Here is a 1,124,697-nt window from a genome sequence, read left to right on the forward strand (position 1 = left end):
AGCTCAATTCTTGACTCTTTCTAGCTGTCTGACCTCTCTAAGCCCCTATTTACTCATCTGTAAAATGGGAGTAACGTTTTCCTCACAAAGGTTGCTGTGAGCTGTCAATGTGTGACCTAAGTAAAGCCCCTAGCATAGGTTAGGGCATACAGTAGGTGATCAATAAATGCTTGTTCCCTCTTCCCACCTTCCCTTAGCAAATATGGGGCTCATACTGCAATAGCTTCCAACCCAAAGGTGCACATCTGTACATGCAAGGCTTCCTGATGCCCCGGCCTGACCATGAGCATCCTGGTGCAAAGGGACCTGAGAGAAGCCTTTCTCCAAGGTGAAACCCCAGCTGGAGGCCTGGTGCCAAAGTGAGCTCTACACGGTCACCCAAGGAGGGTGGTTGGGCCAGAGCCTCGGACCAGCTCTGCCCCGGTTTTGCATCGTTTTAAGCAGAAGAGTTCCATGATTTGATCTGGCATTTAACGTTATGGCTTCTGGGGGGGTTGGGGGGGGGGTAGGGGGACCAATTGTAGGGGAGACAGAACCAGCCACTCTCACCCCCTTTCCCTGTCTTCGATGTTCATATATCGGACCGCCGCATCTGGTTAAGCGCCTGTCATAGCTGCTCCCTCCTCTCCTTGGCCCCGTCCACTGCAGGACTAATAGGTGGGGACAAACAGGCCCACTCATCCCCCAGAGCCCAAGGCCAGCACTGGGCACGCGAGTTCCCTGGCTCCGCCCCTCGTGCCGAGGCCCTGCCCCTTGAACCGTAGAAGGTGCACCGCACAGCCCCGCCTCTGTCCTGGAAACCACGCCCCTGCGCTCTAGGCCACGCCCACACACTTGGCCTGCAAGTGGCGCTGGCGTCCTGCTCAACCCACCACCGGCTCCGCCCTTCCCCTTGAGGCCCCGCCCCCTCGAGGTCTCGGCCCGTCCATTGGTGGCTTGCGGGAGGAGCCAGCCTTGGTCTTTGCTGGCACCGCCCTCTGAGGCCCCGCCCCCCGAGGCCCCGCCCCGTCCGTTGAGCGGCCGGCAGGAGGCGCCGCTCGGGCTCGGGCTGCCGCGGGTACAGCGGGTGTTGGAGCCACGCGGAGGCGGCGGGCTGGGCTGGAGGTGAGTGCGGGGAGCGCGAGGAGAGGCGGAGGGTGCTGGGCGCTCCGCTGGGGCGGGAGCTCCGCGGTGGCGCAGAGGCCGAGCTGGGAGGCCGCGGGACGCGCGCTCGGGCAGCAGGGCCCTCACGGGACATCTCCCGGGCCTCTTAAGCGGGGCTTGTCCTGTTGCCATGGCAACCGGCGGCTCTTGGCGCCCCTTGCTGCCTTGGGGGTCGGCTCCTGAAGGCTGGCCACTGGGGTGAGGGCGGCCCTGCTTCGGGGTCCCAGGGGGTCGGCTCTGGCCACAGCCCCCTGCAACTCCTGGACCTTGGCCCTCCAACCCGGAGGACACCCCCCTCCCCGGCTTAGGGGAGTTTGGCGCCGCGGGGAGCAGGGCAGGGATCCACAGCCTCGCTCCAGGGTCTGCGTGACATCCCCCCAACCCGCCCGTCCTGGCTTTCCTGTTCGCCCAGCGGCCCTTCCCCGTGATGGGCCGGCTGATAGCCCTGCCTCCGGCTACTTCTGGGCCATTTCCAGCCCCTCGACCAACACCGCACCTAACAAAACCCCTGCCGGGCTGGACCGCGGGGGGCCGCGGCGGGGCGGCTTATTTCCCAGCAGGGAGCTGCCGACCCGCCGGCTCACGCCCCAGCACCCTGTCAAGTGTCTGGCTAATCTGAATTGCCGAAAAGAATTTTCCAAGTCGCTGGTGATTACAGGTGTCTCCGGCCAGCACGGCCACCTCTTGTGCATTCCTGAGAGGAGCCAGCCCTTAGTCCCACTGGCGGAAACGGCCAGTCCCCTGGCAAGCGGCTAGCTAGCCTGCCACAATTAAATCTGATTAAATGATTCTGTATTGGAAAGCGTCGCTCCGGCTGGCGCTGCCGGGCTCGGGTTTGTGGATGGCGGGGATGAAGCAGAGCCTGCACGTCTGCCTCTTCCTGTCCCGTCCGGGGAAGCGCTAATGGATTCCACATTGCGGGCCGGGCCAGCGTGTCCTCCACCCATGTCGTCAGCCTCGCACTGACCTCGCTCGCGGCACCCGCTGGGGTGACTGGAGCTTGTTTTCATCAGAACTTGGACTCTTCCCTGCGGACAGACAAAAACCTTCTCTCGGAGAAGCGGCGTCCGAGTATCACTGTGACAGACCCGAGGCCGAGGCCGGAGCAGAAAAGGGAACGGCAGGTCGAGCCTCCCAGCCCGACCCGGGGCCTCTGTGGGGTGTTCCTGCCTCTCGTCCTCGGGAAGAGTCCATCCATCTTGACCAACAGGCTGCGCTCGGCCTGCGGGGGTTGGGGAGGAAGGTGGCAAGGGAACAAGTGACCGTCCGTGGCTGCTCTGCAAACGGCCACAGAGCGAGCAGAGCTTCCTGATAAAACAGACCAGCGCCCGTGTGTCCTGGGCCCTGCCTGGGCCTCAGAGGAGCCGGCGGAGAGGCGCGAGCCACAGTCTCCGTCACTCGCCTGGAAGCTGCTGGAAGGAGGAGGGCGCTGGCTCGCCAGGCCCTGGGAGCGGACGAGCAGGCGTGTGTCTATAATTTTTTATTTCTTTTTTATGAAGACAGAATTGCATTAGCTTTAGATGTTACAGAACCTAGACCGCCCCAGCGCAAAATAGCATCTCATGTCCTCGCTGGTGTTCTCAGTGGTTGGAGCGTTGGCCCTCGGACTGAAGGGTCTCAGGTTCGGTTCCCGGCCCCCGTTGGGGTGTGTGGGAGGTGGCCGATCGGTGTGTCTCTCTCACATGGATTTTCTCCCCCCCCCCCCACCCCCCTCATCTACCCCTGCCTTCTGCTCTCTCTGGAAATCGATGGAGAAAATGTCAAAACAAAAAGATGGCAGTCCACTCCCCCGCTGTACCTGGGCCTCTTAGGCTCCTGGTTTACTTCACGGCTCGGCTGCTGCTGCTTTAGCCGCGGTTTCTGCGTTTTCGGCGTCGCATTCACAACCACACACACCTCGAGGCCGAGGCTTCTGGCCACAGGCCACCACGGGGTGTGGTTGGACCCTGGGGCTCTGCCTGGAGGAGGCGGCCGGGGAGGGGAGTGTTTGTGGAGGGTCAGGCCCTCTGAGGGGGTGTCCGGGCGCGGCTGGCAGTGTGGGAAGCAGGCTCGTGCCTGTGATGCGGGGGCAAAGCCGGGCTCGTGCCCTGTGTGCGCTCTGCGATGCTCTGCTGTACATTCACGCCAAGCCTTTGGCAGGCGCCTGGGCGCTGAGGGGAGCCGTGGCCAGCGCGGGCTCCCTGGGGTCTGACGGGTCTGTCACACAATCCTCGCTCCTCGGGGGAGAAGGGAAGCCTCAGGCATCCTCACTCCCATGCAGCCTCCGCACTGGAGGCCAGAGAGCCCTGTGCGCGTCCGCGAGACACCTGGGCGCGCGCTGCCGTGTGAGTGTGAGCAGCAGGCTGCAGCGCAGGGGGTGCCCCCCCCAGCCTCTCCCACCACCCGTGGAGCCGGGAGGGAGCGGGGACTGAGGGTGTTGGCTTCCACTGAGTCTAGTGCTTGACATTTGTCACAGGTGCCCAATGCCGCCAGGTCCTTACTGGGACCTGGACACTGTTTCTAGAAGCTTCTAGAAAATGAGCTTTTCTTCTCTGGCCTGCCTGCTCTCGTCTCTGGTGAGGGCACGGGCACTGAAGTGGGCGCCGTCCTCGCTGATGTGGTGTCGAGCTTCGTGTTTGTGCTGTGGAGATGCCCGCTCTGCCACGCCTTCTGCTCCGCCAGGGCCCCAGGCGAGCCCCGTGCACTCTTAGAACCAGCCTGGGAACACTGGGTGCACTGGGATGACGGCTGGGAGCACAGGGTGCACTGGGATGACGGCTGGGAGCACTGGGTGCACTGGAATGACAGCTGGGAGCACTGGGTGCACTGGGATGACGGCTGGGAGCACTGGGTGCATTGGAATGACGGCTGGGAGCACTGGGTGCACTGGGATGACGGCTGGGAGCACTGGGTGCACTGGGATGACGGCTGAGTGCACTGGGATGACGGCTGGCTGACACATCAGAGCTCCCAGGAGTGTGCACCGACCCCTCCAAGAGCAGCGGTGGCCTGACCGCAGCCCGAGGCCAGGCGGGACGCAGGGGGAGGATGGCATACGCTCCCGTCGAGCCTCCGGGTCTGGGAGGGCCCCTTTGGGTTGCTGCGGTCACATGGACATCCAGTGCGGCTGTCCAGGGCCGCAGCTCCTCCCATCCCGCCCCGCCCCGGCTGTGGTGTGGGAGAGGGAGGCCAGGCGTTTCCCACTCCTGCGCCTTACACCTTCGCTGTGGGGCCATGTGGTGGGCGGGCCCGCCTCGGGAGACAGGCCACGGCCGCTGTGTCCCGGCTGCGCCGCGTGCGGGGCCCAGCACTTGCCGGGCGTGCGGGGCCCAGCACTTGCCGGGCGTGCGGGAGCCAGCACTTGCCGGTCGTGCGGGGAGCAGCACTTGCCGGGCGTGCGGGAGCCAGCACTTGCCGGGCGTGCGGGAGCCAGCACTTGCCCGGCGTGCGGGAGCCAGCACTTGCCGGGCGTGCGGGGGCCCAGCACTTGCCGGGTGTGCAGGGGCCCAGCACTTGCCAGGTGTGGGGCCCGCGCAGCAGGGCGTGGCCTCCTTTCCGTGCGGGTGGCGCCTCCTAGCGGGCCTTCCCTGCGGGCTCCTCAGCGCTCCCCCGCCTGCTCCTCCAGGTCGCTGCTGCGGGCACTGGACCCCCGGGCGTGTCTGCGGCTGTGCTGGGTGCGGGCCCAGGGGGCTGTCATGTCTGTTCAGTTCACGGGGCCTCGCGTGCCTTTGCTGCCCCGACGGTCGATGCTGACCCACCCTGTCTCCTCCAGGACGCGGCCGCCTCCCCAGCTGTGAGCCGCAGCCTCGCCCGTGAAGACGGGCCCACCATGTTCTATGGGACCCACTTCATCATGTCTCCGCCCGCCAAGAGCAAGCTGAAGCGGCAGGGCCAGCTGCTGTCCAGCGTGCTGTCCCGCACGCTGAGCTACAAGTACCGCGACCTGGACGCCACCTTCGCCGACCTGGGTGCCAGCGACGACCCGGCGGAGCTCTCCACTCAGCTCTCAGCGCCCGGGGTCCTCAAGGTGTTCGGGGACAGCGTGTGCTCGGGCGCCCACTACAAGAGCGTGCTGGCCACCGGCCGGTCCAGCGCCCAGGAGCTGGTGCGGGAGGCCCTGGAGCGCTACTCCCTGAGCCCCGACGGCGCCGGCCAGTACGTGCTGTGCGACGTGGTGGGCCAGGCCGGCGACGCGGAGCGGCCGTGGCAGGCGGAGTGCGTCCGGGTGTTCGGGGACCACGAGAAGCCGCTCCTGATCCAGGAGCTGTGGAAGCCCCGAGAAGGCTTGTCCCGGAGGTTTGAGCTGAGGAGGAGGGCAGACGTGGAAGAGCTGGCGGCCAAGGACGTTGACACTGTGACGGCAGGTGAGCGGCTCCGGGAGGAGACTCGCCGGCGGGCTGGGCAGGGCAGGTGGAGGCCGAGGGGCGGCGGACCTCGGCGAGCGGCCTGGTAGGCAGGCCCTCCTGGGTGAGGCGAGGTGTCCCCTCTGGCTGTCCCATCATTGCTGCAGACACCGTGTCCAGAGCCACTGGTGTGGTGACAGGAAGTCCTGTGCCCAGGCCTGGTGACTCTGAGGGGCACCCAATGCGACGATGAGGGGCTGCGGTGTGTCTGGGTGTGGGGGGTCTGTGGGTGCAGGCAGGGGCCCGTGCTGGAGGAGGCCCCGCCCAGAGGCAGTGGGCCCCTGTCCCCCTGAGGTGCGCAGACAGCGGCAGCTCTGAGCCCGGCCCCGCGGCGGGAGGGCTCGGTGGCCCGTGGCCGCTGCTCCGCGTCTGGCTGCTGTTCAGTTGGTGGCGAGAACTGATTATCTTAATAGGCATGTGAAACAAAAAGTAACTTTTCAAATATCAAGACTCTTAAATGTGTCTCAGGTCACGGTTGGCTTTTTCTTAGTGTCCCGTGGAAACGGTGGCTTTGCATGAGCACGTGGACTTGGCTTGTGTGGCCGTCAAGTGGCCTCAGACCTTCTCGATCTTGTCTTCTCCGGGTGGAGGGGCCTTAGAGCCGCTGCTGCGCTCGCCCTGAGCCGTGCGTCTGCGAGGCGTTGGGAACGCTCCTTCCTCTGGCTTCGCCCGGGGCGAACATGGAGCCACTTGCACTTTGGTGTGTGCAGCGGGCGTGTGGGGGCTCCCAGGGGCTGGTGTCCCTCGGGCCTGGCTGGGACTGCTGTGTCACACAGCGACAGTGGTGCCCGGTGGGGCGGCCCTCTGTCACCTTAGGCAAATTGCTTCGCCTCTTTGGGCCTCAGTTTTCTGATCTGGGGAATGGGGTTCTGAAGTGATGTGCTTAGCACAGCCTCGGGAAGTCCCTGTTGTGCGGTGTCGTCGCTATATTAACACTTCCTGCACGTGTGAGCAGGGTGCTCTGTGCTCACGGGCCGGGGTCCCCAGACGGGGTGGGGTGGGGCCTCGGACAGGGCGCAGGCTTTTACCACTGATGTGCAGGCTTCTGCACATGGGGTCGAAAAAAGCAGGTCACGTGGAGGATGTTATAGTTGCTTTAAGTTGTAAGTATCAGACCAGCCCCCGATGGCCACACCCCATGGGTCCCGGCCTGGGTTTGCTGTTTTGCCCTGACCCTCCTCCTTTAGAAGATGTCCCAGGAGGCCAGGCTGGGGGGTGGGGGCGGGGCCGGGGTTCAGCTCGAGGCCACGGTCCCGCCCGGTATTTTCTCCACTGCGGCCAGCCCTGCCTGTCCTGAAGGTCACGGCCCCAGGTCCCGGGATCGGCGTGGGAAAGCCTGCTCAGTGTCGCACAGCTGGTTCCTGGCGGGGCCCTGGGGACGGACAGCACCTAAGGGTGGGCCTTGGTCTTCGTGCACTGCCCCTCAGACCCGTACCTTTCACAGCAGCTGAGGCAAGACAAGGCCGCTGCTCACAGCCTATTCAATTTGGTGGTGGTTTTGCAAAACCTTTCAGATAAAGAGTCCATTGAGCCGGCCGGTCTCGCTGACACACTTCTCTGGCGGAAGCGGGCTGTGTTACCTGCCCGTGCGGCCTCCCAGACCCCAGGGCGGTGGCCCTCCTTCCTGGCCTTCCCTCAGGCTGTGGTCTGGCAGCCAGTGCCTCCTGACCTTGCCACCCCCCTTGCCGGTGACAGCAGAGAGCGTGGCAATGGGGACGGCGTCCCAGGGCAGGCACGCTCGCCTCTGTCCTTAGAGAGATGGGAGGGCCAGTCAGGGGCGGCGGCCAGGGACAGACTCGCGTGGTCGGAGCCCTGCTCCAAAGCTTGACCAGGGTCCAGACCTTTGAGTGAGCGCCTTCGTGTGGCTATTCCCATGATGCATGGATGCGTGGACACAGGACTGTGCACTCACACGTGTGCACCGTGGCATGTACACTCTGAACGGCTCCCTGTGCAGCGGACGTGCTGCAGCTTCTGCGGCCTCGCAGGTGCCGCCAGAGCCCTTCACCGCCCTGCGGGGTCTGCTCACCATCCTCCGGCCCCCCTGCCATCCTCACCAGCCGTGGGAACCACAGGGAGACTCAAAGTCACTGTGAAGTGGGCCCTGGCGGGCAGCTCAGCTGGTTAGAGCATTGCCCCCACACCAAGGTTATGGGTTCGATCCCCGGTCAGGGAACATACAGGAATCGATCAGTGAATGCACAGATAAGTGGGACAACAAGTCAATGTGTGTCTGCCTGTCTCTGTCCCTCTTCCCCCTTCCTCTCTAAAATCAACACAACAAAAAACTCCAAGTCCCTGTGAAGCGGAGGTGAGGCATGAAAGGGGGTCGGCCCAGGGCCGGTCACTGGGTTAAGTTTGATGAGAAAGGATCTGGCTCATCCGTCTGCCCTGGGAGGGGCCCTTGCCCAGCTTCTACCACCTGCGGTCGTGTTCCCCGTGAGCAGTGGTGCAAAGGGGACTGCCTCTGTGTGTGTGTATGTGTGTGTGTGTGTGTCTGTGTGTTCCCCCGTGATCGGTGGAGAAGGGAAGGGACCGCCTGTGTGTGTGTGCACGCGTGTGCCTGCGTGTTTGGGTGTGTGTGAGTTCACCGGTCTTCCCAGGCGTCAGGTCCCTGTCACAGTGGTTCCTGATTCCAGCTGGTGCCCCACATGAGGACCACAGTGGGGCTCACGGGTTGCACTGGTCTCAGCGTCGGCCTTTAGCCAAAGCCCAGGGCGCACCTGGCGCAGCAGCTGTGTGTATGGGGGGGGGGGGGGGTGGAGGGGCCGGGGGAGCCCCCTGCGTCCCGTCTCCTGCGCATGGACTGGTTCCCCGGAAGTCCCGTGGGAAAGCGGGGGTGCGGGTCGGAGGAGCGGGGAGCAGAGTCCACCCCCCCCCCCCCTGCCGCATTCAGGCAGGCCGGTGGTGCTTGCTTCCCTTCAACTGCCTTTCACAGCTGCGCCCCCGGTCTCCAGAGCATCCCCGTGTGTGTCAGTCTGGGGGCGCCGGCGGCGTGTGTGTGTGTGTGTGGGGGGGGGTAGGGGGGTGGGGGGGTTGGTTGCGAGTCCCTGCGATAAGCCGTCAGCCGCGGGGGTGCCGCCATGGGGCCATGTGGTTTCCGCCGCGGCCGGGTGGGTGAGGCTGTTTGTTTCCAGGGCGGGGAGCGGATTTCCACGCTTCCAGCCGCGGCCCCACGGGCAGTTTGGCGATAGCTCTTGGCTGCGGGGGCCGCGCCAGGCCACGGGACGGTAGTAGCACCCCCGCCTCTCCCCTTCGCCGGCTGCACCCCTACCCGCTGGGCATCCCCAGTGGCTGTGGGCAGTGCCCGGGGGCGCCCGGCCCTGGACTGGGAGCCGTGGGTTGGGGTGAGCTCAGGGTCACCCTCCCCCGCGGCGCTCCCGGGGCCGTGCTCCCCTCCCAGGCGCTCCCGGGGCGCCGCGAACGCGTGTCCGAAGGGGGACAGGGACGGTGCATGCGGCTTCCTTGGCCTCAGAGGCGGAGGAACTGGGTCTGAGGTGTAAGAAATGGCGAGAAGGCAACGGATGGTAGGGCAGAGCAAACGTACAAAACAGTAAAAAAGCCAAAAACCGAGGCTCATCCCTTCCCCCCGCCCTCCCCCCGACCCCCCCAGCCTGAAGCCCGGGTTCCACGGCAGCCCCCTGGAAACTACAACTCCCGTGAGGCCCTGCGCGGCACGCGTGCGCCCTGCATCCGCGGGCGTGTGGCCGTTCTAGAACGGCGCGGCGGGTGGAGGGCCCGGGCGCCATGTTGGGGCCCAGGGGACAGCGGAGAGACGCTTGAAGCGGCGGGAGCGGAGCGGGAGCGGGTCAGACCCGGGCTGGTAGGAGCCCCGCCCCTCCCGCCTCAGCGGATCATGACCCGGGCAGCGGCCACGGAGGTCGCGGTGGCGGGGAACGTGGCGTGGCCGGGCCAGCGCTAGAGAGGATGCCGTTTCCGGCGACAACCCCGGGATCACAGCCGACCCCGCCGCCACCCAGGCTCTATGGCATCTCCTCCCCCATCAGCTTAGCCGCCCCCAAGGAGACAGACTGCGAACTGACCCAGAAATTAATTGAAACCCTGAAGCCCTTTGGGGTTTTGGAAGAGGAAGAGGAACTGCAGCGCAGGATTTTAATTTTGGAAAAATTAAATAATCTGGTAAAGGAATGGATACGAGAGATCAGTGAAAGCAAAAGTCTCCCACCCGCTGTGATTGAGAACGTCGGCGGCAAAATCTTCACGTTCGGCTCCTACCGGCTAGGGGTGCACACCAAGGGCGCCGACATCGACGCGCTGTGCGTGGCGCCGCGGCACGTGGACCGCAGCGACTTCTTCACTTCCTTCTACGACAAGTTGAAACTCCACGAGGAAGTCAAGGACTTACGGGCGGTGGAGGAGGCGTTTGTCCCCGTTATCCGACTGTGTTTTGATGGGATAGAGATTGATATTTTGTTTGCAAGATTAGCACTGCAGACTATTCCAGAAGACTTGGACCTAAGAGATGACAGTCTGCTTAAAAATTTAGATATTAGATGCATAAGAAGCCTTAATGGTTGCCGGGTCACCGATGAAATCTTACATCTAGTACCGAACATTGACAACTTCCGGTTAACCCTCAGAGCTATCAAGCTGTGGGCCAAATGCCACAACATCTACTCCAACATTCTAGGGTTCCTGGGAGGCGTCTCCTGGGCCATGCTTGTAGCAAGAACCTGCCAGCTGTATCCAAACGCAGTGGCATCCACGCTTGTACGTAAATTTTTCTTAGTGTTTTCTGAATGGGAGTGGCCAAACCCAGTGCTACTGAAAGAGCCTGAAGAGCAAAACCTTAATCTGCCTGTATGGGACCCAAGAGTAAACCCCAGCGACAGGTACCACCTGATGCCTATAATCACACCGGCGTACCCACAGCAGAACTCCACCTACAACGTGTCTGTGTCCACAAGGATGGTCATGATCGAGGAGTTTAAACAAGGTCTTGCTATCACACATGAGATCTTGCTGAGTAAGGCAGAGTGGTCCAAACTGTTTGAAGCTCCAAGCTTCTTTCAAAAGTATAAGCATTATATTGTACTTCTAGCAAGTGCACCAACAGAAAAGCAGCGTCTAGAATGGGTGGGCTTGGTGGAATCAAAGATCCGAATCCTGGTGGGCAGCTTGGAGAAGAATGAATTTATTACACTGGCTCATGTGAATCCTCAGTCATTTCCAGCACCCAAAGGAAATCCTGACAAGGAAGAATTTTGCACAATGTGGGTGATTGGGTTAGTATTAAAAAAGCCAGAAAATTCTGAAGTTCTCAGTATCGATCTCACCTATGATATCCAGTCTTTCACAGACACAGTTTATAGGCAAGCAATAAATAGTAAGATGTTTGAGATGGATATGAAAATCGATGCAATGCATTTAAGAAGAAAGGAGCTCCACCAGCTACTACCTAATCACGTGCTTCAGAAAAATAAAACACAGTCAGTGGAAGATGTCAGATTGACAGCTTTGAATGACAGCAGTCTTGACTCGTCTGCTGACAGTGAAAACAGCGTGTCTGTGCCTTCACCTGCAAGCACTGTGAAGACTGGCCCAGTGACTGGCTCCTCTCAGGGCAGAAACAGTCCTGCTCTGGCTGTAATGGCAGCATCTGCGACCAGCGTACAGGTTACTGAAGTCACCTTGCAGCAAGGGAACCCCAGTGAGAGCCCGGGGGGTGCAAGCGAAAGCGTTCCTCAGACTGCCTCACAAGCAGCCATTTCTCCACCTCCAAAGCCCACGATCACTAGACTTGTTTCTTCAACACTTCTGGTAAACCATGCCCCCAGGCCTGCAGGGGCCGCAGCCACAAACATAGCTAACCCTATAGTAGGCGTCTAGAGGACTGTCTCACCTCACACAGACGGGGGACCGAGGAAGCTACGGTAGAAGAGGAGCGATCTTGTGAAGAGACAGCACAACTCCATGAGGAGTATGCAAACAGTAGCTTCTCTGTTGGCCGCAGGAAACGTCCATAGAAACCTTTCCAATGTCCCCGCTCTCCCTGCAAATCCTATTCCTGTTAACAAGACTTCAATAAAACAGATTGAACTGATAAACACACCATCAAGCTTCCATAAATAATATCTGCCAACTCGATCTGTTGTCTTCAAATGCTAAAGGAGGAGAATGAAGGGTGCCAAACTAGATCAGACTCCAAAGAGATTTAGGCTGACTTGGTAACTCCCTTTGCTGGGCTAATCTTGGTCAGAAGTCCAGGTTAGTACATGAAGCTAGAAGTGCTGCTATTATTGTGTAGATTATTAATGTCTCAGCAACAGTTATGTTAACTATGTCAAAGGACTACTTCCCTTAAAGAGAAAATGGGAGAAAAAACCTCCAGCTATCTTTGTACCCGTGACTGACATCTGGACTGCATTTATGTTTGATGCATTGTTGAGGGGAATTTGCCATACAAATTGGTATCAGATATCCTTATATTGATGATGCACTTTATGTGTATGATTAGAAATGAGCACTAATTTCAGAGGTTTCAGCTTGATGAATTTTAGTTTTTTCCTGAAGCATTTTCATTGTTAAGCTCCAAACTGGATATCGCTGTGCAGTGCACTGTACTTCAGACAAAGCAGGAAAGTTAATCTAGCGAAGTTCCTGGGAGGTAGCTGTAGCCCTTGACAGTGAAATGGTAGCTCTCACGGTATATATTTGACATCAAAACAGTAGTTAGTAATTCTTTGGTTTTGATGGGACATGGTCAAGAAGTGACTGTTTTTTTCTGTAGGATTGTTTTATAACGCACACAATCAGCGATCAAACAGCAAACAAAGTCTTGGAGCTGACAGCTCCATGTTCTGTTGTCCTTAATCATCTTTCTTACAACAAGATAGCCTTGTGTCTCCCCACTGCTTTGCTTGTATGCACACGGTATGCTTGTATGTTGTTTAACAAAAAACCCAGAATGCTAGTATTTTCTTAACCATGATATGAAATCAAGTCTTGTGGCCACATGGCACAAAACATGAAATTTTGGTTCCAGGGCTAATATTTTAGTAAAACTTGACTGAAAGTAATGCCCGTGAAACATTAGTCTCAGATGGCCACTTGATCTCTACACATGAGAAATTTTGTGAACTTCACAGGATACCTATTTATGGGGCATTCATGTCCAATTTAAACAGGTAAGCAGAAAGATCTTTTCTCTAAGAATTTTATGCCAATTTTTGTTTACTAAAATCCATCAGTAAATTTTACATCTAAAAAATAATAATTTCTAGCAAGGACTTGACATATAGTTGGCTTTCCACTCTTTTGTTTTATCCTACAAACTATTAGGAACACTTTTCTTTTAAAGAAAACACCACTCATGATTATGCAGAACATCCATGTTCAGGAAACGTGAATGACAACAGATATAGATGAATGACAGCTGTCGTAACCTGGACACAGCACCCTGCCAGGTTCTCCATTCGTCCAGTTCTGTCTCCTCCCCTCTCATCTGCGTGCCTCTACCACCTGTGCAGTTTCCACATTAAACTGCAGTTCCTTAAACCCTTTCTCTATCCTTCTGGGTTAATTTTTCCACAGTTGAACTACAATTTCCTTCCTTTTGTCTGTGCAGTAATTGAGCCCTTCTTTTCAGCACACAGTGGGCCATTTCACGGCTTAGCCTGTGCAGTCACCAGCGTCCTGCTGCCGTCATGAGTCACGCGTGCCCCGTGCCCAGTGTTTGCAGTAGCTGTGGCATTGGGTGGAAATCGCCAGACACGCATTTAGTCCTGTCTTTGTGTTTACACATTGTTTTACTAAGCCGGGGACTTTTAAATTCTAGTTTCATTACCTGAATATCAGACTATTTTTCTCATATGTATGTAGTGTCTCATGACTGGAGTTTGCTTTGTCCTATCGCACCTGTACTTGTATTGTTTCAAGTGCTATTTTGAAAACAGATGATGTATTTCTCCACTGAAAACACAATAAAAATAAACAGCAAAGAAGTTAGTAAAGGGGTCTAAACCTGGCATTACCAGTGCGGATGTTCTTACATTGCTCGGAGCAGGGTGAAGCCGCTGAGGAGCGTTCTGACTATGAACTCTAGAATTCATGTGATACTATTAGGGGAATTATGAAAAGGCCAAAACTTCAAATCCGTAAAGGTAAAAATTGGAGTTTAAAAGTCTTAATCCAAAAGAAGGCAGGAAAGAAAGGGGGGGGCACATAAAAAATAATATAAAAAGAATACAATCTTAGGTGGTGGAAATGAAACCAAATATCTGTCACTGTGTATAATAAATGGAGCAAACTTCCTGACTAAAAGAGATGGTCAGATTCCATGGAAAAACAAAGCCAGCTGCGTGCTGTTTTTCTTTCTTTTTATTTTATTTTATTATTTTTTTCTTTTTTTATATATGAGAGACACACACCCAAAATGTAAGACATAAGAGAATGGAAAGAAGAAATACTGATGAAAAGAAGCTGTTATGTAACAATATCATCCAAACAGATTTCAAAGCAAAAAAAATGACTAGGGACAAAAGGACCAGTGCATGAATGACAGAAGAAAACACGCCGGGAAATGAGTGAGTGAACACCGGCCTGCACTCGTCAGCCTCAACATAAGGTAACAAAGATAAACAAACTGTCAGCGCCACAGAGGGTTTCTAAACAACGCTTTCATTAATGGCATCAAGACGACAAGAAGGGAACCGGTTTGGAGCCGACTGGCAAACCTTTTCTGTAGCGCTCGGCCGGAGCGTGAGTACTTTGTGCTTTGTGCAGCCCCTCGGTCTCTGTCCCAACCACTCGCCTGCCTCTGGGGTGAAGGCGGCCCTGGACAGTGTGCAGACAGGCGGCCAGGCTGGGTTTCTCCCTGCTCCTGGCTGGGGTTTGTCACCCCTTACCTAGTGGACATTTATGGTAGCGCCCGCCACCCAGCATTTGGAGTGCGTATTATTCTCAAACTAGGGGTCCAGTGCATGAATTCATGCACCTTGGAACTGTGGGCTGTGAGGCTGCGGTGGGCATAGGGGCAGGCCTCAGCCCATCCTCTGTGCCCCTGTCTGGCCCCTCCGGCTGCGGTCCCCAGTCCCCTTTCTGCTGGCAGCCCCGCTCCCACCGCTGCTGCCACTCCCATGCACGGATGGTGCTGGCGCTGCTTGCACCCACTGGCGGCGTGGAGCAACTGGGGCTGCCGTCAGCAGTGGGTGCGAGTGGGGCCGGTGCCGAGCCATCAGGACTGGCGCCGGGCGCCAGCAGCAGGTGTGAGCGCCGGCTGGGACTGCGGTGCGTGGGAGCAAAGAATTTTCAGTAACCACCGGAGGCTTGCCCGCTGATAGTGACCCGTGCTCCGCCCTGGTCTGGTGCCCCCGCTCACCTCCACCATCCCGCCACGGCCGACACCTGCCATGTTCCGCGCGCACCCCCGATGGTCAGCGCATGTCATAGTGACCGGTTGTTCGGTTGTTCCGCCGTTGGTCTATTTGCATATTAGGGTTTTATACATATAGATAAGCATTGGGCATGTGCAAAAATTAACCCTGTGCTAGATCAGAAAGTAGGACAACATCTTTCAAAGCATCAGCTTCACAAAACATGTTCTGTGATTCCAGGAGACACAGCAAACTCCCACCATGAAGAAAGGCTGAGGGACAGAGTCCCTTCACTGTGTCAAATAATGAACAAAAAGACGCTCAGCCACATTAGTAGTAAGGAAACTACAAACTAAGATGCAGAGATATTTCTTAAAGTTCAGTGATCAGCGTGGCGAGGCTGAGGAGCGGTGGGGACGCCGACACAGCGATGACGAGGGTGCGAGTCGCTTTGATCCCTTTGGGAGATGGTTGGGTCTTGTCTGGTGCCATTGACGTGCCCACTCCCTGTGTTCCATCTATTCTGTGAGCAGGTCTCTGCCCCCAGGCTGTGGGCACTGATGGGCTTCATCTAACTGGTCCCTTTCTCCCTCGAGGTGGCCTGAGTGTGTGGGTCACCTCGGTAGCCCTGTCCGAACTCTGCACACCCTCCAGTGTGCCATGTGAATATCCCAGTTCTCCCTCTATGTCATGGGTCAGAATAGTTGGGGAGACCGCTGCCCGAGTCACCAGGAGAGTCTGTAGCGTGTTCTGTAATAGTTAAAGCTGAAGTACCCCACAGATGCATACATGGGGCTGACACAGGGTGTGGCGTGCAGTAGACAATGGAAAGCAGAGAGATTCAATGGACCGTAGTTACATGATCGACGTGGAGTCAGCTCATAATGTGGAGGGAAACAGGAAATTGCAGAAAAGAGTGTGGGTATAATGGACACACGGTTTAATTTAGGGTTACAGGATGCATGGCGTAGCTGTAGCTGCAAAGCAAGGGGATGCGAAGCACGGACTCCAGCCGGGTTCTCTCGGTGGGGGAGAGGCGGGAGAGGCAGGGGTGCAGCTGTGAGCACGCAGCCAGACTGCAGTGCCCACTCTCTCGGGGCGGGGGGCGTGAAGTGGTGTTCATTTTGTCCTTAGTCTGAGTTACAAATGTGTTCATGTGTGCGAACTATTTTATCTATAATAATAGAAGCATAATGTGCTAAATAGACTGGACGGCCGAACAACCTTCCGGATGACCTTCTGGACGAAGCTGGGGCTGCGAGGGCCAAGGCAGACAGCAGCGACGGGCCGAGCCCCTTGCACAAATTTCGTGCATCAGGCCTCTAGTGATTTATAAACCCAAGTGATATCTTAAAAGTGCTATCAGGCCCTGGCCGGTTTGGCTCAGTGGATAGAGCGTTGGTCTGTGGACTGAAGAGTCCCGGGTTCTATTCCAGTCAAGGGCACATGCCTGGGTTGTGGGTTCGATCCCCAGTAGGGGGCGTGCAGGAGGCAGCCGATCAATGATTCTCTCTCATCATTGATGTTTCTATCTCTCCCTCTCCCTTCCTCTGACATCAATAAAAATGTATTTGTAAAAAAGTGATATCAGCTAGGATCGCATCTGGCCGGAAACAGTAGCTGCACACACTCGGCGACCTTCCTTCTGTACAGAGGATGTGGGGTCAGTGCTGACAGATGCCCCTCCTGGCCCCCACGGGCCAGCCCCGCCGTTCAGCCCCACCGCTCTAGCTCCCGCCTTCCACCCTCAAGGTCACCCGAGGTCACCTCAAGATGCAGGATGATTGCAGGGCCACCATCACACTGTCACTCACGGTAGGAGACGGAAGAAGGGCCCGGGCACAGGTGTCCCGCACACTGTCTTCCTCCCATGGAGCGTCCCCAGAAGTCCCTACAGGGGCCTTCCCTCCTCCTCCATGACGGGGACAGTCCCAGAGCTGTGTCTACCTGCTGGGGACCTCGCTCATCATCGCTCACCCTCGTGCTGTGGGAAGAGGGCAGGGGGACTGCAAGGCCAGGAGAGCAGTGGCGGACACGGCGCAAACTCTTCCAAACCACGCGGCGGTAACGAAAAGCACCGTGAGGGGGCGCTAGCGTGGCAGGAGGGCCGCAGCTTTAAATGCGCAGACACGAAAATGGGGGCCACCTGCCTACATCACTAGGCACGGGGACATCATAGCCGGGAGGAGACAGGAGGACGACATCAGGAGTAAAGCAGCAGCAGGTCAGCAGGCAGCGAGGGGCCGGGCAGCGAGGGGCCGGGCAGCGAGGGGCCGGGCAGCGAGGGGCCGGGCAGCGAGGGGCCGGGCAGCGAGGGGCCGGGCAGCAGCAGGTCAGCAGGCAGCGAGGGGCCGGGCAGCGAGGGGCCGGGCAGCGAGGGGCCGGGCAGCGAGGGGCCGGGCAGCGAGGGGCCGGCTCTGCAGAGACTGACGACAGTCGAAGCTGGCAGGGCCGGTGGAGAGAGTGACGACGGGACACAGACAACCCAGGAGCCGGCGGGGCAGAGCTGCGGACACGGGGCAGGCCTGTAGGAACTGCCGCCGGCGAGTCAGGAAGCCCCGGCGCACGGACTCTCCTAGAACCACCTGCCAGAACGCGCTCGCCCCTGGAGAGCCGGAGCCGCCTGCAGCCTGCCAGGGACCGCGGGAGGAGTGAACACAACCGACCAAACCAGCGTGAAACCACGGAAACAGACCCAGAAGCTGTGCAGACCAGCTCTCTCTATTCAAGGACAAGGCTGGGCCAGAGAACAGAAAGGAAGAAACCTTTTACCAAACACACACTGTAACCTTCGTGTCCAGACCAGAGGAGGGAAGGCTGGTAAAGAAAAGTTATCAGCCACGTTCACTTTCGAATGTGGATGTGAAAACCAAACACACTGGCGCCAGGGCGGATGTCTCTGGAAGGCGAGGATGACTTAACCCCTGAAATGCTGGCTGGTGAGGTGATGCTGGCCGTGGCGGCGGCCTCAGCGCCTCTGCTCAGGGCGGACTGAGTGTCCTCACCACGCGGCGAGGACCTAAGCCAGTGCACGTGACCTGAGAGTCCCAGTGTGGTTCGTGACCAAACTATGGAAGTCACACGCTGCCACGCCACACATTTCCCCATATCACAGTGGACTGCCTCCGCAACGGGCAGGAATGAGCACCAACAGGATGCTGATTAAAAGGGCAAGCTGGAGCCCTGGCTGGTGCGGCTCAGTGGATAGAGCATTGGCCTGCAGACTTGAAGGGTCCCGGGTTCAATTTCGGTTAAGGGCACATGCCCTGGTTTTGGGCTCGATCCCCAGTAGGGGGCGGGCAGGAGGCAGATGATTAATGATTCTCTCTCATCATTGATGTTTCTCTCTTCTTCTCCCTTCCTCTCCGCAATCAATAAAAATATAAAAAGCAAAACAAAACAAAAACAAGCTGGAGAAGGATACACACCCCGTGGGACCATTTCATCAAAGTTTAAAAAATTTACAAAATGAAACAATACTTTCCGGAGGTGTTTCATGTGTGCACCTGTCTCAGTCCTAGCCACGGGGGAGGAAACACACATGCACGTGTGGGGACCGTGCCCCAGGCACCACCTCTGTGCCTCCTGGTGGGCGCGAGAGTGCCCCCCACAGCTGTCACGTCCTCCCTCTCCCCCGGCCTGAGTCACGTCCTGTGTGACTCCTGCCCAGGGGTCCTCAAACTACGGCCCGCAGGCCACATGCAAATACAAATATTGTATTTGTTCCCGTTTTGTTTTTTTACTTCAAAATAAGATATGTGCCGTGTGCACAGGAATTTGTTCATAGTTTTTTTTAAACTATAGTCCAGCCCTCCAACGGTCTGAGGGACAGTGAACTGGCCCGTTTAAAAAGTTTGAGGACCCCTGCTCCTGCCTGTGGGCCTGGGACCTATACCGAGGGGAGGGGTGTCAGACGCACGTGGCAGACCGCGGTCTCAGGGTTCTGGCTGACAGGAGAGGGGAGCTGGGGGGGGCTGGGCACACTGAGCGCTGGTGCCATCAGAAGGAGCCCGCCTGGCGTGGGGGAGCGGGGAGAGGCCTGCCCACGCGGTGAGAACATGTGGTCCCCTCTCCTGGTTACATTAGCGTTTGTTCATCTTAAAGGATGTGAAACACACACACACACACACACACACACACACGCGCGCGCGGAGAGAAAGGCCGGCGCCCGCGCACCGTTCCCCTTTCACAGGGAGGACGGGCGACCTAGATGAGCAGCTGGACAAACAGGAAAGCAACCGTGAGGGCTGCCCCGGGCCCAGGACGCGGGCCTGACCGTGGGAGCCGCGCCTCGCCGTCTGCACAAGGACCGCATCCTAGCAGCTGCCCCTCCGTCTGGCCTCTCCACGAGGGAGGGTCTCCCACCCGGGGGCCCAGGGCTTTGGTTTCTGTCAACACCCCTGGGTCCCCCTGAAACTGGCGAATGCTTTCAGGACGAAAGTGCTCGAAATCCCCTACCTTTAGGCGCGGGAGGAATCCGGTCCGAGCTCGCTCCTAGGAGGCGCGGAAGAATCAGGTCCGAGTTCGCTCCGACGGCTGGCAGGGGCTGCCGGCTGTGTCTCGGGGCGTCCCTGGCCCCTGCCCCGCGCCCCGCGCCCCGCGCCCTGGTGCTGGAAGCGCCCTTCCTCTGCTTTTCAAGGCGCATGTTGGTCAGGCCCACCTGGCCACGGCGAGCCCAGCGCGATGAGCAAAACTGGTCACACCTGCAGCACCTGCTCGCAGCGAGCGCGCCCGGGGGCTCACGTGTCGCACTCGGGCAGGCCCTCTCCAGGGGCAAGGCCACGGTCATCGTTCTGGCCAGCACACATGCCGTCTGGCCCCAGGGGCTCACGTCTGCCCCCATATCCCCACCCCCAGCCTCCCCGAGTCTCCTCCCAAACCCTGGCGTGGAAGGAATGTGAGTCAGGTGCGGCCGGGCTGCGGTCAGCGAGCTCCACAGGTGGCCGTGGGCCGGGAGCGACCGCCTGGCTCCGGCATAGGTGGGCAGGCGTCGGGAGCGTGGCGTTCTGTGTCACAGCCACACGTCTAGTGGCTGGAATCAGCACGCTGCCTGCTCCGGTCCCAGGGCTCAGGAGGCTGCGTGGTCGGCGCCCGGCAGGGCTGCGGCCTTTCTGCAGCGCGAGGGCCGCTCGCCAGTCCACGGCTCGGCTGGCCTCTCCTTCCCGGCTGCTGCGTGGGACTCCCCAGGCTCGTGCAGAACTCACAGCCGTCCTTCCGACGGCCCCGAGGAGGCTGAAAGCCCCCCCCCCAATACCCACCCAGTCCTCACAGCTCAGCCGCGGCCTGGCCAGCAGTCCCACGAGTCCAGGCTGCTGGCCATCCCAGGATGGGAAGGTGTGAAACGTGCGAATGGACACACAAGGCTGCGTGTGTTCGTCCGCTGAGGAGGTGGGAGAGTGTGTACATTTAAAACGTTTACTTACTTTCACCAAAGGGATGTGTGTGCACAGCTACAGCCTCTTTCCTCACGGCTCATTACAACCCCGAACGGCAGGCGGCCGCACGCAGCCCAGCGCCGCCCCCTTCCAACGTCGCCCTCCCCGGGACTCGCCTGCAGTGTGAGCTGTTTCTCTTGGGCATGTAATTCCACCCCTTGGCATGACCCTCTGGCCTCTCTACTCGTTTCCCATGTCAGGCTGCCGGGAGACGGGGTTGCCGCTCTCCTCGCCCCCTCCCGCTCCAGTGCCCGCCCCGCCCGGTCCTAGGCGCTTCGTTCAGGTCGGAGCGGGTCAGGGTTCACGCGAATGACCAGGGCGGCCTCGCACAGCACAGGTTGGGACACACAAGGTTACCTTCCTTCTCGCCCAACTTTTCGTTTCTTTGGTATCAGTTACTGCCATTATCGTTTACTTGTTCGCTCTTTTTCTTGGCACTTTCTGCCAATCCCACATTCTCCCCTCGGCCAGTGACCTTCCTGTTTTCAGGGTTTTAGCTGCTGGCTGCTCCCAGAGCCACCGGCGTGGCGTTTGAGAATGAAAATACTTTTCTTTCCTAGAATTCTGAAGGTTGAGTCCATTCTCCCAGCTTCCAGCCCCACAGAAGCGGCAATACATTCTGAGCCCCCCCTCGCCCGCTGCCCCCCTCCCCCTCCCAGAAGCACGTGCGCTCTCTCCTCTGGCCTCGGCCTCGGCCTGAAATGCGGTGTGTGTCGGGGTGTCTTCCCCCTGGTGCTGGACTTCCACTTTATTAAAACAATCACGGTGGTAGCCATGGCCACGTTTCTGTTGTATCTCCCATAGCATCTGGCTGAGATCACTGGCCGCGCCCACTTGCCTGCTTCCGCCGTCTCTGCCTTTGAAACCTCGGGTTGGGTCGGGGCGGCAGAGCTGACTTGGCCGTTCAGCCTGAGCCTCCTTCCTCCAGGCCCAGAAGCTGGTCCTCCCTGCCTCCTGCCGCCTGAGGAGCGCTTTTCCGACTTTTTCTCTCCAAGTTTCTCTTCTTTGTCTTTTTGCTCAACTTTCAGGGCTCACTCCTCAGCTCTCTCTTCCAACCTGAAGTGCGCGGGAGCTCATCCCAGAACCGCGGGCCTGGCCAGCGGGGGTGGGGGGGGTTGGGGGGTGGCAGGGAGTGAAGACAGTGAGCAGGTGGCCGCGGGTGGCTCTGGACCGGGCCGGCTCCAGGTCCAGCTCCCGGCTCCCGGCTCCCAGCTGGGCCCAGGAGCGCTGGGCAGGGCGGAGGGCGCCTGCCGCGAGCTTGCTGGCATTCGGAGGAGGAGCGCCGGGCCTCCCGGGTCCCCTGTGAGAAGGGCTCAGCGTCCCGGGAGCCGACTGGCCTGCGGTGTGAGCCGAGACCATCCCTGCTCGCACCCCATCCCTGCTCGCACCGCACCCCCCTTCCCACCCGGCCTGCGAGCTCCTCGTCCCCCGACTGACTCATGGCGTCGGCATGTTAGCTGCTCGGGTACCGTTCTCCTCGTTAGGTTCCGGGCTCCTCCCCGGCGGGAGGCTGCTCCCTGGACAGTGCCCGTCCGTCCTTCCCAGGCGACTCCCCGGGTCAGTGCTCACCCGCGGCCGCCGTGGCGAATCTGGAAAGAAAGCAGGACTGAGAGGGAGTCTCCTGGAGAGGACGCTTCCAGCGTTCCGGTGCCCGGGCCGGGGCCTCTTCTCCGGGGTGCACCCCGGACACCCGCCTGTGCCAGCCCCTGGCCCCGCTCACCGCGTGGCCTTCCTCTCACTGACCGGGCCGGCGTGCGCCCCCGGAAAAGCTGCTTCTCCTCCCAGCACTGTCCCCACGGCGGTGGGAGCCCAGCGGAGCCGAGGGCAGCGGCTGCTTCAGAAAGAGTTCTGTCGCCGTCGCCCAGCGGAGGCCTCTCCTCCAGTGGCCAGGGGCGCCTGCGCGACTTCGTGTGTGTGCGTGTGTGCGTGTGTGTGCGTGTGTGCGCGTGCGCGTGTGTGTGCGTGTGTGTGTGTGTGTGTGGAGATGGGGGGCAGGGGGCCGCAGAGAGCCCCGTGGCTCGGGAGCCACCCACTGCTTCGCTGAAGAGAACTGCGGGGTCCCGCCCGGAGCGCGCAGGCCATGGGGCGGCGCTCAGGCCCTGGCCCCTCGCGGCCCGCTGCTGCGCCTTCGGCAGCTCCGGCCTCCCCGGCCCCGTTAGCACCAGCTCAGGGGCGTCCGGCCTGTGTCCCCCTTTGTTCCTGAAATAAAGTAGAGAAGAATGCAGCTGACACCCGACTCCCTGCCAGAGGCGACATAAAAGCTTCTCATCGTATTAGAGTTTTTAAAATAAAACGAGCGAAACCGCGTATCAGGAGTTGCTTACATCTGAAACCCCCTAGCATGGCTCCCGCCCGCCCTGCAGTGCTGGGGGCCCAGGACCACCAAGGAGACCTGGGCTGGACCAGTGGCGGCCTCTGAAACTCCCCGGTGGTTCCGAGGTGGGCCGGGCCGTCCGCCATGGGGTGCGGGACCCCAGCAGGCCCTGGGGATCGAGGAGGAAAGGGGACCTTCCCAGCCGTGTGGCCAAGGCCCCTGCGACCCGTCCACATGGGGAAAGGCTTGGCGCTGGAACATCGCATCGGGCTGGTTTCCAAATGTGCAGCCCAGTGTCTGCAGTGGCCAGAGCCCTGGGGGCTGCCATCCAGAGAGAGTGGTCGGGGGACAGGCCTGCCCCTCTGTGCTCCCTGCTCCCCTGCCCCCACCTCCCCCTGCTCCTCCTGCTCCCCTGCCCCCACCTGCTCCCCCTGCCCCCACCTGCTCCCCCTGCTCCTCCTGCTCCCCCTGCCCCCACCTGCTCCCCCTGCCCCCACCTGCTCCCCCTGCTCCTCCTGCTCCCCTGCCCCCACCTGCTCCCCCCGCCCCCACCTGCTCCCCCTGCCCCCACCTGCTCCCCCTGCTCCTCCTGCTCCCCTGCCCCCACCTCCCCCTGCTCCTCCTGCTCCCCTGCCCCCACCTTCTCCCCCTGATCCTCCTGCTCCCCTGTCCCCACCTGCTCCCCCTGCCCCCACCTGCTCCCCCTGCCCCCACCTGCTCCCCTGCCCCCACCTGCTCCCTCTGCCCCCACCTGCTCCCCCTCCCCCACCTGCTCCCCCTGCCCCCACCTGCTCCCCCTGCCCCCACCTGCTCTCCACCCCCTCCCGCAGGCCCCTCCTGCCCGGCTGCCCCTCCTGCGGCTGCTGGCCGGCTCTGCGGCAGACGGGGAGCAGCAGCTGCGCCACTGACAGGCATGCACTGCGCGGCCTGCCTCCGGGGCTGCTTGTCGCAGCTTCCTCTGGAAGGCAGGTCGCTCTTTACGCCTGCTGGGCTCCCGCTCCCGGTAAGCGGCGCCCTGGGCCCGGCTGTCTGCCCGCACACCCTCTGCCTTCGGCTTCATCTGGTTGTAGGCCGATGCCGCGCGGGGACGGGGATGGGAGGGGGACGGGAGGGGCTGAGGATGAGCGGGTCAGCAGGGGCAAGTGGGAGCGGGGTTCAGGGGCTGCTCAGCAACCCGGCAGCAGTGGTGCAAAAGGGCGCTTCCTGATGGATAAGACTGTCTTGTGGGGGGTGTGCGTGCACATGTATGTGCATGTGCGTGTGCATGCATGTACGTGTGTTCTCTGACCGGGCAGTGCGGGGGCAGCCTCGGGAAGGAGCAGCCAAGCTGTCCTAGGAGACCAGCTGGCTCCCCGCTTCCTCCTTGTAAAGCAGGGGAATGAAGGGCCCTCTCATCAGTCGCAGCGCACGCCCTGGACGCCTGCGTGTGACCGCGGCCGATGCTGCCGTGGGCTTGCGCCCGAGGGGAGGGCGCCGGGCTCGGCAGTGCCAGCGACAGGACAGCTGGGCTGCCTGGCTTGGGGCGGGGGGGCGGGGGGGGGAGGGTGCTGGAGGTGCCCGGCCTGATGAGGATGAGCAAATAGGCGGAGTCCTGCGGTGCCCCCCCCGCCCCCCGCCTCCCCCAGGCTGGCAGCGCCGGCCGTGCTGTGCGGTGTTAGGAGAGGCGGTTCCTGCCAGGGGAGGCGGCCGGGTTGGGGCCAGGCCTCCACGGGCTCTGGCTGTTCACCCGCGTGGCTTCTGTTTCAGGGATAAACGCCCAAGCCCGGAGGCTGCAGCGGAGCCGCGCCAAGGGCACCCCAGCCCTGGCCTCGGGGGGCACCCGGAGCCCCCCGGCACCCCTGCTACGCCGCTCAGCCAGTGAGAGCAGCCTGAGCCCCGCCGCCGCCCAGGAGCCCGGCCAGGACGCCATGCGCTACTCCCTCTACGAGTCGCCCCACCTGCTCCTCCTGCAGGGCTACAGCCAGCAGCATGTGAGCACCCCACCTGCCCTGGGCTGCCCGCAGAGGCCGCTGCCCCCCGCCCACCCCCACCCGCCCCTGCCGCCCTCCCTGTTCCACCTGTGCCGGCTGAGCAGCTCCCGCCCCGGCTGCTGGCTGCCGAGCGCTCGGTGACACGGGCTGGCAAAGCTGGACCAGCTGGGGGCTCGGCCCTCGTCTGGCCTCTCTCCTCTCCTGCTCGGGCCCTCGCTGGGTTCCGGGGGCCACCACGGCTGCTCTGGGAAGCTCCTCCCCGGACAGGGTGGGCGCCCCTGTGGGCCGCCGGGGCAGCAGGCAGTTGGGAAGGGGTGTCCCAGGACGGGAGCCGGCGGGCGGACAGGGACTCCGCGCTTGCCTTCCAGGACAGCCTGGTGTACGTGCTGAACCGGGAGCGCCACACCGTGGGCCAGAGGACGCCCTCCAGCAAGCCCAGCATCAGCCTCTCGGCCCCCGACATCCTGCCCCTGCACTGCACCCTCCGCCGCCACCACCCCTCGGGCCGGGAGCAGGCCGGGAGCCTGCTGGTCCTGGAGCCCCTTCCCGGGGCGCCCGTCGCCGTCAACTTCTCGGAGGTGGGGGGCCGGCCCGTGGTTCTGCGCCACGGAGACCTGCTGTCCCTGGGCCTCTACTACCTGCTGCTGTTCAAGGAGCCGGCACAGGCCCAGCCGCTGCCCGCCCCGGCCCTGGCCCGCCTCCAGGCCCTGCCCCACAGCTGCCGGATGTGTGGCGCCCAGCTCCGCGCCCCGGGGGACACGCGGCCGCGGCAGCTGCGCCTGGAGTTCGAGCCCGACGTGGAGGACGCACTGCTGCAGCGCATCATGACGCTGGTCGAGCCGGGCGGCGAGGACCACAAGCTGACCCCCGCGTTCCTGCTCTGCCTGTGCGTCCAGCACTCCGCCACCCGCCTCCAGCCCGGCTCCTTCGGACAGCTCCTGCTCAAGATCGCCAAGGCGATCCGCGAGACCGTCTGGGTCAGTCTCAGGCTGGGCAGCGAGGGGTCCCTGGGGGCTGTGGCCACAGGGGCACGTCCCGAGTCCTGCCTCTGGCCTGTCCACACCTCCAGCCTGGGGCACCGCTGTGGCCCTGCACCCTCGTGGGGTCAGCCGTGGCTTCCTGAGCTTTGGGCCCGTGTCCTCCCCTGGCCCCGCCCGGCCCCGCCATGGGCCTGGGAACAAGGTGCTAGGAGCCCCGAGCCTCCATGTGGCCTGGATGCCCCGTGCTTCCTGCCGGGAGCAGGGTGAGCCCTGCCGACCCACTGCAGCGCCTTTGGGATGCGGTGGTGGCGGCCCAGGACCAGCCGGCCGCCTTCTGTACATGGAAACCTCCCTCCAGGGCGGTCCCTGGGCTGCGGCCCCTGAGCCTCCCAGGAAATGCTGGCCGGGCCCCAGCCCGGGATGTGAAAACACCGGTGCGGGCCCGCGGACTCCTGTCCGCTGCCGCATGGCACGGGGCTGACGTTACCGTCCGGGCAGCAGGCCTCCTCCTGGCACGTGTGGAGCGTTTGCTGCTCCTGAAACGGCCGGAGGCTGTGGAAGCTGGCGGCCGGGGGGCTCTCCTGGGGCAGAAGTGCGCAGGTCACACTCTGACGGCTGGGCAGGTGTGGAATCCCGTGGGAAACGCCTGCCCGCGGCCGCAGGGCCTCGGCGCAGAGCCGCCGTCTGAGCGCCGGCCGTGCCGCGGCTCTGGCTCCTCACGCTCGCTTTCCTGTCCTTTGTGATCGCAGGAGAAAACCAAGGAGCTGGCGGAGAAGCAGGCGCCCCTGTAAGTACCTCCCTCGCTGCCCCGCCCGCCCCAGGCCGCCGGCTCCCAGGTGGACCAGTGCGTCCACCCAGCCAGCCCCAGGGCCCTACCGTGCGCTGTCACGCTGTCCCTGCCCGAGTGGCATTTCTGGCCCTTAAAGCTGGCCAGACTTTATCGCAGTGAGGACCTTGACAGGTGTGCAGGGTCACGCTGGCCACGGGCAGTGACGCACAGCAGGCGCCCTGCCTGCGGGTGGTGATGGGACGTCGTGCGCACGGATGAGCCACTCCCCACCCCCGCCCCCACCCCCTTTCTGCTCCGAGTCAGGAGTGTGGCTGTTAGACCAGCGGTCGCCAACCTTTCGGACCGCATGGACCACCAGTTGGCTTCCGCTGGTTTAGGCCTCACGCGTGGAATTGGGCAGAGCTTGTCCTGCTGTGATTGGCTCATTCCGCTGGTGCCAAGCCCTGCGGGAGGCCCTCCTCTCGTGAAGGCGGAGTGACATCCTGTCGCACGCACACCAGGCGCTCCTCCTGACCCCACACCTGACCCCACACCGTGGTTGCTGTGGGCCGAGCCACGGGGAACCCCACTCAGGTCTGGATTTAGTGCTTTTGGATAGATAGCCAGCGGCTCAATTTTAATTTGTGAGGAAGTTTTCCAAAGTGGCCCCCCAGCGTATGCCCCCCAGCAGTGCACAGGGCTCCCGCCCGCCCTCGCCCGCACCATCCCTCCTGTCTCCATGGCAGCCACCCTGACAGGCGCTGGCCCGGTGCCACCTTCCGTGCCTGCCGGCATCTGGGCCCTCCGGGAGACGTGTGCTGAGATCCTCTGCCGCCTCTGAACTATGATTGGTTTCTCTGCCGTGAGCGGTAGCGGTTCCTTCAGTTGGAGATGAACCGTACCTGACTGGTTTGCAAACACTTCCTCCCACTCGCCGGCCTCTCAGCGCCTCCCTCGGAGCGCCTGCTGGTCTGTTTCTGCTTTGGTTGCCCACACCTTGGGGGTCATATCCATGAAACCCGTCCCCGCTGCGAGCTGCCCCGGTCTGTGCCTCCGCGTGTGGCCGGGCTGGCGGTGGTGCCCTCGATGCTGACCTCGCTGGGATCGGCCCGAAGCTCCGCTGGCCACCCCTGGAGGCCTGGGTCTCAGGAGGGCTGTCTGTGCCTTCGAGTTCCGGTGAAATGGAGAAGGGCAGTGACCGAAACGAGACTGAAGAGTCTGAAGAGCCAGTTTAATCCTTTTCTAACGACAACTCCATGCCCTGCGTACACGCGTGCGCTCAGCCCAGCGTGAGGAGCGCCAGGGGAGCAGGACCCGGCCCCTGGGGCGTGCACGCTGCCGGCTCCGCAGTGAGGACACGGAGACACGCTGGCCGGTCCTTCCTCCCCGAGCGGGGCAGAGGTTCCTTCGTGGACAGAGGACAGAGTGGAGCGACGTCAGGAGGACGAGACCTGCCACACAGGAGAGGGGGGCGCGGGGGGACAGAGAGCCTGAGGTCCCCGTGGCCCCCGCTGCTCAGCAGGGACGCCACAGAGCGGCCAGCCCAGCCTCCGGGCCCGTCCCAGGGCCTCGCTCCCCAGGACCCGTCTCTGCGGGCGGATCAAAGATCCTCCCTCTCGTGCACGCACACATCGCACACACGCCAACCTGCAGGGATAGGAAACGGCTTACTTACCAGGCTCCTTGCCCAGCGGCGGGGCCACCGGCGCTCCCTCCGCCGAGGCTGGTAGGCGCCCTGGCCGTCGCTGTCAGACGGGCGTGCCTCTTCCTCTCCTTTCCCAGCCTCCCTCGCTGGCTCGCTGACAGATCGCAGTTCTTGCTCGTGTCCCTGAAGGCGCGTCCCTGGGAGGGTGGTGCCCGCTAACTGCGTCTCTCCGCAGCCAGGAGCCCGTGACGGCGGCCGGCTCCTGCCTGGCCGGCCTGCTGCCCGAGCTGCGGCACGTGCTGCTGTGGATGGCCAACGCCGTGGAGCTCCTGTACTTCGTGCAGCAGCAGGGCCCCGTGTACATGCAGGGCCTGGAGCAGGGGCCCGACGCCACAGGTAGGCTGCGCGGGCGGTGGCCCCGCCGTCTTGGGACAGACATCTGTCGGGCTTCCTGAGTGCAAGTGGCGCGGGCGGTTGGGCTCCCCTGTGCCCGTCGCCCGGCGCACTGGCACCGTCTGCCGTTCACGGCCGCCCCACTGTTCTCGGGGAGGCCTGGGGGACACAGGCCCTCAGCAGCTTCAGAGAGAAGGCGGGAGCGCGCAGAGCTGTGCGGGGCACGCCGAGCTCAGAGCCTAACGCGGGACGAGGTGCGTCGGGTTTGTGTAAAGTGCCGAGAACACTGCGAGGGTGACGGGGAGGGCTCAGGGGAAGGTGGCCGTGGGCTGCGCCCCAAGGCCTCGTGGGATTTCACTCGTGTGTCTGACGAGGACTGTGCGGGGCCTGGGCCGGAGCCGAGCAGGAGTGGCAGGACCGTCTGCGGTGGGACAGGGGTGACAGCCGGGCCCCCAGGGCTGGGGCCGCAGCCAGTGTGGACGGGCTGGTCTGCCCACACAGCCTCTCCTCGGCCTCGGCAAAAACAAGGCTCATGCCTTCTCTGGCGTCAGGGGGACCTCGGCCTGTCCCGGCTGCACCACAACTGGAGGGGCCCCTGCAGGGGTGGCCTGGTGGCCCTGCATGTGGGGGCCCGGGCTGCAGCCATGAGGTGCACTCGGGGCTGGGAGGGGACCAGGGAGGAGGACGGGGTTGGCCAGGGCTCCCCGTGAACTGGGCCAGCCGGACACGGCACAGCGTCTGCGTGTGCTCGGCTGTGTCTCCCGAGAGGAAAGAACCTGAAAAACAGTCCGCTGACTGGCCTGCTGCCTCCGCCCGTCTGCAGTGGGTGGGGGCTGTGGGGGCGTCGGCGCTGCCCCGGGTCCACAGGCTACTTCCTGGCCCCCCTCGTGTGACGGGCACCTGCCCTGCCCACGCCTGCCCCGCCAGGCCCTCCCCTTGCAGCGGGACCTCCCCGGTGCCCGCCTGGCCTCCCGCAAGGCCTCCGGCCACCTCCCTCAAACCCCGCCGGTCCCCTCGAGGCCCCCGGCACCCGGGCGCTGCAGCGGACCCGGCAGGGAGGCTCCTGGACTCAGCCTCGGCCCGCGAGCGCCTGGACCCCTGCCTGCTCCGTGTGGCCTACGTGATGGCAGGCCGGGCCGTGCTCGGAGCCCGTGGTTCCGCTGCCGCAGGGAGTCAGCTGGGCCCGTGACTCAGGCTCAGCGTCCGTGGGACAGTCGCCCCGTGGGAGCCGCAGCTCTGGGCCCCGGGGCCGGCCTCATGGCTGCGCGCTGTGTGGGCCGCGTCCGGCTTTCTCCGGGGAAGCTGGGGCGACGGCACGGCTGCGCGCTGCCCCTGCCGCCTCAGAGGAAGCTGTTCTGGTGGGGAGCCCGGCGGCGAGGAGCCGGTGGATGCGGGGAGAGGGTCGCCTCTGTGCACCCGCGGACCAGGTGGCCGCGGGAAGCAGACAGTGTCCCGAGCGGTGGAGGCTCTGGAGAGCTCAGAGGAAAACCAGCGTCAGAGGGCGCAGGCAAGGTCAGGCGGCCTCGGCCTCCGGCCCCAGCGGAAGCGCCTGTGGGGAGAACTCTGAGCAGAGACGTCCTGTCCTGGAAGCTGGGGAGTCGCTGTCGTTCCCACAGTCTGTGTGCGAGGCTCTTCCCCGGGAGCCCTCAGCCCCTCAGGCCGGGAGCAGCCGCCGGGGGTGTTTGTGTCACCCACTCAAATCCTCTGGAAGTCTTTGCGGCTTTGCCCAGCGCCTGTAATTCTGGGGGCTCCTCACGTGCTCAGAGGGGGGCCTCCGTCCTGGGCCTTGGGAGCCAGCACAGGATGGAGGGACGGGGCCCTTGATGCTCAGAACAGCTCACAGCGGCTCAGGGGTGCAGCCCCAGCAGAGCCGCCGCACAGGCGCGGGTGCAGGTTTTCAGTGACGCAGGGGCCCGGGGGCGTCTGCTGGGAGCTGTCGTGTTGTGCTCAGTGGGAGCCGCAGGTGCACGGAGGGTGGCTGGCAGCGAGGCGGCCTGGGCTGGGCCCCGCCCTCCGAGGGGGCCTGCGGCTGGCTTCTCGGCGCCCGCTGGCTCGAGTGGCTGTGAAACACGTCTGTTCTGCGCGCTCCGGGCAGCAGCGGCCGCTGCGAGTCTGAGGCCTGAGCCTCTGGAGGACGAACACGGCAGCCGGCAGCCTCTTAGAGCCTCTTGCTGCCCCCGATCTGGGCCCCTCGCGCTGCCTGGGGAGGCTGAGGAGCACCCGGACCCCGCCAGGTCCCCGAGACCGGAAGGCCCGGCTCTGGGGAGACCCCTGGGGGCAGGAGGTCTAGCCCTCGAAGGGGAAGGGCCGCGTGTCCAGGCATGTCCAGGGCGTGGCCTGTGCTCCTGGGAGGCCTGGCTGCGAGGGGAGCCCCCGTGGTAACTGAGCTGCGTGTCCGCAGGCTCCACGGAGTCCGTGTTCTCCTGCGCGCTCTCGGCCAGCGAGGAGGCCATGGCGGAGCTGGAGGAGGTGATCCTGTACGCCTTCCAGCAGTGCGTGTACTACGTCTCCAAGGTGCGCCTCCGCTCCCTCCCTCCCTCCTCAGGGCCTGGGCCTGGGGAGCCGCCCGCGTGTCCCACCTCCCTGGCACCCCCCTCCGCCCCCCCCCCCCCCATGCTCAGGGCGTGTGGGCCCTTCGCTGGATCCTTTGTGCCCCGGGTCGATGTCACCTGCACCTCTCACAGGAGCTTGTACTGAGCCCCCAGAGGCCCCGGCAGCTCTGTGGGAGCCCCAGGGAACACCCCCCGCACCGCCACCGAGGCCTGTGCCCTGGCCCTGCCAACGCTGCTGGTGTCTTCTCCCCCAGTCCCTGTACGTCTGCCTCCCGGCCCTGCTGGAGTGCCCCCCCTTCCAGACGGAGCCCCGGGAGAGCTGGTGCCAGGCCCCCCAGCTGCCCGAGGAGCTGCGCCGCGTCGTGTCCATCTACCAGGCCGCGCTGGACCTCTTGCGGCAGGCCCAGGTGCACCCCGAGATTGTGTCCCAGGTGCTGGCCTACCTCTTCTTCTTCTCCAGCACCCTGCTCTTCAACCAGCTCCTGGACAAGGGTGAGGCTGGGTGGGGCTGCGCTCCTGTGAGAAACGCGTGTCCTCCCGGAGCGGCAGGCCGAGCCCTCGGGCGTCCTGACCCGGGGTCTGTGCCGATGCGATGCGCAGGGTTCCGCAGGGAGAGGCCCGGGGAGCAGGGAGTCCGCACAGGGTGTCTCGTAGGGGCAGGCGCTCTGTCAGTGTCGGCGTGGGGCCCTCAGGCCTTTCCTGGTTCCCTGTGTCCCCAGCAGCCTCCAGCCCCTGGGAAACAGGAGGGAACAGGCTGAGAGAAGTGAAGTAATCTTGACGCCACCTCCCTGCCCCCCAAAGTCCTCACTGCAGACATTCCTCTGTTGCCCTGCCCGGAGGCTCAGGGCGCTGTGGGCACAGGGACATGAACGCAGGGACAAGCCCCAGCACCTGGGGTCACTGTCGTGGGCTTCCCAGGCTCAGGGGGTCTGGGCAGGGCCTGGGTGGGCACAGGGCTCACTGTAGACTTGGACCAGGTCCCTTCAATGACTGTCATAGCCCCTCCCTCCGTCTCCACCCCCCACCTCCCATGCTCACCCCACCCCTCCAGAGGGCCCACCGCAGGCTAGTGCCTTAGAACCCATGTGGGGCTCACATCTGTCCTCTGAGGCCCGGAGGGGGGCGGCCAGGCACAGGGGACCAGCTGGGGCCTGGCTCCCCCTGGGGCGGGGCGGGCAGCCTGGGCCTCACCTCCCGCTCTCCCTCCCCAGGCCCCTCTCTGAGTTGCTTCCACTGGCCCCGAGGCGTGCAGGCCTGCGCCCGCCTGCAGCAGCTCCTGGACTGGACCAGGGGCGCGGGCTTCGGGGAGGCCGGGGAGCACTTCTTCCGGAAGCTGTCCTGCACCCTCAACCTCCTGGCCACTCCCCGTGCCCAGCTCATCCAGGTAGGAGAGCGGAGAGAGCGAGGGCAGGGTCAGCGGGCGGGCGGGCCGTGTGTTGTCACTGAGTCACCAGCCCGCAGACCAGGCGGGGGTCGGGGGGTCGGGGGTGGGGAACCTGGCTTCTGGGCCTCAGAGAACTTGCAGTTGTTTCCGTCCCACAGCCGTTCCCACCCGTGAGCAGGAAAACGGCCCCAAAATGTCTGTATGCGGGGTCTGCAGGGTCTGGACCCTGACCTGCCACAGACAACGTGACCCCACGTGGCGGGGTGGGGGCTCTGCAGAGGGGGCTGGCCAAGGACCCTGAGGTGGGAGAGGCCCTGGGTTAGCCACGGGCTCCTTTAATCGCACGAGCCCTTCCGGTGTCAGCGACGAGAGGCAGGACCGAGGAAAACAAGGGACTTGACTCGCGCTGCTGGTTCTGGAGATGGAGGCGGGGCCGCGGGCCGCAGTGCCTCCTAGAGCTGGGGAGGGCCGTGCCCCCACAGGCACTGCATTCTGACCACCCTGCCCTGGACCCTCCGGAAGGAATGCAGTCCTGCCGGCCTGGATTTGAGCCCAGAGTGACCCCCAAAAGTGTAAGAGTGTACCTTCCTGTTGCTTTAACTGCTACCTAGTGGTCATCTGTTACAGCAGCAACCGGAAACTAATACACCACCTCACCCTCCTCCCCACCAGCTGCCTGACAAATTGTCACAGATCATCCATGAAGCCAGACCCGTGGTGCTCCCTGCCTGCCTGGCCTCACCCTTAACGCGTCTCCGGAGTGGCCGTGAGCGTGTGCAGGGCCGCCGGGGAGGGCATGTCCAAACCAAGGTGGTAATGTGGCTGTTGGCCATCTCCAGGCCAAGCCCCGAGCTGCCGCCAGCACAGCCACACAGCACGATGTCTGTGTGGGGATGGCGGGCATTTCAGTTTGGTATGAAAGTGGGACAATCCACGTGTACCCGAAGATCAAGACCTAGAAGCCTCAAGAGGCACCCACCTGCTGCCGTGAGGAAGGGCACAGCTGCGCCTGTGGAGCTCCTGCGAGCGGCGGCTGGCACACCTCAGCCATCGGTTTAAAGGCCCAGAAAGCCCCGGAGCCGCGGGGACCGAGGGAACCACAAAGCTGTTCTGCTGTGGCTTTTCCTCTGGGGCGTTTGCCTCATCGGGGACCAGGGTCTGTGAGAGAGAAATCTAGGCTTCGTCCAGATGGGCCAGAGCTGGGGGCGTTCAGAGCAGCCTGGCCGTCTACAGCGAGGGAGACAAATGTGCGACCCTTGAGGAGCCTGAGAGGAGCGGTGCTTCTCCCTCATGACATCTGACAAAATCGTGAAGCTCCAGGGTGTGGGATAGGAAGGGCTTTAAACTGAGCAAACACTCTGAAAAGCCGAGTGGAACTGGTGGTAGTTTGACCTCCACTGGGTCAGGGTGATCAGTGACGATGAAGATGCATATACTAAACTGGTGGGTGCAGTTAAAGCAGTGCCAACAGGCAAAACAATAGCCTTAAGGACACATGTTAGAAAGCAGGGAAGGCTGGGCGATCACCACGAAGCAAGAAAAAGAAAAGTCAAACCCAGAGCAAGTAGAAGGAACTCTTAGCCAAAATCAGTGAAATAGCAGACAAACCTATAAGAGCAGCATGAGGGGAGAGCGGTGTGCCGGCCACGGGAGGCACCTGCTGCACAGCCCCCCGCAGGTGCGTCACTGCTCCAGGCAGCCTGACAACTGCAGAGCGCGCCGTAGGTGGGGGGAGCAGCCCCCGAGGAGCACTGCTGTGGTTCCCACGGTGCAGGAGGGGCGGAGGCAGAGGTGGGGCGTGAGGTCGGAGAGACAGGTTGGCTGGCAGACTTGCCCGTGCAGGGCCAGGTGACATGTTTTAGGCTCTGCGGGCCACAGGCATCGAAGTCCCAAGTTTAGAAACGGGGAGCCGCGCTCAGCTGGAGGGCCGTGCACCCGCGGCCGCAGGCCCCCATTGGCCAGACTGTCCAGGGAGAAGAAACCCTTCGAAAAGCCACGCATGTCCTCACAAAGATAAACGCAGCACCACCACGAACACTAGCAGGCTCTGTAAGAAAGAGAATAGAAAGGATCCGTGGACATTACAGTATAGCAGCAGAGCTGGAAGATGAAGTTGAGGAAATCACCCGGAAAGTAGCGCAGGGAGCTAACGCGGGGCACTCGGTGCCCGTAGCTGGAGAAACACAGCTCAGGGCGGCTGGGATTCTAGGAGCTGGGAAATCAGCAAGAACCACCCCCTGGCCAACTGCTGTCCTGAGCTGGTGTGTGGCCTGGGGTGTTAGCAAGAGGACAGCGTGGACACTGGATGACCACAGCCTGGGCCTCTTGCTGTTGGCAGTAAAATCGAGCGAGAGCGCAGGCAAGGAAGAAAGGCAAAGGAAAGGACCAACGCTCCAACAGTAGGAGTCCAGGAAGAGTTGAGAAAACAGTGGCCCAGGAGCAAACACAAGCGAGGACAGCCCAGCCTGCAGCCTCGCACCGGCCCACATGTGGTCCCAGCACGTGGCCCCGCGCGTGGAGCCAGACAGTGGACAGAGAAACCCGCCAGCTTCGGAGAGGAACACGACTTACCAGCGGCACCGCCTGCGACCCCGAGCTGACCTCCCGCTGCACATGGGCCCGGAGGCCTGCGTGCTGGTGGGGACATGCCTTTTGCCTGTGCTCCCGAGGTCGCAGAGGCAGACCACCCCTAGGGGTGGGTCCTGCTGGTGCCTGCTGGGCCCTGACCTCGAACGCCTGCCTCCTGTCCCTTAGATGAGCTGGGCAAGCCTGCAGGCCGCATTCCCTGCCCTGAGCCCCGCGCAACTGCACCGGCTCCTCACTCAGTACCAGCTGGCCTCGGCCATGGGCCCCATGAGCGTCTGGGAGCCGGGCGCCCAGGACCGCCCCGAGGCCTTCGACTCAGGTGAGCCCCTCCTTGTGGGGACCGCTGGGGGCCGTCTTCCTCCTCGGTGCCCTGCCCCGTCCCCCACGGGGGACCCCCACAGCGGGGGGGGGGGGTCAAGGAGCCCACTGTCCATGGCTCAGGCCAGAGGTGCCCCCTGCCCCTCTTGGAGCCTGAGGATGGGCCTCACCCAGTGCCCAGCCCAGGAAGAGAGCAGCCCACATGCTGGGCACCGCCGCACCGCCCATGGAGCGTCCCGATCACGTATGCTCACACGGTGCACAGGACGCACTATGTGTGGTTTTATAGATTAGACCTTAGAGATGGACGTGCGCTTCACCAGCTTTATCTATGTGGTAACGAGGACGGAGGGAAGGACGGCGGAGGACACGAGACAGTGGGCGCGCGCCCTGCTTACCTTAAGTGGGCGTGGAGGCAGCGACCACCTCCGGGCAGGGCTGCCGGCTCCATGGGACGCGTTTGCCCCATTTTCTGGTTCACGGCCGAGGCCCGCGTTGGAGCAGAGCCTTCCTGCTGGGAGGGGCTCATGTTCAAGTCCAGAGCAGCGTGCACAGGGGCCTCTCGATCCCGGTGCCGCGGGGGCTGCGGGCAGCATGGCCCGGAGGCCGGTGGGAGCAGGTGCCGGATGCTCAGCTCCCGGAGGCAGCTGGTGGGGTGCAGGCTGGGGTGCGGCCCAGCTCCAGGGGGCGGGGCCTTGTTCATGCTGGGCGGTCGCTGGGATCCAGGAGGAACCCAGCGCGGTTTGGGTGGTCACCCTGCCCGGCCCCTCCCCGCTGTCCCGGCAGGTCAGTCTGCGGGCCCCCTGGGGAGGCGGGCGGCCCGCGGGTGAGGCATCGGTGCTGTCCCCGCAGAGGACGTGCTCGAGTCCTACGAGAACCCCCCGCCCATCGTCCTGCCCAGCGAGGGCTTCCAGGTGGACCTGGAGGCGGACTGCCCGGACGACAGCGTCTACCAGCACCTGCTCTACCTGCGCCACTTCCTGTGGGGCCTGCGGAGCAAGCCCGGCGCCCGCGCGGGGGCGCCCCAGGCCCCCGAGGTACCGCCGGTTGCCGGTCTGGGTCCGAGGCTCCGCGGGAGGGAAAGCCGGGCCCCTGGTTTTCCCTCCAGGACAGGAGCCCGGTGCCTGAGCTGTCTCTCTCCTCCAGGACCTGCACCCCCCCTCCCCCGAGGGGCACCCCGAGGGCCAGAGCTGCCCCGTGGCTGCCAGGGGCCCTGGCCGGGAGGCCCGTGAAGCCGGCCCAGCGCACCCCCCTCCCTCGGCCGGGGCTCCCCGCACTCAGGGGCCCCCAGGAAGGCCGCGGGGCGGGAGCCACCCACACCCCCAGGCTGGGCCCGCGCACACTGACTCCTCCTGCCTGCTCACGCCTCCCGGCACCCCGCTCGAGCCCCTGGGCCCCGGGCCCCACCCTGGCGGCCCCCGGGGGAAGGCGCGCCCGGAAGGGAGGAGGCCCGGACCAGGCGGCCCCCGGGGGGCGACGCCGGAAGGTGAGACCATCCGTTCGCACCTGCCCTCGGCCGCAGGGCTCCGGGTCCCCCCGCCCGCCCCGGGGCCGCGGCCAGCGCGTCCTGGCGGCTCCGTTCCTGCCCGCGGCCTGGACTCGGGCGGCCGCAGGCCTCACCCGCCCTTGGCTTGTCCCCCAGGGGACGTGGCCCCCGAGGACGAGCCCCCGCCCCCCGGCAGCCGCAGCTCCAGCGCCGAGGACTTCGGCCGCGTCTTCCTGGTGGAGCTGGAGCGAGGCCCCTCGGGGCTGGGCATGGGCCTGATGGACGGGATGGTGAGTGGCCGGCGGCTCCGTGGGACGCGGGAAGGGGCAGGGCCTGCGGGAGCCGCCTCCGGCCGGCGCTGAGGCCTCTGCCCCGCAGCACACGGCCCTGGGCGCGCCCGGCCTCTACATCCAGACGCTGCTCCCGGGCAGCCCCGCGGCCGCGGACGGGCGGCTGTCGCTGGGGGACCGCATCCTGGAGGTGAACGGCAGCAGCCTGGCGGGCGTCAGCTACCTGAGGTACCCACGCCCCGGCCCCGGCCATCACCCGCTCCGGCCGCCACAGGCCAGCAGGGCGCGTCTCCGGGCGGGTGGGCGGCGAGGTGGGGCGCCCCCCGCACCCAGGAGGCTCCGCGCCCTCCTGAGCGGCCGTCACCCCCCGCCTTCAGGGCCGTGGACCTGATCCGCCACGGCGGCAAGAAGATGCGGTTCCTGGTGGCCAAGTCCGACGCGGACACCGCCCAGAAGATCCGCTTCCGCTCGCCGCCCCCCTAGGCCGCTTCGGGCCGAGTGTGCACTTTATTTATATGGCGGCGCCCCGCGTGGGCGCTGCAGGGCTTTCATGTTTGACGACTTTAATGGAGACAGAGATTCAATAAACTATCTTTCATACTGGAGAGCGGCGGTGCATGAGGTCAGCATGGTGCGTGGGGTCAGCGCGGTGCGTGAGGTCAGGGCGGTGCGTGGGGTCAGCGCGGTGCGTGAGGTCAAGGCGGTACGTGGGGTCAGGGGCTGCGGGGAGAGCCCACAGGAACCACCCAATCCCCGGCCCGTCCGCTCAGGAGGCCCCGGGAGGACGGGCGGGCGATGCAGGACGGTTGACGGACGGCCACCTCCGCGCTGCCCAGGAACCAGGAGCCGCAGGGACACGCGGGACGCCGCCCCGGAAAGGGCTGCAGCCCGTCCGCGTGCACGTCGCTCCTGGGAATCATGCCCCGCACAGTCCCGAGAAGGGCCCACCCTGGCGCCCGGGCTCCTGGCCGGCCCGGGCCTGGGTTCCTCTGTGACCCCCAAAGCCGCGGCTCGGCCCAGGCTCTAACCCGCGGCCCAGGCGCGGCCACCTGCCCCTGCCCGGCCATCTCCCCACCTGCCCTTACCCGACCGCCTGCCCCTGCCCGGCCGCCTGCCCCTGCCCGGCCATCTCCCCACCTGCCCTTACCCGACCGCCTGCCCCTGCCCGGCCGCCTGCCCCTGCCCGGCCATCTCCCCACCTGCCCTTACCCGACCGCCTGCCCCTGCCCGGCCGCCTGCCCCTGCCCGGCCATCTCCCCACCTGCCCTTACCCGACCGCCTGCCCCTGCCCGGCCGCCTGCCCCTGCCCGGCCATCTCCCCACCTGCCCTTACCCGACCGCCTGCCCCTGCCCGGCCGCCTGCCCCTGCCCGGCCATCTCCCCACCTGCCCTTACCCGACCGCCTGCCCCTGCCCGGCCGCCTGCCCCTGCCCGGCCATCTCCCCACCTGCCCTTACCCGACCGCCTGCCCCTGCCCGGCCACCTACCCCTGCCCGGCCGCCTGCCCCTGCCTGACCGCGGCGGGCGGGGCGGCGACAGTGGCTCCTGCGCTCCATGCGCGGGGCGGGCGCCTTGAGCGGGTCCAGCAGCGGGTGGCCGCGTCCTCTTCGCAGCGCAGGGAGCCGGGACGGGGAGACCCTGGGGACGGCGGGTCCGGACAGTCACCTGCAGACGCAGCCCTCGCCCGGCGAGGGGTTTGGTGGAGGCCCCCCGCGCCCCCCACCGGGAACGGAGCCGTGGGGGAGCCCCAAGCCCCACGCCGCCCCCTGGCGGGCGCAGGAGAGGCCCCAGGACCCCTGCCTGCGGGCGGCCTCCCGCCAAATGCTGGGTCGGTGTATTTTAAAGTGATTTTAATACATAACGGAACGCGGTAACAGAAATGCTGCAGCTCCAGACGGAGCTGAGGCGGGCGGGGTCCGCCCTTCCTGGGGGAGTCTGTGTCCTGGGCGCGCCCACCTGCGCATCCCGAAAGCGTCCTGAGGCCGGACACCCCTGCCAGGCCGGCCTGCCCCCGTTTGCCTGGGTTCGAGGGACCACCCGGCCGGGGCAGGGCCTGGGGCGGAGCCTGGCGCGAGGGGCGGGGCGCGGCCCAGGCTCGCGGCGCAGCAGCGCCACCTCGTGGCCGGGGAGCTGACCTACAAGCCAGGCCTCCGACCCGAATGGAGCAGTGGGGGGCTCGCTGGGGCCACCCCCTAACCCCCTTGTCCAGCGAGATCCCCCTCGGGGCAAGCCTGGGTTTGCTGAGCCCGGGTCCGGGCAGGTGCCGGTCACTGGGAGCCGGGCGCGGGCGCCCTGCCTGGTGGGCCTGCCCCCGCTCTCGGTGGCAGGAGATGCGCCCGCCCCAGGCCCACGCTTCTCTGCTGTCAGAGCATAAGGCGCCCTGAAGACACGCGCCTCCCGGCGGCAGCCAACACTGTGGGTCCCAGCGCCCTTCCAGGCTGCGGGTCCGAGAGCTTTGCTCCTGGGCCGTCCACCCCACGGCCGACTGGGAGGAGGGAGCGGCCCCAGGTGTCCCACCGGCCAGGCCAGCGCCCTGTGTCCAGGCCGGGCTGGCTGCGGAAGGGGGCGGGGTGGGTGCGTGTACCTGGCCCTCTCCCAGGGCAGGGGCAGCGAAGGGAACAGTCTGTCTTGTCCACAGTGACTTCCCAGCGGGTTTATTGGGGCTGAATGTCCTGCAGCTCCCGCCCGCCCAGGGCCTAGCGTCAGGCCAGGACGTTCCCGCAGAGCTCAGCATGGTCCCGAGGGAGAGGGCCGAGACCGTGGCAGCCCACCCCACCGCGGGGCCCCTGGTTCCCTCCTGACCATGAGGCCCTGGCTCAGCCGGAGCACCAGGCTCCGAATCTGCAGCCCCGCTGGCTTCAGCCTGGTCGCTGCCCCTCAGCCCGGCAGGAGGCCCGCCTCCTTCTCCACCAGCCGGCTGACCGTGCGCAGGGCCAGCGGCAGCGCCGTGTTGGTGTCGCGGTGGTAGCGGGGCGCGGCCGCCTCCACGCTGGGCGTGAGCACAAACTGGGCCACGCTGGGCATCTTGAGCAGGTTCAGCAGCTCGGTGGCCCGTGTGCCGATGGCTCTCTCGTCCTCCCGACAGCGCAGGGAGCCCGCGGCCGGGCTCCGGGCCAGGGTCCTCATCTTGGACAGGAACAGAGAGACCCTGGGGACAAGGGGCTGGCCAGTCAGCTGCAGGGGCCCGGTCAGCTGAGGCACCCGCTGGAGAGGGGAGGTGGCAGTGCACACAGCCCACGCCACCTGGACGCAGAGCGGCCGGTCCCTCTCCCTACCCACCCCGCCTCCCCGTACCTGGGGATCAGGTCTTGGCTGCGGGAGGCCAGCTTGGTCAGCGTGGTCATAAGCGCGGTGACGAGCTGCGGGGGACACTGGGGGAGGGTGGCCGAGGGGCGGGACGGGGTGACCTCGAACAGCAGGGCCTCCAGGGCTTCGAAGAACTTGTTAATCTGGTCCACGGTGCAGCGCCGGTCCCAGCTCACCGCCAGGTACTCGCCAACGGCCCACACCTGCGGGGAGAGCACCTCAGCCCCTGCCAGGCCCGCCACGCCAGGAGGGGGCAGCCGGTGGCCTTACCACGGAGGTGAGCATGCTCCCACCGCCGCGCAGGCCGCCCCCGCTGCCCACGAACTCCAGCAGCTCCTTCGCCAGCTCCACCACCAGGCAGGGCCTCCGCTGGCACAGGCCCAGGAACTGGGCGCTCAGCACCCTGCAGGGCACAGGACTCCGTGGCTGCAGACGCCGTGCGCGGGCCCAGCCACGGCCCACCCAGGACAGCCGGGAGGCGGGCGGGACAGCCTGGACATAAAGGCAGTTCCGGCCCCTAAAAGAACCGCTCGCCCCCTGGGGAGGAGCCGGGGACAGCTCTGTCCTCAGTCCTCAGAGAGTGAAAGGGGGACGGGCGGTGTGGGAGGCTCTGTGGGGGAGGGAGGGCCTGGGAGCACAGATGTGAGACGGAGGGGTGTGGGGCGCTGAGGCTGGGCCGGGGGTGGCAGTGCTGCCGCAGCCGGAGGGGGACGGGACGCGTCGAGCCAGTGGGACCAGGACGGGAGCCCGTGTGGCTGCAGGAAGACTCACTGGTGCACGCGGGCCTCGTAGCCTGGCACCTGGTAAAGCGAGTCACTTCTCTCCAGGAGCAGCCGTGCCAGCTGGTTGGTCAGGGCCCCATCAGCGAACTGAGAGCGAGAGCGAGAGGCAGACTCAGCCCCCCTTGCGAACACCTGCTGCTGCTCTCGGTTCCGTCCAGGCGGGGCCGGGGGGCCGGGGCGGGGCTGGAGGGGCCTCTGGCTGATGCACCGGGCGAGTGAGGCCGGGGCCTGGGCAGGGCCTCACCTGGGTCACCGCCGAGAAGAAGGCCTGCAGCAGGGTGGGCACCGCCTCGGCGCACTGCAGCACCCGGGCGCAGCCGGCCATGGGCTGCAGCAGCAGGTGGAGTGGCGCCAGCCTGGGGACAGGGCACAGCCCGCTGAGTGCCGCCCAGGCCCCACCCCTGGTGCCCAGGGACACGCTCTGCACACGGGAGCCCGTGCGACCCCCCCGCCCCCAGGCCGGTCTGCGGGAAGGCAGGTGGGTGCGGGTGCGTGGACCAAGTTCTGAAACCACTCGCACGGCTCATCAGGGGGTCGCCTGTCACGCCTGCCTCGTGCTCCCAAGCTCCGCCCTGGCACCTGCACTCCTCAGGACGGCCCTGCCCCTGGGACCCGGGGAGTTGGTGCCTGGGGCGAGGCCTTGCTCCAGCCCTAGGGCTCCTCGCCTGGGGGCGCGAAGCCTGTTTCTCCGTCTGTATAATGGAGCCACCAGAGTGTCCACCCGCAGGGTCGCAAGAACGGGTGACGTGTGCGTAAATGAGAGCCCAGCCGGGGCCTCGCGGCTGCTGCCTGCTGGGAGGGCGACGGCAGCTCTCTCTCCAGGCCCCCCCAGCCCAGGGACCCTACCTCTCGGGGGCCCCGCTGGCCTCGGCGCGCAGCAGGTGCTGGAGGAGGCCCTGGAGCTGCGGGTCCTGGGAGGCATCCGGGCAGCTGGTGGTCCTGAGGGAGGCGTCCCAGAGCGGCCTCTCGGACGCAGCGGGTGACAACCTGGTGGACAGACGCCCGAGGCAGGCTCAGGTGTGGCTCTGGGCACAGGCCCACGAGGCTGGACTTGGCCCCCACCCTCACGGGCACCCAGTGGCCAGGGAGAGACGCGCAGATGTCACTGTGACATCACAGCGCCCGACCCAGTGAGGAGCCTTGGGGTGACGAGAAAGGACTGGGGGACCCAGGCCCTGTGAGGAGGGCAGGGCTCGTGCTGAGGGAGGACAGGCTGAGGCTCCGGCCTGGGGCAGCGGGCAGCGGCTGCCAGGAGCACAGAGGCTTTCTGCGTGGGAGGCGAACCAGGGCAGAGCACAGAGCAGCCGGGCAGCAGGAGGGGCTGTGCTGGAGGGACGGGGGGTGGGGGTGGGGGCAGGGGAGGGGACGGGCCAGGCAGCGGAGCAGGCTCACCGGAGCTGCAGGTCCAGGGCCGCGGTCAGACACGGCAGGTCCAGCAGCGCGTGCAGCATCTCCGCGGCCGTGCTGGCGTCCACCAGCGAGGGCAGGAGTGCCACGAATTCGGAGGTGAGGGGCGGGCTGTTCCAGGCCAGGAGCTGAGGGGCGGGCAGGGCAGCTCAGCAGGGGCCAGGGGCCGGCAGCTGTGCCCTCGTCGCTGCAGCCACAGGGGCTGACGTAGGGCAGGGGTGCCTGCACCGCCCCCCCCACCCCCCCCACCCCCCCCCCCGTTCACACTTCACTGGGATCCGGCATCTGAAAATACTCCCACTTTTTTTCACTATTCCCTTTGCTCTGCATTCACTTTTGTAAAACAACCAAATATCCATGTGTCACACACCAAAAGCCAACGGCGCCAGAGGGCTGGGCCCCGGGCAGGGCTGCGGGGTGCCAGGCTCCGGGCAGATTCTATGGGAACTAAACCCGTGGGGCCTCCCCTTCCCGAGAGGAGCCCACAGGCTCCGCCGGATGGAGACCGTTCACCTGGGAGGCACTGACACCGGCACCCACGCCCGCCCTCCGCCCTGCATTCCAGGCCGCCCGCCCCGAGCCCCCCAGGACAGGGAGCCTGGGACACTGCGTCCCCGCCCCCGCCCCGGTGCCCCCGCCCCGCGCGTGCCTTGAGGAGGCTGGGGAAGCTCCCTCGGAGGGCGCTGAGGTTGCGGCCAAGCAGGGGCAGGCTGTCCCTGCAGAACTGGACGAGCTCGAAGGCCAGCATCGGGCTGTGGAAGTGCTCGGCCGGGACCCTGCTGAACACGTGCTGGCACATGGCCTCCGAGTCCACGGCGGCGGCCTCCCCTGAAAGCACAGGGTCAGGGCGGCCGGGACACAGAGCCCCTGCGCCCCCTCCGCTCCTCCTCCCAGAAACGCCCGCTGAGCTGCCTGAGGGCTGGGCCGACCCCCTTGGAAGCTGAGGACTGGGCGGCGGTAACAGTTAACTCCTACATAAGCCCCTTTAAACCCGCCCCATCGGTGCCAACCGCCCATCACAGCGATGCCACCCACAGGGGCGAGGGGAGCGCGGGGAGCCCGCCGCCATGACCTGACCCGCACCTTCTTGTTTAAAATCCTCACTCGCAGACGTTTCCCATTGGTTTTTGGTGCGAGTGGGAGAAAGAGGGACAGACAGAAACATCGATGCGTGGCCTCCTGCACGAGCCCCGACCACGGCCCTGGGCCAGGGAGGAGCCCACAACCGAGGTACGTGCCCTTGACCCGAATCAAACCTGGGACCCTTGGTCCACAGGCCGACGGCCAGGGCCTGACCTGCACTTTCTCCTGCGAGCCGGGCAGCCGACCCCCAGCTCACCGTGGCTGAGGAAGAACTGGGCGAGGGGCAGCAGCGCCCGCACGCAGGTGGGGTCCCCGCACAGCCGCGCCTGCAGCGCCTTCAGGCAGGAGAGGGTGCGGTACAGGAAGGAGGGGTCCTGCCTGCAGAGCACGTCCAGCACCAGCACGGCCTCCACCAGGCACTGCGGGCACCAGGCCACCGTCAGAGGGAGGGGGGAGCCCCGAGGAGGGGCGCCCCTCCCGCCCCCCGCCGTGGGCACTCACGGCTTTCTGCAGGTCCGAGTCTGCCCTCCGCAGGGCTCCTGGGGAGAGAGAGAGGCGGCTGGCCTCTGCACCAGCATCGAGCGGCCCAACAGGAGGCGCACGTGTCCCGGAAGCTCAGGGAGCAGGCGGGGGACCCCACTGCGAGCGGAGGGACAGGCAGAGCTCGGCAGAGAGGCGTCCCGGGGGAGGTGTGGTGGGTGCTGGGGACGCAGCCCAAGCCTGGGCCCAGGTCTGTCCAGGGCTGAGCTGCGGGGTTCATGCCCCCCGAGAACACAGCTGCCGGGCCCGGCCTCCTGTGAGCCCATGGTAGGGCCTGGCGGGGGGGGGGGAACACCCCGACTCACGCCGGTTGCTCTGCTCGATGAGGCGCTGGCAGTACTCGAAGGCCTTCTCCCGCAGGCGCTCGGGCGGCGGCAGGCGGCCGGTGGAGGCGGCCGACAGCACGGACAGGGTGGAGCCCTCCTGCTCCGACTTGTCATCTGGAGAGAGGACCGTGGTGCTCAGGGGGCCGAGGCCCAGAGGACACCGGAGCTCCCAGTGCCCGGGGTCAGCCACGCCGCCTGGCCCTCCCTGGACACCCTCCCTGCAGAGGCTCCTGCCCCAGGAAGCCCGGGTGAGCTGCTCGTTTGCGGAGGAGAAAGGGCCCCGTGCGGAGCCTGCAGGACCTGCCCGACCTCTACTGCTCTGGCACCAACGAGGCTTGGCCCCAGTGGCCTGTCCCCCGGGGCGTGCCAGGTCCCACCTGTGTCCGGGGCGCCCGGGCCCCCGGGGCCGCTGAGCTGCAGCCAGGCCCGCAGCATGGAGAAGGCCTGCACGTTCAGCCACTGGTCCTCGGTGAAGCGCTGGGCCGTGGACAGCACCGTGAAGAAATCCGTGGCCACAGCCCCATCGACCTCGGTGACAGGTCCCGGCTGCGGGCACAAGGGAGGGCGGGGCACCCTTGTCTCCGAGCACCAGGCGCGCCCCCTCAGCGCGGTGCGTACCCGCCGGCTTGGAGCCAGGGACACGGCCTCCGTCAGGCATGTGACCTTCACCAGCAGGTCCAGGCCTCCATGACCCTCAGAGCGCTGTGGCCGGGGCACGGCCCACTGTAACCCACCGCTCTCCCCGCCCCCGCCACGTGGCGCCACGGCAGGTGGAGGAGAGGAAGGCAGGGGACCCGAGGGCTGGAGGCTGAGACCCTCCACTCACCTGCCGGGCCCGGGGCGTGAAGAAGCCCCCAGAGGAGTGGGGGAGCCCCTGTGGGACGCTGGCGTAGCGCAGCCAGTCCACCAGCCTCTTGTTGAGCAGGTTGGCCTGGTCTGCAGGGGCGGGGACAGGGCCGAGGGGAGCAGGTGAACCCCACACTCGGGCTGCACGGGCACTGCTCGTGTCGCTGGAAGGCAAGCCGCCCCGATGGCCACTCGGACACAGCGCCCCGTCCCACCCCCTCCCCGCCTGGGCTCATCTCTATTCTGGGACGGGCCAGAAGCTGCTTTTGCAGGAAGGGGTACCTTCACGGAAGGTGCCGGGGGCCAGGCTGGCGACCTTGGACACGACTGGGAGCAGGGGCCGCAGACTCGGCCCCTCGGGCTGCCGGCTCTCAAGGACTCTGAAGACGCGCTGGCCCACGCTTCTGACCTGCTTTCTGTCGCCCTGCCAATCAAACCGGGTGGGCGTGAGCGCCCAGCAACATCTGGGAAGGGGACCGTCCTCTCTGTCAGCATCGCTCTGGGCCGCCTCTTACGGACTATTCATGTTGCCACGGCAGCCCCGGGCCTGAGTTACCTCCACCGTGTCCCGGGCACTCCGCGTCTAGGAACCTGGGAGGGGTCACGGGGACGGGGAGCCGGGGGAGGCAGGGGCAGGCGTTTCTGCCAGTCGAGCATCCATGCGCTGGCCCCCAAGGCCCCCATCAGGACCAGTGAATGGAGGGGAACCCCAGCTGAGCCCAGACGCATGGGGACCGCTCACCGGCCTGCTGCTTCTCCCCGGACCCAGGGCCACCAAGAGCCGGCGGTCGGCCTGGGCGGTGGGCCACGTACCTGGGCCAGGAGCACAGAGGCCACCAGGCTCAGCTGCCGCGGGCTCTGGACGTGGTCGCAGGACAGGCTCAGGCCGAGGCAGGGCGACATCTCCCTCAGGATGGCGGCGCAGAGCAGCTGCAGCGGCTCGGGGCGCGCGGGCGGGCACAGGGCGGTCTGCAGCAGGTCCACGCACGCCTTCTCCAGCCTGCGGCGGCCGGACGCAGGCAGCGGGTCACGCCGCGGCCAGAGCACAGCTCCCGGGCCCCCCTCCCCCTGCCCCAAGGGGCCGGGGGAGAGGACTTTATATGTGAGGCCCTTAAGCGCTGGTGTAAGGGCACAGACTCAAGTGCCAAGGTTTGCGCCCCCCGCCGGGCATGCCCCAGGTGACCACTCACTTCCTGTCATACTTGGTGGCCGAGACGATGAGGAAGAGCCTGCGCAGGGCGTCCAGGGCCTCGGGCCCCGGCTCCTCCTTCCGCAGCAGCGCGCTGACCCGCGAGCAGAACTGCCGCAGCTCCTCCTCCCGGAGCGCCCTGCGCCAAGTGGGCGCGTCAGCCCCTGCACGGCCTCGCCCAGGGCCCAGAGCTGCCGCCCTGAGTGACACACGGCCCCGGGGCGCAGGCCCGGGGTCACGGGGAGAGGGGGTCCACCATCCACACGCCGCTCCTGACGAACCGCTGGCTGGATCCCCACCCGGTTCCTCTCTCCCCGGACTCAGCGGTCCAAGGGCCACTCCCGCCCCCGCTGGATGGGGCTGTCCCGGGCACCTGCACCCCTGGTTCCCATGACAACAACCCACATTCCCGTGCTGTTCTCCCAGGAGCAGGGGAACGAAGACAGACTGAGTTTAGGCGTCAAACGTAAGAGAGATTTAATCTGAAATAAGTTGCTTTCGAAAGGTTCCTTCAATGAGATTTGAACTGCGGGGACCAAGAGTGAAGTGTAATATGATAAAGGCCACGTGCTGCGAGGCGTTGTAAGGCAGCCTGTTCATTCCTTGCTCTGATATGTAACTTGCTTATTAACCAAAAAGGAAACACGCGTGAGCATTGCCAACAGGCAAGGCACCTGGGAGCTCCCTCTCCGTCCACAGAGCGAGGAGGAGCGTCACCCGCCCCTGTGCCCGCCCCGGGCTCTCCGTCCACTTGGACCAACCAGATTGGAGCCCAGGAACCTGGAGCCGAGAGAGACAGGGTGTCCCAGCCGCAGGCTACAAGGTTTGGCGAACATCCGAAGGCGGGTCCTGGCTCCGCCGCCCGGGGTCCCCTCCGCCGCCCCCCGGCGTCCCCTCCGCCCCCCGGGGGTCCCCTCCGCCGCCCGGGGTCCTCTCTACCGCCCGGGGTCCCCTCGCCGAGCCTCCGGCCGAGCCACCGGCGGGGACAGCCCCGCGGCGTTTCCCCTCATCCTCCCGCCCGGCTCAGGGCACCTCCTCCGCGACCCGCCGCCCCGCCCGGGCCCGACCTCCCGTCCCCGAGGGAGAGGCGGGCACCTGGCCTGGCGGAGCAGGCTCTCCGTCCCCGCCGTGGACATCGCGCCGCCCGGGCGCCCCAAGCGCTCGCCTCTCCACCTGCCCCGGCCGCAGTCCCGCCGGCTTCCGGGTGGAGTCACGTGACACGTCACGCGAAAGAGGCGGACCGGCCGCTGGCCAATGGGCTTTGGCGGAGCTCCGCGGGGCGGGGCCTGTGCGCCTGGTCGCGGGTCCTGGTTGGCTCGTGGGCGCCTTCGATTTGGAGTCCCCGGCACCCCGGCACCGGGCGCTCGGAACCTCGGCACTGCGGGACCCCGGCACCCCGGCGCCCCCGGAACCCGCGCCCCGCACCTCGCACCCCGCCCCGGGCGGCTCCCGATGGCCCGGGCGCCCGGCCGATGCTGGGTCGCTTCGGGAACACAGTGCCGTGTTGCGGGCGTTGCGGGCCGAATGCCCGGCAGGACCTGGAAACATGACAATCGCTGCGGCGTGTGCGCTGCGGGCGGAGGCGCGCCCCGCAGTTGGCGAGGCCGCGGGGCGCTCAGCGGGCCCCCTAACCCCGCTACGCCTCCCGCGCCGCCTCCGGCGCCGCTCGCTGCCGGCGGGAGCCCCGTTGCAGACGCCGACGGCTCGGGAAGGGGTCCTGTGGCTGCAGGAGCCGTGCTGGCCACAGCGCTGCCACCTGCAGGCGCGGGCGGACACGGGGCGGCGACTGGGGCGGTCCGGGGCGACACGGGCCGTGACAGCCGCGACCGGCCGGTCCTACCGGCGGAAGCCCGGGGGGCGGGGGGCGGCGAAGGCCCTGGAGGCTTCGTGGGTAAACGCAGGAGGACGCGACGGGCGCAGGACTGGGGACAAGGCTGCGGGTGGGAGGAGGCGCGGGGGAGTCGGGCCGAGGGGACCCACGTGTGTGGCGTCTCGTTCACCGTTCACGGAACAGGCGGGGGCCGGTCTCCTGGGTTTGGGTGAGGAAGCGTGAAGGGGAGGCCTCTCCTGTCCTCAGGGAACTACAGCCACGGAGACGAAGGGCAGATCTGCAGCCCTCCTGGCGGCCCGGCCCCGGGGAAATGCTAGATCCGCAGCGCAGCCGGCAGTGAGCGCGGTCCCGGGGGTGGGGGTCGGGGGGGCGAGGCGCTCACTGCGATTCTGGACTCCGGTTCTGAGACGCCCTCCGGGAGCCCAAGTGCAGACGAGGAGGCGGGGCCCGAGGTGGTGAGGAAGGGGGTGCGGGCTCACCCAGCGTCACTGGAAGGATGGGAAGCTGGCGGAGGGGCTGAGCGGAGAGGTGACGGCCTGAGCGGGGGGCGGGTCTGTGCTGAGCTGCGTTTGTGACACTTTCCTTGAACCCCGCGGCGGCCGCCTGCAGGAGAAACCCTCCTGCCCAGGTTAATGGTGGACGTGGCGGCTGGCGCAGCTCGTTCTGAGGCGGGGTGTCCATCTGCAGGGAGGACGGGCAGCTTCTGCAGGCTCCAGGCCCCCGCTGGACGGCACCCCAGCCGGTGTGACCGCAGAACAAGCAGGCCTGGGGCGGGAGGTCGCCGCTCGGGCCTCGGGGGGCGCAGGGCCCACGGAGCCGCTGTGGGCACCTGTGGGTCTGGGAGCGGGGAGGCGGCCGGTTCATCCACGTCCCTGAAGCTGCAGAGATGGCCCCTCAGGGACTCACGGGGCTGGGGCACCGCCCAGACCGTGTCCCTGGCAGTTTCCTTCTTCCCAGGAGCAGCCGCCGAGGGCAAAGGAGGCAGCCGGTCTCCCGTAAGGGCCGCCTGCCCACCCAGCTCTGGCCCTCAGTGGCCGCTCACGCAAGGACCACACTGGGGCCCAGTGTCGTTTCTTTAATATATAACTTTATTTCTGGTTATAGAAACAAATGCTAAGAGGAGACACAGGACTTGCCCATCCACATACAATTTAATAGATAAAAGAACCGTTACAATAAATGAAAAACGAAATGTAGAAATTTTAAACTTTGTTATAGCTTTAAAACATTAATGTCTGAGACAATTAGAAATCACATTCATTTCTCAAACTTTAAAAAAAAGTATGGCTCCTTTTAAAAAAGTACTGTATCCCAGCGAAAAGCCCGGCCGCAGGATCCCCCAGGCGCCCGGCTCCCGCCGCCCAGGCCCCCAGACCAGAACTCACGCCCAGGCTTAGACCTTAGTTTCCACTTTGTAGGAAACCACTGCTTTTAAAGCACTGATTATTAAACATGTTGTAAAAATACTTTAGACAGCCACCGTAAAAACACGCTCACACACACACCCAGCCCTAACAGCGCCCGCCCCGCCCCCCAATTACCTTTACAGAATCATCGGTCAGATAAAAAAATCTCAGTATTGGGTTCGACGCTCCCGCACGTGCCCAGCTGCTGGGTCAGAACTCGGCGGATCTGAGTGGGGCCCTGTCCCCATCCCCCCACCCCGTCCTGTTAGAACGTGAGCCCACTCAATTCAGGGGGACCAGGAGAAGGGAGGGCCACGCTTAACATGTTAGATTTTAAAACTCATTCTTACTGATTAAAAAAAAATCTGGACCAGGTAACCCGACAAGTAGAGGCTCAGAGCTTAGGCGGCCGCGGGCTGTTTGACACCCTTCAGGCCACGAGGGAAAAGCCACTTCCATCAGAGTCAGACCCGTTCCAGCTCCGGGCAGGGCAGGGCGCGCTCCTGGGGACCCAGCTCAGTGAGAAAACTTAGGTCAAAGTGCCCTAATCCGTGGACCCACAGGCAGCCAGGACGCCCCATGTCTCCCCTGCGGGGTCCCTCGGCCCCGCCTCCGACTTCCCTTTTTGTCTCTGCCGCAAAGTGAGCTGCCAGTACCTGTCTGGATGGATCAAACCAGCAAACTGCAGAGGAGGCCGGAGACAGGACGAGCCAGAGGCCTCGCGTCCTCCTCTCGGCTGCGCCCGCCCGTGGCCGGGGCGGAGGGGACAGTGGCTTCCCACCGCCCTGGAGGCGCGGGGGCAGGAACCGAGTGAAGAACCGCGCGTGCGGCTCCCACTGGCCAGATGGCTCTTCCCGTTTCGGCTGCTACAGCTGAGCAGCAGGGCAGGGAGCCTCCGGTCCCTGGAGCGGGTGTCCCCGGGGAGCCAGGTGCCTGGCACAAAGCACATGCTCCCTCAGCCCTCTTCTAAAATAACGAGCAGCCACTGGGCGCCCCTGGCTCGCGAAGAGATTTCACTTCCGTCCTGCGTGGCATGCAGACTGCCACTGCCCCGAGGTGGGCAGAGCGTGAGCCGGGCCTCCTGTCACTCAGCCGTGGGCGAGGCTCCAGGCCAGGCCCTGCGGGCAGAGGCGGGCACCCCCGCAGCGGCCGCCGCCCTCACAGGTGAGGCGTGTCACCCAGAGCAGTGGGCCCTGCTGACCTCTCCCATCGGCTGACCTCAGACCCCAGGACCTCCTCGCCACCCCGGGGACCCGCTCAGCTGGCTCCTGGCCCCCACGCAGACTCCTGGCTGACATGGCCCTCAGGCTGTGGGCCCCCAGCAGCGGGCCGAGCTGCGGCCCCGCCGGAGAGGGGGGCTGAGGCCAGGCCAGAAAGGACCCTCAGCCAGGACGCGCCCCCCAGGGTGAGAGCTGGCGGGTGGACAGCTCAGCAGGTGAGCTCTTCCCTTTTTAACTTCAGAGTCGAAACATTTCCCCTCGTCGGTCACATGGGCCCATTTCTCATTTCAGTTCCGAGGAAGTGCTCGGGGCGACCCCAGATTCTTCGAAGCAGCTGTGACAAGTTGGGCGATGGGGACGGGGAGCAGCGGTGCTGGAGGGGGCGGTGGTGCCCGGCCTGACGCCCCAGCGCCCGCACAGCCGGCAGCCTGGACAGACACGGGCCGAGGGGACGCACTGCTGCCACCCGCAGGGGCCGCCGCAGACCCTCCCTCGGGCCCCAGGGAGCAGCTTTGGTGAGAGGACAGGCAGGCGGCGAAGTCTCGCCGAAACCCGGGGCTGAGCATGGGCGAGCTGCGCTGAGAACCGAGGCCCAGCGTGGAAGCCAGGCCTGGAGCACGAAACCGTCACGACAGGAATTTGCAAAACACAGGAACCGACCTGGAGAGAAGGACAGAGACGCAGCCAGAGGCCTGGCGGCCGTGTCCTCCCGCCCAAGCCCCCGCCGGGCAGGTCTGCAGGCCGCCCCGTAGCAGCACGTTTGCGTGAGTATTGTCCTTAGTGGGAGCGTTACTTCCGGGCAGAGGTATCGGGAAGGGGCTGCCAGGATTCGCGTGGGCCCGGCCCCGCCCTGCGCAGCCACGAGGACGGGCTGCGGTGGCACCGGCTCTCCTCCGTCGTTGTGGGAACTTTCCTGAACGAGTAGGGCGCTGTGGTCTGGCATCGGGATGGAGGCAGCGGGCGTGCACCGCACCCTGAAGCCGTCTCGGGGCAGCTGTGTTCTCAGAGGGGTTGGGGTGTAGAGGCCGGATGAGGGTGTGAACCCCGAGGTGGTGACTCCCTCAAGGGGAAAGCAGAGCTGAGGCTGGGGAGACGGGGCAGCTGGCTGCCTCCTGCACTGACAGCTCCGGGGGCCCCTCCTCCGCCGTCATGTCCTCCCACCCAACAGCGTCCTGTCCTGCGTGAGGCCTGCGCTCCGTCCCTGTCAAGTGAGAGGCTACCCCCAACCCAGGAGCCTTCCCCTCCTCTCCGCCTGGGTGACCAGCAAGGGGCATCTGTCCACAGAGGCAGCGCCCTCTGCAGGTGGAGACCTTCTCAGAGGAAGCAGCAGCATCCTGAGCGATGCCAGGACCTCAGGACCTCACACCCTCCCCGGGGCCAGGGGTGGGGGTACCGGCAAACCCGTCTCCCGGCTCAGAGTCGCTGGGCCCTCCTCTTGGCGACTCGGGGACCCACTCTCACCGTTTCCATTGGGCTCGGTTCTTAAACAGGAAAAAGAAGACACCCGGAGCCAGCAAACCCCACACACGAGCCGAGAAGCCCCGGCAGGGACACTGTGAGCGGGGAGGTGGGTGCGGGGTGGCCTGGCCGAGCGCCCAGGCCCTGCAGACTGTGCCCTCCATGGCAGGCATTCCCGGGAGAGCTCAGTGGGGACGGGCCGGCAGGCGCCCTCTTGGGACACCGTCACTCCCAACACCACCCTGAACGCCTCGGGGGATGCGCACCACGTGCCCAGCTACTCCTGTGCCTCCTCCCCGTGCAGGGCTCTCTGGTTGGCGCTGGAACGTGCAGCACAGCAGCAGGGGCCCGCGTGCCCAAAGCCAGTGCCCTGGCCGCTTGCCTTTGCTGCAGACGCGAGCCCCCAGGTGACCACAGCGAAGGGTCTGGGACCGAGGCTGTAGGGACACGGGGATCGCGCCAGCGGACTTCTCACTTTCCCAACCTCGGCTGGTGTCGGCCCGCCCTCCACGGACCACAGGTCACAGGCCACCAGACTCAGGGCGCTCTCTCTTGGCCAGCTCTGAGGGCACCGGGCAACCTTCCGGGCAGAGGCCGTGCCGGGCCTGCCGCAGAGCCAGGCGCGCTCTGTGGTCAGACGACAGGACGCAGGTCTGTGCCCGATACACAGCCCCTCGGGGCCGCGGCCTCTGCTCCCTGCGCAGCGCTGGCCGTCTGGCCCCTCCTCGCTCCGGCAGGGGCACATGGCACCGTCGGGACCTTGTCCCTCCCCCTCGTCCCCTCGCCCCCCTCCCTCCATTCTCCCTGCACCTCTGGCTGCCGAGTGGGGTCCTCACTGAAAATGGACAGAGAAACCAAAACATCTCAAAAGCCATAAAAAAGGGTCGGAGCCAGACCCAGGGGATCAGGCGAAGACCCGACAGTGTCCATGGCCAGCGGCCCTGCTCCGTGGTGCCGCGCCCAGAGGCAGCCCGTGGGTCCCGCCGTCAGGAGCAGACGCATCTGGGTGACACGTCCGCAAGGGAGGGAAGCAGCCGCAGGGACCCTGCTCAGACCCGCGGCCAGGCCTCCGCCAGCCCACCCTTCACGCCCGCCACCACGTGCACAGCAGGCACGGGAGGGAGCTGACGGACAGGAACCGGCGCTGTGGGCTGGGGGACCGAGGGCGGCGCCAGCTCACTCCATCGCCCGCTTCTCTGGCGTCCCGGAGGCGGCAGGTGGACTTCCCAAGAGCGTTTCCCACGTGAGGTTCGTGCCACAGAACGACAGGAGTCCTCCCGTCCATGCGGAGGGCACAGGCCCTGCACCGTCCTTGGCACCTGGGGTGGGGACACCGCGCAGCGATGGCGCGGGCCACTCCAACGAGCTGGCTGTCGTGGTTGGGTCCCCTTCCTTCTGAGGTGGCTCCCGCTCCCGCCCCGGGCACAGCCTGCAGCCTGAGCCGCTTTCCCGGTGGTGGTTTGGGGGGGCGGCCGCGCGGCCGGAGCTCTGGGCTGCTGCCTCCAGCTGTCCACGCGCAGGGCCAGCCTCCTGAGCACGCGCCCAGTGCTGCCGCCAGGGCAGGCCGTCAGGACGCAGGGCAGGCTCTGGTGTCGTCCACTCGGCGCTCGCCTCGGATGCCCTCCTTGAAGGGGGCAGAGGGCGGGGGTTCACTCCCAGGGGACGCGGCAGCAAGAACCGGCCACGGCGGCTGCAGGCGGAAACCTCAGAACCAGACGATCCCTCTGGGCTCAGACGTGTGGTGAAGCCCGGATTCCAGGCGGCACCCGGACAAGAACTCCTCGGTCCATAGCCCCCCGCCCCCCCAGTTAATGCCAATGGATGCTCCTGGGCCACGGTTTTAGGGGGAAGACGTCACGGACAGCTGGAAATCGACCGCCCGCCTGTCTCGCCGGTTCCGATGCATGCGCAGGAGCGGAGTGCGCGTCCGTCCCTCGGAGGCCTGCCTGGCGGCTCTGCTCACGGCCGGGGCCTGGGGTCCGGTCCTCGGGGTGCGTAGCCTCCCCACGCCCCCGCCGGGTCTGGGGACAAGCCGTGCCCGGGGAGAGGAAAACAGAGAATCCCAGAGCCATACAATCAGCTGTCTGAACGCGTTTATGTTTAGTCTCGGCCGCGGCCGGGGCAGGAGGTGCCGGCAGGAGGACGAGTGTCAGTCAGGAGCAGGTGGCGGGCGGCCTGTCCGTGTGGCGCGTGCTCGGTCCCAGGCGGCGGTGTGGGCGTCGTGGTCCAGCCCACGGTTCCCTTTGGCGTGCGTCCCACTCCACCTCCCGGGGGACGTCACTCCCCGGTCCCGGGCCCCTGCGGGCCGGCAGCGGTGATGACCCCGGCCTGCGCGCTCACAGTCCCACTGGGCTCCTCCAGCCGGGACCTCTTCACCTCGGGCTCCCCGGTGGCGGCGGCAGAGGTGACGGTGGTGGCTGGCGTGGTGGTGGCGGTGGTGGTGGCGGCTGCCGGCTCCTCGGGCCCCACCTCGCACACCCGGGCGACCACCACGGGAGTGGACGAGCTGGCCTGGGCGGCCAGGAGCTGTAGGGGGCTCGTGAGGGCTGCGGGGAGGGAGAGAGGTTGCTGATGGGACCAGCGCTCCCAGCAGCCCCAGACCAGCCGCCCACCTGCTCCCACCTCAGCTGGACTTTCCTTCCCGTGAGCCACCCCACCTTAACGCCGGTCCCCTCCCCACCTGAGGGGTGCACGGTCCCTGTCTACTCCAGCACCTGCCCACTCCCCTTCCTCTGCCTTCCTGAGCACCTGGCTGAGAACCGAAGCCCTCAGCCCCGGTCCCCACGACGTGTGTCCGTCCGATGCCCCTGCCCTCTCAGCCAGCTGGTGTGAGCTCTGTGATGGGGACTTTGCTTAGTGTTACAGTGCCCGGTGCTTAGCAGCTGCTCAGCTGGTGGATGCCGACCGGCTGCCGGGATGGCCTGGGAGAGGGCCCAGGGCACTGACTGTGCCTGAACCCCGGGCTACAATGTGGCACAGAGGGCGGGGCCTCACCGTAAGCGCTGCCGGCTACACTACTGGTGGGGACTGCGTGCCTTCCGTTTTGCGTGACGGCCCGGACCGGGAGAGGGTGCTGCCCGATGCTCACGGGCGTGGCCGGCTGCAGGATGGTGACCGTGTGCCCGGGGACGCCAGGGGCCATCTGGCCAGCCACCGTCTGGATGACGCGGCTGGTGGCGGGGATGGTGGCGAAGGCGATGGTGGGCTTCTCCTCCAGGCCTAGGGAAGAGCACGTGTCAGGGACCGCCACGCCGGCGGCCGTGGCCGTGAGCTGCGGGTTCCAGGCCCTGACACTGGGAAAAGCCATCGCTTCTCAAAAGGAAGATCGCTCCGAGGAGGTCAGTTTTAAAACAGCAGGAAAGCGACTCACAGCATTTTACACACACGTGTAACGGTCACACCGTACAGCCAGGGTGAGCGAGGGACAGGACTGTGACACACACGTGTAACCGTCACACTGTACAGCCAGGGCGAGCGAGGGACAGGACTGTGACACACACGTGTAACGGTTACACCATACAGCCAGGGTGAGCGAGGGACAGGACTGTGACACACACGTGTAACGGTCACACCGTACAGCCAGGGTGAGCGAGGGACAGGACTGGGACACACATGTGTAACCGTCACACCGTACAGCCAGGGCGAGCGAGGGACAGGACTGTGACACACGTGTAACGGTCACACCGTACAGCCAGGGTGAGCGAGGGACAGGACTGTGACACACATGTGTAACGGTCACACCGTACAGCCAGGGTGAGCGAGGGACAGGACTGTGACACACACGTGTAACGGTCACACCGTACAGCCAGGGTGAGCGAGGGACAGGACTGTGACACACACGTGTAACGGTCACACCGTACAGCCAGGGTGAGCGAGGGACAGGACTGTGACACACACGTGTAACGGTCACACCGTACAGCCAGGGTGAGCGAGGGACAGGACTGTGACACACATGTGTAACGGTCACACCGTACAGCCAGGGTGAGCGAGGGACAGGACTGTGACACACACGTGTAATGGTCACACCGTACAGCCAGGGTGAGCGAGGGACAGGGCTGTGACACACACGTGTAACGGTCACACCGTACAGCCAGGGTGAGCGAGGGACAGGACTGTGACACACACGTGTAACGGTCACACCGTACAGCCAGGGTGAGCGAGGGACAGGGCTGTGACACACATGTGTAACGGTCACACCGTACAGCCAGGGTGAGCGAGGGACAGGGCTGCTCCTGGGAATGACTGACCTGCACGCAGACCCGCTGCGGCGAGGCTCCCCGTGGCCCCCACGCTGGGATTTACCCGTTCGTTACCGGGGCCCGGTTCCAGCTCAGGGCCCTGTAACTGCTTTTACTTTAAATGACTCTAAGGGCTCCTCGCCGGTGGCTCGAGAGGCCTCGTCCTCGGGTCCCAGGCCCCAACCTCACAGCGCGCCTGGGGCTGCGCGCACCTGGCTGCTCACCAGGAGGGCGTGCTCTGGGGGGGGCGCCCTGCTGACTGCACGGGACGGACTCCCCAAAACACAAGGAGCGGGGAGTGCGGGCAGCAGGCTGAGAGCCGTCAGCCCCAGAGACTGCCCGTGCCCCGACCTCTGGGCTCTGTACCCCGAGGCCCAGGCTGGCAGCTCTCCCTCCCGGAGCCCCAGAGGGACCACATGGCTCTCACCTCTTGCCTCACTGCCCAGGTCCAGCACCGCGGTGCCTGCGGCTTCATGGGCGGCCCCTGCCGAGGCCTGGTTGGTGGTGAGGATGTACCCGTTGGCGGAGCTGGCGGAGGACGTGACCACCCTGAGCATGGTGACGGGGGGCGCCTGCTGCACCACGTGGATGGCGTGACCTGGGGGCTGCTGTGCCGTCACGATGGACGCAGGCATGTAGGCCACGGGCTTGGCCACTAAACTAGGAGGTCGGGGGGGCACAGCCATGATCACGGGCTGGGCGCTGACGGGAGAGCCTGCAGAGAAGGAGCGCAGGGTCAGCGGGCCCCCACAGCCCCGGCCCGGGTCTGGGTCTGCCTGCCGCCGGGGCCCCTCTTACCGGGCGCGCTCTGGGAGTAGCGGTACTCTGGAACAGAGGCGAGCTTCGACCCAAAGTCAGAGTCGTGTGGAATGGGGGAGCCCTCCCGAGACAGGCACTCTGGAGTCTGCAGGCCGCTGGAGCGAGGGGACATCAGCCCGGGGTGGGTGGGCGAAGCCGGGGCGCTCCTGAGAACGGGGAGGGACCACGAGAGGGACCACGCGGTGAGTGTGCGGGAAGCAGGCTACTCAACAAAGTGGAGGCGCCCGAGGACGCCCTGTCCCCACAAGGGGTCCCCATGCCGGCAGCGACGACGAGCTGCCCGGCCACCGTCACAGCCCAGCCCTGGGTGGACGCGGTGGGGCTTGTGGCCACAGACGAAGCCACGTCCCGAGCACCTGCTCCCCAAGGGACCAGTGTTCCCCGGGAAAGGGCTCTGTCCTGTTCCCCACACAAGCTCTGTGGGCCGGGCACCGACTTCCCGCCAGGAGAGCCTGCACGGGGCAGAGCCCACACCCCCGAGTGACCCGTGACCCCCGAGTGACCCGTGACCCCGAGTGACCCGAGTGACTCGTGCCCCCCGAAGGACCCGTGCCCCCAAGTGACCCACCCGGGCCTGGAACAGCCCCTCCTCCAGCCCTGTCCGCTGGCTGTGAGCATCGGCCTCTCCCCTGGGGGACTGTCAGTGACACACCCCCCGTGCCCCTGAACACGCTGGGCAAACCGTCCCGAGGGCAGGACGCTGGGTCAGGTGCAGCAGGGAGCAGTCTGCATTCTGCGTCTGTGACCCACGGCAGATGCCCCTCTCCCTCCCCGACGGGTGCTGTCCCCGCGGCAGAGACCCTCCCTCTGGCCGGCCTCCTGCCTCCCGACCCTGCTGGCCAGTCCTCGCCGGGAGACCCACGCGGTCACCCCGCTGGTGAAGGCGCTCGGACGTGCAACTTCCTGTCTGGGCTTCGAGGACCTGGCTTTACTCTACAAAACCAAACCCGTTTCCACCCACCTCTGCCCCCCACACAGGCCGAGACCCAGCCCACAGCAAAGCTCTGCTGCCCTGTCCTCCCGGTCTGGGGGTTCCCTCCCCCCAGTTCCTGTGCAAATCCTACGTGCAGCACAAGATCGGGGGCCCAGCTTCCAATGTGGCCCCAAGGACAGCCACCCTCACAGACTCCCGCACACAGGTTCCCGGGCAGCGCGGGCACCGACGGCCCGGAACGTCCCCGAGCCGCCCATGGCCGAGCAGCCCCCACAGCTCGGGGGCCTCACCTCCAGGGTCTCGGGGCGCCTGCTCTGCAGGTGGGTTCCCAGGCTTTAGGGAGGCGGGCCGGTCCCGGGACGCTGTCCTCACAGGAAGGGGAAGCGCGGACAGAGCGCCACGCGCCGCCAGCCTCCGCCAGACGCCTTCCCACCGGTGCCGCCCCTCAGAGCCACGTGCAGGGGCAGCCACGGTGCCGCCCCTCAGAGCCACGTGCAGGGGCAGCCACGGTGCCGCCCCTCAGAGCCACGTGCACGGGCAGCCACGGGTGCCGACTGCAGGGCTGTGGCCCACGGACCTGGCCAGTCCCTCCCTCGGGACGAGGGGAAGGGCGGTGGTGCCCAGGGCTGGTGTGGAGTGGCCGCGGCGGCCGGCTCACCTGGAGGACAGCGGTCCGAAGGGCGTGCGGAAGCAGGAGACGCCCCTCTGCCTGCGCTTCCGGAAGGCCTGCTCCACCAGCTTGGCTTCGGAGGCCGGGTCGATGCGCCAGAAGGACCCCTTCCCGGGCTCCTCCTGGGAGCGGGGCACTTTGATGAAGTAGCGGTTCAAGGAGAGGTTGTGGCGAATAGAGTTCTGCAGGCAACAGAGATGGCAGCGCTCGCTAGCGCATCAGGAAGCCACGCCCAGCCGCCCCCACCAGGACGCGGGGATGCGGGACGAAGGTGACAGGGCCGGGGTTCAGGGGTCACACCGGCGACGGCTCCCGCGGGCTGGCCAGGTCCCTCTTATGGGGCAGTGCAAAGGCACAGGTAGTTTTTCCTGTCAAAGTCCAGGTCAGCATCGCTCCCGTTCTTTAGAACAAACGCGAGACAGGAAACGCAATCCCTGGTGGAGGGGGTGTCCAGGTTGAAGCCGGCACCAAGCCTGGCTGGGTGGTTCAGTGGGTAGAGCGTCGGCCCTTGGACTAAAGGGTCCCGGGTTCAATTCCGGTCAAGCGCACACACCTCAGCTGCAGGCTCAATTCCTGGGCCTGGTCGGGGTACATGCAGGAGGCAACCAATTGATGTGTCTCTCACATCGCTGTTTCTCTGTCTCTTGCCCCCTTCCATTCTCTAAAAATCAATGAAAAAATGTCCTCGGGGGAGGATCAACAAGAATAGCAAACAAAGCCCTGCACCGAGTCCACTGGCAAAGGCAAGAAACTAAGAGGCACGTGATGAGTGGGACACGCTGGTTACGCCCAATGCAGACACGGTCTCACGGTCCCACGGTCCCACGCAAAGGAACGCGCCCGCGATGGGCACGTGGCTGTGAGCACAGAGCCTAGCAACGTGACGAGCGGGTGTAGCCATTCCCACGCCCCTGGCCCTCCGAGGGCGGGGCCGGACGCCCCGGGACGCAGCCCATTTTGGACGCTCTGGGGGCCATGTGCCGTGCCGGGCGCGAGCCTCACCTGCCAGCCCTTGTCGGCCGTCCGGTAGTAGGGGTAATGCTTGGTGATGTGGGCGTAGATGCCGCTTAGTGTCAGCTGCCGGTCCTGCGCGGAGGAGATGGCCTGCACGATCAGCTGCGCGTACGAGTAGGGCGGCTTCGACTCGTCCTGGGGAGCAGAGCAGGCAGCGTGAGCGAGGCGGCCCCCAGCCCATCCCACCCACGGCCTCCCAGCGCAGAGGCGCCAGCGGGACAGGTCAGCAGTGTGTCTCCTTCACCCAGCCCCGGCCCCCTGCACGCCCGCCACGGGCTCCTCCCAACAGGAAGCGCCCTCGGCCTCCCGCAGGGAGGAGGGTCTCGTCACGATTTGCTGACACCTCACTCCTCGCCTCACCCTGATTTTAAAAGTCCTGGGCGGGGGGGGGGGGGGGGGGGGAAGAACCGAGACAGAGTTGTAAGGCAAAACCTCTCCTCCTCTCAGACACTAAGTGAAACTCTGAAACTGGTCCTCAGCAGACGGGAGGCGGGAATGCGGTGAGGAGGAGCACGCGCAGGAGGCGGGCGAGACCTTGGGGCTGTCTCCTCCGGACGCGTCTGCCTGCTGCTCCGAGGCGGCCTTGGCGGCGAACTCCGCGGCCAGCTGCAGGTCCGAGGTCACGTTCTGGACGAATCGGTAGCTGGAGGAGCCGGCCCCACGTGGACTGGCCGGGCAGGAGTTGGGAACACTGTGGAGAGAGGATGCGCTCTGGTCACGGTCCTGGGGGGACTCTGTGCAGGAAGCGGGCCGGGGACACAGAAAGCGCCCGCACTTCCCTGCTCTGTGATTGGATGACACCGCACCCACCAGAGGAAGGAGGGACCAGTTATGTCCTCAGCACAGACGCTGGCCAGGGAGGCCGAGCCTGAAGGGCAGGCGGCGTGGCTGCAGGGCCGCCGCTGTCCACACGGTGGCACCCTCAGCGCAGGTGGGAGCCGGGTGCTGCTGCAGGAATGTTGGGGGGGGGGGGCGACCAGCCCTGCCGGCCACAGGGCCACAGCCCCCTGGCTCCCTCTCCTCGGCTGAAACGGCAGCCCCGGCATCTCTGGCTCCTCCACAGCCGCCCCCGCTGGCGGCCCAGGCTCCGGCTGGTGGGTCCCAGGCCGGTGCCACCCAGCGTCCCACCTGCCGGGGCGGCGGCCCAGCCACAGGCTTCAGCCCATTCCTCTCAGTAACAAACCACGTAGAACACTGGCCCTCACCTTAAGTCCATTGCAGACATTCGGAGAACGCCCACGACAGCACGGCGCCCCCACAGCACTGGAGGAGCCTGTGTCCCGCCTGATGCCCTCCCCTCATGTCCCTACACCCGCAGCTGAGCCAGGCCCTCCCCCAGAGCTCCCTGTCCCGGCCGGGAGGGCCCCGGTTACACACGCTGCCCTGCGACACCTGGGGGCGGGGGGAGAGGGCGTCGTGAGAAGTTGCTACAAGGAGGAAGGTGAGGAAAGAATGAAACCCGACCACGAGCAGCTGGTGGGGGACAGCAGCCCTCAGCCCCCGGGCGGGCAGAGTGCCTTCCAGAAAGGCCCGTGTGGGAGCGGAGACTCTAAGGACCCTCCCTGGGAATCCCCGCTCCTCCCCCGGGTCCCCGCACACGCCGAGCGGAGCTGAACATACACGTCACGGCACCCAAACGGGACGCCGGCGGGAAGCGGCACCGCACCTTCCCGGGCGCGGCCCCGACACACCTGCTGGCGAGGTCGGCGGCGGGGAGGGTCGTCCCAGTGCCCCTGCCACGCACGCAGCCGGGCTTTCCCGTGCGTCCTGGGAGCCACGGCCACGCGTGAAGCCGGGGCGGGGGACACGCAGCCCGTGGCTTCTCCTGAGGTCCCGTGAGGCCCTGCGGCTGCTCCACACCGTCCACGCCCTCCTGGACCCGACCCCCCAGTGGAGAGAGGACGCGGGGGCTCCTGGCCACGCAGCCCTTCCCCCGCCATTTTGTGGGAGATCAGAGAAAACTGCTGTCGCGCCCTCAGAAGGCCGACCGCAGGGGGAGGCTGCCTCCCACAGGCCGACCTCCAGCAGAAGCAGGGGTGCGGGCTGGCCCGGGCCAGGCCCCAGACGTGCCTGTGCGCACGCGGCTTCCGGCCTCCGAGCCGCGAGCTTCTCAATGAGCCCTTCAGCCCGCGGCCGCCTGGGACCCACACCCCGCGCCTCCAGGTCAGGGCAGAGGCCGCCTGGGACCCCCACCCCGCGCCTCCAGGTCAGGGCGGAGGCCGCTGAACGCCATGCCTAGCGCCTGGGGCCGCTGCAGGACGGCCAGCGTCCGGAGAGCTTCAGGCTGCTCCGCCAAAACTGCCAGGCAACAAGCAGGGCCGGAGAGAAGGCCTGAAGGAGAAGCAGAGTGTCTTGGGAGACGCGCTGGCCTCCGGGATGGAGCCGAAGCAAAGAGCCGCTCGCTTAGGGCAACACGACCGCCCAGGCGTGCGGGGCCTGGACCCGGGCGGAGAGCAGCACCGGGCACATGACTCAGGTGCCCGCCCCCGGCTGCGGTGAAAGGTGGACACAAAGCGAGATGCACGCGAGCAGCCGCCGCGCCTTTTATGGAAAATGACCGGAAGTCACTTTCCGTTTTAGGCCATGAGTGGCGCCTCCTCCAGGCCTGGCACGCGGCCTCGGAGACCATCCAAGACACGCCTGCCATGTCTGCGCCCGCGCTCAGGCACTGGGCGAGCAGGCAGCCGCGTGTGTGGGGTGCCCGGCGTGCCCGCACGGCGGACACGCTACCGGCCGGGCACAGGAGCCAGCTCGGCCAGGACATTGTGGAGGAAGGACCAGGAGTCAGGAGAGTGTAAGAGCAACACTCGAAACTAGAAAACGATGTGAGTTACGAGGGACACTCCCCACCGAGGGTCTCCGCAGGTAACCGCCTGCCTGTGCGAAGGGAGAGCAGTGACCGGCAGGGAGGGATGGAAGCATTCACCGCTGGTCCCGCCCCCCAAATCATTCCCCCATAAACAAAGGGCAGAGGGACAGGCAGACTCCGGGTCAGGGGAGGGGGCTCCCAGGGACCCCGGCACGGGGGTGTTTGGGGGTGGGAGGGTGGGGCCTGGACGCCAGAGGAAAGCCTTTTAGTGAAGGGTCGAGAGACAGGCATCCTTCTGGGCAGGGGGTGGGTGTGCCAGGCCTCGGGCACAGAGACCTGACCCCGCATGGCACCGAGAGGCTCACGCTGCGGGATGGGGGATGGGGGGTGGGGGGGTGGGGAGAAGAGCACCGCCAGGGGCGGGGCTGATATGGACCTGGTTGGTGCCGGGGCTACCCAGGAGGGCGCACGCAGCCACCGCAACGGCTGCACCGAGAGCACAGCAGTGCTCCGTGCCCTGGAGGCAACACAGGAAAATGCAACTCAGTGGACAGCTCTGGGGGAGCTTTCCTGGAAAGCGGGGGGAGGAGAAAGGGAATGAGCCTCACGGTGGAAGTCAGTCTGTCACATGCAAACCTGAGAACTGGGGGTGCGTGTGCCGCGAGGGGAGCGCTGGAGGGCCGTGCCGCCTGCGACCCGGGGCGTGGCCAGGGGAGGCCACCGCCCTGTGCAGCATGGCTTTCGTGAACATCATAAAAACAAACACTAAGACAGGAGGAGAGAAGGGCATGAGGACTGCAGTGTCCACGGGCACCGCTGCCCCTGCCCTCAGGGTGCCAGTCTGTAAGGAGCGTCGCTGTGCCCGCCTCAGCACAGGCCTGGCCTCACGCCAGCCACCGTTTCCATTTATCACTGAAATGAGTGTCTTGTGGCTCCTGATCCTAAAGAGCAGGTTTTTAATGAGAACCAGGGCTGAGCACTGTCGCCGAGGTAAGGTGCTCAGACGTTTCTGAGGACTTGCATGAGGAGGGCCACAGGGGGGCCGGGCCACAGAGGAGATGGGCCACAGGGGAGATGGGACACAGGGGAGACAGGCCACAGAGGGGCCGGGCCACAGGGGAGACGGGACACAGGGGAGACGGGACACAGCGGGGCCGGGCCACAGGGGAGACGGGCCACAGGGGACCGGGCCACAGGGGAGCCGGGCCATAGCGGGGCCGGGCCAGAGAGGGGCCGGACCACAGGGGAGATGGGCCACAGGGGAGCCGGGCCACAGGGGAGCCGGACCACAGGGGAGCCGGGACACAGCGGGGCCGGGCCACAGGGGAGCCGGGCCACAGGGGAGCCGGGCCACAGGGGAGACGGGCCACAGAGGGGCCGGGCCACAGGGGAGACGGACCACAGGGGAGCCGGGCCACAGGGGAGACGGGCCACAGGGGAGCCGGGACACAGTGGGGCCGGGCCACAGGGGAGCCGGGACACAGGGGAGACGGGACACAGCGGGGCCACAGGGGAGACGGGCCACAGAGGGGCCAGGCCACAGGGGAGAAGGGCCACAGAGGGGCCAGGCCACAGGGGAGACGGGCCACAGAGGGGCCGGGCCACAGGGGAGCCGGGCCACAGGGGAGACGGGCAGAGAGCGGGTCTGTGCGCAGAGGGCGCTGTGAGGGCTTTAGACTTTGGTGCCAGTTGCTTTTTGTTTTACTTCATGTTCTGCTAACCTTTGCCAAGTTTCAGTAAACAGATTACTTCTGTTTTTGACGTCTACAATAGAATAGTCAAGAGGAGCTTTCATGAAGAAACAGCTTGTGAAAGCCCGGCTCTGAGTGACGCGGAGGTGCCGCTCTGTGTGCTTCTCGGGGTCAGTGCGGCAGTTTCTAAAACTCGCTCCCAGGAGCATTTCCCAGACGGCGTGCTTCTGCGACACCCAGCAAACGATGCCCCGTTTCTTCTTTTCTATAAATACCGCTGCTTTCAAACGGAAAAACGTCCACGCTGCCTCGAGAGCAACATTCACTTGAGAGAGCGTTCATTCATTTTCTGGGTGGAGTGCCTCAGGGTGAAGAAAACCACCCGACCACACAGCACACACCCTGCCTGGCAGCCGGGAAGCAAAACACTTGAAACAGGCGGAAGACGCAGGGCCCGAGGGCAGGGCCAGGGCCAGGAGGGCAGGGCTGGAGGGCAGGGCCAGGGGGCAGGGCCGGGCTGTTTACTAGGGAGAGCGTCCCCACAGGTACAGCCACTCCCCAAATCTTGGAGCAGCAGGGGCTGGGGACAAGGTGCAGAGAAAACCAACCCAAACTGAACAACGGGTCTCCAAACTGCAGGGACCCAGCAGCCAATGGGGCGAGCGGGTGGCAGCCTCACCAAATTAGGAGACAAACAGAGGAGGAGAGGGGGCCCTGGGCCAGGCTGCCTTCTTAGAAAGGGCTGGGCTGGGCTGCCAGGCGCTCCCCCAGGGCACTTCCTCCGGAGAGAGGCGGAGCCGCCTGGTTTCCAGGGGAGGACCCCCCCCCCCCCCCCCCCCCGCCAGGGGAGGGCGGGCCAGGCTGTTGGCAAACACTGGGCGCCTCCCTGCAGAGAGGCTCTTGGGAGCTAAGCCTGGCAAGGCCTCTGGGGTCTCTGAAGGCTCAGCTGAATTCCAGAGCCAGAGAAACGGTGTCAACACAAACCCTGTTCCAGTTACTGCTCTCCCTGCTCACGTTTTACCAAATGAAAACAGGAAGCCAGGCCCTGTGGGCGGCCGCAGATAGGACAGAGTGGGACCAGCAGGACGGAGACAGACGAGGCAGCCCCTAAAACAAGTTAAATATAAACAGGGCGCCGCCGGGACTCTCAGAGCAGCAGTTCCAGGGACACTGCTCAGTGAAAGGGCCTCCTACCCCCTGGACGCCGTCAGCCTCCTCTCAACAACTCCTCCTACCAGCTCCCCAAGTCTCCTCACCAGGCGGCCCACTTTTATTTGGAACATGACGCGGAGATACATTTACTTTACGAAGCTCTCCAGGTACGAACCCAAACACTTGGCCGGTTATAAACTCACCCATATATATAAAAGCCTAATGTGCAAACTGTCCCCGCGGGAGTTCGACTGGGAGACCGATCACTCGCTATGATGTGCACTGACCACCAGGGGCCGGCGCGGAATGAAGGAGGTCCCAGCCGGCAGCCAGCAGCCGGGGAAGGGACGCCCCAGCCGGCAGCCAGAAGGAAGGCCCCTATTGGCCCTGATCGCTGGCCAGGCCTAGGGACCTTATAGTGCACAAATTTCATGCACTGGGCCTCTAGTTGTTAATGCGGTCCAGGGTGAGGCTGGGGGTGAGGGAGAGGCTGGGGGTGAGGGTGAGGCTGGGGGTGAGGGAGAGGCTCGGGGTGAGGGAGAAGCTGGGGGTGAGGGAGAGGGGCTCGGGGTGAGGGAGAGGCTCGGGGTGAGGGAGAGGCTGGGGGTGAGGGAGAGGCTGAGGGTGAGGGAGAGGCTGAGGGTGAGGGAGAGGCTGGGGGTGAGGGAGAGGCTGGGGGTGAGGGAGAGGCTGGGGGTGAGGGAGAGGCTGGAGGTGAGGGAGAGGCTGGGGGTGAGGGTGAGGCTGGGGGTGAGGGAGAGGCTGGGGGTGAGGGTGAGGCTGGAGGTGAGGGAGAGGCTGGGGGTGAGGGAGAGGCTGGAGGTGAGGGAGAGGCTGGGGGTGAGGGAGAGGCTGGGGGTGAGGGTGAGGCTGGGGGTGAGGGTGAGGCTGGGGGTGAGGGAGAGGCTGGAGGTGAGGGAGAGGCTGGGGGTGAGGGAGAGGCTGGGGGTGAGGGAGAGGCTGGGGGTGAGGGAGAGGCTGGGGGTGAGGGTGAGGCTGGGGGTGAGGGTGAGGCTGGGGGTGAGGGTGAGGCTGGGGGTGAGGGAGAGGCTGGGGGTGAGGGAGAGGCTGAGGGTGAGGGAGAGGCTGGGGGTGAGGGTGAGGCTGGGGGTGAGGGTGAGGCTGGGGGTGAGGGTGAGGCTGGGGGTGAGGGAGAGTTTGGGGGTGAGGGTGAGGCTGGGGGTGAGGGTGAGGCTGGGACTCAGGGAGAGGCTGAGGTTTGGGGTGGGGCTGCCCGCTGAGGTCTCCCTGGCCGCGTGGAGCACACCACGCCATCATGGGCCCTCGCAGCTCTGGTGCTGCTGGATTAAGGGTCAGCCTCAGGGCGACACACAGCCTCACACATTCCGAGTGCACAGGCCATGTCCGTGCATCTGCGAGTTGTGTAACCACCACAGCGTCTCATTCCAGACATTTCCTCGCGCCGGGAAGAAAGGCCCTGCCACCACCCAGCCGCGGCCGCTCCCCGACTTCCTGTCCCTGCACTTCCTGTCCCTGCACATCTGCCTGCTCTGCTGGCTTCTCACCAGCTGGCCCTGCACATGGCACACTGCTGTCGAGGCACCACACTGAACATGCCTTCAGCCCGAACCGCGTCCACGGAAGGGCAGCCACCTCCCATGTGTCCACTCATCGGCTGGTGGACCTGAGCTGTCTGCTTTGGGGCTGGACGGACCTCATTGCTGAGCCTGGCGTGCGCGCCCACGGACCTCCCTGCCGAGCCCGGCGTGCGCGCTTCTATGCGACCTTGGGCCCAGTGCACGGCTGGGTCAGATGGAACACTGTTGAACTGTGAAGAACTGCAGACTGTTTTCCAGAGGCTGCTCGCTGTGCTGCACTACGTTCTACCCGTGTGCTCATCACATGCGTGGAAAGGCAGGAGCACTTCACAGCACAATCTAAGCCTGGGCTCAGGTGGGGCCTCCCTCGAAACTCGGGTTCGAAGTGTGGACACACAAGGACGCAGCTAAGTCTGGGCCTCAGAGCAGAGCCACGCGGGACGAGTAAAACGAGCAAAACGAGCTCGAGCAGAGACTTTGGTGAGTGCTGGCCACGCGGAGCAGCACAGCGCGGACGGCACTGAGGACAGACACAAGGCCCGGGGGCCGAGGAGCCTGCCCCACCCCCCGGCCGCCTGCCCCGGGCCAGGCCCCGGACTTGAGCGGGGCCCATTTGCAGCTGCCCCCGAACTCTCTCTGCAGGAGCAGGACACACCTATCACGGGCCCTGGGGGAACCGACTCCCGCAGCTCAATGCCAGCGACTCCCAACGTGTGACCAACACGTCTCGGTGGAAAACAAAGGCGCCAGCGACACGGGATCATCACAGAGATGAACCCGCGTGTGGTTCCCAAGAGGAGCCGGGCCCAGGGAGGAAACAGCCACTGGGTTCGCGGTGAGCCTGGTGCACAGGGAGGCAGACCAGCCGCTAGCACAGCCCTGCGCTCACAGCGGCGCCTGTGGTCCGAGGCCCTGGCAGAGCCCGTGTGCCTCCCGGGGCTGACACTGCGCCCGGACGCACAGCCCTGCGGAGACGCCGGGGGCCGGGGAGGCGAATCGCCAAGTGCGCGCGATGGGGCTTCAGGGCCACACACACACACACACACACACACACACACACACTGAAGGCAGGAAAGCCATGTCGTTTTAAAACGTCCTCAGCGAAGCAGGAGACGATCTGAAAATGCATTAAGCCTGACCCACAAACACTTCATGCCACAGGGAGATGGCGCGGGCGGCCGCGGTGACGGGAGACCAGGGTGGGCAGGTGCCGGTGCCTGACCGCAGACAGCTCGGCCGCCGGCCTGCACGCCGACCTCTGGTGGCAGGCTTCCCTCTGGAGCTGCCCTGAGGCTGTCACATCGAGACCGACGGGGACTCACACACACGGTTAACATGCTCTCACGTCTTAGAGAGCCTGTGCTTGCTGTCAAAGGCCCTCACATTTCAGACCGGCAGCGTGACGAGCGGGGCGGGACCTGCGCTTTGTGAGAGAATTCTCCGGGGACCTGTGCCAGGAGCCAGGTCCCCAGATGCTCCTCCAGCTTCAAAATGCCACCCAGGGCGTCTCCAGCTGCGCAGCGCCCACGCAGGCCCCACTCGTCCACCCAATCTCCTCCTCAGCACCCCTGGCGCCCAGGCCCCGGCCCGCAGAGGAGCCGGGAGCTCCGGGGGCTGAGCTGCTCACCTGATGGTGCCGGTCGGGGAGGGGATGGGGCTGACCAGGCTCCGGAGGTCCGGCTCCGGAATGTGGATCCTCAGAGGGGAGATCTGGGGGTAGAGCGGCCGCAGCGGCGAGGCAGGGGCCTCCTCCTGGTGGTAGAGCGCCGTGAACTGGATCTTGATGACCGTGCTGGGGAAGCGGAAGGTGCACCTGCAGAGAGAGGGAGAGCCGCGTCAGCTCAGAGCAGAGGAGAAAGCGCAGTCAGGAGGGACCTGCCCACGGGCCCTGAGCCTGCACAGCCTCGCGGGCCCGGCCCGTGCTCCATCGGGCGCTTTCTAGCGCTGACACCGCTCTCCTTCGTGCCGGGAACAGGAGACAGGAACCGCCAGGACCTCTGACGTCATCTCCAGCGGAGGCCCAGCAGGCAGAGCGCTCCGTCCACTGTCTGTCGGCGGCTCGCCGCCCCGAGCGCACTGGCTGGGAGGCTGGGCTGCGTGGGCGCGGTGGTTTTAACGACGGAGCCGACCTGAAGCACAGGCGCCCGTGAACCTGCCGCCGGCGTCGGGAGCAGCGGGACACACACAGGCTGGCGGGGCTTCAGCTTGCTCTGGGCGGGAGGAGCTGGTGTTCTCCGCTGGCAGAGACCACGCGCTAACACGCCAATGCCGCCGGGGCCAGGGGCCGCCCCATCACGTGTGTCCATGACCCCAGGGCGCCACTGTGAGGAGTCTGGGCGGTCCTGACCCCGCAGCCCTTCTCACGTCCAGGCCGACGCGTTCCCCACGAACTGCTGGCGGCACGCGTGGTGACACGGGAACCGGGCAAAGCGGCCGCCCAGACAGTGACAGCCGAGCAGCGGCTCCCGTGACAAGCGGGCGAGGAAGCACCAGCGCCACCTCCAGCACCCGCATCGCTCGGAAGGCGCCCCTCGTGCCGCGCAGCTCCTGGCAGGGCCGCGGGCTCTCGGGACGGCTGGGGCCTCCCAGCAGCTGCTCCGCCACGCCCGCCGCTTCCTAATTCAGCGCCATGTCTGAGCAGATGCCCAGCCCCGCCCGCGGACCCGGCAGGCAGCCCTCACGCCAGTCCCCGCTGCTCTCATAAACAGCCGTTGTTATGAAACGAGACAGAAGATGTCGCCCGGGTTCCAGGTCACCCCCCTCCGGGTGACCCCCTCCCACGCTGTCACTCGCGGGACGTGCACCTGCTCTGAACGCCGCCTGCACGGATCGCAGAGAAAGCTGGGGTCCCACAGGCTCGCCGGCCGGTGCCGATCCTCCCGGAGACTGAGCGACGGGCTGCACGTGGTCCCCAAGGGGGCGCCGGCCGGCAGGGAGCCCCAGGACGCCGCTGACCCACAGGCCCTGCGTCTCTATTTCCAAACTAAGACGGGACAAAGGCTTTGACGCTCCCGCGCTGCTTCCGTGTGGGGCTGCTGACCCTGAACGCCAGGTCAGGGCTGGGGGTCCGTCACGGTCTGCACCACCCATGGTTCTGCCTAGAGCCGCCAGGGCTCTGGAAACATCCTGCCTGCTTCTCCTTTAAGCCACAGTTAAAGCCACACTGCCGTCCCCCACCTTCTACACACACACACACACACGCACACACATGCACACACACGCACACACACGTGCGCACACACCTGTCCCACAGCATTAGACATGAAGGCAACGATAATGACAAGCAGTTTCCGTGGCCTTTCCCTGTCTCTTCCTTTAGCTGCTACAAAGGAACAAACAAGCCCGGTGCCTGCCCGCCCAGGGCACGCCGTGGCCTCGCCGTGCACTGTGGAGGTCTGTGCGGGGTGACCGGGGCCACCACGGTCACCCAGAGAGAGGACGCGCTTCAGCCGAGAGCCACAGGCAGACGGGAGTCGTTGCAGACGGTGTAGGTGAAGGCGAGAGATGGCCCACGGTCCCGAGGGAAGCTCTCGCCTGGGGCCTGGACGGGCCTCGGAGACTGTCCCTGCCCCCACCGAACGGCTTGCTAACCAAAGGAGACGCTCCGGGCAGAGGAGAGCGCCTCGGAGGCCTCCCAGGCCCCAGCTAAGGCGGAGGACATGAGCGCGCCGACGGCTGCCGTCCGGCGGCACCCACAGGCCGGGCATGCGCTGCCCCCGAGCCTGGCACCACCAGTGACTGTTCGCAGACAGCTTCCTGCCGTGATGGAAGTTTCCAGCGAAGGCTTAACGATAAACACTGTCACACTATTTACTGCAACAGCGACCTCAAGGCATCTCCGGACCCACTCCCCCAAACACCGCAGCAGGGCCTCCCTCGGAGGAGGACAAAGAGCCCAGGAAGCGACTGAACTTTAAGCTGGCGTGTCCCGGGGGCTGGCGCCCGCCCAGTGCGCTCCCTGAACATCGGCAGCCTGGTCCCGGCCCGCGCTGGGTTTAGGGAGCGAGCTTCGCAGTTAACGCTGCCCCCGAGGGAGCGCCACGCTCTCCCTGGACCCGGCCACATCGCGCCCGCCTGCAGCAGGGAGGCTCCGGGCCGCCAGCTGCCCCGCAGGGCCATCCCCTTCATGGCACAGAGGTCTGGCCCTGAGTAGAGACAGGCAGTGGGCGGCTGCAGAGGCTGGGGCGGGGCTGGGGTGGACAGTGACCGCCGCTGGGTGTGGGTTTCTTTCAGCGCTGACACACGTGCTCAGATCAGTGTGGCGATGGCTGCAACATGCTAAAGCCCATGCCTGAACAGTTTAAATGAGACGCTGTGGGACTGACACAGGACAGTGCCGACTCGTGTGCACACAGTATGTCCAGTTCTCTTTCGTTTTCTCCCTTGACACTGATTTAAAGAAACTGCTTTAAGCCCTGGCTGGTTTGGCTCAGTGGATAGAGCGTCGGCCTACAGACTGAGGGTCCCAGGTTCAATTCCGGTCAAGGGCACATGCCTGGGTTGTGGGCTCCATCCCCAGTAGGCTGCTAATCAATGATTCTCTCTCATCATTGATGTTTCTGTTCTCTCTCCCTCTGCCTTCCTCTCTGAAATCAATAAAAATATCCTATCTAATAAAAGAGAAACACGGTAATTAGCCGTACCTCTGCTACCCTTCCCATTGGCTAATCAGGGCGATATGCAAATTAACTGCCGGCCAAGATGGCAGCCATCAGCCAGGCAGCTTGAAGCGAACATGAGGCTTGCTTGCCTCAGTGACAGAGGAAGCCAACCTTCCCTGCCTGCCGCTGCTGGCCTCTGAGCTTGCAGTTTGAAACATTGTTACAAATATAGAATCTAAACAAAACCTCAGAAACCTGCTTTCAGTCAGCCGGGATCTCAGAGCTGGAGTTGAAACAGTGTTTCGATTATAGAACCCAAACAAACCAGATACCTGCTTTCAGCAGCTGAGGCCTCAGAGCTGGAGCCAAGCCTCAGAGCTAAAGCTGGCCCAGAATAAAAAAGAAAAAGAAAAGAAAAAAAGGAGCAGTTGGGAGCTTCAGTCACCCCCCAGCCTGAAAACATCCCTCAGCCCCTCACCCAGACTGGCCAGGCACCCCAGTGGGGACCCCCACCCTGAAGGGGTTGTGACCAGCTTCAAACAGCCATCAGCCCCTCACCCAGGCTGGCCAGGCACCCAAGCAGGATCCCCACCCTGATCCAGGACACCCTTCAGGGCAAACCAGCCAGCCCCCACCCGTGCACCAGGCCTCTATCCTATATAGTAAAAGGGTAATATGCCTCCCAGCACCGGGATCAGCGGAGCCACGAGGCCTCCTGGCACCAGGATCAGCGTGACAGGGGGCAGTGCCCAAACCCGCTGATCGCCCTGCGGCTCTGTGTGTGACAGGGGGCGGGGCCACAACCTCCCTATCCGCCCTGCTCTGTTCATGACAGGGGAAGGCGCCCCAACCCCCTGATCAGCCCTGTTCTGTGCCTGATAGGGGGGAGCTCCCCAACCCCCTGATCACCCTGCGGCTCTGTGTGTGACAGGGTGTGGCGCCCCAAACCCCTCATCAGCCCTGCTGTGTGTATGACAGGGTGTGGCGCCCCAAACGCCCCCCCCCCCCACGGGCCCTGCTCTGTGCGTGACAGGGTACGGAGCCCCAACCCCCCTGATGGGCCCTGCTCTGTGAGTGACAGGGGCAGCACCCCAACCCCGATTGGCCGTGCTCTGTGCGTGACAGGGGGTGGCGCCGCAACCTCCCCATCGACCCTGCCTTGAGTGTGACAGGGGGCGGTGCCCCAACTCCCCAATCGGCCCTGCTCTGAGCCCGACCAGGGGCTGCACCTAGGGATTGGGCCTGCCCTCTGCCACCCAGGAGCAGGCCCAAGCTAGCAGGTCATTATCTCCCGAGGGGTCCCAGACTGCAAGAGGGCACAGGCTGAGCTGAGGGACACCCCCTCCCTCCGAGTGCACAAATTTTTGTGCACCGGGCCTCTAGTCTATAATAATAAAAGAGAATGATGCAAACTGACCATCCCTCGCGATGCCCACAAGCCACGCCTACCAGCCAATCAGGAGTGGGTATGCAAATAAACCTGACAAAAATGGCAGGTTAATTTGCATATGCAGGTGTCAAGCGCCCTGGGAGGTAAAGGTGGCCGTGGGCTCCCGGGACCATCGCCAGCCCCGGGAGGTGAGCCTGGCTGTGCCAAGCTACACCCACGGGCTCCCGGGACCTTCACGGGCAGAGAGCAGAGCGGGAGAGCAGGTGGAGAGCAGGAGGTTTGGAGCACTTGGCAGAGCAGGAGACCACTGTAAATAGAGCAGAGCGAGAGGGAGGGCGGCTTGGAGGGCGCAGCTCCCTCTGTCACCCCAGCTTCCTCATCACAGCTGTGGAAACTGACAGCAGGGAGGAGGAAGCCCCACCCCCACAGAATCAGCCAGAATCAGCCATTGGTCAGACAGCTCTCAGCAGCCTGACAGCCAGGACTCTCATTCACCTGCATCTCAGACTGTGACAGTAGAGAGGTGGGACTATGTCTAAAGAACAACTGTTGATACAACGTAGCTCTGCAGCCGAAAGATGCCGGCGTTATCGGCAGAAAATGTCTGCAGAGCAGCGTGCGTCTGATCTTGAAAAAAGGCAGCGCCTGCGACAGGGTGTATCTGAAGACCAGCTACTGGAAAAACGTCACTCTGATGCCGAAAAACACCGGCGTTATCGACCGAAAATGTCTAAAGACCAACGTGCCTTTGAAGTTGAAAGAAGGCGGTGGCGATTACAGAGTATGTCTAGAGAACAGTCATCAAGAAGTACTACCAATATCGGTAGGAACTGCCTTCTCAGCGAAAATGGAGTACATGAGGATGCAATCCTCGAACATAGTTGTGGTGGAATGACTGTTCGATGTGAATTTTGCCTATCTCTAAATTTCTCTGATGAAAAACCATCCAATGGGAAATTTACTCGATGTTGTAGCAAAGGGAAAGTCTGTCCAAATGCTATACATTTTCCAGATTACCAGGCATATTTAAAAAGATTAATGACAAACGAAGATTCTGACCGTAAAAATTTCATGGAAAATATTCGTTCCATAAATAGTTCTTTTGCTTTTGCTTCCATGGGTGCAAATATTGCATCGCCATCAGGATATGGGCCATACTGTTTTAGAATACATGGACAAGTTTATCACCATACCGGAACTTTACACCCTTCGGATGGTGTTTCTCGGAAGTTTGCCCAACTCTATATTTTGGATACAGCCGAACCTACAAATAAAAGATTAGCAATGCTAGAAAACCAGGGCTGCTCAGAAAGACTAATGATCAACACCAACAACCTCGTGCATGAAATAAGTGAATTAACAAAATCGTACAAGATGCTCCATGAGGTAGAAAAGGAAGCCCAATCTGAAGCAGCAGTGAAAGGTGTTGCTCCCACAGAAGTAACAATGGCAATTAAGTACGATCATAACAGGGACCCAAGTAGATACAATTCTCCCCGTGTAACCCAGGTTGCTGTCATATTCAGAAACGGAGATGGAGAACCTCCTTTTGAAAGGGACTTGCTCATTCATTGTAAACCAGATCCCAATAATGCAAATGCCACTAAAATAAAACAAATCAGTATCAATATCCTGTTTCCTACATTAGATGCAATGACATATCCTATTCTTTTTCCACATGATGAACAAGGCTGGGGGACAGATATTGCATTAAGACTCAGAGACAACAGTGTAATCGACTATAATACTAGACAAAATGTAAGGACACGAGTCACACAAATGCAGTATTATGGATTTCATCTCTCTGTGCGGGACACTTTCAATCCTATTTTAAATGCAGGAAAATTAACTCAACAGTTTATCGTGGATTCGTATTCAAAAATGGAGGCCAACTGGATAAATTTCATCAAAGCAAACCAATCTAAGTTGAGAGTTGAAAAATATAGTGGTTTGATGGATTATCTCAAATCTAGATCTGAAAATGACAATGTGCCTATTGGTAAAATGATAATACTTCCATCATCTTCTGAGGGTTGTCCCAGAAACATGCAGCAGCGATATCAGGATGCTATGGCAATTGTAACGAAGTATGGCAAGCCCGATTTATTCATAACCATGACATTCAACTCCAAACAATTTACAACGCTGGCAAAAAGTTGAAAACAGACCTGACTTGGTAGCCAGAATTTTTAATATTAAGCTGAATGCTCTTATAAATGATATCTATAAATTCCATTTATTTGGCAAAGTAATAGCTAAAATTCATGTCATTGAATTTCACAAACACGGACTGCCTCACGCTCACATCCTCTAATTAATTCCCTTTCAATGTGCATGAATTTCGTGCACTGGGCCATACACACACACACACACACACACACACACACACACACACACACACAACTTTAAAAAGCCTGGGTGGCCTAACCCAGACCTCACAATGTGGCCCAGCCACAACGTCACCACTGCTCATTGGGCTTGACGGACACCAAGCACAAGACACGGCCTTGTCCCACAGGCCGGACATTCTTCAAGATTTGGCTCCCAAGGCCCCCTCCTCCTCCAGGGAGCCCTCCCTGATAGCCCGGCTCATCCCGTGCAGGGGGTTAGGTCACTCTATTCCCTGCACATACAGCACACACGTGCACGTGTATCTTCCATGTACCAGGAAGAGTACATGCACATGGACTGATGCGTGGGTACAAGGCAGAATGAGAGAATTCTCCACGCAGTGTAACACGCCACAGCAACGTGGAGTGAGGCTCTGTGCAGTCTCCAAACAGAGACGTTCTCAGGCTTTTCCCATCAAGCCTCATTGGCAAGGGTGTGAGAACACGTCTTCGCTGCTGAGCAGAATCAAGCTGGGGAGAGATCGGAGGGCTTTCGGGGCAAGGAGAGCGCCGTCACCATCCCACAGAGCGGGAGCCATGCTCTGCCTGCTCAAGTCCCCACAGCGCTTAGAGAAGTCACGTGAAAAGGAGCCGTCTGGGCCAGCCCCACCCTGCAGGGCCAGCAGGGTGCGGTGTCCCTGGCCAGGCTGCGTGGGCCTGGGTGTCGCGAGGGGACTGGAGTGGTCTGCAGGGCTGGGTGTCTGCCTGTCCTGACCCTGGTCTGAGGGGGAGTCAGGGCAGACCGCCCCGCTGCGCAGACAGCTCCCTCCCCCAGCTGTGGCTCTCCTCACCCCCCCCCTCCCCACGCCGGACCTGAGCGCGCTTGGCGCCCGGCCCGCCTCCTGGAAGGACTGGCATCTCCTGCGAGAGGCCCAGGCAAGGAGCTTGGGCCACCAGCTCGCGGCCAGTTGCGACCACGCCCGTTCCCAGCGCACCGCACGCCCCACAGCGGGCAGGTCAGAGCTCGCCGCACCGCCCAGAGCGAGAGAGAAAGCGAAGCTGTGACTGAGCCGCTCCACGTGGGCAGCAGCGCAAACATCCTCTGGCCGAGACTCCAGGTAAAACCCACTCGCAGGTCCCTCTGCTGAGGAACACGCCTCGGACCAGAGCTGAAAGGAGGGTCCGGCACATCCCCTGGGAGTTTCTAGAACAACCGATGCTGGTGGCCACGGGCAGGGAGCGGGAGGAGGGACAGGAAGCTCAGCCGTCTCCTTGGTGTCGGGCTTCAGGCAGCAACAGAAGTGACGTCAGTCACCCAGGCACCCCTCACCCTGCACCGGCTCAGCCACGGCCTCTGGGGGCTCAGTTGACCCCTCTGCTCACCGCCAGCTCACCGCCCCCCATCACCCCCGGAGGCGCTACGCGGTCCTGCTCCTGCAGGTAAAGTGCTGCATTTACACTGAATTCAGCCCGATTCTGAAATGGAAACTGCCCTTCACTGAACACCAGGAGCCTGACCGTCTCTCCCGCTCCGTCCAGGGCGCGGCGGGCACCACCGCCACAGGCCCAGCCACAGGGGCCGCGGGAGACGCCGGGGTGCCCACCGCTCGAGTGCTGCCTTCCGCCCAGGGCCCGGGCGCCTGCTGTGACCACCAGGACCAGATGGAGGCCGGTCCTCACGCCATGGAATTCCAGCCATGCCCCCGGGAGCGCCGGGCACGCACAGCACAGGGGTTCTCTGAACGGGGAACGCTAATAGCGATGGAGATGGCAACGAGGCAAAAACAAAAGATGAACAAACAAAAACACAAAAAACATCCCAGAGACATTCACAGCCTCCCAGGAGAAAAATGCTGACGTTTCATCAGAGAAGTCGCCGTGTAAGACCGTCTGACAGCCCGTCCGCCTGCGGCTCAGGAAGCACATTCAGACAAGCGGGGGTGAGACGGCTCGGACCGGAGGCCGGAGGTCCCAGGCCTCACCCTCGGGCGCAGACCAGCCCTGCGCACAGTGTGCCCCAGGCCTTGCCCACGGGCGCTCGGGCCAGCACGTCGGAGGCCGGCCTGGGGTCAGAATGCCTCTGCGCCCGCACCCTCAGCGCCTGGGGCCACCGGGAAGCACTGGGTGTGCCCTCCCCGCCCACCAGGGCCGTGCCAGGGGAGAGCTAATGAGACCAAGATTTAAATCAGACCCAAAATCTTCAACCATCGCACCCGCATGTCCTGGGAACAACATCAAACTGCCCGTTCTACAGGATGAGGAAGATCTCAAACAGAATGGGAGCAGCGCCAGACACCCGCAGAACGCGGCCAGAACCCCGGCCGGGCTGTGCAGCGCCCGCCACACACCGAGGAGCAAGGAGAGATCCGGCGGGCAGGGTGCAGGCTCCCCGAGGCCCGCCCTGAGGCCTGTGGCTCAGTGGCCCCAGGAGCCGGAGTGAGGGGGGTGAGAACGGCTCAGGAAGGCTCGCTGCCATGTCCCAGGTCTGGCAACAAAGGCAACCCTACAGGAAGGCGAGGCAGGACCAGAGGATGAGCCCCCCCGCCCCCCGAAACTGAAGACGAAGACGTCCCTGGGGCCAGAGAGGTGAGAACAGCCCAGTTCAGGGGCTGGGAGCAGAGCTGGGGGAGTCCTCAGGGCCCGGGGCAGGGCCCCAGGAAAGCCAGCAAAGGGGTTCATCGGAGTCTCACCAGGAGGCCGCGAGGACGCTACAGGGGGAGTCACGTCAAGCCACACGTAGGAACTTGGAAAGAACTCAAAACTCCACCATCAAGAGAACTCAGGTTAGTCAGCAAGGACACGCAGAGGCTGGTCACCGAGGAGGGCCCAGGCGCACACGCACACGCACACGCGAGGACACCCATGTCGCCCAGCACCAGGGAAGCCACCGTGGCTCCGCGTCAGATGGCCAGGTGCCGGGGGGCTGGGGAGCGGATCCTTGTGCGCTGGGGCGGGAATGGAAAACGGCAGTTTCTTAAACGGAACGTAGGCCCTGATACAGCTAGCAACTGTCCTCCAGGCACGTGGCCCAGAGAAGGACAACACGTGTCCACGCAGGACCCGGACACGACTGCGCAGCAGCTTTATGTGCAACAGCCCCCAAGGAGCCAACCACACGTCCCTCCGTGGGGGGCTGGGCCGGGGTGGGAGCCCCACCGTGGAGCAGCGATGACGGCAGTAAAGGGGGGTTACTCAGCAGTAAAAGGGATGAGCTGCAACAGCTGGATGAAGGCGGGATGCGGAGTCCGAAAGAGCCAAACTCGAGAGGAATGTCCGTCCGTGCGCAGCGCTCTCAGGACGACAATCTGAGCTGCGGGGCGGGCTGGTGTGACGCCGGGTGATGGGCAGGGGTGTGGCGGTGGCGGGGACGGTGATGCAGACCTGCACGTGTGGTCACGGACAGCCACACACACGCTGCTTCCTGGTTGGGACGTTGCCCCCCAGTCACTGAGATGTCCCCAGTGAGGGAGCAGGTGATGGGTCCGGGGCCTCTCTGGGAGCCTGCAGGCCGGCCAGGGAGCCGTAGCAGGGACAGCCTCGCGTGCCTCCTGCGCCCGGACTGCGGTGGGAGGACACGGAAGCTCATGGCCGGGCCCCCATGTCGACCGGGTCTGCAGACATTCGTCAGGGCCAGGAGGCGAGGCGAAGGCGCGGGCAGTCACTGCGCCCACATAGAAGACAGGCTGTCCGGCTCGACCAGAACACGAGCTCACGGCTCAGACGCCCCGAGCACGGTCCCCAGGCCCGGAGGAATCCCAGCCCTGCCCCCAGGAGCAGCCCACTTGCTGAGCTAAAAACACCCTGGCACAGGGGCCTCAGAAGGAAGCGCTCCCTTTTATAGACGAAGACGCAGATTCCCGGAGAGGAAGAGGCTGCTAGCCTGGGGGCGCTGGGCCAGGACCCGGCGCTCGAGCCAGGGGCCCCCATCACAGCCTCACCCGCCCTTCGCCTGACAGGCGCTTCACTGCAAACACCCACACAGACAACAGCCAGCATTAACTTTTATTTTTAAAAATCAAGCCATGCCCTAGCTGGCTGGCTCAGTGGCTAGAGCGTCGGCCTGCGGACTGAAGGGTCCCAGGTTCACTTCTGGTCAAGGGCACAGGCCTGGGGTTGCGGGCTCGATCCCCAGCAGGGGGCGTGCAGGAGGCAGCTGGTCAATGATTCCCTCTCATCATTGATGTTTTATCTCCCTCTCCCTTCCTCTCTGATATCAACAAAAATATATTTAAAAATAAATAAAATAAAAAATCAAGCCATGAGCTCGGAATGGCTCATAAATTCACAGGCGAATCCCAGGTGAGTGATGTGCCTGGTCTGGAAGCAGCCCCGAGCCTGCCAGCGGCAGGGGACCCTCGAGGACCAGCCCCACGCAAGGAGGGTGCTCACTGCACCGCCGGACCTGGGACCTGGGACGGGGAGGAACACATGGGCCCCCCTTGTCCCCGCCCTGGGTCCAGGCCAACTGGGCTGCGCTGTGCTCAGCTCTGAGTCTCACTTGGTGGACGCCACTGCCGTCTGTCCCTCTGGGAATGAGGACCATGGTTCCCACAAACTCTGCCGAGAGGCACCAAGCCCTTTGTCCCAGATCCCAGGGGACAGGCCGGGGGGCACCCTGAGCCCCTTTCTGTGTGCGCTGCTCCCACTCTATCATCCGAGAAGCCGCTGGGGGCCCGCTGCAGAGGAAGCTGCGGGGCCTGCAGAGCCGGCGTTAGCAGCCAGGGCTGCGCCTGGTCTCGGGCCTGCCCAGCCACCAGCAAGACCCCGCGCCGCCCTCAGCCCCGCAGTGAGTCTCCCAGCAGCTGAGTCACCCAGCACCCTCCTCGCCCGCTCGGCTGGGCTCTGCTCAGAGGACGGTGGCTCTGCAGGCTCCGTGGGGGGGAGGGGGGGAGCGGGGGCAGCTCCCGCCCTTGTGCCCGTGGAGGCCTCGCAGCTGCCAGGGCACCCACAGCCGCCCCCCGCCCCCCTGCGAGGTTCCTGCCCAGAGGAAGCTGGGAGTGCGGCCTACGCCGGCCTCCACCCACGGGAGCCACTGCTTCTTGCGGTTCCCTCTGCCCCGGGAGCGGGAGGGCAGGCGGTGACGCGTGTGCACGCCCCACGCACGGCGTCCTGGAGGGACACGCACACAGGCTGAGGCTGAGAGGGAGCAGGCAGTTATCTCATTCACGGCTTCCTGTATGAGACCCGGGTGGGTGCTGGGAGGCGTGGGTGCTGGGAGCGTGGATGCTGGGAGCGTGGGTGCTGGGAGCGTGGATGCTGGGAGCGTGGGTGCTGGGAGCGTGGGTGCTGGGAGGCGTGGGTGCTGGGAGCGTGGGTGCTGGGAGCGTGGGTGCTGGGAGCGTGGATGCTGGGAGGCGTGGTTGCTGGGAGCGTGGGTGCTGGGAGCGTGGGTGCTGGGAGCGTGGATGCTGGGAGGCGTGGGTGCTGGGAGCGTGGATGCTGGGAGGCGTGGGTGCTGGGAGCGTGGATGCTGGGAGCGTGGGTGCTGGGAGCGTGGATGCTGGGAGCGTGGATGCTGGGAGCGTGCATGCTGGGAGCGTGGATGCTGGGAGCGTGGGTGCTGGGAGGCGTGGGTGCTGGGAGCGTGGGTGCTGGGAGGCGTGGGTGCTGGGAGCGTGGATGCTGGGAGCGTGGATGCTGGGAGCGTGGATGCTGGGAGGCGTGGGTGCTGGGAGCGTGGGTGCTGGGAGGCGTGGGTGCTGGGAGCGTGGATGCTGGGAGCGTGGATGCTGGGAGCGTGGGTGCTGGGAGCGTGGGTGCTGGGAGCGTGGGTGCTGGGAGCGTGGGTGCTGGGAGCGTGGGTGCTGGGAGCGTGGATGCTGGGAGCGTGGGTGCTGGGAGCGTGGATGCTGGGAGGCGTGGGTGCTGGGAGCGTGGATGCTGGGAGCGTGGGTGCTGGGAGCGTGGGTGCTGGGAGCGTGGGTGCTGGGAGCGTGGGTGCTGGGAGCGTGGATGCTGGGAGCGTGGGTGCTGGGAGGCGTGGGTGCTGGGAGCGTGGATGCTGGGAGGCGTGGGTGCTGGGAGCGTGGATGCTGGGAGCGTGGATGCTGGGAGCGTGCATGCTGGGAGCGTGGATGCTGGGAGCGTGGGTGCTGGGAGCGTGGGTGCTGGGAGCGTGGGTGCTGGGAGCGTGGGTGCTGGGAGGCGTGGGTGCTGGGAGCGTGGATGCTGGGAGCGTGGATGCTGGGAGCGTGCATGCTGGGAGCGTGGATGCTGGGAGCGTGGATGCTGGGAGGCGTGGGTGCTGGGAGGCGTGGGTGCTGGGAGCGTGGGTGCTGGGAGCGTGGATGCTGGGAGCGTGGATGCTGGGAGGCGTGGGTGCTGGGAGCGTGGGTGCTGGGAGGCGTGGGTGCTGGGAGCGTGGATGCTGGGAGCGTGGATGCTGGGAGCGTGGATGCTGGGAGCGTGGGTGCTGAGAGCGTGGATGCTGGGAGCGTGGATGCTGGGAGCGTGGGTGCTGGGAGCGTGCGTGCTGGGAGCGTGCGTGCTGGGAGCGTGGGTGCTGGGAGCGTGGATGCTGGGAGCCGTGCATGCTGGGAGCCGATCGCCCTCACGCCCTCTGAGCTTTGAGATGTGAGAAGACACTGCTTCTCCAGGAAACATGAAGTCAGAACCTGAAGCTGCGCCTCAGAAAGAAACCGACAGGATGAGCCCCCCGACCTTAGAGGCCCGGTCCCAGCCGCACAGGCACCCACCACCCAGGAGGGAAGGACGGAGTCTCCCCTCGAGCCCCCGCCGCGGAAGTGACAGGACGGGCCGGGTCAGCGCTCACACGCAGGAGACTTGCCAGCGTCCTCGAGGGGAGTGAGAGGTCCAAGGGCAGGCCACCAGCCCGGCGCGGGAAGCTGGCCCTGTGGCCGCGCCCTGCCCGCCTGCCGGGGTCCTGTCCCTGCCCCCGCCCGCAGGGCCTCGCTCAGGGCGCACGAGGAGCGCAGTGACCACAGACGGGCCATCTCCACTCGCAGGCTCACACGCGGGCGGCCCACAGGCTGAGCTTCCTCCACGACGATTTCAAACCTCAGTGACCAGCAAGCTCCCCGGCAGGAAGGGGCACAAGCCAGCTGACTTGGATGAGTTACCTGAACAGGTGGTGCTGCCGAGCCAAGGGGCTCGGGGTTGGGCTTGCCCACAGACGTATTCCCCCCTTTAACCATAATCCTATCTAATAAAGACGGGATATGCTAATTGACCCTCCTGCTGTTGCAAAGACGGGAGTGCCCACAGCCAGTAAGGAGGGAATATGCTAATTGACTGCCCACCCTCAAAGATGGCGGCGCCCAGTCCCTTCAGCCCCCCAGCCGCCCAGGGCCGGCCGAGGCTTGTGCTGCCGGCAGTGGCAGCAGCAGAGGTGTGATGGGGCGTCGCCTTCCCCTGATCGCCGGGTCACCTCCCCCGGAGGGCTCCAGGACTGTGAGAGGGCAGGCTGGGCTGAGGGACCTCCCTTCAGTGTATGAATTTTCATGCACCAGGCCTCTAGTTTTAAAATAAATCCTGCTCGAAGTTCTGTAGAAGTCACAGCTCTGAGCACAATTTAAAAATAAACGCCCCTCCTGTCAAGTGGAACCAAGAGCGCGGAGATGAGCCAGCGGCAGCCTCAGCCCGTCACAGCCCTGCGCACTGGTCAGCACAGACAGGGCGCACGCGGAGCGCACAGCGCGGCAGACGGGCGGCCATTTCCATGTGGCAGGAGGGGCGGTGCCGGGCGTGGGCTTTGTCTACCCGAGTGCTCGCGCCAGGGAAGGTGGAGGCAGCCGGGTCCGGCCGCCACTTGGAGGTGCTGGTTCCCGGATGGTAGGTCATGGCGTCTCCTTTAGGCAGCGACCCCCGCTGCTCAGGGAGTGGGCCCGCCTCCCGGTCAGCACCTCCCAGACCGACCAACCGACCGACCGAGTGCTTCCACTTAGAGGAGCCCCGTTTCTGAGGCAGGAAGCGAGTGGCACAGTGAGCCTGACGCAGCTGGCCACCGGGCGGCACTGGCCCTCATGCCCTCGGGTTTGTAAAGGGCAGATAAACCGGAGACGATGACAGGCACTGGTGCCGCCTGGTTTCAGATGTCTCCGCACCCTTCCTCTCACGCCCTCGGGCACTGGCCTCCCCCCAGACCCCTGGCACCTGGGTCAGCGGCTGCCCTGGCGCTCTGCCCATTCCTGACCTCAGTTCCTGTGACACTCGGGCACCTCCTGTTCAAGCCAAGCTCGCGTGTCCTCCTCCCTGCACCCCTCTGTGCCTGCACACCTGAGCGCTGCTTCCTGGGCCCTGAGGGAGGCCACCTGGCCGGCCGGCACCAGCCCTGTGACCCGGGAAGGTCCCCGACTGACCCCCCGACACATTGCACGAGCCCGGCCTGGACGTCTGCGTGGCTGGAGCCACCCCGTCCGTGCCGCCTCCCGGGCAGGAGCTGCGGCCAGTGTCCTGGGCCCCTCAGGACCACCTGTCTCAGGCGTGGCCCCGTGAGGAGACCCTGTGTCAGCGGACACAGCAGATGTTCCCACTGACCGGGGAGCCCGCCCTCCGAGCTCGAAGCCCCTGTGGTTAATGGGCAGTGACCGGCTCCCCAACACCAAGGGCCCTGACCTCGCTCCTCAGATGAGAACATGAAGAAACAGAATTTTAAAAGTTTGCACAATAAAAACCGCTGTGAGTCCACTTACCAGCACATACTGCGACCCAAGAGTCATTCCTCTGCCTGCTCTGTCCTCGGCTCAGATGCTGACACCACCTGCGGCCTCGCTGTCAGGTGAGCCCGTGCTCCTGGCGCTCCGGGCGCTCGCGCTGCCGCTGAGGCGGGAGTGTCACCACCCCAGGTGACACGGGAACCTCACTGCCCTGATGTCCACACCAGAGGCACAATATGCAATTTGAATGCTTTTATCATGGGAATTAAACTTTATTGTGGAAAATTGGTTCACAATTTCACCGGAGTTGAATTCTGAAACGGGTCCCTTCGCTGCCTAGCACGCCACGCGGTGCCTGGCCACCATCACCGGTCCCGTGCCCGGGTCGGCCGGAGGCCCCGTGTCTGAGGCGGAGCAGAGCTTAGGGAAGGCCGCAGTGGCGCGTGGGGTCCAGCTGGTCAGGCTTCGCTGGCTGGGCTGGCCTTGACGCCACCACCACGCAGACACTAGGCTCTGGTGGTGCCGGGCCCTATCGGCCAAGAATGAAACCAGCAAACGGCCCGGGGCAGGGAAGGAGTCCCTCCGTGCCGCTCTGAGTCCCCCCCCCCCCCCGCCCCCCCCGTGCACGTCCCAGGCCGGAACACATTTCAGAGCGAGCAGAAGCGTCCACTGGGGAGACTGGGTCATAAAGCGGATTAGCAGCCAGAGCTGGGCGGAGAGGGCGCTAGGGCGGGACACTGACTGGTTTAACTGTTATGCCAATTACACTGTCAGTGGGGGGGGGGGGGGGGGGACACGACCTCTCCCAGAGGCCAGTTCATCAGGACAGTTTTCTCTGAAACACAAACAAGCCAGACGCTGCCCACGGATGCCCACCTGCCCACCTTCCCCGCCAGCCCTGCTCCTGACATTCCCACGGCGCCTCCCTGGGACTTGTGCAGCCGGCCCACAGCACCCGCGTGTCTGACACAAACACGACAAGACAAGCACACGGCACACGCACAGCAGTCGCTCCTTCCGAGGCTGGCTGTGCCCCCACCCACGGGAGTCTGTCCTGGCTCAAGGGCGTCGATTCTCCATCGCAGACCCAGGCAGCGAGCCCTGAGGCTCAGTCCCATCTCCACGGAAGAAACTGCGAGAGCTCACGGTGTAAGGTAGCTGAGCTATTCCCTCGTGAGGCTGTCGCGAGCTGCTGTACTGTTTGTTCAGTTTCTATACAATTATTGGTAGAGCCCGTAAAACACAAGTGCTAAGAGGACCTGCAATGGAGGTGTGGGGGGCCCAGGCCAGCCTGACCCACCTGGACCGCGCTCCGCCCGGAGCCACCTCCAGCCAGGAGCGTGGGGACCTCTGACGCTGCTCCACCTGACAACTCCCGGCGAGAAGCCCCACCTGGGGGCATGGCAGTGTCTGACCCAGCCCCCGGGTGCGGGCCCACGTGATCGGGGGGGGAGTCCCTTCCCAAGGAGAGGGCATCGCAGACACTGGCCAGGCCAGCGTGGGGAGCCGGGGCGGCGCCAGGAGGGGAGCCAGGAGCCCCGCTGTGGCGTGCCCCTGCCTCCCCCTGACCTCGGTGTGGGAGCTGGGGGAGCTGGCTGCTAACTCAGGAGGCCGGTGACCCCACCCTAACCGACGGCCAGCAGCTGAGATCCCAACACGCAGTTGCAGCGAAGTGCCTGCTCTGTGTTCCTTTTCTACGGAAACAGAGGAAAACACGGAGGGCAACCGTGGCCACTCTGTGACAGGCTCTCCTTGCCACACGTCTGTATTGTCCGAATTTCCTGTGCACGCGGATCGGCATGTGTGACACCAAAAAGCGTGAAATGACAACGGCTGCATAGAAATACACCAAAGAGCGAAAGTAGTTGTTTTGTGCTTTCTCTTAAGAACTGGCTCCTCCAGAAACAAATGACGCGGAAAATTTTTTATTTTTTTAAAATTAGACACTGCGAGCTCCTAAAACAAGCGCCCAGCCCGGGTTAGAACGCAAGACGCCGGCTGGCGGTGAGCACACGCCAGTAACCTGGCTCCTCCCACGAGATGACCCTCCGCTCCTTCAAACAGCCCGACCTCGCCCGGCCGGCGTGGCCCAGGGGCTGCAAGTCAACCTACGAACCAGGAGGTCACGGTTCGATCCCCAGTGTTGGGGTGTGGCGGAGGCAGCCAATCGATCCTCTCTCATCACTGATGTTTCTCTCTCTCTCCCTTACCCTTCCTCTCTGAAATCAACAAAAAAAACCTATTTTTTAAAAGTTACTGACTTAAAATTTTACCCATTTTAAAATTTATCTTGTTAAAAACACATCATACCTCCATGGCTTCTCAGAAGACAGTAGACAAAATCAAATTACTATCCTGAAAATTGTTAAAAGACAAAGGCTACAAGAAGGTATAATAAAATTTGATAAATTTATTGATTAGAAAAAATAAAAACAGCCCTGACCAGACTGCTCCGTGGTTAGAGCGTCAGCCCACACCACAGGGTCATGGAGACGATTCCCGGCCAAGGGCGTGTACCTGGGTGCAGGTTCCCACCCTGGGAGGAGCATGTGCCAGAGGGAACCAATTGATGTGTCTCTCACTTCAATGTTTCTCTCTCTCCCTCTAGTAATCAATGGAAAAATGTCCGCGGGTGAGGATTAAAACACACACACAAACACAACAGAAGAAAAAGTAAAAACAAACACAAGCATCAAATCCCAGCGTGGGGCTCACAGTCCGGTCCCTCTGAGGCCAGGACACCGGCAGGTAGAAGCTCGAACGAATCGCCCTCCCGCCTGGCTGCAGGCGTGGTCAGGGCCCAGGCAGGCAGGTGTGCACGCAGAAGGGGGTGCTGGACCCAGACAGAGCCGAGATGGGGCCACGCACGCTGGGAGGGCGCCCGGCACTGCGGGGAGAGCTGCCGGCTGCTCCTCAGAGAGGCTGGGTCTGGTCCCGGGTCGGAGAACCGCCCGCCCACTCCACCTCCAGGTCCAAGGCCGCAGCCCCTTTCTCCGGTCGGGTTGCTTTCGCAGTCAGATCTGTCCTATCTGTTTGTTGATTCATTTTGCCAGCAATTCACAGGGTGCCCACGGCGGGCACAGCATGCCCACAGCGTGCCAAGTGTAGCAGGTCCCAGGGCTACAGGAGCACAGTCCCGCCCCAGATCACACAGGGCGCGCCAAGTAAACACTACGGCTCCCATGGCAACCACCAGCCGCGGGAGGGGAGCCGCGGCTTTTCCCCGTCTCCGCTCTGAAGGCCGTGCAGCCTCCCGTCAGGCTGGGAGGAGAAGGGAGCCCTGTGGTGTCGCCTGGTGTCACTGGGCGGAGTGACACCCGGCAGAGCAGACAACACAAAGAACGCGGCGACAGCGGAAGCAAGAGACCCCCACCTCTGCAGCAGGGAGCGCGGCCTAGAACACACAGCCGTCTGTCCGTGCAGAAGCCCCTGGCAGCAGAGACGAGTCCCCGCGAGGCCCAGGGACACCCCTCCCCCGAATGCGACCAGGATGCCGTCAAATGAGACGCGTCTACACTGAGACGCCGGAACGACACCTGCCTCTGGAAAGTGCCGGGCCATCCAGACAGCGGGCGCGGAGGAGCCACGCGGGGTAGGAGCCGGGCAGGAGCGGGCCTGGGGGGCGGCCGGGCCCAGGGTGCTGTCGGGATGACGGGCAGACCTGGGCGCGGGTCAGGCGGGAGCACAGAGTGGCAGGCGCCGTCCTGGTGTCCTGACGGGACTGCGGGCGCGGACCTGTCCTCTCTCAGGGAGCTGCTGCAGGAGGAGCGGGCGCGGGAGGCTGACCCGCCCTCGATCACACACAGACAGCACAGAGCCAGGGCGCACAGCGAGGCCGGGGGCCTGGCCGCCCAGAGGAAGCATAGGGGCTATCTGCACTCATCTTGGAACTCTTTTAGGAGCTTAACAGTTTTCAAAATGGAAAGTTTAAAAAAATAATTAGAATTACAAAGCCCAGACCGCCCCCCCAACAAAAAAAAAAGAACGAAACAGACATGAGCCCACACAGCCCATCCCTCCTGCATGTGAGCACTGAGCCTTCAGACACGGAGGACACCCCCTCAGATAGCCACCCCCCAAATCGACATGGAGACCACCGAGGGCAAACAGAACTCACTGTAGAACACAGGGCTCTCTAGGCCAGTGGTTCTCAACCTCCCTAACGCCGCGACCCTCTAATGCAGTTCCTCATGCTGTGGTGACCCCAACCATACAATTATTTTCGTTGCTGCTTCATAACTGTGATGTTGCTACTGTTATGAACCGTCATGTAAATATCTGATATGCAGGATGTATTTTCATTGTTACAAATTGAACATCATTAAAGCATAGTGATTAATCACAAAAACAATATGTAATTATATGTGTGTTTTCCAATGGTCTTAGGCGGCCCCTGTGAAAGGGTCATTCGACCCCCAAAGGGGTGGAGACCCACAGGTTGAGAACCGCTGCTCTACACAAAAGAGCAACATGAAGGCCTTGGTCACTCCCAGTCAACGTGCCGACATAAAACAAGGGGGTACAGCCCTGACCGGTTTGGCTCAGCGGATGGATCGTCGGCCTGCGGACTGAAGGGTCCCGGGTTCGATTCCGGTCGGGGGCATGTACCTTGGTTGTGGGCACATCCCCAGTAGGGGGTGTGCAGGCAGCAGCTGATCGATGTTTCTTTCTCATCGATGTTTCTAACTCTCTACCCGTCTCCTGTCCTCTCTGTAAAAAAAAAAATCAATAAAATATATAAAAAAAGAAGAAGAAGTGGGTGCAGACCGTGCGTGTGCACAGCGTTTCTGTAAATATTTTGGGTTTTCGTGCCACATGGTGTGTCTCAATTAAGCAGCCACGCAGCATGTAAACATGGCGGTGTTCCAATAAAACTTTATTTATAAAAACAAGAAGCTGGCACCATTTGGCTCACAGACTGTAGTTTGCTGACTGGATCTAAACATGGCCGAGATGGGCAAGCTGTTCACCAGACGCTCCCCCTTCTCCTTGGGCACGTGGCCCCTCTGGAGTGGCCGGGACCCAGCTCTGGCCGCTGGCACGTGAGCGGAGTGAGAGCTGCCACTCCGGGATCTGCCCACCAGCACTGCCCCTCTGGGCCCTGCCACAGGCCCGGTGCAGGCAGACACCACTGCAGCCTGGGTGTGTGTGTGTGTGTGTGTGTGTGTGTGTGTCACCAGCCGGTGCCTGCGGGTCCTGATGCCCATGTGAAAGGTGCCCTGGACACGGACAGAAACGCTCTCCTGGACTCCCCGTGAGCGAGATGCTGGTGCTGGCACTTCTCCACCAGAACAGCTGCCGCCAGAGGTTGGACACGCACACAAACACTCCGCCACGCGGTCTTCTGAGCGCCAGGCACTGCGCTGGCTCCAGAGCCGACAGTGTCCTTGCGGGAGTCAGCTTCCCGAGGGGCAGACACCACTCCACAGTCACAGACACGACAGCCACACTAGCAAGGGCCACCGGTGCGAACAGTGCCCCTGCAGACGGCGGGTGGGACGGCAGGCACACCAGCACGCACACACGCTTAAAAAGGCCTTTATAAATGTCCAAGGACAGAAGCACCGCACTGAGAGGGAGGGCTGGCTCTCACACAGCCACCCGCACCCACGCACACCGTCACCCGGCTGCCCAGGGTCCCACGCCAGCTAGGGCCTCCTCTCGCCTGCCATCCCAGGGCCGTCTCTCAGAGCTCTGTGGTGGGGCGACAACGGGTGTGCAGTCCACCTGACTTGCGTTCAGAGCGACAGAAACAAGGGACTGATCAGTCCAGCCAGCAACAAGCCTTCCAGGAAGAGCGGGGCGCAGGTGCCTCCCGCACACCGGTACCCGCAGGCAGCTCCATCTAGTGGGTCAGCCAGGACCAGGCCCGACCAGCCCCGCTCAGTCTCTCACCGGGAAGGGAACTGCAGAAACAGTGCCTGTGCCCGGGGTAGCGGGGCCAACCAAGGTGGTGGCCACATGCGTGCCCGGGGACCCAGATGCGTGCCCAGACACCCACACGTGTGCCCAGACACCCACACGCGTGCCCAGACACCCACACGCGTGCCCTTCTTCACAGGCACCACAGGCAGCAGCACACGTGGCTATTTAAACCCAGATTAACTGAAAAACTAAACAAAATTAGGTTCTTCAGTCCATCTACACACGCCCAGGCTAACTGAGACCGGGCCGCGCAGAGAGCGCACCACCACCGCGCAGGGAGTTCTCGACTCTCCACGGGACCTGCTGGCTAACGCAGGTGGGCAGGCCCGGGAATCTGCTCCCCCCACGATCTGCAGAGAAAGTGCCACAGCTGAGGCAGCGCGTGTCCCCGCCGTGGCCTGGTCTGCGTGCAGCCGACAGAGGGCGGCGGGCGCCTGGCCGGAGCAGCGATGCTTTCCTTGGCCTCGGCCTGGTGAGTCACTGTTCCCGGCTGCGGGGAGCTACCTGCCAAGCTGCCGGACGCTGAAGTCCCCGGGGTGGAGGGAGGAGCAGCTCTGGGCAGCTTTCCTGTCCACAGGCTCCGGCCGCTGCTCTGTCATGAGCTCCATCAGGTTTCACTTGAATGTTCTTTCCAGATTGGTTTGGAATTAGTTTTCACCGACTCTCTTCCCAGCCGTTGCTCCTGGTAGCATCTAGGAGGCTCCGTGATGGCATCAGTCACCTGGAGCCCAAGCATTTCTGGGGGGCCTCACGACCGCCACCCTGCGCGCAGCCTGAGCCTGAACCATGCACGGCTCACAGGGCCTCCTCCCGCAGCTCCCCGCGTGGTCGCTCTGCTCCCACAGCACGCCCACCAGCCAGCGGACAAAACGGGCTCGGACTCCCAGCAGGAAGCTGTACAGTTACTTTTTGAGCCCGATATGCTGCCCCCAGACCCAGAACATCTGTGAGCCGGAGCAGGCGAGCCTGGGAGGGCCGGGGCAGCTGGAGCACGCCGGCGCCTCCCCGTCCGCTCGGGAAGAGAGAGGCACAGAAAGCAGAGCCTTTTCCGAGGACAGAGGTCAGCTCCGCCCGCCGTGCAGCCCCGATCCACGGGGAGGAGGCAGGCGAGAGCGTCCAGGAGAGCCAGGCAGCCAGGAGGAGGCGACGGCCTGCGCTCACCCGGCAGCGCCGTGCGCAGAGGTTTCCCGAAGATCCCGCCGAGGCACCTTCCCAGCAAACCCCCGTCACTGGCCTCCGAGCACTGGCATGGCTCCATGCCCCACCCCCGTGGCCCCCACCTGTGGCTGGAGGGAAAGCAGGGTGTCCTCCGGGAACCAGCTGGGAGAGGACGAGGCCACCGCCCCCGACCTGGCTACGGGGAATAGCAAGTGATCGGCAGGTGGGCAGTCCCCATGAACCAGCCAGGACGGACATACAGACGACCAAGCCTCAGCCAGACGCGAAGCCATTGTGTGACTTCTCACTTCCATGTACGGTGCCACTCAGCTTTTAAAGCAAGTTTAAAACTTAAACTACATCGAAAAGCCTGGCCCTTCAGGTAAAAGATGTATTCAGAACGCAAGACCGAGCGGCAGCCTGTAGGGGGCGTCCAGGGTCACTCCCTGGTGCCGTTTAGGTCCAACCTGCGGCGGCCCGCAAGGACCAGCTGTCCAGCGGGGGAGGCATCAAAGGAGACGTCGTGGCCCAAAAGGCACGCATGCTCCTCGCTGGGCACTCCATCTCCTCACGAGGCGGACTCCCCCCTCCCCGCACACGCTTACCGGGCGGGACTCCCCCTCCCCGCACACGCTTACCGGGCGGGACACCCCCCTCCCCGCACACGCTTACCGGGCGGGGCTCCCCCCTCCCCGCACACGCTTACTGGGCGGGACTCCCCCTCCCGGCACACGCTTACCGGGCGGGACTCCCCCTCCCCGCACACGCTTACCGGGCGGGACTCCCCCCTCCCCGCACACGCTTACCGGGCGGGACTCCCCCTCCCCGCACACGCTTACCGGGCGGGACTCCCCCCTCCCCGCACACGCTTACCGGGCGGGACTCCCCCTCCCCGCACACGCTTACCGGGCAGGACTCCCCCCTCCCCGCACATGCTTACCGGGCGGGACTCCCCCCTCCCCGCACACGCTTACCGGGCAGGACCCCCCCCTCCCCGCACACACACACGCTTACTGGGCAGGACTCCCCCCATCTCTCCGCGCGCGCGCACACGTGCACACACGCACACACACACACACACACACACACACACACACACGCTTACCCAGGACAGCGCAGTGACGAGGTGCCAGCCGTACAGACTGTCAGGAAGCGAACACTTTCTAAACACTTTGGTTTGGGGAACAGCTCCTTTTCCTAAGAAGTCATTTCTGAAATCGGGGTGCACAGTCATTGCTGTTCTTGAACAGGATGGCGAGTACACGTTCTAGTCTCTCAGTTCTACTTTCTAACAGAGCAGCAGACAAACCCTCCAGCCCAGGTCTTCGGGGACAACCGGGTCCGGCCGAACACCTTGCGAGCTGCGGGAATAAACACAGGTGGGCGCCAGGGACCGCGCCCCCGGCAGCGGGGGGACCTCACAACGCGGGGCCCGAGGGGACACGGAGCCGGCGTGGCCTGCCAGTTCCAGGTGACGGCGGGCAGACGGGCCCTAGTCAGAGCCGGGAAACACCCGCCCCCTGCGCGGCGCTGGGCACGCCGCCTCGAGGGGGGCCACCGGGAGCAGCGTGAGTGGGAGGAGAAGTGTCTGCGACCGACCCCCCCAGCTCATCCCACCACGTCCAAGGACAGCCACGTGGTCCACGGGCCGGAGTGGGCACGGGAGGCCCGAGGGCGCGACCAAGGGGCCGCCCCAGCGAACCAGGGACACACTGCTCTCCCAGCCTCGGTCGGACTCGTGGCGACAGCCGCATGCCTTCCCGCTCCCCTCTATGCACCGCGAGGTCGCTCCCACTGTCCCACTGTCCCCCCTCCATCCCCGAGCAGCTGCCCAGGCGGCCAGGAGCTCCTGGAGAAGGAGCCGCAGCACCGCCCGCTTCCAGGAGGCTCCCCCCCTGCCCCGAGGCGCTGGGAATGGAGGTGGTCATGGAAATGGGCTGCTGTCAGTGGAGCTGTCATTAGCTTAGCAGGTCCTTCCCGACACCCACGAGACTGCGAACAGCAGAGTACATGCTGCCCGTCCACATCCGGTGCCTCCTGGTCTCCCGCACACACTGCCACGCGCCGTGTCTCTCTCAGAAGTGCGAACGGGGACACGGCAGAGACCCTCGCGCCTCTCTGCGCCGCCCGCCCTGCCAGAGGGTGCCATGAACCCACTGCACCCAGCTCCACACACACCCCGACAGACAGCACCCTGCGACTTCTGAAACGCGACATAAATGTCCTTGTGGGGTGACAGGCCCCCATCTCCAGGGGAACTGCGCGCTGGAGAGGGTGGCACCGTCTTCAAACCCCCGAGGCGATGGGCTGGCCCCAGCTGCACGGCCGGAAGCTTCCGAAGTAAGTGTGCACAAGAGGACAGCCTGACTGTGAGCAAATGTTTATGATACAGGAACTGCTAACCGGCAAGAAAACCAGAAAAAAGCAGTTATTTAGAGAGAGTGCCACATTTCATATGTTTTTAAAAAATTGCCCTAGCCCATCTGGTTCAGAGGACAGAGCACAGGCCTGCGGACTGAAGGGTTCCGGGCTCGATTCTGGTCATGGGCACGTACCTTGGTTGCAGGCTCCTCCCGGGTCCGGGACCTGGTTGGGGTGCCTGCTGGAGGCAACCAGTTGGTGTGTTTCTCTCACATTGATATTTCTCTCTGTCTTTCCTTCTGTCTTCCACTCTCTCTAAAAATCACTGGAAAAATATCCTCGGGTGAGGATTAAAAGAAAAAATCCTCATCCAAGAATACATTTTTATTGATGAGAGAGAGAGAGAGAGAGAGAGAGAGAGAGAGAGAGAGAGAGAAACATCAACCGGTTGCCTCCCATACAGGCCCCAACGGGGGATCAAACCAGGACGATGCTCTAACCCACGGAGCCACTGGCCAGGGCCATTTCATGTCTTGACCCAGCTGTCCGGGCACAGCACCAGCCTCTCCGTTCTGCAGCCTCAAACCATCTCCTCTACCCAACAGCCACCTGTCTGAACATGCCACCCCCCCGAACACCCCCCCCCGAACATGCTGCCCCCCCCGAACACCCCCCCCGAACATGCTGCCCCCCCGAACATGTCTTCCTTCAGAGAAGGCTCTTCTGGCTCAACCTCTTCCTCTCTGGTCATAACGGGCCCCACCTGAGAGCCCGTCTCCCTTGTGGCTTCTGTGGCCCTACCTGCTCCACACGTCTGCACACGTCACAACACGTCATGGCAGACCAGCCTCCCTCATCACAGCTCTTTTCTCCACACGGAAACAGCCAGATCTGACACCCTCTCTTGTCAAAGTGCAGACCCAACTGGGCACACAAGCCCAGTCCTGGACCAGCCACCGCCCAGGGCCGTGACATGGGTCTGCACTAGACTCTACAGCGTCAGGAAGGATTGGGAGGGAGGGAGGGAGGGAGGGACACACTTGCTGTCCCTGGGATGCTGGGCACTGGGCTAACCCGCCGTCCTCAGGAAGTCCAGGGCACTTTCCAATTAATTTCGCTCTAACAACTCCTTGTCCAACGGTCAGTGACTAATTTGATCTTCTTCCAACGACCCGTTGGAATAGCAACGAGAAACTATGTTCTGTAGGTTTCATTTACGTAGTAACGTTTATGTAGCAACAGGCTTTGGTGGTTACCGTGACTGTTCATCACGGTCCACGTGCAGAGGCCGTGATCCATAGCATGTCAGTCACCGCGTGCTGCCAGGGGGCAGGGCCGGCACAGCAGAGCGGAGCCACGAGGGGCCACACCGCGCTGGCGACCAGACGTGGCCGACCTCGGCAATGGCTTCCTCACAGACACACCACCCACTCCTAGGAGGCAGTTCTGGCCCCAAACGTCAAATGCCAGTCTGATCAAGCCTCCAGGGCCAACAACCAATGCACAGGAAGGCCGGGGAAGGACATGCGAACGGGCACCGGGAGCCGATCCGTAACGCGGGAAACTTACCGGACGCGGCCTCGCTCCTCAGCGAAAGAGAAAGCGGGAGATGGAGCGAACGGACCCCGGACCCCAACCGGTCGGAGTGCGCACCCGACCAAACACCTAGAAAAATCCCGCAGCAGGAAGGGGAACCCAAACGCTGCCTGGGTGTCTGACGACAGGAAGAAATCATTATTAGCTTTTTAGGTGTGATAGCGACACTGTGGTTAGGTTTTAAGAAAAGAATCTTTATCTTTCATTGAAGTCTTTACAGGCAGGGCAATCCGACATTTGTGATTTGCTTCCAAATAACTGAGGGCGGAACAAAGATGAGGGGGGCAGAGATAAACCGAGTTTGGCCTGAACAGGGCAGTTGCTGCAGCCGGGGCAGGGTGTGTGTGTGTGTGTGTGTGGCTTTGTGTGTGTGTGTGTGTGTGTGTGTGTCTCTGTGTGTATGTATGTCTGTGTGTATGTCTGTGTGTGGAGGGTGTGTGTGTGTGTGTGTGTGTGTGTGTAGGGGGTGCCTGTGCATGTGGCCCCGCAATGCAAACAAAAGAGCCCAAGTCTCATGTGACCGCAGCCCACTGGGCCCAAGAGCAGTGAACGCAGTTCCCAGAGAGTCAGGACTCCACCCCACGGTGAAGACGTTCATGACATCAGACATTCACGGCAAAGCTATGCGCCAGGCCGGAGGGGCCACGCGTGGACAGTCCTGAACCTCCCGTTCCAGGGAGAAAATGTCCACCTCAGCTGCCCTGCGTTCACGTCGCGAACACTCCCTGATGGCCCTCCACGCACAGGCCTGGCCTCAACTCGGAAGACAAGTCTCCGACCCACAGCACAAGCGCCACTGGGGTAGGTTTCCTGGGAGAGGAGTGGAGGCTCAGACGCGGGCGCACGTGCCAACAGGCGCTGACACTTAGAAGCAACAGCCCTTCCCAGGAGGCAGCACAGGCACCCCCTTCATGGCCCTCCTTCTCCAGGCTCCTGCTCTGGTCCATTTCCCACCCTGCCTACAGGATGGCCGGCAAGCAGCCCGCCACAGGCCGGAGGGGTGTGGGCCCAGCGACCCCCGCCCAAGGGCCCTGTGATGCACCCCCTGAGAAGCCAGGCTCCTGGGGTGCAGCCTGCAGAGTACGGTGAACACCTAGCCCACCTCACAGACACAGACGGTGTTGTGCCTGCCTCCCCTGGCTACAATTGTCCTCCCCTGAGTTAGAGGAAACCCGGTGCCTTTCAGACGCGGCGAGGCCCCGGCGAGGTGTGCGCCTACCCCACCGCCAGGCAGGGAACCTGGAAACAGGACCGCTGGGTACCGGCCCTCACGGAGCCTGAGTCACAGCAAGTGCCGGAGCAGCAACAGGCCTCCAGGAGCCGCAGGGGAGGGCGGAGCACGGCTTACCTGGCCTTCCCACAGGCGTGGCTGCCCCCGAAATGCATTTAATGGCTCGGGATGGGGCAGGCCTGCCGGTTCCGGAGAGATAGGCCCGGAGTGATTACCAGCAGGGGCGGAACAAGGCCAACCATTCACCCGGCCCTGGCTTTCCCAAACGCATGCCTTTCGTGTTTGCAAAATGCAGTGAGTCACTGTTGATGTTGCCACCTGCAGATTATTCAACAGCATATTTACAAGCAAACATGCCCAGCCCCTGGGAAGGAGAGGTTTACCGCGCGGGTCTGGCCCTGGAAATTACCAGCAAAAAGTCCCCCAACCAACGAACCGGGGCTGGTAAAGGAGCGATCGCAGCCAGACCCTGGGAATGAAGCAACAGGAGGAAGACACGCCGCGGAGTGAAAGGCAGTGACTCCGCCCGAAAAAGAAAGTGCCGAAGAGGAAATGAGTAGCCAGTTAAATGGCTTTCCCCGATCTCGGGAGGGCAGGCTCCCGGGGGCAGAAACGCGCGCGTGGGAACCGGAAGCGGGGGAAGCGCGCGAGGAGCGGGAGGAACACCGGGATGTGGCCAAAGCTCGCGCCCCAGGCCCCGCGGGTTCACTTCCCGCCGGCCCCTCGCTGGGCGCCGGGTACCCCTGGCCCGTCCGGGGGAGCGTCCAGACCCGCATCTCCACGAACCCGAACCCGGAGTGGCACCCCGGGTCCTGTCCCTCCGCCCTTCCTCGGATGGGGGCGGCCCCTCCCGCCCAAGTCGCTGCGGATGCCGACCTGGTCCCTCCTGCGGGGGGCTCGGGCCTGGGGTGCGGGGAGGACCCGCACCTCCCCCAGCGACACCACCCGACGCGAGCGGGGGCGACCCCGGCGTCCCGATCGGGGTGGGAACAGGGGCGACGGCCGGGATCCACGGCAGGCGGAGTGACCCTCGGGGCCAGAGGCCAGGCCGGGTGGGGTCAGGAGTGACCCGTGTCCAGACTGGGCAGGGACCGGGCCGCGACCGGGGGTGACCCCTGGGCCCGGACGGGGCGGGGTGCGGGCGTTGCCAGGCGGGGCCGCCGGGGTCGGGCCGGGCCGGGGTCGCGCACTCACTGCTTGGGCAGCTGCAGGGCGGGCGCGCCGCGCCGCTGGAAGGCCCCGTCCACGAAGACGCCGTTCTTGCCGAGGCAGCGCAGGTAGAAGTGGGGCTCCTGGAAGGTGAGCTGCAGGTGGCGCCGCGAGATGAAGCTCGACAGGCCCATGCTCACGTCCACCGAGCCCTGCGACGAGTTGCGGCCGATGGTGACGCTGGGCTGCCGCATGAGGAACTCGAACTCGCGGCCCTCGAGGCGCGCCAGCACCGGCCCCGGGCTCCGGCGCACCGAGTCGGCCGCCGCGGCCAGCAGGGCCTCGCCCGGCGCGCCCGCGCCCCCCGCGCCCCCCGCGATCGCGCCCGGCGGCGGCGGCGGCGGCGGGGGCTGGGCGGGTGGCGGCGGCGACGGGGCGGCCGGCCCGGGGGCGGCGGCGGCGGCGGGGGCCGCGGCGGCCGGGAAGGCGGCGGCGGCGGCGGCGCACAGCACGGGGCTGCAGGGCGCCGAGCGCAGCGCCAGCAGGGCGCGGGCCCCGCTGTCCTCGCCGACTTCGGCCATGTTCGCGCAGCTCCGAGCGGCCTCCGGCGGCGGCGCGGCGGCGGGGGGCGGGGCTCCGCGGGGCGGCGGCGGGCGGGGAATCCCGGGCTGGATCGCGCCGCCGCGGAACGGAGCGACCGGCCGCGCGCCCCGCGCGTCCCGTCCGCCAGGGCTCGCGGGGGCTCGTGGGGGCTCGCGGGGACCGGGAGGGGCGCTGTCTGCGCGCGGCCACTGCGCCTGCCCCAGGGCTACCCCCTCGCCCACTGCCCCAGGCTGTAGGCGGCCCGTTCCGCCATCCTGGGGTCGGGGGAGGGGAACCCGCCCGCCCCCTAAATGTCTAACTGGAAAGTTTGGGTCCTGGAACCAGTGGCCTCAGCCGTTTCCTGGGCCGGAACCACCCCGTCCTGCGCCTTAAAGGGGGGACGGGCAGCAGCCCCCACATGAGGGTGTCCAGCTGTAGATGGAGGTGGCCTAACGGTGCCTGCGATCCCCGGGGCCCCGTGTTCCTTTCTGGAGCCACCCCTTTACCAACCACCAGCTCCATGGAGTATCCCGGGGGCACGGGGCATGCAGGACGCCGGGTCCGCGAGGCAAACCCCTGACAGTGCAGACGCCCGAGAGACGGGAGCTGCCAACACGGAACTGGCCAGTGTGGGCATCGCCCGGGTACCTCGGGCCTAACTCAGTAGAAGTGGAGAGATTTCTGCCCAAAATACCGGCCTCCATGGTTCTTTTCCCCAGGAGCACCCAGGCGCTCACAGGGCTGACACCCACGGAACCCTTCGCCAGTCCTTTCTCCCAAGCAGCCATGGGGACAGTGACAGCTCCAACAGAGAGGGCAGGGAGTGGGCAGCAACAGGCGGCAAAGAGCGAGGCCCGAGGAGCGGAGTCCTCCCATGTGCAGGCCGCCCGGGCGTGCTGGCGCTGCTTCCCAGGCTCCGAACAGGAGCGGAAAAGCGGAAAAGCGGGCAAGGGGAGCCTCCACTCCGGGCTCCTGCCCCGACGGGGCCTGTGAGGCTGCCGCAGAAGCGAGAGGGACAACATTAACCCCAAGGCGCCCCGCGACGGGCTGTCCTGGGAGATGCCGTGAAGGCCCGTGCAAAAGGGGCGAGGAGCCGCCTGGAAGAACCGTCCATGAAAAAAGCCAGACTGTGCGCAGATCCTTCACCAGAGACACACACGACAGACAAGCGCGCGGAAAGCACCCCAGCGTCACTAATGGTCAGGGGGCGGGTTGGAGGCTCCGAGTGGCCCTCGGGTGCTGGAAGGGGGTCCCAGCGTCTTGGAAACATCTGAGCAACTTCTTACGAAGTTCAGCTGACTTACCATGTGACCTGCAGTCCTATCACTAAATGTGTTCCCAGCTGAACTGAAAAGTGTGTCAACACAAAGCCCTGTCCACAGATGCTTGCAGCGGGTTTATTTATGTATCACCCCAAACTGGAGACAGCCTGACCATCCACATGTGCCTCGGCTGAGGAATGGAGAGCAGACTCCGGCACAGCCACGGGGTGGAATACTACGCAGCCAGGAAAAGGGGCGGGATACCCACACAGCATTGTGCACGGGTGACCCCAAATGCTTTCACTTGTGGGACATCCTAGAAAAAGCCAAACGACAGAGGCAGAGACAGATGAGTGGTTTGCCAGGGCTGGGGGGCTGGGGAGAGAGGGGCTGGCCACATGACACGTGGGAATGTTTTTGGAGGGTGACCGTGGTGGTGCCTATGGGAGTCCCCGTACTTGTCAAGAGCAGCAGAAGTGTTCGCGAACAGCAGTGAATTTTGCTCTGTAAATCAACCTTCATTTAAAAGTTTTTAAAAAATCTCTAGCTTGTGCTAGACCCAAAACAAGTATTAAGAACCCTGCGGCAGGACTCAGAGGCCACCGGCTACATTTCTACTCTAGTTAAATGGGGACAAAGTTAGACCCCTGTTCCCCAGCGGCGTGAGCCACCTTTTGGTGCTGGGTCTGCAGCCCGTGTGGCCACCTCTGCCTCTCCTCCCTCATCTGCCCGAGTCAGGGAGTCACGCCGGCAGCCAGGGCCACCAAGAAGCGCTGCCCGGGTCACCCCTGCGGGGAGCCCGAGGGCCGCGCCTGGACGCTCATTCCCGGTGGGGATGTGCAAGGCGGCGGGGAGAGCCCAGCGGACAGGATCCTCCTGGAAACCCGCAGCCCCGGCCCTGGCTGAGTGTGGGGGGCCAGGAGGGGATCCCCATAGCTGAGAGCCTCTGGTCCACGCACACGGGCGTCCACGCACACAGCGCCACGAGGGCCTAGAGCTCAGAAATTCAGGGTGTCCCCAAGAATGCACGCACACACGCTGGGTAACTGTACTGGCGGTGTCCATGAAAATCGACCTCGTTTTCAAAACTGAGCCCCCAGCTGTCACAGTGTGCGCACATTTTGGGGGACGCCCTGTATTTGACCAACGAGCTTCCTTTTCCTGTCACAGCGTCACTTCCTGCTGCTGCTGCTGCCTCCTCGGGTCCTTCCTGTGTCCCCTCCCCGCTGGGTCCCCAGGGCTCCACACGGCACAGGGACGGGACCTGGGCCATTCCCGAGAGGCCTGCATGTCGCCGCTGCGAAGGACAGGCAGGCGGGCAGGCAGGATGATCCTGCAGAAGCACTTCCCGACCCTTCGAGACCCGGGCACCTGGGAGGGGTGGACCCTGGGCCTGGGCCCGGGACAGGCGGCTTGTTCGTCCTTCCCAGCCTCCGCCTCTGCCATCAGAGCTCCACGCGTGCTCAGGGCCACGCCAGGGAAGTCTTCGCCGCCACGGAAACCTGTCGCCGCCGAGCGTGGAGCGGGTGGGGGCTGGCCCGGGCAGAGTGATCCACCAACAAAGCGTGGCTCAGTGGTTGAGCGTGGACCCATGAACCAGGAGGTCGCGGTTCGATTCCCGGTCAGGGCACAGGCCCAGGTTGCGGGCTCCATCCCCAGTGGGGGGCGTGCAGGAGGCAGCCGATCCATGATTCTCTCCCATCATTGATGTTTCTCTCTCTCCCTCTCCCTCTTTGAAATCAATTAAAACATTTTAAAAATTACTATTTTTTAAAAGACGGCCCGTGTGTTACTCCTCTGTTGCTGGTGACAAATGGCTCCATGACGGAGCGGCTTCGGGCAGCCGGCGTGCAGCGTGAGACGGCGCCTCAGGATGACAGCTGGTGCTTCTGGCTCCGGGTCTCTTGTGAGGTCACGCCAAGATGTTGGCGGGGCTGTGTCTTCTGGAAGGTTCTCTGAGCCCGGAGGGTCCGTCGAAACAGAATGCGGTGCAGTGGGAGGGGCCCAGCCAGCTGCACGGTTCCCAGCGGTGCGGCCGGGACGGGCGATGTGGCCTCGCTGGGCCCGTTTCCTCGGCTGCAAACCGGGTGAGGGCTGATGGGGCTCAGAAGAGACGATGGGGCCTTGGACACAGCTCGCTCACGTCCCCTCTAGAGGCGGAGTTTTGTGAGAACAGCCATGGGGTAAGGAACGCAGGACCGTGGCCCGAGGCCCCCCACGGAACTCACAGGCTGCTCAGCCGGCGGGCGGCTGGCACAGGGCAGGCGCTGGACGCGTTGCAGGAAGCTGCTCCCTCCCTGGCGGAGGCCAGGGGACTATTTCTCTGGTCTTTACCCTGAAAACCTGGGGGGACACCTGGGGGTGAAACACAGATGTGTCGGCCCTCCCCCCCACCCATTTGTCCTCGCGGCCTCCAGACCCCGCCCCCTGAGTGTCTGAGGCGAGGGGACTGTCCTGGCCCAGCAGCTGTTCCTGTCGTCAGGGTGGCACTTCGTGTGCATGGCACAGCCTCGGCCTCCTGTGCGCCCTGCCCCTTCCAGCCGGCACTTGGCCTGTGGGGGTGTCACGGCCGAGGTCGCCGGGCCTGTAGCTGCACCAGCCCGAGGGGGAGGCGCACACCACCCCGAGCTGCGCTACCTCCGCCACGGGGACCGACACTGGCCCCCTACGCAGGGATGTGCGGGCATGAGGCTCAGGTTGCAGAATGCTGCCCACAGATCCAGCCGAAAACCCCAGGGCGGTGGCGTGGTGCCCCCCACCCCGCATCATCAGCCCCAGCGTTCCCCTCGTGCCCTCTCTCCACGAGGCTGGGGTCCCCGGGAGAGAGCAGCGGTGGGCTTCGTGGGGGCTCTGCCCAGGCCACGGCCCAGGTTTGCGGCCAGGAAGCCGCTGCAGAGGCCTGGCGTGGCGGCTGCCGTCGCGGTGGGAGGGAGCCGGGCAGGCAGAACAGGAGAGGCTGCGGCCTTGGTCCAGCCGGATCCCCGCGGGCACCAGCGAGGACCCCAGTTCAGCCTTTTCATGCTTCACATCACGGAGAGCGTGGAAACGTACACAAGAGGAGACAGACTGAAAAGCAGCCTCCTGTTCCCACCAGCCCGCTGGAGCGATGGCCGTGTGGTCAGGGTCATGCATCTTGGAGCCGCCCGGGTCCCCGTGGAGCGCATCTCAGGCCCGCTCTCCTCTCCTACCACTCAGGGTGCATCCCCGGAGAAAAGCCCTTTGACAAGAACACAGCCGCGGTGTCATCCCCTGTGAGAGAACCCCAACCAGGCCTGATAGCATCAGGTTTCTGGCCAGTGTTTAGATATTTCTTTTTAACAACTTTACTGAGGGACAGCTTACATACGGTAACATTCACACGATGCTAGTGTACGTCCTCGTAGGTCTATACAGCTGCCCAGTGATCACCACCATCCAGCTTTAGAGTAATTACTAATAAGGAATAATTACCGATTTAGAATACCCCATCACCCCCAATTCCCTTGTGTCCATCTAGTCAGTCCTCGCTGGGGAAAACAGTCTAGGAATTTCTTCAAGAGTTCGACTTCCCGAGTGTGTGATCCAGCAATCGCACCCCTAGGAGTCTGCTCGGGACATGAAAACACACGTCCAAGACACGCCCGTGTGTGTGGACAGCAGACTCATTCATAAAACCCAGACGGGGAGCAACCCACATGTCTATCGGTTAGTTGGACTGATTTTAAAAAGCTGAGTTACAGTCACACAGTCAGGCACTCTCTTATTTTTTTTAAATATATGTATTTTATTTTGTTTATATTTTTATTGATTTCAGAGAGGAAGGGAGGGGAGAGATAGAAACAGCAATGATGAGAGAGAATCACGGATCGGCTGCCTCCTACATGCCTACGGGGGATTGGGCCCGAAACTGGGGCCTGTGTCCTGACGGGGAATTGAACCGTGACCTCCTGGTTCATAGGCTGACGCTCAGTGACTGAGCCACGCCGGCCGGGCCAGCACTCTCAGCAGCACCAGGGGATGGACTGCTGACAGACACAGGACGGGTGAGCCCAGTGCTGCCTCGTTCTGTGCATGAGAAAGTGGTGGAAAAGGGAAAACCACGGAGAAGGCAGATGGGGGCTGCCTGGGCCACCCCTTTCCCTCTCGGGGGCCTGGGGCAGCCCCCTCACGGAAAACGTACGCTTTCAGGCCTGCAGCCCCGGCTCCCCCGAAAGCAGGGCGCACGAGGCCGGCCACTTCCAGAAACACGGACAGGGAGGGCGGAGCACAAACCCCCGTGCAGGAAGCATGCTGCCGCGTAGGGTCAGGGAGCGTGTCTTGGTGGTTCACAGTCCCAAGGCCTGGCTTTGGTGACTTTGATTTCCGAAGGTGGTTAGAGACTTGCTCTCCTGGTTCGGCAGCTGCGATGGACGTTTGGCTGCTCAGTGTCTGGTCTGAGCTCACGGAAGCTGCGGGTGAAACATTAGCCAGACCCGCCCAGGGGCAGGTCCCTGCCCAGGCCCAGCGCCTCTCTGCAGTTTGCTGTGTCATCACCTGTGTGAGTCCACGTCTACCGAGCATTACCGTGTGGTGTGAGTGAAGGGCCTGGTGTGAGCAAGACCTCACCGCCCACTGCCACTCACAGACGGTCAAACGTGGTCAAAGGTCACGGAGGTCGGAAGGTTCAACCTAAACTTATAACCAAAACCTAAGTTAGAAAATACCTCCAGCCCGACCCATGTGGCTCAGGGGCTGAGCGTTGACCTATGAACCAGGAGGTCACGGTTGGATTCCCGGGTTGGGGCACATGCCCTGGTTGTGGGCTTGATCCCGTGTGGGGCGTGCAGGAGGCAGCCGATCCATGGTTCTCTCTCATCATTGATGCTTCTGTCTCTCTCCCTCTCCCTTCCTCTCTGAAATCAATAAAAACATATTTAAAAAAAACACGCTGGAGGCTCTTGTCTCCGTGCTTGCTCATGGGCACCTCTCACACTGAGCCCACAGCCCGACAGCCAGAGGGGCAGCGAAGGGAAATGCCGCTGGCCAGCCGCGTATGCCCTGTCCGGGGGCCCTCTCCCAGCGTGGCCAGGCGTCCCAGTTTGTTGGGGACTAAGGAGTGTCCCGGGACGCAGGACGTCCATGGCTCAGCCCCAGGAAGTCCAGGCGAACGGGAAGGGCCGGTCCCCCTAAGCCAGTGATGGCGAACCTTTTGAGCTCGGCGTGTCAGCGTTTTGAAAAACCCTAACTTAACTCTGGCGCCGTGTCACATATAGAAATCTTTTGATATTTGCAACCATAGTAAAACAAAGACTTATATTTTTGATATTTTATATATTTAAATGCCATTTAACAAAGAAAAATCAACCAAAAAAATGAGTTCGCGTGTCACCTCTGACACGTGTGTCACAGGTTCACCATCACTGCCCTAAGCCTTGCAACCTCCGCTCACACCCGGTGACCAGTTATGGCGCGGCCACCCCTGGCCTCAGGGAAGGCGGAGAAATATGTTAGCAACGTCCTCTGTCGGCTCGGCGCCTCCGGGCACAGTGGGGGCTGAGTGAATAGGGGAGCAGCGCGGACACGGGAGGCTGCCGGGGGTCCTGCCCTTCACTCCAGACCGACCACCCACCGTCCTGCGGCATCGCCCGAGGCCCCACGGCTGCCACCAGCCTGCTGACCACCGCCAGGCTTCCGAGGTCGCCTCCGTGTCCACCGGCCCACGGCCCTCACCGGAACAAGGATGGTGCCTGGCACCCTAGAGAGAACCATCTGCCCTCGATGGTGTCGATCTCGGTGGCTAAGGAAGCTGCAAGTGTGTGTGTGTGGGGGGGTGCTGAGTGACAGGCGGCCACAGGTGGGGCGGGCCCAGGCTCCTGCCCCGTCAAGCCTGGCTCCTTCCGAATGGGGCCGGCCAGTCCCGGCCCTGGGAGGGTCGGGGATCCGGGTCTTGTGCTTGTTTATCTGTATGTGTGGGTGCTCTTCTCAGGGTCAGTTACCATCGCCCAGGTTCATCCTCAAGAGCCTTTGGGCTGCACTGCCTGCCACTGGCTTGCTCGGCGAACGCTTGCTGGCAGGATTTCACATCCAGGAAGCTGGTATGCGACTCACTGCATCTCACCGGCTAGCTGCTTGCCCTTTATGGAAATAAGAAGCATGAAAAGAGGGAGGTGCCCCGGCCACCCTGGCTCAGCGGTGCAAGTGTCAGCCTGCGCACCAGAGGGCCTCAGGTTTGATTCTCGGTCAAGGACTCGCACCTGGGTCGCAGGCTCGATCCCTGCCCCTACTCTAGATGCATGTGGGAGACAACCCATCGGTGTGCCTCTCTCACATCGATGTTTCTCCCTCCCTCTCTCTCTCGCTCTCATTCTCCCTCCATCCCCCTGTAAAAACCAAGGGAGCCCTGCCGGCTTGGCTCAGGGGCTGCGCGTCGACCTATGAACCAGGAGGTCAGGGTTCAATTCCAGGTCAGGGCACAGGCCCGGGTTGCAGGCTCCATCCCTAGTTTGGGGCGCGCAGGAGGCAGCCGGTCCATGACCCCAGCCCCGTGTGCGCAGGAAACCACACCCTCACGCGGCGCGAGGCGGGCTGCAAGCCTTTCTCAAACCCCCTTTCCTCCCAAGGACAGATTCCGGACGCTTCCCCCTTTCTCCTCTTTGAGACAGGACTGCGCGGACACACACGAGAGCAGGAGAGAGAGGCGCCCCCTCACCCCCGCCCACTCCCCGCAGTTCTGAGGTCCAAGGGCATTCATTGTCTCCCGCTGTCTTCAGTGGATGCCATCGCCTCCCGTTTGGAGCGCTGACCATTTCCAGGGGAACTCCTGCTCAGGTCTACTTTTATTTTTTAAAATATATTTTTACTGATTTCAGAGAGGGAGGGAGAGAGAGGAGCATCAATGATGAGAGAGAATCGTCAATCGGCTGCCTCTGCCCGCCCCACACGGGGGATGGAGCCAGCAACCAGGGCTGTGCCCTGACCGGGAACCCAACCGTGACCTCCTGGTTCATAGGCTGACGCTCAACCAGAGCCCGGCCGGCCGGACGCGCCAGCGTCTTTAACAGAAAGAACTGAGAGCGAGCTGTTAGCTGGTAACTGTAGGGGCAGCAGGTAAATGAAGTGGACACGCACCCCGGGGCTGGGGTGGGGACGGAGTGGGGCCATAGCAACAGGAACGCCAGCGGACAGGACGGGCTGGCTGGGCGGGGGTGGAGGGTCCGTGAGCTGTTTCTGTCAGGAAAGCAGCTGTCAGATGCAGGCGGAGACGTGGACTGGAAGAGCTCACAGGAACGTGAAGCAGGGGGAGCTGCGGGGGGCTGAAGGGGAGAAGCCTGGAGAGCCCCCCCCCTCCCCCCGCAGGGTTGGTCTAGCGCCACCTACTGGCACCTCGGAAGTCCCAGCCGACACCATAGCGCTGGATTGTAGGGTGGGTTTGGCGCCCAGAGGCCCAGGGGCCACACCTCCCTGCTCACATCCCCCCCTTCCCCCTGCAGGAAACGACGGCGCCAGCTTTGTGCTGCTTTCCTTCTGTTGTTGTTCATCCTCACCCGAGCACCGATCTCCCTTGATCCTTAGAGTGGAAAGGAGGGGGAGAGGCAGAGAGAAAATCCAATGTGAGAGAGACATCCATTGGTTGCCTCCCGCAGGTGCCCAACTGGACTGGGGGTCAAGGCTGCAACCCAGGTCCGTGCCCTTGACCCAAAGTGAACCTGGGACCCTTCAGTCCGAGGGTTGACACTCTACTCTACCCACTGAGACACACCGGCCAGGGCTTGTGCTGTTTTCTTGCTTTTCCTTAGAGTTTATGTTTGATTTCACCCGCTTCCCAAGGCGCTATGGTTGGGATTATGCTGTAAATGGCGTCTGTCCGGCTTCTGACGCTGAGTGTTTGGGGGGGGCATTGCATTCGTTTCCAGGGCTTTACAGTGTGAGCGTTCTATAGGGTGAATGAGCCGCACTCCATTCATCCCAAGGCTGATGGACTCTAAGACACACCCGTGTGCAGGCATCCTGCAGCGCCCTCTCCAGGTGGCCCCAGGTCATCGCATAACCTGGGGACTTGTTAGAAGTGCAGGTTTTGGGGGGCCACCCAGGCCTCACTCAGACCCTGGGGGTGCCCCGAGCCTCCAGGAGCGTCTGACGCAGGCTGAAGCGAGAGCCGCTGCTTTGGGGTATTCATCCAGGAGTTTATGACTCAGAGGACATGCCGGCTCAGCGCCGGCTCAGTGAGAGGCCTTGATGGCAGAGAGCAGGAAACCCAGCGCCACGTGTCTCCGCACCGACAGATTTACGGCTGTGCCTGCGGAACCGGGGGAGGGCAGCCCGGGACTCAGTGGCACCGCCCGGCCTCAGTTTCCTCCAGCATCTGGCTTCCTGTCCTTGGACGGACGCTCAGATTTCGAGGTAGCCCTCCCCCCACCCCGTGCTCATGAACCAGGTTCCGAGACCACTTTGCTTCATGCATCTTTTTTTTCAAAAAATATATTTTCACTGATTCCAGAGAAGGAGCGGGAGAGAAACATCAATGATGAGAGTCATGGATGGGCTGCCTCCTGCACGCCCCACACTGAGGATGGAGCCCACAACCCAGGTCTGTGCCCTGACCAGGCATAGGTCAACACTCAACCACTGAGCCACGCCGGCCGGGGCCACTATGCTTTTTTGTTCTTTAATCTGTTTTTATTGATTTTAGAGAGGAAGGGAGAGGGAGAGAAACATAGATCGGTTGCCTCCGGATGTGCCCTGACTGGGGACTGAACCCACAACCTGGGCATGTGCCCTGTCCGGGACTCAGCCTGGTGACCGTTCGGTGCACGGGATAACACTCCACCAGCAGCCGCACCGCCGGCAGACCGCCATGCGTCCCAGCCCAATCCTGGCTCTCAGGAGCTGGCCCTCCTGTCCCGGAGCTGCTGGGGCCCGGGTACCTAGACAACGCCCGGCTCTCCCGGCGCCCACACACCCCTGCCACAGCTGGCAAAGGGTTCTGGGCAAGGCACAAGCAGGAAGATGCTCGCTGCTGGGCGCGGGAGCAAACACGAGGAGCCGCAATCCTTAAGGGGCGACTCTCTAGCACGTTTACCACACGCGTGTGCTGGCCGTTGGCAGTAATAGTCCCACCTCATGAGGTGGGAGGGGTGGTACCTGAGGTCAGGGAGTTTCGTCGCTTGCCCTGGTAGAGATCATTTTGCACCAACGAGAAAAAGGCCATCGTTACACACGGCGTGACCCCATCCTCCCTGTGGTCTGTACCTTCGGCCTCAGCCTCACCCGCCCAGCAGGCAGGTCTACACTGGGCACCGCACACCTGAATGCAAGGGGTCTCCCAGGACGCGGGACCTCGTCAGGCAGACGGGAAGCGCGGATCCCCCTGAGCCTTGCGACCTCCGCTCACACAGGCGACCAGTTATGGCGGCCACCCCGGCCTCAAGGCAGGCGGAGAAATACCACCTGTTAGCGAAGTCCTCGGCGCCTCCGGGCACAGTGGGGGCTGAGTGAATAGGGGAGCAGCGCGGACACGGGAGGCTGCCGGGGGTCCTGCCCTTCACTCCAGACCGACCACCCACCGTCCTGCGGCATCGCCCGAGGGCCCACGGCTGCCACCCGCCTGCTGACCACCGCCAGGCTTCCAAGGTCGCCTCCGTGCCCACCGGCCCACGGCCCTCACCGGAACAGGGGTTCGGAGAAAATCACAAAATCACACAAAAATGGTGGCACGGGAGAGGATCAGAGGGTGGTTCCAATTTCTGTTAAATTTCATTTTGAAAACGACACTTCTGGTTAGAAATGCAACATACATTCATTGCAGGAAACCAGGAAGGAAATATAGAAGAACCTCATCACACACAGAACCGCCCGCTGCTTCCGCTAGTCGGGCGTTTTCCGCAGATGGCGCGCCGTCTCAGGTCTTGCTGCTTCCCCTTCCCGGGATGCGTGTGGCCCGTATCAGCAACACGCCCGGCGGACATCGCCGTCAGCACCGCGGCGCCGTCAGCTGCTCTGGGCAAAACACTGTGCCTCGCGCTTCGGAAGGCTCTTTGGGGCGAGGGGGTGAGTCGAGTGCCTGAGCCGACCTTCCTCGAGCCCCACTGGCTGAACCCTGCAGTGGGCTCGGGGTGAGCACCCTCGGGAAAAGGGGAGTCCGCGGGGACGGGGCAGGAGGAACGTCTCTGAACTGGGGGGGGGGGGGGGCCTGCGCACTGATCGGTGTTGCAAAACGTAAAGCAAAGGGCACAGCGTTGCAGTTCCCCGGGCGATGGGGCCTCAGGAAGCACAGTCCAGCCGGGATTAGCGTCACCTCTCGTGTTAGTGTCGCTTTATTTACTTAAAAACACACCTCGCACTGCCAACGCTCCAGCGGGCTGGAGTACCTGCCCCTGAAGCCAGGAGGTCAGGCACTCAGTTCCGTTAACCTGCCAGGGCCGGTGGGCACCCCCGACCACAAGTCAGGTCCTGAAACTTGTTTCTCTGTGAGAAGGGCGTCTGCCCTCTGGGGCTGGAGCACCGCGCTGGCCCCTGGAGGGGACGCTACTGGCCCCCCGTCCTCCCTGTGGTCTGTACCCTTTGTCTCAGACCCCCCAGACCAGCAGGCAGGTCGACCCTTGAACACAGGCCCTCCCCCCACCCTCCAGCTGGGCCAGGACGATGGCTTCCCGACGAGTCGCTGGATCTGTACCCGCCTGCCCTGTGAGCTAAGGCCTTGCCCCGGTTTCAGATGGACTTCTGCTCTCGAGGGGGAACAGATGGCCCGCGAATGCTCTCAAGCCAGCCTCTCCCTTTCCCTTCGTGTTAAAAATCAAACGTTCCGGGAAAAGGACGCGCTTCCACGCTGAGCCGTCACGACCTAGACCGAGCCTGGTGCCTGCAGGAACCACAGCAGCTGGCCCCGCGGGCCCTCGCTCTCCGTAAGCGGACGAGCCGAGCAGGCCTGCCCGCAGCAGCTGGCCCCGCGGGCCCTCGCTCTCCGTAAGCGGACGAGCCGAGCAGGCCTGCCCGCAGCAGCTGGCCCCGCGGGCCCTCGCTCTCCGTAAGCGGACGAGCCGAGCAGGCCTGCCCGCAGCAGCTGGGCCCTGGGGAACGGGTGTGCCGGGGAGGTGCTGGCTTGCTCTTCTGTTTAAAAGGAGAAGCCAGGCTTCACAGCTGAAGGTGAGTGAATAACGCGGCATCACTTACAGGGTAACGTTAACCCATAGCAGCGCCATCGCCATCGGGGAAAAAGAGACAGAGTTGAGGATCAAGGACCTGTCTGAGGAGGAAGGGAAATGGGCTTTTTGCTTTCTCTCCCAGCCTCCTAGTGAGCACCTACTTAAAACACCATTTAGTTGGGTCTTTGGTTTCTAACATAAACCCGTTAGGGCTGCGGGCAGGGAGCCCCCGGCCACTGGCCACCTCCCAGCTCGCCCTCTGGGCGCCAGCAGCTACTCGTGCTTGTGAGTCTGGGAGGCCCAGCGTCTTGTTAGTGTCACGCTGGCCAGGGGTTGGGGGCCTCTCCGCTCAGGCCCCTCGGGAACCCTCTTCCTGCTTAGAAAGGTTTGGTTTGCCTCCCTCTGGCCTCTGAGTCAGCAAAGGGAGTGACGAACAGGCACCCACCTGAGATTTTAATAGAGCAGCAGTGTGAGGTGAGGGGGGGGGGGGGCAGGCCTTTGTTCAGCACAAAACAGCTCTAACGGGTGGGGCGCTAGGCCACTGGCTGGGAATCCAGCCCGCTGCCTGCGAGGTCCCTGTTGGCCCAGCCAGCCTCCGGCCCTGAGGGGGCCTGGGAAGATCCCTCCAGCGGCTGCTGAGCCCACAGGGCGCTCCGGGCTGGGCCTGGGGCCCGGAGACCCTGGTCTTCCTTTGTGGGGTCACAGACAAGCCCAAAGGCGCCAGCGACAGGGCTTCCCAGGGAGGGCTCCTCCCAGCAGGCACCACGGCGGCCGGGCCTCGGTGACCGGAAGGAGAATGCTGGCCTGTGGACGGGACAGGGCTCGGGCTGTCACCCTGGCTAACTGCGGGCAGGCGGCCAGGCCTCGGTGACTGGAAGGAGAATGCTGGCCTGTGGACGGGGACGGGGCTCGGGGCTCGGGCTGTCACCCTGGCTAACTGTGGGCAGGCCGAGCCGGCTCCTGTGAGCACAGCAGGAGCGAGGGGGCTTGGGAAGTGAGAAGGCGACAGGCACAGGGGAGCTGAAACGGGAAGGAGACCTCCCCCTGCACGGGTCCCACGTGGGCGCAGGCCACCAAGGAGTGAAGGTTTCTTTCTGGTTCCACCTCTTGCTCATTGAGACAGTTCCACCAAGGCTCAGGTCGCAGGCTACAGCTAATGACAACACCCTGGAGACCTGGGTGGGAGGCCCCTCCACCTGACAGCCCTTGGTCACCCGTCACCCACAGGTGCGATGGCCGGGATGCCCCATGTTGATCGCTTCTGCCGCGAGGGGCCTCTCCGTGAAGTTTACAATAAACGTGAGGGGCCCTAACCGGTGTGGCTCAGTGGATAGAGCGTCGGCCTGAAGGCTGAAGGGTCCCAGGTTCGATTCTGGCCAAGGGCATGTACCTTGGTGCGGGCACATCCCCAGTAGAGAGCGTGCAGGAGGCAGCTGATCGATGTTTCTCTCTCATCGATGTTTCTAACTCTCTATCCCTCTCCCTTCCTCTCTGTAAAAAATCAATAAAATATGTATTTGGAAAAAAACACAAAAAACCCCCAAAACGTGTGGGTGTCCGTGTGCGCCCCGTCCCCGCCGGCTGTGAAACAGAAACCTCAGCCTGGAGTCTAGGTCGGTGCTTCCGGGATTTCCTGGACGATTTACCCCCCTTCGGGGTCCCTGTGTGGGGCCCGGCGCGGCAGGCGCTGAGACAGTGTTGCTGGGGCGCGAGGGCACCGCCTGCGGCCGGAGAGGACACAGCGGCGCCGGCGCGAAGTGTGCTGGTTCCGGGCCATGCCAGCCCCGCGGGCCCTTTCAGGAACGGATGGAGCGAAGGGGCGGACGCAGCAGCCGTCATGGCCGCCCTACAGCCTCCGCGCTCGCACGGGCGGTGCTTTCCGCGCAGAGCCTCATAAACTAACCCGAGAGCAGGCGGCGGCCAAGGCCGGAAGCGGCATTCCGGGCCATTTCAATCGCCCTCCGCTCGCTCGGAAATGGGCGCTGAGCACTGTTCCCCGCGGACCAGGAGCCGGAACCGGGCCTCAAGTCGGGAGGCTCCCGGCCCCTCCCCTCCTCCTCCCGCCCGACCGGGAGCGCAGATTCATTCAGCCGGCATCACCACCCCGCCCGCCGCGGGCACGCCCGGCCCGGCCCGGCCCACGTGGACCGCGGAGGCCCCTCCCGGGGTCCTCCAGCCTCGCCAGCCGGCTCGCGCAACCCTGGCCGGTTGCCCCGCCCGCCGGGACTCCGGCTCCCCCTTCCCCGCCCGGCCGAGGCGCAGCTGTCACGAGGACACCGCCGACCCCACGCCCCGCGCCCGCTCAGACCGGAACCCCGGTGGACGCGTGGTGCGCAGGCGCGCTGGCCGGCGTGGCGCCCGGTAGCCGCCAGGGGGCGCGGGGGACGCGGCGCCGTGGGGGAAGGGAGGCCGCCGCGCCGGGGCCGGACCACGTGCGTACCACGTGGCGCCCGGCAGCCCGGGGCCGCGGCAGCACCGCTAGGCCGGCCACGCCACGCAGTCAGCAGCCCGCGGAAGGGCAGGGCGAGGTCTCCCCGCCGGCGTCCCCGATGACCCCTGACCTCCGACCCCCTACCTTAAGGTTTACCCCAGGCCGCGGCGACCTCGCTGTGTGTTTATAAACAGAACCCCCGGCGGAGCCGAAAACCCGGATCGCGGACTCACACCCGGCGGGAGCGGAGCCTTCCGCACCAGGCGCCCACCGCGCACGCGCCCTGCACCGCGCGGCTCTGGCGCGTGCGCACTGGCGGCCAGGGCGGGGTCGCCGGCCGGGAAGGGCCGGGAAGGGCGGCGGCCGAGGAGGGCCGCGTGCGGTGGGCCCGGCCGCCCGGTCCGACCGCGGCCTCACCTTTCCCGGCTTGTGGCCTGGGCAGGCCGCCTGGCTGCTCGGAGCCCGGGACCTCCCTCGCCAGTGAAGCGAGGCCCAGACCCGCCCAGCTCCCGCCCCGGCCCTCCCACCGGCCCTTTAAGCACGAGCCGCTGTGCCAGTGAGCGGGTGACCCGGGTGACCGGGATGTGGCGCTGACGGGGGCACCGTCACCCTGAAACTGCAGCGGAGCCCGCTGTGTCCCTCATCCCAACCCAGTGGGGCGCCGTGCGCGGCCTGGGAGACGGGGAGCAAGAGAAATGCCCCGACAGAGGGGGACGCTGCCACCCCACGGGCACGAGGCCCCGCATGGCCCTAGAAGGCCCGCTCTCACCCCTGAACCCTCCACCCGACCTTCCGACCTTCCGACCGGAGCGCAGCAGCCCGGGCCCCTCGCCGTCCCCTCTGCCGAGACACTTTCCGGTTCTTGTGCGTGTCCTGAGCACGTGCCCACGCTGACGTCATGCAGGCTTACGCGTGTCATAGGCACGTGCCCACGCTGACGCCATGCAGGCTTACGCGTGTCATAGGCACGTGCCCACGCTGACGCCATGCAGGCTTACGCGTGTCATAGGCACGTGCCCACGCTGACGCCATGCAGGCTTACGCGTGTCATAGGCACGTGCCCACGCTGACGCCATGCAGGCTTACGTGGGGCGGGGGTACCGCGGTCAGACGGGCGAAGGGCCCTCTGTCCCGGCGCAGGGCAGCCAGTACCAACCACAGGGCCTGGGACGGGGTCTAACCAACCCGGTGACCCCCAAGGACCGGCTGAGGGGCCACGGAGCCAGCGGGCATGGGAGACGGGGGAGGGCGGGGAGGGGTGCCCGGGGCAGAGGTCAGGGCCGGTGGAGTGTGAGGGACAGAGCAAGGCGGGGGGGAGCTCAGGAGGGTCAGGATGCGGGCGGCCCGGCCCTCCCAGGACCGAGCAGCCAGGCGTCCTCCAGCTCCTAACATCATGGCCGCGGGTCCAGGGCCAGGAGTCCGCTTAGGGCTCGGGGGCACCGTCCGAACGGCGGGGCTGTGGGCACCTGGAGGCCGGGCGGGCTGGGCGTCCGGATGGGCTCACGCGCCGGGCTGGCAGGCGAGGCCGCCGTCAGCGGGGAGCGCCCACGGGTGGCCCCCTCGGCCTGCGGGGCGCACCTCCTGGCCGGCAAGGCTCCAGGAGCAGCAGGCGGACACTGCGCGGTCCCTGGGACGCACCCTCACGGCCGCGTCGTCCCCCTTCCCCGTTGGTGGGCGGGCGCCGTGGACGCAGCCAGGTGTGAGGTCGTGGGACACAGACCCCGCTCGGGGGAAGCGTGCAAGACCTGGAGCCGTGTGTTCGAATCCCCACGCAGGCGACCTGGCTCTCGGCGCAGAGGGAGACGGTGGGGCCGGGGGCGAGGTGATGGCCTCGGGTCGGGCAGCGCAGGGACCGAGTGGCCCAGAGCCCGCCCCACGGCCTTCCCCCTCCCCTGCCCCGCACGCGGAGGGGCTGCAGCGCCCGGGCTCCCACCACCTGGCTGTGGCCTGGAGCCCCTCGGGGAGGCGGGGAGCACAGCTCTCCCAGAGCAGCCGCCAGCCTCCATTCAGGGCGCCCCCGGCCGGTCGCCTGGGGCTATGGTCTGTTGCTTGTCTCGCCCACACGCAAGCCTTGCTCCTCGGTCAAAGCTGTGTTGGCGGCATCCAGCCCGGGCTGAGCCCACAGTGGGGGGCGAGGCTGTGGACCTGCTCAGCGCTCACTGGCAGGGTGACCTCCGTCTCCCCACCTGCCGCTCGCTGAGCCCACGACGCGCCCGACACTCACGGACGTGAACACGGTCCTCAGGGTGCCCAGGCCCCTGTTATAGTCGGGACGGAGCTGTCCACCGCCCGTGTCCCTCCCCCGCCACCTCCCCATCTCATCGTGGGCCAGAGTGAGAGGTGCCAGGCTCTGGTCGTCCTCGGTGCCCCCCACAGCGGTGAGGGGTCCTTAGGAAACTGTGCTGGTTCCCACACCGTGTCTGGAGGAGTGACGGCTCAGGCGTTGACAGAGCACCAGGAGATCGGCACTCACGGGGTGAGGAGGGGATGGAGCTGAAGGAAAAGACGGCCCAGGAGGAGGCGGGCTTAGGAGGAGCAGTCTGGGAGGCAGGGTTCCAGGGGACGTGGCCTGGGACCAGCTGGCCCGCCCTTTGGTGGCACCCGCTGACCCCCGGCCCCGACGCCGACTTTAGGAGGAAGCCCCTTGGGGTGTGTAAGGGTGGGGTGTCCATCCCAGCCGGGACGTGGGTGCTGAGGACCCGACAGGAAAAGTCCCTGGTCCCCGCACTTCGTGGGACTTGTCCCCTGCGTGGAGCCTGGGAAATGGCAGCGTCCCAGACCTGGTGAGGGGCGGGCGGTGGTGAGGACGGTGGGCCTCAGGGTTTCTCTCTGCAGCACCGCGGGCGGCGGCCTTGGCTGCGTTCCCTGCCCGTGTGAGTTTCCGTTTCTAAAATTGTCCTGTCCGTGGGGGGGGGGGGGCTCCCCGCAGTCGGATCTGCGTTTCCCTAATGAGGAATGATGTTGAGGGTCTGCTCATGGGCTCCTTGGCTGTTTGTATATCTTCCCTGGAGAAAGTAATTCCAATGAATATTAATAAAAAGATGAGTAAAACGTAATAGAATATTGATGAGCATTCCAACATAGAGCAAACTCTCCAACTGTTCCATTGGGCTCGCTGGGGAGTCAGACACCCGGTCTGCAGGCCGCACCCAGTGCAGGGACATCGGGGTCCCCAGGGACCCCCAGGGCAGCGATTTTCAAAAGCCCCGCAGGTGGGTGGACGTGGTCCTGGGCCATGCGTCACCCGGGAAACGGGTTCAAGCGCAGATCCCAGGCCAGGAGGTCCGGTGGGGCCGAGACTGTACCTCTCACAAGGCCGGGGCGATGCCGGGGTTGCCACCTGAGGGTCGTGGGCACAGACTCCTCCGGAGCTGCAGTCGAGGCTGCGGTCCTGGGGCCACACTCAGAATGTCAGCATCCACCCTGCGCAGCACCGGCCCAGCAGCACGGACACCTGGGGCCGGCTAGACGCGCAGACCCCCAGGCCCGGCCCAGCCTGCGGGGGGCCTGCCGGCCACCTCACCCCTGGCAGGCGTTGGCCTGGGGCGCTCCCTGGTCCTGCCAGCTCCCATCTGCACGAGCAGCGGGTGGCGCCCCCCGCACGGCTGAGGGATCAGTGGTGAGTGAGCTGCTCAGGGCGCTGGCCTTTTTGGGGTTAGAAACCCCCGCAAGAGGGCAACGGTGGTCTCCCAGCCACGTCTGCGCAGCTCCTTGGCGCCCTGGAGGTGGCAGTGCAGGCCGGGAAGTGAACAGCCTGGATGTGCTGCGGCTCCTCCCTGCCCCAGTGTCCAGGGCGGGCCTGGGGGTCTCCCGGCTCCAGGTTCCGGGGAAATGAGGAGTGTGAGTCCGCCCAGCAGCTCTCCCTGAGCGATCTCCCCCAGGAGATCGGGTGGGCAGGGGAGTGGGGGGGAGGGAGAGGGGAGGTTCCTGTTTTGGGGAGAGCGTTCATGCAGTCATTTGGTCACGTGTTTGTATTTTTAAAAAAATATTTTTATTGATGTCAGAGAGGAAGGGAGAGGGAGAGATAGAAACATCAGCGAGAGAGAATCATGGATCGGCTGCCTCCTGCACACGCTACACTGGGGATGGAGCCCGCAACCCGGGCCTGTGCCCTGAGCAGGAATCGAACCGTGACCTCCTGGTTCATAGGTGGACATGCAACCACGGAGCCAGGGCTGCAGCCTGGTCATATTTAATTGCCTGCACCCAACACAGGCAGCTGCCAGGCGCTGGGGCCGCAGCCCCCGTGCACATCGGCCGAGTGAGTGTCCCTGGCTTCCCGGCCTCAGAGCAGATCTGCGAGGGTCAGACCTCGGGTGGGAGGCGGGAGCTGAGGGGCGTGAGTAGCTGGGCAGACGGAGGGGCGGGGCGGGGGGCGTGCTTGGCGACTTTGACATGACAACTTCGTGCCTGTCGCTTCACAGCTTCCCTTCTGCCGGTGACAAACCAGACTTGGCCAATCAGCGCTGAGTCTGTGGGACACCGTGTCACTCAGAACGGGAGCTGAGCTTCTGTGCAGGGATGGCCACACGGTGGGGACGCTGGCTGTCAGGGCCACGGTTCTGTTGGCCGCGGTCGCCCTGAGCTTGTGGGGGGGGGGCGCGGGGGAAGCGTGGGGATACCCTGCTGATCAGAACCGACCCGACCCCAGCACTGCGTCTCCACCCTGGGTCTGCTGTGTCCATGTCCCCCTGACTTCCTGGACCCCACCTGCCTCCCGCAGTCTCTCTTCTTAAAACACAGCATGTTCTTATTCTGGCCAGTGTTGCTCAGTGGTCAGAAAGTCCACCCGCACACCGAAGGGTCCCAGGTTCAATGCCCAGTCAAGGGCACATGCCTGGGTTGCAGGTTCGATCCCTGGCCCCAGTCGGGGCGTGTGCGAGAGGCAACCAATCTATGTGTGTCTTTCTCACATCGATGTTTCTCTCTCTCCCTCCCTCCCTCCTCCCCTCCCTCCTGTCTACTCTTTAAAAACCAATGGGAAAATATCCTCGGGCGAGGACCAACAACAAAAGCCTATTCTTTCTGTAACTATGACAGTAACACGTGCCCAACCAGGGCCCTCAAAACAACCGAGCAAAACCCCACAGCGCCGTGCTCAGAGGGGACGCCACCGACACTCCTTCCCAGGCTTTCACTCATTTTCCAATCCCTGCAGGGCATTCCGCGGGGGCCGGCCAACACCTCCCGCCCACCCCGTCAGCCTCACCGCCTTCACCCGCAGCCGGGGCCCCTGGGTTGGCGGACAGCACCGCCGTCGCCGGATCACCAGACAGGAATACCGTGTCACCTTCCCATGGGTCACCTCCCGGACGCTCTGTCCCGTGGCCCTCACTCCCCAGGACCCCCGGCAGCCCCCCAGCATTGCTTATCTGAGTCTCGGCAGCAGCATCCTGTCTCCTGCCTCGACCTCTCCGTTCGGGCGATCCGACCTCCGTTTGCTGCTGAGATGACGCCTCCCGGCCCTGGGCTCGGGGGGCCTTCGGGGACACTCCCTGGTCCAGGGAGAATCCAGCATGCCACTCAGCGTGCCGCTCAGCGACCCCTCCTTCGGCCCAAACCTCCCCCGCACCCTCGTCTTCCGCGCCCATGCCGCCTCCCCGGGGGCCTCTGAGCTGGTCCTCGGCGCCCCTGCCGCAGGTGGCCGGGCCTTTAGCAGGTCGCACCAGTCCCTTCGGGTTTGTCACACGTATGTCTTGCTCCTCTGGGGCCGGGCGCTCACGGAGCCGGGATTGCCTCATTCATCTCTGTGTGACAGGCTGGTCCCCGGGCTCCCCGCTGACTGGCCAGTGCTCAGGTGGTGCCGGCGTTCGGTGTGTTTGTAAAGACACAATCGATTGCAAACACACGTTTCACCCCGAACGCATCCGATTCACAATAAGTTTCCAAAAATATACACAGGGAGGCCCCCTCTTATACCCCACAGCCAGCGTTGGCAGGGGGAACACGGCGTAATCATAGACTAATGTCGTCACCAGGGAGTTGACATGTGTGCAAGCCGTGGACCGTATTCATGTCTTACCACTTACACAGTGTGTGTATATGTGTGTGTGTGTGTGTGTGTGTAGTTTTTTTTTAAAAAATAAGAGTTTTTAAAATATATTTTTATTGCTTTCAGAGAGAAAGGGGGAGGGAGAGAGAGATAGAAACATCCATGATGAGAGGGAATCATGGATCGGCTGCCTCCTGCACGCCCACCCCCCCGGGGATGGAGACCACAACCGGGGCCTGTGCCCTGACCAGGATCAACTCGGGACCCTTCAGTCCGCAGGCCGACGCCCTATCCACTGAGCCACGCCGGCGAGGGCGTGTGTGTAGTTTCATGTAATTTACTGCATGTGTCGATCTGTGTCGCCATCACCACGGTCGAGCCACAGGACTGATCCGCCCCCTCGAGGTCCAGAGATCCCCCTCACACTGCCCCTGTATAGCCCACCCACCCAACTCCTCATCCCTGGAAACCGTCCTAGCCTCCATCCTGTACCCCGCCACTTAAAGAACATTCTAGACATAGAACCATAGAGCATGGACCCTCTGAGACTGGCTCCCCGACAGCCCAGTTCCCTGGCGGCTCCTCTGCTCCGCTCCCTCTGACTGCTGAGCAGCGTCCGTGCTGTGGGCGGGACCGTGTCCTCGAAGGCCGAGGCACGGGGCTGTTCCCATGGACGGCCACTCTGAAGAAAGCTGCTGCCACCCTGGCTGGTGTGGCTCAGTGGATAGAGCGTCAGCCTGGGGACTGAAGGGTCCCAGGTTCAATTCCCAGGCAGGGCACAGGCCCGGGTTGCAGGCTCAATTCCCAGTAGGGGGTGTGCCGGAGGCAGCCGATCCATGATTCCCTCTCATCGTTGATGTTTCTCTCTCCCTCTCCCTCTCCCTTCCTCTCCGACATCAACAAAAATACTTAAAAAAAGAAGAAAGAAAGCTGTCGCCAGCAGCCCGGCACAGGTGTTTGTGCGCCACGAGTTTTGGGCTCCGCGTGAACGCCGGCGAGGGGCCTCTCTGGCGTATGATAGATGCGTGTCAGTCCCGTAAGGAACGTCACCCTCTCTTCCCAAGTGGCTGTCCCATGTCGCGTCCCGCCAGCCAGCCGTGCGGGCGATCAGGCCCCCCGCCCTCTCGGCCGGGCGTGGCCACCGTTCGTCCGTCACAGCCGCGCGGGTGCGGAGCTGCCTCCTGTGGCTGTGCCTTCACGTCTCCGCGGCTGACGGCGCGAGCTCTCTCCCCCGGTCAGTCTGCAGCTCTGCTTCTCCAGGGAACGTCTCTTCGTGTTCTGGTTGGATTGCTGCTCACTGTTGGTTTTGAAGATTCTTCTTAAACAATATATTCTGAATCCGAGTCTGTGGGTAAATGAGGGCTTGCGTTCCTCCCGGCCGGTGGCTTGTTTTCCATCCTTTGAACAGGGTCTCTTTCCCTGTTAAGGTAGAATGGACAGGCCACCAGTTCACCCTTTTAAGGCCCACGGTTCCGTGGCATATAGCGCAGTCACCTGCTGTTCACCTCCTACCACTGTCGAACCCCTGACCATCTCACTGCTCCAGAGATAAACGCATTCCCGGGAGCCCCCTCCTCAGCCCTCCCCCCTCCAGCCCCTGAGCCGGCTTCCCGCCCCCACGGATGTGCCTGTTCCGGGGGCTCCACAGGGACCCCCTCAGCGTGACCTCGGCCTTCGGCTTCTCTCACTTAGCGCCACGCTTTCAGGTTTCACACGTCGCAACACGTGTTGGCATCGTTCCCGCTCATCGCTGTGGAACAGCCCGTCCGTCCGTCCACTGTCCCGAGTTGAGCTGAGTCCTCCCAACAAGGTACGTGGGCGCGGAGCCCAAACAGGGACCGTGACCTCGTTCGGAAACCGAGGTCTCGCGGGTGCAATGGGCTCGAACAGGCCCCTGTGGTCAGGGGACACCAGAGGGAAGACAGTCACGGGAGGCAGGTGGAGGCAGGAGCCACAAGCCCGGAAACGCCCGGCCAGCTCACCCCCGCCAGCAGCTGGAAGAGGGGGTTTCAGAGAGAGAGAGGGGGAGTAGGTGGGGGGGAGAAAGGGAGGATGTGGTCCTTCCAGCGGCTGCATTTCAGACTCTGGCTGCAGGACACACATGTCAGCTGATTTAAGCTTTTCTCCGTGTGGCAAAATCCGCGCTGGCGCCGCGCTGGCCTCAGCCATCGCCGCTGCTGTTACGGGATGCGCGCGCTCCGGGCCAGGCCGGGCAGAGGGAGGGCCCGCGGGGCAGGCTGTGCGCCCAGAGCGGCCGCTCCGCCTGGTCACGCCGATCCGGGAATGCAGGCGGCGCTGCAGGCTGGCGGGAACCTGGCACGCAGGCCTGTGTTGGGCGGCGCGAGGCCCGTGTGTGCGGCAGCCGGAAGCGAGCTGGCCTGTGGGCACGGCCAGTCTGGGGCTGGTTTTCCTCGGGGGCCACACACCGTCCATGAGCCCGTGGCTCTGGAGGGCATCACGCCGGGAGGTGGCGGTGCGGGGGCCTGGCGGGGTCCTCTCCCTCCTCCGTGAGGCCCGGCCCTGCCCAGCGCACACGGATGCTCCCCGTGACCTTGCTGATCAGCGCAGAGTGGCGTGTGGCAGTGCACGGCCTACGCTGAACCCGCCCACGGGACCGCCACCGGGTTGACCACACGGCCCAGGACCCTGGCCCCCACCCGCGCCCCCAGGGCAACGGCCATGCCTCTGACACACCTAGAGCTTCGCTGCTCTTTGCGTTTCATACAAACAAAACCCCAGAGGAAGGGAGAGGGAGAGAGAGAAACATCAGTGATGAGAGAGAATCATGGACCAGCTGCCTCCTGCACGCCCCTCACTGGGGATCAAGCCCACAACCCGGGCACGTGCCCTGACTGGGAATCGAACCGTGACCTCCTGGTTCATAGATCGACGCTCAGCCCCTGAGCCCCACCGGCCAGGTCTCTTACTGTTGCTTTCTCGAGGGCCCTCAGGTTGAGGGCATAGAGCAGCCTGTCGGTTTGGCCGGGGTCTGGGCTCACCGAGCGGACACACCTCCCCGCTGTCCCTCGGTGGCCGGTGGCACGTGCTCCCCGTGTGGCTGTCGCCCTCCTGCCTGTGGGCGCCTGGAACTCGTTCTGCACGTCCGTGTCCACGCTGTCGGGGTGCACCTCAGGGGGTGGCCGGGTCATGGGTATTTGTGGGTTCAGTAGATGACGAGCTGCCAAACAGTTTCCAAAGTGGGGGTGCTCGATGTCCACCCCTCCCAGCAGAGAGCTCTTCCGGGGCCCCTGTTCCTTCACCGACACTGGGTGGTGGGGACCTTCATTGGCAGTGGTGGGGTGTCCCCTTCAGTGTCCCCCCTCAGGGCGGCTCACGGCGCCTGCCTTCCTGGGGACAGGAAAGGGCGTCCCTCCCTCAGGACACTGCCCTGCCCCTGGGGGGGCCTGTGACACCCGGCTTGGGGGGCGTGTGACACGCAACTGCCCTCTGCTGGGCAATCATGGAAATGCATGGTGCAGTCCTGGGTGCTCACCACGGAAAGGGAGCTGAGGCTGGTGCCCCTGGGGCGGGCCCACCCCGGACAACCCAGCCTGGCACCCACACTCAGGGACTCTCCACTCGTCCCCACGCACAGGAGGTGACGGGAGGGCTGGGTCCAGGGGCCCGAGGAAGCTCAGAGTTCCCAAACCAGCAGCACCAGAGCAGGCGCCCTCAGAGGGCCGAGCCCCCCCGCATCCCCCCCACTCCCCCCCCCCCGCTCCCCAGACGCCTGTCTCAGGTTGCCGGGTCGGCAGCCCTTACCCACGCGTGGTTTTCCCGCGTGTCCTGCTGCTCGGGGACCCTGTGCATCTCCTACTCCAGCCACAGCATGGGGGCAGCCCCCCCCCACACTCTCGCCCTGGACGGGCCCAGGGGGTACCGGGGGCCACTCCTCCATGTCCCCGAGGGCCTGGTAAGGATCAGGGGAGACGGTGTGAAAGGGCTGGGAAAGAGCCAAGCTGGGCAAACAGGGCCGGTCTGCGGGCGGAGGGAGGGCGAGGTGGGCGGGTGCTGCTCTGCTCGGCCGCCCGCTCCTCCTGCTGACGCTGCGGCTCCCGACCGCCCGCACCCCGACTGCCAGCGCCCTGGCCGCGGCTCTGTGCTGGGTCTGCACTGGAGCCCCCACCGGAGCCCCCACTGCTCAGTGAACCAGCTCCTCCCAGGCCACGAGGTGAGGATTTGCATGAGGTGGGAGCAGCCGCCCTGAGAACCAGGCGGTTCCCTCTCCCGAGACAACAGGCTGCCCGGGCCTGCCGCCCTCTGGGAGCCCGCTGAGCCCTGGGCCCCCCATGACACTCCGCACCTGCCCCCGCGTCCCCTCCTGCGCCGCGGCCACGCCTTTCTCAGGGGGGTACCGCCCGGTCACCGCCGCGGAGAGGGCTCACCCGTGCGCGGGGGCCGGGCCGGTCCACGACCCCAGGTCAGGGCAGAGCCGGCCCTCAGGGCTCCCCCCACCAGGTCCGGCCAAACCGAGCCCGGGAGCCACACCGCCGCCTGCTGCGCCCGGCTCTCTGCTCTGGCCTCTGGCGGCTGATGTCGCCGCTGTCCCAGCAGCGCGGTCCCCCGGACGCGCTCCTGGTAGGGCTCAAAGCAGATGCTCCGTGTCTGCACCGTTCACGGCGCGGGCCTAGGAAGCAGTTCACACTCCACGGTGCCCGACAGAGACAGGTGCCCACCCAGATCCCGGCCCGGGGCGTCCCCTCCTCACCACCAGCTCACGCCCCACATACAGGAAAACAGAAAACCGCCCACGGAGAGCACACGGGAAGATTAACTGCCCCTCCCGCTGCCGGCTCCCCAGGATAAACAACTGCTGCTAATTTCTTGATAACCATCTTGCGGTTTTAAAAAAATATGTCCACACCCACACCCCCATAAATTACACACACTTATAGGCTGTCACTGATTTATGGGCCGCCCCAAAATTACATCGTTGTATGAAATTACAAAACGCACGAATTTACAGAATTAGTGGCAGGCTCATCAGCATAATTCGGCCTCCCTTTCCCTCTGCAATATATTAGGAATCTTCTCGCATAATAAATATCTTCCTCAACATCAGCTTTTATAGCCGCGTCCACTGTGCGGATTATCCATTTTTTCTGGTTTCTGGTGCATTCCTCCCGCCCTGGGCCTGTTCCCAAGTCCTCTTGCATTTAGTTCTCACGGCAGCTGGTAATTTAAAAAAACACATTATTTTTATTTTCAGAGAGGAAAGGAGAGGGAAAGAGAGACATCAATGATGAGAGAGAGTCATCGATCAGCTGCCCCCTGCACGCCCCCCACTGAGGATGGAGCCCGTAACCCGGGCCTGTGCCCTGACCGGGAATCGAACTATGACCTCCTGGATCCTAGGTCGACACACAACCACGGAGCCCCGCCGGCCGGCTGAGCTGGTCCGTCTGTGGGAAAGGTGGCTGATGGAGCTGGGGGGGCCCTGCACCTGGAGCTGGAGTTCCCACCCACCAGGTCCCCGACCGGGACACCCTCCCCCATCCCAGCGGCCTCTCACTCGCTGAGGGATGAGAACCTCCCCAGTCCTCCGAGGGCTGCGTTCACGTCTCAAATGATCTTTTAATCAGTTTGCAGGGCCCACGCGAGCTCGTCAGCCTGCAGGGGACCTTCCACGTGCGGCTGGAATTCACAAGGAGGCGCCTTCCTCAGGGCCCCGCGGGCACGGCCGCCGCCCCGACGTGGACGGGACTGGGTGGGCAGAGCCGCCGCCGCCGGCCCCTGCCTAGGGCGCCACTTCCTCTTCCTCTCACGCCCCGCTCTGTGAGCTCTGCTTCCCAGACCAATCTCCTTACGGGCGTGCGAGGGCCCAAGGGGCCCTGGGGAGGGAGACAGTGAAGGCGCGACCTAATGCGACTGCCTTCCCGGCAGCCGTGGCCATGGCCGTGGCCGGCCCCCTCCACAGAGGGCAGCGAGCGGAGGGGAGGCCGCCTGGGGGGCCAGGGACCGCCGTGCACCCCGACGTGGAATGTCAGAGACCCGGGATCGAGGCCGGGGCAGGGGTTTCTGTGGGGTCTTTTACAAAACACCAATCAGCCCGGCTCGCGCGGCCCAGGGGCTGAGCGTCCACCTAGGAACCAGGAGCTCACGGTTCCATTCCCGGTCAGGGCACATGCCCCGGTTTCGGGCTCGATCCCCAGGAGGGGGTGTGCAGGAGGAAGGGATTTCAGAGGGGAAGGGAGAGGGAGAGAGAGACAGAAACATCAGTGACGAAAGAGAATCATCCATCGGCTGCCCCCTGCACGCCCCACACGGGGATGGAGCCACAACCTGGGCCTGTGCCCTGACCGGGAATCGAACCGCGACCTCCTGGTTCATCGGTCGACGCTCAGCCCCTGAGCCAGCTGGCGGCCCAACGGGATTTGCCAGTGACGCTGCCAGCAATGTGTCTGCCCCACCTCGATGGCCTGTATGTAAACATGCACACACCTGTCCACAGAACGTGTGAAGGTTGAGGTGTGGGCTCTGGGGGGAGCCGGGTGGCGGAGTCCCGGACACGGAGCCGCTGGCTGACCTGGATGGCGTGTCGGCACCTGGAGGCGCTGGGGGCTCCGGGTCGGCCGCACCAGCTCTTACAGGTGACGGCGACAGTGACATTGACAGCAGGCCTGGCCAGGAGATCGGGGTTCTGTCGCCCTTGCCCTGGAAACGCCCTGGGGGGATAATGACGTGGAGGACAGGCACCCAGGCCGGGCGTCGCCGGGCGGCAGCGGCAGGAGAGCTATTGCCACAGAAGCCAAAGGGGCAGGAAGCCAGAGGCGCCCTCCTGGCCTCCCCAGGCCCAGGGATGCCCTCGCTCATTTCTCAGCCGCAGGTTGCACGCCGAACGCCACCTCCTCCGTCAAGGAAGGGTGGGGAGGTGGCTGCTGCGAGGGCATCCACCGCATTCCCTTGGGCATTTGGAAACGCGAATGGGCCCTCAGCTCCCGGTTCTGCCTTTTGGGCCTTGAATTTGCCGTCAGGTGCAGAGCAGACCCCTTGGGCTGCAGATGCCCGCTCAGCCCAGGCTCTGCACAAACGCTCTCCAACCCTCATCGAAAGTCGCACTGAGGCGCCTCCCGTGTCCAGGGCCGGCCCGGCAGGCGGCCTTCGCTGTCTGCAGGGCTCCACCTCGCCCTCGGCTCGGGGGGCGTTCAGGCTGTGAACCCAACCACGTGCTCAGGATGGAAATGCCACCTCTGCATCAAAACAGCAGGCAGCCCCGGCGGTGGCCGTGTCCCCAGAGCCCAGTCGCTTCTCAGGGTCCACGGACGGCCTCGCGCCCACTCTCCTCCTTCCTCCCCGCTTTCCTCACGGGACGGCTCTTGGTCGTGCTGGTTCCACTCCTGAGTCTTTGGGGCCCACAGGGCTTCCTCTCGGCTTCTAGCCGCGCTGCCTGTCCCCCCCCCCCCCACTTTGGGTCAGGTCCCCAGAGCTTTTTCTACACACGACTCGACTACTCGCTCTTTTTGGGTTGTGAAGGAAAACCCTTATTCTGTAAAACTACTGTTTGGAATTCCCTGCTCTTCTTTGGACGGCCTCTTATTCTGAAAAAGCAACTTTGCTTTCTAGCCTGCTTGAATAGTGGGGGAGATAAACTTAGCTCTCTGTGACCTTGTAGGCCAGAGACTAGATACACCCAATGCCATGCCAGGTGCATTTTTTAATTGGACAGAACTGTATAGTTTTCAAGGCCGCCGCCAGCAAGCACACAAAGGGCTGGCTCTTCTATAAAAAGGGAAGTTCTGCTTGTAGCTTGGCTTAGATTTGGATTCATTTCCCTGAGCCCGCCGCGGTGGATAAAGTGTAACTCCAAACTCTCAGAGCGCTGTTTGGTTCTGGTCCGGTTTTTTCTGTAACAGGGTGACTTTCACGAAGTCCTCCGACGGCCACTGGCGCGAAGGCACTCACACCGCGGCCCACGACCTTCACGCAATGCCCAGGACCGGCGCCGATGCCGGTTACAGCGTCTGCCTGTGTGTCGGCCGTGCCCGCTGCGGTAACAGAACGCACAGCCGGGTCAGCAGCACAGGAGGTCACAGGAGGTCACGGCTCACAGTTCTGGAAGCTGCCAAGTCACGGCCACGGCCCCAGCAGGTTCGGTCCGGCGAGGGCTCGGCTCCCTGGCTCATGACCGCCTTCCCGCTGGAACCTCACGCGGCCGGAGGAGCAGGGGGCTCGCGGGCCTCCTTGGCGAGGGCCCTGGTCCCTGTGACCCTCCCAGGGTCCCACCTCCGGACACCGTCACATGGGGGCGGGTTGCAGCGTAGGAATTTGGGGGACACACACATTTAGCCCTCGGCACCCTCTGACTACAGGTAGGAGGTGGCCGAGCAGATGAAGCTGGGGGGTCCCCTCGGTCATGGGTTCGTCAGACACGGTCACGCCCCCTGCGCGCTCGGATCCCGGGAATGACTAAGCCGCGGCTCCTGCCAATCGGATCTCGCCGTCCGAGGGGAGAGGCGGAAGGGACTATCGCAGTCACCTGACACACGTCGCCACGGCACCGCCATGAGAAGCCAGCGGGAAAGAGGGGGAAGCAGGAGGCGCCTGGCCAAGGAGAGGGCGTCCAGCTGTCCCCTCCGGTCCCACGGCGCTGGCGTGGACGGCGCCCACGTGCCCTGGTCTAGCCGTGGGTCTCCGCCTGGGCGCCGGGTGGGACGTGCCTGAGCCAGCGATAGAGTGAATGCCATTCTGTCACCAAAGACTGTGCCTTGGTGCCTCCCAGCCGTGTTTGAAATACCGAGAACCAAAAACGGTAACCAGCACCCATGTGACGCAGAACCCAGTGTTGAAACTGCCACGATGCTGTCATTTTTATTTCAGATCCATGTTGCTTAATATTTAAGGGAGCTGGAATAATGTAGCAGAGATGAAATACCTTTGCATCCCTCCTCGGTTTCAGGCTCCTTTCTTTCTCCCAGGAGCACCATCATCATCAATTTGGTTTGTGTTTGTCTACTCCGTTTGAAATGATCCCATCACGTCGCAATGAATACATATCTCGGTACCAGGTTGCAGACTATGGGTTTATGCGTTTAGACCTTTACGGAAGCCCTGCGTTATGCACAGCATAGCAGCCCACAGCCTGGTCTCTCATGCAACACGATGCTTTCCGAGATCCCGCCGTCTCGCTCCGCGTATGAGCTGATTTATTTTAAACTAGAGGCCCGGTGCCCGACATTCATGCACTGGGGGGTGGGGCGGGTCCCTCGGCCCGGCCTGCGCCCTCTCACAGTCCGGGACCCCTCGGGGGATGTCCGCCTACCACGGAGGCTGCGCTCACCAGCCGTGAGCCCGGCTTTTGGCTGAGCGGCGCTCTCCTGGTGGGAGCGCATTGACCACCAGGGGGCAGCTCCTGCGTTGAGCGTCTGCCCCCTGATGGTCAGTGTGCGTCATAGCGACCGGTCGTTCCGCCGTTCAGTCGATTTGCATATTAGGCTTTTATTATGTGGGATTTTGTCATGGGAATGCAGGGTACCCGTCATCACACCGAGGAGGTTCTAGTCCTGCTTTGCCAGGAGTTTTTAAAGTCACTAATAACTGGTGAGTTCTGTGACCCCCCTGCATCCCTGGAGCCGATACCATGACGTCCCTCACGGATTTCTGAATGTCAAGTCCGCCTGCGCCCCGCAAGGAGCCGGCCCGCCCGGGTGCTCGCCCTCGGCTGCCGGGCCCTCGACGTGATCGGCTTCGTCAGGACTTGGCAGAGGGACCCTCAGAACGGGCCTGGGGCGCCCCGCTTCGTTCTCTCCTCGGCGGGAGGCGCTTGGAATTCGCATCCTTCGGCGATGAATAGCCCACGGATTCCCCGCGAGGACAGTCTGGGCCCGGCGCCCGCTTTGGAGGAGTCTTTAAATGACAGGTCCGGCTTATGTACCGATGACGTCACTCCGGCTGCCACGCTTGGTGAGTTGTTTTCCCAGGCATTTGTCAACTTCGCCGGAACCCTCCGATGTTTCCGCGTCAGCACGCTCACTGTGGCCCCTCGTTTCCGCGTTAATGTCTAAATAAACGCCTCAGAGAGGTTACCTGCTTCCTTCCGGAGAGTTACGCACTTGTTTCTTCCTTCTCCTTTTCTCGTCAGGGAGTCATTCATGTCATTAGTCTTTTCAGAGACGCAGTTTTGGGCCCTTTTTCTTTATTGTTATGGTCGAGGCGGTTACAGACGGCCCCCCGCCCCCCCAGTCCCTCCCCCCTCCCTCTGGCCTTCGCCTCACAGTTGTCTGTGTTTCGGCCAAAGAACACATGCAGACCCAGAGGTCATGCTGGCCCTTCGGCGCTGCCCACTGTACATCTGTTTTGGGTTTCCACGTCTGCTCTCTACGTTGTTGTTAATTTGCAGTTTTCCCTTCGTTCTCGCAGCGAGGCCGAGCTCACCGGTCCTCGCCCCCTTCTGTTCTTTCTGCACGAACTCCGCGGGCTTCAGAGCGGAGTGATGCTGAATTCAGCTGTGAACGGCCACTTCCTCTCGCTGCACGTCTTCTCCAGCAGCGTCGTCATGACGCCTTCTCCCCAAGGTGAACCAGAGGCCATCTCCCCGCCGCCTCCCTGTTTTCAAACGTCCTCCCATTTTGTTCCAGAGAATTAGCTGTGAGTGTGTGGCGTTGGATTCTGCAATTTCCCCCTCTTCTGAGGCCCATTTAACCAGCTCTTATTTATGCGGTTACCAATGTTTCAATACACGGCCTCCTCTCGTTTATATGTCACTTCCTCCCGCTTGAGGACTGATCATTTTATAGTTTTGTGACTTTTTCCTCCGGTAGTTTGCGAGTAAGAAGTTATCCCTCTATTTGTATTTTTCTAGTAATTACCCTGGATTTTTTTGCAATGTCGAGAATTAGTCATTATTTTTTCCTGGGTACGACAAGGCCGCGTATGTTAACGTTATTCACGCTCAGAAAGCACATTCCGACCAGCCGAGGAGCGGGAGATGTTAATCGCCGTGTTATTTACGCAGCGGAAGCTGGTCACAGCCCACACGGCCCAAGAGAAGGCGAGAGGAAGACCAAGCAGGGTCTGTGCGCTGGCAGTGCGGGGGGCAGGCGAGAGCAGTGACGCGGGGCGGGCCCGACGCAGGACGGGAGGCCCAGAGGTGAGGGCGAGCGCAGTCAGGACCAGCTGTGCCTCTGCTGCTATTGCTGCGCAGGCGCACCATGTGCTTGGAAATAGGAACGTGGGAAAATGTGAAAGAAATGCTATCGGTGGCCATGAATTGGGGTACGCTTTTATGGGAGGATTTTTTGTTTGCTTTAAAAATTTAAAAAATATTTTAATTATTATTTATTATTATTAGTAGTAGTAGTATTATTTTAAGAGAGAGAGGAAGGGAGAAGGAGAGAGAAACATCGACGATGAGAGAGAGCCATTGATCGGTTGGCTGCCTCCTGCACGCCCCCTACTGGGATTGAGCTGGCAACCTGGGCGTGTGCCCTGACTGGGACTCGAACTGGCAACCTGTTGGTGCTGGGGATGATGCCCAGCTAACGGGCCACACAGCACGGGGTGTTGCTGTGCCAAGCCAACATGCTGTGATGCTGGGTTACTCAGGGCAGTGCCCAGCCGTCAGGTCACGGCTCAGCCCTGGGCTGGACGCGTCCTGGAACTTCTTTTGTTGTTTTAGTTGCCTTTTCTCCCTCAGAGATCACACCCGCACCTTTTATATTCAAAACGCCGTCGACATTTCTAGTCTAGGAAGATGATGGATTTATCCTCTTTAGAACTGGAACTGCTGCTGTTTTATGGGCTTTGCACATCGCTTCGTTATATCTCCGCTGTTTGTTTTTTGTTAACTAATCGACAATTATAAGCCCTGGCCGGTTTGGCTCAGTGGGTAGAGTGTCGGCCTGCAGACTGAAGGATCCCGGGTTCGATTCTGGTCTAGGGCCCGTGCCCGGGTTGTGGGCTCGATCCCCAGTGGGGGGTGTGCAGGAGGCAGCCGATCAAGGATTCTCTCTCATCATTGATGTTTCTAGCTCTCTCTCCCTTCCTCTCTGAAATCCATAAAAATATATTAAAAAGTAAAAGCATGTGTATTCACATCTTTGTTCTCCTAATGTTATTTCTCCCATAAATCTTTGTTTTTTAAAAATTTAATTTAGCCCTAACCAGTTTGGCTCAGTGGATAGAGCGTCAGCCTTTGGACCAAAGGGTCCCGGGTTCGATTCCAGTCAAGGGCATGTACCTTGGTTGCGGGCACATCCCCAGTAGAGGGTGTGCAGGCGGCAGCTGATCGATGTTTCTCTCTCATCGATGTTTCTAACTCTCTATCCCTCTCCCTTCCTCTCTGTAAAAAATCAATAAAATATATTTTTAAAAAAATTTAACTTATTGTGGAGTGACATTGGTTAATAACATTCTACAGGCCTCAGGGGAGCCACCCTACAGTCCAGGGTCTGCATATTGCACCGTGTGCCCGGCACCCAGAGCCAAGTCTTCTTCCATCACGTCTGCCCCCCTTTATCCACTATCCCCTCCTCCTCTGGCGACCACCACCTGGTTGTCTGTGTCCACGAGTGTTTTGTTTGCCGCTGGACCGGAGGCTCCGAGATCCACCGAGCTTCTAGATGCTACGGACGCCCCCAGGCCAGGCACGGAGCTCACCCCTGCGCCTTCCACACGGGGCTTAAAGCCGCCTCAGGGACGGGCAGCCGCACACGCGTCACCAGCGCGGCTTCAGCGCCGGCTTCTCCAGCAGCGCGGCCTGCTCCTCTTCCTTCCCCGCGAGCGTGTGGGGGAGACATCGGTTCGCAAAGCCACGCGGGTTCCCAGGGTCGGCTCAGCGAGACGTCACCTGGCACCGTCGCGCCCAGCGCCCCTCGCAAAGTCTCTTTCGCCCACATTCCCCGCCCCGTCGCCCACTCCCCCTGGTCCCGCCTTCCCCCGGCTACCCCCCCCCCCCCCCGTCTGTGCCTGTGTGGCTTGTCTGTATGCTGTTAATCCCTTCCCCTTCTTTCACCCAGTGACCCACCCACAGCCAACATCACACTCCGCGGGGGAAAGGCCTTCACCCCAGAACCAGGAACAAGACGGGGTGTCTGCGGCCACCTCTCCGCTCCCACACCGCGCCCAGCACCCACAGCAACCAGGCGAGAAGGGAAAAAAGACACCCACCCGATGGGAGGGAGGAAGAAAACCGTCCCTCTTCGCAGAGGAACCCCCTGGAGACCCCACAGGAAACAACCACATCTAATAAGCGAACGAGGAAGAGCAGGACCCACCGCGAACACCCAGGGCCGGAGGCATTTGACACCCAGCGATGAGCTGGGGGCGCCTCTCCCCAGGGACAGTCAGCAGGAACTGGGCGCCGGGCGCTGTCCCAGGTGCTGAACACGCCGCCGCCAAAGCAAGGACCTGCCGGGAGCTTCAGGGAGGAGCACGGAGACCAAACAGCACACGGGGGCGGCGACAGGCGCGGCGTGGGCGGGGGTGCGGGGCGGGGGGGGGGGGATCGGGCCTCAGTACAACGGGAACGGCCTCTGGATGCAAGGACCCCGCGCGAAGTCAGCAGGAAGGGCTAACGCAGGGCTCGGCGTCCCGAGGTGAACGTGCACCGTGCAGAGCGCTGCCCCTCCTCACAGCACAGCTGCAGGGACCACACACCTGGCTCTTGGGTCCCACACACCTGGCCCAGCCCCTGCCCCCGATGGTCTGACCCTGACCCCGACTGGGGTCCCACACACCTGGCCCAGCCCCTGCCCCCGATGGTCTGACCCTGACCCCGACTGGGGTCCCACACACCTGGCCCAGCCCCTGCCCCCGATGGTCTGACCCTGACCCCGACTGGGATGTAAACAGCAGGCCTTGTTCTAACCATCGTGCACCCACCGATGGGCTCACCTGCTCTGCCCACAACAGGGGCTGCCACCCTCGGCACGACCCCGGGGTCCCCCGTCCAGACGGAAACCCCGCCGTCCGCTCGCCACACGGGCTCTGTGGCCTGCGTTCGAATGGACTTGGCTTCGCATTGTGTTTAGCGCTGGTCGTCCCGTTTTGTTCTCTGGGGCATCTATTCTGACGCAAGTAAAATAGAGACATGAAGACATGATGGACCAAAGATGGGAAAAGAGCCCGGCCGGGGTGGGTCGGGGGTGGAGCGTCGACCTGTGAACCAGGAGGTCAGGGTTCGATTCCCGGTCAGGGCACAGGCCCGGGTTGTGGGCTCCATGCCCAGTGTGGGGCGTGCAGGAGGCAGCCGATCAATGTTTCTCTCTCATCACTGATGTTTCTCTCTCTCCCTCTCCCTTCCTCTCTGAAATCAATTTACAAAGAACGTATCCAAAGAGGGAAGATAATTCTCATTCGCCTGTGCAGCCTGTACATGCGCAGACGTTTAATTTGGGTTTGTCTCCCTTCCTGTTGCTGATCTCGCTGGCCAGTGGCCCCGGCACCTTCGCACCCTGGTGGCTGTGGCCTGAGGCTGAGCTGTGGCCCGAGGCTGAGCCCCAGGGGAACTGGACTCCCAAAGGCTTTCGGTAGCTCTTTGGAGTCTTATTTTTTTATTTGATTTGATTTTTAATGTGTTTTTATTGTCAGAACTTGCATTTCTGACAAGTGCCCGAGGCCGCCGCCGCCTGAGGGCCAAGCCCCGCCCGCAGCCCCGGCGGGAGCCCCTCCTGTGCTGTTTCTCCCAGGCCCTGCGCTTCCCGCCCGAATCGCGGCTCCGATCTCTGCTCGCAGCCGCATTTAAGCCCCCTCCGCGTTCAGGCCTAAATCGACACAAAAATGGCCAAATTGGTGTCTAGATTGGGAAGAGAAAGCTGAAAGCTTCCCTGTGGTGAGCCCGGCACAGAGGCGGCGGGTCTTACCCACACTGCTCTCCTCCAGCAGCGCAGCACGGCCCCGTGTGCGCCCCGTGTGTGTAGTGTGGCCCATGTGTGCGCACCCCTCGTGCCTCCCCCCCCCCCGCCCAGGGACAGCGCCTGATGGACGACGTTAGGAAATAGAATCGCCTGTGTTTCCCAGAGACGCCCAGGGAGGCTCTTCGAGTGGAGGTGCTGCTCCTCCTCATGGGAGGGACGCGCTTGCTCCTCAGTCGGCGCCTTTGCAGTGCCCGGCCCACGTGGCCTCTGGCGCAGCCGCAGTGACCCCTGGCCTGGCCGCAGTGACCCCTGGCCCCGCCGCGGTGACCCCTGGCGCGGCTGCGGTGACGGTCCAGGGAGGCTCCTCAATTGCGGTAAAATGGGCTGCGCTGTCCCCTCGGCCGCAGGCGCTCTCCCTGCCCACGTGGCCGCAGTCCTTTGGCGCCAGCACCGCTCTGGCTGCTGGGACGGAGATGGAAGCTACGCTGACCAGCCGGGGACACCCCCTCCTCCCCCAGGAACCCGCAAAAGCACACGAGCTTGGTCCACAGAACAGCAAACCAGTGTTTATTTACTCCGAAAGGACGCCGGCGGCCATCAGCAGGCTGGCTTTCCTGTGAGGCAGGAGAGACAACTGTGCCGGCGGCGGGAAAGCGTGAGGTGACGCAGGGCGGGAGCCGGCCCGATGGGGGGCGGGGGTGAACTCGCCCGTCGGCTCCTCAGTCCCCACCATGCACCTCGCTGTGGCCTCCCCGCCCGCGGGGGTGGGCACCCCCAGCCAGGGTGGTTGGCAGACACAGCACAGGAGCCATTTGAAGTGCGTGCCGGGCGCGCCCTCTTGACCTTGACCTTTTACCGACGACAGGAGAGGAGCTTCCTCTGAAGGCTCTGCCCTTCGACACACACGGGTGCAGACCCGAGTCTGAATCCAGAGGTGGAAGGGGGAGGGCCCCACCCCATCAACAAGCCACTGGCGTTTTTCCTCGCCGCTGGCACGGTGTGGCTATTCGTTACGCAGCAATAGCTGACTGATACGAGGCAGGGGCACAGGTGAGGAAGTTGGGAATGCAGAATATCATGTCACCACCTTCTTCAATTGGCTTGGGCTGGCCCTGGCCCTGGCCCCCTCTCAGAAACCACAGGTCCTGGCATGGCTGCCTCAAACACCGGATTCACGTGTGCCTCCCCGGCTATGATTTGCAGGATAATGATGTCATTAAGCAGCTTTTAAATCTCTCACATCGGCCAAGCTATGGGATCGTAACCCACACGCTGGCAGGATTTCAACGCGGAGGGGGAGCAGCGAGGCGGGTTCATCTATAATAAAAGGAAATGACTCTATGGTTTTAGTCTTCAATTACGAAAGTTCCAGTGCAATTTAGCTCCTTGCTATTTTCACTAACATCCTCTCGGTACCTGACATCTAAACGCCCACTCAGTCCACAGCCACAGCGGAGCTCGCGGCCCCGCTGGGCTGCGCACGGAGCTGCGGGGAGAAAGAAGGAGCGGAGAAAGCGCCCTCCGCTGGGAACTCACCATTCAGAGCAAACACGAACCGCTGAGGGGCTCGCCCACACGCAGAAGGGGCCGCACCAAGGGCCTCCTCAGTGTCTTTACGTTTATAAGTTATTGTGATAACTTTGCTTCTTTCAAGTCACTTACAAAATAGTATAAAGCGCGCAGCCAAGAAACGGATTGCCCGTAACCCTCCCACTGAAATAACCTCGCTAACCTTTTAATGGCTAAGTCCCAGCCATCTTTCCACGGCGCACGTGTTTTTGTACACGCATTCCTTCTTTCAAGAAAGACGGTGTCAGAGTGCGCGCTCCCCAGTAGCACACGGCCACGGCGCCCGAGCCACGGTCGCCGGTTTGTAGCATAATTTTAATGGCTGCAAGGCGTCCCCTGACTGGCTCCCCCCGCGTTCCGTCAGCAGTGTCTGGCTGGTGCCGGTTTTCTCTGTTGCGGAGAGCAACGCGGTGACGACTCCCCCGGACCCTTCTCTGCCCAGTGGTCCCCTGGTGACCTCCAGACAAGCTCCTCTGAGGAGAAAGGAGCTTCGGGTCAAGTTCTGCAGAAGCATTTGCTGCACTTGGGCCAATGGCGTCACGGGCTCCGTTTCAAGTGTCTTCTCTGAAGGCCTGAGTGTTTCCCTGGATGGTCAGCTCACGACTGAAACACGGGCTGCGTCTCCCTCAAGGTCACGGGCGACGCGGGGTTTCACCAGCGGCTTGGGACTCGGCCAGCAGCTCGGAATTCTGGTCCTTTGGACTCACGTTCAGACGGCCCTTCCCTCCCTGCCTGCGGCTCCAGCCCACCAGGGGGCAGCTGCACAGGCGCAGAAAAAAACAAAAACAAAAGGAGAAACGGGGTGTCTGTCCTCTGGACGCCCCGCGCTCCGCATGCCTCATGCCTCTGCTCCCTGCGCACCCCGTGATCCGGGGGTCGCACTCGGCAGGCAGGGCGGCCTCCAACCGCCAGGCAGCGCCGCGTGCTGGGAAGTCCCAGGGACTGAGCACTGGCCCCGATGGGACCGGCCTCCACCCGCAGTCCCGCCGGCCCCGCCCGCCTCCCCGCCTGTTGCTGTGGGTGAGCTCCGTCCTCAGTGTCCTCCATCCGGTTGGAAGGAGAGGGTATGACACGCACAGGAGGGCCGCGGGGAGTGACTGACAGGTGAGCCCCTCTCACAGGGTGGGGGGGGGCAGTCCCTGGCTGGGGCCCCGCTGGCCTCTCGGGTCCCCTGCAGCCTCGGCCCAGTTCTGTGTCTGACGTCTCGGGAAACGAAGGGTGCAAACAGGACCAAATGCAGGGAGAGGGTCGGGACGGGCACTGGGGTGGCGGCCGCCTCTGCTGCTGGTGACTGTGGGCTCCCCGCCCCCGCCCCCCCAGCTGCTCTGTGATTCCCTCCGGGAGCTGCAGGGCCGGTGGGGGGAGTGGAACCCCTTCCTGAAACCCAGGGTGTGTCTGCAGGCGACGCCCGGCCTGCCCTGTGACCCCAGCCCCCTCCCACCGTCTGTGGTTTCTCAGGGGCAGGGCTAAGGCCTGGGCACACCAGGTGGCAGATGAAAGGACGGAGAGAGACCAGGCCCACGTACACGACGTCTGCTTTGCTGAGATAAACGGAGCCGGCCTCTGGGGGTACCAGGCGCCGTTCAGCAGGGAGACACGGCCGCTCAGAACCGGGTGGGAACTGAGGAGCCCCAAGAGGCTGGGCGGGTGGAATCCCCGGGGACACGGATGACTCCACGGTCAGCGACTGGGAAGCTCATCGGGGAAACAAGCGAGGCTGTGGGCATTTGCACATCACGGGGGCCAGGGCCCGCGACCCCCCCCAGGCGGAGCACAGGGCAGCCGAGCACCCGCACACGGAGCCAGGGCGCTGCCGGGCCACGCGCGGCCTCGGTAACCCCCCGCGGCTCCACGCGGCCCACGTGCGGTCATGTTCCTCCCACGTGAGAAGCTGGTGCAAAAGGAGAACTGGAAACACGCTCCCTACGTGGGAGTTTAAAAACGCCGTCACCGTGGCCAGAGAGAAGCCTCGTGGACGTCTCCGAAGAGCCAGCGCCACAGGGAACTTGCAGGCAGACGGACCGAGAAAACAGAGACGGCCAGGCCCAGCGTGGCCCATGGAGGAAGGACGCGTCACGGACGGGGTCGCGGGTGAAGCGATCAGGGGCCGCCACCGGCAAATCCCGTCGCGCGGTCGCTCCTGGCGCCCCCGTCACGGAGTCGCCAAGGACTCGCGTTGGCCACGGCCGGCGCTCGGTCCCCCGGGAAGCTCAGGGCCCGCCGCTGCCTCTGCTCACATCTCACCAGCCGATCGATGAGCAGCCTTGTTTCTGAGCGTTTCTGTTTAAGGACCTCATTCAACACGCGCTGCGGATCCATTAACCCCGAACCCAGCCGACAGCCCTACCGCTCCCGACGGTGCCGTGACGGCCTCCGGGCTCGCCAGGGCCAGACAGCACCCGAGCGCCACGCACAGAGAGCGGCGGCATGAACACTGTCCTGTGGGTGGCATTTCTGTGGGAGCTGCTGGGACAGACCCTCCTGGTGCAGGTCAGGCAGACGGCACAGGTGAGGGGCGCAGGCGAGGGGCGCAGGCGAGGGGAGCAGGCGAGGGGCGCAGGCGAGGGGCGCAGCTAGGGGGACCTGGTGGCATGATGAAGTCGCAGGTGGCGTCCAGTCTCGGCCCGTTTGCCGGCTCCTGCGGGAAGAGCTTCCCCGTGGGACCCAGCGTCTGGGCCGCTGCGAAGCCGGGAAGCCGGGAGCACAGCTGCCGTCATGAACAGACCAGCGAGAAGGGCCCGCCCAGGCGTGAAGGTGAATCGGCTGCCGGGCGACGGGCGGGCGGCCATCTGTCCCATCGGAGGCGGAGAGCGACCTGAACGACCTCGCGGCTCCGGGCGGCTCGGAACCGTGAGCACAGCCCCACCTGCCACTGTGTCTGCTTCACGGTCGGGTCCGGTTCTGGGTGAAGGACGCTGGCCTGGGGCGTCCTTCCACCGCCCGCAGGAGCGCCTGCTGGTGGACGGAGGCGCGGAGCCCTCGGAGGGGCAGGGCGGCGGGAGGAGAGGAAGCCACCGGTCTCCCGGGTCCCGCTGCTGTCCCGCAGCGCTGCGGGCCGCCTGCCTGTCTTCCCTCCCGGTGGCCTGTGCGGCGTCTGCGTGGAAGCTTTGGTTACCTCTGCCCGTGGGGAGCTGCGAGGCTCGGCCTCAGGGTCTCACGCCGACACCCCAGAGTCCACGTTGTTCGCAGGGAGACGACCGGGAGCGGGCCCTGGGCGTCAGCTGACCACGTTCCATCGAGGGGACCCCACCCCCTTCATGTCAGCCCCCTCCCCTCCCGCCGGCTGACCTCACGGCAGGAAGTGGAAGGGACTTCTTTAGGAGCTTGAGGTCATCCTTTCCTCACCGAGCTCCCCGTGTCCATGAGGTCTAGCACGGGCCGCAGGGCGCCACGGACACGTGTGCGTGTCTGCTGTGTGCGACCCCGTCCACACGGCCAGGGCACGTCCCTCCTCCCAGAGGGAACCGCGGAGCTGACCTGTCACCGCAGGCGGCTGGGACGACGTGCGTTTCGCATGAAGGGACCACGCGCTATGGACTAGCTTGTGTCTGGCTGCTTTTGGTCAACTAAATGCCTATTCGTTCCAGCAGATTAGTATTTTCAGCAAATATGTTTTTATTGATTCAGAGAGGAAGGGAGAGGGAGAGAGAAACATCAGTGATGAGAGAGAATCATGGATCGGCTGCCCCCTGCACGCCCCACACTGGGGATCGAGCCCATAACCCGGGCCTGTGCCCTGACCGGGAATCGCACCCGGGACCCCTCAGTCCGCAGGCGGATGCTCTCCCCACGGAGCCGCACCGGCCGGGGCCCTGCTCCCTGTATTTGCCGCGGCTCCTTCGCTGAGATGCTCGGTGGCTCCCATCCCCCGAGGTGTTTCCGACGAGACGAGCTTCTAGTTTAATGAGGCCCCCGGTCGAGGCTTCCCTTCGCGGCCCGTCCTTCCTGCGTCCTCCGCGCCTGCCCCGCGTCCGCGTGCTGTGTCCGCCTGGGAGCGCGCGTCTGACCTGCCATTTAGACAGTGACCTTCTTCAAACGGAATGAGTCAGTGTGAGCGAGGCTGGGTGTGTGTGTGTGTGTGAGTGTGTATGAGTGTGTGTGTGTGTGTGTGTGGTGTGTGTGTGTGGTGTGTGTGTGTGTGTGTATGAGTGTGTGTGTGTGGTGTGTGTGTGTGTGTGTATGAGTGTGTGTGTGTGTGTGAGTGTGTATGAGTGTGTGTGTGTGTGTGTGGTGTGTGTGTGTGTGGTGTGTGTGTGTGTGTGTATGAGTGTGTGTGTGGTGTGTGTGTGTGTGTGTATGAGTGTGTGTGTGTGGTGTGTGTGTGAGTGTGTATGAGTGTGTGTGTGTGTGTGGTGTGTGTGTGTGTGGTGTGTGTGTGTGTGTATGAGTGTGTGTGTGTGGTGTGTGTGTGTGTATGAGTGTGTGTGTGTGTATGAGTGTGTGTGTGTGTGTGGTGTGTGTGGTGTGTGTGTATGAGTGTGTGTGTGTGGTGTGTGGTGTGTGTGTGTGTGTGTGTGGTGTGTGTGTGTGGTGTGTGTGTGTGTGGTGTGTGTGTGTGTGGTGTGTGTGTATGAGTGTGTGTGTGCCTTCTGTGTGCACGGCCGTAGGCGCCGGCACTGCCATCCTTCCCCTGCAGCCACGCCACACCATCAGCCGTGTGACCGCCACGCGGGGTCTGCGGCTCCGCCCACTCCTCTGCCTCCTGCCCGCGCCCCACGCTCCGCGCTCCAGCTCCGCGGACCATCAGCCAACCCGCCTGCCTGGGACGCAGTCTCTCCTGACCCAGCCAACTCCCCCCTTTTTGCCTCTTCGTTTTCGTCTTTAGAAACCGAAACAAAGGTCATGTGACCGTCCCCGTGGGCCGGCGTGAGGACGGGGTGAAGCGCCCGCCCAGAGGGGGAGCTACCTACACAGGAGCCACAAGTGAACCGTGGCTGCAGGCTGGGACCAGCGTTACCATGGAGACTGGATGCGCAGCTACAGACAACGGCCGGACGCTGTTCCGAGCGGAGAGGAAGCGACGGCAAAGGCCGCGGGGCGGGCAGCACCCTGCACCCTCGGCACCGCGGGCAGCAGCCGCCTCCGGCCACCGCTCAGTGATCCTCACGGAGGCTGACGGAGGCCGGGCTGTCACCCCCGGGACAGGCCTGTGCCCGTAACTTCGTTGTCTTCCCAGAAAACTCGCCGCAGCACGGAGAGCACCGAGTGGAGACAAACAGCCACGCAGACCAGCTGGGGCTGCGCCAGGCGCCCGGGACAGGCCAGGAGGCGGCTGCTGCCTGGATTACGCGTTGGAAGAGGAAGCGAGTGAACCACCGCGAGGGCTGCCCGGCCTCGGTCTTTAAGACCCCCCCCCCCCCCCGCACCCCGCGTCGGCCGCCCTCGTCCCTCGAGGAGCTGGTGCCCGTCGTCACCTAAACCCGCAGAAACGCCGCGGAACGGGGGCGACGGGGAGCAGTCGCAGCGCTCACGCCTCCGGAACCCGCGCCCGCGCAGCACCGGCCGCCGGGCTCTTGCCCCCCTGACCGCCACCCACGGCCCGTTCGCTACCAGGTCGATTCGGGGAGCTGCGGCCTCGGCGGTGAGACGCAGCCCTGGCCTCGAAGGGAGCGGCCGGAACCGAGGACATCGCGGACACAGGCGGCGAAGCGACCCAGACACACGCTCCCGCCACAGGAGCCGACCCGCCAGCACCGCGGGCGCTGCAGGGGCCGCGGCTGTTCGACCGGAGAAAGTCGCCAATGGCCCGGCCGGCGGGGCTCCGTGGCTGAGCGTCGACCTGTGAACCAGGAGGTCAGGGTTCGATTCCCGGGCAGGGCACAGGCCCGGGTTGCGGGCTCCATCCCCAGTGTGGGCCTGTAGGAGGCAGCCGGTCCATGGTTCTCTCTCATCACTGATGCTTCTCTCTCCCTCTCCCTTCCTCCCTGACACATATTTGAAAAAGAGAACAGAACGGGGCTTGGCAAGTGGGGCAGAGGGAGTGGGTGCCTCGCTGGCCGCGTGGAGGCCCCTCTGGGGACACATCTCTCGCACGGGCTCTTCCGGAAGCTGGCGCTTAAGTCAAGTCAAAAACTCGTCTTCCTAGTTCAAGAGTCACATGGCTTCCGGGCTCCACGCGAGGACTGAGGGCTTATCTGCCGGCCCTGGCCCCGAGGCATCGCGCTCGGTCCTGCGTCTGCGATCTGGGGCTCGGCTCGCACCCCTGCCCGGGCCTCCTGCCCATGAAACTCCGTGCTCAGCAGGGATGACGCTCAGCGGCTCAGGGACAGCAGGGGGGCGGGGGGGGGGGGGTCCCCGCGGCCGCCCTCACCCGGCCTACCCGGCCTCCAGCGGCCGATGGGCGGGTCTGGCGCGCGGTTTGCCTGATGCCTGAGAACCGCTCGGCGCTCTGTTCCGGCGGCGGCGGCCGCGTCTGTCTTCAATGCTGAACTCCCCCCCCCCTGCCCCCCCCCCCGCCCCCCCCCCCCCCCCGCTGTGGACGTTCAGCCGCCGGTTCCGGTCCGGAAAAGCCCGGTTTCTCCTAAGAATATCACAGCTCAGTTTCTTAAACACATTTATGGTCCGAGGAGCTTACAGGACTCCAGACCCAACCCACGGAGGGAAAGGTAAGAATTAAGTGGGTCCTTGACTATTTGGTGAGCAGAGCTCACCCCACAAATGACCAGAAAGCCCTGTCCTGTGCCGGCTTGACCCCCGACGCCAGACGCAGCAGGACCCAGAGACGTTACAGGCCTGGCCGACCCCCTCGTGCTGACCTGGGCTCCCGGCCTCCCCGGGTGCAGGGCCCGCAGGGAACAAAGGCAGGTGCTCAAAGCCACCCTCCCCCCGCCCCTCCCCCACCTCCCGGCCGGTCCAGGGCCAGGCCTTTCGGTGCTGGTGTGGACGACACAGACCTGCGAGGGAACCTCTACCGCACGGCCCATCCCCGCGGTTGCCTATTCGCCTAAACCAGTGACGGCGAACCTTTTGAGCTCGGCGTGCCAGCATTTTGAAAAACCCTAACTTAACTCTGGTGCCGTGTCACAGATAGACATTTTTTTATCTTTGCAACCAGAGTAAAACAAAGACATATTTTTGATATTTATTTTATATATTTAAATGCCATTTAACAAAGAAAAATCAACCAAAAAAATGAGTTCGCGTGCCACCTCTGACACGCGTGTCATAGGTTCGCCGTCACTGGCCTAAATTGTGCCCTAAACGCCTGCAGGAAGCCCGACCTGGGGCTGGGACGACAGAGGAAGAGCCTGGACAGACGGGTCCCCTGCGTCTCCGCTCCTGAGTCTCACGGAGTCTGGAAAGGGTGCCATGGCGCTGGGGGCTGCCTGGGGTGCGACCCTCAAGAGCCACGGGTGGAGCGGCGCCGGCGAGACACAGGAACCAGGCACAGGGTCGCGTGCAGAGTCCCCGGCACCGCGGCTGCGCGCTCCAGGGCTCGCATGGGTCCGTGAACACAGCGTGGGCTGACGCCTGGGAAAGACGGGTCCGTGCTATGGAACCGCGGCGGGGGGTGGGGGCAGGACTGCGCCCCCTTCAGCAGGAAGTCACGGTGGTCCTGTCGCCGTCCGGTCATCACTGGGCCCCACAAGAGCACGGTTTAGTGACGTCACAGGATCCCCCCAAGGAGCTGGAAGGACTTTCCTCACCAGAAAATCCTCAAAGGGAACCAAGACCACAGCCAACCCAAACGTACGCCCGCGCCCATGGATGGCCCTCAGTTCACGTTTGTGATTTGCTTCTCGGTCGCAAGGAGTCGGATACACGATTACGTTGGAAATAAAATAAAAACGACGGAGTAACCCCACTTTTATTCACGGGAAAAGCTAACGAACCTACAGCTCCTCTGGCCTGAACCCGGTCCGTCAGCTCAAAGCAGCGAAACCCTGGACAAGACCTTCGGCTGCCAGGCCTGCCCCGTGAGGCCGGGTGGCCACTCCCCGTCCCCCGGCCGCCGGAAGTCGCTTCGGGAGCAGGAGGGGCGGGAGGACGGGAGCCGTGTCATTTTCCTTTTCTCCAAACTGGGAAAAATTTTGAAATTGAACAATAATGGTAACGTATAGTTTTTACAATATTTACTTCTTGGCTGACAAGTTGGTTTCATTATATTGGTGGATTCAAAAAGTAAATATTATCCGCCCCCAAATCTATGTGCAGTCAAGGACACACGATTCCCAGTTCCTCCTGTCAGGGACCTGAGCTGTGGGGGGGGGGGGGGGGGGTATGGCTCTTGGCGGCTCCTATATATTTCTGAGTTTGGAGCTATGTCTGCGCTGAATCCCAGGCCACTGGCGTACTTCTGAAACACAGGCTTTCCCAATATTTGTTCCGTTTTATTTTTCAGAAACAGGCCTGCCACCTTCCTCCAAGCGCTTTTCACGGTGAATGAACTTGAGATCGTTGACACCTTAGATCGACTGATCTCGCTCAACCGTAAGATTTCCAACCGCAAAGGCAGGCCTCCCCCCGGCCGGGCGTCCGGCAGCTCAGAGCAGCCGCGATAAATGGAGGTGACGATGGAGCCTATTATTTCTGCGTTAAAAGGTGTGAACGCCTCAGCCCACATCTTTACAGACCCCCCTCCTCGCGCCCACTCAGCACACCGTCTGTGGGCAGATGCTTTATGGCTCGAAATCGGTGACACCCGTTCCTCTCTACGACGCTGTCGAGCCGGGCTCATCAGAGATGCTGGACGTTGTAAATACTGACCATCGATTTACAAAATTAGAAACAGGAGCTCCTGGGGGCCCAGGGGTTCCCACGCGGCCTCGGGGCCCTAAGGTGCCGTCTCCTGTCCGGTGGGGGCGCCGTCGCGGAAATTGTTGACTCTGCGCTCGCGTTTTGGGGACGAACTGCAGTCCTTCCCCGAGTGCAGATTCGTTTGCAATAACTTGCATTTTGCTACAAGAGGCCACTTGCACGCCACCCTCAGCTCCATGCTCCGGTCACACTTCCTTGTTGTTTTTAAGTAAAATTTACGTGAGCGAACCGCTCGCCTGCTCAGTGTTGACAAGTGGACACACGTTGGCTAGAAGGTGTGCAGGCCCTTCTGCTCACACCCCGTGGGCCCCCAGGAGTCCCATGGGCACCATGAGCTGAAAGGGAGTCTGGGAGACGTAGTCTCCGCCTGGGCGGCCATGTGCCCCGCTGACACTGGGGTGGGGGTGAGGGGGGGGGTGGAGGAGGACAGAATTTGGGCAGAACCCCCAGCTGTCTTTGAGGGGCCGCTTAGCAGGACGTGCTGGACGATGGCAGGACGAGGTGCGTTACCGGACGAGTTTCCTCCCTCGGCCCCGCCCTCTGCTCCTGGGAAACGCGCTAACTAGACCTCACCCCACCTTTGCTCAGAGGAGCTTGGATCTCAGGCGGCAATGCACCCGCCGGGGGATGGCTCATGTTTATCTAAACGATCAGGCGGAGCTGTGTCCCGGTCCCCCTTCCCTCCTGCAGCTGGGGACGCGGGGACCCAGTTCTGACCCATGAAACCTACGAAAAGACGGCCACCCGGAGCTGAGGGAAAACGTCTGTGGTTTTTTTTTGTAAGAAAAGAAAAACAGAAAACGATGAGGTGACTTCTGCTGCCCCCACCCCACTGCCTTGCTAGCGGAAGCGATGTCTGGTGCCGCTGCAGCCCCTTGTGACCGCGAGGCAACAGTGAACCGATGTGTCTCGGGCTCACAGGCCGGCCGACGACATTATAACGCAGCTAAGGCCACGCCAGCAACGCCCACCTCCAGCCGCTCTGAGGATAAGCCCCTTACAGTCCCACGTTATTCAGGTTTTCTCTTAACTGCAGCCAAGCGCACGCCTGCCGGAGGGAGATGCTTTCCGGGCTGTCGGACCCCGCGCCCCTGGGGCTCGCACTCTGGGGGGCAGCCCTTTTCCAGAGACATAGAAGCGGTCCCCCCACCAATGGAGTCTGGCAACAGCGTCACACACCGAGGTCAGGCCTGAGGAGGGCGACAGGCATGGCGCCGCCTCGCCTGCTGGTGACGGGACCCGTGTCCGTTCCGGCCAAGGCCCCGCGCGGTCCCAGGCCTTCGCCGCGGCCCGAGTGCCCCCGGGGGCATTTCGGCTCAGCCATGGCCTTCGCTTTACAGTGACCGTCAGGGAGAGAGCAGCTCGAGCCGGAGAGCCAGCCGGCCTCCCCTTCCGTGTGGCCGTGAGCCAGCCCGCGTGGCAGGGCAAGTGGAGGCATCAGACGGCTATTCGCACTCGAGACCAGGCCCAGAATCGGGCTCTCCCGGAGAAAGGGTGTCTGTTGGGAAACCGTTTGCGCTTTGCTTTGCTTTAGGTCACCTGGAGGCAGGGGTGTCTGACCAGAGACGAACATGTGCGTTCACAGAAGATGGAAGCGGGAAGTGAAGCAGACTTTGGGGGCGCGGGGGGGGGGCAGCTGTAAAACAGGTGAGGGTGAATTTCACAGGAAGGGGGCGGCCACCCCCCTACCCTTATGTTGCCCTGGACGCTGAGCCGGAAAAGCAAGAGCCGCCAGTCTCCCCGCCTCCCCCGGGACGGCTGGTGGCAGACCCTGGAGCTGGGAGGGGTGGGAGTCCAAGTGAAGGACCATCGGCCCGGCCGGCGAGGCTCAGGGGGTGGGCGTCGACCTATGAACCCGCAGGTCATGGTTCGATTCCTGGTCAGGACACAGGCCCGGGATGCAGGCCAGGGGGTGCCAGGACTACAGTGCAGAACAGGTGGGCCCGGCGCCCGCGTGCCCTCCAGGTGCTCACCTAGGGCCGTCTGGTTCCCTACAGATGCTCTCCCCCCCACGCCCCCCCTTCGCCCCTCCCCTCCCTGCAGGCCCCTCCCTCGGGGCCCGGAGCGCGGCCACTGCTGCCTGGACGCAGACGGTGCGGTGACTTCAAAACAGCAACGCGGTTGCTACGGAAGCTGCACGCCCCTCCATGACCCAGCGACCCCCTGCCCCCCCAGACCAAGAAGGTGGCGCCCCCACATCGGGCCCCTGTCGTCCGAGTGAAGACGCATCCAGGGATGTTCACGCAGGTCCCGCCTCAGAGGCCTGACCGACACTCCCAGCAGCCTCCGCGGCCAGCGGGGTGGGGGTAAGTTCTGCTGCAGCCTCAGGTGAGATGTGGGGACAACCATGAACCAGCCGCCCAGGCGGCCAGGGGTCTCAGGACGGGCACGGAGCGAGGGACCCGGGCGGCAGTGGAAGGCGCTCCTGCCGCGTTCGGGCCCGGCTGGGCTCGTCCAGAAGGTCAAGGTGGCCCCTGGAGGCCTGGCGGGAGCTGGCGGAGCCGGAGGGAGGAGCACAGGGACCTCTGGAGGCTGGGAACAGCCTGGGACAGGAACACGTGTAAAAGCCACGGAACCGCACACATATCCGTGTGGCTGCTGCACGGAGCTCCGCCTCAGCCACCAGAGGCTTTAAACACGCCAGACACAGTCACCGCACTACACACCACGAAGGCCCGTCGCGGGCTGAGGACCGTGTTCCAGTCGTCCCCGGAACCGCCCTCCAGCTTTTTGGGGAAACTGAGGTTTTATCCTTTGATATTATTCTCCTCCCAGAAGTTTCCAGAAGCAAAGACGTACACCTTCACCAAACGTTTGTCCAAGTGCCTGCCCCCCACCGGTCCCCCCGCTGGTCCCCTGCCCACCTGTCCCCCCGCTGGTCCCCTGCCCACCTGCCCCCCACCTGTCCCCCCTGCCCCCCGCCCACCTGCCCCCCGCCCGCCACCTGCCCCCCGCCCACCTATTAAAAACCAAGTCCACTGTGAAGTTGGTTGCTATCATCTGCCTCCTTTGGACTCCCAGGCGAGCGCGAACACAGCGCGGAGGCTGGAGTCCACGGGCCGCCCACTCGGCGGGCGCAGGTGTCAGGGGCTCTGGCTGGTGAACACGGGGGACGCCCGCCTCCGTGCTCCCTCAGACGCCGTCGTGGGACAGGAGGGGCCAACGACAAGGGTAGGATGTGTTCCTCGTGGCCGGGGACGCAGCGGCTCTGGGCGGGGCTGGCCGCCACCTCTCTGACCCCCGTGCGGGAGGCCGGTTCCTGCCGGGGCCGGGGAGGGCCAGTGGGGCCACGTCAAGCTCAGCCAGAGGGTAACGGCGCTGCCATGGAGGCCGCCGCCGGGCACAGCCGTTTACACCGTGACTCGCCTTCCTTTTCCAAAAACCACCTCGTAGGCGCCAGCGGGAAGCAAGGAGCCAGGCCACGGGCACGGAGCGGACACAGCCACAGCCACGCGGAAGGCTGCGGGCGGCTCATCCCCATCGCGGGTCTGGCGGCCCCACTCGTGACAGAACCAACCTGACCGAGCACGGCCGTCCAGAAGCTGGTTTCCTGGCTCGGGACCCCGCTCCCGGCCCTCCCTGGTGCCGGAGGCCTCACTCGGGCACCAGACCTTGGCCGTCACCCCCGAACCGCGTGCTAATCTCGGGGGTCGCGGCCACCGCCCCGTTCCCTGCGAACCCTGCTGCTCAAGGTGCAGCCGTCGGCGCTGACCAGAGAGTGAGGCTGGGGACGCGGGGCAACTGCTCCGAGTCAGTCACCCCGGCCGCCCCCGATATTCCGGCTGGGGCACAGGCACGCCGACCTGCAGACACAGGCCCGGGCGCCACGGCTCGGAGGGTCAGAGCAGGTGCAGGGGAGCGGTGCCCGGGGCCTCCCTGCCTCTCTTCTCCTCCCTGGGGAGGGGCAGGGGGGTTACCCAACGACGCCAGGGAGACAAGGCGGCCTCTTTTCGGGATAAATGGCCGCAGCGCGAAGGGCTCCTTGTTAACGTCCCACCAGCCGTGGCTCTAGCAATGGAGGCCTCGCGCACCCCGGGCCAGTGAACGGGCACCTTCTCCTGTGGACGCAGAGACAGGCGGGCGAGCAGGTCCCGGAGCTCCAGGGCCAGAGCCCCCACTTCTCCGGCGCCGGAGGCAGCTCGGGGGCAGGCGCCCGGGAGGCCGTGGTGCGGTGGTTCAGGACCCAGTGCAGCCCCCCACTCCCTGGGTTTGGACCCGGGGCTGCCCCTGGCCAGCCGTCCCCCCGGCACCTGCTCACTTGGTCCCCGAGGGCCCTGCACGGGCGGCACCGGCACTCAGCACCGGGCACAGGCAGGTGGGGGGCGGGGGGCAGACGGACATTTCCGTTCGTACGGGAGACAGACAGGCTTCTTACCTCGGCCGGCAGCTGCGCCATGGCGTCCGGAGCAGGGGAGCCGCCCCCCAGGCCCCTCTCCCCCACCTCCCCCCTGACGGCGCTGCCCGGAGCCTCCTGGGCTGCACACGGCCCGGGGGAGCCTGGGCACGAGGCTCTGATGGGTGCGGCCTGGGCGCAGCTGAAACGCTGCCCGTGATGCTAGACGCAGCTCAGCTGAGAGCCCGAGGCGGCGGGGCCGAGGCCTGAGGCCTGGGACGGCCAGGTTGCCCTCCCCGAGGTCCTGGCCCTCGTCGGTCACGTCCCTGTGCCCGGGCCCTGCCCTCTCGTTCCCCTTCGCTCCGAGGCCCCGCAGGGAAGGGGGCGTCTTAGGAGGGAAGGGCCCGCCCCAGCCCTGCACCCTCGGGGCTGTCAGGGGAGGGCACCTGGGCGGCTGCGGGGGGCCCGGAGGGGCAGTGCTGAGAATGGTGCTGTCCACTCGGCTCCACGCTGCCCGCTCACCCGCCGGGCTGCCTGTCCCGACGAGCTCAGCCCCCACACCCAGGAGTGGACCTGGGGCAGCTGGGGGTCGGGGGCAGCTGGGGGCCGACAGCCTCGCCCCTGGGAGGGTGGGGCCTGGGCAGGAAGGCACACGCTCTGCGGGCAGGGAGGCCTGGGCCCAGCCTCCTTCCCGACGGCACCTCCACCCCTGTGCCCGTGTCCACAGAGCAGCCCGTGTCCGTCAGGGGCCACACTCCTCCTGGTGGGGGCAGCGGGCCCTCCGGGGCCTCCAGCCTGGCTCTGCCCGGGGGACGGGACACCTGGGCCCGGGGGACGGGACACCTGGGCCCGGGGGACGGGACACCTGGGCCCGGGGGGGGGCGGGGCGCGCACCGGGGCTGCTGCCTCAGTAGTGGGACGGGCTGGAGGCCCTGCCATGGCTGACTCTCAGTCTCCAGCCCAGTCCATGCTGCTCCCGTGCAGCTAGCCCAGTGATGGCGATCCTATGACACGCGTGTCAGAGGTGACACGTGAACTCATTTTTTTGGTTGATTTTTCTTTGTTAAATGGCATTTAAATATATAAAATAAATATCAAAAATATAAGTCTTTGTTTTACTACGGTTGCAAAGATCAAAAAATGTCTCTGTGTGACACGGCACCAGAGGTAAGTTAGGGTTTTTCACAATGCTGGCACGCCGAGCTCAGAGGTTCGCCGTCACCGGTCTAGAGGCTGAAACCGAACAGTGAGCAACGGGAACCCGTGTCTCCAGGAGACCGTGAAGCCTAAAGGCCGGCCTGCGGTCAGAGAGGGGCAGCAGCCGCACCCGCGGGCAAGAAGCAGCGGCAGGGGTGCCGCCCGGAGGCTCGGAGGGGCCAGGCCTCGAGCACGGAGGGGCCAGGTGTGAAGGAGCAACCTGGTGGGGGCTGGTGTGCACGGTGGGGGGCTGGTGTGCACGGTGGGGGGCTGGTGTGCACGGTGGGGGGCTGGGGTGCATGTGGGGGGCTGGGGTGCATGTGGGGGGCTGGGGTGCACGGTGGGGGGCTGGTGTGCACGGTGGGGGGCTGGGGTGCACGGTGGGGGGCTGGGGTGCATGTGGGGGGCTGGTGTGCACGGTGGGGGGCTGGGGTGCATGTGGGGGGCTGGTGTGCACGGTGGGGGGCTGGGGTGCACGGTGGGGCTGGGGTGCATGTGGGGGGCTGGTGTGCACGGTGGGGGGCTGGGGTGCACGGTGGGGGGCTGGGGTGCATGTGGGGGGCTGGGGTGCATGTGGGGGGCTGGTGTGCACGGTGGGGGGCTGGGGTGCATGTGGGGGGCTGGTGTGCACGGTGGGGGGCTGGGGTGCACGGTGGGGGGCTGGGGTGCATGTGGGGGGCTGGTGTGCACGGTGGGGGGCTGGGGTGCACGGTGGGGGGCTGGGGTGCATGTGGGGGGCTGGGGTGCATGTGGGGGGCTGGTGTGCACGGTGGGGGGCTGGGGTGCATGTGGGGGGCTGGTGTGCACGGTGGGGGGCTGGTGTGCACGGTGGGGGGCTGGGGTGCATGTGGGGGGCTGGGGTGCATGTGGGGGGCTGGGGTGCACGGTGGGGGGCTGGGGTGCATGTGGGGGGCTGGGGTGCATGTGGGGGGCTGGGGTGCATGTGGGGGGCTGGTGTGCACGGTGGGGGGCTGGGGTGCACGGTGGGGGGCTGGGGTGCATGTGGGGGGCTGGGGTGCATGTGGGGGGCTGGGGTGCATGTGGGGGGCTGGTGTGCACGGTGGGGGGCTGGGGTGCATGTGGGGGGCTGGTGTGCACGGTGGGGGGCTGGTGTGCACGGTGGGGGGCTGGGGTGCATGTGGGGGGCTGGTGTGCACGGTGGGGGGCTGGTGTGCACGGTGGGGGGCTGGGGTGCACGGTGGGGGGCTGGGGTGCATGTGGGGGGCTGGGGTGCATGTGGGGGGCTGGTGTGCACGGTGGGGGGCTGGGGTGCACGGTGGGGGGCTGGGGTGCATGTGGGGGGCTGGGGTGCATGTGGGGGGCTGGTGTGCATGTGGGGGGCTGGTGTGCACGGTGGGGGGCTGGGGTGCATGTGGGGGGCTGGGGTGCATGTGGGGGGCTGGGGTGCATGTGGGGGGCTGGTGTGCACGGTGGGGGGCTGGGGTGCACGGTGGGGGGCTGGGGTGCATGTGGGGGGCTGGGGTGCATGTGGGGGGCTGGGGTGCATGTGGGGGGCTGGTGTGCACGGTGGGGGGCTGGGGTGCATGTGGGGGGCTGGTGTGCACGGTGGGGGGCTGGTGTGCACGGTGGGGGGCTGGGGTGCACGGTGGGGGGCTGGGGTGCATGTGGGGGGCTGGGGTGCATGTGGGGGGCTGGTGTGCATGTGGGGGGCTGGTGTGCACGGTGGGGGGCTGGGGTGCACGGTGGGGGGCTGGGGTGCATGTGGGGGGCTGGGGTGCATGTGGGGGGCTGGTGTGCATGTGGGGGGCTGGTGTGCACGGTGGGGGGCTGGGGTGCATGTGGGGGGCTGGGGTGCATGTGGGGGGCTGGGGTGCATGTGGGGGGCTGGTGTGCACGGTGGGGGGCTGGGGTGCATGTGGGGGGCTGGTGTGCACGGTGGGGGGCTGGTGTGCACGGTGGGGGGCTGGGGTGCATGTGGGGGGCTGGGGTGCACGGTGGGGGGCTGGGGTGCATGTGGGGGGCTGGGGTGCATGTGGGGGGCTGGGGTGCACGGTGGGGGGCTGGGGTGCATGTGGGGGGCTGGTGTGCACGGTGGGGGGCTGGGGTGCACGGTGGGGGGCTGGGGTGCATGTGGGGGGCTGGGGTGCATGTGGGGGGCTGGGGTGCATGTGGGGGGCTGGTGTGCACGGTGGGGGGCTGGGGTGCACGGTGGGGGGCTGGGGTGCATGTGGGGGGCTGGGGTGCATGTGGGGGGCTGGGGTGCATGTGGGGGGCTGGTGTGCACGGTGGGGGGCTGGGGTGCATGTGGGGGGCTGGTGTGCACGGTGGGGGGCTGGGGTGCACGGTGGGGGGCTGGGGTGCATGTGGGGGGCTGGTGTGCACGGTGGGGGGCTGGTGTGCATGTGGGGGGCTGGTGTGCACGGTGGGGGGCTGGTGTGCATGTGGGGGGCTGGTGTGCACGGTGGGGGGCTGGGGTGCATGTGGGGGGCTGGGGTGCATGTGGGGGGCTGGGGTGCATGTGGGGGGCTGGTGTGCACGGTGGGGGGCTGGGGTGCATGTGGGGGGCTGGTGTGCACGGTGGGGGGCTGCGGTGCACGGTGGGGGGCTGGGGTGCATGTGGGGGGCTGGGGTGCACGGTGGGGGGCTGGGGTGCATGTGGGGGGCTGGGGTGCATGTGGGGGGCTGGGGTGCATGTGGGGGGCTGGGGTGCACGGTGGGGGGCTGGGGTGCATGTGGGGGGCTGGTGTGCACGGTGGGGGGCTGGGGTGCACGGTGGGGGGCTGGGGTGCATGTGGGGGGCTGGGGTGCATGTGGGGGGCTGGGGTGCATGTGGGGGGCTGGTGTGCACGGTGGGGGGCTGGGGTGCACGGTGGGGGGCTGGGGTGCATGTGGGGGGCTGGGGTGCATGTGGGGGGCTGGGGTGCATGTGGGGGGCTGGTGTGCACGGTGGGGGGCTGGGGTGCATGTGGGGGGCTGGTGTGCACGGTGGGGGGCTGGGGTGCACGGTGGGGGGCTGGGGTGCATGTGGGGGGCTGGTGTGCACGGTGGGGGGCTGGGGTGCACGGTGGGGGGCTGGGGTGCATGTGGGGGGCTGGGGTGCACGGTTGGGGGCTGGGGTGCACGGTGGGGGGCTGGGGTGCATGTGGGGGGCTGGGGTGCACGGTGGGGGGCTGGGGTGCATGTGGGGGGCTGGGGTGCATGTGGGGGGCTGGGGTGCACGGTGGGGGGCTGGGGTGCATGTGGGGGGCTGGGGTGCACGGTGGGGGGCTGGGGTGCATGTGGGGGGCTGGTGTGCACGGTGGGGGGCTGGGGTGCATGTGGGGGGCTGGTGTGCACGGTGGGGGGCTGGGGTGCATGTGGGGGGCTGGGGTGCACGGTGGGGGGCTGGGGTGCATGTGGGGGGCTGGTGTGCACGGTGGGGGGCTGGGGTGCATGTGGGGGGCTGGTGTGCACGGTGGGGGGCTGGGGTGCATGTGGGGGGCTGGTGTGCACGGTGGGGGGCTGGGGTGCATGTGGGGGGCTGGTGTGCACGGTGGGGGGCTGGGGTGCATGTGGGGGGCTGGTGTGCACGGTGGGGGGCTGGGGTGCATGTGGGGGGCTGGGGTGCACGGTGGGGCCTGGGGTGCATGCTCAGGGGCTGGGGTGCACGGTGGGGGGTGGTGTGGGGAGCTGAGGTCCAGGAGGCCATTCAGGACCCCTTTTCTCAGAGCCACTGGCTTTATTCGGAGACGCGAGCTGGTGGGCTTCCCCGTGTACACAGCTAAACAGTTAATAAAAGGCACCTGGAGACAGCGGAGACTCATTCATTTCATGTGACATATTTTAAAAAAAGATAAAAAGATTTAAAAAATACTCTGGCTGACAATGCACACCTCACACACAAGGGACCCCGCGGCCTCGGTGAGCGGGCTGGGCCTGCCGGGCGCTGTCCGTCAAGGGAGGAAGGAGGGGCCCGCGCTCGCCCGGTAACAGGGTGACCGTCGCAGCGGGAGGGCAGCACCCCGCCTCCTGCCCGTCCAGCTGGTTCCTCCACCAGAAACTGCCGACGAGCCGGCGGCGGGGTGAGGGCGCCGAGCCCGGGGTGGAGGCCGGGGAGGCAGGGGGGCCGAGGCGGAGGCGGCCGGTGTCCCTTGGCCTCCTCCCCCGCCTCCCGTTTGGGCGCCCGATGGAGCCGCCCAGCCAGGTTCTGCGGTCCCGGGCCCTGGCCGTCGCACCGGGGACACACGTCCTCGCGAAAAGAAAAGAGAAACGGAGCCCCCTCCTGACCCCGCCGGGAGCCCGCGCTCAGGGCCGAGCTCCCCGCCCGCCGGCCCGGGAGCAGGAGGGGAGCTGTCACCGGGGCTGATGTCCGAACACAGCAGCCTCCGAGGTCCCGCGGCGGCGGCGTCACACGAAGGAGGAGAAGCCGGTGAGCGGAGTCCGGGCGCCGGGGGCCGCGGGCGCGAACACGGCGCTCTGGGTGGTGACCACGGTGTGCAGCAGCGGGCCCTCGCCCCCCGCCACCGCCTCGTACCTGTGCGGGGCCGCCCGCCCGCCCGGGGCCTGCCGCTTCCAGGAGTGGTAGTAGGTGGGGTCGCTCAGGTAGTGGTTGACGAAGGAGTGCTGGGGGGGCGCGTCCTCCGACTCCGAGTCGGTGCCCTGGGGAGGGTGGGGGAGAGCAGGTGTGGGCACGGGGAGGGGAGGACGTGGGGGAGGGCGTGGAGGTGGTCATGGCGGGGGAGGGAGTGGTCAGAGAGGGGGAGGGGGTGGTCATGGGGGCACAGGGCAGCCTGGCCAAGCCGGAGCCACGAGTGGCAAGCAGGCAGGACCAGCATCAGTCACCCAACAGGGACAGTGCCTGTCAGCCAGCTGTTCCCCCCTCCCCTCCGTCCCCCTGCCTTCCACGTGCCACCCCACCCACCCAAGGGTACAAACCTTCGCAGGCCCCCGCCCGCTCCCCGGCTGAGCCCAGTGGGTGCTCTGGGCCCCGGGGACCTGGCAGAGGCCGCTCTGACATGTCAGGAGGGCACAGGGGGTGGTGGCTCTGCCCCCTACACTCCCTTGGGCTCCAGTCCCCACTGGCAAGGGGCCGGCCACCTGCTCTTTTTAGGGACAAGGAGGGCGTCAGGAGCCGGGGGTGGAGGAGTGAGCAGCCCCTGATGCTGCAGGTCATCGGGGGTGGGGAGTGGGGGCTCCCAGCTCCAGCCCCAGGGGCCTGGGTGGTATCTAGGGGCTGTGGCTGGGCTCACACAGCAGCTGTGCGGGGAGGAGGCCCGGGCCCGCGTGACTCACGGAGAGGAAAACAGAACGGTCCCCAGGCCCCGCAGCGAGGCACCTGCGTGCCCCTCCCCCATTCGGGGGTCAGAGAGCGAGCGACCCTCATGCCTGCCTCCCCAGGGGGCCCCTGGGCTGCCCCGGCCCTGGCTGCCAGCGCTGCGTCCGGGAGCCTCCAGGCCGAAGGGAATCCCTGTGCTCAGAGGGTGGGGAGATCCCGGGATCCCTGGGACACGGCGAGGAACCTGGACTGTTTTAAGGAAGTAACGTGCCAGCCGGCGTGGCTCATGGGTGAGCGGCGACCTATGACCCAGGAGGTCAGGGCTCGATTCCCGGTCAGGGCACAGGCCCGGGTTGCGGGCTCCATCCCAGTGGGGGGCGTGCAGGAGGCGGCCGATCAAAGATTCTCTCAGCATTGACGTCTCTCTCTCTCCCTCCCCTCCCTCCCTCTCTGACGTCAATAAAACACCCACATATATTTTTCTTTTAAAAAGGAAGTCAGTCCCCGCCTGGGGCTGCTCAGGCTGTAGGACGGGGACTGTTTGTTTCGCGGCGGCAGCGCTGCACACGCTGGTCCCTCCGCTCGGCACGATCAGGTGGGCGCGGGCCCAGGAGCCCCTCCCGCACACCCGGCCGCAGAGGGCAGAGGGCAGAGGGCAGAGGGCAGCGGCTCAGGAATCGATGCTGATGGCGATGGCGGCACAGGAGGCACCGCGGCTGCTCCCAGGTGGGCCGTGTGTGTGGGTGCCCCGGGGCCCCACAGGCTGGTGTATCCTGGAGCCCCACCTGCGCCCGCACTCGCTCCTGTCTCAGCACACGGACCGTCCCCAGCTCCAGGCCCCCTTCTGGCCGGCACTCAGGGCCGCCCCCCCCTGCCCCCCCGCCCCCCCACCCCGCCGCCCTCCAAACCCCTGTGTAGCCGTGGCCGCTGCGGGAAGCCTGGCGCCTGTCTCCCACCCGATTGCCGCTGACCCGCTGGCGGCCACGTGCTTTAGAAAGGGTTAGAGCGGCAGCGGTGGGTCTCCCTGGGGCAGGCGCATCAGCACACGTGTGTCCTGTGCTGGGACCCTCTGCCCCCTGCCTGCCCCCTGGGCCCTCGCCCACCCCCCTGCAGCTGTAGAGAAGCCAGGCTCTCGGGTGGAGGCCAGGTGGGCTGAGGGGCCGTCTGGGGGCCTGTGCGTCTCGCCTCGCAGGCCAGCGTTCTGAGAGCAGGGCAGCCCAGCCTGGAGAGCGCACCCATGTCCCAGCCGCACGCGCTGACGGCTGACGCACCCGCTGACGGCTGACGTGGTGAATGAATCACTCCTCTTGAAACTGCCCAGTGGCTCTTCATCATTGCAAAGCTCCTCACCCCGGATCTAAACGCCCCACGCGCAGAGCCGGGGCTGCGGCGATGTGGGTGCTGAGGAGGTCCGGCCGGAGACCCTGTGGGGGGTTGTCTGGCCTCCGTGTTCCTGTCTGGGCTTTGACCTTCCTGCGTGACCTTCAGGAAGTGGTCCTTCTCTGCCTTTCCCGAGGGCTGAATGCACGGCTTGTCCCTCAGAAAGTGTGATTGGCTGGTGGGGGGGCATGTGACAGGAGCTGAGCCAACGGGAACCCGCCCTGGACTTTTCTCAGTGGGAGAGCAGTGCCTCCCTGGGGACAGGGCTGGCGGCGTGACCTTGAGTGGCAGGGCCCGTAGTGCACAGATGTTGCTGAGTGGTTCCCATGGTTCCAGAGCGTGTGGGGACCCCCGCGCCACCAGGGCGCACGCCCAGCAGCCTCCGCTCCTGCTGGACGCTGCTGTGCCCGCCTAGGAAGCCACCTGCCCCTGCCCTGCTCTGTGTAGGTGTACGTGGCACCGCTACGTCTTAGTGCCTTAGAATTACTGACGGGGAAATGCGTGGGGGCTTCATTTTCCCAGCTTTCCTGTGTGACAGGAAGTCGCCACGGGTGCTGGTTTCCTGGGAAACCATACCGGCCAGCGTGCGGCCTGCGAGGGGGCCCCCGGACGGCGGCGGGAGCTTCTGACGGAGGTCATCGCGGCTCCGGGCTCCTGGTGCTGCCTGAGATGAAGGGCCCGGCTGCTGTGGCGGAACTAATTGGGTGCGAGGGTTTCGGCTGAGTCGCTTGGAGCAGGAGAGATGGTGAAAACCGTTTCTTTGGGCTTCAAAACAGTCTTTACAATGTGATTTGCACAGCAGTCCTGACAGAGGTCGTGAGCAGCATGGGCTACACGGCGACAGCCTCTGATTTCCAACCGGAGACTCGGCCTGTCCCGTGGCGCCAGCCAGAGCCGCACCCCAGGCAGGTCTGCTCCCAGCGGCGCTGGAACTTCCCTGGGCAGGACTTCCGGACGCAGGAAAGGAACCCGGGCGGGGGCGGCCGCTGTGTCCTGGTGGGATGTCAGCTCCTGGGGAGCCCCGCTGCAGGGGCCCCGGGATCCTGCCCCCCCTGGCCGGCCGGGGGCATGAGACCCGCCCCCACAGTGTCACCCTGCATCCCCGCCCTGCCCGCCTGGGGGAGGGGGCATGAGACCCGCCCCCACAGGACCCCCTGCGTCCCCGCCCTGCGGCCACCCTGGGCCACACCCTGACCGACCGGGCAGAAGTCACTCTTCACCCCGAGCCTCTGGGGGCAGTGGATGGACGGGAAGTGAGGGTGCTCTCGGCAGGACAAGCACGTGGCTATGAGTCCCGCCCGTCTGGCCGGTCTGTGGGAGGCTCCGGGGAGCCCGCTGCCTGCCCTCGGCCCCTCAGGCCCTGCCCCGCTCCCGGGCCCGTGGACAGCTCCAGGATGTCACCGCCTCTGAACATGAGTGTGAAGGCCCGGCCCGAAGTCAGGGCCCTCCAGGAACGTGGTGCCAGGCCCCGCCCCTCCCTCCCGGTCCCGGCTGTCCCATCAGCTGTGGGTGCAGAAGGTGCTTCCGAGTGGGGGTGGGGTGGGGGGGTGGGGGGGTGGGGGGGTGGGGGGGACCCAGCAGGCCCCTCCCTGGGTCCAGGATTTAGGTGGAAATTATTTTATGAGCAACCATTTACAGTCTCTGGAAACAGTGCCCAGGGCACAGAGCACAGGGACACAGGGACGAGGTTTTACGGAGAATGGCAGGGTCTGAGGCTGACCTGTGACCCGCGCCCCGGGCCCCCTCCTGCTGCAGCTCAGGGGGACCGAGGCAGCCCCGGCAGAGGGGCCCAGAGCGGGAGGCCTCTCCCCGGGCCCCTGACCCGGGGCGGGGCTGGCAGTCTCGCCCACCTGCTGGCCTCCATTCTGGGCAGGGGTCCCCGACAGCCCCGGTTGGGACAGAGGGACCTTGCAGGACACCTGGGCGCTGGGCTGCCTCCCCGAGCCCTGGGCTGGGTGCAGCCGGACCCGCGGATTTGCAAGTAGAACCGGAGCAGGGCAGGGGAGACGCGGCCGCCTCCCGTCCCCTCGCCTGGGAGTTCACACCAAGCCAGCACTTAGGGGCCATTTCACAAAGCCTCGGGCCCAATAGGCCTGAATTCAGGTCAAAATGCGGGTGAGACTCCCTTTAGGTTAAATGCTGATCTAGAGCAGGAAGGCCAAGAGGGGGTGGGCCGCCACGCCCTGGTGCCCCCTGAGGCCTGGCGGAGCTGATGGGGGGGGGGGTGGTGGAGGGGGGGGCGCCCAGGCGCTGGGTCAGCTGCTTTGCTGGTGAAGTGAGACCGCAGGCGGGAGTCGGTGGGGGGGGCGCCCGCTGAGCCTGCAGGGCCGCTCAGCTCCAGGATGAACGCCCCACACGCAGGAGGCTGGGTCCTGGGGCCTCGGGGCGAGACCCGGTCGCTCAGGGAGGACAGGGCCATCTGAGTGGGAGCTCAGGACCCTGCTGACGGAGCCGGGCGGCCCTGGGAGTCCCTGCTCAGCACAGGGGCAGGAATGGGGCGGGGGGAGTGGGGGGGTCCTGGGGGTGTGAGCCTGGCGCCCGCGTCGCAGGCCCAGGCCCAGAGGCCACCAGCCCTGTGTCACCCAGGACACTCGGGTCTGCTCTGAGGGCAGCGGTGACAGCCGTGTGCAGACCTGAGGCCGCTTTGGGCACGTGACCCGTCTGGGTGCCGCCTGGGGCCGCGACCCCTGAGGTCCCACGGGCGCGTGGCCACACCTGGGTGGACGCAGGTCTCCTGAGAGGGACCCCCTGCCCAGCCCTGCGAGGGCTGGGGCGCCCGGGGACTGGGCCTGGCCCTGTGCTCCTTCCCCTCCGCCGGCTGCAACGGGGCCCTTTGTCCCTGAGATTAGGAGACGACCAGAGCGAGGCCGGAGGAGGCCGCGCTCAGCACTGACCTCGCATTCCGACGCGCCCTCCGCGCTCTCCGCCAGGTGCACGCTCTCGCTCAGCACCGCCCCGTTGTACTTGTTGCTCAGGTCCTCGTCCGAGTAGTGCAGGCCGCCGGGGCTGGGCCGGGGCGGGGACCTGCGCGGACCGCCTGTGAGGGCGCTGGCGGATCTCGGGGCCTCCTGCCCCCCCTCGGCCCCCCACTCCCCCTCGGCCCCCCACCCCGCCTGTCAGGCTGAGTGGTGGCAAGTCCACGCCACGGACACTACGTCCACGTCTGCGTGGCTTCAGGCGACCCCGTGAAGCGGGGGTTCTCTCACCCAGGGCTCCGCTGACAGAGGGCCCGGGGCTGGGGTTCTCCCTGGGCCCCCCACACCCGGGACCTGCCTTCTTCACACTCAGGCCTCTCACCGCCCCGCCCCTCCTGCGCTCAGTGCTGCCTGCTGGCCCGGACCGTGGGCGGCGCGGGGACGAGCGGGCCCTACCTGGACCCGTTCTTCTTGGAGAAGGTGTTCTTCACGCCGAGGTGGCGGCTGTTGAGCTCCAAGGCGGCGAAGGCCCCGTTGTCCAGGGTCACAGACTCCTCCATGTGGGCGACGCTCTTCCCTGCGGGTCCCCCACTTCCCCGTGAGTGGGTCTCCGTGCAGGGCCCCCAGCCCCCCAGACCCCAGCCCCCCGAGTGAGGGCTCCGTGCAGGGCCCCTAGCCCCCCAGCCCGGTGAGTGAGGTCTCCCTGCAGAGCACCCCATCTCCTGGCTTACTGGCCCCTTCCTTCAGATCACGGCTCACGGGTCAGGAGACCAGAGAGAATTTTCCAGACCCTGAAAGAGCAGCCCCTTTCCCAGAGGAGCCCCCCAGCGCCCGCCACCACGGCTGCGTTTTTCACACACGCGTGTGCCTGCTTCTCCGTGTCCGCCTCTGTTCCCCTGGCCAGACCGTAAGTTCCGGGCAAGACAGACGGCAAACCGCTCGCTGACCCCGTGTTGGGTTCCCGCCACGCCAGCCGTGCGGACAGTGCTGAGCATGCGCCAGGGCCTCCATGGGCCGGTGCAGCTCACCCCCATTTCCAACCTCAGGGTCCCCTCTGGGGGACCTCACACCCCTCAACATGCCCAATGCTCTGTCTGTGGGAGTGAGCGCCAGCAGAACAGAGGCACATGGGAGCCTCCTGGCTGGAGAGAGGGGGTGGGGCTGGAGGGAGGGGGTGGGGCTGGAGGGGGTGGGGCTGGAGGGAGGGGGTGGGGCTGGAGGGAGGGGGTGGGGCTGGAGGGAGGGGGTGGGGCTGGAGGGAGGGGATGGGGCTGGAGGGAGGGGGTGGGGCTGGAGGGAGGGGTGGGGCTAGAGGGAGGGGTGGGGAGGGAGGGATGGAGGGATGGGGTGGGGATGGAGGGATGGGGTGGGGATGGAGGGATGGGGTGGGGATGGAGGGGATGGGGCTGGAGAGAGGGGATGGGGCTGGCGAGTGGAGGAGGTGCAGGCAGTGCTGTGCCCAGAGGCCAGGCCCTGCGTGTCTCCCGCACGGAGGGGACACTCTGGTGGCCGTGGACTCTTCCCGAAGCTTCAATTATGAGGTTAATGAACACCCGGGGTGAGCTGGGGGCAGAGGCTGCGGGCAGCGCTTTCAGTCCCGCTCTGGGCGGGAGGAGAGAAAGAAGCAGAGCCAGCCCCTGCCCAGGGCTGTGAATGCCTTCCTACAGCACCTCCCACCGAGAGCCTGACCCAGGAGCCCTCCTTAGAGATGAAATGCACAGGAAACACAGCCCTTTCTCGGAGGGACGCATGTGAACGTCACTGGAGCAGTCTGGTGACGCTCGCCACCGCCATCGCCGTGGTCACGGGCTGTGGCGAGCGTGCCAGAGCCTCCTCCTGCCTCCCTGCCGGGGCCACACCTTCCGGTCTGCGGCACCTGCTGTGCCCTCGGTCCATGGAGTCACATGGAGGGTGCACCTCAGTGGCTGTCTCGCCCAGGCCCGGGGTCCCTTTCTCTAACGACACAGCGACTCATCTAGCAGCAAACCCTGCCGGGCACCTACTATGCGCCAGGCACCTACTATGCGCCAGGCACAGAGCCTGTGCGGGAACGCGCGAGCGGCCCCCAGAGGCTCCAGCTGGGCTGTGGGGTGGAGGGAGGCGGCTGCCACCGGGTTTGTGATGCCAAAGACGCTGCCGGGTGGGAGCCCGCCTGTCCTCTGGCCCTGGGTGCAGCGTCCCCTCAGTGTAACATGCTCCTCTGCTCAGACTCACACCTGCTGCTGCGTGTGAGCTGCGGGCAGATGGGCACACGGAGACTCAGAGGCACAAGTTCCTGATGGTGCATCTGAGCCCCACGGCTATTCTGGGCAGAGCATGGCTCCTCCAGGACAGGCCTCTGGTCTGCCACCCTCGGTGGGCACGGCGGGCAGGGGACACAGCACAAACTCAAGCCAGCTCTCTTGGGGGCCGGGGTGGGGGCGGGGGGAGCAGGGTGGGGCGCCCACCTGTGCCGCAGCTCCGGTGCCCCCGGCTCTGCCCGCGCAGCACCAGGGCGAGGGCCACCAGCAGCAGGATGAGCAGGCTGGACAGCGCCATCACCAGCAGGAACCACCACTCCTCGTAGAATGGGGTGTCCGCTTGCGCTGCGGGCAGACAGGCACGTGGTGAGCTCGACAGAAGCCTCGCCCTCTGCCCAGGCCCCGGGGGTCAGGATGTGGCCGGGCCCGGGGGGACGGGCTCCGGCTGCCCCCACCTGAGCCGCTCTCCCCCAGACCTGTCCTGACGCCTTTCCCTCACCACCTGCCCCTGTCATCGGGGTTCGGGGAAAAAGGAGCCACGTGCCCGGGGGCCCGTCTCCAAGTGCCGGTCCCTCCGATTCCCGCCTCCCTGGCGCCCGCCACCGCCCGGGCCCCGTAGCTCCTGCCGGCCCGGCCAACGCAACTCAAGTCCAAGCTTCACGTGGCCGCCAGAGAGAGCTTCTCAGGGGGAGTCAGGGGGTCCCCCAAAGTCTGTGGGGACAGACTGAGCCCAGTGGGCCGAGCTGACCCGCTCACAGCTGCACGGGGGCGCCCACCCCTGTCTGGAAGGGCTGGGTGCAGGCACCACGGACAGAGGGCGCTCTCTGGGTACCTGTTGCCCCCCCCCCCCCCGCGCCCTCCCCACAGAGCTGTTTTATTTAGTTCATGTCTCTGCAAAGCTGAACGGAGCAGCCCCAGTTCCAGAAGTTTTCCCAGAAACGACTGGAGGAGGTTCATGGACACGTGGCTTGGGAGGAAGGTGCCATCTCCCGTTCATCCTGCTACTAAACCCTGAGGAACGGAAGCGGCTTCTGGGAAGGTGCCGGGTGGCCCTGGGGCTGTCCGTGTGCCCTGCAGGGCGCTGGTCCCAGGCCTTGGGCTGCCGCACGGGTGGGGGTGGGGGGGCCTGGGCGGGGTAGGTCGGCTCCTGGGGCAGGACAGCTCTCTGAACCCGTGTGGGTGCTCAGCCGCCACCCCCGGGGGCCCTGTGCTCTGACCTCACCCGGAGGGCCCCCTGCTCCCGGGGGCACAGGCCACGCTGGGGCCGTGAGGACACGGGACCCACACCGTCCGCTGTTGGGGCGCCTGCATGTCCATGCGGCCTCCCTCCCCCGACAAGCGAGCTGTCCCGGGGACCTACCTGACACGGCCGCGGACGGGCTGCTGGGCTCCCCGTAGCCCACCGGGTTCACGGCCACCACCCGGAACTCGTAGGTCACGCCGGGCCGGAGCCTGCCCAGGCCCACACGGTAGGACGTGGCGCTCTGCGGGAGGCCCTTCACGAACGTGTCCCACAGGCCTTCGTCTGCAAGAGCCACGCCCGGTGCAGCCCCGTGGGCAGCCCCGCGGGCGGGAGAGCGGGTCAGCCTGTGCCAGCGAGGCCCCACGCTCCGCGGCCGCGGTCAGCTCCCAGGCCCCTCCCCGGGCACGTGCTCTGCGGTCCGAGGCGGGTGAGGGCCCAGGGCTGGCGTCTAAGTCCTTCCCGCAGGGAGACCCGCTCAGGCTGGAGTGGGAGGCGGCGCTTCCCCAGCATCCCCGCCTCCGCTCCGCCTGGATCTCATCTCCGGTTCAGGATCGCGGCTCAGCGCCCCTGTGTGCCCGCGGCCGCTCACCCTGCGCCGCCTCCTGACCCACACAGGGCGCCCAGCCCGGCCTCCCTGCTCCCTGCAGCGCCCGGTGGCCCAGCTGCATCCTAACGGGAAATGGTGACCGAGGCACAGCTTCAAACGCCAGCCCCACACGGACAGCTGCTGGCTGGCGCTATGGGGCAGCCCCGGCGGGGGGCAGGGGGCAGGGGGCAGGGCAGCCCCGCAGGGCCTGGACTTGGCCTGAGCTGCAGCTTGTCACTCTCACGGCAGTGCAGCCGGGACTGTGGGGTCTGCCCGTGCTGGGGACAGCCCCGCCGGCCCCCACTCCCAGGATGCTGCCTGCACACCCACACCCAACTCGCTAACTGCGCCCCACCCCCACCCCCCGCCGCGTGAGCACCCGCAGTGGCTGCGGCATCCCCCGTCCCAGGCCCGGGAATGTCTGCCCGAGCCCCGGTGCTACCAGGTCCAAGTGCAAGTCACACACACTGAGGCGCACAGCTGCCTGCACGGCCTCACAGCCACGCTGCCCCGCGCTGGCGGGCGGGGAGGAACAGGGGCGCAGGCCACCACGGGTCCTGCTCAGCCTTCACAACAGGGGAGCTCTGCCCCCCACTACGCTGGACCCCGAGGCCACTGTGCTCAGTGGGCCAGCCGGTCACAGAGGGACCAACACTGTGGGACTCCGCTCCGACGAGGTCCCTCCAGGAGCCAGAGTCACAGACAGGACGGAGGGTGGGCCGGGCCTGGGGAGGGGAGGGAGGGAGCGTTTCATGGGGCAGAGTCTGGGTTGGGAGGAGAACGTTCCGGAGAGGTGGTGAGGCCGCACAGCAGCGTGACTGTGCTCAGGGGCCTGAACTGCCACTGACCATCACTGAACGGCGACTCTGAGGCTCTGTATCTCTCACCACACAAAACTACGCACCGAACGCACCGACACCGACCTCAGGACAACGTTAACACCGACGGGAAAGCCAGAGAGTGGGGTGCGGAGAGCGGAGGAGGCGGGCGCGGGGTCCTGAGCCTGGGCAGCAGGACCGAGGAGTGTGACCTGTGACCCCTGCCCTGGGACCGGCAGGGGCGGCCCAGCCTGGAGGCCGAGGGGAGCCTGGCCCGAGAGCTGTGTGAGCGGGCGGCGTGCGGGGCCTCTCGGAGCCTCATGGGCAGGTGGCCAGGGCGCGATGCCTGGGCCGCGGCGAGGACCACACGGCCGGCGCGGCAACGGGCTGGTCCGATGCCCCCGCAGCGCCCGCCGCCCTCGGAGCGCCCGCGTCACACACAGCCCCGCTCAGGAGGCCGTGGTGGAACGTGGCCAAAGGCACCTGGGACGTCCGTGCGAAGCAGCCACCCTCTGCGGTCCTTCGAAGGGAGCTGGGGGGCGGGTGCTGGAGCCTGAGCTCCCGTCCGGGGCCCCGGGAGCCGCGGGATCGGGCCCAGCCGCCCTGAACACGGAGGTTTGCACACGGACCGGTGCTGTGTGTGACTTACACGCGGGGTTTCCTATGAGAGCGACCGTGGAATGAGGGCGCTGGCCCCTCTGTCCGCCCCCGTCCGCCCGTGGGAGCCACTGGCCCTCCCTCCTTTCTCCCTCCTCCCTCCTCCCTCCCCTCTCCGCCCCTCCCTCCCAGGCGCCTCTGTGCCCGAGGCCCAGCACATTCACCAGCACTGGCTACGGCCAATCTCTGTTCCAGGCTGTCAGTATAGAAAGCCCTGCAACGTTGCCTCTAAAGCAGCGGTTCTCACCCTGTGGGTCGAGACCCCTTTGGCGGTTGAACGACCCTTTCACAGGGGTCGCCTAAGACCATCCTGCATATCAGACATTTACATGACGATTTATAACAGTAGTAACATTACAGTGATGAAGTAGCAACGAAAATAACGTTATGGTTGGGTCACAACATGAGGAACTGTACTTAAAGGGCCAGAAGGTTGAGAACCACTGGTCTAAAGAGAGAGACTTAATGCTGTTAAAGAAACTAAAGAAAACCCCGACTCTACACTGGCTGCTGCCGGCAGCGGGTGCGAGGGCCATGGAGGGTGCGAGGGCCGCGGAGGGTGCGGTGCTGAGCCACTTGCCTGCCTGTCCCCTCCTGGGCCGCCACCTGGAGCCACGTTTTAGTTTCGGCTCCGTCAGAGCTCTCGGGATTGTGTGCATTTTTCATGAAAACATTTTAAAATATTGATACAGCATCTCAACCCGGAGCGAGGTAGTTAGCAATCCACTTAGGGTGAAAAATGTTGGGGGCGGGAGTCATTCCAAGAGATTTCCTTAAATTAACTGAAGAAAACGCTCACACTTTATTCTGCTTAATTCTTCCTTTCCGAAATGAGCCTCTTCAGCACTTTGGGCCTCATTTATAACTCACTGGGGCACCCGGCCACACGGACCGTCCGTCGCCGTCACGCGTGGGGGAGGCTGGGTGTGGGGGAGCCTGGGGGGGGCCCTTCTGACCTGCGCCTGCTGCAGCCGAACCAGCCAGTGTCAGGAGTGGCTGCACGCCAGGGCCACGCGCGGAGCTGCCAGCTGTCACGGGGTCGGGGCCCCATCACCCTGTGCCGGCCGCCACTGTGTCAACGCGGGACCCCACCCCCGCCCCCCAGGGGAGCAGCGCCGGCTCCCAGACAACCTCCTGACCCACAGGTCCAGGCTCCTGCGTGAGACGGGCTGGCCCAGCACAACCTTCCTGATGCCGCGACCCTTTAATGCAGTTCCTCATGTTGTGGTGACCCCCAACCATAAAATTATTTTCGTTGCTACTTCATAACTGTAATGTTGCTACTGTTATGAATCGTCATGTAAATACCTGATATGCAGGATGTATTTTCATTGTTACAAATTGAACATCATTAAAGCATAGTGATGAATCACAAAAACAATATGTAATCATATGTGTGTTTTCCGATGGTCTTAGGCGACCCCTGTGAAAGGGTCGTTTGACCCCCAAAGGGGTCGCGACCCACAGGTTGAGAACCGCTGGCATAAACCGTCAGCGCAGGTCAGACACGCCACTGAGGCCCGGGCTGCCACAGCCCAGTCATCCCCCAGCACCACCTCCCCCGCGACCGGCTATGGCAGGAGACCACGCGGAGGCGGACAGTGCAGAGGCTGTCTGCGACGGAGACCACCCCCCCAAGAGTCATGCGGGGCTCTGGCTGTCAACGCACGTGGTTCTGAGGGGCCGGAGTGGGCGGGGGCCGGAGTGGGCGGGGCCGGGGTGGGCGGGGCCGGAGTGGGGGAGGACAGAGTGGGCGGGGCCGGGGCCGGAGTGGGGGAGGACAGAGTGGGCGGGGCCGGAGTGGGGGAGGACGGAGTGGGCGGGGCCGGAGTGGGGGAGGACGGAGTGGGCGGGGCCGGGGCCGGAGTGGGCGGGGCCGGAGTGGGCGAGGCCGGGTGGGGGAGGACGGAGTGGGCGGGGCCGGAGCCGGAGTGAGGCAGAGCGCCCTCTTGCGGAACCTGCTGACCCAGGAACTCCTGTGGATTTTATATCTTCGGAAAAAATACTGATTTTCTTCTTTGTTCAGTTGAACAGTCCCAAAATGAAGGAAAGGAGCGGGAGGGGTGCGAGGGGCTCCCAGGAGGGTCCCCGTGGGTGAGGCCTGTCCCCGCCTCTCACCTCCGCTGGCACCGCGTTGTGAGGCGGGCGCCTGCCTGCGCTGGGCCGTCCCGGGACCCAGGGCTGCTCCGGGAGGAAGCCGTTGACGGTGCCGTCAGGGCCGCGGGGCTGTTGTGTGAACGTGTAGGCGGCTTCCTGAGGCCACGGCAGGCGCCTGGGGGTGACTCACGTAAACAGTCGAGCTGTGCCGGCTGTGTGGCTTCCGGCACCTTCCGGGGAGGGGGCCGCGCACAGCCCGAGGGGGGAGTCTGGCGAAGCGACCTGGGTGCCCGCACCGGCCCCCCTGGCACTGATGTCATGCGCTGTGTTCACCTCTGTGTCTGCCTCTGGCAGCAGCGGGCTGCGCCGAGAACGTGCAGGGGTCACAGTGAGGCTGCGCGCCATCGCCCGCTGCCAGGCCGGCCGCCCGCTCTGCCCGCCGCCACGCTGATGAGCTTCTGCCGCAAGACAGAGATTTACGGGGGGTGGGATGCGGGGGAGACGTTAGGCGAGCAGCCGGGGCCCCCGGAGCCACCTGGCACAGTGTCTTGGTCTCCTGGCACCCAGTGGTGAGGGTGCGGGGACCCAAGCATGGCTGGTGGCCCCCATAGAAATGCCTCTCCTGATGAAACACAGCCACACCCCAAAACAAGCTCCCTCCGAAAGCCACTGCCCGCCTGGGCACCGCCTGTGGGGTCGGAGGGATGGTGACAGGCGGCTAATGCTCCATGGAACCAGCCGGAATAGGGACAGCTGCGACCCCAAGCCCGGGCACCGCGAGCTGTTCAAACATTGACAATCCATCAGGCGTTTCACCTGCGGCTGCCGCTGGCCATTCCCACAGGGCGGCGCCTTCTTGCCTTCCTTCTCGCCTTCCTTCTCTCTCTTCTTCCTTCTCTCCTTCCTTCTCGCCTTCCGTGGCCGGCGCAGTGGCTGCTGGTGCTCTGGGAGGGAAGCCGCTCCCACCTGCTGGAGAGCATCGAGCCCTCCACGCCCGCTGACAGGCGGCGTCTCCAGGCAGCTCCCGTTCCTGTCTCAGCCCCTGGGTCAGTGTCCACGCTCCGACACCGGCTCCCCCCACCACCTCAAAGGCTCCAGCCTGCCCGGCCTCCAGGCGGGGGCTCGGGGCTGGGTGTGAAGCTGGGCGCGCCCCATAGCTCCGTGCGCACACATGCTGGCCCATCGGCACCCGCTCCCTCCTGAGGTGGCGGGGGAGCGTGTGGACCGAGGAGCAATGCAATGGCTCTTAGGCAGGCCCGGGAGTCGCTGCCCCCGCTTCTCGGAAGGTGCCGGATGTGCTCCCAGGGTCAGCGTGCCCAGCCCACATCGTGTGGCCTGGGGACCGGCGCGGTCCCTGCCGGAGGGTCCCGGTGGGAAAGTGCTTGTGTCCAGGATAGTCTGTGCCCCAGCGGGACCCTCCAGGGGAGGTGTGTGTGTGTGTGTGTGTGTGTGTGTTACTTTTAGGCTCAGCTTTTTATTTTGAGGTCATTGTGGACTCCGTGCAGGTTGTCGGGATAAAAGAGATCCATGTGCCCTTTCTCCAGGGTCCCCCGAAGGTGAGTGTGCAAACTACAGGATGTTGCAACCGACATGGGTGGCAGCACAGCCGGCTCTCACACAGCCAGACCTGACACAGCCGGACCTGACACAGCTGGACCCGACACAGCCGGACCTGACACAGCCAGCTCACACACAGCCGACCTGACACAGCCGCCCCTCACACAGCTGGACCTGACAAAGTCGGACCTGACACAGCCGCCCCTCACACAGCCGCCCCTCACACAGCCGGACCTGACACAGCCAGCTCACACACAGCCGACCTGACACAGCCAGCTCACACACAGCCGACCTGACACAGCCACCCCTCACACAGCCGGACCTGACACAGCCGCCCCTCACACAGCCGACCTGACACAGCCGCCCCTCACACAGCCGGACCTGACATAGCCGCCCCTCACACAGCCGACCTGACACAGCCGGGCCTGACAAAGTTGGACCTGACCCAGCCGGACCTGACACAGCCGGCTCTCACACAGCCGACCTGACACAGTCGGGCCTGACAAAGTTGGACCTGACCCAGCCGGACCTGACACAGCCGGACCTGACACCCGGCAGGTGCAAGGTGGGGAAGACACAGGGACACTTCCCGTGAGGCTCACGGCACAGGACAGCGTGGCCATCCTGTCAACGCCGGCGCCCTCTCCTTCCGGCTCCTGGGGGCACCACTGAGCGGAGGCCGGAGCTGAGACCGACCCTGAGACCCTTGGTGAGGACACCTGGCTGGTGCCCGGGGCCCGCCTGCCCCCTTACCTGAGGGCCTAGCCTCGATGACGTAGCCCGTGGTAGGCGCCCCGCCGGCATGGCCCTCCGTCCACCACAGGGTCAGCTCGGAGGTGGACTTGGTGACCAAGACGTCTCTCGGGGGCCCCGGGGAGCCTGTGGATAGAGCAGATCAGGGGAGATGAGGGCCCCGGCGTTCCCAGCGCCGGGGGTGGGAGTGGGGGTGGGGAGGGGCGGTGCTGGGTCTCCGCCCCCAGGCAGGCCTGGCCCTGGTCAGGGACCCGCCTCAGGGCCGAGGAAGGGATGGCCCGCGCCCAGCGCCGTGCCACGCTCAGTGCGACCCTGCCAAGGCCCCTCGTTTCTGCGGGAAGCTGCACGGCTGCCTCCGATGCGTGGAAACTAACATTTTCTTAAGCGTCTTATTCAAAAGTCAACGCCACTCATTTTCTCTCAATTTTTCCAGAAAACAATTCAAGGCTTTAACGGTACCTGAGACGCTGTCTGTGTGCACTGACGAGCCGCCGCGAGGGCAGCACCCGCCTCGGAGACACCCACGTGCCCGCGGGTCCCCAGCTCGCGCCGCACTGCTGGGTGACCAGTCTGTCCCGAGACGCAGGCGCCCACTCACCCGCGGCCGGCCCGGCCGTGACGTTGGCTTGCAGCTCGGGCCCGTAGGCGATGGTCCGCGCCTGGACGCGGAAGAAGTAGGTCACGCCCTTGGTGAGGTCCCGCACCTTCAGCCAGCGCTGCCCGTTGCCCTGGACGTCCACGGTCACCACCTTGCTCACCCCTGGAGCGCGAGGCACAGGCAGAGCGGGTTAGAGAGGTGCGGGCGCCATCTGTGCGGGCGCTGTCCCTAAGGAGGCTGTCCTGCAGGGGGCGGCGGAGTGCTCACAGCCCATGGCAGCCCGATCAGTGTCCTCAGAGCTCGTGCTGGCTGCGTGGGTGCGGGCAGAGGGAGACCCAGACCCGGGGGACGGGGAGGCCTCGCCGTTCACACCGGCCAGCGGGCTTGCAGGCAGCCGCGCCGGCCCCAGGTCAGGCTCCTGGGACGCTGTGGCGGCTCCCTCCCCACGGGGCGCTGACTGTGTCACCCGAGCTTCCTGAGTCACGGGGGAGGGGAGCGTGGGTCTCCGGCCTCAGGCGACTCATGACACCCTCCCCCGTGGGCCTGGAAGCAAGATGAAGAGGCGTGGTCCCTCCAATATCGACGCCTCGGCTCAGAGAACGTGGCCACAGGGACACAGTTTGCCTCCTAAACGTGGAGACGGAGCAAAAGTGCTGCTGCTTCTACTGAGAATAGAGAGTGGGGTAGCGTTCTGAGAGGAGGAACCTGCTGGAGGTCATACACACACGCATTTGCCAGAGAAAAAGGAGGTTCTCTGGGTTGAAAACGATGCATTTGACAAACAGTTACACGGGCTCTTGGCTGTAGGTTTCTCTGAGCTCTGGGCATATGTCTACCCGCGTCTCCGTGGGGAGGAAGCGAGGACATGTGTTCTGAGACGCGGGAGTCATGGACTTGCGCAGAAGAGCTATCCCTGCTTGTCCTGGTCCGGCCGTCCCCCCCCCCCCAGCCCCCCCCCCCCGCACCTGTGGCAGGGCCACGGCCTCTAACCCCACGGCCTGAGCGCAGGCGGGCTCCCCGCGGAGGGACCACCCTCCCGCCGCCAGCCGCGCAGGCGTGCGAACCACCCCGCGTTCACCGTCACCCCCTCCGCGCTGCCCCCGGCCGCACCTTGCACGGGCGCCAAGGGCGCGTAGACGACACGGTAGCCCCGCAGGATGCCGTTGGCGGCCGCCGGCTCGCCCCAGGACACGTTCAGCGACGTGGAGCTGACGTCCGAGAAGGCCAAGAAGCTGGGGCTGCCGGGCGCTGGGACGGAACGGGGCGCCACGGGTCAGACGTGCGATGGGGAGCCATGTCCGCCCCAGTGGGTCCGCCCGGCTGCGGAGCCCCGGGGGACGCAGCCAGGCCGAGGGGAGGGGGGGCGCCACGGGTCAGACGTGCGGTGGGAAGCCCAGCCCGCCCCAGCGGGTCCGACTGGCCGCGGAGCCCCGGGGGGACCGACTGTCCGCGGAGCTCCTGGGGGGACCGACTGTCCGCGGAGCCCCGGGGGACGCAGCCAGGCCGAGGGGAGGGAGGGACGCCGGGGCCTCAGGGCAGGTGCCCAGCGTGGCCCCTCCCTGCTGGCCGGGCACCGACTCCCTTGCGCTCCCCTCGGGGCTCGGAGCCTTCGTGCCTGGGAGGCCCCCAGTGCCCGGTGAGGCCCCCCCCCAGGTCTGCTCCACACGTGGCCTGTCTCAGCTGCTGTCCACGCGGCCGGCCACGTCCCGGGAAGCACGAGGCTCAGGAGGTGCCAGACCCCCTGGATGGCAGGGAGCCCGGAGGGAGTGGGTCTGCACCCCACAGCCCCCTAATCTCACTCCCCCCCTGGACTCCAGGATCCTACCAAGAGCCTCTTAGAGCTCCCGGGCCCTGGGCCAGGCTGCCGACCCCTCGGTTCCCTGACCCGCGTCAGGTCCAGGCGCCAGGAGACTAGAAGCACCGGGCGAGCGGGCGGCACTCAGAGCCCACCCTGTGCCCGGCGTGTGACGGGAGGCTCAGCCCGTCCCGCTCCTGGACCCAGCGGGGCGTGCGCCTGAGACGCTGGCGAGCTGCTGGGGGGGGGGGTGGTCTGTGGCACCTGACACACTGGCCTGGGCGCCGCCCTCAGGAGCGCACTCCCAGTGACGAGAGCATGCCAGCGGGGGGGGGGGGGTTCCCAAAGGGCCTGGCCGTGCCCAGGTGACCCTGGAGGGGCACATGGCGGGCACATCTGGCTAATGGCTATGGGGCCCCACTGCTGAGCAGCCGACCGGGCCCTGGGGCAGCCATGGAGCCAGCCCTACGTGCTGCCTCCTGCCCCGCGGCCTTGTTTGGCCTCGGGCAGAGCTGGGGGACAGACAGGGGCTGCTCTCACGAGGGCGCCCAGCAGAGGCCGGAAGGAAACGCACGACCGCCTCTCCTACCCGCCTGGTGGGTGCGCCCCGGCCGGGGCTCGCTCCTGGGCCCATCTCCGGCGGCGTTGAAGGCGGAAATGCTGACCAGGTAGCGGGAGTGGCTGGTCAGGTTCTTCAGCTTCACCATGGTCTCGGGCAGGAACAGCACCTTCACCTTCTCCGTGTCGTTCTGGCCGCCCGCCTCCCAGTAGTAGATCTGCAGAGAGAGCAGGGGTCGCAGCCGGCCTGGGCGGGGCCCCCCTTTCCAGCCGGGGGAGGGGAGCCGTGAGGGGGCCCGTGCACCCCTGCGTGCAGCTGTGCTGACTGGGAGGGCGGAGGGGACCTTCTCCTGAAGAATCGGGGGCAAGAAGACAGAACGCGGACAACAACCGGGGGGCGCAGCCCTGTGGGGACAGCCCACACTGCTCCTGGGCGCCACCCCCCTCGCCGAGTGCCCGTGGGCGAACGCGATGCCCAGGATGGAGGTTGGCGGAGGTCACCACGGCTGCTGCCCTAGACGGCTGGCCAGACACCACTGCCGCAGTGCCAGCAGGCGGGCAGCGCCAACTGCCCCCCGACAGCCCGGCATCTGTGCTCTGACCTGCGGGGAGACCCCCGGCTGGGACAGGCTCCCTAAGGAGATCAGATCCAAGCCCCGTGTCTTCAAGTTGAGGAAACTAGAAACCTTGTTTGGGAGACACACATGGCGCCTTGGCTCCCAGCTCCCGGGACCGCCCATTCGCTCATGAATCACCGGACCGGCCTGCCATGGAGGATGGGGGACAGGGAGGGGCACCCTGGCTCCAGGGGGCTTCAGGGGCCTCCCGGCCTCAGCTCTCTACGCAGAGCCGGACCGAGCGAGGAGCTTCCTGCCCCGGGGAACCCAGCTCTACCCCTTCGTCACCCAGCTCTCCTTGGCCCCGCCTGCTGCCTTTCTGTTATCCCGTCTCTGAATCTTTAGCTAATGTGGAGCCATAACACTGTGGTGCAGTGGTTCTCAGAGTGGGGTGCCTAGGAACCACACCCCAGGGGGAACTTGTGAGGATGCAAATTCTCGGCCCCAGCCTGGACCTATGAAGTCAGGAGGCTCATGCACCATCCACTGCGGGCCCGCGGCAGAGCTGGGATGGGAACCTGTTCTCTCAGGGTTCTGTCTGATTGCCGGCAAAGCCCCTGGTGACTCCCCGTGTGTGTGTGTGTGTGTGTGTGTGTGTGTGTGTTGGGGGTGGGGGCAGGTCCCTGACCAGGCCTGGTCACAAACCAGCCAGAGGCAAGGCTGGGCCGCCCTGCCCCTGGCGCTCAGGACGGCCACGGCTCTGCGGGCCGATGGCGGCTGCGTCCGCCACAGGAGCCAGGGGACAGCGAGCCGAGAGCGGCAGCGTGCGTGGGGCCAGGGCTCCATCTGGGGATCGGCCGCTCGGGCCCACAGCGACCTGTGGGGCGGCCACGCGGCGGGGAGCTTGCCTTGTAGCCCTGCACGTTCCCGTTCTGGCTCTCCGGAGGCGGCGGGTCCCACGTGACCTCCAGCTGGCTGGCCGTGAGCGGGGTCACCCGGACGTTCTGCGGGGCCATGGCCGGTGCTGGGGGGGGGAGACAGGACAGGGGGGCCTGAGACACACAGCCCGGCCTCCGTGTCCGCGCCGCGAGCACTGCCAGCCCTGCCGGTCGCGCTTCCAAACGCGTTAAATAAAACGGGAGAGCTGCCCCGGCCCCGCGAGGCTGAGGCACGGAGGGTCTGATGGAGACCCGGTCCGGTGACGGCTGTGCCGTGGAGGGGGACGCGCGGGACCTGAGGGACAGGGGGGCCCCGGGTGGAGCGGGGAGAACGAAGCGCCTGCTCCCACCACGGGGCCAGGGCCCAGGCTCTGGGCGGCGTCTCCAGACCAGGGCTGCCTCCGGGAGGGACAGGCCCCAGGCTCCCTCTCCACGCGTGCCGGGAGCCGGTCCATCCTTGCTGTTTCAAGGGACCTGGCATATATGGCATACTGTTCTTAATATGTTTGCTCACCTTCTTGGCACTATGTGTTTTAACCAAGGTCTCCTCTCTGAGAAAGGTTGTTTCCCCAGGTAGGGATTTTCCCCTGAAGTTAGGGAGGGAATAAAATCCCTTAACTAAGTGCCAGGCGGGTAATTAATCCCTTTAACTACAAACAATCATGCTTAAGCTACATTATCTTTACTCCCTGGAATGGAGATAAGAAACGCCCTAACCTTTGGAATAGAGATTGATAGGATTGAATCAATTGGTACAAATACAGATGTAACAAAACAACAGGACACAGAACCTACACACAGAACCTAGACACAGAACCTACACACAGAACCTAGACACAGAACCTACACAGAACCTAGACACAGAAGAACTTCGCTGGAGAGAACATGGCAAAAGATCCGGGACAGAAACTGGCCACAGAACCTAGAGACAGAACCTAGCAAGAGAACCTGGCTGGAGAACCTGGACAGAACCTAGCGAGGGAACATGGCTACAGAACCTGGCTGGAGAACCTGGAGAACCTGGCTGGAGAACCAAGCAAGAGAACATGGACACAGAACCTGGCTGGAGATCCTAACCAGAACTTCGCTGGGGATCCTGGACAGAACTTGGCTGGAGATCCTGGCTAGGCTGCTGATCAACTGAACGCTGTCTCCGTGTCATTCCTTCTTCGCCGACTCCATCCACACCTTTGGGGACCCCTGGACCTGCTGGGGTTGGAGGTCCTGTGACCTCCAGTTCTGAGGACCCGGCCTCGCTCCTCCCCTCCGTCCTCCAGGGGAGACCGGGCTGCCCTGCTGGGGTCAGCAGGGCTGCGCTGTGAGCTAGGGGACATCACAGCTAGCACCTCCACCCCAAGCGGCTGTCGGGAAGCTGGGGTGCCATCTCCCCACACCAGGCACTTGGCAGGACACCTGCCTCTGGGGCCCCCTTGCTCTCCTGTCCTGGCACCCACAGTGACACCTGCCGGAACCCACATGTCCCGGGGGTGCTAGGACCTCTCACCGCCTGCAGCTCGGCCTGGGGCCCAGGAGCGCGGCCTGCGGACTCGAGTCTGGTTTCAGGCCGTACATGGACACCGGAGGCAGTGGCTCTGGGGGCAGGCAGCCCAGCACCCGGGCGCCCGAGCCTTCTCGGGAGAGAACGACCTTCACGGCCGCCCCTCCCCCGAGCCCCCTCCACGTGGAACAAAATAGTAATTAACGCCCGCGCGGCCTGACACCCACATTTGTTTTGCTCTAACTGCGGCGCGGTGGCCCCGCCTCGTGGAAATGTTAATAACCGCGCCAGGTTGTTGTGGCAGATGCTCGGCCTCATTATCAGAACTTCTTATTTACCGCTCCATTAGACAGAGAACCGCACAAAACAATTCAATCAAAACTAACTGGGGAGTTCAGCAGCCACATTAATAACCCAAAACATAAATAAACTTAATGTCTTCTGCATGTTTGCCATCGGCAACTCTATCGCAGAATTACTGTCGCGCAATTAAAATGTGGGTGGCATTGAGCGCGGCCGTCACCTGCTGTGGGCGAGCCCCCACCCCGAGGTTTCCTTCCAGAGGCACCTGAAGGCGCAGCGGGGAGAGGCCCACCGTGGCGGGGTCCACAGGGAGCTGCAGGCCCGCGCGTCCCTCACCGCGGTCGGTGGACACGTGCTGGACAGAGGCCCTTGGTCCCTCCCCGGCGGCGGGGCCCCAGGCACCATGTCCCCAAGCTGAGGTCCCCGATGTGCCCACCAGCTGCCTGTAGCCCCGGCTTCTGTGCCAGGAAACAGGGCAGGTGACAGACCTGAGTTGACAGCAGGGAGGAGGGAATGGTGTGAGCTCCGAGCAAGGCCTGGGGTCTGGGACTTCCTGTCTGGCTCCTGAGGGGGCGGGTCTCCAGGCCCACGGGAGATGGGCTGCCAGGAAGGCGCTGCCCAATGGCGAGGCTGAGTCATCTGCCCAGCCTGGAATTTGGTGTCAGAACATGAGGGGAGGGGCCCGGAGAAGGGGTGTGGGTTCCCCCCGTTTTACAGATGAGAAAACAGAGGCCCAAGGACACCTTGGCCCACTCCCCCACGGAGCACGCCCTCCTCCCACTTGTCCCGCAGGCCGGAGGGGCTGCCCCTGCCCTGGCAGGGAGGTGACCGTGCTCCTGGGCCCGACAGAGAAACACCTGTCCGAGGCCAGCGACACCTGCCCGCTGGGAGCCTCTGCAGGAGGGCCACACACCTCAGCCCAGGGGCTCTGGCTGCCTGGGAGCCGCCCTGCGCAGACGTGGTGCCGCACCCCCGGGGGCTCAGTCCCACCTGGGAATCTCAGGGGTGACGATGGGGTGATGGTGACGACGGTCCATTGAGAAAGCTAAGGGATGAGCCAGAGGGACCTTGTGTTTCTCCTGGAGCAAGACGCTTCCCCGTGAGGCCACGCCCACCCCATGCAGCCTGCCTCCCTGGTGCCCAGGAGCTGGCCCCTCCCCTCTACCTGTATCTCCAGTAACTCCTGGGGGCCCAGCAAAGCCACCCAAGGCACACCTGGGCCCCAGAGTCCACGGCCGATGTGTCATCTCAAAGCCAGACCCCGGGAGATCGCTGGTCTCACACGAGCCCGGCTGTGGGCTCAGGGCGGGCCCAGCGCTGGGCTGACTCCGCCACTGCATGGGCTGGACCAGCGCCGGTCGGGCCAGACCTGCCGGGGGTGTCTGGGCTCCCCTGCCCGGCCAGGTCCCTCTCGGCCCCACGGATGGAGCGATTTGGGTTTGGACGGAGTCCCCCGCCCCTGAGCCTTGCTGAGGCTCAGAGGAGCAGCCGAGGCGGCGCTGTGAGGCGCTCAGTTGGGGGGACGGACCTGTCACCAACTGGCCAGCACCCGGGCCCGGAGTCTTCACCAGGACCCAGCGGCAGAGACGCCCTGCGCCTGAGCTCTGCCTAATTCACAGGCCCGAGCAGCACCCCTGCCAGACAGGAGGACTCGGTCGGAGCCCTCAGTCCCACCTGCTGTGAGAGAGGGGTGCCCCGCCTGTCCCGGCCCCGCCTGACCCAGCCCCACCTGCAGCCCCCAGGTGCCTGGAGCCCCCCCTCTGTGCCCTGCCTGTCCTCATGGGGCTCTGACAGCAAAGGCATTGGCCCCGTGGCCCCGCCCAGGACAAGGAGCATTTGGAGGCGAGCGCCATGGACCCAGAGGGGACAGACACACGGACAGAACCTCTTAATGGGATTGGGTATCGGGGGAAGGAGCCTGGAGCTCTGCCCCAGGGAGGGTCAGATGAGATTCCAGAAGAGGAGCCGTGGGCTGTGTCCTGGGTGCGAGGCCCGGCAGGGAGGAGAGGCCAGCGCAGCTCCGCTCCGGGCTCCGGTGAAGGCTGGGCCCTCAGGTGCTGTCTGCCAGGTGGCCTCGCTGTCCTGACCCCTCCCCCCAGCCTGGCCTCCTTCCCAGAAGGAATTCCAGGCATTCCTCTGGAAGTGTCACTGCTGACCCTGCACCCGCAGACTGAGCGGAAATCCAGGCCGCTGTCAGCGGGGAGGGAGCCGTGCAGGCCCTCCGGCCAGAGGGTGGGCCCTCGTTACCGAGGCCACACTGGGCGCAACCGGGTGCCCACACGGCAAGACATCTCATGGCGCGTTAGCCCCGCAGGAGAGGTGGCCCTTGGGGTGCACTCAGGGCCACGTCTCAGCTAAAAGGGGCAGAAACTGACCCCCTGGCTGTCTGAGCCCCGAGAAGGGCTGTCACCAGGGGTCAGGCTGAGCCGGGCATCGGTGTCCCTGCTGAGCCCGTGACCTGCACGCCTCCCGCCCCTCCAGCAACGTGATCTCCTCCCCAACAACGGGGACACTGCTTGGCCCCCCGAGAGCCTGGGCTGTGGGGGACGCGGGCTTACCGGCCTCGCCGACGAAGACCTCCACGGGTGCGGTGGCCGGGCTCTCCCCGATGACGTTGTAGGCCGTCAGGATCACCTCGTAGCGCCGGTACTTCTTCAGCTCTGCAGGGGCGGGCGGGTCAGCTCCAGGGACCTCCTCCCTGTCGGATGGCCCACCCGCACCACCCTGAGGGGGCAGGGAGGCCTCTGGCCCAGCTGTCCTTAAAGCCTGGGGACAGGGAGACAGCGGGGGGGGCGGGGGGCAGGGAGACGGCCGGGGCCGGGGGCCTCTGGCCCAGCTCTCCTCAAAGCAGGCGCAGGGGAGTCGGACCCTGGCATCTACATGTACAAGCAGGAGAACAGTCCCGTGTCCTCAATGACTGTGACTTCAGGACCAAGGTCTGTGAAGCCACGTGCACAGAACTGCACAGGGCGGTGGCCAGCACAGTGACGGGGCAGATCTGCTGACCTGGGCCCAGCCACCCAAGGTTCTCCCAGGGCGTCGTTGCCCTCGGAGCTGGCCTCCTGAGGTCCCGGGGGAGGTGTGGATGGGGACGCGCCAGGCCTGCGCATCGCCTCCCTGTGAGCTACAGGCTCAGCAGAGGTTCAGTGAATGCGACACCGCGTCCCCGTGTCGCCCCGTGGCTGAGCCGGCCCGGCCTCGCCATCCTCAGCGTGGCTGGAGTACCTGGCCCTGCAGAGCCCACGAGTGGCTCCTGGGACCACACGGCCTGGCCTGTTAGTCCCAACCCCGGGCTCACGTGGCCCCACGTCCACAGAAGGAGGGACGGTCAGGAGTCCGTGAGACACACCCGAGTGGCTGTCGACAAGTGGCGTGGGCCCCCCCGCCCCGCCCCCCCCCCCCCCCCCGTGTCATAACCGCCGCTGAAAAGCTGGAGTGAGAGCCCGGGAGGAGCCCCCCCTGGAGCCCCGCCTGCACCGACTCTGGCTGCTGGGAGGTCCCGGGGTCGTGGCAGAGGCGGATGCGGGCGGGCGAGCGAGGGGGTGAAGGAGTGGACAGCTGGGTAAAGCGATGTGTAAAGAAAACGGCGAATGGTCCCAGCTGGTCCGTAGTCCCCTCCCTCCCCAGCCCGTTTCTAGCAGGTTCCGTGCTGCCTGCGGGCGGTGTGGCCTGTTGGGGGGGCGCCGTAATGACAGCCACTGCTCCCGCTGCCCCCTCGGCCCCGGCCCGGTCGCAGCGGCCTCCGGAGGCGCAGGCACTCACGCGTCAGCTCGTACGTGGTCAGCGTGGAGCTGCTGTTCACGGTCTGGAAGCTGCTGGCGGCTGTGAGGGGGCAAAGCAGAGGCAGAGTGTGTGGGCGAGCTCGGGACCCCCGAGGCCCCTGCCCCCCAAGGCCCGCAGCTGGGGGCGCCCGCTGTTCTCCGGAGCCCCAGGCTCCCGGGGGGACGTGGGCCCCGCGCTCCCCTCCAGTGCGCGGTCAGACTGGCAGAGGCCGCAGCGTGACCTGGACCGGGCGCGGCCCCTCCTCCGGGCAGTGCCGGCCCGATGCCCCGAGGCAGGCGCGGCCGCAGCTCCCAGCGCTCAGTCAGAGCCGTGGGAAGGGCCGGAGCAAACCAGCGCGAAGGGCGCGGGGACGGGTTTGCTGACCCCACACCCCAGGCTCTTTAGCTCACTGTGTGGGCCCTGCTATGGGGCTCGGGGAGGGCACGGGGGCAGGGGCGTAAGCGGAGGGAGGGGGACAGTGAGCCTCTCCTTCCGCCAGCACCCCCAGTGCAGGCTGAGACCCAGAAATGGGGGCGGCACCTGGGAGCCTCAGGAAAGGGCAGCATAGGCCCGGGCAGCCCTGCAATGTGAAGGACGTGACCATGGGATGACCTGAGGCCACTCGCTGTTCTCAGCACACGAGTCAGGGGCCGCCAGGGGAGGAGGTCCCCCACCTCCTGAGGGAGGGGTGAGGCGCCCTGGAAGTTCCCGCCAGGGACCTTGGTGGGGGCCCTGCATGGTGACTGAAGTGGGGCCACTCCATTGGGGGGGGCACTGCCGTCTGGGGCCTGGCTGCTCCTCCCTCGAGGCAGTCTTGTCGCTCAGGTCTGTGGCCTCCGCACCCGCTCTGCTCCTGTACGGCTTCCCCGTCCCTGAGCCCCTCCTCTCCCCCCACCCCTCCCCTCCCCCCCTCCCCCCTCCCCCTCCCCTCCCCTCCCCCCCCTGCTGCCAGCGGCGTCAGTCCCCTTTCCCTTCACATCCCCGGTGAGGTCCTTCCACCCCGACAGCCTGCCGCCAAGGCTCCTCCTCCATGAGCCCCCCAATCCCCTGGGCAGAGGCCCCAAAGCTCGGGGTTTATTGCTCCTACCACCTGGTTGCGCACCCTGGGCTGTGGCAGACACCCGCCCTTCCCCAGCGCCCACGGCCCACCCACCACGCCCCACGGACCTCCCACCACGCCCCTATGGGCCTCCCCCCACGCCCCCACGGACCTCCCACCACACCCCTATGGGCCTCCCACCACGCCCCACGGACCTCCCACCACACCCCCACGGACCTCCCACCACGCCCCTATGGGCTGCCCCCCACACCCCCACGGACCTCCCCCCACGCCCCACGGACCTCCCCCCACACCCCTATGGGCCTCCCACCACGCCCCACGGACCTCCCCCCACACCCCTATGGGCCTCCCACCACGCCCCACGGACCTCCCCCCACACCCCTATGGGCCTCCCACCACGCCCCACGGACCTCCCCCCACACCCCTATGGGCCTCCCACCACACCCCTATGGGCCTCCCCCCACGCCCCTATGGGCCTCCCCCCACACCCCCAGGGCCTCCCACCACACCCCTATGGGCCTCCCACCACGCCCCTATGGGCCGCCCCCCACGCCCCTATGGGCCTCCCCCCACGCCCCTATGGGCCTCCCCCCACGCCCCTATGGGCCTCCCCCCACGCCCCCATGGCCTGCCCACGGTTACCGGGCAGCTCCCACCCGGCGGCTGGCCTGGGCCCTGTGCCGGGAGGGGCAGGGCGGGCTCACCTGTGAGCTCGCTCCGGAAGGCCAAGGGGGTTTTGAGCGCGGCGGACTCGGGCCCCGGGGCCGCCTCGGGCTCCAGCTCCCGGTAGTAGATGCGGTAGCCCTGCAGGAGGCCGTTCAGGCTCTCGTCACTCGGGGGCTGCAAGGACAGGGCCGGTCAGCCTCGGGAGGTGGCCTCGCGCCGAGGCCCACCAGCGCCTGCCAGGAGGACGCCCCTCAGTGTTTACACGGGAAAGGGCGGGTGTCACGTGATGGGGAACACGGTGCTCCCGGTCCGGAGCCAGGCTGTGGGCGCTCCCCGAGCCCAGGCTTCCCGGGGCGGGGGGGACGCAGCCTCTCGTCCATGCCCGCTGCCCCGGGGCTAGCCTGCGGGACTGCAGCCCAGGCCACAGACGGGCAAGGAGCTGCCCGCACCCGGCGGACCCAGCACCCTTAAGGGGACTGCATGGTCCACGAGCTGGCCCTGCCCTGTCCTTGGCCCCTGGCCACCGGGCTGCGGCAGCCTCACTCCAAATGCACGGTGAAGAGCCCTTTGTGGACGGGAGATGCCGGCAACTCGGCACCTGGGCTTAGGGGCAGCCGGACACCCAGGCCACAGCCCCGGCACCATCGCAGCCTCCCAGGCCCGACTGTCCTGCGGCCGCTGTGGCCCGGGACCTGAGCAGGAAGCTGGCACGGGCCAGGCTGACTGGGCACCACAGCCTTAGACAGGAGCGAGGGCAGGACTCTTGGGGAGGGAGGGGGAGGCGGCGCTGGGGGAGAAGGACCAATTCACTGAAAATAGCAAATAAGCAGGAATTGGGAGTTTGGAGAAAATAAAAATGTCCTCACTCGGGACCCAAGGTGGTTCTGCAAGCACAGAGGACACCCCGCCCCACCCCGTGTCCCCACCTCCTGGGCCTGAGGATGGGGTGGGGGGTGGCGGAGGCTGCCAGTGCTGGGCTCACAGATGCCCGCAGCCCAGGAGCCAGCACGCGGGAGGGGTGGGCGTGGAGAGGCACAGCGGGCCGGCCAGGCAGCACCCACTGGCAACAAGCTCACTGTGGACTAAACCGGGGACCCCGCTCCCGCAGCAGGAGATCCAGGCCTGGAGCAGGGGCGGGTCTCGCCACCCAGAGGGCCTGGTCCCGGGAGGAGAAGCGCAGGCCCTCCTCGCCCCTCCTCACCCCGCGGAGATCGGGGCCTGCACCTGCGCGGACTCCGAACTGCCTTTAACGCACTGACTACTCTGGAGTTGGAATGACCTGCCTGCCATTCGGGAAAGCTGCCAGACCTGGGCGTCCTGGGAAGTGTCACCTGGCCGCTCCATGGCGCGCACGGAGAGTTCTAGAAGGGATGGGCTGAGCTCAGGCTCTGGACGCAGTGCTGGCTGCTGGCCCTCCCTGCCCGACCCGCATCTGCAATAGCCTGTCCAGGACTCTGAACAGAAGGTCCCTTTCGCAGGAGCAGACCTGACCTCCAGCCCTGACCCGGCCTCGCCTGGCGCTTCTGCTCCGCTCTGAGGCCAGGCGGGTGGGGTGGTGCCCTCGGTGCCGTGGGAGTGAGCTGGCTTGCCGAAGTCCGAGATGACCCAGCCTCGGTAATTCCGCCCTGGCCTGGCCATCTGGACGGGCAGCTGCTCAGGGGGAACTGGGAGGCCTTCCCGAGCACGCCTGCCCTCTGGCTACGGCACGCGGGAAATTCTGCGGGCGACCCTCTGGGCGCCGGAGGGTTCTGTCCATCTCCCAGGCCTCTGTGGGAACACAGGGGACCTGGGGCAGTGTGCCCGGCTGACCACTCCGCACAGCAGCAGGGAGGAGGGAGCTGCGTGGGGGCCCAGGAGGACCAGGGGGGCGTCCTGGAGGCAGCAGGCTGGGGGCACGGCAGGGCCGGGCTGGGGCCTGGCTAGGGAGGTTGGCACCACGCCTGGGCCTCCTGGGCCGTTGAGGCAGAGCTGGGACTCAAGTCTGCATTTTCCCACGGCTTCCGCTCCCCGGAGCACAGAACAGCGACCCCTTGATGCCCATGCGATCGAGTCCTGCTGGTTCAGGGGACACAGGGCTGTCACGCCCGACCCTGCTGCCCCCCTCCCTGCCTCTCAGGTCCCTGCATCCTGCAGTGGGCACCCCCACCCCTCAGCCCAGGGTCACCGCCCCTTCCGCTGCCCACCCACCCACGCATGCCCTGCCCTGCCCAGCAGAGCTCCACTCCAGGGGTCAGTCTCACTCTGTCCAGCTGCTCAGCGCCTACACGGAGCTGGCCTCTGCCCACGGCCGAGCAAGTGGCGAGAAAGGGAGTAACCTCGAGGCACGTCCTCCCGCTGCCCCGTCCCCGTGGGCGGCCGCCCGCTCAGAGGCGCCATCCTGCACGAGGCGGTGTCTGCTCAGGGTGCCTTCTTTCTAGAAAAGCCTCCAAGTCCAGGTGGGGAAGTGGGGGGGGGGGGGGGGGAGTCGGGGCGGGAGGGGGAGGGACTACACTTGAGTGACAGGCTGCCCGCCCACTGGGCGTTTCGGGACAGCCGGCTGCAGCGCTGTGATAGGCGTCCAGGCCAGGCGAGGGCACCCAGTGCGCACACGCCTCCTCGGGGGGGACCTGCGTGCAGGTCCCAGATTTCAGACCCCGCGGGACGCCAGGAAGGCGGGCTCGCCTGTCCCCCTGCAAGACCCCAACCTGACTGTGCGACGGAGCCGCCGCTTAAATGGGTGTGACGCCCGGAAACCATAGGCGGCGGCTGCGATTTTAAACCGGTGACTATAAGCGACAGGCTTGCAGGTGGCACATTCCACGGGAACGCGGGGCTATAGTTAAACGCGCGCTCTGTCCTGCTTGCCCGGGTTCTGTAAATTGCTCCTAATTTCCGTGGTGTGCCAGCTGCCTGGCGGTTGACAGGCATGCATTTCCCGTCGCACTGGCCACCTCCTGCGGGAGCTTCCTGTGACGAGTCCGTCCTGCTGGGCTCGGAGGGGACAGCTGCTGGGCTCTGTCGCCAAGTTCTGCACTTCACAGGGCTGTCCAAGCTCAACAGGGCGGGTGGAGCCCCGTGTGGGGAGCAGCACGCTGAGGGCCCCCTGCCTTCCCCCGTGTGGAGGCGATGCCTGCACAGCCGGGAGCGCCGCCGGTACAGAAAGGAGCTCACCTCGCTCCTCACGCCTGCAGCCCGCTCCTGGCCGCGGGAGCGACCCTGGCTGCCAGTCCTTGCTGTGCGCACCACTGGCCCCACCCGCGCAGCCTTGCTTCGACGGAGACCCCACGGCGCCCTCGCTGGGCTGGCCCCCGGCTGGTGGCCTGGCCCGGAAGATCTGTCCCTCTGTGCTCCTGTCCTCAGTGCGCCTCATCGCTAGCAAATAGACGCCCCTGGAGAGCAGGCAAGGAGAGGGCAGCGAGGCCCCCACCCCCACCCCCACAGGATCCCTCTGGTCCTAGGACTGAGGACTCGCGGGAGTGAGGGGTCCCCGCAGAGCCCCTCAGAGTGACTTCCGGAGGGGGAGCGGGTCACGGTCCACTCCCTGCAGGACCCAGGCCAGGCGGGCACGTCCACAGCCCTGCCTGCCGCCTTCACGTGGCCTGGGACACGGAGCCTCGGTGCTCTGGCACCCGGGTGCCCTCGTGCGTGGGTTCGAGTCCACTGTGCTGACAGCCAGGCTCTCTGTGTGGGGACCACACCTGGATGCTCCCTCCCAGCGAGCCGCCCCTGTCCTGCTCTCAAGCACCTCAGTCACGACGCTGGGTGCACGGAGGGTGAGCGCGTGCAGGGTGAGCGCGTGGAGGGTGAGCGCGTGGAGGGAGAGTGCGTGGAGGGAGAGTGCGTGGAGGGTGAGCGTCATGTTTTACGAGACCCCGTGAGACCCGGTGCTCACCTGCCACTGGACCAGGACGGAGGAGGTGGTGTGGGGCGTCACTGAGACGGAATTTGGAGGCTCCCCCGGAACTGAAATCCAAGATCAAAGAGACAGGATTAGAGGGCTCTTGGGTACCTGGCACCCCCTCTTCCCTGTGGGTGCCCTGCACCCCCTGCACAGCCTGTGCCCGGAGAGGAGGGACCTAGTGCTCCAGTGTGACCACCTCCCTGAGACAGACCGGCACTGAGACACCGAGGGAGTTCCCACCTCTCCACAGGCCCCTCACGCCAGCCAGCGGGGTGCCAGGCGCCCCACCTGAGAGCCTGCTCAGGGCCCCCCGCCCCGCCCCAAGGAGGGCAGCATGCTCTTTTTGAGGTGTGCAGGCCAGAGCACTTCTTAGCTGGACAGATGACCCAGTCAGGGCACAGTGCTCCTGGTCCCGGCCACGGAGTGACCGTCACGAAGGAGGTGACTTCTGGCGGCTGAAGGGGGGCCTGGTCCACCTCTGTGTGCGCTGCTCTGCCCGCTGCGGGCACAGGCTGGTCTGGCCTCTGCCTGGCCGTGCCCTGCACCTGGAACTAACGCCCACCCGCCGTCTGTCGGGTCCCACGCACCCACGTCCCAGGATTCGGAAGTGACCTTCCCTGGCTCCGCGCTGAGGCCCCAGAGCCCCGCCTTCTCCTGGGCCCAGAGCAGCAGGGAGCCCTCACTGGCCGGCCTGTCCGCAGGCCCCATGTCCGGGGCCCGTACGTACGAACACGAACATAATACACGTGGACCTTTTCTCCTGTGCATCTGCCTCCTGTCAGTTTGCTTTAAAGACCAGACGAAGAACTCAGGAGGGTAGAGGGGGCGTCACTTTTCCTCCCCCACAAACCATCCACACACTCAAAGGGCTGCTCCCTCCCCGCCCCCCAGCACAGGGCTCCCCGGGGCCTGGAGTCGCCTGCTGCCTGTCCATCTCAGTGAGCAACCTGCTGCCTGTCCATCTCAGTGAGCGCTGGGCTGGAGACAGTGCAGCTCCAGTCAGTGCAAACTGCCTGCCAGGAGCAGTCCTGGAGGAGATGACAAGATAGGCACCACGGGGCGATTGGAATATCAAAGGAGGAAGCAGGCCTTTGGGCCTGAGGAGGCCCTGCGGGGTTCCAAGAGGCTTTCCGACTGAGCTGCGAGGCCAGGGCCTGGGTGTCTGCCAGGGGGGCTGGGTATCTGCACAGGCAGCTGGTGGCATCTGCTCCTTCCTCCTGAGGGTCAGCGCCTCAGGCAAATGTCGCAAATACCACCGAGGTGGTGTGAAGGCAACATAAAAACGGGAGCCACAAATACAACCGCTGTCTCCAGGGGTCAGTCCGCCTGCGGCTCCCTGAGGGCAGTGCCAGGGCACCGTCCTGGGGCAGGAACACGCTGGAGGTCTGCTCTATGCAGAACACTGTCTGCACGTGGCCCAGAAGCTCAGCCCCCACCTTCCCGGCTGGTCCTTAAGGCCCCGGAGGCCCGCCGGGAAGCTCAGCTCCCAGGTTATGGAAAGAGCGGAATGAAGAGGTGAGGTTACCAATGGCTCCCTGGTGCCCTCGGGAGGAGAGTGCTGGGGGAGGCTGGGGGAGGCTGGGGGACTAGCCCAGCGCGCGGAGGGCGAGCTCAGTGTTCGGTCAGGTGGGCCGCCGTGGGGTGATGCGGGCTCCCCGCGCTCGGCCAGGCAGCATCCTATCTCCCTCCCCGGACGCAGGCCCCCCGGGGGAGGAGCGGGTGAACGCCGCCCTCACTTAGCTGTGCTCCTGGCCGGCGGCCACGCTGGGAAGGCCGCTGAATGAGAAAATGGGCAACCTCGCCAAACGCAGCTACCGGTGGCGGCATTTATTTTTAATGAGCCCATCAATTATGCATTCCTGGGATGCTAATGGTCGGAGGGTTTGGAAGCGAATCAAAGAGACTCCTTCCGTGCAAAGCCCTTCATGTCCTGCGCAGCGCCGGGCCCAGGAGCCTCTGCGCTGTCGCGCAGTGACTCCCAGGCTCCCTCGTCCCTCGAGTCCCCCGGCTCAGGACGAAAGTGGGGGCTCTCTCCAGGAGCCAGCAGCTGGGTGTGGCCCCGTCTGTCCGCCGCCGGGGCCCACGCACTCACCATCCTGCAGCGTGGTCACCGCCTCCGTCTCGGCGCTGAAGTCACTGTCCCCGATGTCGTTGGTGGCCTTCAGGCGCAGCTTGTAGGAGGTGAAGGGCCTCAGCCTGAGCAGAACCGAGACCCGTGACCCTGTGACCGTCCCGCCCAGCAGCCTGGAGCTCTGACCCGTGACCCTGTGACCTTCCCGCCCAGCGCCCTGGAGCTCTGACCCGTGACCCTGTGACCTTCTCTCCCAGCGCCCTGGAGCTCTGACCCGTGACCCTGGTGACCTTCCAGCCCCAGCGGCCCAGAGCTCCTGGGGGTGCCCTCCTGCCAGAGGACCCTGCCTTAGGAGGGGGTGCTCCCTCCCTCACCCCCAAGGGCTCTTTGGGGTCTGCGCCCACCAGCACCGGTAGCGCCCACGTGGCCCCGAGCCTGAGCAAGCCTTGTCCCATGTGACCCAGCAGCTCCTCCTTCCGTGTCAGGGACGAGGACCGCAGGCCCACAGGCCCGGAACCCCCCAGGACGGTGCGTGGCTCGGCCGGGGCTGGGATGCCACGTTTGTCTGGAAGCCACGTTTGTCTGCCCCCTTGTGTGAGACCCACACAACGCCAGCTGCCCATGTGAAGATGCCCCCACATGGCGGGGGCCGCAGGACAGGGCTTCCCCGAGGCCCTGCGTACGGCAGCCGCCACCTCGGCCTCCCTCTGTCCCTCAGTCCTCTCTCCCTCCCTCCCTCCCCGAGACAGACTGCGGACAAGCTCCTCTGAGCAGACAACCCTCACTCCATCCAGCGCCTGCACTGCGCCTCCAGACACGCCCGATCAGGCCTGGCTGCCAGCTCTCCTGGCCGCCCCCCACTTTCCCCACAAGAGCAGAGAGGGGGACCCCCCTCCTCAATGCCAGCAGCAGCAGCAGCAGCAGCCCTGTCTCATCCTCTGGCCCCCAGACCAGAGGAGCTGAGTGACTCCCGATCCCAGAGCCGCCCTCGCTCCCGCGCCCACTGTCTCCCAGCGTCCTCACCACGTGGCCTCAGGGCCTGTCCGCTCTCCTCTCTCCCAACCCACCGCAAACTCGTGGTTTTCAAACTGAGCTGGTGGAACCCCGAGGCTGAGGAACCCTCTGGGGTGCAGGCCCTCCACCCCAACCAGCAGCTCCTCGTCCATCCGGCGTGGGCGAGGCTCTGGGCGTCGCTTTGTTGAGAGAGCTCTGCTTTCAGAGCTGATCACCACCTACGGGCCTGCGGTCGGGAGAAGCTTCTGTTTTCATTCGCCCCGGCTCTCCAGCAGCTCACACCTGGGTCGCGCTGCCTCCAAAGCCCCAGAACCCGCCGGCCCCGCCAGGCCTGGCCTGGCCTGAGTGTACGTGCTCCGAGTCGCTCCTCCGCAGCGGCGTCCGCGGCAGCTTCTGGAGAAATCCTTTAAGTTAAAACAAACAGCTCCCACCTGTCCGAGCTTCCCAGAGTCACTTAATTCTGGAGACGGCCACGTGTCCTTCCCGTGGCCCTGCCTCCCCCGCTGGCCCCCGCATCCAGGCGGGAAGGCACGCAGCGCGTGGGGCTCGCCTCGCAGCCTCACTCCGGCCAGAGGCGGTTCCGGAGAAGCACGGAGAGGGCCTGGCGCCGAGCGAGGCTCCTAGGTCTTTGCTGCTGGTGTCACTCTCCGCTCGGACCCGCTCGGAGGGACGAAGTGCGTGGCCGGCCGCGGTCCTGTGCACACCGCTCACGCCCTCAGTGTGTCACTGTTTCCTCGACGACTGTCTTCCTGACAAGACTCCGGGCCCCATGCGCACAGGCCTCAGTGGCCTCAGCCGCTGCTGCGCCCAGTTCGGGGGATGGGCCCGCGCCTGGAGTGGGGAGGACCTGAGGGCTGGACGGCGGGGGGCGCGCTGTCCCCGAGGTTCCTTGGGAGGGCGGAGGAGAAGTCACATGGGCATCAGCACAGTGTGGCACGTGCCCCAGAAATGATCTGTCCTCACTGTTAGCACCTGCATTTATGTCATTACGTAGGACATGGGTTTGAAGTACAGAACTTCTGCTCTCTCAGGCCCAACACTGAGCTCTTTCTGTCCGTCCACAGCAGGTGCAGGGGGCTGGGAGGGCCGGGCGGGGTGCAGGGGGCTGGGAGGGCCGGGCGGGGTGCAGGGGGGCTGGGAGGGACAGGTGGGGTGCAGGGAGGGCTGAGGGAGGCTGGGAGGGACGGGCGGGGTGCAGCAGAACTGAGAGTGGAGGCCGAGCCGGCCTGGGTCTGCCAGGCTCACTCGTTCACAGGGCTGATGAGCCTCTCGGAGCCTCGGGCTTGCCAAGGTGCCTGGGCATGGAGCTGAGCGTCGGGTAGAAAGAGAACGTGGAGAGCGACACCCCGGCCTGGGCCGGTGCCCGACAGGCCGGCGCTCTGCATGGCGCTGACCGGTGTCTCAGAAGCAGAGGCAGCTGCGCGCGCAGGAGCGGCCGGCTGCCCTCGCCTGTTGCTGATCCGAGAGGCTCGGAGCATGTTTCTAAGAGCCCATTATCCACGTCAGGAAGAGCCCTGAGCCCACGCGTGACCTTCTGCCCGTGCTCACCGGGTTTCCGTACACGCGATTTCTGAAGCTCGCACGAAGGAGCTAGAGAGACAGCGCGAGGGGCCGGGCGGCTGGTGAGTCCCATTCTCTTGCGCGGCCTCCCTGCGGTCTGGGGGGCCCATGCACCGGCCACAGTGGGCGTTCGGAGGATGGGCAGAGCCCATGACTGAATTACCCCCCCGCCCCCCCCCCCCCGATCACAGAGGCCCTCCTGTTGCCTCCCAGCCTCGCAGCCCAGACCCCCACGGGTGGGCGGTGGCAGGAGGCACCTGAGCCCGGGCCTCTACGTCAGATCCCCACCTCCCCGTGCCCCCTGCTCAGCTGCGTGCACTGCGCTGCCGCCTCAGGCCAGGGAGGGGGCACCTTCTCTCTAAAGCCCCAGGTGTGGGTCCAGGCCAGCGACAGAGACGCACTCCGCACTCCGAGCCCACAGCCTGCTGTGTGCTGGGGGCTCAGGATGGAGCTGCCCCCAGGACCCTCTGACCTGCTTCCTCCCCCACCCGCTGCCAACAGAGCGGGCGCCTGCAGCCGTGCCAAGCGGGTGCCTGGTTTCTCGTTGGCACAATGAGGACGGCGACCTCCCACCGCCACTGGGCCCTCCCTCACAGGGATCAACGCGCTGACACGGTGCGGGACGTTTCCCAGCTCAGCGGGGGCTGCAGGACGCGGCGGAGTCTGGGAGCAGACACTCCTCCAGCCCAGCTCGGTGGGGGCCAGGGCCCTAGAACCCAGGGTGGGAGTGACGGCACAGCAGCCCTGCCCACAGCCTGGAGCCTGAGCCGAACAGGAAAGGGGTTGGAATCGGGGCCAGAGGAGTTCCGTGAGGCGGCCCTGAAGTCCCCCAGGGGCTGCGTGTGAGTCGCCCCAGCCCCCTCCCTCCCGGGTCTCTGAGGAATGAGTGAGTGGTGGGTCATCCTGCTCAGGGGGACGCCCGCCGGTTCCCGCCCAGCGTCACTGGCCAGCGAGGCCCTGAGTGAGACCTGTGTGCCTGCTGACCTGGGGGGAGCAGGCGGGGGGCGTCTCTCCGGGGACATCTGCCGCCGGGCCCCGCTCCCAATGCCGCGCTCCTCCCCTCTTAGGAGCCCACGCTCCAGGCTCACTGTCCCTATTACTGGCCTGTCCTGTCCCGGGGCCTCTAGGGGGGACAGCCTGGAGGTGGTGGAGAGGCCTGGGGCCTGGAGCAGTGGGTCCGAGACACAGAAATCCCTGGTCCCAGGAGTGGACGAGGAGACATGGCCCCCCCTCCCCTGTGGGGAGCTGCTGGGGGGGACAGGGCGGGGCTGCAGGTCCGGGGAGGGGCCTCCGGGCCCGCGTACCTTTCCACCACGCAGGCTGTGGCCTCGTGGCTGATGGACGAGGAGTAGGTCTGCCAGGGCCCGCTGGGCAGCTCGTGCACCTGCGCGGTGAAGTAGCGGATGGGGGAGGCCCCGTCGCTGCCCGGGACCCACTGGAGCTGGAGGCTGCGGGCCGTCACCTCGGCCTGGGGCACCCGCAGCTGCCTGGGGGGCGCCGGCCGCTCTGCAAGCCAATGAGGACAGACCAGGGCGTGAGAGGGACCCCAAAACCGCCTGTGGGCACTGCCGACGCCCACAGTGCCGCACGGAGCGGACTCTGCAGGTGACTCCTGTGCCACGGAGAGACCTCCTCTTACAGCCACTTAGGGCGACGGGCCCAGCGGGACCTGCTCCACCCTCAGCGCAGGACAGACCAACAGGCCGTGTGAACCCACCTACAGGCATCCCCCGACTCCATGCCACCTGGGAGCGCGTCTCGGAGTGACACCCGGGCTCCCCGAGCACCACAGGGGACTCGGGGCTCCTCCCTGCGTCCCCACCCCCGGGCGTCCCCACCCCCGGGCGTCCCCTGAGCCCGGGTGTCCCGAGCTGGGTCCTCACGCAGCAGCTCAGCTCCTTGCTGGGGGCCCGTGGTCGGCCCTGCAGGGAGGGGCGGGGGCATGGGCGAGGCGAGCACGTGGACTGGCCACCTGCCCTTCTCCTCACCCCTCGGTCCCAACAGGGACGCGTGGGGCACGAATCGCTGTCTAACTGCTGGTCATGGAGGCTGTGGATTCTGCTCAGGACACGCGGGGGGGACAGTGCCGCATGATGCCGCGGCCGGCGCCTCCCTCCCCGACACATCCAGCCCCAGCTTCCTCTCTCCTAAGGCTCGGGCTCACCCCGCCCCCCGGGCTGTGGATAAAGCAGGGTGATGGCCCCCAGCATCAGAGGGTCCACCAAGACGCCTTTCGATGGCTGCTGAGTGTGCCGAGCTGCTCCCTGGGGGCGCTGACCGCAGGGGCCTGTGCTGCCTCGGGGTGGCCCGCTGACCCCTCCACGCGCCGGCCACGCAGGCCCGACCGAGAGGTCACGTGTCGCCAAGGTTCCAGCGGACCCCCCTCCCGCCGCCGTGACTGGCCTGGGCCCCAGGTCTCACCTCTCTTCTCGGTGGTGATGACGGTGGCCTCCAGGGGCTCCCCCCAGCCCTGCCTGGTCTTGGCCGACAGCCGGAAGGTATATGCCGACTCGGGGGCCAGCTCGGTGGCCGTGAACTGCCGGACTGTGGCGCCGACCTCCACCGTGGTGAAGGTGTGGGGGCTGCTGCGGGCCAGGCGGTAGGCGATCTGGTACCCTGTGGGCGGGGCCCGGAGCGTGGTCAGTCCCTCCTCAGCACGGGCAGCCCATCCCGCCTCCCACAGCCACGTGGCGGGAACCAGAGCCACGTCCTCACGACACCCTCCTTCCCAGCCGGCACCAGGCAGACCAACACCACCGAGAGGGAAGCCCAGCCCCATGATGAGCGGGGCTCTGGGCCCCAGTCCCCCTGCTCTTCCTCACCCCTCACGGGACAAGGTGTGAGGACAGGCCCTCCCGTGGCCGCTGCATGCTGAGCAGTGCCTGGGAGCGGTGAGCGAGTGTCTCTGATGTGCAGGTCCTGCACTCACTGCCTCTTCCTCCCCCCCACCCCCCTGCACCTGCCCTGCTAAGGGCAGCGCCTCCTGTTAGTTCTCTAAACAGCGTCCTTGCCCTCTCTGCAGTGAGACCTTGGCAGCGGCCGGCCAGCCGACACCAGCTGCCCTGGCATCTGCCAGCCTCCCTCTCACCTCCTCTGCTGCCGACCCAGCTCCCCGCCGGCCACTCCCGCCCTCCACCCCACTCTCCCCCTGCCCAGTCCTCCCTGACTGGGCCGGCCTCCGCCTTCCACAGCCCCACAAGCGAGGGAGCTGGGCCGTCGGGCCTGGGTTGGCCAGGGTCACTCCCGATCAAGCCCTCGCCCAGCCCGCCGAGGCCCTGCCCGCATCTGAGGCCGTGCCAACCGGCAGACCCAGCCCTCGGTCCAGCTGCCGCCCCTGCTGCTCCAGAGCGGAGCGGAGGGCGCTGGCATCCGCAGCATAACGATGGCCAAGCCGTCACGTGGACGGAGCTCTGGGGACACCGGCCGGCAGAGCTGACCGTCCTTACACTGCTGCACTCGGGCCATGGTCATTCCGCCCGGCCGCCCGCCCCACCCTCTCTGCTCCCGTCTTCCCGCTGGCGCGGCCTCCGGCTCCGGGTGACCCCGCTCACTGGCCCCCTCCCAGCTCTGCTTTGTCGTCTGTCCAACCATACGGAGGCCCTGACCCGCGTGCGGGAGGCCAGGCCAGGCGCAGGCCCAGGGCTCAGAGGCGGCGTGCCCTCCTCGCATTTGGCCCAACCACTGCTGGTGACTGCTGGCCACACAGACGGACAGCACGATGATCGTCACTGCTCACAGGTGTCCGTAGGGCCCTGGGCCCCGGCCCTGAGTGACCCCTGCGGCGGCTGCTCTGCCTCTGATGGCGGTCTGTCCTCTGGGCCGTGGTGACCCGCTGGCCCTGGTCTGGGTGTGGCCCCGCTGGCCTCGGCCTGAGGCCTGGGTGTCCGGCTAGATGTCACGCTTCCCCACGCACTGACCCAGCGGCTCTCCTCCGGACCTTCCCTCCTGCCTCTCCGTCCTGCCTGGTTGTGGCGGGAGCCTGGAGTTCCAGTGCCGCGGGAACCAGCCCAGTCTGATGCCCAGATGCCCAGCGTCCCGAACTCCAGGACAGCGTGGCCACCGCAGCCACGGGGGCAGCTCTTCCCGCGAGACGCCTGACAGTCCTCGTCCCCAGACCTCGCAGAGGTCTCAGCAGGCAGCGTGCTCATCCTCAGCCGCCCGGGGGCAGGAGAGCTCAGAGAGGGTGGAGGTCTGCCCGAGGTCGCACAGCATGCCCCCCGCAGAGCCGGGCTGGGCTCTGGGTCTGCCTGGCTGCACAGCTTTCACTTTCCACAGCCACGAGCTCTGTGAGGAGGATCCCACCTCAGTCTTCCAGCAAAGGGGGCCCCTTGCTAGACCTGGTTCCGCTAGGCCGCCAGCCCAACGCCACCTCAGAGCGCTTTTCCCAGCAGGCCAGGCGGGACGCCCGCGCTGAGGCCACATCCCGGCTGCCTCCCGGCTCTGCAGGTGCTTCGCTGGGCACCGCGCTCTCGGAGCCTTGGCTTGTCAGACTGCGACGGGGCGGCGGGAAATGCCTCTGGGGCTGCTATGGGTCCGGGGTGTTGGGGGTCCTGGCTGGTCAGCGGGGCGTTGGGGGTCCTGGTCGGTCAGCGCCTGGGCTGTGATGTTGCTGTACAACAAGCAGCTGCCACCCTCCTCCCGTCAGCTGCTGCGCCCCCAGCGGCCTGCGCCTGCTGCTCGGTGGCCTGTGTCGCACCGGCAGCACCATCTTCACGCAGCCTCCACTGCTCCCATTCCGGCCACTGCTCCTCCTGGCACCGGCCGGCAGCCTGGAGCGCCCCAGAGAGGTCCAGAACCATCCACGGTGAGGCAAACAGGAAGAGAGGCCGAGATGGGATGTGGCGGGGGGTGGGGGGGGGGGGCTCAGCTGCCTGGTCGGGGTGACTTAGGCAGACACCTCATCCTGTGGCGAGTCCTGTGCTGCAGGCCTTTTTTTGGGCTGTTTCCTGGGCAACCCACCGGCATCGCTCCGAGCGTCGTCTGCTCTGTGATGCATCCCTGGGCCTGGACGCTCCGGTTCGGGGGCCTGGGGCGGCCTGACCCCGTCCGTCGCCACTGTTGGGATGTGAGTGGTGACGGCCCCCCAACACCTGTTCGTTGCTCAGGGAACCCAGAGCAGCTGAGTCGCCCCGCGAGGCCCGCGCCAGCCCGGCCCAGGCGCCGTGTGTCCTGTTGGTTTCACAGCTTGTCCATCGGGGGCTGGGAGCAGGCAGTGCGACCGGGTTCTGACTGTGTTGGCAGACGCTCACACGCACTGCTCCTGATCCCCAGCGGGGCCCTGGCACGCCCTTCCCGATGAGCCAGAGGCAAATGCCAGGCGCTCGCAGGCGGTGGGGGTCGGGGGTGGGAGATTCTGGCGCGTGAGGTGGGGCAGCCGCGCGCGTGGGCCTGAGGGGCACACGCCTCACTGCGGCTCAGGAGCATTAAGGGCGTCGGCAAGGGAGGCAGGGAGGCCAGGAGGCCGGAGCAGCCGCGCCCCCAGAGGAAGGCGCTAAACGCTGGAAGCGCCCAGTAAATGTTCATGCAAATACGCGATGTCTTCCCTGCAGGCGCTGCGGGCTGGCGGTTAATCTCCGTGGGAAATGCAGGAACACGTTTGATCTAGATCACAGCCCGGGCGGCCGTGTTTACACTCTCCCAGGGCCAGAGCGGAGCGGCCTCGCGTCTCGGGGGTCAGGGCCTCGCAGAGACGGCTGCTTCTCCTCCGCGAACCCCGACCCGAGCCTCCGGAACGGCCTCCGCGCCTGCAGCTGGCGTGTGAGGGTGACCCGCGGCTGCATCTCAACAAAAGCGGCGGGCGGGCGGGCCGCTCTCCGTGACGGGGACACGGCGTGTCTCACCCAGCGCTGTTCGCCGCGGCTGCTCGGCTCGGACCACAGACCAAGCAGCTTCTCAGCGCACCGAGGCCCTCTCAGCGGCCCAGGCGCCGGCTCAGGCTTTGCTTGTCTCTCCAGCATGAACTCTGTCCCGGAGCCAGAGCTGGGGACCATGGGGACGGTCCAGGCAGCCCCCCACCCCCGTGACTAGCGGTGGAGGCTGCGCTGTCGGCCGGCCGCCATCCAGCAGCGTCTCTGTCCGGAGAAGTGAGGGGACACCGACGCTGTGGGAACGTCACTGGGCACGTGGGTGAGGCAGGCGCTGCCCGAGTTCTTCCTGCTCAGCCCACTAGCCTGGGAGGGACATGTCCCTTCTGAGGGAGGGGAAACTGAGGCACGAGAGGCCGATCCCTGCGCGAAGGCCGGGCCCGGGTGGTGTGGCCTCTGCGTCCCCAGCCTCCCCTGCCCGCCACTGGCCTGTCCGGGACGCAGGGTTCAAAGCACACGGGACACAGAGCAGCCCCGGGACAAGGCCCCTTGTCGCTGAGTGCCCCCACCCTCCCTGCTCCCCAGGCTCCGAGGGTCCAGCCAAACAGCCTTCCCTCCACGGAGAGCCCTTGCCCGGGGGCCCCGTGACCGCCCCCGTCACCCTGTGACCGCCCCTGCCACCCTGTGACCGCCCCCGTCACCCTGTGACCGCCCCTGCCACCTGTCCCCGGGTGAGGCTGTCTTTCTGCCGCTCCGTGAGCGTCTCTATGATGGTGCGTCCTCCTCCCCGCTTACTCCTCACGGCGCAGGTGACACCGGCAAGTAGAGGCCGTAATCTGTCCCGGTGAAGGGACTAGATAAAGGGACTGGTGGTTTTTTAAAGTGAAACTCGCCGCCTTCAGGGAAGCAGGAGACACCGTGGCCTGTGTCACTGCGAGCAGAGCGCTGACACAGATGAAAGCAAGCTCTCCCGGGGCATGGCGTCCGGCGCTCTCCCCTTCTTCCAGGGATGGTGCGGCCGCGGCGGGGGGGCTAGGGGGGGGCGGCCGTGAACTGGGTCCCGGGGGAACGAGCGGTTTCCAAGCACCCATCCTCGGGAGAGCCGGCCACCTCGGGGAGGACGGCACAGTCACGGGGGCTCTGCTGCGAACCCCACGCCCGGCAGGAGTTCTGGGAGCACCCCCCGTGAACTTCGACCTGTCGAGTAACCTCAGCTCTCAGCTCAGACGCAGGGTCACCCTCTCAGTCCAGGACATGCCAGGTGCTGGAGATGGGAGCCTCCCCACGCGATGGAACTAGATGACAGCACCCACCTGCTGCTTCTCTGAGCTGTGCCTGCCCGCCCCCGCACTCCCTGCCCCCTCCTCGCTACCCCGTCCCCCGTCCCCTGCCCCCATGCCCCCCCGCCCATGCCCCCCCCACACTCCCCCCGCCCCCCCCCCCGCGCCCCCCCCCGCCCCCGCCCTTACCCAGGATGATGCCGTTGGGCTCCTCCGGCGGCTGCCACACGATCCGCACCGACGTGAGCCTCACTTCCGGGAACACCAGCCTCACCGGGGGGCCTGGGGCTGGAGGCGAAGGAAGTCTCGTGAGCCGGGCGCCCGACGATGCTGTCTGGGCCCCTGACACGGTCCGTGCAGGTCTGGGAACTGGACACACAGTCACTGCACCGTGACGCTGTTGGGGGACACGCCACGTTCGGGCGAATGGCTTTGGGACCTGAGGTCTCTGCGTGACTCCCCAGTGGTTCTGAGAAACCCGCTTCCATCAGCCGCCTGCTTTGCGGTGCTCAGCCAGGCTGGGAGCCGCGGGGCCAGACCAGCCACTGGGGGCCTGGCGTGGATGTCAAGGTGAGGGCTAGGGAGGAGGGGAGGGGGGCAGTGGGTGTTGGGGGTCATGGACATGGCAGTGAAGGGAACTAGCGTTTGGGTGTTGAACTACAAGCCTATACACCTAAAAACTACATGCTGTCATTGACCAACGCTGCCCCCACACATTCAATAACATTTCACCAATCGGAGCCGAGTTCTTTTCTGGGCTTGACAGCTGCAAGGCAGGTGCCAGAGAAGCAAGAAGGCTGAAAGCCACTCCCAACTCATACGGAGGTGACAAACATGGACAAAATGCCATGTGTACAGTCATGCCCAGTCCCAGAGGGTGGCCATGCACGGTGCACGCAGTAGGTCCTGCTGTGGCCTGCTGCACGGTGCACGCAGTAGGTCCTGCTGTGGCCTGCTGCACGGTGCACGCAGTAGGTCCTGCTGTGGCCATGCACGATGCACGCAGTAGGTCCTGCTGTGGCCTGCTGCACGGTGCACGCAGTAGGTCCTGCTGTGGCCATGCACGATGCACGCAGTAGGTCCTGCTGTGGCCTGCTGCACGGTGCACACAGTAGGTCCTGCTGTGGCCTGCTGCACAGTGCACGCAGTAGGTCCTGCTGTGGCCATGCACGATGCACGCAGTAGGTCCTGCTGTGGCCTGCTGCACGGTGCATGCAGTAGGTCCTGCTGTGGCCATGCATGGTGCACGCAGTAGGTCCTGCTGTGGCCTGCTGCACGGTGCACGCAGTAGGTCCTGCTGTGGCCTGCTGCAGGGTGCACACAGTAGGTCCTACTGTGGCCATGCACGGTGCACGCAGTAGGTCCTGCTGTGGCCTGCTGCACAGTGCACACAGTAGGTCCTGCTGTGGCCTGCTGCAGGGTGCACACAGTAGGTCCTGCTGTGGCCTGCTGCACGGTGCACGCAGTAGGTCCTGCTGTGGCCATGCATGGTGCACACAGTAGGTCCTGCTGTGGCCTGCTGCACGGTGCACGCAGTAGGTCCTGCTGTGGCGACGCACGGTGCACGCATTAGGTCCTGCTGTGGCCTGCTACACGGTGCGCCAGCGATGGGGACAGCAGGATGCGGCGGGGCCCCCAGAGTCAGGGTTATGGAATTGGCTGCTCTCAGGGCGTCCTGCTGTTCCGGCGGGTTCCGGAAGGGGAGGTGGGCACGTGTGATCAATACTAACTAAGTGCCGTGTGCCAGGAGTCCCGGGCGCGGCGTCTGCCTGAGCCACTCAGCTGAGGACAGTATTTGATATTTTCAGCGTGTGATGACCCGTGGGTGTGGGTAAAACAAGTGTGGGGAGGCGGCTATGGCTCACACGCTGGGAAGAGCCACACACGCCCCAGCCCGACGCGTCTCGTGTGGCCTCGGCCCCTGTGCCGTCCCAGGGGAGAGCATCACTGGGCACAGGCCGGCCTTCGCTCTAGGGAGAGACCGTTCCGACCGACCGAGCTTTTGGGCCATTTCTAAGGCCCCCCCCCTCCCCCCCACGTCTCACTGTGCAGCCTGGGACGCACGGGCTGCGTACAGTGCAGAGAAACAGCCCCGGGACACATGTCCCCTCCCGTCCACAGCTGCCGGGACGCTGCGCTACGGGAGGACGGACAGACGGACAGACAGGCTGACGGCAGCCTGTCCCTGCCAGGTGAGGCCACAGTGCCCCTCCCAGGGCAGCGCAGGACAGGACATCTGGGGACTGACTTCATTTCGTTGGTGAAGATGTTTAAGGAGATCTACCCCTGCCCGGCCGCGAGCAGTGGGACGGCCCACTCGGCCAGGACCCGGCCAGTGTAGCTCAGTGGCTGAGCGTCGACCTATGAACCAGGAGGTCACGGTTCAATTCCCGGTCAGGGCACAGGCCCGGGTTGCGGGCTCCATCCCCAGTGTGGGGCGTGCAGGAGGCAGCTGATCCATGATTCTCTCTCATCATTGATGTTTCTCTCTCCCTCCTTCTTCTCTGAAATAAAAAATATATATATTAAAAAAGGAAATCTACGTTGTTTTTCCTCCGCAGCTGCTGCGGGCGGGAGGGCTGGCAGACCACGGCCTCCCTCGGACAGGCATCAGGCATGTGCGTGAGGGTGGGAAGCAGCCGCCTGCAGGCGCAGGGCCCTGCAGAGAGGGCGACTGCTCACTGCCGAGCGAGACGCCCATGAACACAAGCCGCCCGATCCTGGGTGCAGGTCTGGAAAGGTGCGCCGGGTGCCGGGACCCCGAGCGGCCGCTCCACGTGCAGGTCAATGACCTCAGATTATGCAAAGGAGGGTCGTGGGCACCAGGACCCCGGGCGCCTGGGCAGCAGTGACTGGACGGTGCAGACCCTACTGGGGCGGCCTTTCCTGCCCGCCTGCTGCAGTGACCACGGAAACCCCGCGCAGGCTCATAGCTGGCCGTAACAACCCACTCCCGCTGCAACTGGCCCTCCAGTGCTCCGCGCCTGACAGGCAATTCTGTGTCGTCTTCCTCCACTGGAAAGAGCAGTGGTCGGGAACCGAGCTGGAAATGACACCGGCCCACATGGTCTGCTGGGCCGCCACTGTCCCCGCGCTTCCTGGGGGGGTGGGGGGCTGTGGTCACACCTGGCCGAGGATGGGCTGCCGTCGGCCTGGCTGTCTGTCCGTCCATCCTCCCGGGGAGGAGCGGCTGTGGGAGGGGACACGGTCAGGGGCTGCTTCTCTGGGGGCGGGGGGGGGCGCACCGACACGTACCGTCATCCTTGGTCCGCTCCAGGACCAGCGGCGCGCTGGCCGCCCCGTTGCCGATGCGCGTGAACGCCAGCACCTGCAGCTCGTACAGCACGAACTTGCGCAGGCCGGTCAGGAGCGCCGACTGCGTGTGGTTGCCGCGCACCACGTGGCTGCTGGGCTCGGGGTCCAGGTCTCTGGCCCGGAACAGGATCTGAAGCGGCGACACAGGGGTGGGCGTGAGGACGCGGGTGCCGGGCCGGGGCCTGGCCGCGCGGCCGACCGCAGTGCTAGGACCCGCCAGGGCGTTTGGTGCCCTGGCAGCCGGCTGAAGGCTTATGGGTCCGGCTGCTACTGGCTGGCGCCGGGGAGGATGGCGATGAAGCGCTCGTACCCGAGTGGAAGGGCACTGGAGCTGGGACCCGGCCCAGGCTGCTGGCTGGCTGCCTCGCCGTAATTTGCAAGGTCTGAGGCCACCAAAGGCGGCCACGCTGACCACAGCCGCTGACCGAGGACTCCATGGTGGACACAGGGGCAACCCCTGCCCAGGCACCGCTGACTGGAGGCTGGGCTGCGGTCTCAGGAGTGGCCCCTCTGCCCCGGAACCCGGGCTCACACAGTGACCGAGGCTTACCAGGCAGGCCCGGGGGAGGGAGCAAGGGCCCGGCAGAAGCATCTCCTTCAGGACTGGGGGGCGGGGGGGGTGTGGGGAAGTGGGGGAGACATTGATTGCTGACCCCACTCTGTGTGATCACCGGGCCTAACGGAGTCACCCTGTCTCATGGGGCCGGGCGAGCAGCCAGCGGCAATGCCTGGGGAGGCTGGGGGAGGGAGGTGCAGGGTCAGGCAGGAGTGCGTTTTGAGGGCCCGGGTGAACGTGTGTCACGCGGACTCCAGGGAAGCGGAGGTGTCAGGTGGAGGATGGCCCGGACGCTGGCATTTATCTAACCCTCACGAGCGCGGCTCCTGTGGGAACAGGCTCTGCGCCCGGCCTGGCTTTGTTAAGGGCGACGCCAGCACTGAGTCCCGGGCCGTGACGATCTCACATGAGACAAGCGAGGTGGAGAGCAGGGAGCTGGGAGCAGCTGAGCTGTGGTCCCTCAGAGACCAGAACCGCGCTGGTCAGGGAGGGGCAGGGGTCGCCTCACACATACCTTGTAGCCCAGGATCAGGCCGTTCTGGTCCTGTTCGGGCACCGAGGCCCATGTCAGCAGGATCTGGGTCGAGCTGACCGCCACGGCGGACACGTTCCCAGGGGCGGCCGAGGGGACTGTGAAGAGAGTGGAACAGATTAGAAGCAGAACCTAAAGGCCTCGACAAGTAAAGGGCCCGTTTCTACCCAAATATCGGTTGCCTGTGGAAGCACAATGCATTCTGGGCATCGTGAGTGAGCAGATGAAACCGCAGGGGCGGACGGAAATGCAAATGTCTTTCGTGTGAGCAGCGGACGCTGTAAGCCCTGGTGTTTAGGAGCTCAGCCCCATCCGAGCCCGCGCCCCCCCACCCCCCCGCAAGGAAGTGAGGGGTCTGCTTTCCTCTTGACAGGCGGGCTGCGGGCTGCGAGCTGCGGGCTTCCATCTCTCATGGGAAATCCTCGCTTCCAGCCCCCGTGCACTGACCGCTATAAACATGGCGTTTTGTGAGGGGACAGTGGGGTTCCAGGGAGGAGACACATGACCCGCACCTCACGGCTAATCCCCACAACAGCCCAGGTGGGCCGTGCTCCACGTGGCTCCGCAGGGGGAAGCCTAAGCCAGAGAAACCGGCCTACTCTCCACGGGAATGAGAGGCTTTTTCACAGCGCAATGGGCAGATGGGGCGCAGCTGCACCGTCTGTCCCTGACGCGTGTACATGGGAGGTTCTGCTGGGACACCAAGAGGTTCTGCTAGACCAGGCCGTGGTTCTGCCAGAGCAGGCTCTGGTTCTGCTAGAGCAGGCTGTGGTTCTGCTAGGACACTGAGAGGTTCTGCTAGACCAGGCCGTGGTTCTGCCAGAGCAGGCTCTGGTTCTGCTAGAGCAGGCTGTGGTTCTGCTAGGACACTGAGAGGTTCTGCTAGAGAAGGTTCTGGTTCTGTTAGAGTAGGCTCTGGTTCTGCTAGACCAGGCTGTGGTGCTGCTAGACCAGGCTGTGGTTCTGCCAGAGCAGGTTCTGCAGGGGCGCCGCGAGGGTGCCAAGAGGTCCGGCCGGGGTGTCAGGAGGTTCTGGGCAGGTCTGACCAGGCCACTCCGCGCCGGCGGGTCCTGCAGAGGCTGTGGGAGACAGGCAGGCGGGCCCACAGCCTAAGAGGACCGGCTGCGGGGACACTGAGCCTGGGGCGGGGCGTCTGCAGCAGAGGGCAAGTCCTAGAGGGCGTCCTGGTGGCAGCGGCTTCTCCCTGCCTCTCCCTTCTCTACCGACGAGTTGACGGTCCTCGGAGCGCAGGCTCGGCTGGCGCGGTGAAGGTCACCGTGTGGCCACAGGACGGAAGGCACGGCGCCTGCCAGTGTCCGGAGCTCGGGCCCCTCTGAGCTGGAGAGAGACCACGAGGTCGCCGGCACCGGTGGGCACACCGGTCCCGGACGTCACCGGAGCCGCCCACTGTCCCTGGGCCGTGCGACCACATGATCGGTGGGAGCTCCTCAGGGCCTCGGGGTGTTTACCGCCTCAGTTCACTCAGCCCCTAGGGGAGGCGGCCGCCGCGCCCGCCGCCCGCCCAGCGCCGTCCCCGGGGCGCCGTGCCCCGTGCTGCTCCCCGTGCCGCCCTCAGGTCCACCGCGGCAGCGCCCGCGACACGGCTCACACAGGCGGCTGCGCGAGCGGCGGGGTAACTGGCATCTCGAGTCGGCCGAGGCTGAAGGCGTCACTGGCGGTGAAAGGAGAGGCGAGCGACGCTCTGTTCGAGTCAATTTCCGACTTGATCAGGACGAGAGAGAGCCAGCCCCGCTGTGTGCCCCGATGTCAGCCCTAGCCCTGACTGCCCTGCCTAGGAAAGGGGGGCATTGCCATAGCAACGCACCAGCCACCTCTCAGACCCCTAGCTGGGCCCCGCAGGTCCGGCTTTGAACTGAGGCCTGCAGGTGGTGGCGGGCCCTCCGTGACGTGGTGATGCGGGCACCGGCCTCCTGTGGGCACCCGTCTCCTGCGGACGCCCTTCTCCTGCGGGCACCCGTCTCCTGCGGGCACCTGTCTCCTGCTGGCACCGTCTCCTGTGGGCACCCGTCTCCTGTGGGCACCCGTCTTCTGCGGGCACCGGCCTCCTGTGGGCACCCGTCTCCTGTGGGCGCTCTTCTCCTGCGGGCACCCGTCTCCTACGGGCACCCACGCCTGGCACGATGGCAGGGGTGACCCAGCGGTCCAGACGGCGCCTGGAGCACAGCGGGGCTCCCCCCTGGGGCGCAGAGGACACGCGGCAGAAGGAATGTTTCAGCCGATTCTGGTTCTTCCAGCACAAACCCTGCCAAGCAGTCAGTGTTCCCGTTTGAGATGTGGGAGGACTCACACCCGTTACCGACCGGCGGCGGACTCAGCTCCTCTGGCCCTGACAGCGTCAGTTGGGAGCCTTAGAACCCGCTTTGCAGAAACACCACGCAGCGCAAGGTCCTCCTGTTCGTGCTCGTCGCCATGGAAGGGTCCCGGCGCCGGGCGGCCGCCACTCCTGGCGCAGCCTCTTCTGAGTTTTCAGGCCTCATTTATCCCGTCACGCGTCCTGAGGGGCCGTGAGAGCAGCCGGGCGCATGCAGAGCTGTCGGCTCCAGCTCAGGGGCTCCTTGTGCTGCTCCAGGTCCCGCCCGGTCCCAGCCCGGCCTCGGGCTCGGGTCATGCATCCGCCGTCGCTATCTTCCCGAGGTGGCCTCCCCCCCTTAGCTCCCCCCTCCCCATCGGCTCCCTCCACCCTTCACCCCTGCCTGCTGCACCCGCTCCTCAAACATGGGGAGGGCCTGCGGGACCAGCTCTGCAGGGCGGGCTGTGCTGGGGACGGTCAGCGTGGACACCAGCAGGACAGGGAGGGCAGGACATCAGACCTGCTGTGCTGGGAGGACTGCGGCTCAGAGGGCAGCTCCTGCGGCAGAAGGTTCTGGAAGCTCCATTCAGAAGAGGAGAATCTGAGGCCCCACAGGCCCAGCATTGCAGGGGGTGGGATGGCTCTGATGGCACTGACAGCTGGGCACCAGGGCCCTGGGGGGTCAGCCCAGGAGGGCCCCGAGGACCCCTTCCCAGCATGAAGCAACTGGCAGCAGAATCGCCAGGCCGGGAAGCGGGGATCGACGACCCTGTCACCTGACCTGCGCCCGGACACCCCCGAACCTAACCTGCGCCCGGACACCCCCGAACCCAGCCTCCCCCGGAGCCGAGCACGGGCCGTTATCCACCTGCCCGTTCCTGTGCCCAGAACTGCCCGCAGGACTGGCAGGGTCTCTCCCGTGTCGCAGAGTCCGGTTCGGAGGGTCGCAGAGCGTCTGCATCCTGTGGTGGCGCAGGCACAGCCGCCTCCGCGCCTCCCTCTCCTTCTGACCAAGGAAGTCCGCCGCCCGGAAGGACGCGGCCCTGGCCGCTCCGGGTCCCCTCGCCGCACGCGGTCCTCCCGGCAGCTGATGCGGTCACCTCGGCCTGTGCCCCGCTATCCGCGTGTCGCGCAGTCCCAGGACCCTGCTCACTCACCGCTCCTGCCTGACACTCGCTGGTTCTCCAGCGGCTGTTCCCGCCCCCCAGATGGGACCAGGAGGACATGGAGCCCCCGCCAGCCCAGCCCACGGCTGAGCTCCTGCGGGAACGCCAGCGTGGAGCACATGACTGAGTGGACAGGTCCAGGTCGAGCTGTCCCACAGCCTGCAGGTGCCTCCTGACACGGCCAGGCCAGGCCGCACCTGCTTGTGCCCGGGTGCGAACAGGATGAGACGGGAGTGGGGAGGAGGTTGGTGGGCGGCGGGAGGCCTGTCCCCCGAGCCCCTGCCCGGTCGCATCCTGCCTCGCTAGCGCGGTGAGACGGGCTGACCACCTGACACCTGCCTCGTCCGAAAGCTGGTGCCCTGCACCACGAGGGTCCCTTAGACTCCCCACTCGTGCTTTTCCCCCCTGACGGTGAAGTGACCCCTAACTGAGAGTGACCACGGAGGCCAGCCCCCGTGGAATTCACCGTGGCTCGTGAATGCCGTGGGCTCTAGGGAAGGTCACCCTGGAGGCGGACGGCCCTGGTAGGGTCTTGGCAACACATTGAGACGAGGCACCAAAGGGCTAGTGAGGGTGGGGGTCAGCTCCACCCTGGGGGGGGCAGTGAGGGTGGCGGTCAGCTCTACTCTGGGGGGGCAGTGAGAGTGGGGGTCAGCTCTACTCTGGGGGGACAGTGAGAGTGGGGGTCAGCTCTACTCTGGGGGGGGCAGTGAGGGTGGCGGTCAGCTCTACTCTGGGGGGGCAGTGAGGGTGGGGGTCAGCTCTACTCTGGGGGGGCAGTGAGCGTGGGCTCAGCTCCACCTGGGAGGCCGCGTGGCCCGGGCCTGGCCTCCCCTCACCTGACTCCCGCGTGCGGCCGCGCACCACCTCGCTCCAGGGCCCGGCCCCGATGGCGTTGAAGGCCTGCACCTGCACCTCGTACTCCGTCCACTCCTCCAGCTCCTCGATGGTCAGCTCCCTCTCCAGCCGGTCGCTGACGACGTGCGCCCGCGCGGGGGCCCGCAGGTCCGGGCGCCAGTACTTGACCCTGTAGCCCACCGACTCGGGGTTCCCATTGTACTGGGAATCGGGCAGGGGCTGGGGGACAGTCCGTGTGAGCTGGCGTCTCAGCCCCCTCCCTGCCCTGGCCCCGGGTGGGCCTGTCTTATGGGCCAAGTCCCTGGACAGCCTTTTCTGGGGGGATGTGCTCAAAACACGGGTCCCTGGAACTTCCCTCTGTGAACCTGGCCGGACCTGGTTTCTCTGACCACATCCTGGCTTCGTTTTGGGGGGATGTTCCGATGGAATGTCAAGCTGGCGCCCTTACGAACGGTTCCGTGTGGCCCAGACCCAGGGCGCACAGCCCGCCCCGCGTGGGCTCCCCCCCAGGCCGCCGCTCGGCTCCAGGCGCCGTGAGGAGCGCCCCGATTAACCGAGCCAGGCGGGCGGCACCTTGCGGCTTCACCAGGAGATAGGTCTGGACCGGGACAAAGGCAGGGCGGAGAGACCAAGCCCTGGGTGCATGTGTGCCCTTGGGGACCCCAGACCCCCGCCTGCAGCCTCTCGCCACCCAACTCACCACCCAGCGCAGCCGCAGGCTGGTCTCGCTGGCGGTCCGGACGGTGACGCTGGACGGAGCCACGTCCGGGGGGGCCTGCAGCGTCTGGATGACCCGGGAGGACTGGCTGAAGGGGCTGGCCCCCACCACGTTCTCCTGCCTCATCCGGAACCTGGGGGCACAACAGTGAGAGCAGAGGGCAGCGTGGGGGACAGAGGAACCAGGAGGAACCCCAGGCTGCTTGGGGGGGCTCAGGCATGTGTCTAACTGTATCCTAGGCCCATGCTCAAGGGCGCCCTCTCTCTACCTGGTTTCATTAAAAATGCAAATTATAGCCTTAGCCGGTTTGGCTCAGTGGGTAGAGCATCGGCCCTCAGACTGAAGGGTCCCGGGTTCGATTCTGGTCAAGGGCATATACCTCGGTTGTAGGCTCCGTCCCCAGCCCCGTGAGGGTATGTGCAGGAGGCAATCAAATCGGTGTGTCTCTCTCCCATCGATGTTTCTCTCTCTCTCTCCCCCTCCCTTCCACTCTCTCTAAAAATCAATGGAAAAATATCCTCGGGGGGGGATTAACAACAAAAAATTGATTGTTGACCCTAATGACTATGCAGTTATTCTATAATAAAAATATTTTAAAGATGCAAATTACATATCTGGTCTTTTCCCCTGAAAGACCTCAAAGCGTGGTAATCTGAAAATCAGCGGTTTCAAGATCCCCCAGAAGCGTGACTGGGTGGGTTCCGTGGCCAGGGACGTGTGCCGCCGGCTGCCAGTGGCTGGTGCAGGGGCTCGGAGTTCAAGCAGCTGTTGAACAGATGGAGCGTCAGACTGTCACACCCAGCGCCAGCTCTGAACGTCCAATGTCTCTTCGATGACCCAGGGCCCCGCGCCCCATTCCCGCCAGTTTGGGTGGGAACGCCGGGTTCGACCGGTCGTCCCCGGTCTGCAGGGTGAGGGTGGAGTCAGATGTTCTCTCAGCCCGTGTGCATGTCCTCCGCCCTGTCTCTCCTGCATTTACATCCACCCCTTTTTGGACCGAACTTACACACAAGGAAAACATCTGAGACAGGGACACGGGTCTCTAATGGCAGCTTCTTTTTTAAAAATGTTTTTCTGGGTTTTAGAGAGAGAGGAAGGGAGAGGCAGAGAGAGACGGAAACATCGATGAGAGAGAAACATCGATCGCTGCCTCCTGCACCATCCCAAATGGGGACCAAGCCTGCAACCCGGGCAAGTCCTCACCAGGAACTGAACCAGTGACCTCTCGGGGCGTGGGACAATGCTCAACCCACTGCGCCACACCGGCCGGGCTCTAACTGCAGCTTCTGATCTTAGAATGAACCACGTGGCCGACACCGATTTCACGAGGGAAGTCGTGAATCCCGATGGCTGGTCTCACGCTCAATGCTGTCTCTAAAAACGAGTGTGTGGCATCCTGAATCGTCTGCTCCCCTCTCAGGGAAAGTTACAGGGAACAGGCGCTGAGCAGTCGCTCCTGCTGGGTTTTGTTTGGAGCCTGACTCTGCTGCTGGACCGAGAAGTGTTCTTTGCAAGGACGCCGTCCCTGCTCCCTCCCCAGCTGCGGAGATGCTCGTCCTGGCAGGACAATGGCACCATCCAGCTGCCCCCGCGGCGATAACGGGAAATTGCATCGCCCTCGATCATCTTACGGGAAGTTATAACCTCGCTAACGGCTCATCATCACGCTGCCCTTCGCGAAGGCCAAGGATTTACGCCCGCACTGTTTCAGGGTCGAGAAGCAGAAGGTGAAATGGCACGTTAAGTGCTGATCAGTGAGACCGGCAGCCCCTGGCCGAGGGGGAGCAGCGGGACGTCCCACATGACCAGGAGTTTTGTAAAGAAAAGCAGCACATGCCTGGCCGGTGTGGCTCAGGGGTTGAGCATCGACCTATGAACCAGGAGGTCACAGTTTGATCCCCAGTCAGGGCACACGCCCGGGGTGCAGGCTCCATCCCCAGTGGGGGGCGTGCAGGAGGCAGCCGATCCATGATTCTCTCTCATCATTGATGCTTCTCTCTCTCTCTCCCACTTCCTTCCTCTCTGAAATTAATAAAAAAAATTAAAACAATTTTAAATGAAAAGTAGCTCGTGTCTGACTGCACACAGTGAGCCGTCTCGACAGGGCGCCCTGCCAGCTGGGTGGACGGAAGGGTCCTTGTCAGTCTGGCATCGGGGACAGACCTCCCTGGGAAAGACTCAACTGTGCACCTTGCTCCCGCAGCTTCCGTTTTCCATTCTTGCCCCTTAGAGGCGTCTCACATGCACCGACGCGCAGACAGCGCCCCCTGCTGGAGGGCCGCACGTCTCACCTGTAATGAGTGTAGGGCGTGAGGTTTGGGATCTCCAGTGTCTGGGCATCAGGCTCATTCTCCTCCTCGTACAGGCTGACCCACTCCTCCTCGTCACCAATGGCTCCCACCTGTGGAGAGGGACCTCCTGGGACTGCTGGACAGCCGCAGGGCAGAGGCCACGGTGGGTGGGGCTGGACGAGCCCCCCGGGGCTCCACACGCCCTGCACACACACCTCCCACTCGAGCCGTGGCGACGTGGGCTCCTGCTGTCCCCGCCTTGGTCAGGACCTGAAGCCTCTGGGGATGACGGGGCGGAGAGGACTCACGCCATCTGTCCGTCCTCCCAACTGACAGTGGGAGAGGACGTGGCCAGGACCCCACGTGACCCCGGTGGCCGAGCATCCTCACGGAGGGTCCAGACCATTCCCAGCACATCTGACCAGGGCTCTGTCTGTCCTGCTCTCACCCAGCCCTTTCTGCCCAACACACGGGAGACACCAGCGAGGCTGGGCCATGGGAGGGCCTCCCAGAGAAGGGCTCGCCGCTGCCCGGAGCCAGACCGGCAGGCGGCCCTTCCGGGCAGAAAGCCGCCTCCGGCAGAGCTGACTCCCGCACACACAGCCCACCGACCAGCTCCTGGTGCCCCGCGGGCCTCCTGCTTCGGCCTCGTCCGGCCTCTGGGAGCGGCTTCACGCCTCCGACCTGCGTGGGGCCCCGAGCCACCCGCTCATGACTTCCTGTGCTGCCCGAGTGGCTGCTAGTCCTGCCCACAGCGTCTGACACAGGACTCGCCCGGCCGTGCAGGAGCCGGGGCCGACCCAGCCGGAGAGGCCAGGGCCCACCCGCGACCTCAGGCCGCCAGGAGACCCTCGGGGTTCCACCCTGCAGGTGTCCGCCTCCCGTCCCAGGCCCTCGCTGGCAGCTGGGCAGGCGTGAGGCTCTGGGACCCAGAGGACAGGTGCAGAGCGGGGCTGAGCACGGAGTCAGGCCCCACGGGCTGCGTCGAGGCCGGCAGTAGGGGCCTGGGCCTCCACACTCCATCCCAGACCTACACGACCGCACGGGAGCCTGCTCATCACGTCTGCGAGGGAGCAGGCTGGAGGGGGGCCGGGGCCAGAGGGTGGCACAGGAATGCGAGATGACCTGGGGACATGGAGAAGGGCGCGAGGACGAGGAGGAGACAGCAAACACGCGTGCTGGCAGGCGCCTTCCTAAAGGAACTAACGCAGACACAACCCGACCCGCTCTCAGCTGAGACACGAAAGCAGCTCCGCAAAAGCTACAGGCTTCCCAGGCCCACACCCCAGAGGAAACCAGTCCTCGAACAGCACAGCGCGGCCCAGCAGCCGGGGGGCGCAGGCGGCGCCCAGCGAGGGCGGAGGGACGAGCACCGTGGTCACCCCGCAGCCACAGGCCGGGAGAGGAGTGGGTGCGGGTAACGTGACCTCGGGAACACGGAGGAGCCGGGCCTGTTCCTCAGCCGGGGCGGCCCCTGGGGGAGTGCACTTGGGAGACGCACAGCGTCACCCTGCAGCCCTGGCCTCTCGGAGGAGCGTGTCACCACGAAGGACCTCGCGGGCATGGCCGGGCGGGGCCCCCGTGCGCCTTCCCTGCGGGCCCGGCCGGCTCCCCCCGCTGCTCTAGCTGCCAGCCCAGCCCTCGGCAGAGGGGGCCGGGCCAGTGGAGCCCACCACCCTCCGAACATCCTTCCGAGCCAAGGGCTGCTCTGACGCACAAATGAGCACTGAGTGGGCTTTCTCCCTCCATTTCTCCCTTTCAGAGCAGTTTCCTCTGCTCCCGGAGTGCCAGCGCCCGCTGAGCAGCCTGGAGAGGCCGGGCGCAGGGCGGGCCATTAGAACCTCGAATGGCGGGTCTGCGGGGACTGCCAGGCAGCGGGAGCCAGATGAACACGGACATTAACACTCTCCCCGTTATGGGTGTCGAGAGAGTGCGGGGAGGGGTGTTTTGCTCACTGCAGGGTCAAAGGTGACTAATTAAGCAAAGCATTACTGAGCCAGAAACACCTATAAAAGCCGCTCTCCACAATGTGCACCCCATCAGCGCACTGCAGGCCCCTCGATGGCTCCCCGCGGGTGAGACCTGCGAGTTCTGCAGAGGGGCCGAGCTGAAGGGACCTCGTGTACAGAAGAGCTGACTGAGGGGGTCCCGGAGCGGAAGTCAACACTGAGGCCCGAGCACCTGGTGGGGGCTGCGAGGCGCCCGGTGGCCCTGCCAGGTCACGGCCGTGGAACCTGGCGATGGGCCTCTGCGGCCACTGGAGCTCCCTCCCTCCTGGCGTCCCGCCAGCACCTGAGCAAACCACGATCACATCATCGCCCTGCTCCTCAGGTGACTGACGGGTGAATGGCGCCACCCATGGACGCTCTGCATCCAGTCCGTGGCTGGCACAGGGCAGGGCACAGCCGCTTCCCGGGTGGGAGGTGGGGCGAGGGAACGCGGGGTCTCACTGCAGCAGAGGAGGCCTGGGTTGCCTGGCAGCCAATCAAAGGGAATTAGGTGCGGAATGTTCCAGAAGTCTTCATCTATACCAGTTACAGACTCAAGGGCCCCACTGTTCTGAGTTTAGGAAAGGGGAGCTGCCCGCATCAGGGAGGCCATGGAGACATTCTTGGAGAAGTAGCTGCAGAGACCTCAGTGAGGCTTCCTGGAGGACAGCACATGGGAGCATGTGTGCACATGCATGTGTGTGCATAAGTGCCTGTGTGCACACCTGTGTGCACAAGTGTGTGTGCTTGCACATGCATGAGTATGTGCATGTGTGTGAGTGTGTGCATGTGTGTGAGTGTGTGCATGTGTGTGTGTGTGCAAGTGTGTGAGTGCAGGCATGCATGTACCTGCATGTGCATGGTTGTGTGCACATGATGTTTGCATGATTGCGAGTGTGTGCATGATTATACGCACATCAGCATACCTGTGTGCATATGTGTGTGTGCACGTGTGTTGGTGGGGGTTGGGGAGACCTTTCAGAGATCACAGCACAGGGTAAAGCCTCTACTACTAGACAATGTGGAACCGGCGCACGAATAGCCAGACTAAGAGCAGAATGGAAAGCGCAGACACAGACCCACGTGCACACGGAAACGCAACCTCCTCAGACCAGGAGGAGGCAGGACACGGACTTCTCAGCACCTGGTGGTGGGACAGTCACGTAGCTATTTGCAAAGCGATGCAAGAGGCTCACAGCTCACTCCACGCACGAGGACGATCCCCCTGGAGGGGGAGCTGAACGCAGAGGCGAAGCCACGGGGTGGCGCGGGGCGGACTCCTTAACAGCCGAGCGTGGGAGGGACCCTCCCTCTGGGGCTCAGCACCCAGGGCCGCGAGGAGACTGGTCAATTGACCTCTGCTGCGTTGGCACAGCCGTCAGTTACGTGCTGCTGGCGAGAAGGCGAAATGCCAACCAGCAGCGGGCCGGGTGCAGTCTGGACCCGCGGTCGCCCACCGTGGCCCGCGGATCAAAGGTTGGCGACCGCGGGTCCAGACCATTTACATCTGATTCATGATCCGGCAAGCCCACTCCTAGGAATGCATCCCAACGACTCAGCGGAAAAGCACACAATGATGATGATGATGCGAAAGGCGGAGGCCACCTCTGGGCGGAATAGCGCCCACCCTGGGGGCATGCTGCCTTCCAAAGGGCCCTGCGGGGTGGCGAAAGTTACCAGCATTGAGACAGGGTGACCCTGCCTTACCTGGGGGTGCCACCTGATTACAGGAACCCTAAAAGGAAGAGGCGAAGGGCGGGTCAGGGAGATGAGGGAGGAGGAGGGGCGGAGAAGCTGGGAGAGACGTCTGGCCCCTGCTGGCTCAGAGGTGCAGGGAGGGGCCGGGAGCTGAGGAAAGCTGTTGGCGAAGTCGGGAGGGTGACAGCCGGCTGGGTCCCACCAGCACAGGACGTGGCTCTGACCACAGCCAGCGTGAGCAGGGAGAGGGACGCCTCTGGAGCCTCCAGGCAGGGGCGCAGCGCTGCCACCCCTGGATCTCAGCCTGTGAAACCCAGTCGGACGTCCCCTGGGAAGAGCCATCAGCTGGCCCTCGGGTGCTGTATAAGCCACGGGCTTGGCATCTGTCCTGGCAGCGATGGGAAAGGCGTGCCCATCCGATGTCCACAGGCAGAGGCGGCCCCACACACGGCTCTGCCGCAGCCACACCGGGGAGGCCACGCGGCTGTGAAGGGAGGAGGGGCTCGGGGGGTGGGGGTGGGGGTAGGGTACGCGCCCTGAGCTCAGGCTGTGTGTCGCCGGGAGCGAGGCCGGCCAGCCAGGTCAGAGGGTACAGGTTCCTGCAGCTGCTTATGTGACAAAAGGAAAGAGGACAGACCCAGCCCCGACGGGGCCGGGAGAGGCGGCGGGCACGGGACACGCCTGTGCACACGCCCTCCCATGGGTGTGACGCTGGGATCCTGCAGCGAGTTACAGGCTCAGGAAGAAAGGAGGCTTAGAGGGTTTGAACGTGTGCTAAAGAGTGAGGTGCTTTTCACAGAAAGCGCTCCCTACAGACTGAAGCCAGAGAACAAGACCACCCCCCACAGGGCACAGACCTCTGGGAGCTGCTGGGTCAGCCGCCCAGGAAGGACCAGGCTGCCAGGCAGCGTTTGGGGGGCCCCTCGCATGTAACGTGGGCTGAGGGCAAACCCTTAAACCGCACGCGGCGGTCTCATTGTTAGCGGTACCGCTGAAATTACAATTTTGAAACTCTGTAATAGTCGGATAAATAAGTAATTATGCTAATATTTCTAAAAAAACCCACATTTTTAGTGAAGAGAAACGGTATTTAAAATATAAACTCCACGTAAAATATCCTTAAATTTGAATTGGAAATATCAGTATGAATTCATGATGTTTCAAAGTGCGTATTTCTCCTCTCCGTCCCCCGGAAAGGCCTGGAAGCAGCCGCCAGCCAGCAGCAGCGAGCACCCCTTCCCTGCCCATTCACTGGGGCAGCCACGGCCCTGGTGGGAGGGCCGGGGTGAGCCCGGGCAGGGAGGGGGGGCGGTCCTAGGCCGTCCGTCCGCGGTGCCCGGGAGCAAGGAGCTCACCGAAGGTTAGGACGCTCGGCTCAGAGGCCTAGACCCCGAGGGATGCCCCTGACCAAGAGGGGCCAGTTTGAGGTTTACAGTGAACAACGGCCGTGGTGGAAACTCACTGAACATAGTAAGCATCGGTGTTCCGGTAAACAGCAACACTCAGGGGGAGATCAGCCAGAAGCCACAAAGCCCTTTCACCGGGAGCACAGGGCCGCTCCTGATGCGGAAACGGGACGCAAGGGAAGAGCCCAGGCCAGTCCTGCTCCCAGGAGTGAACTGCCGCCCAGCAGCTCCAGGAGGATTCACTGCCCACAAGCACCACAGGAAACTCCCACTTGTCACAGCCCGGCTCTTTCTCCTGCGCGCCCCGCAGCTCGGAGCCGCGCCCAGGGCCTCGGCAAGCCCATCTCCTCTCCTCCTCCAGCCTCGCCTCCTGCTGGCCCGCGGGGGGCCGTGTGCACCTCCTCCCGAGAGAAATCTCCCCTTAACCCGCAGAAACGGGTCAGCTTCGCTTACGGCTCTATCCCTCCCGCCTAGAGAAGCGCCTGCAAGGAAGCGTGCTCCAAGACCTTGAATGGATTGCACTCATTCATTCATTCATTCATTCATGTGCTAAGATATGTTGCACCCACGATCCATCCTATTGGTGTGATGGCAGCTGACTGGGACCAGAGTTAAACAGTCAGTGATGCTCTCAGACTCGGGGTACCCCTCACAGCCTGAATTGTAATTCTCATCACTTCCTCCATGTCCAGTGAGACCCCCCTGTCAGCTGGTCCCCCTCAGCTCCCCACCCCGTCCCCAGCACCCGCCCTGCCATGGGTCTCTGGTCCTGCCAGCATGGGCTCCCCACACACGCCCCACGTCCGCTCCGTCCAGCCGTGGACAGCTCGCAGGGAAGGACCCATCAAACCCTGGAGCCGGCGCCGCTCTCTGGCGGCTCCTGCACCGGCCGTCACGGGAGGCGCACCTGCCCCTCCACGAGCCACCTGGAGATGGCCGTCTTCCCGTCGTAGCCGGGCCGGAACTGCAGGGTGGCTGAGCGCGGGCTGATGTTGGAGATGACCAGGTTGGACGGGGCGCCGGGAAGCTCTGGAGAGAAACGGGAGAGGGCCGCACAGACTGAGCTTCTGCCACAGTTTAGGGGGCGGAGCCACACGCCGGCGAGTAGCTCCTTCCACACCCCTTCCTGCCACAGAGGGCGTGTTTTCAAACCACGAGAGGCCTGGCTGCGTGGCTCAGTGGGTGAGCGTCGACCTATGAACCAGGAGGTCACAGTTCGATTCCCGGTCAGGGCACAGGCCCAGGTTGGAGGCTCCATCCTCAGTGGGGGGCGTGCAGGAGGCAGCCGACCCATGATTCTCTCTCATCATTGATCTCTCTCTCTCTCTCCCTCTCTCTCTCTCCCTTCCTCTTTGAAATCAATACAAATATTTAAAAACCAACAAACAACAGGGAGGAGCACAGCTTCCCTGGGAACATGCCCAGCGTGGCCCCGCTCTATGGGGCCGCCCATTCGCGCTGGCGCTGGGGCAGGCGCAGGAGACCTCGCGGCCTCGGGGACGCAGGCTCAGTGGGGACCTCTGTGCAGCCGTCTTGTTCAGTGGACACCGCTGAGTGAGGAAGGAGGGAGGACGGGGCCTCAGAGAACATACAGCAGCACACGTCCCCCTCCTGGATCCCGACTGTGGTCATGACCGTGAGGCCATGGGGAGCAGGTGGGGGAGGCGGGCAGAGGGGTGCACGCCCGGTTCCCAGGCTGCTGACCCGGGCGCTGGGCAGGCCCTGAGCCTGGGCTTCCTGGGCTGGTTTCCGAGATGACGGGTTCAGGGGCGAGTGCCGAGCTCTCCCCACTGCCCGCGTGCAGGTGCTCTGGCAACTAGATGAAGGGCAGGCGTGACCTGAGGCCCCCCGCCGTGACGAGGGCCTACCCCTCGGCAGTCCCTGGGGTGGGCTCCCCCCAAGCGTCCACGCCACGCAGCAGCTGCGGTGCAGACGGCGGCCCCGAGGCTGGAGCACAGGCAACGCGCTAGAGCCGAAGGCTGGGCGGCAGGAAGGAGGGAGCCGGGGGCGGAGAGAGAAGGCGTTCTGAGGACGCGTCCTACTGCCCTGGCCAGGGCCCGTGGGCCAGTGTGACCGGGACCAGAGGCCAGAGCCGCCGGTGGCCGGCCAGGGCTGGCCCAGGAGGGCAGGGACCTCGGTGCCTTCCATGTCTAGTTTAATGAACCCCGAGCAGATGTTCACATCGAAGGCAAGTGCCTCTTCTTTACGTTTCTGGGCTCCTGGGCTCGGCACAGGGTCCCTCAGCCATTAAGGATGTGAGCTTCAGAGACAGCCACAGATCCGTGACCGCCGCCTGGGCTCTCCTTCCGGCCAACGCCAGGGATGCTGGGGGGGGGGGGGGCGGGGAGGGGGCACCATGCCCAGCGCCCAGTACACCACCCCCAGCGCCGGCCTGCACCCACCTTCTCTCTCCCTGCCCTGCCCCTTCCTCCCCACCTTCTCCCACTGCGCTTCCTGTCCCGAACCCGTCTCCATTGTTTCCCCGAGTGAACGAAGCTGGATGCTCCCCACTGTGCCCGCAAAAGGGGCTTCTGGGAGACAGCCTCCCAGGAGATCTGACCATCAGCTCCGGCCGCAGGCTGAGGAGGGGGCCACGCCCGCCGTAACTTCCTGGTGAGGGCCTGCCAGCGCCCCCCGTGGTTTCTGTGCCTCCAGGTCAGCACCTTCGCCATGGCAGCGGGAGCCTCCTTCCGGCCCCTCCGAGGTGTGGCCCCCGCACGTGTCTGGCTCACTCGCCTGCCCCTGGACCTCTGCCCGCTTTCTCCGCTTCCCTGGAATCTCCCCCGTGCCCTCCCTTAATTCCAAAGGCACAGCAGTGACTGCAAAACCGTGCTCCTCGGGCGCCTGCACTCTTGCTTCCTGGCAATTGGCATTCGTTTGGCTAAACTCAAATTCTCATAATATTTTTCTACTGGCTGGGCCTCCTTCTTTGACACTATTTCTCAAAAATATGTTTTTGTTGATTTCAAAGAGAGGAAGGGAGAGAGAGAGAGAAAAGCATCAATGATGAGAGAGAATGATAGGTCAGCTGCTTCCCGCACACCCACACTGGGGATGGAGCCTGCAACCCGGGCCTGTGCCCTGACCGGGAATCGAACCGTGACCTCCTGGTTCATAGGTCGATGCTCCACCGCTGAGCCACATTGGCTGGTGACACTATTCTTAATTTTAACATCGCACTTCCTCTCTCTCTCACAAGGCCTGCAATTCCTTCTGTGGGGTTCCCTTTCCCGGGAGGGCGGGGCCCCAGTCCAGCTCCCTGAGAGGATTCACCCCCCAACCCCCACAGAAGAGAGGGGGGTCATGGTCAGAAGACGCTGGGAAACAGGCCGCAGCGGGTCACCCGCCACTTACCCCACCGTCCAGCAGGACACTGGCCCCCTCAAAGGCGGGTGCCCGCCGAGCGTCAGGACTCCAGGGGGAAGGAGGGCCGGAGCCCTGCTCTCACTGACCTGGGGGCACGCCCGAGGAAATGGTGGACGAGGTGGCCAGGCCGGCGCCCACGGCGGTGAGGGCCGCCACGTCGATGGTGTAGGTGGTGAGCGAAGACAGGCCCTGGATCTTGTACTCGTGCGTCGTGCTGTTGAGCATGTCTGTGAGCCGAGAGTCGTTCCTTCCGTAAACCTCCCAGGAGATCCGGTAGCCTGGGGTGGGGGGGGGGGGGGGACAGCAGAGTTGGGGGGGGGGCTCCCGGGGCCGAGGGCAGGAGTGGAGGCCGCCCCCTTATCTCCGAGATTTGCAGAGTCTGGGGAGAGGCTGCTGCCCTGGCAAAGTGCACCCCGGAGTCAGGGCTCCGTCCCAGGTGCCCCAGAAACCTCCCACGCCTGCCCCCCAACCCAGGCAGCACCGCCCGCATCCTGTCCATGGTGATCAGTGACCTGCAGGACAGGTTGCCCAGCACGTGGGCACCCTCAGTGCCTGAAGCGTGACGACTGATGGCTGCCAGCCGCTGTGCACGCCTCCCTTTCTCTCCTCAAATTATGGCTGCATCTCGGCCACATGTCCATTTTTATAAGCTTGTATTGGCAGGAGGCGGCACCTTGCTCAGTGTGGTCCTGGGCGGCACCTAAGTTGTGGGCCCGCTGCTCGCGCTCCGCGGGGATGGCGGATGCGGCTTCACTGGGCCAGCGCGTGGCCTTAAAAAGTGGCTCTTTCCGGAGCCCCTGCTGCCCCGCCTCCCCCTCAAGCCTGAGCCCCCCTCCTACTGAGCCGCGACTTCCCTCTGCTCCACCCAGCAGGGCCTCACAGCCGCCATTATCCACCTGACTCCAGCGTGTGTGGGGCTCAGAGAGAAAGGTCCAGCCGGCCCCTGAGTCCGCCCCCGGGGGGCTGATGAGGTTGGGGGCGCCGGAGGCCCTGCAGAGGGACCGTGATGGAGAGCCCGGCCATGGGCAGCGCGAAGCCGCTGACAACGCGGCTCTCCCCTCCCAGGCGGTAAACTGGGCCCTGCCGCTCCTCGGATGAAAGCGGTCACACAGTAGGAAGCAGGACTTCCGGTGAACAGAACTCAGAGAGCAGTGTCTCGGGACTTTAATTTTTTAAAAAATTAATATCAGAAGCCACTGCCTGTCTGCTGACCCCCAGCCCCCTGAGCCCCACGGCTTCCGAGCGCTGGCAGGGCTCCAGGTGGGGACACCAGGGACACAGGCAGAGGGGTGGCCCTATCATGGTGCCCCTGTGCTCACCAGAGCTCCCCAAAGCACAGCACAGCTGACGCTTGAAGCCTGCTCCCGGCTTCTGGGTCCCTACCCCAGCCCCCACCCCAGGCCCCTGCCCCAGCCCCCACCCCAGCCCCTGCCCAGCCCCCACCCCAGGCCCCTGCCCCAGCCCCCACCCCAGGCCCCTGCCCCAGCCCCCACCCCAGGCCCCTGCCCAGCACCCACCCCAGGCACCTGCTCCAGGCCCCTGCCCAGCCCCCACCCCAGGCCCCTGCCCAGCCCCCACCCCAGGCCCCTGCCCAGCCCCCACCCCAGGCCCCTGCCCCAGCCCCCACCCCAGACCCTGCCCAGCCCCCACCCCAGGCCCCTGCCCAGCCCCCACTCCAGGCCCCTGCCCCAGGCCCCACCCTAGGCCCCTGCCCAGCTCCCACTCCAGGCCCCTGCCCAGCCCCCACTCCAGGCCCCTGCCCAGCCCCCACTCCAGGCCATGGGGCTGTGTCCTGACAACAGAGGAGACTAGTCTCTGACTCAGAGGCTGGAGCTGAGCAGGGAACACCCTAAGCGGCTGGGCTGGTGGTGGCAGGGCCTGGGGTGGGGACGGGCCCTGGCTGTGGCACACGCAGCCACACACGTGCTCTGCGGCCTTCTGTCTGAAGGTGACCCAGGCCTGCGGGCGGCAAACCCGTGGCTCCTCCCCGGGGACAGGCGCTCACCTGTGATGACGCCGTTCTTGTCCAGCGGCTCCTGCCAGCTGACCTTGAGGGACGTGTCCAGGATCTCCGTGAAGCTCAGGTGCCCCACAGCTCCTGGCCCTGGCGGGGGGGGGACACAGTCCCTGTCACTCTAAGCCCATCCTCTCGGGCAGGCTGTGCGGAGAGCTCTAACTATGAAAGGGAAGCGGCCGGCCCGGCAGCAGCTCCCGGGGGCCCCGCCAGCAGCTCTGGTTGCTGCTGAGACCGCGGCGCAGGCGCACTCACTGTCCTCGTGGGTGCGGACGAGCCGGGGCGCGCTGGGGGGCCCGTCGCCGGGCGTGGTGAAGCACAGGGCCGCCGTGAAGTAGGCCGTGAACTTCCGCAGGTGGCTGACGTAGCCGTGGTGCGCTCCGTGGAAGTCCGGCGCGATGGTGACCACGGTGACGGACTCCGGGGCGTCGGCGGGCCATGCGAGGAGCTGGGGGGAGCGGGTTGGGAAGAGATTCCTGTTAGCCGCACGGCTTCGAGTCTGCACCAGAATTTCATGTGAAATTTACCTTCGACGTCATGATTAAGAGACGTTATAAATCCAACCTTTGCCATCTCACTGAGAAGCACTGAGTTTAAAAGGGACCTCAGCCTGGCCGGTGTGGCTCAATGGTTGAGTGTTGACCTATGAACCAGGAGGTCACGGTCAGGTTCATAGGTCGATTCCCGGTCAGGGCACACGGCCGGGCTGCAGGCTCGATCCCCAGTGTGGGGCGTGCAGAGGCAGCCAATCAATGATTCTCTCTCATCACTGATGCTTCTCTCTCCCTCCTTTCCTCTGTGAAATTAAAAAAATAATAATACAGAAGGAGATCTCGTAGGTCGCTGAGTGCAAACACGGGGATTTATATGTGCACACGCGACACAACGTCTTCTTTATCTCCTGGCACAGACGCGCCGACCGTCCCTCCTCCCACACACACCGCCGAGCGGGTGGCTGGGCAGCAAGGAACACGGCCTCCAGCTGTCACTCCCGACCCCGGACGAGCCACACGCACAGGTGTTTCCCGACAGGCCCGCCCCAGATGCGGCCTGAGCCCGATGCACTGGGACAGCCGTCGCTGTTTCTAGTTTCTGTCCAGCAGCTGCCTGGGCAGGCGGGCAGGACGCTGATCACAACGTAAAGGCACACAGTCCGCTGACACGTGGCAGGGGGGCGGCCCAAGGTCTGGCCACTGTGTCTGAGGGACCGGGTGCCTGTGGCACCAAACACTGGGGGCCCTGGGGCTGGAGGGCGACGGCTGCAGGACAGGAGCATAGCCGTGCGGATCAGAGCGAGCGCAGGCACCGAGCGAGCGCCAGCCTCGCCAGTCAGCCTGGACGGAGCGGCACAGCCTCCTGCTGATCCACATGGTTTCCTCTTGGGAAGCCGACGGCGGGCCCTGGAGGCGAGGGCGGGCAAGCTGCTGGCCGGCGGCCGGGCTGGCGCAGACACGTGTTTGTGTAAATTGAATCCAAACGGAGAAAGAATGGACTGTGTCGAGGCAGAAACCCCCTCTAAGCGTCTGCCCGTGCCCACCTCCGGGCGGACGGTCATGACTGCGCTGAGGCCACGGCTCCAGGCCCAGCCGGGGCGGGGATACGGGGACAGAGACGACGCTTTCGGGACCTGGGCCCCAGCACATGGATGAAGGTGCCATGCTCTGGCGACGAAGGACGGAGGGAAGGTGGAGGGTGGGCAGGGTCCGTGCCTCGGATTCCGGGCGGAGAGGTGACCTGGGTCACCAGGTCTCAGGCCCAGGAGCCGAGGGAGGGAACGCCGCTCCTCACCTGATACAAATGTCCCTCAGTGTCCCCCAGGCAGGGTCCCTCCCGGGCGGAAGCGGTTCCTGCAAGCCCGATCCCAACCCGCGAGGTGGGGCTCCCTCCCGCGGGGATGTTCACGGGGGAGGCCTTTCTCAGGAGACAGTGCTGTGCACCCCCTCCCCGCGCCCCCACCGCGGAAAGCCAGCCAGGAGTTCCCGAGCAGCACAGCTGGTGCCAGGACCGGGGTGACTCCCGTGACCCCAGGACGGGCAGCGGCCTCCGTGCTGACCCCCAGGCCGGGACCTTCCGAGACGCCCCGGGGCGAGGCGTACCTTGTATCCCTGGTTGATGCCGTTGATGAACTGCTGGGGCGGGGGGTTCCACAGGAAGCGGATGGTCGTGGAATTCACCGCTTCCGCCTGCACGTTCTGGGGGGGCGCGGTGGGCACTGAGCCAGGCATCGCCATCAGAGACACACACCAACAGGAGGCAGGAGGGGGAGAGATGGAAACACTCTTGGCCGCTGCCCGCCGCACGGGCACTCAGCCCCGAGGACGGGCGTGTGACGGTGTCTGGGGAGCTGCTGGCATCACACAGAAAGGGGCTGGGCCGTTTCTCCTTCTCTGCGGCCGAATTCCTTAAGGCATTGGCGGGAAAGGGGACCGGACCACCCGTCCCCGGGGAGCCGTTCCGGGGCCCGAGGGGAGAGCAAACCCAGCTTTCTCCAGCTTCTCTCTCCCCGACCTCTGAGACCAGACCCGGTTCCTGTGGGCGCCCCTCCTGCAGGCGCCCACGCTCCCCCACTGACCTTCACATGAAGCCATCGCCCTCCCGCGGGCACCGCTGCCTACGCTCTGGGGGGCCAGGCGTCTGCCTGTCACAGGGGCCCCATTACAATTTCCACTCTCTCTTCCTTTCTGTTATTGAACCCAACCTGCACCTGCCAGGGGGCCCGCCCCCAGGGAGTCACAGTCCAGGGGACACCCTCATGCAGCCGAAAGGGCGTCTCTGCAGGATACACACGCTGGGAGGCTTCCGGCCGCAGCCGGGCCGGCCCTGGGGAAGAGGCCTGAGAAAGGCGCGCTCCCTGGGAGAGTGCAGCGAGCAAAGGCATGGGATTATGGGAAAGCTGGTGACTGGGAAGCACGGTGCGCGTGGCTATGGGGCGTGAGGGGGCGACCAGCGGAGGAAGCAGACGGCCACGCCGGGTTGCCTCCCACACCAAACATCAGGGTCGACGATGTGTATGGGGCAGCGGGGGTGAGAGCATTTGGGAAAGGCAGCCCACACATGCCAGCAGAAGGCAGGGTATCGGCTGGATGAAACCAAGGCCCGACTATGCGGCATCTAAGAGAATCCCACTTGAAATACAAAGCCACAGTAGCTCACAAGGAGAAGGATGGAGAAACACACACACGCACACACACACACACACACACACACACTGACTCCATCTGGAGAGGTTATGCTACCACGAGGAGCGCTCGGCTTCCTGCCAGGCGGGGAGCCGAGGAGGAGGAGGGAGGTCACATAGGATGGCGCGACCTATTCACCGAGAACAGGCAACCTCCGCATGTGCTCTGCAGCAGAGCGCAAAGTACCAGGGGCGAAACCGAGAGACGGAAAGGCAAAACGGGAACATCCACTGCTACAGCTGGGAATTGCAGTGCTCTTAGAAAAAACAGACAAAGCAAACGAGTAGGAGACACAAGACCTGAACACCCAACCCCGGGGAGCAGCTTGACCCACGCGATATCAATGTTTCAATCCACCCGCCGACGGCAGAACACACCTTCTCCTCGGTGCACATGGAACTTAACCAAGGCAGAAACAGGTTAAGCCCCAAACAAACCAAAACAAGTTAAAGATGATGCAAATCACAAAATGCATGTTTCACGGCCCCCAAAGAACCAAACTTGAAATTAATAACAGGAAGATGGTGGAAATTCCCTAAATATTTGGAAATGAAGCAATGCACTTCAAAATAACCATGAGTCCAAGAGGAAGTCACATGGAAAATTAAAAAGCACTTCCAATTTAATGAAAATGAAAACTCAACATATCAAAATTTATGGGGTGCAGAGGTGTTAGAGGGAAATTTATAGCATTTAAATGTTTACCTTATAATCTAAGATTCTACCTTAAGAATGTGTAATAGTTAATTAAACCCAAAACAAGCTGATTCAAGGCAATGGTAAAGAGAAAGAGCATAAATAAATGAAATGAAATTAGAAAAATAATAGAGAAAATCAACAAAATCAAAAGCTGATTTTTTAAAAACATAAATAAACCTTGAGCCAGACTAATCAGAAATAAGTGAGAAACCGCAAATTGCCAATATCACCAATGTCAGGGAACACCTCTCCAAATCCCGTGACGTTAAGAGAGGAGAGTACATTTCGTACGTCTGTATGCTCATAAATTCAACAATTTAGATGAGGTGGACAAATTCCTGTAAAGAAACTCACTTACAGAATCTACTCAAGAAGAAATAGACAACCTAAGTTGTCCTACAGCTATTAAATAGCTGAATATGCAATTAAAACCTTCCAATAAAAAAACTCTAAGCTCATAAGCTTTACTGGTGAGTCTACCAAACGTTTGAAGGAAAAATAAAAGCAATTCAGAAAAAGACATTAAAAGGCAAGAAAACTACAGACCCGTATGTCTCCCTCATGAACACAGGTGCAAACATGCTCAATAAAAATATCGGGAAATCGAATTCTACAATATATAAAAATCATACTTTATCCCGATCAAGTGGGGGTTATCTTACAAATGCTAAGCTGGTTCAACAGTCAAATATTCATCAGGGTAATGCTCCATGTCAACAGAATGAAGGAAAAAAATGTGATCATCATAATAGATTTAGGAAAAGCACTGGATGAAATTTAACATCCAATACTGACTTTTACAAACTCTCCCAGGGAAGTAGAAAACGACTAACCCTGATAAAGGAACCTGTAAGCCTCGACAACACGTAGTTAAGATACAAGGACGGGGTGCTTTCCCGTAAGATCAGGGACAAAGCCAAGACATTGTTCTGAATGCCTTGTCTGGAAGTGCAAGCCAGTGCAAGAAAAGAGATAACAGGCACAAGGAAAAAAACAAACCCCTCTCTCTAGAGTCTAGACACACAATGTAACTGTCCTTGAAGAACAGGGAGTCAAAAGTCAATTGTAGCCCAGCCCGGCCGGTGTTGCAGTGGTTGGGCGGTGACCTATCGACCAGGAGGTCACGGTTCGATTCCCGGTCAGGGCACAGGCCTGGGTTGCAGGCTTGATCCCCAGTAGGGGTCGTGCAGGAGGCAGTCAATCAATGAGTCTCTCTTATCACGGATGTTTCTCTCTCTCTCCCTTTCCCTTCCTCTCCGAAATCAATGAAAACTATTTTTTAAAAGGTCAATTGTATTTCTAAACATGAGCAACAGAGAACTGGAAATTAAAATGACAAAGTCAATACCATTTAAAATACCAACGTAAACAGGAAGCAGACATAAATTTAACCAACTGCATGCAAGCGCTGGATGCTAAAAAGTCAGAACAGTGATCACAGAAGCAAGACCTAAGCCAGCGGAGAGCCACAGCCCGTTAATGGGTTGGGAGGCGACCTAACCAAGCATCAGTTCTCCCCAAACCCGTCTCCGGTTTGAATGCCACCCTAGCAACGCCGTTGCTAGGAGCTTTTAGAGATTGGGAAGTTGACTTTAAAATGTATGGGGAAAAGTAAGGGAATTAAATAGACAAAACCATTCTGAAAAAGAACGAAACTGCACAATACGAACTGTAAACCTACAGGAATTAAACAGTCACTGCAGACGAGAGGACACGCGGGCCCACGGAGCCGCCAGAAAGCACCGCGTGTGCACCAGCGGAGCTTTACTGGCGCGCAGGCGGTGCTCTGGGCAAGGATGCTTTGTAACAACGGTGCCAGGAAGAATGGGTGTCCATCTGGGTCCACTCCCATGCCTTATCAGAGACCAGCCCTCCTCGCTACCCGGGAGATTCCAGAATCCTCTGTCCTCTCTGTCCCCATCAGAGCTCACGGAGGCCCCGCCCCAGTCAGAGGACACAGGCTCAGGCCTCCAACGCCACCCCCCCGCCCCCGCTTTATTAAAAAACCTCCAACTCTTCCCAGCCCTCTTCCCTTTTTCCTAATTAGTGTCATCAGAGTGACTCGCAAATTTGTGGGCAATGGAATTAAACATTTATTTCCTCGAGTGAGAAAAAGCCCTGCGGCCAGCGCACCCGCCCTGCAATGCACCCCACACCGGAGCCCTCGAGGCTGGAAGGGGTTACGGGACCCGACAGACCCCTCTGAGCAAGGACAGGGCCCAGCGGGGGGACCAGTGTTCCCAGAGGGCTTGTCCCCCAGGCCTGAGTAGGAAGCCGACCGCCTGCAGCTTGGAATCAGGAATCAGGCCTCAGGGACATTTTCTGTGATAATTAGCATTTTAAAAAAATTTATTGATTTCAGAGAGAGGAAGGGAGAGGGCGAGAGAAACATCCATGATGAGAGAGAATCATGGATCGGCTGCCTCCTGCACGCCCCCCACGGGGATGAACCCACAACCGGGCCTGTGCCCGGACCAGGAAAGGCACGGTGACCTCCTGGTTTGTAGGTCAGCGCTCAGCCCCCGTGATGATTAGCACTGAAAGCACACCTGTCCACACCACGGTAAGATGACCGTGAGCTCTGGGGTTCTCCTTGCCCAGAAAGCCCCATTCCCACCGATAATGGGTGCCCCGCGCAGATCCCAGCGTGTTCCAGTTGTGAATCCCACGCGGCCCACGCCCCTGGACACGGCTCATTCTCACCGCCAGGGCCGGGCGCTCTGGCGGGAGCTCCCAGCGCTCACGGCCCCGCGAGGACATGACAGGAACCACAGGCGGGTGTGGACGCGGGAGGCAGCCGTGCCCTTTCTCGGGCCCTGAGATGGGAGTTCGGGGCGTGGCGAGTAGGAGGCACCGCAGGGCAGAGGGCACCTCCGACGGGTTACACGTGGGCCACAGAGACGGACGTCACCGTGGAGACAAACCTTCATGCGAAGGCATTTTTGGCCCCTTGAGGGTGTCCCGCGAGGGCGAGACGGGAGCGCGAAGACCGAGGGTCTGCTGTCTGCAACCCTCACTTCAGACGCCTTGCGGAGCCCGAGGGAACGCCAGCGGCGGCACTGATGTTCCGGAAAGTGGATAATCAAACGTTCCCTCCGTTTCCTTAGGACGGGAAACGCTCCCCTCCCATTAGAAGGTAATGCTCTGAACCAGAACGAACCCTCGCAGCACAGAAGGCCTGCTGCAGGAAGAGAGACGGTGAGGAATCAAACCGGGAAGAAATGAGCCCGGGCGCGCGCACACTGGCCATTTACAGCGTGCTCTGTCCTGGCCCCTCGGGGGAAGCCGGTCTCCTGTCTCCGTGGACGTGAGAGGGGGAGGAGCCCGCAGTCCATGCGGCCTGCGGCGTGGGCGGCTGCCACGGCGATGCCCACGTGCTCCCCGCGAGGGCTCTTCACCGGCCCCCTCCACGGCCACGCATTCCTTCCTGTGGCTTCGGCATGAGCCAAACAACCGGCAACACAAAGGGGCCCAGACACGCCCCTCCCGAACTGAGCTCACGGGAGCGCGTGTCCATGGCGGGAGCGCGTGTCCATGGCGGGAAGCGGCCGAGCTGGGGGCAGGAAGAAAGGCCCAGTGATCGGGCGATCGGCAGGCGGAAGGACGCCCCAGGGCCTCCTCCCGGGACCCAGAGCACCCCGCTTCCCGGGCTCCCGGAGTGATCGGGACAGAACTCTCTAGAACACCGAGGACACCCTCTGTCTCAGCTGCGGAATCACAAGGGGAATTGGACAGGCGGGTCCCGATCCACTGGGGCGTCAGGCGACAGAAGGGACCTTCCCTCGCGCCCCAGACAGCGCTCCGGCGGGAAGTGCGCTTGCGTCTCGCTGCTCGATTTGTAGGTCGATGTGTCACATTTCAGAATTCGGGGCAGAAAGGCCATGGGGCCCTGCTGATAAGATGCAGTCACGGGGATCCGTGGCCGCGGTAACAGATGGAGGGCGGGGGGCGTGCCAGGTCCGGGGTGCCGTGTACATCACACAGTCCCTGCGTCCAGGGTCCAGGCCGAGCACGTGAGGAACCCGCGGGAGACCCGCACTTCCCTCTCGTGGGAGATGGGCTGAGAGGCAGGGGCTGTGACAGGCGGAGTGGTGTCAGGCTGCTCCGGGCTCCGTGGCCCACGTGCTGCCCTGAGGCAGGAAAACGGGCTCAGCTTCCGTGGAGAAAGCCCCTCTGAGCCCAAACCGCCCAGGAGCGCGAGGCTGTGGCGCCACGTGCCCTCTGCTGTCCTTGCGGCTGGCCCTGCGGGCACCACCGAGTGACACCCACCGAATGGGAGTGAGTGGGCGTCGCAGGCTCTCCCGGCGTCCAGCACCTTTGGAGGGAGCTACGTCCCAAGAGCCCATTAGAGTCCAGATAAAGGCGCTCCCCCCCCCACGGCTGGAGCGTGCGCGGGGCGGAGGGTGGGGACAGCGAGGCCACTGCATGGGCTCCTCCTCTGAGGCCGTGGTCCCCGATGGACCCCGAGTTGTGCTCACACGCGTCCAATCAGCTCCGCACCGGGCTGCACGCCGGACTGCACGCCGGGCTGTACACCGGGCTGCACGCCGGACTGCACGCCGGACTGGACGCCGGGCTGCACGCCGGACTGCACGCCGGGCTGCACACCGGACTGGACGCCGGGCAGCACACCGGACTGTATGCCGGGCTGCACACCGGACTGGACGCCGGACTGCATGCCGGGCTGCACGCCGGACTGGACGCCGGACTGGACGCCGGGCTGCACGCCGGACTGGACGCCGGGCTGCACGCCGGACTGGACGCCGGGCTGCACGCCGGGCTGCACGCGGGACTGCACGCCGGACTGCACGCCGGGCTGCACGCCGGACTTCACACCGGACTGGACGCCGGGCTGCACCTGCTCAGCTCAGGAGGCTCTCCCTCCCTCTGACCCGCAGGGGTTTGATGACTCCCTCCAGCCCCCAGGGCGGCTCGGCCTCAGGCGTCCTCAGCATCAGCGCTAATGGCCGTGGACACGCGGCCGCACAGGGCTTCCCGTCCGCAACAGCATGGTCGGCTCTTGTCCCGACAGACCCCGGAGTTGCTGTGGGTTCCCGTTTCTGCTTCTCCCAACAGGGGGATGGTGAAGGCTCGGGCAGGCTGCAGGCGCCGCACGGGGCAGCCTCGCACCATTTCATACCTCGGAACTGCTTGTCCTCGGGGTAGACAGGGAGGCGGGAGCGGGAACCACCATCCGGCCGCTGGCCCGGGAGCTCTGCCCTGGCCCCCAGGCGGGGCGTCCAGACGTCACCCACGTGGCCGAAACCTGCTCTGAAGTCACACTGACACCAGAGGCCGCCGACCAGGAGTCCAGTTCTGTCACTTGTCAGCCACGCGGTCTCAGCCCAGTGACATTTGAGTCAGGCCCTTATGTGTACATGATTACAAAGGAAACTGCCCTGCTCTCTCCTAGACACTGCAGCCATCAGAGGGGGGGAGGGAGGGAGGAAGGGCTGGGCCCACCCGTTTCCATGCCCAGGCCACTGTCCGGGCACGTCCATGCGGCTCGTGGGGCTCACCTGCTCTCACCTGACAGGTTGTCGCCAGGTACACACTGGGAGCAGGTGTGAGGCTGTTTGAAAACTGCACGGCACCACCCAGACCCACGGGCGCCACCCAGACCCATGGGCGCCACCCAGACCCACGGGCGCCACCCAGATCCACGGGTGCCACCCAGACCCACGTGCCCTCACCCTCCTCATGGCAGCATCAGAGTGGGGGACTTGTCACCTCACAGCCAAACTGCCCCTCTTTTCTCCCTGGAGCCGCCGCCACTGTCGGCTCCCCTCCCGCTGCCTGCCCCCTGACGGGTTCATTTTCTGACACCGCAGTGACCATGCCACACGTGGCTCTGAATCTCCAATGGTCCCCGATGCCAACTGAGTAAAGGCCACTCTGCAGCCTGGACGCCGTCTGTCGGGTGCCGCCTGCTCCGTCCTGTGCGACACCCCCCGCGCAGGACGATGCGCAGTCCCGGTCGCAGCCGCGGGCCATTCACAGCATCTCCGTCAGCTGGGGGTTTGCAGGTTTCCCGCTCTCCCTGGAACAGGCCGCCTGAAGCGGACACGCGGAGCTGGCTCCGGCCTCCTCACTCCCCAGTGGTGAGAGGCCGCTCACGGTGGACGGCCCCTGCCTGCCTCGCGTGGGGGATATTCCCGCTCGGCACTGGGAATGCAGAGCGACGGCTCCTGGCTTAGGGAGGACTGAGGCCTGGTCTCCGGGAGACAGCGGCAGCCGGTCAATAAGGGAAGGGGACAGCAGCGGGTGACTTCAGGGGCCACTAGGTCTCGGCCGTGACTCGGGGAGAGCAGTGGGCAGTGAGAAACCTTGTCATGTGAAAAAGGCCGAGGCCCGGGAGCAGTGAACACGCCCAGGCCGGTGGGGTCCCACCTGCGCGGGGGGAGAGGGTTTGGCCGCGGGCACGCGCAGCTGCGTGGACAGAGGGTCTGTTTAGAGCCGCGGGCACCGGCAGAGAGCGCCGTGTTGGCCCCCGCCCAGCGCCTCCCGGGCCGAGCCGGGTCCTCCCGGGCGGTGGGGCTGGACGTAAAGGGTGGAAGGTGCCGGGCGGGGCCGAGCGCGTGGGGAGAGGGAGGCTCAGCTTCTCGACAGCCGCCGGCTTTTGGGGGAGAAGTTTGACTGACTAGTAAGCTGTTTGCTTGAGTAACTGAAAGCAACAACAACAAGCACCAACTGCCAGTTCATTCCCCCTCCTCCTCCGAGCGCATCACTGAAAACAGACTTCACGGACCCATTCCTTCAGGCACGCACAGGCTCACCCGGGACTCCAGCCACGCAGAGACCCTGCTCCGCGCGGAGCAAGTGCCGACCTCGGGGGCCAGCCGGTGTGTGCAGCCACGCCTGTCGTGGCGGCCGAGAGGGCAGTGAGCACTCGCCTGCCCCTCCCGGTTGCCGTCCTCTCGGGTTAGAGGGAGAGGTTACGTTAAGTGGGGGAGCGAACCCTCCATTTCGTTTCCAGCTGCTCCGACCCAGCCTCGCGAACCCTGCTCCCCACAGGGCCCGGCGCTGGCGGCACGGCTTACCTCCCTGGAGCGTGTACTCGGCCACGGCCCGGCTGAAGACGCCCAGGCCGGCGCCGTTGTAGGCGGCCACCTGGATCTCGTACTGCGTCCACACGATGAGCTCGGTCACCAGGCAGTAGTTGACCTCGGGGCTGGAGATGTTGCGCTGCTGGTGCTCCCCCGGCAGCCCCGCCAGGCGGTACCTGCGCAGACCAAGAGGGGACTCGCAGGGACACCCTCACCCAGCTCCTCGCGGGGGGAGGGGGCGCGAGTGAGGGAACAGCAGCAAGGCCGGGTGAGCCAGACACGCCACCCCCGAATTCACCGGTTAAAAAGGTGGAGTCTCGCCTCACCGTGACCAGAGCCCTGGGCGAGACACAGCCGACCTATGAGCTGAGTTAGCGGTAAAGGAGTCCGGCTTTTCAGGTGTGACTGTCCGGGGAGTGTAGGGACTTAGCGCCCAGAGCTCCCGACATGACTTCTGGGGGGGGGGGGGGTGCTGTCAGCCACCTGAGCGGTGCTTCCTGCGGCTGGAATGTCGGGGAGAGAAGCCGCACTCTGGCCCCAGTCAGGAGGTCAGATCCGTTCACGCAGGCCCAGAACCAGAGCCGGGGGCTTTCAAAGGTGCTCCCACCCCTAGCGCACTGGCCACTGCGGGGTGGCCGATCGGCCTGCGGGGGCCCTGAGCGTGCAGTAGGCTCTGCCGGGTGCCCAGGGCCCAGGTTTATAGTGAGTTCACTTTGTTACTATTATGTTAAAATATATTTTTATTGCTTTCGGAGAGGAGGGGGGAGAGAGAGAGAAACATCAGTGATGGGAGAGAATCACGGACCGGCTGCCTCCTGCACGCCCCGCACTGGGGATGGAGCCCGCACCCCGGGCCTGCGCCCCGCCCGGGATTGAGCCGTGGCCTCCGGGCTCGCAGGCGGACGCTCAGCCACTGGGCCTTGTGACCGGGCTACAGCTGCATTCGCTCATTTTAAGGAGGGACAGGCCTCCCCTGGGCGTAGGCGGGTGCACGAGGAGACCCTGTCCCGCCTGGAGGGCGCGGTGCCCTCAGCCCTCCTCCGGGCGGCCAGCATTTCCGGGGCTCCATTTCGAGAAGGTGATCGGCGCCCTGGGGAGGCGAGGGGCGTGGACGGGGTCCCCAGTCCCCAGTCCCGGTGCAGCTTCCAGGCATCAGAGTTCCACCTGAGAGCGGCTCTGGGGGAGGTGCCTGGCGGGGTGAGGAAGGGGAGCGGGAAGGGAGCCGCCGAGGGAGGAGGCGCAGCTGCAGTGAAGCGGGAGCCGTGGAGTCTCGGGCAGGTCGGGGTCCCCAGGCTCCTCCCTGACAGAGGCTCTGAGGCTGCGCAGTCCCGGCCAGTGACCTGCGCTGTCCCTGGGGCCGGCCAGCGGGCCAGCAAGGCGGCTGCCGTCAGAGCGACGGAGGAACCCCGAAATCCAGGCCCTGACGGAGAACAGCCCTCCCAGAGAGGAGGCTGCCAACACACTGAGGACGGGCTCTTCGTGGAAACCCCCTCACTACGGACCACCTGGGGCCACCCGTGCTGGGGGGGGGGCCTGCCTGGCGCAGTGGCATGGAGGCCCCAGGCTCTGGGCACCCGCCCGGGGGCGGCGCTGGGACACAGGGTCCTTCTGTGACTAATGCGTCAACCCCATTTTTGCTTCATGCCCCACTGACCTCTGACCCGCCCGAGTCGTGTCCCTTGACCGCGGGCCCCGCCGGCGCCAGCACGTGAAGGGGCTCTCTGCGGTGGAGCTGGGTGATGGGGCGGGGCCCCCCCCGAGGGAAACAACAGGGAGAGGACCGGCCTGGGAGAAGCCCTCGGTCAGATACTGACCTCAAAGCTCCCCACGTACCAGACATGAACTGGCATTCGCGGCACTGGCAATGCTGGGTGGCCGTCTGGGGAGAGGGAAAAGGGCTCACACCCACCCGCACTCGAGGGTCCTGCTGTGTGAGGGGCCCAGGACCACGCACACCCCGTGGCACAGCCGGGCGACGGAAGAGGAAGCTCGCTTGTGGGGACCTCACGCGGACGCCACAATGCGCGTCCAGGGGCAGGCAGAGCTGAGCTCCCGGGACTCGGTGGGAAGAAGACGCAGGAGCTGGGTGGCCTCAGCTCCCCTCACTCTCTGCGCCCGGTTCTGCTCCCTCACGTGACAGCCATGGCCCTGCACAGGGCGTTGCAAGGCGAGGTGACTGGAGCACCCATAACCCTTTCTCTCCGATGGCGCCCCTACTCCTTCCTCTCCGATGGCGCCCCTACTCCTTCCTCTCCAATGGTGCCCCTACTCCTTCCTCTCCGAAGGCGCCCCTACTCCTTTCTCTCCGAAGGCGCCCCTACTCGTTTCTCTCCGAAGGCGCCTCTCTTGGGACGCGGGTGGGAGCCAGTTCTGAGAAACGCGGCCGCATCCATCGGCACCGTCTCCAGGCCTCTCCCCGCGTCCGTGCAGGATGAGCGGCAGAGCCCGTGTCCCGGCCCCGGCCGTGTCCTCTCTGCGGTGCAGGCCGGGCCATCCTGCCCGTGGCTCGGGGTGCTTTTGCCGCAGCCACAGGGTGCCTCGGAAGGCAAGGTCCACGGCAGGAGGGCGGGGCATCCTCTGACGGTGGGAGGGCGTTTTCTGACGGAACAGGATGACTTTTATGTGGAAATAACAGGAGAGCGTTTACAAAGGACACGGCCCTGATGCTCCTCATAAAGGAACTCGTGCCCGTCACGATAAACACACGTGCTGGCTGCGCACGCGTCCTGACGGTTTCTCCCGCAGAGCCCTGACGGGGTTTATTTCCTCTGTGGTTCCGCAGGCGCACGGGCCCGGGGGCGCGCTGCGCACACAGCTGGCTTGCAAGCCGGGGGACGATTCGGGAATGTTTCCGAGAAAATCCACTTCGGCCGGGTCTGTAATTCCTGGAAACGCTGACGTCGAGGGCCCTGGGAGCCCGTCCTCACCTCGGGGCTGTCTGATTTAAGCCCCGACACGCACACAGCCCTCTTCCCAGCCCCGGCCGCTGGCTCCAGCGCGGAAAAGCCTTTCAACAGCAGTAATCCCGCCAAGAGAGGGACGCGGGCCTCCGCATCAGAGAGATTTCATTATTAACTGCTCGCCCGGAGCGGCCTGTGGCCGACTGCTCACGTCCTCCCGGGGCGGCCAGGGCCTCAGGAGTGCTCCTCCGTGTGCTCCACCCAGGCAGCCGCTGGAGGCGCGCGTGGCTGGGCCCAGGGCGTGAGGCCGCTCGTTTCCATGAGTGGGTGAGCCCGGGACAAGCGTGACGGCCGCACAGGGGCGGGCAGGGCGAGCAGACAGGAACCGAGCCACGGCGCCTCTCCTGCAGCGGGCAGAGGGCGGTCTCCTTCCCTCCTCTGGAGCGGGAAGGGCAGCTGGGGCATGGCAGGGGGGCAGGCCCAGCCGACCCCGCCCTGCGAACCCCGTGCACCCTCCAGGCGGCTGCGTTTAAGCCCCTGCAGGCAGAGGGCGGTCTGGCCGGTGTTGAGGGTGATTCACACGCTGGGGGAGGAACTTGAGCGTCACAGGGACACGGTTGTGACAGGCAAGCAGCCCCGCACACAGATCGACATGTATGAAATGACAACGCGCGATGCGGACACACACACGGGTGCGCTGTCCTCCACATGCGGAGACATTGGAGCCGAGGAGGCAGCACTCCCTGCATTTCCTCCATTTGCCTGGGAAACGGCTTTACCCTCAGCCCCTCCGTCAGGCCCGGACCTTCTGGTTCCGCTCAGCAGGGCCGGGCGGGCGGGGGAAGGTGGGGACGGCGCCTGCCCCTTGCCCCACAGGCTGTGAGGGGGCAGAGTTCACGCCCGATTAACACACACGCCCCGCTGGGCAGCCCACTGGAAGGGATGCAGTAATTACCCTTTAATCCGGCTGTTTTCTTCTCTTCACTCGTGTCAACAAACGACTGTAATTAGCACAGTCGGGCAGCTTTCGAGGTAGCGGTTCCGGCGAAGGAGGCGTCCCCCCTCCCACGCAGCCCCGTCCGCAGGTCCTCCCGCGTCCCTCCGGCCTGCCCACCCCCCGGGGCCGGGGCCTCGCTGCCTGCAGGAGTGCGAGTGTGGCCTGCCCTGTGTTTCAAAGTATCTTGATTTCACGCCCAACACTGGAAAGCTGTGAGACTGCATGGAGAAAGCTCGGCGTTACGATTCCTTTGAAACACAAGGAAACCTGGCAACACTGAGCAACATGCCGGCGTGGTAACATCTGGTTAATAACTCACTCAATAGCATTGTTATTCGTTAAAAATCATGGCGGATAGTAATTCCTGCCCCTGGTAAAAGCTCAGAATGAGAGCATCTACGAGGAAGAGGGCACCTTGCTCCACGCTTTTCCCAAAATGCAGCCACCGACACCGTGTCCTGTGTGTAACCCTACAGACGGACACCAGCTCTGCCGGCTACCGCGCACCCGGGCTCTGCACTTTGCCGCACTCCCCGCCACTCCCTGGAGCTCACCACTGGGCTTACCGCTTGCTTACACTGGGCTCCTATACACATTCGCGTTCGCAACCTCAGCAAAACAGACGCCCGCCTCCACAGTGACAGCCCAGCCCCGGCCAGCCCGGGCCACTTGCCTGAGGATGTAGCCGCGCAGCACCCCGTTGTGCTCCGTCTCGGGGGGCGGCTGCCACTGCACCATGATGGACTGGTTGGTGCGCCCACTGGCCACTATGTTTTTCGGGGGCGCACTGGGTGGCTCTTCCGGCAACATCAGCCTGAAAACGAAGACGGAGGAAGGAGAGGTCAGCGCCGGCTCGGAGGACGCGCATTTGCACTCGCCGTCTGGCTGGATCCCGAGCCCAGCTGTTCGCCAAAACCGAGCGACGAAGACAGTGAGACACACAGCCCATCCATGGGAGGGCTGAGCCTGAAGTAGCTGAGCAGATCCACACAGGAGGGCACGAGCTAGCAGGCACCAGCAGGCACAGGGGCCCTGTTCTGTCTGAACAACCCCACATAGGAGGGCACCAGCTAGCAGGCACCAGCAGGCACAGGGGCCTGCTCTGTCTGAACAACCCCCTGGGCTCTCTCAAAGCCTTGCAGCCGAGGAGATGGCCTGCAGGCCCGCGCCCGCCCCTTCCAAATGGTTTTCTTCGCTCTGTCCAACTGCGCACAGCCAACTCCCACGTTTTAGAAAAGGCATTTTCGTTCCCCTCATTCCACTAGTTTCCGACGCCCGCCCAGGGAGAGCGCAGGCTGGTGGGGAGGCTCACAGACACGGCACGATGGCACTTCCTGCCCTGCACCCCGGGGACAGGCGAGCGGAGAGACCCCTGCGGGAGGTGACACCCCCGGAGACCCTGCGGCTCCTTGAGTCCCCTTTAAGGCGGTGGCCCCTGTGCCCACCTGGCGGCATTGGGATGGGCAAAGGCACTGAACGCTGTAAACTCCTTTTCGGTTTCATTAATCCTCACCTGAGGGTGTTTTCTCATTGATTTTTTGAGAAAGTGGAAATGGGGGGGGGGAGGGGAGAGAAACACTGATGTGAGAGAGACACATGGATCGGTTGCCTCCCTGCGGGTATCAAATCTGCAATGGAGGTACGTGCCCTTGGCTGGAATCGAACCCAGGGAACCCTTTAGTCTGTGGGCGACACTCTAACTGCTGAGCCAAACTGGCCGGGGCTTAACGCTTCAACTCCTAACGGCACGTGCCCCACGGCCGCGCACAGGGACGCCGTGGCTCCGACACTGCTCAGCGCCATGGCAGCCCCGCCGGCCCCCTGCGCAGCCCGTCTGTCAGTTTTTCCCCACGCCGTGTTTGCGGGGGGCCCCGGCCGGCCGGGGCTGGTGGCTTGGCCGTCCCCCTGTTCCGCAGTGCTCCCCTTGCTGTCAGGCCCCCGCCACCCCGTCACCCCGGGGGCGGGCACTCACCTGCTCGTCTCCGCGCTGTACTGGCCCTTGCCCACTTGGTTCACGGCGCACACGCGGAACTGGTAGGTGCGAGCGGGAGTCAGGCCATGCACGGCCACGCCTGTCATCTCGGGGCTGACGTCCGCCAGGTGCACTTTCCACGGAGAGTCTGCAGGAAGCAGAGCAGGTGCACACCCGTGAGGGCGCGTCCGAGGGAGAGCAAGCGAACCGCCCGTGTCCCCGTGAACCGGCCCACACGCCAGGGGACGGGGGGACATCTCTCCATCATCTGCCGGCTGGGATCGAGGGGAGAGAACCCCAAACCCGGCCCTTAGCCCCGATCTGGGCGGACAACACAGCCAAGAGCAGTAGGTAGCTGTGACATGCACCCCCTGCCCCCCCCGCGCGGGTTTTAAGTGGGAGCAGACGCCACTCATGTGAGATCCCGCGTGAAAGCCCAGAGGGGAATGAGCTAGACCTCAGTGCCTGAAACGCGCGCTGCTAGGAACACGGCTGCACGGACCTCAGGTTGCAGCCGTGCCCGAGGCACCCGGCACCAGACCCTGCCACTCTGTCCAGCAAACAGCCCGGAGCCTTTCGGGGGCCACAGCACGAGGGGGGTGCCCTGTGTCCACGGGAACCTTCCCGGCACGGCTTGCGCTCTGTCAGGTGCATCCAGTCTCAGGGACAGGAGTGGCCTGTCCCCATCCCCCTCCGTCTCCCCACACGCCTGGCCCGCAGCCTCCAGCCCAGCGGTGGTCCCATGGCCTGTCCTCTCCCCGGCTGGCCCATCGCCACTGAGTCGGGGGCGGTGAGCCTGCAGGCGGTCAGAGGGGCGCTCCCGCATAAACAGGAGGCCATTGCTAAACAAAGTGTTCAGTTTGCTTAAGAATAATTTGCGGTTTGATCCCCGGCCCTGGTGGGGCAATCGTGTGGGAGGAAACCAGTTGATGTCTCTCTCACATCGATGTTTCTCTCTCCCTCCCTCCCACTCAGCACCATACATAACAGTAAGATCCTAGTAGACCTTCCACTGTGACAGAGAATGAACAATAGGAGACGCAATTATACTGATTATTTTAAAATTATTCTGACCAGCCAGCAAGATATAAAAACAAAAAGAAAACAGCACTTTTTATCGTTTGGAGAAGATGGGATTGTCTCCCTGGAAAACTAAGGGGATCGATCGAACCCTCGTTAGAATAACGCGCGCTCAGGGAGCGGCCGAACGGAAGATGTGCTCCCCACGCTCCCACGAGAACGCCTGGCCAGCAGGGGCGGGAGGAAATCCCGGTCACGCGCCAGGACTCATCGGAGGGCACCATTCCCGGGAGGGTGGGAGCCTCGGTCCACGGAGGAGAAGACAGGACTGCCAGGAAGTCAGTGCTCAAAACCTCACCACAGCCTTAACGAGGTTACACCGGCAAGGAGGCTAGTTTTGAAACTTTGCAAAATAATTCCAATTCTTTCCTGAAAGAAGCAACAGGTGACAAGAAGTAACAACATTCTGAACGGTGAGGGGACTCACTTTTTATCAGCGATGACAAGTGTTGGAACCAAACCAAGGAAAACGCTCTAAAACTGGTGAAAACCAGAAGATGAATCAATGCATGCAAATGAACCCCAAACGGCCTGCTGCATAAACAGGGCCTCTTAGCAAGTAAAAACGGAGCCAGCCCCAGGAAATAGACTGTTCCGGAACACCGCGGGGGAGGGGAGGCCACTGGGAAAAGAGAACTCCCGTGTCGAAACGCGCAGCACACCTGAGTTCCAGGTGAACTAGAGTCAAATGCATCACAACTTACAGCTTTAAAAGCCAGAATGCCAGCCCGGCCGGCGGGGCTCAGTGGGTGAATGTTGACCTATGAACCTGGAGGTCATGGCTCGATTCCCGGTCAGGGCACAGGCCTGGGTTGCAGGCTCCATCCCCAGTGTGGGGTGTGCAGGAGGCAGCTGATCAATGAATCGTTCTCATCATTGATGTTTCTCTCTCTCTCCCTCTCTCCCTTCCTCTCTGAAATCAATAAAAATATATTAAAAAAGGTAAAGGCAGGAAGACCACACCTGAAACCTATAGATCATGTTGACGACCAATGTCACCCCAGTACATTTAATACAAAAGATGTTAAAAAAAAATAATAAAGAACAACAGCGAGAAGAAACGTGTAGGAAGACATATCCTATACTCAGTGCTGAAACAGCCCAACAGGAAAGCAATAAAGGAAATCATAAAGGAAAATGCCGGTGGGTGTAAGTACATAAAAACCAAACACTCCGGGCTGCCGGAAAGTTACACACAGAACGAGGGAGCAGAGCAGGCGGGAAGCATGCCCGTCACAGAGGACAGGACCCCGGGCCTTGGGAAAGCAGGGAGGGGCACTGACAGACGCGCGGAGGAAGGCGGCGCCGGGAAAGCGCCCGGCAGCCCGGGAATAGGGCGACGGCTCCGAGACCGGAGCGGGTGAGGATCTCATTCATCCGTCCTCCGGTCGACGGCGCGGAATGTCCCGCAAACTCGAGCAGCAGACGTTACTGTTTCCTTCCGGATGTTTCCACCAGGGCTGGGGCCCTGCCTGTGTTTGGTGCCCCCAGGGCCCCCTTGGGTATCGGTGCCAGGAAGGCCCAGCAGGACGTGAGACAGCGCCCCAGAGGGGGAGAGGGATGGGCGCTGACACAGGCGGGGGCGGGGGGGGGATGGCAGGTGCAGCAGGGCGCAGGCTGGGCACTGGGGGCCTGTGAGCGCAGGGGGCGCAGGGTGGAGCAACGCCTTGTTGCCGAGCGCAAAGCCAAGCCTGAGCGGCTGGAGGCGCATCCGGAGAGGCCGGCGGCGGAGCCTGGACCACGCTCCGAAGCCCAGCGTCTAATCTTACAGCGGGGACTTCTGCGCGGCCACCACAAAGGGATGGAGGGCGCCGGGGGCGGCAGGAGGGCCAGGAGTGAGCGTGGGGAGGGCAGTGTCGCTGCTGCGAGAGGTCGGGGCGCGAGGAGAGGAAGGCGCACTGGACGCCGGGAGGCGGGGCACACGCTGCCCCCGAGGACACGTGCAGAGACGGTCCCCATCACGGTGCGGTCGACGTGCAAATCAGCCCCAGGGGGAGGCATGAGGAGCTCATTTCAGGGTTCGTCCCGGGGACAACACCGAACCCAGGACCCGCTCAGGGCAGCCTGTGTGCATGGCCCTCCTCCGCCCCCCATGGGGCTGCAGCCCAGACCCAGGCTCACAGGAGGCCCCGCCATTCCTCTGCCCCCACGGGCTCCCACTCGCCGCTGGCCTTGCCTAACCCAGAGCCGGGTTCGGCGGCGGCTCCGTGAAGCACCGTGGGGGCCTGAGCAGGACCGGGGGTGAAGGACATGAGGCCCAGAGGGAGCCCGGGGCCCGCCGCCCGCCCGCAGCGACTCACTGTTCTCCGACAGCTCCACCACGTAGCGCAGGACCGGGCTGTTCCCGTCGAAGGGGCGCACCCAGCTCAGCAGCACCGCGTGGCTGTGTGCGGCGTCCAGGCGGGCCAGCAGGTTCTGCGGGGGGTGCGGCAGCTCACTGGGAGGTGAGGGTCAGAGGAGAGAACACAGGTCAGACGGAGGGAGCCGGCCCGCGCCCGCCATCCCGTGTGCAATGCTGAGAGGGAGCACGTACCATCCGCCCAACACAAGCAGCACGCCTCCCGCCTCGGAAACCCGCCCGCACACTCGTGCGCGGCTCACTCGCTCTCCGAGCCCGACTGGCCCAGGCCCCTGGTGGGCCTGAAGGGCCGGTGACTGCAGCTTGGACCGGGCGGGAGGCGCCATTTCCGCACGGAGCGTCATTAAACAAGTGGCCACGCACCGGTTTCACAACCCGAGGCTGTTCGCGAGAGGCAGTCAGCCCACCTGCAGGAAAGGCCCGGAAATGGGACCGAACCCGGGTCCGACACTGGGAGTTTCCAGCCCAAACGCGCCCGCACATTCTCTGAGGACGGGGATGCGGGGGGGGGGGGGGTGTCCTGCGCCCTCTCCCCTGCTGCACTCGGGAGGCCCGGAGAAGCGCCCAGAGGGACACGCGGAGGGGACAGGCCCGCACCGCGGGGGAGGAACAGCACGCGGCGAGGCGGTAGGGGAAGCAGTGGGTTCTGCTGACGCTGGGGCCGGTGTTCGTGGGACTCGCGGTCACAGAGCTTCCATGGAGGGCGCGGGCTCTCCCACGGCGCTCTGCCGCCTTCCATCGGCAGCTACGTGCCCCCTCTGCCCCCCGAGCCCTCACGGCTCCCAAGGCTGGGAGAGGACCCGCCTCGTGGCCCAGGGAGGCCGGGGAGAGCGGACGCCCAGTGCCCCTGTGCCACCCACTCACCAGGCCTGGTCTCCCCAGGCGTCAGTTACTGCTGGGCCCACGGGCAGCACGGAAAGCGGTGGTAACACCTGATGCTGTAATTCGGGAAGTGCACGCATCACTCTGAGGCTTCCTAGGCCGCCGTGCTCGCGGCGCCCCGGGAAGCAGCGCTCTGCCCATCGCACGCTCACGGGCAAGCGTTTCTGACGTGGACGCGGCGCTGAGCGAGCGCAATGGAGAAGCAACTGGGCCTGGACTCCAGCTTCTTTTCTTTGTTGTGAATGAGCGTGAAGTTAAAAAAGAGCTACTGGCTGGCCGGGTTGGCTCAGTGGTTGAGCATCGGCCTATGAACCCGCAGGTCAGGGTTCGATGCCGGTCAGGCCACAGGCCCTGGTTGCGGGTTCGATCCCCAGTGTGAGGCGTGCAGGAGGCAGCTGATCAATGATTCTCTCTCATCATGGATGTTTCTATCTCCCTCTCCCTTCCTCTCTGAAGTCAGTAAAAATATACATATTTTAAGAAGGAGCTGTTATTTCCGTTTGAGTTCTCCAATAGCCACACCCGCTCCGGCTTCCCCCAAGGACCCCGACGGAGGCGTCCGGGGGACGATGCCGCTCTACCCTCCACGTCCACCCGAGCTGCTTCGCTCAGAAACGGAACCAACGCTGTGGAGTCGGTCCCTCCCGAAGACACGCTCAGCGTGAGCGCGGCTCAGGGCCGCCACGGCTGTAACGCGGAGCCTGGCTGGTCTCCGTCCGGTTCCAGGAGGGAACTTCCAACCCTGGGCTTTCCTGAGTGAGGGGACTGTCACTGCTACTCCTGGCCCCGGGCCAGCTGGGGTTAGGCCAGTGATGGCGAACCTATGACACGCGTGTCAGAGGTGACACGCGAACTCATTTTTTTGGTTGATTTTTCTTTGTTAAATGGCATTTAAATATATAAAATAAATATCAAAAAGATAAGTCTTTGTTTTACTGTGGTTGCAAAGATAAAAAAATTTCTATATGTGACACGGCACCAGAGTTAAGTTAGGGTTCACTGGGTTATGCTAACGAGGTCGCTGGGGTCAACCCTAGCTAGTTCCAGGGGTGGTGAGGACATGGCGTCTGTGATGCAGCAGAAGCCACGAGCCCTCGTCCTCCGTTGCCCAGCACATCCCGCTGCCCCAGCTCGGCCACGCCCAGGGCGGCGCCCGATGCAGAATGTGACTTTCACACGCGCACGAGACTCAGGGCCGGAGGAATCTACCTTCCCCAGGTCCAGCCTCCACACGGGAGCCCCTCTGGCACCTCCCGTGTCCCACCTCCCCCGGCTCGGTGCCGCGGGCTCGCTAACGCCTTGGAGACCGACGGGTTCTGCAAGTGACATGTTTTGCTTATCTGGGGATTAAGCTCCGTGAGAGTCTCCATCAGCGCATCAATAACCGATGATGGCGGTTTCATATATTCGAGTCCGATCCAGAGCATCCACCGATGGAAGCAGATCGCATCTCGGCTTTCCGCTGCAGCTTCGAACGGAGACAGACGGAGAGCACGGTGACTCGCAGCCGGGGACACGCAGAGAGCGTGACAAATGCCAGGGCGGAGGGGACCGTGGGGCGGAGCGCAGGGCGGAGTCACTGCGCAGTGGAGAGGAGGGGGGCCGCCATCAAGCCCACTGCCCACAGTGACAGCCGGAACGAGCAACAACAGACAGCCGTGGGAGGGAGAGCACCTCACCGCTTCGAGAGAAACGGGAAAGCAACCGGCAGGACTGTGGCTGCAGGGGCTGCGGGCAGCGGAGGCCGGAGACGCGCTTTTCTGTAAAAGCACCAGCGTCACGCGGCCGAGCCCATCTCCCTCAGCTTCCCTCCGAGGAGGAAGACGGGGGGGGGAGGGGGGACCCTGATGATTCTCGGGACCCGGCCGGGACTGCGCCCCTGACTACGGTTTGTCACCGGGGTTTATTATAGAACCTGCCCCCACTCCAGTCTTCATGGGGCCCCATAATGGGGTTTCCCTGTAGCCCGTTCACAGGAATGGGTCTCTGATCTACTAGCAACTGCGTCTTAAATGATGAGCAAGGAGCTGATCCACGGAGCCTCGGAGCTGGTCTCTCGGGTGCTGGGCACGGCTCTGCGGGTCCGGAGTCACCCAGACGTCCCCTCCCTCGGGCACCAGCCGCTCCGAGGAGAGACACACCCAGGTGGGGCCAGCGTGTCACCTTGACCCTTGACCCTGTGACCTGGATTTACCGGACGCGTCTCAGGACCATCCGGGGTGCAGAGCCTGTGCTCGTGGTGGAGGAGGAGGCGGCCCTCCTGTGAGTCCTCCTCGTGGCCCCCCCTCCGCAGACCCCCCAACCCATCGGTGGGGGTGCTGCCCAGCCCCGGCCTGTCCTGGCACCGGGCTCAGCAGCAGACTGCTGGTCACAGGGCCACGGACACAGCAAACCCAACCCGGCCGGGGTGGAGGGGGGCTGCTGAGGACAGCGGGTGACGTGTGCATGGGGCGGGACGGGAGGGATGACGGGTGGACTGCTGCTGGGTCCCCCCTGAGCCAGGCTCCAGGCGGCTTCTACAAACACTGGGTCATTCACACCTCACAGCAGCGCCCTGAGGAGCGGGATAGCGCGCCCAGTTTCCAGCTCAGGAAGCCGAGGCTGAGAAGTGGGGAACTTGCCCACAGTCCCGCCCTGAGCGAGGGGTGGGGAGGCCCCAGGGACCCGCCCAGGCTCTCACATGGAGGGCGGCGTGAGCGGCTGCCCACAGGCAAGCAAACGGGAGCCAGCCTTCCCCCCCAAAATCCCACTTCTAACCTCCGATCCCTATGTTAACAAGCAGCTTGAACTCAAGTGGCGGGGCGCCGGTGGGCGGCGAGGGCGCTGCTTGGCGGTAAGTGCCTCTCGGTGGCTTCTGCAATTGAGGTTTTCCCTTTTCTTTTTCTGTTGCCATCGGAGTAAATCACGGGAATGTGGCTGCGCTCGATTGGGAAGCTCTGAGCACGACGCCCGCAATCATGAGCCATGATTATTGTCATCACCGCTGGCATCTCGGGCGCGCGAGTCAGGGCCTGTGCGGGTCGCAGACGCCGCCGTCACCGCGGCTCCCCATCCATCCCGATCAGGAGCAGCCCGTGATGCTAACGACAGTTCCCGCGGCGCCTTCAGGCACCCCGTGCCGTGCCGCGTGGGTCGCATCACGGATCGGCAAATGCTGCCACAGCTCCCGTCACGGGAGACTATTATCTCAGAGATACGGCAACACCGGCTGAAAAACGCGTTTTACTTCAAGGAAATCAAAGGAGCGAACGGCTGGGGAGACACGTAAATCACAGAACACACACCGCGGGGCGGGAAGGAAGGAGGCGCGTGTCCGAGGCGGGCAGGGCGGCGCCGGGGACAGAGGCCGTGGGAAACGCTCGAGTGACTCGCTCGGCACCAGGGACGCGTGATGTGCGGGCCCTCAAAGGCAGTTTCCTATGTGGCCTGGACTCCCACGTGTCCACATTTAAACATCCTCCCCACGGGCTGCGGACGGGAGGGAGACGCAGGGCCGGAGTGGACCGGGCGGCGCCGGGTGCCCAGGCTCAGGGCCGCGTGGGCGAGCCTGCGTTCGTTCTCAGGGAGAAGCCCAGGGTGTGGCACTGAAGGCGACGAAGGGCGTGAGTGACATCGGGAGGCGGGTCACCAATGGCCAGTGACACACATTCATTCATTCATTCATGCACTCAACCAACCACTCACATCTACTGAGTGTCTGCAGGGCACAGACACCGCCAGGCATCCCCTGACACCGCCAGGCACAGCCAGACACCGCCAGGCATCCCCAGACACCGCCAGGCACAGCCAGACACCGCCAGGCATCCCCAGACACCGCCAGGCATCCCCAGACACCGCCAGGCACAGCCAGACACCGCCAGGCATCCCCAGACACCGCCAGGCACAGCCAGACACCGCCAGGCATCCCCAGACACCGCCAGGCACAGCCAGACACCGCCAGGCATCCCCAGACACCGCCAGGCATCCCCAGACACCGCCAGGCACAGCCAGACACCGCCAGGCATCCCCAGACACAGCCAGGCATCCCCAGACACCGCCAGGCACTGCCAGACACCGCCAGGCATCCCCAGACACAGCCAGGCATCCCCAGACACCGCCAGGCACTGCCAGACACCGCCAGGCATCCCCAGACACCGCCAGGCACTGCCAGACACCGCCAGGCATCCCCAGACACAGCCAGGCACTGCCAGACACCACCAGGCATCCCCAGACACAGCCAGGCATCCCCAGACACCGCCAGGCACTGCCAGACACCGCCAGGCATCCCCAGACACCGCCAGGCACTGCCAGACACCGCCAGGCATCCTCAGACACAGCCAGGCACAGCCAGACACCGCCAGGCATCCCCAGACACCGCCAGGCACCACCAGGCACAGCCAGATACCACCAGGCAACCCCAGGCACCGCCAGGCAACCCCAGGCACCGCCAGCCACCGGAGCGCAGAGCTGTGCACCCAGTGCTCCCACTTCAGCTGGGAGTGAGCGCGGTGCTTCCTCCGGGTGATCCCAGGAGCCCATGAAGACACCTGGCGGCCCAGGGTGCATCCGGGAGACTGAGGGGCAGCTCCTCCAGGTGGAGATGGCGGAGGACAGGCCGTAGGGGCAGAGACCGCGGAGGCATCTGGGGGGGGGGGCAGGGGCACAGGAGGATGGAGCGCTGGGGTCCGCGGGTCCAATGGCGAGAGGGGGGAGCCCCCCATTTCCCCGCTCACGCACAGAGCTCGGGGTCACCTGCATATGCCATGGCCGCAGCACCAAGACCCCGCACACCCTCTGGGCTGAGGCTCCTGCTGTCTCCCTACTGACTGGGGTGACCTTTGCCCCCAAAGAGGAGCCTCTACAGAGAACATGGCGTGGTTGTCCTGGACGAGACCCTGCAGGCAGCAGGCGGGCGGGGCCGGTTCAGGTCCTGGAGGCACCGGGGCCGCTCCACAGCCTTACCCTCTCACCCCCTCACCCCCTCACCCTGGGCCCTGCACAGCCTCACCCAGGCCTTACACAGCCTCACCCAGTCCCACAGCCTCACCTCCTCACCCTGGGCCTTACACAGCCTTACCCAGCTCTGCATAGCCTCACCCCCTCACCCTGGGCCCCGCACAGCCTCACCCAGTCCCACAGCCTCACCCGGTCCCACAGCCTCACCCCCTCACCCTGGGCCTTACACAGCCTCACCTGGCCCCGCACGGCCTCACCCGGCCCCACACGGCCTCACCCGCCCCCCTGCAGCAGGGCCAGCAGGGCTGTGGTCGCTCACTCCTCCCAGTGTCTGTGCTCCAGCCCATCTGTCACTAACAATCCCCCCCGCCTGGTCCATGGATTCAGACAATGAGGCTGGCCTGTGCCCCGCTCAGGCTCTGCGTCCAGGAGTGAGTTTGTCTAGAGGACCCCGGCTGGTCGGGGTGAGTCAGCAGCAAGCCTCTCACACGGCCTTTCCTCGGGGCGCCTGCCCGCTCCCCGGGATGCGGCGGGCCGAGCTGGCTGCTGCGCCCCGGCCCCTCCCCTCCCCGCCCCCACCTGCCTCTTCACCGGCAGGTTTACCCTTACATGGATGAGCTCGGGGAACGTCTGCGAGGACAGCATTTCTAAAAATGAGCTGAACAGAGTGTCAGCTTCCTGCTGTGAACAGAGGGAGTCACGCGGGAGAGAGGCTGGACCCCCGGGGCCAGGCCAGAGGACTGGCCGCCACCGCAGTCCCGGATCCCCGAGGAGCTTAGGGAAGTGCTGTTGCCCTGGAGGCAGGTGCTGGCTGACACGCCCTGCTGGCTGCAGGTCCGCCTCCTGGCGGGAGGCCCCGCCGTCTCGCCTACCGGAAGCTCTGATGGGCGCTCGGTGGAAAGTGGCCTGTTACCTGCCTGTTACACGGCAGACAGGACCTCGCACCGCAGAGACGCTGGGGGACAGGACGCAGGGGTCAGTGAGCGCCAGCGAACCCCCTGGAACGAGGTGGAACCTCCTAAGGACGCACCCGTGAGGCCTAAGGCACCGGCCACCGGCCACTGGCTGAGAGCCACGGTGGGCGGCACCCGTGAAGGGCAGCCCGGGGCGGGCACGTGGCCTCTGCGATGCCGCCCACAGAGCCGGGTGGGAGGGGACACGGTACTCACATCACCTCCAGCCGGGCCGTCCGGGAGTCGCTGCCGCCCTCAGAGACGATCTCGCAGGTGTAGTCTCCGATGTCGCCCGACCACGTCTGGCTGATGAGCAGGGACCCGTCCGGCTCCACCACGATCCGGGAGCTGCTGGGCGGGGCGAGGACCACGTCGTCCTTCCTCCACACGTAGCTGCAGCCAAGCACAGAGCCTGGGTCAGAGCGGGCAGGGAGGGTCGGCCTGGCCCCTCCGTCTGTGAGAAGCCGCGCTGGGGCCTGTAGGTGCACTGACCACCTCACTGTTCTTCGAAAGGGTGAGTTCTATCCCATGTGGGCTATACGATAACAGCGGAACAAAAAGAGCCCTGGCCAGTTTGGCTCAGTGGGTAGAGCATCAACTGCAGACTGAGGGGTCCCAAGTTTGATTCCAGTCAAGGGCACATGCCCAGGTTTGCGGGCTCAAACCCCAGTGGGGCGTGCAGTAGGCAGCTGATCAATGATTCCCTCTCATCATTGATGTTTCTCTCTCTCCCATTCCCTTCCTCTCTGAAATCGATCCTATATAATAAAAGGCTAATATGCAAATTGACCGAATGCGGAACAAACCAGTTGCTATAATGTGCACTGACCACAGGGGGAGCACTGCTCAGCCAGAAGCCGGGCTCACGGCTGGTGAGCACAGCGGTGGAGGCGGGAGTCTCTCCCGCCTCTGTGGCTGTGATAAGGATGTCACACACTTGTCACACCTGTCGCTATGAGCACTGTGACATACACCTGTCACACCTGTCGCTGCGATAACTGACATACACCTGTCGCTAGAGCACTGTGACATACACCTGTCACACCTGTCGCTGCGAGCACTGCTCCTCTCATTCCCAGGAAAGTCCCGAAGGACAAGTGCTGCCTGCACAGGGGCAACGACTGTCTAAAACCCAGAGCAGAAGCCCCCAGTTCCTGAACAAAGAGCAGGTCACACGCAAACACATGTTCACCGTTTGCCAAACACCCGCCAGAGACGAGGGAGACGTCAGCTGCCTCCGAAGCCAGTTAAACCACGTGTGTGCATGTGCCCGCCCCCTCTGCTGGGTGAGCGCTTCCGAAAGCCCCATCGCTGGCTGCACGCCTCTGGCTCGGGCCGAGTGCAAATGCCAGGAGGGTGTGTGTGCGCATTTAGGCTTCAGGCTCCAGCCGGCGTCTGACAGCGAAACGCATTCTGCAGCCGCGAGTGCGGGAAGCGGCCTGTGCCGGCGCCACGGCGGCCTGTGCTGGGTCCCACGGCGGCCTGTGCTGGCACCACGGCGGCCTGTGCTGGCACCATGGCGGCCTGTGCTGGGTCCCACGGCGGCCTGTGCTGGGTCCCACGGCGGCCTGTGCCGGCGCCACGGCGGCCTGTGCTGGCGCCACGGCGGCCTGTGCTGGCACCACGGGGTCATTACCTTCGCAGTCTGAGCTCCATCAGGACGGCGCTGCAACCCCTCCAGACCCGCCAGGCCCGGCCCTCTCTCCCCCCGCCCCTCACCCCGATACTGTGGTGCTCTCTCCCCCGCCCCCCTCTGCACCCACAAAGGAGCGCTGCACGAGGCCGGGAGAGGACCCTGTCCCCGGAAGTGATACACAGGCGGGCGGGAGCGGGGACGTGTGCGATTAATGACGGAGCCCAGACCGCGTGGCGCCGCGACCTGCGGCTGAAATCCAGTCCCTGGCATTCTCCCTCTGGCCTCAGCACCCCTTCCCGAGCCCACGGAGTATGAACGCCCCCACGGGGGGACGGAGCTACCGGAGGGAGACGCGGGGGTCGTGCGTGGCCCCGCAGCGCAGCGTGGCCGTGGTCCCCTTGATCACCACGCGGTCCTCAGGGGGCGTGACGATGGACGTTCGATCTGAAAACACAAGTCACAGCTCAGACAGAGCCACAGGCTGAGCGCTCCCGCCCTCCGGGCACCGCGCTGGGCCCCTGACAGCAAAGCCGAGTGTCCCTTCTCCCGGCAGGACGTGCGCGTCGCGGCACCAGAGCCGCCCGGGGACCGAAACGCCCTCCCACGCAGCCGGGAGCCAGGCCTCCGCCCTCCCAGGCCACCGAGGGCCCAGGCCCCGAGGAAGCGAGAGTGGAAGGCCGGCTGCGATGGTCATCGGGTCCCCGCTGCCACTCCCAGGGAAGCATCCGTCTCCCCGAGACAGTCGGCATCGGGGACGTCTGCCGGCCGCACGGCACCCGGGGCTGGCGAGGCGCCTTCATTATCGCGGGGCATGACTTAGTCCTCGCAGCAGCCGGTGGGCACGGCGGTGTCACACCCCAGCTCCCGGGAGGACAGAGGCTCAGCCATGCCGGGCTGCTGGTGCCACGGAGCTGGAGTGGCCTGGGGCGAAGGGGTAGGGCTGGACTCCGCCCAGACCAGCGGCCGCCACAGCGGGCCCGGTGACAGCCATGGCATGTCTCCCGTGCGCACCTCTGTGAGCGCAGCCGAACTTGGGGTCACCACATGGGTTCAGGGCAGCCTGACCCCCTGCAGCGGGCGTGCAGGCCTCTCTGAGCGTGCGTTTCCCGGGGGCGGGGGGGGCGGGGGCGCTGCCGGTGCTGCGGCTGCACAGCCCCGTGGGCGCGTGGGGACAGCACCCGCAGCCACCGTGGCTCCCGCATCCACCGCTGTTCGGACCCTGGATCTGAGCAGAGCCACACAACCGCCTGGCGAGCGGCCCAGTGACATGCAGACGTCAGTTTGTCACCAGTTTGTAAAGATGAGGCTCATTTTAGGGACATCCCCCTCTTCAGCACCTGACCATCGGGGGTGACTGGAAGGCAGTGTCCTTAGAGCCCCTCACGTTAGGAGGCCGTCTATCAGAGTGGACGCCACGGAAACCAGAAACACCTCCGTGGACATGAGGCGGAGCCCAGGGGGCTTTTCCCGAAGGATGGGGTGCGGCAGGCGCCCCCTCACGCACGTTAGCGTTTCCCTCCTCACAGACGGCCGGGGACTCTCTCAGCGAGCACAGGTGACTCTGCTAGTCCTGCGTCTGTGAGCGGCGCTGTTTTAGTGATGCACGGCCGCGGGGAGACGGGGAGCTCACTGGTGAGCGAGGCTACGGAGTGGGGTAGGCATGCTTGGTAAGCCAATCCCTATGCTCCGGAAAACAACTTACCTGCATTTCAGAAACCCGTGTTAGAGACAAAATAAGAAGAATCAAACGTTGGAGAAACAAATCTCTCTCTCTCTCTTTCTCTCTCTCTTTCTCTCTCTCTCTCTCTCTCTCTCTCTCTCTCTCTCTCTCTCGGCTCATGCCTCATATCTAGGGAGCATTCATAGTTCATAAGCTAGGACTGTTCTAGTTGGTTACAATGATAACAGAAAAAAATATCTTCTCTGTAGGATTTTAGTTCTTGACTTGGTTTTCTCGCATAATCTGCCCGTTTGCTATGGGAGCCACTTGGGGGCACCAACCCAACTCACTGACTTGAAAAGTCAGTCTCTCCTCTCCCGAAATGCCCCCTTTAAATCTGGAAACACACTCGCTGACTGTTCTTCGGAAACGGAAACGTCAGTTAAGAGCAGGTTCCTGGAAATTAGCGGTGACAATCCTCCCCTCTGGGCGCCCCGGAGTCGGGACATCAGAAGGTCCCCGAGCAGAGGACACGACGGTGAGGCCAGGGCGGGGGCGGAGCCCGCAGGGGCGGGGTCCTTACTCCACACGGTGAGCGTGGCCGATGCGTTCAGGGACCCCTCCGTGTTGGCTGCGTAGCAGGTGTAGGTGCCGGCATCTTGGATGAAGACGGGGCTGATCTGCAGGCCCCCCGATTCCAGCAGCATGAACCTGGGAATCCGCACGGAGCCGCTGGCCAGCACGTGGCTTCCTGGAGACCAGAGAGAGGACAGGCGCGTCCGAGCCCAGGGCCGAGGGAGGGCCACGCTCAGGCCACCACCGAGGAGCAAGTCAAGGAGAGGCCAGAACGAAGGGGGCCCTTTACACACGGACACCCCCGCAGCGGGTCCTCCAGCGCGATTCACAGGAGCGCACACGGACACCCTCCCTCCACCGGGACGCGGACACGTCTGCCACGTCCCTCTGGGGCGGTCCTGAGCCGTCTCTACGCTTGTGCGCATTGGAAATGCTCTCGTTCGCTATGATCCCACCTCAATCGAGGGAGAGAAAGCATATGACAGACAGAGGGCCTGCCCCCTTCACCTCTGGCCTCCCAGGTCCCCCGCCGCCAGCTGGGCCTGTGCACAGGCTGAACCTCGGAGCTGAGGAGCTCCCTCCGGTTTTGCGTCCCCCAGCGTGGCGGGTCCGTGTGCATCGCCGAGGCTCAGCGCTGCGCTGGCCCGGCCCCTGCGACAGGGCCGCTGCCTACCTCTCCTCCAGGTGATGGCGGGTCTGGGCGCCCCGGACACCTCGCACCTCAGCGTGGCCGTCATCCCATCTGTGACCGTGGTGTCGGCCGGAAGCTGAGTGAAGGCTGGTGCGACATCTGAGTGAGGAGGTGACAGGGACAGGCTCAGCGTGGGCCCCTCGGAGGGACTGTTCAGGTGGCTTTCCATAGGACGGAGCGCGAGGCAACCAGTGAGGGTGCCTGCACCTGCCCGGGCTCCCTCTCGGAGCTGCGATCCTGCCGCCTGCCCGCCCGCAGAGGACCGCCTCCTCACGGCTGTCCCCAGGCCTGAGGGACCCGGAGGCCTGGACACGCATGCTCAACAGTGTTTGTTAAATGAACATGTCAATATTGATTGTGCTACATTGTATTTTCATCCCATTAAAGGTTTTAATTTGAAAAAAGCCCCTTTTGCTACACCCTACACTTACAAATCATAATCATTTATCTGTTCTCCCTCCAGTTGTCATGGTAACCAGCGTATGTAGCACGTTCATTTAAATTTCCAATCTGATCTTTGCAAGAACCTTGTGAATTGGGCTGGGTTGGCTCCATTTTGATGACAACACTGAGGCAGAGAAATTAAGTAGAGCTTCCCAGGTCTCTCAACAGAGAAAAGGTTGGCCCCCAACCCGGGGGCCGAATGCAGCCCCAGGCCTGCTTTTGTCAATAAAGCTTTATTGGAACACAGCCCACCCGCTCTGTGCTGCCTGTGCTGCTGTCCTTCTCCAGCAGAGCTGAGTCGCTGTGACGGAGGCCACGCCCCTCAAAGCTGGACCAATGTACCGTCTGCCCTTTTAGGAAGAGGGCCAGTGCCCGCCCGCCCCACCCTGGCCCGCTGCTGCCAGGTCTGCTTTAAATAATTCTAATGCATCCAACTCGGGTTCCGGCTAAGTGCCCAGACGGGGTGACAGGAAACATAATTTCTGTTTGAAGGGATTTTAACAGAATCCCTGTGCCCCCAGTGTTATTTCTATTGTTTGAAGGGATTTTAGTTTCCGACGCTCCGAACTGGACGATAAACTTGACCCCGGGGCACAGTCCCGGAAGTGGGCCCAGGTCACTGAAGCGTACGCATCGGCCTTAGGCTCTGTCCGCCCCTGTGGGCTCCCCCGGCCAGCACACGCCGGCCCCGACCCGCTTCCTCCAAAGGCTCTGCCCCCCGAGAAGGCCAGCATTTTTCCTCCGAAAGGACAGATGGGCCCGGTACCGCTGCCTACTCCGTCTGAAAGGGGGAAGACGGACAGGCACGGAAAAGAAGCCAGGAAACCCTCCTTCGGGAGAACAGTACCCCAGCTGTGGGAGGTTACGGAGCGAGGCCGGAGACAAGGGAAACCTCCCGCATCCCAGCTGTCAGAGGCCCAACATGTCCGTCGATGGGGCAATAGAAGCAGCTCACAAAAGAGCTGTAATCGTCCAATAAAACCACAACAGAGAATGAATATTTAAAGTGGAAACGCTATCTCAGGGAAAAGAGCAGGAACGAGCTGTTCACTAAATGTCCAGAGAACCGGCTTTCCTGCTTCTTGGTGCTGGGTCCCCGCGACCTGCTGAGAGCAGGGCGGTCCCCTGGGGCAGCCATGCGTGCGCGCCCCAGGCGTCTGCAGAGGTGACGAGGGGGTTGGGTGCTGCAGTCACCTGGGCCCCACGCCCGCCCAGGTCCCCGAGGGGACCCCTCTCTGAGTGTGCCACGCGGGCCACGGTCAGAAGCTCCGGCCTCTGGTGGCCGGTACTCACTGGTGACGTCCAGGTAGGTGGAGGTCTGCACCTCGCCCCCTTCGTTGCTGGCAAAGCACTGGAAGATGCCGGAGTCGCGGGGACGCAGCCGCTCGATGCGCAGGCCGCCTGGGAGCAGCCGGTAGCGCGGGTCCTGGAGCTGGCTGAGCGGCAGGGCGTCCTTGTACCACTGCAGCCTGGGCGGCGGCGCCCCTGCGTGGAGGCAAGAACCAGGCGTCACAGATTTAAACCTCGGGAATTTCTTACGGGAGGGAGCAACGGCAGTATTTTTTTAAAAAATATGTGTTTACTGATTTCAGAGAGGAAGGGAGAGGGAGAGAGAGAGAGAAACATCAATGATGAGAGAGAATCATCGATTGGCCGCCTCCTGCACACACCCTACTGGGGATCGAGACCGCAACCCGGGCCTGTGCCCTGACTTGGAATCGAACTGTGACCTCCTGGTTCATAGGTCGACGCTCAACCACTGAGCCACGCCGGCTGGGCAGGGACAGCAGTGTGTTAACAGGCACTTCAGGTGTTCCTCCTCCCACGTGGCAGGAAGCAATGGACCCGGCACGGCTTCGGGGGGCGGTGGGGAACACGCAGCCCCAACATGACCCTTCCAACGCCCTGCGCCGGCCCCAGAGAGCTGACCTGAGACCCAAGACCACAGTCCTGAACTGTGGCGGTGGGCACAGCGCTGGCGGCGGGCACAGCGCCTGTCGAGGCCCCAGGAAAAGCGCAGGAGCAGCTGGGCTATTTCTGCACCCGTGGCTTGTGCCTCGGTTTCCCTCGCTGTAAGCGTAGCCAGGAGAAAACACGCCCACGCGGTGCACGGGAGGGAGCACACTCCGGCCCCCACTTCAGACGCTGGAAGAAAAGATGCCTCCTTCTCATAAATAAAGTTAATGTCGTGGAATATTTCAAGATAATGCATTCGCGGATCCTGTTCTTTGCCTTAATTATGTTTCCTGTCAGTTTTTATTAAACCAGGAAATTAAAAAAAATCCATTTCGAGGTAAAAGCATAACGACTCGTGTAAAACCTCATAGCGGCGGTTCCGAGAGGAACCGCGCCGCCGCCTGCGCCTTCGCCGTCGGAGTTAAAAGAAAGCGGTAAATCCCACGCCGGCCACGCCACGCGAGAACCTGCTCCCACGTGTGTGCCTGCCCTTCCCACGCTGTCACCACAGCGGCCGTGTCAAGAGCGTGCTCCTCAGGGGCAGAGCTTCCGATCGTCGCCGTGGAGGGGCGAGGAGGGCTTCCCTTTTGGGGCAATTCCAGGTCAAAAGCAGGGTCTCACCCCCACGCACTGCAGACGCTAACTGCACAGCTTCCCTTTCAGTCATCGGCCTGACAAAGCTGGGCTTACTCAAGCGGGGACAGTGCGACCACCGCCGGGGACGTAATTCCTTGTAAGATCCGTGTTCCTCTTCGCCCTCCCCCCGCCCCGGGCTCAGGGAGCGGGACAGAGGGACAGGAGCGGAGCAGGGCCTGCACCCGGCCTCCGGCCTCCCTGACGGACCCGGGCTCAGACCGGGTGGGTCACCTGCCCGGTACGTAATGACGACCCCTTCATGCCAAACGTTGGCGAAGGTTTAACGGGAGGCACCCACCGCACGCGTCGCCCTGGCCCCGAGCGTGTGGCTGGGCCTTGCCTTCAGGCTCCGTCCATGTGAACAGGGAGATGACACGCTCCCCCGTGGCCCTTGTGAAGGCTCGCGAAGGGCTGGGAGGTCTCAGGAGGAAAGACCGCTCTTAAGGGGGCCGGACAGTCACGGGAGAAGGCCCCTCTCATTTCCTGACCGCCCCAGCACTGACGCAGCCTTTGTTAATGCAGCGCCCAGAGAGCCCGTCTGAGGCCGAGTGTGGCGCCCTGCGCTGCGGGGTGGGAATGGTGGCAGCGACGGCTAGTAGTCACGCGGCCTGAATAACAAGAAAAGGCAGCCCAGTGCTGAAACGGCAGAAACACAAATCCTGCTCAGAGAATTCACAGCATCTCCCTGTCTACAGAGCGGCGCGGTCGTGGGTCCCCATCACCCGTGGGTGAGGACTAGCTTCCTGCCCTCAGGCCTGGGGCCGTGGCTGGTGGAAGCGGAGCGTCCAAGGGAGTGAGAGGACGGCCTACACCAGGCCTCCTGCGCTTCCTTGTATAAATAGTACCTTCCCCGGAGCAAGGTCAAACACCTTCCCAGGTCAAACACCTTCCCAAGGTCAAACACCCTCCCAAGGTCAAACACCTTCCCAAGGTCAAACACCTCCCCAGGGTCAACACCTTTCCAAGGTCAAACACCTTTCCAAGGTCAAACACCTTCCCAAGGTCAAACACCTCCCCAGGGTCAACACCTTTCCAAGGTCAAACACCTTTCCAAGGTCAAATATCTCCCCAGGGTCAAACACCTTCCCAGATTAAACACCCTCCCAAGGTCAAACACCTCCCCAAGGTCAAATATCTCCCAAAGGTCAAACACCTCCCCAGGGTCAATCCTTCCCAGATCAAACACCTTCCCAGGTCAAACACCTCCCCAAGGTCAAATACCTCCCAAAGGTCAAACACCTTCCCAGGGTCACATGCACGGCCACTGGGCTCTGCACAGTCCCGGTTTCTGGCCTTGCCCTCAATGTGTCCCTCCAATGATGAGGACTCTGCCCTGGAGAATGCCCTGGGTCCCCCCACATCACGGCCCCCCAGCGGCCCCCACACTCACCCATCGCTTCACACGCCATGTCCACGGTCTCCTCCACTTCCACCACAATCCGACTCGCGGGCTCAGCGGTGAAGTACGGTGGCTCTTTAAACAAGAAAACAGGAGCTGCTAAGCAAGGAGCATATTTCAGAAGACGCTGCAGCCTCGAGCCGGGACTCTTTTTAAAAACTGTTTTTGGCCGGACCAGTGTGGCTCAGTGACTGAGCACCGCCTTACAAACCAGAAGGTCAGGCTTTGATTCCCCGTCAGGGCACCTGCCCGGGGTGCAGGCTCGCTCCCCAGTGGGGGGTGTGCAGGAGGCGGCCGGTCCATGATTCTCTCTCATCACTGATGTTTCTCTCTCTCTCTCCTTTCTCCCTTCCTCTCCGAAATCAATAAAATTATATTTTAAAATGCATTGAAGAAACTCTTTTTGAAAACTTCATCCGTTACCAATGTGCGCACCAAGCCTGAGCACGGAGAGCAGAGGCCAGAGACGATTTATATTCTCAGGTCTCGGGCAGCAAATTACAACCCAGAGCCGCGGCCACTTTTCAGCGTGTGGGCTTGCATCACGAACCATCTCAATTCAGGCTTTAGAGGCGCTGTCCCGAGGGCTCATGGAGGTGGATATCTACAGCCAGAATCTCATAGGCCAGTTTGCTTCCGTATCGAAACTAAGCATGACTCCCGAGGCGTGCTGGGGGCCGCACCAGGCTCTGGCCTGTGCCGGGGGACAGTGCAGTCCTAGTAACATCCTCTCTAAAGTCTTAGCAGTTCTCCTCCAAAACACAGATCTAACGCTCCAATGCAACAGCAAGTAACAGCTGAGGGCGAGAAGAGGAAGGGCCTGGCATGCCCCTGCAGCAGCGAGCGCGTCGCCACTCGCCTCTCTCTGGATACTGCACGGACCTATTCCACCAAAAAAACACACCAAAAACATCGTGGTTGCACTAAGCAATGAATTTCCTTGGAGCGGAAATGGCAGTATTTTTCTCTCTCAGTTTATTCAGCAGAAATTCAACAGTGGCCTGGCCCAGTGCGTGGCGTGCTTAGGGGGCAGCGATCTCATTATCACGGTGACGAAGGCGGCCGGGCTTTCTGAGTGATAATTAATGCCGGGCCGGCCGGCCAGAGGCCAGGCGCGGTGTGACTTTGTAACGGTGCCGAACGCGGACACGACAGCCTGGCGAGCCTCCGACAGCAGCTGTCGCCCCGGAGCAGGCAGAGCCTAGAGGAGAAAGAGGCTCGCAAACAGCCCTTTCAAGGGACGATGGCGGTGACGGAGAAAAGGCAAGGTTCCCGGGGTGGCAGTTAGGTGTCAATTTTGCGTCCCCGGCTCATTGAACGGAAAGCCTGTGCCTGGCGGGAGACGGGTCGGAACCTCTGCTCCATGTGGACCCAGTGGACCTAGTGAACCCGGCCCGAAGGACCACGGCGGAGCTGCCGCCCGCCTCCTCAGGCTGCTCTTCCCTCGTAGGTGACCCTCGGCCTCTCCTTCAGCGGCCGCGGCGGTGGCAGCATCCCTGTCCCCCGCTGCCGGCTCAGCCCGCCACTGCCGCACGCAGGTCATGCCGCGCCGCTGCGGGCTGCCGTCCGACTGTAGGGGTGAGTGTGTGGGGGACCAGCACTGGCCTGGTTAACTGGTTTTCCTTTTCTAAGGGCACGCTGTAGCTGAGTGGGTTGCACGGTCCCTGCAGGTATAGGAGACGGTGGGGAAGGACACTCTGTCCCTTACTCAGTCTCCCTCCATGGCAGCACCGCACAGAACTGCGGCCATCAGAGCCGGCAAGGCGGCGGCCGAAGCAGGCAGCGCCCCGCGCTCGTCTCCGCTGGCTGGTCCCCGTGGGCGCGGGCACAGGTGCTTAGGGTCATGCGGTGTCATCGCCCGCGTAGGTGTGGGTGTCACCACAGGCCCGGCACCGCTCTTCTGTCACCGCCCCTCCCGGCGTCTCTGGCACCGTGCCTGGCCCAGCTCTGCCATCCCGTCTGCCTGATGCTATGGGCGCGGATCAGAGGGCAGGGCCTGGGAGCCTCCCTCACTCAGCAGCGCCCTTGCGGTTCATTCCGGAGCAGTCGCTCTGCGAAGACGAAAATCCACCCATGGACGGTCGCGCCCACAGACCACACAGCTCCCGCGGCAGCGACTGCGATGCCTGCGGGCAGGTCGGCTCTTTCTTGGTTGGCAGTGCCCGCGGGTCCCTGGTGCAGGGAGGGGCCTGGCACGGGTCTCGCTGCACACACTGACGCCGCCGTGTGGAAGCCGGCCCTGCACAGGGAAGTCACGCTCCGCTGTGCGGTGGGTGGGCGCCTGGCCCCCCTCGGTGATGGGGCGGGAGGCTCTTCTGGCAGCGCAGGAGGAGAGCCTGGGGTCTGTGCTCCTTTCCTTGTGGCCGAGGACACATCCCAGGGCTGGTGGGGAGGAAGCTCCCAGCACCACTGGGTTAGGGTCACGTGAGGGGTGAGCTGGGTTAGGGTCACGTGAGGGGTGAGCTGGGTTAGGGTCACGTGAGGGGTCAGCTGGGTTAGGGTCATGAGGGGTGAGCTGGGTTAGGGTCACGTGAGGGGTGAGCTGGGTTAGGGTCACGTGAGGGGTCAGCTGGGTTAGGTTCTGAGGGTCGGGAGGGACCAGGAGGCAGAGCCGGTGCTGGTGCTGCTGGCAGCGGGTGCAGGCCTCTGGGCGGTGGCGGTGCCCGCACTCAGCCGGGTGCCCCTGTTCGGCCGCAGGAGGGGGCGGCAGCAGGGAAGCCCACGGCGGGTGAACAGCTGTGCGTCTGTCTGGTCTCATCCGCGAGGGAGGCAGCCACCGAAGCCCCCGTGCTCGCTTCCTTCCCTCTCACGTTCCGACGAGAGCCTCCCCGCCCGAGACGCCCGGGGCGGCGGGCGAGGTGGTCATCGCCCCAAACGGACGGGCTTCCCAGGGGGCTCAGCAAGTCCCACTGTCCCAGCAAACGCTGACGAGCGGAGGGGCCTGACACCGACCCCGGAAGCCGGGGTGCCCTGGCGCCTGCCAAGGCCGGACGGGGGCTCTGGGTGAGCGTCTGCCGTGGAGGCACAAGCAGAGCCCAGCTCGCTCAGAGGCCGGGTGTTCGGGAAGCGGCGCTGCTGGGCCGACGCTCTAGTTCCGGGAGATGATCCCCGCCGCTCAGGACGCAGGCTGTGCTGTCTGAGGAGCCGGACTCCAGTCTGTGCAGCCCCCACCGTGGCTCCCGCAGCCGCAGGCCGCCTGGTGGGCGCCCCTCCGGGAGAGGGTGCGTTCACGTCGGGGCTGAACAGGGTGAGACGGACCCGGCCTGTCCTCCGGGTGCTGCGCAATCTTCCCCGTGTCCAGGGGCCACAGGTCTGTGTGGCAGGCGTGTGGCAGTCACGTGGAGGCCGGAGACACGTCTGAGCTCCAGGCACACATCCAGGCAGCGGTTGCTCCTCCTGCGAACTTGTGTGAAACGCAGCCTTCACTCTGACTTCCTTTGCAAAGGGGCCAACGGCGCGTATGTCACCGAGGGGCCACGGCTCTCGGGAGGGCTCCGGCACATCCACTCTCCTGGGGCCTGCCCTTCGTCCTGCGGAGGAGGGAAGGGGCGGGGGTCCCCTCCCTGGAGCCGGCGGCACGGCCACCTCTCTGCTGGGCAGGCCACGATGACAGGGCCGGCCGCGCAGGAGGACAAGGGCTGCGGGCTGGGCCGGTGGGAGGAGAGCAGCCCTCGCCCCGTGTCGGGCCATCACATCACAGTCTGAACGTCACCGAGTTCCCCTCGCCGCGTGCGAGGCCGCGTCCCGACCCGCCACCCTCCAGCGCTCAGAGCAGTGGTGCCGGTTCCCCTCCGCTCCGGCCGGGACGGCACTGGGCTCCGATCTCTCTGACACGGAGGGAAGGTACATCGGGCACCTTCTCACTGCCTTCTGGCCCAGAAATGACAGCAACAGCATTATCTCTGGGCCCTGATCATGGCGGTCAGACACGAGCCACGGAGAGCCTGGGCCGGGGCCAGGGAGGGGCCCTCCCCGCGACCGGCCACCTGCGGCCCAGGCGGGGTCAGGCGGCTCAGACCAGCCCTCGGCTTCAGTGATTTTCTTGGGAGAGAAAAGCAGGATGCGTTTGGGAGATGGAATCAGGCCACCTCCCTGCGCCGGGTTCAAGATGAAGCTGGGGTGAGTGTGACTGAGCTTCCCAGGGAAGGCGGGGCAGCACCAGGCCCAGCACCCCCAGGGGGAGCGTTACCTGTGATGGGACAGGGGTCACTGTGATGGAGGAGGGTCACTGTGAGGGAGGAGGGTCACTGTGGGGGAGGAGGGTCACTGTGAGGGAGGAGGGTCACTGTGAGGGGAGGAGGGTCACTGTGAGGGGGGAGGGTCACTGTGAGGGGGGAGGGTCACTGTGGGGGAGGAGGGTCACTGTGAGGGAGGAGGGTCACTGTGAGGGGAGGAGGGTCACTGTGAGGGGGGAGGGTCACTGTGGGGGAGGAGGGTCACTGTGAGGGAGGAGGGTCACTGTGAGGGGGGAGGGTCACTGTGAGGGGAGGAGGGTCACTGTGAGGGGAGGAGGGTCACTGTGAGGGAGGAGGGTCACTGTGAGGGAGGAGGGTCACTGTGATGGAGGAGGGTCACTGTGAGGGGGGAGGGTCACTGTGAGGGGGGAGGGTCACTGTGAGGGGAGGAGGGTCACTGTGAGGGGGGAGGGTCACTGTGAGGGGGGAGGGTCACTGTGAGGGGGGAGGGTCACTGTGAGGGGGGAGGGTCACTGTGATGGAGGAGGGTCACTGTGAGGGGGGAGGGTCACTGTGAGGGGGGAGGGTCACTGTGAGGGAGGAGGGTCACTGTGAGGGAGGAGGGTCACTGTGAGGGAGGAGGGTCACTGTGATGGAGGAGGGTCACTGTGAGGGAGGAGGGTCACTGTGATGGAGGAGGGTCACTGTGAGGGGGGAGGGTCACTGTGAGGGGGGAGGGTCACTGTGAGGGGAGGAGGGTCACTGTGAGGGGGGAGGGTCACTGTGAGGGGGGAGGGTCACTGTGAGGGGGGAGGGTCACTGTGAGGGGGGAGGGTCACTGTGATGGAGGAGGGTCACTGTGAGGGGGGAGGGTCACTGTGAGGGGGGAGGGTCACTGTGAGGGAGGAGGGTCACTGTGAGGGAGGAGGGTCACTGTGAGGGAGGAGGGTCACTGTGATGGAGGAGGGTCACTGTGAGGGAGGAGGGTCACTGTGAGGGAGGAGGGTCACTGTGAGGGAGGAGGGTCACTGTGAGGGGAGGAGGGTCACTGTGAGGGAGGAGGGTCACTGTGAGGGGGGAGGGTCACTGTGAGGGGGGAGGGTCACTGTGAGGGGAGGAGGGTCACTGTGAGGGGAGGAGGGTCACTGTGAGGGGGGAGGGTCACTGTGAGGGGGGAGGGTCACTGTGATGGAGGAGGGTCACTGTGAGGGGGGAGGGTCACTGTGAGGGAGGAGGGTCACTGTGATGGAGGAGGGTCACTGTGAGGGAGGAGGGTCACTGTGAGGGAGGAGGGTCACTGTGAGGGGGGAGGGTCACTGTGAGGGGGGAGGGTCACTGTGAGGGGAGGAGGGTCACTGTGAGGGGAGGAGGGTCACTGTGAGGGGGGAGGGTCACTGTGAGGGGGGAGGGTCACTGTGATGGAGGAGGGTCACTGTGAGGGGGGAGGGTCACTGTGAGGGAGGAGGGTCACTGTGAGGGAGGAGGGTCACTGTGAGGGAGGAGGGTCACTGTGAGGGAGGAGGGTCACTGTGAGGGGAGGAGGGTCACTGTGAGGGAGGAGGGTCACTGTGAGGGGGGAGGGTCACTGTGAGGGGGGAGGGTCACTGTGAGGGGAGGAGGGTCACTGTGAGGGGAGGAGGGTCACTGTGAGGGGGGAGGGTCACTGTGAGGGGGGAGGGTCACTGTGAGGGGGGAGGGTCACTGTGAGGGGGGAGGGTCACTGTGAGGGGGGAGGGTCACTGTGATGGAGGAGGGTCACTGTGAGGGGGGAGGGTCACTGTGAGGGAGGAGGGTCACTGTGAGGGGGGAGGGTCACTGTGAGGGGGGAGGGTCACTGTGAAGGAGGAGGGTCACTGTGATGGAGGAGGGTCACTGTGAGGGGGGAGGGTCACTGTGAGGGGGGAGGGTCACTGTGAGGGGGGAGGGTCACTGTGAGGGGGGAGGGTGACTGTGAGGGGGGAGGGTGACTGTGAGGGGGGAGGGTCACTGTGATGGAGGAGGGTCACTGTGAGGGGGGAGGGTCACTGTGAGGGGAGGAGGGTGACTGTGAGGGGGGAGGGTCACTGTGAGGGGGGAGGGTCACTGTGAGGGAGGAGGGTCACTGTGAGGGGGGAGGGTCACTGTGAGGGGGGAGGGTCACTGTGAGGGAGGAGGGTCACTGTGAGGGGGGAGGGTCACTGTGAGGGTGGAGGGTCACTGTGATGGAGGAGGGTCACTGTGAGGGGGGAGGGTCACTGTGAGGGGGGAGGGTCACTGTGAGGGGGGAGGGTCACTGTGAGGGGGGAGGGTCACTGTGAGGGAGGAGGGTCACTGTGAGGGGGGAGGGTCACTGTGAGGGGGGAGGGTCACTGTGAAGGAGGAGGGTCACTGTGATGGAGGAGGGTCACTGTGAGGGAGGAGGGTCACTGTGAGGGGGGAGGGTCACTGTGAGGGGGGAGGGTCACTGTGAGGGGGGAGGGTCACTGTGAGGGAGGAGGGTCACTGTGAGGGGGGAGGGTCACTGTGAGGGGGGAGGGTCACTGTGAGGGGGGAGGGTCACTGTGAGGGGGGAGGGTCACTGTGAGGGGGGAGGGTCACTGTGAGGGGGGAGGGTCACTGTGAGGGGAGGAGGGTCACTGTGAAGGAGGAGGGTCACTGTGAAGGGGGAGGGTCACTGTGAGGGGGGAGGGTCACTGTGAGGGGGGAGGGTCACTGTGAGGGGGGAGGGTCACTGTGAGGGGGGAGGGTCACTGTGAGGGAGGAGGGTCACTGTGAGGGGAGGAGGGTCACTGTGAAGGAGGAGGGTCACTGTGAAGGAGGAGGGTCACTGTGATGGAGGAGGGTCACTGTGAGGGGGGAGGGTCACTGTGAGGGGGGAGGGTCACTGTGAGGGGGGAGGGTCACTGTGAGGGGGGAGGGTCACTGTGAGGGGGGAGGGTCACTGTGAGGGGGGAGGGTCACTGTGAGGGAGGAGGGTCACTGTGATGGAGGAGGGTCACTGTGAGGGAGGAGGGTCACTGTGAGGGAGGAGGGTCACTGTGAGGGAGGAGGGTCACTGTGAGGGGAGGAGGGTCACTGTGAGGGAGGAGGGTCACTGTGAGGGGGGAGGGTCACTGTGAGGGGGGAGGGTCACTGTGAGGGGGGAGGGTCACTGTGAGGGGGGAGGGTCACTGTGATGGAGGAGGGTCACTGTGAGCGGAGGAGGGTCACTGTGAGGGGGGAGGGTCACTGTGATGGAGGAGGGTCACTGTGAGCGGAGGAGGGTCACTGTGAGGGAGGAGGGTCACTGTGAGGGAGGAGGGTCACTGTGAGGGAGGAGGGTCACTGTGAGGGGGGAGGGTCACTGTGAGGGGGGAGGGTCACTGTGAGTGGAGGAGGGTCACTGTGAGGGGGGAGGGTCACTGTGAGGGAGGAGGGTCACTGTGAGGGGGGAGGGTCACTGTGAGGGAGGAGGGTCACTGTGAGGGGGGAGGGTCACTGTGAGGGAGGAGGGTCACTGTGAGGGGGGAGGGTCACTGTGAGGGGGGAGGGTCACTGTGAGGGGGGAGGGTCACTGTGAGGGGGGAGGGTCACTGTGAGGGAGGAGGGTCACTGTGAGGGGGGAGGGTCACTGTGAGTGGAGGAGGGTCACTGTGAGGGGGGAGGGTCACTGTGAGTGGAGGAGGGTCACTGTGAGGGGGGAGGGTCACTGTGAGGGAGGAGGGTCACTGTGAGGGGGGAGGGTCACTGTGAGGGAGGAGGGTCACTGTGAGGGGGGAGGGTCACTGTGAGGGAGGAGGGTCACTGTGAGGGGGGAGGGTCACTGTGAGGGGGGAGGGTCACTGTGAGGGGGGAGGGTCACTGTGAGGGAGGAGGGTCACTGTGAGGGGGGAGGGTCACTGTGAGGGGGGAGGGTCACTGTGGGGGAGGAGGGTCACTGTGAGGGAGGAGGGTCACTGTGAGGGAGGAGGGTCACTGTGAGGGAGGAGGGTCACTGTGAGGGGGGAGGGTCACTGTGAGGGGGGAGGGTCACTGTGAGGGGGGAGGGTCACTGTGATGGAGGAGGGTCACTGTGAGGGAGGAGGGTCACTGTGAGGGAGGAGGGTCACTGTGAGGGAGGAGGGTCACTGTGAGGGGGGAGGGTCACTGTGAGGGGGGAGGGTCACTGTGAGGGGGGAGGGTCACTGTGATGGAGGAGGGTCACTGTGAGGGAGGAGGGTCACTGTGAGCGGAGGAGGGTCACTGTGAGGGAGGAGGGTCACTGTGAGGGAGGAGGGTCACTGTGAGGGGGGAGGGTCACTGTGAGGGAGGAGGGTCACTGTGAGGGAGGAGGGTCACTGTGAGGGGGGAGGGTCACTGTGAGGGGGGAGGGTCACTGTGAGGGGGGAGGGTCACTGTGAGGGGAGGAGGGTTACCTGTGATGGACAGGAAGGCCTTTGCTCGAGCTGGTTCGGCCGTGCTCCCGGGCAGCGCTGCCTCGCAGAGGTACTCGCCGGTGTCGGCGGAGGTCGGGGTGCTGATGGTGAGGCGCCTCCCAAAGCTGTGGAGCCCGCGGGTGAGGGTCGCCCCGTTCCTCTTCCAGCTCACACGCAGCTCCTCCAGGGGCCTGGGGGGGCGAGGGCACCCGCGAGGGACCGTGAGTCCAGGGAGGGGGCGACAGCCGCCTCGGGCCCGGGCAGGAGCTGCTCGGGCCTGTCCTGCGGGGCTGCTGGGGTCAGCGGACACCTGCACCAGTCCCCCCGCCCCTCTCCCTCCCGCTTCGCTCAGCGATGCTCCGCTCGGGCTACTGAGCGAGGACAGTCATCGCGGCAGCAGCGCCCGTGAGCGCTAACGGCTCCATTTGCTCAGGGGAGAAGGCGGAGAATAAATGCTGCTGGGGGCCCGGCCGCGGGGGAGCTGTGGCTGTGGGGGAGCCGTGGCCGCGGGGTAGCCGTGGCCGCGGGGGGGGGGGGGGAGCCGTGGCCGCGGGGGGTGGGGAGCCGTGGCCGCGGGGGGGGGGGGAGCGGAGGCCACGGGGTAGCTGTGGCTGTGGGGGAGCTGTGGCCGCAGGGGGTGGGGGGAGCCGTGGCCGCAGGAACACCGTCCTGGAGCGAGGACACGTGGGACGAGAGAGGGGCGGCCTCTCCCTCCTCAGCTGGACTCCGAGGAGGCCCCCCAGGCCCCCCAGCTCCCGTGAAGTGTGTTCTGGGACCACGGAGGCCTGGGGTCCTGGGCTGCCCCCCACGGCTGCGCTCACAGCCCAGCTGCGCCAACAGGACGCCGTGGCGGGGAGCGCGCACCCCCGGCGAGGGTCTCGGTGCGGTCACGTACCTGGCGTTCGCTATGCACTCCAGGGTGACCTCGCTGGACCCGGCCAGCACGCTGCGGTTGCCCGGGGCGATCACGATGAGGGGGGCCGTGGCTTCGGGCGCAGCGCCGTCCCCTGTGGCGACAAAGCAGAAGCTACAGAGCGCTCCCGGGTACCGGGCGAGGACTGGGAAAGACCTTCGAGAGGCACTGGCTGCCTCTGCTGGGACGCCTGGGTCTCATGCCCCACCGTGACCCCCCATGAAGAGGCCTGGGGGCCCTGTCCCTGGCAGGTGCTGGGAGCCTGGGGTGGGGGGGTCCCCAGCCCATAACCTGACACACCCGTCCTGACGGATCGGGGCTGGGAGCCTGCGCTGTGGCCGGCGGAGCCTCCCCACGAGGCCGCTTCTTTACGCGCCTTTAATTGGCTTACGACGTTGCACATGGAGTCACCTAGTCCACCCGCTGTTTTACAACCTGTGCAGTTCCACACACGCGTCCGCGCCAGGCCCCCCGCGAGGCACCGTGTCAGGCAGCGCGCCCCACGCAGCTCAGCCCTGCGGCCCAGCCCCGCTCCCGAGAGCCACCGGCCCGTCCCTGCCCCTGCGAGCGGCAGACGACAGTTCAGCTCCGCCTTCTCCTGACAAGGGAGGAGAGAATGACACATTTTTGCCACTTTTCTCCGAAATCCATGTAACATCCACATTAAGCTGCTCACGGCACGCTCCGCTGCTGTGTACTTAGGGAAAATGAAGACGATCAGACATTTCCGGAGCCGGATCTCAGTTTAAGGGCAGAGACGGAGAGCCTGGAATCACTTTCAGGGAAATGACGGCAGAGGAAGCGTTTCGTCCAGTGCTTCAGAGGGAGGCGCCCGCCGCCGTGCGGGGCAGCGACGGGCCCGCGAGGACACGGGGGCGCTGGCCGCTGGGCTGGCAGAGCCGGCAGATGCGCTTCGTGAAGGTCTCTGCACTGAACATAGGGCGTGACGCCGAGTCTCCGTGTCCTTGGGGTCCTGGAAAGCTGCCTCCCCCCCACCCCGCGGCTCCCTGGGGCGTGGCTTCCGGGGAGACAGGGCAGGGACGTGGCGGCTGGCAGGCTTCCAGGAGATGCCATCCGGGAGATGCCAGCGGCAGTCGCGATGGGACGAAGGACAGAGCTGAGGCCAGCAGGTTAGCCGCCGCCGCCACCTGTGACAGTCCCGACGAGGAGCAGTGACCGAGGAGCTCCTGTCGGCAATGGCTCTGACGTGCGGGCGGGAGAGAGCGGGTGCGGAGGTCGCCGGGGCGGGGGCTCATTCACGGCTCAGCCGCCGCCCGGAGGAAGCCGTGCTCAGCACTGGTCGCTGCCCTGGGGGACGGTCCCCCGGCCGCCCAGCCCCTACTGCACGTTGACCCTGAGGAACGGGCACAGGGCCAGTGCCAGTCCTGCAGGGACATGTGGGACACACGGGGGGGTCGTCACGGAGTCGCCACGGCGATGCAAAGACAGGCCCCATGTGACTCCTCTGGAGCTGGGACTGCTCCGTGCCCCACCTTCTGCAGCACAAATGCCGCTTCAGTGCCCGCGCCCTGTGGGGTCCGCAGGGCAGGTCACGCGGCCGCCTGGCTCAGGGCTGGTAAATGTCAGTGTGTTCGCAAACCCCCGACCTCCCGCCCCGCCGCCTGCGCTCGCGGTGAGGCGAGACCCGCACAGGACACGCGCCGAGGCAGGTGAGGAGGGGCCGTGGAAATGTCGCCGTTCTCAAGGCGGGCGTTTGGGACACACACACGGGGCCGCTAGGAAGGTGACCTTGACTCCGGGCCAGTCTGTGGGCACGAGCAGAGCCAGGGCTGCCAAGCCAGCGCTGCGCGTGGTCTGGGCCTGTGGCCGCACCCAGCACCCCCACTGCACGGACTCACCACAGAGCTCGCTGCGGGGCCTCCCGAGTCAACAGCGGGTTCCAAGCGCCACCAGACTGGGGGTGCACGTGGACTACAGAGCAGCGCGGCGAGGCTCGGGGAGCGCGCCCACCCCGTGCGAACCGGCAGCTTCACTGCGGCCGTGGGCAGCTCCCTGCCTCCTGCAGGGACCGGCGTCCAGAGGGCACAGCCCTGTCCTGGCCACGCGCGCTCAGTGGAGGGCGTCCTGCCTGCCGGCCTGTCTGTCCCCGGCAGGCGCTGACACGCTGCCTCCAGCAGACAGGCGGGAGCAGGCCGTCCAGGCCACGCTGTGAATCACCCCCATTTGCGGCTCTAGCCCCCCAAGTCGGCGCTGGGCGTCCCCACGCGGAGACCTCCTCCCCGCCCTCAGGCCTCCATCCAGGGCTGCCTTCCAGACCCGGCTTCCCTCGGCGCCCTGTCGCCTCCTTCCTTTGTGGCGAGGAACTGAGTCTCTGCCTCCTTTACTGCTTGTCGGTGGTTTCACTCTGTTCCCGGCGAGACGAGATAACGGGGTGCATTCCTCACCCGCACCCGTTTCGGGAGGGAAGCTGCGGAGACAGATACCGAGGCGCCCTTAAAGGAATAAGCCGGCTCTTTATTCCTGCCGCTCCCGAGAATTTACGGCGCGATGAGCACTCAACAAATCTCAACGATGGCTTAATTCTTCATGCATATTCCGCAATAACGAGTCACTACGGCCGCCGCCAGAAATATTACCCTCTCCTCAATGCTCTACACAAAAACAGTTCCAAATCCCAATGTCAGTGCGCCGGGAACGACCTCCCAGAGGAAGGAAAGCAGTGGGAAGAGGGAGGGGGCTGTGCTGACCACGCCCCACCCGGCCCGGACGTGGTGCTGAGCGGGCCCATTTACAGGTGTCAGCCATGGCATCGAACCCCAGCGGATACGGTGTCTATTATCTGCTCAGAAAACGGAGGCCCAGTCACATGACTCAGTGGTGAGGGGCGTTTGGATAGAGAGCGTCGGCGCCGGGGTTCAGAACCCTGCTCTCCACGGGGCTCCTCCTCCTCCTCCGAGCTCTGCTGTGGTCAGTTCCCCGGAAACCACGGGACCCGGAGCTCCCCTCCCCCCAGCGGCTCCGGGTCGAGCTTTCCCAGCGGATCATTTCCAGGGCGGGCGGGTGGCAGGAGGTGAAGAAATCCAATCGGAAGAGATTTGGGCGGAGGGAGCAGCGCACGCCAGGGGGCTCCCGGGGCGGCAGGGGCCTGGGGCGGCCTCGCTGCAGCTCTGGGAACAAACAACCCCGCAGAGGCAGGGCCCGTCCACACCCAGCCCCCCCCGCCCAGCCCTGGTGCCGGGGCTCAGAGGCAGCAGGTGTCCAGGCTGCCCGTGATTAGAAAGTCCCTGTGAAGACAGGAGTCTCTCCAGCAGGAGGCAAGGCTCCCGGTCCCTGAGCTGCTGGGCCGGGGGTCCGGGGGTCAGTGGACAACGAGACACCGTTCGCCGAGGTGAGAGCATCATGACGACTGGAGTGGCAGCAGGGACACGGGGGGGGGGGGGGGGAGGGAGGCGGTGGGCGACCTTAAGGAGCGAGGAAGGAAACCAGCCTAGTGGCTCTCGGGGCGCAGGCGTTCCAGGCCCAGGAGAGCGGGGCGCGGGCTCCCTGCGCGGCCCCAGGTTCCTCTCCTGCCTGACGGTGTCGGCTAGTGTGGATGCTCCTCTCAGGACACGTGGCCATGAACGCGGGACCCTGAGGAGGCCTGCAGCCCATTCACAGCTTAGGGCCCACACGTGGGGGGGCCCTGATCCCATACACCCCCCAAACTCTCTTGTTACAAACACTCAGTGCACCGCGGAGGGCCCCACGTGTGTACCCCCCAGTGTACCCTGCGGAGGGCCCCCCAGTACACCCTATGAGGGCCCCCAGTGCACCCCATGTGTGTACCCCCCGTGCACCGCGAGGCCCTGGTGGAGCGTCGCAGGACCGGGTCACCTTTTGCTCAGCGCTGCAGCCGCCTCCGCACGCAGCTGGCCGCCCCTCGCGCCTGCTCCCGACAATGGAAGGGCCGCATAGCTGGCCGCCTCTGTGACCCCCGCCCTTCCCCGGCAGGAGGTGCTGCTGCGCTGAGGGACGGAGCGGAGCTTGCGGCCTTTCCCTGCACATCAGAGCCGGGCAGGGCCGTCTCCCAGGGGTGCTGGCCCCGTGCAGCCCGGGGGCCAGCGTCTACAGGCCGAGTCCGTAACGCTGAGCCTGGGTGCACAGCGTTGCAGAGGCTGAGGTGCACCCCAACCAGCACATCTCCAGCCCCCACAGCCACGACCGCCTCCTCACGGAAGACTGCCCCCGCGAAGGCGTGAAGGCAGCGGGCAGCCGGGTCCCCCAGGCTCCACAGGTGCTTTCTCCAGGCAGAACCGGGCCCTTCGAACGGCGCCTCATCGTGAAAACCGACATGAACAGCGCAATTCTCTACATCTTGTTCGCTACACAGAAAGCTCCTCCAGCCGTTTAAAACATATTCTTCCTGATTTCAGAGAGGAAGGGAGAGGGAGAGAGAGAGAAACATCAGTGACGAGAGGGAATCATGGACCAGCTGCCTCCCACACGCTCCTCACTGGGGATCGAGCCCGCAGCCCGGGCCTGTGCCCTGACCGGGACGGAACCACGACCTCCCAGTTCATAGGCCGGCGCTCAGCCACCGAGCCACGCCGGCGGCTCTCAGTGCTTCTCGTTTGCTGCCCGGAGCAGGCGGGAGGGAACGCGCCGTGTCTCCCTTTCCGTTTATCTCTACACGCGCCTCCATTTCTTATCTCAATCCACTTCTGGACTTTTCTATTGACAGGAGACGATAAACAAAATAATGTGACAGTTTGACAAACAGTCCGGCAGTTTCTTTTCTTCTCATTTATAACATATTTGGAAACGAGTGGAACGTAACAGAACGTATTTCCACCGGCCGTTTACCGGGCAGAGGAGTGAGTGATAAACCGCAGCCCGCAGTGGCGGGTTTATGCATTTGGGGGCGCACTGCGCGCACACGGTAACCATGGAGCAGGCGTGCGGATCGGGGACCGCGGGACGGGTGATGGAGCGATGATCCACGTCCCTGACTCGGGGGACAGCAGAAGGCCACCTGCTTCACATTCACACACGTGAGCGCGCGGTCTGCCCGTGATGGAGGAGAGCGCAGCCGGCGGGGAGCTGGCCTGGTGCAGTCTGGGGGGGCTGGGCGCGAGAGGGACTTGTCTCAGGTCAGGGCGTTCTCAGCGCCCTGTGCCCCGGCGCTGGGGCGGTGGGGGGTGGGGAGGCAGGAATGAAAGCACCAGCTTGGGGAGAGCAGGAGCGGGAGGAGAGGCCGTAAGAGGCACAATCGCGTCACTTTATTAAGTGTCGATAACAAATGCCCTTGAGTGATGTGTCCAGCACGCCCACCTGGGCGTGGAGCCCAGCACGCCAGGCAAGTGTGCCCCACCCCCGGCCCGAGGCCGTCGGCAAGGACAGTGGGACCGGGGCTCCACCCGAGCTGAGGGCTCCATGGCCGATGGACGCACAAAATACCCAGAGCCTGGCAGCCATGTGGGAAGAACAGCATTGCATCCAGCAAACTGGGAGGGGCCAAAACCCGGGGTCCCTTTTAATGACCATATGGCCGTCGCTTGAGGACGCAGGCTCACTGGCCAGCAGCGTGTCCTCAAAGGCAGGACAAGAGCCCGTTCTCCTCCGGACAAGGCGCTGAGCACCCCACACCGGCCCGCCCACTGCCAGCTTTTGGAGGATGTGACTTACAAACCCGGGAGCCTGGGCACCGTCGGCGCCTAAGAGCTGCCTGGCAAACGGAGTGAATCTCAGTGTAACTCCCAGGTGGGTGTCGCCACTTCTTCCCCACAGACTCGCACAGAGAGGGCAGCGCGCTGCTCCTGGGACACGAACAGGACTGTTCTCCAGGCGCAAACCCGGCCCCCAATCAGATTTTCTTTACGGAGCATGCGACTCACTAACAGAATCTGTGACTACAAAAGTACCTTTAATACATGAAACACATAAAACCGCGAGAGAAACCCGATCCCGAGTCCCCGAGCAAACAGAGAATCACCTCAGCCCCTGCTGGGAGCACAGGAGACAGAACGAGACGCCAGGAGACGCGGGAGAGGGCACAGCGCGGGCAGAGGCGTCTCATCCCCCCCCCCCCCCCCCCCCCCCGTGCCGCCCTGCGTCAGCGCCGTGCGGGTCTCCGAGAACCAGACCGCACGGAAGCCGCTTCTCTTGCCACAGAGGCGGCCGTTCAACGCAGAGACAAGCAATCCTGGCACCGAAGCTCAAGGGAAGGTCCCAGTCTGGTTCTGATGAAGCCGGGGGTGGGGTTGGGGGGGGCACACTGCTGGGGGCACAGGGCGTGCTTTGTGCAGACCGCCTGGCTGGAACCACATACAGTCGAGAGCTCTGTATGACATGCCTGCCCCGCCGTGTGCAGACGCAAAGCGCTGAGGGGCCAGTGTTCTGAGACCCAGGTTTCTCGAGGCTCCGCGTCCTTCCCAGAAGGGACCGAGGCCAATAGATGCCCTCTTCCCATCTATATAATAATCTATATAATAATAGAGGAACGTGCAAATTAGCTGGGACACTGCAACGTCACGACCGAACAGCAGGGACCTGAGGCTGCAAGGCGCCTGGCCAGGGCGAGGGACCTCAGGCCACGCCCCCTGCCCCACGGGGCTTGACGGGGACCTCAGGCCATGCCACCCCCCCGCCCCAGTGCTAGGCTGGGGGACCTCAGGCCACACCCCCCACCCGGCACCAGGCCGGGGGGACATGAGGCTGTGCTCCCTGCCCCACCTGGCGGGGTTTGATGGGGGTGGGGCCGGCCAGGTCTGGGTCTCAACCAATGGGGGTGGGGCTGGCCAGGTCTGGGTCTCACCCAATGGGCGTAGGGCCGGCCAGGTCTGGGTCTCCTGCACTTTTGAAGTGCATGAGGGTGGTGGGCGAGGACTTGACTCTGGGTCCCATGCTGTGCCCCAGACTCTGACAGGAGGGAGATTTTCATATGCATTTTACTAATTTTCGTTCATCTCTGACACTTCTATTATAGAGAAAGGGCAAATAGCATTATTAAAATATTTCCTCTAATTAATCCCCTTTTAATATGCATGAATTTCGTGCACTGGGCCACTAGTTATTTCATACAAGCCTCACATCTAAGTAACACCAGAGCTTCTCAAGTGAGAACTCCGACACCAAACTCTCTCATTTACACATTCAGTGTTTCATAGACCAACACGCTGAGCGGCGGTTATACCCAGAGAAGAAAGTGCTCATCAATCACATGGCACTTCTCACGAATTCCCACCTGAAACCCAGATGTTCCTACAAATGCACCGATACGACAAGCCCTTCCTCTGTCGTCCCCCAGGTGCCGGTTTCTTGGTAACTTCCCCTCAGAGGGGAAGCGCGGGGACAGGGGTCTGAGAGGGTTTCTCTCCCCCCTTCCTGAGGCACCTGAGATCCCCAAACAATGAGCAGCCGGTAGACAACTCCACAGACGACCAGGTGCTTCACCCACATTCCCTTCAAAGTCATCCCAGGAACGGGGCAGCATTCCGTCTGCAGACACCGGCAGCAAGGAGCCTTCCCCTCCGGAGGGCGGGTGGGCCCTTAGCCACCTCCCCCTGTGCCCTCAACTAGACACCTGCAGGCCTCAGCCTGAGTGGAGAGCCTGGCCCTGGGGCTCAGCACACCAGGCTGCAGAGCAGTGTCACACCCCATCTGAGCACACAGGCCACGCCCCTCTGAGCACACAGGCCACGCCCCTCTGAGCACACAGGCCACGCCCCTCTGATCACACAGGCCACGCCCCTCTGATCACAGGCCACGCCCCTCTGAGCACCCAGGCCACACTCTGGGTATTTGGATAGAGGGGGTGAGGAGCACTCAACAAATCTCAACAAGGCTCGGTGCAGAGTGTCAGCGCCTGCCGTGGACAGACAGGCCGGCAGGCAGGACGCCCTCCACTGAGCACGCGTGGCCCAGGAGAGGGCTCTGCCCTCTGGGACGCAGGTCCCTGTAGGAGGCAGTGAGCTGCCCACGGTTCGCATGGCCACACCCCTCTGAGCACACAGGCCAGCCTCCATCTGAATGCACAGGCCACACTGCAGTGGGGGTGTGGCTTTCCCTTGGTCTCGCTCTCCCACCCACTCGGGCGCCTGCTTTCTCCCAGTCCATCCCTGGGGACTCGGTGGGTCACTGTCCTTGGTGAGGAGCACAGCAAACAAGACCATGGACGAGCCAGGGCACAGGCCTCTGTGCAAGTGAAGAGTGAGAAGCCGTCGCTCTCTCTGCTTTCCGTTAGAAGTTGCTTTATGAGCATTACCCTGGGGGTCACAGCAGAGACACAAACAAATCAGGAAATCTGAAGAGAAGAAATCTCTCTCCTGTCTGCCCGCGCCCCCTTAAATGAATACCGTCGGTCCCGCAGGCGGGAACGAGTCCTCAGCTGGAACAAGACATTTTCCGATATGACCCAAGGTTATCTGTTTAAGCCAACGGATTCTCTACTCCGCCTGCTGCGGAGCCGGCCTCTTAAAGAAATGCCAACTCAATCTCATTTCTATTTTGCTCTAAAATCAGCACCAGCAATAAATCTCAGGCCGACGACAGCGAGAGGAAGAGCACATCAGGCAGAAGCTGTGACTAGAAATGAGCTCAAACGCAGCCGAGAGCCTCCTAGGACACACACGGCCGTCACCACGGCGTACGGGAGGGAGGGCGCTGCTGGCAGGAGGACAGGGCGTTGCTCACAGACGGGAAGGCAGGTGGATAAGAACACGGTCCTCATCCCGCCTGTGGGCGCTCACGGTCCTCATCCCGCCTGTGGGCGCTCACGGTCCTCATCCCGCCTGTGGGCGCTCACACGCGTGATGAAGGAAGCTGGGCAGGGTGGGCCTACACACAATGTGACGTCGACGCGGACTCAGCAAACCGGGGCTGTGCACAGAGCGACTCCCCGGTGGGTGCTGAGCGCACATCTCACACACTCGGCAGCTTGCGGTCATTTATTTATTTATTTGTTTATTAAATGTTTTTATTGATTTTTGAGAGAGAGGAAGGGAGAGGGAAAGAGCTAGAAACATCGATGAGAAACATGAACGCTGATCGGCTGCCTCCTGCACGACTCCTGCCGGGGATCGAGCCGCAACCCAGGCTTGGGCCCTGACGGGGAACTGAACCGCGACCTCCTGTCCCTGGGTCGATGCTCAACCCCTGAGCCCCGCCGCGGGTGACAGCTGCGGTTTTGAAGCAGCGTGGGCGTGGCTCCCTGTGCGGCAGCAGGAAAGGACTGTAGAGAACCGATAGGAAGCCTGAGAGTAGTCGGGCCGGTCGTGGCACTAGGCCCTCCACCGCCCTCTCCCAAAGCCTCCGTAGGGGGTGCCCTCCAGTTGCCGAGAGCGTGACTCCGTCTCTGCTGAGTCCTGGACCAGCTCCTCTGCAGGCCGTGAAACGCCCGCGAAGCTCGCGCCGAGGGAGCGAGGGCAGGGGCGGAAGCCGGACGGCGCTCTCCTGGTGGCCGGCATCGGACCACCCGCTCGGGGCCGCCTGGGAGCTCACCGAGGGGCGCAGAGGGGCGTTCAAGGAGCCAAACTAGACCCCGTGTGCCCGACAGAAGTCAAGGGTTTCCCCCCAAACCACTCCTCCCAAAAGAGGGGCCACCTCCGGCCAAGCCCCGTCAAAGCCTCTCAGGTTACCAGGGCGCTATCTTCCCTGTGACAAGGAAACCCGGTCCAGGGGGCACTGGCTCCCGCGTGAGTGCTGGCGTTGCTGTGGGAAAGCAGCAGAGGACAGGACAGCATTCCCTTAGAGGACAGCTTCCCTTAGAGGACAGCTTCCCTTAGAGGACAGCTTCCCTTAGAGGACAGCATTCCCTTAGAGGACAGCATTCCCTTAGAGGACAGCATTCCCTTAGAGGACAGCTTCCCTTAGAGGACAGCTTCCCTTAGAGGACAGCTTCCCTTAGAGGACAGCTTCCCTTAGAGGACAGCATTCCCTTAGAGGACAGCATTCCCTTAGAGGACAGCATTCCCTTAGAGGACAGCTTCCCTTAGAGGACAGCTTCCCTTAGAGGACAGCTTCCCTTAGAGGACAGCTTCCCTTAGAGGACAGCTTCCCTTAGAGGACAGCTTCCCTTAGAGGACAGCTTCCCTTAGAGGACAGCATTCCCTTAGAGGACAGCATTCCCTTAGAGGACAGCTTCCCTTAGAGGACAGCTTCCCTTAGAGGACAGCTTCCCTTAGAGGACAGCTTCCCTTAGAGGACAGCTTCCCTTAGAGGACAGCATTCCCTTAGAGGACAGCATTCCCTTAGAGGACAGCATTCCCTTAGAGGACAGCTTCCCTTAGAGGACAGCTTCCCTTAGAGGACAGCTTCCCTTAGAGGACAGCTTCCCTTAGAGGACAGCTTCCCTTAGAGGACAGCTTCCCTTAGAGGACAGCTTCCCTTAGAGGACAGCTTCCCTTAGAGGACAGCTTTCCCTTAGAGGACAGCTTTCCCTTAGAGGACAGCTTCCCTTAGAGGACAGCTTCCCTTAGAGGACAGCTTCCCTTAGAGGACAGCATTCCCTTAGAGGACAGCTTTCCCTTAGAGGACAGCTTCCCTTAGAGGACAGCATTCCCTTAGAGGACAGCTTCCCTTAGAGGACAGCATTCCCTTAGAGGACAGCTTTCCCTTAGAGGACAGCTTTCCCTTAGAGGACAGCTTCCCTTAGAGGACAGCTTTCCCTTAGAGGACAGCTTCCCTTAGAGGACAGCTTCCCTTAGAGGACAGCATTCCCTTAGAGGACAGCATTCCCTTAGAGGACAGCTTTCCCTTAGAGGACAGCATTCCCGGCCGCTGGGCGCCCGCAGCTGCGAAGAGGACGGAGCCGCTCTTTGCAGACGGGCGCGGGAGGAGCTGGGCGAAGGGAGCAGCGCTGATCAGCATGCAGGACTGGTACTCTTGGGACAGGAAAGGGGGCAGAGATAAGACGAAAGTCCGCCTGCACATTTGCTGTTATTTACATAAGTGAAAACAAAATAGGAATAATTCTGCAAGACAGACGGTTCTTTTATAACCGGGCTTTCCCATGAAATGGCCATCAATTCAATGTTCTACATGATAAACATGCAAGTATTAAATGCGTTCATTAATGGACTTGGCATCTTCTGAACCCGGCACAGGATTTATTTTCCTCAGAGTCTTTTCTGGTTAATGGATTTCGCCCACTCAGTCCTTAGCCTAGTTTGACATCAGGGTTTTCCGTTTCCTTCCCGAGCACCGGCGAACCACGTACGGGTTTACAGATGTTCTCCAGACCTTTCTATCTGCATCTGCCAAGTCGGCGCCTCCCACACCTTGTGCGCACCCCGGGACCACCTGGTAGCTGCTCAGATGCAGACCCTAAACCAGCAGGTCCGGTGGAGCCACGACTTCGCCTCTGACCGGCGACAGGCGGGGCCGCAGAGCCCTCCCGTGTCCTCTCGGCACACGGCCAGCGTTCGCCACGTCCGCTCCTCTGCTCCTCAGCGTGGCGCGGGCCGCCTCCTGGGCCTGGGGAGCGGGCAGAGCCTGGGCTGAACCCAGACCTCCTGGGGCGGACACTGCGTGTCTGTAACACGCTTGCTGGTGATGTGTGTGCTCACTCCATTTGAGATGTTCTGTTTTTCAATTACGATTACATTCACCTGCTTCTCAATTCGGTAAAAGAAAACACCAAAAACGCTGTATCCGCATGAACATGGCTCAGCAGGAAGCAGTGCTCCCGGGGGCGGGAGGAGGGAAGGGCCTGGACAGTCACCAGGAGGAGGAGGAGGGGGAGGAGGGGGAGGAGGGGGAGGAGGAGGAGGAACTCAGGAAGACTCAGAGGGTTTCCTTGCAGCACGACGCCCCGGAGACTGTAGAAGACCGTCGGGGGGCACCTCACTGGCGGAGGATGCCAGTGGGCAGGCTGAGTGCTGCAGGCCAGGGGGGGCGGACGCACAGGGAAGTAACAGACTGTGGGTCAGAAGGGGAGGGGCCAGGGGGTGGGCGACCACAGACGGGGTCCTGAGGAGGCAGCGAGGAGGGCAAAGGGCAGGAAAGAGGCGGGAAGGATGACTGAGCGGAACTGGAGAGCCCGAGGTGGCCCGTGCAGACTCTGAGGTGGAGCGGATGGTTCCTCGCCTTAGCGCGGGCCAGCGCCGGCAGCACCGTGCCCTCCGCGCTGGGAAACCTCTTGTCCCCTTTTCCACAGCAAACCGACTCTCAGGTGGGGGCAGAGCGGGAGGCAGACCCAGGGCTTCGTGACTGGAGTCTGTGCTCCAGCGACCACCCTTCCCGACGCCAGAGAGAGGTCCCCGGCCACGCATGGCCGCCGCGCCAGAAGCCACAGAGGAGGGCGGAGAGCGTGCGGCCGCTTATCAGGCTGAGCTCAGGCTCATCACACCCAGACCGGACAACCGCTCCCGCCCGCCGTCATCTCAACCACGCCCGTCGTCCTCTCCTCCTGGCACAGAGGGAGGGCGCCCGCCTTCCCTGTCCCCTCCCGTCCATGCCGTGTGAGTGGGAGAGACCCGTGCCCTTCCACGCAGACACGGTCACGCCCGTGCGAGACCCCTGTAGCCTAGAGACTCCCGGGGCCGTGGCCTCATCACACAACAGCGGCCCAGCGACACCGGGTCTGAGGACTTCGGGGGCAGACCCCGTACCCCTGCCTCTGAGCCTCCCACATGCACGCAGCCCCCCGGAGCACATCACAAAGGTAAAGTTGACAGCCGGTCTGCAGAAAGGGGTTAGAACAGCTCTGCTGCCCTAAGAACGCCAACACCATCCCCAGGGTAACTGTGGAGCGGCCGCAGCGTTTGCACAGGGTCAAGCCTCGGACTAATGAGGGCACGGTCCTCTCGTGGCAAAGCCACGTGCAGGTCCCAGCACAATTACAGCCGAAGGCGCAGTTGTAAGCTGTGGTCCCAGGAGGCTGAGTGATGTGGGCTTGACAGAGTTCAGGCGCATGTAATTGAGTGGATTCCAAACCCGCGAGAACACTGTAAACATCTTGACCCACGCCCTTACTTTGCCTCGTGGGATCTGCTATAAAGTAAAGACCCGGGTGGCAGGCCGTGGCGCTGTCTCTCTAATCAGAGGGCAGCGTCCCACCCGGCCCCAGCTTCCTTGTCTGTCTTTTCTAATCCTGCACCACCAGCCCGCCCCCCCCACCCCCCCCACCCCGCCCTCCCACCCCCCCCACCCCGCCCCAGGTTCACCCCTGGCCGTGCTGGCGGCACAAGAACCTTCACAGTGTTCTTGGAAAAAGGCCCTATTTATGTCCTCACAGGCTGAGGAGCAAACCTGGAATGTGCTTCTGAGCGCTGGACTCGGGAGAGAAAACCGCTACAAAGGTTTGGGAAAGACGCAGAGAACCATCACGCGGCGAGAGGCCGGCCGTGGAGGGCGCTCCTGCTCACGCTGGCAGGCTGGGGCTGGGCAGACTGACTGAGGCCCAGGCGTCAGATCAGCAGGGACATGTCCCCACAGAAGCGCCGGAACTCGGTGGAGTCCTGACCCGGAGGACAGCCACAAGGACGCACCTCACCACCGGTGCCCAGATCGGCCCGGCCAGGAGCGGTGCCCCAGCCCGCCGCAGTCTGAGGCCGCCGGGGCGTCAGGGAGGGCGCCTGTGTGTTGGTGTCACGAAGGACGGCAACTACCGTGTCTCCTGACGACGCTGGGAAAGTGTCAGGCGGGGCGGGGGGCTGGGCCCAGTGAGGCGAAACTTATCCGTCCCCCGAGTGACTGCGAGGCACCGCGGAGCGACCCTCCGTGTCCAACCCCCGCTCTCCCGCTGGTCACTGCGGGACTCGGACGGGTTCCTGGCCCCCCGTCGGGGTCCTGGTTGGTGGAGGGGGGTACCTCCCGGCTCCAAGGTCAGGGCGAAGGCCGCTGAGGTGGCCATGCAGTGTAGCTCAGCCCCCGGTGCGGTGCTCAGTGTGAGTCCTGTTACTTCCGCCACCGTCGCGGCTGCTGCTCTCGCCGTGTCCGGTGTCTGCGAGGAGGGCGCGTCCTCTCCGCTGCCGGCAGAGCCAGAGCTCCACAGACTCAGGCTCGGTTCACAGCTCTTGACCCGAACTGCCTGCGGCCTCACGGCAGCAGCTCCTTTGATTAAAAAAGCTCCATCATCAGGATCAAATAATATTTGCACGTGTAGATAAAATGTGCAAATATAAAATTAACTTGTAAAAGGTTTTTAATTAAGTTGTAGAACTGAGGCATTTTAAACAAATTAATATTATTAGCTCACTCCAGGGAGTTTTCTACTGAAGAAATAAAAGACTTGCTCAATTATCTAGAGAATTCAGACCAAAAAATCCACCTGCCTTTCCACCAACCGTGTGGCAGCCCGATGGTTCTGGAGACGGTAGATAATGGCTGTCATTCATGTTCGCCCAGAGTTCTATTAATTTTCCTCTTTCTTTTTGAAATTATGTCATTAATTGCTGTTAGTGCTTCCTAATCAAGACAGAGCCAGTCGCCGCAACAATTACCCTGTTTCCGAAGGTGATTGCTCGGCCGCGGCCTAGCGGGCTCTGCCCCAGCGCGCTCCTCCTGGGCGGCCGCCAGCAGTGGGGGACGCGAGGCCCGGCCCACGGCTAAGGGTCACACTGCAGCCGTGGGGCGGGCCGGCCTCTTGTTAACGTGTAGAGCCTCAGGCGGGACCACAGCTTCCCCGTCAAAGCCGTGGACTGAGCCAGATTCCGGCAAACAGGCCGCACAACCCAGTCTCTGCGAGGCGAGAGGATGTCGTGTTCACGGCCGAGCTGGCTGCTCTCACGAGGTGGGTCCGGACAAACAAGTGGACGCCGTGGGGCTGGCCTTTAGCGTGGACATCGCACGCCCTTAAGTGAGGGTCACGGAGAACGCGCGAGCGTGGGCCGAGGGCCGGACGTGCGGTCCTGGCGGCGGCTCACCAGCCTCCCGGCCCTGGCAGCTCGTTCACCCAGCCTCTCCCTCTGGGGCAGAGATGGGGTCACGCTGTCACCAAAACGAAATGAAATAACGCACGTACGGGGCTTGGCACACAGCATCTGGCGCACAGTAGGTGCTCCGTAAACCAAAATCCCCCAAATCCTAAATAAAAACAGGATAGAAACGCCCTGGCCGGTTTGGCTCCGTGGATAGAGCGCAGGCCTGCGGACTGAAGGGTCCCAGGTTTGATTCCGGTCAGGGCACAGGCCTGGGTTGCGGGCCGATCCCCAGTAGGGGGCGTGCAGGAGGCAGCTGATCAATGATTCTCTCTCATCATGGATGTTTCCATCTCTCTCCCTTTCCCGTCCTCTCTGACATCAATTGTAAAAAAACGAACAGAAACTAAAAAGCCCAGCATTTACTCAATGAAATAAAATCCTGTCTCCATCAGTCATGTGATGCCTTTGGAACATCACATATTTTTAGAAGGATCTCCAATACCAACATCCCGATACCCGTTCACATGCGACGTGAAGGCGGCCCTGGCTCAATAAGACCTCCTTCATCCCAGCGATGAAATCTGAGAAAGTCAGCCCATCTGGCTACCACGCAACACGGGACCAATGGGAACCGCTGGAGGGTGGGTTAGGAATTCTTCGGCCCGCAGGATGGGTCCCGAGGGCCCAGGCTGAGCCCTAAGGGTGAGGCCACGGAGGCAGACCTGTCTCCGCTCAGGTCCCCTCTGCCTGCTCTCGAGCCAGCGAAGAAGGAGGCTGTTGTCTTGCTCACAGAGGGACCTGACACGCGGAGGCCGAGGCCGCCTGGTTGCGAAGGGGCTGGGACCCACGTGAACCTGACCGCCAGGCGTCCTGCCTCTGAGGAAGCCGGGCCTGTGTGATCCCTGCGCTCTCAGGGCGGACCTGCAATCCAAACATGGAGGACAGTTCCCTGTGACCAGCCCAGAGGAAGGTGGGCGAGACGAGGAACACCCGCCTTTACTGAGCACCTACTGCGCGCCAGGCACACGCTCGGGTCCGTACACGCTGTCGCTCCACTGCTCACAGCGCCCCCGACCCATCGTCCCTGCTCGGAGGCCCCACGGGCCGAGGGCGACCTCGTGGGGAGGAGAACCACCCACCGGTGTGCTGGGCACCAAAGCCGCTGCTGCGCCCCACAGGCCTGTCTAACCGGACGCCGTCGGGCTGGGAGGGAGGAGAGGGCGGCCGGGGCTCGGCACAGGGGCAGCCGGTCCCCGCCCCCCGAAGTGGCTCAAATACCCACAGGCGCTGGTCTCAGACCACAACCCCCCCATCCCTTCACTTTCGACACAGTGTGTGTGGGGGGAACTCTACAACTTATTCTTGTAAAAACGGCTCATGGAAACACCATGGCTGTGACAACACTTCCGCAAGGGCTGTGCGCATCCATCATGGGAGAGAGGTGGGGCGCCAGCCCCAGGGAACAGCAGGTCCCCTCCTGCGGGCCTGGGGCACGGAGACTCCAGCTGCTGTCCCCCACCCGGAGCGGGGCGACCATCCCTGCGCCCCCGTCGCCCACACGCTCGGGAACAGAGAAAACAAACAGTGTGAGGTGGAAGAATTGGACCCGTAGGAGGGGGGTGACGGGTGAGGAAATTCATTATCGCCTTCCGCGCAGCCGCAACGTGAGGATGAGCCCCTGTGCGCTCGGAGGGGCGGGCCGTGGGGCGTGCGCAGAGGAGCAGGCTGCCCCTGGGCCTCAGGCCTGGAGAAACGTCCTGAACCCGCCGTCCTAGGCCTCGAGCCGCAGCCTGAGACCCGGAGGAGCCTGGCGCCTGTCTGACCCGAGCGCGTGGCCGGGCCGGCACGATGCCACGCAGCAGTGACGGGCACCTTGTCACCACCGGGAGCTCCTGCTCTGCCTGGTGTCCCCGTCCAGAGCCGGCATCCTGCCCCACCAAGACACCCGAATCCCCCAGACACCCCCAGGAGCCCCGCTAGAGCGTCGCCATCCTTACATCCATGCCTCCCGCACCCCTCAACCCCGCTGGTCATCACGCTGAGCCACTGGCCCCGGAGCGCCTGGGAGCCCCACCTCTCCCATCCCCTCACCACGTAGGCAGGCCCTCACCTCCCACCTGAGGCCCCCCGCCCCCCCACCCCCATACACACACAGGCTCTGTGGTCATTCACCTGAGATGCTGCCATTTTTAAAGAAATCCAACTTCTGTGTCCAGGTGGTTTAAACTACCCACTTGCCACTCTTACCTCCCCGTAGGCATCTCCAAAGTGGACAAAACAAGAGGACTTCTGCGTCGGAATGACGAATGGGCCCAGGCGGCAAAGGCTTCCGGCCTGAAATTCCCGCTGGCAGCAGAAAAGGCCAAGGGAAGCCGGGGACCGCACAGCTGCAGCCAAGGCCAGGGCAGGGCCAGGGGCCAGAGCAGGCGGGGGCCAGGGCAGGGCTGGGGACAGGGAAGGGCCCGGTGCTAGAGCAATAGGGGTGGGGGCGGGGGAGGGGGCTAGGACAGAGGGGGGTGCAGGACAGGGCCAGGGCAGGGGACCAGGGCAGGGCTGGGGGCCGGGGCAGACGGGGGGGGCTGGCTGCAGGGCTGGCAGCCTGTGGACGCCTCGGGCCAGGGCACAGACATGGCACCAGGGGCTGTACGTGGACTCACAGCTCTCGGCTGAAGCTGCTGGGACAGAGCCGTCGGTGCAGGCCGACAGGCAGGTCTCACTCTGATGGGCATCAGACCATAGGGGGGGAGGGGGTGGGGGCACAGCCAGCTGGGGTTCCTGACTCAGCACATCTGCATTTCCACCAGGTCCCGGGTGATGCCGGCCCTGCTGCCGGGGCACCCCACTTTGAGAACGTCACGGGCGCAATGAGTGCTGGTGGGAGCAGAGCAGAGCAGAGCTCCGCCGTTTCAGGCTGAAACCAAAGAGGAAGGGAATTCCCGGGCCCGGAGTGCAGCACTCTCGCCCAGGGCGGCTGCCCGCAGTCCCTCACAGCGTCTGCACGTGCATCCAGGGGGAGTGAGTGCCCAGGGGCCCCAATAATAAAGCCCACAACCAGGCCCACAGAGCGACCCGTCTAAGGGCGACAGAGGACCCCCTTCTGGGGCAGAGCACTCCGGGGACACGCGTCCAAAAAACTCACTGAGCGGCGTCAGTGAACAGGAAGGGGGTCGTGGGTGGTCAGGAAAGGCGGCGCCAGATGCGAACACAGACGGCGGAGTGAGGAACGCAGCGGAAGCCCCGCGGGCCGGGCCGCGTGGACAGAGAGCCCCGGAGCCCGGCTGGGCGAGAGGCCCTGGAGTCGGGGGAGCGCCTAAGGAGCTGGGGTGAGAAAGGAAGCCGCGTGCCGGGCTGATCCGAGCGCCAGGCTGAGCGCGGTGAGGACTCCGCGAGATGGAAACAGCGTGGATGGAAAACATTAATCAAATTAACAACGTGGAAAGCTCCCCTGACAGGAACAGAGAACATTTGCATTTTCTGGAAAAAAAAACAAACCCACAAAACAAAAGCACAGAACGGCCTCCCACAGACGGAGCGAGCCGCAGAGCCACAGCCCAGGAGCCTGTCTGAGCGCCACGGACAAGAACACAAGACTTCCGCGTCCGGGAAGGCGCGGCCGGCGGCACCAAAGGACAACGCGACAGCCAACGGTCTGCAGGCCCTTCCCTGGGGCGCGCACGCCTGCGGAGTCTTACAGGCACTGCTGTACCCTCTACACCAGCCGCGGGCCGGATCCGGCCCGTTTGAAATGAATGAAACTAAAAAAAAAAAAAAGACCGTACCCTTTTATGTAATGATGTTTACATTGAATTTATATTAGTTCACACACACACTCCATCCATGCTTTTGTTCCGGCCTCCGGTCCAGTTTAAGAACCCATTGTGGCCCTCGAGTCAAAAAGTTTGCCCACCCCTGGGCTACACAGACACTCGATGACACCACGGCCACGCCTCCTCCCCGGGGACGCTGACAGCGGGTCCCTGGGACACCGGTGGTTTCTGACCAACACAGCCGCCCCCCGACCCGCAGTGTTTGCCAATTTCCTTGGGGCACGTACTCCCACCATGGCGGATGCCAAGCTACAAATGTGGCTGAATAAAGGTTGCCCAGCCTGGCAGCTGAAGTGCCAATTTGCCTTCTGGAAGTTCCCATCTTGGCATCTACAACTCAGTGTATCTATCGAACAGAATTCACTGTCCTGTCTTTTTCCTGCCCTTCCCATCTACGTCTGCTCCTGTGTCACCCCGACCAGCACCGTCACCCCTCTGGTCACTCAGACCGGAAACACGAAGCCGGAGAAGGCCTGCGAGTTGAATCTGCAATCCCCCCAAACTCACAGGCACCCGCCCGTCTCTCTACCCGCGGCACCCTCTCTCGCAGCTCAGGTCCCCGACACACTGCAGAGCCGTCCTCCAGTCGGTCCACACGCCGCAGCCAGCGCACCTTCCTAAACCGCGCCCCGGTCTGCACCCGAGTGAGTGACCGCGGCCCGAGAATACAGCCCTCACCGGCCACACCACAGCGGGTCACCGTGTCCCTGGACGCGTTCCCTGCTCTGCCCGGCTCCCCTGCCCGCTCTGCCCTTTCACCGTCCTCTTAACCCATCCTTCCCCCCCCCCCCCAGGTCCTTGGGGACCTTTGGGACCAGGCCCTAGCTTGCTGTGGTCAGCCCAGGCCATCAGGGTCAGACCCAGGCCCGAGCTTGCTGTGGTCAGCCTGGGCCATTAGGGCCTCTGGGACCAGGCCCTAGCTTGCTGTGGTCAGCCCGGGCCATCAAGGTCAGACCCAGGCCCGAGCTTGCTGTGGTCAACTCGGGCCATTAGGGCCTCTGGGACCAGGCCCTAGCTTGCTGTGGTCAGCCCGGGCCATCAAGGTCAGACCCAGGCCCTAGCTTGCTGTGGTCAGCCCGGGCCATCAGGGTCAGACCCAGGCCCTAGCTTGCTGTGGTCAGCAGCACCGCTCGTGTCTCTGGGTGTATTTTGCTTGTCTGTCCCGGGAAGGCCTGCGACCGCCCTGAGGTCGAGTCTGTGAGATGCGAGGCGTGGGTGCGGCTGGTGTCTCGTGCCGCCTCTGACAGGCAGCAGGCCCTAATAAAGGGCACGGCGGGTCCCCGACGAGGCTGCCGGTCCTTCAGGCTGCCAGCTGTCTGTGCTCCGGGCACACGCACGGCCGCAGCAGGCGGGTGAGAAGCTGGCGCCCTGCGAGCTGGTGCTCGGGGAAGCAGGTCTGAAGCGCAGGGAGCGCCGGGCGTCGGGTCAACGCTCCGGTACACAGACCTTCCCACGAACCTCCCCCAGGTCCCCAGGAGGAGTGAGACCCTCCTCCCTCCCCCACCGCCTTCTGCTGTCCCTGGGTGGGCGGGGAGGGCAGGCCTGTGACCCGCCCCTGATCCTTGGCCTGTGACATTCAGGGGGCCCAGTGGCGTCAGCAAAGGCAGAACGCGCCATCCTGGTGCCCCCGCGCGAGCCGCCCGCCAGCCAGGCTCGCTCCTGTCCCTCCTCTGCAGACGGACGGGCTGCTCAGGTCGCTGACACCAGCCAGCACTGTGTCCGGGACGCAGGCCTGGCTCCCGGGTCTGTGAGGCCCACCAGCTGCTCGATGGGCAGCACAGGCAGGGGAAGGGGAGAGGAGAGACAGGCAGAGGAGGGACACAGTAACGATGATTATATTAGTGGTAGCAGGGATCATTCATATTTAGTTAATAGTCATTACAGCGGCAATGAGAGGAATAGTGGCGCGTTAATGGGCTAATGATGAGCGCACGGCTGTGGTAATCATAACGGATGGAAGACGGCCCTGCCCACCGTCGCCGGGGAAGGAGGAAGAACGGTCCGGCGCGGGTGTGCCCCTGGGAAGGGGAGAACCCACCGCGTGGGGACCAGCGGAGGACGAATGGGCCGCTTCTCTCGGTAGAGGCGGATCCTGTGTCATTTCCTACAGAGACTCGGTGGCACGCGGACGCTTCCCGGGGGGTCCGCGGCACCGCGGGGGGAGGGAGGGGGAGGACGCAGGGGCCCCCGCCGCCCGCTGAGCTGGGGGTGGGCTGGCGTGAGACCTGTCGGAGGAGTGCTGCCCTGTGCTCTCAGGTCGCAGAGGCGTCAGGAACCAGATGCAGCCGTTACAAAGTAAAGCAGATAAAGCTGCACCATCTAAACACCACACATGGGTACGACCCCACGCACCCGGCCAGGCGAGGTCTGGGCGGAGCCCGGGGTGGACGGCGCTCTCGAGTGTCACGGGGCGGGCTCAATACCAAGACCCTGGGGTGCTTCCTCAATTTCCACCCCCACACGGGCCATGGGGTGCCTGGCTGAACGCCCGGTCCCCACGCACCCGGTGCCAGCCTTCCCCCTTTGCCTGGTCCTCTCCCCTCCGCACCCCCCGCCCGGCTTTGCCAAAGAGACAGCGAGAATCGGGGAGAAATGGCTCATCCCACCCACCACCCGACTGTCCATGTATCAGTTCTGTCGTCTGAGAAATGCACTCGGACCCAGGCCTCCGGCCCCCACACGGCCCCCGGCACAGGCCCCCTCAGAGCAGGTGCCCGCTCGCCTCCAGCGCCCAGGACGGGGCCCGCCGCCCGCCCCGCGCCACGGCTCCCTCTCCCCGTCACTCAGACACGCAACAGCACTCGCCGGGGGAGGCCTAGGGAACGATTTCTTTTAAAAAGTTTAAATGACTGCAAAGGTCTCACTTAAATTCTCAAAAAGCAAGTAAATGAGCCAATAAATTGCCGGACGTGTCCTCCGCATTCCATTTAGCCCCTAATCGGCCGGGGCTGGAATGGCTCCTCGGCCTGCGCCCCTGGTCACAGACGCCGGCGCTGTCCTCGCAGGAGCGGGCTCTGCGGGAGAGCTGGCGGGGGCTGCACGTGTGGGAGCTGCATGCGCGGGGGCCGCCCTGGGCCGCCTGTCACCCGTGTCCTCTGCCACAGCCGCGGCCGCACACACGCCTCTGCCTCCCAGGAGTGGAACCCTGTTCGTGGAACTGCGGCCACGGTGCTCCGGGCCGGACAGTGTGTGGGCAGTCCCTGCGGGGCCCTGTCCTCTCAGACCTCCGGGACGAGATCGGGCAGGAGCAGAGGCTGGGGGAAGGCTTCACTGCCTCTGGCCCAGGGAACCATGTAGAAGCGGGGCTCCTGCTCCTGCCCCCAAACCAGCCACCCGCCCAGACACGCTGCCTCGCTGAGCCCCAGAACAGCTCCCGGCCCCGCCCGCTGTGCGTCGCCTGTCACCTGGTTTGTCTCCCACACTCCTTTGTGCCCCTCGTCCCGGGAAATGGGCCCTTCCTGCTCGCCCACCGCACCCCGGCTACCCTGATTCCGGGAGTGCTCCCCCAGCTCCTGTAAGCTAGACGCCTCCCGGGCCTCCCAGACCCCTCCCGGGCCTCCCAGACCTCTCCCGGCCCTCCCAGACCCCCCCCCCCCCCCGCCCTCCCAGACCTCCCCCGGCCCTCCCAGACCCCTCCCGGGCCTCCCAGACCCCTCCCGGCCTTCCCAGACCCCTCCCAGCCCTCCCAGGCCCCTCTAGGCCCTCCCAGACCTCTCCCAGCCCTCCCAGGCCCCTCCCAGCCCTCCCAGACCCCTCTAGGCCCTCCCAGACCTCTCCCGGCCCTCCCAGACCGCTCCCAACCCGGTGCACCTCCGCCCAGCTCTCCCAGGCACCGGTGAGGACCCTCAGTGAATGACCAGTGTAGCATGCCCCCCAGGGGACCTCACGGTTTTCCCCGAGCTCCTCAGGCAGTGCTGCTCCTGAGTCATCCTCTCCCATGTGCCCCCACCCCCCACCCCCCCGCCACCTAGCGTAGAGCAAAGACACAACAGGGCCGCTGGGAGACGTGGGCAGGTGGCCTGTCTGGATGACGGGCCTGGGCGTGGCTGCGGGACCACGGGCAGAAACCCTGCCTCCCGGGCAGAGGAGTCGCCCAGCGGGGCTGCGGGGGGCGCACATTCGAGCGGGTCCGTTCTGTGTTTGTGCCATTTCAGCTTTGTCCCGGTTAGCAAAGAGAAGTTCCACGGAAACTCCCACAGAGAGGCCCCACAAAACAGAGCAGCGTGGGGGCAGGGCACCGTCTCGCGGAGGCCCGCGTGTGAGGCGGGCAGGAGCCGCGCCCGCGTGTGAACTTGGGGGCAGGGAGGCGAGGGCCCGGGGAGCCGCTCGCCCACAGCAGGTGTCGGGCTCGGGTTCAGGGAACAGGACGGGACGTCAGTTACCCCGGCCACGCGGGTCTAACGGCTGAACAACCACTTGTTTCTGGGCAAGCGAGCAGGACGGTGTCTCGGGGAGGGGCATCAGCGTCTCTGGGAGAAGGCCCACGCGGCCTTCCCGCGACTCACGTCCCACGTCAGCACCCAGGACCGAGTGCAGGCAGACCGCAGGGCTGGGCCACTGAGATGCCCATCCGACAGCTCCACCCGGTGTGCCCATGGCCACGGAGATGCCCATCCGACAGCTCCACCCGGTGTGCCCATGGCCACGGAGATGCCCATCCGACAGCTCCACCCGGTGTGCCCATGGCCACGGAGATGCCCATCCGACACCTCCACCCGGTGTGCCCGTGGCCACGGAGATGCCCATCCGACAGCTCCACCCGGTGTGCCCGTGGCCACGGAGATGCCCATCCGACACCTCCACCCGGTGTGCCCATGGCCACGGAGATGCCCATCCGACACCTCCACCCGGTGTGCCCATGGCCACAGAGATGCCCATCCTCCACCTCCACCCGGTGTGCCCATGGCCACAGAGATGCCCATCCTCCACCACCACCCGGTGTGCCCATGGCCACGGAGATGCCCATCCGACACCTCCATCCGGTGTGCCCATGGCCACGGAGATGCCCATCCGACACCTCCACCCGGTGTGCCCATGGCCACGGAGATGCCCATCCTCCACCACCACCCGGTGTGCCCATGGCCACGGAGATGCCCATCCAACATCTCCACCACGGTTCTCACAGAAAGCGTGGCTTCCCGGGGCATGTGGGGGGGACTTGGGGAGGTGTAGATGCACAGCGACCCTGACCCTCGGTTCTGGGGTGCGGCTCCTCCCCGCTCACACTTAACTTCCATTCCACGGACCGGCTCGTGTGTTAAGAGGCCCCTTCCTGTGAGCCAGGGGTGCAGCCACGGAGCGGGTCCCATCACCGAGCTGCTCTGGAGCACATGTCAAGCTCCTGCTGCCAGAGCACTATCTGTTTCCTTCTGAAGCATCACAACCTCCTCCTGGGCGCACCCCGTCCACACACACTCGACGTTTGGAAGACGCCGCCCAGGCACCGTGGGCACCACACAGACGGCCCCTCTGAGGCCCCCTGACCTGAGCCCTCTGGGAGAGCCAAGGGCGCGGGAGCATAAAGGTCCCTTAGTGCTGCTGGGGCCACTCAGCCCTGGCAGAGGCCACAGCAGGAGGAGGGAGGGGCTCCCTGGGCCATGCACACCGCATCCCCGCCACACACACACACACACACACACACACACACATGCACACACACACACTCACACACACACATGCACGCACACACACTCACTCACACACACATGCACACACACTCATACACGCACATGCACACACATACACACACTCACTCATGCACACACACACTCACTCACACACACACACACACTCACCCACTCACACACATGCACACACACTCATACACACACGCGTGCACACACACACGCATAGGAAGAGCCAGGATATTCAAAACCAAGCTTTATGCCCCAGAACTTGAGACAGTGAAGTAACTGAGAGAGACTATGAAATAAAGTTTAAAATGATTAAACAGAAAAGAAGTGGAAATTCTAACAAAATAACAGAATAACATGAAAAAGAGAAGGTAGATTTAAAAAGTAGCAAATAGAACTTCCACAGATGAAGAATAGTCATTGGAATGTAACACTCAAAGGTGAGGCTAGACATCAGATAAGAGAGCAAAAGTGAAAATAATTAAATGGAAGGGAAACGCCTCAAACTGAGGCGAAGACAAAGTAAAGTGTGTGAGAAAGTCAAAATAAGGTTAAACAGTTCTAGAAAGAGCGGCTACCAGAGAAAGGAAAGCAATATTCAGGGAAAAAGAGATGAGAATTTTGAGCTGATAAAAGACATGACTCCTTGGAGTTAAGAAACATGGCGATTTGTAAGCGGGAGGAAATAAACCACCTCGTGAAAGCAGGCGGCGAAGGCGAGGGGGGCCTTAACGACAGCAACGCAGAGAAAGATCACCCACCGAAGGGCACTTGAGCTGGCAGCAGATTTCTTATCCGAGAAATAAAGGAACTGCAAGGAAATGGAATAACGGCATCCAGGGGGCGGGAGACGGTAAACCATCAGTCTAGGCCAGCCGTGGGCAAACCACGGCCCGCGGGCCGGATCCGCCCGTTTGAAATGAATGAAACTAAAAAAAAAAAAAGACCGTACCCTTTTATGTAATGATGTTTACTTTGAATTTATATTAGTTCACACAAACACTCCATCCATGCCTTTGTTCCGGCCCTCCGGTCCAGTTTAAGAACCCATTGTGGCCCTCGAGTCAGAAAGTTTGCCCACCCCTGGGCTAGGCCCTCTCACATCAGACTGTCACTCACACCCAGACCCTGACACACACCAGACTGTCCCTCAAACCCAGAACTTGACGCAGTCAGACTGTCACTCAAACGCAGTCTGATGTGTGCGAGGGTCTGGGTTTGATGTTCGAGGGAGGCAGCGGTCTGGGAAAGAGAAGAGTGACTCCATTTCAAAGTGTCGCCACGCAGATTTGTAACTAATCACCAAGGAAAAGGCACCTTTCCGTTTAGAGAAAGCTGCGGCCTCCATTTAAACAATGATCGCTTACGCAGAAATCCTCCGTAACGAGACAGACCGACCTCCAGCGGCCTCTGCCGTGGGCGAGTGTTTAACCTGAACCTCATGAGGAGGGACAATCAGAGAGAGCCGAGGCTGACACGCACGCCACAGACGGCTGGCCGGGACTTTTCAAAATGCCAGCGTCGAGGCAAACACAGGCCGGGCCTCCGGTCCGGGGGGCAGGAGGCCAAGGCGGTGAACACCCTTCCTGGGGGCCGGCTGGAGGAAGTCTGTGCAGCCCTCGATTAGGGGCACTGGGCGAGGGACTCTATTAGAAATAGTGCAAATCCACGCCAACCTTTACATTGATAAGTCTATGGAGACGCTCTTGTTCACACTGGATAGAGGCTGCGTGTTTTGGCTGCGTGTCTGCAATAAACGGCAAATGCTTCAGTCTATAGAAGTGTGTGTGTGTGTGTGTGTGTGTGTGAGAGAGAGAGAGAGAGAGAGAGAGAGAGAGAGAGAGAGAGAGAGAACACGCAGAAGTGGCCACATGGTAACCATCGGTGAGCCTAGGTGAAGGGCATAAGATACGCGTTTACTCCCCTTACATTTCCGCAGGGTGAAATGTTCTCAAATAAAAGTGGAGGACAGGAGAGTGAGACAAAATTATTTTCGGACGGAAATGGCCTCTGAAGGAGGCCTTGGCCGGAGGAGGCACCGGAGGGAGGGGCCATGGGGAGCGAGGCCCGTTGGCCAGTTGCAACGCGCTGTGGAAGGTAATTCTGTCACTGATGGCACTAACTGGTGGGTTAAAGACTTGGCACAACTAATACAGTGCACCATGCAGGTGTGACACACAGGTATGCCATGCAGGTGTGACACGCAGGTATGACACACAGGTATGACACACATGTATGCCATGCAGGTGTAATACTCAGGTGTGACACACAGGTATGACACTCAGGTATGCCATGCAGGTGTGATACACAGGTGTGACACGCAGGTATGACATGCAGGTGTGACACGCAGGTGTGACACGCAGGTATGACACTCAGGTATGACACACATGTATGCCATGCAGGTGTAGTATGCAGGTGTGACACGCAGGTATGACATGCAGGTATGACCCGCAGGTGTGACATGCAGGCCAAGAAGGTGACTGGCCTTGAAGGCGGCGCGGCCTGTTTCTGTTCAGAAAGCGCTGCCTCGCTTCAGGCTCCAGTAAGTGGACTCCCCTGTGACACAGCTGCGGGCGGGCGGCCGCTGTGAAATGGGAGTCTATGCTCGCTGAGACACACAGACAGTGCTCCATAGCACGACGGGGCCACACGGAATACAGTGAGACACATGCAGAGAAGGAGCGCGCCACTGCGGGCTGATGGTTTCTTTAGCAAAGAGCGGAGGAAGGGGAGGGTGGGGGCTTGGGTCTTCTGTAAAGTTGTATTTCCTTGAGATGTTCGCATCTGTCACGTGTTGGTAGGTAGCTGGTCTCAGTTACCTCTGTCCCTTGTCCGAAGCATTTTGTCGTGAATAATGGAGAAGAGAAGCCATCAGAACGCTCTTCAGTTCCTGTGGTGAGGCAGGACCTGAGCAAGCGCTGAGCCCCGGGAATGTCTGCTCTCAAGCAGCCCCCCGGCCCCCCGCAGGCGGAGGGGAGGCACGAAGGAGCCTCAGCAGAGGGGTGCACGGAGGGGCCCTGGAAACAGGCTACCTCTCCCTCGGTCAGGGCTACCCCTCCCTCGCATGACCGACCGGGCGCGGAGGGGGGGTGCGGGAAAGGGAGGAGTGGGCAGCGCAGGCCCAAGAGCCCGCCGAGGCCGGGGGGTCTGTGCCCCCCACGCGGGCACGGCCGGCCTCCTCACCGTGGCACCCACAGGGGCGGTGAGCGGCGCTGCAGCAGGAAGGCGCGGCGGCGGCGGAGGGCGGGTGCCCGGGATGAAGGGCGCCCACGTGGACCTGGCGAGAGGCGGGGACCGTGTCTCATCTGAGAGATCGCTTCAAGGAAAGCTGGAATCGGCTCAGCGACGCACTGGAGTAATGTCACAATCAACGCGCCCTGATGGATATTTATAGCCCCCCCCCCCCCCCGCCCGGAAGCCCGCAGCCCGTGTAAGCGCACACAGAGCCTTTGCCAAGATGTCCTGGGCCATCAAACAACCCAGTCCATTTAAAAGGATTGAAATCCCGCAGAGCCTGTTCTCCGACCACCACGGAGTTACGTCAGACCAGGAACAAAGAGACGCATGGAAACCCCGGGAGCCGGGACTGACCGGCCGCCCCCCGGGCCCGCGGAGAAGGTGCTAAGTTGTCGGAAGAGACGCCGTCATGGGTGAGACCGGAAACCCAGCGTCAAGAACGTGGGCCGGGCCCACACCAGGCTTCCAGGGCATTTACCGCATCAAGCGTGTGTGCTGGCAAAGGAGCACGCCAGTGACCTGAGACTCACTTTGCCCGACTTCGAACCCCAAGCCCAGGCCGCGTCACACGGGAGAGCGTGGGGTGCGTGGTCTGGTCCCAGGGCTGGCCCGGTCCTCATGGCGCTGCCTCACGGCGCAGGCCCCGCACCACCCCCAGCTCTACATCCGTGTCCCAGCGAGGAGAGGGAGCCTGGCAGAGAGGTGCTCGCCCCGTCTTCCTCTTTCCATCCTCAGCCGCTCACCCTCCTGGAGGTCTGCCCAGCGGTCTCCCCTGAACCCTCAGGGCCAGCCCCGTGACACGGACACGCCCTGGGTCCGCCTCCAGTGCTGGCCGCGTGGGCCAAAGCACCAATAAGCTTAAGTCACACGCAGAAGGGCGGGCTCAACATCACTGTGCTCCCATCCGTGAGCACAGGGTCACCTCTGTGGTGGCCACGCGCTGCATCGCTGGGTACCGAGCCCTGCCTGCCTTTCTCATCGTCTGTCTGGGGCGACGATTCCCCCATCGGGGGGCCTTTGAGCCATTCTTCCCCATCACGGAGACTCTGACCACATGCCAAGGAGGAGCGACAGGTCTCAGGGGACTGGATGGGGTCATCAGTGGGTGCGACGGAGGTCCCTAGCCCCCTTGCTCAGTGAGCCGCCTGCCCCTGGTGGCCCGGAGGCCTGGCCATGTGGCTGCGCAGTTACACGCTCGGAGGGCGGCGCGGAACAGCGTGGGATGCTCGCCGAGGCTCACAGTGCTGTGACCGGGCACTAGGCTGGCAGTAAGGCCAGGGGGTGTCAGGACAGACGTGGGACGCGCGGCCTCCCCGAGTCCCCAGGCTTCCGGGCGCAGGGTGCCGCCCAGGCCCCGGAGGCTGCAGGGGAAGCCTGCATTAGCGGGAGCCGCACGTCTTTAAGCGGCTGCTGATCTCAGTCGCAGGAGAAGTAAATTACATTCCGCGAGCGCTCTGACTTTTAATGCTGCCGGCAGTATATTAAAGCGCCCGGGGGTTATTTATGATGCGTATTTTCTAGAACTGGTCCAAGTCCCAGGACGGAAGCGTGAGAGCTCCGCGAAAGGACGGAGGACACTGCTGGCCGCGTGCAGACGGGGAGCCCGGCAGGCGCTGCGGCGGAAGCCGCTGTCTTTCCGTGGATTTGTCTCGTGTCTTCGGGGAGACCAGCGGGTGCGGGGCAGCGGGGAAAGGAGGGCGCAGGGCACGCGTTCAGGCTCGCGTCCTCGGCTGCGCGACCCAGCGTCCCTGCGGATGGCAGCTCGCGTTCCCGAGGAAACGGCCCCTAAGGCAGCCGGTTTTAAGGTTCCGAATGCCGGCGTGCTTGGCTTGGCACCAACGGCTTCGTCTCTTTCAAAAACGTCTCAGCTGAAATATGCGCATTCGGTGGCATGCCTTGCGCAAGATTAACTACTTATTTTTATGGCTAAATAAAAGGTCAATTGGAAACAAGCCTTTGTCGATCTGGTGCAGGGATGCGATGCTGAGCGGATCAGTCCTGCTTTAAACAGGAGTAAAGACGTGAGTGACCGTTTCATAAGGGGCAGGAGAGACCTCCAGGCCGGCGCCCGCGACAGTGAACTCTGACTCCCAATTCCCTCGCTGCTGCTCCTCCGCCTCTTCGCCAGTCGCTGAGGCCAATTCCACCAGGAGGACAGAGAGCTGAGCTGAGCACAGAAAACCTGGGATCCACAGGATGCTAGGGCCGGGGGGAGGGGGCGTTACGGGGGGGCGGGGGTTAGCCTAATGGGAGCCCCGAGAACCAGGGGCTATCCTGTTCCTTTCCCGGTCAGCACACAGGCCGGGGTGCGCCGGGGTGCGGGCTCCATCCCCAGTGGGGGGCGAGCAGGAGGCAGCCGGCCCATGGTTCTCTCTCATCATTGATGTTCCTCCCTCTCCCTTCCTCTCTGAAATCAGTAAAATTATATTAAAACCCCACAAAACTCAAATCAGCCTGATTCCAAAACCACTCTCGTCCTGCCATGGCGCTGGCTCCTAAGAAGGCGGCGGGTTCCTATCTCAGGAAGTGGTTGGTCCTCGAAATCAACCCAAGATGCCATCTAACCCGACCCTTCGTGACATTCAGAGGGACCTGAGGCCACAGGGTGAGCTGCTGGCCCACGGGACCGGGAGGTGGTGGCGACTGGGACAGGACTCGGGCTGCAACACTCCCCAAGAGGCTCCCTCCACTTCGCTGAGTCAGAGGCACCACTGGATGGCCCCACAGCTGGATGGCCCCACGGCTGGATGGCCCCACAGCTGGATGGCCCCACGGCTGGATGGCCCCACTGGATGGCCGCACAGCGGGATGGCCCCACTGGATGGCCGCACAGCGGGATGGCCCCACTGGTGACCCCAGAGCTGGATGGCCCCACTGGATGGCCCCACAGCTGGGTGACCGCACAGCTGGAAGGCCCCACAGCTGGAAGGCCCCACAGCTGGATGACCCCACATCTGGATGGCCCCACAGCTGGATGGCACCACTAGATGGCCCCATAGCTGGGTGACCACACAGCTGGATGGCCCCATTGCTGAATGACCCCTGGGGGCCTCCAGGTTGCGGCCATGTCACACCTCTGTTCCTGCCTGTGAAAATGCAGCCCAGCCCTTCTCGATGGCTCACTACCGGCTTCTCCGTGGGGACTACTCCTGTGGGAGGCTGCGCTACTTGCTCAACATTGTTTGCCTGCACCCCATCCTTATCTTGACTCCCCAGAGGTGCAGGGCCCAGCGTGACAGCCGGGCAGAGGCTTTAGGAAGGGTGTGGGGTCCCGCCTGCCCTGGAGCTGCCCTGCACCTGGGAGAGCAGCCCTGATGGCGGCCGCTCCTCCAGCCCCACTGGGCACGGGAAGCAGCGAGCAGCAGGCTCAGCAGGGCCGCAGCCCCTCGCAGGGCTCCTCAGTGAGGAGTGAATGTGGCTGCTGGAGGCACGGAGACGGGCCGTCAGTCACGCAGGAAGCGCTGACGATGCAGAGACCGGCACCTAGAAGCAGGAGCCGAGAAAGAGAGAGAGAGAGAGAGAGAGAGAGAGAGAGAGAGAGAGAGAGAGAGAGAGGAGGCGGTGCACGCTCGGGGCCCCACTGAGGCGGCGCGACCTGCTGCGCCCAGAGCAGTGGCTCCCCACAGGGGGGTAGTTTGATGTTTAAGGGGAGCAATTCAAGGATGAGTTATTTACAATGAATTTTTTGCATTTCTCATGGTTCTGGGGGCCTCATATACAGGATATAAATACATATTGTGACACAGTTATGCATTTCCGTTCTCTAGTAAATGTTTTGAAACTTTATTTGCTATTTTTTCATATCACTTCATATTATTACTTTTTTAACAATTTCTTAGTGATTCTTCCTCAGGACTTCCCCTGTCCTTTTGTTCTTTTATTTTTCTCTTTCGTGGATGCCGTGGTCTTTGGAAGCTTGTGTAGACCACGTTCATGGCCTTTTCGGCTTCCTCCAAGTGAACAGGAGTTTGCTTTTTGAATAATAAGGATTCTGTGTCCCGGGGGCGGGGCGGGGGGAGATCAGGGGTTTGGAGAAGCTCTGGGGGGCGTGGCCAGAAACGGCTGGGACCACCGGCCTGAAGGGCCCTAGGCTCCCGCCTGCTGCGGCGGTGGAAACGGCTGAGCGTGTGCAGCCCCACGAGGGCACGGCTGCCGGCTGGACCTCCGAGGCGCTGAGGACACATCACCTTCTTAGTCCGATTCTTCCCGGCGCGGAGAGCGGCTGGCGAGGGTCCGAATGCGAGCCCCGAGGACGACAGGGATGCTGGGGACGTGCCGGGACCCGCGGGAGCAGCCACGCCTCTCCCCATGGGTAACAAGTGCACGTTATCAACCATCTCCGCTGGAAAGCAAGCCTGGTTTCTTCTTAAAGTTCTTGCAACTTTCAGAAGTGCTCACTCGCTTTTAGGTAAAATGAAACAGTAAAGTAAAGGTCGTGTGTCCCACAGAACAGGGAGCGCTGAGTCCAGAGACGTGGGAACCTCGCCAATTCCGCTCCCGAAACTCACGCCGTCAACCACCGCCCTCGCCACGGCGTTCTCCCCCCACGCCCGCGCCTCATGCACTGCAAGGCGACCCCGCTCTCCCACGTGCTGACCAGCCAGTGGACCTGCACCCCCCCCCCCCCGGCCCCATCTGCTTAGGATGCATCACCGTCACCTTCGCTGGGTGACAGCACCGCGGTCCCCTCTGCTCAGAAAGCCGTTACCCAGGAGCCGCCCTGTGAGCCACGAACAGGAGCGCCGTTAGCGCATCCCCTCTGCCTTATCGGATACGCTTTCTCTCAGTCCTCAAAAGCCTCCACAAATCCCAGAAGCCTTTGCCAACTGTCCCTGAGGCCAGAGCCAGAGCCAGGTGGGCAAGGTTCTGAAAACAGCCATGGCCCTCGCTGGTGTGGCTCAGTGGATAGAGAGCGTCAGCCTGTGGACTGAAGGGTCCCGGGTTTGATTCCAGTCAAGGGCACAGGCCCGGGTTGTGGGCTCGAGCCCCAGTAGGGGGTGTGCAGGAGGCAGCCGGTCCATGATTCTCTCTCCTCATTGATGTTTCTATCTCTTTCGCCCTCTCCCTTCCTCTCTGACATCTATAAAGATATATTAAAAAGAAAAAAGGCAGCCCTGGATCAGATGACGAGTTGTTCTCGCGCAGAACGAGGAATTATCGCCACAGGTGCCACCAGATGGCCGAGTGGAGGCAGCCTGGGGACAGCTGGGCAGGAATGACTCGCCCGTTCACCGAGGACTCCGCAGCCAGGCAGCGGGCTCGGCGTCCAGTCCGGCGGGGAGAAGAGTGCCGGACGCCGGCCATGCCTTGGCTGGAGCCGTCCTGCCTCGCCGCTCAGCAAGCTCGCTGCGTCCTGAGCGTTAAGGTGGCGAGAACCCCCAACTGTCACGTTCGCCTGTAAGACAATCAGACGGAGAAAACATGGACGCACCAAGCGTCGGGGAATGTGCAGAATGCGGGACCTGCGGGCCTCACCTCCGCCGCTGGGGGGGGGAGGGTTAATACATCAGAGCATACGTGCAAAAAGATGAAGCTAGACCACCAACTCACACCACACACAAAAATAAACCCAAATGGATAAAAGACTTAAACGTAAGACGGGAAACCATAAAAATACTAGAGGAACCCACAGGCAGCGAAATCGCAAACATATGCGGAAGGGATTTCTTCTCTGATAATGCTCCTAGGGCAATGGAAACTAAAGAGAAAATAAACAAATGGGACTACATCAAAATAAAAAGCTTCTGCACAGCAAAGGAAACCATCAACAAAACAACAAGAAGACCCACTGCGTGGGAGAACATATTTGCCAATGATACCACCGATAAGGGTTTGATCTCCAACATTTACAGGGATCTCATGAAACTGAACAAAAGGAAGATAAACAATCCAATCAAATAATGGGCAACGGACCTAGGTAGACACTTTTCGAAAGAGGACATACAGAAGGCCGAAAGACATACGAAAACATGCTCGAAGTCACTAATTATATGAGAGATGCAAAACGACAATGCGGTACCATCTCACACCTGTCAGAATGGCTATCATCAACAAATCAACAAACAACAAGTGCTGGAGAGGATGTGGAGAAAAAGGAACCCTTCTGCACTGCTGGTGGGAATGCAGACTGGTGCAGCCACTGTGGAGAACAGTATAGAGTTTCCTCAAAAAAACTAAAAATGGAACTCCCATTTGACCCAGTGATCCCACTTCTACGAATATATCCCAAGAAGCCAGAAACACCAATCAGAAAGGATATATGCACCCCTATGTTCATAGCAGCACAGTTCACCATAGCTAAGATTTGGAAACAGCCTAAGTGCCCATTAGCAGATGAGTGGATTAGAAAACTGTGGTACATCTATACAATGGAATACTACGCTGTGGTAAAAAAGAAGGAACTCTTGCCATTTGCAACAGCATGGATGGAACTGGAGAGCATTATGCTAAGGGAAATAAGCCAGTCAGAGAAAGATGAATACCACATGATCTCACTCATTTGTGGAATATAGAGAACAACATGGACTGATGAACAGGGACAGATCCAAAGACAGAGAAACAGCGATCAGACTATCAATCCCCAGAGGGAAAGTGGGGGAGGGAGGGGGTAAGGGGAAGAGATCAACCAAAGGACTTGTATGCATGCATATAAGCCAAACCAATGGACATGGACAACAGGGGGATGAGAGCATGAGTGCGGGGGGAGGTTGGGGGTTAATGGGGGGGGGGATGAGGACATATTTGTAATACCTTAACTAATAAAGAATTTAAAAAAAAATAAAATAAATCAGAGCACACCTTTCAGTGTCTCGGCTTTGAAGCAGCGATGAGGACGACGCTGCCTGTCACCCTGAGCTGCTGCTCCACCGCGGGTCACCCCCACCGCCACGTGGAGGAGGGAAGAGGTGCTGCGCCCACTGCCGCATAAAATGGAGAGCGCGCCTGCTCACGGGTCGGCAAGACGCGGGGAATGACAGCGGCTTCTCTTATTTGTTAAATAACCAAGCAAGTATGTCTTTTTAGCAATAACAACCTTGCTCTGGGCATTTCTGAGGAATTGAGTTAATGAGCCACTGACATCACAGCCTCTCGGAGTCCAGGAACGCGGGGGTGGGGGGGGGTGCCGGGGGGAGGGGGGCTCCATGTGACTGTTTCATTAGCTCCCTCCTCCACCAGGGCCCGTCTCAGCCACTTGTAATTAACGGGGCCGTGGGACGGACTGGGCGAACCCTATGGAACTAGAAGTGGCATCGTCATTTTGGAAACGCCCAGTGAAAAGCCCAGCAGGTCTAGTCGCTCTGTGACCTGCCACGGCGACTGGCCAGCTGACATGGAGAAGCCACCAGGCCACAGCCACCGGGACCGAGTCACCACGTGGACCCAGGGGCTGCGTGGCTGAGAACGAGACTCATGCGGTGCTGAAACGCCGCGACTGAGGCTGTCGTAACAGCAGCACCCAGCTCCCTTCTGCCGACAGTCGGAATCAACAACACATCACTCCATGGCCGGCCGGCGGGGCTCAGTTGCTGAGCGCCGACCTATGAACCAGGAGGTCCCGCTTCTATTCCCGGTCAGGGCACCTGCCTGAGTTGTGGGCTCGATCCCCAGGGTGGGGCGTGCAGGCGGCGGCCGGTCCATGATTCCCTCTCATCCCTGATGATTCTCTCTCTCTCCCTCTCCCTTCTTCTCTGACATCAATAAAAACATATTTAAAAAGCCCCCCGTCACTCCCACAGAGACCTGCCCTGGCCTCTTGGCTTCCTCAGCGGGGCTGACAGCCTCCTTCCGGCAGCAGTAGGCTCGGCACCTCAAGAGCCCACTTTTGGGGGGAGGGGGAGGTCGGGCGGAAAAGACACCCAACTCACGGAGCAGCCCCGAGCGCAACTCAAGTTCACCATCGGGGCCCAGGCAGGAAGGGGCTTCCCGGAGGGAAGGACACAAATGACCCACAGGTGTCACCTGGAGCACATGGCCCTGCACCGGCCACGCAACAACCCCGGCTTCACTCTGTGCCCAGTGAGCGCGGCACCGCGGGCTCCTGCGCAGACGCCGTGGGCGCTGCCCCCCCTCCAGCCTCACCACTTGGCCACCCTCCACGGCCAGTGTCCGGGTCGAGTCACCTGACAGCTCTCCCTGGGGGCTCCACCTGCTCTGCCTTCACCCAGAGGGGCCAGACGCCCAGGGGGGCTGGCTTTGCTGTGCCCAGCTGTCCAACAGCAACACCCTGCTACCCTCCCCCAGGAGACCCCACTGGCACCGGCTACAGTCCCCGGAGGTCCCGGCTTGCACCGGCTACAGTCCCCGGAGGTCCAGGCTTGCACCGGCTACAGTCCCCGGAGGTCCCGGCTTGCACCGGCTACAGTCCCCGGAGGTCCCGGCTTGCACCGGCTACAGTCCCCGGAGGTCCCGGCTTGCACCGGCTACAGTCCCCGGAGGTCCCGGCTTGCACCGGCTACAGTCCCCGGAGGTCCCGGCTTACACCGGCTACAGTCCCCGGAGGTCCCGGCTTGCACCGGCTACAGTCCCCGGAGGTCCCGGCTTGCACCGGCTACAGTCCCCGGAGGTCCCGGCTTGCACCGGCTACAGTCCCCGGAGGTCCCGGCTTGCACCGGCTACAGTCCCCGGAGGTCCTGGCTTGCACCGGCTACAGTCCCCGGAGGTCCTGGCTTGCACCGGCTACAGTCCCCGGAGGTCCAGGCTTGCACCGGCTACAGTCCCCGGTAGGATCAAGCTCTGGACATATGGCACTGGCCTGATTATAAACCTCTGACCAGCTGCCTCCCCTTCTCTGGGTCACATGTCACACCTGTCCTACCACCACCTCCTAAATAAACCACCTGCACTGACTGTTTTATGAGACACGAGGTGGAAGTGGGAGGACCCCTAATGCAATGGACGCACATCGCACAGTCCTGGCCTGGGCTCCGGAGGGCGCTGGTCGATGTTGGCATCTGTCACGCTCAGCACTGACTGTGAACCCTGGGGGGACGCGGAGAGGAACGCTCAGTGTGACTGCGCTAGTGAAGGCTGGCACTGTGAGACAGGGGGGATGAAGCGGGCCAGGTTAACCAGATAACTCAGCAGCTCAGACAGCAGACGCCAGGGAGTCACGGCCCAGGAGAGGGGCTGAGTTCCCAGCACCCAGGGGCTGGCACGTCACAGGTGCTCACCGGTGGCTTGCTGGGAGGACGGGAAATGACAACGAGAAGGTCAGGAAGGCGCTGAGTCTGAGACTGGGTTCCCTCCTGCGGGGTGCGGAGCTGACCTCTCCCACTGCCGGGGTCCCGTGAGGAGTCAGCAGGCCCGTGCCCAAGGCCGCTGCCCCGGGGGCTGTGAGGAGGGTGCAGGCCTGTGCCCAAGGCCGCTGCCCGGCACGGTGACCTCAATAAACACACCACACAGGGAAGATGCCCGGCGGGTTCGGTTCACACGCACCCGACACCTTTCCACCCGGACACGGGGATGGTGCCCCTGGCGAGCGCATTCGGCGGGACGGAAACGGCACGCTGTCCCTGGCGGGCGGGCGAGGCGCTCCCTGTGGAGGCCGCCTGCGCTGCCGGGGAGCGGCTGGGAGGACTGGTCAGCGTGGTGACGATCGTGTCTGTGCCCACGGCCACGCGGAGTCTCCCCTTCTGAGCCGCTCCGCGCCCGTGTGCCGAAGCTGCGCCCACAGCCTCCTCCCGCCGTTCCACCGGGAAAAGGCCCGGGTGCGGGAGACTCTCACAGGCCGGCGAGCGGGTCAGACCTCCTGCTGTGCCTTTCCCTCAAGGCCACCTCGGTCGGTCACCTCCCCTGGGCCCTGTTTGGGGGAAAACCAAGCCAGAGCAGCAGCAGGCGGAGGGCGGTCCCGCGGGAAGGGCTGCTTTCTCCCGCCTGCGTCTGCGTGTCCCAGGAGCCAGGCCTGCTTGGACGTGGCCGCGCATCTGGGCACAGCTGCACTCGGCTGTGATGGGGCAGCCCTCCAGGGCGGCGTGGGAGCGAGGGCGGGGCCTGTTCCCGCTGCTCGGCCTCCTGCAGCGGCCGGTGGCCCCGCTGCCAGTCCCGGGTCCCGGCCTCTGCGCCACAGGCCTGACCCGCTGCCGCGCCCTTCTGCGCTCTCCTTCGCCGAGCGCTCCGTGGAGCTGGCCGGCAGCCCCAGCCAGCTGTGGGGCATTCATTTCTTAGACAATTAATATTTAAATATATATATTTTATTGATTTTTTACAGAGAGGAAGGGAGAGGGATAGAGAGTCAGAAACATCAATCAGCTGCCTCCTGCACACCCCCTACTGGGGATGTGCCCGCAACCAAGGTACATGCCCTTGACCAGAATCAAACCTGGGACCCTTCAGTCCGCAGGCCGATGCTCTATCCACTGAGCCAAACCAGTCAGGACAAGAATTAATATTTAAAAATCCTCCCCCCCCCCCACCCCAGAAACAGAGGCCTGCCCGCCCACCCTGGAGTCCGGGATCTTGCTGTTCTGGCATGAAGTGCAGCGAGCTCACCTCATCAAGCATCATCCCCTCCCCCTCCCCCCCGACACCCTCCCCATCAAGGGCGCGGGGATGACCTGCCCTGGCAGCTGGGGCCGAGCGGCATTCTTTCTCTTGATTACGGGCACTGGAATGGAAGGGAAATTATAAAGCCATCGAGAGGATTAATACGGCCCCGATCTCTCTCTCCTGGCTCTTTATCTCAAGTGATTAAAATGCCGCAGGAAAAAAGCGGGCGTGTAGCATACGCCGGCTGCCAGGACAGACACATATCAGCGCCGGCATCAGCCGGGGGCGGCGGGCAGAGGTTAATGGCGCTGCACAGGGTTTTAATCACTTCACCGGGCGCTGCTCCGTGCAGCCCCGGCCATAACTTTCCCACAAGCAGGGGAGGCACCTCGGGCAGGGCGGTGTTTGCGCAGCCAGAAAAGAGAGGAAAAATGGTACATTAACCACAGAAAAGGAAGATCACGCGACAGCTATCGGCTGAACAGTGAGATTAAACCCGGCGCCCACCCTGCACCTGCAGAGCGTGGCTGAGCGAGGCCGACTGGGCATCTCTCCTGCCCGAACTCTGAGGCACAGCTGGCACCTGGCGAAGGGCATGGCGCCCTGGGCAGGTGGGCTATGGCCTCGGCACCAGGGACTCTGTGTCCTGGCAGCTCGGCCCTGGGCCATGGCACCACGTCGCCTGCCAGGCACTCCTGAGTCCTCGTAACCTGCCCCGGGCAGCCGGCCCTGACCTGAGTCCCCACCTGCCGCTAGTGGTCACAGGTCTGTGCCAGCAGCGCCCGCGCTCACACTCCCTCTGGTGCTGCCCCACGCACAGTGGGGTCTCTCAGCCACACCCTCGGCCCTTGCCATTCCTGGGTTGGGTTTCACTGTCAGAGCAAGAACGTTAGGAGGGTTTCCAGAGCGTGGACACCCTGAGGACTGGGAGGCCACCGCTCACAGTGCTGAGGAGAAACTGCCCGAGGGGACAGGGCGGAGAGCGCTGGGGACAGTCTCCCAGAGGAAGTCCGGCTCTGCTAGGAGCTGCAGGCCCGGGGACGGCCGAGAGGATTTCTCTCTCTTTTTTTCTGATGATCATCTGCATCAGAAACTGTCAACAGAGGTTTTTGGCTCCTGACCTGGTGTCCGTGACACAGGTGTGTTTACTTTGTGATCATTCATTTCCCGGAGGTTTCTGCATTTTCATTAAAAAATTAAATGTCACAGCGCAGCCCTGGCGTGGGGAGAGAGACGCTTCCCCCGGGAGTAACAGTGGTGACTGTTTCCACGCCGGAGGCAGTTGCGGGAGACGGGCCCCAGGTGCCGGCGGCTCCCTCCCCCGCCTCTGCCTCGCCCTCCCTGCTCATCCGCATCGCAGACCCCGCTGTGACGCTGACACAGCTTTAATAGTTGCCGTGACAAAAGGACTTGGTTGCGGGCTCGATCCCCAGCGTGGGGCGTGCAGGAGGCAGCCGATCGATGGTTCTCTCTCATCATTAATGCTTCTATCTCTCTCCCTCTCCCTTCCTCTCTGAAATTAAAAACCAAAGATATTATTTGATTTTAGGGAGAAAATGCTCTTGCCTATCAAAGAATACTGAAATCTTTTATTTTATTCTAAAACTCCTAAGCGTGGAGCTACGGACTGTACCCGGCTTTAATGGGGGAATAGCTTCGCTGGCTTTCCCGAGCGCGCTGGGCCATGGGTTTCATTTTCCAAACTGTGCGTTCGCTCCTTCCAGCAAATCCGCTCCCGGACTGTTTTCTTGGAAAATACCGACGTGCCCGTCTCAGGCCGCTCCGGGAAGGGATCTGAGTGTCCGCTGACGGGCATGATTCCAAATGCATTTGATTTGGAAAATCACAGAGTGGCACCCATGATGGCTGCTTCCTGACGCGGAGACATGCTTGTGAGGAGCAGCTAGGTGACAAGGGGGGCGTAAAGGGTCACAGTCAGTGTGACATCTGCATGTTCTCACAGAACAAGGTGTGCGAGGGGGTATATCTTGAAAGTTGACGGCGCCTAACTCTGTATGACAGGAGTGCAGGTGACTTTACATGCCTTTTCCATGCTTTTTCCTGTATTCCCTTATTTCATGCTTTTATAAACAACATTTCAAAGGGAGAAACCACCTAAGGATTTTCGGCTGGAAAAGAGGGAAATGTCTCCATTACACCCACCGGCCCGGCCACGTGAGCTCCTGGGGGCCCGCTGACCGCAGGCGCGCAGGCAGGCTCCTCCGCCCTGAGGCCTGGCGTCTACCCACGTGGTACTAGCAGCCGCCATCCGCTGAGGCCCTACTGTGCGCAAGGCCCACTGCACCCGGGGAGTCCTCACTATAACTCGGGCAGACAGAGACTGTTTCCCCACCGGGAGCACGGAGGGCAGCAGGAGCAGCCTGGGATGCGGGGCTCTCCGGCGGGGGTGGAGGGGGGAGGTCACGGGGCCGTGCTGATCAGTCAGCACTCATTCTGGTCGATGGCGGAGCTCCTCAGCGACGAGGCGTGCGTTCCTGGCGAGAATTTAAATCCAGGTCTCTGATTGCGAGGCTGGATCGTCACTGCCCTTTCAGCCGGAGCACAGGGCCTCCGAGCCTAGGCGTGCGGATCTGTATGTAAGATCGATGGGCGAGGGCAGGGGGCAGGGGCCACTTACCTCGTCAAGTCAGTCTGTTTTACAAATGCCGGGAGCCGGTCCATCCTTGCTGTTTCGGGGGACCTGGCATATATGGCATACGGTTCTTAATATGTTTGCTCACCTTCTTGGCGCTGTGTTTTAACCAAGGTCACCTCTCCGAGAAAGGTTGAATCCCCAAGTAGGGATTTTCCCCTGAAGTTAGGGAGGGAATAAAACCCCTCAACTAAGTGCCAGGCGGGTAATTAATCACTTTAACTACGAACAATCATGCTTAAGCTACATAATCTTTACTCCCTGGAATGGAGATAAGAAACGCCCTAACCTTTGTAATAGAGATTGACAGGATTAAAATGAACTGGTATAAATACAGATGTAACTAGATAGCAAGACACAGAACTCAGGAGACAGAATTCAGAAGACAGAACCTACGCGGAACCTGGAGATGGAGGAGCTTCGCTGGAGAGAACATGGCAAGGGATCCTGGACTGAACCTGACTACAGAACATGGCAAGAGAACCTGACTAGAACCTGGTGACCGAACCTGGCTGGAGAACCTGGACAGAACCTGGCTGGAGAACCTAGCGAGGGAACATGGCTACAGAACCTGGCTGGAGATCCTAAGCAGAACCTCTCTGGAGATCCAGACCAGAACTTGGCTAGAGATCCTGGCTAGGCTGCTGATCAACTGAACACTGTCTCCGTGTCCTTCCTTCTTCACCGGCTCCGTCCACACCTTTGGGGAACCCTGGACCCGCTGGGGTTGGACCCCGGCATACAAAGAGAACAATGCAGCGCACCTTTAAAAAGAAGGCCCGTCAACAGGAAAAGACGTGTCAACCCACAGAAACGACCCCAGGAGCGCTGAGCAGGGCGGAGAGCTGCTCACACTCAGGTTTGCTGAGCCCGGCTCCTCCTCTCCCACCTTAGCCAGAAGGACTTCACCGGAAAGCGTGGTCGCTCACCGTGACCAAAGTGCCATATGCAGAAACATCACAGCGAGTGTCCATGGCCCTCCCCCAGAACCTTCCCTTTGCCACGTCAGACCCACTGCAGCATGTGTTCTGGCTTCCCACCCGGAAACGTCATCTTCAACGTCTTAGCGTCGCAGTCTGCTGGGCTGTTCTGAGCTCTCCATGGCCGTCCGGCTCTTCACGTTTTAAAGTTACACACTAGCTCCAGGGAAACGGTGCCACCCTGCCGCCGGTTACTGAAAGCATCTACTCTCTCCAACAGGAAAGGTGCTGGTGAGAGGAGGCGCGCATGGGTTCTTTCTGTTGTTGTTCCCACTGAGATCCCAAGACATGTAAGGGACAATCTCTCCCACGTTCCACCAGCAAGAGCCTCAAACAGGGCTTGCAAAACACTGGATGTCAAAACTGGTTTTGCAACTTTCCGCCGATCACAGATCCCAAGAAGAGAGACGGAGAGGGAGACACATGTGGGAGACGTGTCAGGAGGGGCGTGCCCCAGCTCACCGAGGCCAAGGGGATGGGCTCAGGAGGAGCTTGCAGTTTGGGTCCGTGTCCCCGGCAGTTCGGGAGGAGACTGTGTCCAACTCCTCCGGGGTAATCCGGGGCCGAGACCGGCTGACGTGCCGGCAGGGGTGACCTGCGCCGGGAGCGGCCCTGTCCTCCCCGCTCTGGCCACAGTGCTGTGAAGGGGGACGAGTCCAGGGGGTCGTGGAAGAGCCCACGTGGCCCTTAGTCCTGCCCGAGGGGGCGGCCTGGAAAGTGAGGGAGGAAAGAGGCCAGAAGCACAAGCCCTGGCGCCCAGGGGCTCAGGACGGTTCGCGGGGCCTGTGGGCTGGAGGAGACGCGTGGTTCTTCCACACCAAGGCACCTGGGGGCGGGGGGGCGCCCCCGCAGGAACGCGTCCCGGCTCTCACAAGAGCACGTCTCCTTTAAACCCCCGGGCCAGTTCAGGAAGGGCCAGCCAGGCAGGACATCCTTCCTTTACACCCACACGCCTCCAGTCAGCCTTCCCTTCCCGGCCCCTGACCTGCAGGCCACGAGGGTCCAGGAGACCCACGGCCGGGAGAGCGCAGAGGCGGCCGCGGGAAGCGGGGGGCCAGCGCAGACCCTCCCACCGCCGGCGCCGCTCAGCTGGGCCTGGCGGGGGGACAACTGGCCCTGGGAGCCTCTCCGCTGTTTACCGAACAGTTTAATTTCTGAACCGGAACGATCGGGGGTGGAAGGCCGGGAAGGGCTGTTTATTTTCCCGAGATTGACTTGGAAGGTAAATAGCAGAAATTAATTACAGGGACGTCTGCTTTCAGCTCCGACGTGTGGCGCTGCCGGAGCATCCCCCCGCTGCGACAACGCGCCGATCAGCGGACACGGTGCACGCCCTGACCTTTCTGGAACCTGCCGGAGAACGGAGGCTGCGGCCCAACAATTAGCCCAAAGCGGAGAGGAGACAGGCACGTCAGGGAAAACCGGGCCAGGCCCCGGCTCACCTGGAGCGGACACCCCCTGGGTTCAAGGCCACGGAAGAGCCAGCGGCCGGTCGTCATAGCCGCCCGAGGCCCGGTGTGTGCTGCCGGAGGGCGTGGGCATTGAGGGGCCACAGGCAGTTTCTCCCCAGGAAACCTACCAGGTGCTCGGAGGGAAGGCTGGGGCCCTGGGAAAGCCGCCGCCGCCGGCGTCCTGGCTGCGCTGGGCCAACAGCAGCCAGGGCCGAAACTGCCCAGACCATCTCTTTTAACCCCCAAGGAACAAAACCCTGAAGCTGTAGAGACAAGGACAGCAACACCACAGCCCGAAGGCACTGGGGAGACCCCTGCCGGGGGGAGAGGGAGCAGCAGACGCCCCCGAGGTCCTGCCCTGACCCTGCTCCCCTAAGTCTGAGGAGCAGAAGCCGCAATGTGCAGGCGAAAGAGCAACAAAAGGGAGGCAGGAAGGCCCGGTGGAATCCGACGAGGTATTCCTGGTACGGTAGGTGGGGGAGCAGGGAGGGAGGGAGGCCGGCGGGACATGCAGGGGAGGAGCGGGAACAGCTGAGCCTCAGGTCAGGGTGTGCCTGAGTGGGGCTCAATCAGAACATCAGAGAACTCCTCTGTGCCCGCACTCCATCCCACACCGAGCGGCAGTGAGGAAGAAGAACCGAGGGTTACAGCGTGGGGAGCTGCAAGAGACGGACTCCGTCTGGGGAGCAGGGCAAAGAGAAGAGCCAGAGACAAGCTGGGGGGCTCTAAGACACGCAGAAGTAGACAAGGGGGAGCAGAAGAACCCTCTGGAAAACCCCCCCACCTCATAAGCACAAGGTATCACTGCCGGGATTTGAAGCTAAACACAGCAACAGCGGACTTGGAGCCCAGCCCGACCCCTGACTGAATGAACACAAACCTTCACACTAAAGCCCAGCAGAGAGGCATGCTTATCTCCAAGCACCAAAACATTTACCTCCGTATCTACCATCTATGCCATATCCTGCTTGCAGCAAAAATTATGAGGCATACAATCAGGCAAAAGAAAACAAACCAACAAACACACATAAACCTCATGAAGAGATAAGACAATCATCAGAAGCAGACTCAGAAATGATATGGATGTTGGAACTCTCAGATAAGGAATTTAAATTAATTATGGTTAATAATTAAACACTAACGGAAAAGGTAGCTAATATACAGGATCAGATAGGTAATTTCACACAGATAGGAAACTGTAGGGAAGAACTGAAGGGAAATGATAGAAATTAAAAACAACACAAGAGTATTGAGATGAAGATTACCTCTGATTGGGATCATAAGTACAATTCAAAGAAAACACTATTGAATTTGAAGAGAGATAAACAGAAATCGCTCAAACCAAAATGCAAAAAGAGTAAATAAAACAGAATAGAGCATTCAAGAACTGTGTGAGAATGTCAAACGGTTTAACATACTCAGACATGAAATTCTACAAGCAGAAGGAAAGGAGAATAGACAGAAGGAATGGTGGAAGAAATAATGGCCAAAATTTCCCCCAACTTAGTGACAGATGCCAAACCACAGATCTAAGAAACTCAGAGAACATAAAGCAGAATTTTTTAAATCCACAAAATCTCACATCTAAACATATTCAAACGACTGAACACTGAAGACAAAGAAGAAATCTTAAAGGAAACCAGACGGTGCCGGGGGGGGGGGGGGTACATTACCTATAAAAGAGCAAGGTATGAAATGTAACAGTTCTCGTCAGAAACCATGTGAGCAAGACGACGATGGAAAGACATCAGTTGTTGAAAGAAAAATATGTCAACGCAGAATTCAGTACCAAGGAAAGATTTAAAGAGTGAAAGAAAAATAAAGACTCTCTCTCTCTCTCTCTCTCTCTCTCTCTCTCTCTCTCTCTCACACACACACACACACACATGTGTGTGTGTGTGTGTGTGTGTGTATTGACCTTTCATATGTTAACCTTGTATCTTGCCATCTTGCTAAACTCACTTATTATTTCTAGGAGCTTTTAAATAGATTTGAGGGTTTCTACATAAAGAGTCCTTTCATCTGTCAATATTTCTTCATTTAATATATATATATCCCACGTTCAAAGGCTGTTAAATCGCGTTGTTTGCCCATATCTTCAGAAAAAAATCACTTCTACTGTTGTGGTAAACAACCTGCTTCCCTATTTATAATGGTCTGGCCCTCTAGCAACTTCAGCGCGAAATTATAGCTAATTTGCCTACAAACATCAGGTGGTCATAATGATCTGGCCACTCAGTGTATATGACCTCTTTTTCTCGCCTTATGGTACGAGTTCGAACCGAACAGGATGTGGACCAGGAGTGGCGAGGGAACGCATTCTTCCTTGTTTATGATCTTAGGGGGGAAGTCCTCAGTTTCTCATTGTTAAGGATGATACTAGCTGTAGGCTTTTTGTGGATGTTTTACGTTTGGTGAAGAAAGTTACCTTCAGTTCCTCACTTGCTGAGTTTTCACCATCATGGTCAGGTATCTGTAGAGGTTATTTGGTTGGTATTGAATCTGTAGGTCAGGTTGGAGAGAATTTGACATCTTTATAGCATTGATCTTCCAATCCATGAATATGGTGTACCTTTCCATGTATATAAAGGTCTGTGATTTCTTTCATTAGTCCAGGGTAGATTTTAGCAAAACAAAACAAAAACACATGAAATATACATGTATTAATCTAACAAAACATGCAGAATCTGTATGTTAAAGTCTACCCTGTATTAATGAAAGAAATCACGGCACCCTTCTAAAGTGTCAAGATCGAGAGGACGGAAAAGGAGCAAGACACTATCACAGGTCGGAGAAGACGAAGGCGGCATGGCCGCTAAACGCAGCCGGCCGCGGGGTGCACGGCGACAGAAGGGGCGCTGGTGGAGAAGCAGGTCCGGTCTGAAGACGCTGTGTCAGTTCGCGGGGGCACCCGGGTGATAAACACGCGGCGGCTGTGTTAACGTTACGGGAACCGGATCTCTCCGTGCTGCTTGTGCAGACCTTCTGAACACCTACATCTATGTGAAATGAAGCATACTGCTTTTTTTAAGAACGGTAACGGGCACCCGCTGGAGAGGTTGGGGGAGGGCGAGTCTGAGAGAAGTGTGTTGAAATGACCGTGAGAGACAAGAATAAAGGCTATTGGTCATTACACTCCTCTGAGTCCTCCTCACTCAATACAGCAGTTACAAGCTATTGAGCACTGACTCCATCGCCTTCCCCGGAAACGGGCGCGTAAGGGAGGCTGCCTCTGTTCAAAGGGCAAAGACGGCACGACCAAGAAGCAGTGGCCATTACGTGACAGCAGAACGGACCTGTAGCACGAGGAAGCCAAGCTCAACGGAGCCAAGACTCCCGGACCCTCTGGCCCCTAACGGCAACATCCTTGCTGAGCCTGCAAGCAACGCCCTGGACCGCGTCACGCGGACTTCCCCGAGGCTGGCCACGGCTCTGTGGGGAGACGCACGCATGTAAAGGCCTGTCGCTCTGCTCATGGACACATGACGGCGCTCCACTTACACGGACCTCTGACATCACACCTGAGGGATGCGCCGGATCAGCCCACAGGTGTCTGCGGTGGCACTGGGGGAATGCTAAGTGCCAATGGCACTTCTTTTTAATAACACGATTTAACCCGCGTTTTCTTTCCTATCCTGTGGGAACAAAGGCGCCATAGCCTCAAATTTCAGAGTTAAAAATGGTGGGCGTACATTTCCTCATTTGCAAGGAAAACGGGGCTGCCCCGCGGGCACTGGGCGCTGAGCGTGGCTGGGGGCGTTACGGGTGCGAACGGGCAGGGCATCGGGGCCACAGGCCAGGGCATGGGGAAGCGGAGCGACCGACGTCCAGCCACCCCCTCCCTCTGGGCTCGGCTCCCGGATGGAAACCTCAGGGAAAGGAAAGCACAGCCGGGCCCCGAGGCCCCCTGCCCGTCGCCACTCCTGTGAGGAGAAGGCCCCCGGACAATGCCCCGTAGCCAAGCAGAACCCCCACCGGACTCTCCGGAACTAGCTCTGCTCCTCCGAGCGCAGTGTCACCAGCTTCCCGTTTCCCTTCAGCGGCGCTGCCTCCCGGCACGACAGGAACTCAGGTTTTCTCATACAGAAACGTGGTACTGAGCACATCCGTTACTCAGCTCAGAATCTTGAGGGGAAAAACACAGAAAAAGGAAAAAACAAGATGTAGATGTTCCTTGCGCTGCGGTGGAAAGTGGTGCAGAAGGAAACGCCTTTCTACAAACAGCAGCTCCCGGCCACACGCCTGTGTGTGCAGGACACACGCCTGTGCGCAGGATACACGCCTGTGTGTGCAGGACACATGCCTGTGCGCAGGATACATGCCTGTGTGTGTAGGCTACCAGAATGCTCACAGCTGGCTTTTCGTTGTTGTTAATCCTCACCTGAGGATATCTGTCCATTGATTCTTAGAGAGAATGGGAGGGAGGGGGAGAGACAGAGAGAGAGAGACATTGATGCCGGAGAGACACATCGACTGGTTGCCACCCACATGAACCCCGACCAGGGCCTGGGACTGAGCCTGCAACCAAGGTGACCTTGACCGGACCTTTCAGTCCACAGGGCAATGCTCTATCCACTGAGCCACACCGGCCAGGGCTGCATGGACTTTTGTTTGGGAGAAGAAGACACAGGCTGTGGCGCACGGGACTTGTGTGCCCCTCGTTTCCGAAGAAACATGACCCAGGAGAGCGTAGCTGACGCCGGAAATGAGGCTGCGAGTCTGGACTGTTTATCAGGACCGAGCGCAGCGCGAGCCACGGGTGGACGCGTCCAGATGGAAGATCAGGGTCTGGCCAGGGCGGCCTCACACGCCCGCCGGGGAGACTTCCCTGGCTGCACTCTGTGTAACAGTCACGCACAGTATGTTTCCAGCAGAAACAGCGCGTTATTAACAGCTGTCTCCCGCCCGTGCGCCCGCGCCCAGAGGCGGCGGTCTCCCCGTCTTCCTCTGAAAGGCCAGCTCCCCACACGCCGATCTCATCACATCCGGGGGCTGCCGGCGGCACAGCGCTGCCCGCGGCACACCCTCCGCTCGGATCGCCAGCCACCGGAATCCACTGAGCAGCGCATTTTTCAGAATCAATGATTGGTGACAGGTTTGTTTATTGCTCATTAATAAGCAGTAAATGATAACGTTGCTGGTGGGTAATGTCAGGTTACTTGATTACATTTCCTTTCAATTTATAAGGCGGACTCATCAATTTTGGGCAATCCGTCCTCATGGCAACAACATGCGCCAGGATTAACATTCTGCTAAATATTCAAACCCGAACCGCTCCCCGGCCACGCACCCGGGGCTGCGAGAGGGTCTGTCATCTGTGAGCTCTGACCGCCCCTGCGAAGATGTGAGGGTGAGCGATGTCCCCCAGAGCATCTCCCCCGGAAAGGACAGGCGCGCGCCCCCGGCGGAGCCCCACGCAGAGGCCCCGGGCGGGAGCTCTGAGCTGGACACGCTGTTCTTCTAAAGAAAAGTCGGCCTCAAAACCCCCACCCTCTCCAAGCTGGAAAACAACCAGAGATCAAAGAGCATCGTTTTAAAAAATGTTTTAGTCAAAAAGGAGCTGCATTTTTAGACTTCCTGACAGCAAATAAGCAAATTCTAATTCCTTAACGGGGAAGTCTGCTTGCAATTAAGAGTCCATTTTTTTGTGCCTGCGTTGAAGGAGCACAGCTAGTCCGAGCGCGTCCCTCAGGCCGACCGAGCGCGTCCCTCAGGCCGACCGAGGGCGTCCCTCAGGCCGACCGAGCGCGTCCCTCAGGCCGACCGAGGGCGTCCCTCAGGCCGACCGAGGGCGTCCCTCAGGCCGACCGAGCGCGTCCCTCAGGCCGACCGAGCGCGTCCCTCCGGCCGACCGAGGGCGTCCCTCAGGCCGACCGAGCGCGTCCCTCCGGCCGACCGAGCGCGTCCCTCCGGCCGACCGAGCGCGTCCCTCCGGCCGACCAAGCGCGTCCCTCAGGCCGACCGAGCGCGTCCCTCCGGCTGACCGAGGGCGTCCCTCAGGCTGACCGAGGGCAAGGAGGCAGCCGGAGCTCGGCACGATAAAGTCACTGACATGGTTTCCCAGGCCCGTGGTCATTTGCAGGACAGGAAGGAGGCCAGGCCCCTCTCCCCCGAGTCACCCCGGAGACCCACGGCCACGTCACGACGCTGGGCCTGAGCCGAGAGCTGTGGGCCTGCGGTCACTGGATTCTTGGCAACCAGCTCCCACGCCCAGTGGGGCCACACTCCAGCGCCTCCGCTGGGCACGAGGTCCTCCCGCCAAGTCCCCACCCTCCGCTCAGCGTGGTCCCCACAGCAGAGCTCAGCCTCTGTCCTGGGTCCGTCTGTGGCCCACGGATTCTGGGTGGGTGTGTGGGACCCGTAGTCCCCGGGGCACGGTCTGGAACGCGATGAGTGTGTGTGTGTCGCCCCGGAGGTGGGTCCCCCACAGCGTCTCCCACCACAACCCCGCAGCCGCCCGAGCCTCTCTCCATTCCTCTCTGAAATCAATAAAAATAATTAAAAAATCGCTGTATTCCAAAAAGATACATACGGTCACCACGTCACAACACAGGCTGAGGCTGGGCACTGGCGGGACCTGGAGAAGCGCCCACCGGGCCCCCCCTCTCCCCCCGCTGTGGCCGCCCGGGGGCTCTGTGCACCCCCCCCCCCGCCCCCGTGCTTCTCCTCGGCGGCCAGGCCGGGAGCTGGCCCACGGGCCCGTTTCTGAGCGCTGTCAGAGCGCAGGGGCTGTGGGTGGAGAGATTCCAACGAGACGTGTGCGCAGGGACCCCCGGCCCTCAGCCAGGAGCTCAGACTCGCTCTCCAACTGCCGACTCGGAACAGCCAGGAGCCGCGGCTGGGGCTGCCGCTCAGGCCGGGCGCTGGTCTCCGGACGCGGTCAGCCCTCCCGTCGGCCTTCGCCAGGGAGCCCTGTGGCCGGCGAGGGCCCTGCCGGCCGCCACGGACTGCGTTCCCCAGAGGACAGCCCCGCACGGGCACGGGGACGGGCACACAGGCTCCCTGCCCTAGTAATCAGGGCGGATCACGACGGCCCGTAATTGTTTTTTCTCCAGCTGAGGTTCGCGTTGATGGGAGGCGGTAAAATTAGTCCACGGCCGGGAAGTTTGCTGCCGCGCTGATTAAAGCCCTAATCGGTTCGGAGTGTCTCCCGAATCAATCTCCGTGAATCACCAGGCCGCACAGCGTCTTCTGAAGAAGCGCCAGCCCCGCGTCCCCGGGCGCGATTCGAACGAGCACGAGTTAGCAGGCGCCGGCCTCCGGGGGGGCGAGGAGTCTCGCGCTCCCTCATTTGTGTTCCAATTAAGGAATCCATTTCTTCTCCGCGGCACCGAGCAGCAGGGGTTCAACTAAAACTCCTCGGCGCGAAGCACAGAAGCACCCCGAGCCCCGCACGCCTGGTGACACCCCCTCCCGCCAGCGCACGCGGGAGACGCTCTCACGGACAAGGACAGCGGCGGAGACGAGTGGACCGTGTCTACACAGCAAAGACGTGACTCGGGAGCCAGCGGGAAGGGCGCTGGTCCTGCACAGGGCCACGTGCCGGACACACAGGGGGGCCGGCCACCCGCTCAGCAAGGACAGGGCGTTGCCAGCGGCCCCAGCACCAACTTCTCCTCTGGGCGGGCCGACCCGGGCAGCTACCTGTCAGAACCCTGGCGCAGGGTGAGAGCGCGGGATGGATCATCCTCACAGACGTCACCTGGCTGCGCCCCAAACGCCTGCACTCATTTCCACGTAAATTAGCAGCTCTCTGAACAGCCCATTATCCTACAGGTGCCCTGCCAGCACTGGATGTTACCAAACTTTCCAGACGCTCAGCACTTTGGCGGGCGAAAACGTGCATTTCGTGTTAACTTGGATGCCCTAGATCAGCGGTTCTCAACCTGTGGGTCGCGACCCCTTTGGGGTCGAATGACCCTTTCACAGGGGTCGCCTAAGACCATTGGAAAACACACATATAATTACATATTGTTTTTGTGATTCATCACTATGCTTTAATGATGTTCAATGTGTAACAATGAAAATACATCCTGCATATCAGGTATTTACATGACGATTCATAACAGTAGCAACATGACAGTGATGAAGTAGCAACGAAAATAATGTTATGGTTGGGGGTCACCACAACATGAGGAGCTGTATTAAAGGGCCAGAAGGTTGAGAACCACAGCCCTAGCTGGAGAGTGAGCGTGCCCAGGTTTCCCGTTACCGTTACCGGCAACACGCATGCAGCTCCATCCCCTGCCCTGCCTTGCGCTTGGCCTGTATTTCTCCCGAGGCGTCTGTTTCTCATATCAATGATCTCCTCTAGGGGCTCTGTATGTTAACTGAGCTGCAGTTACTCTCCTCCAGGCTGTCTCTCACCTTGGTTTATAGCAGTGGTCGGCAGGCTCATTAGTCAACAGAGCCAAATATCAACAGTACAACGACTGAAATTTCTTTTGAGAGCCACATTTTTTAAACTTCAACTATATAGGTAGGTACATTGTTATTAACTTAATCAGGGTGCTCCTAAGCTGGCCTTTGCTAAAAATGTCCTCAATCTGATGGAGGTACGTTCGCTGAGGTCGACCCCTTCCAACTCTCCCACCCACACTCGTCTTGTTTACTTGTTTCAGATAGACGAGCGTGGATGGGAGAGTTGGAAGGGGTCGACCTCAGCGAACGTACCTCAAAATAATGTACCTCCCCGCGCCGTATCCCGTGGCCCGCCTGCGCCGCGGCTCTTGTTGCCTGACCGACCGACACCCCCCACTTCTTCTAACGCCACTTCTTCAAAATAGACTCGCCCAGGCCGAAAACCGACTTCTGCGCATGGGCCACGAAGTCTCAATCGCACTGTACGTGCGCGCCTGCACGTGGTGTTTTGTGAAAGAGCCACACTCAAGGGGCCAAAGAGCCGCACGTGGCTCGCGAGCCGCGGTTTGCCGACCACTGGTTTATAGGGTCCTTGGTTCAGAGGTTTTCTATTTTGTTGAAGGCTTTGTAGTTTACATGTATGTGTCAGGTCGGTGAGGGGCTGACGATGAGTGTGGTGTGCGTGAGTGCGTCCTGGCTGTGTGGCTGACCGATGCTGGCCCACCCCCAAGGGTCAGCCGGAGCCAGGGCTCACGCACAGGCCCCGGCGCTGGACCGGCCGCTGACCGGCTAAGACGCAGGAGGGAGCGCTCCCGGGGGACTCACTCTCCTGACAGTGCCGCCGGGAGCAGGGAGACGCCCAACGCCTCCAGCGGTCGCCTTCCAGCCGGGGAAACGGGTGTGGGTGAAGCCGTGGGGACGCTGCAGGACCCGTCAGCGCACCCACAGTCGGCAGTCGGCCCCCAGGGCTGGTTCTCACAGACTCTGGGCGGCGACCGCCACGACCACGTCCACGGCCTTTAAAGACTAGAGAAACTTGTTTTTCTTCCTTCTATGGTGTACTTTAAACGTCAATTTCAAGTAAGAAATTTGTTCAACAAACGGCACCTCTCCCACCTTTTTCCGGGCGGACAACACGCTGTGGGTCCTGCAGTGACGGAGGGTGACAGCAGCAGCCACAGCCCGGGACCGCGTCTCCGTGGCGCGCTGCCCTCAGACCCCACCCCACCCTCCAGGCGGCACATCGGTCAGAGCCTCTGGAATCAAACGTCACGCTGACCTACATCCTCCCAAGAAAAAACGGGGCAGAGCCACCCCGCACACCGCTCATGGCCGCGAGGGACCGGGCACCGCCGTGGGGACGTCCTCCGTCTGGCTGTCCACAGAGTGCTCTGCGGAGAGCAGCCCCGGGCCCAGCTGGCCCCTCCCGCCGCCCGCCAGGCCGACTCCGCGCAGCCACACGCCTCTCAGCGCAGCGGCAGCGGGAAAGGGTGGCCAACGCACGCCAAACACAGGGTTCCTCCGAGGAACCCATTTCCTCTTGTTTGTCCAGCGATGCCAGGCCCCTTTCCTTGTAGATCCTGCTCCTTCACACGCGGAGGCCTCCTCTCTCCCTCCGGGGCGTCTGGAGCGATCGGCCCTTTTGCGTCAACAACCTGTCCTTCTCCAGAGGCCGTTTCTCGCTCACAGTGGCTGCCTAGGAGGAGCCGGGCTGGCGGACGGTGTGAGCTCGGCCCCCGTAACCCACGCACCACGCTGCCCGCCGGCCGTGAAGCTCACCTCTTTTGAAAAGCCCACATCCTTGCCCGGCCGGTGTGGCTCAGGGGTTGAGCATCGACCTATGAGCCAGGAGGTCAGGGTTCGATTCCCAGTCAGCGCACAGGCCCGGGTTGCGGGCTCCATCCCCAGTGGGGGGCGGGCAGGAGGCGGCCGATCCATGGTTCTCTCTCATCATGGATGTTTCTCTCTCTCTCTCCCTCTCCCTTCCTCCCTGACATCAATAAAATATATTTTTAAAAAGTACACACCCTCACACCGCTGCATGCTCGCAGTTCTCACGGCCCAGACGCGACTTATCTAAATCACGGTTCCCTGGGGCTCAGGGTTTTAGAAATGTGGCTCCGTTAAAGGGAGCCCCGGTGACACAGGGCACACAGGCTCACGCTGCGCTGCCAGGTTCTGGAAATGTGAGCCCAAGTTAGTTTTAATTGAGATTTAAAATATGTTAAGCACTTATAACATTATGAACATGAAGTAGAAATTAAATATCAGTTTCTTAATAAATATTAAAGTAGAATAATTCCTTCATTAAAATGGTAATATCACCAAATTATTCAATTAATAAAAAAGACGATCTCATATCTTCAAGAGAGACATTGTCTCCCCAAAGCTCATTATTCCTGGTAGATAGCGCGGCCGCCTGCCTTTAACAAGCTTTAAACGCATTTTAATAAAATGATAATTTTCGCTCTAACAAGTGAAGTTTCCAGCATGCACTGTATAATCCTGAATTACTGATAATACCCACACGCGGTGTTTTTTTTTTCTCCAGTTGGTTCATCAGGTTTGATCAAGAACTGAATTTTTAGAAATTTTATAAAAAGTATTATATTTCTCTTTCTTTTTAAAATATGTTTTTTTTAACTGATTTCAGAGAGGAAGGAGGAGGGAGAGAGAGAGATAGAAACATCAGTGAAGAGAGAGAGTCATGGATGGGCTGCCTCCTGCACGCCCCGCACCGGGGATCTGGCCCATAACCCGGGCCTGTGCCCTGACCAGAATCCAACCGTGACCTCCTGGTTCATAGGTTGATGCTCAACCACTGACCCACTCCGGCCAGGCAAAAGTGTCTTATTTTTACTACTAATAAAACAACAGCATAACTAATTGGTTAAGACAGTAAGTGTCACTGTACTCAATACCTAATGATGAAACACGACAACAGTAATTAAAGCAAACATCCCTGCTGCGTCCGGCGCGGGGGCGCACACTGCCTGGTGTTGATCTGAGGGTGGACAGGCTCCCGTGAGGCAGGGGCGACGAGGCCCGGGGACCGAGGGGAAGCGGCAGCTCCCACGGCCACGCGCCTCGCCAGCGGTGCGGCCAGACCTGAAGGCGGTGGCCCGTCCCCGGGGTGGCGCAGCTCCCGCCGTGCGGGCCGCCTGTCCCCCTGGCTTCTGTCGTGGCCGGCCGGCGGTGCGGGACCCGCCCTCCGAATTTTCACCTGCTACACAGCCTCCAGGAACCCCCCTCCGCCGCAGCCCCAGCCCCCGGGGCAAGGACAGCTCCCTCCAGCTCCGACTCTCCTCAGAGCCGCCGTGTCCTGGGGCCAAGCGCGGGCTCCGTGATAAGGGTGTGTCGGCTCTGCTGTGGCGCATCCCCGCGTGGGCTCTGGGACAGCGTTTGGCGAGGTCATGTATGATCCGTGAAGGTCACGGAGATAGGTACAACAGGAGAAGGAGCGGGTGGCCCCGGGCCGGCGTGGGCTGTAATTTAGGTAATGGCCGCCATCAGCACCTTCCCATCCATTACCAGACGCTCCGCTGTCAGAAGCATCAGCAGAGAGGCGTCCGCATCCGGCTCCAAATGGAAATTCACTCGTCAGTGTCAGGTTCACAAGATCTTCCAAATTCCTAATGTCCTCTGGCGGTGTTCTCTCAAGTCCAAAATCACCCTTTTAATCAAGGCATAGAACATCACACTGTTCAAATAAATTTTCCTCAACATGGCCTTTCATGGGCTAATGAGCCAATTTCCCTACAAATACCCAGGAAGTTTAATTTCTTGGCCTCTGAGACGACCAGTTCCATTCCCAGCTCCGCGCTGGGCCCGTGCCTGACCTACGGAGTCCAGGTCAGAGGGAGGGGCTGTGTGGGAGGAGCTCAGACCTGGGCAGGCGGGTGCGCAGGGACCGCTGTGAGGAGCCAGACATGATGTCGGAACGGGGGCATCGGGGCCAAGACGTGCAGGCAGGAGCCGGCGGGGAGGGCGATCCAGGCCGGAGGGTTTATTCTCACGGAGTGGGGGAGGGGGGTGCATCAGGGAAAGGCTGATGGGGACGCGGGAGGAGGAACTGACCCCGAGCGGCCTGGGCGGGTGTGGGAAGGCCTGACAGCCGCAGGTGAAGGTGCTGAGTTCTGGGAAGGCAGTGTCCCGCCTCCGAGGGAGAACTCGCGTCATCATGGACAGTCGGGGTGGAGGTGGGGGGTGGGTGACCCGCGAGGGACGGAGGAGGCCCCTGCAGCAGACCCGGTGGCCCCGACCTCCAGGTTCCCCCGCGTCCGTCCCTCCCTCCAACGCCCTCTCCTCCTCCCGAAATGAGGGGCAGGCCTCCCCAGCCGAATCCCGAGGGCCGGCCAGTGACCACAAGCCTTCAGCACCCGGTCATCAGGCCCAGACATACATGGTCCCAAACTGTCTCACTCAGGGATGCGTCTCCAATGAAGCGTTCACATGTGTAACAATTGTTTATGAAACGTGTAACATCCTTATGGTAGGCCGATCGACCGTGTCCTGAAAGTCGTCACGGCAATAAGATAGAATTATTTTCTTAACAGAGTTTATGTTTACTGGAAATAACACATTTCAAATGCCATTTATAAATGTGCATGTGTGTGCACGTGTGTGCACACATATGTGCATATGCATGGATGGCTACATGTAGGATGCTGCAGCAAAGTATGTCAGGGTGATTAGTGAAAACTGAGGATATACAGTCCTGTGTGTGTTGGGGTCCTGCACCCCAGCTGTCCAGGACATGATTTCCATGTACTTTTAACCACATGATGAGGTCAAACCCCTCGGGTATGTAGACACCCCGGTGGCCCTTTCAAATGAATGTGCAACGTTTTATTCTAAATGTCAATATTTACAGTAACTGACCTGCACACCGTTCACACGGAGGGGGTCTCACTCTGTTTCTATGTGCGGGAGGTGGCAGCCTCTCAGAAGCGTTTCCAGCAGGAGGAGGAGTGATGCCTCGCAGGAGGCCTGGCCAGGGGAGGCGGCGCAGCCTGCGGGGCGGGCAGGGGCCTTGCGGAGGGGGGCGCCTGTGGGGTGGGGAGGGGCCTTGCGGAGGGGGGGGGGCCTGCAGGGGCACAAGGCTGGTGGTGGCCGCACACACCAGGTTGCCAGGTTCAAGTCCACTCTACCACAGACTCGGTCTCTGCCTGCCTAGGATTCGGCCTGCACGTCACAGGCCCCAGTGAATTTAGATAAAATCACCACAGAACAGACAGAGCCTGGGGCAGCCGTGGGCAAACTACGGTCCGCTTGAAATGAATAAAACTAAAAAAAAAAAAAAAAAAAAAAAAAAAAAAAAAAGACCGTGCCCTTTTATGTAATGATGTTTACTTTGAATTTATATTAGTTCACACACACACTCCATCCATGCTTTTGTTCCGGCCCTCCGGTCCAGTTTAAGAACCCATTGTGGCCCTCGAGTCAAAAAGTTTGCCCACCCCTGGCCTGGGGCCTTGCAGACCTGGGGGGCTGATTTCCATGGTCGTCTGATGTCTAGTCTGAGGGCGACACAGCCTGGAAGAAGTGAGACCTAGCGGCATAGGTGTTGGGAGCGAGGACCCCGGGACATCGGGACCCCGGCGTGTGGGACGGGGAGCAGCGCTCAGAGGCCCATGTGCCGACCTGGAGGCTCCAGGCCGCGAGCCAGAGACCGGAGACGCGGTGCCCACGAGGACGGCGCCGCCTCTGCACGTGTGCGCGCCCTCCCGGCACCTCCCGCCCGTGCAGGCTCACCTGCCCCGTCCTCGCTGTGCCCGTCCTGAGCGCTTTCTGGGAATCGCTCCGGCCCACCAGCTCCGGGGCAGCCCTCTCTGGCGCTGCACGGAGAGTGGCCCGCGTCTCCACGCCAGGGCCAGGCCGCGAGCCCGGTGGCGCTCCCTGCGCCCCTGCGCCCAGACGCTCTGCCAAAGGCTCCGGCCCAGGCGGTGCTGGCGAAGAGCGCTTTTCTCAACATGAACTTCTCTGCTGAGTGAGGAGCGGATCAGCGCAGCAGGTTCCGCTGGGATGGATTTCCATACGGGATCGTACATTTCATCAAAGGGAGCCTCTTGTTTAATCAGCAGATCGGGGCCGTGGCAGCATGCAGGTCTGCGGGCCTGGCCGGGCGGCTGCTGTCGGTTGAGCCAACGGGTTCTAACAAAGTCAAAAGTGTGTTCCTCTCGCTACATTCTTCATGGCTGACATGATAACTTAAGGAAGTGGGTTTCCTTTAGTAAATTCTCTGCTGCAAAAGGGATTAAACTGCAGGAAGCGAAAACCTGGGGGGAAGATCAACGAAGGTGTGACGCCAGCGTGAGTGTTCTGGGAGCCAGGCTGGCAGGCCCCGGGCCCCTCCAGGCCGGCAGACCCCAGGGCCTCTCCAGGCTGGCAGACCCGAGGCCTCTCCAGGCCGGCAGACCCCAGGCTCCTCCAGGCCGGCAGACCCCAGGCCTCCCCAGGCTGGCAGACCCCAGGCTCCTCCAGGCCGGCAGACCCCAGGCCCCTCCAGGCCGGCAGACCCCAGGCCTCTCCAGGCCGGCAGACCCCAGGCTCCTCCAGGCCGGCAGACCCCAGGGCCCTCCAGGCCGGCAGACCCCAGGCCCCTCCAGGCCGGCAGACCCCAGGGCCCTCCAGGCCGGCAGACCCCAGGCCCCTCCAGGCCGGCAGACCCCAGGGCCCTCCAGGCCGGCAGACCCCAGGCCCCTCCAGGCCGGCAGACCCCAGGGCCCTCCAGGCCGGCAGACCCCAGGCCCCTCCAGGCCGGCAGACCCCAGGGCTCTCCAGGCCGGCAGACCCCAGGGCCCCTCCAGGCCGGCAGACCCCAGGGTCCCTCCAGGCTAGCACATCCTAGGGTGCCCTGGGTCTCAGGCATGAGTCTGGGGTGGACCTGGGGGCTGAGTCCACTCCCCCTCCCCCTCCCCCCATCCCTGTGAGCCGGCCCCTTTGCCTCGGCCTTTAGTTAGAATTTGATTGGCGCTCGCTACCGGGCTAAGAAAATGTTTCATCAGCACAATGTGCATGTGAACCTTGTCTACGTCCTTCATGTCTCTATTCTCTGTGAGTCTGTTTAGTTTTGTTGGGCTCATAAGACCTGGTTCAAGCCCCTCACTTCACAGAGGGGAGACTGAGGCCAGCTCCCCGCGGGCTTCATGCCGGGCGGGTGGGGTCTCTACGAGGCGCCAGGCTGGGGGCGCGCCAGCCCTGAGGAGGCCTTTGTGGAGCAACGTCTGAGTGCCAGCGATAACACGGGCTCAGCGCGAAAAGAAACTAATTAATTTTCATCAAAAGCACCAAGAATAAAAAACCAGTCGCGCCGAACAGTGAATTAAAACTAATGAGGGGAGATCGCCCACTGAAAACAGATTGACTTTAGTTAATTCGGAGAAGAAAGAGCCCAGGCCTATTTTGCAGGTGATAGGGTTTCAACCATTTCTTCTCCACAATAAAAGCTCTTTTTTGAAAACAGCTAGAGACAAAGTTAATAAATCATGTCCCGTCTGCGGTCAGAGGAGACGGTCGGAGCGGGGCGCTCACGTGGTCGGAACACAGGGCGACAGGAGCGGGGCAGAGCCCTGCGACAAAGTGGAGGACAGGCTGCCGGCTCCACGCCTGCCAGCTGCCGCGACAGACCCTGCCCCCGCCCCGAGGCTGTGGCCCTGAGGTGGGTGCGCGGCGGCCACTACCTGTCATGTGACTGACTCCTGTCTGTCTGTCTGGCGTGGCCTCCGTGTGCCGTCGCCACCCGACCATCCTCGGGGCCTGGACAGTCACGCGGGAGGGCCTGGGGCCGGGGCACTCGGAGCTCAGGGCCGACGCGGGCCCTGGAACCCGGGAGAGCGAGACGTGTCCTTCTCCAGCGATGGCCGCTCCCGCGCAGAGGGCCCGGTCTGGCTGCAGGGCCCCGACCTCCCACGGGCGGCACCGACCTGGTCTCCTCTGCCAGGTCCGCGGGCACCACCAGGTCTGCTGGCCCCAAGATGGAGCCGCTGGGAAGGGCGCCCCTGGGTCTATGGACACGCTCTCTTGACCTGACCCCTCCCCCAAACCGACAGCCTCTGGACCGCCCGGGAGGAAGTGAGGCGTTGCCCGCAGGCCCGCGGAACCCGGGTGGGCACGAGGGCCACGCAGAAGGGGTGCCCGGGCCTGGAGGCAGGAGGCTGTGAGGGAAGTTTCGGCGGCAGCTCCCGCGCACCTGGCGGCAGGTGTTCAACCCCTCGCGGGTCCTTGGAGCCCAGGAGCCCAGGGGCCCGGGAGCCCAGGAGCCTGGGAGCCCAGGGGCCCGGGAGCCCGGGAGCCCAGGAGCCCAGGAGCCCAGGAGCCCAGGAGCCCGGGAGCCCGGGAGCCCAGGGGCCCGGGAGCCCAGGAGCCCAGGGGCCCAGGAGCCCAGGGGCCCGGGAGCCCGGGAGCCCGGGAGCCCAGGGGCCCGGGAGCCCGGGAGCCCGGGAAACCAGGGGCCCGGGAGCCCAGGGGCCCGGGAGCCCAGGGGCCCAGGAGCCATGGAGCCCGGGAGCCCAGGAGCCATGGAGCCCGGGAGCCCAGGAGCCATGGAGCCCAGGGGCCCAGGAGCCCAGGGCTGGCCAGCCCCTCGGAGTCTCGGTGGAGCACCCTCCCTGTCAGTGTGATGAGCACCCGCCACCCAGGGAGTCACTGCAGCGGATCCCCGGTCCCCACGCCCAGAGTCTGTGGCCGGTCCAGGTGACGCTGTCGCTGTGGTCCCACCGAGAGCCAGTCACCCGGGAGCCCGAGACCCGCTTCCCTCCCTGCCCTGGACTGAGAACCACCTGCCGAGGCTGAGAGGAGCCCTGAGCGGCGCCCTGACGCGCTCCCGCGGTGACGCGTCGCAGGAGCCGGGACCACCCTCTACACTGAGCCGCGTCTGCACGTCACAGTCACCTGGTGCCTTTGACACGTGCTGCGGCGGCGGGTGACTTTCATGGCGTCCGGTAAAGAAACAGCGTCCCACACTCACTTTATTCTACTCTGCCACTTCTCCTAAGATTCTTGTGACGTATGCTGGCCCAGCACGTTTTCAAACTGTGCGGGATTTGCCCTTGGTGGGCCCGGCCTCCCTGTGCCCCGTCCCCTCACCCGGCAGGCGGGTGAGGGGTCTCGCCTCCCCCCAACCTCCCTATGCCCTGTCCCAGCGCCCGGCAGGCGGGTGAGGGGTCTGGTCTCCCCCCGGCCTCCCTCCCTGTCCTGCTGCATTTCCGTCCTCAGCGTACACCCTCACCACCACTTTCATGCACATGGTCTTTATGTATTTTTGTCTCTGGTCACCCATAAAACAATTCTGAAAACTATATATCCCTCATATATTTCAAGCCTGCGTTTCAATATTTACTTTTAATTTCTAGTGTATTTTAAATAAAACTTTAGATCGCTCTTTTAAATGTATCCAAAGGGACTTAGGTACCATTTGCTACCCACTGTCATTCCCATAAAAAATCTCCTTTTGAATACCTGGATATTTCACTTTATTCCTTTTCCTCCTTCAACCCGTGTGCAGAATTTTATTTACTGCAACATATATTATCCTCGAAAGCCTTTCATCACTGTTACTACTTCTCTCTACAAGGAAGGACAGATATTTCATTAAATTTTTTTCAAGTCCCTATGATCCTAAAACTCTAAATGTTAAAAAAAAATTCTGGGTTGGGTCTACATTATTATTATTATAGTTAATAATCAAACCAACATACGTTGCTGCAAATGTTCAACATAAAAGTAAACTTTCCTCGGAAGTGCATCGCTTAATGAGATCACTGGTCACCGCGGGGAAAAGTGAGACAGACAGACTCTAAGGCCACAGGAAACCCCACTGTTTCCGGACAGACTGCGTGCGGGGGTGTGTGCACAGGGGTGTGTGGGGGGCAGACGGCAGGGGCGGGCAGTTGACTCAGCGTTCTCCCAGGCTGGGGCGATAGTCAAAGTCGTCTGCGGCCAACACGGCAGGGCACCAGCCAATGCGAGCAGAACCGGCGGGACAGTGGCCGGTACCGGCCCCTCGGTGCAGGGTAGGGGGGAACACGGCCGCTGACCTGCATGCAGGCACAGGGGGTAGGAAACTAGAGCCGCGCCCCATGGCCATCGAGAACACGCCTGCTGTCACTTCTTAGTGCTGCGACTAAAGTGAAGGAGACACGAAGGCTCAGACCCTGCCCGTGCAGCGGATACGTCTTCCGACGGTGACGTTCTGCCCGATTTTTTGAGACCGTTTTAATTCCGGAGGCGCTCTCTTGCAGGTGCTCAGGACGGAGGAAGCGCTTCAGTGCTGAGCGGCCCGGCGCGCAGGGCGGCCTCCGCTGTGGTCTCCCCGGTGAGCCCCTGGCTAGTCAGGGCCTAAGGGAAGCCTGCGGGGGGCGGGGGGCGGAGCGCCGGAGCGCGAGGCGGAAACCTCCCCCACGAGGCAGACCTTTGGGCTCAGCACTGTCCAACCCACAGAACTGTCGCTGGAGGACGATGGGTGTGAGCAGCGCTCAGTGTCGGTGAAGGCGCCGCCCAGCGGGGGGCTTTATCCGATGGACCACCCGCAGCAAATCCATTACCGGCCAAACCAGCACACACGTGACAGGCGCCCGTGGGCCAGCGCGATGGGTCGCCGGCACCGCCTCGCTCTCCCCCAGTTCCAGCTCCTACTCCAACGCCCACAGGGGGACCCTGGGACACTGTTGTTCCTGCCAGAGTGCCCTCGAGCCCTGGCCGGTGTGGCTCAGTGGATAGAGCGTCTGCCCACGGACTGAAGGGTCCTGGGCTCAATTCTGGTCAAGGGCACATATCCTGGTTGCAGGCTCCATCCCTGGCCCTGGTCGGGGTGCATGCAGGAGGCAACCAGTCGAGGTGTCTCTCTCACATAGAGGTTTCTCTCTCTCTGTGTCTCTCCCCTCCCTCCACTCTCTCTAAAACTCAATGGGAAAATATCCTCGGGTGAGGATCAACAACAAGAACACAGAGCTTCCCGCGTTCCTGCACGCCTGGGGTGCTGTGTGTCCTGCTCCCAGGACGGCCCTCAGACTCCACACACGGTCACGCAGGCGACAGCCACGGGCCCAGAGTCCCAGCCCCAGCCCCAGGCTACTGTAAGCCCGGAAGAGCAGGCTCTTTGGGACCTGCCTGGGAAAGCTGCGGCAGCTGCCCGGCAAGAGGCAAGCAGTGACCGCGGCAGCGGCTCCTCACGCCCGCGATGACCTGTGCTGCTGATTCAGAGCCGCACGGGGCTCAGGGTCGCAGCTGACTCCGCCAGGAGGGTGTCCCGAAGCGGACGCGGGTGTGAGGTGCCGGCGGAGTCACCGCCCAGATGACAGCACCCACGGCAGAGAGGGCGCGGGGCCGCTGGCCAGGACGTGCAGGAGCGGCCCTCGGAAGCGCCATGGGGCTCCCGCTCTTTCTGACATGGATCCCATCCCACATCCCGGCCCCACCTGCTCCCGACAAAATGGGGGAGAGGGCGCCTCGCTCTGGATCCGGCCGAGGCCTCAGAGGAGCTGGTGGCCTTTCGCGTAACGGACACGTTCGGGACTGACCTCCCCACGGCTGCCCGGGCCCCGGGCGTGGCTGCTCACTGTTCACAGCCTGCGGCAGGTCAATGGCAGCGCCTGGGAGGCGGGGAGGTGACTGCAGGTCAGTCTGGTGAACCCGCTGGGCTGACGGCCTCCCACGGAATGGCCTGCACGTGTCGAATCGTTAGCGACGACAACACACGACTGGTGGTCACACGCCGCACTGAGTGCGGACGCCCGTCTCCACGGCGCCACACGCAGCCTGCGCTCAGGGGCGGGTCTCCTCCCACCGCCCCTCCCCCTGCACAGGGTGGGAGCCGGCTCGCGCCTCTGCACGGACAGCACTGTCCACCCGGCCGGGCCCTGGCATCAGGCAGAAGCGCTCCCTGTTCAACAGCTGAGGTCTGAGGTCTGAGGTCCGGGTGTGGGGGATCCCAGAGCCTCTGTCCAAAGGGGGGGGGGCGGTGACGCACTCCCCCCAGGCCACTCCCTTGGCTCCCCTCACGCGGACACACGCTGACCGGCTGCAGGACAGACGCTGCTCCCTTTTCACAGGAGAAACCAGGGCCAGGGGTCCCACCAGCCTGGGCTTGAACCCCCAATCCCGCCTCCCAGGCCTGTGGTCTTCTCCAATGTTAACGTGCTAAGGCCTCTGCTCTCGGCTTTGAGGAACGAGTCGCTAGAGGGGCATTTTCACTTAGGTTTTGAACGAAAGCCCCAAGAAGAACTCTAATCTTCGCCGTTGCTATGGAGATCGGGGGTCAGGAGGTGGCCACGCCAGCACCGGTGCACACGGCCGCCCTCCAAGCTCTCCTTTCAGAGCGGGGTGGGGGCACAGGGCGCCTTCGTGCGTCTTTGCTCTCAGAGCTCCCCACGGGCCGGGCGCCCTCTGCCTGGAAGGTGCGTGCGTGCACCTGTGCCCTCAGCGCTGAGCGGAGCAGGTGGCTGGCTACGGCGCACGCCCGGGGGCACCGCAGACGCAGGCGGTCGGCAGCCGCGGCCCCGGCCTGTGCTCATCTCAGCCGTGTGACCGGGACACACGAGCCTCTGTGAACAGGGCCTTAGGATGAGCCCCGAACGAAACCTCCTTAGCAGCCCGAGTGAAACACCGGTTTCCACTCCCTAACGTACCCTGTGCCCTGAGCCGGGAACTGAACAAAGGGGGATAAACAGCCCTGAGCGCGAGATGGGTGAGATGCTGGGATGTCGCCTCCTCGTGGCGCGGGGACCACACGCTGCAGGGTGCACAGAACCGAGCGCGGAGGGTGGGCTGATGCGCGAGGCTCAGTTCTGCCCGGAACCCGCCCGGGGGGCCGGGCCAGAGGGCCCCGCAGCCGGTCAGCTGGGTGGTTAAACTGGTTGCCCCACGGCAGCTACACTTCCTGTTACGTTTCCGCCCGTCTTGGGAGGCGAGGCCCACACAGCCCACGAAGCCAGAGCTGGATTCTCCACCCGTTGCTGGTGATACAGACGCCGTCCCCAGACGGGTCTTCAGTGATATTCCCAAAGCGGGCGCCGGCTCTGGGAACCCGCCACGCGGGCGCAGTGGTGAGGCCGAGGCCCCTCCCTGAACGAGAGGCACAGGGTGAGCAAGACTTCCACGGGCGCACAGGTGCTCAGACTCGCCCGACATCGCCCTCCGGATCCACTTCCACTCCGCGCACCCGCAGGCTGCGGCACAGGAGCGTCACGGAGGACAGCGCTGCCAAGTGTCTCCGGAAGGAGGGGCCCGGTGGGAATGAGAGCGCGTCGCGGGGCTGTTTGAAGAGGAGACATTAAATGAAGGGAGATAACAGGAGGCGAGAGGCGGCGTTTCCGTTTCAATCAGCGTCGTCCTGGGAGAGACGCTCATTCCCGGGACATTTGGGATATGGGGTCCGAGCCCGCGAGCGCCTGGGGACGCGGCCTTTGAACAATAGCCGATGAACCGTGCGCAGGGCTCTCCCGGGCGCCTCGCTCTGCCCTCGACCTTTCTCGGGAGGAAGCTCGCTCACTCTGCATCCAGCTGGGATGACCCGACCCACCAGGTCTCCGCGAGAAGCCGTCCCAGCGGAGCCGAGGACGGGGGTGGGGGGGGTGAACGGAGCTCCCTGGGCGCCCCCTCAGCACGGAAGCGCCCGCGCAGCCGAGTCCGGCCCAGTGTCCTCCTCCTCCTGGTGCATCTGAGCGGGGAGCCAGCACGAAAAATTCCTGCGACGTTCCCAGTCCCTCCTCTCTGTGTCCCCAACACCGGGGCTCCCGGCACAGGCACAGTCCCTCCCCTCGGTGTCCCTAACACCGGGGCTCCCGGCACAGGCACAGTCCCTCCCTCGGTGTCCCTAATACCGGGGCTCCCGGCACAGGCACGGGACACTTCAAAGCGAACACAGCTTTCCCGGGGGCAGGAGAAGGGCATGTCCCCAAGGCGCCTGCTTCCCGCGCAGACCCTGCCGGCCTCATCTTCTCAGCGCACAGAGGGGAAGCTCAGGGCAGGGCGGTCCATGCCACACCCACAGAGCAGCGGGCGGTCCTCTCAATGACAACTGGCTGGAATATCTTTGGATTCTTCAGAAATTCTGGCTGGCGGGTTTTAAATAGTCAGCATCTCATGTCTAATAGTCACGTGTTTAAAAACTTGCCCGGCTGGCGTGGCTCGGTGGTTGAGCATCAACCCATGAACCGGCAGGTCACGGTTCCATTCCCGGTCAGGGCACATGCCTGGGTTGGGGGCTCAATCCCCAGGAGGCGGCGTGCAGGAGGCAGCCGATCAATGATTCTCTTTCATCAGTGATATTCTTATCTCTGTCCCCCTCTTCCTTTCTCTATGAAATCAATCAATCAATCAATCAATCAATCAATGAAAACTTTATTTATTTTAATCTAAATCCTCTTTTTCTTTTGCTTCCTTCCCACCAGCTTCAAGTGTAGCCAGAATACTTAGCAGCTGAGCAGGGGTGAGGCTGTGAACTGTCCCGTTCACAGGTGCTTGGCCTCGTGCAGGGTTTCCTCCCGTAGCCGGGGGACAGCCCATCACTCACGAGGTGCCCGATACCACGCAGGGCCGTGGGAGCTGCTCCACGTCCACATGGGCCGTCCCTGTAGGGGACGGTGTGTCACTGTGACAGGAAACGAGAAGGGGCCACGGCAGGCCGCGTTTAAATTCATTACAGACAATCCCCCAGAAATGTCATCGCCAGTACTTTACAGCCCGATCGTAGTCACCACAGCAAGGTTCCCTACTTTAATGTCCGGGTGCCGAGGCCAAATTTATCTTTGTTAAGTGAGAACTGGCTGTGATGTCTTTGGGTTCTTCAGAAATGCTGGCTGGCTAGTTTTAAAGTCATCGATCTTGTTCGGTGGTTCTTTTCTGTCGCCCTGAGTCTGCAGCACACCCTGCGCCTGGACCAGCGTGAGCAGCCGGAGGAGACGGCGCTCGCGGCAACCACCCCCCCCCCCCCCCCCCCCCCCCCCCCGTCTCCGGCCCCGGGGACCCTGGTGGCCAGGGCCGGCCCGCAGCCACGCTGGCAGAGCCCTTGCCTTGCGCGAGCCTGGAAGGGAGCAAGACACACACATGGTTTGGGGTTTTCTGCAAACTTATCGAGACTTCTGAACTTCAGAGGTTTTCAAAACAGAACTCCAGTGAGCAATGCATAATCGGTGCCACTTCCCTTTGAGCTGAATCCAGTGTGCCCAGAGGAAGCTCTCCTAAGAAGGAAAACAAGGCTGTGTCCGCACTCCCCACTCCTCACAGGCTGCCCAGCCGGCAAAAGAGCAGAGACTACACGAGGGACCGAAATGTAGGCTTTCTCCTAAGATGTGAAATAAGTTCGTCCATACCTTCAACCTCCTTTTATGTCTCTTTCTACACATTTTACCTGGTGCCCGTGAAAAGATAAAAATATACAAGGGAATGAAATGCAAAGGAATTAATTATAATATTCATGAGCTGCTTCCAATATACTTCTTGGAGTAGAAACTAAAATTATTGAAAAAATTTGCATATTCCAATTATCTACCGCACGGCACTACGCTAGCATGGCAACCTGCCGGGTCCGGCCTCGATCGAGCCGGCACGTAGGGACGGCCGAGGCGCGGCTGCCTCCGAACTCCGCGCTGTTCGCACCGCGTCACCAGAGTGTCGGTGCGTCCTCACGGGCCGAGGCCAACGCCCTTGGCTCCGACTCAAACCCCCCAATCGGATCTATTACTACCCTGTATGCATATGACCATTTAGCCCCGAGTCCGATTTGCTGGGCAGGATAACGGTAAAGCTTGAAAATCATTACGGTAATTACAACCTATGTGATAACGCACTTTCCACCCTTTCTGACCAATGCTGGAAAAGCCTCGATAAACCACACCCATCGCTACTACGGTTCTGACTCAGGTCCTTTACACGGCAGCGCAGGGCGCACGGCCTGGCCTGGGACCCGCGCTGACCCGGGCAGAGCTCTTGCGCACCGACAAGGCCGAGCTCAGTCCACAGCCTGGAGGTCGGGCTCAGTCCCCCCCGAGGGATCCGTCCACCCCGACGGCCGGCTGACGGCCACCAGGAGCCCTGCCGGGGACGCACGGGCACGGGAGGCGCTCAGATGGTTCCCAGGCACTGCCCCCGGGTCTGCCACCCACGTCCCCTCAGGAAACCCCCCTGGAAGCCACGTGACCCTCAAGGACCACAGGCAGCAAACGCTGGATCCTGCTCCACGTGCGAAACAGCCCTCTCCAAGTCCCCGCCGGGGAGAGCCAGCCTTCACGGTGCTTTTGAGAAAGACGAGACCCGTGCGCGCAGACAGGCCCTCTGCCTCCGCTCCTCTCCGATGTGACCGGGATCGTTTGCAATTCTCCACGGCCCTTTCCTGACTGCGTGTGCTCAACAGCACCGTCCTGCACGTCACCCCGTGCAGCCTCGCGCTGCACACACCTGGCAATGCCCCCCTCCTCCCCCCGCACACTCCTATCTCCTTGGTTCAGGGTTCTCGCTGGTGGTCACTCCCCTCCTCCAGCAACACACTCTTGTAGCAGAATTTCTGGAGCCTTTCAAAGGCCAAACATCTGAACTAAGGTTCCTCAAACTACCATGTGCTCCAGTAAGCTGAACACGTAACTGTGATTTGCATGGATTCTCTACCCGATTCAGTTAAATCAGGTACAAAAAGTGATCAGCGGATGATGCTTAAGAAATGCTGCTAATTTGAACGTGATTATATTTGGTAAATATTTTCTCAAGGGTTTTATTATTGAATGAAAAGAACATAGCCTGCGCTTAGTCTAGTCTCCAACACGATTCACCGGTTCAGTTCCTATAGGTCAAAGGAGTTTTGCTGTTAGACCGTCCACGTGAGCAGGGTCCGGAAGCCAAAATACTTTCACACGCTCCAAACGAACAAGCCCTTGCGTTTAGATGATGAGGTGTGCCCTCAGTGTCAGTCCATCCCGCCAAAGGCAGCATGGACCTCGGTCAGTGTCAGTCCATCCCACCGGCACCGGCAGGAGACCTCCCGCAGAGCGAGTGGCCCACGGCCGGCGGCTCACGAAACCCCACCTTCCCGCTCCGGAAGGACCACGGGGGTCGGCACTCACGGGTCACGCTCAGGTGGACGGGCGGGCTGGTCCTGTTCTCGCCGCTCCTCTCGTTGACGGCCTGCACGTAGTACGCCCCCGCGTCGCCGGCGCTCGCCGCCAGGATCACCAGCTGACTCTCCCGCGTGATGGCTCTGTGTCAGAGAAGGGACAGCGTCAGGGCCCTGACCGCTTACCCGTGACACACCTCGACTCACGAGGCCGCTGCACACGGACGTCCCGAGGTGCCTGAAGGTCAAAGGCTCCGGAAGGGCAGGCGGGCATCGCAGCCTGGCTTCAGGGGCACGGGCCAGGCCTCTCGGTCCGGCTGGCCCGCTGCTGCGGAGGGTCCGAGCCCCAGGCACTCACTGCACATCTGTCCTGCCCGCAGCTGGGAAGAAGACAATATCTGGAACATACGCATCCAGGGTGTGTTAGAACTCAAAGGTTCCTCCGGGAGTTTGTAACAAAACAAGCTAGCCCGGCCCGCATGGCTCAGGGGCTGAGCATCGACCTATGAACCAGGAGGTCACGGTTTGATTCCCAGTCAGGGCACATGCCCGGGTTGTGGGCTTGATCCCCAGTAGGGGGCGTGCAGGAGGCAGCCCATCAATGATTCTCTCTCATCATGGATGTTTCTCTCTCTATCTCCCTCTCTCTTCCTCTCTGAAATCAATAAAAATATATTTTAAAAAAAACACCCAAAAAACACCAAGCTAGAAGAATTCCGGAAAAGTTGGCCTTTCTCCCGTGGGGGCTGTTTGACCAAACCCTTCACATGGGGCCTGGACCACCGGGGCCTGGACCCCGCACGTGAACTGACGGTGATTCTCCACCACCCAGGAGGCCTCGCGGGGCCTCTGGGCACCCAGTCTAGACGGGTGGATAGAGGAAAGCTGCAGTGGGCACGGCTCTCCCAGAACCACAACTCCAGCACCCCTGCCCTTCACCTGTACCCACACCCTAGAGGGCGAGCGGTCTGCCATCACCCAGAAGCCTTCTCCTCTATCCCAACTGCGCAAAGGAGTCCGAGACGCATTTGACCCACTCACCCTCTCTCTTTAGAAATGAGAAAACTGAAGCTCAGAGAGGTTAAGGTGTTTGTCCAAGGTGGCACAGCAAGGGAGCAATAGGGGAGGGAGGACTAGGCCCTCCCACATGTACACAGCGCTCTGCCACCCGCACCACACACAGACGCTCACCAGGTCACCTATTAAAAGAAGAGAAAACCTGGCCGGCGTGGCTCAGTGGTTGAGCATCAACCTATAGAACCAGGAGGTCACAGTTCGATTCTTGGTCAGGGCACGTGCCCGGGTTGTGGGCTCAATCCCTAGTAGGGGGTGTGCAGGAGGCAGCCGATCAATCATTCTCTCTCATCATTGATGTTTCTCTCTCTCTCTTCTCCTCTCCTCTCTGAAATCAGTTAAAATATATTATAAATAAATAAATACATGCCTCTCGGGAGCAATTTTAGTAAAACCCTCTTTTCCTTCCTGCTGCCTTTTGGAAAGCTTTTTCAAAAACCCTTGATTTTTGTTCATCATATAAAATTATCTTACAGGTACTGCTTATTCAGGGTTTCTGCAGGATATATTACAGTTTGAGGTCTCTATGATTAACTTACCTCATTTCTCATTTAAGAAAATTTCTCTATTAGGAAGTTTTCAATTTTTAGTCCCATAAAAACATTTTTTTAAAGTTTTACTGTAATATTTATGACTCCTTTATAGATTCCTTTAGAGAACCATAAAAATTATTCCATTTCGCATTAGTATATGTTACACTGGCACCTAAAATTAAAAATGAATATTTATTACACATGAAGTTACCCATTAAATAGTACAATTTAAAAACAGTAACTTTTTGCTTTAACATCTGATTTGTGCCAGCGTGATTTCAAGTATGCCTATTACTTCTCAGAATTATTCTCCAAAAATGCTCATCGCTTCTCTCTATTACATGGCATTGCTTCAAGGGTACTGAAGAATAAAAAAGTACATTAAGAATAAAAATACTAAAATTTTCACTTATTATCATTTACATCTTTAAGCTCTTTTTTTTCTTTTAGTTTTTCATTTCTGTACCAGTTTAAGTAAAAACTCACGAAGAAAACTTACCTATTGCCAACAACATACAACAAAAATGCCCAAACTTTGGAGAACATTAGCTTAATCAGAAAACTTACTCTCTCTGAACACAGTGTTCCTATTTAAAAACCCGATTTTCAAATGAAAATGAAGAGATCTAACCGCAGGCAGCTGAATTTCCGACTCTGACCATCGCCGTGCCGTCCCCACAGGAACACTAAGGGCAGCGCGGTGGCCACGCACCCTGCTCCGAGCCCTCTCCCCGCAGCCCTGCGCTGGCTGGGCAGCACCTTCCCGGGGGCCGTGGTGAGGACACCGCCATCCCCAGCCCCAGGTCCTGACCTTGATCCCCCGAGGACAGTGGAGGTCCCTGGCCACGCTCAAAACACTGGGGCAGCGGCACGGGACCCCAGGGAAGAGCCAGGCTTGGGGATCAGGGCTTCCCACTTCTGCTGGACGCCAGCCAGGAAAGGTGCTGTCCCAGGGGCTGCTGGGAGCCACCCTCCCCCGGGAACGCCGAGGGGAGGCAGAGCTGAGACCGAGGCAGGAGGAGGGACCAAATGAGAGCCGAGCCGCGAGCCAGCGATGAGGAACAAGCTAGAGACCCCGCACACACCCTTCCGTCCGCTCAGGGTTCAGTGAGACCAGGAGGCTCCCGAGGCTGACGCTGATGCCCAACGCCTTCCCGAGTCTCCCCGTGTCAGAGCCACAATGCAGTGTGGGGAACCGGCCCCGAGTCTCCGCTCATCGTGGTGGTCTCCTGCCTCTTGCCAGGGACTCACAGAGGGAGCCCGTGCCAGCCTGTGGCCTGTGGCAGGTCCCCGGGGCCCCCTGGGTTCTGGGGCGGCCACACCTGAGTGAGGCTCACCTGACCAAGGGCAGGCCCTCCGGCCCCTGGTGGGACCAGGGTTCCTCTCCCTCCTCCACCTGCAGACAAGGAAGCGGGCTGTCCCGCGGGGACCATGGCATGTCCGCGAGGGGAGCGGCCTTGGCAGGGAGCTGATGGTGTCAGTGGCAGGACAGTGAGAACAGGGAGTGCCTGGGTCCTTGACCTTGACCCCTGATGGCGTCGTGGGCCACCCTGCTCCCCTTCCTGTCCCTGACTTCCCGTGCCATGCGCTAGCGTCCTTCCTTCCGGGTGGAACTTGTGTACGGTAGGGTTTCTGTTACTAGAAGTGAGAGCGATTCAAAGCAACATATGCAGTGCCGTCCACTGCTGGGGTCCAGCCCCAGCAGGTCCAGGGGTCCCCAAAGGTGTGGACGGAGTCGGTGAAGAAGGAATGACACAGAGGCAGTGTTCAGGTGATCATCATAGCCGGGTTCTCTTGTCAGGATCTCCAGCCAGGTTCTGTAGCCAGTTCTCCAGCCAAGTTCTGTCTAGGATCTCTAGCCAGGTTCGGTCACCAGGTTCTAGTCAGGTTCTCTTGCCAATTTCTGTAGTCAGGTTCAGTCCAGGATCTTTTGCCATGTTCTCTCCAGCAAAGTCCTTCTGTCTCTAGAGAACGTTCTGTGTAGGTTCTGTGCCTAGGCTCTGTCTCTCTTGGTCCTGTCTTCCAAGCCCTGTGTTCTAAGTTCTGTGTCTGAAGTTCTGTCTCTCTGTCTGGTTCTGTGTTCTGAGTTCTGTGTTCTAAATTCTGTCTGTTGTTGTCTTGTTGCATCTGTATTTATACCAGTTGATTCTAATCCTGTCAATTTCTATTACAAAGGTTAGGGCGTTTCTTATCTCCATTCCAGGGAGTAAAGATTATGTAGCTTAAGCATGATTGTTTGTAGTTAAATTGATTAACTACCCGCCTGGCACTTAGTTAAGGAGTTTCATCCCCTCCCTAACTTCAGGGGAAAATCCCTACCTGGGGATTCAACCTTTCTCGGAGAGGTGACCTTGGTTAAAACACAGCACCAAGAAGGTGAGCAAACATATTAAGAACCATATGCTATATATGCCAGGTCCCTTGAAACAGCAAGGATGGACCGGCTCCCGGCAGTCCACCGGGAGTGAAAGTAATAAAGACGCCGGCACCCTCTGTGCACAGGGAACAACATTACACACGTGTTTCGGCCTGTGTGTGTAACATGCCATGTGAACAGTGGTGAGTGCTCAGTGGGAAGGTGAGACGTTTTTGCTTTTGACTTCTGTGCTGTAAAATATTCTCCCACAATAAACAAGTATCGCTTCGTCATCAGAATAACAATTCCCACAATGAGCGCCAGGGCGCGCCACGCGATGAGGGCAGCCACGCTTCCTGCTCTCCCAGGGGTGCGCACGCGGCTTTATTAGCACATGGTTTCACGATACTAATTCAAACCTACATCGGCTTCCCAGAAAATCATAACACGAAAGCCGGGGAGATTTCCCTTTCTTTGACTTTATTAAAATAAATGTGTGCATGGTTTTCTGTAAAATTTTCTTAGTCTTCCCCATCTTAATTCTAATTTTCAAAATGAAGTCTTACCACTCTAACCTCTAACTCCGTGGGATGATGATAAAGAAGATAGGAAAAAATAAATACAAGACTTAGTCCAGCGTGGACAGAATGTCGCTCAGCTCAGGAGCGGGGGGCTGGATGTGGCAGGAACCAGTCGCGGGACCGTCCGCTGCCTGTAGGCGCGGGCTCCACAGGGGCAGCTGTCAGCTTCCCCACAGCAGGGGGCCTCCGCGTGCCCAGGGAAGGAGGACTGGTTCCGAGGGGCGCTCTCTGGGCTCTTGGTTTCTCACCTGATTCTCTCAACGCTTTCCTGAAGCAGCGAGCAAAGTGAGATTCTCCATTTCAGAGCAGATGGACCTCAGAGGAGGCGCTGGGGCCTCCAACTGTGGGCACTGAGGGAAGAGACCCATGGAAGGGGGCTGTGCATGTGGCCTAGGGGGTGGGGGGCATCCAGCTGGGGGATCCACGGTGAGCTCCCTGCCACATTGGAGGGGGCCATGCCCCAGCTGGGAGATCCACAGTGAGCTCCCGTGCCCACACAGAACACCTGCTTTCAGAGATATGACACCGACATCAATCCCACAAGCACCAGGTTTACGGTGGATGGAAACAGCCCAGTGTGCACTCAGACCAGGAAGGAAGTCAGGGTATGTGTTCACCTGGATGCCATGGAAACAGAATCAAGTAACTGTACTCACTGCTGACTCATCAACCACCTGAGTCCCAGGCCTGGCTCAGGGTGGAGGGACACACACCTGGGCCAGGTGCACACGGCCATGGCCCCTGGGGCCTAGATCTGGAGAATTTATAAACCACAAGAAGTAACAGGAAATGCTTGAATGACATTCCCTTAAGAGGGGCGGTGGGCCCCCAGGGAGGATTTGGGGGACACCCCCAGGTCTCCGTGGTGAGCCTCGAGCCCCCCGTGCTGCCCAGACCTGGCTCTCGGAAGAGGCACATTCTCTGGTTATCAGTAAGTATTTCGATCTTTGACACGTTTAACACAAACTAGGACAGTAGCCGGTAACCTACACACTGATGTGCAGACGACGATGAGAATTCAGTGAAAGGTTCAGTAACAGAAGGACGTGGCTCGTCCAATAGGAAAGTACAATTGCGTCTGTGGTTTTCCTACGGCAAATATTACAGCACCTTTTGATTAGTTTCCATGGATGTTCAAGTACATTTAAGAAAACCAGTGCAGAAAATGCAGAACATTCGTTTTTGAGCCCGTAAGAAAGAAAACCCACTGAAAACATGGTCCACTCCAATCAATGCTTGAATGGCCAGTTCCAGGCCTGGGGTTTCCGCCTCATCGGATCGCAGGCCTCTCAGTTCACAGCGGGTTCCAGGCAGACGGCCCGGAAACGTGCGCCCCCGCGGGCGCCATTGCAGGGGGAGCTGCTCCTGAGGAGCCGGGCAGCGAGTCCGAATGCCAGTTCCCGGCGCCCGAGGAAGCACCGGGCTGAGCGAGGGCGCTGGGTGCGGGGACGGCGTCAGAGCCGCGAGGGAGAGTCGGGGAGCCAAGTTCTCAAAGTCCCCGACCAGCAGGAAGGATGCTGAGCTGAGCTGATGGATGGGGCGCAGGCGCCGCGTGCCTCCACCTGTCTGTCCAGCTCCCGGGGCCGAGGCAGAGCGTGTTCGTCTCACACCTCCGCTGTGGGCCGCGCTGAGCACGGGCGGCAGGAAGTGACTGCCTGGCTTCCATTTCCCCTCAGAGCTAACCCCTGTGAACAAGTCATCATGGCGTCCATGTGGGTCCGGACAAGTGCCAGCTGGGGGTCCGGGTGGAACCAGAGCAGCTTCCCTCCCTCCCTCCCTCAGGCCAGCTCTGGTGTCCTCCCCGTGAGCCAGGGCGACAGCACTGCCACCAAAAGGTCCTTCTTAAAATGGGAGGGAGAGGGAGAGAGAGGGAAACATCAATGATGAGAGAATCATTGATCGCTGCCTCCTGCACGCCCCACACTGGGGTCCAAGCCCACAACCCGGGCCTGTGCCCTGACCGGGAATCAACCGTGACCCCCTGCTTCATAGGCCGATGCTCAGCCATGGAGCCACGCCGGCCGGGCGGTAAAGGGCCTTTGTGGGGGCGCATCAGGGCACGGCGAGAGGAGGTGTCCGCTGAACCCGAGCCTGGCTCCTCACCGGGGATGGCGTCACTGTCCTCTTCTGGGGGCTAAACGTCAAGTCCTCTCTGGAGTTTGGTGCATAGATTTCCACGCGGACAAACACCGCCAGGCCACCGAGCTGTCGGACGGAAGTCGTGAGTGGATGTTGCTGCCGCCGCTGCCTGAGACAAGGCCGCCCTCAGGAGCGGAGCGCAATGACGGAGCAGAGGCCGGGACATGACAGGCGCACCCACCTCACACACAGACGCAAACCCGCCCCGAGGCCTCGCTGCGGGAAACCCCGCCTCCTCTCAGCTCGGCCACGCGTCCTGCGTGGAACCAACCCTCTCCCTCCAGGAAAGCTCTGCCAGGAGGCGCGGAAATGAAATGAACCCCTGCGGCAGCTCGCTATGCCTCGTCCAGGATTCAGCTCTCCGGGGATTGGCCCGGAGGAAATACGTTTACGGAGAGCGGGGCTTCCTACGGCCTCCAGCTGGTTTTAAAAGCGTCTGAGTCTATTTACACGTGTCCAGGGGCTCTCTGCGCGGTTAATGGGCTGCCCCAGAGCCGGGCAGGAGCGGACGGTCACCTGCCACCGGACGCAGTGAAACTGAGCCCCGGTTTGGGCGAACAAGCAGCAAGCCAAGCTTTTTTCCTGCTAAAACCATTTTTTTTAAAGAAAAGGAAACAGGACTTTAAAAAACGTGTGGGGTACATGTGTTTCGTTAGGTCTTTGTGTCCTGGAAGAGTGGAACTACCCGGAGTGTGAAACCGCTCAGGCTAGAAACTGCTGCGCAAGGACAGGAAGGGACTACAAGACAGACGGGCCCGTGGAGGCCACGCACGGGTGGGGACGCGGGGGTCCCCCCCCCGTCTCTGAGGTCCTTGAGAGCAGCGACGAGTCTGACGTAAGTTTAGTTGTGTATAATAAAAACAAAACACAATTCAGCCCGACACTCAGCGCTGCCATGGCCAAGGACTATCGTTTCCCCAATTTTTATTTTGGTTAATCCTCACCCGAGGATATTTTTCCATTGATTTTTATGGAGGGTGGAAGAGAGAGGGAAAGACAGAGGAAAATATCGACGTGAGAGAAACACACCAATTGGTTGCCTCCTGCATGTGCCCCAACCAGGGCCCAGGCTGGGGAGGAGCCTGCCAACAGAGTTACGTGCCCTGGAGTGGAACTGAACCTGGGACCCTTCAGTCTGCAGGCCGACGTTCTATCCACTGAACCACACTGGCCAGGGCCCCGCTCGGTGGCCACGTGCCCGTCCTGGTCCTGAGTCCTCTCCGCCTGATCACGGGCCTCCTAGGGCTGCCTCGGGCAGGGGTACCAGCAACCCAGGCCCAAAGGACCACAAGGAGCCAGAGCCAGGCGGTTGCGCTGAACAGAATCACACCCACTGCCAGAGCCACGCCCACCCACTGCCAGAGCCACGCCCACCCACTGCCAGAGCCACGCCCAAGGAGAGACTGGGCGGTGCCTGAGAAGCCGCACCTTCTGGGTAGGGAGGCCACACAAGGTGAATGCCTGGGGTCCTTGAGGCCCAGCTCTTAGCCACGGGGTCAGCGTGTGAACCTTCAGGCCGGCAGCATAGTGGCCCCCGATGACGGCCACAGCCTCGCCCTGGAGCCTGTAGGTAAACATGCTGCTCACGTGGCGGAGGGACCTGGCAGAGGTGATGGAGTTGGGCATCTGGAGATGGGGCGGATCTCGGACGTCCAGGGAGCCCAGGAGGCGAGAGCAGGCACGGCCAGGGGGGTGAGTGAAGACAAGCTGGGAGCAGCCAGCCCCCGGGACCGTCCAGGCCAGGCCTTGCTCAGGGGGGGGGGGGGCGGGGGGGCGCGGGGGGAGAAGGGAAAGGGAGGGAGGGGGCCTGCAGGGATGGCTCCCAGCCCCCTCTCCACTTTGGTGGGGCTGGGTGACCAGACCTCAGGGCTGAGGCGGGGATGAAAGAGACGGGGGCGCTGACAGACACTGACACACTACAATGGAAATAAATAAATTATGTGGAAGGAGCTATTAGAACTCAAAATGAACGGCTGAGGTCAGTCAGTGCGCTTCAAAAAAAAAAAGATTCAACAATTCAGCAGACTCTAAGGGTCATGGAAGAGGAATCCATGCTTTTAATTATAACCTTGGAGTGATATTGAAAGAGAATAAATTATATGCACTATGCTCCAAAAGAAAAGTAGAGACATATTAGAAAAGTTTTCATTAAAGCCACCACAAAGGGAAAAAAGGTTACGGTGATAAAAGATTACTCTCGGCTATTAAACAAAGGCCTGTAATATGAAGTAGCTAATTATACAATAACCTCATAACTGAAAAGCAACGTGTCTTATTTTATCATCACGTCCGTCTCCTGGGGCCACGGCTGGTTTGCCTGAGCTTTGGGGCACCCCACGGACGTTGCTCAGCTTGCGATGGGGAGACCTCCCCACATACCCACAGCAAGGGAAATGTGGCGGGTTGAAATGCCTTTACCACTGTGCTGTGGAGTGTGGGCTGCTGACCCTTGGGGCCACGGGGCTGCCGGGGGCCGTGGGTCACTGACACTGTCCTGCATCGCGTGTCACAGCCCAGGAAAAGGTCAAAACTCTAAGTTCGAGTAGGGCTCCTACCCGATGTGAATCACGTTCACACCATCAGGAAGTCGAAAAACATCGTAAATAAACCATCACATGGCAGGGACCATCTATCTATATATATAAAAGCCTAAGCGACCGTTCGACCGGTAGATATGATGCGCACTGACCACCAGGGTGCAGGCACTCTGACCAGTGGGTTAGCTTGCTGCTGGGGTCTGGCTGATCGGGACTGGGTGAGACGGGGCGGACAGCCCCTGGAGCCCTCCCGCGGTCCCTCCGCGGTCCCTCCCCGGTCCCGATTGTGCACCGGTGGGGTCCCTCGGCCTGGCCTGTGCCCTCTCGCAATCCAGGACCACTTGAGGGTTGTTTTCAAGCCAAGCCGAGGGACCCCACGGGCGCACACATCTGTGCACTGGGCCTCTAGCAGTAAAATAAAAGGCATTTGCTAAAACCCACATTTCATTGTGCAAATATCTGGGTTTGGAATATTTCATTAGGGTAAGAGGAACAGATGGGTCGATAAGAAAGCTTAAGGGAGTTAGCTCAGCCTGGCCAGCAGGGCTCAGGGGTTGAGCATCGACCCATGAACCAGGAGGTCACGGTTCGATTCCCGGTCAGGGCACCTGCCCTGGTTGTGGGCTCGATCCCCAGTGTGGGGCCTGCAGGAGGTGGCCGATCGATGTTTCTCTCGCCTCATTGATGTTTCTGTCTCTCTTTCCCTCTCCCTTCCTCTCTGACATCAATAAAAATATATTTACAAAATCCTAAAGGGAGTTAGCTCAGCCAGAGCCAAGAATTGTGGGGCAGGTCCGCTGACCCGAGAGCACACCCCGCCGGCCTGCTGGTCCACCTGGCTCCCAGCAGGCGCTGCCGGTCGGGAGGACCTCAGAGGGTGCAGGGGACCTGCTGCTTCGATGCGGGGTGAGGCGTGTATGCGGGAGAGGTACCGATGGGACCTCGGCGCACTGCGGCTCCGAGTCACCTGGTGTGTGAGCTCAGAGTCGGCAGCGCTGTGCGTGAAGACAGAAAGGATGCCGGCTCGTGCGTGAAGAGCCCATCAACGCAGCCAGGAACGTCCACCTGAGATACAGGGATGAAGGTGCAGGCACGGCACGGCAGACACCACGCTGGCTCAGAGTAAACAGGAGAGACTTTGTAAAAAAACAACAAGAAAACGGAATCGCTACGCTCCCATTGAGATCAGACTCGCAGGCCGGAAGCTGCCTAACACAGTTCCCGAGAACAGAGCACAGGACGCGCGCGCACGGAGGCCTCTCACCTACAGGTCTGGGGCCCCCGGGGTGCTGGCCCCGGGCCCGCCGTCTCTAACCAAGAACACCGCATTTACTGCAGACCCGTGAAGGCCCGAAACGGTTACATAGTTTTGGGAGAGAGATTTGTCCCACCTCATAGAGGCCAGAAACCAAGACTCCCCCAGAAAGAAGGAAAAGTACAGACACTCACGGCCCAGGCACCACGCTGCCGGGGCTGAGCACGTTCCAAAGCGGATCCCAACGCAGATCCTCCCAGCGCCGCCCTTTGGAAGAACAGGCGCTCGGGTTGGGGGGGGGGGGGTGAAAGCTCTCGGCCCCATCTGCAAGCTCAGAAAAAGGTCTAAGGAGTTCCGGTGCCTTCCGCAGAGAGGCTGGGGGCGGGGGCGGGGGGGGGGGTCTCGCAGGAGTGACTGGGGAAGCGGGAGGAGAGACTTCCTGGGCCGTGAAGATAGCATTTCCTGCGAGATTTAGTTGCAACATTTAACAAAATGCTGAAGAGCATTCCAATTACACTTCCTGAGAATGGAAACATTTTTCAAGTTTGTAAGAAGAATAAAAAAGTAATAAACCCCCTAAAATTGTTTTTAAACAAGCGAATAAAAATGAAGGACTCATCCTAATAGTTATCAAGTGGGGCTAAGTCCATTCCATTATAAATAATTACCGAATAATAGATAACGGAGGGAGAAAAGATTAGTTTTCTTACAGAAGAATTCAAATGAATACACGTAGAAGCCACGAGCGAAACAGAAAGATCACCCTCGGAAGTCCACAGGAGTCGTGGCTGCAGGCACGGTCGCCGGTGCAGGAGAAAACACGCATGTGCGTGACCTCAAGTACCGCTCCGCACGGTTCCAGGAGCTTGTGGGGCTGTAATCACGGGACCCGTGGGTGGCGCTCACCCTCCCCTGCGTGAGGGCGGGGCTGGGACTGAGGGAAGGCCAGGCCAGGGAAGAGGAGGGCAGAGCTTTCTGTGACCAGGGCCCCTGTCTGCGAGGGAAGCTTACCGCTCCGGGGTTCTTCCCCCAAATCTGCAACCTCAGCCTCCTCATGAGAAAACCTCCGACAAGACTACTGCGGGCGCTTTACAGAACCACTGGCGGGTGCCCGTCAGGAGCGAAAGGCCACGGAGGCCACGGACAGACCGGGAAATGCCGCAGACGTGACCACTAAAGGCCATGTGGGGCCTCGGGCCAGATTCTGGGGCAGAAAAAAGGCGTTCGGACAAGAAACTCAGGTTTAGTTAACAGCCCACAGCAATGCTGACTTCCTAGATCTGATGGACGCGCTAGTCATGTGAACGTTACCGTTAGTGGGGACCGGGCGAAGGGAGATGAGCACTCTCATGGCTCTTTCATAACTAAGTTATTCCAAATAAAACGTGCCTTCGAATGAAACTGAACAAAAACAATGAAACGCTGACATTTATACAGGACAGGGAGCCCCAAGGCAGGCGCTGGCATATATAAATGATTAATATGAAGTAGAGGAAGAGCCGCATGCCAACAGGGCGGAACAGAGAGTCCCACCAGACACCCTGGCCAGCCACTCAGGAAACCACATGCAGGGCCTTCCCACAGCCACGCCAAAGTCCAATGAGACCTTCCAGTGGGAAAGAGAAGACTTGATAAATTATGGTAGACACATCCTGGGATAGGACACAAGCGGGTGAAAGAATGAACTGGAGCTGTCCAGGGGAGCCCAGCGATTTTTTGTAGGTATTGTTGAGTATGAAGAACAAGCTATAGAAAGGCATGTAAAATGTGATCCAATTAAAAAACAACGGCAATAAAAACCACCTGTGTGTGTGTGTGCGTCTCTGCATCTGTGTGTGTGTGTGTGTGTGTGTGTATGCGCGTGCACATGTCTACATGGGACCACATGACTGTACAAATACGTAAGAAAAGAAACACCTCAGGCTGTTAACGGGCTGGGCGAGGAGAGAAAAAAGGGAAGAGCAGGGAAGAAAGCAAAAAAAAAAAAGATGAACTTTTTAAAAACAGGTATATGATCACATTTACGCATATGTACAATTCTGTGTGGTAAGGTATGATTAACGAAATTCAATTGTCAGAAGTAAACATTATAAAACAAAAATAAAATGTAGGCGAGTACGTGCGGATGGAAATGAGCTCCCGGATGCAACACCTCGGAATAGGTAACCGAGGCAGAGATTAATACACTTGACTGCACAGCATTTATAACGTTAGTTTACGCAGAAAACGGGGAGGCCCACTGGCAGCGACGGGTAAAACAAACACAAGCTCATTAAAGATTAAAGGCGAGTCACGCGCCCCGCGAAGGGCTCAGCGTCCCTCACAGCCAAAGGGAAGCAAACAAGCCGCGCGCACGGCTCCGGCAGTCGGGGCGCTCCGGGCGCCGGGCCGGTCCCGGGGGACAGGAGGAGTGGGGCGCTGGGCCGGTGTCGGTGTGGGGGAGAGGATCGGCGGGACCCGCACCCTGCTGGCTCCCTTTCAGGAGCTCCATTTCCTGCGAAGGCACCAGCGCGCAGGCAGGAGCGTGGCTCCGGGCGAGTTGAGACCCACCTCCGCGTTCCATGACCGTCTGGGTTCGGGAACCTTGGTCACGGCCAGAGCCTCCTCTCAGAGCTGGCCATCGGCGGGCGTGGGTCAACTTCCAGCACCCTCACTGCCCGAGCGGCCTCCCGTCCTCCCTGTCCTCTCCTCCTCCCCGTGTCACCTCTCCAGCTCCAGCCCCTTCGCTCGCAGCCATGTGCTATCTGCTGACTCGTCCTTCTTCCTCTCCAGCCACCAAAAGAGCCAGAGCTGCTCCCCCAGCAGAACCGGGAGGCGGAGGCGGAGGCAGAGAAAGGGCACGGCATCTCGGAATCCATCCCCGCTGCCGAGCTCCCAGGCCAGCCCAGGCCTTCAGAGCCCAGGCTGTGGGTTCTGTTTCTCGCACCTCGTGGAGTCCGCGTGTGCCTCTGTCCCGAACCGCTGCCCGCCCAGAACACCTGTGAGCTACAGGGCGCGGCACTGTCCTCCTGCGCCCGCGTCCCATCAGCCAGCTCACCGTGTTACTACTGGACGCGAGGGAGCGCTCCCAGGGTCCGTCCCTCCTGTCCTCACCCCCTGCGAAGGGGGGACACCCACTCCTGCCCAGAGGGTGCCCCGGAAGGGCACAGGGAGGGAAGCTCCGCTCTCCGCCCTACCTCTGGGCCCAGCGGCAGCACCACGGGGGGTGCAGTGTAGTTAGCCCTCCCAGGGAGGAGGGCATGGCCGCCCAACAGCCGGATGTGGGCGGCAGGAAGGAACGCGGCTCCTTCCCGACACCAGCCCTCCTCCCGGCCCCGTGTCTGGGGGAGTTCTGGGCACTTCCTGTGTGACCCTGGGCCCTCGAATGCCCTGGGTCACACACTCACAGGATGACCTGCAGCCCTGATGGGCCTCAGTGGCCAAGGAGGCGGGTGGAGGGCCGGGGCTGCTGGGCCCCCGGCTTCAGTCCACAGACACCGCACCTGACACCCCTGCACGGAAAACACACTCTCAGCCCCACGCAGAGCCGACCGCCGGCTGCGAACCCAGGGGCGCGTGCCCACCAACAGCTCCACTGGTGCCCACGCTCGGGGTGTGCACAGAGCCTGCAGGCCACCAGCGGTGCCACTGTCCTGGGTCACGGCCTGAGCTGGCGGGGATCACCCCCTTCAGGACAGAGTTCACACTCACAGCACCGGCAATGCCGATCGCCTCCGCCATGGTTATAACCAGAGAGTTCACACTCACAGCACTGGCAATGCCAATCGCCTCCGCCATGGTTATAACCAGAGAGTTCACACTCACAGCACCGGCAATGCCGATCGCCTCCGCCATGGTTATAACCAGCCCCTCCATCTTGACCTGAAAACACGTGTGGGGCCCCAAGCTCCCGCAGGGCGAGGGGACCGGGGGCCGCTGTGTCCAGGCCCGTCACCCGGAAGAGGGAGATGTCCAGCCCTGCCCAGCGCATGGGGCGCCCCAACCCCAGGCCCGGGCTGCGTGGGACTCCCCTGCCTCCTTATTTTCTTTCTTTGTCGGTAAAAACAATTCCCAGCCCATCTGAGGACAATTGGTAAATTAAAATTTCTTTTCGTTAAAAATCATCTTAAAATGAAAAAGAAACTAAAATGGGACGTTCACGATGAAATGCAGACCGTGCCCGACGTCAGGGACGCGGGGCAGGCAGTGCCGTCCCCCACGGGCGGCGGCCTGTGCCCCCAGCGGCCAGCTGCGTGGTTTTAAACGTTGCGCGCATCTGAAATAACTGTAACACGTTTCTTTAAAGGAGGCGAGGCTGTAAAATGTAACCTGAACTCAGGCACCTATTGGAGGGCTTATAAAGACAGCCTGTGTGTGAAAAAGAAGGTAAGTCTGACTTGTGCTAAGTCTAGGGACCCCAGGCCCACACACAGGGGTGGGGGCCCCTCGGGGTAGAGGGCTCCGCTGCGGAGGCATTTCGAGCTCCCCAGGGAGCAGGGCAAGGAGGACCTGCTCCCAGACCTGCCTGTATGACACAGGGCGGGCCGACCCTGGCCTGGCAGGCCAGCCGGCTTTCCAAGGTGACCTAGCTGTGCGGGACCTGCCTGCTCCTCCCCCCGCCGGCTCGCCAATCCCTTCCGAGACCCGAGTAACCGCCCTGCATGGCATCGAAGAGTCGGCATTTATACTTCAATGCTCACTTCCAGCGGCTCAGTGAGGGCGGAGGAGTGAAGGTTAAGAAAAATGCAGCTTACAGCTTCCCCACGCCAAAGAGAAAGCAGGACTGCTGGGCTGCTGACAACAGCTACAGAATCGCCGGGACAAGGATGCAAAAGCTGCGAAGGGCAGAGGCTCAAGGGCCTACTTAGCAGGCGCAGGCAGGAGGACGCCCGGCTGCCCGAGCACAGGGAGGCCTTTCATGAGCTAAAGCGACCACCATTGTGCGTGGAATGCTCGGCGCCGGCCGTGCCAATCGCCCGGCAGGCCTTTCCGCGTGGAGCCCGAAGATCTTCAAACAGCGAGTCTGTCCAGTGGAAAATGCATCTTCTGTGTAGCCCACTCCTCTGTCGATAACGGCCCTGTCTTTCCAGGGGAACGCAAGAAGACAAGATTTAAAGCTAAGAACGGAGTCAGCCACAGGCTCTTAAACAGTGGAGGACTGCCTTCAGATTTAGAAATGTGTTATCTGTCTTTTATAGACACAGACCAACATCTGGAACTTATTTGTGAATCTCTGTCATGTTTAAGGGACGTTCAGGCAGGTATTTCTCATACCAGAGCGTCGCTCTTCATGGCGCTATTTCACCACTGCCCACTTGTCGGATCTGGAATCCTATGACCTCGTCCACGATCTCCCACACGACGCCACACATCACTGAGAACCAACTCTTTTTCCTTCCCGTGTACGTAAGGCCTGAGTTACTACAAAGTTAACATGTCATTGTTTCAAAGCTACAACTGAGCGCATTCGTTGAGCTTTCTACGTTGAAGGCAAGGATAGAATGTGTGATGGACGAGGTGACAGTGACTCTAAGAGGAGCCAGCAGTGGCCCCGATGGTCAGGAAACAGCTCAGAGAGAGATGTATGGAGAACCAAGCAGGTGGATGGGTGGGTGAATGGATGGATGGGTGGATGGATGGATTGATGGTGGATGGGTGAGTGAATGGGTGGGTGGGTGAGTGGATGGATGGATGAATGGATGGATGGAGGGGTGGATGGATGGATGGGTGGTTGGATGGATGGTGGATGGATGAATGGATGGATGGAGGGGTGGATGGATGGATGGGTGGGTGGATGGATTGATGGTGGATGGGTGAGTGAATGGGTGGGTGGGTGAGTGGATGGATGGATGAATGGATGGATGGAGGGGTGGATGGATGGATGGGTGGTTGGATGGATGGTGGATGGATGAATGGATGGATGGAGGGGTGGATGGATGGATGGGTGGGTGGATGGATTGATGGTGGATGGGTGAGTGAATGGGTGGGTGGGTGAGTGGATGGATGGATGAATGGATGGATGGAGGGGTGGATGGATGGATGGGTGGGTGGATGGATGGTGGATGGATCAATGAGTAAATGATAAATGCATGGACACATGGATGGATGGATGGATAAACGGATGAGAGAGAGAGAAGAAGGAGATGAATTCAAGTTCCTGCTGAGGGACATTCAGCGAGGCAGTGGGAAAGGAAGTGAGAACGTAAAAACCCGGTTTGTACAGGTCACTGGAGTGAATGGGTGGGGGGATGAGGCTGGGCGGGCTCGGCAGGGGGCAGCGAGTTAGAGATCTACCCCGCACACTCACGCCTTCAAGGGCACACACCCTAGTGAGGAAACTAGAGCTGAGTTCTTCCGCGTTCACTGGAGAAAACGGGAGAAAGGGAAGAGGACAGCAAGAGGGGAGGTGGGTGGCTCTGCGGGGAGTGCTGGGCTCTGTGCTGAGGGTGCGGGGCGCCCCAGGGCCCTCACTGCCAGCTGCAGGTGGGTCTGGCCAGGAGAGCATGGACGTGGGGGGTCCAGGAGGGCCTGGAGCCACGCAGGCCAAGGGGCTTCGTTTGGGGCCCATGCAGGTGGCAAGGCGATGCCAGACACCCTTGTGCCATGTGTGTCCAAAGGACCCAGAGCTGCTGTGTCCCGGGGCGCACCCTGAAGTCGCCCCTTAATTAGGTAATTTCCACACGGACTGCCCTTCTAGCGACAGGACAGGGACGGGGAGGGTTCCTGCAGCCGAGAGGGCGGGCGCTTGGTGTAGCCCTCCTTCTCCTTCTCCCCCCACTGGGGAGCTGCCGGCCTCGGCCCGCACAGCCTCGGCCTGGGTCCTGAGGCAACGCAGACCAGGGGGCTCCCATCAGCGGGGAGGAGGGGCTGGACCCCTGTGCGCTCCGGGTTCCCGACCCACGGCCTGCAGGAGCCGGCGTGTTGGCGGTGCCGGCGGAGGGACACGGGCCGTGGCGGTGCCGGGCTGGCTGCCTGTGGGGCTGCTCTTCCTTTTCTGATCTAAACAGCTTTCTCCAAGGAAGAGCCTGGAAGGTGCGCGGAACAGGGACGCTGACCCCGTCCCCACCCCAGGCCCACGCACACGCTTCTGCATCAGAGGGAGACCAGACGCAGCACTGACTGTGAGAAGCTCGCGGCTGTCAGCGGCCGATGGGCATGGCGTGAGCTCATCACTGGGACAGGGATGGAACTGTCACCCAGAAGCCATCAGCGGGACCTCTGCACCCCACCCGCACTCACTGGAGTCTCCGAGGGCAGGGACTAGCCCCTCTCCGTCTGCGTGTCGCACATGTGACGGTCACTCGGCCAGAATCTACGATCCCGAACCCAAGGCCTCGTGTAGAGGGTGCGCCTCAGAGCTCTGCTTCCCCCGCGACCACAGGGCAACGGCCCCACTGACCGTGCGGGAAGGCGGCCACGGAGGGGGCTGGTGGGGCAGCGGGACATGCTGCTGTCCAGCAGGGAAGGCAGGAGGGCCAGAGAGGAACCGGCAGACAGACAGAACCCAAAAGGAAGAAAAACCAAGTGGAACCAGGAGCCTGAAGGCGAACCAGTGCCTGCTCCGCTCGTGGCAATGCCAGCTCGCCCGCCTGGAAGAGAACACGGAGCGTCACACACGCGACCACAGCGGACGCCTGCGACAGGGCCCAGGAGAGTTGGCAGCTCTCCACGCGTGTCTGTCCGAAACGAGCACCTCGCGCTCTTGGGGGTCGGGGGTGCACCCTGCGATCTGCACGGGAAATGGGGCGAGCGCAGCGAGGGGCTGAGAGGCACGGGGTCTGCGTCTTGGTGCTGTGGGAACCTCTCAGAGGGGCCGCCCCTCTCCTGGCGGAGCTGGGAAGGTGGCGACCTCAAGGGCCAGCGCATTTTCCAAGCCAAAGGGCTGTGATCACAGTCAGTCTCCGGCCTCCAGCAGGCGCTCGCTTCCCGCGGCACGGGCGCCGGGTCCGCTAATACAGCCGCTGCTTACTGTGCCCTGCTGCTCTACAGCTTCTTCTCTGTTTTCACATTTCCTGGGTAGACTGGTCTCAGTGCCTCAGTTATATAATCCCCCCTCCCCCCCGATCTTCGCTCAGACCATTTTATTTTAAGGGGCATTAAAGGTAAAGAGATGCAATATGAAGACCATACACACCCAAATAAGAAAACTGGTCTTCGTTCCCCGGCCAACGCTGGCTTCCTTGTGAACAAGTACGTGGGACACGCGTTTCTTCCACACGAGAGCACGCACCCACGGACTGGAACCACGCACCCACGGACTGGAACCGTGTCTCCCGTGGTCTTTAGGCCCATGTGTGACTGGGAGCCCATCTGCCTGGCTGACCACCCAGGAGGGGCTGACCGCAGCCCGTATCCCAGGCCGCAGCCCCCGTGGGGGGAAGGGCTTTCTAAGTGTGGAGAGACACCTCAGCCAACGCCAACCCTTCGCTCCCTCTTCACAAGTTCTTGAACCAGATGGCACATCTCGTCTTAAAGACAGTGTGCTTATTATTTATGCTTATTATCCATTTGAAATAACGTAATTAGAACAGAAACGCTGCAGAATTCGTAGCCGCGTGATAGAAAAGGAACACCCGTCACCGAGTACTGCCCTGGTTAACTTCCCTTCCCTCTAAGGCACTCAGTTAAAGTGTCGCACAATCAAAGCTGCTGCCACACGGAACCCCAATCCCATTCAGGGTCAAGGATGTTAAACCCACAAACCCAACAGCCTTTAGTCTGACACCATCGAGGTGCCCAGGGCGCTGCCGGGCAGCTCCACGGACCAGCGGGCTCCTGGGCAGGCCCTCCTGTGTGGTCACCGAGGCGCCTTATGGTGATGGGCCCACGGCCCTTCGGCCTCTGTCGGTGCATTAAATTGTTAGGACTCAGCGTGATGGTGGCGCGTCAGCGAGAAGCCAGCCATCCTGCCGCGGCTGCTCTGTTGAGATGAAATACATTCTTGGCTGTGTATGGATCATGGAGATGCGTGTTTGATCTAAAGAGACTTCACCTACTGGAAACGTATGTGCTACGCCTGACTACGATGCAGGACAAACACGCTCACGGTGCCAGGGCGTAGAACAGATGCAGGCATGCTGTCGGCGCAGACGCGTGGAGCAGCCGTAGATGAAGGAGACAGTCCACCTGGATTGTCACCGCGAAAAGATACCCAGCCAGTATCCCACCCAGCCAGGGGGAGAACCCGGCCGGGAATGGAGTTCGTCCAGGAGGCTTGGTTTGAGGCCCCAGACCCAAATGCGGTATTTAAGCCCTAAGCCACGGGCATGTCGTACAACACTGCGGGCTTCTCCTGCCGACAGGCTTTCTGGAGGGGGTGCTGCTGAAATACGGACCCACGCTGGCCCAAGCATGCTGGCCTCAGGTGACCCTGTTCCTAACGGGGAAACACACTGGCATCGTGCCCACCACCGCCTGTCACCGAGGTGGCAGTCACGGCGGATGGAAACACAAGGCACCAGCTTGCCGCAGGGCACCGGGGGGTCACGGTTCGATCCCCGGTCAGGGCACGTGCCCGGGTTGCGGACTCGATCCCCAGTGTGGGGCGTGCGGAGGCAGCCGATTCATGATTCTCTCTCCTTGTTGATGTTTCTCTCTCTCTCCCTCCCCTTTCCTCTCTGAAATCAATAAAAATACATCAAAAAACAGCAAGGCACCATCCAATGCCTTGGACCATAGGTTAAACAGCCTTTTCCTGTGAGGAAGATGAGAGAATGATCAAGAACGAGTTCAAGCTACTTATGTAAATGGCGTCATGAGAGGAAAGGCCGGCTCCCGCACAACAACGTGCCCCCCCCCCCCACTCCTGGGCAGGAGGTGGTGCGGTGGTGGCTCAGAATCAGGGAGGGAGGGGGGCACATCTCCTGCCACAACCGCCACGCCGTTAGCAGCACGGCTCGAGCAGCCCCTGCAAGGCCCCTGTGCTTCGGGTAATCGCTGCAAATGATACACGCACGCGTCTTGTAAGATGGCACGAGAAGCTGCGAGCTGGTCCGTCCAAACTCAGGATGCCCACTCCGGCCTCAGGCCAAAGGTCCCAGCGGGAGCCATGGCGGACCCAGGAGGCAGAGCGGCCTGGGCTGCAGGTCCGTGGTGGCGGTGTGAGCACAGGACGCGCCTCGCTTCCTCCTGCTGCGCCATCGCCTTGCTAATTCCCACAGGAGGCCCGTGAAATGACAGCCACGCCACCTGCCCTGCCTGCTCACAGGTGAGGACCAGGTAGGACCAGGCGGGACCGTGTGAGTCACACCGACAGCCATGGAGCTGGAGGCAAACATTTGCTATTGGGAAAAGGCTTGGCCCACCTATGAGGCAGCGTACGGATCAGGCAAATGCGCGCACAGCCGCCCGGATAGAAAGGGAGGGGCGGGAGCCTCCGGGAGGTTAAACCTGGCTTCGCCCTGGCTGCAGGGAAAGCTTTACTGTGCGTCCAGGCGTCTTGCGCGTCATACGAAGTCGGCGGCCCTGTAGGGATTCCTCATCTCACCCTGGGTCAGTGCCCGGGCGGGGAGCATACCCAGGAGCGGCCACCAGGAAGCAGGTGTGGGGGGGGAGGTGGGATGGGAAGGAGCAGGCATGTGGGGGGGGGGGGTCCTCCTGCCGGGGCCGGCTCACACAGGTGCACACTGCCCGCGATAGATGCTCTGCCTGTCTCCATGGAGATGCCGGCAGTCCCACTGCGAGGTGGGTTATGCAGGACTCCGTCTGACACGCTCGGGCCGCGGTAACAAAGCCAAGGTCAGTTTCCGTTCCATGTTCCTTCCCGGTTCGTCCAGGCCGGCGACCAGCTGGCTGGCACAGGCTTTGGGGCGCAGCTTTAATTCTCCCAGAAAAAGAAATGTTAGCGGAACGCTCCCTTTTCCCTCTCAGCGGCGGCGTCTCGGGGGAGTCACAGCGGCTGCCGATCTGTCCGCCCGTCCATAACACCGCGCGCCTCACACCCGCGCCGTCGCGTGCAGCCCCACCCCAGCCCCTGCTCACCCCGCACCCTGGGAGGCGGGGAGGGGCCGAGCGTGGACAGCAGTGGACCTGACCCGGCTCATTAGACGGAGCGAGAAATGGCGGCTGAGACTGAGGCACCGCAGTTTGTTCAGGTGACAGTGACAGGGGCCTGAGTGACGCAATCATTCGTCCTCCAGGGTGTCTCCACGCGGGAACTGGGGAGGGGGCGTGGGAGGGGTGCGATGATCAAGCGACCCCTGTGCGCCGCCCTCACACACCACCAGGCCCTGTCTGGCCCGGCCACACGCTTCCCACCCCAGGACAGACGGCGCCCGCGAAGCAAACAGCGACCCCTCGCGCTCTCTCCCGTGGATCCATCCCACAGACTCGCACACGGTGTGGGCTTTCTCTCCCGCTCCCGCCGGGGGCCTGCACGCGGCCTGCTCACCGCGCCTGGAGAGCAGGGCCTGTGGGTGACATGGGGGAGGGGAGAGGTCACCCTGGGCTGGGAAGCAAAGGGCACCTGCCTGGAGTCAGTGCAAATGCCGCTCACAGCCATGGAGTGCAGGAGAGGGCGTGGCAAAGACATGAGTCTGACGGTCATTTCATCTGAGAGGTGATAACCACTGAGCTCACAGCTCAGCAGGAAACGATGAAAACTACTGAAATGTATGGGAGGCTGGAAATGGCATCGAAGTCAGCCTGGGACAGGCGTGCGTGCGTGTGCGTGTGCGTGTGTGTGCGTGTGGGGTCAGGGGGACGGAGGAGGCTGATCTGCCAAGAACGAGAGCGGCTTCCTCCCGGGGCAGCGGGGCGGCCGGGCACAGCCACGGGCCCCGGTGAACACGGGTACCGGCTCACCGCACGCACTGCCACCCTCAGCTGCTCTGCCCACGCACAGCCCCTGCCCACGGTGCCACCTAATGGGCTCCAGAGGCGGAGGAGGAGCAACCCAGACTAGCAGGAGGGAGTGAGAGTCCACACCCTCATGTGCAACCTCTCGCTGGCCTGTGCTCACCTGGAACCAGCCTGCGGGCAGCACGGCCTGGCGACTCCCAAGTCCCGGGAGCACGCCCGTGGGGGTGGCTTCCTCGGGGACGGGGATGGGGACGGGGCTGGGCTCCCGCACTGAGCCCGCTGCCACCAGCGCCCGGCACCGCCAGCTCCGCGGTCCTCCCCAGGGGCCTGCGGAGGCCTCACCGCCGGCAGAGGTGGCTTAGCGACCTCGCTTACCCGTCCCATCCTGGCCGGCCAGGCTCCGGGGTCAGAGCTATTCAAACACTCACCACAGTTACCCCTCGGAGGCCAGACCACAGGCAGGATTCAGAAGAAGCTCGCAGGTCCTAGAAAAATGCCTCCGAGCTCTGAAAGGAGCGTTTTAATCATAAAAGCAATACCCACGTCCCTCAGAAAGCTTGGAGAGTGCAGGCACATGTCAAGAAGCTCTGGCAAAGACGTGGGTTTCTGAGAAGATAAGGCACAGGCCTCCCATGGAGACGGCTTGAACTGGATCCGTTCAAAAACCCAGCCCATCCTTAGAAATAACGGCAGAGCCACAGGCATCGGTCTCCGAACCCACCCCCGGACAGGTCACCGGGACTCAGCCCCCTGAGCCGACGGGAGCAAACGTGTGGGTGAAGGAGGTCGGGCGGACTGAAGTGCGGTGCCCGTGCTCACCCTCCCGGGGGCCGGGGCTGCGAAGCGCCTCCCCCAGGAGCTGGCACCCGCTCCCCCGGGACCTGGGCTGGTCCTGTGACTCGCTTGGGCTGAAGGGACGGGATCCCGGTTCCACGCCAAGGCCCGGGCAGCACTGCACTGCCCGGCAGACAGGCCCGGCGGCCTGCGGAAGGTCAGTGGGTGAGAGGGTCAGAGGCCGCCCGGAGAAGAGCACAGCTGTCCACTCTGAGCCACTGCTGGTCAGCCCACGCCTGCCGCCCCCCAGGCGGGAGAGCCAGTCTGGATCAGCAGAGCCACGCACCTGACCTGCACTGACCTCACACACAAGGCGGGCCCATCCAAGACCAAAGAAAGCCCAGCAGCCCCAGCCCCTAACGTAGCACCAGAAGCCGTCGAGGCAGCTCGCCCCTCTCAGCACTGAGCGGATGCCCGTCAGCCCCAGAGGGTGAGCGGGCAGCACGGGCGAGGCGTCCATCAACCTGGAGCCACAGAGAAGCAGCCGCCAGCGGCCTTCCTTCCCCACCAGCCCTCAGACGTGGGCGAGGCACAGCGTCTTATCCTTCAGGCGTGTCCTTAGGAGGCACCACTCCTGCACCAGAAGCTCTAACCACCGTGGGAGACCAAGGAACAGAAGCAAGACGTAAAACTGTCCCTATTTGCAGATGACACGATCGTCTCCATGGAAAACCTCAAGGCGTCTACAAAGCAAAACCTCTGGGAGCTAATCAATGAGTTGAGCAAAGTCACAGAATGTAAGATAGACACACACACAAATAAATTGATTACCTTCTCATCCACTACTAACAAACATATGGAAATGACAATCAAAGGCACACGACCACTCCTACTGGCTCCACCCAGCATGGCGCGCTATGAACGGGCCCAGTGCAGACTCCTGGTGCGGGAAGTACAGACTGAGGAGCAGCGTCGAAGACGGACTCGCAGACGGAGAGACGCGTGTCCACGCACTGAGACGCCGCGTGGGGACGAGCCGCTCTCTCCAAGCAGGTTGGGGTGTCGTCTGCTCGCCTATCAAAAGCCCAGCAAGGCTCTCAGATGAAGCCAGCACTACCCTAAAGTGTACATGGGGAGGCGAAGGCGCCGGAATAGCTAAGTCGCTCTTGAAGAAGAACATTAAAGAAAGAGGAGCCACCCTCCCCGCCGCTGACTCCCCACAGAGCCACAGGACAGCGTGGGCCGGGCGCAGGCACCAACACGGAGATCAATGGGAGAGAAAAGGGAGCCAGGAATATGGAAATACGAACAATTGATCCTTGACAAAGGCACAGAGGTAATTGGACAGAAGAACGGTGGTGTTTTTAACAATCGGACATGCATAGAGAAAAAGGAAATTAACCTTGATCTAACCCTCACATCGATATGAAATTAATTCAAATGGGTCGTGGACTTAAATGTCAAATGTAAAACCACACAGACGTTAGGAGAAAAATGGAAATTTCCCTGGGACCCAGGGCTTGGCGACCGTTCTTAGACTTGGCTCCGAGCGCGTGATCCGCGCGTGGAGACAGATACACGAGGCCCCACCCAAATGTGAAACCTCTGCTCTCCCACGAGCCCGGCAGGAGGGTGAGAAGACCAGACACACGCCGGCAGGACGTATCTGCACCCACATCGCCACCAATGCGAGTACCTAGAATATATAATGAGCCCCAATCTCCGCACAGCAAAAGTGATTAGGAAACAAACACGGGTACAAAGAGGCGTGTGGAGGGAATTTGTCGGCGGCAAATGAGCCCGTGTAAAGATGTTCGACATCACTCCTCATCGGGGAAATGAGAACAAAGCCACTGCGACAGCGCCGCACACCTCGCGGAACGGCGGCCAGGAAGCCAGAGGCCCCGAGCGCCGGTGTGGGCCTGAGAAGCGGTGCCCGACATGGGGGGGGGGGGGGGGAGCAGCGGGCGCAGGCGCCCTGGGGAGCGGGCGGCACGGTCTGAGGAAAGTGAACACGGCTCCCGTGGCGCAGCCACCACGCTGCTGGGGGCTCCCCTCTGAGAAGCGGGAGCTGACGTTCACACAAACCCGGCACGCATGTGGGAGAGACACATTAATTGGTTGCCTCCCACAGGCACCCCGACTTGGGCTGAGGATCGAGCCTGCAACCGAGGTACGTACCCTTGACCGAAATCAAACCCGGGACACTGCCCACGGGCAGACGCTCTATCCACTGAGCCAACGCGGCCAGGGCAAGACTTGCCGTCCGACGTCTGTGCTCACTGATTGTTTAGCTCCTCAAATGCAAGGTTCGGGATGACAGGGGACGTTTCAGCAGCATGTGGCCCTGCTGCCTGGGCCAGGGCACGGTTCTCCCGGACTCCGGGCCTTTCCCTCTGCCCCGCCGATGCTGAGCCCACCACGCTGCCCCATGAGGGCGGACCCACGCTGCCCCATATCCTCAGAGCACGTTTCTCAGCTTAAATGTGGGGTTCTGGGCTCTGCTACACCCACCGAGAACAGGCAGAGCTCCCCTGGGGTTTCCTCTAAGATGACTACCAGGCTCCGAATTCCCCAAACAGGTAGCCGGGCCTGGGACCCAGTGCTCCCCCGGAGTGACTTCCCTCGGGGTCGTTCAGGCACAACCACGTGTGGGTGCTTCCGCAGAGGCAGCCACGTGAGCCGGCTCAGGGGGTCATCACACTCACTCACACCTGCCGCCCCCAAGCGCCACCACACGGCAGGTCATGTGCTGTTACTGAGAAAACCAGTTCCAGAAACTCCACCCGAGGAACACGATTCCTAATCTCACCCCGATTGGTATTTCCAACAAAAACTGACAGGAGCCCAGAGCGATTCTTTACTGCCCACTCACTAAAAGTCGGGCGCATTCTATTCCTCCGTGGAATCATGGTGACAGCCACCCCACCCTAAGTAGGTGCAATTGCTACTATCCAGTAGGTGCGGTTCCCCCAGTTTGATGGAGAAGAGCACGAGGCGGGCAGATGAGTGACTGACCCAGCAGAGTCAAAACGGGAATCCGTCTCACTGACCCCACAGACTCACGGGCAGCTCCCACCCTGCTCATGTCCCATCACAGACAATGGGGACAACCCCTTGTAAATCAGTATAGAATTCCGCACGCACTTCAAGGTGCCAGCCCTCGAACACGGCCATTCTAGCCACCACCACAACCCTTGGCCAACCGGCCAGAACTGGCGCATCTGGGGAAACGCCACTGTAAAGCCAATGACACGCGTGTGGAAACCTGCTCTCCTGACGAATGGTGACTTCTCTGCACTGCACTGTTACCGCCACTAGGCTCAGCGAGGACGACGGGCGACGAAGAAAAGAAACACTAAAACACGACCCAAGAAGTGTTCTCAGTCCTGGAGAACCCATCCCCCTTTTTTACAAAAAATACTGGATCATGTCCCCTTTGCTCACCGAGGGAATGACCGGCCTCCACAGGTCATCTCCAAACGCGCTGTCACACCTCACCGGCCTGTGATGCAGGAGTGACAGAGACAGCTCATAAGGACCTGCACCCCAAGGCGGATGTGCGTGAGCCTGGCCACACTGGAGGCACCGGAAGGCGTCAGCCGCTTCACCTTCTCATCATGAGTGTGTGTGGGCGCAGCCCTGTGGCGGGTTAGAGCCCCGCCGCAGGGAAGGGCAGGAGCGTGGGGAGTGGACGTGTGCAGTGGGCACTAGGGACGCGGTGAGAGGCGGCAGGGAGGCCGACCAGCGCACACAGCCCGCCACAGCCTCGGGCGGTGTCTGTGCCAGAAGCCAGGCCTCAGGGAGACGCCCTCGGCTCCGGGCCAGGAGCTTCTGGACGTCGGAACCACAGCTCCCTCTGCAGGGAGGTAACGATGGCCACACGCCCTGTCCTGATCTGGGTGGTGTTTCTCTGTGTGTGTGTGTGTGTGCATGTGTGTGTGTTTCCATGTGTGTGTTTCTGAACGCGTGTGTTTCCGTGTGTGTTTCTGTGTATTTCCATGCATGTGTGCATGCACACGTGTGTATTTCTCTGTGTGTGTGTGTCCTTACGGACTCACTGACAGGGTCTGTCAAACTATGAAATATTATTTATCAACAAAGTGAACAAACTACCGACGGCCCAGACAACATGGAGCGTCTCAGAATCGGAGCATCGGTCACAGAAGCCTTAACAAAAGCAGGCACAGGCTGGACGGCTGACGGGTTACGTGCAGCTCTGCGAGGGGCTACCCAGGGCCCCCCATCGTTTTGGCCTCAGTGCCCTCCCAGTCTTAGAATGTAGTTACTGGGAACCCCCAAAGCTGTGATTGGTGCCGGTTCTCTCTATTTCCATTATTATATTAGTTTTTAAACTGATAAACTTAACATATTCACTGAATTCATTAAAAAGAGATGATAAGCCTTAAAGATGAACACACATAAAATATTTTATAGAAAATGATATTTTCCAAAACAAAAAATAGTTGAAAGAATGATACTGGTTTACGTTTTTGAAAATGTCCTTAATGTTTGGCTTAAAAGAAGACAGCTGGATTCTCATAGCTGCTTCTGCATCCAATTTACATATGAAATACACACTCATTAAGAGTTACTTTCTTTTATTTCCCTTTTACACTGAGCGGGTGAGCGTTGCTGCTGCCTGGAGTCTGGGCGCAGCGGCTGTTTTATCCAGGAGCTGCCTGCAGGCGCGCACAGGGGCCCGAGGAGGCAGCTGAGGCAGGAGGAGGGCGTTTTGTCCGGCGGATGGAGCACCTGCCTGGCATCGTGTGTAAGGCGTCCACTCTCTCGGCTCACCGCCCTCACTGAACTAGGAACCTGGTAACACTGCGAGCACAGCCGCCGCGGACCCGGGAGCCCTGGACACGCACGAGAGTGACGTGGAAAGGGGCCGCCATGTAAGTGGTATAAAAGGGGTTCTGACCCCGTGACCCCCCTTCGAGGGTTCTGGGTCACCCAGAACCCCAGGGCTCGGCTGGTGAAAACATCCCGGACCCAGAACAGCAGTTTCCCTGGGGTCAGGGTCAGGGTCAGGGCAGGCGTGAGCGGGAAGAGGGGGCCGTTCTGGTGACGGTGATTTTCCATGGCGATGGGCCAGCTGTGTACGGAGGATGTGCGCCTTGTGAAAAGCGAATCCAACGGCACATTTACTGTCCAGGCATTGCCCTGTCCGCCAATTTCACCGTGAAAGAGCAAGAACTAAGCTGGTTAGCAACATGCGAGGTGAAGAGTTGAGGCGTGCAGTGCACCGACGTCTGCAGCGTACTTTGAAGTAAACCAGAGAACGAGTGGCTGGCGGGAATACAGGCCGGGGCCGATGCACAGGCACAGGGAGAAGCAAACGTTCGCTATAGAATCCAGGTGGTGGGTATACACGTGTTCACTTCACAATTCTTTCTACGTTTGAAAATGTTCATAATAAAATGTTGAAAAACCCACTGAGTTGTACACTTAAGATTTGTATACTTCACTATAGGTAAGTAATACCTCAATAAAAAATTTTAAAGCTTTAAACATTTAAAATGTTAAGGCTAGGATAAATAACAGACTAGGCTTATCTATACTAATAAAAGGGTAATACGCTAATTAAACCAGACATCTTCCGGATGTCCTTCCGACAAAGCCACGGTGGCAGGGGCCAAGGCAGAATCGGTTAGGGGCGATCAGGCCTGCAGTGGGGAGCAGTTAGGGGGCGATCAGGCCTGCAGAGGGGAGCAGTTAGGGGGTGATCAATACAGCAGGGGAGGGCAGTTAGGGGGGTGATCAGGCCGGCAGGCAGAGGTGCTTAGAGGCGGTCAGGCAGGCAGGCAGGCAGGGAGTGGTTAGGAGCCAGCAGCCCTAGATTGCGAGAGGGATGAGGGATGTCTGACTGCTGGCAGTTGGACATCCCCAGAGGGGTCCTGGATTAGAGAGGGTGCAGGCTGGGCTGAGGGACCCTCCCCCACTGTGCACAAATTTTGTGCACCGGGCCTCTAGTTTGTCAATAAGAGAATGGAGAAGTAATATATTTACTAAAGTAAAGTCCAAGACAAATCACACATTATTAAAGTACATAAAAATAAACATGTGATATTCTCAGAAATAAAGAGACTTAATTTGAGGCAATGTCAAAATCCTGTGCGAGGTGACATGGGACAGAGCACTGAGAGTGCACCCAGGGACACCCTCAGATCTCGAATGTCCATCACGCCAGGTGACGGGTCCGGTCTCCAGTGCTCGGGAGGGAAGGACCGAGACGCTGCCGCCCAGTCCTGGGGTGGACCCCGGGCACGGGTCAGGGCGAGGCTGTGACTGGCTCTCCCCACATCAGGTAAGTCTGTACCTCTACAACCACGCTCATCGGATCACATCACAGACACAAAGGAGAATGGTAACAAATAACATTAACCTTATAAACAAAGGCTTTTTAACCTTTATATTAAAAAAAAAACCCCTTAGAGCAGCGGTTCTCAACCTGTGGGTCTCGACCCCTTCGGCGGTCGAACGACCCTTTCACAGGGGTCGCCTAAGACCATCCTGCATGTCAGATATTTACATGACGATTCCTAACAGTAGCAACCTGACAGTTATGAAGTAGCCACGAAAATAATGTTATGGTTGGGTCACACCATGAGGAACTGTATTTAAAGGGCCAGAAGGTTGAGAACCGCTGCCTTAGAGTGTGGTATATCTTTACACTTCAGGCTCCTCTGCTAATTAAAAGCATCTGGTTCCGCGTCTGTTCCGACGACCTCGGCTCCCCTGTCCCGGGACCCCACGCCGCAGCCACAGGTGAAGGCGGACGCAGGCGAGCTGCACCCGCAGCTCAGACACCACGCGGCTTCGCCAAAATGCTGAACAGCGCTTGGCAAAGTTCCCAACAAAACAAAGTCCCATTTTCCCTCATTCACTCAGTAATTGCATTTGTGGATATTTTCAGTGTGTGTTAAAACTGCAGAAAGACTCTGTGTTTATTTAAAAACGGCATAGCAGGCCGGGGTCCTGGTGAAGGGCTGTTTCTGTTTCTCTCAGCCCGTGTACGCCTCCCGGGACACGTGGGAGAGACACATGGGGGCTCAGACCAGCCTTCACCTGCAGGACCTGGCTGAGCCCTGCAGGGGGCCAGCCCGGCACCCGCCCTCCCCGTGCCTCACAGCTGGGACCCCCAGAAATGCCCCCCTAAACTTCCCACACAGCCCCCCGGGGCAGGGTTACCTGCACCAGAAACCACCGATCAGGGCGAGGGAAGGACTGTCGGGGACATTTAGATCTTACTGACAGAAATACCTTCTCCAGCAGACAATCAGCAGCCATGGTGTTCACCCCTAAATAATTCAACGTAAGAATTCCATCTTCAGTCGCTTTCAGTGACTGTGGCTAAGTCGCGGTGAAAGGAGCCGGGCCCAGGAAGACATGTCAGGTAGCTGTCACCTGCCGGCACTCTGTGACTGTGGCTCCCGTAAGGAAACATCTCAGACAGCAGCTGACGGCCGTCCCTAGAACAATGTTTGCTGACTCCGCCTCTGGACAGAGCGCCAGCGCAAAGCCCACATTCGGCTCGCCCAAAGCCGAAGCAAACGCACATTTCACGGTCGTTCTTAAATATTGCTCTCGTGATTTTCCTTATCAAGTTCCAGACGTTTGAGCCTCCGTGCTCCAGGCCGTGTGATTTAGTAACGTTCATGTTTCCTGTGTTACTTAGCCCCGGCAGCCCTGGCGTTTCTGCGCCCTCAGCCAGCTTGGCACCAAACTCCCCAGTCCTCCCACACCTCCCCTCACCTCCCGACATCCAGGGGTTTTCTGACCTTGCTTCTCCTGCTCTCTCTCTCTCTCTCTCTCTCTCTCTCTCCCTCTCTCTCTCCCCCCTCCCTCCCATTTTTCATCACCCTGTACAATGATTAGGCCTATATTTCTAAAGCAAGGCGAAATGAAATGGGACATGAATTCATTTGCTCAGATGACTTGCCAACAAATAACTACATCAATCGCTAAGTATGGATCAAAAGAAAAATGTGCTTGATCGAGAAAATAACGACTGGGTTTTTCAAAGAAATTAAGGGGGAAATCAGTCAACTTTATGACTGCGGGTGGTGGTGGAGGGGGTGGAGGTGGAAGACATAGAGGGAATAAATAGTGATGAAAAAAATAAAATTAAATAAATAAGAGGGAATACAGTGAAAAAGAAAAAGAAAAAGCTGTATGTAATTTGATAAAAATGTTTACTAGGGAAAGGTGCTGTTTATTCTATGTTCTAGATAAGCAAACATTTTGCAAACCTTACACAGAACTAACCACAGGGCACCTGACCCACTCCCAGGTCTCCTCCCACACAAACTGGAAACGTAGGTTCACAAACGACTGTGTAGGAAATGTTCGCTATAGTCACCCCGACCCTGAGCGCCCTTCACCGGAGGCGCGGGGACAGACGTGTGCCTCAGAGCGGACGGGGACTCCGCATCAAAGGGGCGAAGCGTAGTGCGCCCGACGGCGTGAGCACCTCTGTAAGTGCGTCTCCCGAGAGAGCCGAGATCCGTGTACAGACACATGCACAGGAGCATGCATGGCCAGAAGAGACAGTGAGTGGGAGGCAGGGCTGGAGGGAAGGACTGCCTACAAGGGACACGAGTGGGTGATGCAGCCGCGCTGCATGGGAACACGGGTGGGTGATACAGCCGCTCCGCATGGGAACACGGTGGGTGACGCAGGTGCTCCTCATGGGAACACGGGTGGGTGACGCAGCCGCTCCGCATGGGAACACGGGTGGGTGACTCAGGTGCTCCTCATGGGAACACGGTGGGTGATACAGCCGCTCCACATGGGAACTCAGGTGGGTGCACAGGTGAACTGTGCGATGCACACACTCCGCTTCTGTGGGTCCCACAGGAAGGTACACGGAGGAGGGAGCGCTGCTGTTTGCAAACTAAACCACGATGACCCGGATGCTAGGAGCCCAGGCTGGGGTGCACTGTGACATGTGAGCGCCGAATGAAGGGGAAATCATGTGATGGATGGAGGACAAGGAGCGCCCTTCCCAGCCTCGGAGAACAGCGTGTGACAGGCTGTCGTGGGCAAGAGAGAACAGATGTGCGTGGTTACAGGGAGACACTGTGTGAGCTCACGGGTGTTCTTAAAGATACACAGGTGGACGGACGCAGAAGGAAACGGCCTGTGTGTGCACACGGGTTAGCGTACGTGTCCACACGGGTTAGCGTACGTGTCCACACGGGTTAGCGTACGTGTCCACACGCGTTAGCGTACGTGTGCACACGGGTTCGCGTACGTGTCCACACGGGTTAGCGTACGTGCCCACCAAGAAGCCTAGAAGCAGGGCCAGTCCAGTGAGAAGCACGCTCAGCCCAGACCCCAGGCTCCACTCGCCTTGCCAACGGCAGAGACCGGACCCGCACAGACATGAGGGCCCGGGAGGCAGGCAGCCTCAGGACAGCTTGGAGCAGGGCTGGTGGAGAGTAAGGGCCGCTGAGAAGCCCACAGGGACCAGCGCGACCCCAGAGGCTCCCGAGGCCTCGGCTGTGACGATGTAAACACAGGGAGCCACCAAGTCCACAGGTCACCGCCCTGGGAGTAACGCAGACCCCATGAGTCCACAGTGGGAACATGCGCGGCTGAATGCATACATAAATAAATGGGAGCAGGGGGAAACGGCATCACAGGAGAATTCCAAGTAATAACGGCAGAGGAATAGGTCCCAGACATCGCTATCTTCCCGCTGGGAGCAAGGCCCACTGACAGACCCCAAAGCGGGAGGGAGTGGGGAGGGGGGGGAGGGGGGGGGAGAGAGAGAGAGAGAGAGAGAGAGAGAGAGAGAGAGATCAATTTGTTGTTCCACGTAGCTATACATTCACTGGCTGTGCCTGACCGGGATGGAACCCACAGCCTTGGCATAGCGGGCTAATGCTCTAACCATCTGACCACCCAGCGGAGGCCCACACATTACTCAGCACTCTCCCCACAGCAGTGCCTGCAGTGCAATTCCGCTGCCCGATGCATTTCCTGTTCACAGTGACAGACGCACCAGGCCTCCCGTGACAACAGAACTCCGAACCCCGTGGGAAGCCGGGAAGGCGAGCCACGCCATGTCCCTGGCCTGTGGGCCCAGAGGGTGGGACTTGGCCCATGGCTGCGACGTCTCTATTTTCGCCCCCAAGCCCTTTGCAGCTCAGGACCCAATGGAGCAGCTGTGCACCCCTAACCAGTCCCGTGGGAGGTGCTCTCCTAGTTCCCGCCCCAGCTCCCCAGGCCAGGCCCCACCAGGGCCCCAGCAGGGGTCCCCTCCCCCTCCCCCTCCCCCTCCCCGTGACTGTCTGCCTTCCCATCTCTAAAGGCAAGGCTCCTGCCGGAGCAGCTGCTCTCTCCTGGGTCCTTCATTCCCACAGGAGCAAACCCGCTTTGCAAAACAAACCTCCTGTCGGAAACGGATCAGGCGCAGCCCAGGTGCTGAGCAACCAGCGTGAGAAGCGCAGGGGAGAGGGCATGAGGAGGGAATGGGGGGCGGGGGCGAGGGCGCGAGGAGGGAATGGGGGCGTCAAGGGCACCCGGCACAGCAATCCCTCTCCAAGCCCCCAGCCCACGGACCGGCGTGTCCTGACAATGCCTCCTGCGTGCCGCTAGCGGTTCCGGGGGACAGGCCCAGCTGTGGGACCAGGCTGCTTTCATCGAGTCTGGATTACTCAGGCCCATTGTTACCACCGCAAGGAGTGCTGTTGTCGCTAAGCAACAGGTGTACTGCTGTTTCTACAGTCAGCTTCCAGGAGCTTCCCTGCGGGAGGGGAGGGGATGGAGGGGCCTCAGGAGAGGGTAAAGGAAGGGCGGCTTTCGGAGGAGGGGACCTTTCTGGAAGGAGCCATGGAATCAGGGGCAGATCGCCCCCAAGGCGGAAGCCGCCTTCATCCTTTCACACTGTGGGCTGCCTGTCGGAGCGCGCTCTCTCTCACCACCTGCGCCAGCCTGCCAAGCTCTCCAAATTCCAGGGGAAATATTAATGCGGGCTAAATTAGCTGATGTGAAATTAAATTATTCTGACAGAACAACACTGAGCGAAATTTGCTGAAGGAAGCAATAAATTAAGGAACCTTCTTAAAAATGCAATATTCAATTATAACTTAAATAAATCCCTGGGGTATGAACCAAGACAAGTGTATTAAAAAGTAATATGAATTTCTCAGAAAAAGGTTTCCGTTTGGTCGAATAAAGCCTCTCCAAGGGCCGGCTTCATTAGCCGGCCGCACCTCCCAGGCTCTTGGCGAGACCAGCTAATTTGAAATACCTTTTACAGCCAATCTCCGTATGGCCTAGTCATTCATGGTTATATTTGGGCAGAAGTCTTGAATGGAAAGCCAAGAGGAACGAATGCCTAGAATAGCAAGTTTCTTCTAGAAAGACTTTCCCCATATGTTTTTGCCTTTTACTGTCCTTCAGAATGTCATTTTCAAGGTGATGCTGGATCCTCACCAGCTTATTGCATTAACTATAGTACAAAGAAGAAGTGCAGGCGTGGCCCAGGGGTTGAGTGTCAACCTATGAACCAGGAGGTCACGGTTCAATTCCCAGTCCGGGCACATGCCCAGGCTGCAGGCTTGATCTCCAGTGGGGGGGCGTGCAGGAGGCAGCCGATCCATGACTCTCTCTCATCATGGATGTCTCTATCTCTCTCCCTCTCCCCTCCTCTCCGGAATCAATAAAAACATATGCGGGGAAAAAAACAGAAGAAGCATAAAGGGGCAACAGTTACAGAAGGGCCCAGTTCCAGCTATTTCTAAACACACCCTATAGACGGGCTGCCAATCACAGCCACACGTGGCCCACGAAAGCCACCTCGCGTGCCCAGCGGTGGCGTCAGGTGCACAGCCGCCCCGGCGAGCAGGCCCACAGGATGCGCTCCTCCAGCGCCCGGCTTCCGGGGTGGCAGGAGCCCCCGCAGCCGCCTGCAGGCTCCCTGCCGCGGCCGCACCTCGGCTCCTTCCGTCTCCCGCTGGCCGGGCACCGCCTGCACTTCTCCTGCCTCAGAGCTCCCCCAGGGGCTCTCCCTTTCGCTAGGAAACGTGCACGTGCTGTTTCCGCTACCGGCAGTGAAGCTTTCTGCTTCCTACGGGCGATGTTTGCTCTGGTGAAACGGGTGGGACACCTACCGTGTCCAGGGGGGTCACACATCAAGTTCACAACGTGACGGGAGGCAGACTCTCCATGACTGCAGGCTGTTCGCAGAGCAAAGGAATGACCACGACATTACCATGAAATGGTCCTGCTTCCAGCTGATACCTCAGAGCAGGTGCGACCGCCGCCGCCGCAGGCCTACATCTGGGAAGGTGGCCCCGCCCCGGCACTGCCTTGGGCTTGGTCATCACCAGGCGTCCCATGGACCGCACAGCGTCCGAGGGCTCGCTCCGCGGAGCGGGGTCTGCCTTCCACTGATGGGGGAGCTGGGAGCATCCTGGTCTCCACCTCTACCTTCTGGGGCGGGGAGACTGCCTTTGGGCAAAGTTGGGGTTTAAGGCTGAGCTAAGAACAAACAGTAGATAGAAGAAATTCAACCCGCTTGTTAGAGGTTTGCTGCAAATACCGTCGGGAGTTCTGAGGCAGAGTGAGGTCACAGACAGCAGGTAAGCAGGCCCGCGACCTCTTTACGGTAACAAATCGGAATTTTTCACAGTGTTTCCTGAACAGAAGGTTCTTGCCTTGGAGGGTGGGTCTCCTGAATCCTCAGAATAACAATGCCAAGAGAGACAGGGACTCCTAGAGCTTTAGGACCCGGGGGCGGGAGAAGGGGGAAGGACTCTACGCGGTAGTTCACGCGGTAGTTCCTGAGGACGGGACTCCTTGCTAGAATTCTATCTTCAAACTCTGGAAAAAACGGTTCCTATAAAAGGCTTCTGAAGGTATCTCCTGGCACGTTTTTAATGAATTAAACACAGAATCATACCTTGACCAAGAGTTTAAAACTTCTCCTCAGCTCAGGAAGGAAGTTTCCCCACCGCCCTTGTGTTCTCGTCCTGTTTGCATTTAATTTTATTAACATCCTGAGTCAGATGACATGAAAAATGCCGGGCGCTTTTGCAGAATCGTAACTACGTGTCAGGGAAGGCACCAGACTGTGACTTCCAGGAAATGATTTAAATGAAAGGAAATCAAAAGGAAGGGGGCTTTGAAGTCCCAATCCTGCACTAAGATAAAAATAATTGATGTAATAAATTCATTACAGACCAGTAGATTGCAGACCTTAGTAGCAAATAACAAGTTAACCGAGTCCATCGCAGGCTCAGCTCCCGGGCTGGGCGAGATGAAACACAAATGGAGACGCACCAATCCTACAGGCCGACGTAGAAAGTGCTCATTAGTCAGCTCGCTCCCGCGAGGTCGTTTGAAAGGCACATCGCACAAGGCGGAGGGATGCTCCTTCCGGGGTGGGGATCCACCCCTCCTCTCCTGGAACAGCCCGGCACGAAGCCCTCCCTCAGCCCCTGGTCCGCCAGCCGGTGTTCCCGCAATTAGAAATAGCCGCCCTAATCGCACAGCTGCGCCAGGGAGAGAAGTGGGGGTAGGAAACCATTTCCCAGGCTCTCGGCAGGGAGCGTCCCCAGGGGGAACTTCCCAGGGGCGACTGGAGCCCCAGGACTCGGGGCGGGGGCTCCAGGGGCCCAGGGGTGAGCATCCTGTCTCAGACCCCTCCCAGGGCCTGTCAGTGGCAACCGATCACAGAGCTCAACGCTACTGTCCATCAAACGTGAAATCATTTCTTCGGAGAAACAGGGCCTTTGAGAGCAGGTCTGTGGCTGTCGGAGAATCACTGACCGAGACTCAGTGCTGGGAACACAGTCCACAGGCAGTGACCAAGCCTAGCCGCACCCAGGCCTGCAGCACCCGCCGCACTCCCCACTCCCCGCCCTCCCTTAGCTCCCAGGTCCCTGTGGCCAGCGGCCCTGGCCCAACATCACGGCCCTGGCCCAACCTCACGGCCATGGCCCAACCTCACAGCCCGGGCCCAACCTCAGGTCCCAGGCCCAACATCAGGTCCCAGGTCCAACCCCACGGCCCGGGCCCAACCTCGGGTCCCAGGCCCAACATCAGGTCCCAGGCCCAACCTCACGGCCATGGCCCAACCTCACGGCCCGGGCCCAACCTCACGGCCATGGCCCAACCTCACGGCCCGGGCCCAACATCACGGCCATGGCCCAACCTCAGGGCCCTGGCTCAACATCAGGTCCCTGGTCCAACCTCACGGCCCGGGCCCAACATCAGGTCCCAGGCCCAAGCTCACAGCCCGGGCCCAAGCTCACGCTCATTCGCTGTTCGCAGCGCCAAGCGGGGAGCAGCCCACGGCCGTGCCGCAGCGATGAATTGTGAGCAGCTGTGAGCAGCGAGGCGCCGACTTCAAGGTTTAAGGGACAGGAAGTGAGGAGGGACAGCCTCCTAGTTTATAGCCTCTTGTTGGAGGCCTTGAGGAGGCTGCAGTGCCCGGGAAGCCACTGGCTGAGCTAACGGTCCCATCAGTGAGCCCCCAGGCTGGTGGGCTCCTGGGGACCCGGGGGAGCCGTGGCCCCTGACAGCAGCCACAGGGGCTCGGGGGTGGGCGGCAGGCCCCCTGGAAGGCAGGGTCCGCAGGGCAGGCACATGAGGTGACTTATTTCATAGAGACGGCGCCTCCACCGCCTCAGCTCTGCGTGGCTGGATGGCGGAGAGCTCATGGCACCCGCTGCCGCTGAGTGCCTCCTGCTTGGCAGCGTCACCCACAGGAGGCACTGCCCCTCGGTCACCCGTCTGCACCCCCTGGCGCAGGTGCGTGGTGCCTCCCTCCCGCGCTCCGCACCGCCAGGTCCCGGTCGCCTTGCTGCTGGCGGCTCACTGGGCGCCGGAGGCCTGGGACCGCAGGCATGTGATCTGTGCGCGCTCCCATGACCGCTGTTTCCATCCCTGCGGGCATGGCTCCTTTGCTCCCGGCTCGACTGCAATGAACCCTCGACCGGAGTTTCGTGGATGATGGATTCTGGTGGACAGGGAGCAGGGTCGCCAGGAGGGGCAGGCACATGGGGGCAGCGGCGCCGCGAAGGCCGGGCCTCGGAGCACTGGAGACCCCGAGGAGGTGGGGGAACCACAGGCGGCACTAGGCACCTCGGCGATGGCAGACTTCTTTGTGCTGCTCGGCAGATGAAAGAGATGACTTTTAACGACCCTGTGATTTTCCGACGGTAACAGAACCAGAATCCTCGCCGTCACTATACGACACACGAAGGAACGCAACGCGCGCTGGAATTTCTACAGCAACGGCCCGAGGCGGGCGGCGTGAGTGCTTCAGATCCATGCGACTGAGTAACCGATTGCAATGAAGACGCTGGAGCCACAGGTCCTAATGGGAAGGGGTGCAGGGAGGGGGCCCTTAACGGGGCAAAGCCGCGGAGCCAGGCGCCCGGCGTCCCGCGGGCCTCAGCGTTTCCGCAGCCCACCTGCTGGTAGACTGTGCGTGTGAACGTCCCCATTTAAATGGAAACCATTTCTTTCTAAATACATAGACCTTCTCATTCTGCAGCACGTGGAGAACATGGGAGAACACAGAGGCACCGTTCACCACATGGAAAACCGCTGGCCTAACCACATGGAGTTTCCCTCAGTCTCTGCACCTGACTTTTACTTTTCATGCAATTTTTCCTTTATAAAGTTCAGATTACACTGCACATGCTGTTTTGTGTCCTGCTTTCATCATTTCCTATCATGTAAGTATTGCATCACTGCGTCATCCTCTATAATAAAAGCGTAGTATGCAAACTGTCCCCTCGACCGGCAGTTCGTCTGGGAGTTCGACCAGGGGGCGGGGCCGGCTGGGGAAAGGAAGGGAGTACTTGCCAGCAGCCGGCAGCCGCTAGGGACACTACCAGTGCATGAATTTCGTGCACCGGGCCTCTAGTTATATATAACGGTATTCAATATGGTCAGATGTAGTCATTATGTTATACAACATAGAATAATGCCACATACTGGTATTCCATCATTCGAATGCCATAATTTATTATATCCCCGTCTTCTTTGGAAACACGATCTTCCGTATCAGTTTCCTGGTTCAAACCGTGAACTGCCTGAACAGTGGATGTGGCACGGTCTCCGGCCTCACCAGTCGCCGTGAGTTTGTCTGCTGTGCTGCTCCCCCTCCTGCTCCTCCACCTGCGCTCCCGCTGCTCAAACGCCGCCTCGTCCTCCGCTGCTGACTCTGCTCCTGCCGGGTCAGGGGCACTCCTCCCTCGCCTCCCCACCACGCAGGTCCCCACCCCGGGCTGGGCGCAACCCCAGCGCCAGGCACTGGTCCCCCTGGTCCTCTGGGCTCAGTCATTATCTTCCTTTTCTCCCTTACGTTTGTCATGTTTGTCTGCCTGTTATCAAAACAGTGCACTCCCGCGCCCAGCATACGCCTGTGTCCGGACGGCCCACATGGGACTCGCTAAATAAGAGACAGACTGTCAGTGAAGTCCCGGCAAACAGCATCCACGGTGCGTCTGGTCACTTCTCAGACCACATTCCTGGGAATGTAACTGTCAACAGGTACGTGTGTTTAAATGCCTCCAGCGACCATGGCCACGCCTCCTTCCAGAACACACGTTCTCCACCCTTGACACACGCACGAACTCTAGTTGTGACTGTGTTTTCTAAAGGCTGCCTATTGGAGAGTGAGTACTGTGCCTGCTGTTGATATTTAAAATGCATTTGCAGTTACCGACTGGAATGGTTTTCCCCATACTCTCACCTGCTGATGGTGCTTCTGTGACACCCTGTCTGCGTGCCTGGGTCTCCACATTCATATGTCACGTCATTTCCCAGTCAGTCATCTGGCTCCAGATTTACTGAGTCAGACCTGGAATCTCTACTTTTGTTGCTTTTAAGGCCAGAGTATTTGGTTTTCATTTTTTTTAATTATTATTTCCCCTTTCTTTAGCATCTTTAGAACTTGTGTATTATTTCGTCAGAGCTCCGCACGCATCTTCCAGGAATTTGACGGAAATTGCATTAGCCGATCTATGAACTGAGAGACACACTAACCGCACGATGCGGAGTTTCCCGTCTGGGAAGAGGGTTTGACGGAGCACACACACGAGGTGTTACTGCTGTTCCCGGGCAAAGGGATAATTTGCGTACAGAGGGCGATACACTTCTTGTAATATTTGGTCCAAATATTGTATTGTTTTGAGAATTTCTTTCCATGACGTTTTCTATACAGATACTGCTAATTACATAGGATAAGCCAACTGAAAATATATATATATATATATATTTAAATATATTTTATTGATTTTTTACAGAGAGGAAGGGAAAGAGATAGTCAGAAACATCGATGAGAGAGAAACATCGATCAGCTGCCTCCTGCACATCTCCCACTGGGGATGTGCCCACAACCCAGGTACATGCCCTTGACCGGAATCGAACCTGGGACCCTTCAGTCCGCAAGCCGATGCTCTATCCACTGAGCCAAACTGGTTTTGGCGAAAATATTTTTTAAGTTGTAAAATAACACACATATAAACGAGTAAACAAAGCAAAAATAAATACTCACAAAACTATTCCTCAGATCAAAATACAGGACCTTACCCCTCTTCAGAGCAAAATGAACTACTCACAACACGCTGATCTATTCCCTAACACAGGTACCCCCCAAGTGGTCACCTCTACACATCCTCTTTAGACAGGCAGTCTTGGTGTAATACATACAGTCTGCTGGCTTTTTTGTTTGTTTGCAACAACTTTTTCCTAGAATATTCCTCTAGGAATCGCTTCCCGTTAAATACCCCTGTGAACTCTGACCAAAAAGGCACTGATGTTTTGTCATGAACTTTGATGGATACAGAAGAGACTGAGGAGCAAAGAGGAGAGGAATAGTGTTGGTACTCTGTCTACATGCGACATGTGCGCACGCGCACACACACACGCACTCACACACACGCACACATGCACACACACACACATCTGGGTAGCCACCGACTATGTGCTCTTTGGTCCATTCAACAGTGAAATTAGAATAATCGAGCACGTCCCTCCCAACAGTGCCTCCCTCGCTTTAATGAGTGACTGACACAGGGATAAATGGGACAAATGGGATTATAAATGTAAATGTTAGGGCTCCTACTTTAAAAGCTCTATATAATTTGCATAAATCTGCATACTGAGTTCAAAAGGCCCAAATCTGTAATATTAAAGTTAATTAGGGCAAGCCACTTATTTAATATAAATCCAATCCTCGAGAATCACACCGATGACATCCAGAGCAGTTTCATCACTCCCTGGCGAGGGTCCCGGCCATGAGCCTCGCACACACGTGGCACTGCCAGGGACGCCCCCGCCCACGGACCACTGCGGAGAGCAGAGGAGAGACCGCGCGTCTGAGAGCCGGGGTGACACGGGCTGCCATGACGGCGCCACGCTCCAGCCACGCAGGGGGCTGACAGGCTCTCCTCAAAGTCCTGGGCTCCAATCACGCCGCCTGGAGAAACGTAAAACCCCAAAGCCAGTCCCCTGCTGGGTGGCGGGCGGACTGTCCCAGAAGCCCCTTCACGTCTCCCAGCACTTCAGAGAGCACCACGCACATCCCTCTCGCGTGGACCAGGTGGCCAGATGGGTATTCAGCGAGAAGTCGCCAGGGGAGCCACGTGTCCTGTCACCCACAGCCACGCTCTTCCCCGAGGCTCCAGAGCAGCAGAAGGCACACTGAGCCCAGGTCAGGCCCCGACAGCTTTTCTGCACAAAGAGACCCTTTCTCTACGAAGTGTCCCTGCCCGATGGGACCACAGCAGTCACCTGAGAGAGAAGCAGAATGGCAACATAGGGCCCTGAAAATCAGCTCCCCCATAAAAGCCACGAGAACATCGGCAAACCAAAGGCCTCCTTCAGAGCTCTGGGCATTCACCAGAGGCCTGCCACAACCCAAGGGGTTTCTATTAGAGAAAAACCAACAGCCTTGCAACCACAGCGCCCATGAAAACCAGGCCCCCAAAGCCACCACGCAGCTCGAAGAGACCACTGTTACTACTCGCTCTGTCAGGAAGCTCCTGTGAAAAGCTCCTCTCTTAGCCTTTGCCTTCATTTGATCCGACTCAAAGCTCACTCTGTGTGAAAAGCACTCTCCCTGGGGATTTGTTGAAAACAATCAGTGACAACAGTTCAATACTGCAGCAGCCGGAGGCGGCAATGCTGGCTGGGTCTAAGAGACGGGTCAAAGGACTTGGAAGGAAAAAGTGGGGAATGAGATGTCCACAGGGAGTTTTTTAAGGCCCGAGCATATGCCAAGAAGTTTGGGAGGACACACACGTGTGCAGGGCTTTGCACATGTCACATATCCTGGGCAGATCCGAAAAGGCCCTCAAAGCTCACCTCTGCGTGGACTTTGCAACATATGAACATCAATCATTACAGAATGAAGGAGAAAACCACACGATCCTCCCAATTGATAAAAAAAAGGCATTTGACAGAAGTTAACACCTTTATGGTAAAAGCACTCAACAAGGTAGGAAGGGAAGGAAACGGTGGCAACATGCTCAAGGCCATGTGTGTGACACGCCCACGGGGACACCCTGCCTAATGGTGAAGGGCTGGGGGCTCTTCCTCGAGGATCAAGGACAGGACAAGGATGCCACTTAGTCACTTCTCTTCACACAGCCTTGGCGTCCTCACTGGAGCGATCAGCAAGACAAACAAACAACAAACACCTCACAACACAACATCCAAATAGAAAAAACATGTAAAACTATGCGAATACAGACATGGTCTTCTGTGTAGATGCTCCTAAGATATCACACCCCCTCACACACACACTCTGTGAGAATAAATTCAGCAATGCTGCAGGGAACAAAGTTAACACATGAAAACCAATTGCATTTCTATGTACTAACAATGAACGATCTGAAAAGGAAATTAAGAAAACGACTGCATAAAAAAGCATCCAAAAATGCTTAGGAATAAACTTGGCCAAAGAAGCGAAAGACGTGTACCCTGAACACTGCACAACACTGCTGACAGGAATGAAAGACATGAATACATTTCTGTGAAGACACTCTGAGTCTTACACTGGAACCCCACCCACAGTGCTCTGTGGGTTTAATGCAATCACTATCAAATTCCCAATTCCGTTCTTGCAGGAAAAGGAAAATCCATCCTAAACTTCATGTGGAAACTCAAGGGCCCCTGACAGCTACAACCATCTTGCAAAGGGAGAAATAGGGTTGGAGGACCCACACTTCCTGATTTCAAACCTTATCACACAGCACTGACCACAGCAGCAAGGTCCTCGCCCCGACGGGCAGAGCGACGGGTGGAGTAGGGAGCCAGAGTAAACCCGGAGCACGGGGACCCGCAGCTGCTGACAGCGCTGGCAGGACCACTCCCTCGGCAGGACAGTCTCTGTGACAAGTGGTGCCGGGAACACGGTCATCCACATGCATAGAATCCAGGGGGACCCTTACTCAATGCCACGTGCAAAAATGAACTCAAAATGATTAAAGACTTAAATGTAAGGCCCCAAATATAAGACTCTCAGAAGAAAGAAAAGCCTCAATTGGGTTTATTGGCACCAGGAGAGCAGGAAACCACTGTGAGAGCAGGGAAGCTGGCCTCCATCACCGGTGCAAGCCCAGCCCCGGAGGGAGGACACCATCGACGGGGAGGAGGCAGCCAGCAGGTGGGGGTACCGTTTGCACATCTGTGTTGGGTGAGGGGCTGATACTCGGCGTATACAGGGAACTCCCACAACTCTCAACAACAGAAAGTCAAACAGCCCCACTTTAAAACGGGCCAAGGACTGGAAGGCACACAGAGATGGCCGACGGCACCTGAAAGACGCGCAGGATCGCTAATCGTAAGGAAATGCAAACCAAGACCACCGTGAGAGCACTCATCACCCATCACCCTGGCTGCGATCACAAAGGGGAAACAGCACGTTGGGGAGAGGGGGATGGGAGCCGCGGGCACTATTCATGGGGCGGTAAAGCGAGTGGCCGCCGTGGAAAGAGTGTGGCGGGTCCTCACACATTAGAAGTCGAACCACCGCGGGACTCAGCGCTCCGCTCCGGGCACACGCGCATGAGCTGAGAGCGGGCTCTCGGAGAAACACCGGCACAGCCACGCTCACGGCAGCATCACTCACAACAGCCAGAGGTGAGCACGCGTGTCCCTCGGCGCACGGCCGCATAAACAAGATGCAGTGTCTACACGCGAGGGGGTATAGCTCATCCTTAAAGGGAGGCAGTCCTGCCACCTGCCACCACACGGGTGGACCCTCAGCCTATGACGGTAAGAGGAATGAGCCGTCACAAGAGGACAAACACTGTGTGAGCCACGGTTAGGAGGGACCCACAGGTGTCGGACGCAGAGAAACAGGAAGCAGAAGGTGGCTCCGGGGGGTGAGGGAGCGGGAGAGGTGGTTGTTTAAAGGCACTGAATTTCCGTGTCGCAAGATGAAAAGTTCTGGAGATGGGTCACACACCAATGTGAGCGCACGCAACACTACTGAGCTGTACACTTACAGACGGTCAATTTCACGTTATGGGTATTTTACCACAATTAAACATTTAAAACATGAGGCCCAGCCAGAGGGGCTCAGTGGTTGAGTGTCCACCCACGAACCAGGAGGTCACGGTTTCATTTCTGGTCAGGGCACATACCGGTTGCAGGCTCCATCCCCAGTGTGGGGACATGTAGGAAGCAGCCGATCAATGATTCTCTCTCATCACTGATTTTCCTCTCTCTCTCTCCCTCTCACTTCCTCTCTGAAATCAACAAACTTATTAGAAAATTTTTTTTAAATGAGGAAGAAGTGGAAGCTGATATGCAGGGAAAGAAATGAATGAAGCAAAATTACAGAGATACAAAGAGGGGAGAAATGGAGGGTCTTCCCGCTCCTGCCCCCCGGACTCCTGCCCCTGATTCTGAAGACACCGCCACAGTCTGAGCACAAATCCTCCATGGGCGTCCCCAGCCCCGGGGGTTTCATGCCACCACAGGGGTCTGGACAGCCACGCACACGTGGAGGACAGCGAGGGACACGTGACCCAGCAGCACATCGCTTACTCCCTTACGTGGCCAAGAGCTTGCTCTGCTCTGAACTTGGAGAACACAGACCACCAGGAATGGAGGCTGCTGGCCCCAGAGAAGCTGATCCTGTCGATAATATAATTTGTTTGGAAGAGGGAGGCTGTTCAACTCAAAGCCATGCAGTAGAAGACTCAGTGGCTTAGGGACACGTCAGCCACGCTGCAGCAGATGTCCATACATCTCGCCGCGACCAGCCTCCGGCCTGGAAATTTATGCTCTCCACCTCCAACTGGAAAAGAACTGGTGTTTAATTAATGGTCTTGCACCTGATCAATATTGCGAGGGATCATTATTTAAGCTGCAAACGGTAACTGGTCTCAGGGAATGTTTTCCACTGAATGCTTACCCTCTAACTGAATTACTGACTTAAAACTTACGGAGCAACTCCATTACAGACAAATGCTAAAAATGCTCTCTATGGGAGTCTCATTTTTAACAAAAATCTATAAGTGAGTCAAACGCTGAATACAGATTTCACGGCCCTTTATCCTGCGGGTGGACGGAGTCCTGCGCCGACTGCGAGAAGCCGGAGTTCCATCCTGTTTGACCCCCGGGCCCATGTGACGCGGTTCCTAAGCCGGTCACAGCACCCAGGCCCTCCCACCATTCCCCTCGGAGCTCCCGCCACAGCAGGCCTCTGCTCGGAGCAGGGGTGCCTAACAAGACAAATAAAGTTAAAACAAGGACAGTCAACATCCGCAGGACTCCCTGGGGGCCTGGGCCGGCGGTTCCATCCAAAACATCTCGGGGCCTCTGAAAACTCAGCTCTTGGCCCCTCCCTCGGACCCGGAACTCCAAACAGGGGTCTCCGGGGGTCCTGGTGGCATTCCCAGTAGCCAGCCGGCTGTCCCACAGCAGCTGTGAGAGTGGAGGGAACTGCCGTCAGACCTCGGGCGTGGAAGGCCCGTGAGCCCACAGGCCGCGCTGACCCCACGCCGTGGCCCCCGCTGGCGCGTTCCTCCGTCCCCGCTTTTCCTACGTGAGCACTGACGGCCTTGCTGCTCGTCACCACACGAGGCTCAAGGCGGAGAGACGGAGCTTGTGGAGCCAGGAGCTGGAGGGGACACCGAGGTGCCACACGACTAACGGGGAGGGGCTGCGGGGGCCCCGGACTCCTCACGGCCACTCGTGGCTCAAGGACACTGGGCCCCCAGCTCTGGAGACACGCGGACCTGTTTAAAGCCCAGAGGGTGCGTCTCCGACTGGTCGTCCCGACACATCAGTCATGGAAACACCTCGTAAGGCAATCTCTACCGAAGGCCGCACCGCGGAGAATTTACACGCGCTGTCGCGCACACGGAGGCGGCTTCCCACGCGGGAGCTGTTTCCATGTCATCCTGCTAATGTTCCTCAAAGTATCGACTTGGCAACTGAAGCTGACACACGCAGCCTATTTAGACGCGGCGATACATTGAAAGGCGGTTAACGACCCACCACGTTACCTGAGCAGCGATTCACAGTCATACAACACCTGCTCCAGGAACTTGTCAAACTCTCTTACGCTCGGCAAGGACCTGCCTAGCGCCTGTTCCACTTAATTAGGGAGGAAGTGCGGAGCTCCGGGCGGTCACCAGCAGGGGGCAGGCCACAACGGGGGACGCGAGCCTCTGCGCCCAGGGCCGCTCTTCTGGAGCGTGGCTGGCTCCCGCGACCCCCGCGTGACGCCCAGCGAGGACGAGCCCTCTCCACGCCAGCAGGAGGCCCTGAGCCAGGCTGACCCGCACACACTCCATCACCTCCCCACGCCCAGCGGGGACGACCTGACCGCACCAGGGCTGCCCTGAACCTCTGCCTGCAGCGGCTCGGGGACCCGGAGGGAGGTTCCCGTCCTCGCCGCCTCCTCGTCCGCTTCCTGAGGACATTCCGGGACGGTCAGCGCCCGTGACACACACACAGACGCACGGCAGGGACCGAGGCTTTGCCCCGAGTCTCTGAACACATCACACGGAGGAAGCAGAGAAATGACTTGCTCATAAGAAAAGTGTAATTATTAGCACTGAGCAAAAATGAACTTCATGACTAGAAACAGCCGACACTGAGAGGACGTGGGGAAATGCTTTAGATACGAACAGTGTGAAGTACGAACTCACAGCGTAAAGCTTTAGAAAAATCTTTCCTATCTTTCCCTGACATTCTACACAGTTCCATTTTATTGTATCTACGTAAGCTCCAAATAAAACGGCAGCCCCCTCCCGACCAAGTGCAAACGTTGTCCTTATAATTCACAGATGTTTACATGCTCCTGTGTGCACGCACCCACAATCTGACAGCTGCTGCCCCGCCCTGCCGGCAAAGGTACACACTCACCGCCCCGCACCCACAGCCGGCACCCACCGCCCCGCACCCACAATCTGACAGCTGCTGCCCCGCCCTGCCGGCAAAGGTACACACTCACCACCCCGCACCGGCAACCGGCGCCCACCGCCCCGCACCCACAGCCGGCGCCCACCGCCCCGCACCCACAACCAGCGCCCACTGTCCCGCACCCACAACCGGCACCCACTGGAGCTTCACACCTACAAGTGTCCACTGTCCCGCACCTACAGTGGCACCCACTGGAGCTCCGTGTCCTCACTGCTGACATGCGCTCTCTCCCGCGTCGTCCATCTCAAACATAAACCTGCAGGGGCTTCTCCGGGGATGCGGTCCGTCTTCTCAGTCTACTCGCTGCTTGTACTCAGCTCCCCTAACGCGCCTGAGCGATGGTGTTTGTATTCCCGGCGTCTATGCCATCATGTGGGTGACGGTGACGACGAGACAGAAAATCCACCCGGAAAGCGCCAGCCCGGAGCCTGGGGGAGGGTCTCCGCACGAAGCGCCCGGAGGGCGTCCGGGTTTAGCTGCAAAGCGACAGCCGCGCAGGAAGGAACCCGCGGGGAGAGGCGTCCGCTGGCGCTTCGCTCAGTGACCCCGTGCTGGCTCCGCGCCCTGCCCCGCCCGTGCTGCTCCGCACCGCTCCCGGCCCACGCCCCACGGCCCACGGCCCACGCCCACGGCCCACGGCCCACGCCCCACGGCCCACGCCCTGGGCCCGCAGCAGCCGAGCCAGCCGCCGCTGTGGGAGCTCCTGTGCGTCTGCGGCCTCTCCCGGGCCCACTGCGGGGACAGCATGCCCGCGGGAGCCTGGTGACGCACGTGGGCCCCACTGAGGCCCTCCTGGGTCAGCCTGCGGTCGCGGGCACGGGTGCCCACGTGAGTCCACATCAGCAGAACCACCTGCCGAACCACAGGCCCCTGAGAAATAACAAACGTTATTGTTTGAAGCCACTGACTTTGGAGGAGGTTCGTTCCGCAGCAGTAGATGCAAAAGTACAGAGTATGGAGCGAGAACGGGTGCTCCAAGTGAGAGCCATTCTGAGTTCTCTGGGACCTGAGCCTGAGGGCGGACCCCGTGCCTGAGGGCGGACCCCAGCCTGAGGGTGGACCCCATGCCTGAGGGTGGACCCCATGCCCGAGGGTGGACCCCAGCCTGAGGGTGGACCCCATGCCCGAGGGTGGACCCCAGCCTGAGGGTGGACCCCATGCCTGAGGGCGGACCCCAGCCTGAGGATGGACCCCATGCCTGAGGGCGGACCCCAGCCTGAGGGTGGGATGCACAGACTAACAGCAGCCATGAAAGGCCTCGAGCTTGGGAGCCGAAGCCCGGGCTCCAGGCACAGAGTACGGGAGGCTCAGCTGCCCCACAGCTGACTGTACCCGGCTCGTCCCCTCCACCCGCCACCTGCGTCCGAGGCTCTGCCCATCGGCCGCCTCTTGATCTGGTTGCTCGGCTGGTTTCCTGGAGGGAATGTGTCCCGCCCCTTCGTCAGCAGGAAAGAAGGACTAAGATCTGGAGCCCAGGCCACATGGCTCCCAGGAAAAGGCCGTCTGTCCCCACATCCCCTCAGACCCGCTGCCAGGACACCGAGTCCTCTGACGGCTCCTCACCGGCACGTCCTCCGCCCTCCCCGACGCTCCTCCTGCACGTCCCCGCCGCCCTCCACGTCCCCCCGCCCTCCACGTCCCCTGCCCTCCGCGTCCCCCGCCGCCCTCCGCGTCCCCCCGCCTGTCCTCCCACAATCTGCTCTTTGAAAATGTGGACAAACGCTCCCAGGAGACTCAGAGCCGCGGCCGCAGCCGGTCTGCCCGCTGGCTGTGGGCCAGAGCCCCGCTCTCCTGAGGCTGGGAGAGGCCCGCCGCCTCGCGCAGGGTCCTCGGCCAGGCACGGAGACAAGGCTGAGCCACCAGCAGCTCGCAGTGCTCACTGAGCAGTCGGTGTGTGTGTGTGTGTGTGTGTGTGTGTGTGTGTAGGGGGGGAGGGGGGCTGGGATATCCCTTCCTCTTGCTTACACGGACCTTGGTTAGCTCCAGGGGTCAGCAGTCTCCAGGTCACCTCAGTCCCAAGGAATCCCCATTGGCCATGGTTCCCAAATTGTGGGCGCCTGCCCGTGTGAGGCCAGAGATCTCCTTCCAGGGGCTGTCACCCCCAGTGCACCCAAGCGTTCTCTGTGGACTGAACAGAAAGGGCCTCACACAGACACGTCTGCACTATTGCTTTTCAGATGCTGTGACTAAGCAAACAGAGACTGCACACCTTACTGGACCCACATCCACGTGAACGGGTCTGCGTGTGCCCGCACTGCCAGCCTTACTATGCAGATTCTCCTTCACTGAATAGAAAGAGGTCAAATTCCATGAATCTCCTCGAAAGTTTTGTTCACCAAGGAAGGTCTTCATGCTCAAACTGGCTGCGTGGAAACCACTGCCCTAGTAGTCCTTCTAGAACATTCTTGAAGGTTCATTTTTAGGTTGACCTAGGGCCACAGAACTTCTCTGGGGTTATCTAACATCTTTCAGACCAAAACAAACATACAACGACGTGTCTGGCTGGGGAAAGGTGCCCCAGGCGCGCTTCTCGGCTCGGGCACTGTGGACTTGGGTCAGAGAGCTCTGGCTATGGCAGGTGGCGTGTGCACTGTAGGATGCTAAGCAGCATCCCTGGCCTTCACCCACAACATGCCAGTTGCACCCCTCCACCCAGCTGTGGCAACTGAACATGCCCCCAGGCCCTGGCTGGGGTGGCTCAGTTGGCTGGGGCACTGCCCTGTGCACCGAAAGGTTGCTGGTTCAATTCCTGGTCAGGGCACATACCTGGGGCCGCATATGGGAAGGCAACCTACTGATGTTCTCTCCCCGCCCCCCCCCCCCTTAAAACAGTAAGCATGCTCATGAGAAAAATGCCAGGAAGCCCACTGCCCACTGTGAAGGGCATTCTGCAGAGCACCTGACCACGCCCTGCCCCTCCAGCCCCCCGAGCTGACAAGGTCACGGAGAGCAGGAGAGTGTGAGGACTGGGCGGATGGGAGGAGCACGCAGACACGGGGGCTGCATGCGGTGCGGGGCCTGGCGGAGCTCCTGAGCAGGAGAGGGACACTGAGGCAGCACCAGGGGCTGTGCATGAAGAGGCACCGGCCTCGTGTTTTCTTGGCGAGGCTCCTGTGCAAGTGCTGTCCCTGCAAACAGAAGGACGGAGGGGCAGCCCCGCCCCGAGAGCCCAGTGGGGGTGCAGAGGGCGCCGGGCCCGGCGGTGACAGCTGACGGCAGCGCTAATGACAAGCCCGGCGTCCGTTTCCTCCGCAGAATGCAGAGCAGCGGCTGAGACCACTTCCTGTTCAGGGACTCTGATTACACTTAGATCACAGACGCAGACACACGGGCCCTGATGGAATCCACACGGCAGCAAGGCGGCGTTCCCACGCCAAGTGGCTGCCCCCTCTCGGCCCGCAGACCGCGGGCGCGTGCCTTTCCCGGGGCCTGTCTGCGATGCCGGCGAAATTCCCGAGATCAATTCCCTTCCGCGGAGGGAAACATGGTCGCCTCCCTCCCGGCCGCTCGCCTCCTTGTCACGGCACGTCACCCCGGTAAAGGCTGAAAGGCACTTTCCCTGGAGTGTCACTCAGACCCACCTTCCCCGCCATCTATTTATCACAGAGACAGGCAATTACAGTTTGATTAGCGAGTAATAAATGGTGTCTCTTCCCAGTGCATCTAGCAGAGGCGGCGAGCAAGAACCTTTTCGTGGGATTTACACCCTCACGGACTCCACAGTGGAGAGGCGCTTCGCTGGAGGGCACTGGGTGCAGGGCCAGACGGTAGAACATGGACTGGAAACGTGGAACCCGGAGGTCGGGGCTGAAACCTGCGGCATCGAGTGGTGGCTTCCCCACAACCGGCTGCACCAGAGAACCAGTCTGGTGTTCCCCACTGTGCACATCCTCACCCAGGGATATGTTGATTTTTAGAGAGAGGAAGGGAGAGAGAGACAGAGAGAGGGAGAGAGAGAGAGAGAGAGAGAAGAAAAAAGAGACGAGAGAAACATGGATCATTTGCCTCCCGCACGCACCCCAACTGGGGGTGAAGCCTGCAATCTCGAACTGTGCCCTGACTGGGACTCGAACCTGCAACCTGTTGGTGCTCGGGGATGACACTCCCACTGACAAGCCACCCGCCAGGGCGTCCGAGTTTGTTAACGTGTTTGAAGCACTGCAGGTTTAGATGTTCAGAAACCTGAATGGCAATCTTGGAAATGATTTAATGACAAAGAATAAAATCAGATGCAACCGCATTGCACTGAATAAAGCAGATAGCGATAAATATCCTAGAATGCTCTTCCTACCAGAGAGCCCAGCTATTCCCTTAGAAGCAGGGAGGGGGCGACAGCTGGGCTTCCGAACTTGCCGCAAGGTTACGAAACATTAATTTCCTACCCGCGAGAGATGCCAATAGTTGAGTCACTGCTCCTCATCGCATTGTTTGCATATACCATCGATCTTAATATCCAAACGCATTAGCTTCGTTCTTCGTGCTGATCAGAGTTAATGAATTTTCATAAGCACATCTCACAATCCCGTCACCAGGACCGGAAGCTGCTGCCAAGCGGGCAGTGTGGCGCTGGCGAGGGGCGGTGGAAGGCTCTCCGGCTGGTCCGCACCAGGCTGGCAGGGTCTCCAGCTGCAACACGTGGGGTCCGGAGACTCCTCTTCGCAGGCATCCCGCCCCAGCCGCCCGCGGGCCCACGGGGGCGACGTGCCCGCAGCACTAAGCCAGCTCTCCGTTTCCCCCAGGCCTGCTCACAGCGCCCCTGGTGCTCCGGGACCCTGGCGCCTGGTACGACCTCACCTTCCTCCCAGGGGCACCGTTTTGTGGTGTGAGCATGTATTAGCATGGGGTCAATCAGCTGTTCAATATAGTTGAACCCGACGGCCGTCATTTCAGACACTAGTCCAGCAGCACCTGTGGCTCCAATCAGCCGTCACTCAGGACGGGCTCGCAGAGGGGACCCCTCTCCGTGGCTGCGGCTCCGGCAGCGGGGACAGCCCCGGCTTTGCGATCCCTTCGGGGTGGCCGGGGCGCCTGACTCTCCACGTGTTCATGTGAACAAGTAGAGGGAAGAGTCGCGAGGATGGACTCAAGTTCCTCCGTGACAGTGATGCCGCCCACAGCGCTGCTGCTCTTCTCGGGGACCCTCCGCTGCAGCCTCTTCTGTGATGACCAGAAAACGTCTTTCTCCAAGTGTGAAATCTGTCCAGACCTAACTCTCCTCGGATTGCAGGGTCACTTAACCCACAGCCCCGTGGCCCTGCCTGCCCTTCACCAGGTCAAGGCGGCCTCACACCAGGTCACGACCGCCTCACACCAGGTCACGGCCAAGCCCTGGGCCTGCGTGCGCGTCCCCACAGACCCACCCTCATCCCCGCACCCTTCCGCCTCCCTGCTGAGACCACGGGCATTTCCCTGCAGCTGGCAGATGCCCGCGAGCTCTTCCCTAACTGAGCTGGAACCAGAAAAACCAATCCGCCGCCACGGGGAGTGGCCTCACGCCGGGGCCGGCTTTCTCCTCCAAGGCCCCCCCAGCCCATGTGCAGGGAAAGGGCGGGGCTCAGAGGAAGTCCACGCTGAGGTGGCTGCAGGGCGCATCCGGGGTCCGGGCTGCCACCAACACCATCCTCTGCCCCTAAACACACCTCCTGGGAAGCGGCTCCGCAGCCAGAAACTGTATCGGACCCGGTACAGGTCGGGTGCCATGGGACAGCGGCCTGTCAGGGGCCCTTGGTGGGTACGCGCTGCCTCCAGGCCAGGCTCTCGAGCAGGCGCGCCTCCTCCCTGCTCTCCCCCCAACGCCAATGGATGCAGGGCCGGTGCATGTACCACCACCAGGATGGCAGCAGCCTCAGGGCAGGGCACCCAGCCTGGCGTCCCTGTGCCGGAGTCTATTCTAACCACAGGCTCGCCGGCACCGTTCACCCAGGACCTCGAAGGTAAGGACAGTCTGGGAACCTCGCCTCTCAGCCCCCAAGGCATAGCCTCAGCTGAAACACCATGCTCCTGGCCTGGCGGCTCAGAGAAGGTCACAGGATGGGACTCTCCATCCGCGGCCACTGAGACTGGCTTTTCCTGCTCAGCCTGACTCCTGGCGGCCCGTCCGCGCTGTGTGTCAGTGGTCTGTCCCGCTGTCACTGAGCAGTATTTCATGGGACGCAGGGAGCCGTTTTTGATCTACTCATCTACTGCGGGGCGTTGGGGTTTCCTCCAGTTTGGGGCGGTTGCGAATGAAGCTGCCGTGCCTGGGTTTCGTGTGCACACAGCCCCCGTGTCTCTGTGGGAGGCCCCAGGCGAGGTGCTGAGCCCACGGCAGGCGCGTTTCAGTGTCAGCAGAAGCCCTGCCTGGTCTCCAGGGGCTGCGCCGGCCACACGCCCCCGGCGATGTCCCGGGCCTCCTCGCCAGCGTGGGGTGCTGTCTCTGTTTTACCCATTCTGGTGGGTCAGTGGGGACACCTCATTGTGGGTTTAACTTGCATCTCCCTAATGGGGGTGACACTGAAGATCTTTTCATGCGCCCGGTGCCATTTGCGTACTCTCCCGTTTAAAAACTTACCTTTATTGTTGGAAGTACTACAGACGCCCCTTCTTTTACATTTTTTCACTTGCACGTCCTCTTTGCTGAGGTGTCTGCATGTCTCGCGCATCTTTTCCGACAGCGGTTTTCCTCATGCTGGTTTCTGAGCGTCGTTTCCGTCTTCTGTACGCCCTCGCGCAGCGGTCGCCAACAGGTGTCTGTGAGGTCCGGAAGGTCGGTGACTGCTGCCCTCACGTAGTCTGCCCAGTGGTCGGCAAACTCATCAGTCAACAGAGCCAAATATCAACAGTACAAAGACTGAAATTTCTTTTGAGGGCCACATTTTTTAAACTTAAACTATATAGGTAGGTACATTGTTATTAACTTAATTAGGGTCCTCCTAAGGCTTAGGAAGAGCCACACTCAAGGGGCCAAAGAGCCGCATGCCGGGGTCTAACCCCAGCAGGTCCAGGGGTCCCCAAAGGTGTGGACGGAGTCGGCAAAGAGGGAAAGACTCGGAGGCAGCGTTCAGTTGATCAGCATGGTTGGGTTCTCTTGCCTGGTTCTATTGCCAGGTTCTGTAGGTTCTCCAGCCAGGTTTGGTCGCCAGGTTCTGTCCAGGTTCTCCTGCCATGTTCTGTCTAGATTCTCCAGCCAATTTCTGTAGCCAGGTTCTGTCCAGGATCTTTTTCCATGTTCTCTCGCTAGGTTCTGTCTCTAGGTTCTGAGGCCAGTTTCTGTCCAGGATCTTTATCCAGGTTCAGTCACCAGGTTCTAGTCAGGTTCTCTTGCCAATTTCTATAGTCAGGTTCAGTCCAGGATCTTTTGCCATGTTCTCTCCAGCGAAGTTCTTCTGTCTGTAGGTTCTGTGTAGGTTCTGTCTTCTTGGTTCTCTTCTAAGTTCTGTCTCCTGAGTTCTGTCTTCTAAGTTCTGTGTCTTGCTGTCTTGTTACATCTGTATTTATACCAGTTGATTCAATCCTATCAATCTCTATTACAAAGGTTAGGCTGTTTCTTATCTCCATTCCAGGGAGTAAAGATTCTGTAGCTTAAGCATGATTGTTCGTAGTTAAAGTGATTAATTACCCGCCTGGCACTTAGTTGAGGGGTTTTATTCCCTCCCTAACTTCAAGGGAAAATCCCTACCTGGGGAAACAACCTTTCTCAGAGAGGAGACCTTGGTTAAAACACATAGTGCCAAGAAGGTGAGCAAACACTTTAAGAACAGTATGCCATATATGCCAGGTCCTTTGAAACAGCAAGGATGGACCGGCTCCCGGCAGCCGCATGTGGCTCGCGAGCCGCAGTTTGCCGAACACGGGTCTAGCCCTTCGTCACACTTGCGCTTTGCCAATATTTTCTCCATGTCTGCTCTGCAATGTGTCTTCTCATGGTCGTTTGTAAACGTTTTTAATTGCGAAGAGTCCACGTTTACCTTTCTTTCTGTTTCATGGATCATATTTTTGGTATCCTCAAGTTTAAGAACTCCTCCCCTACTCTTATTTTAATTGCTTTCAGAGAGGAAGGGATAGAGAGAGAGAGGAGATAGAAACATCAATGATGAGAGGGAATCATTGATTGGCTGCCTCCTGCACGCCCCCTACTGGGGATCGAGCCCGCAACGCAACCCAGGCATGTGTCCTGACCGGGAATCAAACCTGGGACCCTTCGGTCCACAAGGTGACGCTCTATCCACTGAGCCAAACTGGCTGGGGCCCTCTCCTACTCTCATACTAAAGATACTCTCTGATTTTTCTAACAGTTTTAAACTTTTACATTGTGCATTCAAATGCATATTACATTTCAAATTCATTTTTAAAAGTAAAGTACAAGGTTCAGGTCAAAGTCCTCTCCCTCTCTCTGAAGGGCCAATTGCTCGGCCACAATTACCGTAAAGTCCGTCTCCCCTTCGCCGAATCCCTTGCACCCTTGTCAGAAACCAGCTGGACATATTCATGCGGGTCTAGTCCTGGGTTAGCTGCCAACACCCACCATTACTGCCGTTACAGAGCAATCCTTAATAACGGAGAGAGCGATTCTTCCATTTCATTATTCTTTTCCAAGAACGGTGATGCTAGGACCTTTGCCATGCCATATACATTTTAGAATGAGACTGTCGATATCTACAAAAAAATGACCGGCTCTTTGATGCAAATTGTGTTAACCCAACAGATCGACTTGGAGAGGAAGGACGTGTTTCCCACGCTGAGTTTTCTAGTCCACGAACCAAGTCAGCCTCTGCAGTTACTTGGGTCTTTTCGCGGTGTATCCGCCTCCCAGCCTTCCCTAATTCCCAGCGCAGAGCCTGTGCGCTCTGCTGGGGGGACACCCGCGGTCTGGTTTTCCGGAGCATGTGAGCAGTACTGCGTTTCCACTCTGGTCTCCACACGCTTGTTGCTATGCAGGCGTGTGACCGGCCCGTGTGCGTTGATTTTGCATCCTGCAATCTTGCCGAATCACTAACTACGCTACGGCGTTTGGGTGAGTGTGTCTGGAGGCTGTGTGTACACACTGAGGCCATCTGAAGCAGGAACAGGTTTACTCTTCCCTCCCAACGGCCGCCCTGTTTCCCTGCCTTAGGGTGCCGGTGCGGGCGGACACTTTTAGAAGACAAGGCCGTGTTCCCTCTCTGAACGGCTGGTACCACTTTATCCTTCACATCGCCAACATAACTTAATAAACGGATGCGGAGGAGGAAAGCCTATTCTAGCGTCACTGGATCCATTTCTCTGCCCCGCGCTCCCTTCGGTGGTTGGAACTCCCCGCCCCAGTCCTTGCCCTCCGTCCGGGGGCAGCTGCCAGCGCAGCGTCTGGCTCTCCTTGGCCAAGCGTTCGCCTTCATTCCCGAATAACATTTTTGCCAGATGCAGATGCAGAATTAGAATCTGACGGTTCCTTTTATTTTTCAGTTTGAATATTTTTTCTTTTTCTTTACATTTCTTAAGTCTAATTATAACCCATCTGTCTCTGAATAGATTTTTTGACTTTATTTGGGATTTACTCAGCTTTTAAAAAACTATTTATGTTCTTATTTTTAATTTATTTTTTCCAATATTCAGCTTCTTGAATCTCCAGGTTTGTGGGTTTTCCCAATCTGGGGGGTTTTCAGCCAGTATTTCTCTCTCAGGCCCCAGCCCCCGCCTTGCAGGACGTTCATGACGTGGACGGTAGGTCTTTGGTTCTCGTTTCACAGGCCCCTGAGGCTCTGTTGGTTCCAGGCCTCCGTGGCTGCTCAGGGTGCGCAGATTCCATTGACCTGCCGTCTAGTCACCTGCTCTCCTTGTCATCGCATCTGCGGCTGAGCTCGGCCACCCCGCTTCTTATTTCCGTTATAATGTCTTTCAATTCACTAATTTTTATTTCATTCTTTTTAATTTTTTCTTTGCTGAGGTTTCCCATCTCTTCATTTGTTTAAAAAAGAATGAGTGGTTGCTGTTGAAGGGCTTTTGTGACGGCTGCTTTAAACCCGTGTCCAGTACGCCCGCCTCTGCTTCCTCGTGCCAGCGGGCGCCGGGCTCCAGGCCTGGGGCCCTGCTCTGTGCCCTCCCGCACATCGGGGAGACTGTGTGGAGACACTGCTCACATTGAAGAGCTTATTCCAGCAGCAGTGGGGTCGGCTCTGGCCTCATGTGCAGACGACACGTCATTGTTCAGAGCTACTGTGGCCCCTGCATCCTGCCGAGCCCGCTGGGGTCCTGCTCTGTCCCCGCTCTGCTGCCTGTGAGGACAGAGGCGCTCCGTAGGCCGCCTGCGACCCGGGGCGCGAGGCCGGGGCTGCCTGGCCTCCGCTCAGTTGTGGCCGGTGCCACCAGGGAGGGAGGTGCCCACTTGGTCCACCATCTGTCACGGATGGATGGGAAATGCTGGGTCAAACAGTTCTTGGCTTAATAACATTTCTGGTCCGGAATCACATTAATACATTGATTCCTTTATAGCCTGCAGTTCACCCGCAAAGGTTAAATAAAACCTGAAGTTTGCAACTCGATTTGAACAATTTATAACGGTGGTATATTGGTGAGCAGGGTACTTTAATATCTCTCATTAACGGATGCTAATTATATGGGCGATTATTTTGGAATCTCGCGAGCAATAAGGACAATTACAATCTCAGCACTGGACAGATTTTAAGTCATTCCTGAGAGGTCGAACCAACCGAGAGATGAATGTCCCTCCACTTGCTTCTTCATTTATTTTTTATTTAATTGAGTTTTAATGCTACATAATATTGATTCACAACTTAAGAGATTAGAATAATAATCAATCTGAGCCCACACTGCCTTCTCCCAAAGCCCATTTTAACGCCTAAAAATTGGTGCCATTTATTAATTTCATTGCATTTGGCACTTAATTAGAACCCTCGATGTGTGAGACTAGCACACAAAACAACTCACTCTGGCCCCACGGGCGGTGAGACCCGCGAGTGCAAATCCCCCGCGGCCGATGCTCCAGCTTCTGCACAGCCTCGCCCTTTAGAGAAAGTGCTCGGAGGGTCATTCTGTGCAGCAGCGCCTGCTTCTGAGGTAAGTGCATGAGTGGGGTCCCCCTCCTGGAGGCCCGGACCCGCCGCCTCTGTCCTCCGTGCAGCGATGTGGATTAAGTGCATGAGTGGGGTCCCCCTCCTGGAGGCCCGGACCCGGCGCCTCTGTCCTCCATGCAGAAATGTGGATTAAGTGCATGAGTGGGGTCCCCCTCCTGGAGGCCCGGACCCGGCGCCTCTGTCCTCCGTGCAGCGATGTGGATTAAGTGCATGAGTGGGGTCCCCCTCCTGGAGGCCCGGACCCGGCGCCTCTGTCCTCCGTGCAGCGATGTGGATTAAGTGCATGAGTGGGGTCCCCCTCCTGGAGGCCCGGACCCGCCGCCTCTGTCCTCCGTGCAGCGATGTGGATTAAGTGCATGAGTGGGGTCCCCCTCCTGGAGGCCCGGACCCGCCACCTCTGTCCTCCGTGCAGCGATGTGGGGAGGACACGCCCACCCACTGACCCGAGGGTCCAAAAGGCGGAGCTCGGCAAGGCCCTGCTTCCGCGGGTATGAAACGCGCAGACACAGCACCAGTCTTCACTCAGGTTCGGAGGAAACGGAGTCCCAGCGAGGGCCAGTGACCAGTCAGTGACTAAACAGCGAATCAAAAGGCAGAAAAGGAGCGAAAAAGCCAGCAATTACCTTGTAGCTCTGTTGTGCCAAGGCCCTCATCGCAAATATCATTTCACTTCGTTCCAACCCGAGTAATTGTCCCTCCTCTCTTACAGCGAGGGCACTGCGGTCACAGAGGGAACCGGTGCCGTCTGCAGTCACAGTGCCTAAGCCCCGGAACCGGCCCGGAGCTGTCCCCGCGGCCTCCCGCTGCTGGTGACTCCCGCCTCCGCCGTGGCTCCCGCCCCGCGCTCTGCGTTCTGTCTCCAGGGAGGGCGGTGGCGGCCGACTCCTTCCTCGCTGCTGGCCCCACACCTGCCCCTCCCGGTCTCTGATCTGACATTCGACGTGTCTGGGGACGGGACCAGGCGGCTTAGGAATCCGGGTCTGAGGCGCCCTCTCCGCAGTCAGCCCCGGTGAAGGCGGCCTCCCGTGGCTGGGCGCGGCCTGCTTTGCCGTCCGGTTCTCAGCTCTGTCCCCCATCGCAATGGTGACTGGGCCTGTGACTCGCCAGCGAGCGACAGGCTGTGCCCACAGTCACTGCGCAGAGCAGAGGGCACAGCACTGACCAGCGCGAGGCTGCTCTCCGGAGGGAGCCTGGTTCACATCCCGCCGATGAGCACATCCTGGGGCGGGCGCGCCGAGCGGGGCCTGGCGCGGGGAGGGGACATGTGTGAGGGCCCTCGGCTGCGCTCGCTGTGCCGCACGCACGTCTAGGCCGCACCCCGGTCACTGCTAACGGACGTGGGGAGACAGGCGGCGGAGGCGTCCCAGACGGGAACACAATGAGCGAAAAGCTCCTCCGGGAACGCGTGTGACGTTATTGACCCCCCCCCCCCCCAGGAAATCCTTTCTTTCTTAAACGCTGGAAACCCTCCTTACTGTTAGGAACTGGGTGTCCCTGAGCAGGGCGGCACCGGCAGCCCGATTGTGCTGTACACAGGGCCTGGGTCCCCAAAGGCTCTGTGGAGAAAGTCGCCCCGGCTGCTCCCAGCGGAGGAGACAATGCCTGTTACACACTCAGCCTGAAGCAGGTGCTGTTCTCGAGGGGGTGTTCCCATTTCCTTAGCTTTTTATTTTATCTTTTAACTGACTTCAGAGAGGAAGGGAGAGGGATAGAGAGAGAAAGCATCACTGATGAGAGAGAATCATTGACCGGCTGCCTTCTGCACGCCCCACACTGGGGATCGAGCCTGGAGCCCGGGCCTGTGTCCTGACCGGGAATTGATGATGCGCAACCACTGAGCCACGCTGGCCGGGCCATTTCCTCAGCTCTGTGAGGGGCCCCCGCACCCTCTGTCTGCCCACAATCTCCCGATCCTCCGCCCCGGGGATGCAGCCGGCCTCCTCCCGACCTATTCTATCCCCTGAGACAGGCTGGGGCTACCAGTCATCACTGTTTGGGGCACTGAGTCTGGGGTTTGTATCTTCAAGGGGTTTGGGGGAGCAAGGTTCTAACCCAAAGCAAGGAATCCGATGGCACGACGGAGGGTCCGGGAGACGCCGCGAGGCAACTGGGGGACCACAGGGCCACTGGGCGTGTACTAGCCACACTCCGACTCGGTGCCTTCCCGCACGGTCTCTGCCCCTTTCCCCGGAATCCATCCCCTCAGTCCAGGGAGACCCGCGCACTTCCCACAGCACAGCTCCTGCCCCCGCGTGCGTGTGTGCCCGCTGCCGGCGCCATGAGGGCAGGCACATGGCTTTTCGCCCTTTCACAACAGCCACAGTCACCAGGGCACGAGGGGCACTTGCTTTGCTCCCAAACTGGGTGAAGCCTTTCCCACACGTTTCCTTACGGAACCCTCCCCACACCTCACCGTGTAGACGGTGTCATTCATCTCGTTCCACAAACGAGGAAGCCGCCACGCGCTCCCGTGACCTGCCCACTGGAGCAGCAGCCCGAGCGAGAGGACTTCCGGGGTCAGCCTGGCGGCCTCTCCCGGGTCTCGGCCTCTACACAGCAGCCGCGGCACGAGCAGGGCCACCCACTCGCGGGGCTCAGAGGCGCCCCTCCGTGCTCACAATCCAGTTCCAAATGATGTCACAGACTAAAGGCCGCCGGGCCTGGGCCCTGCCTAGCTCCCCGTCCCCGTCCCAGTCCCGGTCCCCACCCCCACCCCCACCCCCACCCCCACCCCCACCCCCACCCCCACCCCTCCCCCATCCCCACCCCCACCCCCACCCCCACCCCACCCCCACGGCTCGCCCTGGAGTACCAGGCTCCCACCACATGCATTTCCTCCTGCTTCTTCAGCAAACACAGCCCCTCTGCTCCGGGCTCCCGGGGGTCGCCACCCCCCAGCCCGAGAGGCTCCGACCCAGGGGTTCGCGGCTCCTTCTTGTGCTTCGGGAGTCAGCCCCTGCTAACCCACCACCCTCCCCAAGTGTCTCTGTCCCCTCGTCACTGACGGCTGTGGGTCATTACCTTGTTCACCGTGCCTGCCTCTCCCCCCAGCCCGCCGAGGAGACCTCTTTTCCAGCCTCCGATGCACCCCCGGTGCAACCAGCGCGACGTAGACAGTTAACGACAAAACAAAGGTGTCCTCGATGGCAGGCAGGCTGGACGGCAAGGCCTCCCAGTTCATGGAGATTATGCGCCCTTCAAAGGAAGAAGGGAGTCTGCAAAAACATTTAGAAATGTTGTCATGTTGTTTTAAAAAGTCGAATCATGCCGCTTCCTGCGATAAAACAGAAAGCACAGCAGCCTTCTCCAATTACATAATTTGAACCTTTGGACATTAAGCTATTCCACCTTCTGAACAACAATAAAAATTGCTATTGAATTAGAGCTGATGAATTCACAAAAGCACCTACGGAGAGCTCCCTGGAAATAAAATTTAATTTTAAAGTTTGAAATTGACAGAATGTAAAAGAACAGTTTTCAAATATACTCAATATTTCAGAGAAAAATCTCTGCACGGCCACATGAAGCCACAGTGATGAGACGGCAACCAGGCAGTTATTAACGGTGCAGCGTCACTGCCCGTGGGAGGGCCGGGTGATGTGGGAACAGGTGGTCACGGGCCAGGGCAAGCTCCCTGGGGTCTGGGCCATGTATGTCCTCAGGTGCCGGCGGGGCTGGCGCCAGGACTGCGACCCATCAGCCTCTCGTGCTTTCTCCCTCACCTGGCAGCCCTCTCAGTCAAGCAGTTACACAGCTATCGGTCACCCCTGTGCACAGGCGCCCACCCCCTGCCGTAGCTGCCGCTGTCCTGCTCCAGCATGCGGTGCAAGGGGAGCCAGGAGGTACACAGAGACAAGTGTGTCACTAAGTGAAGCACTGAGACAGAAGAGAAAGGTTGTCCCCGCCCTGGCTGGTGTGGCTCAATGGTTAAGCATCGCCTCATGCACTAAAAGGTTGCAGGTTCGATACCTGGTCAGAGAACATGCTGAGGCTGTAGGCTCATCTCCAGTAGGGGGCATGCAGGAGGCAGCTGAGAGGTGTTCCTCTCACATTGATGTTTCTCTCTCTCTCCCTTCCTCTCTCTAATTTTTTTAAATCTTTAAATAAAAAAAAGATTTTCCCTAAACAGCTTGCTTTTACATAAAAACTAGAATCAACTCCAAGCAGATCACCATCCTCAGTAATTTCAACATGTGAGTTCTAATTAAGAAATCAGACTTGGGTGACGGGTTATTTTCAGTGTCGGAAGAACAGCATGGAATCCCGGGTAACCGGAGGAGGCGGGTTATGAAGTGTGTCCAGAACGAGAGTCTTGCGTGAGCTGCTCGATCTGCAGGGCGCAGAGGTGGCTCACACCCCCGCCTCTCGGGGGCCCGGGGGGAGGGGGGGCGACAAAGTGCGCACGTGCCACGAGGGACAATTCCCCACCGCGTCTTCCTGCCTGTCAGCCAGGCTGCGCTGGAGAAGGAACCCCGCCTCCGCTAGCGGCACCAAGTGGCTCATCAGAAACGTTAGAGTTTTAATAACCTCTTTCCCCCTCTATAGTCAATACATCGAACAATTCCTAAAAATGTACCAAATGATAAAAAGTACACAGGCCAGGAGACCCTTTTAGTCGTGGGGCACCTGGCACACGCGCTGCTCCCCGGAGCCGTGGCAGAGTCGCGTGGAGTCCGGGTGACGCACCAGGGGAGGCGCCGCCGGTCTGACCTGCTGGGCCTGGGGAGCCCGTGCCCCTGCGACATCGGGGCAGCGCGCCCCGCGAGGTGGCTCAGACGTTTCCAAAGCCCCATCTCAGGCCAGCGGCCAAAAAGTACGAAAGCATCTGCTCACGCCAAGAACGAAGCCAACAAAACTGCAACTCGATGCAACAGCAGCGAAGGCCAGGCGCGGGCGGCCGGGCAAGGGTTTCCGGTGGGACCACCCGCCCCCAGGCCCCGGGAGACCCCGCGGGAAAGCACACGTTATTTGAAATGACTGTGGGTCCCGGGGAGTGCAGAGGAGAGAACGGCGCCTCCCCGTCCTCCTGACCGGCACACCTTCGTGGACGGGGGGCACGAGAAGCCGGGCACGGAGGTGGGCTCAGGGGCCTTCACCACGGGTGGAGCTGGCTTCACCGCTACAACCAGGGCCCGGAATGTTCCACGGCCACCCACCCTCCCCCGCAGGCCTTGGCAGACCCTCCCCCTTCCCTAAGCGAACCCACAACTGGTTCGTCAAGCGTGTGCCTCCGCGAATCGTCCAGGAGCCGAGGGTGGGACGGTCCCCGAGCCCCTCTGAGGGCTGCTCTTGAGGGGGCTCCTGGGAGCTGGGCAGCACCCCGTGGTCTGGACGGAGCACCCCGGGCCAGTGTCTCCGCAGCAAGGACGCAGAGGGCCCTCACGATGGAGCTCCCATGAGCGGCTGGTGCACGTGTGTGGACACAGGTGTTGCCTCCCTGGGATGCACGCTCAGGACTGCAGCTGCTAAGTCCAATCCTCAGTGCGTGTCCAGTTTTTAAAAAATATATATTTTTATTGATGTCAGACAGGAAGGGAGAGGGAGAGAGAGAGAGAAACATCCATGATGAGAGAGAATCATGGACCGGCTGCCTCCTGCACGCCTCCTACCAGGGATCGAGCCCGCAACCCAGGCATGTGCCCTGACCGGGAATTGAATCCTGACCTGTAGGTTCATGGGTCGATGCTCAACCACTGAGCCACATCGGCCGGGCTGTCCAGTTTTCTCGTGAGACCGCCAAACCGTCTCGCAGATGGCGGCCCTGGCGCCTGGTCGCCAGTCCCCGGTCCTCTGCACCGTGTCACCACTTCTCACTGTAGCGGGTCCAGCGGCTACTCAGTGACATCTCATTGTGGTTTTCATGGTCTCTCATGGCTCATGGCATTGGCCATCGCTTCACGGGCTCACTGGCCACCCACACATCCGCCTTCCTGAAATGTCTGCTCACAGCTAGATCTGTTTAATTGCAGAGTTTTCAGAGTTCTCTGCGCATTCTAGACACGAGTGCTTTCCCAAACACGTGGCTGGCAGACACAGTATTGCCGTCTCCCGCGTGGCTTGCCACTCCCAGATCAGTCTGTGTGGCAGAGAAAAGTTGTAAAATGTATCGATTGTTTTCTTTTCGGAGCCAGGCCTTCGGGGTTTGAAAACTCTTCCCCATTCCCGGCCCCAGAGGTTCCCCCGATGTGTCCTCCGGAACGTGGAGCAGTGTTGCATGTCACACTTACCCCCACGCCTCTGAGGTGACTTAAACCCGGGAGTGGGGCAGGTCAGGGTGCAGTCTGCCTGTGGATGGGCCCAGCCCCATTGGTGGCGACTGCCCCTCCTCCGCTGCTTCTGGCCCCGGCGCCGCTCAGCTGCTGCCCCCGTGCGGCCGCCTCCGCGTCCCCGGTCCGTCCATGGGTCCGTGTGTCCCTGCGCCAGGCCACAGCGCACACTGCAGCTGGACGGTGCCAAGCCAGACGGGGAGAGCAGCCCCCCTCCATCCTTCCGACTCAGACTTGCTTCAGCTCCTCTGCTTCCGACGTCTGTTTGAGAATAACCTTTCCGAGGCCGACAGAAACCTCGCTGAGGTTTTGATGGGAATTGCACTCAACCTGGACATCAATTTGGGGGAAATTGCCTGCTTTCAACCCATGAACACGGCCTGCTTCCCTGTGTTTCAGGGCTCGAGTTCCTCTCATCAGTCCTGTGCAGCTCTCAGCTTCAGGCCCTGGCCACGTTTTATTAGATCTACACTAATTCCTTTTCAAAGCAGCTGTGAAAAGTATTGTATTTTTTATTTCAATTTCCATCTGTTCACCAGAAATGGTGCTGATTTTTATATGTGGATCTGTGTCCCGTGACCTTGCTACACTTACTTATTCTGTGAGTGTTGTGTGTGTGTGTTTTCAGCCCTTCCTCGCTCTGACCCTCTCTCTCACCACTTCCAGGCGAGGGGAGAGCTGGGGTCCCTGCGTGGCTCTGTGGACACTCAGGGGTGGACACTCAGGCTCCTCATCGCCGGGTGGGGAGTGAGTTCACGCTCCCGGTAGCCTCTGGGAGACCCCCTGGATGGAGGGTGGTCTCCTGCACAGCCTCACTGAACAGCGGGGGGGACCCTGCCACCCCCGGTGGGGGTGAGAGTCCCGACTCCTCACTGGGCCTCCTCTGACCTGAGCCCGGGACGGGAGGCACCTCGGCGCCTGGAGAGCAGCGGCAGGCTCCCCAGGGCTCCCACTCGCTGGGCTGTGGGGCTTGTGGGCGTGGCCGGCCTTTTCTGTGCTTCGCTGGAGCAGTGGTGACTGCGCACCAGGGGTCTGTCCTGCTGGGCGGCTCCCACGGTGTCCTGTGGCTGGAAGAACTGGCTTTCTCGGAGGCGTTCTTTCGTCTGTGCCCACTGGCATCTGGGTTTCCTCTGGTCCCAGACAGACAAGGCCAACAGGAAGCTCGGGGAAGCCCGAGCACTGCGTTCCAGAGCCCGAGGCGTGGCCGTCTTCACCCACCTGTGGTGTCCTGTGTGGCCGTACATCCTGGTCAGGGACTGGGCGTGCTTGGACGGAGGGATGGCGACAGCACGCCTGGCATCGCCCAGAGCAGCAGTCGCCAACCGTGGTCCGCGGACCCCTGGTGGCCCGTGAGGTCCGAAAGGCTGGCGCCCGCTGGTCCAGAGACGAGTTGAGAAGGTGCCTGGCAGCCTTTCCTCCTCCATAGACGGAGGATCCGCAACGAAGACTCGGGGCCTTAGCACAGAGAACGGGGGACCACGAGAAGCCCACTGTGGGGGCAACGCGGGGAGAAGAAATGGCTGAGTTATGAGCTGCTCACCGAGTTTAGAAGTAAAACCAAGGACCGCATCTGTTTGCTTCGGGCAACAGGTAATGACCGTCAGGTTCAGATGGTCAGAGAGCCTGCGGCAACGAGGAGAAGAGCGCCAGGAAAAGGAGGATCAGAAGCGGGCCCATGCCCCTGCCTCGGGAACAGAGAGGAGGACCCCGCCAGCCTCGCGTCCACCTCTAATGACGCCGAGCGGACGCGTTCTCCTGGTGAGCCCGGCCTCGCTCAGGGCCATTAGTGCCGAGGAAGCCTCATTGCACAGGAAAAGCAGAGGCAGCGGCTCCGAGCCGGCCGGGCACCCGAAGGACGCGGCAAGCGACGACGGGCAGGACGCTGTGCAGTGAGCACCACACACTTTGCACAGCCTGCTCTCCCGCAATTAGCCAGCAGCCTGCTCTCCTGCCAGCAGCCAACAGCTTGCTCTCCTGCAATTAGCCAGCAGCCTGCTCGCCTGCAAGCAGCCGGCCAGCAATGGAGGCCACAGCCCCGCAGCTCATCGCCACTCCTTCCCGAAGGTCCAGGAAAAGCCGGCAAAGAGTGGCCGGCACGCCCTCCATTCCCGCCTGGCTCATTACAGGGCCTGGTCAGAGACGGACAGGGACACATCTGGAAATAAGGATTCTTCCCCGGTCCGCTGCCTACCCCTGGGAGCCCGAGGCCGCACCTCCCTGCCGAGGTCTCCAAAGGATTCCTAACGAGGGCCTCGCTCGGCACGGCCTCCGGGCACGGCCTGGATGTGCACACCGCGCTCCTCCCGTTCTCTTCCAGGGGGGGGTCCCAGCTGCCGGCGTGGACGCCGCGGGGGGCAGAGACGACGAGACGCGCTCTCTTTACAGAGAAGCGCTTTCTCCTGATGAGATTTTGGTCTCTAAACTCAATACACTGTGCAATGAGATAATTAGAGAATCCATAAATCAGGAAATAATTAAGTATATTATTTCTTGCATTCTTTAATTTTTTAATGTTGTTTGAGAAGTTTGCACCTATAAAGGATTAGACATTTAGATGATCATTACATTAAATACAGTTAGTGTTGCTTTTTTAACAACCTTCAGTATAGGTGAGGAGCCAGAAGGAGAGGGAAGCACGCGCTCTGAGGAAGACGGAGACGGGCATGTATTTCAGAGCATCATCGCCAAGGGCTACAAAAGGCTAATGAGCAAAAGGCAAACAGGCTCCTGAAATCAGCAGCAAATTGAATACATTATGATCCCAATGCACACACGTGCACACACACGTACACACATGCGCACACACACATACACACATGCGCACACACGTACACACATGTGCGCACACACACGTACAAGGAGACACAGAGGGCAGGACCGCTATCAGATGCCAACAACAGGTACGCTGTGAGTGGGTTAGTTTAGCTTATTTTTTCCCCTGATGCAGTCCTACATTTTCTAAGTTGTCTATAAGGTTTTATAATCAGAAAAAATCTTTAAGAAAATAAAATGAGAAATTCTTTGGGGTCTGATAGGAATAATTATTATACTTGCAACAAAAAGTATTTATACAGTCATTTATTTAATGTCTGTCTCCCTACCCAACTATGAAGTACATTAGAGTAGGAACTACATCCACCATGCTTGCAGCTACAGTCTCAGAGCCTGGGACACTGCAGGGACCTAAAAATATTCATGAATTAATAAATGAACAAGGACGGGAAGGAGGCAGGGAGGGAGGGAGGGAGGGAGGGAGGAGAGAGGGTGGGAGGTAAGGAGGAAGGAAGGGATGAAGGACAGAGGGAGGGAGGAAAGGAGGGAAGGAGGGGGAGGAAGGAGCTGGGAGGAAGGTGAGGGAGGAGGAGGAGGCATGGGAAGCGTGGCCATGGTGAGTCTGACAGCACAGAGCCCCCTACCTGCCGGGAGCCGGTCCATCCTTGCTGTTTCAAAGGACCTGGCATATATGGCATACTGTTCTTAATATGTTTGCTCACCTTCTTGGCACTATGTGTTTTAACCAAGGTCTCCTCTCTGAGAAAGGTTGTTTCCCCAGGTAGGGATTTTCCCCTGAAGTCAGGGAGGGAATAAAACCTCTTAACTAAGTGCCAGGCGGGTAATTAATCACTTTAACTACAAACAATCATGCTTAAGCTACATAATCTTTACTCCCTGGAATGGAGATAAGAAACGCCCTAACCTTTGGAATAGAGATTGATAGGATTGGAATCAACTGGTATAAATACAGATGTAACAAGACAGCGAGAGACAGAACTTAGAAGACAGAACCAAGAGACACAGAACCTAGACACAGAACCTACACAGAACCTAGAGACCGAAGAACTTCGTTGGAGGGAACATGGGAAAAGATCCTGGACAGAAACTGGCCACAGAACCTAGAGACAGAACCTAGCGAGGGAACATGGCTACAGAACCTGGCTGGAGAACCTGGACAGAACCTAGTGAGGGAACATGGCTACAGAACCTGGCTGGAGAATCTGGACAGAACCTAGCGAGGGAACATGGCTACAGAACCTGGCTGGAGAACCTGGACAGAACCTAGCGAGGGAACATGGCTACAGAACCTGGCTGGAGAACCTGGACAGAACCTAGTGAGGGAACATGGCTACAGAACCTGGCTGGAGAACCTGGACAGAACCTAGCGAGGGAACATGGCTACAGAACCTGGCTGGAGAACCTGGACAGAACCTAGCGAGGGAACATGGCTACAGAACCTGGCTGGAGAACCTGGACAGAACCTAGCGAGGGAACATGGCTACAGAACCTGGCTGGAGAACCTGGCTGGAGATCCTAACCAGAACTTCGCTGGAGATCCTGACCAGAACTCGGCTAGAGATCCTGGCTAGGCTGCTGATCAACTGAACGCTGTCTCCGTGTCATTCCTTCTTCGCCGACTCCATCCACACCTTTGGGGACCCCTGGACCTGCTGGGGCAGGACCCCAGCACCTACCTGTCAGCTTCTCAGGGCGTCCCACGGGCTAACAGGCTACCTGGCTCTTAGCCATGCTGAGCGCAGGCTGTGGATGAAAAGTAGACACACGAGACTCACTTCTTACGGGTCACGAAGGGGCGAACACACACTGAGGCCCCCGTTTCCCGCCTGACCTGAACCTACTCTGCGCACAAGGGGAGCCGCCGCGCAGGCACCGGTCCGACGCGCGTTGGGACTGGCGCCGGGGGACCGAGGCCACAGCGGGACCGTCAGTGAGGTCCGCTCACAGGGAGCAGGTCAGGCAGTAATATTTCTGTTTCTCTGTAAAACATCCTGCCCGCAGAGAACGCTCATCTCCCACTCTGGTGTGAATGTCACTGCCTCCCGGGGTAGGTCCCCGAGAAGAGAGGCGGTCACCCTGTTTCCTGAGCCATTTCCAAGCCGGCCGGTCCCCGCACAGCCGCGTGGGCGCCCTGCGGCAGGAAGGGCTGGTCCAGCCCCAAGGCAGCCTGTGGCCGGGGCGCCCAGGGCCAGCCGCCTGCCCCGCCCGCCCAGGGAGCCACCGGCCTTCTCGCTCTGCCTCCTGGAGATCAGAGACCTCAAGGCCCGGGTGAGCGGCTTTCTGCCCACACAGGCCTGGGACTGAGCCGTCTCTCCCTGGTTTCCATCTCCACGTGGAGGCATTCATGCTGGAAGATAATTCCAGGTGGGAAACGGGTGCAAATGCCTGGGAGAGAGCGGCCTGCCTGCCGCTAAATGAGAAAACGAGAGAAGCATTTCCATAGCGAAGAACTGCTCTTCCAAACGACCTTCCTGAAGCCAAACCCGCCGACGAGGACAGACAAACACGCTGCCTGAGGCCCCGTGGCCCGGAGTCTCAAGGGAGCGCCCCCAGGGCAGGCCTGCGCCCCAGGCCACCGCGCCCGCGCGTTTTGTTTCTGAGGTGTTTAGAGCCCACACATGACAGAAGCTGCTGTACATGCGAAGCGCTACTTTTGAATTAAGTTGTCTTGGGACTCAAAACACAAGCCATTTGGCTTTCGTTGCTGTAAGTGTATCCTGACCTTGCAGGGAAGAGGATAATCAACCAGAAAAAAGACTGGCGTCGTGTCACACGGGGTCGAAGCGATGTGGATTCTCACAAAGAGCCGCTGCCGCTCCCTCCACAGCGCCGCCCGCGCCCTCCCCCCCAGCCCAGCCTCCCCCCTCTCTCCTAAGCTCCAGGCCCTTCCTTTGCTGTAAATGTTTCCTGAGCCCTCTTCTTGCAGAGCTCACGGCTCGCTGCTTCTACCTCCGTGACTTTCTAAGGAAGCTTTCTCTTATTGAGGAGGAGGGGGGGGGGGGAAGGAGGAGGAGGAGGAGGAAGAGAAGGGGGAAGAGGAGGAGAAGAAGGAGAATAAGAATAGGAATAAGAATAAGAAGAAGGAGAAGAACTGTTTTCTAAACAAGACTGACTGTGACGCCTGCTTTTGCTGTTTAGAGAGAGGAAGGCAGGGAGGGAGGGGGAGAGAGAGAAACATCGATTTGTTTTCCACTTATCGACGCATCGTTGGTTGCTCCTCCTGTGTGTCCTGACCAGGGATCGAACCTGCAATCTTGGCACATCGGGGCGACCCTCGAAACAACTGAGCTACTGGGCCAGAGCGTGGCGATTCATCTGCAATAGCTGTACCGCGATCTCGGAGTTAAGTCAATATTGGTAAAGCTGCTCGATAATGATTTATTGGTTTCTCTTTATCCTAAATGCCAGCAAAAGACATAGGCTATCCAGGGGCTTACTCTCTGATTTACTACAAGTAAAATGTGAAAGAGAAACAACACGAGAATTTGAAAAGGATAAGCCCTTGCCACACTGAACATTAGCCATATGCCTCAAGTGAATTATTTTAATTTTGGCCAAAAAAAAAAAAAATACTATTTACTCATGGTCCTCAAAGAAAAAAATATAGTTACAGTAAAAAAAGAGAAAAATCAATGTTGTATGATGGTTGAGACATAAGAATAATGTGTCATTAAATCTGGATTCCGGGTGATGGCGTGTGAAGCGCACGCAGCCAGCACTGGACGTGAGGTGAGTGTCGGGAGGAGGAAGGAGCCGGAAGCACTGCGAGGCGGTAACCAAGCTGCCCGTCCGGCTGCCACCCAGCCCTCCCGCGGTGAGCGCAGCTCTGGGGCAGAAACTTCACCTCTTGCCCAAGAGCTCGGGTGCCCCTTGGTGTTTCTCTGAGGCAATGTTCTAACAACTGGACGGACGCATTTGCAAGAACAGTTAGCAAATATATGTTGTAGCTTCAGGGCTCAAATGCAAAACGTTCATTTCCACACAGATGGTCAAAACACGTATTTCTAAACTGGAAACATTTTTCTTCGCAACAGAAACACATGTTCTGGCTGTCAAAAAAAAAGTCTCAATAAAACATGTTTTTGCAAAATGTATTTAATTTGGCAAATGTGTGCCTGTGTAGACTCAGAGTCAAAGCGATTTAAAAGCATGTCTGCATTCATCAGGAAAAGTATTTTAAGTAAAAATGATAACAATCAATTGCTTTCTCTATAGGAGGAGCTGAGCAAAAGCTTCATCTTTATCATCTAACTTAACCCTGGTTATTAGTAAACGTGAGAAGCAGATAAGGAATCTGAGGCCTGGAGAAGTTGAGCAATTTGTCCAAAGGCTTGCAAATAGCAAAAGCGTTTTCAAAAGGTGGACAGCATTGAGTCCCGAGCAGCAACAGCAACAAACATTTTTAAGAGGCCTTCAAAAGTCGCAGTTTGATTTCCCACGTATCGAGGTAACTAGAGGTAGGGAGTCCAAGACTAGCACGGCAGTGCCAGGATGTCTGTTCAGAATCCCGCCCCCTCCATCTTTCTAGAGCTGCAAGGGAAGCGAGGAAACCCAGGGACAGGAGTATGATAATTTCCCTGGAGGAGGACTGGCAAGCGTTTTCTGTAAAGACCTGGATAGTAAAAGGTTTAGGGTTTGCAGGCGCTTTGGCTTCTGTCCCAACTACCCAACTTTGTCCATAAAGCCGGAGAACCACAGACGATGCCTACGAGACGAGGGGGCTATGTTTACAGAAACACACACCAGGCAGCTGCGGGCACGGATTTGCCCCTCCCTGGCTGGTTTGCTGACCTGTCTTAGAGCAATCACGACTCAGCACAGGAGGGGGAGGCATGGGAGACGAGGCACACGACCCTTAAACAATCACTGTCCTGAGAGGAAAGCTGACGGGCTGGCCACGAGGGCACACTGGACAGGGGAAGGGCTCCCATTCAGGCCTGTGAGACTCCACAGCCTGAGCTGCAACCCTGTGGCACTCCACCACTTTGCCTCCACCACGTTCACCCGGGAATCCAGGACGGTGAAAACTGCAGGCGCTCTGCTTACTGAGCCCTCTGACACGGAGGCTCTAGATGAGGAGGCGAGGGGAAAGCTAAGGCACTTCCGACGAGTGGTCCTGCCTGCTGGGGGCAGAGGCGGGATCTGTATTTTGATCCCAGCACCGCGGTTCCTGTTCCTGGAACAGCAGCGGCCGCGCTGGCATCCGCGACGCCCTGAGCAAGTGCTCTGTACCGTCCCCTCTGCTCTCCAAAGGCCCTTGAATGCAGGTACAACAGGCCACCACCCAGTTCTCCGTCTGCGTTCAGCGACTGAAGCCCCGAAGATGACCCAGCTGGCCCAAGGCCCGACGGCCAGGATGTGGGAGAGCCAGGAGGGTCCAGGTCTGACTGGCACCCAGGCTGAGTGAGCGCACGGCTCCTGGGATTTGGGGGGCTCCTGACCCAGGAGCAGGGGAAGCCCGGGCTGTCCTGACAGCAGGACTGTAGGCGCGGCTCAGAAAGGTCAGGCGGAGGCCCCGTCAGCACACGGAGCTCACTGCCTGCAGCGCCAGTCGCCGCCCCTGCGCTCAGTGAAAAACAGCTCCAGGGCAGCGTCCTGGGGATCGCGCAGGGGTCACGGCCCCCCGGCTCTGGCCTTGTGCTCTGACCATCGATGTCCTGAGCCCCGTTCTCAGGCAGGAAAGCGGAGGGAGGCCCATGGGGCTCAGTGCAGTTTGGAACTGGACCTTCATGACTATTTTTCCTTCCCCCCAAGTTCCCTGAGAAACCGCAGAAAGTGGGGCTCTGGCCCCTTTCTCACCAGGGGACAGTCATCTGGAACTGGCGACACTCCCGTGCCCGGGGTGCCTCCAGGTCGCCGCACATACTTCAAGGTCAGTGCCGACCTCGAGGCCCCGCCCCGTGAGCTTTCCTTCCTTTATTAATCCAATAAATACTTTTTAAAAGCCAGCCTTTTTACGTTGAGATCATTGCAGATCCCCACGCAGTGGTGAGAAGTATTACAGAGCACCCGTGTCCGTGACCCAGTTCCCCAGCGGGGACTGTGCAAACCTACAGGACAGCGTCCCGCGGACCGGACAGAACGGCGCGTTCCCACCACCCCGGGCCCCTCCTTTATCGTTACCCCCCACCCCTCCCCCGGTCACTGAGCCCTAGAAACCTCCAGCCTGTCTCCGCTCCTGGAAAGGCGCACCTCAGTAGCATTGCGTGACTGGGAGACAGTGCCCTGCGGGGTCGGACCTTGTCCCCCTTAACGCTTCCAGATGCATCCAGGCCGCTGCGGCCCCAGTGGCTCCCCCTCTCTATGCTGAGTCCCAGGCGGCATCACGGGGCACCACAGTCTGGTTATCCATTATCCAGTCCACGGACAGCTGGGCTTTTTTCAGTTTGGGGGATTATCAAATTGAACCATTTGGGAGATTGCTGAATTCAATCAGCCTTTGATAACTGGAGGAATCCTACTGAGTCATGATATAGAATTTTTTATGCGTTGTTGAAATTGACTTGCTAATATTTTATTGATTTTTTTGTAACAGTGTATGAGAGATATTGGTCTATAGTTTTCTATTTTTTTGTATTGTCTTTATCTGGTTTTAATATAAAAGCACTATCATCCTCATAGAGTGAATTGGAAAGTATTCGCTCCTCTTCATTTCTTTGGAGGAGACTGTGTAAAAGGGGTGTTTATTCTTTAAGAGTTTTGTTAAATTCTCCATGGAAACTCACTTCAGACGCAGTGACATTGGAAACAGCAGGGAAATTTCTCTCAGGAACATTGTAATTACAAATTCCATTTCCTTAATGGCTATTGAACTGTCCAGGTTACTCATTCATCTCGGTCGAGTTCTGGGGGAACTTCCTTTCCGAGGAACAGGCCCCTGTCATCACAGGGATCCAGTGTCTGTGCCCTGACTGGGCCGCGCGGCTCCTTATCCCCATCGCTTCCGCAGCGTCCGGAATGACACCCCTCACCCCGGGCATGGTGGTTTGTGTCTTTTCAGTCGCCATTGTCAGTCTTGCGGCAGGATTTTCAATTTGATCTTTTCAAGGAGCTGGGTTTTTGACAGTTTTCTATTTTCAATTTCATTAATTTCTGCTCTTGTAATGATTAGTCCCTTCCTTCGATTTCCTTTGGGCGCATTTGGTTCTTCTTTTTGTAGTTCCTTGAGGTGGGGTTTGGCTTAATGAGGAGACGCCTGCCCTTCTCTAATGTGATACACCTTCTTACACGCGATAGCATTCCCTCTCAGACTGACTCTCGCTGCATCCCCCGCATTCTGATAGGCTGCGTTTTATTTCCACTCCCTTCTCCGATTGTCAAAAATTCCCTTGAGTTTTCCTTTTTGGTCCAACGAGTATTGAGACGCATGTTGTTGGATTCCCAAGTGTTTGAAGCGGTCCCTGCTGCCTTTCTGTTGTTTGTTTTTCACTGGGTCCCATTAAGGTCCGAGAAGATTCTGCCTGATGTCCGCTCCGTTGACTTGTGGAGGTCAGCACAGCAGCCAGAGAGCGCCTGCCTTCGGGAATGTTCCGGGGGCCGGAGAGGAGTGTCACTTGGCTCCTGCGGGTGCAGAGTTCCGCCTGCTCATGGCCTCTTGTGACTGAGCACACTGCTCCGCCTTCCTGAGCCATGGCCGAGGTTCTGTCTGGAGGCCCTGGAGCTGCTGAGATGGGCGGGAGGCCACGGCTGCAATGGTGGCTGCTGTGTGTCTCCGCTCGCTCTAGCAGCTTCTGCCTCGTGCAGGCCAGGGCTCTGTGGTTTGGTGCCCACACACTGGAGATGATTCATTCCTGGCGGGTTATCTGTCGTCGTCATCTACATCACCCCTCCTTTTACTGCACCCCACTTCACTGAGCTCCGCGGATATCGTGCTTTCTACAAACGTCCCCAGCTCGCTGAAGGCTCAGATGACGGTTAGCATGTTTGGGCTATGAAGTGCCTTTAATTAAGTTATATACATTGCTTCTTAGACATAAGGCTACTGAACACTTAACAGACGCCAGTACAGTGTAAACATACGTTTTACATGCACTTGGAAACCAAAACATGTCACATGATGCACTTGTTTGCAATATTGGCTTTGTTGGGGTGGGCGGTCCGGGGCTGACCTCACAAGAGCTCCAAGGGGTACCTGTCAGTCCCTCTTTTCTCTAATCATTTTCTTTCTCTCCAGACTCCTCCTGCAGGTGGACTTGTGCCTCCTGCCCTCACCCCTTCAAAACAAACAAACAAGACCACGGGGGCCCCGACACTCGGAATTTCAGACCGTGGCCGTCGCTGGGAACAGGCCGTGCAGATGTCGTGTGAAGACGGGGTCACGTGCAGTGGGCTGGGCTCTAAGAAGGTGGCGCGTGAAGAGACTCCTGGGATGATAACACAGATGCGAGTGTCGTCGATGCAAAGCGAGAAGTGGCGAATGGTGGCAGCAAACCAGAGGCACGGGGGTGCGGGAGAGGGCAGGAGGGTCCCTGCAGCGGTCAGAGGAAGCGTGGGCCTCCCAGCACCTGGGTTTACCTTTCTGGCCTCCGACCACGAGTCAACCAGTTTCTATGGTTTTAAGCATCCAGTTTGTGGTACTTTCCTACACAGACTCCAGCAGGCATGTGGGAACCCCCCCCATCTTCCCCCCACACCTCCGATCTGCTTTCCCGTCTGAAATTGTTTTTTAACAGAGTTCAAAGAGGCATGTTTACCTTCCAGATAAAAGGCGCAAACAATCATCTGGTTATTAAGTAAATATTTGGCAAGAGGACGTGCTGGGTCCTGTCCCGGGTACTGGGAAAGCATCAGAGAACAAAACGATACCATGCCCTGCGCTGGCACCCCACCCTCTCCCGGAGGAGCCAGACACATGCAACAAGCATGACCCATCAGAAGACTGCGACCAACATCCATTCATTCATTCAGCTCACTCTGCAACCAACATCCATTCATTCAATCAGCTCACTCTGTGACCGACATCCATTCATTCATTCAGCTCACTCTGTGACCAACATCCATTCATTCGATCAGCTCACTCTGCAACCGACATCCATTCATTCAATCAGCTCTCTCTGCAACCGACATCCATTCATTCAATCAGCTCTCTCTGCAACCGACATCCATTCATTCAATCAGCTCACTCTGTGACCGACATCCATTCATTCATTCAGCTCACTCTGTGACCAACATCCATTCATTCATTCAGCTCACTCTGCAACCAACATCCATTCATTCAATCAGCTCACTCTGTGACCGACATCCATTCATTCATTCAGCTCACTCTGTGACCAACATCCATTCATTCGATCAGCTCACTCTGCAACCGACATCCATTCATTCAATCAGCTCTCTCTGCAACCGACATCCATTCATTCAATCAGCTCTCTCTGCAACCGACATCCATTCATTCAATCAGCTCACTCTGTGACCGACATCCATTCATTCATTCAGCTCACTCTGTGACCGACATCCATTCATTCATTCAGCTCACTCTGTGACCAACATCCATTCATTCGATCAGCTCACTCTGCAACCGACATCCATTCATTCAATCAGCTCTCTCTGCAACCGACATCCATTCATTCAATCAGCTCTCTCTGCAACCGACATCCATTCATTCAATCAGCTCACTCTGTGACCGACATCCATTCATTCATTCAGCTCACTCTGTGACCAACATCCATTCATTCATTCAGCTCACTCTGCAACCAACATCCATTCATTCAATCAGCTCACTCTGTGACCGACATCCATTCATTCATTCAGCTCACTCTGTGACCAACATCCATTCATTCGATCAGCTCACTCTGCAACCGACATCCATTCATTCAATCAGCTCTCTCTGCAACCGACATCCATTCATTCAATCAGCTCTCTCTGCAACCGACATCCATTCATTCAATCAGCTCACTCTGTGACCGACATCCATTCATTCATTCAGCTCACTCTGCAACCGACATCCATTCATTCAATCAGCTCTCTCTGCAACCGACATCCATTCATTCGATCAGCTCACTCTGTAACTGACATCCATTCATTCATTCAGCTCACGCTGCAACCGACATCCATTCATTCGATCAGCTCTCTCTGCAACCGACATCCATTCATTCGATCAGCTCTCTCTGCAACCGACATCCATTCATTCAATCAGCTCTCTCTGCAACCGACATCCATTCATTCAATCAGCTCTCTCTGCAACCGACATCCATTCATTCAATCAGCTCACTCTGTAACTGACATCCATTCATTCGATCAGCTCACTCTGTAACTGACATCCATTCATTCATTCAGCTCACTCTGCAACCACCATCTATCCATCCAGTCAGGTAGTACCTTGTCCAGAATCTCCCTCCCAAGAAAACTGGCTGCTTAGTTTATAAATCCAGATGCTGATTTCTGCTCCTCTCCTGTTTGAGAGGAGAGCAGGCTGGAGTGTAATGTGGTTGGGGACCTACTGTGTAGCTGATGTGGGAAAGAATTCTCACTAAAAGAAAGGGGAACAGGGGGGCGGCGGCAAGTGCTGGGGGCAACGTCCCTGGACGGCCGCAGCACACCTGGTGCCTTGGTGGGGACGCTGCCTTGGCCACACTCCCGACTCAGACAGCCGTGCGGGGCCAGGACAGCTCCGTCCGAGGGCGCCCCTTCCCTCCTGGCGCCACTGTGCGCATCCCTAGCACTGCCCCTGCCGCCAGCGGGAGGCGCTGCTGAAACGGCGCTGGAGGCGGAAGAGGAGGCTGTGTCTCAGCTCTGCCTGTGTGTGCACCTCGGGCCACAGCCTTGTTTTCTGGTGCCCCGACCGTCTCATGTGATGTGGGTATAAGCATGTCTACGCTGCCTATCACCTCACAGAGTCGTGATGAAATTTAACGCCTTTTTACAGGCCCTGAGGAATCATTCCCGCATCATGGTCTTCACTGGGAGGCCGGGCAGGCAGAGGCTTTAAAAGTCTGCAAACGGGGACAGCGTCTCCCCTCACCCGCGGCTTCGTTTTCTGCCTTTCAGTGGGTTCTCGGCCCCACAATCCGAAAACAGTAAACGGAAAATTCCAGAAATAAACAATTCGTCAGTTTTCAATGGCGAGCCATTCCGAGCAGCGTGAAGAAATCTCGCACCGCCCTGCTGCGTCCCACCTGCAACACGACTCCCCCCTGTCCAGCGTCCCCATGCTGCAGACACCCGCCCGTCAGCCACGGCCGCTGTGTCCCTACCGGACAGACAGCCGCCACGCGTGCAGGCTTGTGTCCGGGTGACCGTTATTGTACTGACAGATGGCCCCCCGGTGCCGAGCGGTGAGCGGACAGCAGGGTGGGATGGGAGGAGCGGGAAGCGCTTCCTGTAAGTGAAAGGCAACGCTCTCAGCGTGATGCAGGCGAGCCGAGGCCGGCAGCTCAACCCACAGCAGAAGGAACCTCCTGGCCGTAAAGCCGTGAGGCCGGAAGAGGGAGGCGGTGCTAGCTCTGCTGCCTGCCTCATGCTGCAAGGTCACGGCCACGGAGGAGAGAAGGGCTGACTCAGGTCAGGAAAAGCACGGAAACCGTGGGCGGGGACTGAACTGAAGGTGTCCCCGCTGATGGGGACGCGCTGCGCCAGGCAGCACCGAGCCCGACGGAGACCCGCCGGGGCCCTGAGACGGGCGGCACCGGGCCATGTCCCACAAGCGAGAGGCGGCTGCGATTCAGGGACAGGTCAGCATGTCCGCACCTCACCGCACACAGGAAGGGCGGGTCCGGGACGGTACATTCAGAGAGAGAGAGAGAGAGAGAGAGAGAGAGAGAGAGACCGCCTGCACATAACTTGTATGACAGTCTGTTGTTACCATTGATCTACCACATGAGTCACCACGCCGACCTCTCACGGGCCCGATTTATAAACTAAACTTGATTACGGGGACGCACTGCGCTGCTCCCACCGCCGCCGTGGGAGTGTGCTGCTGTGAACAGCGGTGTGCGAGCGCCTGTGTAGCCTCTGCTCTCAGTTCTTTCGGGCACAGGCCCAGGGGTGGAACTGCTGGTCCCACGGTCTTTGTTTAACATCCGAGGACCCACCAACCTGCTTCCCACGGTCGCCGCCCATTTCCCATCCTCGCTGGTGGCAAGAGGCTCCCGTGTCCCCGAGCCTCACCGGCATTTGCCATGTTCGTTTATCTTTCGTGGCAGCCCTTCTCGTGGGTGTGGAGTGGCCTCGCGGTGCAGTTTCGATCTGCGTTTCCCTGGCGACTGAAGTGGGGAGCATCTTCCAGGTGCGCGGTGGCCACGTGCGCCTCTTCTCTGGGGCGATACCTACTCGAACCCCTCGCGCACGTTTGGGTCGGGTCTCTTGCCGCTGCCGGTGGAGGTGCAGTCCTCTCGTGTGTGTTCCGGGGAGCACCGCCCCCCCCCCCGCCCCCAGGCTCTGTGAGTGAGACAGCCGCCGGGTTTCCACCGGAGCTGCTTCAGTCACGGTCAAGTGGACGGCGGTGACCGGCCAGCCGCGGCCTCGGGGTCCCGTCCAACCCAGGCCTGTTTGAATCTGGTCCCCGAGCTAAGACGACTGAGGTCGCTGTGTCTACCACGGGGTCAGGAGGGACGAAGCGCTACCTTGTCTCCTACCACTCACAGCCTTGCGCACGGGTCCGCCGGGGTTAATCCATGATGCTCTCACTCCAGCGAGGCCTGAGCCAGCTCCTTTGGGCTCAGATGAGCCCATTTTGTGCTTTCCTGTCTAACTCCTGACAGCGTAACGTCACGGTGGCAGCAGAAACATGCCTTGGGAGGAGTATCTACCAAATGCTGCTTTTCCTTCCGAAAGCCAGTCACTGAACACTTGACAGTACATCACTGCCTTGCCCCCTGTTTGGGGGTAAAGTCCCAAATCTCAAGTCATCCCTCATCTCCTACACTCAGGTCCCCAGGCAGCTCGGCCTGCCTCCCGCCTCGCTGCGCCCCCATCAATTCTACACCCCGAACCACGCTCTGCCTTTGGGACCGCAGCCCGACCGGCAGCCTTTTCTTCATCTCGCTCCCCTGGAAACCTGCTTTCCGCAGCCCCGAGCGCCACACCCCTCGCACCACTGGGCTGGGGGTGGAGTAGGGCCTCCCAGCTTTGCACGCCACGTCCAGCCCACCTGCCTCCTCCTGCTCTAACGCCTCCACCCCTAATTCCAATGCCAGCTCACTGGACTTCATTTCCCACGATCCCTTCGCCACTGCAGTCACCTGCTGAGACTGTCTGTCCCTAACTTTTTTTAAAAAATTTATCTTTGTTGTTGAAAGTATTGCAGATGTCCGCCTTTTTCCCCATGGACCCCTCCCCCCAGCTCCCGCCCCCTCCCCAGGTCTTCACCACATTATTGTCTGTCCATGGGATGGATATATATGCATATAAGTTCCTTGGTTATCTTCCCACCCCCATCCCCTTCCCTCTGAAATCCGTCAGTCTGTTCCATGCGTCCATGTCTCTGGATCTATTTTGTTCATCAGTTTATGTTGTTCATTAGATTCCACATGTAAGTGATGTCATGTGACACTTGTCTTTCTCTGACTGGCTCATTTCACTTAGCATGATACTCTCTAGGTCCCTCCATGCTGTCTCGAAGGGTAAGAGATCCTTCTTTTTTACATCGTGTAAATGTACCACAGCTTTTTTATCCACTCATCTACTGATGGGCACTGGGGCTGTTTCCAGATCTTAGCTCTTGTAAATAATGTTATGAACATAGGGGTGCATATATTTTTTTCTGATTGATATTTCAGAATCATATATATATATATATATATGTGTGTGTGTGTGTGTATATATATCCTTAGAAGTGAGATCGCTGTGTCAAATGGCAGTTCCATTTTTAATTTTTTGAGGAAACTCCATACTGTTCTCCACAGCGGCTGCCCCAGTCTGCATTCCCACCAGCAGTGCAGGAGGGCCCCCTTTTCTCCACACCCTCCCAGCATCTGTGGATTTTGTTGATGGGAGCCATTCTGGCGGGTGTGAGGTGACACCTCATTGTCCTATTAATCTGCATCTCTCTGATGTGCCCCTTACTTTTAAGTGATATATCTCTAGACTCACAACTTTCATAGGCACAGTGATGGCTCTTCAGAGCCTTAATGAATTTCAAAACTTCAAAGGTGCGCAAAAGCTCCACAATCACACAAATGTCCCTTTGCCACCTACTAGGAACCTCCGTGAAATAAGCCCTCATTCTCTATACAAAGTCCATCCTGAGTTTTAATGAGATAAAAACGGCTTTGTTCACGTTTCTTAGAACGATTTATAATCATTTCATCAATAATGATCTCGATATTTAAGAAGAGGTACTTAGAACTCGATTTTACGATATAATTCTCAGATGAAACCATTTCTGTTTTTCTCGCCTGAAGTGGAAACGGTCGTCTGCCACGTGACGGCGTGGCCCCGCCGGCACGCAAGCACGCGAGACAGGAGACAGGAGGAGCGCAGTCCGGGGGGTGCGGGGGGGCAGGGGCCCGAGTCCATAGCAGACCTTTGGCCTCCGACGCTAAGACACCCCTGCCTGAGGCCCTGGGAACGCGCACTGTTCAAATGCACAGGATTCAGGTGAGGCCACACCAGCCTCTCACAGCCTGTGCAGCCGCTCTCGGGGGGCCAGGCCAGCGGGACTGTGGGTGCCAGTACTTTCATTCTGATGTGTGCCTACCTGGCGGGCAAAGGCAGGCTGACAGCTGTGGGGAGGCAAAACACAGATTTATTTTTGGGTTACTTATTAATTATTGTATTGTTTTCCAAATGAAGAACTGTAAACCTACTTTTGCCCCCTGGATGTGATTGGCGATCGATCATGGGAAGTTCTGAGATCCTCATATGAGCTGATGAACAACTAGGAAAAGGGGCGGACGGAGACGAGCCAGTGAGGAGAAGCCGAGGGGAGCCTTTTATTTCCTGTGTCTTCTCTCTTGGCGCCGTCTCACCCCCAGACGCTCCCAGCTAATGAATGGGCCTGTGGGGGCGACGCGCTCCCCCACGACTGGGACCGCGAAGCTTCGTTCAGCGTCACATCCAGCCTGCCCAGCGCAGCCAATATCCTGTCTGCGGAGTGAGAGCCTTACAGATAAAATCAATCCCCTTTGGAACTCATTTTCTGAAACGCTTGGCGTATCATTGAAATTTAGAAACCACTGCCTTTCAAAGTGGTCGAAAGCTACAAAAAGGAAAAAGGATCTCCGTGTTTTAAGTAGTTATTTACTATCAGCAAGAGCTGCTCCACAGCCAAAAGAGGAAAAAAGGAAAAAGTTTATCTTCCGACAATGCTAGAAGCAGCCACTGAAATCCCTCAACAAGAACATTGAAAGGCGCCCCTAAAAAGTTTACTCCTTCATGAGCTAGAACAGCGCTTTTACCCACAACCCCCTGCCGACGCGAAGGCGGGCCCGCGGGATGGGGACCGGTCAGGACGGGGTGCTCCCTGCCCGCTCCGGGCTTCTAGATTTCCCTCCCTCATCCTCACCGCCTGCATCGGGTAGATTTCCCTCCCTCCTCCTCACCGCCTGCATCGTCACCGCCTGCACTGAGGCAGCTCTGAGTCCTTGGTAGACGATCCTGGCCTGACGCAGGCACTGGTTTTCCGCCACCTTCCTCCCTCCCTGTGGGCCTGTCTTTCTAACACCTCCGCTTCCTCTCCGCGCTCTCGGTAGGAGGATCCGCTTGGAGTGAGTTCTCCACGCTGCTGCCTCCACTGAGGCCCAGAGAGGAGAGTTCCAGGTGCTCAGGGTGCGGGCAGCAGATGCACCACCTGAAGGCGGGCGTCCTGAGAGCCAGCACCGGACACAGGGCTGGCGTGGCAGCCACACGGGGGTGCTTCCGCGCTCGCCAGCCGCCAGAGACCTCCTCTCCATCTCCTCCTGCCCCCACCCACAGCCCTTCCAGTTACACACAAGGCCCCTGCTCCACGCCCCCCATCCCTCCTTACACACATGGCCCCTGCTCCACGCCCACCATCCCTCCTTACACACATGGCCCCTGCTCCACGCCCACCATCCCTCCTTACACACATGGCCGCTGCTCCACGCCCCCCATTCCCTCCTTACACACATGGCCCCCGCTCCACGGCCACCATTCCCTCCTTACACACATGGCCCCCGCTCCACGCCCACCATCCCTCCTTACACACATGGCCCCTGCTCCACGCCCACCATCCCTCCTTACACACATGGCCCCTGCTCCACGCCCACCATCCCTCCTTACACACATGGCCCCTGCTCCACGGCCACCATTCCCTCCTTACACACATGGCCTCTGCTCCACACCCCCATTCCCTCCTTACACACATGGCCCCTGCTCCACACCCCCATTCCCTCCTTACACACATGGCCCCTGCTCCACGCCCCCCATTCCCTCCTTACACACATGGCCCCTGCTCCACGCCCACCATCCCTCCTTACACACATGGCCCCTGCTCCATACTCACCATTCCTCCTTACACACATGGCCCCTGCTCCATACCCACCATGCCTCCTTACACACATGGCCCCTGCTCCATACCCACCATTCCCTCCTTACACACATGGCCCCTGCTCCATACCCATCATTCCCTCCTTACACACATGGCCCCTGCTCCATACCCACCATTCCCTCCTAACACACATGGCCCCTGCTCCATACCCATCATTCCCTCCTTACACACATGGCCCCTGCTCCACGCCCACCATTCCCTCCTTACACACATGGCCCCTGCTCCACGCCCACCATTCCCTCCTTACACACATGGCCCCTGCTCCATACCCACCATCTCTCCTTACACACATGGCCCCCGCTCCACGGCCACCATTCCCTCCTTACACACATGGCCCCTGCTCCACGCCCACCATCCCTCCTTACACACATGGCCCCTGCTCCACGCCCACCATCCCTCCTTACACACATGGCCGCTGCTCCACGCCCCCCATTCCCTCCTTACACACATGGCCCCCGCTCCACGGCCACCATTCCCTCCTTACACACATGGCCCCCGCTCCACGCCCACCATCCCTCCTTACACACATGGCCCCTGCTCCACGCCCACCATCCCTCCTTACACACATGGCCCCTGCTCCACGGCCCTCCAACCCTCAGGTATGAGGAACACTCCTGAAGACCCCAGGAGTCCTTACATTCCAAAGTATTGTTAAGACTTTCTAGAAGCCAAAATGACTTCAGAATAGCTGTTCTCATTTCCAAGGTCTTCCGCTGATTTCCTCATATTACTAAATACAAACAGCAAGCAAACCAACAACTTCCCCGCCTCACAGACATCATGAGACCCAATTAAATTAGAAGGAAAACACGATGAAATGGTTTCAAGATTTCCCACTGGTGTTATGGATTTCATTTCCTGCTCTTAATTCCTACTTAACTTCATTATAAAACTCAATGAAAATGCTTTAGATTTTTCACCACACTGTCTCCTTAAGGACTGCTTTTTTTCTGAATGACAACAGCAACAAAATAAAACGTCTCTGGTTGGCTAACTAGCTGGAGAAAGACAAGTTTACTTTATATCATCGTTAGCTCAGCCTTACATTTGTTAAAAGGGTTAGCAATAATTGTATCATCATACGGACTATATATTTCTCTCATGCCCAGAGAAAAGAGGAATAACATCACCGCTAATACATGAGGAGTCCATAATCAGAAAAAGGGTGACAATCAGGGCTGCGTTCCCTGGGCAATAAAGGGATATTATTCTATCTTCGGGGGATCTAAATGGATTCCATACCTTTCTTAGAATTCATGACTCTAAATGTTAGGAAAATGGCAGGAGATTTCTTTGATGTGCCTACAGTCATAAAATGAAGGGTTGAAAGGAGCCTTAGAGAACATCAAGTCCAATTTCTCACTGCACAGGTGAGGGATGGAGCCCAGAGAGGGAGCACATTAATGCAGACACGGGCAGGAGGCCAGTCCTGCCTCCGGGCCAGCGTCTCTCCTCCCTCTCACATGCTCAGCCAGCAGGTGCTCCCAACAGACCAGCGCTGGGAACTCCGCGACGAGGGCGACGGCTCAGTCCTCACCACGAGAGCTCGGACCCGCCCGGAGGAACAAACCTGGGCCCTGGGCCCGTCTTAATGACGCCGTGACGGCTACGGCAAAGGCAGAGATCGGGTGCTCCACGAAAGCAAATGACAGAGGCAGCAGAGAACGTTCCCTGGAAAGAGTGACTTTTGAACTGAGCACGAGAGGGCGAGCATATCACTCGTGGCACAAACCAGCAGGAGAGGGAGCCCCTGACCACAGTGAGCCGGCGCTGTCTGCAACGGGCGTGACCGGGGTCCGTCCCGGGCCAACCAGGCGCACGCCCGCCCGGGGCAGAAGACTCTGATCCGTGGAAGAAGCCAGACTCCAAGGCTAGATGCTGGGAGGTCTCTGACCATTAAAAACGACAGGGACAGACAGAGATCGCAACAGCCCAGCCTGGTGGCGGTGGGGGGAGTTGACTGCCAGGGGATGAGGGCACCTGGGGGGTAATGGACATATTTTCTATCTTGATTGTGGGGGGGGGCGTGGAACTGCATGTGTGGTCATACTTCGTGGCGCTGTCCACTAGCAGGGGGCTTTCCCTTCACTTTAAAATTAAGGAAAACAATGTTCCTTTTGGGTAAAGACTCGGGGAGGCAGACTTTCTTTCACGAGGACACAGGTCTCCTGGTCACGAAGCACAACCACGCTCAAGGGCACTGGCCGGGCCACAGGGGCTGCTCTGCGAGGCCATCGGACGGAGGCCCCTCCCGGCCGGTCTCGCTCTGTCCCCCCCTCTCCTCCCGTGAGCCTCATGCCGCTCCCACTGGCACCTCATCGCCCCCTGCAGAGCTGCTTCCTCTGTGTATGGCGGCTCCTCTCTAACCCGGGGCTCAGGTGACAGGTGGCTTTGGTTTTTCAGAAACAATCCTCCAGGTGCGTCTGGGTTGCTCAGCGCGCCTGTCTTTGGCCTGTTTGGTGGATGACCAGCCAACGCGTTGATTTCTCCGTCACCTCTGACCTGAAACCAGCAGCGGCCACGGAAGGGGGCGTGTGGTTGCTGCGTGCCCGTCAGCAGGAAATGAGAGGGCGAGGCGCGTCCTACAGGAGGAGGAATGAGCCGGGAAGCTTCTGTCCATGTCACCAAATAGGATTTATTAAAAGATTTAATGGACCCGGGACAGATTAACCCAGACAGGAAAACGACATAATAACAAAGAAAAGTAAAGTGAGAAAGCACAGGATGTGCTTCAGAAACAGCAAGTGTCCTGTTCTGCCCGAGGCGGGGGCTGTGCGGCCAGGATGAGAGAGAGGGCCGCAGGCTCGGAAAGGCGGGTCCACAGGAGAGAGGGCCGGGGGGCGGGGGGTGGGGGGGCTGGAGCAGCCGGAGGCCTGTAACAACCCGGAAAAGGCTCCAGTCCTAACAGCGGCCGCTGCACCCCGTTCACCCTGACCAAGGAGTGACTTCCGGGGGTGGGGACCGGGGTGGGTCAGCACGTATCCGGGGAAGCACATGTGCAAACAGACATGTGCTGCTTCCCTGGCCCAGCTCGCGAGGGGAGAGGAGCCTGGATGCTGCATGTAGAACGCCCGGAGAGGCTGCAAGTTAGGGCTCGGGGTCCGGCTCGCTGGGGCTCGGCACATGTGTGTTACGGGTCCGGCTTTCCTCCGCACGGGAAGCAGCTGCGATGCCGCCGTGGCCCCCGCATCCGCTGACAGGGAGGGAAGAGGTGGTCCCCGGAACGGAATGCGCTGCTCCCGGTGGGCGGGCGTGTGGCTCTCACTTCGCTCTCGGCCTCCTGCCGTGCGGGCCGGGATCGGGCTGTGGCAGAGCCGCTGGGAGCAGCTGGGCTCCCCGGCGCCATGCTCTCCGCCTGCCGAAGCTGCGCCAACCACAGACGTGCCGGGAGCTCCAAACACCAGAAAAATAGGCCGAACTCAGTCGTGCTGACAGGGCGGCATCCGGGCTTCTGCCTTTAACATGCAGCCCCCACGGCCCATGGGCACTTCCCGGTGAAGGAGGCGGCAGCGCGGCTGGGCGTGGAGCCCAGGGACCCCGCAGCCAGTCCCACTGGAGGGCTCGGATGACGGCAGGCGTGGCGGGAGCGAAGGGAGCGAAGCAAGCACAGGCCTCCCCGCCACCCACAGACAGCCCGCAGCACGGGGCGGCCGGATGGGAGGGCGAGGCCATCAGCTCAGAAAGGAGCTCAGAGACCTCCCCGCGCTCGGACAGGAGGGCTGAGACAGGACTGCGGAGGCAGCGACCACGAGGGAAAGACGGACGATTTCCCTACAGTGGGAATCGGTTCTCCTCACCAACAGACACCATCACAGGAGTGAAAAGCAAGCAGAGCGGCAAGGAAGACATCACCAGCACAGGACGTGCACCCGGCGTTTGTAAAGAACTCCTGCCAATTAACTAGAAAAACATAAAGAATCCGAGAGAGAAAATGGGCAAGACTTGGCCCTTCGCCAGAGAGGACATGCAACTGGCAAACATATAAAAACATGCTTAACCCCACTAAGCATCCGGGACACCAATGAAACCACAGGAAGGCACACCCACTGGGTGAGGGGGAACGGGAAAGTCCGGCCTTCCCCAGTGCCGCTGGAGGGACGAGCTCCATCTCCGCGCGGGTGGTGGGCATGGAGGCTGGCTGCCCGCTGTGGAGACCCCCGGAATGGCAGGGAAGTTGAAGGCGGGGCCCTGGGGCGCGTGACCCCACGCAGCAGGGGGCGTTTGCGCGTCCTCGCGGCGGGGCTGTCCGTCGTGGCCATACGTGCAGACGAGGTTAACAACCGCGAACCACCGAGCGACATATGGTGGCACGTTACACAGCAAAACCCATACAGCCACGGAATGCACCAACTACAGGCACAAACAGCCCGGATGAGCCTCAAAAACAGGAAGTTGGATTAAACAAGCAAGACACAAATGAAGACATTCTGCTTCATTCTGTTTGCATAAAACCACCACAGAAGCAAAAACGTAAGTGGTAAAACTCTAGAGAACAGCAAGAAAGCGTGAGTGTCAGGTCCAGACTTCTGGGGTGGGGGTGAGGGTGTCAGGGTAAGCGGCGGTCACGTGGGTGTGGGCCTGATGAGGATGCTCACCCTGCACTTGATGTGTCAGGCCCTTTTCTGCATTATGGGTGTTTAATGGCTGAGCTCCCCGCCCCCAGGAGCGGGTGTGCAGGATGGACAGCTACTGTGATGAGGGAAGGGCCTGAGGAGAAAGAATCCAGTCATCGCCTGAAACGGGCATTCCCAGCACAGCCCGTTGGAAAGAGGAGCTTCCGGAACTGCTCATGGGCTCGTGTCAACAGGCACCTTTCAGCCACCTGGGCCCTGTCACCTGCGAAAGTGTGTGACTTCTGCGAGGCCAGGACCAGATGCTGGGGTCGGGGACCAGCTTGTGCCTCCTTTTCTCAAGCGGGCAAGGCCTCGCCTAGGATGCAACACACCCGGTTCTTCCCACAGTGACAGGGACATGTCACCAAGAGAGCGCTGGAGGTAAACGGAGTTCTGTCCAGGGAACACCTCTGCCTCGCTCAGCAAGTACAGGATCGCGAGCGACGCTGGCCTCTCGCTCTACCACCATGCTTTACAGACGCCCGGCTTTACACCAGGGGAAACACATGTCGCTATAATGTGGCAAACTCGTGGCCCGGTGCACAAAATTCGTGCACGGGGTGAGGGTGTCCCTCAGCCTGCCTTGCACCCTGTCCAATCTGGGACATCCCTCTCGCAATCTGGGACCAGTGGCTCCTAACTGCTCACCTGCCTGCTGGTCTGATTGCCCCCAGCTGCCCTCCCCCTGCCAGCCAGCTCACCCCCAACTGCCCCCCCCCGCCCCGTGCCAGCCTGCTCACCCTCAACTACCCGCCCCTGCCGGCCTGCTCACCCCAACTGCCACCCCTGATGGCCTGCTCGCCCCCAACTGACCCCCCTCCCGACAGCCTGATCGCCCCTAACTGCTTCTGCCTCGGCCCCACCACCATGGCTTTTTCTGGAAGGATGTCCGGAAGGTCTCCCAATCTAATTAGCATATCACTCTTTTATTAGTATAGATCAGTGGTTCTCAACCTTCCTAATGCTGCAACCCTTTAATACAGTTCATGCTGTGGTGACCCCCAACCATAAAATTATTTTCGTTGCTACTTCATAACTGTAATGTTGCTACTGTTATGAATCGTAATGTAAATATCTGATTTGCAGGATGTATTCAGGTGACCCCTGTGAAAGGGTCATTCGACTGCTAAAGGGGTCGCGACCCACAGGTTGAGAACCGCTGATATAGATGGTTATTCCCAAGGTAGCCACGGTGGCTGACCATCCCTGTTTGCCTGGGGACTTAAAGGCCTTTCAGTGCAAAACAGGGACAGTCCCGGGGAAACCAGACAGGGAGGTTACCCTACAGGTCACACGCTCTCTCCTGCCAGTCACATGGCCTAACAGTATCTTAACACATGCGGACGGATCACGAGAATTCTCGTGTTTTCTGTTCTATGCTTGTGGCCAATCATGAGAATTCTCGGCTTTTCATTGTCATTTAGAGAGAAACAATGTAACAGAAAACGCATTCGCTAGAGTTAAAAATTACAAAAGGAATTAAAAGTGATTAGTCTCTTATTGTTATTAATAAAAATAACTGTTTTTAATATCAATTTGATATTTTTAAAGTGCTCAGTAACCATGGATAGTGATGAAATACATGATAAAATTCTGGATATATTTGCTGACAATTTATCAGATATTCCAAGTGAAAGTGATGAAAGCTTTGACAGTGGCAATGATATAGTTATTCCTTCAAAAAGGCGAAAAATAGTTAATTTCAAGTGATTCCGAACTTGACATTTTGAACAATTCCACACATGATTTTGAGTGTAATTTGCATCTTGGTTGCCGAGATAATGATTGGTCAAAAGAGGACTTTCAACCTAATTTGGAAAAATTTGAAGGTAATCCTGGGGTTACCGTTCTACCCTCTGATTGTAGGAACATCATTGAAGTCACCAACTTGATTTTTGACGACGATCTGTTTGAATTATTTTGTCATCAATCGAACATATATTATAATCAAAATTGGGGAAAGCACAAAACTTCGAAAGCAATAAAGCAGTCTCCTGTTACTCCAACAGATATGAAGAAACTTTAGGACTCAGACTGCTAATGGGACGTTCTCGAAAGGATTATTGGAAAGAATAGTGTCTACAAATCCAGTTCTAGCTGTTTCAATATTTCCTCAGACGATGAGTCAAAATCGTTTTGAACAAATCTGGACTTATTGGCATTTCAATGACAATGCACACATGACTAACTCTTCATCCAGGCTATTGAAAATTCAACCTGTACTCGACCACTTTATTAGCAAATTTCAAACAATATATAAGCCCAGGCGAGAATTCCCATTAGATGAAGCCGTGATTCCCTGGAGGGGACGTCTTCTACTTCAAACTTACAACCCAGCTAAAATTATTAAATATGGTTGACTTATAGGAATGGTATGTGAGAGCAAGACTGGGTATATTTGCAATATGGAAATTTACACGGGAGAAGGAAAAAAATTGAATGACTCTATTCTGTCACTACTTTGGCCGGTATCTGGAATTGGGGCATCACATATACCAAGATAACTATTTCAATAGCGTTTCAATTGCAGAAAATTTATATAAAAGGAAATATCCTACTAAAGTTTGCAAAGTGTACAAAAGTAACAGTAGGAGAAGAGAGATGCTTCACATTTGCCAGCTTTGTTTAGTTCCACTCCATATTACACAGTGTTTTACAAAGTATCATACTTTAAAAAGACATTAGCTTGTAAGAACATGTAATAAATAACTTTGAGATGCAATGGGTGTTTAATTTTAAAGCGTGCCTTTAACATTTATGTAAAACGTTTTTTTGTCCTCGTTCAATAGAAACTTATCTGGCCACTGGGTAAAGCTGACAATAAAACTACTGGTCCGCCATGCGCTAATGTCCTCAGCTCGTCCAATCCTCGCTGTGGACAGCCTCCGCTCCCGCACAATCTCGTCCAATGCCTCGCTGTGGACACCCTCCGCTCCCGCACAATCTCGTCCAATGCCTCACTGTGGACACCCTCCGCTCCCGCACAATCTCGTCCAATGCCTCGCTGTGGAGACCCTCCGCTCCCGCACAATCTCGTCCAATGCCTCGCTGTGGACACCCTCCGCTCCCGCACAATCTCGTCCAATGCCTCGCTGTGGACACCCTCCGCTCCCGCACAATCTCGTCCAATGCCTCGCTGTGGACACCCTCCGCTCCCGCACAATCTCGTCCAATGCCTCGCTGTGGACACCCCTCCGTTCCCGCACAATCTCGTCCAATGCCTCGCTGTGGAGACCCTCCGCTCCCGCACAATCTCGTCCAATGCCTCGCTGTGGAGACCCTCCGCTCCCGCACAATCTCGTCCAATGCCTCGCTGTGGACACCCTCCGTTCCCACACAATCTCGTCCAATGCCTCGCTGTGGACACCCTCCGCTCCCACACACGCCTCTAAGAGTGAACTTCGCAGAGAGTAAACAGTGAGAAGAAGCGCCGCTCGAGAAGCTGTGTCACAAGCACACAGTCAGCCTCCCTGATCTCTGATTCAGTCAAACACTCAAAGAGAAAATTGTGTCCCTGCACTAAGCGTCCTCGTCACCCACTGAATGGAGACGGGCGTCCGCTTCTCCGCTCCGGGTGCCTTCCTGTCACTACAGACCTGCTCTGGCAGTCGGCTCACCACCTGGCTCCCGGCGAACGTGGAGAGCCAAGGCCTTCACCTTCGTACGGACTGTGAGGGCTGGGAACCCTTCACCCCACTTTCCTTAGAGCGAGCATATCCACGCTGATTAAAATACCTGCCCTGATCGTGCATTCCTTCAGAGTCCAAGGTGAAGCCAGGGAAGGACTAGCTGTCTGACAGATGCAACATACATGTGCACACACACACCCATGCACTGCAGGCCCTTATAAAATGCATACATGTGCACACACACACCCATACACCGCAGGCCCTTATGAAATGCATACACATGCACACACACACCCATGTACTGCAGGCCCTTATAAAATGCATTCATGTGCACACACACACCCATACACCGCAGGCCCTTATAAAATGCATACATGTGCACACACACACCCATGTACCGCAGGCCCTTATAAAATGCATACATGTGCACACACACACACCCATACACCGCAGGCCCTTATAAAATGCATACATGTGCACACACACCCATACACCGCAGGCCCTTATGAAATGCATACATGTGCACACACACACATGCACCGCAGGCCCTTATGAAATGCATACATGTGCACACACACACATGCACTGCAGGCCCTTATGAAATGCATACATGTGCACACACACCCCCATGCACTGCAGGCCCTTATGAAATGCATACATGTGGTATTGAAACACGTTCTCAGTAATTAGTTATGTTCTCCTCTGACCCTCGCTTGTGAGCTCCGACCTCCCAGCAGTCCTGGTCAGCACCTACTTTCCTAGGGGCCTCGGAAATACAATCTGGCTGCCATCTTACTAAACAGCGTCTTTTTATTATTATTATTATTATTAATTTCAGAGAGGAAGGGAGAGGGAGAGGGGGATAGAAACATCAATGAGAGAGAACCATTGATCGACTGCCTCCTGTGCACCTCCTACTGGGGATCAAGCCCAGAACCTGGGCGTGTGCCCTGACCTGGAATTGAACCCTGACCTGCTGGTTCCTGGGTCAACGCTCAGCCACTGAGCCACACCAGCTAAAGTGTGTCAGGGCTAAAACGGGGTCTTGGAACGGACAGGCGACTGTAGAGAGCCGTGGGCAGTGATAGGCCTGCTCCTCCTGGACTGAGGCGCCGGCAAGGCAAGGGGCCGCTGAAGCCTCTACGCCCCGCCGGGAAAGGTCCGGCTCCGTGTCCCGGGACCGGGCGGGACGTGGGCCGGAAGCGCACGAGCTGTGCCGGTCCGTGCGGAAAGCCCGCTCTCGGTCACGGCTCACCCACCGGGGCCTTAGTCCCATCTCGCTCCTGCCACCGAGGACTGGGTTACGGAAACGATGCCAGCCTGCAGTGGGATGAAGTACAGAAACACAAAACTCAGTGTCACTGCAAGACTTACCCGGAGGGCACACCCGGGGAAGAGTGCACACCTTGTCCTTCCCCGTTCGAAAGCTCACATGAGAGGGGTGAGCACCGCTGTGCCTGTACATGGCCCGGGGACGGCTCAGCCTCGAAATGGACCTGCGCTGGCGCAGGGGATCCTCGCAGGCCTACGGAGCAGACGCTACTGTTACAGGAGAGGAAACGGAGGCACAGCTGTGTCACATGCCCAAGGTCACAACGCTGAACTTCCGACTCCACACTCTTAGCCGCCGCTCTCTCCTGCTTGTCTGCAAGTTCTCTCTGGCCTCGTCCTCAAGGTGGTAAAAGGAGAGTAAGACAGAAAGTGCTGCGGCAAGAGCCTGTCCCATTAAATATTTAGAAACGCTATTCTTTAAATCATCAGATGCTCTTCAAAACGTCCCCGATTGCCACACCTCTACTCCATCACGAGATCAAAGAAATGACTGAGTTGCACCTGGGCATGTGCGATGTCTTTAGATTCTCGCAGCGTGTGTTGGAGGAAAGCCAGGCACTCGGGGGCTGGACCCTCCACGCACAGCCCAGGGCAGAGACGAGCCAGCGGCAGGTGGCCACCCCTCCCCTCCCCAACTTCAATCAACACAAGCCCTGCTCACATTCACTTCCGGAGACACGACTCTCCATTTCACTCAGATGCACAGCAGCCTCGGAGCAGACGGCGCTTCCTGTACGTGTGCAGCGACAGAACAGGCAACAGCGAGGTCCCTGGCAGCCAATTCGCTGTGCAGAGACCTGGCAGGACCCGGGCTGCAGGCCGCGCAGAGTCAACGGGTTGGGTCCTCGGAGCAGGCGGCGCTGGCTGCCCAGCGGTTCACTGCCGGAGAGGGAGCTGTCAGTGCCACGAACAAGGGGAGACTCCACACAGGTAACACCTAAGACCCAAACCACCTGCACGGGTCATTCGCAAACCTGTGTCACGCGTTAAAGTGAGACTCTGACTATAAACTAAGCCCACACGTGGCTGCATAACCAAGGACACGCGGCAGCTCTTGGCTGTGATGTTAATTTGCATATCGCCCTGATTAGCCAATGGGAAGGGTAGCGGTCGTACGCCAATTACCATGTTTCTCTTTTATTAGATAGGATTGCTGGGCACAGCGAAAGGCTGAGGAACTGAGACTGGGGCCCTCCTGCTCTGAGCCTCAGTCCAGTGCGCATCGTCCCACACCAGCTCCCTGGAAAGAGCCGCGCATTATCGCCTATTTATTTACTCAAGAAATACTTGTCCGGCCAGCCGGTAAGCGTTTACTATTTATACGGCCAGGGACTGTGCTGAGTTCCCGAGCCTCCAAAGACCAAGAAATAATTCAACTAAAAAAGGGGCGGGGCGGGGGGGCGGACAGAGAAGCTGAGTAGACATTCTCCTAAGGAAGATATTCACATGGCCAACGGGACCATGCAAAGGTGCTCCCTGTCCCTAATCGTCAGGGACATGCGCGTCAAAGCCACAGTGAGGCGTCCTCACACCTGTCAGACGGCTGTTGTCGAAAAGACACGAGGCGAGAGCTGATGAGGCCCGGCGAACGGGAAGCCTGGCACTGCGGGCGGGAACGTGGGCGGATGCAGCCCCTCCGGGAAACGGTGTGGAGTTTCTCACAAAACGTAAAACAAACAGAGTTACCACAGGGCCCGGCCTCCCACCGCCGAAGGAACATCACCATCCCAGAGGTGGTCAGGGCAGCACGAGTCACAAGAGTCAGGTCACTTACAACCTCACTTACAGGCGGGATCTAAACCACGGGACTCTCATCGCAGAGGACAGAGCGGCAGCGGGAAAGGCGGAGGGGAGGAATGGGTAAGGAGGTCCGAAGGTATACACCCCCGTTTCCCCGGGGATGTGTGGACAGTTAACGACACTGCATTCTGGATATTTGAAAGTCGCTGAGAGAGCAGACCTTAAAACTTCTCATCACAACAACAAGAAATGTGTAACTGTATGGCCATGGATGTTAACTAGACTTATGATCATTATTCCTTAACATGTACACATATCAAATCATTACATTGTGTACCTTAAAATAATACACTGTTACATGTTAATTCTATCTCAATAAAACCAGGGGATTGGCAACAAAAACAACACATTTTTTTGCCTCAAGGGATTAAATTTAGTAGCAAACAAACAGCCACACGCAAGGAAGTGAACAAAAATGTGAGAGCCACAGAGAGGCAGAGTACTCAGTGGTACATCCTATACAATAGAGAGCGAATATGCTAATTAGATCCTATACAATAAAGAGCGAATATGCTAATTACATCCTATACAATAGAGAGCGAATATGCTAATTAGACCAGACACTGGAATGACCTTCCAGACGACCTTCCGGAATGACCAGTGGGCAGGGGCCGGGGCCGTGGGGCTGTGAGCGCGGAGGCAGCCAGGGCCGGATTTTGTGCATCGGGCCTCTAGGACGATTATGTGCATGAAAGCGCCTTTTGCTCATGATTGTTGCCATTTCAAAACATAATGTGGATACAGATTTAAGAGCTAAGATAGAGCAAGCTATGATTCAACAAACATATTCCCGGCTTGGCAACCTCAGAATTTATTGTTCATTAAAGCTGTATTTTAATTATCCTAGTTTTAATTAAGGTATTATGTCGAGTTGGCGAAATGCAATTATGGGCAACTGACTTAAGGTGTCTAATAGGCTAATATTTGAAAAGCAGTGCATTATTATTGTCACAAGCTCTGCTCATGCAAAATGAAGTGCTTTTTATTTTCGAATGAAAAATTGGTACAGAGAATATTAAGCTCTTGTCATTGAAGTTAAACACTACATTGCCAACTGAAATGGAACCAAGTCATCCCAGGACCGCGTTCCCTCAGGGCCGCCAGCTGGCCCCGGGAGGGCTCTCCGGCGGGGACCTGCCTTTGCCCAGCGCGGTGGGCACGGGGCAGCAGCCCGCACATGCCCGACAAACACCACCAGAGAGGAGACGCCGGGACGACCTTCACCAAGTCCATCCGCACCGGCCGCTGCTCGCCGCAGCCCGCTGCCTGCTCTCATCGTGTTGACAAGGTAACCCTCCATCCACCATGACGCTGCCTAGACCCGAGAGCAAATGACTTCCGCGGCGATCTTCACGGCCCCCTGGCAGCCGCTTCTGATAAGTCAGCGTTCCGCACGCCAGTCGCTGAGCACGGGGCTGACTCCTCCGTCTCCTCTGCGGACATCTGCCCCGGAACGTCAGCGCCGACAACGGGACTCAATGGGACTCCTGCATGTCGTTAGGACGAGCACAGCGAGCACCAAGGGGCTTCAGAAACGAGCACCTGGAGGAGCCCACGCCGTCTGCATGGAGGGGGCATCCTGGCCGAGGGTCCCCTCCCATGGCGCCGGGCCCAGCTGCGCCTGCAACGCGGACGCGGAGGGCGCGTGGGCGCAGGAGCCACGGGCTCAGGGCTCAGCAGGGACCCGCGGTGGGCGCGCTGCCTTAGTTCCCATCAGAAAAGCAAGGACAACCGCACACTCATGAGGCTGCTGCGAGGATCAAATGAGTCATTACACAGAAAACACTTACCACGGAGCCGGGCACTCAACGTTATTAATAATTACTGTTATTAAATACCACCCTGAGACTACCACAGGAATGATGCGGAATACAGGAAGCCACACACAAGATTTCATGTTCCATGACCCCACTTACAAGAAATTCCCGGGCAGACAAGTTCCCTCTGGTGATGGAACCAGATGAGGGGCGGGCGGGCCGGGGAGGAGGCAGCCACTGCGTGAGGGGCCCTGCCGGGTGTGATCACAGCCACTGGCTCAGTCCCCCACCCGAGCTGAAAACCTGTGCACGTGTGCAAATCCTCAGCCGGTGATTTTTAAAATGTCACCTGCTAGCGAGGCTGCCCGGGACCACTCGGTGCAGGGGTACCCCCCCTCCCTCTCTCAGCTCTCTCTCATCCGCCCCCGCTCGCTCCCTCATAACGTCCATCCTCCCCTGAAAGCATCCTGGTCGTTAAGCTGTTTCCGGGCTGGACCAGGGCTCACACGGCAGCACCCCCAGAGCCTCATTTCTGTCCCAGCAGCCAGGACGGGGCCGGCACAAAGCCAGTGCCAGGAGGCATCTCCTGAACACACGGGTGAGAGCGAGGGGGGCACACGGGTAAGAGTGAGGGGGGCGCGGGTAAGAGCGAGGGGGGCGCGGGTAAGAGTGAGGGGGGCGCGGGTAAGAGCGAGGGGGGTGCGGGTAAGAACGAGGGGGGCGCGGGTAAGAATGAGGGGGGCGCGGGTAAGAACGAGGGGGGCGCACGGGTAAGAGTGAGGGGGGCGCGGGTAAGAATGAGGGGGGCGCGGGTAAGAACGAGGGGGGCGCGGGTAAGAATGAGGGGGGCGCGGGTAAGAACGAGGGGGGCACATGGGTAAGAGTGAGGGGGGCACACGGGTAAGAGTGAGGGGGGCGCGGGTAAGAGTGAGGGGGGCACACGGGTAAGAGTGAGGGGGGCACACGGGTAAGAGTGAGGGGGGCGCGGGTAAGAGTGAGGGGGGCACACGGGTAAGAGTGAGGGGGGCACACGGGTAAGAGTGAGGGGGGCACACGGGTAAGAGTGAGGGGGGCGCGGGTAAGAGTGAGGGGCACACGGGTAAGAATGAGGGGGGCACACGGGTAAGAGTGAGGGGGGCACACGGGTAAGAGTGAGGGGGGCACACGGGTAAGAGTGAGGGGGGCACACGGGTAAGAATGAGGGGGGCGCGGGTAAGAGCGAGGGGGGCGCGGGTAAGAATGAGGGGGGCGCACGGGTAAGAACGAGGGGGGCGCACGGGTAAGAGTGAGGGGGGCGCGGGTAAGAACGAGGGGGGCGCGGGTAAGAGTGAGGGGGGCACACGGGTAAGAGTGAGGGGGGCACACGGGTAAGAGTGAGGGGGGCACACGGGTAAGAGTGAGGGGGGCGCGGGTAAGAGCGAGGGGGGCGCGGGTAAGAATGAGGGGGGCGCGGGTAAGAGCAAGGGGGTACACGGATGAGAACGAGGGGGGTGCACTGGTGAGAATGAGGGCAGGGCGCAGAACTGGCCGGGGGCTCCCGCCCACAGGCATCGCTGAGTGGAGGTCGTGCCCCACGCCCAGGAGGGTAAGACTGCCCCAGGGCAGACCTGGCGAAGGAAAGGTCTAGAACCCACATCTGCTTACAGCAAACACGGCTCCACCCACACGTATAGAACCCTCCATAACCAGTCACAAATGCCTATAAAACAATACAACAGTTTAAAAGCTCATTATTTTGAAAGTCCCGTTAACTATAAAAATGTCATTATAATCGGGTCTTCGTTCAAGCGTTACGTCGTGGCTCCCAACCCAAGTGCTAACTGAGACAGACCCCTGAGCAGCGGCAGGGAGAGGGCGCTGAGGCCATGGCGTCCTGTCCGCAGCGTCCACAGTGTGAGTCAGGCGGCTTCCTCGTCCCGCGACGCTGCTCGCTGCCCGACTCACAATCCGGACCCTTCGCAGCGAGGGGCTCCCCGCGCCGGTGGGAGGTGAGAGCGTGGGCTCTGCGGCCGAGGCATCGGCAGGGGCACCGGGCGCTGTGTTCCCCTCCCGCCGGCGGCCGCGGGCGCCATCAGCCAGGAGCGGCCATCGGCGGCGGCTGGCGCTCACGGAACAGGCCTGTGCGTCCGACCTGCTGACCGCGCTGTAAACTCCCTCCCGGGGGAGGCGGCCGCGTGGCGTCCACTCCCCATTTCACGTTGTGAGAAATAAAGGACACAACGCACAGACATCTTCCCGAGAGAACACAGAACAGTTTAGCATCACATGAGGCTCCATTTCTCAGGACACGGCTCTCCTCATCTCTGAAACGCAGACAGCAGCCTCGCTGTTTGGATCCCGTACACCAGAAAGTAAACATGCATTTTCTTCATCATCTCACATAAGCGAAACCTGTAATTTCCTCTTCAAAATTCCGAGTATCGCTTATCCTCGACTCTTTCCTGGTCGTTCGCTTCCCAAGTCAGACTCCCTCACCGACCGGCTCCCTGGGGCTGGTCAGGCTCCTGCCTTCCGGGCAGCAGGCGCGCAGGTACCACAGGACGGCGCTCACCGTCATCCCCTCCCTCGTCCCTTCGCCATGCAGCACCGCTCCTCTGCGCTGCAGAGCCCGGCCAGACGGAGCACAGACAGAGGGGTTCAGTGGGAACACCCCGAGGAGGCTGGGGCTACAGAGACGGGCCGGCACATGCCACCAGGACCACGGCGCCAAGGGACGGGCTGCCAGCGTTTGGTGGTGAGCTCAGGGGGACAGACACGCCCTGGCCTGCACGGTGGGAACACTTGGCCTTTTTCCTCCTGCCCTCCCCCCCCCCCCGCCCCCGTCCTTCCTTATCAGCTCCCGTGCCTGCCGCCCAGCGCATTCCCAAGCTCCAGGAATCGGGGCCGGGCCAGCGCTGGAGGGCGGCCATCGAACGTGCCCTGCCCCTGCTCCTGGGCCCGGGAGCAGCCCAGTTCTGAGCCAGGCCTCCCCTCTGGTTCGGTTCCGTGTCCTCTCAATTCTCCGGGACATGGTCCTTCACTGTCACCTCTGTGACCTGCAGCCAGGGGCTCCTCTTGCTGGCCGGTGAGCTCACACTCAGCGTTACAGCCTCTAACGGCCACGACCACCCTGACACCCAGCTCCCCGAGTCCGAGGAGCACGACCTAGTCCTGGGACCCTCCTGCCCGTCTGCCCTGCCTCAAACCCACGTGTCCGAACAAACTCCAGACACCACCGCCACCCCCATGCACACACATGCACACATGTACACACACATGCAAAACCTGCTCCACCAAGAGCGCCTCCCAGTGGTAGCTCCATCCTGTCACAGCTCAGGCGGAACTCCTAGAGCTCTCCATGCTTCCTGCCTGCTCTCAGTCCCCACCCCCCAACAGACAGCCCCCTGATGCCACTTAGACCTGTATCTGACACTTCTCACCACGCCCCCCACCCGCCCCAATGGCAGCGGTAGCCCCCCACCCGATGGCGGCGGTGGCCCCCCACCCGATGGCGGCGGTAGCCCCCCCCAACCCGATGGCGGCGGTAGCCCCCCACCCGATGGCGGCGGTAGCCCCCCCCAACCCGATGGTGGCGGTGGCCCCCCACCCGATGGCGGCGGTAGCCCCCCCCAACCCGATGGCGGCGGTAGCCCCCCCCAACCCGATGGCGGCGGTAGCCCCCCCCAACCCGATGGTGGCGGTGGCCCCCCACCCGATGGCGGCGGTAGCCCCCCACCCGATGGTGGCGGTGGCCCCCCACCCGATGGCGGCGGTAGCCCCCCACCCGATGGTGGCGGCAGCCCCCCCAACCCGATGGCGGCGGTAGCCCCCAGGCCTCCCGGCTCCTGATCGTGTCTCCCACAGTCTGTTCATAACATAATTCTTAACCAAAGACCCGTAAGGGAAGCTGTGCTGCTGTTCTGCTCAGCTCCTCGGTGATGGCCAGTCTGCGCATGGCCAAGCGGCCTGGCTCTGAAGACCCGGCCCAGCCACCTCCACAGCCTCGTCTCCAACCCCTCCCCGCCCCAGCTCTGCCAGCCCCCCGCCTCCTCGCGCATCTACCCACGGCTTCAACTTGCTGCTCCCACTGACATACCCCATGCCTCCTCCCTCGCTCATCAGGTCTCGCCCACATGGTTTATCAGAGGCTCCTGAGTCCATGTCTGACAGGGCACCCCAGCCCGCACTCCTGCTCCCCCTCCGTCCGTCCATTTCCTCCTCGCCTCCCCCACCCGCTGCGGGGAGCCAGGCGTCCAGGAGCGGCTCCTCCATGTGCGGGGGCCCGCAGGCCCTTCCTCTTCCTGCCAGGCCCGGGTCGGCGCCTGCACAGCGCGAGCCCTCGAAAGTGCGTGTTTTTAACTCGTTTGCACTGAACGCGTGGGGGAGGGCGGCTAACGAAGGCGCACGGGTGTCGGGCACACAGTCTGCCACGCGTGGCCTGTGGGCTGCACTGCGGGTTCCCACCCACTCAAGTCCCCCGGGACGATGGTCGTTTCTGCTGCTGTTTCTCCGCACCATTGACACCCCCTCATCCACCCAGAGTCCAGCTCAAGAGCAGAGGCCGCCGTGAGCAGGTGCCGGCCTGCACGTGGCAGTCACCGCACATCTGGTTGCCACCCTCCCCCCCATGCTAGGCGCCGGGTGACCCCTCCACAGAGAGTCCCTTCTCCGTCCCAGGCGCATCCCACAAAGTCCATCCGTAGCTGGAAGGCCACCGTTGCCTTCTCTTTGCCAGAACTTTCTACAGTTAGCGACCAGCAGACCCCATACGAAAGGGACCGTGTGCACGTGTGGGCATGCTCCGTGGGGACGTGGGCACGTGGGTGTGCCCGTGCCTCACGGTAACCCGTCCGAGCAGATGGTTTCCCATTGAAAGCTGGTGTTCCAGGAGAGGGGAAGAGACCAAGGACCGAGTACAAGACTAAGTAAGCGAGAAGCACGAGGCCGGCCGGCCAGGGAGGCGGAAGTAGCTGCCGCAGGTGGGTGAGCGGCAGGCCGGGTTTGAATCCCGCCTCCCTGTGCCAGCTCCGGGCCCCTGGGCGGGTCTTCACCATCTCTCACCTCCACTCCGAGCTCTGAGTGGAGCCAAGCAGCTGCCTCAGAGGCAGCCGCCAGGGTGAGAGAAGATGCGCTTAGAGGAGGGGCCGAGGAGTATCCGCTGCTGTTAAATCAGCCCTGGGCTACGCGGCTCATTCCTCAAGTCAGGAAACATCAGGCTTACTGTCTCCCTCAAAATGAAAAAAGAGGCATTTAACTGTAAGCCCAGAGCTGACTGTCGAAGGCCATGGGTGATGCTGAACAGTAGGGCCGGGGGGGCGGGGGGAGGCTGTCCCTCCCCCAGCCGACGGCACCTCCAGGGCACTGCCCTCGGACGCCAGGTTAGAGCAGGTGCAGAGCCTGCCCTGCTTCCCTCCGTGCCACTCGCTTGGGTCACACGTTCTGACCCCTCCAGGGGCCTGAACAGACCCAGTCGCTCTGGCTTTGTCTGCCCAGCCTGCGGGGGGGGGGGGGGGGGGCGACGGCGACGGCGACGGCGACGCAGGGCTGCCCTCCCCTCGCGGCCGCGGCTGAGCCCTCTCAGGACGGCAAGGCACGCCTCTGAAGGACGCACGCGGGGGGCGACCAGGCTCGGGCTGATCTGTGACACCTGCACGGCCAGCACTTCAAAACCACGAGGTGAGGATGCACGGAGATCCGACGCCGAAGGGCTTGCAAACGTGTGAACACCCATCACCAGCCTCGTGGCCTCTCGCTAAAAGGGCGCTGGCGTGTCCTCCGGTTGGGAGAGCAGTCACCGCTCTGGCCGGGCAGGCCGTGGACAGAGGGGGCGCTGGCTACGCCACAGCAGCGTCGGGGGTGATTAGCTCCCCAGGAAGTAACCCGTCTTTAGCAAGAATTGGCAAGTGGAAGAAACGTGCTGATGAAATTGAGTTGTTGTTTCATCCCATGTCCTGTATCCTCCTTGGATACATGCTGTCTCATGAGTCTACGTGGGTGGACCACAGGCGAGCAAACAAGTGACCAGGCTCACTTGCTGCCGAGTTAGAATTCTCCTTCCACCACGAACTGTGCCCCCTGCCCTTCCGCGGAAGCTTCCGTGTTTGAGAGGAGCCCGTGTCGACCCCCCGCTTTCCCTCGCCCTCCCCCCACACCAGCTCTTCCCGGGGTTCATCCCAACTGGGCCGGGCCACGCTGCGCTCGACACGAGGACCCCCCAGAACACTGCACAGGAATCTCCCCGCCCGCCTTCTTCTCGCGTCTTTGTTTCACCCCAACTGCAGAGGCATCTGTGATCACTGGAATCGAGATAGAGGTGGGCGGTACCCAAGCAACTTTTAATAAAATAAAATGAAGGAGAGCAGTCATCCCATTTCTAAGGTAACTGATCTTTTTACTAAATTTTTGAAACATGGCTTTTATGTAGACGAGCTTACAGCATTTCGAGATTATTCCGGATGGTCATCTCTGAGCCCTTCCCATCTGGTATATCGCACTGCAGAATGCCCAGGTAGGAAACATATGCCCACGCTCTTTGTAATCACTTAAAGCTAAATGCAGAATGTGGGCCAGGCCGGAACACCTTGAAATAATGCTTAACTAATCACAAAGCAGCTCTTCTGCAATAGGTGAGCGGACCTCTAATTAGACGGAGGAAATAAAGCTGCCACGGCAGGATGAAGGGATAGAGAGAAATGCGCAGCAATTACTGCTCCATCGTCAGCGGAAGCAGCATCACACACGGCTCATGAAGCAGCTCTGTTCGCGACCAGGCCTCCTCCCCTGGTGCTGGGGGCTGCGCACACGCAGGCTGACCTGAGGTCGCCAAGAGTCGCTCGCAGAGGGAGACGTGGCCGTCAGGGGCGGGGAAGGGCGTGCGGCAAACTGAAGAATCATGGTACCTGCTTTCATTCTTTAAAAACACATATTATAATTGATTTCAGAGAGGAAGGGAGAGGGAGAGAAACGTCAATGATGAGAGAGAATCACGGATCAGCTGCCTCCTGCACACTCCACCCTGGGGATTGAGCCTGCAACCCAGGCAGGTGCCCTGACCGGGAATCCAACCATGACCTCCTGGTTCATAGGTCAACGCACAGCCCTTGAGCCCCGCCGGCCGGGCGGTACCCGTTTTCTTACTCGCTCGCACATCCCCAAGCCAGGCGAAGGCCGCTGCTCACTCAGGACCGGGCAGGGCTGCGACTGGGATACTCTTTTCAGCGATCGGTGGTAAACGCAACGTGTGAACGGCGCCCGCAGGCAGTGGCTGTACATTGGAGGGGACGTTGGGGAGGACTCACATTCTGTCGCTGGGAATGATCTTGTGTCCTTCTCGGAACCAGGTCACCTGGGGCCTGGGGTAGCTGTGGAGGGGCGGCAGGTCCAGGACGGCCGCCTGTCCCTCGGGCACCGTCTTCCTCTGCTCTCCAGCCAGGAAACTGCCCATATCTGCGGAGACAATCAGGCCTCTTAGGTTCTAGAAAGCTCTCTCTGAGGGGGAGGGGCCCAGGTGGAAGGAACTGCATTTCACAGCATCCCCGACGTGGCGAGGAGGAGCCGAGAGGAGAGGCTGAGCATGTGCTGATGGTGCCGGCTGGCGGGGAGAGGCCCGGGCCAGGTGCCCACGGCCAGGTGCCCACGGAGCACCATCAGCAGCCTCGCCCGCGCTATGCTGCTGCGACAAGACGGTTGCTAATACTTTCCCCTGGACGAGCTGCTGGAAGCTGCCTAGAGCCACACGAGCCAGAGGCCGCTCTAACATAGAGCTCTCAGACGTCTCCTGCTCCCGAACCCCTCACGCTGGTTTCCCCACGCCCCGCCCGCCGGCGCCCCTCTCAGTCTCTCCCTCCCTTCGTTCCTGGGGCGACTGCTCCCTCACAGCTCTCCTGGGGTGAGCCATCTGCAAGCCCGGGCTCATTTCAGAGGCGCTCCCAACCCCATGCGCTGACTTAGTTTGGGGCAGGCGGGTGTTGTTCCAGTCTTTGTGCTACTTGGTACCAATTTAGAAAATGAGGTCACGGGAAAACCAGCCATTAGCATGTGGGTATAAGTGGCCAATGTTTACATTAGTAACGTCTGAAATTTTTTGAATGATTAAGCACACACATATGTGTATATGCACAGACATGACATACATACATTTGTCTGAATATATAGAAATCTGGAACATAATATCTCTAATATCAATGGCTTTTTTATTCAAGAGAAACTATTTCCTATATTACAAGCAGCATTTAATAGTCTAGGACAGTGATGGCGAACCTATGACACGCGTGTCAGAGGTGACACGCGAACTCATTTTTTTGGTTGATTTTTCTTTGTTAAATGGCATTTAAATATATAAAATAAATATCAAAAATATAAGTCTTTGCTTTACTATGGTTGCAAAGATCAAAAAATGTCTCTATGTGACACGGCACCAGAGTTAAGTTAGGGTTTTTCAAAATGCTGACACGCCGAGCTCAAAAGGTTCACCATCACTGGTCTAGGAAATAAATTTAATAGATTTAATAGATTAGAAAAGCAGTTGTGGTTATTTTAAAGTAAACTTTGTTATCAAAGAGCAGGAGAAAACAGAGGTAAGAGAAAACATAGGAGATAAATCATTAAGCAAGAAAAAGTCCAAAATTTAATTTTACAAAATAGCATTTACTAGATGATCATAAATTCCAAGCCGTTAACTTATTCGAATGTCTGGGGCGTAACTTTATTGATTACGTTTTCAATGTTTCCATTGGAAAATCTCTAAGCAGCCCTGCAGGCAGATTGGGCTGAGTGACTGCCCCACAATTCAAAAAAGCCGCTGCCTTCCTAGTCATGGAAGATGTAAGTGAACATGGGTGATCTGCACTCAGGCCCCAGCAGCCAGGGCACAGGAGAGCAACTGGGAATCGCTTTAGTTCGTGCGGAACACTGACCGCTGCGGGCCTGACTGTGGGCAGAATAACGAAGGAGAGAAGGCGGCCATCGCTGCTCAGCACGGCCCCGCCAGGAGCGCGTAGGGTTCTCTGGCCTCTGTCAGGACGCGCGAGTGTGGAATTTAGCATTTCATGACGCCCTTTGCTTTCTTTGGAAGGAAGAGACATTCTGGTAGCAAATTCGCACTAGCATGAAGCAGTCAGGCCACTGTAGATGGACGGGACCTGTCACAGGTTATGGACTAGAAAAGTACTAAATGCTTTACATAGGCCGGCTCCCCTCACCTGGTTGAATCCTGGCTCCCCTGGAATTCAAGCTCCCTATTTTCAAAAGTTTCCTTCTTCAAAATGGGCCCGCCCGACAGGATTAACTAGCCCCGTGGTCGGCAAACTGCGGCTCTCGAGCCACATGCGGCTCTTTGGCCCCTTGAGTGTGGCTCTTCCACAAAATACCACAAAATAGCACATGCCGGCAAGCATGTACAGTGCGATTGAAACTTCGTGGCCCATGCACAGAAGTCGGTATTTTGTGGAAGAGCCATACTCAAGGGGCCAAAGAGCCGCATGTGGCTCGCAAGCCACAGTTTGCCGAGCCGCAGTTTGCCGACCACTGAACTAGCCCAACAGGATTAACGAACCCACTGTTACATGAACCCACCTGGGACGTGACGAGCCACGGGCTCTGGTCGTGCAGCTCAAGGATCTCCGAACACATCATCATTGCAAGGAATGGATTCTAACTTGATGAAATGTTACTGAATTGGGTTTAATTTTTTATTTTAAAAACACTGAATGTGAATGTAACGAAAGCTCAGAGTAGCTCACTAATCATAGAGCAGGGGCAGCTTGCTCTGTTTCTTATTTTATTTCCACCCTCCACAGCGCTTACTGGGCCCTCCATGGGCTGAACTGAAAGGTGCCCTTCCCCTCATCAGCCCCATCGTCATCGGACCAGCCACCCCGCAATTCCCTTCTCTCGCCACCAGTTTCAGCAGGGACTCAATTCCACGTGGGACCCCAGACAGAAGCCAGCCCCGAGGCGGCCGAAGGTGACTGACGGGCACCCCACCGTCACCGGGCCCTGGAGAGCTCAGTGGACACGTACACGCGACGTGGACCTCCGATCTTCTCTGCAGGAGCGCGCCCAGCCGGTTCCGCACCGCGCAGCGGTAGAAGCCGGCGTCCAGCCGCCGCAGCGCCGGGATCACGTACCTGCCGAACACGGACACAGCGTTAGTGACGCCGCCCACAGCAGCCGCCATCGCACGCGGCGCTCCACTAAGACCGTTTCTATTAAGTAATGTCCGTGCAATCCTCCCTGCCCAGCACGCCTGCTGCCGCTGCGATCTGTTTGAGGGATGACTCAACCCATCTCCGTCCCCCACCGGCTGTAAATGTCCCGGGAACGGGTTTCAGATCTGCCGTGTTCATCGCTGCACCCGGGGCGCCGCCTCAGCGCCGGGCACCTGTGCACGCAGGAGCCACCGCGCCCGGGGCTGGAGGGACGCCAGGCGCAGAGCTAGCGAGGCCGCGGGAAACTAGTCGGCAAGGCCGAGGGCGCGGTGGCATCCCGGCCGGCGACACTCCCGCTCCATGCCGGGCGCACCGCCCGACACGAGTCACCCGCTTTCCGTTCTCTCTTCTCCTCCGGGGCCCAACAATCATTTTCAAACCTCTGGGGAGGACTGAAAGGGCAATGCATTTGTATTTCCATTCCTGTGACTGTAAGCAATCATCCTTCAAATCAGCGCCTTTCAAAGAACGCCAGTAAAGTCTTAGAGGAAAAAGTGCAGCGAAGGCACAGTTTCCACAAAAGCCTGCTCTAGGCTTACCGTTGGTTTTATAACTTAGGAGGTTTTGAAACCCGCAAGCAAGTGGGATAAATAGCCCAGAACCACTTAGAGTGAGCTCACAGCTCCGAGGCCACGCCGCTCACGCTGCGAGAGTGCTGTAGCGGGCCTCTGGCCGCGCTCGCAAACAAATCGAGAGCAGGGCGTAAGGTCTGAGCTGGCACCTTCCGCACTGGGCGGCTGTCCACCACGACGACGAGGGCTGAAGCTCAGTGAATGCTGCCTATTTTCCGGAAGAGGGAAGAGGTGGGCTGCACCCCTGGTGGAGAAGATGTTCTGGTCACGGGCATCTCGGTTAAGAACAGCGCCTCCTGCCCGGCCGGCGGGGCTCAGGGGCTGAGCGTCGACCTAGGAACCAGGAGGTCACAGTCTGATTCCCGGTCAGGGCACAGGCCCGGGTTGCCGGCTCCATCCCCAGTGTGGGGCGTGCAGAGGCAGCCGATCCATGATTCTCTCTCAGCATTGATGTTTTTCTCTCTCTCCCTTCCTCTCTGAAATCAATAAAAATGTATTTTTAAAAAGAAGGCCGCCCCTTACACCGCAGTCAGAGTACTTAACGCAGGTAGGAGGTGCCGAATGTGGGATTTCATGTGCTCAGTTCCTAAGCACACCCTGAAATCACTTACATTCACCTAATTGCTCATCTTTTTACTCAAGAGTGTCCAATTAGTCAACCCCAAAAAGGATCTGCTAGGCATAATTTTTAAGCAAAAAACCCCCACACATTTGGACCATACAGCTAATTCAGTATTAAGCAAATATTAATCAAAGTATGTTTTCCCTCTGATAACCATCTTGAGATCCTATGGCGAGATTAATAAAATCTTTTATGAGGAAAATATTGCTGAGTTTTAATATTCAAAATTTCATTCTTTTCTGAGGAATGGTTTACCTCAAATAAAAAATTAATTAGTGCATCGACTAGTAAATCAGAATAACACCGAAGAGAGCAGCACAAGGAGTCGGTGCCGTGTATTTAAATTACAAATAAAACGAGAAGGATGAGGGGTTTTAGTATGTACCATGATTCTAAGAAGGAGGAGTTCTGAGACTGCATTAAAATAAAGTCAACGCAAGCTTTTGGAAAAGAAATAACACGGTCGTTAGAGCATGTATTTGAAAAACTGTAAGAACAGCTTCGTCCCTGCAGCGTAACCACATTTATATCATTGGTATTCGTGCCATTTTCCCTTTCTGGAGGAATCTTAACTAGCTGCTACATTCTGAGGCATTTCTGTAGCGCTCCCGCGTACGAGTGCACAAACTCAGCACTGCTTTCAAACAACGGAGACAGCGCGGAGTGGCAGACATACGCTGTTCTGTGCCGGGGCTTTAGCTGAATGCCTCACTAGGGGAAAATATACAAAAAAGTTGCAAAGTCCTCCCACCTATTACAGGAATTTCCTACACATTATGTTCGCCCAACAGATGGGAACACTCCTCGCAGGCCTCTGTTTATCAGCACACATTTTCAAGGCGAGAAAGTTTCCCGGCGCTTCACAAGCCACTACGATGACATCTCCGCACCAGATGCCACGGAAACACAGAAAATGCTGCCCGGTTTCAAGTAAACTAGGCAGGGAATGTCACACCACAGTGAAATTCTACTAGGCTGCCCAGCCATGTGGGTCAGCGGTTGAGCCTCGACCTATGAACCAGGAGGTCGCAGTTCCATTCCCAGTCAAGGCACATGCCTGGGTTGCGGTCTCAATCCCCAGTAGGGGGCGTGCAGGAGGCAGCCGATCAATGATTCTCTCTCATCGTTGATGTTTCTCTCACTCTCCCTCTCCCTTCCTCTCTGACATATATATACACATCTCTCCATCCTACTAGGCCAGTGGTCGGCAAACTGCGGCTCGCGAGCCACATGCGGCTCTTTGGCCCCTTCAGTGTGGCTCTTCCACAAAATACCACGTGTGGGTGCGCACGCACAGTGCGATTGAAACTTCATGGCCCATGCGCAGAAATCAGCTTTTGGAAAGGAGATGGACGAAACAAGTATACAAGACGAGTGTGGATGGGAGAGTTGGAAGGGGTCGACCTCAGCGAACGTACCTCAATCAGATTGAGGACGTTTTAGCAAAGGCCAGCTTAGGAGCACCCTGATTAAGTTAATAACAATGTACCTACCTATATAGTTGAAGTTTAAAAAATGTGGCTCTCAAAAGAAATTTCAATCGTTGTACTTTTGATATTTGGCTCTGTGGACTAATGAGTCTGCCGACCACTGCCCTAGGCTAACAGAACAGTGTCCAGGCCAGTTCACCATCAGGAAGAGCAAATTAAAGAAAATCCAACAAAATCACAGCAAAACCAAGGGTTGAAGGGAATGCCTCCACTTCCGCTAAGTAGAACAAGGTCCTGAACTGCCGCTCAGAACGGGCCACAGGCACAGCCCGTGTCTCCAGGACGCGGCAGCGGGTGCACGGCGGCCGGGACCGTGCTCCGACCAGCCCTCCCGGGGGCAGCGGACACTTTTGGTCTCCGAGCACCTGCTCACTCTCCCGTATTCGGAGAGTGCTCCGCTGGGAGGCCTGGGGGAGGCCGACCCAGCGCCGGCCACTGGCACTGTGGGCTCTGAGACCTGGGCCAGGCGAGCAGTGCGCGTGTCCTGTGCCCATCGGGGCAGCGTCCCCCGCAGCGGCACCCAGTGCCCGTGTCCCCAGCAGCAGGGCCCTCGCTCAGAGAAGAAGTGCAGCTTGCTCCTCCCCCTGCTGCAGGAAGTCCTGGCAGAAACTGCAGACCATCCATCCGGGGGGACTCTGGTGGCTGGCACTCAGCAGCAGGTGCAAGGGGCACTGAGGCTTGCAGAACAGGCTCCCTCTGAGCCTCCTGTGTCCATTCCAAAAGCCCTGTGGCTCCACCTTTCATCTGAGCCACGGCTTGGCCACCAGCTCCCCGCAGCCTGGGCGGCCTGTGTACAGGTGCGGTGGCAGCACCCCACATCAGCCAGGCCTCGTGCCGCGTGCTGCCTGTCCCGGGGTTCTCTGCGCCAGGATGTCCACGCAGGCACTTCAGGCCTGAGGGACCGGAGTGAGGCTGGGGCCGTGGGCCATCCGCTGAGGAAGGAGCTCAGAGGTGACTGTGTTCGTCTCCCTCCGTCCCAGGGGGATCAGTGGAGCTCTGTAAGGACCTTGATACTGAGCGGGTCCTGGCTCTGTCTGGGTTGCACTGGGTCTTCCTCCTCGCGTCGCAGCTCTGCCCTTGCTCTCGCTGCCTGAGTGTCCCAGACACCTCATGCCAACCCGCCTCTGCAGCTTCCAGAGAGCCCAGCTGATCACAGAGAGCGACTGTCCGACATGCTGCAAAATGGTTCTCATTTATTATTTGCCTCTTAATTGGTAGTGGTCACTGAGGATACGTTGTAAAATTGGATATGGCTGTGATCCGGTTTTGGTCATTTTTCTAGTGCCTTTTACACGTTGGTATATTTAGAGATCATTTCACCTTTGTTTTCTTATAGTTTAATTTCTTAATGTAACTCTTAAATGACTCTGAAATGTACTGGGTGTCTGGTATAAAAAGAGGACCCATGTTCAATATTGTTTCCAAATAACTGACTTCTTTGCCGCTGGTTCTAATGCTCCCTTGAGGGTGTGGGTTTTTATGGACACAATGGTCTAGTTCAAACTCCCTTCTGGAATATTTCTGTCTGTTTGTGTCCCACTAACATGTCATTTAATTACGGTGGCTCCTGGGAGGGAATTCTCCTCCCTGTGTTCACCTAGTGTTTTGAAGATTCGTTGGGCTTCTTTTCTGTTTATATTTCGACATGCACTCTGTGTCTGCTCATGAATCATGGTACCCTCAGCAAACCCCATTGGGACTTTTCTTGAAATTAGGCTAAACTTCAACAACAATTTCAAAGGAATTTAAATTTCTACAATGTTTAGATTTCCCAACTAGGGTGACGTTCACTACTTTTCTTCATGTAGGTTCTACTCATCTGTATATATAAAACCCTAATATGCAAATAGACTGAACGGCAGAACAACCAAACAACCAGCTGCTATGACGTGCGCTGACCACCATGGGGCGCGCACGGAACATGGTAGGCATCAGTAGCAGGCGGCAGAATGAGGAACATGGTGGGCATCGGCCGCAGTGGGATGGTGGAGCAGGTGAGGGGGCGCTAGACTAAGGCGGGCCTCCCATTGCTGTCATCCGGGCGAGCCTCTGGTGGTTACTGAAAATTCTTTGCTCCTGTGTGCCGTGGTCCCGCCAGGTGCTCGCACCTGCTGCCGGCACCCACACCTGCTGCTGGTGCTGGCCCCACCCGCACCCGCTGCGGCACCGATCGCCCCTGAAGGCTTCTCCACCTCCCCCTGCTCCTGAGGGGCGACTGGGGCAGCCGCTGCCACTCACACCCGCTGACGGTGCCAGCCCCATTTGTACCTACTGCTGGCGCCAGCCCTAATCGCTCTGCGCAGTCAGCGGGTGCGAGCAGGGCCGGTGCCGTCAGCGCATGGAACGGCAGTGGCAGGAGCGGGGCTGCCAGCAGACAGGGGACCAGGGGCCACTGTGGGAAAGGTGGGCAGGGGCGCGGAGGATGAGCCGAGACCCGCCCCTGAGCCTACTGCAGCCTCGCGGCCCACAGTTCCTTTCAAGGTGCACAAATTCATGCACTGGGCCCCTAGTTTCTTATAAAGGTGATTTCCAGGCATTGAATAATTTTTATTGGTATTATGAAATTTTTTATCTTTGGATAAGACTTAGGAAAAAGTAACTTCCCCCTTAATAATTCCTATTTTTTTAATGGAATAAAAATAAATAAACGTCCATGAATTTTCTATCGTTTTCTGTCCTAGAGGCTGAGCACAGAGACAGGCCCAGGAGGAAGCGGTGAGATCCTTCAGCAGCTTAGAGCATCCATTGCCACCCCGCCCTCTTTGTAGCAATGAGCACTGTGCCCAGCACCAAGGAAGTCTTGTCTTGGAGATATATACTTTGAATACAATTGCAAAATAATGTTTTAGCCCAAAATAGAAAATAATTTAGAATAAATGTTGTTGGTTTTTTTTGGGGGGGGGGGCGGGCAGGTAGAAATGGTTTTCTCATGAAACTGCTATCGCTTTGCAGTGCAGTCACCTGTGCTTACATGTGGAAATGAGCAGGCCCATGAATAACACAGCAGCTGGAACTCGCCAGATCTCACCGTGCAGTTTAACCGTAACACAAGCAGCCAAGAAATTGCTATTTTTTGTCAAAGCTGCAAAGGTGAATTTATATTATTTTCTCTGTTAGAGGGTTAGCATTTTCATCACTGACACCAAGTGTGGGGGTGGGGTCGGCATTCATGCCAGGCGGGAACAGCCACCATTTCGGAAGGCGCCGTGTTTTCAATTCGGGACGCGGAGCCCCCGCGTGGAGGTGAGCACCTGGCAGCCGGAGGTGCTGAGAGGGAGTCAGGCGGTGGAAGAGTAATTTGGAAAACCAGCCTGAGGTTTTTAGACAGGTTTTATATCTTGAAAAAAATGATGACAAAACACGATGGATCCTCGATAACCCATCTCAGTCCTGGAGCCTCATGAATAGAATGTAATTTATCACGTCGGCCCCAAGTCAGCGGCTGCAGAAACCCATCTCTCCCAGCGAGCTCCCGGGAAGCAGCCGCCACGCGGCTGCTTGTGCTAATGGGGCGCGTCCCCTCGCCCGGCTCCAGCGCAGGACGCCGGTCTCCTGTGGACTCTCCAGAGCCTCGGCGAGCAGGCGCGGCCAGGGCAGGGTCCCCGCCTCCAGGATGTCCAAGTTTCAATGGCTGCACATATAAAACGATGGCACCGTGCAGCGTCCTGGGGCTTACGAATTAAAATGTTACACCACTGTTTTAAATGGTCTCCAATGGAATCTAAATAACAGAGTGGTTTTGATCGCCACATGATCCAGTTTTCAAAATGAACTCTAACCAGTTCAGCTTCCACGTGGTTTCTCTTTTCTCTTTGAAGTTGCGCATTACACCTACTCACCCCACAGAAGCGTATCCTTGTGTAACAGAGTTTTATGCATTAAGGATACACATCGATTGCCCACCCGGCTTCTTGGAAATAAAAATGTGCACATAAATAGCAATTTAGAGAGAATCCCCTCTGTCCAAAAGATTTGAAGTGCTTTTTATAAAAATTTCTTCTGGGTTCCATGTTCACTGTTCATCAAAACACAATAAATGTATTACATACTTTGAAAAATAACGAGCAAACATTAAAAACTTAGAAAGGAAACCTGTTTCTTAATGAGAAGGCAGCGACTGTTTTCAGTTACTTCGCATTTCATTAAATGGCAAGTTAGTAGCTACTAGAATGAACAGAATTGGACAGGAATTTAAAGAAGAGGAAGAGGAAGGCCTGGCCAGGCCGCACGCAGCTCATTTGCTGGGAATGCGTGAGTGGGAGAAACGAGCACGCGGAGCCCAGGCCGGGGCAGCGCGGGAAGCTCTGACGTCACACAGGCGGCCGGGGCCTCCACAGCACATGCTCTTTGTGGGGGGCAGTGAACAGAAGTGTCTTCTGCAGAAATGTCTGGGGAAACATGAGCACAGCCTTCCCGTGGGGGGCGCTCCTTCTAGATCAACACAGAACAAGGACCTGCGGGTGGCTGGAACTCTCCCCTCCTCCCAGAAATCGGTACCCCAGCCCGGGAACGCAGTACTGTGCTTCCCAGACCTTTTCTCCACCTGCTTTCCATTTCCAGCAAACCGGGGCCAGTCCGATGCTAATGCATGGAAATGAGGGCCTCCGAGCCTGACAGCACGTGTGCGGGCTGCTGGAGCGGCGCCCTCACCTGGGGCACCTCGCGCAGGTGCTGTCCTTGCCGGGCGCTCGTCCAACGTTCCTGAGGGCGGCAGCCTGGCTGAGGACTGTTGGGGAGCAGAGCCGGTGAGGGGAGCCCAGCCTGTGCAGTGTCACTGAGGGGGCTCCGGGCTGGGTCCAAACACCGCATTTCCAGGGTCAGGTTTGCAGTTATGAGAAATACATGTAGAGAGAAATACGTGTAGGCTCGCTGGCTGCCTGCAGGGCCCACTCTTTGGGTTAAGCCAAATGTTTTGAACTGTGTGTGTGGCTGGCGTCCTAGGATGGCTTTGAGCGGGAGACTCGGACGGGCTGGGGTGCCTCTCGGCTGTGAGACGAGAGAAACTACGCAGAAGCCGGTCAGGAGAACACACGGGTGTGATCTCAGCGGCTCGGTTTCGGAACGCAAGCCAGTGGAGACGGAGGGTCTGGATCGCAGTCTGTCTGCCACTGTCCTCGGCCATGACCTCAGGGTGAAGACACCAGGACAGGCCATCCACTGACCACTCCTTTTTATTAGGACGAATAAGCTGGATTCTCTTAAAACATCCTTCCTATCTGCCTAGGGCACCAAAGCATTGCCATTTGAATTTCAGGACCCCCCTGAGGTCGGGTCCTAAAACCAACGACTTCCTACGAGCGAGCAGCACAACCCGTATGAGGATAGTGAACCCATTCTGAACGCATGTTCAGAGCTACCCCTTCCTCCTGGGTGCGTCAGAAAGCCACTCCCACCGGGTCAATCCCTGGGCCTCCATGCCGACAAGGCCAAGCTCTACACACACCCACGTGCAACGGAATCCCAGCCTGAGGCGACCAGGTACCTGTACTCGCTGCTGTAGGCGGTGACCTCGCTGTCATTGCGCAGCCACTTGAACTCCAGGGGCCAGCTGCCCTCGGCCAGGCAGGTGAGGACCAGGCGGTTGCCCTCCAGGTGCGTCTGCGGCAGGCCCGGCTCCGTCTTAAAATACGGCACAACGTCCTCTGAAGAATTTTAAAAAAGAAAGAAAATAGCTGACTAAAGTGCATGTGAAAATGGCATTCATCCAATTAGTGAATCACTTGTTTACATCGACTCATGTATTCGCAAAGAGACATGCACCCCTGTGGTCAGGGCAGCATGATACACGGCGGCCAAGGCATGGAAACAGCGAAGTGCCTGCGGGAGAGGACTGGATGGAGAAGGCTGGTCCACACCCACCGTGGGATACGGCTCAGCCACAGGGGACGAAGCGGCGCCATTTGCAACAACATGGATGGACCATGAGAACATGATGCCGAGGGACAGTCAGACGAGAAAGCTAAGAATCATGTGATGTCACGTGTATGTGGCTATAAAACTGACACACAAACACACCGCAGAGGGGTGGTGCCAGAGGGAGGGGGTGGGGAGGAGGGGGCCGAACATGAGGCGACAGGAGCAGAGCTGACTGCGGTGGGCACACGGTGCCATATGCAGATGTTGTACCTTAGAAACCCGCCCCTGAAACCTGTATGCTCACGTAGACCAATGTCACCCCAATCAAACTTAATTAAAATAAAAATAACGATAAGATAAAGTGGCCTTGTTTTAAAAGTAGCAATGACGGCCTTTCGGCCCCCTGGAAGCTCTCAGTGATCACAGTTCCCATGGCTGCGCGCTCACTGGTGGCACCATCCGAGCGCGTCTGACAGAGCCGCCCGGGCTAGTCCCCGTGGGTTCACCCGCATTTCTCCAGGGGCAGGCGGGCCCTCTGCTCCCACAGCCTGGGGGCAAGGAGGCACAGAGTCCTCAAGGTGACAGCAGGGGTGCACCTGGGCTCTGAGGAGGCCACGCCCTCGCATCGCCTTCCATAACTAGCAAACTCATGCCTGCACGGACACCATGAGGCACCCAGCTCAGCTTACGCACAGGAGGGGGGCCACCCCGGGAACCTGTGTGTTTCGCACAAAGGAATAGCACAGGGCAACGGGAGTGAGCCACTTACAGCCATACACGACCCGGAGCCAGTGAACCCCACAGACACCCGGGGTGAAAGACGCCAGACAGGAAGGAAGGAGTTCCCACACAGGCCTCCACCCCAGGTTCCGGGAAGTGAAAACCAGGCGGCACTGTCTGTGGTATCAGAGGTCAGGGTGGGGGTCACCTTGGGGGGATGGGGCAGGGCACAGGGGGCTGCGGATGGAGACAGGCCAGACCTACTCCGTGTGGTTGCATGGGGGTACTTATTTAGTGAAAATGCATATATATGGCTTGTGCAATTTTTGTATATACGCTTCAATAATTTTTTAAAAACATATGACGCCAGGACACTCAGCTTCTAGTTCCTGCCATCTCAAATTCCCTGCATGACCCTGGTCAGGACGTGTGCAATTCTGTTTATTCATCAGTAAAACACAGGGAATTAGATGCCTGCTCATTTTTCCAATGAAATCCCAGGGCACACCTGTGTCATCTGCTCCCTGTCCACCTTCCAGGCCTCCTACCCTCTCAACTCACACGGACACTCCGCCATTCGGCCACTGACCTCTGAAGCCAGGAAAGCCGGTCACACCTGGGGCCTTCCCTCTGCCCTTTCCCGCCTGGACACCGCCCTCCCCAAATAAGAAGATTTAACCTGGTCAATGAGCACGTGCAGCAGCTAAGAGCTAAAAGCTCAGTCCAGTCAGATCCTCAGATCAAACAAAGCGCCGAGGCCCTGGGGCGTGAGCTGCCGTGGGAGGTACAAAGGCTAGAAAACCAGCAGGTGGAGGTGGGGAAGGGAGCAGGTGCGCCGGGCCCAGCTGCAGCCGGTCTCCACGCCATCCCCGGTGATTTTCAGTGGGTGCTCACTTCACACTCCACACAGTCTCGTGTGAATAATAAGTTACATGGTCACCCTAGTCACAGGCCTAGTGAACAGCACTGTCAATGTTATTATAATTAGTGGCCTGGTGCACAGATTCGTGCACATTGAAAGGAAGTGGGGCCACGCTCCCTCGTCTCTGGTTCCAGGGTGCGTCACCTGAGAACCGCTGCTGCCAAGTCATCACAGCTTGGCAGCTTCTGTGTTGAGCATCCACCCCCTAGTGGTTAGTGTGCGTCATATGTACCGGCTGGTCAGATGGTCACTTAGCCATATGTATGTGTGTGTGTGTGTGTGTGTGTGTGTATATATATATATATATATATATATATATATCCTATCTAATAATAGAGAAACATGGTAATTAACCATAACTTCGCTACCTTCCCATTGGCTAATCAGCGAGATATGCAAATTAACTGCCAACCAAGACGGCAGCCGGCAGCCAGGCAGCTGAAGCGAACAGGAGGCTTGCTTGCTCCAGTGACGAAGGAAGCCAAGGTTCCCCGCCTGCCGCAGCCCAGCTCTGAGCTCCAGATGCAACAATGTTGCAATTATAGAAGCTAAACAAACCCAGAAACCTGCTTTCAGCCGCCAGCAGGCTCAGAGCTTAGAGTGCCAGTGATGGCAACAGAGTTTCAATTATAGAAGCTAAACAAACCCAGATACCTGCTTTCAGCCAGCCACGGCCTCAGAGCTGGAGCCGGCTCTCAGCTCCAGTGACAGCTATAGAAGGTAAATAAATCCCAGAATAAAAAAAAAAAAAAAAGAGGCTGGGAGCTTCAGTCGCCCGCCAACCTGAAAACGGCCCTCAGCCCCTCACCCAGACTGGCCAGGCAGCCCAGTGGGGACCCCCACTCTGAAGGGGGTGTGACCAGCTGCAAACAGCCATCAGCCTGCCATCCAGGCTGGCCAGGCACCCAAGCGGGACCCCCACCCTGATTCAGATCACCCTTCAGGACAAACCAGCCGGCCCCCGCCCATGAACCAGGCCTCTATCCTATATAGTAAAAGGGTAATATGCAAACTGACCCTAACAGCAGAAAGACTGGGAATGACTGGTCACTATGACACACACCAGGGGGCAGATGCTCAATGCAGGAGCTGCCCTCTGGTGGTCAGTGCGCTCTCATAGGGGGGAGCTCTGTCAGCCACAAGCCAGGCTGATGGCTGCCAGTACAGCAGTGGTGGTGGGAGCCTCTCCTGCCTCCTCAGCAGCGCTAAGGATGTCTGACTGCAGCTTAGGCCTGCTGACTAATGGCAAGTGGGTATCCCCCGAGGGCTGCCGGGCTGCCAGAGGGATGTCTGATTGCCAGCTTAGGCCCAATCCCCCGGGGAGCAGGCCTAAGCCAGCAAGTGGTCACCCCCAAGGGGTCCCAGACTGCGAGAGGGCACAGGCCGGGCTGAGGGACCCCCTACCCCCGAGTGCACAAATTTTTGTGCACCGGGCCTCTAATATGTATGTATGTGTATATATGTAAATGTGTGTATATATGTATGTATATGGTGATTCGCTATTACTCTAGAACAGGGGTGGAGAACCGCTGCCGCCTAAGACCTGAGAAATCACTGGGTCTGGCCCTGCCCCGGTCATTAGGGATGATTATTAAATGTTTGATCCAATATAGCAGCAGGCTAATTTTGACGTTGATAATTTTATGGCCCTGGAACGATGTTATAAATGCATGATGGTCCTCAGCAGATAAGGGGTTCCCACCCCCACTCTAGAGGGACAGAGTCGCCCTTAAAGCTCATTCTGGCCGCACCAAGGAGGGGTCAGGAGGGACCCAGAGGGGTGAGCAGGCCCGGCGGGAGGCCAGGCCAGGCACCCAGGGGCGCTCTGGAGGGTGAGGTGGGTCAGGGTGGGGAAATCACAGAGGCTGTGGTGGTGGAGAGAAACGGCTGCTTTCAAACACTATTTAGGGGGCAAGCAAAGGCAGTGATGGACTGAAGGTGGGGGTGAGGGAGAGCGGGGGGTAAGGAGGGTTCAGAGATCTCTGACCCGCCCAACCTTCTGTTCGATAAATACACCGATTCTGCAGCCAGCCCTGGACATGGACAGAGGCAGACAGGCCCTGGCCCCTCAGAGATCACAGTCTGGGTCTGAGGCGTGAGGCGTGAGGTGTGAGGCGTGAGGCGTGAGGCGTGAGGTGTGAGGTGTGAGGCGTGAGGCGTGAGGAGTGAGGAGTGAGGTGTGAGGTGTGGGGAGTGAGGTGTGAGGTGTGGGGAGTGAGGTGTGAGGTGTGGGGAGTGAGGTGTGAGGTGTGGGGTGTGAGGTGTGAGGTGTGGGGAGTGAGGCGTGAGGAGTGAGGTGTGAGGCGTGAGGAGTGAGGCGTGAGGAGTGAGCTGTGAGGAGTGAGGCGTGAGGCGTGAGGTGTGGGGAGTGAGGTGTGAGGAGTGAGGCGTGAAGCGTGAGGAGTGAGGTGTGAGGTGTGGGGAGTGAGGTGTGGGGAGTGAGGTGTGAGGAGTGAGGTGTGAGGCTTGGGGAGTGAGGTGTGAGGCGTGGGGAGTGAGGTGTGGGGAGTGAGGTGTGAGGAGTGAGGTGTGAGGAGTGAGGTGTGAGGTGTGGGGAGTGAGGTGTGAGGTGTGGGGAGTGAGGTGTGAGGAGTGAGGTGTGAGGCGTGAGGAGTGAGGTGTGAGGCGTGTGGCGTGAGGCGTGAGGTGTGGGGAGCGAGGAGTGAGGCGTGAGGCGTGAGCGTGAGCGTGAGGAGTGAGGCGTGAGGAGTGAGGTGTGGGGCGTGAGGCGTGAGGCGTGAGGCGTGAGGCATGAGGAGTGAGGTGTGAGGAGTGAGGTGTGAGGTGTGGGGAGTGAGGTGTGAGGTGTGGGGAGTGAGGTGTGAGGAGTGAGGTGTGAGGCGTGAGGAGTGAGGTGTGAGGCGTGTGGCGTGAGGCGTGAGGTGTGGGGAGCGAGGAGTGAGGCGTGAGGCGTGAGCGTGAGCGTGAGGAGTGAGGCGTGAGGAGTGAGGTGTGGGGCGTGAGGCGTGAGGCGTGAGGCGTGAGGCATGAGGAGTGAGGTGTGGGGCATGGGGCGTGAGGCGTGAGGCGTGAGGAGTGAGGTGTGAGGTGTGGGGAGTGAGGTGTGAGGTGTGGGGAGTGAGGTGTGAGGAGTGAGGTGTGAGGAGTGAGGTGTGAGGTGTGGGGAGTGAGGTGTGAGGTGTGGGGAGTGAGGTGTGAGGAGTGAGGTGTGAGGAGTGAGGTGTGAGGTGTGGGGAGTGAGGTGTGAGGTGTGGGGAGTGAGGTGTGAGGAGTGAGGCGTGAGGCGTGAGGCGTGAGGCGTGAGGTGTGAGGCGTGTGGCGTGAGGCGTGAGGTGTGGGGAGCGAGGAGTGAGGCGTGAGGCGTGAGCGTGAGCGTGAGCGTGAGGAGTGAGGCGTGAGGAGTGAGGTGTGGGGCGTGAGGCGTGAGGCGTGAGGCGTGAGGCATGAGGAGTGAGGTGTGGGGCATGGGGCGTGAGGCGTGAGGCGTGAGGAGTGAGGTGTGAGGCGTGAGGTGTGGGGCGTGAGGCGTGAGGAGTGAGGTGTGGGGAGTGAGGTGTGAGGAGTGAGGCGTGAGGAGTGAGGTGTGGGGCGTGAGGCGTGAGGAGTGAGGTGTGAGGAGTGAGGTGTGGGGAGTGAGGTGTGAGGTGTGGGGAGTGAGGAGTGAGGAGTGAGGCGTGAGGCGTGAGGAGGAGTGAGGTGTGAGGAGTGAGGAGTGAGGTGTGAGGCGTGAGGAGGAGTGAGGTGTGAGGAGTGAGGAGTGAGGTGTGAGGCGTGAGGAGGAGTGAGGTGTGAGGAGTGAGGAGTGATGTGTGAGGTGTGAGGCGTGAGGAGTGAGGCGTGAGGCGTGAGGAGGAGTGAGGTGTGAGGAGTGAGGAGTGAGGTGTGAGGAGTGAGGCGTGAGGCGTGAGGAGGAGTGAGGTGTGAGGAGTGAGGCGTGAGGCGTGAGGCGTGAGGCGTGAGGCATGAGGAGGAGTGAGGTGTGAGGAGTGAGGTGTGAGGCGTGAGGAGTGAGGCGTGAGGCGTGAGGAGGAGTGAGGTGTGAGGAGTGAGGTGTGAGGTGTGAGGAGTGAGGTGTGAGGAGTGAGGAGTGAGGTGTGAGGTGTGAGGCGTGAGGCGTGAGGAGGAGTGAGGTGTGAGGAGTGATGTGTGAGGTGTGAGGCGTGAGGTGTGAGGAGGTGTGAGGTGTGAGGCGTGAGGAGTGAGGTGTGAGGTGTGAGGCGTGAGGCGCTGCTGCTGAGATGTATAACTCGGCCCGGTCCAGGGGCCCCCTGCCTCTGCTGCACGTCACGTGTTCCGAGCCCTCAAGCGCGTTTTTAGGTTTGGATTCACCATCCTCTGTCCAACTCCGCTGTTTGCTGTGCACGTCAGCGGAGTCACCCGCTCGCACCACCCGAGCCGTGTGATAAAGCGGAATGGCAATGGCTGTGGCTCTGGCGCCCGGGGCCGGCTGCGCAGCAGGCTTTATTTATGTCCCGCCATCTGCACGCCCCTTGACAGCAGAAAGAGAAACGCCACTTCCTGTGGTGGTAGCGCCCTGCAGGAATAAGTCAGAGGAAATACATCTTTTTGAAAGAAACCTGCTTCAAGATAGACACGCATGAGCTTGGATTTGGTTTTACAATGACAGGGCATCTTCGATGTAACAGATGACGCGGGGGTTCGGAATGTGAGCGACGCCGTGGTTCACGCCTCCGCAGAACACGCAGCTTCCTGAGCGGCCTCTGCTGCGCAGAAACGCTGGGCGCCTGACCCGACCGGCGGAGAACCCGCCACGGAGAACCCGCCACGGAGAACAGCCGCACCGAGTGGCCAGCAGGTCGCTTGTGATCCAGCGACGGTAGAATTACGGCTGGCGCAGACGCTGGCGTTTACATTAGGAGGAATCTCACGTGTCTACGTTAAAGTTATGACCACGAGTGTCTCACGGAGACTGGCCCACATGCCGAGTAGCAGCGATCCCTCCCAGCCCAGCACGGCTTACCACGGAAACAGACAGCAGATCCTGAAATTAAACGAGGTATCAAGGGAGCAAAACGCAAACGCTTAGGCGAGAGGAAGAGACAAAAAGATTGGTATTCAGGTCGGCACAGGCCCCTACGAAAGCATGTGATCCTTGTGTGCCTTAAGTGGCACAGGGAAAAGCCTGAAGGGCCCATAAAGACAAAAATGATTGAGTTCTTTCTGAGACAGGTAATCGGACCCTGACCCGGGGAAAAGCCAGTGGGGTCGCCCTGTGGCTTTTTGAGGCAGAGTGTGTGTGGGTGGGTGTGTGTGTGTGCGCGCACACGCGCACTTGTCTTGCCCAGTAATAATGAAAAGATCTCCCTTCCTGGGGAGAAATAAGCAGAGATGAACCCTGCTTCTGTATTCTTACGATGATCATTATAAGACCCTGGAATGAATTACTAAGGAAAACGGTGACATTTCCATTTTCACAATCTTTTAAATAGAACATAAATCATTTATGAAAGAGAGAGGCTCGTCTGTCCGGGTAACGCAGATTTAAGGTCCATCCAGAGGAGAGGGATGGACTTAATGTTCTCTCCAGACAACATTATAATTTTATGATGCAGCAGTCACTTTCCTAAATGGACTCCTAAGGTTCTCGGTGGTAACGTGAATACATTGAACTTTCCTGTCCAACGTGACTGCCTGTGCTCATCTAGGAAGGAGCCACGACCCACTGGCACGGGGCAGCGGGGAGGGCAGGAGGCCGGGAGGCGGGGCCTCTTCCTGGGCCAGCGGCTTCCTCCCCCAGCGGGGTGGACCCTGTGGGGTTAGCTACCTGGCTCACCATGGAAACGGGAGACTCTGCCACCAGAAACTGCTCTAGAGGCGTGAGCATCAGACCCACCTATTTTGTGGCTGCAACCAGAGCCCTGCAGCCGGGCCACCAGCATCGGGCACTGGCTCCCCCTGCTCCTCCATTTTAAAGCAACTGAATAAAGAAAGACTAGTCCACATCTGCTTAGCAGAGGGCGCCCCCAGCCACAGCCGAGGTCCAGAGCGGAGGAGCCCGCCGACCTGGAAGGGTGACATTCCGGGCGTCCAGCAGGCGGCCTGGCCGAACCCCAAGAGCAGCAGCAAGAGGGCAGCCTCCGCCAGGGCGGGGGCCCCCTCTGCCAAGTCTGCTCTTCGGCAGCTGAGTTTCCCCGGCAACTAAGCTTTTGGTGTAAACCACTAACCTTCCTTTCAATCCTCCTTTACACCAGATTCAAACGTCTGCATGCCCCACGCTCACGGACGTGCCCCAACGGAAAGCTGCCTTCTCAGAGCCCCGGGGGGAACAAAGCAGGGGCGTCAGGTATCATGGGCGGGCGGTGCTCCCGGAAAGGGCAGGAGCGGTCCCTTTCCCTAAACTCAGCCACTCACACCCAGCTGCTGGCAGGGGACTAGTGCGCCCCCTGGAGCCGGGCAGCTACTCTCACAGTGGGCGCTGCTCCTGCATCACACTCACATTCATCTTTTTAAAGAAAACAGTGGTACATTTCATGTGCTGCTGAGATAACATTGAAACGAATGATGAGATAGGTTCTAGTTAAATATTCAAATATGGGAGGCCACACCCCTCGCTGCAGCTCAGGACAGTCCTCTGTGCCCCGGACAAGCTGGCTCGCTGCACTTCTCTCACCACCACGCAGGCACTTGGTGGCTGAAGCTGGTTAAAGGAGGAGGAGGAGGAGAAGGAGGAGGAGGAGAATAAGAGGAGGAGGAGGAGGAGGAGGAGGAGGAGGAAGAGGACGAGGGGGGGGGAGGAGGAGGAGGAGGAGGAGGAAGAGGTGGTGGCAGCTCCATCCTTACAGCTGAATCTCAGGCTGTATTCTCCTAGCTTATCAGAAATATTTATAAATATTTTCCAGCAATAGACCTTCAAGCATAGTAGGCTGCACCACCATATTTTGTAGATGTTAAAAAGGTAGTCAACTTCTCTGTATGCCACTTTATATGGTTCCACTTCTGCCTTACAAAAATAAACGAGTGTCAGAAATTTCAGGGTGAAAGGTAGTGACAAATATATATATATACACATACACACAAGAGGTCTGGTACACGAAATTCATGCACTCGGTGGGGGGGGTCCCTCAGCCCGGCCTGCGCCCTCTCACAGTCCAGGAGCCCTCAGGGGATGTCCAACTACAGTCAGTCGGACATCCTTAGTGCTGCTGTGGAGGCAGGAGAGGCTCCTGCCACCGCCACTGCAATCACCAGCCATGAACCCGGCTTCTGGCTGAGCAGAGCTCCCCCTGTGGGAGTGCACTGACCACCAGGGGGCAGCTCCTGCATTGAGTGTCTGCCCCTGGTGGTCAGTGAGCATCATAGCAACCAGTCGTTCTGCTGTTCGGTCAATTTGCATATTAGCCTTTTATTATATGGGATTATTTCAAAGATAATAAAAACTAACCAAGCCATGATGACTGTGAACGTAGGAATGGGGTGTCGTGTGGTCCCACTCTCCAGCTGCTGGCGGGCACGACCGGGAGAGCAGAGGTGAGTCGGGTCTCCACTGTGCACATAGCCTCTCCCACCAACAGCCAGGAGCCCCTCGCCACCTTCTCCGCGTTTGTAGAGCTCCGCCAGGAGAGGAGGCCACACGGAGGCCCACAGCGACGGCGCTGCGGCATCCTCCCGCCGGCGTGGAGGGTCTCTGGCTGCTGGGCACAGGGGCACAGTTGGTCTCTGCTCTCAGCAGTCAGAGTCCAGGAAGTGAGGGCGGTCAGTGAGCCAAGGGCAATGCCCGAAGCTGACAGGGCCCTCGATGGGGTTCCCGGCCGTGGGGCTCCTGCGGCTGAGTTGCCCACGTAGCAGCCAGGGCAGCAGCTGGAGGGCACTGGTGGGCCTGAGGTGCCAAGGTCTTAGAGAAACTGAGGGCTCAGGGCCCTCCCACTGCCGCTCCAGCTCCAGGGGCTCCCACAGGCTCCGACAGCCGGTTAAGGAGCCACCCCGCCCTGTACGGCCAAGGGGAACTGAATTCTTTTACATAAACACCTCCATTCCAACGAAGGCCTGTGCGAGCCGCCTGCCCGTCTGTCTGTGGGGCTGGGCAGCGCTGCAGGACACCTGGGCTCTGAGGATGAGGTATGGCCTGGCGGGTGCCAGGGCCTGCGAAGCTCGGTGAGGGGCAGAGGTGGGGGCCAGGGCAGGCAGGAGGCGGCCGCTACGCCCGTCCTCTCTGTCTCGGTGGGTTCCTGAGGGGCCGGAAAGCAGGCCGGAGCCTGCCTGGCACGTTCCTAGGTCTCTCTCCAAAGTCCTCGCCTGCGAGGGATTTTCTGAGCGAGGAGCTCATCTGCAGGGTTTTCTTGGTCTTTGGATCCGAGCAGGTAAAGTCGGCACCGCAGGGGGCTCCCCAGGCTCCCATCCCCGGCACTGGGAGCAGCGCGGCTCCGGCCAGGGGACTTCACACTGAGTATCTCTGTTTCCTCGGCGATGGATGCAAATTAATACCGTGTTTAAGGGAGCTCACGGGCTGGGCCTCCTTCCGGGGCTTTCCCTCAGAAGCCGTCCGCACTTTCCGTGAGATTGTCTGCGGCGCCTGGCGGTGGGGAGTGAGCGGCTGGCTTGCGGGCGGTGTGATCCTGCTCCGTGCTCATCGGCCTCCGCGTTTGAATTAATAGAAGAGGCGAAGGGATGGAAGCGATTCCCGGCTCCTCCAGCCGAAACGAGCTCCCAGCGCCGACAGTTTATTTCAACGGGAACTGCACTACGCTGCCGTTTCTATGGTTTGCAGTGAAAAGTGTGGCCACCAAAGTAAGAGGGGAGCTCGCAGAAACAACCCACAGTTTCTGACTGTGGTTCAATATTTCTCTCAAGCGTTCTTCCAAGTAACCCTGAACACCCAGCTCAGGGGACACACCGGCCGGGATCCCCGGGAGCGAAGCGCATGTCACCCGCGCACCCACGACAGAAGCAGCAGCAGGGACCCACAGGGTGAGGCTGCGCTCCACACCCAGGAGAGGGCGGGGAAGCCCCTGAAGGACACCCAAGGTCGCCGCGACAAGGCCTGACGCCTTCAGCAAAGTGACGGACCGGACGTTTTCGACAAAAGGAGTCGGAGGTCAGGGCGCGTACAGTCCCTCCTGCGTCAGGTCCAGCTCGGCCCGGAGGAGCAGGTGAGCCCGGGGAACCCCACCTCCTGCGCTCGGGGTTCCCAGTGGACGAAACGGGAGACCAGTGTCTGTGGGGGCAGCGGCTCAGACTTTCCGGCTTGGGCCTTTGCAGCGTCTGGAAAAATCGCTGATAGCCCCAAATGCCTTGCTTACGTGAGCTGCATCTTTCTCCATCGTATTAGAATGTAAAAGAGCACTCTTAAAATATTTAATTTTTAAAAATAACATTAAAGTTATTATACGTTATGATAAAACACATGGTTATGAAAAATAACGACCTCATCTCCCCCAAAACATACCGAAAAGAGTGGCGCTCTTGTACTTTTTTTTTTTTTTCCATATTTCTTCAATGCCTGGCTTAACAAAGATCATCGCTTCCCATCTCTGCGATCGCATTGAATCTCCTGCTATTGTGCTGCTGTGGCTGAGGATGTAAAGTAAATTACCAGCCTCCCCCACACAGGGAGCAGGGAAGGGAGCGCATCACCAGCCTTTTCAGATCACGGGAAGCTTCCGGAACAGCACCGGCACCGGCATTGGCCGCATGGAACTGGCCCGTGGGAGGGCTGTGAACGGCAGGGCTCTCTCACGCGGCCCCGTGGCCTCGCTCACGTTTTAAGTGGCGCTTTCACACACGGTCCCGTTGGCTGGCTCCGACTCGGGCTGCTCGTCCAATGTGGACACATTTCATGACACAATAAAAACACATCACGTGCGGCTGCTGCTATGAAAGCCCTTCACTAACGGGATGCTATCCAGCTCATCAGGCACAGAGATGAGGTCCAAAATTCCAATTTTTCTTACGAGCTTGATTTTTATTCGTCGGAACAAATATTGTCAATTGTTTTCGGTGGCACAACATTACGTTCATCGTTTTCAAGAAAATGCTACCAAACACCTAGCTCTGAGTATGTGTGTCTATGAATCGCTACTTCAAGTAAGAATGGGTTCCAGCCGGGGTGGCTCCGTGGACAGAGCGTCGGCCCTCGGACTGAAGGGCCCCAGGTTCGATTCCGGTCAAAGGCACACACCTAGGCTGCAGGCTCCATCCGGCCCTGGCCAGGGCCTGTGCAGATGGCAACCACTCCATGTGTCCCTTTCACATCGGTGTTTCTCTCTGTCTCACCCCCTCCCTTCCACTCTCTCTAAAAATCAGTGGAAAAATATCCTCGGGTGAGGATCCACACAACCAGACAGAACAGAACGGCGCCGGGAGAAAAGCAGCCGTTCAGCAGGCACCTCGGGCTCCGAGGCCGGGGCAGCCCTCACACTTCCCTGCGCACAGCGGGGCGGAGCTGCCTCGCATCTTCCACACAGAGAATCAGGAAGGCGTGCACTACAGTCCACAGTGAGTGAGCGACTGTGTTTACTGCTTCGTCCGGGACGTCCTCAGGCATTGCATCGCCGTGTGTGGTGGGAGGAGACCATGCCGGCGAGGAGAGCTTGGCACCACTGCCAGGGCCGCACCTGCCCCGGCCCGCGAGGTGTCCGGGATCGCGCTGCACCGTCAGGAAGATCCAGCGAACACACTCCCAGCGCCATCGTGCAGTGCACTGGCCTCGGACCTGCAAGGGCTCGGACTCCAGAACTAGAGGAGCTCCTCAGGGCACACAGACCTGCCACCCTAGAGACCGGCAGCGTGAAACCGGCTGACGTGCTCCAAGTGCGCAGCCCAGGCCTGGCGCCGAAGCGCAACAGGCCCATCAGCTTTTATTAACACGTATCGTCACAGGACAACACTGCACCCTCTTACAGGATGTTCAATCTTGAGCTTCATTCAAAACACATCTGCTTCTGGCCTTCTAGATAACACACATCAGGTTATGGCCTTAAATGTAAGTGATTAAGCCCAAGAAGTTGTTCAATTAAAAAAAACAAACAAAAAACAACCAACAAAAAGCAGGTGTCCATATTTTCAATTATTTCAGAATTCCTGAGAAGTCTAAATATTTATTTTTTTAATTTTGTTTTGTAATCCGCACCTGAGGAAATTTTTCCCATTGCTTTTTTTTTTTTGAGAGAGTGGAAGGAAGGGAGGGACGGGGGCGGGAGAGAGAAACATCGATGTGAGAGAGACACATTGACTGGTTGTCTTCCGCATGCTCCCAACCGGGGTGAGTGATTGAACCTGAAATCCAAGAATTGAACCTTCGACCCTTCAGTGCTCAGGCCAACGCTATAACCACTGAGCCATACCGGCCAGAGCTAAGTATTGACTTAATTATCTGTGGGGTTTTTTTTCCATTCAACAAATACTTCAGTGGCACCCCACCAATGAGATGGAAATACAGATGTGAATTAAAAGCAAAACAAAAAATCCTATCTTCGTGTAGTTTATATTCTAGTTTAGAGAGATCAATCGTAAACAAATACAGAAAATACACGGTACACTGAGTCTTGCTAAAGCTCTTATTTCTTTTACCCAAATTATGACAAATGTGGTTGATAAACAGAAAGCTGATATTAGTACAGCATGAAAGTGCTATTCCTTTATACATGATTTTGCCCAGCATGTTAATGTTATAATGCAATCATAGATAATTTTGGTCATTTATTAAAAAGTCTGAAAATTAAAAGGAAGCAATTAACAACAATGATAACAGCCCACACGACTGCCCTAACATCAAAGAAGCCGTTGGTGAGTTCCGTGCCAGCAGGGCCTGGTGTAGGGCCCTCGGGACCCACTTTGCTTCCCACGGTATGTCGCCATGGAGATAAGCGCAGGTACACAAATCCAGAAGACTTTTCCATTTTTATCAAAATAGCAAATCGATGAGGACAGTTACTAGGAGTGTTAGTTTTTATTGGTTCCCGGGTTGCAAAATCCCGCATGGTTGGGTGGTCTGCCCTAGCCCTATTTTCCCCGTAAGCTCGCTTATTTCAGTGTGTGGAGCTTGTCAGGAACACGTCCATTGTTCTTGACAAATAAGTATATTATCCTGAACAACAAAAATACCCAAAAGAGTGGCATTTTTCACTTGTTTTTTGTTTTTTTCCAAATTCCTTCAATGTCTGGCTTAATAAAAAAAACGAGATTCCCACATGGTTTTGCAAGTAAGCGCTTGCAATTATATGTTCCTGACCTAAAAACAAACCTCAACACATTTAAGGGAAGTGAATTCATACAGAATGTATCCTCTGACCATGAGAGAATCAAACTAGAAATCAGTAACAAAAAGACAACAGAAAAATCTTCAAACATCTGTAAACAAGGTTTTAAATAGTCCCAGTCAAAGAGAAAGTCTGTAAGGAAAGTGAAAACTACATAGGACTGAATGAAAGTGAAAATACAATGTATCAAAATATGCAGACACAGCTAAAGCAGCGCTGAGAGGAAAATTTATAGCACTAAAAGTTTACATCAGAGAAGAGGAAGAGCCTCAAATTAATAACCTTACTTCCTACCTCAGAAAAAGAAAGAAACGCAAGATTAAAATAAACCCAAAGCAAGCTGATGGAAAATAATGATGAAGCAGAATCAATAAAATGGAAAAAAGAGAAGCAATACAGAAAATCAATGGATCCAAAAGCTGATTATTCGAGGAAAAAATACAACTGACAAACCTCTAGCAAGATCAAAATAGGTAGACGGCCTGAATAGTCCATACCCCATTAGAGAAATTAAATTTGTAATTAAAAGCTCCTGAGGCCCTGGGCGGTGTGGCTCACTTGGATGGAGTGTCATCCCATACTCCTAAAGGTCTCGGGTTCGATAACCGGTCGGAACACATATCCAAGTGGCAGGTTTGATCCCTGGTCGGGATGCTTGCAGGAGGCAACCGATCAACGTTTCTCTCTCATATCAATGTTTCTTTCTCTCTTTCTCCCTCCCCTTCCTGTGTTTGTAGAGTCAATGGGGACATATCTGAGGGTGAGGATAAAAAAAAAAAAAAAAAAAAGAGTTCCTGAAAGAGAAATCTCCAGACCCAAATAATTTCATTGGAGAATTTTATCAAGCATGTAAAGAATTCATATCAATTTTACATAATTAAAAATAAAAATAAAGAAACGTTTCCTAACTCATTTTTTGAGCCTAGTTTTATCCTGAAAATCTCTGGCATCTAAAGGTAAGCAAAAAGTCCCAGAGCTGACATCAAAACTACAATAGATAAAAGATACAAAATTAGCCAGGCCTGCATGGCTCAGTGGTTGAGTGTCGACCTATGAACCAGGAGGTCGCGGTTCCATGCCCGATGGGGGCATATGCCCGGGTTGCAGGCTCAACCCCCAGTGTGGGGCATGCAAGAGGCATCCCATCGATGATCCTTTCTCATCATTGATGTTTCTCTTGCTCTCTCCTCCTCTCCCTTCCTCTCTGAAATTAATAAAAATATACTTTAAAAAAAGATTAAAAAAACTACAAATTGAACCTTACCAAATTTAAAACTTTTGTTCTACAAGAGTCACTGTGAAAAGGATGGAAAGATAAGCACAGATTAGGAGGAAATATGTCCAAATCACATATCCGAAGAACTAGAATCTAAAATGTGTAAAGAACCCTCAAAAACCAACAGTGCAAACGAACGAGCCAAACAGGAAACCGGAAAAGTTCCGAACAGCTCTTTCCCTGAAGAGGATCTGCAGATGGAAAACACGCAGGACAAGAGGCCAGATCACGCCCCGCTGGAGAAATGCACACTCCACCCCAGGCGTGACCAGCACACACGGATCGGCGTGACTGACCTAGACAGCGACGAACACCGAGTGCTGAGGGTGTAGACACAGTCTGGACCACTCAGGCACTGCGGTGGGGGGGGAGGCCACACGGCCATCAGAAAGGCTAGGCCGGTTCTGACTGCACTGAACACGCAACTACCCCCCAGCCCAGCAAGTCCACTTGGGAGCGCACCCCAGAGAAATAAGACTCACGTTCACACAAGAGCCCGTGCACGGTGGTAACAGCCGGTCAGTCATAACAGCCCCAAACTGGGCACAGCCAGCGCGGAGGGCCGTGGGCTTGAGTGTGGGCGTCGCTCCTGGGCGCTCAAAGGCCTCCCTTGTTGCCGGGCGCCGCCCAGGCTGACCAGGCAACTGGAGGCAGGGAGGACAGCATCGCAAGGCAGCGTCCCCAGGGTTCTCTTCCACACAGAGCTGTAGGGAGGAGGCTGAGCGTTTGCAGAGCCCGCCGGTGCCCGAGGAAGGCGCATTTGAGAAAGGGGGGCTGAGCCCTGGTCAGGGCCCTCGTGGGGGGGGGGGGGGGTGGCCATGGGAATGTCTCTGGGCATCTCATCTCTTCCCACTAGCAGGGGTGGCGGGGCAGGGGCGGGGGCAGGGGCGGCGGGGCAGGGGCGGCGGGGCAGGGGCAGCGGGGCAGGGGCGGGGGCAGGGGCAGCGGGGCAGGGGCAGCGGGGCAGGGGCGGGGGCAGGGGCGGCGGGGCAGGGGCAGCGGGGCAGGGGCGGGGGCAGGGGCGGCAGGGCAGGGGCAGCGGGGCAGGGGCGGGGGCAGGGGCGGGGGGGCAGGGGCAGCGGGGCAGGGGCAGTGGGGCAGGGGCGGGGGCAGGGGCGGCAGGGCAGGGGCAGCGGGGCAGGGGCGGGGGCAGGGGCGGCGGGGCAGGGGCAGCGGGGCAGGGGCGGCAGGGCAGGGGTGGGGCAGGAGCGGGGGCAGGGGCGGCGGGTGGAAATGAGAAGCAGGTGCCCTTTGCCAGCTGAGGGGCGGAGGGAAGAAGCATTACTTGGTGAGGTGTTCCTCTTGCCCCGAACAGGCCTCCACCGACTGCTCTCTACATGGGCCCGGCTCGGGGTCACAGGCTGGGCCAGCGGGCGGCTCCCGCAGGAAGGCAGGGCCGGTCTCTGCGGCCCCCTCCGGGCGAGGCAGCATCTTCAGTGAGTTAGCTTTTCCCAGGGGCACGTCTCAGCCCTGACCTGGCAAGCCCGGAGCGGAGGAGCCCGGAGCGAGGAGGCTGGGGCACAGGCTCAGATCATTCACCCCCCTAGCCCCGCGCACCATCCCCGCAGGGCCAGTCACTGTGGTGCATTAAAAAGCCACCGACCCGGGTGCTTCAGACCCACAGCAGACACATCCTTTCCAACTGTCAGGTAAAATGTGTAAGACGCAGCCGACGCTGTTTCTGGAGGTGCAATTTAGCCGAGTTCTTCGCTGTTGAAAGCGGTGACATTTACCCAAACAGGCCGCGCAGCGGGGGCCTGCAGCTCCACCGGCCTGCTGTGCGCTGCACGAGGGCGCGGGGGGGGGGGGGGGGGGATGGCGGCCGCGCTCAGAAAGGCAACAGGACGAGATGAGCAAACAGAGGCTGGAATCCAGCCCAGGGACCCAGGGATGAACACAGGGAGCTCGCGGGGCAGGAGACACAGCACCTCCCTGCAGCGTCACGGGATGAGCAGGGGCGCGAGAAGGGGCAGTGAGCGGGGTTACAATCGCAGGGACTTTTAATTAAAGGACTTAAAACCGAAGGCAGTTTCTCCAAGGGGCAAGGCTTGAACCTCACGCTCCCCCTCTGTGAGGACCCTGTGGTTCGGAACCGCTGCAGTGTGAGGGGGGGTGGCAATTATATTTTTAATGGTGTGTAATATTTTTACGCTGGATGGCTGACATTTTATAGTGAGACATCATTTCGATTTCAAACTGTTGGGTGATTCTTGTAATGACTTGAGGAGCTCAAAGGAAATAAATTATCAGCAGGTGGTCAGTCAAATACGAAGAAATTCCTCACTCCACAGGCAGTAATCCGGCTGAAATACTTCCTCCGTTACTTCCAAAAATAGAGGCGAGAGTGATACACAGGCCTCTGAAGTTTCAAGACTGTAATTTCCACGCAGGGTAGAATGTAGTCGCTTATTTCTACCGAGGACCACCAGCAGCCTGGTCTGTGACTGTATCAGGGCCGCTCAGAAAGTGGCCTTGGGGACATTTAGGGAAATCGGGGCCTCTCGCACTTGGACCCGGTCCTGGGCTGACCCCCAGATGCTACAAGAGTTTGAGGGTCACAGACTTAAATGTTTTCCTCACTTTGGATAACTTTCATAAACATTTAAAAAATGAGCTTCAAGTGTGAAATACAAAAACAATATGTACATCCTAGTATGTGAGTGTGCATGCACACACACACACACTCAGACATACACACACTCACGCACACTCACACACTCTCATACACACACACTCATACACATATACTCACACACACATTCGCACACACACACTCGCATACACACTCTCACACACACATTCTCTCACACACACATTCTCACGCACACACACTCATCTGCACACACACATTCTCACACACACTCACATTCTCACACACTGACACACACACTCTCATACACACACATATGTGAACACACACTCATACACTCACACACACTCTCACACAGTAATACACACAACACACACATTCTCTCTCTCACACTCTCATACACACACACACACTCACATGTGTGAACACACACTCATACACTCACACACTCACACACACACACTCACTCACACACACACACAACACACACATTCTCTCTCACACACACACACCCAAATGACCACACAGGACACGGGGGGCCTCCAGCAGAGGTGGCCCCGTGCTGACCAGCACCCGGCCCACCCCCGTGCAAGGCGGACCCACTGCAAATCCTTCCAAGAAACAGGCCACCAGGCGCCGGTGCCCCTCCCAGCGCAGGCAGGGCCGGGGCTGCGGTCTGTTTCCCGAATGCCAGCAAGAGCAGCGGCGCAAAGTATTTCTTTACTTTCATGACTTTCACAGGTAGCCAAGGCCACGGCCTCTGGGCAGACACACGGAGGACGCCCGGGAAGGAATTAATAGCGGCAAGGCCTCCCCTGGGTGGCCCTGAGCCTCCGCGTCAATCAGATGAAAGAGCTGAGTTCACGCCGGCGCTGCCATGCCCTGCGGCTCGGAGCCAGTTAAAGGGCCCGTGGGGAGGTTTCCGAGCCCAGGTCCTGGCACTCAGCACGCGGATGTGCAGGCGGAAGGGTCATCTGCCCGGTGACTCCCCGCCACCGGGCACCTGAATGGCAAAGGCCAGCGCTCCCTCACCTGCCAGCTGACCTGCTGCCGCCCGCACAGCAGCGCAGCTCAAAAGCCAGCACATTGAAAGGGAGATCACGTATAAAAAACCACCAAATAGAGTTAGAGAATCACAGCAACGAAAACAGGGCTCTCACCTGCGAATGCACATCAGGATCTCGTGGGAGCGGGTAATGCTGCCAGGCCGGCCACAGCCCGGCCGCTAACCCCGGGCGCCTGGGAGCGAGGCCCAGGCCTCAGCATTCTCCCAGCCTCCCCTCCGACTTCCGTGTGCAGCTCCGGCGGGACCACGGAGGAGCTGAGCGCCCCACACTCAGTCATCTGAAGCTAGTGATCTTCCCGAAAACATGCTTATAATTCTGATTTTTATTAACAGACCTCGGTTGCATAAAGCAAGGAATGACTGTGATTTTGTGATTTGAAACTTATTAGTATTCATTTCTTAGACACTAAACAGAATGTTTTAAATTGGCAATTTGCTTTCGGTGCTGTGTATTTCATTACATCTACGGTGCAATTTAACAATAGTAAAGCCCTGTTCTGCGGAGTTTCATTGTCCAATCTGCCCGTAATCTGCCCTCTCCGTTGCACTTTGTCTATAGCGTTCCTTATCCACGCGTCACTCAAAAGAAAGGCAAAGGGAAGGAGGTGAAAAGTCTACCTCCGTTTCATCACTTCAAACCGACTAGGATTCAAGGAAGACGACGCAGTTTCTACTTCAACCCACGGAAATCAACTGTGACAGGAAATCAACTGTGACAGGCGTCCCCGCAGGGGAAGAGCTGCCCAGGGCCCGGGAGGTCCAGCGCGGCCTGCAGCGGCGGCGACACGCCATGCGTTCCCTTCCAGCTTCCCATCCTGGAAGCCCACGCACAGTCCATCCCACGGCGACCCTGACGCTCAGGTGAAGAAATCGTTCCCACCCCCCTCCCTCCTGCGTCCCTGGCCCAGCGCCACGAGCCGGCGCAGGGAGATCGGAGCTGGTTGAGGGGAGACGGTGATGAGCAGACGAGAGCCTGGATCACCTAGAGCAGTGGTTCTCAACCTCCCTGATGCCGCGACCCTCTAATACAGCTTCTCATGCTGTGCCGACCCCCAACCATACAATTATTTTCGTTGCTACTTCACAACTGTAATGTTGCTACTGTTATGAATCGTCATGTAAATATCTGATATGCAGGATGTATTTCCACTGTTACAAATTGAACATCATTAAAGCATAGTGATGAATCACAAAAACAATATGTAATTATAGATGTGTTTTCCAACGGTCTTAGGCGACCCCTGTGAAAGAGTCGTTCGACCCCCAAAGGGGTCGCGACCCACAGGTTGAGAACCGCTGACCTAGAGGTTCCCTTGATCCATATCTGTCCTATCGCCCGAATGGGTGCCTATTCAAGACATCGCCACGTAAGTGAATCACGCTGTCTTCAGAAGCGAGCAGCCTTGGCTACGATACATGCAAAAGCTGAAGGAAGACACTCGGGCCCTGGGGACAGTGTTGGCGGGCACACGCCTGGGGGTGGCGTTTCTCTGTCCCGGAGCCTCGGGTTCCTTATCGATAACATGGGTAACGATTCCAGCCCTCGGGGCGGGTCTCTGTGCCAGCTCCTCGCTAACTCAGCGCCAGCTCCTGCCCTCACAGGTGACTCCCTGCTCACGGCCAGGAAACGGAGGTCGCGGAGGAGAAGGAAGCTTCTCTGTAGTAAATGACAACGTCGCACTCACTCCCGACGAGCGGGAGCGTGCGAAGCGCCCAGGCCGGGAAGACAAGCGAACGTGATACACACCTTGGGGCTTTGACTTCTTCCATTCGCATCGTCCGAACCAGTGATCAAAGCAGCCCTGCTTCTCCTCCAGCCCCTCAACCTAACACATCACTGCGTTCCGGACGGAGCGGGAGACACGTCAACCGACATAGATGCTGATAAAACCCGATCAATTTAAAATGAATCATTCAACCAGGAAGCTGTTCCAAAGGCTCCACTGAATCTTTTCAACATCTTTCTCACCTGAACACTGAGCCGCTGCCTGGAAGGTCCCATCACCTCAACGGTGAGTCTGGGAACTCGCTCTCGGGGCCCCAGGACTGGGCACCGTCTACTCACCCATCTTCCCAGGCACAGACGAACGCTAACGCCCTGAGCCCGGCGCCTTCCGAAGGGACTCTTCCCACCAGAAGCTTCCTCTGCATGTCCCTGTGCGTTTTGTTTTTCCTCATTAACCCGCAGGCCCTGGGGAACCGTTCGGTACAGTCATTTCTCAGGACGGGACACGTTCGGAGAAAGGCGTCGTGCGAACGCCAGAGCGGGCTCTTACACACACCTGGATGGGACAGCCCACCTCACAGCTCGGCTGTGTGATGTAATCACATAGTCATTGGTTAGCGTGATCACACATGTACTGTGCAGACCGCATGTGCCACACCTCTACGTGAGTGGCAGTGCCACAGGTTTACACCAGCGTCACCCACAAGGGGGTGATGTGCTGGCTACGATGTCACTAGGCCATAGGAATGCTCCGGCTCCATTATAATCTTATAGGACCCCCGTCATATGCGCAGTCCGTCATTGACCGAAACGCCATTCTGTAGCGCATGACTGCATAGACTTTACTCGTGAGTATATTACTGAAATAATGTTTCATTCAGAGAAATCTACTACGTATCTGCAGACTAAAGACGAATCCTGCTGGAAATCAGATGCTATCGCTCTAATGCTGTGAACCCCATAGACCAGTGACTGCGAACCTTTTGAGCTCGGCGTGTCAGCATTTTGAAAAACTCTAACTGAACTCTGGTGCCGTGTCACATATAGACATTTTTTGATCTTTGCAACCAGAGTAAAACCAAGACTTATATTTTTGATATTTACTTTATATATTTAAATGCCATTTAACAAAGGGAAATCAACCAAAAAAATGAGTTCGCGTGTCACCTCTGACACGCGTGTCATAGGTTCGCCGTCACTGCCATAGACGGCTTTTCGCAGAGTCACTACATAAATAGCAGGTAGACTTTGCGTTAAGAGGCCGTCCGTGTGAGCGACATGTCAGACGGCGACATGTCACAGATTCTCTGCGACTCGGCTCCCTTATCTGAACAACGTGACTGTCACGCAGTCAAGGCGCCCGGATGCGCAGCCACCGGGATCTTCAGTGCGGAACTCCCGGCACATTTGAAATGAGTCAATTCACCAAGAATGGATTTGCCCCGGCTTTTCGGGAGCGACTCTGTCTTGGCACAGGCATCCGTTTACTGGATCACTGAACCATCCAACACCCTCTCCCTGGACATTAGTTCACGGGGAGCCTGTTGGCTGCAGAGAACAGACTGAGACGAGAGGCCCTGCCCGGGAGGAGCGCACAGCTCGGGCGTGGAGCTCTGACCGCACGCGTGGCTCAGGGTCACGGAACAGTGGGAGCATTCGTGCGGCGTCACCCCGCCTGGTCACAGGGTGCCCGGCCAGCTGGTCGGCACCAGCTCTGGGCGTGTCCGGGAGGGTTTGGGCAGAGACTAGCATTTGAACCGGGGACTGAGGGAAGCAGATGCCTTCTCCCTGCGGGTGGGCATCATGCAATCCACTGAGGGCACGAAAGGGACCAAAGGCCCCGCGGCCTGGCTGCCTCCGGGAACACGTCCTCTGTCCTCCGGCTGCGGCTCGGCCTTCGCTCAGACCCGCTCTCCGGGGTTCCCGCGTGCAGCGGGCAGGCGGGCTGCTCAGCACCGGGACTGTGGAAGCCAGTCCATGCCACAGGCGCTCTCATGCACGTGCACTGCTTCCCCGGGGACGCCGGCTAATGCCAGCAGCAAAGGCTGGCCCTCTCCAAGCCTCTAGCCCTCGGGCCACCGCTCCCCCCGCCCCCCTCCCCCGTCTCCTCCTTCCACGCCTGCATCCCCTCACCCCCTCACCCCTTGTCTTGGGCTCCCCCATCCTGCCTAGGTCCACAGGCAGAGCTGGTGTTAGAACTCAGCTGCTGTGTCGGACCCGTCCCCAGCCTTTTCCACAAGATCTTCACATCGAGGACCCCACCCTTACCGAATCTCCGCCCACGCCCACCATGCCAACCCCCAGCCCTCGGCACTGGGCCCACGTCCTCCTCCTCCTCCTCCTCCTCCTCCCCCCGCTGCAGGTAGCGGCCATGCCCTCTGCTTCGCTGTGATGCCCATGAACCCTATTGGGCCTTCATTGCTTAAAGAAACCCAATGGGCCCAGCCAGCGTGGCTCCGTGGCTGAGCATCGACCTATGAAGCAGGAGGTCACCGCTTGGTTCCTGGTCAGGGGACCTGCCCGGGTTACAGGCTCAATCCCCAGTGTGGGGCGGGCAGGAGGCAGCCGGTCCATGATTCTCTCTCATCACTGATGTTTCTCTCTCTCTCTCTCCCTCCCTCCCTCCCTCCCTCCCTGAAATCAATAAAAAAAATACATATATTTTTTAAAGCCTCACACCAGCTCTCCCTTCCCCAGCACATGCAATTCTGCAGATGCGGCAGCACCTCGTCCCCGAGTGCCCTCCCCTCGCTACAGACGGGAAGGCGTCCCCCGTGACGTCCAGGTGACAGCTAAGGGCACACTGCCCTCGGACGCTGGCATGAAATTGCTTCTGCTGTCCTTGCCCACGTGCTGTGGGAGCCCAAAGCCCTCCTCAATTTGCAGCTCATCCCTGAGGGACGCGTTCTGTTCTCACGGTCACAGCTGCGGGCCCACGGCTGCTCGTGGGCTGGTCCCTGCTGACCAGCGGAACTTAGTGCTTCTGGGGGAGACCTAGCTTCCTCTCCCTGCCCTCTCCTGCCCGCGACCCCATCGAGGCGTTTCTGTGCGTGGCCAGGGCACTGATGGTCAGGACAACTTTCCGACTCCCGCTGCTAATAACCCTGCGAGCTCTCTGCTTCTGTCTGACGTGGGCCCCGCCCCCAGGCCCAGCCCCCCACGTCACCCCCACTTTACGCAGCACAGCAATTTCACCCTCTGCCACCCGCTGGCGCTGGAGCCCACACTGGCAGAGCCGAAAGCTCCTCCGTCCCTGCTGAACACAGAGCCACGCAGGGTCTCCGGGCAGGGCCCGGGCGTGGCCATCTTCCTCGCCTTCTCTGAAGGTGGAAGGGGAAACAGTTCCCAGGGACAAAGTCTACACCCACCTCCAGCAACAGAGCCCCGACCTGCCCAGCCCTGGGGCTTCCTCCCCCTTCCCTTACACCTCTCCCCTCCGCCAGAGCCTCTAAATGCTTATCCTCATCAGCTGCAGTTGTGTGTGCAAACAGCTTACCTCCGGAAAGGCGGAGAGCGTCCTTCTAGACCAGAACCCAGAGGTGAGCCCCGCGGGCACCAATGCCCCTGCGCGCTGGTCTGCCAGTGAGACGCCAGGCGGCCTGCAGGCTCCGGGGCGACAGGCCAGAAGCCACCGCTGCATGGTGTTCACACCAACCGGTCAGGGTCTCCCGTTTCTTCACCAAATGCGCTACTGAACCCCCGCCTCCCGCAGGCCGAGGCCGGGCAGCAGGAGGGAGACCTGCCTCCTGAGTCCTAGACCCGGGGCCTCCGCCATCCTGTCACCTGCCATCTCCCCACGAAGCCCTCGGGCACCGCTGAGACCCTGGGGGTGCAGTCCCGTCACCCAGGTCCCTGCGCTGGAGGAGGAGAGGAGCCGGAGGTGAGGGGGCCGGTGCAGGCCGGGCGCCCCAGAGCCTGGAGGAACGGTGCCGGTTCCCAGGCGCTGAGGGTCCTCCCACCGCCCCTTTCTATGGAAAAGTAATGGAACTGCAGGGGAAAATAACCGCGTGAATCCAGAAAAGGGGCGGAAGGACAGAAAGCAGCCACGCCCTGACCGGGTTGCGGGTGGATCCAAGCCTGGCCCCGCCCCCTCAGCTCCCCGCCATCCCTCTGGGAGCTTCAGACGCGCCCCGGGCCCCACCCTCCGGCCACCAGCTCGCAGGCCCCAGGCGTGGGCACGCTCGGTCACCTGAGGCTGTGGGAGATGAAGGTCTCCCTCAGGGAGCCGTGGCAGGGCTGGGGGCAGTATGACCAACAGAGCAGAAGCCAGCCGCCCTCGCCTGTGACAGCGTGCTTCCCGGCAGGGCCGCTGCAGGAGCGAGATGCTCCACTTATTCACGCTCATCGCACGTAACAGACATGGGAAGCTCTCAGCACGTGTGTGACACGGACGGGACCAACGGGTAGAAAAAGGAAAGGCTCCAGTGGCTCCACGGGGCCAGGGAAACGGCCCTTAGGGACCAACCGCGCAGGGGTGGCCCCTGGAGGGGAGCCGCGTTAGTGGGGAGCCTGGAGGGCACGAAAGGGCCCGCTCCCGGGGCACCCAGGCCGCCCGGACCCGTGCCGTCCACGCCGGCAGACAGCTGGCTCCGGCCTAAGTCCTGCCGGCCGGGGTGCGGACTGGCCCCGGCTCTGTCTCCTTCCCGGACAGTAACATGCGTCACCCACAGGACCCGCCTGGGAGCGCTGCCGTCACTGCTGTGCGGCGGGCCTGGGGGCCGTGTGGAGACGGGTGAGGAAGAGAATGCACAGGCGGCTGAGGGTGCCGCCTGGGCCGGGGTTCCAGATGGGAGCATGGCTTTCGCCCGGGATGGGCGTAGAAAGAGAGACTCCCCGCATCCCAGGCTCCAGGCAGCCCCGGGGCGGCCCTGACGGCGAGGGGGACGGACACCAGGAGTCTTCCAGGAGGAAAGACGGTGCCGATGGTCGCACACCAAGAGCCAGCCCTTCCCCGGGTGCCCTCCAGCTCCAGCTCCGAGGGCCACGGCACTGCTGGTCCCCAAGGCGGGGCAGGCGGCCGGCACACAGCAGCTGACTGCTGAGCAGGGACCTCGCATGCAGTTCACAGGGCCACACCATCCCCGAATGAGAACAGGACGGAAAAGCTCTAGTTCCTGGGGCAATAAACACGGCTTTCCGCCTGTGCACATGGACTTAGCGCAGGCAAAGCGCAGCCACATACATGACGGAGCGCACTTCGCACGGGGACGGCACCCCCTTACCCCCCTCTCCCTCCCCGCTGGGGGAACGTGCTGGGAGGGAGCGACTCTGAGGCTTCCTGGGGCAGGTTACGCCGCTGCGGCCTCAGGCGGTGCGAGTAGCGGGGCACAAAGTTCCTGCTGCAGAGGAGGGCCTGGCCCCGGGAACCGGATCAGGTCCTTAGGAGACGCACAGTCAGGCTCCAGGCCCGTGAAGGCCACCTGCCTCGCTTCCTGCTCCAGCCCCGAGGCCGCCGGGCCTCCCCTGGACAGGCTGGCAGCCAGCTCCCGCCAGGTGGGGACGCCTGTGCGACTGCAGAAGCCGTCGCCAGGGGCCGGCCGCTGGCACCTCTAAACAACGGAGGCCCCGAGGGACCCGCTGGGGTGACGGCCATAAAGATGTCTGAGTGCATTACCTGCCAGGATCCATAGGGCCCCCTACACTGGACCCCCTGGAAAATTCCGTGAGAGCTGCAAGTGATCATGTCCTTGTGTCAAATGACAACTGGAAGTCTGTTCCGCAACGCAAAGTCAGATTTGAGATTTCCCTCCCTTCCCCCTTTCTGCTCTTCTCTGCCTTTGGACACAGCCCAGGTAAACACACACACGCGCAGACACACACACACACACACACACACACACACACAGGTGAGAACAGCGGGGGCACCGCATCGCTGCTGCCCCGTCGCCCCGGAAGCCGCGGAGATGAAAGGCGCATCTCCTGTTTCTCCCGCTACTCGCAGGCCTCCCTCTGGAATCTGCACCTTTAATAAAACATAAATAACAGGTCCGCAGCCTCCCGGTTTGCAGCGAGACAAATGCTATTGTGTTTGGGTTTCGGGTACATGATACACTGGGAAGCTTGTGTTCAACTCCGTCCCGCGACTTTAGGACAAAGGCAACGCGACGGGGTGAGTGCGGTTAATAAGCTGATGCCTAAACCGTTCTCTCAACAGACTTACTGCCTTTACTGAGACGGCCCCTTTGACGCTCTTAGTTAATGGAATTTTATTGTTTATTTTGAGATTTATTTCTCTTGATCTTGCAAAATCAAAAGCCAGCCCAAACAACTCTGGGTAGTCCATGTGTTTTTTCCCTCCAGAAAATGCATGAGTGTATTCTTTTATGGTAAATGAAAATACCAATGGGAAGCTGGTACGGACTGAATGTTTCTGCTCCCCCCCCCCCCCGCCCGCATTCATGTGTGGCGGCCCTACCCAACATGATGGCATTTGGAGATGAGGCCTTCGGGAGGGGCCAGGGTGAGGGAGTCCTCGCGATGGGATCGGTGCCCTTATAAAAAGACGCCAGAAAGCTGGCAGTGTCTCTCCCTCCCCCCGCCCCCCAATGTGAGGATAGAGCAAGACGGTGACCATCCACAAGCCAGGAGCGAGCTCTCAGGGCCCCAAATTGCCAGCACCCTGACCGTGGACCTCCAGGCGCCAGCGGTGAGAATAAATGTCTGCTGTTTAAGCCGCCCAGCCTCTGGGGTTTGGTTACCGCGGCCGGAGCAGACCAAGCCGGGTCTCAATTCACACTTCAGGACCTGCCTTCCGAGAGGCAATGGAGGCAGTGGTCGGGCCCCTAAGAGTGTGAAGCAGCGATGATCCTGCAACTTACGGGGGCTGGACGGAGCGCCGGGAAAAGTCACCCCTCACCTGCACCTGCACCTGCAGGCTGAGCGGCCTGCGGCTCCTGCGACGCCACACTCACACGCGCCCTGTAGTTCAGAGGAGGGGCCTTCCACATCACACCTGTGCGAGCCTGTGCCAGGGGAGTTCTTCCCTGTACCCCTCCTCGGGGGAGCCAGTCCAACTGCACCTCACAGCCAAGCCCCTGCCAGACAGCCCAGCCGCTGTCTGACCCACAGGACAACTCCGGGGCAGTGAGCAGGGCCGCCTTGGGCAGCTGAGTCCTCTGTCCGAGGACCCTGCCTGTCACAGGACAGGCACTGGATTGACAGCCCCCCTGAGCGGCCGGCCATCCTCACTGAGCGAAGCTCACCAGGATCAAATAAAAACAGCAGCGTAACAGCAGAGGGCTGCTTAGTGGGTCGTACACTGTGTGTCAATTTGCTGGGCCCTTTCCCACGCTTGGCTCATGCAATGGGGCTCTGTCTGGCACTCCCAGCTGCCTCCCTGTGCCGCCCAGTGGTCTGCTCACCTGGTGGGTGGACGGGCGATATCACTCCCATCGACATGATGCCTACGGCAAGCCTGGTCCGACGCCCATCATGGCTACACCTCCACCTTCCGGCCCCGGGGGTCCAGAAGACCCTAGTCCCAACAGGCTCTACATCCTCTCCAATGGGGTAGGATTGTCACTCACTCAAAATATCTTACTTTGCAAAATGCATGAAACACCATTAAAGAAATGAAAAGTCTAGCAAAGTGATAGAGAAAAGCAGGAACGTACATTTCCTGAGATTAGGAACTATTGACTTACTAGGCCTCCTATCATCCACAGGCTTTTGAACGTAGTACATACCCAATAGAGGTTTTCTGAATTGAATTAAAAAACATGAGTCAGTTCTTGCTGATCTGTAAGCTGAATTCAATGGGTCAGGTGCCCTTTCTCCAACGGCTCGGCGTTAGGAGTTAGCCGATAAATCCTGGGTGCTTAGATGTTTAAAGAGCAGACTGAAGACTTTCCTAACAGGACAGCCAGTAACGCGGGTAAGAGAAGGGAGAGGATGAGGAGAGAGTGGCCGAGGGCGTTCTCAGGGGGGGCAGAGGTGACCGATCGATCAGCTTAAAATACAGACAGCCAATTTAACTCCACAGAACACAGGGCACTTAACACATCTTGTCCAAGTTACAGATGCGATCCTCTTCTCAGGTGGCCAAGAACACTGTCCTCAGTGAGCTCCTACATCTCTCAAAGCTGATTCTTTTCAAGAGGGTTTTAGATGAGCTCATTATTTTTTTCTTAAATGTGAACTTGGGAATTCCCTTATAAGAAACTCTAAAACAAAAAGCGACTTCATTAAAAACAAAGATAGCCTACAGTAACAATAATAACATCAAAACCAAGATTTTGGTAATATATTATATATGTAAATATACACACACATATGTATACACACACACGCACAAAACATACACACACACAGGGTAGGCAAAAGTAGGTTTACACTTGTTCATATCTACACTAATAAAAGACAAAGATGCTAATTGACCGTACCTTCGTTACGCCCTAAGCCACACCCACCAGCCCATCAGAGTGACTATATGCAAATTAACCCAACCAAGATGGCGGCCGGCAGCCACGGAGCTGGAGCAAGCAGGAGGCTTGGTTGCCCGGGCAATGGAGGAAGCCAAGCTTCCCCCCTGCCCTGAGTCGGGTGTGGCCTCAACTCATGGCAACAAAGTTTCAATTATAGAAGACAAATAAATCCCAGATACCTGCTTCCAGCCAGCCTCCACTGGGAGCTTGGGTGGCCGGGGGCTGTGGCCAGCCTGCAAACAACCATCAGCCGCTAACCCAGGCTGCCCACACCCTCATGGGGTGAGGGTCCCCGCTGGGGGGCTTAGCCAGCCTGAAAACTGCCCTCAGCCCCTCACCCAGACTGGCCAGGCACCCCAGCAGGACCCCCCACCCTGAAGGGGCTGTGGCCAGCCTGCAAACAGCCATCAGCCACTCACCCAGGCTGGCCAGGCACTCCTATATAATAAAAGGGTAATATGCAAATTGACCATAACAGCAGAACGACTGGAAATGATTGGTCACTATGACACACGCTGACCACCAGGGGGCAGATGCTCAATGCAGGAGCTGACCCCTGGTGGTCAGTGTGCTCCCACAGGGGGAGCTCTGCTCAGCCACAAGCCAGGCTGACAACTGCCAGCACAGTGGTGGTGGTGGGAGCCTCTCCCGCCTCCTCAGCAGCGCTAAGGATGTCCGACTGCAGCTTAGGCCTGCTCCCCGCTGGCAAGTGGACATCCCCCAAGGGCTCCTGGGCTTCCAGAGGGATGTCTAACTGCCAGCTTAGGCCCAATCCCCCAGGGAGTGGGCCTGAGCCAGCAGGTGGTCATCCCCCGAGGGGTCCCAGACTGCGAGAGGGCGCAGGCCGGGCTGAGGGACCCCCCAAGTGCACAAATTTTTGTGCACCAGGCCTCTAGTGGAAGTAATACGATAATTAATAAATAATAACACAAGAATAGTGTTTCACATACAACTGAGATATGGATGTTCCAGCTATTACACCATTTAAGTGAAAATCACCTTCCATGATGCAACTCTCAATTAAACTGAGGAAGAGAGGGCACTGAAGGGAACTTCAGAAATGGACGGAGGCTCCCAGCTTCATTAAAGAAGTGCTGTGTGCTGGCTCGGTGTGCTGTCCAAGCCACTGGTTTAAGGCAGAAACGAAATTGCCGGCAAGGGTAAAGCCGCTTTGCTGTGAGAGTGAGGTCAGTGCGGGCGGGGGGGGGTGGGGTGGGGGAGGTGGGGGGAAGTGGTCACCATCTCAGTGGCTGGGTGGTGAGCAGTGAGAAGCTCAGCTACTGCAGCCGCTGGGACGTACCCGTAAGAGTACAGGCAGACACAGGGGCAGCTCGGGGCGGTGAGACTACACACCAGGCTGTGAGGGTGGCCAGGGTGTCCTGGCTGGCAAGGCGACCTCTGCTGACCTAATAAGCTTCAGAGACCCTTGGGACACAGCTCCTGCGCGTAGGGGTGACTCTCTACCAGCAGGATGAAGACTGTCCAGCAGCCTTGAGGAGAGCCCCGGCCCCTCACCCCGCGTCATTCCCTAGCAACGCCAGCTCCGGCTGCCGTGGCCTCGAGCTCGGCTCCTGCACAGGTGCGCCTCCTCCACACCTGGACCCCCTGCCTTCCGCCTCCCGCCTGAACGGCGCTATGATGACTCCATCACTGGTTTGGACTGTTACTCCTTTATTAGCTTATTAAGAGACAACGTCCTATATGCTGCTGGCTTATGAAATTATTATAATCCCTGCGGTGAACTTGTGTCCAATAAGCTATTAGCAAAGATAATCTCAGTCAATGGGCATCATTTTGACCCCAAAACAAAACAATAAACATCTTTGATAAAATCTCAGCTCCACTGGGATGAGAGAGAGCAACTGGGGTGAGCGCTCTAGGCACTTAGGTGTTGACACAAGCACTGAGCAAAATAAACGCATTAATCTGTGTTCAGATAAAGCACGCGGCGGAGCAAGGCTTGAATGCCCTCCGGGACCCGGGGTGCAGGAACCGCGCTTCCGTGCCTGGCGTGCAGCGCGGTGGGACTCGGCCAGGCCACCGCCGTCTGACAGACACAACTTAATGACTGCGTTGTCATAAATAAAACTGTCGTTAGAAAACAAGACGTGTCTCCAGTAGGAGACGCTGCGAGATCCTCACGGAGCGGAGCAATGGCTCCGTGGGTCCCCGCCCTCGGGATGGCAGCGAGGTGATGGAAGGACCCAGGGACGAAGCCGCCTGAGGCCCGTCCCGAGCCAGCAGGATGCGGGTGCCTGTGTCCTGCCCCTCAGGTGAGGGAGCTGCTGCTGTGACTCGGGGGTGAGGCAAGGCGTCTGCGTCACCTGACGAGTGTGGAACCGGACAGCTGGCGGGGACCCCCTGTCCTGCCGGCAGCTGCGTAGCCCCCCCCGTGAGACAGGCACCGTCACGGCCGATGCCCGACGCTCTCCACTCCTCCCATCGGCCGCAGAGCTGGTGCCAGCTCCTGGCCCACCTGCTTTTTCCTTGTTTCCCTCACTTCTAACGGGTACCTGCTTTGTATTCTCGGTATCCTTTTCACCAACCTTAGATGCGTTTTAAAACTAAGGTACACATTTCACATGAGCAAATAAAGATTAAAAAATACAAACGTATTATTTTTTCAAAGAAGAAAATTACGGTCCAAATAACTACCTAGAGGACCATGTGATGCTAGAAAACAGTCACATGGCTCGATAAATACTTGGAATCCGTCCAAGAAATGAAACTGAAGACGAAGGTTTACTCGGAGAGTGAGAAACGTAACCAAGTCCGTGTGTGTGGTTTCTTTGGGGAAGTACGTTCTGTTTATTAACATAAAACGCACATGCTGTGCAGGAGCCACTTGCTGGCACGGGAACAGGTGCGCAGGGATCCCATGACCAGCACCGCCCCCCGCAGGCTCCAAGAGGAGGCCCGTCGGCAAAGGATCATTTCCCGTCACGGGCTCGCCAGAGGCACACGGCGAGGTCCCCGAGGCAGCGCCCCCATGATGAGGCCGCCTCTGCCGGGCCTGCTCTGGGCCGTGGCCGAGCTGCACATCACGGCGGAGTCAGCGGGGGCGCGCCCTGAATGTTAACCACGTCAGAGATGCAAAAATGAGCAGAGGAACCGGGAACCTAATGAGGGGAACGCGCTCACACTGACTCCAGGAGGCGGGCCCGCGTGGCCACTGCTGTGACAGCTGCACGGAGGGCGGGCGCCGAGGAGGAGGCCACCTCCGTCCGGGAGCAGGACACGGGCCGAGTCACAGGCGGTCTGACGCCGCGCCTGACCCCGACGGGCACAGGAGGGCTGACCCTCCATCACCAGCACGGGCACTGTTCAAACGACAACCTCTTCCCGGTACCCCCTGGACGCCCACAGAGAAGGGGGCGGACCAGCGAACAGGCTGCCACCTGAATCCCAGGTAGAAACCGGGGGACACGCGGGAGCCTCAGGCAGGTCCTCTTGGCTGATGCGCGGGGTGCAGAGCGAAGGGGAACCGGCGCGCGGGCTGCGGGCACCTCTCCATCGGGCGCCGCTGAGACGGCCCGCACCCGCCTGTCCTCGGGGCGCTCACCAACACGAACATGCCACGCCCCGCGCTGACGTTTTGAAAATGTTCGGCGGGTTTAGTTCCACCAGAGCGAGGATTTTTGTCGAAGGTTCCACTTTGTCTAAATGCCAAGACACAACAGTGGGCACTCGATAAATATTTGCCGAATGAACCAATGACTGATGAGCTTTAGGAGGAAAGTTCATACCGATGAACCCAGCGCTGTTCCTAGAAATAGCGCTGCGGTAATGGCGGCCATTCATTAAGCGGGTGAGGACGTGCCAGGCGCTCTAATCCGGGTAGAGGTTGACCCGTTGAATTCTCAGCCACCCAGGAGGAAGTGAGACACGGGATACACGGCTCGCCTGAGGCTGCGTTGAGTGAGCGGAGCACTGTCTCTCCCAGCAGATGACGAGGCCAAATGAATACATGGGAAGATGGTCGTCACTCTGAGCTTCGTGGGTCTAAAACCACCTGCACGCCAACAGTGGGGACGGCTCTCATGGACACACTGCACCCAGAAGGGTGTCCCAGGTCCATCGGAACGTGCACGCTTACAAAGCATGCCAGCCATGAGATAGGATGCTAAGTAAGCACAAAACCAGAACACGAAACTGAGTGTACGGAATCTCAACCCTGTGCAGAAGGTGAAAATGAGGAGAAAATGCACCGACTCATTATCTTCCCTTTCGACCTCAGGGGCAGCAGCCCTCGTTAACCCTGCTCTGCCCTGCAAGGCTTTTTATTAATGGCCACGCAAGGCCCCCGCTGGTTAAATGTGTGGATGGATGGACGGATGGGTGGACGGATGGACGGATGGACGGATGGACGGACGGATGGATGGACGGATGGATACATTCGCTCTTAAACCCATTCCCGATACTCGCCCCACAGCCCTGCCCAAGGCGGCAGTCCTGTGCTCTGTGGTCTCTCCTGAGTGGGATGCGCTCTTCAAACCACACACTGTCCTGTGTGCGTGTACTTGTGATTCAAGTGCATGATGGGTTAGGCTCCTCATCTCACCCTGCTGCTTCCCTTGCCTCGCCGCCTTCGTCTTGTCACATCTGCCCACACCATGTGCTTCCGATCGCAACACGTGTGTGGCCTCCATGTCCTCCCTGACTGCTCTCCCAGAACGGCCCGCCTCCTGCCTCTCTCCAGAGAGAACGGTGCCGTGTCGCTTACTCAGTGATGGACGACGTCCGTGGCGTGTACACACACTCGGGAGAATAAATGTGGGGCCACAGAGAGTTCCCGATGTGATGAGGGACGCCAGACTGTCCCCGATGCAGCCGCAGGCGTCCGCGTCCCCCCACAGCACGAGAACCCCACACTCCCCTCACCCCCTGCGCTCGTCAGCTTTCTAACGACCACCAGTCTGGCAGCGATCGTCACGCTGCCTATCAGTTCTCATTTCTCTGGTTGCTGCTCACTTGGACGATTTCCTCACGTGCTGGCCAGCCTTTGGGGTCCACTCTGGTGAAGTGTGTGCTTGTATCTCTTTCTCGTGTGCCTGTTGGGATCGCTACCCCTTATTGCTTTGCAGGAGTTTCTGGCAGTTTTAGACACTGATTTGCTATCATCTCTGACAAGTTCTGGACAAAGCACACATCACCTCCCATCTGTCACCCATCCCTGAGTGCGATGCCTTCACGTCACAGACACCCACGGCTTAATCCAACCACCCACGTGCCCTACTGCTATATGCTTTGGTTACGTTTATCAAGTCCTTACAAACATACAAGTAACACTTTGAAAGAGACTAAACCGAATTTGAAGATGAATTTAGAAAGAAATGATGCCTTCCTAATACTACCTCTAAGAGAATAAAAAGTCTCTAGTCACTCACATAATCCTTGTCTTTTATTAGAGTTTAACATTTTTCTCTGAAGAGATATTGTACTTCTTGATTAATTCACAGATACCGCAATTTCTGTTATTACGAGGAGTGGTACCTTATGTTTTATGACATTTTTAATTGGATATTACCAGCATAGATAAATCATGCTGACTCTTACAGACCGATCCTATATACAGCAATGTCACCACGCTGATCAGTTCCGGCCGTCAGTACCTCCTGCTGGCGGGGATGGCCACACTGTCTGCGAACAGCGAGTAGTGGCCATTCCTGCCCAGGCTCCGTCCTCCCGCCTGTGCTTCCTCCGAAGGCCACGCTGAGAGCAGCCGAGACAGTGGGCAGGTGGGGTGGGTACTTTTGCCTGAATCTCTCAAACTCCATTTCTCTCTCCCTGCCTCTGGCTCAGTCTGAAATCTAAGGACTGCAGTTCTCAGACTCCTTCACAGCGAAGGTTCTGGATGCAACTTGAGATCTGTCATCTAGACACACTCTCAGAGCTTTGGAAAAGGAAGGGCATGGCTCCGCCGGCGTAGCTCAGTGGCTGAACCAGAAGGTCACGGTTCGCTTCCCTGTCAGGGCACAGGCCTGGGTTGCTGGCTCGGTCCCCAGTGTGGGGTGTGCAGGAGGCAGCCGCCGAGCAATGATTCTCTCATCATTGACGGTTCTCTCTCTCCCCCCCTCTCCCTGCCTCTCTGAAATCAATAAAAATATATTTAAAAAAAGGAAGGTAATGCCCAGGGGACTGTGGAGAGCAAGGCTGGAGACATGTTTGCGGGGCCAGAGCCTGCAATCTGGTGGCTAGCGACCAGCTTTCGGAGATGAAAAGCAAGTGTTAATGAAAGGAGAAGGGGCAGCAATCCCTGCCCCCTGGACGGTGACTACAGCCGCGTGATCTTGAAGTCTGTCCCCCCAAACTGCCCCTTCCAACAGCTTTCTATCTGACCCACCGCGTGGCATCTCCTTCCTCTTGAAAAGCTGGTCTGTTGCTTCCTGCGCTAACCCGGGACTGACCACAGCATGCTTGTCCTCTTCCGTGTAGCACAGGGAATGCATCTACACTTTCCCTGTTAAGTATAAAATTTAAAATTTTATTTTTTGGGGTTGATCCTCACCCAAGGATATTTTCCCATTGATTTTTAGAGAGAGTGGAAGGGAAGTGGAGAGACACAGAGAGAGAAACATCGATGTGAGAGAAACACATCGATTGGTTGCCTCCTGCACGTGCCCTCACCGGGGCCAGGGATGGAGCATGCAATCAAGATACATGCTCTTGACCAGAATCGAACCCGGGACCCTTTCGTCTGTGGGCTGATGCTCTATCCACTGAACCAAACTGGCCAGGGCATGTTAACTATAATCTTTCCTATAGTTTTTGGTATGTAACCTACAGGAAGGCCCCTTCCATTCCTTCTATGTTACGTGTGTTTTTAAAATCCTAGGTAGGTGTTGAACTCCACCAAGTGCTTTTGCTGCACTGTTTGAGACACACACATTTTTCCTTCCTCCTTTTACTGTCCAGTGTTGCATGCATTCATTTTGATAATGGTTTCAATCGCTGTAGAAAGTGAGCTGGCACCTTTCTCTCCATATTCTGTTTTCTGGAACAGCTTGTAAGAGATAAGAAGTGAGTATTTCTTACACATTTACCAGAAATCACCCATAAAACTCTCCCTGGAAAGTTTGGGGCAAAAGTTCTGTGATGATCCCCATGGAGCGGTCTAGTCATACATGGGCCTCGTCCTGGTCTCTATTTCTTCTGGTGACAATTTTGACATTGTCTTATTTATCTTTCAAAGAACCAGCTTCTGATTTTCTGAACCTTCTCTATCAATTAGTGTCATTATAATTCTGTGATTAATTGCTTTCAATATCGACCTTCATTGTTTCCTTGGGTTTGTGTGTTCCTTTTTTTTTTTTTTAATCAACTTCTGAGTTGAACTTGGCTCGTGTTTGTAACCTTTCTTGCTTACTGATAAATGTATTTAAGACGACAAATCCCTTTAAGTACTGCGTAAGCGATATCCCACAATTCCAACATGCAGTGTTTCATTCTCTTTCAGTTCTAAATATATCGAAATTTCATTTTTATTTCCTTTTTAACCCAATGGCTATTTAGAAATATGTGATTTAATCTATAACTATGAGGAATTCTTTGGGGGGGGGGGTCTATCTTTTGTTAGTAATGTCTTCTTACATTGCTCACTACTGAGACCTAACTGGTACGACTTTCATTCTTGGGAAATCACCCAGGCTTCCTTACGGCGTGATACCTGGTTTACTTTTATTACTATCCCACATAAACTCAAAACTGCACATTCTCCAGCAGCCCCAGCTTGTAATTGTGCTGTTCGGTCTTGTCCACAGCTGCTTGTTTCTGAGGGCAAGGCTCCCAATTTCTGAGAAAGTGCTAGAACCTTCAAACGCAGCTGAGACCCGGGCGCCCTGCAGCTCTGCCGAGTGCCGCTGCGCGTCTCGGGCTGTGTTCTGATGACTACACTTTCTTGTTCCAGTGTTCCTTTCATCACCACGTCACCCCTCCTTCTCCCTGGAACATACTTCCTTTACGTTACCGCTGTTTTCTCTTGGCTCCTATCTGAGTAGCAGATCTCTTTTCTATCCTTTTATTTTCAACCTTTCTCGGCCTTTTTTGTTTGTTTGTTTCGTTTCTTCTAGATAACTCACTTTTGCATCTTGTTCTCCTACCCGGTCTGAGAATTTCTCGTTACCGTGGATGCCCAGTCCTGTTCACTGTAATTACAGACATGTTACACTCTGGGCACTTTTTTCATGTTTTGCACTTAATATACTTGCTTTTTATTTCCTTCCCCCACCCCCACCCCTTGTTGTATTTTTGATCGGCTGGATCGCTTTTCTTCTGCTGGTTTCAAACCTGCACCTTCTGCCCCGGCTGATTTGGTTCAGTGGATAGAGTGTCGGCCTGTGGGCTGCAGGGTACTGAGTTTGATTCGGTCAAGGGCACATGCCTGGGTTGCGGGCTCAGTCCCTAGTGGGGGGCGTGCAGGAGCCAAATGATCAATGATTCTCTCTCATCATTGATGTTTCTATCTCTCTCTCTCTCCCTCTCCCTTCCTCTCTGAAATCAATACAAATATATTTAAAAAATAAAAAAAAGCTGCATCTTCTGTTTTGCCTGTGGTTTCTCTTTTCTTTAATCCTTGACTTTTTTTAAAGGTATTGAAACAGTTAATTCATATATTAGGATCCACAAGCTAGAGGCTGCCCCTGTGGCCCTGTCCATGTCACAACTCAAAACCTGAGTCAGCCTGAACTTCGGGAATACCCGTCACGGAAACCTGACGCCACCAATCACAGCCCTCCCACTCAGCCTCAGCCGCTCACCCGACCCCGAACACAGGGCCCGCGCCTCCGGAAGCCCAGCCCCAGGAGGCCACGCCTGTGCGCGCTGCCTCCTCTAACCCTCTCCAGAGCGCACGCCTGTTCTCGGGATCAGCTGTAACAGACACGAAGTGAACCCAAAGGCTCCTGGTGTGCGGCCGGCACTCACTCGTCCACGCGCGACTTCACCTTCCTGGCTTGAATTAAAAGCCCATAGGTCACTTTTGCCTTTAAAACCTACAGGAGAATCCGCCAAAAATGTTTCCTATGATGAGCATGTTTTACTTAAATAAGCAGAACGGGTTATTTTAAAGGTCAAGGTCAAAGCCAGTAATGCCACGTTGGGTCTGGAAACGGAACAGTATGGTGTGAAGTCCTCAGAGACAGGATCTGTCTGGCGCGTGGAGTCCTGCTCGCTGGGCTGGCGCGAGTGCAGCTTCCCAAACGTCCACGTCACGGCCCCCGGTGAGCGGGGCCCCGAGGCCGCACACTGTGGCGATCGGCCGGGCAGCCTGTCCTCGACCCACTGTGCCAGCACAGCCGCGGCGGCTGGAAAACAGCCCTGAAATATTCCCGATCGCCTATCTTCTCTGCATTTCCCCCACTGGCGGTTTTGTGAAATTAATCTTTCTCAATCCGTTTTAATAAGAAAATGAAAGCAGATGCAAATTTAAAAAGAAAAACTTTGATAAGAAAGGGAAATACTCGTAGCCCCGGGCTCCCGGGAAAAGCGTGCGTGGAAGGCGAGGCCAGCCCTCCGATGCACCAGAGTCAGGAACGGGTAGTGAGCTGGGAGCAGTGCACTCGGGGAGACACGGGCTCCGTGGGGCGTGGCCTCTGACGTTCGCGCCCGCGGCTCTGGAAGGTAAACGCGAAGGCCACCTGCGAGCCACACTGAGCGAAACCCTCAAGCCATCAGGTCAGGTCCCGGGGCCCAGCCTCGGGCATGAGGGCCTGAGCACTGCTACGCGCTGGGCGTCATGGCGCCAGGAAGCAGCCTCAGGACACACACGGGTCAGCAAGTCCTGGGGGAGCGTCTGCAGAGGACCCCCCCGTGGCCCCGCGAAGCCCGCGCCGCAGGGACGGCCAGTCCCCAGCCAGGCTCCCAGGTTCCCACTCGCAAACGCGGGGACCGGGGCCAGAAGAAGCGAGTGCCCGGAAGGAGCCGCTCTCTGTCCTCCAGGGATGCTCCGGCCCTGAGGCCGGAGAGAGCTGCGGCCGCAGGCAAAGCGAGGGCCCCGCGGACGGACGTATGTCCCACAGGGTTGGTCTGACATCCGCAGACAGGGGGCTTTCCCCTCTGAGGGTGCGGGTGAGGGATGTGGCCCCGGGAAGAGGGCGCGAGCAGTTTAAAGGAGGCCGACTACCCGAGCTCTGCAGACAGACCAGGCTAAAGGCGATTTTCTGCGCCTGTGATGTCACAGGTGCCGTCCCAGCAGCGCGGTCTAGGGGTAGGCGGGCGGGGGAGGGAGGAGGAATTCCTTCCACACGTGAAGCAAAGCACAGGCCGGAGGGGAAGGGCGGCTTCCTGGCAGGTGTGAAGCTGTGCACAGGAGGAACGGGCAGGCTCCACGGCAGGGGACTTCTGAGCACAGAAGAGAAGGAAATGTAGGAGCATCTGGACCTGGAGGGGTGTCGGTGGGGAGAGCAGCGAACGCAAAGCCCGGAGCAGCAGCCACTCCGGCTGCAGGAACCACAGGGGCCAGCGCGCCTGGGACAGACAGCAAGGGGGGAGGGCGGGCGGCCTGAGGGAGGAACCCAGGGGGTGGGCAGGACCCTGCAGGGCCCAGGACTCAGCCCTCACGCTGCTTGCCTGGGCCATCTCTGTGCGGGTGCCCCCATGACCTGCAGGTGTGTTTACAGGGCGACACTGCTGCCCTATGGAGCCTGAGTGTGCGGGGCAAGGGCCAACGCAGGGAGACCAGCTACGGCACTACTGCTCGGACGCTGGCAAGAGGTGTTAAAAGGTAAACTGAGGCACTGTAGGAATATTAAGGGTTTGAGCCCTGGCCGGTTTGGCTCAGTGGATGGAGGGTCGGCCTGCGGACTGAATGGTCCTGGGTTCGATTCCAGCCAAGGGCACATGCCCGGGATGCGATCCCCAGTAGGGGGCGTGCAGGGGGCAGCCGGTCCAGGATTCTCTCTCATCATTGGTGTTTCTCTCTCTCTCTCTACTCCCACTTCCTCTGAAATCAATAGAAATATATTTTTTTAAAAAACTAAAATAAATATGAAGAATTTGAGCAAATATTGATTTGGATTTGGCAGCACCAACCCGGAAGTGTGCTCGGAGGACAAGAGCGCGGGGGAAACTCACAGAGAAAGAGGAGGCAAAGGAGGGGTTACTGGAGTGGCGGGAGCTCAGCCTGCTGGCTGATGGCGACCGGCTGTCCTTCGCATTTTTGATCATAACATTGGGGCCTTAAGAGGCTTAGATTTGGGGTTGCTGGGTTGGCCCCCATGGCGTTAGGGAGCCCAGTCCAGAGGCCTCCTGGTCTAATGAACTGAATAGGGGTGATGGAGCCAGGCTGCGGCCCGAGTGGGGGTGGTCACCAGCGACCACAGTGAGGGGAGACCCTCAGGTACAGGGACAACAGCGTTTCCCCACAGGCGGGGCGTACACTGAGCGAGAGACAAGTCAAGGATGACGACAGCTGTTGGCCCATCAGCTGGAAGCACAGAGCTGTCATTAACTGAGATGACACATCCGGGAGGAAGGTAAAGGCAGGGGACAGAAACGTGGATGCCGTCGGCATTTCAACAGGACTCAAACAGAACGTAACTGACTGGGCATCTGTGTTTCTCAGAAGCGATGCCAGCAGCCTAGAGGGGTGCCGGCCAGGCCTCTTCGGGACACGCACAGAGCCTTTTCCGGAAGGACCGCGCCTGACGATAGCATTTAAAACAATCTCGTGATAGAGCAAACATTCCTAATATAAAGTAGAATTCAAAATCCGTAGGAGTTTTTGAGGTCAAACACAGGCTTCAAAGAACTGTGCTGGCGACAGGCTGCCCGGAGCGGCCCCGCGTCTGCCCTGCCTGCGCGGCCCTCCCGCCAGCACCAGCGCTGTGCTCCTCCCCGTTCTGAGGCGCAGGGCGTTTCAGGTTCTTTCGACATCAGTCAACGTGAAGCGTTCACTGTGTGTGGAGCACCGCGCGGGGAGCTGGGGACGCTGCCGCCTGCACCCCGCCCCGGCCGGGTCTGCGCCCAGGTTCCCGCGGCGAGGCGCCGCTGTGTCTGCTTTCATTCAGGTGGTTTTTAAGGAAGAACTGTCATCCCTGTCCATCCTCTCAGGGCCACTTGGAGGCTCCGGTATTTACGGCGGCGGACAGTGAGCAGGGCCCGCAGACAGGCGGGTGACTGAGCCATCGCTGCCCTGCCGGCGGGCTCCCACGGACGAAGCCAAAGCTCCCGCGGACACACGGTGCTGAGCAGCTGGGCACGACGTCAGGCTCCGGGTGTCCGCGCTAACGGAGCACGGACAGTACTTCCTGTTGGTTCATTTTCTGGCAAAGACACACACAAGTTCACGGGCAGAGGAGGCACTCTTCCGGGCAGAGGACACGAGCAGGGCTCCCGTGGGCCTTCGTAGGCCAGCTGGATGGACAGTGCAGAGTGGACAGTGCTGGCTAATGACACACTGTCAGCAGGCGCCCCGGGGAGTCCCTCAGTCACCAACCGGGGCGGGAGTCCTTTTTCTCCCGTTCCTGCTTTTATCGCCACACGCACACCTGACTTCTGCAGCAACAGAGAGAACACTGACTCATAGCCCTCACTGGGGCAGCATTTGAGTTAAGCTGCGGAAGCTCCCGGGGAAATACCTTCAGGGGAGGGGGAGGGGCCTGCCTGCTTTCTGCTGTCTACCGTGGGTAACAAAGCGCTGTGAGCGCTCACCCACTGTTCTGAATACCCATTATCAAAGCCTGCTTTCAAACCATCCCTTAGATCTGTGACCTCAAGTGCGATGGGAAAAGGTGATTGTGTGAATGTGTAATTGAATACATATTTGCCTAATAAAAGTGAACAGCAACAGCATACAAATATTATTCCTGGTTTAAATGCTACTTTTGAAATATTTTTGATAGCCTCTAAATAAATTGGCTTGTCATAGGAGAGGGAGAAATTCCACAGAACTCAAAAGCTTTACTTTTTAAATTATTTAGATACTAGAGGCTTGGTGCATAAATTCGTGCATGGGTGGGGTCCCTAGGGGTGGCCTGCAGAGATCAGGCCCCAGCTCACGCCCCCAGTCTCACAGCCCTGCAGTGCTGCCTGGCACCCCACCTTGGCCTGGTGCCACCCCCTCACTTGCTCCACCATCCTGCCTGGGGGGCAATTGATCAGGGCCAGGGCCCGCCCCCCCCAGCTCCCTCAGTGTCTGGGAGCCAGTCGTGCACCCCCCCCCCCCCGCCCCGCTGCTGGTCACCATCTGCGGGGTGATTGGGCCCCTGCTCGCACCCGCCTTGGCCTGGGACTGCCCGCTCACTCGCTCCACCATCCGGCCGTGGCCCAGCTCTTGTCGGGGCCCATTGGGGCTGGCAGTGCCTCCACTGCCGCCCGCTGCCAGCGCCCTGCAACCGATACCCGCCATGTTCTGCGGCACCCCCTGGTGGCCAGTGCATGTCATAATGAGTGGTCGAAGGAGTCGAACGACCGCCCGAGAGGACAATTTGCATAGTAGGCGTTTATTATACAGGGTACGTTTAAACCAGTCTTATGAGTATGATTTAAGCAGCATTTACCCAGAGTGGAAGTCTCCAGTTTCCCATGTGTGGACCTGGGGTCTCTGTGAGTCTCAGGGCCGTCACTAGAAGAGAACGGGCTCGCCGCCGTGGTGAACACTGAGCAGATCACACACCCAAAGCCCTCGGTCACTGTCTCCTGGGAGATAAGCCCCCAGCAGCCGTTACGCTTTTTGTGAAAAAACTATACGAACAGAAAAGCCAGAGGAAATCCACTAAATAATTATACCACCAGATGGTAGGGTCATGGGTACTTTTAAATTTCCTTCTTTCATATTTCTCTGTATTTTCCAAATGTTCCACAATGAACAGGTCTTAGCTTTATGATAGGAAATGTTTTGAAAGTGAGTATTATCATCTAAACATGTGCCCTATCGCTCCCTCAGGGACGTATGTAAACACCGTCCGCACAGTCTTCACCCAAAGCGAGGACGACGATGCGTGTGTCCATCAGACGCCTCCCGGGCCACGGCAGGACACACCGCCTGGCCAGGGCCCTGGACGCGGCTGCTCTGTTCTGAGAACGCAGTGATGGGCTCCGTCTTTCCCTGCCCTCAGCCCCTCAGTGACCTGACTGGCAAACGGCACGGCAGCTCAATACATGGCTTGGTGTGAGTCACGGCCGTGGACCCGCTAGGATCCCGCTGTGGTCGGTCCAGCTCGGACTATTACATTCTCTGGTTACGTGCAGGATGTCCTCGTTGGGAATTTTAGAGTGAAAATGGAAAGCGAGCAGGCCCTCTCCAGCTGAAGGGATTCTCCTTGCAGCTTTTCAAGTTTGAAACTCAGATGCAGCACCCAGCTAGGACATATAAATAGTTGCTTTTACTGCTGTTACAAAAGGCAGATGTGCGTTTGGAAATAAAATCACACTTCAATCCCCATTCCCATCAGGCGCCGATACACTCAAGTAACATGACCTATAGGAAACCCTGCTCGTAATCAGCTCAACAGACAACCGCTCTCTACAACGGGCCAGCAGAGTGGAAGTCACTACTTGCAAAGAAAAGCTGTGTCCCAAACTAACATCCTAGCAGGCTCTGCCTTCCTTTGAGGCCGAGTCAGCCCAGGTGTGAGGAGAGAGGAGGTGGGTAGAGACCTGGCAGGCCTGGCATCCAAGGGCTTGGTGAGCATTCAGTCAGCAGCAGCTCCTGGGGCCTGGGGCCTTGACCGCAAGTGACCGGAGGGGCGGCGGGGTAAGAGCTCACATTGACGAGTTGCAGCAAACTGAGAGCTGAATGACTTAGGCCGTAATATCAGCACTTAATTTACTTATGAAATTAAGAACTTTTTCTAAAGCTTGATGATATGATTCACAATTTCTAGGTCTGACTAACTCCCTTGTGAAAGTTTTCCATTAAAAAGACTTAGAGCTGTCTGTTATACAAAACTACGGAACTTAAGGGAGAGTGGCGTCGGATAAATTGATGTTTCTGGCTTTATTTCCGGAGAGTCTTAATTCCAGAAAAGAACAGAAAAGACTGAAGAGGCATGTGCAGGAGGCATGCCAGTGAGGCCACGGTGTATAAATACAGACCTAAGCAGCCCATTTTTAAGGAAACATCACTGCAGGTTGGGTCCAACTTCAGGCTCGTGCCCAACCCCACACAGCGATGAAGAAATCACAGCTGATTCCCCATTTGGATTTGAAAACTTTTACCCGGATAATCTTGGCAGATCGTATTACATATGAACATTAAAAATTCATTTTATTTCAAATACCATAAAATAGCACACAGATGCTCACTTTAAATAATTCACATTCCCGTCAGGTACTGATATATTAAAGTAATATGACCTATATTAATAAATATTGCATTATAAACACAGATGTGCTTTGTTTTGGCTGGGTTGTAACTCCTAAAAGCATCTATTCCTGGCAAACAACTGTTCCAATAAAGAAAATACAAAGAGGAAAAAGATTCTAAACGAAAAAGAAAATTTACTTTGTATGATTTAAAAGTAGGTAAGGTCCTTAACTAGGTTGCTCTCTCCTACTCTGCTAAAAAAAAGTTACTGAAAGCGGGCTGAGTTTACTCAACATTTATAAAATTCATTTTAACTTTTATTTCTTTATAACAATAATGATAAATAGGTTTAAAATCAGCCGATATGTTCATTTCAACTAGGCTTCAGAGCTATATTACAAAGAAATTACAAACTGCTTATCTTTAATGGAGCAAAACATTTTCTAGAAATATCAAAATATGAAAATAGAAGGAACTCTGATAATTCTTACAAGAAAGCTAATCTTTCTTAATCAGTTGTCAGAGCGGTATTAATATCACACAAAGCATTTCAAATTTTACTTTACAGTTTAATGACTACAAGGAAGGTTTTGAACACATCTGTCAAGACAACAGAATCAGGGCAAGAGAATGCCTACGTTCTGCATGTTCCCCGGGCTCCCTTTAGTAGCGACCCATCCCACACTAAGCACAGAGCAAAACCACACCAACACGTGACAGGAGGGCAAAGGCGTGCTCCAGTGAGCACGGGGCCAGTGAAACCAGAGGAGGGGACCAGCAGCAGCACTGACCCAGCAGAGGGGGTGCAGGTGGAGGGACACAAGACACACGCATTAACGGGGGGGGGGGGGGGAGACTGGACCACCTCCCTGATAGCATGTGCAGGACCCATCATTCTCACCTTTGCCATAAGGCATGGGCTGTGAGTGTATTCACTCATCTGAAGACCATGTTAGGAAAGAGAAGACAGTGCAAATTACTAAAATATAAAGCTAAAAACATCCCAGGCACTGAAATATTGTAGGTTTCTTTATACATCACAAGATTCCTAAAATTTGCAGCCTCTTTAATAAGTCATTTGTAATCTGTGTTAACTCTCTCTATATATATACATACTAGAGGCCCGGTGCATGAATTCGTGTACAGGTGAGATCGGCTGGCTGCGGGAGGAGCCAAGGGTGGTTGGTCAGCCGGCCTCGCCCCCTGGTCAAACTCCCGGTCGAAATCCCAGTTTGCATATTAGCCTTTTATTATATAGGAGGATTATTTACACTATATAAAATATATATTAATCTATGTTAAAATACACATACATAAGTATATTGAGATAATATGTATGCATGTATATGCATATTTATATGTAAAGCTAAAATTCACTTCACAATACTATCATTGTGATAATTGATATTTAAAAGTATTTTGTATAATAATTTACCTAAATACTATTTTTAGATGCAGGTTTAAGGACACAATAAATGAAGCTGCCTGCATTGTTCTATCTTAGTGTTACATACACCAAAATAGGGTTGTTGCTTTCCCGCTAACTCTGGCTTAAGGAAAGAAGTGGCATATATATATAGGAAATATGCAAATTAGGCCAGGATGAGGTAAGGGGTCACGACGGGATAGGAGGAGGTTGCGTGCCAGTGAGGTCCGAGCGGAGATGGAGACAGGGACAGAAGGGCCGGCCCCCTGGAGCCAGAGCAGACAGGCCTGGGGAGGAGATGGCGGGCCTGCCTCCCGGCTCCCGTGGGCGCTGGCGGCTCGCTGCTGCCCGGCTCCCGGCTCCCGTGCAAGTAGCACAGCTCCCAGCGGCGCGCTGCGGCTCCCGCCAGCTCCCACGGAAGTGGCGGGCGGCCCACTGCACGCGATGCCGTGCCCTGGGCTGCGAGTGGACAAGCAAACAGAAGCAGGCAGACTGGGTCTCGCGGACATGCCAGAGGCCACACCGGGCAGAAAGGCCGCAGCAGGGAGCCGCGCCTCGATGCCGCCACAGCACCAGGTCCAGCGAGAGCAGGGACTGGTCGGGCCAACTGCCCTCCCCTTGTTTCCACTGATTCCCAGTCTACAGGCTAAGTCTGTGCTAAAAAATAAAAACAAAGACAAACTCCTCCTGCAGGGGCACGGGCGCAGCTGGCAGGACGCACAAGCTCCGAACTCGGCCCAGCACGCAGGGTGATGGATGGCGAGTCCATCGCCGCCCCCCGACCCCCGGCCGCGCCCTCGGAGGGACGCTCCCCGCTCAGGAGGAACCGCCTGGCCTCGTCCTGGCCCAGGACCGACACCGAACACAGCTCATCACTCACAATGTCCCCGCGAAGGGGCGGCGCACGGAGCTCTGTGCCCGGCATGGGAGTGCGGCCCGCGTTCCCACCGGCTCTTCTGGACACAGCGGAGGCCCAGAGGCGCCTGGAGAAAGCAATCCTGTGTGAGCCCCGCGGAGAACGCATCTCGCGGGAAGGTCAGGCTCAGACACCCCGCTCACGGCCTTCAGAGGGAACGCAGTAAATGCCAGTTTCCGCATGGAGACGCCGAACACAGCAGGTCTGAATGCCGTGCCCGTGTTCTGTCCAGCTTGGGAGCGCACTGCACTGTCACTGACCAGATCATGGAGAGGGACAGAAGTCACCAACAGCAAGCCCTACCGAGCGACAGCTCACCCCGAGTCCCGGCGACGACAGCGGCTCCTGGCCCCGGCACAGCGCCTACACTGACACCAAGGAAAGCAGCCGACCCTCGTTCTGTGTGAGGGCCTGCCAGGTGTCTGACTAACGCAGAGGCGGAGATGTGTGGGGGCCAAGAGGTGACGTTTCCTTCATGAGCTTATCCACGAGTTACTCCGCGAAGCTAAAGAGGGTGAAAGGCTGCCAAAGCCACGTCCACGGGCAGCCCCGCGTCACTGGAAACGCGCCGGCGGAGAAACGACGGGAGGACAGTGACGTCCTGGAGCGAAGGGCGGCCCATGCTGAACGGGAACTCAGGCGCCCGCACAACAGAGGAAGGCTGGCGGGCACCGCCTTCTGAGGAGCAAGGTGGAGATGCATCTCAAAAGCCTTAAAAACTGTGAGTCTCCTTTGACCCAGCGGCGTCACTTCCGGGACTGTGTCCTGAGAAAACAATCTGGCCCCACTTATCAGTTAGACGCGAGGATGTTCCCCGCAGCCGTGTGTATGGCGGCTACAAACATGGAGACCGCCCATGTGGAGCAGCAGAAGCCGTTTCCTCCTCTGCCGCTCCGTCAGGAAATTAACGGGACACGGATCGGCACCGCAGGTAGCCGGAGTGGCACAGCCGAGGGCTCCGGTCGCCATGGTAACTGGTATATGTGGATACACGTCACCATCTAGAGCTCAATCTATCACCCAGGTATAGTCTACGCCCAAGAGAAATCTCCACGTTATTGCCAAAGCCGATGTTAACCGACCAGCCTTGACCTAGAAAGTGACCTCTGTGTTTTCTGTTTATTTTGTGCGCCCGTCTCCCGAACCCCTCCCTCGATCCATGACACTTCCCTGCGCTCTGCCTCACGCCTCTCTCCCATCCCTAAGGGCTCCGGTGCCAGCAGTCCCCCTCCTTGTGCAAGTATGGAATGTCCCCAGCAGGGACCTGTTACCTCTCAACTCAAAGTCTCCCCTAAGGCGGGCTTTGGCGGGAGACGGCCTTGGTAATGTGCTTTCAACACTACTGTCTGTCAGAGTCCCAGGCTGGGCGGGATGGACTTCCCTGCCCACTGACGAGGCTCGGCATCTTCCGATGAAACGCAAGCCCGTGAGCTCCCTGCCGTCACACTGCCTTCCCCTCTGACGGTGTCCGCAGGCTGGAAACGGCGCCCTGGTCAGCCGAGACCCCTGTGACTGCGCTGAGCAGAACGGCCCCTGCCCGCACCACTGGGTGTGCGGCCCCAGCACGAAATACACCGAGACTTCACCACCAGACTCCCAGCCCGGTGCTCTGTGGAGGCCCCACCAAGGCGGGGCAGGAGCTGCAGGGCTAACGCTGCTGTGTCCACGCCGCCTCCAACCCCGCCTTTGCTCACAAAATGTGCTCTGCTCGAAATTAAGCTGCAAAGGGAAAATGTCTTTTAAATTATTCTGGCAGTTATAAACTGGTGGGCACCCCAATGAATACATATGGCCCTGGAAAGTGAAGAATTCTTACAGAACTATATTAGAAAATTTATAAGCAGTCAAGCATGTCTCTGTAAGCATTTAAAACTGAAATTGATGCTATAAAGGCCAGATAGTCAAAAGCATTTACTAAAGAGAAAAGCCTTTAGCCAAGGATAACATAATTTACGAGAAAAATAATTCAAATGCAAAAACTACAATTTTTATGTCTGAGGAAGGATCAAACAAGTTGAACAGTAGCACAGATGGCTGGTGATAACAATCTATGAGCAAAGAAATGACCACATTTCAAAAATAAAGCCCATCTTGATAAAACCAAAAAGTTTATAAAACTCAAATTGCTACTGGTGTTTTTACTATCTGTTAACAAATAAACGAATATTTTGAGGTAATTTATAAACTAATAACCATTAAGTGCTCTGAAAGATCATCCTTTTGTACAGAATAAGTCAAAAGTAAAATTCAAACCATGTGAACATCCTCAGAATTTAAAACACATTATAATGAGGGGCATGCAATCCCTGCCATGTCTGTAAGAGCACAGTCTGAGAAACACCCTAATGCCACTCAGGCCAAACGTTTCCTCAGACGGCCGCCAACGGCCACCTGCTGTTTCCAGGCCTGCCCGGATGTGGCTGCGCGTCATCTTCATTAGCCGCGAACAGAGTGGCCTTCGACGGGTGACTGTGAAAGAAGATGCGATGTACACACAGCGGAATATTACTCGGCAATAACAACGAATGAAATCTTCCCACTTGGGACGACGTGACGGACCCAGAGGGTACTATACGAAGTGAAATAAATCAAACAGGAAAGACAAACACCGTATTATTTAAATCATATATGGACTCTAAAAAGGAAAAAAATGAACAAACAAAACAAAACAGAAACAGACTCATAAATACAGAGAACACATGGTGGTTGCCAGAGGGCATGAGGAGATGGGTGAGGGCATGATAGGTGAAGGGAACTAAGAGATACAAATTTCACCCGGCTGGAGTGGCTCAGTGGCTCAGTGTTGACCTAGGAACCAGGAGGTCACAGTTTGATTCCCGGTCAGGGCACATGCCTGGGTTGCAGGCTCCATCCCCAGTGTGGGGCGTGCAGGAGGCAGCTGATCAATGATTGTCTCTCATCATGGATGTTTCTATCTCTCTTTCCTTCTCCCATCCTCTCTGAAGTCAATTATATATACACACAGCAGAGGCCCAGCGCGTGAAATCATGTGAGACCCCAGACCCATCAATGTACCTCCTGGTGGCCGTTCGATTGGTCATTACAGCCACTGGCCTTTTATAATATATATAAAAGTACAAATTTCCCGTTGTGAAATAAGTAAGTCACGGGAACATAATTTACAAGATAGGGACTACAGTCGATAATATATAATAGCTTTATGTGGTGGCAGATGGTTATGAGAGTTAATGTGTGAGCATTTTGTAAAGTCTTTAAATGTCAAATCACTCTGTGGTACACCTGGCAATAACGTAATATTGTATATCAACTGTTGGGATCTACAATATCTAATGGGATGGGCTTCAGAAAGCTGACAGTTTGCGGAAGAGAATTTGGTAAATGCTGCGCCCACACAAGTGCTGTGGGAACAACAGTGAGTGTCAAGGGGCTGCAGCAGGACTGACTCGGGCGGCTGTCCCTGAAGCAGAAGGAGGCACTCAGAGGGCGATCAGGAGGAAAGGCGGCTGAGGATGGATGGACCATTCCAGGCAGAGCAGGCACAGAGAGGGCCTGGAGGCAGGGAGGGCACAGAGTGACGGGCGTGTGGTGAGATCATCCCTCCTTCAGCAGCAAGACACCCTGAACACCCTTGAGCCTGGGGAAGGACAGGGAAGGGCTTAGTCAACGGGCTGTGCTCACTAAACCACGTCTAACTGGCACAGATAATCAATGATAAACTTTCAACAAATAAAATAAAAATAAAAACATCCATTAGTCCAATACCTTAGATTGGCTATTCCTTGTTCAATTTTGACTTAAAATGCACAAGTCGCTTGAAAAAAACATGGATCAAGATTCAGAAACAGAAATGATTGTGTCAAACGGTTGAGAGACGTTGGAAGTCCGTTCTTTGGTCGATAACGTGACAAAAAATTAATCGTGGGGCTTTACCAGGGCTCCCTCCGATGAAATAAACCTCCTGGGATAGGATCTACTGTCATAACTTCCCCGACAGACGAGACCAAGGCCCGTCCGATCCTGGTGAAGGTACAGAATGAGTGGTCTCCTTACGGTTTCGTGTAAATGCCTTGAAATACTTTAAATGCTTCTTTAAAGTATTATATTATGGATACAGGAATAATAGGTTTCGACATGTCAAACTAATTTATAGACCCTTGCAGTCTTTTCTGGCCAAAGCTTTAAGGAAATAACTTCGAAAACAAGTTTGGTCCGATTGATGCCCGGAGTCACGGCCGGGCCCATACGTATGCAGACCCAGCGGCTGCCTGTGTGACACGCACGCCCCGCGGCCTGAGTGATCACAGCGGCTCGGATGCCTGGCCTTCCCCGCGGCACACGGCACACAGACACCCGCAGCCCTGCCCAGGCCTCTGGAGGGTTTTCCCGCCCAGTCCCCTGCATGGCTCCGCTCTTGGGTTGCTCTCTCTGAGCTTTTGGGGGCCGGTTTTCTTCCTCCGCCCCTTCGATGAAGGAGCCTTCCTGTTTGCTTTGCTGAAGAGACCACGTGAGGGCCTGCGGGCCAAGTCTGCCCCACCGTGTGTCTCTTTTGCAATGCCTCGGGCATCATGAAGTTAAGTGTTAAAACCAGGACATTTCCTGTTCCCATCGAGTCCTGCTCCCATCAGCAACCCCGGGGCTCTGGGATCGTGCCTAGGGCTGCAGGTAGGCAGCCAGCGCGCCCGCTGACCAGCAGCATGGGGCCGAGCAGCCACCACTCCCCACTCTGAGCCGCCTTCATGCAGCCAGAGGGGCCCTTCGCCCACTGCTTGGACCCCGTTTGCACTGAGCCGAGCTGCCGTATCGGCAGCAGCTGCCATGACACGTCTTGGTGGGGGTGACGCCCTCGGGGATACCTGCCTGGATTAGCCGGTCGGTCCTCGATCGGTGATGGGTGCCTCTCGCGCCCTGAATTATGTCAGTTGCCAAGGATCCCGATACCAAGGAGCCTGCAGTCCAGGGGAGGGAGCCAGGCCAGCCTGTCAGTCTACGCTGACCTCCCGCCCAGAGTCTCCAGCCCAGCGGATGGAAGCCAGCACAGCTCAGCTCGTCCAGCCGACACTCGGGCAAACGAGCCAGCCCTCTTCTCCTTGCAGGGGCAAGGGCCAGGACCACGGCTCTTCAGTCACTTTCCCAATAAAATCCCATCGAAACATTCACAGCCATGTTGAAACCATTCATACACCAAGTCTTCGAAGGAACCTAAACAGAGCACCACCTGGCTAGGTCCTCAGGGCCCGGCTCCAGTTTCCTGGACACACAAGTGAGTGGAGCCCTAGCGCCTCCCTCATTTCTGCGGAGAGAAAGCTGACCCTGGGAACCAGGTGGCAGGGGCAGAGAGCAGGGAGCTGCAGGGGAACCCCGCCCCCCCTTTCTGTCCCCCTAAAGCTGGTGGGCGTGTCCCACACGGAGCACAAACCCAGCAGCCCCTGCGCAGGAGCGGCCACGCGGGTTAGCGACGGGGAGATGCCCTCAGCTTAGGAGACGGGACAGAGAGAGGGACCGGAATCGGCCAGCGCTCCCTTGGCGCCCGCAGCGTGACCTGGAGCCAGCGGTGGGAATGTGCTCGGGTCTTCCTTTTATTCGCTTTTGTTCTAAAGCGTGTCCCAAAATTCACGCAAGAAGTAATTTTGATAGAAAACACAGGTTTATAATTAAAAATTGTAAATGTTTTATTGGTTCATAAAGTACACAGTAGAGGGTTATGTATGGAACAGCACATCGGGTCCGTGGCCTCCATGGCTTTGCTGGCACATAGGCAAAGCCGTGGTCTTCATTGTCCCTGCTCCTGGGCCATCATTGGTACTTGGTGATGCTGATCAAATTGAAGGGATTGAAATCAAAGGGCAACAGATATTAGAATCTGATGCAATAAACCAAGTAAAATTAGGCTTTTATTTGTTGTTGCTGTTGTTAATGCTCACGCAAAATTCAAATCTTGCGTGAATTTTGGGACACCCTTTATAAAACAGCATCCAGCCATGAAAGCGGTTTTCTCTTGCTCTGCGACCGAACAGGCCCTCTGGCCTCCCTCCAGGCTCCTCCCTGGCCCCCCAGGGTGAGGAGTGTCCTCAAAGCCTGTGCCTAAGCCCAGCACGGAGCAGCGAGCGGGTGGCAGGTAGGAGGGAACCCAGTCCATCCCCACGTAAAAGGGATGAAATGCAAACTCCTTCAGGGCGTCCCAGGCTCTCCGCAGTCCCACCCACCGTCCGTCCCAGGTCAGCGGGGCGGCCCTGAGGCGGGAATGAGGACCAGGCGCTCTGGGGCACAGGAAGGTGCCTGCAGCCCACATGACGCTGCTGGTCGCCAGGAAGTACAGACACCCGGGGTTCTGAACCCGTCTCCAAATTAGCAAAAGAAAACTTATTAAAAGACAAAAATTAATAAAAAGAGATCTATGCCCAGTCTGACTAAACAAAAGAGACTCCCAAGGTAAAGACGGCAGATTGAAAGCACATGTTTATTTTAATTCTCCCGGAAACTCCCCTGGCATGACAATGAGAGGACTCTCTGTTAGAAGTGAAGGCGACAGCTGGCACGCATCCTGGCAGCAGAACCGGCACAGCCCACACCAGAGCCCGGCTCCAGGGCCGGCCCCGGGGAAGCCCTGCAGACGGAGTCGCAATAAAACCCACACCGCTCTCCGGTGCCACACCCCGCTCCCCGGGCTCGGCTGCAGGAGCCACAAGGGCGATCCGGGAAGGTGTGACAGCGCCGCCTGGTCTGGTGGTCCCGCCCCCTCCGCCTAACCCAGAGCCTGCCCTCTCCCCCCCCAACACCCTCCACCCGGCCCGGCGCGCTCCTGGGCGGGTCACACAGGGCCCTGGGCTCAGAGACGCCAGCACAGGCCGGCCCGACACCGCCCCAACGGGAGACGCCCGCCATCTACACGGGAGACAGCCGCCATCTATACAGGGAGACACCCGCCACCCACACGGGAGACACCCGCCACCCACATGGGAAACACCCGCCATCTATACAGGGAGACACCCGCCACCCACACGGGAGACGCCCACCACCTACACGGGAGACACCCGCCACCTACACGGGAGACACCCGCCACCTACAGGGGAGACACCCGCCACCCACACGGGAGACACCCGCCACCTACAGGGGAGACACCCGCCACCCACACGGGAGACACCCGCCACCTACAGGGGAGACACCCGCCACCTACAGGGGAGACACCCGCCACCCACACGGGAGACACCCGCCACCTACAGGGGAGACACCCGCCACCCACACGGGAGACACCCGCCACCTACAGGGGAGACACCCGCCACCTACACGGGAGATGCCCGCCACCTACAGGAGAGACGCCCGCCACCCACACGGGAGACACCCGCCACCCACACGGGAGACACCCGCCACCTACAGGGGAGACACCCGCCACCCACACGGGAGACGCCCGCCATCTACACGGAGACACGGAGTCTTTTCTGGGGAACCGGCTGCTCAAAGGGAAACACGTGGTGCCGACACCTGACATCCAGTTCCCGCTGGATGTGGTCTGCTCGCCTCGCACCCTGGCTGGCGTCGCAGGTGCTGGGAGCGCGTGGGAGCGGCTGGCGGCCTGATGCGCCCGGAGGCAGGAACGGAGGCGCTGTGGGTGACAGACTTGGTTCCTTGTACTCTCAGCCCCAAGTGAGCCGGTCCTACCGGGAGAACTCACTTCACAGGGAATAAAATGCCACCCTCCTGGCGGAAGCTTCAGGAATGTCACAGGCCGGCACCCCCCTCCATCTGCCCCAGGAGAGCAGCGCGGTGGGGGCCGAGCTCGGGCCACGCAGACCGGGGCCAGCAGCTCTCACATGAAGAAAAGGAAAGGAGAGGGATTTGAAAACGGTGATGACGACAGATGCCGGTGCGATGGAGGATGGAGGTCAGCACGGGACAGCGCATGGAGAGCGACTCCATAGGACGCTCAGGACAGAGATCCAGCCAGAGCAGCAGCTGCGGTGGAGGGGAAGGGTTGCTTTAAAGGGATTTGAGGGGCTTTTATGGGATTACTGGAATGTTTTATATTTTAAGTACAGTGGGTAAAATCTCATCAAAGGATACAGTTTAAATCTCTGCATTTTATTATTGTAAATTATACTTCGTTTAAAAATAGACTGGAAAAATAACAATAAATTATTTTTAACAAGGTATGATTTAATAGTCAATAAAGAATACGGTTTTAGAATTTAATTAAACTGCTGATTAATAATTACTACATAACAGCATACTACATTTTATTAAATGAACTTTTCCCAATAAAATGTCAATTATTAAAATATGAAATACAAAAACAGCATAAAGGAAAAAATAACGTCAGCACCCCTTACAAGTATTATTAACATCTGTTTTATTGACTTTCAGACATCTTTGTCTGCAGAGAATTTTTAAAATTATTCTGCTAATGCAATTCAAACATGCAAGGGGAAATGAAGATGTAAGAAAAAAGGCAAAGAATTAAAAATTTAAGTTTCTTATTAATCTCTAAATTAAAGCTACCAGATATTGACTAGTTATAAATTTTTTCAAAAATATATTTACATTGCCCTAGCCAGTTTTGCTCAGTGGATAGAGCATCGGCCTGTGGACTGAGGGGTCCCAGGTTCAATTCCAGTCAAGGGCATGTGCCTTGGTTGTGGGCACGTCCCCAGTGGGAGGTGTGCGGGAGGCAGCTGATCGATGTTTCTCTCTCATCGATGTTTCTAACTCTCTATCCCTCTCCCTTCCTCTCTGTAAAAAAATCAATAAAATATAAAAGGATATCATACTAATTAAAATATATATATATACATATATATACATATATATGTGTGTGTGTATATATATATATATATATATATATATATATATATATATATATATGAAATCATTTCCAAGATGTAAGGGGGGGAAAGACTAGGGTGCTAAGATAGCTTACATATGCTCACAGACACATGAAAAATTTCTGGAAGAATATACACTGAAGACTTTTGTTTTCTTTTTTTTATTTTTAGTGGGGGAGGGAACAGACTTTCACTTTTTGGTTATTTATGCTTTGATAATGTCTGATTTTCCACCACGATTCATATATATATATATAATTTGTATTAATTATACTTCTATTAATTATAAAGGAAGGCCTATGTAGACATATTTTGTCAAATAACAAGGGAATATTACAAGCAGAGAGAACCCAAGGGCTCTCACTTTACAGCTGAGAAAACTCAAGCAGCAGGGGAAGTAACTTGTAAGAGGCCACAGCTCACAAGAGCAGCAAAACTCAACCTGGGGACACGCTCCAGGCCACTGTCCTGCCACACTGGCCACGGGGTACAAGTCACCGAACTGTGGGTAAAATTCAGAACGAGAGCCAGAAGTTTATGAATGTAACAGTCAACGCTAAGGCATATAATTAGAATAATGTACATTTTACTTTTAAATTAAACCAACAAACAAGGGGGTTCTTTATAGGCTACTGTAGTTTGTTTGAATGTAATAAAAGAACTACCCACACTTAACCCAATCACAGTAATGAAAATTAATGTCCAAGCTTTTTATTTTATTAGCTTGATAGTTCTGAAAGAAATTGGTGCATTTTATTAATTTAAACCATAAGGCTAAATGCATTTTTTCTCACGTTACAAGACCCTTAACATCTATTAGTAAAACGATTTTGAGAAAATATCTATCACAGCTCTTTCTGTGAAAACATTGAACTTAATCTGTGATATCTACCTTTTTTTACACTGGTTTAAAACATTTAAATTATTTTTATGTGAAATACTTTTCAACCACGAAGTATTTAAGAATGAAGACAATGGCCCATTACCTCACCCTGATTCAGGATTACGGGAATGGAGGGAGTATCACTTCGGAGGCGCTCCCACCCCCGTAAGCGGCTGGCCATCCTACCAGAGAAAGAGGGTGGGATGTATCTGTGAGTTACACCCAACCTCACCTGCGAATCGCATCGAACTTGAGGACTGGGAATTGCAATGCCCTGAGCACAATCCAAAATGGGCAGGGACTTCGTCTCCAGCTTCCCCAACAAAACCTCCCACACCAAACACACTGCAAACCCATGACATTAATATTTAAAAACCAAAACAATCATAAGCTTTCAGAAGTTATAAAGCTTGCTATAATTCGATGAGAGATCTAATATCCCTGGAATTTAAGTCTTCCTATGCTTCATTTAAATGATTTCTCGTTTTGCAAGTTAAATATGGAGAACTTCATACATACTATGTACCGTGGCCGCTGGAGAACCCACTGAAGACGGGTCACCTTACAAAAAGCACTTGGGCCCGCCCACGTGCCAGGACTTCATGGCCAATGGGCACCTGAGGAAGCTTCACATGGAGGGCAGAGCCCCAAACGAGCAAACGTAAAGAATCCAATAAAAAAGGAGGAGGAGGAGGGGCAGCAGCGGCGGCGGCAATGAGGAAAGCGGAAGGAAACCATGCCCCAGGTGAGATGCCGCAGACAGAAGCACCAGAAACAAGGCCGGGCCGGGGGGGGGGGGGGGGGGGGCCGGGGGGACCACGAGATGAACAACAGAAAGGAAAAATAGATGGGAACTCGACCGACTCAGCAAGTCCAAAAACTCCAACATCAAACGCACAAGAGCTACAAAGAGATCAGAGGCAGAAGGAGAAAAGAAACTGCAGTGACGCCACCAAAAGTATTCCCAGAACGTGAGTTCCCACACTTCAAGGATAAACAGAGCAGTCCGTACTAGTATTTTCCATTCTACTACAGTGCTAATGAGCTTTACACAGCACATGTGTTAGGTTGATAAAAATATTTAAATTTAAAGCACTGCTTATAACATAATCTCTTACTGCCTAGAGCAGTGGTTCTCAACCTGTGGGTCGCTACCCTTTTGGGGGTCGAACGACCCTTTCACAGGGGTCGCCTAAGACCATTGGAAAACACATATATAATTACATATTGTTTTTGTGACTAATCACTATGCTTTCATTATGTTCAATTTGTAACAATGAAAATACATCCTACATATCAGATATTTACATGACGATTCATAACAGTAGCAACATTACAGTTATGAAGTAGCAACGAAAATAATGTTATGGTTGGGGGTCACCACAACATGAGGAACTGCATTAAAGGGTTGCAGCATCAGGAAGGTTGAGAACCACTGGCCTAGAGGATACATCGGGTTTATTTGGGCATGGCCCTCAGAATAGAGCATATATTTTAGTCACATATAAGTCATCCCTTGACCTTTCCTCTTCAAGGCGGAACAACTCCACTCACTTGAGTCCTTACCAGCGGGCTAGTCACTTGTCCGTCTCCTCAGGAGGCTCAGCCGCCAGCCCGTCATGCTGCCATTTCCCGCTGGGAGTGACCAGCCGCCAGCCCGTCACGCTGCCATTTCCCGCTGGGAGTGACCAGCCGCCAGCCCGTCACGCTGCCATTTCCCGCTGGGAGTGACCAGCCGCCAGCCCGTCACGCTGCCATTTCCCGCTGGGAGTGACCAGCCGCCAGCCCGTCACGCTGCCATTTCCCGCTGGGGGTGACCAGCCGCCAGCCCATCACGCTGCCATGTGCACTTTCCGGCTGGGAAGCGGGATTCTGCCCCGAGTGACCAGCGGCAGCACCGTCCTCAGTGCGTGACGAGAAGGGGGTGCCAGCTACCGCGTGGGCGCAGGGCTCCCCTGGCTTCTCTGTACTAATCACGTGGTTGAACCGTTTCATGTCTGTATATGCACAGTTGGCTTGTTTTCTCTGCATTTCCGCCTCCCCCTGGACTCGGACTCCCCATAAACGGACTCCCCACAGCCGCGGTGTCACAGCCGTGGCGAACAAGCCAAACAGGAGGAAGAAGAGCATCAAGGAGGACCCCACAGAAGACACGGCATCTTACTGGGAGTCTCACCAAGAAGAGCAAACGTGAAAAGCAGGCCCCACACTCACCTCCTTCGTGTGAAAACAAGAACGGTCCTGAGCCGTCAGAAACACGACTGAGTTACACCGCGGACTCTCTGGCCAGGAAAACACGGGGCAGTAAGAAGGCAGAAATTGGATAATACATTTTATAAAATTTTCCATCAGAAATGGTTACATTTAACAGATTTGGGTCCTTGAAGGTGTAAGATTCAGTTACCTGGAAAACTAATTTATGATCAGCTACCTGGAAAATTCCATCTTATTCTGAAAAAATGACCAGATAAATGGAGTGTTACTGAATGTGCTCCGTTAGTACAAACACAGGGATCGAGTTGAAAACAAAAGCCACTTACTTTCCGGGCAGCTCGGTTCACCTGCCCTGCAAGCATCTCCTATGAATTCCTGTGCGTTTAAAATATTGATAGGTAGCACTTCACACTGTCAGGTAAGCATTGTAAATAGTAACAAGATCCTTCCTTTTTCAATAATAAACTCTCCCATGTATCCCTTCCACAAATGTCAGCACCCAGGCGGAAGCAACAAAAATAAATAATGGAATAGATTTAATTATTTACATTGATGAAGGTGGAAATAGGATGGGTAGTACCAAGGAGTGGGTATTTTTTTTTAAATATATTTTATTGATTTTTTACAGAGAGGAAGGGAGAGAGATAGAGAGTTAGAAACATCGATGAGAGAGAAACATCGATCAGCTGCCTCCTGCACATCTCCTACTGGGGATGTGCCCGCAACCCAGGTACATGCCCTTGACCGGGATCGAACCTGGTTCCTTTCAGTCCGCAGGCCGACGCTCTATCCACTGAGCCAAACTGGTTTCGGCAGGAGTGGGTATTTTTAAAGCACTAGTTGACTGAGATACTTAGACAGCAGCCAAATGTAACACTACACACTGAGTATACCCTAACCAACCTACTGCCTGCTGGCTAGACTCAGAATACGGCTAGAAAAATATGGGTCTGTGAAAAAAACCCCAAACCATGGACAAGCTGAGAGAAGTGGATACATTTCTAGAAACACACACCCTGCCACACGTGGATCAGGAAGTATCAGAGAATCTGAGCAGACAGATTACAACGAGTGAAATGAAGCAGTAATTTAAAAAATAAAAACCAAAAAAAAAAAACCCTCACAACAAATAAAAGTCTGGACCGGATGGCTTCACAGGTGAATTTTACCAAACGTTCAAAGCATGTCCTCAAATTATTCCAAAAATTTCAAGGGGAGGGAAGACTCCCATACTCACTTTATGAGGCCAACATTAGCCTACCCGCCCCCCCCAAACCAGATAAAGACACTACAAAGAAAGAAAAGTACAGGCCAATATCCCTGATGAACACAGATGCTAAAATCTTCAACAAAGTATTAGCAAACTAGATCCAGCAATACATCACGGGATCTGCACCATGACCAAGTGGGGCTTATTCCAGGGATGCAAGGCTGGTACAATATCCGCAAATCAACAAACACGATAAACCACAGAAACATAATGAAGAGTAAAAACCACATGATCAGATCAATAGATGCAAAAAAAAGGCATTTGATAAAATCCAGCACCCACTTATGATTAAATCCTCAGCAAAGTGGGAACATAGCTCAGCGTAGGAAAGGCCGCATGTGACAAACCCGCAGCCAACATCACACTCAATGGGCCAAAACTAAAAACGCTTTCCTTAAGACTGGGAATAAGACAGGGATGTCCGCTTTCACCACTTACTCAATGTGGTACTGAAGACCTAGCCACAACAATCCAACAAGAAGAAGAAATAAAAGGCATCCATATTGTAGAGGAGGAAGTAAAACTCATTACTCACCGATGACATGATATTGTACATAGAAAACCCTGAAGACCCCACCAAAAAGCTACTAGAGGTAATAAACAAATTCAGCAAAGTAGCAGGCTACAACACTAATATTCAGAAGTCAGTGGCATTTTATACACCAATAATAAGCTATCAGAAAGAGAAACGAAGAAAACAATCCCATTGACTATTGCAACAAAAACAATACGGTACCTAGAAATAAATTGAATCAAGGCAAAAGGCTTATGCTAGCACTTGGAAAACTATAAGACACTGAGTAAAGAAACTGAGGAAGACACAAATAAGTGGAAGCATATACCGTATTCATGGATTGGAAGAACTAACATCATTAAAATGTCCGTACTATCCAATGCCATCTACAGATTCAATGCAATTCCATTAGAATACCAACGGCATATTTCACAGATCTAGAACAAACATCCTCAAAATTTATATGAAACCAAAAAAGACCCCAAAGAGCCTCAGCACTCTTAAGAAAGAAGAACAGAGTTGGAAGTCTCACACATACCTGATATCAAACTATGCTAACAAGGCCACTGTCATCAAAACAGCCTGGCACTGGCATGAGCACAGGCATGTGGATCCATGGGACAGAAGAGAGAGCCCAGAATTAAGCCACACCTAGATGGTCAGCTAATATCTGACAAAGGAGGCAAGACCACAATGGAGTGAAAACAGCTTTTTCAATAAACGGTGTTGATAATAAAAATAAAGTAAAAAAATTTTTTTAATCCAAAGGACAAATTAACTGCTCAAATTGCAGGTAGTTTAAATTTAGTTTTTAAATTTTAAGAAAGTAAAAGTTAAAGTTATCCTCGATTTAGCCTCCCAAGTACCCCTTCTGGAAATAAATTTAAATTGCAGTCACATTTCTCACTGCCCTTAAGTAACTGGAGTCAAAATACGCATGAACCTTTCCCTACAAAACTAAGGGTGAAAAAGGATATACACTCAGTACTCACATAGGGCACGGAGTAAGGTCAATCCAAAATGTGCCCCTGAATTATTAAGGTAAAAACGTGGGTTTATCAAAGATCCACCTTCATATCAACTGAAAACCCATGTAGTTCAAGGGTCAGTGCTTTGGTCCGACAGTGGGGCGCTGGTCCAATATTCAGAGCAGGGTTCACATTAGTCAAATCCCGTTAGCCTCCTAAAGGAAGGGTTCATTCGCTGGGACATGGAGCAGAGCTACTTTAGTAGAACAGTCTCCGAGCTAAATTCCAATACAAGAAGGATTGTTCACTGAGAAACAATGTTCGTAATATTTAGACTTGGCCTTCTGGATAGTTGTCTATGTCTTTACACAGAGAGAGATAATGAGGCAAACAATTATTTCTTTCGGGAAATATGTTTTCACCTAAATTGTTCCCAGGTGGCCTTTCACAGGCTCACTAGTACTCCTCAGGAAGTGAATGGATGCTGATACTGCAGGTATGAGCCTGCTTTTTAAAAAATATATTTTTATTGATTTCAGAGAGAAAGGGAGAGGGAGAGAGAGATAGAAACATCAATGATGAGAGAAAATCATTGATTGGCTGCCTCCTGCACACCTCCTCTTGGGGATCAAGCCTGCAACCCGGGCATGTGCCCTTGACCAGAATATAGAACCAGGGATCCTTCAGTCCACAGGCCGACACTCTATCCACTGAGCCAAACCAGCTTAGGGCTGAGCCTGCATTTTTATCTCTCATTCATGCACATATGCTAACTTCATATCAAGATAATTTTGAAATAAATAATTTACCTTATATGCCTATCTATTTGAAAATAAGTATTACTGTCAATAATCTTCTATAATAAAAGGCTAATATGCAAATCGACCAAACAGCAGAACGACCGGTTGCTATGACGTGCACTGACCACCAGAGGGCAGACAGTCAATGCAGGAGCTGCCCCCTGGTTGTCAGTGCACTCCCACAGGGGGAGCACCGCTCAGCCAGAAGCCAGGCTCCTGGCTGGTGAGTGCAGTGGCGGTGGTGGGAGCCTCTCCTGCCTCCACAGCAGCGCTAAGGATGTCCGACTGATGGCTTAGGCCCACTCCCTGCCTAAGCTGTCAGTTGGACATCTCCTGAGGGCTCCTGGACTGCGAGAAGGCACAGGCCAGGCTGAGGGAACCCCCCCCCCCAGTGCACGAATTTTGTGCACCGGGCCTCTAGTCCTATATAATAAAGAGCTAATATGCTAATTAGATCAGAGGATAGAACGACCTTCCAGAACGACCTTCCGACGACCTTCCAGAACGACCAGTGGGCAGGGCCACAGGGCCGTGGGGCTGTGAGGGCTGAGCCCCTTGCATGAATTTCATGCATTGGGCCTCTAGTACCATAAGTAAACAACAATACTAGGTTCCCTCTCTTGTTCATTCTATCCATATATTTTTTCCTTTATAAAACCTGAGTGAAATTCTAAGTTCTCTCTATCCTTCATCCTTTCAGACTTGGTTCTCCTAATTCTCTCATGGCTTCCAGTCATTCTAAGAATTAGTTATCAGTAGATGTCGTCTACAGGTTAACACAGAGGTTAATAATATGACAAAACACACGCTTCCTTTAGCAATTTGGGAAGGCCTAAAATTTTTATAAGCATTCAGTCACTAGAAATACAAAAATCCATGAGTTTTCATTAGAAATATGTTACAGGAGGGTGGTGAACATGTACAGTTACTGCAAAGAGTGTTCTCATGCCAGAAATATCTAATTCCTGTACTTAGACAAGTTGAAATGGGTCATTTATAAGATTCTATGGTTTACTGTATCACATTTTAAAATGTATGCAAATAAATTCACTGCAATTTTGAGCTGATATAATGAATACTTGCATACATATCTCTACAGTGAGTGAAAATTGGTGCTAGGTTTTGGGAATATAATTTAACAATGATTTTCAAGAGTCCTTAAATGATCTTACTATTTGATCTAGTTATTACATTCTTAGAATTCCATCTCAAATTAAGTATAGAATTTTATCCACAAAGGTGTTCATCTCATAATAGTGAAAATGTAGAACTCTGAAACTACCCAAATATTGAATTATGACTTATTTATATGAAGGAGTGCTATTATTTTTGCCGTTAAAGGGTTCCTTATAAACAATATTAAAAAGAAGGGGAAATGGCAGTGAGGTATATTATGTTTGAAAAGCAGGAGCCAGCCCGGCCGGTGGGCTCAGTGGTGGAGTGTTGACCTATGAACCAGGAGGTCATGGTTTGATTCCTGGTCAGGGAGGGTTGCCGGCTCAATCTCTAGTAGGGGGAGTGCAGGAGGCAGCTGATCCATGGTTCTCTCTCATCATTGATGTTTCTCTCTCTCCTTCTCCCTTTACCTTCCTCTCTGAAATCAATAAAAATATATTTTTTAAAAAGCAGGAGACAGAATTACATGTATATATGACATAATTTCCACTATGTCAAACTGTATCAGATAAATAGAAGAGAATACCAAAATGGGATGCTGATCATTTGAGTGAACACTTTCTTTTCTTCTTTACAGGTTTCCACAGCCTCTAGGAACACGTTTCTTTGTGAAAGAAGTGAGCGTTCTTTTCTATTCTGTTGGTGTATCAGAGAGGCTAGCAGCTGGGGACGGGAGAGCTGCGGCTGCTCCGCTGTGGCGTGGGATCTTCACGCGCCTCTGTGACCACGGAAGCCGCTGGCAGGGCGGTGAGGAGAGCCCCGGGGGAGCAGACGAAGCCCTCCCGCCAAGACGCCTCCCCTGACTGTGCCCATGTGTCCAGCTCGGTCCTCACTCCTGCTTCCCTTCCCTTCTAGCTCTCCACACTCGCAGCTCTGTAAGGTGCTGTGTGGACTTACTGTCTGCCTCCCACAGTGGACGGTAATCCTTCACGGCATCATATCCCCCATGGTATTCCCATCACTTCTGCCTAGTACGTGGCGGGCATTTAGTACCTATTGGTTAAACTGACACATTAACAGAAGCGTACGTATAACAAACTGTTACGAAAAAAAATATGATCATCCGGAGATGCAGATTCACTGTCAATGGCAAAGTAAAAGGCTTAGTGACCACCGGCAACGTCCAGACAGTCCAGCAGCCAGAGACGTGCCATTAGTAACAGAATTTATATAATTAGGGAACGCTGAGACCGAGGCTAGATTTATAGCGACATAACGGACAGCCAGCCCGTGCGCATCAGAGAAGGAGAGCGGAGCATCTAGGAAAAGGCTTTCGGAGCGGCCCGATGACAAATCTCTTCATGATAATACAACGCTAAGTGTGGAAGCCACAGACAGCATCCAAAGCGCACGCCCCGGTGGTCCGTCTACGCTGCGGGAATGGAAATCGAGCACATAAAGGCCGCGCGTGGCCCTGCGCAGCCGTGGAAAAGGAAACAGCCGGCACGCAAATGAGACAGATTGATGGCGGCAGGCAACCTGACAGCAAGGACTGGGGCTGCGGGAGCGATCACGGGGGAAGGAGAGGAGTGAAAGGAACCATTCTGTCCTGCTCCCCGAGAGCGACAGAGGAAAAGTGCAGCAGCTGGAGATGAAGGTGCCACCCAATGACTGTCGGCAGACACCAAGCACCTGCTTCCTGGGCGTGACATCCGCTCCTCACTGCAGAGAGGCCGAGGGCACACAGAGAGGCTGGTGGATGCCCAGCCGGAAACGATGACTATTAATGAACGTTACACTCAATCACAGGGCCAAACGCTAACCGTGTTTGCCATTCTCGTCGCAAGGACATTTTTTCCTTTTTTCCTCTTTCTTTTCCTTTGACTGTGCCTCAGTGGGAAGATGGATGCCAGGGAACCTGTTGTGTAATCATTTCACAACGTATGGATATCAAGCCATCATGCTGTCTGCCTTAAACGTGCGCTGTGATGGATGTCAATTATTTCTCAATAAAACCAGAAAAGATAAAAATAAAACATTTCTCTAATATATCAAAAATATTGCCGTTTACAGTGAAACATAAAAAGAAAAAAAATCCAGGGGAAACCCGACCATGTAAAATCGGATGATAAAAGCAACAATGCCTGTAAAGCCTGAAATGTGAATGATCTGAGCGCAGGGACCTGTTATTATGTCATTCATCTCCATCCCAACCCCATTTCAAGTCCTCGGTAAACCCTGAATTTCACTTAAATGAACAAAATTACACAGGACAAGTTATTACATTAAATTGGAGACTTTTTATTAGGTGGAGAGCGGGGAGCTGGGGATTCCAGGCAGAAGAAATCTGCCAGCAGACACGAAGCAGCTGAGACACCAGGGAGTGGCAGGCGTGGGGGGGACACCAGAGGAGCGGCTCCCACTGCGGCTCCCAGGCTGCCACCTGCCCACCTGCCCGAGCCGCCCTCCCAGCAGGCCCCGCACAGGGCAGGGCACGTGCCAGCAGGACACTGCACATGCAACAGGTCGCTGGGGCTGGGACCCCACGAAATCACCTGCACCTTCTAGCTCCAGCCTCACCTGCAGATGGCGCCTGGGGAGTGAATGTGCAGCCCGGCGCCTCCCGGAAGATGACAAGAGGGAGACCTGCCTCTAAAGGGCCTTAGAGCGAGGAGGGGCTCCCCAGGCAGGTGGAGAGACCAACACACACCTGCTCCGTGGAGCCAGGGCGGGGGCAGGACACGGCCGGCTGCGCCAGACCCCCTCCCCATGACCTGCACCCACGCAGAGGCCACGACCCTCACAGAAGCACTCACGATCTTGGGGCCTGGGCCCCATCCACACCCAGGAGCTGCCTACGTTCATGGAAAGATACCCACGCACACTGACCGGGCTCCCTTCAGTTCATGGTCCCCACCTCCCGGGGTCCCTGCTGGCTGCCTGGTCCTCCCACCCCCCTGATGACGCTGTGACACCCCTTACCTCAAACCTCCCGCATGGCCTCCTGCCCCCCCCACCGCCCCCGTGTCCTGCTCGCTCTCGGGTCTCTGAAGAATCAACACCATCGAAGAGCCCTGCAGACGGACCCACCGCCTCCTCCGCCCGCCCCTGCCCGCGTCCCCCCTGCCCGCTCTCCTGGTGCCACAACAAGGCTGCCGCCTCCTGAGGCCCAGGCCTCCGCACTCCGCCCTCACCCCTTCTCACCCCCCTCCTCCCCAATAACCAGAATCGCTCCTGGCTCCCAGCAGCTGCTCAATCCGCACCTACCGAGCAAATGGACACAGGAATGAGTCCTCTTGTGTGGGTCAGTGAACAAAGGGGACAGAAGATTTGGAAGCCACCAGCGGGCAGGGGGAGGGGCACCTGCTCCCGACACAGGCTTCCTGGGCTGGCATCACGCTCAGCCGGGCCAGTGGCCAAGTTTATTCCAGAGACTCACACACCATCCTCAGGCGGAGCTGCAGAAACGGAAGTGGACTTTGCAAGGAAACGTAAACAAGTAAACGGAACCATTAGGAATCCAGGAGAAACCAAGATGGCGGCATAGGTAAACACCAGAGATTGCTGCCTCGCACAACCACTTCAAAAATACAACTAAAAGACGGAACGGACATCACCCAGAACCACAGGAAGGCTGGCTGAGGGGAAATTCTACAACTAGAAGGAAAGAGAACAGCATACCAAGACTCAGAGGAGGCGCGGTGCTGAAGTAAAATACTAAGGTGTGGAGGTGTGTGTGGAGCGGGCTGGCGACTGAGGGCGCGGTTGTCGGTTTCAATTGGGAGGGAGTCTCAGGCTCTAGGCTCCAGTTCCAGGCGAGTCTCTGGGGACCCAGACTCAAACAGGAGAAGCGGGACTGCCTGGCATCGGTCGGAACTCGAGGGCAGCTTTCTCTTCGAGGTACTTGCAGCAGTTGCTGGGACACAGAGGCAGAGCCTCTGGGGTCAGGACTGAGAGCAGCCATAACTGCTCGCTCCGCCCACCCTGTTGATCCCCTGGGACCCGCCCCGCCCAAGCCTTGCACGGAGGCATTTGCTGGATAGCCTCAGGCAGAGGCTAGATTAGCGCCGCCCTAGAGGACAGAAGTTTTCCCACTGCAGACACAGCTGACTCTCACAGCCAATTGGCCTGGAGGTCAAATCCCTCCCAGTGTTACCTACAACAATCAGGGCTTAGCTACAACAAGACTGTGCACAAAGACCAAAAGGGCGTGCACCAAGAGTGTCTACCTCAGGTAATTGGGACACTTAGCACAGAAAGCTACTCTATCGACACAGCGAAGCATAAAAAATGCCGAGACAAAGAAACACGACACAAATGACAGATGTGGAGGAAAGCAGGCTACTGTACATAGAATTCAAAACCACACTTTTGAGGTCTTTCAAGAGTCTTCTAGAGACTGCCGATAAACTTAATGAGATGTACAAGAAATCTAATGAGACCCTCGAGGTTGTGATAAAGGACCAACTAGAAATTAAGAATACACTGACTGAAATAAAGAATATTATACAGACTCCCAACAGCAGACCAGAGGATCGCAAGATTCAAGTCAAAGATTTGAAATACAAAGAAGCAAAAAACACCCAACCAGAAAAGCAAAATGAAAAAAGAATCCGAAAATACGAAGATAGTGTAAGGAGCCTCTGGAACAGTTTCAAGCGTACCAACATCCGAATTATAGGGGTGCCAGAAGATAAGAGAGAGCAAGATATTAAAGACCTATTTGAAGAAATAATGACAGAAAACTTCCCCTACCTGGTGAAAGAAATAGACTCACAAGTCCAGGAAGTGCAGAGAACCCCATACAAAAGGAACCCAAAGAGGACCACACCAAGACACATCATAATTAAAATGCCAAGAGCAAAAGACAAAGAGAGAATCTTAAAAGCAGCAAGAGAAAGAAACTCAGTTACCTACAAGGGAATACCCATATGACTGTCAGCTGATTTCTCAACAGAAACTTTGCAGGCCAGAAGGGAGTGGCAAGAAATATTCAAAGTGATGAATGCCAAGAACCTACAACCAAGATTACTTTATCCAGCAAAACTATCATTCAGAATTGAAGGTCAGATAAAGAGCTTCACAGATAAGGAAAAGCTAAAGGAGTTCATCACCACCAAACCAGTATTACATGAAATGCTGAAAGGTATCCTTTAAGAAGAGGAAGAAGAAGAAAAAGGTAAAGATACAAATTATGAACAACAAATACACATCTATCAACAAGTGAATCTAAGAATCAAGTGAATAAATAATCTGATGAACAAAATGAACTGGTGATTATAATAGAATCAGGGACATCGAAAGGGAATGGACTATTCTTGGGGGGGAAAGGGGTGTGAGGGATGGGGGAAGAGACTGGACAAAAATCGTGCACCTATGGATGAGGACAGTGGGTGGGGAATGAGGGCGGAGGGTGGGGTGGGAACTGGGAGGAGGGGAGTTATGGGGGGAAAAAAGAGGAACAAATGTAATAATCTGAACAATAAAGATTTAATTAAAAAAAAAAAAAAGGAATCCAGTCATTTATGACAACAACACGTTTCCTTCAAATGGCAATGCTTCCCAGTCTTCCTGAACACTGCCAGGGCACCCGCTAAAGCAGCGGTTCTCAACCTGTGGGTCGCGACCCCTTTGGCGGTCGAACGACCCTTTCACAGGGGTCGCCTAAGACCATCCTGCATATCAGATATTTACATTACGATTCATAACAGTAGTAACATTACAGTTATGAAGTAGCAACGAAAATAATTTTATGGTTGGATCACAACATGAGGAACTGTATTTAAAGGGCCAGAAGGTTGAGAACCACTGCGCTAAAGCAAAGAACATGGCTGAGGCTCAGGGGTGGGGGAGGTGGGGGGGGAGAATGGGGAGGTAAATGTGTGACGGGCCAGGAGCGGAACTGACTCCTGTGGGAGCGAAAAGGATCCCCGTCTGGTTTGCATTTGTGAGCTGGATGAGAAGAGAAATGTTTTCACGCTGCGGCCAAAGTCTTACTGGTTGTTAACAACAGACACAGCTTACTTAACATTCAATCATTCTGATTTCTGACAGCTACATGTGATTCTCCTGCTCTGGGAGGCTGGGTGCCCCATGTGCACTCACTCTGGTGTGCTGTCCCCTGGGGGTATCCCAGATGCTGTGACAGAAGCACCCACTGTGTGCTGTCGGGTGATGATGGGTCAAAAAAGACTCTACAGGACTCATGGGCCTTAGCCACACATGGAAAGATCAGTAGCCAGTGACCAGGCAGACAAGGTTAGAAGGAGGGTCCGTTTCATTCACTAACCCAGTACTTAGTGATGACCTACTGTGTGCTGAGTACTAACTGCATGCCTCTCTGGGCCCCCGGGTGCTTCCCTGGAAGCATGTGTCCCATGTGTGTCTGTCCCACGCCCCTGGAGCAGAGCCAAACCGCCTCTCGAGGACCCAGTCCTGAGCAGTCCCTGCGGACAGGAGACAGTCATACTGTCTGTCAGCAGAGGAGAGAGCACTTCCACTTCCGACTCGCAAACGCTCTCCCAGACTTAACAAGGAGGTCGTTCAGGAGATTTCGCCCCTTCAAGTTTTCTTAAAAATATACAAATATGACCATTTCTAATTTACCTGCGACACCTCACATGTCCCCTTATTTAACCCTGATCTACAGCACCTGTCTCGTGGTGTAAATGTTAAAGGTTTACCAATTTACCACTCAGTATTAAATTACAAATGTGCCTTGAAGAGGGTTTTATAAAACGGTTACCCAAGCCCTGTCGGTGTAATTAAATAAGCCGAACGGGCCCGCGGGGACCTCTCACTCTGCAATGAGACCGCAGAGCCACGGAGTGCCTGCAGCCTTCGCAGACATCATGTCCAAATGCTAGTTGGAATTTAGCAAAGGAATCGGGTCTCCTTAGAAAAGGCCAGTCATACTCTCCGAGGGGAACTTCTTCCCGCCCCCCCTTCCCCCCAGATCAATGCGGCCATTAGTTTAAACAGGAGATTGTTTCCCAGAGGAGGCTGTGCGCCTTCCCAGAAGCCCATGCGCGCGGGGGAGGGGGTGTTGGGGGGGGGGTGTCGGGGGTTGGTGGGGGGGGAGCCGGGGGTCGGTGGGGGGAGGGTGTTGGGGGTCGGTGAGGACCTTCCAAGGGCGTCCACTGGCCTCGGGCCTCTGGCGGGTTGGGAGCGGAGCGGGTGGGAAGCAGCCGCCTCTAAAGGCCGGTGGCGACCCATTCAGCAGCCGTGACTGTGACAGGAGCACGCTCTGGGGCAGCAGGAGGACCGGGTCCCTGTGTGACTGTGACAGGAGCACGCTCTGGGGCAGCGGGAGGACCGGGTCCCTGTGTGACTGTGACAGGAGCACGCTCTGGGGCAGCAGGAGGACCGGGTCCCTGTGTGACTGTGACAGGAGCACACTCTAGGGCAGCAGGAGGACCGGGTCCCTGTGTGACTGTGACAGGAGGACCGGGTCCCTGTGTGACTGTGACAGGAGGACTGGGTCCCTGTGTGACTGTGACAGGAGGACCGGGTCCCTGTGTGACTGTGACAGGAGGACCGGGTCCCTGTGTGACTGTGACAGGAGGACTGGGTCCCTGTGTGACTGTGACAGGAGGACTGGGTCCCTGTGTGACTGTGACAGGAGGACCGGGTCCCTGTGTGACGGTGACAGGAGCATGCTCTGGGGCAGCAGGAGGACCCGGTCCCTGTGTGACTGTGACAGGAGGACCGGGTCCCTGTGTGACTGTGACAGGAGCACGCTCTGGGGCAGCAGGAGGACCCGGTCCCTGTGTGACTGTGACAGGAGGACCGGGTCCCTGTGTGATGGTGACAGGAGCATGCTCTGGGGCAGCAGGAGGACCCGGTCCCTGTGTGATGGTGACAGGAGGACGGGTCCCTGCGCCCGGGCCCCAGTGCTTCCTGGCCGCCTCACGCCAGCTACACCCACAACACCAGGCCCCACACCCCCATTTCCTCGGCAGGACGTGCTCCGCTCCGGGTCAGGGGCATCTGAGGGTTCCCGCGGCGCAGCTCGGAGCTGCAGGGCCCGCACGGATCAGCATGGAAGCGGCATTTGCTTCTCCTTATGGCCCGACCCCGCGGCACGGTCCTGATGAGAGAACAGACTTCTGAATTCCAGCTCTCGGTATTCACGCAGAAAGGCCCTCTCGCCGTGCCGCACGCGTCCTGGAGACGGCGGTTAGGCGGGTGCGTGAGGCACTGAAGTCCCCACAGGAGAGCCATGCATCACTCCTGCTGACACCGCAGCCTCCGAAAGCAGGAGACACGACTGTTTGCAATAAAAGCAGAAGAGGTCCCATTACTGAAGGAGGTGATGAGGTGGCCACTTCGAGTGCCGGCTTTTAAATCCTCAGTCTCAGGACGTTCCCACGTCAGGTCCCCGAGGGAAGAGGTGCTGGTGATGGCGGCCTGGCCTGGGCCCGGCCTGGATGACAGCAGCGCCCACTCCTGTCCCCACCCACCTTCCCCCACATCCGTCCGTCCGTCCTGCATCTCTCTGCAGACCGGCCTTCAGGAAGCACTCGTTCCTTAAATGCTCTCCTGGTCCCAAACGAGGTGCTTCCCATTTCAGGAAATCACCCCAAAACCCTGTCGCCCGACTCCCCACCCTGCAGTTGGCACATGAGCTCCCTCTGCTCCGGACCTCGAGGGCGAAGCTCCGCGGGCGCCACAGAAGTCATCGTGCCCGGGGTACGTCCCCTCTGCTCAGGTGGCCACGCTCTCCCGCCTCCCCTCCTCCCCTCCCTCCTCCAGCATCAACAGCCAAACGGGCTTCAGGGGCCCACGCGGGCCTTCCTCCTCCACCTCAGCTGGCACCGCGGACCCACTCAACCCAGGGGCCAGCGCTTATCCGGAAGCCCTGGGGACAGAGGGCGAAGCCTGTTGGTCAAAACCCAGACGCGTGTCACTCACAAAATCACTGCGAGCTGCTGTGTCAAAAGCCCAGTGGCTGTAAGGGTCCCGCCCAGAGAGGGGCCCCAGAGAGGGCTCTGATCGCTGTAAGGGTCCCGCCCAGAGAGGGGCCCCAGAGAGGGCTCTGATCGCTTGAGGCCGAGCGTCTCACTCCCCGAACCGGCACACAGGCAAACCCGTGCAGGCAGTGACTGCGAACCCAATTAAAACAGCTTTAAATAACCCTTTTCCCAAATGCAGGATAACGTGGTGAATGGGAAAAACTGGGAAGCAGAGAAATACTTGCATAAATAGAATTACCCATAATCTCTATGTCCAGGGGTGATCGACACTATTAATGTTCTGTTATCTGGTTTATTTACATAATATTTATATTTCAGTGTATGGGTATTAATACTCTTTTATTAAAATAGTATCATACTCACTTAAGGTTTAGCATTATGGAAGGCATTTTCCACAACTCAAATCTTTAATGCCCTCATAAAATTCTACTATATGATTCTCCTCTTAATTAATAGAACCTCTATTGGTGGAAGTATAAGTATATTCCATTTTTTAATCTTTTACATACATTTATGCACATCTCTGCGTGTAAGAGAAACAACAAAATCCTGGCTTCACCTTTCACTAGTTATGTGATACCAGACAAGTTATGTAGCCCCTGACCCTCAATATTTTAATCTAAGAGATGGAGATAACAATAGCTCCTAGCTCATAAGGTTATGACGAGTCAGATATGTTGACTCGTAAATGTAAAATACTTACAACAGTGTCCCAAACATAGCAAGTGGCATAGAGATTTTAGCTACTGTTGTTATTTCTTCCTACAATGAATTCCAAAAAGTGTGCTTATTGGTAGAAAGGCTCATACTTTAAGAATTTTTAATATGTATTATTAATTTCCCAGAAAATGTAGTACACAATAAATTATTCACCTATAAGAAATGTCTTTTCCTGCTTCCTATCAACACTGGGTACACGACTACATGAATCCAAGGTACCTTTGAGGCAAAAGAAAACGATAAACATTAACATAAACATCGTAAACATCTCACCAAAAGGCTTTGAAGGATAAGTTATGTTTTGACAAGAAAGGGCCTAAAACTGTAATATAATTTCACTCTCTAACTACCCCTGGTAGGCTTCTCCACTACAGAGAGAGGACACAAAACAAACTAGCAAACAAAAGACACACTGAATCAGCAGTAGACGAAGGGGACATTTAGCCCCTGGCTGATGACACAGCATAACAAGGAAGTTACGGCCTGAAAGAGTAACTTCAACTGCAGCCTCAGGTGCTAGAAAACGCATGTGGCTCAGTGATGCCCGAGGAGAAGACGCGCCAGGGCCTCCCCAGCCGGCCCGGAGGAAGCGCTGGGAGGCAGAACCCGCGGCTAAGGCTGTGCCCGTGAACACGCTGAGAGCCGCACCAGCAGGGCGGTGGGCAGCACGCGCAGCCCGGGCACACACTCACCCGCCCCCGGCGGGCAGGCTCCGGGCTGGGAGTGCGGGCAGGTGGCCCCCGCATGCCCCCACACTGTCCTGGGCGGATCCTAAGGCAGCGGCTGGTCAGGGCCTGCGGAGGGCCCGCAGCGCGGCCAGGGTCACAGGAAGAGGCCGGGGACCAGAACACGCTGGCTTCCCTTCCGAGGAGCCACATGCGTGTCCGCCGGTGCCGCACAGCATTCTCGCAGGGACAGTAACTCAGGGGAGACGGCGTGAACCGAACCCACACCAGCTGAATGACGAGGAGGAGGGCGACACCCCCTCGGACGGACGAAGACGGTGCTCGCAGCACAGAAGGGGCTCACACAGCGCCCCTCCGACCGGACTGCCGGCCGGGTGGCCAGGGGGCAGGAGCCGCTTCCTGACCTGCTGGACGGCCTGGTCCCTCAGCCTCTGAAAGGGCCTTTCCCGTTCCGACCAGACTGGGCGTGGGCTCCGTGCGAGTCCTCACTCACCGATGGAGGGTGCAGAAAGTAGGGGTCACAGAGGAGACAAGGGCTGTGTGCCTGTCACCCCAATTCTCCAAGATGACACAACGCAAACATGCCCCTTCTCCATAAAGAAACATCAGAGAGCCACCAGCGGGCTCCCGGACCCACATGGCCCTTCATAGCTTTGGGGACATAATTTTCATGTCCCCCAATTAGGACAGTCAACTCCATCCCGGGCAATGAATTCTTCAGAAGGCACGTGCTTTCCTTTGAATGATATTTTACCCATTTCTTTTAAAGTAGCCATGTACAATAGTAGATGTATTTCAAATGGTTAACGGTCAGACACTAACACCACAGTTCTTCACTCTAGACTTCCATGAACTTTTCCCAATCGCCATTTACACAGACCCACAGGAATTCATCCGAGAGGCAACCACGCCCTAACTAACAGGATGCCAGAACACTTTGCAAAGGCAGGGCTGGTGGGACACCAGAAAACGCATTCCTTAAGAGGCCACGGGAGCGCTAAAGACACTTCACTTGGAAATCACAAGAATGTTTTCATGAAAGGCGGCGAAGTATTTATTCCTTAAAAACATAGAACAGACCTTTTAAGTCAAATACTTAAACTTTTTCTGATTGTACTTTCAATGTTTGGTTAAAAGAATATAAAGTAAGTCGCATCCAGCAGGATGTTGTGAAGGAGGCAGCTTCCATTCAAGGGCAGTGTGTGTGTGTGTGTGTGTGTGTGTGTGTGTGTGCGCGCGCGCATTCGTGCACTTGGTCAATTATAAAGAGGCGCTGTATGTATAAGCATAGAACTTATGCATAATGCATACGGTACAGTGTACATATGTGTATATATATGTATGCCCTACATAATTATATGATACATAATATAGGTGCATAGAAACTATATAGTTTGAATAGTATCTTATGTTTTATACTCACACATATGCCTATTTTGAAAGTAGACCGTAAAACAAGAAAATACCTTTGAATTAAAGGACAAAACAAAGGAAAGTTCTAAAACTTACATTCTCTCAGCTTCATGCATTAAAGATAACACTTTAGTTCGCATCCGATGAATTATAAATATAAGATAACAATGAAATGATTACATGTGCAAAAGCCCATCTGATTATACCACATGGATATTTTCAAAGATCCAAAATGAAAAATTTCAGCCAAATCTCTTATTCATAGTAAAGAGAATTTTTCATTAGCTATGTTTCAATTTTCAAAAATTGATCAAAATAAGGTGCTGTATAACTTTGAGTGTGCTACGGGGATTTCTTAATAATGCATGTGTAACTTCAAGTAATTTGTAATTTTTAAAATCAAGTAATTTGTAAAACCAAGTGAGTTGAAAAACAGTGCAAAATGCCCAAAGCAAAATTTACATCAATATTTCTCTTTGGCTAAACCGTCTGCAGTTCTGCACTGACCTCCGAATGCCGGCGTGAGCAAGGCCCTGCGCTGCCAGGTCTACGCGAGGAGGCCGAGGCAAGGCTGCCTGTTTGAAGAGCACGTTCTACGTCCGGAGGGCGCCTGCCTTTCCCTGCCAGCTGTGTTCTTAACCTTCACTCGTGGAGTGCCAGTGGAGTTAGAGGTTCGAGCTGCACACCGTCACCCTGCCCTGCCCGCAGCGCTGCCATAAACACGTTTCTGAGGGCCGTGCACACGTGGGCTTGTGCTAAGGCGGCTGCTAAGGACGCGGCGTTGGCCCTCCAGGATCTTGCTGGTCAGAGACACCGCCCTTCTGAACTCAGGTCAATGCAACACAGAATGACTTCCTTCTTCCCCCGGTCCTCTCTCCTCCTGCGGGACCGCATGTGGGGACGGTCCTGCGAGGTGAGTCAGCTCTCAGGAGACACTCCCCGGGCTGCCCAGCTCCCAGCAGAGCGGAAGCTGCTGCACTTCGGGGTCTGGTCCCCTCCGGCCAAGCCCGGCCTCCCCTCCTCCATCTGCCTCCCCTGCCCTCAGGGCGCCCTGGGTGCTGTTAAAGGAACGATGGTGTCAAAGGTGTTGCCAAGCCTGATGCTGCCGCCTTATGAAAATACGTTCAGTGACGAAAAGGAGCTAAGGGATTAATGTTCTAATTCATGTTAGAAATGTTTCCTTTGTGCTTATTACACATAAAATAAAGCTGGTGTGTGTGTGTGTGTGTGTGTGTGTGTGTGTGTGTGTGTGTGTGCGCGTGTTAAGATAAATGCAAGTACTAGAAGGTGGAGCAGAGATGGCTACTTGCCTAGCCTAACCTCCAATCCCCCATTTCTCCCCATTTTTCTTTGCAGCCGATGAGATGCAGTCAGGTGCTGCGAGGCAACTTCCAGGGCCTTCCTCAGAGAAAGCTGGGCACACGCACACGCCGTTTCCTCGGTCCCGCGTGGAGACGCAGGGGCGCTGGCCAGAGCACCCAGCGAGGACAGCGACAGCGGGGAGACCTGCAGGGATGCAGAGCAGCCGGCACCGGGAGCTGCGCCCTAATGACTGCGGACCCGCCACGCCCGCCCCGGACGACCGGCCTCCCTAAAGTTCAGACAGAAATAACCCCCTCTCTCGTATAAGCCACTGGGTTTTCTATGGAAAGCAACCAAAGCCAACCTGATACGTAAATTATTCACAAGTATATTTAAGTTTTAACTACATATTTTCCCTTATTTCAGTAACAGAAAATTCAAACTGACACATAAAACATACTCAAGAAACAAAAGATTATATTCCATATTTAATATATGAAATGCAGAAATGCTGACTGCAGATCTCTCAATCACACACACACACACACACACACACACACACACACACACACACACCATACTTGGGATTTAAACTAAACATACAAACTCCATCCGACGGTGCGTGCGGACACTTGCTCTGAAACACTGACACCGTGTCTTGCCCTTCTGCGCTTTCCTTATTCCTAAAATACTACTATTTTGTTTACATTGCTGGCCATAACTTTATCTTTTAGCCACAGGAGTCTTAAGTCTTCATTACCTCACGTTGAAAATGATCAAACTTTGCAATCAAAGCTAAGAAACTTAAAATTAAAAAGCAAACCACAAACTGGACAAAACACTTATAACACATGACACAACGCTGTTCCTTACGAAGAAAGAGTTCGCAGCGAGTCAGTAACAACTGAGGACAGAAAAGGCAACGCACAAAACAGGAGACACAAACTGACATCAGTTTGAGTAGCTCCCATTAACTGTCAAAGCCCAGGAAACCAAAGCAAGAAACAACATCCCTGACTCGGTGAGGTTTGAACACGGACAGGACAGTGCTGGCTCCCGAGGCCTGCAGACAGGCGCAGGCCCTGCCCACGCGGGGAGCGGACACAGGCCAGGCCAGGAGGAGCCAGCCCCGCTGCACCCTGACTCTGCTCTGAGCATCCTTCTGGCCTCAGCTTCTCCAGCAGGACAGCATGGTCTCGGTCACCGGCATCGGGCGGCACAGAGGGGCAGTGGGAGGATTTCACGAGTTACACGTCGGGAGGAGTGAGGCGCGTGCCAGCGCGGGGTCAGAGGCGACCACGGCGAGAGCTGCTATTCATCAGTGGAACACGGACAGCAACCGCATCCCACATACATGCCCCCAAAAACGACTACTCGCCAAACTCGCCACCTAACTTCAGAATGGGAAAATCAGGCTTGATTTTTTTTTTCTTCTTCTTCTTTAAACTTTTATGCTTTACTGATTTTCTACAATAGGTTTATTTTCATAATAAAAATTTTTAATTGCTAACTATTGCCACTTACCAAATTACCAGGAAAATTCTGAATTAGCGGGGATTCTACAAAATTAAAGAAGGCAGGAACCAATGCTAAATAAACATTTTGACAAGCCATTTAACAAAGTCTGACAATTTGACTAGCAAATTTTACGTATTAGTTAATGATTCATTAAACAGGAAAATGTAAATGTAAAGCACTAATGTAAGTAAAATGACCTAAATAATCTACCCACTGAACTTTGAGTAATTTAAATTTCAACGAATTGAAGTTATTTTTGAACTAGAGTTTTACTTAAAATCATTAGCCCTGGAATCTCAGAACACACACATAGGGAAAGATATGATCACTCAGCAAATGAAAAGAAAGTAGGAATAATCTAATACAGTATCGCTTTCAGAACACACTGAGTTATGTTATAAACGCCCAACAAGGAAGAAACGAGATGCTAAATCACCTCATCAACCAGCAGCCGCAGCCTCTGCGGAAGCTCCTGACGCCTGGCTCAGGCCACACATCATCTGGAATCCACGGGCCGGACCCTCAAAGGCACTGCGGCCACCCTGGCCCGGCCGCCTTTGGCCAGGACCACCGTGACCGCCCGGTCCGGTCTCCCCGCGGTCACCCTCACCCCTACACTCCTCAACGCAGCAGCCCTGTGCTCTGGGTCCTGTCCCACAAAGTGGAAACCGAAGTCCTCACGGAGGCGCTGCTGGCCAAGCCCCTGGTACCCTCCAGCTCACTTCCCTCTACGGACCACTGTGGCCTCTGCTGCGGCCCCCGTGCCCACTGGCACCTGCTGGACTGTTCTCCCTCCTGCTCTCTCCCCGCAGATGCCTGCATCGCTCACTCCCTGGCTCCTCTCAGGTCTCGGCTCAAATGTCAGGCCCCCAGCCACGCTATTTAAACTGCAGGCCACTCACCCCCATCACCTATCTCTGCCCATTTCTTTCCCCAGAGCATTCATCGCCTTATAACACGCCATGTAATTTATGTGTTACAGTTATTATTTATTCTTTGACCCTTCTGAATACCGCCACTAAATAAAAGCTCAAGGAGGGCAGACATTTTTGTCCGTTTGGTTCACTGAAGTCTCCCACGTGTCTGCAGTTTAACTGGCACGTAATCCATGCTACATGAATCTGTCAAAGAATGAAAACAGGGGCACATTGCCATGGCACACAAGCACACCATGGGAAATCTGCCTACAAATGCCTTTAAAATGTGACACTTCTCTTTTAAGACCCTCACGCTTAACCTTACCGCTACAGATGACTATTACCATGTGTCAGAGAAATATCCTCACTGTGGGAAACACACCGACATTCCTGAAAATAAGGACATTCCTTCTCCAAAGCCGGTCTCTCATTAGCCCTCCATTCTTCCTTTAATCCTCCATCTGCCATGCTAACATTTTTTCCTTAAAAATCAAAAATCGGAATATCAGTAGTTAGTTAAAATGCTGTTACATGACACACACAACCAAACACTGCATAACCGGCAAACACAGGCCAAGTAAACACTTCCCGCAACCAAGATTTTACTGGCAACAGCATTTTCTGTGCAAACCCATTGCACGCCGAGTCTCGGACACCGCTTTCCTGTGGAACTGTAACGCCGCTGAGACACGCGGGCTTCCGCATCATCTGCACGTGCCCGTCCTTCACCACGTGACCAGCAGCGCAAAGTGGTTTTCAAAGCTGAACTCGAGCTGCAGTTAAAAAACAATGCCCGGGCCCAAGCCCTGGAAAACATCACGACACCTGCTTCTGTGAGGGTGGAGTCCTGGAGGGCGTAGGGCAGCACGGCAATTGAGCCCCCAGCCAGCCAGCTCCTGTCCGTGTTTCTGCTCACCCAGGCTTCACCTCTCAGAGCCACCTGCGGGGCCCTGAAAGCACCCCCTGCCCACAGGAGCTCTGGTCCTCACGACAGCCCCAGCTGAGAACCTCTGATTGAAGTCATTCTGCTGCCTGCAATGGCGACTCCAAGTGCTCATTTTCCATGTGCAGTCGGGGCTCGCTATGCCTGTCACGGTCCTTGTCTTACAGAAACCCATCCTGTCTGGCAGGTGCCTCGGGAGCCTGCCCCAGGGATAAAGGGAGAGTCACCTGGTGAGGGAAAGGCAATGTACTCTGCACGTCACTGGAGTCCAGGAAAATGGAAAATTGCTTGAAGGTACAATGTTTAAATTTTGGTAAATTAAAAATATAAACCATGTATCCAAAAGGCCACCAAACCCCAAACACAATAAAAACTAAGAAAATAAACTTGGGCATATCATCATGAAATTCCTGAAAATTAATGACAAAGTGAAATGCTTACAAAGCAGTAAGACAGGAAAAAAAGTAAGTTACACATAGGGAGTAGGTAAGAGTTATTACTGACTTTTCACTGGAAACAATACAAGTCAGAAGACAATGGGAGAACATCTTTCAGGAGAGAATAAGACTGTCACCTTGGAATACTATAGCCAATGAAAATGTCATTTAAAAATAGAACCAAAATTGGTTTTCAACCAAAGAAATGCTTAAGATAATTTTTCAAAAGAACTGAACTGCAGCCCTGGCCGGTTTGGTTCAGTGGTTGAAACATCGGCCCATGGACTAAAAGGGTTGCAGGTTTGATTCCCAGTGGGGAGTGTGTGCCTCAGTTGTAGGTCCACACCCCTACCCCACTCCCATCCCCATCAGGGCGTGTGCAGGAGGCATCTGGTCATGAGTCTCTCTGGCATCAATGTTTCTCTGTCTCTCCCTCCCCCCTTCCCTTCCCTCCCTTTCATTCTCTCTAGGGATCTATGGAGGGATATCCTTGCCTGAGGATTAAAACAAAAAGCACAAATAACAAGGTCTTCAGGCCAAAGAAAAAAGTTATACGATGAAAACTTGTATCTACAAAAAGGAATAAAAGGCTTATACATTGTAAACATGGTTAAATATAAGCTAATTTTTACTTTTTAATTTCTTTAAAAGATAACTGAGTTGAAAGCAAAAATAAAAATTATTGTAGAACTTATAACATACATACAAATACATAATGATAACAGCACAGGAGGGGGAAGGAACACTGCTATAGTGTATATCTTTCATAGGAAGGAGTAGGATATTATTTAGAGATAGACCCAAAAATTTAGATAAACATATTGTAAACCCTATAGCAACCAGTAAAAGTTGGAGAGGTTTAGTTAATAAGGTGAAAGAGAAGATAACAGGTTATATTTTAAAACACTCCATCTATAAAACCTTAAAAAAGAGAAATTTCTACTTTATTTTCAAATATATACAACCTATTTATTTTATGGAAAATCATTGTAATAGTCAAAGGGGCTTACTCTCCTGGTCCCTCCATGCTGTCTCAAAGGTAAGAGATCCTTTTTTTACTGCTGCGTAGTATTCCACGGTATAAATGTACCACAGCTTTTTTATCCACTCATCTACTGATGGGCACTTGGGCTGTTTACAAATCTTCGCTATCATAAATTGTGCTGCTATTGAGGCACATACATTCTTTCTGATCAGTGTTTCTGGGTTCTTAGGATATATGCCTAAAAGTGGGATCACTGGGTCAAATGCGAGTTCCACGCTTAATTTTTTAAGAAAACTCCATACTGTTCTCCACAGTGGCTGCACAGTCTGCATTCCCACCAGCAGTGCACAAGGGTACCCTTTTCTCCACATCCTCGCCAGCACTTGTCATTTGTTGATTTGTTGATGGTAGCCATTCTGATAGGTATGAGATGGTACCTCATTGCCATTTTAATTTGCATTTCTCTGATGATTAGTGACTTTGAGCATTTTTTCATGTCTTTTGGCTTTCTGTGCGTCCATTTTGGAGAAGTGTCTATTTAGGTCCTTTGCCCATTTTTTAATTGGGTTATTTGTTTTCCTTTTGTTAAGTTGTATGATTTCCCTATATATTTTGGAAATTAAATCCTTACTGGGTGTATCATTGGCAAATATGTTCTCCCATGCAGTGGGCTCTCTTTTCATTGTGTTTATGGTTTCTTTTGCTGTGCAGAAGCTTTTTATTTTGATGAAGTCCCATTTGTTTATTTTCTCCTTAGTTCCCATTGCCCTGGGAGATGTATCAGTGAACATATTGCTACAAAAGATGTCTGAGATTCTACTGCTTATGGCTTCTTCTAAGATTTTTACGGTTTCACGGCTTACATTTAAGTCTTTTATCCATTTTGAGTTTATTCTTGTAGATGGTGTAAGTTGGTGGTATAGTTTCATTTTTTTTTTGCATGTATCTGTCCAATTTTCCCAACACCATTTACTGAAGAGACTGTCTTGACTCCATTGTATGCTCTTGCCTCCTTTGTCAAATATTAATTGAGCATAATGGCTTGGGTTGATTTCTGGGGTCTCTGTTCTGTTCCATTGATCTATATGCCTGTTCTTGTGCCAGTACCAGGCTGTTTTGAGTACGGTGGCTTTGCAGTATAGCTTGATATCTGGTACTGTGATTCCTCCAACTTTGTTCTGCTTTCTTAAGAACTAGCAGGTCCTTTTCGGTTCTATATAAGTTTTTGGAGTGTTTATTCTAGACCTGTGAACTATGCCGTTGGTATTTTAATAGGGATTGCCTTGACATACACATTTTTAAATGGAGCTATGTTTTCATTTTTCGTGGGGACATGCATAGGAGCGGGATTGCTGGACTGATGGTACTCGTGTCTCTGACATTTTGAGGGACCGTCAGACCGCTTTCGGAAGTGGCGCACACTGCGCGCTCACAGCCATGAGGGGAAGGGGTGTCCTGCTGCTGGTGCTGTGGTGTAACAGCTAGGAAACCATTCCTCCCCAGGGCTCCACATTACCAGCCTTCCTCCTCAGAACATTGCAGCTGAGCGTCACAAAGACGGAGTTAGGGCCTGGGCAGGTGTGAGGTAGGGGTCCGAGCATTCTTTCCACGCCGACATCCAGCTGGCTCAGCACAATCTGCTGAGCAGACCCTCTTCTCTCCATTGAAAGGAGTGCCTCGGACTCTGGGTGAGATCAATGGACTCGAAATGTGCGGGTTTATTTCTGGACTTTCTATTTTATTCCATTGAGCTGGATGTCTTTTTTTTTTTTTTTTAATGCCAATACCGCACTGTCTTGAGTACTGTAGCTTTTAAATTGGAAAGTATGAAACCTCCAACTTTGATTTTCTTTTTCAGTGCTGCTTGGTTATTCTGGGTCCCTTCTATTTCTATGTGATTTTAAGATCAGCTTGTTGAATTCTGCAACAACAAAAACTTTCATCTGGGATTTCGATATGAATTGTCTTTAATCTGTGTATCAATTTGGGGAATAATGCCATTTTAGTAGCATTAAGTCTTCCAGGCCATAAACATGTCATCCTTTTCCATTTATTTAGATCTCCTTTAATTCATTTTCATGGCATTTTGTAATTTCCAGTGTACTAGTTTTGCATTTTATTTCTATAAACCTTAAGTATTTTGCTCTTTTTAATGCTATTGTAAGTGTAGTTGCTCTCCTGATTTCATTTGTGAACTGTTAACCGCTGTTTATTATGTTTGTCAAGGCTCAATTATCACTGGCTGAAAATGAATATTCCAAAATCTTATGAAACCATAACCCAAGTAATCTAATTCTTCCAAATGCAATTGCTGAAATTCCTGAGTCTTAATGACTATTTTCTTGCTCCTTCTTTTTTCCTGGAACTGATAAATTCTTAAGAACCTGGTAATTATCTATAATTTAAATATTTCATGTTAATAGTCACTTGCAATTTTCAGGGGAGGGCAAGATTGCAGCAAGCACACCACTATCTCCATGTAATTTTAATTAAAAGAAATCCAGAACATTAGCTGACACAATGGCACAATTACCTAGTCCAATGTGCTGAATGCAACACACAATATCAATGATAATATCATCTACTTAGGTAATTCCAATTCTCAGAAGAACAAAGTATTTTACAAACATCAGTTAATTAATCCCCACAATACTGCAGTGATTCGGTAGGATTGGGACTAACATCTTCATCTCAGTATTATAGGCAGGAAAAGGGTATTAAAGAAAAAATAAACAATTTGCTCAAGGTCATTCAGAAAATCAGAGGCTGTAGCTGATTTCTAATAAAAGACCCTCTCATTTGTCAAGAAATATAGGTGTATGCTTATGCAAATTAAGTAGTTCTGAAAGGTATGTGAGTCCAAATTTTTATATGCAATCATGCCTTAAATGTATTAGAGGTGCAATTAAAAATAAATCATCTTAGAAAACATTTTGTAAAAAAAATTTTTTTGGTTAAAACTCTCTGAAGAAGCAATCCTCAATCAATGATCCTTGTGCACCTGAATTTCCATCTCATGGGTTTGTTTTCATGGTTGTGACTAAATAAGCCCTAATTATAATATCATGTTTAATCATAGTAAACAAATGACAGTGAGCTTATGCATCAATTGAAATTTTCGTTAAAAGTTTGTCTATCACTAGAAATTCAGCTATTTATAAAAAAAACAAATAAAGTTATAAAAAATAAACACCTCTAGTCAGGGAGGTAAAACAAGCAAGAATAAGGATAGGTTAAAATGGTTGCAAATACTTTAAAATTCCAAATGGCTTTAAATCCACAGGAGCTCATGATATGAACCTTGGAGAACATCAAAAGTAAAAAATATTTCTCAAAATAGTCTCCCATTACTCTTGAGAACTTGTGGCTAGTCTATATATTGCAAAAAGTTTGAACGGCTGCCTACCTTAACAAATACTTTTTTTAAATGTGATAATAATGGACCAGTAGTATTTTCTTCAATAACTAGAAAGATTAGAGAACAAATTAATACATCATTTTATACTCAACTAGAAAAGTACACGTACCAGACCAACTAAAATGACTAAGAAAAAACACAAATGACTCCGGAACAATTCGCATTAATACTTCCTCTATTTAGAGCCCAGTCACAGGAGGACTTCCTGTTTCCAGAATCCATCCAAGGATGCGAAATAAACAATAACATGTTTCTGGGTCACCAAAACAGATGCCAAAACCCCACACATTTGCAGCATTTTCCGCACAGACCAGTCCCTTAGGCTGCCACTCAGAATCTAATAGTTCTAATTTCAAACAACCCTAATCAGGTCGCTTCCTCCACACCTCCCCCATTCTCTAGCCTGTAGCAAATGAGAACCAGCAAACCAGAGACAGGGAAAGGGAGGGAAAATGGCCAACAGCCACGCAAGAGATGGAAGGAATCTTCTCTGGGGAATCTGGTCAGTCTAAGACAGCGGTTCTCAACCTGTGGGTCGCGACCCCTTTGGGGGTCAAACGACCCTTTCACAGGGGTCGTCTAAGACCATCGGAAAACACACATATAATTACATATTGTTTTTGTGATTCATCACTATGCTTTCATTATGTTCAATTTGTAACAATGAAAATACATCCTGCATATCAGATATTTACATGACGATTCATAACAGTAGCAACATGACAGTTATGAAGTAGCAACAAAAATAATGTTATGGCTGGGGGTCACCACAACATGAGGACCTGTATTAAAGGGTCGCGGCGTCAGGAAGGTTGAGAACCACTGCTCTAAGAAGAATCCTCTAAAGATGCTACTATCAAAGGTGACTCCAGAAAGGGCTCAGGCAGGTCAGCCTGCAATGACACGCAAAGCTCGCATGTCCCCGCCACGGGCTCAGCACTTTCAATCGGCTTGTTCGCCGCCACTCTGCATTATAAGCACGGATCTAAGATTACCAGCCGTCTACGGAAAGGCTTCAACAAAGAAGTTAAAAAGCAAAACAATCATAACAAAAATAAAAGCAATGTGGGGAAAAGACTTTTCAGAGAGAACTTCAAAAAACATATTAAAATTTCCAGGGATATGAAAATACATTGCATCCATTACACAAGAACGGGATGCTATGAAAAGGAAAAGAACAACACAGAGAGCTGTTTAAAATTAACATGACAGAAGGAAAAAAGAGGTGGGGAATGAAGTTAAAGAAATCTCCCAGAAAGTAGAGCAAAAAGTCAAAGAAATGCAAGATGAAAGAAAAGATAAGGAATAGAAGGCCAGCGTGGGAGGCCCAGCATCCAAACAACAGAAGTCCTGGGAAGGGAGAACAGAAATAACTGGAGGGGAGAAAATCACTACAATTACCATTATTTTAATTGTCAAAATTATGAAATTGTTCTAGGAAGCGTCTCAGAACTAAAGGAAATCAGTTTCTGGGTTTAAAAGTACCCATTGAGCATCCAGCACAATGGGAGAAAATTGATCTCCATAGGCAATTCATTGTGGAACTTCAGAACATTGAGCCCGGCCGGCGTGGCTCAGGGGTTGAGCGTCAACCTGTGAACCAGGAGGTCATGGTTTCATTCCCGGTCAGGGCACACGCCCGAGTTGTGGGCTCAGTCGCCAGGGTGGGGTGTGCAGGAGGCAGCCGATCCATGATTTCTCTCTCATCATTGATGTTTCTCTCTCTCCCTCTCCCTTCCTCTCTGAAAGCAATAAAAATATTTTTAAAAAAGCACTGAGGAAAGTTCTTACAAACAGCAAAAGAAAAAGCATAAGAATCACATCAAAGAATTGGGAAGTAGAGTGGCTTTTAACTTCTCAACAGCCTCATGCAGCAAGAAGACAATGAAGCAATTCCTTCAACGGACAGATCCAAGTGATGGCCAACCCAGAATGCCCTACCCTGTCATCCTAAAACTGAGGGCAGAATGAAGGCATTTTTAGATGGAGAGGCCTGAGCTCAGAGACACTGGAGGATGCGTGCTACCCCAACAGGAACGGAGTCCGGGAGGGGCGTGGGGGTCCAGGAGCACGAGGCCCGCACAGCTAAGGAAACGGAAGCCTCAGGACACGTGGCAGATGCCTGGGATCAGAGCTGCTCAACAGATACAGGGGAGTGGTCCAGAGTCCACCAAGCGGCTCAGGAGGGAGACAGGCTGAGGGCTGTTGCCACCAACGCCCTCTCCTTCTCTTACGGTCGTTGGTCGTTGCTACCTGCACACGAAATGCCCAGGTGAGCCTGACCCAGTCTCGTATCTGTCCTTGGCTTATCCTAGCCACGTTAACGGAGTCCCCACTCCACCCGCCTCCGCCTGCTGGTGCCACCTGAGGCCTGGCCAGCTGAGGGGGCACCCCTTCCCGCCTCCGGGGCTCCCGTGGGCTCCTGGGGAGAGGAGGGCGGCACAGCGAGCTCAGAACAGAACAGAGAGGCGCTCCCCTCAGCACATGCCTTCCAGGCCAGACGTCTACCACGTGACCCCCAACAGCCGCCAGCTGCTCTGACCAGTAAAGCCCGCTCCCCAGGACGCAGCTCTGACCCTGACCGTGACTTCCCCGGGAGGGACTTGGGAAACTCCCAGGGATGATGAGGCCCAGCTCCGGCCAGAGATGAGTTGCTGCTCTAATTACGGGGACCTGCAGTGGGAGCACCCTTCCCTTACACAGCTGCGTGTATGTAAGTTACTCGCTTTCTCAGAAATTGTATTTTATGCAAAACAGCAATGTGGTGGCTAACCTGTGGAGAAGAGCAAGGAAACATGTTGGGTTTAACTCTGGGGTGAGGCAGCGAGAACAACGGGGGGGGGGGGCTCACAGCGGTTCTAAGACACCGATGATGTTATTTTCTTCATCTGGAATTGGCTATGTCGTGTTCATTTTATTATCATTCTTTAAACCACAGTATACAGTATAGACTCTTCCTCAGGTAGCATACATCTCACATTTTAAAAAATAAAAACAAAAATAGCAAAACGATGGCTAAGGCATTAAGGAATGACCAATTTTAATAAAGCAAGTTAGCACGTTATGAAAATGACAGAAAGCGACCGCGCTCTCATCACTGGTGCAGTGAGGCCTGTGGGCGCGGAGCTGCAGGAAGAGTGACAAACATCATCTGTCAAAAAGTAAATGCAAGAGGAGCAGGGAGCTTGAAAGTCATTTACGCAGATCGCGTTACACATATGACTGCTAACTGTTGAATTAAATCAAAGCATAAAATAAACTCGGAAAGATGTCCACCTTAAAGAGACCCCTGACGCTGCGCGGAGTACAGTCTGCCAGCTCAGAGCAGGATGGTTCCCAGAACAGTGACCCAGAGGCACCAAGACCAGGGGTCAGCTGCAGAACGGGACCCCTGACCAAACGTTACTTGTATTACAGCATGAAATGCAACATCGGATTTTAAAAAAACAAAGTGTAAGACCCTACGTTGTCATTAAACTTTGGGTTTCCACATATTATCAATTCATCAATAAGAGCTGTCTCCAAAAAGAGATCAATGGAACTCCTTGCAGGGTTGCCCTGCACCAGCCCTATGGCCCCTGCGCCGCCCGTAGCAGGATAAAGGGGTGCCCTTCCGAGGAGCCCAAAGGGAGGCCTGGGTTGGAGAGCAGCACGCGGAAGCCTTCCGCGCACATGTGAGGGCTGAGGTCTTGCCTGCGGGTGAGATGACACACAGAGGGGAAAGCGAAGAGATGGACAAAGGAAGCAGGAGAGGCTCTTAGTAACCGCGGGCAACGAGGGAAGTGATCAGTAGTCAAATCAGTCTTTACTCCTCACTGTGCTCGGCAGTGGCCCAGCAAGCACTGGGCTGGTCCCACTTCACTTCATTCTGCCAGTGACAGGAGACAGGTACCTTCCTCACCCGCTTCACAGGCTCAGGAGACTCAGGTTAAGTCCGAGCACGAATCTAGAAAGCTGGTCAAGAAGGACCAGTCCTATCACCCTAGGCCACTAAGCTTTCAACTGCAAAACCCGAGAGAATCATAAGCCCAGTATGCGTGCACAGGCATGTGAGGCCTTAGAGTGTAACACAGTCTTTACAGAAGGTGACGTTTCCCAAGGCAGGCCACGAGTTTCTTCATCCCCCAAATCACACACAGGCAGGAAACTAGGCTTCATGTTGCATGTTACCTCCAAACAAGTGTCAAGAATAAAGGTTTTTAGAACTTCAAATTAAATGTAGGCCAATTTAGCCTCAGGGTTTCAAATGACCAACGTTCGGAGAGCTGGTTTCTTTAAATCAATTATGATCGATAGAAGCCAGATGGCGGGGCTGTCAACCTGGATAGAGCTGTCTGCACGATAAGGTCACTGCAGCTGTCACGGAGACTCGGGAAAAAGTGTCACACCCGGAAGCTCCCTCACCTCAGCGCCCATGTGTCTGAGGGGAGCCCATCGGGGACCAGGGGGCAGGGAGGGGGTTAGATGGCGTCACGGTGTCTGACAGTGTGTGTCTGTCTGTCAAAACGTTGTTTGCATTTTTATTTGGGGAGTCAAGAAAGAAAACGAAATCAAAAGCTCTCCAGAGCCGAAAGAAGATTGCACACCTTCCTCTCTGACTCCATCGCCTATGAACAATATAATCTAACGGCCCCGTGCTGTGTCTGCTATGAGGAAGGACATTACCATAATTAAATGGTGTTTCTGTGAGGATGTGTGTTACAGGTTGAGACAAGATCATAGAGGGTATTATCTTGCAATTTGCAAAATCATCTCACTCCTGCTGCTTCAGAAACTCGCCCTGGAATAGCAATGACCGCAGCGACAGCGCTCCCAGAACCAAGGTGCGGAGGGGTCTGGGCAGAGCGACGGAGAGGGACAAACACCATCCATCAGAGAGTAAACACGGGGAGAAGGAGCGGGAGCTTCACACCCCCACAAACACTGCGCCGACTCACGCCACCCGCCACCCCGCCCCTGCGCACGCTCCTCACATCAGCACCGGGGAGGCTGCAAAACCCCTGAAAAGTAAAGGGGAACCACTGTGCCCATGAAGAGTGACGACCTTGCAGGAGCATGTGTGTGTGTGTGTGTGTGTGAGAGTGTGTGTGTATGTGAGAGTGTGTGTGAGTGTGTGTGTGTGTGAGTGTGTGTGTGTGTGTGTGTGTGTGTTTGGGGGGGGGGTGTCTCTCTTTTGGGGAAAGTCCCAGATTAAAACGAAGCCTGGGCACAGCACTGCCTGCGGTGTGGACAAGCGCTCCTCTGGGATGCTTTTCACACTCACGTGTTGGTTGTGGGCATCTTTCACTGGAAAAGGGCCATCCCGCCAGCAATAAGGATGCGGTGATCCACGCCGAGACCGCAAAGGGACGGAAGCGTGAAGAGGGGCCGCAGCTGGTAGGCAGCGCCCAGCCTCAGGGAAGCAGGTGGCCTCTGAGGAGGAGTCGGGCAGGACCACCGACCCCTGTGGGAGGGAAAGGAGCGCACCGTCCAGCCAGCAGGAGAAATGAGCCAGGTTTAGCTTGAACGTGTAACCTTCACTAACAGGAACGAACTAACCAACGGGCCGTTCATTATGCTTCAGACTGTAACAAAGGAAACTGAACTGAGAAGCAAAACATGCAGAATACAGACATTCTTCATACAACAGAGAAACTCGCCATGTGAAAATCCACCGTTTGGAAGTTACTGAGCATAAACCAGTGTTTATACCCAACAGGACTCCGCACGCAGCCACACTCTCATCCTGCGACCGTCCCAACAAACTCGCCGGTTAATGCAAAATGATATGCGTTTCCCTAGATTTTACAATTAGGAAGCAAAACAAGGCATGGGACATGACATCGGACATGGGACCGGCTTCCCCCACGGTCACCTGTGAGAAAGGAGCCGCACCCGGGTGCTGAGGGGGGCGGGCTGGCCAAGGCTGGAGTCAGACAGCTCCTCATTCGGAGCCGAAGCAGGAACTCAGAGCCCACGCTTTTAACCACCTGCCACCGTGTCTCTATTCCTTGGACAATGTTTACCGATGATTGTGTTTTACAAGATCGTGTTTAATTTTATGGGGGCAGGCCACTGAGAAAATATGATAAATATATTCTAGTTATGTACAAACCTTTCTGAAATGTACGAAGTGAAACGCTGAGGGGTGGAGGTCAACAGATCTTCTTGGGTAAGAGTTAACGTGGGACACGGCTGGCGGACCTTCCCCGTGGCTTTGGCAGGGAGAACGCCACGTGCAGAGGCACAGGGCTGTGGCGGAACCGGCCCGCGTGGGGCCAGGGTGGCCTGAGGGAGCGAGCACCTGCGGAACGGGCGCTGGAGCTGGGCCGCAGTGGAGCTGGGGGCGGGGGTGGGGGGGAAAGGGGGTCTCCCTGGGCAGCATGGCCTCACCACTTGTGTCTGAAGAGAACCACTCGGTCCACATGGTGGAGAGCCCCCCGCAGGGCAGTGGGTTAGCACTGCCACCCGCTCCAGCCGTGAGCTTGAGCTCCGGCAGCAGGACAGGATAGAGGGTCCCACGGAAATGACAGTCTGAGGGGCCCTGGACGCGTCCCGAGGCGCAGGCGGGGGCTAAGGCAGGGCCAACACCACCCCAGGCTCAGGCTCCGGGCGGAGAGCGGCGCCCCATTCACCAGGACGGGCGCTGCGGGGAGCCCTGGCACTGGACGGGGAGAGCGGCCAGAGGGTTAAATGCCTTTATTGCCATTTAAATTCTGGAGACGCTCTTTCCCCGGCCAGAGGTTCATGAATACAGACACCGAGCCAGTTCCTCCCGGAGAAAGCCCTCTGAGGAGCAGGGGAGAGACGGTGTCGCCGGCACCGGCCCAACGGACTAAGCAGTGCGAGCTCCGCCCGGCACGGCGAGGAGAGTGAGGTGACTCGCCACCAGAACCGCGAGGTGACTTCCTACACCTCACGGGCGGGGACCTTCATGGGGCCCAAGAGGGACAGGACTCTTCCCAAAGACCCTCCGGGATGGCCCCCCATTTCCCAATGAGATGATGCCGTTTTCCTTCCCCGCGTGCGCACCTGCTCCCCTCCATCTCCTTCTGCACAAACGCGTTTCAGTCACCCCGGCCTCGGGTGCCCACAGGAGAGGAGGGCGGTGCTAAGCCTCAACCCGGAAGAAATAATGGCCAGAATCCAGGTGAGGGGTTAGGTGGCGGACAGCGAGGCAGACACACAGGAAATGCTTCGAGCAAGCGAGGTCCCTGCGCCACCCCGGCCTCGGACCGATGCTCCCAATAAAGCCCCTGTGGTCCCCACGCGTGCAGCACAGCCGGCGCACGAGGTGATGCAATGGGGAACCTTAGGAACATGAGCTCTTAGCCTTTAAACATCGGGTTAAGATCGTAACAACTCTGGTGGTTTTCCCAATACATTCTCCTTCTTTAATCAAGTGCATAAAACATAGCCCTTTTTTAGAGGTTTGTAATCCCTAACACTCATTGTCCTGGTCTGACGTAGCGTTACGATAGTCTCAGGAGGCCCCGGGGACTCAGGGTTCTCCACCTCCCTAGATGCCCCGGACATCAGCGGCCCTTCCCTCTCTGCCAGGTGCGCTGCCCGCCTCATGACTCATCACCCCCCGAAACGCCCATCTTCAACCAGGACGACAGCAGAATAACATGTAACAAAGCACATCAAAGTCATATATAAAGTTAAAAGCACCTGACTCAAGACTGAAGAGTAAAAATGCTTCCCGGGCAATAAGAAAAAGGGCTTTATAATCGCTATTTTGAATGCTGGAGGGAGAAAGGGGGGTTTGTTTGCTCTCTCCTGGATTCTTGGAACATATTTGACTTCTAAACAAATGGATGAAAGTTTACTAAAAAATCCAGGTTTTCAAAATTCAACCAAATGTCATTCGGAAGTGGCTCTTCCAATGAACCGCCTACCCCTCAGTTCATTCTCCCGCCTGCTCAGGCTGTGTCAAGCCCCTGGAACGTATGATGACCTGGAGCTGCCTGAATTGGTATTTCCAGTTCAAACTGGAAGGCTGGGGGAAGGGTTTGTAACGGAACTTTGGGGAAGGATTTAGAACAATTCAATCGGGTCATTCCATGTAGAGACAGATTCCGGCTGACCTACTATTGCAAATGCAATGCTCCGTAAGTCATGCCGGCTGTGTCATAAGTGAGGACGGATGATCAGACACAGTATTGGTGAGCTAGCGCAAGCATAATTCTCTTAACCTTGCGAGAAAGAAATTGAAACTGGAAAGCCCTAGCATTGCAAAAGCCCTGACTCATGGAAATCGGATTCCTAAACTTCTTCATAGCATTCTCCTTTTCCTTCCTTCCTTAAACAAAGGAATAGTCCAAGAAAAGGGAATTTCTCAATTCATTATGATTATCTAGCAATGGGGCACTTCCTTGCAAATATGTGTAAATTAGAAATAAAGGAAGCAGTGCCCTGTAGTGAAAACAGCGCACTATAGCAGAAGGACCACTTTTAATTTTCTTTTTTGAGAACAAAATCTATAAGCAGCAATAAAATCTGATTAATACAATAACTCAAAGGACTGAGCTCTGGATTTAAAGATTAAAATCTCAGGTATGAGTTTTAGCTCTCAAGTAACGCCAAGAATGTATGAGTGGATAATAGGCAGACAGGCAGGCAGGCAGACAGACAGGCAGACAGCCATAGAAAGCCTCACTTGGAATACAGGACATGCACAAGCTGTTTATTACTTGAATCTCAAATTCCCAGTGTTTGCTTGGCTCATCTTTAAATATAAAAAATTTAGTCGTTAGTCAACTAAAGGCCAAATTACGTTTTATGTTTAATAAAAAAGAGTGAGCGGCACAGCAGCGGTGTTTCGTTTGCCATGGCTGTCCATGAGGTGGGACTTGGTTGTATAATTACAGTCTTAACAGGGTGTTGGGGTTTCTGTAACAATCAGAACATCAGTCACCCGGAAGCCGCAGAGCACTGTTAGATGAGGGTCGTGGAGTCGCGGGATCGAGCGGGCGGGAGGAGGACACCGAGGGAGGGCCGCTCAGCGAGGCCACCCAGTTCCACGGACACGTCTGTCAGGCGCTGGCTTTCTGATTAGAGACATGATTTCTCTTTAACTCACAAATCTGTCCTCATGCACATAACGAGCGATTTCAGCAGAGAAGAAAGTTTGAGACGAACAGAAAAGGCTTCTGGAAACGCTCTGGATTTAAATAAGCAGTGACTACTGTTTTCTCAAGTTTGAAGTCGCTACAGAAATGTCTCGGGAAATGTGGACGTTCCTGCCAAATGTCCCATCACATCTGGCTTTAAACTAACCAGCACCTTGCGTGTCTCCAGAGCCAACAGGAGGCGGATGGAACTGGAACAAAAGGCAGCGAGTCCCATCGGACAGGACTTTCCCTGCCTGTGATGCGCCTCCTAAGAGCGTGTAGGCACGGGGCAGGGCCCATCGGGCACTGCGCCCTATGCTGATCGCGACTGCTAACTCTCACATTTGGATTCTGTTCAAGAGGAAGGAATCTGTAAATGGCTACTTTCTACTCTGATTACATAATTGTTGGCATATGAGAAAAAGGATATGGCTGGCAAACACTTGGATTTATTGCTCTGGTTCATTTAAAAAGCCGTAACACTTGGGTTACCTTCAGTGCAGCAAAGAGGCCATGTTTAAAGTCCTCCCTCCGCTGAGAATGGGGGCATGGCCTTAGTTAGCAGCTGCCAAGAAGACTCCAGGAGCTGTGTTTACGTATCTCTTTTTCTAAATAAATCTCATCAGGCAAAATTAGGCAATCCCATAGAAATTAGCAATGGTTTATGAAGAGAGAAAAAAGAGATGTTTTCACCTTTATTTCACAGGCAATTCAACGCCATCTTTCTGTAACATCTACGATACAGCAGCACCAATGTATCGCTCAGAGCTCTAGCCCAGCGGGTCTCGAGTCTGGCTGCTGAACCGGTGCGGGAACTACAGACTCCCGACGCCTGGACCCCGCCGCAGAGGCTCTGGTTGACTGGCGGGAGGAGGCGGCCTGGGAATCCGCAGTCACAGAAGCTCGGGGGCCTCAGAGCCAGAGGGTGCATGTCTAAGGCAGCGGGGTGCCGGCCCTCAGGACACCAGGTGGCATCTGCTGGCAGGTCTCCACACGCGCTGCTCTGACTGAAGACACCCTGGCGCTCACTGCAGTCTCACCGCGCGGGGCCCACACTGGAAATGGCAGAATGGAGGCCAAAGTGGCCCGCAGTCCCCAGGGAGACTTGGGTGCCCTGCTCACTGAAGACACAGGGTGAGTGAAGGTCCCTGAGCACATGCCTGCGCTGCTACCGGGAACCCAACAGGAGCCTGTGCTTTCTCCTGTGGCCGATAAAGAGGAGCAACAGGAGGCAGAGCCAACGTGCACCGAGCTCAGGGCGGGGAAGGGGACCGCCTGCTGACAGGGGCCGTCTCACAGCTGCACGTTGGGCCCAGGATGAATGCTGCACAGGACCGCATGCCACGCAACAGGACCAGCTGAGCCCGTGGGCGCCGGGGCAGTGAACCCACTGCTCTCCCATCTCCTCCCGGAGCTCAAGAAACCCCAGGAAACGAGGGGGACACACTCATCACGACCGAAAGGAAGCTGCTGCCTTGGGGAAGCTGCGAGGCTGCCCAACTGTGGCAACAGGGGATCCTGCGTATCCGAGGCTGTTGTGGGGGGGCGGGGGGGGCTCCCAGACCTCCCGGTCAGGGGCATGGGCTCAGGCAGCGTTCTCCCACTCACTAGCCGTTTCAAGTAGTGGAGTGTTTTTGAGTATCCTCTTTATTCATGTGGACACGTGAATTCTAGGCCTGCTAGATAGGTGAATGGAGCTGAGGGGAAGCCACCGCACCCTATAGGGTGAATTCTTCACACAAGTACCGTCTCTAAAGAAGTATCGTAAGAAAGGCATGGCGATCCTTAACATGATGAATGAAAGACATGAATGACCGCCAATCGCAGACACTCAATAGATACCTGCCGAGTCAATGAATCTGTTCTATGCCACCCACGATACCTAGGCCAGATCTCATACACCTTCCCCCAAAGTAACAAAATGATATCCTGAAAGAGCTATTAAGAAATATAAATCCTCGGAATTTATATTTCACCTGCTAATTGGTATCAGTGATAAAGGCTGTTAGCTTAAAATATGCCTGTTTCCTATGAAAGAATTTAATAATCCATCATTCATATTAAATTACCTGCATGCAAAATAAAGAGCCCAGCGGTTATAAGATTAGACAGTTATAAGATACACTATACTAATAGTAATAATTTTATTTAAGACAGACTTCTTTTCTTCTTTTCACTTAATTGGCAGCTACGTCTACACATCAAGACAAATAATTGCAGTTTGAAGGCAAGTGACAACATATAATTTGTGAATTCTCTCAACAAAAATGAAAATAAACAAATGACCAGTAAGTACAGGGGGATAAAGAAAAGCTCCTCTTGACAACCAGCGACCCAAATGTACTAGACTTTGATTATTTTGTGTGTAATTGGCAGCACCATTCCTTCCCGACAGGACTCACTCAGTGACAACACAGCTTCTCATTAATTCATTACACAAACTTGAACTAGAATTCGTTGGCATGAATCTTGCTGCATTATCTTATACTAGAGGCCCAGTGCACAAAATCTGTGCACTGGAGGAGGGTCCCCTCAGCCCAGCCTGCACCCTCTCACAGTCTGGGACCCCTCGCTCCTTACCACCCACTTGCTCGCTGCTCCTTACTGCTCAGCTCACTGTTCCTTAGCGCTGCTGTGGAGGCAAGAGGTTCCCGCCACCGCCACTGCACTAGCCAGCCGTAAGCCTGGCTTCTGGCTGAGCAGCACTCCCCCCCTGGGAATGCACTGACCACCAGGGGGCAGCTCCAGCGTTGAGCGTCTGCCCCCTGGTGGTCATTGCGCATCATAGCGACCGGTCATTCTGCCAGTTGTTCTGCCACTCAGTCAATCTGCACATTAGGGTTGTATTATATTGGAGGACTAGAGGCCCCATGCATGAAATCATGCATGGGTGGGGTCCAGCCTGCCCACCCCGATGGGGACCAAATAGGGCCAGACCAGCAGGGGGGAGGGGCCATGGGAGGTCAGCCAGTCCCGCCCATGATGAGGGGGCCCTGCGGGTGGCCGCGGGAGGTTGGCCGGCCAGCCCTGCCCCTGTTCGGGGTTGAGGGGGGGGCAATCGGGAGCCAGGCAGGCCTGGGGGAGGGGCTGTGTGAGGTTGGGGGGGCCGATTGGAGCCCCGACAGGGCTGGTTGCCCACCACAGTGTGCGGCATAGTGACCAGTCGTTCCAATCACTCCGGCATTCTGGTCGCTTGGCTTTTATATATATAGATATTTTGTGACCAAATTTTAATAATAGGACCATCTCATCTATATTCACACAATGCTGTTAAACCAATTATTTTTATATGTTGCCTTAAAAGAAATCTACTTTATTTTCATATTAGAAGCTTTCCCTGTATTACAAATATGCAGAAAAAAATAATTTAATAAAAACAAATGAGGTAGCTAATTACAGCTGGAGTTACACTTCAATCTTCAGACACGCACCTTTTTTCTATAACTAATAATTAGTCTGGAAATCCAGTGCTCAGTGCTGGATGAACAAGAAAGAAGGCATGGTGTCTGATCACAATACCAAGACCCTAAATTATAAGGAATACAGCTATATATATATATATATATATATATATATATATATATGCCTAAGCCACCGTTATGACCGAACGACCAGAAAACTGGTTGACCAGTCGCTATGATGCACACTGACCACCAGGGGGGCAGACACTCAACGCAGGAGCTGCCCCTGGTGGTCAGTGTGCTCCCACAGCCAACCTCCCACAGCTAGCCAACCTCCCACGGCCCCTCCCCCCGACCAGCCAACCTCCCGTGGTCCCAGACCCCGCCCCCACCACAGCTGGCCGGCACCGATCTGGACTGGGCGAAATGCCCCAATCGGCCCCAATTGCCAGCCAGGCTGAGGGACACCGCCCATGCATGAATTCGTGTACTGAGCCTCTGGTACATATATAATATACTCACAGTGATTGAAAGAGAATTTTATAGTAATCATTTTTCAGTCAAGCAGCAATTATTTATTAAAGACAAAATCATACCAAACTTCCTATGATAAACGCAATTATCGCTAGCCACAATGATGCATGTTTAGTTCCAGCTGAAGGAACCGCTATCCACAGTGAAGTGTATGTGGTGTTGATGCAATGGCAGAGCTGATAAGGTCTGCTGCCTGGACAATGTTGGTTTCCCGCCCAATCACCATCCCCGTGCACCCTGCCCCATCCAGCCTTAAACTACCCAAAATACCTAAGCCTTAACCACTGGCCAGGGTCTATGTTCATCAGGCTATTGTCCCTTCTCATCCCAACTCTGACTTACCCTCAAGCAGTATTGCACTTACTACCCACGGTGGTGACATTGCCAATGCCTGGACAAGGAATGGGCCATAACACAGTTCTGGTCATTGAAAGGTCTTGTCCGATCTACAGGAAGTTTCTGGGAAAACTTTACACATGCACACCTGCGCTCACATGCGTGCATGCAGAAACTCACACAGGCATTAAAGTGGGGAGGCAAAAATAGCTAAATAAGGTTAAAAATTTTAATTCTACTCAAATACTAAATCATTTATCAAACAAAGAAGCAATTATAAAATCAAATCTTTAGATAATAATGACAGGAAGAACATAACATACCAAAAAAAAAAAAAAGAAAGAAAGAAAGAAAGCAAAGAAAAGACAGGAAAGAAAAAGGAAAAAGAAATATAGCCAAATTAGTAATCAGAAGAAAATATATAGCATATAATTAGGGAGATGGGAGGCAGAAAACAAAAATGATTTAATTAAAGATATCAGGCCAAAACCGGTTTGGCTCAGTGGATAGAGCATTGGCCTCCGGACTGAAAGGTCCCAGGTTCGATTCCGGTCAAGGGCATGTACCTGGGTTGAGAGCACATCCCCAGTAGGGGGTGTGCAGGAGGCAGCTGATCGATGTTTCTCTCTCATCGATGTTTCTAACTCTCTCTCTCTCTCCCTTCCACTCTGTAAAAAATCAATAAAATATATTTTAAAAAAAAGATATCAGAAAGCAAACAATAAGCAAAATAAAGATAAGAATACATGAATCTGGAAAAGAATTGAATTGGAAAACAATCTAAGAGAGTCCTTGAATGGGGTGGAGGAGAAAAGCCGCTAGCTAATCTAATAAAGGACAATTAGAGAAAACATCGTCTGCAACAGCAGGAGTGAGTAAACCAGCGTCGCCTCCCAAACAGACCCTACAAACAGTTTAAAGAACATGACATTCAGGAGACAGTACCAAATCGGAGTGTCTGGCCATCTTCTCCCCGGCAGGCCCCATGGTCCCTCTCCCAGTCAGCTCCCTGCCCAGGACATCAAACACGCAGGGTGAAAGCGTGCTTGGTGGATTGAGCTCTCGAGAGCCACCAACCATGATCATTTCGGAGATGTTTTTCCTCTCCTGACCCACCAAGTCCCACAATGCTGCCTTGCTGAGAGGCTTGCATTAACACTAAGTGCAGTGCTTCAGGAGAATAAGGACTGTCCATCCTGATTCAACAGGGAGAACACCATAAACACAGAAACCACGGGTAAACGTGTACGAATTTCCAACAAATTACTACCAGAAACGGTTAACAGACGCAGATGAAATCACAGATAGATAAATCTAAATGTCAGAGTCTCATAATCCTTATGTGAGACCAGGAACTGGCAAACTAAGACCAGTGGGCCAATTCTGGCCTGCCACATGTTTTTATAAATAAAGTGTTATTAAAACAAAGCCACACGCTCATTTACGTATCAGGCTGCTTTCATGCTACAATGGCAGAGTTAGGCAGTTGTGACAGAAACCATCTGGCTCACAAAGCCTCAAATATTTAGTACCTGGTCCCTATAAGAAAAAGTTAGCTGTTCTAAGACCATGCAATGATAGTATAACATTTGCAAAGCAAATATAACCTTTATGCACTTAATGCAATAGTTTATATATATACACGTGAAAATATATATGATTAAAAAAAAGGAGAAACTGGTAGAGAATAAGACAGTTAAGAGAATAATGTATATTCTTATAAAACACAAGTGAAATGTTCACAAAAATTACCAATCAAATATTAGGACAAAAGAATACATTTACAAATTTAAAAAAAGAAGTCATACAAACCTTGTGAAATGAATGTGATGGGATAAAAGTTAAACCTGGTTAAAAAAAATAATCCATCTACCTACCTATTAAACTGTAAACTATATTAAACATGGTTGAAAAAATGCTCTCCCTCTACCTACCTATTAAACCATAAAACCACACTTACACATGTGTTTGGGGATAAAGAAAAATAAAATAGGATAAAAATGTCCATTCCTTTACACATAAATAACAATTACTGGGAACGAGCCAAAGCAGGGTCAGGAGAAAAATACAGCATAAGATGCATCTCTTAGAAAAGGCAAAAGACTGAAAATTATTAGTTATTTAACTCAGAAAATGAGAGAAAAACTTCACAAATAAGCCCAACAAGGAAAGTAGAAGAAATTTCTGGACATGAAAGAAGAAATGAATTAGGAAACAAAACAAAATGCCAGGATATTTAAAGCCCAGGTTTTTTTTTAAATGATTAACAAAACTGGCAAAGTTTTGGTAAGTCTGATTAAGAAAAAAGAGTGTTAGTCCAAACAAACCACACTAGAAATGGAAAAGGGAACGTAACTTCAGATTTGAAAGAGATTGTTTTTACTTTTCCCATATAATTTTAATTAATTTTAAAGCCTAGGCAAAATGGATGAAATATAAGAAAAATGTACAAAAACTTTCATATGAATAAAAAAAAAACATGAACAGACATAATAGTCATAGAAAAAGCTAAAATGATAGATAATGATTTAACTCTAAGAAAGAAACAGAAAAAGGAAAGACTCTGATGGTTTTTGGAAGAGGTTTCTAAATCATTAAGGACTAGATAATTACAATGTTTTTTATAAACTCAGGACAAAGCAAAAAATAAAAACAAAAAAAACTAGCTAACATTTTAAGAGACCAACATAATGAGATAAGTACAAGAATAGAAACTTAGATGGAAATAGCATTTATGAACATAGATATAACATTTTTAAATGAAGTATTTTAAAGTGTAAAAGTTAGTCAAGTGCTGTTACCATGTGGGGTTTACGCAAGGTATATACATATAGTTCAGTGATTTTTAAAAAAAATCCCAAAGAATGTATTATATTAACATACTAAAAAAGAAAAGAATCATCTATATATATAAAAACCTAAGTGACCATTACAACCCAACAACCGGAACAACCGGTTGACCATTTGCTCTGACACGCACTGACCACCAGGGGGCAGACACTCAATGCAGGAGCTGCCCCTAGTGGCCAGTGCGCTCCCACAGCGGGAGCGCTGCTCAGCCAGAAGCCGGGCTCACAGCTGGTGAGCACAGCAGAGGTGGCGGGAGCCTCTCCTGCCTCCAGGGCAGCGCTAGGGATGTCTGACTGACGACTGAGGCCTGCTCCCCGAGGGCTCCCGGACTGCAAGAGGGTGCAGGCCGGGCTGAGGCACCCCCTTGAGTGCACAAATGTCATGCGCCGGGCCTCTAATATGATTACCAAACAGAGGCTGAAATATCATTTAATAATATTCAACTCCAATTCCTAACAAATATACTGAGCAAATCTGGAAAAAGAGTATAGACCAGAAATTTAGAGAAAATTTTATATTCAGCCCTAGCTGGTTTGCCTCAGTGGATACAGCATCGGCCTGTGACTGAAGGTTCCTGGGTTCGATTCTGATCAAGGGCACATGCCTGGGTTGAGGGCTCCATCCCCAGGGGGAAGCGTGCAGGAGGCAGCTGATCAATGATTGATGTTTCTATCTCTCTTCCTTCCTCTCTGAAATCAATAAAAATGTAATTTTAAAAATAAATAAATTTAAAAATGTTTCTATTCAATGGTAAAATATTGGAAGCATCCACTAAAAGGAAGGGTAAAACACAAAGACCTGTTTCACCTGCCACACCCCACAATGCACTGACCTGGGCATCGCAATGAGCTAGACCAGGCATAGCCATAAATACGGGGACGTAAAAGACAAGCCCATCATAATTCACAGCAATGTGACTACTCACCTATAAAATCAACAGAAAAATAATAAGAAAATTTGGCAAGTGGACCACAGACAAGGTCAACACAAAAATCAATAGCTCTCTCACACCTCCAGAATAGCCAATTTAAGAATCTAATAGAAAAAAAGCAACACAGACACTAAAATGGGTATAAAACTCTTTAAAAGAAATGCGCAAGATCTTTATGAAGCCAAGTATAAAACTTTACTACAGGGCTTAAAGAAGTCTAAACAAATGAAAACATAGTCTGTTCAAGAATGGTAAGACAATGCTGTAAAGATGTCAGTTTTTAACAAATCCCTTTTGACAAGTGTAATCCTTATCCCTATCAACATTCAAACATAATCTTTGGGGAATTTGACAAGCTAATTCTAAAACTAACATAAAAAATATGCAAGAAACAAATTTAAAGGATCGGTGAAGAGTTTGATCTATACAACACAATACAAAAACAATATGGCATTATACTAATGAGAGTGGTATAATATTAATACAGAAGATTAATAACATGGCATAATGTTCATACAGGAAGATTAACAGAAGAGAATGAAACAGCCTTGCCATCCACTCCATCACTGTTGCCATCCTCATCACTATCACGGCTAACATGAACTTGGCACTGATTAGGTGCGAAGGACAGTTCAAGGTCTCTTGCAAGATAAGCTAGTTTCATTCTCACAACCATGTTTTAAAGTGGGTATTTTACTAGGCCCACTTTATAGTTGAGAAAACTACAACACAGGAAGTGGAAGGGACAACTAGTGCTTGGCAGGATCTGCATTCGAACCCGTGCATCTGCCCGAGCAGCCACCATGTTACCCGGGCAGAGGCCCGACAGTTTATGGGGTTTGAGAAGTAAAGAAGGTGAAATTCCAGCCAGTGGATGTGCTGATGCCTGCGGTTCCCGACCCTCCCATCTGCCCCTGCTCTTTCCCTAAAAGGCTGTCAGTGGGCTCCTGAGCCCTCCAGCTGGTTTCCACCAAGGGGGCCAAGGTGATCAGGACAAGATAGTCATTCTGGCCCCTGAACCCTAACACCACACACACACACACACGCACACACACACTACTCCCATTCCACAGAGCTGCCACAAAGCTCACCACACACTCCCCAAGATGCCACGCTCCAAGCAGGTGGCCCCTCCACTCAGTCCTCTCAACATCGTCTCCCACTCCATGCCTCTAACCCAGCCGTGGGCAAACTACGGCCCGCGGGCCGGATCCAGCCCGTTTGAAATGAATAAAACTAAAAAAAAAAAAAAAAAAGACCATACCCTTTTATGTAATGATGTTTACTTTGAATTTATATTAGTTCACACAAACACTCCATCCATGCTTTTGTTCCGGCCCTCCGGTCCAGTTTAAGAACCCATTGTGGCCCTCGAGTCAAAAAGTTTGCCCGCCCCTGCGTCTAACCCATAAGGCAGGGGTCTTCAAACTGTTTAAACAGGGGGCCAGTTCACTGTCCCTCAGACCGTTGGAGGGCCGGACTATAGTTTAAAAAAAAACTATGAACAAATTCCTATGCACACTGCACATATCTTATTTTGAAGTAAAAAAACAAAACGGGAACAAATACAACATTTGTATTTGCACGTGGCCCGCGGGCCGTAGTTTGAGGACCCCTGCCTAAGGTCTCGCCGTGGGGAAGGCAGGTGCCACCTGCTCCGGGGCTGGAGAATTCCTTCCGGTTTCCCTAAACAGCCACACCGCCGGGCAAGCCCCGTTACTAAACTCCTCTCGCTTCACCCTCTGCTTGCACACTGTTTCCTGCCTGCGCCCTGACCAGCTCGCCGAGGAAGATCAGTGAATGAAATCGCCACCCTTCCGGGACGCACATGATGGAAGCCCGACCTCGCATCAGTCACAAGACATGTTCCAGATGAATGGAGATCAACCCACCCAAAACCAAAGCATATGCATACTGATAGGAGACACAGAAAATGTTTATAACCGTGGGTGAGGATTCCTTCTTTAAAAAGGCAGAAGATTGAAACACAAGAAAAGCTTAATAAACTTAACGACATGAAGATTCAAACGTCTGTGTGACAACCAAGTGGGCGGCAGGTCTGGCCGGCAGAACTCGGCACCGGGAGAGGATCAGCAGAGAGAGCACGGAAAGGGCCTCAGAGTCCCCCGAGGAAAGATAAGCACGAAGGGGAGGTTCTCCCAGGCGTCTGTGATGCTCCCCGATAGAGCGGGCAGTGTTGGTGCATGGAAAGGATACAGGCCTCACTTCACAGTATTCCGAGACCAGGCTCCCCAAGCTGCGTCCCTGCTGACAACAGTTAGAAATGTCAGGTGAAATACTTCCCCCAAAGCTACTCTACACTGTACTTGTGATCGGGCGCCAGAGGGAGGAGCTGGCAGGGTAAGGCAAGCTGGACTCCGGGCGGCAGTGCGCCCTCCTGGCCTCTGAGCTCTGGTGGCCTGGGCTTCCGGCCTGATGGCTGCGCCGGGCACCGGAGACGGACGGGCAATGAAGCCCATGGTCTCTGCAAACTGCAAAGCTCGAAGGAGACTCTGAATTAAGCTGGAGTCACACAGCCCTTTGACTCCAGGGTAAAGGTGAAGGGAGAGGGAGCCCTGGGCTGAAGAGAAAAGCGAAGAAACAAGTCTGACTTATTAGAGTGGAAGGGAACCGGCTTCCCGAGAGTTTACAGCCACCAGGGGGCTCACACCACCTCCAGCCCAGATGCCGACACTCCCAGGAAGTCCAACATGACCTCAAGCAAACAATTCTAAATGTGCCCCCAGGCAACTGGCATCAGCAAACACAGGTCCTCCCCGGAGGAAAGCAGCTTCAACCCAAACTCAAAGCATTCCTGAAGGCAGCCAAAGAGAAAACCAGGTAAGGGATTAGCAAGCAGTTCGCACGAGATAAAGTGTACTCACTCCATCAACAGAGAACAGGAGAGGCAGCGATCGCCCCAGGAGGAGCCAGAGACACGCAAAGGAAAAGAACAACGCAACACCATTCCAGCCGCTTTCCTGGCAACATGTATAAATCCCTTACTGCATGTGCTCACGAGGATGAGGGAAAACCCAGCTCTCACATGTTAACGCATTCATTCGTCAACAAACGTTTACTGAGCTCCTAATAGGTTCCTGGTATTTATTATTTTAGTGAAAACCAAAGTCTGTGTTGAAGCTTATATCCTACTGACCAGAACCAAACAATAAATTCATAATTATATGCTGAGGGGAGAGAGAAGAGCAGAGGGCTAAGGGCCATGGAGCAAAATAAACCAGGGGACACCTACAGAGCAGGGCTCCGCAAGACTTTTCTGTAAAAGGTCAGAGAGGAAGCATTGTAGGCTGTGCCGGCCAAAGGGCCTCAAACTACTCAACACTGCCAGCGTAGCACCAAAGCAGCCACAGACAATTCAGAAACAAATGAGTACGGCCGTGTTCCAATAAAACTTTATTTACAATAATGTGCATGGGGCCAGATTAGGCCCTCAGGCAACAGTTTGTCAAGTCCTATTACAGAATGAAAAGCAAATAATTGGGTTTGTCATTAACTATTATGAAAGTTTCAAATATAAAGAAAAGTACAAAGAACAGTCTAATGAATATCTATGTGCCCACCATCCACATTTAGTTAATACGCTGCCATGTTTGTCTTATCAATATTTTGTTGAATTATTTTCACGTAAATAGCGGACATCATGATATCTCAAAAATGGGATATTTTCCTACCTTATTGTCACAGCTAACAACATTAACAGTAATTCCTTAAATTCTTCTGATCCCAGCCCATATTCAAATTTCTACAAATGTCTAAAACGTACTTTTACAGCTGGTTTGTTCAAGCCAGGACTCAACTAAGGGCCACACACTGCATTCAGGTACCAGCGAACTCACACGTAGCTTTTCGCCTCCCTGAGCCCCAGAACTGCCCTTTTCCATGGCGGACTTGTTGGAGAGACGGGACCAGGTGAACTGCAGAACGGTCCGCCTCACGGCACTAACGAACTTCAGTCCCACTTCTAATTACACCCCTTAGCGAGCTCTCCCAAATACGCAGAGAGATGCAGGAGTGTTTATACGAGCAAAAAGGTGAAAACTTTGGAACGTTATTGATAGGGAATGGGTAACTAACACCTCATTACTCATAAGATGAAATGTCACATAGGAGTTAAAAGTCATAGAGCTACCTGTATTTATACGGATAAACCTAAAAAAATGTTAAAAGAACATTTAAGAAAAAACATATAGTACATTGTTTATTTTTTTAAATGATACAGTCATAAATTTTCACTCTAAAAATGTGTAGATTTTTAAAAATAGAAAAACAGCAGACTAGCCTAGATCTCCAAAAGCATTTTTGCAATAAAATGTGAAAAAATAAAAGATAAATATTCGAAGCGCCTTGTATGTGCACAGCTTAACTTGCAAGAAAGAAAGAGGCGTCCTTTTCAAGGGACAGAGCCAACAAAGAAGCAGGAGGATGGGCACCCCGAGGGGCGGTGGACCCCCAGGGGCTGCGCGCTGCACCTGAGACTCCGTGTCTGGTCACTGCGCCGCACCCCGGGCAATGCTGTGCGCCACCCACAGTGGAAGTAACTGTTTAGCAGGCGGAGCACAAACCCCAGGCTGAAGCTGGTAGCCCAGAGCCCACAGCCTCTGCTTTCAATGATGCACGGAAGTCAGGAGAAAGGACCTTGGGCCTAGATCGCGGGAAATTATAAGAGAAAGTAACGGTCCCTGCTTTCCGGGGAAACGGACTAAAGAAAATCCCCACCAAGCAGGCAGACCGGAGACCTGGCTCTTTGGGTCTTGGTTCTGGATGAAGCAGAAAGAACATGTGAATTCTAGTCACAGACATTAACAAACGACTGACACTTAGCCTCCCCTCTGTGTGGTCCCAAACTCCAAACAGGAAACTGATGGGAAGTAGGCCACCTGGCAGGTGCTCCACACCCACGACAGAGAAACACTGGCTCTAGAGCCGCGGTTCTCAACCTGTGGGCCACCACCCCTTTGGGGGTCGAACGACCCTTTCACAGGGGTCGCCTAGGGCCATCGGAAAACACCTATATAATTACATATTGTTTTTGTGATGAGTCACTATGCTTTCATTATGTTCAATTTGTAACCATGAAATTGGGCGTCACCACAACATGAGGAACTGTATTAAAGGGCCGCGGCGTTAGGAAGGTTGAGAACCACTGCTCTAGAGAAAGGCTCCTTTGACCCCTCTCAGCATCCTTACAATGACAGTCTCCACTGACAGCAACGCCCAATAAAAACAATGGCGTAAAAGGGGAAAGCATCATAAGGGCGATTGGAAGAAGCAAACATGACCATCAGGCTCATTAAAAAATTAAGGTATACAGAATGCTCAGATACAGAATGCAAAGGCAATTACAGTCACAAGAAAGGACTGAGAGACGATGGAAATATGACGCAGCTTATTTACAAAGTAAATAACGCACCTTCTGAAAAACCAGAATCATTTAAATAGCAAGTTAGACACAACTGAAAAGAGAACTTTGTGAGCGAGGAGATAGAAAAGAAAACACTACCTGGAATGCAGCCTAAGGCGTAGCCAGAAAATACTGTGTTTTAAACACAGTTAAGAGAAGAGTGAGAAGTACCAACAACATACATGTGCTAGGTATGATGGAGGGGAGGAAAAATGACTGACAACCTCCCAGAGCTGGTGGCAAACATAACGCCTCCGATGCAGGAATCACAGTGAGTCCCCAGGAGTCCACACCCACACCCACGGCCATGAAACTGCGGACCAGAGACAAACAGCCGCTGCGGGAACAGCATTCCGTTCCCAGGACACTTCCCCACCGCAGTCCTGGGAGGCGGACGACAACTGAATATTTTACGATGCAGAAAAAACACACACTGTAAAGTCTACAATATATCCGTGACACTGACAGAAAAGTAACTGTTAGCCTAGAACGCTATAGCAAATAAAACGATGACTCCAATGCAATGGCAAAATCATATTTTTCAAACACAAACAAAAGGTGTGCCCTGGCTGGTGAGGCTCAGTTGGTTGGGCAGTTGCCAGTTCAATTCCTGGTCGAGCACATGCCCGGGTTGTGGGCTCTGTTCCCGGTGGGGGATGTGCAAGAGACAGCCGATTGATCTCTCTCTCTCTCTCTCTCTCTCTCTCTCTCCCCCCCATCCCCCTTTCTCTCTCTAAAATCATTAAAAATATCTTTTTTTAAAAAGTGTGATAAAGAAATAATACGCTTCAGAAAGGAAACACACACACCCAGAGGATGTCTAAGAAATGAAGAAAAGCTGGGCCAAGAAACAGTAAACACGGTCAATGCCAAACAAACGTTTCTATAAAAACAACAATAATAATGGCACTGAATTTGAAGGTTCCATGAAAAGCAAGACAGAAAAACACACACACAAAAAACCACTGGCAGATAAGAATGCGGAAGAGCAACGACCAGAAAGCCTCGTGTTGTTCGGAAGAAATCTTTCGAGTTTCAGTGCGCATGCTAAACTTTAAGAGAAACTATTAAAACAATAGAAACGGAATTCATTAAATCTAAAATAGTGGGGAGACATAAAAAGGAGAAATTACTTTTAAAAATTGAAGTGGGATGAAATAAAATGGTAGCAATACAACCGCAAGAATAATTCCAAATATCCATAATCATAGTAACTGCTCTGATCTCTCCAACTAAAAACCAATATTGTCAGACACGGTAAAGAATTCAAAATCTACATACGTCACACTTGTAAGAGCCACACGTAACACACGGCCCATTGAAAGATGGGAAGGGAAAGGGGGAAGCGAGGTACCAGGAGACATTGACGGGAAGTCTGACGCAAGTCCCGGCTGCCCGCCCCGCGCTGAGCTCCTTTCTGGAGCCTCTCGGGCGGCGCCCACCCGTCTCCTGCTTTGCCAGCTTCTGGGGCCTCCAGGGTCCCTGGGCCCCTCCATCTTCAGCGCCAGCAGTGGCTGAGGGCGCCCTTCCCACATCACCACTCTGACCTCTTCTTCTAACCCCTATTCCACATCCAAGGCCCCAGCGATGAGGCGAAACCTCTCCCTATTGTCAGATCACATGACTACAACCTTCATTCCTTCTGCTGCCTTAATTTCCCTTTGCCATGTAAGCTCAAAACTTCATGCGTTCTGAAAATTAGGATCTTTTGAGGAGGCGGGAAAGACAGAGCGGGGCATTATTCTGCCTACCTAGTAACAGACTCAAATTTATAAAGAAAAATATTGAAAGCACTTTGGGAAATTTACAGACACATCATTTAGTGGGATATTTTAACATATCTCTCTCAGGAATTGCCAATCAGGCTAAAAACAATTATTAAAGATATTAAAGATTTGTACAATATAATCAACAATCTGACTGATATTTTTAGAGCCCTGCATCCAACAATTAGAGAATAGGTAATCTTTATGCAAATGTAAAACATTTATAACAAGTGACCACATACTGGGCCATAAAGTAAGTCTCAACAACTTCTAAACAATCAGCTTAATACACCTCAAGTTCTCTGACCTTAGTGCAACTAAGTTAGAAATCAGTATTTTGAAAGACAAAAAGATATTTTTATATTTAAAAACACATCTAAATAATCCATTCATTAAAGAAGAAATCATAATTAAAATGTTAAAATATGCATGGAAAAATAATGAAATAGCACATATCAGAACTACTAAGAAGCAACAAAAGTAATTAGAAAAAAATTATAAATTTAAATGCTTAAATTATAAGGGAAGATAAGCTGAATAGCAATGAACTAAGCATCTAATTTAAGCATTAGGAAAGGAATAAGAGGATAAACCTAAACCAGGCAGAATGAAGGAAATAATAAAAGAGCTGAAATATATTAACAATGATTCAACAGAAATTCAACAAAAACTTTGATTCCTTGAAAAGCTAATAAAATTGATAAGTCTCAGCAACACTGGTCAAGAGGCCTCCACACAATTGAAAACAAAGATATGTGTAAACCTCATGGTCATGGATATTCAACTTTATTTGTATTTTATTTAAAATGAAGATACAAAGGACTATCAGAAAATACTATGAACAACTATATGCCAACAAATTGACAACCTGCGTAAAAATGATAAACTCCTAGAAACCTACAATCTCCCAAAACTGAATCAGGAAGAATCAGAAAACCCGAATCTGCTTTTTCACTGAAAATATTTTTTAACTTTGCTTTGAACATTTTCTTATGAAACTATTTGAAAATTACTTACTTAACTTAATAAAATACTTTAGCCACAAAAATAAAAATAAATAAAAAGATGTAAATAATATGACTTCCCAGATTCTTTTTCTAATAATTACCACAGTTGGGTTTTTATAAATTTTATCCCAATTTTAAAAGAAATGAAGACCTCATCCACAACAATGATATGAAGTGCCAAAAGTACACTAATAAGAAATATGGCGAATCTACCTCAAAAAATTAGGGACCTAAAAATACTAGCTATATAGAGAGTTACTGTGTTTCTGACATAGACAGGAAAACCTAGCTCAGTGATGGTGAACCTTCTGAGCTCGGCGTGTCAGCATTTTGAAAAACCCTAACTTAACTCTGGTGCCGTGTCACATATAGAAATTTTTTGATCTTTGCAACCATAGTAAAACAAAGACTTATATTTTTGATATTTATTTTATATATTTAAATGCCATTTAACAAAGTAAAATCAACCAAAACAATGAGTTCATAGGTTCACCATCACTGACCTAGCAAGATGAAGATGTCAAAGCTCACATATGAATTTATAAAAAGAGTTTACAAAATTAATGGAAGCCTAATCAACACTTCAGGAGTTATTTTGTAAAAAATAACAAAATAATTCTCAAATTAATCCTGAAGAATAAATGGGAGGTAATGGCCAAGAATTTGGGGGGAAATAACAAGGCAGCTGAGCCCTAAAAACATGAAAACGTATTTCAGAAGAATAACACTTTAAAATATTTTTATTGATCAAGGGATGTAAAGACAAATCAATGGAACCAAAGAAAATCCACAGCAGGTGAAGTTTCCTAAGAAGTAGGTTTTAAATCAATGGGGAAAATACAATTTAATAAGTAATGGGAAACTCTTACCAAATATGGTGCTTATGTACTGCAACACTTGGGAACTAACCATTTCACAAATATGAGAAAGATACAGGCAAGCTTCACCCACTTCTCATCCTACACATGAGCTAAAATCATAAGGCAAGAACGAATCCTTACGGTGTTTTCAGTTGCAAATGGGCCCTCTCTCTCAACTGACTTGAGGACGCAATTTAACGACTCCCGCCATGCCAAGCACAGGGGTAGCTCCTGCTTCAGGCTCAGTGTGATCCGAGTTCTGGCTCCACTCTCCGCCATGCTCTCAAGTCTGCCCTCTTCCTGGCAGGCAGCTACCCCCACAGAACAGCTCCCATGAGGCCTAAAGGCTCAGTCGTATACGGCCGCGCGCCTCACCGGCTCTAAAGCAGGTGCTCTCCCTCCATCCGCTGCAAACAGCCCTGCACACCCACCTCTTCACAGTCACGGTCAGAAACGGGATGCCACGCACTGGCTACCTCAGGCCTGCGTTCATCCCAGCAAAGGGGCTGGGATTGGGCCTCTACATCCAGCGGCCCAGGGTCAGTCCTTAGCCCGGGGGTGCGGCATCCAAACCGAAAGACAGCAGCAGAGGCGGTGGGAAAGCACGCACTGGAGGCTGGAAAACCAGGCTACGAAGAGAGCAACGAGCTTAACTTATGAAAATGCCACGTTTCAATGTGCGAAGTGACCCACCGCCAGGAAAATGAGGCGATGGTCTCAGCTGAAAAGTCGGACATATAATGAAATAAAGTAATTTTTATTACCGAACTTTTGGTAGTAAAATCTGGGAGGACCTTACTAAGTTGTATCATTTGGCAGGAAAAGGGAATGTAGATTTCGATGAGGGTAAAGTATCATTATCCAGGGAAGAAGTACTGTCTACTTACAAGTAAGAAGTATGGCATTAGCACTGACCGATTTTTAAAACCACTGCCGCGCAGGGTCACTTGCCACCAAGACCGGCCCCGGTCACTAAGGCACTGTCCGCGCACACAATGCCCACACCCCTGGCTCAGGGCCAGGCTCCGGTCACTGGCATTAACGCAGCCGTAAAGGTGAAAGCTGATCCAAGAAGCCAGGCGCAGGCGTAGCTTCCGCAGGCCTCTTACACCAGGACATCCAGGAAGCGCGCCCAGAAGCTTGCTTGTGAGACGCAACATAAATAAAACCAGTCACCTGCTCCACAAGCGAGAGACACTGTTTTGAAATAGGCTCTAAACGTACAGGTTTGAAAAACATACAGCCTTCTGCGACAAGTAGAAGTTTTAATTACCAAGAGGTAATAAGCAGGCCTTAAGACTAAATGAAAGCAACTAAATTATGGCCGAGTTTTAAAGGGAGAATCAAAATGTGTGAGTTAGTTAATCTTTGGGGGAGAAACCACACCGGGTAATGAAGAACAAACACCTCGCGTGCCGCCGGGAGGGAGCCACGCGCCCCGATTGTTAAGGCGCAGCCGCGTGGCGTCACGGGCTGCACAGAAGAGCATCGCGGGCACAGGGCACACTGCCTTCTGCCGAGCGAGTATGTCCTACAAGTTCCACTCGACAGTTGCGTACATTTCCTTACCTTTTAGTCCAGTTCTCCCGTGGATTTTCGTCTGCAGGGGACAAGTAAAAACTGGCCGTCGCATGTGAGTCAGATCTAAAAATACATCTCTTAAACATCAAACAATTAAAGAGAAATATTTACTTGGCAGTAAAACATTCATAATCCAAATAAAACTCACAGCTGGACAATGTTAGATGGAGAAGAAACCAGTACGTCAAGCATCTACCATGTCCCACGGGGTTCCGCCAAATCAAGTGACCACTGAGCGGGACAGAGCCTGGAGGGGAGCGAGGATTCTGGGAGAGGCTGCAGGAAGGGGCCCGCGGGGCTTGAGTTCTGCAAGGAGACTCGGCATCAGAGTCTGCCCAGAGGCCTGAGCATGAGCAAGAGTGGCTGTCACCCAGGGAAAACAGGTGGCACAGAAAGGGGACAGGCCTGGGGGGAGGGGGGATTCCAGAGAGAGCGCAGGATGAGCCACGGGAAGAGATCAGGACGTAGCTGAGAACTAAAGAGCAAGAGGAGAGCGCAGGTTCCAGACCACGGGGACTTACCTATGGGCCACGCTTTACAGAAGGGTCAGTGGAAGGAACGTCGGCGCCGTAAGCAAGACAATGGCCATGATTAAACTTGTTTTGGAATAAAGTGGACAGGATGTTACTAAATGACCTTGGTGAGAAATGGCAGTCGTATGAACTAATATGATGTCATTCGAGGTGGAGGCAAAGGCAGACTGGTTAGAGAGACATGTAGGCGGTAAACGTGGCAAAACTGATGGAGGAGGGGGATGGAGAGAGGGATGGAGGGCGGTGCCAAATCAGGGAACAGAGAGAAGGTCAAGGGTGGGAGTCAGGGTTGGAGGGAGGTGGCACTGGTGCTGGACAGAAGAGCATGAGAGCCTTTGAGACATCTCCTGGAGAAGTCAAGCAGACAGGCAGACCACCCTCCCACAACCCCACGTGTTTGGGCATCTACCCTCATCGCACAGGTGGACAAATCAATGCCCGAAGACGTCAAGGGACTCGCCTAAGACCACACAGCTGCAGATGGGTGAAGGGCCCCTTTCCACTCACACTCTTCCGACTGGAAAGCTCCGGTTCCCTCCACTACCATTCACTGCTGTGGCCGCTAAAAATAGATACACACTTGGGAAAACAGCCGAAGGGAAAAATAAAAGAACCCAATAGTCTAAAACGACCACCTAGTTTCATCACACTCGCTGAATGTTATCATATATAGAAAACACCTTATTTGGGGAGCTAGGCTCTATGTTTAGAAAGAAGCAGCTAGAAAGTGGAATGTAGGTAACTAGAAAAATAAAATAAAAGCAATCATTCAAGATATATTAGAAGCTGAGCCTAGGGAAAGTGTAGAATGAATAAGCAGATGGAAGTGTTGGGTAGAATTCAAAGGGCTCTTTTAAAGGTCATTTAGGACTGCCAACATCCCACTTAATGCAAGAGCCCCATCTGAGAAGGGTGGCCTCTCGGGGCTTAAAAACTCCACCAGCTGCTCTAAACCAGCCGGGGTTGTTGATTGTGCCATGCAGCCACTAGTAACGCACACAGCACAACGCTACAGGGATTACTGAAGATGTAAATGCATAAGGCACGTGAAAAGGTACAAGGCAAGGAATTACCATATGCATTGAAACCCAATTTCACTCCGAGTTTTCTACATGCGCCCTAATGAATTCCCTGGTTTGGGAAGGATGTGGGGTGGCAGGAGCTGTCTGTGAGGCCGTGGTGAGGCTTGGAGGAGGAAACCCGGGTTTGAGGTCTTGTTTCACTTACTTTAGCACAGTGGTTCTCAACATCCTGGCCCTTTAAATACAGTTCCTCATGTTGTGGTGACCCCCAACCATAAAATTATTTTCGTTGCTGCTTCCTAACTGTCATGTTGCTACTGTTAGGAATCGTCATGTAAATATCTGATATGCAGGATGGTCTTAGGCGACCCCTGTGAAAGGGTCGTTCGACCACCAGAGGGGTCGCGACCCACAGGTTGAGAACCTCTGATCTAGAGCAAAGTGAGCCTGGAGCAAGTTACTGTTGGGGTTGGGGATGGAGGGAAAGCAAAGGTCAGAGACATAAGTAAAGTCAGAGTGTCTAGGAAAAATTAAAGGGAAGATATCCTAAAACTTCTAGGAAATCTCCACCAATGGAGCAAAGAAAAAAAAAATGCCCCCATTATTCTGTGAGCAACAAACCAAACTGGGTTGGGGGTCTCAGACAATTCGCTCATATGATTGCAAAGACAGACAGAAACTCCCGGATTGGAGAGGGCTCCCCTGAGGGCTCCCAGATTGGAGAGGGTGCAGGTTGGGCTGAGGGACCCCCCCCTCCACCACCACGCCCCCCAAATGCATGAATCTTTGTGCACCGGGCCCCTACTATGATAATAAAAGCATAATATGCAAATTGACCAAACAGCTGAACAGTGGAATGACCGTCCAGACAATCTTCCGGACAACCTTCTGGACGAACCTGGGACTGCAAGGGCCGAGGCACAAATTTTGTGCATCAGGCCTCTAGTGTACTAGTATATATACTTATTGATTTGAGAGGAAGGGAGAGAGAGAGAGAGAAACACCAATGATGAGAGAGAATCATTGATCAGCTGCCTCCTGCACGCCCCCCACTGGGGCTCAAGCCTGCAACCCAGGCATGTGCCCTTGACCAGAATCAAATCTGGGACTTTTCAGTCTGCTCTATCCACTGAGCCAAACCGACTAGGGTGGGAAGTAACCATTTTCAAATAAATACAGAACCAGTCATGATCAGTTACAATTATTCTGCTATAATGTAATAATCTACAATAATTCTATAATAATAAAAGGGTAATATGCTAATTAGACCGGACGACTTCCATACGTCATTCCAGACATCCTTCCTGACAAAGCCGGGGCCGGAGGGAAGCCAGCCCGGGTCCCAGGTGCCTGCCAACGGCCGGAGGAGGCAAGCCTGGGTCCCGGGTGCCAGAGGGAAGCTGGGGCTGGCAGCTGGGAGAAGGAAGGCCTACTCTTGCATGAATTTTTGTGCATCGGCCTCTAGTAATAATAATCATCTTACATATTAGTTCTTTTAAAGCATGCTTATTATGTGCATCTTGTATTGTTTTCTAACTTATTAGCCTTTGCCTTCTCATCAGATCATAAATCTCTTCAGAACAGAAAAAATTACTTTTTTTTTCATGTCCTTCACAATACCTAGAAAAGCGCTGGTCATAAGCCCCGATGCTCAATAAAATTTGCACAAACTATGTAACATGTAGAAACGAAACTGTTCTTTATTATAATCCCTTCTCCTCTAGTAAGAGGTATTTTTAAAATATTAAAAAGTTATAGCTAAAAATGGAATTCTGTGGATATCTAAAAGATAAGAGATGCAAAATAACATTTACAAGCAAGAAAAAGTAATGGAGAAAAGGATGAATTTACTAACCCAGAGTACAACGGGGAAGCTGACACGGGTAAAGAGAGCCCTCACAGACACTATAATGACCCCACTTCTCCGTGAGCAAAAAGACGAGAGGGACACACAGATTAGGAAAGTGAAAAACAAGAGATGCTCAAGACTGCGACGCACGCAGCGAGTAAAAGTCGCGGTGGTTGTGAATAACTTGAAGAGTCTGATTATGGGAAAGGCGAAAATAAGGCTTTCCCCAAATCAAATGCAAAAAGACCCCCCGCAATGTCTGTCTCAAAGAAAATTCACACGACAGTGGAATTTTCATGCATAGAGTCCCAGAGGGTGTCCCGGCAGCATAACCAGACAGTTTGATATTAAAAACAGAAAGCCAAATGGGCTATAAGAAGTCACACCGTGTAAAGCTTATTTGTGTTATATTATCTGTTTCTTTACAATGTTATCAGTCTTTCACTTGAACACAAACTAAGCTGGCCTACTCAAGTTGAAGAGGCGTCTTGCTCTTGACTCACTTCAAACATCTCAGCCAGAGTGAAAACATGGCGTAAACATGCAGAACTGAACTTCATCTGAAGGAGGTGAAGAATGTAGACTGATTGCTCACATTGCTAACTTTATTAATGACTCTTTAATTAGCAAGACTTTAAGTACCTGTTGTTTGAGGATTAACACATACTAAAAATAACGGTGTGAAATAACCCAATTTACAGTATCAGAAGATGATAATGATTTTGCAGAAAGAAACAGGCCTAATAAAAATAATCGAGATTCCTAATACCACCACTGCCAATCACAGCTTTATAACATGCTAAAATTACATACTTATCTCCTCATTAGCAGCTAATCTCACTTATTCCTCTTGCCAAACCAATTATGAGAAAATTTTCAAGCTCAAAGGAATGAATAGGACATTTGGACCTCTCTCGGTCTTCTCATGACTCAGTAATTAACAAGCACTTGTGTATGAAAACCAAATGGTTTCCCCAAACTAATTAATAAAACGAAGGACATCAAAATGTTATCAACTAGTAGTAACTCCAGTCCCATGTACCAGCCGTCCTCAGACAGATAGACTAATCGCCAGATGTCGACAGGGTCTTCTTGGTCAACTCAGACTAATCAGGGATGTAAATGAGGAGGCGGAAAGAGAGGTAGTTGCTTATCAAATAAAGCAAACTTTCTGTGATAAAGAAAAATTTTATAGGCAGTGCCTCATCTATTAAACAGCCTCTTGGATTCTCCAACTCTTTAAGCACATAATACAAAGTGAATAAATGATTAGAGCAGAAATTTGCATTTATATGATATTTTCCTCCAAGCAACTCAAAATGGAAGAACAGAAGGCTAAGCCATTTTCTCAAAATTTCATAAAAAGCATAGAATTTCTGACAAGAAATTGGGAAAGCTTGTCAGTTCCTTATTTTCTGTGCCCTTTCAACCATTCATTTCAGAAATCAAACTGGAAGCCTTCCTTAGCCTCTCGTATTGTTTCCTTTCCTTTCACCGCCCAGATTCAGCAGAGGTGCTCAGGGGCCCAGTGACACCTTTCTCCCCAGGGGCTCTTCCTGGTGGATGATAGCTCTAAGCAGGCTGTTTTGCAGACGTATTTGTTATAATTAAATTCTTAGCTCTAACTTTGAAAAGGACAAATTAACAGTAAACTGGAAATTAAATTTGGAATGATTACACATTTTCTATTTCTCTACTAAACCGAGGCCTGCAAGAGCTCCTGACGCGGCTGTACGCGGGGTTTGAGGGTCGTACTCACCCTGTGAGGCCCGCAGCATGTCGGTCCTATACCCGTTAGGGTTACTTGTGGAAAACATACAAACCCGGGATCGGGCACAGATGCGCAATCTCTCCCTATTGGCTTAAAAGCAGGAGGAGGCCCTGCGGACTGCAGTCCTGGCTTCCATTCTGGTCAAAGGGCACGTGCCCGGGTTGCGGACTCAGTCCCCAACAGGGACAATGCAGGAGGCAGCCAATCGAGGATTCTCTCTCATTGGTGTTTCTCTCTCTCTCTCCCTCTCCTTCCCTCTCTAAAATCAATAAAATATATTAATAAAAATAAAACAAAAGCAGGGAGGGAGGAGGGAGATTAGCATATTCATGTTTAAAATTTTTAAATTCTAGATTCAGAAAAGACCAACTGAAAACTTTTCCTGACACTCGCCCAACAGGCGGGAACAAAGGGAGCCTTGCCGTCTCGCCGTGGCCACCAGCGGTGCTGATGCCAGACTCCCCTGGGAAGCAGCTGCTTCTGGCCATCAACGTGATGCCTGGATGTGCGCACTCGAGGCGGGATCTGCAATTCCCTTCATGCCAGCCAGGCACGGCTCTGAGTGCGGGGCCAGGGACCGCACCGCTGACCAGCTGGGTCCTTCCCTGTCCGGCTGCGAGAGGCGGCGGGTGGGTCGGGAGCCTCAGGGAGACCTTTGTTATTTGGGGCAACGCCTGGCAGACAGAAACCCTCCTATCGCCTGGAGAGCTCACAGATCCAAGACAGAAACCCTCCTATCGCCTGGAGAGCTGGCAGATCCAAGACAGAAACCCTCCTATCGCCTGGAGAGCTGGCAGATCCAAGACAGAAACCCTCCTATCGCCTGGAGAGCTGGCAGATCCAAGACAGAAACCCTCCTATCGCCTGGAGAGCTCACAGATCCAAGACAGAAACCCTCCTATCGCCTGGAGAGCTGGCAGATCCAAGACAGAAACCCTCCTATCGCCCGGAGAGCTGGCAGATCCAAGACAGAAACCCTCCTATCGCCTGGAGAGCTCACAGATCCAAGACAGAAACCCTCCTATCGCCTGGAGAGCTGGCAGATCCAAGGGCCTGGGCAGGGGGATGGCTTTGCTGTCCGTGGCTGAGAGGGGAAAGCTGACTCCCAGCGAGAGCTCAGAGAATGCTTAACCCTGAGGCTCCCGTGGAGAGCGCAGAGCCTTCAGGAAGGCCGGAGGATCCGGGAGAGCCTGGCATTCAAACCCAAAGGGAACATCCTTCGGAAAACCAACCCGGAAATAATCCCTCGGACATCGCACTGAGGAGGACGGCGCTGCGAGCATCTGTGTCCCTGATGCCTCACGTTCCGCTGAAGAGCATCTATGGCATCCCCGACACACACCCCACATGTAAAAGCAGCCTCACACAATCACACGCTCAGAACGCAAGCTTCACACCAACACCATGTTAATGAGCATTTCATCACTTCATGTAACCAGAGAGGAGCCCAGATTGTGTGACCAGCCCCCACATGACATGCAGCCATGTCCGCTTCTGTCCTTCCAGCAGACACGCCCCTGGGCACAGGAGGACCGCGTGGCACTGGCGGCGAAGGAAGCACACTGCTCTCGGACACAAGGCAGAGCGAGAACTGAGGGCAGAGGGAGGTTAACATCTGCACGAACTCTCACAACGCGAACCAACGAATGATTTCTCGGGCTTTATTTTTTCATTCAAAAATACTGAGATAACTATTCATTTCTTGAGTGCATTACATTATCAATGTCTGAGGCAAAGAATAATGAAGAATAAACTCCCCATTAAAGAAACAGGATAATGGTAATGACAGTGTCACCTATGTATGACAATTAGAAACTCAGACGGCCCGAAAATTATAAAAAGCAAGATCTCCCATAAACTCGTGATGCATTTTCGGGTTCTCCAACCACTGATCCAGTGCATACGTTAATAAATGAAGTTAATGCAAAAGAAGGGAAACTAAATGTTCATTTGGGGAATAAGTTTTAACTAAATCCTGTCCAATTTAAAACATTTTAACATACAATTAAATTTATCTTTAATCCTACCTCGATTTATAAATACGAAATATAATGTGGAAAGAAATCACTAATGAAATTGGTTATAAGACAAGTTGTTAAAGGTTTCAACAAACTTTGTTCTTAAGGAAACCTGATAGTTGCAAAGATGATGGGACTATGGTTTTTACTGCATTTTAGTAACAGACACCAACTTTAAAAGAATTTACTATAATAAAGGATTAACTGAAAGCAAACGAACTCAGGTAAAAGAACATCAGGTCCATTTTTTCCAAAAACCTAATTGGTTGTTACTTTGCCAGGGGCAGCTTTCACAGGAACCAGGGGCAGAGTGGGCAACAACTCCTCCACGCCCATGAGTGGGGCCCTCAATGGCACGAGTAAAGATACTTTCTTCTGAGAGATGTAAGTGGTATTTAGCTCCCCCCAACTCAAATGTTGCTCAGTAAACAAATTTTACTGCGTTTTTAATTATTGGCAAATTTTAAAAGCATATATTTTATTGTAAAAGAATATGTGTTTATAATAGAAAAATATTTTTACCAATGATAAAAATAATACATTTCCCCATGAAGCATCGAGCAAAGTATAAAGAAGTTAAAAGTATCCCAAATTCTACTACCCACATTTAATAACCTCATTTATCAACATGTTGCCTTTCCTTAGTCTTACTTACTAAATATATGTAAATACATATACATATATATATGTATGTATATATATGGAGAGATTTGTAAAGCATACAGTATTTATTAACAGTGTGTTGATTGTGGGAGCAGGGGTGGAGGGCATAGGGGGCATAAATGGTGATGGGGAAAATAAAGTTTTAAAAAAGAACTAAAGAGAAGATATTAATGAAAAAATTCTGAATTGTACATAATGCTTCCCATGGATGGTTTGTAAATATTTCCAATTTTAAAAGCTCAATGCCTCCAGTCATTCGGCATCAATTTAAACAATATTAAATCATTAGTCAAAATCCTTAGCTATGAAAATTCCCTTTCTGTTGTTCAATTCAACTCTGCTTTGGCGAAGGGGTGGGGGACACTGTGTAATCGTCTTCACAGATTATCATACTCATTTGGATAATTCTGCCATTATCAGCAAATGCCACAATAGAAAGGGGCCCGTTATTATGTTCAGGGATCAGCAAGAACGACGGGCAATCTCCCCTGACCTGTGGCTGCGGAGCAGGTTCAATAAAGAGAAGCTCCTTGCCAGGTAAGAGCAGATGGAGAGGAGCACACGGCTCTGAAACGGCTCCACCTGACCATCCACACGGGCCCCTGAGGTCAGGCCCCAAACAAAAGGAGGCCCGTCTGTGACAGAGGCGCTGTCCTGCAGGTGAGCACCCAGCATCTCTCCCATCGGAGAGCGAGGACGCGCGACGAGGCGTTGCTGTGCTCCTGCTGGCGTCCGGGGCAGCAGCACCCAGGACCTGCTATGGAGCAGCTCACTGTCAAGGCCGCGTCAGCGTCCCCGCCCTGCACCAGCGCAGAGAGCTGGAATCTGCTGAAGACGCTGAGGCTTCCCCTGTCCCAAAAGGAAACCAAATGAGACGGCTCCCAGGAGTGCCAATGAGCCGCCAATGTCCCCACAGGCCCATCCTATGAGGGAGAAACCAAGGCTTCCGGAAGTGTCAAAACCTCTCCTAAAAGGGTTGTCCAGGGTAGAGGGCAGGAACTGGATGGGGGGAGGGGAGAAATGGGGGACATCTGTAATACTCTCAACAATAAAAATAAATTTTAAAAATAAAAGAGCAAAGAGTTGTCCACTGGAGGAGAGAAAAACCACTGCATCCAAAGAGTCCATGTCTACGCTTTCCTATCAGCCCGGAAACCAGTGACGGGCGAGTGCGGCGTGGCCTGGTCAGGCCTGGTCAGCACAGCGCCCCCTCAGCACGGCCCCGGGGGCAGGGTCAGAGCCGGTTCCACTGGGTGCGGAGCCTAAGTGCTCCATGGAGGCTGCCAGAGAGCGCGCCAAGCTGCCTGACTCCTCCCAGCCCCTCCAGGGCAGGGCCAGCGGCCAGATAAGCAGACGAGAGCAGGGCATGTGAGCCTCCCCGGCCTCCGCGCCCTGGTCCAGCAGGAAGGGTGTGAAGACGACATTGGGGGCTTGATCCCACCAACGCCCAGCACCATGCAGACCTCAGCACAGTGAGGGAAGCCATTCAGAGAAGAGAGGAAAGCGCTCACGGGCATTAAACAATGGGAAGAAGATGGGCAGACACACCAGCGTCCCTCTAAGGCAGCGGTTCTCAACCTGTGGGTCGCGACCTCTTTGGGGGTCGAACGACCCTTTCACAGGGGTCACCTAAGACCATCGGAAAACACATATATAATTACATATTGTTTTTGTGATTCATCACTATGCTTTAATTATGTTCACTTTGTAACAATGAAATTGGGGGTCACCACAACATGAGGAACTGTATTAAAGGGTCGCGGCATTAGGAAGGTTGAGAACCACTGTTTTAGATACTCAATGGAAACTGTAGTTTAAATCCTAAAGGAAATAAATCACATAAATGTATATGTTTCTCCATGTAAGAACTAATTTAATATGCAATATAAAATCATGATGTATTTTATAAAAATCTGCTATAAAAAATTAAACTTATAAATAAATAATAAGCCGAAACCGGTTTGGCTCAGTGGATAGAGCGTCAGCCTGCGGACTGAAAGGTCCCAGGTTCGATTCCGGGCAAGGGCATGTACCTGGGTTGCGGGCACATCCCCAGTGGGAGATGTGCAGGAGGCAGCTGATCGATGTTTCTAGCTCTCTATCTCTCTCCCTTCCTCTCTGTAAAAAATCAATAAAAATATATTTAAAAAATAAATAAATAAATAAATAATAAAATTAAAATATATTTCAGGCAAGATACCTTATATGTCTGTATAAATATACATATGAACACATACCATGAATGTTAAAAACATACTATGAATCAGATATTAAGCAAGTATTTATTATCCTTGTATTATAAATGTTGGTTTTAAAAAATAGCTTTCTTTTAAAAAGAGTAATTGATAGAATGAGAAGGCATTTCAAGTTTTAACTTTAATATCTTGCTTTAACAGAAGTCAAGTTGCTCCCAAAAGATTTTTGAAATGTGCATTTACAAGTTTCACTCAGAGAAAGATATGTCAGTGTAAGAGTACATGAAAGATTTAAAAATATTTCCTACAGTTGGATAAGTCATAGTTAAAACATACTATTAGGAGCTTGGTTAGTTTAGGGGAAAGCTATCAGAAAGGGAGCGGTTAACAGTGGGAGGACTCTGACATCCGCCTGGCCCTCTGAGTGGGGAAGATCCTGGGATGGAGGCCGTGGCCCTGAGCCTACGGATGCCGGAGTGAGACAAAGGGAGAGCCTGGGGCCCGCCGGCCTGAATGTGTCCAAGAAGCCAGTTCAGTTCCGAAGTCAGCATTGCATTCAGCGGTTCTCAACCTGTGGGTGGCGACCCCTTTGGCGGTCGAACAACCCTTTCACAGGGGTCGCCTAAGACCATCCTGCATATCAGATATTTACATGACGATTCATCACAGTAGCAACATGACAGTTATGAAGTAGCCACGAAAATAATTTTATGGTTGGGTCACAACATGAGGAGCTGTATTTAAAGGGCCAGAAGGTTGAGAACCACTGCATTAGATCCTCCTCCTGTAGCAGGTGATGGAGGGAACACGTTAAAAGTAATCAGACACCAACACAGAGATTGTGTGGAAACACCTTCGTTACAAGAGACAGCAGAGAGGGGGGGCTTTGAATGAGACCAGAGGGACCCTCCCGACGCCTGCCCCCGGTCTCATCATTTTCCCCTTGAGGATGAAGTCGTCTAAATATACACAGAAAACGCACTCCCCTTAGAAAGCCAGAAGTTGCCAGCGCTCCGGTGGCAATTATGATCACCTGATGGGCTCCCGACACTCATCCCGGGGGCACTGACCGCGCACTCCCAGCTCTATGATCACATTGTGTGTGGGCACAATAGTCCACGAAACTCCCACTTCAGATGTGTATGCTTCTCAAATTGGCTGTGATGGGATCTTGAGTGTTTCTGTATTATTTAGAATGTGAAAAGAAACATTTACCTGTCAAAGATAAAAAGGCTGCTCTTTAGTCAGAAACCTAGTCTAAAACTGCTTATTTTAAAAATACCAAACGAGCCCGGCTGGCGTGGCTCAGCAGCTGAGCGCGGACCTAAGAACCAGGACGCCACAGTTCAGTCCTCCGTCAGGGCACAGGCCTGGGTGGCGGGCTCCATCCCCAGGAGGGAGCGTGCAGGAGGCAGCCGATCAATGATTCTCTCTCATCATTGATGTCTATCTCTCTCTCCCTTCCTCTCTGAAATCAATAAAAATATATTTTTTTAAAAAAATACCAAATGACAAGGAACAGAGCAATGAGGAAATATGGATAACCAGAACTGGTTTCTACGAGTGAGTTACATCATTTTCATGGGTTAACAAGTTAACAAGATGCATGAGTCAGTGCATTAAATAAGATTCATTCATTTTCCAATTTCTTACAAGAGGCAACATGTTTGGGGCCTTTGAATAAGTTCTTTTTAACAACTTCGTTCACAATGACTAGGCAAAGCCACCTGACACCACGTGCATGAAACTATTTCTAATTGTTTTTAAATTGAGACATTAGGCAAGATAACATAATCTATAAAGCAGCGGTTCTCAACCTGTGGGTCGCGAACCCTTTGGCGGTCGAACGACCCTTTCACAGGGGTCGCCTAAGACCATCCTGCATATCAGATATTTACATTACGATTCATAGCAGTAGCAACATTACAGTGATGAAGTAGCAACGAAAATAATTTTATGGTTGGGTCACAAACCGTATTTAAAGGGCCAGAAGGTTGAGAACAACTGCTATAAAGTAAGGATAAAGGGAGAAATGGCAAGATCCAGGTGATTAAATTTGGAAACGGTGTGATGAGATTGTATATAAATCAACTGTTGACATACTGACACATTATAACTATCAGAGATCCTGCTCTTCCCTAAGCACATTCCAAATTCTTTCTTTCTGAACCCTGAAAAAAATCCGTTATAAAATCTGAATTGTCATCAAATAACAAAAGATAGACAAAAAACAATTTCAGCTCTTTAGTGACAGGAACGCCTACAGCCTATAAAAACAAAACAGTATTTACTGACTCGGGTTCCAAAGCAGAGTTCCTAAACACTAAGACGTCACTAACTAAACCTTCTCAGATAGAGTGATTAATTTGCCAATTGCCATCTTTCTCAGACTATGAAAGGCATAACTTAATCATCCCCAAACATAGCTACGGCGAGCAGGTGACAGTATGTAACTCACGTGCGCCACATGCATCCTATCATTTGGCTGAGGAAAATTTAGAATGCACTTTCCCATTAAAAAGATAAATACTATTATGCCTAAAACAATCCAGGAGGCAACAGTTTATGGAAATTGGAGTGTCATTTACCATCTTAAAATGTCACCATATCCCAATAAACAACAAAACGGATTTCAAAATAAGCATGTAGCTTAAAATTACTTAATTTTAAAGTGCCGGACAAAAAAATAATCCCGAAATGTAAAATCGCTTTCTTTGCGACCCAAAGTACAGGCGTTTCTGGAAATGAATAAAACCACATTGTGTACTGAGGCCTAAGTGAATGTGACGGGCGCCTCTCCTGCCTGCACCACCTTCCCCTCCTCTTTGCTAAAGGAGCCCCAACCAGTTACCAGCGCAGGGACAGGGAGGCCCGCCCAGGCCACGGGTATGCCTTGCGGCTGGTCTGAACCGGCTGGAGGGCCCTCACTGCCCTGATGACCGGCTGCTGTGGACGGTCCAGGCCAGCGAGTCTGGCCAACAAGAGCTCCGATTCTGGAGGCAGCGTCTGGGGTGGGGACTGGGGAAAGGACTTGCTTTCCTGACTTTGAGAGAGAGAACAAATATGTTCTGTAAGCAGCTCCCTTTATCTCTTGGCCACTGTCCCTACTTCCTGCCTGGAACAGAGAAGCGATGCCTCAATGGTGGGCCAACACGCTGCACAAGGACAAAATCAACACATGAAGGAAGGAGCCGCAAAAAGACAGGAAGAGGCTGGGTTCTCCATGGCCTTCGGAGCAGTCACCCCAGTCCTGTACGGACTCCTGTCAACTCCAGATAAAGTCAGTCACACACACACACACACACACACACACACACACACACACACATGCATGCACACACGCACGCACACACACTCTCACACACATACACACGCACGCACGCACATGCACACACTCACTCACACACACACACTCTCACATTCACACACACACTCACACACTCACTCACTCACACACGCACACTCACACACACTCACATGCACGCACACACACATACACACACACATACACTCACACATACACTCACACACACACACACACACACACACGAAAGATTCACGAGTCTCAAATGGTTTAAAACCAAAAACACTTTAAAGTGATAAAGCATATAAGAAGCATGAGAAAACATATCTTATGCAAAAAGGGGTATAAGAACTTACTACAAATGTTATGCCAAACTCCTGCTAAATGAACAAGATACTGCAGGCGACAGACAAAATTCTCATGCAATTTGTTCTGAAAAAGTAAAAAAATTACAATAAAAAGAATAATAGACAAATGTCATGATTAAAAGATAAAGTACTGTAAAGACATCAGTTTTCCCCAAGTTGAGCTATAGGTTTAATGCAATCCCATACAAAATCTTAAAGGTATTTTTTGTGTGTATTGGGATATGTGTGATTTGACTGAGGAAAATCTAGAAAGCATTTTCCCGTTAAAAAGCTGTGCCTAAAACAATCCAGGAACAATAGTTGATTCTACAAACTTACATGGAAATACAAAAAAGTCCATCATGATCAAGACAATCCTAAATAAGAACAAATTTAGATAACTCATTACTAAATATAAATTCTGTTTGCAAAACTACAGCAATTAAAAGTGTGCAAGGACAGAGAAAAGCGACTCTATTAAATAAATAGAACCCATTAGCATGAGCGAAGAGAGAGCCCCCCCACACACAGCGACAGGCCGTGAGGAAGGAGGATCGCATCGGCACACACGCACACGGAAAAGTCAATACTGACCTCCAGCTCATGTCATATGTAGAAACCAACTGCAGGTACACTGCACACCTACAGACTCTCCTGTTCCCTGCCAGGACGCTAATCATGGATGTGCTTTACAAAAAAATACTAAGAAAAAAGGAGGGAAGGGCTCTTGGAAAATAACATTATATTAGCAGACAAAAAACAGGAAAATGGAAGATTACCTGAGGAAACCTCCCTGCAGACAGACAAAAAGAAAAAGAGCTGCACAGTGAGAGAGCAAAGACAATTAAAAGATAAACTCAGGAGATTTCACCGCCAAGCAGAAGTTCAATCACTCATTCATTCAACAAATATTTATTATGGAGAGCGCTTAGTCTGTAAAGACAATGGCACTTGATATAGACTATAAACAAAAAAGACATAAAATCTCTTTATTTTCAGAGCTTATATTCTAGCAGAATTCCAGAAAGTGAGAAGAGAGACACAAGAGGCAAGACATTCCCAAAGAAATTATAACGGACGCTTTCCCAGGAAAGAAAAACATTTTCCATATTAAAGTAGCCCTCCGAGATTCAGCCCACAGCCACATGCCACATCCAGGCCTAGCAAGGCAAATATTAGAAGCATCAAAGCTAAAGAGAAGGATTTTAAAAGCACTCACATGCTTGTATGTCATTTACAAGAATCAGATGCCATTTGATTTCCCAAGAGAATCACTGAAGGCGGTAAGGCAGGGGCAACACTGCAAAATCTGAAGGAAAATGATTTCCAACCAAGAATTCCATACCTAGACAAGTGTGAAGGAAAGAAAAAGGTCTTTTCAAAGATCAAAGTGTCTAAAAATTTACTTCTCAAACATGCAATCTCAGGAAACTTCAGGGGTGTGCTCCAACAAACACGGAGGAAAGCAGGAACGAGGGAGGCGTGTGGAATCCAAAGACCTCGCCCATAAGGAGACAGGGAGGGAGAGGCCGGTGCGCTGGGAAGCGCCCACAGGCCCGAGAACAGCCAGCTCGCCCTGCGGCCGGCCTGACTGCGGAACAGCTGGGGAGAGGCGATGACAAGCCAGCTGAGAGTTTGTCCATTTTAAGCTAAATTTCAAAGAGTCTGGGGATAGACTAATAACAGAGAGATAGAAAACAGAATACTGTGAAGAAAAGAAATATCCTGATAGCGAACTGTGCGCGCCAGCTGTGAGCAACAATTCATCGTCATTAAAACGTAAGCACTAAGTTCTGACTCGACCAAAGGTGGTGAAACTGGGGGAGTGAAGGGAGGGGAGGGGACGACGTGTGTGTGTGTGTGTGAACGGGCTGGGGCGGGCACGGAGTCGTGAAGACAGTGCCCTGGCCCTCTCACCCAGCGAGGCTTCTGAGGTGGAAAGAGGGGCGTGAACAGGCTCGGGCGCCAGGACTGGCGCCAAGACAACTCGGCGGGGCATCTTCCGCCGCCCACCTGGAAGAGAGCACCCCAGCCCAGTGCCCCACCTGCACACCAGCCAAGGGGCAGCTCAGGTAGCTCCTTCCCCCGCTGGTTAACCGGAATCTCAGCGGTGACACCAGGCGAGCACCTCACCGCAGTGCCAGAAGGGGCTCCATGGAGCACCTGGCTGACAACAGGAGGCCAGGAGCCGCACTCCTCCTCCCTACCTGGTCAGCACTCCCTTCCCCATCAAAGCCACCAGGCAGCCCAGACCGAGGAGGCACCTCTGCACCCTCCGGAGGCACCAGCAGGAAGGAGGGCAAGGCCGGGGGTGTCACATGGGGGGGGGGGGGGCGGGTCATGGGGGAGGGGAAGGAGGAGGCAGGGTGGAGACCAAAAATAAAGGCAAGACCAAGGCTCTAAACATCCGGGCGTCCCTGGAACCACGGACAGAAGCAGACCAGGACCCGAGTGCTGAACCGACACACGGCGCCGCCAGCTCAAAGGAAAGGCTCCCGTGGGAGCAGGAGTCCCCTAACGTCACAGCCAAAACGTCTACGATACAATTAAACCCGACGCTCTCCCAAAGCCAGAAAAAGCACAGCTGGAATGGGAAGACTGTCGAGGGCTGCCAGCACTAAGATGACACGTACGTTCGAATGATCGGACAGGCTGGTAAAGCAGCCATCATAAAAAGGCACCGGCAACTACAAACTGTCCTAGAAAAAATTAAAGAGAAGAAAGGGAAAGATCATCTCAGCCAAGACATGAAACAGAAGTTATAAAAAAGAAACCAAATGACAGTCACAGAATTGAAAAATACAAAAACGGAAATTTTTTTAGAAAAGAAACTTGCTGGAAGCCCTCAATAGGAGAATGTCGGTAACAGGATAAACCTGGTGAACTTGACGAGAGAAAAGTACACCTTACCAGCCAGAACAACAGACAATACACTGGGGCACGGGTGACAGGCCCCGGGCCCGCAGCGCACTCACCAAAGACCCAACATTTGTGTCACTGCAGTCCGAGAAGGACAGGAGGAAGCGAGTGGGGCTGAAAGAACGCTTGAAGAAAGAAAGGCTAAACATTGCCCAAAGTTAGCAAAAGACATAAACATACAGATTCAAGAAGCTGAATGAATCTTAGTACGATAAACCCAAAAAAGTCTCCACCAGGACTACAGAAAAACCCTGTTTGAAACCAGACAGACAGAAACCCCTGACTTACAGAGGAATAGGCATTCAAGGGGCAGACTTCTCAGCAGAAACCACGGAGGCCAGCGGAAGTGACACGCTTCAAGTGCTGAAAGAAAAGTAACTTCCACGTCCACAAAATCACCCTCGAGGAATGAAGAGGAAATACAAACACTGTGAGAATAGAAACCTACAAGGACTCAGGGCTAGCAAATCTCTTCTTCAAGTATCTCAATTCTCCTCCCAAACTGATCTGTTGTTTATAACACGATTTCTATCAAAGTCCCAGTAACTGACATTGTAGACAGAGACAAGGCCGTTCAAATATGTCTATGGAAAGTCAAAGAACCCGGAACAGTTACAAAGATCCGGACAGCGGAGAACAAAGTGAAAGGAACCGTCCACCCAACGTCAAGGCCGACCGCATTCGTCAGGACAGCTGCCAGGCTAACTCTTCTCTGCCTGCTGAGCTCAGCTCTCATGTCACCACCTCCAGGGAGGCCTCTGGACCCCACACCCAGTCTGATCTGTGGACCTTCTCCGCACGCTCATGTAGTTGCTAAAGCCCGGCGTTTCGATGATACAGGGCACCTGTCCACCAGCTTCAAAGCTGCTGGACAGAAAAGATACGACCTTCATCGCTGTTCCCCAGAAGGCACAGCTGACACTCTGAGCATCTGGTAAAGGAACAAACTAGTCACAGAAGTCTCCTGGCTGCGTGGTATCTTCTGAGTTTAAATGCTGGGCATCCACTGCCGATACTGCTTTATGATGAAACAGAGTGTAGGGAGACTATTTACTGCTGTACATATTCATCAGAAACAGAGTAACAGCTACACACCGTTCCTTCTGAGGAATACAGCAAAGTCTGTTTGCTTGTGTGCTCACTGTCTGACAGTTAAGCTGTTCCATTGAGGGCTCTTTGTACTGCAAGAGGCTATTTCTAATTCCAAAGACGGTCGTCACTCCTCTAACGCAGTATGTCACCAGCCCTTCCGCTGCCTCCTGGTAGAGATCCGAGGCCCCTCTGCCTCCCTCCCGCTGGTCTGACGGGAGGGGGATCCAGTCAGCATTCCAAGGCAAAGACTGCGGAGAGGAGAGCGTGACGCTGAGTCACCAGCCCGCGGACTTGCTTCCACAACGAACGGGCTAAGCTACATCTGCACCTCCATGTGCAGGGCATGCTTTAAGGATGAGCCCCAAATACAACTGCAAGTGGGCAGTTTGCCTCCAGGTCCCTCCGGAAGTACAGCTTGGGGTGTCCCCATCCCACACCCTAACACAGCCTCACGTGGACAGCCACCCCCGTATAGCTACGCCATGAAGGAGGCAGGCCTTGGTGAGCCTAGTTTCTCTGTTTGTGCTTGCTCATATTTAATACATGACTTTCTTCACAGGACTTAAATGTTACTGCTTTGGTAGAAGCACTGAATGAATACCCCCAATTTTCTCTTTTTCCCCAGGATCCTAAAATTGTTCAGTCACCCCTGATTAGTGGATTTGCTCGCAGCAATAACCCTCCTGGGCTTGCCATTTTAATCGGCAGCTACAAAGAGTAGCAGGCAGCCTTTGACACTGGAGCACAGCCTTTCCAATTAGCTAAAGCCTGCTTTTAAGAAGCCGTTACCTGGTGGAAAATGGGTTAACCTGGAGGAGAAATGTGATCATTGAAATATTTTGAAAGAATACTGATGCCATTTAAATTCAGAGGGAAAGGGTATTTATTTATTAAATGGCATTAGCACAGTAAATGGCTAGCAATCAAGAAAAAGGCAAAGGTTGCCCCTATATTTCACCACACATAAAAGCAGATTCCAGGCGAATTAAAGATTTCCATATAAAAAATAAGACAGGATCATTCATAAGAAGAAGATTTAAGAGACTATTTCTAGAACTAGGAAGACAGGAAACCCACAGTGATATAAAGATAGACAATTTTAATAATAACAAATATCTTTTATTATAGAGCAAAAAAGGATCATAAACTTCTTCAAAAATGTATAGACTGATACAAAAGAATTCTTCCAAAAGAAATAATCATCAAAGTGCTAGTATCCTTGATATATCAAGAACTCCCAAACTGATTAAAAAAAGACAACTCAGTGAAAGCATTGGCAAATGCCATAAAGAAGGAATTCACAGAAGGCCAAGGAGAAGTGGCTAGAATCACAGTCAGAAATGTCCGAACCTAGAGACAATTGTTATGAACTAATTTGAGGACAGATGCCAGGAAGCGAGCTCCCGGGGAATGACGCGCACGCGCTGGGGAACGGGGTGCAGGAAGCCCAGCAGCGCGAGGGAAGTGCGGATCGTGGGAGTCTGCACCTGCCTGCGCACGGACAACGGTGCGGACAGACACACGCACCACGTGGAAACATCAGCTGAGAAGAGGGGCGTGGAGAGGAGGAGGCCAGGAAAATAATTTGCTTTGCCTTCGTAATATGTTAACTGCTACAATTGTTACAATTGAGTTATTTCACTTTTGTAATAAAAAAAAATGAACACAAAATATTGCTTCGTCTAATGTAGTTTAATGTATAATATTTAATGTTGAAATAGATATAATAATACTGAATTATAAGCCTGTTGAGTAGAGAATCTTTATATGAGATTTGTTCTATCTGCACCTTTAAGGTTTTAGTAAGATTCCAAGTTCAGAGCTCTGTCACCTGCACCTGCACAACAGAGGGACCCTAACCCACTGCACCCAGATCCATTCACATGTCAATAGCTCCATTAGCTTTCCCTTCACAGAATTCATCTTTTTTTCTTGAAAGCTGTTGCATTGATTCCATGGTGTCTAAAAAGGTAAGTTACGTGCGTGCCAAGTCTGACAAAGGTTTTGAAGAGAATAAACTTAGGCTAAAGCAACCATCCCATGGGTGAGCCGACCTGGCAGTAGGGTGTGACATCCACACACACTTGCACGTGAAACCACGTCCCGGGCGTTACCTGACTGTGTAGTGCCACGGACTGGATCTTGGTTATTTCTCAGGGATTTAACCTAAATGCGGTTTACTCTCGTTTGAAAGCAGGCACTGCTTTGAGTTGTTGTTAACGAGTTCTACAATGCTATTTCACAATACACCGGGAGGAATGCGCTAGAGGAAATTAAAAGCACAGACTTGATAGGCGTAAATGGATCCAACATATTTAACTTGATAAAGTTCCTCAAAGCACTCACAGTCTCCGCGTGAGCCCCTACTTCAGAGGGATCCGAGATGGCCGCAGGTCAGGGAGAAGCCGGAATTTCAGCTACAGTATGGAGACGTCATCCTGAGCCACCAGCTGAGACCGGCTGGCGGGAAGCCTTAGAACCAAGGCCTGGCAGAGGAAGCCACAGGGGGCTGCACACTGCACGTCACTGGCCGGGTGACTGCTGACCCCTGAAGCGAAGGCAGACAGTGAGCGGGTATTGACAGATGGCGGGGTTCAGTCCTTCCAGGCTGAAGGCAGCACCCTCACCTGAGTCAGCTTCAGCTCCTGAGTCCTCAGGCCGGATAACCCCCTGGCGACCTCTCTTGGAAACCCGTTATGGACAACAGGACTCTTCAAAATGTCAATGTCATGAAAGATTCATAAAAAAGTAAAATAAAATAAAAGGGACAATTTTAAAAAGTCCCTATTTTAAATATAAGTCAAATAAAGTACTGACACAGTAATTTTAATTTCATTGTGTTTGAAGGGCTAGTGGAAATGTTGCCAACTCTAAGATGCTGTCCAATTTGCTGGCAATGGTATGATAAAGGCAAAGGGCAGAATATTTAGGATTAAACAACCCTTGGCCCGTTCCCTCACGCAAACATTTATTCACGTTTGACCACGCTAAGTTCACCGAGTTCCATGAGCCTCATATTCCTCATCTGCACAATGGAGAAAACAGCAGCGAACACAGGGGCTCTGGGGGACTAGCAGCAAACAGCACGTCCAGCACGTGGCAGGCACACGACAAATTACCGCAATTAACACTGTGCACTCGCAGAAGTTAAGATTTATACCAAGGCTGTTAAAAATTCCAAAAAGAACAAAATATACATAAAACAAGCATAAATTAAACTGGCTGAATACTGCTATCCCTAGGGGGGAAAGTGTATATTTTGTCTTAAGTTATTAAAGAAAGCTTCTTGCTCTTTCCTCCGGTGACGCGCAGCTGAGCACTGGGGCATTGTATCTAAGACGATCATGAGAAGACTCTGAGGGTGGAGGCAGGCACGCGGCTAGGGACAGGGGGACCGAAGAATGACAGGTTCTTCTTGCCTCTCCCGGAGCAGATGCTGAAGACGACAAAAGCCAATAGGGCAGACAAACACATCTCCGAGAAAACCTTGCTCTTCTAAGCTAGGAAGGACCATCAAGGCAGAAAACCTTCAGATAACCGCTCTACTCTGGCCGAACAACACAGGAAGTACCACACACGACCACAGCCCTACTCGCAAAGGACAAGTGGGTCACCTACACTGCCACCTTGCCCAGCTAGATCGAGGTGCCGCTCCCTCATCCCACCGGAGGGACGAGATCAGAGCAGAAAAAGGACTTTCGTCACCACCCACTAGCAGGTCCCACCCTCCCCACTCCGCCATGAGGCACGGTGAGTGGGAACCACAGCTTTAGGTGAAGATACTTCCTCCCATCAAGCAGGACACGGGCCTATCCCCAATGGAGGGCCAGCCCGGACGAGCCATCTAGCGGCTGCTGTGGCGCAGACACATGGCCGGGGAGGGAACAGGCGCGGGGCCTCCCGGAGCGCAGCGCACAGTAGAGTGTGTCCAGTTCCGGGTAACCAACTTTTAAAAGAACTTGGGAAAATTACTGTTTTCTTGTCAAAGGAAAGGTGTTTCTTGTTCTTGGATGGAGTAAGGAGTCTTCCCTCTTCTCAGAACCACCTACTCCTGGAATTCTACCCTGAAGTCACCCACTCATCCAACAGATACGTACGACCTTAAACACCGGGTCCAAAAACGAGTGAGAGAGAAAAGGGAAGGAGGACGTAGAGACACCAGGTTGCAGAAAGGGAAGTGGGAGTGACATGAGTTTTCCGGCAGGTGAGGATGGAGATGCCTGGGAGATGTCCAAGAGGAGGTGTCGCGCAGGCCAAGCGGGCGGCGGAGCATGGACACTGCGAGGGCCTCCGCAGAGAGGCCACCCAGGAGGAGGGCGCAGGGCTGGGGCCTGGGCCCGGGGGGATCCATCACATCTGACTTTTATGTGAGGACAGAGCCGGGCTGTCCGAGCAGCGCAGGGCAGGTTCGCGGAGGGAGGGAGCGCCCCCACGGCGGTCTGGCGGAGCGGGCCCGGTGGGAGCGTGTGCGATGGGATCTCAAATCTGTGCGCCTCTGGTCAGCTTCCATGCTTATTGCCAAAACAACAGGAATGGCTTCCTAACTGCGCCAGCCCACACCAGTGTGGCTCCCTTCAATCCCTCTGCTAATTGCAGCCACAGAATCTTATCAAATCCGAAATGTGTTCATGTCACCTCCTTCCCTTAATCCGCCAGTGGATGCGCTCAGCTCTATGGCATGAAGACACACCTGCCAAGGGCTTTCTGGCCCCGCGAGCTCTGGCTCCTCTCTAACCCTCCAGAACCATCTATAACGTGACCCACGGCTCTCTGCGCCCGCCTCCCTGGCCTTCTCTATGCGCCTCACCTCCTGTGTGCGCAGGTGCCCCCGCTCCAGGGCCTGGGCACTGGCCCTTCCCTCTCCCTGCTCCCCCCTCCCTTTCCACCTGGTCAGCTTCAGATCGTAGGCAAGCCGCCTGTGCATCCTCAAGGGAGCGTTTCTCTAACTCCGACCTCTGGCAGCAAAGACAGTAAGACGCCCCTGCCCTTCAGAGCGCCCACAGTTAGCACTGTTGGGGTGACTACTTGTCGACCCCCCCTCTAGAGCGCAAGTGGCTGAGAGGCTGAGCCGGGGCTCCCAGCACCCCAGCGCTCAGGTGACTGCCACGCACACGGGGCCCCTGGCAGCGCTGGTTCACAGAACAGGCGATTGGAACCCAAAAGCGAGGTTCATGATCACGAGCGAGTACGTGTTCTCAGGTCAGAAGCACCGGTACCGCCTCTCGTTTATGCCTAGAAGTTCATCAGCCACATGAACAGCATTGCTCCTCTATGGTAAGGCGAACGCCACGTTATGATCACAACGCTCTTCTGTTATGAAACCGTTCCTGTTAGCGGTGCCCTGCATTCAAGTCTCCAAGTCATACTGGGAGATCGCGTTCTGCTCAGCTTTCACTGAACCTGAAATTATCGGTTTGCATTTTATGGAACTCCCAATGGTGATATCACCAGCCTGACGACAATAAATGTATGTGAAGAATCTAAACATGAAAGCTATTGTTTGCTGACCACAGGTTTACTGTCTTCAAGGCCACTCCGAGTTGAGTGTCACGAATTCCGCTTCCCCTTGGCAAGCACAGAGGAGGAAAGTAGCACAAATCAAACCTCATCAAGGCGGGTGTGCCTCCTGCTTCTCCAGCTGCGGGAGGAATGCTCCGCTGGCATTCAGCTAGCACTCTGGGCCGGTTCCTCATCATCCTCTCCTTCATTAATAAGCGGTTAGTGACAAAATCAGATCACATCATCTGTGCAGTTAATTACAAGTTGGAAAATAGTCAGGGTATACACATTTTATTAGCATTTGCTGACATCTGTCAGCTATGTTGGTTAATTACTCCTCAATTTGGGTCCCAGCCTTCAACTATTTCAAGTTCTAACATATTTGACATAAACGGTTTTCAAGCCACCATTATCTGGGTTGAGTATTTTTGCCTTATTCCTATTCTAAAGTAGTCACAAATAAGTGCTGCTAGCTTTCATAGTGACATAGTTCATTCTGCAGCTAAATAAAAAAACTGATCGTGGGGGCGGGGAGAGGTGGGCTAGAAGAGGTCAGTGGGGGGGGGGGGCATATGTAACACTTGCAACAATACAGATTTTTCAGAAATAAGATAAACTGTTAATGGGCAGAGCACTATCTACCACACGGTTAATTTTTTTTTTTTTTTTTTTTTTGGCCAATGCTTATTAAATACCTTTAGCATTACTACACAGAACATAAAGTATTCTGAACTCTCTAAATCACATGCTAAGAATATAACCCTAAAACTTTACTTCGGGGTAGAAAACAGCATTCGGCCTGTGGTTTTTATAGACTAGGTCTGGGCAGGCTGCTTGTGCTGCTTTGTCAGTAAACATGCTTTCCGCCCCTGCGCTAATCCATAAGTCATTGGTGGTGGGTGCGGGCAGGCTGCATGGAAGAAACCGGTTTTGCAGCGGCAGAGCGGCCTGGCCGGGGTGAAGAGAAAAGATCAAACAAGGCGGAGGGACGTGGGGAGGCGCGATGGGGGGAGAAAAACAAAGGCGGGCCGTCGGACACACAGTTCACGCTTGCACGGGTAGTCAATGGCAACGCGAACACAAAATCCAAGACAGGAAGTGGGAAAATATATGGTGCTAAAAACGCCAAATGTGCCGAGTGCACTAAACCCAAGTATCTACTTTTAATCTCTCCACGCTATTACCACCTTCCGTGCCCTTAAAGAAACAAGGCTTAGAGCAACTGCGTCCCCAGACCCGCACGCAGAGGGACAGTGTGAACCAGGCAGGTGACTTCATGCCTCAGCCTCAAACTGCCCCCGCTGGACAGTGCGTTCTCCACGGAGGACAGTGCAGGCCACTCGCACTGGCAAAGGCGCTTCGACCTGTCCCTGAGGAACTGGTGGTTAATCTGCAGCGACCCGGTCACCGGCCCATTTGTCATCTGCATACAACGGGCCACACAGGCCTGTGGTATCGCTGCGGTGGTGATGAGCCCTCACCCAAGTCAACGCTGAGGCTCAAATCTGTCAGCGACGCTCCCTCGGCAAAAAACGCCAACGCCCACAGGAAAGCCTGCTTCCTGCCTGAACACCTGCGGCGCCTGGCCTCTTCCCGGCACCGCTAGAACGGCCTCCTCCGAATAATGGCTTCCCCTTCTTCACACGTCCCTTCGCCTCCCAGCAGGAAACTCCCAAGGGGCAGCGGGTCAGAAGGGAAGGTGGATGTGGTTGGACCGCTGAGCTCACCAGCAGACCAGGCGAGTGTGCACAGCACCGGTCACGGGCCCTGCGTGACAAGGGTGCCTGCCGAGAAGGTGACTGTTTGGGGTGAGGCATCTACTCGTCAGACATCGCATAGGAAGTGCGAGTTCTGTGCGGACCTGGTCAGGCGAATCAAGCAGGAAGACCAAGGCCCAGGGACTCGCTTTATTCTGACTGGGAGGCACCCTAGAATCCCCTCTGCTTCCTCTCCTGTCAGTGATTCAGAGTGATTGACACTTGACACCCAGATAGGGTTCTAAATTTCAGCGACCCAAAGATCTTGTTCATGAGTTGAAAGACTTAATATTGGTCAGATGTTAATTCTCCCCAAATTGATCTATAAATCCAGTGTAATCCCAATCAAAAGCCCAGCAGACCTTTTGGAAGAAACTGACACACTGACTCTAAAATCCATACAGAAGAGCAGAAATAATTTTGAAAAAGAAGAACAAAGTTGGAGAACTAATGCCACCTGATTCCAAGGTTATAAAGCTGCTTTAATCAAAGCTGGTGTGAAATGAGACAAACAGAATAATGGGACAAAGAGGCCAAAAATAGACCCACATATTCATGGACAATGATTACCACGAACTGGAAATTCGGCAACTGAAGTGCTTGAATACCTACCTTATGACTCCAACACTCCAACCTTACGTTTTACCCAAGAGAAAAATATACGTATGTACATAAATATACGCAAATGTTCATACCAGCTTTAGTTATGAGTCCAAACCTCAAAATAATCCAAATACTCATCAACATATGAATGGATAAACAAATTGTATATCCATATCATGCAGTTTTTACTTGGCAATAAAAATGAACAATTGATACATGCACCAAACATGCATGAATCGCAACATAGAGTAAAAAGAAAACATTATATTCCTTCATTTTCTTTTATTTTTTAAAATATATTTTTATTGATTACAGAGTGGAAGGGAGAGGGAAAGAGAGATAGAAACATCAATGATGAGAGAGAATCACTGATCAGCCGCCTCCTGCATACCCACACTGGGAATTGAGCCCGCAACCCAGGCATGTGCCTGACCGGGAATTGAACTGTGACCTCCTGGTTCATAGGTTAACACTCAACCAGTGAGCTATGCTGGCCAGGCTACATGCCTTCATTTTAGATAAAACTCTAGAAAATACAAACTAATATAGAGTGACAAAAATCAGATCAGTGATTGATTACGGGGACATGTGCAAACAACTGATGAAGGAATTACAGCTCCACTCAATGAAATGTGAGGAGAGGAACAAAGATGCTCACTATCTTGATCATGGTGGTGATTTCATGATGCGTACATATCAAAACTTACCTGACTGTACACGTTAAATATTTTCAGGTTGTTGTCTGTCAATTACACCCTGACAGAGCTGTAACTTTAAAAATAGTCCAGCTGCATGCTTCCATGTCTCTGGATCTATTTTGCCAGTTTATTTTATTCATTAGATTCCACATATAAGTGAGGTCAAGTGATGTTTGCCTTTCTCTGACTGGCTTATTTTAATTAGCATAATGCTCTCCAGTCTCTCCATGTTCTGAGGCTTCTCAGAGGGAAGGGGGAGGAGGGAGCAGGAAGGGATTAACCAAAGAAACTGGATGCATATATCATAACCCAGGACACAGACAATAGTGTGGTGAAGCCTGGGGCGGGGCTGGAGGTGGGGAGGAGGGGATAAATGGGGGGGGGGGGGCGGAGGAGGGAGGAGCAGACATCTGAAACACTTTCCACAATAAAAATAAAATTTTTAAGTCACAATAAAAATAATATAGAATAAACTTAAAAATAAGTAAACAATAGTCCAGTAGAGGTGAGTCTGGGAGCGAATTGAATGCGTGTCCCGTTCTGATCCACTCAGGAGCTCCTGGCACACAGAGGCCCCTGGGATGGAGGGTCCTCATACACATCGTCAGAGCGTGTGAGCCAGCAGTTCTGTCTTCCTCTCACCAGCTGATGGCTTTAAATCATGATAATAAAACCAATGTATGAATGGAAATGTTTTATCTGTTCTATAAAGCAAACTATGATATGTCACTCAAAAGTGTATCAGATCTTAAGAAACAAATTTAAAAGGAGAACCTGTTTATTTTTCAGCCACTGTAACGAACTAGCCAACCCGGGACACGCTGCACTAAGCCGGCCCCTCATGCCGCCGCCGGGCCAGAGGGCCCCCGGCCGACGGCAGGAGACAACAGGACGCGCGGACAGTAGGCGGCCTCTCCCATACAGAAACCTCAGCCATCCCTGGCACGCTGTCCTCCTGATGTCTTTCAATGACGCCGTCAAGCTAAGCTGGAAGAGAAATGGCGCGACTGTAAACGGACAATCCTGGGAACGTGTTCCCATGCGGAATCCTATTCACTGGGAAAACGAGTAACAACGCCGCACGGGTCCTCACAACACATTTCTGGCTCAGTGTTCACTTTAAGGCACAAAGTCAGGAGAGTGACAAGACCCCACGGCGTAGCACCCGAAAAGCCCCGGGGGGGGGGGGGGCGCAGAGTTCCAAAAGACCCAGCGGGGAGCTGCGTTCAAATGTTACCCATGAAGCCTCGGGCAGCGTAATCATGGCCAGTCCATCCCTCCACCTGTGAGACGCAGGACAGTCACACCTGCCCTCGCAGTGCCGTGTCCCGGGACCGCGGGGATCCAAGGCGACGCCGGGAAGAAACGCCCGTCCCTCGCCCCGAGTCAGGGGCCGCGCTGCCATCGCGCTGCCATCGTGTCAGCGCTGCCAGGGAAGTCAGCCGTGGGCTCTTCTCCAGTGAGCGCCGGAGCCGCACAGGGAGCTTCTGTCCGGCCCGCGCTTCTACAGGCCATCGTCTCTGTGCCCCTTAGTCACAGGCAGCCTTAGTGCCGGCCTCTGATCAGGGATTAGAGGTTTCACAAGTTTCCATGTAATCTAAAGTTTTGCTTTTCATATCCTATAAGATATTTGTGATATTATGCTAATTTCCTCTTTTTTTAAAGTCCAATTCAGCCTGAAACATAATCCCATTGATCTTTCATTCCACCTCAAAACCCACCCCTCACTTCCGGTGTGTAACGATGTTAGGGGGTTTTTCCTTTAAGAGTTATCTATTCCTCATCACTTGGTTAGGGTGCAGACATATTTTGTTGCGTTGGACTATCTCCTTTTACCTCTGAAGGGCAGTGAGCAATAAAGGTGAAGGACTATAATAAAATCTCCTGTGTTGATTGTCCAGGTTGTATCAATCGTCTTTTAGTGCCGTAAGATGTTTGAGAAAGAAAAGCAATGTCAAGCCAGGCTGGGCTCCCCTGGATTAATGGAGGGGGGCTGCTGCCCCTTAGATTCTAAGCCGGGATTTCTGTTTAGCATGACTCACCTATCAGATACTCTCAGTTCTGCATTTTTGTCAATAACGAAGTGGAGGAATACTTTCATTAGAGAGCATTCTATTGTCTCTGTAGGTTTCTGGGGAAGGTGGGTGAGCTTTTAAAAGGTAGTCTAGCCTCTTTCTGCTTGTTATTTATAATTCTAGAGCAAAGTTTCAGGGAAAGAGAAAATAAAGTGAGCGTTAAGATTCTGTTCTCATTTAAATATTCTTCACAATTTAGTAGTTACTTCTTTCAAGGTTCAATCACCTTCTAAATATTACACGATAAAAAGAAGAGAAAAAAAGACGTGTTTACTAGTCAAGAACATTAATAAAAGTACTTTCTAACGTATAATCATTATTTTCATTTTCTATTTAAAATTTTTCATTTTTTTATCATCTCATTTGCCAAATTTCAACCTTCATTGATTAGAAACACAGAACTCCTTGCATACAAATTTATTCAGGTTTGCAAACATTAAATCATCATTAGATTAGAATGACAAGCATGACAAAATTAATACTCCAGAAGAGTTCAGGGAAATATAAAATCTAAAATGTATTGAATTAGGTTTTAAATTGAACCCATACAAGTTTAAGTTCAATGAAAATTAATATTACACACCTTTTAATCAATTATCTCATAACCATCCCCCCTGAATCCTTTAATTTACCAAGAAAACCTATCTAAAAAGTTTTCTAGAATCAGCCATAATATACCACTGAAATGCAAATTGAATCTAAGCTTCCATTAAATCCATCAACTGTCACCAGACCTCAATTCATCCAGTCACTTTACATGAGTGAATGTGAAGTGTCCTGAGTGCTCATTAGTGTTACAATTAAAATCAATATTGTATGGAAAATAAAATGGCATAATTACTTGGAACCATTATGGATCTTAAACTCCTTAAAATAATTTCCTATGCAAGTCACATGATGCTAAGCTCATTTACAACCTTAAACATAATTTAGAACTAATTTCCAAAGCTAACATTTAGCCAAGAGCAACAGGCCCATCTTTTAAAATATTTTTAGTGAAGAGGAAAACCGGTGTCGGTTCCATGATACAATCTGTGGTTAACCAGTGATTCAGGGGCGAGGGCAGGTCTGGAAATACGGGTCTGGAGTCGTCCTAAATCCGTAAGAAAGGGTAAGGTCCCCAGACGGTGAATATAGACAGAGAGGAGAGGAGGGGCAAAATGGGATCCACACAGAGGCTGGACAATTAGGAAAAGTCTTCAAAAACTGACCGAAGCCTGTGGTGAAGGCCTAGCGAGGGGAAGGGGAGGGCAGGGAAGGTCAATGGGAAAAAAGGGACCGTCTGTAATTCTTTCAACAATAAAGTTAAAATAAATTTTTAAAAAACTGATCTAGAAACTTAGCCCATCATCTTTCCTCCAAAAATAATCCCTGTGGAACCAAAGGACACGAATGCACATTTCCATAAAACGGGTGAATTCTCACCCGAGTCCGAGCTTTCTGAGGGTCCCCGTGGGCGCAACAGGACTGCCCAGGGCGTGCCCTGCTCTCCCGGTGACGCTGACCTCCTTGCGGCCCGCGCTGCTGCTCAGCAGGGGCCACAACTCAGAACCCCGAGAGCTGACAGGTTTGGGTTGGTGACGGCCACGCTCACACTTCACGGTGGTAGCTAGGACCCCCCCAGGTGGAATCCCAGCTTGGCGACGGAGCTGGGCCTGGAGGAGCTACTCACACCTCTCAGCCAGAGCTGCCCGTCTGTGAAATGAAGGCCGTGGCTGTGGGGTGGGGAGGATCAAAATGAATAAATGTCCACGATCTCCAATAAGTGGTAGCTGTAAGTGATGGCACCCCCGCATCCTCCAAAAGAAGTGGGGGGCACTTCCTCAGGGTAAGTACAAGGTGGCATCCTAGGACACTTGTCCTCAACAAAATTAACAGAGAGCGACCTGAGTAAAAACTCCACTGGCGTGCACAAAAATCAAAGGGGACAAAGTGGAAATTCTCTTACAGTCCCCTAGGGAAAGAAAAATCAAATTAACACATGCATCTGCATTAAATGAGACTTTGAAAATATGTTTTCCTAATCTTCCCTCCATCACACTGGCTCCCTGACCTGGTAAGGTGAGTCGCACTGCATGCACTTTCTAATTCCAGGTCTTCAAAGAGGAAGAAAAAAAATCACAAAATAGCCCAGAATTACGCAGAAAGAGCTTATAAGAGGGACTCATATCACCGACCCGTGTGGCCAGTGGTTGAGGGTTTGATCCCCGGGCAGAGCACATGCGCACATGCCCGGTTGTAGGCTCAATCCCCAAGAGGGGGCGTGCAGGAGGCAGCCAACCAATGTTTCTCATCACTGAAGTTTCCATCCCTCTCCCCCTCTTCCTCTTTCTCTCTGAAATCATAAAAAATAAAAGTTAAAAAATAAAAAGATGGAGCCATATGTACGGATTTTGCCTCTCGCCTGTTTTTTTTCCTTTAGTAAACTTCCTTCAATGAACTGCTTAAAGGGAACATTGCTTTAAATGGCCCGACACAGGGGGTAACAACCTGTGACACTTCCTTAATGCATTATAGTGTTTACACGCAAAGCAACCTACTGAACAGAAGTTAAACCTATTAATAAACCATTAAGTTCACAGAAAACTTCAATGTAAAACTGTTTACAACAGAAACGTGTGACGTCAACGGCAGCTTGCACATAATCTCTAAGGCTGTGGAGCTTGTGATATATAAGAGCCGTGTTAAAGGCGAGATTCCTTACGTTCACAAGAGTATCTTTTTCTCTGCAAGGCACTGACGACTGTTCTTAAAAATGTTCTGAGTCAGCTGAGCTGGAATGGCAAAAAGATTTCTAACATGTTTGTATTTGATGCTGGTCCCTGAAGGCTGCCGCACAGAGATTAATGGTTTCTTGGCTGAGCAGTCTGTAACACTGCCGTTCGCTCGAACGTTGTGCTGGAAATATTTTCCCATTTAATGTAAACCTACTGAAGAGGGAGAGAGGAAGGAAGAGAAGGTCAGAGAAAAAGAGGAGACGGAGAAGGAGACGGAGAAAAAGATAGATGGAGACGGAGAGGGAGAGGGAAAAAGAGGGGGAGGGGGAGGGGAGGGGGAGGGGGAGAGGGGAGCTTATTAATATGAGAACTCGCCTTACTTTTCTCAGAGAAAAGAAATAACCTACCCCTCCTCTCAGCTGAAATGACTTAAACCAAACTCGCACACACCTTCTGAAGTGGCTATAAATCGGAAATGGGATGGCAGAACACTTGTAGTATCACAAAGGGCTGTGAAATTCTCCGGCTTCACATTCATGTGAGGCTGAAAACGAGGCCTGAAGCAGTTAACCAGACAATGGAGGCGAAAGCGGGCGCCTCTGGCCGCCACCTGGTTCCACTTGGGCTCGGACGCTGTGCAGTCACACTTGGAACCCACTGGTCAGCATGACTGATGTTGCTGGACTCTCTGGGGGGCATGTTTTGCAATCAGCATGAAACTTTGGGAAAACCTCCCTCTGAAATAAATGGAAAACTAGCTTAACTCAGCTAGAAATCTCCACGCCAATATAAAAGACTCCTAAAGAAGGTTCTAGTCACCGTTTGCTGTAAATGAGTGTTTTCACGTCTTAGTAATAGGATGCTATGAGTCACGAAATTCTTTCTGGGAAAGGCAGGCTGGTTCGGGAGGGTGTCTTTCAGATGCAGAGGAAGAAACTTATTTGGGGGCTGTAAGCAAGTCCTGTCACCAGAGCTGGGGGGGAAACTGGGCCTGCAACAGGAGTGCGAGGCAGCTGCCGCCTGCCCCACCTCGCAGCCGGCCACTCGCCTCTGACAGTCCGGGGTGCAGGCCACACTGAGACGTCCACACTCCTGGGCTCGAAAGAGTCGAGTCCAGTCGATGTCTCTAGCCACTGAATCTCTGCGCTTCAAGAGTTCCTCTTTAAAAAACCTGGCAAAGTACATCCCTTTTAAGTAACGAGGGCTGGTATGTAAATTCAGCATAAATATATGACAATGCCGGGGTCCAACCCCAGCAGGTCCAGGGGTTCCCAAAGGCATAGACGGAGTCGGTGAAGACTATCCACCCTTTTCCTATGGTGGAGTCCTATCCGTCCCGAGTGCGGGGCGCTTACCTAGGGGTCCCTGTTCGGGCGCCATATGCCGGGGTCCAGCCCCAGCGGGTCCAGGGGTCCCCAAAGGTGTGGACGGAGTCGGCGAAGAAGGAAGGACACGGAGACAGCGTTCAGTTGATCAGCAGCCTAGCCAGGATCTCCAGCCAAGTTCTGGTCTCCATCTCCAGAGAGGTTCTGCTTCAGATCTCCAGCCAGGTTCTGTGTTCATGTTGTCTTGCTAGGTTCTCCAGCCAGGCTCCATCCAGGCTCTCCAGCCAGGCTCAGTCACCAGGTTCCAGTCAGGCTCTCCTGCCAATCTCCGCAGTCAGGTTCAGTCCAGGATCCCCTGCCATGCTCTCTCGCCAGGCTTTGCCTCCAGGCTCTGTGTAGGTTCTGTCTTCTGAATTCTGTCTCCTGTGTTCTGTGTTCTGAGTTCTGTGTTTTTCTGTCTTGTTACATCTGTATTTATACCAGTTGATTCAATCCTATCAATCTCTATTACAAAGGTTAGGGCGTTTCTTATCTCCATTCCAGGGAGTAAAGATTATGTAGCTTAAGCATGATTGTTCGTAGTTAAAGTGATTAATTACCCGCCTTGTACTTAGTTGAGGGGTTTTATTCCCTCCCTAACTTCAGGGGAAAATCCCTACCTGGGGATTCAACCTTTCTCGGAGAGGTGACCTTGGTTAAAACACAGCGCCAAGAAGGTGAGCAAACATATTAAGAACCGTATGCTATATATGCCAGGTCCCTTGAAACAGCACGGATGGACCGGCTCCCGGCATGACAAAGCCCTACTTCTTCCCACTGCTGTCATCCTGAGCTCGTTTACATGTTAGCTGCGAGGGCGTTTGTCCTCTGGAGAATGAACGCACACGTGTTCCGAGTAGACATGAGCCTGGCGCCCCACAAATCAAAGTCCCCCTCGGCCACAGCACAGCCTGCCCGAGGAGGACCGGAAACGGCCTCCGGGGTCCTGACGGGCCAGATGACACGGCCGTGTGAACGCCAACTCAACACCCGTGTCAGTGTGCACACCCATATGGCGAGGCCCACGGCACAAATGGCCCCTCATCCTCATCCTCATCCTCATCCTCATCCTCATCCTCATCCTAGAAATAATTCTCCGACGTCCAGGGAGCAGGGTGCTGTGTTCACTGCAGCCTGCAGGACACTGCTTAAATGGCTTCACGTAGATTTACTGACCTCCCATCATATTCTATGAGAGAATTTTCTTCTCTATCCAATGGATGTCCTTTTTTTAACTGATGTGCATAAGTTTAATTTTGTCAATTAATCACAGTTTAAAAGATTGAGAAGTTGAATCTTAAAGAAATTGTAGGGAGGGTCATTTCATAAACCACAGTCTTCTCACAGTAAAAAAACAACAAAAACAAACAAACCAACAAAAACACTCCTTATTTGTACAAAACCTTTCTTCTTACTCAGAGGGCTCAACTCGGGAGGTAGCTATGTCTTGTCAGGTAGACCCTAGTTCAGGGGTGGGCAAACTTTTTCACTCGAGGGCCACAATGGGTTCTTAAACTGGACCGGAGGGCCGGAACAAAAGCATGGATGGAGTGTCTGTGTGAACTAATATAAATTCAAAGTAAACATCATTACATAAAAGGGTACGGTCTTTTTTTTTTTTTAGTTTTATTCATTTCAAACGGGCCGGATCCGGCCCACGGGCCGTAGTTTGCCCTCGGCTGCCCTAGTTGCATATGAGCCAGCAGACAGGGCAACGTGCTATCTCAAGGTCACAAAGCTAGTCGGTTGCCAAAAAGCTTACATCTTGGAGCTCCACGAGCCAGGAGGCGGGCGTGCAGGACTGTGTGCTCAGGGTTTAGAGCAAACTCGTCAACGGACAGAGAAGAACAGAGCTTCTTCAAGAGTCAGAAAGGACGTTTGCTCCAAGTGACGTCACAGCCAGAGCGTCGAAGAGAGGCAGCTGGCCAGAGATGAGCCAGATGAAGAGCCGCCCTGAGTATCTGGCGGAGTTCCGGTCCCGGTCCCGTGGGCCCGGGATTCTGACGTGAAGTACCTACCACAGCCTCAGAGCCGGTATCTTTCCAGTCGGCAGAGTCTGTTTCCGTTACTTCTATCAAAGGAACTTTAGCCCAGCTGGTGTGGCTCAGTGGCTGATCATCGACCTATGAATCAGGAGGTCATAGCTGGGTTTCCGGTCAGAGCACCTGCCCTGGGTTGCGGGCTCGATCCCCAGTAAGGGGGCATGCAGGAGGCAGCCCATCAATGATTCCCTCTCATCACTGATATTTCTGTCCCCCACTCCCTCTCCCTTCCTCTCTGAAATCAATAAAAATGTATTTTAAAAAGAAAAAGACTTTAATCACCGATTAAGACAGTCCCAATCCATAAAAACAAGCAGGAATGCATTTATGGTCAGAGAAAGGGAACGTAGAATACAAGTAACTTACCTTTTTTCTCAAAGTTAACAGACCTGAGAAGTGATTCGCTGAAAGGGCTGCTTCTCTTCTACACACAGGACTGAAGACAGGCGCCACTCTGGCCGGATGAACTCAGCTAACGCGCACCAGCGCTCGTCCCCAGCGCGGGGCTCACGGGAAGGGCTGCCCTCCGGTGCGGAGCAGAGTTCCCAGGATCCCCAGCGGGGACTCGAAATGCAGTATTTTATATAACAATGACATGCATTTTTTAAATCCAGAAAAAAATGTATGAAGAGATAAGTACATCCACAGAGACACAGAGACATATGGGCGTGCGTACACAAATAGGCTTTTGCGGTGTGGCCCAAGTGCCAAATCACATTTCCAAACACGTTTTCTACAGAAAAGTGCACTTTGAGGTCCATGTAATGGCCTTAGTTCAAGATCAAAGATGAGAAATATGCTCCCTAAGTATCTTTCTTTTAATAATGTTTTAGTCTGGTACCTTTCTCTTAAGAGCTGTGTGATATATTAAAAGGAGCCTGGGCTGCAAAAGAAAATTTCAGCTTTACCACTAATTTTTTTAAAATATATTTTTATTGATTTCAGAGAGGACGGGAGAGAGAGAGAAACATCCAGGATGAGAGAGAATCATTGACGGCTGCCTCCTGCACACCCCACACTGGGGATCCAGCCCGCAACCCGGGCCTGTGCCCTGACTGGGAATCGAACTGTGACCTCCTGGTTCACAGGTCAACACTCAACCACTGAGCCTCGCCAGCTTTACCATTAGTTCTATTAACATAGGAGAGTTTCTTAACTTTTCCGAGTCTCACTGTAACCCCTGCTAACCAGATTTTCATGAGAATTACAAAATTCATAAGGAAAAGCCCTGCACAAGGCCTGGCATTTTAGAGACTAAATAATGCCTCCTTTTTTCTTTAATCGTATTTTTTCTCAGCCTTCAACATCCCAGGCCTAACCACCAGCCCTTCAGTCTGCCCAGGCCCCAGCTCCCCCTGCCTGGCCCACGCGAGGTGCTCCTGAACGGCCCCCGAGCCCGGAAGCTGAGCTGCTGCAGAATGAGCCCGAGGCGGACTCCGCTCCTCGATGTGGCTCCTGCTGCCCCGCGCAGAGCGGAGCGGAGACTGTGAGGCTCAGGCCCGGGACCGCCCCCCCAGCCAGGTGTCTCCACAGGCAACTATTTCGCAAACGTCTCCCCACGTGACCCCGGAGACCGTCCTTTCCTTCCCGGACCTTTTGATTTGTTCTGGGTTGGTCCCCCTTTCATTCCAAGGCTGAGGATCCTGATTCTCCCCAAAACCACCACCTCTTAGACGGTCAGGTGTGGCCCCAGCTTCCAGAAGCTTCTACAACAACTCATTGTTCACATGAGCTCTGGCCTCTGGCAAATTTACACGTCAGCCCGGTCAGGCAGCGACAGAGTCCCTCCAGAGCTGTGGGCTTAATCAGACACGCTCACGGCTTCTTTAAAAAGACACCTCACTAGTAATGCAGACTCCGTCAATATTGTCTTTGACAGAAACATCAAGAGACAGGCTGTACCTCCTTGTAACACTGACGGCCAGAGACACTGAAAAGGTGAGGTGACCGGCTTCTGACACTGTTGGGCTACGGGGACTCCGTTTCTCTGTTTGTAAACTGGTCATCGCATGCAGGCTGTCCCTGTGTCGGACAGGTCTGACACGTCTACATTTCAGTTACCACGTTCTGGTTAAATAACACCGTCCCCCCAATAACGGGATTCAAATGTCAGTCACACGGTCTACACCCGTGACCACTGACAGGAGACCAGCCTCGCCCCCAGCTCAGACCACAGCCCCCGCAGCAGGACCAGGTGTGCGCCACGCCCGTGCCTGGCAGCGATGGTCGGCAGCACATTGGTTCACTGACAGCCGGTGTGGCGCCGTGCTGCCTCCTCTCCCAGCGACAAGCCCGCCTGGCATCTTACAAAAGCGGGCGCCCTCAGGGGGTATTGGCCCGAACAAGGATGGAAGCGCAGCGAAGAGACCAGCCTCGGCAAAACGGGCCGCGGCGGGTGAACAGGCAGCCAGGGGCCGAGAGAGGAGGCAGCGGCCGGGAAGGCACGCAGCTGCTGTGCGGGCTCAGTGCGCGGACACGGGGACGGGGATGGGGACGGGGACCACAGCTCATCACCAACAGCGCAAACGGAGGAAGACGTCGGAGTGATGCCCGCAAGAACCTGCCCGTGAAGACCCTCCAGGGAGATCCCATCGCACTGGCAGCCAGAGGGGAAGGCGCTGGAAGGAGGACGACCATTCCCAAGGCACCGGACGGCGCTCCGGTCGCCTGCTCCACACGGGGAGGGAGGCAGGCACTGCTTACCGCGCTCCGGACAAGGTTTAATGCCCCGTGTTCCCACGGTCTTCCGCTAGTCCCTGAGCCAGCACCGGTTTCAGTTTGTTCATGTCCCTGCTCACTGATGACAACTGAGAGGACGTTTAATGTTCTAACGAAAAGTTGCAAAGGTCCCGGACGGCTAGACCGATGCTTACTCAGACTGTCAGGCGTGGCCCAGCCCCACGGTCGCCAGGCGCCCCACGCGGCCTGCACGGTGAGGCTGAGTGAGGAGCAGCGCATGTTCACACGGGGCCGTGGGAGAGGCGGCTGGAAGGTCAGCAAAGCTACACCCTGAAGACCTGGCGCCTTTAATGCTGAACAGCCGTGACCAGGGCCTGGCGGACGACGGGAGCCACAGAGGCGCCTAGGGAGAGCGGCGCAGCGAGAGCCGCATCTCACGCAGCTCACTGGTCCTACAGGAGAACTTCCCTGAAAGAAGCACTAAATGATTAACCAGAGGACAGGAGCCGCTGCCCGAAGGCTGGGACCCTCCGGACGGAGACGCCACCTCGAAGAAACATCTCGGGGCGAGCTGACCGCGGAGGTAGCCACGGAGGCAGGCGTGGAGGAGGCTGCCGGGCGGGGTCTGCCAGGCTCGCGCAGGCTAGCATTTGTGGACTGCCTCGTGCCCCGTGCCAGGTACCATTCTGAGGTCTTGTATCTACATGTGGACGCATCTGACCCTCCCGATGAGTTTAGGAGGTAGGTCCTGTTATCGTCGTCATTTAGAGAGAAGGACAATGAGGCACAGAAAAGGGGAGGATGTTACCCAGGGCCACACAGCTAACCCGTCTCCACACTCCGAGCTCTCTCGTGCTGCCCTGCCCGTCCCCCCACCACCACCACCTAGCAGGCTGCTGCCCTTTCGCCAGTACTGACTGAGCACGTACTAGGCGACTCGCACTGTCCTGCTCTTCTTACTGCTGTGAAAGTTCCGTTTAAAACCGCCCGGGTCAACTGCTTATTTCCCGACCTACCATTTCTTCCTTAACGTTAACTGCTTGAGTCTTACAATTGCCTTAACCCAGAGAAAGATAAAGGACGGGCCATTTATTGGAAAAGGAAATAATGTAACTTCACGCATTTTATAACCCTCCACCGATAAGCTGCCATTTATAGATCAAAATTTTCGTGAGGGGAGAAGTGGGGGTGAAATCATGTTTCAAACCACTTGACTTCCAGCTTTCCATCCCCCGTGGGCTCTGCTCTCCCCTCTCATCTGCATCTTCCAGAAGGAAACCCTGTTAGGAAAGAGTCTTAAAGGTCCCGGCTGGATGTCGGGGTACGTCCCCGGGACTTCCCATAAAACGCTGCAATCCGCAAATGTCCTGGGAACTGCTGCCTTTTCCATCTACTTACGTTCCCTAGTTAGCAGCACATGTCATCATAAATACCTTTACCATTAAATACGTAACATTTCAGTTTCTGGTTCCTGCCTACAAGGTAGAGACAGTTGCTTTGGTCATTCCCATAAATGGGATTCCCACTATATAAACTTGTTTTCTACTCTGACTATTATCTGAGTTATTTATTGAGTTGTATGAGGGATCCAGGTGAACTCCAGAACTACCTCGCAGAAGAAAAACAAATCTATCATGCTGGTATTAAGTTATATTTCACTTACTCGGTTTATGCCAAAATATAGAAAATTGGTAGGAGAGACAATTTCAATGGGTTACCAAAAAGTCACTCAGAAATCAATCTCCCACTCTTAGATTTATACTGAGAGGCAAAAGTAGGCATTCAATCCTTGATTTATGCCAGCCATTCATAAAAGGCCCCATAGATAAGGGCCATAAATTTGCTCTCTGTCGAACTGTGAATCACTGCTACAGGGGATAACGCAGGCCTGCCTCCCATGCCGCTCAGCAGCGTGAGAGAGGAAAGAGTAGGCAGCTTTAGTTTAGTGGTTCCTACAACTTTTCTACCACTTGCCAAAAAGCTGACAATTTTATAACTCCCAAGAATGGACAAAGACCTCCAGGATTAAATATTTTTCTCCGCATAGGGGATATAACTCTGTAAATTACTACATACTTGATTTAGCTAGAAATGGCTTTAACCAGCTGTAACTACTTCAAAATATAAAAAATACTTTCCTGTCCATCTTCAATATTTTCCATTTTATTTTTCTAAGAATGAAATGTGTTAACTATAAATATACTTTGTTTTTAAAGGAAAGTTCCTAGGAAACTAAACAAAAAAAAAAAAAGAGAGTAATGGTTTTACTTATTTTACTCTCTATTATTTACAGAGAATACCCTATTAGAAAATGCTACAAGGCTGAATTACACTTTTCATCGCAAAGGAATTGACACAGCGTCCGTCTGATCTTCTGGCCCACGGTTCCCCGAAGAGTTTCCCTAGTCCATTCTGATATCAACACCTATCCCTAAGCTCCATGTTACAATATCGCCCAGAAATATGCTTCCTGTATGCTTAACATTACCTGCACGGAAAACAAAAATGGAAAAATACTTTTAAAAATTGGCTCCATGATGAAAACACAATCAGGGCTTATCAACTGACTTTTCATTCCTGTTTTTATGTTCTCACTATTCCCAAAAATCCTTCCTAGAAAATCATAGGAACCTGCCTTCTCACGAAATTCTCCCTGTTGCAGATTCAATTAGCCTGCTCTGCACTCCCTTTGCTCAGCCGATATGCCCAGAAGTTCATTATTTTTTTTTTACAGGAATCCTGAAAATTAACTGCATATTTTCCTCTTTCAAAGACAGAAAACTCGGATCCTGATTCCTTAGTAAAAACTTTACTCTCCTTTACCATCTGATATAAACCAAGGCAACTACATTGGCCATAATAAAGAATATAAATTATTGGAATCGTTTGTGCTTAAATTTTCTTAGGGAAGGATGACAACTCTCACCACCCGATTTATTCTTTTCTCTTTCCATGCTGGATGAACAATAATTTCCTCCAAATCTTACTGATTATGACAATGCCCTGTACTTTTCCATTTAAGAGTAAGGGAGAAATTGTATGAAAAACACTTTAAAATTAATGTATCTCTCATATTAATGAATGCTTATTAAACTTTAGCAGATATATAAAACTGACCTGCCAATTAATATCCCTGATAGCATGCAAGGTAAATTGAGAAAAATAAAGTATTTAGCACAGGACTTTGAAGTATTTTATAAGTGCTATCTATTTTTATGATGACTTTTTAAAATCAGATTAATTGTTTCTGGTATTTTTCCCTGGAACTGACAGTATATCATATTTGTATCATTTCCCACACCTAAATATCCTCATTTTAACCCCCACTTTTCATTCCTGGCCTGGATTTTGCCAGAATAGATTTTTCAATCAATTTATTAGAAATGCATGTGAACTCAAGAACTATAGGTTAAAAAAGACAGAAAAACCTCCATTGTTATTTTAAAAAAAGAATTTTTCATGTAATACATCCATTTAGCTTCACAACCTATTAACAATTATTTAGATTCAAGTTGCATTGGTTGCATACAAATTCTTTCTTATTGTAGTATGTGGATTTTCAGCCTTGATTTTGCTACTATCTTCAACATATTCTTAATTTATTTCCTGAAAGGATTAATGTTAGAACAATGGCATGACTGCAGAGTAGTTTGGCTGGGTATAGAATTCCCACATCTCTCTGATTTTTGTCCACTTAAGGTAACATGTTTTCTTCTGATTACATAATGGTAGAATTTTCTATTCATTTTGAAATTCAGAAGTCTCATTAGAGATGTGTCATAACATATTACATGCCTGCTGTTGCTCGTCAGGCCTTATGTCTGCAGATTCACTATTTGATTTTTGAGCACCATCCAGTCAATTTCATTCTCCCACTCAGCAAGTACACTTTTCATGTCCAAGAATTCTATCCCACATCAGATTGTTTCCCTTTGATATCGGTCTCTTCTTATGCTATAGATTTATCACATTGCAAATTTCATTAAAAACGTACTTACCAGGCCTGACGGGTGTGCTAGTGTTTAGAGCATCGGCCTGTGCACCAAAAGGTCCTGGGCTCTATTCTCAGTCAAGGGCACATACTCAGGTTGCAGGTTCGATCCCTGGCCCCAGTCAGGGCGCATGCAGGAGGCAACCAAGCAACGTGTTTCTCTCGTGTCAATGTCCCCCACGCCCCCACCCTTCCTTCCATTCTCTCTGGAAATCAATGGAGAAAATATCCTCCAGTGAGGATTAACCAAAAAAAAAAAAAAATTAATTATCAGGTCTCAGCTTAAAAGTTATTCCCATAGTACCCAGGGTGGATGCAAACTAAAACCTAGACTTAGCTAGTTTTTATTCAGGCTCATCATTAAAAAAACAGGGACGCGAGGAAGTGGTACTTAGATTCCACAGGGGAGGCTCAGTCACACCAGGGATCTTGAGTTGAATGAGCTGAGACATTATGTCAAGAACTCTGCCCACTTTCCAAGAGTCTCACGTCCCCAGAAATCAGGAAGGAAAGACACAGCCCCTGGAGCAGCTGAGGGCAGGTTCTTGGAGGTTGAGGGCAGGTTCTCAGAAACGCCCAGCACTCCAACTGCCATCTTTACAGTAGGGGAGGGGCACGTGTCTTTTGTGAAACACCCCTCGGCAAGTCCACAAGAACGCCCAACAGGAGCTAATGGGACGCTGCCCACTGCCTAGAGCAGCTGTGGGCAAACTATGGCCGGCGGGCCGGATCCGGCCCGTTTGAAATGAATAAAACTAAAAAAAAAAAAAGATGGTACCTTTTAATGTAATGATGTTTACTTTGAATTTATATTAGTTCACACAAACACTCCATCCATGCTTTTGTTCCGGCCTCCGGTCCAGTTTAAGAACCCATGGTGGCCCTCGAGTCAAAAAGTTTGCCCACCCCTGGCCAGAAGTCTTTAGCTCTGGACATTCGTGCAATATAGAAAATTTCCCTTCTCTCTTGATTTCATTTCACAATATAACCAGTTTACATATGCTACCTCAATGGTGAAAATTAATTATACTTTACACATCTAAACTAACATAAACACTATGAAAATTTTACAAAATGATAGGTCAAAAAGTCTTCTATCCGAGCAAAAAATATAAAAACGCAGTTTTAAAATATTTGGTAATTGTGAACATCACAATTACTCAGTGACAAACAATAATTTTAACATTGAAATAACAAAGATGAAAATGCAGAGAAGGAAATTTGTTGTAAAAAACATCACAGATAAAAGGCTTTAATTTATTCTTTCTCCTTTGGCCTACTGCTGAAGCAACAATGCAATAAAACAGTCCACGTACTGTGTTTGAAAAAGAAGTGTTCTTGAGATGCAGTAAATCCTTCCATAAGGATTGTCTTTATGTCAAAATGAATGAGACAGCATTCAGTTTCTCAAAAAACAAACAAACAAAATCACAACTTATCAGAATTCTACTTACTATTGAGCCACTCACCCAGGTCTACAAAGGACAAAGTATATCACAAAATTAAGGAAATCCTCCCCTCCCTCGTCTCCAAAAGATTCGCCAAGTTATGAAGAGCTGTGATGGAGCAGACACAGACCTGTCACACACGCAGGAGAATCTCATTAACGCCTACCTACTCAAGGACCTCCTCTACGTTCAGTAAAATGATTACTGCTCTGAAGGAAAAATTAATGAGAAAGGAGAAAATGCAGAGATCAGAAGGCCTTCTCTGCTGCTGGCAATCCTTCAAACTGTGCAAAATAAATGCTATTTCATCTAACCCGCAAAAACCTTTTCAGTTAAACAATACTTTCAAATTCACCAAGCCAAAAATATAATGGGAAAATTTTAATGCTACGATGACAATCCTGTTAATCCTGTTATTATTTTTACTAACACTTTCAAACTTAAAGGAAATCAAATTGAATATTAAATAGCGTTTTATTTTGTTTTCACTCTAAGGCAGTGGTTCTCAACCGTGGCTGCACATTAGAATCACCTGGGAATCTTTCTAAAATCCTAATTTCTGGGCCTCATCCTCCGGAAATTGTTTCTTTGTTACTCATGTTGTGGCCCCACCCCATAACAAAGAAACAGAATTTCCGGAGGATGAGGCCCGGAAATCAGGATTGTAAAAAGATTCCCAGGTGATTCTAATGTGCAGAACCGCTGCTCTAGGGCATTCCTCTCTGTGCAGTGAGTATGGAAGGCTCTCCGTTCGGAAGTGTGAGTGCCAGAGAAATACTTGCAAACCCCACGGCGCAGGCGCAGGCGCAGAGGCACGCTCACAGCCACAGAACTTGGCGCGTTTCTCACTATTGCTACTTCTGAGTCACCGGTACCTCTCCAGCGGCTTTGCATATTTCCAATTTCCTATTTATCTTTGCTTTTCCACATTTCGCCCTTCTGCCTGTGGAACTCCTCGGCAGGGATTAGGAGCAGGCCACACTGAGCTTGGTTTTGTTCCTTAGAGAGAGATGCTAATTCTCTTTTAACAGCACAGTGCACTCCTGAACGCCGGGGACTTCAGCACTTTGTGATGCACAGGTATTTATCAACTTAAAAGCAGATTATGCGCCAAGTGTTCGTGGGAATCAGCTGGCGGAACCAGGAACATCCTTTCCCACACTCTCCGCTGTGGGAAGGGACCAGGGCTGCTGAGCTGCCTGCAGTAGCTGAGTCCACGTAAAGCTCCCGTGACAGAAGAGCCCACGGAGCCGCCGTGGCGTCCGGACAGCTGCCCTGACGCTTCTCTAGACACACCTGGAGCAGGTGCGCTAGCGTCAGGGGTGAGAAAGCAAACGCAGGACGACGGTGGCAGAGAGGGAAGGGTAGTCGGCCCTGAGCACTGACTTGATGGTCGGGGCCCGCAGAGATTGGGACGTCCCAGCAGGGCAGTGTGTGGGGATGAGCCGGAAGGCCCAGGGGCCAACGCCAGTCCCCCCCCCCCCCCGGCCCGCTCTGAGCGTCCGTTTTCTGACCAGGGGAAAGAACAGGGCCGCTCCCTCTCGGGCTCGCTGTGAGGAGGAATGACAGTGCACTGCCCGCTGTGCTGTGTGTATCTGTGGCTATGACGGCTTTTCATACGTAGAACAAACCGGGACCAAGCACAGCACTGTCCCTGGGCCTGCCCAGGGCGCTGCCCACAACACTGTCTGGAAGGATTTGCACTGAATGTCTTCGCCAGGCCAGCTCTTTGATGCAGGGCGGGCAAAAGAAGGCTGACGGCTGTTCGTACGGAAAACAATGCAATAATTAATAAATGACATTAAGAATAAACTGTTCCGCATATTGCCAATTGTAAACCTACTTTTGCCCCACCTGTATCACCAAGGGAAACGAAAACACGTTTTCGCAGAAACCTGTACATGAATGTTCACAGCAGTGTTGTTCATGATGGACAAGAAGCAGAAGCCGCCCAAACGTCCATCAGCTGGTGAACAGACAGACAGAACATGGTGTATGCAGACAATGGAGTATTACTCAGCAGTAAAAGGAAAAGACTGCATTGATGAGCCCGGAAACCTGAAGCTAAGGTGGTGGGGGAGACACAGTCACAAAACACCACACCCTGTGTGCTTCCATTGATAAGAACTATCCAGAAGAGGCAAAGTCATAAAGACAGAAAAGCAGATTCACAGTTGCCAGGGGCTGGAGGAGGGGAGACTAGGGAGTATTTCTAACCAGTCTGTGGGATTTCTGTCTGAAGTGATGAAAGCGTTCTGATTAGGTGGTGGTGGTGTTTGCAATCCTTCCAAATATGCTAAAAACCACCGACCTGCCCACTTTTAAATGGTGAATTTCATGGTATATAAAGTGTATCTGCAAAAAAAAGCTCTAGCCTGTAAGCTTCCCCAGGATATGAACTGTGCTATCTTTTCATTCCCCCCGAATAGCGTGTGTACTAGTGCAGTAGGTTCTAACATACTTGCTGCGTCAATATTATGGGCGCCAGGCATCTCATCAGGGCATGCTCACTGTACACTTCATCCCTTACTGCGATGACATGTAAGTCTTACTGAAGCGGGCAGAGGCCGTCCTATTGCAGCTGAGAGAGTGGCCAGGTTCTGGATGTTCGCAGTGTGCCAGCTTGTAAACATGATGAAGAAAACTGGCAAAAAAGGCAGGCGGGAAGCGTGGGCAGGCTGGGGCTGCACGTCTGCGCTGTCCGGGGTCCTGAACTTGGCACCATAATCCTCCCACCCACCACCCACACAGGCACACCGACAGTCTGAACTGCAGAAAAGCCTGGTTTTATTATATAAAAGAAATTATACTAGGAAAACGGCAATTTACCGAGTCTGTTTCCTGTTTTTGATTAAGTCTGAAATGACACACTAACATTGCACATCATGTTGCTGTGTCAGATAAACTACGTTTTATGAATACGAAGTAAGCTGCATGGACAGGCCATTCAATCCTTATGTAAAGCGCATCTATTAAGGACCTGCTATCCAGGGCAGTGGGCTCACGTCTGGTGAACAAAGTCCCTGCCACCGCGGAACCTCACAGACACAGACGTTCCCCGAGTTAAACATCCGACGCCATAGCGTGTTGCTCTCGAGTTACAGATAAGTCATTTCTTAATGTGGAGAGAGCAGGCACAGCGAATACAGGAAGAGTGAGGGCAGCCGGCCTGAACAGGAGAACGCACTGCATGCGGGGAGCTTCCCAGGTTAGCAGCGCACGGTCCATCCTTACACGGCGGTGCGTCGACGGCAGCTCAGATCTGCTGAGGAGCGCGCAGATGCCGGAGAGCTGAGCTCTGCAGCTGGGTCTCTAATAAGCTGACAAAAGGCAGGCACTGCTTGCTAGCAGAACACTCCACTGATAACCCAGAGGAGCTAGAGAAGGGGAGGATTCAAAAGGATAAATAGAAGCTCCAAAGCTGAGCTCCTGATTCATCGATATCACTGTCCATGTTCCTGTTTCTTATCACTGTTCTGACAGTCGCTTGTTTTGAGCTCACGCGGATATAATCTCCGCCGTTAACGGCAGAGTGACTGACTCAGAAGCCTTTCCTCCGGCCTCCTTGCCCTCACCTCCACCCAGCACTGGGCGGCGCCCACAACAGGCCCTCTCTGCAGCTCTGACTGCGGAAGCGCAGCACCTTCCCTTCATCCTCGCGCGCGCTCGCTCTGCTTGGTTCCACGCGGATCTTTCCTTCCCTCCTGTTCTTCACTCGTAGCTCTCAAATGGCAAGCCTCATCCCCATCTTCCTGTCAGGCTTCTCTCTTCCAGCGACAACTGTCACCAAAAAGCTCCCCTCGCGGCGTCTGAGAGGCCGCTGTCCATGTGGCACTCCACGGCTTCTGTGCTTTAGGTATCGACCCCTCTCTCCTCTACACCCCGCAGCCCCTACGGAAGATGCCATTTTCGCAGGAGAGAGTCGGGCATCGTTAGGAATACGGTTTGGCCCGGGTTCAACTTCTGACTCTTCCCCTTACCAGTCACGGGACCTCTGGCCAAGGACGTTCCCTTGCTTGGGCCACAGCTTCCACTTCCATAAAACGCACAGAATCCCTCTCTCCACAGAGATGATGCGTTAAATTGGGATGAAGACAACGAACATCGAAATATTAGCTCTGTGCGGGATACCGTCACGCACTGCAGACATACTCACTCCTACTATTATGCCTCTTGCACAGAGAGGCAGCTCAGGCACAGGCATCAAACATCATGTGCGTACAGCCCTTCTCACAGCAGCTTACAGGCATTCAAAAAAACTGGCTGCCCTATGCTGCCACTCAGATACACAGCCCATCAAATGCCTATCTCCACTCACTTCAACTCCGATACAGGCCTCCCACACGTTGCTGCACCGACATAAACGTAAGACGATCGAAAAACCAACTGCATTTCATTCCACCCCCCACCACCACCACCTACTCCTCTCGGCTTCTTTCCCGGGGTCAGCGGGCACCCAGGGCTGACCGCACAACTGCCCCCACCCTCTCCTCTCCTGCGCTGTCCTCCGCCGCTCCAGTCTGGGTACTTCCTACTTCCACTCCTCTTACGTCCTTTCCACGGCCTGTCCCCCTGTCCTGACAGAGGGGTGGATTCTGGAGCCAAACAAACTCTACTAAATGCATGCTTCTGGAACCATCTATCTTTCCCACAGTTTGATGAGAACAGGAAGCAGCCACCCTCATAGTCCTCCTAAAGGCCTCCGGAAGGCAATGGAGGGAGGAAGGCCAGACCAGGCCACCCGACCGCGCAGGCGTCCAGACCACAGCCACGGGGCCAACGGGATCCGGAGGCATCGGTGCTCAGAGGAAGCAAGCGCATTGTTCAAATGGCCTCGAACGCACCCAAAATAAAAACGTAATGACATCTTAAGAGAGACCGTCATAAGGGGAAGGTGGGTGAAGGGGGGAAGACTGGGGAACTCCCAGCAAGGCAAAGGAGTGGGAGACACCAACCGAGAGAGTAGCAAGGCCCTGCTAATCAGAAGCAAACGTGCCAGCTGACACTACCTGAGTTTGCTGTTGTGTCATGAAAGAGAAAGCCAACTCGTACCTCGAGGGCGGGGAGGGGAAGAAGCCAGCCACAGTGACGCCCTCCTTCTGCTTCCGTTTTAGCAGCGTGACCAGCCAGCGCTGCGTGCCTCCGACTGGCGTTAGGGGTGACAGAACCACGTAAACTAACTAACCAGCTAGGTTTCTAAACTGCAGCAGGAACGGGACAGCGCCATTGCTTAATTACTTCAAAACTGGAAACTGCTAAGGAAATATTGCAAAGTCTTTAGTAGATAAATGGCATTGCCATTCTGTAACACATCATCATTATTATTAAACAGTGAACACAAAAGCAAGTGAAGTTCTACAACAGAATCTGAAATATGTATATTAAAATGAAACACATCTCATAACAGCACTGTCCAACATATCAAATGTAAGCGGTTAATTCAAGTGCAGGGCAAACCAATAAGTTAACATAAACAGGTGCTAAAAAAGAATGATCCATTCAACATACAAGAAGCAAAGAGTATTTGGCTAAAATTTCCTTGAATTACAAGAAAAATGAGATATTAAAATATATTAAACTAGAGGCCTGGTGAACAACATTCATGCACTGCTGGGGAGGAGGGAGGGGGGGGGGGTCCCTCCGCCTGGCCTGTGATTCCCGCCACCGCTGCTGCGCTCACCAGCCATGAGGCCGGCTTCTGCGTTGAACGTCTGCCCCCTGGTGGTCAGTGCACGTCATACCGACCGGTCGTTCCACCATTCAGTCGATTTGCATATTAGCCTTTTATTATATTGGATATTATTTTCAATAATTCATCAAGGGGCATGCTGTGTGGAATTTGTTCATAACTTTCTTTAGAAATAAATGATAACCAGAGTGTAAATTTTTTTTTTAAAAAATCAATAAAGCCAATGCCTATCATTAAAGACTGAAGATTGTTCCGTAACATTACAAACTGGAAGAAAAGCAGCACTTCCGTCAAGTGGATTTATTTGAGCCAAAATGAAAGAATGAAGGATGGCATCCTCCAGGTCCTCACAGCACACTGGCCTTTCTTTACCTAATTCTTTGCAGGTGCCCTGGCCCTGCCTGCACCTCTCTCACCAGCACCCTGGGTCTGCTGGGAGCAGGACTATGTCTGCCTCTTTCTCCGGAGTCTGGTAGTGCACCCGGCACACGGAGTCAAGCAGTAAGTTGTAGTTAAAGGGTTTGTTTACACGTCTGAGTCTGCCACGGAAGTGTGAACTTTGTGAAGGGAGCGACCAATCCTTATTCATCCTGTGTGCCCAGTGCCTAGAACAGCGCCTCACCTACCAGATGCGCCCAAGAAACGTGCGCCAAATTAGGGCTCTGCATCTTCAGTGTGTCACGGTGCCCCGCCTGGGATCTCACGGGCAAATCGTAGGATCCACGTCACTCACCCTCAGCTGGTTTCCTGGAAATAAATCTTAAGTGAGAGCTGGCCGCCCAGCGCTGCTCGCTGAGATAAACCACTTCTGGGAGCGAGCATCCTGTCGCTGTGTTCACGTTCTCCTTCCTTCATCTGTTCTTCCCTCCGATCTTTCGGTCGCAGACATTTCAGCAGGTAGCAGAGACCAGTGGCCGTGGCGCTGGTCACAGGCAACACCACTGTGCAGAGGGCGGACGGAGCTGTTCTCAGGCAGCCGCCGGAAGACACGCCTGGTCGTGGCGATCAGCGAGCACTGTGCTGTTTGAAAGTCCCTGCTGCGATCTGTGACATTTTAATACCAAGTTCCAGGAAGCCGCGGAGGCTGAGGGAGCTGGTGGGGACGCAGAGCCCTGGGGAGGACTTCTTCCACCCCAACCCGCCAGCGCAGACCGCACTCCCTGCCTGTTCCCTGTGTGGTTGGCTTTGGTTTTTCCCTGCCCTTCGGAGACAGACCAGTCCGAGTGAGAGGATCCTCTCTGTCCTTCCCTCCGGGATTCTCGCTCCATTAGTAACCAATTCTCTGGGCCTCACCCACTCTGTGGTTTGCTCAATCTTGTCCACAAAGGAAAATGTAAAAAATGAGATACCAGAATAGATACTTCCTGGCTTGCTGCTAGTATAAAAGTGGACTGCTGACATTATAAATGTGCTGCCCATGCTCGTTTTACAAAATGAAAACTCCATTTTCAACTAACTTCTAAATTCATTTTGTGTGATTATAAATGTCTGTATGCATGCACACATACAAATTCCCTTCTGTATGTGTGTTTATATATAAACATTATGTGTGGCTTATCAATCATTCATAAAAAGTCTTCTATGAATGACCAGAGATTAATACTTTCCCTTAAATATTCCTTTTCCTGAAACACACCCAAAAACTAGGATTGGCTGGTAAAGTCTGGATGGTAAAGCAAAATGCTTTCAGTATGATGTTTCCTTTAATCTGCAAAATAATCTGTAGTGTAAGAAAGCAAAACTCAGATCAATAAATTGGTCCAAAGTTGAAGAAAGAGAGGCAAGATTTGAGCAAGGTCTGTCTAACTCCAGAGCATCTGATCTTGAAAGTAATATTCCAAGGCAGTGCAGTAGGGGAGGGAAAATAATCCAGCCAATCTCCCTCGAACACAAGTCATAACCCAGAGAGAGAGAGAGAGAGAGAGAGAGAGAGAGAGAGAGAGAGAGAGAGGGGTGAGAACCCATTTTCTACGTAAGTGCAAGTCTGAGTTACTTACAGAGTCTGGGCAACCTGAAAAGCTGTCCCACACGTGGTAGCTAGCTAGCTAGGTAGTAGGTAGGTAGGTAGGTAGGTAGGTGAAAAAGATTAACAGACAGAAGGAAGAGGTAGGTAGATGATAGATGATTTTTTAAGCCAAGTGTCCAGTGTAACACACTCATCCAAATTCAATGCCAAGAGAAGCTCAGTGAGAAGGTAATTGACTGTGTTCATCATTTCAGTGCAACAGCTTTTCCATGAGGGCAAAAAAATTATTTGGATTAACCACTTGCCTAACTTGTCCTGGAGTTTGGTTAGAAAATTCATCATACAAAACTATCCTGAAGAAGATGGTAATGAAATAAACTCAGGAATACCGGTATGAACTTTCTCCCAGGGTCAGATACCCAGCCACTGGGCTGCTCCATCAACCCTGTCTGCACGGCTAACGTAGCTTCCTGTCGGCGTGTCCGATGACGTCACTCTCCCCTCAGCTCCTTCCATCTACACATGACCTCAGCCTGGGACCCACTCAAAAGGCAACGGCAGGTGACCGGTCTGGTCTGAGCCTCAGGAAAAGCAGAGATTGTGGGGAATGGGAGGAGTGTGCGCCTGGTGAGGGTGCTGTGTTCAGGATGAGCACTAAACCCAGTGCTCAGCCCAGTGGCCCCGTTTCTAACGTGTGTGCCCACAGGTACAGTCTGTGCTGCTTCGTCGAGCCTAAGGCTCTGGGTTTTCTGGACGTGGCGTGTCCAAGGGTTACTCCCACTTACTCTGCACGACCCATCAAACTTCAAGCTCATGGAATAGCAGAGCACTCACAGGGCCAGCAACAGGCCACATATCTTACAAAAAGTATTCAGAACTAAGGAAAGGTTTACAAATGAGGATGTTGAAATGGACCCATCCTAGAATAGAGCCTCTTGTTTTTTAATTTTCTTTTTCAATTAGAGGCCCAGTGCACGAATTCGTGCACCAGTGGGGTCCTCTGCCTGGCCTGCAGGATTGGGCCAAAACCGGCTCTCCGACATCCCCCGAGGGGTCCCAGATTGCAAGTGGGTGCAGGCCAAGCCCAGGGACCCCATGGGTGCATGATCCACAATCGGGGCTGGGGAGGAATGCGGGAGGTTGACCAGCCAGGGAGGGACCACTGGAGGGCTCCAGGGCATGTCCAGCCTGTATCACTCAGTCCGGATCAGCCAGACCCCAGCAGCAAGCTAACCTACCAGTTGGAGCGTCTGCCCCCTGGTGTTCAGTGCACATCATAGCAAGCGGTTGAGCTGCCTCAGCATATCATTAGCATATTATGCTTTGATTGGTTGAACGGACGACTGGACCACCAAACACTTAGCATATTAGGCTTCTATTATATAGGATTACAGTTTACATTCAATATTGTTTTGTATTAGTTTTAGGTGTATAGCATAGTGGTTAGGTAGTCATATACTTTATAAAGTGAGCCCCCTATAGTTCAAGTACCCACCTGGCATTATACATAGTTATTACAATATTATTGACTAGGGGCCCGGTGCACGAAATTCGTGCACTGGGTGTGTGTGTGGGGGGGGGAGTGTCCCTCAGCCCAGCCTGCCCCCTCTCACATACTGGGAGCCCTCAGGCGTTGACCCCCATCACCCTCCAATCGCAGGATCGGCCCCTTGCCCAGGCCGGACGCCTCTGGCTGAGGCGTCCGGCCCGGGCAGCGGGGACCCGCAGCTGCAGCGGCCCCATGATCGTGGGCTTCGCTTTAGGCCCAGGCAAGGGACCCCTAGCTCCTGGGACTGCCAGCTTCGACCGTGCCCAGCTCCCATCGCTGGCTCCACCCCTACTTCCTGCTATCACTGGCCAGGGTGGAAAAGGCACCTGATTCTCCGATCATGGCTCGGGGGCAGGGCAAAGGCGGCCCCAGGGCCGCCTTTGCCCTGCCCTCCAGCTCTTAGCTCCCCCCTGGGTTTCCGATCACTGTCAGTGGCAGGGGGCTTCTTCCTGCTTTCCCTTTCGCCTCCCTGCATTGTGCCTACATATGCAAATTAACCGCCATCTTGTTGGCAGTTAACTGCCAATCTTAGTTGGCAGTTAATTTGCATATAGCCCTGATTAGCCAATGAAAAGGGTAGCTCGTACACCAATTACCATTTTTCTCTTTTATTAGTGTAGATTATATTCTGTACTTTGCATCCTCTGACTGCTATTGACTAGGCTGTACTATGACTATTTTGCAACTAATTTGTACTTTTAATCCCTCTCACCCCTCCCCACTGACAATCATCGGTTTGTTCTCTGTATCTGAGTCTGTCTCTACTTCGCTTGCTTATTGTGTTCTTTAGATTCCGTATGTAAGTGAAATCAGGTGGTATCTGTCTCTCTGCCAGCCATTTCATTTAGCATCATGCTCCCCAGGGGCACCCTGCTGGGTGCCCATCAGTGGGCCCATCAGTGGACGAGTGGACCGGAAGCTGTGGGACTAGAGCCCCTTGGACAAGGAGAACACCGAGACTGCCAGGGTCACAAGGGTTGCGTGTAGGTAGGCCATGATCAGAACCTCTGGCGACTAGTTCCATTTTCTAAATTCAACTGGTTTTATCCGGAATATTTCAACATCCAGGCAACTCCCCTCCTATAAAAGGCTTATTTGAATACTTTCATTTACTTAATGCAAACATTGAAACCTGAATCCTATTATATACAGTCAGTACAGAACACAAAACGAACAGGTTACATTATTCTAAACTTCGTGCCTTTGAAAGCACTCCAAAATAGCTTTTACATTCTCATCCAGTCAAAACACATCTATTCCAGCCCCAGTGACAGCGGCATGGAGAAGGGTTCTACGCCGCACCGCCAGACGGACCTGAACCATCTGCCAAGGCTACAAGTTGTTTCAGCTCCGAAGTCACTGACCTCAGTCATGTAAAAACACTGACAAGAACCAACTGGCTTTCAGCCCAGAGCAGCTTTCAAAACCGGTTCAGAAATGTTTAATAATTTCAAGCATTTCAAACTCCTTTCCACTGAGTATTCTTGCGCCTCTAAAAGAATGTCAAGCGTCAGGGCAGACGAATGACTTGCGTAGGTAAAGAAGAAAAGCCAATACACTCCAACCGGAATTACAGTCTCTTTTATCTGAGACAGAAAAACAGGTAGATGGAGATATGCTATACACATCCACATGTCAGCATCATACTGCTTTACTGCAACTTGGAATGTGCTAGCCCAGTACTTAGACAGAGGTGCGGCACCCCCACCCGCAGAGAGCACATACTGAGCAAGCAGTAGGGACACTGACCATGGTAACAGACTATTTTAATGACAGTAACCGACGGGCTATTTTACACCAAAAACCGATGGGAAGTCGAGCCTCCCTTTCTTATTAGACTCGTGTTCTTTTCACGCTGTAGGCGGATGGCGAGGTTTCATCTGTCCTCTCCAAGTACAAAGACAGTTTTGTTGGCCTGAGTCATGACGCTGCGACCTGAGCCGCTGCTCCTTCCATTAGAAGCAGATCATCTGTTTCTCAGTGGCACGGAGGAGTCAGCACCAAAAGCCAAACAGAAAACACTGCCAAATAGTCACATATCAAAATCACCTGCGGTGGGCAGTAATAGTGAACATTTTCCCCATATTAATCTCCAAACATTTGAAAGAAACAATCATTCATTCCTTTTATGGGGAATCTAGTGAAATAAAATAGAATCACAAACTTTTCGAGTAAAGGAACCTTAGCAATCTCCTCATGGGTAAGCGACTGACAAACGAAGGTAGAGAAATGTCTGGCTTATCTAATTAAACTAAAGTGTACATAATTAAATCTCTACCAATCAGAGACCACCACATTTACATAAGAGCAAAGTAAGTTTAATAAGTTCCCACATAGAATTATAATAGAATCTATTATTGAGTTTAGAATAAAGTTTATATTAATAGACTCAATAATAAAAAACTTAAACACACTGGTTTCTATTTTTAACCTACACAAATAGTGAAGGGAAATTGCAATCAAGAAGAAAAACAACCTTGTGATTTATTTAAACAGCTGAAAATGTCACCATAAAATGGCCCATATGAAAAAAAAGGAACTAATTCCGATTATTTGCCTTTCACAATGCATATTCTTATTTTACTGGGAAAATTTAATTGTGTTTTGCATATGACCTTTAGAGCATCATTGTCACAGCTTGATAATAACATCCAAATAATTTCAATAAAACATCTACCACAGATGGGAAGTAATAAAATCATAATAGAAATACTCAAAACTTTATAATAGCATCTAGGAGAAATTTCTATTCTAAAACTGAAGTCTTTGCCTCCTCAGACATGAATACTGTGCTTCTCAGTGAATTCCCTGGGGAGACGCAATGAAGTGCTCCCGCCCATTACTCCCTGAACAGCCGAACGTCACCCTTTCCTATGACCACTCCTCCCTCAGGCCTCAGCGGCCTGTCCAGGGAATCTCCGTGAGCTCTCACACGTCCCCTGCGCAGCCCGCCGGTGCGAGGCGCTACGTCACATGGAGCTTTCCCTGCTTTCAGGGTTTGGTTTTTTTGCATTTATTTTCTGCATATTAGTTCGTATAAATGACACCACTCTGTCATCTATGATTTGCATAAAAGCCCGACACCACAAGCCGGATTGCTTTCCATGAGGGCAGGGCCCGATTTTCTGCTTCTTTTATATCTCCCACGACAGCTAGCACGAGGTACACGTGTGGCAGGCATTTACTCCTCCGAACTGACAAAGCAGTGAAGGCAGCCACACAAATATACGAGAGCACGGAGTAAACACCTAGCAAAGGCCACGCACCCGCCTTCACGCCCGTTCAGTTAGATAACGGTAAAATCCAAGGGCTCTGCGTCCGTGCAAATACCATTTGCTCTCATTGGGCCAACATTTAAACGTTATTTTACATTTTAAATATCTGAGAAACTAAGGGGGTTTTTTTATATTCGAATATTAGTAGATACAAAACCATTACAAATAGACAGCACTACTCCCAGGGCTCAGGGAACAGCATGTAAACCGAGGCTCGGAGCAGCGATACAACCGCCCAGAGGAAAGCAGATGCAAATCCAGAATTAGATCTCTACCCACCAGAAGCCAGCACGCTGTCCGAGGCGTAAAATAATTGTAACGCGCTCCCACATAGTGATAATAGGATCTGTTGTTCGGTTTAGAATAAAGTCTATATTAACTAACAGACTCAGTAATGCTGAAACTTAAACACATTGGTTTCTATTTCATTCTTGAAAACAAAAAACTAATTGTTTAAATTTCCATTTTCTCAGTTACCTTTCCATTCTGATCCTGTCACCATGATGCTATGCACAACTCATCCTGACTGTGGTTAGAGTATTTCCCCCCCAAGTCTTCACTTCTTATTCTAAAACTAGAGGCCCAGTGCACGGGATTCATGCCCTGGTGGGGGGGCGTGGCCTGCGGAGATGGGCCTGCTGCAGAAGCAGCTGCTCATCCCGGTCAGCCGAGTGGCGCTCCCACTGTGGGAACACACTGACCACCAGGGGCAGTTCCTGCATGAGTGCCTGCCCCCTGGGGGTCAGTACACGTCATAGTGACTGGTCAACCGGTCGTTCTGGTCATTCCATGGTTCGGTTGTTGGGCTTTTATTATATAGGAGAACCGCTGAACACTTGTGCACGTGGTGAACATCGCGTTTTGAGAATGGATTCTAATAAGGGCAGCATCACCTGTGTACGTACCGGGCTGACGGCTCTTGTAAACTAAACCCCTCAGAGGCCGTGTCAGGGCCATGACACTCCGGTGGTGGCAGGGAGCGAGGCAGGGGCAGTGCCAGACCCCGACTAGGCTCCAGGTGGCACAAGCAGCAGCACCGCTTTCATCATTAGCCCTGCCTTCTCCTGAGTCTGGCGCCAGGCCAGCTGAGCCCCATGGGAAGTGGGGTGGCGTTATGCTCACTAAGTAATTCCTCTGCCCATAAAAAATGACTGTAAAAGCTGAGGTTGAAGCTCCTTTATAAAACTCCATAGCATAACATCTCCATCTCACATGTTAATGTGAAAACAATCATAATCATAAAATGTTTCTACTTGTGTATGTTTTAATAATGTAACAAAAACCCATGAGCCCACTACTCCACCATAAAACAGTTTTAATTATAATGTAGACACTCCTATGTGCTCCCATCCCATCCCCCCTGAAGCGACAACGACCTGGAATCCTATACTTTCCTTTTTAGAGTTTCATGCTCATTTATGTTCATGTATTTTTGTGAAATGCAAATATAACACATTTTATGTGTACATGTATATGTATGCTCTTGTAGTTGTTCCTAAGTTTATAAAATCGGCAAAATGCAGTGTGTAATCTTCGGGGACTTACTGTTTTCACTTGCTTTTAAAATCCATCCACATGGTGGGGACAGGTGGGTGGAGGGCGGGCGTGCAGAACTCACAGAGGAGTGGGTGAGGGCCTGTGCAAATACTCTCATCCATAAAGACCATGAGAACACTGGCACAATTGTAAAAATCAACTTTTCAAAACCCTGGATATGACCCAAAGGCTTACACTAATCTACCAAAGAAGCAATTTCCTAGGAAAACGCGGAACCTTGGTTAGAACAGCTGGGCTGTCGGCATTTTAATGTTGTCTGCTGTACACACTCGTATGCTCTGCAGTAGCCTTAAAATCCAGCAGCCTCCAAGCCAGCAGCCCCCCACGCCCAGTAACTGTGAAGACCGGTGGCACTGCAGCCAGGGACTGCACCTCCGAACCAAGCACCCCTCAGGGCACCGTCATGGCTGACCGGCCTCAGCTACGGGAAAAGCCCCTTCACCAAGTGTTACGGTTATTGATGTCGCCCCGAGCTCTCCAGCAGGGAAAGCCCTGCCTATCCCTGGGGTGCCTGTCAGAACCAATTAGCTGTCACTGACCACTACCGCAGCCCTTAAGGCTGCCATGCCCGCTGGGCAAACGAGAGTCTAGCCAAAGGAAGGCCTATGGAATGAGATGTCCGTAGAAGGTGCTTTTATAATTCAGAGAAATTTGGGGGCCCCGAACACTGCACACACCCATGTGTGTTCCCAGGAAAGACCTGAGAGCCCCACTCTCACACTGGATGACCGGGAGCCCCACTCTCACTCTGGATGACCGGGAGCCCCACTCTCACACTGGATGACCTGGAGCCCCACTCTCACACTGGATGACCGGGAGCCCCACTCTCACACTGGATGACCGGGAGCCCCACTCTCACACTGGATGACCGGGAGCCCCACTCTCACTCTGGATGACCGGGAGCCCCACTCTCACTCTGGATGACCGGGAGCCCCACTCTCACACTGGATGACCGGGAGCCCCACTCTCACTCTGGATGACCGGGAGCCCCACTCTCACACTGGATGACCGGGAGCCCCACTCTCACACTGGATGACCGGGAGCCCCACTCTCACATTGGATGACCGGGAGCCCCACTCTCACATTGGATGACCTGGAGCCCCACTCTCACATTGGATGACCGGGAGCCCCACTCTCACTCTGGATGACCGGGAGCCCCACTCTCACTCTGGATGACCGGGAGCCCCACTCTCACACTGGATGACCGGGAGCCCCACTCTCACACTGGATGACCGGGAGCCCCACTCTCACATTGGATGACCGGGAGCCCCACTCTCACTCTGGATAACCGGGAGCCCCACTCTCACTCTGGATGACCTGGAGCCCCACTCTCACACTGGATGACCGGGAGCCCCACTCTCACTCTGGATGACCGGGAGCCCCACTCTCACACTGGATGACCGGGAGCCCCACTCTCACATTGGATGACCGGGAGCCCCACTCTCACACTGGATGACCTGGAGCCCCACTCTCACTCTGGATGACCGGGAGCCCCACTCTCACACTGGATGACCGGGAGCCCCACTCTCACACTGGATGACCTGGAGCCCCACTCTCACACTGGATGACCGGGAGCCCCACTCTCACACTGGATGACCGGGAGCCCCACTCTCACTCTGGATGACCTGGAGCCCCACTCTCACACTGGATGACCGGGAGCCCCACTGTCACACTGGATGACCGGGAGCCCCACTGTCACACTGGATGACCGGGAGCCCCACTCTCACACTGGATGACCGGGAGCCCCACTCTCACACTGGATGACCGGGAGCCCCACTCTCACACTGGATGACCGGGAGCCCCACTCTCACACTGGATGACCGGGAGCCCCACTCTCACTCTGGATGACCGGGAGCCCCACTCTCACACTGGATGACCGGGAGCCCCACTCTCACACTGGATGACCGGGAGCCCCACTCTCACACTGGATGACCGGGAGCCCCACTCTCACACTGGATGACCGGGAGCCCCACTCTCACACTGGATGACCTGGAGCCCCACTCTCACACTGGATGACCGGGAGCCCCACTGTCACACTGGATGACCGGGAGCCCCACTCTCACTCTGGATGACCGGGAGCCCCACTCTCACACTGGATGACCGGGAGCCCCACTCTCACACTGGATGACCGGGAGCCCCACTCTCACTCTGGATGACCGGGAGCCCCACTCTCACACTGGATGACCGGGAGCCCCACTCTCACACTGGATGACCGGGAGCCCCACTCTCACACTGGATGACCTGGAGCCCCACTCTCACACTGGATGACCGGGAGCCCCACTCTCACACTGGATGACCGGGAGCCCCACTCTCACTCTGGATGACCGGGAGCCCCACTCTCACTCTGGATGACCGGGAGCCCCACTGTCACACTGGATGACCGGGAGCCCCACTCTCACACTGGATGACCGGGAGCCCCACTCTCACACTGGATGACCGGGAGCCCCACTCTCACACTGGATGACCTGGAGCCCCACTCTCACACTGGATGACCGGGAGCCCCACTCTCACACTGGATGACCGGGAGCCCCACTCTCACACTGGATGACTGGAAGCCCCACTCTCACTCTGGATGACCTGGAGCCCCACTCTCACACTGGATGACCGGGAGCCCCACTCTCACACTGGATGACTGGGAGCCCCACTCTCACACTGGATGACTGGAAGCCCCACTCTCACTCTGGATGACCGGGAGCCCACACAGCTGGAAGGCTGTAGGAGACAGGCCTGTACATCCACCTTCAGCACAGAAAAGAAGTAACATGGCCAGCCCCTTACTGAGTTTCCCCAGAGCAAAGAGGATGGGGGGGGGGGGGTATGAGAACTGTGCACATCACTAATTTTCCAGGAAGATCCCCCAAACAAAGGGCGGTGGAGACAACTAGAAAAGGCATCGGCCCATGTTTACAATAACCCAATAGGAGACAGTGAGACCCAGGCGGCACCGGGAGAGAATGTGAACTCCATGTGTGCTCAGCCAATGAGGAACCGGAGGAGGGACTCGCGCACAATAGGATTAAATTGCCTGTGATCGCTACTCTGTGTGCCTGCCCACAGACACCGCTCTCAGGAACGAAATACAGGTCCCGTTCTCACCATGCTTCATGTCTCTGGGTGCGTTATTTGGATTCGGGCAGGGAGGATTTCTCACAAGGTGAAGGCAGACTCACGAAGTCCATGATGTGGAAAGTATGCCCCAATATGCACACACAACTACTCGCAAAATCCTAGAAGACTTACTGGTAACAAGAATTTCAGCAAATCTTTATCCCATCATTAGCTTCCCACTAATCAGACCAGGCAGAGACTCCAACGGCCGCACACAACAGAGAAAACAGACTTCACAGGATTAGCCCGGAAAAGTCACTACATAAGCAAAGAGCAGCCACACAGGAAGAGGTGATCCTAAGGAGACGAGGGACTCTGAATTCCAAAGTTTATGCATTAACTCATTTAAAATATCCAGGTTTTGCCCTACCCAGTTTGGCTCAATGGATAGAGCATCAGCCTACGGACCAAAGGATCCTAGATCAATTCTGGTCAAGGGCACATGCCCGGGTTGGGGGCTCGATCCCTAGTTGGGAGCGTGCAGGAGGCAGCCAATTAATGATTCTCTCTCATCATTGATGTTTCTATCGCTCTCTCCCTCTTCCTTCCTTTCTGAAATCAATAAAAATATACTTTAAAAAAAATGTCCAGTTTTTGACAAAAAATTACAAGACACGCAAAGAAGCAGGGAAGTGTGGCCCTTATACAGAGCTGTCAATAGAAACTGTCCCAGAAAAGGCCCAGACTTTAGACTTATTAGACAAAGACTTTAAATAACCTGTCATAAATAGGTTCAAAGAACAAAAGGAAATCACATCCTAACCAACAGTATGAGAACATATTTCACAAAATAATAAATTTCAGACGAGATCGGGCGCGTTCAGGGTGGTATGGCCGTAGACACAAAATAATAAATTTCAAAAAAGACATGGACATTATCAAAAGGAACCAAATAGAAACTCTTGAGTTGAAAAATATAATAACTGAAGAAAAAAAATATTCACTACAGCTGCTCAGTAACAGACTTGAACTGGCAGAAGAACCAACAAGTTTGAAGATAATTTCAACTGAGATTATCCAGTTCATAAAACAGAAGGAAGAGTGAACAAAAATGAACAAACCTCTGCAATTTCACCAAGTGTACAAAGATAAGCATAATGGGAGTCCCAGAGGGAAAGGAGAGAAAGACAGGCAGGAGGAATTTCTGGAGAAATGGGGCTGCCAATGTATAAAGCCTTGGAAGTCATCACTTAAGATAATCACAAATGGACAGATACTGCATGATTCCACTAATACCTATAATGGGCACAAAGAGACAGAAAGTAGATCAGAAGTTAGCAGGAGTTGGGGAAGCAAGGAATGGGGGAGTTGTTGCTTAATGGCTACAAAATTCCCGTTTGATTAATGAAATCGTTTTGGAAATACTGTAGATAGTGGTGACAGTGGCATGACACTGTGAATATAATTAATGCCACTGAACTGTATACTTAAAAATAGTTAAGACAGCAAGTTTTATTATATATCTACAGGGTGGGGCAAAAGTAGGCTTACAGTTATGAGTACTTGAAACACAGTTTATTTTTGTATTATCCTATATAATAAAAGACTAATATGCAAATCAACCGAACAGCAGAATGGCCGGTCACTATGACGCGCACTGACCATCAGGGGGCAGACGCTCAACGCAGGAGCTGCCCCCTGGTAGTCAGTGAGCTCCCAGAGGGGGAGCGCCGCTCAGCCAGAAGCCCTGAGCCAAGCTCACAGCTGGCAAGCACAGTGGCAGTGGTGGGAGCCTCTCCAGCCTCTGTGGCAGCGCTAAGGATGCTGCATTCCATGGGTCCGGGAGGAGTGGGCTTAAGCCATCAGTCAGACATCCCCCAAGGGCTCCTGGACTGGGAGAGGGCATAGGCTGGGCTGAGGGACAGCCCCCCTCTGAGTGCACAAATATTGTGCACCAGCCCTCTAGTTATTATATATTGTATTATTTTCTATACAAACAACTGTAAGCCTACTTTACCCCATACTGCGTAAAAGAATACATTTTTTAATTAAAGGAATCATGTCAGAAGGTCACAAGATCCAACTTAAAGGGCTCCCAATTGGCCAAAAATGTGACAATTTGAGTATCACTAAAAACTACTGAGGTGAATTAAACACCTCAAATACATAAATTCGTAAAGCAATAATGATATATTTTTTAAATCATCAGTCACCAGAGAATTCGCTAGGGTATTAGGGTAGATTTAAAATGTCTGCAAATTCTTTCCTGCTCCTCCAAACTGGCCTTGGTGGCTGACTTGACCCGTGGAATGCAGTGGAAGTATAGCCTGAGTTTCAGGTCTACGACTTAAGAAGCTTTGCGGCTTACACCTGGGCTCTTACAATATCCTCTCCAGGACTCTGAGCAGCCAAAGAAAAAGTCCAACTAACCTGGGCCCTCCATGCCTGAGGGCACATGCACAGGCTCTCTGATCAACACTCCCAGGTGAGCCCAACCTTCTAACTATTCCCTCCAACGTGTCAGACACGTGAGTGAAACCATCATGGACCCTGCAGACCAGCCCATCCGCCAGCTAAACACCTTCTTCCACGTAGAACAGAATCACCAGCCAATCCCTCCCAAATTCCCGACCTATCGAATCATGATGTATAATGAAACGGTTGTCGTTTTATGCCCCTTGAGTTTTGGGTAATTTGTTATGCAGCAGTAGATAAGCAAGCAGGTATCAGCTCATTACTCTGAAAATTGATAAAGGGGAAAAATAAAAAAATAAAAACAAAAAACAAGCCTTTATCCTGCCCTTCTAGGATAAACTATTTCAGAGTAAGTAGGTAGCTGATGGGAGTGGAGCTCTAGAGTTCTAGCTAATAAAAGCATGAGGAGTGATGTAATTAGAAACGCACTGTCTTTCAAACCGAGGAAATCACAGTCCCAGGCAATCAGCATCAGCGAGCACTGAAACCTCAGGTGGGAGGCTTATAAGAGAGGGACCAGGCTCATCCCTCAAGCACATGCGTGTGCTCGCTCACTCGCTCTCTCTCAACAGATAAACTGCAGGAAATAAAATGAGGGGAGGGGAAAGGTGGGGAGGGGAGAGGAGGGGACGCCATCTATTTATATAAAAGGCTAATATGCTAAGCGTCCTATCATCCAACCAGTCGCTATGATGCACACTGACCACCAGGGGGCAGGTGCTCAATGCAGGAGCTGCAGAGTTGCAGTGAGTTGGCAGTGGCGGTTGACAGATGACGCACTCTGAAACCAGAGAGGAGGGAGCCTGATTCCTCAGGGGGCCGCATGACTCCATCTTTGGCCGTGGGTTATGTTGTGGCTGGGGCACTGTCAGCCCCGAATCTGGTTTACTGCTCACTGTGCTTGTGTTCCACACCCTGCATGACAGCAACTTTGCAGAGTGCCCTCTCCCACTCCGGGACCCTCGGGGGATGTGGGGGAGCAGGTTTCAGCCCGATCCCCACAGGCCAGGCCAAGGGACCCCACTTGGTGGAGGGACCCCCGCTCACTCCACAGACGCTGGGGAGAGACCACAGGAGGTTGGCTCCAGGGCGTGTCCAGCCCGTCTCACCCAGTCCTACCCCACTGGCCACCTTCTAATTAATTTCCTTTCAATGTGCACGAATCTGTGCACCAGGTCACTAGTTATACAATAAAAGAGGCTTAAATGACATAATCAAATACAGTGTAAGGACCTGGTCTTGTTTACATCCTGATTCAAGAAAACCAACTGTAAAAAGTCATCTTGGAGACAACCTGAGAAATCTGAATATGGACGGAAAGTTAGGTAATATTAAGGAATTATTATTCATTTTTAAGGTATAACAGAATAGTAGCTACATTTTTTTAAAAACCAGTAGTTATCAGTCAGAGTAATTAGAGATAAAACAGCATGATGCTCTCTGGTCCTGCTTAAAAATTCTCCCGGAAAATAAAACAACACCCTGGCCCGCTCAGGTCCCTGGAACTGTACCAAGCCTGCCAAACGCGGGGACTGCCAGAGCAGGGTGACCTGGACGACGGAACACGGGTTCATCACACGACACTTCCACTTCCTGGGAGTCTGAAAAAGGCTCTAATGAAAATGTTGTACATGCTCCGTTATTGATTGGAACTAATTTATGGATTAATGTGGGGACGAGTGCCATCTTTATAGTATCGATACGTTCATTGTGGATATGGCACATACATGAATGTATTTATGTCTCTGATGTCTCGGTAAAGGCTTTGCATGTTTTTTAATTTAGCCTTAGGTCATCCATGTATATTGCTATTGTGCATATGATACGTAGTCTTTTTAAAGTATTTGTATTGTTTGATAATAGGATACACGCGTATCTACTTTTAGACAGTTTTGAAAGTACATTTTGGATGCAATTACTTCCTTGTGAGAAGAAATGTTTCATTCCATAACAGAACAAGGGAAAGGAAAAACATCACTCTGAAGGCACGTTAACGCAAACTTTCCAGGGACAACTCTACTGCACAGCACGAGGCGCCCTTTACCCGAGCCTCGCTACAGGTAATGACTACATCCAAGTACAAGTCCGCGTCCTGCACCAGGCGGCACAGGGCCTGGGCTTGACAGGGCCGAGAGACAGAATGACGGGGAAGGACTGTTTCAGAGCTGACCTCTGCAGAGTCCATCACATACAGCCCCGGGCAAAATTACCAGCAAAGAAACAGGGCAGAAGGCGCGGCACGGCCTTAGGCAGCCTCCCTTCCGTTTCCCGGTCCCTTCTCCGTTTACTATGAAGTTTGATTGTTCCGGGCCTTTTTACTGCACCCGAAAGCTTAGCTGGTACAGAGGCTTAGAACTACCCAGGGAGCTGTGGTAACGAACTTCAGCTTCCGGAACTCCGAGCCTGAAAAACAGCCATCGTTCTCATTGCCTCTGTCAGAGGGACATCTTCGGTTGGGTTTTTTGAAATTAATTTGTTAGGGTCCATAATTTAATTTCTAGTGGTTGGAAGATGTGTTGGTTTCTTAGGGCTCCTGTGACAAAGACCACAAGCTGGGTTTCATAAAACAACAGAACTGTATTCTCTCAGGGCTCTGGTCAGAAGGCCAAGGTCAGATGGCAGCAGGGCGGGCCCCTCCTGGGGAGCCCGGGAGGAGAGTGGGTCCGCGCCTCGCCCTCCTCCTGGTGGTGCTGACACTCCCGGGCTTGCGGGAGCCTGGCTTCTCTCTCTGCCTTTGTCTTCACAAGGCATCCTCCCCGCATCCCTGGTGTCCAAACTCCCCTCCTCGCACAAGGACACCAGCCACTGGATTAGGGCCCACCTATCCTGTGTGACCTCATCTCAACTTAATTACATCTGCAAAGACCTATTTCCAAATCAGGTCATATGCATTATTCCAGATGAACTTGGATTTAAGGGAAACACTATTCAACCGGCAGAAAGTTCCTAAAATAATAAGAGAATGCACAGTTCTTAGATATTGGCTTAGACCCTCAGTGCCACCAAAAAACAAACTCATTTCTAACAGATATGATGCAAAGCCAAATGTTCCACATCCTCAAATACCATTAACCTAGCACCACACAATGTTACCATTGGAATTGATGCTAATGCATAAAAGGAATCTTACTCCTGCTATTAAGTATTTTAAAGTCACCGATGTCACTGGAAAACAGCAGCTCCGTTTCTCCCTACTGTTACCTACTGAGTCTGCCGAGAGGCACATGTCCCCGTTGTTTACCTGACTAGAAGTACTGACTAAGGAAAGCCTGTAACAATTTTACTGCAGATTTCCTTCATTCGTGCTACGGTGCTAAAAGCATGGGCATGAAAAACTGCATAAGCAAACACAAATTTGCGCCAAAGAAATGTTGTTAAAATTTAGAAGTACAAAATACAGCACCACTTCCCTAATCCACAGGGCGGTCTCATCCCGCCCACAAACAGCACGTGTAGCCAAAGGTCTGGCGGTGAGAGAACTGGGAGGAAGGCAGGCAGCGAGCAACCCGGGACAGTGGTGAGGTGTCGGGGAGGAGAGCGTTCCAGGCAGAGGCTGAGCAGCAAGATGCTCCTCGGGAATTTGTAGTTTTCCGGAGTTTTAGGGGAAGGATGGAAGTTTTTAAACATGAATGGGGGGGGGGGGGGAGTCCATTCATTATTCTTCATTAACAAGAAAAATATGTTTTTTGTTCGTAGTTTTAAAAAATGAGCATCTTCATTAAAAATTTAAAAATAGAAGTTTTCTCATCCAACAGACAGATGGAATGGAATGGAAAAATGTAAGTGAATCATGTTTTTTAATAGAGATTTACTCCACATCAGGAGAGGTAAACATTCACAGCATTATTTCCAATTCATTAAATTAAGTTTTGATACATTCCATATATTATGTGATCCTATAAGAGTTATCTTCATTCACAGAGGAGAAAAACTAAGGCTCAGGAAAATTCATATCTTGCCCAAGATAACCTGAGTGGAAAACGGTAGAACTTAGACCTGAGCCTGGCTATCCTGACCTAAAAATCCAGTGCCTTTTTTTTTTTTTTTTTTTTTACTCAATACGGAAATGATATGCAAAATAATTTAGTTTGTCTTCGATGTTTCAAGTGTCCTAGAAAGATTCCATCCATCTTCACACTTGAGAATGTCACATCTTGTTAAGCCTGGTGATGCGATTCTTCTGCATCTTGAAGGAGGCAGGTGGGAATATGCCATCGAGCGGTAACATTTCTCATCTATTTAGTCAACAAATATTTTCGGATCTACTATCTGCCACACACTGCAGGTGGCGTAGTGAATAAACTAAATATGTGAGCATGCGTGTGTGTGTATACCTGTATACTCAAGTATAAGTGGGTATATCTGCTTATACAGGTGTGTTTATATACATGTGCATGTGCAGGTATAGGTGTAGCAGAGAACATACCTGCCACATGTGAATGTTGAAGAGTAAGATCTGGGAAGGAGAGCTAAAGCTGGTAACAGCAGATCACAAACTGACTGCGGACCACAAGGTCCCAGGGAGTCCTGGGGATGTTCGTGGGTGGAAGTGTGAAAGTTTCTGTCATCAAACAAGTTTAGGAAACACAGGATTAGACAATGTGTAAGTTGATATATTTATTTGCTCTAGATTTTCTTAGATCCTTCAATATGTTAATGTGACTATTCTAAGAAGAGGACATAGTATGCAGTCTTTAACATTTATTGAACAATTGAATCCTTTTAGGAAAAGCATCTCTTAGAAGAATTAGTATTCTTGCCTGGTCGGCGTGGCTCAGTGTTTGAGCGTCAGCCTATGAGCCAGGAGGTCATGGTTTGATTTCTGGTCAGGGCACATTCCTGGGTTGTGGGCTCCATCTCCAGTAGGGGGTGTGCAGGAAGCAACTGATCAATGATTCTTTCTCACCATTGATGTTTCTACCTCTCTCTCCCTCTTCCTTCCTCTCTGAAATCAATAAAAAATATATATCTTAAAAAAGAATTAGTATTCTTCAGTCTGTCCTTCAGGATATATTACTGTTGAAAATAAAAGTATATTCCAGTTAACTACTTTGGAATCTACTACTGGCTACAAAACACTAAAAAGGACAGCATTAAAGAGAAAAATTAAAAGACAAAGTTTAAGAAACAGATAATAAATTAAACTTTGGCATTTTAAAATAAAATGAAAATATTAACAATAAAATATCCAAGTTTTCTTCCATGAATAGCTAGCTATAAAAGAAGCTTTATTTCAGATATCCAGTGATAAGTGTGCATAGATTTTATCTAATTCTTCAAGGCTTAAGCTAAGTCTGCGTAAAATATAAAAATTTTATTTATAACCTTCAAGTAATAACTCAGTAGTTCTACAAAGTACAGTGTGGGTAATACAGTTACCTTTTGAAATAAAACCTATTTTAATGTCTTATATTTTTAAGTATAAGAATCTCATTGCTCATGAGACTGACTTGAGTTGTCTAGCTGAGGAGTTTTTTTAAATGTTTCCTTAAACAGAAAAAAGGGTTGCACTGCTGTCCTTTGGACAAGCCCATTTGTCCACGAAGGACTAGTCTCCTTATTTAATTATTCATATGATACTAGCATTTAATAGGCTCCATGCATCAAAGATGGTGGACGATCATTAACCTTTTAGGGCTACGGCAATTTGTGCAATTAACTTGGGGGAAATTATTTTTCTCAGTCACATAATTAATTGTCTATGCCTCTGTAAAAGAATTCCTGTACCTGAACTAAAAGTTACACACACACAAAAGCCAAGACTACACCGTGTAAGATCAGGTGGTCAACAGCGAGAGTGAAATTAGAGAGACACCCTCCCCGTGTTCTGAACAGGCGTGCACTCAGTGATCACACGGAGGCCAACAGGCGATGGCCACACAGCCTCCCCACGCAAGCTCTTCCGCAGGCCTCGCTTTGATTCTTTCAACCAAGACATTTTAATGGGAAAGAAAACCCAATTCCTAAGCTCATAATTTTAAGTGAAGGATAAGAAGTGTGCAGCTGACTTTTAAGAACATAATTTAATAGCTAATACTTCATTAGTAAAGTGAGAGCGTGCTTTACTTTTAATTGATGTCATTGACCTGTACCTGTGGGTGTTCACAAGGTGGAGATGAAGTGCGACGGTCAGAAGGAATTCCTTCCCTTTCCGCAAAAGCAGCTTTGGAAATGGAAGAGAATCATGAGTCAATTCTTGAGCCGGGAGCCACTGAATGAGGACTTATCCACGTTTCTTGAGTGACTACCACTCATTGACTCAGATGTTGTGAAAAATACACTATAGTACATCTAGTTGATCAATTATATGTATATTTTGGGTTAAATAATATAGTTTATATACATATATTTGATTTTCAACTTTTCTATGATTGCTTGTATATCAGAAAAAATGTTCTTAAAATAAACTGATATTTATCATATGGTTTGGCTTATCATGATTATATATACATATATAATAAGTATATTATAGATATAGGTAATAGGTAGATGACAAAAATGAGTACTAAATAAGCAGGCGTACAATGATTCCAATTTAGTTTGTTTTTATGTTGTATTCATGTTGTGAGAAACTAGATTTTCATTGTTTTCTTCTATATTTTTCCCAATATTCCCAGCAGTTCCCCCCACAAAATAAGATTTGTCAATATAGTGAGGAAAAGACAGCATCACTGACAAAATGTACTCATTTAAAATAAATAAACTAAGTATATTATTCAGAAATTAGCATTATGTGATGACTTAAAAATTAGGATTATTAAGGCTGTAAATATTTCAAAATGTTACAACAGATTACGGCAATTAAAACACTCAGGGCAAAGCCTGGCCCAAAGTGGCCCAGTGACCTTGGCGATTATTTCGGTACATATATTGGGCTAAACTATCAAACTGACCATCTTTTATCATTTGTTATTCCTGCTAACAGGCAATGTTATATGGCTCCAATCACACGGGGGTAGCCACTAACACCGCTCTGGAGTCCAGTGGATGCAGGTCAGACCCTGGCGTTACACTAACCAGCCGTGTAGCCAGGACACGTTACTTCAGTCACCTGAGCCGAGGTTTTGTCGTCTTTCAAACGGGCACAATAATTATAGTGCCTCACGAGTTTTTCTCGTCAAGGCTGCCTAAATAATGCAGATAAGATGCGTAACTTTTTGTCTGGGACAGAGTAGGGCCTCAATGAATGTTAGTTTTTATAAATTACTTGTTTTAGAGACAAAACGACCACACACTTTACCTGCTGTTTGTAAAATGTTTGTAGGGATCATTCAAAACTGTCGATGAAGAACTCGCCGTTTCTGCGTAAGACAAGGCGCTCAGGCGGGCACTGCCGAGCTGAAGCCGACCCGCTCTCCGCGGGCTGGGCCCCCGTGCGGGCTCGTGACAGCGGACACGGCTCATCGCCCAGTTCCCTGAGCATCGCCCAGCGGTGCTGCCTGGCCCTGCAGACCCCGGTCTGCGCCTCCTCACAAGGCACAGGACGGCGGCTCACCCTTCCCTGGGCCGGTCTCAGGCCTCCCACCGCCCTCGGGAAGTTCACTCCTGCGTCCCTGCGACCCTGAGCGCCGCGGGCTTCCTGCCGGGCCCTCCTCCTGCTGCACACGCCCTGGGGAGCCCGCACGCCTGCCCTCAGGGACCGTCCCCAAGCAAAGGACACGGCGCGCGGCCGAACCACCACCCCCTCTCCTCCAGTGACTGAGCTCGGATTGTGTTCCGAAGAGCAATGTGCTCTGGTTTGAAAGCAAAGAACCGAAGCTTGGTTCCTCGGCTTTCCTGGTCATTACACATGGCTCTGTGACACAGTCCTGGCCAGGGACGTGGACACGAAAGTCGAACGAGCGAGGCTGCTGTGAACGGAACGCTGCTGTTCTTTCCGCAGAGACAGACCCCACTGCAACGCCCCCCTCCTCCGGCGGCCGATCTCAGGCAGAATGGCTGGAGGTGCAGCAGCCACCTACTTACCACGACAAAACGCATCAGGAAGAAAGCCTGGCCCCTTCGCGGCACGTCACAAACTACCACACATGCTCTCAACTTTAACAAAGTAAAATGGTGCCCGGCCAGTGTGGCTCAGTGGTTGAGCATCAACCTACTAGTATGAACCAGGAGCTAACTGAAGGATTCCCAGCCAAGGCACATGCCGGGGTTGTGGGCACATGCCACCACCAGGGGGGCGTGCAAGAGGCAGCTGATTGATGAGTCTCATTGATGATTCTATCTCTCTCCCTCTCCCTTCCTCTCTCTGAAATCAATTTATAAAAAAAAAGTTAAAATTAAATTTCAACCTTGCTCTCTTTAAATTATTTGTATAAGCATGTAATTATGTGTCTGGGTTCATGTTACTTGCAGCTGAATATAATCCCAACCGATCCAATACCAAAGTCAACCGTAGTAAGTTGCGAACTCCTAAACACATATTCCAGGCCTCAGTATCTAATTGTTATTCCACAGACACTTCAATATTAAGGTATTTAAAACTCACAGTTTTTCTCTAACTCTTAAAACATTATCTGTAGGATAAAAAAATTTAATGTCTTTGATCACCATGAATCATTTAACAGCTTTACGACAATTATATCATGAAACACTAGCAAGAACTCCTAAGTATAAAGTAATTGTCACCTATCGCATGGGTCAGTTTTGCCACCAACTACATGCCATTTCCATTAAGTGCATATTAACATCTTTATGATGCTGCAACTGGCACTCTATTGACCTATTAACCAACTCTGCATTTTTTACAGATCATTATAAGCCAAACTATAAGATAAACATCAGTTTCTTTTAAGGACATATTTTTTTCTGATTATTACAGCCACTTACACTCATAGAAAAGGTGAAATCAAATACAAGTTGTTTTTTTTTTTAAAAAAGGCCTGTATTCATAAATAGGAAGTCCTTCCTACTCCACAGTATAAAAATACTCAGCTTTATTTATTCTACACACATTAATGGTCTTATTTTTACATTTAACTTTTTAATTCATCTGGAATTATCTTGATGGAAGGAATACAGAAAGAATCCAACATATCTTTCCGCCAAATACTGGCTGGATGTCCCAATGCCATCTATTGAACAATCTGTCTGATCAATTACCTGTTTCTATATAACAAATTAGCTTGATGTTGGCTTCAAGCAACAGTAAACATTAGTTTCTACGGATCAGGCATTCAAGAGCAGCTCAGCGCTGTGCTTCTGGCTTCGTGATCCTGGGCAGTGGCAGGCAAGGCGCCCCCCGTCACCTGAAGGCTTGACTGCTGGGGGACCCACTCCCCAGATGGCCCGCTCACAGGACTGACGAGCTCACGTGGCATGAGTGTGCTGGGAGGGGCGCTGCCAGCTCTTCCGCACCCCTTGCTGCTGCTAACATTGCTTCCCTATCTTCTCTCGCCACTTAAGTCATTGGGGTAATTTATATTTTCCGAGGAAAGAATCCACTTCATTGGGGTTTCAAATTTAAGAGTATGGAGGCATATAAAACACACACATATTTTCTTACTTTCCCTTTTTCATTCCTAATTTTTCATGTTTTGTTTCATCGCAGGCTACCTAACGCCTTACTCACTACATTGGAGGTTTTTCCTCCAAAATCATAATACTTAAATTGATCCATTGCACTGCTATTGTTTTCTAGTGCATATTTCTGTCTTTAATAACTTTCTTATCCTTTCCTCTTCATGATCCTTTTTCCCGTTTTAATGCTTTGTCTTCGAGTAATAAGAGAACTCATATTGTGCTCCATTTACCAATTCCTCTCCTTTAAGCCTGAGTTACTTTATTTGAAATGTAGGTTTTATAAAGGAAATACAGTTGGATTGTTTTAGCTTTGCGTCTGGTCGGTGGGTTCTTAATTCTCTAACTGAAGCTGGGCGACGTCTTCCTTGGATGGCCCACTTTCCCCGGCCAGGTGGGAGGACTTGCCTCGGAGCCCGAACTGCTAACCACCTGCCTCAGGACGTGAACCTAAACATACCCCCGCCTCCCAAAACGGCCGGCGGCTGTCACCGTCACGCCTCCCAAGCCAGGGACAAGCAAAAGCCAAGAGGGTCTCGTCCATGGATGGGACATTTCTCTAAGTAGCTTCCTAAGGGCTAGAACAGGGATGCTCCTGGCTTACATCTGAAAACAGACATTAAATTTTATATTAACAACTGAACTGAATGTAGTTAGTGGGTTCCTGACATTTAATAGACAAGATACGTGAGAGAAACCTAATTCGTGTTCCTTTGTAGGTAACCTGCTTTAATCTCCTGGGCTTGTTTTATCCTTAAAATTCAAATATTTCGCCAGGATAAGTCTAAGTAGGAACCTTTCTTCATAACGTCGAGCGGGTTCTCAGGGGGCCCTTTGGATATTTACTCACACTCGTCTCTGGCACAGAAAAGTTCAATCACAATTTCCCTGATTTCTGCTTTGGGTGAAGAACGGCTCTCTGTCCTCCACACGTCCCTGTCCTTTTCTTCTCTTCATTCTGGAGAGTTCTCGGGTTTGCCATCCATATCATTCTTCCTTTTGTTTTTTATTTTGGGTATCATGTCTTCTTTTGGGCGCTTTAATATGAATTTTAAATCCCTGCAATGTTATTTCCCTGCATCCATTTCAACCAGCTCTTTTGCATTCCTACTTTCACCTCATCCTGTTCCTCCATTAAAGGCTCTCTAGTTCCATTTCACACGAGGCTAGGATTTTTTTTAAGAGACCAGAGATTCATGCTAACTTCACTGTGAATTTAACTAAATGTGGACCTAACATGCAATCCTTTCCAGAGAGATGCACTACATGGTCACAGTCATTCTTTCCTTTCCCTGACATTCTGGAATGGTCCCCGAAGGCCCCGCGCGGCCTCTCGGTGTACCCCCTGCGATGGGGAGAGTGCCCGTGAGAGCTGAGCTTCCTGCACAGAAGGGTGACGTGCCCTCAGGTGCCTCGACGTCCATGAAATCCCTGCGGGCTCTCCTTCTCCGACTGGAACCTGGAATCAGACGTGTCCACGTTCAGCTGGACCGTAACGTGACAGCCATTCCTTCTCCTGTGGGCGTGTGGACAGAGTACAACTCTTGTGCTCTGACAGCCCAGGTGCTCCTGCCAGCTGTCATCGGCACCACGTGACACAGGAAACACACGGGCACCCACAGCTCCATGTGGAAAGCCTTCCTTTAATGACACGCACCCTCATCCACACCCCCCCACCCAGCCCCTGCATGTTGGGAGTGGCCGTTCTCAGATGAGAGGGCACAGGAAGGAGCTAGTGGGGCTGGGGGCAGGCAGGACAAGGACGCTGGGTGAGCGGCTCCGGGCTGCCAATGTCAGATTGCCAATGTCAAACGGGCGCCGCTCGGCAGACCCTGTGCTTCCTGGAGCTCGCGTGCTGCACACCAGTTTGTAGCCGTGCCCTCCTTTGTGCAGGGCCATTCCCCGTTCTAGTTCAGAAGGAGAACCTGTGCTGCTTAGTCCAGAACCAGTCCCAGTCGTTCCACCAGCCTCTCTGGGCAGCGCCCGGCGGGCAGCGGGCCTGTGCCTCCTGCCGCAGCCGCCGTGCCACCTCCATGGCACTGTAACGGGACCTGGGAGGCGGTCGTCAGGCCCAAGCAGCCGCCACACGGTCCCAGGAACGTCAGTTGAAGAGTCTGCCTCCTGGAAGCGATTCTGCCATCTTCCATGTCGCACTGAGAGCGCAGGCGGCACACTCCCCTTCAGACAAGATACTTCCCACCTCGCCCGGGAGTGGAGCTCGGCCTGAGAAAGAACAGCTGACAGACGGCGCCTCCCTCCCCGGGGCTGGCCTTTGTGCAGCGGCTCCCGGCTGGCACACCCTGCGCTGAAGAGCCGCCATCTGCCTTCCCGTCTGAAAACACCCTCCTCTGATACGGCCCTGGCAGCGAGGAGGCTGCTGGCACCCACAGGCTCATGACGCGGATTCCCTTTCTCTCAAATCCTCACGAGGTGACCGGCTTAGAGAGAGGAGGGGGGGGGGGGGGACATGGATGGTGCCTCCCAACTCATCCCGACTGGGGACCAACCCACAAGCTTTCGGTGGACGATCCAGACTCACTTCTGAAACATTAACAGCGACGCGATCAAAACCAAACTCTCTGAAGTCACATACACATTCCCGTTTACAATCAGGTCTAAATTCACATTTTATCTGAGGCCTATGTTCAGGCTGTTTACTGTGGCTCTGAATAGAGTGATTCGGACAAGAGCCATGATGCATTTAAAGCAAAGACTGGCTTTAGGGTCCTTCTCGCTGGGCGTAACACGCTGCCTCCGCGTGAAGGTGGTACCGCGGGCGCCCCGAGGCCCAGCGCTGCCCGGACTCTGACGAAGGAACTGCTGCCGCACGTCACCCACGGGAACCGGTGAGTAGTCTTAGTGAGAGGAAATGTACACACATTGTATGGGTTTCGTTTTTCATTTATTAGGAAAAAAGGAACAACATCAAACTTTTAAACTAATTCACATAGTTTACTGCGACTGGTAATGGTTAATCCATTTACAGCTCTTCAAAATCAGCTCTGTGGTAGCAACGTCAACGGAGACCTGAAGACATCTTTTGTTCTCTCCTCTCTGATTTGCTCCCACACGAATGTGAAGGACGTGAACACGAGGTGCTGGTTTCAGAGGGCTGTGCTCGAACTGAAGACTTTCCACGGACTGGACTCCGGGCCCGGAGACCCTCCACACCAGGTTGGCGAGCTTTTCCCGTACCGCCCAGGTGGTCGGTCTTTTTGGCTTTGCAGGCCATATAACCGGCCATACCTTCCCAACTGTCACTGCAGAGTGACAGCAGCACAGACAGCACGTAAACAAATACGCATACTCTTTTTCAATAAAATTCTATCTGCATCATTAAATGAGGCAGCAGGAAGAAGCACAGTTCAATGAAATAAAAGAATTTGGACAACACAATTTCATAGAATTACAGAGACTTCCTACTTTTTTTATTTATTTATATATATATATATATCTCCAGGGGAATATTTGTATTATTTAATAACAATCAAATTTTATGTGTACCAGCTAACTTTTACTCAGCTCTTACTATGTGTTAAGCACTAAGTGCTTTACATTAACTGTCTCATAACAACCCAGAGAGATTTTAAACAGAGTTAAAATTCTGTTTATTACGAGGAGATGCCACGCCACCTCAGGCTACCTACCTTTCACTCCTAGAAGTAGAAATAATAACTAGAAGGGAAGGTGCGTCTGGAAAGTCTAAACGGCATGAGGTTTAAGTTCAAATAACAGACTCTCACGTCTGGAGTTTGCAGTCAGTCACCTCTGCTGTCCTCACTGGTTGCCCTTCAACTCGGCCATCCCCATCGCTTTTGTTTTTATTTTCCCACTGATTTGTTTAGTACTCATCTGAGGATATGTTTTACTTGATTTTTTTAGAGACAGAGGAAGGGGGAGAGAGAGAAACATCAATATGAGAGTGATCAGTGATCAGTTGCCTCCTGTGTGCACCCCGACTGGGGATCGAACCCGAAACAAAATGGTGCACAGGATGACCCTCCAACTAACCAACTGAGGCACCCGGCCAGGGCCATACCAATTTTAATTCTCAAATTGTCAACTTCACTCAACCTCCATTACCCTATACTGACTGCTCTTGTCCAATGCCATGAAAACCAGATGGAATACAGTAGGAAGAAATCTTGGATTTGCAATCCTCTGACAAAATTTGGAACCGAATAAATGTTTCCCACAACAGTGAGCTGGACAATAGGTTGTGTTTTTTTTAATGTTCACTTAAACAGTAGCCAAACAAGAGGACAAATGTCTCTGATGTCATCGCAGGTACACAGAAGGTACTGTCTTCAGAAAGTGGAGAAGCTTGCCCCAGCCGGTGTGGCTCAGTGGTTGGAGGGTCATCCTGCACACCAAGGAATGGCAGGATGATTCCCTGTCAGATGCATTAAGTTTACTCTTAACTGAGGACAATAATAATCTGCAAACATGAGGCAGGACTCTTTCCTGGTGAGGATCGTTGTCTCTCCGACAGCAATGGGGCTCTGACAGCGCGATGGCACCCGCTGAGTCACGCCCTTGCTGCCAGGTTCCTGCTCCAAGGGCACACGGGCGGCGGCGGCAGCAGCCAGTACACAGGAAGTGGGGCTGCTCTAGTTGTTCTAATTTCCTAAGAAAAACACTTTCCTATATATTTATTTATTTATTTAGTGCTGTAATAATAGTTTATGTCAAAAATCAAATCAAAGCTAATCATCATCATCATCCAACAGTGCGCTGAGCTCCCTGGCAGCACATGCCGCTGTGGTCTGTTTGGCAGTCATGGGAACTGAGAGCAGCTCACTGGACGTGACAGCAGGGAGGGAGCAGTGAAGCAGGGGGAAGTGGAGTTAAGTTAGAATGGCCCGCACCAGGGCTCGACGGACTAGCGCCCACGGCCAGCTCTGTCCACGCTTCTCCCTCTTGCCTGTTTGGCAAACAAAATTTCCCTGGACACAGCCATGTCCGCTCACTCACATACTGTCCATCACAACAACAAATCTGAGTAATCGTGTCAAAGACTATATGGCCTGCACAGCGTAATGTACTTACTTCTGGCTCTTTACAGAGAACGGTTGTAAACCCCTGATCTTACACAAGGACCCAAGGACACAGACTATAGCAGTTAGTTACACATACACAGGGGGGAAAGGGCGTGAATGCAGGTCCACAAAGAGAATTAACATCACTAGGCAATTGCTTCACAAAGCACAAGGCTAGGATAGGCCAAAAGCCGGTAGTGGCATGCCGTGGGTTTCTGATAAATGGTGAGAAAATGAACCAACACAGGACCTGAAACCATGAACTGTCAGCGGCAGCTGCCTGGAGATACAGCCCAGCCAAGGTGAGAAGCTAGAGAACGCAGACATGAAAGTACTTCTCACTGCGCCACCGCACTTACGTAGGACACCAGCATGAAGATCTAGGTCATATGAAACCACAACTATAAAAAAGATGCATTTTTAAAAACTTGTATATCCAAAAAAAAATATAATAAGACAAATGGCAAACTGGTCTATAATATTCACATTCGTCTAGCAAGGAGATAATCTTCCTTTTTCTTTAAAAAGTCAGACAAATACAAAAATCTTAGGCAAAGACATAAACCAACAGCTGACAGAAAAGAAAGCCCTTGAATGTTTTAAAAGATGCTCAACTATACTCCTAAGAGAAATGTAAATTACAGTCACACTAAAACACGACTTCTCACCTATCGGGCTGAGAAAAAAACTGAAAATTATAAACACTGTTCATAAAAGTACAAAATAAAATCCTCATAACGGGGGATCTTGTAATATCTAATAAAATTGCACATGCAAAATTACCCAGTACTTATGCAGCTGTAAAAAGGAGTGAGGGCGATCTCTATGTACTATTACGAACTATCTCCAGGATGTAGTGTGAAATAAAAACTGCAGGGTGAAGAACAGAGAATAGAGAATACGACCTTTTGTATGAGAAAGAGAAAAAACAATGAACATGCATAGGCTTATTTTTACAAAAAAAAAAAAACCTAACAAAAATGGGAGGATACTGGGAAGGAGTGAAGGCGTTAGTGATGTAAGCAGACTTCTTTAAAGGTAAGTTTTTATTTAAATTTTACTTTTGAACCTAAAAAAGAATGCACATGTGTGTACGTATCTATATATGCATAGATATGTACATATGTATATAAGTACACATACAGATATAGAAAGAGCAAATTAAATGGAGAATGTAGAGAAAGAAACTAACATCTGCATCAAATTTGTAAAATTTCTACACTGATAAAAGAATTAAAAGATGTTTAAACTCAGTACTCTGTATATTCCTTCATATTACTTATTGAAAGGACTCCTCCCTTTTAAAAAAATCTTGAACTTTACTAGGTAGCTTTATTTTTAATCAGATGAATCCTGTAATTGTAAAACATTTTTGTATATTATAAGATAAAACAAGTAAGTAATTAAGTAATGTTACCAAAGAACCAGTATTTTCAGTGTAAGAGAAAACGGACAGAAATATAAGGTGAAAGAGAAAAAACCATCTGCTCTTATATGTCACTTGGAAATACCAATACTCCCTAGCACTTTCATTCCCTAGTGGTGACCACTGAGAGTTCTGAAGCAACCGCCTCCTGTTGCAATAGTACCCAGATGTCCTTGATGGTTAATCAAACTGTGGCACAATGATATCATGGATGACCACTCAACAATTATTTTAAAAGTATGTACTGTCCACACACACAACCGTCTGGATGAGTCTCCAATCCCGTGAGGTTACATGGTGTAGGACTCCAGGTACATCATTCTTGAACTGGTAAACCTATGAGGGTGAACAACAAACTAGTAGTTGCCAGGATTCGTGCTGAGGACAGCAGGAAGAACACGGGTGTGGTTGTAAAAGGGGAACAAGAGGGATCCTTGTGATGGAAAAGTTCTGTATCTTGACCTGTACCTTGACGGCAGTCATGTCAACACCCTGGATATGACATTGTCCTATTGTCGTCAAGATGTTACCACTGGGGTCAACTTGGTAAAAGAAGCGGAGGATCTATCTGTATTATTTCTTGAAACAGCATGTGAGTCTACAATATTTCAAAAATAAATGGATTTTTTTAAAGTTTTATTTTTCTTATTATTTTATCTTTATCATTTTTTCTTTTTAATTACAATTTATATTTAATATTATATTTAATATTAGTTCCAGCCGTATTATTTTAAATAAAAAATTTTAACAAACTTCACTGAAATGAGATACAAATGTTTACTTCCTAAAATTGTCCAAGTTTTTCTTAAAAGCCTAGTGAAAGGTTCATGGAAAGCTATAAAAATATATATATATAAACTATGAATAGTCCCCAAAAGTACCTTTTAGATGGTATATCACATGAAAATGTCTTCTAAGAAGAAAGCTGGTTATACATTCATATAATTCTCAATAAACATTGTTTTCTTTAATTACATGTTTCAATTCCGTTTCCCACTGCAGAGTGTGAGCTTAAAAATAAATGCAAATATTTTGTTTTCTAAAAATTAATAAATTTTAAATCTTGTATATTTCTTCAGAAACCTAAAGGAAAAAATATACTTTTATAAAATATTCTTAAACCTTAATATTCTAAAAAAGCTTATAAAGATATCAGAGCCCTAGCCGGTGTTGCTCAGTGGGTAGAGCATCAGCCTGCAGACTGAAAGGTCCTGGGTTTGATTCCGGTCAAGGGCACATGACCAGGTTGTGGGCTCGATCCCCAAGGGGGGGGGGGGGTAGGAGGCAGCCAATCCATGATTCTCTCATCATTGATGTTTCTATCTCTCCCTGTCCCTTCCTCTCTGATTAAAAAATAAAAAAATAAAAAAGATATCAGAAAAACATGAAAAAACAGCACTTCTTAGATACAGAAACCCAAGAACAATTACGAGTTTCTGCTATTGTGTGCTCTACACATTTATGTCCAACCACACTCACCAAAATCCTACCAGTAAGATTAACAAGATGAAAAAAAGAGAATCGGGCGCCAGCTAAATCTCGCTAAGAGGGGTCTTCGAGGGGAGTCACCGAAAGGTAAAGGCAGGAGGGGCGGCCTTTAAACTCAGCGCACACATGCGTGTACTGCCCTGAGTGGAAATACCAGTAGGTTACAAAAGCACAATCGCCCACCTAACACCTCAGGAACAGACAGGGTTCTCCCAGGGTTAATTTCATCCAGGTTCTACAGGGAAGAGTTATTTATCATAGTACAGTCCTCAGATCAAAATTATGTCATAAGAACTAGGTCCCTTCACTCCGAAAAAAATTATTTTTCTTTCCTTTCCTCCCAATCCTGCTCTAAAATTGCAGTCATAAACTTTAAACCCTTCAGGTCTGAGAAGTTTGCAATAAAATGTGATTCCAAGATATACCTCAATGCAGAGAAGATGAGGACTGCCACTGGAAATGTACCCTGCTCCCCAGGCACAGAGCTAGAATCCGTAAAACAAGCCTGTATTTCCACGCCGGGCCGTGCGTGTGGCTGGCTCTGTCTCTATCATCAGTGCCGCACTTTGAGCATCACCCTGAAAGAGCCACTAGTTATTTTTAATTGACTGAGATTAGGAACCTGCCCAGCTACACTGGTCATGAACAGTTATAATGCCATATATTTTCCTCTAAGAGATGTGCGGTAAAGGCGGTATGGACTTTGCATGAGCACAGGGAGAGTCTGGCCACAGATCTGAGGGGGAGGCAGCCACAGGCTAGCTTGTCAGGAAGCACGGCTCGCCCTTATCCTATGTGAAAATGCTCACTGAGGTTTACAAGTTATTTCTTAAAAATAAGCAAATGAGACATCCAATTGTAGATTTAAATAAGATGAATTGAAGGCAGGGAAAGGCCCTGGCCAGCGTTCTCAGTGGTTGGAGTGTGCCCGTTCACCAAAGGGTTTTGGGTTTGATTCCTGGTCAAGGGCACTTACCTGGTTTGCAGGTTCCCTCCCCACCCCGGTTGGTTGAGGAACATGTGGGAGGCGACCAATGGATGTCTCTCTCTCACACACACACATTTCTCTCTCTCTCTCTCTCTCTCTCTCTCTCTCTCTCTCTCTCTCCCCCCCCCCCCTTTCTCCCCCTCCCTTCCTTCCTCTCTCTCTGAAGAGCAATGGAAAATGAGGATTAACAACAACAAAAGGCAGAGAAAGGATGAATGAAGAAGATAAGGAAATGGAAGTGGAAGAGAAGAGAGTAACCTGAGGAAGGAAGAGACACACAGAGATAGAAAAGACAAGACCAGGAAAGAAAGAAAAAAAAGAAAGAAAAAAAAGAAAGAAAAAAAAGAAAGAAAGAAAGAAAGAAAGAAAGAAAGAAAGAAAGAAAGAAAGAAAGAAAGAAAGAAAGAAAGAAAGAAAGAAAGAAAAGAAAGAAAGAAAAGAAAGAAAAGAAAAGAAAAGAAAGAAAAGAAAAGAAAAGAAAGAAAGAAAGAAAGAAAGAAAAGAAAAGAAAAGAAAAGAAAGAAAAGAAAAGAAAAGAAAGAAAGAAAGAAAGAAAGAAAAGAAAGAAAAGAAAGAAAGAAAGAAAGAAAGAAAGAAAGAAAGAAAGAAAGAAAGAAAGAAAGAAAGAAAGAAAGAAAGAAAGACAAGGAAAGAACCTACCAGTAGGTGGGATGAGAGGGTGGAATCAAAGAACAAGTAGCGTGTGGCATGGGGGCTCCACCAGAGAGCTGCAGGTCTGCTTAAGCCAACGTTTAGAAAAGTAATACTAAGTTCAACTAAGGCTTTTAAGTTAAATGCTTTTATTACAGAAACAACTACAGTATCAAAGAGAGCTGAGCATATATTTTAAGGATTTCATATATGTTTAAGATTATCTGTTGATCATCATGACCTTTCTGAAAGTATAAATTTGTCACTTTAAAATTCAAGCAAAGTGGAAAGATGACAGATGGGTTGTACTGTCACCTCACCGTTTGGTTTCTGCAGCACACGCGCTGTATAAGTGGCACCCAGAGGCCTTACTATTCCGTGTGCGGAATTCTACTCTGTGTGAAACACAGCCTCTAACACACAGGCAAAACCATTTCCAACGGGAAATTCTGCAAATTCAGCCTTCCCCCCTCCCAGGGGCCGCACACGTTCCTAGCAGAGAGCAGCCTTCCTCTCTGGGTTGGGCTCTGCCGATACAGCTGAGCTCCGACAACCAGGAGCGCCCCGTGCCACCCACATCGGGCGGCCCGGTGGCTGGGCTGCGGCACGAGCTTGTCACGTGTTCTTGACAAGTTTTAAGACAGAGAGGAATAAAAAGTGTGTATGCTTCATCAGCAGTGGTCAACGGTGGCTTGCCCACAAGTGTCTGTTGCTGTGAGTGAGGACAGTAAGCCCGGGGCCAAGGCAGAAGCCTCAAGACCCACTCACCGAAGGCCCTCCTCGATTGGTCCTAAGACTCCAAGCGTCAAGACCACAGCTAACCCATCTCCAGGGCTCAGTTACTGACTATGACTCCTCCAGCACGGCCTGTGTAGTCGCAGCCCAAACGCATCCCACACGCAAAGCCAAAGGTATTGCCCTGAAGTTGCTAAACTCCAGGCTGAGGGCAGGGGCTGGCCTGGAAGCGGCACGTCTGCTCTGGCGTCCGGGTGGGGGTCCGGACAGGGAGCCCCAAAGCCTCTGGACTAGAAGGTCAGCACCAGGGACCGCAGTTTCCTGTTCTGGGAACAGACCCTTGAGAGAAGGCATCCAAAATGCTTTATTTGTATGTGTTTCAGGCCGGATGTAGAATCATTCATCACAAGCAACCAAAAATATAATAATAAATTTAAATTTTAAAAATTTAAATCCCAGACTGCTGTGATTCTTTTAATAACATCAGCCTGCAGTCTGGTTCCTAATGTGCCATCTTCCCTAACTTTGTTCATACGTCTCAATTCTAAGTGGGGGGAGGGGAGAACACAGAACACGTAGCTTAGACATAAAAGAGAGCGTCCTCACCCTGCAGGTGAGCAGCCCTGGAGGGGACGCTCCCATCTCTGCGGGACCCGGGTTCCTGGAGTGCCGCCACCAGGGCCGGGCTCCCGGCTCTGCCCTCCACTGCGGCTCTTCAGAGGCGCTCCCACCGAGCCAGGAGGCCCCTTGGCAGCCCTCACACAGGCAGCGACCCTGAAGGAAAAGGCTAATTCTGCAGCAACGTACCAAGTGGGCCGCCAACTGACCTAGTTGATCACAGGCCCATCCCCTGAACTCACACTCTCCCCGAGAAGATGCTGTAAAGTTCTACGATGGGAGAAGACGTGGGGGTGCAGTGACTGACAGCTTCCACCAACCAGGTGGCTCAGCCCGTGCACACTGTGGGAAGGTGGAGGGTGTGGGGCAGGAACAAGGCAACAGAAGGAAAGCCATCCCAGACAGAAAGCTATCGGTACCACAGCCCACTGTAGTCATGTTTCAACTTTTCATTTTTACGAAAGCAAAACCTCTCTTTAAATTAAACCTTACATGTTATTTTTGTATAGAAGGCAAATAAATAAAACAGAAAAGCAGAACTGGCTGGAAAGGTGGGAGGAACAATGTCTGACCACCCCCCACACCCCCAACATACACACCTCTACGTTCATTCCTTATCCCCAAGGTAATGCCTCAGGAAACCCCCCAAACTCCTGGGGTTCTGAGGAACAGTCTGGAACCAAAGGCTCTAATTTCGATAGTTGGGGAGGAGCTGCACTAACGTTTCCAGCCTGCCCCGGAGATGAGGGCACACGGTCCTCTCTGTAATCCTCATCATTTAGTCTTTATCTGCAATTAAAAGAACATGTAATAGTTAACACGCTTAATGCTTTTAGTAAACGCTCAAAGCCCACAGGCCTGGCTGCATCTAGGGCGCATTATTTACTGCAGTGCAAGTGCGTTCAAAGATCTCAGAACTCAAGTCCTCCAGGAGGTGGCTGCCAATTGGTTTAATTTTCAAAATCAATATCAATGCTCAGAGCGGCTACAACCCTCAATCCTGCAGAAGAGCCCAGCTGCATAGTAATTCCAGGCAACAGGTACTTCTATTTTGAGATTGCTTTGAAAGAAAAACTTTTTTATGAGTCAGACCTTAATGCACAGTGTAATCTTGAAAGAACGTTTCAATTATTAGATTAGCTAATTGTCCCCAATACCCTCTGTCACTACGATAACTTACTATTGAGACGGACTGTCAGAGAGCACCCGACTCTAGTACAAGAGATGAATGGGCTCCGCGGGCACACCCAGCCATGGAGCGCTCATGCTTTACAGCTGCACCATGCCATTCTTTGTGTCACCAAGTACATAGTTTGTAAAAGCAAATATAATTGAGAAATGCATCTGTGCATGACCAAGACAGAGGGCATGAGTGAGGAAAAAAGATAAGTTCACTCACAAATGATAATCTCAACAGAGAAGTTCATAGTTTATCTTTTTTCAAGAAGGTACTGTCATTGCAAATACGTGCTTGGAGGTCACGTCACAGAATGTGCGCCTACCAGACGCCCTGAAATGTGTTCCTCACTGAAACCTGCTAGCCTTACGGTGGTCCCTCGGGTCACAGCTACATATCTAGGTAATCTGCGTACCGGTGCCATTAGCTTAAACTTTTGATTCTGTGTTGGTTATTCTTGTTTGTTTCTGTATCATGTTCAGGACAGAGGAAGAGGGGAAGGAGAGTGAGGTGGGCAGAGGCAGGCAAAAGAGGAACTAGGACAAAGGGAAACGCCTGCTAAAAAGACGAAGCACGAGGAAAGACAGAGACGTGAACACCACCTCCTGCGAGACCACGACGGCCAGCAGGCTCATCAACAACAGGAGTGCCGGCGTCTCGGGAAGATTCCGTTCTGACTGCAAACACGTGACTTCAAGGAGAAAGAAACGGAGGAGATACTTAAAGAGATTAATGTGGTCAAGCAGGCCTTTTTCTGATGAGCTCAGATTTTCAAAGGAAATGTGCCAAAGACAGAAAGACATTTCATGTATGTAAGAGAAGGACATGAATCTCTAAAATTAGCATCAGGAACTAATCTCAGAATGAAATGGGGCTTGTAAGACACGAAGAGGTTTTGTTTAGTAAGACTGCACCCTAACAAACAATGATAGGAAACAGGCAGTAAGTCTACATCTACTCTCTTGGTTAAAGAAAATCATCTCCAGAAAACTAAACATTTGGGGGGAACCTAGAACTCGAAGGTTGGTGAGGACAGTGAGGTAATGAATCTTAGATACGCTAAGCAAACTGCAGCCGCGTAGCCTCTGTGAATTACAACAGGCGCCTGCGCACACTCTCCTGGCACACCTGCCTAAGCCCTGCGAGCGGGAACAAAAGCAAGGGCTTCTGGGAGCTGGCCATGTCCTACTTCTTGATCTACGGGTGCTCACACATGGGTTCATCTTACAGTTGGTTGAACTATATATCTGCTTTATGGACTTGTTTACATGTGCTGTATTTCACACACAAAAAATAGACTAAAATGCCCGAGAGGTACAAGACAACTGGAGAAGGGCAAATGCTGTCTGAACTTGGAAATGCCATGTATGGGCAGATACACCTACTGTGACTCTCTAGCAAGATTCTTACGAACTAAGAGAACAGTTAGCAAAAGCTAATGAAGCTGACACGGGAATTCGTATACACGACGAGGCCGCGAAACCCCTTTCAACAGTGTGTCTTGTCAGGAGCTCACCTTGTCAGGTGGCCTGCTCCTGCAGTGGAGGCCTTGTGAGAAGGGTAAGTGGGCAGGGCGGGCAGGGGGCAGGTGGAGAAACGCACACCATGAATGCAGGAACATTTGTGTGGTCTCTCAACTTGGAGGAACGAGACATAACGGGAATTAATTATGGACTCAGATTCACTCTAGAAGGACAACTCTGGGGCTGTGCCCTGCCCTCCCCACATGTGACAGTAAGAAGAGAGAAGGCACGAAACAGCCGACTCAGTGGACAGCAAATTTGGGGATGATGGAAGAATTTAGGGAATACTTACTGAAATTAGGAGCAGAGCCTTTAGAATAGAGGTGGCAAGGATGGCGGCCTAAATAAACAATCAGGTGGATAGGTGGCTGCTGTGAAGGGCACCTGTGGAGGGAGGGACAGGGGGCTAAGAGAATGCGGGCGACCTGCAGAGCTGATGCAGAGAATGGAAGAGCCTGGAAACACAGTGCAAGTGCTGATATGTGAATTTATAAGTGGAGAATGCTATGTTTTCACCAAAGGATGTCTACATTTTAAAAAGAACTCCATTATCTATGTGAATAACTCCTTATTTATATTCAACAGACTTTCAGCCTTAATTTCAGAGAAGATTCACGATCAATTTTTAGACATGAGATATTCTGAAATCTTCAGTACTTTACTTTTTAAAACCTTGCTACATATTTTAATAAAATATAGTATCAATGGAATCATCAGCTAACAAGACTAAAAAAGGACTAGATTTGGTGAGATAGATGCCATCCCAGGTTAATCAGAGAAAATAAACTGAAACTTATCTACACTAATAAAAGAGAAACATGCAAATTGGTGTCACTCTGCTACACCCACCAGCCAATCAGGATGGGTATGCAAATTAACCCAACAAAGATGGCAGTTAATTTGCATATGCAGGCATGGAGCCAAGACTGAAGGCTCCACCCAAGTGAAGACTGAAGACTGAAGAGGCTTGGCTTCTCCGCTGTGGTTGGAGTGAAAGGCCTGGGTCCCGGGTGCCAGAGGAAAACCAGTGCCAGCAGCCAGGGGAAGGAAGGCCTATTGCATGAATCTCTTCGTGCAATGGGCCTCTAGTTTATAATAATATAATTAGAGCTTCCCAACAGAAAGTAAACCACTTTTACATACAGTAAGTGTTATCTGGTGGATTATTCTGAACAGCAGGAATTCTTTCATGTAGTCAACTAAATGTAGGTTAAGTCCCGTAGTTTCCTTAACTTTGCTTCATTCTATTCCATTTTGATATGTTAAAATATAATATAGCCGATAATAGTTTGCCCTTCTCACTTCAGGGTATATTTTTAATAAGGCCAGGGGTTAATGCCTCAGCTAGCAGGGCTAAACAGTCTATTCCACACTTATAAAGTCAATATGAATTGCCAATGAAATATAATTAACTGTACATAATAAATGCATGGCATTGATATACATAAAAAATAATATTGATCACTTGAATTAATTCATTTTAGGAGCTGTTAAAGCAAAAAAAAAAAAGTTCTTGTAAATGAAAAGTGAAGACTGTTAAACTTTAACTTTCATGATGTTGCTTTGCCAACATTTTCCTCGGAAAATTGGTTTCTAGAACGATCAGTAGTACCAATAAAAAATAGTATTTCAGAAACAACCCTTCCTTATACTCAACTTTCCAGACATGAACATGAGACCTACAATGAAGTCATGTTGTCTTGATTTGTCCACAGCCCTAGCTTCCTTTTTGTTTCTTTGTCTTGAAATAAAACCTGAACCGTGGTGACATGGCCAATGGGCTGCGATGTTGGTTCAGAACCAGATCTACCACAAAATGTGCTACTTGGGCAAACGGGTCGCCCTCCCTGGGCCTGGTTCCCCATCTCCACGTGCACGGGCTCATCACAAGGACCACACAGATACCGCTGGAAAGCATTCTGCGTGGACGCAGACACAAGACATGCTCGAGCACCTGAGACAGCTTCTCCAGGTCACGGGGCCACGGAGTCCTCCGTGAAGGTCCCTCACCAACAACGACAAACCCGTCCTGTAACTATGAATCCCACGGGCTATTGTTGTTCCCAGGCATGAAAGTGAGCATCTCGTCACTTGTCATAAGGCCAGGAGTGGTGGGCAGCCGCACTAGGCATTCAGTTATGAACTCAGCCCATTCATGGGTGAACCGTAAGGGAAACTACTCAGGGACATGACTAATAAGAGCCATACATTCCTTTTTTAATTTTACAAAGAGTAAAAACAGAGAATATGGTTGTTCTATTAATTCCAATGAGTAATATAAATATAACTTTCAATTAATTTGTTTTAATTTTGTTTAAGTATGGTTCTTTCAAAAATTGGAAGTCATGTTCAGTACATTCTATAAATTTAAATGTGGACTAAGTTTATATCAACATTTATTCTAAATGCCATCAATTTTCAAAATAACCCCAAAATGAGAGATTTTCATTAAAATGTATACGTAGCTAATCAAGGTGAAGGCACACACTCTAAGAAGACTACACAGGATGTAATCTATTTACTGGTTCTTGTATTTGTCCGTACCATCATTTACATCACTTGGATATCCAGCCTCTACTCAAAAAAGGTAACAGCAGATACAAAGCAGTGAAACTGCCCCAGGCAAAGAACCTTGTAAATTGGAATAATGTGGAAAATTAAATTAAAAACAAAACAGCCCTAGCCGGTTTGGCTCAGTGGACAGAGGGTCAGCCTATGGACCAAAGGGTCCCGGGTTCAATTCCCATCAAGGTCACCTACCTCCTAGATTGCAGGCTCCTCCCTGGCCTGGGCCTTGGTGAGGGCAGTGCAGGAGGCAACCACTCGCTGTGTTTCTCTCACATTGGTATTTCTCTGTCTTTCCCTCTCTGCCGGGAGCCGGTCCATGCTTGCTGTTTCAAGGGACCTGGCATATATGGCATACTGTTCTTAATATGTTTGCTCACCTTCTTGGCACTATGTGTTTTAACCAAGGTCTCTGAGAAAGGTTGTTTTCCCCAGGTAGGGATTTTCTCCTGAAGTTAGGGAGGGAATAAAACCCCTCAACTAAGTGCCAGGCGGGTAATTAATCCCTTTAACTACGAACAATCATGCTTAAACTACATAATCTTTTCTCCCTGGAATGGAGATAAGAAACGCCCTAACCTTTGTAATAGAGATTGATAGGATTGAATCAACTGGTATAAATACAGTTGTAACAAGACAGAAACACTCAGAACTTAGAACAGAATCAAGAAGACAGAATCTACACGGAGCCTAGAGACAGAAGAACTTTGCTGGAGAGAACATGCCGGAGGATCCTGGAGAGGGACTGGCCTCGGAGCCTAGAGACAGAGCCTAGCGGGAGAACATGGCAAGGGATCCTGGACTGAACCTGACTACAGAGATTGGCAGGAGAACCTGACTGGAACCTGGACACTGAACCTGACTGGAGTACCTGTACAGAACCTGGCTGGAGACCCTGACAAGCGAACCCGGCTATGATGATCAACTGAACGCTATCTCTGTATCGTTCCTTCTTCGCCGACTCCGTCCACACCTTTGGGGACCCCTGGACCCGCTGGGGTTGGACCCCGGCACCTCTCTCTCCCACTCTCCCTAAAAATCAACGGAAAAATATCCTCTGATGAGGATTAAAAAACAAAACAATACTCCACTGGGACACGGTCACCAGAAAAAAGCACATTATCCGCCTGACACATATTCCTGCATCCATGACGTTCAAAACACTCCTTCAGCCACGCATCTGCTCTGGTTTAGATCCTCCTTCTTTCAGAGCTCACTTCCTTGTGAGAAGCTGTGAACGCCTTCATCTTTTTGTGCAACTCAAACCTTTGAAAAGAAAAGAGAAGGGGGGCGAGGCTCCTCTAGATCCCCAAAATCATTAATACTCTGAAAGTCTCTTCCCTCTTTGCCTCAAAAAATGGAAATGGGAGGGGTGGTTACATCCCAGTCCTGTGCATCTGAGCGCCCGAAGGGTGCCCTGTTACCCATATTTAAATAGGGAAGCAGAAACAGCCGACCACAACCTGTCTGAGTCTCAAATTTCCTTTCGCCTCTGGCCCAAGGTCACACTGTAGGCTCAGCTGGGCTCCTGGGCTCCAGGGAAATGAACACCAGGGCCCAGCCAGTGACCCAAAACCTGCATGCAAACGTCCTGTTTGCAGTAACCCAGACTTCTGGCCCTGGCACACCCTCTTGCCGCCCGCAGACATGGCCTTCTCCCCATTCCGCTCAGAGATTTACTTTCCTAACACAACTTAGATCATCACTAGCCTCCAAGAAAAGGAGATTTTTTTTTAAAATATTGGAGCTCTCTGGAATATAAAAGTATTAAATACTTGGACATTCATAAAAACACACCCAAATGTTGACAATCTAGTTACTAGGTTCAGCAACAGAGTAACCTTTTTTGGTGGTAAAAATGAGAGTTTTTTTGTCCTTTCAATGCTGTCATAAAACTTCACTAATCTATAAAATATTTGGAAGTTTATTTATTAATTTTCAGACATATGGGGATTTTCCTATTATCTTGGATTGATTCTTTGCATAATTCCACTACGTTTAGGAAACACACTCTACATGATTTCAATCATTTGAAATTTGTTGAGACTTGTTTTCTAGTCCTCTACATAATCAATGTCAAATGTTCCATAGTGCTTGAGAAGAATGGGGCGTACAGGAAGTGTCTATAACATTCTACGTAAGTCTACTAAGGCAAATTGTTATTTGTGTTCTTTAAATCGTCTATATCCTCCTGAATTTCCTCTCTGCTGCTTCTATCAATTATTCAGAAAGGTTTGTTAACTTTCCACAGATTGTGAATGTGGCTATTTTCCTTCTGTTTCTGTATATCTTTGCTTATATAAATTCATACCTATGTTACTGGGTATCTAAGTTCTTACACCTGGTGAATTGAACATTTTACCATTGTGTAGCAATTTCTTCATCTCTACTAACGCCTTTTATCTTAATGTCTATTTTGTCTAATAGTGGTATAGTTATTCCTTTTGATTAGAAATAACCTGAAATATAACTTTCCATTGTTTTGCTTTCTATATGCTTATGTTTTGTATATGCTTCTTGTAAACCTAGTATCTCATTAGATTTGGTGTTTTTGTCTAATCTGACAACCTTTGTCTTTTAACTGAAACATCTAGTTTATTTACATTTATTGTAATTACTGACACATGGATTTATAATTGTTATTTTGCACTGTTTCCTCTGCCTCTTCTCTATTTTTTCTCTTCATAGAACACAACAGTGTTAAGGTCCATTTTTTTTTCTAACTTCTCCCCTTGTGTTCCTTTTGAGAAATGACAGTAGATTATTAGGTAAATAAAATGACTCATCAGTGTTTATTCTTTTTACTTATATGTTTGTTTTTTCATTGGGATGAGGCGATGTTTAACTTTCCTAGTTAATAAATACTTATGCTTTTATCTGATAGCAAAACACAGGACATAAAATCTTCATAAAATTTTGATACAACTACCATCTGGTCTTCAAGATTAACCAACCCAGGGAAGTACAAACCTACCCATTAACAATAATGGCAACAGATTCTCAGCATAACTGCTGCTGAGGCAGTAACCAAGCTGCTTTCAAATTTGTTTTAATCTTCTAATTTTAGCCAATGAAACTAAGGTATATTATCACAAAATGGATACCTCCATATCAGATATTATCGATCCTTCCAGCAACCAGATGTCACTTATTGTGTTTATTCTAGCATAATTCTCTTTTAATATCAAGCCCAAACTAAAAGCCAGTTGAAGTCAAATATTTCAGAAACAAAAGTGTTATTTCACTTTTCATGGGGAAAAACTGATCATAATTGTCTCACTGATTTTTTAAAGTTTCAAGTAAACTACCACATGCATGCTCAATTGTAAGAAGTGACTAAACCAGGGGTGGGCAAACTTTTTGACTCGAGGGCCACAATGGGTTCTTAAACTGGACCGGAGGCCGGAACAAAAGCATGGATGGAGTGTTTGTGTGAACTAATACATGTTAACACTGCTGCTGGTGAAGGAGCGGAGGGGAGAGCAAGAGAACCCTCCACTCTTTCGGCTCCGCGGGCCGGATAGAACAGCCGAATGGGCCGGATCCGGCCCGCGGGCCGTAGTTTGCCCACGGCTGGACTAAACAGATCTCAAGTTCAGCATTATGAAATAGAGCAAAAGTAGCACAACATGTTTGGTGACTACAGACGTGAAGGGCTGGAGCATCGCTAGAAGAGGCTACCTGGCCATGGGCTAGTGCCTCATAGACTGGCAGGCCGGCATAAGACCCTCAGTTTCATAGCCCAGAGACCTTATCACAGTCTAGACCAGTGGTTCTCAACCTTCCTAATGCCGCGACCCTTTAATACAGTTCCTCATGTTGTGGTGACCCCCAATCATAAAATTATTTGTGTTGCTACTTCGTAACTGTAATGTTGCTACTGTTATGAATCGTCATGTAAATATCTGATATGCAGGATGTATTTTCATTGTTACAAATTGAACATAATTAAAGCATAGTGATTAATCACAAAAACAATATGTAATTATATATGTGTTTTCCGATGGTCTTAGGCAACCCCTGTGAAAGGGTCGTTCGACCCCCAAAGCGACCCACAGGTTGAGAACCACTGGTCTAGACTCACGAAAAACACCTCAGGCCAAGCAAACTTACAGTCAATTACATAAAACAAAATGGCATGTTTTCAATCCTAATAATTTACAAGAAAATAAATAACAGCCAATATGACTAAATACTGAACTCTTCTGGTGACTGAAATCTGTCCCTACAAGGGAGCTACAGGGGAGAACAAGTAATTCCTATCAGATGAGCGCTCGGTGGATCCGCAGTCACAACGGAGAGTTGCTGACTGGAGTGTGTTGTCTCTGTTCTGACCATGAGAATATGCTCTCGGAGAGCTAATGCTCACATGGGCACAGGCAAACTCTTGGTCCGGTTCTTGGGGGTTTGGGTTGGTTGCGGTCACTGCTGAATGACCACTTTTCCGTTCTGCATGGTGCTCCTGTGACTTCTCTTAGGTCATGCTATTTACTGGGCTGGGGTCTCGCACTCCCTCCCCCTTTGATCCATTATAGACTGGCTGACCCAAACCGTTTACTCCTCCCAAACCAAACCCACTGCTATCGGGGCACCTCGCCCACATACCAGTACCCCCGACAGCATGAGCTGTCGATGCCGTGCTGCATAAAAAGGCAGCGTTCGTGTGAGACCGCTAAAGAGCCCCAGTTGACTTCATCCTCCTGCTGCTACTTTATCAACAGCCCAGCAATGTCCAGAGTAAAGCCTTTCACTCTCCCAGCACAGGCGCTGCCTGAAGATCCGTGTCCTCTAGCCCCCAAGGCAGGTATAACTGCCAGGCTGCCTGCCCAGCACCCTCACTTCTCAGTCCGCCACCTGCCTCCACAGGCTGGTCCCTAACAGACAACAGCCAAGGCAGCTCCAACCTGGGCATCTTGGCCAGTCACACTCAGTTCCAAGAGTGAAGCAGAGTTTCGACCTACAGCGGCCAGAGTTCTTCCCATCACCTCCCGCCCTGGGCTCACAGCCCGTTCCCTCTCCAGCCTGAGCCGGAGCCTCTTCTCCAGCGGCGTGAATCCAAGAACGACTTCCCCTGAAGCGACAATGAGCCTCCGTCTAATAGGGGTAAGACCCTGCTCTTACCACAGCCCCGCCCAGTCAAAGTCACACCCCTAGAACAGGAGGATTTGAGACTTTAAATGGCAACGATAGGGCAGCTGAAGGCAACGGAAGACTCAGAACGGAGACAGCAAAAGTGGGGGAGGCACCAAGGCACTGGAGAGAAATGAAGACAATGCCAAAAAACTAAAGTTAACGTTCAAGTTGCTGCTGCCCAGGGGACAAAAAGGAAGGGGAAGGCCACGCCAGCCACAAACTCTCAGGTGCCAGGTCCAAAACTGGGGGGCGTGCATTCCAGACCCAGGTGCAGGGCGTCAGTGGTTCACACTACCAGTGGCTATTCCGCACCTTCAAACTCAAACTCTCTGCAGATGCGCCCTCTGTGTTAGTAACGCTCACAGCACCGGCTACTCTCTATCCGGCGTTGGCACCTGGCACTTTTTATCACTTACCTCAAAAGCCATAATGATGCGTAATAAAAACAGTGGCTCACATTTACTGAGTTGTTACTCTGAGTGCCAAGTTCATGAGTTAGGCACTAGTATTACTCCAGTTTACAGGAGGAAAAAAAAGCTAAGTCAGAGAGATTAATCAATTTGCCTACAGTCACACAGCTGTCAAGCAGTGAAGCCAGGAATTGAGCCCAGTCAGTGCCCTGGTTACACCCTAGCACCTAAGAGCGTACCCACTGTTCTATGCGGTCTCCGGTGTAAGCATGAGCCCCACTTTAGAAAAACGCAGAGGCTAAGCTACCAGGGCCTCACAGAAGTGCAGCACTGAGCCGAGGGCTGAGCCGGCTTCGCTTTATTACAATAATACCACCTCTCTCACCGAAACACCGCACACAGTTAACTGTTTGTGAAGGAGAACTCCTAGATTTCAGCTCAATCTCCTCCTGTTTTCAAGGGCTCACATCTACTTTATCCGGGAAAAATCCACAGTGTGCAGCTGGCTAGATACAAAGCCGCACTCGAATGCATAAATTATTCCCCAGGAATTAATAAGGTACTTAAGAAACTTGTATTAACTCTTTCCGGCCACAGGGGTATCATTCAGTGAACTGAATTCTTAATTTACTAAAACGGCGCCCTAGGGCTTCAGAAGCACAGAAGTCCCGCTGAAGGCCTGGGGAGGAAAAACCGGCACAGCCATTAGAAACTAACTGAGCTCAGAACACAATTAAAAACCAAGCTACAGGGGAACACTGTTCCGGAGGATCAGCCGCTGGCCCTCAAATATCTGGCAGGAAGGAAACTGCAGGGCGGTTGGGAAGATCTAGGTCTTCTGGACAGAAAACCAGACACAATGTGCAGTCTCGGGTGTAGACTTCGCGGCAGGCGGCAGGGAGCAGATGCGAGGAAGGGTTGCTTTGCTCCTGCTTCCTCAGGTGCTTTTGGCAAAGACAGTGATGCCATGGCTTCCGGAAGAGTCACAGGCTTCCGACGGGCTCCGCTATCTCCCGCTCCGTCCCGCACGCGCTGGTGCTGACCCACCCGTCCGCCTTCCGGGAGCATTCCTCCTGGTCACTGCCTGGTGGCGACAGCACGTCCGTCTTCAGGTCTCCAGCAGTCTGCGCTGACTGTATGCACTGCACTCGGGGGACAATGTCAACACCACTAATGCCACATTAAACCCGTGCTTCAGCTACACAGCTACGCCCCATGCACCACATAATATCCGTCAGGACAGGACAAGCCTGCTTTAAGAAAAGCCAGAAGGTAAAAGAATCACTTCTGATTTGTGCAAGTGGAGAGCTGTTCTTGGAGGAAGTGGCGTCTAACTAAGCAGGGGCTATAAGGACAAGTACCACCTACACTAATAAAAGACAAACATGCAAATTGACCATACCTTCGCTACGCCTTAAGCCACCAACCAATCAGAGCAACTATATGCAAATTAACCCAACCACGATGGCAGCCAGCAGCCACGGAGCTGGAGCAAGCAGGAGGCTTGGTTGCCCCAATGATGGAGGAAGCGAAGCTTCCCAGCTGCTGCGCCAGCTCTGAGCTCCACTCAAAGCAACAAAGTTTCAATTATAGAAGGTAAATAAACCCCAGATACCTGCTTTCAGCCGGCCGTGGCCACGGAGCTGGAGCCTTGGGTTGCCCCTGGTGATGGAGGAAGCCAAGCTTCCCTCCTGAGCAGCTCTGAGCTCCACTCCAGGCTACAAAGTTTCAATTATAGAAAGTAAATAAATTCCAGAATTAAAATAAAATAAAATAAAAGTAAAAAAGGAGAGGATGGGAGCTTCTGTTGCCGGGGGGGCTTGGCCAGCCTGAAAATGGCCCTCAGCCCTTCACCTAGACTGGCCAGGCATCCCAGTGGGGACCCCCACCCTGAAGGGGGTGTGACCAGCCTGCAAACACCCATCAGCCCCTCACCCAGGCTGGCCAGGCACCCAAGCGGGACCCCCACCCTGATCAGGGACACCCTTCAGGGCAAACCAGCTAGCCCCCACCCGTGCACCAGGCCTCTATTCTATATAATAAAAGGGTTATGTGCAAATTGACCCTAACAGCAGAACGACTGGGAATGACTGGTCACAATGACACACACTGACCACCAGGGGGCAGACGCTCAATGCAGGAGCTGCCCCCTGGTGGTCAGTGTGCTCCCACAGGGGGAGCTCTGCTCAGCCACAAGGCAGGCTGATGGCTGCCAGCACAGTGGTGGTGGCGGGAGCCTCTCCAGCCTCCTCAGCAGCGCTAAGGATGTCCGACTGCAGCTTAGGCCTGCTCCCTGTTGGCAAGTGGACATCCCCAGAGGGCTGCTGGGCTGCCAGAGTGATGTCTGACTGCCAGCATAGGCCCAATCCCCCAGGGAGCGGGCCTAAGCCAGCAAGTGGTCACCCCCAAGGGGTCCCAGACTGCGAGAGGGCACAGGCCAGGCTGAAGGGCCCCCCCCCCCCCCCCCGCCGAGTGCACAAATTTTTGTGCACCGGGCCTCTAGTTTGAAATAACAGGCTAACAGCTAGACGCAGGCGATAACAGAAGAAAGCAGAGGAAAGAGCCTGGGCGAATGACCAGCAGTGAGAAGACACAGAGTCTTCCCCGGGAGCAGCAAGTAAAGAATTAACTACAGACTTTGGCATCTGAAGTGAAACTTTCTCCAACTTCTTTAGTAAAAAAGAACCAAGATTTTCCTCAGCTTCACTGCTAATTTCTGTTCATATGTGGTCTCACTGGCTTTCTTTTTTTTTTAAATCCTCACCTGAGGATATTTTTTCCATTGAGTTCTAGAGAGTGAAAGGGCGAGGGGCAGGGAGGGGGAGGGAGGGACGGAGGGAAACATCCAAGGGATAGCAACACACCAAGTGGCTCCCTCCGCACACACCCCTACGGGGGGGCTGGGGAACCTGCAACGGAAGTATTCGCCTTTGGGAATCAAACCCATGACCCTTGGGTAGGCAGGCTGATGCGCTAACCACTGAGAAAAAACTGGCCAGGGCCTCACCGGCTTTCTTCTTACCGATTCTGATGCTCTTATCAACGTTCTCCTTGCACAATTTTTGTCCTCTAATGTCTAATAAAGATATAACTATATTACAAAGCTATAGTAATTACAACAGTATGGTTTGGGTATGAAAACAGACACATAGATCAATGGAACAGAACAGAGAGCCCAGAAATAAATCTACATATATGATTGATTAATGTACAACAAAGGAGCCAAGAACATACAATGGTGCAAGGACAGTCTCTTCACTAAGTGGTGTTGAAAAAATTGACAGCCACGAGCAAAAGAATGATGCTGGACCACTGTCCTACACCACACACAGAAATCAACTCAAAATGAGGGAAAGACCTGGAACTAAGAACTCAAACCATAAATCTCCCACAGGAACACTCTTTGACATTCTCAGTGATGACTTTTTGAATTTGACACCAAAGGCAAAGGCAACGAAAGCAAAAATAAACAAGTGGGATGCTATCCAACTGAAAAAGCTTCTACACAACAAAGAAAACCACCAAGAAAATGAAACCACAACCTATGGGATAGAGAAGATATTAGCAAATCATATATTTGATAAGTGGTTAATATCCAAACTATATAAAAATTCATACAACTCGGTAGCCAAAAGAAAACACAAACAATCCAATTAACAAACAGGCAAAAGTCTTGACTAGACATTTGCCAGAGAGGACATACAGATGGCCAACAGGTACATGAAAAGGCACTCAACATCCCTCATCAGCAGAGAGATGCAAACCAAAACCACAATGAGATATCACCTCACACCCGTCAGAGTGGCTATAATCACAAACACAAGAAATAACAGTGTTGGCAAGAATATGGGAAAAGGGGAACCCTTGTGCACTATTGGTGGCCATGTAAATTGGTGCAGCCGCTATGGAAAACAGTATGAAGGTTCCTGAAAAAATTACAAATAGAATTATCATACAATCCAGCAGTTCTACCCCTGGGTGTTTATCTGAAGGAAACAAAAACAGACTCAAGAAGATACCTGCCACCCATATTCACTGCAGCATTACTCCCAACAGCCGAGGCGTGGGAACAGCCTCACGGTCCGTCAATGGAAGAATAAAATGTGGTGCGTGTACACCATGGAATATGACTCAGGCCTCAGAAAGGAAACTCTGCCATTTGCAACAACATGGACGGGTCCAGGAGGCTTTATGAAAAGTGAAATAAGGCAGAGAAAGGCAAACACCGCATCATCTCACTTACATGGGGAACCTAAAAGCAAACGGAACTACGCTCAGCTCTGAGAAGACTGGTGGTTGCCAGAGCGGGGAGGGGAGTGGACAAAACTGAGTGAATGTGGTCGAAAGGCTCAATCTCTCAGTTATACAATGAAGTAAGTCCTGAGGACTGTCATGGATAATACTGTATCACATATCGAAAAGCTGCTGAGAGCAGATCTTAAAGGTTCTCAACACAAGGAAAAAATTGTAACTATGTGTGATCATGGATGTTAACTAGACTTAATGCGATCATTATCTTGCAACATATACATATATTGAAATCATTATGTTGTATACCTGGAACCAAAATAATGTTATATGTCAATTATAGATCCCAAAAACCTAAATGGGTCCAATCACCATAGCTGGGTTCCAATCCGGGCTCCACAGCTCACAGCCGTGCAACCTGGACAGACCACTTCACCCGTGCTCAGTTGTCTGTGAGGAGAGCAGCATGCGCCTGCCCCGTGTTCCTGCTGCGTGGATCAGTAAGACAGTGCATGGAAAGTGTCTGGCAAAGCGTTTAGTAACTGCTGGCTCAAATTATTATCGCTGCACAGGCACCGCAGAGCACAACGCATTCGGAGAACTTCAACTGGTTCCACAGAACAGGAGCACAGCTGGCAGTGGGTGGTGTTGTGGCAGGAAGACGACGAATAAGGCAGAGCCTAAGAAGACAGCAAAAGCCAGAGGAACAGCCCGTGATGAAGGCCTTCTGGGTCCCTAGCCCACATGACGACTCTGAATGAACTGGAGAGGGGCCCCACCAGCAGCCCCAGAGCTTGCACAGTGGGCAAACTGGTGGGACTCCCCTCCTCACTGGTACCACATGTAGGGCATGACCAACTTTATTGTGAGCAGCAGTTCTGCATGCTTAAGAGTTTGAAAATCATTCTGAAGACAATAGAAATCCCCTGAAAGGTTTTAAGAAGAATATGCGGTATTCAAAGTAGCAGTTTAGAAAAATTGACTCTAAATCTTAAAAATTAGGCCCAAACTACATACAGTTTATGCAGGAGTACAGAAACATCTAACAATGGGATTGTTCTAAAAGAAATGTTTTAGTTATTATGCTTAAAAGAAAGAGAGAAAACGCGAATTGAATGCTATAAACATGTGATGACAGTGTAATTCCAACAAGCTGAGAGGGGCTGCGCCCTGGTGTCACAGCGGCCCCGGCTGCATAATCCAGACAGGGCGATGTGCCTCCCAGCAGAGATCAAAAATTACTGCCAGAAGCTATGTAATGCGGAAAAAATCTCATAAGCTTCACGGTGCAAGGTCATTTACTACCGAGGAGGGCACCCCAGGGGAGCCCTGGGAGAGGAAAGTGGAGAGGAAAGGCATGACCAGAGTAAACACGTCCTGCTGGAGGGCTTCAAAGAGCCCACCCTGGAACCGCGTGTCTGTAAACAAGCAACAGGTCCTGAGGCGTGAGATCACCACGCTCCTATCAGCAGATCAAGAAGAATTTTCTAGAAAAACAAAAACTCAGCCTATTGAATGGTGTTAATACTTGGCAATTAAAAATATTGCTTTGCAAGTCCCGCTTCTTGTTATACGAATAATTAAAATATACCTAATATGTTTGATCACTAAATACGGTTCTATGTCATTTTTTCAGGAAAATCTGATCTTGTAAAAAAAATGACAGCTTTTAGTCTATTTACATGATATATTTATGTTGAATTAAAGGTTAGCTCAGTCTTTGTTTAGTCTCATTTGTTTCATAACACATGTTACTGTCCCAGAATCTTTTTTCAACGTGTTCTTTTGAAGTTGAGATCTTAAAACTGTGGGCATATCATTAATCTGGTACAAGGAAATAAATCATTATATCAGCATAAATGTTTTCACTACCCAGCCAATACATCCTGTGAAAAATAAAGCCCTCAACACCCAACACAGCTCCTAACGACGGCCCTCCCACGCACTACAGGGAGGTCATGAGCAAACTAGGTCCCGTGAAGCCCCAACACGCGGAGCAAGACTTCCACTCGTCCATATACACTTACCTCTTTTCAATATATTTATTTTAAGCTGCAATAAAGCACACCAGCCATAATCACGTGGGAACTGCCCCAAATTTTTACACAGAGGAGTCCCCCAAGGGCACCCTGTGCAGCCAGCTCGCCGCGGGCTGTGCACACCGGGGGAGAAAGCTTCTCTCGCTGCAGGAGGCCTGGCCGCAGCAATCACGCCATTGACTCAAAAGGCTCACCACTCAGTTTTCTGAATTCAAGACGGCGGAATTTTTGTTCGCTCGTACAGAACTGTCCTGCCAAGCACACTTCTGGAACTCATCGGCACAAGTTACCTCACACACAGGGAGGCTCAGGCGCATCCGGCTGAAAGGCGTTTCGGCAGCCGTTATGTTCAGTCCGGCCACAGCAAGGGAAGACAATACCCACCCATTCTGAGATCATAGTGTAGTTTTAACGTTTGTTGCAAATTTGGGGGGTCTTTCTTTCTATTTATGATAACAACAAGCAGCTGTCACATTTTTATTCAGCTTGGAAATAAACTTCCTACAATTCCTTTGAGCTTCTATATCAATATAACTAAAGCACGTCTTGAAATTGCAAGAGAAACTATTCTTAAAAGCTATTAACAACTGCCGCTACTTAAATAAATCAGAATTTTCTCATATCATGCTACTAAAATAAAACAAAATAAAATTGGATCCTGAACACAATATGATTGCACACGTTACCCATAAATCTTCAATTCTTTTTCTTTGTTTTACATTAAAAACAAGCCGCCAAACATTATCTGCCCTGGGACTCCTTCCGAATCACCTGGTGAGGAGACACTGGGAGTCCCCCCTGCTCTGACGCTCATCCCAGTTTTAGGGAACACGTGGAAGTCCTCTGTCCCCGTGTGTATGAGTCAACAGCAGGTGACCAAGACCAAATAACGAGAAGCTGACTTTTTTTAAAAAAATTTTTTTTTATTGATTTTAGAGAGGAAGGGAGAGGGATAGAGAGAAACATCAGTGATGAGAATCATTGATCGGCTGCCTCCCACACGCCCCCCACCGGGGATCGAGCCCGCAACCCAGGCATGTGCCGTCGGCCGGAATCGAACCCGGGACCCTTCAGTCCGCAGGCCAACGCTCCATCCACTGAGCCAAACCAGCCAGGGCGAGAAGGTGACTTTTTCTGACACATTTTCTAGTGGCTAAGACAGCACATGGGGAACCTGTACTGCGTTGACATTACAAAGGATGTTGCAGCAGAGGGTCTAATTGACATGAAGGATATTCTGAATGTATTCGGTGAACAACAAGGGCAGAGCTTGCTTTGTACAGTGTAATTGCTTGCCTTTATCCAGTGCTCCTCATGCATCGCACACTCTGAGGCCTTTCTATGCAGGACCTATGTCGTCTTACAGCCTGACTTTATAGCTGAGGAAACGGAGGTCCAGAGAGGTCGCAATCACCTACTTAACGGAGGTACAGAGAGGTCGCGGTCACCTGTATCAGTGATGGAACGGGGCTGTGACTGCCATGCCGGCCGATTCCTGAGCCCCTGCTCTCAGTGCCGGCACTGGCTGCCCTTTGTATATGACGTGAGCACATGTGGGAAGTTTCTCTGACACAGGGTCGTTCATACATATGAACACTCTGGGATGCAACACACCAAGATATTGACAGCAGCTGTTTCTTGGCAGAAATATGGGTATTTTCTCTTCTTTTACTTTTTTCTATTTTGTGATTTTCTATAATGGGCTTTAGATTGCTTTTGAAATGAGAAATAATATAAAATCCAGAAAAGTATAATAGATTTAAAAAGTAATGGGCATGTAATATTAAGTCAGAAATGGGTAAGAAATTACTCAGTTTTATAATCTATACAGTGAATATGGTTGAAGGAATAGACCAGCCTGCTTAAAGTGCTTCTGTCTGTTATAGAATTTTTTTCTTCTTTCCTGAGTGTTCCGAGTTTCAAGCAACAAGCATTTATAACTTTTAAAAAAATTATGAAAGCACTTATTTACCATAATGTGGTGGAACTAGTGGGTTTTTGGAGGAATATGGTATTAAAGTCGTTTAGTGGCTGAGGCTGAGAGTGTGTTAATGGGGGCCTGCGAATCTGTGTGTGCTTTTTCTATGCGAGGGAACTTAAATGGCTGTTTTGGACCTTATTTTGTGCATCTACTTGAAAAGGGCATGCTGCATCTGAAAGCACAGGTCCATTCTAAGAACAGAAACTCTTCTGAAAGATGGATTGATAAACACATTTCCCATTAGTGCTGTTTAATCTTTGTTTTATGATTCTGGCGTCAAATTCTCCCAATGTTGAAATAATTTAATTTCCTATGGTATTACACACACAAAAATCTGAAGCATGTAGTCAGTTGTAATGGAAAACTGGGAGTGGGTTTTTAAATGTTTTATATAGGTTACAAATGTATCAAAAATGTATTAAGTATATGTAAGTTAGGAGAGTGTGATGTGCTCCACTGTGGAGCAGGAGGCAACAATGGAGTGACACCTGGCTTGTGAGAATGGCCCTGGGCCACAGCGGGCCCCACTGGCCATTTCCCTGCGGGTCATCTGTTTCCATGGAACTCCAGAGCCCCGCAGCCCCGAGCTGCTCTGGTTCTCACCTGTCCTGAAGTCTGAATGTTCAGCTTTTCCGCATATCTATTTGCTTTTCAGCATATCCTCCTTTTTGCTTAAGTTAGCCCGAGTTGCTTTTTTAATAGAATATACACACACACACACACATATATATACATATACATATATATATATCTTAAATAAATATTTTATTGATTTTTTACAGAGAGGAAGGGAGGGGGATAGAGAGTTAGAAACATTGATAAGAGAGAAACATCGATCCACTGCCTCCTGCACACTCTCTACTGGGTATGTGCCCACAACCAAGGTACATGCCCTTGACTGGAATCGAACCTGGGACCCTTGAGTCTGCAGGCCAATGCTCTATCCATAGAGCCAAACTAGTTAGGGCTATTTTTTATATTTTTTAAAAAATTGATTTCAGGGAGAGACAGAAACATCAATGATGTGAGAGAATCACTGATCAGCTGCCTCCCGCATGCCCCTTATGGTCATTGAGCCCACAACCCGGGCATGTCCCTGACCAGGAATCAAACCCTGACCTCCTGGTTCATAGGCCATTGAGCTACACTGGCCGGGCCCAAGTTGCTTTTCTTTGAGCAAATGGTACTCAAACTTTTTTAAATGGGGGAGGGGAGGCTTAATAAGCATTGCCAATCATTTTGAATCACGTTATAAATATAAAATCATGGAAGTTCTCAAAGTAAATATTTTAAGGCAAGTAAAGGAACAATATTGATTCTGAGTGAGCAGACGAAATCGGTCTGTGTGTTTTGATTCTGTGTCCATCTTTCCATTTTCCAGACGAAGTGGGGAGTGAGAACTTCCTCTCCTGACCTTGCTCTGGAATGCTGTGCCTTCCCCTCCCTTCCCTGTTCCTCCTGCGGGTCTTTGTCTGTGGCTGTGTTCGCTCCGCCCAGCAGGGCCTGCCTCTGCCCACTCCTCTCTTGCTTTCCTCGTTTAAAGGGGCTGTTTTTCTTCTGGACCTCACCAAGGTCCCACCTGCAGTCTCTCCTCCCATTTTCACAGGGATTGGGAATTTTTCTTTCTGTGTATGAAGCATGTTTGGCCATGATCACATGTGAGAAGTGTTAACAGGTACCCTTTACAGGAGAAAACACCTGGGCAGGATGCGGATTAAAGCAGGTGCGCCTTTGTTCCTAAGCCTCTTTACGTAGCTCTGGTAAGTAAGGAGGATTATGGTATCTTTTTATAATAGGATTTTAGTTTTCACACTTACATTGTATTTTATTTACTACATAGGGCTATTCCTTATGAAAAAGTACATGAGTTGGGTTAAAAAAATTGTACAAAACTGAAGTATATGTAGTGGAAAGGCCCTACTTTTCTGATCCTCAGTACCCTGGTCCCTCTGTGTGAGGCCACCACTGTTCCCAGTTTCTTAAGTATTTTTTCAGTGATAACCTATATAATAAATAGCTAATATGCAAATGGTCACTGCACCCTCGCGCCGGGGGACCTGAGGCCACGCCCTCCACCTGGCGGGGCTCAACAGGGGACCCGAGGCTGCGCCCCCTGCCCTGCAGGGCTTGACAGGGGTGGGGCTGGCCAGGTCTGGGTCTGGCATGATTTTGAGGCAGGAACTTGACTCTGGGTCCAATGGCGTGCCCAGACTCTGACAGGAGGGAGATTTTCATCTACATTTCTACTAATTTTCTTTCATCTCTGACACTTCTATTATAAAGGGCAAATAGCAATATTAAAATATTTCCTCTAATTAACTCCCTTTTAATGTGCATGAATTTCGTGCACCAGGCCACTAGTTTTATGTATAATGCAACTACATAGATTCCCCCGCCCTTTGCTTTTATACAAATGGTAACACATAGTACCTTGGGAACTGGCCTCAGTGCACTTGTATTTTTTCACTGAACAATGTATCTTAGAGATCATTTCATATATATGTATATATGTATATATACACACACACACACACACACACACACACACACACACACACAGTGGGGCCTTGACTTACGAGTGTCCCGACTAACGAGTTTTTCGAGATACGAGCCGTCTCTCGGCCGATTTTTTGCTTTGAGTTGTGAGCTAAAATTCGGGTTACAAGCCAGCTTCAGATACCCCACTGCTAGTTGGCGCAGCGAACGTCATGATGAACGCCACAACATCAGCCCAGCATCACGTGTCATTGTAATGGTGAAAATTGACTTGACATATGAGTAATTTGAGTTACGAGCTCCATCACAGAACGAATTAAACTCGTAAGTCAAGGCCCCACTGTGTGTGTGTATATATATATATATTTATATATATACACTAATATGAAATGATCTCTAAATATATTTTTAAATATATACATAGAAAATGCTTTTAAGCCATTGGCTATAGTGTACTGGCCTTAAAACATGATATTGTCATGAGTCATAGAGCTGGATTCAAATCCTAGCTCTGCCATTGATGAGCTGTGTGACCTTGGGCAAGTGACATACCCTGTGTTTCAGTTGCTCATTTATAAAATGAAAAGTGAATGTCTTCACAAGGTTTTCGAAAGAGTTTTAGAAGAGATAATGTATATACTAGTAAAGCATTTAGCACAGTCTTAATAAATCATTGCTATAATTGCACTCATTAATTTATCAGATCAAATGAACGCCTAATGTGTTTCTCCTTTCTCAACTAAAATAAAATGCACAGAAGGCATTACCTGTTTCCTGACCTTTTACTTTGGTTGTCCTTTTCCTAATTCATTGTTTATATTCTCTCCCTCTTCAGTCCCACCCACGCCCTGACAAGTGCTGATGTTATGTATTTCTTTTCCTTCTTAAGGTTTTTTGGCTTCCTGATGACCTTCCTGACCTGGCATAGCATCCCTGCCATTGCATCAGGGACCATCCATTGTGACTCAGTATAAAGCCTCCAGAGAGAAGGAATGTTTTTGGTGATGATACTCCAGAGTGAATTTAATATTGGCAATCAAATGTGTTCAAGTCACTAGGCAGATGGCTTCTTTTTGTGATTGGGACTTCAGCTGGGATAGAACTGAGGTTCGGGTGTGGACGGCAACTGGCAGAGTAGTAAATGCGGGCCGGGATGCCCCGGAAGCACTTGGACAGTGCGGGCCTGTCCATAGGGGCCAGTGGTGAGGGGAAGCATAGGTGCAGCCGTGGGGGCGAGGGCAGGGGAAAGGGAGGGTGGCAATAACTCACTGATCAGTGAAAACTGTGGCCTATGGGGAAGAGGGTATGGTGTGTAAAAAGAAGTTGTATATAAACTAGATGAGCTGCCTCACTGAGCTATTCTAATGTTTTGCTTTGGGGTACAAGATGTCTAATTATGGGGAACCCCACCTTTCTCATAGTCTGAGGCATGGGTCTCACTTGGCAGGGTCTGCCAAGCAGTCATGCTTGGAGGAGTCAGGTTTGGTGCTCCCAGAAGTACTTGTGTGGTGCCTTGTACGCAGGTTGAGTGCCTATAAGAGCATCTGGGGGCCTCACCGGTGAGTTTAAGGTGCTGTTTACAACCCCACAATCCTATCTGTACCAACTGGCTGTGGCCTAAGCAAGCTGGCTTACACCTTAGAATCTCCTTTTATCCCCTCCACGAGAGTGTTTTCTGGCTTGCGGGCCTGATGGATTTTCCTGCTTAGATGACACCTGTATGTACTGTTTGATCATCTTCATGGTTTTGTCCCTTGGGGTTCTCTGTGTGCTTCAGTAATGAGGAAGATGTGTTATCCACTCCTCTTTATTGCCAACTCGAATAGGCTTTCGGCCTTAGAGGTACTGTCACTGAAGGAAATACTCAGAAATGTAGTACTTGAAATCCATTTGAATGTTCTACTCAAGGATTTCACTTTTGTTACTACTTCTTTATCATTAAAAATCTGATTTCCTCTTTCATTTGCCTAAATGTAACCCATTCTTAACAATCTTTTTTTTTTTTTCATTTACTTTTCTGAAAATTTCAACGTTTAAAGAGATGATGGTCAACTATGTACCAAGGCTTTCCGAGAAAGGAGAGACAATGAATTTCAGTGTGCTTCACAGAACTGCCCAGAAGTCGTGGGAGGGGTGGTGTGGCAGGATCCTAATTCTTCTGCCCCTTCTGCTTCCAGATTCATTTCCCTGTCTGCCCTGATGTGCAGTTACAAAGCTTCAGACGATCCTGCTTCACACACATCCACCCTGTCTCCCACCCCCACACTGGCATATACGAACTGCAAGACAGACATTCCAGAGACCTGACTCTAATTTCCAAACATCTTTGCCCTCCTTTGCAGTTAGAGCTTTCTTCTATTTTTTTTCCTCTTCTTTTTGTTCTTATTTTACACATACCTTGAACTCTACGGAGAAAGATAAGTTTTTTTTTAAAAAAGGTATATTTTTATATTATTCAGAATAAGAATTCATGTTCCTGTAAATTGCTGCTTAGTATTCAGAAATTGTGTATTTCAGTGTCAGAGTTCCTTCTATAAAAAACTGGCCTTTTTGAATATTGATTGATTTTCCTCTTGGTTAGTATACGGAAACTCTAAAGACAGAGGAAGAATTTTGACTAATTTCTGTTATTGACAAATAAGTAATCAAACCAAATCTGTGGTGCCAGTTCCTGGTCTTTGCGGATTTTTGTCAAATATCTTATATTTTAAGCAACTGCTCTGTTCAACATTAATGACAACCACCCCAGAAGGAGTTTGCTTCTGAGACATGGAATCCGTTTAACTACTCTTCTTTGTTAAGAAAGAAAATAAGATTTTTTTTTACTGGTTATAGAATAAGACAAAACTTTACATATAACTTTAAACTTGACCCAAACTGTTAAAAATAATGATTTTGACAGATCTCAGGAATTAGGGAAATTAGTACTTTGGTCCTGTCAGGAAAAGTGCAGCTTAAAAATGTCAGCTAAGGCTGAGCAGTCTTCCTTCAAGCCTTGCACCTGATAAAAACTGAATACAGCCTGTAGACTCTGACAGGGCGCATCCCCAAGTTCTTGGAGTTTCCGTACTTTTCTTCTGAAATTTAACTTTTGCTAACATAACACAGGATTTCAGGATATCCTGCTGTCCTACAGTTTTTAAGATATTTCAGGGAATATCAGCTGAAGGCTCTTGAAATAAAACTATTATGTGTATTTATTGTATGTGAAAAGAACATCTCTTTTTTGACTTTCAAAAATCTTTTTTTTTTAATCCAGAGGCAAGATGAAACTAGAATGCTTTCACAGATTGCCTGAAAGCCTCACTGCCAAAGGAAAATGATTCAGAAAGTCCTCTCTGATTTTTCCGGGTCGTTCCGTTGGAGTTGATCTTTTCAGAGCATGAAGGTTCCTGAAGGCGCAGTGCTGACTGAGGTCTTGGACGGTCAGCCTGTGAGCATCGGCCTTTGGCCAGTCCTGGTAGCCCTGACTCTGGTGCTCAGCTCCGGAATGTGAATCAGGTGGTGGATCAGAACCTGTCATACTATTGTAAGAACTCATGGCACTAACTTGGTTGATTCTGAATCAGTATAATAATCAATTTACGTGAATGACAAGCCATACTTCTTTTTTTGGGGTAAAGATTTTGTAAAGATCTTATGGTATCTGAAGAAGTCACCGATTAATAATGCGGATTTTTTTCAATAGATGGAGTTACACATATGTTGATATATATGCGATTTGATATGTATGCTGCTTTGTTGTATGGACAGCAAGCTTCAAAACTTCATATGTCAAATTTGCTGAAGGTGTCGACATCATAGATATTTTTACGCTTAAAAATGTCGAACATTGCCCTAACCGGTTTGGCTCAATGGATAGAGCGTCGGCCTGAAGACTCAAGGGTCCCAGGTTCGATTCCAGTCAAGGGCATGTACCTTGGTTGCAGGCACATACTCAGTGGGGAGTGTGCAGGAAGCAGCTGATCGATGTTTCTCTCTCATTGATGTTTCTAACTCTCTATCCCTCTCCCTTCCTCTCTGTAAAAAATCAATAAAATATATTTTTTTAAAAAAAAATGTCGAATGTCGTGCCAAAAAAAAGAGCATTTGCGTGAATTTTTAATTCATTACTTTATTTTGAAGAAAAGTGCTGATGAAAGTAATCATATACTTCGGGAAGTTTATGGTGAACATGCTCCATCTCAAGATACTTGTGAACGCTGGTTTAAATGCTTTAAAAGTGATGATTTCGATGTGAAAGACAAAGAATGTCCAGGTCAACCGAAAAAGTTCGAAGACCAACAATGTTAAGTATTATTGGATGAAGATGCGTGTCAAACTCAAAAACAGCCTGCAGAAAGATTAAACGTTGCTCAGCAAACAATTTCCAATCATTTACAAGCAAAGGGAAAGATTTTAAGGAAGGAAAATGGGTGCCACATCAACTGAATGAAAGACAAATAGAAAACCGAAAAGTCATCAGTAAAATGTTGCTTCAACAGCACGAAAGAAAGTCTTTTTGGCATCAAATTATGACTGGTGGTGAAAAGTGGATTTATTTGGAGAATCCCAAACGCACAAAATCATGGGTTGGTCCAGGTCAACCATCAACATCGACTGCAAGGCCAAATCGCTTTAGAAAAGACAGTGCTCTGCGTTTGGCGGGATCAGGAAAGTGTGGTGTATATGAGCTTCTAGAACCAGGTGAAACCGTTAATACTGATCACTACCGACAACAAATAATCAATTTGAACCACGCTTTGATCATGAAACGACCAGAATGGCCAGAAGACACAGCAAAGTAATTTTGCTTCATGATGACGCACCATCACACACTTCAAAACCAGCTAAAGACACGTGAAAAGATCCTGCCTGACAAGTATTAACCCGCGCGCCGTATTCACCAGACCTGGCTCCTTCAGATGACCACCTGTTCCGATCGACGGCACACGCGCTCTCTGAGCAGCACTTCAACACGTGCGAAGACGTGGAAAATTGGGTCTCTGAATAGTTTGCCTCAAAACAAGAAAAGTTCTATTAGGACGGTCTCCACAAATTACATGAAAGATGGGGGAATGTGTAGCTAGCGATGGACATGACTTTGAATAAAGCACTTTTGATGTTTCTCTTGAAATTATCGTGTTTTCTTTGATTACAAAATCCGCATTATTAACCGGTACACCTGGTACTATCCAAAGAAACACTCACTCTTTGTGTTGTAAAAAAGCTATTTTTAAAACCTGAGATTTAACAAAATAAATGTGCAATGGTTATTGTTGACTACTTTCTAATCATATGTATAGGGTTCAGAGGTCAAACTGTACGGGAAGTATGAAGAGGTCTTGCTTTCCCTTTGCCTTCCAGCCTGTGGCCCCCTCCCCTGTCACAGGTAATCATTTTGATTAGCTTCTTTCTTTTAAAAACATTTTTTCAAATTGAAGTAAAATTCATATACATAAACAATGAACCATCTTGACATAAGCCATTCAGGGGCATTTAATCGTGTTGCACAACCCCACCTCTATCTAGTTCCAGATCACTTTCGTTTCTTGGTTATCCCCCGGCCCCCCAAAGAAACCCTGTGCCTGTTAAGCAGCTCCCCACACCCCCGGCAGCCACCAATCTGCACTGTTCTTATGGCTTTACCTATCCGGGAGATACAAATGGAAGCATACAATATGCGACTTTTTCTGTTTGGTTTATTTCACTTAACATAACGTTTTCAGGTTCATCTGCAGTCGCATGTATCAGTACGTCACTTCTTTTTACAGCTGAATAATAATCTGTCGTATGTAACCTGCCATAACTTGTTTATCCATTCCTCTGCTGATGGACATCTGCACTGTTTCCACCCTTTGGCTATTGTGAATAATGCAGCTATGAAAATTCATGTACATGTATTTGAGCACTTGTTTTCATTTCTTCTGGGTATATGCCTAAGAGTGCAATTGTGGGATCACATGGTAATTCTATGCTGAACTTCCTGAGTAACTGACTGTTTTCTACAGTGGCTGAACTATTTTACATTCCCGCCAGCAACGTATGAGAATTCCAGTTTTTCCACATTTTGCCAATACTTATTTTTATTTTATTTTTTATAATTATCATCATCCTAGAAGATGTGAAGTGGCATCTCGTTGTGGTTTTGATTTGCATGTGCCTAACAGTTAATGGTGTTGAGGTGTTTCCATATTCTCACTGGGCATTTGTATGCCATCTTTGGAGAAATATCTTCGTCCATCTTTACGTTGCATTCTCTTTGTTGCTGAGTTTTAAGAATTCTTCATGTAAGCTGGACACTAAGCCCCTATCAGATAAATGATGTGTGTATTTTCTCCCACTCTTCCCATGTTCTTTTCGAAAATACAACTGAATATACACACACATTCTCATTTCCCCTCGTCCTGCAGGAAAGGAAGCATGTTACACGCAGAGCTGTCCTTTGATTTTTTTTTAACTTGATTTTTTTCAAACTAACTATAATCTGAAAATCTTTCCGTATTAGTACATAGGGGTTCCTTCTTCTCCTCCCTCCCTCCCCTCTCTCTTTGCATAGTACCTCACTGTATGGAACCAAATGTGTTCAGCCTGTCCCCAGGTTATTGGGTTACTTCCAGTCTGTTACTGTTCCGGACAGTCCATATCAAACAGCGCACACATGTGGGTGGTTTCACACTTGTACTGGTGCGTCTGTGTGACAGAGTTTCAGAAGTGGGGTCGCTGCAGTCCTACATAAGGTATATCTGACAGCAGAAATTCACTTACGCAACCTGAGTTTTTTCTTTACTGCTCCCGCCACATCTTATCACACTTTATTCCTGAAAACTGCTACATAGGTCAGAGTTATGGCTCACCCGGAAGTGCCGCTGCCCCTGTGGTGGGTACTGAGGAGTGTCTTCCAGGAGAGCATTGTTATACTTCATATAAATGGATCTATTATCTCCGACTAGAAAGCTAAACATTTAAGTGAACATCCACTCTGGCTTTTTAGTCTCGGCCACAGAAAACATGGAGAAGGATCTGTGCCCTTTTCCTGGCCCAACACACACGCTTACGACACCCAACTTCTTGAGGATTCTTCCCCATTTTTAAAAAATAAAATGGAAGTAGCTGCAAAGACTGACCAACTATATGCCACAGTCCACCACTGTTATTGGCTATCACTTCCCTTTTCTCTGTTATCTTCTTCTCTGTGCCTACATCCCTCTCTCTGAAGGGTCCATTCAGTGATGCTTCATGTAATCGTCCCCAATTCGCTCAAGCTAGCACAGTACTCCATCTCTGCTGTCTTTCCTGCAGCTTCACTATACTGCGCAGGAGTTTAGTCTAGGGTTGTAGTTATGGACAATACCCTCCCTGCTGTCTGTATAGACTCCTTGATGCTAGTGTGTGTCTTTCTCGGGGCCTGGAACTTATTTCATGCTCAATCAGTTGCAGCTAAGCACTCGGACTGAATTAATGTGTAAGGGTTTATGCTGTTTCCATAAGTGTGAGTGTTCCCCAGGGTTTCATCTTGGGCTTGTCTTCCTCGTAATCTCACCTGCTCTTTGTCATTTACCTAAACCAGTGATGGCGAACCTTCTGAGCTCGGCGTGTCAGCATTTTGAAAAACCCTAACTTAACTCTGGTGCCGTGTCACGTATAGAAATTTTTTGATATTTGCAACCAGAGTAAAACAAAGATTTATATTTTTGATATTTATTTATATATTTAAATGCCATTTAACAAAGAAAAATCAACCAAAAAAATGAGTTCGCGTGTCACCTCTGACATGCGTGTCATAGGTTCGCCATCATTGACCTAAATACTGGCTTCATCTGCATCTCCTCCTTCCAGCCCGTGATCTGGCCTTTGGGCCTGACATCCTCTCAGAACCGCAAATACAGCATCCCCTCACCCACGTGGTCACTGTATTACCTAGTGCGCTATCCAACCTACAGGGAGCATTTGCACTTTTGTAATAAACGTGTAAGTGAATACACTCTCTAGTCTTTTCCTGACTTTTTTTTTAAATAATGTTACACAGACCTTACTGCCTACCTGCCTGCCTCGTCAGCTGCTGGACCCACTGTTTCTACAGGGAAATATTTCATATACATCCCGTTTTCCTATTTCCTAACCCAGTGGTTCTCAACCTGTGGGTCGAGACCCCTTTGGCCGTCGAACGACCCTTTCACAGGGGTCGCCTAAGACCATCCTGCGTATCAGATATTTACATGACGATTCATCACAGTAGCAACATGACAGTTATGAAGCAGCAACGAAAATAATTTTATGGTTGGGTCACCACATGAGGAGCTGTATTTAAAGGGCCAGAAGGTTGAGAACCGCTGGCTGAATGCGGACCCCCTTGCTGTCCGGGCTGTTATAATGACGAGCTGCTTTTTCAGAGAACGCCTTGGGACTTCGCCTTGCCAGTCCCTGAAACCTCACTTGGCTCTCCAAGCTCACCTAGCTGAGCCTCGGATTCCAAACTCGCCAGCCCCAGACGCCTCTAGACTCCTTCCCAGGCTGTTCTTATCGTGGTGTTTCAGCCAGGATTCTCCATCCCCTGGTGCCGCCTTCACCTCCTAAGTCACCTCAGCTAGAAACCTGAGCCCGGTCTGAGTTCACCTCTTCCTTCCTGACTCCCCCAGCCCACCCATCACTCAGTCAGTTGTGAAAGCCTATGGATTTACTCTAAATATTTCTCAAATTTGCCCTCGTCATTCGAACTGAACTTTCTGCCTATATTCTTGGTCAAATCCATCCCCTATTAGCTTCCAAACCCCAAACCTCACCGTGAATTTCTGCTCATCGTGGCTCTTTCTGCCGCCCGGGGAGCTTCACAGCCCCAGCCTTGCTTCCCCAGGTGTCACTGGGCACTCGCTCCCCGAATCCTGCATCGCCAGGAGGTCCACCTGGCTGCTCCCTTCCCTGCAGCTCACTGTGGTGTCTGCCTCCTTGCCTGGGTCCTGCAGGGCCCTGCAGCCCTGAACGCTGCCTCCTAACTCCCTCTCCCACCCGTTTACCTGACAAACTTCAGCTTCAGGTCCCACCTCCCCTTGTAGCCTTTCTGAGCTGTGTCCTCCACACCACGCGTCATCTGGCTCCCACAGTCCTCTGTGCATCTCCCTCCCCAGTCCTTTCCTCATTGTAGTTTACTGTATTGGTCTCTTTCACCGGTTTGAGAACTTCAAAAGATAGGATTATACTATTCCTCGTTATTTCTTGCACCTGGCACAATGCCCATTTTACATAATAGGAACCCAATAGACACTTGTTGAATAATACATTGTTGATTTTTTTCCCTTTATCACCATTTATGCCTGTGCATACTGAATTTCCAGAGCCTGCTGCCAAAGATAGGAAGAAAATACATGGTTGACATGGGCCAGCATTTGGGTGGGTTGTAATATATCTGGAGATTCTTGAGGAAAAACCCACTTCCAAGCTCACTCGGGGTGTTGGTCAAGTTCAGTTCCTTGCCGTTGTAGGACAGAGGTCGCTTCCTTGGTAGCTGTCAGCCAGGGCTACTCTAGAGGCCACACACCTTCCTTCTCATGTGGCCCCCCATCTCCCGCCAGCAACCGCACACCGGCCTGGCCGATCTCTGACCGGCGCTCCCCGCCAGAGGAACTCCGTATCTCAGGGCCCGTGTGCCCCGACAGGCCCCGGGATCATCTCTGTGTCTGAGTGAAGGTTAAATGTGCCGTCTAACAGGATCCTCACGGAGGTGATGTCATCACAGTCACAGCCCAGAGACGGCGGGCACCTCTGAAACCCTGCCTCCTGCGGCGCTCACAGTTCAGTGCTCTCTTGACAGGCTGGGCGAAGGCTCTGCTCAGCCAGGGAGAAGTCTCTTCTCTGCCTTTTGACTCCAGGGTTTACATGACCTGTTTCCAGTTCTCCAAGCTCCCTGGTCTCACTTCCTGCATCTGTGACAAGACCTTTAATCATGTGAGCCTCTCAGACTGTAGAAATGAGTGGTTGTACATTTTCACTTCCTAGTCAATCAGCTGGTTTTCTTTCTCTGATTTTATACAGTTGCATTGGTGTGACTTAGCACTTGTTTTTAATCATCTTCAGATGTTGGATATAAAAGGTTTAATGTTAAGGTGTCGATGGAAAGGTGATGTTCAGTTCCAGGGAAGCAGCACCGTGCGGGGCAGGGAGCATGGACAGCATCTGGCCTGGCCGTGACGTGTCCAGGACTTGGGTACAAATGAGCACCTCCAGGAGGAGGACCAGCCTGGCGAATCGGGAATCGCGGGGCCATCCAGAGAACGGTGGGGGGGGCCAGGTGGGGCTCTTCCCTTTGGAGAGGTCAGGGCTGAGGGAAGCGGGCGATGAATGGTGACAACTAGCTGAAGATGCGGCATGCGGAGGGCTTTGGGGTAACAAAGCAGCTAATTCAGTAGCAATACATTCTCTCCCCTGGCTCCTCGTACTTCGCTTTTACTGATTTTGTTTTACACGCCGCTGATGAAAGCAAGTGGCTGGTTGTGGCACAAACGATGCTTCCGAGTTTCCAGAAAAACCTGAGATGATCTTTGTCGGGTTTTCGCACACCCACCTCTCCAAACAAGGATTTAACCCTGAGGCTTAAGGTTGTTTTGCTGTGTAAGAAAATACTCTCCATTAGGAAAAACAAACAGACACAAACATTTCCCAGCTAGAGAGCTGCCCAGCGTCGGCCCAGAACCCCACACCGACAGTTCGAAATGCAAGTCCTGGGATGTTTTCCGTAACTCACTCCGAGGCAAACCTGACCTGAGCGTGGTCCTTCTCCCACACGCTGTGAGCAGCCGTACATTTCTCTGCAGAAGCGGTAACGTGTTTGATTACAGCGTGCTTTCCACACCCCAGGGGGTGGTAGGTAATGCTGGGTTATTACCCTTCCAACACCTGAGGAAGTCTGAATTCTGGAACACTTCTGGCCCAAAGGGCTTCTGTACCTATAATGTCATTTTTTCTATGTCAATTACATACTGTGTATTTTGATGCCTGGTGACTATGTAGAGTTTGTACTCTGGCGGCTGTGAAAATCAGAGTAATATGTAGAACATATTCAGAGTAGGAGCACCAAAGGATAACAAGTGACTAGTATGGTATTATTATTCTGCACATGTTTAACATTCCTTCTGAAAGTGGGAAGAATAATGCTGAAATATATAGTTGAACTATTATAACTGTTCAACAAAGAGTTGTTTTCTTGAGGCAAGTGACAGGTGACATTTTGAAATCTTTCACTTTATCCAATCTGATTAGTGCAGAATAGTGTTACTTCAAATTATCTGAAATGAAGTAACGTATCATAAAGCAGAATCAGGTCTATTTAAAACCTACATTTACGAGCTCTTTGAATTTTCTTTTAGGCATATATATTGAAGTTGCCTGTAAATGACGATGATTTCATTTTAGATCATGCTAACATTCTAGTTCACGTGACCTCATTGACTTGTACTGTAAGCCACACACAAACTTCACACAGAAAGAAAGGCAGTATGGTTTCAAAATGTACTTATTTACAAAAAGAGCAACAACTCACCTGGTTAAAAAAATAAACAGCAGAAAAACATAATATGTAAAAAATATCTCCACCCAATCCTTCTGCCCAAAAGTAACTATTAAAGTTTCGGTATATTTAAAAAATAACTTATTTGTGTCAATATATATGTACATTTGAAAAATTATATAAGATTATATATTCTTTATATTGTCCATTACTTTTTCATGTATGTGCCTTCGAGATATTTCGATTAAGTGCACACACGGATCTACTTTCTCTGTAGTCAATGCGTAGTATTCCATGTGTACATGACTTTCATAACCTTGATGGACCTTTAGGCTATTTTTTTTAATTCTTTATTGTTTAAAGTATTTAAAGTATTACATAACTCTCCTTTTTTCCCCCATTGATCTCTCCCAGGCCACTCCCACCCCTGCCCCCTTTTAGGCTATTTTTTATTAGAAATGGAAATGCAGTGAACAGCACTGTATGTGTAGTTTGACATAATTTTGCAAGAAGATCCAATAGGTCCCTGGTATGGAAATGCTGGTTATGTACATCTAAATATACTGCTAGTGTTGAATCACCCAAATGATCTCAGCAGTGGTTCTTTTTCCTGTGTTCATGGATGCTGTTAATCCCAGGGAGTCCTAGGGGGTTAAATATGTTGTTAGATTAGCAGCTGCCTTACTGTCTCTCTGGAGTTGCCTACTCTGGACAGTTCATAAAAGTGGAATCACACAACATGTGGCCTTTGTGTCTGGCTTTCCTCACTGAGCATCAGGTTTTCAAGGCTCATGCACCCTGAAACGTGTATCAGTCCTTCATCCCTTTTATGGTGAACAGTATCCCACTGGACGGAGACGCCACATTTCACTGGGTCAGCAGCTGAAGGGCAAACACTGCGTTGTCTGCACTTTGTGGTGGTTCTGAACGGAGCTGCCATTTACAACTTTTTGTGAAACATGTTTTCCTTTCTCTTGGGCATCTACCTGGAAGTGGAATTCCTGGGTCACATAATAACGCTAGGCTTCGCTTTGGAGAACTGCCTCTTTCCAAAGTGACTGCATCATTTTATATTGCCCCCAACTGTGTATGAGGTTCCAGTTCTTCCAAATCTTGGCCAACACTTGTCATTTTTTATTTTTTAAAAAGAACTTTGAAATCACAGACATCCTAATAGGTGTGAAGTGGTTTCTCGTTTTGTTTTGTTGTTGTTGGTTTTTTGCATTTCCTAGACGGCTAATAAGTTTTACATCTTTTTTATGTGCTTATTGGTCATTTGCCTATCTTTGGAGAAATAAGTTTTCAGGTCCTTTGCCCGTTTTTAAATTAGTTGTCTTTTCATTTTTGAATTGTAATAGTTCTTTATATATTCTAGATATAAATGTCTAATCAGGTATATGATCTCCAAATATTTTCTCCCATTCTGTGGGTTTCTTTTCACTTTCTTGACGGTATTCTTTGAAGCACAAATGATTTTAATTTTGATGATGTCCAATTTATCAATTTTTTTCTTTCGTTGCTTGTGCTTTTGCTGTCATCTCTCAGCCTTGCCGTGTTAATCAGTGAGTGTGCTGATGAAGCACCTTTCCTTTGGACACCGGGTTCATCAGGTTGGGTACAGGCAACACGCTTATCTCGACCCTTCAGTCTGTGAGGTGACTTCAGGTGCAGCTTATTCTAAAGCAGCGCCAATGACATAAATGACTATTTTTAAAGAAAAAGAGGGAGAAAAACATGGATGAGCTTCCTGCTGCACGCCCCCTGTGTGGGACTGAGTGCAACCTGGGCATGTGCCCTGACCAGGAATTGAACCAGCGACGATTTGGTGCCCAGGATAGCACCCAACCAACTGAGCCACACTGGCTAAGGTGACTTAGATATTTTACTGGGAAGTATGGTTGAAGGTATTTTCACAAGAAAATTAATCTAGCTTTTACAATAAATGTGACCTTGCAAAGTACTTTTGCACATATGTGGAAAAACATGTTATTACTGACTTTATACATACTAAAAAAAACAAAAAAACAATTTTTGCAATTTCAGAATGTAGCTTTCTCATGCCTCACTTTATTTTGATTAATGAAGTGTTAAGCTTCTCCTTTATGCTAAGATGATGGTGATGAATTTGTTGCAGGTTAAAAAATACTTTCTCCAAACTATGGTTATCTTCAAAGTTAATATCCTTGCTCTGGCCAGGTGGCTCAGTTGGCTGGAGCATCGTCCCATACATCAAAGATTGTGGCTTCGATTTCTGGTCAGGGCATATACCTTGGTTGTGAGTTTGATCGCCGTCTGCCCACGTATGGGAGACAACCGATTGATGTTTCTCTCTCACATTGATGTTTCTCTCCCCCTTCCTTTCTCTTTCTCCCCCTTCCTCTCTCTCTAAAATTAATAAAAACATACCCCTGGTCGAGTATTAATTTTAGAAACATCACTAATATTTTTGAATGACACTAAATAATAACAATTTTTTTGAGATTTAAACGGATTTATTTTTGGTCCTCCACAGAAAGTTAAAAAGTTTTCTGTATTATAGTTTTAAATTTCCTCACTTTTCCCTGTATAATTAATGCACTAGCATGGCTTACTGAATGACTACAGCTGTACACATTAATCCCAGCAGGGTTCTAGCCTTCAACATCAGTGCTGTGAATTGTTCTCACATTACTGGCATTCTGGCATTATATCTGATGTAGATATAAATTCTTATTTTGTATATCTGATTGGGTGAAAAGGGATACAAGTTCACTGGGATTCAAGAACTTAAAAATCATCCCCCCCCCCCCTCATTTCTAATAAGTAATAACTCTTTTAGAGTCAACTCAGAGTAATTACAAAGAAATTATCATGGAATCTGTTATTTGGAAAAACAAATTTTATTGCCATTTATAATACATATAAATGTCCTTCCATTTATTTATTTTTTCCTTTTTATCTTACTGAATTTATGTGGTGACATTGTTTAATAAAATTATACAGGTTTCAGGTATACAGTTCTAGGATACATCATCTGCATATTGTAGTGTGTGTTCACCACCCCAAGTCAAGCCTCCTTCCATCACCATTTATCCCCCTTTTACCTCCTTCTACCTCCCCCCACACCCCTGGCAATCACCATATTGCTGTCTGTGTCCGTGAGTCTTTTTTTTCCCTTGCTCAATCTCTTCACCTTTCTTACCCAGCCCCCAAACTCCCTATTTTAGAAATAATTGTATTTTTAGGCCCTAGAAAGACTCTGCATTCATAATTAAAGTTATTAGAAACTGGAACCGTTTCTAGGAATGTCATAATGTGCTGTAGGGGACAGTAATATTTTTAACGGTTCTGACATTCAGCCAGTGCGCTGGTCTGATTTCCAAATTACTACCCCCACCCCACCCCAGAATAGATTCAAGAAGTATTTTTGGTAAATCTGCCAAGTTTTGTTTTTTTACATGATTCTCATTATATTATTGAAGGAACCTAAATAATATTAACATTTTAAGTTAAGCGGTTATTCAGCTGACCACTTTGACATTACCACTGATTAGAACTGAAGGCTAAGTTGAGCCTGGGGAATGGGTTTCATTGTCCAAAAAAGGCTCTTACGTTTCCCCTTGTCAATGTGTCATAACCTTTAAAAGGCCAACCAGCCTCCCCACTCTGTCCTTTCACCATTAGAGCAGCTTCAGGCCTGCCGAGAAAGGAAGGCGCTGCTACCCCAGGCACGGTGTTCAGCGTGGGCCGGTGGCTTCGGGAACTGAGGCTGCTGGGAGGCCCGGTTCCTGAGGAAGGCGAAGACGCACAGAGCCATGGGCCAGACACTGGCAACACGGTGGTGCTCACAAACTACTTGCAGGATATCTGGGCTTTCTGATTTCCAGGGCATCCACTGGCTTCCGGAGGGTACGTACAAGTGGTACATGAAAGGGTGTTTCACTTTCCGAGAGATGCGCACTGTATTTCCCAACTGTATTTCAACTTTTAACAAAGCGAAGAACTGTCCACTGCAGCGGTGCACGCTCAGCTCGGGTTCTGCCCCCTTCAGCTGGCCTCCTGTCCACCTGTGTGTCTTTCACGACCTCTGGCTCGTGGCTGCTTAGTGAGGCTTTATTTCCTCCCACACTCAGCCTGGACTCCAGGGCCAACTCCGACTCTGACGCCGCCCCCTGAACTGCACTGACTTTGTGCTTCAATTTCTCCTGCCCTGCATATCCCTAATCCAGCACAGACCCCTTATCCTGTCTGCTCTGGTGGCCACGCTGCTCAGTACGTTGGGGTGAATTAGAGCAACTTCAAAGACTGCTGCTTGTATTGGTCAGGGTTCAGTAGGAGAGAACAGAACCTAGTTCCTTCTACTCTAAACAGAAAGGGGTTTATTACAGGGAATTAAATATCTTGCTGAGTTGTTGAGGGGGCCGAACAACATGTGGTAGCAGCTCCCCGGTCTCCTCGGCAGAACCAGACTTCCAAGGGGAGCCAGCGCTGGCCCGGCCAGGGGGCTGCTCAGCTCCTGGCCCCAGGACCACGCTGTCCTGGCTGCCATCCGCAGGAGTGACGGACATGTCACTTTCTCGCCCCACTTACTTCCGTTTCAGTCTTAACCAAGTTGGATGAATCATACGAATTCATGTTTTGTATGCTTCGCGTCTGGCATGACCTGACTGGCAGACCTGCAGTCAGTCCAGACCCCGACAGGAGAGGGCTGGGCAGCGTGGTGTCAGCTCTCCGGCTGCTGCAGATCGGAGGGAGCCAGGCTGCGGTGGTGGCCACAATGTCTCGTTTCCACACTGAGCTGGGGCACCCGAATTGCCACACAGTCCTCTCACCCGTCCCGGTAGGTGATTCTGTTCCCCAAAGTGGCAGTTCCTACTCCACTTGACGGTGGCCCTTTTACTCTTAGCAGATGACTGGAACCGAAGCTGGAAAGAAAAAGCTGTGGTACAAACTGGACTTAATTGCTCCTCTGGCCTTCTCTCTGTTCCATTCAAATCACTGTGAGTGGCTGCAACACCACCGTACGGAATAGAGGGAAGAGGAGGAGAGAGTTATGGGCGCAGAGACCCTTGGAACTGCGGTCCACGAGCTGAGGAAGCAAGTGACACATTCTGGAGGCTTCAAACACAAGTCATGAGAGTCTGACACCATCCACTTCCTCTTTCCTTCTTGAGAACTTTCCTTCACTCAGAGTCCAAGACACGTCACACTCCCGTCTCGCTAACTAAGGAAACCCTTTCCTCTCCTTGGCTCAGGCTCGGTCCTTCCTTTCTTTTCTTCTCTCTTTGTGGGCAATCTCCTCGCTGATCGATCCCTGGCCTCCTCCCCTAACCTTCCTCAGAAGTGACATTTTCAGTGACCTACACTGACCTTCTCTTAGATGTACCAGATCTTCTCAAATCTAATGTCCAAAACCAGACTCTTGATTCTTTCCTCTTCTCCAAAGCTGCCTCTCACCCATTGTTCCCTATCTTGATGAATGACATTATAATTTACCCAGTAACTCAATCCCAAAACCTTGGAGTTAAACTTGGTCTTTTGGCTTTCTCATTTCTCACATTTAATTCCATTAATAAAGTCTGTTGGCTCTGCCCTCAAACTTGATCTTGAAACTGACGACTTGTAATCCATCTACTGTTGCCATCCAGGCCACCATCTTCACTAACAAGCCTTATAAATGGTTATCCTCACTTTACCATTCTGCACCCAAATGCCAGAGCAAATACGTCCGATCACGCCTTTCCGCTGCCACTTAGCATGTAAAACCCATCGCACTTGGAATACAATGTGAAGGCCTTACTGTGGCCTGCAAGGCTCTGTGCCGTGTGGTCCCAGCTATGTGTGTGCCTTACCTCCTGCTCCCTCCCCCGGGCTCGCTGAACTCTCCACCCTGGCCTCCGAAGGTTCCCCAGGTACTTTACTGGGATGGACACCGAGTGGCACATATAATGTTTTCTGTTCCCCCTGAAATATAAGCTTCATGAGGGTAGAACTTTATTTTGCTCCGTTTCATGCTTTCTTGCCTGGCACATAGTTGATCCTCGAACATGTACTGATTGGAAGGTGGGGGCAGTGAAATTCTTCTAGTGGTCTCGTCTTGGTAGGACTGAAGTATAAGGTGTCTTTGTGGAAGGGCAGTTTGTAAGAGTGGTAAAACACACGACTGATTATTGCTGCAGGTAAGAGAAAGTAAGTATTAAGGAATGATAGGAATCTGGAACTTGCAAATTAATAAGGGAAAAGAATGGAGTGAATAACCTGACCAAACCAGCAGGCGCTAGGAAAGCGGACACAGTGTGAAACAGCAGCGCGAGATGAAAGGTATCGATGGCGTGGGCAGAGCTTCCTGTTCTCCCAACCGGGACGCCCAGGAAACCAGTTCCACCATCACCGCTCAGAGCCCCTGGAGAGAACACCGGCAAGCACAGGGAGGCTGACAGGCAGGATGAAGGCAGCAGACCGTCTAGGAACCTGGGGCAAGTTCCTTGGATTTCCTCACCGTCTCCCATGGGTCCCAGATAGGGCGCTAGAAGCTTCTTACCCTCAACAGACACAGGGGGAGGCTCCAAGAAGAGCCCGTGCCCAACCAGAGGACAGGGAGGGGTGGGCGAAGGAAAACCCTTTGTCAGTCCCCGCCCTGCTCCATCACTGAGGAGCTCTCCTGTGACACGCATTTCCAGCAGGCTGAGCAAGGCGCTGACTTCCTAACCTCTCCCCCCACACCCCACCACGTCAGGCAGCAGGCTCAGTCCCCCGCCTGGAGGTTGGAGCTGTGCCTGGATCAGGGAGCTAATCATCTATTCCCTCCCTGGCAGGAGCAGGTGGCACTTCAATTTTCCTACCAGGTGGTGTGACAGGGCCAACCAGCCTCAATGAGATTTAACCAGGTGGTGCAAATAGGGACTAATTACTGGCAGGCGCGGTATTCCTCCCCTCTCCCCCCACCAGTGTCCTCCCAGTGGGGAGCTGAGCTTCCACAACCAATAGCATCGAGAAGATGGAATGGATGGAGGGAGAAGGGCTAGTTGGTACTCCACTCCCTCTCTCCCCTCCTATGGAACACTGGGGCTCATTAGGGTGCAGTGACTTTGCAGCAAAAAGTGGTATGTCTTAGCCCTTGGGTTTCTGCTCCCTAATGGCAGCCTGGCCCAAGCGAAGCTTCCCTCACACGAAGACAACAAAAATGGTGGGTTGGAGCTACACTTTTGCAAAGAAGGTGTCAGTAGTACGAACTTCTACCTCACCTGTCTGAAACAAGATAGTCAGCACCTTACTTTTGTCTGGGTGTTGGGCTGGGGAAGGGCTTAGAGGGTAGCTAAGTATGTACACCCACCCATCCTTGCATTAAGCCTTCACAGGGGGACTGCCTACTAAAAGATGGTGACGTAGGATCCAGGGTCTCTTCCATGTACAGGGTACAATCAGTCACTCATAACACCAAGAACCAGGAAAATCACTCGTGAATGAGAAGAACAGGTGCCAACACTGATTAATCTGATAAATATCTGAAAGCAGCCATGATAAAAGTATTTTAAGCCTTTACAAATTATCTTACAATAAATAAAAAGTAGAAACCCCAAGAAGAAAATCAAATTTACTAAAAAGAGAATCAAAAACAAATAGCAGCGCTGAAAAAATAACTGAAATTAAAAGAAAATGCTGAGTGGACTCAATAGTAGAGTGGAGATGACAAGGACAGAATCAGTGAACTTCAAGATAAACCAATAGAATGTGCCCAATGTGAGCAGCGGAGAAAAGAGACTGAAAAAAATGAAGACTCACAGGCCTGCGGGACAATGAGAGTTCATATGCATGTCAACACAGTCCAAGAAGGAAAGGGGAGGCAGAGTGATCAAAAACGTATCCAAAGAAATGCTCCCCAAATTCGGTAAAAAAAAACAAACAAACAAACAAACATAAACTTAGAGATTCAAGAAGCTGGATGAATCCCAAAATGAATGCAAAGAAATCTATGAATTGCAAACTAAAGACAAAATGAAACCAATGAAAGTAGCCAGAGAAAAGCACAGTACTTATCAGGAAAAGCAGTGCAAATGAGAGAGCCTTCTCGTCTGGAACCAATTTTTCAAGTACTGAAAGAAAAGAACTGTCAACTACAAATTCTATATGCGCCCCCGCCCCAAAAATCTTCAGGAATCATCAAACTGTTTTCTATAGCAGCTATATCATTTTACATTCCTCACCAACACTTATTTTCTGCGGGGGGGCATATTGTTGTTTTGGGGAGGGGGGGAGGGGGAAGCGTGTGGTAGCTATCCTAATGGGTGTGAAGTGGTATATCATTGTACTAGTAATGTTATTTGCTTTTCCCTATTGATTGATGAAATTGAGCATCTTTCGTGTGCTTATTACATATACATATATATCTTCTTTGGAGAAATGTCTGTTCAAGTCCTTTCCTACATATCTCATCTTAAGCAATTGGAACAAATATAAACAGATAACCCAAAAGAAACCTGGAAGAAGAAAATAATAAAGTTAAAGAGTGAAATTATGAAATAGACAAAGTAGAAAAGATATGTAAATCTAAAATCCAGTTCTTGGGAAAGATTAACAAACTAGATATGCCTCTCAAGACACTGATGAGGAGAAAAAGAGTAAAGTTAGTTGTTAATTAGAAACAGAACAAAGATGCAGCCACAGAAACAGAGTGTAAAAGGACTTAAGAAAACACTATATAAGAAGCCGATGGTAACAAAAATCACAAATGAAGACGAATGCTCTGAAAATGAAGAGGAGTTATTTTCTGGCTAATTATAGATTATCACAATCAACCTAAGGAAATGGAAACCTTGATTACATCTGATACTACCAATTCAATAACAATGATTGTAAAGTGTCTATGGAAGAATAAATGCCTGGACACAGCCAAGAACAGTGTTAAGAAAAGGACTGCAGGAGGGTTTGCCTGGTCGCATATAGAAGCACGTACCTGAGTCAGTATGGTAACGGTGCTGGAATGTAAGGTGGGTCAGCAGAACAGAAGGGAAAGGTAGGTTCCAGCACATATGAGAATTCTGCATCTATTGAAGGGGGCAGTTCACGTCAGTGGGAAAGGGGTGGATAAGTGACCGTGTTACTTATTGGCAACAAAAACAGGACATGATGAAATTTGGTTTATTTACCCAAGCAAGAGCAACTATTGAAACAAATAAACTGTGGTTTAGAAAAAAAAACCCTTAAGCTATATTTGTAGCAAATAAAATGCTAAATTATAATTTTTAAATTACTATGAAGTATCCACCTACATAGAAACAAGCCACAACATATGCCTCATACTTTTGATAAACAGCAAAGTTAGAGAGGCCAACTACCTTTGTCTTCCCACCATAACATTCTGTGATACTAGATTTAAGTCATTTTAAACGTCCAAGAGTTGCTGGTTAAAAACAGCCAGCCAAGCATGTCAAGCTGCCGCTAACTGCAAACGCCCACCCTCTGACCTGCCATTCACTTCCACCCTCTGCACTCCTCATCTTCCCCATTCCCTCCCCATGTGCACCTCCTTCCAATGTTAATAATGTATCCTGTGCATTTAATGCAGCTCAAATCCTGTCTGCATAGCTAAGAACTGGAATGTAAAGGAGGAAGAGGGAGGGGGGGGATATTTTTATTGTTTTCAGAGAGTCAGGGAGAGGGAGAGAGAGAGAAACATCAATGATGAGAGAGAATCATTGATCAGCTAGCTGCCTCCTGTACCCCCCCTTCTGGGGATCGAGCCCTGAGCCCGGGCATGTGCCGACTGGGAATCGAACCATGACCTCCTGGTTCATAGGTCAACGCTCAACCACTGAGCCACCAGGCAGCCAGCAACTTTTTATTGCAAGTTTATCTTTAGCATGAGGTGTTTGTACTACGAGAGTCCTGGGTTTTTCATTTGCTCTGCAGGGCTCCATTGGTTTCCATGAGGATTAGCTGCAGAGCAAGGAATGTTAAATTTTAACCCAGCCCCAATGTGAGATACAGCCTTGAGGTTTAGCTATTCCTTTCTCGCTCTCTTTTCTCTTAATTACTAGTATGCACGACTTCACAATGACAGCAAGTCTCTTTGCACTTCCTCAAACTAGTGGGCAAGGTTTTTCTAGTCCTGTCACTGCTGGGCCAGCCTTTCAAGGCTTTAAGCCGGTGGGCCTCACTCCATCTTCTTCCGCTGTGCAGACTCCAGGCTGTGGCTCCTGCTCCTTCATGACACCCTCGGGACCACGCCCTTGGGACCTATATCCAGATCTGAAACCTCCTCACACCTTGACTCCCCACCTCACCTGACTTGAAGTGGGATTTCCTGACTGCGCGGGCTCAGGAATGCTTTTGTTAGTCCTTGTTATATTCTGTCCACAGTTTCTGTGTGTCTGCAGCAGGGTGGGGGTGGAAATACTCTGTATCAGATCTGGCGGCAATGCTGCTAGAAGCCTCCAGTCATCACAAAATATGAAACTAAAATGATCCCTTCAGAGAATTGTGATGATTACTTACCATTTTGCCAGATGACAACAGCCTACATTTTTTTCAGCCTCGAGAACAGTCTTCAAATTGGAAAAAATAAATATTCCTAAGGCATTTTGAGATCATTTTGTCACTACCCACTTCAAATTCTCATTCTCTTTTCTTGCTCAAGATTTCAGCAGTATGAGAACACACCTGTAGGCCCCATTTTCTCACCACCCATTCATTCTGTAATCAACTTCAGCCTACTTCATTCTACTACAACTCTAGTGAAATCAGACTCAACAAGATCAACATTCCCCCACCTAATCGACAAATCCGATGGCCTTTTCTTGGTCCTAATCTTATTCCCCTCTCGGCAGCAATACTGACCATGACAATTTTTCCACTCCAGTATCACCCTGGGTCAAATACCTATTATCCCTATATCATCACAACTATTCTCCAATTCACTTCCATCACTCCAATCTCCTCCAGCTTATCCAGTAAATCACAGCCGGATTAACATTGCTAGACTCCAGTCCAGTCAATTCTTCACCCTCCCCGCTCTGGTCCTGCAGTGGTCCGTAAATCGCCGAGTGCTGTGGGAAAAGATGAATGAGGCATGCCCTATCCACAAACGTTAAACACCGACACTTACAGGATGCATGCTATGTACCTGGTCAGGTGCTAACACCTTACCTCTGATCATATCGAATGACCCTCACAATAACTGTCTGAAGTAGGTGCAAATATTACACCTACTTCAGGGATGTGAAGTGATACTTTAAGAAGGTTAAACAGCCAACTCCGCGAAGTACAGCTAGCAAGTGGCTGAGCCTGTTTTATTCCACGCCAAGCCCACCCTCCTAAGCAACATATGCTATTTCCACGAGGCCTTATACCAAACACCTAGACCTCTCCTCTAATGCAAAACTCATATCCAAACACCTACCTAACAACTCTATGCGGAAGCTTTAATGTACCTCATATTAACACATTCAAAACCAAAACGGGATCATACTGCCCAAATTGAGGTGGTCCAACCTCATTGAATGACTGCCCAATCAACTAGCCATGCAAGCCAAAAACCTGGACATCACCCTCCAAATCCAATTACCAAGTCCTGCCCATCTCAGTATCTTCCTAAATCTCCCTACTCGATCCAGCTCTCCCCATCTCCAACACTACCACCCAGTCCAAGCTACTACTTCCTCTCACCTCAACTGCCAATCCATCCTAACTGGTCTACCGTCAGTCATGCTGGCTTCTCCCGACCCATTTTCAATTTTGCAATCAGTATGCTTTATTTTTCCCTCATGGCCATGCTTTTAACATATAAATCTGATCATTTCACAATGTTTTAATCAGGACCAAAGCTTTGAGTCAATCTTTACTTCAGGGTCTGAAGCAACAGTAACGCAAAGACTGGTAATAGCTGGGTTTCAGTCACACGAGAAAGCCAATTTTCAGGAGTCAAGGACGGTACCAGCGCAGTAACAGAGATGATGACAAAGAGGACAGTACCGGAGAGATTTCAAACACTTGGCTCTAGTATTCCTGAGGCAGAGCTGAACCCTAAACGTGCCAAGTTTCAAGGTATTCTTCTCGTTACACTGTGATACCTCGGATGTCTCCAATGAAATCCTTTTTTCTTAAGTAGTTCAGATTGAGTTTCTAGCTTGCAACCAAGAGTCTTAGCTAAGAAAAAAGAAAGCCTTAAAGAGCCTAGAAGACATACTTAGAAAAGGGGCGCATGCCTCCAAGGCAAAAATAAAACAATTCTACAAAAGGTAGGAATACCTTTGCCAGAAGATACATAAATACGTGCAATGTTTGTAAACTCATATATCTCCGCCTTTAGGAGGTGCGGCATAAAACGCTGCAAGAGCCATGTTTTCTTTTATGTTCGCAAATCACAGCTTACTGCAGAGCTAAATGCCGAATAAAAATTTAGAAGTAAAATCATGACTATACAATAACATAAGCATAAGTTACACTGTTGGAAGCCCACTCTCTGGGAACAATTCACACATGCGTTCATGCAAATAAAATGTCATTTTCCAGTAACACTTTGCCACTATTCTATGTCCTGGTTTTGATTAGCATTGTCAGGTATTATAAACTCACCTTGCTCATAACCAACAATTTCATACATTGCATAAGTATACTGAAAAGTAGTGTACCAAGGAAGGGGGGGGGGGGGAATGAGCTGTGAAAACTACAGATTACATTCTATAGAAACACTTTTTCTATTCCCATCTGGTGGTTCCTGTATTAAATCTGCTGGCACCCATTATGTAGAAGGGCTTGATCCACAAATTCAAAACCTCTTTTTGGGGGGAGTGGGGAGTTTCACATCTAACACCTAGGGGAAGGCAAGATGGAACCAACCTTCACTTTGAAAATAGGCCTTCTTTCATGCGAAAACGCACAAATACACACAGGGTCACACTGAAGAGAAGAACCCACAGACACTATCACCTCTGAAGTTGACCATCCGTACCCACGTCCGACAGGTGATACCTATGCAATGTAAATTCTGAAATCCCTCCTTACCCCAAATCTAAATTTTTCCTAACCAGCCTCCTTGGGTTGCTAAAATTCCCACCACCAATCATTCTTAATAAAGGAAAGGGTCGGCACTCCTAGAAGAGCCATACCCCTCTGAGTCGGGGGTGTATTCTTTGGTTACCTCCCTATGTTTTTTTTTCTAGGAAAGATCACTCATCTTTATAAACTCAAGCCTCCATACTTGAGAGCTCCCTAACTCCTCATGATAAGGAAGCCTGTCTAGGATACGTACAGAGGAGAGTTCTGAAAGGGGGAAAAGGCAACAAGGCTAATGTTGTTCATGCAATAGTATGGGCCTGGGAGTTGAGCCCATTCTCTAGAGCCCACACCTCCAGAGGCTGGCCTGTCAGTTTAAAACACACACACACACACACACACACACACACACCGCAAAAAAAAAAACAAAAACAGTGAAGAAACTATTGTCTGAGCCCATGTTCAACAAGCTAATCTCCAAAGATCACTAAATTAATAGATTTAGTGAACAGATATATCTATGGTCAAGATACTGGATTATTTAACTGATAGCAGTTAATCTTCACTAGATGTTGTCTGTATATCAACAGAGTCCCAGCTAAGCCTGTTTAAGTGAAAAAGAATTCTTGTGTTAATCTTGAGGGCTTTTTGATTTACTAAAAGTCCCTAAAGAAGACAACCAACCTAATGTTAGATTGAACAAAAATGTCAACGGAAACCATCTACTAGCCTCTTTGTTTACTGATGGTCACTGTCCAGTGAATACGAACATTCTCACATCCATCACTATTTTCATATCTCCTCAAACTTCTCACTGCATTAATTACCTCCAGTAGATTTTAACTAGTCTTGCTCTTTTTTCTTCCAGCCATTTAAATAAGTAAGCATCTCACATTTTAAAGAAATTTATTTCTCCAAACTTCAGGCTTACACTGACAAGTTATGGCACTAATTCATTTTTCAGAACCTAAAATTCTGAGCATAAACCATTATCAGGGTAGAGTAAATACGTCACATGTTAGACGGCAGCACCTAAAGAGAAATATTATATTGCATCTCAGTTGTCTTTGACATTGCAACTACCCTGGCAAATGTAAAATGAAGAGAATTAGATTCCAAGAGCTAAGACACAGAGTTATAGAACCCCCCAAGAAGGAGACACACGAGTCTGGGTGAAGAGCAGAAAAGATTTGACAACATGCAGAAGATCAGAGAATCAGAAAAGAACAATTTTGAAAATCTAGTTTCCCCCCCCCCCCGCCCCCAACTTTTACAGCTGAGAAATTATACTCAGAGAGGCTAACAGACTTGCTCATACTGCAAGTTAGTTACAGAATGAAATAAAAATCAGGTCTACTGACACTTAGCCCAATGTCTTTTCCACTCACCACATTTGTATTTCAAGGAAAGCTTTTAAAAAATATTCATATTCCCACAATACCCACTGGAGACCACAGGAGCTGGAGCGGGGGGAGGGCCAGGCTAAGGCAATGAGTCCGTCTCCAGCTTCAGAGCTGCCTGTCAGGAGGTCAGACCACCTAATACTAGAATAGCAAGTGAATAAATGACTAGGGCAGTGATGGCGAACCTATGACACGCGTGTCAGATGTGACACGCGAACTCATTTTTTTGGTTGATTTTTCTTTGTTAAATGGCATTTAAATATATAAAATAAATATCAAAAATATAAATCTTTGCCCTAACTGGTTTGGCTCAGTGGATAGAGCGTCGGCCTGCGGACTGAAAGGTCCCAGGTTCAATTCCGGTCAAGGGCATGTACCTTGGTTGCAGGCATATCCCCAGTAGGAGGTGTGCAGGAGGCAGCTGTCGATGTTTCTCTCTCATCGATGTTTCTAACTCTCTACCCCTCTCCCTTCCTCTCTGTAAAAAATCAATAAAATATATTTTAAAAAGTATATATAAGTCTTTGTTTTACTATGGTTGCAAATATCAAAAAATTTCTATATGTGACATGGCACCAGAGTTAAGTTAGGGTTTTTCAAAATGCTGACACGCCGAGCTCAAAAGGTTCGCCATCACTGCACTAGGGTTTCCTAAAGCAGGACTCTCAGAAAGGCATTGTTAATTTCTGTATTTAGATACAATAAGAATAGTATTAATATAATAGAACTATAAGACTAATAATAATATAGCTCTCCAGGACAGGTCTCTAGGTAGAGGATCAACAACTGGCAGGCAAGGATCTATCAAGCGATGGCAGACTTCTGCATTTCAATGATTCATTGAAAAACTTAAGGATAATTCCTTTGTGCTACTACAAAAGGATGATAAGCGGTGCCATATTCACAGTCCTAGCTGACAAAATATGCTCTCCCTTGGGATCAAAGGTACAAATGTTTATCATCTTTTTTATTAAAAGACTAGAGGCCCAGTGTACAAAATTCATGCACTGGGGGGGGCGGGTGTCCCTCAGCCCATCCTGCGCCCTCTCAGTCTGGGGGGCCTAAGCCATCAGTCAGACATCCTTGGCACTGCTGCGGAGGTGGGAGAGGCTCCCGCCACCGCCACTGCACTCACCAGCTGTGAGCCTGGCTCAGGGCTTCTGGCTGAGCGGCACTCCTCCTGTGGGAGCACACTGACCATGAGGGAGCAGCTCTTGCACTGAGCATCTGCCCCCTGGTGGTCAGTGCGCGTCATAGCGAGCAGTCATTCTGCCATTCAGCCGATTTGCATATTAGCCTTTTATTATATAGGATAATTACAAATTTAGGGGAGAATTTGTTTAATAAAATGCCTTACAGAAATGTTCAAGTCCAATTAATTTGAATGAGAGACTATACACATTAAAATACTCAGTTGCATTAGGTAGAAACGTATCATCTCTTAATAGGAGTATTTAACCAGATAATAAGACATATCAACACCCTTACTTTTTAAAAAGATAAATCCACTTTAACTCCCCTTTATATTGCACCTTTCATTCCCCATCCTCAGCTTTTCTCAATTTTCATGGATTTGGATTTTAAGGGGTCTACTCTTAAAACTACTTTTTTTTCTTAAATTTAAGCTGTGACCCTGTCAAAATCCAGTTTTTGTGTTTTCCCTCTCTGGTCTGCTCCATTCTCTGGATTCAGCCAGCTGATGTTGCTGGAGTCTGGTCTCTGGGGCACCGAGAGAAAGGCCCAGATCCACGGCCCATCCGTAAGCGACACAGAGGCTCTGAGCACGGCAATAAAGGCCACTTGCAGGTGGAACTACAAGTTCTCCTTGGGTTCCACTAATTGCCTGCTTGTCAGCGTGACTTTGTTGTGCTCCAGCGTCTGAGGGCACAGGGACGCCCCTGGCTAAGTATAACCACAGCACGCAGCTAAACGTAACTGTGGTTAGACAGAACGCATGCTGAAGCAAAGTAACAAATAAGAAGCCTGTACCTGACAAAGCCCGGCTCTTTATTTTCATTTAAAGGACTTAAATGCACATACTTGCGTGCAGATAAGAGAATTTCCCAAGTGTCCCTCCAAGAAAATGGTTGGTACACACCTTGTGGTCAATTATGGGGTGTTCGAGTCCGCCCCCAGACTGCCACATTCTCAGTTGGAATTTGACAGTTTGGAAAGAAAAACGTCAAAATGGCAAGAGCCGTATTATTCTGGGAGAAGAGGGGTGGGTACATGGGGTTATGCATATTCCCCTGCTCTATTTTCCAAATTATCTGATGTAGTTTTTATTTCTTTTACAACAGTACATAAGAGCCCTGATTACTTGAGGTCAAGTAACTGGATACAGTCTTTAGAAAACACCACCGGCCGCGACTCCTTCACACCGCCTGCTCCTGTGGAAGGGCAGGGCCGGGTGGGAAACACCCAGCGGTGGGAACAGGGACTGTGGGCCAGGCCGGCTGCTTTCATCACGACTGGTCCTGGGGCCCGAGGCCAATTAGCTACCATCTCAGGCCTCCGTGTCTCCCAGGTGAATGAGTACCAAGTGCTCCCCCCTCCCGGGCCACTGTGAAGAGCAGCGGCCGACCTGTGGAGCACTGTGCTTGGCTCGCAGTAAGGGCTCCACGAAGGTTAGCGGCAGGTGGGTGATCACTGCTCCTGATTAGACTTAGAGGCCGTCAGCAGCCCAGGGCCAGGTGCCGTCTGTCACAGGCAGTGGTCTAATCGCAACCAGGGAGCATCTGAGCTCCTCCTCCGTGCAGCCCCGTCTCTGCAGACTCTCGTGAGGCAGTTTGTCTGGGACTCAAGCTGCAACTGAAACTCAAAATACTAAGTCGTGAAGGGAAGGGGGTCTCGGGGTAAGCGGAAGAGGAAACAATGCGCTCCTGGGGTGACGGGAAGCCGCGAGGGCCCAGAAAGCAGCTGGATTTGTTGTGAACCCAATGGCCACTGCTTGGCGCTTTCTCCAGCAAGCCAGGGGCAGGGAAGCCTCATCGGTAGACCTCACCGAGGCCACAGGAAGTCAGGCTGAGGATGACGGCAAACAGGGTAAGCGTGTGGGATTGGCCAACACACGGATCAACCGGCAACAAAGACAGAAGAGCCACCTGTGGGGCTCCTTTAACTTCACAAGCTCACCCTCCAGAGACCCTCAGGCCGGAGGTGGGGCCAGGTAACTGCCCCCAGACTGACAGGAGCTTGACCGTTGGAATAAACAGGACGGAATAAACAGGATGAGTGACTAAAAAACTGACTACGTCTGAGAGAAATTTCATGAACATGAAACAGGCTTAAGTGAAAATAGGTTCAAAGTACCCAGAAGCCACTGGAATCGGGGGATGGGGGAGGGTGGTTACCATAAAACCTCAAGGCCCGTGACAAGGTTAAGACCCAAACCGAGTCATGTGATCTCATTTGACAGTGCGGAGCAATGGCTCTCACACCTGGCTGAGCACTGGGACACCTGGGGAGCTTTTCCCTCTCCTGATGCCGGGTCCAACTTCCAGTCGATTAAAACCAATGCAGAGAATGAGGTTCCGGTCCCAGGATCGTGTAAAGCTCCCCGGTGATTCCACTGAGCAACCAAGTGCAAGAGGCACAGGGTTGGAGCGGTTCCAGGAAATCAGCAAGTGGCCGGAATGAGGAAAAACGTAAGACAATCTAAGTTCCTGGCTCTCAGACTCTGGTGTGAACCAGGGTCACCTGGAAGGCAGGCGTGGCTCCATGACAGACCAAAGGAGCGGGCCCTCGACGGGTCCACTACGTTCCCCGCGTGACTGTGACACACACCGAAGTTCCAGGACCATCACTGTCACGTGACCGGGCATAACGCCAAAGGAGAAACTGAACAGCCCCAAGCAGTGATTTGAGCCGCCCAGGCCTACCCCTCCCCGCCTGCAGAACACAGACTAAGGAGAGAACCCAGCCCGTCAAAGGTCCGGCAGGAAGCGTCACTCACAGAATACTTGTGGCGCGGCCATCCTGCGAGACTCCCAGGTGCGGCTGCTGGGCTGCATCAAGAAAGCCTGCGTTGCCATCCGCCTTTCAGAACTAAAGTCGTGGAATCTAAAAACTCTCTCTCACACATTCACACACACACACACACACACACACACACACACACACACACACACCAATAAGCAGAGTATATAAGGCAGAAATCCTCTTTACATGTAAAACCTCAGGACTATTAAAGTCACAGGTAGACCATCTGAGCCAGGTGTTTCATAACACGCCTATGACTTGCTCTGCTCCTGGCTTACGCTCTGTAACTACATGTAACTGTTACTGGTCCATGTTACACTTTTCTCCCAAAATACCCAGGCCAAGCCTAGCCACATGGAACACCGGCAGAAGAAAACACAGAGAAATGAAGAATTGCTCCACTGGCTCCGACACAGTGGTAAGGATGCCATGCAGAATGTCACACTGTACCTGATAAGATTCGAGACAATACATCCCTGCCCACATGACCACCTCATCATCCCATTAGAAATCTCTACAGCAGCACCAGAATTTTCATTTTCAAGATACATGAGCTTTTGTCAAATGGTGACATCTCTCCTGTAATATGAATTTTCAATATGATATAAAAAAATGATGGATATATTACACATTTCACAGAGCACAGAGAACAGAAACCTGTCGATGCATTTAAAATTTGTGACAACCTATTTGAAATGTTACACGAAAAGATCTGTACACTTTATAAACCATATAAATGTAAAACAGGGGCCGGTGTTTTTACTGGCGACAAGGGATAAAACAGTCCTCCCTAACCAAGTTTGAGCATTGCCTTAGTACGTGTTTTTTCTTTAATTAACAGACGTTCATTACCGTTACAGTTGTAAAAACGCGACATTTTATAGAGCCTTCAACGTGCAATTGATAAAAAGTTGAAATCCCTGAACTACCCTTCAAAACAAAACCAGGTTTTTTTTTCATTTGAACGTGTGCACACATTTTCAAATGTGTAAATGTACAGAGATTACTGCAAAGTGCAAGTCACTGTCTTTTTGTTTTTTAAGGAAAACTTAATAAACACCATTTCTATCTTAAAGGTCACGCCTGATGATTTAGATTTCTCCCTCTGAACCTGGCTTCCCTGGCAATCCGCGGATCCCATTTTACAAAATGACTTAATAAATGCGTTCCTGCAAAAGTAAGTCATTAAGCAAAAAGAAGCACAAATAAGTGAAATGAAAATGTTCCAAGTAATGGAGGAGTTAAATTAACCAGAAATAGGGCAATTTGTTTTCGGGCAGCCACACAGGAAAGCGAGCATCTGCGAAAGCCCTGACGAGGGTGCGAGGCCCCGCGAGACCAGTCGGGTCAGCAGCGACAGTGGGATCAGGGGTGGCGGCTGCAGCCGGGGAAGGCAGCTCTGAGTGCAGACCCCCAGGTGCCGTCACATTTACACCCCAGCATGTGCCACACAGAGGTCGCCCCCCCACATACTAGTACACACACACACACACACACACACATACACATACACACACGGATCTGAATTGGGTGCCCACCTCCCGCAACCTCAGTTCCATGGCTCCCGAAGCCCCCCGCGCAGCCCCGCCCCGAGGCTGCCACACAGCACAGGTGCCCCCATCCCAGGGGGCTCGCCAAGGGTGCCCCATCCCAGAGGACCTACCAGGGGTGCCCCCATCCCAGAGGGCTCGCCAAGGGTGCACCCATCCCAGAGGACCTGGCCAAGGGTGCCCCATCCCAGAGGACCTGGCCAAGGGTGCCCCATCCCAGAGGACCTGGCCAAGGGTGCCCCATCCCAGGGGACTCACCAAGGGTGCACCCATCCCAGAGGACCTAGCCAAGGGTGCCCCATCCCAGGGGACCTGCCAAGGGGACGCGGCCAGGCAGTCCCCCCGCCCTGGGTGGCGCACTCCGGTCCTTCCCGACCGTTCACCTGGCGGAAGGGCTGCTCACCTGCTCAGGCTGCGCCAGCGTGTCCAGGGCCCGGGGTTCTGGGCAGCGCTGGTGCCCAGCCCCCACCCCCCTGCCCAGGGGGCCTGGCACCTGGACGGGCCGCACCTTCCCAGACCCGCGGGTCCCACTGAAGCCGGAGCAGGGGGAGGGGCCGGTTCCGAAGTTCGCCGTCGGGGTGCGACCCCCGCTGGGGGCGCGGGGCAGCCGGGGGCGGCGGGGACCCGGCGGGGCGGGCGGCGGAGGTGCCGGCCCGGGAGCTGGGAGCGCGCTCAGCCGCCCCTCAGCTTCGAGCCCCGGACCCGCTGCGCTCCGCCGGCTCCGCTCCGCCCGCCGCTGGGAGCCCACGGGCGGCGGGCGGCGCTCCCGACCCCGACACCGACCCCGCGCGGGCCCGGGAGGCGCGGGCCCCGAACCCCGCCCGACCCCGCGACCCGCCCGACCCCGCACCGACCTGGGAGGCGCGGACCCCGACGCCCTAACCCCGACGCCCCGACCCCGCGCCCCGCACCCGCCTTGACCCCGCCTTGACCCGGCGCCCCGCCCGACCCCGCGCCCCCCGCCCGCCTTGACCCCGCGCCCGCGTTGACCCCCCGCCCGCCTTGACCCCGAACCCCGCCCGACCCCGCGCCCGCCTACCTTGCGCCAGCGCCCGGAGCAAGTGCAGCTGCAGCGCCAGGAGCGCCCACCATCCGCGCCGCCGGCCCGCGCTCAACTTTGTCGCCGGCCGCCCGCCGCGCTCCCCCGCGTCCTCTTCGCGGCTCTCAGGCGCCTCCCGGGCTCCGCGGGGCCGCCGCCGCCGCTCGGGGCCGGACAGGGACCCCCGCGGCCGCCCCGGGCCCGCCGCGCCGCCGCCCGCCGCCCGCCGCGCGCCCCGGGCCATGCTGAGCGGCCGCCGCCCGGCCCGGCCTCGGCCCCGCGCGGGACGGAGGGAGGCGGCTCCCGCGCGCCACGGGCTCCAGGTGCGGCGGGCGCGGAGGGCGCGGCGGGGAGAAGTTGTCCGCCGGAGAGTCCTGTCGCGCCGCCCCCGGCGCCCCCGCGGCCAGAGCGCCCGGGCCGCGCGGCGTCTGGCGAAGGGTCCGCGGGCTGAGGAGCCGCCGCCCCCGCCCGGCGCCGAGGAGAAAGTGCGCCCGCCCGCGCTGCGCTCGCCCGGCCGCCGCTCCTCATTCACAGCGCGGCCGGCCGCCCCGCCCCCCGCGCCCGCCGCCGCCGCCGATTGGTCGAGGGGCGGTGGCTCGCGCGCCCGGCCCCGCCCCCTCGCGCTCGCCAGGTTTCAAACGCGCCGCGCCCGCCCGCCTGGAATTTCGCGCCGGCCCCGCGCTCGGCTCCGCGGCTTCCCGCGCCGGCTGCGCCCCCTAGGGACGCGGGGCGGGCACTGCAGGCGGCGCCTTCGCGCGTCCTCGGGCGCCCGGGCGCGGGGCGCGGGGCGCGGGGCGGGGGCCGGTGTCCGCCTCGCCCGGCCCGTGCGGTGCGGGCGCCCAGGTGGCCCGGTGCCCGTGCGGCGGAGGGCGGGCTCGGCGGGCGGGTCAGGGGCTGGGCTCGTGGGCGCGCCCCTCCCGGCGCTCGCAGCCGCCCTCCCCGCCGCCCCGGGAGCCGCCCCGCTGCCAGCCGCGGGCTCGGGGTGCGGGAGGTCACACGCCAAGTTCCGCGCTGGCCAACGAGAAGCGCGCGCGCAGTCGGTGTCGGTGCCCAGCCCCAGGCTCCGCGGGGCAGCCCCGCGCCGGTTGGGAGGCGTGGACGCCAGTCTTAGGGGCGTCCAAGGTCACGGGGGCCTGCGGGGCCGCGGCGCTGCCCACACGGATGGGCGGCCTCCCAGGGGCAGGGGTCCCCGGGCGGCGGTAGGGCGGCCGGGCAGCGCGCGGTGAGCATTGGCGAGTTGCGGGGGGACGGAGCGCCCTGGGGCCGGGAGGCCAGCATGTCCGTGGGCGGCGGCGGGAAGGTGACCCCGGTCTGCTGCCGGCAGTTGTGCGGGAGGAGCCCGGGGGAGTGGGAGGACGGAGACGTGTCCGTGGTGACAGGCGAGGCGGGGTGTGCGCCTGGCGGGCGGGGTGCGGGCTCCCCCGGAGCGCAGGGTGCTGGTGGCGGTTACCCCGTTATTGCCCCAGACAAGGAGGGCCCAGGAGAGGGGGGCAGCGGTAGGCTCCTGGGTGCAACAGCTCCAGAATCCGGCGCGCCTACTGTGTGCTGCCGACCTTATCCAATCCAAGGCTTCCTGACCATGGCCACGTGAAGGGAAGATGGGGAAACCGAGGCCCGAGGAGGCAGCCACGGGGAGGTGGGTTCTGAACTGGACCCCTAGCCGTGCCCTCTGCCCCCCCCCCCCACACACACACACACACTATACAAGGATTGGGGGGGGAGGTCCTACTGTACTTTCCGTACAGCAGCTCTGGGCCTCTTCTCACCTGCCGGGCTGGGTGACCTGGGAGCCCCGATCCCGTGGACCCGTGTGAGCAGTGGTCATCGGCCGGATCCCCACCACTCCCTGTGCCAGGTGCTGTCGCTGGTGCAGATGGGGAAACTGAGGCCCGGAGGCCAAGTGGCTTCCCCTCTGAGCACCTCGCTTTGCTCGGGAATGGGGATGGGGGTGGGGGTGGGGGTGGGGGTCCAAGCGGGCGGTGCAGAGGAGGGCTCAGCTGCATTCTAGTTGCGAAATCTGGGCAAATCGCTGACTAAGTTCCTGTGCGGAGTTGGGAAGAATTCCCTGGCACAGGGCTGTCGCGAGGGAGTGGGGCCGTTCACACGCAGTCACCGCTGTTTCCCTGGTGCTGCCCCAGCCAGCCTTGCTGGGCACATGTTTAACCTTCTCCTTTCGCATAGAAATCGGTGCCCCTTGCTTCCCTGGCACATCTCCAGCCAGGCCCGTGCCCTTGCAGCATCGGCATGACCACGGCTCAGGCTGCAGCACAGGCATCCGGCAACCCCAGGCATGTGTGTGACTCAACAAGCCCACTCCTGACCTTCCGGAGCCTCCTGCTGTTGATTTGTGTCTGGGGCGGCTCCGTGGAGACTTGCCCGGGAGCTGGAGAGCCGAGCCCACGTGTGTCTTAGTTGCAGGAATGTCCTCCTGCCCGGAGAGGCCTGGAGACGCCTCTGGAACTTCTCATTCCGGGATGGGCGGGTAAGGGAGCCTGGGATGGTCTCATGCTACAGTTGAAGGAACTCAGCCCGGAGCCCGTGAACGCCAGAGCAGGGAGCCGGCTCCTCTGAGTCCGATTCCAAGACTCTTTCCCCCCCCCAGACCATGTAGCTTTTTTCATGACCCATTACATTACTGTCTTAGGAGGTGCGTGTCCACTGTAGCGATTCTTTCGCAAAAAAAGAACACAGAGAAACCCCTTTACGATGCTGGAGAAGGGAGATGTGCAGTGTTAATCTCTCAATTTAATTGTCTCCACGAAGTGGAGGAGTGATGCTCTGTGCCCCACACTCGCCTGTACGGCCTCAGGCGTGGGGTCTAAAAGGCCTTGTGGTAGGGGAGTTACTCCATGAACGCGGACTTACTTTTCACTCAGAAATGAACTGTGGCTCTCTCCTTCCCAGGCCAGGTTAGGGGTTTCCCTGCTGACTAAAGAGGGAGAGAAAAAAAAACAGTTTTCAGAATAAAATGACCATTTCAGCGGAGTCAGTACAGTCAGCCAGACCCTGAGTGCTACCCCTTGTCACCATGTGAAGTCACCGCCCCAGTGTCCGTGGGAGGACAGACCCCGCCGGGAGCTGGTTGAAATCAGACTCTGCATTTCTTTTTCTTTCCCCTTTAACGTATGTTTTGATTTTTAGAGAGAGGAAGGGGAGGGAGAGAGAGAAACACTGATGTGAGACATCACTCGGTTGCCTCCGGCACACATCCGGGCTAGGGATCGAACCCACAACCCTGACGGAATCAAACCGGTGGTCTTCAGTTCACAGGTCAACGTTCAACCAACCGAGCCGCCCTGGCCAGGGCCAGAAACATCAATGATGAGAGGGAATAAAGGATTGGCCGCCTCCCACAAGCTCCCCACTGGGGATGGAGCCCGAAACCCAGGCCTGTGCCCCGACCGGGAATCAAACCATGACCTCCTGGTTCATAGGTCGATGCTCAGCCACGGAGCCACACCGGCCGGGCCCGAATCTACATTTCAACAAGACTCCAGCTGATTCACAGATAAGGTTTGAGAATCACTCCAGCTCTCTTAGGAACTCAACAAACACGGCAGATAGAGCTCTCCTTTCTGTTCTCATCTTCCTCTCTTTCTTCCTCTTCTCCTTCATTCTCTCTTTCTCCTCCCTCTTCTTTTGCCCTGAATGAGCCATGATGTAAAAGGGAAACCTTTTAAAATAGAATTATGATTTTTTTATTTGAAAAGAAAAATATTTAACTTACTTTCTAGAACATCAATCAAACTCAACGGTATACAAATTTGAAAACCAAAGATATCCTGTGGTGCAGCGGGGGAGGGGGGGTGTTAAAAGAAACAAGCGCCCTAGCTGGTGTGGCTCAGTGGATAGAGCATCGGCCTATGGACTGAAGGGTCCCAGCTTCCATTCCGGTCAAGGGCACAGGCCCAGGTTGTGGGCTCACTCCCCAGTGCGGGGCGTGCAGGAGGCAGCTGACCAATGATTCTCTCTCATCATTGGTGTTTCTATCTCTCTCCCTCTCCCTTTCTCTCTGAAATCGATAAAAATATTTTTTTTAAAAAAAGAGAGAAACAAGCAACAAAATCAAGAAGGTCCCATTGGCCTCTTTATATAAATAGCTTTTACAAATAAGACTAGATGAGCTATCCCTATAAGAAGATGGGCAAAGGACACGAATAGGCACGTCTTGGAGAAATAAAGGGAAAAAAGTGTTTGAGGGGTGCCCAGTCAAAGGAAGTGACCCAAGAAATGAAAAATTACAGTAAACGGGCTTCTGAAAATGTTACAGGACTGACCATGGCAAGTGCTGGTGAGGGTCTGTGGAAATGGGCACTGGCGTTATTGGTGGAAATATGAGCAGCCTTTCTGGAGAGGGGCCTGCAAGGCATAGCAAACTGCAAACACGGCGTCGTAGCTCCAGCCACCCACCTGGCAAACGCACAGAGATCATGGCGACGGCTGCCCACTGCGGCATCGCTGGTAGCAGACACAGAAGGGACGGCGACCCACACGCCACCCAGGAAGGCGACTGCTGGGGAGAGAATGAGTGCGTTAGCGCGCCGGTGCAGAAGCGGCCCCTACGCTCGGGGCAGTGTTTTCGCCCGCAGGCCTGGGGTCTGCAGAACAGCCCTTTCATGCCGGCTTTACTTCCTCTGAGGGAGGGATGCCCGCTGTCCTCAGGGTCCCTCCAGGGCCGTGGGATTCCACGCTTCCCTGTACCTTTAAAAGGCTCACATGTGGAGATGTGTTTTCTAATCCTAAGTAAACTCACAGGACTTATCCTCACCAAGCAGGTGGCGATGAGCCTCACCCGCTTCTCCCCGGGGGCTCGCAGTGGTTCTTCTGAGGAAGACATTCCCCGATCCTATTAGAGGCCCAGTTACAAGGTGAAGTCGTCTGCACGGGGGGGACTTGTGCCCTCCCGCGTGCTAATCCAGGCAGTGATCCCGTGGGGCGGGGCGGGGTGGCGGTTCTTACATCTGGTTTCTGGATGCCCAGTAGCTCCCTCTAACACCCCTGCCAGCTGCTAATCCCAGCCTCAGCCTCACCTTTGTCTGGTTGCCTGGCAACCCATTAAGGAGCAAGCAGGTGCTGCCTTTGATCCCGATGGGGTGTGAGCTTTGGTTACCTTAGCGCCCACCTGAGGTCTCTTATAGAAGCTAAACTCCCCTGAATGCTCTTAAGGGAGCAAAGCAGAAGAGAGGCTCCAGAAATTACCCACCCCAGGCACTCGGGCCAGCCCCCCCTCCCCCCACCACCACCACCACCTTCCAGGCTGCTTCAAGCTGCATGAAGCAGAAGTCCTTATGGCTGGCCCTGGACCAGCATTATCAGCGTCACCTGACCAGAAACGCAACTTCTGGGGCGCCACCTCACACTCCAGGCACCCACCGGGCGCAGCTCAGTTCGAGGGGCCAGGGCAAGTTTCTCCTATCGCTCTCCTCCCGCTCTCCCCTCGCTCCCTTCAAAGGGGACCTGGCTAGTTTAGGGCCCGGGGCGGGGGGTGGCAGCGGCTGAGAGCAGAGCGTAGAAGATTTGAGACATCCACTCTGGGAAAAGGGAGAGACTTAGCAACAGATCCCATTGACATCTCTCCACCTGGCACTCACAGGCGCCCTGTAATCCTCACGCCAATCCCTGTGTGGCAGGGAGTGCGTTTCTGCACGTTACTGGGGCTCAGTCAACGCAAATCATTTGCCCGGGGCTGCTCGGCCAGGGAGCGGTGGGCCTGGGTTGGAGCCTGGGTCTCCAGATGCTGCCTCCTGCTTGGAGGGGGGGGGGCGCTAATGTTGCACAGCCAGCCCCAGACAGCACACCAGAAGGGTCTCACAGAGCATCTTGTTTAAAAGAAGCGCTTAAGCCTGGCTGGCGTGGCTCAGTGGTTGAGCATCGACCTATGAACCAGGAGGTCAGGGTTCAATTCCCAGTCAGGGCACAGGCCCGGGTTGGGGGCTGGATCCCCAGTGGGGGGTGTGCAGGAGGCAGCCGATCCATGATTCTCTGTCATCATTGATGTTTCTCTCTCTCCCTCCCTCTCCCTTCCTCTCTGAAATCAATAACAATATTTAAAATTAAAAAATAAAAGTGCTTAAGTCAAATAAAAGGAAGCTCTCAGATCCCTTTGGGAGCAAGACATGGTCTGCCTGTGGCTGGGCTCCTCCTCGTCCCGCCTGGATGGGCAGGTTGCCGTGGAGGAGGCTGTAGGGCCCCTCACCTGAGTGGCATCGGCCTTCTGCAGTGCCCTCAGCCTGCAGGGTCACGCTCGTGGGTGCCACGCTGTGCGAGGTGCACTGCCTACAGCAAGCGTTTGTGTTTGTTCGGGGTTGTTCGTTTTTTTTTCATTTTTTAAAAATATATTTTTATTGACTTCAGAGAGGAAGGAAGGGAGAGGGAGAGAGAGAAACATCAGTGATGAGAGAGAATCATGGATCCGCTGCCTCCTGCACGCCCCCTGCTGGGGATGGAGCCTGCACCCCGGGCCTGTGCCCTGACCAGATGGAGCCCTGACCTCATGGAACCCTGACCTCCTGGTTCACAGTTCAATAGTCAACCACTGGGCCACACCAGCCGGGAGCCTTTGCTAAAAGGATGAAGGTGGGAGCAGCTCCCGGCTGAACACTGGAGGGGCCGGGCTTTCCTCTGGCCCCGTGCTCAGCAGCCGGGAACCTTTGAACCCGCACAGCCTGTCTTTTGGTTTCAGTTTTCATCCCCAAACGAGGCATAAAGCACCCCCTTTCTTGCTCCCCGGGCTCTGGGGTGCAGGGGAGTGGCTGAGGGAGAATCACCGCAGGTCCCTGGACGCAGGGCCTGAGCGGGGACTGTGGGCTGCCCTCGTGGGCCCTGAACACCCCCCTCATGCATGCATCTCCCGCGGCGGTATGGGCTTGAGAGCCCTGCGAGGGGACACACCCCCTCTGACCCGCGGGTGGGGGGGGGATGCGCATCTCGCGTGGGTCTGCGGGCAGAGCCAGTCATGAGGCCGCCGGCTCCAGGGGAGCCCGCCCCCCTCCGTGCACACCTGCGCCCCTGGGTGTCCGCCTCCCCGGGCCGCCCATCACGTGGTTTCCAGGTAGAGGCAGCTTTGCCTCCATCCCCTTTCCCCACTCCCGCTCTGCTCCCACTCCCGCTGCTGCGGGCCCTGGGGGGATGTGGGCCTGCACACAGCTCTTACCTCTCGCTCTTCTGCGCGGGTTCAGTTAGGAAGTGAAACGGCGCCCCACTGGCTCCCCCTGCAAAGTCAGACCCCAGGGGGCCTGGCTGAGGGTCACAGGGGGTCATGGCGAGGCCTGTGCTGGCACGGGTGTCCGAAAAGCCTTCAGAAAGGCCCGACTCCTTCGGAATGACATGCCAACAAGTGTATCCGTAACCGGAAACCTGGGGATGTGCACCAGGGCCCTCTGGACGCTGTGCGCTAGGGAAGACGCGGAAGCAGCACAGCGTGTAAGGACGGGGTGGAAACTTCACGATTTACCGGCTCCGTGGAATAGCGTGAGATAGTGTGTCTGCCCTTTCAAAGAACAGTTACTGACCTGGGAAAGGGGCCAAGATAGCATCAAGTGGGGGAAATTGCCATTTTTCTTTACAAGAATTTGGGATACATGGTCTATATATTGGAGGAAGGGGGAGGGACAAGAGGATGGATGGGTGGGTGGATGGTGGGTGGGATGGATGGGTAGATAATGGGTTGACGGATGGATGGATGAGTGGATGGTGGGTGGGATGGATGGGTAGATAATGGGTTGACGGATGGATGGATGAGTGGATGGTGGGTGGATGGATGGATGGATGGATGGATAATGGGTTGACGGATGGATGAGTAGATGGTGGGTGGGTGGATGGATGGATAGATAATGGGTTGACGGATGGATGGATGAGTGGGTGGTGGGTGGGTGGGATGGATGGATAGATAATGGGTTGACGGATGGATGGATGAGTGGGTGGTGGGTGGGTGGGATGGATGGATAGATAATGGGTTGACGGATGGATGGATGAGTGGATGGTGGATGGATAGATAATGGGTTGACGGATGGATGGATGAGTGGATGGTGGATGGATGGATAATGGGTTGACGGATGGATGGATGAGTGGATGGATAATGGGTTGACGGATGGATGGATGAGTGGGTGGTGGGTGGGTGGATGGATGGATGGATGATGGATGCATAGATGGAGGGATGGCTGCAACAATAGATAAACATTATAAAAGAATTAGAAGAAAATACACCAACACATTCAAGGTGGCCGGTCCTATATGGATCACAGGTGATGTTTTCACTGCGTTTCCTTGCATTGAAGAATTCTAAGCAGATACACATTGCTTTACCGTAAAAAGTGAACCTCAGAAAGCGCTGTGGAGGCGGGCCCACAGCTCTCGGCTCCCACACGAGCGGGGAGCCCTGTCCGCTCACACTGGTGACGCCGGGAGTTGGATGTCGCTTCTCCCCACCTCTCCTTCCTCCCTCCTCCTCCTGTTTCTCCTCTCAGAACGCTACCATGGGTCAGCCTCCTGGCCTGCTTGGCTTCTTTCTGGGCCAACAGAGCATTTGGTGGGAAGACAAAAAATGTAACCGGACAACCAGTGGGTCCGGGCTGCCTGTCAGGCTTGAGCCAATGAAGCAGAGACGGGGTTGAATCCTACATGAGCGTGTATTCCAGTCCTGCCGGCAGCAGGCAGAGCAGCAGGTCGCCCACAAACATCTGCGCTGCCCCCATAAGCCAGCGGAGTAGACAAAGATTACACGGGAAAGTAGGCAAAAGGGATGCCAAATGGGCAGTGCACGCTGCAGATTTGCAAAGGCCTGTGGGTAGGACAAGGCTGGGGGTCTTCACAGGGCTGGCGGCTCTGGCTCCTGCAACAAGGTTGCTAATCTGTCCATGATAATAGGCAGCTGCCGGATGGGGAGGAGGGGCCGCCTTTCCAGGTGAGCTCCCAGGTCCCACGGCAACTCCCAGCCAGGTGAGCATGCGCCTTCTGTCATCAGAACGAAGCAGTCGCGGCTCCCAGAGCAGGATTCATGTTTCTTACAATCCCAGCTGGTCCCCAGTACTCTAGTGCTGCCCTAGCAGAATCACGAGATTAGAGAGGCTGAAGGGGCTCAGAAACGTCCAGTCCCACAGTCATTTATCCTGTCGGCGGGGACAGCAAGAATGTACAACACCCCGTCTCCCACAATAGGCCATTATGGGTCTCTCAACCATGAAGTTGTCTGGGTCACGTCTGAAGCTATTCATATTTCCAAGCCGCGGCCATTTCCATAAATCTGCTGCCCACTGCGGGAAGCACAGGGTGCGGGCACGCGTGAGAAGGGGCTCGAGGCTGCTCTCGCGCTGCCTGGGAGCTCGGTGGGCATCTGCGGGGGGCGGGGGGGGTCCCCAGTAAAACCCCATCACTGTGGTGGGAGGGGTGGCTGGGCTGGCCACTGCTGGCACGGTGGTCAGCTCCCGGGTGCAGCTCAGGGACGGCCACAGCTAGAGCGAGCCCCGGGGGAAACGGCTGGCAGAGCACAGGATGTGTCGACGAAGAGGGGCAGCAGCTGAAGTGAATCGGGCTGTTTTCAGAGACCCGACAAGTAATTAGACTTCATTTCAGCACCCGTGGGTGGGTCCTAACCAGAGGCCAGCCAAAACTCGGTTCAGGGAGAACTTTCCAGCAGTTGCAGCTTTACCACAGTGAGTAGGCGACCGGCCGTGAGAGGCCGTGCGTCCCCCACAGCCAGCCCTCGGGGATGTGACCGGCGAGGGGGAGCCGCAGGCAGAGGCCTGGGTCTAGCGAGGGCTAAGGCTCCTGTCAACGTCCCCTTCCCAGTCGGAGATTCCGTCCCTTTTATGTTACTTATTGACACTTGGTCTGAGCCACAGAAACACTTGCACACGGTGTGCATAGCAGTTTTACGCAAAACAGACCCAAACCGGAAGCACCTCAGATATCCTGCGCAGGTAGATGGGTAAAGAAACGGTCCCCGGCCCCACCGTGAAATACTACACAGCGATGACCAAGACAGCACTGCCGACGCGCACCACACAGCACACAGCACACAGCAGGGGTGAACCTCCAAACACGACGCTGAGGGCGGGAAGCCAGACGCCTAATGCACAGGTGAGGCTCTAGAACAGGCACACTCACCTACAGTGATAGGAAGATCGGTTGCCTGGCTGTACACACGTGTCAAAACCCACTGAACTCTGCCATCATGGGTCTATTTCATTGTATGCAAATTTACCAAAACGAAGTTGATCAAAACTATATGTTTCATACCCAGAATGATTTGTCAGCTTTCCTTTATGTGAAAAAGTAAGTTTCTCGTGAATGTCAAGGGTTCGCTGTTTGTTCCAGCGTCCTGTGATTGGGCAGCAGGGCCGTGCCCGCTCTAGACCAGCGACTTCAACCGGTGCCGCAGGGATTCATAAAACAGGTAACACCTGATGCTTCAGTCAGGGCACTGCCTTCTTTTCCCTTAGACCAGTGGTCGGCGAACTGCGGCTCGCGAGCCACATGTGGCTCTTTGGCCCCTTGAGTGTGGCTCTTCCACAAAATACCACATGCGGGGCCGCACGTACAGTGCGATTGAAACTTCGTGGCCCATGCGCAGAAGTCGGTATTTTGTGGAAGAGCCACACTCAAGGGGCCAAAGAGCCGCATGTGGCTCGCGAGCCGCAGTTTGCCGACCACTGCCTTAGACTGTCAAATAAAAAGCAACAGCAGCCAGCACGACTACAGCCGCCGGTGTGAATGCCCTGTCCTGAGCCATGAATGTTTAGGTCACATAATAGAGTTGCATCTTATTGGTTATGTCACATAACAAGGTTTTGTCTGATTGGTTAATTGTTGGCACCAGAAATCCTTATATCTATACATATAAACTAGAGGCCCGGTGCACAAAATCCATGCACAGGTAGGGTCTCTAGGCCTGGCCGGCAATCAGGGCCGATCTGCAGGGCGACCAGCGGGGCGATCAGGGGGGCCCTGCTGGCACCTGTCTTGGCTGGCCTGGGCTAGGGGCAGCTCCTGCATTGAGTGTCTGCCCCTGGTGGTCAGTGTGCGTCATAGTGACTGGTTGTTCACCGGTCATTCCGCCATTCAGTTGATTTGTATATTAGGCTTTTATTATATAGGAAGCCTAAGCAACTATCCAACCGTTCGATCAGCCGATAGCTATGATGCGCACTGACCACTAGGGGGCAGATGCTCAACACAGGAGCGGAAACCACAGGCATGGAAACATGGAACAGACTGATGAATCTTAGAGGGGAGGGGAGATGGGGGAGGGCAGGAAGAGATTAACAAAAGATCTTATATGCATACCAGAGGCTCGGTGTCCTTTGGACTGGCCTGCGGGGATCAGGCTGAAACCAGCTCTCCGACATCTCTTGAGGGGTCCCAGATTGCAAGAGGGTACAGGCCAGGGCGAGGGACCCCACCAGTGCACAAATCCGTGCACTGGGTCTCTAGTAGGAGTATAGGCACCTGATTTTTTTAAAAGTCATTTTGGAGCAAAAAAGGGTAGGTAATTAATTATTATTATTTTGTAAATAAATCAAATTTATACCTATTTTTGTCAGATCAGCAAAATATATATATTCCTTGGTGCCCCACAGAATTTTAGTAATTAGTTTATGTGCCATGAGATGGGAAAGGTTGAAAATTGCAGCTGTAGACCATTGGAGGACGTCCACACGTTGCTGTTTCCACTTCAGCCGGCCTCGGTCCAGACTGCACACTGGTCTCCCACTGCACCCCTCTCCCCGCTGCACCCCTCTCCCCTCTGCGCCCCTCCCCAGGGTCCCCTCTCTGGGCGTCCTGAGCCACACAGCGCAGGTCTCCACGCGCGTCCAGTCACTGGCCGCCTGCTCTGGCTTTTGAGGAGCTTGTCGCGCGAGGCCAGCGTGAAGCAGATCATTTAACCCGCTTTCCGCAGGTCTGAGCCGAGAGCTCCAGGAACCCGGACCGGAACCCGAACCGGAACCCGAAGCCGAGGAGGCGAGATGAACGGAGCAGGGGTGCTGGGCCTGCGGCCGGGCTCACGGAGAAGCGGGCATCTGAGGTCGGGGTGGGAAGGGCGCTGGGGACTCTCTGGACGTGGTGCTCTCTGTGGGGGCACGGAGTTATGAAAGGGGCGCAGGGAGAGCTCCGAGGAGCCCAAGACAGGGGGAGCCCGGGGTGGGGAGACCGTAGATGAGGCGTTTCCCAGAGCCGGGGCTGGAGCCCCTCAGTGAGACCCAGTACTCCCGCCGGTCTGGCTGACTTGCTCCTGAAAGAATGCCCCGCGCCCCAGGCCCTCTCCGGGCCCTGGCTGCCGGCTCCGGGCGTTCCCGGCTGCCTTACAGGTTCCCCCTGCGCTCATCAGCCCTGCAGGCCGCCCGCCATCTGTCTCCATGGGCCTGACATCCCGCCAGGCGGAGGTCCAAGGCCACGAGCTGAGCTGCTGACTTCACTGGGCACGTTTGCTTCCAGATCATTTGAGAAACCATCACACGGGACCATTTCCAGGGGTCCTGGCCGGGGCCCTGCCGTCCACACCCTTTCTGCCAGGGCAGCCTCTTCAGTTCTGCTCTCCGCCTGTCGCTAAGGCATGTTCTCGTCCATTAAACAAAACAAACCAACAAAGCCCACGCCGCCCGCCCCATTCTATGCCAACGAACGGGTTAAAAACAGACTTGGGTGCAGCCTCGTGCGGAGCTTGGAAATCTGAGTTATTCCCTCGGGTTTCCTGTCGCCGTCAGTCACGGGGCGGCGTCTCCTGCACCAGCACCGCCAGGCTTCCCGCCAGGACCCTCCAGAGGCCGTGGGTTCGAGGTCATCCTCTCCGTCCCCACGTCACCATCCGGCCCAGGGCAGAAGCGACCTTCACTGTTGTCCCCCGGGCCCTGCCAGGCGGCACCCCAACATGATTACAAACGTCCTCACAGTGGGCGCTGCAGGCCAAGGGTGGGCTCGGCGTGAAGACGGTTAGAGAGTCAGGCGAGTCCCTTGCAAACTCTTTTTTTAAACCGAGGAAACGTTGGTTCAACAAAATCTTAAGTGGAAACGGACTCATGCAACAGAAATTGGCTTCCACGCCTGCTCTGCGCCTGAACCGTCCCGGGTCCTTGCAATACCCAAGGCACCAGACAAAGGCCCTGGCCCTGGGGCTGGTCCCATGGGGCAGGGAGGCAGCGAGGAGCAAAGGGGCCGTGAGCACCGTAAAGTTTCTGTCCTCCCGTGACGGCATCCTGGGGGTAAGACAGAGCAGAGAGGGCAGGGATCGCCACTGAGAGGGGCATGTGGGCGGACCTGAGGGAGGGGGAGGGGCTGCGCGTGGGGGTTACCTGGGGGAAAGGGCTCTGAGAGGGGCCAGCCTCTGCCTCCAGGGCTCCAGGAGCAGCAAGGAGCCTCTTGTGGGGGGTGGGGGGAGGAGAATGGTCCATGGAGGGAGGGCCTTTGAGGTCATAAGAACTTTGGCTCTGGGGAGTCATGACGGTGTTTTGAGCAAGAGAAGGCCACGGTCCGAATGGTGTTTAAAATTCCACTGTGGCCTGGCCAGTGTGGCTCAGTGGTGAGCATCGACCTATGAACCAGGAGGTCACGGTCTGATTCCCAGTCAGGGCACAGGCCCGGGTTGCGGGCTCCATCCTCAGTGTGGGGCGTGCAGGAGGCAGCCGATCCATGATTCTCTCTCAGCCTTGATGTTTCTATCTCTCCCTCTCCCTTATTTAAAATAAAAAAATAAAATTCCCCGGTGGAACAGAGAACAGGGGAGCCACTCTGCAAGAGGGAGCCCTCAGCGGGGACCCCACACTCCTTTGTGGGTGCATTCCTGCTGCCCGCGTGTTTTAAAATACAAGTTTGGTGATGAGTTAGGGATGGTGAAGCCAAAGGTCAGGAGATGACTGCCGTGGAAGGAGAGTATGTGACACACAGATCCCAAGAAAAGGGGGGTGGCCTGCTAGAGGGGCCGCAGGGGCAGCACCTGGGTCGGGGGGAGGCGGCGGGAGAGGGAAACGCGGACAGGAGCCTCTCTGGTTTCTCAGAAAGGAGCCGGCCAGCGGCCAGCGGGCTGAGGGTGGGCTCGCGTGCAGGCTGTGGGCACAGGGCTGTCCCTAGTTGTCCGCACTCCAGGGGGACGGTGGCCCCGGTGTGAGAGCCCACGGAGCAGGTGGGTGTGGGCCAGGGGTGGGCAAACTTTGTGACTCGAGGGCCACAATGGGTTCTTAAACTGGACCGGAGGGCCGGAACAAAAGCATGGATGGAGTGTCTGTGTGAACTAATATAAATTCAAAGTAAACATCATTACATAAAAGGGTACGGTCTTTTTTTTTTTTTTAGTTTTATTCATTTCAAACGGGCCGGATCCGGCCCGCGGGCCGTAGTTTGCCCACGGCTGGTGTGGGCTCTGGGCTGGGGTATGTATCCAAAAGGCACGCCCACAGGTGAGCTGTTTATTATCTAGGGGACTCGGCTGACCTGGGGGGACGGCGGTCCCACAGGATCAACAAGACCCCAAGACGTCAAAGCGTCAGAAACGCAGGGTACGCTCTGCTTCCTCTTCAGGGCGCACAGCCTTTGCCTTGGACTGGAGATTCCGCGGAGGGAACAATCCTGAGTTTCGAAGCAATGTTTTGAGGTCTTGCATCTGCAAGGCTACGGAAGGAAAAACAGGCAGGATGGAAAGAGGCAATGGGCACACGACAGCCCTCCTGGGAAGCCCTAAGGGGCTTTGGGAACGGGGGACCCCGGGTCACGTGAGTGGGAACTGGGGGAAACTGGCCAGCCCCCCTCCAGGGCCTCAGGGAGAGAGGCCGGGAAGCAGGGGGAGGGCCGGCTGGGCCTCTACCTGCTGGGATCCCGCAGAGCGCTGTGCCCCAGCCTTCACCCCTCCTCTAGGACCTGCGTGTTCCGTGCCGCCCCACGAGGCCCTGCACGCATCCGAGTGCTGCCTGACGACAAGCTCCCAGACCCCTTGTCACTGAGTGATTCCTCGTCTCGAGAGCCTTCGCGATCATCTCAGAAGCCGGACGGAGGCGTGTTGTGCTGCTCCTCTCCTCTCCTGCCCCGTCTGATCGTGGCCGTGGCCGTGGCCGTGGTCCTCCCCTAGGACGCCGGCAGCTCCTGGAGAGCAGTCAGTGGCCCTTCATCTCATCCTCGCTCCACGCTGCTCTGGGAGGCAGGCATCAACAGCGCAGGTGAGAGGAGGGCAGGGAGGAATAGAGCTGGCCCGGCCCTTCCTCCCTCCCTCCTGCCGGCCCAGGAGCGCCCCCTGCAGGCTCTCCTTTTGTGTAACAAGGGCAGGGTGGTCGGTGTGACCCCTGACCCTTCGGTGGGCTCAGGGCCACAGGCTTGTTCCTTCGGAATGACCCTCCGATGAACAGATGTTTGCCCAGCCCCTGCTGCAGGCCACACACACCTGAGGGCCGGGAGCCCCGCAGCCCTGCCCTTGGGAGGGAGGCTCAGAGCGCTCGCCGGGGGGGGGGGGGGGGGGGGAGCGTCCGTCACAGCGTGATGGCCCCGCTGCCACCGGCTCCAGCTCAGTAACGCGGGTTCCATCACCAGAGTGGAGAGTCCGCCCGCGAACATTTCACCGGATTTTCCAAAGTTAAAGTGAGGCGGGAGGACGCGGGCAAGTGATGAGGATTGGGGAGGCCCAGGCCTTCTTCCAAGATAAGCCAGTGGATGGAGCGCCCCTCAAAGGAGACGGTGGGTGGGTGGAGGGCAGACACACGAAGGAAGGGGGGGTATCCCAGTGCCGGGGCCTGGGCGGCCAGTGGGTGCTCAGCGTCCGTCGCTGGCATCCAGGGAGCTGGGGGCAGGGACAGGAGGTGAGAGGAGCTTCTAGGCACAGACCCTGCGGTCGCCTGCAGAAGGCCGATGGGCCATGGCTCCCCTGGTTCCTGTGGGTCAGGACCTCCTCCCTAAGGAAGGAGGACTCACCGGGCCGGGCTCCGCTGCTGAAAGCGGGGGCGAGTGTGCGCGTCTATCAGCCCGTAAAGCACCTCTGTGCTCATCGGAAAGGGCCCCCCGCCCGGTAGACTAATTGCCGCCACGCAGCCCCTGGAAGAGGCCCTTCAGCGCACTAAGGAGGAGACTCTGCAGGACACTCGGCTGGGGCTTCATCGGGCTGGGCACGCGGGCTGCAATCAAGACCCAGCGCACCAGCTCATGTCACCACTGGACAGGCAGGCCATGGCGCTGGCTCCGGGCACCCCAGACACGGGGCTCAGGGGACAGCTCTCCTCCTCACTCCTGTCTCCCAAATCCTTCCTCTCTCTCTCTCTCTCTCTCTCTCTCTCTCTCTCTCTTTTAAATATTTTTATTGATTTCAAAGAAGAAGGGAGAGGGAGGGAGAGAGAGAGAGAGAGAGAGAGGAGAAACATCAAAGATGAGAGAGAATCATTGATTGGCTGCCTCCTGCACACCCCACACTGGGGATCGAGCCCGCAACCCGGGCCTGTGCCCTGACCGGGAATAGAACCGTGACCTCCTGGTTCATAGGTCAGCACTCAACCACTGAGCCACACCAGCCGGGCTCCTTCCTGCTCACGCAGATCCCCGGGAGACGGGGGAGGAGGGACGGGGCTGGGCTGAGTGTCTGCAGGAGAAGGAAGGGCTCCCCCACGGGCTCCACTTAGAAAAGTTCCAGGGAGGGTTCTGGCTGGCCCAGCCCTGGGTCCCTGTGGCCAAGGGGCTGGTGTCCTGAGGAGCGTGGGGAGAGCAGTCCCCCAAAGGCAGAGGAGGTGGGACGAGGCAGGCGAGCTCCCTGTGGGCGGGGGCGGAACCAGGGCTTCAGCCGGCGGCCTGGCTCCGCGGTGGTCCTCTCAGTCACTAAGCAACACGACTCCTGATCACAGGCGAGGTCAGCATCCTGCCGGGAGCACCAGCCCGCTGCTCACTCCACTTGTGAGAGGGATGGTGTGACTCAGATCTCTCTGCGGGGAGGAGGATGAAAGGAAGCAGCTAATGGACTGCGTGGACTTCTGGCCTTGGCTACGGAGGCTGTCGGAGCGGCGTCCGCAGCCGACGGGTCCCGGATCAAGCCGTGGTCAACACCACGATGTTCGAAGCAGGTTGGAAAGACGTAAGCACGGATCAGTCGCTGCAAGCGGGTGGCCTCACCTGAGAGCCGCGGGAGCTCGTGGGTGAAGCTGGGACGGTGGCTGGTTGGCAGGACAGTGGGACTTGTTGGCGCAAATGGCTGCTGGCCGGCCAGGATGTCAGCTCACAGATGTGACCTCGGCCTGAAGAGCCCCTGAGTGGGGCCTGGGGAACGATGGCGCAGACGAGTCAGCTCTCAGCCTCCATCTGGGCCGCGCTGCTGGCAGCTGGAATAAAGGAGAAGCCTGTGGACTGACATCAACCTACAGGGCAAGGGAGGAGTGAGGTGTGGGGGCCATGCAGGGAGGGGCCGGGTCCTCGGAGGCCCAGGGGGAGTCAGCCTGGGCACCGGGAACCGATGGCTCTCATTCCCATGGGGTAACGTACAGCCAGCAGCCGAGACAGCCAGGGAAGAGCAGGTTTTCTGAGTCACGCTGTCCTGACCCCTACCCAGCTCTGCCACCAACTTAGCCCGTGTGAACTTGGCTGGTGGCAGAACTTGCCTGAGCCTCAGTTTCCTCACCTGTAAAATGAGGATAATTATGCTTTATTCCCAAGGCAGTTGAGATTAAAACTGGTAAGGAAATTGCCTGGCACGTGGCAGGCAGGTAGCAAGTGGTGGCCAGTATTACCTGCTACACCTGGAACCAAAGGCTTTTCCAGCTGAGTTCACCACCACCACCACCCTCACCATCATCACCATCATCACCATCACCACCACCACCATCAGCACCATCAGCACCATCATTACCACCATCGTCACCACCATCACCATCACCACCATCACTATCACCACTATCACCACAACTGTCATCATCACCACCATCACCACCACCATCACCATAACACCACCATCACCACCACCATCACCATCACCACCATCATCACCACCATCACCACCACCATCATCACCATAACACCACCATCACCACCATAACACCACCATCACCACCATCACCACCACCACCATCATCACCATCATCACTACCATCATCACCATAACATCACCACCACCACCATCATCACCACCACCATCATCACCACCACCATCATCACCATCACCACCATCATCACCACCATCATCACCACCATCATCACCACCATCACCGCCAACACCATCACCACCATCACCACCACCACCATCACCACCCTCACCATCATCACCATCATCACTACCATCATCACCATAACACCACCACCATCATCACCACCACCATCATCACCATCACCACCACCATCACCACCATCACCACCACCATCATCACCACCATCACTATCATCACCACCATCATCACCACCATCATCACCACCCTCACCACCATCATCACCACCCTCACCACCATCATCACCATAACACCACCACCACCACCATCATCACCACCACCATCACCATCACCACCATCACCACCATCATCACCATCACCACCATCATCACCATCACCACCATCATCACCACCATCATCACCACCATCACCACCATCATCACCACCATCACCACCATCATCACCATCATCACTACCATCATCACCATAACACCATCACCACCACTATCACCACCACCACCATCACCATCTTCATCATGATCTTCATCGTCATCACCATCACATCACCATCAGCATCACTACAAGCACAAAATTCTGTGGTGATTTCCTTTGCCCTACAGGGTAGAGCAACCAGCAGCAGTCTCCCCCTGGCTTGATTGTGTCAGGAGCCAGAAGGTGGGGACTGGACCCCTGGATTGGGGGCAGAATGAAAAAGGGAGCCTGAGGGTGACCTGGGAAAGTCGGCGCCTCTCCAGCCTCTGTCTGAGGCCGATTCTGCAAAGACTGAAAGGTGACCAGGCAGCAAAGGGCCTTTCTTGTGTCGTTCCCTTCCCTGGGCTCCTCGCTGCTGTTCAGACTCAGCTACGGATGGACTGCGCACCTCTTCAGGTCTTGATCGACACCTTCACCTTTCTAGGCGTCCGCTGGTGGCACAACAGTGGGGGAACCAAGGGTTCTGCTGCTATGAAACGTTGGAAAAACACCTACTTAGACTAGCAAGACCTCAAATAACTTTATTCACTAAAGGCCATTTGAAATAGTTGAGCATCTGACCAGTTGAGATGGGGCTGTGTGGGCCAGTGAGGGGATGATAGAGAGCAAGGAACACATGCCAGTGATGAACGGAGAGAACGTCCCTCCAGGCGGAAGCACAGAGAAGCAGGCTCCTGACAGATCCCCGCCACCCTGCCTTCGCCAACATTCCTTCACAAGAGCGGGAGGAGGTGGGGGAGCCCTGCGGGGACAGCGGGGTGAGCAGGGAAAGGACCGGGCAGGGACGTGGATGGCAGGGAAGCAGGAAGATCTGAAGGCCACAGGTGGGCAGGAAGGAGGGAGGCGCATCCGAGTTCAAGAGCAGACGGGCGGTCTTGAAGATTGGCCCGCATGCTGCTTCGGCGAGGCTGTCATGCTCCACATCAGGAGGAACAGGAAACACAAACTGGGAAGCTGCCATCACCCACATGCGCTTCCTTGGCTCCCTGTCCGGAGTCCCTGTCCCGAGTCCCTGTCCTGAGTCCCTGTCTGGAGTCCCTGTCCTGAGTCCCTGTCTGGAGTCCCTGTCCCGAGTCCCTGTCCTTCAGAGATGCTTCGAGCGCCAGCTGAGAGGCCCGGAGCGGCGGGCCTGGGAGGGGCTGCGTGAGAGGCTGGTCAGGGGGAGCCCGCAGTCTGCCGAGTGGGCCATCTGGCCACTCAAGTGCTAATGGGCCCGTTACCTCCCAGGGGCTGACCGCCGGGAGGAAAACAGCCATCCCGCCGCCACGGCCTCCTCGATGCCCATCAGCTCGAGTGGGAGATGCTGTTTTCCTCCAGAAGGTCTGCTCGTGGGCGATCTCTTGGGCCCGGTGGCAATATTTGCGAACCCCGAACGCCTAGGACCAGCTGCTGCAAAGCCACTTCCCGCTTCTGTGCCCCCCCCCCCGCCGCCCCCCCCCCTCCGGTTCCGCGCCCTGCGATTCCCTGTTTAGATTTGCAGCGTGAGCTCATCGCCTGGATGGCCCCAGAGCCCTCCGAGCAGCTGGCTCTCCCCAACTCCTCCTTCTGCCGCTTCCCTCCTCCCTGCTCTTCCAGAGGCTGCGAGCTGGGCTTCTCGACAGCATGCGTGTCATCCAAAGACATGCCCCTCCCAGGGGCGCGTGCAAACATGATGCTCCCACGAGGCACAGCCAGCTGCTCCGTCAGCACCAGTGACTGGAGGGAGTGGAGATCGCGTTTCCGAAGGGGCCTCAGGGAAGCAGGGAGTGTCCCCCCTGGCCTTCTGAGGAGCGGGCAGAGCTGCTGCAGCAGCACCTTAACTGTAAGGAATGGAACCCACAGACAACGGGATGTAGGGAACGGCACCCACAGAGAATGGGGTGTAGGGAACGGCTCCCACAGAGAATGGGGTGTAGGGAACGGCACCCACAGACAATGGGGTGTAGGGAACGGCACCCACAGACAACGGGGTGTAGGGAACGGCTCCCACAGACAACGGGGTGTAGGGAACGGCTCCCACAGACAATGGGGTGTAGGGAACGGCTCCCACAGAGAACGGGGTGTAGGGAACGGCACCCACAGACAACGGGGTGTAGGGAACGGCAACCACAGACAACGGGGTGTAGGGAACGGCTCCCACAGACAACGGGGTGTAGGGAACGGCTCCCACAGACAACGGGGTGTAGGGAACGGCACCCACAGACAACGGGGTGTAGGGAACGGCACCCACAGACAACGGGGTGTAGGGAACGGCACCCACAGACAACGGGGTGTAGGGAACGGCACCCACAGACAACGGGGTGTAGGGAACGGCACCCACAGACAATGGGGTGTAGGGAACGGCACCCACAGACAATGGGGTGTAGGGAACGGCACCCACAGACAATGGGGTGTAGGGAACGGCTCCCACAGACAATGGGGTGTAGGGAACGGCTCCCACAGAGAATGGGGTGTAGGGAACGGCTCCCACAGACAATGGGGTGTAGGGAACGGCTCCCACAGACAATGGGGTGTAGGGAACGGCACCCACAGACAATGGGGTGTAGGGAACGGCTCCCACAGTCAACGGGATGAGGGTCCGTGGAGCTCAGCGCAGACATGGAGTTCGTGGCGCGGGAGAGAAGCAGAGAGAGCACCAGGAGCCTGAATGGTCACGTCGCCCTTGCTTCCATTCCTATTATGATTTAATAAAAAATAAACCAAACCCAACACACCACCCACCCACCACCACCGCCGCCACCACCACCTCCACGTGCTAGGGATCGTGGGCTCACACACAAAAGAGCCGCCATTTGCAAACCCGCGTTGGTAGAATGTCGAGTGCTCTTGGCAGGGTCGGGCGGTTGTCATCGTGTCCTGGAGATGGCGGCTCAGAGCCGTGGCCCTCTCTTAGGCCTGGCCGGCAGGCGGGGGCTGGGCCGAGGGGCTGCAGAGTCCAGCTGAGCCCCAGAGGCCCTAATTGCCAACGCCAGGGCGCCTTAAGGGGTGGCTCTGGCTGTGGCCATGTCCAAGGCATTCAAAACTCAGGAGGCAGGAAACACCAAGGGCATTTTGGTTTGCCCTCTGCTATGGCGCCTGAGCTGCACTTCCCTAACCTAATTCCGTAGGCATCACCGGAGGAGGCTCACCGTGGGGGCATCGGCGGTGTCCTGCTGAGCTTGCGAGTGGGAGTTTGGGAAGGATCTTTCCATCCCTCACAGGCGGCCTGTTTTCTGGAGACACATCTCTCACCCGCAGGAGAGCCGCCAGCGACGGTGTAATTTGTGCTCTGCCCTGTGCGCTGCGGAGGCTTGAGAGGGGTCATCCTGACGATTGTGACCCTCCGGACCTCTTTGCACAGCCCACAGGCCCTTTTCTTGTGTGTGAGCGCGCCCCTGGCGCCGGTACACTGAAGGCAGTGGGGAGGAAACGCGCATGAGAGGGAAGAGTCCGAGGTGCTCAGAGGCCTCTGTGGCCCATCTCCCCATAGCTGAACCGTGTCCAGCACGGCCAGGGTGACCCTGAGGGGCGGGAGTGGTGGTGGTGAGGATTAGAAAAGATGGACCAGAGAATGAATCTGGGGCCGGGTGGGACGCTGCTCTCGGATGGAGAGACAGCGCCACGGCCTGCGAGCCAAGTCTTTATTTTATAGTCAGATCCCACGAGGCAAAGTCAGGGCGTGGTCAAGATGTTTACAACGTTCTCGCGGGTTTTGAATTTACTTGATTACCTGCATCTGAACTCGATCAAGCTTTGTTTGGGCAGCACTTGCTGCACCTCCTGCAGCCCACATCACTTAGCCACCTGGGCCCACAGGTTCGGACCATCAGGTCAAGCTCACAGCCACAGCCTTTGGCTGTCATTGTGCTGGGCCCTGCACGTGGCTTTGCCACGAGAGGACCGTGCCCTCTCATTAGTCCGAGGCTTGAACCTGTGGAGACGCTGTAGCGGCTCTCCACACATAGCCCTGACTTCTTTTTAAAAAATATATATTTTTTATTGATTTCAGAGAGGAAGGGAGAGGGAGAGGGAGAGAGAAACATCCATGATGAGAATCACCAATCAGCTGCCTCCTGCACGCCCCCTACCGGGGATGGAGCCTGCAACCTGGCATGTGCCCTGACCGGGAATCGAACCATGACCTCCTGGTTCATAGGCTGTTCATAGGTTCGTTGCTCAACCACTGAGCCACGCCGGCTGGACTGTCGCCTTGACTTTTCATCTTCCTTCAGCTGCTCAGGACTCTCTGAGGCCCCTGCGCCCCCGCCGTGTCCTGAGAATCACACGGGGATGCTCTGTCTTCCAATAAAAAACCTCAGACTTCCTCTCTGTGTCCCCCAGACCTTTCCAGAGCAAAGCGGCCGCTCGTTGTCCACAGAGCCCGCGTTGTCTACGCGAGAAAAGTGACGCGCAGTCGTTAATATGCTTCGTGTTCTATTCGGAGGCATGGCCGCCCTGTGGAGGCGGTGCTGGTGTAATTAATTGAATTGAGCCGTGCCCACCGAGAGAATTTTAAATTATATCGCTATTTGAATAGGTGAGGTGATTATCGCAAAATAAACATTCCCTTTTTCACAAAACTGGTGTTTGTCGTCAAGCGCTAGGAAGGCACTGAGGGTGGGAGCCCTCTCCGTGGCCTTGAGCCGCCACCGTTCACAGCAAAGACATAAAACGACGCACCTCGGCCGCGTGGTCGCCGTAATTGCCTGCCGTTTACCCACCTTGTAAAGTAAACGGCTCATGAAATGTGCGAGCACGCTCAAAACATACAAAGGAGGAGCTGGAGTGATTACGCGCCGGCTGCCCGACTTAATTATCAATGTTTTCCTTGCGGCGGAAGCGAGCGGGTATTAATCAGCCTCTGACGGGACTGGGAGCCCGGGCTCGGGCTGCAGAGGGTGTTCCCTTTGTTAAGCCTTTAATGGCCTCCGGTTGTTGGCTAATCCCCGGAGCGGACACACCCCGGAGGATCCAAGATTGGATCATGCGGAGCGGCTGGAGTTTTCACCGGCTCCAGGGCAGCGACGGGCCGGGCCTGCGCGAGGCCCGGGGAGCTCAGCCGGAGGACTGGCCGCGCCACCGGGCCAGCTGTCTCCGCAGTCAGCGGGCTGGCACCAGATGGAATCTGACTCACACTCCCCCTCCTCCCAGTCCCTGGTGCTGAGCCTTTCCCACCAACAGGTTTTCTCCTCAGCAGCCAACATGTATTGGCTTCCCCCGTTCTCCTTGGCCGGATCCTCAAGTGCACCAGCTCCTCCTTCCCTGGGCAGACCATCACTCGCGGGCATCTCACGGCAGCACTGGCAGCCGCCCTTCCTTCCTCCCCACCGTCAGCACCCGCTGGCCCGTCCTTCCTCCCTCCCCAGCGTCAGCACCCACTGGCCCGTCCTCCCTCCCCAGCGTCAGCACCCACTGGCCTATCCTCCCTCCCTCCCCAGCGTCAGCACCCACTGGCCCGTCCTCCCTCCCCAGAGTCAGCACCCACTGGCCTGTCCTCCCTCCCTCCCCAGCGTCAGCACCCACTGGCCTGTCCGTCCTCCCTCCCCAGCGTCAGCACCCACTGGCCTGTCCTCCCTCCCTCCCCAGCGTCAGCACCCACTGGCCCGTCCTCCCTCCCTCCCCAGCGTCAGCACCCACTGGCCCGTCCTCCCTCCCTCCCCAGCGTCAGCACCCACTGGCCCGTCTCCCTCCCCAGCGTCAGCACCCACTGGCCTGTCCTCCCTCCCTCCCCAGCGTCAGCACCCACTGGCCCGTCCTCCCTCCCTCCCCAGTGTCAGAACCCGCTGGCCTGTCCTCCCTCCCTCCCCAGCGTCAGCACCCACTGGCCCGTCCTCCCTCCCCAGCGTCAGCACCCACTGGCCTGTCCTCCCTCCCCAGCGTCAGCACCCACTGGCCTGTCCTCCCTCCCCAGCATCGGGAGGGCGCAGGCAGACAGATGCCCTCAGGGCGGGGGGTGAAATGGGCCGCCCACAGGTGGCATCTCTGCTGCAATAAGCGCAGGCTCTCCCTGGGTGGGGAGCGAGCCAGGAGCAACTTCACTGGGGCGGCACCGTTCTGCACGCCCCTCACAGAGCGACTGGGCACCGCGTTCTCGCCAGGACGCCCTTGTGCCTGGATCACCCGTGCTGCCTCCTTTGGTGCAAAATGAATTACAGAGGCACGGGCCCTGTCGGTGGGTAGGAAGGGATCGGGCATGTAGGCGTTGGGTCTGGTGGTCCAATTCAGACTCATCCTTGGCAGTCAGTCTTCCCAGGAAACCCAGCAGGAGTGCACACACCTCGGATTGGACTCCCGCTGCAGGCAACAGCGATCAATCGTGTGGAAGTGAAAATGACTCATTTAAAATAGAAGAGCTTGGCGGGCTCCACGAGGGGAGTGTGTGTATGTGTGAGAGTGTGTGTGAGTGTGTGTGTGTGTGTGTGTTGTGTGTGTGAGTGTGTGTGTGTGTGAGTGTGTGTGTGTGTGAGTGTGTGTGTGTGAGTGTGTGTTGTGTGTGTGTGTGTTGTGTGTGTGTGAGTGTGTGTGTGTGTTGTGTGTGTGTGTGAGTGTGTGTGAGTGTGTGTGTGAGAAAGTGTGTGAGTGTGTGTGAGTGTGTTGTGTGTGAGTGTGTGTGTTGTGTGTGAGTGTGTGTGAGTGTGTGTGTGTGTGAGTGTGAGTGTGTGAGTGAGTGTGTGTGTGTGTTGTGTGTGTGAAAGTGAGTGTGTGTGAAAGTGTGTGTGTGTTGTGTGTGTGTGTGTTGTGTGTGTGAGAGTGTGAGTGTGTGAGTGTGTGTGTGAGTGTGTGAGTGTGTGTGTGAGTGTGTGTTGTGTGTGAGAGTGTGTGAGTGTGTGTGTGAGTGTGAGTGTGTGAGTGTGTGTGTGTGTGTGTTGTGTCTGTTGTGTGTGTTGTGTGTGTGAGAGTGTGTGTGTGTGTGTGTGAGAGTGAGTGTGTGAGTGTGTGTGTGAGTGTGTGAGAGTGAGTGTGTGTGTGTGTGTGTGTGTGTGAGTGTGTGGTTGGGACCAGAGACTTCCATCCTCCATTAATTTCCAGAATGGGTTCCAGGGAGCAGCGTGGTCAATGGGAGCATCTGGCCTGCACACCAGGGAGCAGGCGGCTGAGCGTGGCCGCCAGCACTCAGCACCCAGGAAGCTGATCGCACGCCAGGAGATCAGCGTGCTGCCTCCTCGGTCCTGCTGGAGGCAGACACCAGCGCCGGCCCATTCGGCAAGGACATTCCTGGGGTTTTGTGTTGTACATTAACATCTTTGACAAAAGCTGCGTGAAGGCACTAACGTTAGACGCTGGCAGTGAGGGAGGGACTAGAGCAGGACATGAAAGAGAAGCAAACCTGGGACCTATCCTATATAATAAAAGCCTAATATGCTAAGTGTCTAGTCATCCGTTCAACCAATCAAAGTGTAATATGCTAATTACATGCTAAGGCCGCTCAACCACTCACTATGACATGCACTGACCACTAGGGGGCAGACGCTCCATCTGTTAGGTTAGCTTGTTGCTGGGGTCCGGCCGAGTGAGACGGGCCGGACATGCTCTGGAGGCCTCCTGTGGTCCCTCCCAGGCTGGCCAACCTCCCGCATCCTGATTGTGCACTGGTGGGGTCCCTTGGCCTGGCCTGCACCCTCTCGCAATCCATGCTAAGGTGCTGGGGTCCAACCCCAGCAGGTCCAGGGGTCCCCAAAGGTGTGGATGGAGTCGGCGAAGACTATCCACCCTCTTCCTACGGTGGAGTCCTATCCATCCCGAGAGTGGGGCTTACCTAGGGGTCCCTGTTCGGGCGCCAGATGCTGGGGTCCTGCCCCAGCAGGGGTCCCCAAAGGTGTGGATGGAGTCGGCGAAGAAGGAATGACACGGAGACAGCGTTCAGTTGATCAGCAGCCTAGCCAGGATCTCCAGCCAAGTTCTGTTCAGGATCTCCAGCGAAGTTCTGGTTAGGATCTCCAGCCAGGTTCTGTGTCCATGTTCTCTTGCTAGGTTCTCCAGGTTCTCCAGCCAGGTTCAGTAGCCATGTTCCCTCGCTAGGTTCTCCAGCCAGGTTCTGTCCAGGTTCTCCAGCCAGGTTCAGTCACCAGGTTCTAGTCAGGTTCTCTTGCCATGTTCTATCCAGGTTCTGTAGCCAGGTTCTGTCTTTAGGATCTTCAGCCAGGTTCTCTCGCTAGGTTCTGTCTCTAGGTTCTGTGGCCAGTTTCTGTCCAGGGTCTTTTGCCATGTTCTCTCCAGAGAAGTTCTTCTGTCTCTAGGTTCTGTCTCTAGGTTCTGTCTAGGTTCTGTGTCTAGGTTCTGTGTCCTGTTGTCTTGTTACATCTGTATTTATACCAGTTGATTCCAATCCTATCAATCTCTATTCCAAAGGTTAGGGCGTTTCTTATCTCCATTCCAGGGAGTAAAGATTATATAGCTTAAGCATGATTGTTCGTAGTTAAGGTGATTAATTACCTGCCTGGCACTTAGTTAAGGGGTTTTATTCCCTCCCTAACTTCAGGGGAAAATCCCTACCTGGGAAAACAACCTTTCTCAGAGAGGTGACCTTGGTTAAAACACATAGTGCCAAGAAGGTGAGCAAACATATTAAGAACAGTATGCCATATATGCCAGGTCCCTTGAAACAGCAAGGATGGACCGGCTCCCGGCACTAAGGGACACCCCCCCCCCCCGCCCCGAGTGCATGAATTTCGTGCACAGGGCCTCTAGTGTTAAAATAATACCTACATGTCCCTGCGCAGCTTTAATGATTTTGGCCCCTGGCGAGCTGTCAGGGCTGAGCTGGGAGCTCCCATGCCTCGCCCACAGCCCCATGCTTGGTGGTTGCTTTCTTTCAAAAAGACACCAGGCGAGGGGACAGGAAACTGGGGTCCAGCAGGGGACGTGGGAGCGTTGTCACATCACGACAGCGGGCGGAGGGACCTCGGCTCCCCAAGCAGCCACGGGTACAGGATTCTGAAAACCGCCCCAAACTCAGCTCTCCCTCCTGCTGCTTCCAGGCTCGGGGGCGGGGCGGGGGGGGGGCGCGAGGGGCAGCCATGAAGTCCTTCCTCACCGTGAGGGCGGAGCCCCGCCTTCGGAGGAGTCAGACAGGAGGCCGGTTAGAAAACGCCGCTCAGACCCGGCCGGTTCATCAACCTATGAACCAGGAGGTCGCAGTTCCAATCTCAGTCAGGGCACATGCCCGGGCTGTGGGCTCGATCCCCAGAGAGGGGTGCACAGGAGGCAGCCGATCCATGATTCTCTCTCATCACTGATGTTTCTCTCTCTCTCTCTCTCTCTCTCTCTCCCTCTCAGAAATCAATAAAATATATCTTTTAAAAGAAACATCCCCTGGGGATGACCCTTACAGGCGTGAGGCTGAGAGAGGAAGCCCGCCAGGAAAGGGGGCGCCTGTAGGAGGCGGCACGACCCCTTCATGCAAAAGCCAGCAACAGACACGGCTGCCCACGGCCTATGGCTGAGGGGCCTGAGAGAACTTTCTGGAGTGCTGGGTTCTATACAGGCTTGGCGTGTGTTTACTTTACGAAGTTTATCAAGCTGTGCACTTGGGGGTGTGAATCCACTCTATGTCACACCTCACCCATTCTGCCTTTCTAGCATCCCTCCCCCCGACTTCTAACTCACATGCCAAGAAACGTATAGGGAACGAGAGCTAAAGTGCTGTGGGCTCACCATTTAATTTTAACCAGATTTAACATTGTGCGGTTTCCTCCAAACCCTTTTCTTTCCTTTTTGAAGAAACAAAGCATTACCAGGGAGCTGACGCCCTTGGCGTGCCTGCGTCTGCCCCCCCCCCCCCCCCCCGGCCGGCCCTCCCGCCCTGCATTTGGGGTTTCCATTCTCATTCGTGTTCTGCACCTTCCCCACATGAGCACGTTGTGTGGCCGCAACAGACACGCTATTCTGCAGGCCTTTAGACTTGACCTCAACGGAAATCATTCACCACTCGCTTTTTCAGGCAAGAGCTTTTGTTCTGAGGATTATTTCTATAGATCGCGTCGCTCTTGCCTTCATCGTAACCACCATATAGCACTCCATTGCAAAACGCCCTGCAGTTTATGTATCCGTTCCCGTAAAGATAGGCATTCAAGTGGAGTGGCCAAGACTGGGGCTGCTCCCCAAATCCCTTCTCTCTTCCTGAGTCACTGCCTCGGGGGTGTGCCCAGTTAAGGGAACGTTCCCTACCGTCTTGCTCCCAGGGGTGGCCACGTCCATATTCTGGGGTTCCTGGGTGAGACTTAAGTGAGGGCTCCTTTACAGACGGGCAGACTGGGGTACGCCCTTTGCTCTCCCTCCCTTTCCCTCTTCTTGTTGCTCAGAAGTGGGGTTTGGTAGCTGGTGCCCCGGAGCCGCCTGGGACCACGTGGCCACGCTGAGGATGGAGGCCACCGCTGGGTCTGACACAGCAGGAAGACGGACGAGGCTGGGTCCCCAGTGACTGGTGGAGCCTTCTCCCCAGCCTGGACTTCTAACCTGAGGGAACAAGCCCTTACGTAGCCAGTCTCTCTCACTAGCTGCCGCACATTACGTGCCATTCCTCACCGACGGGGCGGGGGGGGGGGGGGGATGGCAAGCACTAATGCCGCGAGTGGCCCGATCGGCCTCACTGTGTGCACCTGGGAGCTTCGCCAGGGCCCCGCATTTCATGAGTTTTTATGCTCCTTCTCATTTCCCTCCGATCCCGAGTCTCTGCTGGTCATACAAGGAGTTCCTCACGGTCGTTTATGCCTGACATGCCTCTGTTTTGCCTCGGCTGCTGAATGACAGTTTAGCTGGGTATAGCGTCCCAGCGAAGGTGTTAGTTGCTTTGCTTTTCCTTCTTTATTACGCTGAATCACTTTAGGAGCAGAAGCGCCTGAAGGCCTTTTTAAGAAACGTGTCTCTATTGTGCGCATTGCACGGGATAATTACACACATTGTGTGCTTATCTGGAAAGTGTCCGTCCCACCTGAAGGACGTTGGTTTGTTTTGTCCGCTGCCGTGTACCCGACCCTAGAACAATGCCTAGGCATGCAATACGCACTCAACAAACAGTGCTGAATGAATGAATGAATGAATGAATGAATGAATCCCTCCCTGGGCCCCCGTTCTCTGAGGGCAAGGCGGGCGTATTCCTGTTCAGGGTTGAGTCCTAGTGCCTTGCCCCGTGCGTGACGCAGTAGGAACTAAAGAAACACTCGCTAAAGAAAGAAATGAATTCGCCCGAGTTCCAGAACAGAGCAGAAACAGTCGTCTCAGCAAACAGTCCCCTTTGAAAAGGCTCTCCGGAGTCCTGTGGGTTCGCATTTCCTTTTTGCGCGTCCTCTCCCGCTGCCTGGGGGCTGGGCAGACAGGGCTTCCGTGAACGCCAGCCCTCCTTGGGGGGCTCCCTTCACCCACAGAGACCTGCTCACACGGGGAGAATGCTCTCCGGCGTCGCTGGGGGCCTGGCTGAGCCCTCGTTTCTGAAGGACGGTGTCGCACCCTTGCTGGTGGCTCCCTCCCCGGAAAGGGTGTCCCACAGGACAGATGACGCCCAGATGTGGCCGCACAGCAGGCCCGGCGCTGATGAAATATTCAGGACTCGCCACTGGTCCCGGGAGGCCGGGGAGGACTTGCGCGGACTGTGCATTAAGGCCACTTAGGAGGGAGGCGGGGGTCCGAGGCCCATCGCGCAGGAGCCGGTAAGAGCTGCCCCCTGAGAGCGCTAATGCCCTTCGATCTGGCCACTTAGGAAACAGGAGGGACGATTAGGGCTGGGAAAGCAGCCCGGCCTGCGGCCCTGAGAGGACACAGGGGTCACCTGCGTGTCAGCACAGGGAGAGGGTCATCCCTGAAGCCCCAGGGCACCCGCCAGCCCTGACCCTCGCCATGCCCGTGGCCACTGTGCTGCTTCCCGCTCCACTCGGTCCTAACAGCTCTCCACCGACCGTCGGTCTCACACCCACAGTCCCGCTTCCGGTGGTTTCTATAGACACAGATGGCACGCTGACCCCTCAAACCCCCCCCCCCCATTTCAGACACCCTCTGCCCATCGGGCCTCAGGGCACATCCCTGCCCCTGCTCACTCACCGGACCACACGGCTCACTGACAGCCACGGTGGGGAGGGACAGAAGAGAGGAGAAGATGCCAAGACGGATGTGTGAGCGAGATTTAAAACCACGTTTCCCTGGGCTCCTGGAGGGCAGGCCTTTCCCCGGACTGCGCCCCCCTCGGCCGTGACGGCTCCCCTCAAACACGGGAGCATCCACAGAGGAGGACACCCTCCCGAGGCGGCAGAGGCAGGCAGGACGCGCCCAAGGGAACGAGCAGAACCGGGAAAGCAAAGCTGTCGGAGCCTCAGAGCAGGCCTCCCGGGCACAGGAGCGCGGCTCTGCTGGGGGGAGCGAGTGCGGTGTGAGCGTCACAGCCGCCCTCTCCTGTGGACAGAGGACAAGTGTCCTCGCTCTGCTCTCCCCCCCCCCCGCCCCCCTGCAGAGCCGCGGGGTCAGTCCCTCAGGGCAGGGACTCGGTGGGCAGCTCCCCATGTCTTCCGGGTAAAGATGGGCGACAGCAACGGTAAGAAAGTCGCACGTGGGCCGCGGGTCCTGGCGAACCCGAGAGTCATGTGCTCAGAGAGCTGCTTCCTCCGCTGGAATTAGGTTTCTCTTCCCACCAAACGAGACTTGTTGGAACCCACCAAGAGCTCCAGGCCGCTGGGCATCTCGGTGGGCCGCCCCTCCTGAGGGCCGAACGCTGGCAGGTCCGTGTGAAGTTCAAGGCCGAGGCTGGTTGAGACAGCAGCGCCGTGTGGAGTTACCCACGGCTCCAGAGACCCCGGGGGGCAGCGTGCTCATGACTCACCCACTCTGAGGACAACAGAGGCTAGGGGACCCAATCCCTCCCCCCTCTGCACATGTCTCTGTGTCCCAGGTGCCAGGGCGTCTGGTGTGGGGACGCAGCACCCTCCCTGCCTCTCTGACCACACCTGGCCCGACGGTCAACGACCCTCACCAAGCGCCCGGCTGGCGGGGCTCAGAGGTTGAGCTTATGAACCAGGAGGTCCCAGGTTCGATTCCTGGTCAGGGCATATGCCCAGGTTGCAGGCTCGATCCCCAGGGTGGGGGGTGCAGGAGGCAGCCGATCCATGATTCTCTCTCATCACTGATGTTTCTCTCGCTCTCCCTTCCTCTCTGAAATCTATAGAAATATATGTATATGTTTTAAAAGTCACCGATTTGGGGAGACACAGCTGTTCTGTCTGGAGCTCGTGCAGCCTTGGAGACACGGATGTGTTCCTGGGTCCTGTCTGGACTGTGCGGCGGCCGCGCACGGGGCCACGCGGCGGTAGGAAAGCCCAGCCCCGATCCTGCGAGAGGACAGGACAGCGGTGGGGCCACCTGCCCGGCAGCTCCGCGCCCGCCTCTCTGCACAGCTGAGCGCCGTTCATTTATCTGAACATAATGGCTACGAGGCGGAGGAGGAACAACTGTCACTTTTTAAACACTAAGCTGCAGAGTCCACCATCGGGCCCTCGGAGGTCAGCGTGGCCTGCGCTGAAGGTGCTTCCGGGGTTTGCTCCTCCAGGGTTTGCAACGAGCCTCCCTGGTTTTCCCGAGACAGGGCTGTGGCTTATGATTCCAGAGCGCGGCCGGCCGGCCAACCGTCTGGATTCCAGCCTTGGTCCTAAAGCTTCCGAGCTGTGTGACCCTGGGCAGATCACTGTCCCTCTCTGGGCTGCTCCTCTATCAGTAAAGAGGACACAATGCACACGTATACACCACAGGACTGCCCACGTCACAGGACTGCCCACGTCACAGGGCTGCCCACGCCAGGGCTGGGCGGCGGGCAGAGATGGTCCCTGTGGGTCCCTCTCAGGGCACACGCACCCCCTCCAGGCCGCCAGACACCCTGCAGCCTCCCTCACTCCCTCGCCCTCTCCCCTCAGGAGCCCGCCATGTGGCGGGAGGGGGGTCTGGAAATGAACAGCAGCCACATCGCGTGCCAACCCCGAGAGCCGGGGAAGCGGGCGCCATGCAGCCCGGCCGGGACATCCCTCAGCCCGTCTGGCGGCCTCCTTGTCAGTAGCCGGAGAGGACACAGAGCCGCAGAGCCGTGGCGCTGTCCTCCTTCCAGAGGCTGGTGTCACCCCTCCAGAATGGGTGTCACCCCTCCAGAACGGCCCGAGGCCTGCGGCTGCGGGAGAAGCGAGTTGGGGCCCCCTGGATCTGAGCGAGGCTCCCCCCAGCCAGTGTCCGCACCACCGCGGGCTGTGGCCGGGGACTGTCCACCCTCCACGCGGCCCCAGGACCCGCTCAGCCATGAGGGCGCGGCTCCGCGGGGCCAGGCGCCTCCCGTGGGCCCTGCGGGCTGAGTGCGGGCCGGCTGTCAGGGACGCGCGAGGACGGGCCCGAGCGGGCTCCGCAGCCGGAGGTGGGCAGGGAGGCCCCCTCAGCCCCCTCAGCTTCCCGCTCCAGAAACCGCCGCACGCTGCCCTCGGGAGGGGGGGGACGGAGCGCCCAGCCACGCTCACGCGAGACCAGGAAGCTGAGCCAGGCAGACGCCCCGGCCACCGGCTTCCGCCGCAGCAGCGCTGGCCTGTCAGCACCGGCCGCTAACGCCCCTCTGGCTCTGCCGCCACGAGACCTGAGTGTGAATCCGGACTCCGCCGCTGCCTCGCTGGGTGACCCGGGGTAAGTGACTCAACCTCTCTGAGCCTCAAGGTTCCAGCCGGAACCAAGAACGAAGTGGACGGAAGTCACGGGAGGAAAGAGGACGCTCCCGTGAGGTGCGGGGCCTGGCGCCCGGAGGGGTCAGCGGGCGGTGGCGGTTCATACTGCCTGTGGCCCGCAGCCCCCACTCCGCTGGCCTGTGGGCCCCAGAGCTGCTGGGCCCGGCTCCCCACACCGCCCCGAGTCCAGCCGGCCGTCCCCGCAGGTCCCGGCGAGGCTGACGGACGCACATCCCGCCAGGACATTTTTCTTAAGGGGCCCTCCTGGCCAGGATGGGCTGAGGGTTATAAAGTGTGGTGAGGAGTTTCAAGGTCAAACCCAGTGCTTCCTGTGAAAATAAATGACGGCACTCCATTCCGCTGTCAAGTCCGCCCGCGTGATGGAGCGGCTCCCGGCCGCGCATCCTGAAGACTGTAAACGTCTGGGAGATTTAGGGGAGCTGTGCTCGGGGAGCGCATTAGACGGCGCGCGTCAATGGATCAAACAGCCGCGGGGCTCCCTCCCAGGGCACAGCGGCCCCTTTCATAGGCTCTCCCTCCGCCCCTGGAGATAAACTGCTCCATCCATTCCGGCCCACGGACAGGGCACTTGTTCCGAACGGAGCGTGCTCCCTGTTTCACCCCAAATGGAAGCGCACGCTCTTGCCAAGCCGGTCCCCCGCTCTTCGATTATCGTCCGATGCCATAGAGACGTCCCCCGCCCCTCGCTGCGGCTCGGGTGTGCGGACACGTTGAGCTCCTTGCTGCTCCCGCTGAAGTGCCTCTAATGACTCCCAGGGCGGTGCCACGCGTGTCAGTTTAATCCGACATAAAATTAGCAGAGTGTGACGCCGGCCCGTGTGCTCCCAGGAAGGCACCGTGTCCACGCGCTTCTATCCTGGGGGAGGCCATTTCACCACGAAAATGTTCACCAGGAGCCTCACTGGGCCACGCGGACTGGGGAAGAGCTGCCACGCGTGGTCGTCCACACCGGCTCCTCATGTCGCGGAGCCTCCATGGCATCTGCTCTCGCGTCTCGGCAGCCACGCGGCCTCGGGCGTGAGGCCTGGCGAGAGCGGCGGCCAGACCCCTGCCCCGCCTCCCGGCCTCTCTGTTAGCTGGGATTCAATCTCTTCCGTGGAGGACGGTTCCAATCGAGTCATTTAAATGCCCTCGGTGACTAGACGATGCATCAGGCAGCCGGGGGGACCGCCTGTCGGACGGAGCATCCATCACCGGCCTGACTCCTCGGCGGGCGAGCCGCACATCACTCCTCCCGCCGGCGGTTTGTCAGAGCGGCCCCCGCGCCCGCCCCAGGAGGGCCGGAGCCACCCCTGATGGAAGGGCTGCCCGTCGTTCACCGCCGCAGCCGGGACAGCGAGGCGGCCCTGGTGGTGGAGGCTGCGCGCTCCTGCCGGAGGCGCGGGCTGGAGTTCGCCCTGGAAGGTCAGCAGGGAGCAGCGTAGGTGACTACAGACTTTTTATAAAATACAGCTGACTTACCCTGTTCTCATCCTCCCTTTCTACGTGGCTTCTGAGAACCACTAAATCCTGTCCATTTCATCTTCTAAATGTTGTGCAGGTTTCCACTTGTCACCCTCTCCAACACCACAACCTCCACCACCACCACCACCACCACCACCACCATCACCACCACCACCATTACCACCACCACCACCACCACCACCACCACCACCGTCACCACCACCACCATCACCACCACCACCACCACCACCACCACCACCACCACCATCACCACCACCACCACCACCACCACCACCACCACCATCACCACCACCATCACCACCACCTCCACCACCACCGTCACCACCACCACCATCACCACCACCACCACCACCACCACCACCACCACCACCATCACCACCACCACCACCACCACCACCACCACCATCACCACCACCACCACCACCACCACCACCACCATCACCACCACCACCACCACCACCACCACCATCACCACCACCACCACCACCACCACCACCACCACCACCATCACCACCACCACCACCACCACCACCACCACCATCACCACCACCACCACCACCACCACCACCATCACCACCACCACCACCACCACCACCACCATCACCACCACCACCATCACCACCATTACCACCACCACCACCACCACCATCACCACCACCACCACCACCACCATCACCATCACCATCACCACCACCATTACCACCACCACCACCACCACCATCACCATCACCATCACCACCATCACCATCGCCGCCACCACCATCACCACCACCACCACCACCACCACCACCACCACCATCACCACCATCACCATCACCACCACCACCACCACCAACATCACCACCACCATCACCACCACCATCACCACCAACACCACCATCACCACCATTATTTCCCTGTTCTCTCTGGAGGCAGCCAACATTACACATTCATTAAATTCTTGATTTTCTATTTTCTACATATTTGTGCAATTATAAATAATGTACAGTAAGCTTTGTGTATCCTTAAACTTTTGTATAAAAGTCATACCTTTCACGTTACTTTGAAGCATTTGTTCCAGGAGACCTATTCATTCTGGCACGTGGATTCATTTCTGACTGATATTCCTTCTGTGCGTTTTCACAGTCTATTGCCCGTTCTTGTACCGGCGGTCATTTGGGCACTTTAGCAGACTCCGCAGGGGTCACGCACACACGCACCAGGGCTTCTCTAGGGCAGACATCTGGGCGCAGAATCGCTGCTCTGTCTTCCACGGGTGTGTTTGGCCCGTTCACCTTTAATGTAATTATTTGCATGTTTGGGACTAGAACCACTTTCTAATTTTACCTGTAGGTGCATGTGAATCATCAGTGTGATGTGGTGACCAGAACACTGCTGGTGGGAATCCCACTCCACAGCCCACCGGAATGAATTACTGACATACGCCACGCTGGCAGGTGTCACATCACGGATGAATATCTGATATCGTCTGCCGAGTAAAAGGTGTCCTGAGAGTTCACGCTGAATGCTTCCATTCGTGTAAAGCTAGGAAGCAGGCAGGGAAAGGAGCCATCGCCCCTGAAAGGACCGGGTGAGGATTCGGATTCGCTGCGAGTGAGCAGGGGAGAGCTTTCGGGGTGATGTGGTCGTTTTCTACAGTTTGGTCGGTGTTGTGGTTACACACACATTGCATTTCACAGAACTTGGGGATGTACAGCTCGTGGTTTATGCGTTTCTGTGTCTGTAAGGCTTTACCTCAAAACAAACAAGCTGCAAGCACATACTGGACTCTGGGTAGTGGTGTGCTCGCTGCGGAAGTGAGCTTTCTGGTGGCTGCAATCTGTTTGGAAATGCACCAGAAACAAGGTAGCTAACGAGTGGACAGAGGGTGGGGAGCTGGACCGGTAGGTGACAAGCGAGTGGAATAAAATGTTAGTGGCGACGGGGTCGTGCTGGGGAGGAACTCGGGGAGTCCTGTGGGGGGGGGGGGCGCGGGTGTGCATGCGTGTGGGCGTGTACACTTTTATAATCATGGTGTTTGCATGGAAAAGTCTGGAAAAATCGACATCAGACCGCTCACCGTGGTTACTTAGAAGGTAAATGGACCTTCATTGGCTAAACCTTTGCTTGCAATGTTTGAAATTTTAAATCAGATTTTTTTTAAAAGTAAAAAAAAGATGTTAATGGTAGAATCTAGGTGGTAGTTAGATGGATGTGCATTGTAAACATCTTTCGACTGTAGTGTATGTTTGAAATTTTTCTAAATGAAATGTTGGAAAACGTATATACTGTGGGGCCCACACTGGCCCCAGGACTGTGGCCCGGCCATCGGACAGCCAGCTGGAGGCCGCAGGTAGAAGCCTCGCCTCGACAGGTCGGCAACTCAGGTTCTCACCCACAGAGCGTTCCTCATAGCGTTCTGGGTTTTGTCTCCCCGTAACACATCCCCTCTTATAAGACCCCAGCGGCAATGAACTGAAAGTGGACCTCTTCACCCCAAATCCATATGTTAAATCCTACCCCCCAATGGTATATCATTAGGGCGGGAAGCCTTTGGGAGGTGCTTAGGGCATGGGGGTGGGGCCCTTATGAATGGGATTAGTGCCCTAGAAAGAGACCCCACAGAACTCCCTCCCGCTTCTGCCACACGAGGACACAGGGAGAAGACAGCCTTCTGTGAACCAGGAAGAGGGCTCACCAGACACGGAACATGCCAGCACCCTGATCCTGGACCTCCAGCCTCCAGAACTGTGTTGTCCTGTACACCAACAGGTTGCAGGTTCGATCCCCCAGTCGGGGTGTGTATGAAAGGCAACCGATTGATGTTTCTCTCTCTCTCTCTCTCTCTCTCTCTCTCTCTCTCTCTCTCTCTCTCCCTCCCTCTCTCTCTCTCCCCCCCACACTTGCTCTTGCTCTCTCTCTCTCTCTCTCTCTTTCCCCCCCACTCGCTCTTGCTCTCTCTCTCAAAAATTGTAAAGGCATGTTCTCAGGTGGGATGGGGGGGGGATAGCTGTTGGTGGGGACACACAGACTTAGCACGACACACCTGTGGGCCGTGACAAAGGGAGCATCCCGACCAGCCAGCTCCGGTACCTGACCCAGCCGGCGCTCCCTGACCCCCGCGGGGGCTCAGCACCAAGGGACACGTGTGGGTGAGAGGGGGGCTGTCCGGGCGTGGCGACTCTGGGTGCTGCCCTGTGCTCTCGGGTAAGCTGAGGCACAGCCCCTCGAGAGTGCCGCTCTTCGATGTTTGCCACGATTTGGTAAAATATGCAGAGGAGTTTTTGTGGTGTTTCTCTGTGTGCGTGCATTTTAGCTGGTCCAGGCCGGCCGCCATGGTGACCAGAGGCCTGGGTGCACATGGGGCAGGGAGTGGAAACACAGGGTGCAGGGTGCGGGGCGTGGGGAGTGGGGTGCGGGGTGCAGGGGTGCTGGGTGTGGGGTGCAGGGGTACGGGGTATGGGGTGCGGGGCATGGGGCCCAGGGTGCGGGGCGTGGGGTGTGGGGCACAGGGGTGCAAGGAGTGGGGTGTAGGGCGCTGGGTGCAGGGTATGGGATGAGGGGTGCGGGGTGCTGGGTGCAGGGTGTGGGATGCAGGGCGCGGGGTGCTGGGTGCAGGGAGTGGGGTACGGGGCGCGGGGTGCAGGAGTGCTGGGTGCAGGGTATGGGGAGTGGGGTGTGGGGCACAGGGGTGCAAGGAGTGGGGTGTGGGGTGCTGGGTGCAGGGTGTGGGATGCAGGGCGCGGGGTGCTGGGTGCAGGGTGTGGGATGCAGGGTGCGGGGTGCAGGAGTGCTGGGTGCAGGGTGTGGGATGCAGGGCGCGGGGTGCAGGAGTGCTGGGTGCAGGGTGTGGGGAGTGGGGTGTGGGGCACGGGGCGCAGGGTGCAGGGTGCTGGATGCAGGGTGTGGGGAGTGGGGTGCAGGGTGCAGGGTGCAGGAGTGCTGAGTGCAGGGTGCGGGGCATGGGGTGTGGGGTGCGGGTCGCAGGGCGAGGGGTATGGGGTACGGGCGCGGGGTGCGGGCGCGGGCCTCACACAGGAACGCAGTGGCTGCCCTCCGCTGTGCGTTGGAGCCGGAGCTGCCAGGAACGCGCACCCCCTCGCCGTGGCTTTTGTGCGCGGCTGGCTGTGGGTCTGCACAGCGTCGCCCGCTCTGTGGACAGCCCCGCTGCAAGCCCTCCGTAAAGACCCAGCTCCTTGGCTGTTGTTATGGGAACGGCACAATTATGGCCAAATTGGAATGGTGATGAGGGACAAGAAAGGAGGCGGATGGGGGGTGGGGGCGAAATTGCTATTTTCGTCCAAACGTGTTCTGGCTGATCACCTGGCGACTGCGGGAAACAATCAAGAGGCAGGTGGCCGCCGCCCTGCGTGGCTCCTGGAATGACAGGCCCGGGTTTGTGCTGGGAAACGAGATTGCCGTCAGGAGAGAAAGTATCACATCCTCTTACTTTCTTGGTAATTTTACAAAAACACCATAATTGTGCGGCGCGCAGGAAGGTCAGCGAGGTGCAGAGGTTCGGCGGGGCCTCTTTACTTGCGTTACCCAGTTAATACAGGCCCGAAATATGTAATTTTGCAATTTAAGGTTTTTGGTTCAAAAATCTAACGTGTCAGTTACTTCGCTTCCTCAGGACTGCGGCCACTGCCTGGGCACAGAGCTGCCAGGCCAGCGCCTTCCCACGAGCCAGTGAGGACAGCAGCCGGGGCCAATGCAGCCCTGCTCCGGGCACTGATGTCCTTTTCAAAGCCCCGGAGGGCGGGGGGGGGGGGTGGTCCCATCAAAACAGCCACGTGGGTTCACACAGGGCTTCCCCGTCCCAGCTCCACCACCACGGATATGATCAGTGTGGCCAGGGGTAAGAATGGATTCTAAGATGTAGCTGCCCTTGAAAAACACGCACGTTCCTTGGGAGTTAGTCCCGCGAGGAGGAGCAAGCAGGGCACGGGGTCCGTGCGCCCGGGACAGGGCAGCCCAGGGCAGGGGAGCCCAGGGCAGGGGAGCCCGGGACAGGGGAGCCCGGGAGCATCCTCCACCAGGAGCGGAGGCCGAACCACTGCGGCCGCCGAGGGGCTACTGCTGAGCAGGTGGCAGTGAGCAGAGGCGCCGGCGGGACCGACCTGCGGAAAATCCCAGCCCGTCCATGTCCCCGTGGGACCAGGCCCTGAGCCGCCAATCTCAGGCCTGTTACTCAGGAGCCCAGAGGGCTGGATGGAGGCCTGCAACTCTGCTGGTCACAGAGGGGTGACCCTAGGAAGGGGACACGGACACACACACACACATATACACACACATACACACCCTCACACACATACACATACACACTTACACATTCACACACACACACACACACACACACACACTCACACCTTCTATTCAAGATAAGCTTTAAAACTAACCTGCCAAAGCACGTCTTCTAGGAGAGGACCAACAAATGTTTCGTTCCCCCAAAATGAAAACATTCGAGCAACCTGAGGATGACCGTAAACAAGTGCAATCCTCAGAGATGGAGGAGGGAATCGGAGATCGGGTCTCTGTGGGTCTAACTACATGCACTGCCTGTGTCCACACAGCGGAGGGGAGGCCGCAGAGCAACAAGCCGAGAAGGCCCTGGAGAGACAGGCGGAGGAGTGCCCGGGGCTGCGGGAGCCACCGGAGGCAGGAGAGCAGCACGGGCAGAACCCCTCGGTGCCCAGAGGGGGCAAAGCCCGCCCACACCTGGACCTCGGATGTCCGGCCTCCAGACCTGCAAGGGAGCACACTGCTGCCGTTTCACAGCACCCCGCGCGTGGCCATTTGTCCCGGCAGCCCTCGCGGACGAAGGCAGATGCGAACACTCGGGTGATACAGGTGTCAGAATTACCTGACGGAAGACTTTAAAGCACTCCCCATAAAACGCTTTGATGAGCCACTATGAGCACACTTGGAATGAATGGAACCATAGCACGTCTCAGCACACACAAGGAAGATAATTTTTTAAATAAAATAAAAAATTTTAAACGGAAAAAGACAACCGAGACAAAGAAGATGTCAATAGGTGGGGTTTAACCACCGAGTGGGGAGGACGGAGGACAGAAGGGGGGAGCGTAACGCAGGGAGCATAGGGATGACCCAGTCCGAACAACAGGGAGGAAAAACAGTCGGGAAGAGCATGAGCTGAGCCTCCGGGACCTGAGGCACGAAGACAAAGAGCCCTAACGTTCATGCTCTTTGAGTCCCACGGGGGGAGGAGGAAGTGGGTGGGACCGAATGAGTCTTCAAAGGAATAGTGGCTGAAAAGTTCCCAAATTTGGCAAAAGACATAACTTTACAGGCTCAAGAAGCTGAATAAACCTCCCACAGGGTAAATTGAAAGATAGATCATAGTTACATTTATGAGAACTCTTTAGTTGAAAAGAAAAAAAAGCAAAGCATTGTGAAAGCACAAAAGAGAAATGGGACCTTATTGATATGAAAAGCAATTCATATGGCAATGCATTTCCCACCAGAAACCAGAAGGAAGCGGCGAGACATTTTCAAGTATGGAAATAAAATAACTGCCAATCCGGAATTCTATACCCAGTAGAAACATCCTTCAGGAATGAAGCAGAAATCAAGACATTTTTGATGTTTGTTTGTTTCTTAATATGCTTTTATTGATTTCAGAGAGAGGAAGGGAGAGGAAAAGAAGAATAGAACTTATAATGATGAGACAGAGACGTTGATCAGCTGCCTCCTGCACACTCCCTACTATGGATGGAGCCCGCAACTCAGGCATGTGCCCTGACCAGGAATCGAATGAACCAGGGACCTCTTGGTTCATGGGTTGACGCTCAACCACTGAGCCACACCATCCAGGCAAGACATTTTTGAATGAATAGAAGTGAAGAGAACTTGTCACCAGTACCCATAAGCTAAAAAAAAAAAAATAACTGAAGTAGTTTTCTCAACAGAAAGGAAACAATAAAAGAAGGAATCTTAGAACCCAAGGAAAGAAGAAAGGATAGAGTAGACTTTTCTTCTCCTCTTGAAATTTCTAAATTATGTTTGATGGTTGAAGCAAAAATCATAACACTGTCTGATATGATTCGCAATAAGATTATAAATGGGGGAGGATAAAGGAACACGAAAAAAAATAAAGTTTGTACATTTCACTCAACTGGTAAGATATGGATTCCAATAGGGTGTTAAATGTTCTGTAATATAATGTCATACCTCGAGCAACAACACACAAATCTATAAGAGAGAGAATTTCCTTCGAGAGCACTGTAATGAAATCAAAATGGGAGTAGGAAAAAATGGTGACGTGACCGACAAGAAAGAAAGACACACACACACACACACACACACACACACACACACACATACACACACCACGAATTAAAAACGGAAAACAGGCCTCCAGTTTCAGCTCCAAGATGTCAAGAGCTTGGAAGTTACCACTCCTGTTCTCACAACAGGAAAAAGCTAAACATACGGAAAATCAACAATTCTTTTTAGATCCATCCTAGCACTGAGGTCAGAGGGAAGACGGCTGCCTTGGCATTTGGAGAGACGGGTGAATACAGAGAACCAGGGCTTATGGGGAGCAGAAGCCGCTGGAACGTTAACCTCCTGGGGGCCCCGCCCTGGCCAAACAGGAAAAGATCCTGAGCTGCCGGGAAGCAGACCGTGAGTGCCCGCAAGGCAAGGACAGTGAGCCAGACATCTCGTCAGTAACGTCAGCGCCAAGACAAGTCTGCGGAAGGAAAACAATCGTCAACCTAGAATGACATACCCAGATGAGCTGCCACTCGGGGGTGAGGACACAGTAAAGATATTTTCACACATAAGAGACAGAGAGAACTTATCTCCACAAATGCTCCCACCCTCCCATCAAAGAGCTGCTGGAGGGTGCACTTGGGCGGAAGGGAGAGGGCCCTGTGGTGAGGGGCCGGGAGACAGGGAGCGAGGTAAACACATGCAGAATTAAATAATCGGATGAATCTTATTAAACTACTGACTGTAAGAAAAGAAGCTATTTCCGGGTCGACCAAAGAGAAATGTCAACTTCTCTAGAGCAGTAACGTGGAAAATGGGAGGGAGGAGGTTGAATTGGCAAGACCCGTTGTTTGCTTGAGGGAGGAATAGTCTTGGTTCAAAATATTTATGGGTAACAAAGGAAAAGGGGAAAGATAAGCTATCATTTCCAACATGGCAAAGAAACAAACGAGAATTAAAAGAAAAAAAACATTATTAGCCCATAGAAGGAAGAGAAGAAAAGGGGTGGGTCATGGAAAATTAAAAAATACAAAGGGAGATGATAGAATTAAATCCCAATAAGTTCACAATCGCAATACATGTGCGTGGGTTAAACTCGCCTGTTAAATATCAGATTGGATTTAGACCACTGTTCTGTGCCCTTGTGGATGACAGAAATGCTGAAGAACAAATGTCTCAGAGAGCCTGAGGTTCCCAGGTTGCGTTTAAGTTAATCCTTTGTCCCCTGTCCTTGTTTTTGTGTTTGTTTTCTCAACACAAGAATGTAAACAACAGCGTAGTCAATAGGCTCCTCACTCTAGTCTAGCCAGGTGGGTGGGCTGGTCCGATTCTGTCCCCACTGTTCCGACTGCTTTGGGCCATGTCCCCGCGGTCGGCCTTGGCCCAGGAAAAGCCCAGGCTCTCCCCTAAAGACGCCCAGCTCCCCAACAGTCCTTCTTGGGCAATTTCATCCAACAGGTTGCCCATTCGCCGCCCTCTTCCATCGCCTGCTCTTTCCCCATCTCGTCCAGTTGTGTTAACCTGCCGGGGCTTCGACCCCCAGGTCACAGAGAACTCTCACTACTAACAGACCCAGGACGTCGCAGGCTGCTCCGCTGTAGAACCCCGAACCCCAAAACCCGCTTCTCGAGCCGGGAGGGACGGCATCGCTGACCAGCACAGGACCTGCCGGCCCTTCATTTAGTCACGTCCTCCGAGGTCGGGAGCGGGTGGAAGTCGCCTCCTCGCTGCGCCCGAGAGCAGACCGCGTGGGCACGGAGCCTCGGAGTCAGCCGGCCGCCCGACAGCGGGACCGGCTCCCTGGGCATCTCCAGATCACGGCTATTTTACACGCACGCTCGCCGGGCCCCTCTCATGCCACCCTCACCCAGCGCGGCCGGTGGGGACCGTATTGTCCCGTTTTATGGCCGAGTGACCGAGGCTCAGAGGGTGAGGACTTGCTCAGAGCGCACAGCTACCCACGAAGGGGCTGGTTCGCACCCAGGGACAGTCTAGGCCAGCCGTGGGCAAACTACGCCCGCGAGCCGGATCCGGCCCGTTTGAAATGAATAAAACTAAAAAAAAAAAAAAAGACCGTACCCTTTTATGTAATGATGTTTACTTTGAATTTATATTAGTTCACACAGACACTCCATCCATGCTTTTGTTCCGGCCCTCCGGTCCAGTTTAAGAACCCATTGTGGCCCTCGAGTCAAAAAGTTTGCCCACCCCTGGTCTAGACTCACACCCAGCACCCGCGCTCTGTGACGCTGTCAACACTGTTACCATGGAGACAGCGTCCACACGTCCCTGGGGGAGCTTCTGAGTCCCTGGCACGTGTGCTGGGTGCACCTGTCGGCCTGGGGTGGCGGTGTCACCTCTGACCCGGCCGGATGGAGGGCTCGCAGGGCCTGCGGCTGCCCTCTGCTTCCCCAGCACGGGAGCTGAGGCAGGTGGAGGGGGGACGGGGAGGGGGGATTGCTTTTTGACAATCACCCTGCCAGCAGCACCACGTTCCCCATCCTCCTGTGTCAGCCACAAGCCCGACTCCCAGAGGGGCCCCCAGAGGGGGTCAGTCACAACGGGGTGTCACTCGGGTCCCCGACCCCGAGCCAGCACTCTGCCGCAGCAACACTCACCGTTACCACTGACTCTGCCGCCCGCCCACCAGCTGCTCACAGGTCCCTGAGGGCGCCCCCTTCGGGTGAGCAGGCAGACAGCCCCTCGGACCCAGGTCCCATCTCTGCCGCCCACTCCCGCTCCCTCTACCTCCCCACCCCCTTTCCAGCCTTGCTCCTCCTCCCTGGTGAAGGAAGACCCTGTGGCCGACCTCTGACACTTCAGACCTGTGGTCAGAGCCTTCCCCGCACCCCCACCCCCACCCCCCACTGCCGGGTCCCTCCCCGCACCCCCACCCCTACCCCCCACTGCCGGGTCCCTCCCCGCACCCCCACCCCTACCCCCCACTGCCGGGTCCCTCCCCGCACCCCCACCCCTACCCCCCACTGCCAGGTCCCTCCCCGCACCCCCCACCCCTACCCCCCACTGCCGGGTCCCTCCCGCCCTCCGGTGCGAGGATTTGGAACAGTCTCTCCTGATGGAATCGGTTCCCGTGTCGGGAGTGAGTGCGGCCTCCGCGGGCTGGCTCCCTGGAGGCCTGGGTCTGTCTGCTCCTGGCGGCTTTCTCCATCCCCCGGACACAGGGAACCCCACCCCCGGGGGCCGTGTTAGAACGGAGCCTCGTCCCCGACCCAGGCGCTGGCAATGCTGACAGTGACCTGCGTGGGGCAGCTCCGCACAGAGCCTGCCCCACCCCCGCCTGGTAAGAGGCCATCTGTCCCTGGCTCGCCTGGTCGGGAGGAACGGCTTGTTCTGGGGGGCAGGGGGCGGGGGGGAAATCTGGGCTTTTCTGCTGGGGCCGCCCAAACAGACCCCCCCTTCCCAGTCCCTGCGGCCGGGAGGCTGCACGCTCCCAGGGCTGGGGCACGGCGGACGGTGGCCACACAGCCAAACCAGGAGGGCGAGCCGTGCGGCCCGGGGGCCTGGAGGGACCCAATTAGGGCCCCAAGCTGTGGGGTGGTGCCCGGGCCGGGCTGCAGCGAGGACGTGGCAGCGGTTCAAAGGCCAAGGCTGCCTTCCCCAGGGCTCCAGGCGGCCGGGAGCGAACCCGTGTCCGCGGGCAGGCCTGCCGCTAGGAGCTCTGCGTGGCATTGCCGAGGCTCCGATGAATAAAATATGGGACGGATGAATTATTGCTAAACCAACGTGTGCGTGGGCGGGCGCGAGCAGAGGCCGGAGCCGGCGGCCGGGGCCCAGCCAGGCCGGGTCTGTGCCTCCGCGGTGCACGGGCTGCTGGTTTTGTCTCACTGTCTGAGCCAACGTTCAAGGAAGGAGTGGTGCATGCGGAGCACACGCGCACACACGCATGCACACACATGCACACATGCATGCGCACACACGTGTACCTGCACGGCCCGTGTCCGCACCCCTGCAGGCCTGCGGCTCCGCTATGGAACGGGCCACACTGGCCGCGTCTGGGGCAGCGACACTCTGTGGTGGGCACGTGCCGGCAGCCCTGCCTCGGGCCTGTGTCCTCCCCGCTCTGTGCGACCCGGGAGAAGAGGAGCCGGAGCAGGGAGCACCTTAGGGATCTTGGCTGCCGCCTGCTTCTCTCCGCACTTTCCCTCCTGGCCTCCCCGGGTGCGGGGCCGGCACACACCCCGTGGCCCACGCGGGCCCAACACTGTTTCCCTAAGGAAAGGTTTTCTTTGTTCAGTCTGTGTTGTTGCAAGTATTATATCTGTCTCCTCTCCCCCGTTCACCTCTCCCAGCCGCCCTGCCCCTTGAACAAAGTTTCATTAGACGCAGCCGTGCCCGTGGCCTGCAGGCTGCGGCGGCCGCTTTGTGCTTCCGTGGCCGAGCCGAGTGGCTGCCCAGACCGGCCCGCCCACGAAGCCGTGAGCACCAAGGATCTGGCCCCTCGGGCAGCTTGCTGACCTCTGCTCTGGGGTCAAGTTGTGACCCTGAGGCTGTTTAACCTAGACAACGCTGAGCTCCCAGGGCCTCATCTCCCAGCGGGGCCGCAGGAGGCTCTGCCCACCGAGCTGTGGGGAGTAAATGAGAGGAGACAGGCCTGGCACACAGTGGCGTGTCCGAGTCAACAGACGGTACCCGCTCTTCGTCAAAACGCTGGTGGTAAAGGGTGAGAATAGCAAAAGGCAGCCACATGCTGACTCCACGGGCAGAGTTGTCCTGGGCCTTCAGGACACTCCAGGTACTGCCCCCCCGTCCCCCCGCCACCCCTCTTCCCCCCGAGACCCCGTCTAAAGGGCCCCAGGCACCCCTGGGCAGAGTCGGTGGTGGCGGGCACACAGCCCACAGCCCATTCAGCTCCAGAAACATGCGGGAGGCACCAGGCTGGCCAGACGCGCCCCCAGGTGCTGCATGCCCGCAGCCCATGCCGTCACGTGGTGCAAACGGTGGCGGAGCACAAAGCTCTTGGAGGGGTGCCCCGTAGCCAGAGCCCAGCCCAGGCTGAGACCGCCCCTGGGCCTCCCCACCGATGGCCTCCTGTGGGCAGTCAGGTGACGCGTTCCCTCTCTCACCTCCGACCTGGAACAGCCCGGCGTAGCTGTCATCTTTACCAACGTCAGCTACGGAGGGAGAGAACGAGGCTCGGGGGCTGAGAAACTTACCCAGATCCCGAGGCAGGAGATGGCAGAGCTGAGATTCAAGCACAGGAATCCAGGCCGCCTTCCTGCCTGGAACGGGCCAGTGATACACGGGACGCAGGGCACCCTGAGTGGTAAAACGGGGGCCACTCCAATTGGTAGCCCTGCCCCGTGCCCCTCAGGCAGGCAGGGCGTGACTGGCCACCCGAGCGCCATTCCTCTCAGCTTCGGGTCCCTGGACGACGTGTCCCCCGCCGCCTGGTTCAGCATCCCCTCCCTTCCGTGCTGTTTTCTGGAAATGGTGCTGCAGACACGCCCTGCCAGCCGCCATCCTTGCAGCATGCAGTTACCCTGGTTTATTAGCTCTTTAAGCTGCTGGACTCTCTCCTTGCCATGACCTTACTCTCCGTCTTTCTTCTCGCTTTACCCAGGGTTCCTGCTCGTCAAGGGAGAGGCGGCCACAGACTCAGAGAAAGAATATTTCAACCAACAGCGGTGCCTTTTACATATATATGGTCACAATGTTTTAAAAGAGGAGGTTAAAGGGACCTACGTGGAAGTAAGGTTTTTACATGATACTTGCGCGGTGAAGTATCGATGCCAGTAGACTGTAATGAGCCGTGCACATACACTGGCATCCCTACACACAATCTCCCTCAGAAAACGGGAGGGAAAGTAACACTCCCAGCTCAGTTTACGAGGCTAATCCTATCCCGACATCAGAGCCAGGAACAGATAATGCAAATCAAGAACAACGCAAGCCAATCGCTCTCATAAATTCAGATGCAAAAATCCTCAGCGACAAAAAAAAAGTTAGCAAATTGAATCCAGTGCTTTATATTAAAAAAATGATACACCGTGACCAAATGGGCTTATGCCAGGGATGCAACGCTGGCTCAGTACTCAAAAATCAACACAGTCGACTCTATCAACAGACGAAGGAAGGACAACCATATGATCTTATCAATGTGTGCAAACAGAAAAGCATTGGGCAAAATTCACTCCCTACCCAGGCATTATGACACCCTCAGAACACTAGCACTGCGGGAGGGGGGTCCCTCCACGTGACAAAGAGCACCTCAAAACCCTCAGCGACGGTCGTGCGTGATGGTGACAGGCTGCGGCTCTCCTCGAAGACGGGGAGCAAAGGACGCTGTCCTCTCTGGCCGCCTCCTCCGCGCGGTCCTGAAGCTCCGGCCGTTCGATACGGCGAGAGGAGGGATGAGGACACGGAGATTAGAAGACATAGGCCCGCCGCTGCTTGCGGATGGCGTGGTTGGTGTAGAGAACGCGCTTGGGCCCCTTCTACGGCGTCTACAACACGTCTCCTAGAACTAGCGCGGCCTCCGGCAGCGCCAGGACACAGGCCAGCCCCCCGTCAGCGTGCTAACAGTACACATGTGAGAGCCCAAGCGACAAGCTGTTATGATTGCTCCACAGGAAATTAAGTATAAATCTACAGAAGCGGGTGCGGAACGTGCAGCCTTGAACGTTACAAATACTAACCAAATAAATTGGAAAAAAGACCTAAATAAATGGGGGGCTATCCCATGGCCAAGGGTGACAAGATTCAACACAGCCAGAGAAGCCATGCTCCCCAAATTGATCTACGGGTGCCGTGGAATCGCTGTCGCAGCCCCAGCAACAGCTTTCACAGACGCGCTCGTGCTAAGCTCTCAGGGAAAGGCGCAGGGCCCGGAGTCGGAAGACGGGGTCTGGGAAAGAACTGGGAGGACTCTCTCTCCGATACTGGGGCTCTCTGTGTAGTCGCAGTGACCAAAACAGAGTCGTCTGGGCAGAGGGAACCGACACAGAGGTCCGTGGAACAGAATTAAAAACCCAGAAACTGACTCACACACATGCTCAGTTGGTGGTGTTGGTTTTTTAAAAAATATATATTTTTTTTATTCATTTCAGAGAGGAAGGGAGAGGGAGACGAAGAGAGAGAGAGAAACATCAATGAGGAGAGAGAATCACTCATCGGCTGCCTCCTGCACGTCCCCCACTGGGGACCGAGCCCGTCACCCAGGCATGTGCCCTTGACCGGAATCGAACCCAGGACCCTCCAGTCCGCAGGCCGACTCTCTGTCCACTGAGACAAACCAGCGAGGGCTCAGTTGGTTTTTCAAAAGAGGAAAAGGAATTCAGTCTAAGACGGGCGGTGGGGGGAGGGGGGACGGCATTCAGCCATTGGGGCTGCAGCAACTGGACCCCACAAACAGCAGCAACAAAATGAGCCTCACCGTGTCTCCAAAATGTAACTCAAAATGGACCACGGGCCTAAGTGAAAACACAGTGATACACTTTTTAGGAAAAAAGCAGGCGGAAATCTTTAGGAGCCAGGGCCGCACAAAGCGCTCATGGGAGCACATTGAATAGAGGGACACTGGGTAATTAGGCTTCATCAACACGGAACGCTTCGCTCTGGAGAGACTCTGCGAAGAGGGTGAAAAGGGGAGCCACGGGCTGGGAGACAATGTTTGCAAACCACACAGCTAACAGGCAGCGCAGATCTAGACTCTATAACGGTCTCTCCAAACACACGGTAAATAAGCAATCCAATTAGAAAACTGGCAACAGGCACAAACCCACAGCCCACCAGAGAGGGTGCGCAGAAGGCAATGCAAACATGGGAAGAGGCGGGCGTCGTTAGCCGGCAGGGGGCGCGGACCAGAGACGCCGTGGCCATCGCTTCTCTCCTGGCAGATGGCTCCAGTCAACAGTGAGGACATCCAGTCGGGGAGGGTGTGGAGAGGCCGGGCCACGCAGGCCACGCCGGCGGCAGCCTCACACCGTGCAACCAGCCACGCCGCCCGCAAGCCGCTCCTGGACGTTTATCCCGGAGAAGTAAAAACTTACGGTCACACTGAAATCTGCACGGGGACGTTCGTTCATCGTAGCCCCGAGCCGGGAACGACCCGATGGCCGTGTGTCCCTCCCGTGGAACACTACTCGGCAATAAAGAAGAGCCGCGCTGATGCTCACAGTCACTTGGACGGATCTCAAGAGAATGATGCTGCGCGATGAAAGCCAGATCTCATATCACACAGCGTGCGATTCCATTTATATGACCCTCTGAAAACGGCAGAACTAGAGACAGAACAGATCCTGCTGCCCGGGGCGGGGTGGGGGGCGGGCGGGGGAGAAGCGGTAGCTCTGGCTGTAAAAGCTGCACGAGGGGCCCTGTGATGGGGCTGTTACGTGTGGACCGTGGACGGCACCCATCACACCATCCACACGTTATAAAGCTGTGTAGGACGGAACGCACACACATGCACACAGCGTGGGGAAGAACTGTGGGGTGCCGGGAGGTGACCCCGGCTTCTGCCTCCGTCTGTGTCCCCTGCAGCGTGTGCGGGGGTGCACCTTGTCCGCAGGCCCGGGATTGCGATGCTGGTCAGGTCTGTGCTCAGTGGACACCACCCCCCTGCGGTCCCCACTCAGGTCCTAGCAGCACCTCGGGCCCTGGGAGCTCAGAACTGAGTCATTATCACGCTTCCCATCGACCCACCTGCCCTCCAGGTGCCACCCCCCCCCCGCCCACCCCAGGCCACCTGCCGCTTTCAGGCACCCACATGGGTCTCCGGGCTCCTGTCTGGGCGGAGGGAGGGATCCCACCTCATTCTCGCTGGGCCAGCCGTGCCTCCCTCACCACCTGCCAGCGGTCCTGAGAGCCTGTGTATCAGCCCCGTGTGGTGGGAGGCTGGGAAGGGAAGGGGCCGTGTCCCTGTCCCCTCCCGGGTACGTGGGAGAGCCGTGGATGCCTGTGCGAGTCCCCGAGGGGCCGAGGGGCTGCGTGAGCCTCGATTCCCGTGGCTTTTGGAAAACACGCGCCTCGCTGCGGCTGCCAGCACCCTGCTTTCCGGTGATCGATGGTTGGGCGCTGTGTGGGGGTGAACTGCGTTTCCACTCGGCTGCCCCTAGGGTGGTGGATAAAGCTGCAATTTAGATCCAATCAATAAACGTTTATTGAGCAATTTTTCTTTGCGGGCAAGGGGGCGGGCATGGTGGGCACACAAAGGGAGGCGTGCGGGAGGATTCGCCATGGAAACGTCCGCTCTCGCGCTCGCTCTGCGGCGTTTACCTCGGCTTGTAAATAAACAACAGGGACGGTTTTGGGGGCGACGGAGGCAGGAAAGAAGATCACAAGCGTGCCCTGCGCATCCCACATGGGACGCACGTCGGAGCGGGTGAGGCGAGTCTGACGGGAGGGGATCGCACAGCTGTCCCTCTCCACACTTCCGCTGGAGCAAATCCCACCATGAGCACTCGTTTCTTCGGTTAAAATATAATACAGGCTCTAGCTGGTGTGGCTCAGTGGATAGAGCGTCGGCCTGCGGACAGAAGGGTCCCAGGTTTGATTCCAGTCCAGGGCACCTGCCCGGGTTTGGGGCTCCATGCCCAGTGTGGGGCATACAGGAGGCAGCCGATCAGTGATTCTCGCTCATCATTGATGTTTCTGTCTCTCTCTCCCTCTCTTCCTCTCTGAAATCAATAAAAATATATATTTTAAAATATATATATATTTAGCCCTAACCAGTTTGGCTCAGTGGATAGAGCATCGGCCTGCGGACTGAAGGGTCCCAGGTTCGATTCCGGTCAAGGGCATGTACCTGGGTTGCAGGCACATCCCCAGTAGGGGGTGTGAGGAGGCAGCTGATCGATGTTTCTCTCTCATCGATGTTTCTAACTCTCTATCCCTCTCCCTTCCTCTCTGTAAAAAATCAATAAAGTATATTTTAAAAAGAATATATATATACATATATATGGTGCAGTATTGGTAACTGTGCTGCACATTAGATCCCCAGAAAGTACTCATCTTATAACGGAAAGCTTGTAGCTTTGACTAACTCCTCCCCTCCCCCCTCCCCCCTCCCCCCTCCCCAGCCCATGGCTACCACCACTCCACTCTCCGGTTCTGAGTTCAGCTTTCCCAGATTCTACATATTAGCGAGATCACACGCTGCGTGTCTCTCTGTGCCTGGCTTATCCACTTAGCACCATGGCCTCCAGGTTCGTTACAAACTGCAGGATTCCGTTCTTTACTAAGGCCGAGTAACAATCGTGTGCGTGTGTGTGTGCGCACGCATGTGTGTGCGTGTGTAACATTTTCCTTCATCTATTGGTGGACACAGGCCGTTTCCACGCCTTGGCTGTTGTGAATATCGCTGCCCTGAGCCTGGGCCGCGGATCTCCCTCCCAGACACCGCGGTCCTCTCCTCCGGGGATGCGCCCAGACGGGGGAGTGCTGGGCCGAGCTATTTTTAGGCGGGTTTTTCTTTAGGAGCCTCCGTGCTATTTCCATAATGACTGCACCAATTTACATTCTCATTAAGGGCTCGCTGTTCTCCGCGTCCTTGCCAACGCTCGTTACCGCTGTCTTTTGGATGACGCCGCCCTCCCGGGTGTGAGGTGCGAGTCGCTGCGGCCTGGGTTGCACCTCCCTGGCGATCAGTGGCGTGGAGCTCCCCCCGTGTGCCTGCTGCCGCGTGCATGTCAGTGGGAGGACGTCTGCTCGGGGCCTGTGAGCGTGTGTCACTGGGTTCCTTGGGGGTTGCCCCTCAGGACCCTTTGCCAAGCTGGGGGTGCCTTTACCTGTGCTCTCCCTGGACCACGGACAACAAGGCCCATTCGGGTGTTTATAACGTCACTCGCTGCATGCAATTCACTTCGTATAAATGTATGTTGCTATGAAAAAAGCTCCTGGTTGATTAAAGCTCGAGTCCCGCCTACAGGTGCCTCAGCAGGGCCGGACCCACGGATTTTGCAGACCTTCTACCGCCCGCGGGCGGGACGTCCCCACCCTGACCGAGAACATCCGCACCCATGGTCTCTGCAGGGGACTCTCACATGACTCCTTCAGACCCGACTCGAATGCCACTTCCTCCGAGAAGCTCTCCCTGATTCCGCTGCTGCAGCCATCATGGCCTGCTCTCTTCACCCACCGCAGACCCAGCCTCTCACCTGCTCTCACACTTATCCTTCGCCGTGTCTCCCTTTCTCACAAGACGACGGGTTTCCTGAGGGCAGGCCAGTGCGTGACTGCTGTGAGGTCAAACCCCACGCTGGGCCGGACACACCCCTGGATCGACCACCGCTGGATCGAGGGAATGCATGACGGACTGAACTTCCCGGATGTCGGACAGGCCTGAGAGCGGCCTCACCCACGCGTGCACGCTCCTCCCAGGCCCCATGGAAATGCACCAGGTGAGTCACCCCAGCCTCCAGGGCTTGACGAAGGACCACGCCCCTCCAGGCCACTGCGGCTGCCCAGCCCGCCCGCCAGTCTCTGGTGTTCATCCTGCCTCCTCCTCTCTCTGTTCTGATGCCCTGACATCGGGGCCTGCAGACTTCCCAGGGGCTGACCCCCCAGGGTCGGCTGAGTCCCAGAGACAGAAAACCACTCCCCCAGGAGCACACCTCTCAGATGCACCCCCCCCAGTCCAGCACCCGCCCCCCCGTGGGCTCCCACACTCCGGCCGGGTCCCAGACAGCGAGGGACCGCCCTGCGCCCAGAGCCCGCCAGAGTGACCGGAACGGCAGCCCGGCGCGCCCCCGCCCGCCCACTCCTCCCGCGGAACCAGGGCGGCTCCCTGCACCCTCCCTCTGCCCCCCGCTCCCGGTGCTGCCCCACGGCCCGCGTGGCCGGCGTGGGAACCGCGAGTAAAGACCGTCTCCCAGTGGCCGTGTCTCCCTTGAAACGCTGTCCCTGACAGCAGCTCCCACCAGGGAGTAGGCCAGCCAGGCCAGCTCCTCGGGGTGCGAGGCCCACAGCTCCGTGGCGGGGGGAGCGGCAGGAGCACCTCACGCAGCTCCCAGCGCCCCCTGCCCCAGCGGCCCACACCTGGTCTCCCCCCAACCGCCCCCCCGCCCGCCAGACCCCCCACTGCACCCGTGGCCGAGCGCGGCAGGGAACGCGGGGCGGAGCTGGCTCTGCGCCTCTGGCCTTGACCACCCGTCGCGCTGAGAACGGATGGCCGCCCTGAGTGAGCATGTGTAACTACAACCCCCCCCCCCCCCCGGCGTCATTTCAGGTTGCGCTTTGCCGGGCCGTGACCTAGTTTGTCACCAGGAAATATGGGGGCCGTGTGTTAACAGAGCAGACTCCTCAGAGACGAGGCCCGAGGACGGATGGGCCATAAAAGCGCTCCGGCATCGGTGCCTGGAGACGGATGGCCGAGCCCGGAGCCCGGCTGCCCTCGCCTCCGGCCAGAGGGGGGGCGTTGGGGAGGGCTGCTTTCAGCTGGGACGCGGCCGGAGAGGACCGCTATTTGCCGGCCCTTCCCTGGGGGGGTGGGTCTGGGGGGGGCGCCTGTGAGACACACTCCCCAGACGTCCGCGTGTAGTGCTTGCAGGACGCACCTGGGCCAGCTTCAGGGGCTCGGTCACCCGTGACCAGCGAGGGCTCGGCCGGGAGAGAAGCCTCGGGATGCGGGACACACAGACCCGGACGCACTGACGGCTCCAGCCTCGCTCTCCCCAGGGAGCAGACTGTAGATTAAAGGTGGGTTCCCCCCGTCCTTCCTCCCACCCGCTGGGCGTGTCGACGGCACTGACGTTACCCAGAGTGTGGAGAGCGACTTGAACAGGTTCAAGCCTCGGACTAATCCGGGATGAGGCCCAGAAATCAGGGCTTTAAAAAGATTCCCAGCTGGTTCTAATGTGCAGCCAAGGTGGAGAACCACTGGACCAATGAGAGGGCACGGTCCTCTCGTGGCAAAGCCACGTGCAGGTCCCAGCACAATGACAGCCAACGGCTGTGGCTGTGAGCTTGACCTCCTGGTCCGAACCCGTGGGCCCAGGTGGCTGAGTGATCTGGGCTGCGGGAGGGGCAGCCAGTAAACAAAGCTCGGTCAGGTGCATGTGATTGAGTGGATCCGGAACCGGGAGAACGTTGTAAACATCTTGACCTGCCCTTGCTTTGCCTCCTGGGATCTGCTATAAAGTAAAGACGGCTCGCAGGCCGTGGCCCTGTCTCTCCATCCGAGAGCAGCGTCCCACCCGGCCCCAGATTCATTCTCTGTTCGTCTTCTTTAATCCTTCACCCCCCACCCCCAGGTTCACCCTGGCTGCACGGAGCGCGGCACCAGAGGGCCCAGTTCCACGCTGACTGGGGAGACCTTCAGAGAGACCCCGAGTGGATGCGGCGAGTGTCCCTTTGTGCGTGTTTTATCCCGCGGTGGAGAGCAGCTATTGTGGAGCGCGCTGGCCTATGACACACAGCCGAGTCCATAGCTGGCGCTCTGCCGCGCCTGGGAATGCCCAGCACAGAGCTGTTTGTACGGCAAGAAGCTCACGCCTGGTGTTTAGAATTAATTTAGCGCCTCGTCAGCTGCAAGGACATATGCTGTGCGTCTAGAATGATGACACCTCCGCATGTTTGAGGTGGCGGCGGGGTCCCGGGCCTCCCGCGCTCCGACACGGCGTGCTGCGTGTGTGGACGGCGATCGCAGCCGCCCCCCCGCCCCTCGTGTCTAGAGTCCGAGTCTCAGAGATCAGTGGGCATATGGCACACATCTCAGGGTTGGCACCAGGCACAGAAAGTCCAGCCCGTGTGCAGGCCGAGCTGGGCAGAGTGTGGCCGCGCCCTTGGCCGCCTCCCCTCCCCGCGCCGTGGCGCTGCCCGCTCCGAGGGCAGGCGGGCACCTCCAGGACCCGGCGGGCGGCGGGAATCAGCCCCGGCCAGGGCACCCCTGCTCCGCGGCTGGCGGCTCCCGGCAGCCTTCACCTCTGAGGCAGGAAAAAGGTAACTGCTCGCACCTGGTGGCTCAGAGCTAGAAACTCTGAGTCCGCCAGACTCGCCGCTGCCCCGGGAACGCGGGAAGGAATGGCGGCCACAGGGCGGGTCAGGCGGAGCCCAGCGGCTCAGGAAGGAGTCGGGAAGAGCGGCGCCCGCCACCGGCCAAGAATGCGCTCCTGGTTCCTGGGTGCCCGACAGAGAAGCCCAGACCCTCCTCATTCCCTGTGAGGCCGGGTCCGAGCTCAGTCTGCGCTCAGCAAAGCTTTGCCGCCCCGTGAGGGGTCAGTCACACCGGAGGACCAGCGAGCCCGCCCCGCCGGCGAGGAGCTGACCTTCCCGGGGTGGAGGGGTCCGCTCGGGCCTCCATAGCCGCACACCACAGACACGCATCTTCTCACACAGCCCAGGGGCTGGACGCCCAAGTTCAAGGTGCTGTCGGGGCTGGTTCCTGGTGAGAGACTCCTTCTGGCTCACAGACGGCCACCTCCTTGCTGTCCCTCACATGGCCTGTCCTTCCTGCACCTGCAGAGGGAAGGGGGGGAGAGGGAGAGGGAGGGGGAGAAGGGAGAGGGAGACCCCTGTTGTCTCTTCCTCTCCCTGTGGGGCCGCCGGGAGGAATTTGGAGGCGGCCATACAGGCATTACTCACATGCGCGACGTGGCCACTGCTGACGGGCAGGTGGGTCCCACACGGCCTCGGTGACCTCCTGGCAGAGGGGCCGGGCTGGTGGGACAGACACAGGCCTGTCCGGCAGCGGGAAGTCTCTGCCAACAGCAGGTCTGGCCCGGCGACGGGTGTGACAGCCTGTGTGACAGCCTGCGTGACGGCTAAAGACGGGACAGGCTGTGGGCAGGAACGTCGCCTCCGCGGTCCGCCCCCTGGACGGGGCTGTGCGGGGTGGAAAGCTCACCTCAGAACCAGGGGCCGGCGGGGACCCCGATTTCAGTGCTGCTTCAGAGGGTGGGCTCTCAAAGGCAGACACCCTCACTGCCTGTCTTTTGAACCCCGAAGTCTCACGTTTGATGCAAGAACAGGGACCCACCCAGGCTGCCCAAGTGGGGGGATGTCCCCATCAGGCCCTACAGTCCCTGAAGACACCGGAGGAGGCGGCAGAAAGACTATAGCCGGCCGGGTGGCTCGGGGTTGAGCATCGACCTATGAACCAGGAGGTCAGGGGTCGGGTCCTGGCCGTATGCCTGGTTGCAGGCTGATCCCCAGTGGAAGGCAGCCGATCAGGGAGCCGTGCTGAGAGCGTGTTACATCCACTCGGCCCTTCCCAGAACCCCCTGTGCGTGAAGCTGTGCAGGCCCCGCCTCCTCGCGAATGTGACGGACCCGGGGCCTCCAGCTCCGACAGGGGGGCCAGGAGCCCCTCTCCGCGGCGGGGCCTCCCCGAGGGGGGACAGGAGCGCCTCCCGGCCCCGGTCTAGTCCGTGCCGGGAGCGGGCACGGGGGCTCTGCTTCCAGAGCCAATTCTGCTGCCAGGGCCAGTGGCGGGCGACACCGTCTGCTGGCTTTCCAGGCCACGCTGCTTCCTGTTGCATGAACAATACAGGGCCCTCTCGGGATCTGGCTGTCATGGCTGCAGGAAAGGGAGCAGAAAGGCCCCATGGTGGGACCCGGGCGGTGGGGGCCGGGGCGGCGGGGCCGGGGGCGGTGGGGGCAGGTGCACAGGGCAAGGCTGCACCTGGAGAGGATTCGCCTCTGAAGGGCCCGGGGCGGGCTCTTTGCATAAAGAAAACCTGCCACTTTCAAAGGTGGGAGCCCAAAGCAGAAACACCAAGAACCTCCAAGGAGGCGAATAATTTTCCCACGTGAACCCCACCTCCCCCCACGCAATGCGCGGCAGGAGGACGGAGCCGCGAGCGGGGGAGGAGGCGCGTGTCCAACATCCTGTGGGAAGGGCCTGGCTGCCTTCCCTCGGCCTGGGCTCCTGGCCCCGAAGTGGACGCTCCCTTCCCGGGAGCCCTGGCCCTCGCCTGGGAGGCGGCCCCTCGGACGGGGCGGCGCTGGCCCTGCTGACCGCCTCCTCCGGGGGAGACGTGGGGGACGGTTTCGGGCCGCAGCCGCCCGCAGCCGCAGGAACCGCTCAAAGCCCAGGACGGCCGCACGCTCCTGCCTTCATCATGATTTTCCTTCTCGTTGAGCTCGCTAATTAAATCATTAAAATTTTACCTGCACTTAACCATGGCTCCGAACCGCTTGAAACATTTAATTAGCATGCGGCAAGAGGCACACGGGAGCCGGCCGCCCCGGCAGGTCGGGTCGATGGGGAAGGCGGGGGACGGGATGAAAGAGGGCGGAAGGGTTGTGTGCAGACCGGCCTTCGCTGGATTAGAGCGGGCGGAGGGCGCAGACCCACCGGCCTTTGTTCAGGAGCTGCACCTGCGACCAGACAGGTGCCCACCCAGAGGGGCAATCCCAGGCACCTGCCGGTGTACCCCAGGGCGGAGGGGGAGGGAGAAGAGAGAGAGGGAGAGGGCACCAGGGTGAGCATCCAGGGCTCCTGTCTCAAACATCTAAATTGCATTTTAAAATTTATATCCATTTTGCCCGGATGGCGTGGCTCCGTGGTTGAGTGTCAACCGATGAACCAGGAGGTCAGGTTCAATTCCCAGTCAGGGCACGTGCCCGGGTTGCCTGGCTCGGGCTTCTGCCCCGCCCCTTCCCCCGCACACACCTGACCGTCCAGGCCAGGCAGCAGGTGAGCCCGGAGCGCCCGCCCCTCCCCGGCCCCGTCACGGCTGTTTTGGGGGGGTTCAGGGGATTCTTCCCTCCCTGCCCCCCCCGCCCCCGGGCTCCCCAGCTGCCTTGGACACACCTGGCGTTCATGCCCTCAGGGTCCGGAGCGCAGGAGGTGAGCGTTCGGACGCAGAATGGCCCAGGGCGCGAGGACGGGCTGACAGGGAACCGGCCTGTGTGGGAGGAGGCAGTGAGAGGTGGAGGCTCTGGGGCTTGAGCACCACCTTGGGAGTTTGCCCCTTGGCCCGGGACCGGCTCTGGGCAGAGGGAGGCTGCTTGCCAGGCTGCTCCCCTGGCGGCTGCCCTGCGTGGCCGTGACCAGGACTGCCCCGTGGCCCATCCTCCAGTGACAGCCCAGGGTTTCAGTGAATTCCTGAGGTTTCTCTTTTTTTAAAAGAAAGAAGCACACTATTGCAATTTTAAATATTTTTTTCTAAAAATATTTTTATTGATTTTCAGAGAGAGGAAGGGGGAGAGAGAAACATCCATGATGGGAGAGAATCATGGATCGCCTGCCTCCTGCACGCCCCCCACTGGGGATCGGCCCGCAACCCGGGCCTGTGCCCTGACCGGGAATCGAACCGTGACCTCCTGATTCCTAGGCCGACGTGCAAGCCCTGAGCCAGGCCGCCGGGCTTCCTGAGGTTTCTTACAAGAGCCGGGAAGCGAGTGAGCGAGAGGGGCCACAGGCGGAGACGCACGGCCCTGTGGGCACCACGCGGCCTTGGCTTTGCTCACGGGCGCGCATGCCTCCCCTGCCCCCCTCCCCCCGCCCCAGCACATCAGTCACCCCCACCCCGGGCAGCGAGGGCATGTGCCAGGGAGGTTACGGTGGATTCCTGGGCTGGGCCGGGGGAGGGGAGTCGCACTGTCCTCCCGTCAGGAGGACATGACGCAGGAGAAAGCAGAAAGGCCCGTGCGGAGCCTCCGGAACTTTCTGCCGCCCCCGGCACTCCCCGGGGCTTTATTGACGCCCCAGGCAGCTCAGGTGGAGCGGGATCTGCGTGGAGCTTCTAATTGGTCCTGTCTGCTCCTGAGCTACTTACCGAACACCACCTGCCGGTTACAGCCCCCTCCCTGGTCACAGCCCCCTCCCCGGTCACAGCCCCCTCCCCGGTCACAGCCCCCTCCCCGTCACAGCCCCCTCCCCAGTCACAGCCCCCTCCCCGGTCACAGCTCCCTCCCCGGTCACAGCCCCCTCCCCGGTCACAGCCCCCTCGCCGGTCACAGCCCCCTCCCCGGTCACAGCCCCCTCGCGGGTCACAGCCCCCTTGCCGGTCACAGCCCCCTCCCCGTCACAGCCCCCTCGCCGGTCACAGCCCCCTCCCCGGTCACAGCCCCCTCGCCGGTCACAGCCCCCTCGCCGGTCACAGCCCCCTCCCCGTCACAGCCCCCTCGCCGGTCACAGCCCCCTCCCCGGTCACAGCCCCCTCCCCGGTCACAGCCCCCTCCCTGGTCACAGCCCCCTCCCCGGTCACAGCCCCCTCGCCGGTCACAGCCCCCTTGCTGTGAACCAGTTACAGCCCCCTCGCCGGTTACAGCCCCCTCCCCAGTCACAGCCCCCTCGCCGGTCACAGCCCCCTCCCCGGTTACAGCCCCCTCCCCGGTCACAGCCCCCTCCCCGGTCACAGCCCCCTCGCCGGTCACAGCCCCCTCCCCGGTTACAGCCCCCTCCCCGGTCACAGCCCCCTCCCCGGTCACAGCCCCCTCGCCGGTCACAGCCCCCTCCCCGGTTACAGCCCCCTCCCCGGTCACAGCCCCCTCGCCGGTCACAGCCCCCTCCCCGGTTACAGCCCCCTCCCCGGTCACAGCCCCCTCCCCGGTCACAGCCCCCTCCCCGGTCACAGCCCCCTCGCCGTGAACTGAGCTCAGGACCTCCCCTGACCAGGGAGGGTTCCCGGCGGCTGGACGGGCGGAAATGTTCGCACCAGGCCCTGGGGGCGGCTGGGCGAGAGCCACGCCTGTCTCTTCCCCTCCACGCAAGGTTCCCGGGGCCGTGGCCAGAGATCTCCCAGGAGTCCTCGCTGCGGTGCATGTGAGCCCAAGGCCAGCAGCCTTGGCAACCACTGGAAATTGCTAGAAACCCACACCTACTGTGTCAGTGTTACCTGGGTCTTCAGGTGGCCTGTCAGGTGACACAAGCACATCGCAGCGTGAGGAGCACGTCTCTGAGATGCTCAGTCGGGACGAAGCGAAGGCCGCCCGGGGGAGAGCCGGAGGGAAGAACTCTCGGTCCACTGAGTCCGAATGAACAGCCCAGAAAGGGAACGCAGCCACGGAGATGGGCTCTGTTGCGGAGAGAATGCCTGTGTCCCCCAGTTACCTGTTGAGACCCTACTCCCCAATGTGTTGGTTCGGAGGTGGGGCCTCTGGGTGCTGACTAAGCCGTGGGGTGGGACCCTCATGACAGGGACCTGCATCCTTCTAAATGGCCCTGAGAGTCCCTGGCCCCGTCTGCCATGTGGGGACACGGCAAGAAGACACCACTGTGAACCAAGAAACGCACCTCACCAGACACCACCCTGCTGACCATGGGCGTTCCGCCTCCAGAACCGTGAGAAGGAAATGCCCATCTACATATATAAAAGGCTAATGTGCTAAGTGTCCGACCATCCAACGGGTCACTATGACGTGCACTGACCACCAGGGGGCAGGTGCTCAATGCAGGAGCTGCAGAGTTGCAGTGAGTTGGCAGTGGTGGTTGACAGATGACGCACTCTGAAACCAGAGAGGAGGGAGCCCGATTCCTCAGGGGGCCGCGTGATTCCACCTTTGGCCGTGGGTTATGTTGTGGCTGGGGCGCTGTCGGCCCCGAATCTGGTTTACGGCACACTGTGCTTGCGTTCCACACCCTGCATGACAGCAACTTTGCAGAGTGCCCTCTCCCACTCCGGGGCCCTCGGGGGATGTCAGGGAGCAGGTTTCGGCCCGATCCCCACAGGCCAGGCCGAGGGACCCCACCTGCCGGAGGGACCCCCGCTCACTCCACAGACGCTGGGGAGAGACCACAGGAGGTTGGCTCCAGGGTGTGTCCAGCCCCTCTCACCCAGTCCCGCCCCGCCGGCCACCTTCTAATTAATTTCCTTTCAATGTGCACGAATCCGTGCACCGGGTCACTAGCTGTTTATAAGGACCCGCTGTGGGGTTCGATTACAGCAGCCTCCCTTGCCCAGGAAAAGAAATAGCTGCTCTTGGAGCTGCGCTTCTTTTGGGGTAAAGGAAGCGTGCACCCCCTCTCGGCTGGAGGAGGTGCTGGTGCCCAGAAGAGCCGTAAGAGCACCGAGAAGACAGGAAGAAAGAAAATGCTGCCCGGACCCTGTACATTTCCCTCCCCACCTGCACCTGGCGGGAGCTCGCGCCCTCTGCTGGTCGCCAGGAGAACTACACCTGGGGCTGCATTTGGGGGGCTGGCTCAATCAGACCCCCGGGGAGTTCCAACAGCAAGCACAGCCAACAATCACCGAGGCCGCTCTGTCCAGGGCCGTGTCCTAGGGTTTCTATCCTCGCCCGTTGGGTTCTCACAGTCCCCGCGAGACGCTTGCCAGAGACGGCAACACCTGCGCCGGCCCTCCGCGCTGCACCCCCCCGCCCCGTGCTGCGCCCCCCGGCAGTAAAACTTAATGTGCGGCATCAGCCTCGCCACCTCAGTCCTGTCAAGTGCAGCTCAGTGGCATTAAGGAACCGCCATCCATCCCAGAGCTTCTTCATCTCCCCGAGACTCGGTCCCCGTCAAACCCTCACGCCCGCCTCCCCCAGCCCTGGGACCCGTTTCCCACCCTCTGTCTCCGTGGCTCTGACCACAGCTCCACCTCCTGCCTTTTACAGCCTGGAGGCCAGACCTACCCCCAGCGAGGGACCGCGGCTCGCTTATGCGGGATCCGGAACCAACACGCACTGTCTCTGAGGCCGCGGGTCCGAGCCTTTTAAATTCGCTGATTTAAACCGCACCCCGGCTTTACTGCCAGGAAGCAGGCAGGGTGGGGACAGATGCAGTGTTGCCACCCAATAATTTTTTTTTTAAATTTACTTTGTGAAACAAGAAATGTGGCCCACAGTCTTATTTTTCTGGGAATGGATGTCAAACAAATAAAGAAAGGAGGGGGGGGGGGGACAGCCATAGCAACAGCCCCAGCTGCTTCAGCACGTTCTAGAAAGTGGGAGGCGGAGCCGCTCCTCCTGGGACACGACCTGGGAGGCTCCGCGTCCAGCGCGGCTTCTGGGGGGGCCGGCGGCTTCCTTCGTCCACTGCTACCAAGTTGGTGCTGCAAACCCGTGTGTAAGCATAAGCACAGCATCACCACAGCTCAGAACACTCCCCACGACTCCTCCAATAACCCAGTGCCTGCCACCCAGAGCACATCCATACAGGACCCACAACTCCTCCAATAACCCAGTGCCCGTCACCCCAGCACATCCATACAGGACCCACGACTCCTCCAATAACCCAGTGCCCGTCACCCCAGCACATCCATACAGGACCCACGACTCCTCCAATAACCCAGTGCCCGTCACTCCAGCACATCCACACAGGACCCACAACTCCTCCAATAACCCAGTGCCCGTCACCCCAGCACATCCATACAGGACCCACGACTCCTCCAATAACCCAGTGCCCGTCACCCCAGCACATCCATACAGGACCCACTCGAGACCATTGCCTCGCAGCTGTTTCCTGGTCTCATTTTAAAACGTGGATGAGGAACTTAAAAAAGGGCCATGCGTCGTGGTCGGCCCAGCGTTCCCTGTCCCCTCTCACCGCTGGCCCTCCTCCCCCTGCACGTACGTACTCCGTTGTCGTTATTTCATTTAATTCCTTACGGAGGGGCCTCTGTCGGCCGAGGTGCCCGCGGCCCAGGCTTGCCGGCTGCACCCCGTGGTGCCCCTTCCCACGCTCCTCTGTCCTCCGGACGGTCTGTGAACAGGGGTTGGACCTGGAGGCTTGCCCAGATTCGGGGTGTGTTTTCTGGCAAGAACGTGCCGCTGTGGGGTTCTGCGTCCTCCCAGGGGCGCACGCTGGGCTGTGTCCAGGGGAGGATGAGTGTGGTGCTCACTGCTCAGACCCGGGTGTCCACAGGCGCCTGCAGAACGGCCGCACTGGCGTTCCACCGGCCTCGTTCCTCCCCCGGCTGCGGGCTGCCTGGAGAGCCTGCCCCGCCCACAGTGCGCCCGTCCCTCCGCCTGGGGCACCGGTGCTGGTGGCAGGATAGATCCACGCGCTCCCCGTGTTGGTCAATGTTCACAACAAGTTGGTACCTCACACCCTCCAAAGGCCAGCGAAGGGTTTTCCTCTTTAAATAGATTTGTGTTGATATCAGAGAGGAAGGGAGAGGGAGAGAGAGAGAAGCATCAATGGTGAGAGAGAATCGTGGACCGGCTGCCTCCTGCACGGCCCCACTGGGATCCAGCCCATAACCCAGGCCTGTGCCCTTGACTGGACTTGAACCTGGGACCCTCAGTCCGCAGGCTGATGCTCTATCCACTGAGCCACACCAGCCAGGGCTTTTTTCTCTTTAAGGATCATGATGGATTGAAAGGTATCTGACGTGTCTCACTCTGTGGCACTAGCCGTCCCTAAGGAGGCTGAGTGGTTGGAGGGTCACACACACACTCCCGACCCCGGACCAGGCAGCTGCCGGTACAAGAGCCACCGGGCTGCCGGGGAAAGACAGGGCCCCTCGTCCTGCCCGGGGCTGCAGCATCCCACTGGTCACCCAGGGGCTGCCACGTGCAGGGGGGTGACTCAGAGACAGAGCCGCCTGAGCAGAGAATGTTCCACAACCCAGCCCGGAGGTGGGAAGGGCCAGCCACCATTCCTGGTCGAGAGTGAGAAATCTGGACCCAGTTTCCCCTGACGGGGATTGGGGCTCGCTGGGCTGTGGTTGATGCAGACACTGAGTCCACGCCTTAACATGCACACACGCACACGCACACGTGCAAACACAGGCACACAGCGGCTGCACGCGGGGAAAATAGTTCCAGGCTCCTGACCCCACCTGCTGAAACGCAGCTGCCCTCACACCACAGCTGCCTCGATAAAGGAGGGGTCTGCCTTAAAGGCACAGCTCCCTCTGTGTCTGTGGGTTCCCTTGGTGCCCGCCCCCCAGCCCACCCCCGTCTCAGAACCCAGGCTGCTCCTGAGCAGCGAGACGCGGACCAGCCGGGGCTGCCGGCTAAAGCGGGGCTGCTAAGGCCGTTTCCGGAGCCGCGGACACCCACGGGCACTCTCTCTATTCCATCCGCTCAGCTCAGTCCCGCTCAGGGCAGAGGCTGGAGGTGAATTATTTATCCCCCATGAAGCCACGGCCAGAGGGAGAGCGGGAGAGCGAGCGAGCAGGAAAACAGCGGTTTCTGGGTCTGCCCTGCAGGTTCCAGCCTCCTCACTAAAACATGTTTTATTCTCCCTTCGTGTTTGAAAATGCCACGCGTGTCCCGCGCGGGAGAACAGGGTGCTGACTTATTTAAAACGTTTGCACTGGATTACAGCATCGAGGGCGACAGGCAGGGAGCGGAGCAGGGAGCGCAGGGCCACGGTGTGTGCTGGGAGCGGAACGCTGAGCAGCCGTGTCTACACCGTCACCTGCCCGCTCGCCGCTAATGGCTCACACCTGCGCCGAGCCCGCCACGCCGCTCGGCTCGCCGCTCGTTTCTGCTCTAATTAGCGAGGGGGCAGACGCACCGCCGCTTGCATAGAAATGTGGAGGCGGAACGATCTTCTTCCTACAATTCTTAGCCAAGAAATCAAGAAAAGACTGTGGTTTGGGGCTTCCCGGTGTCACCCCAGGGGTGGGGGTCCCGCCACCCAAGGAGAGGGTCACTCGGATACCGGCCGGCTCAGTCTTTCCCGGTGGGGCGGGGGCGTGCGGGGCCATCGCAGGCTGTGTGACCCCGGGCAAAGCACGCAACCTCTCTGAGCCTCAGGCCGGGAATACACAGCCGGTCCCGTCTCGCTGGGATGCTGCGGAGGCAAAGCCCTTGGACGGTGACAGGTGCTCCACGGCATCGTCCCCATGGCTGCTGCTCGGTGAGCCCCAATGTTCTTGACCGCCCCCCCCCCAAACTCCCCCCGGTGTTTCTCCGGCTCGCCGTTCTCCAGGCTTAGGCCAATTTTCACCGGCTGTTCTCAGCCCCCTGCTGCAGGCTCCTGCCTTCAACCAGCCCATGATGGGCACCCTCTCGTCCCCCCCTTTTCCCTCCTCCGCCCAAAACTCCGCTGAAGCTGCGCCTGGGCCGGCGGGCGCTGTGCTCGTGGAGCTCCCCGTGCGCACCGGCTCCATGCGTCTCCAGGACTTCCGGGCGCGGCTCCCTTGGGCCCGTTTCATGGATGAGGCCACCGAGACTGTAGGAAAACGCGGCCCAGACACAGACGGGCGGACAGCTCACGGCAGGGGGACGCTGCCTGTCAGGCTTTGGCGACGTTGCCCCAACTCACAGGAGATGCAAATGGCATTGATCACGAGAAGCCATTTTTCATCGATTCGATTAACCGATGATGAAAAGGGCAATGATTTCCAATACGGGCAAGACCGGGGGGAAACACGCGCTCACGGGCGTGGGAAGCCATGGGTGGATGCAGCCTTTGCAGGAATTCGCCTCACATGTCGGTTAACATTTAAAGCACAAGCCCTGTTCTCAGTTTTATTGGAAAAGAATGGCCGTGTGTCCCTGTGTGAGGGCAAGGCGGACAGCAGGGTGGTCTCATGGTCATGCCTGTGGCATGATTGCACGGCAGTTCACGAACACCCGTCTTCACGTAGAGCAGCGGTTCTCAACCTGTGGGTGGCGACCCCTTCGGCGGTCGAACGACCCTTTCACAGGGGTCGCCTAAGACCATCCTGCATATCAGATATTTACATGACGGTTCATAACAGTCGCAACATGACAGGTATGAAGTAGCAACGAAAATAATGTTATGGTTGGGTCACAACAGGAGGAACTGTATTTAAAGGGCCAGAAGGGAGGAACAAGAACAGAAGGGAGAGAACATGTTCTCGTGAGGCGAGCTCAGGGCGGACGCTCACCGTCCCCGCGTCGCCAGGGCGGGCTGTGGTCAGCAGGCGGGGCCTCCTGGGCCTGCTGGTCCCAGAGCCGGAGTCCGTCTCCTCTGACCGCCTCCCTCCCTTTCTCCCATGCCCAGGCCGCCGCCTCTGTAACCGCAGTCCGAGCTCTTTTTCTGAGTTCCGTGGGTTGGTTTTGCTTTGATTTCATGAAAAAGGGGGATCATACAGTTCGTCTTCCTCTGACCTAGCAGTTCACTTAGCACAGTGGCTCGAAGCTCTGTGCATGCTGTTGCGAACGGCAGGGTTGAATTCTTTTTCACGGAGGAACAGTGTTCATTGTGCACCGGCACCCAGGGGCCCTATCCCTCCACCGCGGGGGACGCTGGGCGGCTCCACGTGGTGGCTGCGGTGAGGCAGGGGCTGTGCACGTGGGGGTGCCCACAGGGGGGCTGGCTGCGGGCAGGAGCTGCAGAGGGGCCTGCGTGTGGGTGTGCGCACAGTGGGACTGGGGGCGACATGGCGTCCGTCTGTGGGTTTTAGGGCCTCTCCTGCCGCCCACAGTGGCCGCACCGGTTACCCTCCCACCCGCAGCCGCCGGCTCCCTTTCCTCCCGCCCTCGCCAGGACGCAGGCCCTGGGGGCCCTGACCTCCCCTCGGGGAGTCTGTCCTGGAGGGGGGGGGGGGCCGACGTGCGTGAAAGACGGGCGCGTGGATGTGCGGGCTGTTCGCGTAGGAAAACGGCGATTCCTCCGCCTCGAGTGGGTGGGAAAGCAGAGTCCGGGGCAGGCAGCTGAGGGAACGCGGGTCTCCGCCCCGGGAACGTCACGCGGCCGTTGAAAGGCGGGGGGCGGCTCGCCGGGGTGACCGGGGCACCGGAGCTCCTGACCGCGCAGCGCGACAGGCGTGGGCCCCGCAGACACCCGGTCCCGAGGCTGGAGGACCGGCCCGGGCGCAGGAGCCGCACGTGGCCAGCGGGAGGGCGTCAGGCGCCCCGCAGGCTGTGGACAGCGGACCCTGCTCCCTCCCCAGCTCACACCTGCCGCCCCGGCACGGTGACCTCAGCCTCTGGCCAGGCGGCCCCCCGAGGTGCCCGGCTCAGGACCAGGAGGTTGGGTGAGTGGTGCCTGGGGGTGCGCGGGGGGGGGGGGGGGCAGGGGCAGTGGAGCTGGGAGGCCCCCAGGGGCTCAGCTGCCTCAGGAGCTGGGAGCCCAGAGGAGGCACAGCCCCCACCACCCAGCTGCTGGTCAGACACGGAGGGGGCGGGGGCGGGGGCGCATCTGGGGGCGAGCAGGCTCTGCGGAGGGCGCAGGGCTGAGCTGAGCCTTGGGGCGGAGCAGAGACCGAGCCGAGGCCAGGGGGCCGGGTCTGGGGTTGGACACGCAGGCGGTCAGCAGAGCAGGGCCTGGTCGCCAAGGTCCCAAGGGGTCAGCGGGGACCCCCAGCCTGGTCGCCAAGGGGTCACAGGGCGTCCCTGCCCGGCTGGGGTTCGTCAGCGAGTCAGTGAACAGAGGCGGCGGGAGCCCCTGGAGCCCGGGGTGCAGGGGGCGAGGTCGGAGCTGTGCGGGGTGGTGTGCGCCTGTCGGTGGGCGGTGCGTGAGGGAGGCCGGCCAGGGAGCTGGTTTAGGTGCGCGCTGGGGAGGGCGCGGACACTGACCTGGAGCGGAGCCTGGGGGCAGGTGGGGCTGCGAGTAAACGCCTTCAGGGAAGAGAATGAGTCCTAGGGCGGCAGGGAGCCGGTCCTGTAAAGCGCCCACTGGGTGTCCGCGCAGGCCCGCCGTCCCCACTCCCACAGCGCCCCCCCCCACACACACACACCCCTCCCTCCTCCCAGACACCCCTCCCTCCCAGGCCCCCCTCCCTCCTCCCAGGCTCCCCTCCCTCCTCCCGGGCCCCCCTCCCTCCTCCCAGGCTCCCCTCCCTCCTCTCTGGCCCCCCTCCCTCCTCCCAGGCCCCCTCACTCCATCGTGGTGATTGGCAGCCTCCCAGGCCCTGGGAGAACCTGGCAGAGATCCCATTCCACGGGAAAGTCATTGGCGACACCTGGTTTTGCCTTAAGAAGGCGGCGCCCATTCACCGACTATTAACTATCAGAGGGAAGGCGGCAGCAGAAGCCGTAGCAGCTGAGGGACCTCGTGGAGAGGGTGGCCTCTGAGTCTTTCTTTCCCCTCCCCCCCCCCCCTCCAGTCCTGCAGCGCTTTCTCCCTGCCCTTCCTGGAGCGGAGCGGGGTCTCCCTGCTCCCCCCTGCTCCACATGGGTGTGAACTGAGAACCCAGACACTGGCGCCCAGGCCCCCTGACTTCATGCTGATTCCCAGCCCAACCCCCTTCCCGGTGTGGGGCGAGTGGTGTGCAGTGTGTGCTGTGGGGTACATGGTGTGGAGTGTGGGGCATGCGGCATGCGGTGTGGGGTGTGGGGTACATGGTGTGGGGCGTGGGGTGAGGGGTGCGGGGTGCGGCGGCCTCCTCAGTGAGTGGTGGCCAGCGGAGCGTGGGCCTCCGTGGGTGGTGCTCAGGGGCCTCTCACCGGTTCCCCTCCTCCTCCTCCCCCCCTGGGGGCTCCGTCCTCTTAAAGGTCTTGGTGCCACAGCTCAGGGCGGGAGCGGGACGCGTGGCATTTGTCCCGTGGGCGTTGTCTCTAGGAAGCGTGAGGTGCGTGGCTCCCAGGCTGTCCCTCCGGCCCTCGCGCATGAGGTGCCCACGCCGGCCCGCAGTCCGCCCGGGGAGGGACGGGAGCGAGGTCGTGGGCACGTGAGCATCTTGGGGGGACGCAGCGGACGGCGCTGATGAGCTAAGCGGGACCCTCGCTGGAGGAAACACCCGCGTCTCCATCTCGCGGGTCCCACCGGCAGAGCCCCTCATCGCAATCAGGTTCTTCATGGCCGTGACCTTCTCCTGGGCTCACAGCGCTGTTCACGCCAAGGTCTGTGCCCGAGGGAGCCTCCCGCCCCGCAGGCTCATCCCGCTCCCCGGGGGTCCAGGCGCCAGAGGAGAGCTGGGTGCAGGGGGCTGGGGGGGGGGGCGGGGGGCGCACTGCTTCATCCCGTCCAGGCTACCGGCGCCGAGGCCCTGAGGCCAGGAGGTGTGTCGGGAGCTGTCAGCTCATGGAGGTGACGTGACCGGGAGCCGGGAAGCCACTCCGGGCCCCGCACAGGACCACAGGCCCCGCAGGCACCGCACCTGCAGCCTCAGCCCTGCCGCGTCCCAGGACCCGCCGGTGACGGGCAGGTGGCCGCGTGCAGGCTGAGTGTGAGCAGCGCTGGCTCAGAAAGGGTGTCTGGGCCCGGCCGGCGCGGCTCAGTGGCTGAGCGTCGACCTTGAACCAGGAGGTCAGGGCACGTGCCTGGGATGCAGGCTCCATCCCCATGTGGGGCCTGCAGGAGGCAGCCGGTCCATGATTCTCTCTCATCATTGACGTTTCTCTCCCTCTCCTTTCCTCTCTCAAATCAATAAAAATACATTTAAAAAAAAAAAAACTAGAAAGGGCTTCTGGGAAGCGAAACGCAGGGAGGCTGGGCGCCGGGCACAAGGCCCCCCGGCACCAGCTGGCAGTGTCGGGGCGTCAGGGCCCTGTTCCCTGGGGGGAGTTGGAGGCTCTCTCTCCACTGGGGTCACTTCACTGAGACGGGCTTGTTCTGCGTGATCCTGAATCGGCAGGTTTCCACGGTGCCTTTTCAGGGGCAGGTGGGCGGGAGGGGGCGTGGGGTTTCCTCTGCACCAGACCCGCCGCTGGCATGGGTATCGGGGGACGCTCTCCCGTGTGTACAGAGGGGCAGGCATGGGGTCGGGTGGCGAGGACTCCGGACAGGGCGCTGGGACCCCTGTGCCTTCTGCTCCGTCCAGGCCTCAGTTTCCCCGTGTAAAGGAGCCACGGGACTGTGCTCCGTGTCGCCCTTGAACTCTCAGGTGCAGGAGGACCCACGGGGCGGGGAGGGGCGGGGAGGAGTTCTCTCCCTGGTGCTCAGGTTGGGGCCGAGGGCCGGGTGTGGGTGTGGGGGGCTCCCCGATGGCTCCCTTGGCGCCGCGGGCAGGTCCTAGGCCTCCTGCCTCTTCTCCTTCATTTGCACTGAGCTGATCGCCGGGTCCCTGCAGGAGCACGGTGGCACCCGCTCGTTAAAGAGAGGGTCCCCAAGCCTCTCACACAGGAGGCGTCACAGCGATGTGAGGGGAGGTGACCTAGCAAGGTTTCTCCGAGTCTAAATCTGGAAAGAGAGAGAGAGATGGCGGGGAGGGGGGGGAGGGGGCGGGGAGAGGGCGGACTATTTTTAATTTCTCGCTAAGAACTGATTTCTTTAAATCCACGCTGATATTTTGAGCTCAGCCCGTGGAACCATGAATTCTGTCGCCGTAGCGGTCCTGTTCTCTCCTGGCTGTAGGAAGGGCAGGATGGTGGTGGCCTCTCGGGGGAATCTGCCCCGGGGGGGGGCGGGGGGCAGAGTGGGGGCGATGCACCCGGAGCCCCAGATGGTCCCTCCTGGGGCGGAGCCATATGACCCATAATGAATATTTAACTCCGGGTCGCAGGGTAAGTGGCGAGGCCCTCAATCAGCCCCGTTACCTAAGGTCAGGAGAGGAGAGATGCATTTATTTATTGATTAGCTTTTACACTCTGCTCCCCATTTGTGTCTCTGCGAATCAATATCGCCTACAATGTCCTGATTTCTTTAACGACCTCCCAAAGCAGCCGCGGAGACGGCGCCCTCTGCTCCCTGTCCTGCTGCTGCCGGGAGAGCAGGCCGGCTCCGCGGTGCGGGCACGAGGCAGTGCCGCCCACTGGGTAAGGGGCCGCCTCGGTTCAGGCTGCGGTCACACCCGGGTTTATCGTTTCCCCATGACGACGGGAACACATTCCCAGGGGCCCGCCGACCCAAATTAACAGCCGCCGACGTTTCCTGTCTCTTGTTGTTTTTTAATATAAAAGGCGCAGCCCGGCCAGTGTGGCTCAGTGGCTGAGCACTGACCTATGAACTAGGAGGCTGAGATTCGATTCCCGGTCAGGGGTGTGCAGGAGGCGGCCAATCAATGACTCTCTCACGCGGGGACCCCTGGCTCGGGCTTCTGCACACGCTCGGCCTCATAGACCCCAGAGCTCCCCGGGAAGGCTGGGTCCGTCTGCACCCAATCGGCAGGCCGCGGGGGTTGCGTTCCCCCACATTCTCTCCGGCTCTAGTTTTGCCCAACTTCTCATGGATTTAAATCACCTGACGGGCGGGGGGTGGGCCTCGCGGCTGTTTTCAGACGGCGATTCTGGCTCGCAGACGGAGGCCCCAACATGGCGCGGAGGGAGCACAGACCGGACGTGAGCCTCTGAGACGGGAGGGCCGCCGGGCCGTGGGGAGGCTCCCCGGAACTCACGCAGGACAGCACCCCACCCTCCCGTCCGCCGCCTCGGCCGGGCCAGGGGCACAGGCCGATTTGAGGGGGGCTGTGGGGGCAGGGCTGGGGCCTGGGCCTGGGGTGGGCTCTGACACTTGCTCCCGGCCCTCAGTTTCCTCGGCTGTGACGGGTGGACAAGGATTCCCGTCCGTGGGTCCTGTGAGGACTGGCGGAAGCAACATGTGGGGCGGGCTCGGCCCCTCGCCAGGCACAGGGCTCAGGAGGGAGTGCTCCTGCTCACAGCCTCAGGGCGTGGGAAGGGGTGTGGGCGCCGGAGGCCCTGGCGGGGCCCCTCCCCTGGCCTGGCTGCCTCGGTTTCCTCACCTGTGAAATGGGCTGATGTTACCCCCACATGCTGTGCAGATGCAGTGAGACCGCCGTGTGCAGGACTCGGCGCCGGCACGTGGCAGGCGCTCTGTGCAAACGCTCACGTTCCTGACAGAGCCCGGCACGGGGAGCAGAGCCGCCATGATTGGGGCAGAATCTGCTCGGCCCTTGGCCTGGGCGGTCACCATGTGAGGCGCTCACGGAGGCCTCGGGCCGGCCAGCCTGTTGTCCTGCCACCAGATGGCGGCCGGTGCGCAGCGGGGTAGCCTGAGGGTCCCGGGTCCTCCCCGCCCTGCCCGGTGCTGAGGCGTCAGGCAGGGCTGGCCACGCGGCCTGGGGGGTTGGGGTGGAGGGAAGAGAGGAGGCGTGAGAAAGAGGGAGCCTCATGGGAGGGCCCATTGGCTGCTGGCGAGTGGCAGAAATGCCCACAGGAGGCGACCCCACTCCTCCGTGAGTTCCCTGCAGCAAGTCCCTCATTTCTGACATGTGTGTTCCCGCGGCGTCTGTACAAGCAGCACCGGCCTCTCATTTCCCTGCTCATTTGCGGGGGGAGGGGGCTGCAATGTTTATTAGTGATTAAACAGGACACAGGGCGCAAGACCGACTTGGCAGCAATGGGCAGGGGGGGCATCACCCCTCAGAGCCCGCACCAGCGCCAGGCCTTCCTGGGAGGGGCCGCCGGGGCGATGGCCTTTGTCAGAACCAAAGACCCGTTCCTGCCCGTCCGCATGTCCAGGCTGGAATCAGACGCACGTACGTGTGTACGTGTGTGTGTGCGCACGCACACGTGTCTGCGTGCATGCATGTGCTCTGTGTGTGTGTCTGTGTGCATGTCTGTGCGCGTGTGCGCGCGTGTGCATGTGTGTGCGTGGAGGCTGGGGCATCTGTTGACAGTATAAATCTCACGTTGCCCGGCTGCTGCTGTGCCTGGGAACACATCCGTGTGGGCGGCGGCTCCACGGGGAGGAGGGAGGCACTTAGCAGCGACTTCGCTTCCGGCCTCGGGTTCTCTCCCCAACGAGCCAGCGGTCTCCAGGGGCGACGGGGAAATGGCACAAACAGAAACATAAAGGGCAGCGCTGTCCCCTGGGGCGGCCGGCTTTCTCTCATGATCTCGCTGCAGTTCTGCATTTGCGAATTCTAAACAGAGTTAGAGGCGATCGGAAACGTGAACGTGTTTTAAAGACGCTGAGGAGGAAAGGGCGCTACAACCCGACAGCACCCGAAGGCGCTGCCCCTGGTGGGGACCGCCCCGCCCGCGCGATGTCTGGGCCGGGGGGCACCCCGACCCACCCCAGGGGCCCCCAGACAGAGCACTGCCGGGAGCGGACGGCGGAGCCCCCGAGCCCGGCCTGCAGGCGCCGCGGGGACGCACTCGCCGGGCGCTGTCCGTCACCTGTGTCCACGCAGCGCCCTGCCCGCCGCTGGACGGCCTCCTGCTCCCCCCGCAGGGCGCGCGGGCCAGGCGGCCGGGGGAGAGAACGTAAGAGCGAGAATAGACCGCCCCCGCGACCGGCTGCGGGTTACCGGGGTTACCGTCACGCACCGGAGTGTGCGCCCTGCGGGTGTGCCGCCTCCGCCCGCCCTGCCCGGCCCGCAGGTGATGGGACTCCGGCGCACGTGGCCCCAAGTCAGGAGCCGCTGCCCAGCCTCCGCGGAAGAGGGGGTTCCGGGTGGGAATGACGGGGCTCAGGGGGTGGGGTCCAGGTCCCCCTCGGTGGCACTGAAGGGAGGTAAATAGAGAGAGTTCCCGTTTGTGGATCAGAAGGTGTAATGTTGTTGCGATGTCAGTTCCCCCCACTGACCTACAGGCTCCGTGTAAGACCCTTTAAAGCCCGGGATTTGTTCAGAAGCTGACAAGCTGGCCCCGACGTTCAGACGGAAACGCAGAGCACCTGCGGCCGAAGCCTGTGAAAAGGAAAACGGGGTCCTGGCCGCCCACTTAAACCCCCGTGACCCACGGCAGCCGGGACACCGGACCGAGGGGGCCGCCTCCCATCCCCGGCCACCGGGAGCCGGGACACGTCCCCACCCGCGTCCTCAGCTGGTTTCTGACAAAGAGGACAGACAAGCCACCAGGGTAAACACGTCTTTGCAAAAACAGTGCTGTAACAATTGGATATTTGTACACACACTCACTCACACTCAGACACACACACACTCACATACACACATATGCTCACTCACGCACGCACACACCGCGCACACACTCACATACTCACACATTCTCACACACACACACTCACACTCACATAAACACACGCTCACTCACGCACACACTCACACTCACACATATGCTCACTCACACGCATGCACACACACTCAGACACACACATACGCTCACACGCACACGCACACACTCAGACACACATACTCACGCTCACCACACGCACGCACACACACTCACATACACATTCTCACACTCACATACACACACATTCTCACACATACACACATTCTCACACACTCACACTCACACATTCTCACACATACACACATTCTCACACACTCACATACACATTCTCACACACATACACTCACATACACATTCTCACACACACTCACACACACGCTCACACGCACGCACACAGCACACACATTCTCACACATACACACATTCTCACACACACTCACATACACATTCTCACACATACACACATTCTCACACACACTCATACTCACACATTCTCACACATACACACATTCTCACACACTCACATACACATTCTCACACACATACACTCACATACACATTCTCACACACACTCACACACACGCTCACACGCACGCACACAGCACACACATTCTCACACTCACACACATACACATTCTCACACACACATTCACATGTTCACACACACATACACATACATTCTCTCACACATACACACATTCACTTACACATTCTCTCACACACACCACACACACATACATTCTCATACACACACATACACTTACACATTCTCTCACAAACTCACACACCACACACACCACACACACACCACACACACACACACAACACACACACACACACACAACACACACACAACACTCACACACACCACACACACACACCACACACACACACACCACACACACACACCACACACACACACACACCACACACACCACACACACACACACCACACACACCACACACACACACACCACACACACACACACCACACACACACACACCACACACACCACACACACACCACACACACACACTCACACACACACCACACACACACACCACACACACACACCACACACACACACACACACACCACACACACACACACCACACACACACACACACCACACACACCACACACACACACCACACACACACACCACACACACACACACACACCACACACACACACACCACACACACACACACACCACACACACACACCACACACACACACACACACACCACACACACCACACACACACACCACACACACACACACACCACACACACACACACACACACACTCACACACACTCACACACACCACATACACACACACACACGCACACATACAGGAGCTCAGGCCTTATCTCTATGATGTATAAAGATTCACTCAGAATGGACCACAGGCCTAAATATAAGAACTGTAATTATAAAACTTCTGGGACAAAAGCCTTCCAGACTGGGTTAGGCAGAGAGTTTGTAGACATGACAGGAACAGCATTAGCCAGTTGATAAATTGGGCATCATTAAAATTAAAAACACCCGCACTTCAGAAGGCACCATTAGGAAAATGAAGGCCAGCGCGGCCTGGGAGGAAATATTTGCCAATTATAGCTCCGACGCGGAACTTGTATCCAGAACCTACAAAGAACTCTGGGAACCGGTAAGAAGAAGACCATTTAAATTTAAAATGAGCGCGAGCTCGGGGACGTTTTGCTAAAGTCGCAGACACACCAGTGACTGAGGAGCGTGAGGCCAGGCCTCCCCCTGAGGGATCAGGGAAATGCGTGTGCGGCCGACCACCCGCCGGCTGCCCAGTAGGTCCAGCGGACGTGGGGTCCGCGCCAGGCCGCCTCTGCAGGAGAAAGGACAGAGCACAGCGTTTACGACGAAGTGGGCTGTGAGGTGGGGGGGTGGGGGGGGCGGGACACGGGACTGCATGGTGTGCGGCTCCACGTCTATCACGTGTCCACAGAAGTCCCGTCCCCGCGGGGCACTGCCCGGAGCTCCCCCAGCGGCTGGAGGGAATGGGGGGAGGGGGTCACGATTGTGGTGCTGGGGTGTCACGCTGTAGAACCACCAAGACTCGACCTGCACACTTGTGGGGGGTGGGGGGAACATGCCAATCACCTTAACAAAAGGAGAGGCCGGGGGAGGGAGGCCTGGGGTACGGGTCCTGGAGAGGAGTCTCGGGGTGGAGGGGAGGGAGCGGGGGCACAGAGATATGGGGGGCAGAGAATCTGGGGACAGAGAGATCTGGGGAGCAGGTAGATCTTGGGGGGCAGGTAGATCTGGGGGGACAAACAGAATGTCTCGTCCAGCTCACACCTTTGGAGGCGCAGCTGCTCACCAAAACCTTTCCAAGTGCGCGGTGTGTGAGCGCAGCGGGGCCTCCGTCCTCCCGCTCCCGGGTGGGCGTCTCCCCGGGGCCCTCGTCCCCCTTGGCTCCCGCTCATGTGGCGGCTCCACAGGTCTGGACGGCCCTGAGCCCGGCAGCCCCTGCCCGGGGAAGAGTGTCCGCGGCCTTTTCCCCGAACGGAAACGGGGGGCGGGTGTGCGTGAGACCGGTCCCGGGCGCTTGTTTAAGGTCGTTACAGAAAGCTGGCGGGGGATCCAGCTCCTCCAGAACGGGGTTCGGGGTTCGGGGTTCCGGCCGCCCGGCCCCGTTGCTAGGGAGGCGGAGGGGCTCCTGTGTGTAAATTCCAGGCAGGAGGAGAGAGTGCGCCCCCCGAAAGGGGAGGCTGGGGAGAGATGGGAACGTTACACGGCACGATTCCCCGCAGGGGCGCTCAGAGGAGAAGCGGCAATCTCTCCCCCCTCCCCTCCTCCCTCTCTCCCTCTCGCTCTCTCTCTCTCATAGTAAATCCTAATCTTAGCTTTTCTTCTCATAAATCAGGGGTCCAGGCAGGATTGTCAGATAAAGCAAATACAAATCAATATTCACACTAAAAAATGTGTTGTTTATCTGAAATCCACATTTGATCTGGCACCTGCCAGTCCAGGGGGCGCTGGCCTGTCCCGTCTTCACAGCAGCGCCGACGTCCCACCTCCCACCTCGGTCCTACGGGGTAAATGCACACCCACTCACGCACACGCACACACACACTCACACACACACACACTCACACACACACACACTCACTCACACACGCACGCACACACTCACACACACACACACTCACACACGCACACACGCGCGCGCGAGCACACACAAATGTACACGCACACACATGTGCACACAAATGCGCGCATGCACACGCACGGACACACATGCACACACATGCACGCACACACCTGCACGCACACACACTTGGGATGTGACAGAAGGTGACACGGAGCAGGACATGAAGGCACCTGTGAGTTGTGAGCGTGGCCTGATTCCATTTAGTCGCTGCCTCAGGATAAATCACATTTGAAAAATCACGATGAGCCTAAGCAGTAAACATACGCCTGGGGCCCTGCGGGTGGGCTCGGGGGTTGAGCATCGACCTATGAACCGCACTGGGGATCGAGCCTGCAACCGGGCATGTGCCCTGACAGGGAATGGAACCGTGACCTCCCGGATCAGAGGTCGATGCTTAACCACTGGGCACCCGGCCAGCTCCCCTGGGCCTCTCTCCCCCTCCCCCGGCCTCTCCCCCCCCCCCCGGCCTCTCCCCGCCCCCCCCCGGCCTCTCTCCCCCCAGCTTCTCTCCCCCGGCCTCTCTCCCCCCCGGCCTCTCTCCCCCCCGGCCTCTCCCCCCCCCCGCCCCCCGGCCTCTCTCCCCTGGGCCTCTCTCCCCCCGGCCTCTCCCCTGGGCATCTCCTCGAGTGTGAACCCACTGAGCACACGTACTGCCTCCTGGGCTGGCACCTCCCTGCCCAGCGCCTCCTGTGGAGCAGTCACCCTGTGCCCACTGGGCTCCGTAAAGTCTTAAAGGGAAAGGGGAACGGGCTCCTGATGGCTGAGCCTGCGTGCGACGTGCCTGCGTTCCGCGTGTTATCGATGTGAGGTGTGGTGCGGAGCTAGTTTTCATCCGAGGCCCGTGAACAGGCCCTCGCGGAGAGGCCGTAGTTCCGTCTGGGACTCTCCGAGAAACGCCGAGGGGCTGCGGATCACAAACCAGTGACGGGGGGGGCGGAGGGGGGGGCGGGGTAGGTCCTGAGAGCTGCATTCGCAAAATGCCGTTTCCGAGGCCGACAGTAGAGAGAGCATCGGAGAGAGAGCCATGCTGGCCCGGCCAGGTCGGGCATCCGTCTGACTCCCCAGGTTTCCCCATCCAAGCCCCGCTCACAGTGCGGGGGGCAGGAGACCGTGCCAGGCGGCGGGCAGGCCCTGAGGGGGACGCTGTGGCGAGCGGAACCAGGAAGGCAGTGGACGGCGAGTCCGAAGGGCAAGGTGAGGCTGAGACAGATGATCCGTGGGCTCAGACGCCACCGCCACCGGCAGCAGAATTCAAAGCAGGACAAGGAGCTGGCGGCTGCGGGGGGGGGGGGGGGGGGCAGGTTCTGAATGAGTCCTCCGTGAGCAGGGGGAGATCCGGACCCCTTTGCTCAGAGGGGGTGGTGCAGGGTCTGGGAGGCTGAGGGCCACAGGGACTCTTGCACTTGCCTCTGCACATCCCATCCCTCCGTCTTCCTTCCTCCTCGGCTCCCAACCTCACGCCCACAGCTCCCCCCGCTGCCCGGCCCACGGTCCAGGCCCAGCCCCCAGCCCTGGAGCGTCGCTTAGCATCCCTTCACTACACAGCCCTCCCACACCGTCACAGACAGCCCCGGGGAACCAACCCTCCCTCCACCTCCATCCGCCCTGGGTGATACTCTCGGGGGGAAATGAACACATCAAACTAAAGCCACGTGTGACCGGCCGGGGCCGGGGGTCCGCCGTGTGTGGAGAGCAGGACACGGGAGACGTGCGCGTGGGGAAATGGTCCCCGCAGTCGCTGTCTGCTTATGACCTTCACGTGTTGGTTTTCCCAGGTCACGGGGAGAGGTCGATCGTGGGCGACAGAATCTCCTTTTGGGAATGTCACGAGAGATGCCCCCCAGTTTTGTGGTTTAAAATAACAGTGAAGCTGTATGGCCCCGTTTGTGCGAGCCAGGGACTCGGTTGTGGCCGAGCTGGGGCTCCTGGCTCGGGGTCTCTCCTGAGGTTGCCGTCCGGACGTCGCCAGGCCGCGTCATCCGAAGGCTCGCCTGGGGCCGGGCCGGCTCCTCGGACCACTCCCTGTCAGGGCTGTCGGCCGGAGGCCTCGCTGCTCCCACGCAGGCCTGTTCACAGACGGCGGGGGGTGCTCACAGCCGATACGGAGCGGCCTCCCTGGCCAGTGACCCCGAGAGCACGGGAGCAGCGCCATGTCGCCGCGGCCTCACCAGCACCCCGGGGTCACACAGGCCGTCCATTCCACGTGGGCGGGAGGCATGAGCACCGGCCGGGGTGCCTCCGTGGGACTGGCTGTCTCTGCGCCCCGCGCGGCCTTCCCGCCTGGGCCGCGGTCCCGCTCTCCCGTCAGTCTTTCCCGGGAACGCTGTCCGTGGAGGACTTCCATTTCCCGGGAAGGGCCCCCCTCCCCCAGGCAGGCGCCAGCGCCCCCTCTGCTGGCCTGGGGCCCGGGGTGAGCCCCGCCCTGCTTGGCTGGGGCCTGGAGGACTCAGGGTGCTTGATTCTCTGCTTCGTCTCCACAGTCACCCGCCGGGTCCTGCGGCTGCCCTGCCCCTGAGCGGAGCGTGTGCTCTGCAGGCACTCGGCCCACCTTCCGTCCGCCTGGCTCCCGGGGGACCCTCTGAGCTGAGATGATCTCCTCTCCCCGGGGAGGGAGTGACTTAGGGAAAGCGAGTCGCGCGCAGGCGTTCGCATCGGGCATCCGAGCCAGTACTTGGCCGCGTCCGCGGGGTCCAGCCCTCACAGCCGCTCCATCGCGTGGGCGGTTCCTCCGTCACCCCGCCACCTGCTGCCACGCGCGTGTGAAGGTCGGACCCTCCCGGAGACGGACGCAGCTGAGGTTGACCACACCCCCGGTGCTGCCGGCCCCCCCATCGCCCTGTGGTCCGGGCCCACACCGACTTCCTGTCCCTCTCGCCGCAGTGGGAAGCCCCTGGTGTGCCCTGCTCTGCCCGAGGCCGCCCCGGCTGTGGCCGCGCTGGCAGGACACGCAGCTGCGTGAGGGCCTCCCGCCAGCGAGGGGAGGCTCCTCTCCGTCACGGCCTGGCTCTCCCTGAACGCAGGCTGCAGCCTGAGCTCGCGGGGCCCTTTAAGGACAAGCCCTGAGGGTCCCCCCAGCATCGCTGGGGAGTTCCTGTCTCCCCTCCAGCGCCCGGTCCGTGAACGCTCTCCCGTCCGCCTTCCTGTCGGCCGTGGTTTCATGTGCATTTCTTTGATCACTGAGGAAGGGGAGAAACTTTACGTATTTAGTGCCCGTTCTTAGGTCTCCTTTGCACGGGGCTGCTGGTTGTCTTGCTCTGTGAACCTTGCTTTCAATAGAAGCCACACACACACACACACACACACACACACACACACACTCATACTCATATTCAAATGCACACACACACACACACTCACAAACACACGCACACACACACTCACAAACGTGCGCGCACACACTCACACTGACAAACACACGCATACACTCACACTCACAAACGCACGCACACACTCACACTCACAAACGCGCACGCACACACACACACACACTCACACACACACACACACATATACTCACACATACACACACTCACACACACACATACTCATACACTCACACACATACACACACATACACACATACTCACACTCACACACATACACACACATACACATACATACACTCACACACACATACACACACTCACACACATACACACACACTCACACACACTCACATACACTCACACACACTCACACACACACTCACACACACACACACATATACACACACACATACACACTCACTCACACACACACACACTCACACACATACACACACACACACTCTCACAAACACACACACTCACACACACACACACACTTTCTCACACCCCAGCTCCCCCATGTGCATCGAGGCAGTGGCCCCGCCCACCTGCGCCTCCCCAGTCCACAGAGACTGCCATCATGTAGCCATGGCGACCCTGTGTCCGCGTCACATGTGCATCTGCAGTCGCCAAGGGCTTCACGAACATCACTTCCTTCCTCTTACAAGTGGAGAAACTGAGGCCCGAGGACACGTGTGACATGTCATGTCGGTGAGCACCTCCTGCTTCGCTGGGCTTGCTCCATCCAGCCCTCCCTCAGGTGGGTCACGGGACATCCACCACCTATTGGTTTTATTATTATAACTAGAGGCCCGGTGCACGAATTCATGCATGGGTGGGGTCCGGCCTGCCCACCCCAATTGGACCAATCAGGCCAGACCAGCCGGGGGGAGGGGCTGGGGGTGGTTGGCTGGCCGGCCCCGCCCCCGATCAGGGATGGGGGTGATGGGGGGCAGCGGTGGCCAGCGAGAGGGGCTGCCAGCGGTTGGCCGGCGGGGCCTGCCCCGTGGTCAAACTCCCAGTTGACGGGACAATTTGCATATTAGCCTTTTATTAAATAGGATTAGTATTGATTTTAAAGGGAGGAAAGGAGAGAGAGGGGAAAACACATGGACTTGTTGTTCCACTTGCTTATGCGTTTATTGGTCGCTTCTGGTACGTGCCCTGACTGGGGGCCGAACCCGCAGCCTGGTGTCCTGGGACATGCTCTGACACCCGAGCTGCCCGGCCGGGGCCACACGCCTGCTCACGTGTGTGAATCAGGCTCCGCTCTCACTGCCTCTCCCGGACGAGCAAGGCCAGGCCTGGACACAGTCTACATCCCACGTTCACAGGGGCACACAAGGGGGGAGAGACTCAGACACTTGCCCAGGGTCCCCAAGCTACCGAGGGGCAGAGCCGGAACCCGGAGCCAGGCGGGGCCAGGTCCACCGGGGCCTGTAGGCCTCACACACCCGATGACGTCTTCTGGTCGCCATCTGTCCCCCGGAAACCAGACCCGGCGACGTCCACAGCGCGCCTCCCAGCCCGGCTGGCGGGAGCCTGTGCGCAGGGCCCGGTCCCATGGGCGTGGCCCTGTGTCCAAAGGCTTTCTCCACGAGTCAGAGGGGCATTAAAGAGCAGGCTCTTCCTGGCCGATGTGGAATCAAAACTATGCTGACTGTGCCTCCGTCGTGGGCTCCGTCCCCAGCCCTGGTCCAGGAAAGTGGGGAGGCAGCCGATCGATGTGTCTCTCTCTCACATCGATGTTTCTCTCTCTCTGTCTCTCTCCCTCCCTTCCACTCTCTCTAAAAAATATCAATGGCCCTAGCTGGTTTGACTCAGTGGATGGAGCGTCAGCCTGTGGACTGAAGGGTCCCAGGTTCGATTCCAGCCAAGGGCACATGCCTGGGTTGCGGGCTTTATCCCCAGTGGGGGACGTGCAGGAGGCAGCCGATCAATGATTCTCTCTTGTCACTGATGTTTCTATCTCTCTTTCCCTCTCCCTTCCTCTCTGAAATCAATAAAGATATAAATTTTTTTTAAAAAATATCAATGGAAAAATGCCCTCAGGTGAGGGTTAACCAAAACAAACAGAAAACACCCTAACGGACGCTTCGCTCAGAGCGAGGGGCCCACGGGCTGCTGGGGCCGCTGGTGAGGAAGGTGCGTCGGGAAGAGCCGCGGCGGAGAGAGCTGTGAACGTGTGTGCTTCACCTTAACGTAAGCACAGGCTTCACAGGCACGACCCGACCTACCTGCAGAGCGGAGTGAGCCCACGGGTGGAAAAACATGTGTATCTGGACTTCCCCCGCCGTAGGCCACACCCGTGAGGGTTCTCCGAGGCCGAGGGCCGTGACGAGGGCGGCCTTTGCAGCGGGCCACAGGGTGACAGCAGCGAAAGGGCCCCCCAGAGGCCAGCGGTCATCGCGGCGAATTCACGTTCGCTAACAGCAGCGGCAGGAGCCTGGCAGGGACGCCGCCGGCGCGGGGCGGCGTGGTGAGGACGGTCCCTCCGTCTCCGCCAACTGCCGGGAGCAGCCAGGCTTCCCGTGGCCTTGGGGACAGGAGGTGCCGGGACGGGCATCAGATGCTGAAATTGGCCGGTGTCTCCCCCCCGCACCCCCTCCCCGGCCCCGCACGTCCACCGGGTCCTGAGCACCCCCTAAGCCACAGTCCACCCCCCTTTTCTCAGAGCACATCTCCCTGCGTCTCAGCCTGCGGCTCCCAGGACGAGCAGGCCCTTGGCCCTGCGGTGCCCACGGTGCCCTCCGGCGTCGGGGGACACCGGATGACGAGGCTCCTCCGTGTCTGGGAGGGCCAGCAGCCTCTGCGGCTCTGCTTCTAACCGTCCTTCAACCCCCTTCACTGGTCGCCATCACTCAGCAGGCAGCTGAGCGCCTCCAACATTCCAGACGCTCGGCAATCTGACGCCGAGTGCGTGAGACGTGCGTCTGGTGGGAGATGAGCTGTGAGGTGGGGCCGTCTCGGCCCCCGTGGAGGAGCAGAACCCTGGCCGGAGAGGCTCACACAGCGCGGAGGCCTCTTCCCGCCCAAGAACGAGGAGGTCCGGGCGCGTGGCTGCAGGTGTCGGTGCAGCGGCTCAACGACGTCAAAACCCACATGTTGGCTGACCTCTTGGCCTTTCCCTCGGGGTCACAAGAGGCTGCAGCCCCGGCCGTTAGGGCCCTAGGAATGCACTTGGCTCAGTGGACATCAGCTGGGACTCGGGGGGAGGGCAGAGCCACCCCCTGAGGGCAGGACCAGCCAAAGACTGGACGCCACCCAGTCTGACTCTCCCGCCCAGTGTTAAGGGGATGGATCTCATGATGTCAAAGGCCCACCCGGGTGTGATGTAACTTCCTGGAATTGGAGTGTATAATGAACAGCTTTCGGGGCTGGCGCTCTCTGTGTGCTCTGTCCCTCCAGAGGGCAGGCGCCACACCCAGCCCACGGTTTTAATCTATTTTGTGTCTGTCTTTCATTATTCTTTAATCCCGAAAGCGCCTCCTGGCGGGCTCGAACCGGTTCAGGTCTCCCCCTCTGTGCGGGACGCGGAGAGGAGACCACAGCCCCGGCACGCCCACCGTGCCGGGCCATCGTGGCCTCGCCCCAGGCAGGACGGCCGGGAACAGGAGTGCACGCGGCACTGTTCCCTCCGGGAGAAAAGAACCCTTTCTCAGACCCTCCCCGTCTCACGGCCTTCCCGCCCTGGAGCTCCCGCTGCTCAGCCGGACACATGGCGGCTGCCTTCGAAAGGCAGTGGCTGCACACCCACATCCGTGCCAGTTCCTCAGAGGCCAGAGGCAGCGGCGGTTTCTGGCCCCCAAGGGCTCTCGCCACTTCTCCATCGAGACCTGAACCTGAGAGGGGCGAGAGGTCACTGAGGGGTTTTCCACGGGAGCAAGTGACGGTCAGGGCGCATAACTTCCCATTTCTATTAACAGCTCCACGGGAGTCTAGAAGGAAGAAGTCAAGAGGGAGGATTAGGAAGTGAGCGCCCACGGTCAGTGAAAACTGAACCCAGGCTGTTTAGTGAACCGTGGCCAGCACGGCCAGGGGTGAGCCTGTGGGGGGCGGGGGGTGAAGGATTAAAGAAGACAGACAGAGGATGAAGCTGGGCCCGGGTGGGACGCTGCTCCCGGATGGAGAGACAGCGCCACGGCCTGCGAGCCGAGTCTTTATTTTATAGCCGATCCCACGAGGCAAAGCAAGGGCAGGTCAAGATGTTTACAACGTTCTCGCGGGTTTTGAATTTACTCCATTACCTGCATCTGAACTCGATCAAGCTTTGTTTGGGCAGCACTTGCTGCACCTCCCGCCGCCCACATCACTCAGCCACCTGGGCCCACAGGTTCGGACCATCAGGTCAAGCTCACAGCCACAGCCTTCGGCTGTCATTGTGCTGGGCCCTGCACGTGGCTTTGCCACGAGAGGACCGTGCCCTCTCATTAGTCCGAGGCTTGAACCTGTGGAGACGCTGTAGCCGCTCTCCACAGTTTAGCTTCAACATTTCTTTTAAAAAAGCAACAAAAAGGAAACCATAAGGGAGGAGTAAGAGACCTAGAACTTTCTCCAGCCGACCCTTCCAACGACGAGCTGAAGTCACGTGGGAACATGGTCTTTGCCGGCCATGACTTCCCTCTTTACACCCAATCTCCTTATCAGGAAAATGGGAAAAGCGTTGTTGTGGGGGTCGCTGGGGCATGTGCTCAGGGCCTGGCATGACGGGGCTCCCAACAAGCGTAACCCCCCTCCTGTGGTGCACTTCGTAAAAATGTGAACGTGTGTGCACCCCGCATTGGAGCACCTACACGTATAAAGCAAATAATCGCAGACCTGAAGAGAAGAAGCGACAGCAATGCGATAATAGTGGGGGACTCAGAACCCCCTGTTCAACAATGGACTGCTTGTCCAGACACAAAGTTAAGAAGGAAACACTGGACCACTGGTTCTCAACCTTCTGGCCCTTTAATACAGTTCCTCATGTGGTGACCCAACCATAAAATGGTTTTTGTTGCCACTTCATAACTGTCCTGTTGCTACTGTGATGAATCGTCATGTAAATACCTGATACGCAGGATGGTCTCAGGCGACCCCTGTGAAAGGGTCGTTCGACCGCCAAAGGGCTTGTTTGACCACCTCTGGCTCCGCTGTGCGGGCGGTGACACGACAGAGCGCCCCGTGGCTCTGCCGTGACTGCCTTCCCCACGGAAAGGTAGGTTTAAGGCCAGTAAAGGGCGACCTGGAACTGGCAAGAGCCACCCAGGCTTGCGTTACAGCTTCACTTACTAGGGCAGTTGGGAGCCATTGGGAAAAGAGCCCGTTGCTATGGCGATGGGAGGCAGCCCGGCCCAGTTAATTTATGGAAGACCTTTAGCACTGTCTTAATGACAGAGGGAGGAAGGAAAGAAGGAAGGAAGGAGGGAAAGAAGGGAGGGAGGGAGGGAGGGAGAAGTGGGGAGGATAGAAGGGAGGGTCTTGGCCCGCTCTGTGTTGGCCCTGGCACCCCGCCTTTGATCCCCAATGGCAGCCGTATTGGGGGACCTGGTCCCCTCATTGTGACCTCTGCCCTCAGCCCGCATCCCTGTGCTGGTGACGTCCTGGGCGAGGTGCTCTGGGCCGATGGGAGTGTCTGTTGACCTGGGGGCATGGACCGGGCCATACCATCTAACAATGTGATGGGGGGAGGGGCACTCTGGGTCACACGGAATCAGCTCAACCTCTGGAGGGGCCGGAGGTCAGCCACACGGGGAGTCAACCATGTCTGGGTGACGGAGCCCCGTAAACACCGCACACAGAGGATCAGGCCGTCCCTGCCGGCTGTGCTGCCTGCTCACTGCCCTATCACTGTGGGAGGAGGCCGCTCTGCCCTCGCCTCCTCTGGGGGGAACCCCTGGGAGCTCCACGTGGGCCCCCCTGGACTCTGCCCCCCACATCCTGCCAGGAGGATTGGGATCAAATCCTCTGTGTGATGAGCCAGGCCTGTGAGCACAGCTGCCCTCTGAGCTCTGAGGCCCGAGAGCAGGGGGATCCACCTGAGGGTCGTCGGGGACCCCCTTCCTCTTGGTAGTCATGGTGACTGCCCCCCAACTTCACAAGCCCCGCGTTTCCAGGGCTAGGAACCCACTTGCCCCTTCCCAGACCTTAGGTCCCAAGCCGTGCATTCTGGGGGGACACTGCCCCTCCCCTGAGGCTCCCGGTGCCGACCGCCTGCACCCCGAGTCAGGTTCCTGCCCTGTGTGCTGCCCTCCTGCTCTACGTCAGCCTCCCTGACTCAGCCTGTCCCTGTTTCTCTGCCTTTTGGGTTCCGGCTTCTGCCCCTGCACTGTCTCCCCAGCACCTGCCGCTGGATCCCTCCCCGTCCCCCCTCATAACCCCCCCAGGCCCCAGCCCGGCTAGCCCTCCCCGTCCCCCCAATAACTCCCCCAGGCCCCAGCCCTGCTAGCCCTCCCCGTCCCCCCAATAACTCCCCCAGGCCCCAGCCCTGCTAGCCCTCCCCGTCCCCTTCCTCCCACCGGGCCCACAGGCCACCTCCCCTTCCTGGGTGCAGGGTGCCCCCTGGGCCCATCGGCCAGGAGCCCTTGTCCATTTGGGAAAAGCCCAACCGAGGGTGCACCCTGGGTTCTCTGGTTCTGCTAGCCCATCCCCTCCCCCCGCACGTCCATCGGGTCCTGAGCACCCCCTAAGCCACAGTCCGTTCCCCTTTTCTCAGAGCACGTCTCCCTGCGTCTCAGCCTGTGTCTCCCTGCGTCTCAGCCTGCGGATCCCAGGACGAGCAGGCCCTTTGCCTGCGGTGCCCACGGTGCCCTCCGGCGTTGGGGGACACCCAGTTCCCGGGGCCTCTTTGGGGAGCGGGAAGGGTCTGCTGGCGGGGCCCTGGGATGGCGAGGCTCCTCCCTGTCTCCCAGCCGCCTGTCCGCCGCGGGCTCACCCTCCTGACATTAACCGAGAGCGAAAGCCGTTCCCCTAATCGGGCTCCTCGGCGCCTGGGGCCTGGAGATGGACGCAGCTGATGGTTCTTGTGCTGCGGGCGGAGCTGAGCGGCCCTGACCCGCTCGGCCGTCTTCCTCCCAGACCAGTGGCGGCTCTTCGTCTTTGTCGCCACGGCACTGCCCCAGCCTCACGCCAGGCTTCCGGATCTTTCTCCGCGAGGGAACTGGCCCGGTGTAACTTCGCGGTGCTTGTGGCCCCCTCCCCGCTCCTGTAACACGGGCGGCTCAGCGGGCGTCGCCTGGGGCTCACCTAGCGGAGGCGGAGACGGAAAGGCTGTTGGGTGGCAGGATGACGACGCCCACAGGGGCGCCCCCGGGGACCCCTCAAGGCGCCCGGGCCACCGCGACGCCACGCAGAAGCCCTTGGCCGGTCACGCGGCGGCACAGAGTGGTCGCTGCGGTCAGTGCACGGGCAGTGCCGGCCTCGCGGTGCACACCGGCCGCCGGGAGCTCGTGCTCCTGGGTTTCTAGCTCGTGCCGTCTCCGGAGCCTCGGTCTGCCCATCTGTGAAGGGGACGCTCCCTCACCTCCCTCCCCAGGCGGCTGGGCGGGAGGAAGGTGAGACACGCAGTGGGGCCTGGCCAGTGTGGCTCGGCTGGTTGGGCATCGCCCCGCGTACCAAGAGGTTCGATTCCCAGTCACGGCACACGCCCAGGTTTCAGGCTGGATCCCTGGGAGGGGGTGTGCAGGAGGCCGCTGATCGATGTTCCGCTCCCACATTGATGGCGCGCTCTCTCTCCCTCTCCCTTCCTCTCTCTGTAAAGGTCAATAAAACAATCTTTAAGAGAGAGAAAGAGAGTGGGGGAGGGAGGAGGGAGGAGGGAGGGAAGGAAGGAAGGGAGGGAGGGAGGGAGACAGGCAGTGGGGCCACCCCTGGGCCTGCCCCGAGTGCACGCCAGCGTGCCAAGGTGCCCGTTACCCTCTGGGTATCTCCCCGTTGGTTTGGTGTCGGACTTTGCATTCTCAAGGGCGTGATGTAAATCAAATCACCTTACAGCACCTCCAGGCTGCAGCTCTGCGGCCCGCCCTGCCCCTGCCGCCCCCCACCCACCCACCCCGCTGCCCCCTCGGTGGGAGCGCAGGCCTCATCAGAGACATCACTGCGCTGCGGGCCGTCCTCCTAGGGAACGTTCATCCCACGGTGACGCCTAAATCACCAGCAAAGCCAGGGAGAGGGTCACCCTGTCTGAGAGCCGAGGGAACTGCTGCTAGGAAGCCAGCGCCCCCTGCATGAGGAATCTCCCGGGACAGTCTGTCCTGTTAACATTTACACATCCTACGGGTTAGGTCACACCTCTGTGCGAGACATTCATCCTTTGCACCTCATTCCATTGCAGAGATAATGTGGGGGTTTTGCTGTTATTGGGGGGCTGGTCTTCAACCTCACCATGTCCCTGTGGCGTCTGCACCCCCCCCCCGGCGGGAGGCGGCCCTTCCGGGTGGTTCCGGCTGCACAGACCCCCGGGAGCCGGAGCTGGGCTCTCCCCGGACACCTGCTTGGGAAGCCCAGTTCTTCATGTTTCCTCAGAACGGGCTCCTCTGCCCAGGCCGCTCGTTAGTGAAACAGGAGGCGAGGCCTGTGCCGCCCCCCTGGGGTCCTGGGTGTTGGCGGGGGGGGGGGGGTCCTAACTGTGGGGATGCGGTCCCGGCAGGAGTGGGGAGGCCGCGCGCAGCCCCGTGGTCGCCGGCTCAGCCCCGTGGTCGCCGGCTCCCCGCTGGCTTCCTGCAGGAGGCCTGCAGCCTGGGCTGGGGGGGGGGGGGGCGGACGCGGGGCTCCTGAGCTGTGTGCACAGAACCGACAGAAACCCCACGGGCCCTGCAGGAAGTGGGACCCGCAGGGCTCCCAGCCGCACCCCTGCAGCGGGCGGAGGTGGGAACCCGCCTTCTTCCTTTCTCAGCAGCAGCCTGGGTTAGAGCATCGCTTTTTTTCGTAGTGGCCAGCATTCTAAGTTTGGGTTTTGCTCTATTTCTGAGCATTTGAGTCTGTCGTGGGAGCTGAGTAATGATGAGATGCGCACGGCCTCCCGTCTGTCACCGGCGGCGGCGCCTCACCGCCATCGCCCTAGACGGCAGGCGCTCGCGGGCTCGGGTCAGCAGCCCAGGGTCGGGGGTCGGGGTGGGCAGGGGGCTCCTCCCAGGTGCGAGGGAGGGTCCGCCCCAGGCCACGCTCTGCCTTCTGGGGTGGCTCCATCCCTGGCCCGGGGCCTGCAGACTCACCACCCGCCTCTGCTTCCTCCTCAGGGCGCCCCCCTCCCTGTGTGAGTCGCACAGGTTCCCTGGAGAAGGGCCCAGGCATCTGGGAGCAGGGCCGCCCTGACGACCGCCTTAACCTGATGGCCTGCAGAGGCCCATTTCCAATGAGGTCACGTCCGCGGGCCTGGGGTCAGACTCGGCATCTTTGTGGGGGGGGGCCCAACTCAACTCGGGGCAGGTGCCCTCTTCTCTTCCCCCGGCCCTGGTCAGCCCGCCAGCTCCCTGCCCGACTGGGAGCCATCCCCCCATCACCAGCCCGTCCCTGCTCCCGCCGTGGGTCGCAGCTGGGGGCAGGGAAGCAGACTCAGGAGGGAGCGAGCAGGCGCTCTGTCAGGGGGTCCGGAGGGTGTCGCCTGGGGGGGCAAGCAGGTGCACAGGATTCAGCAGGGAGCGCTATCCAGCGTGACCCCCCTCAAGGAAGGCCTGACACCCCGCCAGGGGCTCTGAAAATGGGTGACCCCCAGACGGTCCTGGGGGTGACCAGCACCAGGTGCCGGCTCTCCCGGGAAGGGGTGCGGCGTGGGCCCTCTCCGGCAGATGCCACCCCCGAGAGGTTGGATATGAGGGCTTCCTGCCAGCAGCCCTCCCGGCGTCCGGGGGACAGGCCTCTGTGGCCGCAGGGCTCTCTGGAAGCGCGTTGCCGAGCCCAAGCGGGCGGAGTGATGGCGCTAAAGACAGATGTGGTCATGTTACCCCCACAGCCTCCCGTGGCTCCACTGCTCTTGGGATAACGACTCAACTTCTCAGCTTGGTCCTCCCCGCCTGTGCCACCCTCTGTGCAGGACGTCCCCACCCCTCTCCTCGCTGCCTCCCTGCCACAGGGCCTTTGCACATGCTGCCCCTCTTGTTTGCTCTTCCCCTTTTTCACCGACATCTTCAGGTGTCTCTTCCTCAAACAGCTCCCTGGCCGCTCAGATCCTCTCGCGACAGGATTGAACCGAGGGCAGCTTTCCTCGAACACGATCTGCTTTCTGCAACCAGGAGGGGAGCGCGGCCTCAGCCAGACCCTCTGCCCGTCAGTGGCACCGACAGCACCACTCCCTGCCCGTGTGTTGGCACTTTTTCTTGTCTTCACAGCAACACAGACACGTGAGCCCTTCGGAGGGAGCCGCCGGCCGGGGGCCCGGGGCCCAGGGTCTGGGGACGGTGAGGCGCTGGGCACAGCTGCCGACGCAGGAAACGCCTCGAAGGCCCGCGTGTTTCCTTGGCATCCGCGCCCTGAACAGCAGGTCTGGCTGGAGGCTCCTGGTGGGAAGAAAGGCCCTCGCCCTCTCCCGCCCCCCCCCCGGCCCCCCGCCCCCCGCAGTCCATGTTTGCAGTCAATTCTTTCCTAACCCGCCAGCCACGCGTGACCGGAACGCTGTCCCCACCGACAGCCTCATCCATCAGCGCCAGCGGCTGAGGTGTCCGGGCGGCCGGCTCCCAGCGCGGCTCCCAGAGCGGCTCCCAGCTCACCCTGCTTCAGGGCGGCGCTGCCAGGGCCGGGCACAGCCCAGCCCGGAGGATTGGGGTGGGGGTGGGGGTGGAGGGACAGATGCCCGGTCCCTGCCGCTCTTGCCCAGAAGAGGGACCCCGATGTCACCCGGCGGCCGCACCGCGTCCCCGGCCGCCCCCCGATGTCACCCCGCGGCCGCACCGCGTCCCCGGCCGCCCCCATGTCACCCCGCAGCCGCACCGTGTCCCCGGGCGAGTGCAGGCTCGGCCGTGGCATCGCAGACCAGCGGGCAGCCTCGCTAATGAGAACAAGCAGGTGGAGCGCCCGACACCAAACGAGAAGGGACGGACGTCGGCTCCGCAGCCTGAGAGACAGACCCTCCCGGAGCCGCTGCGTGGCCTCGGGGAGCTGTCACCTCGGACTCATCAGCGAGGAGAACGAGAGGAGGACGGAGGGCGAGGGCTGCTGTCGCTTCCGCCTGATGCGCGCTGTCAGCACCTCCCCAGGGAGCCTCCCGGAGCCAGCAGCTGCTCGTCTCCTGTCGGGCCCTTCGCACGCGTGACACTGAGTTCCTGGGAGAAGGCTCCCGGTCGTGGTTAAATAAACGGGGAAGGTGACATCGTCCACTTCTCCCAGCCCCACAGGGGAGGCAGCTGGCGGGGAAGAAGGGAGGGGGCCCTAAGGACAGGAGGGGGGGAGGGGGCCCTGGGGACAGGAGGGAGGGAGGGGGCCCTGGGGACAGGAGGGAGGGAGGGGGCCCTGGGGACAGGAGGGGGGAGGGAGCCCTGGGGACAGGAGGGAGGGAGGGAGGGGGCCCTGGGGACAGGAGGGAGGGAGGGGGGGCCCTGAGGACAGGAGGGGGGGCCCTGGGGACAGGAGGGAGGGAGGGGGGGCCCTGGGATCAGAGGGAAGGAGCCCTAACTCTTCTCCGTATGAGGGAAGCATTAGCCAAGGACACCATGTAAGCTGGACCTTGACTCTCGGCGTCTTTGGCGGGTCCGTCCGTCAGTCATTCCCGAGGCCCATGAGGGGGTCCAAGCAGGACGTCCTCCGTGCGCCCGCAGGTCGGTCGCCCGCACCCCAGGGGCGTCTGGGACTCTTGGAGCCTCTTTACATGAGAATGGACTGAGTACCTCGTAGTCGACGGACAACAGGCGGTGAGTCCCGCGGACGGACGGACAGACGGACGGGTCTAAAATATCTAACACCCGACAGACGGCACGAAGGGAAATGCGGTCAGGGGACCAGTTTCTGCTTCGTTTTCTGTCTTTTTTAAAAAGTGTTCGGGGTGTAGGTGCCGACAACTGATTGGCCTGACTTCCTCCATGAGTTCCAGAATGCCCTGGGCACGCGAGTTCACACGTGATTTCCACTCCGACGCCCTGGGCACGCGAGTTCACACGTGATTTCCACTCCAACGCCCTGGGCACGCAAGTTCACACGTGATTTCCACTCTGATGCCCTGGGCACGCGAGTTCACACTGATGCCACGCTGCCGCAGGGCCCACGCGGATGCCGGTGTCAGGCTGTGGAAGGCCCCCCCATCTCAAGAGCCTGCGCTGTGCGCTGAGCACCGGGGGCCGCACTGTCTCTCCAACAAGCCCCCCCTTCTGACCCCCAATTTGCCTCCCAGGGACTCAGAGTCCTTCCACACAGCGACGCTCCATGTGCTGCCCTCACCCAGCACATGGGCACCTCAGGGACCAGCCAAGGTCACGCTGAAGTGTCCTTGTGTATCGTCCGTGACCACAGCCCCCTGCTCCTCCGCCCTCTTGGCCAAGAAGAGTGGGGACGGGTTTGACGTTGCTGCCTCCCACCAAGCTGGTCCCCTGACCCCAATGACAGACACCTCCAGGGCCCAGCCACCTTGGCCATCTCTCCCTGAAACGCCCCAACTGCTGGTGGCCCCCCATCCCTGGACACCCACCCCCACCCACCGGTCCGTCTCCAGCTGGACACACGTGCGTTCCATCCACGGTCGCCACAACCTCTCGGCTCCTGTCCACAGAGAAATGTCCATCAGCGCGTCCCCCGGGCCCCAGGAATCGCCCCGGCGCCCGCACCTGCCCGGCAGGAGGGCAGCGCCCCCTCTCCCTCCCCGTCCGCTCGAGGCCGGCCTGCTGTCCTCCCAGGTGGCGGCCAGTCTGGGCTCAGCCTCCCCGTCATGCTCAGGCCCCTGGGCCCGACGCCCCTCGCCAGCCCGGCCTCCAGCTGCCCCGTCCGCAGCCCGCAGCCCGCAGCCCGCGGGAACGCAGCCCTGCCCGCCGGCTCTGCGGTTTCCGATTCCCTCCGCCTGATACACGGGGCGCTACCCGCTCCCTGTTTGCACAGGAGCCGCAATTAGCCGTGGAGCCCTCGTGACGCCTCCCGCGAAGTGCTCGAGAGAAATAAATCGCAGGCATTGTGCCTCCGCCCGCCGCACGGCCGCCCTGAAATTGCTATTCTTGTCCTGATGGCCGGCTCTTTTCAGCCTCAGAATTCGTTTTCAGGGTCGAGAGCGGCTCCCACATCTCCGTCCCTCGCAGAAGGGTCTATTTACCCGAGTTAATTTCGCTGCTGTCGCCGCGCGCCCGGGAATAAGTATGAATCTTGTTGATTTTCATTTGCGCGTCCACCGCGAGGAGCAATTGGAACTAAATTACAAGTGTTCAAGGAATGCGCGCCCGTATTTCAGAGCCGCTGACAAACATCTTGCCGGACAAAGCCGGGTCCAAACAGAGCTATAAACCAGCCCTCTGCAGGCTCTAGGGCCCCCCAGAGAGCGAGGCCCGGTGCCACCGGGGGCCTGGGGGGGGGCTGTTTGTTTTAGTTGCAAAAGCCGGGCACGGCTCCGCCATCTGTCTCTCTGGCATCGCCGCAGGCCAGCGGGGACGGCATCCCGGAATGGCTCCGGGCGCATCGGAAATGCAAACCTTTTTATTCCCTCGGAAATCAATCTCCGCTATTCCCCAGGCTGCCCGCGGGGATGGGGCTGCCGGGGACTCGGGACTCTCCACAAGGTCATCTCCCCGGTCCCCGGAGCCCGGGTCTGTGCCTGGGCAGGCGATCAGCAAAACTGGAAGGGGGGCCTGCCGCCTGCCCATGCGGGAGCCCCGCCCGGCTGAGCCCACAGGCTGTGTGGTGAGGGGTGCGGCATGCCTGGGGGGGGGGGGGGCGTCAGGAGGTCTGAGAGCCCAGAGCAGCGACACCTGCCAGGCGGGCGGCGCAGACCAGGGCTCCCGGGGAAAGTGACATTTCAAAGGGGCCTGGCATCGTGACTGAGCCCCCAAGCTCAGCGGTTTCTGTCGGACGCAAACCTGGGTCCCCGGCATCGTCACTGTTTAGCGAGTGCGGGTCCCGGGGTACAAGGCCGACCTCGAACACCGAGTCGCTGGAAACTGGGGGGATCGGCTCCTGCTCTCCATCACCCCTCACGTCAGGGCCTTCTCCCCGCCCTGCTCCACAGGGACCCCGAACTCTTTACTGCGAAGGGTTTCTGTCCCTCAGAACCTCTTCCAAATCTCTCAGGCTTGAAGTCTAGATTTTTACTTCAAAATAAGACGTCTAACCCCGCCGGCGTGGCGCAGTGGGTAGAGCGTCGGCCTGCAGACTGAGGGGTTCCGGGTTCGATTCCAGTCAGGGCACATGCCCAGGTTGTGGGTTCGATCCCCAGTAGGGGACGTGCAGGAGGCAGCCGGTCAATGACTCTCTCTCATCATGACTGTTTCTCTCTCCCTCTCCCTTCCTCTCTGACAGCAGTAAAAACAAACAAACAAATAACATATCTAGGAACCCTCTGGGTTGATTGCAGAAATGACCCTATTCCCCGCCCCTCCCGAAACCCATCCCCTTCGCCTCCCCTCCGCCTCCCCAGTGCGGCTGGTCACGTGACCTGCTTTGGCCACTGGGACGCACAGACGTGTGCGGCTCCTCTGGGCTGGGCCTCCATTGCCTGCACTAATGCACCCTCTCCCCCCTCTCCCTGCCGTCACCCCACCACCCCGGGCTCCCCGCTGGGGCAGGAGAGACCACAGGAGCACGGCCACTGAGGACCGGACAGCCGCGCCGACACAGGTGATCAGCCAGGACCAGCAGGGCCGCCCAGCCGCCTGTGGGCCTGAGCGAGTCCAAGTGGCCAGGTGCCCCTCAGCCCGCGGGGCTCAGAGCAGACGGGGGCTCAGGGCAGACGGGGGCTCAGAGCAAACATGGGGCTCAGAGCAGACATGGGGCTCAGAGCAGACGGAGTATCAGAGCAGACAGGGGGCGTGCTCAGGGCAGACGCTGGTCCCCCCGCCCCCCTGGGCCTTGGGGCTGGAAGGCCGGTCCAGGTGCCGCCGGGCTGGCTCCTGCCGCGGCCTCTCCTCGCGGGCAGATGGCCGTCTCCTCCCTGGGTCCCCACAGTCACCCCTCCTGTCTGAGTTCTCGTCTCCTCTCCCTAGAAAACGCCAGTCATGTTGAAGAGGGTCCCCCAGGCCCTCACTGACCTTCATTCTCTCTTTAAGGCCCCGCCTCCAAACAGCCACCTGCTGAGCCTTGGGGCTGGGACTCAGCCTGTGAGTGGGGGAGTGCGGGGGGGCGGGACGGGGTGGGGGGGAGAGACATGATTCTGCATTACCAGGTGCACCAGTTAATAATGCGGATTTTATAATCAAAGAAAACATGGTAATTTCAAGAGAAACATCAAAAGTGCTTTATTCAAAGTCATGTCCATCACTAGCTACACATCCCCCATCTTTCGGGTAATTTGTGGAGACCGTCCCAGTAGAACTTTTCTTGTTTTGAGGCAAACCATTCAGAGACCCAATTTTCCACGTCTTCGCACGTGTTGAAGTGCCGCTCAGAGAGTGCGTGTGCCATCGATCGGAACAGGTGGTCATCGGAAGGAGCCAGGTCTGGTGAACATGGCGCGTGGGTTCATACTTGTCAGGCAGGATCTTTTCACGCATCTTAACTGGTTTTGAAGTGTGTGATGGTGCGTCATCATGAAGCAAAATTACTTTGCCGTGTCTTCTGGCCCATTCTGGTCGTTTCACGATCAAAGCGGGGTTCAAATTGATTCCTTGTTGTCGGTAGTGATCAGTATTAACGGTCTCACCTGGTTCTAGAACAGCCGTGGGCAAACTACGGCCCGCGGGCCGGATCCGGCCCGTTTGAAATGAATAAAACTATTGAAAAAAAAGACCGTACCCTTTTATGTAATGATGTTTACTTTGAATTTATATTAGTTCACACAAACACTCCATCCATGCTTTTGTTCCGGCCCTCCAGCCCAGTTTAAGAACCCATTGTGGCCCTCGAGTCAAAAAGTTTGCCCACCCTTGTTCTAAAAGCTCATAGACACCACACCTTCCTGATCCCACCAAACGCAGAGCACTGTCTTCTTTCCGAAGCGATGTGGCCTTGCAGGTGTTGATGGTTGACCTGGACCAACCCATGATTTTGTGCGTTAGGGATTCTCAACATAAATCCACTTTTCATCACCAGTCACAATTTGATGCCAAAAAGACTTTCTTTCGTGCCACTGAAGCAACATTTTACTGATGACTTTTCGGTTTTCCATTTGTTTTTCGTTCAGTTGATGTGGCACCCATTTTCCTTCCTTAAAATCTTTCCCATTGCTTGTAAATGATTGGAAATTGTTTGCTGAGCAACGTTTCATCTTTCTGCAGACTGTTTTTGAGTTTGACACGCATCTTCATCCAATAATACTTGTCATTGTTGGTCTTCGAACTTTTTCGGTTGACCTGGACATTCTTTGTCTTTCACATCAAAATCATCACTTTTAAAGCGTTTAAACCAGCGATCACAAGTATCTTGAGATGGAGCACGTTCACCATAAGCTTCCCGAAGTAGACGATAACTTTTTCTTCAAAATAAAGTAATGAATTAAAACTTCCTGCAAATGCTCTTTTTTTTTTTTTTTGGCACGAAATTGGACATTTTTAAGCATAAAAATATCTATGACGTTAACACCTTCAGCAAATTTGACATATGAAGTTTTGAAGCTTGCTGCCCATACAACAAAATAGCATATATCAAACCACTTATATATCAACATACGTGTAACTCCATCTATTGGAAATAATCCGTATTATTAACCGGGACACCTGGTATCGTGGCGATTGGGAATGGCTCCTCAGTGGGTGCCCGCACGGTGTTGGCACTAGAGAGGACTGGTGCCCCGCCCAGGGCTGAGGCCTGAGGGCTTTTCTTCATGCCAACCCCGCACCAGGGCAGCCACACGCGTGTGCACACACATCCCCGTCTGGAGCCATCCGTCCCCGCGGGCGGGCTCAGCTCTGTGTTAGCTACACGGACTCCAGGACACACGGGGCGGAGAACAGCGTGCCTCCTCGTGTTCACTGCGGGGCGTCTGCTCCCTCGTGGGGTCAGGGCCACTCTGACGGCTGCTTTGGGGCCTGCGCTCGTGTCCCGGGGCTGCGGTAGCCAATCTCTGCTGAGCGGGCGGCGTCAAACAGCAGAACCTGATTCCTGTGCTCAGCTGTGGGCTCAGAAGGCCATGGTCAACGCGGGGTGAGGACTGGGTCCCTCTGGGGGCTCCGGGAGGCTCGCCCCTGCCCCTCCCCCAGCTCCGGGCGGCACCCCTTGGCTCGTAGACACACCCCCAGCTCCGCTCTCACCTCCGAGCCTGTCCCGGGTGTCCCTGTCCTCTCCTCTCCTCCGAGGACCCTGCCAGTGGCTTAGGGTCCATCTCACCGCCTTCTCCGCACCGACCCCGTTCCCAATCAGGCCATGGATTTCCGATGGGCGTGAACTTGGTGGGTGACGCTCAAACCCACTGCACCGCGTGGCGACTCTCTCCCGTTTGATGAATGAGAACAGAGGCGCCCAGCGTCACAGAGCGGGTGGGAGGCGGGGGTCCAGCTCGGGTTTGCGGGGCACAGAAGCAGGTGAGCTGTCCGCACCTGCCGGGTGGGGCTGCGGAGCTGCCTGGAGGCTCTGAGAGAGGCTCCTGGCAAAGTGGCCCGAGGCAGCCCTGGCTGGTGTGGCTCGGTGGGTAGTGTCGGCCTGCAGACTGAGGGGTTCCAGGTTCGATTCTAGTCAAAGGCATGAACCTTGGTTGCAGGCTCCTCCCCAGCCTGGACCCTGGTCAGGGCATGTGCAGGAGGCAACCAATCCATGTGTCCCTCCCTCTCTCGCTCTCTCTCGCTCTCATCTCCCAGTCTCTCTAAAAAATCAAAGGAAAACATCCTCAGGTGAGGATTTTTTAAAAAGTGGCTGAGGCAGGCCAGGTGCAGTCAGGCTCAGTATCTGTGTGTGGCTGAGATGAAGATCCCCAAAGCACCCCAAAGCCAGGCTCTCGCCGCAGACAGCGCATCTCCCTCCCGTGCCCACCTGGAGGCTCTGCCCTGGGAAGCAGGGGGGGCGTCCTCTGTTGAGGTCCGCGGCCCAGCATTTGCTCCCGCCGACGGCTGCGTCCTTGGTGTTAGAAAAGCCCGCGGCCACAATCAGTTCCGTGTCCCGTTACCTTTCACCTGGCCCACGACCATTTGTAAGTAACACGGGCGCGTCTTGTATCCTTAATGGTCTGTCCTCCCAAAATTTCAGTGTGGGAACACACGAGTAGACAGAAGGAGGCGGACCCGCCTGAGCCCAGTCGCTGAGCCGCACGCAGGGCCTTCTGATGGCTCCCTGCGTCCGAGGCGGGAGGTGCTGTGGCTACTCGAAGCTGGCAGGTGCAGACAGGGGAGTTGGTGCGAGTCCAGGTGGGAGCCCACGGCTGCACGTGCACAGGCCCTGGGGCCGGCCGGTGGACGGTACCTGCTCCTTCCTTTCTCACGGTTCCCCGGGCGCTGAGCAGAGAGGGAGGGAGAGTCCGCGCCCACAGCACAGCGGGCTCCCGGTCCCTCTGGCAGCCCCGCCGCGGACTAGTAACGACTGACATTTCTGCCGGGGTCAGCTTGCTGACCTGCGACACGGGCCGACGCACGCAGCGCGGGAGGTGGACACGCCACAGCTCCCTCGTGAGCACCTGCCGCTCCCTCGGCCCGACGCCTCGCACTTCTGTGCCAGGGGGGCCTGCGCCCCTCGCAGAGCGGCTATAGGACACCTCCCGCGCTCCCGCTGAAGCAGGCTCGCGCCACTCCGAGTCGTCCGGTCCAATTCACATGTTATGCTTTTATTGTTATAGAGCCTCCAATCGACACGCGAAAGCACGATTGTATGGCACTGCGTGTTCACAGAGTTCGTTTCTTTCAGGAAAGTATTTTAAACGTGTGCTGTTATAACTGTATTTGCATGTTGTCACATATTAAGGATTGTGGGGCCCGGCCAGCGCGGCTCAGGGGCTGAGCATCGACCTAGGAACCAGGAGGTAAGGGTTTGTTCCCGGTCAGGGCACAGGCCCGGGTTGCAGCCTCGACCCCCAGTGCGGGGCGTACGGAGGCAGCTGACCCATGATCCTCTCTCATCATGGATGTTTCTCTTCTCTCCCTCTCCCTTCCTCTCCCTCTCCTTTCCTCTCCCTCTCCCTTCCTCTCCCTCTCCCTTCCTCTCTCCTCCCTTCCTCTCTGAATCAATAAACACATGTTTAAGAAATAAAAAGAAAGCACCTCTCTCCGCCCCCTAACCCCGTGGTCGGCAAACTGTGGCTCGCGAGCCACATGCGGCTCTTTGGCCCCTTGAGTCTGGCTCTTCCTAAGCCTTAGGACTCCCCTAATTAAGTTGAATAACAATGTGCCTACCTATATAGTTTAACTTTAAAAAATTTGGCTCTCAAAAGAAATTTCAGTCGTTGTACTGTTGCTATTTGGCTCTGTTGACTAATGAGTTTGCCGACCACTGGGTAACCTGTGTGAAAACAGCGCATTTTAAAGGCAGTTTTGAGAAGCCCGGGGAGGTGGGCCCGGGGGCAGGGGGGGCAGGAGGGACCCAGCGGGTTTTCTCCTCTTCTGTCCACGACCCTCCGTCCGAGCTCATCACAGACCACGGGAGCAGCGCTTGGGCCGAGGCGGGCGGTGCAGGGCGAGGGGCTGCCGGGGCCGCGGCGGGTCAGACGGAACCGGCGTCCCTCCTTACAGAACAGCAAGCGGGACCCGCCTGGCCTGGCGTCCATGACCGGTCACAGCAGCGCCGTCACCCGCACAGGCCTGTGCGCCCCTCCCTCCGCCCCCGGGTGTGGGGCTCCACACGGCAGCCCCTTGGCACCCACGTCATCCTACGCCTCTGACCGCAGGCCCAGGGCAGTGTCAGGACGGGCAGAGCTGCCACTCAGGTGTCCCCAGACCATCCCAGCTGGCCCCGCGGGGTGTGGAGGGTCGGGGGGTGGGGGTGGCAGGAACGCTGAGGCGCAGCCGTGTCCCGGGTGACCAAGTGCGTGCATCTGAGGAGGGTTTGTATCAAAGTCGGGTTCCGAGAGTGCCAGGAAAGTGGGGTGGGCCCCAGCACACTTGGGGGGTGGGGGGGGCATCTGCCCGGCCACAGGCAGCAGCGGGCACGAAGTCTGTAGAGAATTTAAGACCCAGAAGCTGTCTGTTCTATCATCACAGCAGGCCAGCAACTCCACCCGAGGCCGGCGATAGCGCCCCTGAAATTCATCGGCGGTTGGTCTACGTTCTACACCGCCCCGGGGTTCTGTCGGGTTTTCACAAGAGACGCGGGAGCCTCAGAGGACAGGCTTGTGCATAGCAAACCCCAGGGAACCCACTCGAAAACGATTAAGACAAATACACACGCTCAGCAAGATTGAGAGATACAAGATCAATATATACAAGCCGATTGTATTTCTATGCACCGGTAATAAACAACCTGAGAACAAAACCAAGAAGACAATCCATTTATAATCGCGTCGGAAGGAATAAAACACTCGGGGATGCATTTAATAAAAGAAGGGAGCACGTCGACGCCGAAAACTGTCAGCCGTCCTGGAAAGGCGTTTAAAGAGACCTAAATAAACGGGAAGACGGCCGTGATCACGCTCCCTACGTTCATTCACAGATTCAGCACAATTCCTATCAAAATCGCTGGCTTTCATGCAGAAATCGACAGGCCGGCCCTAAAATGTCATACAGAAGCTCAAGGAGCCCAGGACAGCCGAGGCAATCCTGAAAATGCAGAACAAAGTGGAATGACTCACCCCTCCCCGTTTAAAAACATCCTTCAAAGCGACTGTAATCCAGACGGCGTGGCACTCGCCTGGGGTTCGGCCAGTGGTCGGCAAGCTCATTAGTCAACGGAGCCAAATATCAGCAGCACTTCTTCAAAACAGACTCGCCCAGGCCGAAAACCGACTTCTGCGCATGGGCCACTTCTGCGCACTGTACGGGCGCCCGCACGTGGTATTCTGTGGAAGAGCCACACTCAAGGGGCCAAAGAGCCGCATGTGGCTCGCGAGCCGCAGTTTGCTGACCACGGGTTAGACAGATAGACGATGGAATAAAATGGAGAATCTGAAAATAAACCCTCATTTATGGCCAACCGATTTTGGACAAAAGGGGCCAGACAGAGGAAAGAGTAGTCTTTTCAGTTGTGGTTCTGGGACGAATAGATGTCCATCCACATGTCAAAAGCCGAATCTGGCCCAGCCGGCCTGGCCCAGGGGGTGAGCGGTGACCTATGAACCGGGAGGTCACAGTTCGATTCCCAGTTGAGTCACTTCCTCGGGTTGTGGGCTCGATCCCCAGCGTGGGGCGTGCAGGAGGCAGCCGATCAATGATTCTCTCTCATCATTGATGCTTCTATCTCTCTCCCTCTCCCTTCCTCTCTGAAATCAATACAAATGTATTGTTTAAAAAACCCTGAATTTGGACCCAGATTTGACACCATAAACAAATATTACGTCCAAGTGGACCGTGTAAGGGGCTGAAAGAGTGACACTCTCAGGAGAGAACATGTGGCTGGGGTTACCGTTGATGTCCTGGGTCAGTGACGGTGAACCTTTTGAGCTGGCGTGTCAGCATTTTGAAAAACCCTAACTTAACTCTGGTGCCGTGTCACATATAGAAATTTTTTGATATTTGCAACCATAGTAAAACAAAGACTTATTTTTTAAATATATTTTATTGCTTTTTTTTTTTTTTTTTTACAGAGAGGAAGGGAGAGGGATAGAGAGTTAGAAACATCAATCAGCTGCCTCCTGCACACTCCCCACTGGGGATGTGCCCACAACCAAGGTACATGCCCTTGACCAGAATCGAACCTGGGACCCTTGAGTCCGCAGGCTGATTATCCACTGAGCCAAACCGGTTAGGGCAAGACTTATAGTTTTGATATTTATTTTATTTATATATATATATATATATATATATATATATATATATATATATATATATATGCCATTTAACAAAGAAAAATCAACCAAAAAAATGAGTTCGCGTGTCACCTCTGACACACGTGTCATAGGTTCGCCATCACTGACCTAGGAGCTCCAGCAAACGCACCGTGAGGGGATAACACACAGGAGACGCGTCCACGGGAACATGTCTGTGCTGCGAACAACAGCGTCAGGAAGGTGGGAAGGCAGCCGCAGACAGGGAGACACTACTCACCAGCCATAGACCTGACACGGAGCTTGCACCCGGAAGGAAGAAAGAGCCCTTACAAGTCCGCAGGCACGACAGCCCATCCCTGACCTGGGAAAGGGCTGGAAGAGACACTTCTCCAAAGAAGATGCTCCAGTGGCCGGGAGACGCACGGAAAGATGCCCAAGTCATCAGCAAATCAAACCCCCAACGAGACCGCTTCACGCCCGTGAGGATGGCCGTGATTAAAAAAAAGAAAGACGGGAACACGTGTTGGCAATAAAACGAGAACATGGAACCGCGGCACCGACGGCGAGAGCGGGACCCGGTGCAGCCGGGAGTGGAAACAGCCCCGGCCCGCCAGCTGGTAGGAGACGGACACCCAGGGGGCGGGGGGGGGGGGTGGTTACAGGAAGGGGCAGCGTCTGTCCTAATGGAACGCCGTCCGGCTGCGGCGCTGGGAGCCTCAGAAACACTTCGCTCAGTGAGAGAAGCCACACACGAAGCCACTCGGTACGATGCCGCCTCTAGGAAACGTTTAGGACAGACAAGTCCGCAGAGATGAGCGTGGATGGGCGGGTGGCTGGGTGCAGGGGTGGAGGGATGGTGGGGCTGGGGGCTGGGGGTGTGAGAGACAGACTCCCAGCGGGGGCAAGCTCTGTGTGGACGGTGACGGAAAGGCTGTCAAAGCCGCGATGGTGATGGCACCGCTTTCGATGCAGTAAAAGCCGCTGAATTGTGCCCTCGGAATAGCTGATCTTTATGGCTCGTGACTCGGTGCTCGGGAAAAGCTGTTTAACAAAAGGCTTCCCCTCGGTGGGAAGCGTCTGAGCTCCTTTCGGCTGGTTCTCCTCTCCAAGCCCTCACGTGTCCTCCTCCCGCCTGTAAACCACGCGGCCGTTCCCGAGAGCCAAGCGATCTCCGGTTACCGCGCGCGTCTGCCGTTTTTGCGCCCATCGGGGAGTTTTATTCATGTTTAAACCTTAAAACGGTGAAGCCGCAGGCAGGTCCTAAGCTGTAATATTTTGTTTGGTGAGTACCCATTTCCGTTGAGACGGGAAGTCTTTTTCTGACTTTGAATGTCTTTAAAATTGAAATTCATTCTTTTTATAACTGATCATTGTTTTCAAACCAAAAAAACCCACAAATAACAATGTGTGGCCAGTTCTTATATAACTAGGGGCCCAGTGCGTGAATTCATGCACCTTGAAAGGAACTGTGGGCCTCGAGGCTGCGGTGGGCACGGGGGTGGGTCTCGGCCCGTCCTCTGCACCCCCGCCCAGGCCCTCCCACCACAGCCCCGCAGCCCCCCGGGCCCCTGTCTGCCGGCAGCCCCACTCCCACCACCAACACTCCCACACCTGATGCCGCCAGCCCCGCTCACACCCACCAACGGCGTGGGGCGATGGGGGCTGGCGCAGGGGTGCTAGCAGCAGGTGTGAGCACCGGGCAGGACTGTGGTGCATGGGTGCAAAGAGTTTTCAGTAACCACCAGAGGCTCACCCCGATGACAGTGACCAGCGCCCCGCCTTGGTCTGGCGCCCCCGCTCACCTGCTCCACCATCCTGACCGCAGCCAACACCCACCATGTTCCGCACGCGTCCCCTGGTGGTCAGCACACGTCATAGCGACGGGTTGTTCAGTTGTTTGGTTGTTCCACAGTTTGGTTTATTTACATATTCGCCTTTTATTATACAGGATTACTAGAGGCCCGATGCACAAAATTCGTGCAAGGCCCTCGCAGCCCTGGCTGCCTCAGCACTTGCAGCCCCAGCTGCCTCATGGCCCCGCAGCCCTGCCCACTGGTCATCCCTGAAGGTTGTTCTGGAAGGTCGTTCCACCGTCTGGTCTAATTAGCATATTAGCTCTTTATTATATAGGATTCCTGAAAATAGTTTTGAACTAGAGGTGGTTAAAGTGCTCTGCCCCAGCTGTCAGTAGGAGGCACCACTGCTGGCGTGGCCGTGGCGGGAAGGCCTGCCATGCCACACTAGACACTGCCTGTCCCGGGGTGATGCCCACCGGCCCAGCGGGTCCTAATCCTTATTAATAAAATGTGATTTATTTTATTTTATATTGAATTTACTGGGGTGACACTGGTTAACAATTAGACGGGTTTCAGACGCACGAATCTACAGCACACCGTCTGTGCCCCAGTCACCACCCCGAGTCCAGGCTCCATCCCCCTTTATCCCCCCGCACCCTCCTCCCCTGCCCAGCAGTCACCACACCTCTGCCTGTGTCTGTGAGTTCTTTCTCTTTTTTCCCCCTTTTTTGCTCAATCCTCCCACTCTCCCCACCCCGCCCCGGCCGCTCTCGGAGTCTGTCTCTATCTGCTCGTTATGAGTGAACTCACAGGCACTGGTCTTTCTCTGACGGCCTGTTTCACTCGGCATAGCACCCTCCAGGCCCTCCGTGCTGTCGCCGAGGGCGGGATTTCCTAGACGAGCGGGTGAAGGGGTGGAGGGTGCATTTACACAGTGGGATACGACTCGGCCGTGAAAAATATGAACGTACTTTATGTTTCTGGTCACGTATGTTAACACTGTATGGGCCCATCCTCATCATTATTTCATATCAGCCGCCCCAGAGCTGTGCCTATATAGGCTGTCACTGGCACATGCTGTGTGTGTGAGTGTGTGTGTGTGTGTGAGTTTGTGTGTGCGTGAGTGTGAATGTGTGTGCGTGCAAGTGTGTGAGTGGGTGTGAATGTGTGTGAGTGTGAATGTGTGTGAGTGTGCGTGAGTGTGTGTGCGAGTGTGAATGTGTGAGTGGCTGTGTGACTATGTGAGTGTGTGCGTGTGTGTGACTGTGTATGAGTGTGTGTATGTGTGTGTGTGTGAGTGTGTGTTGTGTGGTTTGGTGGTGGTTTTGCTTTGCTTTCGCTCTAGGTGTGTCCACTGTTGCAGGCGCTCACGTGGGCGCCTCGGACAGTGTAGCCCTCCGGCCTGGACGGCAGGCAGGGTGCCGACCCGTGTGCTGCATCGGCCTCGGAACTGGGGTGACTGCTACTGCACCTACAGACCGTTCCCCAGCGGCTTCTGTCTGATCAGATCCGCTGCGGCCGGCTCTCCTCTCGCCTCCAGTCCTCCCTTTCTTGCTTCCCTTCCCTCCTACTCACCCTCTCGCCTCACCCTTCACGCAGCTGTGACACCCCTCCACGTTCCACACCCGGAACCGAGCCGTGGTGAGGTGGACACTTCCCACGACACAGCTCCTCCATGAAGAAACTCAAAGGGCCGGCCGGCCTGGCTCCGTGGTTGAACATTGATCTATGAACCAGGAGGTCACGGTTCGATTCCCGGTCAGGGCACAGGCCCAGGTTTCAGGGTCCCCAGTGTGGGGTGTGCTGGAGGCAGCCGATCCATGATTCTCTCTCATCATTGATGTTTCTCTCTCTCCCCCTCTCTCTTCCTCTCTGAAATCAAAAAAGTATATTTCTAAAAAGAAAGAAACTAAAGGTCAGAAGCACAATCCGCCCACAGGCTCTGGGAGGTCAAGGCCAGAGCGGGTGACCGCGCACTTCATGCCAGAGGATGTGCAGAGGCGAAGGCGCAGCCCCAAGGGTTGGGTGGGCTCTCAGGAAAGCAAGCTTCTGACTTGTCTGACGTCAGTGTCACACTTGGTGCCCACAGGGACAGTGCCGGGTGCGCCCACGGCGGATGGGAGCTCCCCTCTCGCTGGAGTGGCCTGGCGGGCAGGCCCTCAGGAAGCAGACGGAGCGCCAGGCATGCCCGCCGGGAGATGCCGCATAGCCCAGCCCCTGGATGGTCTAAAGGTGCGAGTCCTCTGGCCACGGCGCTGGTCTTTCTCAGGAGCCGGACTCCCAGCTCAGAGGTCATGCTGCACACAGGCCTTCCGGCGGCCTGGTGGCCCCGGGTGCTCTCTCAGCGCCGCGGGAGGGGCGGCCTGGGCGGGATGAGCAGGCGGACCGGTTCCATCTTTAAACGGGGACCAGGCGCACAGGGTGCCCTGGAGCCAGGGAAGGACTCCGAGGAGGTGGCCCCGGCGACTCAGAGCCTCCTCGGTCCCAGCTGCTACCTCCGCTCCCAAGACAGACAGCGTCCCTGACGGCTTCCCACGGCTCGCAGCCCCGTCCTGACCGCCATCCCTCATCACTTGGCGGCGCCCGCACAGGCCCCACCGCACCGGCTGTGCGGCGCCGGCTGCCCTGATGCTGATGAAGTGTCGGCGCCGTCCTCCGTCCCCTCGGGAAGGAAACACGGGCCGAGAGCGCAGCTGCTGCGAATGGCTGAGTCCACGTTTTCTCCGCATCCACCTGCCCCACGCGTGGCGCCCAGAGGGCCTGCCACCAGCCCCGCGCCCGCCCGCAGCCCTCGGTCCCACAGCAGCAGCACCACAGCCCACCGTGTTCTGCACGTTTTTGTAGGATGCCCCCATCAGCCCCACGTGGAGGGATGGTGTGTGCATGGATGTGTGTGCATGGATGTGTATAAATGGTGTGCACGCATAGTGTGTACATGGTGTGTTTGTGCATGGATATGTGTGCATGGTGCGTGCATGGTGTGTGTGCATGGATCTGTGTGCATGGATCTGTGTGCATGGATGTGTGTGCATGGTGTGTGCATGGATATGTGTGCATGGATGTGTGTGCATGGATGTGTATGTATGTATGTGCATGGTGTGTGCATGGATGTGTATGCATGGTGTGTGTATAGTGTGTGCATGGATGTGTGTGCATGGGTGTGTGCATGGATGTATGTGCATGGTGTGTGTGCATGGTGTGTGTATGGTGTGTGCATGGATGTGTGTGCATGGATGTCTTCAACTTGGTTTGAAACATATTCCAAAAAGCAAGGCCTGATGACCAGAAGGACAGAGGGCACACGCGTGTTCAAGCAAACAGAGCACACACTCAGCGCAGCCCGCTGGGGGGGTGTTCACTGTGCTCGCCCCCCACTCCCCGAGCTGCGTGTGCTCAGGTTCTGGGGGGGGCGCTCCGCGAGCCACACGCGATCCCGCGATCGATCCCCGCGTCCGAGCAAGAGCAGCGTGAGGAGGGCCTGCGCCTGGCCCCGCGGCGGCAAGCGCGCTGGCGATGGCGGCCGGACGGCTCTGCGCTGGGAGCGGTCAGACCGTTACCGTGGGTGTGAGGACAGGGCTGCGAGGGAGCCGGGGGCGAAGCTCTAGTCTGGGGCCTCTGGTGGGTCGCAGGCCGTTTGCTCGGACCGCCCTCCGCTGCCGGCAGAGTGTGCGCCGGGGTGCATCCCAGGCTCCGGGTGGGGGTTCACAGGCGGAGCTGCCCCCACCGGCAGGAGGGAAGCGGGGAGGGGGGAGGGGGGGCGGCTTCCCAAGGGCACATGCACCCGCCGCCCCGAGGGTCCCTGGGACCCAGGACTGCGGGTGGGCTTGGGCCCTCTCCCTCTGTGGGCTCCTGGGTTCATTCTGGACGCTTCGCAGGAAGCACGCTCTGTCCGCCGGCCGCTCCCCGGGAGCCAGGCACCAGGGCCCGCGAGCCGCACGCCGAGTCGCGCCTTCTTGCTCAGCCGTTTGGTTGACGGACTGTCTCCCTCCAGGGCCCGAGGACCGCTCCCCAGACATCAGAGCAGGAAGCGAGAGGGGCTGTTCTCTAGCGGGGGGCGGGGGAGGGGGGGAGGAGAGGCCGTGTGGGGGTTGGGGGGCAGGCGGGGGGCGGGAGGGATGGCAGCCTGGGTCACCGGGGACCCGGCCATCCCCAGGGGCTGCTGGCACACAGGTGAGGCGGGAGGAGGCTGGGGTGTCCAGGCCACAGGACTCAGTGCTCCCCACCATTCTGGGGCCCCCTCCTACGGCCACACCCGACCTGCAGGCTTCAGAGCTGGGCAGGTGGCCGGCCACAGGGCCCACCGAGTGTCCACAGAGCCTGCCGCCGGCCCCGCCCAGGGCCCACCCACCGCCCGCTGCTCCCGGGCCTGGGACCCAGCCCGCCCCTCCCCCTCTTCCTTATCTCTTCTTCTAACATTTTGCATTTTAGTCTCATTTCCTGTCGGGTTTGCATTTCCCTCCCCCGCCCTCCCGGTCTGTGACACACTTTCTCTTCTTTTTTCTCTCTTTTGCCTCCCCTGGTGTCGGACTCCTGCCTCCGGGGAGCGCTGCCCCCCCACCCCCACCCCGGGCCCTGCAGCCCCCGGGCAGGCGCTGGACGGTGTGGCCAGGCCCAGGGCCGGGCCTCCGGGAGGAAGCCAGTGGCCTGCATGGAGGAGGTACCCGCAGCTGGCAGAGCATGAGCGCCCCAGGTAGGCTCAGAGGACGTGCGGGGGTGGAGGGACTGAGGGGGGGGGTTGGGGGACGCACTGGGGGAGAGAGCCTGGTCATGGTGGGGGGAGTGACTTGGGGGGGCGGGCGGGTACTTGAGGGTACAGGGTGCCTGGCCGGGATGCCTGGGCGTCCCTCAAGGGCTGTGGGCTGTGAGTGGCGGTGGGGGGTGGGGAGTGTCTGGCTCTGCTGGCCCAGTGCTGGGCCCCTTTGCTCCTCTCTCTCTCTCTCTCTCTCTCTCTCTCTCTCTCTCCCCCTCCATCTCTTCCCCCGCTTTCTCTGTCCCCCGCTTCCAAGCCTTTCTCTTTCTTTCACTTTGCACCTCCCTGAGTCTCCGGTTCTCTGACCATCCGAGTGTCCACCGGGCAGAGTGCCAGCCCCTCAGAGGAGGGGTGACCCCGCAGAGCAGAGCGTCCCCACACCTGGCCCCAGGGAGGGAGGAGGGAGGAGGGAGGAGGGAGGAGGGAGGAGGGAGGAGGGAGGAGGGAGGAGGGAGGAGGGAGGGAAAGAGCCTCTTCCACCACCTGAGGGGACAGGAAGTTCCCAGACCTCAGCCAGGCCTGACTCAGAGGCTCCCGAGAGCTGGGGCCTGGGGCGGGGGGGGGCGGGGGGGGGCGGAGGAGTGGGGGGGTGACTGGATGCGAGGCTGTGGCCAGAGGGTGAGGTCCTCCCGGCCTGGGGGTCAGGCCCAGAGCGCCCAGGCTGCAGGGAGGGGGCCCCAGGTGTGGCCACGGGGAGCCGCCCGCTGCCCGGGCCTGGGCCGGGCTGGCCTGGGCGCCCGCCTTCTTGCCAGGCTTCTGGCTTGTGTTGGAAAAAGTGTCCCCTGACATTCATGGCCCTGAAGGTGTCCGGTCGCCCCCACAGGAAGCGGGAGGTGCTGGGGGGTCCTAGGCCTCGGGCAGTGGTGCTGCCCGCTCTCCGCCTGAGTCTCCATCCCCCCGCCCCCTCCCTCCCCTCTCCGGCTGTGGGTGGTGCCATGGCCGGTGGTCTAGGGCAGGGACCTGCCCAGCCTCCCGCCCAGCGCAGCGTGGATCTGTGAGCGCCCACGGCCCACAGTCCTGGCTGCACGGGAGGGTCCCCGTGTGCGTGTGTAAATGGTGGTAAAATGCACATAACGTAGACGTTCCCCTCTGATCCCTACTAGGTGCAGGGCTGGCCGGGCTCCTTGCCGTGTGCCGCCACCCCCACCTCCACCGCCCACACGGAGGCCGGCCCGCCCGCCCCAGCCCACCCTCCACGGGGCCTGTGCGTCCGCCGCCTCCAGGGACCCAGGGCGGTGGACAGCGACTGTCCCTCTGGGACGGCTGGCCTCCCTGGGAGTCACTCCAGGCCCCTCCTCGGGGCGCGGGTGTCCGCCTCCTTCCTTTTCGGGGCTGCACAGCGTTCCCTGTCTGAGGCCCCTTGTGTTTCCCTCCTCCTCACCGACCCGTAAAATGGGCCCTGAACCAGCTCTCCTTCTGAGGGTGCTGCCGGGCCGGAACCCCCCGGGGGCGCCCGCTCAGGGACGCTGTGGGGGCGCTGTGGGGTGCCCGCTTGGGGACGCTGTGGGGTGCCTGCTCAGGGACGCTGTGGGGGCGCTGTGGGGTGCCCACTTGGGGACACTGTGGGGTGCCTGCTCACGGATGCAGTGAGGACGCTGTGGGGGTGCCCGCGCAGGGACGCTGTGGGGACGCTATGGGGGTGCCCGCGCAGGGACGTGGTGAGGACGCTGTGGGGGTGCCCGCGCAGGGACGTGGTGAGGACGCTGTGGGGGTGCCCGCTCAGGGACGCGGTGAGGACGCTGTGGGGGTGCCCGCGCAGGGACGCTGTGGGGACGCTATGGGGGTGCCCGCGCAGGGACGTGGTGAGGACGCTGTGGGGGTGCCCGCGCAGGGACGCTATGGGGGCACAGAGGGAGTGTGAGGTCCCCTGTCCTGAAGCGGGTCGTGCCGTGTGGACTGTGAGCCGCAGCCAGAGTGGCTCAGACGCCCTGGATGGGAACGAATCCGGCGGAGGGGAGGCGGGAGCCGAGTGAGAGGGTGGGGCTCAGGGCCCAGGGGTGGAGGGAAGATTCCAGGCGGAGATTGTGCTGCGCGGCGACCTCCGACCTCCTGTGTCCTCCTCCTCCGACGTCCTCCCCGCGTCCCCACACGCCCGTCCTCCCGCGATGAGACGTGCTGCCCAGAGCGGAAGGGCCGTGCGGGTGGGGGTGGGCGGGCGGGGGAGGGGGTGCCACCTCAGGCGTGACAGGCCCGGTCAGGCCCGATGTCCAGGGGATGGTGATGAAGAGGAGGGTGGACCGCGGAACCCGGAGCCTCCTCAGGTCGGTTCAGAACCGGCTGTTCTGCCCTGGCCGGCGTGGCTCGGTGGATAGAGCAGCGACCCGCAGACTGAAGGGTCCCGGGTTCGATGCCGGTCCAGGGCACGCACCTTGGTTGCCGGTTCCCCTGCCCTGGTCAGGGCGCGTGCAGGAGGCAGTCCATCGACGTCTCTCACATCGATGTTTCTCTCTGTCTCTCCCTCTCTCTCCCACTCTCCCTAAAATTCAATGGGAAAATACACTTGGTGAGGATTTTTTTAAAAAAAAACCGAACAGCCTCTGCTCTGCTGGGCCTTGACCCAGGGCCCCTGGGAGTAGGACGGGGTGAAGCCCCACGTGGCCAGCGCCCCCTAAAGCCCCCCAACACTGCTGCCTGCTGCGTTCGCACGACCAGATCGTTAAAACTTGTGTTTTAAAAACAGTCAGACCCAGGGGAGGCGGCCATGGGAGGTCCGAGCTCCACCTCGGGGTCTGAGGCCGAGGGGGACGGGGAAGGCGCTCACACTGTGGCCGCAGACGCGGGTTCGAGGCGCCCCTGCTCCTCTGTGCTCATCCTTGACCTTGGACAGGCTGTGCCCACCCGGCTCCCCGGGAGCTCTTCTCCCACTGCAGCCGGGATGCTGGGGTCGGTCATGGTCAGGCCTGTCAGCTACGCCACGTGTAAGACGAGGAGCGCGAGATGTTGCCTGTCACTCCCTGTGCTGTCCTCCCGAGACCTGGGGAGGAGGAGAGGCCGGACGTTGGGTCCCGCCGGGGCCGGGATGCGGCTCCCCGCTGTCCGGGCGCCCGGCTGCCAGGCCTGCATCCCCGCCTCGGGGCGATGGGGAGGGTGAAGCTGGCCGCCCTGTGGGCGCACTGGCGTGTCCGACCCTCTAGGAGACACGTGACAAGGTTTAAGCACGGGAACAGGAGGAAAAGGGAGGACGACTTCCGAGGACGCTCCTTACACCATTTTCCTGCCAAAGAAAACGGGCGGGCAGATTCCCGGGTGCAGCTCCGCGCCGCACGCCCCACGCCCCACGGGAGGAACACGCTTGTGGGCGTCCCCCGAACCTCGCCCTGAGCTGCTCCTGCTCCGGTCAGTGGCTGTAATGGGGTGTTTGCAGGGGGGCAGTCTTTTAAAAAACCCTCACTGAGGGTCAGTCCTTACTCATTTTGAGAGAGAGAGAGAGAGAAACATCGATGTGAGAGAGGAACATCGGTCAGTTACCTCCCGTATGCGCCGACTGAGGATGAGCTGGAAACCTAGGTATGTGCCCTCCGGGGCTCGAACCCGCAACCCTTTGGTGCAGGGGTGACGCTCCACCAGCTGAGCCCCCAGCCAGGCCGCGGGGTCCTTGGGCTGTGGCTGCTCGAGGCTCAGAGAGGACAGTGGTCACTGCCCGGTTGTGGAGGGGGTGTCGGTGGCCCTGTCCTCTCTGCTCAGCTCGGGCTCAGCGCTCGCCTCCCTGCTCCGTCCTGTGCTCGGGCTCCCCCAGGCGCACCTGCTCGGTCATCCTCCTGCTCCTCCTGGCTGTCATGTGGTCGCGGCTGCAGACAAACGGGAAGGGGGGGCGGTGCTGGGCCAGAGGCGGAAACACAGGCCAAGCCGCCGGGCCTCCGGCCTCAGGTAGCCGCCTGCAGAGTCAGGGAATCCTCCCCAAGGACCCTGCTCCAGGCGGCATGTGAGCAGAGCCTGCCCCCCCCCCCCCCCAGCTCAGCACGCCTCACTTAGAGGGAAAGGGAAGTCGCCAGGGACCTGCGTTTCTCACCTGTCAGCCTGGCGGGGTCCACAGGTGTGAGGGGACCTGGTGCTGGCCGGGAAGGGGCAGGGCGCCCCACGCCTCGCTTCGGCGACGTGCACTTACCCCGCGATAACACGAGCGGGAAGCTCCGTGAGCAGCAGCGATGGCGCCGGCTGCCCAGCCCCGCCTGCACGCGGTGTTTCCGGGGAAGCCGGGAGCCACACAGACGCCCCTGAGGGCAGCGCCACCCCTGGGGCAGGGCTCCGTGAGGCCACGACCGAGCGGAGACGGGACTGACCGGGAGGCACATGGCGGTCTCTGGGTGGAACCCGGACAGAGAACTGCTTCTTGTCGGACGTCGGGGCGTGAGGCTCAGAGGCTGGGCCGGAGGGGAGGCGTCGGGGTGTCTGGCTGGTTCGTGCCATGAGCCTCCTCTTCATGAGTAAGAAGCTGCGGGAAAGGCGAGGCCGAGAAGAGCGTGGCCGGGCCGCGTGGCTCAGTGGCTGAGCGTCGACCGATGAGCCAGGAGGTCACGGTTCGATTCCCCGTCAGGGCCCAGGCCCCGGTTGTGGGCTGGATCCCCAGCAGGGTGTGCGCAGGGGGCGGCCGATCAGTGATTCCCTCTCATTGATGTTTCTCTCTCCCTCTCCCTTCCTCTCTGAGATCCACAAACATCCTTTTCTTAAAAACAAAGAAAGGACAGCGCGGCCGGGGTGGGTGCCCCGTCTCCGGCTGCCACCCCAGTTCTGGCTTGGCTGGTCCCACTTGAAGGACAGTAGCTGGTAGTAGCTCCCGAGTCCAGCGGCGACGTCAGAGAGATCCCGGGCGCTCCGCTCCGGCGGGGGAGCCCCTGGCCGGCGCACAGCACACTCCGCTCCGGTGCGTCTGGTGGGTGGGGCCTCACGGCCTGTCCCAGTCGCCCCTCCCCACCTGCCCTTGACCTTCACATACACGGAACCACACGCGTGTTCTCTCGTCTCCAGCCTGAGTTCCCTGCATGTTGTGTGTAGCAGTCAGTCATCCAGGGCTCTTGCTGCACAGGATTGCGCCGTACGAATCCACCACAATCACTCACCGCCTGCCCCGGACACGCCCGTGTGGGTCCCGTGCGCGGCTGTCGGTGACGCTGCTGAACACGGGTGCAGGAGTCCCGGCGCCACGACCCGTGTCTAACCCGAGGGCACAAGCCCGTGCGGCGCGGCCCGGGTTCGGTGAGCGGTGATTTCGGGGGACGGAGGTCGGTGAAGTGAAACCACCTTTCATCAGCATCAGGGCCCCTCCCGGTGGCTGCGTAGGGTTGTGTGACTCACTGACGTTCGCCACAAAGAAACGGCCCGGGGCGTTTTAAACGGGTCCTGGTCTGGTTGGTTCAGGTCCGGTTGGTTCAGGTCCAGTTGGTCCCAGTCCAGTTGGTCCCGTTCCGGTTGGTTCAGGTCCGGTTGGTCCAGGTCCGGTTGGTTCAGGTCCAGTTGGTCCAGGTCCGGTTGGTTCAGGTCCAGTTGGTCCAGGTCCGGTTGGTCCCAGTCCAGTTGGTCCCGTTCCGGTTGGTTCAGGTCTGGTTGGTCCAGGTTCAGTTGGTTCAGGTCCGGTTGGTTCGGTCCGGTTGGTCCAGGTCCGGTTGGTCCAGGTCCAGTTGGTTCGGTCCGGTTGGTTCAGGTCCGATTGGTTTGGTCCGGTTGGTCCCGGTCCAGTTGGTCCCGTTCCGGTTGGTTCAGGTCTGGTTGGTTCAGGTTCAGTTGGTTCAGGTCCGGTTGGTTCAGGTCCGGTTGGTCCGGTCCAGTTGGTCCAGGTCCGGTTGGTTCAGGTCCAGTTGGTTCAGGTCTGGTTGGTCCAGGTCCAGTTGGTCCCGGTCCGGTTGGTCCAGGTCCGGTTGGTTCAGGTCCAGTTGGTCCGGTCCGGTTGGTTCAGGTCTGATTGGTTCAGGTCTGGTTGGTTCAGGTCCGGTTGGTTCAGGTCCGGTTGGTCCGGTCCAGTTGGTCCAGGTCCAGTTGGTTCGTTCTGGTTGGTCCCGGTCCGGTTGGTCCAGGGGAGCGTTCACTGAATAATGCCGCCTCGCCCTCTCCAGCCCCGTCTCCAGTTCTCAGAAGCTGGTCCAAGCCAGCCGCTCACCTCCACCGGGCGGGGGCTGAGCCCACGGCCACCCCTGTTTGCGGGGCGAGACAGAGGCGCGTGGAGACCCTTCCTGGCGGGTTCTCCGACTCTGAGAAGCATGTGTTCCCCCACCCCCACCCCCACCCCCGCTCCTAGGGGCGGGCCTTCCTCGGGCCCCGGAGACCCCTGGTCCTGAGTGTGGGGACCTGTGAGGCTGCAGAGGAAAGCGGCCTGCGGGGCGGGGAGGTCTCTAACTTCTCCAGGTGGGAGGCCACCCACCCACGGCAGCAACAGAGGGCTGCTCCCGGCCACGGCGCGGCCTCCACGGCCACGTCCAGTGTCCACCCCTCACCCTCACAGGCCTGGACCTCGGACCTCGCAGCATCACTGGCCACAGCGGCCCCTCTCCCTCGGAGCACAGTGTCCACGTGGCCGCAGGGCCTCTCTCTCTCTCTCTCTCTCTCTCTCTCTCTCTCTCTCTCTCTCTCTCTCTCTCTCTCTCTCTCTCTCATTGTTTCTCATGTCCATGCGCATCCTTCCTGGTCCCTCTTTTCTGATCCCTACGTGTCCTGCCCGCCAGCCGACTCCGCGTCCGCCTGACGTGCAGGAGACCTGCGATCAGACTTCCGATGTTCCCGCCCCGCCGTCCGCTCTTCCGTCCTGCCCGGCGCTCAGGCCTCCACCCTCGGCCGGTCCCTCTCCCGTCTTGGCGACACGACCGTGCCCCGCGCTCTGCCCAGAGCAGCCGTTCGCTGCCAGGCGCGCAGGCGTGTGGACCGAGGGCCGGTCGGTGCTCCAGGCGGGCGTCTCACCCCGCGGGTGGGCGCGTGATGGCGTGGGCAGCCCAAGCCCAGGCCCTCCTCCCGGGATCTCGGCTTCCCCGGCGCGAGGGGTTGCGAGGAGCCAGGGCAAGTGGCAGATCCCGGCGGGCTTCCTCGTGGGGGCCGGCCCAGGCGAGCAGGGCGGCGGTGGGGCGGCCGTGACCAGCTGCCACGCCTGCGGCGGGTGTGCAACTGACAACCGAAGCCCAAGCCCCATTAGTCATCTCCGCCCGCGCGCGTCAGGACCGGAACCTTCCGGCTGTAACTGTCCGTGGCTGCACGTGACCTTGAGCACATCTCTGCCCCGGGGTTTCGTCTCTCCCGGAGCGAGATGGAGATGAGGGCCTGCCCCCTCTCCCCACCCCCGCGGGGTCCTCGGAGCGGCCAGTGGTAGCGGGTGGGGAGCTGCCACGTCGTGGGAGGTTTGCTGCTATGAAGTGGCTCCCTCGTCGTGACTTCCTGTGGGTCACGCCTCCTCCCTCGGCGGGCGCTGGGCCTTCCCTTTGCCAAGACGCCAGCGTCCATCTCCCTGGGACGATGAGGATGGGGTCACGTGGGTGCTGGGGGGGAGGTGCGCTTTCTAACAGCCCCCGCGGGCAGGGGGAGCCCCCAGCCTGGCCGCACCGGGCGCCTCGCAGCTCAGCCAGCGTCCGCGCCCCGTGGTGACGCTCTGCACAAAACAGGGCTCTTCCCAGAGGCAGCGTCCGTCTCCCCTCGGGGTTGCCCCTCACTCGGATCTCGGGGTTCAGTGGACTTTCTGGTGGGCGTGGAGCAGCAGGCCCCGAGCCTACCCAGTGCGTTTCTGGTTAATTCCTGGAGCGGGTGCGCCCTGGGGTCCGGGAGGGTTCCAGATGCATCCATGCCTGCTACCTGGGGAGCCGCCCCCGTGCGTGAGGGACGCCCCTGCTCCCGCCTGAATGGGGCCAACGCCTGGGTTTCCTGCCGAAACCCCGCTCCGCCCGCAGCCTCTGGGCTGAGCTTCCCGAGTCCCGGGAGATGGGGGGCCATCGCCCTCACATTATGGGGAGCCAGCGGAGCCACGGGCTCTCTCCCTGCGGCGGGTGTTCTGGGTGGGGCGGGGTGGGCCCTGGCTGGTGGGCGGGGTGTACAGTCATGGGCTCCATCTCCTCGCTCTGCCCGGGGCCGCTCCTGCCTGCGTCATGAGCCACGTGTGCTGGTGTGAGATGAGACGCGTTCACACTCTCCTGAGACACCGAGGCTTTTTTTCTGGGCTGACGTGGGTTTTAGTGACAGAAACATAAAGGCCCTGCGTTTCCTGCGGGACTGGAAACAGTGAATCAGATTTCTGTTTTGCTTCAAACCCGAAGGCCCCGGGCAGGATCGAGAGGCTCCGGACAGAGCGGGTCGCCGCGCTGCGGGGTGTGGGGCGATTTGGGGCAATGCTCCTTGCGAGGGGCCATTCCCGGGGGAGGGGGCGGCCCCCCGAGACTGGCCAGGGGCCCAGAAGGGCTGCCTGCATCAGAACTGCGCCGGGCACGCCCCTCGCCTTCCTGTCCCGCGGGCACCGAGTGACTCACACCCGGCGTGTTGCTCAGAGGGCAACGCGTGAGTGAGCGTGGGCTCTGCCGCCCACCAGCCGCGGCCTTGGGCCACCGGGCGGCTCTGCCCCCTCCTGCCCGTGAGGCGGGGACAGCGCCCCTCGCGGGAGACGGCGCGAGCTCCCATCTGCCAGGGCCCACCCGTGCGGGGAGCTCCCCGCTCAGAGGGACCCCGTGGCCCAGGCGTGGGCTGCTCATTTCGGGGTGACCCAGGCGGGCTCTGAAGGGTCCCTCCAAACCTAACACCCGGCCGAGCCATCTGCCAAGAGCTTGCTTGTCCCCCTTGTCTGATCCGCAGACGTGAGCATCCATTATTACCTTTATCCTCTTTTTTAAAAATATATTTGGCCGAAACCGGCTTGGCTCAGTGGATAGAGCGTCGGCCTGCGGACTGAAAGGTCCCGGGTTCGATTCCGGTCAAGGGCATGTACCTGGGTTGCGGGCACATCTCCAGTAGGGGGTGTGCAGGAGGCAGCTGGTCGATGTTTCTCTCTCATCGATGTTTCTGACTCTCTATCTCTCTCCCTTCCTCTCTGTAAAAAATCAATAAAATATATTTAAAAAAAAAAAAAAAAAATATATTTGTATTGGTTTCCGAGAGGAAGGGGGAGAGAGAGAGACATCAGTGATGACAGAGAATCATGGATTTGGCTGCCTCCTGCAGGCCCCACACTGGGGATGGAGCCCGCAACTGGGCAAGTGCCCTGGCCGGGGATCGAACCCTGACCTCCTGGTTCATAGGTCGACACTCAAACCCTGAGCCCCGCCGGCCGGGCTGCCCTGATCCTCTTAGTCATCGCCCCAGGGTCTGTGGTCCCGGTGCTCCTCTGGGTGCCAGGGAGGAAGGTGGAGACCAGGTTCCCACCCAACAAGCCTGCAGTCGGGGCGATCGCTACAGGATGAAGCGCTGGTGATAATGGGGCCCTCGACGAAGGCCGGTCTGAGGGACGGGGCGCCGGGCCTGCCGAGGGAGCCGGGGACCTCCCCGAGTCTGGCCGCTGGACGGAGGCTGGAAGCGGCGAGGCCCTGCCCGCAGAGAGGGGCGCCTGGGCCCTTCTGGGCAGGGAAACAGCTCGCTCAGTGCCAGGCCTGCGGGGGAAGGGGGGAGGGGGAGGGGGAGGGGGGAGGGGGCGGGGGTGAGCGTCCATGTGGGGGAAAAAGTCTGAAGATGTGAGGTCAGGGGAAGGAGAGGCCCCCAAGGACCCCCCCCCCCTGCCATGCTGCCGCAGGAGGCAGCAGCTGTCCTGTGGGTGGGCAGCCACGGGGGCTTCGGAGCAGGGGCACCAGCCACGGGTGGACATGTGGGGTCAACAGATCAAGGATAGCTCTGTGGTTGAATGTTGACCTAGGAACCAGGAGGTCAGGGTTCGATTCCTGGTCAGGGCACAGGCCCGGGTTGCGGGCTCCATCCCCAGTGGGGGGCATGTAGGAGGCAGCCGATCCATGATTCTCTCTCATCATGGATGTTTCCCTCTCTCTCTCCCTCTCCCTTCCTCTCTGAAATCAATACAAGTATAGATATATATTTTTTAAGGTGTGGAATGTCCACATCTCCCTGTGGCGTTGCCTCGAGTCCCTTCGAGGCTCAGAGGTGGGTCCGGGGTGGGGCCTGAGGGGTCCCACCCCGGACCCACCGAATTAGAATCTGCATTTTCACGGGTTCCGGGTGCTTTGCGGTGCATTGAGGGTGGAGAGCACCCGTCCCTTGAGGATAGGTGACAAGCCAGCAATGCCGCTTCTGTTGTTGCAAACAGCGTGGCCTGAGGCAAGGCGGGGCCAGTGACAGTCGGTTTGGGAAAAGATGGGAGGGAGGAGGACCAAGTTGGGAGCGAGTTTTGAAATCATTTCAGCAGCCGCCTCTATCCCCGGCTGCGTGGCCAAAGATTGCATTGGTGTTGGGATCTGTTTTATATTTCATTTACTCTTATTTCTAAAACTTCATGCATGAAAACGTTCTTTTAAAATTCTCAAGGACTGTCGCCACGCTGCTGCCTCTCTTTCCAAGCGCGGCACCGATCCTGGTGGGCTCCCCAGCGGGACCGGCGGCCGGCGGGGGGTCGCCGTCCAGGCCTCATCCCGGCATCGAACGTAGCGACGGGAATACGCGCTTTAGTTTGGGGGCATCATGCAACACGTATTGTCCAGCAGCTGCTTTTCTTCACTTAAAATGTGTCCTGGAGCTCCTCCCATGTTGTTATAAACTCCGCCCAATTCTTCTTTTTAATATGTTTTCAATTGATTTTTAGAGATGGGGAAGGGAGAGGGAGAGAGAGAGAGAAACATCAATGATGAGAGAATCATGGATCGGCTGCCTCCTGCATGCCCACCACTGGGGTTGGAGCCTGCAACCCGGGCACATGCCCTGACCGGGAATCAAAACCTTGGCCTCCTGGCTCACAGGTCGCCGCTCAGCCACTGAGCCCCGCTGGCCGGGCTGCCCCATTCGTAACCGCTCCAAGGCCTCCCCTGGCACAGAAGCCCCGTGCAGGCATCTAGGGTCTTCCCTTCCTGCCCCTGCTGGCCTCACCCCCTCCTGTCAGAGAGGCGACGGTTTCTGTCGGTTCGGTGCCAACAGGGACTTGCTGGGGGGGGACACCATGGTGACTTCGTGGGTGCGGCAGGGTGCCCCCCGGGACTGGCGGGACCAAGACAGCGTGAGCCTGTTTCTTCCCCTGCACCCTCGCCAGGACTTTACCTGAATGAGAACATGTCGCCACTGGAGCGCAAGGCCACGCTGCAGGGAGAGCAGCAGCCAGGCGGGCGAGCCAGGGGCCCTATACAGGCGTCTGCTGACTCATCCAACCCCACGCGACCCTGGGAGGAGGGGCGACCCTGACAGGGGGGGTGACCCTGGGAGGGGGGCCACCTGGGAGGTGAGGGTACCCTGGGAGGAGGGGCGACCCTGGGAAGGGGGGCGGCCCTGAGAGGTGGGGGTGCCCTGGGAGGGAGGGTCCCTCCTGGGTCTCGTGGAACAGCTGGGGCAGCTCAGGGGCAGCATGGCACCTCTGTTGGCACTGCATCTTGGTTGTGGCTCCCCGTTCGCTGATCACGCGGACCTGGGCGTGTCCCTTCTTCCCTTGTCTGCCGCGTTCCTGTCTTTTTCTTGATGCGGCCGCTTTCTCTCCGGGTCGCGGGGCTGTCTGACCCTCGCTCACATCCGCTGGCGCTGCGCCCGCGGAACCGCCTCATCGCGCTCTGCTCAGCCGCCTCGACCGTCTCCCGGCGACGTCCTCACTGAGCTCGTCCGGGAGCCTTTCCCGGCTCAGGGCCAGGCGCGCGGTCATTGGAAACGTCTTTTATGCTCGACACGGATCTGAAACGGCACCGCGATCGTGCCCCGAGCTGCCCGCCACACGGGGCTCAGTGAGCTCTGGCCTGCGCGATCCCGCTGCGCCTGTTGCTTTGTGACGTGTGTGCACACGTGGGGAGAGGGCAGCTGGTCTGGGAGCCAGCCCCTCGCTGGCCTCCTGCGTCCGGCAGTCGATGGCCTCGTTGCCGTTCCTTTGTAAATACGTCTTCATTTCCCTTTTACGTTGTGTTGGCGTGGCGGTTGGAGACGGTGCCCTTTGCAGTTGTTTTATTTTTATGTTTTTGCAGCAATCCTACCCCGTGCTACTTCCGCTTTTCACTGTCGCCTGGCGTGGTGAGTGTCGGTAAAGCTTCATGTGCATCTGAGAGCCGTGGGTCTCCGATGGTCCGATGGTCCGATGGCCGGGGACAGACTTTAAAGCTGGTCCGTTAGAGCCAACGTGCTACGTAGGTTCCGTCCTCTGATCGTACTCACGTGTCCGCTCCTCGGGGCCGTGTGACGTCTCGCACTGCGACACCCTCAGCGACTCTGCCAGCTTCTGCCCGGCTGTCTCGCGGTTCTGCTTTCCGAGCTCCAAGGCCGTGCAGAAGGCACGTGACCCTGAGCGGCATGGGGGGGGAGTGGGGGGAGGGCATGCTGGTTCCTCCTCGAAGCCTGCAAGCTGCCTTGTCCCTTTTTTTTACTATAATTTTATTGATTCGGAGGGGAAAGAGGGCGAGAGAGATAGAAACATCAACAATGAGAGAAAATCATCGATCGGCTGCCTCCTGCACGCCCCCCCCCCCCCCGGGGATCGAGCCAGCAACTCGGGCCTGTGCCTTTTAATGTGTCCCCTTAAGCCCCATCCTCCTGTGGCCCTTGTGCGTTCGTTGTATGTAACGTGTTATGCGTGTTCTCCGGATGTACCTGCGATGGCATCTCTCATCATTTCTTGGCTTCTGCCTCCCGTGGGACCGGTCGTGCCGTCCTCGTCCTGTTCTGTCCCGTAATGGCTGGCTCATCGCCGTTCCTATTGATCTGCCGCTGTTCCGTCCGTGCTGAAAGAGGCTACTGCAGTGCGCAGCCCTCGCTGGGAGAGATTCCTCCTGTTGACTCTGTCGATTTCTGCATCCTGTATCTCGGGGACTCCGCTGTCAGGTGCGTCTGTCATTGTTCCATTCAATCGATTGATCGATCTGTTTATCGATATATAATGTCCTTCTTTGTGTCTTACAACAGTTTTTACTCAAAATCTACTTTGTCTGGTGTTCGCATGGCCACCGGCTCCCTTCCGTGACTCTTCCCGTGGACTCTCTCTCCCATTCCTGGCCCTCTCGGCTGACGGGCCTTGTCTGGTGGTCGCATCACCGTGGGTCTGTGGATGACACACATCTGAGTCCTTGCATGTGTGGAAAATTTGTTTTTTCCCCTTTTACCCTGGAGTCGCTTTAGCTGAACATCAAATTTTAGTTTAAAAATTATTTTTCTGCCCAGCTGGTGTGGCTCAGGGGTTGAGCATCAACCTAGGACCCACGAGGTCAGGGTTCGATTCCCGGTCAGGGCACAGGCCCAGGTTGGGGGCTTGATCCCCAGTGGGGGGCGTGCAGGAGACAGCTGATCAGTGACTCTCTCATCATTGATGTTTCTGTCTCTCTTCCTCTCCCTTCCTCTTCCTCTCTGAAATCCATACAAATATATTTTTTAAAATTTATTTTTCCTTGGCTCGTGACGGTCCTGCCCGTCATCTTCATCGTGTTCCGGTTGCCGACCTGGTTCGGCTTCTCTGTGGCCGCGTGGCCGTCGGCCGTGAGGACGCCTCCTGTGAGCCGGTCCCGGGCCTCCTCGGGGAACAGCTGTGGGCCTCGCGCCTCCCCCTCCCGGCCTCTGTGTGGCCGCTCCCGCTGAACACTCTTCCTTCTGCTCCGGGCACCTCCCGGGACGCCTCTGGCTTGTCTTCCCTGCGCTGCGTGCTTTCTCCTCCCGCATCCAGCGCCTCCGAGAAGCGCCGTGGCTTCGGCCCGGCCCCTTCCTCCCGACTTCACTCCATCCCCTCCGGCCCTTTTACCCGGGATCCCGGGCGAGTTCCTCAGGCCAGTCTTCCAGCTCCGTCCTTCGGCCACGAGCTCATCCGCGCTGCCAGCTCCGCCCCCGGGGGTGCTCCGGGCCTTGGCGGTCTCTGCGGTGGGGCCGTGGGCCTGCACCTCTCGGGGGTCACGCCGCGTGCCTGCCCGGGTGGCCTGCACTGCGGGCTGTGAGCGGCTCCCGGTGGAGCTGTCTGTTGCACGTGGCTGCTTCTCTCCAAGGGCTGGTGCTTCCTGGTGAGGGCACCTGCCCGGGGCACCTCCGTGATGTGACTCTGCCGTGGCCGCACCTGCTCCCTCGGCCTTTCTGCGAGAGAAAAGCTGCTTTTCTCGGCTCCGCGGCCTCCGTTCCTGCTGGTCTTGCCCGCACACCCTGCCCCTCACCCCAGATCCTGCCCGTCCCTGCCACGCAGGCCACGGTCACCGCTCCGGCCTGCGGGAAGCCCCCGTGGCTGGCAGGGGTCAGCGGCCCGCTGCTCCCGGCCACCAGAGCTCTGGCCTGTGGCCGAGGGTCACGCGGTGGCTGTGCGGTCGGGCTTGGGACCGGCCCTCCCTGTGCTGTTGGGACCTCGGTTTTCTCCTTCTGTCGGACCCAAAGCTCCCGCTGCGTGCGGGCGGGCGGGCAGGAGAGCTCCTCGCACACAGTCTCCTGCTTCATCCGACCTCACACGATCGCTATGCGCCTGCTGCATCATCCATCACTTTGGAGATGCTGTTCATCAAAAGCCCAAGACTTTTTTCCTTTTCTTTCCCCTCCCCCCCGCCCCAGCACAGCCGTGCCAGCTCCCCCCTCACTCCCCTCCCTACTCCGTGCACTTCTTCAAGGCAAAGCGCTTCCTTCCGTCTTATTGAATCCACCTGCGCTTGGGGCTCGCGTCCCTCCTTCTGACCTGGGAACGGTAATGCGTGCATTTCCCGTGTTAACTCCCCTCCCAGTGTGTGTGGGGGGATCTGACGAGAGCGCCCCCTGCACCCTCACTGGCATCGCTGCCAGAAAAGGGGGCCCGGCAGGGCTGAGCGACCTGTGAGAGATCGGGCAGCGTTTGTTATCGGCCGGACCACGCCCCTCCCGGGGGCGGGCACCCCTCCCAGGGGCGGGGGACTCAGGGCGATGAAAACCCTCTGCATGAGACAGCGGCGAGGGCCACACCCCGGTGAACACCAAACACGCGGACTTCACACGTGAAGTGGCGGGTCCTGCGCGTGGGAGTCCCATCTCGGCTGAGATGAGTAAACACGTGACTACGGTGCGGGGACGAGGCTGCTGAGGGGAACGGGCACCGGCTCTCAGCCTTCGCAGGAGCCGCCGGAAATGCCACCCGATGCCCAGGACGCTGCACAGCCTCGCGCCTCTGCAAGCGGCGGGCAGGGTGCCAGGCGCCCTGTGGCCGCCGCGGGTGCAACAGCCGGTCCCGGCCTCCGGGGTCCCGCAGGGAAGACACGCGGTGGTGCGAGGAGATGGCGGGGTGACCGGGCGCGTTTCCTCCCCGTGAGCTTGCGTACAAGCCACAGCACCTTTATTCTCTCGGACTCCATGTCATTCAGCGTCTCCTCCCTGTGTGAATCCAGGCGACCGGCGCCGGGGTAGCCGCGCACCTTGAACTCCGTCACCCACAGAAACCCCAGATGTTGTCACTGTTGCCGACGTCTCAACACTCCGCGTGCTCGGCCCATGTCCAACCCGGGGGGTGGCTGTTGAGCCCGTGCTACCCGATCGTCCGGGATGCATGAGTGCGCAGGCTCACACGTTGTCCGTTCTCAGACGCAGGGCAGCTCCATTCCAGTCAACTGGCTCCTTTGTAATCCGTGTGTCAGTTCACGTGTTTAGAACATGATTCTCGCCCGGCCGGCATGGCTCAGGGGCTGAGCATCGACCCAGGAACCAGGAGGTCATCAGTTCGATTCCTGGTCCGGGCACAGGCCCAGGTTGCGGGCTCTGTCCCCAGTGGGGGGCATGCAGGAGGCAGCGATCAATGATTCTCTCTCATCACTGATGTTTCTCTCTCTCTCTCTCTCTCTCTCTCTCTCTCTCTCTCTCTCTCTCTCTGAAATCAATAAAAATATTTTTTTTAAAAAAGAAGAAAGCTAAGAAGCCCTGCCCCACGGGGAAGGGCCTTGCACGGGAAAATCCCAGGAGGCCCTGAGAGGAGGCCAGGAGGCCATGAAGGCGGCCACTGGGCAGAACGGACATGTCGTGTCCAGCCCTCAGCCGCCGTGTCAGATGGCGGGTGAGCTGGGCAGAGCTGGGGGTCCTGGGAGCAAGAACAACTTCTTCAGAAGGAAAAGGCCGCTCTACCCAGCTCTGGCCTTTGCAGAGGTTCAGGTGGAGAAAGTTCATGGGCGCCCGGTGTCGGGGGGCACTGGTGTCGGGGGGCACCGGTGTCGGGGAGTCTCCGTGTCAGGGAGGTGACAATGGCTCCACATTCCTGCCGAGGAGACGGGCCAGGGAAGGCGCCTTCGGATGGTGCGTCAGCCGGACCCGTAGGCTCTTGGTTGTGTTGATCCGTGGCCCAGCCTTAATGTCACTGAAATGTAGTTGGTGGTGTTTCCATTGTGGCGCCCCCTTCCTTTCCTCGTGGCTGCTAATATCGCATGTCTCGCCCCCCCCCCCCCCGTGGTCACCCCACCCTCCCTGTCGCCGCCCCGCCGGGGTGCCTGTCCTTGGAGGGACCCTTGGCAGAGCCGTCCTGGTGAAAGAATCCAACGTGACGGAGCTGCAGCGAGAAAGCGAAACGCGGACACCGGGCAGTGGATGGGATCCAGGCATTACAGCCGGTGGGTTATTTATTGCTGCGGGGGCCGGAGGCATGTGCATGTAAAACACAGGGAATTAATCACGCGGGGGCGGGAGCCGGAAGTCACCTCCATCCTGTTCACTCTCATGGTTATTCCCGATGGGCCCCAGGCTCGGTGCTTCCCGAGGGGTTTGCATCCCACTGCCCCACCACTGCTCGCAGCGGAGGGACGGAGCCAGAGACGCGGCCACGGTCCCGTTGCCCAGTGCTGCGAAGGGGGTGGTGGGTGGACGAGGGTGAACTGACCTGGATCCGAATCCCGGCCCCACGGCTCAGGAACCGCGGCCTCCCACGGCTCACCTGGTGCCTCGGCACCGGGTCTCCTGCCATCCGTGCGCTGATTGTAAACCCTTCCTCACAGCCTGGCTGGTGTGGCTCAGTGGATAGAGCACCAGCCCGCGGACTGAAGGGTCCCAGGATCGATTCCCGGTCAGGGCCCATGCCTGGATGGCGGGCCCGATCCCCAGTGGGGGGGGTGCCGGAGGCAGCCGACCCATGATCCTCTCTCTCCTTTAACGTTTCGATGAACAGTCTGAAATAAACCGTCCGTAGGTTTAAATCGCGCGCCGTTGTGAACACCCCGGAGCCCTCTGGCACGTCCGCTCTGTCCGCCCGGGACGCGAGTGACCCCTCGCCCCGCTGTGTCCTCGCTGTGCACGCGCCCGCCCCTCGTCCCCGAGCAGCCGCCTGTCCCCAGATGGCCTGTCGGGGTGTCACGGAGGCAGCTCGTGTTCACGTCGCCCTTATCGCACTTAGGAATGGCCCGACGCCACCCGGTCACTTTTATCGCCGCGTGTTTCCATCGCCGAGCCACTGTACGATCGGCCACCGTTACTGGGCCGGCTTCTCATGTAGCGTCACCGCAGGCTGGGTGTACAGAGGACACGGGGTCCCACTGGGTCGGTGCCAGCGGGTGGATGTTGGTAATTCCGTTTTGTCCCCTTTTTTCTTAATCTCTAGCTAGAGGTGCAGCACCCTTGTTGATCTTTTCAAAGAACCAGCTTTTAACTCCACTGATGTCCCCACATGGCTCTGAACTTTCTGTTTTTCCTGCTCCCCACTCTTTATTGTCTTTCCTCTACTTTGGCTTTTCTGCGTCTCCATGTAGAAGCTCAGAACGTTCGTTCTAAGTGGTTCTTCTTTCCTAACGCGAGCGTTTAGACGGAGACCTTTCCCTCGACGCACTGGCTTCGCCGCCTGCCACACATTTTGGTGTTTTGTTTTTATTTCTATTCGAGTCCACTTTCCGTGCTTCCTTTCTGCATCGTCTTTGCTCGATGGGTTATTTAGGGCTGCTATTCAGCTTCCCGACATCTGGGGGTTTCCAGGTGCCTGTAAATTATCGTCTCTCGTTTAATTCCCTGGTGTCAGAGGACGTATTTTTTATCATTTTAATCTTTGTAAAGCTGTGGAGACTTGTTTTATGGCCGCGCATAAGGTCCTGGCGAAGGTTTGATGGACACTGAAATGCCTCTGTGTTCTGCAGGGTCCGCAGGCGTTGGCTGGAGTGTTTTGTAAGCAGATGCCTGCTGGGTAAAGTGGGGCTAGTGTTGTCCAAATCTCCCATCTGCTTGATTTTTATTCATTTGTTCTAACAATTACTGAGAGAGGAGCATTGAGATCTACGACTAGAGCCCTGGCCGGTGGGGTTCCTCTGGTTGGGCACCGTCCGTGGTCAGGGCACATGTCCGGGCTGCAGGCTCGATCCCTAGTGGGTGGGAGGGGTGTGCGGGAGGCAGCCGATGGATGTTATGATGTTTCTCTCTGCTCCCTTCCTCTCTCTCTAAAAATCAATAAACTATTCTTTTTAAAAAATAATAAACAATTACAATGAAAGAGAAATCTACAGCTATAATTGTGGGCTCGGCTGATCCCTTCATTTCTATCCGTTTGTTTGGTTTTTTGGCCTCGTTACTCTCTAATTACGTTCATACGCATTCAGATCATTGTCTCTTGTTGCTGAACTGACTCCATTATTATAGTAAAACTAGAGGCCCGGTGCACGGATTCATGCACCAGTGGGGTCCCTCAGCCTGGCCTGCGCCCTCTCACAATCCGGGACCCCTCGGGGATGTCAGATAGCCAGTTTCGGCCCGATCCAGACAGGAGGGAGCTCGATCCTGTGTGTTGAGCGTCTGTCCCCTGGTGGCCGGTGTGCGTCATAGTGACCGGTCGACCGGTCATCCGGTCGTGCACTTGCTTAGGCTTTTCTATATAGAGATGTCCCTTTGGCCCCTGCCTACGCTCCTTTCCCCAGTCTCCTTTTCTAATGTCAGTGGCTCCAGTTTGACGCACGGTGTTGCCACAGTTTTACTTTCGTCCTGTCCGTGTCCCGATACTTGAAGTGTCTCTTCTGAACAGCATATTGTATAAGCACTTTGTGATCCACTCTGATCGCTTCTGGCTTTTCAGGGCAGAGTTTGGCCCAGTGGCACGTACCATCTGATCTTTGCTTCCTTTCTGATGGGCCTGTTCTCTGTGACAGTCCCCTCCTGCCGGCCGGTCAGCCTCCTGCGTGCTCTCCCCCTGCATGTACGCAGTTGTTCTGTGGCTTCCGGAACGCATCTCTACCTTGATCACAGCCGACCTTGTATTTACAGTAAACCGGCTCTGCCATTCAATCACATCCGCCTTGTTTTTATTTTGTTTTGTTTTCTAATCCTCACCTGAGGATATTTTTCCCATGGATTTTTAGAGAGAGTGGAAGGGAGAGGGAGAGACAGAGAGAAGCATCGATGTGAGAGAGACACATGGATTGGTTGCCTCCCGCATGCCCCCACCCAGGGCCGGGAACGGCAACCGAGGTACGTGCCCTTGACCAGAATCGAACCCGGGACCCTTCGGTCCGCAGGCAAACACTCTGACCACTGAGCCACATTGGCCGGGCCGCCCGGTTTTTACCTGTCACTTCACATACAGTGTAAAGACTTGCGGTGCGCTTTCACTGAGCTGCTCATGCCTTGGGTTGCTATGATCTATATTTTACTTCTGAGTATTTTCTAGGCTGCACCATAGGTTGCTGTTATTTCTGCCCTCCGCGATCAGTTATCTTTTAAAGAAACTACAAATAAAAATATGTTCTATTTGCTCACGCAGCTACCACGTTGGGCTCTCTTCGGTTCACGCAGATCTGAGTCTTCCGGCTGAAGAATTTTCTTTCATGTTCTTCATACGGCAGGTCTGCTGGGATGGATTTTTTCCGCTTTGGGTTTGTCAAAGAAAGAGCCTTTCTTTCCTCTTATTTCTGAAAGAGGTTCCGCTGGGTAAAGAATCCCATGTTAGGTGCTTTATTCCAGCACTTTAAACATACAGTTCCATTGTCTTCTTCCTCGCACTGCTTTTCGGGGGGGAGTAAGCAGTGTTTCTTATCACTAGTTTATTGCATTGACTGTGTCTTTTTTTTCCCCCGCTGTCTACTTTTAAGATTGCTCTTTATATGTAATTTTCAGCAATTTGGTTACGTATGCCTTATGTGTGGGGGGGGGGGGTTGTTTGTTTGTTTACTTTGCTGATAATCTATTGAAATCCTTGGACCTGTGGGTTGATACATTTCCTCAAATTTGGGAAAAATTTTAAAGCATCCTCTTCCACGATCCTGCTTTCTCCGCTCCTCCTGGGACTCTAGGAATATGAACGTTAGACCACGTTGTACTGCCCCACAGTGTGCTGATTCTTAGTTTCATCCTTTTCGTTTCATCTTTTGGTTCCCCTCGGTGTCTCCGTTGTATCGTTCCTCTTGCCCTGTTTTTAAATTCGCTGTGGTTTGTTGGTGTGGCCTTCTGCGAGGCCCAAATGATGGTTCGGCCCATCTGCGGAACCTCTAGTCCGTGTGTTCTGATCTTTGGGTCTAGAATTTCCATTTGCTTATTTCTTATTCCCTCTCTTTTGCTCTGTTGTGTTCGTGTCTTCTTTACATCGTTGGCATGCTGATAGCAGCTGTTTTCAAGTCTTCGTGCGCAGATTCCAACATTTCTGTCACCTCCGGGTCTGTTTCTCTCGGCGGGTTTTGCTCCTGGTGATGAGCCATGTTTGTTGGTTCAGACGCATCCAGGGAAATGTTAGTGAGTTCTGGTGGTTATGGGAGCCAAGCGTCTGGGTTGTGTTGCCCATCCGTTGGGATAACTTTTGATCTGGCAAACCGCTGATTTACGTGTCAATAGGCTGGATTCTTTTCCCACTTATTTTTAGGGGGTGCTCGGTGCCCCTGAGTGGTCCTGATTCTGGAGTTAGAGTCGCCTGCCCTGTGGGTGGACTTTCCAGGTCGCCGAGGGGAGCTCAGTGGGGTCTCTCCATGGCCAGGCAGGACGGCAGCATCTCTCAGTCCGCGTGTCATCAAAACCCCTCTGGTGCCGGCCCTCGGTGGCTGTTCTCTGCCAGGTGCATGCAGTCCGGCCTGCGTGTGTGTGTTTCGCATTTAGCCCACCCTCCTCTGTGTGGTTTCCTCCTCTCGGCACCCCTGTCCCAATGGCAGACCCCGGCAGCCCGATTCTGGTCTGTCTTCCGGGTTCCCTGAGGCTGCCCTGCACCGTCTGGGCTCCACCTCTCTGCCCGCCCCCCGCCCCCGCCCCATGCGAAGAGCATCCAGGCAAAAAGCCAGCGTGATCCTGAGCCTCGTCACCTCCAGCAGCCATCCCCAGCCACCGGCTGGCCAATGCCTCTTCAGATCTTGTCCTGGATTATAATTGTCTAATGCGGTCACTGCTGTTGATAATGTGATGTTTCCACACCTCGCGGTCAACCTGCATGCACCAGCCCAGAGGAGAGGGGACTCTAAGGGCCGACAGTGATTGGGGATTTGTTGAGTGTGTTCCACTGGGTGCTGCAGCCCGTCCGGGTGTCTGGGGCCCTGGCAAGGCCACAGCCAAGGGAGGGCCCCATTGGGGTGAAGGGTGGAGACCTGGTCCCACACAGGGCTCGGTACCCAGGAGAATCTCGAGTGTGTAGATCCGAACGGTGAGGTCGGGAGTGCCCTCACAGACCGGGCGGCTGTGAGCCAGGAGAGCCGGGCACCGGTGTCAAACTGGGGTTCTGGAAGGTTCTGCAGGGAGTGAGAAGGCCAGTCCACAACCGTGTCCCTGCGGACAGTGGAGGGAGTGTGAGCAGAGCTCTCAGCGTGATCCCTGCGGAGCCTCCGGTTGGGAGGTCTCAGGGAGCTGGGGCTGCGGAGGCAGGTCCCCGAGGGGGTCAGCGGTGCTGTGGCCGAGGGGACGAGCTGAGGTTCACACGGACTTAGTTTACTCGGGGCATTTAATCCTTGAGCACCTGCACCTGCTGGGGCTGACATCAGCGCCCAGATCCTCAGCCCCGGCCCTCAGCCCTGACCCTCAGCCCTGACCCTCAGCCCCGACCCTCAGCCCCGACCCTCAGCCCCGACCCTCAGCCCCAACCCTCAGCCCCTGACCCTCAACCCTGACCCTCAGCCCCTGACCCTCAGCCCTGACCCTCAGCCCCGACCCTCAGTCCCTGACCCTCAGCCCCGACCCTCAGCCCTGACCCTCAACCCTGACCCTCAGCCCTAACCCTCAGCCCTGACCCTCAGCCCCGACCCTCAGCCCTGACCCTCAACCCTGACCCTCAGCCCTGACCCTCAGCCCCGACCCTCAGTCCCTGACCCTCAGCCCTAACCCTCAGCCCTGACCCTCAGTCCCTGACCCTCAGCCCTAACCCTCAGCCCTGACCCTCAGTCCCTGACCCTCAGCCCTAACCCTCAGCCCTGACCCTCAGCCCTGACCCTCAGTCCCTAACCCTCAGCCCTGACCCTCAGTCCCTGACCCTCAGCCCTAACCCTCAGCCCTGACCCTCAGCCCTGACCCTCAGCCCTAACCCTCAGCCCTGACCCTCAGCCCCGACCCTCAGCCCTGACCCTCAGCCCTGACCCTCAGCCCCGACCCTCAGCCCTGACCCTCAGCCCCGACCCTCAGCCCCGACCCTCAGCCCCAACCCTCAGCCCCTGACCCTCAGCCCCGACCCTCAGCCCCGACCCTCAGCCCTGACCCTCAGCCCTGACCCTCAGCCCCGACCCTCAGCCCCGACCCTCAGCCCCGACCCTCAGCCCTGACCCTCAGCCCTGACCCTCAGCCCCGACCCTCAGCCCTGACCCTCAGCCCCGACCCTCAGCCCCGACCCTCAGCCCCGACCCTCAGCCCCTGACCCTCAGCCCCGACCCTCAGCCCTGACCCTCAGCCCCGACCCTCAGCCCCGACCCTCAGCCCTGACCCTCAGCCCCGACCCTCAGCCCCGACCCTCAGCCCCGACCCTCAGCCCCGACCCTCAGCCCCGACCCTCAGCCCCGACCCTCAGCCCTGACCCTCAGCCCTGACCCTCAGCCCCTAACCCTCAGCCCTGACCCTCAGCCCTGACCCTCAGCCCTGACCCTCAGCCCTGACCCTCAGCCCCTAACCCTCAGCCCTGACCCTCAGCCCTGACCCTCAGCCCTGACCCTCAGCCCCTAACCCTCAGCCCTGACCCTCAGCCCCGACCCTCAGCCCTGGCCCTCAGCCCTGACCCTCAGCCCCGACCCTCAGCCCCGACCCTCAGCCCTGACCCTCAGCCCTGACCCTCAGCCCCAACCCTCAGCCCCTGACCCTCAGCCCCTGACCCTCAGCCCTGACCCTCAGCCCTGACCCTCAGCCCCTGACCCTCAGCCCTGACCCTCAGCCCCGACCCTCAGCCCCTGACCCTCAGCCCTGACCCTCAGCCCTGACCCTCAGCCCCGACCCTCAGCCCTGACCCTCAGCCCCTGACCCTCAGCCCTGACCCTCAGCCCTGACCCTCAGCCCCAGCAGGTGCTGCTCCGACCTGTCCAGGAGCCCAAGTGCCAGCAGAAGGGTGAGATGCTTCTGTTTAAAAGAAAGCACCCCCCGGCCAGCGCGGCTCAGTGGCTGAGCGCCGGCCTGCGAACCAGGAGGTCACGGTTTGATTCCTGCTCGGGGCTCATGCCTGGGTCTCCTGGAGCCTTGCTCCCCCGCGATCTCGGCATCGGGCAGGGTAACCAGCTCCTTCCGGCTCTTTCCCGCGGCCTTTCCTTCACCTTCTTTGCAAAGACTCGGGGTTCTTCCCGGCCCCTCCCTTCTGCGTGGGGAGTGGCCGCTGCGAGAGAAGACAGCCCGGCCTGTGACGGCCAGGGACACAGACCCAGGGAGGGGACGTCCGACCCCCCTGGCCCCTCCCCCCTCGCACCTTCTCCCCCCGGCCCCCCCCACGCAATTAACCACCTGAGGGCAGGGTCCCGCGTGTCCATCCAGGCCAGCGGCTGCCTCGCAGCTGCCCGGCTCTGCAGGGACGAGGAAGGCGGGGGAGAGCGAGCAGGGCAGCGGGCCCTGTTCCCCAGGCGCCCCCCCCACACACGTCTCCAGGCCGCCCTCCACGGCGACTTCATTAGCAGCAAGCTGCTAATTAAATTTCATATTTATGATCGGAAAATAAAATCACTGGACCCGTTTGAAATGGGATTTGATGAGTTCTGGCTGCAGCAGCTGAGTCAGCAGGCAAGGCCCACGCCGTGTGGACCTGGGTTTCGGGGCGAAGCTAAATAAAGCAACGCCGGCGGAGGCTGGCTCCTGGGTTCTGGGTGGGCCTGGCCCGAGCCGGTGTCGGCCGGCAGGACAGACCTGGTCCCTCGGGAGGAGTCCTCCTGCCCCCGCCCCCCAGGCTTGGAGGGGCTGGGGTTTGGGGCTCACTCCCCAAAGCCCCGTGGCCCAGGAGGGTGTGTTTCGTCTCCAGGGTCCCCAGGCAGGACCGGCAGGGGGGGGGGGGGGCTGAGCAGGGAGGGAGGGGGCTGAGCAGACTTCCAGGAAGGGGCGGGGATGACCTCTGACACCTGGGTGTGCGGGCTGCCCATCCACGAGCATCGCCCTGCAGGCCCAGGGCACAGGGTGCCCGCTCCCTGCCGAGGCCCGGGGCCCGGGGCCGGAGGAGAAGCTCGCGGCGGTGTGATTGGCTCTGAGCGCCTCCGCGTGAGGCTTTCAAAGGTTTCCTCCAGGGCCCTGGCCAGTGTGGCCCAGTGGCTAGGGCGTCGGGCCGAGAACAGCAGGGCCCAGGTTCTGTTCTGGTCCAGGGCACGCACCCGGGTTGCAGGCTCCATCCCGCCCCGGTCAGGGCGTGTGCGGGAGAGCGATGCTCCTCTCTGTCCCTTCCACTCTCTCTGAAAACAGAATTGGTGGGAAAAGTACCCTCTGGGTTAACAGCAACAACTAAAGGAAGTCCCTGCAGGGAGGCGCTGGGCCCCGCACTCCCGCCCCGGCCGCCTCCCGGGGCCCAGCGTCGGGCGGGCGGGCAGACCTGGGGCGATGCCGCTGCTGCTGGACAGACCCGCCCCGGTTCTCTGTGCCTGCCCGCCCGCCCGCCCGCCCGGGGCCCCTTCTCTCCTCCCAGCCTCCCTCCCTGGAAAGTCACCCTCAGACTCTGCTGAGAGCAGAAGCAAAAAGGGAAGTGCGGCCACCGCCCCCCCCCCCCCCCAGCCCCATCGCTGCCCCGGCTGAAAATAGAGGCGCCCTGCATGGGGCCTGGGGTGCGGGCTCGGGCTCCGCTCCTGCAGCGTCAGCGTTCGGGGGCCTGGCCCGCAGCAGGCGGGAGCGGGAATCCGGAGCCGGAGGGACCGGCCAGGCCGGGCAGCGCCCTGTGCGAGCCCGTGAGTACAGCCCCCGGCCGGCGCCCCGAGGCCTGCGCACCCGCCAGGGAGCCGGCTGGTTCGGGCTGCAGGTCGGGTGGCGTGCACCCCGCTCTCCGATTTCTCTGGCGCCGCCCGCACCGTGTGCTGACGATCGTGCGTGTTCCTCTTCCGTGTTCACCTCTCAGCCACGCGGTGGCCCTCACACTCCTGGCGGCTGTGGGACCCGCTTCGGGTGCACGGGGCGCGGAACTGCACGGAGGTCCCCCATCCTGACCGCCCTGCGGACAGAGCCTCCTGCTCCTGTGGCTGGTCTTCCTGTCTCTCCCCCACCCCACCCCCACCCCCGTATGTTTATTGATTTCAGAGAGGGAGAGGGAGAGATAGAAACATCAGTGATGAGAGAGAATCATGGATCGGCTGCCTCCTGCATGCCCCCCACTGGGGATCAAGTCTGCAACCCGGGCCTGTGCCCTGACGGGGAATCCAACCGTGACCCCCTGGTTCATAGGTCAACCCTCAACCCCTGAGCCCCGCCGGCCGGGAGGTTTTCCTAACTTTCCTCTGATGAGGACGGTGCCCAGGCTGAGGGCCCGAGGGAGCTCTTGGGGAAGGAGTGGGGTGCCCGTGCCCTGGCTGGGCGGAGAGGACGTGGGCACAGAGTCTGTGTCTAGAAGCCGGGCCCCACCCCATGCAAACCTCACGCCCCGTAGCCTCGCCCCTGGGACCCGCTCCCTGGGACCCGCCCCCTGGGACCCGCCCTCCCAGATGCGGTCAGTCAGCTCCACGGAGGCTCAGTAGATCCGGAGGCAGAGGAACCAGCCGTGGATGCCAGCCCGCCCACAGCAAAGGGATGAGAAGGCAGCGCTGGGAGCCGAACCGCGAGGGCGACCCAGGTCCTCGATCCCGGAGAAACGGCCCCGCGTGGGGGCAGGCTCACCCCAGGGCAGTGGGGCCAGGGCCCCGGGCAGCTCACCCGCCCAGGATCTGCGGGAGGCGCTGAGCCGGGCCTGGTCTCCTCGCGAAACAGCCGGCAGGTCCCGTGGGCGGCAGACACTCCTGCACCGGGGCTGGGGGGGTGGGGGGGCGGGGACAGTCTCCCTCATTAGGGACTGAGTCCTCTTCTCAGGGTCAAACTGCGGTCACAGGTGTGAGAGGTGACTCAGGTGCAGAGCGTCCTTTAAAAGAAGCGAGTGGTACATTCTTGGCGTCTCGGAGTCGCCCAGAGGGTAACACCCGTCGGTGCAGAAATGTCAGCGCCGGCGGACGCAGCCCCAGCCTGGCCTGCAACACGTGCGTGTGACGCGGGGCGGCGGCCCTGGAGCCTGGCTTCCCACATGGTCCTCGCACGGTGGGGGTTGCGGGAGGGGCGGGGGGGAGAGAGAGAGAGAGAGAGGGCCTGTGGAGGCAGCCACGGCTCCCAACAGCCCCAGCCCACGGCCCTCGCGGAATTAGGGGCGACTGTCCCGCTTGGCGCCCACCTCGCTCCCACGGCTTCTGGTGGCGTGGGTTTACTGGTCCCCGCACTTGGCGAGGGGGTAGAGGTGATCTCCGAGCCTGGAGATGCCCGCCTTCCTCTCCCGGGCACTTCAGACTCGGTGAGGTGTCCAGCACGACTGTAGGACGCAAGGAGACAGCAGGACAGCCGGTGCCAGGTGACAGGGCGGGTCCTGGAGGAAGCGAGCAGAATGCCCACCAGGGCCCCCACGCCTCGCCGGAGGCCCTTTCGCACTGGCCGGTGGCCGGTGGCGGGAGAGGCGAGCTCCGGCTCACCGTGGGGAACGGGTGTGCTCTGAGGGGTCCGGTGACACTCCCCCCGGGCGTGGGAAATGCGAGTCCCGTGTTGTGACGCCTCGGCTGACGGGGAGCCGGCCCCGCTAGTTCCTGGGCGGGTGGCTGGGGTCTCCGAGAGGCCAGGAGGCGGAGGGCGGACAGGGATGCCCAGAGGCACAGCCCCCTGGCGGCCCGCCCTCTCCGTCCCGCCCTGCACCCGGCGCCCGCCCGCCCGCCCCCTCCTTCGCTGCGACTCGCTTCACTGCTCTTCCCTTTTCGGGCCGTGCACCTGCGGGTGCTAAATAAAACCCGGTCCCTGTTCCCTTTTCTCCGTCCTCTCCCACCCCTTGCCCACCTGCCTCTGCGGCCTCCCCCCTCCCCCCTGTGCAGCCGGCTCTCCGAGTCCCACGGCCCCAGGACTCGGGTTTGAGAGCCCCTGGTGCCACCGTGACAGGCGGGCGCCTGCCCTCTGGTCCGTCCACCTCGCCCCGGCTGGATTGTCTCTGAGCGTGAAGATTCCCGAATTCCTTTCACCGGTAACTTTCTGGGACGCGGTAAAGTTCCCATCACGGCTGTGCAGGAAGCGTGATGACATCAGAGACCACGGCGTCGGGTAAAACCACCGATGCTGCGAGGCGGGGAGTGTGGCGGTGGGCAAGTGCTGGTTGGGGACCCGACACGCGTGTGCTGGGAACTCGTAGCTGCTTTCACCGACTTCATTGTATTGATCGAGGTGACGTTCCCGGGACATAAAATGCACCAATTTAGAGTGAACAATTGGGGTTTTTTAAAATATATTTTTATTGATTTCAGAGAGGAAGGGAGAGGGAGAGAGGGATAGAAACATCAGTGATGAGAGAGAACCATGGATCGGCTGCCTCCTGCACGCCCCCCACTGGGGATGGAGCCCGCAACCCGGGCCTGTGCTCTTGACCGGAATCAAACCCTGACCTCCTGGTTCACAGGTCAACGCTCAAGCACGGAGCCACGCCGGCCAGGCCAGTGGTTTCTAGTACATTCGTGCTGCTGTGCCAGCAGCCGCTCTGTCCTGCTCCAGCATTCCCGTCCCCAGAACACAGGAGCCTCTCCCCCGTCCCCGCCCCGAGCCCCGGGCCCCGGACCCTGTGGGCTTGCCTGTCCCGGCGTTTCCGGGATGGAAGCCCTTGCTGCGTGGCCGTGGGCGTCTGCCTCCCGCTCAGCAGGACGTCTTCCCGGCTCCGCTGCGTGGACACAGCGTGTCAGTGCTCCGCTCCTTTTCTCAGCTGCATAGGGCTCCTCCGGGGGGACAGGTGTCTGTTTTCGGGTCGCTGCTGGGTGGGCTCCGGGTGCCGGGCCAGGGAGGGAAGCTGGCAGAGAGGCTGGGAGAGCGCGAGGCCTGGGCGGCGCCAGGATGTGGCAGAGACGCCAGAAGCTGCCCGTCCCCCCCCCCCCCCGCCCCCTGTGACGCAGGATTCGTGGCGGTGGGTCCCCCCTGAGCTCCAGCCGCTTCCTGCGCCCGTCCTGCCTCCCCCTCACGTCGATCCTGGGCTTATCCTGCGTCCCTCTGTCCCCGCTGACATCGAATGAGTGCCCCGCCCCTCAGACACCCCAGCACGAAGGTGTCTCTGAGGGGGAGCTGGCGGCGAGGCTCCCGTCCCCTTCCCATGTCCTCACACAAGAGAGCGCGCACAAGGCTCGCACAGGGGCCCCTGGCTGGTTCTGGCGATCGGTTCTCAGAGCATCCGGGTTCCACGGAGTGACTGGGACCATGGCGTCTGGACGGCTTCATCAACGCCAAGGCCTCCGGGTTCTGGCAGCGCCCCCGGAAAAAGCCCAGCTCGGACGCAGCGTCTGGGAGCGCAGCTGGCGACAGAGCCAGGAGAGGCTGCCCTGCCCAGAGACCAGGCTTCTGTCCCACAGACCGGAAACCACAGGCCCACGCGGTCCCGCCTCTAATCCACGGCTGCTTGAGAGCGCGATGGATGGGCGCTCAGACCCGAAATGCAGGCGCAGCAAACGAGCCCAGGTGCGTGAAGGGCACGCGGTCCGGCCCGCAGGCTGTCGGGGGAACCTCACCGCACCGAGATGAGATGACGGAGATGACGGGGTTCACCCGCCGAAGGGAGGACAGCACAGCAGGCACGGAGGAGGCAGGAGGGAGCCAGCGCGCACCCCTCGGAAAGCAATCCCTTTACACATACTCAGCGCCTGTTTGTCCAGGAGTCTTGCCGGCCACAGGGCTTCCCTGCCCCGAGGGTCGTAAGCAACAGGGCAGACAGACAGACAGACAGAGAGTCAGACAGACAGAGACGCCACCCCCCAGGGGGTGAGTTTCTAACCGGCAGCCCAGACAGCAGGGTGGCGGCCAGTCCTTGACGTTTCCCTGTGAACTGCGTTCGGTGTGGAGGTGATTAGCAGGGCCTAGGCAGAGACCCCCATCGCGGTTGCCGCTGGCTGTGGCCGGGCTGGACCGAGCGGCGTGGACTGAGGGCCTGCCGTGGGCGCGGCGACAACGCTAGGACGTCAGTGCTGCCCGTCCAGCTGCGCGGACAGTACGCGGCTCCGAGAGGCCCAGCAGCGCCGAGGCCACAGCAGCGGGCGCAGAGCTGCAGCTCCCACCAGGGTCTCTCACTTCGGGGCACGTTCTCCCCACGGGGGCAGAGAGGAGCCTCGGCTTGTGCCTTCATGCAAAGGTTTTGGGGGTTCACTCTCTTTTTGATTTGAGTACAGTCCTGGGACGCTTCTGCTACAGCCCCCTCCTTTGGGGGGACGATGTCACTTCACACCAACAAGCAGAACATATTTTAACCCCTTGAGGGCAGGCGCTCCCTGTTCCTCGTGTGGGGGTGCCCTGCACACGGACCCCAGCCCCCCAACTCTCTACATGGACAGCGGAGGGCTCTTCAGAGACGGCCCATCTTATCGAGGTCGTGGTCACCCGGCCCTCAGAGCAGCTCCTCCGCCCTCTGCTGCCCGAGACCTGCCCAGTGACCCGACGCCTGAGAGTCCAGCTGCGCACTTCCTGGGGGACTGATGACCGAAGACAGTGAGGTGGCCATGGGATGATTTTATTATAAAACCGGAGGTCACCAGAGCATCCCAGTCAGCATTTTCATTGAGTCCCGCACGTGCTGCGTAGCGTGACCGCACCCCGCCTGGACACTGGCGTGACCGCACCCCGCCTGGACACTGGCGTGACCGCATCCCGCCTGGAGACTGGCGTGACCGCACCCTGCCTGGAGACTGGCGTGACCGCACCCCGCCTGGACACTGGCGTGACCGCACCCCGCCTGGAGACTGGCGTGACCGCACCCCGCCTGGACACTGGCATGACCGCACCCCGCCTGGAGACTGGCGTGACCGCACCCTGCCTGGACACTGGCGTGACCGCACCCCGCCTGGAGACTGGCGTGACCGCACCCCGCCTGGACACTGGCGTGACCGCACCCCGCCTGGACACTGGCGTGACCGCATCCCGCCTGGAGACTGGCGTGACCGCACCCTGCCTGGAGACTGGCGTGACCGCACCCCGCCTGGAGACTGGCGTGACCGCACCCCGCCTGGACACTGGCGTGACCGCACCCCGCCTGGAGACTGGCGTGACCGCACCCCGCCTGGACACTGGCGTGACCGCACCCCGCCTGGACACTGGCGTGACCGCACCCCGCCTGGACACTGGCGTGACCGCACCCCGCCTGGAGACTGGCGTGACCGCACCCCGCCTGGAGACTGGCGTGACCGCACCCCGCCTGGACACTGGCGTGACCGCACCCCGCCTGGACACTGGCGTGACCGCACCCCGCCTGGACACTGGCGTGACCGCACCCCGCCTGGACACTGGCGTGACCGCACCCCGCCTGGAGACTGGCGTGACGAAGTCACCGCGGGACCGTGGGCTCTCCGAGTTTCTTCCAACCCAAATGCTGAACCAACCCGTGGCCAAGACGAGGAAGAAGACGCGGGTGAGGGACGTCCCAGGGCCCTCGGACGACGCAGAGGGCTTCCTCTGAAAGCACAGAGGCTCCTGAACGGGAGCGCGCTGGTGCTCCCGGTGACGTCGCGGCTCCCGTGGCGAACGGGCATCTGTTGACCAGGCTGCCAAGGCGACCGCGGGAGAGAGAAGAGCGGCATTTCCTTGTGGTCGAGGCCAGAGGGCTTCCCGTGGCCACGCAGGGGAGCTTCCCAAGAGGGAGAGAGGTGGCCTCACCCTGGGGCAGGGGGGTGGGGGGGGAGGGTTGGCAGAGCCGCGCAGCCATGGCCCCCGGAGACCTTGGGGACTGTTCTGCCCATCTGCTGTGGGCGCGGCTCTGGGATCCAGACGCAGCCAGCGCTCACAGAGCCCCCTGATGAAGGGACGCACCTCCCAGAGCAGTGTGAGCCTGGCTCTGCGGACTGCGCTTTTCTCAGGAGCTTCCCTGCGGCAAAAAGTGAGAGCCGCAGGGGGAGGGGGAGCAAGGGGAGAAACAGGGGGGGGAGAGCGGGGGTGGGGGGAGCAGGGGGGGAGGCACATCCTTCAGAAGGGCTTGGCCTTGGCGCAGGGTGGAGGCCACTGGGAAGGAGAGTGGGCGCCAGGTCTGGGGGCGCCAACCCCCTGCCCCTGCATCCTGGCTCCTCCTGGGGCCTCCTCTCTCCCTGGCACTTGTACCCACAGCAGCTGTGGCCCTGGCCGGTCACCGAGACGAGTGGCTGGAGCACCTTGAGGAGCTCGCCTGGTGCCCGGGGGGATGGCGGTGGTGGGCAGCGCCCGGCTATGGAGTGGGCATGCCTGGATGTTGGCGCGAAGCATGGCTGTAACCAGGCGTTTGGGAGCCTCGGGAAGACCGAGGGCTGAGAGAGAAGAGGCGAGGCCAGCGGGTGTGGGAGAGGCTGGGCCTGGAAACCGAGCGTCGGCTCAGGGCTGGAGGCCGCACCGAGGCAGGCGGCGAGACGAATGGTCCGCCAGGCACCGCCCTCCAGGAGCGGCCGGGCAGACAGACGGAAGGTGGTGGCGTCTCCTTACCGTGTCCCGGCTGTGCCTACCGCCTTGCGGCACGGCCACCCCTCGGAGCCACACCGTCCGCGGCCATCGCCGCGGCGCTCCGTCCAGAGCGGTGCTCTGTCTTCATTGACCGCCTGCTTGCTCGGTCTTGTATCTGGAAAAAGGAACGAGAGCGATGGACAGCCGGGCCTCGGGCGTCTGTAGCTGGGACCACGATGGCGCTCTCAGAGGCCGTAGATCTTACTTGTCACACGTGTCTGTGAGGATGGTTTTCCTAACTGCAAATAACAGACACAAAATCCGAATTCCATACACACGAGGGATTTCATTCTCCTGTGGACCAGTGGCTCAACGCTGAGCTTGGACCCGGCGTCCTGGCGGCACCCAGGCAGCTGCGCTTCGAGGGCAGCCGTTGTCTTCACGCTCACAGGGCAGCTGCTGTGCTTCCGGGCGTTGGATCCGCCCCCCAGGGAGGAAGACAGACGGGGACAAAGAAGAGGCTCTTCTCGCCAGACTCTGCCCCCAGGCCAAGGGGCCCTCCCCGAGGTCTCCCCTGAAACTTGCACTTACGTCGCAGAGGCCAGGGCTGTGTCGCACGGCCACCCTAGCTGCAAGGGAGGCGAGAGACCGGTTTTTCAGATGGGCCTGGCGACACCACAAAACTGGGCTCCCTCACCAGAGTAAGAGAGCATGGGTTTGGGCCGGCGGCTGGCGGAGCCTGCCACTCGGCTGTGAATCTAAAACGATAATTGCTGCTTTCAAAACATGTACGGGTGAAGCGCCACTGATTGCTGCACACATGGTAATTGATGGGAAACGTTATCATCACAATGTTTCGGTTGGAGGAGCCGAGATAGACAGAGGTGAGGACGTGCGCGGGGATGCCAGGAGGAAGCCTGCAGGGGGGTTCTAGCTGCTTCTCTGAGTGTCCTTGTAGCCACGAGGGGACGTGGGGAGGGGACACGAGGAAGGCGTGACTGGGGTCTTTTCCGTGAGCTTTCCTTCCTGGGCTGTGAATGCCGGCCGCCCGGCCGAGTGCTGGTGTGTCCCTGTGTGTCCTCAGCCCTCACAGGCACTAGGGCAGTGGTTCTCACCCTTGGCTGCACATTAGCATCAGCTGGGAATCTTTTTAAAATCCTGATTTCTGGGCCTCATCCTCCGGAAATTGTTTCTTTGTTACTAATGCTGTGGCCCCACCCCATCACAAAGAAACAGAATTTCCGGAGGATGAGCCCCAGAAATCAGGATTTTAAAAAGATTCCCAGGTGGTTCTGATGTGCAGCCAAGGTTGAGAACCACTGCCCTAGATCATTCTTTTAAATAATATCCCCCCCCCCTTTTTTTTTCCTGCCAGAACTCCTTTCAATTAAGTGGAGGTTTCATTGGGATAATTAAACCCTCCCTCTCAAGCCGCCCACTCCAATCTCCCAGGCAAATCAATTAACCAGAGATGCGTTTTTCTCCCTGACTGCCGGCCCGCCTGGCCCGCAGCGTTCGCCCGCCCTAGGGACCAGTGCAGCCAGCAGAGGTGTGTCTGTCCCGCAGGGCGGCTCCTGGAGAAGGGTTAGATGTGAGTCACCTACTGTGACGAAGGCCCCCGCTGGGTCCTGGCGGGGCTGGGGCGAGCCTCTCCGACCTGTCTCCTCTGTAAGGAGGGGCGGGGGTCGTGGCCGCCTCGGAGCGCCGTTGTGTCAAATGAGAGGATCCGCGGGGTGTCTGCCCGCAGCAGCAGCTACCCCCACCTCTTCCTGGGCGGCGGCTGGAGGGTGCGCTCCAGCAACACGAGGGGAGCGAACGGGAACGAGGGAGACACGGAGCCCAGGAAGCAGGGCTCCGGCGGGCGGGCTGAGATGCTCCGCTTCCTGCACGCCCCCTGTGAGGGCGGCTGGCTCCCTCAGGACCCGGTGACGGGGAGTCGGGGAGGGGGCTAGAGGCTCTGCCCCTGAGTGGCTGTGGGGTCTCACCCAGGGCTTACTCCCTAGCCTACCCCCTCATCCTAACGTGGGAGCCATAACCCGACCCGCTCCTGCGCAGGGGAGGGAGGGGCGTCTGTGAAGTGCCCTGCACGCACCTCTGGCTCCTGAAGGGGTGAGCGGTGTGCCAGGCCCGGCAGAGGGTGGGGTGCGGTGAGGGTGCAGGGAAGGGGGTGGCTGTCTGACCCTTCAGACCGTAATGCAGCGTCCGTATTTCCGACGATGGGTGTTGTCATTTTTTATTAATATTTTTGCCACGATAATGCATGCCATGCAGAGTTTACAAGTTAAGCAGGCGCGCTCTGGGTGCTCAGTGGTTAGAGCATCGACCTGCACACCGGAGGGTCGCCGGTCCGATTCCCAGTCAAAGGCGTGTGCTTGGGTCGTAGGTTCCATCCCCAGCCCTGGTCCGGGTGGGTGTGGGAGGCAACCAATCGATGTGTCTCTTTCACATCGATGTTTCTCTCTTCTCGCCCACTCTCTCCAAAAGCCAGTGGTGGGGAGAATAAAAGGCTAAGTAGGCTTGTCGTGAAAACCGCCAGTTCCCAGCCGGGCCAGCAGCAGGCCCCGTCCTGACCCCCAACGGCGACCACTTCTGACTCGCCTTCATCCTTGCTGTCCTCCGGCACCCACCTCCGTGTTCCTGGGCAATGTGTGTGCATCCCACGCGTCGCTGTGTCTGCTCTGTCCTTTCTGTTGGCGCAGCGCGAGGTAGGTGAGGACCCGCGGTCCTCTGGACCCCCCTGTGCGCCCCCCTCCCCCGCTCTCCCCGTGCTACGTTTTGTGTGCTACGATTCCGTGACTAGGTGTTGTTTATGTTGAGGCCGGTTGAGGCCTGTAATTATGTTTCCATTCTTTTTAAAAATATATATATTTTATTGATTTTTTACAGAGTGAACGGGAGAGGGATAGAGAGTTGGAAACATCGATGAGAGAGAAACATCGATCAGCTGTCTCCTGCACACTCCCTACTGGGGATGTGCCCGCAACCAAGGTACATGCCCTTGACCGGAATCGAACCTGGGACCCCTCAGTCCACAGGCCGACGCTCTGTCCACTGAGCCAAACCGGTTAGGGCTATGTTTCCATTCTTAGCTTTTTATTTTTTCCTGGAGTTACTATTGCCTCTCTTTTTCTTTTCATTTGCCGAGGCTTTTGGTTTTAATGTGCCTGTGCTTAATTTTTCCCATCTGACTCTCAGACCAGTCCTTTGCTTCACAATATTATGTCCTAAATTATCAAATACTAGAGGCCCGGTGCACAAAATTCGTGCACTAAAGGGGAGCATCCCTCAGCCCAGCCTGCACCCTCTCACAGTCCGGGAGCCCTCGGGGGATGTCCGACTCACAGCTTAGGCCTGCTCCCCACAGGGACTGGGAGCCGCTGTGCTCGCTAGCTGTGAGCCTGGCTTCTGGCTAAGCAGTTCTCCCCCTGTGGGAGCACACTGACCACCAGGGGGCACACTGACCACCAGGGGGCACACTCACCACCAGGGGGCACACTCACCACCAGGGGGCAGCTCCTGCCTTGAGCGTCTGCGCCCTGGTGGACAGTGAGCATCTTAGCAAGCGGTCATTCTGCTGTTCAATTGATTTGCATATTAGCCTTTTATTATATAGGATACGAGATGACCATTCAGTACGTTCACCCTGGCAGCGTCTCTTGTGGGCCCTTGATGGCCCTGCCGCAATCCTGGCCGCTGCTTTTTGCGGCATCCCTCTCATCCCGGAACTTTCCTTGGTGCTTCCGCCCATCAGATTCTGTTTCCTGGGCTCCATGCCTTCCCCTTCACTGTTTGAGCCCCTCGTTCTGCTGGAGCACATCCTCGAGTAGCTTCCCGAGACAGGGAACGAGGAAATACACGTCTAGAGTCACTGCCTTTCTGAAAATACTGTTCTATTTTTGTTCATCATAGTTTGGGTGGGTTTACAATTCCAGATGTAACGGTATTTTCCATCGAAAATGTGAAGGTATTGCCTGACTGTCTCCCAGCTTCCGGAGTTGCTATTGGAAGCCCGAGGCCAAACTTACTTCCAGAGCTTTCGGGGTGCCCTGCTGTTTCTCCCCCGGACGCTCTCGGGGTCTCGGCTCGCTGGTGGCCTGAAATCTCAGTGAGGTTCTGAGAAGGCGGTTCCCCTGGCTGTGCCGCGTGCTCACAATCTCTTCCCACCGGAAGACTCAGAGTCCTACATGTGGAGGTCCCTAATATTCTTTCTTTGATCATTTCACCCCTTCATTTATAGGATATGAGAGATGCGCGAGAAAGGGCATACAACCTCTGTCGTCTCTTTCTAGGATTTCTGCTTACTGGGTACTAGACCTTCTAAGGGGACCTCAGCCCTCCTTCTCATCTTCCTTAACTGCCGGGGTCCAACCCCAGCAGGTCCAGGGGTCCCCAAAAGTGTGGACGGAGTCGGCGAAGAAGGAATGACACGGAGACAGCGTTCAGTTGATCAGCAGCCTAGCCAGGATCTCCAGCCAAGTTCTGGTCTGGATCTCCAGAGAGGTTCTGCCTCAGATCTCCAGCCAGGTTCAGTCACCAGGTTCTAGTCAGGTTCTCTTGCCATGTTCTATAGTCAGGTTCAGTCCAGGATCTATTGCCATGTTCTCTCCAGCGAAGTTCTTCTGTCTCCAGGCTCCATGTAGGTTCTGTCTTCTGAATTCTGTCTGTTGTTGTCTTGTTGCATCTGTATTTATACCAGTTGATTCCAATCCTATCAACCTCTATTCCAAAGGTTAGGGTGTTTCTTATCTCCATTCCAGGGAGTAAAGATTATGTAGCTTAAGCATGATTGTTCGTAGTTAAAGTGATTAATTACCCGCCTGGCACTTAGTTGAGGGGTTTTATCCCATCCCTGACTTCAGGGGAAAATCCCTACCTGGGGAAACAACCGTTCTCGGAGAGGTGACCTTGGTTAAAACACACAGTGCCAAGAAGGTGAGCAAACATATTAAGAACAGTATGCCATATATGCCAGGTCCCTTGAAACAGCAAGGATGGACCGGCTCCCGGCACTTAACTTTTTATTAACTTTGGGGGGAGATTTCTTCAACTTTATCTTCCAAATCCTCTTTTAATTACAAGTGTCTGCTACCTTATTTAATTGCCAAGAACCCGTTCTCTGTTCCTTTTCACGGCGTTATGTTATGGCTGCAACGTCTTCTCCAACTTCCTCATGGGTTTTCATGATCAGATTGTGTTTTCTAACGTCTCGCCTTGTTCCGCGCACCCTGCTCCCCGCGGCGACACGGCCGCTCCCTCGTCCCGGAGCCTCCTCGCCCTCCCGGGGGATGGCCGTCCTTCAGGGGCAGCGAGGCCGCACAGACAGCGCTGCCGGCGGCTAACGGGCGCCCTGCAGGATGGATGAGCCCCCGGCCGGCCTGACTCCCACACCAGTAACTCCCCGAGCCATCGATTCCTTGGTGAGAGGCAATAGCTCTTTTTAACCCTGAGCCAATATCTGCCGTCTTCGGACTTGGTTTTACTTCTGTTTTAGGCTTGTGTGCTGGAGCGATATCTCAGGGCGCTTTTGTACAGACACTTTCTGGTTAGAGGCATTTAAAAGGCAGACTTTAAACAAAAAAAGCAATTCGAAGCTCTGTGGAGGGTGATGAGAGGCGGCCAGCGACCGTGGCCCAAAGCTGCCTCCGTGCGGATCTGACACGTGCCGTCTCCTTCACGTGGGCCTCCTTGCGGGGTGGCCCCCCAGCCCCGAGGGCACCCCCTCTCAGGGAGCCCATGCGCCGTCCATGGCCTGCCAGCATCGGGGTGACGTGTCAGCATCGGGGTGGCCTGTCAGCATCGGGGCGACGTGTCAGCACCGGGGCGACGTGTCAGCATCGGGGTGACGTGTCAGCATCGGGGCGACGTGTCAGCATCGGGGTGACTGTTAAATACCTGCAGGTCCGTCTCGCGGGAGACGCAGCCTGTACGTCTCTCCCGACCTCAGGCTCCTCAGGGCGTGCGGCAACTCTAGGGCAGAGGCCGGAAGGGCAGCCTCGTTCCCGGCTGCTCTGTGCCTCGGTTTCCCCAGTCTGTGCTGACACGTCTGGTGGTTGTGCCAGCCTGGGCCCACCGCGCTCCGTCTCTTGCAAAGGAACCTCTCTCACCAGCCAATTTCCAGGAGCATTTTCTTCTGGTTCTAAAAGGAACGTCCCCTTCTTCTCAAAAATGAAGAAAATTGCTATTTCCCTTCACCTGTGGGCAGCCTGCTCACATCGGCTGGGCACTCGGCCCGGAGACTGGCCTGCAGCCCTCCCCGCAGTGCCCACTCCTCCCCACAGTGTCCAGGGCCCTCCCCGCGGTGCCCACTCCTCCCCGCGGTGCCCAGAGCCCTCCCCACGGTGCCCACAGCCCTCCCCGCGGTGCCCGCAGCGGGCGGCTGCTCCTGTCCCGGTCGCCGAACAGGGAGGCCTTGGGGACGCCAAGGAGACGGCGTCCTCCAGAGAAGCGTGTCCTGCGCTCCCCGGGGCGAGGCCGTGACAGCTCCCTGCGATCGAGCTGACACCCGATGAGAACAGCTCTGTCAGCCCTGGGAGGGCCGGTGTCACCTGCGATTAATCCTTCGGCCCAAATCAAGCGGGTTCCTGATTAAACAGGCGCCCCGGCCCCTCACTCCCGAGCGAGCACCGCCTGAGCCCGCACAGGCCCGCAGCCGGCAGGGGGTCGTGGGGGGGGGGGCAGCCCCTCCCACCTGCTCAGGGGGGAGCCTCCCTCCCCTCCGGGCCCCCTTCTCCCGAGGAGCCTGGTCCTTCCCTTCAACCCGCGGGCGGCCGGGAGGCCTGTGCGCCCGGGAGGAGCTCCGGGGGGAGTTACCAAGCGCCCATCCCGCCCAACCCAGGCGCCGCGGCTGCAGACGTACCTCGGAGCGAAGGCAGCGCCTCTGGGCTCGGGATGTACCTGCCCTTGGCTCCTGAGCGAGGGCCGATGGGAGCGTCCACTCTGCACGTCCTCTCGCACCGTGGGGAGCCCCCCCCCCGCCAGGAGTAACCCCAGGGACCTCTGTCCATCTCTGTCCCGGGGTCTCAGAACCTGGGCAGTGGCTCCCCAGGCGGCCACGGGCTGGACCCACGGCTCTTCCTCCAGCGGCTCCTGGGCGCGGCCGCCCACGGTCCTGTCCCGGGAGAGAGGCGCTGCTCGGCCGCTGAGGCCCGCACGGCCCCTGCTCTCCCTCGGGCTCCGCGCCAGTCCGCGTCTCCCCTTTTCCAGAGCCCGGCCACCGCAGCCCCAGGCCCCGGAGCAGCCCGGCCCGGGGAGGGACGAGCCCGGCCCGGGAGGAGTGACCCTCAGGCCTCGGTAACCGGAGGGAGCTGCGTCCTGAGCGCCTGCCACATGCCAGGTACGTCACACCTGCCCCCTTCACCCTGAGCGCGAACAGAGCGCGGGGACCCGAGAGTGAGGGGGCGGCGCGGGGAGGTCCCCGAGGGCGCGGAGCCGGCTCCGACCCAGCAGGTCCCCTGGACACTCAGAGTCCGTGGGTTGGAGGCCGCGGGGACAGGCCACACAGGGCCTGGGGTCAAGGTGAAGACTTTGACCTTCACGGTGACAGCAGCAGGGAGCCCCGCGGTACGTGTTTCAGATGAATGAGGCGCGGAGGTGGGACTGTAAAGAGGTGAGCGGAGTGGCCCTTCCTCTGGGGCCTGCCCGGGAGCCTTGAACTTGCTCTTCCACTATTTATAGAAAGACCGGTGGGGCCCAGGGTTTGAGACCACGCCAGACCCCGGCCAGACCCTGGTCAGACCTGCCGATGTTGGGTTGGAGTTGCCACCAGCTCTGGTTAAGATTCAGGGGAGGGCCTGGCCGGCGTGGCTCAGTGGCTGAGCGTCGACCTATGAGCCAGGAGGTCACAGTTCAATTCCCGGTCAGGGCACAGGCCCGGGTTGTGGGCTCGATCCCCAGTGTGGGGCGTGCAGGAGGCAGCCTATCCATGATTCTCTCTCATCACTGATGTTTCTGTCCTCTCTCCCTCTCCCTTCCTCTCTGAAATCAAAAGTATATTTTTAAAAAATATATTCAGGGGAGGGAGGAGCATCCAACGTGGATATTGACGCCTTGGAAATAGCGAAGGCAGGTTCACCTGGAGGGAGCGACGGAGGCGGCTTGTGGAGGCGGCACCCGCCCCCTCCAGCAGCCAGGCGGCCAGCGCTGTTTGCAAAGGGGCTGGAGGTCAGGACGCCGGTGGTGACGGCGGCTTGCTGTCTGGCACTTTGCTGGCCTGACTGGGACCGCGCCCTCACTTGGAATCACTGAGTCAGTTGCTGCTCCAAACAGCAAAGAGCCAAGGCCCTTGGTTGCATGTAGCAAAGGCCCAGGCCAGACAGCTCATTCCCTGGGAGATCACTGCGGTCGACAGCAGGGACCAGACACCACGCGGGAGGAGCAGGGCCACGGGTGGCCGGGGCTCACGGGGCCGGGACCTGGAGTTAGAGACCCAGAGAGACGGCCCTGCCACTTCTCGCGGGTGCGCGGGTCGGTCACAGCGGTGACACGGCGTCGCTCCCCTGCCTCCCTCCCCCGCTCCGCCCGCTGTGGGTGGCCCAGCTCTGACCTCCCCGGCGTCCAGGTGCCGGCCTCCGGCTCAGCCCCCAGCCCGCTCCCCGGCCGCGTGGAAGCTCCAGGGGGAGGTGCAACCGGCGCGGGGGTGGGTCCTCCCTGGGCAGCTCAGGCACCCGGGGCCAGGGGTCTATTTGACACAGATGAGACCGCAGGGCGGTGGCCGCTGAGAGGGTGTGAGTAGGAGGCATCACTGGGTATCGGGGTACCCACCGCCCTAGACTTGGCTTCACCTTCATCTTCAGCAGCCTGCCCCCCCTTCAGATGCCCAGGCCCAGGGCCCTGGAGCTGAGGTGCCCCTCCCAGTGTGGGCGCGTGGGCACAGATCAGAAGCTCTGGGAACCCCAGTGTTTAGGGGTTTTATGGGGTGTCATTACACAGGCATGGCTGGTTAAGGCATTCTCCATGGAGGACTTTCTTTTCCTCTTTTAAATATATGTTGATTGACTTCAGAGAGGAAGGGAGAGGGAGAGAGATAGAAACATCAGTGATGAGAGAGAATCACTGATTGGCTGCCCCCTGCACACCCCCTACTGGGGATCGAGCCCCCAACCCGGGCACGTGCCCTGACCGGGAATCGAACCCTGACCTCCTGGCTCATAGGCTGACGCTCAACCCCTGAGCCACGCCAGCCGGGCGCCATGGAGGACTGAACTCACTCTCTGGCCTCTCCCCTCCCCAGAGGTCAGGTGTGGGGCTGAGTCGCTTCCGGTCACTTGCTTGTCTCCCGGCCACCAGCCCGCCCTGGAGCTCTCCAGGGCCCGAGCGAGGAGGCATCCCGTTGCCACACAAAGGACACTCTGGCCCCTCCAGATCCCGAGAGTTGTAGGAAAGGGGACCAAGACCAAAGTGCTTTTTCTTAAAGGACCTGTGTTTGTTCTGAAATCTCCTCTTTTAACACCAGCGTGTCTGGGGCCGCCCTGGGGCCGCCGCCTGCATCCCTCGGAGCCGTGGCTCCGTGGAGCAGGGCCGGGGACTGTCTCCTGGTCAGGCTGCTCCATGCTCTCCCGCTGGAGACAGTGCTGAACGTTCCCGTCGAAAACCGGGGGGAAGGGATAAAAAACGCTGCTATGTTCTTACCACGGAACACGTGCCTCCGTTAGACGTGAATAAAGCGCTTGAAATGCAGGCACTGTCGCCCTGGCAATTGAGCGCCCGCTGCGCATGAAGGTCCAGAAAAGGCAGGTGTCTCGGAAGGAAGTTAGTGGTTGCCCGGGGCGGGAGGGGTGCGCATCGGAGGGATGCCCATGGCGCTTCCTTTGGAGGCGATGAAACTGTCCTAACATGAATTGGGGTGATCGCTGGGCAGCTCTGTGAATGTACTTTGAATTGTACACTTTAGAAAGGTGAATTGTGCACTACATAAATTATACTTCATTAAAGCTGTTTGAAAATGAACAGATTAGCCCTAACCGGTGTGGCTCAGTGGATAGAGCAGTGATGGCGAACCTTTTGAGCTCGGCGTGCCAGCATTTTGAAAAACCCTAACTTAACTCTGGTGCCGTGTCACATATAGAAATTTTTTGATATTTGCAACCATAGTAAAACAAAGACTTATATTTTTGATATTTATTTTATATATTTAAATGCCATTTAACAAAGAAAAATCAACCAGAAAAATGAGTTCACGTGTCACCTCTGACACGCGTGTCATAGGTTCGCCATCACTGGGATAGAGCGTCGGCCTGTGGACTGAAGGGTCCCGGGTTCGATTCCGGTCAAGGGCAACATACCTTGGTTGCAGGCACATCCCCAGTGGGGCGTGTGCAGGAGGCAGCTGGTCAATGTTTCTCTCTCATCGATGTTTCTAACTCTCTATCCCTCTCCCTTCCTCTCTGTAAAAAATCAATAAAATATATTTTAAAAAATGAACAGATCAGACGTAGATATCAACCTAAATCAGTCTCAAAAAACGTAGAGAAAAGAAAGCAAGGTGGAAAAGGAAGCGAGGAAGTGCACAGCATGACACCATCGGTGTGAAACTGCAAAACAAAAAATAACCACACAGGTCGTCTTCGTTAAGGACAATTCTCCGTGAGACACGAAAACGTGGAGGGCTGTCCGCCAGCTGCAGTCTCCCCCTCCCAGAGTTGTTTCCCTAATACTATGGCTTGTCCACCCATTGCTATGGTTAGTATAGACAGGAATGTAGACACGGGTGGCGAAGGCAGCGCTCCAGTGGTGAGTACGTGAGACACAGAGTTAGTAAAGCTACTGTCACAGCCAGAACCTGTGTGTCTCTCTCCATACAAACAACTGTGAGCCGACTTTTGCTCACCCTGCTTGTCTGTATTCTGTCCCCTCCTTTCTTTTCATTTATCCATTGATTGGTTATCGAGAGGGAGGAGGGAGAGGGAGAGAGAAACACCGATTTGTCGTTCCACTTGTGTATGCATTCGTCGTCTGATGCTTGTACGCGCCCTGACCAGGGATCGAACCTGAATTGTGAATCGGGACGACGCTCTAACCAACTGAGCGATCTGGCCAGGCCTCTCCCTTCCTTTCTTAAATAGTTAAAATACCATAATGCTTTCCTCTGCCTGACTCTTTTCATTTATCTATTTATTTATTTTAAAGCATCACTTATTGATTTGGGAGACAGAGGAAGGGAACAGAGAGAAACATCAATGTGAGGGTGTCACATCCATCGGCTGCCTCCCCCGCGCCCCCCTGGGGTTCGAGCCGAAACCCGGGCATGTGCCCTGACCGGGAATCGAACCGGCATCCTTTCGGTGCCCCGGGTGACACCCAACCAGGCCCTGCTCGACCTTAATGAACCCAACAGCGTCCAGCGGTCACCCTGAGGGACTTCGCCACGGTCCCGTGAGCTCCCGGGTGACCGCGTGCCTTCTGTGTGCCAGGAGGCGGCCCCGGGATGGACGACTACATGGAGACGCTCAAGGACGAGGAGGACGCGCTGTGGGAGAACGTGGAGTGCAACCGGCACATGCTGAGCCGCTACATCAACCCGGCCAAGCTCACGCCCTACCTGCGCCAGTGCAAGGTCATCGACGAGCAGGATGAGGACGAGGTGCTCAACGCGCCCATGCTGCCCTCCAAGATCAACCGCGCAGGTGAGCCAGCCGCTCCCGGGAAGGGGACGGGGACGGGGACGGGGCGGGCGGGCCGCCCCTGGTGGCGGCCCCAGGAAACCCCTCCGGCCAGTGTGCCAGCGTGCCGTTTCTCCGGGGCGGGAATTATTCAGCTGGGCCCACGGCCCTCTGCCCAGCCCCGCCCCCCACCAAGCGGTAGAACTGAGAGGGTCCCGGCCTCGGAGAGCGGGAAACGGTGTTTACTTTCCTGCCCGGCCTGAGGGGAGCACCCCTCCGCTGACCTGACGGGTGGAGGCAGGCGACAAAGCAAGTGATTAGCGACACCTGGGACGTGGTCACCCGTCACAATCACCGACGTCTTCGTTTCCATTACCGCGGTCACAGTCTCTCCACACGCCATTTACACTCACCGCTCCCTCGGAGTTAGAGTGGCCCTTAGATCTGCCGGGAGAGTGTGTCGCTTCAGGCAGAAAGAAGCACGTTTCTTACTGAGTCGTGACTTTGCTGTTTGAGAACTGTACTCTATTATAATTGATACCTGTGGAACCCAATGCGTTGTAGCTGTTTAAGAATGCAGGGTGTCTTCAAAAAATGTGTGCACACTTGAACAGCTGACAGCCCAGTTTTGAAAAGGAAATGTGCTCTAATCAGCACTACCTATATAATTATTCAAGGGGTGTGCATATGTTTTGGGGACACCCTAGAGCAGCGGTTCTCAACCTGTGGGTCGCCAACCTGTGGACCGCGACCCCTTTGGGGGTCGAACGACCCTTTCACAGGGGTCGCCTAAGACCATCGGAAAACACATATATAAACAGTGGTTCTCAACCTTCCTAATGCCACGACCCTTTAATACAGTTCCTCATATTGTGGGGACCCCCAACCATAAAATTATTTTTGTTGCTACTTCATAACTGTAATGTTGCTACTGTTATGAATCGTCATGTAAATATCTGATATGCAGGATGTATTTTCATTGTTACAAATTGAACATAATTAAAGCACAGTGATGAATCACAAAAACAATTATGTAATTATATATGTGTTTTCCAATGGTCTTAGGCGACCCCTGTGAAAGGGTCGTTCGACCCCCAAAGGGGTCGCGGCCCACAGGTTGAGAACCGCTGCCCTAGAGTCTCCTGAGAAGGGGTCTGTCGGACTGCCTTAGGGGTGCCTGGTGCTAAGTCTGGTTTGTGAAACTAGTTGGGGTTTTATACACGTGCCCGTGTGTACACACGTGTGTGTATTTGCCCTTGTGCGGCACACGGGGTCACAGGGTACATGTCTCTCCCTGTGGCTCACAGTTTAAAAGGTTTGGAGTCACTTCCCCACAGCGTGATGGGTGCTAAGTGGCTCGTGCGCTGTGACTGTCCTTTGTGAACACGACACTCATCACCCATCGCAGTGCTCTCCTGCCGAGCGCGGCTGTCACTTCCAGCCCTGCCCCCACTGTGCCAGCAGCCCACACCCCGGCAGTCCACATGCCGGCAGCCCACACCCCGGCGGCCCACATCCCGGCAGCCCACACGCCGGCGGCCCACACCCCGGCGGCCCACACCCCGGCGGCCCACACCCCGGCGGCCCACACCCCAGCGGTCCACACCCCGGCGACCCACACCCTGGCAGTCCACATGCCGGCAGCCCACACGCCGGCGGCCCACACCCCGGCGGCCCACACAAGATGACATGCGCGTGTCCTGCCGTCCTGGGGACACGTCGAGCTCGGGGACCTCCAGGGTAGAAACATCTGGAAATGAAACAGTGAGGGGAGGCCAGGACATGTAAACACTAAGTGGAACCAGTGGGGCAGAGACCTGCGGGCACATCCCTCTGGCGTTAAAGCTGTTTCCGGGCGCTTGGCAGCCCCGAGGGGAGCGGCCTGCTTCCGGGGACTCCTAGCTCCCCGCACAGGATCTGCTTTCTGCTCCGAAGCCCAGAGAACACCCTCCACGCTGTAGTGGCCACTGCACTTCCCCCTCCTCCGGTCAGGGAGCCGAGCCAGCGTGGCTCACTGTAACCCGTCGACGGGAAGCTGTGGGTGTCCTGAGGCCGTGTCCGGGTGCCCGGGTCCCCCCAGTTTCCCAGAGGAAGGGAGCTGAGAGCCACCGCATCCCCGCTGAGGGCCTGGCGCTCTGATTTCCACCCCCTGGACCCGGGAGGCACCTCGGGAGTGACAGCGGTGGCGACGCTGTCTTCTCCGAGTTCACGGAGGGGTGGGAGTCCGGGATGAGGCTGGACGTGGGACCTGGGTCCGGTCACCTGTGCTCTGCGCGCCGGGTGACGGGGCCCTGTCCCTAGGCCGGCTGCTGGACATCCTGCACACCAAGGGCCAGCGGGGCTACGTGGTGTTCCTGGAGAGCCTGGAGTTCTACTACCCGGAGCTGTACAAGCTGGTGACGGGCAAGGAGCCCACGCGCAGGTTCTCCACCATCGTGGGTGAGCGGCTCAGCGGGAGAGCGCCGGGCGGTGCGGGGGGGGGGGGTGTCCACTGGGGGGACAGTCCCAGAGCAGCGCACCGGTGGCGCTAGGACAGCACCTGCGGGCTGGCGGCCCCTGGTTTCTGCCCGATGATGAAAGCGGCAAAGGGAAGCTTGAGCCGAGAGGGGGTGTTCCTGGCACATCCCGGTGATGGCGGAGGCGGGACAGATGCTCGCCGCCTCTGGGTCTGGTTCTCACCTACTCTCTTGCCAGCATCCCTGAGCCAGAGCCCCTGGCCGTCTAGCCTTATGTCCCTTCCTACACATTCCCGCGCCGGCCTCCTCCCGGCCCTGCATCCCGTCAGCTCTCCACATCCACCCCTGCCTGTCTCTCGCCTTCACCACCTCGGCAGACCTCCCTGCATCAAACCTCCCGCTGCTTCTGTCTGAGACCAGCCCTTCCTGCGGCCCACAGGGCACCGTGGCCCAGCCCCGCTGACACTCCAGCCTCCCTCCGCCCCTGCCTCTCCCTGGCTCCAGGCACTTGGTCTCCCCCGGCTCCGGAAATGTGCCCGTCCCCCTCCGCATGTCCCATCTGCCCGAGCATTTCCCTCCACACTCAACCTCTCAGCTCCCCGTTCAGGAGCCTAGGAGCCCCGCCCCCACCCCCCAGGCTGGAGGCCCCTCACACTCTCACAGCCCTGTGCCCTCTCGCCGACACCTCAGGCTGCACTTCCATGTCTGCCATGTCTGCGTCCCTCCTTTCCTGATGTCTGCCTCCCTGCCAGACCCAAGCTCAACCGGGATGAGCTGCTTTGCTCCCCTTGAGTCTGGGGCCCGTGGGTGTGAGAACTCAGGAGGGCGGGTGGGTGATGGGGGCGTGGATGCCCTGACCCCCCCCCCCGCAGTGGAGGAGGGCAGGTGGGTGGTGGGGAGTGGATGCCCTGACCCCCCCCCGCCCACCCCCGCAGTGGAGGAAGGAGGGTGGATGGTGGGGAGTGGAGGCCCTGACCGCCCCCCCCCCCGCAGTGGAGGAGGGTGGGTGGTGGGGAGTGGATGCCCTGACCCCCCCCCCCCGCAGTGGAGGAGGGTGAATGGTGGGGAGTGGATGCCCTGACCCCCCCCCCCCGCAGTGGAGGAGGGTGAATGGTGGGGAGTGGATGCCCTGACCTCCCCCCCCGCAGTGGAGGAGGGTGGGTGGTGGGGAGTGGATGCCCTGACCCCCCCCCCCCCGCAGTGGAGGAGGGTGGGTGGTGGGGAGTGGATACCCTGACCGCCCCCCCCCCGCCCCCCCGGCAGTGGAGGAGGGTGAGTGGTGGGGAGTGGATGCCCTGACCGCCCCCCCGCCGCCCCGGCAGTGGAGGAGGGTGGGTGGTGGGGAGTGGATACCCTGACCGCCCCCCCCCCCGGCAGTGGAGGAGGGTGGGTGGTGGGGAGTGGATGCCCTGACCGCCCCCCCCCCCCCGCCCCGGCAGTGGAGGAGGGTGAATGGTGGGGAGTGGATGCCCTGACCCCCCCCTCCGCCCCGCAGTGGAGGAGGGCCACGAGGGCCTCACGCACTTCCTCATGAACGAGGTCATCAAGCTGCAGCAGCAGATGAAAGCCAAGGACCTGCAGCGCTGCGAGCTGCTGGCCAAGGCGCGGCAGCTGGAGGACGAGAAGAAGCAGCTGATGCTGGCGCACGTGGAGCTGCAAACCTTCCAGGAGCGCTACTACAAGATGAAGGAGGAGCGCGACGGCTACAACGACGAGCTGGTCAAGGTCAAGGACGACAACTACAACCTGGCCATGCGCTACGCGCAGCTCAGCGAGGAGAAGAACATGGCCGTGATGCGGAGCCGGGACCTGCAGCTCGAGGTGAGGGCGGTGCGGGCAGGTGCCGGGGCGGGGCCGCCACCCACCGCGCAGGCGCAGGCGCACCGCCCTCCGCAGCCTGGCGCCCGGGGCCCAGCCCCACCTGCGCATGCGCAGACCAGCAGCTGAAGTCCCGCTCGGGAGCGCAGGCAGGTGCAGACACGTGCCCAGGGACCTCGTGGGGCTTCCCTCCTGCTGGGGGCCCAGGTGCCCTATGCGCACGTGCACCAGGCCAAGGGGTGGGGAGACGCAAGGGCCCACGCTTAGATGGTGGCCCCCAGGAGTCAGCGAGGAGATGGCACCGCGCCTGCTGGGGGGGGCAGGAGGCATGGGGGCCTGGGCGCAGGCTCTGCCGGCACCGCTGTGCGCAGAAAGGTCAGCCGGGCCCAGTCCCAGAGCCAGGACGCCTCTCGGTGAGCGGCCGCCAGTACATGATGCTGTCATTAAAGGACTCAGCGCCCGAGTGCAGACAGGGAAGGGCATTTGCTTAAGTCGTTCATTCCTTTCGAGTCCTGAGCGCCCCCCGCACCGGGCGCTTTCCCAGGGATGCGTGACTCAGGCCCCAACCCCCTGACCCGGAGCCACTCTCACCAGAGAACAGCAGACAGACGCCTGGCAGTGCCCATTGCTGTTCAGGAGGAACGCGCAGAGCAGGGGGCCGGCGGGCGGATGCTGTCTTGGGGGACGGTCGAGGAGGCCAGTGAGAGGGGACGCGGGCAGAGGCCGAGGACAGGGAGGGCCGGCCATGCTAGTCTCAGGGTGGAGCTCCCAGCGACCAAGGCCCGAGCAGGGGGCATGCGTGGTGGTGTTTCTGGAGCCACAGGAGCAAGTGGCCGGGAAGGAGGTGGGGGGTGGGGGAGGCGGCCAGGACCCCGCTGGAGGGGACGTGGTGAGACCGTTGCCGTTCATCCCAGGTGACGGGGAGCGCTGAAGGCCGGGGAGCTGGGAGTGACGGCTGATTTATTTCAGGATGGATCACTCCGGCTGCGGGTGGAGATAGACTCGGGATATTTATGAGGCGCCTGCCACGCGTGAGGCATGTGCTGAGCACCGTGGGGGACGCGGGAATAAATAACCTGATTTCTGGTCGGGTCACATGCAATTTAGCTGCAGCGGACAGATCAGTAAACAGCCCCCTGGAATCCGGGCGGATGGAGTCAGAGGTGTAACGGGCAGTGGGACGTGTGTGAAGAGCAGGAGCCCCAACTGTCATCGGTGGGAAGTCACATCTGGCTCCCGCTTCCCCGTTAGTTGACCCTCGGCCTCAGTCCCCTCATTTGTCAGGGGCAATCACGGCAGTAACACCCAGGCCCTCAGATGTCTGAGCCGCTGGGCAAGCGGCTGGCCCGCGTGCGCCCCTCCGTGCGCCACGCCCGCTCAGGGGCCACTGGGGACCCGGCCCAGCACAGGATGCTGACCAGGCCTTTTCCCACGGTCCCTAAGCAGGAGTGACCCCTGTGCCCGTTACCCGGCGCGCGCGGACGTTAACCTAGGGCGGGGCTCACACGGTTCTCTGCTGGAACTCTCCCTCCCTGAGATGTAGCCATAGTGAGGAAGCGTGTCTAGAACTGAAAGGCCCATCTGGCCCGCGCGTCCCTCGGCACATCTCAGCCCCAGGCTGCTCCCCTGCGGCCTCTCCCCCTCCCACCCGGGCCAGGGGGCGGGGGTGCAGAGCTGGCCTTTCCCAGCTAAAGCCGTGGCCCTCCACCTGCCAGACTCCGTGATGCCCGCCTCTCCGTGAGCCTGGAACTGACAGGACCGCCCCCCCCCCCACTCCCTCTGGGGCTCCCCTCCTTGCAGCCTTGCACACGAGCCCCCGTGTTGGGTGCTCTGCCGAGGCCAGGGTCGGGGCAGCAGACTTGCCTGGGCACCAGGTATGAGAGTCTTCTGCCCCAGTTCCTGACACTCACCCCGCGGTGACGCCCAGCACGTGTCCAGCTGCCCCGTGACCAGATGTTGGAACTGCCCCCGGCAGGCCCTCTAGACCCGTGAGCCTGGGACCTTTCAGCAGGAACGCTGTCCTTCCCAGTGAAACCTGCTGTGAACCCACGAGGACAAAGCCTAGGGGAGCAGGGCCGCTCTGGGGGGGAGTCAGGGTGAGCCCAGAGCTGGGCTCACGGGGAGCTCTGAGGACCGTGGTGAAAGGGCATCGACATGGCCAACGCCTCGGGGACACCGGTTTTACCCTCATCTGTCACCCGTTTCACCCCACGGTTACCCGGCATTTTCTAAACGGCGAATCGGGAACCCCCTCCGCCGGGAGGGGCGGCTGGTTTTACTGGAAAAGGCTCTGTGGGCCCTTCCCGGCCGCCACGGAAGGAGGAGGGAGGGCGCGGCCCAGGTGGGGCCGCTTCAGGGGGACCTGGGAGCGCTGCCTCCTGGGCCCCTGCCAACCCCGCCCCCTGGGCGCCCGGCTGCAGATCGACCAGCTGAAGCACCGGCTGAACAAGATGGAGGAGGAGTGCAAGCTGGAGCGGAACCAGTCCCTGAAGCTCAAGAACGACATCGAGAGCCGGCCCAAGAGGGAGCAGGTGCTGGAGCTGGAGCGCGAGAACGAGATGCTCAAGACCAAGATCCAGGAGCTGCAGTCCATCATCCAGGTGGGGGGCCTGAGGCGGGGAAAGCGTCTTCAACGGACCCGCTCCGCACGGCCAGGGCCCGAGCCGGGGGCCTGCTGGTCCTCAAAGACCCAGAGAGGCTCACCGTGGCGGGTGGCCCCGTGGTTAGAGCGCCGGCCCGGGCCCAAAGGGTCGTGGGTTCGGTCCCCAGCCCCCATCAGGGTATGTGAGGGAGGCAACCAATCGATGTTTCTCTCCACCTCCCCCCCACTTCCACTCCCTAAAAAACATCAACGGAAACAATACCCTCAGGTGAGGATGAACCCAAAAAATCGCAAGATCCTCCACGGTCAGCCGTGTGTTTATTAACACTCCGCGTGCCTCCTGCCCCGGTCGGCACGGAGCACGGGGGGTGGAGGGCGTCTCCGCGGAGTGACGGCCCAGCGCACACCTAAGGGAGAGAAGAGGCCGCCTGCCTCCCCTGCCTCTCCCTGCCTCTCCCTGCCCCCCTACCTCCCCTTAGCCCTCTGCCTCCCCCTGCCTCTCCCTACCCCCCTACCTCCCCTTAGCCCTCTGCCTCCCCCTGCCTCTCCCTACCCCCCTGCCTCCCCTTAGCCCTCTACCTCCCCCTGCCTCTCCCTACCCCCCTACCTCCCCTTAGCCCTCTACCTCCCCCTGCCTCTCCCTACCCCCCTGCCTCCCCTTAGCCCTCTGCCTCTCCCTGCCTCTCCCTGCCCCCCTACCTCCCCTTAGCCCTCTGCCTCCCCCTGCCTCTCCCTACCCCCCTGCCTCCCCTTAGCCCTCTGCCTCTCCCTGCCTCTCCCTGCCCCCCTACCTCCCCTTAGCCCTCTGCCTCCCCCTGCCTCTCCCTACCCCCCTACCTCCCCTTAGCCCTCTGCCTCCCCCTGCCTCTCCCTACCCCCCTGCCTCCCCTTAGCCCTCTACCTCCCCCTGCCTCTCCCTACCCCTCTACCTCCCCTTAGCCCTCTGCCTCCCCCTGCCTCTCCCTACCCCCCTGCCTCCCCTTAGCCCTCTGCCTCCCCCTGCCTCTCCCTACCCCCCTGCCTCCCCTTAGCCCTCTGCCTCCCCTGCCTCCCCTGCCTCTCCTGCCTCCCCTACCCCCCTGCCTCCCCTTAGCCCTCTGCCTCCCCTGCCTCTCCCTACCCCCCTGCCTCCCCTTAGCCCTCTGCCTCCCCTGCCTCCCCTGCCTCTCCTGCCTCTCCCTACCCCCCTGCCTCCCCTTAGCCCTCTACCTCCCCCTGCCTCTCCCTACCCCCCTGCCTCCCCTTAGCCCTCTGCCTCCCCTGCCTCTCCCTACCCCCCTGCCTCCCCTTAGCCCTCTGCCTCCCCTGCCTCCCCTGCCTCTCCTGCCTCTCCCTACCCCCCTGCCTCCCCTTAGCCCTCTACCTCCCCCTGCCTCTCCCTACCCCCCTGCCTCCCCTTAGCCCTCTGCCTCCCCTGCCTCTCCCTACCCCCCTGCCTCCCCTTAGCCCTCTGCCTCCCCTGCCTCCCCTGCCTCTCCTGCCTCTCCCTACCCCCCTGCCTCCCCTTAGCCCTCTACCTCCCCCTGCCTCTCCCTACCCCCCTGCCTCCCCTTAGCCCTCTGCCTCCCCCTGCCTCTCCCTACCCCCCTGCCTCCCCTTAGCCCTCTGCCTCCCCTGCCTCCCCTGCCTCTCCTGCCTCTCCCTACCCCCCTGCCTCCCCTTAGCCCTCTACCTCCCCCTGCCTCTCCCTACCCCCCTGCCTCCCCTTAGCCCTCTGCCTCCCCCTGCCTCTCCCTACCCCCCTGCCTCCCCTTAGCCCTCTGCCTCCCCTGCCTCCCCTGCCTCTCCTGCCTCTCCCTACCCCCCTGCCTCCCCTTAGCCCTCTACCTCCCCTGCCTCCCCTGCCTCTCCTGCCTCTCCCTACCCCCCTGCCTCCCCTTAGCCCTCTGCCTCCCCTGCCTCCCCTGCCTCTCCTGCCTCTCCCTACCCCCCTGCCTCCCCTTAGCCCTCTGCCTCCCCTGCCTCCCCTGCCTCTCCTGCCTCCCCTACCCCCCTGCCTCCCCTTAGCCCTCTGCCTCCCCCAACTGGCTGCCTGGCGCCTGCACTCTGACACGGAGCAGAGCTGAGCCGGTGTCACCCAAGCAGATGGCACCTAATTGGCGGAGGCGCCCACCAGCAGGCCTGCCCTGTCTTTGTTGCCACCTGTGAAGTGTTGGGGAGCAGCTCCTGGGGCTCCGATAAGGGCTGGGGCCTCGGGGTGCTGGCGGCAGCAGGGCTTATGCTTCTTGCCCGGTGATGACAGTCTCACCTAACAAACCGCAGGGACCCCAGGGGCGGCGATTCGCTCTCTGCTCCGTCTCTGCCCCCGGCTCCGCGTGGCCTGCGGGTGTCTGTGGTGTCCGCCCCGGCTCCCTGGCCCGGCACCCACCCTCTCTCCCGCCCCCAGGCCGGGCAGCGCAGCCTGCCGGACTCGGACAAGGCCATCCTGGACATCCTGGAGCACGACCGCAAGGAGGCGCTGGAGGACCGGCAGGAGCTGGTCAACAAGATCTACAACCTGCAGGAGGAGGCCCGCCAGGCCGAGGGGCTGCGGGACAAGGTGGGGGGGGGGTGCACCCTGCTGCCCGGCCCCCCTCTCCCTGACCCCGGGGTACAGCCCCACCTCCAGCACCGGCACCCCTGCAGCTGTTCGCTACTGTGTCCGTGGGGTCCCGTCTCGCTTCCCGATGGCAGGCCTCGGGGGGCACGCACCGGGTCTGCACGTCCCCCCTCCATCCCCTGGCACACAGTAGGTCTGAGCAAATCCCAGCTCATTGTCTGACCCACTGTGGCCGTCCCTGCCGGTCAGGTGGCTGCCACTTGGGGCGGCGGCCTGGCCTGCGGGTGGCTTGGCGGCACGCTGACCCCCCACCCGCCTGTCCCCCGCAGTACCTGGAGGAGAAGGAAGACCTGGAGCTGAAGTGCTCGACGCTGGGGAAGGACTGCGAGATGTACAAGCACCGCATGAACACGGTGATGCTGCAGCTGGAGGAGGTGGAGCGGGAGCGGGACCAGGTGCGCCACGCCGCCCAAGGGGGGACAGGGCCACGGGGGACAGAGAGCCTGGGGGGGACCGCGGGCCGGGGACACGAGGGTCAGGGGGGCACCAAGGGCCAGGGGGGCACTGAGGGTCGGGGACATGAGGGCCAGGGGGTCACCAAGGGCCAGGGGGGGACATGAGGGCCAGGGGGGCACCGAGGGCCAGGGGGGCACCAAGGGCCAGGGGGGCACTGAGGGCCAGGGGGGCACCGAGGGCCAGGGCACCCCGGTGGCGGCCGGAAGGGCCCACAGAGCCTTTTCCAGTAGAACAATCCGCCCCTCTCAGCTGAGGGGGTTCCCGATTCGCTGTTTAGAACAAAGGCTCTCTATGTCCCTTAGAAAATTCCGGGTAACTGTGGGGTGAAACGGGTGACAGATGAGGGTAAAAGATCCCCAGCCGGTGTCCCCGAGGCGTTGGCCATGTCGGTGCCCTTTCACCACGGTCCTCAGAGCTCCCCGGGAGGGAAGACACGGCCAAGGACTCGGGGCTCTGGGCCCAGGCCCTGCCCGCCCCCCCCCCCCGCCCCCCCGCCAGGACCCACAGCCGGCCGGGCTCTCCCACTTCCATTTCAAAGATGAATTCCAACCGGAGGCTCTCCGAACGCACAGGCAGTGGAACACGTGGGGCCGGGCTGGCCTCGCATGGCCCCTCAGTGCTGGTCTCCGGAGTAGATGGGTCAGGCCTGTCACTCAGGCGCGTGGCCAGCACGCGGGCACCCTGGCAGGCTCGGTGCCCTTGTCTGTAAAGTGGGAATGACAGGTGCCTCAGGCCCAGGGAGTGGGCCCCGGAGAGGCGCCCCGAGCCCGAGCCCCACGCGGCCGAGCCCAGCGGGATGGGGCTGCTGGGAGAGGCTGAGTGAGCCGCCGGGGCTGGGGCCGCGGAGAGAGCAGCGCTGGGCTGGGAGGCGTGTCGGGGGCAGACGGGCGAGAGCCAGGGGCCTGTCCCTCCCGCAGGCCTTCCACTCCCGGGACGAGGCGCAGACGCAGTACTCACAGTGCCTGATCGAGAAGGACAAGTACCGGAAGCAGATCCGCGAGCTGGAGGAGAAGAACGACGAGATGCGGATCGAGATGGTGCGGCGCGAAGCCTGCATCGTCAACCTGGAGAGCAAGCTGCGGCGCCTGTCCCGGGACGGCGGCGGCCTGGACCAGGTGGGCGGCGGGCGGCGGGCGGCGGCCTGGACCAGGTGGGCGGCGGGCGGCGGGCGGCAGCCGGGACCAGGTGGGTGGTGGGCGGCGGGCAGCGGCCTGGACCAGGTGGGCGGCGGGCGGCGGGCGGCGGGTGGGGCCGGCCGGGCTGAGAGGGGCACCCTCCCTCCCCCGGACAGCCCGCGCCTGAGCCTCCCGTGTGCTGGGCAGTGATGAGGGGACACTTCGTGCTGAAGGTGGAAAGTGAGGTGGAGCCCGGCTTGGCACTTGCCGCTGGCATCTCAGACGAGCCCCTCACCAGGTCGCTGCAGCTCCCTCTCGGGGCCCACACTGGAGTCCCACCGCCGAGGGGATGCTCACGGGGTTCAGCTCCCTGCTCCCCTTACAGTGCCCAGTGGGCAGGGTGAGGTGGGGAGTGGGCGCTGCCGCCCGAGCGGGTGATGTTATTAAAGCCGTCTGGGTCTTGGGGCCTGTGTGTGGGTGCAGGTGCGTGGGTGCAGCTGCGTGGGTGTGGGTGCAGGTGCGTGGGTGCAGCTGCGTGGGAGCAGGTGCACGGGTGCAGCTACGTGGGTGCAAGTGTGTGGGTGCAGCTGTGTGGGTGCAGGTGTGTGGGTGCAGCTGTGTGGGTGCAGCTGCGTGGGTGCAGCTGTGTGGGTGCAGCTGCGTGGGTGCAGCTGTGTGGGTGCAGCTGTGTGGGTGCAGGTCTGCGAGTGCAGGTGCGCGGGTGCAGCTGCATGAGTGCAGGTGCGTGGGTGCAGGTGCATGGGTGCAGGTCTGCGAGTGCAGGTGCGCGGGTGCAGCTGTGTGGGTGCAGGTCTGCGAGTGCAGGTGCGCGGGTGCAGCTGCATGAGTGCAGGTGCGTGGGTGCAGGTGCATGGGTGCAGGTCTGCGAGTGCAGGTGCGCGGGTGCAGCTGCGTGGGTGCAGGTCTGCGGGTGCAGGTGCGTGGGTGCAGGTCTGCGGGTGCAGGTCGAGTGCAGGTGCGCGGGTGCAGCTGCGTGGGTGCAGGTCTGCGGGTGCAGGTGCGTGGGTGCAGGTGTGCAGGTGCAGCTGCGTGGGTGCAGGTCTGCGGGTGCAGGTGCGTGGGTGCTGGTGTGCGGGTGCAGCTGCGGGGGTGCAGGCACGGTGCAAAACGCCTTCTGTGCGTGATCTCGCTTGACGTGCAGGACTGCCCAGCAGAAAGGCCCCACCACTCCCCTCCTTCCCCGAGGAGGGACCCAGACAGGCCCCGAGCAGCTTGCCTGGGGCCCCACTATCGGGGCCTGGGAGACGGGGATGCCCACCCCTCACCCCCCGACCCCCCATAGAGGACGCCCTGGCTGGAGGCAGACCAGAGCCTGGCGTTTCCGCAGGCTGTCAGTACACGGAGCAGGGCGCGTGGAGCCGGGAGCGGGCTGTGGCGCCTCCACCCGGGCCTTGGTGTGGCCCCCGGGAGCCAGTGCGCGGTGCCCTCAGCTCTCGAGCCTCTCGTGCTCACACAGACGCTCAGGAAGGGCCTGGTGCCGGGCATGAGGTGGGCTCAGGGACAGCGGCCAACTGTACGGACAAGAGGGGGCCACGGGACAGACGGGCCAGGCCAGGGGGCGGGGTGGCACCCTGGCATGCTGTCGGCGGCCACGATGGCCGACTGGGCGGTGGGGACAGGCAGGGGCCACAGTGGGAGGAGCCGCAAGGGGAGGGGGGCGGCGGTGGTGGAAGGACGGGCGTTGTCCGCTTTGCACGGGCCGGGAGGGGTTTGTGCAGGGAGGTAGGGCAGCTTTGGCTCTGGAGGCCGTAGGGTAGCCGGTGGGGGTGGCATGGCATGGCTTTGGGGGTCAGCAGAAGTGACCTCATGCCCTCGCCCCTCAGCCCAGTACAGAGGACAGGACCCAGCACTGTTTCTGTCCTTATTCCGTCATTCGGCAATGTGTTTTTGTTTGTTTGTTTGTTTTTTCTAAATATATTCATAGATTTCATGGAGGAAGGAGGAGAGAGAGAGAGAAACATAATGATGAGAGAGAATTATGGATCGGCTGCCTCCTGCACACCCCACATGGGGATAGAGCCCGCAACCCAGGCATGTGCCCTGACCAGGAATTGAACCGTGACCTCCTGGTTCAGGGGTCAGCGCTTAACCACTGAGCTTCCTGGCCGGGCCTGGCAATGTTTTTCGTATTCATAGCTCAGACTGGGGGCTGGAAATTGGAGAGGATGGTGCACCTTGGATCAAAGGGGCAGGACCAGCTTGGGGGTCCCGTCCCTGCTCCAGGCCCTGGCTGGCGGGAGGCGGGATGGAGACTGGTGAGGAGAGAGGGGGTGGAGCTGGAAGATGGCCTGGCCGCCAGGTAGACGGGCGTCGGGGGGGTCAGAGGCAGGAGAGAAGCGCAGGCGTCCTGAGCTCGGGCCCGGGGCGTGGCGGCGCCAGGGGCAGAGCGGCTCCGTGGCCTGGCGGCTGTCACTCACGCCCCACCCCGCCCGGCTCCCCTGTCTGCAGAGTCTGCCCCGGAACCTGCCGGTGACCATCATCTCCCAGAGCTTTGGGGACGCCGGCCCCAGGACCAACGGCCAGGAAGCCGACGACTCCTCCACCTCCGAGGACTCGCCCGAGGACAGCAGATACTTCCTGCCCTGCCACCCGCCCAAGCGCAGGATGAACCTGAAGGGCATCCAGGTGCCTGCGGGCGGCAGCGGGCAGAGAGCGGCGGGCGGCAGGCGGCGGGCAGAGAGCGGCGGGCGGCGGGCGAGTGGGAGGCGGGCGGCGGGCGGGAGCCGGCGAGGATGCGGCTGTGCTTCTGCTGCGGGTCTCAAGCCCCAGACGGGCCGACCGTCACAGCCCTACGGACGGACGGACGGGCGCTGTGTGCTGTGCGTGTTGGCCAGCCCCCTCGTTTCCTCTAAATGTAGTAGGAGAGGCCCGGCCGGCGTGGCTCAGGGGGGAGCATTGACCTATGACCCAGGAGGTCACAGTTCAATTCCCGGTCAGGGCACAGGCCTGGGTTGTGGGCTCTGGCCCCAGTGGGGGGCGTGCAGGAGGCAGCCGATCCATGATTCTCCCATCATTGATGTTTCTATCTCACTCTCACTCTCCCATCCTCTCTCTGAAATCAATAAAGAAATATTCAACAAATAAATAAGTGGAGAGAGAGAGAGAGAGAGAGAGAGAGAGAGAGAGAGAGAGAGAGAGAAGGAGGCATTATTTCCAAATTCAACAGGTAGGTGTGAGTGCAGCCGCCCCCTCCTGAGTGAGGGAGTGACCGGCACAGCAGGGGCGGGGCTCCCCGTCCTCCGTCTGCCGGGCTCCGTGTCTAGCGTGTCCGTGGCGCATGCTGGCTCCGGATGAGGAAGGAGCAAGGGAGGGAGGGAAGGAGGGAGCCGATGTCGTGTGAGGGCCTGACAATGCCCACGGGTCCCCACCGTCCCCGGCACCACGGACCAGGGCAGCACATCCAGGGCACCCACTGGTGGAGTGGCCGGCAGCGGCCGACGCCTGCCCTCCCTCTCCGCGCCCTGGGCATGTGGATCTGCGCAGCCCGGCGCCTGCACCTGCTGCCCATCCTCTGCCCCTCGGAGCTCTGTCCTCTGAGCCCAGCCCTGGCCTCCCTGGGGGGGCGCGTCTGGCCAGCAGCTGTCGCCGCGGAGATGGGTGCCGTGCGCCTGCTGTGGTCGCAGCCGCGTGGCAGGGGCCGCTGGGCTCCCCCTCGCACTCCCCTCCGTCACGGCGCCGGGTCTGGCCCCGCGTGACCCTGTCCTCTGCCTCCTCAGCTGCAGAGAGCCAAGTCCCCCATCAGCCTGAAGCGCGCGTCCGACTTTCCAGGTTAGTGCGGCGCGGCCTCCGCTCTGTCCCCCGCTGCTCTGCGTCCCTGTCGCACCCCCTGGCGCTCGCCCCTGCGGGGACACCTGGGACTGGCCTCGGGGCCGGGGCGGGGTGTCCACCTGGTAATTAATGGTCACTGTGCCGGGAGGGCAGGAGCAGCCTCGTCGTGTCCACCACCCCTCCCTGTGGGTCCCCAGAGCCCCAGTGCATCCTTCTGTCTGTCTGTCTGTCTGTCGGCGAGAAGCGTACGCAAGGCCCAGCAGCCCCTGAGGGAGGGGGAGGGGAGGGACTCCCTGCTCCAGGGGACAGTACCTTCCCTGGGGGCCTGGCCAGGGCAGGGGCTGCTGGGGAATGAGCCCAGCCCTCCCCCAGGAGCCTGCAGTGGGACGGGGTCAGGAGAGGAGAGAGCAAGCCCCGTGGGAGCGAGGAGCCGAGCCCCCAGACAGGACACCCCCTGTCCCCCTTCCCCCCCAAGGGGCTCTCAACTCCCTGTCCCTCCCCTCTCCCCTCGGCCTCTCCTGCCCGTGGTGAGGACAGGGAGGGGACAGGAAGAAGAAGGCATGGACGTCAGCCCCAGCTCCTCCCGGTCCCTGCCCATCACCAGCTCCTTCCCCAAGATGGTAAGCATGTCCCCTCCTGCCCCCGCCTGGGCCCTGCTTCCCCTGCAGGCCTGGCGCCCGCTCCCCTTCCGGGCTGCACCCCAGGCCTCTTATGTGTGTGAAGATGTTTCGGGCCTCAGGATGTGTTTCCACCTCCGGCCGCCTCCTCCCCATTTAACTCTCAGATGGAGGAGGCGCCCCCCGCCCCCCCCCCCCGTCCCCCTCCCCCGGGGCTGTGGGAATCGCACGAGCTGCCGGGACTCTGCCACAACCCCTCAGCCCTGAAACCCCGGCTGGGGGCCCAGTTGCCCCTTCCCCAGCCCAGAGGCCCCCTCCCCAGCTCCAGCCCCCTGGGCAGCCCGCCTGGGTCTCAGCTGCCTCCCCCACCTGCCAGGCAGCAGCGGGCTGGGGATTAGCGAGTCTAACCCCAAGGCCACCCTGAGAAGCTTGTCAGCTCTGCTTCCAGAACAGGCCCAGGGGAGGGGAGTGGCGGAGAGGGGAGGGCGGCGAGGAGATGGAGATGCAGAGATGCGCTAACAGACGCTAACAGGTGACTCCTGTCCGAGCGCAGCTCTGGGGGCGGATCCAGCGCTTGTAGAAGGCAGCCCTTGCCAGGAGCCAGCAGGCCTGGTTTCGAAAGGACTCCCCACTGCCCCCCACACACCAGGCCCGCAGGTCTTCATCTGGTCCAGGGCGGGTGCCCCGACCTCGCAGCTGGGGCCCTAGCACTCAGCCTGTGCGGGGTGCAAGGCCACTCCCGCCTGCAGCCCATCCTCCCGCCTGCGCCCCCCCACCGCCCGCCCCCGCCCCCCCCACAGATGTGCTGGTTCTCGGGCGAGGTCCCCTCTGAGACCCGCTGGCCGGCCCCACACCCCAGCGAGGCAGGGCCGCGTCCCAGCGAATGTGGTCGCTGTGCCTGTGCTCCCGGTGCCCGCGGGGCCCGGGCGGGGCTGCCTGGCCCGTAACACTGCCCCTGGCGTCCGAAGCAGCCCCACCGGAGCCGGTCCAGTATCATGTCCATCACCGCTGAGCCCCCGGGGAACGACTCCATCGTGAGGCGCTGCAAGGAGGACGCGCCCCATCGGAGGTGGGTGCCGGGCCTGGTGCCCGCCGTGCCCTCTGCACTGACCACCTTCCCCTCCCGGGCGCCGGGGAGGGCAGCGCGGGACCTGTTTTATAGATGAGGAGGCGGGGCTCGGAGAGGGACATGGCTCTCCCGGGGCCACCGGCCAGCGAGCAAATGGCAGAACCGGCGCCACTTGCCCCCGTGCGCGAAGTCAGGGTCCTCCGCCCGCGGCTCCAGGGTTTGGGCCCGAGCCACAGAGCCACCCGTGCATGGCCCCGGCTCCTGCCTCTCCCCCTCCCTCGCCTCTTGGAAACCATCATGGTCCCAGAAAGGAAACCACTCATACACCTGGGCGGCACCGTAGGGGCACACCTGGGCGGCACCGTAGGGGCAAACCTGGGCGGCGGCAGGGCACACCCAGGCGGCATGGCAGGGCACACCTGGGCGGCACAGCAGGGCACACCCAGGCGGCACGGCAGGGCACACCTGGGCGGCACGGCAGGGCACACCTGGGCAGCACCATAGGGGCACACCTGGGCGGCACGGCAGGGCACACCTGGGCGGCGGCAGGGCACACCCGGGCGGCACCATAGGGGCACACCCGGGCGGCACCATAGGGGCACACCCGGGCGGCACCGTAGGGGCACACCTGAGCGGCACTGTAGGGACACACCCGGGCGGCACGGCAGGGGCACACCTGGGCGGTACCGTAGGAGCACACCCGGACGGCACGGCAGGGGCACACCTGGGCGGCACCGTAGGGGCACACCCGGACGGCATGGCAGGGCACACCTGGGCGGCACATCTCCCGCCAGCCGCAGATGGCGTGTCACACTCAAGTCTGAGATTGTCGGGTCCTGAAGGGCCGAGAGCACAGGTCGCGGGCGGGGCTGGACCCATTTCTCCGGTCCCGCCAGGGCCTGGCATGGGCCTTGATCCTCCGTGGTAAGGAGCACGTGTGAACAACCTGGACCTGGGAGAAGGCTGACACCTTAATGCCACGCCCACCCACCTCTCCCCTCCCCAGCAGAGCGCCCGCCGCATCCACCCCCTTCAGCCACAGCCCCCTCTCCCACCGACCCTCCTCTCTCCATCCCTCCTGCCCTCTCAGAACCAGCGTCTCAGAAAGCCAGGCCCCAGAGGCTCACCTCCGCGAGCCCCGCACACCCAGCCCAGCGCTCACACTCACGCTCACGCCCACCGCCCTCCCGCCCCCTTGTGTCTTGCAGCGCCGTGGACGAGGACAACGACAGCGGCGGCTTCGACGTCTTAGACCTTGACGGTGGGTACCCGGCGGCTCCGAGCCTTTGCAGGTGCCGTGCTGCCTGGCACTGAGCGGGAGCAGGGCACGTGGCTCCCGCCCGGCGCTCCAGCGGGGCCTGCGGACGGAGCCTGCACACAGTAGGGCCTCAGGAGCGAGGGGATGGGCTCTGAGAGGGCGCCGGGTGCTGCCCGGGCACAGAGGGGCCTCGGTCCTGGTGGGCTGCGGGGCTGGAGGCACCGAGGGCTGTCCTTTGGTTTTTGGGGTGTTTTTTTTCTTTTAAATATTTTTATTGATTTCAGAGAGGAATGGAGAGGAAGAGAGAGAGAGAAACATCAGTGATGAGAGAGAATCATGGATCAACTGCCTCCTGCACGCCCCACACTGGGGATGGAGTCTGCAACCCGGGCATGTGCCCTTGACCTCCTGGTCCATAGGTCAGAGCTCAACCACGGAGCCACCTGGCCGGGCCTGTCCTCTGTTCCGTGGCGACACGGGCTGCTGCGCACGGGCCAGAGCTCGGCCTGGGTCTTTAAGAGGGAACGGCTCTCCGGCTGTAGCCAGCGCCCTGGACGCGCCTGCCTCGCGTACCTGGTCCCGTCTGATGGGTTCCCAGCGACCGGGCGCAGGTGCTTCTGTTCTCACTTTGCCGAATCAGATGAGGGCGCGGTGGGTGGACGGTGGCCTGGAGGCAGGGCGGCCGCCTAAGCATCCATTTATTAAGCTGTTAACCAACCTGAACACGACAAGGAGGGGAGGGGAGGGGGCTGAGGTGGGGCGGCAGTTAAGGAGGCGTGGGGCAGGGGCCGCTGGGCCGGCGAGGGCGCGTGGCATTCCTAGGCGGGCGCCCGGGCCCGCTGTGCCATGCAGAGCCCTGCAGGGAGCCGGGAAGGGGCTCCGTCTCTGGGGGAGAGCGTGTGCGGCCCCAGCACCGCCCTGACGGCTGGCGGCCTGCTTCAGCCGCACCCGCTGAGCCCCGTGCCTCGCGGGCCTGGGCCATGTGCACGGGCTCACACGCGGGTCCCCGAGTCCTTGCCGAGGCAGAGGTTGTGGTCCAGGGGGCGGTGCCGAGTTCCACACCGGGAGCCCCTGGCCTGCGGGCGGAGGGGGCAGGAGGGTTTGGCCTCTGGAGATGGCTCTCCTCCGGCCAGCTCGCCGCCCGCCCGCAGATAAAATGAGAGATTAGTGGCTCCGTAATCGGGAGCCATCAGGAGCTATATCAAGTGTTAAGAGAGGTCAGCCCTAATGGAGGCTGGGAGCGAGGAGAATTGGAGGAGTTGGGGAAGGGGACGCGGGAGAGTTCTGGGCAGCGGGCCAAGCGATTCTGCAGCGTCCGGACAAATCCCCTTGCAGACCAGCCTGGTGATCAGCCCGAGCAGGGGCTGCGGAGCCTCTGCAGAGCCGAGCCCTGCCGGGCGGCCTTCCCCGGCACTCGGTTGCCGAGTGGGGAGGGGAGGGGGAGAGGGAAGGGGGACAGCTTTGCAAGGTCTAGGCTTTGCCCTCCTGCCCCGCCCAGCCCCGCCCCCAGCCTCCCAGGCCCAGAGCTGGTCGAGGGTAGTGAGACCTTGGGTGGTGCCCAAATGAGCCCAATTCAGAAGCAGAACCAGCAGCTGCGGACGGCGGCCGAGCCTCCCGGGAGCGGCCCGGGGCCCCCCAGCAAGTCCGGGGCACCCTCTCCGCCCCGCCCCTGCTCCTGGGTCCTGAGGGCCCGTCCCTTTGCAGATGACAGCCACGAGCGGTGCTCCTTCGGACCCCCCTCCATCCACTCCTCCTCCTCCTCCCACCAGTCCGAGGGCGTGGACGCCTTCGACCTGGAGCAGGTCAACCTCATGTTCAGGAAGTTCTCTCTAGAAAGGTACTGTGGCTGCGGGAAGGGGCGCTGGGGTGGAGGCCACTCACCAGGTGGGACCCCCACGAAGGGGACCGTCCATGGCCCCTTGAAAGCTAGAATCTGAGTCCCCCAGTCAGGCCCAGGGGGAGGGGCTCCCCCAGCCACGCAGCCTGGCCCTGGGCCCCCGCCCTCAAGGAGGAGTGGGCGGAGACCTGGCTCTCAGGGCAGCAGTGTCTCCCGCCGCGGTCACTGGGTCACTGCCCGTGGCCCGGAGCAGCTCGGCTTCCCGCCCCTGTGCACAGCTCTCCCTCGAGGTGGCTGCGGTGGCAGCGCCCGCCCTCCGTGGTCCGGGGACAGGCGCCCGGCTCCAGCGCGACCCCCTGTTCCGTTTCCCGCCCAGACCCTTCCGGCCGTCGGTCACGTCGGTGGGGCAGGTGCGGGGCCCCGGGCCCGCGGTGCAGCCCTCGGTGCAGCACGCCACGCTGAGCGGCGACGGCCTCACCTCCCAGCTCACCCTGCTCGGCGGCAACGCGAGCGGCAGCTTCGTGCACTCGGTCAAGCCGGGCTCGCTGGCCGAGAAGGCCGGACTGCACGAGGGCCTGCAGCTGCTGCTGGTGAGGGCGGGGCCCGGGGGAGGGGGCTCTGGGGGGCTGTCCCCGGGTCCCACCCCCACGCCTTGCATTCAGCTCGGGCCCCAGGCCAGGAGGGGGCGGGAAGGGGGAGGGTCCCCTCCTCGCTACGAGCCCCCCTCCAGCCCTTCCCCCCCGCCACTCCTCACGTGTGTTTCGGGAGCCTGTGCCCATGCGGGTGCACACGGGCCAGTGCGGGAGGGAGGTAGACAGGAGGCGAGCGAGGCGACGAGGCGGGGTGCAGCGTGGGGGGACACTCTCGCTTCCTGGGAGCCGCCAGCCCGGACTCTGCAGCGGCCCGGGAGGAACAGGTCTGTTCTCCAGCTAGAAGGCTGCATCAAGGGCGAGAGGCAGAGCGTGCCCCTCGACTCCTGCACAAAGGAGGAGGCGCACTGGACCATCCAGCGGTGCAGCGGGCCCGTCACCTTGCACTACAAGGCCAACCAGGAAGGTGAGGCCCGCGCCGCCCTGCGCCTGCCCTGGGCCGGCCGCGGCCACAGGACCCCGGGCGGGCAGGACCCTGGGCGGCGGCCTCTCCTCGCGCACCTGTGCCGGGGGAGGAGGCTCTGACGGGCGGGTGTGGGGTGGCAGCAGGAGGGCGATGAAGGTGAGCGCCACGCACCTGCCTGGCACACGGTGGGCGCACACCGGCTCCGGGGCGCACTGCAGGTCCAGCCACGAGCAGGGGCCGGAGGCCGCCGGGGCTCCCAGCGCCGGGACTGGCCCTGCCTGGCCCGGCTCCCCCGCTCCGGGCCGGGCTGGAGCTGCTTCCTCCGTCAGGTTCCCAGCCCCGGGGTTGGCGTGGGCTCTGCGGTGGCCGCTCTGGCAGGAGCAGGGCCGTGCAGCCACACGGAGGGCCAGGCCTTTGCGCTGTGGCCCCGGGTCCAGGACAGCCAGGCCTCACCGGCAGCCTCACCGGCCCTTCCTGGTCCGGCCCCGGGCGGGAGTGCGGCGCTCCGTCTTCCCTGTGCCAGGCCGCGTCGCGCCCTCACCTCCGTGTTTCCCCAAGTGATTATCTCTGCAGCTGGAGCTTATTTTTAACCACAGGCTCATGAATGTTTCATCAGCGCAGAAATAGCCGCTCTCGCCGCCCTGCCGCCTCCTGCAGGCTTCCTGGCAGGGCCTGGCGGGGCCCCCCAGAGGTGGGCAGCGGGATAGCCCGGGTCTGGAGCTCAGCGGAGGAAATGTCCCTCTGCTGGGCCGGCTTATAGGGTCTCCACCCGGGCGGGGAGCTCACAGAGCGATTGGCATCAACACCACCCGGCAGGTGGGGGGGCCTGACCAGCGGCCCGCACTTCCCCGTGAACACGCACACACGCCTGCTGGCTCAGACGGCCGTGTGCGGTGTGGCCATCTGACGAGCGGTCTCCGGGGCTGGCTGTGGGGACCACGTGCGCGCCCACCGTGTCCCCGCAGCTCACGCGCGTGGGGCTGACCTGGGGCTGGAAAGGGGTTCATGTCACGGGCACCCCTTGCGGCATTTGCTGCATCTGTGCTTCATGCCCTGCTTCCTTACAAAGGGATTTATTTGAAAGCGTCACACTGACGAGCAATGGTGTCAGTGGGTCTAACCCAGCGGTTCTCAACCTGTGGGTCGCGACCCCTTTGGCGGTCGAACGACCCTTTCACGGGGGTCGCCTAAGACCATCCTGCAGATCAGATATTTACATGACGATTCCTAACAGTAGCAACATGACAGTTACGAAGTAGCAACGAAAATCATTTTATGGTTGGGTCACAACATGAGGAACTGTATTTAAAGGGCCAGGAGGTTGAGAACCACTGGCCTAACCACAGCCGTCGTGGTCCTCGCCCTTCAGAAACCCACTCGGCAGCGTGTGCTCAACAGACACATAACCGGGGCCTGAGGACCCCACGCCTGTGACTGTGTCCAAGAGACACGAGTCCACACGTCCACCAGAGAGGCATAGGATGCTGGTCGCAGGGCTGTCCACAGCAGCCGAGGCCTGGGACAGCACCCATGTGCATGCAGGAGAGACCCACGCCACGTGGGCTCATGCACAGCAGTGAGAAGGGCACAGATGCTGCACGCAGCGTCGATGGCGCTCACGGGCATGGTGTTGGGCGACAGACGCAGGCGGGGGCCCTGCTGTTGGCTGCACGCGTGCGAAGCGTGGACTCTGGCCTGTGGAGGCGGCAGTGGGGGGTCCCAGGAGGGGTGTTGGCGGGAGGGGTGAGCGAGCGCTCTGCGTAGTGCTTGCGGGTGTGTCCGTCTGTGGGAATCTGTCAGGCTGAGTCCCACGATGACGCTGTTACTGTGCGAGCTGTGCGTTGACTGGAGGGTGGGGTGGGGGGTAATGAGACACAAGCGCTGAGTGAGGGTGGGGAAGGCGAGGGGGTGTAGCAGAGACCCCAGATGTGTTGCAACTTGGCCCAGAATTTAGCTCTGAGCTTCCTGGACGCCAGGACGAGCCGGGAGCCCCGTAAGTGACACAGCTGCTGGTTCCCTGGGGGGCCCGGCGTCTCGGTGCCAGCAGCTCGGAGAGGAGTCCGGGCAGGGGGATGTGCCCGGGAGGCGGCGGCGGTGGGAGGCCCGGCCCCGCCTCATCGGTGCGTGTCCCCTGCCTCCTGCCAGGGTACCGGACGCTGCTGAAGGACATGGAGGAGGGCCTGGTGACCTCGGGGGACTCCTTCTACATCCGGCTGAACCTGAACATCTCCGGCCAGCTGGACGCCTGCTCCCTGTCCCTGAGGTGCGACGACGTGGTGCACGTGCGCGACACCATGTACCAGGACCGGCACGAGTGGTTGTGCGCGCGCGTCGACCCGTTCACGGACCACGACCTGGACCTGGGCACCATCCCCAGCTACAGCCGGTGAGGCGGGGCCTGGGGCGGCCGCGCAGCCCAGGGGACATGCGGGCGCCTTGCCGTGGGGCAGCGAGGCCGTTCCCCCTCCCGGGAGCCGTCCTGCCTCGGGGACGCTGCTCTCTCCCTAAGTCCCCGAGCGCCCTCCCGGTCCTTCTCCCGCAGCTTCCCGCTCGCGTCCGCTGGTCCTGGGTCTGGAATGGCACAGCAGTAGCCAGTGGCCACCAGGGGCTGAGCACCAGCCTCCCCCACACACACACCGCCCCGCTGGGCGCACAGGCGTCCGTACAGCACCTGTAAACGCCAGCACCATGGCCCAGGCCAGGCCTGGGGGGCGGCCTTCGTAGAACCGTTTACAGATGAGGCCACTATGATGGCCCTGGAGGCAGGACTCAGGCCCAGAGGCGAGGCTCCCTGTCCGCCCCCGGGTGCCCCAGGCTCAGAGCTCACAGCCCTCAGGCACGCACGGCCCCTGCCCAGGGCTGGCCCTGCCTCGGCTCCGGCCCTGAGGTTCCGCCCCCCGTCCCCTCCCCAGAGCCCAGCAGCTGCTCCTGGTCAAGCTGCAGCGGCTGATGCAGCGGGGCAGCCGCGAGGAGGCCGACAGCGCCCACCACACCCTCAGGGCCTTCCGGGTAGGTCCCCGCCCTGCCCGCTGGGGCTCCTCCCATCTTGGAGGGATCGCAGCCGGGAGCGGAGAAGTCCTGGGGTGAAGGGTCCCGGGGAGACTTGGTTCTCAGGACACCCCTCCAGGAGGAGCCCGCCCTGTGACCCGAGGCCACGGCGATGCTGAGCCAGGGCTCTCGTCTCCATGGGAACGGGCCTCGGGCTTCTCTTGCCGTCTGAGCTGCCCATGCTGGGACGAGGGTCCCTGGCTGGCACTTTCCCGTCGGCTCGGAGGGGGCTTGCGACACGCCTGTGTCTCGGTGGCGGTGGTGTGTCCTGCCGGGCGCCGCGGGGCTGACGGTGGGTCACCTGGTTTCAGAACACCCTGCAGCCCGAAGAGCCGCTCTCCACCAGTGACCCCCGGGTCAGCCCCCGCCTCTCGAGAGCCAGTTTCCTCTTCGGCCAGCTGCTCCAGGTGAGGCCTCGGGCGCCCGCTGCTCCTCAGCCGCTGGCCCTGCCCCTCCCGTCCCCTCCCGTCCAGGTGACCTGGCAGCGGGCCGGTCGGCGGGCTCTGCGCCTGCGGAAAGCAAACACGCTGCTTTCCTAAGAGGTTGGGGAGCTCGTGGCTGGAAGCTCAGCCTCTGCTAAACAGTAACAGAAACCGGAAGCCGCGTCCCAGGAAAGGGAAGCACGTTGCTGGTGTCCGGGTCAGTGTGTCCCTCGGGCTGAGCGACCCGTTTCTCCCTGAGCCGCCCGCAGCCGAGGGCGACGGGAACCAGCAGATCCTTCGAATCTCATCTAACCACCGAGCTATTTCAGCTCTTCGGGACCAAATGATCTTCCCTGATACTTAGTTCTACAGGGACTTTTTTTCCATGGGTCATTATCCAAGGGCCATAGAGTGGCTAGTGGGGGTGTCCCGTGAAATCAGAAGTGGTTTCACACGCACACGGTGAGCAGTTCCATGTGGCCATCCCCGCGGTCACAGGTGACAGAGCTGAGGGATCAGCGCTAAGCTGGGCCTGCAGGTGGTGCGTGTGTAGGCGCTGCGCTAACGTGTCCCTCCACCGCTCTGTCCTGCTGTTGGGACACGGGGGACCCAGAGACGCGGTGAACGGTGTGACCCTAAAGCCCAGGGGATGCGGACAGGTAGCAGGAAGTCCCTGGCAGAGGTAGCAGGGAACCCTGCTGGGCCTGAGGCATCCTGGGGGCAGGACACACGGGAGCACACGTTACTGCCACGTGTCAGCAAGCTGACATCCAGGGGCCGCTTGACAGCAGAGCAGACAGAAATCCCAGCTCCCCGACTCCCCTCCCGGCAGAGGAGGGTGTGGAGAGACACAGAGTGTCTGGGGGACATGGTGGGAGCCTGGGTTCTGTGCCCGCCATGGGGACAGCCCTCTCGGCCCCCCACACCTCATCCCTGAACTTGGGAGGGAGCAGGTCCTCCTGGAGGAGCCAAGGACAGCAAGACAGGGGTGCAGAGAGCAGTGCCCCTGGAGATGGGGCCTGAGCTGTCCACCAGCAGGGCTCCCAGCCAGCGGGGCTCCCAGCCTGGGCCTTCAGCGGCCGGGCACCCCTGGCCCCACCGCCTGCGGAGGCCGCACCCATGGTCTGCAGGATGCAGGCGGGACCGCAGGACGAGCCCCCGGCTCCAAGCCTGGGCCAGGAGAGAGTGGGCGCCTGTCCACTTAGTTACCTAATGACACCCACGCACAAGGACCGCAGGCCTGCGGGCACCTCCTGTGTCCCCAGGGGAAGTGGGGGCCGGGCCGGGCAGGCTGGGACCGGACAGAGGTCTGCCGGAGCCGGGCTGAGAGCACGGGGGCGGGTCAGACGCGAACCGGCCGACAGCGTGTGCGCCCTCCGCCCCCAGTTCGTCAGCAGGTCGGAGAACAAGTACAAGAGGATGAACAGCAATGAGCGCGTGCGCATCGTGCCCGGGAGCCCGCGCGGGGGCCTGGCCCGGCCCTCCATGGACGCCACCAAGCTCCTGGCCGACAGGCAGGAAGGTACGGCGCCCACCGGCGGGCCCCTCCCCCGGCCCGGCGGCTCAGGGTCCCCGCAAGGGGCGCTGGAGCCTCTCCCTCCAAACGGGGTGCCTCCCAGGGAGCATCTGCCTGGCCTCAGCTGGGGGGGGACACAGCCCCCCAGGTGGGGTCCCGCCAAGCCCATCCCCGCGAGCCCCGCTCGGTTGGTGTGTGCCCAGAAGCCGTGATGGTGGGAGCTGTTTGCTGGGAAGGGTTTGCCTGTTGGTTCCTGTCCCCCGTGCGTGCTCCTGCCGTTCATCACGTCGGGGAAGGGCCCCTGTGCAGGGCCTGCTGGTGGCCAGAGCGGGGCCTGGGCTGCTGGGTCAGACAAAGCACATGCCCAGCCTCTGGTTTCCGGAAGGCGGCTCCTCCAGGCCCGCATGGGGTGGGAAGGCGGCATGAGGCCGTGTGCTCCTGCCTCTGCCCCTGCAGCTTCCAGGGCTCCTGAAGGGCGCCGAGCCCCTCCTGGCGCCCCGTCAGCCCTGCCCCTTGCGGGCTCCCGCAATCCTGACTCCCTGGCGTCCACCTCCTCTGCCCAGACGGGCCTGACTCCAGTCCCTCCCTGTCCATGCCCCTCGTTGGAGCAGCATCCCTGCCCGTCCGCTCCAGGCCCCTCCTCAGCGCTCAGCGCCATCAGAGGGACAGAGTTGGTGTTTGCTCCTCGCGCCTTGTCTGCCTTCTGCCACCACAGCCCTCCTGGCATGGAGCGCCCAGAGGCAGGGCCACATGCCCGCTCGCAGCACAGGGCCTGGCCCAGGGTCACTCCGTCAGCTTCCTGGCGGCCAGGCGCGTCCTGGAGCCTGTGGGCTTGCCGTCGGCCTTGTCTGCCAGACCCGGGCCCCGTGGTCCATTCTCCCCCGAAAGGATCCGTGAGGCCAGAAGGCACCCAGGGCCTCCGTGCCCCCCACCCAGGCCAGGCCGGCAGGGGTCCCCAGCCAGCCCTTCTCTGTCCCTCCCAGAGCTGGACCCCGAGAGCGAGCTCAGCAAGAACCTCAGCCTGATCCCCTACAGCCTGGTGCGTGCCGTCCACTGCGAGCGCCGCCGGCCCGTGCTCTTCACGCCCACCATGCTGGCCAAGGCGCTGGTGCAGAAGCTGCTCAACTCGGGGGGCGCCATGGAGTTCACCATGTGCAAGCCAGGTGAGCCCCCGGCCGGAGCCCCCGCCCCACCGCCAGGTCATATCACAACAGCGGCTGGAGAAGCAGGAGGAGCGGTGGAGTGGCCGGGTGTGGACGGGAGGCCTGTGTGCCCATGCCAGCCTGGCCAAGTTCTCACTCGGGGGCCCAGAGCCAGGGGAGCCGGTCTCCCCTTCCCCCCTTTACACTGAAGGTGGCAGGGTGAATACGGGTTTCAGGGTCAGCCAGGGGTCCCCAGTCTGGGCCCTTATGTGGGAGACAAGCCACCCCATCACTGGGGACTTCTGCATCCTCATGTGGCAGGGAGACAATGATGGGTGGTGGGTGGACAGATGGATGGATGGACAGGTGGGTTGATATGTGGATGGATAGATGGATAGATGGATGGATGGATGGGTAAAAGGATGGGTGAGTAGATGGATGAATGGATGGGTAGATGACTTGATGGATGGGTGGGTGGTAGATAGATGAATGGATTGGTAAGCAGATGGATGGATAGATGGATGATGGGTGGATTGGTGGGTGGATTGATAGGTGGATGGATTGATGGATGATGGGTGGGTTGGTGGGTGGATGGGTGATGGATGGGTTGGTAAGTGGATTTATAGGTGGGTGGATTGATGGATGATGGGTGGGTTGGTGGGTAGATGGATTGATGAGCAGATAGTTGAGTGGATGGGTAGATGGGTGGGTGGATGGGTGAGTGGAGGAGGAAGTCCCTCATGACAGGCACCCGTGATCATCATGAGCTGCTTTGTCCGGTGAAACTTACCGCTGGGAAGCAGAGCGAGTGCTCACTCACAGCTGTGCTGGCGCTGCCGGAGGAGTCGCAGCCGAGCCCTCGGGAGCCTCCGGCGGTGGGAGGCGGGTTATGTACACGCGGCCAGGAGTGGGCCCGGGCCTGCAGCTGTGTCCAGCCCCGATGGGAAGGCAGAGGGGACAGGACGTCGGCCCAGCGCCGCCTCGAGCCTCCCTCAGGACTGGGCCTGTCTCCGCAGATGTTGTTACGAGAGACGAGTTCCTCAGAAAGCAGAGGTCGGAGACCATCATCTACTCCCGAGAGAAGAACCCCAACACCTTCGAGTGCATCGTCCCCGCCAACATCGAGGCTGTGGCGGCCAAGGTGAGGCGGGGGGAGGCCGGGCGGCGTGGCCCCTGCCCGGTGACCGCGGAGGCCGCCTCGGCCGTGGCTGAGCGCCGTGGGGATGTGACTGGCTCTCGCCTCCGTGGGTGGGCCTCCTCCTTCCCCCTTCCTCCCTCCACGCCTCGTCCTGGCTCTGACGTGCCCTCGTGTTTTGAAACCTCCTGTTTCTGCCGCTTCCTGGGGTTCTAGTTCACGCTGTTTGGGGGTGGGGGGTGCTTGGCCGTGATAACAAGGGCCAGAGATAGAGAGCGAGTGTGTGTTGGGGCCGGGCCGGGGCCAGGGCCAGCTGGTGGTGACAGATGGGGTGTTGGCCAAAGGAGGGGAAAGGGAGCGCCAGGGGTCATGGCAGCGACACCAGCAGGTGTGGGCGCGCAGGCAGCGTCCTCTGGAGCCCGGCGCACGGCCCTCCGCGCTGAGCCTCTCCCGGCCCAGGGCTCTGAAAGCGCAGCTCCCGACCTTGGGTGTGACCTTGGGGACGGCCAGGAGCTCGCATTTGCCGTCCAGCAGATGGTCACGCCAGCACCCTCCCGGCCTGGTCACTCGCAGACACAAGCACAGGCAGAGCCCTCGGCCTGGGGCTCGGTGGCCAGAGGCTGGGCTGTGGCCGGTGAAGGGTTGGCACAGTGGACGATGGAGGGCGGGCGGGTCTGCAGGTTGGAGCGAGGTCGTGGAGCCGAGGCAGTGATGCCGTCAGCCGCTGGGCGGGAGGGCGGGGAGCAGTCAGGGAACATGGGGCGGGGCGTCATTTCTCCATCCCATGTGCGAGCCCCGGTGCGGGTGGGGGAGGGGGGGTGAGACACGCGGCCGCTCGCTGGGAGCACGTGCGGTTTCCCGCCTTCACGGCGCTTCGTGCGGAGGTGGTTTGTGCTGGAAGCGACCCTGCAGCCACAGGGATTGTCCCCTCAGAAATGAGATGGCAGGCGCCGGGGGCCTGTAGACGCGGGGCACCCCGCCGAGGGTGCTCCCCTGCCTGGGACCAGGCCGCCTTTGCCGGGCGCCTGGCGCAGCTGGCGTTCCTGGTGCCCCTTTGACTTTAGGACTCACTCAGGCCGCCAGGGTCGCCTGGGCCCCGGTGCCTGGGCCCCCAGTGCCTTCTCCAGGCATGGCCAGAGGAGGCTGGGTTTCGCTCTTGGTCATTTCCGGGTTCCGCCTTGGTTCAGCCCCTGGCACTCTGGGCTCTCAGCCTGGTCTGCAGCCCAGACCCCACCCATGCGTCTCAGGCCACACCTGCATCCTAGGCCCCGCCCCCCACATCCCAGGCCCCGCCCCCTGCGTCTCAGGCCACGCCCCCTGTGTCTCAGGCCACACCTGCATCCTAGGCCCCGCCCCCCACATGCCAGGCCACCCCCCTGCATCTCAGGCCACGCCCCTGCGCCTCAGGCCACTCCCACACCTCAGGTCCCGCCCCCACATCTCAGGCCCCGCCCCCTGTGTCTCAGGCCACTCCCACACCCCAGGCCCCGCCCAGGCCCCTCACTAGCTGGGGAGGAGCCCGTGGGCCGCTGCTGACGCGGGGCTGTGCCTGCAGAACAAGCATTGCCTGCTGGAGGCCGGGATCAGCTGCACGCGAGACCTGATCAAGTCCAGGATCTACCCCATCGTGCTCTTCATCCGGGTGTCGGAGAAGAACATCAAGAGGTTCAGGTAGGGCTCCGAGACCCCCGGGCGCCCTAGAGCACCCCCTCTCCTCCTGCCCACCGCCACGCCTCTGGGGCTCCCACCCAGAGCAGCCGGGCCGTCTGGCGGGAGGAGAGGCCAGGGCGTGTGCAGTTTGTCAAAGGCTGGGCTGTGGGGTCTGAGAGGAGAGGAGTCGGGATGAGGCTGAGGTTTGGGGCCCGGTGGGGACACGCATCACCTCTGACCCCCCCTCTCCTCGCACACGACCGAGACGGAGAGCTGAGGCCACTGCGCTCTGTCACCAGATGTTTGGGGGGCGCCTTCTAAGTGCCAGGACCTAGGGGACCCCTGAGGGAGCAGATGAGACCAGAGTCCCCACCTGACCACTTCACACACCCCAGGTGGCCCTCATCCAAAGCAGACCCTGCAGCTCGCCGTGGGGACGGGATGGTGTGGCCGCTGGGGGAAAACAGGATGGAGGGCCCCCAAAATTAACACCACCTCCAGGGACCCCGCAACCCCACCCCTGGCCACAGCAGGGCCAGGCAGGTGCTCACCCGCCCACGGATGGGCCAGGAGCCAGCGAAGCGGGGCCCATCCATGCAGTGGGATGGTCATCACCCCTGAGGTGGGGGCGGGGGACCCTGTTTTCCAGGGCCGTTGGATGTGTCACACATCATCCTCGGGCCACACAAAATCGCCAGCTGAAACATTAGCCTGCTCCGTTAGTCAAGCATTTAATCACTCGCCCCTCACCCCTCGGCAGGGCCAGAGCAAATGACTTCAGGGGCCTTGTCCATCCCGCGGCCGATGCCCCCCACCTCCCCCCTGCTTTCAGGGGAACGGAGCTCTGACACATGAAACATGGACACTGTGCGCAGAGGACGCACACTGTGTGACTCGCCTACACGAGGCCGGAGGAGTCACGTTCAGAGAGACAGGGGTGGAGGGGCCAGGGGCTGGGCGGGGAGTGAGTGTTTAATGGGGACAGACGCTCAGCTGGGGCGATGGGAAGTTCTGGAGATGGTGGTGGTGACGGCTGCACAGCGTGTGAGTAAACTTACCGCTGAGCTGTGCACGGAGGAGTAGTTACGATGGGAGGTGTTATTTCTATGTACCTGACCACGTGGAAAAGTAAAAAGAAAGTGGGTTTTTAATGCCCACCTCTTGGGATTTCCATAACGAGCAGAGCAGAAGGGCTCAGTACGGCGTGTGCGAGAGGCAGCAGCCGCTGCAGACAAGCAGCCAGGGAAGGGGTGGTCGGCGGGGTGGGGAGGGGTGGCCCGAGGGGGGGTGGCCCCCAGCAGGGCCGGCTGGGCTGGACAATGGTCACACACCCCGGGGCCTGCAGCCTCTCCCCAGCCCTGCCTCCGCCCCGGCCCGCCCGCAGGAAGATGCTGCCGCGGCCGGACACGGAGGAGGAGTTCCTGCGCCTGTGCCGGCTGAAGGAGAAGGAGCTGGAGGCGCTGCCCTGCCTGTACGCCACGGTGGAGACCGACATGTGGGGCAGCGTGGAGGAGCTGCTGCGCGTGGTCAAGGACAAGATCGGCGAGGAGCAGCGCAAGACCGTGTGGGTGGATGAGGACCAGCTGTGAGGCGGCGCGTGCCAGCGGGACTCGGCGGTTGTCCGGGCCCCACGGCAGGGCTCTGGGCGAGGGCAGAGGGCATCGTGTGGCCGCAGAGCCGCCCGCCTGGGGCTTCTCCCCCCAGCGAGAGCCCGGGGCCCAGACCCTCCCCTGGGAGGGAGCGGGCGCGGAGCCGCTGATCCTGCGGGGCTGGGCGGCCAAGGGTCCGGCCTGGCTGCCCGGAGCGGGGGCAGGGCCCCCAGGGGGCACAGCCGGCCGAGGAGCCGCAGCAGCAGTTGAATGTGACGCAGGGAGCGGGCGTACGGCCCGCGATGCAGGGACCCAGCGGCCGGGCACCGCCTGTGCGGGGACGGGACGCTCAGAGCACACATTCCCGCAGGACCGCCGTCGGGCGGGGGAGCTGTGCCCGCTGTTCTTTATCTTGCATTAAAATGTCTCCATTTCCTTGGTTTCAAGCCTCCTTTCATCTCATAGTCGGCAGGGCTTGCAGCTCCTGCCGGCTTCCCGACCTGCAGCCACGGCAGCGGGTGTGTCAGGCTCACGTCGTGGCGGGTGAAGGCGGGTGAACGTCCTCCGCCGTTTTCCCAGGATGACCGAGTGGGGGGACGTGGTTTCCTCTCCTGGACCACGGCAGCCGCTCACGCCCAGGCGCCCCCTGAGCGGGCCCTGGGCTCTACCTCACCAGCCACAGTGGTGGTGGGGCTGGGGGAGAACAGGGGTGCCTCCAGCCCTGGCACTGCCCGCATGCTGCCCCCAGAGCCGCCACCTGATGGCCATGCTGCCCCGTGTCTGTCTGGCGTCCCTCTCCCCGCCCAGCTTCCCAGATGTGTCCTTGGCCGGGATGCCAGGGCTGCTCGGTGGGGAGATGGTCCCAGCACCTGCCCGGCCCCTCTTGTTACCCAGGATGCCCTGGGGGTCCCTGGTAACTCCCCAAAGCCTTGCCCCGAGCTCTGGGGGCCTGGGACAGAGATCGGAGGCGAGGGCTCCGCGCCAGCTGCGGCCAACCCGGCTTCATCCTTCCCATTTCAAACCCCAAGAGTCCAAACTGACAGCAGCAGGCGTGCCCCCCACTGTCCTCCCTCTCACCCCTGCCCCCAGGCCAGCGGGCCAGTCCCGACCTGGCACCTCTCGGACCTGGCACCTCTCGGACCGGCTGCAGGGACTGGGCCTCAGAGCAAGGCTTTGTGGGAGGCGGGTGGTTCACCTCCATTTTTAACCTGGAATCGAGTACCCATCTGTAACAGGTAAGACATTCCCAGAGTGGAAAAGCCACACACTGTAAAGGCCGCCACCTCTGCCCCCTCCCCCTCCCCGTCCCCATCCCCCGGGACACAGGAAGCCACGCTTGTGATGTCACGTGTGCCTTCCAGAGCCTTCCGCAGAGCGCAACGGAGGGGCTCGCTCCCCCTCTGTCCCCCGACCGCAAGCACAGTAGCCACCCTCCTCCGTGCTTCGCTTCTTTTTTGTTTGTTTTTTATTGATTTCAGAGAGAGAGGGAGGGGGAGAGAGAGAAACATCAGTGACGAGAGAGAATCACCCGTCGGCTGCCTCCTGCACGCCCCCCCGGGGATCGGGCCTGTAACCCGGGCAGGTGCCCCGACCGGAATGGAACCGCGACCTCCTGGTTCATAGGTCGACGCTCACCACGGAGCCCCACCGGCCGCGCTGCACTTCGCTGCTTCTTCGCCTGAAGCGTGTCCGGGGCCGGGCTCCTCCCCGGCTGGGGAACCCCCTGTCTCTTCCCCTGCACCTCCCACAGCCCCGCCTCCGCAGGGGTGATGCTCTGCATGACGGGGGGGGGGGACCCCTTCCTAACTGACGGGCCTGCTGCAGACCGGCCTCCATGTCAGCCCAAACCAGCCTGCCACGGCCCAGCCTCAGGATGACCTAACTTGGGCAGCGACTGTGTCTGGCGGCTGGAGCAGGGGAGTGGCCGGTCGGGGGCCCCCGTGTCCCCTGTCCTGGTTCTCTGCTGTTGCATAACCAGCTCCCGGTGCTCGGTGGCTCACACAGCTGGTGCTCAGGATGCAGGCAGGGCTCAGCAGGCAGCCCCAGCCACCTGGGTCCTCAGCCGGCTCGGGGACGGTGGCTGCTGGCAGGCCTCAGTCACACCTGTGCTCGGGCCTAGTCACACCTGGAGGTCACACCAGGCTGTCCTGGGGGAGGGGTCAAGGTCAGACCAAATGCAGGGAGCCTGGGTGCCCAGGTCTGGGGAGAGGCTGAGGGAGAGGAGGGCCGGGCTGAGGGCTGTGGCAGAGGCCCAGGCCCTCCCTCTGCACATCCGCCGGTCCCTCCACCAGCCACTCATCTGCTGACCTGGCACACCTCCCTCCACGCCCTCGGTGCCAGCAAAGCCCTCTGCCCCCAGGAGCGTCCGGGCCTGGGTCCCCGGGTCCCCAGGCCAGGCCCTCTCCTGGCAGAGCCGTCCAGAGGACGCCACGGCTAGCGACAGGAAGTGAGGCTCAGGGCAGTGAATGGGGGCGTAGGGGCGAGAGGAGATTGGGGGCTTCCGGGTTCGTTTGGACTCTGAAGGCAGCCGTGTGTGGGCGAGGGGGCCGAGCTGCCGACACGCCCCATGCCTGGTGCTTGTCTGAAAGGGCGCAGCCGCCGGGAACACTTCCAGCACCGAGTGCCTTCCTCTCCCACCACGTGTCATCCTGGCTCCCAGGCCGACTGGCCATGAGGGTGTGAGGGTGTGTGTGTGTGTGTGTGTGTGTGTACACGCAAGCGCACACATGCATCTTTTTCGGCAAATGAGTCAGAGGCTGGGAGGCCTCCAGTGCCCTCTAGTGGCAAGGGGGGCCCACTACTCGGTGCATGGGTATGAGTGCATGTGTGTGGGGGGGTGCCACATGTTTGGGTGTGTGTGTGTGTGTGCCACATGTTTGGGTGTGTGCATATGCACATACGTGTGTTGTGATTGGGTACACATGCATGTGTTTGGGGGGTGCGTGTATTTGCATATACGCGCATGTACTTGGGTGTGCGCTGTTTTGTATGCTCCTGTGCACGTGTGTGTGTGTTTGGGGTGGGTGTGAACACATGGGTTTGGGTGTGTGCATGCACATTTCTGCTCACGCTGGAGTGTGGGGTGTCAGGTCCAGGCGGAGCACACGTGGGCATGGCTGCTGGGCTCTCAGTCACACGTCACACATATGTTCATGGAGACCCCTCTCCTGGCTTTTCTCCGTCACCCCTGGCCCAGTTGATGGCCTTGTTCCCTCCTGGCTGTGACTGCCACCTGCCCCCCAGTGCACCCCGCTCAGTTTAAATTCCCCCCAAACAGCTTGGCAAGTCCAGCCCCCAGACCCTGTCCCTCAGGCCGGCTGACCTGGCTTTTGGTCAGAGTGCCAGGGCGGGTGACTGGGCCACGCCCTGCCCGGGAGCCTGCAGTCCCGGGGACATCAATCTCCCAGATGCAGCTGCCCCTGGCTGTGGAGGTGCCTGGCCTGTCACCTGCAGGGCACAGCGTCCTGCTCAGCTGGCTGGACCGGGACCCATCGAGTCCCTTTCGCCAAATGCTACGGCCAAAGGGCAGGCTCTTCCTGGCGTCTTCCATCCCGAGTGACCGGGGCCCTCCAGGGCCTGGCACACCCAGGAGGTCCCCAGACCTTCAACAACATGTCGCTCAATCCTGCATCCCTCACGCGGGTCCGGGCGGCCTGTGTGGAGGAGAAACCCCGTGATTCCCGACGCCCACCGACAGGGTTGGAGCCTGGCTGCACCACTCACGACTCTGTGAACCTGAGCAGGTGCCTCAATGTTTCCAGCTGTGAAATGGGCGCGGATCTAAGACGCGCTGGTGAGGGCTGAGCGCTGTGGGGAGCTCCGCTGAGAACCTCGCCTCCGTGGTGGGCCAGACGCTCAGAACCCGACTGGAACCCTCCACCCTCTGGGTGACGGCGCCCTCATCACCTCCAGGGCAGAAGAGGAAATGAGGCTCAGAGAGGCAGGGCCTCCCCGGGGGCAGGAACTGTGCAGCTGGGATGTGCAACCAGGCCTGGCTCACCCGGAAGTGCGGGCTCTGCAGCGCCCCCCAGAGCACGTGTGTGACTGTGCACCCCATGGGGAGGGAACTGCTGCGGCTGCCAGATGCCCGCAGAGCGCCCCGCTGAGCAGGCTGCCGAGAGGGGTGTAACGTGGCCACAAGCAGCACAGGTGGTGATGCCTCGTTCATCTGTGGGGGCCGGGGGGCTCCCCCAGAGCCCCATGTTCATTACCCGCCCCTCCCCCACGTCTCCACGCCTGGTCCAGCGCCAGGTGACCCTCCAGTTCCCACTAGGCGGCAGCATGGGCCCCCCCCCCAGCTCCCTGAGCTGCTAGGGGTTGGCACCTGGGCCCGCAGGTGTGACCGGGTGAGCGGCAGGCGCAGAGGGGTAACGTGTCTTCCCCAAAACTCCCTGAGGCTGGCAGCACCCAGGGGTGTCCCTCGTCCTGTCCTGGAAGATGTGGCTGTAACCCCCTCCCCACAGAGGGGACCCCGTCCTGGGGCTCAGCCCACTTCTGCCCGGGCACGCCCACCCCGCCGCGGGCTCGGACATAAATTAAAATTCCATTTCATTAAGGCAGCGGCAATCCATCCCCGCTGCGCTAACAATGCCGGGCGGCTCCTCCGCGGCGGTAACTCACGCGGCCTCCCCCGCTCCGGCTCGCAAACTGCTGGAGCTGCACTTTCCGCCCAAATTTATGGCGCTGGCAGCGTCTGGGGCCTGAGTTACAGCCGCGGGTGTGATGGGGCCGGCATTCTCCTGCATCCAGTCCTCCCGCCCTGGCAGCCGGGAGCGGGGAGGGGCAGGCCTGTTCTCCCGGCACCGGCTTTGTTCTCTGGCCGCCAGGCCCCGGCCACCCACCCCAGGCAGACACCCCACAATCCAGGCCCCGGCCACCCACCCCAGGCAGACACCCCACAATCCAGGCCCCGGCCACCCACCCCAGGCAGACACCCCACAATCCAGGCCCCGGCCACCCACCCCAGGCAGACACCCCACAATCCAGGCCCCGGCCACCCACCCCAGGCAGACACCCCACAATCCAGGCCCCGGCCACCCACCCCAGGCAGACACCCCACAATCCAGGCCCCGGCCACCCACCCCAGGCAGACACCCCACAATCCAGGCCCCGGCCACCCACCCCAGGCAGACACCCCACAATCCAGGCCCCGGCCACCCACCCCAGGCAGAGGCCCGGAGCGGTGCCAACGCCCAGCTGAATGCACTCCCGTGTAACCCGTAAAGGAGGGAGTGCCGGAACCCATTTCACAGACCAGCTAACTGAGCCCGGCCTGCGAACAGCAGGGCCCACAGCTCAGCCTCCGCCCCAGCGAAACACTGGCCCAGGTGCGGGCCGCCCGTGGCCCGGGGCGCCCACGGCAGCATCGCCTGCAACGGCCCCAGATGAGAACAAAAGAGCAAACCCCACAGGCCGCAGCGCAGAGCCTGGTGGGACCCTGAGACGCGGGGCTGGTGAGAAAGAGCCAGGCCGCTCCGTGTGTCTGTGCAGCCGGGGTGGCCAAGCTGTGCTGGATGTGGCTGCCAGCAGGAGCAGGTATGCGCGGGGCGGGGTGAGGCGCATGACGTACCATGCAGGCCTGCGTGCACAGAAGCTGCGGGGGGGGGGGGGGGGGACGCAATGGACAGGGCCCGGCAGGGACCGGCATGTCCCCACCCCCTTGCGAAACGCTGGCCCGGCCTCCCCTCTGCCCACAGCCTCCGGGAAACGGGCTGGTCTTCCTGCCTGGAAGGGAGTTCCCAGAATCCGGAGCAAAGCCTGCGCCCTGCGCCCCGGGGTCATCGCAAGGTGACTCCCTCCCGTGCACATTCCTGTCCAGGCCCCGTGTTTACCAGAGCGGTTTCGTCCCGAGGGCTGCGGTGTCCAGACAGGAGTCCTGCCCTCCGGGGTCAGGGGACACAGCCAAGTGCTTGGGGCGGGAGACAGGGACCCAGGGCGCCGGGCCAGCCGGGCGGGGTCCAGCCCAGGGAGCCTGCGGAGCGGGAGGGGGGGGGAGCCCTGGAGGCCGGGGTGGGCGGGGAGGGGGCGGCATGCTCGGGCCTCCCGCTCCAGCACTGGACACAGCTGGGGTCTCTGAGAAGGCCCACTCTGCTCCCTCACCTTCCTCTCCTCTCGGCAGACAGACGGAACTTTCTAGTATGTGCCCATAGGGCCGGTCCCTGCCCAGCGCAGACACCTCCAGGGCTCCCACTGCCCTCGGGGCAGACTCTGCCCTGCAGTCTGGTCTCCACTTCCTGCACCAACGTGATCAGCTCCCCTGACACACACACACAGGCACACACACGCACACACACAGACACACACGGCACTCACACACAGGCACACACACAGGCGCACACACAGGCACACACAGGCGCACACACGCACAGGCACACACATGCACACACGCACAGGTACACACGCGCACACACAGGCACACAGGTACAGGTGCGAGCGTACACACACACACAGGCACACACAGGCACACACAGAGACACACAGGCACACACAGGCACACACAGGCACACACACGGTCCCACACTCCAGCCGCGTGAGCCTTTGCGGGCCCCTCCCTCCAGTGCCCCTCCCTGTCTGGCTGGTTCCGCTCCCTTTAAACTCAGGCCCCTCCTGCCTCCACAGCTGCTTACACACCCCCCTGAGGTCGGGCTGCCGTGACCCGCGGGCTGCACCCCTGGGAACTGACAGACGGAGACCAGCACATGGGGGCGGGAGCCAGGGGGGCCGTCCTGTCAGTACCCGGGACGGCCGCCTGGGACACACGCACCCCCAGCAGCCGCGGGGCCTGAAATGAGGCCTGGTCCCTGTGACGAGGTTGGAAGGGCGGTGACTGTGGCCAGATCCTCCCAGAAGTCCCGACACCATCCGTCCTCCATGGCCCTGACCTCCAGGCCGCCCACAGCAGTAATACCACCCCCACCCCGTGGCTCCCAGCCGTGGCTCCCAGCCGTGGCTCATGGTGGGGGCGGGGGGGGGGCTGGTGGAGCCTAGACCCCACCGAAGGGCCCAGCACAGAGTGGGGGGCTGGCGTTAGACGGAGGGAAGTGAGGAGGGGGACACTGCCACGCGAGGGCACAGGGGGTGGGGGGAGATCAGGACCGGCCCACAGGGAGATGCCGACCCGGGACCCGAGGGGCTGGCTGGCTGGCGGGGAAGCAGGGGACGGAGGGAGGTCCAGGCCGACGCTCCGCTCTGAGCCGTCAGCCGCGTGGCCTGAGCACCGCCCTGTCCCGGGCAGAACCCCGAGACCTGGTCCCAGCCTGCGAGGTCAGGGCCCACCCCCTCCCGCCCGGCGCTCGCCTTCCGGGGTGACCCCCAGCCTCCCCGCCCGCGGTGGAGGGTGGACAACCCGCTGGGCCGGAAGTTCTCTGCTCGCACTCGGCCTCTGGGAGCTGGAATGTATTCCTTCTCGCGCCTGAGTGACCCCCGCCGTCTGCTCTCCCGAAGGCTGATGCATCCGCGCTCTCCGCACGCGGGGCCCGGCCGGCCCGTCTCACCGTGGGCCCCGCACAGCCTCTCCAGGACACGCGGTCCCCCCGGTCCGGCTGCGCACTCCCCGCCTCCCGCCCCAGCCCGCGCGGGGGTCACTGCTGTCCCTATACTGACACCTGCCGCCCCTCGGCCCCCGTCAGCCTGGCCTGGACTCTGCCCAGCTCACTCCATGGACAACCAGGGCCAGGAACGACCGAAGGGGTCAGCCAGGCCGGGTCCCTCCAGGGGCCGCCAGCCTCGGGGCCGCCCATGTCCAGGTGCCGCCCAGGCCCTGCGTCTGTGTCGTCCTCCAGAACGTCACGGCCACTCAGGCCAAGAGAAGGGCCAAGGGGGCTCCACTCGGAGGCTCAATGACCAGTTTACCTGGAACTGGCCCCGGTGGCCCTGGCTCTGGGCTGACTGACAGGAAACAGCCGTCGTGTTGTGAGTGCACCCCCTGCCCGATCGGGGGCCACCTCCTTCCCACGGAAGCCAGCAGCTTTCAGACCCAGCTGGGAGGCGAAGACAGCAGTGGCCAGACCCCTGGGGCTCAAAGCTGAGGCCCTGGCCAGGGGAGGGCCACTCCCTCGGCCTGCAGCGTCCGGGGGCGGGCGGCCTGGGGGGGCGGGCGGTGCGCTGGCGTCCATGCATGGCCTCGCAGACCCAGCTTTCCTGACGGCCAAGGCCCAGGCCGGTGGGCAGGGCTGCTGGCTGGGTGGCATCATGGCCACAGGCCTCCCGGGCCTGGGCCCCCGCGTGTCGCCTCCTTCCCATGCTTCCCGTGGCTGGGGAGGGGGAGCCTGAGGTGGTCACACCTGCCTGGTTCCCGAGGACCAAGCCCAGCGTTGATGAGAACAAATGGCAGCCTGGAAACCCATTTGTGGCTCACAGATGAGATTTGCCGACACTCCCCCCGTCGCCCCAACAGTCCCTCGATGGGTTTTCTTGTGTGGCGTGAGCGACACCTGGTGGTTGCAGGATGGAATTTCAAGTCGTGGTACCTAGGATGCTGAGGACAAGGCCCCCCCCCCCCTTGCAGGACCCCGCCCTTCGCTGTGCAAAGGGGAGACCACCCACTGAGCTTAGCGGTGGCCCAGCAGGTGCTGGAAGACTCAGGACCGCGGCAGTGAGGGAGAGCTGTGGGGCCACACCTCCCAGCCAGGTGCCCGTTCATTCATTCATTCGTTCGTTCACTCATCCATCCCCCAAACAGGTATTAAGCGCCCACTGCATGCGGAGCGTTAGGGACGGAGGGATGAACACAGGGTCGCGTTCGGGTTCACGGAGCTCCCACCACAGGAGGGAGGCGACAGCAGGCATGGAGTGGAGCCCAAATCCTCTTTCTTGGGCCTTCCATGACCCTCACATCAGCCTCACCTCCCAACAGGCATCTGCCACAGGCCCTGAACCCCAACCTCACGGGGCACCCTGCAGACCCCGGTCTGCAGGTGCCGGCCAGGCCTCAGGGCCTTTGCAGACGCTGTTCCCTCTAGCTGCAGTGCCTTCCCACCTCGTCCCCGTGGGAAACCCTGCTTGCCCTTTATAACAAAAGCAAGGGCCTCCTCTTCCATGAAGCCTTCCCTGATACTCCCCAGGCAGAATCGGCCCCCACCCCATCGTCTGTGCACCGTGTATGACCCCTGACAGAAGGTCGGGAAGGCGAGTGATCGCGAACACTGGGCTTGGAGCTGGGGAGGCCAGACGCTGCTGCTTCCTACCGGTGTGACCTCGGGCAGGAGTTTGAGCTTCCTCGGCCTCGGACTCCTTGCCGGTGAGAACCAGGACGTGTGATAACCCGCTCCTCCTCGTTGCAAGACTGCAAAGCGGGGCTGTCAGGAAGGTGCTCGCACAGGAAGACACTGGGAAAGGGTAGCCCAGTGGTTGGTGGTGGTACTGTGCCCAGAGGCCGGCGAGCGCTGAGTCGTCGGCCTCCCCATGAGACTCGGGTGTCTTGCTGTGCCCTGCATGGGGCGGGCCGTTTCCTGGGCCCCGAAATTGTGGCCTGGACCCCCAGCTGGAGGCAGAGGGGCTCGGGTCCCACCAACAGCAAAAGGGGTGCCTCTCAGAGGTGACAAGGTGGCCAAAGGCTCCCTGCCACCTCCCACCCTCCACCCCCCGCCGCGCAACAGGAGGCCACCCAGGAGGCAGCTGGGGCGGGGTGCGGGCAGGGGTGGGCCGTGGAGAATGAAGAGACACCATTTGGGGGGTTCCCTGCCCTGCCTCCCCCCACCCCCCCCCCCGCCCCCGGCCCAGCAGAGAGGGAAGAAGAGGAGGTGGCACTGGCCCCCTGTCCCTGCCTCTTGCAGGCTGGGGCCCGGCTGGGCTGCTCTGCGGGAGGGGACAAGGCAAGCGTGAAATTGGATTTGAGATGGAAGTTTTAGATTCAACCAAACCAGCCTTTTTATTGCCCCAAAGTGCCCGGGGAATGACAGAGTCGGCCTGACCCCGGGGAGGGACCGGAAGCCAGACTGGAGGGAGCAAGGCCTGAGGCCGTGAATCGCCAGGGAAAACGGACCCATTTCCTGTGCATCCCGGAGAGGCCGGGGTTCATAGATAGCTGCTGCCCTCGCCCCCCACCCACCCCCCGAGAGGCCAGGGTTCATCGACAGCCGCTTCCCCCCCAGCGGGGCCCAGCCCAGCGCCTGAGCCTGAGCCTCCCTCTGTCCCTCCCCCGCCCCAGACACGCTGCCCTGCCGGTCTGGGCCCCAGGCTGCCCCAGGCTCTCACAAGGCTCGCTGTGCTCAGAAGCGCCCTGGCGTGGCTGCAGGCTGAGCTGCGTCTGAAATTCCTAACACGGCTCGAACAAGGGGCCGTTTTGCACTGGGCCCCCAAATCCTGTAGCTGGTCCTGGGATGGCTCCTTGCTCCCCATTGGCACCGCCTGGGGTCTCTGGCCTGGGGCAGGCTCCCCACTTGTGTCCCCAGGAGGCTCTGAGCCCCCCCAGGATGCCCGGTGCCCATGAGCTCTGAGAGCCTTGGCCTGCACAGCCCCGGAGACAGGGGCCCAGAGAGCAGGGGAGACCCCGTCAGCGCAGGTCTGCACACCTGGGGGGAAGGGGAGAGGAGGGCGGGCTCCAGCACAGAAGCGGCAGGAAGCCAGACAGGACTTGCAGGCGGCTGCAGTGGGAAGGCCAGGGCCCTCCTGGGGCCCAGACACGTGCTGAGTTCCAGGCTCGGTGATTTCATCTGCATTTTCCAGAATAGGAAACTGAGGCACAGAGAGGTACGCACCTTGTCGAGAGTCAGCCCGCTGGGAGTGGCAGAACCCGGGCGAGGCCTGGCCCTCTCTGCAGCCTGGGTGTCTTCCCTACATTGTCGCTAACCTTTGCAATGACTCCACGGGACTCATTAACACTAACCCAACGCCAGGGCCACACCACGGCGCGATGGTACCTCCCAGTCCCTTTGTCAGAGGCGGCAACGTGACCTGTGTCAGTTTGGGGTTCTCCAGAGAAACAGACACAACAGAAGAGTATGTGTCTATAATCTATACTAATAAAAGGGTAATATGCTAATTAGACTGGATGTCTTCCCGACATCCTTCTGGACAAAGCCACGATGGCAGGGGCTGAGGCAGAGGCAGTTAGGGGCGATCAGGCAGGCAGGCAGAGTGGTTAGGGGCGATCAGGCAGGCAGGCAGAGTGGTTAGGGGAGATCAGGCAGGCAGGCAGATGAGCGGTTAGGAGCCAGCCGTCCCAAATTGAGAGAGGGATGTCTGACTGCTGGTTTAGGCCCAATCCCGCAGTCAGACATCCCCTGAGGGGTCCCAGATTGGAGAGGGTGCAGGCCAAACTGAGGGCCCCCCTGCCCTGTGCACGAATTTTGTGCACTGGGCCTCTAGTGTTATATAATACATAGTATACATACACTATTGTATAGTAATGACATATATCCAGAGACTCATGCCATGTTTCCGTACGTCAGGAGATTTATTTTAAGACACTGGCTCATGCAATTGTGGGGCTGGCCAGTCAGAAACCTGGAGCCTCCGGCAGCTGGAGACTCGGGCAGGACCTGCAGTCTTGAGGCAGAATTTTTCCTTTTCTGGGAAACTTCAGTTTTTGCTCTTAAGACCCTTCAACTGGTTGGATGAGGCTCACCCACACCACTGAGGGTCATGTCCTGAAAGTCAGCCGATTGCAAGTGTTAACCACCTCTGCAGAACACACAACACCACAGCAACTGTTGGTTTATGTGTGATTAAGTCGCTGGGTACCTGAGCCCAGCCAACCCAACACAAAACGAAACAACCCGAGTGGTGCCCCATCCGCTGCGCTGGACTGGCAAGTCCCCTCCAGGCTGTCATGCCAACCCTCCAGCCTCCTCCCCTTCCCTCTGCTCAGTGGCCGCTGTGTTCGACGCGGGGCTGCGGGGCCGGCCCGGGTCCTGGAGTGAGGTCGCCTGGAAGGGACCTGCCAAACAGCCGTGACGGACTTGGGAGCCGGACGCACATTTTGGGTCCAGGAGCTTTTGGTGAAGCTAAGCTGCAGCGAAAGAAACTGGGTCCCTCTGTGCCACGTGCATTTGCGCATCTCCCAGGCGCCCGACCTCGCTGGAGCCGCAAGGACCAGGCAGGAAAGGCCCCGGGCATGGCTGCCAAGGATGGAATGATAACACCCCCGTGATGGTGGAGCCCTGATCGGACCCTGCGATAGAGGTCAGCCAGCTGCCGGCCTGCTGACTTGCTTCTCAGAACGGCTGCCTGTTAGTTCCTATACATGTTCTCCTCAGGGGCTTGGGGGACAGAGAAGTAAAACCCAGGTCCAAACAGGGAAGTGCCTCAGCCCGTGATCCTGGTCCCACGACCACACTTCCTTAAAAACATGCTGACTTCGGGTGAGGTAGTTCGCCAGCCAGCCCTGGCAGCACCCTGGAGAGGCCCCTTGTCCACTCTCAAGAGAAGTGACAAAGCTCATGCTAATGAGAGGGCCCTCTGCACTGCTCCCAAGGTCCCTGGGGACTGGGCCTGCCACCCACCCACCCACCCATCCACCCACTTATCCACCTATCCATCCATCCATTCTCACCCATCCATCCACCCATCCATCCATCTATCCACTCATTCACCCATCCACCCATCCATCACCCATCCAGTCATCTACCCATCAATCCATCCATTCATCTACCCATCAACCCATCCACTCATCTATCCATTCATCCATTTATCCATCCATCCATCCATCCATCCATCCATCCATGCATCATCCACCCATGCACCCATCTATCCAACCACTCATCTATCCACCCATCCATCTACTTATCCATCCATCCATCCATCCATCATTCTTTCATCTTTCCTCACTCCCTTCTTCCCTTCCTTCCTTCCCCCCATCTACCCAGCAAACAATGATTGAGTTCCTACTGTGTGCAGGTACAGGGGCTCCAGCCCTACCTAAAGAGACCCCCACCCTACCTCATGGATTCAGCATATAATTACACGAATGATTTAGAATGTGATCTGTGCTAGGAAGGGAAAGGATGGGCACTGGGAGAGAAGATTGGAGGACTGGGCCTGGGTGGTGGGGTGAGGTCGGGGAGTTTGGGGCGAGAAGGCCTTTCCTGAGGAAGTACCGTTTGTGCTTCACTCTCAGGGGAGAGCCTGGGAGAGAACTGGGCCAGTTCTGGGGCTGAGGGGATGCCTGGAGCCGCAGCCCCAAGGCAACAGCAACCTCTCCCTGGAACTGACCCGAGTGGGTGGGTTTGTGGGGACGCAAGAAGGAAGGGATGGTGACCTTAGTCCTGGTCACCACACAGAGGGGCTGCGAGGGGAGATGGGTGCCCGGTGAGGACCAAAGACCGGGGTCCTACAGTATGATTTTGGGCGAAGACTTTACCTTTCTGTCAGCTTGACTTCTGTAATGATAACAGTGATAATTAACGTTTATTGCTATCTTACTGTGCGCCATTCTTCTTCGGACTCTACCTGTTATCTCACTGCATTGTAGTGCTTGCCGCCTTGTACTGTGGTGGTGCCACTGCCCTCCTTGCTCTACAGATGAGGGAACGTGAGGCGCCGTGAGGTTAGGCATTTGCTCAAGGTCCTCCAAGCAGGACAGGCCAGGCCTCCAGCGCAGGCGGCTGGGCCCCAGAGCCCTGCTCTCGCTGTCCGACCGCGGTGCCTGAGGGAGGTTGTCTCCGGAGGGTAGATCAGATGATGGGACCGTAACTAACACCAGAATCCTTTTCCTGTGATGCAGTAACAAACAGTTCGACAAGCTGGGCTGTTTCCTTAGAAGGTATGTTCTTAATTTCTATGACTTCGGACTTTACAGAAGAAATATTGATGTTTACGATATCACAGGTAATTGCAGCAGGGTCCGAGAATGTGGTCTGTGCGGTATGAATCCCTTAAAACGCAGTGAGACTTGCTTGATGGCCTATTCTGTGGTCAGTTTGTGTTGCTGTTAATCCTCACCTGAGGGTATTTTTCCAGTTGCTTTTCAGAGAGAGAGTGGAAGGGAGGGAGTGAGGAGGAGGAGGAGGAGAGAGAGGAATAAAAACATCAACCTGAGAGAGACACATCAATTGGTTGCCTCTCACACCTGGGGAGCGAGCCTGAAACCCAGGTACATGCCCTTGACCAGGAATTGAACCTGTGGCCCTTCAGTGCACAGACCGATGCTCTAACCATTTAGCGACACCGGCCAGGGCTTCTGTGGTCAATTTTTTTAAAAAAATGTCCCTTGGATTTCAACAGGATGTGTATTCTCTAATTATGGGGCTCACTGCCGGGAGCCAGTCCATCCTTGCTGTTTCAAGGGACCTGGCATATATGGCATACTTTTCTTAATATGTTTGCTCACCTTCTTGGCGCTGTGTTTTAACCAAAGTCACCTCTCCGAGAAAGGTTGAATCCCCAGGTAGGGATTTTTCCCCTGAAGTTAGGGAGGGAATAAAACCCCTCAACTAAGTGCCAGGCGGGTAATTAATCCCTTTAACTACGAACAATCATGCTTAAACTACATAATCTTTTCTCCCTGGAATGGAGATAAGAAACGCCCTAACCTTTGTAATAGAGATTGATAGGATTGAATCAACTGGTATAAATACAGTTGTAACAAGACAGAAAGACTCAGAACTCAGGAGACAGAATTCAGAAGACAGAACCTACACGGAGCCTAGAGACAGAAGAACTTCGCTGGCGAGAGCATGCCAGAGGATCCTGGACCGGGACTGGCCTCGGAGCCTAGAGACAGAGCCTAGCGGGAGAACATGGCAAGGGATCCTGGACTGAACCTGACTACAGAGATTGGCAGGAGAACCTGACTGGAACCTGGACACTGAACCTGACTGGAGAGCCTGGACAGAACCTGGCTGGAGAACCTAGCGAGGGAACATGGCTACAGAACCTCGCTGGAAATCCGAAGCAGAACCTCTCTGGAGATCCGGGCTAGAGATCCTGGCTAGGCTGCTGATCAACTGAACACTATCTCCATGTCATTCCTTCTTCGCCGACTCCGTCTACACCTTTGGGGACCCCTGGACCTGCTGGGGTTGGACCCCGGCAGCTCACGGCTTAGCGTGTATTCAGTAGGTCAAGCTTGTTCACTGCTGCACGAGAAGGGGGTGCCACCCGCACCCGCACCCCCGTGTCGGCCGAGTCTTCAGTGCCTCCTTGAGGTTTGCCAACCTCTTTGCCTTCAGCGTTGGAGGCCACGTAATTAGCTGCGTGAGAGTTTAGACACGTTACCTCTTACCGGCGAATAAGTCTTTCCCCGTCCGAAAGGACTCTTTATCGCTCGTCTAGCTCTGGCCTTAACATCTGTGTTGTCCCCTGCTCACGTCGATACGCCAGGCGGCCTTCGGCTGCCGTTTGCCTGGTCAATCCCTCCCCACTCTTTCTTTCACTTGGATCTTTTCTGGATCGGCAGGTGTGTTCTTCCTGAGCAGGTAGCTGAGCCTTGTTTTCATTTCTCCAGTCTGCCGTCTTCATCTTTTAGCCATTGTAGCCCGTTTGCATCGACTGTGGTGAGCCATGGCTTGGGGTTCATGGCCACCTCCCCGTTTTGCTCAGGCTGCTCCGGTCTCTTTATTTTTTTACGTTCTGCTCATTGATTGATTTCTGCTCCCTCATCCCACTCGCCCCCTCTGCTCACGTGGCACTCGCTCACTCTATGCCTCTTCTTTCCGTGTTTACGCTAAACATTTTAACGTGACTGTGTAACTCGACAAAGTTGAACGTTAATCAAAATATTTATTCTCCTCGTAAATAATTCAAAGATCTTAGAACGCTCTCATCATGGACGTCCCCTCCTGACATGTCCATGCCTTTTGTGTCCTATTATTTTAATTCTGTTTTTCCTTAACTCCACGCATGAAAACGACCCGTGTTTGACGCGGTCAGTAAGCGCTCCCTGTCTGTCCAGAGTCGCCGCTGTCCCTTCGGTACGGCAGACCTCCCTTGTGAGACGACGCTCCCGAGGCAGCCGTGTCAGGCCGCCAGGGCCGACGGAACGAAGCGCCCCAGGCCGGGTGGTGTAGCAACAGGACTTCGTTTTCTGACAAATCTGGAGGCTGGAAGCCTGGGGTCCAGGTGTCGCCCGGGTCGGTTTCTCCCGCAGCCTCGCCCGCTCTCGCGCTTGCAGACGGCCGTCCTCCCCAACGTCCTCACACGGTCTACCTTCTGCCCGGGTCTGCGTTCACATTTCCTTTTCTTATGAGGACACAAATCATATAGGATCGAGGCCCACCCTAGTGACCTCGTTGTAACTTCACCGCTTCGTTAAAGTCCTGTCTCCAAATACAGTGACCTTGTGAGGTGCTGGGGGTTAGGGCTTCCAACTATGAATTTGGGAAAGGAGGCGCGCAATTCAGCCCTTTACACACAATAGATAAAATAATCTGTTTTTATCTGTTTGAAATGTCCTCGTTTTCTCCATTTTTTTTCTTTTTTATAGATTTTTATTAATTTCAGAGAGAGGAAGGGGAGAGGGAGAGAGAGAGAGAAACATCAATGAGAGAGAATCATGGATCGGCTGCCTCCTACATGCCTCCTACTGGGGATCGAGCCTGCAACCCAGGCATGTGCCCTGACCGGAGTCAAACCGTGACTTTCTGGTTCATGGGTTGACGCTCATCCACTGAGCCAACCAGCTGGGCTCTCCGTTGTCTTGAAAGCTATTTGACTGTGTTTACAATTCTCGGTTAGTGGTTATTTTTTCTCAGTGGTCTTAGGATATGGTCTCCCATCTGGCTCCCACTTTTGTCACTGAGCTATCAGCTCTGCGTGTAGGTGGTTCCTCTGAGGGTTACATGGGAAACTTGTGCAACGTGCTTGGCATAGGGCCCTGCACCCAGTAGCTATTATATAAATAGTAGCCATTATTGCCCGGCCGGCGCGGCTCAGTGGTTGAGTGCCGACCTTTGAACCAGGAGGTCAAGGTTCAATTCCCGGTTGGGGCACATGCCCGGGTTATGGGCTCCATCTTTAGTGTGGGGCATGCAGGAGGCAGCTCATCAGCATCATTGATGTTTCTATCTCTTTCCCTCTCCCTTCCTCTCTGAAATTAATAAAAATGAAAAAAAATTTTAAAATATAGTCGCTGTTATTTTCTCTCCGGCTGCTTTTAAGATCTCCTCTCTGTCTTTGATGCCCTTGCAGTTTTGCTGTGGTGTATCTTGGTCTGGGTTCCCTTTTTGACCCACTAAGCATTTTGTGTCATTTGTCCATTTAAAATGCCCGGCCACTGTCACGTCCAATATTGCCTCTTCCCCATTCTCCGTGTCCCTTCTGGAAGTCTGGGTAATTATATGTTAGCGATTCCTCCTCTATCTTTCCTGTCTCTTAGCCTCTCTATCTTTATATTGGATTCCGGGTAATTATTTTCAGATCTGTATTTCAGTGCATTCTCTTCACCTGTGTCCGAGTCTGCACCTTAATATATCTATTCCGTTTCTACAGACTTCGATCATTCTAGCTTTCGTTTTCAGATGTGGTCTCTGGTTCTTTCTTGCCTCTGCTCAAAGCGTTTTCTGAATCCTCTTCACTTCCTTCAGCTGCGTGAGGGGCTAACGCTGGCCCATTGCTGAATTCCACAGTCCCCTCCCCGGTTGGCCAACATTTCCCATTTCTTCCTAAGAAACGCGGCCTTCGAGGCCTCTGCACTCTCCCTCTGTTCTCTCAGACAGCTAGCGTTTAGCGTTTACCTTTCCTGTGGCAGGCCATTTTCACAAAGAAACCGAACTTTCCCCCGTCACTTTGAAGGATGACAAAGGACTGCAGAAGGTGTTGACCCTAATTCTCGGCTCTCGGGCAGGAACTAGGGACTCACCCATCCGCACGTGCCTGTGACTTGTGCGGTCTAGTGCCCGAACTGAAGTATGCGTTTCTTTCTTTTTGTTTTTGAATCCTCTCCTGAGGACATTTTTCCATTGATTTTCCAAGAGAGTGGAAGAGAGAGGGAAAGACAGAGAGAAATATCAGTGTGAGGAAGACACATCGATGGGTTGCCTCCTGCAGGAGCCCTGACCAGGGCCCGGGCCGGGGAGGAGCCTGCAACCGAGGTACATGCCCTTGACCAGAATCGAACCCAGGACCCTTCAGTCCGCAGGTCGATGCTCTCTCCACTGAACCCAACCGGCGAGGGCTGAGTTGTAAGTTTCTTGATTCAAAGGTTGCATTTTATCTGTCTTCAGATTCCTCTCCCGCAGTCCTCAGGGCCTGGCATTTTCATAACTATGCAAAAAGCATCTGTACCACGGAGTGAGATCACACCCGCTAACGTTTCCTGGTGCTCCCACCTCGCCATGCAGTGAGCGCAGGGTGGAGAGGGCAGGGTTCTCGGCTAAGTCCTCTGTGCTGGTCTTTACTTCACACACCTGCTCATGGCGAGCGGGGTGGACAGGATGATCTTTCAGGCCCGTTCAATTAATCCAACAAGGCGGCCCGAGGCTGAGGCCGCCTCGGTAGGAAAACCAGAATCCCCGCCTGTGAATGCCTCCAGGTTACAAGAATGCCTCCAGGTTACAAGATCAGAACGCTAAGGACAACCAGTCACGAACAACCCTTAGAATGCTGAATGCGCCTCAGCTTATCTTTTAACAGACCCGGGCTACCAAATCCGGCCAGCTGCCTGGAGGGGAGGAGACGCTGCGTTTCTCAGGAGCTTGACTCACACTAAGACTCGGAAAGAAGATGGGCCAACGCTGCGCAGGAGCGAACTTGGACCCGGGCGCCGGGCTCCGGGTTGTGCAAGTTCATCTTCTGTTTATGCTTCAAGCCATGTGGGTAGGTGCTACCATCCGGTGTAGCCCAGTCGGTTGAGTGTCAACCAACCCAGAGGTCACTGGTTCAATCCCCCCGCAGGGCACGTGCTGGGTTGCAGGCCTGGTCTCAGGTAGCGGGTGTGCAGGAGGCAGCCCATCAGTGATGCTTCCCTCATCATTGATGTTTCTGTCTCTCCCTCCCGCTCTTTCTCAAAAATCAATAACAACATAAACTTAAAACAAAACAGGTGAGGGAGGAGGAGGGCCTGCTGAAGAGGTTATTCAACTGGTCAACTGGCACGGGGTCCAGTGCAGGTTCCAGCGCTGACCCAGCAGCGCCAGGCCCCGCGCTCAGTCACTGCGGTGATTCTGGTGGTTGGTTCGCCCGCTCCCGGGAAGCAGCCAGAGCCCAGGCGGCTCTCAAAGGGCGCATTTGTCTGAAATGTATGGCCCATCCCCCTCCCCGTTCCTGGAAGGAAAATGGTTTAAGCAGCTGCCTCCCTAAACACAGGTCGAGCGGCAGGTGAACCTCTCTCATCGGCATTCCCCAGCTTTCGGGCAACACGGAGCGCAAAGTGCAGAGTCCCAGGTCTCACAGGTTGGTCCCATCTGGGGATCCAGGGAGACTTTTTGTACACCTGGCACTTCTGGTCCCGCCCCCTTTCGCAAAACCCCCAATCCCAGACACTTTCTCCGTGATTGACGTGCACCCGGAGCAATTATAATTGGTCATGGCGGACGACCACTCCGCCTCCCCGACGACCCCGCCTCCCTTTCATTCTGAAAGAAAGAACCTCAGCCCGAGCGTCCAATGAAAAGCGCCTCCACCCCCAAGGTCCCGCCTCTTTCGGCTCCGACCACGCCCCAAAAGCCGGAGGGATGCCCGCCTTTCGGCGTGGCACGGACCAATCGGAGGGCGCGTTCGTCCGTATGGGAGGCAGCCTGACCAATCCCCGGGCCCCGGGCCGCGTCGCCCCGCCCCTCCGCCGGGGCCAAGCGGCGGGCGAGAGCGGGCCTCCGGGCGGCGGCGGCGGCGGACGCGGCCTGAGGGAGCGGCCGGCTGCCGCGCGGGGCTCGCCTCGCCCGCGGCGGGGTCCATGGCCTGAGCGGCCATGTCCGGCGTGGTGCGGACCCTCAGCCGCTGCCTGCTGCCGGCCGAGGCCGGCGGGGGCCGCGAGCGCAGGGCGAGCGGCAGCGGGGCCCGCGACGCGGAGCGCGAGGCGCGGCGGCGCAGCCGGGACATCGACGCGGGGCTGGCCCGCGAGCGGCGCGCCGTGCGGCGTCTGGTCAAGATCCTGCTGCTGGGCGCGGGCGAGAGCGGCAAGTCCACCTTCCTCAAGCAGATGCGCATCATCCACGGCCGCGAGTTCGACCAGAAGGCGCTGCTCGAGTTCCGCGACACCATCTTCGACAACATCCTCAAGGTGCGTGCGTCGCCGCGCCCCCGCACACCTGCGCCCAGGTGCGTTCAAGTGTGTCCAGGTGTGCCCAGGTGCGCCCAGGTGTGCCCAGTGCGCGCAGGTGCGGCCCCCGGACCCCCGCCGGGACCCCCTCCCGCCCGGGGCCGTCCCCAGGCGCGGGCACCGCCCCCTGCCTGCGGCCACGTGCCCCCCGCTGCGGGGAGCGGGCCAAGGATGCGCGCCCCGTGTGCCCGGCGGCGTGGCGGCCTTCGCTCCCGCCCTGCCCTCGTAAGGGCCTGGGCGCGGTGGGAGCGGGAGGCCGGCCAGCTTTGGGGGCCGGCGGGGAGGGGTCTCAGCGGTGGGGAGGCCCCCGGACCCGGGCGAGGGCGCGCCCCTCCGCGATGGCAGCGGCGCGGTGCCCGGTCCAGCCGGGGAGCCTGCCCTGCCCTGCCCTCCCGGTGGGCGTAGACGAACGCCGGGAACGCGGGAGGAACGGGCCGCAGCCTCCGGTTCCGAGTGTTTATCCGGAAAAGGTCAGCCGTGTACCTGGTAGGACAGGGGGCGCCTGGACGTCCCCGGGCCAGCGTCCACCTGGGCCCCTGCCGCCCTGCGGGGTGCCGGCGGGTGAGACCTAGCTTGAGCGCATGTCTCCCCGCATCAGCCGGGAACCCACGACCCCTCGCACGCATCTCGGGTACCAGCCTGTTCCCACCCCCTCCGCGCGCACCGAGTTGCTTTGTTTGTTTGCGTCCGGATACAATCGCCTCCCTCTAATACACGACTTAGGTGCCGTGGTGCTCCAGGTTCTCCGTTGTCTCTTGCTCCGATTTTACTCCTTACAATTTATTGGGGGGAAAACAAAAAACCTGTAGATGGACAGAGTCTGGTCCTGGTGTCTCCCTAGCCTGTGTGCGCAGGGTCTGGGGGACCCGCCCGGGACTGCCCCTGGATGCCCCTGGATGCCCATTTCCCTGGTTTCAGGTCCTCATCTCCCCTGCCTGTCCCCTCACCGCCCTCCCCAGGCCTGGTGGTGGGAACCAAATTAGGAGGGTTGTCTGGAAGCCGAGGTAGAGGCCGCGGCCTGGAGGCGAGGTTTGTGTGCCCGAAGGACTTAAAGTTAGCCAGGGGGGTAGCTCCCTCCCCTCGGGCACGGTTCCCTCCTCACCCCCAGGAAAATCTGGCCTTGGCCGGCTAGGGCCTCCTCGCCGGGGCCTGGGTGCTGGGATCCTGGGACCCTGGGCTGCCAGCGTCCAGGCCCGCATCCGGAGTCCCGCGCCCGCATTCCCACGTGATGCGTCTGTTACTGAAATATTTTACTGTCGTAGAAATAGCCCTTTTAGGATCAGGGAGAGAGCGACCTCAGTGATAAAACCTCCCCTCCCCTCTTCACCTCTTTCCAAAGCCCCTGGTGAGTCAGTGGGCCCAGCCCTCCGAGGCCGGGTGCCCGGGGCGATTCCGGGACCGCTGTGTGTTTGAAATTCCCCTCGTCCTCTGGGGTAAAGTGCACTTGATTGTCTTTCTGTGGCCCTGGCCAGCGTTGCTTTCTGCTGCTTTTCTGGCCTCCAAGCCGGGCACAAAGATCCGGCCGACTGTCTCCTCGTTTCTTTAACTCGAGAGGCAGAGTAGATATTTTGGAAAACACAGAATCTTCGTCTGGATCAGTGTGGAAATGTGTTTTAGAAAACTCGGTCTTAAGCTTTTCCCGATGCCTAGAAACGTGAACCTCACCGACTTAGCAACAGACAGGGGCTTGTTGAACCAACACCCAGTTTCCTTCCCACGATGTTCACTAATTGCAGTTCGTAGTGTGAAGCGCACTTCATTTCTTGTGACTATTTCAGTAGCTCGTTAGGACAGATCCCTCAGGGGAGAGGCCTGGGATGGCTTCACGGGGGACAGTGGAATGGTGCTGTTCAGAACAGTATTTGTGCTGTGTGTAAAGCGCTAGCTGCCCGCCATGCTCATCGCCAGGCGCTCACACCCGCATTCACCTCCCATGGCACTTCCGATGGCTCTGTGCCATTTAGCCAGGAGAATTTGGAGATCCGGGGTTAAATTCAAGGTCAGTTACCTAATTAGTAGGTGGCAGAGCTGGGAACCTGGTCTTTTTTTTTTTTTTTTTTACTTTTAATTTTGAGATAATCACAGAGTCCTATGCAGTTGTAAGAAATAATACAGACATCATGTCCCCTCCACCTGGTCAGCCTCCGTGGAAGCATCTTGCGAAACTGCAGTGCAGCGTTGCAGCCGGGATGTTGACGTGGGGAAAGGTACAGAACATTCCATCACCTTAAGGGCGCCTCATGTTGCCTTTTATAGCCACTCCCTGCCCTGGCACTGACCTGTCTGCTCTCGAGTGTATGCTTCTGCCACTTCAAGAATATTATATACGCAAAGCAGGCAAAATGTGATCTTTTGGAATTGGCTTTTAGCCCTCAGCTTAACTCCCTGGGGATTCAGCCACGTGGTTTCAGGTGTCAGTCACCAGTCGTTTCTGCTTTTTGATTGCCGAGCAGCATCCGTGGTGTGGATTTACCACAGCGCACCACTTACCTGTCGGGGAACCTCTGGGTCCTTTCCCGTTTGTGTCTCGCATGAGCAAACCTATGATCACTCCTGTACATGTTTTGGTATGTGCATCAGTTTTCGTGTATCCGGGATAAAATTGGTCAGTTGTATGGTAGCTGCATGTTCAGTTTTGTTTTTTAGTTTTTTTGTGATTTTCTTTTTCCTTTTACTTATTTATTTATTTTGTTAGTCCTCACCCAGGGATATTTTTCCATTGATTTTTTTTAATGTTTTTTTTTATTGATTTTAAAAAGAGGAAGGGAAAGGGAGAGAGAAACATCCATGATGAGAGAATCATGGATCGGCGGCCTCCTGCAGGCCCCCGACTGGGGATCAAGCCCACAACCCGGGCATGTGCTCTGACTGGGAATCAAAAAACAAAACCTTGACCTCCTGGTTCATAGGTCAGCACTCTACCACCGAGCCACACCGGCCGGGCTGCATGTTCAGTTTTGTGAGGACACTGTTTGCAAAGTGGGCGCCCTGTTTTACACCCTCACCGGCCCTGCGGCAGTGAGCCGCTGCCCCACGCGCCCGGCGTTGGCGGTGTCGCCTCTTCAGTCCCGGCGTCTGGCGGTGTGAGTGCCGCACTGCTGTGTGACCACATTGCCCTCGTGGGTCGCAGTGTTGAACGCCTTTCTGTGAGCTCAGATACGTGGTTTGCAAGTATTTTCTCCCGGTCTGTCTGCAACGGTTCTCAACCTTCTGGCCCTTTAAATACAGTTCCTCCTGTTGTGACCCAACCATAACATTATTTTCGTTGCTACTTCATAACTGTCATGTTGCTACTGTTAGGAATCATCATGTAAACATCTGATATGCAGGATGGTCTTAGGCGACCCTGTGAAAGGGTCGTTCGACCGCCAAAGGGGTCACCACCCCCAGGTTGAGAACCGCTGGCCTAGGGTGACTTTTCATCCACTCGACTTGCAGGGAGCCAAGTTTTCCCTTTTAATGAGGCTCATTTCATCAGTTTTTCCCTTTATGGCTCATGCTTTTGATGTCAGGTGTCAAAACACTTCGTCTAGCCATAGATCCCAAAGATTTCCTATTTTTTTTCTAAAGGTTTTATAGTTTTACATTTAAGTCCCTGATGCATTTTGAATTAATATTTGTATAAGGTGAAGGGTTTCTTTTCTTTTCCTTTTTTTTTTTTGTGGCTTATGTATATTAAATTGTTTCAGCAACATCTGTTGAAAAGACTGCCTTTCTTCCATTGACTTGCTTTTGCACGTTTAGTCAAAAATCAGTGGGGTCGGCCCTGGCCGGGCAGCGCAGTTGGTTGGAGCATTGTCCCGATAGGTCAGGGGTCCTCAAACTTTTTAAACAGGGGGCCAGTTCACTGTCCCTCAGACCGTTGGAGGGCCGGACTATAGTTTAAAAAAAAACTATGAAGAAATTCCTATGCAGGCTGCACATATCTTATATTGAAGTAAACAAACAAAACGGGAACAAATACAATATTTGTATTTGCATGTGGCCCGCGGGCCGTAGTTTGAGGACCCCTGCGATAGGGCATGGTTGCTGGTTCAGTCCCCAGTCAGGGCACATAGAAGAATCAACCAAGGAAGGAATAAATGAACGGAACAACAACAAAAAATCAATGTTTCTTCATTTCCACCCCCCCTCTCTCTCTAAAAAATCAATAACTTAAATTTTTTTTAAAAATCAGTATGGTTCTATTTCTGGGTTCTCTGTTCCACCCACTGACCTGTCTGTCTCTCCTCTGCCAGCATCACACTGTGTTGATTACTCTAGCCATTAGTAGGCCTTAATATAGATGAAAACAATTTCAAGATTTCTTAGTTATTCCTGGGACTGTGCCTTTCCTTATAAGTTTTAGAGTAAGTTTGTCTGTGCCTATAAAAAAAAACTTAGCTTGGATTTTTATAGCAATTTTATTAAAACTACAGATCAATTTGGAGAGAATAGACATCTCTGTTGTGAGTCTTACAGTCCATGAACATGGTATGTCTTCATTTACAGTGGTTCTCAACCTTCCTAATGCCGCGACCCTGTAATACAGCTCCTCATGTGGTGGTGACCCCCAACCATACAATTATTTTCGTTGCTACTTCATCACTGTAATGTTGCTACTGTTATGAATCGTCATGTAAATATCTGATATGCAGGATGTATTTTCATTGTTACAAATTGAACATCATTAAAGCATCGTGATTAATCACAAAAACAATATGTAATTATATATGTGTTTTCTGATGGTCTTAGGCGACCCCTGTGAAAGGGTCGTTCGACCCCCAAAGGGGTCGCGACCCACAGGTTGAGAACCGCTGGTTTAGAAGGTCATCTCTGACCGGCATTTTGTGATTGTCAGCCTGTGCATCCTGCCTGTGTTTTGTTCCATTTGTGCTAAAGCATTTCATTTCCTTTGGAGCCGTTTTAAAGGACACTGTGCTTTTATTTTCCATTTCCAAATGCTCCTCGTTAGCACAGCGACGGGACTGATTCTTGTGTCTCAGCCTGGTGCCCGGCGACCGTGTGGAATATCCTTACCGGTTCCAGGGCTTTCCCGTGCGTTCCTTGGGATTCTGTAGATAAGTCATCGTGTTGTCTGCAGATAGGGACGGTTTCCTTTGTTCTTGCCCCACGGGTATGCCTTCTATGTCTTTTTCTAGCCTTAGTGCAGCACTGGGACTTGTCGTGTGATGTTGAACTGAGTGGAGAGAGTAGCCTTGGCTTCTGTTCCTTTCCTTTTCATTTTTGTCCATCTTCCTAGAACTTTATCAGATTTCTTGATTTTCTCCCCCTGAGGATCCAGCTTTTTATTTCATTGGTTCTTCTTTATGTTTTTTTTTCTATTTTTAAAAAATATTTATTTTATTGATTTCAGAGAGGAAGGGAGAGGGAAATAGAAACATCAATGATAAAGAGAATCATTGATCGGCCGCCTCCTGCACGCCCCCCACTGGGGATCGAGCCTGCAATCCGGGCCTGTGCCCTTGGCTGGGATCGAACCTGGGACCCTTCAGTCCACAGGCGGACGCTCTATCCACTGAGCCAAACCAGCTAGGCTTTTTCTATTTTCAATTGCATTTATTGCTACTCTTTATCATTTCCTTCCTTCTACTTCCTTTGGGTTTATTTGCTGTTTTTCCCTAGTTTCTTAAGGTGGAGACTGGCGTGTTTGAGACATTTCCTCTCTTCTGCCGTAAGCGTTCCTAGTGCTGTAGCTTCCCGCCCAGCGCCGCGTTCGCCTGCCCACATGTGTCTGTGTGCGGTATTTCCGTTTTTACTTAGATCCACGTGCGTTTTGATTGCTTTTGCGATGTCTTCTCTGACCCACAGATTACCCAGAGGCCCGTCGTTGTTTCTGAGAGTTTATGGGTTTTCCTGCCGCCTTTGTTACTGACTTCTCTGACTCCATTATGGCCAGAGCACTCTGTGTGGTTTCGTTTCTTTTAAATTTGTCAGGGTCTGACTATGGTCTGTATTCTGTGCGCCCGTGTCTGCGAACGGTCCGTGGGAACTGGGAAAGGTGGTATTCGGGGAAGTGCTCTCCTCTGTCAGTGAGACCCTGTGGGCTGACGGGGTGTCTTCCTGTCGCCTCGCTGACCGAGGGTGGCAGCTGCTGAGAGTGCCGTGTCCACGTCTCCACCCTCCACGCAGTCACTGCCGACCGAAGCCTGACCGATGACGTGCCAGTCCATTCGCACGTATTGTTTATGTTATGTGTATTCTCTGCTGTATTCTGACAACGTAAGCTAGAGGAGAGCGCATGTTAAGAAAGTCACAGGGAAGAGAAGGCACATCTGCAGCACCTGTTGGAAAAAAATCCGTACGCAAGTGGCTCCAGCAGCTCAAGGCCGTGTTGCTCACGGGCCACCGGTCTGATGGTGGATTTGTCGGTCTCCCCTTGAGCTCAGTGCTGGCTTCGAGCAGGCTGAGCCTCTGCTGTGTGGTGTGTAAATATTCGGATGACGTCTCCTGGGGGATTGATCCGTCCGTCATTAGTGATTCCCTCCTTGTCTCTGGAAGTTTTCTTTGCTCTGACATCTGTCTGTCTGAACGCGGCCACTTTTCTGTCCTGAGTGCTATCGTGTGCTTGTAACCGACCTACTGAGTTGTGTGAATTGAGTTTTATAGTCAGCGTGTTGTTACATCATATCATCTTTATCTACTCTATTCATACCTGTCCATTAGTTTGTACATTTAGACCATTTATATTTAAGGTAAAGTAACTATTAACATGTTGGGGCATAAGTCTCATTTTATTGTTATTATTTTTTGATCCTCACCTGAGGATATTTTTTCCATTGATTTTTAGAGAGAGTGGAAGGGAGGGGGAGAGTCAGAGAAACATCGATGTAAGAGAGACCCATCAACTGGGTGACACCCACACGTGTTCCAACCGGGGCTAGGGATGGATTGAGCCTCCAACCGAGGTATGTGCCCTTGACAGGAATCGAACCCTCGAGCCTTCAATCAGCAGGCTGGTGCTCTAACCACTGAGCAAACTGGCGAGGGCTCATTTTATTCTTTTCTTATTTCTTACCTTCCTGTGGGTTATTTTTTTATTTTTAACCCTCACCCAAGGATATTTTTTCCATTAATTTTTAGAGAGAGTGGAAGGGAGGGAGGGGGGAAAGAGAGAGAGACACATTGAACAACCGCCCCCGGCTGGAAATCGAGCCCGAGACCCTTCGGTCTAAGGGCTGACACTCCAACCACTGAGCCACCGGCCAGGGCCTCCCTGTGGGGGATGGGAAGGTGTCTCGGGATTCTGTCTTTGATGATTGGTTGTCGCGTGTGTCAGGCACAGCTCTGCCTCGTTTCGTGGCGGTGGCTCTAGGTTTACTATGCACACATCTGGAGCAGCGGTTCTCAACCTGTGGGTCGCCACCCCTTTGGCGGGCGAACGACCCTTTCACAGGGGTCGCCTAAGACCATCCTGCATATCAGATATTTACATGACGATTCCTAACAGTAGCAACATGACAGTGATGAAGTAGCAATGAAAATAATGTTATGGTCGGGTCACAACAGGAGGAACTGTATTTAAAGGGCCAGAAGGTTGGGAACCACTGAAGCTGGTCCCGGTGCTGGAACCTGTGTTGCAGCTTGAAGTGAAGTGTGGACACTCTGCTCCCACTCAGCTCCCTTTGCCCTCCACACAGTTCAGACTTAAATGTCCTACGTGTTTGTATTCTTGGGACGTTGCATCCTTGGCTTGACTGCAGCCCTCAGATGGGGTTTCACGCCCACAAGGGCAGGCCCGTCTGCGCCTGTGCCCCGCCGCGGCCCGCTCGGAGCGTGTCCCTTCCTGACGCCCGCGCCTGGCCCTCTCCCTGTGGAGCCTTCTCTGCGTTCTCCAGTGGGGTTTGCTCCCCGTCCTTCGTTCTGCTTCGCCCCAGCATCTGCGCCCCCGCCCCTGGAGGGCATCCTCGCCTGCGGTGGAGCCCATAGCGACACCTCTCCTGCCCACCGTGTCCTCTTGCTCAGAGGCTGGCATTCAGGGGAGGGAGAGGGGGGAGGGAGAGTCTGGGCGGAACCGGAAGTCTCCCTCCCGCTGGGATTCCAGGACCAGGCCCTTCCCTGGCGGCAGCGGTGGCTGAGTGGGAGCGTGTCAGCCCCGCGTCATCTCCTCCAGGCCCCGCCACGGGTCATGGGAGTCTGCGCGTCGCTTTGACTTCCTGTAAATACTCCCTGTCCCGCGTTGTGTTTTCCTGACCTCAGAGGTGACCGTCTCTCCCTCCCGGTGGACGTGGCGGCTCAGCGATGGTGCGGGCGCTGTGTGCCCAGGCCCCGCAGCCAGGCTCCCCCTCGGCCCCTCCCTCGCCGCTCGGACGGAGCCTCTGTAACGCTGAATTTCACAGCCGCGGGGAGTACATGAAACGTTAGCTGTGTTAGCTGTTTCTCCTCCGTTACAGCCTGGAGATCACAGCGTCATGCATGTGGTTGCTGGGTGTCCCTTTCACCACCCCCCACCTGAGTATCCACGGTTTAGGAACCTGGCGAAGGAGTGGTTCTCAACCTTCCTAACGCCGCGACCCTTTAATACAGCTCCTCATGCTGTGGTGACCCCCAACCATAAAATTATTTTCGTTGCTACTTCATAACTGTAATTTCGCTACTGTTATGAATCATGTAAATATCTGATATGCAGGATGTATTTTCAGGGGTCGCGACCCACAGGTTGAGAATCGCTGGACTAAAGCCTTAAAACGAGCATCTCCTATTGACGCGGGAACGGAGAACCACCTTGACAGACTTTTCTGGCATGGACCCGAGACCCTCTGCCAGGTGCTGGGGGCCCACAGTGAGCGCTGCCAGTCCCTGCCCCGGGCACGCTGGCAGCGGAGGAGACAGGCACCCTGTGCCCAGTCGGGTGTGTGCCAGGCTCAGTGGCGCAGAGGCGCTCGGAGAGCAGGAGGGCGCTCTGGCCAGGCCCCTGGAAGAGTCTGTCGGGGGCGTGTGCCGCGCCGGCCTTTGAAGTCCACGGGGTTCGGCAGGCGGAGGAGACGCAGGGCCCGTCTCGGCCGTCTCCGCCCAGCGTCTGTGTGGTCAGGCAGGGGATTCTGATCGGAGGAGGTTCTAGACGAGAATGAGTGGAAGAGCTGGATGGAACTTTCTAGTACCCGGGGTCACGATGCGTGCTTGCTGCAGACCCGTGGTCTCAGTACTCGCGCTGGAAGCCATGCCTTCCCCTAGAAAACACACATGCACACATGTAGCAGTGGGCACTTTCCCCTAGATAACACACGTGCACTCATGTAGCGGTGGCACCTTCCCCTAGAAAACACACGTGCACACATGTAGCGGTGGCACCTTCCCCTGGAAAACACACATGCACACATGTAGCGGTGGCACCTTCCCCTAGAAAACACACGTGCACACATGTAGCGGTGGCACCTTCCCCTAGAAAACACACATGCACACATGTAGCGGTGGCACCTTCCCCTAGAAAACACACACGCACACATGTATCCGTGGCACCTTCCCCTAGATAACACACGTGCACACATGTATCCATGGCACCTCCCCCTAGATAACACACGTGCACACATGTATCCGTGGCACCTTCCCCTAGATAACACACGTGCACATGTAGCGGCGGGCGGACAGCGTGCGGTGAGGGGCGGCTCGAGGTCTGCCGTGGACTGGCTGCGCCTGTGCTGGGCTCTGCGAGCTGGTCCCCTCCTCCTCCTCCTCCTCCTCAGGGCGGCGCGGGCCGTGTTTTCTTTGGCTGCGGCGACGGGGCTTCGCAGGAAGCTGCGCCGCTGCTCTGTGCTGAGCTCGTGACCCGCCCGCCGCTGCCCGGGTTCCGGAGCAGCCCCGTCTCCAGGCCGCAGTGGTTTGTGGGACGGGGCGTCCGTGTGCCCTGGGCCCGGGAGAGCGCCCGGGGTGGGGTTCCTGCTGGCAAATCGCATTTCAGTGGCAGGTCCACTGTTACTGCCGGGCACGCGGGCTGGTCTCTCAGTCATGCAAACCCAACCCTGGCCATCGCTAACACCCCAGAGAGGCCCGCTGGCTGTTTGGGGGTCCAGAGCACATGCCGCTTGGTCCCCGGCTTTCGGAATCTGCCTTAGCGGACAGGCTGCCTTCCCGCCGACTGTCCGCTGAGGTGGGAACCTCTGGCTGGACGCTGGATAGTGGTCTGTGGAGGCTCGGAGCCAGACTCTGCAGTGACACAGCTGAGTGTCGACATGGATCTCACTGGTCTGGGTTCTGGTGGAACGAGGACGGACATAGTGTTACCTGGAGAGATAATTACAGGGCGGCCTCCAACCCGGAGGCCCGCGTTGTGCAACGACCTGCGCGTAGCCTGCACCACCTGGAGGCCGTGGCGGCCCAAGACAGGCCGTGTCAGGCCGTGAGTCATGTCCTTTGCAGGTAAACAAAGCGCCAGAGGCATCTGCATCCCTGCTGGTGGGCGGGGGGCCTGCTTCCCGCCGCCGCCTGCCCTGGAGCCGGAGCCGAGCGCGGGGGTCGCTGCCGGGGGTCGCTGGCTGCGGCTGCTCCGCGCCTGGGGTCTGGGCAGGACGACAGTCTCACACGGGCTCGATGCTCACGCAGGCCCAGGCGCGCGGTCCAGGGCAGGGGTGGGAACCCTTATTCTGCCAGCGGCCGTTGCCTATTTGTAATGTCATTCAAGGGCCATACAAAATTACCAACTTGAAAACGAGCCGGCTATCTTCGGTCGAACACTGAGTCACCTCGCCCCTAATGCCTTGGCAGGGCCTGGCCAAATGATTTTGAGGCCTAGATGGCCCGCGGGCCGGACGTCCCCCACCCCTGGTCCTGGGAATGGAAAGCTTCGTTAGAGAGGCCACGCCCATCGCCCGGTGGACTGAGTCGCTCGGAACTTGTGCTGTGAGTGCAGCGAACCAGGACAGGGACAGTGTGGCTGTGGGATTCTCGCAGGTGGACAGAGGGCAGCGGATGCCACGGGCGGAGAATGTTCCGGGCCCGCTCTCTGAAGGGGCAGAGGCCTGGGACAGCCCCTCTCTCTGAGCTGGGCGTCTGTGTGACCGTCTGGCCTGAACCTTGGCACCAGCCTGGTCAGCTGCCCTGTGCCATCAACTGGGCAGCCAGACCTCCCTGGTGTGGGCAGGCCTCAGGTCACCTGTCCACTTAGACAGCCGAGCGGACGCTAAGCCAAGGGGACACGGAGACTCAGAACCTGTGTCCTCAGTGTTCGCGCTGTGGGGACCTCGGGGGGGGGGGGGTGTCCGGTGGCTGGCACGGTGGCTTCCCGTGAGCCCAAGTGCCTGTGCGGACCGGCCAGCAGAGGCTCCGAGCGGGTGAGGCTGTGGGAAGCCCGCGCCGGCGTGCAGGGCCGGGCCTCAGCGCTGCCCTGTGCGTGAGCTGAGTGCAGGCTGCCCGGCGCTGGGCCCTCCTGTCCTCCTGCCCGTCTGCCCGTGGGCTACTGTGGGGATGGGAGACGCGGGCGGGGAGGGGCGCCGGAAGGTCACTGTGAAGTCCCTGGGAGACAGGAGCCTGTGCACGGGGGTGTGACGAGGGTCACCTGGGCTAGAGCTGCTGGGCACGTCCTGGGGCCCCGGTGACTCAGGCTGCCGGGAGCCCGTGACAGGCAGTCCGTGCTCAGTGCTGGTCAGCAAGGCAGGCATGGGCCGGGCACTTTGGGGTGCAGAGTGGCTTCATTTTCAAGGTACTTGTGTTCGTCTTTGTAGACAAGGCGTGTGCTCCAAACGGAAGACCTGACACTTCGGGAGACGGGGAGGGAGGGAGTCCCTCAGCCCCTGCTCCCTGCTGGCTCCCTGTGGGTGAAGGAGAGGCCCCTCCCAAGGTGTGGCCGTGCGAGTTTCCAGCACTGTGCGCAGGGCTTTTGTGTCTGTTTTATTTTAGAGAGAGGGGGAGCGGGAGGGGAGAGAGAGAAGGATCGGTGTGAGAGCCCGCGGCCTCCTGCACCCCAACACCGGGATCGAACCTGCAGCCCCGCGTGTGCCCTGACGGGATCAAACCCGCACCTGTTCGTGCTCGGGACGACGCCCAACCGACTGAGCCCCGGCCAGGCCGAGCAGGGCTGCCCCCGGGCACTCCGTGTCGTGTTGGGCATGGTTGGCACAGGGGGTGCCAAACTACTTCTGTTTGATGGGCATCCAGGTGTTTTCTCAAGGACGCGCAGTCCACAATGGCAGTTTCATGTGCTGCTGCTCTCGCCCGGGGGGAAGGACGTGTCTTCCTGGGATCGCGATGACCGGCGAGGCTGAGGCAGGTGTGAGCTGTGGAAGTGGGGGGCGGGGGGAGCTCCCGAGAGGCCGGTGGAACTGAGACAGAAACGGCCGTGTACGTCCTGTCGGCGCTCACCTGGCGGACTGCAGCGTGAGGAGCTGTTTGAGCCGCGTTCCAGATCCCCCGGGACCTGCGGCCACAGCAGGCGTCTCATCGGGTCAGCATCGCAGGAAGCCCGGCCAGCAAGCGCTGTGTGGGCGCGCGTGCTGTGTGTGCACGTGTGCGTGCACATGTGCATGCTGTGAGTGTGTGTGCTGTGTGTATGAGAGTGTTGTGTGCGTGCTGTGTGTGTGCATGCGTGCTGTGTGCGCGCGTGTGTGCGTGTGTGAGAGTGCTGTGTGCACGTGTGTGCGTGCTGTGCGTGCGTGTGTACTGTGAGTGTGTGTGTGTGAGAGAGAGTGCTGTGCGCGCACACACTCCCGAGCCACCTGCTAGAAGGAGCAGCGCCTGCCCTCCGTAAGGGGCTCTGCCATGTTGGCAGCACCTTATCTGGTATTTACTGGGTTCTCTTGGAACCCTCGGGTCAGGTGGGGGTCAGGTGGTGGCAGGGTCTTCATGCCTCTGGCCTCATTTGTCCGCAAGAGGCGTTTCAGCCACAGTCGTTTCCTCACCTTCCCTCGCCCTTGGTTCCCAGGGGGTGAGCGGCAGGACCACGGAGTCTGGGAGGAGGAGTGAGCACGAGGGACTCAGCCTCTTGGTCTGTCCCGGGAGCCGCCTGCCCCCAGGGAGCGTGCCTGCTTGTGTCCAGGTGCCCTGAGCTGGGGTGCCCGCCGGTGTCTGTCCAGCTGGGCCAGCGAGCCTCGAACACCCCCTCTCCCCTCTGCAGCTAGTGTTATAAGCTCAGTCTGGGGATGGAGGTACACGTGTGTGTGTGTGTGTGTGTGTGTGTGTGTGTGTGTGTGTGTGTGTGGTAAATACTCACGTGGGAATAGAAAACCTCCCAGAAGCAGTCAGGGGCGGAGCAACAGTGCACAGAGGCTGAACCGTGTGAAATTCTCATATGTGACCCTCTTGACCGACAAAAACACAGTTTCTTATGGTCCAGCCTCATCTCCAAGAAGGTCACTCAGGGTGAAGAAGCGGGTCCCCAGCTGCCCCGGCCCCCAGCGCACAGGGACGGCTTCGCCTTGCGCTTGCCGGTTAGAGCCCCGTGCACAGGATTCTCTCGTGAGACTTTGTCCGGCGGGAGTTGTGACACGGGCCTGGCTCATCTCCTCAGGCTCGTCTCTTAAAATGGGCGTCTCCCCTGTCTGGGTGCTCAGTGGTTAGAGCGTCAGCCCTCGGACTGAAGGGTCTCAGGTTCAATTCCAGTCAAGGGCGTGGACCTCGGCTGCAGGCGGATCCCCGCCTCGTCAGGGTGTGTGTGGGAGGCAACCCATCGATGTGTCTCTCTCACATCGATGTTTCGCGCTCTCTCTCTCTCCCTCCCTCTCCCCCTCCCTCCCACTCTCTAAAAACCCATGTAAAAAAATATCCTTGAGTGAGGAATAACAAATTAAAAAATAATAGTAACAAATGGGAGTCTTGCTTGGGTGGTCACAGTTCCCGGGCATCTATAGTTCTCCCTGACCTGGGGCATCAGAAGTGGACTTGGGAACTGAACTCAGTGTGGTCGTTCTCCCACGTGAGCAGAGCCACACGGAAACCCCGTGGGACACGGTGCCGCGCGGGAGAAGCCCACGCCCTCACGCAGTGCGGGACGGCCGCGGCCCGGGGCGACTGGGGGCGTCTGTGGACCCGCCCCCGGGAGAGCAGGACACCGCGCCCGTCTGAGGAGCAGGGCGGGTGTGCCACGTCTAAATGCGTCTTCTGCCCTGGGCGCTCCTTCGCGGCTGCGTGGCGATCGTGGCGTGACGGTGTGAGTGCCTGGGAGCGGATCTCGTGATCAGCGATTACGAAAGCCCCTCTCCCTACGTGCACTCCTCTGACGTCACGGGCGTGTTCATTGGGAATTGTAGGCGCTTGAGCTTAATTTGTGGTTTGAATCTTGCTTCGGGGTTTTTGTGATCCTGAGTATTTTTAGGATGCGTAAATATTTGCTGAGGAGGCCACAGCGTCTTCAGCATGTTCTTTAATTGGAAACTGGTCTTGTTTCTGATTCTTGGTAACTTCAAGGAAGAGCCCAAGTGCCCGAGCTCCCCCTCCTGTGCCCGCTGCAGCGGCCACTTCCCCCCGGGGGGTGGGGGGGACCTCTTGTCTCACTCGTGTTTTTATTTTTACTTATATTTTTAAAATACATTTTTATTGATTTCAGAGAGGAAGGGAGAGGGAGAGAGGTAAAAACATCACTAATGAGAGAATCATGGATCCGCTGCCTCCTGCACGCCCCCTCCTGGGGATCGAGCCCACAACCTGGGCCTGTGCCCTTGACCATGACCTTCTGGTTCTTAGATCTGTACTCAGCCACTGAGCCACGCTGGCTGGGCTCTCACTTGTGTTTTTATATTTTTATTTTATTTTTAAAGGATCTTTTTTAGATAGTGCTTTATTTGGGAATGGCTGCAGCATTCTGTTACTTTTTCTTCTTTATTGATTAAGGTATTACATATGTGTCCTTATCCCCTCATGGCCCCCACCTCCTCGCTTGTGTTTTTAAATGGCATCCTTAAAAATAAATGAGTGGGGAAAAGGAAAATGTTTCAGTGTGTTTTGAAGTAGATGAAAAGACTTAAATCTTGAATTAAGTCTTCTAAAAAAGAACTTTGCCCCATGTTTTAATAGTTAATTAGCAATATCAACACCAATAAAAGAGAAAAATGGTAATTGGCGTACGACGATACCCTTTTCATTGGCTAATCAGGGCTATATGCAAATTAACTGCCAACTAAGATTGGCAGTTAACTGTCAACAAGATGGCGGTTAATTTGCATATGTAGGCACAATGCAGGGAGGCGAAAGGGAAAGCAGGAAGAAGCCCCCTGCCACTGACAGTGATCAGAAACCCAGGGGGGAGCTAAGAACTGGGGGGCAGGGCAAAGGCGGCCCTGGGGCCGCCTTTGCCCTGCCCCCCAGCCATGATCGGAGAATCAGGCGCCTTTTCCACCCTCGCCAGTGATAGCAGGAAGTGGGGGTGGAGCCAGCGATGGGAGCTGGGCACGGTCGAAGCTGGCAGTCCCAGGAGCTAGGGGCCCCTTGCCTGGGCCTAAAGCGGAGCCCACGATCACGGGGCCGCTGCAGCTGTGGGCCCCCGCTGCCCGGGCCGGACGCCTAGGCCAGAGGCGTCAGGCCTGGGCAAGGGGCCGATCCTGCGATTGGAGGGTGATGGGGGTCAACGCCTGAGGGTTCCCAGTATGTGAGAGGGGGCAGGCTGGGCTGAGGTACACTCCCCCCCACACACACACCCAGTGCACGAATTTCGTGCACCGGGCCCCTAGTATTGTAATAAATATACATAGTCATTTTTCTTGCATATTGCTTTTGTAAAATTATACTCGGGTGGTTGTTTCTTTAATTATGGCTTTTATTCCCAAATTGTTTTGATACTGAGCCTGCGCTTTAACGTATTTTATGTAAATGACGTGACCCAAGAGGACGTCACTTACACTTGGCCACAGACCTCCCCCTCCGACGGCAGCCAGGACGCCAGTGCCGATCGGTGATTCCGGGGCGTGTGGCACTCCAGCCGGTCAAATACAAGAGGAAAGACATTAGGTGTAGCCCCCACAGCCAACGCAAGAGAGGATCCAGCATGTCACCCGAGAGGTGACTGGGATGAGAGCCGGTCTCAGGAGAGGCTGGATACCAAGTGTGAGCAGGTGTGAACGCTTTCCCGGGGCACTGAGGAGAGAATGCCAGGAACAGGCGCGAATTGAGTATCAAACATACATCAGTGGTGCCCGGCTGGTGTGGCTCAGTGGTTGTCAACCCATGACTCCCGGTCAGGGCACATGCCCGGCTCCATCCCCAGTAGGGGCGTGCAGAAGGCAGCTAGCCGATGATGTTCCTCTCTCTTCCTCTCCCCCCCCTCTCAAAAGTCAATGAAAACATGTTTTAAAAGCGTAAGTAAATGTGGGGGCAGGACAGTGACCGTCGGCAAGCGGAGTGAGCAGCGAGGCCACGGCTCCGTTCTGAGTGCGTGGTTCACCCGGGAGGAGACCTGCAGGCGCCCGTCCCTCTCGGCGTCATGGCCTGTCCTCTCCGTCGGAACCGCTGCCTGCCCGTCCCAGCTGTGAGCAGAGCGCCCGCTCGGTGTTTACAGAAGCTTTCAAAAGCTCTGTCTCCTCGGGTCATGCGCGTCCAGCCAACCGGAACGCAGGCCCCTGTGAGCTGCAGGACCTGTGAGGTGCAGGACCTGTGAGGTGCAGGACCTGTGAGCTGCGGGCCCTGTGAGGTGCATAAGCCCCTGTGAGCTGCAGGACCTGTGAGGTGCAGGCCCTGTGAGCTGCAGGCCCTGTGAGGTGCAGGACCTGTGAGCTGCATAAGCCCCTGTGAGCTGCGGGCCCGCCATGATGCCGCTGCGCCCTTTCGCTGGCGCTGGTGGCGGGTGGTCCCGTCCTGTGGGAACGCGGGCCTCCCAGCACAGCGTGTGCTTCTCGGCGGCAGAGGTTTCCTGTGAGCTGACCGAGACCAAAGGAGCTGGGCCACCTCCCTGGGTTCTCCTGTCTTCTCTGTCGTACCCCCCTTCCTGCTCCCTCCCAGCACTCCCCCCACCTCAGCTCGGGGCCGTGTCCTCAGCGTACACTCTGTCCTCAGTGCGAGACTTCCTGAGATAAGCAGCCTTTTTATAGCAGCAGCTCCTCTCGCCTCTGCGTCCCCGTCCCCGGGGAACTGCGTCGCACATGAGGGGGGAGGCCGCCGGGCCGGGCGCTGGCCCTTCCAGCAAAACGGCCGTGCGTGGGGGGTGGTTGCTGCGACGCAGGAGGAGCCGTCACTGGCGCGGGTGACGTCTCAGGGCCGCAGTGGAGGCTGGCGCTGTGCTCCTGGAAGATGGCTGCTTCTCACCTCTGCCCCACCTGGGGTCCAGGGAGTGCGCGGGCGGGGCGCACGGCGGGGCCCTGGGTAGGGGCACAGACCCTGGGCGGGGGTAGGGGTTTGTTGGCCGCCTTCGCTGGTCACTGTCTTTCATCTCCCCTGGGGCTGGAGAAGGGACTCCTGAGATCTGAGATTGGAGGTGAGGCCGTGCCCGGCCATGACTCCCCAAGCCACAGGGCACTGCGGTGCTGCGCAGACGGGAGTGGCGTTGAGGTCGGCCAGTGCCGTCCGGTGACACCTGGCCCGTGAGACCCAAAAACTGCCAAAGGAGAGCGTCACGGAGCAGCGCCAGGAGCAGGGGAGACGCACAGGCTCCAGGGAGACGCGTGCCCACAGGCTGGCAGCGGAGTGAGCGCGGCTGACATCCGTGAGCCGGTGTGGGCAGGGCTTGGTGTTGGGGATCTTGGTCCCGGCACCACATTTGACTCGGTCCCAGCCCTGAATGTCAGCCCTGGTCTCGTGCCCTGAGCCTCAGGCCGGGTCTGGTACCGGCACGCGGAGGGGATCCAGCATTGGCTGAACGTGTGATTAAATACGTTCAGAGGAAAATGTCTGGAAGAACAAATTAGAACGTTAACCATCTCCTAAACCAAGCGTTGTCATGGTTTAAGGACACGCAGGTCAGGTCTCCACAGGAAGGTGGTTGACCTGGTGCCGCCGCTGGCACGCTGGCACGCTGGCACTTGGCAGGGAGAGACGGCTCACCAGGCATCGGTCCGGCCTCTCACTGTCGCTGAGGGAGGCTCAGGGACTCGGGTGGCTGGAGGGCGGCCGGGCCACTGAGGGAGGGAGGAGCCACAGGCCCAGCTTCCTGGCGCAGTCACTCGCTCGCTTGCCGCAGAAGCCTCTGTGCATCGTCCCGGTCACAGAGCACGTGGCCTGATTCGGCGCCGTCCGTCCCCCACCCACACTGGCGCGCAGACTCCCGAGGGCGCTGGGGTGGCTCGTGCCACGACCTTTCTGCTGGGCAGCACCGAGCCTGCTCTGCGGGGTGGCGGGCTCACTTGATTCCCAGCCCGTCTGTAGGACGCCTGGGACAGAATCTTCTCGAAGCTCCGTGAGCCTGCAGAAGGGGCATCCGGCCGCAGAGCACTGACAGCCTTTCACTTAGAGGACGTTGTTGTGTTTTGTTCTGTTTTGATCCTCACCCGAGGGTGTTTTTCATTGATTTTTAGAGAGAGTGGGAGAGGGAGAGGCAGAGAGAAACATCGACGTGAGAGAGACACGTCAGTTAGTTGCCTCCTGCAGGCTCCTGACCAGTGCTGGAGCCTGCAACCAAGGTACGTGCCCTCGACCGGAATTGAACCTGGGACCCTGCATCCGGAGGCTGGTGCTCTATCCATTGAGCCACACGGGCCAGGGCTGGAGAAGGTTTCTGGAGAAGGTGGTTCCCGGGGAGCGTTGTCTGCGCCAGGATGGGGCTGTGCAGTCAGCAGCCGTTTGGTGGAAGTTACCGCAGTGCTCCTGCCGTAGCACGCGTCTGAGCAGTAAAGCCAGCGTGTCCCCCATCGGACCTGGCAACACCCTCCGCCCTGCACACGCGTGACCCCAGAGCTGCGGGTGAGCCGGGTCAGCCCTGCCGGGGGGACCGAGCCTGCCTGTCTGGAGTGAAGCTGCCGCCCGGCCCCCGGGAGCACGTCCCCCAGGCCAGCCCAGGAGCTGGGGTGCGGGCGTCCTTGGTCCATTCCTTCCCGAGTCTGATCTGCTGCTGGGGGTGAGGTCCCCTCCCGCGGCTGTGCCGGACGGTGTCCTCCTGACTCTTTGCCTGCGAGGCTGCCCGCCCTGCAGGGACCTGGGGCCCTGCTTCCCCGTGTTCTTGTTACCTGGCTGCCACCTGCGGCACCTGCCGTCTGGGACCAGCGTTTCATGGTGATTCCTGTGACCGTCATGACCCGGATCCTGAGCTACGGGAACGGCGTGGTGTGTTCCCCGCGTCCCTGAGCAGGGAGGCGGCCGATTCGGGAGCTCTCCTCCGTCTGGGCGCCCTTTTGTCAGAGCTTCTCCCCACGAGGTGTGAGCGGGGCTGTGGGCGCAGTCGCTTTCGTCACACGGGGCTGCCCGCGTGGGGCAGGTGCCCTGTGCGAACTTGGCCCGTCGCTTTGTCACTTGAATTTACTCACCACAGTGAGCTGAGCTGTTTCTGTGGTTGAGCTTTTCCTGTAAACAGGCTTTTCTCTTATCTTTGTACGTGAAAAGGAGAGTTTTGTGTGTTTTTAAATATGGAGCGCATCACGGATTTGCATGTCACCCCTGCGCAGGGGCCATGCTGATATGGTTCCAGCTTTGGTAGACGTGCTGCGAAGCGAGCGCACGGGGGTGTTAAAAGGGATTTCCTAACCCAGTACAGCGCAGTTGACTTCCAATAAAGCGCAGACCAGCGTTAACTCTCAGCCTCACTAACGATCCCGTGTGGCCAGGTTACCGGCGAGGAGCCAAGGACATGACCGTGGTGGCGGCATCGTCCTGTGGCTCTGCCTTGGCGCCAGGCGGATCTGACTGTCACGGTCCCACCTCTGCCGTCAGGAATCCTCGCCGCAGCCTGAGAGGCAGGAAGGAAGGGTGGTCCCTGGGCCGCCCACGGGGGACCCGAGACCCAGGCACCCTCGTCACCAAGTAGATCACGCACCGTGCAGGCCTGGGGCTGTGGAGAGAACAAGTGCAACCCAGAGCCGCCTCGCAGCCTCCCTTCCCTCGCAGCCTCCCTTCCCAGCGGGAGCAGAGGCCTCGTCAGGCCCGGCGCTGAGCGAGAGCGGAGGCCGGAGCCGGCAGCGGGGGCTGCGATGTGGGGTCAGTGGCCACGCAGGGCCTCGCTGAGGCTGACCTTTGCGTAGTGGCTGTGGACTGGGGGAGGGGGTCATGTGGATCCTGGGCAGCGGGTTTCAGGCACCAGGAGCCAGCAGGGCCAGGCCCAGGCAGATGCAGGGAGGCCCTGGCCCAGGGCAGGCAGGAGATAAGGAGGACACGGGGTCGGGGCAGCAGGCTGGGCGCGGGGGCCGGGGCAGCAGGCTGGACACGGGGTCAGGGGTAGCAGGCTGGACACGGGGTCAGGGGCAGCAGGCTGGGCGCGGGGGCCGGGGCAGCAGGCTGGACACGGGGTCAGGGGTAGCAGGCTGGGCGCGGGGGCCGGGGCAGCAGGCTGGACACGGGGTCAGGGGCAGCAGGCTGGACACGGGGTCAGGGGCAGCAGGCTGGACACGGGGTCAGAGGCAGCAGGCTGGGCGCGGGGTCCGGGGCAGCAGGCTGGACGCGGGGTCAGGGGTAGCAGGCTGGGCGCGGGGGCCGGGGCAGCAGGCTGAACATGGGGTCAGGGGCAGCAGGCTGGGCGCGGGGTCTGGGGCAGCAGGCTGGACGCGGGGTCAGGGGCAGCAGGCTGGACACGGGGTCAGGGGCAGCAGGCTGGGCGCAGGGTCAGAGGCAGCAGGCTGGGCGCGGGGTCCGGGGCAGCAGGCTGGACATGGGGTCAGGGGCAGCAGGCTGGACATGGGGTCAGGGGCAGCAGGCTGGGCGCGGGGTCAGGGGCAGCAGGCTGGGCGCGGGGTCAGGGGCAGCAGGCTGGACACGGGGTCAGGGGTAGCAGGCTGGGCGCGGGGGCCGGGGCAGCAGGCTGAACATGGGGTCAGGGGCAGCAGGCTGGGCGCGGGGTCCGGGGCAGCAGGCTGGACGCGGGGTCAGGGGCAGCAGGCTGGACACGGGGTCAGGGGCAGCAGGCTGGGCGCAGGGTCAGAGGCAGCAGGCTGGGCGCGGGGTCCGGGGCAGCAGGCTGGACATGGGGTCAGGGGCAGCAGGCTGGACATGGGGTCAGGGGCAGCAGGCTGGACGCGGGGTCCGGGGCAGCAGGCTGGACATGGGGTCAGGGGCAGCAGGCTGGACACGGGGTCAGGGGTAGCAGGCTGGGCGCGGGGGCCGGGGCAGCAGGCTGGACATGGGGTCAGGGGCAGCAGGCTGGACGCGGGGTCAGAGGCAACGGCTGGGCGCAGCGAGCCTCTGTGGGGACCAGAGCTCCTACCCTCATGAGAGGGAGTCAGGTGGGGTTTGCAGAGGAATGCGATGGTGGCTGGTTTGAGAATGATCGAAGGGGGCAAGAGCAGACGTGAGGAGACCAGCGAGAAGGTGGCAGGAATCCAGGTGGGACGTGATGGCCGACCAGAGCCTGAGCCACGTGGAATGTTAATGTCACAGAGATTTCCATCAGGGCATTCTCAGATCTCAGACGTTATCTCTAGGCAGAGACATTTTTGAGAACAGAAAGCAGGCTGACAGTGTCGGCGGGGGTGGGCCAGGAGAGAAGGGGAAGGGAGTGAGCAGTGCAGGCGGGTGGGCACAGAGCAGTCACGGCGACATGGTGCGGCACCAGCTTCGTCGGCAACATCTTGATGACCGTGCGGGGCCTGAGCGGCCGACCTCTGTGCCGTCCACCGGAACCTGACAGAGGGAGACTGTGTGACTGTCACCGGAAGGGAGGGAGCGACACGAGCATTCTAAGATGTTAACGAAGGTTATTTCCAGGCAGTGATAGTTCGCTTCTCTATGTAGTTGTTTCCTCTATTTTCTACAGTAAAAAATGACATTTTTGTAATCGGAAAGAAAGAGGCTTCATCTTAAGAAATGTTCCCGTACAGCAATGCGGCCCAGCAGAAACGTAAGGTGAACCTCACACACACGGTGCCCACAGTCAGCCCGGCTGGCGTGGCTCAGCGGCTGAGTGTTAACCCAGGAACCAAGAGGTTATGGGCTCGATCCCCAGTCAGGTGCAGGCTGGATCCCCAGTAGGGGCACACGCCCAGGTGCAGGCTGGATCCCCAGTAGGGGCACACGCCCAGGTGCAGGCTGGATCCCCAGTAGGGGGCACATGCCCAGGTGCAGGCTGGATCCCCAGTCAGGGCACATGCCCAGGTGCAGGCTGGATCCCCAGTAGGGCACATGCCCAGGTACAGGCTGGATCCCCAGTAGGGCACATGCCCAGGTGCAGGCTGGATCCCCAGTCAGGGCACACGCCCAGGTGCAGGCTGGATCCCCAGTAGGGGCACACGCCCAGGTGCAGGCTGGATCCCCAGTAGGGGGCACACGCCCAGGTGCAGGCTGGATCCCCAGTAGGGGGCACACGCCCAGGTGCAGGCTGGATCCCCAGTCAGGGCACATGCCCAGGTGCAGGCTGGATCCCCAGTAGGGCACATGCCCTGGTGCAGGCTGGATCCCCAGTAAGGGGCACATGCCCAGGTGCAGGCTGGATCCCCAGTAGGGGGCGTGCAGGAGGCGGCCGGTTGATGTTTGTGTCTCATTGATGTTTCTATCTCTCTATCCCTCTCCCTTCTTCTCTCTCTCAAATCAATTAAAAAAACACATTTTAAATTACCCACATTGAGAGAGGTAAAAGAAATAAGTAAAATGATGTATTTTAATAATGCAAAATATTATAATTTTGTTATAACACATAATCAGTATTAAAAATTTTAAAGTATTTCCATTTACTTTTCATGCGAAGTCTTTGATATGCAGTGAGTGTTATAACACATCTCAGTTCGGACTGGCCGCATCCTGCTGCCCACAGCCTGGTGGCGCGGGTCTCGGCCACGCTGTTGTGACAGGTGTGTGAGTGAAGGCGTTCCCTGTTTGTGAAGTCGGGTCTGAACTCATCGCATCTCCTCTGAGTTCGCCAGGCGCTCAGCATGTCCCTGCTTCTAGGTCTAGTTAACTTTTTAACAAGCATCTAGAGAGAACCAGAAATGCCGGGTCCGCCCAGGTCAGTGCAGATCTGCTTCTGAAGTCCGTGCCACCCTCCTGCCCCTGCCCGTCTCCCCGACACACCCGTCGAGGTGCAGGAAGAATATGGGTTAAAACAAGCACTCGCATTGGCCTCCCTGATCCTGAGCTGCGTCCGTCTCCTCTGTGAAGTGGGCACCGCACTGCCCCCCACATGTCCCGAGGGGGCGTGAGCCCGTGGCTGCTGGGCTCTGGGCAGGCCCGTTACGGGGTGGGCGCAGCTGCGGGTGGTGCCGTGTGGCCGGAGCATCTCAAACAGCCTTTGGGGGCCCTGCATCTGCCTGCTGGACGCCGTGGTCAGAACCGAAAGGCCTGCGGGAGACGGCGTGTCCGTGACCTCCGAGCCTTTGTTTCCCGTGGCGTGCCCAGGCCCACGCCTGAGGGGTGAAGCGGCCGTTCCCAGGAAGGGGCTCCGCTCCGCTGCTGGGCGCCTGGGAAGCTGGCCAAGCAGGTGGGCGGCTCCCAGAGGAGGGACTGGTCAGGAGCAGCAGGCCCATCAGAAGGGGCGTTGTTCCCGAGAGGAATGGGGGGCGGGGGCGGCACCAGGAGGCCAGCAGCCCTGCCATCGAGCTCTGGGGACCCTTGGCCCGCGGCTGCTCTCCTTTATCGCGTTTCGTGCGGCCTCTACATTGGAGGGTGCCTCCCGCGGGGTCAGGCACTGAAGAGGTGCCGCCGCCTTGCAGGCTCCCGGCTCCCGGCTCCCAGGACCGTCCTGTTTACATCCCTGGCGCACGACTTCATCTGGGCGGTGGCCAGAGGCCCGCAACCAGCCTCGGGTCTCAAGCAAAACCCGCTCTCCGAGCGCAGGCGCTGCTGTCGGCGGTGAACACACTGCGGACCCTTCCTGGTGTCCCTTCAGGCTCTAGGAAAGGCGTTTGCGCCCTCACGCCACATGCCCGCCACGGCACCGCACGCCACATGTCCGCCACAGCGCCGCACGCCACATGCCCGCCACGGCACCGCACGCCACATTTCCGCCACGGCGCCGCACGCCACATGCCCGCCACGGCGCCACACACCACATTTCCGCCACGGCGCCGCACGCCACATGCCCGCCACGGCGCCGCACGCCACATGCCCGCCACGGCGCCGCACGCCACATTTCCGCCACATGCCCACCGCAGCGCTTTCCGAGGGGGCCTAGTGAGGAACGGCTGGTCTGAGAAGGTGGTTTGATTAGGAGTGAAACTCACAAAACGTGTTTGGGGATGAGATAACAGGGTTGCGATTTTTGGTGTTCGTCCGGTAAAACCAAAAACCCCTCACATCTACATCCCCAGCAGACAGGGAATCGGTTCTTTGGAGTTTAAATCCTGGATTTACAGATTGTCTTAGAAATGTGTTCTCTGAGCAGGTCAGTGTTACATGGCAGCGAGGTGAAGTCAGCTGCTTAGGCTGCACTGGGTGTGTTTGGGCGACTGGGTGCCACGCACCGTTATGGGAACCACACTCAGCACTTCTACTGCCCTCGCCTCGGAGCTGGTAGCAGGGCCTCGGTCGGTGTCTCCGCCTTCATCTCTCTGTCCTGTGAGTGTGTGGCTGGGGGAACTCGGGGCTTTCGTGTGGGAAATGGGTCTTGTGCTGGAAGATGGCGGGGCAGGTGTCTTTCTGTCGTGCCTGCTGTGTGGTCTCCGCACATGGTGGCGCTCTATGCAGTGATGGCGACGGTAGGACTATCCGCTCCGCACGCGGCCAGTGCGTGAGACACCCCAGGGGCCAGGCTCTCGCTGACCCGGGAGCGCGGGCGCAGTGTGAGCAGACGCCCGCAGGAAACACCGGGGCAGTGTGGATGCTCGGCTCCCACGCGGATAATCTAAAAGGACAAAGGGGAGACGTCTTTTCCTTGATGCCTCGCCCTCCAGATGAGACTGAGAAAGGAAGGGCATTCAGGGTGGGGCGGCATGCAGAGGGGCCCCGCCTTCCGCGTCGCTGTGGCTCCCGCCTTCATCCCCGACGTGGACCGAGCGGCCCTGGGAGCAGCGGTTCCGGGTCACGTGTGACTGAGGCCGTGCGCCCTGGGAGGCTAACCCTCTGCATGTGGAGGCGCCTCGTGGTCTGGCCGCGTGCTATGAGCTGTGGGGCAGGGCGTCGCGTGGCAGGGCAGGGGGCGGGGCGCCGAGGTCCTGAGCAGCTGCCCTTCTCCGAGGGCCCAAGGTGGAGCGCCCTGCCCGCTGCGCGCACCTGGCTGTGCAGGCGTGGCCACAGCAGGCATCTTTCTCGGTTCTGGGCAGGGGGTCAGTTGAGATGTCATCAGAGAAAGTGGGGAGATGGAAGGCCCCAGGGTGTGGGCAGAGGAAGGAGAGCTGAGCAGTTCTCTGTCCTGTTGGCTCGCGACGGGCCTGACGCACTGCTTCGGTGAGGGTCCCAGCCCGCCCTCCCTCTGGTGCGTGGGGAGGGCACGTCGCCTGGCAGAGGAGCGCCCCCCGCCCCCGCCCCTCCCGCACTGAGCAGCCGGGGAGAGGCTCGGTCCCCGCCCCCACCCACCCAGCAGTTCGGGCGGGCCACGCGGAGGCGGCACTGCCCCTTCTGCCCGTGGAGGAGGGGAGCTTTGTCGGGAAACCGCCAGCTACACACCGCGAGCTGGACGGCGGGAACGGGGTGTGGTGCGGCGTCTCGTCCGCTGAGGCGGGTTCGGCGGGTCTGGGTTTGGTGGTGCTGGGAGTGGTTCCCCCACTGCCGCCTCCTGCCGTGGCCCGTTCAGTGCTGGCTGTGCTCGGGGTGGCCAGGTCTCCCCCCAGGCGTGTGCTCCCAGGACCTCCCCGGTGAGGGCAGCAAAGGGCACGCTGCCGCCCGGTGCGTAACCGCATGGCGCAGCCGTGTCCCAGGAGTACGCACCCGCGCCTGACCCGACAGCCGAGGGCCGTGAGGGCCGTGAGGGGGGCACGGCGGACAGCGGGGTGTCCTGCTGTCGCAGTCGCCGCCGGCAGCTCCGCGTGGTCCGGCCTCTGCAGCTCACTCACCCTTTCCTCTTCCCCCAGGGCTCCAAGGTCCTCGTGGACGCGCGGGACAAGCTGGGCATCCCGTGGCAGCACTCGGAGAACGAGAAGCACGGCATGTTCCTCATGGCCTTCGAGAACAAGGCGGGGCTGCCCGTGGAGCCCGCCACCTTCCAGCTCTACGTGCCCGCCCTGAGCGCCCTCTGGGGGGACTCGGGCATCCGGGAGGCCTTCCGCCGCAGGAGCGAGTTCCAGCTGGTGAGTGAGCCGGCCGCGGGGGTTCCCCGCAGGTGGTGACCTCCGGGCGATGCCCATGGACTCTGCGCAGGCACAGGCAGGCGGAGGCCGCTTTCACCCTACAGCTCCCCCCGCACACGGCAGGCGGCCGCACAGCTCCCCCCCGCACACGGCAGGCGGCCGCACAGCTCCCCCCGCACACGGCAGGCGGCCGCACAGCTCCCCCCGCACACGGCAGGCGACCGCACAGCTCAACCCGCACACGGCAGGCGGCCGCACAGCTCACCCCGCACACGGCAGGCGACACATAGCTCATCCCGCACACGGCAGGCGACATACAGCTCACCCCGCACACAGCAGGCGGCACACAGCTCCTCCCGCACACAGCAGGCGGCACACAGCTCCTCCCGCACACAGCAGGCGGCGCACAGCTCACCCCGCACACGGCAGGCGGCCGCACAGCTCACCCCGCACACGGCAGGCGACACATAGCTCATCCCGCACACGGCAGGCGACATACAGCTCACCCCGCACACAGCAGGCGGCACACAGCTCCTCCCGCACACGGCAGGCGGCGCACAGCTCACCCCGCACACGGCAGGCGGCCGCACAGCTCACCCCGCACACGGCAGGCGGCCGCACAGCTCACCCCGCACACGGCAGGCAACCGCACAGCTCACCCCACACACGGCAGGCAACATACAGCTCACCCCGCACACAGCAGGCGGCACACAGCTCCTCCCGCACACAGCAGGCGGCGCACAGCTCACCCCGCACACGGCAGGCGGCCGCACAGCTCACCCCGCACACGGCAGGCGACACATAGCTCATCCCGCACACGGCAGGCGACATACAGCTCACCCCGCACACAGCAGGCGGCACACAGCTCCTCCCGCACACAGCAGGCGGCGCACAGCTCACCCCGCACACGGCAGGCGGCCGCACAGCTCACCCCGCACACGGCAGGCGACACATAGCTCATCCCGCACACGGCAGGCGACATACAGCTCACCCCGCACACAGCAGGCGGCACACAGCTCCTCCCGCACACGGCAGGCGGCGCACAGCTCACCCCGCACACGGCAGGCGGCCGCACAGCTCACCCCGCACACGGCAGGCGGCCGCACAGCTCACCCCGCACACGGCAGGCAACCGCACAGCTCACCCCACACACGGCAGGCAACATACAGCTCACCCCGCACACAGCAGGCGGCACACAGCTCCTCCCGCACACAGCAGGCGGCCGCGCAGCTCTCCCCCCCCCCCCCCCCCCCCCCGCACACGGCAGGCGGCTGCGCAGCTCCCCCCGCACACGGCAGGCGACACACAGCTCACCCCGCACACGGCAGGCAGCCGCACTGTCTCGGTGTCGGGGGAGCCGGGTCTGTAGGCAGGGAGGGCCCCTAAAGGTGAGAGACAGTAACTCGGAGCTCGGGGTTCAGGTCTGGGGGGGAGGGGGGATGCTCCCGGGACGCGCTGCTCGGATCCACCACTGGGCAGCTCACCTGCTCCCTGCGGCGGGTTCTATTCAGCTTCTTCCCCTTCACTTTAAGCCTGAACCTTTCGAGACACCTGTCCTCCTCGTCACTTAAAGTCATGGAGGTATGAACCTGAGCGGGAAATGTGGGTGCTGCGGAGAGGCGGGCCGGCGCACTGAGGCCACGCACCCGTGGCACACTCACACGCAGCGGCCTCACCCTCAGACCGCCTTAGCTCCGGGAGGGACCGGGGGCGCGGCATGACCAGGCCCAGCGTGGAGGTGGTGGGAGCGTTTTGTGCTGGGGACTGCGTCTCCTGCTCCTCGGGCTCCTCTGGGCTCGTGACCTGGGGTCTGGCTTCCTCTGTGGTTGCCGTGGCGGCGGCAGCACAAGGCCGCACAGCGCACAGCAGCGGGAGCAGGAGGGCACCGCAGGGCAGCCAGCGTGGCAGGGCTCACTGTGACAGCACGGGTGGCGAGGCCTGGGAACCCTCCGTCCCTGTGCCACCCGGAGCGGTGTGCAGCCATGGGGGGTGTGGCAGGGCGCACTGGGCCGTGCACACCATGCCAGGCGATTGGAATTATGAGAGAGAGCCACGGAGGTGGTGAAGCACCAGCTGACAGATCCGATCTGCAGCGTTTCCAGAGATGACCGCAGGGTGCACTGAGGGAGGCGCGGGCCGGACGCTGAGAGCTTGGACGCGAGCAGAAGTGGTTTGGAGACTGGACCTCATGTTTCATGCTCCATGTTTGCACAGCTCTTTGCTTGTTGTCTAGGGCAGCGGTCGCCAACCTTCCGGACCTCGCGGACCACCAGTTGGTGACCGCTTGTCTAGGGCAGTGGTCGGCAAACTGCGGCTCATGAGCCACATGCAGCTCTTTGGCCCCTTGAGTGTGGCTCTTCCACAAAATACCACGTGCGGGTGCGCACGTACAGTGCGATTGAAACTTCGTGGCCCATGCGCAGAAGTCGGTTTTCGGCCTGGGCGAGTCTATTTTGAAGAAGTGGTTCTAACTATGGGTTTTAACTAAGACTTAAAACTTTAAGTAAAGTTAATTAAGTTAATTTTAGGGAACGTTGTGGAGTGAAAGAAGATGTAGTATCAAGGATTGAGAAAGGTATGTTGAGATAATTTGGACGTATAGAGAGGATGAACGAAAGGAGATAGATGAAACAAGTATACAAGACGAGTGTGGATGGGAGAGTTGGAAGGGGTCGACCTCAGCGAACGTACCTCAATCAGACTGAGGACGTTTTTAGCAAAGGCCAGCTTAGGAGGACCCTGATTAAGTTAATAACAATGTACCTACTTATACAGTTTAAGTCAGTGATGGCGAACCTATGGCACGCGTTTAGAGGTGACACGCAAACTCATTTTTTTGGTTGATTTTTCTTTGTTAAATGGCATTTAAATATATAAAATAAATATCAAAAATATAAGTCTTTGTTTTACTCTGGTTGCAAATATCAAAAAATTTCTACATGTGACACGGCACCAGAGTTAAGTTAGGGCTTTTCAAAATGCTGACACGCCGAGCTCAGAAGGTTCGCCATCACTGGCTTAAGTTTAAAAAACGTGGCTCTCAAAAGAAATTTCAGTCGTTGTCCTGTTGATGTTTGGCTCTGCTGACTGATGAGTCTGCCGACCGCTGGGCTAGGGCATCGTCATCCTCGTTAATGGGCCGGTGAGCAGCTGGGAGACACAGGTGCCGAGCTGACTGGGCGATGGGGCGGTGCCTGCGCTCCATCCTGCTCTCCAGGCCCAGCGCTCCAGGAGCAACACGGCCCTGTGGGCTGGGGGCAGCGCCTCTGCTCGGGGCTGGACAGTGACCTGGGGCTCGCCTGGTAGGCCCTCACCTGCCCTCCCGGTGCCGGTGGCGCCAGGGCTGTTGCTCAGGCGGGGAGACGAGGCCCAGGTGCGCCTCCGCCGCTGGCTTCACGCCGCTCGGGTGTTCGCGAGCCCGTTTTCCATCCTCCAGCTTCACGTCCAGGTGGCGGCCTGCGCTTTCTCGAGGCTTCATCCTGGGGCCTTGCAGCCGGGGCCGCCACGGAGAGGACGTTTCTGTAGAGAGCACAGTGTGTCTCCATTTCTGCAAGTCCAGCCATGCTGCCCTTAGTGATGTTCCCTGCCGTGTCACAGGAATCGAGGCTGTGACATCCCCAGAGCGTTGGGAAGGCGGTCGTGCGGGCTGCGTTGTCGGCATGGAGGAGAGGTGCCCATCATGGGCGCGGCTGCTGCCTCCTTAGGACCCGAGGGGTGGGCAGCCCCAGGATGGGCCTGCGGCTGGCCGCGGAAGGGGCCTGGGGGGTGGCCACGCCCCTAACGCGCTGCCATCCCCGTGCCTTCGGGGCGTCGGAGCGCTCGGTCACTGCCTGCGCCTCCCGGGCCTGACCCTCCTCCCACCCTCGCCCCGGGCACGTGGGCTTTGTCGGGGCTGCACACCGCGTGCGCTCGGTGTGGCGAGCCTCCTGGGGCGGCTCCGGCGGGGGAGTGCCCACATGCCCCTTGGCATTCCTGAGGTACCTGCCTCGCTGCGTGCAGCTCCACTGCCTCAGGACACAGCCCTGCTCTCCCAGCAGCCGGCACGGGTTAGCCTCGCTGCCTGGGAAGCGCGTCTGTGCTTTTGCTGCTATTGTTTTCATCGGGTTTCCAAAAACTCTCCCCAAACTTTCGAGACACTGGGGCTGGGCTAGATGCCCTTCGTGCGGGTCCCAGTGCTTCTAGGAAGGAGGCCCCTCTGCTGCCTGTCCCCTTCGGCTGCTGGGAAGTGGGGGGTAGCTGGTTGACTGGGGGTAAGACCGGAAGTAGCAGCCGGCCTGGCAAAGGACAGCTGTGTCCTGGGCTGTGGGGGACGTAGGAGTTTTCTGCGGTCCTGAGGGCCGTTACCAGTCCAGCTGCCTCCTCGCCCGGAGTCTCAGCCAGGCCGCCTGGCTTCAGCGGGAACCCTCTTTCCTCCAGGAGGACTGCTTCTTCGGTTGCCACCGTCCACGGTGTGGATAGAGGAGACAGGCGGACCCCAGGCAGGGCGGTGAGGGAAGTCCCTTCATCGATGTTCCCTGGGTGCAGTCAGGAACTTTCCAGACTCCTACTTGGAAAGAGCAGGGCTGCTGCTGGCGGCAGGTGGGGCGTGTGCTGGGGGAGAGGTGCCGTGAGGCGGTCACAGAGGGTTGCATGTGACGCAAAGCCCTGGACCGTTTCCCGTGTGAGAAGCTCAGAGCCCACCAGCCCGGCGACAGGGTGGGTGACCTCGCAGGGCCCGGGGCCTGGCTCCTGCCACAGGCGGCGCGGAGTGCACCCCAGACAGGAGGTGCGGGGGAAGAGTCACCCCTCCTTCTAGGGCGACGGCCTGGTGGCCTGGAGCACCCGCCGGCAGGCCTGGCACAGCTCATCGCCGGAGCCAGGTCACGTGGCCACCCTCCCGGAGGCTGCTGGACGTGCTGCAGCGCTGCCCGGGGTGATGGGGTCCTGAGGGGAGCCCCTGGGAGCACACGGGGGGTTGTGAGTCTCACTCTCTGTTGAGTAAGGAGATACTTACACTCAATGAAGTACCACGTATGCTAATGGAGACACCTCGCAACTGTGCTCCCGGCGTGTGTGTCTTTAATTTTATGGAATTCATTCATTCAGCACATATTTGTGGAGCAGACACCACGTGCCAGACGCTCTTACGAGTCCTGGGAAAGAGCAGCAAGCAAACACAAACAAGTCTGCACCCGGCGGAGCTGTCTGCCCGGGAGACTGTAAATACGTGAATGGGCGGGGGTGCGGTATGCGCGTGTGCACATCCCTGAGCGCGTGGATCCTGTGAGGAGACGAGAGCAGCGAGTGGGAGGGCTGTGGGCAGGGCAGCCGGCTGGCAGGTGAGTGGCCGCAGAGGTTCGTAGCAGCCTCTTGGTGCTCCCACGTCGTCTCCCCTTCGCGCATGTCCTGGGCTGAGTGCAGCCACCGAGCCAGGCCACGTCTCCTGCTCTGGTTGGGTGGGTGCAGCCATGGGACTGCGCTGGGAGTCTCACTCTTCGTGACTGGACACGTGGCCAGCCTCCCTCCTGCCACAGGCTGACGGTGCTGAGAGCCCGGGCGGTCAGCGCAAAGCCACGGGGGAAGCCACGTACAGCGTGTGGCCGAGGCGCCTGCCTTTAGCCCCAGGCGGCTTCCCGAGTGGCCTCTGAGGAAGCGGGGGGAGCAGGCTGTTTCGGCGTCTGGGGGAGAGGGAGGGAGGCGGGAGTGTTCTTGCCTGGAGAGTCGCGAGCTTCAGACACACATTGGAAACATCCAGCAGAAGCTCCGTTGAGACGGCAGGAAATGTGGTGCTTTGAGAAGCAGTTTATTGACACCTTTCAAACGTCCTCTTTGTCCGGGCGGCTTACGTTTCCGTGGCTCTGCTCCAGGACACACCCTGTGTGGCTCTCGGGCGGCTCCCCGGGCAGCTGGGCTGGGTTCCGAGCCCTCGTGGGTGCCCACCAGCAGCGCCTCGGGGGACACTGTGCCCACAGGGCCCCGGGCCTGCGTCCCCTCTGCCAGCTCCACTCCTGAGGGGAAAGCTGTGGGAGTGCTTCACACCCGTCCCGCTGCGGAGAAGGGAGCAGCGGCATCCGTCTGGTGACGGAGGTCGGACGGAGGTTGGATCGCAGTGGCTTGGCCGGTTGGTCAGTCATCTCGCAGGCTCGGCCCGCCTGGAGCTGCGTCCTGCACGGGTCTGGGCGCGGAGGGCCCGGCTCGCCTGCGTGGCTCTGTGGGCGCTGGAGGCCGGTGGACGCCTGTGGTCGCTCCGGTGAAACAGAGCGTGCGTGAGGCCCCCGAGGTCCTGGCGCGTCCGGGGTGACGGCAGCGCGGCAGCCGGGCCTGTGCTGCTTCCTGGGAGCCCGGCCCACGCAGCGCGGCATCTAGACCGGAGTCGGCTCTGTGCGTGAGTGCGGGCTCCTCCCACCCGAGGACTGCACGGGGCAGCGGGACGCAGGCGTGCCCGAAGGCGGCCGGGACTCAGACGCTGGCCAGGCCAGAGGTGGTCATCCCTGTGGGCAGCCCGCTTCTCCGCCAGAGACGCCAGCAAACCGCCCGGGCGGCGAACAGCAGGCCGCTCGGGTTCCTTCCCGCTCCTGGGCGTGGGGCGCGAGCTTCTCCGGGGCCTCGCCTGGCACGGGTGCCCCCCCCCCCCCGCAGGTGTCTGCCCTGAGCCCCTCCCTCCTGGCAGCAGAGCCCGTCAGCGATGTGGGAGGGAGGGCGGGGGCCTCGGGCCGCCTGCGTCCCTCCCTCCACGGAGCTCAGGTCCGCGGTGGCGGCGGAGCCCTGAGCACAAGCGCCCTTTATGAGCAGCGTCTGGGCCGGTCTGCCCTGCGCCCGCTGCAGCGCTCCATGACTCAGGCCCTGGCAGAGGGGAGAGCTCGGAGCGCTCCTGCCCTTTGTGCCTCAAGGGGGAGAGGATGCGGTGATGGGGAGCGGCCAGCGAGGACCGCCCTGACCTCGGCCTGGTGGGTTAGGCTCCCCTGGCAGCCAGGCCACCTCGGGATGGATTGCCGTCCTGGTGCCGACCCCTGGCGTGTGGCCTTCGCTGGTCCGTCCATGGGGGGTCGCACGGCTCTCTTGGCCTCAGGCAGGTCACCTCCCAAGCCGGGGACGCGGGAGTGACGCACGAGGTTTGGGTAAACGTGATAATGCATGCCAGGCGCGTGGCGCAACCCGGCGGGACCTCCACAGAGAGGCTGCTGCTGGCGCGTGGTCTGTGCTGACTGCCCGCAATCTTTCAGGAACCCGGCGGGGTGTGTCTCAGCTGGCACTGCGAGGCCCCGTCACGCCTCCTGCACGGACCGTGTCCAGCCGGCTCCCCAGCCCCCCCTCCCCCCCAAGAGCGCTGGCTTCGTACTGCTCCGCGAGGCTCAGCTGGCGGTGGGGTGGGGGCCGCCGTGGGGAGGAGGGGGAGCGTGGCGTGTGGTGTTGTGGGTGGCTGGGCAGCTGGACGCGGCCACTGTCTCCACCGTCCTGTCCGTGGGCATGACAGCTGGGACGGCGAGTGGGGCGGGGAGCGGAATGGAAGTGTCTGCAGAGCGAGGGCGCCGCCCTGTCTGCCTGCGGGAGGCGGTGTTTTAGTCGCTGTCGCTCACCGAGCTCGCTGTGCTGACACCTGCCGTGTGTCCGGGGTCTAAGATGAAGCCGCTGCTGCTTCCTGGTGGCAGGAGGGTGGAGGGGCCAGGGGCGCCCGTCACCGGCTTTGAGAAGCGTGGCCGGCAGCTGGGAGTTCTCAGGATCCGCGCACCTTCCGGAAACCCGCCGAGGGCGCGGCTCGGGGCCTGCACTGCCTTCTCTCTCTCTCTCTCTCTCTCTCTCTCTCTCTCTCTCTCTCTCTCTCTCTCTCTCTCTCGCTCTCTCTCGCTCTCTCTCTCTCAAACCAGATACAGACATTTGTCTCAGCCTGTGAGACCGCAGAAGGTCTGAGACCGTCAGCAGTTAAGGCACCGAGCCAATCCCGCTGCCCGCACTTGGCCGCAGCTGCCGGCCCTCTTGCTGCCGCCACCCGCGGCCACCGGACAGCCACCCGCCGCCCCCTGACAGCCACCCGCCGCCCCCTGACAGCCACCCCCGCTGGCCTGGGCTCGCTGCGTGGTTCCCTTCCTGGGTGGTTCCCGCCTGGTGGCCCCGCACGGCGCTGAGGAGCCATGCACCTGGCTATGTGGCAGGTTCCTGGCCCAGCGCCTCGGTCCCGTCGTCTGTGAAGCGGGTGCCAGTGGCCCTGCCTGAGTCCCCTGAGGGTTAACCAGTGGGGGTGGGGGCGGCACTGGGAGCCGAGTCCTACACGTGGGTGAGAGGCTGCAGGATCGCCCCGACGCGTCTCGACATCACTGCTGCGTTTGGAGCGTCTCCGTGTGGGTCTCAGGGTGCTGGCTCCATGGCACACCCCCACCCCACGTCCTGTCGTCTCACGCCCCACCGTGTCCGTGCCCTGCGCCCAGTGCAGGGGTGCTGGAGGCCTGGGGGCGGGTCCTCAGCACGAGACGCGATGAAACAGCTCTCCTCCCCTCCTTCCCTCAAGGGTGCGCGACGCAGAGGCCCGTGGGGCGTGATGGCTGCAGACGTGCTGGCGTAGCCTCGTGTTTTCTGATTCTCTCAGTTTTGTCCCTGATCGGTGAATCCCGGGCGTGGGGGGGCTGCTCTGTGGGAATGAGTGAGTGACACGCAGGGGCCGTCCGCGCGGAGCCTGCCAGCCAGCTTCCGACCCACCCGCGTTGGAGTCGGCCGTGACGAGTGCCCAGGCCAGAGGCCCAGTGGAGACGACAGCATGGCATCCACCCTCTGGAACCTGACCTGGGCGGAGAGTTCTTCGATGTGACACCAAAAGCACAGTCCGTCAGAAAGTCATTTCCGAAAAGAGTCCGTGTTGGTTTCATTGAAATTCAGAACTTCGTTCTGCCCAGACCCTCTTAAGAGGACGGGGAGACGAGCCGGTCTGCCCGGCCTCAGGCTCTGCCTGAGCATCAGGAGGTGGCGTGTCCTGGGTGCCGGTGGAGTGGGCGCCTGTCCACGGCTGATCTGCCGCTGTCCTCCGGGTGAAGTCTCTGCAGCCTCGTGCCCATTCCCTATTCGGAGGGATTTGTTACGGCCGAGTTTCCGAGTTCTTCCTCTGCCCCAGACAGTCCTCCTGTGGGGCCAAGTATGTCCTGTAGCTCGTCTCCCCGTCCTCTTAAGAGGGTCTGGGCAGCACACAAGTTCTGAATTTCAACGATACCAACACGGACTTTTTCCGAAATGACTTTCTCACGGACTGTGCTTTTGGTGTCACATCGAAGAACTCTCCGCCCAGGTCAGGTTCCAGGGGGTGGGTGCCATGCTGTCGTCTCCATTGCGAGGGGTGGGGTTACACACCCCTACAGACGTGATACAGCGCTGAGAGCCGATGCACGCGCCGTGCCCGTGTCAGTCCCGGCGCTGACACTGCGCTGTCGTTCCGCAAGGCGGGCCATCGAGAGAAATGGGTGCAGGCACACGGGACCGCTCTGTACTGTCTTTGTAGCTTCCTGTGCATCTAGAATTACTGCAAAATACAAAATGTACAGCAAAGGGGAAAATGGTGCGAGTCTGGCTCTGACGCTGGCTCTGTCTTCTCACACCGATTCCTGCCTTTGAGCGCGTCTTGTGATTTTCTGTTGAAAGCTGGACATGATGCCGGTCGCTCCAGCCACCTCTCTGGTCCCGATGGGCCATGATTCTCTGTATATGCCCGTCCCTGGTGGCGGGGCCACGGTCAGCCGTGCCGTCGGCTCTCAGCGGGATCTCAGGAGAGTTGTTGGTGTTCGGCTCGCTCAGCGCTTTCCCGTGAGGACGAGACCGGAACAGTGAGGTTTCCACTTGGAGGCGCGCGTGTCCCGAGCACGGCTTTCTCCGCATTCACTGTCTGGGATTTGTGAGCTTCTTGAAATCTGTGAACTTATCTCTTTTACCAGATTGGGAAAGGGCTGGGCTTTTTTTACAGAAAGCATCCCTCCTGCCCGGCTCCCTCTCCTGTCGGGTTCCAGTTAAGGTGTAAGACCCTCTGCTGTTGCCTCACGGACGCCACAGCTGCTGTCTGCTTTGCAGATCTCTTCATTTCCAAGCTCATGAATTCTTTCTGTGTCATCTCCAGTCTGTTAAGTCCGTCCACTAATCTTTTTCTTTTAGAATCTGTACATTTAACTTCTACAATTTCTACTTGGCGCTCTTTGTATTTCCTGTGTACCTGCTAAGATTTTTATGCCTTTATCCATTATAAGCATATTCCCTAGTTGAACATAATTGCGACAGCTGCTTTAAAGCCTTTGTCTGGCAATCCCAGTATCTGGGTTATTTGAGTTGCTGTCTGTGGCTGTTTTTTCCTTGAGGATAAGTGCCATTTCCTGGCTCTCCACATAGTGAGTGATTCTGGGTGGCATCCTGGACATGACGCATGTTGTCATGGGGACTCTGGGTGCTGTTCTCTCCGCCGCTAAGCTGGGGTTTGCTTTAGCAGACAGGCACCGAGGTGAGGCTAATGCCAGTTCTGTCGCGCTGGCCCGGGTGGCGGCCAGGGACTCACGCTTCCCGTGGGAGGCTCGGCAGTCTCCACGGTAAGCGCCGACGGGCCTGCGCGCCGGCAGGAGGCGAGGGAGAAGGGATCTCGGGGAAGGAGGGCAACAGGCAGGTTTGGTGGGGGCTCCACAGCTCCTTCCCTCACAGCTGTTTCCTGTCCGCGTGGGAGAGGCAGGGGTGCAGACAAAGCAAGAACACGGACAGCAGCGGGCGGACGCACTGCCTCCGAGTCCCGGATCCTGGCTGCCCCGCTGCCAGGGCTGCGTGCGGGAGGGGAGGGCCCGCAGTCACATGGCGGAGGCGGCTGCCGGAGGGGAGGTCTTTCTCCCTGGAGCTGCGGGTGCCTTTCCACGCTGGCCGCTCGCCTCCCAGAGCGGACGGTCCCAGTCAGCGCCCACAGCCTCCTGGCGTGGGGGGGGGGGGGAGGGGGGGCCTGCATCTGCTCAGCGTGCTCTGTGCTCTGTGCTCCAGCAGGAAGACTGTCCCACCCTCAGACAAGTCAGCCAGAGGCCTTGCTGTAGAACGGGAGGCTGGCCCTTTCCGAAAGGAAGTGGACTCTGGGTGCTTCCCCTGGGCCCGCTGGGACCAGGGGGGAAGATCCGTCAGAGCTGGGTCCTGTCCTCCGGCTCCTTTTCCTCTTTATGAGCCTCAGCTCGGCGTGACCTCGCCCCTCCCACTCGTTCCCTCCGAGGTCTCGATGGCGCTGCCGCGGGTGCGGGTCGTGCCCCTTGCTTTTCCCAAGGCGCAGCCGCCTCCCACAGCCGCCTCCCACAGAGCCTCAGGGAAGGAGCAGAGCCCTGGGCCGCGAGAGGCCTGGGCCGCGAGAGGCCTGGGCCGCGAGAGGCCTGGGCCGCGAGAGTCCTCGGCCGCGAGAGTCCTCGGCCGCGAGAGCTGGGCTCCAGTGACCTCTCACAGTGCGCATCCCTGTGGGGCGTGCACGCCCGCCATCCTCCTCCTCAGGGAAACGTGTGGTGCTTTTCGCCGACCGCTTCCTCCAGATGCGCCGCGTACCCCCGATGCCACTGACTCGGTGGCCCAGCACATCGCCCTCGCGAGCTCTCCTGTCGGCCGGGCTGGGGCCCCGCGGCCGACACTGAGCTCGGCTGTTCTTCCTCCGCGACAGGGCGAGTCCGTGAAGTACTTCCTGGACAACCTGGACCGGATCGGCCAGCTGGTGAGTCAGACCCGCCCGCGCCTGGAGAGCAACGCAGCTCCGGCGGCTGGGGCGTCGCTGGACTGAGGAGCCGGCTGCTGCGCCCGGTGGCCCTGGAGAGGACGGTGCCACGGCCGTGCTGGGAAGGGCCACCCGTTCCCGTGAGGGAACTCCACTCCTGTCCATAGGCCCGTCCTGCTGACTCACACGGAGGCGGTGTTTCTGCCGAATCCCTTCGCCCAGACCCCGTCGGGGAGGCGGGCTTTGTGACGTTTTATTGTGGAAGATTCAAACATGTACCAACACAGAGTTAATGGGCCCTGGCTGGTCTGGCTCAGCAGATAGAGCGTCGGCCTGCGGACTCGAGGGTCCGAGGTTCGATTCTGGTCAAGGGCACGTACCTCAGTTGCAGGCTCTGGCATTAGGCAACCAATCGATGTGTCTCTTTCAAAGCGATCTTTCCCTCTCTCTTTCTCTCCCCCTTCCACTCTCTCTAAAAATTAGGGGGGAAAGATCCTCAAGTGAGGATTAACAACAACAGCTAACTAATTAATTAATTTTAAAAAGAAAGCTGCTTAAAAAAAAAGTCCATGAAACCCCAGGTTGAACAATGATCACTTGTGATCGGTCTTGTTCCATCAGCCCCACCCCTCCCAGGAACATACCCATCGTTACAGTTTTTCACTGATAATACGTCAGAGCCTGTCTCCGAAAGGTAAGACTTCAGAAATCAAAACCACACACCACCGTCGCTCCCGGAAAACGGCAGCCATTCCTAACGCCCGCAGCCGGGGCTCCCCGGCTTCTCGCGGCGCGTCCGTGTGGAGGCCCCAGTCAGCATCCTCACAGGCCCACGCGGCAGGGCCCTCACTCAGACCGCTTCCCCTGCGGCTTCTCGCTCCGGCTCCTCTCTCCCTCGCTGATGCCAGGAGTGTCTCTCCCTGCGGGCTCCCGTCCACCTGCAGCGGGTCCCGTCTGCCCTGCGGATTGGTGGCTGGTCCTGAGGCGTTGCTGTCCCTGTTGTGTTTGGGGAGACTGCAGCCTGAGCACCCACCTGGGGTCACGTGGGTCGCAAAGGGGTGACTCCGGGCCCTGAGACTTCCCACGCCCGCCTGCCCGCGGCTAAAGCCCTGAAGCTCCCGTCCAGGAACACCCTGGAGTGTGCTGGTTCCCAGCGAGGCTTGGGATGCATTTGCTCTGGAAGTGAGGGGGGTAAACGGTAGCTGGGGCGCAGAAACAAAAATAGACGGCTTGTTCCTGTGGTGAAGACAGAGGGCAAGGAGTTCCCCGTACCTGCCCCTCCCGTGCCTCACTCGGGCAGCAGCAGCCCCCAGCCCGCTGGTCCCAGCACCGCTCACATTCTACCAGCCAGTGTGGCCTTTGGTATTTGGTGCGACTTCTCCAAGCCCCTGGGACTGTCTCTCCTCCCAGCCCCCGTTCCCTGCCCTCCCTAAGCTCTCCTCCCCCTCCCTAAGCTCCCCTCCCCCCTCCCTAAGCTCTCCTCCCCCTCCCTAAACTCCCCTCCCCCTCCCTAAGCTCCCGCCCCCTCCCTAAGCTCTCCTCCCCCTCCCTAAGCTCCCCTCCCCCCTCCCTAAGCTCTCCTCCCCCTCCCTAAGCTCCCCTCCCCCCTCCCTAAGCTCTCCTCCCCCTCCCTAAGCTCCCCTCCCCCTCCCTAAGCTCTCCTCCCCCTCCCTAAGCTCCCCTCCCCCTCCCTAAGCTCCCGCCCCCTCCCTAAGCTCCCCTCCCCCTCCCTAAGCTCTCCTCCCCCTCCCTAAGCTCCCCTCCCCCCTCCCTAAGCTCTCCTCCCCCTCCCTAAGCTCCCCTCCCCCCTCCCTAAGCTCTCCTCCCCCTCCCTAAGCTCCCCTCCCCCTCCCTAAGCTCCCGCCCCCTCCCTAAGCTCTCCTCCCCCTCCCTAAGCTCCCCTCCCCCTCCCTAAGCTCTCCTCCCCCTCCCTAAGCTCCCCTCCCCCCTCCCTAAGCTCTCCTCCCCCTCCCTAAGCTCCCCTCCCCCTCCCTAAGCTCTCCTCCCCCCTCCCTAAGCTCCTGCCCCCTGTCTTGCAGAACTACTTCCCCAGCAAGCAGGACATCCTGCTGGCCAGGAAGGCCACCAAGGGCATCGTGGAGCACGACTTCGTGATCAAGAAGATCCCCTTCAAGATGGTGGACGTGGGCGGCCAGCGGTCCCAGCGCCAGAAGTGGTTCCAGTGCTTTGACGGGATCACGTCCATCCTGTTCATGGTGTCCTCCAGCGAGTACGACCAGGTGCTCATGGAGGACCGGCGCACCAACCGGCTGCTGGAGTCCATGAACATCTTCGAGACCATCGTCAACAACAAGCTCTTCGTCAACGTGTCCATCATCCTCTTCCTCAACAAGATGGACCTGCTGGTGGAGAAGGTGCGCAGCGTCAGCATCAGCAAGCACTTCCCCGACTTCCGCGGCGACCCGCAGCGGCTGGAGGACGTGCAGCGCTACCTGGTGCAGTGCTTCGACCGCCGGCGCCGCAACCGCAGCAAGGCGCTGTTCCACCACTTCACCACGGCCATCGACACCGAGAACATCCGCTTCGTCTTCCACGCCGTCAAGGACACCATCCTGCAGGAGAACCTCAAGGACATCATGCTGCAGTGAGGCCGGCCGCCGGCGCTGCGGGGCCGCCACGAGCTACTGAATCCGGGAGGGTGCACTACTGAGCTCCGAGCAGCGGTGACCGCGGTCGCTGCCACAGACGCCATGGCCGCTCCGAGCGGGGCGCGCGCGTGCGTGTCCCCGTGTGCGTCCGCGTGCGTGTCCGCGCAGGTGCGTGCGCGTCTCTACCGCCAGCACAGACCGCCCGCCCGCGCTCCCTCTGACCCGCAGGCCTCCCTGCCGCCGACCCGGAGCCCCGCCTCGCGGTAGGCGGCCCAGAGGGAACGAATTGCCTTTTAAAGCTCCTGTGCCCGTCCCAGAGCCCGGCCTTGGGGGCGGGTGGGCTCCGGCCTGTCGTGCCTTAATGCCCGGGGCGCTGTCCTCTGCTGTCACCTGGCCCGTCGCATGGACAGGGCTCGTCCCTCCACACAGCGCCCGGCGGTGCTCATCACCCCCGACCGCCCTGCCCTGCCCCCCCTCCCCCGCAGGCACCCCCTGCAGGTGATGCCCCTCCGCGTGCCCCGTGCCTGCGCTGGCGGCTGTGGCTCAGCCCGGCTTCCTGTCCGCGGCTTCGGGAGCTGCAGGGTGAGCGCACCTGTGTCCTGCACGCGGCCTGTGCACCGCAGACACTGGCCTCAGGAAGCCCCGCCCCGCACCAACCTGGGGCCTGCAGACGGCCGCCACCCCAGTGCCTCTCACAGCCGGTCCCTTCTCAGGCCGCCTGCATCGGGGCCTGCCCAGGCTCTGCCTCTAGGATTCCACACCACGTGCTCCCAGCTCGGGGGCGGGAGCTGCGGGCCCGTGGAGGCCCCCCCGCCGGTGCCACACCGTACGGTGCATTGCCTTCACTGCCCGAGCGGGTCCCTCCACTGCGGTTCTGGGGGTAGGGCTCACCTAGCACTTGCGAGAAAAGGAAAGCGCTCCCTGGCCAGCCGGCAGCAGCACTCACTGGCCTCGTCACGTCCCGGGCCCCTGTCCCAAGGCCACCCTGGGCCCCTCCTGTGTCCCTTTGCACCTCCCTCGGCTCCATGTCAGCAGGCCCGGCCGCCGTGGGTCTGGGGCAGGGGCTGACCCAGAGGGAAGGGAGGCCGCCCGCTCCTGAGTCACCTGTCCCTGTGTCAGTGAGGAGACGCACGGCGTGAAAGTCCTCGGTGCGTGCGCTGAGGGTCGGCTCTGGTGAGGAGGTGCTGTTTGGGGGCTGCCGCTGCGGCTCTCCACCAGCCGAGGCTGCGGCCCAGGACCGGCCGTGTGGCCTGGAGGGGAGGAGCACAGGGCAGCTCGGGCAGGCGGGTCTGAGGTCGGCGCGCCCTCGGTGACAGGGCGCCGGGTCTCGGGTGTGAGGAGCGGGCTGGTCCTCCCCGACCGGGAATCAGGGCTCGAGAGGCGGCTGTGTCCCGGCCCCCCACCCCCACCCCCACCCCCAGGCCCTGAGCGCTTTGCCTCTAACCAGGCTGACCCGTTTGCTCCTCACGTTCATGTGAGTGTGAGGGACTGTGACCGCGGTGAGTGGGGCAGGATGGCCCGGAGGCCAGGACCCCGACCAGCTCGGCCACCCCTCGCCCCTGTGGGCTTCTCGCTGCCCAGGCGCTGCTCTGAGTCCTGGGAGGCGCCTGACCGGAGTAGGTCCTGTTTGTGAGGCTGAACTAAACCATTTACAACTTTCTACACATAGACTAGTCCTTGTCTCGGAAGCCGCGGCTTTTGTAATTTTTTATCTTAATTTCACTGTCACCCTTGAATATTGTCTTTTGTATTGAGATGCTGGAGGAGCAGGAGATAGTGGCGCCTCATCTATTATTGCAAAAATGTAACAATAAACTTCTTCAAAGAAGACGTGTTCCTCCCGCTTACGTGTCCACACCTGGGGGTTGCTCAGGTTTTAACGGCTCTGTTTGCAGAGATCGTTTCGGAGATGCTGGGTGACGGCTTTGCGGCTGCGGCACTCGCGTGCGTTTCTTGCCTTGAGTCGGGTTATGAACTCCCGGAGCAGGCGCTGGTCTGGAAGCAGGGCCCTCAGTGTGGCTGTGACGCCCGCGGGTGAGGGCGAGCCGTGAGGACGGTGTCCGCGTGGGCTCCAGCCGGCCCTTCGCACCGGATCAGCACGGCTGCGAATAGCACGGCTGCAAGCGTCTGGTTTGCCGTGTGACCGCCTCCAGGCTCTCGGTGTTTATTAAAATAAATCCTTGTTTTCCTTTGCTCAGTGGAGAATACCGCTCAGCCCGGCCAGCATGCTCAGGGGTTGAGCATCTACCTGAAAACCAGGAGCCCACGGTTCGATTTCCGCTCAGGGCACCTGCCCCGGTTGCAGGCTCCACCCCCAGTGTGGGGCCTGCAGGAGGCAGCCAATTCATGATTCTCTCTCATCATGGATGTTTCTCTCTTCCTCTGAAATCAATAAAAGTACATTTAAAAAAAAAAAAAGAAAAGAAAACCACTCAGCACTCAAAACCAACATTAAGTTTAATTTCAGACCCAAAAATTCAGACCAGGGCGCTGATGCTGGTTTGCTTGCGGACTCACTGTGTGGTGATCACAGTTTCACTCCACGTGCTAAACAGGCCGGCCGCACGGGCGGCTGGCACAGGTGCTGCTGGGAAGGAAGGCCTCCAGGCACAGCTTCCAACGGGCAGGCGTGGCGCGACGCCCCCAGCAGGTGACAGCCGGCTGCGCGGGATCCGCTGTGGAACGAGGGCGAGAGGCTGTGGCTGTCGCGTGCTGGCCGTTTCCCCCGACAGACTGAGGCGGGAGCAGCCGTGGAGGGAGGTGGCCATGGTGCCTCCCGCCCAGCTGCCCTCGGCCACCTGCTTCCCCTGCCCCAGCAGCTCCTCCCGTGCCCGGCTGGGCCGTGGAGGCCTACACTCGACTCTCATTTCAGACAGGTGTGACCTGAGGCAGGTGGTGAGGACCGGGAGGCTGGGTCGCCCTTGTTGCTATAAGCGCAGGGGAGAGGGATGCGTGGGCTCCAGACCCACCGAGGCCGCCCGGGGGCTCCTGCTCTCTGGCCTCCTGTTGGCAGGTGAGTGTGCCCCCAGGTGTTAGGACCAGGCCCCACTGACCACGGGCCACTGAGAGACCGGACCCACGGACACGCGGGAGAACACATGGTGCCGAGTGTCCGGGAGCCCACAGGGACGCGTGGTGGCCTCACTGAGGTGACGGTGACGCTGTGCTCTGGGCAGAAACTGGTACGGTGGGGGACGCGTGCAGGAGAGATGCGCTCGAGATGTGAGTGGTGTCTGGAGGCCAGGAGCCCAGGGTGGCAGGGCCTGTGGGGGCAGAGGGCCCGGGGGACGGGCCGAGAGCCCAGGACGCCGGGCCTGCGGGGGCAGAGGGGCCCCGGGGGACGGGCCGAGAGCCCAGGGTGGCAGGGCCTGCGGGGGCAGAGGGCCCGGGGGACGGGCCGAGAGCCCAGGGTGGCAGGGCCTGCGGGGGCAGAGGGCCCGGGGGACGGGCCGAGAGCCCAGGACGCCGGGCCTGGCCCAGCTCCACACGACACAGTGGATTCAAGTGCTCAGGCGATGGCCTCACGTGGGACCGGCCGCCTTGGTTTCTGGTTGGCTGGTTGAGAGCCTGGCGTCCTGTGGGGACACAGCCGGCCTTGCGGGCCCTCCGGGGGCCACTCCTCGGGCCGAGGAGGCGGACACTGCGTTCGGGCGCCTCTGCTGAGCCGGTCTTGGGCCGCCTGGCCTTCATCACAGCGAGGAACCGGGTGGACACGGAGTGGACGTTTCTTGGGAACTGCTTTTTAAAATAGCCCCTGCCGGCTTGTTTTCATTTGCCTCTTTGCCCAAGAAGCTGGTCTAAAAATAAACCTGTTATTCCGGGTTCTCGTTAATCAAGGTGCTGGGGGGGGGGGGGCTGGCCGTTTCTCCCTGGTTTACGGGGCTTTCGGCGGCTCTTCACGCGCAGCTCGGCGAGCGGAGGCGTTTCCTGGCTCGTTCCCAGGTTGAGCTTTCCCGGCCCTCATCCCGAGGGCCATACACTGGCCATAAGCTGGTTTCCTTGCAGTGGGTTCCTCTGTGTTCAGCGGCCCCACTGGAGCCAGGACTAATCCAGCTCCACTAGGACCCTCGGGCGGGGGGTGGGGGGGGGGGCGGACAGTGGCCGAGTCCAGGCCTGTGCTGGCTCCCGGGCCCCCCCTGGGGTTCCTGTGCCTCCCCAGGGAAGCCCTGCTCCTCCCGGCCTTGGGATAAAAATATTCCTGCTGGGACTCGCCCTCTCTATGCAAACAGGGCCTCGGAGCCGGCAGGTGGGGCCTGTTTAGGTTGGCACCTTCGCCCGAGGCTGGCCACCCACCCGGCCGCTGGGACCTCCAGAGTCTGGGGGAAGGTGCCGCAGCTGCTCATCAGGAGCAGGCCGGGCAGGGCCGAGCGGCTGCCGGGAGCCGGCTGCGTCTCCCACCTGGGGCCTCCTTCCTGCTCAGACTGGCCAGGTGCTTCCCTAAGAAAGACCCAGAGCTCAGGGTCGGTGCCAACCAGGCTGCTCAGCAGCCCCCAGGCCGGCGGGGCCTCCTGGGCCACAGAGGGCATCGCCCGGGGCTGATGGTGGCCAACGCCCAGGGACGGGTGCAGACAGGCCTGCTCCCGGCAGTGTCTGCAGGAGAGATGCCATCCTCCCCGGGGAGGGGTTCCAGCAGCCGCCCGGCCCATCGGGTCTGCAGAGCCGCCGTGTGGCCGTGCTGGCCCTTCTGTGCGCGCTGCGCCCGGAGCGCGGAGGCCGCTCCTTTGAACTCGGTGGCCGTCATTGGACGCGGAGCTGTAACATTAGCCGGGTGGCTAAGCCGGTGCGTGCTGATTGTTTTCTTTAAGCCCTTTTGGAGATTTATTTCCTCCCAGGAAAGGCTGAATCAGATGTCCCAGGGCCGGTATTAGCAAGGGCCACGTGGGAGCAGGCCTGTGGCCCCCAGAAAGGGGTCAGCTCTGGCTGCTGGGGGACACCTCCCTCAGAAAGAGGCGGTGGCCACGGCAAAACCCTAAGCCTAAGCCAAGTTTTCATTCAAATGCCCTCTGACCTCGCCCCGCTCCAGGGAGCGACCTTCTGCAGAAGAAGGAAAGGAGAAGCGGTCAGATTAGGTCGCAGGGGCCGTGGCCCCTCCAGCAGCGGACCGGAAGGGGCGTGTTCCCCCAAATGTTTCCCATCTCCCCTGCGCTGGGCGCACCTCGTCCTCCCTGGGCCCGGGTGGGTCTTACGTGGACACGCCTCCCGCAGCCCGTCTGGAAAGCCAGCACCGTGGGAGGAAGCTCCGCCTCCTGGGGGCGGGCCCTGCGGCCAGGCTCCGCCCACACCGCGGGCTCCAGGCCCTGGGCGGCGGGGGTGGGGTGGGGTGTGGGGGGCGGGAGGGTGTTGGTGGCGCTGAGATTTTACAATTTACTGGGGATGTGATGCCCCTGCGGTGCCTCACGCCGCCGGCAGAGGGCAGCACGGCCTCGCGGGCTGGAGGACGGAGCGCCTGCCTGTGGGGCTGTTGGGGCTGCCCTCCCTGGGGCGGGGACGGGGGAGGCGGGCAGAGCAAGGCCACACGGGGACCACGCCATCGCCACCACGCGGGGAGAGAGCCTTCGTGATGCAGACCCCGGGTGAGGCCGCGAGCGCCAGGTCAGGGCCCTGCACCGAGCAGCACCCTGTGAACCTGGCCCTTGTGGGCGGAAGGACAGACGGACGGACAGCCGCCTCCCGTCCCTCCTCCTCCCCACGCTGCCTGCCCAGGCTCCAGGCTAAGGCTGCAGTAAGACCTGGGGGGCTGGACACTCCGCCGGGCTCGGCACCCGGGGCCACAGTGCAGTCCGCGCACACCGCCCCCTCCCCGCCTGGGCGCCACCAGGGGGGCGGCTCACCTTGTCCCTCTCTGAGCTGGAAGCCCAGGACGAGCTGCCGCTTCCGCAGGGCCTCGTCCCGGCCGAGCGCCCCCCGCAGGACGCAGCCAGTGGCAGCGCCTCAGGCCCAGCAGGTGGCCGTGTTCAGGGCCCGTGACCTGAGGGGCAGCCCACTGCTGTCCTTGCAGCCTGGACTCCTGCTGCCCAGCGCAGCCCCCGGGACCCTGAGCGCCCTGGGTGAGGCCGGATGGCCAGGATGTGGTCTGAGTGACCTCAGGGAGTCAGAGGACAGAAGTCGGGCCAGACCTGCCCAAGTGGGGGTGTACGGAAGGCCCCCCACCTTAAACTGGACACTGAAGGGCTGTGCTCTGAGGGTGGGAAGGGGTCAGAGTTCAGCCCGCTGCACAGCCGGGAGCGTGTCCCAGAGGCGAAAAGCCCCCGGCCCCGCGAGGGGCTGTGCAGCGCGGCAGCAGGCGGTCCGACTGCTCACCCTCCCACCCTTGGCCTCTGCACCCGTCATCACCGTCGCGTGTGCCACGTGACCCGAGCCTGAGCCCGGACTGTCGGTGGCGGATGTGACCACGGGAGGTTGAGCTGGCCTGGCCTGCCTGAGCTAAAAACCCACTTGGTCAGGACAGGGAATCAACAGGTCGCTGGATTCCGCATTTTGTCGGGGATTTGACGTCTGTGTTCGCGAGAGAGGGAGGCCTCCCTCACTTTCTTGGACCAACTCTGCCTGGACTTGGTGTGAGGGTGATGCTGGCTTCGGTGAGTGCGTCGGGAAACGGCCCAGTTCTGCCTCCAGAAGCAACTGCAGAGAATGGGTGACCGCAGCCGCCTGGTGGAATTCACCAGGGAACCGTCTCGGCCGGCGGCTCTGATTTGGAATGTTAATCCCATCCCGTTAGCAGCAACAGGTCTGTTAAACCACCTCCTCTGTGTGGGTCTCGGCCGACTGTCCGTTCATCTAAGCCTGGGCGTAGGGTGCTCACCGCATCCACTCCCCTCCCCGTGTCCGCGGCCGGGTGCTGGCCCCTTCCATTTCCCACCCTGGTGATGCCTGCCGGCTCCTTCTCGGCGTGGCTAGAGGCTTACCAATGCCTCGATCTGCTGGCCACAGAACCAAGCGTGTGGTTTAGATGTGCTCTCTTGGTTTCCTGTTTCCAGTTTGACTTCTGCTCTTTTATTATTTCTTTTCCTCTACATTTGGTCGTTTCCCGGTTTTCCTAAGGTGGAAGGTCACTGATCTGTGGATGTCCCCAGCGTGAGCACGCGAGGCTCTGAGCCCCCACGCACCCTCCTGCTACGTCCCCGTTACGGTGTTTCCTCCGGGTCCAGTCATCTCCGAGTGTCTCCCGACCCTTCTCCTCTGATCGCGCCTGAGCACTGGGCGCTCACGCTGGGAGGGAAGGGCAGCCGGGCCTGCCCGGTTCCGAAAGGCACCCGCTTGGCCAGCCTGGACCTCAGCTGCCCGGACGTGACCACGGCAGCGCCACCTGCCCGGGGGAGGCCGTGAGCCGGGTCTCTACACGCTCAGGCGATCCTGGGGGTGGAGGCTGAAGCCGTGGTTGGATCGGGGCCCCTATCATGAGGAGCCAGGGCCCAGCACCAGGCCGTGTCCAGGCCGCGCTGCACGCTCTGACCCTTGGTGATCCCAGAGGCCCGGGGGCCCAAGGACACACCCGCAGGCCAGAGGGAGGAGGCTGCCACAGGAGGTCCCTCCTCGTCCCTCCTCCAAGCCTCACCTGGCCGGCGTCTTAGGGCACTGACTCAGCGGCCTGCCACCCGTACTGATTTTCAGTAGAAAATAAGCCATTTAATAACACTTCCAAACACGTGCCTGGCTCCCGAGGGTCCCTGTGCAGCCGGCCGAGCTGGGCCCGGGCTGAGGGAGGGACAGGGCCCAGCAGCAGAGGGACAGGGCAGGGAGGTCGCTGCGGGCGGCTCAGTAGCAGTCGGCCTCGCTGTCGCCCAGGATGCCCACGGTGGCCAGCATGTCCTGCAGGAGCGACTGGGGGTTCCTCTCCGCGTGGTCACTGCTCTCGGCCAGTGCCCCCCGGAGGCCCTCCAGGTCCATGGACCGCAGCACGGCCAGCACGGCCTCGGGCTCCAGGGGCCCCAGGGGCTGGCCCTGCTCGCCCGCCCGCCACCTCTGCAGGGCGGCCTCCACGGAGGCCACGTCGGGGCTGCCCCCCGCCTCCTGCAGGCTGTCCCAGGGGGCAGCCTGGTCCCGCAGGAAGAGGAGGAGGTCACAGGACTTCTGGGCCACGGGCCGGTCATAGTCAAACAGGGCGCGGAAGGCGAACTCGACGAGCTGCACGCGGCAGGCGGCCCGCAGGGCCTGGGCCACACGGCCAGGGGCGGCGGCCTCCGGGGCGGCCACGGCGTAGGGACAGCGGGAGCCGGGCTGGCCCAGCGTCTGCTCCAGGAACACCCGCGCCAGCTCCAGGCCCTGGGCCCGGACCTCCCAGTCCAGGTCCCGGCTGGCCGCCCGGAGCACCCGGGCCACGAAGCGCTCCGTGTCCTCGGCCACCTCGGCGTGGCCGTCCCGCAGCCACTGGGTGAAGACCTGCATGGCCGCCCTGCGGGGGAAGCCCTCCGAGTCCGCGGCCAGCACGTGCAGCAGCTCCGGAAGCAGGCTCTTCTGCAGGACAGGAGGCGCGGGAGGGTCGGGGGGCGAGCGCCCACGCAGGGTGCAGGGAGAGCCCCCAGAACCCGCCCACAGGCCTCAGGCTGAGCATGTGCCCTTGGCCCGTATGTGCTCATCTGTCAACGGGGGAGGGGGGCCACATCCATGCGATGGGGTGCTGGGAACTGAGGGGGAGACCCGGGGGGCCCGGACAGAGCCCTGCCCCAGGCTGCCACGCTCGGCCGGTCCCAGGCCCTGCCGCCGCCTACCTGCGGGCCTCCCGGGTGCTCGGGGCCGGCGGGGGTGGCAGGCAGCCCTCGGCTGGAGAGCTGCCCCACGGCGGTCACTGCGCTCGCTCGGACGTAGCTCTCAGGGTCCTGCAGGAGCTGCTGCGCGAGCTGGGGCACCTCGGAAGCCAGCAGCGCGTGTCTGAAGCCGGCCTGTCCTGAGGGTGCGAGCGCCACAGCCGCTGTGACCCAGAGCTGACCCTGCAGCCTCGCTGGTCCAGGCTCCAAAGCCAGCCAGGGTGACCAGTGTAGGTGCCACCGCGGGGCCCGCCCACGCCCGCCGCCTGCACTCACCTGCCCAGCGTCCGACCACCTGGGTCAGGAACTCGAGGCCCGAGTCCCTCACCTCCCAGCAGGGGCTGCACAGGCGCCTCTGCAGCACAGGGAGAAGCTCTGGGGCGGGAGGGGGGTCAGAGTGGCCCGCGCCTGCGCCCCCGCCCGCCCCCCAGCCCTGCCCCGCCCTGCGGCTCCCCAGGGCGGCCTGCGGGAGGCCGGGTTACCTCTGAGGAACAGCTGGGTGGGGGGGTCCAGGTCGCAGCAGCCCGGGGGCATGGGGGCGCTCGGGAGCCACCGCAGTGTGGCCTGGAAGGCTTTCTTCAGAACCTGGGGAGGGCGGGGCTGCAGGCCGGGAGGGGAGACCCTGCCCCGCCCTCCCGTGCCCCTGCCCCGCCCCTGCCCTGGAGGTCGGACGGGCTGTGGGAGGGCACACTGGGCCCGTCTCCGGGAGCCCAAGCTTCAGGAAGCAGAAGGGACCTCCAGATGAGAGAGGAGGGGAGGGCAGAGGCAGCCTCGTCAGGACTTCATCCTGGGGACACGCAATTTCTGCCCAAGACACGAGAACTACAGGGCGCCTCTACCTCAAGCCTGGGGCCTCGCCCACTCCCACTGCCGCTCAGGGCGAGTGTGGAAGTCACTGGGTCCCGCCAGGGCCCGGCTCAGCCGCGGGGCTGAGAACGGTGCATCTGCAGGGAACACCAGGCACCGGCACAGGGTCCCCGGCTCTGGGCCACCTCTCCCGCGAGAACCGTGCGAAGCCCGCCCCTCCTGCCTCCCTCCCTGCCCAGCGCCCGGCGCCCATTCCGCCTGCCCCTGCGAACTCCCTTGGGAAGCGACTGGCCTGGTCAGAGGCCTGCAGGGCGCCCCTCCCCCGCCCCTCCCCCACCCCCAGGCCTGCACCCCAGCCTGTACCGTGGGGCTGGAGTCGGGGCTCTGGAGGTAATCCAGGAGGACGGCAAACACCTGCGTCACCAGCTCGGGGGGCCCTGGGACAGACGTGGTGGGTGGAACCCCCATCTCCCGCCCGCCCGCCCGCCCGGGGCTCCCAGAATCCAGCACAGGGAGGGCCCCTCCCCCGCCCTAAGACAACAGGCCCAGGGCGTCCTGAGCAGCGAGGGAAGGGTATGGCCCGTGGGACCTGCTCAAGCTGAGCCGCGCGCGCAGCGTCCTCGCTCACCTGTGTCCGCAGACAGCGCCCCCAGGAAGCCGAGGGCCGCTCGCTGGACGCGGACGCAGCCGGCCAGGATGGCACAGAGGCGGCCCCCCACGTCCGAGCCGGAGGCGGGCACCGCCGAGCCATTGCAGAACCGCAGGACCGTCACCGCGGCCCCCAGCAGGGGCGCCTGGGGCCAGGGCGCGGGGCGCTGGGGCTGCAGGAGGAGGGGGGTCAGCGCGGATGAGGCTGCTGCCTGCTGCCCTGGGGACGCAGGCCGGGGCCACACCTACCAGGGGCTGCAGCAGCTCCAGGTGGGCCAGGGTCTGGCACAGGAGGCCCACGCAGGCCGACCGGGAGGACAGGAGCGCGTCTGCCACCGCCGGGTCACCCTCGGGCCCGGCCGGCAAGCCTGCGGGGGATCAGAAACAGGTCCCGGTCAGCGGGGTCCTGCGGGCCGCACAGGCCTCACCACCGGTCACCAGCCCCCGGCCACCCCCACGCCAGCGCCTAGGGGGAGGTTCCAAGCAGGGGCTCATCAGGTGACCTCAGCCGACCAGGCGGGGCCTGAGCCTGGCCCCGGGCTCCCCAGGTCGAGGCCCCGCGTCCGCTGCCCATCCTGGAGCGGCTCCTGCATCAGGAGCTCCTCTCTACGCCCGACCGACAGCCCGCAGGGCACCCCTGGTCCTTCTCTACCCCAACCCGTCATGAGGCCCAGTGGCAAGTCCCAGAGCCCAGCCGGGCGGGCGAGGCGGCTGCTCTGTGCCACCGTGGTGCCCACTGGGGCGACGCGCCCACTGACTAGGGTGGGGAGGCGCCCGCTGCCCACCAGCCTCCCTGACCGAGGTCCCATCCCCCCACGTGGGTCTGCCCTGCCCAGCGGTACCTGGGGGCCCGGGGGCCTGCGTGGCAGCCTTCAGGACGCAGGCCAGGGGCTGGAGGAGGACGGCAAAGGCCTGGGCGCTCAGGGCCTGGGGACTGAGGACGGAGGGTGCGGTGAGCGCTGCTCCCACCCGGGTGAGCGGCTGCCGCGAGCGGCCCAGCCAGGGGCAGAGGGGCGGTGCCAGCACCCGGACACGCCCTGAGAGGCAGCTTCCCCACAGGCACTACAGGTAACCAGGCCCTTGGCGGGTGGGGGCCGTGGGAGCAGCTAGGACATGCCCACGGCCTGGACAGTGCTGCTCAGACCATGGACAGCGAGGCCCCGCCCGCCCCCCAGGAGCCCGCCCTCACCAGTCCTGCAGCGTCAGGAGCCCCAGAGCCAGGGGCCCCGCATGTGCCGGGCTCAGGCGGCCCAGAGCCTGCGCCACCGTCTCCCACCGGCTGCGGTCGGAGCTCAGCGCGGGGGACCTGCAGAGAAGGACCCAGCAAGAGACGTGAGTCCTGCCCTCCCCCAAGGCCACAGCTGTCATGCCCACAGCTGCTGTGCCCGGCGGAGACGCAGGTCCCTCCCAGGGCGCAGGCGTCCAGACCCTCCGGTGACCCCTCTACTCCCGGCCTATCAGCTGCCCTGAGGCTCCCGGGAAAACCAGCGCCCCTCTGCCCCCCCCCCCCGACCCGGGCTGACCGGGCCACGCTGAGGAGGAGGTCCACCAGCGAGTGTGCGGCTGGCACGGGGTCCTTCTCCAGCAGACAGGCCGCCAGGGGACTCAGCCGCGCCCAGAGCACCTGCGTCCACAGCTGGTGGCAGTGCCCGAACGTGGTGGTCAGGACGTTGAGGGCCTGCGTGACCTGCGGGGCAGCGGGGGAGCACAGGGACTCCTCGATGTGGCCCACGATCCTCTGGGCACTGGCCGGCCAGTCGCACACCTGGGGGCCGGGGGGGCCCTCGGCCTGGCCCCGCAGAGACAGGCCCAGGAGGTGCGCCAGGAGCTGCCCGGCCGCCGAGGCCACGAACAGGCTGGAGTCTCCCTGCAGGGAGACCACGGCGTCCAGGGCACCTGGGGGGGAGACGGCTCAGCGAGACGGGGGACCGTGGGAACCCACACCACGCAGCTCCCTCAGCCGCGGCAGCACCTCGGGGAGAGCTGGCGCCCATCGCCGAGGGGCCAGCGGAGGCCCAGCGTCCTCTGCTCCGGAGCCCAAGAGCCCAAGCTGGCATCACCGGTCAGCACCGGACACTGCCGGGCACTAAACCCACAGCGCCCCCGGCCCTCCTAGCTGGTTCCCAAGCCGCCCGCCGGCTCTCAGCCGTGGCAAGGGCGCTCCCACTCTCGAGGGCCTCCAGCCCTGGTCACCCCAGAGCGCCTCACACAGCCCGACACCCCTCCCGCCGCCCGGTGCAGAGGTCTCTCGGGGGGCCTCGCAGCAGCAGCATGGCGGGGGGGGGGGCACTCACCGAGGTGGGCCAGGAAGTGCAGGGCGCTGGGGTGCTGGGCCAGCGAGCGCAGGCCCTGGATCCAGCCGCTGCGCACAGTGGGCGCCGTCCAGGCCGCTCCGCCGAGGGGGCCCGCCTCCCCGAAGAGCCCAGGCAGCAACTCCCCCTGCTGGAGGGAGAGGGAGTGGGCCCTGGGCAGCTGGCTCCTGGGAGCCGTAAACAAAGGCTCATCCATCCTGTGGTTCATTTCAGGGATCCCCCCAGAGCGGCACCTCCACGGGCCCACCTCTGCCAGGACATCCTGGCTTAAGGACCCCCTGGCCTCCTGGCCCCGGCCTGGGGGGCCATCAGGGCACACCCACCCCCAGCTGTCCCCACCTGATGCCCCCGCACGCCCGGGGGGTCAGGCTGTCCCCGGCCCCGTGCAAACCCCTTACAAGACAAGCCACTGCGGAGTCTTGGGGTGTGACAGCCACCCCTGCTTCCGGCACCTGCCGGGGCAGAAGGCGCGCACTGGGCGGCCGGAGGACAGGCTCACCTGCAGGAACTGGAAGCAGTCCTCCTGGGCGGCGAGCAGGCCCGCCAGGCGGAGCGAGAAGGCGAGGACGCGGGGACTCAGGCCCGGGGCCTTCGGCACCTGCAGCAGCAGCTCCACCAGGCAGGGGCTGTCCTGCAGCAGCTGCAGGCTGGACCCTGGACAAGGGCCAGCGGGCCGTCACCGCACCGCCACGCGTCCCGAGGGCTGCTCTCCCGGCCGGCTGCTCCCACCCCCTCTCGGGCCTTTAGATGGAGCAGCTAACGGGAGGACATGTTTACAATAGCGGCCGCGAAGGTCCGTCACTTAACTCAGCGGTTCTCAACCTGCGGGTCGCGACCCCTTTGGCGGTCGAACGACCCTTTCACAGGGGTCGCCTAAGACCACCCTGCAGATCAGATATTCACATGACGATTCATCACAGCGGCAACGTTACAGTTATGAAGTAGCCACGACAATAATGGTATGGTTGGGTCACACCAGGAGGAGCTGTGTTTAAAGGGCCAGAAGGTGGAGAACCGCTGCCTTAACGCAGGGAACAAGCTAGGAGGCCAACACCTCACACAGGGCGAGGGCGCAGACAGGAAGTGCGGGGCCGAAACCTGACCGGTGCTGCTGATTATGAAAGAGATGCAAGTTCCGGCAGGACCATCGTTCCCTCTCCAGTGGACGCTTTGCTTAAACTGAGCGAACTTGGTGCCGGAAGCACAGCAGGCCATTCCTGCCGACCCGCACCGCAGCGCCTACCGTCACCGCCGCGCCCGCGCCATTCACGGACGGGAGGCAACGCGGATGAAGGCGGGTCCCAAGGCGAGCCCATGGTGAGGACTCCGCACACTGAGCTTGGGGAGAAGGGCACGGACAGGGCGAGGAAGAGGGGGCAGCAAGAAGGGCAGTCGCAGACCGGGCAAATCTACAGGCACCGCTGTCAGGGCTGGGGTTGGCTCCAAACACCAGACAACAAGGGCCCAGGGATCGTGCCGCCCGGAGGAACCGAAGACCCTCGGACGCAGAGGAGATGCTACCGAGCTGGAGGGTTGCCGCTCAGGAACGGGCGTGGGACGCGCAACTTCAAAGCTGGAAGGGCTGACAAATCCGAAAGCTTATCCGCCGTGGAGGCAGGACGAGGAGGGAAAGGAGCAAAGACAGGGAAGCGTAAAAGGTCGTGGCGAGAACAGGTTCAGATACAACAGGAAGCAAACGGGACCGATCACGTGCAGGGCCCCAGGCCGCGCTGCTGCCTACGGGAGACGTGGCCGCACGGGGCCTGCGGGCTGAGGGCGGAGGGACAGGCGGCATCGTCTAACCGTAAAAAGCGGCTTCAACACAGAGCCCTCGGGGCTTCAGAAGGAGCCATTTCAGAGGCGACGGACCCGCCAGCCGGCTCGCTCCCCGCGCCAAGGCTCCTGAAGGGAAAAGAATTCCCGAAGAAGATGCCGGGCCCACAATCTCGGCGTAGGATGCTCACACGCCTCGCAGAAACAGCCACGCAAAACGAGAACAACAAACACGTGAACGAAGGAGCAGGCGTGGAGCTCGTAGACAGAACACAGGGAAATCCAGTGCCGGCTCTGGGGGTGGGGGGTGGGGCTCCTGGGCACCAGGCCTCTTTGGGGAGAAAAACGTTGCAAAATGAGGTTGTGGCGATGGCTGCACAGCCCTGTAAATGCACTAAAAGCCACGGAAGTGTACACTTTAAATGCATCAGCTGCATGGTGAATCAATTAGTATATCTCAGGATAGCGGGTCAAAACTATTTTTTAAACTGTGACTACAGCCCTAGCTCGTTTGGCTCAATGGGTAGAGCATCAACCTGCGGACTGAAGGGTCGCGGGTTCGATTCCTGTTAAGGGCACATGCCTGAGTTGAGGGCTTGATCTGCAGTAGGGGGCGTGCAGGAGGCAGCCAATCAATGATTCTCTTTTCTGTCTCTCTCCCCCTCTCCCTTTCCCTCTCAATTCAATAAAGATATATTTAAATAAATAATGTGGCTTACGAGCAAGGCCACCAGGGAGGACTCTGCACACGCCAGAACACAGCACATGCAGCAGACTGTACAGAACATTTCGCAAAAACTCCCCGTGCAGAGCCTCAATCAGACCTCAACAGATGTGAGACACAGATACTGTCTACCTCCAATAAAATAAATGAGCAATCAACAGGGAAGACGGAAAGAAACCCATGTTTTGCATCTAAAAGACACCCCTTTAAAGAATTTGTGGCCGAAGGAAACAATCATCGTGGAAAGTACGAAACCCCTGGAACTGCATCCCAGCAGAAGCTCTCACCACCCAGGGCAGCCTGCGGGAGGGCGGGCCCTCGGAGAGGCCGTCAGAGGAGCGCGTGTAGGAGAAAACAAGACAGGCCTGGACGTTCCACCCAAAAGCGGGTAAGAGACTGACGAAGGGGAAACAGCAGAAGGCAGTGTCGGGGAATGGTGGCACTGTTTACAGTAGCGAACCGTTACAGACAGGATCGCCTTACGATGGAGACGTAATTAGGTAAAATCTAGTGAACCACAGTCAGTAAATCGACCTGCTCCATGCAGAACACACCTGCTGTGAGGTAAGAGAGAAATGGCAAGACCCCAAACTGTACGATGGTGGGACCCCGTTTTTATAAGAAACACTAGAGGCCGGATGCATGAAATTCGTGCAAGAGCAGGCCCTCCTTCCCCCGGCTGCCGGCACTGGCTTCCCTCTGGCACCCGGGACCCGGGCTTCTCTCGCAGCCCGGCTTCATCGGGAAGGTCGTCGGCCTAATTAGCATATTTCGCTTTTATTATTGCAGACACAGCTTCGTGTTAGGAAAATGGCCGGCAGGAAATAAAAAGGTGACTGGTTTAATTTTCCTCTTTGCTCCTTTGTGTTGCTGAGTTTTAGTATATCTCTACTGATTTCAGAGAGGAAGGGAGAGAGAGGGATGGAAACATCCATGATGAGAGAGAATCACTGATCAGCGGCTTCCTGCACCCCCCACACTGGGGATCGAGCCCACAACCTGGGCATGTGCCCTGACCGGGAATCGAACCCTGACCTCCTGGTTCACTGGTCAATGTTCAACCACCGAGCCACCAGCTGGGAATGTGGTTGAAGTTTTATATAAAGAATATGTGTTACGCCCCTGGCTGGTGTGCTCAGTGATTAGTGTCAGCCTTGCACGGAGGAGTCTCGGGTTCGATTCCCGGTCAAGGAATGCCTGGGCTGCAGGTTTGATGCCCAGCCCCGGTCTGGGCATGTGCAGGAGGCAACCACATCGATGTTTCTCTCTCTGTCTCTCTCGTCCCCCTCCCTCCCTTCAATCTTCTCTAAAAAATCAATGGAAAAAATATCAGGATTAAAAAAAAAAGTTTTACTTTCATAATCAGAGAGAAAACAAAACCGATTTTTTAATAAAGAAAAAAAATGCATTGAGAACAGGAAAATGCGTGTGCCCTCGCCCTCGGCAGCCACCTAGCACGGACAGAACTGCGGAGGCCTGAATCCGGCTGGTATCCGTAAACTCCAAGCTGCAGCTCTCCCGCCCTGATCACTTCCTCACCCTGATGTGACCCCAAGTAGCCGGGGGTCTTCAGGATGTGAGGGAAGAACACTGACCAGATGGGGACCCCTCCTCCAGGACAGGGGAGCCCTGTGCACCCTCTGGCCTCTGGGGAAAGTCAAGAACAGCGCCCCTTACCTGCTTCGGTTAGGGTTTTAAACCAGTCCAGCAACTTCTCCAAGCAGGTGTCATCTGCCACGGGCTGCCTGGGGTCTGCCAGGGCCGCACAGAGAGCCGGGAGCAGCTGGGCGCACTCGGGGTCCATGACGAGGCCGGGGGTCCTGCAAAGGAAAGGTCAGGCCCGGCCCGCACCAGCCCTGGTCGCAAGCAGCCCCCCTGCCTGCTCAGGGCCCAGGGCTGCCAGACGGCGGGCGGGTCGCAATGATCCCGGCCCTGGGGTGATGCAGGCACCCAGGCAAAGCCTCAGCCCGGGGGGGGGGGGGGGGGTGCCTGGGAGGGAGTCCGTCTGCTGTAAACCACGAGGCCTTAGGTCGGAGCTCCAAGCTGCCAACCCTGGACTCTGGTGGGAGGGTAAGAGCATGATGCTCACCTAGGCTGCAGGCGGGCCAGAGCTGGGGTGCGCGTACGTCCGGGGCGGCTATGTGCCCAAGTGCGGCTCAGTCCGGGGTCAGCGCGTCTGAGTCCGGGAACACTGCGGCCAGCGGTGTGTGTCCACACTGCCCGTCCCTCCCGAGCCGGGTGTGCACCTGCGTGTGGGGCCTGGGCGAGGCCGGGGGCCCTCGTGTAAACGCGGGCCTTCGCCTGAGGTCCCGATCCCGCCGACCTGCACAGACACGGGAACCCTTCCGCACGCAGCTCATCCACTCCGGTCCGTCCGCCGCCGAGGCCCCGCCCTCGCCCACAGGCCCCGCCCCGCCCCGCAGGCCCCGCCCCGGGCCGCGCCACCTGCTAAACCTGGGGAGGGGAGGACGGGACGGCGGGCAGGGGGAACCGCGAGAGCTCCCGCGATACCACTCTAGAGCCCAGGGGTCCCGAGCTTGGGAGCAGGATCAACCTGAAAAGCATCGGGAGCAGGCCAGCGCCAAACTGGTCGCCCCTACCGAGGACATCCCCCCGCCGGGATACTCAAGTGGTACGTACCAGAGCGTCCGACGGGCGTAGCGCCAGGAAGGCGGGGCTCCAGGAAGGGGCGGGGCTATCCCCGGAAGGGGCGGGACTGTCCCGGAAGGGGCGTGGCCCGCCCCGGCACGGGACCTCTGGGCTGGGCTGGGGGGTGGAGCACGTGCCCGAAAGGGGCGTCTTCACCCTGGAGGCAAAGTCTGCGGTCACTGGGCCCTCTGGGGCCCGCCGCTGCCCGAGGTCCTTCAGGCTCGCGGATAAAAACAAAAATAAGGCTCATCTGTACAGAGTCAGTTTTCGGCAACATTTTGGGGGAAATACCTGACCTGCAAGTACAAGGAAATGGGAAGCAGAATTCCTATGTGTATTAAAACAAAGTAAAAGGGGGCTTTTAACACGTGAACTCTGATGGAGGACCCACTTGGGACCACACCCTGCTGGTCCTCACCCTCCCGGCCCTCAGAAGCACTTGGGTGCAGAGGTCAGACCGCCCTGGGCTGGGCTCCTATTGGAGAGCGGGGCTGGGGGCGGAGGAGGGAGATGGCGCTGCGCGAAGAGCCTCGCTGGATACAAACTCGGCGACTCCGCGCCTCCAGGCGGCACCACCGCCGCCCCTCCGACGAAGAAACGGGCGCAGAGCGGCTCACGGGCTTCCCGCGGGGACTGCAGAGCCCGAGGCCGGGGCCCCGCCCGCACCTCCGGGAGCGCTGCCGGTCGGCCCGCCCGCGGGGGTTGCCGCGCATGCGCACAGTTGGCGCCACATCCGGGGCCCGCGCGGTTGCCATGGCAGCGGGGTCGCGGCGGGCGCGCGGACAGGTCTTGAGGTGGCGGGCCAGGCGGCCCGCGGAGCCCCGGAACCGGACCGCCGCGCCCGCGGCGCCACAGCCATGTCGCTGGGCACCGGGGATCCGGCTTCGGAGACGGTAAGCGCGGGGGGCGGGCCTCCTCGCTCCCTCCCGCTCGCGGGTCCGGCGGCGGGGACGCGGGCCGGGGAGGGCGCACGCCGCGGCCGCCGGTGACAGCTGCCGGGATTGTTACCGCATAAGAGCGGCCCTGCGGCCCCCGCCCACGTGCGGTCGTCGGGGCCTCGCCGCCCCTCGCCCGCCTCCAGCACCCCGGACCCCGCCCGCCTTCGCATCGGCCGCCGCCTCCAGGAAGCCCTCCTGGACGCAGCGCCCTCACCTGGGCGCCTGGGAGGCCAGGCGTGTGCGGTGCCCGCGACCGCGGCCCGCGGGCGACGGAGCTCACTGTGTGAGTGTTCGCCCGCCCCTTGCCTGCCCGCTGCCTCTAGGGCCGGGGCGCGGACGGGCCGAGCGGCCGAGCCATCCCGGTGGGAGGGAGCTGGGCGCTGCCCAGCGCTGATCGGAGAAGGCTTCCCGGAGGCGACGCCGCCCCCCTTCCTCCCTGGGATCCGGACCCGCGGCTCTCGGCACGCCCGGTACCGGTGCTTCGGGCCCAGGACCTGGGGGACGTCTGTGGGGGCAGCGCGCTCCCCAGGGGGAGCGAGGCCGGGACAGATCACCGAGCGGTCAGACGGGACGCAGCAGGGGCGGGGGTCAGGAGCGGTGGCCCCGGGGTCCCTGGGGCAGAGGGGCAGCCGGTGCCAGACCCTGCGTGGGAAGCTGCAGCGGGCGCCGGCCCGTGGGGGGCAGGCAGCGCGGAGGGGCCGACCTCGCGGACCAGGCAAGGCGTTTGAGTTGTATTGGGGCCGTGGGAAGCTACTGGCCACGGGACCGGCCCCGGGCCGGTGCTACTCCGGGCAGTGCGCCCAGGAGGTTCCTGCTGGCCCCTGGGTCGGGGCCCTGCCCCCTGGGAGGCCGCCCTCTGGTCCTGCCCGTTACCCTCCTTCCTCTTGGGAAGGTCACTTCCTGGGCTGTGATGCCCATCAGAGAGAATGTGGAGACCTACCCGGAGCCCAGCCACCTGCCGAAGCCAGTCCGTGCTCCGTGGATTTCCTTCCCAGTCTTTTTTCCGAGTGTTTTTATTTTTCATGCAGTTTTTTTTAAAAAATATATTTTATTGATTTTTATAGAGAGGAAGGGAGAGGGATAGAGAGTTAGAAACATCAATGAGAGAGAAACATCGATCAGCCGCCTCCTGCACACGCCCCACTGGGGATGTGCCTGCAACCAAGGTCCATGCCCTTGACCGGAATCGAACCCGGGACCCTTCAGTCCGTAGGCCGACGCTCTATCCACTGAGCCACACGGGTCAGGGCTTCATGCAGTTTTTAAAATTGAGAGATGTAGACTATTTTGTAACCTTTGCCACTTAATTTGTTGTTAACAGTTTCCCACGGCCACGGGTTTTCAAGAACATGACGTCATTTATTTTTTAAACAACGGTTTACCACTACTTGGTAACTTTACCTGTTCTTTGTAACGACATCTGTGAATCAGCTTCAATCTTTTTTTTTTTTTTTTAATTCTCACCCGAGGATAGTTATCCATTGATTTTTAGGGAGAGTGGAAGAGAGAGGGAGAGACAGAGAGAAACATCGATGTGAGAGAAACACATTGATTGGTTGCTTCCTGCGCGCGCCCTGACCAGGGCCGGGGATGGCGCCTGCAGCCGAGGTACGTGCTATTGCCCGGAATCGAACCCAGGAACCTTCGGTCCGCAGGCCGACACTATCCGCTGAGTCAAAGCGGCCAGGGCTCGAAAACATGACTTTAAGTATCTAACCTGTGGCTACCCCCGTTTTATTGACCATGTCCCTGCTTTCGCTCCTTCACTTCATCCTTTGCTATTAGAAACGCTCTTTCGCATGCGTTTGTCAAGCCCCTTACACCTGCCAGGCTCCGAGGGCACAGACAGAACGCAGAACAAGCCCTGGGAGACGCCGCGGGGGCACAGGCGGGCGGCGGTGTCTCCGCTGAGCCGGGATCTGTTTCACCAAACGGGCACCTTGCGGGGCAGGCTGTCCAGCCCGGCCAGGCCCAGCCCCGGCATTCCTCAGCGCAGAGCCGCTGGGCTTGCTGGTCACTTCCCAGCGCTCACCACCTGGGGCCCTCCCCTCCCGGGCTGTGACAGGCCCGCCCGCCCCGCAGGGCCCCAGGGTGCCATGGAGCCCGGGCGTGACCACCAGTGATCTCAGAGCCAAGCGGGGACGGGTTTCAGGCTTTCATCCTCATCTGCCAGGGGTGCCTCTCGGCTCAGCAGAAGCTCCTATTGGTCAGAGGCGGTTGGAGGCCCTAGACCAGCCCGTTTACCCTTGCCATTGCGTGGGCCCGGGGGTGCGGCTTGGAGGCTGTGGCCGCCGTGCGGCAGGGACCGGGGACCTGGACCCCATCGGCCGGCCCGGACCTCACTCGCTGGCCAGGCGGGCCCTGGACCGGGAAGCAGGGCCTTCGCCAGCCCACCTGCCGCAGGGACACGTGGTTTTCACGGGACTTGGACGTGCTCTCACCGGGAGAGGTCACGGGTGCTGGTGCTCTGATGGAAGATGAGAGAGAGAGAGCGCTTGAACACGCCGGCCATGAAAGAGGCACTTTCCACAGGGACTGGTTCTTGATCGAAAGTCCCCAGCGACGCGGGACACGCCTGCTGGGTTGAGGGGTGGAGGCGGTTTTTGCTTTGTGTCCGCGCTGTCCCTCCTGACACGGCCGAGCAGCCTGCTGGCGGCTCCCACCGGGGCGGGGATTGGGGTTCCTGCCTCAGCGCGGCCTTGTGAGTGTGACCCCCGCGCGGGAGCCAGGCAGGTGCCTGGAAGTTCCATGTGTGCGTCTCTTCCTGCAGGGAGATGACAGTCTGTCGGCGATTACCTTCGACTCCGACTTTGAGACAGTGAGTGGGGTCTGGGGTCGGGAGGCCCGCGTGGCCCGTACTGGTGGCGTCCCTTCCGCCCCTCAGCATGCAGCGGGCCCTCCCTGCACGGCTGCGCCCGGATCCCAGGCGCTTCTGAAAGCGGCAGGTCTTTAGCTGAGTGGCTGGGACTGTCAGTGCCAAGCTTGTGTTCAGAAGGTGCCCCTCCCGCATCTGGCGTTGCCCTGCCCCAGCCCCCAGTTCTGACTGGGGAGGGGAGGGAGCAGGGCTGGGGTGCGGTCAGGGCAGCTGTGGGAAAAAGGATGCTGTGAGCCGCACGCGGGGTCCGGGCCAGTCCCAGCCCGAGGAGCGGGTCGGACAGGTCTGGTCCGGGCACCTGTGGACCCTCGGCCCCCGGGTTGTTTGGAGAATGGAGCCGGCTCCCTGCGCTGGTGGGAGAGAGGAGCCGGCTCCCAGCTGGGCATTCCAGCCAGCCCGCTGCCCCCATGGCAGCTGACTCCCCACACCGCCCTCCCCCAGTTCTGGGCCGTTGTCTGGTGGGAGGGCCATTGCAGGCTGAAGAACTGTCCCCCGGCCCTGCTGAGGGAGGGGCCAGCAGTCTCCGCTGAAGTCCAGCTGCCTGGGACAGACCTGGTGCCTCCGCTGAGGCCAAGTGAGGGGGTCCCTGCCGGGGAAGCCTGAGGCCACAGGGCCGAGGCGGGCAGCCCGGGGGCGCGGCTCTGCGTCGCCACCCTGCTTGTCCCACCGGCTCTCCAGACACACTCCCTCTTCTCCTGGTCATGAGGTCTGCGCTGCCTGAGCCCACCCTGGGGACAGTCACACCGCCATCCAGGCCTGAGGACAGTTAGGGGGGCAGGTCCACCACTTGTGCAGCGTTTCCAGTGAATTTAAGGCTCCCACATCCCCCGTGTCTGTGATGTGACTGGAGCCACCACGCCTTGGGGACCCTCCTCAGCTGCAGCCCATGTGGGCCCCGGGTTTGGTGGCACCCCCTGAGCCACAGGGGCCCCGGGTTTGGTGGCACCCCCTGAACCACATGGGCCCTGGGTTCGGTGGCACCCCCTGAGCCACGGGGGCCCCGGGTTTGGAGGCACCCCCTGAGCCTGTGGGCCTTGCTCTGCTCGGCCTGCAGGTCAGTCTCCCCGTCGCTGCCCTCACCCCCCACCCTGAGCAGCCAGGGTTGGGCCGGGTGTGGGACTCACCTGCTGCTCCCGGTTCTCCTTTCTTCCAGAAAACAAAGAGGAAAAGTGGCCACAAACCTCTACCCACATCTCCCAGTAAGTACAGCCGGGCGCCTGGCCTGGGGGGCGTCCTGGGTCCTGGGAGGGAGACCCAGAGTTGTGCCCACGGAGGGTCGTTGAGCCACGGAGGGAGGCTCCGCCCAGCAGCTCCTGAGCCGTGGCCAAGCCTTCGAGCCTCCGGCACCGCACTCCTGGGCCTCCGGCTGGGTTTCTCCTTGCTCGACGCTCAGCAACCCGGGAGGAGCCCGTGGCGGAGGCCGGTGCCGCCCTGACCCTGCGCTGGCTTCTAGAGTCGCCGTATTACTGCAAGCCGAGGACCGCGGCCAGCGGGCGGCCCCCGAGGACGGCGGCGAGCATGCCCCTGGGAAGCAGGACGCCTCTGACACCGCAGAGGCTGTGGCTGGGAAGTGCCAAGCAAGGTCCGTGCTCCCCAACAGTGACCTGCGGCTCACCAGGGGGTGCAGGCGTGGCGGGGGGTGAGAGGGCTTTAACCGCACCAGACTGAGGCCCTGAACCTAACTGTCCCCTATGCCTGGGCTCCTGAGCATTGAAGAGAAAAAACCGACATGATATAGAAAAATGTTAGATACATACAAACAAGTGGTTAGAAAACAGGTCTAGGCAAAGTACCGGAAATTAGGTACAGCGGTATAGCGGCAGATTCGGAAATTCCCGAAAATCGGTACAGCGCTCTGGTAGGGTTAATGTGACTTGTCTGGAAAATTCACATGGATCTTGAGACGTGGAGCCTCCTGGCTTTTACGAAACACAGAGCTGGTCTGGGCCGGTCTCCGTGGTGACGCTGTCCGGGTCTCAGTCTCGTGCTGTCGGTGCTGCGTGGAGGCGGCTCCGCCCTGCGCGCTGTCGGGGGTCGGAGTCCGTGAGCTGCGGGCAGCGCACTGACGGGCAGCCGGACGGGGCCGTGGGCACACGGGGGCCGTGGGCGCGGCAGCAGCTGCACGGCGGGCGGCTCTCCTCTCTGAGGGCCGGCTGCTGGCGCCTGCTCCTCGGCCCCTGGTCCGAGCCTTCCCCCGAGGAGGGCGACAGGAGAGCCTCCACTTCCCTGCTGGGACCGGCACAGTGACCGCCCCCGGCCAGCAGGAGCGGCACTCCCCGGAGACAGGCTTGCCTGGGAGCAGCTCCCCCTTTCTCCACCCCCCCACCCCCCCCACCCCCGCCTCCCAACCACCTGCCGGAGGCGCTGAGAGCAAAACGTTCAGACCCAGGCACTCAGCCAGCAATGGGACGGGGGCCACGTGACCGAGCAGGAGCAGAAAGGGGTGAGAGTTGGGCTTCCTCTATGGAGTGTCCCGAGGACAGTGACCCCGAAAGTCCATTCTGCCCCCAGGAAGTGGCGCTCCTGACGTGACAGCGACAGCGTCCCGGGCCCCCCTGTTCCCGCCTCCCCACACAGTCTGAGGGACGGCTAGAGGTGGGCATCGCAGTACCACGGAGAGGCCAGGGCTCACAGCGGAGGCTTGTTCTCGCGCCCCTGTCTCCTGTCGGGCCTCTCCCCCCCCCCGCCCCCCGCACCGCCCGGGCACCTTGCACACGTGGGTCTGAACGCCCCTCACTGCCTGGCAGCGGGCATGGAGCCCTGGGAGGGATTGCTCGTGGCCTTTGTTTTGTTGGCTGTTTACAAGGTACACGTGTCCCCTCGACTCCGCCCCAGCCCTGCACTGTGGCTCCGCCCCCAGCCTTGTGGTCATGGCCATTTCCATTCCTTCTGGGGAACAGATTGTGATTGGACTAAAAGCACTGAAAGATTTCCGCTCTTTATTCTTAAGGATAATTTTATTAACTTGCAGGTTTTCCTCCAGATCTGGCTAAGAGCTCTCTCCTTCCCAGGTCTTTCACAGGCTGTGTGTTTCCTCCAGGTCTCGCCCCGGGGACGCCGGTCTACAGAGAGAAGGAGGACATGTATGACGAGATCATGGACTTGAAGAAGGTAGCGTCTCTACCTGCTCCTGGCAGGTTACCCAGCCATGACGGGAAAGCGGGGGTCTGTGCTGGGCCTGGCCATGGGACAGCGGGAGCGTGGCCCCGGCCGGGCCCTGGCTGGTGACCCTGGTGGAGGAAAGGCCCGCGCTCGCGTGTCTGCGCCCTGCTCTGCGCACGGGGAGGCGGGCCCTGCAGAGCCCTTTGGCCCCGAGACCGGCCGGCGATCCCAGCGCTCAGTGCTTTACGCCTCCCGTTCGTGTATTTCCTTGATGCTAACGGGCGTTCCCACGCACTCGGCCACTCTGCACAGCTCACAGCTGTTATTGGGTGGTGACCTTGAGACTCATGGAGAGGGCGGTGGTCTGTCCAAGGTGAACACTCCAACCAACGGAGCCCCCCCAGGGCCAGCTCCTCTCTAGCTGACCGTTTTGACGGCATCTCTTTCTCAGCCTTTTACTTTCAACCTACCTACCTCGTTAGTTTAAAGGAGTTTCTGTGGGCAGCCTGGGATTGGGTCAGGTGTTTAGACTACTTTGCAGTCTCTGTCTTCTAATTGGTCTGTTTAGGTCATTTACATGTAATGTAATTGTCGCTATATTAAGAGTTAAGTCTTCCGTTTTGTTAAGTGTGTGTGTGTGTGGCCTCATTGCCCTGGGCGATGGAAAGTCCTGACCCTCAGTGGGCCGCCTCTGACCTCCCACACCTGCCCCGGGAGGAGGGCAGCACCTGCTGCAGCCGGCAGGGCGGGGGCCGGCCGCACTCAGCCTTCGCCGGCAGGGAGGGCGCGTTCTGTGGCGCTTGCTGGGGTGGTGCAGCGCTCGTCCGTCGGGCCGCCCCCTGAGAGAGAGGGCTGTTCTGGCCTGTGCCCGTTGGCTGGTCCAGGCCGGCTTCTCCAGCTCGTCGTGCGGCCCCAGCTCCCAGCTCCCAGCTCCCCGCCTCCCCCCAACACCCAAAGCTGCGCCACAGGAAGCACAGGGCAGCGGTGCTCCGTGTTTCCGGGAGCGAGTCCCACTGCTGGTTCCTGACCTCCCAGTGACCGCGCGCCTGCCGGGCCCGCGGGACACGCGGCGTGGCTGCCCGCCGGCCCCCTGGGAGCCCGGGGGGGCTGGTTGGTTCAGACACTGCCCTCCCTGAGCCCACGAGTCCCTGGAGGGAGAAGGGTGCTTCATGTGGACACGGAAAGAACACGTGACCTTGTGCCACGGCCTTTTGGGGGGAGAGTTCCTAGTTGCGTGGGGCGGTCTTGCCCCTCCTGGCACTTAACCCCCGGTCGGCAGTGCCCTCGGTCTCTGTACTGTGACCCCACCTCCACCCCCGCCACGCACAGCCCTGAGGGCAGCGAGGCAGCTGTGAACTCGGTGCCTCCCTCTGTGTGTGTGCACGCGATGTGTGAGCCAGTGTATATGCTCAGTGTGTGTGCATGGTGTGCGGTGTGTGTATGATATATGTCTGTGTGTACCTGGTGTATATGTGTACTTTGTGTGTGCATGGTGTGTGTGCTCGTGTGTGCACGGTGTGCGGTGTGTGTGCATGGTGTGTGGTGTGTGTGCATAGTGTGTGGTGTGTGTGCATAGTGTATGCATGGTGTGTGTGCATGGTGTGTGGTGTGTGTGCATGGTGTGTGGTGTGTGTGCATAGTGTATGCATGGTGTGTGTGCATGGTGTGTGGTGTGTGTGCATAGTGTGTGGTGTGTGTGCATAGTGTATGCATGGTGTGTGTGCATGGTGTGTGGTGTGTGTGCATAGTGTATGCATGGTGTGTGTGCATGGTGTGTGGTGTGTGTGCATGGTGTGTGGTGTGGGCACGGTGTGTGGTGTGTGCAAGTGTGTGGTGTGTGTGCATGGTGTGTACATGGTGTGTTTGTGCATGGTGTGTGGTATATGTGCACAGTGTGTGGTGTGTGTGGACGGTGTTCGGTGTATGTGCATGGTGTGTGTGTGCATGGTGTGTGGTGTGTGTGCACAGTGTGTGGTGTGTGTATGCGGTATGTGTGCGCACGGTGTGTGGTGTGTGTGCACGGTGTGCGGTGTGTGTGCACATGATGTGTGGTGTGTGTGCATGCTGTGTGTGTGTGCACGGTGTGCGGTGTGTGTGCATGCTGTGTGTGTGCACAGTGTGTGTGTGTGTGTGCATGGTGTGCAGTGTGTGTGCACGGTGTGTGTGTGTGCACAGTGTGTGGTGTGTCTGGATGGTGTGCGGTGTGTGTGTGCACGGTGTGTATGTGTGCACGGTGTGTATGTGTGCACGGTGTGTGGTGTGTGTGCACACGGTGTGCGGTGTGTGTGCACGGTGTGCGGTGTGTGTGCACGGTGTGTGCTCGTGTGTGCACAGTGTATGTCCTTTCTCCCCTCAGTCGCTGCACATGCAGAGAAGCGATGCGGACCTGCTGAGGACGAAGCTCCGGCGCCTCGAGGAGGAGAACAGCCGGAAGGACCGGCAGATCGAGCAGCTGCTGGACCCGTCCCGAGTGAGTGTCCGCCCGCGGGCGGTGCCCTGGCCAGAGGCGTGGCCGGGCGGTGGGCCTGCCTGCGTGTCCTCACGTCCCGCTCTGCTCACACAGGGCCCGGATTTTGTGTGGACTCTGGGAGAGAAAAGGCCGGACGCTGGCTGGGTGAGTGTCAGCTGCGACTGGACAGGCAGCCTCGCCGCCCGAGGGAGGCGCCTTCTCTCTCGAGCGCCCGCCCGCCTGCCCGCCCGCCCGGGGAAGCAGGTTTCCCCGAGGGGCTCGGAGCTTCTAAGACCCTCCTCCTGGAGCCCGGCATCGCCAGACGCCGCTGAGGGGCCGGGAGGGGCCGGAGAGGGTGGGCTGAGCAGCTCCCACAGGTGGAGTCTGATGTAGGAGACGCGGTCACGGCCGCCCCCACTAAACAAGCGCTGGGTGCCGCGGGCACCTGGTTCCGAGCAGGAGCCGAGCAGGAACTAAAGAACCCCACCCCACCCCCACCCCCGCATTATTTAACACACGTGGCCGACATCGCCGGCCGTGGTGTGGGCAGTGCTGGGCGGCGACCAAGCTGCGCCTCGGCACAGACACGGTCGCACTGGGCAGGCCGGGCTCCGAGGAGGGAGCCGTCCGCCTCAGGCGTGGCTTCTGCTGCAGGTCATCAATGGGCTGAAGCAGAGGGTCCTGCGGCTGGAGCAGCAGTGCAAGGACAAGGACAGCACCATCAGGTGCGGGCGGGGGGGGGGGGCTGCCTCATGCAGGCTGGCGTTGGCTCCAGGTTCTCGGGTGCAGCTTGACTTCCCGCCCGCCCCCTCTGCCCCAGGTCCCCCCTCTGGTCCAGGTCCCCTCTCTGCCCCAGGTCCCCCCTCTGGTCCAGGTCCCCCCTCTGCCCCAGGTCCCCCCTCTGGTCCAGGTCCCCCCTCTGCCCCAGGTCCCCCCTCTGGTCCAGGTCCCCCCTCTGTCCTAGGTCCCCCCTCTGGTCCAGGTCCCCCTCTGCCCCAGGGCCCTGGTCCCAGCTTGTCTTCCACCAGAAAGAGGGTGACTACCAGCTGTCGCCTGCAGGTGTCAGTAGGGAGCAGTGTTTTCCTTAGCTTTTCCCGCTGCTGCCACTTCGAAGAGGCGCTTTCTCTCCGTAGCCCCTGGGGCTCGCTCGTTACCTGCAGCAGGGACGTGTGGGTCTTGACACCAGAAGCCCTGATGCGTGGCTTGTCCCAGACCCCCCTCACCCCCGTACCCCCCTCATTCCCCCGCCGTCAGAGGCGGGACGAGAGCCCCTCCACTGTTGGCATTGCCCTCGTCTCCTCCTGGTGCGTCCGTTTCCCTCTCCGTTTCTTGCTGAACGTGTCAGCTTAAGATGTCACGTGCTGATCCCTGTGCTGCAGGGCCCTGAACTCTGTAACTTCCGTCTGTTAGCGCCTTTCTCTAGTCTGTCCGCAGCTGAGGAGGGAGGAGGATGCTGACGGGACGGGAGAAAGTAGGTCTCTGTCCTGTTACAACTCCACCCCCCGAGGTCCAGCTCCGAGGACAGCCTCTCCCTAGCGAAGGCGAAGGTGTCGTCAGGGGTCTGTCCCCTCCCCTGGGAGCAGCCGCCGCCTGGAGGGGCCTGTGCTGCTGAGCGGTCTCCCGTCAGGAAAGGGTCCCCGTGCGGCGCCCGCGGCTGGGGCCTCAGCCCTCACCCCCGCCTCTCTGAGGCCCAGGACAGGCCGCGTCTCCGCCCCGGGGCGGGCTCTGCTGCTCACGCTGAGCTTGGGTTTCAGCAAGCTGCAGGCGGACATGAAGACCACGAGCTTGGAGGAGATGCGGATCGTCATGGAGACGTGCTACGAGGAGGTGGGTGTCCTCTGCCGGGCGGGCGGGCTGGTGGAGGGGGAGGGGTCGCTGCTGCCACCGTGACCATGAGTCAGGCACCCAGCGCTTCCCTCTCACCCGGGCAGAGCTGGCCTGTGACTGCGCTCCGGGGAGGCGTCCATGGCGCTAGGACTCCACGCCTCTCTCTCGTGTCCACAGATCCACCGCCTCCAGACGCTGCTGGCGAGCTCGGAACCGTCGGGACGGAAGTACGATGATCTCATGTTACAGTCCCTCCTCTGGGGGCCATTGCCATGGTTACGGAGGTGCCCTCAGCCCCCTGCTCACTGCCAGCAGCACGTCCCTGTGCCGTCTCTGTCCACACCCACCACAGCCCCCGCTCAGCGTCGCAGGCACTGGCTTCCCAGACGCCACGTGTTGGGGAGACACCACGCAGGGTCCCTGTCCGCGCCCAGACGGCACAGGCTGTCAGCAGACGGGGAGGCGCTGGTCCCGGCGCGGCTCGAAGCCTCCGTGGGAAGGATGCTGTGTAGGGCGGGTGGCCTGCTCTGTGAGGGCGGGAGTGCTGCGTGGCCCGTCCGCAGGCGCTGGGTAGTGAATGCCACGCGGTTGGGGGCGGCCGTGTTTCAGGTGTTGGCCTCGGCGCCTCCTGGGGCGTGCCATCTTTGGGTCACGCTGAGCCCTCGGCCGCGGGGCTGCCGCCTGCAGTGGGAAGGTGGCCGGCAGACGGCGGGCGACACTCAGTGACGGAGGCGGAGGCCGGGCGCGGCGCCTGTCCCACCCGGGCCGTGTCCGTGCAGACCAGGTCACTAACGGGGGCGGGCGGGCGGGGGGCAACTGCTCTAGGCTCTGGGACTAGGGGTGCTCATGCCCCAGTGTCTGCAGCTGGGCCTCCCCCGCGGTGCCTGACGCAGGGACGGAGCCCTGTGCGGGCGGACAGCTGGCTGACGGGGTCAGAGTTCATGTCCTGCGGGACGGCGGGTCTCGGAGCCTGAGCAGCGTCTGGTTCCCAGGGCCGCGGGGGAGCGGAAGGCCGGCCTGCGGCGGCAGCGGAAGCTGAGCGGTGCGCTGCTGAGCCTGTCCCGCAGCGTGCAGGAGCTCACCGAGGAGAACCAGAGCCTGAAGGAGGACCTGGACCGCGTGCTCAGCAGCTCGCCCACCGTCGCCCAGACCAAGGGTACCTCCCACAGCCTCCCGGGCCCTCCCCCCACCGCGAGGCCCCCCACAGGGCAGACACCGCCCCGGGCAGGCCATGCGGGACGTTCTGGAACTTAGCGGGTGCAGTGTGCCCAGCTCGGGCCTGGGGGCTGGAGACTGTAGTAAACGGAAGCAGGCAGATGCCCTGGTGGTGACATCGTGCAGGGAGGGAGAAGCCAGCAGGTCAGTGTGGGGCAGGTGGATGAGGGCCGGGGCAGGGCCTGCACTGTCCTCGCAGGGGCTGCTGGTGCCCTGGGCCGGCCTGTGTGCAGTGCAGAGAGGAGCAGATTTGGGGAGAGGGTCAGTGAGGTCAGGGTCAAGGCCTTGGCAGACCGAGGCCTGGTAGCCATCAGAGAGCAGGTGGCGGGGCGACATCACAGCACCTGTGAGTGAGCAGAGAAGGGGCCAGGAGCGAGTGGTGACCTGGAGCAGGTGCAGGATGGGGGGGGGGGGGGGGGGGGGCGGGTCCAGAGGCTGTGGGGCTGGCACAGAGAGGACGATGGCCTTGAAGAGCCGTGCCCATGGACCAGCGGGCCAGAGCCTGAGAGGGCAGACTCGGGACTGAGGGTCACCTGAGGCCTAGGAGACGGGTACCGGGGCCTCCACAGTGGGAGGGGCAGACCCCCCTGCGGAGAAGCCTTTTGGAGCAGGAACCCGCCTGCCTCACGGGGGCCCAGGGCGGTGCCAGGCGAGGGGCGGGGTGGCTGCCGGCCATCGGGCCACTGAAGACGGCTGCACACTGTCTTTACAGGGTGTGTGGAGTGGAGCAAGCCCCGGCTGCTGCGGCGGATCGCGGAGCTGGAGAAGGTGAGCGCCTGCCGGCATCCCCGCCTGGTCAGGGCCCGCCCTGCACGGGGAGGGGCGGACGGATATGGGGACTGCGGGGCTTTGCTCCTGCATTAGGGGCGGGGCTGAGCCGGGCGGCCCTGCGCGTGGCTGGCTGCAGACGGGCACCTGGCTGGCTGCAGACGGGCACCGACCAGAGGGGGTGGGCGCCCGGCGGGGTGGGTGCAGAGGCCCCAGCGCCTCAGACAGCGGCCGCCTGTGCCGGGTGGCTCCTCGCTGCCCACGCCTCGTGGTGGCTCCCTCAGCGTGTGCCGCCTGAGCTCACAGACTGCCCGCCACACTGCCCGCTCTCTGATGCCAGCGTCAGACTGAGGGCCCAGGGCCGGCGCCCGGGCATCGGAGAGCAGCTCAGGGCCGCCGCGCTGCTGGCTGAGCGAGTAATCCTGTAACTTCACGTCTAGAAGCTGAAACGTAGAACTTTATGATTTGGGGCGTTTTAAAGCCAAGCGTGTTGGGAAGGACAGGCCTGGAGGCGGCTCTGGGGCCAGTGGCCGAGTTTTTCCGGGCTGAAGGCGCTGGCGCCGGGGTGGGGAGGTCGCTCGGAGTGACGCTAACCGGTGCCTGTGCTGCCCCCAGAAGATCAGGTCGCTGGAGAGCCCCCCGCCGCAGGCCCCAGACGGGGGCCGGTCCGATGCCCTGGCGCTCTGCGTGTCCAGCACGTGGGGGCACCGGCAGCCGCGCCCCGAGCCCCAGGAGGACGGCGAGCGCCACCAGGACAGCGAACGCCAGGAGGACAGCGAGCGGCTCCGGGGCGCCCTGCGGAGCCTGAAGGGCGAGCGGAAGGCCCTGCGGGCCCAGCTGCAGGAGAGAGAGTACGTGTCGCCGCGGCGTCCGCTCCAGTGTGTTCTCCGGGCTCACGCCGCGCTCGCGGGCGGGGGGAGTGCTCGGCTCCCAGCGACTCTCAGCCTCTGTTCCGGCTGCGAAATGCAGGCGGCGAGAGTGTGAAAAGGACATTCGTTGGCCATATTGCATCATTGAGAGGGGCCTTTAGGGCTGTAGGGGTCTTCCACGTTCTCCTTTAATCCTGTGCAGAGGCCCACAGGCTCGGTCCGTGTTTATGACTCCATGTTCACTAGTCCCCCTTCGCGAGAGTAACCGAGCCGTGCGTCTTCTGAGGCCGCATCGCCCTCAGACCTGCTGATCGGTGGGTGGCAGGGAGCCAGCACCCAGCACCTCGGCCCCGCCCACCTGGGGGCTGGTTAAAGATGCCGCACCTCAGGCCCCGCCCACCCGGGGGCTGGTTAGAGATGCGGCACCTCGGCCCCGCCCACCTGGGGGCTGGTTAGAGATGCGGCACCTCAGGCCCCGCCCACCCGGGGGCTGGTTAGAGATGCGGCACCTTGGCCCCGCCCACCTGGGGGCTGGTTAGAGATGCGGCACCTCGGCCCCGCCCACCCGGGGGCTGGTTAGAGATGCGGCACCTCAGGCCCCGCCCACCTGGGGGCTGGTTAGAGATGCGGCACCTCAGGCCCCGCCCACCGGGGGCTGGTTAGAGATGCGGCACCTCGGCCCCGCCCACCCGGGGGCTGGTTAGAGATGCGGCACCTCAGGCCCCGCCCACCAGAGAGCTGATTAGAGCTGCGGCACCTCAGGCCCCGCCCACCGGGCGCTGGTTGGAGGCCGGGGCCCAGACCTCAAATCTGATTGGTGTCCGCTGAGACCCCCCTGGTGCCCGCGCGCGCGCGCGCGCACATCCAGGCCTGGGGAGGACTCCGGGCTGCAGTGGCCCAGTGCCCTGCTTCTGTGACAGCGGAGGCCACGCCCTGGCGCCGCCTGCTGCTCCCCCCGCAGTGGAATCTAATAGCGCATCCGAGAGTGAGGTGCCCGGCTCTTCCTCAGTTAGTGTGTCAGGGAGCTAAACGCGAGGCTGGTCGCTTTGAGAGGCCATGACGTCTGCGATCTCGGTCACACGGGATTCGCGGGACCTCCGACAGGTCTCCGAAAGCCCCGTCCTCAGCCCGTCACCTGTGGGACAGGAATGGCCACGTGCGCGCAGCTCCTGGGAGGTGCCTGGGGACGCCTGTGCCCAGGATGGTGAGGCCGCCGCGGCGAGTCTGCCTGACTCCACGGTCCCTGCACCCGCTCCCGCTGGCGGACGGTGCTCAGTGCACGTGGCGCAGGACTCGGCCATCCTGCTCCACCTCCCCTTGGCCCCTGTGTGCCGCAGTCATGAGAGGGCGTGGGCTGTGTGCCGAGCACCCCTGCGGTGAGGCCGGGCGGGCGACTGACCCGCACGTCTGGTCCTCTGTCCAGCCTGGAGGTGAGGCAGCTGCTGCAGGCCAAGGCCGACGTGGAGAAGGAGCTGGAGGAGGTGCGGCGAGGAGAGGAGGCCAGGCGAGCGCGGGAGGCGGCCCTGAGGTAAGCGAGCGGAGCCAGCGGGCGTGGCCTCTCCTCCAGGTAGGCCCGTCAGCAAGCTGTCCCGGCGCCTCTGCGCCCACACGCTTCACCCCCGCGCCCCGGTCAGGCCTCCCGGGGACAGTGCCTGCCACGCGCGCCCTTGTCCACCACAGCCCCTAAGCAGAAGCAACCCCAATGTCCACCGGCCGATGAATAGAGAAAAACCGGAGGTGTCCATACCAGGGCACGGGAGGGACGCAGCCTGACATGCACCCAGCATGGATGGGCCTCAGGACCCTGTCCACGGGAGCGGCAGGCAGACAGGCCACTGATGACCCGACAAGTCCAGAGCAGGCCGGGCGGGGCAGGGCAGGCAGTGGTCAGTGGTTGCAGGGCTAGGTCAGGGCGTGGGGGTGACAGACAGGTGTGGGGCTCTGGGGCGATGGGAACCCTCGGGTCCTAGAATTAGGCAGGGGTGGCGGCCCCCAGCACCGTGAATGTATGGACACGGCTGTGCACTTGGGCTTTCACATCATGAAAAAGGCCCCCGTGCGTAGAAATCTGAGCAGAAACATTTACACTCAGAGCAATTACTAAGGCAGGTTGCTGAAACAAACTTTATTTTTACAAAAGTTTATTCTTAAATGTACACCCAGACAGCACTCCATTCCAGCTGTAGGAGCAGGAGATGCTCAAACAGGAGTGGGATCGGGTCACCACTGCCCCAGGGACCGCTCCCTCTGCCAGATTTCTTCTTCCCCCGGCGGAGGCCCTCCTGTGGCCTCGCTCTCAGCGCCGGGAGTGCCTCCTGCCCCTCTTTCTGCTTCTGCTCGAACGCCGTGTCTTCTCCATCGCCGTGGCCTCTCCGTGGCTGCCCCGGGGCTGCTGGCCACCTTCGTGGCAGACAGGGCGCCGGCCCCCCCGGACCCTGCCACCGGGACCGAATGAGCGTTTGTTCTCAGACGAAAGGCGCAGCTTTGGTGCCGGCTGGGCGACCAGAGGGCAGATCACAGCGCAGGGGCGTTCGCGTTCCTTTAGCGCCGCAGCGGGCGCACTTCCTCTGTGCACTGCCCACACCGCATAGTCAGCGCCTCTTCCGCTCTCGCCTGGCCAGAGCGATGCTGGGGGCCAGCCCCACGTGCTCCCGCCCGACGGGACAGACACCTGGTGCCCCGTGTGGGTGCTGCTGGCAGCTGGGCCCACACCCCTCGTCTGCTGCCAGATGTCCACGCGCGGACACTGCGCACCACGTGAGACCAAAGGGTGTCCCTGTCCCCTTCCCACTAGAGAGGAAATCCAAGCACTGACCTGGAAGTGTCAGGGCCTGCAGGCAGCGAAGGAGGCAGAGGAAGACGACCCCACGGAGGGGACCCCTGAGGTACGGCCTCTCCGGGAGGCTTTCTCCAGCCACGTGTCCCCGGAGCTCACTCGGGGGCGAGGACGTCGTTCGTGGCGGCTTTTCTGGGGGTGTCCTGCAGGCGATGCGTGTGGGCCCCCAAGTGCCCCAGTCACAGTCTGACCGTCACAGCAGCCACTCTGGCTTCTCCTTCAAAGCCGGGCTAGGAACGGCCTTCCCCCCGCAGGCCCACGTCACAGAGGACGAAAGGGCCCGGGAAGCTGGTCCTTCTCGCGCTCTGCAAAGCTGCTGGGCTGCCTCCCGGAGCCCGCGTCCCGGGAGAGCGCCCCCGAGGGCCCGGGCGGCCAAGACCCGCCTGTGCCGCAGTCCCCACGCGGTCCCTCCCGCCGTCCGCTGGGCGTGCGGGCACAGACCTCTCCGGCACCGGCTGAGTCAGGCCAGTGACCCCTCCCCCGCGGTTCCCTGCAGGCCCCGGAGGAGCCCGGGCCTGGGCCTGCCGGCAGTCCCTCTCCACAGCACTCGGAGCCCGGCGCCAGCGAGGACAGCCCGTCCCAGCCCTGCGCCTGCTCCGAGCAGCGGAGACACGCGGCCGCCAGCACCCTGCAGGCCCGGTGGAAGGTGTACAGGCGCCAGGTGAGGGCTCCCGGGCCCTGCTGGGCTGCACGCACCAGGCGGTGCTGAGGCCCCTCCCAGCTGCCCAAACCACTGCCCGTTGTTCACCGACCCACCGTCACCTGCCCTCAGACGGGCAGGTCTGTGGTCGGTGCAGGTGACGTGCAGGAGGACGTGGGAGACAGAGCAGACACCGCAGAGAATGGTGGGGGGCAGGAGGGGGGGCCAAACACCACCCCTGGAGGCACGAGCAGCTCCCTGGGGAGGAGTGAGCGCTCGCAATAGCAGTGGCTGGTCCCAGGCCTGGCAGCTGGCAGAGCCGGCACCTCCTCTCCCTCCCCCGCCCCCGACTGGCAGGGGCAGGACCAGGAAACGGACTCCACTGTGAGTTCGTCCTCGGTTAACTCATACCTTGTCTCCGTTTCAGAAGAGGGAGGCCGCGCTGGACGAGGTGAGCAGGTTTGGTTCCCCGATGGCAGAACAGGTGAGCGTGGGCATGCTCAGGCAGCTTCGCCCTGGTCCCCACGAAATCCCACCGCGAAGACTCGGGTCTACGGCACCAACCTGCGTGAGGTCGTGTGGCCGCTCCTCCGGAGGTGCGGTGGCAGTGTGCCCTGGAGGAGTGGCCACACGACACCAGCTGTGCTCCACGCACACACGGAGCCACGGGGGCCAGGTCACCTGTCTGCCCCGGAGGTCCTGGTGGGAGAGGCAGTGTGAGTCTCGGTGACCGTGCGGTCGGTCGTGAGGGACGCCCTGCCTCTGCTCTCAGAGCTTCCACCCATAAATCTCCCCTGGTCTGGAGCCGCCACCTTCCTGGGCTTTAACCTCAACTCCGGTCCTCTCCCTGCAGGCGGCCACGGTGCTCCAGGCGGCCTTCCGCGGACACCTGGCTCGGGCGAGGCTGTTGGCGAGCCCAGCGTGTGGTCCCGGACCTCCCAGTGTGCCCGGCCTCCCCAGCCAGGTAACCGCCCCCCCCCCCGCACCTCCCCCCGGGGCAGGACCCCGGGCCCCTCCCAGGCTCCGATCCTCCTCGCCCGAGGTTGTGCCTGCCTCCCTCCCGGCCCTGCAGGCCCCGCCTGGCGCCCTTGGGGTCCAGTTAGTGGAGGCGCTAGGACATCCGCAGAAGGTCCTTCTTGCTATTAAGGCGGGAGCTTAGGCATGAGCGTCCGTGCGCCTGTCCCTGGGGAAGTGGTGAGGTGTCACCTGAAGGGTCTCTAGAGCCAGGCACTAAGGACCTGCAACGGAAACTGCTGCCTGGAGAGTAGGAGCCGAGCCCCTGACGGAGCTGTCGTTACCCTGTCGTTACACGCAGAGCCCTCCCTCACCCCGCCCTCCGAGCCCCGTTGTCCAGGCTGAGGGCGACCCCAGGCAGGAGGCGGCTGTCACCCTCATCCAGTCAGTCTTCCGGGCGCACCTGGCACGGGTCAGGCACAGGTAAGCTACCAGGCAGGCCCGCTCCATATCCTCCGCACAGGTGCGCCCAGGGGCAGGGGCGAGCCAGGACCACGGCGTCACCAGAGCAAAAGTTGCACCTTGTGAAACTTGCTCCCGTGCCGTGCAGGTGGGTGGGCCACCATCCTGGTCAGACGGGGAGGGTCAGGTAGGAGAGTGAGACCCGTGTGGCTGGCAGAGCCCAGCTGGTGGACTGGCTGCCCCATATCCTAGCGCATCCCCCTTTCTGAGGAACCACGGGGCCGTCCTGGGCTCGGGCCCGCTGCAGCCACACCGTCCTAAAGAATTAGTGCCATTGCTGGTCACGCGGCCCTCAGGCGGGACTTCCTGCTGCAAGCACTCAGCCCTCTGAGCGAACTCAGCCCCGGGTGGGGCCCAGGGTGGGTCCGCAGTGAGCTCAGCGGGCGTCCCTGCCACAGTGTCTGCTGCCTGGGAAGCGCAGGCCCCTCCCAGGCCCGTGGACGCTGCTCCCTCGCCCCCACACACCTCCGCTTCTCGGCCTGCCTGGCAGACGGCGGCCCCGCGCTGTTAGGTCTACAGCTTCGCTGTGCAGAAGGGCAGCCGAGTCAGAACTGCGCGGTCCGGCGGGGCCGCCGTACGACCGTGGCGGGTCCTCCCTGGGCGCTCAGTCAGGCCGGCAGGTGGATGGCGGCCTCACCACCGAGACAGCAGGGAGGGGTGTCTGAGGCCCGGCCTCAGCGAGCATGCGGGAGGCTGACCGAGGACTCGGGGAGCCCCCACGGCCAGCTGTCAGGATGGGGTTCGGCCGGGCGCAGCTACCTGCTGCCCATCCTGTCAGGCCAGTGGCCCGAGGAAGCCAGCGAGCCCGGCGGTGGTCAGCTGCGGTCGCTCTCTTCCAGGACCGGGGCGCTCCCTGCAGCCTCTACCAGATCGCCTGTTCCGGCCACACTCAGCGCACCCTCCCCGCCAGCCCCCCCTGTGGCGCCTGCTGGTAAGTCCAGGTCATTGAGTGTCGGTGCCAGGGCCAAACAGCCACCACCCAGAAGCACAGGACGTGGAGCGGAGTGAGGGTCTCACCTGGCCAGAGCCCTCACCCAGCCTCCCCGTCACAGCTCTGCTCCTTCCCCAAGCTGTGGGAGAGACAGAGCCCCAGGCACTTCCTGGGACTCAAACCCCAGTCACCTGCAGGCCAGGCACCTGCCAGCACCCAGTCCTAGCTGCGGGCAGACGTCCTGGCTTTGCTCTCGGCTCCAGCTGGGGGCCCTCCCTCAGCCAGTGCTCCCCGGGGCTGGGTTTTAAGTAAAGAATTGCTCGAGTTTCCTTTCCCGCTCAGTAAGACCCAGAGCCACCGCTTAGAAACCAGGGTGGCGGGCCTGTGAGGTAGGAGCCCGGCGGGGCCGCCATGCAAGGTGGCAGCTGGGAATTGCTCCATGCTGTCCTGGGGAGCCTCCCACCTCGTCCTACAACTGGGCAACTCATCTCCACCTGCTGGAGGGAGGATGAGCCCGGGTGGGTGGAGATCTGAGACTGGCCGGCGAAGCCTGCAGCTCGGGCTGTGGGCAGGCGCCAGCAGGTGCTGTGTCACCGGCAGCCTTTCCCGCTGGCCCGCTGCGTCCTCGTCCTCGGGTGGGAAAGACGGAGTGAGAGGAGGTGGGCAGGCGGGCAGGCAGCGCCATGCTCCCAATCGGGGATCTACGAAAGGAAGCAGCCGTTGGGGCTCCGAGGGGTCATCGAGGTCTGAGGTGGTGTGAGGGTCGGTGCACAGCGCAGTGGCGGGGATCTGTGCACCCAGCGCAGCGATCGCCTGCAACCTTTTTCTGACCCGAAGGTGTTGGGAGGACGGCGGGCATGAGGGCCCGCCCGGCGCTGACTGCTTCTGGCCTGTGTTTCAGGTCAGGAAGACGGTGAAGTGAGTGGCGGGGACGCCATGGAGGGCCCAGCCCCGCAGCCCTGCCCTGGTGAGTGGGAGGCCATGGCAGCAGCAGCCGTGGGGGCTGGGAAGGAGGCGCCTCGGCCCAACACCCCTTCCCTGCAGGGGGTGCGGGGAGGGGAGCTGAGGACAAGCTGAGTTTGCGCACAGCTCACCCGGAGTCCCTCATCGGAAATTGCCACCTCATCGCCTTTTGCAGCCTTGTCCCGGCTCTCGAACTCCGATATTCTCTCCAAACCTCCGTTTGTAAAGCTCCGCACACAGTCCTGGGACCCCGCCCCAGCCCCTGCACTGGGGCGCCGGGCTCCCGGCCCAGCAGACCCCGTGGCAGCCTGGTCCTGTGATGGGGCTGCCATGTGCGCACCCGCCTCCCAGCAGCCTCGCCTCCACCACACACAGCGCAGGCGCGTCCCGAGTGCAGCCTGCTCCCCAGAGCCAGTCTGTGCCGGTCCGTGAGCCCCGGCTCCTCTGGGTGCCGGCGTTTTTAAGGGAAAAGGCCTGAGTGGTCTTTTCGTTTTGTTAGTCCTCGCCTGAGGGTATCTTTCCATTGGTTTTTAGGGAGAGTGGAAGAGAGAGGGAAAGACAGAAACATCGATGTGAGAGAGACACAGCGGGGTTGCCTCCTGCACAAGCTTGGCCAGGGCCTGGGCCAGGGAGGAGCCTGCAACCAAGGTTGTGCCCTTGACCAGAATCGAACCCTAGACCCTCGGTCCCCAAGACAATGCTCTCTCCACTGAGCCAGCCTGGCCAGGGCGATGTTTTTAATTTCCTAAGTTTCCACTTTGGTGGTCATTTCCCCGAGAGTCACAGAAGGAGGCCGATGCGGCGAGAGCCCCCTCATCTCACCGCCGGCTCAGCCACGTCTCCCTCGATCCCGCGAAGCCGTGGAGCGGGCGCCTTCTCCGTGGGGCCTGCCCCCACGCACACACTCCCCTGGTCCCAGGGCCCCTCGCCTGGCGGTAGCAGCCCAGTGTGCGGTGGGCACACAGCTCGAGTGGCTGCTGGGTGGTCCTGCCTCCGCCCTGATGGAAGATGGTGGCCCAGGCACAGCATCTGCTCCGCCACCGCCCACCCGGCCCAGACCTGCTGCCAGGGCGGCTCAGGAGCCCCGCCCACACTCAGCCTCCCGGTGCCGGTGCCAGTGCCGGTGCCGGTGCCGGCAAGGCTGCCTCTCCTGGTATTTGCGTGTCGAAAGGCGCGTGTTCGGAGCTGAGCTGAGAGGCGGGGGGGCTAGGCGGTGACGGGAGAGGCCGTGGCGGTGTGACGCGGGTCCGGCCACTCTGGCAGTGACCCTGGGCTCCCTGCCAGGAGAGGGCAGTGGGGTGACCCCTCCCTCCCCCTCTGGTTCCTTTCAGCCGAGCCCCCTCCCTCGTCTGCGCCCTGGGAAGACGTCTCCTCGGACGACTCGGACGAAGTCATCATGGCTCCAGCTCTGCCCGCGAAGAGAAGCCCCTCCCTGCCCCCCGCCCTGGGTCCCTGCGGGCGCGCCGCACACGGAGACGCTCTGTCCGCGGAGAGCTAGGTCAGCAGGACAGAGCCGCTGGAGGACAGGCCCCGACACTGGGAGTCACTTACCTTTAGGGAAAGAACAGGACCTGCCCTCCCTCGGCACCTCCGGCTTCTCGTGTGGCTGGTTTGTGTGAGGTCCGAGCGCCTCCCCTCCACCCCTACCCCCCGTGGGGCCGGTGGTCGCCGCTGCCCGGTGCCCCGTGTCCACAGGGTGGCGTCAGGGCCGGGAGCCACCTTGGCCTGAAGGAAGCTTTTGCACCATCTGTGGGCTCGAGCCCCCCCTCCCTCCCGCTGCTGGCGCTCGGTGCTGCCCGAGCCTCGCGTTACCCGCTGGGCCTGTCCCGGTGCAGAGCCGGGGGCAGGAAAGCCCCGGCAGGTGCTGCATGATTCCGAGGCGCCCTCCGCCCAAAGCCGGCCTCTGCGAGGCTGTCCCTCCGGGAGCTCCAGGCGATGGGCCCAGCGGGAGCCTCCGGGGCTGGAGGGCAGGCCCTGCCGAGGGGGCGGGCAGGCTCCGGGGCATCCAGAGGCCTGGCCACGGGCAGAGCTGGGAAGGGAAGGGCGGGACGAGCCCTGGACTGGTGTCCTGGGCATGTGGATGTGTGTACGTCCTGGGCCCAGCACTGCTGGGCTGCTCCACGCACGCGGCCTCGCTGCTGCCCCAGCACACGCCGCGCCTCCCTGACGGCCGTGCAGCATGCAGCCTGCCTGTGGCCCTCAGACCCTGCGACTCTTCCCCGGGGATGCCCCTGCCCCTGCCGGGCGCGCGTGCCGGGCTCAGCCTAGGCTGGGAACCAGGGCCCGCCTCCCGCGTGCTGCCAGACTGGCCCCGCTGCTCCCGCACCCAGGTGGGCGCCAGCAGTGAGGCCCCCCGGGGGCAGGGGCAGGGCCAGGTGAGGGAGCAGGGCCTGCGTGAGCCTGGGGAGACTGGACAAGGCCCAGGAGCAGGGATGTGGCCTCAGTGAGCGCCAGCGGCCCAGGTCCTGCGTGTCCAGGGTGGGGGGAGGGGTGGCTCTGGGCCATTTCCCTGCAGCCCCTGCGCATCACCTCGCACTTGACAGCGAGCACACCTGCCTCCCCAGACCCTGACCTGGCAGTGACACCATCGGCCTGCGGACCTGTGGGGGCACCTGTCGACACGGCCGAGTGCAGGGGGACCCCCCCTCAGGCTCCAGGGCACCCCCCTCAGGGCCCGGCTGGCTGTCTATCCCACAGGGTCACCGTTAGCTCACATCCCCCCTCCCACACGGACAGACTACGGACTCGACTCGGGGAGGCGGGCACTGGCGGGAAGTGGCCCCAGACTCGGCAGGAAGAGGAGGGGCTGACGCCAGGGCGCATGTGGGGCTGCAGGGTTTGTGCAGTGTGTGGTCCCCCAGTGGGGGGGCGTGGCTGGGACGGCCTGGCCACCAGGCCCCAGGCCTCCATGCGTGGGCCCTGGATGTCGCTGTGCTGACCAGGGCTCATCCCTGTGGGCAGGAGGGACGGACATGGCCCTGATGCAGGCGTTGCTGTGCCGTCCTGGAGGAGGAAGGGCCTGGGCGCCGGGAGAGGCAGGTGCCCAGCCCGGCTCTGCGGCCTTAGAAAGCCCAGCTGAGCCCAGGACGCCCTGGGAGCGGTGGCACCTGTCCTCGGGCTCTGAGGACCTGAGAGCGACACAGACCTGCTGGGCCCCGCCTCCCGCCTCCAGCAGCTGACCGCCCCTCGTGCTTCCTGAAGACCCCAGGAGTCCCCTCTGAATGTGGCCCTGGGCGGTTGAGTGGGCGGGTCCCTGGCTGCACCTCGTTGCTGCGAGGCTCTGGGGAGCGGGAGTCCCCTCTGCTCCTGCTGCCGGCCTTTGTGAATAAACGCAGTTTGCAGCGTGTTTGTCACCATCGCCCGCAAACCCGCACATTCAGTTGCTTCCAGGCGTGGGCTGTGGCTCACGCGCAGCCTGCGTGCTGGGCCGCGGGGACGCATGCTGGGTCCTGGCGGGCGGCCGGTCAGCTGGGCCCCTGAGCAGGAGGGCGCCCGCGAGCCTCAGCCGGGCTGCCTCCCGACACCCCGTCCGTCCCCCGATGTCTCTCCTGCTCCCCAGTGAGGACTGAGCACCAGGAGAGGAAAAGTGGGTCGCGTTCCCCAAATCCCATTCCACTTCCGCTCTAGCAGCAGGGAGAGCGTGTTCTGGACCAAGTGCAGAGCCGCGGCGAGGACAGGCGGCCCTAAGAGGCAGTGTCCACGTGTCCTGAAAGCGTGGCTTCCCGGCGCCGTGCACAGACGAGGCGGGTCGGTGGTCTGTCCGCGGGCACTGCTGCCGGCCCTTGCACTGGGCAGAGCTGGTCCGAGCCCCCCAGTGACCTGTGGTTGGCCGAGGCGTGTGCCCGAGCCCGTCCTGGCAGCCGATGCCCCCTGTGCGAGCTGGCAGTGGCACTAGGAGACTTGGTGCTTGCAGAGCGCGGTGGGGACGACGGGGTCGTGACGGCCGAGAGCGGGCACATCAGACAGCCTGCCACGCGCTCCCCCAAGGCCGGGTCAGAGCAGAGGCAGGGGGCTGGGGTCCCAGCTGAGCTGGGCAGGGAGAGTGGGGTGAGGTCCAACCTCGCGGCTCCTCCCCGGGAAAGGAGAGCCGGCCCGGAAACAGAAATAGGCGGCAGGTGCACGCTCAGCCCGCCCCCCCCCCTCCCACTGGGGAGTTCTCTCCACTTAAAGTCCCCCCCAGCCCCTCGCCCCTCAGCCTCTCAGGCCCCGCCCCTCCGCCCCAGCCCGCCCCCTCAGGTGGGGCAGGGAGGGTGGCCGCCCTGAGCGGACTGTGCCGTGGAGCTGGGATCTCAGCCCTGGGCAGATGGGGAGGCCGCCCAGTGGGGCTCCGGCTCCCACTGCCCCCCGCCCTGCCCCGCGGCCATCGCAGAACCCAGGAGGGTCCTGGCTGGGGTGCTCGCTGGCCCCCCAGCCAGGCTGGGGCCGCCTCCGTTTCCCCATCCATTCACAGGGAGGGAGCCATGTCTCCGGGAGGTTGTGAGCCGGCGGCCAGGGCAGCCTGTCCCAGGCCGGGGACCACCTCCCGAGGGCCTGGCCGCGACAACGCCCACGACGTCATGGCTGTGCTCCTGTCCTGACCCTGCTCACCCAGCGCCTCGCCGGGAGGGAGGGGCCCGGTGGAAGCAGAGGGGGACTTTGGACTTGGTCCTGCAGCCGGGAGCTGGGAAGGGCAGCAGGGGAGGGGCAGGCAGATCCCTCATGGAGGCCGGGGGCAGCGCAGGGCGGAGGGCGTGGCCGTGCTCCAGGTGACCTCGAGCAGGACAGTGGGGTCATAGTCCCTGGGCCCCAGGTCCCCTAGGAGAGGCAGCCGGTCCTGGGACGGCGACCCTGGCTTCCCCTGCCCGCCCTGCCCCCCAACACACTCACACCGCCTGGGAGGGAGGGAGCAAGGTTGTCAGAGCCGGGCTCTGAGTCTGGGCGCCCAGGGCCCCCCATGGCACAGCCCTGCTGTCAGCGTGACAGCCCCAAGGGCACGTGGGGAGCCGCCTGGGACAGGCTGTGGGGGGCGGCGGGGTGGAGGGGAACCCCTGCTTTGCAGACGAGGAGACCAAGGCTCAGACAGCTGCCTGCTCGAAGGGCCTCCGCCCTGGAAAGGGACGCTGTCCCGGGCCGCCCACATCCAGAGCAGCCGGCAGCTTAGGAGAGGACGGGCCTTTCCTCCACGACCAGCGCCCTCCGCACGGCTGGCCGCCTCCCAGGCCCGAGAAAGGCGGCATCCCCCCAAGGCAGGGCCAGCGGCTGGCATCCCCTCCAGCAGCTGCTGCCGCCGTTGCCCCAACGCCGGTGGAGCGAGGGTGGTGAGGCTGCCGGGAGGAGGCCATACCGGCCTCCGCGCCCACGCCCATCATCCGGTCCAGCCCCTGCCCGTGCCCACCAGGGCGCGAGGGGGGTTACTGGCTGACGAAAGGACGCCCCTTGAAGGCTTCAGACGTTACAAAATCTTCCCCCATTGTGTGAGCCCAGAATCAGAACCGTCATGGCCACGGCCCAGCCCGTGTCTACACCTCCCATGTCCACGCTTCCCGTGTCCGCACCTCCCGTGTCCGCGCCTCCCGTGTCCGCACCTCCCGTGGCCGTGCCTCCCGTGTCTACACCTCCCATGTCCACGCCTCCCGTGTCCGCGCCTCCCGTGTCTATACCTCCCGTGGCCGTGCCTCCCGTGTCCGCACCTCCCGTGTCCGTGACTCCCGTGTCCGTGACTCCCGTGTCCACGCCACCTCCCGTGTCTGTGCCTCCCATGTCCACGCCACCTCCCGTGTCCGCGCCTCCCGTGTCCGCGCCTTGGCTGGCATGGCCTTGGCCAACAAACATCACTAAGTGGGACCCTGGCAGGCCACTCGCGCTTGGGGCTTGCACCCTCTTGCCTCGCCGAGATGCCAGGCAGAGGTGGCCTGCAGGAGCCACTGCCCATGGACCAGCACCAGCCCCGGCCCCCTCGGAGCTGCCATGGGACTCCAGGTGCCGACAGGAGAACAGCCCAGCTGAGCCCAAGCCGCTGGCCCCCAGGTGGTGAACAAATACCGGGGTTGTGTTAAGCCACCAAGTTCCAGGAGCAGTAGGTAACGGATCCTTCAGCTTTTAAGCCTGCGTCGCTCAAGGCTGTGGGAGAGCATTAGACCGGAAATCAGACGGTTCCCATCGTCTGCACCTCATTCTCGCCTTCATCTCCTCTTAAAACTGGGATGGGGTCGTCGGTGTCGTGAGGGTGAGGCTGTGGCGTGAAGGGCACCGGGTGACTTGCAGGGGCCAGACGTCTGTGGACACCGTCCCCCGGGACGGCCTTGCTTCTGACCCGACCGCCAGCTTGGGGAGTTGCCAAAACCAGGCTTCGTTTCGGTGATTTTTGAGGATGATTCACGTCGCCGACAGCTGGCATTCCCACGGTTTCCGTTTATTAGCGCAAAGGATGCCGATAACAATCAGACGGAGGGGGAGAGGCAGCGAGAAGGATGTGTGGCCCCGCATTGGTGTGTGACAGACACACGGATGTCACCGTGGCCGGCGTGAGCAGCGCCCGTGGTTCTCCAGTAGCCGGGACCCACCCGCCCGGTGTCTGCGGTGAGCAGGCCTGGCTGGCTGCGGGGCCAGAGCGGCCTCCGGCTGGGCCGCATCGCTGCGGGCGCCAGGGAAACCCAGCCTCCCGCTGTCTCGTGAGCTCGGTCTCCACGGAAAATATGAGCCTCTTTGGGCCACGGCCAAGCGCAGGGGATCCCATTGTCCTGGCTTCCGCCCCGGCCCAGGCCCGGCCGCCTGGCCTTTCTCCGGGCTCCACAGGTCTTGGGACAGCCCTCCAGGAGCCTCAGCCCAGCCCCTGCTGGCCGGGGAGCTGGACCCTGGGCAGCGCCTGGCCGGGCCCCTCCCCCTCCATTCTAGATGCTGCCAAGGAGCTCAGGCCTGCGCCCAGGCTTGCTCCTCCCAGCCTCACTCACAAACTCTGCTTCCCCGAGGGAGGGAGCGAGGGAAGGAAGGAGGGAGGGAAGCAAGGAGGGAGGGAGGGAGGGAGGGAGGGAGACCCCAAGGGAGGCCCTTTCCCATGCATCCTGTTTGGGGGGGTGGGGTATGTTTACATAACCGTTTTAACCATTTCGAGTCTAACTCAGTGGCATTTAGCACATTCACAATGTTGTGCAACCATCACCACTGTCTATTCTGGAAATATCTTCACCACCCGGGAAAGAAACCCCACACTCACTGAGCACTCACTCCCACCCCTCGCCGGGCCCCCCAACCTCTGACCCACTTTCTGTCTCTAAGGAGGTGCCCGTTCTGGACGCCACAGTGAACGGAACCCCACTGCCCGTGGAGGGAGGTCTGCGTCCGGCTCTCACTCAGCACCCTGTGGTCCAGACGCCCCGTTGTAGCCAGTCCGCCCGCCCCCCGTCCTTTTCACGGCTGCATAGTACTCCTTGTGGCTGGACCGCCAGGCGCTTCTCCGATCGCCAGCTGACGGGCACGCGGGCCGTTTCCACCCTCTGGCCAGTGCGGACCGTGCTGCTGCGTCCCGGCATTTTACATGCTTCCCTCATGCCCGTGAGCTAAGCATGACGGTCCTCGCTGTAGCCACGAGCAGGCAAAGCTCCCAGAGGACCTGAGCCCAGCACATGGCGTAGATCCGTAAACAGAAGAGAAAGGAGGAGCCTGGGGAGCAGGAGGACGGGATCCAGGGTGGAGCGGGCCTGGCCCTGGGCTCAGGGCTCTCGGCCGGTGACAGCCAGGGCTGTCCTTCCTGTCCTCACAGATGGGCCTTCCAGTCCCTGGTGGGGAGCTGGAATGCTGCAGCTGCTGTCGTCGCCTGGGGCCACTTCCTTAGCTGGGAGAGACCGAGCAGTTCCCCATCCGTCACCTCCCCCTGAGTCACCCCTGAGTCATCGAGGCTCATCCCTGTGCCCCAGTCCGTGGCCAGCACTGCAGACCTAGTCGTCTCTAACTCTCGGGCCGCTGGTGCCCTGTTTCAGGTCACCCAGTCTGTGGCCTGGTTGGAATCTGGTTCCCTAACTGGGTGGCAACCTCATGCCTTCGGGCAATGGCGGGATCTGGGCCTCAGTAGCTCCGTCTGTAGAATGGGACTAAGGCCAGACTCCAGCCACACCTCCAGGCCAGGCAGGAAAACCAGGTCTCAATGCTGCAGGCAGAAGGAGGGACTTGCCTCGTGCCCTGCCCCCCATCCCTGGCACCCTCACCCCAGTGTGCAGTTCAGGGACAGGAGTAGGGACGCTGCCCTGAGCTCACACAGCTGCTCGCGTGGGACGGCAGAGCCCCTGGCCCTCCCAGGAAAGCTCGTTCCGGGGCTTTTCCGTCCCACGGGGGCTTTCCCACCAGCTGTGGACCCCAGGTGGCAACAGGCTCCGGGCTCAGGGCGTGCGCACTGGTTCCCCCCTCTTCTCCACCTGCACCCCGTTATCGTCTTCCTCGTGGACCCCTTAGGAGAGGTTCACCGAGCGCAGCAGCAAGCCGCCCAGCGCATCGTTTCCTGTGGAGCCCATGACCAGGCGCCCGCGTGGGGCCTCAAGCACCAGGACTGCTGCCTGGGTTCTGGAGGCTGAGGTCTGGGGTCCCGGTGCCGGCAGGTGGGTTCCTTCTGAGGCTGAGAGGCGGGGTGGCTCTGGCTTTCCTTGGGGTCCTCTGGCTTGTAGACGCATCGCCCCATCTCTGCCTCCATCTCTCCATGTGTCCTCCCGCGTCTCTATCTCCGCATCAGAGCCTGGGGCCTGGTATGGCCTCCCGTCCGCAATGACTCGACTTCCAGTCAAGGGCACAGTCACGGGCTCCAGGAAGTAGGACTTGAACCAATCTTTTGGGGCACACAAGCCAACCCATTAAGCTGAGTCAGCATTCCATATCATGTTTGGGGCAGGCTTTCCGGCCTTAGCAGGGAAATGCACCATTTGTGAGGCTTCCGGAAACCTGGACCCCGTGCCTCCGCCGGGGGGCCCTGGGGGGCTGCCACACTAGTGCTGGGGGCAAAGCAGGGGGTCTGTGGCCGTGTGATCTGCTGTTAGTAACAGGTGTCAGGAGCTGTGTCCTGTAGGGATGGAGCGTGCGACCTCCCTCCTCCCGCCCGGCTGTTACTCCCCAACTGGGTGGCGTCTGTGAGTTATCCTGAGAACAGAAACCACAGCTTCTGGCCCCAACCCTCCCATGCCGGCCGCCTCATCACAGGGAACAGGTGGGTCAGGGCAGTGGGATGAGCAGATGGACAGCCCCCCCTCCCCCAAGCCACTGCCCAGCCTGCCAGGAGGCCCGTCTGCTCGCCGAGCTGCCCCAGCTGGTTGAGCGGGACACAGCAGGCATCAGGGCCCAGGATCCTGGTTCTCAGACTCAGACCCAGAGATAATGCCCCAGGGTGGTGAGGAGCCAGAGCCAACGGACACACCTACTGACCCGTGCAGAGGGGTGCCCAGGGCCAAGCACCTACAGCGTCTCCCGTCTCCCCTGTGTCGGGGTCCCCACCTGCACTCTAAGGGGCATGGAGATGCCCCAATAGGGAATGTTGGCTGTGGAACCCCACCATCTGTGCCCGCCCTCCTGGCAGCCGCCTGAGTTTCCAGGCCCAAGGGTACCAGGCTTGCTTCCTCTTAGGTCTGGACCAAAGACAAACCTCTCCCAAAGGCAAGGCCAGGGAGGGGTTCTGTCCACCCTCCGACCCTTACAGCGTGTGCTGGGTCACACGTTGATGTTCTGAGCACTTTTCACTCGTTGTTCTTCCCTTTCACAGATGAGGCCGTGGATGCACAGAGAGGGTGCGTCACTTGCCCGAGGTCACACAGCTGTAGGCAACCAAGCCAGGGCCTGAATCTAGATCGTCCTTATTTCACAGACAGGTCACTGGGTCCCTTGCTGGGCAGGCCGACCCCACAGAAGCTTAATGTACGTCCAACAGCGGGACCAACGAGCTACGGCCCGGCCGGCCCGGCCCGGCCCGGGAGCGCAGCCAGCGTTCGAGCCCCATCCCCATTGGCGGGCGCGGAGAGGGCGCTGGTCCTCCCGTCTTTCCTGCCCAGCGCCCCTGGGCTGGGGGCGGGGAGGGAGGAGTTCTGGTGGGCGGAGCCTAGCGCAACGTGCCAATGGCGGAGCGGGGGCGGAGTCGGAGCGCGGCGGGAGGGCGGGGCCGGAGGGTGGTGGGCCAATGGCGGGCCGGGGGCGGGCCGGCGGCGGCGGGCGGGGGCGCGCGGAGGCGGCGGCGGCGGCGAACAAAGAGGCGGCGGGCGCGGGCGGCCGAGCGGAGCCGAGCGCCGACGAGCACCGCCGAGCCGGGCCGAGCCGGGCCGAGCCGGGCCGGGCCGGGCCCAGGAGCGCGCAGGCGATGCGGGCGACCAGGCCGGGGTCGGCGGGCCCCTGAACCCGACGCCCCGGGCCAGCGAGGAGCCGCGCGGCGGCCGCGTGTCCGAGGGGCCGGGCCCGCCATGGCCGGGGTCAGCTACACGGCGCCCTGGTGGGTGAACCTCCTGCACCGGCTGCCGCACTTCAGCCTGCGCTGGGAGCCCACCAGCAGCCAGTTCCGGCCCGAGGACCCCGACTACCAGCAGGTGACCTGGGCCCCCGGGGAGGGGGTCGCGGGTCGGGGGTCAGGGCGCCGGGTCACGGCCCTTCCCTTCAAAGGTCGGAAGCCTCCCCTCCCCCGTCGGTGGTCACGGCCCCTCCCCCTCGCGGGTCGTGAGCCCCTCCCCGAAGGTCGCTGCCCCCACCTTTTTGAGGGTCTGAAGACGCCCCTCTCTGCTGCCATCTGGAATCTGGCTGCTCCCCCTGCTTGGTCGCCTTCTGGGTCATGGGTCACCCCTTTTTCAGCGTATCAGGGACCCCCTACCCCCATCGAGGGTGCGGGGCCCTCCTGCAGTCTCGCTTCCCTCCTGGGGTCACTTAAGGCCCTCCTTTCTGGGGTTCCTGGAGCCGCCTCCCTCCCCTCCACGGAGCTCCCTCTGCCAGCTGTCAGCTCCTGCCCAGGCCCCTGCCCATCACGGGGGGCTGTTGGGGGGCAGAGCCCCCTACCCGAAGGACCCCACAGCGCTGAGACCTGCGGGGTCGCCTCTGCGGCGGGAGCGGGGCCGGGGAGCAGGCCGTGGGCTGTGCCTTCCCGCCCGGGGATCCGGGTTCCAGCCCTGAGGGCCCGGTGCCTGGTCACCTGGAACCCCTCTGGGCTGCGTCTGGCAATCATTGCCCAGCCTCCGGGGTGGGTGGCACTGGCTTTGCTTGTCAAGACGGCCTGGGAGTCCCGGGCCCGTGGACCGTGTCCCTCCCCACCCCACCTGTGCCGAACTCTGTTCTCCGTGGCCTCCCTTCTCCGGGGCAGAGAGCCAGAAGCAGCGGGCGAGGATGCCGTGGGCACCCGGCTCCCGGGGCTGCTGGCCTGTGTCTGAGCAGGTTCGGAAGGGGGCGAGGGCTTGGCCCAGGCGCGCCCCGAGACAGCAGAAGTGTATCAACCAGCACCCGCATTCTAGAGGCCCAGCCCCGGGGGGCGGCCATGCGGGCAGCACCTGTGCCTCCAGGCACTTGGTGAGCGGGCTCTGCCACACCTGCCGCGGGGGCTCTGCGTCCACAGGTCAGGGGCTGGGCTTGACCTGAGGAGGTTCCCTGCCACCCCTGGGCACCTGGGCTGTCTGCCCGCCCCGAGCTCTCCTGCTGGCCCGGGGACTGCCACCTCTGCATGCTGCCAACGATGCTTGGACTGGCTGCCTGGCTCCTGCTCTCTGGGTGCCACCCCCCCCCCCCAAGTGCCAGCTGGGATTCCAGGACACCTGGTAGAGAGTGAGCCAGGGGCAGACATCTGAAGCCCTGGGAGGCCTGGGTTGGGGGGCAGGCACCCCTCGGCACAGCCTGGCCTCCTGCAGGGCCCTTTGCCCCCGAGAGGACCCAGCTTCTGGGCCAGCCTCCTGAGCTGTCCCCTCCTCTGCTGTGGGAGGGCTCTGACTCACTCTCTCTCCTGCCTCCTCTCTGAGGAGCAGAATTAGCCACTGAATAATTCACGGCGTGGAAACCAGCCCGTCTCCATCCCGCCCCCTGCTCCTGGCGGGGGCCGAGGGCGAGCCAGGCCTGGGGTGCGCGCTGCCTCTGCCCTCGGAGCTGGTGCTTTTGGACAAGCGCTCGGCCTTCAGGCCTCATCCCGAAACCCCGCTGGCGTGCCTTCCCTGTAGGGGCGCCGTGGGAATGCGCGGGCCCGGGTCTGCTGGGAGTGCAGCAGAGGGAGCCTCCCTGGGTGGGTGGGCGATGGGGTGCCCTGGGCCATGGCCTGGGCCCCTGCCTGCCTCCCCTGGGGAAGCCTTCCTAGCTGTGGGCGCTTCTACCTCCCGAGCTGACCTGGGGCTGGAGTGGGGGTGGCACGGGAGACCAGCCTTTGCCCTTCTCTGCTGTTTCCTACCCCCACCGTCGGCTGTGGGGAGCCATGGTGAACCCCACTGGAAAGCCCCGTGGGTCACCCTTTTTCTGGAATGCTGTGTGGGGACATCTCTCACTAGCCCCTTGTCGCACAAGCCTGGGAGATGAGGACTCTCTCCATTGTACAGATTAGCAAACTGAGGCTCAGAGAGGGGACTGGTTCAGGACCACGTAGCGAGGTCATACTCTCTACCCTCAGTCTTTCTCATTCTTGCTCACTGTCCTCACCAGTTCAGGGGGTTCTGGAAGTTCCAAACTGATGGAGAAAAACGGGTATGGCCTGGTGTAATAGTGCTTTGGTGGGGTCAGGACAGGGCCTGCTGGGGCCTGGCAGTCAGGGGAGGCTTCCTGGAGGAGGTGCTCCTGTCCTTCCATGGTGGCTGCAAGCCAGACTATGGTCGGGCAGCGGGCTGGGACTTGCCTGGAGCCTGGTCTGCAGTGGGCACACCGGGCCCATCTTCCAGGCCAGATGGTAGCAGTTGCCGCAGGTTTGCCCTGAGTCTTGGATGTTTCCAGCAAGACCCTAAACATAGACTGAGGGGCAGCTGTGCAGAGGCCTCGGGGAAGGGGTTCCAGGCAGGGGTACAGCACGTGCAAAGGCCCTGAGTCGGGGGAGCCTGAGCCTCAGCCCAAAATAAGAGAGCCCCTCTGGTCTGACATGCTGCCCGGGAGGGCTGAATGGCCCCTGAGGGGGTTGGAGACCACATGGGGGTCTCCCACCAGAACGCAGCACCGAGTGGGTTTAATGCGATCCGAGCAAGCTCAGCCCATGCCTGCAGCAGCGTGGCGGCAGAGCGGTCATGTCCGCTGGGCGGGGCTGGCCCTGATGTCATCCTCACTGCTAATGGGAAGGAAACTCGCTCTGGTTAAACAACGGCAGTTGTCGCCTCTCTTCTCATTTACAAAAGGAATACAGTCCAGGGAGCATTCGGAAAATAGGAAAGAGCTTGAGACAGAAAAAGCCGCTCCCCGCGGAGCCCGTCCGTGCACTTATCCTGGAGAGCCGGGGAGGGGGAGTCCGCTGAGAACTGGAGTCGCGCCGTGTGCCCCCCGTCACCTGCCTTTAATCATCACGTGTTTGGGACCGTGTCCGTGGTCCTTGGTTCTTGAGGCTTGGCCTGCATCCATGTGGCAGCCCGGACTCTGAGGCTGCAAGTGACAGAAACGCACGAAACGACAGCACATGGGGGCCGGGTGGGAGCTTCTAAAGCACCCCCTGCATGGACGGAGCTCACGAGCTTGGCTTTGGGGTGCAGGGCCTGTGCACGGGTGCGGGGGTAGGGAGCCCCCTGGGCCCAGCGGACTCTGCCTGTCCTCCTCTTGGCCAGTGTCAAAGTCCCGGGGAAGAATCCAATTGGCTGAGCTGGGGTCACATGCCTGCCTCTGGCCAGCGGAGGACCAGGTGCTCATTGCCTCTGCCACCAACTGCCCACCCGCTGAGGGGTCGGTGTTGGCCAGACCCCGTGTCCCCCGCCTGGTGTGGTGCGGGGTCTGCACCACCAGCTCTGTTGTTAGGCCCCTCGGCTCCTGGTTTTGGAGGGTCTGAAGGCAGGTGACAAGCCCTGTTGGGGGGGTTGTGGGGCAGGGACATCAGCTGTGTGATGCCGGGCCTGGGGCTCTTAGTTAGGCTCTGGGAAGGCGCCAACCTCCAGGCCACAGCCGCTGTGCCAGAGAGGCTCATGCTGTTTGCTTACAAGCATTTCTCTGGGCACCATCACCCCCACAGAAGCAAAACCGAGACCGCTGGCACCTGGCATCAGTGAGCGGAAGACGTGGGCAGGCTCCTCCCAGCCAGGCACTCCCCTGCCCGTGCACACAGCTCGGAGCAGCTTCTGCGTCGCGGGGAGAGGCCCCCAGCCCCTCGCAGGTGCTGGTGTCGGGACTGGACCCCTCCCCCAGGCAGCTCTGCTGAGTCCTCTGCTGGAGGAGAGGAACCGAATCTGCAGACAGAGATGGGTCACCATGTGGGAAGTGGCCCATGTGGCCCCCGAGGAGCTGGGGCCCAGGACGGGGGCAGGAGCAGAACCCCCGGAGCCCCTGGTTGTGCTGTGGGGGGAGGGCCCTCGGTGCCGATGCTGCGATGGGCATACGCCGGCTCTGTCACCAAGCCAGGGCCACTTCCCAAAGGGCATCCCTGAGCTGAGGTGCTGAGGGGGTCCCTCCTGGAGACAGGAGGGCAGATGCCAGCGAGGTCGGGTCTGCTGCCTGCCCAGCAGGCCCCCGAGGCTCCAGGGCAGGCAGACATCTGCCGAGGCAGCGGGTGTTCTTGTCATGCTGGGGGACTGGAGGGCTGAGGTGGGCCTGGGTCAAGGCCAGGCCTCCAGCCCAGTGCCAGGGCAGGAGGGAGCTGCCCCTGGTGCCAGCTGGCCACGAGGCCACTCCTGTTCTTGTCTGGAGCCAGGGAAGGCGCCAGGGTGTGGGGCAGGCCCAGGTCACAGGTGGGTGGGAGGGCTGCGGGAGAGGGGCTGTGTGGGGCCCTCTGTGAGCCTCCCTTTCCACGCCCCTTGCCCAAGACCTGGGCTTTGTGTGCCCAGAGGAGCTGGGGCACGTGTGTATCAGCGTGCACACGTGTGTGAGCGTGTACACCTGCAGTCAGAGCTCGGGCACATGCAGGCCTGCACACATGTGTGTGAGTGTGTATACCTGCAGTCAGAGCTCGGGCACATGCAGGCCTGCACACATGTGCCACCCTCTCCTGCTACAGGAGGCTGGTTGAGGCCTGGGCCCCCATGGGAGGGCGGGGGGCTGTGAGGCGCAAGGGTGCCAGAGGGGCTGTTTCCTCTCGCAGGCCCCGCTATGGCCAGGCCTGTCCTTTGTTGACCCAGGGCATGGGGTGAGGCCGGGCTCCCCAAAACCTCGGTGACCACTTCTGCCTCTGAGAAGGGGGACTGCCCGCCCTGGCACCCAGGTTGGGTCCCTGACTGTGGTGAGGGGCTCTCGGTGCAGGTCTGGCCCGAGTCTGGGGTCCGGCTGCGCCCCTCAGGCTTCCTCTTCCTGGTAGAGACCAGCCCCGGTGATGCCACAGCCCCATCTGAGACCGGGCCCGGGCCCCCAGAGGTGGCGGTGGAGAGGCGCTCGCAGAGCCCTGGTGGAGGGCAGGGGGTTTTCTGGGTGTCACGCTGGGCGGTATTAAAGCCGCCAGGCCGGCACCAGGCCGCCCAGGTGCGGGTCTCTGGCGTCTGATCAGCCCTCCGGCAGCGGTGTGGGGGGAGGGAGAGCAGGCCTCAGCACTTCCTCCACGCGAGCCTGGCTGCAGGGGGGCGGGCGCTGGGCCTGGGGGTGACCGGTCAGAGCTCCCCGGCACCCCTGGGCTCTGTCCACATGGTTCCTGGCAGGGAGGCGAGCGTAGTGTGTGCCGAGCGGAGAGGACGTGAGCCAGCCAGCGTCTGCGCCCTGCTGGCCCGGACCTTGGCCCTCGGACCTTGGCCCTCGGCGGGGAGGGGGGAAGGGACTTGGACAGAAAGTGGGGGCCCCTCTCAGGCTCCCGCAGGGCCACGAGCTCACCGGCATGGAATTCGAGAAACCCAAGCCCGTTCGATGGAAATGTGTTTTTAATTTCTGGCCGGCATCTGGGAGCAGCGGCCAAGCCTGTTGGAGGGGCGGGGGCTGCGGCCGCACGGGCCTCTCAGCCTCAGCCCGGGCCCTCAGCATGTCACCCCTCAGCCTGGGCCCTCAGCATGTCACCCCTCAGCCTGAGCCCTCAGTGCGGCACCCCTCGGCCCGGGCCCTCAGCATGTCACCCCTCAGCCTGGGCCCTCAGCATGTCACCCCTCAGCCTGAGCCCTCAGTGCGGCACCCCTCGGCCCGGGCCCTCAGCATGTCACCCCTCAGCCTGAGCCCTCAGCGCGGCACCCCTCGGCCCAGGCCCTCAGCACGGCACCCCTCCGCCAGAGGGCCCTCAGCGCGGCACCCCTCGGCCCGGGCCCTCAGCGCGGCACCCCTCGGCCCGGGCCCTCAGCGCGGCACCCCTCGGCCCGGGCCCTCAGCGCGGCACCCCTCGGCCCGGGCCCTCAGCGCGGCACCCCTCGGCCCGGGCCCTCAGCGCGGCACCCCTCGGCCCGGGCCCTCAGCATGGCACCCCTCGGCCCAGGCCCTCAGCGCGGCACCCCTCGGCCCGGGCCCTCAGCGCGGCACCCCTCGGCCCGGGCCCTCAGCATGTCACCCCTCGGCCCGGGCCCTCAGCATGTCACCCCTCGGCCCAGGCCCTCAGCGCGGCACCCCTCGGCCCAGGCCCTCAGCGCGGCACCCCTCGGCCTGGCGGGAGGTGCAGGGCGTTTTCTGGGGCTTTCCTCGGGGCCTATGGAGCTCGTCACTTAAGTGTGGGCCCCGGGTCCCTTCTGGCCTCAGGCCCCCGGGCCTGGGACGTGGGTGCCTCCCCGTCTGGGGGTCTGGGGCCCAGCGAGCCTGTGGGTGCTGAGGCAGAGGGCCAGCCCTTAGGGGAGCGGCCTCTGGAGTGTGTGTCTTCCCAGAGGGGACCAGGCAGAGGGTTCAGCCTAACGCCCCCTCCCCCCCCTCACCGTGCGCCTGGGGCTGCGGCCAGACGCCCCCCATGCAATGGAGGGGCCCACTGCCCCCACAGCTGTCTGCCCCGCCCACCCACTAGAGCCCCCACTCTGCCCCTTGACACTGCAGGCCCAGGCCTGGACCCCGCCTGACCTCAGCTGCCCTGGCCCCCAGGATGCAGGTTTGCAGCCTGGACCTGTGCTGGGCCTTTGCTCACACTGTCCCCCTCTCATGGTGCCCCACTGGCACCCGCTGACACCCCCTGACGCTTCTGCACCCGGTCCTTCTGAGCCTCCGGCCTGCACTGCGGGGTCTGGGAGATGCTGGCCCTGCCCTGCCCAGCCCAGCTGTCTGTGTGCCCTGTGCTGAACCACATGGCACACATCTGGCCTTCCCAGCCTCGGCCTCTGCTCACGCAGGCTGTCCTGGCAGCGAGGCCGGTGGTGCCAGCATGTGGGCAGGCACTGAGGGCCCAGGCCCCTCTGGAGGCCTCCCTGTACCACCTGTCGGCAGCGGGAGGGCCGGGCCAAGGTGGGCAGGCCTCTGGCCCAGGCCGCCTCAGGGCTCTCCTGCCAGGGCCTGCAGGCCGCTGCCACCCTGGGCTGTGCCTGAGGAAGTCCCTGACCTCTCCAGCCTGCCTGGGTGCATGTGACCGCCCACAGCGAGGCTGGCCAAGGGGTCACGCTGGGGCCGGGGCAGCAGGGTGCGGGATGTGTCCCCTGGGGCTGGGTCAGGGTCCCTGTGAGGGTCTCCCGGGCGGAGGCTGTGGACTGTGGGGCGGGCAGAGGGCCAGAGCCGGCACCCGGGAGCCGTGGGGGCGCGTGCTCAGCAGGCAGGCTCTGTGGGTCCGGAGTCTGCGCCGTGTGTGGTGTGCTCCCGGCAGGGGGCACATGGATGTGCCGGGCGGGCCGTGCGTGGTGCTGGTGGTCTAGGGCATTTGGGGGTGGCCTGGTGCTGAGCTGCCACTCTGCACAGGTGGGGTGCCCACATGGTATCTGACAGGCGTGTTCAGGCCGAGGAAGGAGCGTCTGGCAGGCCCGGCTCGAGGCCGCGACCTCCCACACCCCCCGGCACTGTGCCCTCGGATGGAGCTGGGCCTCGGGCTGCACGGCTCTTAGTAAGATTCGGGGCGCATAGCCCGCCCCTCGTGGGGCTGCCTCCCACAGGACAGGACTGCCCTGGGCCCCTTCCCGCCCCGTCTCCCTGCCAGGGCCTGATGGGGGCCTGGACTGGGCTGGAGCTCTGGCTCATCCGTGTTTCCGGGGTGGGGGGTGGCTTTGGGGGCCTTAGGGCACCGGGAGAGTGTGGGCTCAGGGCAGGGCCGCTCCTGGATACGCTTCGTGGCGGGGGCTGCAGGGTCCTTGAAAAGGATGCGCGGTCCAGGCTGGAAATCGAGCGGTAGGTCAGGAGGGCGCGTGGGCTGGGGTGCCTGGTGCACGTGCGGCCACCCGAGCCCTGACTGCCTGCGTCCTCGCTGAGCCCAGGGCATTCCTGGCGCTGCAGGTGGCTGGTAGCCAGCGTGGTGGCCGGCGGTCAGGATGCGGCCCAAGCATCTCGCCTCGCTGACCCAGTGCTGACATCACTTCCATCACAGACGGAAAATTCCATGTGGTCAGAGCTCAGATGCTGAGCAGACAGCCCTGTTCTTTCTGAATGGGCCCTGGGAAGCTGGGGCTCCGGCGCCAGCCAGCGGGCAGGCAGGGGCGGGGTGGGAGGGGCCGGGGAAGCCTCTGCAGCCTGATCCCTGAGACTCTGCCTTCGGGAACTGGGGCAAAGGTCATGCATGACACCTGGCCCCGGGGACAGGAGGACATGTGTGCTGGCCGATGTGCTGGGCTAGGACCCAGGTTCGCTCCTGCTCCCCCCTGGGGGCTGTGGATACAGGGACCGGCTTGCCTTCCAGGGCTGCCCAGGCCACACCAGCCACCCCCCCGTCCTTGCTTTAAGGCCCCAGGAGGAAGCTGCCGGTCTGTGGAAGCTTGGGGTGGGGTCCCGAGGGCCCCGAGTTTCTGAGCACCCACTGTGTGCCAGGCTCCGGGCCATAGGGCACCACCCCTGCTAATGGGTGAGCTCACTGAGGCCTTCCCAGCACCCCCTGGGGGAAGTGGGCAGAGAGACTGGGCTAGGTGGTGGGAGGGGTCCCTGTCATCCTGATGCTGGCCACCTGGCCCCCTGTGTGCAGGGCTCGGGGCGCGGTGGGGCACCTGGGCCTCCACCTGCCACTGCCTCCCGCGGTACCCCTCTCGGAGCCCCAGGCCACGGGCTCATTCTCTTGGGCACAGGTCCCACCCTTGACCAGCTCCCTGATGCAGGGAGGCCTGTCCCCCCAGGATGGGCATGTCCTTCCCCCCCAGGCAGGTGATCACCGGCCCCTTCTGCCCCTCAGGCTCTGACGAGTGTCTCTCTGATGCCCAGGTGCTTGGGCACCCTCACCCACAATCCCGGAAAGTTACAGCCACTGCCGGGAGCTCACGGGGCAACTCCTTTTTGTGCATACGTGAACGTGTGTGTGTGTGTGTGTGTGTGTGTGTGTGTGTGAGTGAGAGATAGGCCTGTGTGGGTGTGAACATGTGTGAATGTACCAGTGTGTGTGTGTGTGTGTGTGTGTGTGTGTGTGTGTGTGAGAGATAGGCCTGTGTGGGCGTGAACATGTGTGAATGTACCAGTGTGTGTGTGTGTGTGTGTGTGTGTGTGTGTGTGTACGTACATGGGTGTGTGTGTGATAGGCCTGTGTGGGCGTGAACATGTGTGAATGTACCGGTGTGGGTGTGAACATGTGTGTGCACATGTGTGAATGTACCGGTGTGGGTGTGAACGTGTGGGGGCATGCACATGTGGATGGGCTCACGCTCACCTTGTCTGTGATCTGCCCTGGGCGCCCTCCCCCACAGCCAGGGTGCCCCCCCACCCCCGCCTCCTGTCCGCAGCCCACCAGCTGCCTGTGGGCAGGGGGCCCTGGAGCAGCACCCGTGGGGCTCCCCACGCAGGCGCCTTTCTACGCCTTTACACACACGAGCTCATTCAGCCCGAGTAAGCGGCCAGCAGTGATGTCACGTCTCCATCTCCCTGTGGAGGAGCGGAGGAACGGGTTAGTCAGACGCCACCTCACATCTAGAACCAGGCAGGGTAGCCTGGTGGACCTCGCGCCCTGGTTCCCTGAGAGCTGGGCTCCCCTCGGCCCTGAGTTTGGGGGGCGGTGGGGGCCGGGCACGAGGCCCTCCCGTGGGCCTCCTGGTGGCTGCATCCAGGAAGTTCCGTGATCTCGGCTCCGGAGGCACCGGCCCAGTCCCTGCTGCGCCAGAGGCAGCCCACGTGGGCCCGGGGTGCCGGCCCTCGCCCTGTCTGCACGGCAGGGCCTGCCCCGAGGCCTCCCACGCCGGCGGAAAAGAGCTGCTCACAGGTTTCTGGTTCTGTGTTTTAATTATAAAGTAGCATGTGTTTGTGGCTAAAAAAAAAAAAAAACAGAAAACCAAAAGAACAACCCACAGCAACAAAACAAAGTGAATCGAAGTGGAGGAAGATCCGGGGGAGGTACAGGCGCCGCCCGCTGCGGGTTGGGGGAGGCCGGGCCCTGCACCTCCCAGACCTGGGAGCCCAGCCGGCCTCGCCCGGGTGCCGGGATCTTATCGAGCCTCAGCTTTCTCATCTGGCGAATGGGAGTGGGTGTCCTGGCGCCGCCGAGGTGGTGATCTGGCTCCGTCCTGGCCGGCTTCCCGCAGGCCGAGCTCCACGCCCGCCCCTGACGCCGCCTCCAGGAGCGTCTCTGGAGAACACCTGCCTGCTGCTGTCTTTTTCATATTTTCACTTTTTAAGTTGATTTCAGAGAGGAAGGGAGAGGGACCGAGAGAGACACATCAATGATGAGGGAGAATCATGGATTGGCTGCCCCCCCACACCCCCACACTGGGGATCAGCCCAAAATCCGGGCCTGTGCCCTGACCTAGAATCGAACCGTGACCTCTGGGTCATAGGATGACACCCACCACTGAGCCACGCCAGCCGGGCTGCGTGCTCTTTAAGCAGCAGCTCCGAGCCAGCTGTGTTCTGGACGTGGGGGTAGGGCCCTGCCCCCTCAGATTGTGTCCCCCAGCAAGGGGCAGGCTGCTGGGGAGCAGAGGGCAACATCCAGCAGGGCTGCCAGTGCGGGCGGAGATGGGCCAGTCTGAGGCCCGCAGAACCGTGGGGGCAGGGCGGGTGGAGATGGGCCAGTCTGAGGCCCGCAGAACCGTGGGGCAGGGCGGGCGGAGATGGGCCAGTCTGTGAGGCCCGCAGAACCGTGGGGCAGGGCGGGCAGGTCTTGGGGCTCCGTGGGTAGCGGCTTCGGGCTGGGGGTGGGGGTGTCTGGTGGAGAGCTCAGGGCAGGGCCTGGGGGCTGCCCGGCTGGATGGGGCTTTGGCTATGAAAGGGCAGACATCCCTTGGAGCCAAGGCCACGGGCAGTGGGCGTCGTGCCCTTGGCCTCGGACCCTGAGATGCCGGGCAGGACTGCGGCACCTCCCACCAGGGTCCAGCCCCACGTGTGAGGTCGACCCGGGGACCCACGGATGGCGCTCTTCCAAGCCCCCAATGTTTACTGGCTCCCAGCAGTGCTGGGTGGGGTCGGGGTGCTGCCTGATGCCAGGCCCCTCACAGTGAATGTGCCCCCCCATGGCTGGGTCCTGGCCTGTCTCCCCGTGACCTTGGGCAAGCTGACCCCCCCCCCCCAGTCCTTGGAGCCCCGGGACCTAGAGAGCCTGGGGCTGAGAGGTGGCTCTGGTGCTCGCCCCACTAGGCCCACTCCTCCCCCCCCCCCGCCCCCGTCCCGCTGGAGAGCAGGGGCAGCCGGGCCAACGGGGCCTGCCAGGCTCTTGGCCGGTGCCAGGTGGTAGGTGGCTGTACCCCCGCCTGAAGGAGCAGTGGAGGCGCCAGCCCCCCCCCGCCATGCCCACTGTGCCCAGATTGCTCGCTGGGCAGCAGGGGACAGCCTGGGGGGGGGGGAAGGGGACTGGTGCCCTGGCCTTCCCCAAGCCAGCGCCTCCTCTCCCTGCTGCCTGGCAACCGTATCCCCGGAGACAGCAGCTGGCAGGGCTGCGAGGCAGCAGTCCCAGTGCCTCCGGCCCAGCCTCTTGTCCCAGGGGCCCTGCTGGGGGCGGGCGGACCTGGGGTGTTCCCCCCCCCCCCCCACAGCTCCCAGCTCAGGCCGGAAGGCACCGCTGCTGAGCGGGGAGGGAGGGTGTGTCCAGGGTCCTCCTGAGGGCTGGGCGGGGTGCGGCGGGCAGCTGAGGGCGCCCCGCGGTGACAGCACAGCTATGATGGTGGTGGGGGGGGGCACCTCCACGTGTCGGCCTTCTGTGTGGCCCGCCCGCCCCCGTGGGGTGCACTGGCCCTGTACCCGGAGGGGACAGGACGTGGGCGTGTGTCCTTCCTCCGAACCGAACCGTCGCGGAAGTTCTGTTTCAGGGAATGGGGTGAAGGGCCCAGGGGGCGGGGCTGGCGCCTGTGTTGGCCAATGGGGGTCTGTGCTGCCTCCTGCCCCTCCGCTCCCAGGGCTGAGCCTGCAGCAGGTCAGCTGCTTCCCTTGGGGCCCCAGGCTCCGTGCCAGGAGGGAGCCCCTGAGACGAGGTGGGCTTCGGGGCTCAAAGGTTTGGAAAGGCGGCCCGGCCGGGCCCAGAGCGGGCTGAGGGCGAGGATGGGGCGGATGCTAGCAGCCTCCCAGGCCTGCTGTGCGCCTGGCTCCACCGCGGACACGCGTGGGTCTCCTGGCTGTGCCTGCCTCTCCTGGGAGCCCTGCCCGCCGGCCCCCCCCCCTCCCCAGCGCCTCCTCACGGGCTCTGCGGGGGGGATGGGGTGGCTGTCCAAATGACCTGCCTTGGGTTCTGGGGCCCGGGAGGCAGCGGGCTCCCCTGGGCAGAGTGTGGGCCGGGGAGGTGTCCAGTACGGGGTTCCCAGATCTGGGCGACCACAGGCACTGCCCGAGGGGGTGGGGGGCCGGTCCCCAGGTTGGGGGCTCTCTGGGAGCACGTGCGACTGGGCTGCGACCAGCGTAGGGCAGGGAGCCCACCTCCAGCGCCCCCGCCCCCCGCAGGCGCTGCTGCTGCTCGGGGCCGCCGCGCTGGCCTGCCTCGCCCTGGACCTCCTCTTCCTGCTCCTCTACTCCTTCTGGCTGTGCTGCCGGCGGCGCAAGAGCGAGGAGCACCTGGACGCCGACTGCTGCTGCACCGCCTGGTGCGTGGTCATCGCCACGCTGGTGTGCAGGTGAGCGGGCGGGGCGGGGCGGGGCCTGGCGGGGCGGGGGCGGGCGGGGCCTGGCGGGGGCGGGGCGGGGCGGGGCCTCCCAGCGCGCTCACGTGGCCTTGCCCTGTCCAGCGCCGGCATCGCCGTGGGTTTCTATGGCAACGGGGAGACCAGCGATGGCGTCCATCGAGCCACCTACTCGCTCCGCCACGCCAACCGCACGGTGGCGGGGGTGCAGGACCGCGTGAGTGGCTGGCGAGACGGGAGGGCGCGCCCTGCTGCTGACCCCGGGTCTGCGCGTGCCCGAGCCCGTGGGGGGGGAAGGGGGGGTGGAGGGGGTGGCCCGCGTGCTCACCGCTGACCCCGCGCAGGTGTGGGACACCGCGGCCGCCCTGAACCTCACGGCGGAGCCCGGCCTGCAGAGCCTGGAGCAGCAGCTGGCCGCCCGCCCGGAGCCCCTGCGCGCAGTGCGGCGGCTGCAGGGCCTGCTGGATGCGCTGCTGGGCTACACGGCCGCCATCCCGTTCTGGGGGAACCCCGCTGTGTCCCTGGAGGCGCTGGCCGAGCAGGTGGACCTCTACGATTGGTACAGGTGCGCGCGCCCTCCTCCCTGCGCCCTCCCAGCGCCCCCTCCAGGGCCAGGCCTCCAGCACCAGAGCCTGGTGGGTGGGTTGGAGGGGCCGGGTCTGCAGCAGCCGCTCGGGCAGGAGTCCCTGTGGGGCCCTCTGTCTGCGAGGCATCGGACTCCAGGCCACGTTGCCCAGAAGCACCCCCCTGGGCCCGGCTGTTCGCCTGGGGGCTGCGGCCCTCGGTCTGGATGCCTGGCCTGCCCGGCCCGACCCGCCCGGCCCACACCTCCGTGCCCCGCAGGTGGCTGGGCTACCTGGGCCTGCTGCTGCTGGACGTGGCCATCTGCCTGCTGGCGCTGGTCGGCCTCATCCGCAGCTCCAAGGGCATCCTCGTCGGGTGAGTGTGGACCGCGACCCAGGGGTGGGGAGGCGCCCAAGCTGGTCTCCCACCCTCCTTCCTCAGCGGGTCAGGCATAGGGCCTGCCTGGGGAGGAGCCACAGGCCTGTGTGGGCGGACCCCCAGGGGTGCCCTGGGGCCTGGCCCTCTGGCTGGCATCCCAGCAGGTGGCATGACCCCCCTCACCTGGGGGTGCTGATTGGCTTTCATTGGCCCAGGGTCTGCCTGCTGGGGGTCCTGGCCTTGGTCATCAGCTGGGGTGCGCTGGGCTTGGAGCTGGCTGCGTCTGTGGTGAGTGGCAGCGGGGATCCCTGTCTGCTGGGCCGGGTCATGGGGGAGCCACACTTCTCGTCCCTTCCCCTCCCGTGGGACATGAGGGCCCAAAGGGGCAGGTCCTGTCCTTGGCACACAGCAAGGCAGTGCCCCCAGGGCCTGGATGCCTGGCCTGCCCAGCACCCGCCAGGAGCACCTACACCAGCGGTTCTCAACCTGTGGGTCGTGACCCCTTTGGCGGGCGAACGACCCTTTCACAGGGGTCGCCTAAGACCACCCTGCATATCAGATATTCACATGATGATTCCTAACAGTAGCAACATGACAGTTATGAAGTAGCAACGAAAAGAATGTTATGGTCGGGCCACAACAGGAGGAACTGCATGTAAAGGGCCAGAAGGTTGGAACTGCTGGCCTAGAGCCAGTGTCCCTGTTCGGGGTGGGGACCCAGGGGTAGGAACCAGGCTCTACCTCTGCGAGCGGAGGGTTGGGGGGCCTAGCGTGGTAACCCCATTTCCTTGCCTACGTCCATCCCAGGCCTCCAGTGACTTCTGTGTGGATCCCGACACCTATGTGACCAGGATGGTGGAGGAGCACGCGGTGCTAAGTGGGGGTGAGCCTGCGCCCACCTGAGCTGGCACCAGGGGCGGGGCTGGGAAGACCCACCTGAGGAGGCCGAGGCACCCCCGCCCTGACGGACCCTCGGTCTGGGTCTGGGTCTGGGTCTGGGTCTGGGGGAGGCAGGACCTCCCCAGCACAGGAGGCTGGTGGGGAGCAGTAACACGAGTGGGAGGCTGTGGAAATGAGGACAGGCACCGTGAGTCCAGCGATGACGGGAGGGGGCAGGTGACCGTGGGGAGGGGCGAAGGGAGCGAGTGATGGGGGAAGCGGGTGATGATGGCTGCTCAGGCACGTAGTCGGGGTGGCCTGCCGAAGAGGGGGCATTAAAATTGAACCAGAAGACACCGTGTGTCTTGTGCAAAGGGCCTGAGGCAGAGACAAACTTATGTTCGTGAGGCAGAAAATAGACCTGTTGGGAGGGGAGGGGGCGGAGGCCTCAGGGCAGGTTGTGGCCGGAGCCTGGACTTGACTCTGGGCCCGTTGGAGGGTGGGGAGCAGGGGGGATGGAGGCCTTTCGGCCACTTTGGGCTGCTGGTGCACGTGGCCTCTGGTGGGAGCAGGGGTGGAGACGGGGCGCCCTGAGCCTAAAGGGGCCTGGAGCGCAGTGTGTCTGCTGCCTGCACACGCGTGGAGCCTGCAGGCTGTGCGGAGGGGGCGGAGCTGGCGGGACTTGCCCAGAAGTGTGGGTGCAGGAGGAGGCGGCAGGACTCCAGGCTGTGGGCTGAGTGGGGGGCAGAGCCTGGGGGTGCTGAGTGGCCCTCGTGGGACTGCCGTCCCCCTTTGCCCAGGAAAGCCCCGGGTGCGTGTGAGGCTGGGTTTTAGCTTATTGTGTTCAGGAGCCGTTTCCACCTCAGCCTGGGGCGCCCCCGTGCGGGGGAGGAGGGAGCCGGGTCTGGGGGGGGGGCCCTCGCAGGGCCCTGACAGCTGTCCTTGCCACTGTCACTCGCCTCGGCTGGGCTCTGGGCGCTGGGCAAGCGCGAGCGGCCACCTCGGGCCCGTGCCCGCTCCGCCCCCAGGCGGCCGCGGAGGAGCTGTGCTTCCTGTTTCAGCATCAGCTGGGGGACCCCAGACCTGCGGGGCCAAGGGGGTGCGGCCAGCCCTGCCCTCCATCCCGCGCGGGGCCCCGAGTCCCAGGAAGGGGCACCTAGAGCCAGTGCCCCACCCCCCAGGGGCCTGTGGGGCCAGGCAGCCGTCCAGGGCTCCTCATGGCTGCAGCCAGGCTGGGGTCTGCAGGTCAGAACTGGGGGAGTCCCCGTCCGTAGGCGCCTGCTCGATGGGGCTGCGATGGACAGGCCACCCGTGTGCGCTGGGCCCTCAGCCGCGACTTGGGGGCTGCGTGCCTCTCTCTCTAGGGTGACACTGGCCTCAGGAGTGTTCTCCCCTAGGGACCCCTGAGCAGGTGCTCCGGGTCTTCAGCCCCCCCTCCCCCGGGCCCTGTCTGCTGCTGAGGGAGGGCAGGGAGGGCGCGGCCCCAGGAGAGAACCAGCACCTCGCGGGTACACACTCAGAGCAGAGGGTCGGGCCCGCCCTGGACTCCCTGGAGGCCGTCCCCCCTCACACGGAAACGTAGGCGCTCGGTGCAGGCAGACGCACGGGCAGATCCACCGCGTGCAGGTACCCACCACAGGCCAGTGCGTGTGCACCCGCAGAATGCAGTGTACACGTGATATGCACGCAGGTGTGTCCTTGTGCACGCGTGTGCTGGTGTGAGCACGCACGTAGCCGTGCGCACGCGTGTGCTGGTGTGAGCACGCACGAAGCCGTGCGCACACACAGACAGACGGACCTGGCAGCTGCTGAGCTGCGGGCTCTCTCTACAGACACCCTGCAGTACTACCTGGCCTGCTCGCCCCGCACCGCCAGCCCCTTCCAGCAGGTGAGCGTGGCCGCCCCTCCCCGCCCCGCCCCGGGGAGGCCGTCCCAGGGCACAGAGGGGAGCACCAGGCGGGCCCCGCCCTTCGTCTCCGACGTCCGCAGCCCACGGCCCACTCGTCCGTTGACCCTAGGCCCTGGGGCCACAGCTGGGCGAACACCGGGCTGATGTCACTCCGTGCCCCTTGGGGGGGGCGCTGCTGATGCCCCCAAATCCCTGGGACTCACTCCTTTCATTTCCTGGGTCGCCCTTGGCCAGCCCTACAGGCCAAGCCAGTGGTGGGCGTGGCGGCTCCCCGGGAAGCCTCGCCCTGAGGGTGCTGTGTCCCCTCGGGATAACTGGGCAGGTGTGGGCGTGGGTTTGAGGGGAGCCCTTAGCCCGCTGCCCGCCACTCCCCGTGACAGGACCATCTGCTTTAAAGATGCCGTGTCTTCCGGGTGCCGGGCCCTGCCGGCCAGGGAGGGGTGTCCCACCAGCCTCCGGAGCGGAGTGCTGGCGCCCCCCTCGGGCCCTGGCGCAGCCACTCACCCGGGACTCCCCATGTGGGCAGGGCCTTGGGCGGGGGGGGGCTGGCTGTGGCCCTGCTGCAACCGCGGCCTCTCTGAGCAGAAGCTGTCGGGCAGCCACAAGGCGCTGGTGGAGATGCAGGACATCGTGGCCGAGCTCCTGAGGACCGTCCCCCGGGAGCACCCGGCCACCCAGGTGAGGGCCGGGGCGGGGCCCACACCCACAGGCGGTGACACCAGCTGGGCGTCACCCTTCCCTCCGTTGCCCTGAGGATGTTTGGTGGGTTCTTTAAAAAGTTCTGCCTCTTAGTTTATAAATCGTATAAATTCTTTACATTTAAAAAGTGAGGAAACTGGGAACAGACGTAAAGACCCACCAGGCGGGACCCTGCAAAGGGGCGTCCTGGGGACTCGGGACTGAGCTCTCCCGGTGCTCAGGGCCCAGCCTGGGACACGCACACATGGTACGCACACGGCGCACACATGGTACACACACTACACACGCACACACGGTGCACACGGTGCACACACGGTGCACATGCACACACGGTACACGCGCACACACGGTGCGCACACGGTGCACATGCACACACGGTACATGCGCACACACGGTGCACACGCACACACGGTGCACACGCACACACACGGTGCACACACAGTGCACAGCCCACCCCCGGCCTCCCCTCTTGGATTTCTGCACCTGCGTGAGTGGGGAGGGAGGTGTGTCAGCCACTGGTGTCTTCACAGAGTCACCGGAGGCTTCGACCTCTGCCTCGCCCTGGAGGCTCAGGTCCCAGGTCAGATGTGGGCAGGCCGGCTGCTCCTGCCATCAGCCTCCTTGGCAGGTAGACACAGCACAGTGTGGGCACACAATGCAGACGCACACACACACACAGCACAGTGTGGGCACACAATGCAGACGCACACACACAGCGCAGATGACACAAGCAGACACAACAATGGAGACACGCACACACACACACAGCACAGTGGGCACATAATGCAGACGCACACACACACACACAGCGCAGATGACACAAGCAGACACACAACAATGCAGACGCCACAATGCAGACAGAACATAATGCAGACACACACAACAATGCAGACGCACGCACACACACACAGCGCAGATGACACAAGCAGACACAACAATGCAGACGCACACACACACACACAGCGCAGATGACACAAGCAGACACACAACAATGCAGACGCCACAATGCAGACAGAACATAATGCAGACACACAACAATGCAGACGCACGCACACACACACAGCGCAGATGACACAAGCAGACACAACAATGCAGACGCACACACACACACACAGCGCAGATGACACAAGCAGACACACAACAATGCAGACGCCACAATGCAGACAGAACATAATGCAGACACACACAACAATGCAGACGCACGCACACACACACAGCGCAGATGACACAAGCAGACACAACAATGCAGACGCACACACACACACACAGCGCAGATGACACAAGCAGACACACAACAATGCAGACGCACGCGCACACACACAGCGCAGATGACACAAGCAGACACAACAATGCAGACGCACACACACACAGCGCAGATGACACAAGCAGACACACAACAATGCAGACACAACACAATGCAGACACACACAACAATGCAGACGCACACACACACAGCGCAGATGACACAAGCAGACACAACAATGCAGACACCACAATGCAGACACAACACAATGCAGACACACAACAATGCAGACGCACAGCGCAGATGACACAAGCAGACACACAACAATGGAGACGCACAGACACACACAGCACAGTGTGGGCACACAATGCAGACGCACACACACAGCGCAGATGACACAAGCAGACACACAACAATGGAGACGCACAGACACACACAGCACAGTGTGGGCACACAATGCAGACGCACACACACAGCGCAGATGACACAAGCAGACACACAACAATGGAGACGCACAGACACACACAGCACAGTGTGGGCACATAATGCAGACGCCACACACACACAGCACAGATGACACAAGCAGACACACAACAATGCAGACGCCACAATGCAGACACAACACAATGCAGACACACACAACAATGCAGATGCACACACACACAGTGCAGATGACACAAGCAGACACAACAATGCAGACGCCACAATGCAGACGCCACAATGCAGACACAACGTAGACACACAACAATGCGGACACCACGCAGGCGCACTGCAACACAGACACGATCGAGCTCGCCCTGCACGTGTTGTCGGGAATGTTTGCTGTTTAAATGCCGTGAAATCTTCCTTTGTCTTGAACTGCCTCTGGAATTGCAACTTGTAATAGAACCGGCCATGTCAGGAGACGTGGGTGTTTCTGTCCCTCCCGCCGCAGTAAAGGGACGCATAGTGGTGGCGCCTGGGACAGGCGTTTGTGGTCTGTCCTTGCGTCCTCAGCTGTCCCCACGGCTGGCCACGGACTCTGGGGATGCGGTTTCTCAAAGCCCAGGACCCTGGAGGTCCGTGCCCAGGTCACAGGGTTGAGGGTGGTCTCCGTGCAGGGGGCTGGGCTGGGTGGAGACCTGGAGGCTCCCCCTCCTGACCGTGCGCTGACCGGGCACGGCGTGTGCCCCCAGGACCCTCTGCTCCGCGTGCAGGAGGCGCTGAACGGCACGGAGGTGCACCTGCAGCACCTCACGGCGCTGGTGGACTGCCGCAGCCTGCACCTGGTGAGCGCTGGGCCGGGGCTGCAGGGGGGAGGGCAGCCCGGGTGGGCAGCCTGGAGGCCGGCTCCTGGGGCCGGGGGCCGGTCCAGCGTGTCCGTCTCACCCGCCTCCCATCTCCGGTCGCTGGGCCTGCGCCTCCTGCGGCCTCAGGACTACGTGCAGGCGCTGACCGGCCTCTGCTACGACGGCGTCGAGGGCCTCATCTACCTGGCCCTGTTCTCCTTCGTCACCGCGCTCATGTTCAGCTCCATCGTCTGCAGCGTCCCCCACACCTGGCAGCAGAAAAGGTGAGGGCCCGAGGCCCGCCAGCTCCCCGGGCCCTTCCGACACCCGTCCCCGTCCCCAGAGCCAGGGACGAGGGCCCCTCACCTCTCCGCGCCTGTGCGCCTCCGCAGGGACGGGCTGGCGCGTCCTAGGCGAGCAGCCCCATTTCACAGATGGGAAACGGAGTCTAGAGGGGCTCCCGGTCCAGGGCCGCTGGTGTGGAGCAGGCGGGGAGACGCAGGGCTCCTGCCGTGGTGCTGGCGCTGTGCCCCGCGTCCGCGCCTCTGGTTCAGGCTGTCTCATCCGTCTCCCCGTCCCTGTCCCTGTTCGGTCGTGTAGGTTTGGTTGCGAGGACCACCTGGCTGGCTACGGGGACTCACAGCTGCCGGGGGGGGGGGGGGGGGCGGGCCTCTGGCAGCCCTGCCTCAGTCTCCCCAGTCAGTGCTGGGTTGGGTGGTATATCGGGTGCCAGGCCCCTTCCTCCTTGGGCCCCCAGGGCTTGTCTCCCACAGCGACCCCCTCCCGCCCTCGGGTGTGGCTGCTGTTGGGGGGCCCAGCGTGGATGGTGGGGCCCTCGGTTCAGATCTCTTCCCTTCGTCTGGATGCTCTCTGTTGTGTTCTGCTATGGAGGCGATGCTGCTGCTACCTGCTGGGGGGGGGTGGTGGTGATGGTAATGATGATGGTGATGGTGGTGATAGTGATGGTGGCAGTGGTGATGGTGGTAGAGATGGTGGTGATGGCAATGGTGGTGATGATGGTGCTGGTGTGATAGGGATGGTGATGATGGTGGCAGCGGTAAGAACGATGGCACCTGCAGGAGTGTCTGGGTTGGTTCAGACCCTGACTCTGCCCCTGCTTCTTGGTGACTATCAGCGTCACTTACCCCTTGAAGAGGGACCTCAGCGTCCCCACTGACGTGAGGTGTGTACCCTCCGCCCCTGCAGAGGCTCCGAGGGGACAGGGCGGAGGAGGCCGGGCCAGCGGCCACTGGATGAGTCACGGTGTGAGCACACGCCGGGCGTGGCTGGCCATCGGTGCTCAGCCATCGCTACCCCTGTCCTGCCCACCCAGCTGCACGGAGGGTGGCGCAGACCCTCGGAGGCCACCCAGCCGGTGGTGCGGAGCGGGGACCAGGCGGGGCGGGTGCGTCCTGAGAGCCCGAGGCCCAGGCCCTGGCCCGCAGCAGCCCGAGCGGAGTGGAGGAGGGGCGCCAGGGGCCGCAGAGCAGGGCGGCCTGAGCTCTGGCTCTTTGGGTGCAGGTCAGCCCCATGGGCCTGCGCTCCCCCTGGGGACCTGCTCCCTCTTCCTCTTCCTCTTTTTTTTTTTTTTTTAAATATTTTATTGATTTCAGAGAGGAAGGAGAGGGAGAGAGAAACATCAATGATGAGAATCATTGATCGGCTGCCTCCTGCACGCCTCCCACTGGGGATGGAGCCCACAACCCGGGCCTGTGCCCTTGAGCAGAATCGAACCTGGGACCCTTCAGTCCGCAGGCCGGCGCTCTGTCCCCTGAGCCACACCGGCCAGGGCTTTGCTCCCTTCTTTTAATCGGCGGGCGGTCCCGGCGCCTGTGCAGGCCGAGCCAGGGCCCTGGGTTCCCCGTCCGCAGAGGAACGCGGGGTGACAGCCACAGCCCGTGGTGTGCGCGATCCTGAGCCAGGGTCGGGGCCCGCAGACGGCCCCAGAGCCGGCCCCGCGTCCGGTGGCGCCGCCCGGGCCGGCCTGAGCTGGTGCCGGTGTCGCTCCCCGCAGAGGCCCCGAGGAGGACGGGGAGGAGGAGGCGGCCCCGGACCCGCGGCGGGCCCACGACAGCCTCTACCGCGTCCACATGCCCAGCCTGTACAGCTGCGGCAGCAGCTACGGCAGCGAGGCCAGCATCCCGGCCGCGGCCCACACCGTCAGCAACGCCCCGGTCACCGAGTACATGTGAGTCGGCCGGGCGCCGGGCAGCCCGGGCGGCAGGGGCCGAGCCCGCCTGCCCCGGAGCTCAGCGTGGCCACGGGCGCGTCCCCCGGCCGCAGCTCAGAGCCGGAGCCGGGGCGCTGCGGGCGGCGGCGGGGAGAGAGGCGGGGGCTGTCCACAGTGGGGCGACGGGAGCTGGGCCTCCCCCGGGGCTGCCCCACAGGGAGGCCGCTTGGTCGGGGCGGGTCTGTGTCGGCCACAGGGAGGCTGTGGCCCGGGGCCCAGGCGAGGGCGGGCGGGCACCCGGGCCACTCTGAGCCCTGGTGACTGTGCTGGGCTCGCGGCGGCCCTAGGCCCCTGCGAGCCCGCCCTGCTGGCATCCCGAGGGGAGGGTGCGGGCAGAGCAGGTGGGCACACCGCCGGCTCCGAGCTGGGACCACGGCCAGCGGCCACTCAGCCCCTCTCTCCTTGCTCCGCAGGAGCCAGAATGCCAACTTCCAGAACCCCCGCTGTGAGAACACCCCCCTCATCGGGCGCGAGTCCCCGCCGCCCTCGGTAAGTCTGGGGCAGGAGGGCGGGTGGTCTCTGCGTGTCCTCCGTGGCCTGCGGCGAGCGGGGCGACGGGCGGGGTGGGCTCACAGCTGGCCCCAACTGCCCTCTTCCCACCTGACCTCTCTTCTCCTCTCTGTACCTTTCTGAGCTCAACCCAGTTCTCGGCCCCTGGCCGGTCCAGCCTGGCCTGGGGTCCCCTCGGCCCTCGGGGCTGAGACGCGGAAAAGAGGTGACACGGTGGTTTGTGCCAAAGAGACGGAGCTTACAGAGAGGCAGCCAGGCGGCTTCCTGGAGGTGGTGGCTGCAGGGGGCAGGTGGCCAGAGAGGCGAGGCACTTTGCTTTGGAAATTCGTGCCCACGTGGGCACACAGAGCTGGCCTGGGGCCTGGGGCCCGCGGGGCTGGACCTGGGGCAGCTGGGCTCCAGGCTGTCACCCATGTCCCACTGCCCATCTCACCGCCCGTTCTGGCCCCGTGGCCTCCTCTGCCAGCCCACACCTGGCGTTGAGGCTGCTCTCTCTCTCTCTCTCTGTCTCTCTCTCTCTCCCTCTCCTGCACCCCCCCCCCCGGGCCCTCCTAGCGATATCTGGCTGCCCTGGACTCTGGCGGCCACACGGGCTGGCAGTTTAAGCCCATGGACAGTGCCTGACCGCTGTGGTGGCCATGCCCTCAGAGTGACAGGTACTGGCCCACCTGGGTGCCCTGCCCTGTGCATCGCCCGCCCGCCTGTGCCCCGTGCCTCACGCCCTCTGCTCACCGAGCCCCCTCGCCAGGCTGGCCTTGAGCCCACTTGATGGGCCTGGGCCGTTCCAGATCAGGGCCACGGGCCAGCTCTGGACAGGCTGCCTGCGGGCTTTGTGGCCTCCAGCCCAGCCACGGAGGCCTCTGGTGCTGGCCCGGGACCGTCACTCACCTCAGGACGGTGAGCATCCCCCCCCGCCAGCCCGGCTGCAGGTGGCCACAGCCCCTCTTGTCACCTCCGAGCAAGGAGACCTCGCCCAGAGCCCTGTGCACGCCTGCACCCGGGCCCCGGGGTGCGGCCAGCAGGCCTGGCCCTCGCGATGCCGCCCGCACGTCCCAAGTGCCCTCAGGTGGTGAGCAGCGTGCACGCTGCCCCCAGCGCTGAGCACCGCATGGCTCCCTGGCCCTCGCTGCATGTCCCAGAATGGCGCCCCGGTGCTCGGCTCCCGGATCCCTCCCGGCCCCTGCTGGGCACATGCCGCCTTCTCCCCACCAGCACTTCCGGGAGGGCTCGCAGGACCAGGGGGCGCGGTCCCCCCAGAGCTGGAGACTGGGCGGGCAGCGTGTGGCTGTGGAGTCGGCCGCCAGGCTCCTGACACTGGCAGCCTGTGGCACATGCCTTGGCCTTGGTCCCCACCCGTGTGGGCATGTGACCGTTTGTACACTGCCTGGTCATAGCACACACCTCCTCCACGTGTCTGTGAGCACGCACACCCACGTACATGCATGTACATCCATGTACACCCACGTACACACCCATGTATGCACACGCATGCACACCCATGTACACACACGGACACCCGTGTACACACATGCACACCCATGTACACCCACGGACACCCATGTACGCACACGCACACCCATGTACACGCACGCACTGAGCAAGGCCCTTGTGCTTCAGGTCAGGCGAGGGCATCTGAGACGTGCAGCTCTCCCTGCCCAGTCGCCTCTGTCCTGCGTCAGTCACCTGGGGGAGACCACAGCGGGGCCTCACCTCCGCCCGGGGGCCCGCGTGACTTAGGGGGCTCCTTGTGCGATCCAGGCCCCGGTGGGCCGTCTGACTTCCTGGGACACAGCCGCCCCCGCCGGGAGCTCTGCTGGGGGGCTCGGCAGGGGTCCTGCAGGGAGAGGTGGCCTTTGGGTCCTGCCACGGAGCCTCTGGGCGCTGGCTTGGGGGGAGGGGGCGCGGAGCTCGGCCTGGCACAGCGCCCAAGGCCCGAGACGGGGATGGGCCGAGTGTGCTCCTCCCAGCAGGCAGGAGGCGGGTCCCGATCCGGCCGGGGCCTCAGGGGCTCAGGGTCCTGGTGCTGGGCCAGCGGCCTCTCCTGAGCCCGCCCCCAGGGCTGCCAGCCACGCTGTCCTAGTCTGTCCTGCCTGCCCCAGGTGCTTCTGGCTGGCTCCCCAAGGCCTTGCCCGGCCGGCCCACGCCCTGCTCACACCGCTTCCCTGTCTCCCACAGTACACGTCCAGCATGAGAGCCAAATACCTCGCCACCAGCCAGCCGCGCCCCGACTCCAGCGGCAGCGGCCACTAGACCGCCGGCCGGCCACCGCCCCACGTGCCAATCACCCTGCTCCTCCCCTGCCAGCAGCGCGCCCCCCCCAGGCCGCCAGCCCGTCTGCACCCTCCCCCCTTTCTGCAGGGGCCCTGCCAATGGAGATGAGGAGTTCTGAGCTGCACCCTGTCCTTGGGGTCCACGCCTGGACTCCCGGGAGCGCTGTCACGGACACAGGGCCCTCGCGGTCCCCCCACCCCTCTGCCCTCTAAGGATTCGGGTTCGCAGAGCCCTGCTCTGGGCCAGGCGGCAGCCCCTGCAGCACCGACGCTGGGCCTGCGCCTCCAGCTCAGCCCTCCCCCCCGCAGCCCTGATGCCCTGTGGTCACTCGCTGCCCTCTGCCCAGCCCTCCGTGCTCCTGCGTGTCTCTGGCTCCTTCTCTCCCCCTGACCACAGGCCCCTCCAGCCAGTTGCCAGAGGCTCCTGGGCCCGCCTCCGCCTCCGCCTCCGCCTCCGCCAGCTTCGCTCTCTCCCTCTAGCTCCTGCGGCGCCCGCCCTCCACGCGGCCAGAGGACAGCTGGTGTCGCCGAGCCTGGGCTGCTCACCATGGTGCCAAACCCCCTCCCCCGCAGGCTTGGCACCTTGTTCCGGTTCATTCTTTGCACTAACCATGCTCCTCATCTCTAGGGTATGTGGGCCGCGGACCGCACACACTCCCTCCCGGCCCCCTTCCACCCAGGACAGGTGCCGTGGCCTGGAGCCTGGCCACGGGGGTGTGAGGGGCGGGGGGACCTGAGCTGCCTGTGAATGAGCCCTTGGCCCTGCCGCCCGGGACTAACCACTAACCTCACCCCAGCCGCCCGGTGCTGCAGCCCAGCCGGCCAGTGTGACCCCGAGTCCCGGAGGACCGGCCGGGAGTCAGGCTGAGCGGCCGCTGTTTCTCGGGGCGCTGCTGGGGGCATAGGCCGCCCCGGCAGGTGCTACCCCAGGAGGGTGTGGGCTGTAGGACGAGGTCCCTGCAGCCTCGGTCTCCCTGTGAAGTGGGGGCGAGGCCTCCGTAAGGTGCTTCTGGCTTGGTGTGCAGTGTTTGCTGTCCTGCCCGGGGGAGCCGGCCCCAGGGAGAGGCCGGGCCAGGGTCCCGCTGCCGGGGGCAGTGACAGACCTGTGGGTGCCAACTTCAGAGGCCCCTGCCCTTCCCTCCCCCGGGACCTCCTCTCTGTGCTGGTGTCTGGGACCAAAAGGGGGGGTGGGGATGGCCCCCACCCAGGGCAGCCTCTGCCAGGAAGTGGGGGCCTGACTAGACGCCCCTGGGCACGGCTGAACCTCACACACTGTCCAGCGTGCTCCAGGCCCCCTGGCAGGACACAGGCCCCTGGGCTCCCCCCACCCCCCTTAGGTGGGAGTGTGATGGCCTCTGGGCAGGAGGGGGCCCAGCAGTCCTGCTCGGTGCCGGCAGTGTTCTGCTGCTGCTGGGCCCTGCGGCCGCGAGGCCCCCCATGTGAAGGGACAGCAGGAGCGGCCGCCCGCCCCGACCTGTGCCGCCTGGGAGGCCGCCCCACGTAGGACGTGGGTGTGTGCCGCTGGCCTGTGACCCCGAGTCCCCCACTCACCGAATTTGAGTAAAAGGGAAAACCAAAGGGGTTCAAACCTGAGCTCAGTGCGTGGAGCAGGGCGGGCCCACGTGGGTTTTTTCTGTTTTGGGGTCTCTTCCTAGCCATGCCCCCCGCCACTGACCTCCACACCCACCCCTGCACCAGTGGGTCTGGGGCCCGCAGGCCTGACTGCATCTTGGGGGGCAGGCCCTTGACCTCGTGGGGGGCAGGGAGGCCACAAAGCCCCACAGGGCTCAGCCCTCCAGCCTGGTGAGCAGGAGGCGGGTTGGGCCCCCGGGGGCCTGATTGGAAGCCCCTGACCTCTGGGCCACCCCCACCCCATCTCACTATGCAATTCCCTCTGAGCACCAGCCCCCCCAACCCACCCACCCACCCGGACCCTGCCAGCCCCAGGGGTGGGAGCCGCGGGGAGGGAGCTCCTGGGGGTTTTGTTCAGCGCGATGGCCACGCGCTCCTGTGATACTGACCCACCTCAGTGTGACGCTGAGACCCCAACCCTCCCGGCCCCTCCCATCCGATTAACATCGGAGCTGACCCCCGACTGAGGCCTGAGGCACGGACCTTTGACCCCTGACCTCCCCAGGGCCTTGGGGGAGTGCTGTCGCTATTTGTTTTTTTGTTTCGTTTTGTTTTTCGTGGGTTTGGGGTTTGGTTTTTATATCTCGGGGCTTTATTTTTCTTGGCAAATGCTCAAGTCTCGTCTCCGTAATCTCTGGTTTCTATTCAGCTGGGGTTTCAGTTTTAAAATAAACAGATTTTAAAAAACAGGCCTCTCCCTGAGATTTTGACGCCCACGGGAGTCTGGGTGGGGGGGAAGGCGCGTGCGGGGACCCTGATGGGGGGCGGCAGACCACGGGCCTGGGGGCTGGGCCTCGTCAGCGGAGCTGCAACACAGTTGGGGGCAGGGCTGGGTGTCCGAAGACCTTAGAAAAGCCTCCTTTGCAACCAACATGCAGCAGAGGGGCCAGGGAGACAGGTGCTGTGCGGAGGTCCCGTAGCACCAGCCGAGAGGAGAGAGAAGGGAGGGGGGTAACGGGTCCCCGAGAGGAGCTTTCCTGAGCCGCGCCAGCTCCTGCTCCTTCTGGGCACCAAGGTCGGAAACCCAGTGCTTCCCAGGACAGTGCCCTGACCAGAGTGCCAGCCTGCAGACCTCACAGAGCTCACCTCAAGGACAAAACGCTGCCCCGCCCAGGTGTGAAGCAACATTCTGGTTCTCTGAGACTCCGCTCACAGGGACCCACATACACCTGAGGGAGCTGGAGGTTCATAGAGCAAAATAGTGAAAGCTGTTGTGGGATATTCCTGAGTGTCCCTATCCCTAACCCTAACCCTAACCCTAATCAAACCCTATCCCTATGCTTAATGCCAACCCTAACCCTAACCCTATCCCTATGCTTAATGCCAACCCTAACCCTAACCCTATCCCTATGCTTAATGCCAACCCTAACCCTAACCCTATCCCTATGCTTAATGCCAACCCTAACCCTAACCCTATCCCTATGCTTAATGCCAACCCTAACCCTAACCCTATCCCTATGCTTAATGCCAACCCTAACCCTAACCCTATCCCTATGCTTAATGCCAACCCTAACCCTAACCCTATCCCTATGCTTAATGCTAACCCTAACCCTAATCCTATCCCTATGCTTAATGCAAACCCTAACCCTAACCCTATCCCTAACCCTAACCCTATCCCTATGCTTAATGCTAACCCTAAACCTAACCTTAACCCTAATCCTAACCCTAGCCCTAACCCTAACCCTAATCCTAACCCTATCCCTATGCTTAACACTAGCTTGCCCAAGGAAGTCATTTTGACTGCTTTTTAATTTCAATTAGAAAAACAATTATGTATATAAGGACACAATGTCTTAGAATTTTGTGACTTTTTGTACAACATATAAATGCGTTTATTAATAATTGTAGTTACCTCCCCCGTCCTTCATTTCCGGTATATATATGTGTGTTATACCTATATTGCCCAAAAGCAGTCATTTTGACTGCTTGGGGAAATTTTAAATAATCAAATGACTCTTATTATTGAATTGATTAAATTTCTTATATGACCAGTTCGGCTCTGTATTGAAATAACAGTTTTCATTTTTTTTTCGATTACCGTCACATAACATACAAGTACATGATAAATTGTTGATACTTGATAAGTTGCAGTTGCTCAATAAGCTAAACTAGTACTTGTTATTTGAATCTTTATGCAGTGATACTTGTTCTAATAAGTTGTTTATTTCTTTTGCGCCCTAAATTCATGAAAGAAATGTCAAATAGAAGTGAGTTATTGGAAAAGCTAAGGAACATAAGTGAAGAGTGCTCCGATATTCTTTCACAATGCAGTCATTTTGACTGCTTTTGGGCAATATAGGTATATACTACGTTTCAGTCTTTCTAGTGTTAATACTAACCCTAACCCTAACCCTAACCTTATCCCTATGCTTAATACTAACCCTAACCTTATCCCTATGCTAAATGCTAACCCTAAACCTAACCCTAAGTTTAATGCAAACCCTAACCCTAACCCTAACCCTAACCTTAGCCCTAATGCTAATCTTAACCCTATACTTAACCCTAACCCTACCCATATGCTTAATCCTAACCCTAACCCTGATACTATCCTTAACCCTATGCTAACACTATCTAACCCTATCCTTAACCTTAACCCTAAACATAACCCTATCCTTAACCTAACCAGTACCCTAACCACACCCTAATCCATAACCCTAACCCTATCCTTATCCCTAACTCTAACCCTAGCTCTAGTACCAACCCTAACCCTACCCATAACCCTAGCCCTAACTTAACCCTAACATTATCCTTAACCCTAACCCTAACCCTCACCCTATCCTAACCCTAACCTTAACCCTATCAGTTAGGGTTATGGTGTTAGGATTAGGGTTAGGGGATTATTGTTAGTGTTAGGGGGTTAGTGTTAGGATGTTAGGGTTAGGGTAATGGGGTTAGTGTTAAGGGTTAGTATTAGGGTTAGGGTTAAGTTTAGGTTTAAGGAGTTAGGCGGAGGGTTAGGGGGAGCCTTTGCCTGAAGCTGCCCAGGTTAGGGGTTAGGGTTAGTGTTAGGGTTAAGGTTAGGGGGTTAGGGTTCAGGGGTTAGTGTTAGGGGGTGAGTATTAGGGTTAGTGTTAGGTGGTTAAGGTTAGGGTTAGGGCTTAGGGGTAAGGGGTTAGGGTGAGCCTCTGCCTGGAGCTGCCCAGGTTAGGGGTTAGGGGTTAGGGTTAGGGTTAGGGTGAGCCTCTGCCTCCAGCTGCCCAGGTGTGGGTGCTGAGCAGGTGGAGGTCTGGGAGAAACAGTTCAGGCCAGAGGCTTGGCCCAGAGGATGTGGAAGGGAGAGGCCAGGGGAGGGAAGGTGAGTTCGAGGGCATGACCAGACCTGGGGTTTCAGGCAGAGGAGGACTCAAACGGTGAGGGGTCAGGGAGCCAGTGGGGTCAGGAAATCGAAGGGAGGCAGCTGGACAGAGAGGAGGGGCGGCTGGGCCTTTGGTCGTGGGCAAGGTCTGGGCAGCGTCCTCGGAGACCAGGGCTGGGCTTGGGGGCAGACTGTCAGGGACCCCGATGGGCTGGGGCGGCCCTCGCGCTGCACGTCCAGGAAGCTGCCAGTGGGGGTTCGGCCGTGGGCGCCACGCAGAGCAGGAGCAGGGATCGGCTGGGATGGGCTGTGGAGATGGGGCAGCCAGCCCGGCCTGAGCCAGGGGCAGGGCCAGGGCCGTGGCTGGAATGACCGCTGCCTCTGGGCATGACCCACACGCACGAGCCAAATACTGGGCGAAAGGCTAGGAGGACGTGAGCTTTTCAGAGCAATCGCGGGGCTGCAGGCTGGGAGGGTCTGTCCTCCCTGCCCCGGGTCCGCGCCCCTAGAACAGGGCCGGGTCCTGGGAAAGGCGGAGAAGCCACCTCTGGCCACCAGGTGGCGCCAAAGGCCCACAGTGGGATGTCCATGAGGGTCCTGGAGGCCGGGCTGGGCGCACAGGGAGCTCTGTGTGACCGCATAATCTGGGCACCCCCAGGGCCTGGTACCTCCTACCACGCACCCATGTGCTCCGGCCCCAAGGACATCCGCCAGCCTGGGGCGGGCAGACAGCCCGGGCAGCAGCAGGGGGCCAGCCGGCCTGGCAGACGGAGGGCTGAGGCCGCCCTGGCCACCCACATCCCCTCTGCTCCCCAGTCCCGAGAGGGCAGGCCTGGTGCAGCCCAGCAGGGTCCGGCCTCAGGTCTGCGGGAGGCCTTGCTGGCTGCTGGCTGGCGCCGTGTTGCCCATCTCCCAGCTTTGCAGGGGTGCTGAGCTGAGGGGGCCCCCACTTGTGCCCGGCCGTGCTGGGGCTGGAGCCCCTCCTCAGCATTGAGGCTGGGCAGTGCCTTTCCACTCCAGCTCGGACCCCCTTGGGGAAGCCGGCCCCAGGGCCTGTGGGGGGGAAGCTTCAACTGAGCAGAGGGGGCCCGCCCTGCACCCCTCGGCCTGCCCAGCCCTGGTCCTGCTGCCCAGGCGACCAGCCCCAGCACAGAGGGTGCATTTTTATCCTGGAAGGCCGGGACTGGCCGGCAGCCTGGGAGAGACCAGGCCGGGCCGGGGGACACGGACCTTGGGCCCAGGGTGTGTGGGTTGGGGACGATGGTGCCCCCAGAGGGTGGGGTATGCCGAGAGCCCCTCTTGTCCCCCTGGCACCTGCTGGGGAGGCCCCTCCTGCGGATGGAGACGTTCCCTTCTCCCCTCAGCTCCGCACTCTGCAGGGCAGAGGGCCGGGGCTGCAGGCTGCTCCCCTGTGCGCCCCCCAGGCCCAGAGCCCCACGGGGACAGCTGGGAGGGACCTCGACTCTGATGAGGACCGCATCTGCCACACCTGTGCCCAGGCCCTGCCAGCTCTGTGGCGATGGTGCCAGCTGCCAGAGGCGCCCAGGTCTGACTCACCCGGGCAGGAAGGAGGCCGCGGCCTCAGCCCGCGCTCAGCAGCTGCTGTGTCACTTCCCCTTACATCCCACGAGATGTGGCTGCTCCCCCACCGAGCGCCCACAGGGTGCCCAGCAGCCACAGGGGTCACACCGTGTGACGGCGAAGGGCACGCCTTCCCTCCCACTGGCCGTCTGGAAGCCACGCCATGCGGACTCAGGCCTGTCCATGGCAAGGTGGGGTCAGGCCCCTGCCAGGCGCCCGCAGGCCAAGGCAGCCACCAGCCAGGGCTGTGAGCCCCCCCCCCCCCCCCCAGCTCAGAGGAGCGGAGGCTGAGCCTGTGGCTGGTGGGGGCGGGGCTGGCATTCTGCCTCCAGTGGTTCCGGGAGGGGGTGGGCCCTAGTTCCTTTCTGATGTGTTTGTTGCTCAGGCTGAGCTCGGAGCAGAGTGGAGGCAGGAACCTGGAGCCCCAGGGAGGTCGGGGAGGAAGAGGAAGTGAGGGCTGCCCAGGCTGCTGGGGGGGGGGGGGGGGACGGGGACACAGGGGATGCCCCAGCCTACGCCACAGCAGCCCCTCCAGCCGGGACCGTCGGGGTGCGCTGGGATGCAGCCCGCTCAGGGACCAGCACCGGGAGGCCATGGTCTGGGGCCCTTCACCACCCAGCTGCCTGGCCCTGGGCGTCACCCGCTCCCAGCCTGTCTCCCCCTCCGCAGCATGAGGCCAGGCGGTGGCCGCTGTGGGTCTGTGATGGCTGCGAAGGCAGGTCGGGAGGTCCCGGCCAGGCCCCAGTGGGTCCCTTCTCTCCTCGCCTTCCGGCCTCCCCGCTGCCAGCGCGAAGGGCGAGTGGGGCCTGGAGCCGCCGCAGACAGGACGCAGACAGACAGGACCCCAGAGCGCTGCCCCAGCACCTTTATTCACAGCAAGGACGTCACCATAGCAACCACACAGCGATTCCCTGAGAACGTTCCCTTATTGTTCCCCTTCCTAGCTATGTCTTTGCAGAAAGAAAAACAGGAGACGGCGCGCACCGGCCAGGTGCGCCCTGGGGGCCGATCGGAGGTCAGGAGGCCGGACAGACAACTCAGGCTTCCAGCTTCGACCACAGAGATGACCCCAGGCCTGGCTTCTGCTTTTTCTGATCCACAGAAACGATAAAGTAACACCCTCCCCCGCTCCCCGAGAACAAGACAAGGACACCCCACTTTTTACAGCCCACCCCCCTTCGAAACCCCAGCACAGTAAAAATACTGTCACGGTATGTACAGACACGCCCACTGTGGGCGACTCGCTCTCTGCTTGGGAGAGGAGACACGCTCAGCTCTGCCTCCCCACCTGGGGAGACAAAGGCAAGACTCTGAGGCGCCCGGCGGCCCCGACCCCGAGGCTTGGGACGGGGGGCACTGTCCCCCCAGCCACACGGCCACGGGGCTTCACAGGGCTGCTGGCAGGGCCAGAGCTCAGTGGGAGGAGGAGGGGACCAGGCCACTGACCCCTAAAACCCAGCTTCCTTCCAGGGCTCAGGTGTCCTGGGGGCTCCGAGACAGGTGCCCGGGCACAGGGCCAGCCGGGCGGGGCAGCCCTGACCCCCTTCTGCCCAAAGAACCCCCCCCCCCCCGGCCACACAGAACCGCCCGCACAGTGGCCGCTGCCGGACCACTCCCTCCGGCCTGGGCTCGGAGCCCCGGTGCCCGCTCCCCGGCCGAGCAGAGCAGAGCTGCCAGCAGCCTGCGACCCAGGGGGGCGCACGTACACTCACGGAGGCACAACAGCCCTGGCAGCCTCCAATGCCAAGGCCAGGGCGGCCCAACAGGGGTCCCCAGGCCCTTTGGATACCAGGGGCGCCCGGGGACGGGGTCTCAGCCGCGGCGGCTAGAAGACGGCGGTGTGGGGACACCAGGGAGTGTCGGGGTACAGGCGGCAGTGGATGGAGCGGAACCTGCGGGGACAGAGTGGGGGGCTGGTCCGCGTGGGGTGGGGGCCCCCTCTGCCCTAGTGGGGGGCTGGGGGCACCTGGCGGTCCAGCCCACCTCCTCCAGGTCGGCCTCGCCCACCCGGCCTCCGTCTCCCCACCCGGCCTCCGTCCCCTCACCGGGAAGGGTCGGCCTCCACGGAGAAGGGCCCCTTGACGTGGACCGAGTTCCGCTTGTTCTCGAAGGTGCCGTAGCTCAGGGTCACCTGGTGGGGAGAGGGCGGAGTCGGGCGGGTGGGGACGGACACCCCGCCCTGGCCCCAGGCTGGCCACGTGGCTCCAACGAGCAGACAGCCTGCCTGCCGCTAGCCGAGAAGGAAGGCGATACCCCCCACTGCGCACCCAGGAACGAGGGCCAAGGTGCTGTGAGTGAGAGGAGACCCCGCGTGCAGGACAAGGCCCGAAGGGCACGGAGCCGGGTGTTGGGCTGAAGACAAACCTCGGGGAGAGTGGACAGGGGCTGGGGGACCTGGGGCCTGGGGGGCGGCCAGCAGGGGCCCTTCCTGGCCCCCCACCCCGGGACGCGGCCCCTCCTCTGCGGACAGCGCACCTGCTCGTGCAGCTCCGCGGCGGGCACCTGCTGCAGGTTCTCCAGGTGCGAGTGGAAGAGGCCGCTGCGGATGAGCCGCACGCCCAGCAGCGCCTCCACGATGTAGCCCACCGTGCAGTCGTCCGGCAGCCGGATGCGCTCGGCCGTGCTCACGAAGTGGCCCCCGCTGTGGGAGGAAGGCTGCCACGTGAGCTGGGGGGGCTGCTGCCCAGGGGAGGGAGGACCCCCAGGCAGAGGCTGCAGGGAGCGGAGCGAAGAGGCGGGGCTCGGGGAGGAGGTGGACAAGTCCCGGGGCTGCCTGCCAGCCTCTCTCCCTCCCCGAGCCCCACCCCCACCTGCTCGGGCCGGAGCTGCTGCTGCCACAAGGGGTCTTGCCCACGGCCCCTGCCCTGGGTGCTAGCACCCTGGTGTCTGCTGGCAGGAGGTGGGAAGGCGGGGAACCTCCATTCAACCTGCCTGTGCACGTGGGGTTGGGGACACCTGCTGCTGGGACGATGACCCAAACCAGGCCCGCATGGGGGGCGGTCAGGACCTGGGCAGCCTGGCCTGTGCCCCAGGCACTCACCTGGCCCACGGGCTCATCTTCAGGGCCAGCCCTCGGCTGATGCAGAAGCCAGCGCCGCCCGTGGCAAACCAGAAGTGGACAGGGCGCTGCAGGGTGTGGGGAGGGGGGTGGTGAGACCCTACCCGGACTGCAGGGACCCACAGCCTCCCGCCTCCCCATCTCCAGCCCAGGCGAGTCCGGACTGGCCGCTCACCATCTTGTTCTCGCTGACCCTCTCGGTGGCCTGGATGGGCCGGTCCAGGCTGGGCTTGCCGATGTACACGTCCTGGGTGTGCGGGTAGCTGGCCAGCAGGCGCAGCAGGGCCCACACGTTCACGTAGTTGTCGTCGTCCACGTGGCAGAACCACCTGCGGGCGGGCGAGGCAGGCCCTCAGGGAGCTGAGGGGTCCGGGCTGTGCAGGGGTGGGAGCTGCCAGGGGTGAGGCCTGGGGGGGGGGGATGCCCGGGGCCCCGCAGGAGGCCCACACTCACTTCCTCCCGGAGGCGATGAAGTGGTCATACTCCACTGCCATCTTGCAGGACAGGGCCTGGCGGCTGTGGGCGGCCGAGCAGTTGGTATTGATCACGTTGCCTGTGGACAAGGGGAGGGCTGCAGTGCAGGGCGAACAGGCTCCCCGGACAGCCCAGCCCGCAGTCGCACCACCCGGGAGCAGAGCAGGGTGGGCGGGCGGCTGGCTGTCCCGGGGTGCCTCGGGCTCCTACAAGCTGCGCCCGGCGTGGGTTCCCCGCTCAGCCCCTCCCTGTGCGGGACCCAGGTCCGGCGACCGCCCTCCCCCTCCCCCAGCCCTGCCCTGTCCCCGGCAGCCCCGCCCCTGCCCATTCAGGCGGCTTTTTCCCAGCACCGGCCACCTGTTGCTCAAAGGGGCCGGGGAGCTGAAAGGACCTCATTTGCATGAGAATTGGGGGGGCGAGTGGAGGGGCGGGGCACTGAGCAAACCAGTTGAGTAAACTGCTCCGGGCCTCCGCGACCTCTCGGAGGGGAGAAGGATGGGGGACAATTCCCTCTGGGAGTGGCACCCCCTCGCCCCCAGGTTCAGGCTCACCCGCTCGCTGGGCCAGGGCCTCGTCCTCCCCGTCGGTGAAAATGAACGTCTGGAAGGAGAAGCGGGCCTTGAACAGGCGCCCTGTGCCCCCGACCCGGCAGGGGCAGGGCTGGGCACGCGGGGTCTCCGTGACCACGGCCGCCACGCCCACTCCCCGCCCTGTGCCCCCGACCCGGCAGGGGCAGGGCTGGGCACGCGGGGTCTCCGTGACCACGGCCGCCACGCCCACTCCCCGCCCTTCTCCAGGCCTCGGTTTCCCCACGTGCACTGCCTGCCTGGAAGGGGGGCTGGGGTTTATGCAGACCCCACCCCCACCCCCAAGTCGACAGCTGGGCCCAAGGTCACCCGGCAGCTGTGCAGGCACGAGCCGGGTGGGGCGCCCCGCCCAGCCGCCAGGTAACCGGCTCCGGCGCACCTGGCGGGCACACACCCTTATTGACACAGCGCCCGGCCTGGGGGAGGGTGGGGGGGGCTGGGGGGAGGGACCACGGAGGAGCTGGGCTTTGGGAAGCCAAGTCTCCATCAGTCGAGGACAAAGGCCTCCGCCAGGCAGCTGCCAAGTCCTACGGACAAAGGGTCCGGCGGGAGGATGAGTCACCCGCATTGTCCGCCAGCTCTGTCCCAGCCGCGGGCGCGGGCGGCCTTAACTCAGCCGCGTTAAGCGAGAGTGGCCGCACTGCCCATTACCATACAGCTGGCCTGGTTAACCGGCCGGGCTGGGCGCGAGGTCCGGCGGGCAGGGGTGCAGTCCTCAGGCTGGGCCTTCAAGCCCGGGGGAGGGGCGGGCACACATCCCTGGCCGTGTGACTCGCGGGCAGGTCACCTCTGGAGACACAGACGGTTACCAGGGAGGAGGTGGCAAGCCACACGCGCCCCAGCCTGCGGGTCTGCGCCCCCACCACCCCTCACCCGCTCCTGCTGCAGGGGCAGGAATCCAGGCTGGAGACAGGCCTGGCCCGAGCCACATCAAGGGCTCACCTGCCAGCAGGGCCGCCCCTGCCAGGATGGAGCCTCAGAGGGGGTGGGGGCGACGGGGCGGGGCCAGGAGCTGCCGGCGCCCGCCTGGGCTGGTCGGCACACGGAGGAATGTTCCCTCCCTGCCCGCCCGCCCAGCGCGTGCCGCCGGTGCACCCAGCCTGGCTGAGTGCTCAGCCTGGGGCCCGGGGGCGCTGCTCGGAGCACAGGCAGCAGGGGACCCCCCACCTCCATGCCCGCCAGGCCCCGGCTGCCTTCTGTGTGCCAAGGGGTCCTGGGGAGGATGGAGCATGTGCAGGCTTGGCCCACAGCGCACACCCAGGGACCGGAGCCCACCTGCACCTGGGCGGCCCGGCTCCTCCCCCCCAACCCGACCCCCGTGGTCACCAGCTTGGGACACAGGCTCAGCGCCAAGGGGTTTGCTGGCTGGCTCCATCCACAGCCTCTCCACACACACACAGCCCTCCCAGAGCCCGGCAGACACCCCGGGGCGGCCCGCACGCACAGACACGCACCAGCCCCCCGCCCGCTCCCCGGCACCTCGTCCCAGGAATGCCGTGGGAGGCTGGGGCCGGCCCGTGCAGACGCCCCTGCCGCTGGATGAAAAGGAAAATGCTTTCTTAATGAGATCAAGCGAGGCCTGTTCTCCCGCGCTCGCTGGTGCCCTAAAAACCCAGCCCAAGGCTACGGAGATTAAAGTCACCTTTGTGGGGAGAGCCAGCCCGCCGCTCGGAGAGCACTTGGAGGGTGGGGCTGGGGGGGTATGGGCCTCCCGTCTCCCCACATCAGAGCAGCCGGCAGAGGGACGGGCACGGGCCTCCCCCACTGCTCAGAGGCAGTTTCCCGCTCAACACAACGGGCAGAGCCAGAGCTCATGTGCCCGGAGCAAGGCGCCCTCGGAAGTGGGCACCATTTCTCCCCGCGGTGCAGGCGGGAAATGGAGGCCAGAGAGGGGGGCCCCGGCCTGCGGCACACCCTGGGGCAGAGGAGGTGCCAGTCCAGCCGGCCTTGCTTTCCAGGGACCTGGCGAGACACCCTGGGCCCCCTCCCCACTTCCCCGCCGCCGACGGGCAGGCGGAGGAAGAGCAGGCGGCAGGGCTGGCGAGGGGGGGCCCACAGGAAGCGGCATTGTTCCTGGAGCTGCGATTCAAAGAAACACAGGATGCCAGGCTCTCCCCCACCATTGTGGCCGCTGCCACCGCCGCCGGCCCACTCCCGGGAGGAGTGAGCGAGGACCGTGTGGGCCAAAGGCCCAGCCCCTCACCCTGGACATCAAGGCCCAGCACAGCGTGGCCCCTGCTGCCTGGACCCCGGTCACTGCCATAGCTAGGCGTTTCTCAAACACGCCCGCCCTTGCTTGTGCTTGTGGTGCCTGGACGGCTCTTTCTGGGCATTTCCGCTCCATCTAGCTCAAAGGGCACCTCCTCCAGGAAGTCCCCCTGCCCGTCACGTGGGTCAGCTGCCCACTCTCAGACTCATACAGCCTCTCTGGGTTTCCCCCACGCAGCCCTGACTTCTCCCCCTCAGCCAGGGTCTGAATCACCCAGCCGGGGCGGGAGAGGCGGACCCTCTGCTCACAGGAACTGATGCCAGGGGGCAGGTCGGGCCCTTCCTGGGTGGGGTCAGCTGCAGGATGGAAGAGCAGCCCCACATCTGGGTGGGAGTGCGCCCCCCCTACTCCCCGCCTCTGAGTGCCTCTCTAACAAAGCCCTGGAAGGAAGGCTTCCCATTTCAGAGAGGCTCTGGCCCCAGATCCCTCGGCTCTGCTGGGACTGGCACCTGAGACCCTCCGGGTGCAGAGCCCCCAAGGTCCACGCCGGAGGCGCGAGGGCTGGTGGCAGCCCAGAGAGGCTGAGCGGGGCCAGAGGTCACACAGCAGGAGGCGGCGCGGGGAGGGGCGGCGCGGGACGCAGCGGGCCAGGACTGTCAGTCAGAGCCATGGGGGGGCCGGGACCCTCATCGCCAGGCAACCTGAGTGGCCAGCGCCGGCGGTTCCCATGGAGGCAGAGCCGCACACAAGAGGCCGAGGCCTTTCTCGCTGAGAAAGGGGCTTTGTTACCTTGCCCAAGCGGCCGGCGTGAGAGCCGCCCGCGCTGGGAATCCTAACGGCCCAGCCGCCAAACAAAACCGCGCCGCGCGGCCCCCTCCCGCCGGCCGGAGCCTCTGGGAAGACACGCTGTTCCCAGGAGCTGGCCAGGGGCTTCCCGGCCCCCCCACCCCAAGGCCGGGACCAGACAAGACCCTGGCCCCTTGCCCTTGTCATGACCTCAGCAGAGCCCTGACCCAAAGCTGGGCTCCAGGGTCAGAGAGCTTTGGGCCTGGAGGGCCGAAGCGGGGACGAAGATGAGGGGTCTTCTCTGAGCCCCACCCCAGCCAGGGACCCCTCACCCTCACCCTCACCCCAAATGCCCAGTCAGTCCTGGCCCTCCCAGCCGCCAGTCCCCTGCCCGCTGCCCCCACCCAACCGCCTTCTGCCGCCCGGAGGGAGGTTTCCACAGTGGGGTTGCCCCCGCCTATGCAGGCAGCTGAGCGAGGGTGGAGCATTCAACCCTGGCCCAGCCGAGGGGGTCTCAGCACCCCCAACCCAGGGCTCTTTCTTCAGGGAGGTGCTGGCCAGGGCCCCACGCCACCCAGTCCGGTCACCCTCGGGAATGACTTGTCTCCACCCCCTAGCACCGCCCGTTGGGGGAGACCTGCCCTGTGCCCAGGAGGTCCCCCGCGCCCCCCCCCCCGTTCCACCTCTAAGGAAAGTCCTTCTCCCAGGGAAGTGGGGCCCACGGTGGATGCCCCCGGCAGAAGCTGGGGGCAGTCACGCCCTAGGAATGCACCCCAATGTTTGGGGGCCAGCAGCATCCCAGGGAACCAGCCCGAGCACTAGCGGTTGGGGTAGGTCAGTGCGTGGCGTCCTGAGCCCTGGAGCCTGGCCGCGGGCGGAACCCCCCCCCCGCCGCCCACCTCGGTCCGGGGAGAGCGGTCCCACCAGGCGGACGGCGGGAAGGGGCTGGACAGAGACGGAGCCTGCGCCCATCGGACCCTGCCACCCGCTGGACAAGGCTGCCCCCCCCCCGTCCGCCGCCCAGGCGCGGGGCTCACCATCTCCTTGTGGCGCGAGATCCAGGTCTCCAGCAGCAGGTCGAGGCGCGCGCGGTGGAACTTCTTGGTGGTCTTCACGGCGATGAAGACGTCGTGGGGCGCGAGCGGCTCCGCCTGCGGCCGCGGGTGGGCGTCGGCGGGCCGGGCGGCGCCCCCGGGCGGGGAGCCCGCGTCCCTGCGCGCGCGGGTCAGCCGGCTGAAGTACTCGGACAGGCTGCGCACCTCGCGGGTCAGCGCCCCGGGCGCCGCCGCCGCCTCCAGCCCCGGCGCCGGGGCCACCCCCGCGGGGCCCGCCAAGCTGCGCAGCGCGCGCCGGCCGCGCTCAGCGGGCGGCGGGGGCGGCGGGGGGTCGGCCGTGAGCACCAGCAGGCAGGCGAGCAGCGCCCCCGCCAGCGCCAGCAGCAGGCGGCGGCCGCAGCGCTTGAGCATCGTGGGGTGCACGCCGCCCGGTGCGCGCCGCCCGCTCTCCGCGCCGAGCGCCGGGTCCCGCAGCGCGTCCTGCGGCGCCCCGCCCGCGCCCCGCGCACTTAAAGGCTCCGGCCGGCCCCGCCCCGGGGGCGGCCCTTCCGCGAGGCCACGCCCTCGCCACGCGCTCACTGGCTCCCGGGGCGGGGCCTCGCGCGAATGGGCCCCGGACCCTGCAGCGCCCACGTGGGGCCGCGGCGGGGGTCTGGGAACCGAGCAGCGGGCGCCGCGGCCCCGCCCTCCGCGCTCCCGGGCGGCCCCGCCCCTCCCGGCGGCTCTCCTCGGGCAGCCCCCCAGTCCCGGCGGCCCTAAAGGGGCGCCCAGGCGGGTCCGGCGCGAGGGGGGGTGCGCCTCGGCCCGGTGACCGGATTCTGGGAGCGGCCTCGGGCTCGAAGGTCCCGCGGGGACGCCCGAACTTCCTCGCTTGGCGCTTCCCCGCCCCGCGCCCGGCTTCCTCCCCGCGGGCCGGCGCGCGCCCAGGCCCTGGGGCGGCGCCCGGTGGACGAGTGCCGGTCCCGGCCGCCGTGTTCAGGGTCGGGGAGCTCCGCCACCTGAGCCGCAGGTGGGCAGGGGCGCGCGGTCCCGGGACCGCACCGCATCACCTCCACCCTCGGCCTCCGCGCCGAGAACGTCCGGGATTGGCCCGGGACCCTCCAGGCGCCCCGCCCCTCCCCGCGCGGGATGAAAGGCAGCCTCCGGCCCATTTGGTCCCTCCCGGCCCCGGCAGATGCGGCCCAGCTGTGCCCCGCCCCCCGGCACACGGCGGCAGCAGCCCCCGGCCCTTCCCACGGGTCGGCCGGCCCCCCGCACGAGCAGGGGCGGCAGGAATGTGCGCCTGCAGATCGGGTGGAGGGTGAGGGGTGAGCGGCCCGGAAATGGCCAAGGGCCCCCCGGCGTGGGATGGGGATCCCCCCTCCCGGCCCGCAACAGGGTCCGGAAGCGCGGCCGGGGCGGCTCTCCGCTTGGTTGCGCCTCCTTCCCCTCCGCTTCTGCTCCGGGACCTCCGGGGCTCCCCTGGGTCCCCTCCCCTCCCCGCCTCGCTCTGCCCGCTGGCCCCTCGGCTCCCCGCGCTGTCCCTCTGTCTGTCCGGGTGGCATCGTTAGGGTCGCACAGCCCTCCCCCCGGATGTCCCGCCGGAGAGCAGGCAGGAGCGGGGCGGGCGCTCCGCACAGGTTTGCTGAGCGGCTCTGCTGCCGGCCTCGGCGCGGGGTGTGCGTGTGGGGGCGGGGGGGGGCGGCTGCGCCATTTGCTCCCGGCCGGCCCTGTCCCCGCTGTGGGTGGGGCGGGGGACGGAGGTTCCCAGGCCTGTGTGTCTGGTCCCCAGGTGATTAGCAGGCACCTCGGCAGGCAGATGCCCGAGCAGATGGTGCTGGCTGTGCCCAAGTGACAAGCCTCCCGCGGTGTCACCTCCTGCCATAAACCCTCCCTCGTCAGCCGGAACCCAGCCAGGGCCTCAGGCAGCTGGAGGGGTGGGGTGGGGTGGGCAGGAGAGGAGGACCCAGTGCCTGCGCGGGTCACCCCCAAACAGCTGAAAGCTCAGGTCAGCCCAGCCTGTCTGAGGGTGTCTGTGCTGCACGGCCTCGCCCCTCCAGCCCCCCCTCCCCCCCACTCCCCCACCCAAGTCTAGTCCAAGTCTGGGCTCTCTTGAGACAGAGCCTCCTCCCTTGCCTCCTCTCCCCTGGACCCCTGGGTGGTCCAGAAACCCCATGTCCGTGTCCCCAGTGCACCTGGTCTGCCTACCCTCCCGGCGGCCTGCCTCAGCTCCGGTCCTGGCCTGTGTCCCTGCACCTGACCTGGTCCAGCCGTTTCTTGCTGCCTCCTGCCCTCCCTCCTCATTCTCTTCTGCCCACGCACCCATGAGCCCCCAAACCTTCCCACGAGCTGCGCCCCTTTCTGGGGCTGAGGTCAGCAGCATCCGCAATGAGGGGTACCCACTAGGTCTGAGCATCTGCCAGAGGCAGGAGGGACAGCAGACAGACAGCCTGCCGCCCTGTCCCCCGCCCAGCGAGGTCCTGGAGCCAGCCCCTCCATCGCCCCCAGCCCAGGGGAGGGTCCTCTGCACCCCAGAGCACCCCGCTTTCTGTGGCTCATGCTTCCCAGCCCTCCGACACACGGGACAGCAGGAGCGATGTGCCCATTGCGTGGACGGCTTGCTGAGGCTGGGGAAGGACCGCTGTGCCCGGTGAGGGGTGGGACTGGCCCAGCTGGCAGAGGCATGGCATAGCGCCCAGCGGGTTTCCCTGCGCCTCTGAGGCCGGGCCTGTCTGGGAACAGCAGGACAAAGCCTCCAGCATTCTTGTGGGGCCGTGGGCTTTGGCGAGAGTGTTTCAATTTCTTTGCTGTCAGGAGAATGGAATTTCGTGGTGACTCCTTGAGGCCTGAACACTGTAGGGGGGTGGCCCTCCCCAGGCTCAGCCCCAGCCTGAGGCGCCCCCTGCCCTACCCTCCTCTGAGATCCAAGGCTCCCCTCCAGGGACCCCCAGGGCCAAGTAGCGTGGAGGTGGGTGGGGGGCTGCTGGGCTCCGGACCGGAAATGGGGGGCCGGGGAGTGTTGATCAGGTTGCCAGGAAGGCCCGTGGGCATTACGGTCCTCGGGAAGGGGTGGGGTGGGGCGCGGCCTCGGGACCGGCTGGGCTGCGGGCCTCTGGGGCGGACTGCTTGCCCTCCAACCCCAGTTTTAAGACTCGGAACCTGGAACAGTCCTCAGTTTCCCCAGCCCTAACCTGAGGATAGCACACTGTCCATTTCGCAGGCTGCCTGCGCCCTGGACCAGGACATGGGTCCATGTGCCCCCCGGGCAGCTGACCTCCGCTCAGCACGGCCCCTCCCCTGGCCCCGGCCAGCGGCTCTGGGCAGCCAGGTGGCTGAGACCTGCCCATGGAGGTGGGTGGAGAGGAGGCTGAGGAAAGGGGGCCACATGACCAGCGAGGCCGGGGGACCCTGCTGTGCTCCCCTGCCCGGCTCAGACGTGGGGCTGCCACCCCATCTGAGCTCAGCCCCACTGCCCGCTGGGGTTCTGAAGCCCCTTCGCCGTGGGCCCCAGGGTCCTGGGCTGCCCCCCCCCCCCGCCCTCTCTTCCCTGGGAAGATCCAGGAGACATAATGGGTGACCCATTAACTCGCAGGAAGTCATCCGAGGCCGCGTCCAGCTCAGCGTCCTGGGACAGCCTCCGCCCAGCCCGCAGCAGCGCCAGGGAGGTGGTGGCAGGAGGGCAGGGCCGGGTGCTGGGGCCTCACGACGCCCCATCTGACCCTGCCCTCCAGGTTGCTGTGAGGCACAAAGAACTGGCGGCCTGGAGCCTCTTTGAGGCCAGGGGCCTGCGGGCTTCCTCCGGGCAGTGACAGCCCGGCCACGGCCACGGCCACGGCCACAGTGGCCCCCTGAGGGCCCAGCCCAGACCTAAGGGATGGAGAGGGGTTGGCTCAGAAGCCCTGTGGCAGGAGGAGGGGCACGCAGACGGCAGCAGCTGGTCCCACTCCTGCAGCTGGGTGGGCACTGCCCCGTGAGAAGAACAGCCAGCCAGCAGCTGTGAGTGGAGCCCCCGGCCCCGCCCTGCTGCCTGCTCGGCCCAGAACCCCTCTCCCCCAGCCGCTCTGTGTGGTCTTGGGCCAGTTCCCTTCTCTCCGTGGGTCTCGGCTTGTGCTTGACTCTGTCTTCGGGACATGGCTGGCGCCTGCCCTGCCTCACCCTGCCCACCCCTGCTGGCTCGCCGGGCACTCTCTGCAGCATGAGGCACCTATGCGCGCTGGTGGCCAGGCCTCTTCCCTGAACCTCGGGGCCTCTGTGGTCAGTGGTCAAGTGGCCGAGCAAGGCTTCAGGGGACACCCGAGAAGGCCAGCCAAGGGCTACCTCTTTCAGGGAGTCCTCCCCGACCCCTGTGCTCCCTGCTTCCTGGCACTGACCACATGAGCTTGCAACTGCCCATTCCCTGCCTGCCCCCCCCACCCCAACAGAGCTCAGGGTGAGGGCAGCACCCCCTCCTGCTCTTTATCGAGGCCGGGCACAAGTAGATGCTCAATAAACACTGGTTGGACAGATGAGTAAGGGGATGGATAGATGATGGATGTATGGATGGATGGACAGATGGATGATGGATGGATGGATGGATGGATGGACAGATGGGTGGGTGGGTGGGTGGGTGGATGGATGAATGGATGGATGGATGGACAGGTGGGGGGGTGGGTGGATGGATGGATGGATGGATGGATGAATGGATGGATGGATGGATGGATGGACAGATGGGTGGGTGGATGGATGTGGATATGCAGACATATAGGAGTGCTCCCTGCCTCTCTCTCACACCAGCCCTGGGGCAGGTGGGTCTCAAGGTGAGGGCTGCCCACCAAGCTCTGAGCTGGCCTGGCGGTGGGCTGAGGGCAGGACTGTGGTGGGTGGCAGGGCTGATGCCCACAGCAGGTGAGCATGCAGGTTGGCCATGGGGGTCGGTGAGGAGAAGGCGTGCCCTTGACCCCACAGTCCAGCAGCTGCGCCTCTTCCTGGGGGCTGGGCCGGGCTAATTTGATTTGCAGCCCCCGGCGCAGAGGCCTGGCCACCAGACGCCATCACGAACATCCTGCAGAGACACCAGAGCCACTCCGCCCGCCGCCGCCTTTGTCCTGCCAAGAATGGCGAGCTTGTGCTGCAGCCAAGGGTGGCAGGGCGGGCAGGTGGGTGTGGCTGTGCTGTGCCCAGTCAATGGGACCAGATCCCAGGCCGGGGCAGGAGGGGCCGCAGCCGGAGGGAGGTGCCGGGTCAGCCTCGGTTCAGAGGGGCCCTGCTCACGGGGATCCTGGGCCTGTCTGTCTCCGACCTCAGGCCCCGCCCTGTAACAGGCTGATGGGTGGAGGAGGCTATGGCATGGACACCCCTAGGAGAGGCCCTGGTGAGGGGTGCCCAGGAGTGACAACCACACCCACCGAGAGTAAGCCACCCCCATGGGACCCATCCATCCACCTGCCTGTCTGTCCGTCTGTCCATGCCCCCACCCGTCCGATGGCACTTTCTCCACACCCGGCCCTGCTTGGCTACGGGCGGGCGCTTAGGGGGTGACTCAGAGCGGCCCTGGCCCTGCAGAGCTCGTGGTCTCGAGGGAAGATTCGTCAGGGACCCAGATGTCCCCCAACAGGAAGAGGGTGGTAGGGGCTGGTGTGCCAGGGGCCGGTGCGGGGTGGGGGGGTGAGGGGGGGCTTCAGCAGAGGCTTCTGGGAAAAGCTGGGAGGTTGGGCAGGCGAGGGGGGTGGGAAGGAGGAGGGGAGAGGTGTGCAGTGGGGCCGGGGTGTGGGGCCGGGCAGAGGAGTGGTGGGAGGTGCGGCTGGGGAGGGGAGCGGGAACCTGCACCCGGGACCTGCTCAGGGTCAGGCTGAGGCCACGGGAACCACAGATTTGTGAGCAGAAGGGACGGGCGTCAACCCTGAGCCGCCCTGGCTGCCCTGGTGGCCAGGGAGGTGGGAGCAGGTGGCCACCTCGGCCTCTGTTCTCTCTCCTGCCCCTTGAGCGGCCCTGCAACAGCCAGGCTTGGTCTGGGAGGGTCTGGAGGAGGGTAGGGCCCTGGTGGGAAGGGGTGGGGAGGCAGAGGGGACGGACAGAGACTGGGCTAGGCCAGCCTCCAGGGGACCAGGCCAGTGGCGCTGCCCGCTCTCCCGTATCCGCGCCTTCAGGGACTAACCCAGGGGTCTCAGCCGCAGAGCGGCGGGCGGGTGCTGGGCAGTGTCTGGGACATTCTTGGCCGTTACCCGGAGGTCACGCAGGACTCACTCCTCTCGTCAGCAGGAGCCGGGAACTGCTAAGCGTCCTGTGCACAGGCCCTCGCAGAGCGCGCACCGCCAGGCGCCAAGGCAGGCCTGGGGTCAGGGCATGGGCGCGTGCTGGCCGCGGGGCCTGGGAGCAGCTGCCCCTTTCCTGCAGGAGGTGACCTGAGGGCAGAGGATGTCGCCAGCAGGGCCGCTGGGACAGTCGCCCGTGGGGAGCGGAAGGATTCCACGGGGCTTCCGGGGGTGGCCTCAGTGGGCCTCTGCGGGCGGTGGGGGCGGGGCAGGGCAGGCCGCCTGGGTGGTCCAGGGCTGGGTGAGGGCAGGGGCTGCCCTGGGCCCTCGGGCTCTGCCCCCCACCAGCCTCCAGGTGGCTCCAGCGGGAAGGGCGGGGCGGCTCCTTGAGGGCTGTTTGCTCAGCCGGGGTTTCATCTCCAAAACAGGAAGGCGATATTGACAGAAGCGCCGGAATCCACGTGGCTGCCAGGTTCATTCCCCAGGCCCCCCTGCCTTTGCCGGGGTTGGGGGGGGGCTCCCCACAGATCCTGCCCTCAAGGCCAAGGGCTCCCACCGCCTCACAGCCCCTAGGCCGCCTGATGCCAACCAGGCTCCCAGAAAGGGCACGGCCCTCCGCGGATGGCAGGGAGGGCTGAGCGGTGGGGGAGGGGGGGCAGGAAAGTGGAGGGTTGGGGTGCGAAGGGTCAGAGGCTGGGCGGGTGTCTCCGGCTCCGTTTGCAAATGAGGAAGCTGAGGCTCAGAGAGGGAAGTGAGCTGGCCTGGTCGCACAGTGCGGGTTGGGGGGGCGGTCTGCCCCAGCCGGCCCCCAGTTGTAAACACGCTGGGGGGTGCTGTCCACCCCACCAGCTCACTCCGGGGCTCTGCTGTCTGCCTGGCCCCGCCCCGCCCAGGGCTCAGCTACAGCGACCGTGGTGTTTGCTGAGCAGCCTCGCCGCCCACCGTGAACCCGGCTGCAGAGGAAACTGTGGGCTGGGCGTGTGGCATGGCCCGGGCATCGCCACTTCTCCTGGCATCGGTGCCAGCCCAGCGGGGCCCTGGGCCCTTTGTCCTCCGAGCGGTGGCCTGGGTGGGCACAAGGTTCAGCGGCAGGGAGAAAGCCCACCCTCAGGCCACCTTGGGGAGCCCCTGCGCCCCGTTTCCCTGGCTGCCTGGCAGGTGGGCGTGGCTGGTAATTCCAGGCCAGCTCCATGCACACCAGGGCTGCCCTCCAAACCCTGGAAATGAGCTTCCGGTCTGACACCCTCCTCGGCTCCCCTCTGCCCATTCGCTGTCTGCCAGCTTCCAACTTCCTCTTCCCACCCCTACACCCGGCTCCCACCACCGTCCTCAGGCCTCCCGCCCATTGCCACCTCCTTAGGGAAGTCCTCCAGGCTCACTCTCCTGTCTGTCGCTGAGACCCCTCCAGCCCCGGCCCCCAGCACACACCCTGCTGGCGCCCAGGAAGTCCCTGACGATGGTGGCAACGGCACGGAGCTAAGAGTGTGCTGGAGAGCTCAGTCCCATTTCACAGATGGGAAGACAGAGGCCCTGCCCGGCCCTGCCCACGGTCGCACAGGAGCTAGCGAGCACCTCCCGCGCGTCTCCCACACCCCAGGAATTCTTGAGCCGCCCCCAGGATCTGCGAGAGGCAGAGGCAGGGAGTGAACCGACCTGGGCAGCTGCAGCCAGGCCTGGCTCTCCCTGGCTCTCCCCGGCTCCCAGGAACCCAGGCGGGGGCTGGACACTGGTCCTGGAAGGGAGGGGGAGCAGGTGCCCGGCCTTCACACTCCAGTCCGCAGCAGCGGGGCCTCTGGGCACCTCTAGGTAGGGGAGGAGAGGGTCCCCAGCGTTGGCTTGGTCCCCAACTTGATGCGGGTCCTAGGCAGGCGGTTTCTCTCTCATCTCACTGCCCCCCAAACTTGAGGCCCTCCTTGGGGCTCTGAGGCCCGGCCCCCGCCCCCCAGGGATGGGGCCTCGGGCAGACCTGCAGGCCCGGAGCACCCTCGGGCTGGCTGCCCCTCCTGCCTCGCCCCCACCTGCCCCTGTTGTCACTCTATCCCAGTGACCCAGTTTCCCTCCTTGTCTGTGTCGGGGGTGGGGGACTCGGGGCAGACAGTGTCCCCCTTCAAGGCAAGGGCGGCGGCGGATCGGGTGTCCTGGGCGGGGCTGTCTGCCGGCTGTGCTCTCAAAGCTTCAATGGCCCCCATTCTCGGTTCCATCCCCCCGGGAGCCCCTGTTGTGTGGCCATTGTGACAGCGTGGGAACGGAGCATCCGGGGCCAGACAGGGATGCGCCTCCTGCCCACGGGCCTGGCCCGGCTGACGGCCTCCTCCCGACGAGGAGCCCCCCAGGCCCATGGGCGGCACTCGGCCCAGCCCGGCCCCCGGGGAAGAGGCGCCCCCCTGGCAGCGGGCTGAGCAGAGCCCGGCTGCATCTCGGGGTCCTGCCGGGTCAGCGCACGGCCTGTCCGTCCCACCCCCAGGCCTGCTTCAGCCTCAGCACAGCCTCCCCAGCCCCCGCTCAGGTGTGGCTGGGCCGTGCCTGCTGGTGACGATGAGGAAGCAGGGGACAGACGGACAATTTCAGGTCCTCCCGCTTCCTCCCTGCAGGACCACGTGCGGGGAGGAGAGGGGCTGTTGGGGGAGGGGGGCACAGGCCCAGCTGCCGGGGCCTGGAGATGCCCGTCTTTGTCACCATCACCCCCCGGTGTTGGTCCCAGGACCTTTGTGTCCGGAGTGGCAGAGAGGCCCAGCTGGCCTCCTCTTGATGCCCCAGACACACGTGTGCAGCCACGTACCTGCCTTCACACATGTGGATGAGCCCGTGTGCACGGGCGGGTGGGGGCCTGGCAACGGCGGGGCTGCACGTGCGAGCTGCGGGCGTGCGGCTACGTGCAGGGGACACGTGTGTCCACGTGTCCACACGCCCGGGGCTGGCCCTGCAGCCCGCGCTGGCTCCTCCGCCCGCACAGCTGCAGACGCGGAAGGAGGAGGCGGGTCGTCGGCCCCGCTCCCCCGGGAGGCGGCCAGGCCCAGGTGGGCGGCTGTGGCCAGGCCGGGGCGCTTCCTGTCCAGCCGCGGTGGCAGCTTCGGAGAGGAGCTCGGCCCCCTGGGAAGGGCGCTGCCGGGAGAGTTCATCCGAATCCCGCCCAGCGCCTCCTCAGGCGCCTTCCCCGACCCGACCCGTGGCCCCGCTGCCGCCTGCCCGCAGCCTGAGGGCGGCATTTCAGGGACAGGCCCCTGCGTGGCTGGCTGTCCCCTTGCGGCTCTCTGAGCTGAATCTCTGCTTCCCCGAGAGCCCGGGTCCCACTGGCATGCTCCCCAAGTTCTCGCTGCCCCGAGGAGCAGTCTGGGACCCCGAGAGGGGCAGGGTTTGCTTGGGACTCACAGATGGCACCTGGAAGGGCGCAGCTGGCCCTGAGGAGCCCGGCGCCCAGCTCAGGGGACTTGTGACTGTGAACCCACAAACCGGCCCTGGACCGCTGACCCCAGGATGTCCTCTGGCTCCGCGGCTACTCTGGGCCCCACTGAGCTTGGCTTTAGGAGCAGAAGGGCTCGGGGGCTGGGTGTGTCCTCCCAGGGCCAGACCTGCTGGCCCCTCTCCACACGGAAGGAGAGGCTGGGGCGGAGGGGCAGCCCCTACTGAGGCTGTCAGCTGGGAGCACTGAGCAGACTGGGGTGCCCACACTGCGAGGCTCAGGGTCACCTTGGCCGTCCTGATCACCCCTAGGGTCCCCTTCACGTAGCCGGGAGCACTGAGGAGAGGCCAGGCCCGGAGCTGGGTCCTGGGGTAGAACGTGAGCGGGACAGACCAGCGCTGCCGCCTGGAGCTCACACTCACCGGCCGTGGGCTCCTGGGAGCCGGGAGACGAAGCCGCAGGCGCAGCTGGAGAGCGGGGTCGGCGTGAAGAGATGGAGGAAGCGACTGAGCGTGCGGACGCGGCACACACTTGGGCTGGGTGGTCACGGCGGGAACGGACAAGGTGACACCTGGGCCTCACAAAGCACCTGGGGACGCGATCCAGCCTAGGAAGCAGCAGGTGCAAAGGCACTGGGGTCGACGGAGACGCCGGCCACGCGCTCGGCCCCCCTGGAGCATTTCTGCAGCAGCCTGTGAGCCAGAGCGGGCTGTGGGGTGGGGCTCAGGCTGCGGAGGGAGCTCAGCCGGGGTGGGGGGGGGGATGTCCTTCTGGAGGAACTGGGACTTGGGAGCGAGAGGAGAGAAGGCTCCCGGCAGGGGACCCGGTCCACGGGAAAGTGGGTGTTGAGAGGGACCCCGAGGCTGGGCTGCACGAGGAGCGCCCAGCCAGGCCTGATCCGTTCCGGTCTGTGGGCCCCAGAGTCCACCACTGGACCAGTGAGCTGACGACCCCAGTCAGGGATCAGGGGTCAGGGGTCAGGGGTGTGTGGAGGGTTCCCCAGCTGGGTCCTTTCTCTAAATGAGGTCCCCTCATTTCTCCATACGAGGTCCTCTTTACCGTCCTGGGGGTTTAGGACTTGGACTCACCTTTTTAGGGGGGGCACCACTCAACCCAGTACACCCCCAAATGCCAGGTGAGTGAGGAGGTGCAGAGAGCCCGCTGCAGGGGGGAGCGGGGGTGGCGACCGGGAGAGCGGGCAGCGCCAGGCCTGCCCACCAGGAATGCAGCCTGTAGTCACCACCTCCACACCAGGCGATGGACAGACGGGCGCCAGGCCTCTGGCCCCCAGCCCCGGTTCTGGGTGCCCCAGGCACCTGCCTGGCACACGGCGAGAGGGGCACAGGCAGAGGGGCCCACCACCCAGCACTCGGCCGGGCCCGGGCGGACATTCCTCTCTCAGCCTCAGGTCTGGGCATGAGCGCTGGGCAGGTGGCCACCAGGCCCTGGGCCAGCGAGGCCGTGCTCGCCCCCCGTGATTGCCCTGCAGCGGAAGGCGCCTTCCGGCCGCCATCACCCGTGCCAAACAGGCTCAGCCCGCCTCCCAGCAGTGGGGCTGCTCCGAGCTCGCCCAGCCCGGCCCGGGCGGTGGGGCCAGGACTGAGCTCGGTGGGGGTCCCTGTGCCGAGGCCTCCTTGGCCCTGGACACCGTGTCCCCATGAGCCCCACGCGTGAGGCGGAGTGATGGTCCCCGTGCCCGCCTGGATCCTCGGGGCCCGGGTCACAGATACAGAAACGGAGGCCGGGAGACACCTCGCCTGGTCTCCCCTGTGAGCACCAGGGTCGGCCGCCCAGGCCCAGCTGGCCCGCCACCTGCTGCCCAGCTTCTGGGGCCGACGGTGGGAACAGGCCGCGTCCCTGCCTCCCAGCCGGGTGGCCGCCCCCCGGGGGCCTGGTCAGCGGGCTCAGGTGTCCCGCACAGCCGGCTCCTCTGCCTCTTCCCGCCCCTGGAGCCAGAGGGAGGGTCCTCCCCAGGGGCCGCCGGCGAGGCGGGCGGTGGCCGGCCAGGCGGGCCCTGATGTCCTCGCCTGCGTCCCCGGTGTCCACAGGGACGTCCTCCAAGCCCTTCCCACGACCCCCGTGCCCACCCCCCCGGCGCAGCCCAGGCCCGCACCCCAGCCTGCTCTGCGGGGCCCCTCTGGGCTCCGACATCCGCCCCAACGAGGAGCCGCTCCCTGGCCACGGGTCCTTCTTGGGGGTCGGGATCGGGACCCCAATTTGCAGGTAAAAGGGGGCTCGGGGGGTCAACGAGGAAAGGGGACATCTGTCCTACTTTGAACAATACAGAGAACTCACTGGCCCAGGCGGCTTCTGCTCAGGGAGTGTTTTCAAGCCGCGAGCTGGAGTGTGGGCCTCGAGCCCTCTGCCCGCCTCTGCGTCCGCGTGGGTCTCTCTGGGTCCACAGCCACGCTAAGGGCTGCACGCCGCAAGCCAGGAAGCGGGGCCCGAGGGCAAGCCCCTGAACAAAGGCACCCAGATTTGGATGGTGCCAAGGAGCTGTGGGGTGGGCTGTGGGGGGCTGTGTGGGGAGCTGTGGGGTGGGCTGTGGGGGTGACGGGGGGCACTGAGGCTGGAGTCAGGGCAGGAGGAGGGCAGAGCTGGCGGGCAGGGGCCTTGGGCTCCTGCGGGCGGGAAGCCGAGCCTGCTCCCCGGTGGGCGGACCTGCTCCAACTCGCCGACTGGCACTACCCCAGGCCCCGGGCGCCCAAACAGCGGCAGACCCTGCACCCCCATGGGGCCTGCGCCAGCCTCCACCATCGCCGTGTCCACACGGGGTGGCTGTGGCGAGGGCTTCTGTGACCCCCACCCCAAAACCGGGCTGGGGGAGGGGGCCCTGAGGCTGCTGTTTGCCCCCAGGCACGCCGATGCCACGTGGGCCGTGCCAGGCCCGGCTGCTCCGTGCTCCCTGCAGACATCGCTGCCCTGCCGTGGCCGGCAAGCCTCCGTCCTCTGGCTGTGATGTCTCCAATCCCGCGGCGCCCGCCCCCCGACCTGCCAGCCCAGGGCCTGGGGGAGCGGGGGCAGGAAGCCCGGCGGGGCCGCCACTCCGACAGCGCAGCCAAAGGCAGCTGCAGAGCTGGCTCTTCGCTGTCTCCCCGGAGAGTTCCGGAATCTCGCTCTCACCCACGCTCTGCAGAGACAGGCTCCCCGGCCGCCCTCCCTCCTCTTCCCTTCCTTTTCTGAGGCCCCTGATCTCCGTGCGCATCACAGGGCATGGCGGGGGGGGGGGGGCTCCCCTCAGTCCCGTGACATGAGGAGACTGAGGCTGCCAGCGCCACCACCCCTGCCGGAGGGACCTCAGGCCTCCACCGCGTCCCCCTGGCGGCTTCTCTCCCTGGCACCCACCCGCCCTCCTGTCTTTCCATGAGCCTTGGGCCCGCGCTGTGCCCACCCTCTCGGGGCCTGCCCAGCAGCACCCTCACCCCAGCATCGCTCAGGCCCCGGGAGCCCAGAGCCCTGGGGGGGGGCAGAGGGAGGAGGGCCTGGCCTGGGCCACAGACCCCCCCAGGAGTGCCAGGCGTGTCCCCCTCGCCAGCGCGGAAAGCTGCCAGGCAGCGCTGGGTGAGAACCAGTGAGACTGTGTCACCCCCTGAGGACGGCATGGGGGGGGCCTTGGGGTCAGCAGTCAGGTTCTGCCCCCCCCCGGGAGCCGTCACCGCAACGACCAGGAGGCCCACCCAGCAAGGCCCACCTGAGCGGAGCGTCTCCCCGTCTGAGCTGGAGCCAGAACTGGGAGCGATTTCTCCCCGTGCGTCCCGCCAGGCGGTGATCTCCCCGTCACTGGGAGCATGCAAGCAGAAGCTGGGCGGGGAGGCGCCGTGGGGAGCCAGCCTAACGGAACCCTGGAATTGCAGGACCCTGAGCTGTCTCCTGGGGAGACTGGTCTCTGAGGAGCGTTCTGGGCCCCAGAGGCAGACAGCACAGGGCAAACCTCTGGTGTGAGGTCAGACCCGCCAGACCTGGACCCCATGTGCCTCCCGATCGCTGTGCGCCCTCGGGGCTCAGACGCCCTCTCTGCGTGCGAGCTCCCACCCGCATGCAGCCGCCATCCCCGCCCGGCAGCCGCCCCCTCGGTGCTGGGTCCCTGCCCGGGAGGAGCTGGCATTGGGGGGGGGGGCGGCGGCGGCCTGTGGGGAGGGTGGCCTTCCAGTGAGAACTCCAGGGGGTGTGGGGGGCAGGAGCATCCGACAAGAGAACAAGTAGCCGGGCAAAGGCTGGCGCAGGAGCGGGTCTGTTGCCGCTGCCGCTGCCGCTGAGCAGGGGACTGCTGGAGAGGAGGCCTCAGGGCTGCAGGGGGGTGAGCAGAGGACCCTGCCCCTCAGTGGACAGGAGCTGACCACTGGGCAAAGGCTCCCTTCCCGCCACTGGAGGTCCCAGAGGGGGCGGCTGGGCCGTGGGGACAATGCCGGGGGACAAAGGAGCTGGATTCGTGGCCTCCGCGCCCCCCGGCAGAGAAGCCAGCCTCGCTGGGCATGGCGGAGGCACCGCGACCAGCCCGGGGGTGGGACAACCAGGATGAAAGGCCCCGAAAAGGATTAGCTGAGGCCCGAGAGGCCAGGCAGGGCGCCATGGCAACCAGGAGGCCACGGAGCCTGGGAGAATGGAGCTTGTTAACGCCCCGCCCGGCCCCCAGTGGGCCTCGGGGCTTGTTAACCAGCTTACCAGGCGGCCTGCCCGGCCCATTGACATGGAATCCAGCCCTGCGCCCATCAGCCCCTCCGCCCCCCAAAGGCCGTGGGACCCTGCAGGGAGGCGGCGGCAGCGGACGGTGAGCTGGCTGGCGGTGGGCAGGGGCCCTGCTGGGCCAGGACAGACCGCTCCCCACAGCCCGGCCGGCAGGGCACCCGGTACCGCCTGGAGCCTGGGTGCTTGAGGCCCGAGCGCCAGGGTGCTGGCAGGTCGCTGGGCTCCAGAGGGGCTGGGGGTCACCCAGCCAGGCACCCACTAGATGGGTCGGCTGAGGCCTGGGGGGAGGGGGTCAGAGTGGGTCCTGGGGGAGACCGGCCGATGCAGTCCTGTGGTCGCAGTGGCCTGGCCTCAGTGTGGGCGCTGGGCCCGGGGGGCCAGCTCAGTCCCAGCCTGGCCAGGGGAGCCTGGGCACAGCACTGAGGGCAGGGACAGGCCGTGACCAGCACTCCCATCCTGAGGCTGCCCGACCCCCCACGGCCGGCTGACCCCTCCTCCCAGCTCTGCCTCCAGCTCAGACTTCCCCCTGGAAGCGCAGGCGCCGGTGACCTGTGCCCTCACTGGGAGACGTCTCAGGCCTGGCCCAGGCGCGCACAGCTGGGCAGCCTCTGCCACCCTGCCCGTCCCACAGGGCGCCCCAAGCCTCCCCCCACACACACTGGCTACTGCAGACACGGGAGGGCTCCGTCCCCAGCACGTCCAGGAAACGCCTGGCCCGTTCCCGGGACAGCCTGGGCAGGACAGGGACGGGGGGGGGGGGGTAAGGGGGGGGGCAGCACCGGGCATGGCTCTCACTGGGGAGATCTGGCCGGGACTGGGTGGTGGGAGACAGGGCCCCACCCAGAGCAGGAAAGCCCCTTGCAGGCCCAGCTCCGGGGAGCTGCGGGAAAGGCCCGGGCGGGGGGGGGGGGGGGCAGCCAGGGCAGGGGCGGCAGGTGCTTGAGCCCCTGACATGAGGCGGGATTCCAGCCACCTGGCAGCCCCCCTGCGGGCTCTGGGCAGGACCCTGGGAGGGGGCAGGGCAGCTGGGGCAGCGGGCACCATGGGCAGGACCTCAGTGTCCCCTCGGCAAAGTGGGGTGCCGGATGTGGGCACTCAGGGAGGTACAGTCACATGGGCCCCCACACCCCCCTCCCATGGCGAGGCTCCTCCAGAGAGAGGAGCTGCCAGATCTCGGCCAGCCAGAGGCGCGATCCAGGGAAACTGAGGCCCGGGCTGCTGCTGGAGCCTAAGAAACTTCTTGCTCCTGCCCCCCAGGGCACCCCACGCTCCACGTGTGCTGTCCAGCCTGCTCTGGGGTGACGTCACCCATGTCGCGGTACTGCAGGCTTCAGAGAGCCGGTCAGTGTGGGGGAGCCCCGTCTCAGCGGGCAGAGGGACAGGGAGGCTGGGGGACAGGGGGGCTGGGAGGCTGGGGGGCAGGGTGGCTGGGGGGCAGGGGGACGGGGAGGCTGGGGGGCAGGGGGACAGGGAGGCTGGGGACAGGGAGGCTGGGGGCAGGGAGGCAGGGAGTGGCAGGGGGGAAGGGGGCAGGGAGGCTGGGGGGCAGGGGGACAGGGAGGCTGGGGGGCAGGGAGGCTGGGGACAGGGAGGCTGGGGGCAGGGAGGCAGGGAGTGGCAGGGGGGAAGGGGGCAGGGAGGCTGGGGGGCAGGGGGACAGGGAGGCTGGGGGGCAGGGGGACAGGGAGGCTGGGGGGCAGGGAGGCTGGGGACAGGGAGGCTGGGGGCAGGGAAGCAGGGAGTGGCAGGGGGAAAGGGGGCAGGGGGACAGGGAGGCTGGGGGGCAAGGGGACAGTGAGGCTGGGGGGCTGGGAGGCTGGGGGGCAGGGAGGCTGGGGGGCTAGGGGGCAGGGAGGCTGGGGGGCTGGGAGGCTGGGGGGCAGGGAGGCTGGGGGGCTGGGAGGCTGGGGGGCAGGGGGCAGGGAGACTGGGGAGCAGGGAGGCTGGGGGGCTGGGAGGCTGGGGGGCAGGGGGCAGGGAGGCTGGGGAGCAGGGAGGCTGGGGGGCAGGGAGGCAGGGGGGCTGGGAGGCTGGGGGGCAGGGGGCAGGGAGGCTGGGGGGCTGGGAGGCTGGGGGGCAGGGAGGCTGGGGGGCTGGGAGGCTGGGGGGCAGGGAGGCTGGGGAGCAGGGAGGCTGGGGGGCAGGGAGGCAGGGAGTGGCAGGGGGGCAGGGGGCAGGGAGGCTGGAGGGCTCGGGGGCAGGGAGGCTGGGGGTCTGGGAGGCTGGGGGGCAGGGAGGCTGGGGGGCAGGGAGATAGGGAGGCAGGGGGCAGGGGTGCAGGGGGACAGGGAGTGGCTGGGCCCGGGTCCCCCCACCACTGTGGGTGTTGGGTTTCCTCAGGGTGCGGCCCCAGCTGTGCACAGCTGGCGGGGGCGGGGGGGGGGGCACGGGAACCTGAGAAGGCTGTGCCCCCCTAGCTCCTGAGGAGGGGCCATAGGCGCCCCCTCGGCCTCAGCCCCCAGCTGCCATCTGTCCCTGTCCTTCCTGGGCTCAGAGGAGGGGCCGCCCACATGCCTCTGCACGCGGCCCTCCCCACAGCTGCCTCCTGGGACCCTCCCCTGCCCAGGGCTCTGGAGGCAGGCCCTCCCCTGGCCGGGTCCGGGGAGCAGGAGCAAGACGCTCTCAGAGTCTCCCCGTGGGGCTGTGCACACATCCCCTGTCCCCCTCGTCCTCCGGCAGCCGTGGGTCCTGAAAAGCCACCGCGGGAAAGGCTCGGGCGGGGGCCCTGCCCACGTGGGTGCCGGGACGGCCTAGAACTGGGGGAAGGCCACGGGGCAGGGGGACGGGTGTGAGGGCGAGGGAGGGCTCAGAGGGGCACCGGGTCCCGTCCTGCACGCTGATGCTCTGGGGTCTCATGAGGAGGCGGGGGGCTCAGGTCCCCACGGTCCTGCCACCCCAGGGGAAGGAGGGGCCACGGTCCCTGGGGGGAGGGGGTGACGGAGACCGTGGGCGGAGACAAGGGAGAATGGATCCCAGAGGAAAGCGTAGACCCCGGGGCTGAGGGCAAGACCGTAGCGACCGTCTGATCCTCAGAGCACCCGGTATCCTGGAGGGGCACTGGAAGCCAGGCCATAGCAGGGGGCATAGGAGTTTGCCGGGCAGAGAAGAGCGTGTCGCTGCAGGACGCGCTGTCGTTTCTAACCTTCTGTGTGGGCCTGGCACTGCGGTCTCCCTGCCAGCGTTTAGCGAGCACCTACTGTGTGCTGGGCCCCCTCTGGGCCAGGGACAGAGTGATCCAGACAGGGCTGCCCTGCTCCCTTGCAGAGGATGATGGCAGTGAAAAGCAGGCTGGACCCAGCCTGGGGCAAGTTCTTGAAGGGGAGGCTTGCCAAGGATGGGGGGCAGTAGAGCGAGGGCCTGCTGGCCGGAAATCGAGGGTGTGGGCTGGTCGGGAGGCCAGTGGGCAGCGAGAATGGTGCCATCTGGTCTGGGAACGGACCGGCCGCACCTGTGAGTGGTAGGCATGACGCAGCCTGCAGGGGCTCTAACCCTCCGTGCCCCCCCCGGCCCCCGGCCAGGCCTCCATCCAGAGAACCCGGGCGCCCACTGGACGGGGGGCTGCAGGGATGGCTGAGGGGCTCCCAGCGGGCCACGTGTGTGCAGGGAACAGACGTGGGCACCCAGGGACACACAATCTCACACAAAGACGCGTTTGGAGACGGGACCCAGACATAAACCTCCCGCCCTCCCCACCCCCAGCTCACACCAGCGCCGGGCGATACACCTCCCCCCCCCCCCCCCCCCCCCGCCCCTTTCTCTGGCGCTTCAGCAAAGCAGTTGCTCGAAACTAATTGAATTTTCCGCCTGGGCAGGGCCTGGGGAGTTAAGGCGGGGTGGGGGCGAGGAGGAAGCTTGTTAACAGGTCTGGCCCTCCCCGCCCGCCCCCCAGCTCCTCCTCTCTGCCGTGGGGGTGGGGTGGCCAGGCCCTGGTGGCCTAAGAACAATGGACAGACAGACAGGACACAGCCCACTCCCGCCAAAGCCGGAGCGGATGAGAGGAAGGCCGGGCGGGCCGCAGCCCTGAGCCCCCAGGGCGGCCGGCGTGGTCCCCTGGGCTCAGTGCCCCGGCTTTACAGAGGCCATCTGGGCATACACCAGCCCGTGCGGGTGCGGGGGCCACCCTTTGAGGTCTGGGGCTCCGGCCGTGACGAAAAGGGCCACAGGCTAGCCTGACAAGCCCATCTTTACCGCGACGGACCCTTGGCCTTTTCACCTGCGGTGACATACCTGTGGAATGTCAGGGTGGCTGCCCTTGCCCCAGACGCCTCCGGACACAGCCAGCGCGCCAGGGTGGGGACCACAGACCCCTCATTGCCGCTCTCGCGTTCCTTGCCGCCTGCTCACTGTCCTGCACCCACCTGTGTGAGGAAGCGGGTGCCCATCAGCTCCTTTCCCATCCGCTCCCAGGTTTCCCCGCGTTGCTCTCCCGCCTCCCTCGTCCATCAGCGACGGGGTTCCTGTGGCCCCCTTGCGTCTGTTTCTTGGACGTACAAGCAGGTGAGAGCCACCGTTCTCCGAGCACGTTCTCCGTCCGCTGAGAGCTGCTTCCCGACCACAGTTTGACCGTTTGGCTCAATAAACGCACATTCTTTACCGGTTTCAGTGTTTCTTAAGTTGGCATTTACTTGGCGTCGTCGGCAGGATTCCAAAGAGGCTCGCGCGGCACCACCCCCCTGGCGGCCCTGCGCTGGGACCGGCGGGGGCTCCCTTTCCGACGGGTGGACGGGGGTGAGGTGTCCCTTGGATCTGTGGTCGGCAGTTAGACAAGGACCCCAGGTGCAGAGGAGACCGGTGGACAGCCCAGTGCCCAGCAAAGGCCATGGTGGTGGGACCTCGCCCAGGCCGGCCTTTCCTCCCCGAGCCTGTCCCTGGTCCCGTGTCCTGTGGCTTGAACCCCTGCCCTTTCCTCCCTGGAGATAACATCTAGGTCTCGGTTGTATTTCAGCTTCAGGCCCAGAAAAGCAGCAAAACCAGACCAGTGACCCCATGGCTGACCTCAGGGCCAGCTGCATTGGATGATGACCCTTGCCCTGGCGCCGGCCAACCAATCAGTGGAGACGAGACCCTGAAAGGACTCCCCTGGAAAGGTGCTAAATGGTCTACTGAGACCTTCCCCTGGGGCCCCCTAACATCTCCACCCTAAAGCCCTTAGGATGAAGGACCCAGTACACTCCCTCCCGGGAGCTCCCCCAGCCTCCCTCTCCCCCTCCCCCTCCCCCTCCCTCTCCTACCCCCCCCCCCAGCACATCACCTTGACCGTCCTCACTTCTAAGCTCCAAGGGCCCTTCCTTGGCCTAAACCTATTTCTCCTAGGAATTACGTCTCCCACCTGTGACTTTATGCATAAACTAGAGGCCCGATGCATGAAATTCGTGCAAGAGTAGGCCGTGTTCCCCGCCTGCCGGCACTGGCTCCCTCCGGCTGCCCGCGGGCACCCGGGACCTGGGCTTCCCTCCGGCCTCATCCAGAAGGACATCCGGTCTAATTAGCATATTACCCTTTTATCATTATAGACTAGAGGCCCAGTGCAAGATAATTGTGCACTTGGGGGGAGGGGGTCTCGCAGCATCAAGCCCCCGGCAGCGCCAGCCTGACCCCAGGCCTCACCGCATGGAGCCAGGCAGCGTCAAGTCCCCGCCCACCGCTGCGCACAGCCTCCTGGTGACGGGCTGTCACGGCGTGAGGTGTCGCAGCGTGAGGGCGTCATGGCCACACGGGCTTTGATTAGTATAGACGCTCTCTTACAGTTTGGGTCTTGGCTCTGAATTCTTTCCCAGCCGGAACCCAAGTACCGAGACTGCTGACCCCACGGCTCTCGCACTGGTGCCCTTCCCCCCGCCCACACCACCCCCATCCACCCACTCCTTCCCGCGTGCAGACCCCGGTGATGCTGGGTCCCAGGCCCAGACCACAGCAGGTCCTGTTCCCGGACCCACGTGGCCACACCTCTGCACCAGGCGGGCACGAGGGGAACGCAGATCCTGGGTGCACTCGTGGGGGTCGCTGCCTGGACCGAGGTCGCCTCTGGCAGCCGAGAGGAGGAACGCCCTGGGGACAGGGCACAGTACAGCCCTGGCTGTCAGACCAGAGGGCAATGGGGTGGAGGAGAGGGAGGGAGACCAAGATGAAGCTACAGAGACCGTGAGGGACAGAGAGATGGGGGACAGAAACAGTGGGACAGACACCCCAGTGGCCGCCAGAGAAAAGGTGTGAGTGCGACAGGGCCCTCCTCTCTGGCCGGCCCTGGAGGGGCCCCCGCGGTGACAGGAGGACGGGCTGTGATAAGCCCGGACCGTTTTGGCAGTCAAGGCGCGATTTTCCTCTTGGGGGCATTTTTTCCTATCGAATCATCCTGGGCTCAGTCCAGGGTCCTGACCCCAAGCCTGGGGTGACCATCACCCCCCAAGACGCCCTGAAGCCTGCAAGGGGCTGTTCCCACAGTCTCTCCCGGACCCAGGGCTGCCCTGCGCTGGGCTGGGAGGGGCGGCAAGGGCTGCGTGGGTCATGCTGCCTCTGACTGTCCACTTGGACAGCAAGTCCCCTCTGTGCGCCTGGGATGCAGCCCCGCTGATGACAACGGCCCAGCTCCACTCAGCAACCACCCATCGGATCCCGGGAACCTGGGCCAGCGAGCAGGAGGACCAGCGACCAGGGGGGCCAGCGACCAGGGGGGCCAGTGACCAGGGGGGCCAGCGAGCAGGGGGGCCAGCGAGCAGGGGGGCCAGCGAGCAGGGGTGCCAGCGAGCAGGAGGGCCAGCGACCAGGAGGGCCAGCCAACAGGAGGGCCAGCGACCAGGGGGGCCAGCGACGAGGGGGGCCAGCAACCAGGGGGGCCAGCGAGCAGGGGGGCCAGCGAGCAGGAGGCAGCGATGGCCTCTGCCCTCAGAGCTCTGCTCTGGGCGGTGGGTGTGGAGAGGAAGCAGTTCTTCTGGGCGGGGGGGGGGGGTGGTGGGGGGGGAGGAAGAGGAAGACGGAGCAGGCAGAGCTGGGAGGTGCTGGCGCTCCACCCGTGTCTCCACTACATCCTCTGCGACCCCTTTGGACAGACGGATGGGTGGGCATGTGAGTGGAGAGACGGATGGACGGACAGGAAGGATGGGAGTTAGGACTGATGGACAGAGGGAGGGATGGCCGGTTGGATGGGTGGTGGATGCATACGTGGGTGGGTGGATGGACAGAAAATGGACAGAAAATGGGAGTTAGTCATCTATTTCATCAGCATCTGATACAAGGGTGGTGGCCGGCCGGAGGGGGAGGGCATCAGGATGGCCCTGGGCTCAGCCCCAGCCGCACCCACGCAGGCAGGCAGGGGGCTGGGCTGTGTGCTGGGCTCAGGCCCCGCAGCCCCTGTACCTGTAAGACGCGGGCAGGGCCTGGCATCAGAGCCTGCTGAGCTGGCGCACACACAGAAAGAGCCAGAAGGCCGTCTACAGCAGCCGTCCGGGCCCCATGGAGCCAGACGGTCCCTGTCTCTTGGGTGGTCGGGAGCCCCCACCTTCCTCCTCCAGGCCCGGCCCAGTCCCACCTGTGCACCTGGGAAGGTGGCCTGGGGGCGCCCAGCTCCAGCCCAGCAGGCCCAGTGAACCCTGTGCTTTCCTCAGACACCCTGGTGGCTGCATCACTCACTCACACACTCACAGACACACAGACACTCACACCCACACACACATATTCACACTCACACACACACATTCACACTCACATTCACACACACGCACACTCACACAGACACACACACGCACACTCACACCCACATACACATATTCACACTCACACATTCACACTCACACACAGACACACACAGAGATACCCACACACACACAAAGGCACACACACATTCACAGACACACATACACTCACACTCACAGGCAGACACACACTCACACACACATAGACACACTCAGAGATACCCCCCTCCACACACACAGGCACACACACACACACACACACTCACAGAGACACACACACACAGACACACACAGAGAAACCCACAGACACATACAGGCACACACACACATACACACTGACATACACACACATACACACATAGGCCTATCCCCGCCCTCACACGGACACCTCATGGCTACAGAGGGAGGGGCCCCGCCCTGCTGTGTTTCACACCCGTGGCCTTGCCGTGTCCTTAGCCGACCCTGGGTCCCCAGCCCTGTCTGGGGGCCGGGGGGCGGGGCCCAGCCACCGACCGGGGAGGCCAGGGGCCAGAGCTGGCCGCCCGGGGCCCACTCGTGTTCGACCACCAGGCTTCCTCCCCAGCACCCCTGGGGAGGGACCGTAATTAACTTCTTCCTGTTCGGATCAGGAGCTGTTTCCAGAAACATATTTCGAGGATTATTTTGCAAAGGAAATGTTTTTGAAAAGAGTCCCATGTCCCGTCCCGTCAGGGGAAGGGGGAGCGGTCAGATGGGGGCAGGGGCGGGCGGCCCTGGTGGCGGGAGCCTGGCCTGCTGGGCCCTGGGTCGGGGGGGGGGGGGCAGGGGCAGGCCGAGGAAATGAGAGGAGGGAGGAGGCGGTGAGGGCAAGGGTCCCCGCTTCCTCCCGCACACGCCCCACGGGGGCACAGCTCCCCTGGAACCCGCCCCGCGCCCCCCCCCCACCTCCCCTCTCCCTGAGCCTCCCCCGCTTCCCTCAGGTGCCCGGCTCCGGGCTGGCCTTGCTGCTGGGCTGGGCCCGGAGCTGAAACCCTCGGAGGCCTGGATGTGGTCTTTGGGAGGAAGGTCAGGGTCCAAACCCATGACCAGCGACCAGCGGGGGTCGCCCTGGGGGGAGGTCCCGCCCTTTGCTGGCACCAGGGCCTCCCGTCCCGGTCACCCTCTCAGCGTCCTGCTCTGCTCCGTGTGTGCGTGCGTCAGCCTCACTCACCGCCGACCACGGACGGACCCTCTCACCGCTGAGGCCCACCCCGCCCGAGTCCCAGGCTGAGCCCGGGCGTGGCGCCGGCTCTGCGGCCTCAGTGTCCCCTCCCACCCTCCGGCCTTCCCAGGAGCCAGTCCCCCGCTCTCCGGCTGCTGCTCCTCGGTCTGGGGAAATGCCACGGGCGTGGCCGGTGCTGGCCACGCTGCTCGGAGCTCAGTCCCCAGCCCCTGGGACCGGGGCCGCGGGGCCGTTCTCTCAGGCCTCTGGTCAGCTGGGGAGTGGTGGCCAGGAGTGTGAAGGACACGAGGGAAGAGTGTCCCAGCCAGTGTGTCCTCCTGCCATTCACGGGCTGTGGTCCGTGGACCAGTGACCTGGTCCAGCCTCAGTCTCCCCTACGGGGCCCAACCGGTCAGATGGGCTCCTGGGGCTCTGGTCACCCCAGTGGGGACCCCATCCCTGCACTCATCATCCACCCAACCCCCACTTCTGCTCCGTGCCCACCTGGTCAGACACCAACTCAGGGGTGCCACCCCTCCCTCCGCTGGGGGCCAGCCTGGGCAGGTCTGCGGGAGGTGCCCGTCTACGGGGGCTGGGTGCCCAGTGCGGGCCCGTGTTCCCTGGGGGCCTGTCTCCCCCTGACCCTGTGTCATGTGCCTCTAAAGCCTCCCACCACCTTCTCTCCGTGTCTCTGCCCCCCTCCTGTCTCCAGGGCTGGATGCTGCTGTCCCCCCCCACCCCCGACCCCGTCCCCAGCCCCAGCCCCCACTCTCCAGGGCTGGATGCTGCTCACGGCTCTGGGTCCAGCGCGCCCCCGGCCCCCCCCTGCCCCCCGCCGCCCCCAGCTGTCCTGGAACTGGTGTGAGTATTTCGGGAGCTGGCGGCTCCCCTGGGCCTTCCCAGGTCTTGGTGGGAGTGTTGGGAGCCAGCGGGTCGGCCTGAGCGTTTGGAACCACGTGGCCAGGGCCGGGGGTGGGGGGCGGGTCCGGAGCCTGAGGCAGTGACAGGGGACGGCACTGGCCTCCGACGTGTCCGTGTCCCCGGCTGTGCTGCCAGAGCCCAGCCCCAGGGGGCTCCTCCCGTGGCCCAGCCTGTCCCTCCCTCCGCACCCCCTGGACCGTCAGCCACCGGAGCGCTCCCTCTGCCGGTCATGGTTCCCGGGCCTGGAGGAGGCCTGGGGCAGCGCCCCCCGCCCCGGCAGTGCCCCCCCACCCGCTGCAATGCCACCTCCCCTCCGCCCTCTGCACCCGCAGACAGGCCGGAGCACAGGGCACGGCGACCGCGTGCTGGTGGCCGTGTTGAGCCCAACAGACACCCACTCTGCTTCCCGGGCGCGACACCCACCTGCCCGACGAGCCACTAAACACCCTTTCCCGGCGCCTGCGAACAGCTCCTCACGGGCAGCTCCCCGCGGGCCGGGCGTCCTGTCCGCTGTCTTCCGGGCAGAACGACCATTCGACACTCCACAGGCACGTGTGTGTGCCCGTGCGTGCGTGCGCCCGTGCGCGTGCGTGCGTGCGTGCATGTGCGTGTGTGTGTGCGTGTGCGTGTGCGTGTGCGTGTGCGTGTGCGTGTGCGTGCACGTGCGCTGAGCTCTCGATCCCCCGGGCCTCCCTCTGCAATGCTCTCTGCCTGGGCCGCGTCCCCCGCGTGTGCAGCGGGTGCCTGGTCGACGTTGGGTGCGAGTTCGGGAGAGGGGTCGTGCCCAGGTCACAGAGCAGCAGAGGGGGGACTTGGCCCCCCGCCGGAGTTCTGTTCCCCTCTTGCCCTCCCGGACTCTGGCCTGGGCTGGAGGGGCTCTGGGCCCTTGAGGCTCTGCACCCCATCTCAGGCTCTGCACCCTGCCTCAGGCTCTGCACCCTGTCTCAGGCTCTGCACCCCGTTTCAGGCTCTGCACCCCGTCTCAGGCTCTGCATCCCGTTTCAGGCTCTGCACCCCATCTCAGGCTCTGCACCCCGCCTCAGGCTCTGCACCCTGTCTCAGGCTCTGCACCCCGTCTCAGGCTCTGCACCCCGTCTCAGGCCAGGCCCAGGGCCCCCGGGGGCCACTTTCCCATCTACCTGGACTCTCAGCCCTTCTTTCCTCAGACGCAGCTGCTGTGTGTCTGCCGAGCCCAGCCTCCATCTGAGAAGACTTGACGTCCCCTCCAGGCCGAGGTCAGCTGGCTGCCGGCCGGCCCGGCCACAGAGGCTCCCATGGCCTTGTGCCTGCTGCTGCCTCGGCCCAGACCGGCCTTTCTGACTGGCCTGTCGGGCTAGTTGAGCTTCCTCAAAGATGGCTGCCATCACTGGTCCCTCACTGTGGGCACCAGGGAGCCCTGTCCCTCAGCCTGGCCCCCAGAGTGGTACCACCAAGGGCTTTGGGGTCTCTGGGGCCCCCGAGTGCCCCCGAGAGGGTGGCTCACAGCATGGGCCTGGCAGTGGCCTCAGTCTCCCCATCAGTACAATGGGCTGGAAGCCCTCCCCCGGCTGCTGTGCACAGACCCGAGGGAAAGGCCTTGGTACAGATGCCGATCCAGGGGGATTGGGCCCCTCCAGGAGGTCCTGAGAACCTGGGCGCTAAGGCCTGGCCTGGGGGCTCGTGGCCGAGGGAAGCAGAGAGCAGAGCCCGGTGCCCCCTGGCCACGCTGTCCCCTGCGAGCCCCTCGCCTCCTGGGCCTCAGTGTCCCGCCCCGTGTAACGGTGGCCGGTGCTTTCAAACTGCCCTCCGTCATCAGCCTGAGCCCGAGGGCACACGCCCAGCGAGGGGAGAAGAGCCGCACTGTGCCAGGGCCACCGAGCACCCAGCAGAGGACAGCCGCCCGCAGCCGCGTCCTGGGCCTGACTCCGGCCTGTGGGGCTGAGGGTGTCCGTGCTGCCCTCCCCACCGGCCAGTTGTCGAGCGCAAGTCCCGGGACGGGGGTCCTGGAGGAGGTGGCCGGCGTCTGGAGTCACCCCCTCCCAACCTGGTGACCTGGTGAGCAGCTCCCCGTGGGGGCCCCGGGCGGGCGGTGGAACCAGGTGACGGCGGGGAAGTCCCCCTGGAGCTGGGCGGGACCTGCCCCCCCCCCCGCCCCCTGCCCCGGGCAAATCCGCACATCCGGGAGCCTCGGGCGGGGCCTGGCAGCCGGTCTGTTTGCTCCCACAGCACCAGCTCGGCTGCCAGCCACGCAGGCGGGGCAATGCCCACCGCACCCTGACACCCCGACCGTGATGCTCGCCTGGGCCCCACCTGGATGCCATGACACCGGGGTGTGCCTGCAGGGCTGGGCCGGCCACGGGGGGCCTCCATGGCCCTCTCCACCCCCAGCCTCTGGGCCCTTCGCGGCCCGGCGCTGAGAGCTTTGGCCACCCGAGCTCCAGGCTCCCTCGCGGTGGGCGAGGTCCCACAGGCCTCCCAGGGGGGCGGAGCCGGGTGCAGGGGTCCCGGTGCAGGTGGAGCCGAGCCTGCCTCGCCCAGGTGGGGCTCTGTGAGCTCTCCCACTGGGGGCACAGGCCTGGCTCCCCTCCCGCCTCCAGGGCCCTTGGCTGCCTGCAGCAGAGGCCCCCTTGCCAGCCAGGGGTGGGGAACCTTTTTCTGCCAAAGGCTACTTGGATATTCGTAACTTTCTCAGGCCATTCAACGTTCCCAACTTCAACATTCCCTGCTGTATTTGGTCAAACGCTGAATTAACTCCCCCCTGACGCCTGACGCCTGACGTCCCCACCCCTGGAGAGGGAGAGGGAGGATCAGAGAGGTCGGCCCGCCCGCCCGTATCCTGGTGCTCATATCCCTGGTGCTCAGGCCTCCTCCGCCCCGGCCAGGGCCCGCTGGGGGCAGCAGCATCGAGCCACTGCCCTGAGCTCCCGGGGGCCAAGCTCCCCCCCAGGTCCCCCGACTTCCGGCTGGGGCTCTGGGCAGCTGACCCCCCACCGGATGTGGGAGGCAGGGAGGCAGTTAGACCTGAGCAGAGCACGGAGGCTGGGGAGGGGCAGAAGGTGACCAGGTGGACGGCCCCAGGGGCCTAGCACAGGACGTGGTGGGTGGGACCCCCCCAGGGGACCTTCCCTCCCGGAGCGTGTGCTTGGTCAGGCGGTTTGGACCCCTGACCTTTCCCCCCCAGAGACAGCATCCGGGCTCAGCTGGGTTTTAGCTCCAGGCCCAGACCAGCAGCCAAACCAGCCCCAGCTGCCCTCGGGCCCAGCCGCAGTGGGTAACGCCCGCTGCCCCGGCGGCCAGTCCTGGAGACCTGGACCTGAAAGGACACCTGAGATCTTCCCGGGCCCCTAACATCTCCCCTAAACCCTGAGGACAGAGGGCCCAGTGCCCCTCCCTCCTGGAGCACATCCACCCCCCATTCCCCTCCCCGCCCCCCCCCCCACCCCGACCTTCCTCAGCCCAAGCTTCAGGGCCCTTCCTTCGCCTCCATCGCTTGTTGCCTGAGCCCCTTTCTCCTGGGAATTGCTTCTCCCACCTGTGACTGAGGAATAAATGTTCTCTGACAGTGTGGGTCTTGGCTCTGAATTCTCTCCCAGCCGGAACCCAGGTCCGCTCTGACCCCACGAGTCTAGCCCCAGCGCCAGCCGCCCACACCCCACGGGCACCTTTACTGACCCCGGAGCGAGGAGACAGTGCCCAGGTTCCTGTGCCCACCGGGGCTGCCCCCTCGCCCAGGGGATCGGCTCAGAGCAGAGGGGCACTGGGGGGCAGGACTGCGAGCCCAGCATGCAGCTCGGAAGACTGAGGCCCAGGCTAATCCCAGCCCGGTGCCCTGAGCCAGCCCTGAGCCAGCCCTGAGCCAGCCGAGCAGGGCACCGAGGGAGGCCGGGCAGGTGGGTGCGGTGGGGTGGGGATGGGGACTCAGGCTGGTCACACGGGCCCCAGATGGCCAGGGCAAGGGTGGTAAGCCCCCCCTTGCTGGACCAAATGGGCTGTAACCCCCTGCAAGGAGGGAGCCCCTGCCTCCAGGTGTGAGGGATCCGTCAGAAGTGAAGTTTGAGAGCCGGACGGGCCCTGAGGACGGGGTGGTGGGGTCAGGAGGAGGGAGAGGGCCTGTCAGCTGTGGGACGGGGCTCCTGTTCCCCCAGCCCCCGCCTATATCCCAGGCTCGGCTCTGCCCACCAGCAGAGGTGGCAGGGACGGCCTTGCAGGTGGGTGAGGCCTGGCCTGGGGGTGGGGAGGGAGCAGGGCCCAGGGCGGGGTCTCCCAGTCACCTGGCTCCTTCCCCAGAGCTGCCCTGTCCCCCCCCACTCCCATCACGGAGGGAGCACGGGTCCCAGGGCCTGTGGGTGGAGAGCACAGGCCGGCGGGCAGGCAGGTGGGGCCCCACGGACAGGCCTCCCCCCATTAACTCGCTGCCCCTCCTTTGCCTGCAGTTTGAAGCCTCCTGTGGGAGGGCCCTGCCCCGGCTGGAGCCCGCTGGTCCCGGACAAGCAGGGACACCACCCTCTGCCCCGCCTTGGCTGTGGGTGGGGACTGCCCAGCGCCTGCTGCCCTCACACCCTCGATGCCCCAGGTGTGAGACCAACCCCATCTGAGGGGGACATCGCCTTCCGTGTCAGCCCCGATCCGCCAGCACCAGCGCCCCCCCACCTCCCCTCCCCCCCCCCCCCGTGGTGGGCCATGCCTTCCAGGGCTGCGCAGGGGGGCGGGGAGGTGGCCAGCGGCTTCCCACTGGCACTAGGGGAGCCCTTTGAGGTGAGGGGGTTCAGGGGGCAGGGAAGCCAGGCCAGGCGCTGCATGACTCTGTGAAGCAGCTGGGACTCCCTGCGTCCGGGTCCCAGACGCACCGCTGTCCCCGCCTGGGACTGCAGGGCGCTCACAGGCGAACAGCCAGGGCAGAGGCTCAGGGCGGTGGGTGCCATGGGACCCCCCCTCGGGCCCACCCACCGGGGGTCCCAGCTTCCTCGCCTGCTTCCTGTGGCAGCAGGAAGGGTTCCTCCTGTTCCCCCTCCTCCCCGCCCCGGGTCCCCTCCTGCGTGTGGCTGGGGGGGGCGGGGGGTCCTGAGGGCCTCCCAGCCCTGGTGCAGACCCCAGCTTCTGTCATCCATCCACCATCTCTCACATCTAAGTGTCTGTCACCTACCCCTCATGCCTGTCATCTGCCTAATGTCCATCTAGCTGCCATCTGTCGATCGTCCATCATCTGTCAATCACCTATCTATCATCTATATATAGAAAAGGCTAATATGCAAAGTGTCCCCTCGGGAGTTCGACCGCTCGCTATGACGTGTGCTGACCACCAGGGGGCGGCGCGGAACATGGCGGGCGACCACCGGTGGCAGAGGCGGGTGTGCTGAGGGAATGAGGGAAGGAGGAGGCGGGGAGGCGGGGAACCTGATCCGCCCTGACGGCAGGCCAGGCCCGGGGACCCCACCCGTGCACCGGCCTCCAGTCTGTTCTGCCTACTTATCCCTACCTACCGTCTACCCATCCGTCTTCATTAGACTGTGGCCGCCGCAGCGTGGGAGAGCCTACCGGTGCTCAGCCTTTACAGCTGTTTAAAGAAAGGCAGGAAGTGAGCGGCGGTTCAGACGGGCGGGCGCGGCGGTCAGGCCTGGCCTGCAGAGCCGGCCGCCTGGGTCTGGGCTCAGCCCCTCTGCCCACGCGTGACCTGGGCAGGTCCCGGACTTGGGGGGCTGGGGCCCTCAGCTCACGGGGAGCCAGGAGGCTCACAGAGTGTAGCCACACTTGTCCTGAGGTCACTTGCGTGGAGTGCCAGGCAGCCGGCAGGTCTGGCCAAATGTCTTGCCCTCTGTGGTTTCACAGATGGGGAAACTGAGGCTGGTGGGGTCCAGAGAGGGGAGCCCTTTGAGCCCCGGAGGAGCATCGGGGCAGCGGAGCAGGGCAGAGGGCAGACGACGGCGCCCCCACCCCAGGTGGGACAATGGCGGCCCCGGCCTCCAGCGGCGAAGCTTCCTTCCTGTCTCCGCTCGCGTCCCCCGTCCCTCCTGTCCGCGGCCCAGCTGGCCAGAGCCCCTTCTCCCTCCCCCCTCCCCTCCTTCCGTAGGTCTGGCCCTTTGTGTTGAGGGCAGGGGCCGGGGGCTGGCGGGCAGGCACGGTGGACCAGGCCCTGGGCCCTGGGCAGGACTGGGCCAGGCTGCTCTGCCCCTGGGGGGGTGGGGTGCTCAGAGTGCCGCCCGCTGGGCCTGAGCTGGCTGCAGGGCGCTGGGCTCCGGCTGCAGAAGCTCTGGGACGTCCTGGCCAGTCTCCCGAGGACTGGTCCCCCCAGCTCTCTGTTTGCTGTGGGGGTGCCTGGGCTTGTCTGGGGGACACAGTGCCTTGGTAAGGAGGCTGTGGCCGTGGAGGGTGGAGAGGCTCACTGCCACGGGCCAATGACCAAAGGCCAAGTGAGAGGCGGGGCGGGGCAGTGGGGCGGCGGGGTCTGGGCTAACAGGAAGGGGGTTCAGGGGGCGGTCCATGTCCGAAGGTGTGCAGTGCATCGCTGTCTGACACACCGAGGGGAGCCTCAGCGGGCACCAGCCTCGACGCCAGCGGCCCCGGCAACTCACGGGCGCCCTCTGCTCTAAAGCCAGCTCATCTGGGTCTGTCCCACCAGGACCGAGGTTATGGGCAGCCCGGGTGGGGGTGCCTTCTGGGTCCCCCATATTCCAGGCCCTTCCTGAGCCTGTGGGGCCGACCTGCACAGGCCGCTGCAGACACGGTTTCCTGAGCCTTAACTCCTGGCGGCCAGGACCCCTCCCAGCGCCAGGACAGGTGGGGCTCGCTCCCTCAGACCACAGCCTGGGGGGGCGTGGCCAGCCCCCACCTGCCTCGTCTACCCCAGAGCCCAGCGGCACGGGCGGAATGGGGAATGAATCAGCACGTCGGCCTGCTTGCTATTCTGTAAAGTGGGGTGGCGTCCACGTGTGCCCCGCCCTCCCACCAGGCAGCGGGGCGAGGCCAGAGCTGCCCGCTACCAGCCCCCACACCACGCCCGTCCTCTTCCCGGGCTCCCTCATGGCCACCCTGAGGGCAGGGGCTGCCAGGGGGCGATGCTGAGCTCTCACATGACCCGGGGTCGCTGGGGGCCACCAGGGTGACCATGACCCCCCCACCCCATGCGGTTCCTCCTGCTGAGGGGACAGCTTGGCTCATGGCAAACCCATCACCACCTTCAACCCCAGGGCAGTGCCTGCAGGGAGGGAAGGGCCCGCAGGTCCCAATGGCGTGGGTGCCACCTGCCACGGGGCCCCAGTGTCTGTGGCTGGAAGTCCCATGGGGGTTCCTGCAGCCTGGGGGGTGGCAGCCTAGGGGGTTGCAGTGGCAGGGGGGGTGGCAGCCTGGGGGTGGCAACGGCGGGTGGCAGTCGGCAGGACAGGAACGGGAGCAGACGCTGGGCTCTCCACCCACCACCTCCGTGAGGGTCCGGAGAAGCGGGCGCAGGGCCTCTGAGCAGGCGGCCGGGACCTGGGCTGCGGGCGGGCGGGAGGCTTCTTAAATCCGCGGTGCGACCCCCACCTTTTGTCATGGAAAACCTCAAACACAGGAAAGGTGCGAGAGCTCAGGCCCAGCCCTGCGGTGGGGACGCGGAGCTGTCTTTTCAGCACCAAGCAGCCCTCCACTCCACCCGGGACCCAGGGCGCCCACCGCCCCCGCCACCCCACCGAGCCCCATCTCACGGCCCTGGAGCCCAGGGAGGGCGGAGGTGAGCCACCCAGCACAGGGCATGGGACACATGAGCCCCGGGCAGGAGGGATTTGGGGGGCTCACGACCTCCACCCAGCACCCAGGGCAGGGAGGGGCTGGAGAAAGGTGGAAGTGGCACGAGCGCACCTGGGGGCACCTGGGGGCTGCCGGTGGGGCGCTCTCCCCTGGGGGCACCCCTCTTGGATGAGACCTGAAGGCTCCCCCTCTCTGCCCCCCCCCCCCAGCCTCAGGACCACCACACAGGGGCTCAGGGTCCAACAGGGAGGCTCTGGGCCTCCAGCAGCCTGATTCTCTCTCTCCCTCCCTCTCCCTTCCTCTCTGAAATCAATAAAAATATATTTTTTAAAAGAAACGTTAATGATGAGAGAGAATCATGGATCGGCTGCCTCCTGCATGCCCCCCACTGGGGATCGAGCCGCAGCCCGGGCCTGTGCCCTGAGCGGGACTTGAGCCGTGACCTCCTGGTTCAGGGGTCAATGCTCAATCACGGAGCCACACCGGCCAGGCGGGTTGTTGGTTTCCACACAGAGGGACACAGACACAGGGAGGGGACACTCGGGGGTCCGGGCAGAGCCGGGTCTGGCCGAGTCACCTGGACGTCCGCGTGGCCGTGGTTCTCCGCGGCTGCCCTCCCCTCCTCTGCACAGGAGGTCTTGGCTGCAAGCATGGGTTTTGTAAACTCGGCTTTGGGGTCTGACCGCCATGGCTGGAGGGGTGGGTCACTCTGGCCCTGCCGCTCGGAGAGGGCCCAGCAGGCAGGGGTGGGAGTGGGCAGATGGTGGCGAGGCATCCAGCGGGGAGGGGGCCGGGACCCCTGGAGGGGACCCGGGTGGATGACCAGCTGCCTGGAGCATCCGGAACTCAGAGAGGGGGCAGCCTTCTCCGAGCACCCGCCTGGGCCACGGGGCAGCTCAAAGGGTGGGGGGGTGCCCCGTGGCCGTCACTCCAGCAGGCACGGGCCCTGGGCCACCCTCTACCGAGCCCAGCTGTGGCTTCAGGGCCCCGGAAACAGCTCTAACCCCGACCCCAACCCCATCTCCCCAGCCCGGACCCCATGCCTGCCCCCGACAGGCAGCCATCCCAGCCGCTCGCCCGGGACCCGCTCCAGCCCTGGGACAAGGCGCTCACCGGGGTCTGGGCCGGCAACCTCCGGGCCTTCGCCATGGTTACGGCCCACCCACCGCTCTGCTCAGAGGCGGGCATTGTGCGGGCGCCGAGCATGGCGAGCGCCCAGGAGCCGGCGGGCACAATGGCCCTGGAGCCGAGCCCTTTCCCACGCTCTGGCTCTCCGCAGCCCTGGCTTCGGCAGAGGGGGAAACTGAGGCCTGGAGAAGTGCGTTAGGAGCCAGGGCCGCCTGGGGAGGGTGGGAGGCAGGGCTGTGGCAGTCAGACCCCAGAGGAGCCCCGAGCCGTGGACACCCCGTCTGGCTGCAGCCTCACCAGCTCCCTCTGCCTCTGCTCCGGCCCAGCAGATGCCCTCACGCCCCCAAACCTCTGTCTAAGGGCCCTCTCAGCTCCGTCCGGGGCACAAGCCTCCCCTGCAAATTGCCATCTTCCCCGCTCCTCCCCCCAGCGGGAGGGCACGCCCCCTCGGCCGTCCACGCACAGGCCAGCTTCCCTTTGGAGGCGTGCCCCCCCCCATGCGCTGGTCTTGGGGTGCAGCGATCCCGGCTCTGCCTCCCTCCTGAGGCTGAGGGCCTGGAGGGGCTCCGTGTCACCCACTCACATGGAGGGCAGCCGAGGACAGGCCTGCGGCGCCATCGGCTGCTCAGGAGTGAGGGCGCGAGGACAGGCCCAGGGCTCTGCCTGCCGCCACACGGCTGTGCCCACACCCGGCAGAGCGATGGCAGCGCCCGCACCCACGGGCACAGGACGGTCGGCGCTGCCTGCCGACCCAGGGGAGCAGCGGGAGCCGTGGTGCCAGGTGCCAGGTGCCAAAGAAAAGGCCAACCCAGACCCAGCGGGGCCACCACTCGAACATGACGGCAAACAAAGACGTTTCCAGATTCTCAAAGTCCACGAGAACGCGTTGCTAACAGACTCTCACGGGAAACACGGAGAGAAGAGACAGGAGGGGACACGAATCCGGGGAGGAGTGGGCCCAGGCACAGCCGCTCCGGGGAGGCGCCCGCCCGCGTCCCCCGTCGGAGCCTGGGCCGAGGCTGCCCCCTGGTGGAGGCGCGGGGACCGGCGAGCCCAGGTGCAGGGCCCCTCCCATGGAGCCCTCTTCACGCCCCTTGGGCACCAGCACCAGGGGCCCGGGGCCCCCGCTGGTGAGTGGGAGAGGGGCCTCGGCCCTGGCCCTGGCCCCCCCCCCCCCGGGGCGGGGAAGCGGTGTCCGGCCCCCGTCACGGGCTGGTCCAGCTGGGATGGGAGTGTGACTCTCACCGATTCCCAAGACTTTCCACCAAAACCCCAAGCCCAGGGGGAACATACCTCACAGGCAGCTTGTATATGATTTACAAGTTGAAATGACAATACTGTGGAATATATTGGGTCAAACATATTATTTTTTTAAGTGCCTGGCTTCTTTTTTAAAAATATATTTGTATTGATTTCAGAGAGGAAAGGAGAGGAGAGAGAAACACCAATGAGAGAGAATCATGGACCGGCTGCCTCCTGCAGGCCCCCCATTGGGGATGGAGCCCGCAACCCGGGCCTGTGCCCCGACCGGGAATCGAACCCTGACCTCCTGGTTCATAGGTCGATGCTCAGCCCCTGAGCCGCGCTGCCAGGCCGGGTGAACATATTGAAATTAACGCCACCTCCTGCCTTGGGAGGGCCGTCACCACGTGGCTCCAGGGCTTGCTGGGAAGATTACCCAGACGGCTCCCGGGGGTCAGCAACCTGGTGAGCTGGCCTGGCCGGCCGAGGGGCTGGGCGGGGAGGAGGGTCAGCGTGGCCCGAGGTGGGGGCTGTGGGCAGCCGGGCATGGGCGGGCTGGGGTCCGAGCCTGGGGGGTGAGGGGTGGGGGGCCAGGGCCAGGAGGCCGGGCGCCGTCCTTTCTCCACCTCTAGCCCTCGGGGTCCCTCCTGCGCTCACCTGAGGGCACCCCATGACAGCAGGAGCCATGGTGGCCACAGGCCCGTGGGTCACTGTGCCCCGAGGGCAGGAGCAGCAAGAAGGGCCTGGCGGGCAGCTGGCACCAGGACTGTCACGTCAACAAGATGAGGGTCCCGCTGCCTTCAGGGCGGGCAGGAGCCCCGAGGAGGGCATGGCCAGGCGGTGCAGTGCCAGCAGGAAGGACCGCAGAGGGCAGCCCTGCCCACAGGCGCCCAACCCGATTCCCTGGGAACTCGGTGCCCGCAGCCCACCCGCTGCTCAGCTGCCCGCAGCAGACGTTCAGGGCCTGTGCCTGGAAGCCAGCGGAGAGGAAGGTAAGGGCGCCCAGCCTGGCCCTGGGAGCCCGCTGGTCCCTGGGGAGACGGGACCCAGGCCAGCCCTGAGCCCTGCGACGTGTGGGGGGCTGTGCTGACCCGCTCTCGGGCAGCAAGCCCGTGGCTGGAGCCTGGAGGACTCGGGTCTGTTTCTGGGCTCCTAGAAACTCGAGGCTTCTGTGTCACCGGCACCTGGGCCAATAGCAGGGCTGAGGCCGGGCCAGCTCGGAGGGGAGGTAGGGTGGGGAGCCTGGTGCTGGCTTCTGCTGGCTGTGGGCACGGCCCCCCTCCCAGGGTCTGGGGCTCCCCTCCCAGGAGGATGTAAGGGTCTGGGGGCCCCCTCCCCGGAGGGTGTAAGGTCTGGGGCCCTCCCCAGAGAGTGTAAGGGTCTGGGGCCCCCCTCCCAGGAGGGTGTAAGTTCTGGGGGCCCCCTCCCCGGAGGGTGTAAGGTCTGGGGGCCCCCTCCCAGGAGGGTGTAAGGTCTGGGGCCCTCCCCAGAGGGTGTAAGGGTCTGGGGCCCCCCTCCCAGGAGGGTGTAAGTTCTGGGGGCCTCCTCCCAGGAGGGTGTAAGGGTCTGGGGGCCCCCTCCCCGGAGGGTGTAAGGTCTGGGGCCCCCCTCCCAGGAGGGTGTAAGGCCTGGGGGACCCTGGGCACCCAGCACCCTCTGGGCCGAGGTGTCCGAATGCCTCCGTATGAGACGGTTCCCTAGACTCCAGCCTGAGCCGCGCCTGAGAGCCTGGGACCGGGCCCCACGGGAGCTCCCGGCCGGTGAGAGCAGGTGCCCGGACCCAGCGCCTGGCGGGAGGACCCAGCGCCTGGCGGGAGGACCCAGCGCCTGGCGGGAGGACCCAGCGCCTGGCGGGAGGACCCAGCTGGACCCAGCGCCTGGCGGGAGGACCCAGTGCCTGGCGGGAGGACCCAGCGCCTGGCGGGAGGACCCAGCTGGACCCAGCGCCTGGCGGGAGGACCCAGCTGGACCCAGCGCCTGGCGGGAGGACCCAGTGCCTGGCGGGAGGACCCAGCGCCTGGCGGGAGGACCCAGCTGGACCCAGCGCCTGGCGGGAGGACCCAGCGCCTGGCGGGAGGACCCAGCTGGACCCAGCGCCTGGCGGGAGGACCCAGTGCCTGGCGGGAGGACCCAGCGCCTGGCGGGAGGACCCAGTGCCTGGCGGGAGGACCCAGCGCCTGGCGGGAGGACCCAGCGCCTGGCGGGAGGACCCAGCTGGACCCAGCGCCTGGCGGGAGGACCCAGTGCCTGGCGGGAGGACCCAGCGCCTGGCGGGAGGACCCAGTGCCTGGCGGGAGGACCCAGCGCCTGGCGGGAGGACCCAGCGCCTGGCGGGAGGACCCAGCTGGACCCAGCGCCTGGCGGGAGGACCCAGCGCCTGGCGGGAGGACCCAGCTGGACCCAGCGCCTGGCGGGAGGACCCAGCGCCTGGCGGGAGGACCCAGCTGGACCCAGCGCCTGGCGGGAGGACCCAGCGCCTGGCGGGAGGACCCAGCTGGACCCAGCGCCTGGCGGGAGGACCCAGCGCCTGGCGGGAGGACCCAGCTGGACCCAGTGCCTGGCAGGAGGACCCAGCTGCCGCCCCAGCGGCGTGAGCTTTGCCGCAGGAGGGCCCGCAGCTACTTGACACATTTCACATTTCAGGGAGGCGTTCCTGGCGCTGCTGCGGGGGCGGCTCCGGCTCCCGGTGGGGCTGAGGCCCAGGCGCTCCCTCCCTCCCTCCCTCGGGGTGATTTCTACGCTGGGTTTTTCCTCTCCTCCCGCTGCCAACACTCGTCCGCCACAGCGCTCCACCCCGAGCACACGCCGCCTGCCCGCTCTGCGCCCTTTCCGCCAACTCCCCCCCCACCCCCCCCACCCCCGCTTTCCCATCTTCACGGGTCTGAGGGCCAGGCCTCCCAGGCCACGCCTGGCATCTTCCTTCCAGCCTGCGTTGGCTTCTCCCAAAGCCTGGGCCACCGGCCTGTGCAGACAGTTCCCGGGAAGGCCCGAGTCAAACGCTACACACGGTTCCGAGCACCTGGGCTCCTGAGGAGCGTGGGGCCTGGGCAGGACCTCGCAGCCTCGGGCCTCAGTGTCCCCACCTGGAACAGGGGCCCAAGAACCCGTCACTGCGATCCGGGCTCGGCCCTGACTCCACGGAGCCTGCTACGCCGCCTGAGAGCTCCCACCACATGCCTGGCCCCCCGGGTCCTCCCTGGAAGTCTCAGGTCGGCCTTCTCAGGATGGCGCGGCGGACAGGGACCCGGAACCAGGCCCTGCCACCGTCAGGCGGACGCGGGCCCCTCACAGGGACAAGGGCCCGTCAGCGGAATGAGCCTTGCGGGTGGGGGGCGGGCAGCTGCAGGAGAAATGACCCCTGGGAACGATTTCCAGACACGAACCCGTTTGCCTGAGCCAGACGTGAGGCGGGTGCTGAGCCCACCACCTCCTGGGGGGGACAGATCCTCCGGGGGAGCCGCCCGCTCACCTGGGCCCACCCCAAGCCGGCACCTCCCCAGCCCTCCTGCCCAGCCCTGTGCTCCGGGAAACATTTCGGGAACATTTAAAAACAAAACATTTTTCAACCAAACCTTTAGAAGCGCAGACCGCGCCCAGAGCCCGCCCGCCTTGAAACCGACACTGACACCCGCTGGGTGAGTCTGTGCCCAGTTCTGAGACCAAGATGTTCTGGGTCCGTCCGGGTCCCCTCCCAGCTGCGCTCGCGGCTTTGAGATAAAGGGGCCCTGCCGGGCTGGCCGTGTGGACAGAGAGTTGGCCCAAGGACCGACGGGTCGGGGTTCGCTTCCGGTCGGTCGAGAGCGTGCACCTCAGTTGCAGGCTCATCCCCAGGACGGTGTGCGGGAGGCACCAATCCATGCCTCTCGCGTCGCTGTCTCTCGCTCTCCCCTCCCTTCCGCTCTCCAAAAAGCCGATGGGGAATATCCACGGTGAGGATTAACCAAAAAATTAATGAAGTGAAATGAAAAGGGGTCCCCTCTCAGCCTCTCTACTGGCACCTTCCGGGGGGAAGGCTGGGGGGGCGCTGTCGTGTTCCGAGGAGGCATCAGCCTGCGGCCAGGGCACCCCCGTGGGAGGCTGGCCCCCCCGCTCGGCACCTGCTGTCCTCCAGCCGGGAGCCTGGCTGTCTGTTTGGATCAGGCCGTGCGGAGCCTGGTGCCCTCGGCGGCGTGCGCCCTTCCGCAGAACCTGGCGGGCAAGGGCGCCCCCTCAGGCTGCTCCCGTTGCACCCCGCGTGAGCTGAGGGTCCTGGAGAACAGGCGCCCTATGAGGCGCCCCAGCTGGTGGCCAGTCCCCCAACACAGCCCCTGCCCTGCCTGTGAGGGTGCCTCCTCCCGCAAGGGGGCCAGGTGTCCCCTCCAGGCCAGATGCGGCGGCCGCCCGCCACGGTCCCCTCCGTCCCAGCTGGGGGAGCGGCCGCCTGCCTCATCATCGGCACTGTAGGCAGAGTCAGTGGAGGGACCTACTACGTGCTCCTCCCTCGGCATCCTCTGCCCGCATTTTTGGCGGCAAAAGGAACTGAAATTCAGTTCTGTCAAAACCTCAGTAGAGACCTGGGAACCCCACTGCTGGGTCTACGCCCGAAAGAAGCGGGGGGCAGGACTTGGGCAGCTGCCTGCACACGCGGGGCCACGGCGCACAGCCGGCAGCAACAGGGGGCAGCCCCGCGGCCTCGGACGGGAGGGAAGGGGGTGCACACCACGCGGTCCATCCTGACAGTGGACGTGACTCAGCCTAGACAGGAGGGAACTCTGACCCGCTACCAGGTGGACGGGCCGGAGGACACACTCGCTCAGACAGGAAACAGTGGCCAGCCGGGGCAGGCGGGGGCCGGGGCCGGGGGCGGGGGGTGCGTGTTCATGGGGCAGAGTCCCTTCGGGAAGACGGAAGGTTCTGGGATGGTGGGACGGCGGTGTGAGTGTGCGCGATGCTACCGACCGGGGCTCCTAAGCGTGGTCAGGATGGTGAATGTTCCGTTGTGGGTATTTTAGCCCCGTTTTAAAAGGGATCAAAATGAACGCCCATTGAAACCGTCCCTCCAGCCTCCAGTTCATCCAAGAAAATGTCTTCACGGGCGAAGGGCTTTCTCCTCAACAGGAAGGCCAGCCATCGAGTGACAACATGAAGAGCCTCACCACCACCATCATCACTGCGTGAGGTTTCAGCCGCCGCCTCCACACCTGCCCAGGGACTGGCCCCGCCTCCAGCTCCCGCCCAGCGGCTGGCAAAGGCCCTTCCCACCACGTCCGGAAACTGACCGGCAGGAGGGAGTGTGGGCAACGCACCCACGCGGACCAGTCATCGCTCCAACCGCCCATCCCGGAGAAACAGCGCCTCAGGTCGGTGACGTGGGGCAGCCACGCTCCCCTCTCGTCCTCCCCGGTCTGGGAGCGTGCGGGGGGAAGGGGCGGGGGGGACAGAAAAGGCCGCAGCTGATCAATAACGAGCAGTCACCCCAGCGTGACTGGAGGAGTGACCCGTCGGGGCAGAGGCCGCAGGAACCGCAGGAGCGGGCGGGGGGGGGCCCCCGGAGGGGAACACAGACGCGGGTCTCCGGGACCAGGCGGACGGAGCTGGAGTCCACTCCCGCCTGAGCGCTGGGAGTCGGGCGAGCTGAGCCCCGACCTGGCAGCCGTCCCCGACCCCGAGCCTGGGTCACCCTGTCAGACACAGGGGAGGACGAGGGGCCTCCTGCTCACAGGCCGAGTGGGCTCTGCCGGCATCACCGCTTCCCCTTCACGTGCTCACACAAGGAAGTCGCCCTGTGCCCACGGCGCCAGGCCCGGCCCTCCACCCGGGACGAGTGGGAAGGAGACTCAAACCCAACGGGGGGCCGGGTCCACGTCTGCAGAGTCCACTGGAACAGACCCCGGCACCGCCCTGGGCGCCCTGGGCTCCGTGGGCGCTTAATTCTTATTCTTATTTGGTCAATCCTCACCCGAGGGTATTTTTCCATTGACTTTTAAGAGAGAGTGGGAGGGAGGGAGGGAGGGGAACATCGATGTGAGAGACACAGCAATTGATTGCCTCTCCCACAGCCTCCGCCGAGGTGGTGCCCTTGAATGGAATAGAACGGGACCCTTCAGTCTGCGGGCTGGCGCTCTAACCATTGAGCACCCGCTAGGGCTTGTGGGTGCTTTAGACGGAGCTTCGAGGGCAGGCAGGCGAGACAGCCACGCTCCTCACGCTTCTGCCTTGCTCTGCCCCCAAAACGCCCGCCTCCCTCAGCCCTGTGCTCCCGGCTGACCAGCTCCAGGGCAGCCCTGCAAGGGGGGGGGGGGCAGGCGGGGCAGCTCCTCCCACTGCCCCATGAGGCAGAGGCCAGGGAGCCCATCTCACTCGTCAGGCTGTGGTGCCAGCTCACAGCACAGGACCGCTAGCCGCACTGCAGAGAGGAGACCCTCACCCTCGCCCAAAACCAACTTAAAACTCGCCAGAGTGGAAATTCCTCCAGAACAGATGACAAAGGCACCGCGGCGGAATGACACCCGAGGAGCCATTAAAGGCTGAGCGGCTGTGCTGCATCGGCAGTAAAAAGCAGACCCTCTGTAGCCACACAGAAGGTGGATAAACTGTCAACACAGAGGAAGTGGAGACACGGTATCAGCGCAGAAGCGTAGAAGCTACGAGAAGCTGCGTCAGGACACAGGAGGGGAACGCAGACACTCCTCTCCGAAGGTGCAGCGATCAGTATCTTGTGGTCGTTGTGGTCAGACGTCACCCGAGAACATTTTCCATTGATTTTTAGGGAGAGGAAGGGAGAGGGAAAGACAGAGAGAAACATCGATGTGAGAGAATCATCAATGGGCTGCCTCCTGCACGTGCCCCGACCAGGGCCCGGCCAGGAAGGAGCCTGCAACCAAGATACATGCCCTTGACTGGAATCGAACCCGGGACCCTCTGGTCCACCGGCCGGCGCTCTATCCACTGAGCCACACTGGCCAGGGCTGTATCAGACATTTCAAAAGGAAAGAGGACGGACAGTGTGACACACACACAACCACGACTGTGCTAACAGCAGGGGGAGGTGCAGAGCACCAGCCACCAGCCAGGGCAGGCCCCACGCACACAGCCCCTCCCTGCGGACAGGCACAGGCCCGGGGCCATGCTGGGGCCGAGCCACGACACGAGAGGATTTTGTAGCACAAACCACGACATCGTTAGGACTGTGGGTGAATGTGCTGACGAGGGCTGCAGGGCAGAGTTCAAGGACGTTAAGTTTATGGAACTGTTTGGTTAAATTACCCATCTGTACGCACCAAGTTAAAAAATGCTATAGTTTCTGCCCTGGCTGGTTCTGCTCAGTGGATAGAGTGTCGGTCTGCAGGCTGAAGGGTCCCAGGTTCGATTCCCAGTCAGGGCACATGTTGCGAGCTCAATCCCCAGTAGGGGGCGTGCAGGAGGCAGCCAATCAACGATTCTCATCATTGATGTTTCTATCTCTCCCTCTCCCTTCCTCTCTGAAATCAATTTTTAAAATACATATATTTTTAAAATGTTAGTTTCTTAGCAGAAAAAAATACGGAGCCAAATGTCTCCCCAAGATACTGCCCTGTGGGCCAGGGGAAGGGCAGGAAGAGGGCGCTCTCGGCACAGGCCCCCCAGCCAGGGGCATGGGCTCCCCCAGTCCCAGGAGTGAGGACCAAGGAGACGGGCCGCCCGCAGCGGGCACCCAGCCCAGTGGGTGTGACATCTGACATTCCAGAGCAGTGATGGCGAGCCTATGACACGCGGGTCACAGGTGACACGCAAACTCATTTTTTTGGTTGATTTTTCTTTGTTAAATGGCATTTAAATATCCTATCTAATAAAAGAGAAACATGGTAATTGGCGTACGACCGCTACCCTTTTCATTGGCTAATCAGCGAGATATGCAAATTAACTGTCAGCCAAGATGGCGGCGGCAGCCAGGCAGCTTGAAACTAACATGAGGCTTGGTTGCCTCAGTGACGGAGGAAACCAACGTTCCCCACCTGCGGCTGCCTCTGAGCGGGCAGTTTAAGAAACATTGTAACAAATACGCCCAACTTCAGCCAGCAGATTCGCAACATTGTAAGCAAAGGCCAGAAACCTACTTTCAGCACCGGAGGGAGGCCTAAGAGCTGGAGCCAAGCCTCAAGGTAAAGCTGGCACAGAATTAAAAAAAAAAAGGAAAAAAGGAGCGGTTGGGAGCTTCAGTCACCCCCAGCCTGAAAACAGCCCTCAGCCCCTCACCCAGGCTGGCCAGGCACCCCAGTGGGGACCCCCACCCTGATCCAGGACACCCTTCGGGGCAAACCAGCCGGCCCCACCCGTGCACCAGGCCTCTACCCTATATAGTAAAAGGGTAATATGCCTCCCAGCACCGGGATCAGCGTGACAGGGGGCAGCGCCCAAACCCCCTGATCACCTTGCGGCTCTGTGTGTGACAGGGGGCGGGGCCACAACCTCCCTATCCACCCTGCTCTGTTCCTGACAGGGGGGAGCTCCCCCCCCCACGGGCCCTGCTCTGTGTGTGACAGGGTAGAGCCATAACCTCCCCATCAGCCCTGCCCTGAGTGTGAGAGTGGCGGCGCCCCAACCCCCTGATCCGCCCTGCTCTGTGGGTGATAGAGGGCAGCACCCCAACCCCCTGATGGGCCCTGCTCTGTGCGTGACAGGGTACAGAGCCCCAACCCCCCTGATGGGCCCTGCTCTGTGTGTGACAGGGGGTTGCTCCACAACCTCCCCATCGACCCTGCCTTGAGTGTGACAGGGGGCAGCGCCCCAACTCCCCAATCAGCCCTGCTCTGAGCCCGACCAGGGGCTGCACCTAGGGATTGGGCCTGCCCTCTGCCACCCGGGAGCAAGCCTAAGCCAGCAGGTCGTTATCTCCCGAGGGGTCCCAGACTGCTAGAGGGCACAGGCCAGGCTGAGGGACCCCCCCTTCCCCCCCGAGTGCACAAATTTTTGTGCACCGGGCCTCTAGTATAAAATAAATATCAAAAATATAAGTGTTTATTTTACTATGGTTGCAAATATCAAAAAATTTCTATGTGTGACACGGCACCAGAGTTAAGTTAGGGTTTTTCAAAATGCTGACACGCCGAGTCAGAAGGTTCGCCATCACTGGGCTAGAAGCAAACACATCTGAGTGAGGAGCTGCCAGCAGAGGCGGTGCCCAGCCATGCACTACGGCGGCTGAAGGGGCTCAGACCCTCCCTGCCGTGGACAGGGGGCCCCTTTTGAAGAAAACCAGCTGCTCAGACAGGTGACACACCTGCTCCCACACCTGCCTCTGCTGACGTCACACCCTCCACCACGCGCGTCAAGCCGTACCCAGCCTCCAGGCCACCGCCGCCCCAGGCCTGCCTTCCCCTCACTGCTTGCCCCCAGCTCAGCCTCTGGCCAGGACCTCCCCGCCCCTCAGACCACAGAGCTCCCCCCACGGCAGGCCCCCTGCCCTCGGTGACCTCCAGCCGCACAGGGGGCAGACCACTGGGCGAGCAGGGGCCCCAGTGGAACCGCAGGGACTGAACCCACAGGGACCCAACCCGCAGGGACAGAACCCGCAGTGGCCATGGCTCTTCAGGCAGTTACTCCAACACTGGGCTCCATCTCACAGAGAAGGTATGCCTCCACCACAGAGGGTGGGGCTGAGTCTGCTCCCCCAGGCCACGGCTCAGACAAGGGGAGCACTGGCGCCTCACACCCAGGCCACGGTTCAGACAGGGAGCACCAGCGCCTCACACCCAGGCCACGGCTCAGACAGGGAGCACCGGCACCTCACACCCAGGCCACGGCTCAGACGGGGAGCACCGGCGCCTCACACCCAGGCCACGGCTCAGACGGGGAGCACCGGCGCCTCACACCCAGGCCACGGCTCAGACGGGGAGCACCGGCGCCTCACACCCAGGCCACGGCTCAGATGGGGAGCACCGGCGCCTCACACCCAGGCCACGGCTCAGACGGGGAGCACCGGCGCCTCACACCCAGGCCACGGCTCAGACGGGGAGCACCGGCGCCTCACACCCAGGCCACGGCTCAGACAGGGGGAGCACCGGCGCCTCACACCCAGGCCACGGCTCAGACAGGGGGAGCACTGGCGCCTCACACCCAGGCCACGGCTCAGATGGGGAGCACCGGCGCCTCACACCCAGGCCACGGCTCAGACGGGGAGCACCGGCGCCTCACACCTGGGAGACGCGGGAGGGCTGCTGGCAGGCGCCAGCCCCTCAGGAATTGGGCGAGGACCCAGAGCCACAGATAAGGTCAGACCTGGTGCCAAACACTACACAATGGCGTACAGGCCTCACCAGTGACATGTTCACCGCAGAACCTGCAGAGGAACGGGAAGCAGATGTCTCGGGAGAGCCTGGGGACGCATGGGCCGCGCCACCGGTCAGGACCCCAGACGCCCGGGGCCCGGGAGCGTGGCTGCCTTCCGCCTGAGCTCACTATAACCCTGACCCGACCGCTCACCCCAACCCCCTAGCAGAGCGCCGGGGCCTTTCACACACAAACGAGGCCTCCTTTGTGCTGAGGACCAGGAATCCTACCTCTGTTGATGGTGTTTCTGAGCATGAACATGGCCATGACGCAGCTCAGAGCCCTACTGTGTGCCCTTCTCGCTGCCCTGTGTGCCCTTCTTGCTGCCCTACTGTGTGCCCTTCTCGCTGCCCTGTGTGCCCTTCTTGCTGCCCTACTGTGTGTCCTCCTCACTGCCCTATGTGCCCTTCTCGCTGCCCTGTGTGCCCTTCTTGCTGCCCTACTGTGTGCCCTCCTCACTGCCTTACTGTGTGCCCTCCTCGCTGCCCTGTGTGCCCTTCTTGCTGCCCTACTGTGTGCCCTTCTCGCTGCCCTGTGTGCCCTTCTTGCTGCCCTACTGTGTGCCCTCCTCACTGCCCTACTATGTGCCCTCCTCACTGCCCTACTATGTGCCCTTCTCGCTGCCCTGTGTGCCCTTCTTGCTGCCCTACTGTGTGCCCTCCTCACTGCCCTACTGTGTGCCCTTCTTGCTGCCCTGTGTGCCCTCCTCACTGCGCCCGAATGACCACACGAGCAGGCGGCACAAGCAGACGTAGAATTTACTTCGTTCTTTCCTCCTCCCGTCTCCTATTAAATATCTGAAATATATTAATCTTAAAAAAAACTATTAACACAGTTCTGGCTGAATACAGGCAGCGGAGTGAATAGCAAGTCTGAGTGCAGAATCGCAGGTCATTTTAAAAACTGGAGTGTGGGGCCCACCCCAGGGTGCCAGCTGCCCTGCGAGAGGACACCGTGGACTTCTCTGCCCAGCGAGGCTGGGAGGGACACGAGGCCACAGAAGGTGCGGGTGCAGCCCTGGCTCCGTCCGGGGACGAGGGCGAGGCTCAGCAGCCTGTCCCCAGGTCTGACCGTGCCGGGTGTGACCTCGACGGCCGGCGCGGGCTCAGTCCCGCAGCAGGCTCTCGGGCTTGGGGTAGCCGAACAGCACGAAGTCGGCCTCGTAGAGCTTGTACAGCTGCTGCCGCCAGGCCAGCGGGATCTGGGCGAACCAGCCCTCCTCCCAGCTGCTGGCCGTGCGGTTCCGGTAGCTGGGCGGGAAGTGCAGCCGCCGGTCCACCCCGAGCAGCCGCAGCAGCTGCGCGGCGTCCCGGTCCAGCGTCTCCAGCTTGCCCACGAAGTCGTACTCGATCTGGCAGGGGTGGCAGAGCCGGTGCACCTGCCGCCAGTGCTCGTTGAAGGGCGCCAGCCGCTCGGTGCGCGGGTCCAGCAGGTACTGGATGAAGTTGGCGAAGGACACGCGGAGGCCGGCGCCGAAGGCCTCGCGCACAGACGCGGGCAGGCTGGTGCGGTTGGCGTAGGCGCGGAGCATGGGCACCGCGAACTTGCGGTAGAACTCCTCGTTCTCCAGCTCGAACTTGCTACGGAAGGCGGAGATGAGGCGCACGAAGGGGTCGCGCACGAACAGGAACTTGGTGTACTTCTTCAGCTTGACCTTCATGAGGTGGCGCGAGAACTTCCCGTAGCGGCGCCAGAACTTGTTGAAGGTCAGGTGCGTGCTGGAGTTGTGCACGAACTCGCGGGGGATGTCGAGGGGGTCGCGGTAGGGCGCGCCGCGGTCCAGGAGGCTGCCGCTGAGCACGATCATGACGCGCTTCCAGTTGGTGCAGGCCGCCTTGGGCACGTAGCAGTAGATGACCCCGTGGCGGTCGTCCACGATGAGGTGGTTCAGCTCGTAGTTGGGGATGTCGTCGAAGGAGCGCTCCTTGGCGGGGAAGGCGAAGCTGGCGTTGGCGCAGAAGTCCCGCAGCAGGCTCCTGCGCGCGGCCTGCGCATCGGGCTCAGGGCCGGGCGGGGCGTGGCTGGACCAGTCGTAGCCCCGCACACTCTCCTCCAGGCCGCCCTCCGGGCCGCCCGGTGCGGGTCTGCCGGAGGCCGGTGGCGGCGGCTCCGTCTTTCTCTCGGGAGGGCCGTTCCGCTTCGGGCCGGCGCCCAGCAGCTTCTCCAAGAACTCGTCCACGTCCGACGGGAGGTCCTGCCCGGGGCTGGGGAGGGGCCCCGGCAGGTGCGGCCGGGACAGGGCCGTGTGCAGGTAGAAGTGGGCGGTGCCCACGCTGTCCCAGTACACGATGATCAGCAGGATCATGAACACGGAGCCCAGCGCCAGCCACAGGCGGAAGAGCCGCGTCTTGGTCATCCTGCCGTGGACGGCGGGCCCCTGGCCTGTGCCCTCACTCCAGCGTCATGGGGCGGCCGACGCTCCGGGAGCTGCAAGGCAACGGAGAGCCAGTTAGCGCCCTCTCCCCAGCCTCTCCTGGGCTCAAGGTCAGAGGAGGCCCCGCTCAGGTCCTTCCTCCATGTTCTCCTCCAGGGGCGTCTCTCTCCCTCCCACACCCCCTCCCCGCCCCCAGCGCTGGGCTCCCTCAGGAGCTGTGGCTTCTCCGGGTCACGTGACTAATGCTGCTCCCAAGCGCCCAAAGGAGCCAGTGTGACTGACAGGTGACCCTGAGGGAGGCGGGACGTCCCGCAGGCGAGAAGAGGACCCGAGGATCCGAGCCCAGTGACAGCGGGACGACGAGGCCACAGGCCTTTCTGGACCTTCCCTCCTCCAGATGTGCGGCCGGGAGAGCTTCTTGAGATGAAGGTGAAACCATTGAAAAGAAAAACGGGGAAAAGGAACTTAAAGTGTCAAGTGACTAGAGATGGGTTTCCAGGCCAAGGCTAACAAGCAGGAGCAGCAGGGTCGGCCACGGTCACACCAGAGGGCATGGCCCAGGCCGCGCCCTGAAGGCTGGGACCCAGGTGGGCGCTGCCGGCTGCCGACCCCACACCTCACCCGTCGTTCAGCCACGAAGGTGCGTGCGCAGCCGCAGTGCCCGCCAATCTCACGGGCAGTTTAATGAGGCGCAGTTAAATGTAAGGGAAAGTCACTCCACATTCGAAGATCATGGTGATACGCACGTTGGTAATATGACAACGCACAGGGGAAGCGCCAGCGATCTTACTAACTCCGCCCCAGAAGCTGACTTCTCTCCTGGGCGTGAGGCCCTGAGCTGGCACCAGACCCCACACAGAGCCCTCCCGGCACTGAGGCGCGAGGAGGTGGAGGGGGCCCGGGCCGGCGGGTCTGCGGAGTGGCCGGGGCCGTCCCTCCAGGCCTGGGCGCCAATGCTTCGTCCTCCGGGACGACGGGGCCTTTGCTCACAGAGCTGCCGAGTGGGCCCCACACAGCCAGCCACTGTGCAGAGCTGCCCGCGGGCCGGGGAGCGTGTGGGCCGCCCGCCCATCCACCCGCGGGCCGGCTCACGGTCGCATCCGACGCAGACTGCCCAGTTTTTACCAGACGCTCGGGTTTATTACCTTATTTCTGAGAGAATTCCCTTCGGGCCCAGCTCCCCGACTTCTGAGCATGAGCCCAGTGACTTGTGCTGCGTTAAGAGCCCAAGAACGTTTCGGGTTCTATTTACGTCTGCGGCTGGCGGAAGCCAGGGGCGAGCGCCTGTGCCCAGCCCACGGACAGCGTGCGAGGCCAACATGCCTGCGGTCGCGTGGGGGCACCGGCAGGGACTTGGAAAGTTTCTGTTTGCGGCCTCGCCCTGGCCGCCCGCCCAGCCCTGCAGCGCCGCTGTGAGCCAGGTGTCCGTGGGCCCACCCACGCCAGTGGCCCTGCCACGCCCCCGACGGAGGCCACGTGAGAACAATAAAAGGGCACGTGCTGAGAGTGGAAGGCGCCAGTGTCCCAGGAGACCATGTGGCCTCAGAAGTGGAGCGATGTCCCCACGAGCGGCCCACGTGCAGCGGGCTGTCTGCTGGCTCCCGCTGCCCTGACCCCCACTCCCCCCACGGAAGGGATGTCAGAGCACGCCCCGTCCACACCCCAACTGGGTCCCCGTTCTCGGAAGACGGGGACCGTGTCTACGAAATCGCCCACACTCCTCCCAGGACTCGAACGCAGATGCGTGGCATTTGACGCTGGAATCCAAAGAACTCTTTTCTCAAACTTAAGCCAATTCCAAGAGATATTTCAGGGTGAAGTAATGATAATAAATGTCACCATGAGGGAGGTTCACCTTAGAATGCACCCAGACTCCACCCTCTGGGCCCCTCCCCCGCCCCCCACCCCCACCCCAGCCCTGGCCCAGCTCTCAGCTGACCACCGCAGGCCCATGGCCTCCCTGCTTCTGCGCAAACCCCTCTGATCACTGGCGCCACCGGCTCCGTTTCCAGCCCTTACAGCGGCCTGTGACGTGCCCTGTGCCTGGGACCCCGCACCCCGTCTCTCCCCCTGCCCCTCCCTGGCCCTGCTCGGCCACATGGCCTTTCTGGGCATCAACAACCCTGACCAGGCCCCCGGCCCGGCCCGGGCAGGCTCTGTCCCCTGTGGCCTCCTCCCTCCCTCCTGATCTCTGCTCACAGCTCGCCCCTCAGGGCGGCCGCCTGGTCACGCCCGCCTGCGCTCCCCACCTCCACTGCCTCTTCTCCAGGTCGCCTCCAGCACCAGTCACCGGTCAGTCTGCCCACTGACGCTGCCCGAGAAGAGAAGCGCTGCAAGGAGGCACTTAGCCGACCAGCCAGCACAGCTGCCCCCTCGCGGCTTAGGATCATGCCTGGCGCCCAGCAGGTGCTCAAAAAGTTCTTATGCTGCCCTGGCCGGTGTGGCTCAGTGGTTGGAGCATCAGCCTGCACGCAGAAGGGTCTCAGGTTCGATTCCGGTCAAGGGCATGTACCTGGGTTGCAGGTTCCATCCCCACCCATCATGGCAAGTGTGGGAGGCAAACAATCGACATGTCTCTACACACTGATGTCTCTCCCTCTCTCTCTCCCCTCCCCCCTCCCACTTTCTCTAAAAATCAACCGAAAAAACATCCTGATGAGGATTAACGGCAACAAAAAGCTCTTAACACAACACAGGCCCAGAGACACACGAGGGCCGACTGCGCAATCTCTGAACTGGGTGACGGGAAAAGGGCTCCTGGTACCGTCCCCTGACTCTGCCGCGTGAGATCCCCTCACAACTTAAAGGAAGACAAGCCAAAGGCAGTGCCACAGCTCCCACAGCCAGGGGCGCGAACAGAACGTGACGCAACGAGAGGAAAGAACAAGCACGCTGGTCAGGGGCTGGCGAGTGATCCCCAGACAGGCGCCGCCTCCCTCGGGGCGTACGCCCCGTCTCTATTTCAGCAGCGTTAGGCATCTTGTTTCGGATTCAGTCCTGAGGGGTTCATCAGGAAACACAGCGCCCCCCCACCTCGCTCCCAGGCCCCGCCCCCTGCTCCCAGGCCCCGCCCCCTGCTCCCAGGCCCCCCTCGCTCCCAGGGCCCGCCCCCACCCTTCTCCCCATTCTTTCCTGCGGAATCTTTGGGTTTCTCTAAGGAAAGCCCAGGGCGACAGCAATTGTTCGGTTTGGCGTGGTCTCCCGCTGCCCACTGGCAGGTGGATGGCAGTGTCGTCCCCCCGCCCGCCCTGCCACCCGCACACCTGCTCCGAGAGCACGTGGTCACTGCCGTTAGCGCCACCGGAGGGTCTCCGGTGGAAGGGCTGTCACGGGGCGCACACCGTCTTTCCTGCTCCCGCACAGCAGTGTGCTTCCGGGGAACTAGGAAGTCCTGGTCTTCTTTGCTTTGTTTACATGTAGTTATCGCCAACCCCGCCCCCTGCCAGCTGTGAACTCCCCTCCAGATGTCCCAGCCCGAGTGCCTGTCAACGTCACCTTCCCCACAGCTCCTTCGCGCCCGGCGCCTCTGGCCAGCTGGGGACACCTTCCAGCACCGGCCGGTGTGCCCTCGGCTCACCCGGGACCCCCCTCTCCGGAAGAAAACGCTGTCCCCTCCAGCTTTGTTTTAATGTTTTTATTGATTTTTAGAAAGAGGGAGACAGAAACAGCCATGAGAGAAACATCATCAGCTGCCACCCGCGCAGCCCCCACCGGGACCGGCCGCAGCCCAGGCTCGTGCCCTGACCCGGGGTCGTGACCTCCGGGCTCACAGGTCAGCACAGCCACCGAGGTGTGCATTTCTGCTGCTTTTTCGTGTCCGAGAGCTTCCCTCCGGCTCTGCCGTCTCCTCAGCGCTTCCTCTTCTCCCTGTGCATTGGTGCGGCCTGCTGCCCAGCCCCTTCCTGCACCCGCCAGCGGGGGGCCCCCTGCCCAAGCCCAGGCTCTCTCCACAAGGACCTGGGTTTCCTGTCCCTGCTGAAGGGGGAGGGGCTGAAGGGCTGGGGCTCTGAACCCCGGGGTGGGGGGGTCAGTAATTAGGAGCCTCATTAGCGAGCGCCCAGCTATGCCTCCTGACTGACCGACATCACCCAGCACCATCCCTGCTCTGCACAGCAGCGCCCCACGGGTGCCCCTGTCCCGGGTCATCTCGGCAGCGACAAACGCCCGCCCTTGGCCAATGGCAGGAAGTATTGCGTTCGTGTCCGTTATGTCGGGCCCCTGTGAGCGCACCATGGAGCCCAGCCCGGCTGGTGTGGACCCGCGGCTGCTTCGGGAGGCAGCGCTCCCTGCGATGAACCGAGTGCTGTTCCCGAGAGGAGCCGGCTCGGTGGGAGGAGGGCACAGCCGGCAGGAGCGAAGCCGGTGCCAGCCGCACCCACGAGGCCCCTGAGGTCCCAGAAAATGGAGTAAACGAGCCGGCCTCCTGCCTGGGGACCCCGACCCGGCTCAGGAACGGCTTCGCCCGAGACCTTCCCAAAGGGCGGCACCCCCGCTGGGTGAGCGTTCCTCAGGCCCCGAGTCCCCGCGGGGTCCCCACCAGCCAGCTGTCCTCCCCGCGCAGCGGCTGGGGCGCCCACCAACACCCCAACAGCCGCTACAGAGCAGCCGTTTCCGCAAACGCCCATCGCAACGGCCCGCAGCCCCGGCTCCGTCCCGCGGCCGCCCGGTCTCGGTTCCCTTTTCCTCCCCCGCCCACCCCCCCCAGCACTGCTGGCTGTGTCCCCGCTTCTCACCGCAGGACACCGCCCCGCGCCCGGCAGGTCCTGCACCCCTGCCCCCCGCCTCCTCTCCGCCTCCCGCCCGTCCCTCCTCCCTCCCCGGCCACATCCCACCCAAACCCGGACTCGAGGTCCACGCGCGCTCGCAGGCACCCAGGCCGCCGTCCAGCCCCCCTCGGCCCCCTCCCACCCCACCCCCCGCCAGCGGAGGGCCCACCGCCCCGTCCGCCCGCTCCGGCTGCCTCCGGCCGCTCTCCCGGCCTCCACTCCTCCGGGCCCCGCTCTGTCCCACCCCGGGAACCCCCCTGGGCTGCTCCCCGCCATCGCGGCGGGCAAACGCCGGCCCCTCCCACCGGCCACGGCAAACGGTCGGAGCTCCTGTTTGTGCAGCGACGAGCCGGGCGCCGAGGGCCAGGGAGCCGGGGGCCGGTCTGCAAGGCGGGAACCACCGGCAGCTCCGGGCCGCGCTGCAGCCACAGCCGCTTCCCGCCCGGCACCAGCCCGACCGGCTCGGTCTGCGGACGGCGAGGGCCCGCGGCTGTCCCGGCCCCACGCGGGGGGCAGCCCCGCCGCCGCAGCAGCCCCGCGTCCCGGGCGCGCACAGAAAGCGAATGACTGAACCGGCGCCGACGCTGCGGCTCCGGGGGCCCCGCGCCGGGCGGCGGTCCCGCGGGGGCCGAGCGCTTCCCCCGCGAGAGGCGGGCGTGTCCCGGGCCCGTGGCCGGCGGGGCGGGGGCTGCGGAGCCGCGGGAGCTGTGCGCTGGGCCGGGCCGCGCCTCCACCCGCGGACTGAGCGGGGCGAGGCGCGCGCTGCGGCCTCCCCTCCCCGCCGCTCGGAACCGTCACCGACTTTCCCTCCATCACCACCCGCCCGGCCCTCGGACCAGAGAGGGTGCGACCGGGCCAAGGTCACACAGCGGAGCCGCGGGAGGGCCGGGCCGCAGGGACCCCGGCCGCCGGGACCCGACCCGCAACCCCGCGCGCCCCGCACCCTCACTCACCTGGCGTCGCCGCCGCCGCCTCCAGACCCGCGCACCCTCCCGAGGCCGCCCCTCGCCGGCCCCGCCCCCGGCTCCGCAGCCCCGCCTCCCGCTCTTCTTCTCGCGAGAAGTCGCGACCCGCTCTGGGGCCACGGAAGCCGAGGGGCGCCAGCTCTCTTACGCGCCTGCGCCCTCCGCACCCTGCCGCCGCCCTCCCCGGCCACTGCCATGTGGCGCCGTATTTACGACCTGGGATGGCCCCGCCCCCTTCCCCAACAGCCAATCCTGTTCTTCGGGTCGCTGCTTTGACTCCGCCCCCAGCGGGTCTTTCACACACACCCCCCCGCCAGTCCCTCCCCCCCCCGTGGGCAGATGAAAGAACCGCGGGTCCGCGCTCGGGCTGCCCAGTCGCCGAGACCAGCGCGCGCTGCAGCCACGCGGTCCCGCTAACCCACATGTAGGCAGCGCCTCTGGGTACCGACCCATCCGCGAGCACCGACCGCTTGCAGAGGACCTGATGCTCCCCAACCCGGGCCTGGCACTCGCTGTGCAACCTCGGGCAGGTGGCTGCACCTCTCTGAGGCCGCCTCCAAGCCCATCACCGCACAGGGCCTTGGAGACAAGCGAGACGATGCGCTGAGCAAGATGCACTACGACCGCTGTTCTTAGTGTCGACTTTATTTTAATTGTGGTGAATGCACGACATAACAGTTACCATCCTGGCCGTTTTTAATGTGGTTCGGTGGCATTCAGTACTGAAAGTGTTCAATCAGCGACGTTTCCCTGTCCCTCCCAGTGGACAGCGGTGGCTGTTTTCTGATGGAAGGAAGGCCATGTTTTTTTTTTTAATTAATATATATTTTTTATTGATGTCAGAGAGGAAGGGAGAAGGAGAGAGACAGAAACATCAATGATGAGAATCATTGAGCAGTTGCCTCCTGCAAGCCCCCCACCCCCCACTCTGAGGTGGAGCCTGCAACCCCGGCATGTGCCCTGACTGGGAATGGAACTGTGACCTCCTGGTTTATGGGTTGACATTGGGCCAGGCCTGAATCATTCACTTTATTTTTTTAATATTTTTTTATTGATTTCAGAGAGGAAGGGAGAGGGAGGGAGAGAGATAGAAACATCATCGATGAGAATCATGGATCGGCTGCCTCCTGCACGCCCCCTACTGGGGATTGAGCCCGGGACCTAGGCATGTGCCCTTGATCTGAATCGAACTCAGAACCCCTCCGTCCGCAGGCTGACGCTCTATCCTCTGAGCCAAACGGTTCACTTTAAAATGGTGTTTTATCATATAGATTTCACTTCCATTTTTAAAACACACAATTCCTACATTAGCAACATCACTACCTTTGAACTTATGTCTCTGAAATAGCTGCTCAGTACCTCCTCACTTACAGATAAGGCAGCAGAGGCTCAGAGAAGTTAACCAACCAGCCAAAGGCAGCAGGGTGTAAGTGACCGAGTCTGGGCCAAAAGCCAACTCCGGCTCCGGAGCCAGAGGTCCAGGCACTGCAGAGAGCCCTGGACAAGGAGGGCCCTGCTCTGAGGGACTGTGAGCAGGCAGCTCCGCCCTGGAGATGCCCCCCATCATGACTTCCCCCTCCCCCTCCTTCCAGCTGGGGGACCTCCAGGGCTGCGTTTCCCCAGCCCTCCACCCCCTTCAGGCCCCTGGGTCCCTGTGCAAAGGCTGCAGCCTCCCCAGGGCTGGCCACAGCCGGGCTCTCTGTGCTCAGGCTGAGCTATGAGCTATTGCAATGTCCCCGGTGGAGACAGCTGGCTCTGGGTTCATAACCTGCCTTGCAAGAGAACAGATGGAAATAAGGAGGCCTGGGCCCGGGTGTCGGCCGCCGCTGGAGAGGCAGCTGGGAGGTGCTGCTACTCTGGGAGCTTGGGTCCCGGTGTCGCAGGAAAAGGACGCCCAGAGGAGAGGTCTGAGAATTGCAGGGTCACTCGCCTCCTTCGCAGGTGCTGGGAAAGTCCACGCGAACGGACAGGAACCTCCTGGGGACCCCGAGCTGGGCACCCCAGCCCCGCCAGGTTCGCTTCTGTTGCAGAGGTTGGGTGCGGGTGTGTGGGTCCTGGGCGAGGCAGGAAACTGGCCGATGCTGGGCAGTCCCCCGCGTGTGACCCTGGCAGCTGCTTCTGTTTCCTTATCTTTTTTCCCCCCAAAGAGGAAGGGAGAGACAGAGACATCAATGCTGAGAGAGAATCATGGGCCGGCTGCCTCCTGCACGCCCCACACTGGGGGTCGAGCCCGCAACCTGGGCCTGTGCCCTGACCGGGAATCGAACCGTGACCCCCTGGTTCGTAGGTCGATGCTAAACCCCTGAGCCACGCCGACCGGCTCCGTATCTGTTAAATGCTCCAAACCAGCGGTCGCCAACCTTTCAGACCTCAGGAACCACCCGTGGTCCGCGAACCCCCAGTTGGCGAGCGCTACTTCAAATGATCCCCCGCCCCTGGACGGTCCTGCAGGCTGAGGATGGCAGGAGCGGTGCGGGTCCCGGCCCCCCTTCTGCTGGGGTCCTGCTGGAGGCGCTGTGGCCGTCCCTGCGCAGGGTGGACCCCCCTCCTTAGTCTGGGTGGAGCAGTGCCCCCAGCGGCCTCTGTGGGGGGTGACCTGGCGGAGGCTGAGCCTGCAGAGCTGAGGAAGGTGCGTGAGAAGTGGCCGCTCCATCTTTGTGAAAGCCAGACACTGTGCCTGTGGCGCACCTTCCTTTTCCGTTTGGGCAAATGCTCGGCCGCTCAGGACGCACGCAAAGCTCTCAGCAAAGAGGCCGGGACCCAGTGTGCCGGGACCCATGGCGTCTCCGTGGAGCAGGCGGTCCAGGCCCCGGGGTCCTGGGGAAGCCCTCCCGCCCAGTGCGGCCCCGGCCCCCGAAGCAGACCGTGCAATGCGGTGTGGAGTTCGTGGGAGAAGCAGGTGAGGGAGGGAGGCCGGTGTGAGTGGACAGCTGGAGGTGGTGCTTCCCCAGCAGACCACCCGTGGGGGCAGCTGGGCCTCAGTCCTCGGGGTGGTCCACCAGAGGGGGGGCTGGCCCATTCCGGGGTGGGGGGCTGCTGCCGGAGCTGTCACATCCTTCCCGGCTCTTCCGGGCTATGCTGCACAGCCTCCTGCCCCGGGTACACCTGCTCACAGGACAGACACTCCTTCCCTCGAGGCTGGAGGCCGGGGGCTGAGGTCAAGGTCAGCACTGAGGTCTGAGGCCCCAGGGGAGGGTCCTCCTGCCCCCCAGCTCCCCGCGCCCTGTGTGATCCTGGGCTCGCGGCCGCCCCATCGCAGGCCGTCTCCCTCTGCGATTCTGTGACCTCTTCTCTCATGAGGACACTTGTCTGTGGGTTTGGGGCCCCCTAGACCCAGGAGGATCTCAGCTGAGACCTTCACTGGCCACCCCCGCAAAGGCCCTGTCTCCAAGTCAAGGCACAGCCGAGGCTCCGGACAGCACTTGGCAGCGAGGAGGACGCCGACCCTCTGGCCTCAGGCCAACCGGCCGGGAAGGCGGCTCGGAAAGCCCAGGTGCAACAGCTCGCGCCTTCCCGGGAGGGGCCCGGGGCCTGCACCTCACCCAGCACACCACGCGCCCACAGAGACACGGGTATTCAGACCACGTGTGCACTCAGGTCCACACACACGGTCAGGCACACACACACAGGTCCACACGTGTGTGCTCACAGACAAGGCCTGCACACACCACACACACTCAGATCTCACACACGGACAAGGCACAGCCCTGACGGGACTCTGATCCCCTGAAAACTGTAACTGGGGACCCGTCAGCTCTGGAAACTTGGGGAGCACCCTTTCAAAGGGGGGGTCCCCGTGCTGCCTCATGGCCCGCCCGCTGAGCACAGCTTTGACCTCAAAGCCCAGCCCATTTCCGCCCCGTCGTGGGCCTCTCCAGAACCATCTGTGCCGACTCATCTGTACACGTCACTGTCTCAGGCCTGGCCACATGCATCCTGTTGTGAACCGGATGCTTCCGTGACTGGGCCTGGGCTTGCTGCTCACACCAGCAAACAGCAGAACCCTGGCTGGTTTTAATATCATTAATGTTTACCCTAGGTCATACATGAACATGGCAAAAATTCAGATCGTTCAAACACAGGCACGGCCCCGCCCACCCCTCTCCCGCCACCAAATCCCCCGTGACCCACACCGAGGCTGTCCTCCCAGAGCCGGCCCAGGCGACACATGCAGACGGGCATGGACACACCCCTGCACCTACACACACGCACGCACATATACACATGCATGTTAACACAGTCCCGCCAGGCTTTCGTCACCTGCATGTTTTCCTGTTGATGGAAAAGGTGACCGACGCTTATACAGGCGGATGCGACCAGAGCCTGGACGCCCCACGAGCTCGTCCCACTCGTCCCGCTCCTGAGGGACAGGGTCGCCCTCAGCAGAGCCGGGTGTCGGGAAGAACAAGGGGACGCAGGGGGGACGGGCAGGTCCTGGGACTGAGAGAGCATCCTCGTCTTCCCCCGACGCTGGCTGATCTGCAAGCCGTGTGCACACGGGGTGGGGACCAGTGTCCCTGCAGACTGGCCAAGGCCACCCCAGGGGTAGGAGGGTTCATTTTATGCGTCAACTTGTCTGGGCCACGGGCCCAGGTATGTGGTCACACACCAGGCCAGAGACCGCCATGACACTGTTGTTCCGATGAGATGAACCTGGAAGTCAGCGGGAACTCGGAGTCAAGCAGGTCCCCTCCCAGTGGGGGGCTCCTCCGAGCGCGGAAGGCTGGTGGGGAGGGCTGGGTCCGTGCAGGGGAGCATGGCCTCAGGCGGCCGGACTAAGGCTGTGGCCTCGGGGCCTCCTGGGCCTCCCGTCTGCCCTGCAGGTTTCAGATCGCAGGCCCTGCCGTCACGTGAGCCAGTTCCTTAAAGTAAATCTCTCTCTCCTCTTCCTCTTTTGTGCACACACACATGCGCACACACGTACACATGCATGTACATACACATGCTGTGCGTGTGTGCACACTTCACGCACACAGACACATGCACACACAGACACACATCCCCTATTGGTTGCCTCTCTGGACAGTCCCAACTACCGCACAGGGTGGGGACAAGCTCTCCTGCGGGCGGCCACTCGTGTCCGTGGCTTCCTCCACTTGCGCCTGGGCCCGAGGGAATGCCGGGCTCCAGTCCACGGAGGGCGCCTCCCGGAGCAGGAGCCGGATGCACAGTGGTTCTGGGATGAGCACCCGCAGTCGGAATCACCCATAAAAGCCGAGGTGCCTGTGGGGGGGGGGGGCTCTGACACCCAGGGTGGCCCCTCCTGAGGTCGCTGCTGAGATCGCTGCTGGCGCTAAGGCTGCAGGAAGCGGGCAGGCTGCCTCTGTTTCCCTGCCAGGCCCGTCTCTCTATCCAGCTTCGGGGCAGGGCCGCGCCCGGACCGGCGCTCTGGCCCCCGCTCTGCCTGCCGTCCTCACAGGGGTCTTCTCCGGCCCTTGGCGCTGCGGCCCCGGGGCCTGCGAGGGCTGCTGGGGGGCAGCGGGCTGCGGCCTTGGCCTCCACTGTCTGCAGACCCTGGAGGGGGGGAGATGTCAGTCTATGGTCCAGGCCAACTCCAGGCAGCCCCCCCCCCGCCCCCCGAGCCTCAGCAAACATGCTCAGTGCACTCCCGGGCTCCCGGGTTTTCCACCAGACCCGCGGCCGCCAGAGAAGGGGGTCCCTGTCCGCAGCTACATGCAGCGCCCGTCTCCACGCAGAGGCCACCAGCCCCCGAGGAGGGACGTGGCGCTGCCGTCCCGCTGGGCCCTCAACATGCGACGTGACCCAGGGGCTGGCTTCCACTCCGGCCTCAGCCGGCCCCACGGAGGACGTGGCCTTTCCCGACACCCGCGGGCCCCCTCCAGGCCCCCGTGGACCTGGGGGCGCTGGTTTCTCTTGGGCCTGGGCTGGGCCGGGTGTCCTAGGGACTTGCTCCCACTGCCTGTGGCTGCCAGGTACTCCCCTCTGCTGTCCGCCAGAGAGCTGCCCAAACAGTCACCCCTTGGGGGATATGATTAAACTGCTTGTTAAGAAACAAGTCTTGCCCGGCCGGCGTGGCTCCGTGGTTGAGCATCAACCTATGAACCGGGAGGTCACAGGTTTGATTCCCAGTCAGGGCACAGGCCCGGGTTGCCAGCTTGATCCCCAGTGGGGGGTGTGCAGGAGGCAGCCGATCAGTGATTCTCTCTCATCACTGATGTTCCTCTCTCTCTCCCCCACTTCCTTCCTCTCTGAAATCAATAAAAATATATTTAAAAAGCAAGAAAGGAAGGAAGGAAGGAAGGAAGGGAGGGAGGGAGGGAGGGAGGGAGGGAGGGAGGGAGGGAGGGAGGAGAAAGAACCTCTGACACCCTCTTTCTCCCTCTCTGCCCAAGGGACTCAGCGGGAACCCTGGATAGGAAGGAGACCTCAGGGTTCAGCCTCAGCCTGATTTGAATTAATTTGAATTCCGTGTGGTGAACCAGAGGGCTCCGGGCAGGCCTGTCGGCTGGACCGTGTCCCAGAGTGTGTGTGTGTGTGTGTGTGTACGCGCGCGTGCGTGCGCACGCACACGCATGTGTGTGTGAGTGTGCATGTGTGTGAGTATGTGTGAGTGTGTGTGCATGTGTGTGAGCGTGTGTGTGTGTGAGTGTGTGTCCTCAACTCCCTGTGAAGTGCTCCTTGCTCTTCTGAAATCTGAGACCTGCTTCTCCCTTGACCTGTCGCCTCCTATACACCACGCTGCCTGTGCCTTTGGAATGTCCATGGACCCATCATGCCTGAGTGGATTCCCCACGCGTGTATATTACACTTTGTTTTGTTTTTGTTTTTTAAATATATTTTATTGATTTTTTACAGAGAGGAAGGGAGAGGGATAGAGAGTTAGAAACATTGATGAGAGAGAAACATTGATCAGCTGCCTCCTGCACACTCCCTACTGGGGATATGCCCGCAACCGGAATCGAACCTGGGACCCTTGAGTCCGCAGGCTGACACTCTATCCACTGAGCCACACAGGTTAGTGCATATATTACACTTTGATTTCCTCCTGTTACTGTGTCTGTGAATGTGGTCGGTGTCCCGGCCAGAACTCAGAAGGTGGGAGGAGAATCGCTGATATGTTTTAGCTCCCACACGGGGAGCGAAGAAGCCAGAGGAGTGGGAACGGCTGTGCGGCGTGTGGAGCGTGAGGGCCGCGGAGGCTCCTGCCCTCCATCCTCTGCCGGGGACAGCTCTGGTCTGTGCTCCAGTCCATGGGGACTGACACGTCATACACGCAGCAAACACAGTCACTGGAAAGGCTAGATGAGACGCTTTAAAACGCAGAACCCAGCCCTAGCTGGTGTTGCCCAGTGGATAGAGCGTCGGCCTGCAGACTGAAGGGTCCCGGGTTCGAATCCAGTCAGGGCACATGCCTGGGTTGCAGGCTCAATCCCTAGTGTGGGGCGTTCAGGAGGCAGCCAATCAATGATTCTCTCTCATCATTGATGTTTCTCTCTCTCTCTCTCTCTCCCTTCCTCCCTGAAATCAATAAAAGAATATATTTAAAACAAAACAAAACAAAAAACAACGCAGAACCCAGGGCATCGACCACAGCGGGCGCCCTCTGAGCTCCACAGGCCTTTCTAATGCTGGGTCCTTCCCTGCTGGGGCCCAGGAGGAGCCCACGCCCTCCCGTCTGCCGTTGCGATGGGATCCACTAGAAACACCCTGTACCCTCGATAGCAGGCGCTCAGGCAGCCCCCACAGCGAGGATGTCCCGCAGTCACCGTTTCTGGGGGCGTGGGGTGCTTCTTTCCTGTTCTCATTTCCCGTTTCCCAACCCCCACAATGAGCGTCTATTTCTGTAATGACTACAAGCCCGGGAGCCAGGACCCCGGCCTCAACTGAGGAGCCAGAGGCCAGGGCGGCACTCGCTTTTGAGGACGATGCTACACTCGCTGGGTGCCACTCCTGCAGAGGCTGAGCAGCTCTAACAGCCTCTCTCCAGAAGCCAGCGGCCACTCGCTGCCCTGAGCCCTGAAACTCACCCGCACCCAGGAGCACACACCTGGCACAGGGTCACCTTTGAGGCGGGGGGGGGGGGGGGGGGGGGGAGGGGGACGGGGGGGGGGAGCGGGATGGAGTCCAAAGGACACAGAGACACCAGCCCGCGCTCTCCTGCTGGCCCTGTACCTGCGTGGGGGCCGGGCTTCGTCTTGGAGGCCGTGGGGACAGCAGGGAAGAGGCCCGAGGACTTTGACGGCTGATGGGGTGCAGCGGGCGTCTGGCTCTCATCCCAACGCGCCGGGGAGGGGGGCTGGGGCTTCTCCGTTGCCTGCAGGGGGGAGTCACACAGCAGGGCAGGGTGTGGGGAGCAGGTCGGGAGGATCACATCAGGGTCACGTTGAGATGAACCCAAGCACTGCTTCAACGCCGACTGTGTGCCCGTCTGCTCTAGGAGCACGGGGTCCAGTGACCATACACCCTAAAGAAGGGCTGCCTGTCCCCACGTGGCCCCTTGTCAACACCGCCCCTCCCCGTGGATGGGCTCCCATCTAACCCTCTGCGATGGTTCACATTTAAATCCACAGGCTGAGCCCGGCCGCGTGGCTCGGTGGTTGAGCATCGACCTCTGAACCAGGAGGTCACGGTTCGATTCCCAGTCAGGGCACAGGCCCGGTTGTGGGCTCGATCCCCAGTGGGGGGCGTGTAGGAGGCAGCGGTGCAGGGACCTGGCTCTCTCCTCCCCTTGTGCCCAGAGCCCCATCCACCGTGACCCTGCTGGTGCCACTTACCCTCTCTGCTGTCCACCTCGACCCCTGGGACCGGACGCGAGGCCCTTGTCCACCCACCGGCCGCACGCCTGGGCTGAAGCCAGGGGACCGCCTGCTCCGGGCCGTCCTCTCTGCGGAGCCCTCCCGGCCGGGGCTGGCACGGGGCCGCCTGCTGCCTGCTGGGCTCGTGTCCCTGGAGTCCGGAAGGTGGAGCGAGGAGCGGCCGCTGCCGCCCTCCCGGTCCTGGGCCTGGCAGCGCCGGGAGGCCGCGAGGAGGGCGATGCTCTTGGTGCTCGCGGCCACCTCCGCGAGGTCCGGGCCGGCCGGGGAGCTCAGCCTGGAGGCCACGGGCTTCGCCCTCAGAGGGCCGGGCCGCTGAGGGGACACAGGGGGGTCAGGCCGCGGGAAGCACAGGGCCCTGGCCCAGGGCAGCCGTTCTCGGGGGGGGGCAGGACTGCTTTGGGGAGACAGGGCACGGAAGCACGTGAGAAGCCAGGCCTGGGCGTCCTGTGAGGCCAGTGCTTGGGCCTCAGGGTCGCGGACTCGAGGGCGGAGGGGCCATGGCTCCTACACCAGCTCCCAGAGCCACGGAGGGGCGTCCCCAGGACCTGACCCTCAGCACCCGCACAGCCCCAGTCCCGGGAGCAGGGGCCCCGGGGGGGGGCGCTCCCAGAGGCCAGGGGCCGCCTCCGCCCAGTCACCCCGCCGCTGACAGCCATCTTGGCGGCTGCGTAAAGAGGGTCCCCTTCCGGAAGCTTCCCTGCTGCTCGCCCCAGCCCAGCGCAGCTCTGATGGGCCCCGTGACCCGCACACCCACCTCGTGCGCTGGCGGCGTGAGCAGGATGCGGAGGGGCGGCGGGGCGAGGGCAGCCTGCCTCCCCCACTGTTTCGACACCCTGAAACCAAGGCTGCGAGGAAACACAGGGGCCCCTCAGGCTCCACCTGTTGCTCCAGAGGAAGCTCGAACCCGTGCTGTGGCCCCCGTCAGGCCCCGCGGGCACGCTGCCTCCGAGGGGACCCGCCAAGTGCGCCAGCGACCCGCAGGCCCGGCGCAGGCAGGACACTCGCTCGGAAGGAGGCCGGAGGCCGGCGGTTGGGGGCCTTCGAGGGACAGACTCGCCGGGAGGCGGCCCCTGAACACGCTGGCCCTCCCGGCCCTGGCACCGCCTTCTCCCGAGACCCTGGGACCCGCGGTTCTCAACCTGTGGGTCGCGACCCCTTTGGCAGTAGAACGACCCTTTCACAGGGGTCGCCTAAGACCATCCTGCATATCAGATGTTTACATGATGATTCCTAACAGTAGCAACATGACAGTTATGAAGTAGCCACGAAAATCATGTTATGGTTGGGTCACATGAGGAGCTGTATTTAAAGGGCCAGAAGGTTGAGAACCGCTGCCCTGGGACGGTCTGGGGGACAGGATGTCCTGCTGCACCGAGGAGCCGGTGGCAGCAGGTGGTGTCGGGATGGGGGCCGCTCACCCCAAAGACCAGCACGTTAGAGGCGGGACTTGGGGCAGCCCCATCCCAGGAGGGCGGATGTGGCCAGTGATGTGATAATTTGTGCTGCGTGATGAAACCCCAATAAAACCTGGGCAAGGAGTGGGGGAGCTTCCTGGGGGGACACGGGGGTGTCCAGGAGGCTGCCTGCCCAACCCGGGGGGTGGGGAGTCTGTCCCGGCCTCCAGGCCTCCAATTCCCGCAGCCTCCCCTGGATCCAAGGGCAGGCGATGCGCGGCCGGAAGCAGAGCCCGCTCACCTGTCCGTCTCCAGCAGCATCTGCGGCAGCTCAAAAGGGGCGCCCCCGGGGGCCCTTCCTGTGGGCCTGGTCTCCGGGGCCTCCTCCGGGGGTGGAGATGTGCTCCCCACAGCGCCATCCTGCGGGCAGACAGAGGAGGGAGCTCGGGGAGGCATCCGCAGGGCGCAGCCAGCCAGCCTGTCCGGAGGCCCCGAGGGCGGGGAGGTGCCCTCCTGCCGCCGCCCAGCAGCTCTCCTCCTCGGAGCCCCGGCACAGACAGAAAGGGGGCCTCTGCCAGGAGCGAGGGCCGGGCCAGCGGGGGCCTTGACCCTGGAGCAAAAACGGGCACAGGGCTGGCCAGTGGGGCTCGTTGGCTGGGCGTCGACCCAGGAACCAGGAGGTTCGGTTCCCGGTCAGGGCACAGGCCTGGGCTGGGGCTCAATCCCCAATGGGGGGCGTGCAGGAGGCAGCCGGTCCATGATTCCCTTTCCCTCCCCCTCTTTCTAAAAATCAATAAAAACATATTTAAAAAACAGGCACGGGGCGACGCTGGCTGAAGTCAGGGGGTCCTCTCTTTTCTCCAGAAGGCAAAGCAGAGGGTCTGTGGGCTGGGGGACCAGGCCTAGCCGAGGGCGGGGGCAGAGCCTCAGAGCCCACCCCCCTAAACCCCTCCCCAAGGGCGTCCCCATCCCCACCCCGACCTCCCTCCTTAAGGTGTCCCCAGAATGGGCAGTAGACCCGAGGGCTTGCTGCGGCCCCAGAAGATGCCCTGGCCCAGGCTTCCTTCCTGCCGGCTGTTACCTCTAGCAGTGGCCCAGGTTGCAGACCTGCCCGTGAACATCACACCCCGGAGCCCCGAGTCCCCCCGAGTCGCTACCCCACACCGGCCGGAACCGGAACTGCTAGGTGCGTCTGGCCAGAGGCGGCCCGGTTCCTGGGTCCCCAAGTTTCCTCTTCCCATCTCCAGGGCCAGTGTCCCAGGCTAAGCCCAGGCTAAGCCCAGGCGGGCGGGAGGGGACACGCCGACCAGAGCTGACCCAGGCCGACCCCCCAGCGCCCGGACTCACGGGCAGGGAGCTGGCCGCGGCCGTGGCCGAGTGCAGCAGCAGCAGGCGGTCCAGCGGGCCCCCGCGCAGCTCCCGCGCGTACAGGCCGTAGCGCTCGTCCAGCGCCGCGGGCACGGGGAGGCCGGCGTCTGCGGGAAGAGGGAGAGCCGTCAGGGCACGCCGCCCGGTCCAGAGCGGGGCACGGGCGAATCCTCCCCAGGGGCCGCATTTCTGTGACTTCCTCTCCGCTCCGTCCGCTGCTTGGAAATGTCCTGCTGGTTCACGGCCCGCCTTTCATCATAAAGTAACACGGGAACTTCCAAGAGTGAGTAACGGGCAGGTTAGAACTCAAGGGCCTGGCTGGGGTGGGTCCGTGGCTAGAGCATCGGCCGGAGAACGGTCTCGGGGTGATTCTAGTCAAGGGCACGCGCTGGGGTGCAGGTTCCCCGGCCGGTGGGGATGTGTGGGGGGGCAACCAATTGACGTGTCTCTCTCACATCCGTGCTTCTCTCTCTCCCCCTCCTTCCCTTCCACTCTCTCTAAAATCAATGGACAGCCTGGCCTGCATGGCTCCGTGGTTGAGCGTCGACCGATGAACCAGAAGGTCAGGGTTTGATTCCCGGTCGGGGCACCTGCCCGGGTTGCGGGCTCGATCCCCAGTGCGGGGCGTGCAGGAGGCAGCTGAGCAGTAGCTCTCATCATTGATGCTTCTATCTCTCTCTCCCTCTCCCTTCCTCCCTGAAATCAATAAAAATATGTTTAAAAAATAAAATCAATGGGAAAAAAATCCTCTGGTGAGGAGTAACAGCAACGACGAAAAGGAAGCCGAAGAGCCCGTCCTAGGTGTGCGGCCAAAGGAGCAACAGGTGGTCGGGCAGCTCAGGCGCGAGGCTCGCAGCAGCGTGAACACCCGGTGCCCCGAGGTGGACGCACTGAGGCGTGAAGGAAGGTGCTGACCGGGCGGCGGGCGCACTGGCCTGCACGCTGCGGAGGAGTGAGGGGCGGCAGGCTGCGGGAGCCGGGGCGGCACAAAACCTAAACGGTCCCAGCAGATGGCGCAACAAATCGTGTGCATCTCGGCAGAGGGCAACGACCTCGCACGTTGGCCTCGCGCGCACAGCGACACCTGGGGTGCACGGTCCGGGGTGCACGGTCCGGGGTGCACCGCGAGGGGGGAAGCAGGGCCCGGCCTCACCCTGAATGAGCTGCCGCTGGTCCCGGATGATCCGCTCGCACAGCAGCTGGTGCTGGCGGAGGCGCCCGATGAGCAGGTCCCTCTGCGCCAGCAGGTGCGCCCCGTGCAGGCGGCCGGCCTGCAGCGCTGCGTTCTCTGCCTCCAGCTCCTGCGCGCGGCACAGAAGCCGCTCCTCCAGCCGCGCCTGCTGGGACCAAGGTCTGTGCCGCCCCACCCGCCCGCTCCCCCCACGGACCCCGCCCACATGCCCCTAATGGTCCCCGCCCACTCCCCCACGGACCCCGCCCACATGCCCCTAATGGACCCCGCCCACATGCCCTTAATGGACCCCGCCCGCTCCCCCCACGGACCCCGCCCACATGCCCCTAATGGCCCCGCCCACTCCGCCCCACGGACCCCGCCCACATGCCCCTAATGGACCAGGAGTGCAAATTGAACTCAATAGGCAGCGGCCGGTGTGGCTCAGCGGTTGAAGGTCGACCCATGAACCAAGAGGTTCGATCCCGGTCAGGGCACATGCCAGGTTGCGGCTCGATCCCCAGTAGGGGGCGTGCAGGAGGCAGCCGGTCCATGATTCTCTCATCATTGATGTTTCTCTCTCTACCCTCTCTCTTCCTCTCTCTCTAAAATAAATAAATAAATAAAAACATATTTTAAAAAGGAAACGGGCCAGTGATGGGCTCTGAGGATGTGTGGCCTCCCCCTGCGTTAACCGAGTCTCTATTCTCTGTGATCTGGTGCCCTGACCTCTGGGGCCCCGCTCACCTGCAGGACTGGCCTCCCAGGGCCGGCCGAGTCCCGGAGATGGAAAACCACTCGCCAGGAGCACACCTTTCAGGTGCAAACCCCAGCCCAGAGCCCACCCACGCCCTGCATGGGGCTCTCACACTGCGGCTCTGGCCCCCGCCCTCGCCACCCAGGCCCGGGTACTAGACAGCTCATCTCCAACTTGCCGCAGGCAGATGCCAAGATATTAAGAGGGCCTTGGGCTCTGGCCGGCTTGGCCCAGTGGATAGAGCGTCAGCCTGCAGACTGGAGGGTCCCAGGTTCAATTCCGGCCAAGGGCACAGGCCTGGGTTGCGGGCTCGATCCCCAGTGGGGGGCGTGCAGGAGGCAGCTGATCAGTGATTCTCTCTCATCAGTGATGTTTCTATCTCTCTCTCCTTCTCCCTCTCTGAAATGAATAAAGAAATATATATATTTTAAAAGTTATGAATAATTAAAAAAAAAAGAGGGCCTTGGTTTGGTGACAGTTTTTAAGTGAAGTAAATGCCACCTGCTTGTAGCGACAGGACATCATCAGACTCGGCCACTAGCCTGAAAACACCCCTGCACCCATTCACCTCGGGGCCGGACACAGCCAGCTGCCCGCACGTCCCCCAGGTCCCCGCTGCATAAACAGCTCAGATAAATCGCTCGCTCTTGCCGGGCCGGCCTGGCTCCGTGGCTGAGCATCAACCTAGGAACCAGGAGCTCAGAGTTCCATTTCCGGTTGTAGGCTCGATCCCCAGTAGGGGGCGTGCAGGAGGCAGCTGGTCCATGGTTCTCTCATCATTGATGTTTCTCTCTCTCTCTCTCTCTCTCTCCCCCTTCCTCTCTGACATCAATAATATATTTACTAATAAATAAAGAAATAACTCGCTCTTCCCAGGAAACAGCCTGGAGAAGACTCACTCTCCAGAGAGCAGCCTGGAGCCCGGCTTCCCAGGCCGCGTCCCTGGCCTCTCTCCGCCGGCCGAAGCCCCTCCCAGGAGCCGCCGAGGCCCTGCCACCCCGGGAGGAGCCGGTGTCGTCCTCAGACCGGCAGCAGGGCTCTCGGCGGACTCCACGCGGCCTCCCGCCCTGCACGCAGGCCCTGCCGCCCGGGTGTGGCTGTCGCTAACATGCAGGGACATGGGTTTGCAGCCAGCTCTGCTCCTGCCCTGGGGACCGGGACCGGCTCTCTGACTGCCGAGCCGGCTTTCCCGCCCGCAGAGCCAGCGCCGGTGCACGGGCAGCGATCCATGTCGTGACTCGGCCCAGGTGGCGCCCCCCGGGCTGCCGGCTGCTCCCCACCTGCAGGGCCACGGCTTCCCGTGGCGCGGCCAGCAGCAGGGAGACCTCCTCTCCGGCCAGCGCTCCCTCGTGGGGCTCTGCGGACTCGCCCTCATCCCCAGCTGCGTCGGCCACCGCCTGCTGCTCGTGCCCCTCGGGTACCTCGTCCTGGGCGTGGTGGGGGGTCTTCTCCCGCTCCCAGCTGCGGCCATGACAGGGGCGGGGTCAGAGCCCTGTGGGCGCCACTGGCTAGGCACAGGGAGGCCACGGAGAGGGGCAGGGTTGGGTCTGCTGTCTGACAAAAACTGGAAAAAGTAAAGAGGTGAAGGGCCCGGCCGGTGTGGCTCCACCTATGAACCAGGAGGTCGCAGTTCGATTCCCGGTGGGCGCACATGCCCGGGTTTCAGGCTCAATCCCCAGGAGGGCGTGTGCAGGAGCCGATCAATGATTCGCTCTCACTAATGTTTCTATCCCTCTCCCTCTCCCTTCCTCTCTCTCTAAAAATTAATAAAAACCGGTTAAAAAGAAGAAGAAGCGGTGAATGTTTGCGGTATGATCACCGAGCGATTAAGCACAGGACCCTGTAGCCAGCCGCCCCTCCCTCCTGGACTCCTCTGAGGCCCGGTGAGCGCAGGGCAGAGCCTGGGCAGGTGCCGCCGCGAGGAAGGACACGGGACACGGGACACGGGAGCTGCGGCTGGAAAGGGGCGGGCGTTCCTCGGAAGCAGGCGCTTGCGCGGTTAAGCGAACAGACAGCGAGGAGGAGGAGGGAGGACGGGAGAAGACATGGACGGATCGCAGCATGCACGCGGGTGCCCGGTGGCCCGCACGTCCAGGCCAGTGCGGCGATGCCGGGTGTCCCAGTGTCATTGCTAACTGTGCCCCACCTCCCACGCCTGTCTGGGTGACAAAGCACAAGGCCGGTCCAGCTCGGGCAGCCTGCTCGCTGCGGGTAGCGGGGAGGAAGGGTGGGCCGTCCAGAGAGCCGGCAGGTGGACGGACACTCACCCACGGCCAGCCCCACCCCCTGAGCCTCAGCCTCGCCCTCCGTCCCACGGGCTGACCCCGGCCTGCAGGGCTGGCTCTGGGCTCCAGCCTGTGAAGGGGCCAGCGGGACCTGGGCGCCGTCCCCACCTGCTCCAGCCTCGCTACAGGCGGGAGGGCGGGAGGGAAGAGAAGGAGCCCTCGGCTAAAGTCCCCGTGGGGACCCGCAGGCAGGGGAGGAAGGCTAGACAGTCGCAAAAAAGGAGCCCCGACCAGCGACCCCACTGGTTCTTCTTGGCCCTCTTGCCCCATCAGGAGGGTGGCGCTGGGCCCTGGGCGGCGCCCACGGCGGCACACTCACTCTGCAATGGCCAGCAGGTGCTGGGACACGTCGGCGTGCAGCTCCATGTTGGCGTCCTCCAGCTCCACCGGGCTGCGCGCCATCTCCAGCTGCTCCTGGAAGGTCCCTGCGAGCTGGGCCCGGGTCTCGTTCATCTGCAGGCGGCTGTCCTCCTCCAGGTGTTGGGCGGGCATCGCGACTGGGGCAGCAAGAGAGCCGGCTGCACCAAGAGCGGTGCCACCTGAGCCAGGGCTGAGCTCCAGGCCTGCCCACCAAACAGGTGGAGCTCGCGCCCTGTGAGGGTGAGTGGATGGATGGGTGGGTGGGTGGGTGGGTGGATGGGTGGATGGGTGGGTGGGTGGGTGGATGGGTGAGTGGATGGATGGGTGGGTGGATGGGTAAGTGGATGGATGGGTGGGTGGATGGGTGGATGGGTAGGTGGGTGGATGGGTGGATGGGTGGGTGGGTGGGTGGGTGGGTGGGTGGATGGGTGGATGGGTGGGTGGGTGGGTGGGTGGATGGGTGGGTAGATGGGTGGGTGGATGGGTGGGTGGGTGGGTGGATGGGTGGATGAGTGGATGGATGGGTGGGTGGGTGGGTGGGTGGATGGGTGGATGGATGGGTGGGTGGGTGGATGAGTGGATGGATGGGTGGATGGATGGGTGGGTGGGTGGGTGAACACATGCGCACACCTACCCGCTTCTTTTTTAAAAAATATGTTTTCATTAATTTTTAGAGAGAGAGGAAGAGAGAGGGAGAGAGATAGAAACATCTAGCTGATCGAGAGAGGATCGATGGTGGATGGTAGGTGGATGGATAAATAGATGGATAGGTAAATAATGAATCAATAGGAGAAAATATTTGCAAACCATATATTTGCTAAGGGTTAATATCCAAAAAATATAAGGAACTCATACAACTTAATAGTAAAAAACAAACAATCCAACGTGAAAAATGGGCGAAGGACCTTAAGAGAGTTTTTCAGAGAAGACGTGCAGCCCGGCCGGGCGGCTCAGGGGTGGAGCGCTGACCTATGAACCAGGAGGTCACGGTTCAATTCCCACCCAGGGCCCAGGCCCAGGTTGCAGGCTGGATCCCCAGTGGGGCGCACGGGAGGCAGCCGATCCATGATTCCCTCCCATCACCTGTTCCTAAAGAAGAAGACATGCAGATCCCAGCAGGCCCGTGACAAGGCGCTCGCATCAGTAATCATCAGGGAAGTGCAGCCAAGCCCGGGAGACACCCCCCCTTTCCCGTCAGTGTCTGTCGTCAAGACAGGAGAGAGCAAGCCCTGGCCGGGCAGGAGAGCAGGGCCTGTGCGCGCTGCGGGTGAAACGGGTGCCGCCACCGTGAAAACAGTGTGACGTTCCTTCCAGCCCGGCCCTGGTCACCGACCTCCCAGCCTCCTCTCCCACCACAGGGCACCGTCTGTCCCTGAGCTCACACCCCCCCACCCCAGGGCGGCACCGTCGCTGCGGCACCAGGTCTGCGCCAGGCTCTACCTCCAGCGTCCGAGATCCCGGCCTCGCCTCTCCTGTGCTCCTGCCTCTCGATCTTGGACTTGAGGTGCTCGATCTGCCTGCGCAGGTCGGAGATGACATCCGTGTCCTGGTCCAGAGGGCAGGACATGGTCAGCAGGTTGCGCTTGACCTGGTGGCAAGACACACCCCAGGTCAGGCCAGCAGCCCCCGCGGAAACATCTTATAGCCAGGAATGTGCGGCAGGAACACGCAGTCTTGCTACTAAAATTCAAATCAGTCCGGCTGGTGTGGCTCAGTGGTGAGCATCGCCCTAGGAACCAGGAGGTCATGGTTGGGTTCCCGGTCAGGGCACAGGCCCAGGTTGGGGGCTCGGTCCCCAGTGTGGGGCGGGCAGGAGGCAGCCGATCCGTGATTCTCTCATCATGGATGTTTCTCTCTCTCTCCCGCTCCTTCTCCCTTCTTTTCTGAAATCAATAAAAATATTTGTTAAAAAAATTAAAATGAAATTCACATGAGTACCACTCAGCCTTGAGGAAGGAGGTTCTGACACATCAGATGTGGGTGCCCCTGGGGGCATGTTCTCTGCGAAGGAAATGAAGGCCTAGAGGCGAGGACACTGGGTGAGGGGCAGGCAGCCCCGAGTCCAACGCCGGCACCCTCCCAGAAGAGGAGGCCCCAGGAGCGAGAACAGGAGGCTGCAGGGCCGACGCAGAGCCGGTGGGTGCACCAGCCGAGGCCCAGGAGCCCGAAGCTCTGGGGGGCGAGAGCGTGAGGGGCGTGCACCGCGGCTGGGGGGGGAGAGCATGAGGGCGTGCACCGCGGCGGGGGGGGGGTGGGAGGGGGGGCGAGAGCGTGAGGGCGTGCACCCCGGCAGGCGCTCACCCGCGTCCTGATGCTCTTGGCTCTGTGCGCGTACAGCAGGGTGCTCTTCGACTCCTCGAAGGACGTGCTGGCGGGGCTGATGTGGGCGATCATCACCGTCCGGCTGTTCCCTCCCAGGGCGTCCTGCTCAGCGGGGGCACGAGCTGGGGCGGCGGGAACCGGCCCCCCCGCCCAGTGGTGCTGTCTGCCCCCACCCCCGCCAGGCCCGTGGGCACCGCCCCGAGGCTCCGGCTCCAAACCCTGAGGAGGGCAGCTCAGGGTGACGCTCAGGGTGCGTGAGGCCTGTGCCAAGCCCACCCGTCCGCCTTCCGCTCCGACGAGCAGGCTAGACCGGGAGGCGGGTCTGCGGGGACACGCCTGGCTGCACCATTTGTTTGCGTGGAGCCCACCTGCTACAGGGCAGAGGCCACAGCATTGGCTCAGCGCGGGGACCTCCTCAGGCAGACTGCCCATGACGTGACGGAGGCAGTGAGCTCCCTGTCCCTAGAGGTATGCAAGCATGGGCGCTGCACCATGCTGAGAGGGCGGGCAGTCAGGTCATGACTAGAGATGGTTTCTACCATGTTTTCCTGCCTTTGGGGGTTCCTAGAAGGGTCCTTAGACCTCACTCAGGGCCTCTCTCCTGGGTAAGTCCTGGAAGACGCAGTCAGCTGTGGCAGCAGGACACATATGCACACACACCCCACATACGTGTGCACACATGTGTGCAAACGCATGAACATACACACCCATGTGTACACAGGTGCGTGCACACACAAATACACGAACACACGGGCACACACACATATATGTGCGTGCCCCCACACATACGCATGTGAGTGCACACATGTGCACACACATGCACACACCCGGCCTGCAGCTTGTACCTTGAGCAGGCGTGTGAGCTTGCTGTCCCTGAAGTTCACGTACTGCGTGCGGCCGCCGCCCCTCTCGCTGAGCGCGTTGATGCAGTTGCCCAGCGCCAGCAGCGAGCGGTTGATGTGCGCGCCCTCCTGCATCCTTTTGCCGCGGTTCTGGGTCTGCTCGGGGAGAGGCGGGCTGGTGGGAGATGGTCTGTGCCCCCACCTGCTCCCCACACCAGGCCCCGGGCCATACCCGTCCCCCGGAAGCTCGGGCCCTGCAGGCACGGACTGGACCCAAACCCGGGGCCGCAATGCGGGTGACAGAAGCCCGCGGGCACACAGGGCAGCCGCTGGAGGGAGGGGAGCCGTGTGTGGCGCCGGCAGGTGCCCGTCAGCATCATGAATGAGGTAAGCGTGGGCAGGCGTGTCTGCAGCGCCATCTGATCCAGTGAAGACGAGAATGTGCGCTCACGAGGCCGCCCCCGCAGCGGCGCCCCCTCATCCTCCCGACATCACACGGGGCCACGGTCCCCGGCCCTTGTCGTCCAGGACTGGGCCCAGGACCCGGACAGCCCTCTGTCCTCCTGCGTCTGGAACTATTCCAGCCGCAGACCCCGCCCGCTCGCCCTGCCTCGCCTGCTCTCCCCGGGAGGCCACGTGAAGGCTCATCAGTGGCCCGGCTCCTGAGGGCCCTGTGCTTCCCGAGGGGCCGTGGCGAGGCGTGGCCCGGCCCTCCTCTCAGGAACCGTTACCGTCTTTCCCACGGCTGCTGTCTTTGACCTGCTGGCTCTCCTACCTCAGATTGCCCATGAACATGCACATTGCAATCCTAGGGTTAGGTCACAATATCTGACTCTGGCCCGACCATGACTCAGTGGTTGAGCGCTGACCTAGGAACCAGAAGGTCAAGGTTCAATTCCTGGTCAGTCAGGGCACGTGCTCAGGGTTGCAGGTTTGATCTCCAGTGGGGGGCGTGCAGGAGGCGGCCAAGCAATGATTCTCTCTCATCGTTGATGTTTCTATCTCTCTCCCCCCTCCCTTCCTCTCTGAAATCGATAAAAACATATTTTTAAAAAATAGTCTGACTCTGGGCCAGGCCTGGCCGATTCAGGAGCCCGAGCGCCAGGGCAGGGCCAGGGCAGGGCCAGGGCAGGGCGGGTGAGGGAGGGAGGGGAGGGCCTCCACGGTCGGGTGGGCACAGGGTGGAGACTGGGATCCAGCACTAACCCTCTGTGCTCAGCCAGGCCCCTCCCCCTGGCATGCTCTTCCGTACACTCCCCCAAAGTCCTCAGGGCCCGTCAGGCCCAGCCCTGGGACCCCAGCACTACCACCACCCTCCTCTGAGCTCCCATGAGCTCCATGTGGACCCCAAATCTCAAAGCACAGCCTCCCCGAGCTGCAATGGTCTGCTCACAATTGTCTCCCCGACCCCTGAGGCTCTGGGCTCCCTGCGGGCGGGTCCGGCCTCAGACGCTGGGGTGGGGGGCAGGGGGAGGGGGGAGACTGCCACTCAAGCCCTCCCAGTCACTCAGCCAGCGCTCAGGGGGCACCCCAGGCCTGGGAGCCGGAGGGAGGGACAGGGTCCTGCTCACAGACAGAGGGACGGTGGAGGATGGAAGGGGTGGGCGGGGGGGGGGGGGCGTGGAGGAGGCACCTGGGATGCCCGCTCCGAGCCCGCCAGGTCCACCAGGAACAGCCTCCCGACGCGCACGGCCTCCGCCAGGTGGTGGCCGCGGCCCTGCCGGCGCACGGAGACCTGCAGCACCGCGTGGGAGCGCGAGGACGTCCTGTTGGCGGCCGTGGGCTCCTGCGTGCGCTGCCGGTTGCCTCTGGTGAGGAGCTGCATGATCTGAGGACGGAGCCCATGTGGGGGGCGGCGGTTAGGGCCCGAGGGGCCCTGTGCTCCCTCCAGATCCACCGGGCAAGGGAAGGGGTGCCCCGAGCTCCTGGGGCACCTCGTGCTGGGGTGCTGATGCAGCACCTCGTCAAGGGGAAGCGGTTTCTGGTTTGCGGGTGAAGTGACTGATTCACGGAGAAATGGCAGGTGGCTGGGGCACGCGCGGCCCCTCGCCATCTTCTGCCTGTGGCAGACATCACCAGCGGATTACCCATCTCTTCCCACAGAGCCGGGGCAGCCAGAACCCGTCTCAATGCAGATCTCAGGCCCCGATGGGGCGGCAGGTGGGCAAACCCTCCTGCGAGCAAGCAGCTGTGGAGACCACGCCCAGGAGGCTCTGCTCAGCACCTACTGTGCGCACACATGCTAGGGCTGCAGAGCAGGGTGAAGGAAGACGGCACAGTGCTTGTGGCCGGATAGGCAAGAAGCCCGGCATCTACCTGCAGACCCTCGCCGACCTCTCCCCGCCCGAGCCCACAGGGCTGGAGCACGGCCACGGGGCGGGCTGAGCCCTTGAAGGTTCCTGGGCGGTGGGAGCCCACCGCGAGGGCAGTGCTGTGAGGGTGGCACTGGGGAGCCTGGGGGCAGAGAGCAGGGGCAGGGCTGCAGCGATGCCCACACTCGCCCTCGCTAAGGAGCCACCTCAGGGTGGGGAGGGCACCCAGAGTCACTGAGGCCGCCTGCGTAACTGCAACCGCTAAGGGGGGGCGCTGAAGAGGGGCGTCTGAGCGGGGAGGAGGGACCTGCAGAGGTGGGGCTGAGCCAGGGCGTATGGGGGAGTCTGCCGGGAGCACAGGCCAGGGGGCGGGGAGGTGCAGAAGCTGGCCAGCCCCGAGCTGAGGAGCGACGCTGGGCTGTGTGCCCGGCTCTGCTGCGAGCCTGAGGAGAAGGGCCGCCTGGCCTCTCGGAGCGTGGCGCCTGGCCCTCACCTCCTGGGCATTCGAGGTGGAGACCTCCGTGATGCCCGCGATCTGGATGCTGCCCCTGGCGTCCTCCCTCAGCTCCAGGAGCCCCGAGGACGGGTTCAGCAGGTCCCGGATCACCTCGTTGTAGATCTGGGCGAGACAGAGCAGCCGGAGAAGCAGAGGGCAGGGCTCGTGTCGCTGGGCTCTGCGTCCACCAGAACCTGCTGCTCGGAGGCGGAGGTTTGCCAAGGGCCTTCGGGGTAACGCGCCGCCTGGCAGGTCAGGCGCCTGAGGCAGGTGGCAGGCTCACCTCCAGGTAAGACATGGACACGCTGGAGTCCACGCTGTCCCGGGTCCGCTCGATGGCCCGGAAGAGGTCGGCGAGGGTCTGCAGGTAGATGCCGGGCTCCGCGTCCATGCCCAGCATCGTGTGCGTCTTCCCGGCCCCTGCAGGCACCACACCCACCGGCCCTGAGTGGGCGCAGACCCCGCCGGGCACCTGCCCGGAGACTATGCCCGCGCCGCCTCGATCGCGCAAACCCTCCCGCTGCTGACATCTCGCTTCCTATTCTGGTAACAAGGGTAAAACCGTCAGTCCGACCCGGCCAGCAGGGCTCAGGTTTTGAGCGTTGACCTATGAAGCAGGAGGTCACAGTTTGATTCCCTGTCAGGTCTCTGGGCTCGGTCCCCAGTGGGGGGAGGCAGCCGGTCCATGATTCTCTCTCATCATTGATGTTTCTGTCTCTCTCTCCCTCTCCCTTCCTCTCTGACATCCATAAAAATATATTTTTTAAACCCACAACACCCTCATCCATCTATCCATCCATCCATCCATTCATCCGTCCGTTGGTCCCGGCTGCCTGCAGAGGAACCCGGGGTGAAGGAGGGGGTGCGGGCGGAGGGACCGGGGTCTCTCGCTCCTCTCCAAGGTGTCTGAGCCATGTTGTAACCGAATGACCGCATCACACTTTTTAAGGAATCTCTTCATGGGGCCCCCCGCCCCTCCCCCACCCACTGACAGGCAAGGACCAGGCTGCTCCTCCCCTTCGCTGGCGCCTGGCACACAGTAGGTGCTGGTGACCTTTGTTGAACAGATGAGGGCTAGCCAAGCTGTGGCTGTGGCCAGGCCCTGCTCAGGGCCTCAGTTTCCCCATCTGCACAGGAGGGGCTAGGCCTGACCGCACTGACCGTGGCGCAGAACCGCGGGGAGAAGGCTGCGTGCTGGGGAAGTCACTGTCCCTCTCTGAGGCTCCATGTCCGTCTGAGAGGGACCCCCCCTGCCTGTCGAGGCTGCTGTGCCAGGAGCCGGGGCCCAGAGGCCAGCACGGCGCCCGCACCCGGCAGGTGCTTGGGCTGCTAGGGAGCCCGCACCACCAGCCCCCCCTCCAGACACGCCCGGTACCTGAGGGGCCGTAGGCGAACACCGTGGCGTTGTATCCGGAGACGACGCCGTCCACCAGGCGCTGGGTGGTGGCACGATACACGTCCCCCTGCGGACAGACGGAAGGACACCACCGCCCAGTGGACAGCAGCTGGAGGCAGCCTGCGATGTCCATGCCGTGGGGACATGGACAGGGCCCCACAGGGGAGGGCAGTCCAGGCACAGCGGGCGTGGGCATGGCTGGGCTCCACCCTGGATGCGCCGTTACTGCCCCACCTGAGGCCTCACCTGCGCCGGCCCCGCCTCACAGTGTGGACAAGGCGGACCTGCAGGGAGGCTGAGGGGACACTCCACCCTGAGCCTGGCCCCGTCACACCACACTCCTGTGAGTCCTTTCAGGGCTTCTGAGAAAACTGGGAGGACTCAGGGGGAACGCAAAGGGCTGGGCGTCTGGCGGAGCGTGTGACCCTCTTTATGGGACAAAACTGGGACCAGGGAGTGGAAGTCTCCACCGGCAGAATTTAAGGTGAGGCGGCAGTACAGTGATGGGAGTGTGCGGTAGTGAGCTCCCTGTCCCTAGGGCCATTCAAGAAAGGGCTCCTCCAGGGACCCAGTGGGACAGGCGGCGGGAAGGAAAGAGGTGGACTGAGATGGCTGGAAATTCCCTGCCCCCCCAAATGTGCGCCTAATCCCCTTTCCCCAAGTCTGGGCCAGGGAAGCGGGCAGAGGGATGCCATGCCTGGGGTGGCCAAGCCTTTTTGACGCCTGGCAGCTCCCCCCTCACCCCCCTGGAGCTCAGGGCTGCCATGTGTGAGGAGGCCCAGGCCACAGGGGGAGGCCACAGGTGGCTGCTGCAGGTGACAGCTCCGACGGACGCCCGCAGCACCAGTCCACTGACAGCCCCGCGGGTGGGCCATGGGGACGCGGGCATGGTCGGGCCTTCGGGTGCCTGAAGTCCCTCCCCATTATGACTAAAGCCGCCCAGGACTGATGGGAACTGGCAGCTGCAGTGGAGAAGGGCGGGGAGGGGGGCGGGGGGCGCGGGTAGGGCTGGGTCATGGAAGGTGAAGGTGGTGCAGAGGGAAGGTCCCCTGGGTGCAGGGCTGGGCCCAGCATCCCAACTTCTTCGCCTGCTGGGGGGACATTCCCACCTCAGGAGGCCGGGGTTCAGACCCGCTCTGCAGGGCTCGGGAGTGAGCGTCCTTCACTCTGTCACGCCGCCCTGAGCCCGGGGCCCCCTCTGGTGTGGGGGACAAGGCCCCTCTCACGGCCAGGGCCAGGTGAGGTGCTGTGAGGACGACCTGACCTGGCCTCAGGCTCCTGTCTGTGGACTGGGGACTCAAAGCCTCAGCCTGGACCCTGCCCGCCTCTGCTCTCACAGTGGGCTCCTTCTTCCGGTCTCAGCTGAAAGTCCCCCCGAAAAGGCCTCCGCTCGCTGCCACCACTGCACTAGTACCAGTGGGTTTGTTTCTATCGCTCACTGTGCCGCCCCTCCTGGGACAGGAGCCCTGTGCAGGGAGTGTGTTCTAGACACATGGCAGCCAGACACCCCTGTGCTAGATGGATGGACGGATGGTGAATGAATGGACAGATGAATAGACAATGGATGGATAGATGGATGGATGGGAAAATGGGGGATGGATGGGGGATGGAATGATGGATGTATTTGTGGGTGCATGGATATGGATATGTGGATGAATGAATGGATGGATGGATGCATGAATGGGTAGATGGATGGGTGGATGGATGGATAGGTAAATGGATGGATGGATGGGTGAATGGATGGATGGATGGATGGATGGATGAGATGTGTAAACCCTGCTAACCTCCTTGATCATCAGGGAAACCCCTGTGATGAGTGATGGATGAGACCATCTGGCCACACAGTCCTCCCCAGGGGATGGCAGGGCTTGGTGAGGACAGTCAGGACAGCCTGGCCCAGAGGGACTAAGGGGCAGTGGGCAGAAGGTACCTGCGATGCGTGCTGGTCGAAGACGGTGTCAAAGATGAAGGTCTTCTCCCGGGACCGGTGTGCGCGCAGCGTGTCCTCAGGGTCCTCGCCCGGGTCCATGAGCACCACCATCTAGAAGCAGGGGCGGAGCGTCAGTGGGGCTGGGGGGCGCCCAGGGAACCAGGTGGGCAGGCTCCGCAGGATGGGAGGGCTTCGTGAACTGTAAGGTGTTGAGCCAGCGTCTGGCTCCTGCGTTCCCCTGCGTGACCCCAGCACGTTCACTCCCCCGGGGCTCCCTCTTCTTGCCGGGGGCTGAGCTATCCCAGCGAAGGGGAGGATGGAGGCGGGGGGTGCACAGGTACCTGGGGAAGGACCCACCTGAGCTCTGCAGCTCTTGCTTTCTCTGAGGCCCGGCCGCCCCTCCTGGCCCCGTCCTATCGCACATGAAAGCATAATTATGGAGGAGGGTGTGAGGACGTCTGGGGGCCATGGGAGGTTCAGAGGCACCTTTCCCAAGGGGTTGGGGGGCAGGGCAATTAGAGACCAGTCAGCTCTGTTTACTCAGAGCTGGAGGGCGCTGGGGAGGAGCCACAGTGTTAGGGACACACGGGCCACGTGGCCACCCACCTCCCTGCCCTGGCCCTTGGTGCTTGGCTTTGGAAACAGGTCCCGGAGGGGAGGGCTGCCCAGAGGTTCAGGGGGTCGGGGGCAGGGGGAACAGGCAGAGCAGCCCCGGGAGCCTGGCTTCGGCCAGCACTTCTCCCAGGACATAAGCCAACTCTCTCTCCTTCTAGTGAGGGTCCAAGGCAGCGATCTTTGACCTTCGTCATCTCAGCACATAAGCTAATTACCCAAATTCTGCGCACACCAAAAAATGTATTAATTTTTTGCCAATCTAATAAAAAATAGGTATAATTTAGATCAATTTACAAATAATAATAATTACCTGCCCTTTTTGCTCCAAAGTGACTTTTTAAAAAACCAGGTGCCAACCCCTAGCTGGTTTGGCTCAGTGGATAGAGCATCGGCGTGCAGACCAAAGGGACCTGGGTTCGATTCTAGTCAATGGCACCGAACTTGGTTGGGTTGCCAGCTCCTCCCTGGCCTGGGCCCTTGTCAGAGCGAATGCGGGAGGCAACCAATCGATGTGTTTCTCTTACATCAGTATTTTGCTCTATCTTTCCCTCTCTCTTCCACTCTCTCTATAAATCAATGGAAAAATATCCTTGAGTGAGGGTTTAAAAAAAAAGAAAGAAAACAACAAAAAACAGGTGCCCATACTCGTCTATAAGGATTTCTGGTACCAAGAGTTAACCAATCAGACGAAACCTTGTTATGCGACATAACCAATAAGATGCAACTCTACTATGTGACCTATACATTCATGGCTCAGGACAGGGCATTCACTCCCACGGCTGTAGTTGTGCTGGCCGCTGTCACTTTTTATTTGAAAGTCTAAGGCAGCGGTTCTCAACCTGTGGGTCGCGACCCCTTTGGCGGTCGAACGACCCTTTCACAGGGGTCACCTAAGGCCATCCTGCATATCAGATATTTACATGACGATTCCTAACAGTAGCAACATGACAGTTATGAAGTAGCAACGAAAATAATGTTATGGTTGGGTTACCACATGAGGAACTGTATTTAAAGGGCCAGAGGGTTGAGAACCGCTGGAAGGGAAAAGAGCGCAGTGCCCTGACTAAAGCGTCGGGTGCTGCCTGTTTTATAAATCCCTGCAGCACCGGTTGAAGTCGCTGGTCTAAGGCGGGAGGACCCGGGCCGCTCCCACTGCACCTGCTGGCTGGCCGGACCTGCGCTGGAGGGGGCCCCGGCCTGGTCCCTGCGGGGCTCCAGCCCAGCCGGGGAGTGGGCCTGGCGGGTAAGGACTCCACACGGAAACACTGGTGTGGAGGGGCACTCGGCCGGTTCACTCTGAAATGTGCCCTATAGGGAGTCTGTGATCAGGGAGCGAGAGGGACGCGAAAACGGAGGACATTGCTGCCTGGGAGCCTGGGCTCAGAGGACCCGGACCCTCCGCAGGCCCTCCAGGGGCTCCGAAGGCCTTCGAGTAGCCTGACGTCACTTCAGAACAAAAAGCTAAGCTGGGCCGGGTCGCTCGGTTACTTAGAGCATCATCCCAATAGGCCAAGGTTGCGGGTTCGATCCCCGGTCAGGGCACGCGTGCATAAGTGAACAAGTAGATGTTCTGCTCTCACGCCAAATTTAAAATAAAAGAAAAGGTAAAAGAAAATGCTACAACATGGACGAACCTCAGAAACACGCTCAGTGCGGGAAACCAGCCGCAAACAGACCCCTTCCCTCCCGGTGCGATTCCTCCGGGTGAGTCGTCCACTCGGGCAAATCCAGAGACAGGGGCCCGGTCACTGGGGCTGGGACAGGGACGGGGGCACTGCTTAGGGCAGTGATGGCGAACCTATGACACGCGTGTCAGAGGTGACACGCGGACTCATTTTTTTGGTTGACTTTTCTTTGTTAAATGGCATTTAAATAATATAAAATAAATATCAAAAATGTAAATCTTTGTTTTACTCTGGTTGCAAATATCAAAAAATGTCTCTATGTGACACGGCACCAGAGTAAAGTTAGGGTTTTTCAAAATGCTGACACGCCGAGCTCAAAAGGTTCGCCATCACTGGCTTAGGGCGTGTGGGTTTCCTTTTGGGGTGAAAATGCTTTGGAACTAGACGGAGGTGGGTGCACACAGTGTGACTGTGCTAAATGCCACTGAACTCTTCACTTTAAAATCGTGAATTCTCAGCCTGATTGGCGTGGCTCAGTGGCTGAGGGTTGACCTTTGAACCAGGAGGTCACAGTTCGATTCCCAGTCGGGGCACATGCCAGGGTTGGGGTATTGATCCCCAGTGTGGGGTGTGCAGTAGGCAGCTGATCCATGATTCTCTCTCATCATTGATGCTTCTATCTCCCTCTCCTTTCCCCTATGACATCAATAAGAATATATTTAAAATAAGTAAATAAACAATAAAGCCGCCTTTCTAACAACAAACGGCCAATCCGGTCACTTGACAAGCTTCCCTCAGCTGCGGCGTTCCTTCTGCAAGTGACCACCTGCTCTCCTGCCCCATGAGCGCCCGACTCCAGCCCGAGTCCGGGGAGCAGGAACCCTTGGCCACACAGCAGGTGAGGTCCCCATCCCTGTCCCGGGCCTAGGACAGTGCTCAGCCAATGAGACTGGCTCCAGCGGAGGGTGGGGGGGCCTGCCCCGCCCTCTCCCACACACCACTGAGCCCCCAGGCTCCCCCGGCCTTTCGTGACCCCCATAGACCCCCACAGCTCTGAGCTCTGACATCACACACTCATCTGTTCCCAGTTTGACCCCCACACGAAGGGGAGCTGGTGGCAGGCCCTTGTTGCCCCCATGGCTCCGCCTCGACGTCCCTGGTGAGCATGACATGGACATTTCTTTCTTTTTTTCTTTTGAGAGGAAGGGAGAGGGAGAGAGAGAAACATCAAGATGAGAGAGAATCACGGATTGGCTGCCTCCTGCACATTCCACACTGGGAATTGAGCCCACAACCTGGGCATGCGCCCTGACCGGCAATCAAACCATGACCTCCTGGTTCATAGATCGACACTCAACCACTGAGCCATGCCGGCCGGGCTAGACATTTCTTCAATGAGCGAATGAGTGAGTGAAAGGGTGAGTGAGTGAATGGGTGAGTGAGTGAACAGTTCATGGACGAGTAACCAGTGTACACATGGGCATGAATCACCGAATGAGTGTGAATGAGCGATTGTCCCAGCGGAAGTGGCACGCCCGGGAGGGTGAGCCTCATGCCCGTGGACACCCTCTGTGGCCCTCAGCCTCACCTGGTCACCCACTTTGTGGGCGATGACGCTGGCTCCCTCCTCCTGTTCTGTGTCATTGAGCGGGCGGATCCGAAGCGCTACCTGTGGGCGGGACACTGTGCAGCTGCGTCCGGGGCCTCGTTCCCCCTCTGGGCCCTTCCTTGCCGCCCCCACCAGCGCTTCCCACTCCTAGGGGAGCAGTAAGACCAGCGAGCGAACCCCAAGCCCCTCCAGGCATAGCTTTTTAAAAACATATTTTTATTGATTCCAGAGAGGAAGGGAGAGAGGGAGAGAGAAACATCAATGATGAGAGAATCATTGATCTGCAGCCCCCTGCCCGCCCCCTATTGGGGATCGAGCCTGCAACCCAGGCACGTGCCCTGACTGGGAATTGAACTGTGACCTCCTGGTTCCTAGTTCGATGCTCAACCCCTGAGCCACCAGCCGGGCCAGGCATAACTTCCCACCCAGGAGCACGAGCTGCTCGCACCCACAGGGCGCTCAGAGGAGCAGGGACTGCAGCGGCCGGCTGTTTCGGATGGGAAGACGGAGGCACTCGCCCAGCCCCACAGCCACTCGTGGTCCAGCCCTCACCTGGCCCTCTGCTTGCAGAAGGTGCAAGGGCTCCATGGCCCATCGCTCTGCACACCCCGCCCCTCTAAGAGAGCACGAGGGAGCCCTGTGGAATCGCAGACCGGGGCCCCAAATCCTCCTCCATCCCGTGAGAGCCATGCCCCCACCCCACCCCTGCTTTCTCTTCTGCAAGACGGGACCGTCCTCCTGGGAGACACAGAAGCTGGGCTCCTCCCTGGGGCAGTCATGGCGGGTCGCTCTGTAACCAGCCTACAGGTGTGGGCAGGACCCTGGCCCCATCTCACCACACGGGCAAATGGGCCAAGGTTCCAGTGACCCAGCAGGTGGGTCTGGTCAGGCCTCACAGGGCCTGGACGGGGCCAGGTGGAGGGCCTACCCCATCCCGTTTGGGGGTCCTGGTCCAGGCACTGAGTCCCCGGGGAGGGAGAGTCAGAGGCAGGGGTAAACGGGTATCTGGAGAAGGGTGGCTACGCCCCAGGAGGGCAGTCCCCAGGAGGGCGGCGGGCGGCTGGGCCTGCATGGCTGGGCGCGGGGGCGGAGGTCAGCAGGCAGCCAGGAGCGGGAGGCAGCCTCGGGGGGACACAGCCCCACGGCTGTCAGGCCACACAAGGGACACTCACCGTGAGCTGCTGGTCCTTGGGTTCCATGTCCCTCGTGGCAGGGCTACCGGGGCTGGGGAGGCGGGAACACAGCCTGCTCCCTGCTCCCCGCTGTCCAGGCTGCACCGACCTGCGGTGCGTCACCTGCCCCGCCCTGGTGACATCAGTGCCCCAGGAGCCCCTCAGGGATGCTGGGCTGCCCACGTGCTACGGGTGGGCCCCAAGCAGCCAGGTGGCCCAGGCCCGGTGGGTACAGGCTGGCTGCCCGCCAGGTACATGGTTACAGCGCCAGCCTTTGACTGTGCGCTCATCTGACGCCATGGCAACCCAGGCTCCTCTGCCCCACCGCACCTGCTCCCCAGGTGCGCCTGCCCGAGCCCTGCCCCGCGTGGGCTTGCGGCTTCCCGTGGAAAGGGGGCTGGACGCCCCCAGCCGACACGCAGTGCAGTGTTCCGAGCTGTGAGCGCTTCTCCCCGAGGAGCTTCTAAAGCACCTGCAGCCCTCGGGCTGGCGGACGAGGACGTGGCTGCTGCCCGTGGCTCACCCTGTCCGGCTGCGGCCTGAGCGCACTACCGCCTGCTCCTCTCCCACGGCGCCTCCACGGACGCCGCTGCCTGCAGGTCAGGCCCTGACCGTGTGGCAGACTCGCAGGTCCCTGGCCACAGGCAGCCCGCGCTGGTGCGAACCGTCAGTCACTCCTGCACTTGCTAGGAACCAGAGACCTAGACCGTGAAGTTCAGGTCAGAAATCCCAACCACAGGGCCTTGGGGCCGCAGAGGCCACTCCAGGGGTGGGCCTCGGGTCAACTGCTCAAGGGCACCACGCGCTCCAGCCTCGGGCCTGGCAGACCAGACGTGGCACTTGGGTGGTCTCAGGCAGTGGTGTTGGGCACACCACGTTCCCTTCCTCGGCCTCCAGGTCCACGTTGGGCTCCAGGATCCCTGTCCCCAGCCATGAAGCGCCAGCCTAACCTGTCAGGACCCTGCTGGAGCCCAGGTGTCCAGGTTCTGGGCCAGGGACCGGCCCACCCTCCCCCACCCCCCCCACCCCACTGATGGGCCAGGAACTGCCCACAGGGCCAGCTGGGAAACCATGTCTGCAGCAGAGGAATCAGCAAGCAGTGTTTCAGAACGTCTTTATTGACAAGTTATGTACAACAATTACAACTAGTGAGTTTAAAGGCATGAAGTCAGTCCTTCGAAAGCGCTGGAATCTGTTAATGGAGCTGGGCCTTTTCCTGCTCCGGCAGGAAGGCAGGAAGGCGGCACCGTCAGCTCCGCCGAAGACCAGGAGAAACGGGCAACGCACCGCAGCGAGGACGCACCGCAGCGAGGACGCACTGCCGCGAGGACCGCGCACGGAGACTTATGGCTCTGAGAACAGACACAAGCACCTGCGGTCGGACGGGCCACGCTGGGCAGCAGGCCAGCCCATGCAACGGGCCGAAACCACACGGCTCTGCTCACTCCCCTTCAGTGGGGAAAGGTCACGTCATCAGAGGACCACAGAAGAGCAGCTAAAGCGACAGCTCGACAGGCCTCCGGGGAGGATGGAAGGCCCTTCACGTCCGGGAATGACAGGCACGGAGAACGCGGAGACACTGTTACAACCCAGAGCTCAGCGGCACGGCAGGACCCCACCACGGGGTGCACCCCAGCCTGCCACGCCTGCACGCGAGCACGTGACCGAGGGGCCAAGCCCCACAGGGGCAGGGAGGGGCACCAGATCACGGTGGCTACCTACGTTTAACGACAAAGAAGACAACTTGTTCGTACAGAGTTGCTTTTATTTCCATTGAGAACCTGCCACAGCCTGGACGCGAGACCAGGCACTGGGTGGCCCCACACAGGGACACAGGGTGCACTGCTCCCAGCTGCTGTCCAGGCCCCGGGCAGAGTCCCCACAGGAGGCCGAGGGGATCGTCGCCTGGTGGTGCAGCAGGAGGCCCAGCGGCAGCTCCCACGGAGTCTCAGTGACAAGCACAGGAAAGGCTGGAAGCAGTGCCTCGGGGCGCCCGCCGGACACCAGGGTGAAGGCACAGCTCTGGAGGCGGCTCTGGGGCGCGTCAGAGCGGGAAGCACAGGGACGCCTGGCTCCGGCACGAGGTGGTGCTGCAACGAGGGGACACAGCTGACCCTCTGTCCTGCACGCACAGGCCCACGTCAGGGGCAGCACGGGGCAGCCCCAGCCCTCAGCCTGGCGCCGGCTGTGAGCAGCAGTCTCGCCGGTGGAGCCGTCCGAGGGTGACCAGTCACTCCCCCATCTGGGACAGCACTGCCTGGACCCCAAGTCCCTCCCCTGACCCACAGCTCCCAGCTGCAAGGCCTCTAGGCCAATCGTCATGGCAGCACCCGAGTCCCTGCCACACCCGATGGGGCTCCGAGGGCTCTCATCTCAGATCCACCGGGGACTGGCACTGGAGGCCCCTGCCCCCCACTGGCCAGCCCCGCCCTGGAGCTCCAGCCCCGACGCCTGGGCTGCATTTCAACGTCACAGCGCACAGCAAGGACCTCACTGACCTGAGAGGTGAAATGGGCTTTCCTGCGTCACCCTGAACGAGACACTGGCTAACCTGCGGGCCAGCAGGAGGCAGCTGCCGGGGAGTCTTACCACAGTGCGGTCGGTCACTCCTGACTCCCCAGGGGGATGATCTCCTCCGTGACAAAGAACTCGATGGTCTCCTCCTCCCAGTCATCCACATTGCTGTCCAGCTCGTCGGTGTCCACGCCTAGAGGAGGGACAGAAGGGTGACAGAGGGGCAGGCGGCGCCGGCCGCAGCCTCAGCACGCGCACAGCCAGGCGGCACGGACCACAGGCCCTCGCCGAGGCCGCGGGCACGGTGGGTGGGAAGGCAGCTCAGACCTGACCTTGGCTGACGAGAACGTGACACACAGGTGTGCTGAGAAGCCCGTGAGGGAGCACAGACGCCAAGAGAAAACGGCTGAACAAACACCAGCTCTGGAAGCAGATCCCGCTCAGTTACCTCCTCGCAACTCCAGACGCTCGTTTTTCTGCTCCATGTACAGCTCCTGGGCCATCTTCCGGTACTTCCGGAAGTCCTCCATCATAGTGCGCCGCCTCTCCACCAGTTCCTAGGGGTGGGGCCGGGCGGGGCGGGGTGAGAGCGGACACTGCACCCAGCACCCTCCCGACCTTGCTGCACCAGGAGGGTTGTGCCAGCAACAGCCACCAGACGACACAGGGACACTTCCCTTAGAGGGCCCGCCAGGACAGGAGTGGTGGGGTGCTCCTTCCCTCTCTCCTCCCCTGACTGCCCCACCCCACAACTTCTGTATCTGAAAGCCAGTTGCCAAGAGAGTCACAGGCCTGGGCCCTGCCCCGACCTGCGGGCGGCACAGGGAGCACCCTCCATGGAGAAGTGACTGCCCAGGGGGACCCCCGCCTCCCCACAGCCAGACACTGGCCCCACTCTGCCATGAGAGACGGCGGCCATCTGTGGCCTTTCCCAGTCCAAGGACCACACTGACCTTCGAGGCTTTGGACTGGCTCAGACGATCCTTCTGTTCGAAGATCTTGGAGTATTTCTTCAGATCTTTTCTAATTTGCTGAAACAAAGTCAGGTCCCTTAGGACTTACGCACACAAAGCAAGACCCACAAATGCACCTTCCACGCTGCCAACGTGGAATGACACCCAGCGGCCGACGGGCACCGCCTCCAGGCACTCCGCGTGGCTGGGCATTGGTTCTCGGGTCTCGCAGCAGCGGGCCCGTCCTCCCTTCCCGGGCTCCGTCCCTCAGCCTTGTCCTCACACCCTAACCCACTGCAGAGCTCCCCATGCGACGTGAGCCCCGTGGGGACGTAGGCACAGTTCACGCCCGTGTCCTAGAAGGGTGCTGACGGGCCTGCGGCTCCTGAAGCTCCGGTGACTGCCCTCAACTGCTCTCCCCCTCGGCGGTTCCTGCTCGGGCATCCCTTCCCAGCGTCCCCCTCGCCCGCCGCAACCCGCTGGAGAGCAGACCTTGATCTGGTCCTGGCTCAGGAGCGTGGGGGGCCGGGGCCTCCACAGCAGCTGGCAGAAGCGGTCCTTGTTGTTCTTCTGCAGGAGGCGGCCCTGGAAGGTCCACAGCCAGTACGCATTGTCCACCTGCAAGAGGAAGGCGGTTCTGCTACCCCAGGGACCGGGTCCGCGGTGGTGCCAGAGCCACACACCCACCTCACTCCAGGCCCGGACGGCGTGGCGCAGTGGTTGAGCGTCAACTCATGACCCAGGAGGTCACGGTTCGATTCCCAGTCAGGGCACATGCCCAGGTTATGGGCTCGATCCCCAGTGGGGGACGGGCAGGAGGCAGCCGATCCGTGATTCTCTCTCAATGTTTTTCTCTCCCCCTTCTGCCTGAAACCAACAAAAATAAGTATTTTTTTTAAAAGCCTATCCCACTCCACACTGGTCTGCAGGCAGATGGTGTGCCTTGGCTGGTGGTACCTGGGGACACGGTACCTGGTACCATGTGTGCCTCACTCTGCTGCAACCCTGTCAGGCAGCTGCGGAGCCGTCCCATTTAACCGCGGGCCGAGGCGGCCTGCTGAGCTGAGAGGGGGCACAGCCACGGTCCTGGTCGGGATACAAAGACACTGCTTTGCAGCGTGTTGACCCAGCCCGTGGTCCTGAAAGTTCATGACTTCACTCAACAGAATCACCTGAATTTGACCACAAGCTGGGTGACCAGACGACGATGGTCCAAACCAAAAACTGCTTGGGAGAGCCCTCACCGCTTTGGCTCAGCGGATAGTGTCGGCCTGCGGACTGAAGGGTCCCAGGTTCGGTTCCAGTCAAGGGCATGTGCCTTGGTTGCGGGCACATCCCCAGTGGGGGTTGTGCAGGAGGCAGCTGATGGATGCTTCTCTCTCATCAATGTTTCTAACTCTCTGTCCTGCTGGGGTCCTGCCCCAGCAGGTCCAGGGGTCCCCAAAGGTGTGGATGGAGTCGGCGAAGTAGGAATGACACGGAAGCAGCGTTCAGTTGATCAGCAGCCTAGCCAGGATCTCTAGCCAAGTTCTGGTCAGGATCTCCAGCGAAGTTCTGGTTAGGATCTCCAGCCAGGTTCTGTGTCCATGTTCTCTTGCTAGGTTCTCCAGCCAGGTTCTCTCGCTAGGTTCTGTGGCCAGTTTCTGTCCAGGATCTTTTGCCATGTTCTCTCCAGCGAAGTTCTTCTGTCTCTAGGTTCTGTCTAGGATCTGTGTCTAGGTTCTGTGACTAGGTTCTGTGTCTAGGTTCTGTGTTTAGGTTCTGTCTCCAGTTTCTGTCCAGGATCTTTTGCCATGTTCTCTCCAGCGAAGTTCTTCTGTGTCTAGGTTCTGTGTCCTGTTGTCTTGTTACATCTGTATTTATACCAGTTGATTCCAATCCTATCAATCTCTACTCCAAAGGTTAGGGCGTTTCTTATCTCCATTCCAGGGAGTAAAGATTATGCAGCTTAAGCACAATTGTTGGTAGTTAAAGTGATTAATTACCCGCCTGGCACTTAGTTAAGGGGTTTTATTCCCTCCCTAACTTCAGGGGAAAATCCCTACCTGGGGAAACAACCTTTCTCAGAGAGGAGACCTTGGTTAAAACACATAGTGCCAAGAAGGTGAGCAAACATATTAAGAACAGTATGCCATATATGCCAGGTCCCTTGAAACAGCAAGGATGGACCGGCGCCCGGCACTGTCCCTCTCCCTTCCTCTCTGTAAAAAATCAATAAAATATATTTAAAAAAAAAAAAAACTGTTTGGGAGAGAAGTAACTCCTGGGAGCACACGAGCACCCCGGGACACGCCCTCCACGCGCACCCCACAGCAAGTGGCCCAGGGGAAGGCCCAACCACAGGGGAGGCTGCAGACCGGAAAGCTGCACCACCGACCCCACACGGAGACCCGGCTGTTACAAGGAAGACGGAGCCTGACTCGGGAGAGCGTGACCAGGACCGGCACCTTTTATGGAAAAGGCTGATGCCTCAGGTGCTCTGGTCAGGTACAGACAGCCCGAGCGTCACGGTGCGGAAGTGAAGTGCACTCGGGGGGAACCGAGTTTCAAGCTCTGGACCCTCCCAGGGCTAGTGCGCCTGGCGTGCTCCTCTCTGATGCTGGACGGTGGCCACTGCCCACGTCAGGCCGTGTGAGTGCTGCCCACACGTGCAGGTGGGCGAGGCTGAGCCGTGCTGATTGGTGGGCACTGCCCACTACAGTACTGACTGGAACACAGTCCTCTCATGAGTGAGAAGCTTCTACACGGAGGCAGCTGGAGCTGAGCCCAAAGGCTCAATGAACCGCGGAATCAGTAGCAATGCCCACCCACCTGAGGAGTGAGCCACCAGCCCCGCACCACTCAGTCTCACAGTAGGCGGCTTGGTCCCCATACCTTGTGGCTCCACCAGGACACAGAGGTGACCACGTAGCGCCCAGTCGGGTCCCACTCCACGTCGGAGGCCATGTAGTGCTCTGCAATGTTCATGACGGTGCAGTCCGATGTGTCCACGAACGCCAGGGCGCCGTTCATGCTGGTGAGACAGACAGACAGATGTCCTCACCGGGAGCCTCCCACGCAGTTCCTCCAGGTTCCAGGGCCCGTGGAGGCCCCAGGTGAGGATCCAGGGCATCCCCTAACCACTGCCGGGCTGTTAGCGTGGACATAACAGAGATAAGGATGCTGCTGAAGGCTGCCGGGCACAAGACCAGCCTGTGTCTGCCGCACGTTTCATAGAGCAGGCCAGCGCTGCGCGACGAGCCTCCGGAACCACAGCGGGGACAGCCGCTGGAGCACCTGCGCACATGGGCAGGGCGCTGAGGGGGCCCAGTCCGGAGCGTGCACCAACACTGTGCACCCATCTGCCCCACGCACCAAGGCTGGGATGGCCATGCACATGAGAACTCCAGAGCTCAAGGATTCAGCGGTATCACCGCTCAGAACCCAGCACAGGAGGCGTGGACTGGGAATGGGACTGGGGTTGGGGTCGAGGTCTGTGCGGCGGCCCACAGAGCGCTGCTTGGGGATCAGGCGGACACCCACCTCCTGAGACCGGCCAGCACCACGAACTGTCCTTGGGGGCTCCAGAAAATAGTGTTGGCCTGCTGCTTGTCAAACATTTCTGAAAGGAAGGAAGCGGCTGTGAGAAGTCATGGTGCAGGTGCAAGGGCCGGCGTGCAGCCAGGACCAAGGGGATAGGGACTGGGACGTGCCCAAAGCTCAGAGAAAGCAGCCTTATCCACTCAATGCCAGGGCAGGAAGCTGAAGTGTAGACACTAACATGTGAGGGAGCCACACAGGCTCCGCCTGTCCATGGATGTGACACGCCCACAGAACCACGTGACCACAATGGGTCTCCCAGTGGCGGGCTCAGGCCGGCGCAGCTGCCCCAGCAGGTCCCCCACATGCTGACTGGCTCAACCCTATTGGCTCACCCCTACGAGACACAAGACAGGCAAGGCCACCTACTGATGAGCTCGATCTTCCCGTTGCTCTTCACATGGTAGAAGGACACGGATATCCGGGGGGTCTCTCCGTGCAGCACCGCGAACTTGCTCCCGTTCGGCTCCCAGGCGAAGGCGATGATGGGCTCTGTGAGGAGACAGCACCTGGTCCGTTACAGCCGGGCTCACGTGCACTGAAAGCACCACCGAGCAGCAGAGGGAAGGCGCACCGACGCGGCGTCCACTGCAGCTCGCTGGCCCGTGCGCCTCCTGGCCGGTGGAAAGGCCCGCCTGCCGTGGGCTGTGCGGCCCGTGGCTGTGTCCTCTCCTACACTCCGTGGCACGCAGGGTCCCAGGGCCTCGTGAAGGGCTGCCCTCCTCCCCGGGCAGGAGGCGGGCCTTACACATCCTCCTATCTCTGTTTCCCCTCCCCCTTCCTGTCTCTCCAGCAAAACAGAAACAATAGAGGACGCAGGCGAACTGCCACCCAAAAGCAGAGGCACGGCCCCTGCACAGGTCTCGTGGGTCCGAAGAAGGTCCTCAAACGGAAACGCAGATGTCATGAGCTCCGCAGCTAACGGCCCAACGTGGCTAAGACCCGCCTCCCCGATCTCACCAGAGCCCTCGCGCCTGTGCTCACTGGGGGCACAGCGATGAGAAAGGCGGGGCAGCCTCCCTTGGCCACTGGAAAGGTTACGAGACTGAAGCTGGACAGGACAAAACTCCTGAACGTACAGCGTATCTAGCTCAGAGACCCACGCCCTCAGGTCACTGTCGCAGCCTGTCCTGGTGCCCGCCCCAGCCAGGCACGCACACCAGTTCCCAAGGTCACTGTGAGCCCAAGGCCACTCAGCATGAAGGGCCCCAACGAACTTGCCTTTCATTTCCACCACATCGACAGGCACCTGCTTTTCCCTCATTCGGAAAATTTCAAAATTCGTGACAACACCCTATTAAAAAAAAAAAGGGGTAACAATGTGGAGACCTCCAGTGTGAGGAAGACTTAAAGGACAAGTGGAGTGGTCACAACACCCTCTTCATGACACAGGGCCCTCGGTGGCTGATGGACACTGGACGGGACTGTCTCGGGAGAACTGGACTCTCTCTCTCTCTCTCTGGCCCAGACTCTACTACAAAGAACTGCCCTAAAGGTCACGTCACACGCAAACCGTCCACGGATCTGCACTGCAGCCCGTCTGCAAGATTTCACGCACTCAGAGAAGGCTGCAAGACCCAGAGGCCACGCCATGCGGTCCACTCCCTTGCAATGCACCCTCAGAAGATCCGGACAGAGGGAGGGGCAGAGCAGGGTGTCAGGGGTGGCTGCTAACGGGGGTGGACTTCCTGTCTGGGGCGAGGAAAATGTTCTGGAATTGAGACAGTGGGGACTGCGTTGCACAAGATGGTGAAAGCCACTGAACCGCCCCCTGGAAGGCTGAGGGTTATGGGACGTGGATTGTATCTCAATGAAACAGCCCTGTAAAGGGCAGGGATATGTCCACGGGAAGGGAAGCAGGCAGTTCTGCAGGGAAGTTCACTATCAAGATGCAAACCAAAAGCAGAATGAGTCAAGCAGGCCCTTCTTTGTGCTTAAAAACACTGAGAAACAATATTCCCTTCACCTCCAGAGGAGAGGGCGGGAGCCTGGAGCCGCATCAACAGCTGGCCCGTGAGCAAGGCAGGGGCTAGCCCAGGGGTGGGCAAACTTTTTGACTCGAGGGCCACAATGGGTTCTTAAACTGGACTGGAGGGCCGGAACAAAAGCATGGATGGAGTGTTTGTGTGAACTAATATAAATTCAAAGTAAACATCATTACGTAAAGGGTACGGTCTTTTATTTCAATAGTTTTATTCATTTTAAACGGGCCGGATCCGGCCCGCAGGCCATAGTTTGCCCACGGCTGCTCGCGCAGTCCAAAACCCACATCTAACCTGAGTCCCCCAAACAGAACGAGCCGTCCCCTAGGGCCCACAGGGCCTGCTGCAGGGCCTCCGCCGCGCCGCTCGAGCCCGTTAGGGCGAAGGCGAGGACCAGCGCCCACAGCCCCTCCCAACGCTGCTTCTGACCTGCGGTGTGTGGGATTGCAGGTGTGAAACCCGGGACGGAGGCGACTGGGTATCGGCTGGGAAAGGCCCACGTGTAAGTGAACCGCGCAACCCACACCTGTGCTGTTCGTCAGCTGTGTTCCCATGAACTCTAAGCCACGTGCGTCTTACCCACTCAGTCTTACAGATAAAGGACACTCCTCCTGGGATCAGGTGGGCCTGACGATAACCCACAAACTCCAGCCAAGCCTCCACTGGCACCTCCACACCCGAGCCGGCACAGCCCCGCCCCCAGGACCCCCGGCCCCGCGCACCTGGGTGCCCTTGGGCGTCCTGTCCACTTTCACACACAGGTAGTCCCCGTTCTTCTGCCAGTGCAGCTTGCAGTCCACCACGTTGAAGAGGTTCCTGACCCGGATCTCCTGGCGGCTGGGCAGCTGCATCAGGGTCACCCGTGCGGGAATATCCTTGTCTTCGGGCACCCAGAAGGCTATGATGTTACCACCAGGGGACCAAGAAAAGTCTCTGCGGGACCAAGGAACCACCGTCACCAGGACGCCGCCACGGGGCAACGGCAGAGCTCAGTGGCCGTTCGGAGGCCTGGTGCTGCTCTAGGGCCCGTCAGTCGTTCCACCCGGAGGCAGCCCTGACCCTAAACTCTGCCAGGGAGGAAAGAGGTGCCGACGGTGCCGCCCAGTGCCACGGCCCCTCTGCCAGGACTCACACCCCCCGACCACTCCCTGCACTGCCAGCAGGTTCCATCCCTTTGAGGCTGACGGGCCGGGCTCTGTGCCTTACAAGGACCCAGCAGGAGCTGAGGAAACCACAGCAACAAGGGAGGAGCCGCGGCTGGAGGGAGACTGTGAGCTCGTGCTGTGAGCACCACCTTTACTTCTGCGTTTACGAGAACCAAGTACTGGCTTTACTTTTAATGTAAGCCATAATTTTGCCCAAAAATGTAAGAAGGGCCCGGCTAGCATGGCTCAGGGGTTGAGCACTGACCTATGAACCAGGAGGTCACAGTTTGATTCCCAGTCAGGGTACATGCCTGGGTTGCAGGCTTGATCCCCTGTAGGGGGCATGCAGGAGGCGGGCAATCAATGATTCTCTCTCATCATTGATGTTTCTACTCTATCCCTCTCCGAAACCAATAAAAATCTATTTAAAACAAGAAAAGAATGCAGGGAAGGAAGGAGTAAGAAGCCTGACCCGGCACGCAGCACTTCAAGGCAGACACTGACCCGCCCGGAGGCTTCAGAGGAAAGGCCGTTCTGACAGAGGAGCTGCGACTCACCAAACGCCCCCCACACCACGTAGCACGGAGCCCTGTCACTACGTGGAGCCCCTGCTCCACCATGTGGCCCCCAGGAGGCACCCTGTGCGGGGGAGGGGCACGTCGCCCAGGAGGCACCCTGAGAGGGGGAGGGGCACGTCGCCCAGATGGCACAGGCCGGGCCGGGCCGTAGAGCGAGAGGAGCAGCTGGAGGAGCCCCACTTACTTGATGCCGGAGATCTTCAAGCTCTTCTTGTCCAGGAGGCCCATGGACTGCAGGAAAACAAGGGTCACAAGTGACTGAACAGGCCAATGTCTCAATAATGCAGTGTTTTTACAGAAAGGCAAGCGGAGGCTCCGATGTGAGCTTGCATGAGCAGAGGCAACAACTCCTGAAACCGTCCACGTTTCCCAGCCACCTCTCCGCCCCAACCCTCCGAGCCCAACAGGGGCTGGCAGAGAGCGACCAGCCCAGGACACACCGCTCCACCACACCCGGGCCCAGGGAAAGCCCACCCGAGCCAGCCCCGCTCATCCCGCGATAATGCAGTCCATCACTCACGGGAGTTTCATAGATGCTGAGGGTGTCGAGGGTCATCCGAGCAAAGAATTTACCATCATGGCTCCACCTGAGACGAGAAAAAGACCAGTGCAGGCTCTGCCCACGAGCAGCCCCCGAGGTCGCCAGGCTCCCACTGTCCACCTACTTGAAAATTGGCCAATGAGCGGAGCTTTCACAGTGAAAGCCTCTCTTCTTCTGGCCGGTAAGGATGTCCCAGATGATGATGGCCTGGGGGTCATCCTGTGTGTCCATCAGGGGGCTGAAGGTCACCAGGTATCTGTAACAGAGGGGGACACGTTTTATTTCTTTAAAGTAAGTTTTTGTTGATTTGAGAGAGAGAGGAGA

The 1,124,697-nt window shown here is 59.4% G+C and overlaps 15 protein-coding genes and 1 pseudogene across 41 annotated transcripts in view; 7 read left to right on the forward strand and 9 right to left on the reverse strand.

Annotated features, from left to right (window-relative positions):
• The first annotated feature begins 992 nt into the window (after positions 1–992).
• On the forward strand, positions 993–37,587 carry RADIL (Rap associating with DIL domain). Its single transcript, XM_059699378.1, has 15 exons — positions 993–1,104; positions 4,895–5,486; positions 24,356–24,579; positions 24,948–25,556; positions 26,309–26,346; positions 28,209–28,369; positions 30,768–30,880; positions 31,173–31,410; positions 32,130–32,302; positions 35,057–35,207; positions 36,059–36,243; positions 36,353–36,692; positions 36,849–36,982; positions 37,071–37,210; positions 37,360–37,587. The coding sequence occupies exons 2-15, from the start codon at positions 4,952–4,954 to the stop codon at positions 37,463–37,465; spliced, it is 3,147 nt and encodes a 1,048-aa protein (XP_059555361.1). The 5' UTR covers positions 993–1,104; positions 4,895–4,951; the 3' UTR covers positions 37,466–37,587.
• PAPOLB (poly(A) polymerase beta) lies at positions 9,256–14,573 on the forward strand. The gene has a single exon (XM_059699377.1). It carries the CDS (start codon positions 9,453–9,455, stop codon positions 11,373–11,375), a length of 1,923 nt encoding a protein of 640 aa, XP_059555360.1. The 5' UTR covers positions 9,256–9,452; the 3' UTR covers positions 11,376–14,573.
• A 2,029-nt stretch (positions 37,588–39,616) lies between the features above and the next one.
• On the reverse strand, positions 39,617–47,693 carry AP5Z1 (adaptor related protein complex 5 subunit zeta 1). The gene is made up of 17 exons (XM_059699379.1): positions 47,557–47,693; positions 46,463–46,600; positions 46,086–46,272; positions 45,555–45,696; positions 45,253–45,362; positions 44,804–44,972; positions 44,406–44,540; positions 44,062–44,099; positions 43,817–43,979; positions 43,127–43,305; positions 42,463–42,605; positions 41,917–42,057; positions 41,315–41,426; positions 41,060–41,157; positions 40,559–40,691; positions 40,277–40,491; positions 39,617–40,130 (listed from the first exon to the last, which is right to left on the reverse strand). Exons 1-17 carry the CDS (start codon positions 47,595–47,597, stop codon positions 39,860–39,862), a joined length of 2,415 nt encoding a protein of 804 aa, XP_059555362.1. The 5' UTR covers positions 47,598–47,693; the 3' UTR covers positions 39,617–39,859.
• A 1,668-nt stretch (positions 47,694–49,361) lies between these two features.
• On the reverse strand, positions 49,362–98,219 carry FOXK1 (forkhead box K1). 2 transcript variants are annotated; one of them, XM_059699381.1, is made up of 9 exons: positions 97,664–98,217; positions 68,890–69,075; positions 60,586–60,742; positions 60,040–60,186; positions 59,026–59,219; positions 57,413–57,579; positions 57,042–57,329; positions 55,371–55,595; positions 49,362–54,922 (listed from the first exon to the last, which is right to left on the reverse strand). In XM_059699381.1, the coding sequence occupies exons 1-9, from the start codon at positions 98,197–98,199 to the stop codon at positions 54,654–54,656; spliced, it is 2,169 nt and encodes a 722-aa protein (XP_059555364.1). In that variant the 5' UTR covers positions 98,200–98,217; the 3' UTR covers positions 49,362–54,653. The 2 variants fall into 2 exon arrangements, with proteins under 2 accessions (XP_059555364.1, XP_059555365.1); XM_059699382.1 differs by lacking the exon at positions 68,890–69,075 and having other exon boundaries at positions 97,664–98,219.
• A 55,161-nt stretch (positions 98,220–153,380) lies between these two features.
• SDK1 (sidekick cell adhesion molecule 1) lies at positions 153,381–697,700 on the reverse strand. The gene is made up of 45 exons (XM_059699383.1): positions 697,190–697,700; positions 448,065–448,228; positions 439,715–439,817; positions 436,993–437,140; positions 332,600–332,733; positions 264,100–264,211; positions 263,205–263,395; positions 254,648–254,731; positions 251,959–252,150; positions 250,204–250,320; positions 249,538–249,705; positions 247,636–247,738; positions 245,875–246,051; positions 238,830–238,966; positions 235,450–235,597; positions 234,151–234,291; positions 229,575–229,756; positions 220,753–220,868; positions 218,912–219,104; positions 218,648–218,746; positions 216,729–216,920; positions 214,184–214,305; positions 208,185–208,294; positions 205,876–206,026; positions 205,157–205,394; positions 200,823–200,938; positions 199,693–199,882; positions 196,627–196,725; positions 191,775–191,969; positions 190,658–190,859; positions 186,801–186,904; positions 184,700–184,770; positions 180,867–181,002; positions 179,103–179,162; positions 177,899–178,000; positions 173,510–173,625; positions 172,076–172,262; positions 170,802–170,939; positions 169,692–169,853; positions 169,094–169,219; positions 162,743–162,907; positions 161,590–161,727; positions 159,599–159,719; positions 159,122–159,251; positions 153,381–154,231 (listed from the first exon to the last, which is right to left on the reverse strand). Exons 1-45 carry the CDS (start codon positions 697,431–697,433, stop codon positions 153,980–153,982), a joined length of 6,576 nt encoding a protein of 2,191 aa, XP_059555366.1. The 5' UTR covers positions 697,434–697,700; the 3' UTR covers positions 153,381–153,979.
• A 16,710-nt stretch (positions 697,701–714,410) lies between these two features.
• On the forward strand, positions 714,411–732,701 carry LOC132236179 (basic proline-rich protein-like; the record flags this gene model as incomplete). Its single annotated transcript, XM_059699554.1, is given in 9 exon segments — positions 714,411–714,482; positions 715,055–715,076; positions 715,079–715,139; positions 715,174–715,203; positions 715,239–715,394; positions 715,427–715,577; positions 715,580–715,737; positions 715,770–715,805; positions 731,987–732,701. Coding segments are annotated over 9 exon segments (1,401 nt in total), but the record flags the coding sequence as incomplete, so codon positions are not given.
• Positions 732,702–806,342: 73,641 nt separating this feature from the next.
• On the forward strand, positions 806,343–881,708 carry CARD11 (caspase recruitment domain family member 11). Of its 3 annotated transcripts, XM_059699386.1 has the most exons (25): positions 806,344–806,501; positions 845,700–845,829; positions 849,905–850,117; positions 852,395–852,532; positions 854,045–854,370; positions 856,788–856,967; positions 859,356–859,508; positions 859,838–859,963; positions 860,942–861,139; positions 863,609–863,785; positions 864,877–864,928; positions 865,466–865,547; positions 866,510–866,614; positions 867,823–867,875; positions 869,577–869,709; positions 870,086–870,299; positions 870,639–870,765; positions 872,911–873,151; positions 873,678–873,774; positions 874,125–874,220; positions 875,622–875,757; positions 876,735–876,914; positions 877,910–878,034; positions 879,584–879,699; positions 881,063–881,708. In XM_059699386.1, the coding sequence occupies exons 2-25, from the start codon at positions 845,823–845,825 to the stop codon at positions 881,265–881,267; spliced, it is 3,480 nt and encodes a 1,159-aa protein (XP_059555369.1). In that variant the 5' UTR covers positions 806,344–806,501; positions 845,700–845,822; the 3' UTR covers positions 881,268–881,708. The 3 variants fall into 3 exon arrangements, with proteins under 3 accessions (XP_059555368.1, XP_059555367.1, XP_059555369.1); XM_059699385.1 differs by lacking the exon at positions 845,700–845,829 and having other exon boundaries at positions 806,343–806,501; positions 865,466–865,548; positions 866,514–866,614; XM_059699384.1 differs by lacking the exon at positions 845,700–845,829 and having other exon boundaries at positions 806,343–806,501.
• A 19,203-nt stretch (positions 881,709–900,911) lies between these two features.
• Positions 900,912–943,647, forward strand: GNA12 (G protein subunit alpha 12). Of its 5 annotated transcripts, none has more exons than XM_059699387.1 (4): positions 900,913–901,410; positions 927,330–927,545; positions 939,160–939,210; positions 941,250–943,647. In XM_059699387.1, exons 1-4 carry the CDS (start codon positions 901,051–901,053, stop codon positions 941,817–941,819), a joined length of 1,197 nt encoding a protein of 398 aa, XP_059555370.1. In that variant the 5' UTR covers positions 900,913–901,050; the 3' UTR covers positions 941,820–943,647. The 5 variants fall into 5 exon arrangements, with proteins under 5 accessions (XP_059555373.1, XP_059555370.1, XP_059555375.1 ...); XM_059699388.1 differs by having other exon boundaries at positions 900,915–901,362; XM_059699390.1 differs by lacking the exon at positions 939,160–939,210 and having other exon boundaries at positions 900,912–901,410.
• Positions 920,805–920,901, reverse strand: LOC132236273 (U6 spliceosomal RNA; annotated as a pseudogene).
• A 5,116-nt stretch (positions 943,648–948,763) lies between the features above and the next one.
• On the reverse strand, positions 948,764–959,236 carry BRAT1 (BRCA1 associated ATM activator 1). Its single transcript, XM_059699393.1, has 15 exons — positions 959,151–959,236; positions 958,917–959,086; positions 958,505–958,647; positions 954,830–954,984; positions 954,313–954,460; positions 953,542–953,914; positions 953,208–953,324; positions 952,861–952,952; positions 952,268–952,386; positions 951,999–952,191; positions 951,734–951,807; positions 951,046–951,148; positions 950,840–950,938; positions 950,528–950,703; positions 948,764–950,273 (listed from the first exon to the last, which is right to left on the reverse strand). Exons 3-15 carry the CDS (start codon positions 958,629–958,631, stop codon positions 949,575–949,577), a joined length of 2,475 nt encoding a protein of 824 aa, XP_059555376.1. The 5' UTR covers positions 958,632–958,647; positions 958,917–959,086; positions 959,151–959,236; the 3' UTR covers positions 948,764–949,574.
• A 362-nt stretch (positions 959,237–959,598) lies between these two features.
• Positions 959,599–983,710, forward strand: IQCE (IQ motif containing E). Of its 15 annotated transcripts, none has more exons than XR_009453151.1 (23): positions 960,182–960,369; positions 963,185–963,232; positions 964,344–964,488; positions 964,743–964,871; positions 966,330–966,400; positions 968,748–968,861; positions 968,955–969,005; positions 969,495–969,565; positions 970,595–970,667; positions 970,845–970,894; positions 971,660–971,823; positions 972,595–972,650; positions 973,266–973,501; positions 974,943–975,047; positions 976,314–976,404; positions 976,852–977,016; positions 977,423–977,479; positions 977,849–977,959; positions 978,311–978,432; positions 979,311–979,402; positions 980,304–980,369; positions 981,697–982,695; positions 983,327–983,710. XR_009453151.1 is itself a non-coding variant. In XM_059699394.1 (23 exons), exons 1-22 carry the CDS (start codon positions 960,334–960,336, stop codon positions 981,861–981,863), a joined length of 2,220 nt encoding a protein of 739 aa, XP_059555377.1. In that variant the 5' UTR covers positions 960,182–960,333; the 3' UTR covers positions 983,327–983,710. The 15 variants fall into 15 exon arrangements, 14 of the variants coding, with proteins under 14 accessions (XP_059555386.1, XP_059555389.1, XP_059555388.1 ...); XM_059699394.1 differs by having other exon boundaries at positions 981,697–981,863; XM_059699403.1 differs by lacking the exon at positions 960,182–960,369 and adding an exon at positions 959,599–959,778 and having other exon boundaries at positions 981,697–983,710.
• A 6,826-nt stretch (positions 983,711–990,536) lies between these two features.
• TTYH3 (tweety family member 3) lies at positions 990,537–1,017,590 on the forward strand. Of its 2 annotated transcripts, XM_059699411.1 has the most exons (15): positions 990,537–990,891; positions 1,003,301–1,003,470; positions 1,003,582–1,003,693; positions 1,003,821–1,004,041; positions 1,004,320–1,004,415; positions 1,004,634–1,004,706; positions 1,005,226–1,005,301; positions 1,007,130–1,007,185; positions 1,007,792–1,007,884; positions 1,010,324–1,010,416; positions 1,010,564–1,010,700; positions 1,012,431–1,012,604; positions 1,013,060–1,013,135; positions 1,013,712–1,013,812; positions 1,015,332–1,017,590. In XM_059699411.1, the coding sequence occupies exons 1-14, from the start codon at positions 990,769–990,771 to the stop codon at positions 1,013,778–1,013,780; spliced, it is 1,569 nt and encodes a 522-aa protein (XP_059555394.1). In that variant the 5' UTR covers positions 990,537–990,768; the 3' UTR covers positions 1,013,781–1,013,812; positions 1,015,332–1,017,590. The 2 variants fall into 2 exon arrangements, with proteins under 2 accessions (XP_059555394.1, XP_059555393.1); XM_059699410.1 differs by lacking the exon at positions 1,013,712–1,013,812 and having other exon boundaries at positions 990,538–990,891; positions 1,015,332–1,017,589.
• A 5,194-nt stretch (positions 1,017,591–1,022,784) lies between these two features.
• On the reverse strand, positions 1,022,785–1,030,594 carry LFNG (LFNG O-fucosylpeptide 3-beta-N-acetylglucosaminyltransferase). 2 transcript variants are annotated; one of them, XM_059699412.1, is made up of 8 exons: positions 1,030,086–1,030,594; positions 1,026,018–1,026,066; positions 1,025,446–1,025,545; positions 1,025,168–1,025,321; positions 1,024,975–1,025,060; positions 1,024,410–1,024,575; positions 1,023,980–1,024,065; positions 1,022,785–1,023,826 (listed from the first exon to the last, which is right to left on the reverse strand). In XM_059699412.1, the coding sequence occupies exons 1-8, from the start codon at positions 1,030,512–1,030,514 to the stop codon at positions 1,023,760–1,023,762; spliced, it is 1,137 nt and encodes a 378-aa protein (XP_059555395.1). In that variant the 5' UTR covers positions 1,030,515–1,030,594; the 3' UTR covers positions 1,022,785–1,023,759. The 2 variants fall into 2 exon arrangements, with proteins under 2 accessions (XP_059555395.1, XP_059555396.1); XM_059699413.1 differs by lacking the exon at positions 1,030,086–1,030,594 and adding an exon at positions 1,026,247–1,026,262 and having other exon boundaries at positions 1,026,018–1,026,167.
• Positions 1,030,595–1,075,288: 44,694 nt separating this feature from the next.
• On the reverse strand, positions 1,075,289–1,082,788 carry CHST12 (carbohydrate sulfotransferase 12). 3 transcript variants are annotated; one of them, XM_059699415.1, is made up of 3 exons: positions 1,082,639–1,082,761; positions 1,077,248–1,077,336; positions 1,075,289–1,076,972 (listed from the first exon to the last, which is right to left on the reverse strand). In XM_059699415.1, exon 3 carries the CDS (start codon positions 1,076,899–1,076,901, stop codon positions 1,075,651–1,075,653), a length of 1,251 nt encoding a protein of 416 aa, XP_059555398.1. In that variant the 5' UTR covers positions 1,076,902–1,076,972; positions 1,077,248–1,077,336; positions 1,082,639–1,082,761; the 3' UTR covers positions 1,075,289–1,075,650. The 3 variants fall into 3 exon arrangements, with proteins under 3 accessions (XP_059555398.1, XP_059555397.1, XP_059555399.1); XM_059699414.1 differs by lacking the exon at positions 1,077,248–1,077,336 and having other exon boundaries at positions 1,082,639–1,082,788; XM_059699416.1 differs by lacking the exons at positions 1,077,248–1,077,336; positions 1,082,639–1,082,761 and adding an exon at positions 1,080,183–1,080,206.
• Positions 1,082,789–1,087,923: 5,135 nt separating this feature from the next.
• Positions 1,087,924–1,115,403, reverse strand: LOC132236180 (kinesin-like protein KIF19). The gene is given in 22 exon segments (XM_059699555.1): positions 1,087,924–1,088,164; positions 1,090,784–1,091,075; positions 1,091,386–1,091,739; positions 1,092,182–1,092,272; positions 1,093,123–1,093,241; positions 1,094,169–1,094,296; positions 1,095,343–1,095,526; positions 1,097,398–1,097,578; positions 1,098,722–1,098,899; positions 1,100,203–1,100,350; positions 1,101,064–1,101,186; positions 1,101,930–1,102,082; positions 1,103,560–1,103,754; positions 1,104,732–1,104,857; positions 1,105,018–1,105,154; positions 1,106,110–1,106,197; positions 1,108,061–1,108,171; positions 1,111,889–1,111,969; positions 1,113,082–1,113,140; positions 1,113,143–1,113,190; positions 1,113,915–1,114,001; positions 1,114,863–1,115,403. Coding segments are annotated over 22 exon segments (3,525 nt in total). The 3' UTR covers positions 1,087,924–1,088,063.
• EIF3B (eukaryotic translation initiation factor 3 subunit B) overlaps positions 1,114,184–1,124,697 on the reverse strand; it is an 18,772-nt gene continuing 8,258 nt past the window's right edge. Inside the window, exons 7-19 of one of the 2 annotated variants that reach the window (XM_059699420.1) lie at positions 1,124,498–1,124,629; positions 1,124,353–1,124,419; positions 1,124,017–1,124,063; positions 1,122,832–1,123,042; positions 1,121,349–1,121,421; positions 1,120,497–1,120,619; positions 1,120,071–1,120,149; positions 1,119,423–1,119,561; positions 1,117,041–1,117,166; positions 1,116,549–1,116,626; positions 1,116,044–1,116,152; positions 1,115,671–1,115,788; positions 1,114,184–1,115,203 (exon numbers count right to left, since the gene is read on the reverse strand). In XM_059699420.1, the coding sequence (XP_059555403.1) occupies positions 1,115,685–1,115,788; positions 1,116,044–1,116,152; positions 1,116,549–1,116,626; positions 1,117,041–1,117,166; positions 1,119,423–1,119,561; positions 1,120,071–1,120,149; positions 1,120,497–1,120,619; positions 1,121,349–1,121,421; positions 1,122,832–1,123,042; positions 1,124,017–1,124,063; positions 1,124,353–1,124,419; positions 1,124,498–1,124,629 (1,288 nt within the window). In that variant the 3' untranslated portion in view covers positions 1,114,184–1,115,203; positions 1,115,671–1,115,684. The remainder of the gene's footprint in view (positions 1,115,204–1,115,670; positions 1,115,789–1,116,043; positions 1,116,153–1,116,548; positions 1,116,627–1,117,040; positions 1,117,167–1,119,422; positions 1,119,562–1,120,070; positions 1,120,150–1,120,496; positions 1,120,620–1,121,348; positions 1,121,422–1,122,831; positions 1,123,043–1,124,016; positions 1,124,064–1,124,352; positions 1,124,420–1,124,497; positions 1,124,630–1,124,697) is intronic. The other variant, XM_059699417.1, reaches the window with a different exon arrangement.

The sequence above is a fragment of the Myotis daubentonii genome, chromosome 5 (genome assembly GCF_963259705.1).
Source record: "Myotis daubentonii chromosome 5, mMyoDau2.1, whole genome shotgun sequence".
In the NCBI taxonomy this organism is placed as follows: domain Eukaryota; kingdom Metazoa; phylum Chordata; class Mammalia; order Chiroptera; family Vespertilionidae; genus Myotis; species Myotis daubentonii.

What these genes read in the sequence shown, in the direction of transcription:
- SDK1 (XM_059699383.1), bottom strand. Translation starts at nt 697,433, where the DNA reads ATGGCCCGGGGCGCGCGGCGGGCGGCGGGCGGCGGCGCGGCGGGCCCG. An exon ending in ACGGCCCGGCTGGAGGTGAT is followed by an intron (nt 238,967 to 245,874) that starts GTGAGTACCGTG and finishes CTCACCTCCCAG; the next exon opens with TGAGCTGCCGCACCCCCCGC. An exon ending in CGGCCGCACGCGGGAGTCAG is followed by an intron (nt 200,939 to 205,156) that starts GTGAGGGGAGGC and finishes CTCTCTTCACAG; the next exon opens with TCCCCTCGGCCGCCCCTGGG.
- LFNG (XM_059699412.1), bottom strand. Translation starts at nt 1,030,514, where the DNA reads ATGCTCAAGCGCTGCGGCCGCCGCCTGCTGCTGGCGCTGGCGGGGGCG. An exon ending in TTCATCGCCTCCGGGAGGAA is followed by an intron (nt 1,025,322 to 1,025,445) that starts GTGAGTGTGGGC and finishes GCCCGCCCGCAG; the next exon opens with GTGGTTCTGCCACGTGGACG. An exon ending in CCGCGGAGCTGCACGAGCAG is followed by an intron (nt 1,024,066 to 1,024,409) that starts GTGCGCTGTCCG and finishes TCTCCCCACCAG; the next exon opens with GTGACCCTGAGCTACGGCAC.
- IQCE (XM_059699394.1), top strand. Translation starts at nt 960,334, where the DNA reads ATGTCGCTGGGCACCGGGGATCCGGCTTCGGAGACG. An exon ending in TGGAGACGTGCTACGAGGAG is followed by an intron (nt 970,668 to 970,844) that starts GTGGGTGTCCTC and finishes TCGTGTCCACAG; the next exon opens with ATCCACCGCCTCCAGACGCT. An exon ending in TCGGAACCGTCGGGACGGAA is followed by an intron (nt 970,895 to 971,659) that starts GTACGATGATCT and finishes TCTGGTTCCCAG; the next exon opens with GGCCGCGGGGGAGCGGAAGG.
- AP5Z1 (XM_059699379.1), bottom strand. Translation starts at nt 47,597, where the DNA reads ATGTCCACGGCGGGGACGGAGAGCCTGCTCCGCCAGGCCAG. An exon ending in CCTCTGTGCTCCTGGCCCAG is followed by an intron (nt 45,697 to 46,085) that starts GTACGTGGCCCA and finishes TTTGATTGGCAG; the next exon opens with GGCGACAGAAAGCAGGTCAG. An exon ending in GCCCTGGACCTGCAGCTCCG is followed by an intron (nt 42,058 to 42,462) that starts GTGAGCCTGCTC and finishes TCTGTCCACCAG; the next exon opens with GTTGTCACCCGCTGCGTCCG.
- FOXK1 (XM_059699381.1), bottom strand. Translation starts at nt 98,199, where the DNA reads ATGGCCGAAGTCGGCGAGGACAGCGGGGCCCGCGCCCTGCTGGCGCTG. An exon ending in GCCCTGCAGCTGCCCAAGCA is followed by an intron (nt 69,076 to 97,663) that starts GTGAGTGCGCGA and finishes CTCTCTCTGCAG; the next exon opens with GTGCACCTTCCGCTTCCCCA. An exon ending in TTCGGACCGCTGTCCTCCAG is followed by an intron (nt 57,580 to 59,025) that starts GTGAGCCGGCCG and finishes CCCCGTTCTCAG; the next exon opens with GAGCGCCCCGGCTTCGCCCA.
- PAPOLB (XM_059699377.1), top strand. Translation starts at nt 9,453, where the DNA reads ATGCCGTTTCCGGCGACAACCCCGGGATCACAGCCGACCCCGCCGCCA.
- CHST12 (XM_059699414.1), bottom strand. Translation starts at nt 1,076,901, where the DNA reads ATGACCAAGACGCGGCTCTTCCGCCTGTGGCTGGCGCTGGGCTCCGTG.
- RADIL (XM_059699378.1), top strand. Translation starts at nt 4,952, where the DNA reads ATGTTCTATGGGACCCACTTCATCATGTCTCCGCCCGCCAAGAGCAAG. An exon ending in AGGGCTACAGCCAGCAGCAT is followed by an intron (nt 24,580 to 24,947) that starts GTGAGCACCCCA and finishes CTTGCCTTCCAG; the next exon opens with GACAGCCTGGTGTACGTGCT. An exon ending in CAACCAGCTCCTGGACAAGG is followed by an intron (nt 31,411 to 32,129) that starts GTGAGGCTGGGT and finishes CTCCCTCCCCAG; the next exon opens with GCCCCTCTCTGAGTTGCTTC.
- CARD11 (XM_059699384.1), top strand. An exon ending in TGGAGCGGGAGCGGGACCAG is followed by an intron (nt 859,964 to 860,941) that starts GTGCGCCACGCC and finishes TCCCTCCCGCAG; the next exon opens with GCCTTCCACTCCCGGGACGA. An exon ending in AGGAAGTTCTCTCTAGAAAG is followed by an intron (nt 869,710 to 870,085) that starts GTACTGTGGCTG and finishes TTTCCCGCCCAG; the next exon opens with ACCCTTCCGGCCGTCGGTCA.
- GNA12 (XM_059699387.1), top strand. Translation starts at nt 901,051, where the DNA reads ATGTCCGGCGTGGTGCGGACCCTCAGCCGCTGCCTGCTGCCGGCCGAG. An exon ending in CTGCGCCCAGGTGCGTTCAA is followed by an intron (nt 901,411 to 927,329) that starts GTGTGTCCAGGT and finishes CTCTTCCCCCAG; the next exon opens with GGCTCCAAGGTCCTCGTGGA. An exon ending in GCAGGAGCGAGTTCCAGCTG is followed by an intron (nt 927,546 to 939,159) that starts GTGAGTGAGCCG and finishes CCTCCGCGACAG; the next exon opens with GGCGAGTCCGTGAAGTACTT.
- BRAT1 (XM_059699393.1), bottom strand. Translation starts at nt 958,631, where the DNA reads ATGGACCCCGAGTGCGCCCAGCTGCTCCCGGCTCTCTGTGCGGCCCTG. An exon ending in TAAAACCCTAACCGAAGCAG is followed by an intron (nt 954,985 to 958,504) that starts GTAAGGGGCGCT and finishes GCCCTTGTCCAG; the next exon opens with GGTCCAGCCTGCAGCTGCTG. An exon ending in TGGAGCTGCTGCAGCCCCTG is followed by an intron (nt 952,192 to 952,267) that starts GTAGGTGTGGCC and finishes CTCCTCCTGCAG; the next exon opens with CCCCAGCGCCCCGCGCCCTG.
- TTYH3 (XM_059699410.1), top strand. Translation starts at nt 990,769, where the DNA reads ATGGCCGGGGTCAGCTACACGGCGCCCTGGTGGGTGAACCTCCTGCAC. An exon ending in TCCAAGGGCATCCTCGTCGG is followed by an intron (nt 1,004,416 to 1,004,633) that starts GTGAGTGTGGAC and finishes TCATTGGCCCAG; the next exon opens with GGTCTGCCTGCTGGGGGTCC. An exon ending in CCGCCAGCCCCTTCCAGCAG is followed by an intron (nt 1,007,186 to 1,007,791) that starts GTGAGCGTGGCC and finishes CTCTCTGAGCAG; the next exon opens with AAGCTGTCGGGCAGCCACAA.